Source organism: Papio anubis, chromosome 4 (genome assembly GCF_008728515.1).
Source record: "Papio anubis isolate 15944 chromosome 4, Panubis1.0, whole genome shotgun sequence".
Lineage (NCBI taxonomy): Eukaryota > Metazoa > Chordata > Mammalia > Primates > Cercopithecidae > Papio > Papio anubis.
In genome coordinates, this window is record NC_044979.1 from 23,070,426 (window position 1) to 23,915,267 (window position 844,842).

Consider the following 844,842-nt stretch of genomic DNA (forward strand, 5'->3'; position numbering starts at 1 on the left):
CATCCCATAACGTGTTGTTATTTTTCATAACTCTGTCCCTTTGGACTGAAGCTCCACATAGAATAGAGGTACCCAATAGGTAGTCAATAAAAGTTTATTGAATGAATAAGGATGGCAAAAGATCAAGCTGCTGTCTACTACCCATTGCCAGACTATATTGTGGGCTCTTTGAAGACTCTTCATAAGCCAACATCTCTCTTGCAAGTACCTGAAAACTCTAGGATAAGAAGGCTGGGTCCCTCTTTTCCTGCTACATGAACTATCAACGTGGAGCTGAAGGAGGCAAGGTACTCCCTATTTCCTTCTATGTCAGGTCCTTGGTCCTGACAAAGGCATGTGCCACCATAGAGCATGATGTAAAACAGGAAATCAGGTAGGAGTAGAATACTATAAAAGTGCTGGTTGCAAAGTCAACTTATATGATCAGAAAGAATCTGCGACAGGCTCCCTGCCTCATGCCTGTAATTCCAGCACTTTGAGAGGCCAAGGCGGGTGGATCACCTGAGGCCAGGAGTTTGAGACTAGCCTAGCCAACACAATGAAAGCCCGTCTCTACCAAAAAGTACAAAAATTTTCGGGGCATGGCCCATGCCTGTAGTCCCAGCTACTCAGAAGGCTCAGGCAGGAGAATCGCTTGAACCTGGGAGACAGAGATTGCAGTGAGCTGAGATCACACCACTGCACTCCAGCTTGGGCGACAGAGTGAGAGTCCGTCTCAAAAAAAAAAAAAGGAAAGAATCTGGATTGTCCTCTGGGAATTAGCATGAATACTTGGCTCCAGCCCTGGGCAGTAGTGCGTGGAGGAGAGTGGGGAGCTCCTGAGGAAAGCAGAATTCTGTCTGAGTGTGACGAAAGAGCAGAGGCTTCGTCCTATCCAAAGACTCAAAGTGAAGCTATGTTTGTACAAGGAACAAGAAAGCATGAATTGAAATAAACTGCTGTACTGTTCAGGACCTGATGCAAACCCAGAAACAAGGGACAATAGAAAATACTCCCAAGTGAAAACAAAAGCAAAAAGTAAGTAAATAGAGAAAGAAGTTTTGCCCATTTGTTTGTTTGTTTTGAGATGGAGTCTCTCTCCCGTCGTGCAGGCTGGAATGCAGTGGCACGATCTGAGCTCACTGCAACCTCCACCTCCCGGGTTCAAGCGATTCTCCTTCCTCAGCCTCCCGAGTAGCTGGGATGAAAGACGTGCGCCACCATACCTGGCTAATTTTTGTATTTTTAGTACAGATGGGGTTTTTCCATGTTAGCCAGACTGGTCTCGAACTCCTGACCTCAGGTGATCCACCCATGTCGGCCTCCCAAAGTGCTAGTATTACAGGTATGAACCACTGCGCCCAGCAGAGAAAGAAGTTTTTTTGTTTTGTTTTGTTTTTTTGTGTTTTTTTTGTTTTTTTGTTTTTTTGTTTTTTGTTTTGAGACGGAGTCTCGCTCTGTCGCCCAGGCTGGAGTGCAGTGGTGCGATCTCGGCTCACTGCAAGCTCCGCCTCCCGGGCTTACGCCATTCTCCTGCCTCAGCCTCCCGAGTAGCTGGGACCACAGGCACCCGCCACCTCGCCCGGCTAGTTTTTTGTATTTTTTAGTAGAGACGGGGTTTCACCGTGTTCGCCAGGATGGTCTCGATCTCCTGACCTCGTGATCCGCCCGTCTCGGCCTCCCAAAGTGCTGGGATTACAGGCTTGAGCCACCGCGCCCGGCCGAGAAAGAAGATTTTTAAGAAAGATTCCAGATTCACATGAAGCTGTGTGTGCACCATTTCTCTTCTTCCCTTGGCTCAGGCCAGTTCTTCAGTGATGTGTATTTTGCATCTTCTCTTCCCACATCATGGGAGGATTGAGAATTCAGGAAGATAATGATCACCAGAGGAAGGCATCTCGTGCTGGTAGAGTTGAGAAGAGACTCCTGAGACATACTGCCCTGAAATTAAATTTCTACTTCACCCATGACTTACTGTGTGTTATCAAGCAAGCTGTGCAACTTCTGTTAGCCTGAGTTTCCTCATTGATTAAAATAGAAATAATAATACTTTCCAATAATACTTGGATTGCTGTGAAGATTCAGTGAAATAACATGAATTTAACATAAAGTACTAGTAATAGGATGATCCAACTGAAAAATTTTAAAAGCATTTCAGGCCGGGCGTGGTGGCTCACGTCTGTAATCCCAGCACTTTGGGAGGCCGAAGCGGGCATGGATCACGAGATCAGGAGATCAAGACCATCCTGGCTAACACAGTGAAACCCTGTCTCTACTAAAAATACAAAAAAATCAGCCGGGTGTGGTGGCGGGCGCCTGTAGTCCCAGCTACTCCGGAGGCTGAGGCAGGAGAATGGCGGGAACCCGGGAGGCGGAGCTTGCAGTGAGCCGAGATTTCGCCACTGCACTCCAGTCTGGGCGATGGAGTGAGACTCCGTCTCAAAAAAAAAAAAAAAAAAAAAAATTGAGTTTGTAATGAAGAATCATTTTACAAAGAAAATGTAGTGCCTTGATGGCTGAATTGGTAAATAATAAATGTTTAAGTTAAAAAAAATAACAATCCTACACAAACTCTTTCAGAAAATAGAGGTGTAAATGCTTTTCACTTAATTTTATGAGACCTATTAACCTGATAGAGTCAAAAACATTACAAGAAAAGAAAAGTACATACCAATATTCCTTCTGAATAGATGCCAAAATCCTTAACAGGAACAACTACTAAAGTAGACAAACAAATTAAGTAATACATAGAAAAAATATATAATGACCAAATGGGCTTTAAAATTTTAATTTTAGCAGTTTCTTTTCAATCACAGAGGGAACTGACTTTCATTAATTCAATTTTATGGGGAGAGGCCCGGCACAGTGGCTCGTGCCTATAATCCCAGCATTTTGGGAGGCCGAGGTGGGCAGATTGCTTGAGGCCAGGCATTCAAGACCAGCCTGGCCAACGTGGCGAAACCCCATCTCTACTAAAATTACAAAAATTAGCCATGCATGGTGGCACTCACCTCTATTCCCAGCTACTCAAGAGGCTCAGGCAGGAGAATCGCTTGAACTTGGGAGGCGGAGGCTGTAGTGAGGTGAGATCACGCCATTGCACTCCAGCCTAGGCAACAGAGCAAGACTTCTATCTCCAAAATAAATTAATTAATTAATTAATGGGGAGAGTAAATCCCAAATGAAAATATTAGTTTCTTTTTTTTTTTTTTTTTTTTGAGACAGAGTCTCGCGCTGTGTCACCCAGGCTGGAGTGCAGTGGCGCGATCTCGGCTCACTGCAAGCTCCGCCTCTCAGGTTCACGCCATTCTCCTGCCTCAGCCTCCGAGTAGCTGGGACTACAGGCGCCCGCCACCACGCCCGGCTAGTTTTTTGTATTTTTAGTAGAGACGGGGTTTCACCATGTTAGCCAGGATGGTCTCGATCTCCTGACCTCGTGATCCACCCGCCTCGGCCTCCCAAAGTGCTGGGATTACAGGCTTGAGCCACCGCGCCCGGCGAAAATATTAGTTTCTTTACCCAGAGATATTACTAAGCCAGCTGAAATCTTTGGAGAGGCTGGTCCAGGCACTCTGTCCATAGGATACGGTGTCACTCGCAAATCTAGCTTGTTTGCTACCTTTTTCCTGAGAAAACAAACTCTATTTCTGTTAACTTTTTGTTGTTGTTGTGTTTCATTTTTTCCAGAATTGATTCATTCAGCAAGTTTTTTATGAGATTAAAAGCACTCCTGTCTCTGGATTGGACTGGGTCTTCTAAATTTCTATAACAAATTTGCACTCAATCTCTTAGAATTTCTTACAGCAGATCATTTAAACCATTAAGTGGTGTGATCACTATTTTAGTTTACAGTTTATAATAATCGTTATTATTGTTTGGCAGACTGTTTCATGGCTAGCCCTCTTACTAAAGAATATGAGGGCAGAGGCCTTCTTCCATTCACGTGTAATCACCTTCAGCAACTAGCATGGTACCCGGCTCAATAAACAGCTGAGTAAATGGATCTGGGGATGTCAAAAAATAACCTCCTCCTGGCCAGGTGTGGTGGCTCATGCCAGTAATCCCAGCACTTTGGGAGGCTGACGCAGGCAGATTACTTGAAGTCAGGAGTTTCAGACCAGCCTGGCCAACATGGTGAAACCCCATCTCTACTAAATACAAAAAATTAGCTGGGAGCAGTGGCACGTGCCTGTAATCCCAGCAACTTCGGAGGCTGAGGCAGGAGAATCACTTTAACCCGGGAGATGGAGGTTGGAGTGAGCAGAGATCTCACCACTGCACTCCAGCCTGGGTAACAGAGTGAGACTCCGTCTCAAAAAAATAAAAATAATAATAATGATGATAATAATTTTTTTAAAAGGATAACGTTTCCTGATCTCATTTTCCCAATTCTAGGACATCTTTATATCCTGTTACTGACTATTTTGTTAGACACAACTTAACAAAAAGTCCTCTTTCCTTTTTGTAGTATTTTGAGTACTATGAGTAAGAGTCATCTTGTCTCAAAAACTTGAGGATGGGAAAAAGTACAGAAATCCTTTCAATAACCAAGACTAGTCCAGGACCTGGACATATAGATGGAAGGCAGTACTATTTACTATTATCCAGGACAACATTTCTACTTAGGGCCAACCAAAAGAGGTTGTCAAGAAATGTCAGCACCTGAATCTGGGCCTCTCTAGAAGATCACTCCCCACAACAGGCCATCTTGGGTTCCTTGACCTTTAGCCCATCTCAGCATTGCCCTCACCCCTAACCTGCTCATGGGTGGGTGACCGAATGGACCTCTGAGCAGCATTTGTCTGCTTGCTGTGGAGGTGGGAAGCTTGGATCCGTAGCAAGTGGAACCTCTCCAGAGTGAAATCTCACTTCCAGGTACTGCTGCCCTTCTGCTAGCTCCTGGGTATTTTGAATCATGGCTCTAATTGCAGGGTCCTCAGCTAGATTCCTGTCTCCTGCAGCCCGAGGATTCAGCTAATTCTGAACCTCTGTTGGAGCTGAAACTGAATTCTTCTATGTAACCTCAGTTTGTTTGTTTTTTCTTTTTTAAAAAATTGATACATAATGCGTGTACATATTTTCGGGGTACATGATTTAATACATTAATGTAATTTGTTAGAGATCAAATCAGGGTAACTGGGATACCTGTTGCCTTAAATATTTGCCTTTTCTTTATGCTAGAAACATTCAAGTTATTCTTTTCACCCTTTTGAAATATACAGTAGATTATTGTAAATTAACAGGCACCCTACCGAACCATCAAACACTAGCTCTTCTTTCTTCTATCAGACTGTATATAGTGGGTCTTAAGATAGATAAAAGAAAAAGAAAAAGAAGAAAAAAATGTAAAAAGAAAAAAATTTTTCAAACTGTATATTTGTACCCATTAATCAACTTATCTTCAGCCCCCTCTACCCTCTACCTTTCCCAGCCTCTGGTAACCACCTCTCTATCTTCATGAGATCCACTTATTTTAGTTTTTATTTTATTTTATTTTATTTTATTTTAATTTTATTTTTGAGATGGAGTCTCGCTCTGTCACCCAGGCTGGAGTGCAGTGGCGCGATCTCAGCTCACTGCAACCTCTACTTCCTGGATGCAAGCAATTCTCCTGCCTCAGCCTCCCAAGTAACTAGGATTACAGGCGCCCACCGCCATACCCAGCTAATCATTGTCTTTTTAGTAGAGACGAGGTTTCACCATATTGGCCAGGCTGGTCTCGAACTCCTGACCTCAGGTGATCTGCCTGCCTTGGCCTCCCAAAATGCTGGGATTACAGGCATGAGCCACCATGCCCAGCCAGAGATTCACTTTTTTTTTTTTTTTTTTTTTGGAGACAGAGTCTTTCTCTCTTGGCCAGGCTGGAATGCAGTGGCACAATCTTGGCTCACTGCAACCTCCGTCTCCCTGGCTCAAGCAATTCTCCTGCCTCAGCCTCCCGAGTAGCTGGGATTACAGGCGTGTGTCACCACACCTGGCTAATTTTTGTATTTTTTGTAGAGACCGGGTTTCACCATATTGGCCAGGCTGGTCTCGAACTCCTGACCTCAGGTAATCCACCCGCCTCGGCCTCCCAAAGTGCTGGGATTACAGGTGTGAGCCACCATGCCCGGCCACTTTTTTAGCTTTCATATGAATAAGAACATGCAAAGTTTGTCTTGCTGTGCCTGGTTTATTTTAGTTAACATTATGACCACCAGTTCCATCCATGTTGCTGCAAATGACAGGATTTTTATTCATTTTTCTGGCTGAATAGTATTCTACTATGTATATATACTACACATTCTTTATCCATTCATCCATTGACTGGCACTTAGGTTGAGTCCACATTTCAGCTATTGTGAATAGTGCTGAAATTAACATGGGAATGTAGAGACAGCTTCAATATATTGATTGCCTTTCTTTTGGATATATACTCAGTGTGGATTTGCTGGATCATGTGGTTTTAATTTTAGTTTTTTTTTCAGGAACCTCTATACAGTTTTCCATAGCGGTTGTACTAATTTACATTCCTACCAGCGGTGTACTAGAATTCTTCTTTCTTCACATCCTCACTGGCATCTATTATTTCCAGTCTTTTTTTTTTTTTTTTTTTTTTTAACTCCCAAGCCCTTGACATTTTTCCAGTTTTGTTTTTTTTTTAAGACAGTCTTACTGTGTTGTCCAGACTGGAGTGCAGTGATGTGATCTCACTGCAACCTCTGCTCCACCAAGTGATTCTCCCACCTCAGCCTTCTGAGTAGCTGGGATTACAGGCACATGCCACCACATCCAGCTAATTATCATATTTTTATTAGAGACAGGGTTTCACCATGTTGCCCAAGCTGGTCTTGAACTCCTGAGCTCAAGCGATGCACCTGCCTTGGCCTCCCAACATGCTGGGATTACAACCGTGAGACACAATGCCCGGCCTTTCTGCTCTTTTTTTTTTTTTGGAGATGGAGTCTCGCTGTGTCGCCCAGGTTGGAATGCAATGGCACAATCTCAGCTCAAAGCAACCTCTGCCTCCCGGGTTCAAACGTTTCTGCTGCCTCAGCCTCCCAAATAGCTGGGATTACACTTGTGTGCCACCACACCCAGCTAAATTTTTTTTTTTGTATTTTTAGTAGAGAAGGGTTTCACCATGTTGGCCAGGCTGATCTCAAACTCCTGACTTCAGGTGATCCACCTGCCTTGGCCTCCCAAAATGCTGGGATTATAGGCGTGAGCCACTGCGCCTGGCCCTTTTCACTCTTTTTGATAAAAGCCATTTTAACTGGGGTGAAATGATATCTCATTATGGTTTTGGTTTGCATTTCTCTGATGATTTGTGATGTTGAACATTTTTTCATATATACCTGTTGGCCATTTGTATGTCTTCTTTCAAGAAATATCTATTCAGATCTTCAGCCCATTTTAAAATTGGATTACTGGGGATTTTTTTGCACTTGAGTTGTTTGAGCTCCTTATATGTTCTGGTTATGAATTTTTTGTCAGATGAATATTTTGCAAATATTTTCTCCCATTCTGTGGGTTGTCTCTTCACTTTGTCAATTTTTTATTTGCTGCCTAGAAGCTTTTCAGCTTGATGTAATTCCATTTGTCTATTTTTGCTCTGGTTGCCTGTACTTTTGAGGTCTTACACAAAAAAATTGCCTAGACCAATGTCCTGGAACATTTCCCCAGTGTTTTTGTCTAGTAGTTTCACAGTTGCTGGTGTTAGATTTAAGTCTTTAATCTATTTTAATTTGATTTTCGTATATGGTGACCTAGTGTCATTCTTCTGCATATCGTTACCTGATTTTCCCAGCATCATTTATTGAAGAGATTTGGCATTTCCCCATTGTATGTTCTTGGTGCCTTTGTTGAAAATTGAGTCAGCTGTAAATGCATGGATTTATATTTATTTCATTCTCTTCCATTGGCCTATGTATGTATCTGTTTTTATACCAGTATTCTGCTTTTAACCCCAGTTTGCTGAACCTCAAATACGGATCTGAGCAGCTCAGTTAAACTATGGGGCACTGGCCTATTAGCTGTGCAGGTAGCCCATGCTCTGCTTTTGTTGCTCCCAGAGTGGGAAGGGCCATGATGCTCAAGAGGGTGAAAGAAAGGCCAGGTTAAGAAACAGAGGCAGTTCATGCAACCATTCATCACCTAAAGGCTAGGCAGAGAACTAGAAACCAACTCTAGGCTGACAAAACTGCTGTAAGGGAAGAAGATCCCCAACAGGTTTTGGAGCATAAGATGAGACAGAGCCTAGGGAGATGGCCTATTGTTCTGAAACCTGAAAGCCAGGAGACTATTACAGAGGGCAGCCAGCAGCCTTACCCAGAAGCACCAGATCTTGGCTGGCTGCAACCTCTGCCTCCCAGGCTCAAGCGATTCTTCTGCCTCAGCCTCCCAGGTAGCTAAGATCACAGGTGCGCACCACCACACCTGGCTAATTTTTGTATTCTTAGCAGAGATGGGGTTTTGCCATGTTGACCAGTCTCGTCTCAAACTCTTGGCCTCAGGTGATCTGCCTGCCTTGGCCTCTCAAAGTGCTGGGATTAAAGGCGCGAACCACTGTGCCAGGCCATATGAACTTTTTAATACTCTTATTAGATATTGTAAAGTTGTTTTAAAGATGATTTTAATTTACATTCCTGCTAGACAATGTACTGATTTTCCAAACTTCACTAACACTAAACACTAAAAGTTTTAAATGGATATTATTTGGAAGTTTTGTTTTTTTTTAATAGTATCCTCTTCGTATGGTTAAATAGATGGAGGAAGAAAGAAGAAAAGAAGGGAGGGAGGGAGGGAGGGACGGAGGATGAAGGAAGGAAAGAAGGAAGGAAGAAAGGAAGGAAGAAGGAAGGAAGGAAGGAAAGAAGGAAGGAAGGAAAAGATACTCACAGCCAGGAGCTAGGATGGAAAAAAAGAAAGAAAAAATAAGAATAAAAAGCAGAATCTTGCACTTTTATTGCTGGTGAGGTTTTGAATTTGTTCAAATACAAATACTTTCCCCATGTCACATATTAAAACATTAATTATATAAAGCATAATATCTTAAAAATAATGTGACAGTAGTTTTCTAACAAATGTTTTATTATGGGATCTCCATGAATATGAACCAAAAATGGGATTAAGTCTGATACTGAGAGAGAATATTTTAAATCAAAGCTTCAAAACTGGGGTGAATGGCCGGGCGCGGTGGCTCAAGCCTGTAATCCCAGCACTTTAGGAGGCCGAGACGGGCGGATCACGAGGTCAGGATATCGAGACCATCCTGGCTAACACGGTGAAACCCCGTCTTTACTAAAAAATACAAAAAACTAGCCGGGCGAGGTGGCGGGCGCCTGTAGTCCCAGCTACTCGGGAGGCTGAGGCAGGAGAATGGCGTAAACCCGGGAGGCGGAGCTTGCAGTGAGCTGAGATCCGGCCACTGCACTCCAGCCTGGGCCACAGAGCGAGACTCTGTCTCAAAAAAAAAAAAAAAAACAACAACAAAACTGGGGTGAAAAAGCCAGGACATGTAGTTGCCATATTTATATGCCATGTTGACTTCAGAACTATTGGTGGGGGAAGGAATCACCAGGTCATAATTTCAAGGGATCAGGATTCAGAAAAATATTTCTATAAATTTTGCTTATTTATTATGTGCTACTGGGTTAAGCTGTAGGATTAGAGACAGGAGGGGAAGGGAAAGAAGTGTATTCCAGACAGACATGCATCTCTGCCAAAGGTTCAAAAATACCCAGACGTTTTCCTGGAGGTATTTTGCAATTCTTCCTATGTTGCATTTTTTTCCCATAACGAAGACCCTAGCCTGCAGCCAGAGCTATTTAACTCCCCCAAAATTCTCTGAACAAAATTGCCTGAATCCAGATCTTTATTTTTAACCAAGCTCTCTGAAAGTCTCGAATAAATCACTTGATCTGAGTGTGTGAAATAATCACTTGATCTGAGTATGTGAAATACATTCTGAGCTCTGAATAGCTTCAATTACATTATAGTCTGTTCAATCCAACAAGCATTTATTGAGAACCCACCATGAAAAACAAATAGGGGGGAAAAAAAAAAGAGATTCAGTAGTAGTGACAAATACATCAACACATGACCACAATACACTGTAACTCTCTGTACATAAAGCACCAGAGAAATCCAGATAAGAGACACAGAGGAAAACTCATTTTACCTCTTCTTCTTTTGTTGAACGGGTGAATCAAGGGTTTTTCAGGAAGTTCAAAGGACAGAGAAGAGAAAGGGAATGGAGTGACCAAAAAAAAAAAGTTTCAGTTTCTTTCCCATTCTCACAAACCTATCCCTCCCAGCAATTTAACCCCTAGACAGGCTTTCTAGATTGATCTGGAATTTAGGTAAGTAGCCAAAGCTTTGGGGCAAATGCCTGAGGATTTGTTGAGCAACATGGAATAGATGCCCATGGCAATAGAGCCCATGGAAGTGGCCAGTTATATAGAAAACTGGATGAGATCTTATGAGGCAAATGCGTGTGACTCTATTTCTAATTGAATGGATCTTTGCAGATTACAAAGTCCTCCTTCCTCCCTGTATTATTTCATTTGTATTCATAACAACTCAGTAAATTAGGAATTACTATTTTCCCATTTTACAGATGAGAACACTGAAGATCAGACAAATCAAGTGACTTTCCCCAGACCACCAAGCAAGAGGCAAAGCTACGTATGAAACCTAAGCTGTTTGACTGCAATTTTGGTGTTATTTCTTTTTTTTTTTAATTTTCTTTTTGAGACGGAGTCCCGCTCAGTTGCTCAGGCTGGAGTGCAGTGGCATGATCTCGGCTCACTGCAAGCTCTGCCTCCCGGGTTCATGCCATTCTCCTGCCTCAGCCTCCAGAGTAGCTGGGACTACAGGCACATGCCACCACGCCTGGCTAATTTTTGTATTTTTTAGTAGAGATGGGGTTTTGCCATATTTTACTGTGCCCGACCAATTGTGGTTTTTATAACAGCAAAAACCGCAATTACTTTTGCTTCAACCTAATATCATGGCTCCATCACTTACTGGTTGTGACCTTGAGCAATTGACCTAATCTCTCTGTGCCTCAGATTTCCTTATTGATACAATGGGAGTCATAACTGTGTCTGTGTCTTAGGATGTGGTGAGGACTAAATGAGTTTGTACACTGAGAACTCTTAGAACAGTACCTGGAACATAGTAACCAACATCTCCGTGTTTTAATAATAAGAATTACTCGAATATTAAGTATTATTACATAATAATAAGTATTATTGCATAATGAAAATAGGATAGTATATTACCATAATAGTATGATAATATTGTTGCAGTTGATCTTGCCTAGGTCTCTTTTTTAGCTTTACCTCTCCTTTTACAAGACTGGTAAAAATTTTAGAGCACTATTTTTGTCCTGCATCTTTTGCTTAAATTAATGTTATAACAAAAATTTTCTTCTCCTATCCCTTCCCTTTTAAGTCTAGTTTAGTACAGGTTTAAAGGGGGACCTCTTGGGAAATATCAAAGCATATTCTAGAAATTGGAGCCACTGTGTGCACAGATAATAACAGCATTGTTGATAATGTATTTTGGTTTTCCTCTTCTAGAAATAACACCAGTTGGGCACGGTGGTTCACGCCTGTGATCACAACACTTTGGGAGGCTGAGGCAGGCAGATCACGAGGTCAGGAGTTCGAGACCAGCCTGGCCAATATGGCAAAACCCCATCTCCACTAAAAAATACAAAAATTAGCCAGGCATGGTGGCGTACACCTGTAGTCCCAGCTACTCGGGAGGTTGAGGCAGGAGAATTGCTTGAACCCGGGAGGCGGAGGTTGCAGTGAGCTGAGATCGCGCTACTACACTCCAGCCTGGGCGACAGAGCAAGCCTCCATCAAAAAACAAAACAAAACAAAAAACAAACCAAAAAAAACCACTGCAATTACTTTTGCACAAAGCTAATACAAACCCAGAAAGCTGGACTTCCCAGGGCCGCTTAACCACTATATTATACTGCCTTTTTTGGTCGCAAAGCTCTTTTCTAGAACAGCCAGATTTCCCTTTGACTTGCGTTAGGGAGGTTCTTCCACACTATGATCTCATAACACCTTGCACACCCCCTGTCAAAACACTCCTCACATGTTATGTAATCACTTGTTTGATTGTCTTTCTCCATAGTCCAAAAGTTCTAGAGGCAGATGCTGTGACTATCTCATTCACCACTGTATCTCAAGCACCTGGCTCAATGCCTGGACCATACTAGTTGCTCAATGCACACTTGTTGTATTAGTCAATTTTCACACTGCTGATAAAGACATACCAGAGACTGGGCAATTTACAAAAGAAAGAAGTTTAATTGGAATTATAGCTCCACGTGGCTGGGGAAGGTCTCACAATCATGGGAAGGCGAAAAGCACTTCTTACATGGTGGCGGCAAGAGAAAATGAGGAAGAAGCAAAAGCAGAAACCCCTGATAAACCTGTCAGATCTTGTGAGACTTAATCACTATCACAAGAATAGTATAGGAAAGACTAGCCCCCATAATTCAATTACCTCCCCCTGGGTCCCTCCCACAACACGTGGGAATTCTGGGAGATACAATTCGAGTTGAGATTTGGCTGGAGGCACAGCCTAACCATATCACTTGTCAAACCATATAACTTGTCAAACTTACTAACACTTGTGAGTGTTAATCTCACAAACACTTCTGTAATGTTTACTATGTGACAGGCACTGTTCGAAGAACAAATTTTAAACAACCCAATGAGGTACGTACTATTTTGCAGATAAGGAAACAGAGGCCCAGAGAGGCTGAGTAATTTGAACTAGGTCACACACTAGTAATAAATAGCAATGTTAGGATTAAAACAGGCAGTCTGGCTCCATTGTCTATGTTCTTAACTATTAAGCTGAATGAATGAATAAACAAAGAAACGGATGACATATCTATCTTTATGCACCATATAATGTATATCATCACTATGAGATTATTGTTATTTAGGCTTTCACAGTCAATTTGTTTTTCTAGTGGCCTCTTGATGGCTTCCTTTTTGGCTTGGGTTTATTTTTCACCAGCCTCCCCCAGTGGAAAGATGATGAACATTACAATTGCAACTTGGCTGGATGAAATACCACATATTTCTGTCTCAGTTACTCTGCTTTTTATTTAGTCTCTACAGATGTCTCAAGGTGGAAATAGTTGTCTAAATCTTCGGAAAATAACTGAAGAACTGGATTCTCATAGCAATGCTTGATGTCGGTAGAGTGCCAAATGGGGGGAAAAAGAAAGGCTAAGAGAATTATTTTATTTTCAAACTTGTAGCATTATTTTGCTGAAATTTCTATGATCCCAAGTAAACTGTGAAAAGTATTCAAATAAAATTAAATATATATATTTAAGATATTTAAACAGAAACTTCTGCTATGACCCCCTCCCCTTCCCTTCCCTCCCCTCCCCTCCCCTCCCCCTCAACTTCTTTTGAGACAGAGTCTCACTCTGTAGCCCAGCCTGGAGTGCAGTGGTTTGATCTCTGCTCACTGCAACCTCCGCCTCTCTGGTTCAAGGATTCCCCCACCTCAACCTCCCAAGTAGCCATCACGCTCAGCTAATTTTTGTATTTTTATTTTATTTTATTTTTATTTATTTTTTATTTTATTTTTTTGAGACAGTCTTGCTCTATTGCCCAGGCTGGAGTGCAGTAGTGCAATCTCGGCTCACTGCAACCTCTGCCTCCCAGGTTTAAGCAATTCTCCTGCCTCAGCCTCCTGAGTAGCTGGGACTACAGGCGCGTGCCACCACACCCGGCTAATTTTTTGTGTTTTTAGTACAGATGGGGTTTCACCATGTTGGTTAGGCTGGTCTCGATCTCCTGACCTCGTGATCCGCCCACCTCGGCCTCCCAAAGTGCTGGGATTACAAGCGTGAGCCACTGTGCCCAGCCTAATTTTTGTATTTTTAATAGAGATGGAGTTTCACCTTATTGGCCAGGCTGGTCTCAAACTCCTGACCTCAAGCCATCTGCCCACCTCAGCCTCCCAAAGTGCTGGGATTACAGGCATGAGCTACTGTGCCCGGCCATGCTGTGACATTTTCTATAGTCTTTTACTTACTTCATTTGTTCTACAAAAGCTCATGCCATGAAAAAAATTGCATAGTTTGGAAACAGATTTGCTTGAATACACAAAGTTGTTTTATCTTTTTTTAAATTCTCAAGTCTCTTTACTGGTATTTCAAGGATTTAGAATAAGAAGAATTGCACAGAACTGTGCTCTCAATGATAGAGCAAGAGTTAGCATTACCAGCTTTATATTTTCTTCTCCTTTATTCTCATCAGAGGATCTGAAACCTGCTTGCAGCATGTGGGCCACTTTGATGTGTAGCACGGACCCTGGTGCCTCTCCAGGGGCTCAATAAATACTTGTTGAGTGAGTGAGTAACATAGAAGGGAAGATACCGTTAGATAGCCAAGCCCTAAATGCAGATCAGCCTCTCCAAATAGATTAAAGTGAAACCCCAAATCCTGTTTATCCCAAAGTTTTTGTGGCAGTCAAACTGAGAGCAGAAATGAAAAAACATCTAAACTATGAACCAAATCATCCTTAAATAGAGTGATTTTTCAAGGTCTTTCAGATGAATCATAAATTATCACCGTTTTTGTCTATGTCTCTGGATTTTCCCCTAGTAGAAATAATTTATTTTGGTACCATATTGAGCACGTAGTGAAAAGAATGTCTCCCTCACACCACTTCCCCCTAGCCAAGATTCCATTTCCAGAGGCATCGCTATTGCTAGTTTCCTGTGTCTTTTATTTTATTTTATTGGAGGCAGAGTCTCGCTCTGTTGCCCAGGCTGAGGTGAAGTGGCACAATCTCTGCTCGCTGCAGCCTCTGTCTCCCAAGTTCAAGCGATTCTCGTGTCTTAGACTCCTGAGTAGCTGGGATTACAGACACAAGCCACTACACCCAGCTAATTTTTTGTATTTCTAGTAGAGATGGGGTTTCACCATGTTGGCCAGGCTGGTCTTGCACTGCTGACCTCAAGTGATCCACCCACCTTAGCCTCCCAAAGAGCTAGGATTATAAATGGGAGCCACTGTGCTCAGCCAAGTTTCCTGTGTATTCTTGTGGAGCTATTTGTTGTATATACAAATTTCTTCACAAATAGTGATAGACCATACACACATCTATCCCCCTGCCTTTTCACTTACCAGGATGTGTTGGACATGGCTCCATACAAGTACATATAAATCTGTGTCATTCTTCTAAATGACTACACAGAATTCCATTATATGCATATACCATAATTTCTTTAGCCAGTATTCTATCAATGGACATTTAGACTTTATATTTTGCTATTGTATATAATACTGAAAAAAACAAACCTAAACATACTGACCACAGATATGTCAGGGGAAAAATAACATTAGATAAACACTGAAAAAGAAGGTCTTTGAAACTTTGTTTGGAGTATTTATTTCCAAATCTTTTAAAAATATAGGCTGGGCACAGTGGCTTACACCCGTAATCGCAGCACTTTCGGAGGCCAAGGCAGGAGGATCGCTTGAGCCCAGGAGTTAAAGACAAGCCTGGGCAACATGGTGAAACCCTGTTGCTGCAAAAATTTTAAATGAGCCAAACGTTATGGTGCATGCCTGTGGTCCCAGCTACTGAGAAGGCTGAGGTGGGAAGATCGCTTGATCTTGGGAGGTCGAGGGTGCAGTGAATTATGATCCACTGCAGTCCAGCCTGGGCAACAGAGTGAGACTCTATCTCAAAAAAAAAAAGAGGCCGGGCGCGCTGGCTCACATCTGTAATCCCAGCACTTTGGTAGGCCGAGGCAAGCAGATCACTTGAGGCCAGGAGTTCAAGACCCTCCTTGCCAACACGGCAAAACCCCATCTCTACTAAAAATACAAAAATTAACTGGGTGTGGTAGCAGGCTCTTGTAGTCCCAGCTACTTGGGAGGCTGAAGTAGGAGAATCGCTTGAACCCAGGAGGTAGAGGTTGCAGTGAGCTGAGATGATGCCATTGCACTCCAGCCTGGGTGGCAGAGTGAGACTGTCTCAAAAAAATTAAAATTAAAAAATTTTAAATGTAGTAATTTAGAGGAAAGAATGAAACATAATGGAAATGAGAGGTTTGTAACATGCAAAAGAAAAGTGAATTTTTGGGAATGAATTATTCTCTTTACGAGTAGGATTGTTCAAGAGTTAAGTGAAGTGTTTCAATAGCAGGATAAGATGGTTGAAGAGAAATAACTTTAGCTACAGGTGCACAGATTTTTCGAGTGTAAAAAGGCCCTAAAGGTGAAAAAGATATAGCATAGCACAGGACTGCAAGTTTGAAATGATTAAGGCTGGGAGAAGGGTCTTAGTCATGAAAACACAGGTTCAAGCAGTGTTACAGAGAAACATGGCAAAGAGAAAGGTAGAGAAAGTCAGCGAGAAGGAACTAAGGGTAAGTAGGGATAACAAAGAAATGCAACTGTTCTGAAAGATGTCTATACAATGATGGACCTAAAAAGGGTCAGCATGAAACCCATGGAAGCCCATTTGCAAATATGATTTTGCACCTCAGTCCATGGTCAACCCTGATTCTTCAATTCCTCAGCCAGAAGATTCGGAGGATTATCAGCCAGGGGAAGATGGGAGCAATAAAGAGGGTAGTCAAGCAATATGCTACTGGCTGGGCACTGTGGCTCACACCTATAATCCCAGGACTTTGGAGGCCGAGGTGGGCAGATCACTTGAGTTCGGGAGCCCAAGACCAGCCTGGCCAACATGGTGAAACCCTGTCTCCACTAAAAATACAAAAAGATTAGGCAGGTGTGGTAGTTCACACCTATAATTCCAGGTACTCAGGAGCCTGAGGCAGGAGAATTGTTTGAACCCGGGAAGTGGAGGTTGCAGTGAGCCAAGATCGCTCCACTGCACTCCAGCCTGAGAGAGTAAGACCTTGCCACACACACACACACACACACACACACACACACACACACACACACAAAAAGGCTGGGCACGGTGACTCATGCCTATAATCCCAGCACTTAAGGAGGGCGAGGTAGGTGTATCACCTGAGGTCAGGAGTTCAAGACCAGCCTGGTCAAAATGGTGAAACCCCGTCTCTACTAAAAATACAAAAAGATTAGGCAGGCGTGGTAGTTCACACCTATAATCCCAGGTACTCAGGAGGCTGAGGCAGGAGAATTGTTTGAACCTGGGAGGTGGAGGTTGCAGTAAGCCAAGATCACTCCACTGCACTCCAGCCTGAGAGAGTAAGACCTTGCCCCCACCCCACCTCCCCCCCCCACACACAAAGGCTGGGCATGGTGACTCATGCCTGTAATCCCAGCACTTAAGAAGGGCGAGGCAGGCGGATCACCTGAGGTCAGGAGTTCAAGACCAACCTGGCCAACATGCTGAAACCCTACCTCTAGTAAAAATACACAAAATATCTGGGTGTGGTGGCAGACACCTGTAATCCCAGCTATTTGGGAGGCTGAGGAAGGAAAATCTCTTTAACCTGGGAGGCAGAGGTTGTAGTGAGCCGAAGTCATGACACTGCAAGCCTTGGTAACAGAGTGAGACTCTGTCTCAAAAAAAAAAAAAAAAAAAGCTACTGAATTTTGCCTGCCTTTGTGAACAGATAAAGTAGAGGTATGACATAAGCTCCAACTAGAATGGTCTTTCTAGGACTCACAGTGAGTGATGTAAGGAGGAACAGCTAGCCAGGCTTTATTTGGGGTAGCATGCGACAGATATAACAGTGCCACTGTTCAAGTTATGCAGAACAGTGGTGATGGATGTGATGCCAGGGACATTTATCCTGATATCCAGACTTCTCCAGCTGCCAGCCCTATGGTTCCTGCCTGTTTTCCAAGCCTGATTCTCCATTTCCCAACCAATTTTGTGAGTCATCCAATATCCTTCTAATAAATTTATTTTCTACTTATGTTAGCCAGGGTCTATGGTTGTTCTTTGCATTCAAGAACGCTGGCTGGTACAGTGAACAGGAAGGTAAGCAAGCAACTTCAAATGGACCCAGCCTCTGAGAGAATTAAGCACAGAGGCAGAGATCCCCTGAACTAGGGTCCTAAAAATGGGTTAACCTCTAACACTAGGCTGTAGACTTGGTCTCTTCATGGAAGGCCAGAGAAGCAAAAAGCAAGGCAAAGGTAAATAAGGGCTGCACTCTTCTCTGCAGATTATATAACTTTCTTTCCTTCTGATGAAGTTATCAGGGCTGTCCGAAGAGACCTATCTGAATGCTCTTCTCTCCAGCAAATGGGAGCTGGTTGGGTGCAGAAGAGGGGAAGGGCAAAGAGTTAAGAGGAAACTAATGATGGTATCCAGGATAAAGCTACTGAGTTTGATCCAACTCTCCAAAGGGAGCTTGGTGGAGAGGCGACAAAAGGTCCATAACTTGGAAATGGTAGAATACCATGAGCAGGCAGAGAAGTGATTCTTTGTGACAATAGCACAGTGTGAGTCAAACCTTTTGCACTTCACCCATTAGCAAAAGGAGCTCATTTTCTTTGCCCGCTACCATATCCTCCATGATGCCTGATACATTGTGGGTCTTCAATCAGTATTTGTTGAATGAATGAAAGAACTGTGATTGGATACCCATTATCAACCGGCACATGCCTTCTATCAGGGACCTCCATGTAGGCATGATGGAATGACATTTGGGGTTTGAATCCATATCTAACTCTGAAGCCCACATTCTATGTTATATAGTCTATTTCCTAGACTTCAGCAGCAGGAATTGTTCAGAATTCAAGCTGTGTAAAGCACGCATCGCAACTTCTGGTGCTCACCACACTGTCACTTGGCCCTGATTGCTACCTACTCCCTCTCTGGGCATCATCATGGTGGATATGATGCATTTTTCAAGGTGCCAAAGTTCTTCTGAATTCTGGGTCATTGTGCTTTAGATGTCATGCTTTATGAATGAGTATTAAAGACATAAAGCTTGTATACTAATGTCATACACAGATTTTAGGAAAATTGCCTTTCAGTGTTGACTCATAGTTCACATGGGTTTATGGAGGGGGCTGAATGGGGACATAAATCTGAGTAATAAACTGACTCAGTGTCATCTCCTGCCTCTCCAATGACTAAGGCTTTGTTACAATCTTGTATGTCAGGTCCTTGCCTAGAGATTCATCTCTCAGGAGATTTCTTGGGATCGTCTACAAGTAGACTTCTGTTGGTTACTCCTCAGTCTCTCAGAGGTCTCCGACTTGTCCAAATCCCAGGAGTAAAATGCAAATGAGATTCTCCTTGGTGTCCTTTGGGATCAAGTTCGCAGTTTCAAACATATGTAATACATTTTTTTTTTTTTTTTTTTTTTTGAGATAGGGTCTCACTGTCATCCAGGCTGGAGTGAAGTGGCATGATCATAGCTCACTGCAGCCCCAAAATCCTGGTCTCAAGTGATCCTCTAGCCTCAGCCTCCTGAGCTAGGACTCATAGGCACATTACACCATGCCTGGCTTTTTTTTTTTTTTTTTTTTTGAGAGTCTTGCTCTGTCGCCCAGGCTGGAGTGCAGTGGCGCCATCTCGGTTCACTGCAAGCTCCACCTCCAGGGTTCATGCCATTCTCCTGCCTCAGCCTCCTGAGTAGCTGGGACTACAGGCACCTGCCACCATGCCCGGTTAATTTTTTGTATTTTTTTTAGTGGAGATGGGGTTTCACTGTGTTAGCCAGGATGGTCTCGATTTCCTGACCTCGTGATCCACCTGCCTTGGCCTCCCAAAGTGCTGGGATTACAGGCGTGAGCCACCACGCCTGGCCTTTTTTATTTATATATTTATTTTGTAGAGGTGGGGTTGTGCTATGTTGCCAAGCTGGTACTGAACTCCTGGCCTCAAGCGATCCTCTCACCTCAGCCTCCCAAAGTGTTAGGATTACAGGAATGAGCCATTGCCACTCACTCATATATAATAAATTCTTTTTAATTCCCATGCAATAAAAGCAACAAGATGAAAACTTTTTCAATAGGGCCTGAGACTCCCCATGTCTAACAAGCTCCCAGGTAGTGCCAATGATGCTGGTTCATGGAATACACTCTGAGTTGCAAGACTATACCCACACAGCTAAAAAATCTATTATCCATTGTTTCTCTTTGACTCTCATGGTGCTTAGTTCTTTGTGCCATCCGATTCAGTTCTCACTTCTTCTCCTTCCTCCCAAACTCTTCCATGGAGTCCTTTAGTATTTCTACTCCGTGATCAACAAATACTCTCAACATCTTTCCAGATCATTCTCTTTCTTTACTGCCCTTAACTAATATATACATGTATTCCAAGAACACCACGTCACCATAAACAGAAGGTGCTTCTTTCTTTTCTTTTCTTTTTTTTCCTTTTTTTTGAGATGGAGTTTTGCTCTTGTCACCCAGGCTGGATTGCAATGGTGCAATCTCGGCTCACCGCAATTTCCACCTCCTGAGTTCAAGCAATTCTCCTGCCTCAGCCTCCCAAGTAGCTGAGATTACAGGCGCATGCCACCATGCCTGGCTAGTTTTTGTATTTTTAGTAGAAACGGGGTTTCACCATGTTGGCCAGGCTGGTCTCAAACTCCTGACCTCAGGTGATTCACCCACCTCGACCTCCCAAAGTCCTGGGATTACAGGTATGAGCCACTGCGCCTGGCCGAAGGTGCTTATTTTCTTATACCCCACATACTTTAGGAAACAGAGATAGCATGATGTTCTTCTTGATCTTATTTTTGCTTTCAGGCTTTTATCAATTCTTCCACAAGCACAGTGGTTCACACCTGTAATTCCAGCACTTTGGGAGGCTGAGGCAGGAGGAACACTTGAGTTCAGGAGTTAGAGACCAGCTTGGGCAACATGGTGAGACCCCATCTCCACAAAAAAATTTAAAAATGGGCTGGGCACGGTGGCTCACGCCTGTAATCCCAGCACTTAGGGAGACTGAGGTGGGTGGATCACCTGAGCTCAGGAGTTTGAGACCAGCCTGGCCAACATGGTGAATCTCCGTTTCTGCTAAACACACACACAAAAAATTAAAAAATAGCTGGGCGTGGTGGTGCATGCCTATAGTCCCAGCTGCTAGGGAGGCTGAGGGAGGAGGATTGCTTGAGCCTGGGAAGTTGAAGCTGCAGTGAGGCATGATTGTGCCACTGCACTCTAGCCTGGGTGACAGAGTGAGATCCTGTTTCAAAAAATAAATAAAATGTTTAAAGTAAAATAGTAAAAAATACTGTTTCTTCCTCTTGTAAACCTGTTTCTTCAGAATTCACGACATTTGGCTATATTATCCTCTCCTTCGACTCTTTTTGTTTGTTTCTGAAGTACAGTGAGTGGTACAATCACCAATCACAGCAACCTCAAATTCCTGGGCTCAAGCGATCCTCCTATCTCAGCCTCCCGAGGAGCTGCTGGGACTACAAGCACATGCTACCACACCCAAGTGATTTTTAAAACTTTTTGTAGAGGCTGGGTCTTGCTTTATTGCCCAGGCTGGTCTTGAACTCCTGCAGTCCTCAAGCAATCCTCCCATCTTGGCCTCCCAAAATGCTAGGATTACAGGCCTAAGCCACCGTGCATGGGACCTCTCCCTACTCTTTAATGCCATCTACATTCCTGGTCTTTCTCCCTCATCCACTTGCCCATACTGTTGTTTTGCTATCCAAGCCAACTCCTGTCACATGACTTCTGAGTTCCTTGACCTCCTCACCTCAATGGTCATTTTCTTCATTCCACCTGAGCCACTCCTCCCAAAGTCACACCTGGTTATGACTAGAAACTGCTGTGGACCCAAAGGTGTGTGAGCTAACTGCGGTCCCCAACCCTAAGGCAAGTTTTTTTTTTTGGGGGGGGGATGGGGTCTTGCTAGGTCACTCATGCTAGAGCACAGTGGTGCAATCACAGCTCCCTATAGCCTCCATTTTCTGGGCTCAAGGGATCCTCCGACCTCAGCCTCCCATGTAGCTGACACTACCATACCTGGCTAATTTTTAAATTTTATTTTTAGAGACAGGGTCTTGCTATGTTGTCCAGGCTGGTCTTGAATTCCTGGGCTAAAGAAATCCTCCCAACTTGGCCTCTCAAAGTGCTGAGATTACAGACATGAGCTGGCCTCACCCCTTGCTGCTCATACCTGGCCAGCAGGTTTTCTTGAAGGAACATCTGTGTAGCAAAACTTCATGACTGTCACTGTCCACCTCTTATACTGCACAGATCCACTTTCCCATGTGTTTAGGGAACAACTCCCCTCTCAATTTCCTGTGGGCCTCTCTTCCTGAAGGTAAACTTAGAAGATGGGGGTTAGTGGAAAGAAATACAGAAACTATTAGGGGTTGCATACGGTCATGGAGCTGTAACGGATTTTCTCTCTTTCCTTCACTATCCATTCTAAACTTCTCTTATCCACAGCCCTCATCTTGGCTGGTCTTAGAGGCTCTCCAGAAGGTGTAATTAAAATCTTAATTACAGAGGCATTTGAGTGCTTTATAACTATCACCTCTTCAGGCCAGGACTGCTGTATGTGCCCACTCTCAATTAAAATTGGGCAAGGAAGCGTCAGGATGATGCCCAAGTGTTCCACGTGTATACTCCCATGCCCCTTGTGTAAAAGTAGTCCACATCCCCCTGCTGATCAGGTCAATTATCCCCACCGAGATGGTAACTCTACTTTTTTTTTTTTTTGAGACGGAGTCTCGCTCTGTCGCCCAGGTTGGAGTGCAGTGGTGTGCTCTTGGCTCACTGCAACCTCCGCCTCCCAGGTTCCAGTGATTCTCCTGCCTCAGCTTCCTGAGTAGCTGGGACTACAGGCGCACACCACCACACCCAGCTAATTTTTTTATTATTATTATTATTTTTTAGTAGAGGAGGGGTTTCACCGTATTGGTCAGGCTGGTCTCAAACTATTGACTTCATGATCCACCCGCCTCCATCTCCCAAAGTGCTGGGATTACAGGCATGAGCCACCGCGCCTGGCCTTTTTTTTGTTTGTTTTTTTGAGATGGAGTTTTGTTCTTGCAGCCCAGGCTGGAGTGCAGTGGCACTATCTTGGCTCACTGCAATGTCCGCCTCCCGGGTTCAAATGATTCTCCTGCCTCAGCCTCCTAAGTAGCTGGGATTACAGATGTCCACCACTATGCCTGGCTAATTTTTGTATTATAGAGAGATAGGGTTTCACAATTTTGGCCAGGCTGATCTGGTCTTGAACTGCTGACCTCAAGTGATCTGCCCGCCTCGGCCTCCCAAAGTGCTGGGATTACAGGCGCAAACCACTGTGGCCCGCCTGAGATGATAACTCTTCTTAACTGTTGGTCCCCAGTCATAAGGGGTTCAAAGTGCACTGGTGGCAGCAGTAGCTTATAGTTCAATGGTACCCTTGCTATTTCCTCTGGCAAGCAGGTGACCTTTTTTGATACTAGGACCTATAACCCTCTAGAGCCCAGCATCACTGAAGCACAAAATCCTCAGTAGGTCATTGGGAGTGAGGGAAAATGGGGCCACTCCTGCTTTCACCCTCATTTCCTGGACCCACATATTTTTAGTGAGGACAGTATGCCACATGGACTCTGATTTAATGTTTATACTGCATCTGGAAGGATGGCATCCTACTCTTACAGTGTACTGTCTCTAAGTTGGTGCTTTTCCAGTGCTTTATGTAGCTGAATGGTGTGGTAGATTCAAAGGTGAAGCATCTGGGATTATCCGTCATCTATGCTCTCTGCAGCAGGTTCTTTCCGAGGGACATATGAGTGGTGCACCTCCATGGCTAACATGATATTCAAACTGTTAACTCTGAATTCATACACAGGGAAAACATCTTTCAAAAATTATGTCAAAGTAAAGCCCCTTTCAAGCTAACAAAAGCTGAGAGAATTAATTGACAGAATACCTGCATTACAAGAAAATTTTTTTTTAAATTTACATTTGAAACATTTGAGCTTTTTTTTTTTTTTTTTTTTGAGACGCAGTCTCGCTCTGTCGCCCTAGGCTGGAGTGCAGTGGCACGATCTCAGCTCACTGCAAGCTCCGCCTCCCGGGTTCATTCTCCTGCCTTAGCCTCTCAAGTAGCCGGGACTACAGGTGCCAGCCACCACACCCGGCTAATTTTTTTGTATTTTTAGTAGAGATAGGGGTTTCACTGTGTTAGCTGGGATGGTCTCGATCTCCTGACCTCGTGATCCACCCCCTTGGCCTCCCAAAGTGCTGGGATTACAGGCGTAAGCCACCATGCCTGGCCACATTTGAGCTTTTTAAGAGATGGAGTCTCATTCTGTCTCCCTGGCTGGAGTGCAGTGGTGCAATCATAGCTCAAACTCCTGACCTCAAGCAATTCTCCTGCCTCAGTCTCTTGAGTAGGGATTACAGGTGTGAGCCACCATACCTGGCTAATTTGTATTCTGCACCTGACAAATTACAAGAAATGTGAAAGTTATTTGAGTTGAAGTATGATATCTAACAGACATTTATATATCCATATAAACAAGTAAGAGCTCAACCTACGAAGGTAACATGAAGGTAACTGTAAAATACATGTTTTTTCTTATTTTAAAGAGATAATTGGGCTGGGTGCAGTGGCTCATGCCTGTAATCCCAGGACTTTGGGAGGCTGAAGTGGGTAGATCACAAGGTCAGGAGTTCAAGACCAGCCTGGCCAGCATAGTGAAACCTCATCTCTGCTAAAAAATACAAAAAATAAGCCAGGCATGGTGGCAGGTGCCTGTAATCCCAGCGACTTGGGAGGCTGAGGCAGGAGAATCGCTTAAACCCGGGAGGTGGAGGTTGCAGTGAGCCAAGATTGTGCCATTGCACTCCAGCCCGGGCAATAGTGTGAGACTGCCTAAAAAAAAAAAAAAAAAAGATAATTGATGTCTAATGCAAAATAGTAACAATATATTGGAGCTTTATAACTTGTGTAAAAGTAAAATACATGACAAAATTAGTATGAAGATGGGGAAGAAGGAATTTAAAATACATTGTTGTAAGATTCTTATACTATATGTGAAATGGTACAATATTATTTGAAGGTAGGCTGTGTTGTATTAAGAATGTATTAAAGATGTAAACTCTAGGGCACCCACTAAAATATATATATATATATATATATACTTTTTTGAGATAGGGTCTTGGTCTGTCACCCAGGCTGGAATGCAGTGGTAGGAACATGGCTCACTGCAGACTCTACCTTCTGGGCTCAAGTGATTCTCCGGCCTCAGCCTCTCAGTCTCTTGAGTGGCTGGGACTGCAAGTGTGTGCCACCAAGCTTGGCTATGGTTTTTATTTTTTGTAGAGCTAGGGTCTTGCCACGTTGCCCAGGCTGATCTCGAATTCCTGGGCTCAAGTGATCATCCCACGTTGGCCTCCAAAAGTGCTAGGATTACAGGTGTGAGTCAGTATGCCTGACCTAAAATAATTTTAAAAGAGCTATAACTAATAAGCCAATAGTGGAGATAAAATAGAATAAAATATACCAATACAAAAGAATGTAGGAAAAAAGGACAAAAAAAGGATGAGACAAATAGAAAACAACTAGCAATATGGTAGATTTAAATCCAACCATATCAATAGTTATATTAAGTGTAAATGGTTTAAACAGCTCAATTAAAAGGTAGTGATCAGGCTGAGTGTGGTGGCTTGAACCTGTAATCCTAGTATATTAGGAAGCTAAGGCAGTAGGATCACTTGAGCTCAGGAGTTTGAGACCAGCTTGGAAAACATAGTAGGACCTTGTCCCTACACAAATTTTTTAAAAATTAGAAAATAACAAAATAAAAAACAGTCACCATCAGACTGGATTAAGAAGTTAGACTCAATATATACTGACTATAGTAAACACTGCTGCCCCTTCAGCCTGGGCCCTAGAATGAACACATATGGCTTTCTTTCCTTTCTTTTACCTTTTTGGGAATCACTGGGCATCTTGAATCAATGAACTGAGGTCCCTCATCAGTTCTGGGAAACTCACAGCCATTATCTCCAAATACTGCCTCAACTCCATTTTCTCTCTCTTCTCTTACGGGATACTAACTATACTAGACCACTTCTCTGTATCATATATATCTCTTGTTCTCTATTTTGTATTTTACTTCATTTTATCTCTATGAGTTTTACTATGAATAAACCTTCTACCATCTAGTTCACTAATTTTCTTTTCAGTTCTGCCTAATCATCTGTTAAAGTCGTACACTGAGTTCCTTTTTAAATTTTTTTTTTTTTTTTTTTTTGAGACGGAGTCTTTGCTCTGTCGCCCAGGCTGGAGTGCAGTGGCCCGAACTCGGCTCACTACAAGCTCCGCCTCCTGGGTTTACGCCATTCTCCTGCCTCAGCCTCCCGAGTAGCTGGGACTACAGACGCCCGCCACCTCGCCCGGCTAGTTTTTTGTACTTTTAGTAGAGACGGGGTTTCACCGTGTTAGACAGGATGGTCTCGATTTCCTGACCTTGTGATCCGCCCGTCTCGGCCTCCCAAAGTGCTGGGATTACAGGCGTGAGCCACCGCGCCCGGCTTTAAAAATTTTTTAGAAGGAATCTTGTTCTGTCACCCAGGCTGGAGTGCAGTGGTGCGATCTCGGCTCACTACAACCTCCGCCTCCCGGTTCAAGCGATTCTACTGCCTCAGCCTCCTGAGTAGCTGGGATTACGGGTTCCTGCTACTACACCCAGCTAATTTTTGTATTTTTAGTAGAGCTGGAGTTTTACCATGTTGGCCAGGCTAGTCTCAAACTCCTGACCTCAAGTGATCTGCCTACTTGGCCTCCCCAAGTGCTGAGATTACAGGCTTGAGCCACCACGCCCAGCCTGAGTTCTTAATTTCGGTGATTACCTTTATCAGTTTTAAACTTCTAGTTGGATCTCTTTCAACTTCGTAAAGTCACTTTTAATAGTTTCTAGTTCCTTGCAGAGATTTTAAAGTTTATCTTTTGTCTACACTAAAAGAGAAAATGTAATTGTTTTACAACTTTTCTCTAGTAATTCTAATACTTAGTGTCTCTGTGGATTTTGTTTTCTGTTGTGTTTTTGTTTGTTTTTTTGGGCCCTGATTTGCACTGTCTTGACTTCATATATATTCCATAATTTATTGATTCTTGGACTTATTTTATTTTATTTTGAGATGAGGTGGGGTACAGTAGAACAATCACAGTTCACTGTAGCCTTAACCTCCTGAGCTCAGGTGATCCTCCCACCCTAGCCTCCCAGGAAACTAGGACTACAGGTGCATGCCACTACGCCTGGCTAATTTTTGTACTTTTCTTATAGAGACAGGGTTTCATGATGTTGCCTAGACTGGTCTTGAACTTCTGGGCTCAAGTGACTTTCCTGCCTTGGCCTCCTAAAGTGCTGTGATTAAAGGCATGAGCCACTGTGCCCAGCTGACATTTTATTTTAAAAATTTCTTTTTTTTTTTTTTTTGTTGAGACGGAGTCTCGCTCTGTCGCCCAGGCTGGAGTGCAGTGGCCGGATCTCAGCTCACTGCAAGCTCCGCCTCCCGGGTTTACGCCATTCTCCTGCCTCAGCCTCCCAAGTAGCTGGGACTACAGGCGCCCGCCACCTCGCCCGGCTAGTTTTTTGTATTTTTTTTTTTTTTAGTAGAGACGGGGTTTCACTGTGTTAGCCAGGACGGTCTTGATCTCCTGACCTCGTGATCCGCCCGTCTCGGCCTCCCAAAGTGCTGGGATTACAGGCTTGAGCCACCGCGCCTGGCCTTATTTTAAAAATTTCTTTCAGATATACTTTAAAAGCTAGGATAATATAGGCTTCCTCCAGGGAATTTTTGTTTCCTTCTACCAAGAACCCGATGGTGCTAGTAGTCCAAGGCAATGCTACAATGCCAGTTACCAAGATTACTCTCTAAAGTTGAGTTACTATCCTTCCTTTTTATTTTTTTTGTTTTTGAATTTTCTGCATTGCCTGAGGACCTACTCTTACTTTCTTTTTTCTTTTTTTAGAGACAGGGTCTCATTCTGTCACCCAGGCTGGAGTGCAGTGGCGTGATCATAGCTCACTGCAGCGGTGAACTTCTGGGCAATCAATGATCCTCCTGCCTCAGCCTTCTGAGTAGCTGGGACTATAGGTGCGCCAAGGTGCTCGGCTAAAATCTGTTTTTGTTGTTGTTGTTGTTGTTTGTTTGTTTTGAGAACAGGGCCTCTCTATGTTGCCCAGGCTGGTCTGGAACTCCTGAGCTCCAGCGATCCACCTGCCTTGGCCTCCCAAAGTGCTGGGATTATAGGCATGAGGCACTGTGCCCAGCCCCCTTACTTTCTTAAGTGGGGCATTTCAGGGTCCCAGTCCAGGGCAGAGTCCCCACCTTCAGCATGTGTTGACCTCCAACTCCTGTTCCTCTAGCCTCAGTTTCCATAAAGCTACTCATTTTCAGCTGCTCCCCTTAGACTAGCAAATGGCTCCTGGGTAAAAGCAGTAGTATATTTAAAGAGAATATTTAATAATGAGGGAGATCTTTATCTTTGGCTGCCAGAGGATTCTTTACCTTTGGCAATTGGCAGAAGGTAGCCTTGTCTCTCAGATGCCTTTTTTGGATGACCAAATGCCCCTTGAATGGAAATCGCTTCAATTCACTTATTTAAGCTCCAACTTTTTTCTCATTTCAAGGCTGACTATACTTTTATGTCTTTTTTTTGTTTGTTTTTTTTTTTTGAGATGGAGTCTTGCACTGGCACCCAGGCTGGACTGCAGTGGCGCAATCTTGGCTCACTGCAAGCTCCGCCTCCTGGGTTCATGCCATTCTCTGGCCTCAGCTTCCCGAGTAGCTGGGACTATAGGTGCCTACCGCCATACCGGGCTAATTTTTTGTACTTTTAGTAGAGACGGGGTTTCACTGTGTTAGACAGGATGATCTCGATCTCCTGACCTCGTGATCTGCCCTCCTCGGCCTCCCAATGTGCTGGGATTGCAGGCGTGAGCCATGGCGCCCGGCTATTTTTATGTCTTTTATGCTTTTTAGTAAATGCTTCTGGTATTTATCCAACCTCTTGTTAGTTATCTTTAATGAAAGGATAAAGGACTTATATTTAATGACCTTCAAGAGCCAGAAAGTGAAGACAAACCTGGATGGTACTGGAAATTCATTCCTTTCTCTTTCATTATTGTGGTAGTTAGTGTTCAGTAAATATTCACTCATTTCCCTCACCTTCCAGGAGAGAACTCTATTTCCCAAGTATTATAATGTTGAACTTGGCCATGTAACATACCTTGACTACTGAGATGTTACCAAATGTGGTGTAAAGAGAGGCTTAAAATACGTTTACAAGGCCTGGCGCGGTGGTTCATGCCTGTAATTCCAGCACTTTTGGGAGATGGTGGATGGCTTGAGCTCAGGAGTTCAAGACCAGCCTGGCCAGTATGGTGAAACACCATCTCTACTAAAAATACAAAAATTAGCCGGACATAGTGGCAGGTGCCTGTAGTCTCAGCTACTTGGGAGGCTGAGGCAGGAGAACCGCTTGAACCTGGGAGGCAGAGGTTGCAGTGAGCTGAGATCATGCCACTGCACTCCAGCCTGGGCGGCAGAGTGAAACTCCATCTCAAAAAAAAAAAAAAAAAAAATTGCATATTTGGGCTTGCCTTTCTGCACCTCCGCCATTGCCATGTGAAGAGCTTTCCTCAGGAAGCTGCTGCCTCTTGACCTTGGACCCCAGAATGAACACAGATGAAAGCAATCCTGAGCCTAACCCACAGAGAGGAGCCAATCCCAGCTGGACTTACAGCTTGAAGCAGAGTCGCTGAGATGAACCCAGCTTAGATCCATTGACCCTCAGCTGACCTGCAGTTGGAGAGAAAAACTGACTATGTTTTAAGCTATTATATCTTGGGGGTAGTTATTACACAGCACTTTTGTAGCAATAGCTAATTGCTACAGACAAGTTAATAGCTACAGACAAGCTAATAGCTACAGACAAGTAGCCTAGCAAGAACCTGCTTCAGCAGGTCCAAGAAAAAAGAGTATTCTCAGAATCTGAACTCCAGGAGCTGCTCCTTTCTAACAAGGTTATTCCCAACCAGGAAGTTCTCATTCTTATATAATTGCCTACTCCCTATTTCCCATTCTCAGTAGGTAGGAAAACATCACAGAGTGCGGTCTATCACCTGGAATTGCCCCTTTTTTGGGAGGGGAGTATACGTAGCCTATTTATGGAAGCCTTCAGATGTGTCTCTGTGGGATAATAGGGAATAATGCTTTGCTGCATCTCTGCCAGTATCTTTTCCCCACTAAATCTTATTTTACATTTACACTACGCAGCATTTGTGATGTGTGTTCTTCTGCCCCCTTCACATAATAAGAGAGAAGTTTGGTCAGAATCACCTTGCATGCTCTTTATTACCGGAAGCCACAAATCCCGATGACTCTGTAAACACTCCTTACCAAGATTTAACAAGTCTTACTATTTAGTCATGTGTATTTTTCATATGGTTTTGTATTCTTGTGGCTGATATATAGGAATACTGCTGGTTTTCTTATGTTGATATTGTGAACTGAATTGCTTTTAGTTTTTGTTACGTATTCATATATTTTCCATACTGACAATCATTATATCTGAAAATAGTGAGAGTTTTTTCTTTCTTTCTAGTTGATAAATGTCTTCTTTCTTATGTCTTTTTGCATTGGCTAGCCCCTCTAGTATGGTGTTAAATAGTAACCATGATGGTAGTGAGTATCCTTGTCATGTTTTAAAGCAAATGCTTTTAAAATTCTGCTATGAAGTGGCTGGGTGTGGTGGCTCACATCTGTAATTCCAGCACTCAGGCTGAGGCAGGCGGATCACTTGAGGTCAGGAGTTCGAGAGCAGCCTGGCCAACATGGTGAAATCCTTTCTCTACTAAAAATACTAAAATTAGCTGAGTGTGGTGATATGCGCCTGTAATTGCAGCTACTTGGGAGGCTGAGGCACAAGAATCGCTTGAATGTAGGAGGCAGAGCAGAGGCTGCAGTGAGCTGAGATTGCATCACTGCACTCCAGCCTGGGTGACAGAGCGAGACCGTGTCTTTAAATAAATAAATAAATAAAACAATTCTATTAAGTGTTATGCCTGGTTAATTTTTTTTTTTTTTTTTTGAGACGGAGTCTCGCTCTGTTACCCAGGCTGGAGTGCAGTGGCGCGGTCTAGGCTCACTGCCACCTCTGCCTCCCGGGTTCACGCCATTCTCCTGCCTCAGCCTCCCAAGTAGCTGGGACTACAGGCACCCGCCACCATGCCCATGCCTGGCTATTTTTTTATATTTTTTGTAGAGATGGGGTTTCATCATGTTGCTTAGGCTGGTCTCAAACTCCTGAGCTCAAGTGATCCACCTGCCTCGCCCTCCCAAAGTGCTGGGATTCTAGGCGTGATCCTTCATGCCCAGTCTAGGATTTTGTCTTTATCTTATATTTTAATATTTTGTTCATCATGGATTTTTTGCATTAATTTTGACTTTTTAAAATGTTTTATCTAAACATTATTGACCTTAATTACTGAGTTTTTAAATGTTTGCTTAAATTCTGTGCCCTAGGACCAGGCACAGTAGCTCATGCCTGTAATCCCAGAAATTTGGGAGGCTGAGGAGCGAGGACTGCTTGAGGCCAGGAGTCTGAGACCAGCCTAGGCAACAGAGTGAGACCTCATCTCTATAAAAAATAAAAGACTTAGTTGGACATGGTGGTGCTGCATGCCTGCAGTTAGGAGGCTGTGGTGGGAGGATCCCTCGAGCCCAGGAGTTCAAGATCTTAGTTACAGTGTGCTATGATCATGCCACTGCACTCCAGACTAGGCAAGACCCTGTCTCTAAATAATAATAATATATAAATAAAAATTTTAAAAATATTGTGCCCAAGGCAAATGCTTCCTTTCTCCCCTCACCTAGTCCCGGCCCTGCCCTGGTCCAAGCCATGCATTATCTCCAGACTGCACTTCTGTAGTAGCGTCCTTACTGGTCTCTCCACTTCTCCATTCACCACCTATCTCTGGTCTACTCCCCACCTGACAGCCACAGTGGTCTTTTGAAAAGATAAATTGAGTTGTGTCACCCTCCAGCTTCAAATCATTCAACTCTCTCTTTTCCAAACTTCACGTAAAGCCCTGCATAATCTGGATTTTACTTTCTTCCTTAACCTCATCCCCTACCACTCTGCCTTTGCGTTCTCTGCCCCAACTTCACAGGCTAACTTTCCATTCCTGGAATATGCTCGACTTATTCCTGCATCAGGGTCTTGGCACAGACCATTCATTAAATGGATAATCTCTTCAAATCCTTTTAATCTCAGATGAAGTCATCTCTTCAGAGAGGCTTTCCAATCTAAAGTAAATCCCTTCCTGATATTTCTTTTATCATTCTGTTCTTTGTCCTTCCTAATACTTTGACAATATAAGTAATTTGCTTATTATTTTACTTGTTGTCTGTCTCTCCTTTTCAACCCTAAGATCTCTGAGTTTAGTGTTTTGCTTACTACCACATAGCCAATATTTAACACTCAAATACTAAGTAAATGACTAAAACTAACTAAATAACAGGAAAAACTCCACAAAATTAATGGGTTTTTGGGGGAAAAAAAAGTCCCACGAATAAAGTGACTTTAGTATGTATTAATATTAAAGCAATCTAGCCATGACAAGGGTCATAAAATTGATCATTTCCTTTGGCTTAGTACAGGGGTGTCCAATCTTTTGGCGTCCCTGGGCCACACTGGAAGAAGAATAATTGTCTTGGGACACACATAACATATACTAACACTAAGGATAGCTGATGACCTAAAACAAAAAACATCACACAAAAAACTCATAATGTTTTAAGAAAGTTTATGAATTTGTGTTGGGCCACATTCAAAGCTATCCTGGAGCCCATTGTGGCCTGTGGGCTGCAGGTTGGACAAGCTTGGCCTAGTAGGTCTACATTTGAAACTATATCCCAAGAATGTAACTTGAAAATGACATTATTTATTTAAAATATCTAGCTAGGTGTGGTGGTTCATGCCTATAGTTCCAGCGACTCTGGAGGCTGAGGCAGGAGGATCACTTAAGGCCAGGAGTTTGAGAACAGCCTGGATAGTATAGTGAGACCCCCATCTCCAAGACATACAAATCTAGGTCAGGTGCAGTGGCTCATGCCTGTAATCACAGCACTTTGGGAGGCAGAGGTGAGTGCATCACTTGGGCCAGGAGTTTGAGAACAGCCTGGGTATCATGGGGAAACCCTGTCTCTGCCAAAAAAATACAAAAATTAGCCAGATGTGGTGGTGTGCCCCTGTAGTCCCACCTACTCAGGAGGCTGAGGCAGGTGGATTGCTTGAGCCCAGGAGGTAGAGGTTGCAGTGAGCTGAGATTGCGCTATATTGCATTCCAGCCTGTGTGACACAGCGAGACCCTGTCTAAAAAAAAATTAAAATTAAAATCTATATATTAATAATTTTAAAAGGCTTAAAAATGGGAAACAATCCATAATTCTGGTTGCCCATTACCCCTCTCTTGTTTTTATTGTCCTCTTCCAGCCTAGATAAACCCAACTGTACATAGTTTCTTTGGCAGAAACCAAGCAAATAAGCATTATTAAGAAAAATCACTAAGTTGGGGTAAACATAATCACCATGATTTTTAAATTCACGAGTCTCAAATGAGAAGCCATTATTTCCCTGAAATCCTGCTGTTTTTCTGATGAAGTTGTTCTGCTTTCTACAGATGCTATTTCAATGTTCGCCATTCTCCTTTTACTAAAGGAGCCACTATCTACAAGGCCATTGAAGCCGGAAAATCTGAGAGTCATTCGTGAGAACTTCATATGCAGTGCATCACCAAGTCCTATTATTTCAACTCCAAAAAAATATATCTTGAATTCATCACTTTTTTTCCCCCCTATCTTTACTGCTACCACCACAATCAGAACTACTGTCTGGATGGTTGAAATACTCTCTTAGTTGTTCCATTTTCATTTTTGCCTTTATCCAATCCATTCTCCACAAAGCTGAGTGATCTATTTTTAAAAAATGTATAAAACTAATTCACACACAAAAAAAATCAATGAAGCAATTTATAAAGAAAAGTTTTTTTTTTTTCTTTTTTAAAATCAACTTCCTCAGGTTGAAGAAAAGTTTTTGTTTTTGTTTTTTCTATTTTGTTTTGAGACAGGGTCTCTGTTGCCCACGATCACAGCTCACTGCAGACTTTGCCGACTCGACTTCCTAGGCTCAAGTGATCCTCCCACCTCAGCCTCCCAAGTAGCTGGGACTACAGGCACTGGCCACCAAGCCTGGTTAATTTACAAAGCAAATATGCTTTCCCTCTATGCCTATCTAATTACAATCCTCCCAGGTATCCAACACACACTAAATGTTTGATGTGAAATGAATCCTTCTATTCTTTTTTCTGTGATTATACAGAAATATATTTGTATTAATCTGCACTGGTTCTTTTTGTTTCTTAAAAATGTATTACATTACACAATATATTGTTATAATGTATTTATTTATTCTTTACCTGATAAACATACCATGGACATTCCTCCAGGTCAATATGTCATTCTTTCTCTTTCTTTTTTTCATATAGCCATGTAATATTCCAGAAAATGGAAGTACTGAAATTAAATTTATAACTTTCATATTGATGGACATTGGGTGGCATTGTCTTTTCAAGATGTCAGTCAGATCATGACTGTTTCCTCCACAGGCTTTCTTTTTCCTGTGGAATAAGAGCTGTGTTTCCTATCTACAAGGGCCTGGATAATCTGGCCCTTGCCTTTCTTTATTTTTATTTATTTATTTATTTATTCATTCATTCATTCTTGAGACAGAGTCTCACTCTGTTGCCCAGGCTGGAGCGCAGTGGCATGATCTCGACTCACTGTAACATCCACTTTCTGGGCTTACGCGATTCTTGTGTCTCAGCCTTCCAAGTAGCGGGGACTACAGGTGTGCACCACCATGTCTGGCTAATTTTTGTATTTTTAGTAGAGATGGGGTTTCACCACGTTGGCCAGGCTGGTCTCGAACTCCTGACCTCAAATGATCCACTTACCTTGGCCTCACAAAGTGTTGGGATTACAGGCATGAGCCACCATGCCCGGCCTGGCCCTTGCCTTTCTCTAAATTCACCTCATGCCACCCTTCCCCTTACTCATCATAGTCTATACACACCTTCTGGTGAAGTGTTTTTGTTTTGTTTTTGTTTTTTTTTGAGACGAGGTCTCACTCTGTCACCCGGGCTGGAGTGCAGTGGCACAATCTTGGCTCACTGCAGCCCCAACCTCCCACGCTCAAGCGATCCTCCCACCTCAGCCCCCCTGAGTAGCTGGGACAACGGATGTGTGCCACCACACCCGGCTTATTTTTTGTATTTTTGGTGGAGACAGGGTTTTGGCAGGTTGCCTAGGCTGATTTCGAACCCCTTGGCTCAAGTCTGCCTGCCTCTGCCTCCCAAACTGCTGGGATTACAGTCATGAGTCACCATGCCGGCTGTGGTGAGGTTTGTATTTTGAGATGGAGTTTTGGTCTTGTTGTCCAGGCTGGAGTACAGTGGCGTGATCTTGGCTCACTGCAACCTCCACCTCCCGGGTTCAAGCAATTCTCCTGCCTCAGCCTCCTGAGTAGCTGGGATTATAGGCGCCTGCCACCAGGCTTGGCTAATTTTTTTGGTATTTTTAGTAGAGACGGCATTTCACTATGTTGGCCAGGTTGGTCTTGAACCCCTCACCTCAGGTGATCCACCTGCCTTGGCCTCCGAGAATGCTGGGATTACAGGCGTGAGCTACTGTGCCCAGCCTGTGGTGAGGTTTTTGTAAAACCACCTCCTGTCTCTGCATATTCTCCACTCTTAACCTGGTAAAGACTACCCTCCTCTCCCCACCAATCTAAATTAGGCTCCCCTCTTAAACTTTCTCATAACATCCTTTAAACATCTTCTTAGTACTCACGACCAGTTGTAATCACATATATGAACTTCTGTTTATATGCTTGTATTTATATATATGTATGATTATTTAATGTCTGCTTTTTCTACTAGGCATTATGCTCTATGAGGACAGGGACCATGTTTTGCTGACCACTGTTTTGCTATACCACCAGCATTGAGCACAATGCCTAAAGGTTTATAAACTACATTTATTAAGTGAATAGATAGGTTCCACACTGAGGAATCATTAGGTAAGCAAAGTAATACAACTGAATGTTTTTTGTTTTGTTTTGTTTTGAGACAGAGTCTCATTTTGTTGCCCAGGCTGGAGTACAGTGGCATGATCATGGCTTACTGCAGCCTCGACTTCCAAGCCCAAGTGATCCTCCCCTCTGAGCCTCCCAAGTAGCTGGAACCACAGGCAGACACCACCATACCCGGCTGTTTTTAAAATTTTATCTTTGTAGAGACAGAGTCTCCCTAGGTTGCCCAGGCTAGCTTTGAACTTCTGGGCTCAAACAGTCCGCCTGCCCCAGCCTCCCAAAGTCCTAGGATTACAGACATGAGTCACCACACCTGGCCTGATTTAATGTTAACTTTTAAAACCATATGAGAATGAAGTGTTACATACATAAGTCTATATGAAAGTATATAAACACACATATGCATACTTAAACATATGAAAACTGGCAATGTAGTATAGTAAAAGGAGTACTGGCCTGAGATGGTAGTGACTCTCACAATTGATCACCTAGGAACTGTCACCTTACTGTCAGTCTCAGTACAGGGGTGGCATTGCCCCCTAGTGTTGGAGATTTTATTTATAAGTGCTAGCAAACCATGACTTGACTGTATTTCTAGAATAGTCATGCTGAGCATTTATATATTGAAATACAAACAATTTTATTATAAATTACTTTCTTCATATCATTTATATTATAAAAAGAACATCATTTTGATTTAAGATTAAATCATGTATATAGGTAGTTTATATACCTATGAATTTCATTTTAGGCTAACAAAGAGCATATTATAAAAACATTTATTAAAAAAAGGAATGTTGACTAAGATAAGGTTGCCACTGGATTAGGTGATGCTTAAGATCCCTTCCAGTTTTTACTGTGATGATTCTAATCTTTCATAATGGGAAGGCTTCTTTTTATTTTGTTCTTTTCATTACTTTGTTTATATCCTACTATAAAATTGGTAATATATACAAGAAAAATAAACATACATTTTAAATAAAAACGTCAACCATATTGAATGTTTAGGCATTTAATTACCTAAAGGGAAATCCAAATAATTTCCCAAGTTTCCTTGCTAGGTAATCATTTCATGATTCTATAATTTCAAACTTTGGGTAAAATGTGACTTCATTACATATTTTAATTTTTACCCAATTAACTGTTGTCTCTAGGTTTGATAGTGAGGAAACGGAAACACAGAAAACCAATGTATTGAAAGAATGAGGCCGGGTGTGGTGGCTCACGTCTGTAATCCCACTACTTTGGGAGGCCGAGGCAGGCGGATCACCTGAGGTCAGGAGTTTGAGACCAGCCTGACCAACATAGTGAAACCCTGTCTCTACTAAAAATATAAAAATTAGCCTGGCGTGATGGCACGTGCCTGTAATCCCAGCTACTCGGGAGGCTGAGGCAGAAGAATCGCTTGAATCCGAGAGGCGGAGGTTGCAGTGAGCCGAGATCGCGCCACTGCACTCCAGCCTGGGTGACCGGTGAAACCCCTTCTCTACTGAAAAACACAAAAAATTAGCCGGGCGTGGTGGCGGGCGCCTGTAGTCCCACTACTTGGGAGGCTGAGGCAGGAGAATGGCGTGAACCCGGAAGGCGGACCTTGCAGTGAGCGCAGTGAGCCTAGATTGCACTCTAGCCTGGGAGGTAGAGAGAAACTCCGTCTCAAAAAAAAAAAAAAAAAAAAAGGAAAAAAGAAATGAGGGCTTCTTCTTATGACATTGAGTTCATAAATTTAAAACTGCAACCTCTTTCCCTACTCCCCTTTCCTGTTTTAAGTTTTTAAAATCGGTTATGACATACTATGCATTTTAATCACGTATTTTTAAAAAAATGCCTCCTCTCTCCTCTTCCTCATCCCAACATATCACTAGGATGGGGACAGGGAATTTTTTCTATTTTGCTCACCATTGTGTTCTCAATATATAGAAGAGTACCCGGCGGCCAGGAGGAGCTCATTGAGTATTTGCTGTATGAGTGGGTGAAGAATACATGCAATAAGCAAAAATTACTGCTTCGAGTGCCGCTTTCACCAGAGTTCTGGGATGCAAACGGGAGCGACCAGTACATTGACTGACGTTTGTGACTGATGATTCCTCAGTGCTCGTAGAGATTGTGGCTGCATTCATTGTTCTTGGGGATGTACCGATGTGTGTAGAGTTTGTCAACTTGCACACAGCTGTGCTGGCAGGACAGCGAACTAACACTAATTCGCACAGAGGTCCGCAAATTCTCAAATTCACATCAACCGAAGCACGTTATTGTAAGTGCACGGGTCTTCCGTTCTCTTGGGTAATCTGCACAGAATAATTTAGTATATTTCTTCACCGGCGATTTTACAGTGAAGAAGGGATCAAGGGTGGTGGCCCCCAAATGCGCAAGGACAGGGAAATGAATTAAACGGGCGTCTGTTTCCTCCTTGTTTCGCAAACAGACGCCAAGTCTGTATCAAATTCTTACCCTAGATCAAATCCCGCGCTCTTCGTACCCCCAACCTGCCTCCACCTCCACCCCGCCCCCTTTAGATATCCCTGGTGGGCGGGGCAGAGAAGAAACATTCCGGGCTCCCAGAAAAATTGTCTAGCCTCGCCCCAGTCTTGGGGTCGCACATTTCCAAAAACACCGAGGACACAGAATGACTAGTGAAAACCGCCGACCAAATGACATTGAAGTAGCACACGCGCGCAGAGAAGGAAGCAAAACACGAAGAAAGGCTCAGTCCAGCAGCCACGTGAGGTGGGCGATCTCCTCCGCCCTCTGAGAGAGGACTTCAACTCCCGGCGTGCCCCTGGGCGGTTACCCTCCGAGGACTCCAACTCCCAGGGTGCTGCGGGAGCGGCCACCGCAACCTCCCACTCAGCCGCCCGCCGCTCCTCCCGCCCCTCCCCCGCCCCTCCTGGCCGGATCGGCGTGCGCCTGCGCACGGGAGGCCGGAGGAGTCTTACCCTAATGTAAGATGGTGGCCCGTCTGGCTGTGGAACCCACCGAAAGCTGAGAGTCTCTCTCTCAGCCGTAAAGGTCGGACTCACTGAAGCAATCAGGCCCGGTTCTGAAGAGTTTTTTCCCCGACGCTCGTTCGGTGGTTTCTTGTGAGGACGCGGCAGCGCGTGGAGTCGGCTGAGGGAAAAGCGAGGCAAGGCAGGCGGGTGAGTCTATGCGGGGCTGGGCTTAGGGGAAACCCGGGGCTGACCGGCTACGAGAGAGCGGAGGCTTCGCTGGGACTGTACAGGCCGCACCCCCCTTTCTCCCCACCCCCCGCCTCATCTTCACCCTCCTCCTCCTTGGTCTTCTTCCTCCTCCTCCTCTTCCTCCCTCTCTTTACGCCACAGCAGTTACCATCAGGAAAAGCGAGCGGGTCAGAAGGCAGCGCGGCGGCAAGCGGCGACTCTCCTTCGAGAATTTCTTTAATTGGGGAGCCGAGGCGGCTTTTGGTCTCCAGCTTTTTCCCCTGCATTTTCATAGGGGCAGGATTCTTAGGTCTCAGTCCTCCTTGTTTCCCCAACCCCCTATTCCGTGTCTGACGTCCTTTCCCACTGGCCCCCGTCTCCCAAGACCAAAGCCATCACTTCCACTCTGACCCGTGTTGCTGCTGCTGCTCGTTAATCCCACTGCTCATTGCCCACCCGTCCTGCTGCTTGTTTTTTGCTCCACTGCTACCACTCTGGAGTTAGCCTTTGCCCCCCTTTGGTGCTTGCAATCAGCCCACAGTGTATCTGCCACACTAGGGCTTCTTCCGATTTGCAGTCTTTCCTTCCACCACATCTGTCATCTTAAAGCTGCCCCTTAAGTGTCTAGATTATGCTTCTGCTCCTGCTAACCCACCTGTTTCTTAGCCTTCTTGAGAATTGTCTGTTCCTTCCCTCTTTCCTGTACAGATCCTTTCCATATACACTTCCAGAAAAAGGGATGCCCCGTGGTGGCCCTTGAAAAGTAAAGGAAGTTGGGAAGTGAATGAAGTGAGGTCGGATAGTATTAAACGTTATGAGTAAAGATCTTTTATTCAGTCTACTCCGGAGGGGACCGTTTTCGTTTTGCTTTCAGTGATCTATTTGTCGCTTATTCGCTCTGTTGTGTTAGGACGTGGCTTTTTTCTTTTCTTTTTTTTCATTTTGGACCGGTTTTTACCATGCTACTAAGCGTTCTTTGGATTGTCTCTGCCCAGGACACTTCGTGTGGGCTCTGATTTATACTAATATTAACCCCAGCATTTCAAAATAAGATAAATTTGGCGCACATACAGAATTCATCTGTGAACTCCGCTAGCAAATATAAGTGATATTTTGATTACATGTGGGTTATATGTGGGTTCTGTATTGAGACTTGATTTTTGACTGAGTTTTATTGATGTTCAGCTTAACTGATGACATTTTATTTATGATTTGAGTGGAAATTTCCTTTCCAGTTATTATCAGATTTACTTCTTATTTTTGGATTTGGGAAGTTCTCTTGACATTTCTAGGATGATAGTCTGAATAAATTGTCTTCTCTTGAAAATCCATTAGGTATGTATGCAAAAGAAAAATCGATGTTTTTATATAAACCTAAGTTTCTCGTATTTTTCTCAGAAAAGAAGGGGGCTGGGAAAAGAATGACAAAGCTGTGCACATACATGCATTTGGTAGAACTCACTGTCATTGTTATCTACAGTAAAAAGCAGAAAACTAGAAGCAAGAGGTGGCTTATGATGTCCATGTTTTGGTGAAAGCAAAATTAAGATATACTGACTAATGGTATAATGGGAAGAAGCAGCCCTGGCTATAATCAGACCACTGTGAGATAAAGAATTACCAGAAAAGCAACCAGGATTACATAGTGCAAATACATACATCCCAAGTTTGAACATGACATATATGACATTGCATTCTTAAGATATATGTAAAAATGTTGAACATCAGTGACAGTCTCATGTGGCAGTCCATTAGTGGGTTATTGTAATTTTTACAAATTTTACCTGTAAAATTTGGAATCTTAACATTTGGCATTATGTTCACTTGATTGTGATAAATGGTCTGTTTTACCAAATGTAAACTAAGGTTAGAAAACCTGTCTATAAAACTTTTTTCTTTCAGCCACTTAAGCCCCAATTTGGGGGACCAAATAAATACTCTTAGAACTGCAAGCAATTTATATAGCAAACTTTGTCCTAAGTTACAAGTTGAGTTTTTTTTTTTTAATCGCTTACATTTAGTTTATCAGAGGAGTGTATTTAATAGTTGATCTTTAACTCTAAAAAATATACTTTTTGTTGTTGTAATACACTGGTGGAGAAGCTTTCCACTTTGAACAATCCTAACACAGGTTTAGAAACTCTTGGCAATCATACTTGGCTGAATTGTAAGCAGTTGAGTTCTAGGAGAGGACTGTTTGTCTGGTAGAAGGGAGTAAATGATTTTAATACGTCTTTTTTTTTTTTTTTTAATGGTGTTTGTCTCACGAAATATTTTCTCAAGTAATTTTCTCCCCTCATACTTTTTGCTTGCAGTTACCGAATTCTCCATTTCGGCCCTCTGAAGTCAAAAGGAATTTACTTTTGTATCTTTAGTACCTTTAAAGAAGACATCTAAAGTTCTTTAGTATTTTGATAAGAAATAGGGAGCTGAGATTTCTAAATATTTTTGTGTGGTTTAAGTTTTTTGATCTAACGTTATGAACGCTACAGCTTCATACTTTCATGGTTTCTTTTGATAATTTGGAATACTTTCTACCAGGTTCAATAGTTGAATTCTTGAGATCAATAGATTATTTCTGTAAGAATGTTTTGAATATGAATCGCTTAAAGTTGGCCTATTATAAAATTAGGATGAGACAGTTATACTCAAATAACAAAGTACAGAAAAATAAAATTGTTTTTGTATTGCCCTTCAACTTGAGTCTAAAAGGGAGTACTAGCGATAACTTGCAACTCATTACTTTGTTAAAGAAAGAGGGTGTTGCCAGAGGATGAACTCCTAGCTTTAAGGGAGTTTTATTTTAAAAATGATTTTGTGTGCTTTAAAGGAATAAAAAAAATCTTATCAGTTTAAGCAGTTTGGATTTAGAAATCTTCCCTTTTTTCCCCACTCTACTCTTGGCTTTAAAAGGAATCTATATTCTTCAGTTTAATAAATTTATCTTTTTGTTGTTTTGTGTGAGAAAAATATTAAATTTTCTTTTCTTTCTCTCTCTTTTTTTTTTTTGAGACAAAGTCTCACTCTGTTACCCAGACTGGAGTGCAGTGGTGCGATCTGGGCTCACTGCAACCTCCACCTCCCGGGTTCAAGCGATTCTCCTGCCTCAGTCTCTTGAATAGCTGGGATTACAGGCGTGCGCCAGCTCGCTCGGCTAAGTTTTGTATTTTTAGTAGAGACGGGGTTTTACCATGTTGGTCAGTCTGGTCTCAAACTCCTGATCTCATGATCTGTCCACCTTGGCCTCCCAAAGGGTTGGGATTACAGGCGTGAGCCACCATACTGGGCCTAAAATTAAATTTTCTAATGTGACTGCAAATAGTACTCAATTAAATATATTTAACCTTAGTGTTATTATTTTTATAGATCATTTAAGTAAAATGGTTTTAATTTGTGAAAACTTCAGCCTCTGGTGAAAATTCAGTTAGTTAGCTCTCTCACAGTAACTATAATACTGTCTTGACTCTTTGTGAAGGAAGTTACATTACATTCAGGTTCTGAAGAAAACAGTAGGGAAATAGGTTATAGAGATTTTTGCTGTTCTAGAAACAGTATAACTAGAATGTACTACATACTTTTCTCAAAGGATTTCTTAATCTAAATGGAACTTGTAAATGGTTTTTATCCCACTGGAATAGCATGTATTGGATAAAACTTGTTTAACACATTCTGAGATTTTGTAATGTTTTATGTTACCTCAAAGATATTAGGAAAAATCTGCAAATATCCATTCTTGAATAAAAGGTGGCAATATCCTCAATATTTTAAAGATTATAGTATATTCATATTTTTCTCAAAAGTCGAGTACGCAAATTAAAAAGCTAGCATAATTTACCCAGTTATTTTTGTAATGCAAGGGAAGAAGATATGTGGGACTTTTTAATCATGCGTTTAGTGGTTTTCCAAAAGAACTTCACAATTATTTTTAATCTTGTTATGTGGACTTCTTTATTAGAAAAGATTATGTGGTAAATGTCAACTTTTCTACTATAATAGAATCTAACTGGTTCTATGATACATTTGTTTTTTTTTTTTTGAGACGGGGTTTCGCTCTGTCGTCCAGGCTGGAGCGCAATGGCACAATCTCTGCTCACTGCAAGCTCCACCTCCCGGGTTCACACCATTCTCCTGCCTCAGCCTCCCTAGTAGCTGGGAATACAGGCGCCCGCCACCACGCCCAGCTAATTTTTTTTTGTATTTTTAGTAGAGACGGGGTTTCACCGTTTTAGCCAGGATGGTCTTGATATCCTGACTTCGTGGTCTGCCTGCCTCGGCCTCCCAAAGTGCTGGGATTACAGGCGTGAGCCACTGCACCTGGCCAACACATGTCTTTTGTATGATATGATTCTTTTATTATTTAATTATGAAGTTTATAGAAAATTTCACCACTATTTTGGCCCCTTAGATTTTAGTACTTAGATTTTAGTAGCATATTTTTTGTTTATCAGAAGAGAGAAATTACAAGCTACCAAAAAGAAGATGGTTACATTTATTTGGTAAGAAAACCTAACTTTAAGGATGGTATAACACGGTTTGAGTATAAGTTTATTTTTCCTCTTAACAGGTTTATTTGTGAGTATGGAATTTTTTCTTTACCCCCCTCCCGAGACGGACTCTTGCTCTGTCACCCAGGCTGGAGTGTAGCTGTGTGATCTTGGCTCACTGCAGCCTCTGCCCCCCGGGTTCAAGCATTTCTGCCTCAGCCTCCCAAGTAGCTGGGATTACAAATGCCCGCCACTACACCCAGCTAATTTTTGTATTTTTAGTAGAGACAGGGGTTTCACCATGTTGGCCAGGCTGGTTTCGAACTCCTGACCTCATGATCTGCCTGCCTCAGCCTCCCAAAGTGCTAGATTACAGGTGTGAGCCACTGTGCCCGGCCTCAAGTATGACTTCTTTGTTATTAAACTCTGTTCATACAGGAGAGTTGTCTTGTTTTAAGCTTTAATTGCTTTGGGTGATGGGCAGATGGTATATTGCTGTTAGGATAAGTCTTGCTATTTGTATAGGTGTGTATGTCAGATAGCTGTTCAAAAATAACTTTTTAAAAGTATGGCTACTAAAATCTCACCTCTTGAGTTTTAAAGCAATTATGGAGTAGAATTTGAAATCAAAATAATCAAAATTGGCTTGTGGATATGCCTAAAACCAGTTTGGAAAAAATGTCAAGGCAAAAAAGCAGTGTAATTAGTAGAATAAAATGCTTTCACTTAAAAATAGTAGATGTGACTAGGCACGGTGACTCACGCCTGTAATCCCAGCACTTTGGGAGGCCCAGGTGGGCTGATCACGAGGTCAGGAGTTCGAGACCAGCCTGGCCAACATGGTGAAACCCCATCTCTACTAAAAATACAAAAATAAGCTGAGTGTGGTGGCATGTACCTGTAATCCCAGCTCCTCGGGAGGCTGAGGCAGGAGAATCACTTGAACTTGGGAGTCAGAGGTTGCAGTGATCTGAGATTGTGCCATTGTACTCCAGCCTGGGAGACGGAGTAAGACTTTGTCTAAAAAAAAAAGAAAAAAAAATTAGTAGATATTATATTACCGCTTTTGGAAGCAATTAGTGAATGATGTCAGCAAAATAGTGATTGAATTTTGAAAAGCAGTTAGACTGAAATTTCAAAGGGGTGGAGCATTTCTTGATAGCAACAAACAGATACATGGTCATTAATCCAAATATCTGAAATTTTCTAAGCATGTTTTTCAGTCTTTGGAATAGAGTGGAAGTGCTAATTTTCTGATTATTTAAGAACTTTTTAATCCATTCCCTTAGAGCATTAGGTGTTTTCAGATTGTGAATTTTCTAAAATAATGTTGACTGATTCGGGTTATTGAACATTGGTTGTAGCAACTTTTTTCCTTTTTTTCCCCTTTATTTTCTGCCTCCCATGTTTTGCTTAAGAGTTTTTCTGAAGTTTTAAATTTTCATCTATTATTTGGGTGGACCCTCTTGTGAATTCTCTAATTGAATGAAGATTTATAATATAAACAGTGTTGCTTTTAGTCGTTAGGATTAATTTTTCTTTTCATGGAAATCCCGTCTGTGTGATTATATTTTTTCCTCCAACTTTTATTAATTCTTAGATGAGAATTAGGATTCTGCATTAAATCTTTCTGCAAACATTTTTCTTTTTTTTTTTTTTCCCCGACACAGAGTCTCACTCTGTCGCCCAGACTGGAGTGCGGTGGCGCAATCTTGGCTCACTGCAAGCTCCGCCTCCCGGGTTCACGTCATTCTCTTGCCTCAGCCTCCCGAGTAGCTGGGACTACAGGCGCCCGCCACCGCGCCCGGCTAGTTTTTTTGTATTTTTTTTAGTAGAGACGGGGTTTCACCGTGTTAGCCAGGATGGTCTCGATCTCCTGACCTCGTGATCCGCCCGCCTCGGCCTCCCAAAGTGCTGGGATTACAGGCGTGAGCCACCGCGCCCGGCCTCTGCAAACATTTTTCTTACTGCCAGTAGGGACCGACATATTCCTTGGGTAAAGAAAATGTTATATTTTGGTTTTGTCATTTAAAATGATATAAAGATGTTATTAGTACTTTTAAAAAAAGGAACTTTTGGTATTTTTAAACAAGTGCAAAAGTAGATATGAACCACCATGTAGCTGTTACTCAGCTTCAAAGAGTATCAAATCTTAGTCATTACTTTGTTTCATTCATACTAGAACTTTTTTTTTCTTTTTTTTTTCTTTTGAGATGGTCTTTGTTGCCCAGGCTGGAGTGCAGTGGCACGATCCTAGCTCATTGTAGCCTTGAACTCCTGGGTTCAAGCAGTTCTCCCACCTCAGCTTCTCAGGTTACTCTGACTATAGGCATGGGACCATACCCAGCTAATTTTCTTATTTTTTTGTGGAAATGGGGTCTCACCCTGTTGCCCAGGGTAGTCTCAAACTTCTGGGCTTAAGTGATCCTCTTAGCCTCCCAAAGTACTAGGATTGCAGGTGTGAGCCACTATGCCATGATATAATAAAATGTCTTTATTTATTTATTTTGAGATGGTGTCTCACTCTGTCACCCGGGCTGGAGTGGCAGTGGTGCCATCCCAGCTCACTGCAACCTCTGCCTCCTGGGTTCAAGCAGTTCTCCTGCCTCAGCCTCCCAAGTAGCTGGAACTACAGGCGTGTGCCACCATGCCCAGCTAATTTTTATATTTTTGGCAGAGACAGGGTTTCACCATGTTGGCCAGGCTGGTCTTGAACTCCTGACCTCAGGTCATCTGCCTGCCTCAGCCTCCCAAAGTGCTAGGATCATAGGTGTGATCCACAATCGGGATTATTTAATCAACTTTTCTTTTTCCTTTTTTTTTTTTTTTTTGAGATGGAGTTTTCTTGTTGTTCAGGCTGGAGTACAGTGAAATGATCTCGGCTCACTGCAACCTTCACCTCCTGGGTTTAAGCGACTCTCCTGCCTCAGTCTCCTGAGTAGCTGGGATTACAGGTGCCCGCCACCACACCTGGCTAAGTTTTTGTATTTTTAGTAGAGACAAGGTTTCATCATGTTGGCCAGGCTGGTCTCGAACTCCTCACCTCAGGTGATCCACCTGCTTCGGCCTCCCAAAGTGTTGAGATTACAGGCCTGAGCCACTGCACCCGGCCTTAATCAATTTTTCAAATAGACTTTGCTTATGGAACCACTTCTTGGAAAATTTGGCACAACCTCTTCGTAGAATTTATCTTGTCAGGAATACTTTCATAATGATATAATTAGCACTGTCCAAAGCAGTGTACAAATAATGTGTGCTACATGTAGTATGAGTCCAGTCTGTTAGTATAGGGATATCTTCAGACTGAAGTTGTAGGAGTGAGGCTTCCTGAAGAAGATGAGACTTGGATAAAGATTGTATAGGCTAGCATCTCCAGAAGGAGAACATTATGTACGTTCTATATAGGGGATAGAAGCTTGTCTTTGTCCATTTTATGCTGCTATAACAGAATACCACAGACTGGATACTTATAATCAACAGAAATGTATTTGGCTCATGGTTTTGGAGACTGAGAAGAACCAGAACATGGTGCTGGCATCTGGCAAGGGCCTTCATGCTATGTCATCCCATGGTGTAAGGTAGGAGAGCAAGAGAACAAGAACAGAGAGGGCAGGACTTGCTTTTTATCAGGAACCTACTTCCATTACTATGGCATTATCACTGATGAGGGTAGAGCCCTCATAGCCTAATCACCTCTTAATGGCCTCACCTCTTAATACCATCACACTGGCAATTAAATTTCAATATAAGTTGTGAAGGAGACATTTAGACCACAGTAAAGAATGAGCAAGCACTTGGTAGGGGCCAGCATGATGTGAGAGGGATGTAAGGAGTCTGATCTCAATGGAATAAAGTGTTAATTACTGGGAATGGTGGCAGATAAATTTATATAAGTAGGGTAGAACTAGATTATGAAAGGTGTATTGGTGTCAGGTTGAATTTAATGTGCTAAGCAATAAGAGGCCAGTAGAGGTTGATAGGGAGCAGGAGAAAACATGATGAAAGTGGTTTTCAGAAAGATTACTCTTTCAGTAGTGTGGAGCATATTTTGGGGTTGACAGTTAGTTGAGTTTTGTTTGAAAAATTAGAGACCAAACCACTGAGGTAAGGAGCTATTCTGAGAGATGTTAGGATGGAAATTCTACAGGATTTGTCAGATAATTGATTCCATCTTCTCTTTAGTCCCTCATGCCCTAAAGTGACATCAAGGTTTTAGAGAACTGAGGAAATGTAGTCTATTTGTCTTTGATAGTAAACTGCAATTTGTTATCCAAGCCCAGCTTTTGTGAAGGAAGTGATAGATGATTACTCAAATAACAGCCTCAAAAAGTTTTAGTAGGCCTGGTGTGGTGGCTCACACCTGTAATCCCAGCACTTTGGGAAGCTGAGCTGGGAGGATTGCTTGAGGTCAGGAGTTCGAGACCAGCCTGACCAACATAGTGAAATCCCGTCTCTACTGAAAATACAAAAAAATTAGCTGGACGTGGTGGTGTGCACTACTCTGGAGGCTGAGGCTGGGATAATTACTTGAACCTGGGAGGCAGAGGTTGCAGTGAGCCAAGATGGCACCACTGCACTCCAGCCTGGGCTACAGAGTGAAACTCCGTCCCCCCCCCAAAAAAAAAACTTCAGTAGACAATAGCTACCAGTGTTTTTAAATGATTTTAAAGATATTCACTGAAGAATAGGAGCTTGGAAAATAAAGAAATATTCTTTATTACAGTAAGAGAAATGAACATACTTCATGTGTAAAAGAGACATTTAGGCCTTACCTGCTTCCTATGTGTATATTAGTTCAGAATGGTCATTAGGAGACTACTCACATTTGAATAGCTATAACTAGTAAATATTACTGAATGACTTTAATAATGGCCTGATCAGAGCTAAAGAAAATTCTGATGAAGTAGGGCATTAAATATTCCTGACTACCAGCTGCCTTTAAGGATGGATAAGGCTAGGTCCGCGGGCTGAGGAAGTATATAGGGAGATTGTGAAATGAAAACTTATCCTTTCATTTACTTTGATATCTTTGTTTTGCACAGGTATTATTAAAAAATAGGTCTGGTTAAACATCAGCTGTATATGTTTTGGTTGGATTTTTTTTTTTCTTAAGTTCTGCTACCTTTGAAGTTATTTTTTTATTCTTTGTTTTGGTTTGTAGACTCTGCATTAAGCCAACTTTCTGGGTCTGTTGTGTACTTCTGGATGGCATACTTTGTTTGGTGAAGGAAAATTTTACATTTTATTTTAAAGCTGGGAGAAAAAATAGGTTTCTTGTTTATTGCTTTGTAAATGAGGTAGATGAATAATACTGTATTGCCACTTATTATCTTCATGCTTCCTTTAATGTCTCAGGTATTCCTCCTCTACTGTATTTAGCATGTGGATCTCAAAGTTTCCCACAGTTGTGTCTGAAAACATCTCAACTGTGCTTATAATTTTAAAATTAAACTTAATTTTACCATTTTCTTGTTACTATAAAATATTGGACCTATCATAATGCCATGTACCTTTTGGTGACTTGGGAAATACTCATAATGATTAAGATGATGCAATATAGTACATTATTGGGAAATAATCTGTTTTTCATTGGCATCACCTCTACCCTTAGACCTCTTTCATTCTAGTAATATGACAGAAAAATTTTTGACATTTTAAAACTTCCTTATTTAGCTGGTCGTGTATGCTGTTGAAAATGAACACTAGACTAGAAAGCCATTGCCTTCTCCTTGGGGGGTTTGTTTTAACAAGGGGTTTTAATTTTAAATTTGAGATTTGAATTGAGGTCTCCTTTGTGTAGAGAATCTTGAGAAGGATTATACATCTTCTTGTCACCAGTGCATGTGGGAGAGAAGAAAATATCAAATATGGGGTATACAGGAGAACCTTAGTATTTGGGAATAGCTTCAGTGATAGCTGCCGAATCCAGTGTTTTCCCCAGGAAATTTGTATTTAATCCCTTGGAGTATGGGATGACTTTATGAGTGTCATAGTGGGTTGCTGTGGGTGAAGAGAGGAGAAAACGACTCCCTGTTTAAAAAATCTTTTCCAAACAGTTCGAAAATTTGAGAGTAAATTGAATTAATCTCAAATTATTAATAGTTTATGTTTTTTTTTTTTTTATTCATACAATGCTTGGGAAGAAATTGGTTTTCTGTGAGTGGCCTTGGGGGTGCTTTGGGTGCTTTCCTTACCCAGGAAAAGGGAGGAGAGGCAGAAAATAAAGTGGGGAATAGTAGCTGCTGTGGATTTTTGCCTAAGGCATTGATGGCATTGTTTTTTTGGCTGCTTTTATCTACATACCTTTTATTTTCTAGTTAGGCTGTCATTACTAATTGGAAAGGCTACATACAGTCTAGTCTCGCCTTTTCCAAATCAAACTAGTGTCCCTGTCCTGGTTTGTTAATTTTAATCTCTCCATCTCAAAACCTGACAAATTCATGTCTTTTCTCTGCCTGAAGAGCAGGGAAAACTGGAAAGAGGAGAAAATAATAATGTTGTGGTTAGGCACCCCCTATCTTTTAATATGTCAGGATTGTTTTATGAAAGAACCTCTGCCTTTGGATTTTAATTTTATGTAATCAGTTATAAAAAAACTGAATTCTCGATGAGTCCTTAGAAACCTTTTAAAGGATCCTTTAGCCGTAAAGTTGGTGAGAGGTTGAAGAGTACCTATATCAGTTAAATGCTTTGGGGATTGTTTTTGCTTCTACTAAATTTTTTTCTGCCATACAGGACCCAGTCCTATATGTGAATTTTGCTTCCAAAAAGTAAAGCTGGCAGTCTTTTAATCCTAGCACTTTGGGAGGCCGAGGTGGGTGGATCACGAGGTCAGGAGTTTGAGACCAGCCTGGGCAACATGGTGAAACCCTGTCTCTACTAAAAATAGAAAAATTAGCCAGGCGTGGTGGCATGCGCCTGTAATTCCAGCTACTCGGGAGGTTGAGGCAGGAGAATCACTTGAACCTAGGAGGCGGAGGTTGCAGTGAGCCAAGACCATGCCATTGCACTCCAGCCTGGGCGACAGAGCAAGAGTCCATCTCAAAAACAAACAAACAAACAAACAAATAAAAACCCTTGAAGATTGTATTCAAATCTATTTTGATTCTGATGAAAGCAAGGATGACAGCAAAATACTTTAATATATGCATGCCAATGAAAGAACACAAGTTAGACCTGTGTCACCATATATTCTTTGTCATGCCTAGCAAGTATTTTCAGCAGCTTTGGGGAACTCTGAATGATATATGGTGTATTCATGTTTGTAGATTGTGGTTTTTATTATATACTATTAAATTCTATAATTTAACCTTGACATATTAGAGGATTTGGAGTAAAGGATTAACTTATATGTAACTTTTTATAGTTGAATATAGTTTTCAGTTTCAGTTTTGAACTCTATTTGTTTTTATTACTTCTGCTGGGAGTATGCTGGATAGTATGGAACCAGGCTTCCTAAGTATGAATGTTGGCTCTACCACTTACTATCTGTGAGACCTAGGTTGTTACTTTACCATCTTTGGGCCTCAGCTTCCTCATTTGTAAAATGGAGATACCAGGATTGTTGTGTGGAATAAATGGGTTAATGTATATAAAGTGCTTGGAATAGTGTTTGGCACATAGTAGCTTTGTATAAGTGTTTGCTATTTTTATGCATTTGAAGGAATCAAAAACATTCATCTTTGAATTTCTCTATTAATTCAGTACACTTGTAAAAAAATTTCTAAGTACTAAATATACATTTTCAGTAGTCACTTGACCACATAGAAATATAAGGAATGTGTTTGAGGGGTAATCAGAAGATTGGCCTGCCTGGAATTCCCTTGAATCAGAGAGTAATGGAAAATGAACCCGTATGGATACAATAGAAAATGATTATCAGGTGTTTTGAACTAAGGCCTAGAAAATTAGACGTGACTGATAAGAGGGGAATCATTGCAAGGTTGTTATTGTTGTTTTTAAGCCATGAGAGTGATGTGTTTAAAATAGTATTTAGGGGAAGATAGTTTTGAGTGTCCTTGGTAGCACAGAATTATTTCACTATATGCAGAGAGGATTTTTTTTGGTCTGTTTTGTTCACTAATCTATTTTAAGCAACCCAAACAGAACCTGGTTGATGGTAGATGCTCAATAAATGCTTATTGGATGAATGAACCTTAAAAGAGACTGTAAGAATCTATTTTATTTTTATTTTTATTTTGAGACAGGGGTCTCACTCTGTCACCCAGGCTGTAGTGCAGTGGCACGATCTTGGCTCACCGCAACCTCCGTCTCCTGGGTCCAAGCGATTCTCTTACCTTAGCCTTTTGAGTAGCTGGGACTACAGGCACGTGCCACTATGCCTGGCTAATTATTGTATTTTTTGGTAGAGGTGGGGTTTCACCATATTGACCAGGCTGGTCTTGAGCTCCTGGCCTCAAGCAATTCACCTGTTTCGGCTTCCCAAAGTGCTGGGATTATAGGCATGAGCCACTGTGCCTGACCCTATTGGAATATAAAAAAGAGCTCGGTGCAGTGGCTCACACCTGTAATCCCCAAAATTTGGGAGTCCGAGGCTGGAAGACAGCTTGAGCCCAGGAGTTCAGGACCATCTTGGGCAATTATAGTGAGACTCCATTTCTTTAAAAAAAAAAAGAAAAATTATCCAGGCTTGGTGGAGGCACTCATGTAATCCCAGCTACCTGGGAGTTTGAGTGGGGAGGATTGCTTGAGCTTGGGAGATTGAGGCTGCAGTGAGCTGTGATTGTGCCACTTCACTCCAGTCTGGGTGACAGAGCCTCTGTCTCAAAAAAAGAAAAAAAGAGAAGAACAATGGACTCAACTTAAACTTTTGGGGTTCCTACCTTTCAGGGGTAGAAGTGAAAAAGGTACTATTAAAGGAACAGTAGGAGAGGTAAAAGGAAGATAGAAAAGTTTAAGTCTCAGAATCCAAAGGAAGAGATTTTCTAAGGGAAAGGTCAAAGAGAGAGAGAGAGAGAGGAATAGGAAGATTCAGGGTAGTGTTGCTTCTAGGTACCCAAGGAGGTTTCAGGAAGAAGGGCACAGAGGTGGACATAGTCCAATACAAAGTTTGAGGAGAATGAGAATAGAGAAAGAATCTTTTGGCTTGGTGGTGTGAGGGTCACTGACCACATTAAAGCAGTTTCAGTACACGAAGAATGGTAATATAAATCAGATTGTGGGGAGGTTAAGGAAGATGTTAAGTAGAGACTGTGATAAAGACTATTCAGTTGACCTGGCAGAGTGGCTCACACCTGTAATACCACCACTATGGGAGGCCACGGTGAGCAGATCACGTGAGGTCAGGAGTTTGAGACCAGCCTGGCCAACGTGGCGAAACCCCGTCTCTAATAAAAATACTGAAATTAGTTGGGCATGATGGTGTGTGCCTGTAATTCCAGCTACTTGGGAGGCTGAGGCACAAGAATCACTTGAACCCGGGAGGTGGAGGTTGCAGTGAGCGGAGATTGTGGCACTGCACTCCAGACTGGGTAACGGAGTGAGGCTCTGTCTCAAAAACAAACAAACAAAAACAACAACAACAGAAAAACTATTTAGTCAAGAAAATAACTGTAAAAATGGCCAGAAAACAATATAATAGGAGCATTCATATTTTTTATATGTATACTGTAAGAGAGTCTGTTTATTAGAGGTGAGAAAACTTGAAACAGTTTGTGCTGAATATTACTCTTTTTTTTTATTTTGGAGACAGGATCTTCCTCTGTTTTCCAGGCTGGAGTGCAGTGGCGCGATCATAGCTTATTGCAGCCTTGAACTCCTGGGCTCAAGCAATCCTCCCACCTTGGCCTCCCAAAAGCACTGGGATTTACAGACGTGAGCTATTGCTCCCACCCAACCCTGAATGTTTTGTTGTTGTTGTTTTTATTTTTTGAGATGGAGTCTCACTCTGTCGCCCAGGCTGGAGTGCAGTGGCGCGATCTTGGCTCACTTCAAACTCCACCTTCCGGGTTCACGCCATTCTCCTGCCTCAGCCTCCTGAGTAGCTGGGACTACAGGCACCCACCACCGCACCTGGCTAATTTATTGTATTTTTAGTAGAGACGGGCTTTCACCGTGGTCTTGATCTCCTGACTTCGTGATCTGCCTGCCTCGGCCTCCCAAAGTGCTGGGATTACAGGCGTAAGCCACCACGCCCGGCCCTGAATGTTCCTAAATTTCTTTTCTTTCTTTTCTTTTTTCTTTTCTTTTCTTTTCTTTTCTTTTCTTTCTCTCTCTCTCTTTCTTCCTTTCTCTCTCTCTCTCTCTCTCTCTGTCTTTTCTGTCTTTCTTTCTTTTCTTTTTTTTGAGACAGGGTCTCACTCTGTCACCTAGGTTGGAGTGCAGTGGCGAGATCTTGGCTCCCTACAGCCTCGACCTCCCGGGCTTAGGTAATCCTCCCACCTTAGCCTCCCAAGTAGCTGGCACTATAGGTCCATGCCACCCATTCAGCTAATTTTTTGTTGTTATTGTTGAGACAGAGTCTCACTCCGTTGTCCAGGCTGGAGTGCAATGGTACAATCTTGGCTCACAGCAGCCTCCGCCTTCCGGGTTCAAGCAGTTCTCCTGCCTCAGCCTCCCGAGTAGCTGGGACTACAGATATGTGCCACCATACCTGGCTAATTTATGTATTTTTAGTAGAGACAGGGTTTCACCATGTTGATCAGGCTGGTCTCAAACTCCTGACCTCAGGTGATCCACCTGACTTGGCCTCCCAAAGTGCTGGGATTACAGGCATGAGCCAACTTTTTGTATTTTTGTGGAGATGGAGTTTTGCCATGTTGCCCAGGCTGTTCTTCAATTTCATAGTAGGGAATATGTATTATACATGTTTCTCCAGGGCTCTGCTACTTGCTAACCACGTGATCTTGGGAAATTTTGCTTAATGTTTTTGTGCCTCAGTTTTCTGCCTTGTAAAATAGAGGCAAAAGGAACACCTATTTCATACATCTGTTGTGAGGATGTAATTATTTAATCTTTTAAAAACACTTAGAACAATGCTATGTGGTAAATGTTTGATAAATGTTAGCTATTATCTACTGCTGAAGTAAAATAGAGTAAAATTGGTGGCTTGAAGAGAAAAAAATTGAAAAAAAGAATTTAATAAAATTAATGCAAAGTAGTGGCAAGAACTAAATGGAAAGGTCTTAGGGCCTTTTCTCTGGATGTTATTGGAGAACACTTTGGATATCTACTTACCCTATTTATTTACACTTGGATTTCAGGCCCCTTTCCTCTAATATTTGCACTGTTTTACTTTTTTCTATAACACTTATGTTCTGACATATCATATAATTAATATATATACTGTTTGTTGTTGATCTCTTTCCACTAGGGCAGGGATATTTGTTTTGATTCCTGATGTATTTCAGTTTCTGGAAATAGTACTTGGCACATAATAGGTGCTCAATATTTGCTTGTTGGATGAGTAAGTTAATCTACCATTGAAGTGGCATGCATGGAGAAAAGCATTCAAAGTGCTAATGGTCCTTTGTTGTTTTTTTTTTTAAAGACGGAGTTTCGCTCTTGTTGCCCAGGCTGTAGTGCAATCTTGGCTCACTGAAACCTCCGCCTCCCAGGTTCAAGCTATTCACCTGTCTTAGCCTCCTGAATAGCTGGGATTACAGGTGCACACTACCACGCCTGGCTAACTTTTGTATTTTTAGTAGAGACGGGGTTTCTACTAAACCAGGCTGGTCTTGAACTCCTGACCTCAGGTGATCTGCCCGCCTTGGCCTCCCAAAGTGCTAGGATTACGGGTGTGAGCCTCTGCTCCCTGCCGCTGGTGGTACTTTTTTAGAGAAGAGCTAGTTATCAGATTGATGGATACTATATAGGACTTTACCTTCTCAAGGACTTCCTCCTTTTTCTCAAATGAGTTTTCTGAATTTTATCTTGGTACAGGTTTTCCTGAAGTCACTTGGGAATCCATTTATTAATAGCTGAGGAAATGAATCTATAAATGAATCTCTTTTTTTGGGGGGGGACAATACTTGTATTTTACATTTGATTAGCTAATGAAAGCCTATCTGTGAGTGCTTATTAGATGCTAAGCACTATTCTAACCTAGAACTATTTAATCTAAAATTATTCTTCTAATCTAAAACTATTTAATAGTTTTAAAAAATTCTATGACACCTTACAAGTGCATTACAGTTTCCTTGCAAGCCATTATTAAGCCCTTTGTACTGAGACCAAGAGCATGATTCCCCAAACTGTTGTCTTCCTTTGTCAGGGAGCTTCAAATACCACATTCCTTCCTCCAATATTCATAGCTTTGACACCACCACTTGCATTACTCCAGCAGGACTAATCTCATTATGTTCTTTATCCCTTTTCCCTTTTTATGTCAGTTACTCAGTCTCCCAGGTGATACTCACGTCCCCACAAGATTTGGTGTATTTACTATTTTTTTCAATCCTCTTCAACTCTTGAAATCTTGCCATTGTGCAACCCAGTGGAATTCACAGTCTATCATCAGCAAAATTTCCTGTATCCTTGTTTGTTCTTTCTCTGAACATTTTGTCTACTTCGTATTTTGCTGAGGATGCTGCTTCCCCTGTGACTCTCTTATACATTGGCAATTAAATATTTCATTTTTTTCTGATGATGCCATCAAGGATCAGTGGGGAGTCCTATGCACTGAGACTTGAAACTACATTTCCTGGCCAGGGATGGTAGTATACACCTGCAGTCCCAGCTACTTGAGAGGTGGAGGCAGGAGGATCCCTGAGCCCAGTTCAGGGCCAGCCTAGGCAACATAGTGAGACCCTGTCTCTAAAAACAAACAAACAAACAAACCATTTTCCTGCTCTGACCTATTCCATTGAACAGGAGTGAAGAGGGAGCCTGGTTCCACTGACTAGAACCAGGAGCCTGGAGATGGGGCAGTTGTCTTGAACCATTCTCTTGTTCTCTTTAAAACTTGTCTATTAACAGATTATATTGTCTGTAAACCCTCATGTTTGCTGGCACCTACTGCACCCTGCATTATACCTTCTCTTTTCTAGACTAGTTTAGCTCCTGGCTCACTGTCATTCTTCTAAATACTAAGTCTCTTTTAATTCTTGGTAATTTCAATATATGTATCACTATGGTCCTTCTAATACTGTGACCTCTTAATTTCTAAATGTCTTCTTTAATGATCTTACTCTCTAGCCCATTTAAGGCACTTCATGGTCATATCTTTTTTATGCATTAAAAAAGATGTTTCGTAAAGATGGGGTCTTGCTGTGTTGCCAAGTCTGGTCTGAAACTCCTGGCCCCAAACAGTCCTCCTTTCTTGGCCTCCCAAAGTACTGGGATTACAAGTGTGAGCCACCACACCTGGCCTCATGGTCGTGTCATATACCTTGTTATTACCAATAACTTGAAGCTTCTTCATTTTTTTTTTATTTTAGAGACAGGATCTTCCTCTGTTTTCCAGGCTGGAATGCAGTGGCGCTCTTTCTGACTGCTGTTTTTTCAGCCCATTCTAGCTGGTACAATGGGCTTTACCATCATTGAAACTGTCAGTCCACTGATTGTATTCCCTTTTCACTGTACCTTGCCCCCTTGATTTCCTTTCTTCTTTCTTCAATTGCCAGTCATACTGCATATGCCCTCAACTCACTTGTTCCTTTCTTGCCTCTTCATAATTAGTTGGCAAAACCTCAATCTTAGTTAAATCAACTCTCTGAGTACTTCATATCTACATCTGTGCAGCTGAAAGTGACTGAAGAAAAATACAACTATGGTAACTGCTTTCACTTTAAATTCATAGTAAGAAACCTCACATTTCTTGTCCTGAATATTGTCTGACAATTGTACTCTATTTTCTTAGTCCATTCAGTCTCCCCTTTCGTAGATGACTTAGTTTGTTCCCTTGCTTTTCTCTTCAAACTTCCACCCCTCTTCCTCATATTCACCCTCAGTTGATGGACCTGATTTCTACTTCATCGTAAGATGCAAGCAGTCAGAAGAACACTTACAGACTCCTACCAACGCATGTATGTATTGACTACATCTGTACTCACAGACCTTGCTGCTGTCTTTGTGTTACTATAGATTTACTCTCTATGTTTCTATGTAGTCCCAGGTCCTCTGATGAATGCATTAGGTCCCATCCTTTTATATTTACTCTGGACATTGCCCTAGTCATTCTCCCTTCTCTCTGTATATCATTAATTCGTCACTTCTGGATAATTCCCATCAATATACAAGCATACTGTTACTTTTTTCGTCATAAAAATATCTTCCCTCAATTGCTCTTTCTTGCTCTCTTTCTGTAGAACCCCTTAAAGCATTGTCTAAATGCACTTTTTCTAATTCCTTTCTCATGTTCTCTCTTAAGCCTGTTCTAATCAGGCTTTGCCCCTACCACTGTGCTAAGATTGCTTTTGTTAAGGTCTTCCAACAAATGACATTGTTAAATTTAGTAGTCAGTTCTGTCTTTATCTTGGGTGATGATCTACGTTTGACAAAGTTATTTTCTCCTTGCCTTTGATGTACTTGTTTAACTTGCCTTTTAGGCTACTACGTTTACTTGATTTTCCTCAAAATTCATTGGGTGTTCCTCCTAAGTCTTCCTTGGATTTTCCTTTTTGCCTACCTCTGAACACTGGAATATCCCAAGGCACACTTCCTTGGTTATCTTCTTTATGTATGCTCACTCCCTTAGTAACTTCCCTTGGTTTGGTGGCTTTGAATGTTTTCTCTCAGATGAATTTTTTCAGCTCAGATCTCTCTCCATAACTCCATATTTTTATATCCAGTTGCCTATGTAATATCTCCACTCGAATGGCTCTTAAACATCTCACACTCAACATGTCCAAAATGGAATTCTTGCTTTTCCCTCCCAAACCTGCTCTCTCATACCTACTCTGTCCACATAGGCTTCCTTATCTCAGTTCTTGGCAGCTTTCCAGTTGCTCAGGCCAGAAACCTTGGAGTCATTCTTGACTCTTTTGCTGTCTTATCCTCTTATCCCGCATTCATTCCTTCAGGAAGTTGTTGGCTCTAACTTTAAAACATATCCAGAATTCAACCAGTTTTCACTGTCTCCACAGCCACCATCATCTCTTGCTGGGTAATGGCAGCAGCCTTTTAACAGGTTTTCCTGCTTCTACTCTTGCCTTCTGTAGTCTGTTATTAACATAGCAGTCAAAAAGATCCTTTGAAAATTTAAGTCAGATGGCAAGAGATTTTGTACTACATTTAAGAAGTTTCATGAGTTGATAAGATTAGAGATTGTTCTAGCCAATGGTATTTTACTAAATCATGTCAGCCCTGAAGGCACGTTTTAAGGCAGGCTTTGAGGATGCTTGTTTGTATGCGTGCGGAAGGAGTTGTCAGAGGTGGTTCATAGCTTACCTCTTTTCTCCTCACTAACCCTTGTCTTTTCTACCACGTGCACAAAAAGACATCTTTATTCCCGAGGAAATTAGAAAGGGAGGGCCTGAATTGGTTGCTATTCCTGAAAGTTTCTTTGAATGGAATACTGGATCATCCTTTTTGAAGAGGTCTGTTGTTATTTCATTATTACCTCCTTTAGCAACACGCTTGTTTTCCTCCAGCCCCTGCCAAGATTAGTGTCCTGTGTCTACATTTGCCCTGTTTCCCATACTCCCAGATGGAAATATTGTATTTCTTAGGACTTCTTGCTGTATTTGAATTAGTATTTTATACTTGAAACCTTTCAGAAATCCTGAAACCCATTCTTAATGCTTTCTATGTGAGTTGGTTTTATTTTTGTTAATACTGTTTCAACAGAATGATACTGGACGTGATAGTAAAAGGGAAATTGATACCAATATGTAATGAAGAAATCATATGTGAAATTTTGAAGAAAATGAAAGATATTTTTATTGAGTACTTTGAAGGTACTTGTCATAAACTAACAATGCTAATGATTTCTAGAGGAGTTATATACTACACTGTATGTAAAGAACCTTGGAGATTGGTTGGCATAAAAAGAACTTCACAGTTCATTTCTTTTATCTGTTTACATTCTTTTCTCTAGAGGCAAATGTTCTTTAATCAGTTTTCCTTTGATTCTCTTTCAGAGAGGCTCATGTAGTGGGATCAACAATCATATCACTGTTGTGGCATAGTATATATGTTATTATTGATTTTACATTCTTTTAGATTGTAATAATCTCTTGATCTAAAGGTAGATATATGCCTGTTTTCTCAAGCTGTTTCTTGGACCTTTGTTGTCCAGTATGGTACCCATTAGCCATATGGGGCTACTGAGCACATGAAATATGGCTAGTCGGCCAGGTGTGGTGGCTCGTGCCTGTAATCCCAGCACTTTTGGAGGGTGAGGCGGGCAGATCACATGAGGTCAGGAGTTCAAGACCAGCCTGGCCAACATGGAGAAACCTTATCTCTACTGAAAATACAAAAATTAGCCGGGTGTGGTGGCGGACGCTTGTAATCCCAGCCACTCGGGAGGCTGAGGCAGGAGAATTGCTTGAGCCTGGGAAGCGGAGGTTGCAGTGAGCTGAGATCATGCCCTTGCACTCCAGCCTGGGGGACAGAGTGAGACTGTCTCAAGAAAAAAAAAAAAAGAAATGTGACTAGTCTGAATTGAGATTGTGCTAAGTATAAAATACACACTAGAGTTAGAATCCTTAGTAACAAAATTTTATCAAACGTATAAAATTTCTCATTAGTAATTTTTAAAATATAGATTACGTGTTGAGCTGATATGTTGGGTTAAATAAAATTAATTTTACTTGTTTCTTATTTTTTCTGAATATGGCTGGTGGAAAACATAAACTTATATATGTGATTTATATTATATTTCTCTTGGATAGTGCTGTCTTAAACTTTCTCTTTTGCCATAAAACTTCTGAAGTTGTTTTTAACTCAATTAATGATCTGCTACATATTCACTAAAATATGATTTTGGTATTATGTATTATAAAATAATTTTTTTTTCCTGAAGGGACTTTTATATTTTTATCCTTCTTAGTACTAACTTTCTCAAGTCTTGAGTTTTCTTTTTCTTTTTTTTAAAAACCCTTGACTTTTGCCATACCTTACCCATGGTAGTACTACACAAGCATAACTTATTCTTTCTCTGCATTGCTTGGGAGAATTGTTGAAAAGGAAATTTGAAATTACGAGTATCAGAGTTGATCTTTTATTTACTTTCCTTCTTAATATTAGGACTGTTAATAATAATACATTTTATAATTCTTCCATTATAACGTAATTTTAAAATTTTAAATAAAGGCAAATTTTATCAGGTAAAAAAGCGGATAGAAAAAGTTCTATATGAGGAAAGAGATTTTTGTCTGCTTTAACATAAAACTCAGCAAATAAAACACCTGCACTAACTCATTCTACTGGCACACATTCTGTACATTTTTATAAACTTAGACTCTAACAGCCACTATTGGCTTTTTTTCTTCAAAGATTTCAGTTTAGACTGTGCACAGTGGCTCACACCTATAATCCTAGCACTTTGGGAGGCCGAGGCAGGTGGATCACTTGAGGTCGGGAGTTCAAGACCAGCCTAGTGAACATGGTGAAACCCCTTCTCTACTAAAAATACATAATTTAGTTGGGTGTGGTGGCACGTGCCTGTAATGGTACGATTCTCTTGCCTCAGGAGGCTGAGGCAAGAGAGTCGCTTGAACCTGGGAGGTGGAGGTTACAGTGAGTTGAGATCATGCCACTGTACTCCAGCCTGGGCAGCAGAGCTCAGAAAAGACTTAAGTTTATGGTATTATTTATATTAATTTGAAGAAATCTTTTGAAAACAAGATTTATGTGGAGTTTAATGAATTTTTTTTTTTTTTTATGAGACGGAGTCTCGGAGTCTTGCTCTGTGCCCACCACCATGCCCAGCTAATTTTGTTTTTGTATTGTTAGCAGAGACAGGATTTCACCATATTAGTCAGGATGGTTTCGATCTCCTGACCTCATGATCTACCTGCCTTGGCCTCCCAAAATGCTGGGACCACAGGCGTGAGTCTGTGCACAGAGGCGTGCCTGGCCTCTGTGCTCCAAAGTATATTTCAAAAGTAATCCACAACCTAATATCAATTCTGATTTTTTTTTTTAAGAAAACAATCCATGAGATAGTAGCAATCCATATTGCTACTATAAATATACTCACAAAAGTGGCTTTGTTAGGCATTTGGAAATAATATCTTTACTGAAGAACTATTACTTTTATTGCTCTTACCAACTCAAAAGAGTCCATAATACCTACTTAGGTATGGAAAATTAGGCCTGGTGTGGTGATTCACACCTGTAATCCCAGCACATTTTGGGGCCAAGGTGGGAGGATCACTTGAGCCCAGGAGTTCCAGACAAGCCTGGGAAACATAGGGATACTGCATCTCCACAAAAAAATTTACAAAAAAAATTTATCTGGGTGTGGCGGTGTGTACTACCACTACTACTTGGGAGGCTGAGGTGGGAGGATTGCTTGAGTCTGGGAGATTAAGGCTGCAGTAAGCTGTGATGGCATAATTGCACTCTAGCCTGGGTGAGAGGGAGACCCTGTTTCCAAAAATAAGAAAAGAAAATCATATAAAAGCACATGTACAGAAAGAGTATACATGAAGTTGAAAAAAAAAAGTTTGGGCCAACAAGGTAAAACTTTAAAAAAATGATTGTAATTGAGAAAACATAGATTTTATAAACAAGGACAATGAGGGCAAAAGATATCTAGGGTAGAAAAAATAGAGATACTATAGATAATAGGAATTTGGGGAAGTAAGAAAATAAGCAAAGTCATAAAAGTTCACATTTTTGGATGCTTAATGGAAGCATAATCTTGACAGACTGAAACAAAGATTTTACCACTTGTTAATTTTCTGGATCTTAGTACTCTTTACCTTTTTTATTTCTTTTATGCTTTGAGGATAGTACTGATTTCTGTTGGCTGTCTAGAACTAGATTTGGATTGATTCATAAACATTTCTTTTAAAAAAGTGTTTTGTTTTGTTTTTTTGGCCTGTGACACAGCCTCAGTAGACTAAAAGAACAATTTCTGAGTTCATCTGTGTTGTGTATATTAACTCTTTGTTCCTTTTTATTGCTGAGTAGTATTCAGTGGTGTGGGTATACCACAGTTTAGCTATTTACCCACTGAAGGACATTTTGGTTCTTTTCAGTTTCTGGCTCAATTAAAAGAGCTGTTATGAACATTTGTGTACATGTTTTATATAGCGTAAGTTTTTATTTCTGTCAGATAAATGCCCAAGAGCAAAATTGCTGGGTCATCTGGTAAGTAGGTGTTTAGTTTTAAAAGACACTGGTGGCCGGGCGCGGTGGCTGAAGCCTGTAATCCCAGCACTTTGGGAGGCCGAGACGGGCGGATCACGAGGTCAGGAGATCGAGACCATCCTGGCTAACACGGTGAAACCCCGTCTCTATTAAGAAATACAAAAAAAAACTAGCCGGGCGAGGTGGCGGGCGCCTGTAGTCCCAGCTACTCGGGAGGCTGAGGCCGGAGAATGGCGTGAACCCGGGAGGCGGAGCTTGCAGTGAGCTGAGATCCGGCCACTGCACTCTAGCCTGGGCTACAGAGCGAGACTCCGTCTCAAAGGCTCAAGCCTGTAATCCCAGCACTTTGGGAGGCCGAGGCGGGCGGATCACGAGGTCAGGAGATCGAGACCATCCTGGCTAACATGGTGAAACCCCGTCTCTACTAAAAATACAAAAAACTAGCCGGGCGTGGTGGCGGGCGCCTGTAGTCCCAGCTACTCGGAGGCTGAGGCAGGAGAATGGCCTGAACCTGGGAGGCGGAGCTTGCAGTGAGCCGAGATAGGGCCACTGCACTCCAGCCTGGGTGACACAGCGCCAGACTCCGTCTCAAAAAAAAAAAAAAAAAAAAAAAGACACTGGTAAAGTATTTTCCAGTATGTCCGTACAATTTTGCATTCTCATGAGCATTAAATGAATGGTCCAGTTTCTCTGTGTTCTAGCTAGATGTTATCAGTTTTTTCATTGTAGTCATTCCGAGAGATCCGTAGTGATATTTTATTGTGGTGTTTACTTGCATTCCCTAATGGCTAAAGATGTTCAACTTCTTTTCATATGCTTATTGGCCTTTTGTAATTCCTTTTCAGTGAAATGTCTGTTTGTGTCTTTTGTCCATTTTCGAACTGGTTATCTTTACTGCTAGATTTTTTGTTTTAATATCTTGAGACTTTTCTAGATATCTTATTTTTTCTCTTTCGTTTTATTTTTATTTTTCTATTAAGTTATTGGGGTACAGGTGGTATTTAGTTACATGAGTAAGTTCTTTAGTGGTGATTCATGAGATTTTGGTGAGTCCTTTATACACTCTGGATACTAGTTCTTTGTAAGATACGTGGTTTGCTAGTATTTTCTCCCTAGTTTGGGTTATTCACAGAGCGAAAGTTTTTAATTTTGATAAGGTTCAGTATAGCAGTTCTTCCTTTTGTGGATCGTACTTTTTGTGTCAAGTATAATAACTCTTTACCTAGTGCTAATTCCTGAAGATATTCTCTAAGTTTTTTCCTAAAGGTTTTATACTTTTACGTTTTACGTTTAAGTTTGTGATACATTTGGATCTAGTTTTTGTATAAAGTAGGAGGTTTAGTTTGATATCTCTTCCCCCTTCTCTTCCTGCTTCCCTTCCTCCTTCCCTTCCCCATCCATGGAAGTCCCAATTGCTCTAGCAGCATTTATTGGAAAGGCTGTCCTTCTTTTATTAAATTGCCTGTGCATCATTGCGAAAAATAATTTGGGCATATTTGTGTGGATACATTTCTGGGTTTTCTGTTCTGTTCTATTAGTCTTTATGTCTCTTTCTTCATCAATACCACAGTTTTAATTGCTGTAGCTATATAGTTGTCCTTAATATTGGGAGGCATAATTCTACTTGTTTTTTTTTTGTTTTGTTTTTACAAAACTGCTTTAGGTCTCCTAGGACTTCTCCTTTCCATATAAATTTTAGAATATGTTTGTCTATATCTGCAGAAACAAAAAACTGCCCGCTGCGGTGGCTCAAGCCTGTAATCCCAGCATTTTGGGAGGCCGAGGCAGGTGGATCATGAGATCAAGAGATCAAGACCATCCTGGCCAACATGGTGAAAGCCCATCTCTATAAAAATACAAACATTTGTTGGGCGTGGTGGCACGCACCTGTAATCCCAGCTACTTGGAAGGCTGAGGCAGGAGAATCACTTGAATCTGGGAGGCAGAGGTTGCAGTGAGCCGAGATCGCGCCAGTACACTCCAGCCTGGCGACAGAGCAAGATTCCGTCTAAAAAAACAAACAAAAAAAATCCTTCCTATGATTTTGCTAGGAATTGCATTATACTATGCATCAATTTGGGGAGTATTGATATCTTTATTATGTTATATTTTCTGATCAATGAACATAGTCTCTTTAGTTATTTAGATCTTTGATTTTACATTAGCATTTTATAATTTTCAGCATATAGATCCTGCGCATATTTTGTTAAGATTTATACCTAAGTATTTCATTTTCTTTGGAGCAATTGTAAATAGCATTGTATTTTAAATTTGAGTTTTCATGTTTATTAATATATGGAAATATGATTGATTTTTGAATTTTGATTTTTTTTTTGAGACAAAGTCACTCTGTTGCCTAGGCTGGAGTGCAGTGGCACAATCTCAGCTCACTGCAACCTCTGCTTCCTGGGTTCAAGTGATGCTCGTGTCTCAGCCTCCCAAGTAGTTGGAATTACAAGTGAGCACAACCACACGCAGCTAATTTTTGTATTTTTAGTGTACATGGGATTTCACCATGTTGCCAGGCTGGTTGCAAATTCCTGGCCTCAAGTGATCTGCCCAACTCAGCTCTCAAAGTGCTGGGATTACAGGCACGAAATAAGACTGATTTTTGTATGTTGACCTTGTGTCTTATAACCTTGCTGAACTTAATGATTCTGGGGGGATTTTTTTGGTAGATTTCTTGGGATTTTCTAAATAGTCATGTCATCTACAAATAGGGACAGGTTTTTTTCTTCTCTTCTAGTCTGTTTGCCTTTTATTTTCTTGTGCTGGCTGGAATTTCCACAATTATGCTGGATAAGATTGGTGAGAACAGCCAATCTTGTTTTACACTTGAAGTTAGGGGAAAAGATACTACTTTTCTTCTTTAAATTAAATTAATTTATTTATTTTGAGATGAGTTCCCACTCTGTCGCCCAGGCTAGAGTGCAGTGGCGCGATCTTGGCTCACTGCAACCTTCGCCTCCCAGGGTCAAGCGATTTTCCTGCCTCAGCCTCCTGAGTAGCTGGTACTATAGGCGCTAATTTTTTGTATTTTTAGTAGAGGCAAGGTTTCACCATGTTGGCCAGGCTGGTTTCGGACTCCTGACCTCAAGTGATCCACCTGCCTTGGCCTCCCAAATTGGTGCTAGGATTGCAGGCGTGGGCCACCACGCCTGGCCTAGCTATAGGGTTTTTTGTAGATGTTCTTTGCCAAGTTGAGGAAGTTCTTCTCTATTCCCAGTTTGCTTAGAGTTTTGTTTTGCCTTGTTTTTGAGACAAGGTCTCACTCTGTCATCCAGGCTGGAGTGCATTGGTGCAGTTTTGGCACACTGCAGCCTCAACCTTCAGTGATCCTCCCACCTCAGCCCCCCGAGTGGTTGGGACTACAGGCATGTGACACCATGTCCGGCTAATTTTTGTATTTTTGGTCGAGACGGAGTTTCCTCATGTTGCCCAGGCTGGTCTCAAACTTCTAGGCTGAAGCAATCTGCCCTCCTTGCTCTCCCAAAGTGCTGGGATTACAGTTGTGAACCACCGCAGCTGGCCTGCTTGGAGTTTTTTTTAATATCACGAATTTTGTCAAATGCTTTTTCTGTCAATGATATAATCATGTGATTTTTCTTCTTTAGCCTTTTGATATGGCAGGTTATGTTAATTTATTTTTCAAATGTGGAACCAGCCTTGCATACCTGGAATAGATCCCATTTGGTTGTGGTTTGTAATTTTTTAGTGTATTGCTTTATTTTATTTTATTTTTATTTTTTTGAGACAAGGTTTTATTCTGTCACCCAGGCTAGAAGGCAGTGGCACGATCATGGCTCACTGTAGCCTTGACCTCCTGGGATTAGGCAATCTTCCCACCTCAGCCTCCAGAGTAGCTGGGAGTACAGGCATGTGGCACCACACACTACATCCAGCTAATTTTTTTTTTCTTTTAATTTTTTGTAGAGATGGAGTTCCTCCATGTTACCCAGGTTGGTCTCAAACACCAGGGCTCAAGCAGTCCTCCTACCTTGGCCTCCCAAAGTACTGAGAAAACAGGCATGAGCCACTGTTCACAGCCTAGATTTTACTTGCTAATATTTTGTTCAGGATTTTTCTTTTTTTTTCTTTTTTTTTTTTTTGATACAGAGTCTTGCTCTGTTGCCCAGGCTGAAGTGCATTGGCATAGTCTCGGCTCACTGCAACCTCTGCCTCCCAGGCTCAAGAGATTCTCCTGCCTCAGCCTCCCGAGTAGCTGGGATTATAGGCACCCACTACCACGCCTGGCTAATTTTTGTATTTTTAGTAGAGACAGGGTTTCACCACGTTGGCCAGGCTGGTCTTGAACTCCTGACCTAAGGTGATCTGCTTGCCTTGGCCTCCCAAAGTGCTGGGATTACAGGCGTTAGCACTGTGCCTGGCCTTTCATCTATTTTTATGAGAGGTATTGGTCTGAAGTTTTTCTTTCTTTCTTCTCTCTTCTTTTTTTGTTTTTAATATCTTTGTCTGGTTTTGATACCTGGGTCTCTGGACCTGAGGATTTCTTTCTTTCTTTTTTTTTGATACAGGGTCTTTTTCTGTCACCCAGGGTAGAGTGCAGTGATATGATCACAGCTCATTGCTGGGTCCGAGCAATCCTTTCACTTTAGCCTCCCGAGCAGCTGGGATTACAGTTGTGTACCACCACACCTGACTGATTTTTAAATTGTTTTGTATACAGGGTCTCCGCATGTTGCCCAGGCTGTTTTCGAACTCCTGGGCTCAAGCAATCCTCCTGCCTTGGCCTCCCAAAGTGCTGGGATTACAGGGATGAGCCACCACCCTCCTAGGATTTCTTTACTGGGAGCTTTTAAACTATGAATTCAGTTTCTTTAATTTTTTAGATTGATGCATAATATCATACATTTATGGAGTACATGTGAGTGTTATATGCATAGCATGTGTAATGATCAAGTCAGGGCATTTGAAGTATCTATCACCGTTAATATTTATTCTTTGCGTTGGGAATATTTAAAATTCTTTCTTGTAGCTACTTTGAAATACACAGTACTTTGTTGCTGACTATAGTCACCAGTACTCTGCTATTGAACATTAGAAGTTATTTCGTCTATTTGACTGTATATTTTGTACTCATTAACCAACTTCTCTTTATCCCCTCTCACCCACCCACCCTCTGCAGCCTCTAGTATCTATAATTTGCTACTTCTATAAGATTAACTCTTTTAGTTTCTTTTTTTTTTTTTTTTAAATTTATTTATTATTATTATACTTTAAGTTGTAGGGTACATGTGCATAACATGCAGGTTTGTTACATATGTATACTTCTGCCATGTTGGTCTGCTGCACCCATCAACTCGTCATTTACATCAGGTATAACTCCCAATGCAATCCCTCCCCCCTCCCCCCTCCCCATGATAGGCCCCGGTGTGTGATGTTCCCCTTCCTGAGTCCAAGTGATCTCATTGTTCAGTTCCCACCTATGAGTGAGAACATGCGGTGTTTGGTTTTCTGTTCTTGTGATAGTTTGCTAAGAATGATGGTTTCCAGCTGCATCCATGTGGCACATATACACCATGGAATACTATGCAGCCATAAAAAAGGATGAGTTTGCGTCCTTTGTAGGAACTCTTTTAGTTTCTACGTATGAGTGAAAACATGCAGTATTTGTCTTGCTGTGCCTGGCTTATTTCACTTAATATAATAACCTCCAACTCCACCTATGTTGTTGCAAATGACATGATTTCATTCTTTGAATCCCAAATCCATTGTGTATATATACTACATTTTCTTTATTTCATCTGTTGATGGACACTTAAGTTGGTCCTTTGTCTTGGCTATTGTGAATAGTGCTGCAATAAACACATGAGTGCAGGTATCCCTTTGATACACTGATTCTTTTCTTTTGTATAAATACAAGTGGTGGGATTGCCAGATCGTATGATAATGATATTTTTAGTTTTTTTTTATAATTCTCCATACTGTTTTTCATAGTAGTTGTATGGATTTATATTCCTACCAACAGTGTTTAAGAGTTCCCTTTTTCTCTGCATGCTTGCCAGCATCTGTTATTTCGTGTGTATGTGTGTTTGTTTGTTTTTAGAAGTATCCATTCTAACTGGGGTAAGGTATGTCTCATTGTGGTTTAGAATTGTATTTCTCTGATGATTAGTGATGTTGAACATTTTTTTCATATACCTGTTGGCCATTTGTGTGTCTTCTTTTAAGAAATGTCTATTCGTGTCCTTTGCCCACTTTTTAATGGGATTATTTGTGTTTTTTTAATTGTTTGAGTTTCTTGCATATTCTGGATATTAGTCCCTTGTCACATTAATAGTTTGCAAATATTTTCTTTCATTCAACAGATTGTCTCTTTATTATGTAGATATTCTCTTTGCTGTACAGAAGCTTTTCAGTTTAATATAGTCTCATTTGTCTACTTTTATTTTTATTTTCTGAGCTTTTGAGGTCTTAGCCATAAAAATCTTTGCTTAGACCAATGTCCTGATGTGTTTTTTTTCCTTCCAGTTTTATATTTTTGGGTCTTACATTTAAGTCTTTAATCCATCTTGACTATTTTTTTAATATGGTGAGAGAGAGAGATCCAGTTTCTTTCTTTTTTTTTTTTTTTTTTTTTGCATATAGATATCCAGTTTTACCAGCAGCAGTTAGCCTGTCCTTTCCTTAATGTGTGTTCTTGGCATTTACATTGAAAATTAGTTGTCTTTAAATATGTGGAATTGCATGAATTAAGTGGATATATATGATTTAGGAAGTTGTATATTAAGCTTATAGCCAGGAATACAATGGAAGGAACATTTGTATCCCTAAAAGACATTTTATGGGACACAGATGAATGCCTCTGCAATGGTTCTAATAGGAATTTGAAACTGCAGTGAGCTATGATCATGCCACTGCACTCCTGGCTGGGCAACAGAGCAAGACCTCATCTCTTAAAAAAAAAAAAAAATTTTCAGAATCTGCATTTTTGACAAGATTGTGTGATTAAGTTTGGTAGGCTCTGGTTTGAAGGAAAGTTAATCAAATAGGACTGTATCTAAGTTGAAATGTAGATGAGAGAAATTATGGTAAGGAGTCAGTTCAGATTCCTTTATTTCCTATATTAATAATCCACTTGAAGAAGAGACCAAAGGGTATGTAAAAAGAGAATTCTTAAATAAAAAAGTAGGATTTAATGACTAGGATTTAGAAAACGGAGGAGAGTGCTATATCAATGATTATGATCAAGTTTTGGCACTGGACAACTGAAAACTTGGTGGACCATTGACAGGAAATCAAAACCCTAGGTGGCATAAAAAGCTGTGGTGGTTATTCTTTACTCCCAGACTACTAGAAATTACTGTTAACAGAAAGTCAGCATAATAACAACACTGGAGAAAATCTTGAGAAAGGAATTTAGAAAAACTCTTAATTTCAAAATCCTAAAATAAGCAGCATTTTTTGCAAGTTATCTTCTTAATATGTGAACTTTTTTTAGATTGTTAGTAGTTTAAAGCCAATTTGTGTACTTTAATGTTTCTTATACTTGTTTCTTCAGAATTCAATTAGTTTTAAAGGAATTTTTCTCATTATAAAATACATAAACTCTCAAATTCTTTTTGTTTTGTTTTGTTTTTTTGATATAAGTTCTCACTCTGTCACCCAGCCTGGAGTGCAGTGGTGCAATCTTGACTTACTGTAGCCTCTACCTCCCAGGCTCAAGCAATCCTCCTACCTCAGCCTCCTGCGTAGCTGGGACCACGGGTGCCACACCCGACTAATTTTTGTGTTTTTTATAGAGACCAGGTTTCTCCATGTTGCCCAGGCTGATCTCAAACTCCTGAACTCAAGCGATCCACTAGCCCCGGCCTCCCAAAGTGCTGGGATTACAGGTGTGAGCCACCATTGCCTGGCTTTTCTTCTTTCCTTTTTTTTTTGAGTCAAATTCTTTAAAAAATGCAAATTATAAATAATAACTCCAGTATTTATGTTTTAGATTGGTGAGGATTAAAATACTTGGTTCTGGCTGGGCGCAGTGGCTCACACCCGTAAGCCCAGCACTTTGGGAGGCCGAGGTGGGCGGATCATGAGGTCAAGAGATCGAGACCATCTTGGCCAACATAATGAAACCCTATCTCTACTGAAAAAATACAAAAATTAACTGGGCATGGTGGCGCGCTCCTGTAGTCCCAGCTACTCAGGAGGCTGACGCTGAAGAATCGCTTGAACCTGGGAGACGGAGGTTGCAGTGAGCTGAGATCACGGCACCACACTCCATCCTGGTGACAGAGCAAGACTCCGTCTCAAAAAAAAAAAAAAGTTTGATTCTAATAGGCTTTGGTGAGACTGTGTGATTGGTGCAACTTTTAAAACGACAATTTGGCAATGTTTGTCAAAGCTAAAAAAAAATGCACATACCATGCTTCATCTAGCAATTTCATTTCTAAGAATTTGTTCTACAAATATACTGGCTCTACGTCAATTAATCCATAGGCTGACTCATCAGATTTACCGGTTGTGGTGTTGGTGTATTCAGGAAATTTTTTTTTAATAGATACGGTCAAAATTACATCACTTCATGGGAGAATTTTCCAGTTTATTCTGATTTCTTTTCTTTTCTTTTTTTTTTTTTTTTTTGAGATGGAGTCTCGCTGTGTCACCCAGGCTGGAGTGCAGTGGCGCGATCTCGGCTCACTGCAAGCTCCGCCTCCCGGGTTTACGCCATTCTCCTGCCTCAGCCTCCGAGTAGCTGGGACTACAGGCGCCCGCCACCACGCCCGGCTAGTTTTTTGTATTTTTAGTAGAGACGGGGTTTCACCATGTTAGCCAGGATGGTCTCGATCTCCTGACCTCGTGATCCACCCGCCTCGGCCTCCCAAAGTGCTGGGATTACAGGGTTGAGCCACCGCGCCCGGCCCTGATTTCTTTTCAATCCTTTTAAAAGTTATGTCTTTCCCGCATCTTAGTATTTTTAGGATTATTTTGTCAATTTCAGAGTGTCTCTACCAACCTACTTTTTGGTGTTTTTGACTAAAGTTTATAGCTGTTTATATTGGATGGGATGATCATAATAGATTTTGAAGATTTTTGATGAGATTTGGTTGACTTGATTGATTGATTGATTCAGAGAGAGTTTCGCTCTGTCACCCAGGCTGGAGTACAGTGGTGCGATCACCGCTTGCTGCAACCGCCACCTCTGGGGCTTAAGCGATCCTCCCACCTCAGCCTCCAGAGTAGCAGGGACCACAGGCATATGCCACCATGCCTGGCTAATATTTGTATTTTTTGTAAAGATAGGGTCTCCCCCATTGCCCAGGCTGGTCTTCAACTCCTGAACACAAGTGATCTGAGCTACTGTGCCCAGCTCTATTCTTATAATATAATTTAAAGGACTGTTCAACTTGTAAGCTAAGGGTCATGGCCTGGGTTGGTTTTTATGAATATATTCAATATTCAGAAAAACATTTCATTACCAGTAATTATTGTTTCACTATAACTCTAACATACATCTACCATAAATGTGTGTTGAAAAATAGACAGCTGCATCAGTAAGAAATGCCAATATTTTGGTTCTTAATTGTTATAAAAATTAAGAGTGATACCTTAGTTGAGATATTGGGGAATAATAATAAAATTAACAACTGGAATAATAAAATATTTCATTCAAATAAGAATGTGAAATCTCATCATGAAAGACAAATTAAGAATTATAATGACTAGAAAATTAGCAAATATGTTAATTAGTATATTAATACATATATATGTTTTCACAAATTAATATTTATAAACACCACATTTATTGATATTTAATAAATATATGTGCATATTAATAAGCATATATCTATTACTATATTAAATATAAACATTTACACACATAAGTACATGTAGTGTATTAATATGTGTCAACATAAAATATATATTAGCGTGAAATATAAGGTTCATGTGTCTGAGTGGTTCAGCTCTTTGAGATAAATATGTAAATTTGGTAATTTCTGTGAATTTATTGTTCAGTGAATCAAGTTTTGTAGAATGAGTTTGTTTCTGTTGTACTGACATACAGGATTATATGTTCAAGTGTGTGCATTACCAGATGGAAACAGGAGGGTCAGTTGTGTGTTTGTTAAATTATTTGTCCATCTATGTGATGAAATGTGTTGCAGCCATGAAAAATAGTGAAGTAGAGATGCATCTATTAAGATGGAAGAATGTGCAGTGCATGTAAAGTGAAAAAGGGTTCAGGATAATGTATGCATTCTTTTCCTTTTCAGTTAAAAGAGGGTACTATAAGATATATTCGTGAGTGTATGTTTATGTATGTATAGGATGTATCTATAAGAATACACAATTGTTTACAGTGATTATTAGGACTTTAAAAGATGGAAACAAAAGTTAATGGGTGTCCTTTTATTGACTTTAATTCTGATCATCCAGTGAGTAAAAGTAAAAATAATTTTTTTTTTTTTTTTTTGGGTTGAGGCAGTCTCGCTCTGTCACCCAGGCTGGAGCACAGTGGCGCAATCCTGGCTCACTGCACCCTGTGCCTCCCAGGTTCAGGTGATTCTCTTGCCTCAGCCTCCCGAGTAGCTGGGACTTCAGGCATGTGCCACCATGCCTGGCTAATTTTTGTATTTTTAACAGAGACAGGGTTTCACCATTGTTGGCCAGGCTGGTCTCAAACTCCTGACCTCGAGTGGTTTGCCCACCTCAGCCTTTCAAAATGCCTGGAAAGCAGGCGTGAGCCACGGCACCTGGCCTAAAATTAATTGTTTATAGCGTATATATTCATTACAGAATATGTGAAAAATGGCAAAATAGAAGAAAAGTCACCCAAGATAACTGTTGATATAAGTTTGCTTTAAAGTGTTTCCTTTCAGTCTTTTTGTTTGTTTGTTTTTACAACCTCTGTCTCCCCGGCTCAAGCTATTCTCCCACCTCAGCCTCCTGAGTATCTGGGACTACAGACATGTACCACCTCACTCGCTAATTATTTTGTATTTTTTGTAGAGATGGGATTTTGCTGTATTGCCCAGGCTGGTCTGGAACTCCAGAGCTCAAGTGATCTGCCCGCCTTGGCCTCCCAAAGTGCTGGTATTACAGGCGTGAGCCATTGTACCCGGCCTTTTCTTTGTTTAAGAGACAGGATCTTGCTCTGTTGCTCAGGCTGGAGTGCAGTTTTGGCATAATCATAGCTTACTGCAGCCTCAATCTGCTGGGCTCAAGTGATCCTCTAATTATGTATGTAATTAAATACATACATACATACATAAAATAGATAATTTACTTTTAAGGCTACTGTTCTGCCTATAACTTTATCTCTTGATAATCTTGCTTCCCCAAACATAATTTTATCAGATTCCTTTAAACTTAGTCTTTAACTTGATTCTTTTATGCATACTTATTACCATTTTAGTTATGAAGATACTACTTTTAGGCATGTTTCACAACTCTCATAATAATTGCAAAATGTTCTGCAGTTTAATAATGGTTTTTTTGAGGACCCTCAGATTTTATAAGATTATAATAAAGTGTCTTAAGTTTCTTAAAAGTATCAACTGTTTTCAGTTGTTTGAGTGGTATCTGAATGAATTGGCATGCTAAGTGACTTTTTTTAAATCAGAATCTCTTATCTCTGTTTCCATACTATCAGTCTTCTCACTGAAGGTTTACTATGTAATTTAGCATAACTATTCTGAGCATACCAGAGTTTAGAGTTGCAAGGTATGTTCTAAAAGACTACCTTTTCTCCCTTCCTCCACCCCACTGTTGGGTGCTTCCCTCCAAGTCTTCACCACCAGCCGAATAGTGGAATCAAATTTCATATAGTAGGCTTAACTGTAAGGGTTCTGCAGATATGGAGTTAAGTCGAGATTTTGTTCATGGCTTAAAAATTTGTTTTAAGTTTGAGGTCAATTATATACAATGAAATACATAATCTTGAGTGTTAAATGAGTTTTGACAAATGCGTGCACCTGTGTAACCCACATCTTTATCAAGATATAGAACATTTCCATCATCCAGAATCTTCTCTCATACTCCTTCCTACTCAGTACCTGTCTCCCAGATTCAACCTTTGTTCTGATTCTGTCACCAGAGCTTAGTTGTGGCTGTTATGGATTTTTATATAAATGGAATAATTTTGTGACTGGCTTCTTTTACTGAGCATAATGCTTTCCAGATTTGTTCATGTTTCACCAGCACTTCTTTTTTATTGATGACTAGTATTTAGTATTCTGTTGAATGAGTATACCACAGTTGGTTTATTCATTTACATGTTGATGGACATTGAGTTTTTTTTTTTTTTTTTGAGACAGAGTCTAGTTCTGTTGCCCACGCTGGAGTGCAGTGGCACAATCTCAGCTCACTGCAACCAGCTTACTGTGCCTGGCCAGGTAGACATTGAGGTTCTTTCTATTTTGACCATTATGAATAAAACTGCTTATGAACAGGCGAAGCATGGTAGCTTACGTAAATCCCAGCACTTTGGGAGGCTGAGGAGGAGCATAGCTTGGGCCCAGGAGTTTGAGACCAGCCTGTGCAACACAGTGAGACTTCATCTCTACAAAAAAATTAAGAAAATTGTGGGGCATGGGGTCATGTGCCTGCGGTCCTAGCTACTCAGGAGGCTGAGGTGGGAGAATTGCTTGAACCTGGGGGGGTCAAGGTTGCAGTGAACCATGATTGCACCACTGCTCTCCAGCCTGGGTGACAAAGTGAGACCCTGTCCCCTCCCCCAACAAAAAATTAAAACACCAGGCTGGGCATGGTGTCTCACGCCTGTAATCCCAGCACTTTGGGAGGCTGAGGCGAGTGGATCACTTGAGGCCAGGAGTTTGAGACCAGCCTGACCAACATGGCGATACCCCAGCTCTACTAAAAATATAAAAAATTAGCCAGGCGTGGTGGTACACACCTGTAGACCCAGCTACTCGGGAGGTTCAGGCAGGAGAATTGCTTGAACCTAGGAGGCGGAGGTTGCAATGGGCTGAGATCGTGCCACTGTACTCCAGCCTCGGCGACAGATCAAGACTCCATCTCAAAACAAAACAAGCAAACAGAAAACAAACAAACAAACAAAACAAACCCACACACCACTACCAACAACAAAAAACTGCTCATGAACATTTATGTATAAGCCCTTTTGTGGATGTATGTTTTCATTTTTCTTGGGTTAATATATAGAATTGGATTTGCTAGGCCATATGGAAAATATATGTTGAAAACTATTTTGCTCCGGACCATAGTGATAGAGGGGAATGGAGGTGAGAGGTAAGTCAAGGCTATACCATAAATGACCTTATAGTTCATATTAAGGAGGGTTTTATCCCAAGTATAAAAAAAGCCATGGAAGTGATGTCGGAGAATAAAATCATCAAATTACATTTTTATGCCTGACTGCTTTTTGAAGACTGAGTTGAAGGTGAAGCTTAAGGAGGAAGATCCAGTGAAGAGGATATGTCAGTTAGGACTCTGTTGCAAAGAACATAAAACTTGACCAAACTAGCTTAAACAAAAAGACAATTTTTGTTTTACATAAATGAGAAGGTCCAGGAAGCATCATTCATTCTCAAATATTTAAATACTAAATATGTCTGATTCCAAAATTTGTATTTCATCAGCTCTTACCTCTCTTCTGAACTCTAGATATGTTCACTAAAGACATCCTTATGCTTAGAAAAGTGCCTGATGTAGGCAGGGCGCTTTGGCTTACCCCTGTAATTCCAGCACTTTGGGAGGCTGAGGTGGGTGGATCACGAGGTCAGGAGATTGAGACCATCCTGGCTAAGACGGTGAAACCCCGTCTCTACTAAAAAATACAAAAAAATTAGCCGGGCGTGGTGGCAGGCGCGTGTAGTCCCAGCTCTTCAGGAGGCTGAGACAGGAGAGTGGTGTGAACCTGGGAGGCGGAGCTTGCAGTGAACCCAGATCGCACCACTGTACTCCAGTCTGGGTGACAGAGCGAGACTCTGTCTCAAAAAAAAAAAAAAAAAAAGAAAAGTGCCTGATTTATATACTAGATACTCAATAAATAATTTGATGAATAAACAGATGTTCTTGGGCATCCCTCAGAGTTATACTGGGAATCATACTTGAAACCTCCTATTCTTTTATCATCATCAATAATTATCTATCCTCCTGACAGATTATTTGTCAAACTTGCTCAGTTTTCTCAATCTTCACTGCCATTACACCCCTGACTTCTTTCCTACCCTTCTTGAGAACCTTCTGTGGTCTTCGTATGCTGCTGCTTTCTCCATTACAGTCTCTAAAGGTTGGAGTTACTCAGGCCTTGGTCCCATATCCTCTTCTCTTTCTTTGTACCCTTCCTTGGATGGAAGTTAAATATTTAAAAAGGAAGATAGTAAGTATAATATTAAGAGTAAGGCATAAGGTTTTGAAGTGATTCTGACATACAGTGAACTACATGCTAATTTGCTATAAAGGGAAAGTGGAAAATACACCAATAGGTACTCTAAGCAAAAGTCCAGGGAAGGAATAGATGTGTAAAAATATTATTTTTATTTTATTTTGTTTTTTGAGACAGAGTCTTGCTTGTCACCCAGGCTAGAGTGGAGTGCAGTAGAATGAACTTGGTTCACTACAAGTTCTGCCTCCCGAGTTCAAGCAATTCTCATGTCTCAGGCTCCTGAGTACCTGGGACTACATGTGGCCACCACCACTCCTGGCTAACTTTTGTATTTTTAGTAGAGACAGGGTTTTGCCATGTTGGCCAGGCTGGTCTCGAACTCCTGACCTCAGGTCTCCTGCCTGCCTTAGCCTCCCAAAGTGCTGGGACTACAGGTGTGAGCCACCGTGCCTGGCCAAGATGTGTGAAATTTTTGGTAGAGTTCTTCATGGCTTATCTGAGAGTGGGGAAATGTATTGTTCCTTTGCTTCCAGAATCTACAGATTAACTATTCAAAGTATGACCTTAGGCACACACCAAGTCATCTGTAATAATATTTATTTTTTAAAATATTATTTCTTTGTTTGTTTATTTATTTATTTTGAGACGGAGTCTTGCTCTGCTGCCCAGGCTGGAGTGCCATGGCGTGATCTCTGTTCACTGCAAGCTCCACCTCCTGGGTTCATGCCATTCTCCTGCCTCAGCCTCCCGAGTAGCTGGGACTACAGCCGCTCGCCACCACACCTGGTTAGTTTTTTTGTATTTTTAGTAGAGATGGGATTTCACCGTGTTGTCCAGAATGGTCTCGATCTCCTGACCTCGTGATCCATGCCCATCTCGGCCTCCCAAAGTGCTGGGATTACAGATGTGAGCCACTGTGCCTAGTCGATCTGTAATAATATTTTATTTTTGTAAGCCAATAAATGACTTTAAAATTTGTAAAATAAATGAAAATGTGTGCTTAAATTAAATCACCAAACAAGGAAGTTGGTGCTTAAATTAAACTGTCTCTTTTTAATTAAAAAATTTTTTAGAGACAGGGTCTTGTACTGTCACCAGGCATGATCATAACTCACTGCAGCCTCAAACCCCTGGGCTCGGAGCCTTTTGCTCCAATCTCTTAACTAGCTGGAACTACACATGCGCATCACCATGCTCAGCTAATTTATTTTTTATTTTTATGGAGATGGGGGTCCTGCTATATTGCCCAGGCTGGTTTTGAACTCCTGACCTCAAGCGATTTTTTCATCTCAGCCCCCCAAAGTACCAGGATTACAAGCATGAGCCACTGTGCTAGGCCCCAGAAATTTCATGTCTTTATATCATAGACTGTTGACTAAAGAAGGCTGACTCACAGTGATGGTGGGGAAAGTAGTGGCAGCATGGAATAGACAGATTTGCACAGTAGTTTGCATAGCTATGTTTAGACCATAGTTGATAAATTTTGTAACCTTGAAGAACCTGAAATTTGCCTTCGTAAATAGAGTGAAGGTGACAGAGTGCATAGTAAATTTATTAATCATTAATATTTGTTCCTTGAGCAACATCATCATCATCATCATAAATGCCTAGTATTATATCTGATACATAGTATGTGCCTAATAGTATCTTTCATTTTAAAAGGAGTTAAACTTCAGTTTCCTGGAAAATACACAGATGGTGAAAGATAAAAGTAAACATTACTAAAAACTGAAGTGCTCTGTCCTAGAAATGGAAATGTACAGTTATGCATTGCTTAACAATATGGCTAGTTCTGAAAAATGCATCGTTAGATTATTTTGTTGTTGTGTGAATGCCATGGAGTGTACTTACACAAACCTAGATGGTACAGCCTACTGTACACCTAGGCTATATGGTATAGCCTGTGCTCATAGGCTGCAAATCTGTTGTACAGTATATTGCTGGAGTGAATACTGTAAGCATTTGTAACACAATGGTATTTGTGTATTATACATATCTAAACATGAAAAAGGTATAGTAAAAATATGGTATAAAAGATTAAGAAATGCTACACCTGTTTAGGGCATTTACCATGAATGAGCTTGCAGGACTGGAAGTTGCTGTGAATGAGTCAGTGAGTGTTGAGGGAATATGAAGGCCTAGGACATTACTGTATACTACTGTAGACATTGTAAACACTGTACAGTTAGGCTACACTAAATTTATATTAAAAATTTTCTTCAATAATTAACCTTAGCTTGCTTTAACATTTTTATATTATAAAGGTTTTTTTTTGTTTGTTTTTTTTTTTTTTGAGACAGAGTCTTGCTGCGTTGCCCAGGCTGGATGGAGTGCAGTAGTGTCATCTTGGCTCACTGCAACCTCTGCCTTTTGGATTCAAGCGATTCTCATGCTTCAGCCTCCTGAGTAGCTGGGATCACAGGTGCATGCCACCACGCCTGGCTAGTTTTTGTATTTTTAGTAGAGACATGTTGGCCAGGTTGTTCTCAAACTCCTGATCTCACATTATCTGCCCACCTCAGTCTCCCAAAGTGCTGGGATTACAGGCATGAGCCACCATATATGGTCTACATTATAAACTTTTTAATTTTTAAAACGTTTTAACTTTTATAATAACACTTCACTTAAAACACACATTGTACATATCCTCAAACATTTTTCTTTATAGTGTTACTCTGTAAGCTATGTCTATTTTAATTTTTTATTTATTAATTTATTATTTGAGATGGAGTCTCGCTTTGTCACCCGGGCTGGAGTAGTGGCACAGTCTTAGCTCACTGCAACAATTGCCTCCCAGGTTCAAGCGATTCTCCTGCCTCAGCCTCCTGAGTAGCTAGGATTACAGGCACTTGCCACCACACCCAGCTAATTTTTGTAGTTCACGTGATGCACCTGCCTTGGCCTCCCAAAGTGCTGGGATTACAGGTGTGAGTCACCATACCTGGCCTTATTTTAATTTAAAAACAAAAACAAAAACAAACTTTTTTGTTAAATACACACACATACACACACATGCTTACATTAGCCCACACCTACGCAGGGTCAGGATCATCACCATTGTTTTCCACCTCCATGTCTTGTCCCACTGAACATGGAGCTGTCATTTGTGATAACAGTGCCTTCTTCTGTAATATTTTCTTAAGGACCCGCCTGAGGCTATTTTACAGTTAACTTTTTTTCATTAGTAGAAAGGAGTAAACTCCAAAATAATGATAAAAAGTGTAGTATAGTAAATATATAAACCAGTAACATAGTTGTGTATTATCAAGTATTACATACTTCAGGCATCCATTGGGGATCTTGGAATGTATTCCCCTTGGATAAGAGGGGACTTGTACTGAATAATTATAAATTACTGATCTCTGCCATAAATACTAAAATGTGAGTGTGTGTTGTGGGAGTGGCAGTCAGCGTGTATATGTTCATATCTGGTGTGGGTGAAGATCCCAAGGGGAGAACCAATCTAACAGGAATGGAAAAAAATACTCCATTAAAATGTGTATGTGATTAGATTTTTATATATTTATATAGATATAAACATGTAAATGAATAAAACAGTGAACACTGTCCTTTTATTTAAAATTAATTTATTAAAACCAGAGAGCAGCAGCTTAGGAAATACACCAGATTTATTAAAAATCTACTTTAATAGCCCAGCTGTCTTTCAAATTATCTGTGATAATCTAGTGTATCAATAGCAATCTGATGTATAAATAATAGTGTGTATACAAAGAAGTACTCTAATTCAGATTCTCTTCCAATTCAAATTAGTAGCTTTAGTCTGTATTTCTTGTACCTTATGAAAAACTTCTTTGTGCAGTATCTTTAGATTTTTCTAGTCATTACTAAACACTAAAAGCGATTTATTAGCAGTAAATATCAAAACATTGGGCTTTAGTAAATTACAGTTTTCTTGAGAATGGTGACAAACTTAAATTTTAGAATAAAATTTTTTATTTTTAAATTTTATTTTTTAAATTTAATAGTATTATAGAATGTTGATTAGCATTTTATTTTATTCCTATTGTAGGTTATCACAGTTTTTTTAAAACTTTTAGGTTTGGGGGTACATGATAAGGTTTGTTGCATAGGTCAACACATGTCATATCACCCAGATATTAAGCCCGGGACCCAATAGTTATCTTGTCTGCTCCTCTCCCTCCTTCCACCCTCCCCACTTCCCCTCAAGTGGAGCCATGTTTGTCATTTCCTTTTTTGTGTTCATAAGTTTTTATCACGTAGATCCCATTTATAAGCGAGAATGTGCAGTATTTGGCTCTCTGTTCCTGCGTTAGTTTGCTAAGAATAATAGCCTCCCACTTCATCCATGTTCCCGCAAAAAACATGATCTTGTTCTTTTTTATGGCTGCATAGTATTCCATGGTGTATATGTACCACATTTTCTTTAATCTGTCATTGATGGGCATTTAGGTTGATTCCATGTGTTTGCTGTTGTGAATAGTGCTGCAGTGAACATTCGTGTGCATGTGACTTTATGGCAGAATGATTTATATTCCTCTGGGTATATACTCAGTAATGGGAATGCTGGTTTGAATGGTAGTTCTGCTTTCAGCTCTGAGGAATTGCCATACTGCTTTCCACAATGGTTGAACTAATTTACATTTCCACCAGCAATATAAGTGTTCCCTTTTCTTCGTAACCTTGCCAGCATCTGTGTTGACTTTTTAATGGCCATTCTGATTGGTGTGAGATGATAGCTCATTGTGGTTTTGATTTGCATTTCTCTAATGATCAATGATACTGAGGTTTTTTTTTTTTCATATGCTTGTTGGTGGCATGTATGTCTTCTTTGAGAAGTGTCTGTTCGTATCCTTTGACCACTTTTTAATGAGATTGTTTGTTTTTCTCTTGTAATTTTTTTTTGTTCCTTATAGATGCTGGATATTAGACCTTTGTCAGATGCATAGTTTACAAATATTTTCTCCAATTCTGTAGGTTGTCTGTCTGTTCTGTTGATAGTTTCTTTTGCTGTGCAGAAGCTCTGAAGTTTAATTAGATCCCGCTTGTCAATTTTTGCTTTTTTTGCAATTGCTTTTGGTGTCTTTGTCATGAAATCTTTGCCAGTTCCTACATCCAGGATGGTATTTGCCTGGGTTGTCTTCCAGGGTTTTATAGTTTTGGGTTTTACATTTAAGTCTTTAATCCATCTTGAGTTAGTTTTTGTGTATGGTGTAAGGAAGCGGTCCAGCATTGTTTTACCCAACTTCAAACTATACTACAAGACTACAGTAACCAAAACAGCATGAAACTGGTACAAAAACAGGCACATAGACCAGTGGAACAGAATAGAGGGCCCAGAAGTAAGGCTGCACATCTCCGGCCGTTTGTTCTTTGACAAAGCTGACAAAAACAAGTAATGGGGAAAAGATTGCCTAACCAATAAATGGTGCTGGGATAACTGGCTAGCCATATGCAGAAGATTGAGGGTTATCACATTATTCAATCCCTTTAAAATATGTCACTTAACTGCAAGAAGTTTAATGTAATCATTTTACATTTTTAGAGTTTTAGAATGGGGATGGATCTTAGAGGTTTATCTAATACAGTCTCTTCATTTTACTGACCGAAGCTCAGGTCTATAGAAACCTATGACTTGACCAACTTCTCAAAACTAGTTATTTTAAGAATCCAAGACTGTAACCTAGATCTGCTATACACACCTTATTTTCTAATGCTTTCTAATTTGAATCTACTTGAAATACAGAATGTGCTTAATATTTGCATGTTTAGAGGTCTTCATTAGTAAGAAAATCTTCAGAAGCAATGGACAAAAGTGTAAGGAAGTATTAGGAAGGAATTGAGTTTCCTATGAGAGGAAGGGTCTTTGTGACATGCGGTTGATAACTCTCCTCCAGTCTTTTATTATTTCATTCCTTTCATCTCTTTTTTCTCTTGGACCCCCCTACCCCCTTCTCTCTTAGAGTGCAAATGGGATGACTGAAAAGTGGACCTTTTAGAGTAGACCAGAATAAGGAGATTGGATCAAGGGATATGGGGGAGAACTGGTGGGTTAATTACATTTTGTAACTTCCCAAGCTGGTTCTAATGTTCCAGCACAATTACTGGAAACCAAAGGAACTAAAAACATAGATTTTTTTTTTTAGAAGCACTCCACACTCCGCTGAAGTTGGTAATATTATAAAAGTTGTAGAATTCTCTGTTAGTCTTCCAACCTACACCTGTGAAGTCTACTTTTATGTTTTCTCTTTTAAACATTTCGCTTTTTTTTTTTTTTTTTTTTTTTTACCTTTTCTTTATCCTTCTGTTCAAACTTTGTTTGCTTCAAGTGATTTTTTTTTTTTTTTTTTTTACAAGGGAATAGAAAATATAAAGTGAATATACTCTTTTTTTTTTTTTTTTTTTTTTTTTTTTTGAGGCCAGACCTCGCTCTGTTGCCCAGGCTGGGTCTGTGGCCCGGATCTCAGCTCACTTTCTGGCTCTGCCTCCCAGGTTTCGCCATTCTCCTGCCTCATCCTCCCGAGTGGCTGGGACTACAGCGTCCGCCACCTCGCCCGGCCTAGATTTTTGTATTTAGTAGAGATGGGGTTTCACCGTGTTAGCCAGGATGGTCTTGATCTCCTGACCTCGTGATGCGCCCGTCTCGGCCTCCCAAAGTGCTGGGATTACAGGCTTGAGCCACCGCGCCCGGCCAAAGTGAATATACTCTTAAGACAGATATTCTTTCTTTTGGTAAATCTCTGGACTGTCGTGGTTCTTATCCTTGTTTAAAGAGAAGAGTTGCTGAAGTGGTTAAAAATATTTTACTGAAATTTCATCTTGGTAAAAAAAGACAAAGTTAATTTTTAATATTATTTTTATTATATTTGCTCTGCTTATTTCCTTTTTTAATTTAATTTTATTTTTTTTGGGACCGGATCTTGCTCTGTCGCACAGGCTGGAGTGCAGAGGTGCAATCTCAGCTCACTGCAGCTTCCACCTCCCGGGTTCAAGCAAGTCTCCCACCTTAGCCTCCTGAGTAGCTGGAATTACAGGGATGCGCCACCATGCCTGGCTAATGTTTGCGTTTTTAATAGAGACGGGGTTTTGCCATGTTGGCCAGGCTGGTGTTGAACTCCTGACCTCAGGTAATCCACGTGCCTCGGCCTCCCAAAGTGTTGGGATTATAGGTGTGAGCCACTGCGCCCAGTCTCTGCTTGTTATTTTGAAAGTTTAATAGGTAAAGCAGGGACAGACTGTGAACTGAGATAAGGACGATTAGATGATGATATTTATTCCTGTAGCTGTGAGTCATTATGTAGCCACAGTTGGGTGTACAGGGCTTGTTAGGAGCAGCCTTTCAGGGAGTATCTTCTGAATATTTGATAAAAGTAGTTGATAAGTTATGAACATTAGCAAAACCACTTATTGTAATAAGCATCTTTAAAATTGCTCATTTCTTTTTTGCACACTAAGCTTCATAAAAATTTAAATTATGAATTTTGATTAGTCTGTGTAGGGGTGAGAATTAAAAGGAGATACGTGAAATTTATTTCTTAAATGTAGCTAAGAATCATTACACTAGACTTTTCAAAAAAATACAGTGACTGGCACACATCACCTAAAATTGTGGGGTAATTTTCTGCTTTCACAGATCTTTGTAGAATGTGATCTATACCAGGTGTTGGCAAACTATGGGCAAACTATACCCTACAGGCCCCATCCTATTCATGGACTGGTTTTTGTGAAGTCCATGAGCTAAAAATGGTTTTTACATTTTTACAGGTTTGTAAAAACAAAACAAAGAATATAGAACAGAGATCGTATGTGCCTACATAGCCTGAAATACCTACAATCTGGCCCTTGCAGAAAAAAATTTGTTGAATCCTGAAGGAAGCTCTACATGGTCACATAGAACCATTTCAGGCAATTCAGAATTACAGGCATAAGTTGCCTTATTGTGTACTGCTTTAATAAGTGCTTTATAGATACTGCATTTTTTTCAAATTGAAGGTTTGTGGCAACCCTGTGTCAAGCAAGTCTGTCAGTGGCATTTTTCAGCAGCATACACTCACTTCATGTTTTGGTGTCACATTTGGGTAATCTCACAATATTTAAAACTTTTTAGTGATTGTTATATCTGTCATGGTGATCTCTGGCCAGTGATCTTTGATGTTACTATTATAGCTGTTTTGAGATGCCAGGAACTGCACCTGTGTAAAATGACAAACTTAATTGATATATGTTGTGTGTGTTCTGACTGCTCTGCTGACTGGCTATTGCTGTTTCTCTCCCTCTGGGTCCTCCCTACTCCCTGAAACACAACAATATTGAAATTAGTTAATTTTCTAAGTGTTCAAATGAAGGAAAGAATCACACATCTCTCACTTTAAATCAAAAGCTAGAAATGATTAAGTTCAGTGAAGAAGGCATGTCAAAAGCCTCATGAGATAGGCCAAAAAGTAGGGCTTTTGCACCAAACAATTAGCCAAGTTCTGAATGCAAAGGAAAACTTGAGGGAAATTGAAAGTGCTGCTCCAGTGAACACATGAATGATAAGAAAGCGAGACAGCCTTATTGTGGACATGGAGAAAGTCTGAGTCGTCTACTTAGAAGATGAAACCAGCCACATAGTTTTCTTAATACCACAGCCTAATCCAGAGCAAAGCTCTAACTCACATCCAGAGCGAGGCTCTAACTCTCTTCCATTGTATGAAAGCTGAGAGAAGTAAGAAAGCTACAGAAGTTTGAAGCTAACTGAGATTGGCTCATGATGTTTAAGGAAGAAAGTCATTTCCATAACATAAAAGTGCTAGGTGAAACAGCAAGTGCTGATGTAGAAACTGTAGTCATTTGTCTGGAAGATCTAGCTAAGATCATGGATGAAGATGGCCACACTAAACAGATTTTTCAGTGTAGATGAAACAGCCTTCTAGGACTTTGATTATTACAAAGGAGAAGTCAGTGCCTGGCTTCAAAGCTTCAAAGGGTAGGCTGACTCTTATTAGGGGTTAATGCAGCTGGAGACTTCAAGTTGAAGTCAGTGCTCATGGATTATTCTGAAAACCACAGGGCCTTTAGGAATTATGCTAAATCTACCCTGCCTATGCTCTGTAAACGGAACAACCATTTTATATAAGGGACTTGAGCTTCCTCTGATTTTTGTATCCATAGAAGGTGGGGAGGTCCTGGAACAAGTCCTCCAAGGATACCGAGGGATGATTGTATTTCATGTTGTATACCGCAGCTTGTAAAAGTACATCCTTAGAATAGAGAGAAACCATTTGCCTAATAGTCAAAAGATTTCTTCAGGGAGAAGTATAAGAGAAAAAGATTTGAAAGCGGTCTAGGATTTAGACTTATGGTCAATTGTGAGATTTCCTTGTTGGTTTAGATCAGAGCAGAGGGTGGTAAACTGCGTCCCACTGACGAAATCCTTCCTGCTGCTTGTTTTTGTGAGTCATGAGAGAATGGTAGAAAGCCTCACTGACAGCATATCTGTTTACAGCGTGGTTTAGGGAATGTTAAGCCCACTGTTGAGACCTAGTGCTCAGAAAAAAAGATTCCTTTCAGGCTATCACTGTGCATTGCCCTGGTGACCTGAGAGCTTTGACGGAGATGTACAAGGAGATTAATGTTGTTTTCATGCCTGCTAACACAACATGTATTCTGCAGTCCATGGATCCAGGAGTAATTTTGAGTCTCACATAATCTTATTTAAGAAATACAATGTTCATAAGGCTATAGTTACTGTAGATAGTGATTCCTCCAGTGGATCTGGGCAAAATAAATTGAAAACCTTCTGGAAAGGATTCATCATTCTAGAAGCCATTAGTAACATCCCTGCTTGATGGGAGGAGGTCAAGATATCAACATTAGCAGGGGTTTGGAAGAAGTTGATTTCATCTCTCATGGATGACTTTGAGAGGTTTAAGACTTCAGTGTGGGAAGTAACTGCAGATGTGGTAGAAATAGCAAGATAACTGGAATTAGAAGTGGAGCCTGAAGATGTGACTGAATTGCCGCAATCTCGTGATAAAATTTGAACAGATTAGAAGTTGGCTCTTAACAATGAGCAAAGAAAGTGATTTTTAGAGATGGAACCTTCTCCTGAAAACGCTATGAATATTGTTGAAATGACAACAAATGATTTAGAATATTTCATAAACTTATTTGACAAAGCAGTGCCAGGGTTCGAGAGGATTGCCTCGAATTTTGAAAGAGGTTCTGCTGTGGGTAAAATGCTGTCAAACAGTATTACATGCTACAGAGAAATCTTTCGTGAAAGTTTGGCAAACTTTATTGTTGTCTTTTTTTAAGAAATTGCTACAGCTGCTCCGTCTTTTGGCAACCACCACCCTGATCAGTCAGCAGCCATCAACATCAAGGCAATACCCTCCACGAGGAAAAAGACTGTGACTGTCTGAAGGCTCAGATGATCTTAGCATTTTTTAGCAGTATTTTAAAATTAGGGTGCATACATTGTTTTCTAGACATAATGCTGTTGCATATGCGATATACTACAGTATAAACATACCTTTAATATGCACCGTGAAACCAAAAAATTTGTGTGACTTGCTTTATTGTGGTAATTGCAGGTGCCTGGAACTGAATCTACAATACCTTCGAGGTATGCCTGTATAGGTAAAATAATACAAATGAAGAAAATCAGCACACATGGAGTGTTTGTTACAATGTTGTTTACAGTAGTAAAAACTTCGAAACAAATGTTTAGTAACAGGAGACTGGTTAAATAAATGATAGGACATCTGTATAGTAGAATATAATATTCACTGAAAGTCATAACCTGTGATTTACACAAAGGAAAAATGTTGATTGCATTAAGAGTGGGGGAGACCCAAATTCCAGAACTGTATGCAGTAAGATCCTTTACAGAACACACACAAACACATGCACATACATATGCTCTTGATATCTGTATAGTTACAGAAAGCTTTATATACTAGAGTATGGAGTCCTGGGCGACTTAGATATTTTTTCTAATTGTTGCTTTTATTTCATTGCTAATTTTTTTTTTTTTTTTTTTTTTTGAGACGGAGTCTCGCTCTGTCTCCCGAGCTGGAGTGCAGTGGCCGGATCTCGGCTCACTGCAAGCTCTGCCTCCTGGGTTCACGCCATTCTCCTGCCTCAGCCTCCCGAGTAGCTGGGACTACAGGCACCCGCCACCTCGCCCGGCTAGTTTTTTGTATTTTTTAGTAGAGACGGGGTTTCACCATGTTCGCCAGGATGGTCTCGATCTCCTGACCTCGTGATCCGCCCGTCTCGGCCTCCCAAAGTGCTGTGATTACAGGCGTGAGCCACCGTGCCCGGCCTATTGCTAATTATTTTACAATGAAATTAAATAATTTACGTTTGGATATGGAAAAGTTAATCTGAATAGAGTTTTAAGTCACAAAGAGAACAGGTATTTTATGTAAAATAGTATTAGAAGCCTGGAAACGCTATTGAAACTTACAAATTTTTGGAAAGATTAAAATAGAACTTATCTCAAAGTCCTAGTAATTTATTATTATTAAAGTTTAAACAGGCTGAGCATGTAATAATGACATTTCTATTAGTCACCCAAAGGAAACAGTACTATTTTAAGGTATATCCCTTAAATGTGAGACATTGTGTATCATAGAGAACACTTCTTTCCACAAAAGCATGCATTGGTGTTACTTTCAGATACAGATTTTGGCTTAGCCAGATCATAAAATTAAGCCTCAAATAACATTTCTTCCTTCCATTTCTCTTTACCTTTATCTTCCCTTCCCTTCCCGTCCTTTCCTTTCACTGTGTATTACTGAAGTACAGTTAGATAATACTGACTTTTTACAAATGTATGCTCCCTGTTGTCGCCAACATCCAGTCTTCTTTCTCTTCTCTGTCTAGTATTTTGTGGGTTAATGTAAATGTGTTTCACATCTCATTAAATTTATTCCTTGATATTTGATGTTTTATTTGATGCTGTTTAAGTGTTATTACGATTTTACTTTGTTTCCATTGCATGTTGCTAGTATTTCGAAATACAGTGGATTTTTGTATATTGGTTTTATAGCCAGTGATCCTGCTAAATTAGTAGTTATAGTAGTTTTCTGTTATTTTGGGGTTTCTATGTACAAAATCATGTAATCTGCAAATAAAGACTAGTTTTACTTCTTTTCCCATCTTACACGGTAGTCCTCCCTTATCTATGGGTGATACGTTCTAAGACCCCCAGTGATTGCCTGAAACCGCAGATAGTACTGAACCCTGTGTATACAGTTGGCCTTGTGTATCTGTGGGTTCATCCAGCCATGGATGGACAATTTTCGGGGCTGGGGCGGAGACAATAAAAAAATACAAATAAAAAACTCTGTTACAGTAACTGTTTATATAGCATTTACTGAATATTATAAGTAATCTAGAGATGATTTAAGATAAATGGGAGGATTGCGTATGTTATGTGCAAATAGTAAATCATTTTATATAAGGGACTTGAGCTTCCTCTGATTTTTGTATCCATAGAAGGTGGGGAGGTCCTGGAACAAGTCCTCCAAGGATACTGACGGGTGATTATATTTCATATTATATACCACAGCTTGTACAAGTACATCCTTAGAATAGAGAGAAACTGTTTGCCTAATATGTAGTCAAAAGATTTCTTCAGGGAGAAGTATAAGAGAAAAAGATTGGAAAGAGGTCTAGGATTTAGACTTACGGTCAATTATGAGGTTTCCTTGTTGGTTTAGACCAGAGCAGAGATTGGTAAACTGCATCCCACTGCAGAAATCCTTCCTGTTGCTTGTTTTTGTGAGGCATGAGAGAATGGTAGAAAAAATAATTTTAAAAAATCAGTGTTTTGTAATATGAGAAAATTAAGTGAAATTCAGTTTTCGATGTCCATAGATAGTTTCATTGGAATACAGCCATGCTTACTCATTTGTGTATAGCTTGTGACTGCCTTTGCATTTAAGCAGTAGAGTTGAGTAATTTTAACAGTTTGAATGGCCAGTAAAGCATAAGATATTTACTGTTTCGCCCTTCAACAAAAATGTTTCCTAATCTCTAGATTCTCTTCTGTTTTCGTCAATGTTACATTTTTAAATGGGGGTTTTACTTTCTAAGATGGCAGTGGTGTAAGTGAGTTTCCATCCCACAGTTCAGTAAACAGAATATCCTGTTCTCAGATATTACACACTTATATGTTTTAGTCTTTTTTTTTGTTTTTTTTGAGACAGTCTTGCTCTGTTGCCCAGGCTGGAGTGCAGTGGCACAATCTTGGCTCACTGCAACCTCCACCTCACAGGTTCACCTCGTGCCTCAGCCTCCCAAATAGTTGAGACTACAGGCATGCACCACCACGCCCAGCTGATTTTTTATTTTTAGTAGAGATGGGGTTTCACCATGTTGGCCAGGCTGTTCTTGAGCTCCTGGCCTCAAGTGATCTGCCCGCGTCAGCCTCGCAAAATGCTAGGATTATAGGCCTGAACCACAGTGCCTGGCCTTAGTCTTTTTTTTTTAAACCTATGGGCTTAAATTTCCTGAAGTCATTTAAAGTATATATTTATTTAAATAGACCATTTTGGTTGCAAAATAAATAAATTCCTTTGTCCATAGTTGGATGCTAGACTTTTATTTTGAAATTGTTTTTAAAATGTGTATAGAATATATTTATGTGCAATTTCAAGATGAGTAAAACTAGCACCCATATATGTATTGACCATTATTTTCTATATTCAAAGCACAGCCTTTCAGTTGGTTGAATTGGTTGGCATTGCTATGTGAATTTAAAGCTTTTTTTCCCCCACATAGCTTTTTTTTAGGAGAACAGGATTTTGCTCTCTTCCCCAGGCTGGAGTGCAGTGGTATGATCCTAGGTCACTGCAGCCTTGAAATCCTTGGCTCAAGTGATCATCCCACCTCAGCCTCCCAGGTAGCTGGGACTACGGACACACACCACTCACCTGGCTATTATTTCTTTCTCTTCCTGTCCTGTGCTGTCCTTTTTTCACATGGGGCCTTGCTTTGTAGTCCAGGCTGGTCTCCTGGCTTCATGTAATCCTCCTGCCTCAGCCTCTCAAAGTGCTGGGATTACGAGTATGAGCCACTGTGGCTGACCAGTTTGTTTTCCACAATTGTAATGGACCTAGTGTTGTGTATCAGTGGTCCTTTATGTTTATAGAATGTTTTGTTTTATTTTATTTTATTTTATTTTATTTTGAGACATTGTCACTCTGTCACACAGGCTGGAGTGAAGTGGCATGATCTCGGCTCACTAAAACCTCCTCTTCCCTGGATCAAGTGATTCTTATGCCTCAGCACCCTGGGACTACAGGCACATGCCACCACACCCAGCTCATTATTGGACTTTTTGTAGAGATTGGAGTTTCACCACGTTGCCCAGGCTGGTCTGAAGCTCCTTTTTATTTTTACTTACTTACTTTTTTTATTTTTCTTTGAGACAGGCTTTTACTCCTGTCACTCAGGCTGGAGTGCATGATCTTGGCTCACTGCAACCTCTACTTCCCAGGCTCAAGTGATTCTCCTGCCTCAGCCTCCTGAGTAGCTGGGACCACAGGTGTACAGCACCGTGCCTGGCTAATTTTTAAAAAATTTATTTGTTTGTTTTTTATTTTTATAGAGATAGGGTTTCACCATATTGCCCAGGCTGGTCTTGAAATCCTGAGCTCAAGCGATCCACCTGCCTTGGCCTCCCAAAGTGCTGGGATTACAGGCATGAGTTGCTGTACCTGGCCTTGTTTTATTCTTGAAAACATTCTGACACATACGTTCTCTGTGAGATTTCTATGGTAATAGTAATTTGGTTAACATTTTCTATTGGAAACAGGAATGAACTAGTTGTATGTGGACCAGAGGACACTTGACTGTACTATTTTAGTTTTATGGTGTAAAACGGTTACCATTCTAGGCTTTACTGAGTCATAATAGAAGTGAGGCACACATGGAGATTAGGGAGGAACAAGCATTAAAACATTAAATTTTTTCTTCCTTTTAAAGAAGAATTAATAGCCATATTTCTGTATTTTAGGCCCCTTAAAAGTATTTGTTATTTAATTTTATCCCAGATGGCTGCATGGTAGCATATCTAGAAATCAAATATATATATGTATTTTTTTATAGAGATAGAGTTTTGCCATATTGCCCAGGCTGGTCTTGAACTCCTGAGCTCAAGCGATCCACCTGCCTTGGCCTCCAAAGTGCTGAGATTACAGGCATGAGCTGCTGTATCAGCATATATATATATGTGTATATATATGTGTATATATATTTGTATCTATATATGTTATATCTTTATGTTATATATTTATATATGTTATATATTATATATAATATATATAAAAAACAATTCCAGGAAAATACTCATACATAGGGTTGTTTTACTTTTGTTTAAATTTTCAAAAATCGTTTTCTTTCATTTAAAAATCATTATTTACCCAGATACCTGTTATCTGCACTCCTTTATGAATTCTGTCTTACTGTACCCTTCCTCCATGTCCCCTTATGCCCCACCTAGACCCAAACACCGAAACGGTGGACTTCCATATGAATCACTGCTTTCCATGAAGTGGAAGTACAGAAGTGGTGACAGGATGTTCCTGAATGAAGTTTGAGACAGGTACACTGAGAGAGAGCTCTTGGTGGGCAAGGAACATAAGATTAGCAGCATGCCACCTGGGGTTAGAATTTAGGAGGTGGTAGAATCTAAGTGACTAGATGACAGTTTGGCTAAAGAAGTGGTTGCATTTAACCAGGCTAATAAACGTGAGCTTAAAAAAAACATTGACTGACTAAGACTGAGTCTTGCACTTCATTTTCAGTTTAGTGTTTCTCCTTGGATTAATTTTTTCTGTTTTATCCGTTACTAGTGTTGTACTGTAAACTGATGTACAGAAGTATCTCTAAAAAGACTCATTTATGAGTCCAGACAGACTAGAAGGGTTTTAAGCTTGTAATACCTGGATCCTTTTGTTTTAATTAGGTTTCTGGATAAGTCCTTACAAACTTTAAAGGTGTTATACCCTATCAGATACTTTTTCCCCCAAATAAAACTGTTTTTTTTTTTCAGTTGAAAATAAAATTGATATAGGCAATTCCTTTTCTTGACAACCTTCACAAGTGTGGTAGAAAATTATTTAGGACACTAATTAGTCTCAGCTTTGATTTTTGTGCAGATTTGATTTTACCTATTAATAACACTTTCATCAGGTGTAGCCTTTAATTTCATAAACTCCTAGCCTCCTCCTGAGAGAGCATTAAATTAATAGGAAACATACTGATGCTAATCTCTAATTATACATTCAGAAGTTTTTCATCTCATCAATCACTCTATTGTCCCTTTTTGTTGTCCGTTATACTTAAAATTTCAACTAATTTAATATAGTTTTTCTCATTATAAATGTTCATTTCTAAAGATTGGAAAATAAAAGAAAGAAAACAAACTACCTCTAGCCCTCTACTCAGTGACAGACACTCTATTTTCTTTTCTTTTTCTTTTTTTGAGATGGAGTTTCGCTCTTGTTGCCCAGGCTGGAGTGCAGTGGTACGATCTCAGCTCACTGCAACCTCTGCCTCCCAGGTTCAAGCAGTTCTCCTGCCTCAGCCTCCTGAGTAGCTGGGATTACAAGTGCATGCCACCACACCCGGCTAATTTTTGTATTTTTAGTAGAAACAGGGTTTTGCCATGTTGGCCAGGCTGGTCTCGATATCCTGACCTCAGGTGATCCACCTGCCTTGGCCTCCCAAAGTGCTGGGACAGGCATGAGCCACCATGCCTGTCCCTATTTTCTTATATGTCCTTTGATATACTCTTTTATTACTATTCCTCTTTTAGAGACAGGTTCTCACTCTGTCACCCAGGCTAGGGTGTAGTGACGTGATCATAGCTCACTGCAGCCTTGAACTCCTGGGCTCAAACGATCCTTCTGCCTCAGCCTCCACAGTAGCTGGCACTACAGGTGTGCTCCACCATGCCCAGCTATTTTTTGTACTAATAGGGTCTTGCTATGTTGCCCAGGCTGGTCTTGAACTCCTAGCCTCAGGTGATCCTCCGTCCTCAGCCTCCCAAAGTGCTGGGATTACAGCTGCAAGCCACTGCACCCAGCCTGAATCACTCTTTTATGCGTCTCTCTGCGATACTCTATGTACAGTTTCGGGAGCATATAATACTTGCATATGTCTATGGTACAGTGTTGAATAAAATAGGCACAGTCTTTGTACTCAAAGGATTAAAAGTCTAATACTCTTTAAAAACTTATCTTTTAAAAATTAATTGCTATTATAGAAGAAATACGTAAATAGTCTTTTTGCAAAAACACATAGATAAGGTTCAGGTTTCTGATTGCTCCCATTCCCTTCTTTATTTTCCTAACGGTAATCACTATTATCAGTTTATATGTCATTTTTCCCCCTAAGGTTTTGCTTATCCTGTACGTATGTAGAGAACATGTATGACTTCTTTTTTAGTGTAAAAACAGTTGGCTGGGTGTGGTAGCTCATGCCTGTAATTCCAGCACTTTGAGGTGGTCAAGGCAGGCAGATCACTTGAGTCCAGGAGTTCGAGACCAGCCTGTCTATCATGACGAAACCCTGTTTTTATTAAATATACAAAAATTAGCCAGGTGTGGTGGTGCATCCCAGCTACTAGGGAATCTGAGGGATGAAAATCGCTTGAATCTGGGAGGTGGAGGTTGCAATGAGCCAAGATCACACCATGCATTCCAGCCTGGGGTACAGAATGAGATTGTCTCAAACAAACGAACAAGACAAAACAAAACACAACTGTTATACAGTACCTACAATTAGTTTTCTTTTCATTCAGTATGTTAGTATGTCCAGATTTAGTTCTTTAAACTGCTTTATTTCATTTTATTGGTATACAGTAACTTAGCCTTTCCTATTGATAGACATTGGGAGTCCCAATTTTTTGCTATTGCAAAACATTCCTGCAATTGCTTGTACTCATAGAGATGTGCAACTGTTTCTCTAAGGCAGTCATACAGAGGTGGAGTTAGTAGATCATAGAGGATTTGTGATTACCCTTGAAATTTTACCATTGATGTTACTCTTTTTTTAACCTTCTTTTTTTGGAGGGTCTTATTTTTCTTTTTGAGTCAGTCTCACTTTGTCACCCAGGCTGGAGTGCAGTGGCGTGATCTTAGCTCACTGCAAGCTCTGCCTCCTGGGTTCAAGTTATTCTTATGCCTCGACCTCCCAACCATTCATGTTACTCTTTTTTTTTTTTTTTTTGAAAGGGAGTCTCGCTCTGTCGCCCAGGCTGGAGTGCAGTGGCCCGATCTCCGCTCACTGCAAGCTCCGCCTCCTGGGTTCCCGCCATTCTCCTGCCTCAGCCTCCCGAGTAGCTGGGACTACAGGTGCCCCCCACCACGCCCGGCTAATTTTTTGTATTTTTAGTAGAGACGGGGTTTCACCGTGTTAGCCAGGATGGTCTCGATCTCCTGACCTCGTGATCTGCCTGCCTTGGCCTCCCAAAGTGCTGTGATTACAGGCGTGAGCCACTGCGCCCGGCCTCATGTTACTCGTAAAGTTGTACCTTAGAGCAGTTTATCTTATGTCACTCCCCTCCTAACAGACATTTTATCCTTTTTAAATCTAACAAATTAGACATTGTTGTTATTTTATAGAGAAATGTGTGATTCAGTTTACCCATATTTTTACCACATCTTTCTTTACCATCCATCTTCAATTTCTGACTGTGGCTGGGCACAGTGGCTCACGCCTGTAATCACAGCACTTTAGGAGGCTGAGTCAGGCGGATCACTTGAGGCCAGGAGTTTGAGAACAGCCTGTTCAACATGGTGAAACCCCGTCTCTACCAAAAATACAAAAATTAGCCAGGTGTGGTGGTGTGTACCTGTAATCCCAGCTACTTGGGAGGCTGAGGCAGGAGAATCCCTTGAACCCAGGAGGCGGAGGTTGCAGTGAGCCGAGATCGTGCCACTGCACTCCAGCCTGGGCGAAAAGAGTGAGACCCTTCCACAAACAAACAAACAGAAAAAAACAATTTCTGACTGTCCTCCTGGATCATTTTCCTCCTTCTTAAAAAACATCTTCAGAAGTTTCATTAGTGGAAGCCTTTTACTGGTTAATTGCCTGTTTTTGTTTATTTAATTTTTAATTTAGCCTCATTTCTCTTTTTGAGTCAGGGTCTTACTATGTTGCCCAGGCTGGCCTTGAACCCCTGGGCTTAAGTGATTCTTCTGCCTCAGTTTCCCAAGTAGCTGAGATTGCACGTGTTGGCCGCTGTGCCTATTTTTAGCTGTTTATCATGAAAGTTTTTAAGCATACATGAAAGTAGAACAAATATTATGATGAAATCCAGTATTTCCATTCCTCAGTTTCCTGTTATTGATATTTTATCATTTGATGTTTAAAGAGGGGTCTCTTTACTTCTCTGTGTCTTCTTTCCTGCTGGAATATCCTATCATGAAGTCTGTAAATACTTCAGAATGTGTCTCCTAGAGAAGAGGTTAAAAAAAAAAACCCACAATATTCTCATTCCTAATGAAATTAGCAGTAATTCCTTAACATCGTCTAACACCTAGTCCACATCAAAGTCTTTTCAGTTGTCTTTGAAATGTCTTTTTATAATTTTACTCTCATTTTTCAGGGTTGTTATTTCCTAGGCGCACTCAGTTGTAGGTTGACAGTAATTTTCTCTTCATATCTTGAAGATACATCACTGCCTTCTGGCTTCCTTGCTGTTACTTGCTGTTAACTCTAATGATCATTCCATTGGGTGAAGGGTTCTTTCTTTATGGCTTCTTTTATGGTTCTTGTTGTCTAGTGTTCTGCAATTTTACCACTTTGTGTCTGGATGTGGGCTTATTGATCCCACTTGGGTATGTTGTACTTTCTGGGTCTAGGGATTACTTTTAACCAATTCTTGGAAATTTGCAGCTAGTATCTCTTTCTTTTAAAACTTTGAAAAAGGAAATATACATATATTCAGAAACATGTAAAACATGTACAGTTTCATTATAAAGTGGATATCTTTGTAGACTCTTCCGAGGTCAAAAGCAGTATATTTCACGTACCTCAGAATCCTCCTCCTCCCATATACCCCTTGCCATTTGAAATCCTCTCCCTTTCCTTAGAGGCACTCACTATCACGACTTTTATTACCTTTATGTGCATCCCTAAAATATAGTTTCCTTTGTTGAAATTTACATGACCAGCATCGTATACTTTGTCTTGCTGTTTTTGCTCAAATTATGTTTGTGAGATTCATCTGTGTTGTTACCTGTAGTTCTTCATTTTTATACAGTCGTTATTACTTAAGATAGTTTTTCTTTCCCTTTTCCTCTCTCTCCTGTCCGTTTACTACTCCCATTCATGTGCTTAATGATGTTTCATATTTGTCTGAGGCTTTGTATTTTTTTCACTCTTTTTTTTTCCTCTCTATTCTTTGGATTGCATCATCTCTATCAGTCTGTCTTCAAGTTTGCCAGTTCTTTTTTCTGCCAGTTCAAATGTACTTTTGAGCTCCTCTAGTGACTTTTTCTACTCAGTGTTCAACTCCAGAATTTCCGTTTGGTTCTTTTTAATAATGTCTCTTTATCGATATTGTCTATTTGTTGTGATACTGTCATTATACCTTCCTTCTGCAGTTATGGTATCCTTTAGTTCTTTTGACATATTTATAATGGCTTTTTGAAGTCGGTTAAATTCATCCTCTGGTTGCTGTAGCAGGTAGTGGCTTTTGCCTTTATTTTTCTCTGGTATATGGGTTATACTTTCCTGTTTCTTTGCTTCTTTCTTTTTTTTTTTTTTTTTGAGACGGAATTGCTCTGTCTCCTGGGTTCAAGGAGTTCTCCTGCCTCAGCCTCCCTAGTAGCTGGGATTACAGGCGCATGCCACCACGCCCGGCTAATTTTTTGTATTTTTGGTAGAGATGGAGTTTGACCATGTTTACCAGGCTGTTCTCGAACTCCTGACCTCGTGATCCGCTCACCTCAGCCTCCCAAAGTGCTGGGATTACAGGCGTGAGCCACTGTGCTCAGCACTTTCCTATTTCTTTACATGGCTTGTAATTTTATGTTGGAAACTGAACATCTTGTAAAACATTGCAACAACTCTTGGTACTGATCTTTCAACCCCCTGCTCGTTTCCAGGGCTTGTTACAATTATTTGCTTATTTGTTTAGTGACTTCTCTTTCCCTATTTTAGTGAATTCTGTTTCCCCCTTGCAGTGTTTAAGCCTGTGGTGTTACTCCTTAGGGGCACGGACTTGTGTATGCCCTCATGGCACCTGGCAGTGTTGGGCTGACAGTGTTTGGCAGAGCTTTCTTCTGTTTCTTTTTCTGACCACACCCAGCTTTTTATCTCCACTGATTTCTGGCTGCTCTGCTGTCTTTAACAATACCCTAGGACATAAATTGCTTCTTAGCCAGATCCAAACAACTCTTGAGGTCATTGCACATACAATTTGTTCAGACCCAGGGGGTGCATCCCAGCTGTCTTATTCCCTGGTTCTCACCTGTAAACTAGCTGACCTACAGTTTAGCCTGTAGTTTGAATCTCTTCCAAAATGCCTTTCACTCAACCTTGTGTTTGATATTGCCTTTAGGCTTGAACATCACACTCTTGCACACGAAGTCACTTCCTTTGGGAAAAGATTCTCAGCTATCCCTGGGAACATGTTAAATTATATGAGATACTTTGTATGCTGCTTTTGATTTAAATCTTAGAAAAGTAAAATACACATATTTTGCTACATAAATAGCAAAGCGATAGAGAGGTAAACAGTCCTACATAGTTGATTTTTCTGTATAACGGCAGTTTAACCTTTAATGAGAGAGGCTTTTAAAAGTTGTTAGTTAGGTAGATAGATTTCTAAAACATAAATAAGCTTTTCTTGCTTCCTAAAGGTAATACAGTCCTGAGTTCTATAGTATATGAATATTCATGGTAGATATATGTTGGTACTTTGGCACCTAATTTAAGAGGGGAAATTAAGTATTAGTGCTGATATTTAAACTTTTTCACTTAGCACACTGTTGATAGCTACTGTTTAGTCTGTTTTCTGTCTTTGTATAGTTCATGCAAATAACATGCTTTGTGAAATGTATCTAACAGAAACAATGGACAACTTAAAGTGCTGTTTCTTATTTTCGAAGGTTGTCATTTACAACAGACATGTAACAAATAATTTATTCTTTCTTTTACGTATTCATCAAATGTGTGAATGCTTAGTATTTACTGGAAGCCATGTTGTAGCTGTGTGGTATACTGTCATAAATGTGATGCACCAGGTAATTTCTGCCCTCCTAAAGTTTCCATTCTAGTGGGAACAGACTAATTAGAAAAAATATATAGTTTATAATTTTATGTATATATTGCATGTATGTTTTTTTTTTTTTCTTTGAGACGGAGTCTCGCTCTGTCGCCCAGGCTGGAGTGCAGCGGTGCAATCTTGGCTCACTGCAACCTCCGCCTCCCAGATTCACGCCATTCTCCTGCCTCAGCCTCCTGTGTAGCTGGGACTACAGGCGCCTGCCACCACGCTCGGCTAATTTTTTTTTTGTTTTGTGTTTTTTAGTAGAGACGGGATTTCACTGTGTTGGCCAGGATGGTCTCGATCTCCTGACCTCGTGATCTACCCGCCTCAGCCTCCCAAAGTGCTGGGATTACAGGCGTGAGCCACCGCACCCAGCCATATTTTTCTTTTTTTGACTTTTTTATTGTGGCAAAATATATGGAACATAAACATTTACCATTTTAACCATTTTCAAATGTGCAGTTCAGTGGCATTAAGTACATTCACTTTGCTGTATAACCATCACCACTGTCTGTTTCCAGAAATTTTTTCAGCATCTCAAACGGAAACTCTGTACAATTAAGTAATAACTCCCCATTCTTCTCCCCCAGACCCCTAGTAACCTTGATTCCACTTTCTGTATCTTTGAATTTGTCTATTCTAGATACCTCATAAAAGTGAGATCAGGCTGGTCATGGTGGCTCATGCCTGTAATCCCAGCACTTTGGGAGCCCGAGGTGGGAGGATCACTTGAGCTCAGAGTGCAAGACCAGCCTTTGCAACGCAGGGAGACCCCATCTATATAGATATTTTAAAAATTAGCCGGGTGTGGTGGCACACGCCTGTGGTTCCAGCTACTCAGGTGGCTGGAGTGGGAGGATTTGCTTTATAAAGCCCAGAAGTTTGAGGCGAGGCTGCAGTGAGCTATGATCCCACCACTCACTGCACTGTAGCTTGGGTGACAGAGTGAGACCCTGTCTCAAAAACTAGAAACCAAAAGTGAAAACATAAAATATTTGTCTTCTTGTTACTGGCTTATTTCACTTAAAGCATAGTGTTTTCGGGGTTCATTTATGTTATAGCATGTATCAGAATTTGATTCCTTTTATGACTGAATATATTCTAATATTCCATGGTATGGAGATACCACATTTTGTGTATCCCTCCATTGATGGACACTTGGATTACTTCCCATTTTTTGGCTATTGTCAAGAATACTGTTAGGAACACTGGTGCACAAGTATCTGTTCAAGTCGTTTCAGTTCTTTTAGTATACACCTAGGAGTGAAATTGCTGGGTCATATGCTGATTCTAAGTTTAGCAACCACCAAACTATTTTCTGTAGTGGCTGTACTGCCTTACATTCTTGTGTATTATTGTTTTTTGAAACAGAGTTTCACTGTGTCACCTAGGCTGGAGCGCAGCAGTGCCACATCATGGCTCACTGCAGCCTCTCCCTCCTGGCTCAGGTGATCCTCCCACCTCGGCCTCCTGAGTAGCTAAGACTACAGGTGTGCACTACCATGCCTGGCGAATTTTTGTAGACATGGGGTTTCATCATGTTGCCCAGGCTGGTCTGGAACCCCTGGGCTCAATCGATCTGCCTGCCTCAGCCTCCCAAAGTGCTAGTACTGTGAGTGTGAGCCATTGCGTCCAACCTTTCATGTATTCTTATACATATCTTTTGAACAGGACCCTAAACACAAAACCATGTATACAGCAACACTTTATAAGTGATAAGACACTTTCAAACATAATTTTGAGTGTGTGATTTTATTTTGTGTACTTACTGCATGGTATGTGAGATTTTTGGTGATGCAGGAGCATTATTACACATGTCAGAGTTACTAGTTACAGTTGATGTAGAGAAGAAGAACTCAAGTAACAGGGTAAAAATTTGCCACAGAATTTAACTTTTTAAAAAGTAATGTCGTTTTATTCTTTGGGCATTTGCACTCTACTCCCAAGTGTACATAGCTCCAACATCAGTAATCATGACTTCTGTCTTACCATGTTGGAAAGGGCATGAGTTTTGAAGTTGGGTCCTATTTTTGAATTGTATCTTTAACACTCTAGCTTCAGTTTCATATTTTATAAAGGGTTTAGTGTGTTCTTGTGAGGATTGGATCGTGTATATGAAAAGGATTCTTTTTTGTTTGTTTATTTTGCGACAGGGTCTTGCCCTGTTGCCCAGGCTGGAGTGCAGTGGCATGATCTAGGCTCACTGCAACCTCTGCCTCCCAGACTCAAGCAGTCTTCCCACCCCAGCTTCCCAAGTAGCTTGGACTACAGGCGTGTGCCACCACTGCAGCTAATTTTGTTTTCTTTTGGGTAGAGATAGGGTTTCGCCATGGTGCCCAGGCTGGTCTTGAACTTTTGGCCTCAAGAGATCCATCTGCCTTGGCCTCTGAAAGTGCTGGAGTTACAGATGTGAGCCACCATGCCTGGCAGAATTGTTGTTGAGACAGGGTCTCACTCCATCACCCAGGCTAGTGTACAGTGGCGTGAACATGGCTCACTACAGCCACGACCTCCTTTGGTCAAGCAATCCTCCTGCCTCAGTCTCCCAAGTAGCTGGGACCACAGGCACATGACACCATACCTGCCTAATTTTTAAAATTTTTCATAGAGACAAGGTCTCCCTGTGTTGCCTAGGCTGATCTTGAACTCTTGGGCTCAAGTAGTCCTGCTACCTTGGCCTCCCAAGGTGCTGGGATAGCAGGTGTAAGCCACTGTGTATGGCTAAAAATGAATAATTTTTTCCCCTGCAAAATTAATTCTAAGGACTTCTGCACCCCATTCAGGAAATCTTTGGCTTTTTTTGCCTTTTTCATTTAAAGAGATATTTTATTTCTATGTCTTACAACGTTTTAAATCTTATTATTTCAACTCATTATTTTATGTTATGTTATGTTATGTTATTTGTTTTTGAGACAAAGTTTTTGCTCTTGTTGCCCAGGCTGGAGTGCAGTGGCGCAATCTCGGCTCACTGCAACCTCCGCCTCCTGTGTTCAAGCAGTTCTCCTTTTTCAGCCTCCCAAGTAGCTATGATTACAGGCATGTACCACCATGCTCGGGTAATTTTTTTGTATTTTTAGTAGAGACAGGGTTTCACCATGTTGACCAGGCTAGTCTTGAACTCCTGACCTCAGGTGATGTGCCCACCTTGGCCTCCCAAAGTGCTGGGATTACAGGCATGAGCCACTGCGCCGGCCTTTTTAGTTTTAATTTTAATATTAGTTGTCTGGCTTATGAAGTAAAATTATTCTCTAAATGAAAATTTGGGCAAGGGTATTTTGGAGAGTCAATTTCAAAGCTTATTTTAAAAGCTTGGTTCAGAGGGGTACTGTAATACATTTAGGAAATTGCTCTATACTTGAAATTCCCTAAAAGTTTGTGTTTCTTCATTATTCAGATGAGTACATCAAATTCTAGAGCTTTTGAATTTCTTATCCAAGATCATATAGTTACTTTGTGAAAGAGATGAGTCAGTCAACTCTTTGACCTTGTATTGCAGTATTCTACCACATCAGACTACCCTCCTCCTACCTTTTACTATTTATGAGATTACTTTTGGCAGCCGGCTTCTGTGGCTTCTCTCCATGGTGCTAGAAGTGCACAAATGTACTTACTTTTGTGTTAACTATCTAAAGGATTTCTTGCTCCTTTGACCCTTTTTGTTCCTCTAAACCTCCTACTAAACTGAAAGATATATATTCTTGTAAGCTTTTTTAAAATTAAAAAGCAGATAGAAACAATCAAAAAGCAAAACTTCAGTATATCATTTTTTATTTATAGTAATTTACCTTCTAGAAAGCTTTTCTGTTCATAAGCCCCAATGTATTGTTTCCTTCCCAACATTCCATAAATTACTCCACTAAAACTCTAATAACCTGTAGTTAAATAAATGATATCTTAGAATCAAAGGTATTAGAAGTGTAGATAGCACCCTTTGATTATTTCAGTTTACTTTTCTGTTATTGGAACCTATATTTGAGTCTGTGTTTTCTACAGGTACAGTTTTGGGATGTTTAAAGTTGGAGGACCTATTAGAAGTCAGCTTTAAACTCCTAACTGTATATATGCTGAAAAGTGATAGTGGCAAATCTGGGCATTTCTTTTTTTTTTTTTTTAATTTTGTTTTGAAATATAGATTCACAAGAAGACACTATTTCATTGTATTTTTCTTCTAATTATTAGCAAAAGTGAGAAGTAATTTAATTTTTCTAAAGGAAATGAAAACAATTTTCCTCTTTTTTTAAAGGGCCATTTGAATTGTGAAAAAAATACATTTTTTGCAGCAATTTAGATAACATGGATTTTTCTTTAAAAAATTAGTAGTCTCCTAACTCCATTTTGTCTTTTGTGAAATAACAACATTTTGGTGTCTAAACCTCCATATGTCTATTTTCTTAGTGAAATAAATTAAATATATACACATACAGGGTTTGTATATTTTTATGAAAGTAATTGTATATTCATACTTGCTGTTCTTTAAAAAGTATAACTAGAATAGACATTCTGATCAACATACCTTATATCATAATTACTTAATGATTTTCCTATTAATGGACGGTATACTGTTTGCAGCTTTCTACCCCGCCCCCTTTGTTTTTTTTTTTTTGAGACAGTCTTGCTCTGTCACCAGGCTGGAGTGCAGTGGCACGATCTCGGCTTACTGCCACCTCCGCCTCCTGGGTTCAAGCAGTTCTCTTGCTTCAGCCTCCCAAGTGGCGGGGAATACAGGCGTATGCCACCATGCCCAGCTAATTTTTGTATTTTTAGTAGAGGCAGGGTTTCACCATGTTGGCCAGGATGGTCTCGATCTCTTGACCTTGTGATTCACCTGCATCGGCCTCCCAAAGTGCTGGGATTACAGGTGTGAGCCACCACACCCGGCCTGCAGTTTTCTACTCTTATAATGCTGTAGAACATAGCCAAACACTTGGCTATGTTGGTGTCACTATTTATGTAGGATTGATTCTTAGTTAGGAGGTGGTATAAGGGAGTGGTTAAGAGCACAGATTATCTAGGGCTAAAACTTCATAGAAGGAATCCAGGCTGTACTAATAAGTGTGTAACTTAAGGCAAAGTAATGTGTTCCCATTTCCTCTTTTGAAAGAGGGACTAGATCATTGATCCTCTGTACTTCTCTACTTTGGGTAAAAACTAACTTCTTTGACAGGCTAGATGGGGTTTAAAAAAAAAAAAAAAAAAAAGAAGTTACCTGGCTGTTAACTAAAGAGATTGATCATTTTTTTCATGTATTTTAATCACTTGTAATTCTTCTGTGAACGACTTACCGTTTTCTTGTCTCTTTTTTTTTTTTTTAACTTGTCTTTGTCTTACTGCTTTGTAGGATTTCTTTATACATTCTGAACATCAGCTTTTCTTTATATGTAGCAAATGTATCTTTTACTCTGATGCTTATCTTCAATTTTATTTATATTTTCTTCTTTCCATGTTGCTAAGTTGATTAGTTGATTGCCTCCTTTTATGACTTGTGAATTTTTGTTTTGCTTATGAAGGCCTTTTGTATCCCAAGATTTAAAAAAAAAAAAATTCTGTTTTTTTTTCTTTAACACTTCAATAATTTATTGATCACTAGATCATTTGGGATTTTTTTAAATTGCAGTATTAAATTATATACTATTTTTTTCTTCAAATGGATAGCCCAGAGTCCCATCACTGTTTATGAAATGGTCCAGCCTTCCCAACTTGAGTTATACATTTTATCAAATATTAAAATCTCATAAATTCACGAGTCTGTTTCTAGATTTTTCTAATTTTGAGACAGAGTCTCACTCTGTCACCCATGCTGGAGTGCGGTGGCACAATTATAGCTCACTGCAACCTTGAACTCTTGGGCTCAAGCGATCCTCCTGCCTCAAGCCTCCCAAGTAGCTAGGATTACACCACCATGTGCACCACCATGCCCAGCTAATTTTAAAATTTGTTATAGACATGGGGGCTTTGCTATGTTGTGCTGGTCTTGAACTCCTGGCTGAGTTGAACTCCTGGCCTCAAGTGATCCTCCTGCCTTGGGCTCTCAAAGTCCTGGGATTACAGTCATGAGCCACTGTACCCAGCTATATCTAGATTGTTTTTCTTTGCTCTTTTGTCTATTTTTGTACTAATAGGAAATTATTTAAATTACTGTAGCTTTATAGTATAATTTAGTATGTGATAGGGCAAATTCCCACTTTTTCCCCCAGAAGCTTCAAAATGATTCTCATGCATTTATTCTTGTATGTAACCTTTAGGATCAGTTTGTCCAATTATGTGAAAAATTACCACCATGATTTTGGTGGGATTACTATAGAATTATAGATTAGTTTGCAGGCTCTCAGATTTTAACTTAAAATGGTGATTTCAACCTAACCTTTTAATCTAACAGTGACTTTAGCCTAAACTGTTACCTGAAAATTTAAAACTCCCCATAATCTAAAAAGTTATGTTTTTTAACTTTTCAAAAAATGTTTGTGATATGAAGGTCTATTTGTTCCCTTCTTTCTTCCTGTTTCTTGTAGGCTTTTTGTAGTATTACCATAGGAATACTTTTGTTTAACACATGTTTTTCAGAAGTTTTCATTGGCATATTATTACGTAATTAGTTGTATAGTTAAGGTCTATGGTTCTGTGGCATCCTAGTTTTTCTGAGTTTTAACCTATATTTTCTGTGTCAAGAGTTTGATGTTAGCATGTAACTGTAGATGACTGAGGTCTCTTGTTTTCATTTGATTCGTTTTATAAATTGTGACAAACTTCAGAATAGTTTAATAGTCTTCTAGTTATGTGGCAATATTACTAGGTTTTAGGTCAAAGATGAGACAGTTAAGAGTGCAGTTTTACCTTATTTATTCCCCTAAAATGTGTTACGATTAGTGCTATAGGCTAGTACTAAATGTTTTATCAAGAAAAAAGGAACTTCTTTTATATTTACATTGAATCTAAAATATTAATGATGCCAGGCCTTTTGTTTTGGTATTCAAAAATTTTCAGAAATCCATTCTCAAAGCCATTTCAGGTTGATAACAGTAGTTGCTCAGTCAGTTTTTTCAACTTTTTTGACAGTGTGACTCTTAATTGTTGACTGTGCCATTTTTCCAGTAGTAAACAATGTATTTTGTTTCTTCTCATGCAGGTCGTCAGAGTCCTACATTTTAGCTTTCAGTGCTGAACTTCCTTCTCCCTTAAATTATTATAAACTTTTGCTGCTGTTTAATAAACGTGAAGATGTCTCGCAGTCCTGACGCGAAGGAAGACCCTGTGGAGTGCCCTCTTTGCATGGAGCCCTTGGAGATAGATGATATCAACTTTTTCCCTTGCACCTGTGGCTACCAGATTTGCCGATTTTGTTGGCATCGAATTCGCACTGATGAAAATGGGCTTTGTCCTGCATGTAGAAAGGTAAATACTTCAAAATAACTTCACAGTGATTTGTTTTAATTGTATAGTTTTTCCTGCCATGTATATGAGCAAGTGAATTTAAAAGACTGTGCAAACCTCACCTGATTATCTTATTTTATCATGTATATTATTTTAAGACATAATAAGGTGGAAAGAACACTGCACTGTGAGTCAGGGCCATGTCTTGGCTTTGTTTACTAGCTGTATGATCTTTGTAAAGTCATGTAACCTCTCTGATTGGCCTTTAGTTTGTTGTTGTTTTTATCCGAGGAGAAAGACATGGTCAGGGATGCTTACTGCTTAAGAAAATTAAGAATAGAGAGGTAATGGATTTGGATAGGGTTGCATGAAATTAGAAAAACATGTTATATTACATGTGGGAGGAAATTCACTTCAATTTTCTAGTACAAAATAAGAGAGAAGATGTTTACTAAAGAGGGTTAAAATGACAGAGAAATCCTGGTTCAGAAGATAATAATTGCTCATTTCTTGAGCCCTTATAGCAATTTTAGGCTGGTATTGATATTCCCATTTTACACTCAAGGAAACAGGAGCTTAGAGAACTTATCCAGAGTCATCAACTTGTGAGTAGTAGGTAGGAAGTTTGGAATTCAGATATGTCTTTTGAGTCTATATAGTCCATTCTGAACTATTGTATTATTGAAAAGCCCCTCCTAACTTTAAAAATCTGTTATTTTTAATATTCTGTGAGTTTTATTGTTTTGATAAGCACCAGCAACACAATTACAGTATAGTGAATTAACTACCAGGATAGGTAGGACTGCTGCATATGTATTTTGAAGGACTTTATTTGTGACCTTAGGGATTAATGCAAATATCTGCCACTTTATTATGGAATTTGCCTTTTCTTTAATGTTTGTATAATTTAAACTTTATTTTCTAGTTATGCATTTCAAAGACCTCTTGTGTTCATTACTGTCAAATTTTGAGAAAGCTGAAATGTGCTTTAGATATCTAAAATTTAAAAAATAATCTACCTCTCAGTTTTCTTATCTGAGAATTTGTGGTAAATCTCAGAAGGCGGTGCATTGTTTATTTATCATTAGATTTTAAAGATTAATCCAGTGGGTATGTATATGTATTATATGAATAAAAAGTTAGGTCTATTTCAATGTTAATGTAGTTTATACATTTATATAGTTACATATATATTGTATATATAACATATATAATGTGTGTATATAATTTGCATATGTAATATTTCACATAGTTAATATAGTTTAAGAAATGTGAATGGAAAGGTAAATGAAAACCCTAACATTAGCTTTGGGCAAAATCTATATAAATTTTTGTTTATGAATTTTAAACAATTATATTTTAGAAATTGGTTCCCAGTCTTTCCATAAGAAGACAATCATATTGAACTATTTCATCAGAAGTAATGACTTTCAGGATTGCCCAAGACTCTAAGGATTGTAAATTTGTTGGCTTCATGTGTTTATCTTTTTTCTTTTCTTTTTTTTTCCCCTTTGGGATGTTACGAAGTCACCTTAAAAGGACCAATTATTAAATTGTCATTAGAGAAAAATAAGTTATTTGGGGAAATTACAAAGAAAACCATTTCAGTCTTAAGAGATTACCTAAAATTACTTCAAGTCCTTAGAAAGTTAAAAAAAAAAAAAAAGATTTTAAAGGTAAAAACAGTATAACTTTAGCAACACTTGATATGAATAAAAGGGTGTCCTGGGAATACCAGAAAGTGTGAGGAATCTCTGAAAGACAAGAAGGATGTTGGAATCAATTTCAAGGAGGAAGCATTAGATCAGCTCAAGAGAAAACTGCTTAAAAAAAAAAAAAAAAAGGAATGACAGTGCCTCAGGATCCTAGGAAACATATCAGTGTAGTTGGTCGAGTATGGTCTCAGAGCAGCCTTATGGGCCTACCCCCTTTTTTGTACCATGTAGCAGAGACAGATGCCCTCTAATTAAAACAGTGATTATAAATTTGAATCAGAGCCTTAAGGTTAATGGAAGATTCTGGAGGGACTAGGAGCTTCTATGCCTAGCAGATTACCTGTCTAGCAATATGTCTTTGCTACAGTCACAAAGGAGAATCTTGCAGTAAACAGAAATAGCATTTATAGGCAGATTACCAGGATTCTCACATGTAAAGATGTACAAAAGCAAATAATTAACACAGATTTGAGGAAAACCAACATCATGAAAGAGAAGCACAAAAATCAGTAAATAGAAGATCCTAACACAGGAAACAAAACAGAAAGACATTTAAAACTATCATTGGTACCTTTCAGAAAGGAAAGAGAGAATGGCATATTCATGTAGAAAGACTATATTTCCTTATGAAAAGAACCAATTAGAGAGATCTTGAAAAAGCTTATAGATGGCCTGAAAAGCAACATTTTAAGAGCAAATTGGTAAATTGGAAGCTTGTGCTGAGTGAGTTTTTATTGAAGAATATAATGCAACAAGAGAAAAAATTGAAAGCATGAAAGAAAAGCAACATAGATCCACAGGTTCTAATCTCTGCTGAGAGCAGTCTCAGAGGAGTGAACTAAAAATGAATAGGAAGAAATAATCAAAGAACTAATAGAAGAAAATTCCTCTTAGATTAGAAAGACCCTGTGAGTTTGAAGCAAGATGACTGAAAAAGATCAATATCTGTTTATGTAATTGTGAAATTTTAGAACATCTGAAATAAAGGGAAAACTTTAAAAGCTTGTGAGAGATAAATATTTAGAATACAAAAGAACAAGGCTAAAATTAATGCCAGTATTTTCATTTTACAATTATAGAAAATAAACTAATTGATAAATTTATTTTCCCAAATTTTGAGGGAACGTAACTTTGAAAGGAGAGCTCTCAATTTTATTAATGTGTAAAGGCATAATAAAACATTTTCACACATGCAAAGATTCATGAACTTTATTATTCATGAACCACTATACAAACAAATGGAGAGTTGAGGATGACTGCAAGGTTTTGACTGAACACCTGGAAGTAGAGAATGGCCATAAACTGAAATGGGGAGGACTTCACCAGGAATAGACATTTGAGAAGATCAGAAACTCAGTTTTAGACATGTTAAGTATGAGATTCCTCTTAGAAATCTAAGTGGAGATATTGCGTAGACAGTTGAATGAATGTACATTTCTGGATTTCAGGTAAGATTCTGGTATGGAGATAAAGATTTGGGGGTCAGTTAGCATATAGTATGTTATTTATAATATCATGAGACTGGATAAGATCATGAATTGAAAAGATAAAAGATTGTCTAAGGATAAGCACTAAAACTTTCCAACAGTTACAGAGAAAAGAAATCCAGATTACAGAGGTCTAAGACAACCTCCTTTTAGGGTCTCCAAGTTAAATCTTTAGCTGAGATGGTTATTGTTATTAGGCCAGGAATAATTTTTTGGTTTCTTGTTGACTTAATCACATATCCTAGAACCTCTCCTTGGTCTCCTGATCACCAGACTTTTTATTGCAGGCAGCAGAGAGTCTTGGAGTCTGAGACCTGGCCTAGTCTTGCCAGAGAATATGCTCAGCATAGCGCAAGATAAATATTATGAAGTTGCCTGTGTTGGTCGGAGTCGGGCAAGTCTTTGGTCTCTGGAGGCCATCTACAGTGGTTGTGTTAACACAGAGGAAAACCACAGTGTTGCTAGAGATCTAGAGAGGGTCATGAAACTACCATTTACATGTAACCCAACCCTGCAGAGAGCGGGTCTACAGAAGCCATGCTGTGAGATGGCATATTGAAATGATCTGAAGAAACAAGTAGGGAGCTAGTTGAATCAAGCTCCTGTTTTTGGTCTACAATATGAAATGTGCCTGTTTTGCAGAAAGTTTATCTTAGCTTTAATATTTTTGAAAAGCAGGGACAGCCAGGTTTTAAAAACCAAGAGAGGTTAGTGTTCCTGTTTGGTCGTAGCTGCTAAACACAGGCACAGGCTACTTGGTTTTTTTCTTAGACTGCTTTTATGTGTCCTTTTAGTGCAGCATTTCCGAGAAAGCTACTGGTAGAAACAGCAGATATGGGAACATAGGTGGTGCACTGATGTGGCATTATGTATTGATTCCCATGGAAACCAGAGACTATACAAGGAAATGAGAACTTCAACAGAAGTATTATTATTTTTGTTTCAGAAATAATAGAAGATAATGTATCTATGAAACAAAAACAGGATGGTGGTTTGGACATGGTGGCTTATGCCTATAATTCCAACATTTTGGGAGGCCGAGGTGGGAGGATTGCTTGAGGTTAGGAGTTTGAGAGCAGCCTGGGTAACATGGCGCGGTCTAGTCTCGAATAACAGTAAGAAAGATTAGCTGAATGTGGTGGCACATGCTTGTAGTCCCAGCTATTTGGGAGGCTCAGGTGGGAGGATCGTTTGAACCCAGGAGGTTGAAGCTACAGTGAGCCATGTTCATGCCTGTGCACTCCAGCCTGGGTAACAGAGCAAGATACTACCTCAAGATAAAAAAAAAAAAAAAAAAAAAAGAACAGGATGATATAAAGAAGAATATTCAGTGAACAGTAACCATTGTTACTGAAAATTAAAATATAATAACAAAAATAATTGAAGGAAAGCATTGGAAGATGAAGTTGAGAAACAAAAAGCAAAAGAGATGAAATATTTGGGAGAAGAGATTAAGTTCATTTGAGAATCAATCAAGGAGGTCAAATACCAAACAATTAAGTGCTCTAGGAAGAGATCACAGTGATACAGAGGGGAAGTAATCATCCAAGAAAATGATTGAAGAATATTTCCCAGAAACAAAGAATATATTTTCAGATTGAAAGGGCCTATCAAGTGTCCAGCACAAACCTTTTTATTTTGAAATACCAGAATACCAAAGACAAAGAAGTTCTACAAGCTTCCACAGAGGAAAAAAGTAGATCACATGTTAAAGAAAAGGAATTCAGATTGTTTCAGACTTCTCAATAGCAAGACTTCAAGCTAGAAGACACTTCTGAAGGAGATTAATTTTCATCTTCGGATTCGTATCTGCTCAACTGTTAAGTGTGAAGGTACAAGAAAAGACATTTTCAGACGTGAGAGGCCTCAAAATTTTTTTTACCTTCCATGCATTCTCTCTCAGGAATCTATTGGAGGATGTGCCCCACCAACATGAAGGAATAAAGAACAGAATCATGGGATAAAGGAAACAGGAGATCCAACGCAGGAGAGAAGCACCTGGATTCCCGAAATGATGGGGAAGGATGACAGCTGTGCCCAAGGTAAAGAGGGCAACTAGTCCAAAATGAAACACATCAGAAAACTCCAAGAGGGATTTGTAGAAAAAGATAAAATTAAAAGAATACTTGGTGTTCCAAAAGAGAAATGTCTTGTGAGGCCATTTTGCCACTTGGAAGAGATTTGATGGTTGAATTAGTAATAAACACCTAAAAATCTAACCAGACAAAACAGATTAACTCTAGGGGAAACAAAAAGTTGTACAGAAATGAAAAAGCAATCATACTATGCTACAGTGGCTCACATGTGAGGTAGGGGTCATGATATATATATTTTTTCCTATGCTGATATTCTATTGTTGCATCGTTTGCAGAAAAGACTGTCCTTTTGCTCTTGATTGGTTTTGAAATCTTTCTTGAAAGTCAATTGCCCATAGATGTATAAATCTAATACTAGCATCTATATTTGTCCATTGATGATTATATCCATATGCTCATACCAAACTCTCTTTATTACTGTCATTTTTGAAACCTGGCATGACAAGGTTTTCAACTTTGTTACTCTTTTTCTAATTTATTTTGGGTATTCTAAGTACTTAGCATTTGCACATAAATTTTTGAATCAGTTTGAGAGTTTCTACAAAAAGCCTACTGGGGTTTTGATGGAGATTACATTAACTGTATAGACAGATCATTTTGAGGAAAAATGACATCTTAAAAATGTTGACTCCTTTAGTTCATGAATAAGGTATATCTTTACATTTTTCTAGGTTTTAAAATTTCTTTAGCAATGTTTTGTAGTTTTCAGTATACATAATAGTACAGCATGTTTTGTTATATTTATCCATATTTTATGTTTTTTGAGTTATGGCACATGATATTGTTTCTTTCTTTTTGAGATGGAGTTTCACTCGTGTCGCCCAGGCTGGAGTGCAGTGGCGTGATCTTGGCTTACTGCAACCTCCACCTCCTGGGTTCAAGCGATTCTCCTGCCTCAGCCTCCCGAGTAGCTGGGACTACAAGTGCGTGCCACCACACCTGGCTAATTTTTTGTATTTTTAGTAGAGATGGGGTTTCACCATGTTAGCCAGGATGGTCTCGATCTTGTGACCTTGTGATCCACCCACCTCGGCCTGCCAAAGTGTTGGGATTACAGGCGTGAGCCACCACGCCGAGCCCAATATTGTTTCTAAAATTTCATTTTCCAGTTGTTTATTGCTAATGTACCACTTTTGAATGTTGACCATCTGTATCAAGAAACCTTGTTAATTAAATAGGTTTCCTTTCCAATCTCTTTCCAATCTCTGCTTTTAAAAATTTTATTTAGTGACAAGGTCTTGCTCTGTCACCCAGGCTATGAAGTGCAGTGGCACAAATATAGCTCACTGCAGTTTAGAACTCCTGGGCTCAAGCAGTGCTTCTGTCTTAGCCTCCCCAGTATGAGGGACTGTAGGCATGTGCCACCATGCCCAGCTAATTGTTTAAAAGATTTTTTTGTAGAGGTCTTGCTGTGTTTCCCAGGCTGGTCTTGAACTCCTGGCCTCAAGCATCCTTCCACCTCAGCCCCCTCCAAAATGCTGGGATTATAGGCATGAGTCACTGCTCCTGGCTCTGTGTTTTTAAATTCTTTTTCTTGCCTTAATTCTACTGGGTAACTCCTCTAGTGTTTAATGTTGAAAAGAAGTGATAAGAAAGATACTTTTGTTCTCAATCTTAGCAGGAAAGCGTTAAGTATTACACCATTAAGTATGTTGCTGTCTGTGCATTTTTTGGTCTGGTCTTTATCAGGTCGAGGAAGTTTTCCTTTATTCCTAATTTGCTGAGAGATTTTATCATGAATGGTGTTGAATTTTGCCCAATACCTTTGTTGATACATTTGAGATGGTTATACTTGTTTCTCCCTTTATTCTGTTGAAATGGTAACTTATGTTTTTTGGTGTTTTTAAAGCTACAGGGTCTTGGTCTATTGCCCAGGGTGGAGTACAGTGGCCTGATTGTAGCTCACTGCAGCTTCAGCCTCCTGGGCTCAAGTGATTCTCTTGCTTCAGCCTACCAAGTAGCTGGGACTACAGGTGTGTGTGCACCACCACACCTGGATAATTAAAAAAAAATTTTTTATCTTTGCAGAGACGGGCTCACTATGTTGCCCAGGCTGGTCTTGAACTGCTGCCCTCAAGCATTCCTCCTGCCTCAGCCTCCTAAAGTGTTGGGATTATAGGCATGAACCACTACATCTGGCCTATGTTAATTTTTGCATCAGCTTTTCCTCTCAAAGATAAACCCTACTTGATAATGAAGTATTACCCTTTTTATATTCAGTTTGCTAATATTTTCAGAAGATTTTTGTGTCTGTGTCATGAAGGGTGTTTCTTTGTAGTTTTGTATTATTTTCAGTTTTGGTATCAAAGGAATACTGTCCACATAAAATGAGTTGGGAAATGTTTCCTCATCTTCTGCCTTCTGAAAGAATTTGCATGTCATTGGTATTCTTTTTTTATTTCTTTTCTAAATTCATTATTGGCGTGGACTCTACTAGGTATCTTTGTTGGAAAGACACCTGTGAAAACTAGCTATCACAGTACTCCTCTATGTAGACCTCTGGAATTCTTTCTGGGCTAACTCCATTTTTGTGGTATTTTGCCCCCATAAATTTCTGTCTCAACTTCTTCTAATTTTTATCACTGTCTGTCTCCTCCATTCATTATGACTTTTGGACCCAGTACCAGGATCTGGTAAGTGCTGGAAGAGCAGAAAGCTGGGATAGTTATGGTATTCGTCTGTTTTATTTCTTTTTTCTTAGAGATCACAGTCCTGCTGTTCATTGCCTGTTTCTTCAGTGTCTGAAAATAGTTATTTCCTGCATTTTGTCTAGTTCTCTAGGTGTTTATGATGCTAGGACTAGTCTGTTACTTCCATGGCTGGAAGTGGAAGTGTGTAAATAACATTTGCATTTTATAATAATATAATCCTGAATATTGCCCTAACTAAAGTTATGATAGAAATTAGAAAGTGGACTCAGGATGTTTGATGAGGGAAACTGACAGAGCTAAGTTTTCAAGTTGCATAATGTGATGAAATTTAAAACTGAGAAATCAAGAAGTAGCCATATGAATGTATTATTTAGAGATATGGTAGAAAATGACAAAGAATCATCTAAAAGAGTCAACATGATTATTTCTAGGGAGAGGCAACTGGTTGCAGAGGAGGAGGGAAAATGGGGGACTGCTCTTTTTCCTAACAAAACTTGTAGAACCGATTTACTAGAAGCATATTCAAGAAAAATATCAATGAAAGGAGGGAAAAATGATACAGTGGGCAAATGGAAATCATAGGAAAGAAGATATAATAGTACTGATATTAGTCATAATGAAATTCAAGATCAAACATATTTTAAAAGGGCAAAAGGTCCACAAAGTCATGAATCTTTATTTACTTAACAGTACAGCTTTGAAGTATATTGAGCCATTATAAACCCCAGGAGAAACTGACATCCGTATTTATAATGGAGAGACTTCACCTTCTGTATTTTAGAAATAGATGAAGTAGACAATAAAAAGAAAATGGAGAATATGAATAACAGAATTAGCAAGATGTGTGTGTGTGCGTGTGCACGTGTGTGTGTATAACTTTGTACAGATAAATTTGTCACAATTTTAAATACAAGAGCTGTGGTCAAAAAACAGGCCACAATGGAAAAATTAGCCAGTTCCAAAAAGTAAAACTCCCTTGTGTATTTTAAAAATTTATCCTCCTTGGGAGACTTTTTAAATCTGTGGGCTGTTGAATTTCCTTAGTTCAAGATAAAAATTAAGCTATTATTTCTTCAGATATTACCTTTGTTCTCTTTCTTCTCCTCTGTGACTCTGACTAAATATTTTTCAGATTTTTTTTTTCACTGTCTTCTATGTCTCTTAATCTCTTTTCTGTATGTTCTTTCTCCTTAATGCCTTAGTAAATGATTTATTCTGATCTGTCCTCATATGTGAATAGTTTCTTTTGGGTCCAATCTGCCCCTAAATATGTCCATTGAGTTTTAACTATTGGTTTTGTGTTTTCCATTCCTAGAAAGTAATGTTTGCTCTTTTTTTTTTCTCTTGCTGTTATTTTTAAATAGATTATTATACCCCGTAAGTATTTTCAAGGTTATATGCTTTTTAAACAGATGAGCATTATTTTTAAAAAAAATCTTTGCCCAGTAATTCCAGTGGCTGAAGTCTGTGGGCTATGTTTCTGCTCATTGTTGCTCATGTTGTATTTCTTTGTGCTTGGTTAATGTGGCTGCTTCTTTGTTGTCATTGAGAAAATTATTTGTAAGGTTCCCCAAGGACTGGCGTGGATTTGCTCCTCTCTAGAGAGGCTTCAATTTGGCTTCTGCTGGGTAAGCATTGGCATTACGGCTGCCATGTGCTTAAAGGTTTTTGGTCTAGCCAAGCTATATATCTCCATGCTGCAACTCTTCCCTAGGGTTGACTTCAACAATTTCTCCAGGATGATTTTCCCCTACGTACTTTTCCTTTTTTCTTACCTTATTCTGACCTTTCTGTAGTGTGTTCTTACCCTGAGACTATCCTCCGGTTTGTAATTTGTTCTTATCCTGAGCCCACCATTTGGAGGTCGACTGTATCTCAGCTTATCATGAGACCTGTCTTGCCAAAGACTACCATGGGCTGGTGTTGGGCTTTGAATGTTCTTTCTCCTCAGCTCTTTCTCTCCCTACCCCATTTATTGTTAATCAAATTTTCTGTTTAGCCTCTGAATTTTTACTTTCAACCAAAAATTGGGTTAGTATTTTCCTAGTATAAATTTTTAGGATGTCAGTAAAAAGAAAAAAAAAAAAAACTTTTATGTTGTATTTTTCATAGTTTTTAGTAAGAGTTAATTAGCTCTCCATTACTGGAAACCAGAACCCTAAAAAAATAGTATAATAGTATAATCAAATTAGATGTTAACAGCAAAAGGATTTTTTAAAAGTTCATTTACCTATAATACATAAATTATGGTCCTCCATAACTCTTGGTTTAAAGAGATCAAAATGAAAATTACAAATTATTCTAAATCAATAATTGGAACATGACTTCTGAATATCTGGCATGAGACCAAAGTGGTATGTAGCAGAAAAGTTAAGCTGTGAATACATTTATTAGAAAACAACAAAAATCAGAAAAGAATAAGTAATGTGACAGTAGAAGGGATCAGAAAAAATTAGAAAAAGAATAAGCCCAATGACAGTGGAAGGGAGTAAGCAGAATTTTGTGAAATAGGAAAAAAATAAAAAGTTTTTCTATAAAGATTAGAGCTGGTTCTCTGAAAAGACCAATAAAATAATTAAAGTCTTAGCAAGTTTAATAAAAAGTAAAGAGAAGACACATGTAAATAATTACATTTGGAATAAAAGTGGAAACATAACTACACATATGGAAGAAATTAAGTAATTACACTAGAAACTGCAAACCATGTTAACTAGTAACTTGGCAGTTTATCACTATTAAAAATAATGTTATATCTAAATACTTCTCCATAGGCAACCTATTTTACGTTAGTTTGATATGTAATACACAGTAGTACCTTTAAAGAGAAATTTTCTGCTTGTAACTTTTCATTTGTTATTCCTATATATAAGTTATTCCTAGAAATTTAACATGTGTTTTAGTTAAAAAGTTGATCGGGTAAATGATGAGTTGATGGGTGCAGCACACCAACAAGGCACAAGTATACATATGTAAAAAACCTGCACGTTATGCACATGTACCCTACAACTTACAGTATAATAATAATAAATAAATTTAAAAAAATAAAAAAAAAAAGTTGATCGGATGTATTTTTCCCTTTTTTTTTTTTTTTTGATACGGAGTTTCACTCTTGTCCCCCAGGCTGGAGTGCAATGGCGTGATCTCGGCTCACTGCAACCTCCACCTCCCAGGTTCAAGTGATTCTCCTACCTCAGCCTCCTGAGTAGCTGGGATTACAGGCACCTGCCATCACACCTGGCTAATTTTTGTATTTTTAGTAGAGACAGGGTTTCCACCATGTTGGCCAGGCTGGTCTGGAACTCCTGACCTCAGGTGATCCGCATGTCTTGGCCTCCCAAAGTATTAGGATTACAGGCGTGAGCCACCGCACCCAGCCTGTAGCCTGTATTTTTCTTTCTTTCTTTCCTCCCTGCCCTGCCCTGCCCTGCCCTGCCCTCCCCTCCCCTCCCCTCCCCTCCCCTCCCCCCCCTCCCCTTCCCTTCCCTTCTGATTATGCATTTGCTATTTGATTAATAAACCTTTTGATTATGCATTTGCTATTTGTGGTAAGCATATTTTATATTTTTCAGGTGTTAAGATTAAACAACTAGTATTTATAACTTCTTTTAAGGTACTGGAACAAGATATATTTGGAGGGTAAATTGTAGTAGAATACTCTGTCTCTTGTTGTCCTGTGTTTGTATCTTTTGTATTATGTAGCAGTTATGTTCCAACGGCATTGACTTTGAAGCCTGATGGAAATATATTTCCATAGGAACAAAACTTGGAATAACATAGCAAAAAGACTCAGACAACAATATAACTCAGTGTTATATGCTCAGCATGATGGTGCATCAGTAATATACTTGATAAGAGTTGATATTGCAACCTGATTTTTCTTGTGTCACTCTCCATCAATTTTTTTGTGTTTGTGCATTTTCAAATATTACATGACTTTGCCTCATGTTTAATCAGTATTTTATACAACTTCATATAATGCTAACAAAGGAAAAAGCTTGAGGGTGTTTGTCACATTCTGCCAGTTCTCAGAAAAATCTAAGTCCCAGAAAAGTTACATCATTGCTTCTTACACTATCTGTGATGAAGAATCAGATTTTTCTTTTCTTTCTTTTCCCCTGTGTGTTGAAGACTGATATAGGTTGCTATTATATATGGCTAGTAGTCATATGTTTGACTACATTGAAACATATCTTATTCTGCAGAGTCCACTGGTGATGTACCTGAATGTTGTGGTAGTGTCAGTTGCTTTGAGAGTTTCTGAATGCTTATCTCAGTTTTTGTACTTTCCTTGTTATGGACTGGTAAAATGCAGTGCATCAACTATACTTTGAAACCAAACTAGGAGCAATCCATATGTTTGATCCATTCAGGCAGTGGGGCATCACTATTTTAGATGTTAGTGAAGAGCAACAGCTTTGAAATGAACTTAATTGTTTTTTTGTTTGTTTGTTTTTGAGAAGGAGTCTGGCTCTGTCACCCAGGCTGGAGTGCAGTGGCACAATCTCAGCTCGCTGCAGCCTCCGCCTCCGGGTTCAAGCAGTTCTCCTGCTTCAGCCTCCCAAGTAGCTGGGATACAGGCTCATGCCACCACACCCGGCTAATTTTTAAAAATATTTTTGGTAGAGACGTGGTTTCACCATGTTGGCCAGGCTGGTCTTGAACTCCTGATCTCAAGTGATCCGCCCACCTCAGCCTCCCAAAGGGCTGGAATTCCAGGCGTGAGCCTCAAACGAACTTAATTGTAAACGCTTCAAAAGGAGCTACCCCAGGAATTCTAGGGTAGAAAACATCTTTTCTAGGTGCAAATGAAAAATTTAAGTTATAGAAAAGTATTTTAATTAGTTAATATGTAGTTTGCTTTTATATCTTTTTACATTTGTGCCTTTAGAGCTCCAAATTGCTTCAAGGGATTAAAATCATCCAGGCAGATAGATTAAGACTTGAAAGAGATAATTAATGTAGGTACAGAAAAGTAAGTGGAGAAGAAAGTTTTGAGAGGAAGCATTAAGAAAAAACTTAAATGTGGAAGACTACGTAATTGATTGAGGAACTGAACTTACCTTAATAGATCTTTAACAGTTTGGTTCCTTAAGTATAAAATGCAGGAAATAATTTATGTTTTAATTTTAAAAAGTGTGTGTGTGTGTGTTTGTTTTGGTGGCTTTTAAAAGACAGAAATGCTAAGTTTTCAATTCTGGAGAGTAGCTTTTGATGTTCGCTTGGCACATATTTATTGAGCTTCTGAAATCATACTAAATTTATATATGATCCTGGAGAAAGTCCTAAAATCATACCAAAATCAGGTAAATTACTAAGCAAGCTGCTTTGTGTGCCTTCCACTCACAAATAAGTTGGAGTACACCAAACAGGATCAACTAACTCAAAGATCCAGATTCTTAACGTGGGAATCAAATGGTATGGGTGTTTATATCCTACCAAACTGCTAAGGATTAAGCCTGACTCTTTTTTGGGTCACCAGCTCTAATTCATTGATGATAAGATAAACTATGAAGAGTATTAAGTTTTCTTAAAAAGCAGTAAGTTAAAATCGAAAGTGGGAATAGAAGGGAAAGAATAGGGTTTTTGGAGACCTCAGGGTATATGCTACTAAAAGTTGAGAACTATAAGGTAAAACCTTACTTTCTTAATTGCCATCAGCATTAGTCTGGGTATGTTCACAAATTTGAGAGTTTTTTTTTTTTTTTTTACACTTACATATGAAGAGATGGAAGTTAACTTTACATTAAAATCGTAGCAAAATTTCAGGCTCGTGGCTATTTCTTCCACCATTCCTTGTTTCCACCTTTTTTTTTTTTTTTGGTTTGGCATTATTTCTGTTGTTCCCCACTCTTATATTCTGATAGGTGCCAATTTCCCAACCAGTTGAGTCTCCATCCCTGGAATCTCTTCCTATCCAGTTTAACATATTATGGCATTTAATGTGCCCCTGTGTTGGTGTTGTGTGTGCAGGGGTCTGTGGCGGGGGGGAAGAAAAGAAAAAATAATGTGCTGCATCTTCCATTTATCATGAACTATTTGTTTTTAGTAGTAATAATTGGCTTTTGAATACTTACCTGCAGGACACAATGTTAATCACTTTATAGGTGAATAAATAAAGTACTGTAGTTTCCATTTTACAGATGAGAAGACTGAAGTAGAAAGGTCATATGACTTTACCAAAGTCACTCAGATAGTAATGGCTGAGCTAGGATTCAGTGCCAGCATTCTGTCTCCAGAGCCCTCATTTAGTAGCCCTGGCGTTAATAGTAGGAATGAAAATGGTATCAAAATGCTAAGAAAGAAACGATCACACAACAGTGTGATTGCTAGTATTTACTGAGAGATTACTATGTTCCGGACACAGTAGTAATTGCTTTAAGAACAAATGTGTAACTTCATTAATCTCCTAGCACATAGTAGTAGCTTTTCATTAAATATTTGTTAATTATAATATGTAAAATCCACATTTAGATGCAAGAACTTACACTCCTTGCCTCTTACGTAGCCCCTTAGAAGCTTAATCTTCCCATAAACTCTGTTGGACACTGCAGGGAATATCAAGATTGGTTTGTTGTTGTTTTGCCTTTAAACCGTAGATGTTTTAGCACTAAAAGTGGTCTGTGCTAAACTCCAAAAGTTTTTTTTATTAGAACTATTTTATTTAACATTTATCTTTTATTAAATAAAAAAAATTTAAGCAATTAAAACATTCTCATAAATGGAGAACGTAACAAATAACCCACATACCCACCACCGAGAATCAGATAATTACTTATGCAGTTTTTTTATTTTTTAATTTAATGCTAACTTCTGTGTTTGTTTCATGCTTAAAGCCATATCCAGAAGACCCAGCAGTTTATAAACCACTCTCCCAGGAAGAACTGCAAAGGATAAAGAATGAGAAAAAACAGAAACAAAATGAGAGAAAACAAAAAATATCAGAAAATCGCAAACATTTGGCTAGTGTACGTGTCGTACAAAAAAACCTCGTCTTTGTTGTAGGTTTATCTCAGCGCCTAGCAGACCCAGAGGTAAGTCCTCTTGTTTTCTTTGTCATCTTGATATTTTTTCTGTTTCCTTGTCTTACTTGGAAATAATAGTTGACCCTGCTCAATTGTGTGATTCCTCACATTATATCTTAAAGGAGAAAATAAGGAATTACTTTGAATAGTTGCTAAGAAACCAATGACCAGTCGTGATCTTAGGCAAGTGTCTTAATCTGTCTTGGCTTCAGTTTCTTCAGTTGTAAAACTAAGGAGTTGAACTAGATTTCTAACGTGCTGACAGTCTGTTAAAACTGGATAATGATTCGATTTTGCTGTTAAGGCTAACATGTGACATGAATACTCTGTTTCTTTCCTCTTTTCTGTATCTATATAAGGACCAGCAGTGGAGATGCAGTTACTTGAACCCACTAGAGATTTTAGTAACCTAGATTTTAAAAAGTCTGCCCAAGTAGTAATTGTTGGTTTTTCAGACCTGTTGCTATACTGTATCATCATTCTTTACTTACTCATTTTAAGCCAGTTTGGAGGAAGAGGGAGAATTTGGTAATGTGAAATAAAGGACCAATTTCTTTGTCATCCATTCAGGGGGAGGAGAGAGCTTAACCTTATTTCTTAGTACCTCTTTTTTCTCTTCTTCCGCCACAAGCCTTATTAGAGTAATGTCGAACTCATACTTTCCTTGAGGCCCTTAGATAAGCATCTGGTAATTTTTAGTTTCTGATATACCATGAGATACTGACTAGATTGTTAATAAGGCAAATATAAGCTGATCGACAGGCAGAGTGTTTACTTGGTAGGAGAGAGCTGGTTTTGAGGGATCTTCCAAAAGATCCTTGAGAAGAGTTTAAAGTAATATTAGGCATGGTACCCATCAGAAGAAAGATTGTAGTGAACATGCTTAAGGAGGTAGGAACCTTTGGACTTGGCTGAGCGTGTTAAAGGTCCCAGAAGGAGGATCTTTAAGGAGTATAATGTCTGTTTTTGTAAAAATTAATTTACCTGTAATCCCAGCACTTTGGGAGGCCGAGACGGGCGGATCACAAGGTCAGGAGATCGAGACCATCCTGGCGAACATGGTGAAACCCCGTCTCTACTAAAAAATACAAAAAACTAGCCAGGCGAGGTGGCGGGTGCCTGTAGTCCCAGCTACTCGGGAGGCTGAGGCAGGAGAATGGCGTGACCCTGAGAGGATGAGCTTGCAGTGAGCTGAGATCCGGTCACTGCACTCCAGCCTGGGTGACAGAGCAAGACTCCGTCTCAAAAAAAAAAAAAAAAATTATTTTAAAAAATAGTTTTTATTGATGATGTGTTTATATGTGTTGCAACTATACAGGTCTTCAAAATCAATATGAAATGATTTTGACCCTGTGAAAGTTGGGGACATTACTAAGAAGGATCTGTCATGGATGATAAACATGGAGGCAACTCAAGAATTACTAGGACCTAGGTCCAGGGATGCTGGCAGTCATTAGTTATGTGATACTCAGGAGACCAAGTTCTTTCCAAATCCAAAGGAGTGGTCTAGAGTTGATACAGAAAAAAACTTCTTCAGTAAGAAATGTTCAGCAAAGAGCTCATTTTGGGTGTATGACTCAACTTCTGTAGCCAGTTCTCCCTCTTTTTTTTTTTAAGCTAGTGATTATTCCCCAGGCAGACAGAATCCTACCTCAGCTTTGATCATTTCCTTGAACAACACCTCAACTTTGCACTAATCCTTTTATCTCCGTCTTTTAACTCTAAAATAGAGTTAAAAAGGTGTGAGCCACTTTTTTTCTAACCACAGGGCACTTCTATATACTCCTCTAACCAGTGGGCACTTATGCCAGTATTTACTCATACTAATCTTACTGATTTAGAATCTAATTTTTTCTTTTTTTTTTTTTTGAGACACGATCTCACTTTGTCACCCAGGCTGGAGTGTAGTGGTATGATCATGGCTCACTGCAGCCTCAACCTTCTGGGCTCAAGTGATTCTTGTGCCTCAGCCCCCCAGGTAACTGGGTCTACAGGTGCATATCACCACACCTGGCTAATTTTTGTATTTTTTTGTAGAGATGGGGTTTTGCCATGTTGCCCAGGCTGGTCTTAAACTCCTGAGCTCAAGCAATCTGCCCGCCTTGGCCTTCCAAAGTGCTGGGATTACAGGTATGAGCCACTGCGCCCAACCTAGAATCTACTTTTGCCTTTCTGAAAGTGCAGTTCCAGTAAATGAATGGAACTTTTATCTTGATTTGAGAGCTCTTGGATATGGATGTTCCTGTTTTTATTAATACATCTTGGATCTGATCAACTGTAGTACTGGAGGCATATGAAATAGCATCCAAAATTTGGATGAAATTAAGGCATAGACTGAATATGATATTTGGATTATAAGTTTCCTACCTCTTCTTTTGGGCATGTGATTTATAAGAGGGTTGTTTGTTTGTTTGTTTGTTGCCCAGGCTGGAGTGCAGTGCATGATCTTGGCTCACTGCAGCCTCCACCCCCTGGGTTCAAGTGATTCTCCTGCCTCCACCACCTGAAGAGCTAGGATTACAGGCATGCGCCGCCATGCCCAGCTAATTTTTTTTTTTTTTTTTTTTTTTGTATTTTTAGTAGAGATGGAGTTTCACCATGTTGACCAGGCTGGTCTTAAACTCCTGACCTCAAGTGATCCACCTGCCTTGGCCTCCCAGAGTGCTAGGAGTACAGGTGTGAGCCACTGTGTTTTTTATTTACTTACAGAGATTTCTTATTTCCATTTCAAGTAACTCTAGTAAGATTAATCTGAACTATTATACTGAAGGAAATGAATCTAAGTGGTGACTACTGAAAGAGAGTACTTTATCATGAGTCTATGCTTAAAAATATACTCTACTAGTTTTATATGTTTGAAATAGTTCTTTCTTGGTGAGAGGACATTGGATTTTCTTAAATGAAATAAATGGGCACTTTCCTTTATTTCTCTTGAAAGTCCAGAAAGATCAGAGACAAGTGTTTTGTTTTTTTTAAATAATACCACTTCTAAATAATATCTTTTATAATTCTCTTAATTTGTCTTTATAACCTTTTTAGTATTTGGAAATCTTCTAGTGAAGTTAACTTCACTAGAAAACTCAAAAGAAGGTTCAAATTGTTAGCGTCACTTTCAAGTCAAAGAAGGATCCTTGTAATTTATTTATCTTTGTGAACAGTTTGATATTTGACCTAATTCTGATTGACAGAATAGGAGAGTTTAGGAACAATTAAAGCTTATTTTGAAAATAATTTTTGCATACCAAAAATCTTCATACCAATATTGATTGTCAAATGTATTCATTTGTTGGTTGATAGACAAAAAAAAGATCTTAGAAGACAAGGTAATTAGAGCCAACGATTAGATCAGAGGTAATGATGATCACCCTCTAAGTCCTAAAATTTTAGGTTTGTGAGGACGTAATTGATTTATTCTGCAAATTAATTCTTGAATGCCTACCATTTGCTAGATATTTTGATGTCGGGGGTGGTGGGAAAAGTAGTTAGCAAGCCAGACACAAGCTTACAGACTGGTAGGGAAGACAGAATTTAAGTGCTTACATGTGTGCTGAGTGTTTATAAAAGGAAAGTACACAGCTTTTTGGGAACATATATTAGAACAGTTAGCTAGTGTGGAGATTGACAAAAAGCTTCTCTGAGGAAAGGACAATTAGGGTCAGCTTGAAGAATTAATGGGTGTTATCTAGGTAGCACATAAATAAGAGTGTCCTGGGTATATGTGATAACCCAGGAGAGCAGCTTGTTTGATGAACTGTACTGCTGTAAAGACACAACATTTCATTTTACAAATAAGAAACTGAGGCAAAAGGAAGTTGAGTGACTTGCCCATGGTCTTACAGTTCCTATTCCAGGGTATTCTGTGTTGATGATTACTGTGTTTTTCATCCATCCATTCATCTATTCACTCATTCATCCATCTGATTACCAAGTTTTTGTTTTTCTCTGTAGTGTCTGTGAATACTTGACTCTTTTCCCAAGGAATATATAACAAGACATTTTGGTTACTAGGCATGCCCTTGGACATTTATAATTCTGTCACATGGCCATTTATTTACTATATTAGTAGGAAAACTGGTCCACTGTGAAATACATCGTGACATTGAGTATATAGATAATGTGCCTGTGTACAGAGTGCTCTGTCTACTCTCCATACCCTTTATTTGTTCACTAGAATACTATTTTACTAGTTGTTTAGGCAGAATCTAGAGTGTTCAAGTTAATAGGGAAAGTTTAAATTCATTGTTTTTCCCTTGCCTGGGCAGCCTATTTCTTGTCAACCACTTGCCATTTGCTAATACTTTGAGGCCCACTATTGTTACAAATCCGTGTAATTCTTTTTGTTTAATGCTAAGACAGTTCACTTTTTCAGTAAGTATTTATTGAGTACCTGCAATATGCCAGGCATTATTTAAGACACTGAGCATTCACTGATAAACAAGTAGTAGTAGATAAATAAGAAGTACCTTCCTTTTTACAAAAGTAACAGGATGAGAAGTATTGTGTGCTGTGAAGGCACAAGGGATAGCATTCCACCTTGGGAGGGAGGTATGTACCCCTCTCCTGTCTTTGGGGTAAAGTGCTTCTGGCACAGCAACCATACAGATGCTTCTGGATGAGAAAGACCTCAATCTGCAAGTGATTTGTTTGGCTGGAAGATTAGATTGCAGTGGTCAGAGATAAGGTTGCCAAGGTAAGTGGTAATGGATCATGAAGGGCTTTCTAACCATGCTAAGGAGTTTGCACTTTATCCTCAAGGCAGGGGAAAGCTTTTGAATGTTCTTAAGAACAGAGTGATGTGATTAGATTTGTGCTTTGACAGTACCATTCTGGCTGCAGTGTGAACATGTCATCATAATTACATACCAATCTGATGTTGTTATAAAGGTGTTACACCCAAACGTTGGCCAGAAACCATTTCCATAAACCAGTGGCCTTCAGCCTTGTCAGACTCAGTGTCCACTTTTTAAAAACTAATGTAACACCCCTTGACTTTCATGAAATGACTTCTTGATAATATAATTTGTCTACACACATAATTTGAAAAAGTATATGTAAATGAGGAATAAAAAGAAAGTAGTTATAAAAAGACTATTTGTACATTTAAATGCTTGGACACTTCTTCTCTAGAACCTTGCTATTCAAGGTGTGGCCTCTGGGCCAGTAACATTAATATCACTGCAGAGCTTATTAAGCAAACTCTTCAGCCTTGCTTCAGATCTACTGGATCTGAATCTGCATTTTAACTAGATCATCGGAGGATTTATTTACATATTGAGGCTCTAAACTACTATTTTATCCTCTGTAATAAAGAAGTAAGATACTTGCACCTATTTGTAAAATCATGGACTGTGACAGCTACAAATGCATATTGTTACTGGTGTATGTATTGGGCAACTCAGGTGCCATGAAACATCAATAATGTGATTTTTCTCAGATAACTCTTAGTAAAATTTTAAACAAAACGTGTGTAGTCATCCCCTAATTACATATTATTTGCTTTCCTGTAAACTCAGTGTATGGCAAAACTGGGAAAATACTTTGTAATTATGTATAATATGGAATTTGTTTCTGGCTCAATAAACAGCTTCAGGTATGTCTTGTAGTACATTCAGAAATTGTGCCAGATAATTCTTTGTTGTACGGGGCTAGCCTGAGCCTTGTAAGACATCTCTGGTCCCCATCCACTGAACAGCAGCAGTCTCTCCCAGTCACTTTAACTGTCTCTCCCAATAAAAGCTTTCACAAATTTCCAGACTGCCCCTTGAGTGCTTCCCTCATTGAGAACTACTGCCATAAACCTATGATGCTGATGCAGTACAACCTGTGACCAGCCTCACTGAACCCTTTGGAGTAGCTGTCTTAGCTATGAGGCTGGTTGCTGAGTTGGTATTCATCCAGCTGGAAGATTGAATACAGTTCCAAACTCCACTAGCCAGAAAGCTTTTTCAAACTCTGCTCTTCTCTCTTTATCAACCCTGAGACTTTGCTACCAATAACCTAAGGGTCATTGTGTTAGCCACTATTACTATCATATCCCTCAGGGGTTTTGGGTGGAAAAAAGATTGAAACTTAGTGTAATTACCTCACCTTCTAATCTGTTAGAATTGGCTACAGGAAACGTAACAGTTACCTTATACTTCCAAGCACCTAAAATAAAATATGGTAAGATTAATTACTTTCTATTAATTAGGTAGAAGACTAAGAATTAATGATACACCAGCCATAGATTTATTCATGAAGCTTTGATTCTATCAAATGCAGAACAGAATAGCTAAATTATAAGTCTGTAAGAATATTATCAAATATGAATGGAAAGAAATACTTTACACACACTTGAATAGGTACATGCAGAAAGCTTTCATTTGGAGAGAGCTTGCTATTTGGAGAGATTGTAGGAACAGTAGGTTTAAAGGTACATTCTAGGAAAACAAAATTTTTAGGTAGTTGCAAATTATGGGAGATGTCTTTTTATCAAGTTACATACTGGTCAGATTAGCCAAGGTTAAGTTTGTAAGAGAAGCTGAAAGAATGCATGTAGTGTTCACAAAGTAAAGGAGATGAGGTACGTAGGGGAAATAACCACCAAGAAGTAACCAGGTAATAAAGAAAGAAACATATAAATCTGTTTCCCAAATGTTAAGTACCAGGAAAAGTAGGGAAAAAACCTCATGAGACGGATGAGATTGGTAAAATTGATTGACACAGGAAACTGTATGCACAATGATAAATCATAAAGCATAGAGGGTTGAGTGGGCACTCTTGTTATTTGAAATGTGTAATTTATAAACAATGTTATATACAATAGATTTATGAGTAAAGACTGTTTCTATGTCTGTTCTTTCAATTCTGTCTTTACCTTTAATACATAATTCTGGTCATTGTTTTTGAAGAATTGCTTTCGTATAAGATCATCTCTTAATGGCAGTGTACTTAAGATCTTTGATCTGTTTTGCGTTTAAGAATACTGTACAGGTAAGATCCCATAGATACTGGAGCTGTTAGTAGAACGTAGTAGATAATACCAATTAGTGAGTCTCAGTTTCTGTTCAGTGGGTCAAGAAAAGAATAGCTTTTAGACTCTTGATTTCCTGTAGGTTAGCTATACAAACTGCAATTAGGAGGTAGTGACATTTATTAGAAAACTTTAAAAATTATTATTTTCCTTTTGCTGAAGAGGGATGATGAATGTCTCCATTATAAGGATAAAATTGTTGAAAATGGGGACAGTTTATACCTTATTTCTTCTTCTTTTATAGGTTTTAAAACGACCAGAATATTTTGGGAAGTTTGGTAAAATACATAAAGTTGTCATCAATAATAGCACATCATATGCAGGCTCACAGGTAACTAATTTTAGGGATGTTTGCCTTTCCTCCCTAAGGTCTGTGCTTGACCTGGGCTGTTCCAAAGGAAACTTTGCTCTCTGATTAGAAAGCTTGAGGGACAAGGACTTAAGCAGTGTAGTGACCTCTGTTGGTGGGGTGGGGGATTTTTTGGTGCTTATTTGACCCTTCTAGGACTTAACAATTAAGAGGGAAATAGTAAAACAAACATTTAGTGATGGAGTAAAGGGGAGGGGGAGGTGAGTCTGCTATCAGGCAATGTAATAATTAGATGAGGATTAGATAGTGATTTCTAATCTGTAATATTTTCAGATATTGAAAATAGTATCTTTGTTATGCTGGTGTTATCAGAATGGTTTTCTAGATTGCATTTATTTTTGAGAGAACATAATTTGACATAGTCTTTAAATCTTATTTTTTAATCTAAATTTTAATTTTTTAATAACCTTGACGAGCCTGTCAAATGACTTTTTAAAAAAATAAATGCCAAGCCAAAGTAATATTTTATTCACATATATTACAGTATTCTTAAAATCAGATAAAATTCATTGAGTATTATTACTTTCAAATGAGCTAGTTTAGTGTTTAATCAAAACTGCCACTACTACTACTAATTATTGTCATTAGTAATAGTAGCAGTCAAGGGCTTTAGAATTCCCTAGGTTGCAGTACAATTTTTTTAGTATCGTTTAATTTGAAACTAATAACAGTGGAATGGGATTTTTTCACTTTAGGGTCCAAGTGCCAGTGCTTATGTAACCTATATCCGGTCAGAAGATGCTCTCAGAGCCATACAGTGTGTCAACAATGTGGTAGTAGATGGCAGAACACTTAAGGTAATATAATCCTCTTGATCCTTTTTTTTTTTTTTTTAAGGGAGATGAGATAAAATATAGTAAGTAGAGGAGAACTGAGCATTTATATATTAAATTTGACTGTTAATTTGAAGAGTTTCTCTTAGGGTTCCATACCATCTATTATAGCTAATTTGTTTACTGCTGATTTCTGTAGGGTCCTCTTTTACCAGATAGGAATAAACACATTCATTATTAGGGGATAATCTTTTAAAATATTGCATTTTTACATATATTTTATTTTGTGATAATAGAACCATTATTTTCTTCAGAAATAGGTAGTCCTTAAATATATGGACATTGATTCAGGTTTGAGTGAGGAGTCCCACTAAGCAAAGCTTTATGGTTAATGGAAGAAGGATGGCATAATTAGAAAAAGGAATTTGCCTTCTTATGTGTCTAACCACTCATAATATGGAACAGATTTTTTTGGTCTATCTCCTCTCATGATATTTGGGGAAGATTTGGGTGTTCAAGTTTTGGAAACCATAGACAGATGTTTCCTTTAGTTCTTCCAAATGAGCCTCATCTATAATAAATCCTGCTAATAATAGTTTAGTTCTCTAGTATTTGCAGCCATATTTTTTGTTTTGTCATGTTTGTGCCTCATTTTAGGTGACCTGAAAACACTAAACATGGAGATTCTTACTGTGTTGTCAGTTCACATTGAGTCTTCTTTTCCTTTACCCCTCTTCCTCTTGCAGGCATCTCTAGGTACAACAAAATACTGCAGTTACTTCTTAAAGAATATGCAGTGTCCAAAACCTGACTGCATGTATCTTCATGAATTGGGGGATGAGGCGGCCAGCTTCACAAAAGAGGAAATGCAGGTAGTAAAGTCATGTGAATTACCGACTTTGCAGAAAAGGGAGTACTTTTTTTTTTATTAGTTAAAATTGCAAAAGCAAAAACTATGGATTTGATTTTGTAAAAACTGGTATTACTTTAAAGTAGCATTTTCCAAACAAAGTGTTTAATGGAAGGTGAGTTCTGCAGGATATTGTTACAATAAAAATGTGTCTTTGGTCAACTAAGTTTGAAATGCTAGATTAATGAAGATGAACAGGTTGCTTTAAGACTGCTCAGAGTCCTTAATATGCTAATACATATCCACGAAGGGAATTTACAACCAGAACTTAGTTGACCAAGAAAACACTTTGGGAAATGCTATTTTAAGAGGAATGTCAACAAAATGAAAGCTAAGTGGGATATTGTAATTATTCATTAAACCAATCTATACTCTTTACAGAGCTTGCTAGAAAATAATACTGTCAAACAGTGCTGATAAACTAATATTATTTTTACAAAATTATTCTCCCCATGGAAGTGTCCACTAAATCAGTATCCTGTAAAGGGTGAATTGAAGGCTTAATATCCTATGTTCTTTTTTACATTTCCTCTTCTCCTGTCTCCTTTCAATTTGTAGTATAAACATGCCTTAACAAGTAAAAAGGTTGACCATACGACATATTAAATGAGGATTATACCAAAGCACAATGCTGCACTTCCCTATTGTAGATGAGGACTTCAGATTGTTGCTGTGGACTTTTCAGGAATACTTCTCATTTAGAAGGTGGGGGGCATTCATTGCTACCTTTCATTCTCCAGGTCAAACTAGAGAAAGTCTGGTAGGGGCTCCTTTAAGAAAAGATTGTTAAATGGAGTATTACTTTTTTTGACTTGGAGCTAGTACAGATTAAATCCCATTATAATAAATACATCAGAGTTTTCTTGACAGTATGGTCTTTATGATTCAAAAACAATGTTCAAATAAGATCTATCTGATATTTAATAAGGACAGATGGCTTAACTGATTTCTTAAAAAATGCTTTTTTTGTTTTTTGGATGAAACCTTCTTGAATGAAATCTAAGGTAGAACCATTTCAAACTAAATTTTAATTAGTAGAGGGTATACTTTATTCACATTTCCTGTCAATTTCTATCAGAATTTTCGAGTCCCACCCAGTTGATCTCATTTAAAGTAATATTAAACAATAAAATAAAATGTATGGGCAGTCCTTTGGAACTTGTTTGTAATGGGATTTAACCTGTCTTTATGAACTGCCCCTGTAGAGTCATTTTAATATCAAGTTGAGCTCTTTATGGCTTTCCACAGATATTATTGAAAGCCGTATCTCCTAAAGTATTGATTCCAGAAATAATTTTCAAGACTTTTCGTGTTTTAAAAATGTAAATTTCAAATCTAATGTATTTTTAAAAATAATTTAAAACTTATTTCATAATGTTGTCCTGAATTTATCTTGCTCTTCTGTAGCTGAGTTTAAAATTACTTTAAAAGGGGATTTTTTGTTGTTGTTGTTAAAACACTTTCTTGATGTAGGAAAGAAATTTGAATAAATTTTATGGCAAAAATTAGAAAATCTTTCCTTGTTACTGCATAACTCAAAATTTAGTGTCATAGGAAATATTTATAGGTCCAACTGAAACAAGCAAGTTGCCTCTCAGAACAGGGAACGATGCATTGTGCAGTATATATGACATAATTACGCCCAATTAAATGCAATTGCCCTCACTTGTTATTGTTTTGATTTGTTCCGTTTTGGTTTTGTTGTATAACATCTATTTAGACCATAATTTTTAAAAAGTTAACATCCCTGAAGGTAAGTAAAAATACTCTTCCAGTCTAGATATACATGCAAATAGTAAAACGATACTCAAAGTAATTTCATTATCATTTATTTTTGTGTCTAATTAGCTTCCACAGGCAATCTTTGCCTAATTTTTCCCATAATATTTGTGACATTGCCTTTTGATGTACACCTACCCAGCTAGAGTAAGCATAGCATTCTCTTGTGTATAGAGCAGAGGTTGGCAAACTTTTTCTGTAAAGGCTAGTTAGTAAATATTTTAGGGTTTTTGAGCTGTGTATGTAGTCTCCTGTCACAACTACTTTACTCTGCCTCTGTTGCACTACTATACTCTGCCTCGGTAGCAGAATGACAGCCAAATACGATATGTAAATGAATAGGCATGACTGTGTTCCAGTAAAACTTTATTTACAAAAACGGGCAACTGGCTTTGAATTGCTGACCCTTGGTCTAGAGTTTAAAATACATTAATTTTTATTTTACGTTTGATAACCGTAGAAGAAAAGAGAAAGTAAAAACTAATTCATGGAAGTTTTACTTAGTGTCAAGATAATGAAGAATATAGTAAAACTGTTCATCTATGTGTTACTTCAAGTGCTAATCTCCAAATTAAAAAGGAGATTCATGAATTTTGGCTGATTTTTCGGAAAACTCAGTAATGACCTGTTACAAGACTTAATTCTTACATTAAAGACTTGGAAGTAGGTTTAAAGTGGACCTTACACTTTTTGAGCTAGCAAAAATGTTCTCCCCTTAATATGCTTTTCTGTACAATAAATGGGTTGATGAAATGCCTTAATTTATCAGATATATATCATGTAATTTTGTTGGAATGACTTTCATTGATCTAGAAGTTTTGTGATATCCTCACAGGTTTCTCTTACTTGTTTTATTTAAAAATTTATTTAAATTTTATTTATTTAATGTTTTATTTTTAAAAAATCTTATTTGTTTTATTTAGAATATATTTAATAATTCAGAAGATTATTCAGTATTTTATACTAGCCATTTTGTGAATCCCACTGCAGTTTTAATTTATTCTTTCATTAGGCGGGTAAACACCAAGAATATGAACAGAAGCTACTTCAAGAATTATATAAATTAAATCCCAATTTTCTTCAGCTATCTACGGGTTCAGTTGATAAAAATAAGAACAAAGTGACACCACTGCAGAGGTACGATACGTAAGTATTGATACTCATAGTCAGACATCTTACCTTCTTATCAGTTGATCTTCTCTTTTCATTTGAGATCTTTTTCAGGCAAAAGCCTTGTTGACAAGGTCTATCGTTTATGCAGAATTGTTTAGCTGTATGGGAAATGTTGAGTCACAGTTTCTGGGTTTGAATGTTTGCTGCCTATTCTTCCCTGGTAACACTTCAGACTAGCTTTTTGATGGGTTCACCTTTTGCAGTGATTTGCAGACTACTCTGAGCCCAGGGAATACTTTCCTTGTTAAAGAGAAAATTAAGAGATTTTAGGTATTAAAAGGCTCTGATTACCTAATTGAGGTCTCTCTTGATATAATTAGGGGGAGAATACTATAAAAGGGAAAGTGGGTGTTATCTGAAGGAAGCCTTGTGTGTTGGGGACACAAATATTCAAGAATATCTAGTTCCAGGAATCACTAAAGTTATTTAAATCCCGTAAATGAAGGGAGTATCCCACATTAAGAATCTTACTCATCTTAGACCAGTCATCTCCTATCTTCTACCTCATCGTGGTTTTGGGTAAGCTAGATTGTGTCAATGCTTAAATAAATTTATAATCTTCAGTTAGAGAGTCTCATTCTGATATGGTGATCTTCATATCTTGGATTATATTTTGTTATGGCCTGTCAGAAAATCATATTAATAAGTATAATAATTTGGGGATTTTATTCTATTCTGAACTTTCGTTAAATTTGATGTGTTAGGATTTTTGTTATTTTTTATTTGATAAGTTTAACTTTTATCAAATGAATTTTAAAAGTAAATATTGTAATTAATTTATGTTGATGATCTTTTTTTTAAATTCCAAAGTTAAATTTGTTTGAATGTTGTTTTAATGTCTAGGTGTTAAATATTATAGCCCAGTGTCTATTGGGTGCTAAAATAATGTAAGAACTATTTTCAAATATAGCTAATAATAACTAAATGGATTATTGTCTGAGTCCATTTCTTCAAAAACACATTCTTGTCTTTAAATTTTGAAGTCTGTGTTTATTCATTTTGATAGTAAAGATTATTTAAATTATTAAAAACCAAATTATACACATAAACATATATGCACATGTGTATGTAAATATAAATAAATAAAAAATAGACCACAAAGCAAAATATAAAGTTACTGTATAGCAAACTATGTAAAATTTGTTTATATCAAAGCTAAGAATAAAAGGTAAGTCAAAACAGATCTTTCTGGTTTGACAAGCTTTGATCTTTTCCTTTAATCTTTTGTACCCACCCTTTTCTAACCCTGTATGGTTATTTTATGACAAACCATATGCTATTATTTACCTTACTGATTGCCATCTCTGTAGTGCTTAGTATAAGAATGAAGTTATTGTAGTAAACAGTGGTTTATTTCAGATACTTTTAACATTTATACACATCATTGTTTGCATTGAAAATGTTGTCATTCTAATTTAAGTCATATTCTGCGTTTTATAGCCCCTGGTGATTTCAGAGCAAAAATTTAAAATTTAGATGATCTCTTTGAAATAACATTTGTTGTCTTCTGAATATAAAACTAATATGTTTTTATTGAAGGAAATATGAAAAATTTATGAAAGCATACAGACTAAAATAAATATTACATATGATCTTAATACCCAGAACTTTTCACTGAAAGTGATTTGTGTATAGCATGCCCTCCAATAATGCCATTTCATTCAGTGTTGTTTTGTTACAATGTTGATGAGAAAAAAATCGATTCCCAGCTGGGGCCACTGCCTCTGTGGACTTTGCCTGTTCTCCCCATGTCTGCGTGGATTTTCTCTAGGCACTCTGGTTTCCTCCCACATCCCAAAGCTGTGCACGTTAAGTGAATTGACATGTCCAAATTATCCCATTGTAAGTGAGTGTGAGTGTTTATGTGTGTGAGGGGACCCTGCCAAGGTTGGTTCCTGCTTTGCCCTCTGATTTGCTAGGATGGGCTCTGGCCACCTGCAATCCTGAACCCCAATAAGTAGGTTGAAAGATGAATGCATGAATAAATACAAATTATTGTAAAATATAAATTTGTAAAGTGTTAATGTATTTTCTTATACACTAATTCCTTGCATTGTGTATTTTCTTAGTCTTTTTTCTTCTTGTGAATGCATGTATACCATTATACACAGAGTACCTTGGTTTGTTACATTTGAAAACCTAATACATATTATTATGAATAATTTCCCCATGTCACTAAAACATAATTTTTTATGGCTACATAGTATTTCACTATATGTTCATATTTTAAATTTATTAAGCCAGTCTTCTGCTGTTGTATGTTATGTTGACTTTGTTATTATTTATAACACTGTCATGAACATCTTTACATATAAATGTTATATGGTTGTAACATATAAATGGTTATAGCTTTGATTGTTCCTGCAAATAGAACTGCTGAGTCAGAGTATGAGAGTACCTATTTCCTTGAATTGGGTATTTTTTTTTCCTTCTGCATACTTGCCAATTTGATAAACAAAAAAAGCTGTCTCATTTTAACTTGTATTTGATTAACAGAGTGGACTTTTTATGCACAGTGAGTTTATATGTTTCCCATGTTTTATTTGTGTGTTTAAAAGTTTTATATGAGTTATAGAGATATGAACTTCCCCAATCAGTTGATCAATTATTTGTGTTTCAAAATACGTTGAATTTATAAATCAGTTTTGGAAGAATTTATATTCTATGACACTGGGCTGGGCCTGGTGGCACATGCTTGTAATCCCAGACTTTTGTGAGGCTTTGACAGGAGGATCACTTCAGGCCAGGAGTTCGAGAGCAGCCTGGACAACAAAGCAAGACCCCTGTCTCTACAAAAAAACAAAAACAAAACATTGACTTCTCCCAACCATTAGCATAGCATATCTCTCTTGTGCCTTTCAGGAAAGATTTTCTTTTTCCTGTTTTACTGTATTGGATCTCCTACCACCTCTTTCTGTTTGAAAAATCCTTAGGCTAAACAATGCAAAAACAGTGTTAGACTGGTAGCACTAGCAGGTGTTCTTGCCTCATACTTTACTTTTATGGGGATGTCTCTAGTGTTTTATTTACTCTTTAAGGATGATTTTGATCATTTACTTGAGATAGGTATTTTTAATCACACTATGAAATACCTTGTTATTCCTAATTGATTGAGACTTTTTTCCTTTAGATTAGAAATGAATATTGCAATTTACCAAAAGTATCTTTGGCATTTATAACAAGTAGTTAGCTTTTACTGTGTTTAGTCTGTTCTTGCATTCCTATAAAGAAATACTTGAGACTGGATAATTTATAAAGAAGAGAGATTCAATTGGCTCACAGTTCTACAGGCTGTACAAGCATGGTGCTGACATCACTTGGCTTCCGGGCAAAGCAGGAGGCAGGCATATCATATACAGCAAAAGCAAGAGGGAGGGGGTTGTGGGGGAAGGTACCACACACTTTTAAATGACCAGATCTCCTGTGAACTCAGAGCAAGAGCTTACTCATCACCAAGGGGATGGCCCAAGCCATTCATGAGAGGTCCACCCCCACGATTGAAATGCCTCCCACCAGGCCCCACCTCCAACATTGGGGATTATAATTCAACACGAGATTTGGTGGGGACATACATTCAAACTATATTATTTACTTATTTTCGTGATCAGTTATTAATAGATCTGCTAATATTTTATTGGCTTTGCCTTTTATTATAGTCAGGTAGTCTGTAGAGCACATTCATAACTGTGTTGGTAGCAGGAGAATGTCTAGAAGCCACAAGTTGTAAAGGGGGAAACAGGAGGAAAAGAGGAAATATAAAACAAGTAAACTCATTTACTAATTTTGCCCAAAGCCAGTGCTGTAGAACCTCAGCTGGGATCAGAATAAAAAAAATTCTTTGAGAGTCTTGCTGTCACCTAGGCTGGAGCACAGTGATGCGATCATAGCTCACTGGAGCCTTGACCTCCCAGGCTCAAACGATTATCCCACCTCAGCCTTCTGAATAGCTGGGACTACAGGTACACACCACCACACTCAGTTAATTTTTCTCTTCTTTGTAGAGATGGCATTTCACCATGTTGCCCAGGCTGGTCTCAAACTCCTGGGCTCAAGCGATTCGCTCGCCTTGGCCTCCCAAAGTGCTGGGATTACAGGTATGAGCCACTGTGCCTGGCCAGAGCAAATTTTGACATAGATGTACATGCTTTGCATAAGTACATGATATAGAAACTTTTTTTTTTTTTTTTTTTTTGCGGGGCGAGGTGGGGAGTGTTTTCTGTTTTAATGCAGTTACCCAAATTTATTAAGTGACAATTAATGGCCCAAGTTACAGAGAGTAAGCCTTTGGCTGACTGTCAGTCATAGCGAAACATGTGCTTTGGTCTCCACTTCCACACTGCCATTACCCAGGGTAGGCATACAGAGGCAGTAGGTAGTAGGGATGAATTTTTAGATAAGATTTCTTCTCACAGGAAAGACTTGCCAAATTAGAGTGATGAGCAGTGTAACTCTTTCCTTCCAAGGTCCTACCCAAGAGATAGGTTTCTTCTTCTTCAAGGTAAGTTAAAACTTAAACTTTCTAGGAAAAAAACTCAAAGAAGGGTTTCATTTACACATTTCTTGGCATTCCTAGATAGTGGGTAGCAGTTTTACAGAAAGAATTGCAAGAAAGCAAAGCCTGGAACCTTATAGATTGAGACACTAAGCTTAAAATGTGATTTTCTCTTATTTTCAATTAAGCCAGAGTACAAATCTTTTTTTTTTTTTTTTGAGACGGAGTCTCGCTCTGTCGCCCAGGCTGGAGTGCAGTGGCCGGATCTCAGCTCACTGCAAGCTCCGCCTCCCGGGTTCACGCCATTCTCCGGCCTCAGCCTCCCGAGTAGCTGGGACTACAGGCACCCGCCACCTCGCCCGGCTAGTTTTTTGTATTTCTTAATAGAGACGGGGTTTCACCGTGTTAGCCAGGATGGTCTCGATCTCCTGACCTCGTGATCCGCCCGTCTCGGCCTCCCAAAGTGCTGGGATTACAGGCTTGAGCCACCGCGCCCGGCCGGAGAGTACAAATCTTAAGAGTACCATAGCTATTAATCCTCAGTGAACCCTGACATGGTCCCCGTATACACATATATGTTAGTAAGTGAATTTTTCTATAATCTATTTTGCTCCTGTTTCACCTAGTGAGCAGAAAATTCTAAAAAGGAATTTATCATCTGCTCCCTTTCATTATTATGAATTCGAGAGTGTATCAGTCATAATGAGTTTTGAACTATGTATGTGCTATGAATAAGTTGCTTTGAAATGATGAATACAAGTAATGAGAGTGGGGAAGTGATGAAGCCTTGCAGTAATGATGCTTAAGGACTGGCTATTTTATTATTTTTAAGTTTGGTGCTTTGAAATATCTTCATTTAGATTGAGATGCTATTTAAGTACCAGCTGTGAAAGGAATAGTAACTAGGTAGGCTGCTGTGCCCAAGACAGTGAGCAGGCCTAGTTACAAGAATTGTGGGGTATGCAGATCAGTCAGTGTAAATGGTTGTGACTTGCTATTGTGGCTGAAACAAGCCATCATTGAGGAAATGGAGATGTTCAGCTTTAGACTTAGGTGGAACGAGGGTGGAATAAAGGTTTTGAGTCTTCTGTGTTCATTTAATATCCTCAGTAGGCCTGTGTGGTATATATTGTTTTCTTACTACAGGTAAAAAAACCAAGTCTCAAAGAGTTTAAACAGTTTACCAGTATCCCACACAAATAAGCAGTAGACAAGATTCTGATCAAAGTCTCTGTGACTTTAAAGTCCAAGCTCATCCCTCATTCTCCCACTCTTCAGTCTAGAAGAGGTAAAATTCTTAAGAGCAACTCTTAGTAAAAAGTTTTTAAAACATAAATCAAATTCGCTTAAATGAAACTATGCCATAACTATGTAGTTTGATTTTGAAAATCTCTGGTGCTTGAGGCTTATTACCTGAAGACAGATGTAGTGGATGGATTGTAAATTCCAAGGAATTGATGTTATTTTTAGCAAAACTTTCTCTGAGCCACAGATTGGTGGCAGTAATGGATTAGCTAGAGAAATGGTGAAAGTGAAGCTTCTGTAGGAATTTATCAATTTTTATTACATTTGAGAAGGAGTACACATCTTTTAAAATAAAATTACAGCTATATCCTTACTGAAAATCAAGTATAATCTCTGATAGACTGAAGGTATAGTCAGAGTACCTTATTAATTCAGCAGAACGGGAGTGGTCACTGCATGAATTCTGTTCTCATACCCTGACATTATTTGGTAAAACTCTTGAGATTTAGAAAAGGCATAGTTCATAGATTTGTAGAAAAAAGTCTCAAGCAGAGATTGTTAGATTATGAATAGGCCTCAGGATATTTGTGAACACTGAAATTTTATGTAAAAGTTTGCACCTGTGCACATTTTTTTTGAGAGAGAGGACTGACCTAAAAATAGTTATCAATTAAATATTGGTGTAGAGGGCACTGGTCTGCTGATACCTCTAGATATATTAGAGGTGAATTCAGGAGTGGAATAAAGCAGTGATTCTCAAAATATGGTCAGGTGCCATGAGAAATGGACTAGTAAATTAAGTAGGTGAATTAAAGTTTGCTAAGATTTTATATTTACATTAAAATCAGTGGATTACTAGATTTTTCTGAGTTTATATCTCAGAATCTTCCTTATTTTTCTTAAAAAGTTTTCTTCCTATGTTGTATTTGGCTATATACAGATTTAGTGCATATGTGCATATACAGTGAAAAACTAGTAAGTGAACTGGGATATCTTGCCCCACCTAACGAGAATATGGTCAAAAAAGAAGTTAGAACCAGTTGTCTAAAGCATTTGTTCCAGAGGGTGGGGTGGAATGAGTGTGGGGTTAAAGGGCAGTTAAAGATAGGGTTGTATGTGTATGCGCCCTTATTTACTAGAATAAAAGTAAAACAAATAAGTATGTTTAGGTTTAACTTAAATATAAATCTTTTAAAAAGATTAAGTGTATTACTGAAATACAGGATTTATGAATAAGTGGAGACTTGCTGTTTTTGAAAGGTTACCACATTTTGTGATGTGTTTAGGATAGTAGATGTCCATATTTTGACCTTATTATTAAAAACAAGTTCTTTGTACTTAATAGTTACCAAAACATTTATTTTCATTTGTGTTAAGTAGATCATGGGATTATGAGAAAATTCTAATTAAAATCATATTTACACAACTACAATCATTCTAGGTTTAATGAGGTGTATTTTTCGTGCCCTTTTATTTTATTATTTTATTTTTTTATTTATTCTAAAGAGACAGGATCTTGCTGTGTTGCCCAGGCTGGCTTCTAATTCCTGAGGTCAAGTGATCTCCTGCCTCAGCCTCCTGAGTAACTGGGACTATAGGCACGTCGTGCTGCACCCAGCTTCTTATTCTGTTAATAGCTAATTATACCACTTAGATGTGGCCATGTTTTAGTAGCAAAGTAATACTTTAAATGTTAATGTGTATTTGAAGCCTGTGTCAAAGTATATTCTGTAAAGGCAAGTTTTACCTGTTGGTAACTTAAATATATCCTTTGTCTTAGCAAGTGTTTAAATATATCTCAGAATTACTTAGGGACTCTGGTAAACGGTAAAATTAAGATGGATTTTTTGAAATGATTATCTGTGGTAGTATTTAATTTAGAAGCAAAATGAATATGTATTTGTGTATACAGTAACATGACAGTGAAATTTGGAAATGTCTGTTATATTGACTTTTATTCTTATGTAAATTTTATGTTTAAAATGTAAGTAAATTTTATCTTTTGTTTAAAATGCAAGTAAAAATCAGTAAGTCACTTTGACTGTTTTTCTTTTGAATTTGGTAAGCAGAAGAACTAAACCTTTTTTTTAGTCCACCCTGCTCCTTGAAAATGTTTCTTCTTTGATTCTTCTACTATGTAATTGGTTTATGTTGCAAATGTTTTAAAGCAATCATCACCATTAAGGAAGTAGTAAAAGAAAGTAAAATTGAAGCATTGCCTTTGGAGCAAGTTAGAAGAAATTAAAACTTGGCTGAACATTTACAAATCCAAACTGAGACCCAGCTGTGTCAGTGACTACCTGTTTGCAGACAGTTTTGAATTTGATTTCTTTATCTGTAAAACAAAGTATTTAAATTTGATTTTAATGATTTCCTTCTACTTGTGAAATCTAATAATTTGAGAGACTTTGAGGAGTCTTGATGCTTTTTCATTGTGTTCCTCTTCTCTACCTTTGTTGCAGTGATCATCAAATACCAGATGCCTCAATTTAGACTAATTGAATAGAATTCCCATGATGGAGTCCGGATATATACTTTTTACTTTAAATAAATAAATATGTATATATTTTGTGCATGTACATATTTTAAAAAGCTCTGTTGCACTTATGGGTTAATTTACAAATATTTGCTCCTGAGAAATATGTAATCTCAGCCAGGTGCTGTGGCTCACACCTGAATCCCAGCACTTTGGGAGGCCAAGCCTGGCAAATCACTTGAGGCCAGGAGGTTGAGACCATCCTGGTCAACGTGGCGAAACCCCTCCTCTACTAAAAATACAAAAATTAGCCAGGCATGGCAGCATACACCTGTAATCTCAGCTACTTGGGAGGCTGAGGCACAAGAATCACTTGCATCTGGGATGTGGAGGTTGCAGTGAGCCAAGATACTGCTACTGCACTCCAGCCTGGGCAACAGAGCAAGACTCTGTCTCAAAAAAAAAAAAAAAAAAAAAAGATGGAGTCTTACTATGGATTTTTAAAACAATTTAGGACTGAAACTTAAAAAAAAAATTAGTGATATCATTTGTATGAAAATACATGCTTTTGAATTTTTATGTACAGGGATTTATACATACAGCATTGGCTTCTGGGAATATCTTGATCGTGTTATGAGACCGGATTACCTTTTAGTACTTCTTAGTCCCACTTGAATCCTGTACTTTTCAATGAACTGCATGGTATTTATGGACTTGATTTCTCTTTCTCAGATCATGACAGTTTCATTGTATGAGTGAAGTACAGGTGTAGTCAGTCTTCTCAACTCCTAGCCTTTTCAGAGATGGTTGTCAACCTCTGTTTTTGCCTCTCATTCTTTGTTTTAGTTCAGTTTACATTATCTGCTTTTCTTTCCTTCTATCCTTGAGGATAGAATTGGTGTCTTCAATTTTTCAAACACTTTTCTAGCTTTTTCCCTCACTAGGCAACTTCTGCCCCACTGCTTTGTGCTGTACAAATGGTTTTTTTAAAAAAAGTCTCCCATTGAAAATGGAATGAACAACAAAACATTAGCTTCAAAATGCAAGTAATTTTGTTTAGTGCAGTAGAAAAAGGGTGATTTAAGAAAACCTGTAGGTTTTTTGTTTGTTTTTAAATTAAAAAAGCCCTGTGCAGTTTATCTTAGTGCATCCAAATTCTTATATCTGATAACATTGGGACCTGGCAATTTTTGACCAGGGAATAGTCCATTTCATGGAATACTCTCTTCGTGAGTAAATCTGGTATTTATTAAAGTTTTTATTTTCTTAGCAGTTACCCTCTTAGCATGATAATGGGTAGGTGGATGCTGAAAGTAAAAGAAATTTATTAATATGACCACAGCTTAAGGAGACTCAGTGCTTAATGAGGAAGGAAGTTCTACAACTGATGCCAGTGGAGTTGTGAGGACTCTGACCTGTTGGTCGTAGTCTCGAGATAACTATTTTCTCTCCAACCATTAGAGAAACAAGGAGTTCACATTTTTTGAAATTTGTAAATATAGTTTTTCTTTCTATTGGGGTTACCCATGTATTTTCAGGGATTCTCCTATCTTTCTTTTATTCTTTTCCACTGATAGTTCCAATTATTAATATAATACCAGGAGTAACTATAATTGACTTTTTATAGCCCACATAGAAAATAAAATAATTTCTAGTTCTATCTTTATTCTTTAAGCTTTTCATTTATTATTCCCTTAATTTGTTATTGTTAAAATAAATTGAGAAGAATATAGTAAAACTAAGTAGAACATACCTTTACTGGTTTCTTGCCATAATCCTGATTTTTCAGCAGCTATTATCGGATACATAACACAATCTACAAATTTTAAAACATCTTTCATAAAACTTTCCCAGATAAAGCATAAAGTATTATGAATCAGTGCTTAGGAAATTGCAGTTGGGATGGTGGACAAGGTGATATAAGTTATTCTAATTAGTCGTAATCCAGAAACATCCTTAAGATTTATTTTTTATGTAATATTTTCATATGTCGTCCTAGCCGTTAGCAAGACTGACCTCATTTATATCGAAAATTATTATTTAGTGCTCTTATGGAAGCACTAAATTGGGTGGTGGCTGGGAAGATGAACCAAGATCCAGACACTAGAAATTGTCCTTTGTAATATCTTTCTTTTAGCCTTTTGTTTCTATTATTACCTCTTTCTCTCAACTTGAAGCCCTTATTACCATAGTGTAAGTATAGTGCAAGTTTATCTCAGATTATCGCTATTATGTTCTGCCACCGAATTAATCTTTCTAAAACACTGCTTATTTAGGTCATTTCTGTGGCCTCTGGAGCCTAACCTGTGTTTACCTTTCTGTCCTTACCTTCCATTATTATTCCAGCTATCCCATTTGTCAGCTAGACTAAATATTTAGCTCTCCCAACACTGTCTCCGACATTTTGACCCTTGACACAGGAGGTATTCCTGCCTTTAATGCTGTTCTTTCCCCTTTCCCCCATTCTTCTCCTGCTGGGTAAATCTTTTTAAGGACCTACTTAAATTTGAACTCCCCTAGGAAACTTTCCCTAGTTGCCCTACTTGTAGTAGCTTTGCTTTCTTCTAAAGATTTATGGCATTTTTGTTTGTTTGTTTAAACAATTCATTTGATAGCAAGAACTGGCTGATGTTTGTTTGTACTTACCTTCTTTGTGCACTTATCTTCTTTCCCCCCAATACTTCTAAACTTAGTGGGCTCAGGGCTATATCTTTAAACTGTTTGCATTACCCACATTACTTAGTATTCATTGATTTATTGCTATTTTATGAATAGTAAGTAAAAATGCTCTTCAAGTAAATTTCAAATCTGTTTGCTTATGATCAAGAACATCTGGCATTGTCTGCAGAAGATGCACCTGGGATTCAGATTGGGTACTAGCCCTTGTTAGATTTTTTTTTTAGAGCAATTAAATATGGTACTAGTAAGTTATCTATTTGAAAGGGGACTCCGTATATATTTTCAGGGAATAAAATAATTTTAAGAAATTTGGAATCTTAATTTTTTTCCTCTAACAGTATCAGAACAACACATTTGAGTAACGATAGTCACGTACTGCATAACAGTGTTTTGTTTTGGTCAACAGTGGATGGACCACATATACAATGGTGGTTCTATATAATTATAAATAACTTTTTCACTGTACCTTTTCTATTTTTAGATATATTTAGATACACAAATGCTTACCCTTATGTTACATTGCCTACAGTGTTCAAAACAGTAACATGCTGTACAGGTTGGCAGTGTAGGAGCACTAGGCACTATATAGCCTCGGTGTATAGTAGACCATGCCATCTAGGTTTATGTGAGTGCACACTTTAATGTTTCCGCAATGACAAAATCACCTGTTAATGCATGTCTCAAAATGTATCCCATCATTAAGCAACACATGACTATTTTTGTTCATGTGCTGAGTCAAAGTTAGTTATAGGAATGATATCAGTACACTGTTGCAGCATAAAGTTATAGAGATTTTATTTTGTCTTTAAGTCAGACAAGATAAAATGGATTTGAAGTCAGTGATTCTCTTACTTTATCATGGTGCTACATTTTCTCTATATGAAAATAAAATGTTAATGTTTTTGTTTGAATCAGTAGTTTGCCCAAAAGTGTTTCTTTTGTCTCATTTGACATGCCTTCTCTAGGGTTATTATTAGTGTATAGATATGTTAAAATAAAACATTGCTCTTAAAAACCTATAGAGAATATTTAAATAACTTTTATGCCCTCTGTCAAACACCTGGAAAAATGTCAGTATTATTTCAAAAGCTGAAATGGGGAATATGTTTATCACATGCACAAAAATAAATGGTAGATTAGACTTTTGATCTATTGTAAGCAGTACCTTCTTTCCCCTATAAGCTATTGTTTTACCGATTGTTGTTGGAGACTCTAATTAGAATGTAAGTTCCTTAAGGGTAGAGATTTTATACAGGTTGAGTATCCCTAGTTCAAAATTCTTGGGAACAGAAGTGTTTTGGATTTCAGATATTTTTTCTTTTGGATTTTGGGATACTTGCATTATACTTATTGGGTGAACACCCCGAATCTGAGAATCTGAAATCTGAAATGCTCTAGTGACCAATTTTCTTTGAGTGTCACGTCAGCGTGCAATAAGCTTCAAATTTTGAAGCAGTTCGGATTTTGGATTTTCGGATTTGGGATGCTCAACCTGTACTTCTTTGTGTCCTCAACATTTAATCAGTGTTTTACTTCCCAGTACCTCAGTAAACATTTGTTGAGATGGTAAAGTGTCTGGTTAGTTTTTTTTTTTTTTGGCTTTTGAGGAGTTTGTTTTTATTGTAGGAGAAGGACTTTATTCTGATTTTATTCGATTTGTTTTCTTTTTACAGCCCCATTGACAAACCTTCAGATTCTCTCAGTATAGGGAATGGTGATAATTCCCAGCAGGTAAGATTTGAATACAGTATCACTTGATTTATTTGCCATACTCCAAAAGCAAGGTATTCCATGCAGGTGAATTTTCTAAAAATACTTTACTGACACAATTTAAAAACACTTTTGATGCTCATCTTTATTAATCATATTATATAATTAGCCTTTTCCCCCCAGAATATATAGAGCACAGTTTAACACTTTTTTAATGACTCAGAATTATCATTATGACCAGATATTATTATCTTTAGAGTCTGCTAACATTATTGGTCTTCTTGACCCTGTGCCAAATGGTCCCAGGCTAGCATGCCTTCTGAGTTCTTGCTTTTAAGAATTGTATTCCTACACTACATAGTCCCCTTGCCCCTTGCTGTCTACTTTAATTTTCTTTTTCAGTCAAGTGTATTTGTTCCTAACAGTTTCCCTTCTTATTTCCCCCAAATGACTCTCAGCTTTGAAATGATAAGCCAGATAAGCTGTTCAAAGTTGAATCTACTGTGAAACTGAGTGGAGTGCTGACCATTAGAGCGTGCTTTATGTCATCTTGTCTTGTTGCTCAGGGACCTTTTTCTTGCTAGTTTTTCACTCCTTGAGTTTCTATACATCTTCTTACATTGGTAAAATAAATGTAATTTAGTCCCTTCCATAAAGAATAGCCAGTCCTCCACAGTATTTGTGAAAAACTTAGAGATCTAAAATATAATGCTTTTCCAAATGTTTTCCTGACACATTTTGTAAAATAATGTGGAAATCTGTATGTCCCCTTGTATATTTTAGTTGCACATTAACTTTTTTTACAGCTTAAAAGTAGTTGCAAAGGATGTAATTTCCAGCATATTAAAAATACTGATATCTGAGAAATTTAATGTTTTGATATCCCATCATAATGTTTTGATCATAATCATGTTTTATTATCCTGTCATCCATTTAAAAAAATACACATGCTCTCCTTTAACAATCAGACGTTTTACATTTTTTTCTCTGTGAACTAATTTTTCTCTGTTTTATAGAGTTTTATCTTAATGCAGTATAGTTTTTGCTTGAAAAGCATATACTTCTCTTAAAAATAGGCATATACATTTTTGAATTGAAATAAAGATGTTTTTGCGGTCACAGACTTCAAATGCCAGTTTTTGTCTTCTGAATTTTATTAGTAGTATTGAGATGACACTATACATAAATGTAGATTTTAATTTTAAAAACCATGAAACAAGTAGTAATAAATAGTAAAATTATATTGAAAATTCATCTCTTAATGAAGAATAGGGCCATTTTAAAATTGGTTTTTGTGTATCTCTAGGTGAATGTTACCTATTGGTAAAAGAGCCAAGTTGCAGCAGCAATCTGGTCATGTTTTTTATTTTTCTAAGATGTGTTGAGATACTTTGTTCATATAAATAGGTAGGTGGAAGGAGGAGTATTATATCAGTATCACTCAAGTCTTTCAATTTCTTCTGAATTAAATACCTAAGAATCATAGAAAGATTTATTATGTAAAATTATTTTTAATGATGTGTTTGGAAACAACTTAGATCTTTCTTTAATTTTCTTGAAAACTAAAATACTGAGAATCACCTAGCATGTAAAATAATCCAGTCCTTACAGTCAGTCACTCTCTTATCACCAATCCATGTATTTCTAATAGTTTGTGTTTGGTTTCTGGAAAGTTTTCACTCTTGAGCAAAATACTATAGTTAAATCCCAAATGAAAAATATTATTTTCTTGGTAGTGAGAGAAGTAAGGTTGTAAAAAGAGAGGAGACGGCCGGGCCCGGTGGCTCATGCCTGTAATCCCAGCACTTTGGGAGGCCGAGGCGGGTGGATCATGAGGTCAGGAGATTGAGACCATCCTGGATAACGCAGTGAAACCCCGTCTCTACTAAAATCACAAAAAATTAGCCGGGCGTGGTGGCACGCGCCTGTAGTCCCAGCTACTTGGGAGGCTGAGGCAGGAGAATTGCTTGAACCCGGAAGGCTGAGGTTACAGTGAGCCGAGATTGCACCACTGCACTCCAGTCTGGGCAACAGAGCGAGACTCCATCTCAAAATTTAAAAAAAGAGACTAGTTTAATCTTTTCAGGCAGACTAATTTTTTTAAAGAGTATATATGTAAGTTAATGATTTAATTGATTTTTCTGAAACTTCATGCTTTCATTAAAACATCTTCAAGTACCACAGTTTGCAAAGCACTATTCTAATACATTTAGTTGCAGACTTTTAAATTGTGGCTTACTAAAATGTATAAACATGTAGTTATTATTTGTTTTCCTTTTTTATTCAGATATCTAACAGTGATACGCCTTCACCACCACCTGGTTTGTCAAAATCCAATCCAGTCATCCCCATCAGTTCATCCAATCACAGTGCACGGTCCCCTTTTGAAGGGGCAGTAACAGAGTCACAGTCGTTATTCTCAGACAATTTTCGCCATCCCAACCCTATCCCAAGTGGGCTTCCTCCTTTCCCCAGCTCCCCACAGACATCCAGTGACTGGCCTACAGCACCAGAACCACAGAGCCTCTTCACATCAGGTATATAACAATAGTACCAAGTATTAGTAATTATGCTCTTAACATATTGTTGACAGACTAACATGAAACTCATTAGTGGATATATTTTTATCTTTTGCCTCTCTGTTCTCTTTTATAAAAATGTAAATATTTAAACTACATGGAATTAGGTGGTTAGATACATAGTTGTGTGACCTAGAAATTACTGTGTTAAAAGATTTCTCCAGAAGTAAAGGGTTATATTATTTTACCAATAGTAAAAAGCTTATTCCTTTGGGAATTTTTATTTTTATTTTTACTTTTTGGAGGTGGAGGTCTTGCTCTCTCACCCAAGCTGGAGTGTAGTAGCGTGATCTTAGCTCACCGTGGCCTCACACCCTGGGTTCAAGTGATCCTCTCACCTCAGCCTCCTGGTTAATTTTTAAATTTTTTGTAGAGACAGGGTCTTGCTATATTGCCCAGGCTGGTCTTGAACTCCTGGCCTCAAGTGATCCTCCCACCCGAGCCTTCCAAAGTGCTGGAATTACAGGCATGAAGCACTGCACCTGGCAAGGACTTAGATTTTTAATTAGATATGTATTTTTATTTAATTAGATTTGTGTTTAAGATTTCCCCTCCCCAGATGACAAAGATGTAAGTTATTTAGTAGTAACAGTTATGTTACTACTAAATGGTATTTTTGAACCATTTCCATTTTTATCCATTCTAAATTCTCTCATTACTATGAAAGGTGGCATAAAAGTAATATTGACAACAGCACCTACAGAGCAGAAAATTCCAAAAAACTATAAGGATTAATATAAATAATTTTTAATTAAATTGTATTTTTTCTTAGTATAGAAAGCATATATTCAAAATTATTTGTACTTTGATAAATACATTTTAAAAAATAAACTTTAATTAAAATCTGTTAAATTATATTTATTATTTTATTTCATGGAAGTGACTTAGGTTGGTTTTGATTATGAATGGTTGAGAGTATAATTGGAGTGTCAAGTACATTTTTTCCTTTGATTAGCAAAATCAGTCTGTATTATTCAGTTTTTGAAGCTAGTAGCTTAAGAGTTAAGTAACTGCTAGAAGTATATAAGGCCTTTTGTAGTTCTATGATCTTAATGTGCTAAGAAGGCACATAGATTTTGCACGTACTTAATTTGTAATATGACATGTTTAACTTTCAGTAGCGCGGGTACTTATTAAGTACGAAAGTGAGCTGTGTATCTGATATTCATCACTATTTTTCCTCCCAACAGAAACAATCCCAGTATCATCCTCTACAGACTGGCAAGCAGCTTTTGGCTTTGGTTCTTCTAAACAACCAGAGGATGACTTGGGTTTTGATCCCTTCGATGTCACTCGAAAAGCCTTAGCAGACCTGATTGAGAAGGAACTGTCCGTTCAAGACCAACCTTCCCTTTCACCCACATCTCTTCAGAACTCCTCTTCACACACTACAACCGCCAAAGGTCCAGGCTCTGGATTCCTGCATCCTGCTGCAGCTACAAATGCCAATTCTCTCAATAGTACCTTTTCAGTCTTGCCCCAGAGGTTCCCTCAATTTCAGCAGCACCGAGCGGTTTATAATTCATTCAGTTTTCCAGGCCAGGCAACCCGCTATCCTTGGATGGCCTTTCCACGCAATAGCATCATGCACTTGAACCACACAGCAAACCCCACCTCAAATAGTAATTTCTTGGACTTGAATCTCCCGCCACAGCACAACACAGGTCTGGGAGGGATCCCTGTAGCAGGTAGGTTCATTTAAAGCCTTTGAGAATTTTTGAATAACTCATATTTTCAGGTTGTTGGGTGGATAGGGAAGGAGCTGTTGAATAACAGAGTATTAATATCTTGGAAATTTCTATGAAAGATTAGTCTTTATCATAATCTAAAATATATTTTTCATTAGATGGATGCCTTGTAATATTGAGCTTTATAAGGATGGTGGAGTATTATACTTATTGTTTGGAAGCATTTTACTTAATAGGATAATTACCAAACTTTCTATGGTATTTAAATGAAAAAGAAGAAAATGGTCTCTGAAGTTATGGTACTGTAAAGTCCAATGCCGTGGTGAAAATTAAGATTTTATATTCTAAAGTAAAATGGTTAAGAACATTTTTTTTAATGATAATTAATGAGAGCATGAGGGATAAAGCCACTCTCTATCCACTTTTGGCAGTTACTTGTTTTGACTGATACACACATACACACACATCAAAACTGAGCTATAAATAAAGTACTTGAGAACTCATTATTAATGTTTTACAAGCATATCATATGTCTCAGACATACACCTTTTGTGAAAGAGAAATTGTTCAAGGAAAGTTACTTTCCCATTTGATCTGCCACCATGTTTTTATTTCTAGGGAAAAATATGAAGTATATATAAGGTAATGTAAGTTTGATGACAAAATACTTCTGGTTTTGTACTGCTACCCTTGAAGGTTTCAGAACTTTTGGGTTTAAGATTCTGTATAACATTTTTTAGATGAAGTATCTTCTTTTTCCAAGGGAGTCATTCTTGTTAATAGTGTTCTCATTTAACCTTGGCTTTAGAGACGATGTTAAAAAAAAGTTTGTTCCTCTCCTGATTCTCTCAAGTGAAATAGAATAATGATTCTCTCAAGTAGAGTACAATAGTTTCTCACTCTATTAGAATAGTTCTTCACATAATTCATACAATTTATTGTTATCCCTTGTCAGGTATGGCATGGCACAGTATTATCGTAATAGGATGCTTTCATCAGCAGCAAGGTGTTTACTCTCTTGTTTTTATCAAAGTTGATAGATGAATTTACAGAGGTCTATCAAAGTTCTTTATCCCTATTCCCTTTGGGACTGACAATATTTCATGTTCTAGACAAGTAGCTAGGTTAAGAGAGTATAGTTTGTGGCTGTTGACATAGTGAAATTAACTATTGATACAGTGAAGTTAATTTACATAAGCCTGGTAGCACCTAATGTAGTGACTTGCACAGTGATGGGACTCTTATTTGTTCATTTAATTATGGTAGTTAGTAGGTAACCCAGAGTGACATTTTTCAGTCCTCTTCTTCTACATGATACTTGTGAAACAATGTGTTCAGTTCCAGATACTCCTATTATTTCCTTCCATTCAAGATAGCATACTAGAATGTAATTTTCTTTCATTTTGCTTTAATCATTTAGAAATGTGGCATTTTAATTACTAGTAGTGGTTCTCATAATCAATTATAACATTCATTAAAAGTTAAAGTTAAGTTCCCCCAAATCATCAAACATTTAAAAATTAGACCAATTACAGTGAATGTGAGGGTTCGTATTTGCCCATCAATGAATTAGGCCATGTGGGAAATATTAAAGATGTTTAAGATATGGATAAAATTTCCACATACTTAAAGTATAGTTGAAGAGACTAAAATAATGTATGAAAGTGGTAACTATATGTATGATACTGGAATCTGAGAGACATCAATGTACCCTGTAATTCTTGGGGAGGCTTCACTGAATAAGTAGGAATTGATCCCTACTATCGTATCTTAGATTTGGGTTAGGAGCAGGGGAAGAGAAAAGGCCTTTTATGTTGATGGAAACCTCCTGAGTAAAGGCATAGAGGCAGGAATTAATATGCCATTACACTGAGAAGTAATACAGCTACGTCCTATAACAGGAGATGCTTCTTAAATGGTATAGATATAATGAATGAGAAGACGAGAAACTCTTGACAATGAGGCAAAATGGCATGGACTTGGGATGATGCCTTTATGGGATGCCTTTATGGGATTCTAAGTTATTAGATTCTAAGTAGGATGCCTTTATGGGATTCTAGTTATTAGCTGTCTTCTTTTTGTGCTTTTATTTGACTTATTACATGATGATCTTTGATTTTCTTCCAATTTCATAGTCATCATATTATTCCTTAGCACCGAAGAGTAGTTTTAACCCTTATATTTCAAACCAATATTCTCAGAATGCCACACTGGTAATGAGAAATCGCTGATTAGTAAGTTTAGTTGTCCTTGTGTTGGTTATTTAAAATCTTTATCTCAAGTAGATGCTTTATGGGAAAAATGTGGCATTAAATTATGGTCCTATCTTTGTGAATTTTGTTTTGATTTTTAAAATTTTTACCATATACTCAACCATAGAGCATTAAAAACTTTTTTTTTTCAGAGATGCTAAAAATGTAGTTACCAACTTTAGGTTCTGAATCATTGTTCTATTTGGTAGGGGGTGGGAGAGTTTATTTTGGATTTTCAATTTCAGGCTATGCAGACTTTCTTGGTATTTAAATGGTGACTTATGGTTAAGCTTATTATAAGGTTATTTTTAAGGCTCTGATGACTAGAGAAATTTTAGTTTTAATATACCAACATTTTAAAATTTTTTATCAAGAGTCTTACACACCAGAATCCTCTCATGGATTATAAATATTTGGTAGATGCCTCAGGAAACTGAATGTGCTAAGCCTCAGAGCAGAATAGCTGTGTAATTGTAGCCAGAAGATTTAGGATTTTCAGTAACTGTTATAAATGACAGAAAGTGAAAACCTGGAAAACTATATACATCTTAACTATGTCTAATTTGAAGCAATTTAATACCTAGGTAACTCACTTGCACCAGTTGTAACTCACTTGCACCTGAGTTGAACTATTGAAACGGATTCAACTTTGTATCTTCTAGCAGTTATCATGATACCTTACACAGGGCAGCTGTCACTAAATGCTTCAATAATAGAGAGAGTACATACTTGTTTCAGTGGGACCTGCTACTTTAAGATATACTTAGACAATATTTTAAACTAGTTCTACACTCTGGAAAGGCATGTATATTTATTCTCTAAATATGTAGAGCAAAATATGGTCTCTGACCTATACGAGCAAATCAGAGACGGCAGTCACCTACATGTCATACAAATACAATGTCTACCTATTATATATTTGTACTTAAATTTTTATTTTTGGTTTGTTCAGTGAATTATTAAAGATTGATATATCTGAAACCTATCATGGGAAAAACAGTTGCCAGAGGTTTGACAGAAATGCAGCTTCCCTTTTTTTTGGTCTAATAGAAAACTTTTTTTGTGTTTAAAATTAGTAGTTATTTCCTTAATTAGGTGAAACCTTTCTTAGCAGCATTTGGTTTACTAAGTTTAGAAAGATTTTTGAAATAAATATTCTTGGGGGAAATTTTGATTCATGGGCAGGTATAGTAAATTCATTCAGATCTTTTCTTTATTATTGGAACCATGTGCCTTCTTTCTAAAAAGTTATTTACCTTGTCCTAAAAAGTGACTTTATTTTGTCCAGTTCCTTCATTTTAGGAATAGCAAAGCTGTGTTTCAGAAAGCTTAAATAATTTGTTAATGATCACATACCTCAATTACTAGTGGAATTAGGATAAGAACTTAGATCTTAAATTCAACAATGGAAATGTTTTTGCACTACAATGATGCCCTCCTTCATAAATGAAGATCACTGGCATGTACTTTAACTTGGCTTTCTTCCCGTGGTAATTGATTTTTGCTCTCACACACTTGCAAGTCCCTTTTTATCAACAGTATCAACTCATGAGACAAATTGGCCCAGCTCAGGGGTGTATGGCCTATTGATACAAAATAAAGTTTATCGACTTGATGGAAATCAGTCTCTTTCTTAGTCCTTATTAATATCATTTTCTCACTAAGAACTCTAGTCTAAAATTTGCTTTACACAGCCTCGTTGCTATGTACTTGGGGTCTATAAGAATCTTTGCCAATTTACTGAAAAACTACAAAATCACCTGTTATATGGATTGACAGACTCTTTTTCTGCTTTGTCAGTTATCTTTCCAAATGTAATTTTGCAGATCTGTTTAAAAAAAAAAAAAACTCTGCCAAGTTGTTTTTATTCCATGATGTTAAAAATTATTTGGAAAACATAAGTCAGTAAGCATTGTTGTTTCAAGATATACCTCAAAAATTTGAAACTGTTTAGGATTGGATTTTTTTTTTTTTCATGCTTTTGTAAATTTAAACTTTACTTTTGAGAGGGCATTTTTCTTTAAATTTTCTTTGTTTATGAACTGTTTTAACAGTGACTTGATTGAATTTTGAGTCATGTGTGAAACAAGTCACTTGTAGTCAAATAATTATCAGTTATAATCAGGAGAACTGATCTCATTCATCTATGATTCTCTGACCTAGAAGTAGTCATCTCATTTTCAGTCAATTGGATCATTGTACTGTTAACATTTTACTATTTTTTCAGTTACTTCAAAGGTAAACTTGAATTTTCAGATGCTGTATGTTAATTTACTAAGTTAATATTTATAGGTATTATTTCATTTTTTTCTAGTACATAATTTATGCTTTTAAAACATGGATTTATAATTTTTCTCTTTTAAAAATCAGTTTTCACTTCTGTAAAGCAAGGTTTAATTTTTTCACAAAATACTATTAATATTTACCATTTATTAGGAGTATCTATAAGAGGTCCAATTGGCTTGGAAAAGAATGGCTTTCCTGGTCTTTTTTTTTTTTTTGGTAGTATATTTATAATCTAAATCTATTATATTTGTTCTTATCTCTGACACAATATTACTCAGGATATATTTAGAATATAACTACTTTCCAGGTACTTGATAAGTTTATATTTTAAAATTCATGTCTTGTTTCACACCTGGATTCCAAACATTAAGCATGTATTTTATATATGTATCAGCATTCCAAATATTGAAATCATTTTTAAAGGGACTGTTAACAAATCTAGTCACCCATAACTAGACCATGACTGACTTTTCCACAGGGGAAGAAGAGGTGAAGGTTTCGACCATGCCACTGTCAGCCTCTTCCCATTCATTACAACAAGGACAGCAGCCTACAAGTCTCCACACTACTGTGGCCTGACAACAGAACTGAGAGGAGAGGATTAGACTCTGGGGTGCTTGCATGGGCAACTGGATTTTTGCATGATTCCTTTATGATTTTGCATTTAATGTATACACCCAAAAGAGCCAATATAAACGTTCCTGATGCCTACAGCTAGCGTGTTACCTCATAGTTGCTTAAGTATTTCTTCTTTAGGCCTTTAACATAATTTATTAGTATAATAATTTTGGCATTGTTTCTCATGAGTGATACTATTTCTAACTCATAAAAACAAAACTTGTAGTACTAAGATCCCAGGTGAGATTAGCTAGAATTGTTCTTATTTTGGCTCTATTATTGAAAAATTATACAAAGGTAATGGTAGTACCTTTTTTTCTGGTTTGTGAAAAAATAATATCCTAATCTCCTGAAAAATTTGAAAATTAACAAGATAATGTCTGTTGCGTTCTTTGAATACTTGAGAAGAAAGAATACATATAAAACAAAATCGGTGGTGTCATTTAATGCTCAGAAGGATATTGTTGGCGATTGTTTTTAGTTGTCTAGATTTATATCCTATAATATGCATTACATGTGTAGAAACTGTTTTGTTCTTTCTCTTTTGCACTTTTGCACTTTCTTTTTGAATGGTTGTTAATTATGCGTAGATGGTTAAAAGATAATTATAGCCTAAATGCAATATAATCTCTTTCTAATGCACTGCCTAGTATACCAGGAAATGCCTCAAAAACAGAACTTCAGTTTATAGTTGACTTATCTGAAACTTGAATACCGAGTAAACATTGTATGTGAAAAGCAACCATGGTAGTGTAACATTGTTACTGAACAAACAGTAATTCTGTGGGATATTGTTTTGGAAATTCATTGTTTAATAATTAAAATGTGATAATAAGATAATATTATAAGTACCTGACCAGAATGAGACTAAGGCAGAAGAGAAGAGATTGGATGTCCTCTAAAATTAGGCCACCTAAATTGTAACAGATAATTTTAATCAAGAGAATAGTGGAGTACTTTATTAGGACATAATGTGAAGTGATATTTCTGAAAATACATTTCTTGAAATAGTTTTAAAACTGATAATAAAAGAAAAGAAACTGTACTTAGTTCGGAACAATGGACAAAAGCTGATTCAGAAAACATGGCCATATTCTGCCTAAATGAAGCATCTGGGAAGAAAGGGAAAGTCACACCTCCTTTTGATATTTTAACCGTTGTGATAAAAGGTATGCTTTAATTTGTTTAAAAAAAAAAAAAGTATGAAAGGGGATAATGTGAATACAAAAAAAGAAGCCTGGAGATTGAAAATAATAATAGAACATGTTATTAGGAGATGGTACTTAATGTCAATGTTGGAGTTTTCAAGGTTACCTCTATATAAAATTGGATTACTACTAGATATAATGTGAAAATTAAATGACTTTATCCCAAGGTACAGTGAGGTAAACAAAAATCTATTCTTAGATATCCTTAGATTTGGTTAACTGAGGCTGTAGAAGCAGCGAATTGTCTAGCCATTTAAGTTATTTTTGTAAAATTCAGCGTAAATATCAATCGCTAATTTCTATCTAGAAGTGATTTTAAGACATTACAAGAACATTGCCAATTTGGAAAATACCAAGAAAATACTGTAGACTTATTAAACATCAGCCTTTTACTATGGCTTAATTTAATTATGGTTTTCATTTTTACTGTAAGAGGCCAGGACTTCACTTACGTCTCCTGTGGGGCTGAGGCTCCTGGGCCTTGTTGTTATAACAAACTCTGGCTCCTTATAATGATGCCTACTAGCTCAAAGCTTTCTCCAGCCTTCAGTGTTAGCCTTTCATTGCCTGGATCTTCTTACAAAGCCATACCAAGTGGTTAGTTCCATTTGCTGCTTGGTGTTGAGAGGTATACCTGTTAAATGAGGCTTCTTTCCTTTCTCATTCATAGCCAGTGCGGAAAAATCATCAGGTAGTTTGCCCAGATTTGCCAGAGCCCTAAATAAAATCCCAAAATGATCTCCCTGCCTGCTTCTCCTCCCCACTCCCACTTACATGCACACCATAAATCAGGAAAATGCTTTTTGGGCAATTAGACTTTGACTTCTAAATTTTTACATAGAATGGCTAAACATGATCTTTTGACTCACTTTGTAATCCCTAGACCTCACCTTTTTGCTTACCTAATATTTTATTTAAATATTTTTTTTTAAAAAACTGAAGTCTTAAAATCATAGTCATAATTAATTTTACACTAAAGGACAGAAGAAATTGTACAACACATAAAAGAAGCCAGCACTTCACATAGCAAGCAAATTGAAACCAAAATGACAGAAGAATGACAAATTCTTTAAAAGCTTCAGGTTTTGATGTTGTTGTTAAATTCCTGCATGATGCATCATGTGCAAGGCAAACTTAATACACTTTTATACCCTTAACCTTTATAAAGTGACTAGCTTTTCCCTTAACATAGGAATTTTTAACCTGGAGCACAGACTTTTGAGAGTACATACAGAATTGTGGGTTTGTGTGCATGTACATATGTCCATTTTTTTCTGGGGAGAAGATCCATAGTTATTAGATTTGTGAAGGATTTGGTGACACGCTTCTCCTATCAAAAAAAAAAAAAAAAAAAAAAACAGCTGCCTTGAAATGTTTTTAGTGCCACTTTAGGGAATAGAGTCCTGTACTGAATGATTTTAGTTGTATGATGAATTATAAGTGCCTCTTTATTTTCTCTAAGATTCCATTAGAAAATATTTTTTCTGACTAATAATGCTTTCCTTTTCATCCTATTATTGAGTTTTTGTTTTCCACATGTCACTTTTGTGTACTCTCCCCTTATTTTGACAAAGCATTAATTAAATATTTGAGTACCTATTGTGTATAGTGACTTGAACTAGATCTTGAGAGATATAAGGTTGAGTAAAATACGGACCCTATCATCAAGGATAATTCTAGTGACAATTATATTTCACATTATTTCTATCAGGTCTTGATAATATTTTAATCACAGGAACCACCATAGCAGTCCAGACTCATTTTATTATTTATCATCTCTCAGTAACTGCTCTGATAGTGGCAACAAAGGGTATTGAATACTTATATTTCAGATTTTAAAATTTATGATAATTTGGAGGGAGGTGAAAAAAACCTTGCTAGGAAAGACATACGTTCATTATTCCACGTGTGTGTGAGCTCATGTCTCTTTCTCTTAGCATCCTGGGAATTAAGTAGAGCCTTCTGTGTAGGTGTTCCATTAAAGAAAACAACTTTAATGCATTTTACCTCTGCACATTTCCACTGACATGGCTTCTATTTGTACGGTGTTCCAGGCACTGTCAAGACTGCCAGAGCTCTGGTCTGCTGTGACACAGGTCCATAGGTGCTCCCACAGAGGCATTGCCTCAGAAAGACAAGAGAAAGGAACAAATTGCAGTTGCTTTGAAATCTTACAGTGGCCTGTAGGGGTTGGGATAGGGCAGTAAGGAGATCAGTTGAGGTATTCAGGTACAGGTAAGCTTGGATAAGTATGCTTAAAGCCTTGAAAACCGGGAGAAGAGTTTAGTCTTGATGCGAATGTGGTCAGTGGTAGAGAACTATAAGTTCTTGGCAAAAATGTAGCTTGATCATAGCATTTTAAGAAGAGTAATTGGGTAATAGATTTGATTGCAATTAGGACCAGTTAGAAAGTAATTCCAGTAATATGCCGTTGCTGGCCAGTGCAAATAAGTTGGCCTAGACTAGCACAGTAGTGGTTGGAATGGAGAAGAACTATGAATTAGAAATTGGAAAGCATAAGAGCTGAGAAAAGGCCTTCAGATTTGGTTAGATCTCTGGTGATCTTTAAAACTGTAACTTTCAGAGAAAGGTACAGAATGGAAGCCCATCGTTTCAGGATGAATGAGGAAATGTCAAGAATATGTATGCAGCAATCATTGACTACTTAGTGTTAAGACATTTGACAACAAAGTTGAAGAGAAAAATAAGATGCTAACTAGGTGGGTGGTAGATCTTAGAAGGCATTGCTTTAATATAAGGGAGAAGAAGAACCTAAATATTTAAAGGCAGACCATACAGAGCCAACTGAGAGGAAGAGATTGGCAGTGCTGAAGAGAAGATAGCTCATTCAGTAGGATGACAGATGTCTTTGGTGGGAAGAGATAAGCTCCTGAGAGGAGCATGTGGGTTAGCTTAAGAGAGGTGGGTGGCCGGGCGCGGTGGCTCACGCCTGTAATCCCAGCACTTTGGGAGGCCGAGGCAGGTGGATCACGAGGTCAGGAGATCGAGACCATCCTGGCTAACACGGTGAAACCCCGTCTCTACTAAAAATACAAAAAAAATTAGCCGAGCATGGTGGCGGGCGTCTGTAGTCCTGGCTACTCAGGAGGCTGAGGCAGGAGAACCTCGGCGTGAACCCAGGAGGTGGAGCTTGCAGTGAGCAGAGATCGCGCCACTGCACTCCAGCCTGGGCGACAGAGCGAGACTCCGTCTCAAATAAAAAAGAGAGGTGGGCTGTATCGTCCTCTGTGATTTGTGAGAGCAAGAAGAACCTGGAGAAAGAGAAAGATGAGAACTGATGAAAGGGCTCATATGAGTAATTATTAAAAGGCATTATTGTTTGAAAACGGGTGAAAGTGGAATTGGGAGCTTGTTAAAGAAGGAGATGTAAAAAAAAAAAAAAAAAAAAGTCTTCTATGAGAATAAGCCCAGAAATGCATTGTAAATAGTTGCTGTATGTTTTTATATAAAGCAAGGTAACAGTCAGCTTAAAGATCTCTCAAGTTCAAATATATATGGTTTTGTATGTTTCTCTGGTTTAGCACAAAGCATGAGTGGAAAAAAACGAATATTGAGAGTTTGGTTAAAAGGGGAAAAAGACAAAGACATAGAGACATTCAAGAAGACCACAATGAAATGCATAATCTTATGCCAAGAAGAGTCTATTAAGGCAGTTTCCTGTGAAGAAATGGTGTGAGTGATGTGGAAGGGAGTTGAATGATTTTAGATTTTGACAATGACAAAGAACATGTTAGTGTTGCTAAGGGAATGGTAACTGGGAGACTGTGGTCACTGTGATAACCACTCAATGCTAAATGGTGATTGAGAACCAGAGAAAGGAGAGGGCTGGAGGTTGGAAAGAAGCTTGTCTTTTGTAACCCTTTATACTCTCTCCTCCAGTCTTTTCATGAGTGTAGGAAGTCAAACTATGTGAGAGAGAATTGTAGAAAGCCCGGAAGCAATTCCATGCATCCGCAGTTGGGCACCTGGGGAATCCTGGGTCAGGTTTCCAGTGAGTTGAAAATGATGAAAGGAAAACTTCCTTCCTCAAAGCATGGTAGGAGGACCAGGAAAAGCCAGGGATGAGATGAGACAGGTGTAAGTAATTAAGCCCCAGTGAGTGTGAGGAATTGGTAGAAATGTTACTTATGATGTGAAAGATTTAGACAGAGGGTTTAGGTATGGTGTATGATGAGTTTGGTAGTTGCGGAGCCCTTATTACAGGTAATAGAGCTTCTCCCAAACTCACAGGCAAACTGGAAAGCTTTTTTAAAAATGGGCTTCCACCTGTGAAAGGAAAGTATCTCTTCTTACATAGTTGGATTAGGTAGGTCATTCTGCTTTATTTATATATCAAGTAAGAATTAAAAGTAAGGTATTGGTGAACAGTAGAGATAAATTAAGAATTTTATTGTAACAGGTTATAAAAATATTTTGATAATTTCCCCCAAAGAGAATGTACTATATGAATAAATAAAATCTACAAAATATTGGGCTAATTTACCCTTGTTTCTTATATTTTGTGTACTTAGGAGGTGACCTCTAGGAAAAAATTGCTGAAGAGGTAGTAGAGCAGGGTGAGGATACTGTATACTGTTATCCCTAGGTATCTGTAGGGCATTGGTTCCACAGATAGCAAAATTCTCGGATTCTCAAGTCCTCAATATAAGATAGTGTAGTATTTGCATATGACCTGCACATATATGGCAGGCTGTATATTTTAAATAATCTCTAGATTACTTCTAATACCTATTACAATGTAAGTGCTATGTAAATAGTTGTTATACTATATTGTTTAAGAGACTAATGACAAAAAAATCTGCATGCTTAATAAATTACACAGTTTTTTAAAAAATATTATCTATTCGAGGTTGGTTGAATCCACAGATGTGAAAACCCCAGCCCAGATACCTGGGGTCAACTGTGTTTTTTTGTTTTTTTTTTGTTTTTTTTCCTCCTAGTCAGTTAATAGCAAATATTCCCAGTTTGGAAGCAACCTTAGTTTTCTTTTTTTTTTTTTTTTTTTTTTTTGAGATGGAGTCTCGCTCTGTCTGTGCCCCAGGCTGGAGTGTAGTGGCGCGATCTCGGCTCACTGCAAGCTCCGCCCCCCTGGGTTCACGCCATTCTCCTGCCTCAGCCTCCCGAGTAGCTGGGACTACAGGCGCCGCCACCGCGCCCGGCTAATTTTTTTTGTATTTTTAGTAGAGACGGGGTTTCACCGTGTTAGCCAGGATGGTCTCGATCTCCTGACCTCGAGATCCGCCCGCCTCGGCCTCCCAAAGTGCTGGGATTACAGGCTTGAGCCACCGCGCCCGGCCCTTAGTTTTCTAATAAAGTATTTTAAAACTCACTCCATATATGTCAGCTGCAATATGAACTGTGACATTTAAAAAGGATAATGCTTCAAAGTACAAATCATTGCTCAAGAATCCTGTTTGTGAAACCTTGCTGATGGATTGAGAAGCCACTGCTCCTTGGACCTCCTTACCACCCTGTGATTTGCTTCTGTGAGTTGTAATCGAGCCATCTAACATTGCTGGTCATACTAGCCTTCCACTTCTTAGTCAGGGGCTATTTCCAAAGAATCACTCTTGTTAATTCAAGAAGCATTAAGAAGATTGTACTCTGCTTTTTGGTCTTTTAGAGAGTCTTCTCTGGGTTTGAGTTATAGAGAAATCGAGTTTAGGTACCTAGAACTGAGAACAAGCCTAAGGCCTAAGTAACCTAAGCCACTTGAGAAATAGACTGAAGTACCCAGATGTTCCATAAAACAGCTTGAAGTTGTTGACCATGAGAACCAGTTCCTTTTCTCCAGGTTCCTCTTGACCACACTTCCTAAGGCAACTATTGACTTCACTGTCTTAGCCCACTTTACCTTTATTCTAAAGGTTCCTGGAAGCTCCAAGCTGACCCTGGAACATACTGTGCTTATAACAATTTTGTTATTCCAGCTCCTGTTGGGTGCTTAGACCCACTATTGTGCTGTTACAAAGCAACATCCTAAAATGCTTTTTCCTCTTATATAATTTATAAAACCTTTAATGCACCCATTACCTTTCTTTCTTTTTTATAGTGGGTGAAATTCACGTAACATTCAATTAATTATTTTAAAGTGTATGATGCAGTGACCCAGTACCATTCTTTAATTATCTCAATGGTAAAATAGCAGAATAAGTAACCTACTCTGCTGAAAGAATTTTAGTCTGTTCCTTGTTGGGGCTGTGTGGTAATAGCTGCTTCTAGACTCTGTGTTTTACCCAGTAGGCTAAAAGGCAAATGTTAAACCTTAAAATATTCCGTATTTCTGCACGGCAGTACTCCTGCAACTTAAGCTTGTGAATCAAGCAACTTTTATACATCCTTTTAAAAAGGTGGTGGGCCGGGGCAATGCAAGGAGCTCTAGGCAAAAGACACTTAGGAGGTTTGCTTTTCTGAGTGGTAAAAATGTTTGAAGCAACTCTAAATAGCTTTGAAATGCTAGTAACAGTCTTACTGTCTTCATGACATTTAATTAGCGTTATGTAAGAAAGCGTTTGTTTAGCAAAGGTAAACCATAAGCCTAGCTCTCTGTATGCATGTGCAGTTGAATGTGTGTGTGTTTTTGTATAAAGCAAGTTTCAGTTAAATCCTCCACTTAGTGAATGTAGCAGAGGAAGATGTCTCAGGTCATTTCGGTGACCTGTGACCTATGTCTATTCATGTATTTATTCTTGCTGTGTCCCAATTAATTCATGTCTTCAGGATAAATGCCATATTTTTATAACAATTATTTTTTGAAGGAACCAAAGATGCTATTTAAATGCAGTAAGGTTGTAATACTGGTGCCCACTTCACCCTGGTCATGTTTTTTCTGAACAGATATTTCATAGCTTTTCCTCATCAAATTCCAATCCCACCACTAAGATACCCATCTATAACACAGTCTTTGGGAAAATCCAAGGAAAGGATAATTTAAAAATGATTTGTTTTGGAATCATGACACTTCAGAGCTATGAATAAATAAATATAGTCTTATAACAATCCTTCTTTTAAAGACCAAGTAATAACAATGATGATAATAAACAAGGCTTCAAAGGATTAAGATTTGTCTATAGTCACATTCTAACAATTTCTTTAGCCCTCACCATGTAAATGTGCTTTCATGCTTGTAACTCAGTGGAGGAAAAAACTTTTAAGATTCAGAATCTGTCTCTTCTGTAAACATTGTTGTGTCTTACAGTTTAATTATAGTAGTTCTCTCAAGTCAAGGGCTTACAACTGTGAATATCATTGCAAACAATGAATTTGAAGGCTTTCAAAATGACCACCAGCTGGCAGCTGTTGTCACAGATCCTGTAGGTTTTCAAAGCTGCCCTGTGTTGAATGTGGCCCAGTGATCTTAGAGTAACTTTAGCAGGGGAAAGAATTGTAACCTTGCAGGTACTCTTAAAATAAACTTACGGTAACTACATAATTACCAGTGTTAGAACTAAAAGAGTAAAACAGGTGAAGTTTAATTTACCCAGGATTTTTCTGCAGTACCAAAGAGAATTTAGGGGCCAACACACATAACCACTAGACTGGTGACATCTCTAATATTACAAAATGGAAAAAAATTTGTAGTAATGGCACTAAGATGTATTACATACACACTAAAGGTGTGATCTCAGATTCATCTTTGAAGAAGAGCTACCCTGTGCTACACCATGTAGAATGATAGCGTATCTGCTGATTTTTTTTTTTTTTTTTCCAATCAAGGAAGTTGTTGTTTTCAGCATAAGGAAACAGGCAGAGCTCTACAAGGATTTAAAGATGATAATGCTGTCACCATCTCCAAGAAGAAATGCAAGAAATCTGCAATCAACTTTTGTAGCCTAGCACTGCTTCTTAATATAGTGAGATCTTGGCCCAAGGACTGCACTAGCGTTTACACTCTGTTATCACACTTGCATACTGAAATAATGTATCGATGGAACCGAAAGTAGTGATCTAGAACTTTAGTGGGTTGTTCTAAAACATTGTCATGTTATATGTTGGCATTTGCAAGAAGTCTGACAGCTATTTATTTATTTTTATTTTTTCCGTTATTACATCTGTATGTTTAGTATCCAGCTAAAGGTAAAAGATTCCCTGGGTTATGACTTCATCAGCCAAGTGGGAAGTTTTGTCATTGGCCTTAAACTGAATGTTTGGTTACAGCCATAGTTCCACTTGGGTTTTCTCTGTTAAAAATGTTAGTTTCTAGTAAAATTCATGATTATGGATGGCTGATATACATATATATACACACACATATATATACATACACACATATATACACACACATACCCTACTCCCCCCAGTCCCCATTTAGAGTAAGATTTGCTACCAGATAGGTTTCCTTTTCCTTCTAAACTTAACATTTACTAATTAATCTACCCGTAGTCTTCCCCTGGTTCCAGACAATTGTAACGTATCTTGGTTTCTAGTCTGCCCAGTGTTGATAGATGTAAACTTGTAAGACCTCACCTGCATTTTAAATGGTAGTGACTAATTGAAATGAAGCATATTATTAAAATAAGCAAGGATTTTATATAATCTCCAAATAAACACATAAAGCCCTGCAACCTTTGTTTTGTAACTTGCTTTCAGATTTTAACTATTGACTATTATGAGTCTCCTTCTGATAGCTTGTGTTCACCTCTCTATCCAGTTTCTTTTTCTTTGGTCAAAGAAATTTCTTTCTCCATGTAATTTACCACAATTAGCAAGGAGATCATGACTAAATCTTAATGTACACTACCTGTATGATTTTCCTACTGGATCCCTGACAGGCCTGAATTTTCCCTTTTCTTCTTTTTTTTTTTTTTGAGACAGGGTTTCCCCGTGTTGCCCAGGTTGGAGTGCAGTGGTGTAAACACGGCTTACTGCAACCTCGACCTCCCTGGCTCAACTGATCCTCCCACCTCAGCCCCCCAGGTAGCTGGGGCTACGTTCACACACCACCACGCCTGGCTAGTTTTTGTATTTTAGACAGGTTTTGCCTTGTTACGGAGGCTGGTCTGAAACTCCTGATCTCAAGTGATCCATGCGCCTTGGCCTCCCAAAGTGCTGTGATTACAGGCGTGAGCCATCGTGCCTAGCCAGTTTTCCCGCTTCAAAGGAGAGAAGTCTCTCCCCATCAGTCTACTAAGTGTTTTCTCAGTCTTTTTACTCAATTACCAGAGTCAGCAGACCCTCTGTCTCCCCAGTAACTACTCTTACTCACCTTTCAGCTTATTCCAAACTGCCTTTGATCCTAAACGAGTATATATATATATATTTTTCCTCCTTCTGTCTCTTTTATTTTTATTTTGTTTGAGACACTCCATCGTCCAGGCTGGAGGGTAGTGGCGCGATGTTGGCTCGCTGTAAGCTCTGCCTCCCAGGTTCAAGTGAGTCTCCTGCCTCAACCTCCCAAGTAGCTGGGATTACAGGTGCAGGCCGACACGCTCGGCTAAGTTTTGTATTTGTAGAGACAGGGTTTCACCTTGTTGACCAGGCTGGTCTCAAACTCCCAACCTCAGATGATCCACCTGCCTCGGCCTCCCAAAAGTGCAAGCGTGACCCACTGCGCCTAGCCTTCTCTCTCTTTTAAATCAAAACAACACATTTAAACAGAAATCATAGTCTGGATTTTGGAGCAGATTGGGGAATGACCACGGCACTGTAAAATTTTGAATCAATAAAGATTTTTGACATTGTAAAACTTGGGCATTTTTCAGTTCCCCCAACTTCTAAGATAATTCTAGCTCTTATAAAAAGTCAACACTGCTCAACAATATGACTAAAATTCAAAGTTTTGCAAATGTGGTTTTTAATAAATTTTTTTTTCAGTAAAGCAGTTCTAATTCAGTTTATAGCTCTAGCATATCTGAAGTAAGAATATTGCAGTTTCTGATTTGTATTTGAAAATATTTTCATCTGTTCGTCTTTTTTACCTTTCTTCTTTTGAAATAAGATTCAACATTGACTGAGAATTGGTTCTGTCAAGATTGTCTCTGGCAATCTGTCCCTAATTCAACTATAAATTATAGCTAAGGATGAACACTTAAATAATTATATATTTTAAATGATTTTTAAACTAAGGCCCCCGAGTGATGTGATGAGCATATAAATTTTTGAATGCAGGGTCTTTTGAAACTCTGTCTTCCACAGGAGTATCATCATATAGGTCTGGAAAAGATGTGTTCTTATTAAGACTTAATTCCATTTAGATTGAGACACCATTTGCAAATTGAACACAAAAAGTTTGTATTTCCCCTAGTATGTGAATATACTGTAAGGAGGAATAAAAAGCAAAATAGTCTTTTTAAAAAACAGACTATTGTTTAGAGCTATTTTAGGTTCACAGCAAAATTGAGTGGAAGGTACAGAGACTTCTCATTACATTCCCTGCCCCTGTCACATGCACAGTGTTCTCCATTATAAGCACCCCCCCAACCAGAAGGGAACATATGTTACAGTGTATGAACCCACTTGATGATCTGGGTAATGAATAGGTGGCACACAGAGGCGTTTCAGGGTCGTTTTTAGAAAGTACAGATTAGTTTTAAAACTAATGTAGCTTTTTCAGATTGTCTTCTTCCACTTAGTAATGTGCGTTTTAGTTTCCCCCAGCGTTATTTTTTAATCACACATTTTACATAGCTAAAATAATTGAATTTCAGAATATAAATGCTTATTTTAAAAAACAGACATTTGTTTTAAAAAAATCTGAAAACCTTAATAAATGTCTCTTGGTTTGGGTAACTAGCACAATGGGAAAGAACTCTTAAAGATGTGTGTTTGGTATGTTGGTTTGGAAATGTTTATCACCATGACTATATCCATCTCCACTTCATTTAGTTTTATAAAATAATGAAGTTATATCATTTTCTGAAATAATTTTTCTTCTGAAATTAAAGTAAATCATCATTTAATGCCTAAAGAGTACTCTCTAAAAATGAAACTTATAACTGGATTATGAAGAATCTGTCAATTAAAATGATGTTTCAGAAAAGTGAAAATTTTATTCTTATTTGGGATTTTTGTTATGTTGATTTAAATGCTTAAGACAATTCGATGCTGATAGGAGCCATCTTTTAGAAAAAGATAAGACTAACTGATCTTCACTATTGAAATAAAAGTGTGCTGTGTAATCAAATGCAGTAAAGAACTGAGTTTCATGTTTTAAATAACTTTTAGATAACTTGAGTCTTTTAATTTGGAAAATTATGAACATCAGCAATCTCAGGAATTTCAATAGATATATAACCATAAAGAGATTTGCTGTATAGGAAGCAAAATACTTTCATCTGAATGTAAGCCTGAAGAGAAACTTCTGCCCCAATAAAAATATTTTATTGCCACTAAACAATCAAAAGCTATTACTGACTTCATTTGGAATGGCCAGTCCTGAGTGATCTGTTAAGAAATAAGCAGAACTTCACTTGACTAGCCTTAAAAAATAAAAAATGAAGAACAGCATGGTTTTTAGGAGGCTCTTAGAGAATGTCATAGCATCAAGCTCCAGAGAAAATGGTACAGAGTAGACGTGCAATAAATGTTTGTGGAAGGAAAATTGATGGTTGAAAGTGGTGTCAATTCTGGAGGCCTGCAAAGCATGGATCTGTTTTGTGTTAATCTGGACTTTTGGAAGCATTCAGTCAGATTCATTTGCATATGAGTTATAATTCATTTTTTGGTTCTATTCTGGCATTGTGGTGTTCATTGTTAAGATTTTGCCCCCTACACATCACCCACTCACTATGTGATTAATTTTTCTTCTTCCTTTTTTTTTTTAACCTCTGAATTTGGGAAACCTCAGCTCTTGACTTTTCCTTATTTTTCCAACACCCCCTGTACACACATACACACACACACACACACCCCTTTTGTTTATTTATTTATTTTTTGAGACAGAATCTCACTGTCACCTGGGTTGGAGTGCAATGGCGCAATCTCGGCTCACTGCAGCCTCTGCCTCCCAGGTTCAAGCGATTCTCCTGCCTCAACCTCCCAACTAGCTGGAATTACAGGGGCCCACCACCATGCCCGTCTAGTTTTTTGTATTTTTTAACAGAGACAGGGTTTCACTATGTTGGCCAGGCTGGTCTTGAACGCCTGACCTCGTGATCCACGCACCTTGGCCTCCCAAAGTGCTGGGATTACAGGCATGAGCCACTGCGCCCAGCCCTAACACACACCTTAAAAAAAAAAAAAAAAAAAAAAAACTAACATATTTTTCTTATCAAGTGATTCCTCATTTGTGATACCCATAAATCTATATATAAATATTGGTAAATCTTCCGTGAAACACATATACGCAGTTCAGAAAGTCTCTCTAATACCTCTTTTTCAGAATGCTTCGTGTGTACTCCTGAGGTGTTTTAGGAGCTTTGTACTTTGCTAGGTAGGGAGTTCTTTAGGGCAAAATTGTTAGAAATTTTTCGTCTTGGTTAAGCCAAAGTCTTTTTCCAATTGTACTTCTTAGGTGCATTTTGTTAAACACATGAAGACCACTTGTCTGTTAACTTCTGGATGTAGATCAAACAGCCTCACTTCTTTGAACCATTCCACACTCAACATGATTTTGAATTCTCTCAGTCTAATTCTCCTTTACACACATTTTGACTTGATGTTTCCTTTCTTAAAATATGAAGCTCACACTTGAATATAATAATCCACATATGATCAGATAATCTTATTAAAATTTGTTACTAATATTTGTATTTTCCCTTATGTTTATAGAGTTCTTTTATAAAAGTATCTTGTAGGGTAGTTATCTCCATTTGATAAATGAGAAGCAGGGTGGTTATCATTTGTGATTTGCCTAAGGTCATACAATTGCTAATTTAGACATTGTACATCTATTTATACGGTCTTAATGTTACTTTTTTAGGCGTTCCATTACCCAGTTGCCATACCAAGTATCATAAGCCTATTAAGCAAAACCACTAGACCTTTTCCCATACATGCTAATGGTTAGATCTTCTCCATTCTGCCTTTTACGAATGCATTTTTAAAAATCTAATTATCTGTTAAATTGTATGTGTTTGGATTTGGTATTGTTAGAATGTATCCTGTTTATATATCCCCATCTTACAAGTTTGTGTTATGAAAGAACTATGTGATTATAAAATGATAGATGTATGTTATTAATAACACTATTAATAACATTTGTCAAAGAATGTAAGAGTTTTGAGAATAGTTGTAGTTTCCGCTATTCTGTCATCTGTAGAATTGGCTTTCCACTTGCATATTTAAATGAACTTTGTGGGTTTTGTTAAGTATAATAAAAAGCATGGGGTCAAATATAAGCCAAGAGTATTACAGAGACTTTTAGGCTGACTCAGTATCTCATATTCTGTGTAGATTCATCTAAACACTGCTGTTATCCATGCTATACTTTACCATGTTATCCCAAAAGGGAACCATCAGCAAATTTTACCAGAAACTGCTGAATTCAAGACATATTCCAGATATATTATACTTCTGACATCCTAGGAACCCTATCCAAAGAATAAATTACTTTGATAGAATTTGTTCTTTATGAAAATTCATTTTGACTCTCATTGATAACTTTATTCCATTTTTGGGGAAGATTGAGCAATCAGTGGGATGGGAACAGAGCTAACTACAAACTCTTTGAGTTTAGATGGGCAACAGAAGGGGAAAGGAAGTGGGCCGTGGAATATATAAGGACTTTTCCAATGGAAAACAATTGTTAGTGGAACTTCTATGACTACTTGTTCAATTTCAGAATTAAACTTACTGTATATTTTAGGTGGAATCGAGCTGAGTTCTAGTCGAAATGCTATACATTATTTCCCATGAAAAATACCCCCAAACACAAGCAGACAGAACAGTGATTGATAAACCCATCATATTCATTTCTAAAGAAATCATCAAGCCCCAAATGTTTTAGAATTTTCTGAAGAACTAATTCTAGACTGGGCATGGTGGCTTAGGCCTGTAATCCTAGCACTTTGGGAGGCAAAGCAGGCAGATCACCCAAGGTCAGGAGTTTGAGACCAGTCTGGTCAACCAAGGGGAAACCCCGTCTCTACTAAAAATACAAAAAATAAAATTAGCTGGGTGTGGTGGCACGTGCCTCTAATCCCAGCCACTCAGGAGGCTGAGGCAGGAGAATCGCTGGAACCTGGGAGGCGGAGATTGCAGTGAGCCAAGATCGAACCATTGTACTCCAGCCTGGGTGACAGAGCAAGGCTTGGTTTCAAAAAATAAAAATAAAAAAAATAATAATTCTAAGCATGTTGCTTCTAGAGTCCACCATTTCCTCCATTTCTGGTACTTTTTTAACAGTGGTTTTGTGCGCTTACCTGTGAAGATTAAGAGCCTGGGATAAAACTCATTTTCAGTCTAAAGATTTAAACTCATTTGAATTGAGCAGATGCTTTTGTGATGTCTTTGCATCTCTCCTGACTTAACAGTTCCCTTCTTCACATTACTTAATCTGTCCTTTTGGTTAGAAGATCATGCTCTTATCTAAAGACAGAAGGAAGCAAAATGAACATGGAACCACATTGCCCTGCCTTTTCTCCTGTCTTAATATGGCATCAGGCTGAGCAGTGGCCTTTCCTGATATTCCCCTTATTCCAAACATAGCTTTGTCTTGCTTTCAGCATTTTTCACTTTCCCCAGATCATTATGTATTCTTACTTTAATCCATAAGAATTATACTTTTATATACAAGTAGGTTATATACCTCTACCCATCTTTTCTTTCTTTTCAAATCTAATCCCATCAGATTCTCCCTGTGTAACAACCAACTTCTTTAGATTTCCTCTAATTTTCTTTTCCTTATAGATTTATTTATTATTGCATAGTCAAAATGTCATGTTTTAGCATCTTCTGTGGCCTGTGAATCACTGCTCTCTATAACCATGGGACCACTCCCACCCATCCTTTTCCCTATCTTTTTTGGATAGTTGTTTTCTTAAAAAACCTGGAAGCAAGCTGGGTACGGTGGCTCACACCTGTAATCCCAGCACTTTGGGAGGCTGAGGCGGGTGGATCACGAGGTCAGGCGTTCGAGACCAGCCTGACCAACACGGCAAAACCCTGTCTCTACTAAAAATACAAAAATTAGCCAGGCGTGGTGGTGCATGCCTGTAATCCCAGCTACTTGGGAGGCTGAGGTAGGAGAATCGCTTGAACCCGGGAGGTGGAGGTTGCAGTGAGCTGAGGTTGCACCATTGCACTCCAGCCTGGGCGACGGAGCAAGACTCCGTCTAAAAAAAAAAAAAAAATACCTGGAAGCCAATGTTCAGGGTTATATGTTTAGGAAACATAAAGTACCTGCTGAAGTTCAGGTTCAGGCATTGTTTACTACATAGAAATGATTAAATCAAGATCCTTTTCCTAGAGGAGCTCAAAGTCTAGTTGTAAAAAGTGAACATGTAAACAAATGATTGTAATACACTGTGGTATTTGCAAAATAGCGAGGATGCTTGCCATCGAAGAACTCAAGTGTAATTATTCTCATTCCCTGCTTTTGTAAATCCCAAAATTCTGTCACATCCTCCTAGGGTTTCTGTTGTTTTTGCAGTAGCCAACCAGTTCTTCGTCGGTCAGAATTAAGTCCAGAATAAAAGTTGTCTTCCTTATTTTCACCTTGGAAAAGAGAGATCGTCAGCAAGGAATGTTTTGTCAGGTTTATTTTCTTCTAGCCGATTTAGACTTCAAAGATGTTAGGGTGGTTGACACCCTCCATGTCTCTGCAATTTTGTCATTTGTTTTGGGAAAGTAGTGTTAGGTGAATATTCTGGTGATCTATGTATCATCTCCTTATTTTACGTTCCCTTGACCATCTTTGGAACTCCTCACAGGGCTTTGTTCATGGTCACTGCTCAGTTTTGTGCTCACTTAAATGCTTCCCTCCAGGCTGCTGCTTTGACGTTTTACAGATCTTTTAAATGAATCTTTTTTGTCCCTTGCCTTCATTTAGTGTTGCTTATATATTCTGGTTCAGGTCTCATCTGATCCAGTCTGTGATGCTTCTAAGGGTGTATGTATCTTTTGTATTAAAATTTGTTTACTTTTTCCTCTTTTTTTTATATAACTTTGCACATAAATATTTTTGTTTTGTTTCTTAGATTCCGATTCCTTAGGTCCTTCAAAAAGCAGCCATCTAGATTCTTCTTGTTCTCATTAATCTGATTCTCCTTCAAGACAGATTTATAGATCCTTATAGGAACATTTTAGAATACACATTATGCAAAACACATCTACTTATATTTTGAAATGTTCCCACTGTATTTTCTTATTTGCTGCCTGTGGCCTGTGCATCCCTGTGTTCTCTATGGGATGTCCTTTCCCTCTTCCACATCAGCTGCTTTTCCTCTGATGTTTTCTTATTCGTCATTTATCCTATATGTAGAATGGAATAATTATTCACTTCTTTCTTTATGCCCCATAGGTCTTTGCTCATACTAGAATAGCATTTATTATCCCATGTTATAGTTATTTAAACACATTTGTTCCTTCCCTTCTAATTAGCCCATGAGTCCTGCCCAGGACACAGACTGGTTGGTAGTACGTTTGATGGCAAGAACAAATGCTTTGGAGTCAGACTGATTTTAATTGCTGACTGCAACACTAACTCTATAACCTGGGACAAATTCTTGGAACTACAGCGCCTACTCAAGTCTCCTCATTTGTAAAATGAACCTACTGCTTAACCTCATTGGATTGTTGATACTAAAGTAATTGAGTACATAAAGTGCATAGTGAGTGAAGGAATAGTGACTGGAGTAGAAAAATGGGTAGAATATATCTTAGAGACTCTTGTTTAATATCTTGTACACATAATACTAGAATATTTGTTTTTAATAAAACATTCCTTCTTTAAACAGTTTTGATGCATTGTACTTTTTAAAAGTGTATTTGCTTGTGTTTTGGCATCTGAAATGCTATTAAAAACATATCATCTTAGTGGCTCATTTTCTTCAGTTTACATGCAGAGAAGCCTCTTGGACCCCAAAACTTAACTTACTCCTCCTGCATTCAGAAAGCTTTGCATCTTTTTGGAGAGAACCATCTGTTCACAGCATTATATAGATATGAATTAAACAGATTTTGTTGGGGAAAGTCACTTTCCAGCTCTTCTCAAGTCAGACCCTCAAGTCTGTGGATATCTTGATGCATGTAACATTTCTAAAACACTGAGCTACATGCTGAAGAATGTACAGGATGTCCCCATCAGGCTTTTCAGCGGAGTTGTGAGAGGGTGAAGTATGAGTACATGGAAGGGTGGACAGTAACTGCAGTTGATGGCACGGCACAGTGTGCTGCCAGATGAGTGGTTCAGACCCTAAGTGCTGTCCGGTGGAAGAGAAGAGACTTTGACTTTTGGAAGATTGAATAAAAACTACTTGAAGAGAACAAGAAAGCATTCTAGGCAAGGAGAATGGAGGGAATAAAGTTTAGAAAGCACAAGCCGTATGTAGCGGATCTGGATTTTTCTGTTTATGTCATTTCTGCTTCTTTCTACTAGTATAAACAAATTTTGCCTTTTTTGTTGTTGTTTTGGCTGTTACTTTGTTCAGGTTCTTTGTTTCTGCTCAGAACTCTTTTTTTCATTTGGGTTCTTAAGATTTTCCACTTAATCCAAACTCTACTTTCAGATCTATTAAACCCTTAAGATTTTGTCTGTGACCTACTGCAGTATTGGTCTGTCTTGCTTTATAATAAACATAGTTCTAGAAATTTGAGTGTAAACTATTTAACTAGAATAACGTTTTTCATAAACTGATTTTATAATGTCTGTCTGTAACAATTCATTTACTGAGAAGTCATTTTCTCTGCATATTTTAGTTAATAAATTGGAAAGATTTTTGTGACTGCCCTGATGTACAGTATGCTTATATTATGAAGGCTTTCTTTTAAATTTCAATATGACAAATTTTGTCTGCTCTTTGAAGTTTAGTTCAGCATAAATCATTTATATTTGAGTCACTTAGAGATTCATTGTTGAGGTTTGAGGAAGTTGAGACTTTGTTCAAATCAAATACTGATGAAGATGCACTCCATCCCAAAACTGGGAGGAGATCATCTATAAGAGGGAGGGGTGTGGGGGCAGGAGCTAGGACAGGTTGTTCCCTATGTCTTTCTAAAAATGCACAAAGATTTGGAAGTCTAACTGGCAAAGAGTTAATCATAGTAGGAACCAGGTTTCTGTTGTGTAGCCACTTGCACCAAGAAAGATTTGTTTAAGTAACCTAACCACTGGAGCATGTGGTTTTGAACTGTAAAGGACAAGAGTGAAGATGGAAGACAAAAGCTTTTTAGAAAAAATCAGGTTGTATTGAGCCTTTTGGTAATGACCATTAAATATGGCTCACAAACTGAAGTGCAGAATAAACACTTTTAGGTGTATTTTGTGACTGGGTCTCTCAGTGAGAGACATCCTCGCTGAGGATAAATGCACCCTGTAGGGGTGTATTTATTGTTCAATGAGAAGACCTTGAGGAGGTGGTACCAAAAATAAAATAGAGGCAAGAATTCCAAGAAGGCACAATATCCTGATTTGATGGCACAAAAATATATTCGTGGAAACATATCTACTGGAATTGTCTTGTTTGGGGGCTTGTTTTACGTGTGTTTTATCTCAATATGTTGTCATTATGCAGAGGTCTTCTATGTCTTTACCCTTTTAGCAGCAGATCTTATTTTTCAAATTAAATTTTACATGGCACCCTACGTAAACTACATAAAATCAAGGTGGGAAGGAAGGATGCCTTGTCCTGGTACCCTGCCCCCTCAACTTCCATTCTTTCAGGTGAAGCTTTTTATGCCAGCTAGAAAAACTCATTGGCTTATTGCCAGTGACAGGTTACTGTTATGAGTAGGTTTGCCCACATTTTGCTATTTATAGTTTTACATTTCATAATAATTAACATATTGCAGTTAACCTGGAGAACAGAAAGGAGGGACACCCACTCTGTATGCTATTAATGCTAATGGTGTGTGCTTGCCCAAGCAGTGTTCTGTGAAAGGTCTGATGTCAGAATTCATTCTGAAATACAGTCTATAAGATAGTCATTGTTTAAAATGCCTTTCTGTGTACTTCCTAGTAAACAGTTGGACTAGTACAGTGTTATGTAGAAATACTAAAGATAGTTTCAACCTGTTGTGAGATTTTCAGGTTTGGCGTGGGAGGAGGGGGAAAGCTATGTAGTAACTAAAATGGCAACTCCACGAATGCTACTGTTCTTCACCCACCAACACGTTCCCATACGTGTCCCAACTGGCCTGTCTTTTTACTGAACTTATGTAGCTTATTTTAATCATATACCCTGGGCATTTCTTCTGTTGCTTTTTCAGATGTAGTTATTGAACTTTTCGTGTATTTTCATCGTCCCACTGTCTAGACTTTTAGCCCCTTAAAAACAGAGGTCATGATTTAAGTGCTTTTATGTTCCACGCACACTGTAGGCACTCAGTAAAGAGTTGCTTTGATTTTTAGCTTGGCGGTCTTAATATATGCATTTTATACTGATTTTTTAAACTTGTTGTTGCTAAAAACTAGATTTGTCAACTTGTTTAGTGCATCATGATCAGCTTACTATGGATTCTGCTACCTTGACCAGCAAAGTAGCAGAATTTTAACTATAATTTCTTCTTTAATAAGAGGTTTTCTGAGGCAGGCAAACGAAGTATACTGATACTTCTTACACAGTAGAATATGAAAGTGTGGCACATGGCATCTTGAAAGTACTTTAAATTGTGTGCCTTTGAGTTCTGCACTGAAAAATAGAACTACTACCAACAACTTGACCCCCTTTCCTGCCCTCAGATTGTTTAGAACTGAAAATAGTGTTTTGTTGTACATACTTATATGCCATAAAGTAAAATTTTTTAACATCAGAAAACATCTAAATATATTATCAATTCTTTAAGAATAAACACTCCTTCCCTGATGTATTATACTATTACTAATTATTTTAAAAATAAAATTAGTATTGTTTTTAATATAAAATGTTTGGTAACTTGATTTTTATTATACTTTGCTTGCTCTTTTCACATCTTATGGTAAGTTTAAAGTACTTTCTGGTATCTTTGTAATGTTTTAGCGATGAGAAGGCTCCTTATTAGATTGACTTCACAGTACCGCTGAGAATGATGGGCGCTATTCCCAAGTTCCTAAAAGGAGACTTGTACACAGGGCTAGTTCCTGGCAGTAAGAAATACTCTGCCTTAGCTTCTTGGAAAGTTTATATCCATTCAGTATTGACCACCAGTGGAGCATTTGTTGTTAGGCATTTAGCAAGTAATAAATGTGCTCCAAATTCCATTTCCTTCTCTTATTTTTATCCTTATGAGAGAGTAAGGCCGGTGTTATTTTTACTTATGAATTAGGAGTCCTGGGATATACATGGCTAAATTATATTGACAGCCAGTTGTAGAGATGCCTCATACAACCTATCTACAATGTTTTCTATATGAAACCTACTGACTTATACACGTTGGATTGTACTCCAGTGTGAAGTCCTGTATAAATAAAAGAAAATGAACTTGCATCAAGTTGAGTCAGTGGTCAAAGTCCTGGTACTATTCAAAAGGAAAATGTGCAGTCAAGTGAGATCATTTAAGAGCCCTAGAAGCCAAGGTGTCGACTTCGTTTGTGTCAGTGGTTCTGGTTCTCAACTGGATGCAATTTTGCTTCCCTAGAAGACATTTGCAATGTCTAAAGACAATTTTGGCTATCAAAACTGGGGAGCTGGTACCCCTAGCCTCTAGTGGGTAGAGGCCGGCAATGCTGCTTACCCTCCCACAGTGCTCAGGACAGCGCTCCACAACAGAGAATTATGTAGTTCAAACTGTTATGTAGTGATGAGGTTGATAAACCCTGCTGTGTGTGTTTCAAAGAATGGAATTGCCAGAAGCCCTTGCAGCCAAGACAAATTTGGGTCATTGGGAGGGAATGGGGAGTCAAGGACGTGACTTCAGGTACGGCTGGACTGAGATGAGCTATTTTGATGGGGTTAGGATTAAGCTGATTTCCTTTCTCTCACCTTTTCTTTGTGCCAACACTTGGCATAGCAATAGTGGAAAAAACAGTGAAATAAACTTCTTTTCTTCTAAGCTAGATGGAATATGGTCCTATTCCAAGAGCTAAAAGCATCATTCTACTTCCCTGTAACACTTGCAGCTTTACTGTAAGCCACACACCCATGCTGTCAGGCTCCCAAAATGTCAAGGCACATGATGTTTTGGGGGGAGGAGGGGTGTAAAGATTGTTGCATTATAAACTAGCTAATTTATTTCCCAAGGTATCCTGTAATCATAGTGCACCTGGGAGGATCTAAATTTCTCACTGTTTCTGCATCATGTGCCATATGTGAATTTGTTTGGCTAACATACTCTTGTTTGATTTGATTAGTCTACAATTACAGGAACAAATGTCCCTTAAAACAAACTTTTCTAAGAGTAGTTTTAGGTTCTCAGCAAAACGGAGTGGGAAGTACAGAGAGTTCTCATATAACCCCTCTGCCTTTATTGTCTTTTGACTTTATTACTGATTTTCAAATAAGATTTATGTAAATGCAAGTGTTATTCTGTTAATGCAAAATTAAATGTTCCTCAGTTTCATTGCTCACTAAATGGTAAAGCAAAAGTTAGGAGCAGATTGGTCTGACTTATGGGATATTCTCTCTCTCCCTAGTCAGTAGAAGAGGGAGGATCATCATTTTGCATGGACTTCTTAGGGACGTTAGCCACTCGGTGTAAGAGCATTTATCCTCCTGAACATTTTCCCATGTAGTTATACATCATCTTTCTATTTCTGGGGGATTTTATTTTTCTTCCAGGAAGTTTTCCCTGTTTTGTTTTTGCCTAATTGGAAGCTATTTTAAGTTATTCAGCCTGACAGTTTGACTGCTTTAAAAGTTAGAATGTTCCATAGCCGTAAACCTTCCTGTAATTGAGAGTGTTCTAGGACTTAAATTTGTGATCTTGTTTGTGTCTCATGTAGTTAGGGAGCCAGGGGGAAACTAATGATTGTATTCTTGATTAGAATTTTTTTCTCCTGGCCACAAAGTCCAGTTTCTTCCTTGAGTCACAATATCTCTCTTCAAATCATGACCAGTGGGCATACTATAATGCTTCTGTGTTTCTCTCTTGCCTCCTTTCAATCATGGATCTTCCCCTGGACTTTCCCTTTAATATTTGACCCTTTAAAAAATTAATAGTCTGTACAGAGTAGATCAAGAGAGAGTAAGCTTGCTTGCTTTTTTTTTTTTTTTTTTTTTTGGTCAGGGTTCAGGTTCAGGTTCTCAATAACAAGTTTTGTGAACTTGGGCAAATTATTCCTGAGTCTGTTTCTTTATCTAGTAAATGCAGATTATTTATCCTCCTCTGCCTACCTCTTAGGGCTGTTGTGAAGATCAAATGAAATAATTGACTATTAGAGTGTCTTGTAAACCATACAACTCAATACAAATGTAAAATAATATGCAAATATAAGAAATGTGAGGTTTAGTAAATTACATCAATTATGAAATGAAAGTGGCTTGGAGAATTTATTTTCCCTTCTGATGTCTTGTTTTGTGTAGCCTAGAGAGCTTTTTCTTCATCTTAGTAAGTTCAGAGATGACCTTTGTTCAGTTTAGTTGTAGTTTTTTGTCTTTTTCTAAATAAGGTCAATGGAGTTAAATGCTTCACTTGTTGAAACATGATATAATTTGGCATAGATCAGTGGTTGGTGGAAAGCAAAATTACAAAAAGAAAATCCTGATTTTGCTAAGCAGCATAGATCGTGCCTGATAGAACCTCCTCCTCCTCCATCTCTTCCTCCTCCTCAGCGTTGATTGCTAATCAGTTCTGTAGAATCAGAAATATTTTTCTATGCTTTTTTCCAAAACTCTAGTTTGTAATTTGACTTACATTCCTATTTTCAATAAAACAGCTATCTAAGTATTTGTTAAATAAAACAATTATCTAAGTAGTTGTTATACTTCACCCTTTTCCCCCCAACCAGTTAGTTATACTATGTGGATTCTGGATGGTAGTAGATCAAGTTAGTTTAGTCACAATTTATAAAAAGCCTTTTTTATGTTGCTAGTGTCTTCTCATGTTTGATGCGATTCATAAATAGACCCAGAAAACTGTAGGGCTCCAGGATTCCGGCTGTGAATGATCGGTCGAACTGTTGGAGTAGGGCAGGCAGACTGTGTTGGACATTATTCCATCTAAAAGGTGTCAGCTCCTGCCTCCTTGGCCTTAGTGACTAAATGGAAATACATTCTTTTCAAATTCAAAAGCCTGTTCATTACTGCTTTTCTCTTCTGAAACACATTGCCAGTTTTATAATCAAGAAGGACTTAATTATTTTTCTTTTTCTATTGCTTATGTTTATTCTTCATAAAATGACTTTTCTTCCATTTGATGGGCTGAGAAATAAGCTCCTATATTGGACTTTGCAGACTTGGCTTTTTTATAGCGTAAATCAGCTCAGCTGGCTAAATGCCTCACTAACTGAAACTTCATAATGTAGCTGGAACTAAATTGTGCTCTGGAGCATTGAGTCTTTAAACTGGATTATTGATTTACAAACCCATAATGGTGAATAGGCTGTAGAGAGACAAGAAGCTCCCTCTCCTGATCCTTGAGCAGGTTTTTCCTCACTTACTTCAGGGGCTCTGAGCTCACGAGCAAAATCCTAATGAAGTTTATCTTGCTAGGACAACCCATTTTAAATGCTCAATAAAGAATAATTCTTCTCCCGCTTAACCACTAAAGAACAACATATGTTTCTAACGTAGCTTTTTATTTTTTTTTTTATCTTTCATTTTTTTGTTGGTAAATCTCCCAGACAACAGCAGTTCTGTAGAGAGTTTAAATATGAAGGAATGGCAGGACGGGCTAAGGGCACTTCTACCCAACATTAACATCAACTTTGGTGGACTGCCCAATTCTTCTTCCCCCTCCAACGCCAACCACAGTGCACCAACCTCCAACACTGCCACCACCGACAGCCTGAGTTGGGACAGCCCTGGCAGCTGGACAGACCCAGCCATCATCACAGGTAACTTTCTCACTCCCTTCAGCTCCACTGACTGCCAACAGTTTGGTTTTTAGCACAGATAAAATAAAAACCAAGATCTCTTCAACATAAGCTTCTTTTCACAAAGCTGCAAGTGTGGAGTGGCTTGTTTCGTTCTCAGGGGTCATGCAAGTCTCATTTAACCTGTCGGCCTAGTTGTGTATTAATAAGAAGGCATTTGGTGCCTAGGTTGCTTCTTCTGGTTTAAGTAGGTGTTAACGTCTAGCAACATGTGTATTTTGTAGGCCTCAAAGTACAAAAGGATCTGACTTACTCTTCTTATAAGGAACATACTCCACTTTTTGTTATAAAGCTCTCTATTATAAGGCTGTCTTGTTACGCATCCCTGTCAGAGGAAGAAAAGCACAATTGGGAAATGCCGTCATGCAGTTCTGGGGAATGGTATTTTGCAGCTGTGCCTCTGTGACAGTGGGGCACTAAGTCTAGTTCAAGAGGAGGCATGGGTTTGTGTGACAATAAGTCTTGGTTGTTGGGGGAGGATCAAAGGAACAGAAGGTTTAAAAGGTCTCATGTGGAAGGAGTTTAAAATTGTAATCTCTTCTGTGTTTCCTTTTGGTTTTGTTTTCTAAATTTGTTTGATGACCTTGTTCTTTCCACACAAACTCACCATTTTCCCTCTTTTTTCTTTTCTTTCCTTAGGTATTCCAGCATCTTCAGGAAACAGTTTAGACTCTCTTCAAGATGACAATCCTCCACACTGGCTAAAATCCCTTCAGGCCCTCACAGAGATGGACGGCCCCAGCGCTGCTCCATCACAGACCCACCACAGCGCCCCCTTCAGCACACAGATCCCTCTGCACAGAGCCAGTTGGAATCCCTACCCTCCTCCTTCAAACCCTTCCAGCTTCCACTCCCCACCCCCAGGCTTTCAGACGGCCTTCAGACCCCCCAGCAAAACCCCCACAGATTTACTACAGAGTTCAACACTGGACCGCCATTAGGCAAAGAGGAGCAACCATTAGAAAATGCAGGATTTGTCCCACTCTGTTTTCTCCCTCTCAGCCCACCACCCACAGCTCCCTTCTCATCTCTTATGTTCTGAAGAATCCAGTACCTGATCAATTTTTTTTCTCCCTACCCCCAGATGCAATGCGATCACAGGGTCATTACCATCTCTTTATTAATTGTAAAAGTTTTTGTTGATCCAGCATTTGAGTGACACTGTTGAATGTTTCTAAAAATGCCTTTTTAAGGAGAGAAAAAAAAATCAAAGGGCAGTCTCAATACTTAGAAAATTATTGTTTGTCTGTTGCGCATAATAATGACATAATCTGCTTAGCAGAAAATGGCGATTAATCTATAGGAAAGGTCAAGTAAATGCATTATCAACTGCAGAAGTTTGAAAACCAGGTTCATTTACGTGAGATTGCTAAATGCATGGGGGAAAACAGTGGTCCTAGCATCCATCTTGTATTCAGCTTATCATTATTGCAGGGAAAATGCTTTTAATTTAAATTAATTTTTAATTATTTTGGCAAGTTGATGGCAAGGACTTGATTGTGTTGTTAAGCAAAAGAATGTATTGGAAGTTGATGGAAAGACAAATTCATCTGTAGTAGTAACTGGCTGATTGCTAAAGAGTTTATAAGGAGGTGAGAAGTAATTTTTTTAAAGGAGAAAATTTTTTTGGCTTTAGATTTAAAGTAAATTGAAATGTTTTAAAGAAAAAAAGTATTCACAGATTTAATACCTATTAATAATATAAGAGCTGAAATGTAAGTGATTTCTTCAGTCCTTCTCCTCTGTCGGAATCTTTTTTCTTTTACCGTAAATTCACCTGACGAGGGCACTCTGAGATAGCACTGCTCTGGGGCCATCTGATCACCATCAGGAGCAAATCTCTGACCTCCTTGCCTGCAGCTTTTACTTAACCCTGTAGTTTCTGGACGTTTGTGCAGTATTGAAAAGACAGGAGAAAAGAAAACAAAAACCTGGTTATAACCTGACGCTAAAACTAAAAACAAGGAAATGTACCTCTTTCTTCAGAATTAAAACTAAAATCTTAAATAAAACAGAAAACTTGATGATGACACTTGGGTTGTTCTTGTTTTTGTTTTTCCATTTTGTTGCATGTGAGTTTGAAAGATTTTGTGACAAGTAGCCATCAGATGTTTCCATTTGATTTTACATCTTCAACAATAGGGAGGGAGGATGGCTTAGAAGAAGAAAGTGGAGGATAAACAACCATTTTATTGTCAGTCAGTGTCATCCTTGAAGTTCAGCCCATCTTGTCCTCAAGAACCCTCTTCCAGTGGCTTTTAGTAGAAGATTCCTCTTTCTGCTATTGTATTATGCAGGCCAAGCCTTCCCAACTGAGAAGCCTCATGTGCCAGTAATGGAGAGGTTATTGACATGCTGAGATGTTGATTCTCTTTAGGGAGACCTGGCGGGAGCAGCAGCCACTATGCCACACAAGTGGCACCACTTTGTGAGTGCCATGATGGGAAAGAGATCGGGAAACTCTGATGTAGATGATCTACAGACACATCTTTTATGACTGACCATTTTAGGAAGTACCTGATGATGGGGCGATGATCACACCACTGACCAAAAGAGGGTAGGGGATAAAAGTTACCTGTTCCCCAACAGGACACCAAGATCTGTGTGGTTTGTATGTCTTGTCTTGGACTGCATTCAGAAGCCCAAAGCAGGAACTGGCATATTTTCAGCCATGTCCATTAAGGGAAGCTTTGTCGGATCAACTAGATAGATAGAGATTATGCGTTCTGTGTTTTCAGCTGGGTTTTTTTCATCCTTACCTGTACGCTGTACTTTAATTTGTTAAAAAAAAGTTTCAACACAAGCTTTAGAAACTTAAACGTGGTATTCTCAAATAAATGTCACCACAAATAGATGGTGACCAAGTGGTTAGTAAATTGTTTTGTAAAATTAACAAAATTTCCCTGGGTAAGTGGAGAGGACTAGAAATGACAGGCTCTCTTTGCCCTTGAACTTTGCTTCAGTCTCCTGAACCTTCACATTGTACTGCCAAATGATGGACCAATGCACAAATAATATTCAGATGCCAGTAAATTGTAATCAAGGCTTTTTGCGGGGTGGGGAGGGAGTCCTGAGATGGGCATATCAATAAAAATGTTGCTTTTTCTGTAAAAGGAGGGAACTTCCACCTTATAAGGCTGTGCTGTAATTGTGTGTATGTTTAATCGGTCATACAGAAGAGTTTATAGAAAGCATGACTTTACAAAAAGTATGAAGAATAAAAATAATAATGATCTGTGTGCCTACCACCGAGGTTAAAAATAGAGGCTGGGTGCGGTGGCTCACGCCTGTAATCTCAGCACTTTGGGAGGCCAAGGCAGGCGGATCACCTTAGGTCAGGAGTTCGAGACCAGCCTGGCTAACATGGTGAAACCCCGTTTCCAAAAAAATTAGCCCGGCATGGTGGCTCGCACCTGTAATTCCAGCTACTCTGGAGGCTGCGGCAGGAGAATCGCTTGAACCCGAGAGGCAGAGGTTGCAGTGAGCCGAGATTGTACCATTGCACTCCCGCTTGGGCAACAAGAGCGTGACTCTTGTCTCAAAAAAAAAAAAAAAAAAAAAGAACCTCAGTATCTTAAAAGCCCGCTATTTGCCCTCTCCAATTAGACCATTTTCTTTCCTCCTCATCTACAAATTTTATTTTAATTTCTGTGTTAATCTTCAAGAGTTTTGTCAGCTGTGTATCTATCCTTGAATAATATATTGTTCAGTTTTAAAAAGCTGAGTAATAAACCCAAGCCTAGCTGTGGAAGGAAAGGGCAATGTTGTCACTATTAGATTAAGGCTTTTAGGAGAAGATAAACTAAACAGCTTCTGGGGCATAGTTTGGCTTTAGCGTCTCTGATCATTTATGAAAGCCTCTTCTGAGAAGTGCAGTGGCCAAGGTTATGCGTGAGTCCTGGAAAACAGGGCTTGCCAGTTGGGGTAGGTCTTGTCATGTAAGCACAGTCCCGGTTGCCTGGCAGAAATATGGTCTGCAGGATCAGTCTGCTGTCCGTTTCCTGTGTCAAAGCTCACCATGGCTTTTCACCAGTCCTCTGGAGTAGATGCTTCGTGAATTAAGTCTCTTAACCCTTTGGGGTGAGGGGTGGGGTTTAAAACAAGTGTCAGCTGATTAATTCATCAGGGCTTGGCAGGGAGAACAGAAAGTTCATTAGGCTTGGTCAAAATCAGAAAGTACAGAAAGCAGCCTGAACCAAACTGACTTAGGCAGCCTGTTGGTATAATAGCAGTGGGAATCTTGATACTGACAGCTTTCATGGATCACAGTACTCAGATCTGGTACACAGCAGTCATTTCTAATATTTCCCTTTGTTCTCTCTCCTTTCTTGGACCTTCTTCCTATATTCCTAAATCCCATACCCTAGTTTTTTTGTTTTTTTTCCCCTAAATCTTATTTTGCTGGAGTGACACCCTCCAGTATTTCTTAAGGAAAGGTACGTGGGAGATAAATATTTTAGTAATTAGCTTGTCTGAAATAATATTTAATTCTACTTCTCAGTTGATAGTTTGGTAGATACAGGATTCTATATAATTTCCTGCAGAAATTTGAAAGCTTATTACCTTCTTGCTACCAGTTTTGTTGTTGAACAATCCAAAGACGCTCTTATCCTCTATATGTAATCTTTCTCCCTCTCTGGAAGCTTGTAGCAAGTTTGTCTTCCGTGTTCTGGGACTCCACAGTGATCTGCCTTGGTGTGGGTCTATTTTATTTATTTATTTATTTATTTATTTATTTATTTATTTATTGAGACGGAGTCTCGCTCTGTCGCCCAGGCTGGAGTGCAGTGGTGCAATCTTGGTTCACTGCAATATCCGCCTCTCAGGTTCAAGTAATTCTCCTGCCTCAGCCTCCCAAATAGCTGGGATTACAGGTGCCCACCACCACACCTGGCTAATTTTTGTATTTTTAGTAGAGATGGGGTTTCACCATATTGGCCAGGCTGGTCTCAAATTCCTGACCTCAGGTGATCTGCCTGCCTCAGCCTCCCAAAGTGCTGGGATTACAGGCGTCAGCCACCACACCCAGCCAGGTGTGGGTCTATTTTAATTCATTTTGCTGGACACAGTGGATATACAGTATGTTTTTAAAATCTTATGACTCATTTTCTTCAGTTCTCGGAGATTTTCTTGACTTATTAGTGAATTTCTTGCACTTTCTTTTTCTGTTCTCCCTTTCCAAAAATTCCATTGTTTAAATACTAGACTTTCTGGACATCTGCTTTTTAAAATATTTTCTCCAATTTTCTATCTGTATCTTCACTTTGGCTGTTCTTTCTAGGAATTTTTCTTTCAACTTTATAGTTTTCTTCTCCTTGTGCTGTTTCTCCAAGTTGCTTTAATCTGTTTGCTTTGATTTCTAGCTTCCTTATTGGAGATTTCTACACTTAATCTTAGCCAAAAGGCCAAGAAGTGATTATATTAGAGACTCGTTAGACGCTTGGTAATCCTTAGTTATCTGCTCATGAACGAGATGGAAAATTGATGGGGAGTTTTGAAAACATGAGTAGGGCTTGCCAACTTTGAATTCCCCTATTGGAAGATCTGGGTGGTCTCTTCTAATGGGTAACCTCTGTTGTCATTGTCTTTAGCGCCTGTCTCTTGGCCTTGGCTGGTCAGATTCCATAGAGAAGAGTCTTCCAATGGCTGGCCTAGCTGGTAAGGGTCTGACTGCCAGGGCTTCAGAGCTGTGTTAGGTCTCTTTATGTATTTAATATTATACTACATATAATCTCCCCGATGCAGTCTTTACCTCGCCAGAGATTAACTCTCCAAATATCTGCCCATTTATGAGAAGAATAGCATGGAGTTGGGGAATGAATCTAGGGAGTTAACTTCTTAAAACAACTTTCTTAGTAACCTTTATTTAGCCCCACTCCACACACTTTATCTCTGGTTTTAGCGGTATCTAGTCCTGTCAGTTTCTGTGCCCTTGAGGATTTTGTGATGTAAATTGGATTGGAGCTCAGTTTTCCCCACTGTTAGCTTAAGGTTGGCCTTTCTCAAATGAGCTAGGTGAGTCCACCCAACCGTCTACTTTCTAGGTCCTTAGATTTTATTGCTGTCATTTCCTCTTGTTATCCCTGTTTTTCTTTTTTCTGTTACTCGAATTTTAATGGACCTTTAGGAAGAAATAAAATTAGATATGTAAGTTCAGTCTACCATCTTAGCCCAGATCTGTGCTGTGATTTGATAAACTAGTAGGCATAGTTTGTCTGCCATTGAAGTAGAGGAAGGACTATCTTTGGCTATTGGCCAATGAGTGCTAGTCACCATGTTGTGTGTCCCTTGGTTTGAATAGTACCTGTTTGTTTCATTTACCTTGAAGTGGTTTCTCTTTTTAACATCCCCTTTTCCAAAGAAGCTCTTGGTTTACAGTCAATAGTTTGTTTTTCAAGAGGTAGTCACACAGGGGATAATTTTAATGGTTAAATTTTAGGCTGGATGTTAAAGGCAAATTTTACTGCAGTTTCAGGGTCATTTGCAAGTCAGATGGATGTGGGTCATTTTTTAGGCTTAGCTGAATTAGAACAAGTCTAGAAATTGCAGAGAGGGAAAAAATAACCTACTGTTACCTATGTATGCTGTGTAAGAATGGTGTTTTAAGGATGGGTAGTAATAACTGTCAACAATGTATATCTACAGAGATTATGCTATAGTATTAAAATACAGAGTTGAATTCAGTTAGCACTCTCCAACAAGGTTTGCTTAAACTTGAAGACACAAGGTATACTGCACATGGCTTTTGAGTTTTCTATTAAATATTAACCATCATTTAATTTTATATCCTTATTATTACAGTATGTAAACTCTTAAAAGTTAGAAAGCTTATATATCTTAAACATAATTTTGAGATATGCCCTTTGTCAGATGTATTTAATTCTGCCCAAGTGGCCTATTCAAGTGAAAGATGACTGGAGGTCATTAGCATGAACTATTTGAAGAAATCAAATATTTATCTTGTCCCCAAAATCAGTACTCTATTTTTTGTGCTTGTTCAGTAATTGTTAATTTAGTTCAGACTTAGACTTCACACAGTCATAGGCAGTTTTCCAACAGGAAGAGCTGCCTTTGAAAATACTTTTTTTTTTTTTTTTGAGACAGAGTCTTACTCTGTCACCCAGGCTGGAGTGCAGTGGCGCAGTGGCGCAGTTTTGGCTCACTGCAACCTCTGCCTCCTGGGTTCAAGCAATTCTCCTGCCTCAGCCTCCCAAGTAGCTGGGATTACAGGTGTGCACCACCAGTCCCAGCTGGTTTTTGTATTTTTAGTAGATACAGGGTTTCACCATGTTGGCCAGGCTGGTCTCGAACTCCTGACCTCAGGTGATCTGCTCTTCTCAGCTTCCCAAAGTGCTAGGTGTGAGCCATCATGCCTGGCCTGAAAATACATTTTAAAAGTTGTTTCTGAACATATTGATTTAAGGAAAATGAGTAAATTATTTAATAAATTCCTTTAAGGATAAAATAATTATTTGCATTGGTGATAACCCAGATGATTTGGGAAAGAACATGCATATTGGCCCAAATGTTCATGGTACACCTTGGCCATTCTCAAGAATATATTCTGCATTTGGTCCATCTCTGAGGGAAACTGAGGGTATGGCAGGTGTTAGTGGGTGTAGTCATTGGACCTCCTTCCATGGCTTCCTTTCATGGGTGAAGGAAGTAAGTGTACAAGATCAATAAAAATGAATAGGCCAAATAGATATTTTTGGTGGTCTGAATGATTTAAAAACTCTAATAAATAACTCAAGAGCATTTAAAGGGAAACAATCATCTGTGGCTTTCTTACTTTCAGCTTTAGTATTTGCAAAGCTAAAGTACTGTTAATAAAATGCCTGGCATATGACATCGAGTCCAGAGGCACATTTTAATGTTGTTGGTTTCATATAATGAATTCCAGTGCTCTTATCAGATCCCATCATGTGGGAGAAGTAGGGAAATAGGCTCAGAGACGTTGAGGTTTTGTCCTGGTTCACAGGTTTTATAGCAGAGCTAGAACTACTTGTTACCCATCCTCACCTACATTTGCATGACTTTGGTCGTCCTTCCTTTCTGTTTCAAAGTTGCAAGTGCTTTTCTAGCTTTCTTGTTTATGGAATTACCAAGATGAGGTATTATTTGTCCCTCCCTTATATTAGCTACGTAGTGGTGGGTGAAAGGGTGTGGAGAGTTTCTGTATTTGTTCATCCCAGATCATAAGGTATGAGTCAAAGTTTAGTTGGGAAGTCCCTTAGGGACGTCTTGATTATTTTGTGCTCATATTGAGTTGTATTTACATTCAGTTGAACTACCAAGTTAGCCAGTGTCTTCTGGATTTTATGCAGATAAGGAACAGGGATGAGGTACTTGTCTTCCAATGTTTGAAAGACAGTTATGTAGAAGAGGAAATAGGATGAAGGATGCAGCTTGGACTAAGACGTGGAAGAGAGATTTGGGTTCAATTTAGTTTTAATAATTTTTGAAAACACCTTTAGGCTTAGCATCATGCCAGGTGCTTCCAGGGGTACAAAAGTAAAATGATCCCTGCTCTCTAACTGAAAAGATTTGAATAGTCAGCTCTAAAACTGAAAGTGAGTGTGAGAAGTGGGAAGTGCCAAGGTCGCTCAAAGAAAGAGCTTTGGACAAACTTGAGACTTGGGTTGGAGGGAACACTGAACAAACAAAGACATCAACATGAGCCTGCCTGGGGCATGTTTAGGGCTTGCAACTTGGGGTTCCTGTAGGGGACTTGTGAGAAATAAGGCTGGAAGGGTGAGCTGGGCACTGCTTTTGTTTCAAATGACAAGTTCTAAGTAGGAGAAAGGTATGATAGGATTTTGCTTTAAGTCCTAAGTGGAAATGATGAAGATGAGAGAGCCACTGGGGTAGGGTTCTTTGCGTCAATTAAAGGACCCAAAGAAATCTAAGGTTTGGCCACAAAAGGACTATCAGTGACCCTAGAAATTGTATGCAAAAATGGTATGTGCATTAGTGTTTTATCAAATTATTTTTAAAATGTGCATGATGCAATAAAGTCTGGTAAGCTAGAAGAATAGTTCAGGTGAAGGTTTTGGGCTGATAAAGGGATTGGGAATGGAAACAAGGAGAAAGAATTCAAGAGAGATTTCAGAAGTGCTAGAGATTTTTGCAAGTTACTGGCCATAGTTAAAGGATGAAAGAAAAACAATTTCACAGCCATCTTAGATTTCTTAGATCCTCCACTAGACTGTAAGCTTTTTGAGAGCAGATAGCACAGCTAGCTTGCTAAACATTACATTCTCCGAACCTAGCTGGCACATAGTAGGCTCTCAATAAATATTTCAGTAATTCTTGCCTGGAATTACTGAAATAGTTGCATATTTCAATATTGCATATTGAAATATTGCAAGTTTTGAGCCAGATGACTGGAATAATTGTGTCATGTTGAAAACAAATGTGGACTCATGAAAAGGAACAAGTGCAAAAAGATGAATTTGTTGACTTGAGGTTCCAGCAGGTCATCCAGCTGGTGGTGTCCAAGAAATACTTGGAAATTTGTGGGGGTACAGAGGAGAAACACAGTGTTGGAGTCATCTTTATAGGGAGAGAGGTGAGATGGGAGCCTTGGGAAAAACAGATGCTAGAAGTCTAAAATGAAGGAGATCTGAGTGTATGGTGTTGGTGTAGAACAGTTTCTAGGCAAGAATTACTGGAAATTTCGTGCTATGTCAGTCAGGGTTTCATCAGGAAGCCAGGGATTTCATAACCACTGGAAGGGCTTGGAGAAGAAGGTCAGGAAGACCTCTGCTGGCTTTCAGGAGCTCCAGAAGTACAGGAGTCATAGAAAAAGCCTCCACCAAAAAGCCCTCAGCTGCCTGCAGCACCAAGTCGGTAATTCCCAGGAAGACTCTGGGAAGTGGCTACCCAGTGCCCCATTTGCCAGGGGCCACCTGCCTGCCCAGAGATGACACCTGTAGAATGATGGCTTTTTCTCTTACATCTTTCAAATTGCCCTAAGTACCTCCCATTAGTAGGGTCTAACCTGGGATCCTATTGGAAGGAATCGGAACTGTGATGCAGGAGAGAGTAGCAGGGGTGGGGCTGATGTCAACAGAAAAGCTAGCCCCTGTGGTTTAGAGCATCTCACAAGGCCATGTCACCTCCTTGTCAAAACTCTCCAAAAACATCTCTCCCTCAATACTTTCATAATGAAATTGAAGTTTGGCTGGTGTGGGACCTGGAGCCCTCTCCCCTAACAGGAGAATATTCTTTATTTCATGCGACTGTGTCTCTTTTCTGTGCATATCTGTTTTCTCAGCCTAGAATGTATATATTTTTCCTATCCTCACCCTGGCAATCTGCTTCTTGCAGCTTTTTCTCACACCTCTAGGCAGATTTAGGTGGCTCTCCCTGCCTTTGTGTCTTATACATGCCTTCATTATGCTGCAACCTCCTTGAAGAAGGGACGCTTCTTTTCATCTGTTTATACACAGGGTTTAGCACAGTTCCCAACGTTCAGTTCGAATGAATGACAGAAGGAAAGCAGTTTTGGGTGGTGGGGTGCAATTAAGTTTTATTGGCAGGAGATCAGTCATGAACTTTAAGTCACTGGTTTTAATCCAGTGGAGGTACTGGAACCCAACTGCAGTATGTTGAAGAATGGAGAATGACTAGGAGTTAAAGAACTGGAGATAGTATACTCTGAAGAAGTTTGATAAAGGGATAATGATAACACAGTTTCAAGTAAAGGAAAGTTTTTTTCTTCCTCAAAGAAATCATAAGCCTTTTAGAGGAGACAAAATTATTTGAAAAAGTAAATTTGAACAAGAAAGCTGAGTTGAAGGGAATCAGGAACATGCATGGATGCTTCCCTCCAAAGTAACAGCAAAGAAAATAGAGAGGGTTTTAAGGTAAAGAAAGGAATATTAAGGGAACCCCTTGGCTCAGCATAATGAGGTAGCAGAAGGTGGAACAGGAATTTGGAGCTTGAGAACATAGAAAATGTGCAATACTTTGGAGAATGTAACAGGAAGGTAAAAGAAGCATTAAAAGAGTAGTAAACAAGCAGCAAGGGCCCAGTTGAGGTTACAATGTACAGATCCAATCAGAATAATTCGATGTGGCCTTGACTGTTAATCAATCTTAGAGAGACACAAAGGAGGCATGGAGATTACCAGGAGCTTCTGACCGATAGAAATGGTGGAAAATCATGGGGTTGAGGCTTTGGGAGGGGGCGAAGGTATCAAAGTGCTCACCATGGCCCATAGTATGAAGGTAAGGGCTCACCATGGCCCATAGAAGGCCAGCAGTAGGGGGCGCTCTTCAATCATGCTGTCAATCTCCTGGAACTGGATTGGTGCCCACAGCTGGGCACAGAGAAAGTACACAACCTATTGTCAGAGCACACAGCCATACAGTTGGACCCCTCTATGATCCCTAAAATTTCTTTAAACATTTCAGATTTTATGATAATTTTGGGATTACTGCATAAATTACCAATAGCCAGAATTCAAAATTAAGTGTAAAATTTAACAATGTGTACAGAATGCATTATTTTATAAAACTCACAATCGCCTAATTCACATATTGAGTTTCTTCCAGGGATACCTGTATTTTCTTGTTAATAATACCCACATCATTCTTTTTTTCCCCATCTGCTCAATAACCATTTTTTGAGTGTGGAGGTACTAGACTGTGATATGCGTTAGGGACATAGAACAGTCATGACTCTCTCTTTCTTAGAGCTCAGACTTAGGTGGTGAAGATGATCATTAAACAATCCAGTGAATATACCTAGACATATGAAAATGCAGAAGAATATATTTAGAAGTATGTGTAAGCAATATCCAAAATACTAGACCCCCCCAAAAAATATTGACTAACTTACCCTAAATTTAAGACTTCTGTAAGACAAAATGCCATAAGCAAAATTAGATCAACAATGGACTGGGAGAAAATATTTGTAACCCATGTAATAGACTGAGGATTAGTATCCCAAATATATAAAAAATGCCTACCAATCAATCTTTCTTAAAAATACAAAAAGCCAAAGACAACTAATAGACAATGATTACTGAGAATGTTTTGTTCTTATGATTAAGAAAAACAAAAAATATTCCTAAGGGTATAAGAAAATGGGTATCTTATGTACTTTTGCTATGATTATATATTGGTACATACTTTTATGGGGTATGAACTGACAATATGAAATTGCCCATTCACTTCAACCCTTCTTGAACTCATACACAGAGAGGAATATATAAAAGCATTCATTATAGCATTGTTTATAAGAAGAAAAATACAAAATAGCCTGAATGTTCAGCAGTTCATTGGTAGGCAATACTACAGAACACCATGAGAAGAATAATTACATGTATTTCTGTGTGCAAAATCTACAAGTCACACAATGAAAAAACTATATGTAAATATACGGGTTTTTTGTTTGTTTATTTGTTTGTTTGTTTGTTTTTGAGACAGAGTCTTGCTCTGCCACCCAGACTGGAGTGCAGTGGCGCGATCTCGGCTCACTGCAACCTCCACCTCCTGGGTTCAAGCAATTCTCATGCATCAGCCTCCTGAGTAGCTGTGATTACAGGCATGCGCCACCACACCCGGTTAATTTTTTTGTATTTTTAGTAGAGACGGGGTTTCGCCATGTTGCCCAGGTTGGTCTAAGCTCAGGCAATCCGCCCCCCTTGGCCTCCCAAAGTGCTAGGATTACAGGCATGAGCTACTGCACCCAGCCTAAATATACTTTTACAGTATACTTTAAAGTCTGCAATATTTTCTACATTAAATACACAGGAACTAAAACTACATATTTGTATGTGCCTATGTAAATGGCAATGCATAGACAAGACCTGGAAGAGTTCATGCCAAAATCATGATAGCAATTACCCCTATGAAGAGGAGTGATGTGCGGTTGGGGCTGGCCAGGAGACATTAAGGAAACTTTCTTGCATGACTGAAACTGTTTGATCTCTTTAAGCCATACAAATGTATTAATATATTATAAAATGAAAATATTGATATAATTAAAAATTATGCTTTGAAAGGAAAGTATAACATACAATAGGTGTGCAATGGAGAAACTGCTTTTCATCAGGGCATCAGAATGTAAACGCACTTGGAGAGCAAACAGCATGTTGGACTTTGTTTCTGTTTTCAAGATGGTGTCTCTGTCACCCAGGCTGGAGTGCAGTGGAATGACCATGGCTTACTGCAGCTTCAACCTCCCCAGGCTCAGGTGATTCTCCTACCTCAGCCTCCTGGCACACCACCACCCCCAGAAAATTTTTGTATTTTTTGTATAGACGGGGTCTCACCATGTTGCTCAGGCTGGTTTCGAACTCCTGGCTCAAGGGATCCACCTGCCTTGCCCTCCCAACATGCTGAGATTATAGGCATGAGGAATTGTGCCTGGCTGCGTTTGACTTGCTTACTCCAGTCTACCCAGCAAAGACATCAGATGGATGGGTGGGCAGATGGATGGATGAGAAAGCCTCACTGAGAAAGTGACTTGCCAATCAAAAGAAGAAGAACAAGGAACCAGCCCTGCCAACTTCACCAGCAGGAGAGCAGTGTTTGTGAGCATGTGAAGAGACCCCATTGCGGGAACCTGGGCATATCCAGCTGGAGGCAGCCCTTGTTGCCTGGTGCACAATGAACGAGGAGGAGAATGGTATAAGATGAAGTGTGTGAGTTGATCAGGGGCCTCAGGGCTCATGGCTTTAGTAGCTAGTCATGAGGAGTTCTATTTAGTCCAAAAAGTGATGAGTATACCCTGACAATGACTCAGGTGTCTCCATGGAATGAGTGTACTCGCTGAGAAAAATAAGTAGCATAGTGTGATTTGACTTGCTGCCAGTCACAGTGAGTGGGTGATGAGGATTAAGCCTTGGTTCTTAGCAGCCAATGCAGTGGCTCATGCCTATAATCCCAGCTTGAGGCCAGGATTTTGAGAGTAGCCTGGGCAACATAGTGAGACCTCACCTCTACAAAACATTAGGAAAAAAAAAAAAAAAAAGACTTTGTTCTTAGAAATACCAGCCTACATTCTGTCTATCTAGCACGTGAAACTTTTTTTTTTTTTTTTCTTGAACTGGAGGTAGGGGGAGAGTGTAGAGAAAGAATAGAAAAGGGTTTATAGTATAATGGTTTAGAGTTACAAACTCAAACTGCCTGCATTTAATTGCCAGCATTACCATGTGCCATCTGGGTGACAACGGATAGGTTACACAAATCTCTAAACTTCAATCTCCTTTCCCTGTATGTCAAATCAGGTTAATAAAATGTGTACTATTATCTTAGAGTTATGGTGAGGTTTAAATAAAATTATCCATGTTCAGCATTTTGCCTGTCCAATGGCTTGAGGGATCTGGAACATTTAGGCCAGAAAAGAGGAAACCACTCACAAATATTTGAAAGTTTTGCTGAGAAGAGGAATTATACATTATTTGCATGTCCTACTGAGAACAATGAAGAGTTATGAGGAGAAATTCAAGGGCAAGGGCAACCCAATGTAAGGAAGACCCAACACAGCCAAGGATCGATAAAGGGAATTCCTTGCTTTTATTGAGAGGTTGGACTAGGTGATCTCCAAAAGTCCTTCCAAATTCACTGATCAGTAATGGCACCAGATAATCTTGGAAGTGAGTATAAAGTCATGTCAAGTCCTGCTGTAATCAATTTACAATGAAGACCTCTAAATAACCTCAGGATTCTCAGGCGTTAGCTGAGAAACCCCTAATATGAAACTGCAAAAAGTATTACCACTTACCTTACGGCCTTGGGAAGGCCACAACACCACTTCTGGCCTTTGTTTCTTCATCTGTGCACCGACATCGTTATACTCACGTGGCTGCAAGGCTTAAATGACATATTGCAAATGAAAGTGCTCTGAAAACTGAAGTGCAAACAAATGCAAAGAATGATTGCTGTAATAATTTGCTGCAAAATGTTTTCTTCTCATGAAAAAGTGCTGCCATACTTTACACTGGTGGCTGGGGATTTGGGCATAAGCTGTTAGCCACATGGATTTCTTTGGTGTCAATGGAGGTGCATCTGGGCAGCCCCCACCCCGCCAGGCCACATTGCACTCCGGACTTCCCTCCTCCTGGGAGCAGTACCCACAATTTCCCATCAAGAGACCTTCAGTTCAAGCGGCTTCCAGGTTTGAATTATGCTGAACAGCCTCCTGTGGGCACGTTGTTTCTACTGGCTCAGACTATCAAGATGACAACCCTTTGGAGTAATTACCCCGATTATCTCTCGATACCAAAGAGCTACTCTTGAGATGGAGTCCGTCACCAGGCTGGATGCAAGTGGCCGGATCTCGCTCACTGCAAGCTCCGGCCTCCCAGGTTTACAAGCAGCATTCTCCCGCCTGTGCCTCCCAGTAGCTGGGACTACAGGCACCCGCCACGTCAGCCCGGCTAGTTTTGTATTTTTTAGCAGAGACGGGGTTTCCACCGTGGTTCTACGCAGGGATGGTCTCGACCTGACCTCGGGGTGATCCTGCTCTCAGCCCCTGATTACAGGTTTGAGTCACGCCCTGGCCAAGAGCTACTAATCTTAACCAGATGTTCTGTAACAACTGTTATCCCCACTTTTCATTTTGGGCAAAGATGCCTCTGTGTGTCTTGCAGAGAGCTTCAAATATAGGTTGCAGTAAAAGTAGTAATTTTGCCATTACTTTCAATGGCAAGTACCATGATTACTTTTGCACCAATCTAATATTATGGCATCCCGTGCTCAAGAAGCCTTTTAGGGACACTTGATATGTCCTTACGCCCCCAGAGAAGGCAGCATTTTAACCCAGTATAGATGGATGAATATTTTATTGATTTATTTATTAAACATACAGTTATTGAGTACACAACAGCCAGAGTGCCAAGAATGAAAAGACATGTTCCTGACTAAGGAAATCACAAACTCGAAGGGGAGACTGACATGAGTATTTCTTAAAGCTTTCAATTGTGAAATATAAGACATAATGAAAACTACATAAAGCCAAGATGTGCAGAGTGTTGTAGTAACATGTGGAGGGAGGGATTAGTTCAGTGTGAAGAGTCGGGGCCAACTTCACAGGGGAAGGAACATGGAAGCTGGAATATAAAGGATGAGCAGGGTTTACCGGGTAAAGCCCAGAGATTTGGGGTGGGGTTGGCAGAGGGGATGGAGAGGATATGGCATTCCCAGCCAGGGAAGTGACAGGTGCAAAGACAGTGAGAAAGGCATGAAAGTGCTTACCAGGTGGTGGTGTCATTGGGCTATTGTTGGAGGAGTAGCAAGAGGTACTGAAAAGATAGGTTTGAGCCAGACTTTTAAAGGTCTTGACTGTCATGCTAAGGAAAGTAGGCTTCGTATTGTGGTTGACATGGAAGACTAGGCCTTCTCGTATCTTTGAAAGTTACCTTGGATTGTACCATGGTTGCAGAGAAGCTAAGAGAGGAGTGTCATGGTCAATTATGTCAAATGCCATGGACGTCAAGGAGGACAAAGACTGAAAACAGTTCATGGAGTTGGAAATTTAGAGGTCACTGATCACCTTTTCCAGGGGGAAGGCAGAAATATGATTATAGCATATCAAGAAATGAATATGAATATATCAAGAAATGAATGGATGGTCTCACTTCTATGTGGCATCTAAAAATGTTGAGCTTCTAGGAGTAGAGAGTAGAATCGTTGTTACCAAAGACTGGTGAGGTGGAGTGGACAGGAACAGGGGAGACAGCAAAAACGACTGGAGGAGAAAAAAAACAATAAACACTAAACAATTGTGTGTGTGTGTGCGTGTGTGAGAGAGAGTTTGGATTAGTGTAATATTAACACACACACACACACACAAAGTAATGAACCCAGTTTAAAAGCTATTGAGAAAAAGCCAGACACAAAAGGACGAATATTGTGTGATTCCACTAATATGAGGTACTGAGAGTAGTCAAACTCCTAGAAGAAGAATAGTGGTTATCAGGAGCTGGAGGGAGGGGAAAAGGGAGTTACTGTTTCGTGGGTACAGAGTTCCAGTTTGCGGTGATAGAAAAGTTCTGGAGGTGAATAGTGCTGATATTCAAGCAACAATGTGAATACACTCAACGTCACTGAACTGTACACTCAAAAAGGGTCCAGACAGTAAATTTTATGTTGTATCTATTTTACCACAATAAAATAACAAAGCTACTGCAGTAGTCCTGGTAAGAAAGTGTACCTGAATCTGAATTATGACCATGAGGACAGAGAGGAAAAGAGTGATTTAATTTTTTTTCTTTTTTTCCCCAAGAGGAGTAACTTAAATTTTAAGAGACATTTCTGATCCATAATTGACAGGACTTACATCTGTATGAGAAGGTGGAGGAAGAGAAAGCGATGGAGATGACTGAGGTCTTTGACTTGGACAACTACCTGCATGTTGGTTTAAGAGAGAGAATGATGAGTTTGACTTTGTGTGGTCTAATATGCAGTGAAAATATACATGTATGTATACACAAGCGTGCACGCGCGCACACACACACACACACACACACAACTAGAGCTCAGGAAAAAGGACAGAGAGATAAAAATTTAGGAGTTGTCAATATGTGGCTAGTATGGAACTGAGATCACTTAGGGAGGAAAAAAGGAGCCATAAGTGGGATCTTGGAAAACATCAACTGGTGAGACTGAGAAGGAACAGAGGGAAAGGAGGGACCGGGAAAAAAATGGTTGCATGGAAGCTGTGAGAGAAATGTCATGGTTAACTGTGTCAAATGCACTGGAGGCCAAAGGGGACAAAGACTGGGAGCAATTCATAGATTTGGAAATGTGGAGGTCACTGATCACTTTCTCCAGAGGGAAGGTAGAAGTGTGATTATAGTGGATCAAAAAGTGAATGGATGATCTCCCTTCTATGTGGAATCTTAAAACGCTGTGCTCTTGGGGGTAGAGAGTAGAATGGTGGTTATCAGAGGCTGGCCAGGTGGAGTGGATGGGAATAGGAGAGACGCTGATCAAAGGGGACAAAGTTTCAGTTAGACAGGAGGAATGTTTTAGTGGTCTATTGCACAGCACAGTGACTATTGTTAATAATAATGTATTGTATATTTCAAAATTGCTATAGCAGACTATCCTAAACATTCTTACACCAAGAAATGATAAGTATGTAAGGTGATAGATATTTAATTAGCTTGATTTAAAGATTTCACAGTGTATAAATATGTACTCCATAAATATATACAATTATTATTTGCTAAATAAAAATTAAAACTGATTTTTTTTTTTAAAAAAAGGGAAGGGGATACAGCAATGAAAAGAAATGAACGATGGCTATGCAACAATATGGACTAGTCTCACAGCATACTGTTGGGGGAAAAAAGAAGCAAGATGCAAAAGAACACATAGAGTCTTATTCCATACGTGTAAATATTTCATTTTAAAAACCTGTAAAAGAAAACTATGGCCGGGCGCGGTGGCTCAAGCCTGTAATCCCAGCACTTTGGGAGGCCGAGCCAGGCGGATTACGAGGTCAGGAGATCAAGACCATCCTGGCTAACACGGTGAAACCCTGTCTCTACTAAAAACTACAAAAAACTAGCCGGGCGAGGTGGTGGGCGCCTGTAGTCCCAGCTACTCGGGAGGCTGAGACAGGAAAATGGCGTGAACCCGGGAGGCGGAGCTTGCAGTGAGCTGAGATCCGGCCACTGCACTGCAGCCCAGGCAACAGAGTGAGACTCCGTCTCAAAAAAAAAAAAAAAAAAAGAAAAGAAAAGAAAACTACATAAGTGATATTATGAAAGAGAAGAGTGAGCACAGGATTATTAAAAAGTGAGAAAGTTGCTTACTTCTAGAAGAAGGTGGGAGTTATGATCACGGAAGCCATGGGGCAGGGATTCCAAAATATTGTGTATGTTGATACTTCTTGACCTATATGACTACAAGAGTGCTTACTTTAAAATTATCCACGATAGGTGTATGAACAAATTTGATGTGTGCATCTTTCTCTGTGTAGATTATACTTCACACAAAATATAACCAGGTCAGCAATCTTATATCTGCTTCTGAAACTATTCAGAGAGCAAATTTTCAAGCAGCAAACAAAGCTTTCATTTGGGGTGCTGCTTTAATGTAATTACATCACCGCCTTTGACCAAATCTTCCTGAAGAAGAAGACATCCTTTCCTTTAGTCAGTTTCTGCTAATGAGGAAGGCAAGCTTAATAACTTTGTGGCAACATCACTCTTGCTAGCACACTTTACTGGCAAGGTGAGCATTAATTTCATAGTGGAACTGTGTAGTATGATGAGCAGAGAAAAAAATAGCATCTAAAAGTGCTGAGAAATCAGTTTCCACACTGTAATGTTAAAATTTGAATACTGTACATTCTTAACTCTTCATGTTGAACTAGTTTTAGTATTTTGGAAAGTTGCAAAAACAGTACAGAGAATTCCCATATACCCTTCACTCGACTTCTCCTAATGCTAACATCTTATAGAACTACAGGACAGTGACCAAAACCAGGAAATTAACAATAGTGCAGTACACACACACACACACACACACACATTTAGTAATAAAATTATTGAGAACCTTTTAATGTAGTTGGCAGTCATTTGGATTTTCTTGTCATGAGGTCTGCTTGGATTCTTGGCCAATTTTTCTCTTGGGTTGTCTAATTTTTTTTTCAAATTGAATTTGTGCTTTTCTGGTCATCCTCATTCAAGAACTGTTGTTGGGATATTTATGTATCAATTCATTTAGGGTGACAATAATAAACCCATACATGTTAGCACAGTTAATGTATTTTATGAGGAATACCTATATTTTCAGAAACAAGGATCAGTGTAGAGGGTGGCACCATTTTGCATTTTTGTGAGTTTCTTTAATGTCTGGCTTGGTGAAGGATAGCTAAATTCTCATACCTGCTTCCTCATTCAATTTGTTGGGGTATTTTTTTTTTTTTTTTTTTTTGGCTTTTATTCAGTGGTGTTGACGTACCAGAGTTTATTCAGTCATTTTCCAATTGGTAGGCATTTACTTTTTTCCAGTTTTATGATTTTTGTGTTGTTTTTGCTACCACGAATAATGCTGCAATAAATATCCTTGCATGTTTTTTTTTAAAAAAGTGAATGGGAAGTGAAGAAATGGAGGTAGTCGGTGGAGACTAACATTTTAAAAAATAGGTGATTCTTCATCTCCTTTGCAAATAACACTAAAAGTTTTATTATTAACCCTCATCCTTCATCTCTTTATGTGTTCACTCTTAATTTCCTTTAAAGTACACTCTTACTTGTTTGACTATTAGTTGTTACCATGTTCAACAAAACCTCATATCTCTGTTACACCCTCCACCCCTCTTCTCCGGTCTGAATGTGAGGCCCTTCAACTAAAGAGATAGGAAAACACTCGATCGAATATTCTCTTATAATTCCAAATGGTCCTGTAAAGATAGCTCCTCTTCAGTGGGCAGCTCCCTTCGTGTCCTTAGAGAATCCCCTCAGTGATGTCCATGATACCCTCCTCTTTGTAGATGAGGATGGTTTTCTTGACCAGCCGTCAGGACTTAAACGTCACCCAGTGGTTGGGATACGCACGGTTGACATGTGACACACTCCATGTTAGGAAAGCTGGAGCCCACTTCTGTGGGATCTCTAACCACCTGTGTGAACATTGAATACCTATGTCACTTTGCTTTCTGGGCCAGTTTCCTCATCTATAAAACGAAGGATTTGAAGTAAGTAATTTTGAAAATTCTTCCCTGTTCATTCTTACTTCAGTACCTTGCAACTGTGGCATCCATTTGCCAGATGATTGGCCAGGGCCACGGCTGTCGTGTATGACTGGGAATGTGGCAAAACTAGCTGGTCCATACTGGGACTTGGCTTACAACTCACTCGTGCAGAGCGCTCCTCAGTCCTTTTCCCTGGGGTGGGGGTGGAGGGCTCCAAGGCCTCAAGGCTAATCCCAATCAATGAAGCCCTTCTCCCAGGCTGGCTTCTTAGGGCCATGGCGTTGGTTGATGGATTAGTTAAGGGCAGGAGCTGATCTGGAAACCCTGGGAGGGAGGAGGTGGGAAAAAGATATGGGGCCAAAGAGCCCTAAAAAAGTGACATGAGATTCTCCTGGCTGCCTCACACAGACAGCGTCCCTTTCCTGTTCCACGATGGTGCCCACATTCAAGTCACGCATGAGGACAGGCTGGCTGAATGACAGTGGGCTCCTAGTACAAGCCCCTTAAAATAGCAGAGGTAGGGCTCCACTCCAAAACAGTGACAGTATCAGCAAGTTAATTAAGAGATCTGCCAGGGACGATGCGAAATCTGGCATGTGGCCCATTCAGATCAGCACTGCTCAAGATGAACTGAGCGGGTGTGTGTTTGTCAGGCTGAGCTAAGTCAGGCTGAGAGAACAGCTCCCCGGAGAAGCTTTCATGTCAGATATTCAGAAAACTTCACTTCTCGCCGGTACATATGCTCTCAGATCAGATGACATTTTGATGGAAAACTGTGTAGGATTTCCATTTAAGTATCCAATATCACAGCCGGTTTGCATCATGCCTTTTGATTTTCTTTTAATGTAGCCTATCTAAATTTCATGATGTTTCATTTGGAAACTGGTCCTTGCAGGAGGATACTGCCCATCGTTAGGCTTTAGATGAAGTAAGGAAAGTGCAGTTGCCTTCTCGATGCACTGACGGTAGAAGAAAGGGAAGGACATGTAGGGCAGGGGTCAGGGAGTTGAGCAAGTGGTTGGGAAAAGGTGAAAAGTGAGGAGGAAAAAGAAATGGGGGGGAAATGGGCCTGCTTCTTCATGGGATGTAGATCCCTGGCCTGCATGTGAATGCTGGTCTCTGGGCCAGGGGCTGTCAGAGGAGGTGTAGTTCTCCCCCAAATCCAGCCACTTTTGCCCTGTGGGCTGCAGTCCTGCATGTCCAGCTGCTGGCTGGCTATTACCACTCAATGTCCACCATCCCTTCACACCCAATATGCGTGAAACCTTCCCTTTCCCCCAACACACTCTGCCTCTCTGCCCTGTTTCTAGGCTGCCTTTGTCAGTACTGGCGAGGTGTGGAAGGGTGGTGTGGGCAAGCCACGGCTGGGGAGTGACCCTGGGCTCTAGTCTCCATCTTACACTGAGCTAGGCCTCTCTGGGAAGACTCCAGACCTTTTCGGGTTGGGAAACACAGGTGGAGAATTACCATGACCTGTGTGAGCTGCCTGGCAGTTCTGCCTGCGCACCTCAGAGCATGATATCGGACACATGCAAAGTTATCAAGACTTCCGTTTGGACTGGTCATGACAGAAAACTCTGTTCACAAATGCCCACCTTAAAAGTTTTTAAAAATTTTTAACTTCTTTCAGTACACGCCCACTGTAGCCAAACACTCTGTACGTCCTGCCTCCATGAGCTGACAAATACAAACTTTCTTCTGTCTTTGCTGCTGATTACTTTTATCTGGGTTATTATAATTTAGTAGCTGTGCACATTATCCATATATATTAGAGATGGGGTCTCCCTCCAGGCTGGAGTGCAGTCGCGCGATTGTAGCTCACTGAAGACTCAGACTCCTGGGCTCAAGCAATCCTTCTGCTTCTGCCTCTCAAGTTGTTGGGATTACAGGCATGAGCCACTGCATCTGGCTCTTCCAGTATTTTCCTATTGCTCCTCTGGACCCATCTTCCACCCTTCTCCATCCTATGCTCTGCTCTGGGAGGCCAACTTATCTGGGCTACACCAACAGGTTCCTATGCTGTCTGGTTTTGGTTAGTTTGGCCAATGGGGAACACAAGTCAAATGTTAGAGGAAGGAAGGAGAGTGAGGCCATGATCTTTAGTCTCTTGGATCCCTACCTGGGAGGCAACTGGATCCCTCTCAGCCAAAGGTCACACATTCTCAAGTTATCTTCCTCAATGTGACTCTCTCTTCTTAGGGGCCAGTCCCTCTTCTCTCCTTTGCCCTTGGATCTAAGGGTGGTAACAGTGCCTTCACTGTTACTAGCCCTGGGGTACTGGATATCCAATATAGTTCTCCCATATTCTACCTCCACCTTTGTAAATGATCTCATTTGATTGTTGGGAGTCTGAGTGGTGGAGCATTGCACAATAGGGGCAAGAGGAAAACTTGGGAGGGGACTTGGAGGCACTGTTTCCGAGGCTTGTAGTTCTGCCTGCTAACCACCTGTTAGTAGCGGAGTGAGTAGCTGTGCTGCCCTACCAGGATCATCCTTAGGCCTTGCAAGAGGGGCCCACTCTGGCCCTTCTCTGGGTATGCCCTCTCCATGGGGCAAGGAATCTGGGGCCAAAGGAACATGCCAACCTGGACCCCCTGTATAGACCACACTCTCATTCTAAGATTCTGCCACTTGCAGACCCTGTGCAGGCCTCTTTCCCAGGTGTACATTCCTAGGCCCCACCGAAGAGTAACCAAGGGAAGGTGTTGGGGAGTGGGGACATGGAAGAGCTCAGATGTTAGGACAGGGGTGTTCATTTGCACACACCCAAGGACTGTTGTGGTGTGGGATGGAGCAGGGGGTGGGCTGTAAGCTGAGGTCTGTTCTCCCTGTGCCACCCCATTTTAACACAGAATTCAAGGAGTATGCATTTCAAATGCAAGGCAGCTACCAGGTTATTATGAAGGTGTATTCATCAAGGTTGGGCGATGGAGCATATTCATTTCACAGTTAGCTGGCCTTGTAACTTTTCAGTCCATAGACACACAGTGTGTAGTATGTAAGCCTTCATTTGGATCTGTGCCTCAGGCCTGCAAACAGCATGGGTGGGGGTCTTCAGAGGAGTCCTGATTGCTCCTGTTCTATGGCAGGCAGCCTGGCCCCTTTCTAAAGATTTCCTCATTAACCCTTGCAGTGAACTCAGCCTTCTTATGAGGTTCTCTTCCTTAAGTCCAGCTCCATTAGGAAACAGATATGGTGACTTAGGAAGACTTTCTGACAATGAAGTGAAGGCCATTATGGGGACCGAGCTTGCGATCCGAATCCCAGTCAGGTGGCTTGTACTTTCTAGCTCGAACAAGAAAAGGCAAGGATTGGGCCCCTTGGAGGAAGAAGACAGAACGGATGGCCATGAGTGACAGTTCACCTCTCTTGCCACAGAATCTGGAGGGGATGCCTCCTGTGGAGGGCAGTGTGCCCCAAGTCACCTCTGCTGTACTCGGAGGCCCACAGCAGGAGCCCAGGCATGTGAGCATCTTGCCCCAGCTCCAGGGATTCCAGCCGTGCCAGGGAAGCTCGGTGGGTGGCAGGCGGCTGCCTGGGGAGGCTAGCGCGCAGGAGCGGATCCTTGGCTTCTGGAGAAGGTGGATGCATGTCGAAGCTACTGATAGGGCCCCTGGTGCAGGCACTTTTGGAGGTGACCCTGGCCTGCCCATTGGCTCAAGGAGGCTACCCCAGACTGCTGCAAAAAAGGAGAGAAGAAGGAAGGAAACGAGAGGGAGCCTGGATGTGAACAGGTTAGAGCTGTGGCTGGGCTGGATGGGGTTGTCCCAGTTTGCACCGAACCTGCTGTCTTGCTCTTCAGACACGGATGCTCCTTCTGACTCCTAGGAGAGCGTGGGTCTCTTTTCCTAGTGTTCTGTGGCTGAGGGGATGGGCACTTTATCTTGTGACAAGCCCCTCCACTGCTTTCTTCCTGCTCCCCCTAATGTATAGATGACACGTGCCAACAAGGTCAGAGTCCTGCTCCCTGCTGGAGCCATTTTCCAGCCACATTTCTCCTGCCTCCGATCACCATCACCAGGAAGCTGCCTGACTATCTAACTGCAGCCCTTGACCCGCCATTGGAGTGAGGTCTGCATTGTCTTGCTGTGTTCAAGGCAAGTGAAGTCCAGGTAACCAGTTCCTGGGCAAAAAAGGGGAGAAAAAGAAGGGGAGGTGGTGCCTGCTTCTGGTGACACATGCTCAAGGCCCAGATGTGTCCACCCTCCCCACCGCACCATGAACTTGGCTGGAGAGGGGAGCCAGCGAGGACACCCAGGCAGGGCCTGACGGGGAGGCAGGGAGATGCTCCAGGGAGCAAAGCCCTCCCTGCAGGGAAGGCTGGGCGTGTGTTAGGGCTCCGGCACCTGGAAGGGAGACACTTCATGGAGACTTGGAGGGAGCTGGCAAAAGTGTGGCCTGAAGAAACTGGTCCTGAACCCAGTGTCTGGGCCACACCCAGCACCCTCAGATCAGTGTGCTTCTGGTCTGAAGCCACCATTCAAAAGTGGGGGCTCAGTTTCTGCATGACCCATACTGCCACCTCGCCTGCTCATGCTTCTGGGGCCCTGGGAGTCAGGCTGAAAGCCTGGCTGGCAGCCGGTGAGGGTGAAGAAATAAATGGCACTGTGGGGGCAGGGAGATGGCTCCAGGACCCCTGCACATCCTTCTCCCTGGGTCCTAAGTGCCTCTAGGTGCCAGGCTCTTCCTCTTGGGTGGGGCTGCCTCCCTGGGTGGTACCTGGGGGGCAGAGGGGGCAGGCCTGGTCCTGGAAGGGGCACTTTGACAGCCACGATGGCTGCGTGGGCTTCCCGCCAGCACAGCCTGTGCTTCGGGGCCCCTGAGCCTCTGAGAGTGAACTTCAGTATGTGAAGGCACCTCTCCTTCACCACCAGCTGGCAGATGTGGGGAGAGCAATGAAGAGGTTGCCCAGCTCCCACCTGTTTACTTAAAAAATCACAAGATCTATACATTTAGAAGAGGAGACTTTATTTTTTGTAAAGGCTTACAGCCTGCAAAGTGCCCATCCCGCGGGCTGGGAAGCGTAGCCCCCAGCCAAGGCCAGAGACAGGCCCTTAGGAGGAGGAGGAGCTGGGGCAGGGCTTTATGTCGAATGGGTCGGCTAAACGTACATATTCAACAGGTTACAGGAGGAACTATGAACATTCATGAAGGTGGTCCTGACGCACATGGATTAAACATGCATGTAACATGCAATCCATGTTCACCTTGGGGTGGAGACTTAACATTTAAATGCGCTACAGTTAGGCCCTAAACGTCAAAAGGTGAGCAGAGACACAAAGGCACTCAAGTGTGCAGCCTCTGTAAACTGGCCAGAACCAGTCTGTGGTCAATGGCCTTCTTATTCAGGAGAGTTACTGCAATCAGCCTCTTGTCCAATGAAAGCTGTGGTTATGGCCGGTAGAACAGGAGGTGAGTCCATGCCTGTGAGCTGCAAGTGTTGTAATAGTTTCAGTAGTGCTTATCTTGAGACCACTGCTTGTTTAGTGGCTGGAGAAAAGGAAGACCCTTGTGGCAGTTGGACATAGTTGATTCTTTTAGTGTAGGGGTGCACGACTTAACTCTTCTCTGGCATGGTCCTAGGTCCTGTTGATAATTTGGTATCTTATTGCCACAAAGAGTCTGTTCCATCAGGCTTATGACCTCTGTTGTAGCATTAATGCTGGTCAGTCATTGTGTCTAAACTGCAAAAAGGAGGCGGGTATAAGGTGTGTCTGATTTCAATTCCATGATAGCCAGGAATTTAGTTTTTCAGGATTCTCTGGGCCCCCCTTGGCCAAGAGGGGATCCATTCAGCCAGTTGGGGGGCTTAGGATTTTATTTTTAGTTTATACACCTCTCCTGTGTCTATTCCCCCCAGGGTCAGATCAGGGCCCCGCGTGACACAGATCGGCCCTGCCAGTCTTGATGCACTGGTCTGGCTCATGTGGCTTCAGTGGTCCTGTCTGGAGGGAGCCCAGCCAGGGGCTATGCTGCCAAAGCAAGGCATGGAAGGAAGGCTGGTCCTGGTCCCCAAGGGCCCCATCCCCACTGCTTAGTGCCCTTTTGCCTGGTCCTGGCTTCCTCTTTCTGCTCAAGGATCTCACTCAACAGTTCTTGAATCAGGTGGGACCACAGTGACTGGAACCTTAGCCCAGGAACCCTAACAATGTGGTTCTCCCCTTCTTCCAGCTGCTGTTCCTGGACTGACCTGTGTGCCCTTGAGGCAGGTACCTTGAGGCTATTCTTAAGACGTTATTGTCGGGCAAGTGGCCTCGTGTCCACTCCTCATGCTGTCCTCTTTCTCTGGGCCTTCTCATCCATGCCTATGATGTCAGTGGCCATGTATGCAGGGTTGACTCTCAAAGTTGACATCTCTACCTCTCTCCTGGGAGACCTTCTGTATGTACATATGCCTCCTTCACATTCTTACTTGCATGTCTCAAGTCACCCTGAACTCAACAACTGCATTTATGTTCATCCACTCCAAACCTGGGCCTCTTTCAGTTTTCTCTAACTCAATACAAATCCCCACCTTCCATCACATCAAAAAAACCCCAAACCCCATGTCATCCCTAATACTTCCTTCTCCCTTATTCCACCCAATGGCCAATTCATCACCAAGTTCTGTTGACTTTGCTCCTAAACATCTCCTCTTCCCATTCAGTTTTGCCCATTTTCACCTTCACCTTCACCATCACTTTGGTCTGAGCCACCACCTTTTATCATCTAGACTCCTTCAAAGGCCTCCTCCCTGGCCTTTCTGCATTCATCCTTCCACTTTCTAGTCTGTTCTCTACATAGCAGCCAGAGCAATCTTTTTAGAACATAAACCTGCTCATGTCACCTCCCTAATTAAAGCGTATCCACGACTTTCCATTGCTCTTTAGATAAAAGACAAAACTCTTAACATGGCCAACAAGGCCTTGCATGTCTGGCCCCTGCCCACTCCTCCAGCCTCAATTTACAGCCCACTCCTCCTCACTCCCTGAACTCCAGGCTTCTTTTAGTTCCTTGAGTGTTTTTCTGCCTTTGCACAAGCTGCTTCCTCTGCCTCAAACCCTCTCAACTCATCTACCTATATCAAAGCACAGTCATTATTTTCTCAGGAAAGCTCTTTCTGGCTTCCTTGACTAGATAAAAAAATCTTCTTGTAGTCTCTTCTTCTAGTCTCACAGCACCACTTGCCTGTTCTTCATAGCACTTATCACATCTGGAATCTTCTTCTAGTCTCACAGCACCACTTGCCTGTTCTTCATAGCACTTATCACATCTGGAATTATGGATTGATCTGTAGTAGTATTTGATTAATGCCTGTATCTTCTCCCAGACAATGAGTTTCATGAGGGCAGGGACCTGTGGGTCTGTTTTTGCTCGCTGTGATATACCCATCACCCAGCACGATGCTCAAAACATACCAAGTGGTAGTAAGTGCTCTAGAATGTGTTGAGTGGATGAATGGGTGGGTGGCTGGAAGGAGGAAAGCATGCAATGAAGGAAGGGATGCCTGTTTCCTAGGCATGCTCGAGTAAAACCCCACAGCTAACATTCTCTGTTAGGTTTCTGTTATTAATTGCAAAGGCTTTGTAGATTGGGAATAACATCTTTTATCTCCTTGCCTTCTTTTTGTAGGAGAGAAGAGGAATCGACCATTTGATAAAGGCCAGGACTTGAGCCTTGCCTCAGGAAAACAGCATTAGAGGCTTGGGAGGTCACCTGCGGTTGGTGGCTGTGTGAGCTGTGGCCTTAAAGTCCCTGAGACAGCAGACATGCGAAGTCAGGCCCTGCCATCGACATCCCATCTGGCCCACCCTTTCTCCCATCCTAGGATGTCAGCACCATGGACAGGACCCAAGCCCAGCCCTGGAAGGTGGGGTCTGTGAGGAATTATGGTGAAGCAGAGGGCAGTCCCATGCCCATCTCTAGGTGGAAGGGAGCTGGTGTACATATCTCCACTGGGTGTCACTGCTGCCCTTGTTTTCTGTCACCTGAGGCTCTGGCAGGCTGCAAGGTGACGAATCAAAGGGCGCCCCTCCCCCTCCTCCAACAAGGGATGGGGAAGGAATTACCTGGATCAATTTAGAGAATGCTGGCTTGGGGCCCAGTTATAGGTTTTAGTTTTCACATGCTACTTACCACACAGTGGCCCCATTTGACCCCAGTGGTAATAGAGTTGGGGAAAATGCTCTGATGGAACAACGTGAGGCTGTTTCCTGCAGCCAGGACTTCCTATCATGTCCATGTCATCTCCTGCAAACATCTGAGCAGGGTGGTGGCATGAACACTCCTGAGAAGGTGGAGGGGTATGGGGGCTTGGTGCCCCTGCCTCCCTGTGGGCCTGTCCACTCATGGGGTCAGCACAGGCCCATGTGTGCTCAGTGTGCCTGGCCCTTGGGAATTTCCACAGGCCAGCACGGGTACACAGAACGAGCAGCTGCAGAGCTGCCCTGTGGCACCTGCTCCTGGAGGAAGCACAGGGCGAAGAAGATGGAGTCAGCTGGAAAGATGAGAGAGAGGTGCTCACTGCTCTGTAGAAGCCATTCTTGGAGGACTCAGGGGTTACTGGGACAAAGATGGCTTGAGAAAGTGAAGGGGCAGCTTTTGTCGTGGTTCCTGCCTCCAGGGAGAGCCTCACCATGTGTTGGGGTGGTGTGGGCTCACCCTCCGGGACTCTGAGGAGTGGCACTCTCCCCCTAGGGACGGGCCAGTGCTGTGCTGCCTGTTGGCCCCCAAAGGAACTTCAAGAAGCAGGTGACTCAAACTGCAGCAGCTTTCCTCAGCACTAAGCTACTTTGCACCCACTTCCCTCTGAGACCTTTGGCACCTTCTCTCTTCCTTCTCAGCTCCGAGGTCAGTTTATTTTTCCTGTCAAGTGGCAGAGATTGTCCAGGAAGTATGCATGGGAGGGTTTTATTTAACGCTCTCCATTCTCTCTCCTAGAAGTCTTCCTTTGCCCTTTTCCACGGACCTTTTTATGGAGGAAGGGACTGTTGAGGTTATTACAAAGGGGATGGGCTGGTGTGCAGTGGCTTATGCCTGTAATCCCAGCATTTTGGGAGGCCGAGGTAAAAGGATTACTTGAGCCCAGGCATTCAAGACCAGCCTAGGTAACAAAAAGAGGCCTCATCTCTACAAAAAAATTTAAAAATTAGCTGGGTATGGTGGTAGCACACCTGTGGTCTCAGCTACTCAGGAGGCCAAGGCAGGAGGATCACTTGAGCCCAGGAGGCTGAGGCTGCAGTGAGCCAGGTTTGCGTCACTGCACTCCAGCCTGGGTGACAGAGTGAGACACTGTCTCAAAACAACAACAACAACAACAAAAACCCAACAAGGAAAACAAAAACAAAGGGGATGGTGGCAAAGGTAAGACTACGGGTTGACTGCTGTGGTGAGCAGGTACTGGTGAGAAACCCAAAGTCTACCCATCTAACATTGTATTATCTATCTTCTGGGATTTGGGGTTCTCTGACTGGAGACCATCTGCCTTTCTAGAGCAATTCTTAGAGTGTTTTTAGAGGTAGCAAATAACTTCCCTGCAAGCCTGCCCGTCATTTGCAAACTAACCAATCCAGAGCCCATACTCTCAACCACCTCCTTTATCAGGCCAAACCACTGTCTTCATGCCATAAACACCCTAGGGCCAGGTGGCAGACAACTAGGGACAGCCCTGTACCTTAGAGCCTGCCAGAATTATTCAAACCAGCCAATCCTAAGCCTGCTTAGCTGCTTAACCTGGGTCACCCATACTTCCCCATGAAAATCACAATCAAGATTTTTGCCTACACTTTCTCCCCAATCCTTCTGCCTTCTGATGACTTTGGTGCTTCCCCGTATGGCTCTGCATGGCGTGGTGTGCCCCCTCGTCTTGGGAACTGTGAGTAATAAACTATCTTTTCAATGGCTGTCATGTCCTGATCTGCCAGCCTCACCATAACCCAACAAAAACAAAATCCCAGGTACGTTTTAAAATTAGCAAAGGAGATGAAGAAGGACCTTGGTAAAGCCATGCCCCTTTCTGAGGGACCGTTTCACCCTCTGAAATGGAAATCAGATTTCTAAAGTTTTAGAGAAAATCCTATCCTGTGACTTCCCCTGTGGCAATGACAGCAGCAGCTCCTGCTTTGGGGGTCCACCCACTGAGTGGCCAGCCTCACATTGTCCATCCTGAGCGCAAGCACAGAGGAGCAGAACACAGCCTGTGCTTTCAGAGATCCCCTGTTGTTTTATAGTCAGAGCCCTGGACAGTGGAAGGAGGGCCCTAAGGCCTACCTCTTTATGGACAAAGAACTGGCCCAAGAGAGCAGAGGCACTACTCAATGACTGACACATGCTGAGTCAACTTGGATAATCTGAGCCAATCCAGTTGCTATTGGCTGTGTACGTACTTGTGTATGAGGTGCTGTGTGGGAGGGGAGTGGTGAACAGTGAGGCTTGGAAGAGCCAAATCAGGTCATGGAAGACATCATAGGATGTGCTAAGGATTAGATTTACTTTATTCTCAGGGTATGGGGGAGTCAGGAAGAGTTAAAAAATTTTTTTCCTTTGTTCTATTTATGTATTTATGTATTTATTTATTATTGATATGGTTTGGCTGTGTCCCCATGCAAACCTCATCTTGAATTGTAGCTGCCATAGTTCCCAAGTGTTTGGGGACAGACCTGGTGGGAGATCATTGAATCATGGGGGTGGTTTTGCCATACTGTTCTCGTGGTAGTGAGTCAGTCTCATGAGATCTGATGGTTTTATAAGGGTTTCCCCTTTCGCTTGGCTCTCATTGTCTCTCTTGCCTGCTGCCATGTAAGATGTGCCTTTCACCTTCTGCCATGATCATGAGGTCTTCCCAGCCACATGGAACTGTGAGTCCATTAAACCTCTTATTCCTTATAAATTACTCAGTCTTGGGTATGTCTTTATCAGCAGCGTGAAAACAGACTACTATAATCTTTTTTTTTTTTTTTTTTTTTTGAGATGGGGTCTCGCTCTGTTGCCCAGGATGGAGCACAGTGGTGTGATCTCAGCTCACTGCAGCCTCCACTTCCCGGGTTCCAGCTATTCTCCTGCCTCAGCCTCCTGGGTAGCTGGGATTACAGGCACGTGCCACCACACCTGGCTAATTTTTTGTATTTTTAGTAGAGACAAGCTTTCACCATGTTGGCCAGGTTGGTCTCAAACTCTTGACCTCAGGTGTTCTGCCTGCCTCGGCCTCCCAAAGTGCTAGGATTACAAGCGTGAACCACTGTGCTTGGCCTACTACAATTATATTTTCAGAGATAGGATCTGGCTTTGTCACCCAGGTTGGAGTGCAGTGGTGCAATCATGTCTCACTGCAGCCTTCAACTCCCGGGCTCAAGCAGTCCTCCCACTTCAGCCTCCTGAGTAGCTAACAGAGGTGTGTGCCACCATGCCCAGCTAGTTTTTGTAATTTTTTTTGTAGAGATGGGGTCTTGCTATGTTGCCCAGGCTGGTCTCAAACTCTTGGCCTCAAGCAATCCTCTCGTCTGGGCCTTCCAAAGTGCTGGGACTACAGGTGTGAGCTACCATGCCCAGCCAAGCATTTTAAAAGGGAAGGACATGACCAGATTTATGTTTCAAGAGTTTACCTGGACTTCTGTGCATAAAATCAATTAGTGGAAGAAAACAGGCTGTGATGTGACTCATAAGGAAGCCAGTATAGAATTCAATGAGAAGTAATGAAGGGGCTTAAATGAGGTTAATATATTTGCTACCATCAGACAGAATGGAACACACATGGGATATATCTAGAAAGGGAATTCGGCGGAATTTGGGAAGAGTTGCATATGGTGGACCAGTTTACAAGGCTGACGCTCAGGCTGTGGCTTGGGTTGTTTGTTGGATGTTGGATTAACTGAGACAAGGAGACTGACCAAATAGATTCCCTCCTTCTCTGGGCTTTGCTTTCTTCCATAGTTCCTTCCTCCTTTCATAGTCTAGATTTCTACTTCGCAGAAAATTTCTCTGCAAGAAGTTGGAGGCAAAATGTGGGAAGGGATGTTGACATGAATAGGCCCTGTTAGTCTCTGAATATCTTGCCAGGCTGGCCTTCAGCAGAGAACTGAGGAAAGGTGGGTCTTGGTCAGACCCATCTTGGGCAGACACCACTATGAGAACCACCTTGCGTGCTCCCAGGAGAAGCAGCGGCCCACTCTTCAATTCATAGCCCAAGCCAGTGCTACTCAGTTCCCTTAGAAGCGATGAGAGAGAAGATGAAGATTTAACTGTGAGCAAGATATATTTAGGTCAAACTCCTATCGAGAAGAATTGAGGGGAAAAAGGCCTGAAGCCAAAAGCACCATTCTCTTCTTATAAAGCCAACCATGGGAATTCCACATGTCAGATCTTAGAGGTCTCTGGCCCTGGGCCCCATACTTCCCAGTTGCAGTTGATTCACGTAGAGGAGCAAGTGCTGCACGGTACAGTGAAAGGACATTGTATCAGTCCATTTTCACACTGCTAATAAGGACATACCTGAAACTGGGGAAGAAAAGCAGGTTTAGTGGACTTACAGTTCCATGTGGCTGGCAAGGCCTCACAATCATGGCAGAAGGCAAGGAGGAACAAGTCACTCTTACGTGGATGGCAGCAGGCAAAGAGAAGAGAGCTTGTGCAGGGAAACTCTCCTTTTTAAAACCATCAGATCTCATTCACTATCACAAGAACAGTGCAGGGAAGACCCACCCACATAATTCAATCACCTTCCAACGGGTTCCTCCCATGACACATGGGAATTGTGGGAATTAGAATTCAAGATGAGATTTGGGTGGGGACACACCCAAACCATATCAATCATGCAGGAGCCAGGCGCTCCTCAGCCCTGGGCTCCCACATCCCTCAGCTGCAGTCAACCCTGTCTAGTGATGGAGCTGGGTGCCAGGACACCACCGCTATAAGGATAGCACCAGGGATGGTACGATGAAGGGTACGACCTTGGGCCTCCTCCTTGAGGGCTGATCCTCAGTGTGAGCATTTTTCTGCAGGTGGCATGCAGAAAGGACAACCACTCTGATTCTGTCCCATCCATGGCCTGTATGACCACAGTCACAGTCCTGCAGAAATGTTCTGGGATCTGGTGGCTAGCCCTCCTTTCTCCTTAAGGTGCCCATAACAAGTATACATTGAGTCAAAACTGCGGATGGGCCACAAGTAAAAAACATTAACTTTTATTGTGAACCTCCACTCTGCTGGGGCTTTGCAAGTTCAACCTTCCAGCTTGGGGTCCTCCCCGTCTCTGGAGTTTGCAGCTAAGCTCCAGTTGTAGTGCCAAGGCATTAAAGAAGGTTCCATCTGGCCCTGTGTCCTAGTCCTCAGGTGTCCCTGAAGTGTCTGTCATCTGTGTGGTCCACATTCTTCAGTTCACACATGTCCCCACTGAGAAGGCCCCATCAGCCATCGTGACCAACTCTGAGTCAGGCTTGAGGACCCAGGAATTATTTGACTGCTTCTGTGTCCTGTGGGGGTGCTGTTTGTGGCACTGATTCTCTGGACCCATCACACAGATGTCCCCTCTCTGGGTTCTTGCGGTACCCTCTGGACTCTCACCAAGGAATGGGGCACAGTTACCTCTTGGGAACACACCAACACCCAGCTGTCTTTATGTTCCTTATCTCACTATTCATCTCCCAACCCTCCAACCAACTACTTGCAGGGAGAAAGCCTTTCTCTATAGATAGTGCTGTTTTCTCTGAGGTATCCAGCATTAACTCCTGCATGGGTAAGACCTTCAGATGCAAATAAGAAAAAAAAAAAAAGCAAGTGACAGGTATACAGGTATTTTGCTTTCTGTCCTCTCACAATGAAGGGAAGGAATGAAAGAGGAAAATACTTGAAGAAAAAAAGTCGATTATTCTTCTTCAAACATTGTTCTTCCAGTTTTCTTCCCAATAAGTCTGTGTCCCCACAAAGAAGAGGGGAACTAGGCTCTGCCCAAATTGAATATCCCTGGTCAGTGGCTGCTCCACTCAAACTGCCTGCCCTGTGGGTGAGACTTTCCCAGGATCTCTCAGGACAGCTGAGGAGGCTGCACACTGGGCAGAATTCTCTCCTCCCTCCTCCCGGCTGGGGGCCTGTCCCCATTCTCTCCCTTGCTTTCTCTAGCCTTGCTATGGGTTCAGATATCTCCCCTAGCTCAGTCTCTGCATTGGGTCCCCCAACCGCTTGCTGAATACTGGGGCCCTTTGGTCTTGGCTGCTCAGTTAGAGGTGTCCCCACCTGATGGCTGGTGACACCTGTCAAGTGCCAGCGTGGGCTGCTGACTCTGATAGAAAGCCTCTTGCCCCAGAGAGCAGGCCCTGACAGGTGCTTCAGAACTTCCCCTGGAGGGAAAATTCTTTCTCTCCAGGAGGAAGGTCAGTTCTTTTAGAAATTCTCAGTCTGGCATAAAGGGCTTAAAAATCATCCTCCATGCCCTTCTCTTTCTAGATATTTTCCTGGGAATCAGGAATTAATCTGGTCCACAGCCTCCAGTCATCTTCATCACCCCCTTTCTTCATCCTGGCAACAGCCCTGAGTCTGCTGAAGGCATTTACAGTGGTCTGTTGGACCCTCTCCCATGCAGCTTAGGGAGCGCCCTCTGAACCCGGGCCTCCTAGAGGCACACGATTCTGCCTGGGCTCCCCACTGCCTCGAAGGCATGGCTCTGTCTTGGTTTGTGACCAGTCCCTGATACAGACATGCTCTGCCTGAGGGGTCTTTGTCAACCAGGTTGAGTCTCCACACTGAAGGGTAGGGCTCTGAGTCTGCAAAATCAGGGGTGCAAGAAATTACTCTACTGCTCTAAAACTTGGTGAAGTGAGGATTCCTGCCAGCTTCCCTTGGAGTAGTCCTCTAGGACAGGTGGGGAGGAAAGAGGGAAATACTCATACAGAAAATGTGCGTTTATAGTTCATACTGTTTGATAGTACAGTAAGGGAAATTTGCTGACTCCTCCACCCAGGATATCCCCACTATGGTAACCAGGGAGTATCCGCCTCTTTCTTACGTCTTCCTCCTGCCATTCTTTCCTTTCCTTTGGAAGAACTGCCCCCTTGCTCCTTCTATGTGCGTCTTGGAGAGCTGCCACTCATAGGAACCCGCTTCCGCCCCCATTGGCTGCCTGAATGGGTGGGCACATTACCAGCCTGGGCCAATCAGATCTTGTCTCCTGGGAATTTGACTGTTGAGTGATGGCACAAGCAAGAGAGGGTGGGTGGAGCTATGTCACCTGAAAGTAATACCCTATAAGAGAAAGTCCACAGATTTCTGCTGCTGTGATCTCTAGAGCAACCATTTCTATCCTTCCCAGTGCCAGGTTGTTGAACTCATTCGATGAGCACCCAGTATTCTTTAAACACATATTTGTTTCTTGCTTAAGTTGGTCGAGTCCATTTCTATGACTTGCAAGAAAAACCCTAACTCTATCCTCTGCTTTACACCTCTCAGGTGCCCTCTGGTTTCTAATTTCTCTGATGGCCAGGCAGTAGCAGGATGAATCGTGGGTTGCCAGGAAGGGCTTTAGAATACTGTCCTCTGGGCATGTGGGTAGCAAGTAGCCACAGGAAGGCTGCAGGCTGGTCCTCTGGCCAGGGTGAACAGTCAAGGAAGCACACTACTGGACACCTTCAGGGTGAGGTAGTTTATTGGTCCAGGACCTCTCCCTCCAGACACATCTCTTTCTGAGAATCCATTCTGACTTTCACAGGACTCTGTTCTGTCTAGCTTATGGGAGCCCAACCTTCCACTCTGAGCCTTGGTGAACCAGTGTGGGGAAACCCAAGTACAGTATACAGGAAGAGCTGGAATCAGGAAGATGCCAAAGTTGGCTGCAAGACCTGCTGCTACAGAGCAGGAGCAGCTTAGAGCAGTAGTTACATTTTGGCAACCTGTTTTCCAGTTTGGAATCAGCATGATATTAGAGTAGTGATTTTCAACCATAGATACTCAGTCAAATCATCTGGGTTTAAAACAAAATCAAAAGCTCTTGCTGTGTGTATGGGGTGGTGGGGAGTCAATTAAGTAGGAATCTCTGAGAGGTGAAGCAATATGCACCCAGGACTGGGAACTGCTTCTGACCAGGTGAACTTCTGTAAGCCCTGATCCTGCTGCATTTATGGGAAAAGTTTGGGCTGGGCCCTGGGCTCTGTGTCCTGCCCCCTCAAGGAAAGTTGCTGGCTCCCATCTCTGAACCTCTCTTCTGAGCCTGTTTGCTCTCAATTAGTGCCTTCTGCCCCTGGCCAGAGCCTTTGCACCTGGTTCCTGCCTTTTCTAAATGATGCTAAGGAAGCATGGGTGACCTGACACCATAAGCTGATTTTGCACCTTAGTTCCACATGTGCCAGCTCCATCCCCTCCAGGTGTTTGTTCCTGGCTCCAGGGACCCTACCTGGATATTCTTCCCTGGGCCCTGCTTGTCCAGTAAAAGACCTTGGAAATGGAGAGACAGAGACAAGCTGAAGGGTTAGCAGAAGCAGTTAGTTATACAAGAGCAGAGGTGGAAGATTATAAATGGCAAATTGCCCATTATGACTGTTCCTGTTAAGCAGCCCTTGAGTAATATCTGTGTTCTGCAAGACTGAACTCAAATAAAAGCTTGCAGTATGCTTAATCCCTGAAGAGAAAAGCAAAGCTGTTATCAGTTGAAGAGAAGAAAATATAGTTTGTTTAAAGTACTTAGTTATACTCATTGCTTTTGCTAATTTCAACCTATCTACATTGTATATTAGTTAATAATAAAGATTAAAAATTATATGCTGAAGACTTAAAATTGAGTCTTTCTTTTCCTTCTCTCTCTCTCTTCTTTTTCCTGCCTTCCTTCCTTTTCTTTCTTCTTTCTTTTGTTCTTTCTTTCTTTTTTTTTTCTTTTTGAAAAAAACCAACACTATATATACTAACTATAGACTTTGGGCGATAATGGTAAGACAATGTTCATGTGTGGCTTTATGTACACTGGCTGTGTGAAATTGGTTTAATTCATCTGACTACTAGAAGCTTGATGGCAGGAGACAGCTTGTGGAATAAAATCAAGAAATTAAAAGGTGACCACCATCACTGCTTTTGTGAAGCTGAATGGCCTATGTGCAGATACTGAGTTAGGATGGGCAATAAAGTCTCTATTTCCTCTGAAATTCCCCTAGGGAATAATCTGGCTAATGGGAAGGAATATAGTTATGAACCTATGACTAGAAAAAAGATTATTTATTACTGTAATATTATTGTCTAGACTCAGTACCTGCTGGGTGATAATAGATTTTGGCCCCAGAATGGAAGTACTCAATATTGGACTTTGATAAAATTAGAGGACCTTTGTCAGAGAGTAAGGAAATGGGACAAAATACCATACACCCACTCTTTTATGCTATTGCAGAATCAGGACTCAGGACAGGAAAGGGGCCATAGGATATTAGCCATGCAGGGAGATGTGAAGAAAGTACTCCCAGATAGTCAAACTCAGGAAAAAAGGACAAGAAAGATTTAACCCTTTTATAGGCCTTAACCTGGCAGCCACTATGGGTCTCATTGAGGCAGCTGTGGCTCAGCCAGCAGCCACCCTTCCCCCGGTCAAGGCAGACCCATAACACAGCCCATTCCCATGGGGCCAGCAGCTGCTTTCTTAGCTGCCATGCCAACTGCTTCCACCCCACATTATGAAGAAGTAGATTTAAAAGAGGGGGCCACAGCCCCTTCTGAGTATGAGGGAGCTGGAATGGTCTCCCCCTCAAAGATCTGGCAGGGCACCCAGTTTGGACAGGGCAAAAGTAGGATTGGGGCAGGGCAATTCCCATTTAGGTGATTACCAGTAGAAGGTTTAAATAAAAATAGACAACCTGCAGGACATTGTTAGACATACAGCTCATTTTTAACATATGACTTATTGAATTAGAAAAGTTCCAATCCACCCTACTGGGAGGACCCCAAGAGGATGGCAGACGTTTTAAAATCCATTTTGCCACCCATCAATCCACTTGGGCAGATGTACAGGCCTTCCTGAATATGCTTTTAGTGGCAAATAAAAAGATATTAGCAATTAAAGAGGCAAATGAGGAGGTGCAGCACCTCCATAAAACCAACCCATAAAATACTCCCAATCCTGCCATGGACATTCCAGTTACAAACCCTCATTGGGACCCCAACCAAGCAAATGATATGGCTTGCCTAGAACACTAATGTAAGTGTGTCCTAGTTGGACTCAGAAAGGGAATACCCAAGCAAAATTGCCTGAACAAAGTCCAAACAGTCATCCAGAAGGCAAATGAGGATCCTTCTGAATTCTGAGAACAAATCTATCAGGGTTTTTGTAGAAATACAGGCATAAACCCTGAGAAGTCTGAGAACTCAAGGCTATTAAATGTGACTTTTATTTAGAGAAGTGCCTCCAACGTAAGGAAAAAAATTAGAAAAATATGATGAGGTGCTGGAAATGATCCCAGATCAGTTGGTGGATGTTGCTTTGCAGGTGTATAATCACAGAGATAACAAGGGAGAAAAGGAACAACTACCTGGCACTGCATATATGGCACAGGCAGGGTTCCTCAATGCCCTAGGAACCGGGGTAAGCCCCCCAGGCCACAAAAAATGTGCTTACTGCATGGAGGAAGGCCATTGGAAGGCCAACTGTTCAAAACTAAAAGAGACAGGGGGCCAAAGAAAATTAGGATCCATCCAGGAGTGAGGTCATAAACAGATGCTGGGACAGAGCTGTGATAATTAATGGGGATGCCCACGGGCTCCCTTAGGTCTTTCAAAACCAATTAACACTTCCCCAGAAGAGCCCTGGATATTACTGACAGTGGAAAGCAAACTTATTAATTTCCTGGTTGATACAGGGGCTTCATACTCAATTCTTAACACCCCAGAAGCACAGAGCATAAGAATAACAGCACCTGTGATGGGAATAGCAGGGGGTATCCAGCAAAAAGCCTCTTTTCAACCTTTGAAATATAAGTTGGGGGATCTGGAACTAAGGGATGGTTTATATGTATGTCAGAATGCCCCATCTCTCTGCTTGGAAGATGCCTACAATGTAAATTAAATGCTCAAGTAGCCTTCTTCCCTGAGGAACAGCAGTGATGCTTGCAGGTTCCCCCACAGTAAGCACTTTGGTTACAGATGTTGCTTACCCTCTAAAAAAAGGAGGAAAAACTTTTCCCTCCAGAAATCTACAAAAAAAAGTGAGTAGTTGTGGCAGATAGAACTTTGGGAAAAACTAAAAATGTGCGGCCAGTGCATATATAATTAAATAAAGAGCTAAGGTGACCCAGAAAAACAAAACCCACTAAAAAAGAAGGCCTTAAAAGAAACACAACCAATTTTCCAAAACTTTTAAAGGAATGGGCTAATTCGTCCTTGCAGGTTCCCATATAATACCCTCATTCTGCCTGTAAAAAGGTCACACTGTGATGCATACTGCTTTGTCCAGAATTTAAGAGCAACTAATGAGATAGACCAGGATGTTCACCCAACTGCGTGTAACCTTTCTACTTTACTAACTGCCATACTTGGAAACTACAGATGGTTTTCTGTGTTGGGCCTTAAAGATGATCTTCTGTTTTCCAATTGAGGAACCAGCTCACCAGTTATTCACTTTTAAATGTTAAGACCTGGAGACCAAAGTGACTTTCCAATATTGTTGAATAGTACTGCTTCAGCAGTTCAAAAACTCTCCCACTGTTTTGGGGGAAATACTGGCAAGAGATTAGAGACTTGCAACTAGATGAAGGAATTTTGTTACAATATGTGGATAACCCTGATTATGAGAAGTACCTATCGCTATTCTAGTCCTAAATCAACTGGCTCAGTGTAGGTAAAAGGTATCCCCTGTGGATATAAGATATCCTAGCAGAAAGCTCACATTTGCAAACAAAAGGTCATTTATCATGGCTCCAAGTTAAGGCTAGACAAGAGAAGCCAAATGACTGATTGAAAACAGGCAATAGCAGCCATCAAAACCCTGGGGAAGAGGAGGCAATTGCATGGATTCCTGGAAATGACCCGTTTCTGTGGGATCTGGATTCTAATTTTGGGCTGATGGCCAAACCACTTTAGAAAGCCTTAAAGGGACTAGACTCAGAGCCCCTTTAAGGATAAATTAATAACAACCCCAGCACTGGGGATACCAGGCCACCAGAAGCCATTCAAACCTTATATCCATAAAAAACAAGGAGTCAATTTGGGAAGGTTAATTCAAATGCAGGAGGCACACTGCAATCCATAATTCAAATGCAGGAGGCACACTGCAATCCATAGCCTATTTCTCTAGGCAATTGAATCAGACAACCAAGGCATGGCCAACCTGCCTTCAGACTGTGGTAGCTACCTGTATAGTTTTGCAAGAGGTAGAAAAATTTTTCCTGGGACAGTCAGTTACAGTGTTTGTGCCCCACCAGGTATTGACTTTACTAAAACAAAAGGGAGATTATGGCTCACTGCAGGGCAAATGGGCAAACACCAGGCCATTCTCTTGGATGACCCAAAGGTTACCTTGCAAACTACCACACCTCGAAACCCCACCACACTGCTCCCAGCTACAGGACCCAATTCTGATTTACAGCATGGCTGTTTAAAAATCCTTAATGCAGGCCAAGCAAGGTGGCTCACCTCTGTAATCCCAGCACTTTGGGAGGCCGAGGAGGGTGGATTGCTTGAGCCCAGGAGTTTGAGACCAGCCTGGGCAACATGGTGAAACCCTGTCTCTACTAAAAATACAAAAATTAGCCAGGTGTGGTGGTGCATGCCTGTAATTCCAGCTACTCGAGAGGTTGAGGCATGAGGACTGCTTGAGCCCAGGTTGCCGTGAGCCAAGATTGCACTACCGCAGATCTGCCTGGGGGACAGAGCGAGACTCAGTCTCAAAAACAAAACAAAACAAAAAATCTTTATGCAGTCTATTCCAGCAGACCAGACCTGGTAGACCAGCCAGAGATCAAGAACTCTACACCAGTGGGAGCAGTTTCATGGAGGATGGACAGCGCCAAGCCAGGTATGCCGTGGTAACTATCAACCGGGCAAAAGAAGCCCTTGCCCTTCCTGCTGGTACCTCTGCACAAAAGGCTGAGCTAATTGCCCTCACCAGGCCCATGGAGCTATCCAAGGGAAAGTGGTTACACTGATTCTAAATATGCCTTCGTGGTAGTGCATGCTCATGGGACCATCTGGAAAGAGAGAGGCCTCCTGACATTAGGAAATAAAGACATTAAACACCCAGTGAAAATTTTAGCTCTATGAGAGGCGGCTGCTCTGCTCACCCAGACCTCCATTATGCATTGCCCCAGGCACCAAGAAGATGACTCATTGACAACTAAAGGAAATTAGGCAGCTGCCGGGAGCTTTAATTCCCCATTTGGACTTGTCAGATTTCAAACCATGTTACATTGAGCAAGACAAGAAGCGTGCCTGGAGACTAGGGATTTGATAAAACAGACTCAGATTCATTCTGAAAAACGGATGCTTAGGGAACAGTCTTACTCCCTGAGGCCCTGGTCTATCCAGCTTTAAAACATTTGCAGGAAAGAACACACTATGAGAGAGGCACCCTTGCAGACCTTGTGTGGCCATATCTCAGGGGCCCCCACCTTTGGAAAGCTCTTCAGAAAATTACACAGGGGTATGTTTTGTGCACCAAAAAGAACCCCAAGACTGAACATAATCCTGCCAACAGAGGAATGCAACACAAAGGACTGTGCCCTTTTAAAGAGTGGCAGGTGGAATTCACTCAGATGCCTACAGCCAGTGACATAAACTCCTCCTGGTATTTTTTTTGAGATGGAATCTTGCTCTGTTGCCCAGGCTGGAGTGCAGTGGCTCGATCTTGGCCCACTACAACCTCTGCCCCACAGGTTCAAGCGATTCTTGTGCCTCAACTTCCCAAGTAGCTGGGACTACAGGTGCGTGCCACCATGCCCAGCTAACTTTTGTACTTTCAGTAGAGATGGGTTTTCACCATGTTGGCCAGGCTGGTCTCGAACTGCTGACCTCAAGCGATCTGTCTGCCTTGGCCTCCCAAAGTGCTGGGATTACAGGTGTGAGCCACTGTGCCCAGCGCTGCTGGTATTTATAGACACCTTTTCAGGTTGGGTAAAAACATACCCCACCAAGTCCAAAAGAACCACAGAAGCAGCTAAGACATTATTCCAGAAAATCATTCCCAAGTTCGGACTCCCATGCACTACACAGAGTGACAGCAGTCCTTCTTTCATTTCAGAAGTTACCCAAAAGGTAAGTCAAGGATTACAGAGCAAATGAAAACTACATTCATCATAGAGACCACAGTCAATGAGCATGACAGACAAGATAAACCACTCTTTAATAAAGACAGTGGCCAAACTCTGGCATAAAACTAACCTGAGTTGGGATAGGGTTTTACCTGTCACCTTGCCCCTGGTCAGGGTGGCACCCCGAAGCAGGCTTGGGTTAAGTCCCTTTAAAATGATATAGGAGAGGCCTTTCCAGACCCCTTTGCCAGAAACTCCACCTTTGGATGTGGTCAATAAGGCCAGAGAAACAGCATGTGCAGCAGTTGGGACAGACATTGCTGGCTGGCCTGCGAGGGTGGGGGACTGTGATGGGCAGTGGAGTGGCTCATTACTCTGATCCAGGCTGGCCAGGCCTTCCCACAGCAACCAGTGGACGTTGGCCCTGCTCCTAGTCCTGGCCTGGCAACTCGCCCGGCCCAGGGGATTGCAGTCTTATTGTTTTCAGGGGAACTCCATAGCGGCAGGAGCTCCTGACTTCCTGACACCCAGCAGTTCCCATCTTACTTCTGGGGTGAAAGTGGGGCCCTAAGCACAATGGTGGAGGATCCACGCTTCCTCCATGGCCACACTTGCTGAACCTGAATCAGAACCTCTCTGGGCTGTGGGCCATCTCCTCTGGAGCCCCTGCCCAGGCCCAGAGGGTGGTGTCTTCACTCACCATCCTCTGTATGTCATGGGCTGTGGAACAGCCTAGGTTTCAATCTCAGCTCCCACATTTATTATGAACCTTGAACAAAAACGTAACTCAACAGCATCTGAATTTCTTTTTTTTTTTTTTTTTTTGAGACAGTCTCACTCTGTCACCCAGGCTGGAGTGCAGTGGCACGATCTCGGCTCACTGCAACATCCACCTCCCGGATTCAAGTGGTTCTCCTGCCTCAGCCTCCTGAGTAGCTGGGACTACAGGTGTGCACCTCCACGCCTGACTAATTTTTGTATTTTTAGTAGAGACAGGGTTTCACCATGTTGGCCAGGCTGGTCTCGAACTCCTGGCCTCAAATGATCAATCTGCCTCGGCCTCCCAAAGTGCTGGGATTCCAGACGTGAGTCACTGTGCCTGGTTGTCTGAATTTCTTGATCTATAAAGATGTGAATGCCAGGTGTGTCATGAAGATGAAATAAGACAGTGCATATAAAGGCAGAGCACACCGTACAAAGCCAAGTGTTCAGTAACAGTCAGTGACTTAGCGGCTTTTGACTGTCTCTTCATCTTGGTTTTTCTGTCACAGCCCAAGCCTCATCTGTCTTCTTCTTCAAACCTCTTTTGAATTCAAATATCTAAGACAGGTCTCCTCAATCAACTTGGAAAGTATATTTTGCCAAGGTTAAGAATGTGCCTGTGACACAGCCTCAGGAGGTCCTGAGGACATGTGCCCAAGGTGGTTTTACACATTTTAGGGGGACATGGTGGGAGGTGTGGCGGGTTCCAGGTCATAGGGGATAGATAAGAGACAAAAGGTTGCTTTGTTTTGAGTCCTTGATCAGCCTTTCACTGAATACAGAATTTAGTTTGGCTCAGTGAGTCCACATTTTTTTTTTTCTTTTTTGAGACAGAGTCTTGCTCTGTTGCCCAGGCTGGAGTGCAGTGGAACAATCTCGGCTCACTGCAATCTCTGCCTCCAGGGTTCCAGCGATTCTACTGCCTCAGCCTCCCAAGTAGCTGGGACTACAGGTGTGCGCTACCACATCCAACTAATTTTTTATTTTTAGTATAGATGGAGTTTTGCTATGTTGGCCAGGCTGGTCTCGAACTTCTGACCTCAAGTGATCCACCAGCCTGGGCCTCTTAAAGTGTTGGGATTACAGGTGTAAACCCAGCCAGAATCTGCATTTTTACATAAACGATAGGGCAGAGGAAGCAATCAGACATGCATTTGTCTCTAGTGAGCAGAGGGATGACTTTCTGTCCCACATCTATGAAGATGAGCCATCAGTTCACACTGCTAAGGTGAAATTCCACAGAGCTGTTTTAGGGTAAAGATCTTGAGGTCTACAAGGAGTTTCCTTGTAAGCAAATTGCGAGTGAGGTATGCAGCGTTTTTATCTTTGCAGCTATCTTATTTAGGAAACACATGGGAGGCAGGTTTGCCCGAGGCGGTGCCCAGCTTGACTTTGTCCTTGGCTTAGTGATTTGGGGGTACCAAGATTTCTTTTCCTTCCACAATCTCATCATCATGTTCTTCGGGGCTTCCTTTTGGACCAAATCCCATTGACTTTTATGTGGGTCCTACCATGTGCTTCCTGAGCCTTGGGAGCCAGTGCCACCCTTTCCAGAACATTCTGCCACCGTGAGGAGCTGGTATTTGCTTGCTTTGGACTTCATGAAGTGGGGTTTGATCAAGAGCTTTTGAGGAGGGGCTTTCAAGTGTTCTGTGCAGAATCAGCGAAACTACACCTTCCTGGACTTCTCTCTTTAGAAGGCAGATTATCAGGTGTTTCTGGGTCTTTGGGAAACAAGCACAAAGGGTTGGAAGCATTTGTCTCTCAGGTTCTCACCTGAGCCTTGTGAGGCCTTTGCCGTACCCATGAGCCTTAGCGGCTGTGGCCAGGACAAGGAGTAATCTTCCTTGTTAATCATCTCATTAGGCATCGCAGGGGTCAGGCTGTTCCAGCTATTTTGCAACGATTTCCATTCAGCTCAACCAGTCACAAGGAATCAGCTTAGAAAATGGAAAAGTCTCTATTTTCCAGCCAGATCCCCCTCTTTTTCTGCCCCCTCGAACCTGGTTTCCAGAAAGTGCTCTTCTGCCACACCCTGATGGGCTGTCCTCCGCTTGGTTTCCTGAGTGCTGTGGGGGATCATTAACTCCTCTGCAGCTACCAAAACTTACGAAACATTTCCTGCAACCGAATGCACCTTGGTTCCCTGCAGGACAGGCTGGAGCGGCAGCCTGTTAGAGATGAGCAGGCAGGTGGGAGCTGGAGGCCCCTCCCTCCTGGGGGCTGCCTGGGCAGTCCCAGGACCGCCCTCGGTGCAGAGTTGTGCCTAGAGAAGTTAATCTCCGTCTCCTGCGGCAGTGTGCGTGTGTGTGTGTGTCTTCCCTGCCCTGCTTCCCCAGAGGAAGCCAGAAGGAGACGACCCCAGTTGCCATGAACTCTGCCGTCACCAGCCTTGAGCGCTCCACTTCCTCGGTGAGGCCCGGTGGGAGACAGAGGGAGAGAAAGATGGGGAGCTGCAAGAAGGGATGGGGGGAGGTCCTACTGCCCTGAACAGGGGAGCAGGGAGAAGGGCTGGGGAGGTCCTACTGCCCTGAACAGGGGAGCAGGAAGAAGGGCTGCGGGAGGTCCTACTACCCTGACTCCTTCTTAGTGCTAAGGCCTAGCCTCATGCTTTAGATCAGATGAGACCTGGGCAGCACTCCCTCCCCACCTCCAGCCTTAGTGCCCCTTAGTGTCACCTGTGGTTACTGTCACAACAGACACAGAATCTGCCCCGAATAAACAGTAAATTACAAAAGAGGGGGGAAGATTTGGAAGTTTGGATTTCCTGGCAATCCCGGCAGCTGATCCTGTTTGCAACATCCTAATGCACGGGGTAGATCTGTTGAATCTGAAGGCCTGTTTTCCAGGTTGCATTTCAGTTTCTCTTTTCAGAAGCTGTTTCTGAATGGAAGCAAAGTGAGAGAGAGAAAGAAGTCACTTTTATCGAGCAGCCAGGATGCCCTAAGCACTTTCTGAACTTTATTTTATTCCAAACAAGCCAATGGAAACAGGCACTTCTGTTCCCATTTTACAGATGAGAGACCTGAGGCCCAGAGAAGTCAAGTCACAGTGACACATCTGATGGTCTCTCTAGCTGGGCCCTAAGCCCTGGTCCCACCACCCCCTCCAACTTATTTTGGCCACCTGAACATAACAGGGTGGACTAGGGGGAGACCCTCTGTTCTTGCCAATACCTGCTGCACGGGCCAGTTCTGCAGCCCTAATCAGGCCCCGCCCAGATGTCTGGGGACAGGGACCACCCACGATCCGGGCTGGGCTCTCAGGCTTCCCTGAAGCCTGGCCGCAGTCCCCTGCCTGCTGCTGGTCAGCCTTCCAGCAAAGAGCCACACACATTCTCTTCTGAGAAAGTGTAGGAGGCACCAAAGAACTCACGTCACTCAGCGGAGGTGCCACTAGCTCTTGGGAGCCAAAAACAACCCCTAAACAACGACGCGAAAACTTGGGAAATGAGTTGATTCCATTTTCTGGAGACTATTGTGTGTTCCCACATTTTTGGCTTCCCTGAGGCAAACTTGAGAGTGGGGGTTCTGGGCACCTATCCCTCTCCTCCTCAGCGGCCTTTCTTCCTGCTGCTTTTCTCACAGCCTCAGATCAGCACCCAGATGACAAAGTCACCGTTCTGAGATGCTGCTGGTTTTTGGGAGCACATGGCTCTGCTGGAACCTCCTAGAGTTATAAACTGGGGGAAGGCAGCTTCCCGACCCTGAAAGCTTATGACCCAGCTAGGCAAAAGCAGGAAGAGGCGGCATCTAAAACGTATCTCTGATACAAGGGAGAAAATGGCACAGGATGCACCAGAGATAAAGGCCACAGGCAGTTGGGGAATCAGGAAAGGTGATGGGCCAGGAATTTGAGCTCCTCCAAGGAGGCCGCGAGTACAAGAAGCAGGTGGTGGAGATGGAGGGGGGCCCGGGGTGAGCAAAGGCACTGAGGCTGGACTACGGAGGCCACACTCGGAGAAACCCAGACAAACCCACTGGCGAGAGCCAGGTGAATGGGGGTGTTAGGAAATGAGGAAACGAGCCCAGATCAGGTGAGCCTTGGAGGCTGGAAAGAAGGAAAGGCTGTATGGGGTATAGATGGTGTCAGACGGGGAAAGGCATTCACCTTCCCTCAAGGAATCCGCCGCCTTGTTATTACTGCTCTCCGCACATCTCTGCTGCCTCCTGCTCTGCTAGTCTGTCCCTGGGAGCTGGAGGACTGTCCCTGTATGCCCAGGGCAACACCTGCAGGTGACAGCCCTCGACTCCACTTGTCCCTGTGTGAAACCTTCCTCCTCTGGTGGACCTCAGACAAGCCTTGTAACCTCAGTGAGCCTCAATCTCCTCATCTGTCAGAGGAAAGCAATGAGATGGTGGTGAGACTTAAATGAGATTTTTTTTTTTTTTCTCCTGAGACAGAGTCTTGCTCTGTCTGGAGTGCAGTGGCGCAATCTTGGCTCACTGCAACCTCCGCCTCCAGGGTTCAAGCGATTCTCCTGCCTCAGTCTCCCAAGTAGCTGAGCTTACAGGCCCGCACCACCACACCAGGCTAATTTTTGTATTTTTAGTAGAGATGGGGTTTCACCATGTTGGCCAGGCTGGTCTCGAGCTCCTGACCATAAATGATCCACCTGCCGTGGCCTCCCAAAGTGCTGGGATTACAGGCGTGAGCCACTGTGCCCAGCCTAAGCGAGACGTGTTGGAAACTCTTTGTAAACTGCAAAATACTATAAAATGCCAAACCTCAATCAGGATGCCTCTTTTGATCAAGTCTTATGGTGAAATTTACAATCCATGCATTGAGTTGACAGCCTCCTCCAACCAGAAGAGGAGGAGTATTCTCATACCATTCTCAATGTCAGGCAGCGCTCTGTGAAGAATTCATTCTTCCTCCAAAAAGGGGCTTGCAAGCTTGCTTCTGCCGCTGTGTGAGTCACAGGCACAGACTTCTCCCAGCAAGGGATTCTCTGGGATAAAAAGTACTTCGTATATATATATCTATATGCACACACACACATATACACACACATATGTGTGTGTATATATGTATGTATATTTTGATTTTTTTTTTTTTTTCTGGTAGAGACAGATTTTCCCTATGATGCCAGACTGGCCTCAAACTCCTGGGCTCAGAAGATCCTCCCACCTTGGCCTTTCAAAGCACTGAAATTACAGGTATGAGCCACTGTGCCTGGCCTACCCGTATTCTGACATGCTCTGAGGTGAGGCATCTCCTGCTCTAAGCTATCTTTGGGCTGTTCCTTGTTTCTGTGAATGTCTTTAAGCCCTTCCTCACCGACACACAGGACTCTTAGCATCCTGTATCCCTGCTGTTCGTTTCTATGTCCCCCTCTTTGCCTAGATGACTTGAGGAAGTTTACAACAAAAGGCGTATTTACAAACAATTAGGTGAATAATATAGAGATCAACAACCAAGCACACAGAAAGGAGAAGAAAATGAGTATGTTCGGAGAAGGGCTGGGATTACTGAGCTCAAAGTATTCTCCCAGGCTCTGAGCTTTCTACTAGTTCTGGCTGGTGGGCTTCTTGGTCACACTGTCTTCACAAGGGAAGGACAAGTTGTTCTCAGGGAAGGCAAGATTTCTCCCAGTTCTATGTTCTAATTTTTTTTTTTCATGTGGACCCTCAGGATCCATTTCCCAGAAAACTGTTTTAAAGCAGATGCAGAAGTGGCTTCCACAACCTTCCAATGGTCCACATTGCTAGAGACAGACCTTAGATAGATTCAGAGATCATCAGACTGTGAACAGTCTTTGACACTGGCTCCTGCTCTGCTGGGGAAAAAAAGACAAGTAGGTTAGAGCCTACATTTTTTCCCCATTACGCTGTCTCCCTCGCCTTCACCTTCCTGAGAATTCCCAGAGGTCCTGGGAGAGGGTGCGATGTGAGCCTGCTGGCAGGACACACACAGCTGGAGCGGCCACGGCCCTGTGAGCTCATTCACGGGTACACGCGTGTGGATGGCACACATGTTGCACATATGCTAGCCTGCAGGCATCCTTATGACCCCTCCAGATTCTAGAGGGGGAGACTGAGGCTGGGAGAGGCGATGTCAGGTGCTTGTGGTTGCTGAGCCGGGGGTGACAGAATCACATTGGCCCAACTGCTGCTGCTCTTCTGTCACTTGCCTGTTCAGAATCCATCCATCAATCACTCCATCTCCCTCTCCCCCTCCTCTTTCCTCAATAGTGAATTTTCTCGCTGTTCCTCGTGGATCCCTCCACACATTCACTGAAACCTCAGCATAAGCACTCAGGACCCAGAGCTCCCTCCAGTCTACCTTTGGCTCAGCTTTGACCACTTTAGGAAAATCAGATTTCTTCCACGTGCAACCGGTGTTCCAAGCAGCCTCAGTACATCCTTTTTTCCCTAGAAGTCTAAAGAGAGTAGGCATGATGTTTCGGAAGAGTTCCAACCAGCTAAAGTTAGAGATTTATTTTAAAAAATCAGTTAGAAAAATTCTCCATAGTCATTGGTTTGTACATTTGTTCATTCGTTTCATCAGTGCCAAGAGCACTATGTGCTAGGGATGGAGATAGAGAAGTTATGGGACTATACAGTCTTTTGGGTAAGGGATCATAGGATTATGATATGAGTGTTTGGGGCTGTGGTAAACATGCTCATGATTCCGTAGGAGTCCCTGAGGAAGGGCAGACCTTCTCTAGTCTGAGGCTGGCTGTGGTGGAGTCAAGGAGGGCTTCCTGGAGTAGGTGAGCAGTCCCTAAACAGATGAGCTGAAGCAAAACTCTTACATAGATGTTTTAGGACCTAGTGTTAGGAGATGAATGAGCAAATGCTGATCTGTGCTGAGAACCAAATAATCCTGCAGAGCTGAACCAGAGCCAGGTCAGTAGACCCCCGTATCAGGATCCTGGACCTTAGCCCTGGGTTCTCCTTGGTGTGCAATGCCAGGCTTCCTCCATTCCTGACATATGACTTCGAAGGAGTATACTGGGAAGGAATTAGGATGAGCATTTGCCAGTGCTCGGCCCCCATGGAGAGGAACTGGTTTCCTTTATCTCCACACAGGACAGGGTGCTACCCACTCCACCCACCTCCCCATCCTTTCCACCCAGCACCCTCCCAAAGTTAGGGCTTCCTTGGGGGGGCCAATACTCTTACAATAGTGGTTCTTAACTGGGGGCAGTTTGACCCCCAGGGGATATTTGGCAGTGTCTGGAGGCATTTTTGGTTGTCAGATGTTGGGGGAGGGAGTGCTACTGGCATCTCATGGGTAAGGCCAGGATGCTGCTTAGCATAATGTCACACACAGGACAGCGCCCATGCCACCACACACACAACACAACAAAGAATCGTCCAGTCCAAAACATCAATAGTGTCAAGAGGCTGAGAAACTCTGTCTTAGAATATAAGGTTTCCTTAGCAGAGTGCTCTCCTGGAGATGGTAGGGGATGACTGCCCAGTTCTTCTGGTGGCTTGCTTGCCTCTTTCCACATCAAAGTTAGTGGTAACCCCCACCCCCGTCTCATCTCCTGCTGCTGCTTCTGCAGAGCGGAGCTGCTGATCCATTTAGGTGCAGGAAGCACGGCGCCCAGGACCCGTGAAAATGCCCTCATTTCTTTTAAAACCGGAAGGAAAATATGCACTTTAAGGTCAAATAAAAGGTTTTAATATATTAATATAGGCCAGGTGCAGTGGCTCATGCCTGTAATCCCAGCACTTTGGGAGGCCAAGGTGGGCAGATCACCTGAGGTCAGGAGTTCGAGACCAGCCTGGCCAACATGGTGAAACCCCGTCTCTACTAAAAATACTACACACACACACACACACACATATATATTCATCTTTACACCAATGTAGTCCCCAAATATAATTTATTTTATTGTATTTTTGAGACAGGGTCTTGGTCTGTTGCCCAGGCTGGAGTAGAGTACAGTGGCACAGTCATGGCATACTGCAGCCTCAACTCCTGGGCTCAAGTGATCCTCCTACCTCTGAGGATAGTAGTAGCTGAGACTACTGGTGTGCACCACCACACCTGGCTAATTTTTGTATATTTTGTAGAGATGGGGTCTTGCCATGTTGCCCAGGCTGGTCTTGAACTCCTGAGCTCAAGTGATCTGCCCTTCTCAGCCTCCCAAAGTGCTGGGATTACAGGAGTGAGCCTTCATGCCCAGCTTCCAAATACAATTTTAAATATGTTTTCTATGGAGGAAAGGGCCCACAGAGTCCAAGTGCTCAGTGCCTGTGAGCATCATAACTGGCCCTGCTCCGGAAGTGGTTCTCTGAGGCTGAGCTGATGTAAAGGGTATGTGGGCAGGGACCTGGGCATTGGAGTGGATGACCTCGACATTCTCTTTGGAACTGTCTCCATGAGAAGCCCACGCTATCCTCAGGCTGTGTCATTGTAGAGACCTGCCCTCTGTGATCTGGCTGGGGACTAGCACCCTGCAGAAACACATCACATAGAGTGACCTGATCTTCATATTGGCAGCCTTACCACCTTCTGGCCACACCAGAGACAATGCTGTCATGTTCTTCTCACTCATGACCAGATGCTCAAATGGTGGCCCTAAGCGCATGTGCAAGGCCCTTTGAACATGTGGAAATATGGAAGCTCAGAGTAATTAGACCCGATAATATTGATGGGGTGATTACACCGTTCCAGGCGCTAGGCGATGTGCTCATGCTCCAATTTGATTTTCTCATCCATCTATGAGGTAGGTGCTATTGACGTTTCTTTTATATAGATCAGAAAACAGACAGAAATATAAGGAAGGGGCCCGATTAGTAATTTATCCCACCAATAAGTCGGAGGGAAGGTCTATAACTCAAAGTTAATTTTGGTTAAGCTGAGAGGAATGCAAGTTGGCTATCATTCTGTATGCGTGGCACTCATTTACAGTGTTACATTCATTCATTTCGTCTACACTGAGCACAGGGACTTCACTAGAAGCTGGGATGAGTGAGAAGAGAGAAACAATCCATGCATGCTGGAAACTGACATTTCAGCAGAAGGGATGGGTAAGGAAACCACCCATTACGATAAACATGTTGTGAGGAGGGCTTTGGCAGATGGAAACACTGGTCCATGTGGGAAAACTACCCGTTTTCTGATCTTGGAGTTGGCCCCATCTCCTCTCCCACAAAGCTGCTTCTCTGCCAAGGCATCCGGTAAGGCGCCCACTCCCCTTGTGTGGCCCCAGACTTCACACAGAGGCCCTGCTGCAGATCATAGCATAGGAAGCCACTGCTCTTTTGAGTCTGCACCTAAAATCCCGAGCTGGCCCACAGTTGTCCCCATCCGACTGCCTCTTGCGTTTTGAAGGCCGTCTGCCCGGTTGAAATCAGGAAGTCCACTTGATCCCTCTTGAAATGCCCAGAGATGTCCTTTCCTTGTTCCTAGCAGAGGGGTGATGTTGTGCTCAGCTCCCAACCTGTGGCCAAGGCAGGAGGATGGATAGACAGTCCGGGAGTCCCGCAGCAGCCGCCTGGTCTATGGCATCTTGGACATCCTGCCATGTTATCTCTGTATCTTCTTGGGGATCCAGGAAATTCCTCCTGAAGAGGCTCTGCCTCAAAAACCACATCAACACATAGTCAGGTCAAATGAAGTTGTTGACCTCTCGCAGGAACTCAAAGCTCCTCCAGCCTCTCTCTCCATGGGTGTTGGGAGGGGTGTGGAGGATTAGAGGAGGATTTTCCCTCCTACTGCATTGACTGGCCATATCCAAGACTGGCTGGGCCATTGTTCTCCTAGGTGGGTTCACTGGGCTGGTTAAAGGTCCAGTTCTCTTGGAGGAGGTGAGAGGTACAAGGCCAGTTCTCTTTCTTTAGAGCAAGCTCTGCGGATGATAACTTCTCTTCCAATTTCAGCTTCCATGAAAATGCCTGGTGGCCAGGCAAGGTGATTCATGCCTTAATCCTAGCACTTTGGGAGGCCACGGCAGGAAGATCGCTTGAGATCAGGAGTTTGAGACCAAACTGGCCAACATGGTGAAAATACAAAAATTAGTTGGGTGCGGTGGCTTGTGCCTGTAATCCCAGCTACTCAGGAGGCTGAAGTAGGAGAATTGCTTGAACCTGGGAGGCAGAGGTTGCAGTGAACCGAAATTGTGCTACTGCACTGCAGCCTGGGCAACAGAGTAAGACTGTCTCAGTAAATAAATAAATAAATAAAAGGCCAGGCGCAGTGGCTCATACCTGTAATCCCAGCACTTTGTGGGGTCGAGGTGGGCAGATCACTTGAGGTCAGGAGTTCGAGACAAGCCTGGCCAACATGGTGAAACCCCCTCTCTACTAAAAATACAAAAATTAGCCAGGTGTGATGGTGGGTGCCTGTAATCCCAGCTACTCAGGAAGTTAAGGCAGGGGAATTGCTTGAACCCAGGAGGTGGAGGTTGCAGTGAGCCAAGATCTCGCCATTGCACTACAGCCTGGGTGACAGAATGAGACTCTGTCTCAAAAAAAGAAAGAAAAGAAATTGCCTTTATGATCAAGAGATTTATTTGCTAATGAGGGGTAGTTGGCCCTGTCTGTAAGGGTGGTTATAGCTAGTGCTTCTGGGTAGGCTATGAGATGGGCAATCTAACACTGGTGGATTCTTGGCCTGGAGAATATTATGGTCTGCATTGAATTCATGGGTAGCAGGTCCAAGAACCTCTATGAGAGACTATGAAGGACTGTAGGAAAAATGGCAAGGATTGTCAAAGTGCCCCTACAACACGTAGGCACCTATTCTCTGAAGCTCCCCCACCCCCTTATCTCGTCTTCCCCAAGGGGGCAGCCAATTTTTAGATGACCACAATTTGTCTGCTGAATCTGCTGGGTTAACCAGAGAAAGAATGCAAGTGGGGGACTTGGTCTTTTAGTGAGTTCAAGGTCTCCCCTTCCTCCTACACACGTTGCATCCTATCCCCTTATTCTACTGCCAAAGAGCAGCGCTGATCACATTGGGCAGATTATTTCAGGGGATTAACCATGACTGGTTAAATGGCCTCTGAGACAGTTGAAGTGGTAACAGGAGCTGGAACTGCTCCCTTAAAGAAGGCCTGGCCGTTTCTCTTTTGCTTTTCTTTTATGACACCTTCCACCCATATGGCTGCAGAGACATGGGGCTTGGGCTTCCCAGGTGGACTGGCCCAGGTTTCTTCTGGGGTCCCAGGCCTGTCTCACTATAGACGGTGGGCAAAACACTCATGTGCTCTCTCCCTCTGGCTCGGAGGAGAGGGTGTGGTCCTTGGTCCTGTTGGGTTCCCACATTCTGAGACTCAGCTTTGCTTGGGGGTGAGTGGGGATTGCAAAAGCAGGCCTATGCCATGTATGGATATTTTTTAGGTTTAATTTTTTAAAGACAAATCAACCTTCCTGTGGTCTAATTTAGCTCACACTGAGGTTTGGATCAGAGCCCCAACTAAATAAGAACATCCTGATTTGCCTTGCTTTGCCTTCTTTGTGTGCAGATTTTGCTCTGTGTTGTGTGGAGCAGGAGTGGTTGGGACAAGGATCCGGTGTTCTGGGCCTAATTCCTCCTAACAGCACTGGATGGGAACTCTGTGTAGAGCAATGCCTTACAGCCAGCTTCCTTCCTTCCTTCCTTCTCTTCCCTTCCCTTCCCTTCTTCCTCCTCCTTCTCCTTCCTTCTGTCCATCTCCTTCCTTACTTCCATCTCCTTCCCTCCCTCCTTCCCTTCTCTCCCTTCCTCTCTCTTCCCTTCTTTTGTTTTCTTTCCCTTTTTTCCATCTCTCCCTGTTTCTTCTCCTTTCCTCTCTTTTTATCCCTCCCTCCTTTTCTTCCTTCCTTCCTTTTCTTCCTTCTTTCTGTCCTTCCTTCTCTTCTTTCATTTTTTTATCTTGACTAACCCAGCACCTAACTTTTATAAACCAAGCCTACATCTGCTGGCTTGATTTATGCTGTATTCTTAGGGGATGAGGTGGAGAGCCAATACTCTTGGGTAAACATGCAGTGGGACATTGGCTGCTCCTGCAGATGCCAAATCAGAGTGATTCTACCAGCACCAGGAACATGAGACCCTGTGGAAATGCTGGCCTCAGGTATCAGAGAGCCAGTTGCACTGAAGTGGAGAGAAGCAGGTGGCTTCACATGTCTGTTCTCAGAATGTTTGGCTCAGTGGCCAGATATGTGTGGGGACTGGAGCCATATATTGGCCAGTTAGCGTGGCTCAAAACAAAACTGACAACAGCCCACAAATGTCCCCCTAGACCCGGCCAGCCTTTCAACTCTGGGGCTACAGTGTGTGAGATAGAGGCTGCATTAGTCTATTTTCACACTGCTATAAAGATACTACCTGAGGCTGGGTAATTTATAAAACAAAGAAATTTAGTTGACTTACAGTTCTTCATGGCTAGGGAGGCCTCGGGAAACTTACAATCATGGCAGAAGGGAAAGCAGGCATGTCTTACATGGTAGCAGGCAAAACAGAGAGAGTGAAAAGCCCAGTGAACTGCCATTGATTGATTGATTGATTGATTGACTGAGCCTCACTCTGTGGCCCAGGCTGGAGTGCAGTGGCTCAATCTTGGCTCACTACAACCTCTGCCTCCCAGGTTCAAGCAATTCTCCTGCCTCAGCCTCCTGAGTAGCTGGGATTACAGGCACCTGCCACCACACCTGGCTAATTTTTGCATTTTTAGTATAGATGGGGTTTCACCATGTTGGCCAGGCTTGTCTTGAACTCCTGACCTCAGGTGATCTGCCTGCCTCGGCCTCCCAAAGTGCTGGGATTACAGGCATGAGCCACTGTGCTGGGATGGGAGACTTCCATTTATAAAACCATCCAATCTCATGAGAACTCACTCACTATCACGAGAACAGCATGGAGGAAACCGCCCCCATGATCCAATCACCTCCTCCCGGGTCCCTCCCTTGACAGAAGAGGATTATGAGGATTACAGTTCTAGGTGAGATTTGGGTGGGGATACAAAGCCTAACCATCAGTGGCCCATTTCTGTGTTGATTGCTTGCCCTATATCTATCAATCAATTGGTCAATCTGACATCTATATTTAATTTACCTTCTTTATAGCTGAGGCTGCTTGCTATGGGCTCAGCCCTACCCTGAGCTCTGGGTCTAACTCTGTCCTGTCCAGTGAAACTCCAGTAGCCTTTGGCCAATGGCTGCAAGCTCATGCTCAGGCTCTCCTTGTAGATGATCTGCTCTCACAGTGGGCCTTGTTTAATAATGAGCCTCTTGCCTTGCTCTCAAGGCCCTGTCTTGGTTCCTGTTATCCCCTCCTATGCTTGCCTCCCTGCCTTGGTTTCCTCCCCAGGATATGAGTTCCTGGAGCCGGGGCCCTGATCCCAAGGCCAGTTCCTATGGCTGGGTCCCTGCTTCTCACCACCAGGCCTTCCTCATTCCCCCTGCTTGCCTTGTCTTTGCTTGTCACTCATAGCCAGGTGACTCTCAGAGCAATGGGAAAGGCACCCCTGTTAATGTTGGGCACTGTCTGGTTTGAATTATGAGAATGGAGCTGGAGGCCACAGCATCACACGCCCACTCCTCTCACTCTCTGCTCAGAGCACTTCCTCACAGCCCTGGGGGGCCTTGTGGCGGTGCCACTCATCCTGGCCAAGGTCGTGTGCCTGCAGCACGATGTCCTGACACAGGGCTACCTCATCAGCACCATTTTCTTCATCTCCGGCATCTGCATGCTCCTGCAAGTGTTTTTAGGGGTCAGGTAGGTAAAATGGTTTCCTGCGGGTTCTGACTTTTACCTGCCAGGGTGCCAGCAAGGCTTTCTTGGCTCATGGCTGGAGAGACGGTTGGGAAGCTGGTGTGGCATAAGGGAGGGTGCACAGGGTTAGGAGACAGAGCCTGGGTTCAGGTTTCAGCTCCATCACTTACTCTCCACATTGGCTAGGATCCTTGATGGGAAGTAACACAAATCCAGATCAGCTTGGGCATAAATGTATGCTTTATTAACTGATAAGGTGGAAACAAGAGAAACGCAGGGGTGCGTCCAAGTCCAAGTTTAATCCCAAACCAGGGATTAAAATGCTGCCGGGATCCTCTCTGTCTCTTGACTCTGCTCAGGCCTGCCCTTAATATTTACAAGACCCCCGGCACGAGTACAGATGGAGACCCACATACTCCATGTCTAAATATTGGAAAGTTATAAACCAAGCTGACAAACTCTGAAATAAAACATGTTCTCATCATTCTACCTGAAAGGCCAGGTTTGAACTTAGAATCTTCTGCCCAGTTGGATCTCTGCTTTGGAGCCTGGCAACATGGCAAGGACCAGTCCCCAGCCTGCAGCCTCCCAGTTCTCTCTCCACTTCAAGCTTTACTCCAAATCACAAATGGTCTCCTGTGTATGGATGTGGACACCCCAACCTGCACATCCAGCTTCTTTTCTCGCCTCCATGACAACAGACTCCCCAAATAACTGCCCTCAAACAGCTGGCCCATGGCCATCTTTGGGGCGTGTGCACCTGTATCATTGCCTGCCCTCAGCAGTGTCTACGGAAGACACACAAGCAGCCTCTGGAAGAGGCTCAGGGCCATTTGGGCACAGAATTTCAGGGACTCAAAGGGGAGAGGGACACAGACCTCAGGTTAGCACATCCCCTTGGCCCTGCAGACTCCTCCCTGAGAAGCTAGAGTGGACCCTTTAAGGCACTGGGCTAAGTGCAGGAGGCTCTCTTCAGGCTGGAGGGCAGGACTGTCTCTTCATTACTCTGCCGGCGCCTGGTCTTCTTACTTGCAGACAGCCTTCCTGCACGTGTGCGTTAGTCAGGGTTCTCAGAGAAGCAGAGCCAATAGGATATATAGAGATATATGAAGAGGAGATTTATTACAGGAATTGGCTCACACAGTCATGGAGGCCAAAGTCCTGGTACTTGCAATCTGCTACTTGCGAGCTGGAGAACTGGGAAAGCTGGTGGTTCAGGCTGAGTCCAAAGGACTGAATGTTGAGGTCAGGGTAGGGTAGGCCAGTATTGTAAGTTTCAGTCTGAGTCTGAAGGCCTGAGAACCAGGAGTACCAGTGTCTGAGGGCAGGAGAAGATGGCTGTCCCAGCTCAGGAAGAGAGCAAGAGAATCCAGTCTTTCTCTGCGTTTTGTTCTATTTGGGTCCTCAGTGGATTGGATGATTCCCACCACATTGGTGATCTTCTTTACTCACTTCAGCAATTCAAATGATAATCTCTTCCAGAGACACCCTCACAGACACACCCTGCAATATGTTACCAGCCATCTGGGCAGCCCTTAGCCTGGTGAAGTTGACCCATAAATTCAACCATCACAACGTGACTGCAGGCAGCACTCCTAGACATCCTCCTACTTACCACCCAAAAGCAAGTGAGGGCTGCTCTGGCTAGTCTCACGTTGTAAAATTCCAAGAGAGCTCTGTTGCCCAGCCCTGGAGCTGCCTGGGCAACAAATATGGCAACTCCCATTCGGGAAGATTTCCCAATAAAGCAGAGTAGAGGAATTCTGCTCTGGGTAGACAAGACAGCAGACACTCACTGTGGTTTGGGACCTGTGCAATGCAGCTAATGAGTCTATGTGCCTCTGTTCCCTTACAGAATCATTGAGATGCTCAATTGGTATAATCAGTGGAATCCCTTTTTTAAAATAAAAAAAATCAAGTCCTCGTGTTCATATGTGGGCTGCTAAAATTAGCCCGAGTAAAATGGAGCTCTATTACTCTGGCCTGGACAAAATTGTGAAGCCAGGAAATGTGTCTTTGGAGACCATTCCTTCCTCATTTCCACACATCCTCTTTTTTCACGCTCTCCATTACCATTCCCTACCCCATCGTGATTCCCTAGAACCTCACACAATGGCTATTTTGCATTACCACCTTCTTGGGAAATTTCTTTGTAGGTCCTCTAGATCTTTCTCGTTCTCCTCCCTCCCTGCAAACCTGTTAGTCCGGTGTTCCTTCCCTTATGTTTATTTAGCATCCAGTCCAAAGAGAGAGTGAGTTTTGCACAACCTGAAGCTTAGACGGTTTTTGGTGTCCCCTTTAAGAAAAAGAACAGAAAGTTACAAATATAAAATCATGCACAAAAGAAAATATTTATTTAGATTTAAGAAAGTAATTACAATAAATTACAGGTGTTAAAAAACAGATAAATACTACAAATGTCACACATTTCAGAAAATAGCATGACATATTTATTATTTAACCATCTGACAGTCACCTATGACACTTTTTCCCTCTACATTTTATGGTTTCATCTCTTCAATGACCTCATTTTGCAAAAAAAAAGGAAAGATAACTCAGTCATTCCTCTAGGATGGGTTAGTCCAAGTTTATTTGTTATTACTGCTAGCTGGGATGCCTCGTTATGACTTTCCATGCAGACTGTGGTACTGCTATAGACTTGTGCCTTACAAACACAGGAGTTCTAATAAACTTTATTGGACCTGATTCCTATCAAAAAATGTTTAAATGCGTAGTGAATTCATAAGTTTATATGCTGCATTCCTAAGTATGTTCCTGATAAGAGAAAATGTCCACTTTTGCCTAGACATCAATAACAACCAATTCTCTGGCAATTTTGCATATCTGATGATTGTCAAGTTTTCCAGATAGCTTCTGGCTCCATACATTTCAAACCTTGTTGGTCATCCACTATCTGCATACATCAAGTGCCAGTTGCTAGAGGACATATTCACATCCTAATGTGGCCTCTGGTCCTGCACCATCATGTCATGACATCGGGTGAACTAGCCCAGCGGGTGTTAGGAGAATTGCTGGAAACTGATTATACCAAGAAGGCTAGCAATAAATTCCTTATACATAGGTGGGTCAGTGGTCTGCAACTGCATTAATATATCCCACTACATTCTAACTAGATTTATCCTGACTCAACTCTCCCTTAGCCAAATCCCATGGCCTTTCAAATGCCATCTGAGCCATGGTTTAGAGTTAGGGAGATCAAAGTGGACAGGGACAGCTGTTGAAGTCAATGGCGGCTGTAACCTTTTGCTTATACAGATTTTACAAAGGCATATGGTTAGTGAACACACTGCAAGACTCCTATCTGGGCTTTGGAAGGAACTGATGATTGTCAAGTTTTCTACAGATAGCTTCTGGCTCCATACATTTCAAACCTTGTTGGTCATCCACTGTCCGCATACATCAAGTGCCAGGTGCTAGAGGACATATTCACATCCTAAAGTGGCCTCTGGTCCTGCACCATCATGTCATGACATCGGGTGAACTGGCCCAGCGGGTGTAATTCCACTTTACACAGTGATGGGAGGGGCCCATCACTGTAATTCCACTTTCTATCTGATCTGCGCCAAGCCTGTGCTCCGCTCTGGGGTTGCAAAGGAAAATGGAAAACATTCCCCACAACGTGCTTCTGCCTATCTTAAGAGAAAATGACTCGGCAGGAACAATGAATACGCAATTAGTCTTAATTATCTGAATCAAAGCTACAGAAGTGTAGACTGAGGTTGGCTAGTTATTTCCAAAGAAGATGGAATCTAGGCAGCATCTGGAGGAAAATGTTCATTCCTAGGATGGTCTTTTTGTCTAAATCAAATCAAAAGTACTTCCCAAAGCACTTCCTTTGCAAGTCATTTCCAGGAGACCTAACAGTGCTTAAGCTCTCCCTTTGTTCTGTAGAGGATGGGAGGCCAGTGCCTCCCTCTTGCACAGGTGACTTCCCTTCCCCCTCTTCCTCCTTTGTCACTATCTCTGTGAGCCAAGATGCCTTCCAAGGGTTCACTCTGGTCTATCAGGCCCCTAAAATCCGGACCCCTCCCTTCCAGGATTAGCCCCACAATGTAAGATGTTGCAGTAGCAGTGGAGAGGCCTTGTAACTCCCTGTGGAGATACCCAGGAGCCCCCACGCCAGCCCCCGCCCCATGAAGAATTACAAACACAAAGCTATTGTGAATGGGGCAGCCCCTCACCCAAACCTGAGGTGATGTTAATTTTGATTATGGAAAAGCTTCACATTTGGAAACTAGAGGGCTGAATTCTAGCTCTGTGCTGTGGGAACTTGGATGAGTCATAAACCCTCTTTAAGGCTCCAGTTCCTCATCTGCAAATTAAACAAGATGAACTAGGTAGTATCAAAAAGTCCCTTCCATCTCTAATATTGTGGACACCTCTGATGTTGACAGAGAAATTGACCAAGTGTCCTATTTCTTTCCTTCTTTTTCATTTTTTTTGAGACAGAGTCTTGCTCTGTCACCCAGGCTGTAGTGCAGTGGCACCATCTCGGCTCACTGCAACCTCTGCCCCCTAGGTTCAAGCAATTCTCCTGCCTCAGCCTCCCTAGTAGCTGGGATTGCAGGTGTGTGCCACCACACCCAGCTAATTTTTGTATTTTTAGTAGAGACGGGGTTTTGTCATTTTTGGCCAGGCTGGTCTCAAACTCCTGACCTTAGAGAATCCGCCCACCTTGGCCTCCCAAAGTGCTGGGATTACAGGTGTGAGCCACCCCGCCTGGCCAAGTGTCCTATTTCAACTGAATCATCAGGACTGAAAAGGCCTATGGGGCTAGCCTTCTGGTAAGTTCTGTGAAAAGCACAAACTAATCAGAAATTAGGGTTCAAGGAATTTATACCCTAATTAAACATGCAAAGAAAAGAGGGAAATACAATTCAGAAATAAAATCATGCTCCTGTCTTTAGACTAAGCTGAGGGCAGAAACAAACTTGAGTTTTATTTCACCCCTGCAAATGGGCTTCCCTCTCAGATCCTAATGAGTAACTTACCTGAAACAGATAGGTTGTAAAACCTAATAGCTTATGAACTAAAGGCCAAGTAGATTTGATTGTTGGTTAAGCAATATTTAATGATGGGCTTTTCTAGATTAGAAACAAGAATGCCGATGTCGCAATAAGACCTCAGAAGATCTTAGCACTTCCTAAGTTAAATACTCAGAAGGGAAAAGGTAATAGCCACTGCTTTGGGCATAAGAGCTAACAATTGTTTCACCCAGGGTTGGCAGGAGCTGTAATTCTCAGCAGTGTGGATGGCTGCCTCCTTCGTATAACTTTAGAGGTCTTGGGTGTATCCCCTAAAGGTCTTCCTTACTTCGTGCTCACTTCTGAAATTCACGTAAAGGAATGCATCACCATTCATTTCAAAAGAAGACATCAAGTTTAAAAGGCAATCGCTAGAGGAAGAAAATATTGACTATGTGAAACTCCAGATTTTAACTAATCTCTGGAATTATTCATGATTTTTGCATAATTCTGGTAATTTCGTTTTCTGGAGTGATCCCAGGCGATATGTCTCCCTTTCTATTATCCTTGGAATATCTCAAATGTGGAGCAAGAACTCTTGCCACAAAGCAATTCCAAAGTCTCATGCTTACTTGCATACAGTTTGGCCAGAGTCAGCCCTGGCCTGGGTCCTTTTCATCTACCATCTTCCCTGCTGGCTGAGCCCTACCTTGCCCTAGCTCTGTACCTGCCTCTGGTTCTGCAGAAAGATCATGCTAACCACCAGGAGTCTGCAGCCATGTTGCCCCTGCCCCTGTTGAAAGGTAGGTTACCAGATGCAACCCTGGGGCTCTGGCCAGAGGGGTAGGAGAGTGAGCTGGTGATCAGCCATGTCAGAGAAACTGGAAGTACTAATGTGTTTGGAGGAGTAACCTGGGTTTCTGTTGGGTAGTCATCACAAGGAAGGCATGGAAGGAGCCCTTCCACAATTTAGCAGGTCCTTCCCTGACTGATGTAGGGAGCTCAGGGAAAAAAGTAACAAAGTTGGGTCCTGTGAGGTGCCCAGAATTTCTCAAAACACAATGACCCTTTTAAATTCAAGAAGAATTAATCAGTCCCATTCCACATTCCAGAGGCTCTCCTCCCCTCCCTGACCTATTTCAAATAAAAGTCCTTGTGACATCATTTTTTACCCACTCACTGGATGGGCTCCAAGAAGGGAACACACAGGTGATGACACAGGAGAGGTTGGATTCCAGCAACTGGAGCTCCGGAGGCATCCATCCCCAGCTGGTGACATCTCTCCCATTTACTCACAAGTTGGTCAAACTTCACACATCTGTGAGAATTAAAGAAAGAGGAGAGAAACACGAAGGGTGGGTTTACAGTTAACAGAGTCAGGTTTATTTTAAACAAACCTGAGAGGGGCTGCTGGCCGAGTTAGGTTAGAGCCCCACTCTTTTACAGACTAAGAGTTTTTAAGGATTCAGGGTGGGAGAGTTTACCAGAGGTTTGGACTGCTTCTGTGTCTTTTTGTTGTGTTTATTTGGGAGGGAGAGTTGTATGTCTGTTCCCATACGTCTTTCTGCAGCTGCAGGCATATTCCCCGAGTCTGCTTTTAACTTTCCTATCTTAGTGCACCTGAAGGAAAAGGAATGTGCTTATTAAGGCCCACTGTCTTACTGGGGCCCATTGTATGAGGGTGAGGTTTGACAGTTACCCAAGAGACTTTCCCCCCACCTCTGTCTGAGTCTGAGCTGTCTTATCTGTGTTTTACTCTGTAGTTAGAAGAGAAGTGATTGCCTTGAAATGCTTGAGGCTAGAAAGGGAGCTGGAACTTAAAGTGGTGGTGTTTGTCTGAGATGACGATGCTCTTGCTGTCAACATCCCAACCCTAAACCTAGCTGGGGCTTCATCCTCTCCAAGTCCCTAGGTGCAGAGGGCATAGTGCCCCACCTAGTGGGGACTTCATCTTGCTCCTTGTCCTCCCTACCCCTGGCAACATCTCCATTTATATTCTCTCAGAGACCTCCTGTTCCCATTAGGAGAAGCTACTTTGTATTTTTGCAAACCTTGAAAATTAAATTAGATAATGCACATAAAGTACTTTGCTCAGTTCCTGGCAGAGAAAATTTATTTTTCACATTAAAAAAAGGATTATACTACATACACAATTTTATATCTTCTCCCTCTTTAAAATAATTTTTAATTTTCTTAATTGTGGAGAAAAAAACAGCTCCATCTTTTTAAAAGCGTATATAATACATTGTAAATATCTTTCCATTTCAATTAATACATTCCTGCAATAGCACTTTGTAAAACACTGGTCGTTTAGTATTCCATAGAATAAATACGTTTTGGTTTATTTAAGCATTTCCTATTAAGGAACATTTAAGTTGCTTCAAGTTTTCACTATTATTACTGCGACCAATGCAACTCTTGATTATGACAGACATACATTATGGATGTGCTGACGTACACTTATCTAGTGAAAAATCAAAAAAAGACTGGAAGAAATGTTAATTTTTTTCCTGGGTGGTACATATATTAAAAGGTATTATAGTTTACGTGTGCTTATAAAGTTTATCTAGTTACAGATCAAAAGAATATTGGAACAAACTGTTAATGGTTATTTCTGAGTTGTAGAATTATGGTAATTTAAATTTATTCTTAATATTTTTTTTGATTTGCTATTTGCTTTTCTTCAAAGTGCATGTGTTTTATAACTGGGGAAAATAAAAACCACTCAAAATGTTTTTTAGAATAGTATCAGGGCATATTTTGTGAGCTGTACCCTTTGAAGCTGTGCCTAAGAGTGAAAGTCCAGGAGGCTGCTCGTGACTATCTTGGGAGGGGGACCTGGAGCTGTGGATCAAGGCCTCAGCCTCGAGACAACTGCTGAGATTCTGCAACCTTTGTGGTTTCACCTGCTTTTAATCTTTGTCTTGCCAGTCTGTTTCTCTGTGATGATCAGCATTAAAGCCATAACAACAAAAGGGGCAGGTATGCTTGGTTTGGGAGCATAACAGAACAGAGGGCTGGAGCAAAGACCCCAGTCTGTTGCCACTTTGGGGTGTCAGGGCACACTCCGGGTAGCAGATAAGAAAGGCTTCCCATCCCCATCAGAATCTTCCTCTTCTTTTCTTCTAGGCAGAGGCAAGCACTTGCACCTTTCTTAGCTGGTGATATAGATATTTTCTTCTGTATCTCTAAATAACACATTTCCATTACTGATTGATGTGCCAATACAAATGATGACAATTTCATTTTCTTTCACTACCCCACTCCCACCACATGCAAGCATACTTCCCATCCTCCTATCTTCCCACCCACCTGGTACAGGTCAACATTCAGTGTTTACATTAGAATGACGATGATGCTCTTCAGAGCTGAATCATAAAGTTCTTTTCCTGCCCAACTTTTTGTTTTTCCTGGAGTTAATATGTTTCTTGTTTTTGAGATACTTAATTTTCTGTCTACTTATTTCTAATTCAATTTTAAATGCTCTGCCTGTTGTCTAAATATCTTCTTAAAATTTTTATTCATATTAGAAGAATGAACTTCATCTTCTTGATGAACTATCTCCTGGGGCTCTCTGACTTACTACAATCTAGAACAGTTGCTGTCTATTTCTGGTGCTCAGCTGTCATCCAGAGATGCCCCTTCACCCTTATCCTGGGAGTTCCCTTTCTCTGCTGAATCTTTTGTTCCCATGTCTTCCTCTAAAAAAAATTTTTTTTTGGTGAAACACATAATCCATTAACTCCCTGAGAGAGAATGCATGAGAGGTAAATTTTGTGAGACTTAGCATGTGTGAAAATGTCTTGATTCTCCTCTCAAATTTGATTGATAGCTTGGCTGGGTATAGAATTTTAGGCTAAAAATAATTTTCTTTCAGAAGACTGAAAATCACAGCTCACTGCAGCCTCAACCTCCTAGGCCCAAGCCATCCTCCCACCTTAGCCTCTCAAGTAGCTGGGATTACAGGCATGCGCCAATATGCCTGGCTAATTTTTGCATTTCTTGTAGAGATAGAGTGAAGTCTTGAACTCCTGGGCTCAAGCAATCTTCCCATCTCAGCGTCCCACAGGGCTAGGATTATAGGCATGAGCCACTGTGCCTGGCCTGAAACTCCTGTTATTCACATGTTGAACTTCCTGTACTAGTTCTCTAATTTTCTTTTTGTTTCTTTCCTATTTATATCTCTTTGGGTTTTTGTTTTTTGTGGTGGGAGAAAATCACATCAATTTTATCTTCTAACTCTTCTTCTGAATTAAGAGCTCTTTTTGTTCTCTGAATATTCCTCTTGATGCATCCTGTTCGTGTTTTAGAAATACACAATCTTCTCTTCTCTCTCAAAGACATAAATGAGACTGATGTTTTAAAGTTACCATCTCCTTGCAGAAGAAGTTACTTTCATCTGTCTCTGTTATTCATATTCCTTTGGTGTTGGGGATCCTCGTATTTCTGCATACATTTAAGAGCGGAGTCCTAAAATGTTGACTGGAAGGTTCTGAGCCTGAGAGTGGGTCTTGTTCTCTTTGGGCTCACTGTAACATGATATGCAGGAATGCCCCAAAACCCAATTGCAGAAAACACATTTCACAGTGTAATCTTTAAATGGCACCATGGTCTAGCTGGAGAGGCCTAAATTTAGCCATCTTTATGCTCTTCCTGACATCTTGTCACATTCTCCCTAAAAGGATCGTCCAGTCCCTTGCCTAGAGGGTGAAGGCCTGGTTGGAAATATTCTGGAAGCTGAGTGAGAAAGTGAGCTGGAGGTTTTAGTGTTCAGAATGCACACATTAAATTATACCCCAGTATTCAGTATGGTATCCCTGCTTCCAAATCTACCTGATTTATTTATTTATTTATTTATTTATTTATTTTTTTTAATTTTACTTTAAGTTCTAGGATACATGTGGAGAATGTGCAGGTTTGTTACATAGGTATACATGTGCCATGGTGGTTTGCTGCACCTTTCAACCCATTGTCTAGGTTTTAAGCCCCATATGCATTAGGTATTTGTCCTAATGCTCTCCTTCCCTTTGCCCCTGACCCCCCGACAGGCCCCAGTGTGTGTTGCTCCCTTCCCTGTGTCCATGTGTTCTCATTGTTCAACTCCCACTTATGAGAACATGCGGTGTTTCGTTTTCTGTTCCTGTGTTAGTTTGCTGAGGATGATGGCTTCCAGCTTCACTATGTCTCTGCAAAAGACATGATCTCATTCTTTTTTATGGCTGCATAGTATTCCGTGGTATATATGTGCCACATTTTCTTTATCCAGTCTATCATTGATGGGCATTTGGGTTGGTTCCAAGTCTTTGCTATTGTAAATAGTGCTGCAATAAACATACACGTTCATGTGTCTTGATAGTAATGATTTATATTCCTTTGGGTATATACGCAGTAATGAGATTGCTGGGTCAAATGGTATTTCTGGTTCTAGATCCTTGAGGAATTGCCACACTGTCTTCCACAATGGTTGAACTAATTTGCACTCCCACCAACAGTGTAAAAACATTCCCATTTCTCTACAGCCTCGCCAGCATCTATTGTTTCCTGACTTTTTAATAATCACCATTCTGACTGGCGTGAGATATTTCTCGTCGTGGTTTTGATTTGCGTTTCTCTAATGATCAGTGATAATAAACTTTTTTTCATATGTTTCTTGGCTGCATAAATATCTTCTTCTAAGAAGTGTCTGTTCATATCCTCTGACCACTTTTTGATAGGGCTGTTTTTTTCTTGTAAATTTGTTTAAGTTCCTTGTAGATTCTGGATATTAGACCTTTGCTAGATGGGTAGATTGCAAAAAGTTTCTCCCGTTCTGTAGGTTGCCTGTTCACTTTGATGCTAGTTTCTTTTGCTGTGCAGAAGCTCTTTAGTTTAATTAGATCCTATTTGTCAATTTTGGCTTTTGTTGTAATTGCTTTAATTGCTTTTGGTGTTTTAGTCATGAAGTCTTTGCACATGCCTATGTCCTAAATGGTATTGCCTAGGTTTTCTTCTAGGGTTTTATGGTTTTTGGTTTTACATTTAAGTCTTAAATCCATCTTGAGTTAAGTTTTGTATAAAGCATAAGGAAGGGGTCCAGTTTCAGTTCTCTGCATATGGCTAGCCAGTTTTCCCAGCACCATTTATAATAGGGCTTCCTTTCCCCATTGCTTGTTTTTGTCAGGTTTGTCGAAGATCAGATGGTTGTAGATATGTGGTGTTATTTCTGAGGTCTCTATTCTGTTCCATTCGTCTATATGTCTGTTTTGGTACATGCTGTTTTGGTTACTGTAGCCTTGTAGTATAGTTTGAAGTCAGGTAGTGTGAAGCTTCCAGGTTTGTTCTTTTTGCTTAGGATTGTCTTGGCTATATGGGTTCTTTTTTGGTTCCATGTGAAATTTAAACTGTTTTTTTTTTTTTTTTTTTTTTTTAATTCTGCAAAGAAAGTCAGTGGTAGCTGAATGGGAATAGCATTGAACCTATAAATTATTTTGGGCAGTGTGTCCATTTTCATGATATTAATTTTTTCTATCCATGAACATGGAATGCTTTTCCATTTGTTTGTGTCCTCCCTTGTTTCCTTGAGCAGTGGTTTGTAGTTCTCCTTGAAGTGGTCCTTCACGTCCTTTGTAAGTTGTATTCTTAGGTATTTTATTCTCTTTGTAGCAATTGTGAATGGAAGTTCATTCATAATTTGGCTCTCTGCTTGTCTATTGTTGGTGTATGGAATGTCTGTGATTTTCACCATTGATTTTGTATCCTGAGACTTTACTGAAGTTGCTTGTCAGCTTAAGGAGTTTTGGGGCTGAGACGATGGGGTTTTCTAAATATAGAATCATGTCATCTGCAAACAGAGACAATTTGACTTCCTCTCTTCCTATATGAATATCCTTTATTTCTTTCTCTTGCCTGATTGCCCTGGCCAGAACTTCCAATGCTACGTTGAATAGGAGTGATGAGAGAGGGCATCCTTGTCCTGTGCCAGTTTTCAAAGGGAATGCTTCCAGCTTTTACCCATTCAGTATGATATTGGCTATGGATTTAATAGCTCTTATTATTTTGAGATATGTTCCATCAATAACTAGTTTATCGAGAGTTTTTAACATGAACCAAATCTACCTGTTTTCTTGTGGCCCAGAGACCCCGTATTTTGCCTTTTCTAGAGGGTAAACACCTAGTCTTCCGCCAAGATGGGAGGACTGTCACCTGGCTGGTGCTTAAAAAGGACTTTGAACTTATTTTAGCTTCACATATATCCCACTTTAAGAATCAATTCCTTGGAATGTGTGTTTTTCAGAATATTGCCATCTACCTATTGCTAGCATAAGATTCTGCTTCTCCAGGGCTGTTTAATCAGTTACCAATCTATATCTGCTTTTCAACTTCCAAAATTTTGCTGTGATTGTCTCCTGCTCCATTCTCTTAATCCTTGTGATTTATGCTTCTAAAATACATTTTAATGTCAGTTTAGTGGATTTTTAAGAGGGAGTGAGAGTGCAATCTGACATTTTTATCCAGAAGTCAATGTTTTTCTCAGTTTACAAGGAATTCAATGCATATAAATAACATTAAAACTTTGTCTTTATTGTCATAAACATTTTTAGTGTGTCTTTCATTTTAATTAAGATATTTTTCTATGCCAAAGGTTTTATGTTTCTATAGTAAAATTTATCACTTCTGCTCTTTCAAAGTTAATCTAATTTTAGACTTAGAAATTCTTCCTATATCTAATAAATAAGATAAATATCGCCTTATTAAAAAGTATTGCGTAGCTAATAAATAAGATAAAATCATCTTATTAAAAAGTATTGTGTTATTTAGATTTTTAAAATTTAAGCATTGAATTCACCTAGAATTTATTTGGGTATATGTTGTAAAGTTAGGTTTTAAATTTATTATTTTCTCCCTAACAGCCAATTTCCTTAACATCATTTGTTGACTAAATCCATTCCTCATTGAGAATCATGACTTTATTCATCACATATTAAGTTCTTTTATACTCTGGGATTCATCTGTTTCTGGGCTGCTATTTTTTCCATTAATCTGTTTGTTGTGTCTTCAATTAATACTGCACTGTTTTAAAATTAATAACTTTGTAGTGGACTTCATCTGGTTGGGTATGATTTTCCTCATCTTTGCCTTTAAAATTTTTCTAAATTATTTTCACTTTCTATTCTTCTACATTAATTTGAAGTGAATTTTATTAAATAAGATAATCTCATTGGGATTTTGATTGAAATTGTATTACAATTATAAATTAACTTGTGATAATTGGCATCTTCACAATACTGAATTTTTCTTTCATAGAACATGGTATATGTCTCATTCAAGTTACCATTTGGTCTTCTATTCAAATTTTGTAAAAAAAAGTTATCCTAAGTTAATCTATAATGCAGCTGTATCCTCATTAATATTTTATAAGCGTACTCAATAGTTTTCATTTGCTTCTTACAGAAAATTCTTCCCCTAAGTCTTCAGAGCGGGGACACCTTTCCCTTCTTGTTGCAGGATTTTGTACAGGCCTGAATCCTGCAGGGTTTTCCATTTATTTATCATATAACCAGGAGGGATCTATCTAGTCATGGTGCCTAACATACAAGGTGACTAGGATGTCCTTTGTCCCCCAGTCATCTGAACACTTGGGTCCTGGCAGCCTTTTTTTTTTTTTTTAACCAACCTAAGGTTGTGGATACAACTTCTAGCTTAGTTTGGGATACTTAGCTTCCATTCTTCTAGTTGCCAGGCCTGAGGCTGGCTGATGCCCTATTCCAACTGCTGGTATCTCAGTCTATGCTTAAGAGTCATTAAAAAAAAAAAAAAAAGAGTCATTTGCAGTTCCTTTTTGGGCAGTCTGATTTTGTAAAGACCACTCACTTCCTTCATCATAAACAATTTTGACCACTTTTATCCTCTCCACTCATTTATATTTCTTGTTAAGTGACTAAAAAATTCAGAATTCTGGAATTCTCCCCTTTTCTTGTCTTATAAGCCAAGAATGTCATCTCTGAAAGAATGTGTCCTGGTATGGACCCTGGACCACCTGCATTAACATCATCTGAAGTGCTTGTTAAAAACACACCTTTACAACTAATCACAACCAGTTACATATTTCTTTGTTCCTTCTCTGCTCCCACTGCTTCACTTGACTATAAAATAAATGCAAAAAACAAAAACTTTGGGAGGCCAAGGTGGGAGGATCACTTGAGCCCAGGAGTTCAAGACCAGCCTGAGCAACATAAAAAATAGCTGGGCATGGTGGTTTGCACCTGTAGTCCCAGCTATTCGGGAGGCTGAGGCAGGAGGATTGCTTGAGCTCAGGAGGTCGAGGCTGTAGTGAGCTACGATCATACCACTGTACTTCAGCTTGGGCGACAGAATGCAATCCTATCTCCAAAACAAAAACAAAAACCAAGCCAAAAATGCATTTTTCCTGGGCCCTCTTCCAGATCTACTAAAAAGTCAGAACCTCTCAGGGTTCTGGACATTTTAACAGAATTCCTGGATAATTCTTATGCACATTCATATTAGGGAATCAAGAGAGGCAAAGACAGAGTGGGAAGGTGGGGAGTCGGATGATGGCCTACTGATTTTCACAGCAATGTAGCCATGGACTTGGGTGGATAATTGATAAAGTCACCTGGCAAGTTCTGGTTTAGAGGGTAAAGCGTGTGGCAGGTAATCAAGAATATTTTCCTCAATCAATCTCATCAATGAGGTAATTAGTAGCAATTATGCCTGAACCTTGGTTTTTGCCTAAGTGCAGCTGTAAATTTTCGTGCATTCCCCACGTGTTCTAATGAAATCTGGAGGAAGCATATCTGACATGATTAGTTACTCTCCAAGTTACCCTGAGAGCACCCCATCTCCTTCAGTTACTGCAACCCCTGCTGTCCTTTATCAGGCCTTGGTGACCTCCTTGAGACCTGCAGATCCAAACAGGGCAGTTGAATAGGCTTCGCTCTGTGTCCTCCCAGAGGCCCTCCGGATCTAAGTGGGCTTATTTGCAGCTGATTTCCTCATACCTCATCCCTGTAGAGTGGGGAGAAACAAGGGGAAACTGTTGCTGATAAAGCAGCGATGAGGAAAAGCTCAGGTTGACTCCATGATTCACTTTAAGTGAGGGGGGCAGCAGCCTGAACACAGGGGCCCAGCCCAATACCTCATCTGTTCCCCCTTCCTGTAAGATAATAACAGTATGGGTGATCCATGAATGAGCACCGTATGACTTACAAAACATATAATGCTCACTACACTATTTGAGGCAGGTATGATTATTAGGCTTATTGTACAGAGGAAGAAACTCAGGCATAGACAGATTAAGTGACTCACCTGTTTCCCATTCCATCTTGTTTGCTAAGTGTCTTAGTCTGCTCAAAAGCCAGTAGACTGGATAGCTGAAACAACAGAAATGTTATTACAGTTCTGGTGGGTGGAAGTCTGAGATCAGGGTGCTAGCACGGTCGGGCTCTAGTGAGGGCCCTCTGTTGGCTTGCAGACAGCCACCTTCTGTGCTGTGTCCTTACATGGCAGGGGTAGGGAGGGGAAAGAGTCTCTTCTTAGAAGAGCACTGATCCCATCACGAGGGCGTCACCATCCTGACCTCATGTAAACCTAAATAGTTCCCAAAGGCCCCACTTCCAAATAATATCATATTGGGGGGTAAGGCTTCAATATAAGAATTTTGGGGGATACACACATTTGGTCCATAGCATTAAGTGACTTATACCTTCCCCAGAGGTGAGCAGTTTTGGTGTATTGGAAAATGGAGGCGATGTTAGTATCGTATTCTGGGAGCAACCCAGGGCATCTGTCTCCCTGGAGAAGACTCCTTGTAGGTTGGGAATCCCTGCATCTTCATAACTGGAAGGCTTTGAATGCTGTCAGTTTCCTGTAGGCACGACCTCCACCCTCAATGCTGTAGCATTAGTAAGTCCTGAAACCGAAGTACTAGCAACCTTTACTCTCATGCTGCAAGATTGCCCGCCACACATGGACACTGGGATTCCCCCATAGTTCTTGCCTTCAAGGAGATGAGAGTCTTAAAAAGGGAATTAGAGATGTGAATAAGTAATTAAAACCAGTGTGTTCATATTGTTACATTCTAAGTGATGTGGTAGCAGGAGAAAGGAGTAGTTAACTTTCTTAGGAAGCCAGCAAGGCTGTGGCACTTGACAAATGATAACCAGCTGGAGGTGGAGGTCAGGGTTGGGGAGAGCCACTGAGAGCAGAGGCAGTCAATGCTCACATTTACGGAATGCCTGCTATGTTTCTGGCACGATGGATACTATGAGGGGCAAAGTCAGACATGGTCCCTTTGACATCTCAGGCCTGAAGCAGGATATTCTAAAGCAGGATATTTCCCTGACCCCTTTGCAGGACTCACAGCAGGGGTGCCTCAGTTACTCAGCCCACCACTTTCAACTCCTCATGGGAGGCAGCATGCAAGCAAATGAGGTGGGAACTGGAGTGATGAGTGCTGGAACCAGCTGGCTGCTTCAGCACTGGCAGGAACAAACTCCAGGTGGGCCCTGCAGCAGCATCCAGGTGGGGGTGCCTGTGACCCCCGAAGTCCCAGAGAGTGTGGTACGGTGCTCTTTTAGCTGTGCCATCCACAGACAGCTTAAGTGTTAACAGCTCAGTGGACCCTCTGCCTTTTCGTGTGAGGCAGCTGCCCTCCACTAGTGAGGACAAAGGGCTGGTGCGACAGCCTTTTGTATCCACACTTGTGGCTCCTGAGCTCTTGTCCAGCTTCCAGGAAAAATGAGGTCACGTGAACAAGTTGCAGGATGGTAAATATGGGGGATTTTATTGCTGATGAAAATGGCTCTCAGCAGGAAGGGGAGCTGAAAAGGGGACTGGGGGTGGGGGTAGGCAATCCTCCTCTGAAGTCCAGCTGTCTCTGGCTGGATTCTTCCCTGAAGTTATGCCATCAAGCTGTCCCTCTGAAGTCAAGCCGTTTCTCTCCAACATCCAGCCACAGTCTCTGCTCCTCTCCGACTGAGTCTGGGGTTTTTATAGGCACAGGATGGGGCGGGGTGGGACCATGGGTAGTTTAGGAAAAAGCAACATTCAAGCGGGAAAACAGGGATAGAAGTTCTCACTTCGGACCGCAGTTTCAGGCTTTTTGGCTTGAGGGTGGGGTTTTCACCAGGGACCTGCCCTTTTCTGCCTAGAATTTCTCTGCCTCCTGTCCCCGTCAGTTCCTTATCTCCATCATCCTAAACTGGGACAATGCTCTCTGTTACATGCTTGCAAAGCACTGTATAATTTCCTTTTACAGCACTTAATCAGCGTTTGCTATGACATACTTGTCCTTCCTCACTAGAGAGGAAACCTCTGTCACAGGGATTGTGTCTGACTTTGCTCCTGTACCTGAAATGTAGGGCACACCTCCCAGACAGCAGACAGATTCGTAATTTTAAAATAAAAAATATGCACACACATATACACATTTACACACATATACATAGCGGCACCATTGTGTTCCAACCCCGTGTACACAATGTACTGTGCTCCATTCTCTTGTGGAGCTTTGTGGGTCTAGATTTGTGACTCTAGACCAGCTGTTCTCATGGATGGCTGCACATTAGATGTACCTGAGGATTTTTAGGCAATCCCCATGCTGGGCCCATTCCCAGACAAGCCCATGGACTTGCCCGGGCAATGCCCAGGAATCATGCATCCTAATGTTCACCAGCTCACAAAGTCCATTTCAGCAGCAAAACTCTTTCATAAACTATATTTCCTTCACATAAGATGTGTTCCTTCTCAAGAATCATCCTTTATGCTTTCTTCATGAAGCACTGATTCAAAAATATCCTTCTAGTATTCAGAAAAAGGACCTGGACTAGGTGGGCCAAAGTGACAAATGCAGTCAAGATGCCATGGTCCCTCTGTCCCACCTTCCTACCCTCAAATTCTAATATCCAAAGCTGACAGGCCCCGCAAGCCTTGATAGCCTCTGACCCTCTAGTAAGAGGGGTGGCTGGAGGTTGACTTACCATGTTGCCTTGACCTCAGTAGGAAGGCAGGTGGGGCAGGCACTGCTAGAAGTTCTCACAGAGGCCAAAGTAAGAAGCCCAGCAGGAGTGAGGAGGGCTGGGCTGGGAACATGCCCTGACAAAGGACATATCTTATTGCCCTGCTAAAAGAAGGAGCCTGAAGGTCTTGGATTGCTCTTGGTTTCTGAAGACACACACAAAAAACTGGCAACCCAGATTTTAAGCTGTGCAGCTCTTGATAGTGGGAGAATCGACTGCTGGGCACTGCAGGTATGGGAGCTCTGCTGTGGGCCTGGGGCCTGGGGAGGGTTCTCTGGGACTGAGGTAGAGAATGGCACCCACTAGGTGTGTTCACTGAGCTCCATGCCATCCCCAGATTCTTTCTCAGGGCCTGACTCCTTCCTCCTGAGTTTGCATCTCCAGGCCCAGGTGTGGGTCTGGGTGCCTCCCTGCCTCCCTGCCTCCCTCTCCTCCCTGTCCAAAGTTTGACAGGGCTCATGGGTCTGCCTTGAAGCTTGGTAGGATCTCTCTGCAACTGAGAACAGAGGGGTCATGGTTTGCTTCTAAATTGGGCTAGGCCGGGCACAGTGGCTCATGCCTGTAATCCCAGCACTTTGGGAGGCCAAGGCGGGTGGATCACCTGAGGTCAGGAGTTCGAGACCAGCCTGGCCAACATGGTGAAACCCCGTCTCTACTATAAATACAAAAATTAGCCGAGCCTGGTAGTGGGCACCCATAATCCCAGGTACTCAGGAGGTTGAGGCACGAGAATTGCTTGAACCCAGGAGGCGGAGGTTGCAGTGAGCCGAGACTGTGCCATTGGACTCCAGCCTGGGCAACAAGAGAAAAACTCCATCTCAAAAAAATAAATCCATAAAAAACAAATAAATAAATTGGGCTAGGACTTCGGATTGAAGGCCCTCCTTGGGGCCAGTGACAGGCCAGTGCTAGAGGACCTCATGGGTAACTGCGTCCTTTCCCTCCCTCCAGGCTGCCCGTTCTCCGGGGAGGTGCATTTGTTTTTGTGGTAACTTCTCTGGCCATGCTCTCCCTTCCCACCTGGAATTGCCCTGAGTGGACACTCAATGCCAGCCAGGTGAACACCAACTCTCCAAAATTCACTGAGAAATGGCAGAAGAGGATCCGAGAGGTAACAGAGCAAGGGGGATGGCTGGGAGCAGGAGAGGTGTCTGCAACAGGGACTCCTGAGTGCATGTATTCGTTCAACATTCCTTATCCAACTTTCTGCCAGGCAAGATCCTGGACTTTAAGATACTGCGGTAGATGAGACAGAGAAGGATTCTGCCCTTACAGAGCTAACGTTCTAGTGGACATGTGTGGTGAGGTAGGGTGGAGAGAGAAAGACGCTAATAAGCAAATGGAAAAGGCAAATTTCAGCGAATTATAAGTGCAATGAAGAAAATAAAACAGAATGATGAGCAGGAGAGGCACTGGGCTGCCCAATGGAAAGGATGGAGAGTGAAAATGGGTGTTCTTGGAAACACTCCTGCATGTATCAAGGAGGAAGAGCTCAAGCATTGCTCCAGCCAGTCCCAGGAAGTAGAGAGGGCAGCGAGTAGTACTCCCGCTTTATATTAATTCACTAAACATCATTAGTTGAACATCTGGCAGGTTCCAAGCGTTGTGTTGGGACTGTAAGGAGAGAGACACATCATGGTGGTAGTGGGGATGATGGTGGTGGTGGTAGTGGTGGTAGCAACAGGTCGTGGTTACTGAGCACTTAGAGTTTTCCAGGCACTCTACTACAAGTTTTTAATAGATGTACAAGTGCCATATTGATAAATGTCCACAGTGGGCTCAGATTAATGGGAGGTCCAACATGCCAGACTAGGGCTCAGCACCACTCGGTTAGTGGGCGCTGACAGCTTAGCTTGCCCATTTTGGAGAGTTGTGCCCCTGTGTTTATCCCACCATGAAGCATGACCCTTGCTAAACTCAATTGTATCATCTGGGGAGAGGAACTGGTGGCCTGGAGCAGGCTCTGAAAGTCAGCAGTGTTCCAGGTTGGCTTATCTAAAGGGTCGAGAAGAAAGTTAGCACACTCAGGATTCTTGGCAGAGAGATCACCACAGGCTTAGGGACAGACCTGGGCAACCTCACCCAAAGTGGGCAGGTGGAGGGGTGGCCTGTGGGTGGGGTGCAGTTGTAGGTGGTACACTGTGAGAGAATGAAGGTCACTTGAGATCTTTAGGGAACCTTAACCATCTACTTCCCAGCTCAACCTGAAACCCCTAGGGCCATGGCATCTGTGCATGGGCTGGCCTGGAGCCGTGCCCAGCACCCCCTGCTCTGAAGCATTACACAGCACAGCGTGAAGGTGGGGCCCAGTCCGATGCAGTTTGCTCAGGCATGAATACGGCCCCCATTTAAGACCTTCTGTACCAACTCCCCGGTATCACTGGGACTGGACCAAGGATGTTCCAGAACTTAGGGCTATGGACCTAGAGCAGGGTGGGTTCCCTAGATATATCTGGGAGCCAAGCCAAGAAGCCTTAGACCAGGCAGGGCCCATCCTACAGCCCACCTTGATCCACGTTGAGTGTCCTCGTAGCCTCATTGCTTCAACAATTGCCAGTCTCCCATATGGGAAATACAAAGGACAAACATGGAAGACGGAAAACAATAGTAAGATTCCTATTCCTACCCATATTTGACCAGTAAGAAGGAACAGGATCCACAAAACATCTCAGTGCCTAACAATGTTACTCTGCTTGATAATATTGCTCTAGTTTGATTTTTCCCTCCTTGCTTCCAAAGTTTGAACTAGTACCTTTTAAAATAAACTTTTTCTTTTTTTTGAGACAGAGTCTTGCTCTGTCACCCAGGCTAGAGTGCAGTGGTGCCATGTCGGCTCACTGTAACCTCTGCCTCCTGGGTTCAAGCGATTTTCTTGCCTCAGCCTCCTGAGTAGCTGTGACTGTAGGCATGTGCCACCAAGCCCAGCTAATTTTTTGTGTTTTTAGTAGAGATGAGGTTTTGTCATGTTGGCCAGGCTGGTCTCAAACTCCTGATCTCAGGTGATCCGCCCACCTCGGCCTCCCAAAGTGCTAAGATTACAGGTGTGAGCCATTGCATCCAGCCATAAAATAAACTTTTAATTTAAGTCTTACAAGCATAAAGCAAAGAACACAATAAATTTTCAAATTTGAGCTGATCTATGTAACCTAGCTCAAGAAATAGGCATTAACAACACCCCTTAAGCCCCATCATGCCTCCTTTCAGTCACCCCTCCCATAACGGTTACCACTATCCCAACTTCTAATACCACAGATTATTTTTGTTTGTTTATGAACATTGTGGAACCACACAGTACATATTCGTTAGTGTGCGACTTCATTCATTCAATATTATGTTTGCAAGATTCTTCCATATTGTTATGTGTGGTGGTAGATTATTCATACTCATTGCTGAATAATGTTTCATTATATAATGTTCCATTATGTAAATAGACAGCAGTTTATCAATTCTGTGTTATCCAAATTATGTGTTTAAGGGTGGTTTCCTGTTATTTGCTATTGTAAATTGTATTGCTATGAACATTTGTGTACTTGCGCTTAAGTGAACAGATATATGTACGTCCTCTGAACGTGTACTTAGCATTGGTTGGGTCATAGAATGCATATGTGTCCACCTTTAGTAAGCACTACTAAATACCTCTCCAAAGCGGATCTTCCAACTTCCACTCCCGCCAGCAGTGTGTGTGAGCTCCAGTTACTTTACATTCTCACAAACATTTTCTATCTTTTTTATTGTAGCCATCCTGGTGGTACATTTGTAGCTTTTTTATGACGCTGTTGGGATGCTTTAGAGTTAAGTATAATGGTCCCTCCTCAACTTGTAGTTCTGCTTGACTTCCTTGGGTCATTTTTTCCCTGTGCTTACCACATTAACTGGTGACCGGAGTTAAATATCCTGATATAGACTTTGTCAGATATCACCACTTCCATGATTTTCATTTCATTGAGTATCATGCAAATCTTCATCTAAGATAAAAGTTCAAGCAACAGACCATGTCCTAATGTGCCAGCATCACGTTAGGAATTGGCTCCATTCACAGCGGTCCCTCCTGCTTGCCTATCCAGCTCAGCCAAGTGTACTCTGGGCCCAGTTTTATCAAGACAATAACATTAAATGTGTTCCAGTTTGGTAGAATCAACTCTGATGCCATCATCTCTCATCTAAGACTGAAGACATATCTAAAAATATTGCTAAGAAATAATTTTACTAGCAACTTATTTTAAAGATAAAGGGCAAAAGTAGCATCATTTGGTACAGCAGTATTTCTGGTGACTCCAGTTCTTTCTCCTACCATCTTTTTTTCCCCCATTGGGATCCCTAAGTCCATTCCCTTGCTCCTATTAAAGGAGGAGTATTGGATTCCTTCTCTGCTATCCTTCAAATAGTGAGCAGCAAAAGTAACACTGTTAAACCTACTTCATGTGTCCTTCCCAAGATACTTTCAAATAACTTAATAAGTATATTGTAACTGGGTCCTCTTCACTGGGTAGGGTGCCTCTTGAAACTACCAGATTTTTCAATACGGCTGATAAATGCCTTCAGGGTTCCAACAAGTGAAATTAAATTAATTTATATTATTCCCACTTTAGGGAACACAATCAAATCCCTAGTCCTGGAAAGGTTTCCTTATCTCTCCATTTCTTAACCTATGCCTTAGACAATGGTCCACTGTTGACTTGCTCTCGTGCTCTTCCTACCCTGGAAAGCCAGGCCTCTGTGCCTTTGTCACCAACATTTTGTTGCTTCAAGTACACATTCCAATTTTTTCAAAATTGTGCTGCTTTGCAGAAGTGATGTGAAATATGAAGAGGTCATTTGATATTGTATTTCTTGGTCTACTCTTGCCCTGTTCATGCTGTGAAAAGTGATCCTTGAGCTGTTGATGTGTAAGTTGATATCATGTTGGTGGATGATCTGGGCTGCCAGTCTTTTTATAGTACTCTGGGTCAGATCTTTAGTTGCAGAATGGGCAAAGCTCAAACCAGAAACATTGTCAATACCAGTTTTTAAAAAGTCTAAATTTCCCTTGCTCTGTGATATGTCCAGGATAGGCAGCCTGCCAGCTCTGTGATGGGCCATAAACCCTCAAAGTGTATTTCCCCACCAAAGGCACAGGAGCCCATTGCTGTTAACAATCTGGACCATCCTGGGTGACACAAGTGGCAACAGATGGAGGTGGGGATTATGTTGTTTGTGAGCATTGTGTGCATGGCTTGTGGCCCAAGGTGTCATCTCGTGGACTCTAGTGACTACTTTCAAAGATATACTTCCCTCCTCTTTTTTTTGTTTTTTGAGACGGAGTCTTGTTCTGTCGCCCAGGCTGGAGTGCAGTGGCCCGATCTCGGCTCACTGCAAGCTCCGCCTCCCAGGTTCACACCATTCTTCTGCCTCAGCCTCCCGAGTAGCTGGGACTATAGGCACCCACCACCACGCCTGCCTAATTTTTTGTATTTTTTAGTAGAGACCGGGTTTCACCTTGTTAGCCAGGATGGTCTTGATCTCCTGACTGCGTGATCCACCTGCCTCGGCCTCCCAAATTGCTGGGATTACAGGCATGAGCCACCGCACCTGGCTACTTCCCTCCTCTTTTTAAGACTAAGGGGCATCAACATGAACAATCAGTCTCTAAAATTTAAACATGAAGTCCTGTCCCATGAAAGGGAAGATATATAAATAGCGTTTTCTGTGATTCACTTGCCAGATCAGTTAGTTTATTGACTGTGGCCCAGGAATCTATGTAATTACATATGGTATAATTGCTGGTAGGATTTACATGTGCAAAGTTAACACATCATACATACCTTGGTCCATTGGCCTGACTTAGACTTGCCGTACTTCTATCAGGGGTCTTCTGTTGGCTGGACAGAATGTTGCATTCTTCTAGTTCCAATCTTTCCCAGTTAATTGAGTTCCACCTTCAGAAAGATGCCAACTAGTGCTTTTGAATTCAAAGATTTATACAATGGGGCCCAAGCCTCTGTTGCTGGATTTAGATTATACTGTGAGGTTATGGCTGCCCTAGGAGATGGGGACTAAATCACTTGCTTGTGGATCTTATGTATCCTTCCTGGGTAATTGTCTTTTCTTTTCCTGAATATAACTATTTCCCTGCAATCCATACATTTTGTTTATCAGGCTGGTCCTCATTTGAATGTCTTTCTGACATCCCTCAAGACACAACTGACATCTCTGATCTCAGACTTATTTGCTTATTCATTAGTGGTCTAATCCCAAACAGTGCCCAGTGGTGGACTGCTTGGTAATGGTCTTTCAAAGGGAGAGTGGTTGAGTCGCTGCCTTGGGCTACATCTGCAGCAAAAGCCCCATGGCAGTGCTGGACACCTGCCTTTTGCAGGGTCAGTCCTCACTCAGCGTAGACTCCATCACCAACACTTCCCGTAGCTCAGGAGCACTGTGCCTGTGAGAATGCAATAGACAAATCTGAGCCCTAACTTGTGAATTTCAGCTAGAACTTTCTGTTACTCTTTGCTACTTTCAACAACAGCCTTTTTGCATGTGCCTGTACTCTGACATATAGTCCAAAAGTACACCCAGATGTAAGCAGACTCAATCACCTCATCAAATGCCTATCCTTCTTTTTTATCTCAGGGTGGACCTGGCGTTAACAAGGCATTTCAAGCTTTAAAGAACTGTTCCATGTAGCTCCAGACCAAGATATACTTAAGGCCTTTACTTGTCAAGCTGGTGGGACCTGGAGTTTTGCCAGGTCAGTTGTCCAATCTCAGAGTGGTATGTGCTGCACTACCTTTTCCAAATCAGGAAGTTCTTCAGCGAAGTCTATTCATATCGTATCATCAATAGAATGAATCACAGCACACATGCGGCTTGTGAGTTTGTGGGGTTTCTTGTTTTTGTTGCTTTTTGCTATCCCCCGGGGAGCCTATACTTGGCTTTGGTAAATTCAAATTAAAACTGAGCATCTGCTCTGCTAGATTCCAGGGCAGGGTTTCCCTACACTCAGCCCTGCTGAGAACTACGATTCCTTATGTAAGAATCTGTTGCCTTCCTACTTCCCAAGAAATAAGATCTGACAAGTGAATTCATCTTTACTCCTAGTTAAGCCCTTCTGCTGCTCAAATCCTTCCTGTATTTTAATGCAATGTCTGCCTCTATCACTGCAATGGAACAACTAAAAAAACTTCAGTATGGCCGGGTGTGTTGGCTCATGCCTGTAATCCCAGCACTTTGGGAGGCTGAGGCGGGCAGATCACCAGAGGTCAGGAGTTTGAGATCAGCCTGGCCAACATGATGAAACCCATCTATACTAAAATACAAAAATTAGCCAGGTGTGGTGGCACATAGCTACTGGGGAGTCCCAGCTACTGGGGAGGCTGAGATACAAGAATCACTTGAACCCGAGAGGCAAAGTTTTCAGCGAGCTGAGATTGTGCCATTGCACTCCAGCCTGGGCAACAGAGCAAGACTGTCCAAAAATGCAAAAACAAAAAACGTCAGTGCATTTAGAAGCAGTTGCCTTGTGTTTTGAGGATAGTGGACAATAGTTGTGGAAAAGAATGTTCCTGGGGCCTGAACAGTATCAGTAGTGAGAGTGGATGTTTAGGGATTTGGGTCATGCCCTGCCAGCACTGAAGACTAGATTCCAAGTGACAGAGGCATTCTTATTTTCTTTAATACATTTGCTGTTTACTTTTGTGCCTGTGATATGTAGAGTCCTCTAAAGCAGGAATTTGCAAAATGTGGCTCTTGGACCAAATCCAGCTTGTGACCTGTTTTTTTATTTTTATGGCCTGTGAACTAAGAATGTTCTTGAAGGTTGTTTTACAAAAAGATCGTGCATCAGAAACTATATGTGGCCTACAAATTCTAAAATATTTACTATCTGGCCTTTTATGGAAAAAGTTTGCCAGTCGTTGCTCTGAAACACAGGGCCCAGGTGTAAGGGAGCCATCTTCACCCACACTGCCCCCAAGTGTCCAACACAGTGAGCCACAAACCTAGGGTCTTATCTGTGGTATTTTAGCTCCCTCTGCTGGGCCAATGTTTTTCACCAGTGCTGTAAACGCGAAAAAGTTCTTGCTAATTTCAACTTCATCTTATTAATTGAGGATTGATTGGTTTCATTCACCGAGTCAGCCTATTGGAAGGGAAGACAGATTCCCATGTTTCACTAAGTTATACTGATCCACACACATCTCAAGGCTTGAAACCACTGACGGTCAGCCGACCAATTGTACAGCACGACGCTAGCCACAGATGAAAGTGTCAGCAATACGGAACCAATAGGAACATCATTACTCATTTGGGATGCAAGAAGTAGTGGAGAGGGAAAAGTGAATGATGATTCTCTTTTGCGGGAATGGTGGTTGTAGTAAAAGTGGAAAACCGTGGGCAGAAACGGCAAATTCAGTTTTCAACACCTTAGACCAATTTAAACGTCATCCTCCAGTATCATGGTAGTTTGAGCTAACGTAGAACCCACAAACATTACCAACACCTGAAAATGCTGGATGAACTGTTATTAAATCCAGAATCAAGTTCAAAACCAAAGGGAAAACGTTACTTTCTAGAAACAAAGATGGGAATTATAGCCAGGATCATGGGGCTTATGATGGTTGGGTAAAGAATCAGACCCAGATATACAACCAAAGGCTAGGAGCTTGAGTTGTAATGATCAACTGGGATCTGGAAGAGCACCTGCTTCGGTGAATGGGTGAAATAATAATCCCACCATCCCAGGGAATAAACAAGGAAAGTTTTATTCTTCCTAGAGATCTGTGGGAAGTGTTAGAACATGGAGTTGCATGAAAAATAAGGACTCCAACTCTACAACGTGTGAACACATATGGGTGTGGTGGAAAGATGTGCCAGCTCAGAAATTAAAGCTAAAACTGGTCCTGTCAATAAAATACCTGTGGTTCTCACAGAAGAAAATGTACAATTATTCTTTAGGGATATGTTGACATTCTAAAGCATGTAAGACACGGGGGAAAAAACAATTCCCCTGAAGATGAGTTCAGACATAAATTTTGTCATTTCACACAAGGTAATAATGTATTATGAGAGAGAATCAGCAGAATCAAGAGCTAATAGAACAATTTAAAAGATGATATTAAATCAATATGTTTAAAATAATTAAAGAGAGTCAAGAAGCAATAGAAACCATAATCTAGAAGACAAAATGAAACAAGAACAAGGAAATTTGAACAGAGAACCAAACAGAAGTTTAGTAATAAAATCAAATAAAGTCATTGCAATTTAAAAATGCATTTAATGATTTAAACAGCATTTAGACACAGCTAAAGATATATTCATGAACTGAAAGATTGTCTAAGGAAATAATCCAGAATGCAGCCCTGAGAGATAAAAAGATGGGAAATGTGAAATAGAGGATGGGAAATATGAAACAGAAAGTTAAGAAATGTGAAGCTAGACTGAGAAGTCCAGCTTGTTTCTAGTAGGAATTTCTGAAGGTGATAATGAGAAAATGGAAAAGTGATAGTATTAGAAGATACATAATGGCTAATAATATTTTAGAACAGATGAAAAATATGAATATTCAGATTTTAAAAGCACATGTAGTCTCAAGTGTAATAAACAATTAAATCTACAATTAGATATATCATAATGAAACTGCAATACAAATACAAAGAGAAAAATTTTTTAAGTAGTAAGAAAGAAAAAAATACCTACAAAAGAATAGCAGTTGGACATTTAGCAGCCTTCTCACTACCAACGGTAAAGGCTGGAAGACAATGGAATATTTTCAAAATGCTAAGAGAAAATATTATCATCCTAGAATTCTATCCCACTGTAGAATCCCACATCAGGCAACACTGGTAGCAAAATAAAGACATTTTCAGGTAAACAAAGACTAAGAGTTTATCAGTCACAGACCCTTACTGAAATAATTACTAAAAGCTAAACTTCAGGAAAAAGGAAATGGAATCTTGAATGAAAGAGTGGTGGAAAAGAAGCTATAAGTGAGCAGAGGAGCATACGGATAGAAAACATAGGTGGATTAGTCAGCTTGGGGTGCCACAACAAAACACTATAGCTGAGTGCAGTGCCTGTATATGTCTATAGTCGCAGCTACTTCGTAGGCTAAGACCGGAAGATTGCTTGAGTCCAGGAGTTCGAGACCAGCCTGGGCAACATAGTGAGACCCTGCCTTTACAAAACAAAAACCAACCATAGACTGGGTGGTTGAACAACTGAAATTAATTTTTTCACAGTACTGGAGGCTGGAAGTCTGAGATCTGGATGCCAACATGGTCAGCTTCTGAGGGGTGCTCCTTTCCTGGCTTGCAGATGGCCACCTTCTAGCTGTGTCCTCACAAAGGCTTTCCTTGGTGCATGCAGAGAGAGAGGAGAGAAGAGACAGAAAAATCTCTTCTCTTTATAAGGGTACTAAGCCCATCAAAGGGGCTTTTCCCTTATGTATTAGTCTGTTTTCACGCTGCCGATAAAGACATATACAAGACTGGGTAATTTATAAAGAAAAAGAAGTTTAATGGACTCACACAGTTCCAGGTGGCTGGGGAAGCCTCAGAATCATGGCAGAAGGCGAAAGGCACATCTTACATGGCGGCAGACAAGACAGAATGAGAGCTAAGTGAAAAGGGAAACCACTTATAAAATCATCAGATCTTGTGAGACTTATTTACTACCATGAGAACAGTATGGGGGACACCACCCCATGATTCAGTTCTCCCACCGGGTCCCTCCCACAACATGTGAGAATTATAGGAGCTAAAATTCAAGATGAGATTTGGGTGGGGACACAGTCAAACCATATCACCTTACAACCTCATTTAAACCTAGTTTCTTCCCAAAGCCTCCATCTTCAAACACCATCATATGAATTTTGAGGGAACATAAACATTTACTTCACAGTACTAGGTAAATCTAAATAAGCACTAATTGTAGGAAAATGGAATAAAAACAATAATGAGCAATGGCAGTAGAAACAAAACAAATATTTGACAACAGCAGAATGGTGGTAGAAGTTCAAGTTTTCTAAGGTCATTGTACTATTTGATGGGAGACTGACATTTTATTTACCCGTGGACATTGTTAAGTGAAGAATTCACATTAAAAAGTTGTGAGCAACTTCTAAAAGAATAAAATAACAAATCGAACATCCAAACAAGTAAAATAAAAAGGGGAAATAAAGCAAACTTAATCCACAGATAAGTTGGCAAATTGCAGCCCAGGAGCCAGATCTGGCCCATCACCTCCTTTAGAGCAGACAGCCCACGACTAAGCATGGTTTTACATTTTAAGTGGTTAAAAAAATCAAAAGAAGAACATTTCATGACACATCAGAATTATCTGAAATTCAAATGTCAGTGTCTATAAGCGAAGTTTTATTGGAACACAGCTACACTCATTTCTTCACATCTTGTCTGGAAAAGTGACAGAGCCCGTATGGGTATAAAGCCGAAAATATTCACTTTTTTGGTCCTTTACAGAAAAAGTTTGCATAGTCGGGCATGGTGGCTTAGGCCTGTAATCCCAACACTTTGGGAGGCTGAGGCAGGCAGATCATGAGGCCAGGAGCTCAAGACCACTCTGACCAACATAGTGAAACCCTGTCTGTACTAAAAATACAAAAAAATTAGCCAGGCGTGGTGGCACACACCTGTAATCCCAGCTACTCAGGGGGCTGAGGCAGGAGAATCTCTTGAACCCAGGGAGGCAGAGGTTGCAGTGAGCTGAGATCGTGCCACTGCACTTCAGCATGGGTGATAGAGTGAGATTCCGTCAAACAAAACAAAACAAAACAAAACACCCAAAAACATAAAGTTTGCCTACCTCTGCAATAGAAATTAGGAAAACAGAAAAATGCTGCAGCAAGATGTTCAATCGTGACCAAGTGGGCTAGTGTTGGGAGTCATCAACATCATCATCATTGTGACTACAATCAAGAATTAATTTTGAAGCCTATTTCCTGAAAAGCTTTGTTAAGCGAAAAAGTCCAACACACAGTTGGAAATACAGACTGGAGGGAGGAGTGAAATCAGAGCTGTCCTCTCAGTTCTTTTGGGGTCCAGCTTTGCCCCTGCACTGTCTAGGAACCACCTAGGGGTCACAATATTTCACCATGGGCTGCAGCATCCCGGACTATTAGGCTGGCCTGGGCCGCGCTGAGGGGCTGCAGCATCCCAGACTGTTACGGTGGCCTGGGCTGCGCTGAGGCCCACAGTCCTGAACACTTCTCCCGTTAAGTTGCAGGGTGCCGTCATGGTCACTTCCTGTGTCCAGATGCTGGTGGGCTTCTCAGGCCTCCTTGGCTTTCTCATGGGTTTCATCGGCCCCTTGGCCATTGCTCCAGCTATCTCCCGGGTGGCCCTGCCCCTCTTCGATTCTGCAGGCAGTAATGCCAGGATCCACTGCGGGATTTCTGCCATGTAAGTGCTCCCTGGGGAGGGAGTGCCATGTACGTTCTCTTTGGTGGAGAATCACCCAGAAAGAATAATGGAGATCCTGGATATTGGTAAACTCTTGTGGTTTACAAAGACTTTCATGAATGTTGTCAAACCTTAAAAAGCATCAAAGTTGTTACCTATAATTCATCATCACTGCTCATTATTATTATCCTATTTGTATTCACAATGAGGCGGAGGTTTCAGTGAGCCAAGATTGCACCACTGCACTCCAGCCTGGGCAACAAGAACAAAACTCTGTCACACACACACAAAAAAGAAAACAGAAAAAAAAAAAAAGAAAAAGAAAAAGAAAAGAAAGGAAAACAGATTCACAGGTGTTGGGAAAAGCTGAGTGTTGGGAGAAGCTGAGGCAGGGCTTGCATGTCTGACATAATGTAAAAGAGTCTTCGAACATGTCTAGGGTCCAGGGTCTAAAACCCCTTGTGGCCTTTGGAACACCAGGCTCTGTGCTAAAGGGTGGAAGGCTACCCTGACGCACCATAATCTAAGCCCAGGGCATAAAATCCCTCATGGCTTGGATAGACTCCAGGGCTCGTGGCTCTGGAATGTGTCTAGACTCCCTGGCTCCTTGCTCTCCCAGGATCAACTGTATCTTGAGTTAAAAGAACCTGCTTTCCATTATCTCAAGTAGCAGAGCAAATGCTAAACGATCAGAGCTGTAAATCATGTGCTTAATGCAACGTGCCCTTTCAACCTCCACATTCTCACCACCTGTTTCTCTGTTGGATTACCAATAAATAGCATGGGCTTCTAGAGCTCGGGGCCTTCGCAGCTTCCACAATCACGATAGCCCCCTGGTCCCACTTGTCTCTCTCAAACTGTCTTTTCTCAATCCTTTGACTCCACCAGACTTTGTTGCCCCCATGACTTGGTGTTGGGTCTGATCACCCCAACAACTTTGGGGAGAAGGGCATGGGCCTCTGTAAGGGGCTATGATTTTGTCTTCCACATCTGGCCTTCTTTGCCTATGGCGATTCCACAGGCAGAAATTCGATACTGGCCCTGGCAGAGCTCTTTGGTGGCTTTCTGAAGTGTAGCGGGGAGCTTTATTACCTCTGACCCAGCCCCGCATCTGAGCTCCAAACCTGAATATTCACATGTGTCCTGACCAGCCCTGTCTGGTGTCCCAAAGGCACCTCACCCTCAGTGGCCTCTGTGAAGCTCAGCCCGTGCCCCCATCCTGAGTTCTCCTGAGATCCTTGTCTTACTGGGCCCACCCAGTCACCCATGTTATCCGTAGCTTCTTGCTCTCCCACATCCTCACCAGCGGGTTCTATTTTCTCAACACCCCCACTTCCTTCCTCTCCTCTTTTCTCCATTTCCAGGCCCATGGCTTCATCATCTCACTTGGATGCACAATGACCTCTTACATTCTCTGTTTCCAGGATCTTGCCCATGTCATTCTACCACATGGCTACCCAAAGATCTTTCTAGAACCTAATTCTGATGAGATTAGTCTCTGCTTAAAATCTCTTCATGGCTCTCCATTTTTCACAGGAAAGCTCCATAAGATCAGCAGGAATTCTTCAGGATGAAACTTTCTAAGGTGACACAGAAACGATAATGTCTAATCACATTGCTTTCCACATATCTCAGTGGACCCCTGCAGTTCCCAGCACAAGTCTTGTGAGCTTTGGAACAATAGAGACCCTCCCTGCTGCCTTGCATTTTCTTTTTTCTTTTCTTCTTTTTTTTTTTTTTTTTTTTTTGAGATGTCGCCCAGACTGGAGTGCAGTGGCGCGATCCTGGCTCACTGCAACCTCCACCTCCCAGATTCAAGTGATTCTCCTGCCTCAGCCTCCTGAGTAGCTGGGATTACAGGCGTCTGTCACCAAGCCTGGATAATTTTTGTATTTTTAGTAAAGACCGGGTTTCACCATGTTGTCCAGGCTGTTCTCGAACTCCTGGCCTCAGGTGATCCACCCACCTCAGCCTCCCAAAGTGCTGGGATTACAGGCGTGAGCCACCGTGCCCCCCTTGCATTTTCTTATAGCTCCATCAGTGGTTCTGACGTGCAACCTGGTGGCATCGTGTCTTTCTAGCATCAGATCTGCCCACCTCTGTCCTCCTGCATGGCTCTGGCACACAGCTATAGGTGGTATCTGTGAGCAAATAGCTGAGCCAGCATCTACCCGAAAAGCAGATTCTATATTCTTGACACCATGGACTCTTTGATATTTGTCCAAGATTTCAAAGTCTTTGGCACAGGCGAGGGGAACGTTTTTCCACAGGAGGACCACTGAACCACGCCAAAACATAGCTGGAGAGGAACAAATAAGTATAAAGCAGCAAATATTTTCTTTTCTGCTAAAGGGAGTGCATTTCATGCAGAACATAAAACTATATTCAATATACAGAACAAACATTTATTTGATGTATTATCTCTAAAATAAGGCCCTTAAAAGAGAGGAAAGAAAGATACATGGACACAGCAGGCTACAAATCAATTAGAAGGCTTAGATTAACCCTGAAAGAGGCACCCGTGCAAAGACCACTTTATTTATGGACTCACACCTCCCCCTCGTGGCCTTTTTAGGTATTGCTTTGTGTTGCATCTTTGCAACGATGAGCTCTGGCCGCTTGGTTCTCCACGTGAGTCGGCGGACTTGAGGCTCAAGGCCAGAGATCTCCTGCCACTTCTCTGGGGTACCACGGCTCCCTGCCCAACAGTCGGTTCTGAGGCCGTGATAAATGGACTGCATGATAAGTGGAATTGGTGGGTGACTGCAATCTTTATGAGACCATCAGCAGATCCAAAGGGCGGTGGTTGATCCTCACAAATTGTTCCCATAGTTAATTGTTAAGATTGTAAACAAAACAAAATGTTCTTTCGAAGTGGTAAGAATTTTTTTTTTTTTAATTTGAGATGGAGTCTCACTTTTGTCACCCAGGCGGGAGTGCAGTGGCGCTATCTCGGCTCACTGCAACCTCTGCCTCCCGGGTTGAAGCAATTTTCCTGCCTCAGCCTCTGAGTAATTTTTGTATTTTTAGTAGAGATGGGGTTTCACCGTGTTGGCCAGGCTGGTCTTGAACTCCTGAGCTCAGGCAATCTGCCTGCCTTGGCCTCCCAAAGTGCTGGGATTACAGGCATGAGTCACCTTGCCCGGCTTAGAGTTTTTTTTTTTTTTTTTTAATTTAATTGCCATAAAAGACATATAATATAAAATTTACCATCATAACCGTTTTAAAATGTACAGCTCAGTACTGTCAAGTGTGTTCACATTGTTGTACAACACATCTCCAGAACTTTTTCATCTTGCAAAATTGAAACTGTATTAGAAGGTCTTTGCAGGGCTCCCCAGCTCCTATGCTGCAGAGCGGTACTGCTCTGTGGCCTGTTAGAAACTGGGCTGTACAGCAGAAGGTGAGCCGTGGGTAAGTGAGCATGACCGCCTGAGCTCCACCCCCTGTCAGATCAGCAGCAGCATTTGATTCTCATAGGAGCATGAACCCTTTTGTGAACTGCACATGCAAGGGGTCTAGGTCACGTGCTCCTTATGAGAATCTAATGTCTGATGATCTGAGGTGGAACAATTTCATCCTGAAACCATCCCCCACCCCAACCAGTCTGTGGAAAAATTGTCTTCCCTCCAAAAAGGTTGGGGACCACCGTTTTAAATGCTGGGAGTAGACACAAATGAATGAGAAACAGATTCAAGAACTATCTAAATCATCTACTGTGGCCGGGCACTGTGGCTTACACCTGTAATCCCAGCACTTTGGGAGGCTGAGGCAGGAGGATTGCTTGAGGCTGAGCTCAGTTCAAGACCAGCATGGGACCTTATCTCTACAATTTTTTTTAATTAGCCAGGCATGGTGGCACATGCCTGTAGTCCCAGCTACTCAGGAGGCTTAGGCAGGAGGATCACTTGAGCACTGGAGGTGGAGACTGCAGTGAGCCATGATCATGCCTCTGCACTCCAGCCTGGATGACAGAGTGAGACCTTGCCTTAAAAAAAAAAAAATCATCCATTAACAATAGAGTCATGATAAGATATTCAAACAAGAACATTTACAAACAGCCCTAACTTGGGAGAATGATACCAAGTGCCTCAGAGTCAGGAGTCTTTTTTTTAAGACTTAAATTTTTTAGAGCCACTGCACTCCAGCCTGGGCAACAGAGTGGGACTCCATCTCAAAATAAATAAATAAATAAATAATACTAATGAAACATTTTACGGAGGGAGCTTTAGAAATGTAAATCTCATTATGTCACTACCTTGCTTAAAACCCCTCTACCGAGGCTTTCTCTCATCTTTGGATTTTTTATTTTTAATACACATAAAATTTACCATCTTAACCGTGTCTGAGTGTATGGTTGGGAAGTGTTAAGTATATGTACATTGTTATGCAACCATCATCACCATACATCTTGTAAACTCTTTTCATCTTGAAAAATTAAAACTCTGTCCCCATTAAACAACAACTTCCCATTTCTCCCTCCCCTGGCTTCTAGCAACCACTATTCTCCTTTTGGTGAATTTGACTACTCTGGGTACCTAATATGAGTAGAACCATAAAGGATTTGTCTTTTTGTGATGGGTTCGTTTCACTTAGCGTAATGTCTTCAAGGTTCATCCATGCTGTAATGTGTACCAGAATTTCCTTCTTTTTTCTAGGCTGAATAGTATTCCACGGTAGGAATAGGCCATGTTTTGCTTATGCCTTACCTTTGGATTTTAGTCTGACTCCTTTCCATGGCCCCCAAGGCCCTGCAGGACATCCCATCTCCTCCCTCTCTCCCTCTGTCACTGACCCCCAGGCACAATGATTTTCCTTTGGCTCTCAAACCACCCAAGCTCCTCCTACCACAGCGTCTGCATTTGCTGTTTCCTCTCTAGAATTCTCTGAAAACTAATCTTCATGTGCATGACTCCTTCTCTTCCTTTGGGTCTCAGCCAAGCTCTCACCTCCTGGGCAGACCTTTTCTGACTGCCCTCCAAAGAGCCTCCCATCCCAGACACCCTCTGCCCTGTGACTTCATTGTGGAAGACCGATTGCTATCAGAAATGGTCTTTCTTCTTTATTAGCCTGCCTGTTTGCTAACTGTCTCTTCCGAAGATAATAGTAGCTCCATTGACAGAGTCACAGGCAACGTGGATATGGAATATATGTGGTGTAAATCAAGCACCCTGTCGGCGAACTCATAATGCTGTTTATAAAACCCGGGGGGCTGGGTGCAGTGGCTCATGCCTGTAATCGCAGCACTTTGGGAGGCTAAGGTGGGCTGATCACGTGAGACCAGGAGTTCAAGACCAGCCTGGCCAACATGGTGAAACCCCATCTCTACTAAAAATACAAAAATTAGCCGGGCATAGTGGCACGTGACTGTAATCGCAGGTACTCAGAAGGCTGAGGCATGAGTATCCCTTGAACCTGGGAAGTGGAGGTTGCAGTGAGCCAAGATGGCACCACTGCACTCCAGCCTGGGTGACAGATTGAGACTCTATCTCCGGAAAAGAAAAGAAAAGAAAAACTCAGGGTACTAATTACCAGGCTGGACACAGGAGACCTGGTGTTATGCAAATGTGACTACCCTGTGGCCTTGGGCCCCTTGCTCCCTCTCTTTGGGCTTTGATTTTCTCTTTTGTAAAATGAGAGGTTTGAACAAGGCACCCTCCAGGTTTCCTTCCTGCCCTGGCCCTCTAGGATATATTAAAGGTGTGTATATCAGGTGCTGTATGGCCACAGAAGTGTTGTGGTCAAGGTGCGGCTGTAGGAGGTAAAATGAGCAAGATTCCTATCTTTGGGGAGTAGATCTGGTGGGGAAATAGAAACACATGATCTGAGTGGACAACAGCATGAGCCACCCGCAGAGATGTAGCATCATACAAGAGAACTTAACTTTACACCTCTGTCCCTTACAAAAAACCTCTGCCCTTTATTGAGCACCGGCTATACTCAGTGCTTACTATTGTTGTAAGCACTTCACCTACAGGACGTGACTTAGCTTTGTGAAGTAGGTGTTACTAATCCCCTGTGGCTCACATGGAGGCTGACACTCAGAGAGATTAGGTAACGTGCCCGAAGTCGCAGAGCTAGTTAGAGGCGGAGCTGGGATCTGCTTTCAAACCTCCATTCTGGAGCACTGGGCCACTCTCCCTTGGTGGGCGATCCCTCGCCTTGCTGTCCAGGCTTCCTAGGGGAGAAGCATCAGAGCCAGGACTTGAAGACATGAGAGCAGCAGAGTGGCGAGGTGAGGGCACAGGCCGGGTGCCCAGCTCACACCTTCATCCTTTCCCAAGCCCCCTTTGGGAGCAGAGAGAGCGGTGTGGGATGGGGTGGTGCTGCTCCTGCAGTGGGCAGAGGCCTTGGGGGCGCCTGGCCTGGCTGGTGCTCCTCACTCTCTGTCCCTGGCTGCTGCAGGTGGGGAGCCGGGCAGTGATTGTCACCGTGGGCCGTGTGCTGCTCCTAATGGGCACATTTGGGAAGATTGGGGCTGCGTTTGCCACCATCCCACCCCCGTGATCGGAGGCATGTCCCTGGTCATGTTTGGGGTCATCACCGCTATGGGGATCTCCAATCTGCAGGTGAGGCGAGCGAGGTGCTCTTGGGACGCCAGCAGCAGCGCCTCTCCTGAGAGGAGCCGGTGGGATTGAGATGGATGGGACGGAGCTGGGGCAGAGGAGGAGGAGAAGGGAGTCCTGGGTCCCAGAAACTACGTCGGCCCCTAAATGGAGCAAAGAAACAGCCAGAAGCATCCAGACCTCTGCAAACCAGCGGTGAAGGTGCTGACCGCCCTGCCTGCCTCTGGGTCCTGTCTCCCGCAGTACGTGGACATGAACTCGTCCAGGAGCCTCTTTGCCTTTGGCTTCTCCATCTACTGTGGGCTCACTATTCCCAACTGGGTGAGTAAGAACCGCGAGATGCTCCAGACAGGTGACTGTTCCCTGCCCTCTGGACTGTCTCTGCTCCAGGGGCAGAGCCCGCATGGCCCCTGGTCCCCATGGATGTGTCGCTTTGTCTCCACTCCAGGGATTCTCCAGCTGCACCAGGTCGCTCAGGTGCTGCTGACCATGGGCATGTTCGTTGGTGGATTTCTGGGTTTTCTTCTGGACAACACCATCCCGGGTAGAATTCACCTCGCCCCTGAGGTAGGGCAGGGTAGGGCAGGCCTGAGGTAGGGCAGGGGTAAACATGGGGCCGCTGGCTCTAAGGCGACGGGACCGATTCTCTTCTTCTATAAAGAGGCAGAGGGTCCTGCTGGCCTCTCCATCTCCTCCCTCTCTAGGCCCGCCCCACCAGGCTGGTGTTTGGGAGCAGTGAGGGGCACCCCCACTCCTTCTGCCCCTCCTCTGTATCCCTGCCGCTCCAGCCTCATCCAGCTCAGGGAACCGTGGCCCAGTGTTGTCTACCCAAGCAGGAGGAAAGCTGAATACATAGCCAGCAGTCCTCTGTGGTGTCACCACACACTGCTGTCCCCTGCTCTGTCCACACATGTCCCCTAGCCCCACCTTCCCACTGCTCTTCAGACTCCCTTTCAGGAGTTGTGGGGTGGGGACTGAAGAGCCCTTCCAGGTAGGGCAGGGAGTACTGGGCCAAGGACCTAAGTCCAGGTGTGGCAGGACTGGACCTGGCCTGCTCAGACCCCAGACTACTTGTCTACCAGAGTAGACTGTAGGCTGCTGGGAAGTTGAGCTCACCGCTGCTTTGGGCTTCTCCAGAATCTTCCATTGTTTCTCCAGGGGACTTAATCTGGATTTCTTTTTCTTTTCTTTTCTTTTCTTTTTTTTTTTTTTTGAGACAGGGTCTCACTCTGTTACCCAGGCTGGAGTGCAGTGATATGACCACAGCTCACTGCAGCCTCAGCCTCCTGGGCTCACTGACTAATTTTTGATGGACTCTGGGTACTACTAGCAAGAAAAAATAGCCATGCCCTCCTTCAACACCTCCTCTCCCACCAATAACTCTCTCCTTGCTTGGCCAAAGCCTCTCCTCAGGGAGAAAGATGGGGAGACACGTTGCTGTAGGGATGGGGGAAGGGGGAACATCTGTGATTGTTCCAGGAGCCCCTTCTAGCAGGGGCTCCTCTGCCCTCCATACTGGCCACCCATCACCGCTTGGCACTGGGTGGGGGGAGTCAGTCCCTGTAACCTACTTTCCAAGGCTTGGTGATTTTCTATCTCCCATCAGAATGGGCGGGAAGGGTTTGTGTACTCGGAGAGGGGCAAGTGTGTGTATTCTTGTGTGTTAGCAGTGGGGGCCCTAAATGGGTCTAAAAGCTACGCATCCCTGCTCTCAGGGAGGGAACACATCAGGAGTACCGACCTCATGGAGATGGGTGTGTATGGGGAGGCAGGGCTGTGAAGGGCACAGATGCTCTCACCATGGTCTCAGACTTCTTCCTTTCCCTCCCAGAGCTCCTTCAATAAAACCTTCAAGCAGCCTTTCATGCCACAGGTTTCTTTTAATCTCCCAGTGACCTTGGAAATGGGAGGGGTCACCAGGTAGGGAGGAGGGGCTTACAACCTGGCTTTGGGACATAGCTATGGAAGCATTTCTCCAGGTGGGAAAGTCAATCGGTGGAATTTCTTAAGGGAGGCGTCCTGAGACTGTGAGCCAGAACTGGGAACGTGCAGTGAGATCCACCTGACCCCAGATTCCCTTCAGTTCTGCAGTGTGGTGGTAACAGGAGCCAATGGGGAGGAATTGACAGGGAAAAGGGAGATGACTTCAGTGTGTGCAGTTTCAAGCACACACATGCAGGGATGTTTATTCCGACCCTCTGTGTTGGGTGATGGGTTCAGAGTGGCCAACCCTGAAGACCAGTCCTGGGGTGCATTGGACCAATGCCCTGATGTCCCCACCACTGACTGTCAGGCACCTCAGTGAGAAGGGCAGATGTTCCCTGTCTCCTGGGACAATCCTAGTCACTGTCCCTCCGGAGACAGTGGACCCAGGAGGAAGGAGGAATGTCACTGAGCATGCAGAATTTCAGTCTTTAAGGGGGCGGGAAAGTGAAGTAGGGGAAGGAGTGTAATACAGCTGAATTCTAGAATCCAATGGACCATAGTGATAGTAATACTTCTAAGAACAATCCTGAATGATGCCCAGTGAGTGAATTTGCCCAGCCAGTCCTAGATCCTGGAATATTACAGGAGTAGTCATGCCTACGTGCTTGGGAGTTGAGTGAGAAGTAAATAAAAGGAAACAGGAGCATGACAGATAATATCCCCAAAGATGATCCAGGCCAACAATACCTTTAAAAGCTTCTGACTCACAGATGAATCCTAAAGGGAAGGGAGAATCTTGCAGGTCCTTGAAGCCTGGCATCCCTGTGACCTGGCCGGCTCTTGTAGAGTGCTGTGCCTGTGGCACCCCCAGCTCTGCCCCATCAGGAGATGGCCACAGCCTCTAAATCCTCTGCTGAGCCACACATGAGATCTCTGTGTAATTAGTCAGGGTCCTTTTGGCTGCAAATGAGAAAAGTTTAACTAAAAAAATGGGAAGTGGGTGGGATTTATTGGTTCTTGCAGTGGGGAAGGAAGGAAACTGGGAGAGCTAGAAGAACCAGGGCCTAAAGGATGAGAACCCAGGCTTCTCTCCTCCCTGTCTCTCTCCACCTCCCTTTGCTGCTTCTCCTTGCCTGCTGACCTCATCCTTCTCCTGCTGTAGCTGAGGATGATGCCCTCCTAGCCTTCCACTGTCACTGCAAAGGCAGAAGAAAATCACAGCCTTCCACTGGCTCTACCAGAAACATCCCAGGGAGGACAATGGTAGGTCAGAGTATCCTATGCAAAGAAGTTTTGTAAGTGCCGGGCTTGAAGACTTTATCTTTCCTGTCCCTGTCATCATTTTCTATGGCTGCTGTAACAAATGACCACAAACTGCGTGTCTTGAAAGAATACAAATGTATACATTCCTGGAAGAAATGCAGCTCAGAGGTCTAAAGTGAGTCTTACAGGGACAACACCAAGGTGTGGGCAGGGCTGCTTCCTCCTGGAGGTTCCAGGGGACAATCCATTTTCCAGCCTTTTCCAGTGTCTCGAGTCTAGAAGGGGCCTGCATTCCTTGGCTTGTGGTCCCTTCCCCATCTTAAAAGCACAATACTCCCACCTCTGCTTCCCTTGTCCCATCTTCTGTTTCCTTTGACCTGTGTCCCTCCCTTTTATAAGGACACTTTGATTACATTTAGAACCCACCCAGTTAATTTAGGATAATCACCCCATCTCAAGATCCTTAATGTAGTTATTAATATATCTGCAAAAGTCCCTTTGCCACAGAAGGGACTTTTGCCATAGAAGGTAACATTCACAGGTTTTGGTGTTTAGGACATAAATATCTCTGGGGGCCATTATTCAGCCTACTATAGTCCTTAATTAAAAATCTTATACAGGGCCAGGTGCTGTGGCTCACACCTGTAATCTCAGCACTTTGGGAGGCCATGGCAGGAGAATTGCTTGAGCTCACGAGTTGGAGAGCAGTCCTGCCAACCTAGCAAGACCTCATCTCTACAAAGAATACAAAAATTGGCTGGGCATAGTGGTGTGTACTTGTACTCCCAGCTATTCAGGACACTGAGGCGGGAGGATCGCTTGAGCCCGGGAGGTCCAGGCTGCAGTAAGCCATGGTCACACCACTGCACTCCAGCCTGGGTGACAGAGCAAGACCTTGCTCAAAAAAAAAAAAAAAAAAAAAAAGTCCTATACAGTAACCTCCCCTTATCCTTGGTTTCTCATTCCCTGGTTTAAGTTACCTGCAGTCAACTGAGATCCAAAAATATTAAACAGAAAATGTCAGAAATAAATAATACATAAGTTTTAAATTGAGTAGCCTGATGAAATCTCTCACTACCCTGCTCTTTCCCACCCAAGGCTTGAATCATTCCTTGGTCTAGCTTCTCTACGTTGTGGAGGATACCCACCCCTCTTAGTAGCTGTCTTGGTGATCAGATTGACTATCGAGGCATTGCAGTGCTTGTCCTCAGGTAACCCTTACTTGAAAATATTATGATATTGTTATAATTGTTGCATTTTATTATTAGGCATTTTGTTATTAGGGATGCCTAATTCATAAACTTTGTCATAGGTATGTATGTACAGGAAAAAACATAGTCCATATAGGGGTTTGGTACTATCCTTGATCTCCGGCATCTGCTAGGGGTCTTGGAATGTAGTTCCCAAGGATAAGGGGGAACTACTGTATTGGTTACAGCCTTAGTCTGTTTGGGCTGCTATAACAAAATACAGTAAAAACCAAGTGGCTTATAAACAACAGAAATGTATTTCTTGTGGTTCTGAGGCTGTGAAGTCCAAGATCAAGGAAGGCACTGAGAGATCTGGTGAGAGTCTGCTTCCTCACAGATGGGCACCTTCTCATTGTAACCTCACAAGGTGAGGGAGAGGGGGATCTCTCGGGGGCCTTGATTGTAAGGGCAGTAATTCCATTGACGTGGACTCTGCCCATGACCTAATCACCTCTCAAAGACCCCCAGCTCCTAATACTGTCACAGTTAGGATTTTAACATACAAATTTTGGGTGGACACAAATATTCAGATCATAGCATTTCCTTTATAGTATGGCAGCTCTTCCTTAAGAAAACAAGGCTGAAGATTTTCTGCACTTTGGGAAATTGATGGGCACAGAGATCGAAGCCTGGTTACATGGTCACTTTCACACTTTTATTCATTTATTTGGTTTTTTAATAGAGAGATGGGGTCTTGCTATGTTGCCCAGGCTGGTTTCCAACTCCTGGGTTCAAGCTGCCCTCCTTCCCCTCCTAAAGTGTTGGGATTACAGGCATGAACCACTGTGCCCAGCCTTCAAAAAAAATTTTATTTTTGATTTTAACTTCACACTTTTAAACACACTGCCCAGAGTCCACAGTATTCTTGCTTTTATGGAAGCTATCTTCCTTATGTATACCCTTAGTTGATGAAAAGTCATGTTTGTTTTTTTTTTCACTGCTTGCTAGTGAAGTTTCTAAACAAATTCTGCTCTTTTGAAGCAGTTTTTCTTCCCTAATATATTTTATGTTGATTATATAATGTATCCAATTTGTTCCTAGGACACATTTTGCAGTCTTATCCCGTGGAAAAATTGACAATTATTTTTACATAATCTGTGATAAGCCATTCCTCTACACATTTTTTCTTTTTGTTGTATAGTTAGATAACATACTTATGTGAAATGTAACCTTTGCAAAACTCTACTGGAAGCTGACTAACAAAACTAGTACTTTACTTCAGGATAGTGAGGAATGGGGAAGAACTTTAATTCCAGATTCTACAGGACATCTCTACTGTGCTCTTCCTTTGAACCTCACACCATTGGATTTTCTACCTATGCACCTTTTTGTTGTTGGCATCTACAGACCACCCTCCTTCTCTGAGGATGTTAGTGTGTTGGTCACGGTTCCTGTCTCCAGAATTACTGTCTTCATAATTGGGGGCTTCATCTCCACAGAGCTCATCCTTCCCACACCTTGGCCTCCAGTTCCTTGAGCTCCATGATCTGGCCCTTTTGATAGCGGCAGGAGGCAAATTCCTAGACAGACAGGGGCAGGTCCCTGGGGAGGCCCGAACTTCAAACCAAAGACAGCTTAAAGCCCGAAAACTGGGCCTCCAGTTCCAGGTAGAGTCTATGAGCCAGAGTGAGAACTTCCTTGTTTAAGCCTGAAAACTGGGCTGCCAGTTCCAGGTAGAATCTGCAACCTGGGGTGAGAACTTTCTTGTTACTTTTTTTTTTTTTTGAGACAGAGTCTTGCTCTGTCATCCAGGCTGGAGTGCAGTGGTGTGATCTCGGGTCACTGCAATCTCCACCTCCTGGATTCAAGCGATTCTCCCCGCAGCCTCCCAAGTAGCTGGGACTATAGGTGCATGCCACCATGCCCGGCTAATTTTTGTATTTTTAGTAGAGACAAGGTTTCACTATGTTGACCAGGTTGGTCTCAAACTCCTGACCTCAGGTGATCCGCCTGCCTCGGCCTCCCAAAGTGCTGGGATTACAGGCATGAGCCACCATGCCTAGCCCTCCTTACCTTTTAGTCAATCTAATGGTGCTTTTTCCAGGCCCATCCATACACCAATCAGCACACATCTCCCCATTCTGAGCCCATTCTGAGCCCATTCTGAGCCCAGATTCAGCCATGCATTGGGACTACCTGCTTTTAGGTAGGGGCTACCACTTTTGGTCCTCTCTCCTACAAGAGCTGTGCTGTCACTCAATAAAACTCTTCTCTGTCTTGCTCACTCTCTGGTTGTCCACATAAACTTATTTTCCTTGTACATGGAACAAGAACCCAGAGCCCACCAAAGGACTGGTGTGAAAGGAGCTGTAGCACTATATCCATCCCACCCTCCACTGGTACTGGGCGGCTGCCCCACATGACAGGAAGTGGTGGTGCGGCCAGGCCGGCAGCCCAGGAGTCATGGGCTGGAGTGGGGCACTGGGACTGAGTGAGCTGTAACATGAACAAGCTGAAACACGTTCCTGGCCGGCCTGCCGAGCTGTGGGCAGTGACATGCTCTCATCTGCCAGACTACAAGAGAAGAGCTGTGACCCTTTGGGGGCCCATACCTTGGGGGTCCCCAAACCAGAGCTGTGACATGCTATAATACCCTCTTGGGGCTCCACCGTTGCTGGCGTCTTTGAGTTTTTCAGGCACCATGGTGTTCTTCTCACTGGGTGCCCAAGGTGGAAGCCATTTGAGGCGTGCCTGGTCCAGCCACACAGCCTCACATGGTTCCGGCACCTGGAGCTGCCACCCCTCTGCAGCAGCTGGCACACCTGGCTCTGTGGTGTGGCTGGACCCTGTGCTTGCTCACACACCTCCCACTACTCCGCGCCTGGCTCACTCATGGCGGGCACAGGATCTAGGCCAGTAGTGCAAGCTGAGGACAGCCTGCCGGGCTAAGTAGGCAGAGCCAGCTCAGCAGTTGCCAGCAAAACTTGGTCAGAGGCACCACTGGTCACAGAATTTTCTGGCTGGTGAAGTGGCACTGAAAGAATCCTATGTGACTTTGCTCATCTCAGTTATTCATTCTGTGGCCACATCTCAGACCAACCTTTGGGGTTCCCAGCAGCTGTGCCTGCAATCCTCAGTTTCAAGCAGTTGTCTGACCACCATCTCCTATTTTTCCAGCTCACTACTTCTAGTCCCCCAAGTCCAATAACTCTTTAATCAGCCAGGATCTAAATCTACCATCCTTCCACCTTCCTCTGGTCCCCTCTTCCCTCCTTGAGCAGCCTCAATGCCACAGTCAGTCATAATAACCACCTTCTCGCATTTGTAATGCCCTTGTTCTGCTCTCTTCTTTACACTCTCCTGGCAAAACCTTAACAGTGAGGAGAAATAATTCTTCACTCTGCACCTGCACTCGTGCAACTGAACATCTCTGGGGAAAACACACACTTGAACTGAGTGGTTGTAGATTCAGACCCTGAACTTTACGTGGCCCTCAGTGCTGCCTGGCAGGCAAGAAACCTTCCCCAAGCACACTGCTCTTCTAAAACTCTTTCCACCTGTCTTTACTTTTTTAAATTTAAATTTTTTTTTTTTTTTTTTTGAGACTGAGCCTCACTGTCACTCAGGTTGGAGTGTAGTAGTGCGATTACAGATCACTGCAGCCTTGACCTCTGGGCTCAAGGGATCCTCCTGCCTCAGCCTCCCATGTAGCTGGGGCTACAGGCACGTGCCACCACACTCGGCTAATCTTTTAAAATACTTTGTGGAGACAGAGTCTCATCATGTTGCCCAGGCTGGTCTTGAACTGCTGGGCTCAAGCAATCGTCTGGCCTTGGCTTCCCAAAGTGCTAAGATTACAGACGTGAGCCACCATACCCAACCTCAGCTTCTTATTTCAGAGAAATCTGTAAAGAAGTAATCAGATGAGAAACTGTGCAAATACCTGCATGTCTCCACTCCCAGCTTTGGTGCCCCTGCCCTTGGCTCTCCCTCCTGTTGGGTGAATGAGCTGCCTGGCTCCTCCCTGAAGCTGGTTCCTCCCCCTTGTACTCCAGAGCTCATTCCCCGATTCCTACTCAAGGGTTTCACTGCGGCAACTCTCCTGTCTTGCATCAAGGTTTCTCTTTCTTTCAGTAACGCATGTCAGCATATATGCCTGCTGTTATTTCTGCTATCTTAAAAAAAGACTTTTTTCTTAAAAAAAGATTTTTGTGAGTGTGTAGCATGGTAGGCTTAAAGTGACAGGGTCCTGCCCATCTAACATGCTGTAATAAATGTGCTAGGAGTTGAGGACCTGTGCTTAGCGGCTGCAGGAGTCCTGGGTGCCTCTCACACCAGTCAAGAGCAGGCCCCCTCCTTCCTGCTGCTTCTCTACCCACCAAAGTCCTTCAAATCCTGTCTGATTCGGCCCTTTGTTCCTTTTCCTTCGGTTGACAGCTCCAGGACTTCAGAATGTTCCCTGTGTTCTCACCAAACAGCTGCCAGGCAGCCAGGCTCGGTTTTCCAAGTGGGCTTTCCTGTACTTTATTTTCATATCGTGCTGTCCTCAGGCAGCCAAAGCAGGATGAACAGCAGGAGAAGAGCGCCAGGCCCTCTCCTGGAACAGCCTCCCGGTCTTCCCTCAGCTGTCCTTTTTTTTGTCGGAACACGTGGTTTCAGAGCTTCAGGGACAACGCAGCTTTGTGAGAAGCATATGCAAGAAGGGACAGATTTCTGACATTTCCATAAAAGCACAAAAACTTGTTTTGTTCAGAATCAAGGTTGGAGAAGTAGCTGGTGGGTAAGAAGTAATTGACGAGATGGGCATGGGGTAATTAGCTTGATTCAATTAGCATGAGGTGGAACTGAGTTACCCAAACTAGATGTCAGCTCAGCCCAGCCACCACCCGCCCACACCATCTGCGCTCAATAAGCATTTATCTGTTGGAGCTTTTTCTGCACATTCCAAGGTCGCTGTCAGAATCTGAATCCCCTGTTCTGGCGATGCAGTGCCTAGAGCCAGGGCCTCGCAGCTTCCCTCCTTCACCGCCAATCTTGCTTCTTCCTGCCTCCACTTGACCTCCGTGGTCCCCCTCCCAGCCACCACCTAGAGGTGATGCACGTGGCCGACAGAGTGAACTCCATTCCTACATCCTAATTCTTTAGTGGCAGAGCTTTTTTGTGACCTTATCCTTAACAACAAAATTGCTCTGCATTCATTAACTTACTGGGGATAAAAAGACAGAGGTGAGGCGATCTGAGATTCTTCTATTAAATGGTTTGGGGCTTCAGTTAAATCATTATTTCTTCATCTGTCAAATGGCAGTAATAACAGAGGCCCAACCTCCATAGGGAGCTGTTATAACAACAACATAAAAATCCCCAAGGGGTACCTGTGATGTTGGTTTCGTGTGTCAAGCTGGCCAAGCTATAGTATCCAGTTATATAACAGGCACTTCTTTAGGGGGTGTTGTGAAGGCATTTTATAGATGTGGTTAACATCAACAACCAGTTCACTTTAAATTAAGAAGACTGCCCTTGGTGATGTGATTGGGACTCACCATCAATTAGCTGAAGGTCGTAAGAACAGCTGAGGTTTCTGGGAGGAGAAATTATTTCAAGACTGCAGTGCCAACTCCAGCCTGAGTTTCCAGCCTCCTTGGAAGTCCTACAGATTTCAGACATACAGTCCCCACAAACAGATAAACCAATTTCTTAAAATAAACCTCAGTGTCTCTATATCCTATTGGTACGGTTTTTCCTGACTGCTACAGTGCTGACTGATAGATGTAGGAAGATACCTTCCTGATACAGTCCTTGGTAGGGAAGAAGGGAGATTAAGAACCATGTGAAGGTAGTTTTATGCAGTAAATCCACCCCAGGCTATGCCAATACCCAAGGCTGCGGGAGAGAAGCAGAGGGCTGTTGGGCTCACAATCCAGCACAAGGTTATGGGGGGAAGAGACACTGCCACATCCCGCTGAGGTCCTCTCTGACTAGGGGCTGCTGGCAGGTACAAATCAAGGAATGAAGTTGCAGCCTTGGACTAAATAGGATCAGGGTGGAGCTTGGTACAAAGAGGGAGGGGCTGGCTAGCACTGGCACACATTGCTTGAGGACCTACTATGTGCGAGGACCTACTATGTGCAGGCCCCTCTGTAAAGCTGCATTTCTTCTTTCCCACACAGCTGGCTTGGTGAGCCACTGGGGGTGGCCAGCCCGAGATCCTGCAATCCTCTCTTTCCAGCGGGAGTTCAGGCTGCCCCTGAGCACAAACGCCCTTCCTGCCCAACTCCTGGAGAGCCTCCATCTGCCCACTCAGTGCGGTGATTTGTAAGTTGTAAAGGGCTGGCGAAGCTCCTATCCCTGCGCACCCCCGGGGGAAGTACTTGAGTGAGGGCTCATGCATCTCCGGACTGCTTTGGAATTACACAGGACTGGGTCTGGGTCCTAAGACTTAGCCTGCTTTTCAGGCTCTCGCTAGGAGATAACACAGTCCGAGCCTTTGGGAGGGCTTCAATGGAGGGGAGGGGCTGTTATGATGCCTTGAAAACTGTAAAGAGCTATGCAAGCCCATTCTCCCAGCACACCCTGAATTAGTCTGGGTTCTCCAGAGAAATAGAACGAAAAGATGTGTATGTATGTAGATACAGAGAAAGAGAGAGGTGAAATAGTTATTTTAAGGAAGGGACCCATGCAGTTGTGGAGGTGCAAGTCTAAAATCTGCAAGGCGGGCCAGCAGGCTGGGAAAAGCTGCAGTTCAAGTCCAAAGTCGGACTGCTGGCAGGATTCCCTCTTTCTCCCAGGAGGTCAGTCTCTTTTTGATTGATTTGATTTCAAGCATTCTGAGGATCATCTGCTTTACTGGAAGTCTCCTGACTTAAATGTTAATTTTATTAACAATACCTTCACAGAAACATCTAAAATAATGTTTGACCAAATTCCTGGGTACCACAGACTAGCCAGGTTGACACATAAAATTCACCCTCACCCCCAGTGTCCAAGCCCAGGGAAATGTATGTACCCTTTGCCCAGAAGCCTCACCAGAAAGCCCTCAGAACCCCAGGACCTCACTGTAGCTCCTGTTCAGCTGACTTTATTACCAGGAGCAGCAGATGAATCTGGTTCCACCCAGCTGTCCTGCAGCACAGGGTTGAGGTCAGCACTTCCCCTGGCTCTCAGAGTGTGCAGGATGAGCAGATGGGCTCTGGAACGCTCTAGAACACATCAGGGCAATGCCCTGTGCCCAGGACATGCTGAAAGTACCTGGGGTTATGTCACCTCCAAGGACAGATCCTGCCTGTCCTCCTTGAAAGGCCCGTGGCCTGGGCCCCAGCTGTACTTTGTACCTCCCTAATAGGAGCACAATAGCAGCAGGCCGGCCCTTTGTGCCAAATAGCCCTAAAAGACCAACAGGAGGCGATGCTTCTCTTATACTTTATCATAATCAGAAACTAAAACCATCAAAAATTCTTCTGGAACAACCCACTCCAAAGAGTCCTGGAGGCCAAGGCAGGTGCAACCTTAGCTGCCAGCATTCAACCTTGGGAACTGCCCACCTCATTGAGTCCCTCCCCTCCCAGCCCCTCTTCTGCATCACAAATCTTCATCATCAAAGGTCTCTGTGCACTGCAACATGATCATCTCTTCGTCAACAGGAAAGGATGCTTCCTGCAAGACACATAGTGGAAGAGGTTCACTTTGTATGTGTGGGTCTCAGGCCCTGGCAGATAGGAAGGCTCTTGCATCTCTGGTGTGCCCAGCCCCCAGACTCTATCCTATGTCTCTTCAGCTGCATTTTCACTTCCAGCTTGGGCCAGGAAGCAAGGGCTCTAAGGGGGAAGGTCCCATTTCAATTTCACTCAACTCAGCACTCTGTGACCTCCAGAAAGGACAGAGCAGAACTGGCTTCTTTTTTATCCTGGGGATTTCCAGGGTCCCACAAGAGAGACAGAGGACCTCATAAGGCTTTATCCAAATGCTCACCAATAGAAAATGGTACACTGCACCACAGTGCTCCCACCAATGGAACACCATGCAGCTTGTTTCCAACAATAATGAGATAGTGCTCTATCTGTGGGATATGCTATTTACAAAGGGCAAAGTGCAAAGCAATGTGTATTGTAGGCTACTACTATTTGTGTTTTAAAGAATATATAATATCTGTAGAATATCTTTGGATGAGTGTACAAGAAACTGGTCACTGCAGTTGCCTCTGGGGAGGATATGGGGTAGGAAGCAAGGAAGAGAGAGAGAGAGACTAAGTAAGTGTCTATTGTATATCTTTTGGTAACTTGTAAATTTTATGCCATGTACATGGGTTACCTATTACGATTTTTTTTTTTTAAGCAGCAGTACTGTGGCTGGTTATGGTAGCTCAATCCCTGTAATTCCAGCACTTTGGGAGGCCAAGGCAGGTGGATCGCCTGAGGTTAAGAGTTTGAGACCAGCCTGGCCAACGTGGTGAAACCCTGTCTCTGCTAAAAACACAAAATAATTAGCTGGGCGTGGTGGTGTGCACCTGTAATCCCAGCTACTCGGGAGGCCATGGCGCAAGAATCTCTTGAACCTGGGAGGCAGAGGTTGCAGTGAGCCAAGATCACACCATGATTGCATGCCAGCCTGAGTTAAAAAAAAAAGCAGCAGCACTGTTTGCTTAGCAAGGGTTTCTCAGTCCCTAAAGGGACATTGTAAACAGTGATCCCAGCCAACCCCTCAGGACTCTCCATGACTTCTTCCTCTAAAAATACGTTCCTGAGGTTTTGCTTCTGTCTCTCTCCATCCCAGCAGAAAATGACCCCTGTAACTTGTCGGCCCTGCAGTTCGGGGTTGATCCCCATGGACCCAGGTGGCATCCCTGACCCCAGTCAACCATCTAATGAATGTGGGACCTGGTCCCAAGGGTGACATTCTGATAGTGGGGACAACCTCCACAAACTGAGCCTTTCCTGCCCTGGAGAAGCAGTTCCCATTCACCATGCTCTCCTGATAGGAGCAGGGAAATAGGGATCAAGAGTGTCAGGGAGGTGGGACCACAGTCTCCAGGCAAATCATGTGGGCCCCTTGTTCAGTGGGAAGACAATGGCAGAGGTTGAGAGGAGAATGAAACTTTTCTGTTTACACCAGAGTCTATCAAAGCCTGAGTCCTCCTGCCCCAGAGCCACTCAGACAGCTTATTCAAAATGCAGATTTCTGGGCCCCACTCTTGCAACACTGAGGCATCGGGAATCTAGGAGTGCTGAAGTTTGGCATCTTTGCTTTGTTTTGTTGTTGTTGTTTTGAGAGTCTCACTCTGTTGCCCAGGCTAGAGTACAGTGGCATGATCTCAGCTCAGTGTAACCTCTGCCTTGTAGGCTCAAATGATCCTCCAAACTCAGCCTCCTGAGTAGCTGGGACTACAGGCATGCACCACCACACCGAGCTAATTTTTGTATTTTTTGTAGTGATGAGGTTTTGTCACATTGTCCAGACTAGTCTTGAAATCCTGGGCTCAAGTGATCTGCCCACCTCAGCCTCCCAAAGTGCTGGGATTCCAGGTGTGAGCCACCGCGCCCGGCCACACCTTTGCTTTGTATGGACACTGGAATCCCAGCTTGTTATCTTTTCTGCCACATGTGGAGAAGGAAGGAAAGCAAAGATTGTCCTTTTGTCTATTCTCAAAGTCTTGATAAAGTGGGCTAATTTAACTGTATCTGAGAGAAAGAGGGGACAACTGGTCCAGGGGACAGTCACCCAAGGATTGGTGGGAAGGGGAGAGCAGACTGCAGGGAAGGGCTGGGACAACTGGTCCAGGGGACAACCACCCAAGGATTGGTGGGAAGGGGAGAGCAGACTGCAGGGAAGGGCTCCATGTGAGGATTCACCGTGGTCCCAGCAGAGGGAAATGAAGACTGAGTTGGAAAAGGACAAGTTATACCTTAGCCTATTGAACAGGTGTCCTGACTATTTTTAAACAAATATTTGCTATTATTATAACTTACCTTTTAAATAAACAGTTGTATTATTGCTAAATTAGTAAAGAAAAATCCATGGCTATGAATCTGAAAGGACCTGTCCCCTTGGTGGCTCAGGCATAATCCCCCTTCCCTGACAAAAGCTTCCAGGAATGGCCCTCCGAACCAAGAGTCCCACTACTCATAGCCCACTCTAAGTGGAACAATCTGGAGGCAGACATTAATATCCTTCAAAAGCTGACAGCAAATATTACTGAAGATGATGAAAATTGTAGAAGGTGATGAAATAGCTCAGTGTTTTGGGAAGGTGTCAAGGGTTCACACAACATTTATGAATGCCTGTTGAGAGTCAGGCCCCTGGGATAGGGTTCCTGCTTCAAAGGGCTCCCAGTCCAGGTCTGCCTTAGAGCAGTTGTTCCCAACCTCTATGGAACCAGGGACCAGTTTCACGGAAGACAATTTTTCCACAGACCTGGGAGGCAAGGGTAGTTTCAGGATGGAACCGTTTCACCTCATATCATCAGGCATTAGTTAGATTCTCATAAGGAGAGAGCAACCTAGACCCCTTGCATGAGCAGTTCATAATAGGGTCTGCCCTCCTATGAGAATCTAATGCCCCTGCTGATCTGACACGAGGCAGAGCTCAGGTGGTCAGGCTCACCCTCTGCTGTGCATCTCTGTTCCTAGCAGGCCATGGATCTGTACTGGTCTGTGGTCCAGGGATTTGGGACCCCTGCCCTAGAGGACACCTCTCTGTCTTTCCTGTTTCCCTGGCTATCTTCCATTCATTCTACAGGATGTGTCAGGCTGAAGGTGACCATCCATGGAGCAAGCTAGAGAGAATGAAAGAGTGTCTCTGCCCAGTGGCCCTTCATGGTATGATTGGGGTGAGGTCTGGTGACGGCTGCCCTTAAGAGCCCTTTTTGCTATCTAAGAGAGGTGGGCGGAGGTACCACAGCCCTCTACTCTGTCCTACCTGCTTTACTTGAGTGTTTGCACAGCTAAGGCCTTTAAAAAAGTCGATGATCTGCATATAGAGCTGAAACTTCTCCTCTGGGTTTTCTGGGTTGCAGCTGGCAAGCATTGAACTGACAATAGAAAGGAAGAAGAGACAACAAATATTCAGGATCCTGATCTTTCAACTGTGCTCCCCTCTCCCCTGAAAGATTTGGGTTACAGTGTGAACCAAGCACTTGGAAATCCTCAGACAGCCCAGACCTCTCCTTGAAAGGTCTGTGCTACCTCTGCTCACATATCATGTCTGGAATCCCCTGGAAAATCGAGACTGTGGTGAGACTGACTCCTGTGCCCTAATTTAGTGTTCTGAGCTGTGGCTGCTGGAACAAGGGAACAAGAGTCAATCTTCTGCAGAATGCCCCCACGGTTCTGGTTCCACCGTGGCTGCTGAGGCAGCTCTGGAGCACGCTGCATGTCTTGAGTTCAGTTCGCTGAGTTGCCACTGCTCAGCAGGTCTAACGTGGAACTCAAGCCCTGGTGCAGAAAGGAGGCCTGTTGTGCAGGTTCTTTTCCTCCTGCCTGTCTGGGACAAGGGGAGAAGCCCTGTGTGACTCAAGCTTATGTCATCATAAGCAGCACAATTTGGAAGCAGACATTAAAATCCTTCAAAAGCTAATGGCAACTGTTATTGCGGGGCCTCAGAAGATGATGAGATAGCTCAGCCTTTAGGAAGGGTGGCAGGAGCTCATGCAACATTTAGGAATGCCTGCTAAGAGCCAGGCCCTGCAATGTGGACCCTGCTTCAAAGGGCTCCTTAGAGCACAGAGGCTGTGTGTCTGCAGGACAGCTGGCATGCACTCATTGTGAGTCAGGGGGCAGCCCTCACTTCCTCCCAGGATGAGGCCCCACAGTCAGCTGAGGAACCCTCTGGCCCCAACCCCTGACTTTTCTAGGGAAAGTGGAATATTTTTAATAGATTGTTTTTCTGTTCCATCAGCAGTGCAGGGAGTTCTGAATATTGCTTGGCAAGGACAGGCTGGCAGCTTCTCGATGGTTGTCTTTGCAGCCCAAGCTCAGCACAGAAACAGGAATGTCTCTTCCAGCCAATTGCAGCAAAATGAAACTCAACTCACAGCTGAGAAGCGCTTGAGTCACTCTGTAAGGTCGATCTGGAGAGGACAAAGCCCTCCTCTGACAACCCCACTTCTCCCCAAGTCCATCTAGGCCTGGATGGAACAGGGAGAATGGAGGGAAAATGCTGATGTGTGGCCTGCCTGAAGCTCTGCCGAAAGGCCAGCTGGGTTACAGGAGACAGCTGTAGCCCCAAGGCCTCACAGGCACCCATAGGCCAGGCTCCCCTTGAGAGGACAATGGAGATATTCATTGGGATCACAAGGATATGTCACTCTCACTCCCAAAGCAGAAAAATGAAACATCCAGGATTCTTTTTAGCCATGACAGCAGCACAGGTGTCTGAAGAACCTGTGCCTTCAGGCCCTAAGACCACAGGTTTTTCAAGCAAAGCAGCAAGGGAATTTTAGTCCTAAATTATTTCTCTCTCAGAAAACACTCCTTTGGGACATGGTTAGTCAAGCTGCTTCTTGTTTTAAAATCTTTTCACATCTTATTTTGTGTCTTCCCACTTCATGGTGTCAGCTATCCTTTTCTCCCTTCCTTCCATATCCATTCCCATCAGCACCATGAAAAGCAGTAACCCGCTTTTGCAGAACTCAGACAGTCCCCTAAACTCAAGGCCCAGGCCTGTTTGCATGTTGGCCCTTATTCTCTGTGCCCCAGAGCCCCCTCCCGCCTTCTCCTTCCAGGTCAGCTGGGAGAACCTGCCTGCAAGTTGCCCTGGGAGCTACAGACTGATGGTTTGTGTTCTTCCAAAATTCATATGCTGAAGCCTAACCCCCAACGTGAAGGTGTTAGGAGGTGGGGGGCTCTGGGAGATCATAGATTAGGGCATGAAGGTGGGCCCCTCATGATGGGATTAGTGCCCTTATAAAATAGGTCCCAGAGCCAGGCACTGTGGCTCATGCCTGTAATCCTAGCACTTTGGGAGCCGAGGTGGGTGGATCATCTGAGGTCAGGGGTTCGAGACCAGCCTGGCCAACATGGCAAAACCCCGTCTCTGCTAAAAATACAAAAATTAGCCGAGCATAGTGGCATGCACCTGTAATCCCAGCTACTCGGGAGGCTGAGGCAGGAGAATCACTTGGACCCGGGAGGTGGAGGTTGCAGTGAGCCAAGATCACACAACTGCACTCCAACCTGGGTGATAGAGTGAGACTCCGTCTTAAAAAAAAAAAAAAAATTAAAAAAAAAGAAATAGGTTCCAAAGAGATTTCTTGCCCCTTCACCATGTGAAGTTTTATCTAGAAGGTGCCCTCTGTGAAAAAGCAAGGCTCTGACTCTGCTGGCACCTTGATCGTAGACTCCCCAACCTCCAGAACTGTGAGAAATACATTTCTATTGTTTATAAACCATTCAGTCTATGGCATTTAGTATATAATGGACTTAAGGCAGGGATACAGCAGCCCTCAGCAGAGATTAGCAGGACTAACACACACTGGGAATAGGGTGCAAAGTGAACAGATGACTTTCTACAACCTACAGCTGATAACCTGGTGTGTCCCAGCCCTGCACCAGGATGGAAGAATTTTCTACTCTAAAGACACCACAGATAATGTCATCCCCAGGTCTATGACACAATCCTAGAACCAGCTCACTTCTAATCACAGAAAAAAAGTGGATCCCAAGAATGCCCACTGAATTAGGCTCCAGATCTGGTTTGGCTCTGTGTCCCCACCCAAATCTCCTGTTGAATTATAATCCCCACGTGTTGAAGGAGGGGCCTGGTGGGGGTGGTGATTGAATCATGAGGGTGGATGTCCCCCTTGCTGTTCTCATGACAGAGTCCTCACAAGATCTGGTTGTTTGAAAAGTGTGTAGCACTTCCCCCTTCACTCTCTCTCCTGTCACCATGTGAGGATTTAGAGGTTTCCCCTTTGCCTTCCACCATGATTGTAAGTTTCCTGAGGCCTCCCCAGCCATGCCTCTTTTATAGCCTGTGGAAGTGTGAGTCACTTAAACCTCTTTTCTTTATACATTACCCAGTCTCGGGTAGTTCTTTGTAGCAGTGTGAGAATGGACTAATACAACACCCATCTAGGGGCTGCAGAGGAGAGGCTCCTGAACACCCCAGCAGGGGTGTGTGCATGCAAACACACACACACACACACACACACACACACACACACACACCCCTCTCTCTCTGACTTACCACATTCATGCACATGCAAACTCACACAAACACACCTGCACACACACAATCTCACATCCACCCACACACGGGCACATGCTATCTCATACCCTCTTCCTCACCTGGAGCTAGATGTACTTGGAACCTCACTTTTGTCCAGGAAGCTTGCCACATCAAAGGCATCCTCAAAAAGGATCTGAAAGAAAGTACAAGACTTCATGTGTGGGAAATAACTTGACAATTTCACGCTTGCTCTGGGCTGCTGGGGAGCGATGAGTGGAAAGGCTCTGTCTTTACACCACACCCCAGAGGGCGTGCATGTCAGAGCGGGGGCCCACACCGGGGGGCTCTGCTTGGTGTTCTTCCTAGGGGGTGAATGCTAAACTCTAGAGTGCCCAGGACAAACTGCCAAGCCTGGAGGTGGCTGTGAGGGACAGGAAGAAATGGGGATTGTGACTCCTCTTGCCGAAGAAGGTGGGAGCTCAGGTGTGAGATGTAATTACCAGAGCCTCAGTTTACCACTGAGAAAAAGCTCATCAAAACCTCCAAAGTGGACAGATTATTGGAGCCCAGGGTCCTCAGTCTAGCAGTCTCATGCCAGGGCAGCTGAATCCAGAGGGTCAGGAAGGCTCTGGGTTAGGCTGCAGGCAGGCCAGCTCTCAGGCCTGCCCCTTGCTAGCTGTGTGACCTGGGACAAGTTACTTCATCTCACAAATCCTCCTCTATAAAATGGGAGTCACATCAGTGTCTACTCACAGGGCTATTCCAGTAATTAAGTAAGATAATGTATGTCAAGTATCTGGTTACATTTGAACATTACCTACTTTATAACAGATATACCTGACACATAACTGAACATTACCTGCTTTATAAGAGACATATATGTTCATTGTGGAAATTTTGGAACATTGAAACAGATGAAGAAAATAAGAATTACTGAGAAACAATCCCACCCAGATGTCCATTGTTGACACATTGATCTAATTCTCTCCAGTCACTTCTCCCAGGTCTATAATATATGTTTCCAATTTGGAATCTTGCTATTTAGACAGTTTTTCATCCTGCTTCCCCCAATGTGTTAGAGGATATTAAATATGTTACAGAAACATGAGTTACACTTACTTGACTGCCAGATTTAGCAAATACAAATACGGGATGCCTAGTTACATTTTGAATTTCTGATAAAGAATGAATAATTTTTAGTATAAGAATGCTCCAAATCGTGCATGGGATGTTTTTGTATTAAAAATTTAACTGAACGTTTGGGAGGCCGAGACGCACGGATCACGAGGTCAGGAGATCGAGACCATCCTGGCTAACACGGTGAAACCCCGTCTCTACTAAAAAAATACAAAAAACTAGTCAGGTGCAGTGGTGGGCGCCTGTAGTCCCAGCTACTCGGGAGGCTGAGGCAGGAGAATGGTGTAAACCAGGGAGGTGGAGCTTGCAGTGAGCCGAGATCCGGCCACTGCACTCCAGCCTGGGTGACAGAGCGAGACTCCATCTCAAAAAAAAAAAAAAATTTAACTGGGCATGCTTTACTTTAACTGGCATCCCCTTTACACTGGCAGGTACTGGCAAGTTCTGCCAGGGTCTCTCCTCTCCTCTCCCCTCCCTGCAACACATAGCTCTTTCAAGAGGATTGATGTCTGCCCTTTCTTTCAATTGGCTTCCTGGAACTGAATCCCTTGGGACTCTGGCCCCTCTCTTAGTTTTCCGAACATTTTCTGTAGTCCTTCTACGTGATATCTCTGTGGTCATTTCAAAGATCTGGAAAGGAAAGACCTGTGATCCAGTGTCCATCAGCTCTGAAGCCCATCAGCTCCATGTTGCTCCCTGGCAGGCCTGAAACAGGGACCAAGAACTGAAATTCCTGTCCTTAAGCAATCAGCCCACCAAAGTCGCAGGCCACACATTGTGCTCACCTGTGCAAATCTCCCTCACAAGCCAGCCTGAGAGGGGACCCCACACCAGCCTCCACAGCCTTTCCAGAGTGCCACCACACTCACAGGGCAGCTCCTCTCTGAACTGAAATGGAGCAGTCCAGGGCCTCCCGGGCCCATCTGACCCCACTGCTGTCCTCTAACACAACAGTTGTGCAGCAGAACTCTCCAGGTGGACTAGGGGCTGCAGTGGTGTCACTGCACAGCAGGAGTAACTGTGGCTTTGTCCCTGCCTCAGGCATGGGAGTTCTCTGTTCTGCCTACCTTATCACCCAGCCCTGACCTGGCCTAAACCTGGGCACAGCAGTGCAGGCAGAGCCCTGCTTCTGGCCACAGCTGAGGGAATCTGCTGCCAGCTTCCCTTAATACCCAAAAAACCTCAGCCCATAGGCCTCCCTGAAAAACCCAGAAAAGCTGTTTCCATGAATTGGAGACATTAGATGATTCTGGTTGTTTTCTCTTTGGATGTGCTGGCATGCTGGCACAGTCAAGTTTGACAGAATGGCTCAGGCATTTGGTAGATACTGTCACGCATCACTTACTGATGGGGATAAGTTCTGAGAAATGTGTCCTTAGGCAACTTTGCCATGTGAACATCACAGAGTGTACTTATGCAAACCTAGATTGCATATATATATCTCTCTCTTTTTTTTGAGACGGAGTTTTACTCTTGTCACCCAGGCTGGAGTGCAATGGTGCGATCTCAGCTCACTGCAACCTCCACCTCCCAGGTTCAAGTGATTCTCCTGCCTCAGCCTCCTAAGTAGCTGGGATTACGGGCGCTCGCCACCATGCCCAGCTAATTTTTGTATTTTTAGTAAAGATGGTGTTTCACCATGTTGGCCAGGCTGGTCTCGAACTCCTGACCTCAGATGATCCACCCACCTTGGCCTCCCAAAGTGCTGGAATTACAGACTGGAGTCACCGCACCCAGCCCATATATTTTATATATATATATATTTTTTTCATATGGAAAACCAAAAATCCAAGTTCCATTACTGAAGATCGATTATTTCCCCTACTTGATCTGCAACACCAATATCAAGTGCCATATATCAGGTTTCCATATGTGCTCCATTATCATCATTATACATCATAGACCATTGTATATGTGGTCTGTTGTTGCCCAAAACATCTTTACGTAGCCCATGACTGTCTTTTCCTTTCATTTTCTTTATATGAGACTCCAGGGCTTGGCACTTTGGGGCTGTAAACACGTCTGTTTGGCTGCCCTTTCATACATGCCTTGGGTACGAGGTCCTAATTATCTGGCTCTCTTGAGCCATCATGGAACAGAATGCATCATGGTGGACGCAACATCAGAGGAAAACCAGAGCAGAAGCCAGGGTCTGGTGGACCAATGCTTGGGGGTCGGGGAAAGGACCAAGGCAGTAGCTGGTAGGCCACTGAACATCTGCACTGGAGTTCCCTCCAATAGGATCCACTGCACCAGCCACCAGGGAAGCTTGTTAAAAACGCGGATCCTGAGGCCCCACCCTCAGAGGCTATGATTCAGTGGGTCTGGGACAGCAGCCTGGCACCTGACTTTTTTTTTTTCTTCTTCTTCTTTTTTGAGATAGAGTCTTGCTCTGTTGCCCAGGCTGGAGTGCAGTGACACAATCATAGTTCACTGCAGCCTTGACCTCCTGGGCTCAAAGGATCCTCCTGCCTCAGCCTCCTGAGTAGCTAGGACTACAGGTGTACACCACCACACCTCTCTACTTTTTAAAATTTTTGGTAGAGACACAGTCTCACCGTGTTGCCCAGGCTGGTCTCAAACTCCTGGGCTCAAGCAATGCTCCCACCTTGCTCGGCCTCCCAAAGTACTGGGATTACAGGCGTGAGCCACCACACCCTGCCAGGCACCTGACGTTTAAAAAACTCCACAGGTGATTCAGTTGAGGAGCATCAGGGGAGATAATGGAGGGTTGACCATCAACAGGTGACCAAAGGGCAGAGTGGTGTGAAAAAATGTGTAATGAGAGAGATACAGCCACCGAAGCGGGAGCTGGGTGTTCTGGGCAAGTCACGCTGCTGGCTAGGCCTGCAAACTGGAAGGACAGGCCTGGGGGTGACATCTGTCTGTCACCAGGCTTGGGCCTGATAGCTGAGGAACCTTCTAAAAAATGGAGGCATTCCAGAGCTGTAAGCCCAGGGTCAGAGTCAATCGGAGGCTCTCTGGCCCTAAGACTCCACAGAGAGACACTGGGAAACTAGCATGTTGTCTCCTCAAAGGCGCCCCGACTGAGGAGCATTTGGAAAGTCAGGACAAGGGGGTGGCATGTATCAGGTGGAAGCCATGGATGCTAAATGTCCACGAAGCACAGGGCCTGTGCAGAGTGCGAATCGTCTGCCCCTCTAGAGGAGCGAGCGCAGCCTGGGCCGTGTGGTAGAGCAGTGTTCCGAGGCCGTCCTCATTCTGGAAGAGCAGCTGTGGGCCCACTTTTATCTCCGTGCTGGCCGACCTCAAATGCTACCTGATGTTCTGCTTTGCAGACTATGGCCACGGCCATTCTGACTAGCGTACTGAACGCTGAGAAATGCATTTACAGCGGCAGTTGTGGTGACCTCCCTTTCGCAGAGCGCTCCCAGTGCTCTTTAGGGTGGGAACTGACCGCCTTTCAAGGGCTGGACCTGATTGGTCCAAGTGTGATCCACTCTATGGCCAGTCATTGGCTCAGCAGGTTGGCAATTTGGCCAGTTCCGGCCAATGAGAGGGGAGGAGCGGTTCTGGAAAACTTCTGCCTTAACCCTTAAGAAAGAGCTTTCATAGGAAATCTTTGTCTTACCGGATGTAAAGTAGCAAGAATGACCGTTCGATTGCTCTAGCTGCCATTCCACAGCCACAGGGGCCGGGGGAGGTGGGGAGGGGAGAGAAAGATAAGAAACCAGGCAGAGCCAAAGGAGGCCAGAATCCACGCGGATGGTGAGCTCCTCTGCCTGCCTCGGACCTCCCCGGTGTGAGGAGTGCATTTCTCCATGGTTTAATAATCCAGGCCCTAGCAGCCCAAAGAATCCTAACTGAGACAACCTCCCAAGCCTTGTCTTCTGCCATCCCCAGGGAAAGGCCAGGAAACTAACCGCAGAAAAAGAAATACTGTTCCGTGGCCCCAAGGATAAGAAAATTGGAAACCTACCTTGGGAGCCAGAAGGCAAACTGCACCTCCGACCTGCTAAATGCAAAGCCCTGGTGTCCCCGGGCGAGGGCGAGGGTGGTTGCTGCGCCCCATCCACGCCACCGGGCAGGCCTGCTCACCTCCTCGGGCGTGGAGACCAGCGAGCAGCTGGCCCCCTGGCTGTCCACGCCGCTGTCCTTCACGCTGCCCTCCGCACAGGCTGGCTCTCGGCAGGCCTCCGCCAGGCTCGCAGGTCCGCGGTGCTTCTGCGCCCAGGCCTGCCGGAGGCTGGCCTTCCTCTCCTCCGAGAGGTTCTGCCACAGGTGGGAGATGGCCGCAGAGACGATAGGCAGCGCCGCCTCCTGCGGAGTAATGATCCCGCTGCCGGTGAGGAGGTCCATCGCCTGTTTGTAAAAGTTGAGATACCTGCAATAGAAGCGGCGCTGTCTCGCACCCCTGAAGCTCCCTCTCGAAGCGTCTCCCCGGGATTCGGTTCATGGCATGGACCCCAGCACACAGGCCCGGCCACGGTGCCACGGCTCACCAGGGGCTTAGACTTCTCTGACTCTGCACGCCCATGGCCCTTGGAGAGCAGAGCCTTCTTGGGGGCCATGAAGGACATAGACTTGGGTTTTGGGGCCCCTCCCCGAGTTCTCCCAGTCCCTGCCCCATGAAGCTCTCAGTGTTAGAGAGAAGCAGGTAAAAGGCGTAGCTGCCTCGGCTCTCATCCTAAGGGAGTATTCTTTAAAATTCTGAGCCCATGAACGTGTGGGCATGATAGCACTCCAGCTTTATCCTGCAGCCCGAAAGTCAGGCTCGGCTGTGGAGACAGCCTCCTGCTATTGAGCCAACTCCTCTGGAAGCCAACATGGCTGCTGAGGGGCCTTGAGTCTGTGGAGGAGGCAGTGGCAAGGTACGTCTGAGCCAGCCATTCCTATCTTTCCTACTATAAGACCAGTGCGGACTTGTGGGGACGTGTGTTTTGGGGGAAAAAGGGGTTAGCCCTCATAATCACCATCAGCTGTGCCCCCCACAAGGCACCCCAAAAAAACACCCGGTCTAAGTAAAAACACTGTATGAGTGTATGTGCTATGCTAATGTAGCTTCGAGACTATTTCTCTAGCCTCTCTGCCAGTCCTGTCCCTGAGCCCCTCCCATATGAAAATCCTGGAGAGTTCGTGATTCAGGGCCTAGTATGAACCGTTCACTCCAGCTGGGGTACACAGCTGAAGCGTACTCCAGCCAGAACCTCTGTCCCCTTCCCCCTGGGAGGGAGCTCCGTGGGTGCACAAAGCCACCCCACCCAGCTGTTCACACCGTTCAAATTCCATGAGGTCAGGCGACAAAGTGCCTGGGGAGTATAAGAGCACTTTCTTCTCTTCCTCCTCCTCCTCTTCCTCCTCCTCCTCTTCTTCCTCCTCCTCCTCTTCTTCTTCCTCCTCCTCTTCTTCTTGATCTTCCTCTTCCCCGTCTTCCCCCTCCTCAGCATCCTTCCTGACTGCCTCAGTTGGGCACCAAGGGGAGGAACCATTCTGAGAAAAACTGTTTGACAGCAGGCTGGGAAAGAAAACAAACAGGACAACTATAGACTAATATCCCTCATGAATATGGACAAGACATTCTTAGCAACTTTAGCAAGTATACATGTATATGTATGTGTGTGTAGGTGTACACATCACGACCAAATGGATTTTTCCTAGGAATGCAAGATAACTGGTTCAACATTTGAAAATCAATCCATGCAATTCAGCATATCAACAGACTACAGAAGAAAAACCTCAATAGATGCAGAAAAGGCATCTGACAAAATCAACATCCATGAATGATAACAACTCTCAGCAAACTAGAAAAAAAAGGGAGTTTTGTTAACCTGATAAAGGGTATCTCAAAAAAAAAAAAAAAAAAACCTACCACTAACATCATGCTTAATGGCAAAAGACAGTTTCCCCTCTCAATCAGGAATAAGGTGAGGCTGTCTACTCTTACTACTTCTATTCAAAATTGTTCCGGAGGTTCTAGCCAGTCCAGTAAGGCAAGCAAAAGAAATTAAAGGAATATAGATTGGAGCAGAAGAAACAAATCTATCTTTATTTGCACACAGCATGATTATCTGTGTAGAAAAATCTCAAATAATCTACAAACATGTCATTAGAACCAAGAAGGGAATTGAGCAAGGTTGCAGAAGACAAGGTCAGAATATAAAAATCAATAATATTGTTACATAGTAGCAATGAATAATTGGAAATTGAAATTTTAAAAAGCATCATTTACAATAGCATGAAAAAATGACATACTTAGGTTTAAACCAAAAGCTCAATCCATTAAAAAAAGGATAAATTGGACTCATCAAAATCTGCAAATTCTGCTCTTCAAAAGACACCTTGAAGAGAATGAAACAGCAGGATACAATTTAGAAAAGTCATGACCCGCACCCAGAGTCTCTTTATACTTATAGGAATAATCCCCAAGGTACCATGTTGAGTTAAAAAAGCAAGCTCGGCTCGACGCGATGGCTCACGCCTCCCAACACTTTGGGAGGCCGAGGTGGGTAGACACCTTCAGGTCAGGAGTTTGAGACCAGCTTGGCCAACGTGGTGAAACCCCATCTCTACTAAAAATACAAAAACTAGCCAGGTGTGGTGGCGGGTGCCTGTAATCCCAGCTACTCAGGAGCCTGAGGCAGGAGAATCTCATGAACCCGGGAGGCAGAGGTGGCAGTGAACTGAGATCATGCCACTGCAGTCCAGCCTGGCTGACAGAGTGAGACTCCATCTCAAAAAACAAAACAAAAACAAAAACCAAAAAACCATGAGATCATAAAAGTACATTTCTCAGATCAGTTTCTCCTTCAAATTATGAATGTGATATATTAATAATGTTCCCTTTTCAGCATTTGTGACACCTTTTCTTAGGTTCCCAGGAGGCCTGGAATATAGACTGAGATTTGCATTTTCCTGATTGTCATATGTAGCCTCCAGGAAAGCCATTAGTTGTGGCTTTAAAAAATACATATAGAAAAAGCTACCATATAATATAAACACTATGGTCTAATTTCTCTAAAGAATAATGTGCAACTTTTTAAAAAACTTGATGGATTTTCTTGAAAACTAACATTGATTTTCTTTGAGTTCTGAGGTAATATATATTTTTGGGCTTTTGTGTATTTTCTGCATCTTGTATGATAAGCATGGATCATTTTTATAATTGGGAAAAAATTGAATGCATGTTACTAGAATAAAAGAGAAAGGAATGGTCTCCAGCATATGGCTGTTTTGGAAGGTGAGCAGCAACCCTGACGGTTCTGCAGGCCTGAGGGGAAGGGTGAGTTGCTACCAGACAGCACTGATGGCTGTGAGGGCACAGCAGGTCCCCAGGTTCCTGGGGTTTGCGGTGTCTTACCTGTCATTTCCAGAATACATGCTGGCATATTCTTTCTTGACCTCCTCTAAGCTGCTTGCATGCCCATCCTCCAGGTTGAAGGATGCTATTGGGGAGTTGAAGGCCAGGAACACAAAGAGAAAAGTCAGGCCTCTGTTGGAGTCTCTCCCACCCTTCTGGCCCAGGTGGGCCATGGGTGGGACCCCGAACCCTCCAGGGTCAGCATTAGGGAGACCAGAGCCCAGTTTCTCCTTCTAGGTGTGAGGGGAGAGCCTTAGACAAGCAACAGCCCACTTTTCCTCTGGCCTCTGAAGATGAGATCAGGTGCCTTCAGCAGCACTCCAGTAGGGAACTCATCAAAGTCTCATGTCCTGGTGCCTCTGGCCGGTCTTGCTGGACTGCAGGCTCACTAAGGACAGGGACCCTCAACATTGGCCCAAGCACAGTTCCTGGCACACAGTAGGCCCTCAATAAATATTTGTTGATTCATTGTAACCCAACTTCTGTTTTCGATAGAAAAACGGAACCAGTTTTCTCCAGGGAGGGAGATGGGGTTGGCAAGTAGGGATCCATTACCTTTCAGCTTCAACAAATTATCCAGGGTTTGCTCCAGTTCCGGAATATGACTCTTTGCCTTATTCAGAACCTGCCACTGAGGATAGACAGACAATGCTGAAAGCCAGCCTCTCACTGCAGAGACTGGTTTTGTGGACCAAGGAATCCCTTCCCAGGACTGAGGCCACGCTCCCTCAGATGCAAAGTCACATCCCTTAACTTCGTCAGTGAAAAGAATAGGAAGTTTGTTCTGATGCACAGGAGGCACTAAATTTCGTTTGTAGCCTAGAAATGGGTTCTCACCAAAATGCCAAAGGATTTGGAAAGAGTTAAGCTTTGTTCAGCAAATTGCTAGTGCTGTAGAAAGGCAAATGACTACACAGGTGGCTTGAAGGTGGAATAACGAGTGATGAAAGAGGCGCAGTCTGCATGAACGTCAACCCCAGGCTTGCACAAAGCAGAGCTAGACTTCAGCTCAGTTGTAACATTGTGCAAAGGGCTAGTTAATATTAAATGTCCTATTCTCCCACTATTTTTATTTGCTAACTGCATACTCTCCAGATGATCTAAAAACTTATCAAATGCTGTCAACCCAAACTCTAAATTTCCCTCTTTCCCTTTTTCCCTCCCTCCCTCTCTCCCTTCCTCCCTCCCCTCCCTTCTGCTTCCCTCCCTCCCTCCTTCCTTCCTTTTTTCCTTCCTTCCTTCCAACTTCCTTCCTTTTTTTCTCCCTCCCTTCCTCCCTTCCTTTCTTCCTTCCTTCCTTCCTCCCTTCCTCCCTTCCTCCCTTCCTTCCTTTTTCTTTCCCTCCTCCTCTCTCTTCCTTCCTTCTTCCCTCCTTCCTTCCTGTATGTAACATTATTAAAGTCAAAATGGTAACAGCAAGATCATTCAAAAATGAGCAATGCTAAATGTTGTTTGTTAGGCTGACCACCTATATCTGTCAGGGGCTGCACGCATCCCTTGGGCATGTACAAGGGCAAAACTGTGCTAAGTCCCAGGGATACAGAGTACATAAGACAGTCCCTGCTCTCAGGGTGCTGACCTCTGACGGGGAAGACAAGCAAGGAAACAACCCCTCATAACACAAGATAGAATTAAGTAGGTACTAACAAGGGGTAGAAGCAAAGGGCTGTGGAAATGTACAAGGAGGAGGGAATAGTCCAACTGGAGGGGTCCAGAAGATTCCATGGAGCAGGGCAGCTGAGCAGAGTGAGTCAAGCCCAGCTTTGAAGTGTGCACAGAATCCCAAAGGCAGAGCTAACTGCATGAGCAGAGACACAGAGGCCATGAGAGGCAGGCCTGGTTCAGGGAACTGCTGCAGTGAGATGTGGCCAAAGTGTGGGGCGGGCATGGGCGGGACCCCAAAGCAGCTGGGGGCAGAGCAGCCTGGGATTTCACATTCTAGAGTCCAAGGATTCTGGTGGGTGCCTAAAAAGGAGACTTGAGGGGGGCTGGAGTCACAGCGCTCTGCCAGCCTGAAGAGAAGGTGAAGGGAACCGCAGCTACACGACGACACAGTCAGTTGCAAGCTCCCTGAGCACTCCTATGTGTTTTGCTCTCCCCAATCCCAGAGTTCATGTCCATGCTGGTGGGTCAGCAAGGACTTGGAACTCGGGGCTGACTGATTTCCAGCATCTGGGGCTTGTTCGTAGGGTGGAAAGATGATTCTCCAGCTGCTATGGTCTGAATGTTTGTGTCCCCCCAAAATTTAGTATATTGAGACCCAATCTCCGATATGATGCTATTAAGAGGTGGGGACTTTTGGAAGGTGATTAAGCTGATTGGTGCCCTTATAAAAGAGTCCTCAGGGAACCTGTTTGTCTTTCCCCCGTGTGAGGACACAGCAAGAGAGCCCTGTCTATGAACCAGACAGCATGCCCTCACCAGACACCCAATCTGATGGAACCTTTGTCTTGGACTTCACAGGCTCCAGAACCAGGAGGAATAAACTTCTGTTGTTTATAAATTTGTCTAGGCCATTTGTCACTACCCCAGCAGAAGTGGCAGCTCCAGGCCAGTCCCTGCCTTGCAGCACAGTCCCTCCACATGTGAAAATGTCTCCTCCCCTGTGGAAATGCCCCCTCTCCTCCTCTAGGTCCCCATACCTTTGAGGCTGTGAGATCAGACTGAGAGTACACTGTCCTCCTGAGGTTGTTGAAGAGCGCTGCCAGGGTGGCTCGGTGGCGGGCCTGGGACAGGCGTCTCCGGGCCACCCGATGCTCAAGCTCCTGCAGCTGTGCTGGCAGCTGGGGTGTCGCTCTGTCATGGGGGTTGCTGCTTTCTTCAGGGGTTGCCATTATAAGCTGTAATGCACTATTATGCTTTTTTTGCCCTAGATAATAAAAATACAATATTAAAGGAAAAGGAAGGCAAATTGAGGCAGGCAGAAAGGAGGCACCCTTCCCAAGTAAAGGCCCCAAATTCATTCCCTCATGAATTCAGTTATTGGTGAGATTTACAGTGAGAGAAATTTGACAAGTTTACAAAAGCCCTTTGAAGGTGATGTTGGTCAATTGCTAATTAAGAAAAGTAGATGGAGATTATACACGGTCAACACAAATTCTGTTATTGAAGCTCAACTCCTAAAATTGCAAACCACCCATATAGGACTTAACAGTTGAGGGGTCCTGGGACTTACCTTGAAAGGTTCCAACACATTGCAGGTACTCACCAGACACTTGTTAATTTCAGGGGTTAATTTTAAGCGTGGCCAAGGAAAGCAGCCATATCCTGAGATCTCAGGCTTTACTTTAGTCTGTTCAAAGCCAAACAGGTACTTGTCCCACTGTGAGGTCTTTTTCTACCTTAAGAATGCCACCTCTTTTATGTGGGTAGTAGTTACGCAGGTGTATACATATGAAAAAAAATCCCTCAAGGGGTACACTTTAGACTCGTGAATTTTTTTGTGATACACCTCGAGGAAAAAAAAAAAGAAAACAAGAAAATTCAATTTACCACCTGTGCAAGCAAGAAGTCACCCAATGACAGAGAAGTGAAAGCCATTTTGCCTTATCTTGCCTCTAGTGGGTTCTGGAGGTGATCACTGTGTCCTTCTTTGTCACATCTGAGCTTACAAGCAAGAGGCCCTTCCCTAGGAGAGGCGATTCTGGGACTCATATGTAATTGTTTTAATAAGATACAGGGGCCAGGGCCTTTTACCTGAGCCATAGACCCTTCCATCAGGCCTCACCCCACCACTCAGAGAGCTATTCCCCACTAGCCTGCCTGCTGTTTGAACAGGGAGGCTGCGACTTCGTCCCTTCTGTACCCTCAGTGCGTAACACAGAGCCTGACCCCATTAGGTCCTCAGTGCCGGAGTTTCTGATGAATTACAGTGAGAGGTTTCCACTAGGTCCACTCCCCGCTGAGCTCAGTCCTGCTGTACAGAGACAATGCATGACCTCCGCCACGGGTTTGTTAATTTTGAGGTATGTTAGGGTCACATGTGGAGAATGTTGAAAATGCCCAGGCCCTGCATCGAAAACATCGGATCTGAACCCAGCGTGCAGCTCCCCAGGTGATTCTTATATTTTCACAATTTGAGAGCCACCATTAACTCTTGATTTGTGTGTCAAGCATCACCACAGCTGGCAGCAGCTGGAAACAGAATCTTCATTAAGGGATTATGGGGAAGCGAGATGGAAGACACCTTTCCCACTATGTTTTAGTACGGAAAATAGGCCAATGAGATGGTAAACCCAATCAGGCAGTGTGAGATGTTAAAACACTTTTTAGGTCAGAAAACAACTTCTCATCAATAATCTGGTCTTCCCCAGTGTATCGACTTTTCCTTGTTTTGCTTTTTGGAACAGGGCAGGAAGATGGGAACAGTGATGCTGTGGTTGCCCCCGCTGGTCCCTGCATGCCTCTGTCACATCTGTTACCAGGAGTTACACTGTGGTATCTTCCAAGGGAAAACAGCATGAATCTGCAGAGGCCCCTCAAGCCCAGCTCCGGGGTTATGTTAGATTAGAGCCTATGCCTTTATGGTCTTCAATTTCCAGACACCAACTAATCTTTAATAGGAAGCAAAGTGAAACTGTGAAGATTTTGAACTGCCCAGGGAAAATGAGAACTTTTTGAACAGAAGAATGTAGGGTTTTTTTTTGTTTTTTGTTTTTACTTGTTTAAATTAAGGAGCAGCAGATGTGCCTGGACACCAGGGGATTTAGGTTAACATACATAAAAAGGGAAGCAGGTGGGAAGCATTGTTAGATGAATAGAGGTATAAAAATAACAGGGTCCTCCCAGGACCTCAAGTTCTCTAACAGTCTCAGGATACTAACACCAAAGGCCTCTGGGCTTGTAGGGAGTCTGGAGTTCTCCCAATGCCAGTGCTGGGTGTCCTCCCTTCTGCCCAAACAAGCTCAGCCTGAAATTCCGGGATGGCTGTGTGGACAGTTTCAGCCCTGGACAAGGGTGCAGTCCTCTGCCTCCCCGATAGGGGGCAGATTTCCCACCAGTCGCCTCTAGGGGCCGCCAGGGCTGCTCGCCCCTAGGGGACAGCCCCAGAGCCTGCTGGCCAAGCTGCCTGGAGCCGTGGCGTCCATCTTGCCTGCCCCTAGGCGCCCCCAGGTCAGGAGCTGGGGGAAATTTCCACCCCTCCCCTGGCCCACGGAAGGGGCACACAGCAGGAAGAATGGGAGATGACCCTCCTACTCTGCTTTAAGGGCAGAATCAAGCCCTGGAGATGTTACTCTTAATTAGACCTCGAGTGATTTTCAATGTCTTCTCTCTAGATCCTGCCTTCTGCTCACAAGGCATTCTTTCCAAGTTATTTCGATTGACTTGGAATTTTTTTCTTCTCTGTGGCCCTGACAGGGTCTTAGGTAGATCTTTGTTAGACAGAGCTTTTTTTTTTTTTTTCTTTTGAGACGGAGTCTCGCTCTGTCGCCCGGGGTTGGAGTGCAGTGGCATGGATCTCCGCTCACTGCAACCTCTGCCTCCCGGGTTCAGTTCAAGCGATTCTCCTGCCTCAGCCTCCTGAGTAGCTGGGATTACAGGCGCCCGCCACCACGCCTGGCTAATTTTTGTATTTTTAGTAGAGAAGCGGTTTCACCATGTTGGTCAGGCTGGTCTCGAACTCCTGACCTCGTGATCCGCCCGCCTCGGCCTCCCAAAGTGCAGGGATTACAGGTGTGAGCCACTGCGCCCGGCCGACAGAGCTCTTTTTATCTAATAATACACTTGGGTCTGTCCGGTCAGCACCTGTGACTTGTGTGAAGGGCTGGCTGGCCTGGAACAAGTGCCTCAGAAGTTACTGTCTAGGATGGGGAGAGGAGGGCAGGACCCTCCGCCTCATTCCAAGATTAGCCGTTTGACTAGGAAGGGGCAGTGAAAGATACTGTGAAAGGGGGAGCTAACTATTGTAAAAATGAGATCAAGAAGTGATCTGTTATTTCAAAACAAAACTGTGCTCTCCTAAAAGCCCTGTGCAGTTCAAAGTATGTCAAAGAAACTGCTCTCAGCAGTGTAAGGAATTATAGCAGTGTAGAGAAAATATTCTGGAACTCTCCTCCCGAGGGCCTGGAACTGCATTTTAATAGCCTTGAAAACTCAGAATCTCCCAATTGCCCCTTTGGTTTGCTCCCCTGCTCACCAATCTTTATTCCATGACCTACTGCCCCTCCTTCCATCTATAACACCATCTCTGTCTGCCCTGGTCTGCAGTTTCTATGGATCTAGAGCCAACTTGCCCTTCAATTCCCGGTTTAAGTCCCAGTTCCTTTAATGAGTTTCCCAGTCCCAGGCCACACTGGTTTCTAAGTCAATCATGTTCTGGCAACAACTCAGAAAAATCTTTGGTCAGGACCTGTGTGTCAAGCATCAGTTGTGTCCCTCCCAGGAAGTGGTACCATGCATAGACATAGATGATTAACTCAAGCTTCCCTTTCTTGGCTGCCTCTTCTAAACTAAAACCACTGAGAATTCTATTGCCTGGACTACTAAGACAAAAATCTCCCAAACATGGGGATGGGCAGAGACACTGGGTTGAATGAGCTAAAGGAAAATGAAGATTAAGAGAAAAGCTTGGTGGGTGGAGGGGAAATAACATCTCAGTTCCACCCTAACCCAAAAGACCTCTCCGCACCCCTTGAGAAGGCTTCAAAATCTCTTTCAAGGTGATGTTGGTCAGTTGCTAATTAAGAAAGGTAGTGAAGATTATACAGGGTGAAGAAGCTGGATATCCTATCCAGACTTGGAAAACTGGTCATGCTTGGAGAGGTGAATGTGAATGTTTGGGCACCTAAAATGAGCGAGAATTGAGGGAACTCACTACGGAGATAGTAGTTTGAAGGAAGCTAATCTTAAGGATGATGCAGAGACACAGTCAAAGATGGGATGAGCTGGTAAAGGGAAAGGCAAGTTGGGTTATGGATTGGCTTGAGACCTGGGTCATAACCATAGCTTCAGGCTAACCCACCTTGTGACCTTGTGACTTTGGATGAGGCAAGAAATCTCTCTAGTACACACACACACACACACACACACACACACACACACACACACATATACACACATCACACACACACACATATATATATACACACATACACACACACATATATATATATATATAAATAAAGATGGGGTCTCACTATGTTGCCCAGGCTGGTCTTGAATGCCTGGGCTCAAGTGAATCTCCTGCCTCAGCCTTCTAAAGTGTTGGCCTTACAAACGTGAGCCACCACCTCTGGCCTCTAGTTCTTAATTTTTTTTTCTTGTTGTTTTCCTCTTTCGAGATAGGGTCTCGCTCCATTGCCCAGACTGGAGTGCAGTGGCAAGCTCATAGCTCATTGTAGCCTCGAACTCCTAGGCTCAAGTGATACTCCCACTTCATCCTCCTGAGTAGCTGGGACTACAGATGTGCACCACTGGGCCTGGCTAAATTTTTCTGTAGAGATGGAGTCTCACTATGTTGCCCAGGTTGGGCTCAAGTGATCCTCCCATTTTGGCTTCCCAGAGTGCTGGGATTACAGGCATGAGCCACCATGTCTGGCCTTAATTTATTTATCTACATAAAAGAGGTAAAAATTCTTTAACTAGATTATAGTCTGAACGTTTTTGTTTTTAAAAGGTCATTGCCAGCCGGGCGCGGTGGCTCATGCCTGTAATCCCAGCACGTTTTGGGGCCAAGGCAGGCAAATCACCTGAGGTAAGGAGTTCGAGACCAGCCTGGCCAACCTGGTGAAACCCCCATCTCTTACTAAAAATAGAAAAATTAGCTGGCATGGTGGCAGGCACCTGTAATCCCAGTTACTCAGGAGGCTGAGACAGGAGAATCACTTGAACCCAGGAAGTGGAGGTTGCAGTGAGCTGAGATCATGCCACTGTACTCCAACCTGGGTGACAACAGCAAAACTCCGTCTCAAAATAAAAAAGTCATGATCATGATTCTATGAGTATCTGGAGCAATAAAAAAAAATAAGCCACTCAAAACCAATAGAAGTGGGGTATGGATCACAGAGCAGTATGAGAACCTTCGTCTTAAGGAATTTTGGAGACTTATGTTTATGAACAAATGTTTACTGAACACTTTCTCTGTGCAAAGCCCATTTATTCTGCAGGAAACTGGAGCCCAAAATAATATTAGGCATTTCAGAATGGCCATAGCTCTAACATATTTTCCCCTTTTAAAAACTTATTGCTGCCCAGGTGCGGTGGCTCTTGCCTGTAATGCTAGCACTTTGGGAGGTTGAAGCAGGAGGATCACTTGAGCTCAGGAGTTTGAGACCAGCCTGGGCAACGTGGCCAAACCCCATTTCTACAAAAAATACAAAAATAGAAAAATTATCCAGGCGTCATGTGCCTGTAGTCCCAGTCACCCAGGAGGCTGAGTTGGGAGGATCACTTGAGCCTGGGAAGCAGAGGTTGCAGTGAGCTGAGATCGTGCTATTGCACTCCAGCCTGGGTGACAGAGTGAGATTCTGTCTAAAAGCAAACAAGTGAACAAACAAAACCAAAACTTACTGCTGTGTTCAAGCTTGTTCATGAGATCTCAGCTTGCCAAACATAACCTTTCAGTCTAACAAAGTTAGAAGGCAGCTTCATTGATACCTTCTTCCAAAAGGGCATTTTGTGAGGATTAACACTGTCACATGACATATTTTTGTTAATTGTCATCTATAAAGCAGAGCATACTTTCATGACCACATATTTTCCTATTAAAACGCTATTTAATATCCACTCAGAGCTGACATTTAAAAAACTCCCTAGACTAAACTTTTAAAAAATGCCCTCACCTTCTCCAAGTTTCAAAGAAATGTTCATTGTTAAGCATCAGTCCACAAAATATTTGAGTGTGATCCATTCTCATTAGCAAGCCCCAGACGATACAATACACTCGATAATGTACTGCAACCCACAGGCAGCTTCATTTGATTCTCTATCTATATCAAATTATGTAAAAATAATCCAGAATTGGCTGGGTACGGTGGCTCATACCTGTAATCCCAGCACTTTGGGAAGCTGAGGTGGACGGATCACCTGAGGTCAGATCGAGACCAGCCCGGCCAACATGGTGAAACCCCTGTCTCTACTAAAAATACAAAGATTAACCGGGTGTAGTGGCCCACACCTGTAGTTCCAGCTACTCGGGAGGCTAAGGCGGGAAAATCGCTTGAACCTGGGAGGCGGAGGCTGTGGTGTGCTGAGATCGCACCATTGCACTCCAGCCTGGGTGACAAGAGCGAAACTCTGTCTCAAAATGATAATAATAATAATAGTAATAATAATCATCATCATCATCCAGAATCACTCTCAAAAATATAGGTAGCCACAAAGACGGATACAAAGGCTCCTGTGAACCTCGCGCTAAAAGTTCACCTGTTTGGCTCCACTGCATCGAATTCATTCGCGTCTACACAAACACTCATATGCCCAAGGGCATCTTTCTGGAGAGGAGCGTTCAAAGGATACTTACTCGCCGACGGTGCACGCGACGTCCCCACTCCCGGGACAGCAGTCACCTGGCCTCGTGTGCCGGAGTGGGGATCGCGGCTCCTGCCTGGGTCAGAAAACAGACCTGGCACCTCGTTACAGGAGTGGAGACCAATCGCGGCTCTGTCCCCGGCCGCCACAGCCAATGGAGATGCGCGGTGACGGGCCAATGGGCGTGTGGGCAGTGGAAGAAACAGTGTTACAAGTTGTTCGAAGGCGACAGAAAAAGGACTGAGAAGAGGGAGGGGCGGGGCTGACTCTCACCTCACAGGGTCGCGAGGGGTCAGGGAGGGGACCCCCGCGTCAGTCATCAGCTCGGGGGCGCCACACAGCCTTCATGTGCCGTCGGAGGACTAAGTAGATGCCCTCCAGCTGGTTCCACTCACCTGGCATTGAGCCCCAGTTTTCTCATTCCTCAAATGGGGGCAATGCCACCAGCTTACAGGGTTGTCCTGAGGGTTAGGGAAAACCCCTTAGATAAGGGAATCAAAATACCAGGCTCGCTGTCTCAAGCGAAAACATGAGAAAACGGCATGAAGGAAATAGACGCATAAAAAGGAGAGAGGGGAATAACATTTAAAATAAGGCAGGAAGAAATAGAGGATGCGGAGAAAACGGGGTGCAGAGAAGGGACCTTTAATAGCTCAGATTAAAATATCAAGAATAAGAGAGAAAAGGAGTTCACTCTGGGCAGTAGGAAGTAGGTATTCTTTCAGTTTGGAAAAAAAAAATTCATTTTTCCTCCCCAAATATAGATGTACTCTAGTTTAGGCTTCTTTTTGCTTATGTCCTTATATCCTGAAATATTTCGTGATGCTCATGATCCCACTATATCTGGTTGACACTGGTGGGGGTACCAGCGAGTCTCTGCACATTTGGTAGCAGATGCAGGACCAAGTCCCTCGAACTGCCTGGCTCAGGGCCGGTGCACGGTGCAAGAAGCATGGCTCCGCCCAGGCGCCCCCTTGCTGCCATCTGATCGGTGAGCTCCTTCACTCCTGAGGCAGGGGTGAAACAGGGGTCACACGCTTAGCAGGCGTAGCAGGGGATTCTGGATTAGAATCCACCTCGCAGGGAATGAGAGGGCTATCAACGAGCCCCTATGGAAAGCACGCAATAGGGTACCCGGCAGGCTTAGACACTCAGGAAGTTTGACGTCAGTGAGATGGTGTCCCACACATAAAGAAACTGTCACATAAAAACATAAAAACCTTCCAGTAAGGGTCAATTCTCATTCTCACTTTCTAGCATTTTTTTTTTTTTTTTTTTGAGACAGGTTCTCGTTCTGTCGCCCAGGTTGGAGTGCACTACAGCCTCACTGTAGCCTCGAATTCTCGGGCTCAAGCGATTCTCCTGCATCAGCCTCCCGAGTAGCTGGGACTGCAGGCCTGCACCACCACGCCATGCTAATTTTTAATTTTTTGTAGAGACAGGCGTTTCTAGGAAAATTTAAAATGTTGATTTCACTCCAAAATTCTGCTTGGGTCGGCTGCCACCCTTCTGGCTCTCACGCAGTCCTCGATCTAGGGTCACTGAGGGCTTTAAAGTGCTTATCACTGCCCCACTCCACCCCCACTCCCTGACTTCTCTCTCTTGGGCCTGCCCACCACCAGCACTACCTGCAGTGTTGCTGGGGACCTAGGAGTTTGTGAAGCTCTGTCTTGGGGAGCCTTATCCTTGCACCAAGATGACACAGAGTGGTTTGGAAACTGACCTCTGACCTGCCGCAACCTTTCATGTAGTCACCCCACCTCCCACCCCAACCACTGCCACACACACAAGCAGATGTGCACCCAGAAAAAATGTCGTCCTGGGGGGAAAGTTACTAAGAAGCTTTACTTACCTGCGGCAGCCTGATTTCTTGATTGAAAATGAGGATCTTGTCCACTTCAATCTTCCCCACAGCTGCAAGGCAGAAGGCTCTGCCCATGAACACTGGGGGCCTCCTGGTGGCCTCTCATTAGCTCTAGATACAATGAGTTATCCCTGGTAACATTCACACACACCACCACCCTCTGATCTTGACCCTTTCCTCCCAGCAGCAGGGTCTCAAAGTACACCCTTTTGCCTTAAAGTACACCCCCTCCCCACCACAGGAACATAGATCCTGTCCAGAAATGCCCTCTGCCTATAATAACATAGATCCTTCTCTGAAATACTCCCCCAGCAACATAGATCCTGCCCTGAAATTCCTCCTGCACAGTGGCATAGATCCTGTCTATGGATCTATGTCTATGGAAATACTCTCCTTTTCTCCCATTTGGAGTACATGCCCTCCTTGCAGATCCAGCTCAACACCCAGGAAGCCTTCCAAGATCCCTGCATTCACACCAACTCAGGGTGGCTACCCCTTTTTGTGCCCCTCGGGCCTAACTTTCTGGTTGGAGGAATAGCCCTCTGAATGGAGGAATAGCCCTCTGAATTTGTTCTCCTTGTTAGTGTCTATCCATTTCATGAAATAAAAGGCAGGGACCTCGGGCTGTATTATCTTTTTATTCTCCAAACAAAATGAGAGTCCAGTGGCTCCACTTCATTATAAATAGAGTCGTCATGGGGATTGCCCCTTTTCACCTCCATATTATTTTCTCTTCTGTCTCCTACCATCAGGACTGATGCGAGTTCTCTCAGTTGTGGTCCATGGGCTCTCTTTCTTCACCACAACATTCCAGGTGGTAGGTGAGAAATAAACAGACCAACTTCACATAGCCAACTTCACATAGGAGTTGGGGTGAGGTCAAGGGTTCTCTCTTTTGATGGAGGGGGCCATTTAACTGGTTAAGAGGATGAAGACAGCTTTATATACTCTGGCCATTCCCCTTGAAAGTGAGGGATTGAAAAAATTGCAAATGGTTAAGTAGATGCAAAATGGAGATGTGTCCTTTGAAACAGACAGACAATGATGGTAAATATAGACCTTGAAGCAGAGACAGGATGAGGAGAGAGATGGCTGCCTGAGAGAAGGAAATCATGACCTCCGTGGCCAGAGAGCACTAACACTTTCTCTACTTTTTTCTTTTTGGAACATTGATGTAGCTGCTTGGTATGGTTTGGCTCTGTGTCCCCACCTAAATCTCATGTTGAATTGTAATCCTCAGTACTTGAGGAGGGACCTGGTAGGAGGTGATTGGATCATGGGGGTGTACTTCGCCCTTGCTGTTCTCATGACAGTGAGTTCTTATGAGATCTGGTTGTTTGAAAAGTGTGTAGCACTTTCTTCTTTTCTCTCTCTCTCTCTCTCTCTCTCTCTCTCTCTCTCTCTCTCTCTCTCCCCCCTGCTGCCATCTGAAGATGTTCTTGCTTTCCCTTCACCCTTCTGCCATGATTGAAATTTCCTGAGGCCTCCCCAGCCATGCCTCCTGTGCAACTTGTGGAACTGTGAGTCAATTAAACCTCTTTTCTTTATAAATTACCCAATCTCAAGTAGTTCTTTTAAGCAGTGTGAGAATGGACTAATAACACTGCTCTAAATGGAAAAAGCAATACGCACACATGGTTATAAAAAAGTTCAAGCAGAATAAGATAGTGCACTGTAACTTTTAAGTCCTGGTGATAGTTTTATGTATCAATTGGCTAAGCTATGGTACTCAGTTATTCATCAAACACTGATCTAGGTGTTGCTGTGAAGGTAATTTGTAGTTGTGATTAATGTCTACTATCAGGTGATTTAAACTAAAGTGGGTTACCCTAGATAATCTGGGTAGGCTCAATGTAATTGGTTGAAATGCCTTAAAAGCAGAGCTGAGAAAAAAGAAATTTGGCCTGTGGACTGCAGCATCAGCTCCTGTTTGAGAGTTTTCAGCCTACCCCTCCTGATCACCCTCCCTATGGATTTCAGACTTGCCTAGTGAATGCTCCCTCAATCATGTAAGCCAATTTCTTATAACAAATCTCTCTCTCTCCTGCTGGCTCTGTTTCTCTGGAACCTGAATGACAAAGGATCATTTCTACTCCAGTCTTCCTGTCACCACAGAGGCAACCACTCTTTTTTTTTTTTTTTGAGACAGAGTCTTGCTCCGTAGCCCAGGCTGGAGCACAGTGGTATGATCTTGGCTCACTGCAACCTCCGACTCCTGGGTTCAAGCGATTCTCCTGTCTCAGTCCCCTGAGCATCTGGGATTACAGGTGCACACCACCACACCTGGCTAATTTTTGTATTTTTAGTAGACACGGGGTTTCGCCATGTTGGCCAGGCTGGTCTCGAACTCCTGACCTCAGGTGATCCACCCACCTGGGCCTACTAAAGTGCTGGGATTACAGGCATGAGCCACCGCACCCTGCTAGTGGCAACCACATTTAACTATTTAGAAATAGTCTATGCTGATACAAATGAATATATGTTTAAGTGCCTCATTACTCTTACTCAAATGGCACACTGAATACATACTGTTCTTCACCTTGCATTTTCACCTAATAATATATCTTCTTTTTAATGACTTTTTATTTTAGAATAATTTCAAATTAGGAAAAAAAGCGCAAAAATATTAGAGTGCCTATATACCCTTTACCCAGTTTTCCCTAATATTCACTTATCTAACTATGATATAATTATCATAATCAAGAAATTAACATTGGTGCAATATTATCAACTAAACAGACCTTATTAGAATTTTGCCAATCCGTCAGTTTATCTTACAGATCATTCTTACAGATCTGCCTGTAAATCTACCAAATCTTTTACCTACCTATCTGTATATACCAATATTTCATATTACAAAAATTGAAAATGCCAAATCAAAGGGTAGATGCATTGTAAATATTGGTAGAAACTGTACAATTACTCCTGAAAGAAGCTGTACCAATTCGTACTACCACCCTCAGCATACATAGTACCTACTTAACCATACCCTCATCAGTACTGTGTATTGTCATGATTTTAGGACTGGTCCGTCTGATAGGTGAAAGATGCTACAACATTTCAATAACAGCTTTATTGAGAAAGAATTGACACCATAAAATTCACCCTTTTAAACTGTACAATTCAGTGACTGTTAGTATGTTCATGGAGTTTTGCAACTATCACCACTGTCTAATTTTAGAACATTTTCATCACACCAAAAAGAAAGCCCATCCCCATTAGCAGTCCCTCCCCATCCCTGCCCTGCCATTGCCCTACCATTCAGTGATTTGCAGCCTCCAGTCTACTTTATGTTTCTGTGGCTATGCCTATTCTGGGCATTTCATAAAAATGGGATCATACATATAAAAGAGACTATACAATCTGTGGCCTCTTGAGTCTGGCTTCTTTGCTTATCATAAGGTTTTGAAGGTTCCATGTTATAGCATGTATCAGTGCCTCATTTTTTCTGTGTGTGTGTGGCCAAATAACGGTTCTTTGTATTGATTTTGTTTATCCATTCTTGGGTTATTTCTACTTTTGGCTATTCTAAATAATGTTTCTATGATTATTTGTGTGCACATTTTTGTGAGGACATGTTTTCAATTTTCTTGGTTATACACATACAAATGGAATTGCTGGGTCACTTGGAAACTTTATGTTTCGTTGTTCAAGGGACCACCAAACTGTTTTCCAAAGCAGCTGATCATTTCACCTTCCTATCAGCAACATACAAGTGTTCCAATTTCTCCACATTAATGCTGACACTTGTTACTGTCCTGTTTATTATAACCATTGTAGTGTGCTTAAAGTGGTATCTCATTGTGGTTTGGATTTGCATTTGTCTAATGATGAATGAGGTTGAGCATCTTTTCATGTGCATGTTGACCATTTGTACCTTCCTTGGAGAAATATTTATTTAAATCCTTTGTTCACAGTGTATAACCCTTATAGTACGCTGTTGGATTCAGTTTGATAGTACTTCGTTGAGGACTTTTTCATTCTATGTTCATCATGGGATTTTGATCTATAGTTTTCTTTCTTTGTGTTTTCTTTGTCTGGATTTTGTATCGGGCTAATTCTGGCCTCATATAACTATCTAGAAAGCTGTAGCTCTTCCATTTTGTGGAAGAGTTTGAGAAGGATTGATTTAAATTCCTTTTTTTTTTTTTTTTTTTGAGAAGGAGTCTCACTCTGTTGCCCAGGCTGGAATGCAGTGGCCCGATCTCGGCTCACTGCACGCTCCGCCTCCTGGGTTCACGCCATTCTCCTGACTCAACTTCCCAAGTAGCTGGGACTACAGGCGCCCACCACCACGCCTGGCTAATTTTTTGTATTTTTTAGAAGAGACGGGGTTTCACCATGTTAGCCAGGATGGTCTCGATCTCCTGAGCTTGTGATCCACCCACCTTGGCCTCCCAAAGTGTTGGGATTACTGGCGTAAGCCACGTGCCTGGCCGATTTTAATTCTTTTTAAAATATTTAGTAGAATTCATTAGTGAAGCCATCTGGTCCTGGCTTCGATTGCTGATTCAATCTCTTTACTTATTATAGGTCTATTCAAAGTTTTTATTTCTTCTTCAATCACTTTTGGTAATTTGTGTTTTTAGGAATTTATTTATATCATTGTGGTTATCTAAGTTCTCACTATACAATTGTTTATAGTATCTCTTATAATCCTTTTTCTATAGGGTTAGTAGAAATGCCCCCACTTTCTAATTTTAGTCATTTACCTCTCTCCATTTTATAATCAGTCTACCTAAGATTTGTCAATTTTGTTGATCTTTAAAAAAAAAAAAAAAACGCCTTTTGGTTTCATTGGTTTTCTCTATTGTTTTTCTATTATCTATTTCATTTATCTCTGTTCTAATCTTTATTATTTTCTTCCTTCTTCTAGTTTAGCGTTTAGTTTGCTCTTGCTTTTCTAGTTCCTTAAAGTGTGAAGTTAGGTTATTAATTTTAGATCTTTCTTCTTTTTCAGTATAGTTATTTATAGCTATAAAATTTCCTCTGTGCATTGCTTTCTCTGTATCCCATAAGTTTTGGTATGCTGTCTTTTTATTTGCATTCATCTGAAAGTTTTTTTGTAAGTTTGCTTGTAATCCACTTTTTGACTTATTGGTTGTTTATCAATGTTTTGTTTAATTTCCACATATTTTGTGAATTTACCAGTTTTCCTTCTGTTACTGATTTCTAGCTTTATTCCTTTGTGGTTAGAGAAGAAATACTTTGTATGGTTTTAGTTCTCTTAAAATTTATTGGAACTTGTTTTGTGGCCTAATACATGATCTATCCTGGTTAATGTTCTGTCTGCACTTGGGAAGACTGTATATTCTGCTCCCACTGGGTGGAGTGTTCTATAGAAATACACTAAGCCTAGTTGGTTTATGATGTTCTGCTCTTCAATTTTCTATGTTTATCTTTTGGCTCTTTGTTCTGTCTGTTATTAAATTATACAATTCTTGAATGGACAGTTTCTCCATTCTATTTGGTCAGTTTTTGCCTGATATATTTTTGATGCATGTGTGCTTATAATTGTTATATCTTCCTTATGGGTTGACCCTTTTATCATTGTAAAATGTCCTTTTTTTCTCTAATAGCAATTTTCAGGCTTTGTGTGTGTGTGTGTGTTGTTAGTATAGCCACTACACCTCTACTTTGGTTAATGTTTGTATGGCATTATTTCTCCGCAACCTTTTATCTTCAACTCCTTTATGTCTGAATGTAAAGCGTGTCTCTTGTAGACAGCATATAGTTGGATCATGTTTTTTAAAGTTATTCATTTTACTGATCTTTGCCTTTTGATTGGAATCCTGAGTTTATTTCCATTTAACACTATTACTGAGAAAGTATGATTTACATGTGTGATTTGAGTATCTGGTTTATGTTTGTCTTATGTCTTTTTTGTTTCTTTATGTCTCCATTACTGCTTTCTTGTGTGTTAAATATACATTTTGTATTATACCATTATAATTCCTTTGTTTCCTTTATCAAATATTTTAAAATTATTTTTAACTTGTTTTCCTGGGGATTACAATTAACATCTTAACTTAAAACACTCTACTTTGCAATAATATTAACTTAGTTTAAATACTATGTAAAAACTTTGTTCCATTATAGGTCTGTTCTTTGCCACCCCTTTTTGCTACTAGTGGCATAAAAATTACATATTTATACATTATGAGCCCATTACATAGGTCTATAATTATTGGTTTATGCAATAAGCTGATTTTAATAAGAAGAAAAGAGTTACAAACTACATTTTTACTGTCTTTTGTATTTACCTATGTAATTACCTTTACTGGCGCTTATTTCTTTGTGTGAATTCAAATTATTGTCTAGTGCCCTTTCTTTTCAGTTTAAAGGACTTTCTTTGGTATTTCCTATAGGGTAGGTCTACCAGCAACAAATCCTCTCCATTTTTGTTTATATGGGTATATATTTTTCCTTTATCTTGGAAGTATAGTTTTGCTGGATATAGAATCATTAGTTCACAGCCTTTAACTTTCAGTCCTTTGACTATGTCATCTCACTGCCTTCTGAACTCCATTATTTCTGCTGATAAGTTCATTGTTAATCTTACTGAGTCTCCTTTCTATACGATAAGTTCTTTTCTCAGCCTCCCAAAGCACTGGGATTACAGGCATGAGCCATTGCACCTGGCCAAAAATGGGTATTTTATATAATATAATGTGACACCTCTGAAAATCAGATTCTGCCCCTTCCTTGGGGTTTATTGTTGCTTTTTATTTGCTTACTGATATGGTTTGTTTGTATCCCCACCCAAATCTCATCTTTAATTGTAGCTCCAATAATTCCCATGTGTCATGGGAGGGACCTGGTGGGAAGTAATTGAATCATGGGATTGGGTTTTTCCCGTGCTGTTATTGTGATAATGAATAAGTCTCATGAGATCTGATGGTTTTATAAAGGGGAGTTACCCTTCACAAGCTCTCTTTTCTGCTGCCATGTAAGATTTGACTTTGCTCCTCATTTGCCTTCAGTCATGATTGTGAGGCCTCTCCAGCCATGTGGAATTGTGAGTCAATTAAACTTCTTTCCTTTATTCATTACCCAGTCTCTGGTATGTCTTTATTAGCAGTGTGAGAACAAACTAACACACTTACTATTATTCCAGTGACTTCCCTGGACTAACTTTGTAAAATCTTTTTTTTTTTTTTTTTTTCTTTGAGACAGAGTCTTGCTCTGTTGCCCAGGCTGGAGTGCAGTGGCACAGTCTTGGCTCACTGCAAGCTCCACCTCACAGGTTCACACCATTCTCCTGCCTCAGCCTCCTGAGTAACTGGGACTACAGGCACCCACCACTGCACCTGGCTAATTTTTTATATTTTTAGTAGAGATGGGGTTTCACAGCATTAGCCAGGAGTCTTGATCTCCAGACCTCATGATCCACCCACCTCGGCCTCCCAATGTAAAATCTTTATTCTTTGTCATGTATAGCCACAGACACCTAAGCTTGGTTAACTTAGTGGTCATCTAGTGATTGGACAGAGACGTCCCTAAATACCTTGAACCAATAAGCCTCCCAGCCTTCGCCAAGGCAACCACTTGTGTAGGGCATGACTTCAACATTCTTTCACTTTACAATTCTGCCTCAGTCTTCACTTGTCACTTGCACAGAGCCTCAAAGTCAGCCAGAGGTAGGAGAAAAGAGCCTTCTTATTTTCTGGGCATGCACACATGTATGTGGCCTTCTAAATCCCATGGAATATTTTGGAGCTTTATGAATGTCCAGATGTCCCCTATGGAGATCTAATTTCACTTTTCTTTTTTGGTTTTTTAGCCAGTCTCTCGTAAGCCTCAACTGATAGCACTGCCTCAGGCAGCTGTGATGTTAAACAATTGCTAATGATTATCTCTGACAAATTCCCTACCCATAGACTGTTCATACAGACCAACCTTAGGCCAAATAAAGACAAGCCCTGAGAATGGAGCTTTTAAAGGAGCTGCCACAAAAATCAAATAGTGATAATTATCTGGAGATGAGGCTTTTGGGAATTCCAATCCCATTTTATTTCCTTTTGGGAATTTTTGGATGCTGTTTTTCATAGCTACTGTTACTGTAATTTTCTTGGTTTTCAAGGCTATTGCAGAGCTACAGAGAGGGAGATGGGAACAGGGTGCATTAAAATGATAAAAGTGTGCCATTCTTACCAAGCTGCAGCTGAATAAATAATCCTCAGATTGTTGCATGCCTTTGATTAATTTTGGGAGTTTTGCAAAAGTTGATTTTGAGCATTTTTGACAGTGTTCTTATCAGTTTAATGGAGGTCTTTGCTATACTAGAAGTGCTTTCTCGTCCTCATTTGTTGCTTTAATTTTGAATTTAAAGTATTATTGGAAGGAGAGATATTGACTAGACATTTCCTCAAACAAAAACAAAAAAACACAGGGCCAGGCAAATGGTCAAGATGATGAATTGAGAAGGTTTGGACTGTTAATCCTAGCTGTACCTTTGAACTACTTGGGGAGCTTTTAAAAATTCCCACCCTGAGAGATCCTGATTTAGTTGATTTAGAGTATGGCCTCTATAACAGTATTTTAAAAGCTCCCTTGGCCAGGTGCCATGGCACATGCCTGCAATCGTGGCACTTTGGGAGGCTGAGGTGGAAGGAGTTCAAGACCAGCATGGGCAACATGGTGAGACCCCGTCTCTACAAAAAATAAAAAAAATAGCTGGGCTTAGTGGCACACACTTGTGGTCTCAGCTACTCGGGAGACTGAGACTGTGGGTCGCTTGAGCCAGGAGGTTAAGGCTGCGGTGGGCTGTGTTTGTACCACTGCACTCTAGTCTTGGCAACAAATAGAGACCCTGTCTAAAAAAACCCAGCAACCATAAAAACAAAATAACAACAAGAAAAGACAAAATAAAAGCTTTCTGGTGATTTTAATATGCTACCAGAGGGAAAATCACTGGTCTAGAGTGAGTTTCAAGACAGAGGTTGACTTTTTGAGCCAGGGATGCAGTATGGTGATATGAACCTGGACAGTAATGTTTGTCAAAGTGTGTGCTATAGGCTAATTCCCTCCAAGTCACCCAGACTGGCAATTTCCAAATCATATGTCTTGAAGGACCAAGTTTTCAAAAATTATTTTTTATTTCTAATCTATATTGACTGAAACTTTTATAAAATGCAACACAAATGAATTACCAGAAAAACAGAATAAAAAGTGATGCACAAAATATGTCCAAATATTTTATTATTACATCCAACAGACATATGATTATTGTGTAAAATAAATATAAATATGTCTGCTTAAGCTCAGTGGACCTTGGTGTGGACTAGCAACTAAGTATGTGAACTAGTACAGAGACCAGGTAAACTTGACTTTGGGTTCTTTGTTGAAGAGGCCCATCTTAGGAAGGCATTTTTGCTGTACTGGCAAAGCCAGCCAAAGGAAGGGACCCACAGATAAGGCTCAAAAGGGAGTCCTTCTTTACCCTGTTGGGCTGGCAACAAGACAATTGTGGATGTGTGTGTCTCGCAAGCACACATCAATCTGGGGTGGATACTGGGAATTTCGAGGATGGACAGCTAGCTTATATGCCATCTGCACAGGAAAGTGGAATCCACCAGATGTGATCATTGACTCAGATCCTCCTGATACAAGGAGACATAGAAGGTTTCCCTAAGAGAAGTGCTGGGTGACCCCCTCACAAACAGTGGAAAATGATATGAAGAGGAAGCCCTGAGGAGGATGACAATGATGTGTTGGAAGAGGGAGAATTCATACTAGCATGCACCATGACATAGAACACACAGGTACTGCAGAAGGCAGAAATGGTTTTGGTTTTTAGGAAATGTGGCAACAGAGTTGGAATTCTCCCATGCTGTGCTCCAGTTGATGTTTGTGAAGGCCGTGTTACTTTTTAACCTAGGAGACTTGAATCATTTCAGCAGTGAAAGTGAATGATTTTACAGGCCCATAAACCTGCAAATTCCTACCACTGACCATCTAGCAGTATTATGAGTGGTTTGTTACCCTGAGCTAATGGGGACTTTGCTGGGGTGGAAGGTGGTAGGGTATGCAAGTGGCAGGTTCTCACACTAATTTGAGCTGCTTCTCAAGGAGATATGATCATAGTCTGAGACCTGAGAGAAAGCGGTTCATTTTCTCTCTTTAGAATTCATTATCTCTAAGTAGACAGACCAAAGTTCCCAGAAGGTTCTTGGTAGCAGCATGAGGCCGAGGACTGTAAGGGTGAAAGAAGCTCAGGGCCCTTCTGGCCCAAAGTCTTTAATTTGCACATGATTTCTGGGAGCCAGAGAAATGACACAACTTGGTAACTGGAGTTCAGCTGTGGGGTCCTATATTTGGTTCCAAAAATTTAATTGTAGAAGTACAGGATTGGAAATTCTTAGTTTCACAGCAATTTATGTCTAAAAGTTTGGGGGGACTAGTTGATAAAAGTTTTGGGGGGGCTAGTTGATAAAAATTTTGGGGGGCTACTTGATAAAAGCTTTGTATGAGTTAGCACTAAGGTATGGTTGTTATTACAAATGAACGTGCTGTGATTAAAGATTATATTCATTATATTTATAAATTACAAAATGAATATATGTTCATGGTAAGGAATTTGAAAAATATTAAAAAGCCTAAACTCAGAAATCTCTTATAAAATCCAACTTCTCTACTACCTAGAGCCAATACTTAAGATTTTTTGTGTGTACATATGATTAAGAATATGCAAAGCAATGGTATTGCACCTATACTTCTGTATCAACTTTTTAAAATTAAACTTGTTATTCCGATGTAACTATAGACTACACATTAATAAGCAGTTATAAGAAATAATATAGAGAAAGAAAGGATTTTGAAGGTTCACAGTGTGAAGAAATGATACATGTTTGAGGTGATGGATATGCTAATTACCCTGATTTGATCATTACATGTTGTAAATGTGTATTGAAATATCATTCTGGGCCGGACGCGGTGGCTCATGTCTGTAATCCCAGCACTTTGGGAGGCCGAGGCAGGTGGATCTCTTGAGGCCAGGAGTTCGAGACCAGCTTGGCCAGCATGGTGAAACCCTATCTCTACTAAAAATAAAAAAATTAGCTGGGCATGGTGGCTCATGCCTGTAATCCCAGCTACTCAGGAGGCTGAGGTAGGAGAATCACTTGAACCCAGGAGGCAGAGGTTCAATGAGCTGAGATTGTGCCATTGCACTCCAGCCTGGGCAAGAGTGAGACTCCATATCAAAAATAAAATAAAATAAAATAAAATAAAAAATAAATAAAGAAAAGAAATATCACTCTGTATCCCATAAATATGTGTAATTATTACGTGCCAACTAAAAATAAAAGGAAAAAAGAAAAAAGAAATAATTCAGAGAGATCTCATTGTACACTTTACTCAGTTTTCTCCAATAGTAACATCTTGTACAATATAATAACCAGGATACTGACATTTACTGATCTTATTCAAAATTCTGTTTTACTTGTACATGTGTGTGTATTTAGTTCTCTACAATTTATCATGTTAGGCTTATGCATCCATAACCAGAGTCAAGATGCAGAACAATTCAAGTGCCACAAGGATCCTTTGTGTTGCCATTTTAAAAATCATGCCCCTTCCTTCCTCACCCCCTTCCCATGCGCCCATCCCTCTTCATAGCCTTCACTAATCTATTTTCCATCTCTACATTTTGGCTTTTCAAAAACGTTCTATACATGGAGTCATGCTGTTGAAGGACATCTGGGTTGTTTCCAGTGTTGGCTATTATGAATAAACCTTTGTGTACAGGTTTTTATGTAAAAATCTAAGTTTTCATTTCTCTGGGACAAATACCTGAGTGTCATTACTAGGTTGTATGGTGTTTGCATGCTTAATCTTGTAAGAAACTGCCAAATTGGTTTCTAGAGTATGAATCATAATTTTGAACACATTGTAGCATAACTATTTCTCCAAATAATTAAATTTTCATAAAAAACAAAAATTTTAACAACTGCATAATATTACATGGGATAGATGTAGCATAATGTATAAGATTTCCTCTAATGTTGAACATGTTGGTTGTTTGAGATTTCTTTCTCCTTGTAGAAATCAGTAAAAGACTCCTGCATGTGGAACTAGTGTGAACAGACCCGCTGGAACTGGTTCCTGTAGTCCCCAGGAGTGACTAAGTTCTGAAAGGCTGATTTGTGCTGACCTCATTGCACAGGGGCCTGAGGAAGATATCATGATGTCACTTTGTAAATCTCTGAATGAGACATATAACTGCCACACAGGGACTATTCGTGGTAGCACTGGCATAAATGATATCCCTTCCACCTACGTTGGAAGACTATTGTAATCAAAAACTACCTTTTAGTTTACCAGGAGGAAGACACTGGAATGCTATGTTTCCATGTAGTCAAGTGCTGGAGGACACAAATGGTCTTTCTGTGAGCTTTGTACCAGGAAAACGGGAGTGGGATGCCTCTTGGGCCCAATTTTGGGATGGTCTAGTGCCACCTTCTCATCTTGGGGATGGCCTTGCCATAGGTCAGAACACAGGACGAGTGCCGGCTGTGTTGCACATGAGCGTGGGCCCTGCCCATGGCGCACTCTGGTTTCTGTGTGCCTGTGTTAAAACCTCTTCCGACTCACATAATATTTATTTTGGAAGTGAATGCCCTCAACCAAAGCCAGTGAGCCTAGTATCTTTTCTCTCTCCACTGATTTTGCATCCTTGGATTCTACACCATCTTAGGTTGATTTTGTAGTTTAACTCTCAGTGGAAAGTACCATTTCTTCATTCCCAAGATCTTGGAGGGTATCTCACTATAGCCTCTAAATACTTATACCTTTCACTGTTGTAAATAACTTCCATTATTAAAGATACGTTGCAGTCTTATAAAAAAAACATTCTGCATAAATCTTATTTTTAATGTTTACATTAATTTATTTACTTTTTTAAAAACATAGAGAAGGGGTCTCCCTATGTTGCTCAGGCTGGTCATAACTTCTGGCCTCAAGTGATTCTCCCATCTGGGCCTCCCAAAGTGCTAGGATTACAGGTGTGAGCCACTGTGCCCAGCCTTTTTTTTCTTTTCAGCTTATTTTTAAAATTATTTCTGTAAGGGAAATTAAAGAAATTAAGTGAGATCACTGGGCTAAAGAGTAGAAACATTTTGGAAGTTTTGATAAATTGACTCCTAGAAAAGTAGCTTCTTCTGAAGCTTAATGACAATGCCCCTTTCATTTTATGTTCACCAACAGCGGGCAATAAATTTTAAAAATTACTAACTTGAGAAGTGAAAAAGGGTATCTGGTTTAACTTGTGTGTTACTGATTTTCAGTGAGCGAAACAACATATACACAGGCTACCTCCTACAACAAGCATGAGGGCTATCAATAGGAAACCTGTGAATTACTGGATGGATCATGGTGGGCCATTTCCAGTTTTCAGAGGTGCTTATAACTTTTTATGGAACTGACTACAGTCAGAAAAGATTTATCTATCAAAGGCTATGGCGATGGATGCTCTCTACTGAGCATGTAACTTGGCACTATCTATGAACCAGACAGTGGGCATCCACCAGACAATGAACTGCTGGTGCCTTGATTTTGGACTTTCCACCCTCCAGAACTATGAGAAATAAGTTTCTGTTGCTTATAAGCCACCCAATTCATGGCATTTCCAAAAAAAAAAAAAAAAAAAAAAAAAAAAATTGCAGCCCAAAAAGACTAAGACAGTGACATTTGAGGAAACACGTGAAGGAGGAAAGGCAGCTATCCATATGGGTATTTTGGAGAAGACATTCCGGTAGAACAGAGGGCTTGTGCTTAAGCTCTGAGGAGCTGCCTTTCATTGATCAGAAAACTGATCTTAGCTGGTTTTACAGGCTCTGGTCTGGGAGGTGTCAGGGTAGATGGAGGTGGAGGAGGTGAGATCTACGGTTGCAGACTTCAGGTGCCCTTAGGGAAATCTAATTCACAACTTTCCTGTAGGTGGAAGCTTTGGTGGTTGCAACTCATCCAAATTTTCCAAGTTCACTTTGATAATCTGAGATCTCAAAGTAGGAGTTGGTCTCCCAGTAGTCACAGTCGTGACTCTCCTTTCCTGCCCTCGAGGCAAGGTTAGCTGCCTGGAGGGTACACTTGTGGAGACAGGTAGGGCAAACAAAGAGGACAGAACAAGGTCTGTCTTGTCCTGCTGGGGCTTGCTCTGTGCTATCTTTTTGGCTTTCTCTAGTGCAGATCAGAGCCCTTTTGGAGCTGAATTTCCATAGAGTAGGATTGGAGGGTCTGAGCAGAGGGGCAGCAATGATTCTGAGTTGTATTTTGACAAACATGAAAAGTCACAGCATTCGAGGGAAGGAGAAGGGAACACTTACTGCATTTTACCAATAGGCCATTCACTGTGCTAAGCGTTTTACATACACTGTCTTATTAAATCTTCATTACTACTGTGCAAGGTGGGTGTTATTGTCACCTTTTTTTTTTTTTTTTTTGAGACAGAGTCTTGCTTTGTTGCCCAGGCTGGAGTGCAGTGGCGCGATCTCGGCTCACTGCAAGCTCTGCCTCCTGGGTTCATGCCATTCTCCTGCCTCAGCCTCCCGAGTAGCTGGGAGTACAGGCACCCGCTACCATGCCTGGCTAATTTTTTGTATTTTTAGTAGAGACGGGGTTTCATCGTGTTAGCCAGGATGGTCTCGATTTCCTGACCTCGTGATCCGCCCGCCTCGGCCTCCCAAAGTGCTGGGATTACAGGCATGAGCCACCGCGCCTGGCCTATTGTCACCATTTTGCAGATGAAGAAAGCAAGGCTCAAAGATATTGGCTATTTTCCTACTTACAAAAATACGTACACTTTGTAAAAACTTCAACAATAGAAAGAAAGTTAAAAACAAGAAGTCCTTCATAGTCTCACCTCTCAGATAAAACCACTCCAATTGTCCCTTGGTATCTGCAGGCGTTTGGTTTTAGGGCCCTTCCTAGAAGACCAAAATCCATGGATGCCCTGATGTAAAAAGGCCTAGCATTTGCATCTAACCTATACACTTCCTCCTGTATACTTTAATTAATCTCTACATTGCTTATAATACTGAATACATTGTACATGTTATGTAAGTTGTTGTTAAGCTATATTTAATTTCTGTTTTTAAAAATGGCATTTTTTTTTTTTAAACTGAGACGGTGTCCTGCTCTGTCACCCAGGCTGGAGTGCAGTGGTGCAATCTCAGCTCACTGCAGCCTTGACCTCCTGGGCTCAAGTGATCCTCCTGCCTCAGGCTCCCAAGTAGCTGGGACCACAGGCTGCACCACCATGTCCGGCTAATTTATTTATTTATTTTTTGAGACAGAGTTTCGCTCTTGTTGCCCAGGCTGGTGTGCAATGGCGCGATTTTGGCTCACTGCAACCTCCGCCTTCTGGGTTCAAACGATTCTCCTGCTTCAGCCTCCTGAGTAGTTGGGATTACCGGCATGCGCCACCACGCCCAGCTAATCTTGTATTTTCAGTGGAGACAGGGTTTCTCCATGTTGGTCAGGCTGGTCTCGAACTCCCGACCTCAGGTGATCCGCCCGCCTCGGCCTCCCAAAGTGCTGTGATTACAGGCGTGAGCCACTGCGCCCGTGAGCCACTGCGCCCGGATATTTTTTATTTTTGAAACTTTGGAAAAAATATTTTCAATCCTCGTTGGCTGAATCAGCGAATGCGGAACCCGAGGATGCAGAGATCCGACTGCATAGGAACTTGGTGTAGAATCCTACTGAATTTTAAAAATATACACACACATACCCTTTTTTTTTTTTTCCCCACAAGAAACCAGGACTATAGCGTACATACACTCCTATGAAATTTGCCTATCCTAGCAGTGCATCTTGGTTATCTTGCTGTGTAGCCAATTCGTCTTACTAATGAAAGCAGGGCTTTGGGGGAGTTAGCGCTCCCTGAGGATATGTGTGGTTGTGGCTTCACGCAGGTCACTCTGCTCTAAGGGCTCCAGCTTCCTCCCTGTACGAGTAGGGCAGGGGACCGTGAACTCTGCGATGTAACGCCAACCAACAGGGCGCCGCACCCCCTGCCCGCCTCGTGACTACCTGGGATGTTCTTAAGGTCCAGTCTTGCTTGACTTGGGTGGCAGCCGCCACTTTGAGTAATTCAGACAAAGCCGCCGCCAGCTCCGCCAGGACCTCCCCTCGCCACCCCTCCGGCGGGGTGAGGATGACCGGAGCGGCCAGGCGGGGTGGGACTGGCTCAGGGGCGGGGCCTCGGGCGAGCCGGGGGCGGGGCGCCAGCAGAGGGGCGGGGCCTCAGGCTGAGGCGCCCGGTGCGCGCGGACTGGTAGGCCTGTCTCGTCGTGACGTACTCGGCGCCCGCGCCCGGCCCCGCCCCATCCCTCCCAGGCCCCGCCCCTCCGTCGCTCCGTCCCTCGCCGCTGCACCCCTAAAGACCGTGGCGCTGCGATGGCGGAGGCCGTGGAGCGCACTGACGAGCTGGTCCGCGAGTACCTGCTCTTCCGCGGGTTCACGCACACACTGCGGCAGCTGGACGCCGAGATCAAGGCGGACAAGGAGAAGGGGTTCCGGGTGAGGGCCGGCGGGAGCGGCGCGGGCAGAGGCGGCCCGAGGGAGCCGGGGAGCGGGCTTCCCCCAGCACTGCCTCCGGGGCGGGAGCGGCGCTGTCACTCGCGCCGGGGCGCGGGAGACCTCAGCGCGTCCGACCCCAGCTTGACGGATGAGGAACTGAGGCCCTCAGACGGACGGGACCTGCCTGAAGCCGCCCCCCGAGTCAGGAGCGTCGCCGAAGCTGGAGCCCCGATGTCCCGGCTTCTGGTCCAGGGTTCTGTCTCCACTCCAGCCTCCTTGGCCAGGATGGCGATGAGGTTTTAGGAGCCGAGGTTAGGTAGATGGTTGCGTTTTGGCAACAGATATTCGTGTTGGCTTCCAATGGCAGTGGAAGCAAGGAAGTCTGCAGTTCAAAACGTTAGCTGTGTTCAAGTACCTGCGGTGTTTGTTTAAAATGGCCTCGTCAGGGACTCCTTGGCAGTTTTGCTTCTGTAGTTGTGGAAGACCTCATGGCACATTAGATAAACCCAAACTTCCCCTACTCTAAAATGATTTTGCATTGCGAGGTTCTTGGAATGTATCTGTGTGTGATTTGTATGTTTGTATGTACTGACTTCAATGAGAGGCAGTGAGCTAACAGCAAGAACACTGGAGGGGAGTTAGGAGATCTGGTTTCCTGCCTGGCCAAGGTTAGTGGCTACTTAGTGGCAAAAGCAAATCATTCCACCCCTCTGGGCCTCAGTGGCCTGATCTACAAGCTAGGGGCGTTGGATTGGTATTGATATCTAAACCTTTTTCCAGATTCTGTACTCTGCTGTAATTGCTCCTCACAAGGAGGTGACTTCCTTGGCTGACACTCTGAGCAGCTACCACGGCTTCGGTGGAACTCTGATGACTTGAAGGAGTCAGTCCGTGCACCTCCTTATGATCCTTGGTATCCAGGAATTGTGGAGATCCTCTCATACTCTCTTCTTTCCACCCCACCCCCTTTTTAAAAAATGTGAGGTAACTGAGACTACAGTTAAGCAACAATGCCGTTTTTGTTTTTTTTTTTTTTTTTTGAGACAGAGTCTCACTCTGTCACTTAGGCTGGAGTGCAGTGGCACGATCTTGGCTCACTGCAACATCTGCCTCCTAGGTTCAAGCGATTCTCCTGCCTCAGCCTCTTGAGTAGCTGGGATTACAGGTGCACGCCACAACACCCGGCTAATTTTTGTATTTTTAGTAGAGTCGGAGTTTCACCATGTTGGCAAGGTTGGTCTCGAACTCCTGACCTCAGGTGATCCACCCGCCTCGGCCTCCCAAAATGCAGGGATTACAGGTGTGAGCCACGGTGCCTGGTCTGGCACTGCCAAATTGATCAAATAAGTCAGAGGCAGATCCAAGATCTCGAGCCAGATCTCTTACGTTCTGGGCCAGAGCCCTTTTACACCTGAAATTTCTGTGCTTGCTAGAGGGTCAAACCACTTCTCTAACTCAGAAAACTACTGAAAAACCGTTGCATTAGTATGTTTTGAAAATGTTATAGATTGTTAACTTACGAATTTTTTTTTACACCCAGAAGCCATGACAAGAGGAAAAAACTTTATCCATGGAGGGGAGAATTCCCTTCCGTCCCTTACCATCTTCTCCATCCATGTTTCTCACCAGGTGGATAAGATTGTGGACCAGCTGCAGCAGTTAATGCAGGTGTATGACTTGGCTGCCCTTCGGGATTATTGGAGCTACTTGGAGCGTCGACTCTTCAGCCGCTTGGAGGATATATACAGACCCACCATCCACAAGCTGAAAACCAGCCTGTTTCGCTTTTATCTTGTCTACACAATCCAGGTACCTGTTGATCAGGGGTTCTGTTTCCCTTGGTGGAAGGAGCTCTTTGATCCTGAAATAGATTTTCTTCCAGTTCCTAGAGAGGACTCTGTATGTGACTATGGGAAGGAGTGCAGCAGTTACAGTGCAATTATTTTTGGCTGTTTTCCTTCTTTTTTTTCCTTGTCGTCATCTGTAGATCATCTGACTTGTCTTCCCCATTCCTATTTCCTTTTTTTTTCTAAGCACGTAAGCTTAAAACAAAGGTGGTATTTTAAAGAATATAAGTAGCTGGGTTAAAGTTTGAGTAATAAAGATGATAGCTGACCTGGAGGAATGAGTCACTTAGTTATTTGAACATCAGCTAGGGATTAATTTTTAGGATGGGATTTATCATTAGAACTTCAGTTTAAACCAGCTTTGAAATGACAAGTTCCTTGAGAAAAGAGTGATGATTTCCTTTATATTATGGAATTTTATTTTGCCACTTACCTGGCAGGCTGATAGCCAAAGGTTGTCTGCTGCACGGTGATGAAGAGTCTTACCTCTGGATTTCCGTCTCTTCTCCCTCCTTGCTACCTCTTTGTGTCTTGGCAGACAAACAGAAATGACAAGGCTCAGGAGTTCTTTGCGAAGCAGGCCACAGAGCTCCAGAACCAAGCTGAGTGGAAGGATTGGTTTGTCTTGCCCTTCCTGCCATCTCCGGACACCAACCCCACCTTTGCTACCTACTTTTCTCGACAGTGGGCCGACACCTTCATTGTGTCCCTGCACAACTTCCTGAGCGTCCTGTTTCAGTGCATGCATATCCTTTCAGTTGCCTGGGGCTGAGGACCCAGCCTGAGGCCCCTAGACCTCGGGATCAATAGCCCTGCTCTCCATACAGGCATTTCTTCTACAAAAATGCCCGGGGACCATTTTCATGGGTCATATGAGGGGACTGGACAAATTGTGGTTGTTTTTGTCAGTAAGCCAGGGAATCATGAATCTTAGTTCTGACACTGTGCTGCTGAAGTATTAGCTGACGTGTGGGCAGGGACAGTGGTAGCAGTGGAGTGCTAGCACCGACTTTGTCAGCAGGCACTGGGGTTGGAAGGCAGCTGCTGCTTGGAGAAACTGGGCAGCCTTGAGAGTATCCTCTCTGTGCATGAAACATGTTCCAAGGGATATACCTTTGCTGGGATTAGGCACAGATGAGAAGACTTCTTGGGTTGGAACTTTTGCCTGCGTTAGTGTTTGAGTTACTGTCTCTAATAGTAACTTCAGTGTTCCTCAAGTTGCCAGAAAACACAGTAGCTTTAAGAATATATATGCGGATATTTGCGAGGGGGAATGAATGAGAATGCAGGTAAATAATTTATGGCCTACCAAACGTACAAGCCAGAGCTCCCGAGGCCATCGTTCATACTCTCTAGGCTGCAAATTTAGAGGAGTAGAAGAGAGTCTGGCTTGAATGGGGCTGGCTGGTGAGGCACTGATAAATTTGGGTGTTTAGAGGCCCACCCATGGGCGGGCATTTTGGCCTCTGGGAGGAACCCTTTGTGGTGGAGGTGGGAAGCGCACCTTTCCTGCCTTCACCCTTTCTGTGCCGCAGATGAGTGTGAATTCCACCCTTGCCAGAGCTGCTTTGTTTCCTCCCCCTTGCTCCCTCCCTTCATCCTGAGGGCTCTCCAGTTAGTCTCGTGGGCCCTCCAGTGAAATCGAAACTGTCACTCAAAGTCTTTTCAGTGGTCCTCAAACTAGGTTACACACATATGGGCTCCAGTCCTCTTTCCAGTTCTGAGGCCCTGTCTGCTCTGTGCTCCTCCTAACTGAGGCTACCTGAGGCAGTGGAGAAGGACTAGTATCGCAAGCTAGATTGTGGTTGTTCTTGGGGCGGCCATGCCATCTGCAGAAAGCTTTCTCTTCTCAGTCCAAACCTTTGCCAGGGAGAGGCTCAACCTGGGAGGCGAAGCCAAGTGACTGGTCTTTTCTGCCTCACTGGCTGTATTCTTGTGGAGCCACTGGCCTCCAGGGCTGCTTTTAGCTGAATGTACTGACCTCCCTAAAGCTCAGACTGGCTGTGAAGTTCACTGGATACTAGCTGTTTGCTGCTGGTGTTTGAGAGAAAACGCTTAGGTTTGGATTTATGTCCCCTCTGTGGGCCGGCCAGGCAGATGGTCGTGTGTCTGTGAGTCTGTCCGAATGAAATGAGGCCAGACCTAGAGAACGTGTTGGAGACAAGGGAGCGACTATTTCATGAAGCCCACAAGAGCCCACGGCACCGCTCCTGTACTCTGTTCTCTGTGTCCCTGTGTCTCATGGGTTTTACTGATGTGTCAAGGGTTTGGGAAGGAGTTTTAAACATTTCACGGGCTGGCTTATTCTTTAACTTTGTGCACCAGTCCCTGTGATCCTGAACTTTGATGCGGAGTGTCAGAGGACTAACCAGATTCAAGAAGAAAATGAAGTTCTGCGTCAGAAGGTTTGTTCTGAATAGGCTTGTTCCTGGGGAAGTATTTCTGCTTTTTGTGTGTAAAATTAGGTAGTGGCAGTGGAAGACTATATTAATCAGCTTTTCACTGCCACTACCTAATTTCTCAGATGGAAATGAGTTACCAGAAAGTCAGTATTGGGAATTTGGAGAGTAACAGTCTCTCAAAACCAGAGGTGAGATTCATATTTTAAGTCAGATATATAGCATGAACAATATAGTAACAGTAATTAACTTTTAAGGAGAAAAAGACTATATGCATCCATGCCACCTTATAACTAACCTGTTTTTGTATGTCTGTTTCATCTTTCCACATATAGCTATATATGTGTATGTATATATACACATATGTAAACTATATGTATAGTATATATGTAAATGATATATGTAAACTATATATACACACACACACATAGATATATAGTTTACAACCCGGATATAATTTAGTTGTTCCTACTCAGCTATATGCTTCTCTAGTTTGATAAAACAGTAGAGCCAGGGGACCCACATTTGCCTGTACATTTTGCCTGAGGAACATTTCTCTTTCCTGAAATTAAGATCTCTATAGGTGATATTGTTAGGAAAAGGAAGATTATAGGCTGTTTAGGTTATGGGGTTTAAGATTCTTGGGTTTTGAGGTGCGTGTATATGTAATTTTCTTCAGGCAAAAGGTTAAAAACGCTGTAATTCATTAAATTTTTCCATTCCAAAGAGCAGAGCAGGATGGGTGGAGCTATTTTTCTCAGTGAGTCTAGGAGGAAACAAGTCAAATGATTAAAAAGAAAATGGGTTTTGGATTTCTAATGGTTTTTGGTTTTCTCACCTCATTGTTGTTCAGTGACAGCAGTCACTTTTCCCAGTCTGCAGTGAGCAGAGTGAGACAGGCCCCTTGATGCTGAGGCGGGTGGCACTCAGACCAGTGGGCTTGGATGCAATGTGTCTAGATATCTTCCTCCGCAGAGGGAAGGTTAGGTGAGATCATTGGCTAACTCAGCCCTACCCCTGTGTAGCTTTTTGCATTGCAAGCTGAAATCCACCGACTAAAGAAAGAGGAGCAACAGTCAGAAGAGGAAGAGGCCTTGGTCCAACACAAATTGCCTCCTTATGTCTCCAACATGGACCGCCTGGGCGACTCAGAACTGTGAGTGTGTGTGACGGCCCTCTCCTTTTCTTTGCCCTCTGTGCTCTCAGCCCCACCATTCCCTCTGCTCTTGCCTTGCCTGTAGCCTTCTGTGCCTGCTGAAGGAGAATTGCGGAAGAGCCTCCTGGCACACACTGCTCTTGCTTGAGAGCTTTATTTTTATTTTTAGAGATGGAGTCTCGTTCTGTCGCCCAGGCTAGAGTGCCATGGCACAATATTGGCTCAAAGCAACCTCTGCCTCCTGGGTTCGAGAGACTCTTCTGCCTCACCTCCCAAGCAGCTGGGATTACAAGTGCATGCCACCATGCCTGGCTAATTTTTGTTGTATTTTTGGTAGAGATGGGATTTCATCATATTGGCCAGGCTGGTCTCAAACTCCTGACCTCAAGTGATCCACCTGCCTTGGCCTCCCAAAGTGCTGGGATTACAGGCATGAGCCACCACGTCCAGCCTTGCTTCAGAGCTTTATGAGTAAGGTCCCCATGGCCTCAAAAGTCCTCTAGGAGTTCTGAGCCTCCAAGCCTGTGGCTCTGCCTAGAGCTGGGGAACTGCACAGCTCTGCCAACTCTACATCCAGATATGTGTAGCCTGGATAAATAAAAACACAACCACTGTGGTAAAGTCTTGGGAAGGTTTTGTGCATTGGAAGGAGCATCTCATGTATAGAAAGATGGATAACCACAGGTTGGATGCATTCCTCAGTAGAAGCATGCACCTCTCTGATGGTTTAAAGAGGAAGGCAGATTAGAGAGAGGTATTTGACCTTCAGAAACAGCCAGTTAAAGCAGAAGCCCCAGCTGGTGATAATAATAGTAGTGGTTGAAGAAACAGAGGTACACACAGGTGAGGAAGATAGTGATTGGTGAGTCATGATGCAAACCCAGGCAGCCGGATTCCAGACCTCCACATAACCAAGTACTGCACCAGATGACATAGCTCTGGTGGTGGAGCCAGTGCTTTCAGATGGAAATAAAATGCGAGCCAAATATGTAATTTAACTTTTTTAGTAGCTATGTTAAAAAAAAAAAAAAAAAAAAAAAAAAAAAAAAAAAAAAAACAAGATGAATTTTAGTGATTTATTTGGCCTAGTATATTCAAAACATCATTTCAATATGTAATGGATATAAACAAAATGTTAATGAGCTATGTTATACTTCTTTTCATGCCAAGTCTTTGAATTCCAGTGTGAATTTTACATCTCTAGCACATCTTGATTTGGACTAACCACTTTTCATGTGCTCAGTAGCACACGTGACCAGTGGCTATCGGACAAGACAGCTCTGAGTTTACTGTGACCCTCAAAGCAGAGCCGCAGACTTCACCCTTGTAACAGATAAGCTGCTGGCTCCCTTTGTACAAAAAAATGATACCAAGGATAATACCACCTTAAAGCCCAGCCTCCTGGACCTGACCCAGGCCTGGTCACTTAATATCATCCATAGCCCGGGAGGTCTATGTTCTTGGTTTTCCACATCCCGTTTCAGCCCTCTGACCCTGTGGTGTGTTTGCTGACCAGTGCCATGGTGTGCAGCCAAAGGAATGCCTCCCTCTCCCAGTCACCTCGCGTGGGCTTCCTGTCCTCGCTGCTGCCTCAGAGTAAGAAGAGCCCCTCAAGGTTGTCACCTGCCCAGGGCCCTCCTCAAGCTCAGAGCTCGGCCAAGAAAGAGTCCTTCGGTGGTCAGGTAAGCACAAGTCCTGCCTCTCTAACTGTGGCCAAGAAGCCCCTGACGACTGCCTGTGCTTCCAGACCTCCTGGTCAAGTGTAGACTTATTTGCCCTCCCTTTAGGACTGATTTCTTGGGCATGTTGATGAGATTCTAAATTGGCATCTCATTACCTTTCTTTCCCCTTCCCTGCCTTTCCTCTCAGAAAGTGATGGTTCTGCAGGATGAGAATCTAGATAAGACTGTAGTGGAGGAACTGGGAGGAGAAGGAGGAAAATCCACCGCATGCGTTCTGGCTCCCCACTCCATCTTCACCTGTGGCTAGACTGCAGGCACTGTGGTGTTTGAGATGCTAGGTAGATGCTTGTGCACTGATCAAGGCAGTGCCAGACCTCACACCCCGGTCTCCTGACCCAAGGGATTGCCTTCCCCTGCCTGCACTCCTGTGCCAGTTCTCTGAAGTCTGTGATGCTTCCTGGGTGAAGTAGTAGATCTGATGACAGGAAGCAGGCTTTGAAGAGTCTCCCTCTTTTCTCATAAATTTCCTATGAACTCATGAGGGCTTATGACTATGTTTTGGTGGCTCAAGTGTGGGTTCAGGCAATTAGAATTTTGAATTTTTGGTGATACAAAAATAGTGTTTGGCTAAAGAGTAAATCAAGAATTACCTCTGAATCCATGCATTTTGCCTACAAGTTGGTATTTGCTGATTCTGCAAAGGATTTTCACTATTTCTTACTTTTATGGAAAACTGCAAGTGGATTTTTTTTTTTTATATCAGCTTACGTCCCAAACAGCCAAGGGTCCTACTGACTAGTTTAACTAGCAGACGTTGTCAGAATTCATTGCTTTCAGAAATGCCTGCAGACTGTTTATTGCTTGTGTAGGGACACTTTCTCTTTGAGTGCATTATTAGTTGCAGTCATAGTCTGTGGCTTCTTCTCTTACCAGCCTCGGCTTGAGACCAGTTGCAAGTGGCACAGCAGTTTGGGGCTGCTTGCTGTACCCAGGGAGGTAGGGGTCTGCCTCAGGCTGCCATTGGAATACAGCACTTGGGCTGGGTATTGTTGAGCTGGAGACACTGAGCAGGACACTGGATCAGAAAGAGCATGGGCTTTGGGGCCAGGCAACTTTACGTTTAGCTCTGGCTCCTCGTTTTTCATTGGTGCTCAGATTGCTTAAACTCACCCCAGTTTGCTTGGGATGATAATAATAGTATTTACTCCCCAGGGAAGGATGAATTGAGTGGCTAGAAGAAGAGTGCTTGGCAGAAGGTCAGCACTCAGTAAACGTTGGTAGTAGAAGTTATATTCCTGCAGGCCCTGGCCTATGTTAGTTCTGGGACCTAAAGTGCCATTAATGCAAAAAAAACTATAATCTTAGCAGCCATGAGGGTTCAGGCAGTTAAAACTCAATCATGGTTACTCCTATGAATATTTTTCTGAAATTCAAATCTTAAAGTTAGAATTCCAGTTCTGTGGAATGTGGCCGAGTAAGCTGTACTGCTTGCTTTCTGGATCTCTCACTGTGCAACATTTTGTAAGTTTAATAAGTGACATGTGGAATGTTGAGTCCTTTGAAATGAGCTTGGAATTATGAAATTCAATTTCATTAACTGGAAAGAAAACATAGAGACAGCTTCTGTGGGAGTAAGCTGTGGCCATACTGTATGTGGTTTGGAACTGTGTGTCACATGGTGAGGTTGAAATGAGATTGGAAATTACTTGTGCAGTTTACAGCTAAGCAATGGGGATAAGAATGTGTGATTTGCAGTAAAACATGCCTTACCTTTCCTCTAAAATATAATGGAACAAAGATTGGGTCACTGTGTGGTATGTTAACAGAGCAGTTTGTAGTTCTTCAGTGAAGATGAAAGATATCTCTAATCTAAAAAACCCAATAGTCAGGTCACTTGTTTTTTATTAGTGGTAGATGAGTCAGATTCAGCATTAATGTTTCACTTCTAAAAATAACTAGTAGATTTGAGGTTCAAGAAAATCACAGAATTTTAGAGTTAGAGGGAAGCTCGAAGGTCATCTGGCCCACCTTCTGCTGAGTATAGGAGTACACTGTCTGGATTGATTGCCTCCTAAGATGCAGTGCTCACTGCTTGTCAAAGCAGGAACATATGCATGTTAGAAAGCTATTAGAAGAAACTTCTTTATGACTTTTCCTCACGGATCTTAGCTTAGCCCTTTGGAGCTACATAGAATAATAAGGCTTATTGTATAGAATGATTCTTCCTATGTTTTCCATGCTAAGCACTCTTGTTCATCCTCCCTTCAACTCCCACCTCAACTGTTTGTCCCTATGGCATGATTTCCCCTCACATCCTGGGCCCCCTGCTCTGGGGGGACATTCTAATGTTTCAATCCCACTATTACAATTAATGCCCAAATTTGAGTGTACGATTCCAGATGCTCTCTCACAGATACTAAATGCACGGCATGGAAGGATCACTTCCTGCCATTTTGATGATATACTGCTTTGAACTCAGTACACAATGGCACTGGTTTTTAAATAAGCCACATTGCTTTATTAGTGTAGATTAAACATGTCATCTTTTTTCCTTGCTACTACCACACCAGAGCCCTTCTTTTTTTTGTACTGTTAAAGAATAAGCACACACACAAAAAATAGGCTGTATTTTATTGTTAAATTAGCAATATTGTAAAAATGATTAGACTTTCCTATCTTAAATATAATTTATAGAGAGCGTTGTAAATTTTGCTCACATCAGCATTTTGTCTGCTTGTAATTGGTTGCTGTACCTGTTTTCATTATTACTGAAACGTTCATAGCATTATTCTTGTAAAATAGATGGCAAAATAAATGCAAAATAGATTGCTTTTATATTGAAAGCCTGGCAAATACTCTCCAGGCTTTCAATATGAGTCTGGAGGCAATTTTTTTTTTTTTTTTTTGTGGTAATAACTGCAAAACTACACTTCCCAAGCCCTTCTAGGATCTCTAATTACAATAGCCAGGGAAGTCACATCCATAGCAGGCTTGCCTGGGCTGCTGCTTGGCTCACACAGCCTGTAGTTTGTACTCCATCCTTCCCGTCAGCGATAATTCTGCTCCTTTTACACCCACTTGGTGAGCCGTGGAAATTACCTCATTATAGAGATAATCTTTAATCGGCTGTAATGTAAGGCAAGCAAAGCATCCACAAACTTCTGTGTTTGTGACTCTTATTAATGTCAAATTACCTCCCAGTTACTGAGAAGTAAGTGGTCACAACCACTGCCCTGAAGGTTTTTCCCAAGGATCTTGACAGGAAGGGGAAAGCCTGTCTTTCTTTCTGGGATTTCTGTGGTATGAGGGCCTGTTTTCTGGGTAACTTTGTTTAGCTTCAGGTGAGAACAAATTACTGGAACTTGTTTCCTGCTCCGTCTGGATGGCTGCCATCCTGGTAAGCTCTGTGAGGCTCTGGAATCCCTCCTGACCTACTCAGTCCACTGGAAATTAATGGGTATCAACTTATGTCTATCTCCAGAGTGAGAAGGTCAAATGATAAGACAGAGGTTACCATGTCTCTCTTGAACTGTAGGAGTCAGGTAGATTATGACAGAATATACTTTAGACTATTGGGATGTTCTATTATTTGAAGCCAGCGGTTAAAGACTATTTTGAGGGTTGCACTTAAAATGAAATAAAACTTTCAATTAACAGTTACTTCATCTGTCCATCAGTCCATCCATTTGTCTATTTAGCCAGTCATGAATGAGTGCCCAGCTTATGTGAGGTGTGGTGCTGGGTGCTAAGGTTACAAAGATGTGTAAGGTGGAGTCACAGTAGTAGAAGCTTCCAGAAGGGTGCGAGCTTCTCTTTGTGCAAGTGTCATTGTCCAGAGAGTACACAGTTCTGCTGACGTCTTTCATTCTCTCCAGCTCTTTACCCATACGCAAGTGCTTGGCCATAATTGTATGGATTTGTTTGAAGGTAATGACTTACATTGCATTGTGACTTTACCCCTTTTTCCTTTGTTTTGTCTTGTTTTTTTTTTTTTTTTTAGCTTTTTATTTCTGAAAAATTAACAGTTGCCAGTAAGCCTTCATTTGTTTATGTACATTTGTGGCTAGACACAAATTGGCCTTCACCTACTTATTAAAAAGTTTTGTGGACAATTGCATTCACCAGCTTTTAATATATTACTATCTTCTTCTTCTTCTTCAGTGACTAACATAGATTTAAGGAGAAAGGAGAACTTCTCTCTCCTCTTCTTTAAGCAAAATCTGATAGGTCATGCGTAGGTCCATCACTCTCTTGGCATAAACTGCCCTATCATTGTAAAGGCAGTTCTTCTTCTCTGTACCAGATGCCTTCCTTGCTATCTTGACTTGTGAAGGAAGTATTACTTTTGTACTTCTCAGTGTTTTATTGTTTGCTCTTGCTGGGGAAGTGTTACAAGTGGCTTTCAAATCAGCGAGAGGAATTTGAAACCACCTCCTTCCATCAATATTCACCAATTGAATTGAGCACTCTTTACTGTTGCTGAAAAAGGAAAAAACACCATTTATCCAGTGGAGGGGCTGAATAAGGCAGGAAGGGGCCTATAAAGTGCCTGTCTCCCTCTGTAACAGTTCCCACCTTTGTTTCCAAGGCAGAGTCCCCCTGTGACCCATGTACAGCGTGGCATACATGTAGCAGCGCAGAATGTGGCAGTGGCACCTCCTGGACTGTGATGTGACTGTTCGGTGTTTGCATTTTCAGTGATTTGTTCTTATGGGGGTTTCAGAGCCTTGTCTTGAAACAGGACACGACACAACTGCCTACCACCTCCCCAGATCTTGGCCTTGACAGCCAACTCCAACAGGCCACCTCCCCACTCCATCTCTCTGAAACTCTCTGAGGAGTGGACATTACCTCTCCGTGGCTTTTGTCCTCCCAGGACCCATACACAATTGTTATTGACACAGTTCTAATACTTGGAATTAAATGTGTTTGTGGCGGATTGAGACAGGTTTACCACCTTTTCTTGATTCACGGAAGTACTTGGAGTTTATAAACAGGCCAAAAATAGCAAATACCCTGCAGGTTAGCCATGGTTTGGTTCCAGGTAAGCTAATAGTCCTTTAAAATTTTCTTTCTTAACTGTTCCCATGGCTGCAGGATTCCAAGGACTCCATGTCAATCATTTTAAATTGTTTACTGTTGACATAAAAAATAACAAGTAGAAGAACTGGAAAGCAGTAGGTAGACTTTGATTGAGTTTCTTCTCTTCACTTAGGGCTTGTGTAGAAATGGTTTCTCAAGAAGACTGGTCTCAAACCTGAGTGGCTGTTTGCATTCATATCTCTTGGCTAAAAGTGTAAAAACTGAGGGTGAGGGTGTTTGAACATCACAATTTGTGGGTATACACCCGGAAAAAGAGAGCCCTGCACAACAGTCTGGAAAGGTGCGGGGTGGCAGCTCCTTTTAAGAGTTCCTAGATTAAGAATAGAGACTTCTTCTGTCTATGTGCGTGGGGTGGGGATGATCAAATTCATTCCCTCTTGTTATAACTTAGTTGACCCTATCACTCTTGTTATGAAAAGGAGCCAGAAAATACCAGTTTATTTCCTGTCCAATTTATCTTTCTTAATGTTCCTTGGGTTTTCAACAATTTTGGTTAAGAATTTCTGGTTTTCTAGTAATCATTTTAAAACATCTCAGTATTTGTTAATATTAGCTGTTTAGTCCACACTTGGCCCAAAACAAGAGAGGGTACTGTGTTCCATTTCCCTCCAGAGGCGATTGCTTGTTGCATAAATAATTTTTGATTGCCCAAATATATTGTTGCTTGTAAATGTGTATAACACCAAGCATAGGCCCCGGCTTTCCTTAGTCATCACTTAGTAAGTGCTGGCGCTTCCCCGTCAACTAGACTAAATTGTTCCGATTAGATCAAGATGACATCTCCCTCCAGATGAGAGATACTGCAGGATGAGGATTGCAGGTGACCTGTCCTCTTAACAGGTAGAGGACAGAAAGGAGGAGGTCATAGCAGGGGCTGACTATGACCTTACCTACCTAGTTAAGCCAACACCATTTTAACCACCTGCCCCCAACCCACCGTGCCCCCCCCCACCACCCCCCTGCCCTGCCCACTGCCTCCCCCCCGTGTCCCCTCCTGCCCACTTCCTCCCCGCCCCCCGCCTGCCCAGGGCTGACCTTACCTGGGAGCTGTAGGGTAGAGGAGCCACTCCCTGGTTCTTGCTGCTTTCCTGGCATGCTTATCATGGCCTAGGCAGATGGGAAGAGACTTCACAGCCAGCTTCTTTTCCTCTAGGGCACGAAGGGAAAGGACCCGATGTCAGGAGCCAAGGATGGGAAGAGCCTCCTCAGCGGGCTGGCCACTGGGGAGTCCGGCTGGTCACAGCACCGGCAGCGGCGCCTGCAGGACCACGGCAAGGAGAGGAAGGAGCTTTTCTCCACAACCACTTCCCAGGTATGGGGTTGTCCTGAACACCCCTGGGGACACTCACGCAGCTACTGAGGAGCACTGTGGAGGGCCTCCTCTTCTCTCCTCTGAGTCTGCTGCTGTGCGGAGTGTGCTTTTGCCTAATTGGTTTTAATGGCTTGTATTTTCGTTGTTTGGGTTCATCATTTGCCTGGCTCTTCTATGGTCCATTTCTCCCATGCGCATTTCCCTAAGTAGGGGCCAGAAAACGCAGGCCTCTGGAAGTGCTCCCAGAAGATGACTTCTGTGATTAAGCTGGCTTGGGAACCTTTGCATACTCATCCTTCCCTTAGGTTAATTGTGCTTAGCAGCCTGTCCTGGGCTCCTGGAGACCTGGTTCTCTCGGTTCACCCAGTTACTCAGACTTGCTTGGTCACAGGATTCCTTTCTCTTGTGCTACCTGAGGCCCAGCTGCCTGCATTGCTGCACTGAGGGTCATGTGCCCACACAGTGGGAGGCTGTGGCCCAGGCCCTTCTGTGCTGAGCCCTGGGCTCTGGGGACTCCCCTCATTGGCCAGTGTGGGCCATGACCTGCTCTTTGTGGCATTACAGCTGCTTCTGCTTCTGCCAGATACTCCTGATTGATGGCAAAGTCTAAGGTGTTTACTGGTTCTCTTGCTCAAGTCACCTTCTTGACCATTTATCTCATAACCGAGGCTATGTGCCTGTTTTAAAGGCATTTCCTCATTAACAGCCCACTACTGTGGTGACAGCGGACCCTTAAGGCTCAGATTATAAGTTCTGGCATTTCAAGATTCAAGATGTGCTTGGGGGCCAGCCACAGCCCCATAAAGTCTGAAGATCCTCTGTTACTATTTTTTATTGTTGAACTCCTCCTCCAGCCTCTCTGAGGAAGCACTTGCAGGAGCATCCGGACCCCAGGGCTGGTAGAGAGTGCCCTGGCCGATGCCCCCAGCCTGGATTGTGTCTGGGTGAGCACCAGATGGTAGCCAACACCTGCTGCCCCAGGGATGCAGAGACTGGGCAGCCTTGAACCGCCAGTGGCTCTTGGGTCTCTGTCTTTCTTACTGGCCAGTTGTGTCTGTTTCTTAGTTTCTCAGTGCCCACCTCCCAGGAGGGCTGGTGGGCCTAGGGGTGTACTGGAAAGGGGCCGGGCTTACCTGTCACCCACCCAGCTTCACATCCAGTTTCTCCCCCTTGTCAGCCGTATGACTTTGGGCAAGAGATTTGGCTTCTCTTTCAGTCTTTTAGTTTCCACAGCTGTAAAATGGGGAAAATAATAGCATCTCTGTTCGAGGAGGACTAAATGAGAGAAATCTGTAAAATGCTCAGTGTGGTGTGTGGCCTGCACCACACATCCTCCCCCCTGGCCTGTTGTCCAGGCAGATGTGTGTCCTGGGTCCCATCAGCTGTGTCACAGAGAGGCCACAGCCCCCTTTCCTTCAGCGGGGACTGTGTGGAGCGAAGTCTCCAGGAAGGGGCTGTCAGGGGGGCAGGCCCTGCACCCTCCTGGGGTGAGTTAAGCACTACCCTCGCAGGTCAGAGCTCTCCTCTCCTCTCTAATTACCGAGAGCCCCGCAAAATGCTGCAGCCTAGGCCTAGTCCCCCTGTGGTGTATGCCCTGGTGTGGGGGACCCTTTCCTGGCTGACTTGTCCCCGCCCTGCTTGTGACAGTGTGCAGAGAAGAAACCAGAAGCCAGTGGCCCAGAGGCCGAGCCCTGTCCAGAGCTCCACACGGAGCCAGTGGAGCCACTGACTCGGGCGTCCTCGGCAGGCCCTGAGGGTGGAGGAGTCCGCCCTGAGCAGCCCTTTATTGTGCTGGGACAGGAGGAGTACGGGGAACACCACTCATCCATCATGCACTGCAGGTGGGTTGGGCCTGGGGCCAAGGAAACCCTGGGAAGCTCAGATTTTCAGGCAGCACACGTGGAGGTGTGGCCAGCAGGAGATGGCAGAGAATGGGGGCTTGGACGAGGGCCACAGTCATGGCTAAAGAGTCATGGGAGTTGCTTGGAGCTGCCAGTGGACTGGTCAGCCCATCTGCCCTTTGGTTTTTTTTTTGTTTTTTTTTTTTTTTGAGACAGAGTCTTGCTTTGTCGCCTAGTCTGGAGTGCAATGGCACGATCTTGGCTCACTGCAACCTTGCCCTCCCAGGGTCAAGCGATTCTTGTGCCTCAGCCTCCCAAGTAGCTAGGACTACAGATGCCTGCCACCACACCCATCTAATTTTTATATTTGTAGTAGGGACAGGGTTTTACCATGGTCTGAAACCTGGTCTGAAACCATGGTTTCACCATGGTCAAGCCTGGTCTTGAACTTCCCGACTTCAAGTGATCTGCCCATCTCAGCCTCCCAAAATGCTGGTATTACAGGCGTAAGCCACCACACCCGGCCTCTCTGCCCTTTCCAATTGTGTTTTTCTCAGTTTTAGGAACAATTTACCCTACTTTAGCCCCCCAAACTCACTCAATTTTAATTTGCTTTATGTTGGTACTTTTAGGTAAATACCTGATTTGTAATTTACCGTTTGTAAGTTTTTACTTAAGCACAGTAAAAACCTTTCAAGAACAAACCCTAGTGGGGCATAATTTTCAGCTGGTAGATGGGTTTCTCGTTTTGACAGCCCTGACAGCTCTTGGGACCCTTGGGCTGTTCTGGAGTGTGAGTCTGGAGGCTCTAAATCTCCAGAGACTGCAAGTGGCCCCAGGGCAGGGCCCTGCAACTCTTACTCACCGCTCTTTGCCCAGAATTGACCAAAAGGTCCACACATGGTTGGCACTTAATAAGTATTTCTTAGACAAACAAATGAATGAATATTTCCGGAAACAGTCTATACCAGTCCTTTGAATGTAGACCTCTAGGGATTGTTTTTTAAAAACAGTAAGGAAGTCAGGAAAGCGATCATCTTGGCATTAGCGGAAGAGGATGGGGACGGAGAAGCCAGCTGACAGGCCTCCCTTTTCTCTCATCTCAGAGTGGATTGCTCTGGGAGGAGAGTCGCCAGCTTAGACGTAGATGGGGTCATCAAAGTGTGGTCCTTCAACCCCATCATGCAGACCAAAGCGTCCTCCATTTCCAAATCGCCACTGCTGTCTTTGGAATGGGCCACCAAACGGGACAGACTGGTGAGTAATGGTGGCCTGTGGGGCCTGCTTTGCTGGCTCAGTGGAGGAATTCCCCAGGATTCTCCACCAGCTGAGTCAAGACAGCCAAGCCAGTTCCCCTCCCTTCTCTCCATTATTGGGGATTCAGGGACACACATCCAGGACTGGCCAGAAGGCTCCTGTTGTGGGAAGGCAGTGAGGTTACCAAATTGACATTGAAATGAGCTGCAGGGGGCCTGGAACACACGGCTTCTTCCTGTCTGTGGTGGTCTGCCCTGGCGACCACCTGCCAGACTGCTGTCCCCTCATCTGTCTGTGTTTCCAGCTGCAGTTTCAGTGAGCGCCCTCCCGTGCCAGGCCCCATGGGAAGTGGCTTCCGCTGGTGAGGGGCTGGTGTTCTGTTTTGTGGTTCCCATGGGTGTTATTGTCCGCAGGAATAGTACAGTGTTCTTCCTTCTGGATTTTAGATTTGAGATAGGACTTGTAGTTAAGGAGGTAAGATTGACTTGCTGTTTTTTCTTTTACTTCATTTGTGGGGATCATACCACATAGCCCAAGATGCAAACCCTGTTTTTCTATAATTTTTGGCAGCTGAAGGGATTACCCTCATAGATGAGGACCTCAGGGCTTGCCCTGTGCCAGCGCCAGTTTGCCAAGTGAATGCCAAGGTCACACCCTACCTAATATTCCTGGGAGACACCCTCAGACCTGGGCTGCTTCTGGCACTTTCTTCTGGCACTATTATTATCTTTGAAGCTTTTCACCAAATAAGTCACAAGTTCCTGAATGCAGGGATAGCCCCTTTTATTTTTTTTCTGGAGGTCTTTATAGACCCAGAGCCAGAGCTGTCCCCTGAAAAGGCAAATGGGAGTCACCCAGGCTCCGTGGCAGTCGAAGCCAGTATGCTGGGAGGGGGGCTGGGCAGACCAAGAGTGGGAAGGAAGGGTTCCAACAGCTGGGGTTTCAAACTGAAGAAAGGGAGGATCAGAGGGCCTCATTCACCAGCCGGAACAGGTGTGTCCATGGTGACACGTCTCTCCCATTCCACAGATACTTTTTGTGGTTTTGCTTAAAGTTCAAGGTCAACTCTCATGTCTTTGTTTAATTTTGAAATGAGGCTCATTTTAGCCAGATTTCCCCCGAACTGCCTGGATGCGTAGAGGAGGGGCCTCACCCCCGCAGCCTGCCCAGCCTCGCCCCCTCTGGAGATCCTCCCTGACTCAGCCTCACTCCATGCTATCCTTCCCACCTCACGCCCCTTGTCGTTCCAGCTCTTGCTGGGCAGTGGTGTGGGGACGGTGCGTCTCTATGACACGGAAGCCAAGAAGAATCTCTGTGAAATCAATATCAACGACGACATGCCCAGGTGAGCTGGAACCCACCCCCCACCATCAAGGCCGCAGGCTGCCAAGTGTGGTCCGCGGGGCTAGGCCTTTCTCGAGCCTTGTGCCCCATCTCCTGTGCAGGATCCAGCCTCAGGACCAAAGTGCACCCTCCCTCTGTGGGCAGGTGGAGGGTCTGACCCAGGCCCATGTGTGTTGCAGAATCCTGTCTCTTGCGTGCAGCCCCAACGGGGCCTCTTTCGTCTGTTCGGCTGCAGCTCTGAGCCTCACTTCCCAGGTGGACTTCTCAGCACCAGACATCGGCAGCAAGGGCATGAACCAGGTTCCTGGCAGGCTGCTGCTGTGGGACACAAAAACCATGAAGCAGCAGGTACGGGCCTGCCCTGTGGCTCTCTCTGGGGCCAGGCACACTCTCTGCATTCCCTTGGGTTTCTAAAGAGCCTCTTCTCTCTTTTTGCTTTGGTCTCCTCATATTTTTAATAAAGTTTTAAGTGTTGAAAAGTAGTGTACTCCAACTGGGCAGATTGTTAGTGACGTGTCATTCAGAATTGTGCCACAAACTTAGGAGCCGCACAGAACCTACCAGAGGGCCCCTGTGGTTGATTTTTTAGGAGAGGACTCGTGTCTCCCTCTGACATCCTGTTAACTTAGAATTGTATGAGAATTGTAGCAGCAGCAGCCAGCAGTAGCAAGGACACATGCAGATTCATAAGAAGTGAGGTGACCAGAGAGCCTGTGAACTTGCTCCCAGGGGACCTGGGCACCACCTTGGAGCCGAGGACCCCTTCCTTCAAGACAGTAATAGATGCTGTAGCTGCCACCCTGAGCCCCAGAGAGACTGAATGATGCTAAACTCACCTTCCAAGGCAGTGCTACTTCTTATTAAAATGATTTGTTTCACTGCTCACAAGTCATATGGCCTTTATGTTGAACACATTGTTTCCTAACGCTGCTGGAAACTCGAGGCTCCTACTTTCAGTTGGTTCCTGTTCCAGATGTTCAGTTTGTTCTGTTCTGCATCTGCCTGTAGAAGTGCTCTGTGTTCCCTTTGGGTCTCTCAGACCTCTCAGGCCTGTCAGGGTCGCACCCGAATTCTTGACCTCCACCCCTTGCCACATCCATCCCTCCCCTCATAATTTTCCTTACTTTGGCAAGTGTGCCTCATCTAGAAATTTGGGATCTTGGCCGGGTGCAGTTGCTCATACCTGTAATCCCAGCACTTTGGGAAGCTGAGGCAGGTGGATTGCTTGAGGCCAGGAGTTCAAGTCCAGCCTGGGCAATGTAGTGAGCCCTTGTCTCTACAAAAAATTTAAAAATTAACCGGGTGTGGTGGTGCTCACTTGTAGTCCCAGCTACTTGGCAGGCTGAGGCAGGAGGATTGCTTGAGCCTGGGAGGTGGAGGCTGCAGTGAGCTAATGTGGTGCCACTGCATTCCAGCCTGGGTGACAGAGTGAGACCCTGTCTCAAAAAAAACAAAACAAAAATTAGGGTTCTTCCCAGACCTGTCCTTTTCCCTCTGCTCACACAGTCCATCCATAAGCAAATGCTGCCAGTGTGTTTCCAGTCTGACCACTTCTCTGCATTTCCAGGGACATACTCCAGACCTATCTCTTGTGCCCCTCTCTGCCCACTGTCCTCTCTACCGGTTTAATTCAATTCCTCTTAGTTCGTAGCATCTTGTATTTTCCTCCAAAGCTCTCATTACAATTTGTAATTATGTGTTTACTTGTGATTTTCAAGGTTTTAATTAAACATTGAATACATACAGAAGCATATTGAAATCATATGTGTATAGTATAATGAGAAGAAAAGCAGTACAGTGAGCACCCGCAGACCCATCACAGTTTATAGAGAGCATCACCAATACTTTTAACTCTTGTGTAGCCCTTCCCAATCTTGGTCTTTTTCCCTTCCAGAGAGAACCTGTCTTGAATTTTGTCATACTGATGTCTTTTTTTTTTTTTTTTTTGAGACGGAGTCTTGCTCTGTCACCCAGGCTGGAGTGCAGTGGCACAATCTCGGCTCACCACAACCTCCACCTCCTGAGTTCAAGCAATTCTTCTGCCTCAACCTCCCAAGTAGCTGGGATTACAGGCACCCAACACCACATCCAGCTAATTTTTTGTATTTTTAGTAGAAATGGGTTTCACCATGTTGGCCAGTCTCGAACTCCTGACCTCGGGTGATCCACCCACCTCAGCCTCCCAAAGTGCTAGGATTATAGGCGTGAGCCACTGTGCTCTACCTGCCTTACATTTTAAAAATTACTTTACCATGTTATTACATATCCCTAAACAACCAAATTTTTGTTTTGTGTGTTTTCTGACTCCATATAAATAGAACCACAGTATATGTGTTTTTCTAGAATAGCTTCTTGTATTCCAGGCTGAACACTGCTTCCCTAACCTTGTGACTTGCTTCATCCTCTGGCTGCCTTTGCTGAGACCGGGACATTACCTCTCCATGTAATTGGCATTCCTCTGTTGTCTTTTCTCTCTGGCTGCTTTTAAAATCTTCTTCTCTGGCTCCCTGGGTGTGGATTTTCTGGTTTTTAAGTTTTAAAATTTATTTTTTTAAAGTTCTGCTTGGGATTTGTTTTCTGAATCAGAGGATTTATGTCTTTGTTCAATTCTGGAAAATTCTCAGTCATCATTTTTTCCAGTATTGCGGTTCTCTGATCATCTCTTGCCTTCTGAACCTCCCATTCCATATGTGTTAGAACTTGCCTCTTCCTCTTTTTTGTTTCACTTTGCGGCATTCTTGATAAGAGTTTCTTCAGTCTATCAGTTTGCTAATCTCTCCTCTACTATACCTAGTCTTCTGTTTCATCTATTTATTAGGATGGTAATTTAAATTATTGTATTTCTCATTTTTAGAGGCTCAGCTTCATTTTTTAAAACCTTTGTTGTGTTTATAGTCTCTCATTTTTACCCATATTTTCAATTCCTTATTTTATTTTGTTGAACAATTGAATGTGCTTGTATGTTGTGCGTTATAAATCTAATGTCTGAAGTTTTTGGGTCTAATTCTGCTCTGTTTCTGTGGGTGCTGGCTCCTTTTGCCTTATTTTCCTGTTTCTTATGAATTGTGATCATGGTGTTTCTTGGGCTAGTATCTCTGAGAGTATTTTGAGGTTTGGGTTGGAGGTACATTTCTTTGGATTTGCATTAGTTTTTGCCAGGGCTAGTTTGTGGTTATGAATTTGCAGGGAGGTAAGTTTTCTTGTTATCCCTTTCTGTGAAGTAGGTTTATTTCTAGTTCATTCCTGCACTGAAGGTATAGCTCTTTGGAGTCCCAGCTCCGTGTGACGCTTTCTTTTTTTTATTTTTTATTTTTCTTTTTTTTTGATTATACTTTAAGTTCTAGGGTACACGTGCACAACGTGCAGGTTTGTTACATATGTGCGGTTTCTTATCGTCTGACCTTGGGCAGGTCACACATTGTTGTCTCCAGGCTCCTGAGCTCTTCATGGGAAGCAGAATGGGAACTTGAGTCACCTGGATCTGATTAATGCCCCATAATGAAAGGCAGCTTTGGAGTGCGCTAGTTCTCTGCATTCTTGCTTTCTCTTAGTTTTGGCCCTAGAGGATTCTTTTATTTGCCAGCTCAGTACTCTGTGTGTATTTTAAATAACATTCTATCTTGCATTTGTAATTTCAGGAGGATTATTTAGGGTTCCCAGGGTTCCATATTGTTTGAAATGATAATGTTCATTCATTATGTAATTATTAGATCTTATGTTCTATGAGGTGGTTTTGTTTGCTACTATATTTCTAAGTGTTTGTATGGGGAGCCATAGGGCAGGTTTATTAGTGTTGTCTGTCATCAAAGGTGGTTGACGAAGTGTTATTTTCTGAGAGCAATAAGACTTTTCAATGAGAATTTGCTTGGAGTGCATTCTGGTGAAGTGTAGGTTGCTAAGATATGTATTATTTATTTTATAATGGAGCAAGCATGGATTATTATCTATCTATGGAAACCAGAATAGGCACAGAGACCTTGTTCTCAAAAGAGCACAGAAGGTCACTGGCACAGCACTTTGGCAAAGGCTCAGATCTTTCTGATTACGTAAATTTCCAGATTACATAAGGGAGGAGCTGGTGGAAAACCCAGTCTGGGGCACCTGTCTGCATTGGAATAAGCAGCATGCCTGGGCTGAGTGAAGATCTGCTACTGGCATTTTTGTTTTGTTTCAATAGCTCCAGTTCTCCCTGGATCCAGAACCCATCGCTATCAACTGTACAGCCTTCAATCACAACGGGAACCTGCTGGTCACAGGGGCAGCTGATGGCGTCATCCGGCTGTTTGGTATGCAAGTGTGCTCATAGCAATCCTTGATATCTCCTTAGATGTCCCAGGCATTTTTTTTTTTTTTTTTTTTTTTACCAATGTTGGATTTTTTTTGCCAGCTGGGCCAGAGGCTTTTGCAAAACCCTGACTTCAGATGCATGTACTAGAGCTTAACTTTGGTCAGCGTTTTCAAAACACCCACGATAATAGACATGGGAGGGGGTGGAGCTCAGCGGTCCTTGAGTCTTGAGTTGTTCCATCTGAGTCCTTGTCACCCATGTGAAATACAGGAGGGCACACAAGAGTACTGCCGTCCTACCCACTTGCTGTGGGTAGTTCCTTCTCAAAAGCGTCAGAACAGGGCTCCTTAACCAGAGGCGTACATCAGAATCACCTGGCATGCTGTGCACAAATCCTCAGGTTGGGTTCTGTCCCCAGGAGACATCCCCAGAGCCTGGGCTGGGGAAAGGCAACTGTATCTTTAAGGGATTCCCAGGGCGCCCATGGGGAAGTTACAGAGGGTAGTTTCTTGGGTGTCTTGCTAGACTTAGGGCTCTCCAGATGAGTTCCCCCCAGGGAGTCCTGAGCCTCGCTTCTGACCTGGTGAAAGAAGCTGCCTCTGAGGCTCAGAAGCAGCCTGACATCTTGGGCAGGGGCAGCTTTATGATGCTCACTGGGTCCTGGGTGCCTGCCCTTGGCCTCAGAACAGCTGTCAGCCTGAGTAGAGGGTGAGGGGGCCTCCTGCTGCAGGCAGATGCCTTCTTCAGAGCCCTGGCCAGGATGTGAGTGACGGTGTCTCATTGCCTCAGACATGCAGCAGCACGAGTGTGCGATGAGCTGGAGGGCCCACTACGGGGAGGTCTACTCTGTGGAGTTCAGCTATGATGAGAACACCGTGTACAGCATCGGCGAGGACGGGAAGGTATGCAGCCACAGGATTCAGATAAGAGAGCACTGGGATGACATGTGGGCCGGCTGCAGGTTGTGGTCATACCTGTTATTAGCTCTGCCACCTGGGGCCTCTTTTTGCAGCTTTGTTATCTGTAGAATAGGGATAAACTAGTAATTCGTCTTACAATCTTTGTGAGGTTTCAGTGAGTTCAGCGGGAGTTGGCTATCCTTATGAAAGGAAATACCAAAAATGACTTATCTTACCATAGATGGATCTGTGGGGTCTGGATTTAGGGCTGAGTTTGCTTTGATGGGCTTGGTAATGAGTGATCCCAGGACCACTCATGGATGTGTAGAGTTTGCTGAGTGGCTGGGGACAGCTTCTTAGATGCCTACAGACCCCAGCAGAGCCCAGAGATGTAAGAAGGAAGCCAGAAAAAAAGGAAAAGTAAATGCCCCTGGTAGATTCCCTCTGTGGAGGGTTAGGAACTAGGAATAGTGACCACCTCAGAAGGGGAGCTGGCAGGGGCAGAGGTGTGAGAAGGACGCCATTTCCATGTGTGCCTGCCTGGACCTTTTGGATTGGACACTGTCTTTTTATCTCTTGAAAGGAGTAACTACAAAATAAATTCTTCATTTGAAAAGTTTGGGAAGGGATGTTGACATTAAAGCTCGACTTCCTTCTTATGTGGGATGCTCAGTGAAGAGGTGGTCACAGCCAAGTAACCTGTCCATGGGGTAGGCTAAGGGATGATGTCTGCTGTGGTAAGGAGCTGAGTTTATAATGGCATCGCCCAGTGTTCAGTTGATTGTATGCCTGAAACACTGGAAATATATGTGGAATGTGTCCTCTGTACCTTGTTCCTAGGACAGAAAAATCTAGTTGGGTCTAACTCTGATGATGATGATAATAATAATAATAACAACAACAGGTCACTCGAAGCATTCCTCCTGCTTGAGAGACCAGGAATCCAGGCAAAGCCACTTGCTGTCCCTTTTCCTCTCCTAGGGTCAGGCCAGAGGGAAAGAGAAGGGTTGGACTTTGATGTGAAGTTGCTGCCTCTTTTTCTAGATTTTCTTCCCTAAAAAATGCTTAAATCATGTTGGCCAGAGATAGGACTTGTAGACCTGTCACCTGCTTTTCTGCCTCTGGCACTTGAAAGGCTCTTCAAGGATGTCAGCATTGTGGCTGGGGGGGGTGGGCCGCCCTCTCCAGCCTCTGCTCTGGGGTGGGTTCTTGCTCTTCCTTGAGGCCTGCATTGGCTGGCTCTGCTGAGAGCATCCTGCTTGTGCCCTGTGACTGCAGTTCATCCAGTGGAACATCCACAAGAGTGGCCTCAAGGTATCCGAGTACAGCCTGCCCTCAGACGCCACGGGCCCCTTTGTGCTATCTGGATACAGCGGCTACAAGCAGGTTCAAGTCCCCAGGGGCCGACTCTTCGCTTTTGACTCGGAGGGCAATTACATGCTGACATGTTCTGCCACAGGCGGCATCATCTACAAGGTAACTGGTGGTTGGGGGTGGGAGGTGGTGGTATCATGGTGGGCAGGGATTCCTCCCTGGAGGTCTGGGTCATGTCTGCTGAGCGTGGCCCTCTGTCCCCGAGCTGCATGGCTGTGGAGATGCCTTTGACAAAGGATAGGCAGCGCCTAGAGCGGGGGTGTCCAATCCTTTGCCTTCCCCGGGCCATGTTGGAAGAAGAATTGTCTTGGGCCAATTCTTCACACTTCTTCTTAGTGTTAGTGGGCTAACACTAGTGATAGCTGTTGAGCTAAAAAAAAAAATCGCAAAAAAAATCTCATAATGTACTTACAACACAAATTTGTGTTGGGCCTCATTCAAAGCCATCCTGGGCTGCATGTGGCCCGCAGGCTGCAGGGTGGACAAGCTTGGCCTAGAGCCTCCTTGCTGCAGGCCTGGCCAGGGCTGCTTTGCAGCTCAGGTGGATAGAAAAGATGGCATTGGGGCATGAGACCCCTATTCTCTCTGCTCATCCTTGACCAGATTCTGCCCTTTCTCTGCCTTCTTTCCTTAGGAATAGCCTGTTATAGAAATCACTCAGGAGTAGGGAGAAGAGTTGGGGAGTGTTGGGATGGAGGAACATGCCCCCAACCAGGTCCCAACTAGGTTGTTTATTTTAGTACTCTAATCTGGTATAGATTTATTAATTTATTGAATGTCCCGTGGGTCAAGTATATTCCAGTCCAGGTTTTTAAAAAAAGTTTTAAATTTTTAATTTTTGTGGGTACATCCATAGGTATATGTATTTATGGGGACCATGAGATGTTTTGATTCAGACATGCAATGTGAAATAAGCACATCATGGAGAATGGGGCATTCATCCCCTCAAGCATTTATCCATTGCATTGCAAACAATTCAATCACACTCTTGATTTTAAAATATACGGTTATTATCGACTACGGTCACCCTGTTGTGCTATCAAATAGTAGGTCTTATTCAGGTCTTATTCATTCTTTTTATTTTATTTTAATTTTGTACCCATCCAGTCCATGTTAGAGACAGAAATTTGAGGGCATGATTTGTCAAGCCATAGTGTAAGTTGTCCACATTGTTTTCTGCCCCCTCTTTACACGTTTGTTTTAGCTCTTAAGTCAGAGCTTATTTCATGTATTTTTAAGTGTCTTCTGTTTCACTGGTGTCACCTAGACAAATGATGGGGATTTGTGTCGTAGCCTAAGCTTCTGTGTCTGGTGTCGAGTGGGTCCATTCTCAGCCTGTGTGATACTTTTCAGTTATTTGCCCAGTGGTGGTGTTTGTGTAGGATCAGAGTCCTTCAAGGTGGGATATTCTCACCAGCTCTTGCTGCCACAGCTCATTGACCAGTCAAGGGCATGTGTTTTGGATGGCAATTTTGTGCTGGGCATTGGACCAGGCACTGTGGAGTGTATGAAGGACATATAGAATATGATCTCTGCTCTTTTGGGGTGCACACTCAGAAAGAGACACAGTAACAACAAAGGAGAGCAATGCGGAGTTGAGCAGCTCAGGGAGAAGAAAGCTGTCTCAGTGGGGACTGTGTCCTTGCGGGAGGTGGGAGGCTGTGGATTGGAGGCCTTGGAACCGGGAGGAGAGGACGAAGAGGAGTTGTTGGGTAGATGGAGAAGAAAGCAGGTCTTGGGGCCCCACATGGGCAGAGGTGAGCAAGAGCTCACAGTGAGGCAAGGGGCACTGCCCGTGCTGAGGTGGGAAGTGGGAGCCTCCTAGACTGTAATCTGAAGTGTGCACCGCAGGACCTGCGCTCGCTGTGGGTTAGGCTCCTCTTTTCTGTGGAGCATGATTCTGTCAGTTGCCCTTGCCCTTTCCTTCAAAATTAGCTCCATCATTTCTCATAACTGATATTTCCCAATGGAGACACTAAAACGCTTTCCGTTTACAAGCCTGCTCTTATTTTATTCTCCAGAGGTTTGTTTTTGTTGCATTTTTGGTGGGCTGTTCAGTACTTTGCTCTCTGTATGGATATATGTGTGTATGTGTTTTATTTTTAGTCATGCAGCCTTTGTCATTTGATCTGATCAGTTCATATGATTGGCAGTCAGACTTGCTGTATGACCAATTAGTTGGTGGAAAGATTTTCCTCTGTAGAATTCTTTGAATGTGAATAATGAGATCTAATTATTTAAGGAATATATTGAACTTCAGGTCCCACTTTTATAATCTATAAACAATGTAATTTATGGTTTTTGTAAGTGTTTTCTCCACGATGGCTGAAGACTGCGTTGTCTCCTGCTCACAGTTGCTATACATAGTGGTACTGATAAGAATTCGGTTCGCTCCCAGCTTCCCCTTCCCCGTTAGTGCCCTATCGCACAGGATCGCTGGCTAGCTAGTGCCGGGGTTCAGAGAGCCATGTTTCCGCACTAACTGAAGGCTCCCCTGCGCCAGCACTGTTCTGGGTGTGGCAGGCTGGCTGAGGCCCTACTCCCCTGCAGCTTGCATTCCCCGGTATGGGAGTGAACCTTCAACCAATAAGCAGATTCATGAGCACATGTCAGGTAATGAGAAGTGATGCTGTAGTGAGAACAACCAGTGTGCGTGCAAGCAGCACCAGCCCACAGCAAGTTCAAGGCAGCAGAGAAAATGCCTTATTTTAAAGAGCTGCTCAGGGACTTGTTTTCCACTTCAGATGGACCACCTGTAGTTGGGAAAGTGAAAGCATTTCCTGGTTCAAGAAGTTAAACAGACTTTCTAGAAAGGTGGGCATGTGTGCCTGGCCTCAAGCACATCCTCAGGTAGGCCACTGAAAGTGGATCAAGTATGTGTAAGTGGTGTTTGCTGACACCTCCTCCTGTTTCCTGTCCTCTTGCAGCTGGGTGGCGATGAGAAGGTTCTGGAGAGCTGCTTGAGCCTGGGTGGCCACCGAGCCCCTGTGGTCACCGTGGACTGGAGCACTGCCATGGACTGTGGGACCTGCCTCACTGCCTCCATGGATGGGAAGATCAAGCTGACCACCCTCCTGGCCCATAAAGCCTGATGACCTGCCCCAAGGGCCACCCGATGAAGCAGTATTATCCGGGGTAGGGGGAAGAGGTATAGGACAGGAAAACCAGGTGCTCCACTCCATCTCCCTGCCAGTGCAGTGACTCTGCAGGGAAAGACTGGCAAGGAGGGTCAGGCACTGCCATCTTCGGTGACTGGAATGGGACCCACGTGGAGTAGGTGGCATATGCTTCCCAGAGACTGGTATCATGGCTGTGCCAGAAGTACATGTGAGACTATGGAGGAAAGCTCTGGAAGAAGGAGAAACATTGCAGTGGCTACTGTGTTGGCTCAGAAGAAATTGACAGTATTTTGTATATATATGCCCATTTTTCTTTTTCTTTTTTTAAAACAGAGAATGCTCTTATGGTCCCCTGGTGTCTCTTTCTAGGATGTGTGTCACTTTGCTTCAGTGACAGCCCTCCCACCCAGCCTGGCTCTGCTGGCCCAGAGCTGAACCTCTCCAGGCTCTCCTGTTGCTTTGCCATGGAGCCAGGTCAGCTCTCTGTCTGTTCTGCTGCGTAACAAGGTTTGGCAGTTCCTGTTTCTCTGGGCTTCAGTCAAGGCCACAGAGTTCTTTTTCTTCCCTGAAAGCTGGCAGCTTTTGTTACAGAAGATTCTCAGGATGAAGGCAGGGGCTGAGGCCTCTGCCACTGGCTTCCCCTTTCCATCCAGTGGCTGCTGTTTCCCAAGATGGGCTAAGCATTCCTTATCTAAAATGCTTGGGACAGGAGTGTTACAGATTTTGGATTTTTTCAGACTTTGGAATATTTGCATATATACATAATGAGGTGTCTTGGTAGGTCTCATGTCTAAACATGAAATTCACTCATGTTTTAGATATACCTTATACATGTAGCCTAAAGATAACTCTATACAGCATTTTAAATAATTTTGTACATGAAACAAAGTATTGATTGTGGTCAGGTGTAGTATTTTCTACTTGTGGTGTCATGTTGGTGCTCAAAGTTTTGGAGCGGGGCACGGTGGCTCACGTCTGTAATTCCAGCACTTTGGGAGGCCAAGGTGGGTGGATCACTTAAGGTCAAGAGTTCGAGACCAGCCTGGCCAACATGGTGAAACCCCATCTCTACTAAAAATACCAAAATCAGCTAGGCGTGGTGGCAGGTGCCTGTAATCCCCGCTACTCCGGAGGCTGGGGCAGGAGAATCACTTGAGCCCAGGAGGTGGAAGTTACAGTGAGCCAAGATCACATCATTGACCTGCAGCCTGGGCGACAGAGGGAGAACACAACTGAAAAAAAAAAAAAGTTTTGGGTTATGGAGCATTTTGGATTTTGGATCTTTGGGTTAAGGACGCTCAACCTATACCTCTTTCATTTGGTGGCTCCTCTCCTTCCTCCAACTGAACATCTCTGTGGAAAGGTGACGGCTGCCTGCCCCCCTCTGCTGGCGAATGGTGAGGTCAGAGCAAGGGGGCCAAGTTGCTGCTGGTGGGCACCTGGGGTTAAGGCCAGCCCAACTGTGGCTGAGCCCATCTGTAGCTGAGCTGAGCATTGACCAGCTGTGTCCACACCCTGCCTGAGGCGTGCCCTCTCCTCCCTGGCTGGGGTGGGACCTTGAAGATGCAGATCCTCCCAGGAGGTGAGGAGGAACAAGAGACTCACTCCCCTTTTCCCTCTTGCCTTTCACAGCTGAGGCAGAGCTTATGGGGGGAGTCACTATGGGAGTGATGGGCCTGGGCTTTGGTCTCCAGTGCTTAGCAGGGGTGACCTTATCACTGAGCTGGGAAAGGCGGCTGCCACTAGTCATTTTAAGTCTCTGAGCTCCAGCCCAGTTCTGGGGGCACAAGTCTGGAATAGGGATACTCCTAGTTACCTGCTTGTGGAAAAGCACAAAGAAACTTTTATCAAAGCCTTGGCTCTGTTCTGGGAGTTGAGGGAAAAGTAGGGAGGTATTTAAGTGGCTTGATTATGAGAAAACACCAGAGACAGTAGTAAATAGTTATTTACTGATTTTTACCCATTTCTACCCTGGCAATCCTCCCTGCAAATGAAGAAAACCAAGACTTCTTCATTTATTATTTTTCCCCATCTTCTGTATTGAAACAGTGATCTTACTTATCTCACCCAGTGACTCTGTAGGACATTTAAAAAGTGGTCATGGGTTTCACTGGAGTGACCATGTATTAATGTTTCCTCTCTTCATCTCAAAGTTTCTGTCTTACTACCTTTTCTCTCCCCTTAATACCATCTCTACAGCTTGCTGAGATGCTTTAAGGATCACAGAGACACAAAGAAGATTTGAACCTTGCACTCCTCCCATCCCACCTCTTCTCCCTCCTGGGTGAGCGCTCGTCCTCAAATAAAGCATGTTGGAACTTCAGCTTATCTCTCTTTCCATAGACCTGCATGGCATCTGCCTAAGAACCCAAGCAAGACTCTTCCATTGTCTTGGTTGAGGGCGGCATAGAAGAAAACCTCTTTACCAGTCCCAGCCTCAGTTCCCAGCCCAGGTGTTGACCCTCAGCTCTGGGGAGGGCTGCACAGAGAGCCTTGCGGGTACACTTCCCCACTTCCTCCTTCTCTTCAGATACCTGCCGTTATTTGCCTCTTCTGCTCCATGGCCTCAGGCCTTGGCTGTGTTCTGGGAGTTGAGGGAAGCATTTGAATGGGGAGGGCCTCATAGCCAGTCCCCATTCAAATGCTTTAGGGGTTCAACGTAATCTTTTGAAGTATGTATACATTGTGGAATACAGACAATGTAGAATGATTAAATCTAGCTAACTGACATGTGCATTACCTCACATGATAAATAACATTTTAGCTGTCAATTAAAAAAAAATCCCCCAAGCCTCCAAATGCTTTGGGTGCTGACTCCAATCTGTGCAAATCACACAGTTCAGATTCCTGACCCCTGCTTGGGGCGGGAAGCATCTCTCCCTTCAGATAGCTCATTTCAGCTGGCTATGGAAAGAGATTTTAAGGAGAGAAATGTGCAAGGGGTTCTTCTGTTAAAGAAAAACTTAGTCAATGATACCTATTAAAGCACAGTAAAGACTACCATCTCGGTAGGAATAGGGACCACTGCAATGGGGTCTTGCATGGGGGAGACAGATTGGGCTCAATTCCGAATACAGCGTGCACAGTGGGAATTCACAGCCAAGGAGCAGGGTGGGGGTCTGTGAATAGAAAATTACTAAGCGGAGCCATCAGGGTAAGAGAGATTCTGGTGAAACTGACCTAACAGGACTCTTGCTGAAGACATGCTAGGGCAATAGACCACTCGGGGATGGTGGAGGGTGAGGAGCCTGATAAGGCTTGGAGGGTGATCAGATACCAAGGGGAAAGGAAAGGGGTTTTTTGCTAAGACTGGATTTTACAAGGAAGCGTACAGACTGGCCTTGCAGAAGACTCAGAAGCCTGACTGAAGCTTGGACAAGTAAAGCCTCTTTGTCAGTTCCAATTGCCAAGGATTTTTTTTTCTATAAGTGACAAGGCAGAATAGCCAATTATTTTCTGTTCCTTTACTCACAAGGAAAAGATGCTTCTCCACCCCAGCCCGTGAGACCTGGGCTTGTCCTGGCTCACAGCGGGTGACGGTGGGAACCCTGGAGGTCAGTGACCTTAACCCCTCAAGGCAGCGGTGGCGGGGGAAGCAGGTCCTGCCCGAGACTGCCCTCCTGAAGAGCTATGTGGACCCCAGTGTGGCAGTTCGGTTTGTGACCTGAAGGCACTGAGGCCGCCCCCTTCAGCCTTGCTATCTAGACACTGTCCCATGCGGCCAGGGGCTGAGGGGCAGAGATCCAGCTGTGTGGGTGTCGCTGCTGGGGAGGAGCCGCAGGTGCCGCGCAGGGAGGGAGTGCGGTGTCCGAGTTCGCTGCGCCTGGGTGTGGCCAGCACCCATTCTAGTTGCTGATTTTTTTGCGAACCACGTTTCAGATTGCTGTCCTGAGTTCCCATTTTAGGGCCAGATCTTGTCAGATCATCCTTTCAACCTGAAAATGCTGCTGGGGAAGGCCTCACTGGCCACTGCTTGCACGGGCGTTTCCAGTCTGGGCTCCGGCATCCTTTGGGCTGTGTGAAGCCAGGAGTGTGGTTTTCAACTAAAACTCAGCACTGACGCCACGTTACCGTGGTGGAGCCCAGCATCCAGCAGGACATGTGGGCAGAGGGTACCCCTGGCGCCACATTTGCAAGGCCTCCTGTCTTGAAATGTTGCTAAAATTAAGGGACAAGAGAGACCGAAGAATGGGATGCAGGAAAGTTTTTATTTTTAGGTGTATATCAGCTCAGTGGAATTGCATCCAGATGTTTCATAGGTTATTACTTCAAGAACAGCCTGTAACCTTATGATATGGTAGAGCATATAAATTGGGGTGCAGTATCCCCATGACCTATTTTGTGCCTAGGTAGCTGGCCCATCGTATTTAATGATTTTTTCAGGAGGCCATTCATTGTTTTCCTAGTCTCCTATGTCTATGTCTTTTTTGATATTTGTATTTATTTTTGAGATCATGCTCCTTTTAGTTCCTTTATTCTCATTATAGACTGGATATCCTAAGAGTTCCCCTTGCTTTAGAGGAATTAGAAAGAAGGATGGCTTGATTCTCCTACTTCCTTTTGCTTCTATGCTACCTCTTGTCTGATGTCCTTTACAGTGAATAATGGCCACCTTGTCTGGGGCCCACACAGCGTCTAAGAGTTGTAAGATTTCTTCTTTAATTTCTTTCCCTCCAGCAGTTAAGAGTCCCCTTTCTTTGTAAATGGCTCCATGGGCATGTAATGTAGCAAAGGCATACTTTGAGTCAGTATAGATGTTAACTGTCTTTCCTTTGGCTACTAATAGTGCTTTAGTTAGAGCTATTAATTCTGCTTTTTGTGCAGAGGTCCCAGTAGGGAGGGCCTGTGCCTCTGAATTTAGAGTCACCACTGCAAACCTGGCTCGGCAGACCCCTTCTGATATAAACTTGCTTCCATCTGTGAAATATTCAATATCTGGGTCCTTAAAGGGTTGGTCTCTTAAGTCTTTCTGGCTTGAGAACACCTCATCTACTATGTCTACACAATAGTGTTGGGGAAACCGGTCTTGCAATTTGGGCATTTCTACAGGCAACAGGGTAGCCAGGTTGAGTATTCGTGGTTTTTAAAGTTATGTATGGATTTCCACATAAAAGCCCTTGATATCTTAACATTCTTGGATTAGATAGCCAGTGATATCCTCTTTGCTCCATTAAGGTGATCACTGTGTGTGGCACCCGTATTATTAGCTTTTGTCCTAGAATCAGCTTCCCAGCATTTTCTGCCAGCATGGCAGTGGCAGCTAATGCTTTTAAGCAGGGGGGCCACCCCAGGGCCACAAGGTCTAACTGCTTTGATAAATAGGCTACTGGTCGATACCATGATCCTAATGTTTGAACTAAAACTCCTGTAGTCATTCCTTTTCTTTCATGGACATAGAGAAAGAAAGGCTTAGTCAGGTCTGGCAATCCCAGGGCTCAAGCTTGGCTTAAGGCCTTTTTGATCTCATTAAAGGCCTTCTCCTGCTCATTACCCCATAGGAGGGACTCTTTTTCTCCCCCACTTTGTGGCTTCATACAATGGCTTTGCCATGAGTGAAAAGTTCGGCATCCAAGTACATCAAAAGCCTGCTGCCCCTAAAAACTCCCTTACTTGTCGCCGGGTGACAGGAGTGGGGAGTGCACGTATGGCTTCCTTCTGCCCACTGCCGAGTTCGCACTGCCCTTGGGCTACTAGGAAACCTAGATATCTTACTCTTTTTGCACAGACCTGAGCTTTTTCCTGAGATCCTTTGTAACTTGCCTTCCACAGAAGGTGAAGGAGATCTTTGGTGCCCTGGAAGCAATCTTCCTTGATAGGTGCTGCAAACAAACAAATGATCATCAATGTATTGTAACATACACACTTGTCATTTGGTGGGACAAAAGCCTTAAGGTCTGATGCTAGTGCCTCTTCAAAGAGAGTGGGGGAGTTGTTGAACCCTTGTGGGAGCCTGGTCCAGGTGAATTGTATTCCTCCCCACTGGAATGCAAAAATAGGCTGACTTATTGGAGCTAGCCTGAGGCAGAAAAAGGCATCTTTTAAGTCCAAACAGGTAAACCAGGTGGCATGAGCAGGAATGTGGCTCATCAGTGTATATGGGTTGGGCACCACCACATGTAAGGTAACAGTAACTTTATTTATGGCCCATAGGTCTTGCACAGGCCAGAACCCACCAGACGGTTTTTGCACTGGTTAAGAGTAGAGTATTCCAGGGTGACTTGCATTTCTTTATGATCCCATGTTCTAGTAGCCGATTTATGTGCTTGGTCATTCCTCACACTGCCTCTATAGACACCTGGTACTGGGGAATGCGTACTGGAGTTGCACCTGGAACTAACTCTACTACCACTGGTGCCTGGTTTATGACCAATCCTGGAGGATTGTCTTCTGCCCACACCTCAGGTATTTCAGTGACTAGTTTGTCAAATATTCTGTCCATAAATTCAGACAGCCTGTATGTCTCTTTTATGTATAGCCTCCATTCCTCAGCCTCAGGGAGGGTAAGACTTAACATCATAACTTTTGGTCAGCTTAGATCCAGAGTCATGTTTCCTTCCGGCCTGAAGGAAATTTGTGCTTGTAGTTTCTGAAGCAAGTCTCTCCCTAACAGGGGCACTGGACAATTTGGCAGATATAAGAATTCATGTTGGACTTCTTGTCCTCCAATGACACACCTTCTGGATTGACAGGCCTTTTCTCTGATACTCTGGTTGCCCCAACTATAGTAGCATAGGTTTTAGATAGCAGCCCAACGGGCTGTGTCACTACCAAGTGTTCAGCACCTGCATCTACCATAAAATCCATCTGTTGGCCTCCCACTTTCATAGAGACCAGGGGCTCCTGGAGGCCTACAGAGATGGAGCCCAGTCTGTCTCAGTCCTTATATTCCTCAACTCCTGCTAAGCTGACCAGATCGGCATCCAGCTTTAGAACAACGGCTAGCGGCTGCAGGCCTTGGGCAGGCGTCAGGTCCCTAGCTGCTGCTTTCTTCTTTTCTCTTTCTGGACATTCATCCTTCCAGTGCCCTTTCTGTTTGCATTCTTGCACATTGATCCCTCTCAAGCCTAGGCCGGCCTTCAAACCCTGGCCTAGCTTGTCCTCTACTGTGACCACAACCATGTCTGCGTCCTTTCACAAAACCAGTCTCTCTTTGAACTAGAGCAGCAGCCAACAAATCAACCTTTTCCTTGGCTTTGCGCTTTGCCTCTTTCTCGGCTTCCTCCTCTGGCTAATACTAATACCTTAGTAGCTACTTGAATAAGCTGGGTAATACTCATAGCCTCAAAAGCTTCCAACTTCTGAAGCTTCCATCTAATGTCACCTTGTGCCTGGCCCACAAATGCCACATTAACCATGCATTGATTCCCTACAGCCTCCGGATCAAATGGCGTATAAAGCCGGTATGCTTCACAGAGTCTTCATAAAATTCACTGGGACTCTCATCAGCCTTTTGGCGTACCTCTGAGACCGCTCCCAAATGCGTTGCCTTTTTCCCTCCAGCCTTCATTCCATTAAGGGGTGCCTCCCGATACCTCTGCAGGTTTTGCAATTCTTCTGCCTGGATTGGATCCCAATTTGGATCTGCTTCTGGGAACCTCTTCTGTGCATACTACTTAACAGGTGCATTGCTTTCTAACCACTGTAAGGCTGCCTGAGTAATTCTCCTGGCATTCTTCTGTATTGAACAATATTAAAAGTAGCTGCTGACAATCAGGCCAGGTAGGGTTATGAGTCAGAAAGATGGACTGCATGAAGTCGATGACAGCCTGGGGCTTCTCAGTATAGGAGGGTGTAAGCTGTTTCCAGTTTAGGAGGTCAGTGGCGGAGAAAGGCTAGTAAACGAAAAGGCATTGCCCTCCTTGTACATTATTCTGTTTATCATGATAAATTTGGCTTTGTGTCTCCCAGAGAAACATCTGCAAGGCTCGGGTGTGGCGGGGTGCTTCTTTAGTCTTTATAGGTAGGGGCTCTGACTCTTCCCTGTGGGGTGACGCCTGAGGCTCACTCTCCTCTGAGCTTGATTCCTCAGGGGCCGTTTGTGGGGGCCTGCAGAATAGGTTTTTCCTGTTTTCCTTGCGTCTTTTCCTTTCCTTCCACTGTCCCTTTGGGTTCTAGTGGCAGGATCTTGGCTCACTGTAAGCTCCGCCTCCTGGGTTCACCCCATTCTCCTGCCTCAGCCTCCCGAGTAGCTTGGACTACAAGCGCCTGCCACCGTACCTGGCTAATTTTTTGTATTTTTAGTACAGACGGGGTTTCACCGTGGTCTCGATCTCCTAACCTCGTGATCCGCCCGCCTCGGCCTCCCTTTAGGTTCTTTTACTGCTTCAGATCTGGCACAAACTACCAGGGTCTTACAGTAAGTCTCAGAATAGGCTTGTAGCCACTTGGGGCGAGTTTGAAAGATGCTCAGCCAGGAGTCAATGTATGGGAACTGGTCCGGGTACCCAGGCTATTCTCTGGCTCCGGTTATTATCCTAAACACACAATTATCTATCTGTCTATCGTCCCTTCGGCGGGTCACCCAACATTAAAAGAAGTCCAATCTATTTCACAGAGAGTTCTCAATCTCGGAGGGGTTAATTTAACTCCATAATCTCCATTAAAACCTTTCTTGAAATTTTCCCAACATACAATCCAATGGAGTAGGCTTTGATGCTTTTCCTCCCATTTTGCCCTTTGTGATGTGCTTTCACTCTCACTTTCATTCCTGGACTGACCAGACTGGGTCCTATTATGGGAGGGGGAGGTTCGGGCACTGCTTAGCTAGGAGAGTACCTTATTCCCACTACAGCCTGCTGCAGCTGTAGAGCAGCTCCTGTTTGCCAGATCCGGTGTCCTATGTCTGGCTCGTCCCACACTGGGAACACACAGTCTGCACTGAGATCTGTGTCTCCCCATGTCACGCCCCGCGTTGGCCTCTGCCAAGACTGTCTCTTTCACACAATTTCATGCACCTCCCCCGTTCCCAGTTGCTGACCTTTAGTTAAAGTGGCGAAGCCTCTCTTGCCATGTTCAGTTTCCTTTCACCTCCCCCATTCCCAGTTGCTATCCTTTAGTTAAAGCGGCGAGCACCTCTTGCCACTTTGGTTCTCTTTCCTGACCAATCTGCGAGCCTCTCTCACATCCCGCATCACTTAGGGTGTGAGTTTCATCCGAATGAACGGGTCTCTCCCATTGTCTCCAGCCCCTCTGGGTCAGACTAGTTTTAGTTCTCACCCCTGGAAGGTGATCAGGCTCCCCTTCCGTCCTTATGGGATAGGTCCTGCCTTAGGGCCCAAACTGTATTACCATGGTTCAGATGGCTGCTCCTGTCACTGTCCAGCAGTCCCTTTTTACTGGTTCTGTTGCGCTGTCGGGAAGGGCACTGGGGCCGGGGAGGGCAGATCCCCTTCCAGGCCAAAAGTTGGTGCCAAGGGTCCCAGGTCTCCCCTGCCTCAGAGCCTCAGTCCCACAGGCAAAAGAGACAGAAATCTGCTGTCTCCAGTCCCAGATTTCGGCACCAGAAATGTTGCGGAAATGAAGGGACAGGAGAGACCAAAGAATGGGATGCAGTAAAGTTTTTATTTTTAGGTGTATACCAGCTCAGTGGAATTGCATCCAGAAAGTCTGAGCATAGAACAAAGAAAACAAGTGCCTTTTAAGCATTTTGAGGCGGGAATTACGTGAAGCAGGAAGCAGGCTTACAGAAGTGAGAACAAAGGCCATTAATTATCTTGTGATACTCTTGCAACATATCTTACATCTCTGGGAAAACTTGGTTTGCAACTTACTCTTATCTGTCTTGTTGAGAGGTGACAATGTGCTAGCAGCCCTGGCTCTTGGCACCTCCTTGGCCTTGGCGTCCACTCTGGCGGTGCTTGAGGAGCCCTTCAGCTTGCCACGGCACTGTGGGAGCCCCTCTCTGGGCTGGCCCAGGCTGGAGCTGGCTCTCTCTGCTTGAGGGGAGGTGTGGAGGGAGAGGCGCGGGTGGGAACAGGGCTGTGCGTGGTGCTTATAGGACAGCGTGAGTTCCAGGCGGGCTTGGGCTCGGAGGGTCCAGCACTCGCAGGGGCTGGCAGGCACTGCCACCCACGGGCAGTGAGGGGCTTAGCAGCTGGGCCAGCAGCTGCCGAGGGTGTGCCAAGTCCTCCAGCACTGCTGGCCCGCCGACACCACGCTCAAATTCTCGCCGGGCATCAGCCGCCTCCCTGTAGGGCAGGGCTAGGGACCTGCAACCTGCCATGCCCAACCCCCCCTCCACCGTGGTGGGCTCCCGTGTGGCCGGAGCCTCCTCGAAGGGCATCGCCCCCTGTTCCATGGCACCCAGTTCCATAGACCACCCAAGTGCGGAGGAATGCAGGTGCCCAGTGCGGGACTGGCGGGCAGCTCTGCCTGCGGCCCTGGTGAGGGATCCACTAGGTGAAGCCAGCTGGGCTCCTGGGTCTAGTGGGGACTTGGAGAACCTTTATGTCTAGCTAAGGGATTGTAAATACACCAATCAGCACTCTATGTCTGGCTCAACGTTTGTAAATACACCAATGAGTACTCTGTATCTAGCTAATCTAGTGGGGACTTAGAGAACTTTTCTGTCTAGCACTCTGTGTTTAACTAAAGGATTGTAAAGGTACCAATCAGCACTTCCTGTCTAGCTCAGGGACTGTAAATGCACCAATCTGCACTCTGTCAAAATGGACCAATCAGCTCTCTGTAAAATGGACCAACCAGTTCTCTGTAAAATAGACCAATCAGTGCTCTGTAAAATGGACCAATCAGCAGGATGTGGGTGGGGTCAGATAAGAAAATAAAAGCAGGCTGCCCCAGTCAGCAGTGGCGACCAGTTGCAGTCACCTTCCACTTTGTGGAACTCTGTTTTTTCACTCTTTACAATAAATCCTGCTGGTGCTCAGTGTTTGGGTCCAAGCTGCTTTCATGAGCTGTAACACTCACTGCGGAGGTGGTTTCAGGTTACTTGTGAAACCAGTGAGACCACAAACCCACCGGAAGGAAGAAACTCTGAACATATCCCAACGTCAGAAAGAACAAACTCTGGATTCACCATCTTTTAAGAACTGTAGAAGTTCTTACACTCACAACGAGGTCTGTGGCTTCATTCTTGAAGTCAGTCAATTCCAGACACACTGTGAGACCTTGTAGCTGTGCAGGGAGGAAAGAAAACACAAACTTAACAGAGCCCATAAAATATTTGAAGGGCAGATACAGTTAATGTTTCTTGGGACTGGCAGTTAATATCGTCCTTTAACTTTGGGAGGGCTGAAATTCTTTTCAGCTTTGGGTAATACAGCAATTCATTCTATGAGCTTTTATTTCTTTTACTATAATTTTACTATTAGTACTTATAAGGGAGGAGATGACCCCCCCATGTTGTCTTATGCCCAATTTCTGCCTCCAAAGAAATAAAAAGTAAAAACTAAAAGGCAGAAATGAAATCCACAAGCAGACAGCCTGTTGCCACACCCAGGGCCTGGTGGTTAAAGATCGACCCCTGACCTCATCGGTTATGTTATCTATAGATTACAGACATTGTATAGCAATGCACTGTGAAAATCCCTATCGTGTTTTGTTCCGATTTCATTACTGGTGCATTCTGCCCCCAGTCACGTACCCCTTGCTTGCTCAATCGATCAGGACCCTCTCACGCAGACCCCCTTAGAGTTGTGAGCCCTTAAAAGGAACGGGAATTGCTCGGTTCTTGAGACAGGAGTCTTACTGATGGCCCTGGCTGAATAAACCCCTTCCTTCCTTTAACTCAGTGTCTGAGGAGTTTTGTCTGCGGCTTGTCCTGCTACACTTATGCTGCTATTCTATTATCTTCTTAATTTTCCACTGCATTAGGAAAACAAATGGAGGCCGGGCTCCCATCCTCCTCCAGCACTCCAGGGCTGCCTGGCCCAGCAGGGATCTTCGACCTGGTTTCCAAGGGAATTCCTGGGAGGCCTTTCCAAAACACTCCCATTCCCTTCCGCTAACTTCAGGGGCCAGGAACGGACACTTTTTCACCTTCCTCAGGCCCGCTGCGCTGCCTCGCTCGCGTTCGCAGTGCGCAGGAAACCATGTGCCAGCAGGGGGCGCCCGTGGACCTCCCAGTGAGCCACCTGCCCAGAGCCGGAAGTGTCCCAGGTGCTAGGACTCCGAGGGGGCCGGGAGCGCGCCAGGACCGGAAGTGTACGAAGCGGGAGCGCGCAGGGCCCAGAAGAGGCAGGCGGCCAGAGGAGGCCCGGGGAGTTCCGGTGCCAGGCAAGACGGTGGGGATTTAAGTTCTGGGTGGGGCGCGGGTCCCACAACCGCTCGGAATTTGCCTCCTGGCTCCGCTCTGGAAGCTAAGAAGGGGCACAAGAAGTGGAGAGAGGGAACCTGAGAGCAGGGAAGCCAGTAGCCGGCGGGAGGAGCGCGCTGTTCCTCGGGTCGGAAGGAGCCGGTGCAGCCTTGACCCGCGTGCGGCAGGGTCAGCGAGGCCCCTGCTGTGCTTCGCCCCCGCCTTCCCCTCCGCAGTCACCGGCTCTCTGGGCCTCCCACAGGTCCAGCGGCGGGTACCGGCCCCCAGAGCGAGGGCGGGCTGTGAACTGGCATCACATCGCGTTCCCGCGGGGGCCCCCTTCCGCTTAGGCAGGGAACGGCCGGCATGGGACTGAGGTCTGTCCGCGAGCGCGGTGCCCCGGAGACCCGGCTTCTGGAAGGTGCTGCGGCCTGCCCTTCGGGCCCAGAAGCAGGGCGGGGAGGCGCGGGGTCTGGAGTCTGCAGGACCTGGCTGCGAATCCAACCAGCTGATTTCAAACTTTTCTGTGATCTTCTGCAAGTTAACTCAGTCTCAGTTCCTCGTTTGCGAAATGTACTTAATATGCACCCCAGGGTGAACTAAATTTGTCCACATAGACTGCAGCAGTGCACTTGGGAGGCGCCTTAGGGAGTAGGAGTCACTAATATCAATGAGTTTTGACAGAAATGAGGGGGCATTGGCAAAGGTGTGCCCTGTGGCCATACAGGTTAGGAGGAGGGCCTGCTAATATTTTTTCTTAAGTTGTAAACAGCCATCTGAATGAGCAATACATTATCAAATTGTGATTCAGAGAGGACTATTGCTGACTACTTTTTTCTGGGCATACCTCTGCTTCAGGAGCTTGTGGCTTGATTCCTAAGTGGAAGGTAGAGACCTAGGCCCTCTGAGTCACAACTCCATCTCTCTGGGTGAGGACTGAGCTCCAGGACTGCAGAGTGGAGGCAGAACAATTGGGATAGGAAGAAGAGAGGCCAAACTAGATCAGAGTCTGGCGTGGGCTTCAGAGTCTACAGACTGGCACAGTTATGCTTCCTGGCCCCTATTGCTGGTTCAAGTTTGACCAATCAGAAATATCTTTAGCTTAAGGGCGGGGTGTTGGCCAATGAGACTTTATTGTGAAATAAAATGCCCTCAGTTTCATGTAACTGAGCCACCACAGAAGAGTAGAGAAATCAAGTTGACCAGGTGAGGGAGAGGCCATTAAGAGGTATTTTAGGGATTGGATGGGCTGGGCACCCCGAGGACTGGCATTTGGGGTGGTAATGAGGAGGAACATTGGGAGCCTCCGCCTCTTCCTTTCCTTCTGTGCTGAGTCAGTCAGCACAGAGGCTGCAGGAGGTAGCTCTGGTTGGCTCTGGCTGCCTGTGGGGGGCACCGCTTTGCGGAGGTCAGGGGGCTCTCTCCTGAGCCGCTCTCATGCCCACAATCACATCTGCCTGATGTCTGTGAATGGCCGTCTGAGTCTCCTGGGCCCTGCTCACTTTTTGGTCACCTCTGGCCTGCCCTGCACCGACCGGTAACTGCTTGATGACTGGAGGTATTGGAATTCACTGAACTTTGTTGTTCTTTGTAGGAATCAAAGATCAACTCCCACTGAGGACAAATGGACCTGTAATTCCGGGTGTGACCAGAGAACGGGATTTACCTTCCTGATAAAAAGGTCATTAAGCTTTGGCCCTGACTTTTCTTTGTGAGAAGGTACAGAGATGGAAACCTTACAATCTGAGACTAAAAAGAGGGTCCTTCCCTCATGGCTGACAGCCCAGGTGGCTACCAAGAATGTGGCACCAGCGAAGGCCCCCAAGAGGATGAGAATGGCAGCAGTGCCGGTGGCAGCAGCAAGGTGTGACAACTTTGGTCAGATAACTCCTGTGAATCTGGCGAGTAAAGCAGGGACCTCCACGACCTGGGCCAGGTCTTCCAGTGTAGGCAGAACAGCAAGATGGGTGGGTGTTTTCAGTCTGATCATCTCTTGAGCTTTTAGGAGGTGGAGGGGCTGTGGGCAGGAGGCAAAATGGGTTAAACCTCGAGGACAGGAACCCGCTTCTGCCTCTGCACTGGTGAGTGCTCTGCTGTCAGCACACACACAATGGGTTTTCCATGTCAGCCAATCTCTGATGCCAGTTATCCAAAATGCCAGTCTCTTCCTTTACAACAAACATGGTAACATCAGATGGGCAAGATCAGTGGTAGGGTCTGTTCTCCTGAGTGGTGCCTGCTCCTCCTGTGGACAGTCCTTTAGGGATGGACAGATGAGCAGCAGTTGCTGGGCCAGCAAGCGGTCAGGAGCTGAGGAGTGAGTTGAATGACGGTAATTGCGTGGGGTGGGGTGAGTCTCCAGGCTGCAGCATCAAGTGGGCGGGGCCCCAGCACTCGGTGTTCCCCTCTCTGGCTCCTCCTTCTCTAAGGTTTCCTGACCAACAGCCTTCCCATGTGACCGCTGCCGCCTTTCCCTAAGTCTGGTCCTGCTTTCAGGTTCCTCTCAGTGCAGCCTCGGCCTGAGGTCCCCTTCCTCTTGCATCCACGTGTGTGTTTCAGAGGCGGCAGCCCTTCCCTACTTCCAGATCCTTGTAGGGCTGTTGGTGGAGGGTGGGAGGCACCCCGGTGTTGCCTCCATGAAGCCCTGTGCCAGTCACCGGTCTGCAAGGCTAAGGAAATTGTGTCCGTGTCGGAGAAAGCTCCTCGGCTCAGAGGTGCTGGTGCCTCCTGTGTGGTGGGAAGTTGGCGGGAAGAGGCCCTCTTGCTCATGTTTTCTTTGTCCTTGTGAGACCTGAGAGTCTGTGTCATCTGTGCCTTGCGTGTCTTTGTTTCAGACCCCCTGCGACGAGGACTGTGTACTGCATGAATGAGGCCGAGATAGTCGATGTTGCTCTGGGAATCCTGATTGAGGTAAAGTCAGCCAAGCCTCTTACTCATGACCAGAAACTCTGCATGGGCAGAAGCTAGACTAGGCCCTTGGTCACTGTCAGTAAGAGAGACACCCTCTGCTGTAGGCTACCTCTTCTTTCTCCTGCCACTTGCCTTGCTCTTGTGTCGCCGTGTTCTCCAGGCCTCTCCCCATGTGGTTGTGTGCTCGCGGGGTGAGTCTTTGGGGCTAGATGCACGGGAGGGCATGCGTGTGTTAGGGAGAGCGTGACTGTGCGCTAGTGTGTATGTGGATGGGACATGAAGCCTTTACCTGTTTGTGTTCTTGGAAAGGTTCCCAGTTGGGTAGGTGACTTCTTAACCGTTGCCCCTCTCCTGAGCAGAGGCTGCTGAGCTTCCTGGCTTCCTGCAGTAATAATTGCAGTGCCTCAGAGTTGCACAGCATTCTGCAGTTTACCCAGTGCCTTGACAGCCTGTGTGATGTCATTTGGGCCTTGCAGTAACCCTGTGGTGTGGGGCTTTTCCTAGTGCTAAGGCATGGGCCCACACCCAGGTTTTGTATCCTGGGCTCCTTCCATTCTGTCACCGCCCCTTCTAGACATGTTTCTTCCATTTCTTTTTCCTTTCCCCTCACTAATCCTCATGCCTCTGCTGGCTTCTCTCCCAAGTGGGTCCTGGTTTCTTTAAGAGCTGTGAAGAGGGGGTGCGGGGAGGAGTGGGGTGAAGAGAGGGTAGGTGCTCAGGATATGGGTGCATTGCCTGGCCTGATCACACTGGCTTTGTAGTTGCTTCTGGATACATCCTGCGTGAGTCACTGACAGACAGATCAGCATGTTAGGGAAATGAAACGTATGTTGAGCCTGCCGTTTCCTGTACTCCGCAGAGCCGCAAAAAGGAAAAGGCCTGCGAGCAGCCGGCCCTGGTGGGTGCTGATAACCCAGAGCTCTCCCCTCCCTGCTCTGTGTCGCCTCACACAAGTTCTGGGAGCAGCAGTGAGGAAGAGGACAGTGGGAAAGAGGCACTGGCTGCAGGCCTCAGCCCTTCCCAGAGGCCAGGGGATTCCAACTCTGCCTGCAGCAGGAGCCCCGAAGAGGAGGAGGAGGAAGAGGATGTGTTGAAATACGTCCGGGAGATCTTTTTCAGCTAGGGCATAAACTGTGCACTCAACTTTCTGCTGAGAGCAGCTGGAGGACAGCTGAGCTTCCACTGGTGCTGCTGGGCCACCCGCCTGTGGGAATGGGGCTCTCTGTGCTCCTAGCTTTGTGCCTTCTTGGGCCTGGCGGATTCACATCAGGCCAGAAGTCTCCGGACGCTCCAGGCCTCGGGGCTGCCATTCTGAGTGTGCAGAAGGCAGGACTCAAAACAAGATCCCATTCGAATCCCGCTGTATGTACTGCATCCTCTCCCAGCTCTGAGGCTCTGGAATCCCAACTGTCTGTGTTAGTCAGTCACCAGGTTCCAGGGAAAATGACGTTATTTGGTGGTCCAACTTACTGGAACCAAAGAGACAGAACTTTTCAAAGAAAAGGATCACTGCCAGGTGCACTGGAATTACTAGTTTAGTCCACATGATCTCTCCTGGAGGAAGCCTGTTTAAAAAATAGTTTCCATCATGAGTCAATCAATGAGCTCCCACCTCTCCAGCCAGCCTAGAAAGCAAACGAGCTGCCCACAGTTCTCTGCCGTGTCTGGGAGGTTGAGGCCACAGTGTTTGGACTGGTAAGCCAGACAGGCCTCCTCCCCCAAGCTGCTACCTTGCTTTCACATGTACCTTGGTTCCTGGGCAGCTAGTTATAAAGCAAGAGGGACAGGAGCCCAAAAGAGACACTAAGGACAAGAGATCACACCAGAGTACATGTTTCTGCCTTTGTTTTCAGTGTGGTTTTGGACAGGAATAAATGAATGAATCATTTGCCATACAGGTTTTCCAATGCGCAGGTGCTGGAAAATACACACAATTCCCCAGTGCTTAAGTTGTGCTAATGTCTTTCCCAGTTCCGGGTTGAGAAGTGGAGCGTGGCAGCATTTGTATGTGTGCAACCGTCCAGTCCTGATCACACCGAGGATTTGGTGTCCTCCAGGGTCTCATCATGGGAGTGATTTGCCAGCAGATACCTCTGCCCTGACTGGCTTCAAGTCCAGGGAAGCTTTGAAGCAACCAAGGCTTGTCTTTGTGCTCCATGTGTCCTGTCTTTGTTGAGTCACTCAGAGATCACTCCTGGACCTCTGGGGTTGGAATCCCAGTGACGGCTTATGGCGGCCCACTCACCATCGTGGGCTGAGGGGAAGCTCCTTAAGCAGGCCCCCAGAGGCACTGAGGTGCTCGCTCTTTTAATATCTTCATTTGTTTCCATAAGTCTTTGCTAGGTTTCAGTTTGGCATTTGGTGAATCAGCCTGGAATTCTGACCTCATGACAGGAATCATTCCCTCCCCACCCTCCTGAAGCTAGAGGAAGATTTGCTCAGACCCATTAATTAAAGCAGGAATTGGTATGACAATGAGCTGCGTGGTTTTAGGGAGTCCTTGGGAGCCTTGGAAGTCGTGAAGGACAGACAATCCTATACTAAGAAGCCGCAGGTGCCCTGGCTGCCCTTGCTGCCCCTTGGCCTCTTTGACACGGGGGCCCCACCTCCTCTGCAGTAGGTTCCATCTGCTGGAGCTGGAGATCAGTGTTAGCTATAAAATGAGATGGCTGAACAGATGTGCCACCTCCGACCATGGTTGGAACTGAACCCTTGCAATCACATAAGCCTTTAGCAGCTCTCAAGCTCGCTGTAAGCCCTCTAAGCCCTTCGAGGGAACATAACTGTGGCCCTTAACAAAAGGATGAGTAAGGCCTGGGCGCTGCCCAGAGCTAGAAACCCAGGCCCCGGGAGGGAGAGCCTGACCCACTTCCACACATAGCAGAGGAAGAGGCCCAGGCCGCTGGCCAGCAGCATGGAGGACGCAGCCAGGAAGCCCACTGCTAGCTGCCACTCTCTGTCATTACCATTGCACCAGGCTAGGAGGAGAGGCTGAAAGGAAAAGAGGGTGAGGACCAGGGCCCCGTACACGCCAAGCCTGGCCAGGGCCAGGCCAACCCGAGGCACCCCCAGGGCCTCCAGCTCAGGGAACTGGTGACACTGTAGGCTGCCGGCATCCTCATTCCACAGGCAGAAGTTGTAGAAGCCTATTCGCAGGTTGGGCAGGTCAATGAGGTCCCCAGACTTCCAGAGGAGAGCGTAGAACATCAGGCAGATGACCACAACTGTGAGGACAATGATGCTCATGAACAGCGGCTGGTCGCCCCACTGAGGCCTTGGCCTGGCCATCTCTCCTGCCCTCTGCGGGGGGACCTGTGGGGAGGTCACAGCAGTCAGTCTATCTCTGCCTCGCTTGCCCCCTGTGTCCTCACAAGCTCATGTTCTCCCTTTGGCATTTCTTATAAACCCATGACAAGCTTCCCTCCTACCCTGCCCTCCACCAAGGACCAGAAATCTGAAGTAACCTCGTGCCAGGAACTATTTGCTAATAAGTCATTAGCTGCCCTCTGATTTGAGGTCTGGAGGAAAAGTCTCTCCCAAGCAGCTTTGAAAGTGTGAAACATCTTCAACTGAGTGAAGTGCTCTTTAGCCAAAGACTTTGCTTCAGTCCAAATACAACAAACCATTGGAAACAGTGAGGGGATTTCTCAGCTCTTTTTTGAAGGTGGGTTTTGACTGAGGTGAAGGGCAAGGCCCACCCTTAATGGGGACCTGAAGGTGGAGGAAGCTATTGGTTTTCACCACAGCTGCTGAGACAACCACCTGGGGAGCTGTAAGAACTACCCATTGCTGGGCCACACCATCAATCAGAGCCCAACTTCCGTGCTTAGAGCTGGGCACTAGTGTGTTTCTGAAGCTCTGCAGCTCATTCGAAGGTGAGCCTGGGTCAAGGACCACTGACACACGCACTCTGATTTTACCTGTGGTGCTCTGGGAACTCATTAGTGGGTCAAGACAAGATGTCACCTGGTGATGAAATCCCATCATATACTCATTACTTTAAAAACTAACACAATTTTTTTCCTGACAATAGTAGTATATGTTAATTATAGAAAACTTAGAAGTTTTTGTTTGTTTGTTTGTTTTTGAGGTGGAGTCTCGCTCTGTCACCCAGGCTGGAGTGCAGTGGTGTGATCTTGGCTCACTGCAACCTCTGCCTCCCGGGGTCAAGCGAGTCTCCTGCCTCAGCCTCCCGAGTAGCTGGGACTACAGGCACCCGCCACCATGCCTGGCTAATTTTTGTATTTTTGGTAGAGATGGGTTTCACCATGTTGGCCAGGCTGGTCTTGAACTCCTGACCTCAAATGATCCACCCACCTTGGCCTCCCAAAGTGCTGGGATTACACCATGCCTGGCCAGAAGATATTTTTTAAATAATAATAAAAAAGATAACCTTTTATCCCACCATACACATAAAACCACTGTTAATAGTCTACCAATATTTTCTTCCTGTGCTGATGTATTTTTACATAATCATGGTATTGAACGTAATGTTTTTCTCTAGATTTAGTAAACATTTTTCAAAGCTGCTAAATATTCTTCAAAAACACGATCAATGGCTATGTAATAGTTCATGTGGAATCATCCATTACACTATTATTAGACAAAGTGTTTCCACTTTTCACCATTATAAGTGGTCAGTGAAGATGCTGTGTGAATCGTGTTTGGAATCTGATTTTTCTCAGGTGATCTACCTATAAGTGCAATAATTGGATCAAGGGTAGAAATATCTTTTAGTGATCTTACTAAATACTGCCTAACTGGCCTACAGAAAACTTGCTAATCATAGGCCCTCTAGTTGTATATAAAAGTGCCGACTTTGTTATACTCTTTTAAAAAATTCTTTTCACTCCTTTTTAAATCAGAAGGGCTTTGTCCAGTTGGCCTCTGAAACAGTGGTCTGCACACTGTACCTTTACATATGTGTATTTTTCAATATGGGATAAGGTTTGGCTGATACGGTTTGGCTGTGTCCCTACCCAAATCTCATTTTGAATTGTAGTTCCCATAATCCCCACATCGTGGGAGGGACCCAGTGGGAGGTAATTGGATCATGGGGATGGGTTTCCCCCATATTGTACTCATGGTAGTAAGTCTCATGATACCTGATGGTTTTATAAAGGGCAGTTCCCCTACACATGTTCTCTTGCCTGCTGCCATGTAAGATGTGCTTTTGCTCTTCCTTTGCCTTCCGTCATGATTGTGAGGCCTCCCCAGCCATGTGGAAATGTGATTCCATTAAATCTCTTTTTCTTTACAAATTACCAGGCATCTCTTCATAGCAGTATGAAAATGGACTAATACAACAGCATTCACACCGGGAAGTGACTAGGAACACAGAGCTTCAAGCTTTGTGAGGCATGAGGTACTGGGGCCATGATACCAAGTGGCCTCCTGGAAGCCCCAGCAAGGAGTCCCAGGTGGTGTTCAGCAGCAAAATGAGTGGTGGCCCTGGAAAGGGACCTGAAAACTACACAGCCCTGATGATCAGCTTCTGAGGGGAGCCCTCTGGGGGAAAAGCCCCCTCCTCTTTCCCAGAGCTGACTGGAAGGTCTGTCCCATTCCACACACTGCATTTGTTACAGGAAGGGACCAAGTGGGGTAAAAAAAGAACATGGAACAGGCTGAGAGAGAGGGCGGCTCCATTCAAAGGACCTATGCCAAAAATGAGAATAAAGATTGACCAGCAACTTCTTTGGTAGAGACCTGGGCACCCTGGCCAGTGAAGAGCTGGGGCCTATGGGTACAGCAAAGGTGGAGTCCACATTGCCACCACCTCCCCTCAGATGCCGCTGCTCTGGGCTCAGCAGCACTGGGCAGTCTGCCCAGTCCTGCCCATGGCTTTTGCTCCAGAGGAGCCCAGTGGGGACAGTCGGAGTGGAGGAGTGAGGGGCTGTCCCAGCGGAAGCCCTGGCTGCTGCCTTGGGTGGCACTGTTTCTCAAACGCTCTGGAGGCCCCAGAGGGCCAAGGGTCTGAAGACTTGGGTTTGAATGGAGTTGAGAGATTCTTGGAGCAATGATACTTGTTACAGAAGGATTTACTGGGAACTGAAAAGGTGGCATTAGTCTGGGATGATAAGGAGTTTTAACCCTTTGAGTCCATGGTATGGGAAAAATTGCCATCGGGAACATATTTTGTATGGTTTTGCTTATTTAGTAAATGTTTGTAAAAGCCTATATCTGTGCTTTTAATGGGTTTGGATATTTTAGGGTGTGGAATAGATTTCCAGGACTTCTCTGATTTATGACGTCATGCTGTGGAAAAGAAGGTTTGACTTCCTCCATTGTTCAGGACCAACTGGGAAGGGACTTGGGGATGCCTTTGTTTAAACACTCCCTCTCACTTTTCCCATTTGAATTCTGTTACACTGGGGTTCCAAAAAAAATTATTAAACATTTTGCTTTGAAAACAGAGCTCCCTTTTTAAAAATTAATGTGGCTTCTCAGGGGGAGATTGCATCAGCCACCTTGCGGCAGCTCCTGCCAGGTGCCAGGAGCCTTTGTTTTGACTTCCTCATTTTCTCTCAACTGACCTTTTAATGTAGAGCAAAACAAAACGAGCCAAGAAGCCCAGGACCAGGCATATGGAGAAGGTGGTGGCCCCTCAACCTTTTTATATTCAGTCCCAGCTCCTATGAGGCTCGCCACCATCTGGTGCGACTTGGAACTTGAACTTGGAATTCTCTAGTGAGTCCCAGCTTCCACTCTTGCCTTGTGCAGTCCAGCACCTGCTTAGCTGCTCAGGCTGTGTATGAACACATTCCCATCTGCCCATCCTCAGCCACCCCCCAGCTCCTAAATTCCTACCCTACTTTCTGCTTCTCTAAATCCGATCCATGCAGCATGAGCATTCCTGGGCTCCTTCAGCCCACACTCTGGTTTAGCTCTAAATTAGGATTTATTCTCCACTCTAGTGTCACATCTCTGAGGAACAGTCTTCATCTGTTTTGTTATTCTGATACACAGTAGGCACTTTTTTTTTTTTTTAAATGAGTGAATGAAAATGCTACATAGTCTCCCTGAGTTCTTTCATGTACAAATCTTGGTTACACATCTTAGGACAGCAGAGCTGCTTGAGGGAGAGCTGTGTTTAATGTCACATGCGTGTTCAGCACAGTGCTGGCGTGGCCCATCCATGCTTTCTATTGAACTATGGACAGACTTCAGGAACTTGTGCATGGAGAGGATGAAGGTTAGTGCTCGCTTCTTTCCCTAAACTTTGTGCAGTGACAGCATATGGATCTTTGGTTGGAAACCCCAGGCCTTTTGTTTTTTTCTTTTCTTAAACAATCCTGATAATGACACTTCCACCACAATGAGCTTATAAATGCCCTTTAATGGTAAGCCAGTGTTTCCTTCAGAGAGCAAAGGGGAGACTGCTGAGTCACTGTGACCATTTTTAGATAAACTTTTTCCTGTTTATAATAAAATAACACATGCTGATTGCAGGAAACTGGAAAATACATGCAACTGCAGAGAAAAGACTAAAAGTCATCTATACTTCAGGTCGTAGAAGTAACCACTCTGAACAGCACACTTCTTTTTACAGTATTGTTTTACACCGTTGGGATTACATAAAATACACGTTTGTATCCCACTTCGTGAACATCATTCTACGTGAACTAGAAATGTTACGTGAACTAGAAATGTTACCTAAACACTATTTTAAGGGCTCCAGATAGCTGTATCAAAGTTTATAGTTTATACATAGATGCTTTGTAACATTATTTTGTTATGTTATGAATGCTATGGTGAATACTTTTGTGAATCAACTTATGTTTCCACCAGCAGTTTCAGCGAGTGCCTGTCTCATCCCATCCTCCCCAATATTGCATATTCTTGAGTCTTTTATTCTTTGATAATGACAAATGATGAATCAGTGATAGTGTTTCTTCATAATGAGTAAAGTTTAACATTTTCAAGTGTTTGTTGACCATTTGTATTTCTTCTTTTGTGAAGTGCTGTCAGTTCTTTTGCTATTTTACAAATAATTTTGAGTTTCAGTTTTTGTTTGCTGGTCTGTATGAACCCTTTAAAAATAAAGGCTGTTAGCCTTTTGCCATCGTAGTTGTGACAGTAAAGTATAATCCTTTCCTGCACTAGGTCCTCTGGACCAAGATGCAGATTTAGACTCCAGGTCAGCATGTAATTTGACCACTGTCACTCGAGAGTCACAGCCTGAGCAGGGCCTTAGTGGGGAGATGATTTCTGCTTAAAGGCGACACAAATTCCTAGTTAGGGAAATAGAAGGAAAGTATTCTCAGGAGATTAATTTAAGGCAGCTTGTTTGTTTGTTTGTTTAGGCATCTCTAACATTTTCATACCAATAAGGGAGAATGGGATGGGGGCTGAAAAAGACACAAGTATTGTATCATTTAATTCTGAATTATGTATTTGTCAGGTTCTTATTGAAAGAGTGAAATTTTCAAAAGGATCAAGATAGCCATCTAAACGCAGGTAGTATGTGCCTCCACCATGGTGAGAAACCAGAATAGTAAGTGGGTCCATTTTGAACAGATTGTCTAGGAGAGAATGCTAGGATAAACCATAAAAGATATGGGAAACATGAGAAGTAAGGAGAGGGTTTGAGGCAGCTTGCCCAGCTGGGAACTGACTGAGAGTCGGGAGAGGCTCCTGATGTGGGGAAACAGTAAGAGAGAACCCCCTAGGGCTCCAAAACAAACTTCTACAATCTTGGCCACGGAAGGACACCTTGACCCCACTGGGCCAGGGCCTGGGCCTGACATTCGGAGCTGCCTAACATTGCACAGAGGCATTGCTCCAGAAAGGAAACCAATACAAAATCTCACATGCATCTGAACTTGGAGCAGCCTCAGCAGGGTGCCATTTTGAGAGCTTAGATACTGGGACTCTACAGACATGGCTCTTGCTCCCGAGCTGCTCCAAGGAGGGAGACAGGAGAGCAGGTGCTCCCATGCCCCCCTGGGAGGGTCTGCTGCCCTTCTGTGTGCTGCTATTGAGACAGATGTGAGTAGACGCCTCTCCCCACAACTTCTTTTCCGCACTGCTTGTCTGGGAGGGACACCGTGATCCCAGGCCCAAAGTGGCATTTTGAGAGTTTAATGCTGGACTGCATCCCCCTCCCAGCCTGAGTTTGGGCTGATGAGGCTGCAGCTGCCTCCTGGCTAAGGAAGGATAGGGAAATCAGGCCATCCTACACATATCTAGGACAAGACCCACTGCCCTGCCGTGGGCTACTGTGAGACTGAGATGTGACTGGCCCGTGTGTTCCACAGCTTGTTGCCAATGCTGCTTGCTTTTAAGGTTCTCCACTCTCTCTGGTCTCAGGCTCCAGTTGCTATTTTGAGAGTTTAATATTGGGCTGCACCTCTCCCTGGAACTGAGATTGGGCTGGTGCAGTTGTAGCTGCCACCCAGGGAAATCAGGCTGTCCTATTGTGGGCGGCAAGCCACCCAGGTGCCGAGGCAAGAGACCGAGGGCATGAGCTGTTCCAGTATAATAAAATATATAAAATAAGAATAGTTATACTAGATATCGATAATAGATATGATTATATATGAATATCATTAATCATTAGTTTGTAACAATTACTCTTTATTCCAATATTATAATAATCCTCACTCTATAATCATAACCTAGGAAAAACCAGGCCATACAGAGATAGGAGCTGAGGGGACGTAGTGAGAAGTGACCAGAAGACAGGAGTGCGAGCCTTCTGTTATTCCCAGACAGGGCCACCATAGGGCTCCTTGGTCTAGCGGTAACGCCAGCATCTGGGAAGATGCCCATTACCAAGTGGACTGTGGTCTAGCGGTAGCGTCAGTACCAAGGAAAAACACCTGCTACTTAGCAGACTGGGAAAGGGAGTCTCCCTTTCCCCAGGGGAGTTGAGAGAAGACTCTACTCCTCCACTTCTTGTGGAAGGCCTGACATCAGTCAGGCCTGCCCGTAGTTATTTGGAGGCCTAACTGTCTCCCTGTGCTGTGCTTCAGTGGTCACACTCCTAGTCCGCTTTCATGTTCCATCCTGTACACCTGGCTCTGTCTTCTAGATAGCAGTAGCAAAATTAGTGAAAGTACTAAAAACCTCTACTATGAAGAAATAATGGCGTAGGCTGTGTCCGCTCTCTCTCACTCTCTGTCTCTCCACCGTGGCTGCCAGACAGGGAAGGTCCCCTGTCCAGTGGACATGTGACTCACGTGACCTTGTCAATCATTGCAGATGACTCACACTCCTTACCCTGCCCCTTTGTCTTGTATCCAATAAACATCAGCACAGCCTGGTGTTCAGGGCCACTACTGGTCTTTGCGTCTTGGTGGTAGTGGTTCCCTGGGCCCAACTGTCTTTTCTTTTATCTCTTTGTCTTGTGTCTTTATTTCTACAATCTCTCATCTCCGCACATGGGGAGAAAAACCCACTGACCCTACGGGGCTGGACCCTACACCTATGCGCATCTAGGTCAATACCCACTGCTCTGCGACATGCTGCTGTTGAGACTGAAATGCGAGCAGACCTTCTTCCCCACAGCTTCTTGCCCATGCTGCCTCCCTGGAAGGAGCCCTGCCCTCTTGGTCACAGGCCCAAGGTGCCATTTTGAGAGTTTAATGCTGGGTTGTACACCACTTATTGATGAGTTCAACTTGATGTGGCTGCAGCTGCTGCCCAGCCAAGGAGGGACAAGGAATCCATGCTCTCCCACACACACCTAGGACAATACCCAGTGCCTGCTACAGGTTGCTATGAGACCGACTCAAGTAGACCACACTCCCTACAGTTTCTTGCCCATGCTGCTCACCTGAGAGGGGCCCCACCTTCTCTGGTCACAGGCCCACAGCTGGCACCATTTTGAGAGTTTAATGCTGATTCACAATCAATCTGAATGTGAGGCAGCTGCAGCTGCCATCCAGGTAGGAAAGGGACAGGGAAGACCAAGCTCTCCTAAGCACACTTAGAACAATGCCCACCACCCTGCTACAGGTGGCTGTGAGACTGGGGAGTAGCTCACCCAACCCATCACAGCTTCCAGCAACACCAACATGGACTGCTTGGATCCCAGTTGGCTGCTTTAATGCTGCAACTGCCATCACTCACATGACACCACCTGCTCAGGGGCTAGAGATCATGCCCACACACTAGGCTCACCACTCCCACTACTAGCTTCTAAGCAAGCCATGTGGAGGCCCAAGAATCAGACCTCCAGGACCCACTAACCACCAGAGCCAGCATAAGCTGCTGTGGGGACTAAAAATGGCACACTAACCCCACTGTTGCCACCACTCAGGCCCAAAGGCATCCAACTTGGCATCCAAGTCCCCAGCTAAACTTCTGGGGACTTAGTCTCAGCTAATTACTGTACTCTATCCCACTGAGGAAATCACAGAGACCACTGACCCTAGGTACTGCCGAAGAAGTCATAGAAAGATCACACTGCTGCAGGCATCCAAAATCAAAGTCAAAGTATCTTAATCAACAACATACATACATCCTCAGGAGAAAATTCCCCCTTATGAAAGCAATTTCAAAAAATTGGAACAAGCAACTGCTACATCAGATGCAAAGAAATCAATGAAAGGATACAGGAAACATGTAAAAGCAGAGAAATATGACACCATTGTAATAGTCCATTTTCACACTGCTGATAAAGACATACTTGAGACTGGGAAGAAAAAGAGGTTTAATTGGACTTACAGTTCCACATGGCAAGGGAGGCCTCAGAATCCTGGCAGGAGGTGAAACACACTTCTTACATGGTGGCAGCAAGAGAAAATGAGGAGGAAGCAAAAGCGGAAACCCTGATGAACCCATAAGATCTCATGAGACTTATTCATTATCATGAGAATAGCATGGGAAAGACCAGCCCCCATGATTCAATTACCTGGGTCCCCTCTCACAACATGTGGGAATTATGGGAGCTATAATTCAAGTTGAGATTTGGGTAGGGACACAGTCAAACCATAACAATCATCAAAGGACCACAACAACTGTCCAGCAGCAGCAGATCCCAATCAAAGAGAATTCTTCAAAATGCCACATAAAGAATTCAAAATATTGATTTTAAAGAAGCTCAATGAGGTACAAGAGAAATCTGAAAACTAATACAAAGAAATTGGAAAATTAATCCAGGATATAAATGAGAAATTTATCAAGGAGATAGACATCTTAAATAAAAACAAGCAGAAATTCTGGAACTGAAAAATTCATTGAAGGAAATACATCATATGCTCAAAAACTCCAATAGTAGACTACACCAAGCAGAAGAAAGAATCTCAGAACTCGAAGACAGGACTTTTGAAATAATCCAGTCAGACAAAAATGAGGAAAAAAGGATAAAAAAAGAATGAATAAAGCCTTAGAGATTTCTGGGACTATAAGAAGTAACTGAACTTATGAATTATTGGTATTTCTGAAGGGGAAGAGAGATTAGAAAGTTTGGAAAACATATTTAAAGAAATAGACATCCAGATACAGGAGGCCCAGTGATCCCCAGGAAAATACACTGCAAAAGGACCTCACCGTGGCATATTCAGAATGTCTGAAGTCAAGTGAAAGAAGGAATTTTAAAATCAGCAAAAGTGACTAGTCACCTATAAAGGAAATCCCAAATCACATCAGACTAATTGAGGACTTTTCAGCAGAATCCTTACATGCCAGAAGACAAGGGGATGGCATTTTCAAAGTGCTAAAGAAAAAAAACAAAAAAACAAAAAACAAAAAAACAAAGTGTCTGTCAGCCAAGAATTTTGTATCCTGCCAGAATAAGCTTTATGAAAGGAGAAATAAAGTCCTTCCCATACAAGCAAATGCTGAGGGAATTTGTCACCACTAGACTGGTACTACAGGAAATGCTCAAAAGGATCTTAAACATTGAAATGAATGGTGTTTTTAATTATTTTTGATGCAGGGTCTTGCTTTGTCACTCAATGTGGAATGCAGTAGTGCAATCATAGTTCACTGCAGCCTTGACCTGGGCTCAAGCAGTCTTCCTGCCTCAGCCTTTTGAGTAGCTAGAACTACAGACACGTGTCACCATGCCCGGTTAATTTTTAATTTTTTTGTAGAGACAGGATCTTGCTATTTTGCACAGGTTGTTCTTGACCTCCTGACATCAGTTAATCCCCTTGCCTGGCATCAATTAATCCCCCTGCCTAGCATCCCAAAGCACTGGGATTAAAGGCATGAACCACCATGCCCAGCCAAAAGGTTGACATTCACCATCACAAAAACATACAGAAATATAAAACTCATAGTTTGTATAAAACAATCATACAAAGGAAGAGAAAGGAATCAAATGGCAATATGACAGAAATTCATCAAAAGACAAAGTCAAAAAGGCAAAGACAATTTATAAAACAATTAGAAAACAATAATATAACAGAAACAAAGTCTCACAGATCCATATTAACCTTGAATGTAAATGGATTAAATGCTCCACCTAAAAGATACAGATTGGCAGAATGGATTAAAAAACATGATCCAACTACATGTTGCTTACAAGAAACTAACCTTAGCCATAAAGACATATAGACTGAAAACAAAGGAGTGCAGAAAGATATTCCATGTAATTAGAAACCAAAAGCAAGCAGGCATAGCTATACTTACGTCTGATAAAACAGATGACTTTAAATTAAAAGTAGTAAGAAAAAAAAGATAAAGAAGGTCATTGTGTAACGACGTAGGAATAAATTCAGCAAGAGGATATAACAGCCCTAAATATATATGTACCCAACATTTAAGCACCCAGATTCACAAAACAAATACCACCAAAGAAAGAGGTAGACAGCAATACAATAATTGTAGGGGACTTTAACACTACACTCACAACACTTGACAGATCTTTGGGACAGAAAATTAACAAAGAAACATTGTATTTAAATTGAACTTTAGACCAAATGGACTTATAAAACATTGTACCCAGCAACTACAGAATATACATTATTTTTGTCAGCACATGCAACATTCTCCAAGATAGATCACATGTAAGGCCACAAAAGAAGTTTTAACAAACTTTTTAAAAATTGAAATTATATCAAGTTATCTTCTCAGACCACAGTAGGATAAAACTAGAAATCAATACCAAGAGGAATTTTGGAAACTATATGGATACATGGAAATTAAACAGCATGCTCCTGAACAATTACTGGGTCAATGAAGAAATTAAGACAAATTAAAAACATCTTTGAAATGAATGCAAAACCACATAGTACTAAATCCTGCAGGTTACAGCAAAAGAAGTGCTTAGTGGGAAGTTTATAGCGTTAAATGCCTAAATCAAAAAAGTAGAAAGATCATGAATTAACAACCTAACATTGCACCTCAAGAAATTAGAAAAGGAACAAACCAAATCCAAAGTTAGCAGAAAAGAAACAGCAAAGATCAGAGCAGAAGTAAATGAAATAGAGACAAAAAATTTACAAAGGATCGATGAAGCTAAAAGTTCATTTATTAGTTCTTTGGATCAATGAAACTAAAAGCTGATTATTTGAAAAGATAAGCAAAATTGATAAACCACTAGCCAGACTAACCAAGAAGAGAGAAGATCCAAATAAACACAATCAGAAGTGAAAAAGACATTACAACTGATATCACAGAAATACAAAAGATCATCAAGAACTATTATGAACAACTATATGCTCACAAACTAGAAAAACTAGAGGAAATGGATACATCCCTGGAAACACAAAAACCCCCAAGATTGAACCAGGAAGAAACAGAACTTATAAACAGACCAATAACGAGTAGTGAGATTGACTCAATAATAAAAAAACTCCCAAGAAAGTTTAAGACTAGATATATTCACAGCCAAATTCTACCAAACATACAAAGAAAAACTAATATGAATAATCCTGAAACTATTACAAAAATCAAGGAGGAAGGAATTCTCCCTAACTCGTTCTCTGAGGTCGGGGTCACCCTGATACCAAAAACCAGACAAGGACACAACAGAAAATGAAAACACAGCCCAATATCCCTGATGAATGGAGATGCAAAAATCCTCAACAAAATACTAGTAAATCCAATTCAACAGAACATCAAAAAGGTAATACACTATGATCAGATGGGATTTATTGCAGGGATGCAAGGATGGTTCGACATGTGCAAATCAATAAATATGATACCCTGGGTTGCTGGATTGCATGGTAGTCCTATTTTCAGTTCTTTGAGAAATCTCCATACTGTTTTCCCTAAAAGTTGTACTAATTTGCATTCCCACCAACAGTGTATAAGCATTCCCTTTTCTCTACATCCTTGACAATATCTGTTGTTTTTAGACTTTTTTTTTTTTTTTTTTTTTTGGAGATGGAGTCTTGCTCTGTCGCCTAGGCTGGAGTGCAGTGGTGTGATCTCAGCTCACTGCAACCTCCGCCTCCCAGGTTCAAGCGGTTCTCCTGCCTCAGTTTCCTGAGTAGCTGGGACTATAGGCACACGCTACCATGCCCAGCTAATTTTTGTATTTTTAGTAGAGATGGGGTTTCACCATGTTGGCCAGGATGGTCTCAATCTCCTGATCTCATGATCTGCCCGCCTTGGCTTCCCAAAGCACTAAGATTACAGGCATGAGCCACCACGCCTGGCCTAGACTTTTTAATAATGGTCATTATGACTGGTGTAAGATGGTATCTCATTGTGGTTTTAATTTGCATTTCTCTGGTGATTAGTGATGTTGAGCATTTTTTCATATGTTTCTTGACCACTTGTATGTCTTCCTTTGGAAAATGTCTGTTTATGTCCTTTGCCCACTTTTTAATGGGGTGGTTTTTTCTTGTTGAGTTGTTTGTGTTCCTTGTAGATTCTGGATATTAGTCCTTGGTCAGATGCATAGTTTGGCAGCCCCTTCCCCACCGGGCACCACCAGCAGCAGTTGCTATCATGGCCCTGAGGACTGCCTCATGGAACTTACATGTTTTAATTTTGCTGCTGTTAAACATTACACACTTTGCAGATTTTGCAGAGTAGAATATTAAAAGAAAAAACCAGGTAAGCTATTGGGTTCCTAGGGCCTTTCTTTTCATAATGATTTCAGAAAGCCAAAGAGGACCAGGGAGGGAAGAACTTGCTTTGATAAGACTCTTTGATCAGTGGAAAGTGTCTGAGAAGGAATCTAATTTTAGTGAGAACTTATTAATAATTAAAAATAGACCTCAAATCTCTTGAGAATTTACTATATGCCAGGCTTTGTGCTAGGCACTTAACAGGTATTATCTTATTAATTTCTTATAACCATGTGTGGTAGAGTTATGTTTTCATCTTCATTTTCCAGAGAAGAAAACAGGCCTAGTGAGGGTCAGTAACTTGCCCAAGTTTGCATAGCCAGTGAATGGTGGAACCTGTCAGGCTGCATTGTTAATCACCGTGAGGATCTACCTCTAACTGGAGGCCTGGCCCTTTACATGCATTTACTCATTTAATCTTCACAACACCCTTGTGTGGACATTATTGTCACTGTTCCCATTTGACGTAGTGAAGATAGTGTGGAATACTGGTTCTAAGCATGGACCTTGAAGCTATGGCTTCTGGGTTCAAGACCCTGCTCTTCCATTCACCAGCTGTGTGACCTTAGTTACTTAAAATCCTTCTGCCTAGATTTCTCATCTGTAAAATGGCTCTAATTATATAACTTATTTTGTAGATGTTATGGAAATTAAATGAAGTAATTTGTGCATGGCACTTAGAACATGACCTGGTAAGTATTATTTAAATTACTACTACTATAGAGAGAAAACTGAGGCTCAGAGAAGTTAAGCCCAGGCTACCAGCTTGACAGTAGTGAAATTCTAGGAAGACAAATAGTGCCAGGGTTCATTCCCAGAGATGAACTCTAGGAAGCTGGCCTCATTTATGTTTGGTTGTGATGACTCCAGGATGCAGCTGCCCTGTTGAGAGGTAGCACAGTGTGGTGGTAAGGAGCATGGGTTTTAGAGCCAGAAGACCTGGGAGCATGTCGCTGTTCTGCCACTCACAAGTCATGTGACCCTGGCAAGTTACATAGCCAGCCTGAGCCTCACATCCTCATCTGTGATGCGTCAGTTGTCACGTTCCTCATGGGCTGTTTTGAGACTGAAGGAAGTTCACTCATATACAGAGGGCCTGGGGTCTGACACAAACTGGGTCAATGTGTCTGGTCTGGTCATGATGCTGAAGCAATAGCTCGGGGGTAAACGGGAATTGATGGAGAGTCAGGTAGAGATGGTTGGGTGTGTCGCCTGAATGGAGAGAGGAGAACTGGGAAGGAAATGTTAGCAGAATAAAGCCAGGGCAACAGAACTTGCCAGGGCATAGAACAAGGGTGCAGGTTTACTTGTTGGAGGCCACCAGTCCTGGCTAAAATATTTCTGGTGGAACACATTGAAGATCATTGTGTTCATGGTTTGGGTGTGGCTGTCACAAAAATAAAAAGGGAAGAAGAAAGGGAAATGCGTCATTTTTCCTTTGACAGAAACATGAAGTCCAGGTTCTAATTTTTTTCAAAACAGGGCTACTGCAGTGTTTTTCAACAGTGTATATAGGTGGTGGCAGCTCCTGGATTTCACAGTATTTTCTGTGGACAGCCATCCCAACCACCAAGTTTTTTATGAATGCTGTGATGTTTTGATTTACTTAATTATTCCATGTAAATAAAACAGCTTTATCAGATGAAATAGGACTATACCATGAGACTGTAACATAAAGTCAGAAGCATGAGTCCAGGCACCCGGTTAACAAGCCACTGAGATAGCTGTTTAAATGATTCCATTAATATTAGTTAACTTGCTATTTGTGCAATTGTTTTGTTGATTATTAGCTCTCACTAGCAGATAATCCAAGTGGGTACAAAGGTTACAAAAAGTTTAGAGGGAGAAGAAGATCCTTAAAAATGAGAAAATGTCTGCAAATGACCCATCCTAATTTGTTTGTTTGAGACAGAGTCTTGCTCTGTCACCCAGGGTGGAGTGCAGTGGCACCATCTTGGTTCACTGCAATCTCTGCCTTCCGGGTTCAAGCAATTCACCTGCCTCAGCTTCCCGCCACCACGCCCAGCTAATCTCATTTGGTTTCTGTTGGCAGGAGTCCATGGTCCAGTTTATGGGCAGCTAAGATTCACAAGATTCAGCGTTTGAGAATCAGTAGTACCAGAAACTAGTGATTGCCTTGCCTTTGGCTGTCAATGGTTAGTTTTCCTGCTCCAGCCCTCTCTTCTGCAATTACAAAGGCAATTTGCCACTCACTTCGACTGATGGGGTCAGCATTTCATCTTGTAACTCTATTAGTGAAACATTTTGGATGACTGCCTGAATCAGAGGCCCCGGGGAATCAGTGCCAGGACAAACCAGGTGCCTGCTCTCATTGAGCTTGTACTCTAGTTCGGAAGGCAAACACCAAGCTATTTTTTAAAAGATAATTATACTTTTTGAAAAGCTTTGGGAAGGAAATAAACAGGGTGAGTGAGGGAGAGAAACTGGCAGGAGGAAGTGATGACTAGATTATAGGGTCGGGGAAAGCCTGTCTTCAGAAGAGACATTTGTTTTGCGTCCTGAAAGCGTTCTTCATTAACTAATGTTGAAGCAATTGATTAGCTAACTAGAAAAGAGAAATAAAACTATTTTAGGTCCTCATCTCACTCCACATACTGAAATAAATTTCACATGGATCCAAGAGTGAAAGGTAAAACCATAAAAAGAATCAAAGATCTGGAAAAAAGGATATATTTGATTTATGAGTGAAAAATAAAATTTGGAACTTAAGAGCAAATGGAAACCACAAAGAAAGAATTGCACAGGTTTAACTATTCTAAAATCTAGATTTCTATTCACCAAAACCAACATAAATATAATTAAAAATCAATGAGCATATGGAAAATACCTATCACAACTATGAAATGACTAATGTACTTAACGTTTAAAATGTTTATGCAAACTGAAAAAACATTAAACCTCATTAAAAATGGACAAATATGAAGAGATAATTCACAAAGAATGCAAAGTAGTTAACTAACATGAAAAAAAAATTCTGTAACTTTTTTAAAGATACGCCAAATAAAGTAACCTGAGTTTCCCTGTCAACACTATAGGTAAAAACACTTGATGATACCAAAAGTCCACGGTAAAACTGGCATTCTCACACAGTGATGGTGGATGTGAACATCTGTACACACTTTCAGGGAGGCAGATTGGCAATACACATTAAAAACCCTAAAAACAGTCATATCTCTTTGGCCCACTTTTATAAATCTATCCTAAGATAGCAATCAGAAATCCAGTCGATAATTTATACATAGGAATGTTCAGCACAGCATTACTTTTGGCACAAAATGGGAAGCGGCTGGAAAGTCCAATATTAGAAGTCAACTATGACGTATCAAGGATAAAATACTATGCATCTTTTAGAAAAAGCAGGTATAAAATCACTCTACATAGTGTGCCTACATCCATATAAAGAGGCATAGGAGAAAGAGACTAAAGAAGTATTTGAAAATGTTAATGTTAGCTGTGGTAGCTCTGGGTAGTCACCATTACAGGCAATTGTTCTTCTCTATTTGCATTAAAATATTTTTAGAATTATGGGCTACATTTATAAAAAAATAAATTTATAAAACAATCAAAACAATCTTAGTAATTAGATAAAGCAGGGACTAAGCTGGAAAGAAAGTTGAGAAAGGGGAATATGTGCAAGATTGAAAAAATATCTCATGGTCCGAGTCTCAGACCTGAGATTTTGGGGAAGGTGGTATGGGAAGCTGATATTGAAAAATGCTCTTCAGTTATCATGAGGGAAGAAAAGAAGGAAATATGTATCTTTTCCCTCTTCCAAAGGAGCCTTTGATTTTATAGGCAAAGAAGCATAGTGGAAGTTATTAGCGAAACTAAGCCCACATTTAAAAAAAATCTCTTAAAATATGCACCAAGAGAACTAAAATACCACCATAGATTTCCACTGGGGCATGAGAAGCAATCTGGTCTAATAACTAATATAAGATCTAAACATCTCTTAGGTCCTATTCTTTGAGGCAAGAACACAAGTTTTTCTGTTGATATTAATTTTCGCTGTGTATTTTAAAGTTTTATGATGTGTTCATAACTACCTTTGAATAGTGGTTTAGTTAGTGGTGGTCGGTGACCTGCTTTTGTTTGCCTGTTTCTGATGAACAGTGTGTCGCACCAGCCACAGCCATGTCCTTGTACACACTGCGTGCAAGACTCTGCTGTGCGTAGTCAGCCCTGCATCATTTCTAACCAGTTACACTGGCCTTACTTTCATCATCTTTGAGGCCAGAGCTACACATGTTGATGCTGCAGAGTGGAAGGAAGGAGAGCAGAGAGTAAAGGGGGTAGATTATGTAGATTATACAGACGTGAGGGAGGGAAGGTCAGAGATACGGAACAACCAGTGAGTTCCCCTGTGCGGATTGCCAGAACGTGAAATATCTGAGAAGAAAACAAAATTGTCTTACAAGGTAGTGGACGTCTGGGTAAGCTGTGATGCTTGCAGGATCAGTACTTACAGAAAGCAGGTGAAGAGCCCACAGGAACAATGAAAAGGAGAAGCAGGAAATTAGGGTTGGTTATTTGAATCTTCCTCCTCGCTGGCTTTCTAATGTCAGACTCCAGAAAGGAGGAGTGGAAGGGAAATGGCAGGAGGATGCAGTCCTGAGCTGGTGCCCTCTCGCATTCACAGTTGTGCCTAGTAAACAGCTCTCTGAACTTTGGTACATTTGTTCTGACTGATGTCACTATCAGCTGATTTCACTTTCGTTTCTTAACTTGTCAGTGACCCATGACTTTTCAGAAATGAGGTATGTAAACAACTTTTTACTGTGCATCATGACATACTCTTTACTCACACTGTAGCTGGCAAACCAACTGATTTAAAGAGCCAGGAAATGTCTTGATTATATCACACAATAATTCCAGAAAGGGAAGTAGCCGAAGAACTCTCGAAGCTCCCAGTGATTTAAACTGCAAGATAAACACAACCTGGATTTTTATTCAGAAGAAACCCCTCAGGATCATCTGGTCCAAGCTCTCAGCCAATGTGGCAGTCAGGACCCAGGTCACCTCCTACTTATTCTCTTGGGAAGCAGCTATGCCGTCTGTCCCTCCATCCCCTTTCAGAGATCAGTTTTGTAATGATGACTGGGCTTCTCTGGACACAAAATTTTGTGTCCTGAGCGTTCTTACTAGGGTATTTAGGCCCATGTTGGAGCAGCTGGAACATCTATTTTATTTCAAAATAAGAGCAGAACAAAGCTTTTATTTTTGTAAGCATTGGGGCTCCTGGCCAGAGTTTAAAAATTGCTTCCGTTGCTCACATGACCAACTGGAAATTTCAACTGTGGGTTAAACTTGGTTACATGAGTCCGCTACCTAGTGCTATTGCTGAATCCTTCAGTGTTTCTCTTCTGCTTCCCTGCCCTTCCTCCAAAGGAGGAGTTCTTTGAACTGCTACATTGCCTTCCCCCTGCCCCTAGTTCTTTTAAACTCAAACTCTAGAAAGAGGTGATGGGATCCAGCTGGAAAGAAGAACAGAGGCTTTGAGATCAGAGAGTTCTGCTACATACTAGCAAATTATTTAATCTCTTTGAGCATCAACTTCTTATCTGTAAAATGGAAACAGTACCTACTTTGCATGGTTGCTCTGGGGACTGGAAATAATATAAGTGCTTAGTACAATACTGGGAACATAGTAGTGGTAGCTATTATTATGAAAAATGGAATTTCTGTATATTTAGTCTAGCCTTTAAGACAGAGAAAATTAACTTTTAGATACCAATATAGTTACTCTGAAAACTCAATACTGATGAGTGAAGTAATATAGAAGAGATAGAAACATATTTATATTTGTGAAATTTATTTAAGGTTACCATGTACCTAGTTTTCAAAGAGTCAAATAGTTTTTTCAAAACTTGTATGAAAATCGGCAGTCCCACACTCTCCCTTTCTTCTTCTTCAGAGGCAAGCACTTTCACCTGTGCTCATTCTTTAGGCATTTACCTCAGTTCTCTAAATAACATGCTTGGATTGATACTTCTTGATTTTTCAGTTTCAGGCATAATCTACTGACTCCCAACCATAGAAGGTGAAGATTTAGCTTTCTTCTTCCCAACTGCGTGTTCCAGAAATGTGCTTCCTCTCTTCCTCCTCTATCCAAATTGGTTATAGTTTTGTTTAAATCAATATTCAGTGTTTACAATATTGTAATATGCATAGGTATACTTTATTTTATTGTGCATCTCTTTGTGGATCCTGCATCTTTTACAAATTGAGGATTTGTTGCATCCCTGCATCGAGCAAGACTATTGGCACCATTTTTTCAATAGCCTTTGCTCACTTCATGTCCCTGTGTCACATTTTGGTAACTTTTGCAACATTTCAAACTTTTTCATTATTATTATATTGGTTATGGTGATCTTTGATATTACTATTGTGGTTGTTTTGGGGTGTCATGAACCGCACCCATATGACGGTGAACGTAATTGATAATTGTTTGTGTGTTCTGACTGCTCCACCAACCGGACATTCCTCCATGTCCCTCTCACGTTAGGTCTCCCTATTCCCGAGACACAAAAATACTGAAATTAGGCCACTTAATGTCCTTACAATGGCCTGTAAGTGTTTAAGTGAAAGGAAGCGTCACATGTCTTTCATTTAAAATTGAAAGCTAGAAATGATTAAGCTCAGTGAGGAAGGCCTTGTGAGAGCAAAGATAAGCCGAATGTTAGGTCTTACGTTGTGAAGGTAAAGGCTCAGATGATCGTTAGCATTATTCAGCAACAAAGTATTTCTAAATTAAGGTATGCCCATTAGGTTTTTTTAGACATAACAGTATCACACACTAAATAGGCTACCTTATAGTATAAACATGACTTTTATATACACTGGGAAACAAAAAATTCGTATGATTTGCTTTACTGTAATACTTGCTTTATTGCAGTGGTCTAGAACAGAACCTGCAATATATCTCCGAGGTGTGCCTGTAAATACCATTTACAGCAGCTGAACCATGTAGAAAAATTCAGATTACTTTTCCTATCCTGCATAACTTTTGATCTTCTCTGAAGATAATTGCCTTTTTAAAAAAGTTTGTTTGTTTGCTTGGTTTTCTATTACTTAACACTAATCCAACCCTCAAATGTTTATCAAATCTTCTATGAATAAATGTCTATGCATCAAGTATTCTGTATCTTCCTGAGAAAGGCTTTTCAGGCCCTTCCAACCTGCCCCACTCTGGGGCTTGACACCACACACAGCTGTTGTCCTGGATTCTCACATCAACACCATGCTGGGGATTCCCTTTACTTCTGTCCTAGGTTGGATCTCCTGCTTCCTGCATCAAAGACATTTCTCTTTCTCCATTTATTCAGTTCTGGGAGAGTAAATCTCCCAGATTCCTGAGAAATGGGTACACTGAAAAGAATTTTTTGAGAACTTACAAAACTGAAAATACCTTCATTCTAACTTGATCTATTCAAATGTGATCAAATTTAGACTGAAAATAAAATTTTAGGTTAAAAATAATTTTCCTTTATAATTTTGGAGGTTTCGTCCCATTATGTCTAGCTTTCTTGTTTTGTTGAGAAGTCTAAATTTGTTATGCTTCCTAGCGTCCAAAATGGTCTCCTCTCTTGTCATCCTTTCAGCTTTATGCCTTAAAAAATAAATTATTTTGGTGGTTTTAGGAGGGAGCAAAATTGAATGTGTATCCAGTTTGCCATTTTTAACTGGAGATCTAAATATTTCTCTGTTCTTCTTCTTCTTCTTTTTTTTTTACTCTTTTGAGACAGGGTCTCTCTGTCACCTAGGCTGGAGTGCAGTGGTATGATCACAGCTCACTGAAGCCTTGACGTCTTGTGCTCAGGTGATCTTCCCACCTCAGCCTCCTGAATAGCTGGGACTACAGGTGGGTGCCACTATGCCTGGCTAATTTTTGTATTATCATTATTAATTTTTTTTTGTAGAGATGGGGTTTTGTCATGTTGCCCAGGTTGGTCTAACACTCTTGGGCTCAAGGGATTCACCTGCCTCGGCCTCCCAGAGTGCTGGGATTACAGGCACGAGCCACTGCCACAGGCCTCTTTCTTATTCTTTATCTTCCCTTTTTCTTTTCTTTGTTTTACTCCAAGAGGGTTATTTCTTACTGTATCTTTCAGTGGTTCTCTGGCAACATAGCTGGCCTATGGTTGAGCTTGATGCTTTTATCAAGCTACTCATTTCCTGTTAATTGCTTACCATCAAAATCTCCATTGTTTTTGGCAGCACTCTTAACCTTGAACTTCCCCACACTCTGTTCCAAACAAGTCAGTTTACTTGAGGACAGCTTCAGAGCTCTCTGTTCTTAAGGCATGCCTCTCCCCTGGGCAACATATTTGAGCCACTGCTCTGGACCCGGGGTTGGTGACAGTGGCTTGCTTCTTCTAGAGTGACCCATCTACTTTTTGAGCATGGTGCTGAGTGGGGTAGTAGCCTCTGGTCTTTTCAACTTCAACTTGACTCTCCTGGCATGGAACGTCCACCCTATGAAGTAGCTGGAGGAAAGGTGACCAGGAATCCAGTATTCCCAGCCCACTGCACCTTTGCCTCATGGTTGAGTGGAGGAAGAGAGTCCCTGACCTCTTGGCCTCATTAGCCTTAAATGTTGTCTCTGCTGCACAGAGGTAGGGAGATGAGAAACGCTGGCAGCCTTCTCCTCCTAGAGGAGATACCATAGCCCTTGACTGGGAGCTGGAGGGACTGTGATCCCAGTGTTCTTGGCCATATCCTCCCACAGTGGAGTTTCCCTTCTGCTGAACATGGGGGAAGGGAAGGAGTGGGTCACAGCTAAGTACCACAGACCCTCACTTTTCTTACAGGAATTTAGTAAATTTTCTGAATAAATATGTCTTTATTTGATGTATGCCCTTCGGACAATTTTCAGAAACTTTAAATGGGTTTTTCTAAAAAATATTTCTACCAGGTTCCCCTCCCTGCCCCTCGCTGGGGAGTGGGTGAGAAGCTCCTCAGGGTGCTGTTTTAGAGCTGGATCTCTGCCCAGTTTTTAAAAAAATTCTATATTAAACACTTCATTTCTTAGAGCGGTTTTAGGTTCACAGGAAAATTGAGAGGAAGGTACAGAGATATCTCATGTAATTCCTACACGTATCCAAGGCAGTCTAGTTTTTTTCCTATGTTATCTTCTAGATTTATAGTATTGCATTTTACATTTAGGTCTGTGATCCATTTTGAGTTAATTTTTGTGAAGGCATTAAGGTCTCTGTCTGGATTTGTTTGTTTGTCTGTTTGTTTTTGCAGTATGTGGATGTTCAGTTGTTCCAGCACCATTTGTTGAAAGGACTATCTTTGTTCCCTTGTATTGCCTTTGCTCCTTTGTTAAAGATGAGTTGACTATATTTATGTGGATCTTTTTCTTGTCTCTCTTTTCTGTTCACTGATCTGTTATTTTGCCAATAACATACTGTATTGCTTATTGTACCTCTATAGTAAGTCCGTTTTTAGAATTTTCTTTTTATTTATTTTTGTAGAAACAGGGTTTTTTTTTTTTTTTTTTAGAGACGGACTCTTGCTCTGTCACCCAGCCTGGAGTGCAGTGGCATGATCTCGGCTCACTGCAAGCTCTGCCTCCCAGGTTCACGCCATTCTCCTGCCTCAGCCTCCTGAGTAACTGGGACACAGAAGACCGCCACCATGTCTGGCTAATTTTTTGTATTTTTAGTAGAGACAGGATTTCGCCATGTTAGCCAGGATGGTCTCGATTTCCTGACCTCATGATCCGCCCACCTTGGCCTCCCAAAGTGTTGGGATTACAGGCGTGAGCCACCACACCCGGCCGAAACGGGGTCTTGCTATGTTGCCCAGGCTGGTTTTAAGCTCCTGGCCTCAAGTGAACATCCTGCCTTGGCCTCCCAAAGTCCTGGGATTACAGGAATGAGCCACCACACCCAGTTTATAGTAAGTCTTAAAGACATGTAGTGTCCATCTTCTGACTTTGTTCTTCTTCAATACTGTGTTGGCTATTCTGGGTCTTTTGCCCCTCCATATGAACTTTAGAAACAGTTTGTTGATATCTACAAAATAACTGGCTGAGATTTTAATTGGGATCTATAGATCAAGTTGGAAAGAAGTGACATCTTGACAATATTGAGTCTTCCTATCTATGAACATGGACTATCTTTCCATTTATTTAGTTATTCTTTAGTAGTTTTTATAATCAGAGTTTTATAGTTTTCCTCATATAGATCTTGACATATACTTAAGTATTTCCTTTTTATTTTTTGATGCTAATGTCAATGGCAATGTGTTTTTAATTTCAAACTCCAATTGTTCATTGCTGGCATATAAGAAGCAGTTGACTTTTGTATATCAACCTAGTGTCTTGCAACTTGCTATTATCACTTATTACTCCCAGTTTTTGTTGTTGTTATTGATTTCCTTGCGTTTTCTACAAAGACAGTCATGGTATCTGTGAACAAATACAGCTGACCCTTGAGCTATCCAGGAATTAGAGGCACCAACCCTCTCATACAGAAGAAAATTAATGTATAACTTTTGAAACCCCAAAACCTAATAGCCTATTGTTGATCAGAAGCCTTACTGATAACAAACAGCTGATAACACATATTTTGTATATGTATTACATACCATATTACAATAAAGTAACTAAAGAAACTATTAAGAAAATCATAAGGAAGGGCAAATACATGGAAAGAACTGTACTTTCCATGTACTTGATGTATTTATTGATACCATTAAGTTTACATTATCTGTTTATGAAATAAATTGTCTGTCTGAAATAGTGGGCAAATGCAGCTGCAGATCTCAATCTATGGTGTATATCAAGCAATTCAACTTCTTTTAATGTCATGACACATTACAGTATTAGACATATCACTGAGGCAGAAAACTAACAAAGTTATTCTGGAACTAAACTTGACACTTGACCAAATGGACCTAACAGACATCTACAGAACACTCCACCCAACAAAAACAGAATATACATTCTTCTCATTTGCACATGGCACATACTCTAAGGTCAACCGCATGCTTGGCCATAAAGCAATTCTGAGAAATTAAAGAAAAAATGAAATCATACTGACCACTCTTTCAGACTAAAGCACAATAAAAATAGAAATCAACACCAAGATTTCTCTAAACCATACAATTACATGGAAATTAAACAATTTGCTCCAGAATTACTTATGGGTAAACAATGAAATTAAGGCAGAAATCAAGAAATTATTTGAAACTAATGAAAACAAATATACAACATATGAGAATGTCTGGCCACAGCTAAAGCACGATTGAGGGTAAAGTTTATAACACTGAATGCCAACATCCAAAAGAAAGATCTCAAATTTACAATCTAACAGCACACCTAGAGGAACTAGAAAAACAGGAGAAAACCAACCCCAAAACTAGAAGAAGAAAAGAAATAAGCACAATCAGAGCCAAACTGAATGAAACTGAGACACAAAGAACCACACAAAAGATCAACAAAACCAAAATTTGGTTTTTTGAAAGAATAAGTAGAATTGATAGATCACTAGCTAGAGTAATGAAGAAACAGAGAATATCCAAATAAACACAATCAGAAATAACAAAGGGGACATTACCACTGACCCCACAAAAGTATAAGAAACCCTCAGAGACAATTCTGAATGCCTGTATGCATACAAACTAGAAAACCTAGAAGAAATGGATAAATTCCTGGAAACATACCACCTCCCAAGATTGAACCGGGAAGAAATTGAAATCCTGAACATACTATACAAGTTCTGAAACTGAATCAGTAATAAAAACCTACCAACCAGAAAAGGCCCTGGACCATACAGATTCATGGTTGAATTCTACCAGACATATAAAGAAAAAGTGGTACCAAACCCACTGAAACTATCCCAAAAAATCAAAGAGGGAGGACTCCTCTCTAACTCAGTCTATAAGGTCAGCATCAGCCTGATACCAAAACCTGGCAGAGCCACAATGAAAAAAGAAAACTTCAGGCCAATATCCTTGATGAACGTAGATGAAAAAATCCTCAACAAAATACTTACTAGCAAACCGAATCTAGCAGCACATCGAAAAGCTAATCCACCACAATCAAGGTGGATGCAAGGTTGGTTCAACATATGCAGATCAATAAATGTGATTCATCACATAAACAGAACCATAAACAATCTTTTCTGCATCTATTGATCATCTTAATAGATGCAGAAAAGGCTTTTGATAAAATTCAACATCCTTTCATGTTAAAAACTCTCAACAAACTAGGGATCAAGACAACATACCTCAAAATAATAAGAGCCACCTATGATAAACCTACAACCAACAGCATACTGAATGGGCAAAAGCTGGAAGCATTCCCTTTGAAAATGGGCACAAAACAAGGATGTCTACTTGCACCACTGCTACTCAGCATAGTACTGGGAGTCCTAGCCAGAGCAACTAGGCAAGAGAAAGAAATAAAAGGCATCCAAATAAAGAGATGAAGTCAAACCATCTCTCTGCAGATCACATGACTCTATACCTAGAAAACCCCATAGTCTCTGCCCAAAGGCTCCTAGATCTGATAAGCAACTTCAGCAAAGTTTCAGGATACAAAACTCAATGTGCAAAAATCAATAGCATTCTTATACATCAATAAAGCCCAAGCTGAGAACCAAATCAGGAATGCAATCCCATTCACAATAACCACAAAAAGATTAAAATACCTATAAAAACAACTAACCAGGGAGGTGAAAGATGTCTACAATGAGAATTATAAAACACTGCTGAAAGAAATAAGAAATGACACAAATAAATGGAACAATATTCCATGCTCATGAATAGGAAGAATTGATATTGTTAAAATGGACTTACTGCCCAAAACAATGTACAGATTCAATGCTATTCTTATCAAACTACAATATTTTTTACAGAATTAGAAAACAAAAACAATTCTAAAATTCATATGGATCCAAAAAAGAGCCTGAATTGCCAAAGCAATCCTAAGCAAAAAGAACAAAGCTGGAAGCATCACACTGCTTGACTTCAAACTATATTACAAGGCTATGTAACCAAAACAACATGGTATTGGTACAAAAACAGACAGACTAATGGAACAGGTTAAAAACCCAGATATAATGTACCCTACAACCATCTGATCTTTGACAAAGTCAACAATAACAAGCAATGGGGAAAGAGCACCCTATTCAATAAATGGTGCTGGAATAACTGACTAGTCATATGCAGAAGATTCAAATTGGACCCCTTCCTTTCACCATATACAAAAATCAACTCAAGATGGATTAAAGACTTAAATGTAAAACCTAAAACTGTAAAAACCATAGAAGAAAACCTGGAAAATATCATTTTGGACGTAGGCTCTGGCAAATTTTTCATGTTGAAGACTACAAAAGCAATTGCAGCAAAAACAAAAATTACAAGTGGGACCTAATTAAAGAGCTTCTGCACAGCAAAAGGAACTTTCAGCACAGTAAACAGCCTATAGAAGGGGAGAAAATATTGGCAAACTATGCATCTAAGAAAGGTCTAATATCAAGAATCTATAAAAAACTTAAATCAACAAGCAAAAAACAAACAACCCAATTTTTTTAAAAAAGGGCAAAGGACATGAATAGATACTTCTCAAGAGAAGACATACACATGGCCAACAAGCATATGAAAAAATTCTCAACATCACTGATGATTAGATAAATGCAAATCAAAATCACAATGAGATACCATCCCACAACAGTCAGAATGGCTATTGTTAAAGCAAAGAAAAAAACAAACAAACAACAACAGCCGCAACAAAAAACTAGTGAGGTTGCAGAGTAAAGGAATGCTTACACACTGTTGGTGGGAATGTACATTAGTTCAGCCACCATGGAAAGCAGACTGGAGATTTATCAAAGAACTTAAAACACAATCATTTGACCCAGCAATCCCATTATGCAGTATATATCCAAAGGAATATAAATTGTTCTACCATAAAGACACATGCATGTGTATGTTCACTGCAGCACTATTCACAGTAGCAAAGACATAGAATTAACCTAGATGCCCATCAATGGTGGACTGAATAAAGACAATGTGGTACATATATACCATAGAATACTATGCAGCCATATAAAAGAAATAGTGTCCTTTGCAGCAACATGGGTGAAGCTGGAGGCCATTATCCTAAGCAAATTAATACAGGAACAGAAAACCAAATGACACATGTTCTCACTTATAAGTGGGAGCTAAACATTGAGTACACATGGACACAATGAAGGGAACAATAGACACTAGGGCCTATTTGAAGGTGAAGGGTGGGAGGAGGGTGAGGATCGAAAAACTACCTATTGTGTATTACACTTATTACATGAGTGATATACCAAATGCCCACAACATGCAATTTACCCATGCAACAAACCTGCACATGTACTCCCTGAACCTAAAATAAAAGTTCGAATAAAAATCTCTTTATGACATACGAGTCACATTGGATCCTTTTTATCCATTCTGAAAGTCTCCTGTCTTATAGCTGCTGTATTTAGACCATTTACTTGTAATGTAATTATTGATATAGCTGAATTAATATCTACCATATTTGTTACTGTTTTCTATTCATTACCTTGTTTTTTTATTATTTTGTCTTCCACTTGTTTTCTACTTCCTTCTATTTAAATTGAATATTTTGTATGATTTAATTTTTTCCTATTTTAGTGTATCAATTATACTTCTTTTTTACCCTTGAATTTACAGGATACATTTACAATGAATCTAATCCTTTTTCAAATAACACTATACCACTTACTTCTTTTGGTAGTACAAGTATTTTATAACAGGGTATTCCCAATTCCTCCCTCCTATTCCTTACAACATTGCTGCTATTCATTTCACTTATCAATAGGCTATAATTTCTGAATAGGTAATTAAGAAAAATAAAATATTTTATTTTACTTTTATTTATTCCTTTTCTATTGCTTTTCCTTGCTTTACATAGGCCAGAATTTCTGACCTGTATAATTTTCATCCTTTCTAAAGAATTTCTTTTAACATTAAAAAAAAAAGCAAGTCTAGAGGTGACAAATTCCCACAATTTTTGTTTGTCTGAAAAAGTCCAATTCTCTTTCACTTTTGGAGGACAATTTCACTGGATACAGAACTGTAGTCAGTTGTTGTTGTGGTCCGATGTTGAATCCCCCAAATTTCATATGTTACAATCCTAACCTCTAGTGTGATGGTTTTAGAAGACAGAACCTTTGGGTGGTAATTAGGTCATGAGGGTGAAGCCCTCATGAATGAGATTAGTGGTCATAATAGACATGAGATGATCTCTCCCTACCATAAGAGGATACAAGACGGCCACCTGCAAACCAAGATGACTGTTCTCACCAGACAATGGATCTGTTGGCATCTTGATCTTGGGCTTGCCAGCCTCAGAACTGAGATAAATTTCTATTGTTTCATTAAGCAGTCTAGTTTATGGTATTTTGTTACAGCAGCCTGAGCTGAGACAGTGGTTCTTTAAACCCTTTAAATATTTCACTCCACTCTCTCCTTTCTTGCATGGTTTCTGAAGAGATGTCTGATGTAATTCTTATCCCTGCTTATCTATACATAAGGTGTTTTTTTCCTGTTTTTTTTTTCTCAAGATTTTTTTCTTGGTCTTTGATTATTTTGGTATTTATCCTTCCCAGTATTCTGTGAGCTTTCTGGATCTGTGGTTTGGTGTCATTAATTTTGGGAAATTCTCAGTCATTATTGCCTCAATACTTCTTGTGTTCCTTTTTTACTTTTACTTCTGATATTCTCATTACACATGTTACATACCTTTTAAAATTGTCCTGCAGTTTTTGGATATTTTGGATATTTTGGAGTTTTCATGCTTTTTTGCTCTGCATTTAAGTTTTACTAGTTTCTATTGACATTGTTTCAAGCATACTGACTCTTTCCTCAGTTGTGTCTCACCTGTTGGGTAGTCCATCATCATTCATTCTGTTACAGTGTTTGATTTCTAGCATTTTTGTTTGTTTGTTTCTTAGTTCACATCTCTCTGCTTATATTATCCATCTGTTCTTGCATTGTCCAATTTTCCCATTAGAACTGTCAGCATATTAATCATAGTTGTTTTAAATTTCTATGGAAATATATGAAAGGTTTGTCAGAGAAGGCAGCAGTTGAGTTGAATCTTAAAGAAGTAGGGGCTGCCAGGTGAAGGAGATGCTGGGCCGAGAGAATAAGTGGCTTTTATGAGAGAGTGGCATGCTCAGAAAACTGAGAGTATTGTAGCATAGTGAGGAAGTGGACTGCCAATCCTCTTACTTTGGATAAAACATCTTATATTTGTATCAAATACAAGGAGTGCAATTATGGACCAAGATAAAATTGTTTAGGTAATATCTCTGCATCCCTTCATCTTCCAGGAAACTGGTTTATCACCTTTTTTGGTCATTCACAAAGACAATAAATTCCAGAGTTTACAGTCTCAAACTCAGACAATTGAAGATTCAAATGACATTTCACTGAATTAAAAATAAATATTTTCCCAGAGTTTAGGCTTTTGTCCTGATCTATGTGGATAATGCCAACTGAATTTTGAGCACTCTTACTCCATCCCAAAGTCAGCTATAATAAATGCTATGATCCAGAACATTAACCTCCAGCTCTCCCAAGCCCAAGCACCTACCTGGCAGAGGGCATCCCAAAAGCCAGTAGACTTCTGCTCTTGCCCAAGATAATCACTGAGAATGAGAATTTTATACCAAAAGTTGGGGTACTCTCTGAGAACCAGGATACTTGCCTCCCACCAGATGTTAAATATTCCTGAGGAAATCTATGGTCATGGTCCTTTAAAATATAATAGTTACTCTTTTAACAGTGCAGCGGGCTCTCCTTGAAAACTCTTCAGCTACTAGAAATACTGTTGAAAGTAGATCACTCAACCCCAGATCTTCATAGTTCTACCCAGCCGTAATTAGGCTGTGGCCTGTATTTTTAATGTACCTCTCCTACCTGACCCTCCCTCTGCTTAGCCTCATCCTCTAATGGATGCCATTGTTGACGTATGACCCAAGGCTGCTTGATTCTGTTTTCTTACTTACCACATCCATCCTGACTCTTTTGCCTGACATACCTGCTCCTCTGTGTGTCCTTCACAAATCCCTGCCAGTGCTCACTGCCTTATGAATGACAAACTGAGGTGCTGGACTTATTCCAGTGTCCACATGAATAAATGGCTGGAGATGTAAACTAATTTTCTGTAAAGGAAACTGTACATCTTTACACCTTTGCTACATTTTGAGAAATAAAATGACTATTTTAAACCATAGTCCATGCATTTCAGTGCCATTTTGTGCCACATTTTTGCTTTGTGCAACTGGTAACTTTTAATATACAGTATTTTTTCTAATCATTGGAAGTGCACAACTTAACACTTTATCTTATTCTGTAATCATTTTATTCAGGTATGTTTTATCCATACAATTATGTGGTAATCTCCTAGTAGAGAGAAATGGTTCCTAGCACACCAATGATATAACAGAAAATCAGGAAATGATGTTTGTTGACTGATTCATTAAAGTGTCTAGTAGGGAGGTTAAAAATCAGTGACATATTACATGTCATTCCTACGTTGAGTTCTTAAGTTTTTTGGTGTCAAATGCATAAGTAGTTTTGGAAGATATCAAAACTTTAGAGATTTTTTTCCATGCTGGTAAAAACTAAATATAAATATCTACTTTAATATTTTTCCGTATTTTCTCTGGATTTCTTTTTAAATCTCTGAAAGATGTTCCCACTACAGAAGATGGGATATCTAAAATTTGTAGTTTATGCATATGCATGTGTAGGGGGAGAGATAGCGAAAGGGGAAGGGGAGGGCTTTCCTTTTTTTCTTTTTTACCACATAAGCATATGTTATCCTTCATTCACAGTTCTCAGAGCAATATAAAACTAGATTAACTCTCCCTTTGGAACTTCAGATATAAGGTGGGTTGTCCATCATTCTTATTGGCCTGCTCATCCTTATTTTTAGTTAGATGGAGAGCTGTATGCTTAGAGCTTTGCTGGTTAGTTTCTTCAGCTTGAAGACTCTTATATTTTAGAACATTTGCATCCATTCCAAAGCTTGAAGAAGCAGTCTCCCACTTGCTGCTGAGAGGTTTTATGTCTTCATTCTTTATGGCCCAGATTTGAGAATGTTTATTCTTCTTGGGGCCTTTGAGAGGTGATAAACTTTCCAATGACCCATGGGGCTTAGACTGAACCCATTCTGAAGAGTTTGCCATAACATCCCCTTGGATTACAAAAGGGTGATTTCTGGGTGCTGTCCAAGATGTGCTGTATTTCTTTATATTTCTGCAAGTAGCTGGATTTAGTCTAGAAAAGAAATGAAATATGTGAACTTTTGTCCATCACGTACCTACTTCGTAGTCCTAGGTATATTGTCATAGTACAAATAATATTTTTTCTTTTTAGTAAGTTCATAACTTCTTAAAAGTTTAAGACTTTTACCATCATAAGTCTTCATCTCTGATCATGATTTTTTTTAAGCACTACTCCAATCTTGCATTTCTAAATGCCTAGAGGACATGTTCATTTGGATACCTGCTCTGACCTCAGCCTTCCTAATATAACAGCCACTCTGGGCCCCAGCTTCTTACCTATATATCTAGTTAAAGTAGATGGTCACTAAAAAGTAAAGTAGTTGTTTGCTCTAAAAATCTATTCTGTTTATTCTATTAGAATGGATTCAGTATATATGCTATGATATTTTTTTCTATAACCAGTAAAAAAATCAATGTCTGAGAGAGGGAAGTTTTCCTCGAGGGAGCTTTTGTAAACTAATAATTGCAGACACTTAAAATCACTGTTTTTTCAGTATTCCATTTTTTAACCATAGAATTTCAGCTATATTTTCAATTAACCTTTTAAATTTTGAGGTAACTGTAGACTTACATGCATTTGGGAGAAGTAATACAGAGAGATCCCATGAACTCTTCACCCAATTTCCCCAAAATAGCTTGCAAAACCATAGAACAATATCACAATCAGGATATTAACATTGATGTAGTCAAGATAGAGAACACTGCCCGCATGTTGTCCTCTTATAGTACCTGCTTCCTTCTTTCCCATCCCCTCCTTAATTCCTGGCAACCATTATTAATGTATTATCAAGTTATATTATTTTGTTATTTTAAGAATGTTACATAAAGGAATCATACCGTATGTAACCTTCTGGGATCAGCCTTTTTTTTTTTTTTTTTGTAATGACATATAGATTATTTCCAGTTTATGGCTATTACAAATAGTTATACACACAGGATTTTTTGTGAGTTATTTTTTGTATAAGATGTAAGTTTAAGGTTCATTTTTTTAGCCTATGGATATCCAGTTGTTCCAGCACCATTTGTTGAAAAGGCTCTTTTTTCTCCATTGAATTGCTTTTGAATTCCCTATCAAAATCAGTGGAGCATATTTATGTGGTCTATTTCTTGGTTCTTGCCTCAGTTCCACTGATGTATATATTTATTTCTCCTCTAATACTACTGTCTTGATTACTCTAGCTATATAAAAGTTCTTAAAATCAGATAGACTGATCTCTCCCACTTTATCCTTGTTTGTCAGATTTGTTTCTGCTATTGTAGTGCATCTGCAGATAAATTCTGGAATAATCTTGTCTATATATGAAAGAGATCTTGCTGGGATTTTGATAGGCATTGTGTTAAACTTGTATACCAATCTGGGAAGAACTGATATCTTTATTGAGGCTTTCAATTTATGAACATGCTATATCTTTCCACTCATTTAGATATTTTAAAAATTCTCTTATTCATGTTATATGCTTTTGAGCATACAAACCCTGTACAACTAAGTTTTTTTTTTTCAGATATTTTAAGTGGTATTATATTTGTAATTTTGGTGTTCACATGTTCATTGCTTATATATAGAAGGAGAATTAATTTTGTACATTTATCTTGTATTCCGAGGCCTAGCATAACTTATTAGTTCTAAAGGGTGTGTGTGTGTGTGTGTGCGCGCGCGCGCGCGCGTGTGTGCATGCGTGCGTGTGTGTTTTGGTAAATTTATTAGGATTTTCTACATAGAGAATAGCATCTTTCACAAGGAGGGATCATTTTATTTCTTCCTTTCTGATTTGTATGCTTTTTATTTTTTTATTGCCTTATTGCAATGGCTAGAACTTCTAGCACAATGTTCAATAGAGTGGTGTATTAGTCTATTCTCATGCTGCTAATAAAAACATACCCAATACTGAGTAATTTATAAAGGAAAGAGGTTTAATTGACTCACAGTTCCACATGGCGGGGGAGGCCTCACAATCATGGTGGAAGGCAAAGGAGGAGCAAAGTCATGTCTTACATGGTGGCAGGCAAGAGAGCTTATGCAGGGGAACTCCTATTTATAAAACCATCAGATCTCCTGAGACTTGTTCACTACCATGAGAAGAGTATGAGGAAATTGCCACCGTGATTCAGTTATCTTCACCTGACCCTGCCCTTGACACGTGGGGATTATTACAATTAAAGGTGAGATCTAGTGGGGACACAGCCAAACTATATCAAGTGGTAAGGATTGACTTTATTAAGTTGAGTAAGTTCCCCTTTATTCCTATGTTTTTCTGACACTTTTTACCATGGATGGGTATTGAATTCTGTCAAATACCAATTTATGTGCCAATTGATAGGATCTTGTGATTTTTCTTCTTAAGCTTGCTAATATGAAGGATTTCATCAATTACTTTTTGGATATTAAACTAACCTTGAATTCCTGAAATAGACTTCACTTGGTCATGGTGTATAATTCTTTTTATTTAGAGCTGAATTCTATTTGCTAATATTTTGTTAGATTTATCTTGTTAAATCTAGATTTATGCAAAATCCTATTCTGTCATTTCCTTTTTTGTTTTGCCCTTGTCTGGTTTTGATATCATGCTAATAATGGCTTCATAAAATGAACTGAAAACTCCTATTTTCTGGAAGAAATTGTATAGAATTGGTACTAATTCTTCCTTTATTTATTGGTAAAATTCTCTTCTAAAACCACCTAGGCCAGGTGATTTCTTTTTTAGGGTTTTAAAACTATGAAATCAATTTCCTTATTAGTTACAGGGGTATTCAAATATTCTATTTCATATTGAATGAGTTGGGGTAGTTCATATTTTATTGAGGAAATAATCAATTTCCTCTAAAAAACACCTGGATACATGTGCAGAACGTGCAGGTTTGTTACATAGGTATATATGTGCTATGGTGGTTTGTTGCCCCTATTGACATGTCCTCTATATTCCCTCCCCTCACCCCTCACTCTCCAACAGGCTCTGGTGTGTGATTTTCCCCTCTATGTGTCCATGTGTCCTCACTGTTCAACTCCCACTTATGAGTGAAAACATGTGGTGTTTGGTTTTCTGTTCCTGTGTTAAGTTTGCTGAAGATGATGGCTTCTGGCTTCATCCATGTCCCTGGAAAAGACATGATCTCATTCCTTTTTCTTTCTAATTACAAGACGATTTTTAAATTTATTTTTATTTTTAAGATTAAACATCCTCTTCGACAATCCAAAAACACAGTCCTTGCTCACTCAGGACACACACACCTAAAACAGTCAAAAGCGATTCCTCGATTTTCAATGACAAAGTAGGAAAAAAAGAATATGTTCTCAAGCTGCAGTTCAATTTTTCTGTCCTCTTTTCAAAAAAATTTTACTTTGCTATCAAGTCCACCCACCAATGATAAGGAAAGACAATTTTTCGAAAAGCCAACAAAACCCAGAAAAAGGAACAAGTATCAATTCAAAATTATCACCCAAAACACTGCTGTTGCAAAAAAAGAGCGTGAAGTCAAATTTCCACAGCTTGTTAGAGAAGACCTTTAAAAATAATTTAGAAAATTAGGACTGGAACTACAGTGGTACAGACAGGTTATACTGTCACTATATGCATATACAGTGGTAAATGTGGATAACTCAAGAACATTCAGATTGGGAATATATTAAGCTTTCTCCTATTCCAGCAGAGGAAATAAAAACATGTGTTGCTGGAATTAATATTAAAATTGTCCTTACAAATAGAAGGTAGAGCAACGGTAAAGAGAGAGAATGTGGAACAAAAGTAGCAAAGACAAGTCATTTTGAATCTAGGCTCTAACACCCAGGAAAGTTGAATAGAACTTAAATTCTTCTAAGCCAGTATCACTAAATTCTAGATTTGGCCTGAAACCAGTGGACCATATACACTACTAATAAATATCAAGTGCCCCACAGCATTTGTGGTATTAAAACATATTTTAAAATTATTATAAATTTCCATTCTGGAAAGCAGGTCAAAATGACACTGGATCATCCAGTCAGTTACAGGGTAAAGGGCTTCCTCCAAAGAGAACTGACTTGGCAGAAATTTAGGTTGGTAGGAATGTGATTAATGTGGAGTAAACGAGATCAGATTCTCAGTATAATTTTCATAAGGCTTCTTCTACCTACCCCGGTTGTAAGGAGTAGTACTGAGGGAGCTCCAACAGAATGTCTTAGAGGGATGCTTCTCAGAGACAAAGGGTCTGTAAGTTTAACTCTTGACCCCTCTTCTTACGTAAGCTTGGGGAAGGAAATAAATATTTAATTTTTAACTACTCAGAGCTTTGGACACATTATAATATTTAATATTCTGTAGTTTCATTTTCTGAACCCTTGGCTTATAATTTTTCTCAATTTACATTAAAAAAATATATGAATGCACCCTTTTCAGTAGTACCACATGAAAATATAAACCTTTTCTTCCATATCTTCTACACAGGAAGAGTGAATGAATAGTACTCTAAATATCCTGCAGAGTTACTTTGTGTACTTGACAAAAGATTAGGGAAAACCAATCCACTTCCATATCTTGAGCAAGTAGTTAACTAGTCTTCAATCTCATCTTCCAAAATATCTTCATCAACATCCAAAGCATAAAACAGCTGGTTAAAACGTGGTGAAGCAGGATCAGTGAAATGTTTGTAAGGGTTTGCTCTAGAGAGAGAACTCATGCAAATCCAACAGAAGTATTGCATACAGCCAGTACATGTCATCTTGTTATATCCATCTAATTTCTCTATGGGAGTTCCACAACATGGTCAGTTCTTGAAGTTTTTCTCTGGCCATTCCTTACTTTCCATCTTTTCCAGTGCCTTCTGAATCACCCTCTTACCACACCTTTGTTCCAAAAGTCTTTTATTGGCCTCATCTGCTTGCAGGTATTCATTTCGTAAGTCTATTAATTTCTCTGCAGTCACCTTACATGGAGAGACCCCATGGTAGGTCAACCTGCATAAGGTACAGAAGGCAAAATTGCAGCTGGAGCAGATACCCATGGTGCAGCCAGGCTCCTGCATGACAGGTAGCTGGCAGCATGGGTAGGGGCAGTACACCACATCTGCCATCAGGTCCAAGGTGAACTGGAGAAGAAGGCGGTCATAAGAGGCAAATAACACTGCTTCCACTAGCTCCTCTTTGACCTGACCAGGAGTGGCCACCGAAGGGCACTTTGGTTCTGGGCAGTTGAGGCATTGAACCTGGCCATCTCTGATCTGGATTTCAAAGTAGTCCTTCAGACAGGCTTTGCAGTACACATGCCTGCACTCCAAGAAGTACATGCATTCACTATCCAGCTTGTTGAAGAAACAGATATTGCACAGGAACAAATTACTACTAAAGCATTTTATCTGCTGAGCTTGATCAAAGTCCAACATTTCCCGGATCATATTTAACAATGATTCCACATCCTGCACAGCTGTCTCGTCCACAATTTCCTCTTGGTCTGTATCAGATCCAGAAGTTCCTCCAAAAACTAGGTCTGTGTTGGGAGAGTCTTGAGCTGTCCTTCTCTGCACATTTTTGTGAGAACCAATCTTGAGCTCAAAAGGAGAGACAATATTCAGGTATAGTAGGGTCTCTTCCTTAAGAAATTGCATGCAGGCAAACAGGATCATGCTGCCACGGTGTTCTTCCCATAGAGCAGATAGCGCTCACAAATATCTTGAAATTCTCTAGCAAATCCAAATAGATCCTGGTTTCTCCACCTTGGACAGATTCTGCTTTTCTAAATTCATCTCCATCATAAATACTTGCCGGGGCCAGCAATTCATCCTCCTGAGCTTCTCAGTCTTCTGGCGACATTTAATTTTCTGAGGAACAAAACCAAGATGGCCACGAGAATGAACTCTGGTCGTTCTCACTGCTATGCTGCCACCAGGGTCATGACAGTTTACAAATGCCTTTTTTTTTTTTTGAGAGACAGAGTCTCACTCTGTTGCCCAGGCTGGAGTGCAGTGGCACTATCTCGGCTCACTACAACCTCCGCCTCCTGGGTTCAAGCAATTCTCCTGCCTCAGCCTCCCGAGTAGCTGGGACTACAGGTGCCCACCACCATGCCTGGCTAATTTTTGTATTTTTAGTAGAGACGGGGTTTCACCATATTGGCCAGGCTGGTCTCAAACTCCTGACCTTGTGATCCACCCACCTCGGCCTCCCAAAGTGCTGGGATTACAGGCATGAGCCACCATGCCTGGCAGATGCCATTCCTTTTTATGGCTGCATAGTATTCCATGGTGTATATGTGCCACATTTTCTTTATCCAGTCTGTCATTGATGGGTATTTGGGTTGGTTCCATGTCTTTGCTATTGTAAACAATGCTGCAATAAACATATGTGTGCATGTGTCTTTATAGTAGAATGATTTACATTCCTTTGGGTATATACCCAGTAATGGTATTGCTGGGTCAAATGGTAGTTCTGGTTCTAGATCCTTGAGGAATCACCATACTGTCTTCCACAATGGTTGAACTAATTTACACTCCCACCAGCACAGTAAAAGCATTCCTATTTCTCTACAGCCTCCCCAGCATCTATTGTTTCTTGACTTTAGTAATTGCCATTCTGACTGATGTGAGATGGCATGTCATTGTGGTTTTGATTTACATTTCTCTGATGATCAGTGTGATTAGTGGTGTTGAGTTTTTTGTTTTTGTTTTTGTTTTTAGATGGAGATTTGATCTGTTGCCAGGCTGGAGTGCAGTGGTGCGATCTTGGCTTACTGCAACCTCTGCCTCCCGAGTTCAAGCAATTCCCCTGCCTCAGTCTCCCAAGTAGCTGGGACTATAGGCATGCGCCACCACACCCAGCTAATTTTTTGTATTTTAGTAGAGACGGGGTTTCACCATGTTGGCCAGGATGGTCTCGATATCCTGACCTCGTGATCCACCTGCCCTGGCCTCCCAAAGTGCTGGGATTACAGGTGTGAGCCACCGCGTCCAGTCATTGAGCTTTTTTACATATTTGTTGGCTGCATAAATGTCTTCTTTTGAGAAGTGTCTTCATATCCTTTGCCCACTTTTTGATGGGGTTGTCTGTTTTTTTCTTGTAAATATGTTTAAGTTCCTCGTAAATTCTGGATATTAGACCTTTGTCAGATGGGTAGACTGCAAAAATTTTCTCCCATTCTGTAGGTTGCCTGTTCACTCTGATGCTAGTTTCTTTTGCTGTGCAGAAGCTCTTTAGTATAATTAGATCCCATTTGTCCATTTTGACTTCTGTTGCAATTGCTTTTGGTGTTTTGTCATGAAGTCTTCACCCATGCCTATGTCCTGAATGGTATTGCCTAGGTTTTCCTCTGGAGTTTTCATCATTTGGGGTTTTACATTTAAGTCTTTAATCCATCTTCAGTTAATTTTTGTATAAGGTGTAAGGAAGGGGTCCAGTTTCAGTTTTCTGCACATGGCTAGCCAGTTTTACCAGCACCACTTATTGAATAGGGAATCCTTTCCCCATTGCTTGTTTTTGTCAGGTTTGTCAAAGATCAGATAGTTGTAGATGTGTGGTATTATTTCTGAGGTCTCTGTCCTGTTGTATTGGTCTACATGTCTGTTTTGGTTACTGTAGCCTTGTATTATAGTTTGAAGTCAGGTAGCGTGATGCCTCCAGCTTTGTTCTTTCTGCTTAGGATTGTCTTTGATTCCATATGAAATTTAAAGTAGTTTTTTCTAAATCTGTGAAGAATGTCAGTGGTAGTTTGATGGGAAAAGTGTTGAATCTATAAATTACTTTGAGCAGTATTGCCATTTTCATGATACTGATTCTTCCTATCCATGGAATGTTTTTCCACTTGTTTGTGTCCTCTCTTGTTTCCTTGAACAGTGGTCTGTAGTTCTCCTTGAAGAGGTCCTTTATATCCCCTGTTAGCTGTGTTCCTAGGTATTGCTTTGTAGTAATCGTGAATGGGAGTTGATTCATGATTTGGCTCTCTGCTTGTCTATGTTGGTGTAAAGGAATGCTTAGGATTTTTGCACATTGATTCTGTATTCTGAGACTTTGCTGAAGTTGCTTATCAGTTAAGGAGTTTTGGGACTGAGATGATGGGGTTTTCTAAATATAAAATTATGTCATCTGCAAACAGAGACAATTTGACTTCCTCTCTTCCTATTTGAATACCCTTTACTTTTTTTTTCTTGCCTAATTGCCCTGGCCAGAGCTTCCAATTCTATGTTGAATAGGAGTGGTGAGAGAGGGCATCCTTGTCTTGTACTGGTTTTCAAAGGGAATGTTTCCAGCTTTTGTCCATTCAATATGATATTGGCTGTGGGTCTGTCATAAATAGCTCTCATTATTTTGAGATATACTCCATCAATACCTACTTTATTGAGAGTTTTTAATGTGAAGGGATGTTGAATTTTATCAGAAGCCTTTTCTGCATCTATTGAAATAATTATGTGGTTTTTGTCTTTGATTCTGTTTATGTGATGGATTACGTTTATTGATTGGCATATGTTGAACCAGCCTTGCATCCCAGGGATGAAGCCAACTTCATCATGGTGGATACCTTTTTTGATGTGCTGCCAAATTCGGTTTGCCAGTATTTTATTGAGGATTTTCGTATTGATGTCCCTCAGGGATATTGGTCTGAAGTTTTCTTTTTTTGTGTGTCATCATCCTGGTCCATCAGGATGATGGTGGCTTCATAAACTGAGTTAGGGAGGAGCCCCTCCTTTTCAATTGTTTGGAATAGTTTGAGAAGGAATGGTACCAGCTCTGCGTTGTACTTCTGGTAGAATTTGGCCGTGAATCTGTCTACTTCTGTGCTTTTTTTTGCTTGGTGGGCTATTAATTATTGCCTCAATTTCAGAACTTGCTATTGGTCTATTCAGGGATCCAACTTCTTCTTAGTCTTAGGTGGGTGTATGTGTCCAGGAATTTCTCCATTTCTTCTAGATTTTTCTAGTTTATTTGCATCAAGGTGTTGATAGTATTCTCTGATGGTAGTTTGTATTTTTGTGGGATCAGTGGTGATATCCCCTTATTATTTTTTATTGTGTCTATTTGATTCTTCTCTCTTCTTCTTTATTAGTCTAGCCAGTGGTCTATCTATTTTGCTAATTTTTTCAAAAAAACAGCTTCTGGATTCAGTGATTTTTGGGGGAGTTTTTTGTGTCTCTATCTCCTTCAATTCTGCTCTTAGTTATTTCTTGTCATCTGCTAGCTTTTGGATTAGTTTGCTCTTGTCTCTCTAGCTCTTTTAATTGTGATGTTTGGGTGTGGATTTGAGATCTTTCTAGCTTTCTGATATGGGCATTTCCCCCTTAACACTGCTTTAGCTGTGTCCCAGAGATTCTGGTACATTGTCTCTTAGTTCTCATTGGTTTCAGATAACTTCTTGATTTCTGCCTTAATTTCATTATTTACCCAGGAGTCATTCAGGAGCAGGTTGGTCAATTTCCATGTAATTGTGTGGTTTTGAGTGAGTTTCTTAATCCTGAGTTCTAATTTGATTGCACTGTGGTCTGAGAGACTGTTTGCTATGATTTCAGTTCTTTTGCTTTTGCTGAGGAGTGTTTTACTTCCAATTATGTGGTCAATTTTAGAAGAAGTGCCATGTAGCACAGAGAAGAATGTATATTCTGTTGATCTGGGTGGAGACTTCTGTAGATGTCTGTTAGGTCCACTTGATCCAGAGCTGAGAGTTCAAGTCCTGAATATCTTTGTTAATTTTCTGTCTTGTTGATCTGTCTAATGTTGACAGTGGGGTGTTAAAGTCTTCCACTATTATTGTGTGGGAGTCTAAGTCTCTTTGTAGGTCTCTAAGAACTTGTTTTATGAATCTGGGTGCTCCTGTATTGGGTGCATATATATTTAGAACAGTTAGCTCTTCTTGATGAATTGTTCCCTTTACCATTATGTAATACCCTTGTCTTTTTTTATCTTTGTTGGTTTAAAGTCTGTTTTGTCAGAGACTAGGATTGCAACCCCTACTTTTTTTTTTTTTTTCTTTGCTTTCCATTTGCTTGGTAAATTTTTCTCCATCCCTTTATTTTGAGCCTATGTGTGTCTCTGCACATGAGACAGGTCTCCTGAATACAGCACACCAATGGAACTTGACTCTTTATCCAATTTGCCAGTCTGTGTCTTTTAACTGGGGCATTTAGCCCATTTACATTTACGGTTAGTATTGTAATGTGTCAATTTGATCCTGTCATCATGATGCTATTTGTTTATTTTGTGCACTGATTGATGCAGTTTCGTCATAGTGTCATTGGTCTTTATATTTTGGTGTGGTTTTGCAGTGGCTGGTACTGGTTTTTGTTTTTCATATTTACTGCTTCTTTCAGGAGCTCTTGCAAGGCAGCCCTGGTGGTAATGAAAGCCCTCAGTATTTGCTTGTCTGGAAAGGATTTTTCCTTTGCTTATGAAGATTAGTTTGGCCAGATACAAAATTCTGGGTTGAAAATTTTTTTCCTTAAGAATGTTGAATATTGGCCCCCAATCTTTTCTGGCTTGTAGAGTTTCTGCTGAGAGGGCCACTGTTAGTCTGATGGGCTTCCCTTTGTAGATGACCTGGCCTTTCTCTCTGGCTGCCCTTAACATTTTTTCCTTCATTTTGACCTTAGAGAATCTGATGATTATGTGTCTTGGGGTTGATCTTCTCATGGAATATCTTAGTGATGTTCTCTGTATTTCCTGAATTTGCATATTGGCCTGTCTTGCGAGGTTGGGGAAGTTCTCCTGGATAATATCCTGAAGTGTGTTTTCCAACTTGTTTCCATTTTTCCTGTCTCCTTCAGGTACTCCGATCGATTGTACGCTCAGTCTTTTTATGAAGTCCCACATTTCTTGGAGGTTTTGTTCATTCCTTTTTATTCTTTTTTTCCCTTGTCGTGTCTGCATGCCTTATTTCAGCAAGGTGGTCTTCAAACTCTGATATCCTTTCTTCCGCTTGGTTGATTCAGCTATTGATACCTGTGTATGCTTCACGAGGTTCTCATGCTGTGTTTTTTAGCTCCACCAGGTCATTTATGCTCCTCTCTAAACTGATTATTCTAGTTAGCAGCTACTCTAACCTTTTATCAAGGTTCTTAGCTTCTTTGCATTGGGTTAGAACATGCTCCTTTAGCTCAGCGTAGTTTTTTATTACCCATCTTCTGAAGCCTACTTCTGTCAATTTGTCTGTCTCATCCTCCAACTAGTTCTGTGCCATTGCTGGAGAGACATTGTGATCATTTGGAGGAGAGGAGGCACTCTGGCCTTTTGGGTTTTCAGTGTTTTTTCATTAATTCTTTCCCACCTTCATGAGTTTGTCTAGTTTTGATCTTTGAGGCTGCTGATCCTTGGAGGAGGTTTTCCTGGGGGCTTTTTAGTTGTTGTTGATACTGTTGTTGTTGCTTTCTATTTGTTTTTCTTTCATTGGTCAGGTCCCTTTTCTATAGGGCTGCTGCTGTTTGCTGGGATTTCACTTCAGACCCTAGTCATCTGGTTGACTCCGGGGCCTGGAGATGTCACTTAAGGAGGCTGGAGAATAGCAAAGAAGCATGCCTGCTCCTTCTTCTGGGATCTCTGACCTCTAGGGGCACCAGCCTGATGCCAGCAGTATTGCTTTTGTATAGGGTATCTGACAACCCCCGTTGGAGGGTCTCACCCAGTTGGGTGGCAGGGGGAACAGGACCCATTTAACGAAGCACTTTGTCCCTTGGTTGGGGGGGTATGCTTCGCTGGGGGGAAACCCACTTGTCTGGGCTGCCCAGATTCCTCAGAACTACAAGGAGGAAAGTCTAAGTCTGCTGGTCTACAAAGACTGCGGCCACCCCTCCCTCTAGGGGCTCAGGCCCAGGGAGATCCGGGTTCCTGAGCCTCTGGCTGGAGTTACTGCAGTTCCTGCAGGGAAGCCCCACCCAGTGAGGAAGGATCGGCCAGGGCCAGGCCTGAAGAGGCACTTTGGCCACATTCTGCCATAGTCGGTATGTTGGGCTGTGGGGAACATGTCTCGGGACCAAGCTGTTCAGCCTCCCTGACTCCAGCAGAGGAAAAATGCAGCCTGGAGCTATAGAGATGGATGATGCCCTTCCCCCACCCAGGGAGCTTAGCGTGTGAGGCAGTTGCGAGTCCCAGTGCCGGCCGCTGCCCCTCCCCCAAGGAACTCAAACAGCTTAGACAGCAGGCAGCCACAGCTGTGGTGCTGGTCATGCCTCCCCTGGGGCATTCTGTAGGCTTAAGCAGATTCCAGCTAAGAGGCGGTTGAGAATCTTCACGGCTCTGGGGTTGGGACACTAGGCCCTGGTGGCATGGGTTCGTGAGTGGGATCTTCCAATCTATGGGTTCCACAGTTCTGTGGAAAAAGCATGATTTCCCTGGCTGGGTAGTACACTCACTCACCACTTCCCTTGGCTGGGGATGTAGAGGGGCGCTCTCCTGCCCTGTGTGGCTCTCAGGTGGGCTGCTGCACTACACTGTTCTTCCTTCTTCTCTGTGGATCACACCAGCCTCCTAGTCAGTTCTGATGAGAGAACTTGGATACCTTGCTTATTATGGTTCTTTTCAATGGGAGCCTCCGAATGCCGCTGTTTCTAGTTGGCCATCTTGGCCCCACCCTGGAGAATATTTTTGATTCACGAGTTACTCAGAAGTATGTTATTTAGTTTTCAAATGTTTAGGTTTTTTTTTTTTCCTATTACCCTTTGGCTATTGATTTCTAGTTGGATTCCATTGTGGTTAGATAATACACTTTGTATGATTAAATTATTTTAAATATGTTGAGGTTTATTTCATAGCTAGGATATGTTCTATCTTGTTATATGATCCACGTACACTTGAAAATAATGTATATTGTGCTGTTGTTGGGTAAAGTGCTCCTTAAATGCCAGTTAGATATTTATATTCTTGGTGAATTATTTTATATCCTTGCTTATTTTCTATCTAATTATTGAAACAATTGTGAATTTGTCTATTTCTTTCTGTTTTATCAGTTTTTGCTTCACATATTTTGCAGTTTTTTGTTGTTTTGTTTTGTTTTTTGAGATGGAGTTTTGCTCTTGTTGCCCAGGCTGGAGTGCAATGACACGATCTTGGCTCACCACAACCTCCACCTCCCGGGTTCAAGTGATTCTCCTGCCTCAGCCTCCCAAGTAGCTGGGATTACAGGCATGAGCCACCACACCTGGCTAATTTTTGTATTTTTAGTAGAGATGGGGTTTCTCCATATTGATCAGGCTGTTCTCAAACTCGCGACCTCAAGTAATCCACCCACCTCAGCCTTCCAAAGTGCTGGGATTCCAGGCGTGAGCCACTGCACCCAGCCAGTTCTGTGATTTTACACACACATCTAAGATTGCTGTGTTTCTAGTGGATTGACCTTTTAAACATTATATATAATGCCCCTCTTTGATAATTTTCTTTCCTCTAAAATCTACTTTATCTAATATTAACATAGCCATTCCTGCTTTCATCTATTAATGTTTGCATGATGTATCTTCTTCCATTCTATTACTTTCAGCCTGCCTTCATTGTCATATTTGAAATGAGTTTCTTGTGACTGCATATTGTTGGGTAATGTTTTAAATTCATTTTATTAATCTGTCCTTAACTGTTGTATTTAGATCATTTACATTCAGTGTAATTGTTGATGTCTTAGGACTTAAATCTGCCATTTAAAAAAATGTTTATTCTTTGTTTTTTGTTTGTTTTCTCTTTCCTGCCTTCCTGTGGGTAATGTGAACATTTTTCAACAATTCCATTTTGATTTATTTAGTGTTTTTTAGTATATCTCTTTGAACAGCTTTTTCAGTGGTTGCTGTATTATACTACATATGCATAACTTATCACAGTCTATTGGCTGTGTTAACTTAGTAATCTGAGTGAAGTACAAAGCTTACCTCCCTTTATGTCCTTTTACGTTCTCACATTTATAATGGTCTTAAATATGTCTTTTACATGCATTTGGAACCACATCAATATTATAATTTTTGCTTCAACCATCAAATATGATTTAGAAAAATTTATATTTACCTGTATTTTATATCTACCTGTATTTTTGTTTACCATATTCTTTCTTTCCTGATATTCCTTCTTTTATCATTTTCTATCTGTTTAGCTAAATTCCGTTAGTCATTCTTTTAGAGTAAGTCTTCTGGTGAAAAATTTTCTTAGTTTTCTTTTATCTGAACATTTCTTGACTTCTCCCTTATTTTCACTGGGTATAGGATTCTAGGTTGACAATTTCTTCCAATAATTAAAAATATTGTGCTACATCTGGCCTTTGTGGGTTTTGATGAGAAATCCACTATCATTCTAATTGTTTTTCCTCTGTAGGAAAAACAATTTTTTTTCATTTTCAGAAGTTAAATTTGGGGGGATGGGCATGGTGGCTCATGCCTGTAATCCCAGCACTTTGGGAGGCTGAGGCAGTCAGATCACTTGAGGTCAGGAGTTCAAGACCAACCTGGCCAACATGGCGAAACCTCATCTCTACTAAAATACAAAAATTAGCCAGGTATGGTGGTGGGCACTTGTAATCCCAGCTACTCGGAAGGCTGAGGCACTAGAATCACTTGAACCCGGGAGGCAGAGGCTTCAGTAAGCTGAGATTGTTTCACTGTACTGCAGCCTGGGTAACAGAGCAAGACTTTGTCTCAAAAAAAAAAAAAAGTTAAATTTTGGGCTATCTTGGCATGAATTTCTTTGGGTGTATCCTATTAGTGGCCTGCTCAGCTTTTTGATCTATAGGTTTATGTCTCCTGTCAAATTTGGCAACCTTTCAGACATTATTTCTTTGATTTCCTTTTCAGCCCTGTATTCATTCTCCTGTCCTTCTGAAACTATGATATGTGAATATTAGATCTTGTCTTACAGTCTTACAGGTCCCTGAGGCTCTATTCATTTTATTTTAAGCCTATTTTTTCTCTTAGGTTTGGTTGGGTAATTTCTATTTTTCTCTTTCTCAATTCACTGACTCTTTCCTCTATTTGCACAATTATACTGTTGTGCTCAGCCATTAAGCTTTTACAATTTCAGTTGTATTTTTCAATTCAAAAATTTCTATTTGGTTCTTCTTAATATTTTTTTTTCTCTCTCTGCTGAGGCTTTCTATTTTTTTTATTTCTTCTAAGTGTGTTTATAAGTGTTTTTTGAAGCATTTTAATTATGATTGCTTTAAAAATCTTTGTCAAAAAATTCTAACATCACTAACATCTCAGTGTTTGTGTCTACTAATTGTCTTTTTTCAGTTTTAGATCTTCCTGGTTATTGGTACAACAATTTGCTTCTGATTAAAACATGGACACTTTCGTATTATGTTATGAGACTCTGGATCTTATGTAAACCCTCTGTTTTAGCTGGCTTTTTGTTACTTTGCTCCAGCACAGGGAGTGGGGAGATAAGACCTCATTACTGCAAGATGGAAGTGGAAGTCCAGGTTCCCCATCTGGACTCCATTGACACCAGAGATGGGAGGCTTCTAATCATTATTGGACAGATGTGGAGGTTCATCTCCATATGTAGCCTCCATTGAGACTGTGGTGGGGTCTAGATGACAATCAGGACATGGCTTGATTTTTAGTCATTACTTTCATAAGAGATTCCTTACATATTAATACTTTGAATCTAGAAATGCACTCAATGAGGATGGGCCTGAGCATGAAGGTACAGACAAATAGTGAGGTATTAACTAACACCTCTTTGGTTACAAGTAACAGAAACCAATTCAAGCTAGCTTAATTTGCAAAAGCATAAGGTAGGGTAGGGGAAGAATTATAAGAAAGTACGAAGCTACTCATGGAAACAAAGGGAGAGGGAATTCAGTCAGGCTTCAGGAAAGGACTAGAACTAGAAAATGGAAAACTTCCAAGGCTTTTTATTCATCTTCAGTCTCTGCTTTTCTCTCTCCACAGGAAAGTTTTTACTTCCCTTAGCTCAAATTTGCATCCTACAGCAGTTTCATGTACAAGACTGATCCACTATCTCTCATTCCAATTCCAAAGCATAGGGAAAGATAATCTGAGTGGCAACCATGCCAGTGGGTAGAGGTCACATAATTACAAACGCAACTTTTGGAAGTGCTACCCTTATGTAGACACCCCCAAAAGTATCTGATATAGGTGTATATGGAAATATTAACAAGTAGGAAAGCAGCAAGCAAGGCCTTTCTTAACAGATGATCTCACTACAAACTTAAACATTGTCAGGTTGATTTTTATTGTTGTTGTTATTCTTACAACTTAGTTCTTTATGGCTGCCTTTTCTGTTTTATATATCGTTTGTTTGACTGTCTCAACACTCTTACATACTATTACTTATAGTAAGTGATTGCAGGGTAAAATGAGAATAAGCAAAGAATGAGAAGATCACACTTTGCTAAACCATCTTAGACACTGGTCTAAGTTAGGATTAAGGAGAAACTAGTTAATGTGCTGTACGAGTTTGCTGAATTATGTTGAACATGATATAACATCTGAATGTAATCATAGGGCTGAAACTTCATTGTCTGTTCTGTTCTTAAGCCAAAATGAATAGGGTCTAGGTGGATTAATAGGTGGATTGCACGTTAACAAGATGATTTACATACCTTAAATTTCTCTCTGGTCAAACATGGGTCAGATTTCAAATATGAAGGAATAAATCTCATGCTTGGCATTCCATTTGGTAATGATGAAAATTCTTGAGAAAGATTATACAAATCAAAATATAATTGGAGAGATTTTTCACTTCCAGGAGGATGAAGTAGATGCATTTTCCCTATTCTTTGCACTAAAAATAACTACAAACCCATATAAAATGAACAAAAGGCAACTCCAAAAGGTAGAAAGCAGGCAGGCTAGCTAGGGACTTCAAGAACCAAGGAACAACACAATGGTGTCTCCTGGGTTTTCTTTTTGCCTCATATATCCAAGACTTGGAGCTGAAGAAGCTAGCAACCTGAGAACACAAAAGTGCCCAGAAACATGCACAAAAAGCTCTCAACAATAGCCTGTATTATGTAGAAAAGGACCAGGAAAGGGACAGCCTACTGATAACAGAAAATGTTTGGCAATAACCACTGTACTCCAGCCAAGTGCCACTGATAAACAGTGCCCTCACTCCCACCCATGTAAGCAGAGGCAGAGGGGCTTACGCTTCCACTCTTATGAGGTATAATGAGGGATCTCAAACTTCTGCAAGGGTGGTGTCAAAGAAGGACAAGTAGAAGCCAGAACTTTGACTCTCTCATTGGCCTATAAAGAGTCTCTCTCCTCCCGCAGGGTGTTATTGGAAACCAAATGGGGAGCCGAGATTTCCACACTCAATGGACAGAAATGAAGTACCTCTTTCTCTCCCCATTGGGCTGGTGTCAGAGGATGCCTAGTGAAGAGTCAGGGTTTTCACTAATGCACAGTAGCAATGGTTCATAGCCTTCACCCATTTTCTTATGAAAGTATTTGTAAGTTTCCAGTTGATATGTAAGCACTCTTTGTATATTAAGTATATTGGTCATGTTTTTCACTTTATAAAGAGAAATGGCAACGCATAATGATGAAGTTCAGGAGGACTCTGGAATCAGAAGGTCTAGGTGGATTTGACTCCAGATTCCACTATGTATTGGCTTGTGAGGCTTTGGACAAATTATTTAACCTCTTAGGACCTCAATTTTCTCATGTGTAAAATGTAAAGTGTATACATGTATAACTTAGAACAGTGTGTAGCACATAGGAAGTACATTACAAAAATCTGTTGATAATATTACTATTGTATTTATTATTTTCAGCTTGTTACTGTCTTTACTTTTATTTACACATGTTTTCTTTTGGCCTTAGAGGTGGTTCTATTTTTTATCTTTAGAAGAAAACTGGGCTCACTCTTTCTGCTTTCATCTGAGTATCAATAAACTGAAGTAGCTCAGGTTAATTATTTTTAATTCTGGTTACCCCATAGGATTAGAAAGTTACCCCACAGGATTTAGAACAGCTGACAATATTCAAGTCAGGCTATAATCATACTTTATTTATGCATACTTTATTAATAGATCTAAATTAATGAGTAGTTTCATGCAAATAATCAATTAAATAAGGCCTGATAACTTATTCCTTCACTTATCCAGTGTTTTCTGACAGCTTTGGGTCTTTGTTCTTTGCCAAATGTGATGCAGCTGACATCATTTTCAAGAGCAGATTTTTTTCTTAGGATAATAAATTAATAAGCCCTGCTTCCTTTAAAAAGATTATTAAATAGCTAAGAGTGATAAAAACTGTATTGACTTACTGATGTTGGATTTGGAAGTTGGTTCTTGGATTGAATAGCTGTTTTATCTGAGTGGTTTGCATGTTTTTAGGGTTATGCATGATGGGGAGCAAATACTGCAATATTTCTTGAGTCTGAACTATTCCTTTATCCTTGTAGCTCCTTTTTTCATCATCTGTCCAATTTATGCCAGTCTTCTTGCTTTGGAAAGATATGCATTCTTTTATTTTGCTTTTTAAGTTGTGGTGCAGATCTGGGGAGCAACCACAAAAATATGTACAGGGATATAAACTCTACTCACAATTACTTATTGGGCATTATTATATGCCAGGGATTTTATCTAAAATTCCTTGCCCATCTGAAGCTTGTACTTTAATGACAGTGGGCAGAAAATAAACAAGTAAAATATATATTATGTTAGATAATGATAAAGTTTACAGGATAAAGTAAAGCTGCGGAGGGGAGTAGAGAATTCTTGAGGGGTTGATTTCCACTTTTAAAAAGGTGTTAAGAGAAAGCCTCCTTATAAAGCTGACATCTCATGGAATTTAGGAAGCAAATCAAGCAGGTTTCAGAGGAAAGATAATTTGAGGCAAAGGCCCTGAAGTAGGAGAATAGTAGTGTGTTCAAGAACACCAAGAATGCAGTCAGTGGCTGGAGGAGAATGAACAAAAGGGAAAGTTATAAGGGATAAGTTCAGGTAGGTAACATGGACTCAGCTCATGTAGGGCCTCACAGGCCAGTAGAAGGACTTTGATTTTTACTGAGTGTGAGATGGAGAAGCATTGGAAGGCATTGAGCAGAGGAGTGTCAGTTTGAGATTTGTTTGGACAAGATTATGCTGGTTGCCAAGTTGAGAACAGATTGAAGAGAGGCAAGAGTGAACAAACAGGGAGATCTCTTGGAAGGCTGCAGAAACAATCCAGGAGAGATGGTGGTAGCTTGGACCAGGGTCGTGGAAATGGCTAGAAGGGTGAGAAGTGGGGTGGGAGTATTCTGGGTACATATGTGGATTTTATAAAGAATTGGATATGAGATAAGAGAATAAGAGCGGAATCAGTGGTGGCCCCAAAGCTTCTAGTTCGAGGAAATGGCAGTATAGGGATATGGGGACTGGGAAGAGCATGTTAGAAATCCCTTTTTTATTAGATGATACAAAGGAATTATTGTTTTGTTAATGGAGACACTGGAATATAATAACATTTAAAAAAATGTTTATCCTACCCCATATTAGTTAGGATGGCTGCTATAAACAAACAAACAAACAAACAAACAAAAACCTCCAGAAAATAACAAGTGTTGGCAAGGATTTAGAAAAATTGGAACCTTCACACATTATTAATAAGAATGTAAAATGGTACAACCATTGTGGAAAACAATATGATGGTTCCTCAATAATTAAAAATAGGATTACTATATGACCCAGCAATTCCACTTCTGGCTATATCCCCAAAAGAATTGAAAGCAGGGTCCCAAAGAGACATAGATACATTCATCTTTATAGTAGCAATATTCATAATAGCCAAACGTTGTAAGCAACACATGTGTGCATTCATGAATGGATTAATAAAATGAGGTATATTCATACAATGGAATGTTATTTAGTGTTAAAAAGGAAGGAAATACTGACAAATGCTACAGTATTGGTAAACCTTGAGACTACTATACAAAATAAAATAAGCCAGACACAAAAAGACAAATATCATATCTGTCATTCAAATATTTGACTCCACTACCTAATTTGACTAGAATATTCCATTGACTAGAATTCTATTTGACTAGAACAGTCAAATTCATAGATACAAAAGTAGAAGGATGGTTTCCAGGTGCTGGGGCGGGGGAGGGGGAAGTGAGGAAGACTAGGCATAAAGTTTCAATTTTAAAAGAGAAAAAGGAGTTCTGGAGATTGCATCACAATGTGACTGTACTTAACACTACTGAATTGTACACTTAAAAATAGTTAAAATGGTAAATTTTGTTATGTGTATTTTATCACAATTTAGAGTCAACATACTTGGGAAGCGAGGGTAACCCTGAGTAAAGCCTGAAGGAAGATCAGTAGCCAGACATTTAAAAAAATGTCATAATTTATAATTGCCATGCTTAAATTGGTCCATAGACAGCATAAGAGAAAGTAGAATACATTCAGAATAAAAGCAAGAAATACACTGTGCTTTGTTAGTGTTTATCTAGTGATATACACTAAACTGTTTATAGGCAAAATAATATAATTTATAGAATTTATTTTAAAATGCTCTAGGGAAAAAGTGGTGGGAAAACAGATGAAACAAGAGTAGCAGGATGCTGATGAGGATGGGTGATGGGCATCAGTGGACTCATTATTCTATTCTTTCTACTTTATGTTTGAACATTTCTACAATAAGTTTTTGGTAAAAAATTATTCTTAAAAGGAAAATAAAAAGATAAAGCATGCATTGCATTAAGCTAGATCTGAAAGATAATGTATGATTACAATATCTGGCAATACTGGCATATGAAATGAACTTATTTACAGTTTCTTGATAAGCCATTCTTAGGCCACTCAATAAACATTCACTGAACGTAGCCCAGGTGTTGTAGCTTATGCTTGTAATCTCAGCACTTTAGGAGGCTGAGGCAGATGGATCACTTGAGGTCAGGAGTTTGAGACTAGCCTGACCAACAGGGTGAAACCCTGTCTCTACTAAAAATACCAAAATTAAGTGGGCATGGTGGTGAGTGCTATAATTCCAGCTACTCAGGAGGCTGAGGCAGACAAATTGCTTGAACCCAGGAGGCGGAAGTTGCAGTGAGCCAAGATCGCATCACTGCACTCCAGCCTGTGTGACAGAGCAATACTCCGTCTCAAAAAAAAAAAAAAATAAATAAATAAATAAACATTCACTGAATGCTTATTGTATATCTGGCACTATTTTTGTTTGGTAAATAGATGTGAAAAACACAGTTCCTGCCTTCAATATGTTAAGAATCAGGACTAGAGAGCAAAAAGTGAACTATCTATTAGAATATACTTCATAGAGATAAACCAGGACACTTACTACATACATATACTTATAGCCATACTTATAGATGGGGGCAAAGGGTATTGGGTAAATGAATGAACACAAGTCAGCCAAGTAAAAAAGAAGGAGAGTGATCTAGGATGTGGGACTAACATGGCACATTCAGGAAATCATAAGTGTGGCATAGAATAATTGGGATATCAGGTAGGTATGAAGACATGGTTCAAAACTGGAAGCCTCGTTTGCAGTAACACTTTTGAGAGATCCTCTAAGATGGGAATAATTCATGACTGATAATGCTAAATAACTGTGTTTTGAATGATACAGTTAGGGGGCCATTGAAGACTTTACGCAAGATAATCAGATTTGCAGTTTTGAAAGATCACACTGGGACCCAGGAAAACAAAAGGCGGAAGAAAAGTGAAACACAAGGCAGGGAGACAAATTAGGAGGCTAATGCAGTTCTTCAAGGGAGGCAAAATGAGGGTCTGAATTAGCGGTAGCATTAGGATGAAGAGAGCAGATTCAAGAGAATTTTTAGAGGTAGAACGGATAGAGCTTCATGTTATTAGAGACCAAAAAACAGAAGTGCACAACATTAGGATAAGTCTTGGGTTTATTACTTAGATAACTGGATGATGGCAGTACACTGACTGAGACATGGGATGCAGGAGAAAGAGATTGGCAGTGGACAAGTTGAAGATAAGTGCCTGTGGGGAAAAACAGATGGAGATATCCAGTAAGCAGAGGAATATGAAATTTAGGAGAGGCTTAGACTGAAGATTAAAAAATATCATGGTCATCAGTTGCTGGTTGAAGCTGCAGGTAGAGATGAGAGTGCCCAGAAATAAAGTATGTAGTGACAAAGACCGAAGGATGGACTACTGGAAAATAGCCTACTTAAAGTTTAGGCAGAAGTGATGTCCTACATGGGCTCCTCTTCATATATTTCAACACATGTTTCATGAATGGCTAGAGAAACAGGAGTAAAACCAGGAGACAGTAGTGTCACAGATATGACACTCAGATTGTGAAATAGCTCAATGAATCAAGGGAAAGAGTTTAAAGGTCCTGGGAATAATCAACAGTAGAGAAGTCAGTATGGCTTTGTAAATAACCATTTCATGGTATGGCAACAGTAGAAACATTCTCAAGCACTAGGTTGAGAAGTATACAAGTGAGGAAGTGAAGGTAATGAATGTTGGCTATATTTGAGGAAGGTGAGAAAGAGGGCAATAATTAGAGTTATTTCACTAAGGAAATTGATGGACATGGGATCTAGAGCACTGCTGAATGAATTAACCTTAAACAGAGGGATATTTATTTCTGTGAAACAAGAAGGAAGGATGTTTGAAATGAATTGATTTATTGATGACCTCTCTGGTTTTTGTTTCTGTTTTATATGTGAAGTAAGAAGTGAGGTTATCTACTGAAGGTAAAGTTTTATATGTGAAGTAAGAAGTTAGGTAGAGAGAGAGAGGAAAAGATTTAGAATAGTTACTCTGGAGAATGGAAGAGGTAGTTGATCAAGTATATGTATATGTAAATTGTGCAAACAAGAATGTATAGTGCCATTTGGTAATATAGTTTTTCTGCAGCAGGGCTCTGTAATCTAAGATGGGGTAGAGATGGATAGTTAGATTCATCTAGAATTACAGTTGTTCAGCATTGGCTTAGTCAAAGGATAAGAAGGCAAAACGAGATCTGATTAAACTTAAGAGCTTCTGCACAGCAAAAGAAACTATCAACAGAGTAAATAGGCAACCTACAGAGTGGGGAGAAAATATAGGAATCTGACAAAGGTCTAAATATCCAGCATCTATAAGGAACTTAAAGCAATTTACAAGAAAAAAACCAAACAACCCCATTAAAAAGTGGGCAAAGGACATGAACACTTTTCAAAAGAAGACATACATGTGGCCAACAAGCATATGAAATACAGCTCAATATCACTGATCATTAAAGAAATGTAAATCAAAACCACAATGAGATACATCTCACAGCAGTCAGAATGACTATTATTAAAAAGTCAAAAAATAACAGATGCTGGCAAGGTTACAGAAAAAAGGGAATCTTATACACTGTTGGTGGGAGTGTAGATTAGTTCAACCATTATAGAAAGCAGTATGACAATTCCATAAGGAGCTAAAAACAGAATTACCACTCAGCCTGGTAATTCTATTACTGGGTATATACCTAAAGCAATATAATTCATTTTATCATAAAAATACATGCATATGTATGTTCACTGCAACACTATTCGCAATAGCAAAGACATGGAATCAACCTAGATGCCTAACAATGGTGGGTTGAATAAAGAAAATGTGGTATACATATACCATGGAATACTATGCAGCCATGAAAAGAATGAGATCATATCCTATGCAGGAACATGGATGGAGGTGGAGGCCATTATCTTTAGCAAACTAGTGCAGGAACAGAAAACCAAATATCACATGTTATCACTTATAAGTGGGAGCTAAATTATGAGAACACATGGACACAACAAGGGGAACAACAGACACTGGGGCCTACTTGAAGATGGATGGTGGGAGGAGGGAGAGGACCAGAAAAAGTGTCTATTGGGTACTGGGGTGATGAAATAATCTGTACAACAAACCCCCGTGACATGAGTTTACCTATATAACAAACCTGCACATGAACCCCAAACTGAAAAGTTTAAAAATAAAATAATATGATGAACATCCTTACATTTAAAAAAAAAAAGCAGTTGAAGCAGTTGAAGAAAATTACAACACAAGGAATGGAGAAAATGTGCTAGAGACATGGATGAAGTTGCAAGAGCTGAAATGTAACCTATATTCCTTAGATTTGGAATTGAGCTAATGTAGATTCTCAATCTGCCTGGCTCTGCTTATTTATACCTGTCCAGATTCCAACTTTGAGTGAGATATGATGTGACTACAGATATCTAATTATTCCCCTCTCAGTCTCCTACTGAGATGGAATGTGAAAAAGAGGAAACTGACTACCATGAGAAAACAGTAGGGATTATGGGTTTCCATATGTCAGAAACTTGAAGGTCTTTCTATTAAATACAGTGCAGATGGATCAGATAAAACTCCTGTAGGCTGATTTTTAAAAATCTCTCCTAAGGAAAAGCAGCATGCATATTAAGAAAATAAATAAACACCAGAAACATTCTACAAACATACTCTAACTCACATGGATGAGAGTTTGATTCAAGAACAGATTATTGATAGTTGTGAGAGTATATTTTTGACTTCATTTAAAATATTTTCTATATTCCTGAATATAAAGAGACTAGGATAAGGAACTCCCTCTTAAACCTATCACTCAGCTTCAATAATTTGATTTCTTTTTGCTGCAGTGATTGACTAATATTTAGAATCCACCAAGAGCATTAAAAGAAATGATTATAGACAGCTAATATAAGCAGAAAATCTATGTCGGTGAAGCATGTTCCAAAGAAAGAGAAGTAATTCCTGGAATGCCATGACTTATTTCCAGGTGCGGATGGTCTGGCCAAGTAGAAGAGTGGATTCTGCTGGAGTATTGTGTTTGTGTTTACCAAGCTCAAAGAAGAAATGACATAGGTATAAAACAAGGCCTTTATTGATTGTACATTTGGTAAATTTTTTCCAATATGTCTCATGCATTTTAATTTTCTTAACAGTGTCTTTTAAAGAGAATGATTTTGATGAAGTTCATTAACCAAATTTTTCTTTTACGATTGGTGTTTATGCGTACTACTGGAGGAGTCTTTTCTTATTCCAAAACCACAAAGATTCTCTCCCATGCTTTTTCCTGTGAGTTTTTATAATTTTAGCTTTGATATTTAGATCTATGATACATTTTGAGTTAATTTTTCTGCTATGGTGTAAGACAAGGGTTAGTGTTTTTATATGAATATTTAAGAGCCAAACAGATGATCATTTTATGATCTGGAGATGGAAGATGGGGTAAAACCTCGCAAGCACTAAAGCAATTAAAAAAAAAAACCCATGAGAGAGGACCAAAGTTCTCTCATACTGGAATTACTCTTGGTGAAAATTTAAGCCTTCATGAAATGGTCTATTGGCTTGTCATAGCCTCATAATACTGAGAACATAAGTAAGTGTGGTGCATATTTTGAGATGCATTTTTTCAATGCTTTGGATTATGTCAATGGAGTATAAAATTATATTGGCCAATTATTCCATATTGTTATCTTTGATATTATTAACACTTTTCAAGAATTAATGAATAGAATAACTGTTTTTGATAAAACACTTTAGGGAAGGTAAACTAAAAATGTCATTTCATTCCAGAAACAGAAGAAAATATTATGATAATTATAATTTCCATGGTAGTCCAATTTTTAAGACCTAATGAATAAACTTTATGTTCCATTGAAGGTCAGCAGATAATATTTAAGTAATCACAGATTTGGAGCAGGTGAATTTGACTTTAGCCTTACTTCCTATAATTTAAACTAACATGAATTACCGTTGTATTAGTCTGTTTTTATGCTGCTGATAAAGACATACTCGAGACTGGGTAATTTATAAAGGAAAAGAAGTTTAATGGACTCACAATTCCATGTGGCTGGGGAGGCCTCACAATCATGGTGGAAGGCAAAAGGCATGTCTTACATGGAAGTAGGCAAGAGAATGAGAGCAAAGTGAAAGGAGAAACCCCTTATAAAACCAGTGGATCCCAAGATTTATGTACTATCACGAGGACAGCATGGGGGACACCGCCTCCATGATTCAATTATCTCTCACGAGGTCCCTCCCACAACATGTGGGAATTATGGGAGCTACAATTCAAGATGAGATTTGGGTGAGGACATAGCCAAACCATATCAGTCCACCCTGGCCCCTGCCAAATCTCATGTCTGCATATTTCAAAACCAATCATGCCTTCCCAACGGTCCCCCAAAGTCTTAACTCATTTCAGCATTAACTCAAAAGGGCGAAGTCTCATCTGAGACAAGGCAAGTCCCTTCCACCTGTGAGCATGTAAAATCAAAAGCAAGTTAATTACTTCCTAGATACAGGGGGGGTACAGGCATTGGATAAATACACCCATTCCAAATGGAAGAAATTGGCCTAAACGAAGGGGCTAAAGGCCCTGTGCAAGTCTGAAATCCAGCAGAGCAGGCAAATCTTAAAGCTCCCAAATGGTCTCCTTTTACTCTATGTCTCACATCTAGGTCATGCTGATGCAAGAGGTGGGTTCCCATGGTCTTGGGCAGCTCTGCCTCTGTGGCTTTGCAGGGTACAGCCTCCCTCCCAGCTGCTTTCATGGGCTGGCAATGAGTGTGGCTTTCCAGGTGCATGGTGCAAGGTGTCAGTGGATCTACCATTCCGGAGTCTAGAAGACACTGGCCCTCTTCTCACAGCTCCACTAGGTAGTGTCTAGTGGGAACTCTCTGTGGGGGCTCTGACCCCCAGCCCCCACATTTCCCTTCCACACTGCCCTAGCAGAGGCTCTCCATGAGGGCCCTGCCCCTGCAGCAAACTTCTGCCTGGACATCCAGGCATTTCCATATATCCTCTGAAATCTATGTGGATGTTCCCAAACCCCAGTTCTTCTGTGCATTTGCAGGCTCAACACTATGTGGAAGCTGCCAAGGCTTGGGGCTTGCACCCTCTGAAACCATAGCCCAAGCTGTACCTTAGCTCCTTTTAGCCATGACTGGAGCAGCTGGGATGCGGGATATCAAGTACCTAGGGTATACATAGCAAGGGGGCCTTGGGCCCAGCCCACGAAACCATTTTTTCCTCCTAGACCTCTGGGCCTGTGATGGAAGGGTCTGCTGCAAAGGTCTCTGACATGCCCTGGAGACATTTTCCCCATTGTCTTGGGGATTAACATTTGTCTTCTTGCCACTTATGCAAATTTCTGCAGCCAGTGTGAATTTCTCCTCAAAAAATGGGTTTTTCTTTTCTATTGCATAGTTAGGCTGCAAATTTTCTGAACTTTTATGCTGTTTCCCTTTAAAACTGAATGCTTTTAACAGGACCCAAGTCACCTCTTGAATGCTTTGCTGCTTAGAAATTTCTTCCACCAGATATCCTAAATCATCTCCCTCAAGTTCAAAGTTCCACAACTCTCTTGGGCATGGGCAAAATGCCGCTAGTCTCTTTGCTAAAACATAGCAAGAGTCACCTTTGCTCCAGTTCCCAACAAGTTCCTCATCTCCATCTGAGACCACCTCAGCCTAGATTTCATTGTCTATATCATTATCAGCATTTTGGTCAAAGCCATTCAACAAGTGTCTAGGAAGTTCCAAATTTTTTCACATTTTCCTATCTTCTGAGCCTTCCAAACTGTTTCAACCTCTCCCTGTTACCGAATTTTGGGTATCTTTACAGGAGCACCCCACTCTACTGGTACCAATTTACTGTATTAGTCTGTTTTCATGCTGCTGATAAAGACGTACCAGAGACTAGGTTATTTAGAAAGGAAAAGAGGTTTAATAGACTCACAGTTCCACATGGCTAGGGAGGCCTCACAATCATGATGGAAGGAAAAAGGCACATCTTACATGGTGCAGGCAAGAAAGAATGAGAGCGAAGTGAAAGGGGAAACCCCTTATAAAACCATCAGATCTTGTGACTTATTTACTACCATGAGTACAGTATGGGGGACACCACCTCCATGATTTAATTATCTCTCACTGGGTCCCTCCCACAACACATGGAAATTATGGGAGCTACAATTCAAGATGAGATTTGGGTGAGGTCACAGGCAAACCATATCAACCATGATGGAATCAAGGCTGAGCCAATCTTTTCTGCCCTTCTGTAGGGCACTTCAGTATAGAAATATCCCAAGACAGAAACTATGAACTATATTAGTCTTCAATTAGTTAAGGGCCACTCTAAAGAGTGATAAAGTAAAAAATGGTTTCCAACTGAAAACCCTATGTCTAGGAAGCAGAAGTTACCAGAATGCCTTTTTGTTTTCTTGGTGGGTAGTGGTGAGGATGAAAGGCATCAAGTAACAGGAAGTATTAGGAATACAGCAATTAAGTTTTTTTTAAGGCTGTATTAAACTGAAATAATTTCCTTCTATATTCAACTCATACGCAAATTAAATAAAGCAAGTATTTTTCACAGACAGGACTAAAATAGCTATCGATCCCATCTTTTTACAAAAGTAGTTCCCATAATCCAAGTTTCACAGGATATTAATGATGATATAGTGAAAACTATCTTTGTATGTATGAAAATCTTAAACAATAAAAACCAGTAACAACCTTCTGTTGGTATCCTTGTCTTCTCAGTCCAAGTAGAAGTTTGTTTGCCCATAGGAGACTTCAAGGATGTCACTTTGAAACAGTTTCCATACAAATCAGTTCCTTTGAGGGGAATTTTTTTCCTAGATTGGCCTCTCAGTGATTTCTAAAAAATGTTCGTGTTGGTCTTTGCTATGACTCTGAGTCATACTTTGGGAGATGAAAAAAATTGGGTCCTCTGATTTCATTGTCAACAGTAAACTACTCATGTAAGAGTAATGTAATAGCTATGTTATATTTGCATATTACACCTCAGGGTATGCAAAGTCTTTTAATACATTATCATACTTGGCGCTCTGATCAGTCTCATGATGTAGGCAGGATGGCCAATGTTATTCTCATGTTACACAAGGGGAATCAGAGAGATTAAGCTATTTGCTCAAGATCACATAAGTAGTAAGGGGCAGAGGCAGGTCTAGCATTCACATCTTCTAACTTCAGTACTTTTTCTATTACCTTCTTTTGTCTTGATATGTCATTTGATTTCTCTCCATAGGACATGATAAATAATACATGTTTAAAAATTAAGTCAGTTTAAAATAATCAATTCTAGATCCGAGTAAAAGTAGGCCCAAAGATGCTTTACATGTTGGTCTCTTACCTGAATTTCTATATTTCTGGAGCAAGAGAGTCTACATCTTTCATCAGAACCCATTTTATTAACAGAAACTAAGTTTTTAGAAGAGAAGCCAGGAAAGAAGAAAGGATATACCACGGTCTCTCTGTTGCACAAATCTAGCTGGTTCTCAAATACTTACCTATGGTTACCTATTCCACCGTCCAGACAGTTGTTTATATTATTCCTAAGTAAGGGGAAACTTGCCAAGGGCGATAGAGATATAATAATTACTGGTTTAGACAAAACTATAAAGTTTGTCTGTTATATTTGATTTCCCATTCTCTTCTTCCTCCAGTTTTTAGTATTATTCTTATCCCCCCATGACCAGTGCTCCAGTTGCTACAATGGATAGTAAAACATTTGATTGTCATTCATTCTAAAGTGCTAAATAATTATCTTATGCCAGCAGTGTTTCTTTTTAAAAAGAGAAACTCGCCGGCTGGGCGCAGTGGCTCACGCCTGTAATCCCAGCACTTTGGGAGGCCGAGGCGGGCAGATCACGAGGTCAGGAGATTGAGACCATCCTGGCTAACACGGTGAAACCCTGTCTCTACTAAAAATACAAAAATTAGCCAGGCGTGGTGGCGGGCACCTGTAGTTCCAGCTACTCTGGAGGCTGAGGCAGGAGAATGGGCGTGAACCCGGGAGGTGGAGCTTGCAGTGAGCCGAGATCCTGCCACTGCACTCCAGCTTGGGCAACAGACCTAGACTCCGTCTCAAAAAAAAAAAAAAAAAAAAAAAAAAAAGAGAAACTCAGACAATGCAATGCTAAATGCACAGAAATAAATATCTAACTAGATTTTAAGGCATCTATTGGGGTAATCTGGGGATATTGAAATCTCAGAGCCTGCTAAAACACATCTTGTGGGGCACTAGGTGTAAAACTGACCTAGTCCCAGGTACTATGTAGAATATGAGGAGACATCTGATTAGCAGTGGTTATCCAAAAGGTCACTTTTACCTGTTGCTTTAGTTCAAAATCAAAATCTCATAAGACAGAGGAAAAGGTGTAAGGTAGTCAGGTGGAAGAAATCAAGTACAGTTCTCCTACCTCAAATATTTTTTTAGAAGCCAAGAAGGGGCTCGTTCAGGTATTTTCACTAAAAAAGAGAATATGCCATAAAATATCTGAAGTTAGGTTTTAAAAATCAATAAAACTTAATTTTTAACTTTCTTGACAATTACTTCATCCACATATTTAATGGCTAGTTTAATCGCCCTTATCTTCAATTAACCTACCATTGTTTCATTCAGACACACAAAATACATGTGTACATATTTCCCCTGGAAGCCTTTAAATTAAACTGTTTCAAGAGAACAGCAAACAATATAAATACCTAACCTATCTAATAAGTGTTAAACATTTCAGAACTGAATATATCTATGTTAGGATCTATGAAAGACAGTGACAGGTACACTAAGGTGACCAACTTTTTTAGAGAGCCAATCTAGGACACAGATATACCAGGCCAAAAAATAGTCTAATATATAATAATTGCATAAACATATTATTTTAAAATGAAATATGAAAATAAGTGTTTACCATTTTTACTATTCTGTATTATTTGCTTTGTTGTTATATACAGGCGATTATTTAGGCAAAACAACAACAGGACTGGGTAACAGTGGCAATTAGTGGTAATAGAACAGATTAATAGTATGTGTGAGAAAAGTAATATTTTTATAATGTTTCTCTCCTCTGATACAGATTTTAGCTCTTTAGTGGGTATTTAAGTTTTATATGTCATATTGTTATTGTATATTCTTAGGTTATAGATAAGACCTTTTGAAAGATCAATGTAAATATTTATTAAAAACTAACAAGGATATATTTCTTAGTATCCCATGATAAAGTAGGATATTTTTGCTCTTTCTGTTTCTTTTTCCAATAATACTTCTTTGAACTGCCCGCAGCCTTTGGGATATCTTTCTTTGATGTAGTGATTCAACAGAATACACTTGAATGCCAAATTCCCCATGATAAGATCTGCTCTTATCAAGCCCACATTACACTGCTCTTGGTATCGTTCCAATGCAATGACATCAAGTTAGATATCCTGTCGACAAAAATGTTTTGAGCATGGAATACAGTTGGCATTGTTTGTGTGGGCTCCACATCCGTGGATTTAACCAACTGAGGATGGAAAATATTTAGGAAAAAAATGCATCTGTACCAAACGTGTGCAGACTTTTTTCCTTGTCATCGTTCCCTAAACAATACAGTCTCACAACTTTTTACATAGCATTCACATTGTGTTAGGTATTAGAAGTAATCTAGAGATGATTTAAAGCATACTGGAGGATATGCATAGGTTATATGCAAACACTATGCCATTTTAGAGCAGGACTTGAGCATATATGCAGATTTTGGTATCTGTAGGAGATCCTGGAACTAATCCTCCATGATACCAAGGGATGACTGTATTTAGACTTTACTTATTAGCAATGGCCGGTATTTAGACTTGTAGGAATTGGTTTCCAGCTTTTCAAAACTGTCCACTCACTTTGTATCTATAGACCTATTTTGGTAGACTAGCTGTTTGTCATTTAGTCCCTTTGCATCTATAAATTCGTCATGTAGGGTTCCATATCTAAAACGTCCTGTTTATAGATTATCTAAAGCACACTGAATGCCACTACAAGTTAAACTTCTCTTTCTCAGGGAAAAATGTTTTTAAAGCACTGAGGTAATTTGAACTTAAACTGAGCATAGATTACAAATAAATTATAATTTTAGTACTGTTTAACTTGTATGCTCCTTTCTGGTGACATAGTTTTGAGTTCTGAGTCAGTCTTATTTCCTCCCAAATGCCATTTTTTACCATACATGTCTTTGTCACAACCTACATATAATATCAAACAACTCAGGTACATGTCTAAGGAGGATACCTTCTTCTGTTTCTATAAAGTCAGAAGTCTCATTCAGTGCTTCTGTATGTTTTCAGGAAATTAAAAAGTGACCCCAAACTTTTATTACAAAAGCCTCAATGTCACAGGCTAGCAAATCATACCCTTCACAGTACAAGGTGTGGAAGACATTTAGTGGGTAAGATCTTTTCATTTTCTTTGATAAGAAGTTCACAGACTGAATGAAACGTGCCAAAATTTACATTTTCACTGCCAATAATGCAGATTGATGAGCAAAGTCTAGTCAGTATTTGGACAAAATATTAGCTAGCAATATTTGGTTTTATGTTTTCTTTGGTTTCATTAAAATATTCATAGAAATCAAGATTATTTGAAACCCCGCTTTTCAAATCAAAGTACCTAAAAGCCATGGGGATTTTTTCTTTTGTTGCCATGATTCAGTGTATCACTTGATACACCGTAGAAAACATTATTGCTGGTAAGATCTGACAAAATGAGCTCTACCCTTTAAGAGGCCAACACATCTTTTACAAAATTTTCCCTTTGTTGACCCACGGGATATTTTAGTTGTAACCTTTGAACCAGGAAATGTAATTTTACTTTGTTTCATCAAGCAATCAAGGGAATGAATGATGTGATAAGCATTCATTTGTGTGGTATGCCCAAGTGAATTCACCAGCTATTATATTCAATTGAGCATTGGTATCTTCTTGGGTCATAAAAACACTTTCAATTGATTTAGAAGTACTTGCTTGTCTCTTCCAGGACTCCTGAGGTTCAATCTTCATATGTGCTTTCACATCTTTTCCTTTATGATGCACAGTCCCAAATTCTTTTCTGCATATTTTGTCATATGCTCTATTTTGGGTATCTTCCTAGTTGTATATGTTCTTCCACTAGTCGTTAAAAGACTAGCCATATATATCCCTCCTTCCTTTTCTCTTCCTCCCTTCCTTCCTTCCTTCCTTTCTTCCTTCCTTCCTTCCTTCCTTTTCTTTCCTTCTTTCTCTTCTTTTTTGGTGATGTTCTATTTTAGGTATCTTCCTAGTTGTATATGTTCTTCCACCAGTCGTTAAAAGAATAGCCATATATATCCTTCCTTCTCTTTCTTTCTTTCTTTCTTTCTTTCTTTCTTTCTTTCTTTCTTTCTTTCTTTCTTTCTTTCTTTCTCTTTCTTTCTTTTCTTTCTTCCTTCCTTCCTTTCCTTTTCTTCCTTTCTTTCTTTTTCTTTCTTCCTTCCTTCCCTCCCTCCTTCCTTCTTTCTTTCCTTTTCCTTCCTTCCTCCCTCTTTCTTTTCTTTCTTTCTTTTTCTTTCTTTCTTTCCTTTCTGTCTCTCTTTTTCTCTCTCTTTCTTTCTTTCCTCTTTTTCTTTTTTGGTGACGTTTGGGCCATGCTGGCATTGGTATTATACTAATTCTCTTTTCATTGTCTGACCTCTTAAGAAACATGATCCCAATATTTACAACACTGAAATTAAGTTAGTTCTATCTCAATATAAGCAAAACAGTAAACTCACAGGTAAAGTCAAAGATTAATTTTTTTTGAGAGCGAGATAGAGTCTGTCTCTGTCACCCAGGCTGGAATGCAGTGGCACGATCTTGGCTCACTGCAACCTCAGCCTCTCAGGTTCAAGCAATTCTCCTGCCTCCGTTTCCCAAGTAGGATGCACTACAGGCATGTGCTACTACACCCAGCTGATTTTTGTATTTGTAGTAGAGACAGGGTTTCACCATGTTGGCCAGGCTGATCTTGAACTCCTGACCTCAGGTGATCTGCCTGCCTCGGCCTCCCGAAGTGCTGGGATTACAGGCGTGAGTCACCGCGTCCTGCCCAAAGATGAATTGTTAGCACTCCAGATTGCAACACACTTAAGTTGCACATCAGTCCACCTCTACTCAGAGTGATGCTCCCCTGGATGATCTATTATTGTGAGCAGCAAAAATCATGGTTGCCAACATCAGCAGTCAAGGGGAAAAAAAGTGACAGTGACTTTGAATGGTGGATAATCTATGATGTATCCAATTAGCACAAAAAAAAGTGTTGCTTCCATTTTCTATTTTGGGGAACTGAAAGCAAAGATAACATATGGCTTTTGTATTTTCTTGCCTTTTAAAATGCTTTAAAATCTTTTGTTGGTCATAGGACAGTGGGTAACAAAAACTGAAGTTAATAGGCCTTTACTATGGGGTTTTATATTAATCTGACAAAGAATTAGACTGTTTAATGTTTGCTGTAGCCACTGGTATCGAAGGCTTGGAATTCCTCTAGGATCTTTGTTTTTGTCTCTCCTGTTGTCTTTAGGATTTCCAAAGAACAACTTATCAGATAGAATCTGTGTCTTTCTTGCTGCTCTATCAGCTGTAAGCCACTGTGATTATACTGGAGTCATGTTGGGGTGGTGGTAAGGTATGGGGGAGAGGAAGTATCCTATAAACTTATTTTTAAATCTCAGTCTAAGTGGGCCTGTGTTCCTGGGCTGTGACCTTAATAAGTGTTTCTTAGCTTTTCTTCCTCCAACCCTCCAGTGAGACAGGAAGACTATAGGAGGCTGGAGTTGCAGAAATATCCCTCCCCCAAAATGGGATAAGGTTCTGGTAAAGCCTGTTCACCTTGTGAACTTAGCAGAGTTCCAGGCTTAACATCAGTGACTCTATCTTGGGCTACTGACTCCATGCTGAACTGCTGATGAACTTTGAGACCAACAAGGGAACTATGAAAACCAAGTTCTTTTGCAAACATCTGTGCTCTCAACAATACAAGGGAATGGATCCCAGTCTTGAAGGGATTCTGTATGTAGTTTTTCCTTGCCAACTGATGCAAATGCACCATGCTACGAATGATTACAGCCTTCTTTGTTTGGTAAACCAATGAAAAATCTGACAAACAACTTATGTAATCTGAATAAATTCCTATAAATGTAAGGCCTCTTGCCCCTCTTGGGTGGTATGGTCTCTGACTACTATCCAGGTTGCAATTCCTATTCTGAATAAATGCTTCATTTGTCTCTAACCTATTGATTTTCTCCTTTTAGAGTTAACACCCTAAGAGAATAGGCCCTTGTTATGGAGAATGCTCTGGGTGTATTTCACAATGTTTACTCTTCTTCTCTCCTTCCCAGAGCAACTAAGAGGTCTTTCTTGGCTCTATGAGAACCTGGTGGGATTCCTGAAGATAAAGTCCATGAAAGTGAAGCTCCATACAAGACTATGGCCACCAGGAGTTTCTCACTTTCAAGCTAGTGTGCACTCAGCCTCTGGCAATTTGTTAAAATCACTGTTTAAATGTTCCTACCAGTTTATGATTCTAGCAGCTTCTGCTTCAGACAAGCAGATCTCAGCGGTGACTTCCTGGATTCGTCTGTCTCTTCAGATTTCAGGGTGATGGTTTACTTGTCAGCCTCCGTTCTCTGATGGATCCAATAAGATGCTGATTTTTAGTTTGTTCGGCTTTTTCTTGTAAGGACAGGAATGTTGACTTTCAAGCTTTATTCATGTTGGAGCTAAAACAAGAAGGACCCTTACTGTCTGCTTAAATTGTAAGTCTATGTTTTCTTCTAAGAGTAGTTTTAACTCCTACATTTGTTTCTATGATCCATTTTCAGTTATTTTTAGTGTATTGTATAAGGAACAGGGCCAACTTCATTCTTTTGCATGTAGATATCCAGTTGTCCCAGTACAATTTGCTGAAAAGACTATTTTTTTCCACATCCAATTGTCCTAGCATCTTTGTTGAAAAATCAGTTGAAATATTTATAAAGTTTATTTCCATATTTTCAATCCTATTTCATTTATCTATATATTTACCCTTAGGCCAGTACCACACAGTCTCGATTACTATAGCTTGGTAGTCAGTTTTGATATCAGGAGTCCTCAAACATTGTTCTTTTTAAAAATTGCTTTGGTTATTCTGGGTCCTTTGCATTTCCATATAAATTTCAGGCTTGGTTTGTTAGTTTCTGTACAAAAGGTCGCTGACATTTTGATAGGGATTGCACTGAATCTGTCAATTTGAGGAGTATTGCCATCTAGCAATATTAAATCTTCTGATCCATGACCATAGAGTTATCTTGCCTTTATTTAGAGCTTCTTTAATATAGTTCAACTGTTTTTTGTAGTTTTCAGTTTATAAGTCTTGTACTTCTTTTGTAAAATTTATTCATAAGTATTTTGTTCTTTTTGATGCTAATGTAAATGGAATTGTTTTCTTAATTTCATTTTCAAAATGTTCATTGCTAGTGTATAGAGGTATAACTGATTTTTATAACAGATTTTTGAAGATGTAATTCACCTACCATACAGTTCATTCATTACAACTGATTTTTGCCTATTGATCTTTTATCCTGCAACCTTGTTGAACTCATTTATTAGTGCTAATAGTGTGGTGTGTGTGTGTGTGTGTGTTCCTTCAGATTTTCTGTATACAAGAACATATATTCTACAGATAGAGATGGCTTTGCTTTTTTCTTTCTAATCTGGATGCCTTTTATTTATTTATTTATTTTTTGCCTTATTGCCCTGCCTAAGCCTTCATTATAATGTTGAATAGAAGTGTTGAGAGTGAATATCCCTGTCTTGTTCCAGGTCTCAGGGAGAAAAGCATTTAGTCTTGCACTACCAACTATGACATTAGCTGTAGAATTTTTGAAGATGGCTTTTTTTTTGGTAGAGGAAGATTCTATCTTTCCTAATTTGTTCAGTGTCTCTTTTTTATCATGAAAAAAATGTTGGATTTTGCCAGATACTTTTTCTGCATCTATTGAGATGACCATGTGTCTTTTTCTTTATATTCTATTAACATGGTATATTATATTGTTTAATTTTCATAATTCCATATGTTAAACTAACTCTTGCGTTTCTGGGATAAATCCTATTTGGTCATTGTGTATAATCCCTTTTGGTTTGCTAGTATTTTGTCTTACTTTTTCATTGTAATTCTTAGTAGATATAGAAGTTGGTTTAAAAAAAGTTCAATTTATTTGGTCCCTGAAATCTTAACAATTACCTTTCTGAGGAACCTTTTCTGATTTGCTACACACAGACAACTCCCATGTAACCCCATAACACAGTAAGTAGCATTTGTTTCATATTACTGTGTCTATTGACTTGTCACCTACTCTGCTATATTTTATTTAACATTGTACCCAAGCATCTAGCACAGCCACTCACTATCACAAGTTGGCAACCCTGGGAAGCAGAGAAACATCAGATTTTTTTAAAAGAACGTGAACAACAATGGAAAGATTATGTAACAAAGGTTGAATATAAGAGAGTGGCTAAACCATAGAATAGTTTCAGGATGATTAAACCTCAAATAAACTAAGATTTGAAGAAAATGTTGACAACAAAATTTTACATAGCTATATTCAGAATAAAAATATACCAGTGAATATTCAGATTTATACTTTGGAATTATTTTGTAATACTTCTGGATGACAAAGAGCAGAGTTCCTCAGCTCATAAGTTACTTTTCTCTTTTCTATTAAACAGAGTTTTCCTCTAACTGGAAAGGGGAGAATAAATATTGAAAGAGATGAGAGAAATCATAAGGCTCTGAATGAGTTCTCCCATCCCAGACATATTACATTACAAGTAAGGAAAGCATTTACATATAAGATCATAGAACCATTGGCAATAGTCTTTTAAGAAGTCAAGGAAGTGATTTTCCTCTCCACCCTAAATGCCCAACTTCTCAGTTAAGACTACATCCTCATGATTTAAGAATTAATTTATTTAAGAAATCATTCTCGCAGATTTCCAGGTGGATTAGATTCCCTTCGCTGAGCCAGCAGACTAACTTGTGCATAACTATGATTCAATCTATCTCACTCTTATTTTAAGGAACTGTTTGAATCTTATTAAACCTTGGTGCTTATGCCTTAAATGATGAGTAGCTAGTCTAGCTGAAGAGAGGGAGAAGTATGTTTCAGGCATGATTCAGGCAGTGAAGTCAGTATGAGCAGAAGCAAGGAGGTGAGAAGACTGATATACGGTCAGGCAACAAGATCATCTTTGTAAAGGTCAGAGTCACAGGATCACTGGAAGTCTTTCATGTCATGTTAGAGAACTTGGTTTCTATGCTGCAGCTAGAAGTTGTCAAAAATTTTTTTTTATTTCTCAGAGCAGTGTCAGCAAGATGGCTGACTAGAAGACCCTAGTTCGCACCCCTCAAAAAGAACAATAAATAAACAATGAATAAACAATTACACGTGACCTGTGAACAACACAGGTTTGAACTGTATGGATCCACTTATACATAGATATTTTTCAAGCAAACATGGATCAAAAATACAGTATTCAAAGGATGTGAAACCCGTGTACATCAAAGGTCAATTTTTTGAAAATGTAGGTTCTACAGGGCTGACTGTGGGACTTGAGTATGTGTGGATTTTGGTATACATGGGGGTCCTGGAACAAATCCCCCACATATACTGAGGGGCAACTATATGTTTAATGAAAATAACTAAGGGAGCGCACCAGAGTGCATGACAGGAGTGACAGAAACCCTGGTGAGTGCAGAAACTAGGGGAAGCTATATAGAAAATGGAAGGAAACGCCAGGCCTCTACCACTCCATCCTCCAAACACGGTCAGCTGGGAACCAGGAGGAACTTCTTCCTACAGCAAGGAAGAGAAAGCAAGAGGATCCCAGCAACCTCCATCAACACATTGGACACCCATTGATTCACCACTGGAGTCCCCTGCATTCCTTACAGGCACAGTTCTTCCTCACAGCTGAAGGAGCTTCCTGGACTCCACTAGCTGTGCTCCCCACAGAGAAGGAGCTGTCATTCTGGAACTGGAACTACAGCAGAAGTATGTCTTGCACCAGGGGTAAGTAGCTATAGCTCCCCTTCATCCCTGAGACTGGGCTCTATAGAAACACCCCAGGGCTGGTGGTCCAACATCCTCAAACTGAGCTCCCTGAAACTCAACTGAAGCTGTTACACTCTCCCTCCCCTTTCATCCTTAGGGTGAAGCTTAGGTGGTACCCTGCCTCCTGGGAAAACAATACCTTGGTTGCTCAGTATAGTCATGCCTTCCCAGTGCCTAAGTTAAAGCAGTACACTGTATCCCAGGAAATGGTGCCTTGGTCACTCAGAGTGGTCATGTACCCCAGTACCTAAGCTGCAGTAGTGCCCTGTATCCCAGGGAAATGTTGCCTGGGCCACCCAGAATAGTCACAGCCCCCAGCCCTGAGCTGTAGCAGTACATTTCCGCCTGGAAGATTGGTGTCTTGGCTAAGCTGAGCAGTTGTGCATCCCAGGACTGAGCTGATGTAGTACCCTGTGTCCCAAGGAAATAGCAGTGGCTGAGCTGAGACACCCCACCCTACAGGCCAAACAACTAGACTATTCTGTTTCCCTAGAGTTGAACTAGCCCCTTAGAGTCTGAGCTGCTGAGATACCTCCTCCCTGGAAAATGGAGTCATTGCTCTGCTGGGCCCAGATGACAGCTGTACTTCACCACTCTGGGGTACTTGCACCTGGTCTCACAGAGTCTGTGATATACCAACCCTCACTATTCCAGGGTCTAAAGTCACTACTACACAGTGCTTCATCCACTGGAATCTGGGTTATCACTGAGTCCTATTGCCTCAGGTTCCTGAATTGCAACCATATCCTGCCTGCTAGGCTCAAACTTCCAGAGTGCTCCTTCCTCCCCAGAGTCAGGCCAGTGCTGAGTCCAGCTTAGGAGTAGAATCACAGCTACAACCTGGCCCCATGGGATGCTTCAGATTCATAGACCCTGGCTCTGTGGGGGAACCTATATCCAACACTGCCATAGAGAGTGAACATGCACCAGAAGATCCAGGTGCCACAATAGTTTCATGAGTCCTTGAGTCTAAGACCCTGGTCCCACAACCACTCCAAGCACCTGCACCTGGAACCCCATACCACTGCAGCTGCTTGTAGGTTGTGTCAGGTCTGACAACAAGAGGAATCTCTTCAGCTAAGTCTCCTCAGTATGGGGAAAACAAAAATAGGAAGACCTCAAAAGCCCTTAAGAGTGAAGAGATTAACAACCTTTGCTGCTGCTGCCACAAACCTCTACAGCCTATACCACTGAGGCAACCACAGTTATTGCTTATGTTGAACACAGATGAAAACTTCATGGAGACTATACCACTGCGTCTATCCAGAAACAAGTCAGCACATCCTTCCCAAATAGCACACAGATACCCAATGGCAGGTGGAAGTCTCTCTACAAAAGCCGCTCTGGAAAGTTTGGAAGGGGCAATCATTCCACCAGATGCACAGGCATCAATACAGGGACACAAGCAACCCTAAAAAGCAAGGAAATATGACACCACCAAAGAACCATAATAACTTTCATAACCAAACTCCCATGAAAAGGAAATCAACGAATTGCTGGAAAAAGAATTCAATGAGAAACTGAGGAAACTCAATGAGATACAAGAAAATACAGACAGATAATTCAGTGAAATTAGGAAAACAATTCATAATATGAATAAGAAATTCAACATAAATAGATATAATAAAAAAGAATTATCACAGCTGAAACATTCAATGAATGAAATAAAAATTACAATAAAGAGCTTTGATGGCAGACTTAATCAAGCAGAGGAAAGAATCTCTGAACTTAAAGACAGGTAGTCTGAAACACCCAGTAAAAGGTTAAAAAAAAAAAGAAGAATGAAAAACAGTGAAGAAAGCCTGCAAGACATATGGGACACCATTAAGCAAACAAATATTCATATCATGGGAGTTCCAGAAGAAGGGAAAGGTGTAGAAAACCAATGTCTTGAAATAATAGCTGAAAACTTCCCAAGTCTGGGGAGACATATGAGATCCAGATCCAGGAAACTCAAAGTTTCCCAAATAGTCTCAACTGAAAAAAGGTTCTCATCAAGGCACATTACAGTCATATTGTCAAAAGTCAAGGACAAAGAATTCTAAAAACAGCAAGAGAAAAGCATCAAGTCACACACAAGGGAATCATCATTAGACTAACAACAGATTTCTTTGCAGAAACTTTACAGGCTAGAAGAGAATGGGATTATAATTCAACGTGCAGAATGAAAAAAAAATTGCCAGTCAAGAATATGAGACCCAGCAAAGCTATCCTTCAGACATGGGAGAGAAACAAAGTCTGTTGTAGACAAGCAAAAACTGAAGTAATTTATCACCACTAGACTGGTCTTACAAGAAATAATCTAGGGAATACTACATTTCGAAGGAAAAAGATAATCACTATCATTAAAACATATAAAAGTATAAAACTCACTGGTAAAACAGATATACAAAAGAGAGAAAAGAATTAAACCTTATCAGTATAGAAAACCATTAAATGACAATGATAAACAATAAGAAGGAAAAGATCAAAGGACATACAAAACAACCAGAAAACAACAAAATGATAGGAGTATGTCCTCACCTATTAATAAAAACTTAAAGGTAAGTGAATTAAATTCCCCACTTAAAAGATATAGACTGTCTGAATGGATTTTAAAAACCAACTATATGCTGCCTACAAGAAACTTACTACACCATAAAGACACATTTAGACTGAACTGAAGGGATGGAAAAAATATTCCACACAAACAGAAACCAAAAGTGAGCAGAAGTATCTATACTTATATCAGATAAAACAGACTTTAAGTCAGAAACTATAAACAAGAGACAAAGAAGGTTCTAAGGATGAAGGATCAACTCAGTAAGAAGATATAATGATTGTGACTATATATGCATCCCACACTGGAGCACCCAGAAACGCAAAGCAAATATTATTAGATCTAAAGGGAGAGATAGAATTTGATATAATAATATCAAAGAGGACTTTAACACATCACTGCCATCACTGGACAGATCATCTAGTCAGAAAATAAAAAACATTGAACTTAAACTGCGCTTTAGAACAAATGAACCTAGTAAACATTTACAGAACATTTCATCCAACAGGTGCAGAATACACATTCCTTCCATCAGCACATGGAACATCCTCTAAGACTTATGTTAGGGAACAAAATAATTTTCAAGAAATTTAAAAGAACTGAAATGATATCAAGTATCTTTTCTGACCACAATGGAATAAAACTAGAAGTCAATAACAAGAAGAACTTCCAAAATTGTATAGTTACATGGAAATTAGACAACATACTTCTGAATTACTGCTGAAGAAAGTAAAAAAGAAATTACAAAATGTATTGAAACCAATGTAAATAGAAACACAACATACCAAACCTATGGGATATAGCAAAAGCACACTAAGAGGAAAGTTTATAGCAATAAATGCCTATATTCAAAAAGTAGAAAGATTTCAAATAAGGAACCTAATTATGCACCACAAGGAAGTAGAAAAGCAAGAACAAACCAAACCAAAAATTAGTAGAAGGAAAGAAATAATAAAGATCAGAGCAGAATAAATGAAATTGAGACTAAAAATTATAAAAGATCAATGAAATGAAAAGTTGGGGTTTTTTTTGGAAAGATAAAATCAACAAACCATTAGCTCATAACAAAGAGAAAAAAAGAAAAGACGCAAATAAAATCAGAATGAGGAAGATATTACAATTGATACCACGGAAATACAAGGATCATTGGAGACTATTACAAACAACTGTACTCCAACAAATTAGAAAACTTAGCAGAAATGAATAAATTCCTAGACATGTACAATCTACTAAGATTAAACAAAGAAGAAACAGAAAACCCAAACAGACCAATTATGAGTAATGATTGAATCTGTAATAAAAAGTCTTCCATTGAAGAAAACCCCAGGACTTGATGACATCACTGTAGAATTCTACCAAACATTTAAAGAAGAACAAATATCAGTTCTTCTCAAACTCTTTTAGAAAATTAAAGATGAGGAAATTCTTCCAAACTTATTCTGTGCGACTAATATTACCCTGGTATCAACCAGACAAGGACACAACAAGAGAAAGAAACCTATTGGCCCATGTTCTTGATAAAAAAAGATGTAAAAATCCTCAAAAAAATACTAACAAACCAAATCTCCTAAATCCAGAAGCACACTGAAAAAATTATTCACCATGATCAAGTGGAATTCATCCTAGGGATACAAGGATGAATCGATATACACACATTGATAAACGTGATACATCACATCAACAAAATGGAGGACAGAAACCCTATGATCATCTCAATATATGCAGAAAAAGCATTTGATAAAATTCAACATCTCTTTGTGACAGAAACTCTCACCAAATAAGGTATGGAAGGAATGTACCTCAACACAATAAAGGCCATACAAGACAAACCCACACCCAGTATCATACTGAGTGAGGAAAAGTTGAAAGCTTTTCCCCTAAGATATGGAACAAGATAATGATGCTTACTTTTGTTCAACATAGTAATGAAAGTTCTGGCCAAAGCAAATAGGCAAGAGAAAGAAATAAAGGGCATCCAAATTGGAAAGAAGGAAGTCAAATTGTCCCTGTTTGCAGATAACATGAGCTTATATACAGAAAACCCTAAAAGCTCTATCGAATACTCCTAGAACTGATAAATTTAGTAAAGTTGAAGGATACAAAACCAACATATAAAGATCAGTGGTATTTCTATACCCCACCAACAAACCATCAAAAGAAGAAATCAAGAAAGCAATCCCATTTACAATAGCTACAAAAAATAATACCTAGGAATAAATTTAGCCAAAGAGGTGAAATATCTCTACAAGGAAAACTATAAAACACTGATGAAAAAAATTGAGGAAGATACAAATAGACATCCCATGTTCATGGACTGGAAGACTTAACAGTGTGAAAATATCCATACTATCCAAAGTTACCTGTTGATTCAATGAACTCCCTATCAAAATACCAATAACATTCTTCACAGAAATGGAAAAAACAATCCTAAAATTTGTACAGAACCACAGAAGACCCCAAATAGCAAAAGGGATAAATCTGGAGGGATCACACTACCAGACTTCAAAATGAAGGCAATAGTAATCAAACCAGCATGGTTAAAAACATAAAAAGATATGCAGACCAATGAGACAGAACAGAGAACCCCAAAATAAATCTACTTATTTACAGAAAACTGATATTTGACAAAGGTGCCAAGAACATTCATAGGGGAATGATAATCTCTTCAATAAACTGTGCCAGGAGAACTAGATATCAAAATACAGAAAAATGAAACTGGACTCCTATCTCTCACTGTAAAAAAGGTCAGTTCAAAATGGACTAAGAACTTAAATGTAAGACCCCAAACTATGAAACTACCAGAAGAAAACATGAGGGAAATGCTTCAGGACATTGGTCTGATGAAAGATTTTATGGATAAGACCTCAAAAGCCCAAGCAACTAAAGCAAATATAGGCAAATGGAATTCTATCAAACTGAAAGTCTTTTGCACAGCAAAGGAAGCAATCAACAGAGTGATGAGATAACCTGCAAAATGAGAGAAAACATTTGCAAATTATCTGACAAGGGATTAATATCCAGAATATATAAGGAACTTACCTCAATAGCAAAAATAAACAAACAAAAATAACCTACTTTAAAAATGGGCAAATGAGCTGAATAGACATCTCTGAAAAGAAGACATACAAACGGCCAACAGGTATATGGAACAATGCTCAACAGCACTAATCATCAGAGAAATGCAAATTAAAACCACAAGGTGATATGATCTCATATCTGTTAGAATAGCTATTATCAAAAAGATAAAAGATAATAAGTATTGGAGAGGATGTGGAGAACAGCGAATCCCTGCACAATTTTGGTGGGAATGCAAATTTATGCAGTCATTTGGAGAATAATATGGAGGTTACCCAGAAAACTAAAAACAGAACTACCATATGATACAGCAATCCCACTACTGGGTATATATCCAAAAAGAATGAAATCAGTATGTCAAAGAGATATCTGCACTCTCATGGTCATTGCAGCACTATTCACAACAGCCAAGATATGGAATCAACTTAAGTGTCCATCAACAGATGAAATGATAAAGAAAATATGGTATATATACACAATGGAATGGTATTTAACCATAAACAAGAACAAAATTCTGTCATTTGTGGCAACATTGATGAGCTTGGAGGACATTATGTTAAGTGAAATAAGCCAGCCACAGGAATATAAATACTGCATGTTCTCATTCATATGTGGAAGCTTAAAAAGTTGATCTCATAGAAGTAGAGTATAGAATAGTGGTTAATAGAAGCACAGAGGGATGGGGGTGGAAAGATAGTCAAAGGTTGCTTAACAGATACTAATTACAGCTACATAGGAGGAATAGGGACTAGTGTTCCATAGAACTATAGAGTGACTATAATTAACAATTTATTATGTATTTTCAAATAGCTAGGAGAGCAGATTTTGAATGTACCAAACACAAAGAAATGATAACTGTTTGAGGTGATGCTAATTACCTCAATTTGATCATTATACATTGCATATATGAATCAAAATATCACACTGTACCCCATATGTACAATTATTACATCAACTAAAAATAATAATAAAAGGAAAAAATTTTGAGTTGTAGACCATTATTGAAAGAAACATTGCATAAGAAAACTATTCAGGATGAAATAGACTTGGTACAATTATTATGTCAACTAAAAATAATAAAAGGAAAAAATTTTGAGTAATAGACCATTACTGAAAGAAAATTACATAAGAAAGCTATTCAAGATGGGCTAGGCCCCAACTGCTTGGCCTCCAACCAGTTTTCACTGTGACCCCCATAGTGGTAACTTGCAAAGTGTGGTCTGCAGGCCATCAATGCCAGAATTATCTGAAATCCCATATAAACAATACAAATTAAGGGGTGACATTAAAGACCTACTCAGTCAGAAGCTGAGATTTACATAAACTCTGTTGGTAATTCTTTTGTTCATGAAAATTTTAAAACCAGATATTCTATAAGACGACTTGCCAATAATCTTTAAAAATGACGGTGTTGCGAATGACAAAGAAAGGCTGAGCCAATGTTCCAAATAAAGAGAATAAAGAAATATGATAATTCAATGCAATTCACGATCCTGAATTACACTTTGAATTAGATAGTAAGTTTGCTCTAAAGAACACTATTGGGACATTTGGCAAAACTGTATTACATATGATACAAAATCGTGTTGTATCAAGTTGAATTTCCTGATTTTAATGTAAGAGAATGTTCTTTTTCTTAGAGAATATAGGTGGAGGTTTTTAGGGGTACAAGAGCATGCTACAACTTGTGGATAATGGGAAAAAAGATAGACTGATTAATAGACAGAGAAAGTTTTTTTTACTATTCTTGAAATTATTTTAAAATTAAGTGTAAAAAGAAATTAAAATGAGAAAGAGAAAGCCTAAACAAAAGCCAGTTCCAGTCTTAGGGCAGTGTCAGTCCAGCCCCTGTTAGATGACTGGGAATCACTAAAAGGCTTTAGGTGGTGATGTTGCATAGTCGGATTTGTGTTTCTGGTAAATCACTTTGATGGTAGTATGAAGGGTGTAATTAGAATGACAATATTGATGGCAGGGAGACGGACTAGAAAACTGTAGTACTTCTGGTAAGTGGATGATGATAAGAATCTGAAAAGAATGATGGTAGTTAATGATGGTAGTCAAGATAGAGAAAAAGAGATTCTGAGGTAAAATCATCTGGATTCAGTGGTTGACTGGATATGGGCGACAGAAGTGAAAGTGAGAAAAAAGGATACCGATCAGATTTGTAGCTGGAGTGGTTATAGAGATAGTACTGCCATCAATGTTATTGAGAATATGTGAGGAAGAGTATTTAGTGTGGAATTAGATGAATTTGAATTTGGATATGTGGGACAGCTGTGTGGAGATGTATAGCAGATAGTTACATACAGGGTCTGAAGCTTTGACAAGAGGTCAAATACATGTATCTATGTATATGCATATGCATGTATGTGTATATATGCACATATGTATTCACACATGCATATATATATAGAGTATAACAATATGACATAATAAAGATCAATAGTTTGTGAAAGGCTGAATCTAAGAAGGTTAAATTTAAATTTAACAGTAATAAATTTAAGGTCAAGCATAATGAACCAAATAGCAAGTGAAGAAGTAGAGAATGGAGGAAATACAACTTAGCAGTAGCACTATGAAAATAAAACGTTAAAGGTTTGAATATATGAAATCTAATATGTCAATATTTTAGGATAATTTTCAAAAGAAGAAATATAATCTTAAACCGCATTAATGGAAACCTAGTATCTATAAAGGAGCAAATAAAAATGAAGATATATTTTGCACTCATTAGACAACATCTGCAATACTGTGCTCAGTTTCATTTAAGCTTGAATAGCAACAAAAAAAAGTAAAATAAAGTGGTAAAGGGACTTGAATCACGGTGTTTTATGGATGGTTGAAAGAAACACGGAACGTTTCAGGGAAATAAATGACAACATTTTAAACAATAGAGAAGGTATTACAATTGCATTATTTCAAGGAGAATTGGGGAAACTGCATCAGTCAAAATTATCTACCTTTAAGGTTTCTTCACTATTTTGTGTTATTAGACAGGACAGATGAAAAGAAGTGGATGAAATTTACAAGGACATGTATTGTAAACTTTTTATTGTTAAAGTTTATTGAAAATAAACTTTTTCAATGCTATAGCTCTTTAGCAATGGAATGAATTATACTGCAGTTTAGTAAAGTACTTGTCACCAAGTGTAGTCAGCCAGAGGCTGGATGAGCCTGGGGCCTGTCATGAGCAGGTGAGACTAGAGCACTCTCAAGGCCTCTCTCTGCTCTAAGACTTGGTGAGATGCGAATGAAAAGATTAGACAATGAGATGAATATTCTTTTGTTTTGGTTTTGACTGGATGAAATTAAAAGAAAGCAAATTGACATACAGTAAATTTCTACTGTTTCCCCTGTGTATTTCTAGAGCTAGAGAGAAAAATAACATTCAGATCATAGGGGACCACTCATTACTGTCTGTGTGCCTATTTTACTCACCCAAACCTTGATTAGGTAACTGTCTTCTGAAATAATCAACCATATAATCACCTGGTTCATTTGGCCTTGTATCTAGAGAAGATGATAAAGATCATAGTAGCATGAAAATAATTAATTCGCCCATTTACATTTCATATTTTTCATCTTTTTTCAAAGTGACAAATGCTAGTAAATAACTTGTAGACAGCAGTTTAGTTCAGTGAAATTAAAATAAGCAGTCTTCAAATGTTACAAATTTTTGTTGCATTTAAAAATGTTCATACCTTTTGGGTCAGCAATTCCTTTTCTAGGAATTTGTTATAAAGAAATAATTAAGAAAACACACAAATAGAGAGTTATAAAGTTTTCATTGTTGTTTACAATAGGAAAAAAATTGGAAACAAAATGTAAGTTTAACACTGGGGATGGCTTAATTAATAGAATGGAATACTTTGCCACCATTTATTTACATATGAAGAGGTTTATAATATACTGGAATTTAAAATTAAAAAGTAAGTTGCAAAATAATGCGATGATTATGTGATTCATTAACATGGTATGTATGTGGATGAATATGGGAAAGCGTTTAAAATAAATATTCTAAAATGTAATTTTTGCTTTCTTTTGCTTATCTTTATTTTTAATTTTTGACATTAAAATGTTAACAAAAGAATACATAAAAGCTACTTATAAAAAGCAGCTGAATATGCCTAGCTGACCATTATCAGAAAAAATAAAGTTTAAGTGAATTGACTATTTTAATTATAATAGTATTCTCCCCTTTCCTTGGCATGGTTCTTAGGTTCTTATCTCCATTTATATTTTTTATTATTTTGCTACATCATAAACTAAATGGATATATGAGTGTGTGTGTGTGTGTGTGTGTGTGTAATTAGGTTACCTCAAATCCTTTTGGGAAATAGGTAGATAAAAATGAACGATAAATATATATATACACACATAAAATTAAGCATTTTAGATAAAATTAAAATATTGCCTAAATTACATGATTCCCCCTGCAAAGGACCTCAACTAAAGATAAGATGACAGAAATTAAGAAAGAAAAAAAAAAACCAGAGATGCTAGAGAGTCAGTTAAAGATTCACATCAGACTTAGCAGGTGGCAGTAGAAGCCAATGAACAGTCTATGAATTAATTTGTCTTCTGGGCTCATCTTCTATTAAATTATGAAATGAGAGGAAAAAGATGGTTTTTAAAACATAAAATCCCTTTCCCTTTGGGGGCAAACTTTCAAAACCTTGGGGATAGCCCTCAAATACATGGACCTCTCTATTATTCAATGTGATTAACCACTCCTTTCTCTGTGCTCCCTGGGGACCCTGAACAGACTACTGGCATTGCGTCTATGACACTGCACTTGGCTTGTTGTTTCTTTCCTGATTAAAGGATGAGGTCCTGCAGGGATGAAATGGTATCATATACATTTAATATCCCTAGCACCAAGCACAGTGGCAGCCTCAAAGTTGTGGCACCAACAATTCCTAGATGAGTAAATGAATTAACTGTTTATGAGAAAGTAGAAGCAGAATATTACCTTTCACATCAGAATTTGATTGTTTGTGCCTTTGCAGTAAATGTCCTCTATCATAAACCTAATGGAATGTAGAATCAAGGAAAACAATGCTATTTTATCAACATGAAGTGGGGTATATTTCCTATACGATTTATAGTATTGTGCATTTTTAACAAATATTCCTCATTTCATCCTTACAGGTTTAGAATGACCAAAATTATCTTATAAATCAGAATCTTCTAATATTTTTCACTACACTATTCTCCTGCATCAATGAGTAGAAGAAAATATTGATACTATATTTTGGCAGTAAAGGAGGCTTAAAATTTTTCCACATCACATAGAATTTATTTGTAATAAGAAAGAGACCAAAAAAAACGGTATTCTTATAATCTCACTTACTTAAATTAGAAGAACAAACATATGGGAAGATAAAAGTGTGAAATGGGTGAAAAAATATAAAATTATGTAAAATATATAAACAGATTGCAAAACTGTGCTTATATATAAAAAGATGAGGCTGGGCACGGTGCACACCTGTAATCCCAGTACTTAGGGAGGCCGAGGCGGGCGGATCACTTGAGGTCAGGAGTTCGAGACAAGCCTGGCCAACATGGTGAAACCCCGTTTCTACTAAAAAAAAAAAAAAATTAGTGGGGCGTGGTGGCAGGCACCTGTAATCCCAGCTACTTGGAAGGCTGAGACAGGAGAATCGCTTGAACCTGGGAGGCAGAGGTTGCAGTGAGCTGAGATTGCGCTGCTGCACTCCAGCCTGGGCGACAGAGCTAGACTCCATCTCAAAAAACAAAACAAAAACAAAAACAACTCATAATAAAAGTAGACTATGAAATGGAGTTAAAAGCTCAAACCCACCTCTTCATATATATAATTGATTGGCAGCAAAAAAAAAATGGGCAAAATCAGTATGAAAATGGGAGAAAAATGTAAATATCAAAATTTGATTATTGAAGAAAGAAACATTCTAGAAAAAAATACGCAAATTTAAAAGTAGTGATATTATGTAATCACCAGGCATTGGCAAGACAAGGAGTGAAATCAGGCTGAAGAAAATTAGTAAGACTTGATTTGATAAACTCTTGTAATTTTTGGCTCCCATCTCTTGAGTGAAATGATTCTGTGAGCCATAATAAACGATTACACTTATCCTACAGAAAAATATCACCAGGTCAGTGATCTTATGTACATGAGCTACAATTTCTAATCACAGTAATTTATAATTGTTTTTGTTGAAAGTCTTCAGAATCAACAAGTGAGTGTCATGGTGGGAAACAAAGTTAACTGAAATATTTTTAAAATAATTTACCAATATTATTTTAGGGATGTATTGATATCTTATAAGCAAACAAAGTAAGAAATAGTCAGTTCAAGAGCATGAATTTAAGTTGCCCTCAGCCATTTACCTGAGTGAAAATTAGATTGTTCACTCTTTCTGTGAAAGATGGGTAGGAATTTCAAGGTAAGTGAGCACAATCTCCTGTTAGCTTATGGGCAGACTTAGAATGTATGCAACTTGCCCAAAGCATTTCACCAAATGAAGATTATTTTCCATTTGGAAGTATCTAACATTAAATATAATGGTTTCATACAATTTTAAAAGCTCCAATCAAGAAAGATGCAAATACATGAGCATTTAATATAAAGGGATTTATAATATTTTACATTAAATGTAGCTTGGATAGGTGAAGAAAACCACTCTATGGATATATTTGTGAGAACTAAATAAATATGTGTCTTGCAATACATACATTAAAAAAAAAATCCCCTAACAAAACCTATTTTGGTTATTGGGTCCTACAAATGACTTAACACAGGGGTATCAATGAGAGGATTTGTTTACCAAAAAAAATTTTTAATTCCTATTCATATTACATTCCTGAAATAATGTAATTCTAGAAGGGAGAGCAGAGGGAAAGGAGCATCACTCCTTTATAGCCATCTCTGCTCCCTGCAGTACTAAGCCTCTGATGTTGGTCCTCAGGGGTACAGACTTAGGTATATCCACATTCACTTGGGATGACAGTGCTAAGGCAGGGCTCTCTTTGTCCCTTTCCCTGACCACATTCAGCTCTGCTCTTCAGACTAATCCAATCAAATTTGGACTTCTTCAAAAGGATAGTTGCAGAGGTCAGTGTTTAAGATTTTTTCTGACTCCAGTAAGGCTCCTCCTAGCTGTCTCTTTCTCCAGTTCTCTTTGGCAAACTAGTCAGTATTCAATTTAGCTTGTAGCTCCAATGAATCTACCAGTGTTGTTACAGTAGGTAGCTAATAAGGCATGAGCAGGGCAGGAGAGGGCTCCACCAAAACCCCACTAGGAATGTCAGGCATCAGGTGATGGTCAGACGGTTGTTAACTGTCTCTCTAAAATAGTAATTGGTTGCAGCCAGCAGCAGGGAAAGGTAGTCTTCCTACAGATAGGAAACACCTGAGACTGGTGATCAGCTGCTTCCTGATGAGATCTCAGGAGTGCGCTCAAGCATGCGTAGTAAGAAACAAAATGGCAGAATTTAACTGGTATATTAACTTTAAGATTTGACTCCGGGGCATGAGGCAGAAAAAGAGGCTGAAGCAAGTTTTAGGGCAGGAGTGGAAGGCAAGAATTGATGCTGCTGCAGACCCGTACAGATTTGCTGCTGGTAAGATAACTTCCACCAGTAATATATTTGTCCTCCAGAATTTTTTTTTTAAGCCATAATTGCACTGGTTTTGAGACTGTCCTTAAGCTTAACTTCTCTTTTTCTGGAAGAGATTAGGAGCTATCTGTTTTGTGACCTAGTTTTTCATCAGGGCAAAATTTATAAGCTATGGCTTATGAGCTGGGGGTGGCGGAAATAGCACTCTTCCCTCCAAGTGATACCCTGCTTTAGGAGCTGAACTGTAGGTGCAGGGGAGGCAGTATCCTTAGGTCTCCTCCATTTGCCTCTCCCAGTGTGGAACCATCATTTTACAAACCAAGATAAGGGCAATCAGCCCAAGAATGCTCAGTGGTGGAGCACCTGAAGTAGAGCCTCTGTCTCATCAATGGGGACTGGGAAAGGAAGGCAGCCCCCATCTCTTGTCGGCACTCACCTGACTTAGCAACAGGCAGCTGGGGGAAGAATAAGAAATACTGATATTCTGCCCCTCCTGGGATAGCCCTTTGGTAGCTCTGGGGAGAGGGAGCCCTAACTTCTTGTCTACACTAGTGTGGAGTTTCTGTCTTACTGAGCTGGGGAGTCCGGTGGGGGGAGGGGAAGAGGCAGTCTTGATTGAAATACCACAGGCTCTCACAGTTTTTAATGAATTTTATTAGACTTTCTTGAATAGATTTTTGTTTCACTTGCTATATAACCTTCAGACCATTTCAGAAACTTTATATATCTGTTGTTGTTTGTTGTTATTGTGGATAATTTCACTAGTTTTGCTGCTGAATGGGTTTGCAGAGCTTTTCCTGCTGTCATGGTAGAAGCTGATCTTTCAGTTCCACTATTTTTATTTTTATACCCTTATATTCCCATTTAATTTTTCTTAATTTCTTTATTCTTGCTACCCTGGATGCATCTTTGTAAGTTTCCTCAAATACTTTTTAGAGTAAGGTAAAAGTACAAATGAAATTTAAATATGGCATCTTAATAAGGCCCACCTCTCATCTGTCAAGGATCTTTTGTGTTTTTATAAACAGTAAATAATATGAACAAAATTTTACTTCTCCTGGGGGAAAATTCGGGTATAAGAAGTGTAAGAGAAAATAACTTGGCGTTCTCTTTCATTCATTTAAAAAAACTTTTAATAACTAGATCAGTGAAGATTTACCTCTTGTCCTTCTCTGGCATTTTGGTGGCTTGCTGTAGTAGAATTCCTTTCCTTCTTTGTTTTCAAATGTTTTTTCTAGTAAAAGAATCATACTTAAAATCAATATTTAATCAACATATCAAAGAGTACATATGCAGACATGAGACTGTTATGAGATTCCCACTTATAAGAAGATGAGAAGTACTTTATTCCTCCCACTAAGTACAACCAAAAATTCTGGGTATTACATAAGAAATTCTAAAAGATGGAAAGGAGAAGGAGACTAGCTAGGGAGTTCAAGGCCAGAAGAGTGGCATGATGATGAGTTCACTGTGTTTCCTTTTTGCTTCATACGTTCTCACTTTAAAGCTGGAGAGGCTGGCAATCCAGAAATTCCAATGAATGCAATTTTTAAAAATCCCAATGAATGCAATTTTAAAAAATCCCTACATAAGCCTGTTCCTTCTAGCCCAAGGACCAGGAGAGGGACAGCCTAAAGAGACCAAAACCTTTTAGATAGTAACTGTTCTACTCCAGCCTAACACCACAGAAATGACTATGACTCCTACACCCACCCATGCCAACAAAAGCTGATTGGGAGTGCCCCAATTCCTTCTTCAAGGTAGTGTCAGGGAAGGCTAAGCAGGGGGCCAGGCAAATAAGCATGTGAAAAGATATTCAACATGGTTGAACTGTTATGGAAATGCAAATTAAAACTACAATGAGATAACACACTTGTCAGAATGGCTAAAATAGAAAATAGTGGCAACACGAAATTTCAGTGAGGATGCATAGAAAATGGATTACTCATAAACTGCTTTTGGGAATGGAAAATTGTACATCCATTTTGGAAAACAGTTTGGTAGTCTGTTAAAGAATTAAACATGTATGTACCATAACTACCATACCATATACCAATTGAACTCTTGGGTTTTTATCTCAGGGAAATGAAGACTTATTTCACATAAACCTGTACACTAATGTTATGTTCATAATGGCCCCAAACTGAAAACAACCCACATGTTCTTCAACAGGTGAATGGTTAAATAGGCTATGGTAAATCCATATCGTGGAATACTGCACAAAAATAAAAAGGAAGAAACTATGGATGTATGCATCAACTTGGGGGTGGGGGATGAGTATTCCAAGAGGTAGGCCAACTGATAAAAGCCAATCCCAGCATATTACATGTTGTGTGATTTCACAGGGATGTGGAAAAACATCTGTGAATGATACATTTACAGAAATACGGAACAGATTTGTGGTTGCCAGGGGATAACTGCAAGGTAAGGACAGCAGGGAGTGGGTAGGGCTTTAAGAGGGCAATATGAGGGATCCTTATGGTCATGGAAATGGTCAGCATTTTGACTGCACGAATATAAATATCCTTATTGTAACACGGTGCTATAGTTTTGCAAGATGTTACCATTAAGGGAAACAGAAAACAGGGTCCCTGGCATCTCTCTCAATTATTTCTTACAACAGCAAGTTAATCAAAATTAAAAGTTTAATTTTTAAAAGTTAGAATTTAATTGGTATTATGTTTTATCTGTTTATTCTTTAAAAGTTAACATTTTTATAATGCTAGAAAAATATCTTGATAAAGATGCCTATACCCAAAATATGGCACATAATCAATGTCTGACCATTGTAGGGATTCATTTAGTTTTTGAAAATGATCACACAGAATATAAACTTGCTCTTTTTACTGTTATTTTTTACTCCAGAGGGTGTGTGTGTATGTATAACTGCCTGAATTGTGGGCATGGGTATGAATATTTATCCATGAGTGTCCTGATATATATATAACTTGGAAAGACAAGGTGTTTGTGAAGTAAAGACTTGCATGGTATTTTAACAAACCCACTAGAATATTTGAGTATAATCCTTTAAAGTATTGAGGGTGGAGAAAGGAGAAAGGAAAAGATTGGCAAATGGAGGGAAAGGGAGAATGTGATGGCACAGGAGAGAATATGGGAGGAGGTAAAACATTTATTCTTGTGCTACGTGATTGTTTAAAATTTTTTTGAATTTGGACTTTGTTCAAATTTGTTGTTCATGTCCCCAGAACTCATTCCCTCTTCTTCTGGCAACTGTCTCTAATTTTGTTAGGGAATTTAATCCTACCCACTCTCAGTTCTTGGAGTCTGGGTGAATCCTATGAGGGTTTGTCAAAGAACCCAGGCTGAAGCCAATCAGCACAGTCCATCCTGTTAGTCACAGTGAGTGATTTATGGGTTGACACATGTCTAAACCAGCCTGATAAGAATCATCTTTGCTTTTTTCCCTCCAGCTTTATTGAGGTCTAAATTGACAAATAAAAATTGTATATATTTAAGGTGTACATGATGTTTTAAGTATACATTTTGAAATTATTACCACAATCAAGCTAATTAACACGTCTATCACCGCACATAGTTACCACTTATTTTGCTTTTCGTGATGAGAATACGTAAGACCCATTCTCTTAGCAAATTTCAAGTATAAAAAACAATATTATTAACTATAGTCATCATGTTGTACATTAGGTCTTCAAAATGTATTCATCTTACAACTGCAAGTTTATACCCTTGACTAACATCTCCCTGACCCCTGGTAATGACCTTCTATTCTCTATTATGTCAACTTTTTTAGATTTCACATAGAAGTGAGATCATGTACTATTTGTCTTTCTGTGTTTGGCTTATTTTAAGGAACATAATGTCCTCTAGGTTCAAAGGCTAAATGATATTCCAGTATGTACACACACATACACATACCCCTCATCTTCTTTATCTGTTCATCCATTGATAGACACTTGTTTCTGCATCTTGGCTATTGTGAATAGTACTGCAGTAAACATGGGAGTGCTGATATCTCTTTAGTATCTGGATTTCTATTCTTTTAGATAAATACCAGAAGGGTGAATACTGTATCATACAGTAATTCACTTTTAAACTTTTTTTGAGGAAACTCCATATTGTTTTCCATAATGGCTGTACCAATTTACATTCTCACCAACAGGATATAAAGGCTTCATTTTCTCCACATCCTTGCAAACACAGTTTTTTGACTTTTTGACCTAGCAGGCGTGAGATGATATCTCATTATGGTTTTGATTTGAATTTCTCTGATGATTAGTGATGTTGAACAACTTTTCATATAATTGTTGGCCATTTATACGTCTTCCTTGGATAAATGTCTATTCGAGTATGTAGCCCATTTTAAAATCAGCTTAGTGGGTGTTTTTGCTATTAAGTTGTAGGAGTTCCTAAAAATTTTGGAGATTACCCCCATTCAGATATATGATTCACAAGTATTTTCTTCCATTCCATAGGTTGCCTTTTCCTGCTATTAAATATTTTCTTTGTTGTACAGAAGCTTTTTAGTTTGTTATAGTCCCACTTGTTTGTGTTTGTTTTTGTTGTCTATGCTTTTGGTGTTACAGCCACGAAATTATTGTCAAGATCAATGTCCTGGTGCTTTCCCCTATGTTTCTTCTAGGAGTTTTATGGTTTTGGGTCTTATGTTTAAGTGTTTAGCCCATCTTGAGTTGACTTTTTGTGTAGTATGAAGGTCCAGTTTCATTTTGTTTTATGTATATATCCAGTTTCCCAACACCATTTTTTTCTTTGACACAGGGTCTCATTCTGTTGCTCAGGCTCAAGTGCAGTGGCCCAATCATGACTTACTGCAGCCTTGACCTCCCGGGTTCATTGATCCTCCCACCTCAGCCTCCTGAGAAGCTGGGACTATAGGCATGAGCCACCATGCCCAGATAATTTTCTTATTTTTTGTAGAGATGAAGTCTCACTCTGTTGCCCAGGCTGGTCTCAAACTCCTAAGTGCAAGTGATTCTCCTGCCTTGGCCTCCAAAAGTGCTGGGATTACAGGTGTGAGCCACCACACTTGGCCACCAACACCATTTTTTCAAGAGACTATCTTTTCTTCATTGTGTATTCTTAGTGCCCTGGTCAAAGATCAGTTGACTGTATATGCATGGTTTTACTTCTGGGCTTTCTATTTTGCTCCATTGTGCTGTGTGTCTGTTCATATGCCAGTGTCATATACTTTTGGTTATTGTAGCTTTGTAACATATTTTAAAATCAGGAAGTGTGATGCCTCCAGCTTCGTTGTTCTTGCTCAAGTTTGCTTTAGCTATTCAGGCTCTTTTGTCATTCTATACAAATTTTAGTACTGTTTGTTCTACTTCTGTGAAAAAGTCACTGAAATAGGTATTGCATTGAATTTGTAGAGAGCTTTGGGTAGTATGGACATTTTGACAATATTCTTCTGATTCATGAACACAAAATACTTTCCATTTATTTGTGTCTTCGATTTCATCAACATTTTACAGTTTTCACTGAAGAGATCTTTTACCTCTTTGTTAAAAATGTCAATATCTGCATTTTTGAGGGAACTACTATATAGGAGGATGTCTCAACCAGACTTAGTATGGTGAGGATGTGAGGCTGGATTTCTACAGTCATTTTACCACCATGAGAGGAAAGTCTGTCTGAGAATGGAACCAACCAAGAAAAGGCAGAAATGAAATGAAAGCAGGAGAAAAAACCCTCCAGGATCTTAATGACATCATTTGAGCCCCTCATTTAAGCCACGACAAAAGCCAGCCTTATCCCTAGACTTTTTATTTAGTAATCCAACAAATATCCCTTTTGACTAAGCCATTTTGGAAGGATTTTTTTGCCTCTTGCAATGGAGAGAGTCCTGATACATATTCAAAATATGGTTTAGTAGCTAGAGAACAAAATTAAGTTTGCTATTTTACCATTGTCCTCATGGAATGGAAACTCTAATCTCCAGATGCTCAGGTCCCAAATTCTAGAGACCACCTTCTCTCCTTTCTATTTTTCAATCTTATAAACATGTCATCAGCAGATTCTCTTAACACTATCTTGAAAATATGTCTAAAACCTAATCACTTCTCATTCCCTCTACTAGTATCACTTTGGTGCAGCCACCACTTTTATCTTGCCTGGATTATTATAAGAGCCCCCTAATTGGTCTCCCTTATGGGTCATCATTGTACTCTTAACACAGCAGCCAAGGTGACCCTGCTAACCACTTCAGGCAGATCATGTCATTCTTCTGATCAAAGATTCCCAAACTCAGAGGCAAAAACTGAAGTCCTAAGCCTACCAGGCTTTACATGACCTGCTCCTGCAACCTTCAATACCTATCTGATTTCATGTTTTACCATTGTTCTCCTTGTTCATTCTTCTCTAGCCACATTAGCTTCCTTGGTCTTCCTAGAAAATGACAGACACACTCCTTCCTCAGGGCCATTGCACTTTTAGTACTCCTGGCCTGGGAAAACATACCCCTGGATTGTTCCTAAATGTTCACTATTATAATTATACTTCCCCACCCCATTGATGTTGAATTTAGACATATGTCTTGATTTGGCCAGTGGAATGTTAAACAGAGGCTTTAAATATATTTGCATGGTTTGGCTTGCCCTCTTGAACTCTTGTGATTGGCTGTGAGCAGAATATGCTCTAGTTGGCTGCTGGTCTAGGTGAAGAAAGAAAGGTGGAATAAACCTGAACCCAACCCACAATTAGGAGCTAAGTTTGGCTGATTTCTGATTAGTTCAGTAGAGCCACAGCTGACCTTCAGATTCATGAACAAGACAATAAATGTTTGCTATTGTAAGTCATTAACAGTCTGAGGGTGTTATGCATTAAAATCTGAAAACTACAGAAATTGATATGCAGAAGTAAGATGCTGTCCTAACAAAACCTAAACTTTGTCATAGTCATTGCTTTTGTGACTGGATAGTAGGTAATTAGGAAAATATAACAGAAAAATAGTGACACATTCACAAGCACATGGAAATTAAACAATACGCTCCTGAACAGCCAATCGGGCAGTAAAGAAATTCAAAGGGAAATTCAAAAATATCTTGAGACAAACAAAAAATGGAAATATAATATATCAAAACTTATCAGATGCAGCAAAAGCAGTTCTAAGAGGGAAGTTCACATCAATAAACACCTACATCAAAAAAGAAGATCTTTTGAGCTGGGGCTGGAAAAAAAGGAAAGATAAGTTCTGAAATACACAATTTAGTGTTACACTTCAAGGAACTAGGTAAAGAAGAACAAACTAAGCATGGAGTTAGCAGAAGGAAGAAAATAATATCAGAGCAAAAATAAATGAAATAGGGACTAGAAAAACAATAGTAAAGACCAATGAAATGAAGAGGTTTTTTTTTTTTGTTTTTTTTTGTTTTTGTTTTTTAAACAAAATGGACAAATCTATAGCTAGACTAAGGAGACAGAGAAGACTCAGATAAAGTCAGAAAAGAAAGATGAGACATTATAACCGACACCACAGAAATAGGATAATAGGATCATAAAAGACTGCCATTATAAACAATTATATGCCAACGAATTAGATAACCTAGAAGAAATAAATTCCTAGCTACATATAACCTACCAAGACTGAATCATGAAGAAGCAGAACATCTGAATAGATGAATAATGAATAAGGAGATTAAATTAGAAATAAAAAGTTCCCCATCAAAGAAAAGCTGGGGACCTGATGGTTTCACTGCTGAATTCTACCAAACCTTTAAAGAGGTACTAATATGAATCCTTCTTAAACTCTTCCAAAAAATTGAAGAAGAGGGAGTATTTCCAAATTCATTTCATGAGGCTAGCATTTCTCTGATACCAAAGCCAGACAAGTAAGCTACAAGAAAAAGATAACAGGCCAATATCCCTGATGAGCATAGATGGAAAAATCCTTGACAAAATACTAACAAACCAAATGTAGCAGCACAATAAAAGATTATTCATCATGATCAAGTGGATTCATCCCAGGAATACAGGGATGGTTCAACATATGCAAATTGATAAATCTGATACATCACAACAGCAGAATGAAGGACAAAAACCCTATGATCATCTCAATATATGCAGAAGAAAACATTTGATAGAATTCAACATCCTTTCATGATAAAAATGCTCCACAAATAAGATATAAAATGCATGTACCTCAATACAATAAAGGCCGTCTATGACCCAAAACTAACATCATACCCAGTGGTGAAAACTTGAAAGCTTTTCCTCTAAGATCAGGAACAAGACAATGATGCCCACTTTTACCACTTCTGTTCAACATAGTACTGAAGTCCTTGCCAGAGGAATTAGACAAGATTAAAAGGAAGAAGTTAAATTGTCCTTGTTTGCAGACAACATGATCTTATATATAGAAAACCCCATCAAAGAACAGAATTTAAAAATTCAGCAAAGAACAGAATTTAAAAATTCAGTAAAGTTGAAGGATAAAAAACCATGCAAAATCAGTAGTGATTCTATACAAACTATAATTAATAAACTATCTAAAAAACAAGCTATCTAAAAAAGAAATCAAGAACATAATTCCGTTTATAATATCTACCAAAAAAAGTAGGAATAAATTTAACCAAGGAAGTGAAAGACCTGTATACTGACAATGATAAAACATTGATAAAAGAAATAGAAGACATGGAATATCTTCTATGAAGAAATGGAAAGGTATCTTGTGCTCACGGATCAGAAGAATTGTCAAACTGTCTATACTACCCAAAGTGATCTACAGATTCAGTACAATCCCTATTAAAATTCCAATGGGATTTTTCAGAGAAATAGAAAACAAATTCTATAACTTATATGGAACCACAAAAGAGCCCAACTAGCCAAAACAGTCTTGAGCTACATGAACAAACCTGGAAGCTCACACTGTCTGACTTTAAAATATACTATAAAATGACAGAAATCAAAATGGCATGGTACTGGCAGAAAAACAGACACATAAACCAATTGAATGAAATAGCCCCAAAATAAAACTGTGCATTTGTAGTCAATTGACTTTTGACAGAAGTGCCAAGAACACACAAAGTGAAAAGGACAGTATCTTCGATAAATGCTGTTAGGACAATAAGATATCTACATGCAAAATAATGAAATTAGACTCATCTCACACCATGTACAAAAATCAACTAAAATTGGATTAAAGACTTAAATGTAAGACTTGAAACTATAAAACTACTGAAAAAATATAGGGGAAAAGCTCCATGTCATTGGTCTGGGCAATGATTTTTTGGATATGAACTTGAAAACACAAGCAACAAAAGCAAAAACAGATGCATGAGATTACATCAAACTAAAAAGCTTTTGTACAGCCAATGAAACAATCAACAGAATGATGAGACATCTAATGGGATGGGAGAAAATATCTGCAAACCGTACATCTGATAAGGGGCTAATATCCAAAATGTATCAGGTACTCAATAGTAAGAAAACAAATAGCCTGATTAAAAAATGGGCAAAGGCTCTGAATAGATATTTGTCAAAAGAACAAATACAAATGGCCAACAGGTATATTTAAAAATGCCCTGCATCACTAATCATCAGAGAAATGCAAGTTAAAACCAAATATGGATATTACCTCATGCTTGTTAGAGTGGCTGTTATTAAAAAAAAAAAAAAAGATAATCAGTGTTGGAGATGTGGAGAAAAGGAACCCCCGCACACTATTGGTAAGAATATAAATTAGTACAGCCATTATGGAAAACAGTATGGAAGTTCCTCAAAAAATTAAAAATAGAATTATCATCTAAACTAGCAATCCTACCACTGAGTCTATATCTACAGGAAAGGAAATCAGTATGTCAAAGAGATGTCTGCACTCCCATGGTCATTGCAGCACTATTCACAATAGCCAGTGTATGGAATCAACTTAAGTGTTCATCAACAGATAAATGGATAAAGAAAATGTGGTATGTAGCACGATGAAATATTGTTCAGCCTTTAAAAAGAAGGAAATCTTGTCATTTGGAGTAATATAGATGAACGTGGAGGACATTATATTAAGTGAGATAAGCCAGGCACAGAAAGATCATGATCTCACTTATGTGTGGAGTATTAAAAACAAAAAAATGCTGAGCTCATAGAAGTTGAGAGTAGAATGGTAGTTACCAGGGGCTGCAGGAGTGAAGGGGTGTGGGTTGGGCAGGTGTTGGTCAAAGGATGCAAAATTCCAATTAGATAGGAGGAATAAGCTCAAGAGATCTATTGTTATATCATTGTGACAGTAGTTAATAACAACATATTATACTGAAAATTGCTAAGAATAGATTTTAAGTGTTTTCAGTGTTCTCACCACAAAAATAAGTATGTGAGGTAATGAATATGTTAGCTCAATTTCACCATTCCACAAGGTATACCTATTTCAAAACAATGTGTCATATACAATAAATACATATAATTTTTACTTATTAAAAACAAATGAATTAAAGAAGAATTATGACACAAATTATGTAGAAGTGATACATTTAGTAACACTGTCTCAAGTGATAGTTTGAAAGACAGAAAATCTGCCTAACAGATTGGGTCACTGGAAAAAGGTTTTGAGGTAGACTGTTAACAGTGTGTGTTAGGGATTATATTGCTTGGTTTCCCCTTATATACTCCAGGTTTTCACCATAGGATCTTCCCTGTGTATTCTCTAGCCCAAGCAAATGAGAAACATGTGGAACATAACTGAACTCAACCTGTAGCCTGAATCCAAGACCAGTTGACCCAACCCATGTCTAATAGAGCCAACCTGCAGACCCATGAGTGAGAAAATAAAAGTTTGTTGTAAGCCACTGAGGTTTTGAAGTTGTTATGTACCAAAAAGTAGTTAATATACCTAGTATCTACTTGGCTTGTCCCTCCTTTCCTTTGAATTCTTACTTAAGTATTTATCTTTTACTTTGGTAGCCTCTATCCAAAACTGCAATATCCACCTAAACTCTTTATTCCCCCTCCTGCTTTTTTACTCCTTAGGCACTTATCCCCATGTAACACATCATGTATTTTACTTACCTTCTTTATTTTTTATCTCTCCCTGCCAGAATGTAAGATAACAAAGGGAAAGCTGTTGTCTCATTTTGTTCACTGCTCTATCCCCAGCACTCAGCCAGTGCCTGATAAGTAGTTGGAGCTCAATACATAGTTGAATAATAAATTCATAAATTAAGCAGTCAGGTGATGTATGTTAGGCTACCACCTCTGTCACTAATAAGTTGTATGGCTTTTAAGAAATAATTTCATCTCTATGGATCTTAAGTATCCTCATCTATAAAGCAAGGATGTTAGAATAAGAAACCCTAAGGTTAAATAATTCTATGATTTAAAATATGTACATAGTTGGAAAATAAGTAACAGTAATGATAAAATAATGACATATCTGCAATTTTTTACCTGATTATTAGTCACAATAAGAACAGTACCTACACAGCATATCCACATATAAGCAAAAATATTCAGTCATACCTGAGAAGTTAACTTGAGAAGGTCAGTCAGAGAGTCAATGGATTCTGAACTGTCAGAGCCTCGGCTACTAAAAAAAATAATAATAATTTTGGTTTACACAATGTTTTGGTGGCATCTTAAAATTTCAGCTGTTGCTTTTATTCTCTTATTTGAATGGTTGAAAAGTTCTAATTATAAGAAGTGGCCAGGCGCAGTGGCTCACGTCTGTAATCCCAGCACTTTGGGAGGTCAGGGCAGGTGGATGACCTGAGGTCAGGAGTTCGAGACCAGCTTGACCAACATGGTGAAACCCCGTCTCTACTAAAAATGCAAAAATTAGCTGGGCATGGCGGCACATGCCTGTAATCCCAGCTACTCAGGAGGCTGAGGCAGGAGAATCGCCTGGGCCCACGAGGTTTCAGTGAGCCAAGATTGTGCCATTGCACTCCAACCTGGGCAACAAAAGCGAAACTCCATCTTGGAGCGGGGGTGGCAGAGGGGTGGTGAGGAAGAAGAAGAAGAGGAAGAATGTTTACAAATGTGGTTTAGATGTTTAGTAGTTCCAGACAACTTAGAGGGTTTTTGTTGAATGTGTGGAGAGATATAAAGGTTTGGGAATGTGTTAATGGAATGTAAGCTCCAGAAAAGTAGATTTTTTTTTTTTTCCGTCTGGCTCACTGCTCTATCACCAGAGTGGAAATAGTGCTCGGCATGTAGTAGGCACTCAGTAAGGTTTGTTAATATGTTAATGAATAAATGCGATATCAGGGGAGTTTCCTAGATGTCACGGGTATCAATAGCTCTTAAAATTCATTTATTTTTATATCACTATATCCATTCTACATAAAGCAATGCAGCACCATATGAAACATAGTACCTCAAGAAAAAAGGGTCAAACAAATCTATTTCTAATTATAATCATTTATTGCAATGGTAGGACTTTTTTTTTTTTTTTTTTTTTTTTTTTTTGCTTGAGAGCCAATACAAGAAAGAAAAATTTCTGGGTTATATTTTTCATGTATTATTTTAAAATTAATATAATTTATGTTTTTAGAAAAGTTCTAGGTTTACAGAAAAATTGAGCAGGTAGTACAGAGTTCCCATACACATGCCCCCATTCCCCACATAGCTTCCTAAATTATAGTATGTAGTACATTTGTAAATTAGACATCTGATAGTATGTGGTACATTTGTTACAACTGATTAAACAACACTGATACATTATTAAAAATTATAGTTTACCTTAGGGTTAACTCTTGTGGTATACATTCTATGAGTTTTGACAACTGTATAATGATATATCTCCATCATTACAGTATCATAAATAGTAGTTTAACTGCCCTAAAATTCCTCTGTGCTCCATCTATTCATCCTTCCTTTTCCCAGAACTTCTGGCAACCCAGTGTCATATAGTTGGGATCATATAATATGTGGCCTTTTCAGACTTAACATTTTTCACTTAGCAATATGAATTAAAGCTCTGCCATATATTTTTATGGTTTGATAGCTCACTTAAAAAAATCACTGAATAACATTTCATTGTCTGAACGTATGTTTCTTTATCCATTCACCTACTGAAGGACATTTTGGTTACTTCCAGTTTTTGGCAATCATGAATAAAGCTGCTATATGAATGCAATCGCTAGATCAAGTGTTGAGTTCTTGTTGCTCCTCATCCTCACTGGCATTTGGTATTGTCAGTGCTTTGGATTTTAGCCATTATAATAGATGTGTCATGATATTTCACTGTTGTTTTAATCTGCAATTTCCTAATGAAAATGATGTCAAGCATCTTTTATTTTTATTTTTTTCACGTGTCAAGCATCTTTAGACTTACTAATTTTTTTCTTTCATGGATCATGATTTTGTCATATCTAAACAGTCATTACCAAATTCAAGAGAATTTAGATTTCCTCCTATGTTATCTCCTAGGAGTTTTATAGTTTTGTATTTTACACCTAGGTCTATAATTCATTGGAGTTAATTTGTGTGAAAGGTGTAAAGTTGCTTCTAGTTCACACTTTTTGCCTGTGGATGTCCGGTTGTTCCAGTAACATTTGTTGAAAAGACTTATTTCTCCATTTAACTAGGGATTTTTGTTGCTCTTTTTTCAAACACCATTGACTATATTTGTCAGCGGTGACAAATATGTTGGATATATTTCTGGGTTCTCTGTTTTGTTTTATTGATCCATTTGTCTGTTCTTTGGTACTGTACTGTTTTAATTATGTAGCTTTATAGTAAGTCTTCAAGTCAAGTAGTGTAGGTCCTTAGATTTTGTCCTTCTTTGTTAGCTATTTCAGGTCTTTTGCACACCCATACAAATTTTAGAATTAGTTTGTCTGTAGCCACAAAATAACTTTCTGGGATTTTGACTGGAATTACATCGAGTCAAAAATCATGCCAGGAGGAACTGACATCTTAACAATATTGTCTTCCTGTCTATGAACACAAACTCTCTCTCCATTTATTTAGATCCTCTTTGATTTCTTTCCTCAGAGTTTGTAATTTTCCTCATATATATCTTACACATATTTTGTTAGCTTTACTCCAAGTATTTTAATTTTTTGTGCCAGTGTAGATGGTATTTTGTTTTAATTTTAAATTCCAATTGTTCGTGGCTGGTATATTGAAAGGCAATTGTATATTAACCTTGTATATTTAAATCTTTCTATAATTGTTAGTTTCAGGGTTTTAAAAAATTATTTGATATTTTCTACATCGATAATCATGTCCAGTGTGAACAAAGATAAATATTTTAACTAAATTAAATTTAAAATACAACTTATCAATATTTGTAGAATGGTGCACAAGCAGTGCTTAGAGGGAAATTTATAGCATTGAATGCATATATCAGAAAAGAAGAAAGCTTTAAAATGAACAACCCAAGTGTCCACATTAGGAAATCAGAAAAAGGAGAAATAGAGATGTAATGCAAGCAGAAAAAAAGAAATAATTTAAAAATCAGAGAAACTGAAAACAGGGAATCAATAATCAATGAAAACAATGCTGCTGTTTTGAAAAGATCAATAAAATAGATAAATCCCTAGCCAGGTTAACCAAGAAAAAAGAAAGGACACAATCTGGTAACATCAGAAATAAAAGAGGGGTCATCACTACTGATGCTATTGAAATTAAAGAGAAAAAGAAGGAGTACTAACAACTGTGTCCTCACAAATTTTATAGCTTAGATGAAATAGACCAGCTTCTTGAAAGACACAGTCTACCATAACTCACACTGGGAGATATATAGATCTAATAGATAGATATATAGATCTACTAGATCTATATCAATTAAAGAAATCGAATTGATAATTAGTGACCCTGCAAAACAAAGCACAAGTCCCAGATGGTGTATTGTGGATTCTACCAAACATTTAAGGAAAAAATAATACTAGTTTTCTAAAATCTGTTCCAGAAAATAGAAACAGAGAGAACACTTACTTTTTCTAAAAGGCTAGCATTATCCTAATACCAAAAGCAGACAAAGATACTGTCAGAAAGAAAAACTACACCAATATGTCTTAGGAACACAGGTGCAAAAATCTTTGAGAAAATATTAGCAAACTGAGTCCAACAAGGAATAAAAAGAATTATAAACCATGACCAAGTAGGATTTATTCCAGGTATGCCAGGCTGTTTAAACATTCAAAAATCAGTTGATGTAATCCATCACTTTAACAGGCTAAAGCAGAAAAAAAAATGTTATCAATAGGTGGAGAAAAAGCATTTGACAAAACCCAACACATATGCATGACAAAAACTCTCAGCTAACAAAGTAGAGGGAACCTTGTTCAACTTGGTATCTACAGAAACCTTATAGCTAACATCATACATAATGGTGAGAAACTAGATGCTTTCCTGCTTTGACTGAGGACAGGACAAGGATGTCTTCTCATAGCTCTTCCACTCAGTATCATACTGGAAGTTCTAGCTAATACAGTAAGACAAGTGCTATAATATGGTTTAGCCCTTATGCTTTGTCCCCACTCAAACTCATGTTGAAATTTGATTCCTAATGTGCCAGTGTTGGGACGTGGGGCCTAGTGGGAGATGTTTGGGTCATGGGGGTGGGTCCCTTATGAATGACCTGGTTCTCACTCTTGTGAAACTGGATTAGTTGTTGTGGTGATGGATTCGTTCCCACAAGAGTGGGTTATTATAAAGCAAAGATGCGCCTTGGGTTTTTGCCTCTTCGCCTGTGTGCACTTCCCCTTTGACCTTCTCTGCCATGTTATGATGCAGCATGAAAAGCCCTCACCAGAAACTGAGCAGGTGCTACCATCGTGCTTGTACTTCCTTACCTGCAAAACCGTGAGCTAAAGAAACCTCTTTTCTTTATAAATTACCCAGTTTTAGGTATTCTGTTGTAGCAACATTAAACAGAGTAAGACAATAAGAGAAGCAAATAAGAAGCTATACAGATTGATAAATAAGAAAACTCTCTGGGTTGTATTTTGGATATAAACAAGCAAACATACAAATATATGTGTGCATGCGTATTTTTATAACACAGTAATATGTAAACACACATATTTATGTTTTTAAGCATATTTTAATTATCTACCATTAAATATTTTCCTTTTTTGGCTAAGAAACTACATAACTAGTTTACTATATTTACCATAGTATCTGAATGAATGTGCATTAGAAAATATTTTTTCATTAAACAAGATACCTTTTAAAGTTGCGTTATCTTTTTTATATTAATTATAAAATATTGCTTGTACTAGTGGCACTATTGTATTCTCTATAAGGAAATGTTTTCCATTGCAAATCAGAAAATGTATCAATGCTTTTAAATCAAAGAAACTTCTACATTTCCTTATTTTGAAACACAATACTCCTTTTTAAGCAGCAGCTATCAAAGGAATTTAAGTTTCATTTGGAAAATTTCTCCTCTGCACTCACAATTTAAGTTCCAATGGATTTTATTTTACTTTGCTTCTCAGACACAGCTACAAAGTACTTATAAAATGGCCCTCCAGGTAAATTTACTTATCTTTATTTCTGCGTTAGATCCAGCTTAAAGAGAGCCAAAGGCAATAGGACATGCTGAGGTTAATTCACTGTAGGCCTTAAACTCCTCATTTGTAATATGGAAACTCCTAAAAATTATATAGAAGGCTGCCACATATGGTTAGAAAGTTAAGGGTTTCTCAATACTGACTTGATGTGTTTCACTTATGCCATCATAGAAGGTAACCAAGTTTATGAAAAAATAAAAGTAAACAAATTTTTAAATAATAATTAATATATCATAACTGTTGTTCATATCAGCCTTGATTTTATGACACAGTAGGCATCCATACTGAAAGGTCTATGTTTTAAATTGCTTTATAATAGTATTTTCTATTTAATATATACTTCCAAAAATCAAAGACATTGACTGGCAGGCTGTATTTTAAATGTCTATTTCCTATTTGTTAGAAATGTTTTTATTTTCTTAAGATGGATTGTTAAATTGACAGTATCCATTAGAATCTTACAATTTTTTAGGCCTCAGGAATAATTTAACAAATCTTTCTCACAAATAGGAATTATTTAGTTAAGTCCCATAGCAGACGGTCCTCCAGCTTTGGCTGAATCCTTTCTGTTTTTGTTTTGTTTTGTTTCATTTTGTTTTTTGAGACATAGTTTTGCTCTTGTTGCCCAGGCTGGAGTGCAATGGCACGATCTCGGCTCACCACAACCTCCGCCTCCTGGGTTCAAACGATTCTCCTGCCTCAGCCTCCCAAGTAGCCGGGATTACAGACATGCGCCACCATGCCTGGCTAATTTTGTATTTTTAGTAGAGATGGGGTTTATCCATGTTAGTCAGGCTGGTCTCAAACTGCCGACCTCAGGTGATCTGCTGCCTCGGCCTCCCAAAGTGCTGGGATTACAGGCGTGAACCACCATGCCCGGCCTGGCTGAATCCTTTCTATAAGGTACTAACTACTTTCCACTAACCCTTGTCAGACTCATTATTAGGGAGTTCTTCCTTTTATTGTCCTGAAAGTCAGCTTCACCCATTTTTCACCCATCACTACTGGTGTGGCCTTGCTTTCTTAAGCATAGAATGAAGCTATGCCTTCTACATGTTTCTGCATGCGAAGTTCTTAAAATATTTGGACGCTTTCATTTGAAATTGGTTTATATCTCTGGAAAAAGTAGATGGTGATTATTATGTTCCTTTTTAAAAAGGGCAATATACATAAGTAGCACATTTGTAATATTTCTGCACATGTAAGGATGAAGCTTTCTTCAATGTGTATCAGATGTTACAAAGTTTCCAAAATAACCAACATGGAATGATTCTGCAACCTCAAAAAACAGACTCCAGACTCCTGAAGAATATTGATTGGTCCTAGGAAATCAAGTTTTTGTCCCAATTTACCATAAATTCCTGAATTTCTTATAAGGTATTCTAGATAGATAACACATGATATATATTATTTATATAGTATTTTACAGCACAAAGTTATAGAGGATTTACTTACACATTATCTTATTTGATCTCACTTCTATCTCTTATCCTAATTTAGAACCACATTTAAAAGTAAATCGTTTTCAAATACCGCATGTTCTCTCTTACAAGTGGGAGCCAAACAAAGGGTAGACATGGACATAAAGATGGAAACAACAGGCATTGGGGACTCCAAGAGTCAGGAGGAAGGTAGAGGAGAAGGGTTGAAAAACCATCTGTTGGGCATTATATTCACAATTTGGGTGACGGGTTCAATGGGTGCCCAAACCCCAGCATTATGCAATAAATCCATGTAACAAGCCCACACATATACCCCCCTGAATCTATGAAAAAAATACTATTTGGAAAAAGTAGGTTATTTTCAAATGTTCCATCAATAGAGGACAGACTGAGTAAATTATGATATACCCACACTGTAGAGTACTACACAGAAATAAGGAAAACCCCTATGTACTGAAAAATCTACAGTGACTTCCAGAGTATTGTAAGTGAAAAGAGCAAGATATGGAACAACACTGATGGTATACTACCTTTCGTATAAGGTACAGGACATGAAAATATGTGGTTATTCACTCATATTTTCAAAGTAAAACAAAGAATAAGTAAAAAAAATAATGAAAATAGTTACCCATGGAACAAGGAAGGAAACAGGGTAGAGAGAGGGAGATGGGGTAGAATCAACACTTTTTTGAATGTTCCCTGTTATATAGTTGTGATGTTCTTATGTAAACATGTTATATAATTTAAAAACAAAAAAATTAATAAAAGTTATTCCTAAAAATTAATATAATAAAAAACAAAGACACTTAACTGTCAGACTGCTGGCATAGCCACACAGAGAAAATAATCTCTCCCCTTTTAAAAACTACTTTATACGAAGCTTAAAAAGAATTACAAAGAAATGTTAAACTGCATTCAATAGTGATTTTATTGGTGGCATTATTATGGGTATATGATAGGAAAAGGAAGAAGTAGGTAAATATTTACCCTAAAGTAATTAGGAATGAAGATTTTTCAGTATACGAGAAAAGAGAAGTATAAAAAATAAGGAAGAATAAGTTCTATAATCTTAAATTTGAGCTAGAAATATAATTATGAACTGAAGATTTTTTCTTATGAAAATACATATTTCCCAACTCAATCCCCTGGAAAAAAAAACTAGAAGCAATAATAACTATCATCTAGGCTATGTTATCTAAATATCCCTTTTCACTGAAAAGAACCAGGACTTCTGAGAGAAATGGTAGATTCCAGTTCTGGTGCAGGAAATATACAAGATGAGCCTGGGAAATCCTATCATGGCTGAAAGTTACTGAAGACTACGAGAGTCATGTCAAAAAACACAGGCCAACTTAATCGGTCTTGTATTGTCAAGGTTGGGGAAAATTTGAGCATTCAAATAATAATGACTGAAATTGATTAGAGTACATCAAATATTATATAAACAAACTCATGAGCTCAAAATGATACTCTGCATCTGGAAACAAACAGTCACCAGGGAAAGTTGCAGGGGCACTAACTCAAGACTGAAAAATGTGTAAATATAAGGGAAGAATCATACATTTGTTTTACCTTTCCTGTAAGTACTGTACTCACCTATAAGTGGGAACTTATAAAATTAGTACATTCTTTCTTCCAACTATATTCCCCTGGTACTGAATTTTCCAGTTATTATTCATTACCTTTTATTATACTGCTTTTGTGTCATCTCACTTCTCTGTGGGTAGTGACAGCATAAGAAATAATTTGAAGAGAAGAAAAGAAAAAAAAATACTATAAGACTAATAGAAAACAACAAAATGGCAATAGTAAGTCTTCTATCAATAATGACCTTAAATATAAATGGACTAAACTCGATCAAAGGACATAGAATGGCTGAATAGATTAAAAAAAGAGGATCCAACTACAATCTATCTACAAGATACTCCCTTTAGATTTAAGGACATACATAGGCTGAATTAAGGGATGGGAAAATATTCCATGCTAAAATGGCAACTAAAAGAGAGCAAGAATAGTTATAGTTATATCAGATAAAGTAGACTTTAAGTAAAAAACTGTCATGAGAGACAAGGATATTATATAATGATAAAAGGGTCAATCCACTAGGAAGAGATAACAAATAAAAGAATCAATACACTATGAAGATATAACAATCACAAATATATATGCAGCCAACATCAGAGCACCTAAATATATAAAACAAACATTGATAGAACTGAAGAGAGAAACGGCAATACAATGATAGCAGGAGACTTCAATACCTCATTTCAATAATAGAATATTGACATAGATGATCAATAAGGAAACAGAGGGCTCGAACAACATTATAGACCAAATGGATCTAACAGACATATACAGAACATTGTACCCAACAGCAGCAGGCTACATAGTCTTTTCAAGCACATCTGGAACTTTCTCTAGGATAGATCACATGTTAGGCCACAAAACAAGCCTTAACAATTTTAACAAGTATTATTACTGACCATAATGGGGTGAAACTAGATAAATAGCAGAAGGAAAACTGGAATATTCACATTTACAAGTATAAAGAAATTAAACAGCACAATCTTGAACAATCATTGGGTCAAAGTAGAAATAAAAAAGGAAATTAAGAACAATTTGAGACAAAAATGAAAACATAATATACCAGAATTAATGGAATATAGCAAAAGCAGTACGAAGAGGGAAATTTATTGTGATAAATGTTTATGTTTAAAAAAGAATAAAGATTCTCAAATAAATGACCTAACTTTATACCTCGAGGAGATAGAAAAGAACAAACTAAGCCTAAAATTAGCAGAAGAAAGGAAAAACAAAGATTAAAGCAGAAATAAAATAGAAAATAGAAAAACAATAGAAAAAAATCAGTGAAACTAAGAATTAGTTTTTTGAAAAGCCAAAATTGACAAACTCTTAGCTAAACTAATTATGAAAAATGGAGAAGACTCAAATAAAATAAAAAATGAAAGAGGAAACTTTATAGCTGATACTACAGAAATAAAAAGAATCATAAGAGACTATTATGAACAGTTGTATAGCAACAATCTAAATAATCTGCATGAAATAGATAAACTCCTAGAAACATACAAATTACCAAGACTAAATTTTGGATAAATAGAAAGTTTGAACAGGCCTATAACTATTATGGAGATTTAATGAGTAATTGAAAATCTCCCAACAAAGAAAGCCCAGGATTAGATGGCTTCACTGGTGAATTCTATGCAACGTTTAAAGAATAATTAATGCCAATCATTCTCAAACTCAAATAGAAGAGGAGCGAACTTTCAATTCATTTTAGGAGACTCACATTAACCTGATACCAAAGATCTAGACAAAGATACCACAAGAAAAGGAAGCCACAGGCTAATATCCTTCATGAACATAGGTACAAAAATTCTCAAGAAAATACTAGAAAACTAAATGTAAAAACACATTAAAAAGATTGTCCACCATGACTAGGTGGGATTTATCCCTGGGATGCAAGGATGGTTCAATATATGCAAATCAATTAATATATGAAAAGCCCACAGCTAATAACATACTTAATGGTAAAAAACTGAAGGCTTTTACCCTAAGATCAGGAACAAGGCAAGGATGCTCACCTTGCCACTTCTATTCAACATAATACTGGAAGTCCAAGCCAGAGCAATTAGGCAAAAGAACAAATGAAAAGGCATGTAAACTGGAAATGAAGGAGTAAAATTGTCCCTGTTTCTAGAGGACATAATCTTATATATGTATATAGAAAACCCTATGGACTCCATTAAAAAAAAAACTGCGAGAACTAATAAATAAACTCACAAAGTTACAGGTTACAAAATCTGCATACAAAAATCCATTGTGTTTCTATATACTAATAATGAGCTATCTGAAAAGGTGATTGGGAAAATATCCCATTTACAATAGCACCAGAAAGAATAAAATAGGAATAAACCTAACTAAGACTTGTATAATGAAAACTATAAAACATTGATAAAAGACATTAAAGAAGACTGAAATAAATGGAAAGACATCCCCTGTTGGTGGATCAGAAGACTTAATATTGTTAATATTGTTAAAATGCCCATACTACTCAAAGTGATCTACACATTCAATACAAACACTATAAAAATCCCAATGGCACCTTTTACAAAAAATAGGAAAAACAGTTCTGTGATTCATATGGAATCACCAAAGGCCATGAATAGCCAAATCAAATCAATCCTGAGAAAAAAAACAAAGCTGGAGTCATCACTTTCTCTGATTTCAAATTAATATTACAAAGCTACAGTAATCAAATGAGTATGACACTGACAAAGAGAGAGCGACATCTATACTTACAGGATAGAATACAGGGCCCCAAAATAAGTCCACACATATATGACCAAATAATCTTCAATAAGGGTGCTAAGGATACACAATGGGAAAAGAATACTATCTTCAACAAATAATGCTGGGAAACTGGATATCCACATGCAAAATAATAAAATTGGATACTGTACCAAAAAAAATCAACTCAAAATGGGCTAAACACTTAAACATAAGACCTGAAACTACAAAACTTCCAGAAACGTAGGGGAAAAGCTCCATGGCACTGATCTCTGCAAAGATTTCATAGATACAACACCACAAGCATAAGCAACAAACCCAAAAATAAACACATGGACTACATCAAACTAAAAAGCTTCTGTACAACCAAGGGAACAATAGAGTGAAAAAACGGCCTACAGAATGGGAAAAAATATGCGCAAACTATACATCTGATAAGGGGTAGTCTCCAAAATATATAAGGAATTCCTTCAACTTAATAGCAAAAACCCCTATAACCCGATTTGGTTATAAAATGGGCTAAGTACTTGAATAGATATTTCTACAGTAAGACACACTGGTCAACAGGTATGTGACAAAGTGCTCAACATCGTTTATCAGGGAAATGCAAATTAAAATACAATGAGATATCACCTCTTGCCTGTCAGGATGGCTGTCATCAAAAAAATCAAAAGACAAGTGTTAGGGAGCATGTGGAGAAATTGAAACCCTTGTACACTGTGGTGGGAATACAAAACTGTGCAGCTGCTACTGAGAACAGCACAGAGGTTCCTCAGAAAGTCTAAAAATAGAACTGCCATATGATCCAGCAGTCTTCTGGGTATTTATCCAAAAGAACTGAAATCTAGACATTAGCACTCCCGTTTTTATTGTAGCACTATTCACAACAGCCAATATGTAGAAACAACCTAAATGTCTTTTGACAAATGACTGGATAAAGAAAATATGGAATATCCGTACAGTGGCTTCCTATTCAGCTTTAAAAAAGAAGGAAATTCTGCAATATGTTAACAACATGGATAAACAGCGAGGACATTACAGTAAGTGAAATAAGCCAATCACAGAAAGACAAATACTGCATGATTTCACTTTTATGAAGTATCTAAAATGTCAAATTCATAAAATAAAAGTGAAATGGTGGTTTCTAGAGGGTTGTAGGGGAATGGGACTTTCTAATTAAAGGGCAAAATATTTCAGTTAAGCAAGATGAATAAACTCTAGAGATCTGCTCTACAATATTGTATCAAAAATAATAAAATATTGTACAGTAAATAATTTAAGATGGTAAATTTCATACTAAGTGTTCTTACCACAATAAAATAAAAAATGAAGAGGTAACATCGACTCCAATGCTGGAAGAAGAAAAGCCACGAAACATATTCTTATCATACTGTCTAGCAACCATGCTCCTTGATATCTACTCAAAGAAGTCAAAGACTTATGTCTACACAAAAACCTGCACATGGATGTATATAGCAACTTTATTTATAATTGGCAAAACTTGGAGGCAACCAAGATGTCCTTCAGTAGGTAAACTGATATATGAACTGTGTTCATTAAGACAATGGAATATTACTGAGTGCTAAAAATAAATGAGCTCTTAAGCCATGAAAAGAGATAGAAGAAACTTAAATGCGTATTACTAAGTGAAAGAAGCCAGTGTGAAAAGGCCACATACTGTGTGCTCCTACCTATATGCCATTCTGGAAAAGGCAAAACTATGGAGACAGTTTAAAATATCTGTGGTTTCCAGGGATTAGTAGGGAGAGACAGTTGAATAGGTGGGTTCTTAGGGTGAATCCATACAGTGAAAATACTCTGTATCATACTATAATAGTGAATACATATATTATACATTTGTCTAAACCTGCAGAATTAACACCAAAAGTGAAGCCTAACATATACAGTGGACTTTGGATGATAAAGATGTGTCAGTGTACACTCATGAACTGTAAATAAGTACCACTCTCGTAGGGGTTATATGGGAACTCTCTGTACTTCCCATTCCATTTTGCTGTGAATCTAAAACTGCTCTTAAAAACTAAAATAAAGTATATTAAAAAGAAGAGAAAAACAAAAACAATAACCAAACAAAAATCAATTTCATATGTCTTTCACACCTAGTACGCTGTACACAGTAATGTTCATGTTACTTGATAAAAATAATAAATGAAGTCTTAATGAGGTCTGGCCAAAATAATGGGCATGGGAGAAATTTTCCACCACTTATAGTTGGGATTTTCAGTTGAGAATTGACAATAACATGCTGGTATAATTATGAAGCACATAGTAAAGCAGCACAACAAATTGCATTACTTCAGTAGCCTTGAGTTACCTAGACTCTAGATCCAATGTAATGTGTATCACAGGAGTGTCTGAATCCTCAAAGACTTTTTCCAGTGTTATATGTCTTTCCATTTCTTCTAATTCTTTCAGGCACCGATAATACTAGGGAAAAATAAATACATGAGCTCATTACAAAATAACTTTATTTCCTAATTAAACTATTTGAGTATTTATAGACACCTGGAACAACTGTTACTGGGAAATTAAGTGCCAAACCCCCAACAACACTGTTGGGACATTAAAAGGCAAACACTGCATAGGCCCATAGTCAGCTTATGGTATCTGATAGGCTGGAGTCTGATGCATTACCAAATGCACTTTGCTTACCTTGGTCTGGTCGGGATCACAATAGTCCAAGAGAGAATCACAAAAATGATATCCCATTGATTCCAGGTCTTTTGTGCTGAAATGAGTGCCTCGTTTATTACCTAAAACATCAATAGGTTTATCCACCCTTGAGGGTAAGTTAATAATTTTTCTTAGCAGGTACATTGCAAAACAGTATAAACAAAACATTGATATGATTCCATATCCTGTTCTTTGGATTTTCTTCTCCAGGGCAGGTTATTTAACAGCTCATTGCTTTCCCTTGTCCCTTTTCCACTATCTGGACCAAAGCTGATTTAACACACATTAGTATATGTTGTAAAGGCAGAAAAAAATTCAGTAAGACAGTTCTAGAATATTTGGTTGCCAGTTAGAAATGGTGGTAATAATCACTTTGAGAAAAACTCGTGTAAAGATTTTATGAGAAAATATTTTCATCATCACAAATAATGTTATATCAATTTCAAAGTGCTTAAAAACTAGCTGGAAAGTACATATGTGGATTTCTAGAACTTTCCTTTAAGTTGATACATTTTTCTGATAATGTGACTATTATTTTAATATGGAGTATTCTAACCATGTTAGGATATGCTAGATGTAACTAAAAGATTTCTTAAATGGGACTACAAAGCACACTTTAAGTTTTTGTTCAGGGAACCAAGTGCTTTCATTTAAACATATATTGACTCCCAAAAGTCCATTTTGCCTTGCAAATAGCAAATCCAATAAAAAATATTAAAAAAAAATCTGTAGATACCTCCTTAAAAATAACAAGCATTTAAAGATTACCATATGAAACAACCAATTAAAGTATTCTATTTATATGCTTAAATCTTCCTTTCTAAACAAAGGGAAATTAGGAAATAGAGATACCATATTGTGGGAGTTTATTCATCCTGTTTATAGAATTGATTAAATATTAGTATTATTTAAATAGGAAGAAAGTGCTATTGTCTGTACTATAACATTTACATTAAATTACGTATATTTGGTTTAAAGCTTTGAGAGCTGTGAATGAGAACCCTTGATCTTACCCAGAGTAGATCCACAAAAGGTGGCCTCCATGGTAAAGCTGTTCCTGATTCCCATTTTCCACATGACCACTCTTCCTGTTCCTTCTTTGCTCTTTTGAACATTAAACTTGCAAGCTGAGAATGAAAACTGAAAAGAAGCAAATAGAAATGAGACTTGTTCTGGTACCTATATCTTTTTTGGAAAGTAGTATTAAAAATGAAAGTGGTTATGCAAAGTCTATAATTCTCACTAAAGCTTCAGGAGCTACTTTTCACTTTCTGATCAGTGGAAATATCTCATTTTAAGGATGATATGTTCACATGTCTGAGAACTATAGATTCTAATTTGTGCAATAAAATTTACTATTTTTATAGAAAGATATGTATATATCTTTATGTAACATATATTCAAAATCAGTTCCTTTTTAATTTTTGCAGGTACATAGTAGGTTTATATATATAGGGTGTACATGATATATTTTGATAGAGGTATGCAGTGTGTAATAATCACATCGGGTAAATGGGGTATCTATCACCTCAAGCATTTATCCTTTGTGTTACAAACAATCCAATTATACTCTTACTTTTTAAAAAATGTATAATTAAATTATTATTGACTATAGTCACCCTCTTGTGCTATCAAATACTAGTTCTTATTAATTTTATTTTTTGTACCCATTAGCCATCCCCACTTCTGCCCTCCCCCATTACCTTTCCTAGCTTATAGTAACCATCCTTCTACTCTCTGTCTCTACAAGTTCAATTGTTTTAATTTTCAGCTCCCACAAATAAGTGAGAACATGCAAAGTTTGTCGTTCTGTCTCTAGCTTATTTCACTTAACACAGTGATCTCCAGTTCCATCCATGTTGTTGCAAACGACAGAATCTCATTCTTTTTTATGCCTGAATAGTACCCATTCTGTATATGTACCACATTTTCTTTATCCATTCATCTGCTAATGGAAACTTAGGTTGCTTCCAAAAGTTGACTAATTCTTGATGCTGTTGGGATAAAATTTTATACTTTTAAAAAAGTTATAGGAAGGGATTCAATCTTCATTCATGTTAGGAATGAAGATTAGTGTTGGAGATGTTCAAAAATAAAGATTCTTTATCTTCATATGAAAGATCATTTGAAATTATGTCCTGAAAGATTGTCTACAAAGAAAGTTGTGAGGTGCAATTTTATTTTTTCAGTAACATACAATAAAATTGACTTTCTGTGTTTCATTCTATACATCTTTTTGTTTTGGTTTTCGAGACAGGGTCTCTGTCACCCAGGCTGGAGTGCAGTGGTGCTATCATAGCTCACTGTAGCCTCAAACTCCTGGGCTCAAAGCTATCCTCCTATCTCAGTCTCCTAAACAGCTGAGACCACAAGCACTTACCACCACATGTAGCTAGTTTTGTATTTTTTTCCACAGAAATGGGGTCTTGCTATGTTGCCCAGGCTGGTCTCAAATTCCTGGCCTCATGCGGTCCTCCTGCCTTGGTCTTCCAAAGTGCTGGGATTACAGGTATGGGCCACTGTGCCCAGCCTCATTTTATGAATTGTAACACATATATAGATTCCTGTAACCACCATCACACTCAAGATACAGAACAGTTCTATTACCCTAATAGGTTAACACCCTCCTGCCACCTCTAACCCCTGGCCACCATTGATTTGCTGTCACTATAGATTTGCTTTTTCAAGACTGTTGTATAAATGGAATCATATAGAATGTAATCTTTTGAGACTAGCTTCTTTCATTTAGCCTAATACTTTTGAGATTTATCCAAGTTGTTGCATGTATGAATATTCCTTCTGTTTTATTGCCAAGTACTATTCCATTGTATGGGTGTACTAAAATGTATATCCATTTACTGGTTAAAGGACATTTTGGGTTGTTTCCAGCTTTTGGCAATTATGATAGAGTTGTTATAAATGTGTGTACAGGTTTATATATGAATGTACATTTTCATTTCTCTAGGGTAAATACCTAGGAATGGGATTGCTGGATGATATAAGTGTACAATTTTCTTTATAAGAAACTGACAAACTACTTTTCAAAGTGATATACCATTTTGCATCTCCAACAAAAATGTACAGTATGAGAGTTCCAGTTATTCCAAATTCTTATTAGAACTTGGGATTGTCAGTATTTTTATTTTAGCAATGCTAACAGGTATGTAACTATATCTCCTCAGTTACTTTGCAGTTCCCTGAGGGCTACTGATGTTAAACACCTTTTCATGTGCTTATTTGCCTTCACATATCATTTTTGGAAATGTGTGTATTTAAGATTATTTGGTTGGTTGTTTTATTACTACTGAGTGATTCTGGATAAAAGTTCTTTGTGAGATATGTGATTGAAAATAATTTCTCCTATCTGGAGCTTATCTTTGTATTTGCTTAACAGGATCTTTCAGAGAGCAAAAGGATGATGTCCAACTTATCAATTCATTACAATCCAATGGATAATGCTTTTGGTATTTTCTAAGGAATGTTTGTCTAATTCCATGTCATAAAAATTTTCTTCTATGTTTTCTTCTAAAGATTTTACAGTTTTACATTTAAGGTTTGAGGGTTAGGTGAAAGTTTTTTGTTTTTTATATGGATGTTCAATTGTTTCAACACTTATTTATTGAAAGGTTTCTTTCTCCATTAAATTTCCTGTGTACCTTTGTCAAAAGGCTGTATGTATATGGGTCTATTACTAGACTTGCTATTCTGTACCACTGCTCTTGGTGTTTACACAGTTCCTATTAACATACTATTTTTATTACTGTAGTTTTATACTGTCGTAAAATTTGATAGTGTGATTCCTTCAACTTCATTTTTTAAAAGTGTTTTGCCTATTCTAGTTCCTTTGTATTTCCTTATCCATCTTAGAATCAGCCTGTTTATATCTATAAACAATTATGCTGTGATTTTTGTCTGGAACTCTGTTAAATCTACAGATCAACTTGGGGAGTTGATATCTTACTATGTTTAGTCTTCCAATCCATAATACAACACATGTCTCCATTTCTTTGGGCCTTTGATTTATTTCATCAGCATTTTTAAGGTTTCAGCGTATAGAATCTATACATTTTGTTAGATTTATAACTAAGTATTTATTTTGAAGCTATGATAAAAATGGTATTGTTTTTAACTTTGGTTTCCAATGTTTTCATTGTGAGTATACAGAAATGCAATTGTTTTTTGTGGGTTGATTTTGTATCTTATGACCTTGCTTAAACTCCCTTGTTAGTTCTAGTTTTGTGTGTGTGTGTGGGTGTGTGGGTGGGTGTGGGTGTGGTGTGTGGGTGGGTGTGTGGATCACTTTGGATTTTCTGTGTAGATAATTGTGCCACCATCATTACTTCTTTCCAATCTGTCTGCCTTCTCCTTTCTTTTGCCTTTTTGAACTGGTTAGAACCTCCAGTACAACGCTGCATGAATTGAGGAAGAGTGGACTTTCTTGTCTTCTTCCTGACCTTGGGCAGAAAACATTCAGTCTTTCATCAACTATGTTGTTAGCTGTAGAGTTTTTTGTAGATGTCCTTTATCAGGTTAAGGAAGTACACTTTAATTCCTTATTTGCTGAAAGTTTTTTTTTTTTTTTCATAACTAGATGCTGAATTGTGTTAAAAACCTTTTTGTATCAATTGATGAGATCACACAGTTTTTCTTCTTTCAACTGTTAATATAGTGGATTACAGTGATTAATTTTCAAATATGAAGCCAGCCTTATATTTTGGGATAAACCCCATCTGGTCATGGTATATTAGTCTTTTTATATATTGCTGGATTTAATATGCTAATATTTTGGTGAGGATTTTTGCATCTATGTTCATGAGGGATATTAGTCTGTAGTTTTCTTTTCCTGTACTATCTTTGTCTTGTGTTGGTATGGTAATCCTGGGAAAGACTGCCTTTAAATTTTTGGTAGAATGCTTCAGTGAATCCAACTGGATCTGGATATTTGTTTTCTGGAGTTTCTTTTTGGAATGCTTTTCAGGACTATTCAGATTATTTCACCTTGGGTGCGTTTTGGTAGTTTGTAGTCTTCAAGGAATGGGTTCATTTCATCTAAGTTGTTAAATTTATGTGCACAGAATTGAATTTCCCCTTATTGTCCTTTTAATGCCTGCAGAGTCTGTAGTGATACCTCTCTTTCATTCTTGATATTGGTAAGTTGTGCCATCATTGCCTCCCCTTCCTCCTCTTTCTCTTCCTCCTACTTTCTCATCAATCTTGGTAAAGTTTTATCAGTTTTACCAATCTTTTCCAAGCACAAATGTTGCTTAACTGATTTTTTTCATTGTTTCTCATTTTCCAGTTTCATTGACCTGCTCATCTTTATTATCTGCTTCCTTCTGCTTGGTTTATTTTATGCTTCTTTTTCTATTCTTAATGTGGAAACTTAGTTTACTAATTCAAGGTCTTTGTTCTTTTCTTTTTTTCTTTTTTGAGATGGAGTCTCACTCTGTTGCCCAGGCTGGAGTGCAGTGATACGACCTTGGCTCACGACAACCTCTGCCTCCTGGGCTCAAACAGTTCTCCTGCCTCAGCCTCCCAAGTAGCTGGGATTACAGGTGCACACCACCATGCTTAGCTAATTTTTGTATTTTTAGTAGAGATGAGGTTTTACCATGTTGGCCAAGTTGGTCTTGAACCCCTGACCTCAAGTGATCTGCCCACCTTGGCCTCTCAAAGTGCTGGGATTACAGGCATGAGCCACTGTACCCAGCCTATTTGTTTCTAATATAAGCATTTCTTGCTGTGCATTTTCTTCTAAGTGCTACTATTTAGCTGAATTTCACAAAATTTCATGTTACATATTTTCATTTTCTTTCAGGTCAAACTATATTCTAATGTTCCTTAAGAGTTCCTCTTGGGTCTAAGGATTATTTAGAAATGTGGTTTAATATCTACATGTTTGTAGATTTTCCTCTTTTATTGATTTATTCTAATTCCATTATGCTTAAAAACATACTTGTATGATATTAATTATTTTAAATTTTTTAGTAGTTGTTTTAAACCAGAATGCGATTTATGTTGGTACTGTTCCATGTGCATTTGAATATAATGTGTATTCTGCTGTTTAATAGAGTGTATTATAAATGTCAAATCCAGTGGGTTGATCCTTGCCTAGTGTCTATCTACCAGTTCCAGATTAATGTAAGAAGTATTTAAAATCTCCAACTATGATTGTGGATTTGCACAAAAAGATTCTTTTTTTTTTTTTGAGACAGCCTCGCTCTGTAGCCCAGGCTGGAGTGCAGCGGCGCCATCTTGGCTCACTGCAAACTCCGCCTCCTGGGTTCACATCATTCTCCTGCCTCAGCCTCCTGAGTAGCTGGGACTACAGGTGCCCGCCATGAAGCCCAGCTAATTTTTTGTATTTTTAGTAGAGACGGGGTTTCACCATGTTAGCCAGGATGGTCTCGATCTCCTGACCTCGTGTTCTGCCTGCCTCAGCCTCCCAAAGTACTGGGATTACAGGCGTGAGCCACCGTGCCCGGCCCAAAAATATTTTTGTAAGACACATTTAACAGAAAACCTAGAAATAAAGGCCTCTATGTTTTAAGCAACCTTTAGATGATGTGGAAGACCTGTTTAAACTGCAGAATGGTGGTTTGAGTTGTTCAAGAAATTGGTCCATTTCATCTAAGGCACAACAGGTTAGAGATCTAAAACCCTAAGGAGAATGTCAATAGACAAACATTAAAATATCTTAGTAACACAGAATTATTTTATAGGAGTAATGAACTATACCTAAGAGTATTGACAGTATAAATTTACATAGGAATAGCTTCAGCTATGGGGTTGGGTTTTCCCGTCATTCTTTCTGACGAAATGAATCCTCTTTGGGGAACAAGCCTGTTCTTTCTTTAAATAGCTATTTTTATCAGATTATCCTTTCCTTTATATGTCTTTGGGCCCCAATTATCCCCAAAAGACAATTAGTTCTTCTCAGTAAGTCCTTTATAATTGAATTGGTTGGTTGGGAACTTAAGGGAAAGTCTGCAGGAATTTTCTTGGCTATGTTATATCTTTTCCCTAAAGAATGATTAAAATATAATTTTCACATCTTGGTAAATCAGTCTCCAATATTTCCATAGTTTGTGAAAATAATAATATACTTTATGCTTTTCTCATTCTAATTTCTATGTAGTTTTAAAATATTGATTATTGGATTAAGTTTTTTCCTGGAAAAATTCTAATAAATACTTTGAAGAAACTGTTACACATTTCTTAAGAATACAGTGTTTAATCTGTATAATTTAGGCACTCAATGACTATTAAAACAATAAACAAGACCCTAAAATTGACTGATAAAGATGACTAATAGAGGAAGCTTTCAAAAGGTAAAAGAGCAGTGGTATTATGGTGGTAGGTTTGGGGCATTTTTGCCTTTTCCCCCCATATTTTCAAATTATTGCTCACTAAGTAGTTCTATGTAGTTGCTTTCTTATTGTCAGTTGTATAAACTGGTCAAACTAACTAAATAACAAAAGCAGTTTGGAACAGTATTATCCATGTGGACCATTCTGCTATCCGACATGGGCAACATTTGGTAAAGGAAGAGTTAATACCTTAAAAGGTGCTTACTTTATCTGGACAATTTTTGCTTAGCATAAGTGGGAAGATTCGTTGCTGTAAGTATAATGTCTTAGATCTGTCACTACCATCACAGCCATACATGAAGATGTTCTCTTTCCTACTATGGCCATGAAGATCACAGTATAAAATAACCTCTCGTTTCTCCATCAGTCTGCCAGGAAGAAAGACAAGTTACTAACTTTTATCTCTGCATTTTTCTTCTATTGGTACAACTATGGATTTATACGTGTAATATCCAAATAAATACAATTTCTTATATCCTAGCTTTCTCTTATCTATATCACATATTATTAATATACAATTTTAAAAATCTACAATAATTTATTAACTATATAAAGATCTGAATGCAGGCCAAGTGCAGTTGCTCATGCCTGTAATCCTGATGCTTTTGGAGACCAATGCAGGCGAATCGCCTGAGGTCAGGGGTTCGAGACCTGCCTGGCCAATGTGGCAAAACCCCCTTTCTACTAAAAATACAAAAATTAGCTGAGTGTGGCGGCACATGCCTGTAATCCCAGCTACTCTACAGGCTGAGGCAGGAGAATTGCTTGAACCCAGGAGGTGGAGGTTGCAGTGAGCCGAGACAGCCTTACTGCACTCCAGCCTGGGCAACAGAGTGAGACTCCGTCTAAAAAAAAAAAAAGTCTGAATGCAGTAGCTTTCCATTATAAGGACAGAATTTACCTTACTCCCAAGACTTTCTTCAACAAGATCTCTCTGCTTTATTTCACATATTTTCTTTCTGACTGTAATACCTTCTTTATCTTTGTAAATGTAAATACTACCTGCCGTCTTTCAGTACTGACCTCATGTCTCACTTCCTTTCAATTTGTCAAGGCCACAGAGCTTTCTCTTTTTGAACTTCAGTACCACTTAAAGATATTGGTACTGTTTGCTTGGCCCTTGTCTAGAAAAGTTTTTATATTTTTCATATTCAAGCTTGTTAAGAATGGGGAATGCTTCAAATCATCTAGAACAGTGCTATGCACATAATAAGCACCTAAATATTTGTTAAAAATTGAGTGCTTGATGACTTGGTGCTGAAGCCAATTAATATTTAACCCTTGAGTAGTGTGGTGATTAAGTTATTATCTTGAGAAAAATGGTACCAAAGTTTGAATTGACTTTTTCTGATAAATTTCTAACAAATATCTGAAAAAATATATTACACATTCCTGAAGAGCACCACCTTTGGTCTATATAATTTAACACTCAATATAAAAATAACAAAACAAAAAATAAGTCCCTCAAACTGATTGATAAAATGACTAATATTAATAGAAGAGGCTTTCAAAAGTAAGAAAGTATGGTGTTAAAGTGGTAGGATTATTACTTAACTAATCAAAATTACATATACTATTTGCTGTATCTGGAAGGATAAACATCAAAATGTTAGCAATAGTATTTATAATATTATTAAATACAGTACATTTATAACAAAAATATTAAAACCTAAAATATAAACATTCAAAGCATTTTGCTTCTATTAGAAACCATACTGCTTTAAACTATAGTGAAATTACAAACTAAAATGTATTATGTGTTAATTTATTACCCTTTTCTCATTTGCTGCCTAATAAGTTCTCATCGATAACAGAAGATTGATATAAAGCCACTAAATGATAGTTACAAGTTTTTAGAAAACTAACTAGATTATAAGGCATGAATATCAAGTTAAGTTCTGAAATATGAAACATGCTGCACATTTTTAAGCCACAAATTCTTCAGTCTTTCATTTTCTTATAAGAAAGTCAAAAGGAACTCTACTTCTAACAAATTAATTTCCAAAGAGATGGTATTACTTCTGAAGTGAAACAGGATATTAGGGTCTCTCATCTTACATTAATTTAAATAACTTTAGAAGCAGTTTGGATTTTCTTTTTACCCATAGGTAAACAGAAATACTTAGTATAAGATTTTATCCATAGGTATCTTTATGGGTAAAAAGATATTCTACTTATACTAAGTATTTTACATAAAAATCTACTCTCTCTTATTCTAATATGCTTTAAATATACTTAATCTTATATATATTTATAGCTGCTCACCTTTCCACACATATGTGACTGACTTCTTATCCTACTTACCTGCGTACGATTAACTGGATTAAGATATTTCTCTTTCTTTGAAGTCTTTTAGAAACTTGCTGAATAGACTTCTGCCTTAACCTTCTTACAAGACAATCAGAGACTAACTGATATTTAAAAGAGTTTCCAAAGAGAGACGCCAAAGGGCAGTGACCTGTAATCCATCATGTCTCAGACCAGAGACCCTTAATCTCAGACAGCATTAAGCAGACGTTATAGATATTCTATTAGACATATCATCAGCTCCCTTTATATGTATATATTTCATGTATATAATATATATATTTATAAAAAATATAAAATTATTTTAAACATCAGTGCTACCATTATCTTTAGCAAGAAGCCAAATGTGGGATATGAAAGCTGATTAGTTTCATCGAGTCATCAAAACATTCTAGAATCTGTTTCATTATTTAAGGGGAGGTTAGTGAATCCAGTGGCATAATGCCAGAAGGGTATAGAATTACAGTTGTGAATAACGGGGAAAATTAAAGTAGTTATTTAGTAGTTAGACTATCTTGAGAAGTTACAGTAAAACGAATGAGATTGTGGGAGCAAAATTCTTACTACTAAGTTTACTAAATAAGCAGAGAGGTAATTTGAGGCTTATTTTACCTATGAACCATGTTCCGGGTATACCATACAGAAGGAAAAGATTCCTTCAGGAGAGATGTATAATTACGGTTTAAATCCCGTCCAGCTAAGGAACAGCGATAATTTCCTACAATCACACCATCTGGATTCAGCATGGGTACCACCTTGAAGACAAAAGTGTCCCGAAGCAACTGTGCATCACTTGAGTTTCCTAAAATATAATCTAGGAAGCCTTTCATGATCCAAGAGCTGTTGGTTTCCCCTGGATGGACCCTTGCAGTCAGAATCACAGCCTTCCGCTTTCTTGAGTCAGAGTTCTTCAAGGGGGTAGTGATTGTTAAAATATACACCATGTTCCTAGCAAGTGTGTGGCACAAAACACGTATTTTACAAAACTTTGACCGTACTGGATCATTATTGATGCCAGAAAGGTATTCTTGCAGGTTGGTGTAAGTGTATGGATAGCAATGAGCAAAGTAGCAGGTATCTTTGTTGTGTGGAAATTGAAATGTCCATGTAAGAGAGAAATAATGGCGCCCATCTTGGCCTGGGTTGTTCCTGTAATACTTGATTTGGTCTCCTATTCTCTGCCAGCCAATATGATGAGCCTTGGCCTCTTTTTCAGAATAGAACAGTGGGCGCATACCCCGACTGTAAAGACTAGCAGGTTTGGTGAAGTTGACAATAGTGAATCTGTAGACTATTCCTGCTCGCATATTAGTGACTTGGAAATAGTACCACTGGGTGTGTTTATTTGTGAAGAGGTCAGGGCGTACAGTCAGTTGGTATTCATATTCTGCCCTAATACACAAGAAAGAAAGGGAAAAACGCACGTAAGAATGTAAAAATGACATTTTATAAAAAATGAATGTAAAATTTTTAGTTAAATAAGGAAAATTATTTTATTTTTACTCATTCACAGAAAGCTTTGTTAGAAAACAATGTAAAAGATAAAAGTTTTGAAATTTTCCCTTTTATTGGATGAGAAACTGCTTCTATGCTAATTCTAAATCCTTTGTATTCCTTGGTAATTCAAGAGAGCACATAAAAACACAGGTGTTTGATAAAAGTTTATATATTTCAACCTAATTATATTTTCTATATAAGAAATTATTAAAGAGTTACCAAAACTGAAGCAAAGTCCAACATTTCTTTTTTCACTTCAGACATACGTATCTATTACAGTCTAAAACTAGGGATATAAAATAACTATCACTGAGAGATTTAAACACAGATAAATTAATATGATCACATAGATTACATAATTTGAACTATTTGAGAACAAGAACTGCATTTGATAACTATTTACATCCCTCTACTTAGTCATTGGAGATGCTTAAATAAAGGCAAAAATAATAATTTCACTGGAATATTATTTATATACGTAACAATATTACCTGGTTAGTCGTGACTATTTTTCTCTATCAAGTAACTTTCTATTCTATCAGCACTCTGCACTTAGCATGTAATGTGTATGTGTACAGTTGTAAATAATCACCTAGGAATAGGTAAAATAATTGTTGCAAAACCTTGATAGCTGTCGAGTCTAGGTGATAGGTATGTGGCAGTGAACGCAGAATTGTACTATTTTCTGTACTTAAGTGTGTGTTTAAAGATTTCCATAATATTTTTAAATAAAATAATGCCCTTGGGATATTCTATGGAACACTCATCCCAAGAACTATTTCAATACAAAGTTTGAGAAGCACTGTGTGTGTGACAATTTATATTACTATACTGAAAATGTACAGTACAGAAGCCTTGTTAACTTTACGCCTCATAGTTCTCAAAATTATTTGAACTCAGAATCTTTTATACTCCCCTCCTCCAAAATAATTTCTAATTATTAATAGTATCTATACTTCAAGGAAGTACAGTTTCATAATAGATACTAAGAACTTTAATGTACTTGATACAGAAAATGGTAAATAGTTGATGGTCTAGCTCCTTAAATAAAAATAATTAGAACCTACACTTTGACTACCTTCTGTAGATTACCACTCTCAAACCTTGCTTCAAACATCAAAGTATTGTCACGGTAATCCACAGGTTGCCTCAAAGGTGTTCGGTTACCCCCAACTCGGGAATACACAAAACAGGGCTCTTTGTAAGCTGATGAGAGAAGAAGATCATAAAGATGTCAAGGCACACCTAAAGTAAGAAGGTTATTCTGCACAGAGTTTGGAGCAATAGTACAAGTATAAGGATTGTAAATTTTCAAGTAACTGGACACTAATTTATATAGACATGTTGAAACAACAGAGTCTAAGAGTATTTAGACTAGAAAAAACAATGCCTAAAATAAATTTGCATATTTCTTACATTACATTAAAAATACTCATTTGGCCAGGTGCAGTGGGTCATGTCTGTAATCCTAACATTTTGGGAAGCCAAGGCAGGCAAATTGCCTGAGCTCAGGAGTTCAAGATCACCCTGGGCAACATGGTGAAATGCTGTCTCTACTAAAAATACAAAAAAAAAAAAAAAATTAGCCAGGTGTGGTGGCATGTGCCTGTAGTCCCAGCTACCCAGGAGGCTGAGGCAGGAGAATCGCTTGAACCTGGTAGGCAGAGGTTGCAGTGAGCAGAGATCGCATCACTATACTTGACCCTGGGCGACAGAGTGAGACTTGGTCTCAAAAAAAAAAAAAAAAAAAAAAAATTCACTCTGTTTCGAGTCATGATGAAGTAATTGGTTCTGAACTTGCCCTTTCACCGTAAATGACTATAAAACTGGATAAAGGATATGAGCTGTTTTCATGCATTTGGACAACAAATAGAACAACTATGTAGGATATTTGAAAGATCAAGACATGATGTGAGCCTATGTTGAGCCCTGGCTTGCTGCATAGAGATACTTGCTGGACTACAGCCCAGGGAGGTGGCATTTTAGAACAGTATGACAGTCTTGAGCTGAAGAGGGAAGATTGTTGCTTGGGGCTGCTGAAATTTGTGGGTCAGGACACCAGGGAAAAGAAAGCTACATAGAGAACCTCAACAGTCTACACAGTGGTTTCCCAGTCCTTGGATGAGGGTTTGGCTACCAGTCAAAAGATGAGACTAAGCAAGACGCAAGAGAGCACTACTGCGGGCTGAGATGCCAGAGGACATACACTTCTGGGATATATTAGAATTCCAACTAATCCAGAGTGGAAAGATTTTATGGAATACCTTAGGCATTCAACAGTGACTCCAGAAAGGCTGTATCTTAGGCATAAGTACCATATTCAAGAGTAAAGGTCACGACGTAGCACTGGGGATAAAATGAAAACAGACCTGCCCCTATACAAAATCAAAGCAAGCCTGAAAGAAGCAAAATGATCTCCCAGCAATTTAATTGCCAGAAAGAACAAAATTCAACATAATGTTTAAAAGAACATAATACAGGACGGACGCAGTGGTTCATACCTGTAATCTTAGCATTTTGGGAGGCTAAGGAGGGTGGATCACCTGAGGTCAAGAGTTTGAGACCAACCTGGCCAACATAGTGAAAACCCATCTCTACTAAAAATACAAAAATTAGCCGGTGTAGTGGTGCATGCCTGTAGTCCCAGCTACTCAAGACGCTGAGGCAAGAGAATTGCTCGAACCCAGGAGGTGGAGGTTGCAGTGAGCTGAGATTGTGCCACTGTACTCCAGCCCAGGTGACAGAGCAAGACTCCATCTCAAAATGAATAAATAAATAAATAATAAATAAAAGAATATAATACAGACTCCCTAAAACATATCTTTTACAATGTTCTACATATGATAAAAACATAAGGCATTCAGAGAAGCAGGAAAATGTGATCCATGAATACATATAAAATTCAGCAGACTCCAAGATAATGCACATGTTGGAATTAACAGAGAAGGACTTTGAATATATATTCAAAGACAAAAATGAAAATATAAGAGATCATGAGAAAATAGATAAGAAATCTCAAAAAAGAAAAAAACTAAAAAGAACCAAATGAAAATTCTAGAAATAAAACTACAATAACTGAAGGATTTACCAAATGACACAGAGACACAAAGTGAGCACATGTTGGAAAAATGGTGCTGATAGACTTGCTCAACACAAACCTTTAATTTGTTAAAAAACAAACAAACAAAAAAACCCCCAAAAACACAGTACCTGTGAAGCACAATAAAGCCAAGCACAATCACCCAAGGTATGCCTATATCATTGTTTCCTATACAGATATTCTTCAATTTACATTAGGGTTACCTCTCAATAAACCAATTTTAAGCTGAAAATATCATAAATCAAAGGTGCATTTTCAACTTGTGATTTTTCAGCTCATGATGGATTTATTTGGGCATAACTTCATTGTAAGTCAAGGAGGGTATTGAATATGTATCACTTTTACACCATTGTAAAGCTGGAAAATCATAAGTCAAACCATCATAAGTAGGCGACCATCTGTATGTAATGTGAAGATTTAATTATTCCATACTATATTCATAAATCATAACATCATTTTGTATGCCATAAATATATACAACTATAATTTGCCAATTTATAATTGAAAATTTTAAAAAGAAAAAAAGAGTTAAAGCTTGCAAAAGAAATAATCAGTGAACATGAAAACAAATACAAATTGTCCAAACTGAAAGACAGAGAGGGAAAAAAGTGGACAAATATCCAGTGACATGTGGGGACATATCTAGAATCCAACATACGTATAACTGGAATTCTAAAAAACATGAAAGAGTGGTATGGAAAAACTATGTGAAGAAATAATGGCTGAAATTTTCTCAAATTTTGGTGCAAAACCCCTACTAAGCTATGGATCCAAGAAGTTCAGCAAACTCCAAGCAGGATAAATATTAAGATAACCAAATCTAGGCACACCATAGTCAAATTGCTGAAGACAGCCAGAGAGAAAAAGACATATTACATACAGATGGTCTCCTACTTATGATGGGACTTATGATTTTCCAGCTTTACAATGGTGTAAAAGTGATACATATTCAATACCCTCCTTGACTTACAGTGAAGTTATACCCAAATAAATCCATCATGAGCTGAAAATATCACAAGTTGAAAATACACCTTTGATTTATGATATTTTCAGCTTAAAATTGGTTTATTGAGAGGTAACCCTAATGTAAATTGAAGAATATCTGTATAGGAAACAATGATATAGGCATACCTTGGGTAATTGTGCTTTGCTTTATTGTGCTTCACAGATACTATGTTTTTTTTGGTTTTGTTGTTGTTGTTTTTAAACAAATTAAAGGTTTGTGTTGAGCAAGTCTATCAGCACCATTTTTCCAACATGTGCTCGCTTTGTGTCTCTGTGTCATATTTTGGTAATCTCACAACATTGAAAACTTTTTCATTATTATGATATCTGTTATGGATGATCTTTGATGTTACTGTTGTAATTGTTTTGGGCCACCATGAACTGCACCCATATAAAATGGTGAACTTAAGTGCTGTGTGTTCTGACTACTCCACCACCACCCATTCCCCCATCTCTCTCCCTTTCCTTGGGCCTTCCTATTCCCTGAGACATAACAATATTGAAATTAGGCCAATTAATAATCCTGCAGTGGCCTCCATGTGTTCAGGTGGAGAGTCACACATCTCTTATCTTTAAATCGAAAGCCAAAAATGATTAAGCTTAGTGAGGAAGGCATGTCAAAAGCTAAGATAGGCCAAAAGCTAGGCCTTTTGTGTCAGTTAACCAGGTTGTGAATGCAAAGAAAAATATTCTTTTTTTTTTTTTTTTTTTGAGACGGAGTCTCGCTCTGTTGCCCAGGCTGGAGTGCGGTGGCCGGATCTCAGCTCACTGCAAGCTCCGCCTCCCAGGTTTACACCATTCTCCTGCCTCAGCCTCCTGAGTAGCTGGGACTACAGGCGCCTGCCACCTCGCCCAGCTAGTTTTTTGTATTTTTTAGTAGAGACGGGGTTTCACCGGGTTAGCCAGGATGGTCTCGATCTCCTGACCTCGTGATCCGCCCGCCTCGGCCACCTAAAGTGCTGGGATTACAGGCTTGAGCCACCGCGCCCGGCTAAAAAATATTCTTGGAGGAGACTAAAAGTGCTACTCCAGCGAACACACAGATGATTTAAAAAAAAAAACAAAACAACAAAAAAACAGTCTTATTGCTGATATGGAAAAAGCTTGCTGGTCTGGGTCAAACCAGCCATAACATTCCTTTAAGCCAAAGCCTAATCCAGAGGAAGGCCCTAATTCTCTTCAATTCTATGAGGGCAGAGACAGGTAAGGAAGCTGCAGAAGAAAAGTTTGAAGCTAGCAGAGGTTGCTTCATGAGGTTTAAGTAAAGAAGCCATATTAATAACATGAAAGTACAAGGTTAAACAGCAAGCGATGACGCAGAAACTTCAGCAAGTTATCCAGCTCTAGCTAACATAACTGATGAAGGTAGCTACACTAAACAACAGCTTTCAATGTAGACAAACAGCCTTCTGTTGGAAGAAGATGACATCTAGGACTTTCCTAGCTAGAGAAGAGAAGTCAATACCCTGCTTCAGAGCTTCAAAGACAGACTGACTGTCCTCTTAGGGGTGAATGCGGCTGGTGACTTTAAGTGGAAGCCAAAGATCATTTACCATTCTGAAAATCCTAGGGCCCTTAAGAATTATGCTAAATCTATTCTGCCTGTGCTCTATAAACAAAACAACAAAATCTAGATGACACCACATCTGTTTACAGCATGGTTTACCAAATATTTTAAGCCCATTATTGAGACTGACTGCTCAGAAAAAAGATTCCTTTTAAAATATTACAGCTTATTGACAATGCAGCTAGTCACCCAAGAGCTCTGATGGAGATGTACAGGAGACAAACCTTGTTTTCATGCCTGTTAACACAACAACCGTTCTGCAGCCCATGGATCAGGAAGTAATTTCGACTTTCAAGTATTATTATTTAAGAAATAGATTTTGTAAGGCTATAGCTGGCCTAGAGAATTACTATTCCTCTGATGGATCTAGGCAAAGTAAATTGAAAACCTTCTGGAAAGCATTTTCCATTCTAGATGCCATTCAGAACATTAGTGATTCATGGGAGGAGGCAAAAATACCAATATTAACAGGAGTTTAGGAGAAGTTGATTTCATTCCTTATGGATAACTTTGAGGGCTACACAACTTCATTGGAGGAAGTAACTGCAGATGTGGAAATAGCAACTAGAATTAGAAGTGGAGCCTGAAGATGTGACTGAATTGCTTCCATCCCATAATAAAACTTGAATGGATGAGGAGTTGCTTCTTATGGATGAACAAAGTCGTTCCTTAACACAAAATTTATTACTGCTAAAGATGCTGTGAAGATTGTTGAAATGACAACAAAGCATTTAGTACATTCCATAAAATTAGTTAAAAACTAAGGACTTAATAGGACTCACTCCAATTTTGAAAAGTTTTACTGTAGGTAAAATGCTATCAAACAGCATCACATGCTACAGAGAAATCTTTCATGAAGAGTCAATTATGTCACAAACTTAACTGCTGTCTAATTTTAAGAAATTGTCAAAGCCACCCTACCTTCAGCAACCACCACCCTGATCAGTCAGCAGCCATTAACACTGAGACAAAATCCTCCACCAAGCAAAATGAACATGAATTGCTGAAGGCTTAGATGATCGTTTGAATTTTTTAGCAATAAAGTATTTCTAATTAGGGCATAGATATTGTCTTTTTTAGACATGATGCTATTTCACACCTAATAGACTTTCATATCCACTTGGACACCACCAAAAAATTTGTGTGACTTACTTTATTGAGAGGTTCACTTTATTGCAGTGGTCTGGAACTAAACCTGCATCTCTGAGGCATGGCTGTATAAATTACGGCTGAATTCTTTTTAAAAACTTGTGCAAATATATAGGGTTCATGTGAAATTTTGTTATATGTGTGTAACATGGAATGTGTAGTGATCAAGTCCAGATGTTTAGGGTGTCCATCTCCTGAGTACAATATATTCTTGCTTAACTACATTCTATGGCTGACAACAGAGGCTACAAGACAATGGGAAAATATCTTTAAAGAAAAAAAAGCCAACTCAGAATTCTGTATTCAGTGAGAATGCCCTTCAAAGAGTGGTGGAAAAAATACAGGATTAGACAAATGAAATTTGAATAATTCACTGCCAGCCAACTTAAAACTGAAACGAAATGCTAAAGACGTTCTTTGGGATAAAAAACAATGATGCCAGATGGAAATTCAGATCTACAGGAAGGAATAAAGAGGAGAAGAAATGGTAAATATACAAATAAATATAAAATACTATTTTTTCTCCTCTTAATTTCTTTAAAGGCAACTGACCCATTTAAAACAAACAAAAAAAGGTATAATATTAATTTTAAATAGACCGTAAGAGGCCAGACACGGTGGCTCACGCCTGTAATCCTAGCACTTTGGAAGGCCAAGGTGGGCGGACTGCCTGAGCTCAGAAGTTTGAGACCAGACTTGGCAACACAGTAAAACCCCATCTCTACTAAAATACAAAAAATTAGCTGAACATGGTGGTGCGCGCCTCTAGTCCCAGCTTCTCAGGAGGCTGAGGTGGGAGAATCGCTTGAACATGGGAGGTAGAGGTGGCAGTGAGCTGAGATCATGCCACTGCACTCCAGCCTGGGTGACAGAGCGAGACTCTCTCCAAAAAAATCAAATAAAAAGTAAAATAAAATAGACTTCAAGAAATTGTATATTGTAACTTCTATATCAATCAAACAAAACATGAGGTATACCTAAGAAAATATTTTAATTAAAATGAAATAATAAAAGGTGTTTGATTGACCTTCAAAAAGAGGAGTAACTGAGGAATAAAAATGAGATGGGCCAATTAATAAGATAGACCCAAACCCAAACATAGGTGCAAGTACATGAAATGCAAACTGTCAAACCACTCTAATTAAAAGGCAGAGATTGTCAGATTAGATTTTTAAAGTAAGGTATTACTATACACTATAAGAAACAGAATTTAAATATAGTTTCATAAAAAGATTGAAAATAAAAGGGGGAGTTATTCTAAGTAAACAGTAAACATAAGAAAACTGGTATTGACTATATTACTCTAAAACAACATAAAGACATGATATAATGCCAGAGATAAAAAGAAATATTTCCTAGTTATAAAAGAGACTGGCTGGGCATGGTAATCCCAGCACTTTGGGAGGCTGAGGTAGGTGGATCACTTGAGGTCAGGAGTTCGAGACCACCCTGGCCAACATGGTGTCTCTACTAAAAATAGAAAAATTAGCTAGGTGTGGTAGCACATGCCTGTAATCTCAGCTACTTGGGAGGCTGAGGCAGGAGAATGGCTCGAACCTAGGGGGTGGAAGTTGTAGTAAGCCAAGATCGTGCCACTACACTCCAGCCTGGGCAAAAGAGCAAGCCTCCATCTCCCTAAAATAAAATAAAATAAAATAAAATAATGGTATTTATTTCTATTTTTTTGCACTTTGATGTGAGAATGCGCTTGGGGTGATTTCAATGTTTTTGAATTTATTGAGTCTTGCTTTATGACAAAGCATGTGATTGATCTTAGAATATGTTTCATGTACAAAGGAGAAGAATATATATTCTGTGGTTGCTGGGTGTTCTATTAGGTCCAATTGGTCAAGTGTCCAGTTTAAGTCTAGAATTTCTTTGTTAGCTTTCTGTCTCAATTATCTTAACACTGTCAGTGGGGTGTTAAAGTTTCTTACTGTTATTGTGTGACTAAGTCTTTTTATGGGTCAGGAAGAACTTTTATGAAACAGGATGCTCCAATGTTGGGTTTGTATATATTTAGGATAGTTAAGACTTCTTGTTTAATTGAACTGTTTATGTAATGCCCTTCTTTTTCTTGATTATTGTTGATTGAAAGTCTGTTTCATCTGATATAAGAATTGTGATTCCTGGCCCTTTTTGTTTTCTGTTTGTCTGGTAGATATTTCTCCATCCCTTTACTTTGAGCCTGTGGATGTTATTACATATGAGATGGGTTTGTTGAAGACAGCCAACAGTTGGGTCTTGTCTTTTTATGTAGTCTGCCACTCTGTGCCTTTTAAGTGCAGTGTTCAGACCATTTACATTCAGTGTTAGTATTGATATGTGAGATTTTAATCCTGTCATTGTGTTATTAGCTGTTTGCTCTGTAGATTTGATTGTGTAGTTGCTTTACAGTGGGCTATATGGTTAAGCATGTTTTTGTGGTAGCAGGTATCATTATTTTATTTCCATATCATCTTGTAAGGCTGGTCTAGTGATAACAAATTCCCTTAGCACTTACTTGTTTGAGAAGGATTTTATTTCTCCTTCACTTATGGAAGCTTAGTTTGATGGGATATGAAATTCTTGATTAGAATTCTTTATTTAGGGATGCTGAAAATAGGCCCCCTTCTGGCTTGTAAGGTTTCTGCTGAAAGGTTTCCTGCTAGCTGGATGGGGTTCCCTTTGTAAGTGACTTCACCCTTGCCTCTAGCTGCCTTTAAGATTTTTTCTTTCATGTTGACTTTGGTGATTCTGCTGACTATGTTCCATGAGGATGGTCATCTTGTATAATATCTTGCAGGGCTTTTCTGTATTTCTTGAATTTGCATGTTAATCTCCTTAGTGAGATTGGGAAATTTTTGTGAACTATATCCTAAAATACATTTTCCAAGTTGCTTACTCTCTCTTCTTCTCTCTCAGGAATATCAATGGGTCATAGATTTGGAATCTTTACATAATCCCATATTTCTCAAAGGTTTTGTTCATTAAAAAAATTCTTTCTTCTTTATTTTTGTATGAGTTTATTCAAAGAACTGGTCTTCAAGCTCTGAGAGTTTTCTTCAGCTTGGTCTAGTCTGCTGTTAATGATTCTAACTGTATTATGTAATTATTGTAGTGAATTTTTCAATTCCAGCAGTTCAGTTTTTTTTTTTTTTTCTTAAAATGGCCATTACATCTTTCAGCTCTTGGATCATTTTACTGGATTCCTAGATTGGGTTTCAACTTTCTCCTGAATCTTGATGAGCTTCCTTGTCATCCAGATTCTGAATCCTATATCTCTCATTTCAATCATTTCAATCTGGTTAAGAACCATTACTGGAGAGCTAGTGTGCTCATTTGGAGGTAAAGGGACACTCAGACTTTTTGAATTACCTGAGTTCTTGTGCTGATTCTTTTTCATCTGAGAAGGCTGGTGTTCTTTTAACTGTGGTTTAAGTTGAGTATAGTCAATTGGCTTCATTTCTGGGTGTTTTCAGAGGGCCAAAGCTCTGTATAGGGTATTATTTGTGGATAGATTCTTGCCCTGGGTTTTACAGGCAATGAATGTATATTGGCAGAGTATTTTTGGTATTGTAATTTGTGCTACAAACCAGTAGATGGCGCTCAAGAGTAATGGCCAGCAGAGAGGCTCTTAGCTAAAGGGCTCTTTTGGATTTCAGCACACCTGCAGCAGCACTCTATAGTGGGCAGGTGGAGAGATAAGCCCCATCTCCAGGCCTGCTCTGGGCCTTGCAGGAGTCCCCTCCAATCACTAGTGCCACTTCTGTGTTTTTTTGTTGTTAGATGTTCCAGGTTGTGGGGCTCCCACACCCGTCCCACACGGTCCTGTGGAGGGAGGTGTGCCCTGCTCCTTTGCTGGCCCATGAGCTTGCATGTCTCACCTCTCTCAGTGTTCTCAGAATGAGGGCTCCTCCCACTCAAGTGCTGGCCTCAGATCTACACTCAGCACTCACAAGCTGTATGCCAAAGCCCTGGGACGTTGTGACTGGCCTGTGCTTCCATCTGGCCCCTTGGGGTTGAGCACTGGCTGTGCTGGGGGATGTGAAGTGCTCCTAGGCCACTGGGAAGTATTCAGATGGGGCCGCCAGCAAAGCACCAAGGTTAGGCAGAGGAGGTTGTGCTGTGCACATGCTCCTGCAGGAGCAGCCAGGCAGGGGCCTTGGGAAGGGCTAGCAGGCAGAAGGGCCTAAAGAACAGACATGCCCCAGCCCCACAGGATAGGATAGTCAGCCCTGCTCTCTCTTGACCCTGTAGTCAGCTGGGGTTACAGTGACTCAGAGGGGAACGTAGGGAGCCTTAGGAGATGGGCACCTATGGCTGTGTTCTGCTTCAGTGCCCCATGTGCAAAACCCCCTGGACTCCATGCAGGCCAAAGCTCTGTCTTTGCCTACTCTCCAGGCAGATTCCCCTGCCAGTTCAAATGTCTGTGGGGGTCATGAAATCTCTTGTAGCTAGGATCCCGGTGATCTGCAGTGAAAGCAGGCTGCCCCACCATCCCTTCACTTGCCTCTTCCCTAGGACTATTCAAGGGTGGGCACTAGCCCTGGCATTCAGCAACCCATGCAGGGTTCCTAGCTTCCTCTTCAGCCTTGGTGTCTGCACCACCTCTCTATCAACCCTCAGTGTTTTCTCTCTGAGGATCTGTTCAAAGCTTGTTGATATACTTGATATTTTGGTCTCTCTCAGTGGGAGTGGTGCTTCCTGACTGTCTAGTCAGCCATCTTGTCTCCTCCTTCATTGAGTTTCTATAGCACATGAAAAAGTAAAACATTTGAAAACCATAGCACAAAGGAAGGGAAAAAGGAATTGAGGATATACTTTTGTAAGGTGCTCACACTGTATGTGAAGTGGTATAACATAATTTGAAGATAGTCTTCTAAATTAAAGATGTATACAAAAAAAAAAAACCCTAGGGCAAAAGTTTAAAAACAGGTATACATGATAAGCCAATAGTGGAGATAAAATGGAATAATAAAATACAGTCAAATTAACGTCAATGAAGGCAGACAAAGAATTAAAAAGAAATAACATATGGAATAAAACAAAGCTAGTAAGATGGTAGCTATTAATCCAACAACAATAATTATATATTAAACATAATAATTAAAGGACAGATTTTCAGTTTATATAAAAAGCAAATCCAACCATAAAAACTCTAGAAGAAAACCTAGGCAACACCATTAAGAACATAGGCATGGACAAAGATTTTATAATGAAATCACCAAAAGCAATCGCGACAAAAGCTAAAATTGACAAATGGGATCTAACTAAACTAAAAAGCATCTGCATAGCAAGGAAACTGTCATAAGAGCAAACAGGCAACCTACAGAATGGGAGAAAATTTTTGCAATTTACCCATCTGACAAAGGTCTAATATCCAGAATTTACAAGAACGTAAACAAGTTTACAAGGAAAAAAAACCATCAAAAAGTGAGCAAAGGATATGAACAGACACTTCTCAAAAGAAGACATTTATGTGGCCAAAAAACATATGAAGAAAAGCTCATCATCACTGGTCATTGGAGAAATACAAATCAAAACCACAATGAGATACCAGTCAGAATGGTGATTATTAAAAAGTCAAGAAACAACAGATGCTGGTGAGGCTGTGGAGAATAGAAACACTTTTACATTGTTGGAAATATAAATTAGTTCAACCACTGTGGAAGAAACTGTGGCGACTCCTCAAAGATCTAGAACCAGAAATACCATCTGACCCAGCAATCCCATTACTGGGTATATACCCAAAGGAATAGAAATCATTCTATTATGAAGATACATGCACATGTATGTTTATTGCAGCACTATTCACAATGGCAAAGACATGGAACCAACCCAACTGTCCATCAGTGATAGACTAGATAAATAAAATGTGGTACAAATACACCATGGAATACTATGCAGCCACAAAAAGGAATGAGATCATGTCATTTGCAGGGACATGGATGAAGCTAGACGCCATCATCTTCAGCAAACTAACACAGGAACAGAAAACCAAACACCACATATTCTCATTCATAAATGGGAGCTGAACAATGAGAACACATGGACACAGGGAGAGGAACAACACATACCGAGGCCTGTCAGGGCCAGGGCGAGGGGAGGGAGAGCATCAAGACAAACAGCTAATGCATGTGGAACTTAAAACCTAGGTGACTGGTTGATAGGTCCAGCAAACCACCATGGCACACAGATACCTATGTAACAAACCTGCATATTCTGAACATGTATTCCAGAAGTTAAAAAAAAAAAAAAAAAAAGCAAATCCCAATGATATGCTGTATATCTCCCAAAATAAAACAAATTAAATATAAAACATAGGTTAAAAGTAAAATGATGGAAAAATATATATGCACTATACAAATAGTGATAAAAGAAAGATTGACTATCAAGGTAGATTGCCATGGATAAAGCTACAATATCAATATGGTGGTACTGGCATAAGTATCAATATACCAATGGAACAGAATGAAGTGTCTAGAAATAGACCTACATATATATTGTTAACTGACATTTAACAAAGGTGGCAGGGCAATTCAGTAGGTGATAGGATAGTCTTTTCAATAGCTGGTGATGAATCAATTTTGTTAAAAGGTGGGAAAAAATGAACCTTGACCCTTATCCGAAACCAGTCACAATAAATGATTCTAGATGAATCAAAGTCAAAGGTAAAAAAAGTGAAAAGAATAAAGTTTCTTCAAAAACAATAGGTGATCTTGGGAAAAGCAAAGTTTATAGATAGAAAGGATGTAAAACGCACTAAATTTGAAAGAAAAACAATTGGTAATTGACTTCATAATAGTTTAAAAGTTCTACTCATCAAAAGATATTGTTATGAAAGTGAAAAGGACTTCCACAGATGAAAGTGAAAATTTTACTATATCATATATATATATATATGATACAGCATTTATATCTTGAATACATATCAATCATAAAAAGGCAATTTGTGGTATAGTTATATGATGGGGTACCATTTGGCAATATAAAAGAATCTGCTAACATGTATAAATCTGAAAACATAATTCCAAGTCAAAGAATTCAGACCTAGCAGTGTACTTACTGTATGACTGCATTTATATGAAGCTAAAAGTCAGGCAAAACTAATCTATGATGACAGAAATCAGACCAGTGTTTGCCTGGGGCTGGAGCTGGGGACTGACCAGAATGGGAGAGATGGGAACTTTCTGGGGTGATGGAAGTGTTCCACATCTTGATAGGAGTGTGGTTACACAGATGATATATTTTTCAAAACTCACCAAATTGTGTACTTATGATCTATACATTTCATTCTATTTACATTTTACCTCAATTTATCCAAAATAAAAATCATGTCTCATAGTATGCCACATTCTTCAGTATCCTGTCCTAGGGTTTTAACTTTATAAGAACATTTAATTTTCATTGACATTTAAATTACATCTTACCTACTGAAATTTGTCTTTTCTACTCTTCTTTTTTGTCATTTGTGAAAATGGAAAAAGGTAAGTATTTACAATTAATCTTTCACATGTTCAATGAAAATCAAGTAAGTCAAGACTTTTTTCATCCTCAAACCTTGTTTCTATAGCTTTCCTTTCAATTTATGGACAGGCAGATCTTCACAACTCCCAAGTATGGCATAAAAATAGGATTAAGTGGGGTTGATTGTGATGGATATTCTCTGATTCTACCTACAGATCTATCCTCTACTCTTCTGCACATTATACGTTTCCAAAGAGGTTGATCTGTATTGACTGCCTCAGAGGTTCTCTTGCCCTTTGGCTGTGGACAACTGGTAGAACATGGGAAGTTGGGAGGAGACTGAAATTGGGTTATTTATCCCCCTAGCATTTTCCCTTCAGTGCCACAGATTGGCAGTTGTCTGTTTCTTTACTGAAAGCCACACTTGTTTCGAGGCTACCCTCTCCTATACCTAAAGGATTCTACAGGTCTGGAGACCATTCTGTCTTCTCACCCTTTCAGGCCTAGCAGTCATGGTTCTGCTCTGTTGATAGTCCTGTGTTGCTTCCCACCATCCCTTGTTAATCTCCATTAACTCTGTCTACCCTTTTAAAAATTCATTAAGTTAAATTTCATTAAACTTTCTTAAATTACTCTGAGTATGCTATCTAATTCCTGAGAAGACCCTGACTGATTCATCTCAATTATTTTAGTTTTCTAAATCAGATCTCATTTCAGTTATGTATGGCAGTTCTGAGGCATGTTTGCCATGTAAATATTCACAATCAAATTGGAAAAATCATAGGTATTCCTCTCCAGTTGTTTAAAAATATTGTGAGTATATTTTTGTGAGTTGTTTGTGAGTATATGATTTCTAGAATTTGCTTACTGTACAGGAAATAGTCTCTGTGAATTTCTCTTTGTCTTGCTAGCCCCTTAAATAAAATATATATGCTCCCTAGAAGTTATCTTTAATATACAAAAATACTCTAAGATATTAAACTGTGTTGGTGAAATTATGAGGAGTCTATACTTCCTTATACTGGTGCTTCAGGAGCAGATAGTTGAGAACATACTCTGAGACTTCTATGTTTGATTATTAGCATACTGTATCATGAAAGCAAACAAAATATTTTGCATTAATAGAGTTTTCAAAGTACAAATATGGATCTTGAGTGTTAACACTTTCCTGAGATACAATCTTAGATATTTTTTTTGCAATGTAGGGTAATTGTTTCACTTTTAAAGATTGTAACGCCAAGAAATGCATCAGAGTCAGGAAATTAAAAGAAAAACATCTGAATGAATGCATGAATGTGAGCTGTACTAGAAGGAATAATAGTTGCAAAGCACTTCACTGCGTTTATCTTTCAAAATTGATATGAAGCAAAATTCATTCTAAATATAACTCTTCATTCTAATGGCAAACATGATGTTTAATTTTAAAGTAACTTTGCATAAACTGCAATACGCCTTCAAAGATATAAATGGCACTAAATCCACACTTGGATCAATATGTAAACAAACATCTTTATGTTTAGGGACTGGTCATCTGAAATTTCCACTACAAACAGCAAAACAAATATAACTCAGAGATTAACCTAAGTACCAAATTATATTTTACAGCAACATGTGTCATTATGTGCTCACCATCTTCAGCTAGATAAACCACAGTATCTTCCTTGGAGTCTGGATAAAGGGGTTCCGTTTCTAAGCCCGTTGGGATATACACTGGCTCAGGACAAGAAGGAGTCCAATCTGGAAAAAAAAGTGAAACGTTATTTGAAAATGACTTCAAAATAAAACAGGAAAATTTTATTGCATATTTTCAAATAATTCATTGATAGATATAGGCTAAAATGTAGTGTTTTGTGTGGGGTAAGATTTCACTAAGGGTTCATTGGAAGTAATAATGAACATTGTCACACTGTGATACAACTTATGACATTTCATTCATACCTTTTTCTGAATTATTATATTATTGAGTAGTTTCATGATTGCTTTTTGCTCATTACTGATTTTATACCTATTTTATAACACAGTTCTCTTTCTCCTGAGCCCTTGATACCATTCTATCCCACCTCTGAGAATCTTACTCTACCTTTTATTCTTCTTTTCCCTTCAGCCTCTTTGCTTGATAATGGCTATCAAGATAAACCTGAACATGTTTATAAGATTTAACTCCCAAAAGCAAAGATTTTATTTTATTTTATTTATTTATTTATTGGAGATGGAGTCTTCTTCAGTCGCCCAGGTTGGAGTGCAGTGGCCCGATCTCGGCTCACTGCAAGCTCCGCCTCCCGGGTTCAGGCCATTCTGCCTCAGCCTCTCGAGTGGCTGGGACTACAGGTGCCCGCCACCACGCCCGGCTAATTTTTTATTTTTTTGTATTTTTAGTAGAGAGGCAGTTTCACCATGTTAGCCAGGATGGTCTTGATATCCTGACCTCGTGATCCACCCGCCTTGGCCTCCCAAAGTGCTGGGATTACAGGTGTGAGCCACCGCGCCCGGCCAGTAAAGATATTAGACGCCCCCCTACCCCTGCCACTTCTCTTTTAGCTACCAGCTTTCCTTCTTTTTAGGATCAAATTTCTTAAATGTCATCTGCACTACTCTCAGGTCTTTCTGACCATGACCTATTTGATGGGGGAAAAATGACTTCACAGCCTAACTACCCTGGTTATTTGTATTTTTTTAATGGACCAAGAATTTGGTGACAAACAAGTATTACTGCACAAATATTTTAGAGATTATGTGTACATCTCCTTTAACAACAGAAGTGTATTTGACATAATCAATAGGGGTCAAATCTAGCTACAGAAAAAACACAGTCTACCATATTGATGCAAATGTGTATCACTGTATTGTAGTGTTAAATGAATCACACACAACCAAATAAATTGGTAATAAAGATAAGCCTATGATTAAAATTTTAAATGTTTTATTTAAAATCTTCTCATTAGTTGAAAGCCTTAACCAATTTAAGTCAAAATTAATGAACTAATAAAATAACTCCCATTCTGAAACATTAGGAATTTCAGCTATTTGCCTTTGTGTATGCTGATTTTCTTTTTTTTTTTTTTTTTTTTTGAGACGGAGTCTCACTCTGTCACCCAGGCTGGAGTGCAGCAGCATGAATCTCGGCTCACTGCAAGCTCCGCCCCCGGGGTTCACGCCATTCTCCTGCCTCAGCCTCCCGAGTAGCTAGGACTACAGATGCCTGCCACCAAGCCTGGCTAATTTTTTTTTTTTTTTTTTTTTTTGTATTTTTAGTAGAGACGAGGTTTCACCAGGTTAGCCAGGATGGTCTCGATCTCCTGACCTCGTGATCCGCCTGCCTCGGCCTCCCAAAGTGCTGGGATTACAGGCGTGAGCCACCACACCCGGCCTGTGTATGCTGATTTTCAAAAGTTGCAAGACATCCAGACTTCTCAGTTAAGAAAACAGAGATTTTGTTAATTTCTGCTTACGCTCTTCTTTATTTATTAATAACTAGTCCTTATTGTAGAGAACCATGAAACCCTATCATTATAACTGGAGAAAGAACTTGTATATAAGGGTCAAGTTTGCAGTTTATTAGAATACTCGTACTGAGAGCTGTGTTTTGAGAATCAGATGTAACCCACTTCTGATACCCATATCCACTGTTCCACTAAAATTGTTCTTTACATTGTATTCGAAACAGGGTGAGCATTCAGTTAAATGTCTATAGATTAAATGGACAGAGATCAATGGACATATGGAGAGATGAATGAATGGATAGTTGAACAATGCAAAGTTCTTATCCACATATTCCTTAAATGTAAATAATGTGATATACGTCTACTGCATAAATGTTTTATGTCTGGCAATATCGTCATTGCAAAAAAGCTACTCTAGAGCTAGGGTTGTTTAAGTAGAAGATTTTCACTTGAAATGAAGCATTTCAAGATTTTCTGAGTATTCTATATTAAGCAATTTCATCGGTAATGGACTTAAACATCAACATGGATTCCTGATATAGGCACTTCTTCTTGACTTGTTATTCAGTGACAGATTTCGCAGCTATCTTTTTGTCAAGTAGACTAGAAAATTATATATTCATCTTTCCGTTATCACAATTTCCTACTATCCTTGTTGATGTCTGCTGTTCAAAAAACTACTTGAAAGTGGTGGCTGTCACTGTCCCAAGAGAACTCAGATGTCTGTGCATAACAAATACGTGTTTCCCAGTTCTCTCAAAGCTGCAGACTCTTGAGCTGCGAAAACAACACTGCATTCTTTTGAGTCCTCCTTTAGTCAAAGTCATGTTCCCAGAAGAATGGAGACTGCACTTAGCAGTTACCATGTCATATGAGCACTAAATCAGTGCTGTTTGTGCCATTATGTCTCATGGATCACTTTGTGAAGGTTTCTGCTTTGTCCTTCAGCTCCTTTTTCCATAGGCCTTAGGACTGGCTGAGACAACACCATGCCTTCAGCCCTACACCATATGCTTCATTTTCTTCCAAGGAAAAAGAAAAAAAATAAACTTATATGCAAAAGAAGACTCCTTCAGGTCCTAACCACCAGTACAGCAGATTTAAAAGCCTAAGTAGGTGGTAAGGATATTCCATTTTGTATATCTCTTTTTTCACTTGGCTACTGTGAGACTTCTTGTAATCTGTTCTCAGATTTATCTTTGGTTGGTCCCACTTTTTGATCACCGAGATATGGTATATGCAAATGATCTTATAAAAGGGATATCCAGGAGTCATAGGAAATCCCAGAAATAATAGAGGTTCTGAATTAAAGGTGTTTAATTTGGAATGCTTTTTATAAGTAATTATTTTTATCAGTCTTGTTTATTGTATAAAAGTTAAAAGAAAAAAAATCCACAATCTCATTATGCAGAGATAAATATCAACTTTTTTCTTTTTCTTTTTTTTTTTAAGAGACAGAGTCTCGCTCTGTTGCCCAGGCTGGAGTGCAGTGGCATGATCTCAGCTCACTGCAACCTCCACTTCCTGGGTTCAAGCAATTCTCCTGCCTCAGCCTCCTAAGTAGCTGGGACTATAGGTGCACGCCACCACGCCCTGCTAATTTTTTTGTATTTTAGTAGAGATGGAGTTTCACCGTGTTGCCGAGGCTGGTCTCGAACTCCTGAGCTCAGGCAATCTGCCCGCCTCCGCCTCCCAAAGTGCTAGGATTACAGACGTGAGCCACCGCACCTGGCCAACATTTTGATTTTTATCTTTTTAGGCTTTCTCGCTTTCAACCATCCAGTTCAGATGCTTTTGGCATATGCTAAGAAAAAATATTATTTCACATATTTAGAAACCCAGAAGTAGAGGGGACTCAAGGGATGGTATAATCAGTGACTGGTGGTCATCCAGAGCTCAGTGTCTTTATGTCTCTCCACTTTGTCATCCTCATCCTAAGGCGTATGATTGTAAAATGTAAAACAACATGGCTGTCAGTGGAAGAGTGTCTTGTACTAACTGACTTAATCAACTGCGACGAAATCAACCACAATTAGTTAACCACAATGTCTTCTTCATGTATATGGCATCATTCTATATATACTGATCACCAATTTGTTTTCCCCACCCCACTTCACTAAACATCTTAGAGATGTTTAATAGACATAGATCTTTATCATTTTTTAACATCTGTATAGTGTTCTCTAATATGGATTGTCACAATTTGACCATTAGTGGACATAACAGTTACATCTTTATTTACCTAAGAGATAAACTGCTGGTCAGGGAATACATGTATATTTTCCTTTATTAAGAAACAAAACTGTCAAATCTTTTTACAAAGTGATTATACAATTTTACATTCCCACCAACAATGTATTAGAGTTCCAGTTGCTCTACATTCTAATATTTGGTTGTCAGTCTTTTAAATTTTTTGCCATCCTGGTAGATGTAAAGTAGTATCTCATTGTGGTTCAAATTTTTATTTCCCATGTGGAAAATTTTTTTTCATATGTTTATTGATTATTATAAGTCTTTGAGAAATGTCTGTTCAAATCTTTTGTCCATTTTAAAATTAGGTTTTCATTGTTGGTTTGTAGGAATTCTTCATATATTCTGCATACAAGTCTTTTGTCATATATGTGTTGGGAATATTTATTTTTATAGACTGTGGCTTGCCTTTTCATTTTTAACTGTCTGTTAATGAGAAATTTTAAATTTTGATGATGTCAACTTTATTAATTTTTCATTGTTTCTTTTTTCTTTCTATCTCCTAAGGAATTGGTGCCTTATCTATAAATACAAAGATATTGTTCTATGTTTTCTTATAGGAGCTTTATAATGTTAGGTTATATATAGCTTTATATGTTTAGATCTATGATCTGTCTTGAATTAATTTTTGTGTACTAGTGAGGTAGAAGTCAAGGATTTTTTTTTTTCTACATGTATACTAAGTTATTACAACACCAATTATTGAAAAGACTTTCCTTACCCTCATTGAGTTTCTTTAGTGCCTTTGTCAAAAGTCATTTGGTCATAAGCATGTTGGTCTATTTCTGGACGTTTTTACTCTGTTCCACTGATGTGTTCATCTTTTTGTCAATTGTTTGTGCCCACTAAAAAAATCTACCAAAACAAACTTCTATCCATATTTCACATGGCCAGAAACAAAGCAAATGTTTAAATGTTTATTAGGTACTATGCTTATGAAAAGTGCAAAAACAAAGAACTACAGCTTACTGATTTATCACAAAGCAAATACCACATAAGCCACGAAATATTACATTGCAAGCACCTTACATACTCCACTCATGCCCCTTTCCCATCACCAGCCTCTCCCTCCCTTTGAAAAGGAGCCATTAGCCTTAATATAATGCAATTGTTTCTTTACTCTCCTTTATAAATTTACCACCTAAGCATTCCTATATATATGCATGTGTATAATATAGTTTTTATCTAGAGAAGTGTAAATAAAACCATTGCTTTGCTTTGCCTATATTTGAACTTTATATAAATTAAAATCACATAGTATGTGGTATTCTTCTGTGCTGTTTTTCATGTATATTGTGAAATCAATCCACGTGGTGGCATATTGCTGTAATTTGCTTATTTCATTGATATATAATATTTTTAAAAATGTTACAATTTATCCATTTCTATTTATAATGGACATTTGGGCTGTTTCAGTTTGGGGCTATTAAGAACAATGGTGCTATGAACAGCTTTGTACATATTGCTTAGAGCATCTGTGCTCACATCACTTTTAGGAGTAAAAATTCTAGGTTGCAGGGCATGTATCAATTTCAGTAAATAATGCCACACTATCATCCAAAATGATTATACTAATTTACACACCCACCAGCAGGTCACGAAGGTTCCATTTGCTCCATATGCTCACCATTGCTTAGTATAAGTTAAATTTAACCTTGCAAGGTGTCTGTGAAACAGTACTCAGCCTCATTAACAATCAGAGAATTGCAAATTAAAATCACAATAAGATAAGACTTCATGATAAGGTTAATATTATCTCATATGTTTATTGGCCATGTGAATATCATTTTTTATAAAGTGCCCATTGAAGTCTCCTGCCCAGTTTCCTACTGGGTTGTTTGTCTTTTCTTATTACTTTCAGAAATGCTTTGTATATTCCAGAAATGATCTATTTGTCAGTTATGTATTGCAAATATTAACATATTCTCCTAATCTATTGTTTACTTTGGTTTATTTTTTGATGCACTGAAGTTTTTAATTTTACTGTAGTCAAATTTATCCATCTTTTTCTTTATGGTTAGGGATTTTTTTTTTTTTTTTTTTTTTTGGAGATGGAGTCTCGCTCTGTTGCCCAGGCTGGAGTGCAGTGGCGCCATCTCGGCTCACTGCAAGCTCCGCCTCCCGGGTTCACGCCGTTCTTCTGCCTCAGCCTCCTGAGTAGCTGGGACTACAGGTGCTCGCCACCGCGCCCAACTAATTTCTTTTGTATTTTTAGTAGAGACGGGGTTTCATCATGTTAGCCAGGATGGTCTCCATCTCCTGACCTCGTGATCTGCCTCCCTCAGCCTCCCAAGTGCTGGGATTACAGGCGTGAGCCACCGCGCCCGGCCCCCTGGTTAGGGTATTTTATGTTCTATTTAAGTCTTTCCAGATTTTAACATTATGAAGATATTTTCTTGTATTATTTTCTAGAAATCTTATTGTTTTACCTTTCATTTTTATATCCATAACCCATTTGAAATGGACTTTTGTGTATAAGGTTGGGGTGAGATTTCACTTTTTCCATATGGAAATCCAATTATTCCAGTATTATTTACTGAAAAGACCATCTTTAACTTTCTCTTGCAGTTCCATCTTTGTCATAATGACCATATATACACGAGTCTGTTCCTAAGCTCTCTATTCTAATCCATTCCTGTTTCCTTTCAGCAATGCCATACATTACTGTAACTTTATTAAGGTTTATGAGCTAGTAAAGTAAACCTTACAATTTTTGTCCTTTAAGAGGTCGTTGGCATTTCCATATGCATTTTTAAAGTATCTTGTCAATTTCTATAAAAAAATCACAATTGGGATTTTGATTGGTATTGCATGGAATATGTAGATCAGTTTGGAGATAACTGACATCTTTAGAATAATGAGTCTCCCAATCTATGAACATTCTATATCCTTCTACTTATTTAGGGCTTTTAAAATCTCTCTCAATAATGCTTTATTGCTTCTTCATAGAAATCTTGTCTATCAGATTTATTCCTAGGCATGTGATTTTTAAACTTTTTATTTGAAACAGTTGCACACATACAGTAAAGTTGCAATAACAGGAAAAAAAACCTTTTTCTCCCTGAAGTACTTGCCAACATAATACCCCATCCTCTCCAAACATATTTCCTCCAATGAAGGAAATCCTCCTATATAAATAACCATAATACAACCATCAAGATCAGGACATTAATACTGATTTACTTCTAATATTTAATCCTTAAAGTTTTGACAGTTGTATAATGTCCTCTATAGCAAAAGTATCCACTTTAGAATCACACATTGCATTTAACTTTAATGTATATTTTAGTTTTCTTTGATATAGAACAGCTTTTCAGTCTTTCCTTATATGTCATGACTTTGACACTTTTGAAAATTACAGGTCAGATTTCCAATGTTAGCTAAGAGATACATACTGTTAAAACAAAACAAAACAAAACAAAAAACAGCACTTTGGGAAGCTGAGGCAGGCGGATCATGAGGTCAAGAGATGGAGACCATCCTGACCAACACTAGTGAAACCCCGTCTCTACTAAAAATACAAAAATTAGCTGGGTGTGGTGGCGTGCGCCTGTAGTCCCAGCTACTCAGGAGGCTGCAGCAGGAGAATGGCTTGAATCTGGAAGGTGGAGGTTGCAGTGAGCCGAGATTGCACCACTGCACTCCAGCCTGGTGACAGCGTGAGACTCCATCTTAAAAAAAAAAAAAAAATCATCCCTACCCTTACAACAAAAAATATACTAGACAAATTGCAAATAATGACTTTTTGCCAACCCACCATAGAAGAGGTTGCAGGGCAACCAAATGCTCCAAAGTCTGTAAAAAGACAGAAATTTGCAAGGTGAAACTGGACCTCAGTAGTTGCCCACTGAAGGCAGATGCTGCTGAACTTCATATAATCTGGTAAGAAGGCACAGCTAAAGCCTTTAAAATAAATTTTAAAAAGCCAAATGTGAGTGTGAAGTCCCTTGCGGCTGTAGATATAAGATGTAGGGGGTTAGCACCCACTTTCAGACTTTTCCTCTGGGAATCCCACCAGGTGCTCACAAGGAAAAAGAGAATCCTGCGAAAGTTATTCTTGTGGTGCTGCATTGGGGAGGGGAACAGCAGCCTCTGCCAAACTCCACCCAGACCCATCTATGCATCTCCCTTTATGGAATAAAATACTTAATCTATAATAAGACATTAGTAGAAAACCATTGCATCTGGGGAAAGGGAACAGAAAAAACAATACAAAAATCCCCAACACTACCACACTAACCTTGAGCGAGATATAGGCATATGTGCTATTTTCTGTCTATATAGTTGCCTGTTCTGGACATTTCACATAATTGGAATCACATTATTTGTTCTTCTGTGTCTGGCTTTTATCACTCAGTATAATGGTTTCAAAGTTCATCCATGTTGTAGCATGTATTAGTACCTCATTCCTTTTTATGGCCAATTAATATTATGTTGTGTGGAAATACCATATTTCGTTTTTCCATTCATCCATTGATGGACACTTGGGTTGTTTCCACCATGTGGCTACTAAGAATAATGCTGCCATTAACGTTTGTATTTAAGTTTTGTTTGGATATATGTTTTCATTTCTCTTGGGTACATATCTACAAGTGGAACTGCTGGGCCAAATAGTAACTCAATGTTTAACTTTCTGAAGAAAACACCAAACTGCTTCCAAAGTAGCTGCACAATTTTACATTCCCAACAGCAGTGTATAAGGGTTCCAGTCTCTCCACATGCTTGTCAGCACTTATCTGACTTTTTGATTCAAGTCATCCTAGTGGGTGTAAAGAGGTATCTTATTGTGGTATTAATTTGCATTTCCCTATCACTAAAGCTGTTGAACATATTTTCATGTGTTTACTGGCCATTTGTTCATTTACTTTGGAGAAATGTTTATTTAGATCCTTTGTACACTTTAAAATTTAGTTGTCTTTTTATTATTGTGTTGTAAGAGTTCTTTATATAGTTTAGATAGAAGTCCTTTGTCAGATAAATAATTTTCAAATGTTTTATCTTGTTCTATGGGTTTAATTCTCATTTTCTTGACAGTTTCTGTTGAAACACAGAACTTTCAATTTTGATAAAGTTCAATTCATCTATTTTTTTTCCAGTTGTTGCTTGTGCTTCTGGCATTATACTTAATAATCCATTGCCAAATCCAAAGTCATGAAGATTTGCCTCTATGTTTCCTTGTAAGGGTTTTATAGTTTGGGCTGTTAGTTAGATGTTGATCCATTTTGAATCAATTTTTGTATATGGTGTGAGGTAAGGGACAAACTTCTTTATTTTGCATGTGGTTATCTATCCAGTTGTCTTGGGGCCATTTGTTGAAAAGACAATGCTCTTCCTATTGAATAGTCTTGCCATCCTTGTCAAAAATCAGTTCACCACAGACACATGGGCTTATTTCTGGACTTCCAATTTTATTCACTGGTATTCACTGGTCTATATATCTATCCTCATGACAGTACCACACTAAATTACTGTTTGTAGTTAAGTTTTGAAATAAGAAAGTGTGAGCTCTCAAATTTGTTCTTAAGTTTTTTTTTTTCTTTTTTTGGCCATTCTGGGTTCCCTGAGTTTCTATATAAATTTTAGTATCAGCCTGTCAATTTCTACAAAGCAACCCACTGGTATTCTAATGAAAACTGCATTGAATCTGTAGATTCATTTGGGGAGGACTGTCATCATAATAATAGTAAGTCTTTTGATCCATAAACATGGGATGTCTATTTACTTAGATCTTTATTTTCTTTCAGTAATGTTTTGTAGTTGTCAGAGTATGCCTTGTACTCTTTACCTAAATGTATTCATATTTTATTCTTTTGCAAATTGAACAGTTTTTGTAAGTTCATTTTAGGGTTGTTTATTATAAGTGCATAGAAATACAATTGATTTTTATATATTAATCTTATATTCTGCAACCTTGCTGAACTCACATATTAGTTCTAAAAGTTTTTTTCAGTGGATTGCTTAGGATTTTCTATGTACAAAATTATTTTATTGGCAAATATAGTTTTACTTCCTTCTTTCCAATGTAGATTTTTTAAACTTCTTTTTCTTGTCTAATTACCCTGGCTAGAACCTCCATTACAATGTCATATAGAAGTAGAAAAGTGGATATCTTTGTCTTGTTCTTGACCTTATGGGGAAAGCATCTAGTCTGTTCACCATTAAGTAGATATTAGCTGTAGTATTTCCATAGATGTCTTTTATTGAGGACATCCCTTTCTCGTCCTAATTTGGTGAGTGTTTTTGTCATGAAAGGGTGCAGGATTTTTAAAAAATGCCTTTTCTATGTTTATTGAAATAATCTTGTGTTTCTTTTTAATTCTACTGATATTCTCTATCACATTAATTGATTTTTGGGTATAGGGAACAAACAACGTATCTGGATAGATTCGACTTGTTCATGATATATATTCTTTTTATTTGTTGCTGGATTTAGTTTGCTAGTATTTTGCTGATGAATTTTATGTCTATATGCATAATATACATTAGTTTGTAGTTTTCTTGTGATGTCTTTGTGTGGTTTTATTATCAGAGTAATACTGGCCTCATAGGGATGGATGGGGAAGCATTTCTTCCTCTTCTATTATTGGAAGAGCTTTTGAAGTATTAGGAATTGTTTGGTACAATGTTCTAAACATTAAATGTTTGGTAGAATTCAGCAATGAAGCTATTTGGATTTAAGCTACTCTCTGTAGTAGTTTTTCTATTATTAGTTAAATCCCTTTACTTGTTATATGTCTATTTAGATGTTCTATTTCCTCGAGTCAGTTTCAGTACTTCGTGCCTTGCCAGTCATGTGTCCATTTCATCTTAGTTATTTAATCCCTTTTTAGTCTGTATCTGGTTCTCATCTAATTTGATAATTACATCCTCTTAGTTTTCTAGCACAGGATTCTCAGGACAGTTACATACGTCATCACAAGTTGATAATATTCAAGCCTTTACAAGTGTTTGCAACTACAGCAGACAGTTAGTTCTGCATTTAAATCACATGCCACAAAATTTCACATAACTTCTTCTTTTCAAGGGTATCCAAATCTAAGTATTCCTCCAAAAGATTTCACAGCATTTCCAAAGTTGTGCTGAGGAGCCACTTTATTTTGTCTTATGTGGCAGATATATAAGATGACTATTTTCCATAAGGCAGAATAGGTGACTTTGTTAAGTAATTGCCAGGATAAGCCATTTCCATATGCAGATTCAAGTAGTTGTTCAAGTTGGTCCACTGTTATATGAACAAAAGAATATTTAGCAGTATAAGGCCCTGCACTCAGCTAGTTGTCCTCCAAATTTCCACTGCTAGTTTTTTTACACATTGCTGGTTGTCCTCCAAATTTTCATTCTAACTTTCTTCCTGACTTACCAAATCTTCCTGACTTACCAAAACCTGAATTTATCAGGGCAGCAATGTACCTCCATTAAATAACCTTAAGTTTTCAGGCTTGCCTATGGCCAGGAGTAGCGACGCAATATAATTCTAGTCAATGAGGGGTAAAAAGATGACTTCTGGTAGAATTTCTGGGAAAGCTTTTTTAAAAAAAAATTAAAATAAAAAGAAATAGAATCAACTGGCATAAGCATGTTGCTCTTTGTTTTTCCTCCTCTTCACTGTATTTTCATCTGCTTAACAGGGTCTTTTGCAAAACAAGAGCTTTTAATTCTGAAGTCCAATTTATCAATTTTTTTATTAATCATGTTTTTGGTGTCAATTCTAAGAACTCTTTGCCTAGCTCTAGATCATAAAGATTTTCTTCTATTTTAAAAAAGATTTATAATTGTATGTTTTACATTTAAATCTATGATTCATTTTGAATGCATTTTGTGTAAGGTGTTAGACTTAGGTTGAAGTTTTCCCTTGTCTCTTTCTTTTCTTCCTATGGATATCCAATTTCTCCAGCAATATTTGTTGAAAATGCAAACTTTCCTCCATTAAATTGCTTTTTCACTTTGGTCAAAAACCACTTGGGAATATTTGTGTGGTTCTACTTGAGTTCTCTATTCTCTTCTACTGATCTAATACCACACAGCTTTGACTACTGTGGCTATATAAAAGTTTGAGGTAAGAGGCTACTTTATCCCATTTTATGCTTCATTTTCAAAATTGCTTTTTTAAAAAAGTTATTTTAGTTCTTTAGCCTTTCCATATAAATTTTAGAATAATTTTGTCTACATCTACAAAAAGAAATCCTGATAGAAATTTCTTGAAACCTGTATGTCAACTGGGGAGAGCTGACATCTTTACTACATTGAGCTTAGTCCTAATCATGAACATGGTATATTTCTTGATTTATTTAGATCTTCTTTTATTTATTTCATCAACATCGCATAGTTTTAAGAATGCAAGTCTTGTACATGTTTTGTTAGATTTACACCTAATTTTTTAAAAAGTAATTATAACAGTAATGTTCTATACTGTGGTATGGGTTTAGATTACACAAATGTATGCATTTGTTAAATTTGTTAAAATTCATTGATACAATTAGATTCATGAATTTTGTCTTTTGTAAAATGTACCTCAAAACTAAAAAGGAATTCCAGGTAACAATATACATGCTAAAGTATTTGGAGGTGAAATGTAAGAATATCTACAACTTACTTATAAATGAATAAAAAAATTAAAAGGACTTGATGGATAAAGAGAGGGATGGATAGATGGCTACATATGTGATAAAGCAATATAGTAAATTATTGATTGTAAGAATCTAGTTGATGGCCATATAGGTTCCTGTATAATCCTTTCAACTTCTCTGCATATTTGAAAACATTCTTAATAAAATACTGGGAAGTAAGAAGTTAATACAGAGCAAGAGGTTAAATAAAGGACAAAATAAATCTAAATAAATCAGATTTATGAAAAATCATTAACTAATAAATTATTAGAATACAGCACAAAACTAGAACTAAGAAATAAATTCAAGCACTGATTCTTTGAAAAAATTAACAAGATAAAGCCTACCAACATACTCAGGGGAGAAAAATAAGAATGCAAAAACACAATGTAAAATATTAGGACAAAGGGAAAAAAATCTCCTATCTTTAAAGGAAATTATAGCAATTATAGGAGAATACTTTGCTTAAATTTAGAAATGAATTTTAAAATCCTGCATGAAAAGCATTTTTCTAGGAAAATAAATAACCATAACTGTCCCTGGAATATGTAGGAAACTTACAGACCTAACAAAGAAGAAACTGAGAAGTTTTATGGTAACAATATACTCTGTCTCTCTAAAACAGTAACAAAATATGCACAGTTTTAGAAGACTTCTCTCAAAATTAAAAAGAACATTAATTAAAACATTATTGAAACTGTTCTAAAGCAAAGAATTCTAAATAACGTTTATACCAAAACCTGAAAAATGCACATAAGCTAGAAAATTTTTAAAGATCTATCTTATTTCTGAATATTAAAGCAAAAATTCTGCATAAAATGAGAAAACAGGATTCAGCAACCCACTAAAAATTATTCACAATGACCAACTGCACTTTATTTAAATACTATACAACTGTTCAATATTAAAGAAACTAATATCACTCACCAAAATAATAGGTCAAATGAGAAGAATATCATAATCCCTCTACCCCATAGATGTTAAAAAGGCATTTAATAAAGTTTAGTAATAATTTCTGGTAAAGTTTTCTTAATAATATAAGAATAAATTGGTAACTCCTTAGCAGAATAAAAAAATTTATTTTAAACCAGAAGCCAATAATTTGCTTAATGAGAAAACAGTAAAACTAGTCCCATTAAAATGAAGAATAAGACAAAGGCAACATTATTAAATATTTTTTGACAGTACCAGTAAATGCATTTAGTACAAAAAAGAAATATAAGGTTTAAAAACTGCAAATTAGTAGATATAATTACATTAATACAGGATAATATAACTTTATAATTGGAACATATATAGTAATTTAAATATTAGAAACAAAGTATGGAAAATTTCAAAATTAATACACACAAAAATAGCTTTCCTGTATGTAAACAAGTTAGAAAATATAATAAATATTCTATTTGAAATTGCTATTCTCACAACAAAAATATTTAGTTTTAACAAAATACCTAACAATAAACTTAGAAATGGTGCAGAAAAAAATTAAAACTATAATAAGGGAGATCAAGGAAAGCTAGGATAAATGGTGAGACAAATCTTACTGTTGGACAGGAAGGTGCAATTTTAAAAGTATGTTACTCTTCCTTAAGTTAATCTATAAATTTAATGTGATCACAATAAAGTTACCAGTTTATTTATTTTAGGACAACTAGGAAAGCTTATTTTAGATTCCATATAGAGACATAATAAGGCAAAAGTAGCCAGAAAAATCTTGAACAAAGTAAAACAGTAAGGAACTAAGTTTACCACATAACAGAATTATAGTTTAAAAGCTATAGTAATAGAGTTTCATGCTGGCATATCAAAAGACAGATTAATGGAACAGAATTCAAAATTGGACCTAAGAGTTTAGTATATCATAAATGTGGCATTGTAAGTGGGTAGAAAAAAATAATTCATTTAATAAATTTTGTTGGAACAACTCAGCAGGCATTTAATAATAGGACTGGATTGGAAGTTTACTTCTTACATCAAAATGGATTCCTGATGGATCAAAAATTTAATCACAAAAAATACACTTGGACACTACTAAGAAAGAAGTGTGAAAATTTCAAAACCCCAGAAATCATTTAAAAATGATAGACAAAGTAACTACATAAAAATTACAAATTTATGCATGACAAAGACAAAAGGCAAATGAAAAACTGAGAAAAATAGCATGCAACATAAAAGACACAGTAATCAAATCTCTTGCATAGACAGAATGCACTTACAGATCAAGAAGAAAAAATGTCCAATCAGTAGCAAAATGGGCAAAGGATTTTATCAGGTAGCTTATGTACAGTCAGTAGATAAAACGTTCAGTTTCATCCATAAAGAATACATGAAAACAACACATACCAAGTAAACAATATCAGATTGTTGAAAACCAGAATGGGTGATTAACAGTATTGATGAGTATGGGAAAATAGGTAATCTCATTGTGCAGTACAGTATTAACACAGATGGCCTAGGCTGTCCAAACCCTGTACCTCCAAAGAAAGATTTGGACCTTGTCCAACTCCTGGGAGATAACCTCTAAGACCCTGAAATATTCTGCCTGTTCAGAGTTTCTTTGTCTACTTGGGGCCTTGGGCTACATCAGATAGTTTATGCTAATAATGTGAGTTGTGGTGGGGGGCTCTGGGCCACATTATATTAATTTTGGATGGAGAGGCTGGGGACTGAATAACTAAGGCCAGCCACATGGGCCTTCCATGCAGACATAACTGGTCCCTAATAGAAACTCTGGACAACAACGCTGAATGAGCTTCCCTGATTAGCAGTACTTCATGGGTGTTATCTCACATCATGGCTGGAAGAAGTAAGTGCTATCTATAAAACTCCACAGAGAGAGTACAACTGGAAGCCCACATCTAGTCTCTCCTGGACTCTGCCCTAAATCAATTCTGCTGATTTTAGTCTGTATCATTTCACTGTAATAAGCCACAACCATTAATGTAATGGTTTTTTTGAATTTCTTGAGTCCTTTTAATGAATCATTGAACCTTGGGGTGGTCTTGGGGACTCCTGATCACAGGTGACATCGGAAGTGGGATTCACTAGAACACCCTGACTCACTGAAATGTGGTGAAAGAATGGTTTGGGAAAAGGAAGGATAAGAGGGTAGGAGTTGACAAAACTTTGATTCTGTATGGCCACTGGGCCACCCATGGTGTTAAGTAGCAGCTGTGTTGCAACCAGTTACTAGAAGTAAAAGTCACCACTGGAATTTAGAAATGATAAATCTAACTCCTAAAGAGTTGGCTCACTAGATGCATAAGGAAAGGCAAAATGACAAGAAACAAGCTAAATATACAATCTCTCAGTTATTATGTGTAATAGCTAAAATGACAGTAAAGTGTTGAGGCAAATCCTGATGCTGGGCCAAGCTTGAATTTCAGCTGGTCCAAGTTACAGACACTAGCTTCAGGGTTTCCAACAAAGGGACAAATAACATGCTGAAAAAACTGACAGCTAAAATAATATGAGTCATGAAAGAACAGGGAAAGACAAAAGGAAGAATCAAGGGACTCATCCCGCAGGTTGAACACTGATGGGATCAAAGGCTTAATGAAGCACTACTGGAGATTACATAGACCAATAGGAGCTCCTGGCATACCCCAACTTTGAAGAGCTTTAAACAAATCTGTTCTATTTACCTTAGTCTGGAGGAATTAACAAAGCTGAAAGGCAAAAAGGACAATGAAAAATGTTACCTCAAATCATCCGTGGCAATTGTCTCACAATCTAATATGGATAAGGACTGATGAAAAGGGTCAGAGTCCTTTAGTCTGATCCTTGTTTGGGGACATGGGCTATATGCACGTGTGGTTAAAATGGACAGGGGGTGGAGAATAAGCTTTTCTGGGACTCTGACATGGCAGACCAATGCACTGAGGTTCCAAAATCTGTTGGGTGAAATCCTAATGTAGATTACAGTTAGGTTGGGAGGACTTAGCCATGAAATGGTTGATGAAATTAAGGTGAAAGTTGAGATTAAAACTGAAATACCTAAATGGACTTCATGTGAACTGGATGTATCTCCTTTACCTGAATGTATTGGGATGGATTTTATATCTGATTGGGCAACACTTCCCTACCTTATATTGTAAAACCAAAGGCATGTAAATTTGCCCTTTATCCAGTATACCTGCTAAATGGGAACCTACAGAACTGTCCAAGCCCACAGATTTTAGTTGGAAATAGTATAGAATACCTGGTGCACAAAAATAGATTACACCTTTAATCAATGATGTGTTAAAAACTGGGCTGCTGGTACCAACACATTTTCTCTACAGTAGCCCTGTATGGACCAGAGAATGGGGCTATGGAAAAAGCCTGTGAGCACCATCCAGCAGTGACTACCAGAATTTGGACCAGAAAATTTTCAGATGCAGCTATAAGATATACAGCTAAATTGAGAACAAATTACTAACTTGCTATTGGACATTAGTTGAAAATGCCCGTGACTGAATGTATTAGGGTTCTTCAGAAAAAATAGACCAGTAGACTGTGTGTGTGTGTTTGTGTGTATTATACGAATTATATCAGTGAATATACACATATGTGTATGCACATTGTCACAGAATTATGGAGATTGAGAAGTCTCATAATCTGCTGTGTGCAAGCTGTAGAACTAGGAAGGCTGGTGGTGTAATTCAGTCCAAGTCCAAAAGCCTGAGGACTAGAAGCTCTGATGTCTGGGGGCAGATGATGAATATCCCAGTTCAAGAAGAGAATTCACCCTTCCTCCATCCTTTTGTTCTATTCAGGCAGGCCCTCAATAGATTGGATGATGCCCCACCTCCTTACACTGGTGATGGTGGATCTTCTTTCCTGAATCTACCAATTCAAATGCTAATCTATTCCAGAAACACCCTCAGAGGGACATCCAGAAATAATGTTTTACCAGCTACCTGGGCATCCCATGGTCAAGTCAAGCTGATACATAAAATTAATTAACCATTATACTGAAGGACATATAACCATGAAAGCTGAAATGCCCATAATGCCTTAAGTGATGTGAGAGAAACACTCTAATAAGGTAGTGCCCAGAAGGGCTCCATAATAAATGGAAACGGTTTATACAGGACAATGTTACTGGGACAATGCAAGGAGGTACTCATTCTGTTCATGTGCAGGAGGTCTCTTTTCCACTGGAGCCTACTTTGAAATCAGCTGAGGAGCCACCATATCCTATGGCCACCTGGGCAGCACCCTATGAACAGCTCTCTATTGAAAGAGAGCTACTAGGTTGACTGATGGCAGTTCCAAGGTGGATGGTCAACATCCTGTTTGGAAGACTACTGTACTACATCAGATGATGGAAAAGTTTTGATTGAAGAAAGTAAGAACAGTCTGCTCAGGCTGAACTATATGCTGTCCGTGCAGTGATGAAAACACTGAACAAGTATAAAAGTTCCATTTAAAAATAATCAAAGTCTGGGTGTGCTAATGGCTGGCCACATGGTCAAATAAATGGGCAATGAAAAACTAGTCTATTAGATGCCCCATGTGGGGCACTATCCTATGGAAATCACCATGGGAATTAGGGGCACATTAAAGTAGGACATGTCAATGCCTACCAGAAGAACACTCTTCCAGGATCAGATGATGACTGGACCCACTAAGTGGAAAACTTGGTGTGCTTACTTAAGGTGGGCATGTAGGTCCATGAAATAAATGGGAATGGGAAAGGTGTAGAAATGTAGGCATGGGCTGATTGTTGGCATATTTCTCTTTTTCCCTCTGAGGCACAAAATATAAATAAATACTGCAAGAGAGAGAGAGACCGCAGGTGGCTATGGGCAGATTTCCTGGGGAGAAGGTGGCACACACAACTGACAAGTAACTACATCAGAATTCTGTGGTAGCCCCCAGACTATAAAAGGATCCTGATAGGACTAGACGTTTACTCTGGACTAGGCTTTGCACCCCCAGAGACAGATGGATACAAATGCTTAAAATACTATAAAAGGACTGAAACAGAAGATACTGTGGCAATTTGGACCATCGAGTTATATTTCTTCAGACCAAGAAACACACTTTACAGCCCATAATGTCTAATGATGGGCAAAAAGATATCACATCAAAATGGAATAGTGGTTTACTAGAGAATTGGAAAAGGTAATTGAAACATTTTTTTTTGGTCTAAAATGGGGGGTGATAAAGGCAGGAAAGGCTGACATATATACCTTCATGAGTGTGTATGCACATTCAACATGAGGGGGACAAGAGCGGGTCCCCACATGACAAATTCTTTTACTTTTATGGTGGATCTGGAGAAGAAGGGATGGAGGAGTACACTGGTACAAACAACAAAGTGATTTCTCAGGTCACCTCAACTTTTCTTTTTTCCAACCTGGGGCAGTGGTTGGAGACTGCAGGTGCTAGAAACAGGAATCATTCCTAAGCAAGAAACCTACCTTTCAACCTTTATGTCAGAATTGCTATGGGCCTAATGGGGTGGACTGTATCTTCACCCCATCTGGCAAAATTCGGATTGACAGTGAATGGAGCTGTATTTCTTGGTGGTCAAGATAGCCCACTAGTTCTATACCTGTATATTCTTACTCTAAATAAAATGGAATGAGCTGAAGGGAGGCATGAGCTAGACTGGTATTACTGCTGGCAATCTAGACCAGCACAGTGGATAAGCCTAACAACTCTTCCAAAGGTGAAAATGTTTGGGTAAAAAATTATGACAAGTGAAAAATAGGAGAAATAGCCAAGGCACAGGAATAAATAAATGAATTAGGTAATGAGGAAAATCTAGTATTACACTGGTGCTTTGAGAGAGGCTTGGAGCAAGAGACTGTAGTCTCTTAGCTTAATTATACTAGATGCCCAAAAAGGTGAAGTCAGTTTTCTAAGACCAACCTTGCTCTTAGAAGCTGAAAAGGTTGAATGGAAGCCTGCAAACTTGAGTGGCATTGCTCTGGGAGGCATTCTGGTCATATGATATAATGATGAACTGGACCAATTAATTGTTCATGACAGAGGTAACGGGCCATTATCTCTTGATTCTTATTTTTCAGGTTACATCTACTACAATACTGCAGATACAGTCTAACATCGGTACTGCTGGAATGATTCCTCTCCCTTATGTAAGTAAGTCAAATGATGATGATCAAATGTATTGGAAAATTGAATCACAGCCTCCTTGGTATGTAGTATCAATGAAAAATGGGCTAAGAACTGGATCTACTTAATTATGAGTTAATTTCTATGCTGAGTAATTATGCAGAAGTTTGTCAAAAGGTATAAATAGTAGAATATTAAAATAGGAGATAATCATATTATACAAACTAGGCTCTCTGTTAAGACAGCCTAGGCCAAGGGACAGTGAGTAGCCTGTGCATAAATGATTAACTCAGCAGGTCTTGGTTGTCCAAACCCTGCACATTGTAAAGGTTTGGACCTTGCTAAACTCTTGGGAGATAACCTCTGATGCCTTGGAATACCTTGCCTCATAAGAGTATCTTTGTCTACCTGGGACCTTGGGCTATGTCAGATAGTTTATGCTAACAACTGATTTATTGTGGTGGTGGTGGTAGAGGGCTTGGACACACAGTATCAATTTTGACCCCTGGAAAGGCCAGAGACTAAGTAACTAAGGTCAGCCATGTGGGCACTGAATGTAAATATAACCAACCTGCAATAGAAACCAGTGACATCAAAGCTAGATGAGCATCCCTGATTAGCAGCACTTCATATTATCTCACATTATGGCTGGGAGAATTAAGTGCTGTTCCTAAGACTCCACAGGGAGAGAACAACTGGAAGCTTGTGCTTGGTCTCACCTGGACTCTGCCGCATAGCAAGGGTCCCCAACCCTGAGGCCATGGACCAGCACTGGTCCTATCAGTTCAGCAGCAACAGTTCAAGATCCCTTGAACAAGATCCCTTGAACTGTGCATGCAAGGGATCTAGGCTGTGTGCTCCTCATGAGAATCTAATGCCTGATACTCTGAGGTGGAACAATTTCATTCCAAAACCATCCCCCAACATCTGTGAAAAAATTGTCTTCCCCGAAACTGGTCCCTGGTGCCAAAAAGGTTGGGGACCGCTGCTATATGCCATTATTACCTTTGCTGATTTTAATCTGTATCTTTTCAGTGTAATAAACCATAACCATGAGTATAATGGCTTCTCTTGAGTTCTGTGAGTCCTTGAAGCAAATCGTTGAATATGAGTCATCTTGAGGACCCCTGACCATACTCATAAACTATTTGCTTTTATGACTATAAATTGATGCAACTTTTTTTGGAGGAAAATTTGACAGTATCCTTATACCAGAAATTCTAGCAAAATACCCCTAAAATATGTATGTATATATGCATTAGGCCACACATAAAAGGATATTTATGCAGTTCTGTTTGTCAGAGCCAATGACTGGAAACCCCTTAAATTCATTAATAAGGTACCAGTTAAAGAAATTCTGATTCATCCATTTAATGAAATCTGATGTACCAGTTTATAAAAAAGGAGATTAATATATATAAACTGATATGGAAATACTTTCAAGATATATGGCTGTGTAAGACAGAGTTAATTTATAGCTGGACTGGAAAAGCTCTATTTTTACCTCTGGGGAATTCTGGCTGTCCAGCTTTGACTCTTGGCCAAGATAAGAACAGTAAGATTAATGATGTGCTGTTTACTGTCTGAAACTGCCCCCGAAAACCCCGCATGGCCAGTTTGTTTACTGATGGTTTTCATTTGGCAGAATCAGGAAGACAGCCTGGCTTGATGTCATGACTACAAGGGCCTAAAAACCCAGATGGGAACTTTTGCCTTGAGGTTTTCTGAAGCTAAGATGCATCACATAGATCTTGGTGTTTCAATCTGATGACAGGCAGTCTGTGTGAATAAGGTCCCTGGAAAGCTTGCACCTGAGCCCCAATGCTTGCCATAGTATCTTTCTCTTGCTGCACCTATCCTTTGCCTTTAAATAAAAGCCACACGGAAGAATGCTCTGTGAAGTGTTGTAAGTCCTTTCAAATATCCAAATTTGTAAAATCTTTGCAATAGTCAAGTGACAAAAGCAAGGTCTAGGGCAACATGTAAGACTGTGGGAAGTAAACTTTCTGAAATGCTAGCAAGCAAAGTGGAAAAAGCCATCAAGGACAAATGTGGGTGAAGATTATGAGTCTTCCTACACAAAGATGTATTGGGTGTTCCAGTTGGCTTGAGGACCAGCGGAGCTTGCAAAAATTTCAGGGACACAGACTGAAAATAAAAGAGCAGTGGCATAGCCCAAAATAAAACTTTTATCCAGCATGACTCTACCTTGCACAGACAGTGTCACTAGTAGCTGTGTGACATGACTCTGGGGATCTTGGGAAATGTATGCTGAGAGAGGCTGCATCTGCACCTGTACTGTGTGGTGACTGCACCTTCACCAGGGTGGAGGCTGGGTTCACAGAGCCCAAAGCCTATTTATTATATAAGATATCTGAAAGATGGCACCACAAACTCTAACCACTCTTATAACAATATTTTGGTTAGAAACTATATTTAAAATTTCAATAGAAGAGGCCAGAAACACAGCTGCCCTCATCTGAAAGAACCTCAGCAGTAACAGTGGGGGATTACCAAGCAACCAAAGAAAACAGAACCTCTCCCAGCTCTGAGCTGCTGATGGTGACTCCTGCGACTGAGGGCAAACATGACGGCTGAAAGTGAGGGCTAGGAAATTTAAGGAACAGAAAGGTGTGGCAAGAAGGGTTTTCTAGTTAGATGAGGTGGAACAGAGTTGAGTGGAATGAGCACATGGGGCTGGAAGTGACACTGGGAAGCAGTGGCCCAATGGGATCTTGCTTTCCTCTTCCTTTTGGGTCTCTTCTGCTCTCATTCTCTCATCACTGCTACCGGAGAGAAATCAGGCAGAAGTCACAGTAAGAGCATAGGGATTTTCCTTTATTGCTCCTTATCCATTCTCTCTGCCACAGATATGTCATGAGGAGGCTGGGAAAAAGAACCAAAGTACAAAAAGAAAGGCTTGGTGGAAGGTTCAAATTCAGTAGCATGGCAGTGTTTTCTCTGCTTGACTTTTTTATTTCCTGCCCTGGTGCTGTAGAAAAAATGAGGTTGGAGGGGGTGGTAACAGAGGAGAGGTGGGGATGATGGTAGAAGGACTGAAAGGAGAAAAAGGGAGAGAGATGTCCTATACTAAAGAAGATAAATATATACCCAGCTTTGAAGAGATCGGTACGAATAAGTGATTCTGTTTAGTACTATTAAGCATGAATTCTTTAATATGTTTTTAACCCTTTAATATGTTTTAATTCTTTAATATGTTTTAATATGTTTATGTTATAACTTTGGAATTCTTGAAGAAAATTAACTTTGTCCTCCATGAACAAAAACCAGTGTTCTTTCTCTCTCTCCACCCCTCTCCTTTCTCCCCATATCTATCTATCTATATGCCAGATGATATATGAAGAAAATTTAGTTTTTAAGAACTCCTAGTAGGCACTGTAATAAGTATAGTTATAAAAAGTGTGTATGTGTAATTTTTTTTTATTCACCAATGAATGTCTTTAAGATCTCTACCTGGCAATAAATGCCTCAGTCAACAAAAGGTGGAGAGTTGTGGCAGTGAAAAGATGGTGAACAATGGGATGTTTCTGTCATACCTGTGCATAGATTGGAGAGATAAGACTATAAGCTTTACCTAGGAAAGCAAAAACTGAATTTGGGAATGGACACATACAAAAACATTAAAAATATATATATACTAAAATATACACTCTTCAGTTTCATAAACATCCATTAAAGGAAAAAGCAGAAAGTGGGTAAAAGACAAAGGAGCAGAAAGAGAAAATGAAACAGGAAAAGAAATGGAAAAAAGGAAAAAGGCAGAAAGAGGTAAAAGAAGATAAAGATACACTAAGAAGAAGACAGACATACAAGGAGGAAATGAGAAAGAGACAGGGAGCCACAAAGAGCAGGACTACAGCTCACAGCCATTCTGGCATAGCCTCCATCTATGCCTTCATTCTGTGTATGAGTTTGTGCCTGGGACACTGTCATGCCCTTTGCAATTGTTTAGAATTGCTAAAGCTTCAGGAGCCAAGCAAATGCTGTAAGTGCCTCCATTTAAGCCCATGTGGCTACTGAACACTTGAAATGTGGCTGATCTCAATTCAAACGTCTGTAAAGACAAATGCACACCAGATTCCGAAGACTTTGTACAAAAAGAATGAAATATTTTGGATATATTTGGGTTAAATAAAATACATTTTTAAAGTTAATTTCATTTTCTTTTTGCCGTTTTAAATGTGGCTACAAGCAAATTTAAAATTACATATGTGGCTCATGTTATATTTCTGTTGGAATGTACTGTTTTCTAACATTATGAGTCTCCTCATTAAAATCAAGGTTGGCAAAGTAAGTTTGCTAATATCTGAATCGCCCAAACTGCTAAAAACATACCAATATGCTGGACTTTTTCATCGATGACTTCACAATGGTATGGCCACCGTGTTGGACTCAGTGGACCAGAAGAAGAGACACCATATAAATCCCGTGGTTCCCGAAGACGTGGCACCCATCTCCCTAGCTGATATTCTAATAGTATCTGTGTAGTCCGGGGGAAGAAGGGATCACCAAAAGAGTCAGCTGAGAAAAAGATTCAAACACAATCATGAGTGGGAAGAAGAAAAATACCAACTCCTGTAATTTTTATATAGTTCCTTTTTTCCTTTCAACACTACTCAATGTGTGGGTATCATTACAAATGTTTTATAATTCATGGCACTTTTTATAAAAGTACTAATGAAATTTTGTGATGATTGAGCTTCACAATAGCCAAAAACTAGTTGACCTTTATACTATTAATTTATTCTAAAAGCTCACTACTACTTTAAAAACATTTGTTTCTTGTAGCTCTTCTAGCAAATCATCTAAATGTCTAATGAGTTAAATACAGTGATGAACTATAATTCCTCACTACTTACTGGAACTGTATTCTCAAGGTTTGCTGGTGAACTGAGTCACAACTTTTTCTCAGTTTTCCTTCTAGAGCTACTGTGTGATACAATGCCAGGAACACAATTCATATAGGCTAGTATGGGGCCACACCAAGAAGGCCATGCAGTGGTCTGGTATATTGGTGTGATACTGTACGGCATCAGTTTGACGTTGATGATCACCCCTCCTTAAGCGTACTTCTCTTATGACACATTTCCTGGATTTCCCCCTCCCTTCTACATATTTGGTTTTCCATTTGTCTCACTGACTCCTCTTGCTCTTTCACCTCTGAAATGTGGCTTTTTGCCGAGACGTAGTTTTTGGTTATTTTTGTACAACAGCTGATACAGCAACTGGACTAGAGCTCAGATAACTGGATTCCTTCCCTTTTATCACTTTTTTTGGTATGACTTTGTTTGGGCAAGGCAGCCTCTTTGAACATAAATCTTACAGGTCAATAACTAATAATATCACCTGCCCTAGCTCTACTTATCAGGATTGTTCTATAGACTCATTCATCCAACAGATACTTATAATGCATCTACTATGTGCTAAAAACTATAAACAGACAATTGCCATACAGAGTGAAAAAAACAGTGTCCCTGCCATCATGAGCTTAAACTGTAGCAGGGCATATATAAGTAGGAAAACAAGATAATTTCAGTGATGACAAATGCTACAAAAATAAAACACAGAAATATAAATGAAGATTAGAAACAGGAAAGTGGAAGTGAGAATGCTATTTTAGATAGGGTGGTCAGGCAAGATTTCTCTAAAGAGGTAACGTGAGCTGACGCCTAAATAATGAACTCAGCCCTGGAGTAAAGACTGTTCTGGCTGGACACACTCTAACAAAGCTGAAAGGCAAGCCTCAAAGTAATGAAACTGATCCACAAGCAAAACAACTGCTTATCAGGACAAAGTTCAACATTCTTTAACTGAATACAACAAAATCCAGCAACCACATGTAAAATTTGCAAGTTTGTCATTCAATCAAAAGTTAATGAACAAGAGTTCTAGTCCTGCTGTGGCAACATAAGTCTTTATACAAGGCTTCTCTCTCACTAATTACAACTAAATTCTAGATAAAATACAAAAACATAACTATCAGAAGAATTTGAAAAGTAAACAAGAGCAGACTGTAGAGTTAAAACTTAGAGAAGCACTCCCACAGGAAGGTGAATCCAGACCCTTGTTTGCTCTAGTGTGCTGAATGAATGTTTGCTCTAGCGTGCTGAACAGAGCAGTGCGGTGCAGTGGTGCAAATGGCTAAATCTCAAATAGAAACTCAGTCCTTTTTTTTCCATTTACTAAAGTTTGGGGTTATTTTTATTATAAATGTTTGATTCCAAAATGCTTGATTCCAAAATGCTTGAGAGTAGTCTTTTCTTTTTCTCTTGAGCCGAATAATTTAGTCACACCACCCTAACAATGATAATATCCTATTTAGTGATTACCTACTATGTGCCAGAACCAGTGCTGGGAAGAGATACAAACATTGATAAGACAGTCTCTGAGATCAAGGCATTCTCAGTACAGAGAGAAGGAAGGAAGGGTTAGGTTATATGATATGGCAAGGGCAATCACGCAGGCATATACAGGATGTCATGGGAGAATGTGGTGGGGTTGTCAGTAGTGTAGAGGTTGAGAAATTCTGAATGACTAAGAAATGACAATATGTACACACACAATAAAATAAAAAAAAAATTCCTTCTCCAAATCAGAAAACCAGTCTTAATCTTAACAGAAGAACCAGGAAAAGGGGTCCTTACAGTGTGGAAGGAACCTGAAGGGAAGAAAGGAACCAGAGAAAGGTATCTCCTAATCCTGTGTATGAGCCCACAGAATTGGGCTAATCCCTGAGCTATGAAAGCAGACACACTCTCAGAGACTATGAAAACTTAACTGAAACTTTAACCACCCTCCCAACCCACACACAAATGTCTCAGCTTAACCCCTGAATTACACATGTGCAAGATAGTCTCAAACCAATATAAGGAAAACTTAAGAGAACTAAACAGGGCTTTGAACCATCTATAAAAGTCTCAAAACTCCTGAACTACACTGGCATGGGAAAAAATCAGCATAGCAAAGGCTTAGAGATGAGAAATCAGATCTGAATTATTATCCACAGAAGGGGTGCCAGAACTTACTGTTTAAACCTAACTGGATTGATTGCCTGCTAGAAGAAATACATTGACCCAGAATCTACACAACATAGCATGAACAACGGAAAACCAGGAACAGGACCAGTTCTCAGGGCAAAAGGCAATCAACAAATGTTAACAACAAGATAACCCAGATGTTAAAACAATCAGACAAGAAGTTTAAAGGAGTCATTACAATTTTGCTCCACGAGGTAAGGGAAACACACACTTGTACTGAATTAAAACATAAGAATTCTTGGTGAAGAAATAACACATTGCTGGGAATGCAAAGGGATATAGCCACTTTTGAAAACAGATTCACAGTTTCTCATATAGTATATATTTAGCATATAACCCAGCAATACTATTCCTAGGGATTTACCCATGAGAAATAAAAACATGTTCACACAAGGACTTGTACAAAAATATTCACAGGAGCTTTATTCATTACAGCCCCAAGCTGGAAACAATTTGTGCATGAATGGATGGCTAAATGGAGAAATTGTGGTCTATTCACATAATGGAATACCTCTCAACAATAAAAAGGAACTACTGATATATGCAACAACATGGATAAATCTCAAGAGTATTATGCTAAATGAAAGAAGACAGAAAACACAAAATGTATGATTCTGTTTTGTGAAATTCTAGAGAAGCCAAATATGGGCGGGTGGGGCGGGGGATGCAAATCACTGGTTGTCTGGAGCCAGGAGTGAAGCCTGGAAGGAGAGGATCTACTGCAGAGACACAGGAACACTTAGGGGTGATTAAATGTTTTACATCTTGCTTTTGGTAATGTTCTAAACAAAGGAAGCAACATAAAGGGATTACTATAAATGGGCAATTCATATCAACTAAGAATATGAGTAGATAATAAGCCTGTAGAAGTAATTCTCTATTTCTCTAGCAATCCCAGAAATGCTAGTTAAAGGAGTGAGTTATCCCCTGTCTCCTAATAGGTTGGCAAAATTTAAAAAACAGAAAAGGGTAGCAGGGAAAAGTCCACAAAACAATACTATAAAATTTCTATGCCTATGGGTATAGATATGTGTAATGCAAAGAAGAAGTTCTAGAATGATACACACCAAACTGAGAATGGTGGTTATTTCAAACAGGAAGATTTATTTTAGGATGGTGGTAAAAGACAAAAGAAAAAAAAGGTAAAGGCCTTAACTTCAATTTCAGAGTACTTGTGATACATATGTAAATACTGAGTAGAGATATTTTAGCATTTGAAAGTACAACTCTAAGTATAAATCTTTAAAAATTAAGTATACATCAAGATGCCCACACACATGTTCAGTTGCAAATGAATGACTTTATTAAGGAGACTCTTTAGACAATATACTTTGTTTAAATGAAGATGTACTTCTAACATAATCTGTCCTTTATAACTGGAGTCATATACTTAATACAATTAAAGAAATGACAAGGTAAATCCTTATGTTAAATATAAGATAATCACCACTTTCATTTATTATATTCTAATATAAAATAGGTTTACGTAAAACAAACCTGAAAAGTTTGAATTCTGCAAGTGGATACATTTCTCTTTCACAATCTACTAGAATAATCATTCCCTGTATTATTCAATCTGACTTTTTAGTTTCCTCATCTTTTTTATCCACTCAAGGTTTTATACTAAACAAAAACTATATGAATAGGTTCAAACCTGTTAAAAGTGCACACCGATGAAAATCTTCACTTACAAATTTCATGAACATATCCTCATCCTAAAATAAGAATTTAAAAATATTTCTCTTTAAAAAACCAACAGTTTTCAAATCCAGATTTTTTTACATCTATTTTAGTACTTGGGATTGAGTATATGTCTTTAACCTTTAATAAACAAGAAAATTAAAGGATTATTATCGGCTACTGGTCTCAATGCACCCAACACTTCAAATATTCTGAAACCTTAAAGTTTGCATCCTTCATTCCTCCTCTTCCACTGGGTGAGGTCATAATAATGACTTTATGGAAGGAATGAAGTTTAAAGATTCTTGGTAAACCTGGGAAAACAATTTAAATTAAAAATAAAATTGGCTGGGCGTGGCGGCTCATGCCTGTAATCCCAGCACTTTGGGAGGCCAAGGCAGATGGATCACCCGAGGTCAGAAGTTTGAGACCAGCCTGGCTAACATGGTGAAACCCTGTTTCTACTAAAAACACAAAAAATTAGCCAGGCGTGGTGGCGTACGCCTGTAATCCCAGCTACTCGGGAGGCTGAGGCAGGAGAATCCCTTGAACCCAGGAGGCAGAGGTTGCAGTGAGCCGAGATCGCACCATTGCACTCCAGCTTGAGCAACAAGAGCGAAACTCTGGCTCATGAAAAAAAAAAATAACAAAAAGAAAAACACAGAAAGCCGTAATTCCTTTAAGTAGTTAAAGTAAGCTTTAAGAGCTTATTTCGGGACATTAGTTTACATACATAATTTACACTTTAATAAAATTTGAAGGAAATATCTCAGAATATGTAGTAGAAACAGACTAAAGAATTTTAAATACTACATTTTCCCCCCTTTTTCTTCTTCCATGTCCCTTCCTCTATGACATCAGAGCCACAATAAACTGTTATGGTGATACACAACAAGGTTAGAACACGGTGGTTCTACTATGATTCATACTATGATGTAACACAATCCAATCAGCACATATAAGAAAATAAGTGGACACTAATCCTAAAAACCCTACTAAAAATTTCATATACAAATTTTAATAAAACCTAGAAGAATCTTAGCTAAAATATTTTCTCAAAAAAATACAAACACAGTTTCTCTTTCTAGACAGGGCATAGTGTTCCCAGTGATAGCTTAGCTTTTTCAGCCAAATTATTTCCCAACTTCAATGACAATAATTTAAACATCCAATTGATTTTTATATCCAATTGACTTTATAATACTTTAATTAGGGATTTATATAATACAAATTTTATCTCCAAGTAAAATAAAGTTGAGAAAAACATACCGATTCATCTTCATCACTGATTGTTCTGTCTGAATAGTCTTCCTTTTCTGAATCTTCTGACATCTCTTCCAGTGTTTGACTTGAGATTTCTTGTAATACACGGGTAGGCTGTAAAACAATTTCTAAGGAAATTATTTGACAGCTTTTCTTTTCAAGCTGTGTTTACTACATTAAATGAGTACTCAAAAATATATTCAATTGTATTTAACAGTCACAACAGTCTTCTCTAAAAACTACAGTACAACTAATAACACCTTCAATTTCAGAGATTTAAAGGAATTTTCCACGACTATAAGAGACAACCACCACAATAAAAGACAAATCAAGTAAATCATTTAATTAAAAGGAATTTCCAGAGTATACAGCCAAATCATTCACATTTTATTATATTTACAATTGAATACTACACAGCAAGTTCAGAATGATACTGAGGCATTAAAAGATAATGAATTTTAAAAATTAGTCACTTTGTGAAATGTAGCAATATAATTTTAAGTTTTCTCCTTGATTTTCACTTGACCAAAAGTTCAAGTGACAAGACTTTACATTTTGATTATCATTCTGTAGATTCTGTTCTAATATTCATTTATATTATTCTTATTCTTAGAAATCTAAATAGCTACTAGAAGGTTGTATTGGTAATGACCACTACCATTCTATGTATCTTCCCATGTGGTTAATATTAAGACCAGGGAATAATCGAAATTTCTTGTCAAGTTCCCATCGTTCTTGAGAGACCAAAGGACTCGACAATTGCAAATCTATTGGTTTACGCCCCTCTCTACAGAAAGCGTGTTTTGCAGCGTGGACTACATATAAGTTAAGTTCAAGCTTTATGGCAAATCACTGCCAATGCCACGGAGCCGACTGTCTCATAGATGACACCTTCAGTCCTAAGAAACTGAAGTTTTTGCCTGGGCATCACAACTCCACATTTGGAAAACCCGACTGGCGTAAATTCCATTCCTTACAGGTGCACACGAAGCGCTGACCTGCTGCGGATACAGCTCTGGCCTCAGGAGAAGGCCCTTATTCACCGGCGCTCCGCGGGTGTCTTCCACCACTGCAGAGGAGGGCAGGTGCGGACGCATCCACGCTCAGCCGCGTCCCGACAGTACCAAGGCGTTTTTGGCGGGAGGCAGCATGAGGCCACAACTCTAGGATGAGGCCACAACTCTAGGCGGCCGAGTTCCTTCCCGCACTCACTCCTGGCCACCAGGGTGTGGGGAGGCGCTCATTTTCTGGGGCGCGCTCGCTTCCCGCAGGGGGCGCCCCGCCTTCCTTCTGCCTACCTCACCGTACCGTTGGGGCCGGCACCTAGATCCTGGCCGAGTCCTCTTGTCAGGCCAGTCGTCGCTTCCGTGCGGGGACAATATCTTGGGATCTAGCGGAGAACCCAGGGTCCAGCCGCTAGAAGGAATGCCACTACTGGAGATCCGCAGCCCCAGCCACGCCCCCAACTCTCGTCACCAGGCAACGGGTCCGCCCTCGCGAGACTTTGAGCAGCCCTCGGAGATCACCTACAACCAGTGCGGAGGAAAGGAGCCTGCGCAGATTTTGGCCCCGGGAAGTCGGAGCCCAGAACGTGCCGGGAACTTGGGGTGGGGAGCAGGGCGGTCAGAGAGGATGTCGGGGAGGCGTTGGGGTCTGTCGGAAGAATTTAGGAGCGTGGAAGGCCAGACAGCTAATAATTCCTAGTCGAAGTCTGCATCTTGACTGTTGCCTTAGAGGAGGCATGCTGGTTAGGACTGCGCTTTGGAGCCCACCTGACTTTTAACAGTGTAACAATGAACAAATTAATTACCTGGACTTCTTGGGTACAGTACTTGAAACTACGCCTTGGAGATGTTAGAATATTAAAAAGTACGTTCGTCTTGATTTTTATACAGACTGAGTTCCATTCTACACAGTTGTGTGATTAATTCTCTTTATTCAATTCGGAAAATGAGGCTTTTCTCCTTAAATACTACATGGAGAGTCATAGATGAACTAGGGTGAATTCTCAAAAATTATCAGCTCAGAGATTCTTTATAGCAATCGTCAGCTAGCATGTTTAACACTGTTTTCCTGATCACTGCAAATCACTATATGTAGTCTCATTTAATTAACAGACGTTATTCATGAACATCCCATATTGATTTTTTCCCTCATTTTTAGCTCTGCTGGGTAATGTAATCTATTTGGAACAGTTTTCCAAGTACAGCTGAAAAAAAGTCTAGATTTTGGTGATATAAGAATGTAAATAAACACTTTTCACAAAGCATTATATGCCATGAGATTCGTGATAATGTAGAAATGGAGATAATGAATGGCAACAAATTTGAAAGTAGAATAAAGGGCAAAGCACTATGGCTTAAGCATGGAAATGGGTTAATATAATTTCTTTGTATTTTGTAAGTTTCTGAAAATAGGTGTTTTGAGGTCAGCAGTTTAAAAGTCTGAACCTTCCAGGTTAGACCTTGGACAGAGAATATTAATAGAGTATATCTTAGATCAACCTCTTGAAAAGTCGCTCTTATAGTTGAACCTTGTTTTAGCCATACATAAGTCACTAAAAGTGACATGCACAGAGAAATCTTTATATATGTAATCTGTTTTTCTGTTGGGTTTTAGTCATGGCTGTAAGCCATAGGATGTCAGCTGCACAAGGTAAAACTGAGAAGTGATCTAACCAGGTTACACAAGAAATTAATGGCAGAGCTGAGAGACTTAAGTTTCATGATTTTTAGTCCAAATAGTTATATTATCACATATCAAGTAATCCATGGGAAGAAAAATGGTCTTAGTGCATAATTTTAAAACTTTAGGGTTTTTTTTTTTTTTTTTGAGACAGAATCTCACTTTTTCTGTTGCCCAGGCTGGAGTGCTGTGGTGCGATCTCAGCTCATTGCAACCTCCGCCTTTAGGGTTCAGGTGATTCTCATGCCTCCCGACTAGCTGGGACTACAGGCACCACTAATTTTTGCATTTTTTAGTAGAGATGTGGTTTCACCATGTTGGCCAGGCTGGTCTCGAATTCCTGGTGTCAAGTGATCTGCCTACCTCAGCCTCCCAAAGTACTGGGATTACAGACATGAGTCACCATTCCTGGCCAAAATCTTAGGAATTTGGCAAAACTTTGAAAATGATATTCATTCATTATTTTATTAACAATTTTTTTTCTTTTTAAAGACAGCTCTGTCACCCAGGTTGGAGTGTAGTGGCACAATCATAGCTCACTGCAGGCTCAAACTACTGGTCCCAAGGGATCCTCATGCCTTGGTGTAACAAATTTACAGGATGGTTGCTGCCTACTAGGGACAGTTCACTACTGCAAGGAAAAAAACCAGACATTTATTGTGGAGGTTACATTCTGGTGGGAGTAAACAAATAAACCAATGATGATAATAAAAATGATATCACTCAGACGATAACAGCTATGAAGAGAAATCAAGTAGGGGGAAAAAAGAGAATAGGGGGTGCTGGGGGTGGGGGGCCTTGCTAGGGTTGCTCTTTTAGATGGAATGGCCAGGGAAGGCCTCTCTGGCCAGGGAGTATTTGAGCAGAGGGATGAACCACAGGATGTCTTATGGGGAGACTCTGCCAGGCAGGGTAAGCAGCAAGTACATAGACTGAGAAGTCTGTGTTATGAACTGCAGTTGAGCCTTGAACAACTTGGGGGTTAGGGGTATCATCCTCTACATAGCTGAAAATCTGCGTATAACTTTTGACTCCCCAGAAACTTAACTACTGAGAACCTACTGTTGACTGGAACTCTTACTGATGACATAAACAGTCGATTAGCACATATTTTGTATGTTATATGTATTATGTATTGTGTTCTTACAATAAAGTAAGATGAAATGTTATTAAGAAAGTTATAAGGAAGAGAGTATATTTACTATTCATTAAATGTAAGTCATCGTAATGGTCTTCATCCTTGTCTTCACATTGAGTAGGCTGAGGAAGAGGAAGAGGAGGGGTTATTAACATTTTTTTTCTTTTTAAAGACAGCTCTGTCACCCAGGTTAGAGTGTAATGGAGTTGCTGTCTCAAGGGTGGCAGAGGTGGAAGAAAATCCCTGTATACTTGGACTCACATAGTTCAAACTCATGTTTTTCAGGGATCAGCTGTATACTAGGCAGTACTATTTAGCCGAAGCTTAGCTGGAATCAGTATCATTTTAAGGTAAGAGACTTCACAGGGATTTTTTACTTGCCCAAGTAAAATTGAAATGGTTTGCTTAAGCATCCACTTTTTTTTTTTTTTTTTTTTTTTTTAACTCTTCCTTTTTAACTTACTCTCCTATTCAAGACAGTAATATGTACTGGAAATGAAATAATTTGTCTTTAAGTTCATGTGGAAGTAAGGCCTAGAATAAACTTCTACCAAGGACTTTGTCTGAATTTTTGTTCCCCTTCCTTGTGATGTCACCAAAGAAGGTTACTGGACATGCTCCTTCTATTGCCAGCTTCTGCCTTTTGGGAAGGCAGCTTTACCCTTGTGGCAACTTTTTCTCCTCTTTTTTTTTTTTTTGAGTTTGATCTAAGACTGCAGTCTAAAAGGCAGTATAATAAAAAATAGAGTAAGAAAAGAGGAAAAGACAACCAAAACTCTTTAAGTGCCAACTGTGCCAAAAAGCACAATTACTTGTGTGGGAATCGGGAAGAAAGTTCGTTTTAGCAGGATGGCCAAAGGTAAGTTGTGTTAGGAGTATAATTTTGTGTAACTATATCATTTGGATCAGAATCAAAATAGAGTCATGAAAGAAAACTGACAAACAGAGCTGGAGAAGGCCATGAAAGAAGAGTCTTCACATTTGTGTGCTTGATAATGAAAAAGACTCCGTAACAACCACAACCTTACACGAGGGCCATCACAACCTTACAGAAAAGATACTTCTACAAGGACAGCTGCTCAGCAACTGCCTGGCTAACCTCAGACTGGCATCACTCTTGTTATTGATCTTTGTGGCTAAGGATAATCATTTTAAAAGCCAGTATGTAATCTTCCTCTTATTTTCTTTTAAAAATCTTTATCTTCCTTTACCTCCCTGACTATACACATAGTTTACTATGACATGCATATTCCGATTTGCAATGTTCCATTCCCAAATAAACGTCTTTTAGAGAGCCTGTCTCTGTTATTTAGGTTGACAATTGAGAGAGGCTTAAATGAATATATGAAGTGACTACGGCAAACAGTTACTTATGACATCATAGAACTCAGTAGTCTATGATCTTAGAGGTCTTGTAATTCGACTGAGGAAGCCATAGGAGGGCCTGGGAAGCCTGGGATAGTCTAGTAATTATCTTGGCCTTCTTCATACTATCTGGGTCTAGGATGACCTAGTACAGGGCCAAACCTCTTAAACTGTTTCCAAGCTCAGATCTTGAGACCTGTCTCAGCCAGTCAACTAACCAACACTCAGCTCAAGCGTCATTCACTTGATGGTGTCTTTTCTAGTTACTCTGTCATCGGCAGAATTAATTGTCTGTATTTGGGGGCTACGGTGAAGCTATCATTGCCCTTAGTGTTTGGAAATGAGTTAGTAAGAATGCCCCCTGCCTGCTCAACCGATAATAGATAGGATAAATCATCTCAAAAGAGAACGAATAGTTTCCCAGACTCTGAGTGAAATCTCATGACAAAAAACATGAAATTGTCTTTTCCTTCCGCCAAAATCTGCCCTAACTGTGCAATGGTGAAATTCCCTTTCCAGCTCAGGGCATGTTGGCTAGAGTTGGTAACTTTTCAGTTACTAAAACAGTATCATTTTGATATTTGAGATTTGATTCTGGTATTTGGCATTCGATTTGGCATTAAGAAGTTCATTTTTTAAAATTATACTTTAAGTTTTAGGGTACATGTGCACAACGTGCAGGTTTGTTACACATGTATACATGTGCCATGTTGGTGTGCTGCACCCATTAACTCATCATTTACAATAGGTATTTTTCTTAATGCCATCCCTCCCCTCTCCCACCACCTCCCGATAGGCCCCAGTGTTTGATGTTCCTCCCCCAGTGTCCAAGTGTTCTCATTGTTCAGTTCCCACCTATGAGTGAGAACATGCAGTGTTTGGTTTTCTGTCCTTGCAATAGTTTGCTCAGAATGATGGTTTCCAGCTTCATCCATGTCCCTACAAAGGACATGAACTCATTCTTTTTTATGGCTGCATAGTATTCCATGGTGTACATGTGCCACATTTTCTTAATCCAGTCTATCATTGATGGACATTTGGGTTGATTCCAAGTCTTTGCTATTGTGAATATTGCTGCAATAAACATACGTGTGCATGTGTTTTTATAGTAGCATGATTTATAACCCTTGGGTATATACCCAGTAAGAGGACGGCTGGGTCAAATGGTATTTCTCGTTCTAGATCCTTGAGGAATTGCCACACTTTCTTCCACAATGGTTGAACTAGTTTACAGTCCCACCAACAGTGTAAAAGTGTTCCTATTTCTCCACATCCTCTCCAACACCTGTTGTTTCCTGACTTTTTAATGATCGCTATTCTAACGGGTGTGAGATGGTATCTCATTGTGGTTTTGATTTGCATTTCTCTGATGGCCAGTGATGATGAGCATTTTTTTCATGTGTCTGTTGTCTGCATAAATGTCTTCTTTTGAGAAATGTCTGTTCATATCCTTCACCCACTTTTTGATGGGGTTGATTTTTTCATATAAATTTAAGTTCTTTGTAGATTCTGGATATTAGCCCTTTGTCAGATGGGTAGATGGCAAAATTTTTCTCCTGTTCCATAGGTTGCCTGTTCACTCTGATGGTGGTTTTTTTTTTCTTTTTTTGCTCTGCAGAGGCTCTTTAGATCCCATTTGTCTAGTTTGGCTTTTGTTGCCATTGCTTTTGGTGTTTTAGTCATGAAGTCCTTGCTCATGCCTATGTCCTGAATGACTCAGGAGCCAACTGCCTTGGGTCAAATATTCTGCCATTTAGCCATATGACTGTGGGCAAGTTTTTAAATTCTCTTTGATTCAATTTGTTTACCTGTCAAGGGGGGACAGTACAGTAGTGCCTGTCTTGTAGGGTTGTGAGGATTGGGTGAGTAACATATAAGTTCTAAGCACTTACCACTTACACGTTACATCAGGGAGCAGGTTAGAGCCACCATTCTCCTCAAGACATGGGGAAGTGGTTTTTAAAGTGTGGTCTGTGAGACCCTAGTTGAGAAACCCTAGTGAACTTGATAACTAATTTCTGTAATTTGAAAAAACCTCAAAGCACCCGTGTTACTAATGTTGGCAGGTGTGATGGTTAATACTGAATGTCAACTTGATTGGATTGATGGATACAAACTATTGATCCTGGGTGTATCTGTGAGGGTGTTGCTAAAAGAAATTAGCATTTGAGTCAGTGGTCTGGGAAAGGCAGACCCACCCTTAATATCTGGGTGGGGACAATCTAATCAGCTGCCAGCATGGCGAAAATATAAGCAGGCAGAAAAATGTGAAAAGAGAGACTGGCCTAGACTCCCAGCCTACATCTTTCTTCCATGCTGGATGCTTCCTGCCCTCAAGCATCGGACTCCAAGTTCGTCAGTTTTGGAACTCAGACTGGCTCTCCTTGCTGCTCAGCCTGCAGATGGCCTATTGTGGGACCTTGTGATCATGTGAGTTAATACTTAAAAAACTCCCCTTTATAGATTTTATATAAACTATTCCATTAGTGTGTCCCTCTAGAGAACCCTGACTAATACAGCAGGAACTAGACATATACAAGATAGCATTTCATTATTCTAATAAAAGCATGTTAGAATGAAAGAGTGCTAGGTAAGGTTGAAAACTGGTTAAGAAACTAATCGTGTGTTCTGTAGGATTGTGGTACTTTTGCATAATTTTTGGTATATTCAGTAAGAGAAGATTGAATTAAGGTTCCTTATCCAGGTAGAAATGACCCCTTGGGCCTTCCAAAATCTATTTTAATGAAACATTTTTTGAAAATCCTATTTCAAGATAGTAAAAGCCATCACTACTAAGAGCATGTCATGGCAAAACTCTGCTATTAAATCTGCATTGGAGGCCAGGTGTGATGGCTCATGCCTGTAATCTCAGCACTTTGGGAAGCCGAGGTGGGCAGATCACTTGAGGTCAGGAGTTCAAGACCAGCCTGGCCAACATGGTGAAACCCCATCTCTACTAAAAATACGAAATTTAGCTGGGTGTGGTGGCACGTACCTGTAGTCCAAGCTACTCAGGAGGCTGAGGCAGAAGAATCACTTGAACCTGGGAGGCGGAGGTTGCAGTGCAGGGAGCTGAGATGGTGCCACTGCACTCCAGCCTGGGCAACAGAGCAAGGCTCCATCTCAAAACAACAACAACAACTGGCATTAGAGTGATGTAAGAAGCCAGTGTTCTTTATGGAGCTGAGATTCAGGGCTGAGTTGATACATGAACTATAAATTTAGTAATACAAAATGTCACAAAACTAACCTCTTATAACTCTAGAAACTTAACAGAAATTGACAGCAGCACATCTAGCAAAGTTTATAAACTGAGTTGCTCATGAAATCATCTTATCGCTTACCAAGCACTGTTATGTGTAGTGGTACTGCGTACACTTCTGGGGGTATAAAAAACGTTCAGGCAAATATTTTTCTTCTTTGATTACCCCAGGCTGATGTATTCTCTCTTCCCTCTAAATGTTGACAAGTATATACTACATAATTCTTTGACAGTTATGTGCTAGAGCCTTGTGATACTTTATCTCTTAAATTCTTGAATTGTTACTCAGTATTTTGTAACTTTTCTCACCTTTACCATTGATCATTTATTTCCTTGTGAGAATACTAGAATTGTTCCACAGAGTGGAGCTAGGTGGCAATCTGTGTGAAGACCAGATAACTTTAAATTCACCTTAGTTTTAGGAGGCAGCTCTCTGAAGACCCAACCAAAGCTAGAAGTAGTTTACCTAGCCCTCATTCTTGGCAGTTAGCAGATTCTGACTTTTTTTCCTCTAGCCCAATTGTATTTCCAAAGATCTAGCTCAGCCTCTCAGCTGCCACTTGTAGATCAGCATATGCTCTGAGGCAGCAGCAGCCCCGGCATGAACAAGAAAGAAAAAGTCATATAGTACAGGTGGTGCATAGCTAGGATACTATTAAATACAAAGAGATCAGTAATTACATTAAATATGAAAGGACTAAATATTCCCGTTGAAACTCAGAGATCACCAGATTGGATTAAAACCCAAACCATGTGATTATTGTTAAAGACACGTATCTAAGACTAAAGGATATAAATGAAATTTAAGGGATGGAAAAAATAATATGATGCAAGCCCTAGTCAAAAGAAAGCCACCATAGTAATTTTAAGAATAGAAAAAAATAACTTTAAGGCAAATAACTTTTGCACAAATAGATGGTCACTTCATAGTGATCTTTAGCTAAAGATTTAGAATTATTATATCTTCCTAGTGAATTGAATATCTCACCTAAAAATAACCTTAAAATATGGAAAGCAAAATTAACAGAATTACAAGGAGAGATAGACAAATCCATAATCATAGTGGGAGCTTTTTCACTTTCCTTTCTCAGTAACAGATAAGGAAAAAATCAGTAGGATATAGAATATTAGGACATAATTAATAGACTTGACATAAATAGACACTGTACTAAAATCAAGACCTTGTTAGTTATCTGCTAATGCCAATGGAAGAACACAAATTTAGGATTGAGATCTTTTTTTCTTATCCATTCTTCCACTTGGAGCATACATACAAGCAAAGGTAGGAAAAAACCTTTAATACAGACCTGTTTTGACATCACAGAAGACACTAGTATGTTTTCAAGCTCTTATCCTGGATATACATATTGTAAAATTAATTTCCATTCACCTCTAATCTTACCAGTTTGGTATTGGTATTACAGATTGCATTCTTTCCATTGCTTAATTTTGCAAATCGATTTTGATAACAACTATATTATTGTCTATACTTATCACACTTCTTGTTAGGACACAGAAATAAAAATACTATTTTTTTTATAGTAACTTAGTTAATTGTGTCAATCTTGTAGGCAGGGTTGAGGGAACTGTTCAGGAGCTTCGAACTCACAGTTTAAAACCTTTATGAGAACTTCAGATTTCAGACCAATTAGTGCTACATAAATATGCAAAATTACCATGAAAAAATAACTTTGGATTCCCATGTAATCACCAGTGCCTTTCAAGTAGTAAGTATTCTACAAATGAATGGTTTATATTAAATGGGTGTTTCTATATAAGAGACACTACCTTTGAGAAAACAGTACTGCCCATCTTAGGAGCCAGAGGGCTGGTATGTGACAACATTGGCAATGAGAAGGACGATGGAGGGACAATCGATAGTTACTTTTTTTTGAGACAGGATCTTACTTTGTCACCTAGGCTGGAGCACAGTGGTGCTATCAGGGCTCACTGTGGCCTCGACCTCCTGGGCTCAAGTGATCCTCCTGCCTCAGGCTCCCGAGTATCTGGGACTACAGGTGTATGTCACCATGCCTGGCTTTTAAATTACTTTGTACAGAAAGGGATCTTGCTATGTTGCCTGGGCTGGTCTTTGTGGGTGGCAAGCAACCCAGGTGCCAAGGCAAGAGATCGAGGACACGAGCTGTTCCAGTATAATAAAATATATAAAATAAGTTATATTAGACATAGATCATAGATATGATTCTATATGAATATCATTAATCATTAGTTTTTAGCAATTACTCTTTACTCCAATATTATAATAATCCTTGCTCGACAATTATAACCTAGAAAAAACCAGGCCATACAGAGATAGGAGTTGAGGAGACATAGTGAGAAGTGACCAGAAGACAGCAGTGCGAGCCTTCTGTTATTCCCGGGCAGGGCCACCAGAGGGCTCCTTGGTCTAGCGGTAACGCCAGCTCTGGGGAGATGCCCGTTGCCAAGCAGACCGTGGTCTAGTGGTAGCGTCAGTGTTAAGGAAAAACATCCGCTACTTAGCAGACCGGGAAAGGGAGTCTGCCTTTCCCTGGAGAATAGAGAAGACTCTACTCCTCCACCTCTTGTGGAGGGTCTGACATCAGTCAGGCCCGCCCGCAGTTATCCGGAGGCCTAACCCTCTCCCTGTGATGCTGTGGTTCAGTGGTCACGCTCCTAGTCCGCCTTCATGTTCCAATCTGTACACCTGGCTCTGCCTTTTAGATTACAATAGCAAATTAGTGAAAGTTAAAAGTCTCCGATATGCAGAAATAATGGCGTAAGCTGTCTCTCTCTCTCTCCTTTCTTTCTCTCTGCCTCGGCTACCAGGCAGGGAAGGGCCCTCTGTCCAGTGGACACGTGACCCACGTGACCTTACCTATCATTGGAGATGGCTCACACTCCTTACCCTGCCCCTTTGTCTTGTGTCCGATAAATATCAGTGCAGCCTGGCATTCGGGGCCACTACCCATCTCCGCGTCTTGGTGGTAGTGGTCCCCCGGGCCCAGCTGTCTTTTTTTTTTTTATCTCTTTGTCTTGTGTCTTTATTTCTACAATCTCTCATCTCCACACACGGGGAGAAAAACCCACTGACCTTGTGGGGCTGGACCCTACAGGTCTTGAACTTCCGGGCTCAAGCAATCCTCCTGCCTCCCAAAGTGCTGGGATTACAGGCGTGAGCCACTGTGCCCGGACGATAGTTTCTTTTAGGAAGGATTTGCAAAATTCCTCTTCAACCTTTTCCATACATGTTTGGTCAGTTGTCAACATAAGACCAATTTTCTGTATTTCGTTAGATAATTTAAAAATATGAAAATGCTTTTCTTCTTTAAAGAGTGAAACCAAGACTCAACCTGAAATATAGGTTTTACTGTGCCATAATCTTTATTACAATAGACACACCTCTCACTATCAATATTGTACATAAAAATAAGTGAGGCAAAGACATTTTGCAGGAAGGAATTCCATTTATTGTGGATGCATTTTCACAATATATGTTTATTGGAGCGATCAATTATCAGTGAAAAATATGAAGTGTTTATAAAAGTTTTAGGAATGGCAGATTCACAGAACATGCTAGTCAGCTTGCAGTTTTACCTCATAAAGATAACAGAGAATTATAGTCAAACCAGTAAACAAGGAATTTACTTTTCAAAAGATTAAATCCAAACTGAACAAAATTCTACCCTAAAACTTAACTCCATCCAAATATTGGAATAAAAGTCAGCAGTGATACATTCTCTTCTGAACTTTAGATTTTCTAGAAAAATATATAACAGTGATCAGGAGAAGCTCTTGTTCAAAAGTACAGCAAAGCAATGTTACCTCACCATAGGCCTTAATTCAAACTTTGATCCATTTCACTCCAATGATGGGAGTCAATGCTACCTGGGACGTTTGTATTTGTAAATTCTGATTTAGCTTATTGTAGACTTGTGCCTACTCTGTCATGAGTGTTTGACTTCTGCATTCTTCATGGCTTTCCTTCCTTTGGCCTAGGTTTGCTAAAGCTAGAATATTCAACTGCTCTTGACAAACTTCTGAGGAAGATAGACTTTGTAACGCAGGGGTCACTTCTCATGCCAGCCCTGCCCTGATTAGCTCTTCTGAAGGAATACTGCAGATAAGAAAATAGTTATTTGGGAGGCTTCCTCAGTGTGGTAGGAATTGAGACTAACACAATTTTGGTTAAGTCCACTGAGGTATGAGTTTATATAACTCCACTGTACATATCCAGCTATACCAGAACATTTTTGCCAAGACACTGGAGGGCTCTTTCATTATCTACTGTGAAGAATAAAGACTTAGAGGCTATAATAAGATCTGGATTGTGTGTGTAAAAATCATGAGTTAAAAAAGACTTGGGGGAGAAAGTAAAACTAGTAGAAGTTACATATAATTTTGAAATTTCACCACATTGTCAACTTACTACAAGTACCAATGACAAATAAAGGTAGAAAAGTTTAATTTAAAGAAATGTTTCAGAGTATATAAAGATCAAAGTACTGTCATGACTCCTCAACACTGGATTTTGCTCACTTTACTTCTCTGCTTGCAGACATTTAGCCAAAGGTAGTCTTTGTGAGACTCATGGAATTTCAGTCTGTACAATATTGGCACTAAATTTCTTGTGTTTCAATTTTAGAAAAGGAAGAGACCTTATGACCTATTGTGAACTTCATTGTTTCTAATAAGTAGGCTTTGAGCTTGGTCGAGATGATAGCATTAATAAAATTCACACTGGACTTCAAGAATGCATTTAATTATAAACTAAATACTATGTCTTTTAGAAAATTTCAACTCCTTGTGACACTTCTAATCTCTCTTCTTTTCAATACTTTCTTCTTATAGGTCATCAGGCATTGAAAACATATTGATACCTATCTGCCATGTTTCTATTGGCAAATATGAAATATTAATATAATATTGTGATTCTTTAATTTTTCAAAAGCTGTGATATTGGCTAGTTACAATGACATACTACTAAATATAATAGTCTAGCACATAAAAAAGCATTCTACCATTAGTGTGTTTGTATATGTGTATGCACATTACATACATACATGAGTTATCTAAAATGTGGTTCAGGCTACTATCACTACTAAAGAAATCCACAAAACAACCAACCTAAAAAATCAGTACCACTGTCAGCTAACATAATAATGTAATTTAGATATGAATCATCAGCATGAAAAAAAGTAATACCTTAACAGTACATTTCCTTTTTTTTTTTTTTTTTTTTTTTTTAAAGACAACCATTACTGCAGTATTTCAAATCTGAAATGGGTTACTTTCAAAAAGTGTTACAATTGCCTACTAAGATAATTTCTTCCATGCTTTATTATAAAGTGCAGAAACAACATGACTTCTGTATTTAAAAAAACAAAAACTACGGTTCATTTTTCTAGATACTGCACACATTCCGCAGGCAATTTTAAACTTGGATCTTCTGTTGACTTCAGATGTGGTTGGTATCACTGTTCAGACACAGAGTTACGATGATCAGTAGAAAAGTCTCTATTTCACAGCATGGGTTTCTTTAGAAACAGGCTCCTGTGCAAAGGCAGTACTTTTACCATGAACATCTCTAGACTGTGATTATTAAATATAGTGATAATATACATGGGTTTATTGGGATATTGAAAAATAAAAGAAAATGAACCCAATTTAGTAAATCAACATAAATACAAAACAGAGCAAATTTGCCCTCTACAACTGAGCTCGTCCCGCGTCTTGAGCTTGGGTTCTTTCTTGAACTGTCTCAAACCTGCCAAGAGAAGAGAAGTTGAAATTGACAGCTTGCAGTGTGAAACTGACAGCCTGCAGTGTTTCAGGCAGACAGTTTTTAGAGTCTGAAGAAAAAGGAATAAAAGTATGGCAGGAATAAATATTTATGAAAGGGAGGATTATTACTGGCATTCCATTCAAATATGATCTTTTATTTTACTTTTTTTATTTTTTTGAGACAGAATCTTGCTCTGTCACCCAGGCTGGAGTGCAGTGGTGTGATCTCAGCTCACTGCAACCTCTGCCTCCCAGGTTCAAGCAATTCTCCCATCTCAGCCTCCTGAGTAGCTGGGGATTACAGGCGTGCACCACCATGCCTGGCTAAGTTTTGTATTTTTGGTAAAGACGAGGTTTCCCATATGTTGGCCAGGCTAATCTTGAACTCCTGACCTCTAGTGATCTGCCTGCCTCAACCTCCCAAAGTGCTGGGATTACAGTTGTGAGCCACTGCGCCCGGCTGGATCTTCTTTTATTTTATCCTTCCTTCTGATTTTTTTCACTTCCCTCTTCCTTTCTCCTTTATGTTCTCTTTTCCTATCTTAACCTTTCGCCTTGCTCATAGCATTTAGAGTCAAGTAAGTTGCTTTGTTTTTTTCATTTTTAAACTCTACCATAAGAGCCAAAAATCTAGTGTGTATTCTAGAACAGGCACAAGCGACTGAATAGCTCAGTGAGGGCCACATCAATGTATGATGGTGAAGGAGGATGTTTATCTTTAGTTTTCTCCCATTTTTAATCTAGCAATCTCTATTTTCTCCCTCCTATTCTTACACCCCTACCCCACAAGACTTACCTCACCTGTAGTCCTATTCTTATACCATTCTCTCCCCCTCAGCTAGTTGCTAAAATTTTTTGCCAAGCTATTAAGAAATCTTAAAGTGTTGTGAATTCAAATTTTCAAGGGTGTTCATTGTATTCATTTCTAAGGAATGACTGAGTAACAAGAAATGAGTTTGACATTTTGGAGCAAAAGAGCTACCTAATCTGCTACCTCATAAACTCAGTTCTGCGTCTGGTGGTTATATTATTACTAGTGTAGAAAGAGGTTAGTGGCATGTGAAAACTCACACTGTCACCCTCCTACCTTGTACTGCCTACATAACTAGTGCTACATAACTCCAGGGAGTACCATTCATGTTTGTATGTGAGTGGTGGTCTCTGAGTCTGACCATTTCACATCATCTTTGTTCTACTTTCCAGAGCTCTGGCTAGGAGGAATGTTATCCAGAGAGACTTCATTATACTGGTGACGATGGTCTATAGCCAGCTGGCATCCCCTTTTCAGGGACTCATTCTGGGACACACGGTGGTGTATGGAGAATGTCTTCCTGGGAACCTTTCCATGGGTTTGTGCTACTTACACCGCATGGCTGACAAACCTGCAATGCACTAATAGAATAGGCTAGAGTGGTCATAAAGGCTTAGGTCAACAAGCTCATTCTTTGTTTAAAAAATAACAAAAAAAAGTTCTTTTCTCCCCTGCCACCAAGAGAAAATTATAGAAGGAATTGACAACTATACATTTTCTCCTGAATAGCATCCTAAAAGAAAGTACCATGTATAATGGTTAAAATGCAGGCTTGGATCAGACTGCTGGAGTATCAATGCAGGCTATGCTACTTATTCACTGTGTGACTTTGAGAAAGTTACTTCATCTTTCAGTGCCTCATTTTTCTCAGCTGCAAAATGAGAATGATACACTACTTACCTCACGTGGTGACTGGAGGATCAAATGAAATAATGGAGGGTAAGAAGGCAGAAGATTGTCTAGCATACAGTGGGGTGCTCACTTAGCGCTAGTAGTTTGCAATGTGATAATTACCAGCAGGCACTTTTCATATGTGTAGCAATGACTTAGAAAGGCTAGTGAATTTCAATGGAATAAAAGCGCAATGCGTAGCTAATAGTGAAGGTGGGGTAATATGTTTAGGTAGCTGCACCAGAACTAAGAACATGTAGAAAGTAGGAAAGGGAAGGTAATTCTCTCACTGCAGTGAATTGTAGTGATTCTCTAGTTGCGCACTTTGATGCACTCTTTAGTCCTGAGTTTGCTTAAGAAGTGCTTCTGTTTAAATCAGCCCATAAGCAGCCTGTTCTAACCTTGCTTATTGTCCGTCTCCAGTTTCTTCCTTTTTAATTTTCTTTTTATTGAAGAAGACTAGGTCTATTACTTGAAATGGGGAAAGGCTACAGTTGGGAGTTGAATGAGCTCATTGTACACAAAGGGTCCCATTTGCAGTCTGAGCATCATTTAGATGTTCTTCAGAGCCTCCTTTCTGAAGAATGACCATATCCTTTGACCAGAAGACTAAAAGGAAGAGGAGCCCAGTCATTCTTAGCCATTCATTTTCATAGGGTATTAAATGGTTGCCTTACTCTTGAATATTCTTTTAATTTTTTTGCCATAGCAACCCTGAGTCTTAGGCTGCTGGCAGTGGCAATATAATCTAAAATGGTTCCAGAAAGCAGTTTTGGAAACACTCAGGGAGACAGATGTTTTCCCCAAGTGATCTTTAAATGACTGTGGCACCAAGCTGGGACGTTGTAAGGAAACATAGACCATAGTATCCCATACAGGCTTCTGCTGCCAACGTTCCTACCACTGTGGTGTACTGAGGATGTCTTACTGAGAACCATTCCATGGATTTGGGCTGTTGATGTTGTATGACTGACAAACTTGCAATGCACTTTTCCTTTCACTGTGTTATGTACTGGTCTTTTAGACACTGATGAGTGTGCAGGCAAAGATCGGTAGGTCAGCGATATTTCTCATCTGACTCCAGGACATCATACTACAGCATACATCGGGAAAACAAACCTCCGAAATATTAGTCCTCCCAATGGATTACCTTAGTGGGGGAAGTGACCTTATCCACAGATTGCTTTTCCCAGAGGTTCCGCTTGCTGGATACATCTCCTGGTCTCAAGTCCTGATAAAGAGAAAGCAGAAAAACATCGATAGGTGGCCATTTATATTTTCCAGCCAGCTCTAAATAAATGGCCACATCTATTGTTTATTTGAATCAATTTGTTGTTTAATACACTTTACCCCAGTGATCTGAAATGGAATTGAAAGGACCATCAGCTGTTGTTTGATTTTTTTTTTTTTTTTTTTTTGAGACAGAGTCTCACTCTGTCGCCCAGGCTGGAGTGCAGTGGCGTGATCTTGGCTCACTGCAACCTCCGTCTACTGGGTTTCAAGTGATTCTCCTGCCTCAGCCTCTTGAGTAGCTGGTATTACAGGTGTGTGCCACCATGCCTGGCTAATTTCTTTGTATTTTTACTAGAGATGGGGTTAGCTGTTGTTTGATTTTATATAGACCGTGACATGTCTTACGATATGAGAATGGGCTGGAACTATAGCCTCTGGGTCCTTGCCCTTTACCAAGGACTTACTGTTTATTGATCAGTAAAAGTGAAACAGGAGCATGTTTAAAATAATGTAGCCTCATTTTAAATTTCTGCACTCTTACAAGTGAACAGATCATAGGTTATTTAAAAATAACTAATTTGGGGTTTGATAAACATTTCCTGAATCACAGATGAACTCAATTAGTACTCACCTCTTTTCCCCCAGCCCTTACTACTTTAGTGCACACCAGCCTGACTGCCAACTGCCCACATGGCATTTCTCTGCCTAGGGACTTTCTCTGGGTACAGATGCCCGTTTTGCCTGCCCAGGAGGCAGGCTGGAAAGTTCAGAGAGTTATTATAACATCTCCAGGAGCAGTCCTCAATGGCTGGCTGGGGAATGTTGGTGCAATATTATTTCTCAGGCTCACTCGCCTCAGCTTGGGTAACTCTGAAGTATGTGTTATCTGGTGGCTTCCAGGATTTCCTCCGTGGGATTAAGGTTTAACAGCCCATGTGGGGACTTGCTTAATAACACCTTCTTTGCGGGCTGCCTTCTCCCAACCTCACACCCTGTAGTGTTTTCTTCACCTCCATGTAAACAACTTGCTCTGGAATCACTATCTTGGGATCCGCTGCCGGGTAGCCCAAACAAAGTCACTTTTCTTTCTTCTTTTTCTTTTTTGAGACAGAGTCTTGCTCTGTCGCCGAGGCTGGAGTGCAGTGGCATGATCTCGGCTCACTGCAACCTCTGACTCCTGGGTTCAAGCAATTCTCCTGCCTCAGCCTCCCGAGTAGCTGGGATTACAGGCACAAGCCACCATGCTCAGCTAATGTTTGTATTTTTAGTAGAGACAGGGTTTCACCATGTTAGCCAGGATGGTCTCGATCTCGTGACCTCATGATCTGCCCGCCTCAGCCTCTGAAAGTGCTGGGATTATAGGCGTGAGCCACTGTGCCTGGCCACAAAGTCCCGTTTCTAGCAGCACCTCCCTCACCCTAAAATCATTTTGTGTCTCCTGAGGGGCAACTGGGTAATTCAGAAGTGGATCAGTAGAACCCCGCAAATATAAACATTCATCACAAATTGAACCCATGCGAGAAGATGACAGTTGATGACATGTGTAAGAACATGTGGAAATCTTGGGATGGAAACACTAAAATATGATCGATAACAGTTATATAGCTTAGAGTCTTTATTTACTACCTCATAATTAATTTCATTTGGATAAGGAACCAAATTTCTGTTTCAATTTACTTTTCTCCCAGCATTTGCTTATGTTAGTACTTGGCAAAAGGTAGTGTGTAGAAAATAAATGTGTTTTACTGAAATAGTAATGCTTATTTTGGCAAACCCTTTTCTCAGGAGGAAGGCAAAGCTAACAGCAATTGCATTTACCCATGGACACTGATCTAAATGGACATATTTCTAATAGATAGTATTGAGATTGTAATACCGAAAATGCATAGTTAAATGATACCATGTGAAGCATTTCAGATTTGCCTAAACCTTACTGAGTTTCTGGATTTCCTCTGTGGCATGAATTCCTGATATTCTATTAGAGAGTTACACCTATTTAACTTGGAGCCATTAAGCAACAAATCAGATTATTTTTGTAGAATTCCACTACATTTGCCAGCGTAGGTGGAAGTTGCCAAACTGTCTGGAAGACTGTTTTAACATTTTGGAAACTATAATTAGGAACATGCTGAGGGAAGCTCTGGAAAGCAGCTATTATCGCTTTGTTTATTTGACTCACATGAGACAAATATTTTTCCTTCTCATGCATGTTCTTCTACCTAAGAAAATGGATTGCACTTCCCATAAATCCTGCCGATGAATCTTTCAAGATCACTTAAAGAGTTTAAAGAGTCCTTTTAAGAAAATATTAACATCCGAGTTATAAGTTGGCATTTTAAATCAAAGGGGAAATATAAATGGAATTACCTGACCAGACTACATTTTAGAGAAAGACCCACTCCGGAAGAAGAGGGAGAAATGAAGGCAGGAGAAGCAGGTTTCCAATCAACCAGAGACCAAAAAGTGAGGAACAGAAGATCAGCTGAGAAAGACATTGTTGGGTTTTTTTTTTTTTTAAACAAAAAGAAAGACAAATTAGCTTTTTAATTGCTGTGTAACATGTAGTTTAGACACAAAGAATAGACAAACCAGCTAAAACAGACATACTCAGAATTGAATTGCAGTTACAAAGTTACACTGAAATCTTATAAATTCTACCCATAAATAGCAAGGGACATCCCAGTAGCAATCTGGTGTATTTACAACATTGATTTCATAGAACTTTCTTCCATCTGGTTTTCATTCGGGAAGCCATGCCAGTCTCCAAAATCTAATGGGAAGAAGGATGTCACTAAAATCTATACTAACTGCCATGTTCTTCTTTCCTTTTCTTCTCCACCCTCTAGGGGGTGATCTAGCAAGTCACATACTAATAAATAGGTAAAGCAGGCAATGATTTTGTAATTTCTCTGCAATATTTTTTTTTTTTAGGAGGCTGTCAGTAACCCCAGAACATGGTGTATGTTTTGTTTTGTTTTGTTGTGGAAACCTGGATACAGTTATACCTATCAAAATAATAAGTGAATTTTATATTTTTAACCTCATTAGGATGTCACACAGATGATGGTAAACTTTTAAGTTTACAAGTTCAAGTGCCGATAAAAGAATAGGGGGCAAGTTCTGGATCAATGTTTTGAGTATAATCTGCTACAAAAATGAAAGATTGCAAATATCATAAACGTGCAAAAATTAGCATCTCCTCCAAATATTCCATACTTATCAAAGAGGGAAACATAGATCTTTCTCTCCTTACTTACTATCTTGAGAGTTCCTCAGTAGGTCCATTGACTGCCTTGGTTTTTATATGTATATTTGGGGGAGAGGGTCCTTAAATTTCATTAGGTTTTAAAGGGGTTCATAATTCAAAAAGGGTTAATAATCACTGGTATGGAACCACAAAACTTATGTACACTGCCATGGCTTCATTTTGGTTTTGAAAATAATTTCTACTCCTTATGTTACCAGAGATGCTTGGAAAACTTGAGGCACTAAAGAGCACATAACTTTTGGGTCTAGGCTCTTGCCTCAACTGTATCCTTTTATAAACCCCCATTCTTGTACCTATTGAGAAGGGGAGGAAAAGTTGCTTTTTTCAGTGTGTAAAGATTTTCTAATTGTAAATTGGGTTGACATTAGTTTATACCTCCTGTGAGCCTTTATGCAAAGAATCTCGGGGTGTATATTAATTAAATGGTTCAAAGAGTTGTGTCCAAGAAGGATTTGCAAACATTTCCATTTCTTCCTTTTTAAATTGGAAAGTGACAAAAGTCAGTGACTTTGGATATTATATGTGGAGCCAACAAATGCAATTAAATGGCATGGAGCCAATGGATGCAATTAAATGCACAGAGGCCTAGGATTGGAAAGTTTTTCTTCTTCCTCTAGAATGTAGGATTATGACAGTGGACTCTCAGCTCCCTTGAGCACCAACAAAGCTATAAAACCAACTTAACAGCGAAAGCTCAGCAATATACAGTGGGGAGCTTGATACTTTTTCTTATTATAATGACAAATGCCAGGCAATTGTCATATACATTCAACGAAAAAGGTGAAAAGAAATGTTATCTTTAGTAAGATAGCTGCACTTAATAAATTAAGAAAATTTTAAATTCTCAAAAACATCATTCATAACCAGTTTTTCTAGTTTCCAGTTTTATGACTTTCCTGAGGAGGTGCTGACAACACAATTAGACCAATTATTTCAACAACTACCCAATAACTGCATTTTTGTGCCAAGTTATAAAAACTAGGGAAATTGAAACATATGGGTTCCCAATAGGCAACATACATATTCTTTTGGGAATAAGTTTAGGGGTGCTCTTGACAAAGAACTATCCAAAATGATTTGACCTTTCATTTTCAAACTTCTATCTAGAATCTATAGAATAGAAGCTAAACAAATAGACGAGTAAAGGGTCTAAATTCGAACTGCCTCAATATTCTAGCTGATTCCTTCTCTCAGTTAGGGTGTAGAGGTGATTATTTGGTTCCATTTTACCCTCTGAGTAACTGCGATGCAGCTTCTTAGAAGAGCTGTAAATCTGAACACTTTCCCGTTTGTTATTCATCCGGGAAAGCAAAGAACAGGAGCACTGCCATTCCTAGGTAAACAGAACAACTGCTTGTTTTCTTCCGCTGATAGAAGCTGGGAGATCAAAGAAACTCAGAAAAACCTGAACGTACTTACAGAAGGTTTGGGAGCAGGTGACTTGTTTCCATCTGGGGTTTTAGTTAGCCATTCATTGATGCGGCTAGAAACCCCTACCTTCAAGCCAGCAGTTTCCTACAAAGGGACAATCATCCAAAATATTAGAGAATGAAGTTAACTTTACCTGGGAAGGAATTTTCAAAGCAAATTCAAAATATCAGTAAGTGTAATTTCACATAACCATAAACCTTAACACTTGATATTTACAGAATATGTCATCTGGTTTTCTTTCCCTTGTAACTCGCCCCACTCCAACTTCAAGGGTGGACGTTTCAGCTCAGGCACTTTATTTGGAGTACGATGGCCGAGGCTTAGTACATCATGCAACCTCAGGAACACACTCTCTCTGAGCTTGCTTTTGTGGTCATTGCAAAACAAAATACAAATTGCACCTTCTTCGCTGCTTTTATTATTTACTAGTGTGATTCCCAAATCACAATCAACATGCAAAAAACATGTGCCCCTCTACACTTAAAAGACAAAAATCAGACGCTTACCTTATTTGGTGTGCCTGCTGCAGTGGGGGATGAAAACACATTCCCTTTCTCCCACATACTCTTGATATTGCGTACCCCTTCAGCAGGAACAGGAAGATCCGAGGCTGCCGGCTTTGTAGGTTTTGAGCTTTTTGTTCCCTGAAATTTGTGAGTTATTTTTAGGATTGGTGCTGGGAAGTTTGTTCTCATAAAATTACAGGGAGTTTGTCTTCCTCAACATTATCATCTTAAAAATTCGTTGTGTAAACACCTTCACCAAAAATGAGAGTGATAATTTCTGTTGTAAAACTTTATCCTGATGACATATGTCCCTCAAAATAAACCATCACAGCTAGATCAGAGGATCTTTCAAAAATGAAATATGCTTTTTGTTGGACACCATTTATTGTGAAATTGATATTCTACTTTGTTTCTTCAACAGATACTTTTTTTTTTTTTTTTGAGACAGGGTCTTGCTCTGTCACCCAGGCTGGAGTGCAGTGGCACAATCAAGGCTCACTACAGTCACAACCTCCAGGGCTCAAGTGATCCTCCCACTTCAGCTTCCCGAGTAGCTGGAACCACAGGCCTCTATTTTGTAGAGAAAAAAATGAAAAAATTAGCCAGGCATAGTCCCTATGTTGCCCACGCTGGTTTCGAATTCCTGGGCTCAAGGGATCCTCCTGCCTTGGCCTCCCAAAGTGCTGTGACTACAGGCATGAGTCACCACACCTGGCCTCAACAATACTTCTTAAATGCCTACTGTATGAAGGGCACTTTGCTAGGCTCTGGGGATACAATGGTGCTCAAAACAAGACAGTTGGGAGGCTGAGGCAGGAGAATCGCTTGAACCTGGAATGCAGAGGTTGCAGTGAGCCGAGATCGCACCATTGCACTCCAGCTTGGGCAACAAGAGCGAAACTCCGTGTCAAAATAAATAAATAAATCAATAAAATACAAAAAACAAACAAACAGAAAACAAGAAGACAGCTGCAGTGGGCTTATATTTTAATAGAAAGGAAAGATAGTAACTAGTTATACAAGTATTTATTTCACATTGTGCTAAGTGCTATGAAAAATAATGATGTGCCATAAAGCATGGCACACAATCAGGGGGCAGTACTTAGTTTGGGGGTGCAAAGAAGGTTACTCTGAGGAAGTGACATTTTAAACCAGATCTGACAGAAGACTTGAAAGTGGCGAAGTAAACAGGAGCAGCAAACTCCATTCCATGCAGAGGTAACAGCATGTGCAAAAGTCCTGAGGCAGGAAAGTGCTGAAAGATGGAAAGACTGAGATACCCCTGCATGGGAAATATATTAGAAGGAGGAAAGAATGAATGTAAGTAAGAAAGAAGTGTATTCAAGACACTCTGCCAGCAGTAATGAAGGCCATACCCCAAATGGCTCGAGTTTCTCCTCCAGTCCTGCCCTGTGGCCTGTGCCTATGTTCAAGAAGGCACAGCCAGGATGAGTGGTACCATTATGAGGGGCCATGGCATAAAGAATGATCTCACTGGACTATGCAAAGTTTAAAGCTCCAGTCTTGGTTTCATTACACCTATTAGTGCTATGACCAACTCAATCACAGAAAATAAAGATCTGCAACCTGTTTTATATTTTAGTGGACATTTAGTCTTGTAAATCACATCTTTAGTGTTAGGACTTGACTATTCCTTTGATAAATCACCGGATGCCTCTCTTTCTTATTCCCTCATATCATCTGTAAACTATTATATGTGTATCTCCACTCTACAATATAAAGAAGAAGAAAAAATCAAATCAAACTGATCCAATTACTTCATAGGAGGTGCTCTGATGTGCAAGAGGCTAAAACCATTGACTAAAGTCTACACGAAGGAGAAAAAAGCAGGATCACATCTTGATCAATGACACCTTCCTTCTTGGCGCTTTGGTATTGGGAAATACACATTTCCAAATAGAATAAAACCCCCAGGTCAGTTGGGTGGGGGAAAAAAGGTGGAGTAGATAGACACATAAAACTGTGTCCTTCAAATAGAAAACAATCAGTTTGAAATTGATGATGATTAAACTTGGGTTGGCTATCATCTTTATATTACATTATACTATTTTTATTTGATAATAAAAGGTTTTTATAAACAGAGGATTAAGTAAGATTGTGAGAGACCTATTCAAACCACATATGGGAACATATTTTATAAGGAATTAGGGATATTGAAAATATACATGTGAATGTATAAAAAATATAGTTAAATACTGGCCGGGCACGGTGGCTCATGCCTGTAACCCCATCATTTTGGGAGGCTGAGGAGGGCATATCACCTGAGGTCAGGAGTTTGAGACCAGCCTGGCCAATATGGCAAAACTCTGTCTCTACTAAAAATACAAACAAACAAACAAAAATTAGCTGGGCGTGGTCGTGGGCACCTATAATGACAGCTACTCAGGAGCCTGAGGCAGGAGAATCGCTTGAATCCGGGAGGTGGAGGTTGCAGTGAGCCGAGATGGCGCCATTGTACTCCAGCCTGGGCAAAAAGAGTAAAACTCCGCCTCAAAAACAAAAACAAAAACAAAAAAGAACATATATATATAAAAAAAATACCAATAAACCCATTTGTTTAAAAAAAACCGTTTTCATTAAACAATATTCAGGCTGAAAGTAGAAAGTAATTTATTTAAAACTCTTCTAAAATTTATCTTTATTACTATATTTCTTAGAACTTAGAATTTCAAAGTGTAATAAATCATTCGGCTTTGGGACGTTTTCATTAAACAATATTCAGGCTGAAAGTAGAAAGTAATTTATTTAAAACTCCTCTAAAATTTATCTTTATTACTGTATTTCTTAGAACTTAGAATTTCAAAGTGTAATAAATCTAACACTATCAGGGGCCGGGTGTGATCGCTCACATTCGGCTTTGGGACGCCAAGGTGGGTGGATCACTTGAGGTCAGGAGTTCGAGACCAGCCTGGCCAACAGGGTAAAACTCTGTCTCTACTAAAAATACAAAAATTAGCCAAGTGTGGTGGTGGGCCCCTGTAATCCCAGCTACTTGGGAGGTTGAGGCAGAAGAATTGCTTGACCCTGGGAGGCGGAGGTTGCCGTGAGCCGAGTTTGCCACTGCACTGCAGCCTGGGCAACAGAGTGAGATTCCATCTCAAAAAAAAACAAAAAAAAACAAAAAAAAATTCTAACACTCCTAGGGCTATTGGACTTGATTATTGTCCTAAGTGTTTTTATGATCTTCTATGTAGTCAGAATCTATTTCTGTTCAGTGGGATCATAACGCTGAGGACAATTCTCACCTCAATTGCACTAGTATACTGCTCCAGTCTGCTGTCAATCTTGGAGACTACTGCTGCTTGATGGGTCGATTTGACACCACTGCTAAAAAAGTAAACACATACATATAAAAATATGAGAGAGAATCTTCCCATACATATGCTAGCTGATTAGTTCAACTGAACCATCAACCATATTTACCTTTTCTGCACAGACTTATTCAAAAATTCTGCTCGCTCTTCTATCTAGGAATTGCAAAAGAAAATAAACCCAATTAATATTTCAAGCTTATAAGCAGTGTTTCTCAGCCCAGGCCAATATCATCCCTGAACCTGTTAAATAAACACCAAAGAGCATATAAGGGTATTTGAGTTACTGTGCATAGATCTGCTAGAAAGCAAAACTACATATAAGGTATTTGGTAGTGAGATTTGGGGGAATGAAGGTAGGATTGATACAGGATAGAGAAAATGTGTAAAAAAAAATATCAAGTTTTCAAGGCAAAATAAAGACCAGACAGAAATGGAATAAAAAATGCCTCTAAAACCATATAAATCAGTGGCAAAATAATTGAATTTTAAGACTAACATAATTGGTTGGGCACTGAGGCTCACACCTATAATCCTAGCACTTTGAGAGATCAAGGCAGGCAAATAACACTTGAGGTCAGGAGTTCAAGACCAGCCTGGTCAACAAGAGGAAACCCTATCTCTACTAAAAAATACAAAAATTAACTGGATGTGGTGGCACGTGCCTGTAGCCCCAGCTACTTGGGAGGCTGAGCTGGGAGAATTGCTTGAACCTGGGAGGGAGAGATTGCAGTTAGCCAAGACTATGCCACTGCACTCCAGCCTGGGTGACAGAATGAGCATCTGTCTCAAAACAAACAAAACAACAACAAACTTAAATAATTTTTTCAAAAATACACACTGTTACCCTTTAGGATGTATTTATTAGAGACATACCATGCTATTTGAGTTAACAAAATTTTCCCACAATGTTTTAACTATGTATTTGGTATGTAACAGGATTGAATAACTAGAAAATGTGAACTAGTCCCTTATTGCTTAACCTGATTTCCTACCTTGACAAGGGTCAATGATCAAGCCTATTGTTGAACTTTATTAGCCGTGGAACGTGAAAGATGGATGCAAGTAGAATGAGGATGGGGCACAGCTCATCTGTAATGGCTGAGGCTTCCCACAAAGCCCCTCTTAACCCAAGTGTGAAATTAGGAAATAAGCCCAGAGAAACAGGGGTGGACATAGAAAAAATCAGCAGTTCAGTAGTCTTTGATGAATTCTTTTTTTTTTTTTTTTTTTAAAGCTAGGAACTTTTTGCTACAACCGAAGCTGCTAAATCAAACATCATATTTTACTGAAACTGTATCACTTAAATTTAGATGGTGGCCATAAGGAAATATTTGTTGAATCATGCCACAGCCAACTCCAGACTAGAAATATCCTCTGCCACCCATGACTTATCAATTCCATGAGCAAATACTTTCTTTGCTTATGACTGCATGTGCCAAAGCACAGGCACGCTGAAAAGTTTCATTTTGTTCCCTGTTCAGGACAGCCAAGAAATCTACTAGATTATAGTTGCCCTAGGCTAGTATGTTTGAGTGGCCCCTTGTCTCAGTGAGTCTCGGTTAATATGAGAAACTACCATAGACTGGATGATTTAAAACAACAAGCATTTCTCACAGTTCCGGAGACTGGGAAGTCTAAGATTAGGTTGCCAGCATGGTTGGGGTCTGCTGAGAGCTCTCTTCATGGTTTGCAGATGGCCACCTTCCTGCTGTGTCCTCATATAGCACAGAATAGAAAGGGAGCAAGTAAGGTTCTGTGTCTCTTCTTAAAAGGGCACTAATCCCATTAAGGGGGCCTCCACCCTCATGACCTAATTGTTTTCCAAAAGTCCCACCTCCTAATACCATCTTATTGAAGGTTAGGATTTCAACATATGAATTTTGAGGGGATACACACAATTCTCCAAGATGTGAGGGGTTCTTTCTGACCCAGACTGGTCTGGGATTCATGAGCAATTAATAAGTATCACAGAGTTTTTCTTTTGAAAACATGCTTCCTCTCTAATATCAGTTGAATAGCACTTTTATAGATATTAGTAAGAGCATTTCATTCTTTCTGATGATTTCCTACAAAGACAAAAGCAAACTCTTAAAAACCTTTATGCAAAAAAGTACTATAAGTAGTGCTGAGTTTATGGGATATATAAAAAATCTATAAAGTAATCTTATTTTTCTGATTTTAATTATAAACTTAGAATTATATTTCTGTAGAAAAAATTCCCAGGTGAGTAAGGTGAAATAGTTTAGAACCATGCAATGCATTGGCACTTTTAATAAATATTACCCATCCGTCCATCCGTCTGTCCATCCATCCATCCATCCATCCATCTATCCATCCATCCATCCACCCACCCACCTATCCTATTTTTATCCCTGACAGCCTGTCAGCCAATTAGCCAATAAATTATATATTGAGTACTTTCTATATAAAATTGAATACTAATAAATAGAATAGTGCTATTGATCAAATTGTGTCCCCCTAAAAAGTATGTGTTGAGGCCCTAACCCCGATGTGATTGTACTTGGAAATGGGGCCTCTAAGGAAGTAATTAAGGTTAAATGAGATCACAGCAGTGGAACTCTGATCCTACAGGATTATTATCACTACAAGAAGAGACACTAGAGAGTGCACCCGCTCTCCTTCCACCATGTGAAGACACAGTCAGAAGGCAGCCATCTGCAAGCCATGAAGAGGGCTCTCATCAGAAACTGAATCTGCTCGCACCTTGATCTTGGACTTCCAGCCTCCAGGACTGTAAGAGATACATTTCTATTGTTTAATACATCCAGTCTATGGTATTTTGTTATGGCAACCTGAGTAAACTAAGATAGACAAGGTCTTATTCTTTTTCTTTTTTGAGACAGAGTCTCACTCTGTTGCCAGGCTGGAGTGCAGTGGTAGAATCTCGGCTCATTGCAACCTCTGCCTCCTGGGTTCAAGTGATTCTTCTGCCTCAGCCTCGAGTAGCTGGGACTACAGATGCGTGCTACCACGCCCAGCTAATTTTTGGTCACCATGTTGGCCAGGATGGTCTCGATCTCTTCACCTCGTGATCTGCCCACCTCGGCCTCCCAAAGTGCTGGGATTACAGGCGTGAACCACTGTGCCCGGCTGACAAGGTCTTATTCTTTAAGGAACACAGAATTTAGTAGGGAAGACTAATACAGTATATAAAATAAAATATTTAAAAATTAACAGCAGGTACAATATTAAAGAAAAAAATGCTGTGTGTATAAGAGAAGTAACTATCTGGGGGAGTTGGAGAAGGCTTTTCAGTAGTGTTGATATTTGAGCTGAGATTAGTAGTTTCTGGTTTACACAGTTTCAGAAATGAGTTTATGAAAGTGAGGAAGGAAGTGCATGGCTTAGCCAGGAAAGGGCATTTCTGGCAAAGCAAGCACATGTACAAAGATTTGGAGAGCCGTAAGGCACGCAGCGTGGTGAGACTGAAGGATAAAGAAAAATTCAATGTGGTGGGAGGACAGAGGCACCGCAGAAGGGGATGGCAGAGGTGAGAATTGTTCTTTGTCCCACCTGCAGCATCTTTATGACTCAGGGATCATCTTTCTAACCTTAGCCCTGGCATTTATTCAAATCACCGAGGTTCTCAGATTCCTACTCCTCCTTTTGCTTCTATCATAGCTAACATAGCTTGACTTCATCATCGCATTCCACACATTTTGTCAGGATGCACTGTTGGTTTACTGATGCGCTCCTGTTAGAAAATATCCTAACTTAGTGGCTCTATGTAATTTAACAATTTGTACTGAATTTGTATATTAAATGTTCTGTTTAAGGAGTTTAATGAGGGAAATTGGTTCTTCTGAAGACCAAGAGGTGGCAGTATTGTCTCGATAAAACTCGAATAAAAGCACACTATTTGTTTTAGAAAATTGGTGCTCTCATTACTCTACACCCTGCCCCCAACCAATGAAGGCAATAGAAATAAAAAAATCTTTGAATTGAATTTACTTAAAATCTATTCATTACATATGAAAATCACTCACTGCTAACATAATTTAATGATGAAAAACCAGGTACAGACTTTCCCAAATAAGGAATAGAAATCATGAGATATTTTTTTAAAAAATACTAGTTGGCAGTATTTTGATGTCAAATAGCAAATATGTTTCCTCCCATTGGTAATCTACAATGCTAACTTGTAACCACTTATAAAAGCTGCAGGGCCAAGGGCATTAATAGCTATCCCAATTAAGTTGTAGAATATGAAATTGAGCTTGAAAATCAGAGTCACAGCAGGTTCTTCAAGGCACATACATGGAGGGAAGCATAGACTGTCTGCCCCTGAATATGTGTCTCTCTTATGTAGAAATTTAAAATATTCTGGACCTTTTTTATACATCTACTTTAATCAACTGCAGACAAATGCCTCTCCACCAGAGGGAGTAGATAAATGGCTTCCTGGGGGCACTAGATGAAATGGGAAGTCAGCATTTGGTTGAGGGAAAGACCAGAGAAATAAGTAAGTTGAGAAATTTGGTAGAGAGGAAATAATTAAAGAGGCGGGAAGAGTGGGTTATAGTTTCTCCTGAAAAAAAAAAAACCACAGTAGAATTTAGAAGTCTAGATGACTGCTATTTTCTTCATGTTACCAAGACTGTTCAAGGAAGGCTTGAGCGGGATTTTAAAGAAGGTAGAAAGAGAGAGCATGGTTTTCTTTTTCTTTCTTCTTTTTTGTTTTTGGAGATGGAGTTTTGCGTTTGTTGCCCACGCTGGAGTACAATGGCCTGATCTCGGCTCACTGCAACCTCTGCCTCCCAGGTTCAAGCAGGTCTTCTGCCTCAGTCTCTCAAGTAGCTGGGATGACAGGCATGCGCCACTGCGCCCAGCTAATTTTGTATTTTTAGTAGAGACGGGGTTTCTCCATGTTGGTCAGGCTGGTCTCAAACTCCTGACCTCAGGTGATCCACCTGCCTTGACCTTCCAAAGTGCTGGGATTACAGGCGTGAGCCACCTCGCCCAGCCGACAGCATGGTTTTCTTTGACTACTGTTGAGTCAGGAACAGAAGACCTAGACTGGGAATGGGCTGAACTCTGAGAGCTGTACAGAGATAGCCTGAGCCCAGGGAGGTTTTGTTTTCTTAGAGCAGGGGGTCTGCAAGCCATGGCCCATTTGTCCATGGGCCAAGTGCAGCCGGTGTTTTCCACACACAGCCACCTACTTGAAATGTTTTTTTTTTTTTTTTTTTGAGATGGAGTCTCGCTCTGTCGCCCAGACTGGAGTGCAGTGGTGCGATCTCAGTCACTGCAACCTCCGCCTCCCAGATTCAAGTGATTCTCCTGTCTCAGCCTCCTGAGTAGCTGGAATTATAGGCACCTGCCACTTCGCCTAGCTAATTTTGTATTTTTAGTAGAGATAGGGTTTCTCCATGTTGACCAGGCTGGTTTCAAACTCCTGACCTCAGGTGATACACCTGCCTCGGACTCCCAACATGCTGGGATTACAGGTGTGAGCCACCGCACCTGGCCTTGAGAATGGTTTTCACATTGTTAAATGGTTAAAAAAAATCAAAAGAAGAAGAGTATTTCATGACATTAGAAAATCACAATAAAATTACATAAAATTCAAATTTCAGTGTTTATAAATAAAACTTGCCTACTCCACAAGGCCTTTCTCTACTCATTTTGCTCTGCTCTGAGATCAGCATTTGGTCACCTTAGTACTTCTTGAATTGTTTCTTTGAGGCAGTCATTAGTGCCATCAGGGCAGCCACCTTGCTTTGTTCTTTCCCTCACAGGACATAGCATGCATTAAGTATTTCATAAATAATCAGATATTAAATGTATAATCCCTCTGTGGCTTAGTTTCAATTTTCCCTGAAGCAGATCTTGAGACAAGGGTTCGAGTACAAATAATTTGTTTGGGAGGTATCAGAAATATGACTGGGACCCAGACCGTCATAAATACTAAGTAAGCCGGGCACGGTGGCTCACACCTGTAATCCAAACACTTTGGGAGGCCAAGGTGGGCAGATAATGAGGGAAGGAGTTCGAGACCAGCCTGGCCAATATGGTGAAACCCCCATCTCTACTAAAAATACAAAAATTAGCCGGATGTGGTGGCGTGCGCCTGTACTCCCAGCTACTTGAGAGGCTGAGACAGAAGAATTGCTTGAACCTGGGAGGTGAAAGTTGCAGTAAGCCAAGATTGTGCCACTGCACTCCAGCCTGGGCTACAGGGCGAGACTCCATCTCAAAAAAAAAAAAAAAAAAAAAGACTAAGTGAAGTTATTTGGGGATTTAAAAATTCTTATTTTCATGTGGAACAAGTAATAACTGTAAAATGTAAGCAGCTTTTGGTCATTTTGGTGTGCCAGTTGATATAACCTTATACATATGTACATAATTAACCATCCAGACCTCGCTATGATTCCTTTTTTGTTTTTTTAGAGACAGGGTCTCATTCTTTTGCATAGACTGGAGTACAGTGGTACTATCTCAGCTCACTGTAACCTCTGCCTCCCAAGTTCAAGTGGTTCTCCTGCCTCAGCCTCCCAAATAGCTGGGATTACAGGTGTGCACCACCATGCCTAGCTAATTTTTGTGTTTTTAGTAGAGACGGGGTTTCACCAGGTTGGCCAGGATGGTCTAGAACTCCTGATCTCAGGTGATCCACCTGCCTCAGCCTCCCAAAGTGCTGGGATCACAGGTGTGAGCCACTGTGCCTGGCCAGACCTGGGCATAATTCTATCATGGCTTTGCCCATTGTTGATGCTTTATAACCTAGCTAGGTTGATGGAAAATGAAATGTTAAAGGTTCCAATCTCTGAAGATTCATTCATTTATTCATCATTTAACAAATTTTTATTAAGTATCTTCAATATGATGTAAAGCACTGTGCTAGATGCTCAGTGATGTTAATCCTCAAAGAAATCACCACTGGCAATAATGGTGGACTGATTATAAATCAAGGATGCTACTTTCTTGAGTCCACTGTGTTTTCCCTACATCTCAACTATTCTATCATCTACCTGACTCAGCTGATTCCTGCTCCTTCTCTGTTGTCCTGGCAGCACTCTGTTTTACATCAAATAGGAGCTGTGTTCCCTGAAGGCTGTCATAGGACCAAAGCCATCCTGGAAAAGGACCCTCTCCAAGTCACATTTCACCTCCTCCCATAATAATTGCTTTAAAATTTGCACCTGTATCGTTTCCAGCTGGCTTTTAATCATGACAAAGAAGAAATGAACAGCTAGCATGAAAAGCAGCTTAAACTTTTAAAATATACTTTCCCATTTTATAAATTTTAAATGTTTCTATTCTCAGTTGCTCAAAGGAATGAGGTACATGGAGAATGTGGATCAGTAAAATTCAGAGATAATCACCGAATGTCATTTTAATGTATGCCAAAGCATCTAATAAATAACAGATTAAAAATTTCACTACTGTCTCTCCTTTCCATATGTTGTAAACAAAGAGAAGCTGTGAAACAGCTGAAAGGAGGTGCTATGGTCCAACATTTATATGTTGAAACTGAATCCTTGATGTGTTGGTACCAAGAGGCAAGACCTTTGATTGGTAACTAGGTAATGAGGGTGGGGCCCCTGTGAATGGGACTAGTGCCCTTATAAAAGAGGCCTAAGGGAGCCTGTTTTCTCCCCTTCTCCTTCCACCATGTGAAGACACAGGGAGAAGGTGCTGTCTTTGAGGAATAGGCCCTCACTAGACACCACATCTGCTGGCACCTTGATCTTTGACTTCCCAGCCTCCAGAACTGTGAGTGATAAATTTTGAGACAGAGTCTTGCTCTGTTGCCCAGGCTGGAGTGTAGTGGTATGATCTCGGCTCACTGCAACCTCCACCTCCTGGGTTCAAGTGATTCTCCTGCCTAAGCCTTCCAAGTAGCTGGGATCATTATAGGTGCGTGCCACCATGTCCGGCTAATTTTTGAATTTTTTGGTGGAGGTGGGGTTTCACCATGTTGGCCAGGCTGGTCTCGAACTCCTGACCTCAGGTGATCTGCCCACATTGGCCCCCCAAAGTGCTAGGATTACAGGCATGAGCCACCGCACCTGGCCCCAGTCTAAAGTATTTTGTTATAGCAGCCTGAACAGATTAACATGGAAGGATAGCAAAAAGATAAGTGAAGCAAAGGCCCTGAATAATCAATAACTAAACAAGGGCTAAAATCCAGTTTCTATCATATTCTAATAGAGGTTTTCTGGGGAAAAAAAAATACCTTGAGAGATGAACCTTTAGGAGTGAAACACTTGAATGGTTTCTTGTCATCTGACAAGCCATCTTCTGGCATCTTCTGGCGTTTCTCAGCAGCTTCTGCTCTTCGCCTTTCAATTTCTTCCTTTAGCCTCCTCTTCTCTTCCTAAGAGAGAAAGAACAAATAATGAGGCATCAGTACCAGCTTCACAGCCAAAGGGAAGAGTGCTGTAGGAGAGAGAGCACAGTCAGGAGAAGCAGCAGACTCAAGCCGCAGGCTGGACATTCCCCTTCTAGGTGGTCACCAGAGGTTTAGCCTGAGAGCTGGAGTCGAGCTGCCTGTATTTGCATTCTGGTGGTGCTACTTTCCAACGGCCTGACCTTGACCATGTTATTTATCTGCTCTGTGGCTCAGTTTCTTCATCTGTAAAACAGGGATAACAACAGTACTCATTTTATAGGGCTTTTGTGAGGACTCAGTGAGAAAGCACATGTAAAATGCTTAGACCAGGCTTGTCCAACCCACAGCCCAGGGGCCACATGATGCCCAGGATGGCTTTGAATGTGGCCCAACGAATTCATAAACTTTTTTTAAACATTATGAGACATCTTTGTTTTTTGTTTTGTTTTGTTTTGTTTTTTCAGCTCATCAGCAATCATTAGTATTAGTGTATTTTATGTGTCGCCCAAGGCAATTCTTCTTCTTCCAATGTGACCCAGGGAAGCCAAAAGAGCGGACACCCCTGGCTTAGACTAACACTCATTATGGTGATTTCCCATAGGGCGACACATAATCACCACTGTCCTGTGGGTCATTAACAATGACCTCACACTTCTGTATATGTAAAAGGAATATGAATATTCCTTCTACCTACATCCTAGGAGAGTTGTGTCGTGAAGACAAATAAATAACTTAAGTGAAAAGCTATCTAAATCTGTGGTACTATATTTGCCAGATGGTATAAGAGGTGATTTTATGGTTGCTCCGCACTTCAGGTGAATATATAATTTTAGATGGTTTGACAAACCTGAAATACTGTAGACACTGCACCATAGTGGTGCAAACGTAAATGTTTACAGACTGTCTCATTAACCCCTCTGTGTCTTCATTCCTAGTCTAGAATACTCTGTCTTCTCTATCAGGCAAACAATTCAGGGCTCTGATCAAGTTGCACAACTTGATTTTCTGAGAGATTTATGCAGTCTTTGGTAGTTCTTAAACTGTGAGATCATTATCACTGCATGTTCTCAAGCAGAGACTAGATGTTCTTCTGTCAGAGGATGCCGTAGAAGGATCCTGTGTTTCGTAGTTTAGCCCAAATAATCTCCTAGGTTCAATCCAGTTCTAAGACTTCACGATTTCCCTTCAGCCTTTCCTGATACTCTCCTCCTCTGAATAATAATCATAATAACAATGATGGCAATAATGATATCTACCGATTTTTGAGTACCTAGAATGTGCTAGGCACTGGGAGCACAATGATCTATTAAATTATCAGAAGAATTCTGCAAAGTAGATATTATTTCACAGAGGAAAAGACACAGAATAGTCCAGATTTCCCAAGGCCCCAGCTTGTTAGTGGCAGAGTTAGAAGACTGGGTGTGTTGCGAGATTGCACCACTGCACTCCAGCCTGGGTGACAGAGCCAGACTCCGTCTTAAAAAAAAAAAAAAAAAAAAGAAGCCTGGGTGTGTTTAACTCCAAAACTCTATCATCCTGATTACTTCCCAACCAAAGGTAATTGGCTCATTGAAAGTTGGAGTTAAAAGAGACCTCAAAATAATTGTATCCAAATTTTCCATACAGTTCCGGAAAATTTTGCATAGGATCCATGTCAAAATGCCATTGAAAGTTTTTTTTTTTTTCTTTCATATTTTGAATGATGGAAGATCGCTATTTCAAAAGCCCTAGGCTCTGAGTTGGAAAAGCAGGGTCTCCATACTGATTCTACCATTTATTAGTCAAAAATCTTCAAATAAGTCACTCAAACTATTTGATTCCTGGTTTCTTTGCCCATAAAATGAGAACAACATACCTCAGGATGAAAGGAAAGAATGCACTTTGTAACCTGTAGTACTGTAAGTTGTAGTTGGTTACACATTATTTCATATGCTGAGCCAAAATGTTCCTCCTTGTAACTTTATCTGCTGTTTTTAGCTCTGTCTTAAAAGATGAAACAAATTCATCTGTTTATAACGATAGGGTTCCTCCTGCATGTCAGGCACGGTATGGGGTCCTGGGTACACAGTAATGAACAATGCAGATACTGTCCCTGCCTATTTACATTCTAATGTACTTACTTGCTCATTAAAAAAAAAAAAATTTTTTTTTAAATCTTCTCTATAAAAACTCTCCAACTATTAGAAAAGAAGTATCTCATAACTTCATTCTGGTAACTAATTTGCAGACCTTTCATCCTTCTCAGCTTTCTAACTTTTCCCTTTTGAGAGGCAGTAAAGGGTAATGGGTTAACACAAGGGAGACCTCAGGAAAATTACAAAACAAAGAAACAAACAAACAAACACAAACAAACCTCTCTGTGCCTCAGTTTTCTCATCTGTAAAATGGGGATAAGTACCCACGTCAGCGAGTTCTTAGAAGCAGTGGAGAAATTAATATGTCTACAAGTTTTAGAACCGTAACTAGCACATGTTAAGTTTATTATTCTTAAAAAATATTTTTGAGAGGCCATGCTCAAAAGAGCAGCCGCATGGCACCAGGGAATTTTCTCATGCAACCTTCTCAGGGGGCTAGCGCCCACCTTACCTCCTCTCTGAGTTTTCGATCGGCTTCCTCCTGCTTCCTCCTCTGCTCTTCCTCCTCCAGGACCTTCCTTCTCTCTTCCCTCTTTTTCTTGAGTTCCTCTAGCTCCAAAGCCGCCTCCTGCTGCTTCTGTTTGAGCTTCTCAAACTCTTCGCTCTCGGTCTCCCCGCGACGACGACGAAGCTCCTCCAGCCTTTTGCCGGCTTCCACCTGGGGGGCGCCTTCAGCCTCCTTGGTGTCCACGCTGGCCCTCCCTCCAGGGCGGCTGTGGTTTGGGGGCAATGGAAAGGGGTTTACATGCTTTTGCCTGTAGTCTCCCTGGAGGAAGGGGAGGTCGGTCTGCGGCTTTTGCATCCCAGACCAAATCCCCACTGCCTCTCATTAGCCCAAGGAGTAGGCTGGGGAAGGGGTCGGCCTGGAATCACAGAGTCTGAATGGGAGCCTCTGCTCTGCCACTTGCGCTTGGTTTCCTCAGCTGTAAAATGGGACAAATATGCACCGCAAAATGGGATTGTAAAGTTGTGCAGCTGCTATGGAAACAGTATGGAGGTTCCTCAAAAAATCAACAAGAGAACTACCACGTGATCCAGCAATCCCACTTCTGATACACATCTAGAAGAATGGAAAGCAGGGTCTTGAAGAGATATTTGTATACCCGTGTTCACAGCAGCACTATTTACAAGGACCAAGAGATTGACGCAACCCAAGTGTCCATCATGGCAGGAGTGGATAAATAAAAGGTGGGCCAGCCGTTCCATGGAATATTATTCAGACTTAAAAAGGAAGGAGATCTTGTTACCTGTTATGACGTGGATAAATCTTGAAGATACTATGCTAAGTGAAATAAGCCAGTCACAGAAATCATACAAATACTGTGTGAGTCCACGTATATGAGGGATCTAAAGTAGTCAAATTCATAGAGACAGAAATAGAACTGTAGTTACCAGAGGCAGAGCGTGGGTGGTGGTAGGAAATAGAGTTGTTGTTTAATGGGTGTCGTCTTTCAGTCTTGCAAGATGAAAAGAGTTTTGGAGATCTGTATGCCTGACACTACTTAACTGTACATTTAAAAATGCTTAAGATGGTAAATTTTAGGTTATGTTTGTTTTTACCGCAGTTTTAAAAAAAGATACATGCTACAACATGGAAAAATGGGGCAAATACTATTTATTCTATTTACCTCTGCAAGTTGCATGGGATTATGTATTATATCAATATGATAGATATCATACTGATATACTATGATTTATATATCATCTACAGTATAAATATTACTTGTTATTAGAAAGGAAGGCATGTAGTACAAAACGTTACTTGTGAATGAGTTCAAAAGTCTCCTAGTGGCCTTACTAGTCCTTTCCCATAAGTTACTGGTTAACTTGGGTCTGCCTGGAGTAATGGATCAGGAGGGAAGACACAAAGGTTCAGGCACTGCAAATGGGAAAAAGTGGCTGAACTAAGCAGAGGCATTGAAGTAAATCCATCTATCCACAACTTTGTCTTGAGCTTGACTCTAGCAGCTGATCTCTGGCAGATGAAATTACCCATTGCCTCTTGATTAAGAGCTAAACACAGTGATTTATGTCTGTTCTTACAGAGCTGCTCCAGGAAAGTCCTTCATGACTGCATTAACCTATGGCTGCAATTTGTCTATTTTCTATGCTCTTTGACCCCAACACAACTGGAATACTCCTTATACAGACTTAAAATTATGAAATTAGCTTGGTATGACGTGGTTATTACTTACATGTCATTCTTTTCATATCCACTACTTCATTTAACAGTCACAATAACTGGGAAGATGTCAGGTTAGGTTTATTATCCCCATCTTACAAACAAGGAAATCACAGGTAAGAGAGAGAATAATATACTCAAACTTTTGGTAGCTAGAAAGCAGTTGAGCCATGATCAGATTCTAATGCTTATCTCTTAGTTGTACTCTTCTTGTCACTATAATTATACCTGAAATTAAATACGTTTTGTTATGAAACAATGAATAAACTGAAATAGAACATGTTAGCCTATCTCTCCGCCTCTCACCTCCACCTTGAGGATAGAGTCTCAGAGAAACCTTTCCAAACTCTGTCTCTAGAGTTTCTACAGTCTAGGTCTAGCTACCTTCCATGCCTGAGCAGAAGCAATGCTTCATCAGATAGAACAGCTTATAAAACAGAAAGAAAATGGGTACGTTTTTATATTAATAAGAATTAAAATTGAAATTATGTTGAATTTTATTTTGTGATTAAGGAGGATACACAGGGACTTCATTGCAGAACTGGGAACATGTTAAGACTTAAGACAGAATGCTATCCCAAGAGTCCTTATGGTAAAATTTTATTTCAGAACTGGTATTTTTAGTATTTTACACATCTATAAAAGGATGGAGACATATCATTAGCACCTACTGTCACCCTGGGTTTCTTTAATAAATTTGTTATATGATACAGTTAGAACACTGATAATTTTAAAACATGCTGATACTCAAAGTAGGACTTCAGTGGAATACAGCATTTTCACTAACACGGAATTCACCTAAGTTGGATTTGCCTGGGGCTTCACTAAACAGAATTTAGTGGCTTAATTTAGGCTTAAAGGCCCTTGTTATAAGTAGTCTTTAAGAGGCAGTGATACAGCTTTGCCATTTAAATACTTATTAGCAAGTAGTAAGGTCATTCTTAACTAGATGTGAACGTAGATATCCTATTCCTGACATTTTTGTCTAAGAAACAAAAGAATTACCACACCCTAATATCACGTACTACATTTAAAGAATGGCACAGTATTTCTAGCTGTGGGACAAGAGAAAGAATAAAACAAGAAATGGTCTCAAGAAATACACTGTGCAATATTGATTTTATAATATATATGTATATTATATATCATGCTTTTTAAACACTGAAGTAGTTCTGAATATACTGTGTCCTCCAGAATAATAATTTTCAAGCTGCAGACCGGAAAGTCAATTTAGTAGTTTGTAATCAACATTTAAAAAAAAAGAAACAGAAAATATCGGAGTGCACTGCATAGAGCAAAAGAAACTACCGTTTCTTGACACACTTGTTTCAGTTATGAAAACATATACAAGCGTGTACTGGGTCATTATGTAAAATTTATTTCTTACTAAGGGCTTAGGTTAAAAAATTTAGAACTAACTTTGGGAGGCCGAGACGGGCGGATCGCGAGGTCAGGAGATCAAGACCATTCTGGCTAACCTGGTGAAACCCCGTCTCTACTAAAAAAAATGCAAAAAACTAGCCGGGCGTGGTGGCGGGGGCCTGTAGTCCCAGCTACTCGGGAGGCTGAGGCAGGAGAAAGGCATAAACCTGGGAGGCGGAGCTTGCAGTGAGCTGAGATTCGGCCACTGCACTCCAGCCTGGGCGACAGAGCGAGACTCCGTCTCAAAAAAAAAAAAAAAATTTAGAACTATTGGCCTAGGCTCTTGTCGGTTACAAGTAACTTTTATTTTGAACTCAAACAAGGTTAAAGGGTCCCTCAAAACCTTGTCATCAAAGGCTCTTTCAGGCTCTTCTAGGTTCACAGGCCTGTGACTTCTCTCTCAGTCAATTTAGGGTCTTTCCTTTCAAAAATGAGTTTGCTCTCTCTTTGTGTTCATCATATTACTGTACAGGAACTGAGCCGGCAAAACACATGCCTATGGAAACATCTATGGATTCCACTAGGTGTCGCTCAGTCTTCATTTTGGACAATCAATATGTCCGTCATTAAGGACTGGCTGAATAAGTAATAATACATCCATCCAGTGGAATCTAGTATCATTAATTATAGGCTTATATTTATTGGCATAGAAAGCAAGCTATGATACATTCTTATGCACAGTGCAAGAATCAATGTAAAATTGTAAGTATACTCACACACATGTATATACTACATATAAATATACACAGGTATGCGTTTATCTTGAATAGTATACACATAGATAAATATCTGGAAAAAGTGTTACTGGTGGTTATCTTTGGGTGGTGGTGAGTGCTTATTTTTATTCTTCTATTTTCTGAGCGTTTTTATAATGAGTACTTTTTTTTCTATAATCGAGAAAAAATCTTTTAATTCCCACCTTCAAAAATAAAAAATCAAAAAACCCTTCATTTTGCACTTTCTATAAAACCCTTGGTAATAATTTGCATCGCTATATCCTGCTCATTGAATTGAGATTTTTATGTCATGTTTTAGAGAAAACAAGTGAGTTACAAGAAAACGCAAATATCAAAGGGAACAGTAATTAAATCAAACATAAGCAGCTATGCTCAAAATAAGAGCAAAAGTTTTGTTCACACCACCTCTGCCTATGCGCACGACCTCAGCATTAGGGTACCACTTAAGGTGGAAATCTCTTCCATAAAGTTCTTTCTCCTGCGCCGTCCTTGGCTTCTTTAGGTGTAAGTCAAGATGAGTATTAGGCCTTTGACCATTAAGAACACAGCTTGTTTTCAGTTAAGCTGGTACGTACCAAGCTTATCTAAATAGAGGCTGATACTCTCTTCCTCTCTTCTCATTTTATATGTATATGGAGCAAAACTGTACTTCTCTGCTTCAGTCAGCATGAACTTCTAATTGAAACTAAAACTCACATATGTTGGTAGCTAAATAAAAATAAATAATATGGTAGCAGCTTGTTCCTAGGTATTTTTTTTTTCCTGTCCAAAATAGAAAAATTAAGGCCAGAGTCACATGTAAGGGTTCTTAGCACTTAACTTGTCACCATCCCTTGTGACTATTCCTCCCTTCAAATTACCCAGCTTTTTGGATTTCTACACAATAGGCATGTTAATTATTAACTTGAGCTTTGACTGAAGCTTGTTGGCAAGTATGCTAATTGTTAAACAGTACTGACAGACTTTTTTCAATGTTATTTCTCTTAACAAAAAACTTACACCTTAAAAGAACCTTATGCTTACAAGACGTATTTTAAACTATTAATTAAAAAATTATAATATTAGGTAATATTCATTGAATACTTTTCATGAACCTAACACTATTCTAGGGCATTAAAACATTAAACTACAGGCACTTCAGCAAGTTTTAGACTCAACTTACCAACCTGAATCAACTTGCTTTGTAGATTTTCTATGGATGTTCAATAAACTTAATTTTCACATCTATTCTCTTGGCAATCCCAAGTAATATCTATAGATTCTACCTTTCTTACACCTTCATTATTTTATTTAGATCTTTTACGTACACCTTTTCTTCTGTGTGCTTTAGGTTCTCCTTTGGATAAACATGGGTAGGTTTCTGCTCAAATTTATGTATAGAAAAATTGTTTTGGGGCAACTGTATTTATCCACCTTAGCCTCTTGGATGAGATTGAAATGTCCATCACTAGTAGCTCCGCCTGCTTTTGAATATTACAAAGGCTTTGGTGTGAGGAGCATGTCAAATTTCTCCCTCATCCCTGCCTGATGACTTTCTTATTTGAAGTGTTCAGAAAAACAGGGTCTCTAGGCAAGGCTGCAGCCAAGGAACAAGCCCAGGGAAATCCACATTGCAGGAACCCAAGACTCTTCTCCAGCACATCTGGCACAGCAACCAGTGACGTAACAGAGGTTGGAATTCGGCCCCAGTGGTTGGAGGGAGTGTTTTGTGGGGAAGGAGCACAGGAATCACGTAGCCAGCCCGGTGTCTGCACCTCAAGTTCTTCTACAAAACTGGCAGAGAGCTCTCAGGATTTGACTGTATTTAGAAATAAGGATTTACCTGAATATACTGGTCTCATCTGTCTGATAATCAGTTGCCCAGAATTTCAATTTGATGGGGTAGGGGGTTATGTTGAGGGGAAAGCTCAAGCTATACAAGAGAGTTTTTCCAAACTGTATAAAATAGAGCAGTCTGTCCATACCCTCTCACTCCCTCTTAGAGACTTCCAATGCAAATGAGCATGAAGGGCTCTCAAAGTCATGTGGTAAAGAAATCTGATGAATTTAGCTTAATTCAATGTTTCCCAAGTATTTCACCACAAAACAATCTTAGTCTTACGCAGTATTTATTTACAACCTTTAGAAAACGCATTCTTGAAAATGGTACTGAGAAAGGTCTCTTAGGAAGGTGGTCAGACCATATAGAGATTCACTGAATGATATGAATCCCAGTCATAATGTTTTCTAATACACTCATCTCACAAAAGGTCAGTGAACAAAAACATGGATGCCAAGCATGATCTGCCTTTCAAAATAATGGGAAAAGCAGACTAAGCCCTGTCTGAGCGGTGACTGCTGGTCTTCTGTTAGTGATATGAGAACTGGACCTGCTGACTGAGTATCTCTAAGACAATGGCTAATGACCTCACAACAAAAGCATGCTGCCTGTTTAGCACGTTTCTGTCTGGAAGCACAGGACGGGAAGACTGACATTTAAAAATTTTTTTGCATGTGAACACAGTTACTATTAACTAGTTGCTACTTCTTACCTGAAAGTATTCTCAGTATGTTTAAGTTTGTGGGTCATGAATTCTCCATTCTGCGACTTAACTTCTGTAAATCCCTTCTTTCGATCCATGAAGCTCTTAACTTCTTCTTTGGGTTCTTTGTCCTTTTTAATCTTTTCATCTTTGATCTAACCAACAGTACATATCAGGAAGAAACAGAACAAGAAAAATCTTATTAGGTCTTGGTTGGTGTCATCAAATAAGACCCAAAATTGTTAGGAAGGCAGAAAACTCAGAAAGAAACCACTCAGATGTGGTAGAGTTGGAATCAGGTGAAATTCTTAGAGAATGAGCTATGGTCCTTTAGCCTGTGAACAAACACCTTTACCACAATTTTAAGAAGGTAAGATCATCCCTGATCTCACTGGGGTTTTTATTTTCAAGAGCAGTGGTAGTACTATTGTTTGGAAACCATTACGTTGTGGGAACTTCATGTAAAAGTAGGTGTTTGCAGTTCCCACTGGGAAGAACAATTATTAGGGTGGCTTTGAGGGAAGAATGACCACGTTGCTTAGACAGGTTTCTTTCTGGATGAGAGAGAATCTGTGAGAAAGACACAAATGTGAAAGGAAGAAAAGGAAACCTTCCAGTTTAGCTAGATCTGCCAGGCCAGTTCTGGCAAAGACCAGTATGTTAATCAACTGAGTAAATTATGTCCCAAGGACGGGACACTTACTAACCCTATCTTTAGCAGGAGGATCCAAAGATATGTGGGGTCTGTGAGAACATGTCTGTAGTCATCTAAACCATTAAAGTTAGAATGGAATAGGAAAAATTCCAGGGTTTACCTTGATTTCCATTGTCAGTAAAAATTTAGTTCTCTGGAAGTAGTTTTGTGGTTGTGGTGGGAGACATAGGAAGATGATACATGGAGGGCAGGTGTTAGCTTTCATATTTTGTGGATTTTGTGTTTCTTACAGTAAATGAGACAGATTATTTAAAAGTAAAATGAATTTACATAGCTTTTTTGGGGGAAGGGGTAAAGGAATTCAAATTACTTCACTTATATCATCTCATCCATTCTTAAAAGATGCGTGTGAAAACAGGTGAGGTGCATTCACAATGGTTCTTTTCAAGACAGTTACAAAGCACGAGCATTCTAAAGAAACCCACAGAGGAAAGGTAGGCCGTAAGAACTCAGGACGTTAGGTGCTAGGAGGTTCTATCCTGACCTGATCACTCACCTCTTCTCACCTATTCTTCAGATACCCTGTGAAGATTTACTTCTAAAGTGCTTTTTTTTTTTCGTTAGAGACAGAGTCTTGCTCTGTTGCCCAGGCTGGAGTGCAGTGGTGTGATCTCAGCTCGTTGCAACCTCCGCCTCCCGGGTTCAAGGGATTCTCCCGCGTCACGTCATGAGTAGCTGGGATTACAGGCATGCAACACCACACCCAGCTAATTTTTGTACTTTTTAGTAGAGAACGGGTTTCACCATGTTGGCCAGGCTGATCTCAAACTCCTGACCTCAAGTGATCGATCCGCCTCAGCCTCCCAAAGTGCTGGGATTATAGGTGTGAGCCACCGCACTTGGCCTAAAGTGCATGTTTTACAAAGCAGAGCACTGTTTTTTGCTCTTTATTGATACGTTTTAAGTCATTTGTCGTCTTTGGGTATTATCTGATTAATTACTAGGGATTCACTACTATGCTGTCCTAGTTAGTTAAGACTTCAATCTTTCACCATGGGGTATATACCTAGGATGTCCCTCGGACACGCTGAAAATGGGGGCTGTACTTTGCCATTCTCTCCAAGAGCTTTGTCTGTAAATCAAGAAACCTGACTTTTGGCTCCAGTGCTGACAACAAAGTAGTTGTGTTACTTAGACAAATCACCTGACTGCTCTGGGATGCTGGTACCACAAACGTGAAAAAATGTGGTTGCACCAGAGGATTCCTTCTGAATTTTTCATCCTGTCATTTCCCTCTTGGCTCCTCATGGGTCATGAGAGGCTACAGAAAAAAGGAACAAGCTCATAGCTTGAATGACAGCTTCACTGTGGCTCCCTGATGGCTGTCCTTCCCCAAGAATACATCAGTATTCATTGGACAGGAAGGAGGAAACAAAATATATTCTCATTTTGGCCTACCATTGTTAGACTTAGCCCCAAAATCCAGACACTGGAGTTTATGTTCTGGTTAAGAATTATCTGTGGCTCCAAATGTGAGGGAAACCCATTTTAGGGATAACCATGGAACAAATTCTGAGTAGGAGCTCACGGTCTGTGGAGCACTATGCATGGAGACATTCCCTTTTAACTCGTTTCTCCTATGTTGCAGTCAGAAAAATTTCCATTCTCCCCAAATGTATTATATCTGATTTACTGGTCCCAAAAGTGTTTAAAGTAGATTTGTAAGACGATATATGTCTAACAGCAAAAAAAATTCCCCTGTTTTTCAAGCTCTGCCTTTATTGGCAAAGGCTACAGTGGATGGCAGGCTTATATTCTTTATGGAAAACCTTAGAAACATTGTCAATGTAATAATGATGATTTGAGTTCAACTGAAAATTATTTTCTCTTTCTGGGAAATGAATAAATAAAGTAATTTCATAGAGCCTTTACATTTTTTTTAGATGTTATGGCAGATTTAACCAAACTCATGGGATTCTGAGCCCTCTGGGAAAGGCATTAGATCTTATAGGTCAGAATGTTACCATGGAGAACATCTGTGCTGAAGGATTAATAGGTAGCCGTGTATCCTAAAAGAGTTTGTGTGCTTCATACACAGATAACATTAGCATACTCAAAAGAAAGGCTCTGGCCAAATGTGATCATTTGGGTTTTGGAAATCTAGATACTTGGGATATCCAGTGGAATAACACATGGGGATGAGGTGGGGGATGGGAATTCAAGTGACAGGCCCCTGTGCCAGAGAGACACTCAGAAAGTCAAGTGAGCAACGACTGAGATGTGTCTCGAGCATATTTTGCATTATTTGGTTCCAGAACAGCAACAAGAGCTGGGTGTAGCTACTGTTTCCTCAGGCTGGGTGTAACGTGCTTTTGTTAGCTTCAGAAGCCCCAAATCCTTTCCTGGGTTCAATTTCTATAACATGGACGTCTTCTAGACTCCTCACTACTGAAAGTTTGGTTCACGGACAACATGGACCTCATGGAATCAGATTCTGCATTTAAGACTCCCAGGTGATTTGCATGCGCACCAATATTTGGGAAGGGTTAATCCGCATGACACAAACATCACTTTCAATACCTCAGGAGCAGCTCTGCTAGAAACTGTTTTCCTGTTAGAAGCCAGAAAAGAAATAAAATAGCTCCTGCATGAAGAACTAAAAAGAGACTTTTTATAATTGGAGAAGAGAGAAAAAAAGCTAAGTTAAGTTTCAATGTTGGTGATCGTCTGCAACTCACTGCCACAGTTAAACTGCAGTGGAGAAAGACGGGTTTTATTTTGTGTGTTTTTTAAGACATTGGAGTGATTTCTGGAAATGTTTTCTCTAAGAAGGCTCACGTGATGTTTGTGTTTACTTGTGGTTGCCCTATCCTATGCTGCATAAATCCTTGAAAGGAAAGGTTTTAGTTAGTTGCTTTCTTTTTTTTTTTTTGAAAAAAAAGGAAAAAAAAATAGGAAGAGGTTGTTTAAAATGGCTGAATCAAGTAAACATGATTTAAAGCTGTCTACATAAAGGAACAACACAACTAGCTGGAAAGGGGAAAACCTAGTCTTTCGACCAGCAGGTTATGTACACAATGTTAAAAAAGGAACATAGATTGGATTTGTTTTCTTTCTTTTTCTTTTTTTTTAACCAGTTTGAGTAGCTTATCTGGCCTTGTGTCAAAAACAGGCCAAATGTTTTGGAACTGGCTGGAATGTGCTGAGGGGCAACTGGGGAAAAGGGCAGGGCTCAGTCATTCCTGGGAGTATCTGATTGACACCAAGGATGCTGTTGAACTGGGGCCTTATCTGAAAAGAGACAAAAGGATCATCCGAGTGGCAACTGATGGGCCCTTCTAGTTCTCAGACACTCTACGTAGGTACAGAAAGCTTTGGTCAGTAAAAACAAATCCCATTTTAGTGAACTGAATGAAATTTTAAATACAGACTCCAGTGTTTTCTACAGCCTCCCTTCCCCCACGTGTTTAATTACTGAGTCATCATTTCATGTCCACTTCTTTCTTCTATAAAGACATTCACCAAGAAACACTACAAGGAACCCATGTGGGACATATTTCTGAGTTTAGTTCTGAGGTAACTTTCATTTTTCTTTTTTGTAAATGAATTTGTAGGCATTTGGTCACTAAATGAAAAGTGTTTCCCAACATGTTCAGTGAATGATTTCCTTGACTGCCTCATGAGAGCTAAATGCAGTTTTCCTGTTATTAGCATTTACACTTTCTCCTTCCTTTATATGGCCTGTGCTCATATTCAATTTTCAATTCCAAACCACCGCAACTTCTGTTAGAAACAGAGGAACATACATCTTAACAGAAATGTAACATGTAACATGTTACATGAACTAGGGGTTTTCATTTTTCATGTGAAATTGACAAAACATATTTAAGAAAATAATCCACCCCCCATTTAATCTGGTCACCTGTTTTCTAAATATGGATTTCTGTTTAAGATTTTTAGCTTTCTTAATAGATGCCATGATAGGCACAGAAATGTAGCAACAGTCCATGTGGGTTGGAGCTTGTTGGCCACAAATCACCTCACCAGTCTCTTGGTGAAGAACTTCGGGTCTTCCTACTAATAATTCAGTTTCACCACATTCTAGTAAATATTGTGAACTTATTCGATATAGTCACAATTTTTAAGATTATTTGGGGCAAACACAGCACCAGAGTTGAAATGCAATCAGGTGTTCTGATGTGGTGTTCTGACTACTGTCAAATCCCGTGCCATTCTATCTGTAGAGCTCCTTGTTCACTTACCTACAGTCAAACACCCTGGCACCCGCTCCTGTGTGTGCCTCAGAAATGCAATGCAGAACATTTGGCCAAACTTTTCTTTTTGAAAACCAAATATCATCTTCAGTTCATCAAATTTTCTACTGAGATGTGTATGGGTGTTTTTCCTTTGAAAAGTTAAAGCATTAATCAAGGCCAGTTGGAAATATTTCATGATTGAAATGAAAGTAGAATGGCTCAAGGAAAAAAAATTAGCATTCAGAAGACTAGAAAGCAGGATAAATTGATTCCAGCAGTGTTTTTCAAGTCTTTTTGACGGTGTCCCACAGAAAAAAAGACAATTTACATGACAATGCAATACTTACTACCTACAGTGCCCTATGATGCTTTCTATCCATTTCATTTTTTAAAAAATGCTGACTGATACATTTAATTAATTTTGAGACACTCTAAGCGGATCTTACTATTTAATGGATTGTGAGTCATGGCTTGAAATACACTGGATATGGGGTTACAATTTTGAGATCATCAGACCTGAGATATCTTGGAACACTGACTGCTTTTTCTGTTGCTTTACGATCATTACTTCTCAATCACATTTACCTCCTCTTTTTTGAAGGTAGGCTTGTCTTCTTGGAGCTTTTCTCTTTTAGCTTGCACTTTAGCTCCCTTCTCTTCTCCCTTTTTATTTTCAAGAATGGTAAGGTCATACAAGTAAAAGAAGCCCTTTCTAGTTTACAAGAGTGACAGGGTGCTCAGATCGCTTTGCACGTGCTGCATGGGATGGCTTCTCTTCTGCCGTCTCAGCGCTCACAGCACAGTGGTGCTAAACAGCAAGGTGGGCTATTTTCTTCCCACCCCAACATCTTCTCGTGTGCCTGCCATTGCGCTTGCTGAAATCTAGCATGATGTGGCACTCCTCGTGTGTTTACAAACCTCGTGTGTGGTTTGGTGCACTTTGCTCATGATCTCAATTGTAGCTTTGTTCATGAGCCTCTTATACGGAAGCAGGAGTTAAAGACACCTTCAGTGCAATGCAGGCTTAGTGACAGAGAATTTGCTCTGGAAAGGTGAATGTGAAAGCATCTCCTTTTTTCTTTTTTTAGGGGTGGTGGTGGTGTGGTGGTGGTGGTGATTAGGTACAGCGCTTTTAATGCAGCCTTGCAGACAGAAAAAAATCTTTCTCAAAGCTTACAAACATTTCCCCCCTACTATTTCCACCCTTCCTCAGGCCACAAGAATTTGTGTCACCCAGATAATAAAGAAGCATGTATGCTCTTAATTACCAGTCAGTTATACATTGATACTACCCTAAATTAATGGCTTTCTGCAAGTCTACATTAAGCTGAGGTCTACATGTTGGCAAATCAGGGTTTTGATTTTTTTTTAAGGAAAGGTTCCAACCAGTTCCTTTCCCCTCTTTATTACCAGTTAATTTCCAGGTATTTGTTTTTGCCTTCTTTTTTACTTTCTTTCTTTCTTTTTTTTGTTGTTTTTGTTGTTGAGATGAAGTCTCGCCCTGTTGCCCAGGCTGGGGTGCAGTGGCACAATCTTGGCTCACTGCAACCTCTGCCTCCCGGTTTCAAGTGATTCTCCTGCCTCAGCCTCCTGAGTAGCTGGGATTACAGGCACATGCCACCACACCCAGCTAATTTTGTATTTTTAGTAGAGACAGGGTTGCACCATGTTGGCCAAGATGGTCTTCATCTCCTGACCTCATGATCCGCCCTCCTCGGCCTCCCAAAGTGCTGGGATTACAGGCGTGAGCCACCGCGCCCAGCCTGTTTTTGCCTTCTTAAGATGAAATGTCTGACCATTATTATTCATGTCTATTTCCCACCCCAGCTCTTATCATTTTTTTAATTCAACATCAAACCCATGAGTGAGGTAAGGAGTTAAGGGCCTCTTGCCTCATGCAGACCTATGGATAGAGGAAAGATAATTAAAAGAATGAGTTTAGATGCAGGTGCAGAATCAGAAGCCAACACACCACCACCACATTTATCATCTTTGGATTAATTCGGTTTTTTTGGTATTCATAACAATCAAGCACAGAGCAATCAATTTCTCTCTGTCTTTTGGACAGCCAAATTTACTGGCTGTCCCAGTAAAGTTGGTTGATTGAATATTCAGCCATCAATCAATTGCCGCATGCTTGTGTATTGCTATGGCCTGAAAAAATGAACAGCTTGCCAAATGATCAAGCATGTGAGCTATATGCATGTGGCCTCAGTCCCAAATCAGATGTGCATTACATTTCTCACAAGTCACAGGCATCACACATTTGGTGCAAAATGTTTACTGTACCTGTTTCTTTAGGACAGCTGTCTGAAGTTTATCTTCTTGCGCTTTCTTTTCATTTACCCATTTCCCTTCTATTTTCTGTTCTACCTTTTCCCCTTTTATCTTTATCTCTTGCATGGCACGTTTTTTCTCTTCTAGCTGCTTGTTACGTTTCTGCTCTTCTATCTTAGCCTTCTCTTCCTCCTCTGCCCTGGCCCTTTGCCTCTCCTCTGCTGCCCTTTTCTCTTCCTCCTTTATCCTCTGCCTCTCCTCTGCTGCCCTTTTCTCTTCCTCCTTTATCCTCTGCCTCTCCTCTGCTTCCAACCTTACCCTCTCTGCCTCAGCTCTTTCCTTGTCTTCCTCTTCCATCTTTTCATGATGGGGAATCTCATCTGAACCTTGTTCCCTCTCCTCCTCTTGTTTAGGCTCTTCGGAACTGATTTGCCCATTTTTTAATGCCATTACCACTGTTTCCTCCTGGCTTTCAGTTGTTTTCTCTTCCACCATCACCTCTACCTGATTTTCTCCAATGCTCCCTCGCTTTGGCTTCTCTTCTTCCTCCTCCTCCTTTTCCTTGTCTTCTTTCTTGTTTTCTTCAGCATCCCTCCAATCATTCTTCTGGTAGGACTTGGTGACTGTTTCTGTTTCCTCTATCTCGTATCTTTCTTGGCGACTTTCACGTTTTTCTTCCTTCTCGGCAGTTTCATTTTCTGCTGTGTCATTTTGCATTCTTTTGCTTGGGAGCGACAGACTTGCATCTGTTACTGTTGGGTCGAACTCCTTCTGCCGCTCCAGAGCCTCTTGAAGGCGTTTTTGGCGTCTTTCCTCTCGCCGAGCCAGGCGCTCCAGGAACGCGGCCTCATCATCCCCTTCCACTTGAGTGTTTGTGGTGGTTGTCTTGGCCTCCTCGTCAGGCACACTGTACAACAGAAAGAACAACACCAAAGACAGCTTGCTCATTCATCAGTCAGCAGCATTCATACAGCCTGTGCCACCCAGGACTACAGCAGATGCCAGTAGTGCCAAGCCTGCCCATGTCCCCAGTACGTTACCATTTTAGTACATGCCTGCCTGGCTTTCAGCTGACAGCATGTGCAAGCCCTTCTCTGGCACTGGAGTCTACTCCCCATGCCAGAAGTGCTTTAGGTATTAATGTTCCCTGGGAGCAGTTTTCAAACAAAAATTGATGAGCCTTAGTGTTTAGATACCTCAGCACCCCTCACTTTTTGAGTTGGAAAACTCCGAGGTGTGTGTTCCACACTGGACCTCAGAGTTTCCCCGTGGAGTGAAGCTCCAGATACCCAGTGGTGATGTGCTTGGTCATGCAACCTTTATTTGGTGGCCTTCCCTTTTCTGTCTCACCTTCCCACACCCCCACCAGCGTTTCCTAGCATCACCTTACAAATAAATGACTTGTAGTCAAAACTTTGTTTCTGGACTTGCTACTTGGGGAATTCAAACTTAAGGATCAAACTGAAATAATAAGTGAATTCCTTCGATGTCATGTAGTATTCTCACATGTCACCAAGTCATCTAGAATTCCTGATCTGGATTGAAGGCTCCCAAGGTACTCTGAGAGGAAGAAACTGTACATTACAGTGTTGAGATTCCACATTCATGCCAATGACCCCAGTGGAAGAGACATCTAAGTGTCCCTTACAATTCCTGCTCCTCCTTCCATAGTCGCGGGGGGAGTGATCACCACTCAAGGATTAAATTTGCACCATCTCCTTTCTTTGCGCCTAGGCGGGGCCAGGTGACCAATGACTGCCAATGAAATGTAAACAAAGTACCCAACCAAGGCAATGAACAAACAGAGGTGCATTCCCTGTCTTCTCTATCTCTGTCTGTTGGTAGATCAGTAAGCGCCAAGCCCTAGGGATTGAGAACCACAAGAGAAAAGAAGACAGGTGGCTGGTTCCACCAACTAGACGGAAATATGCATAATGGTAAGTGTTACTGCACTAAACTTACAATTTGGAGGTACTAATCTTTATCGCAGCCAGCATTACCCTAACTAATGTATACACAATCTACCTTCTTTGTCAAGACTTCCATGAATAAAGGGTTTCTTGTCCATCTTTTCTACAGTGGAAAAAGGGCAGTTAAATTTGACATTTATTTTTAAAAGGAAAAAAAATCTCCAGAAGTTAAACTGCTGTCCATCACCTCCCTCACTATTGCAGGATGCGGGACACTGTCCAAGCCAGGGTGTTGGTTTCTACTTGCAGGAAACAATCAGTCATGTGACACCAGAACTGTGACCAGAGTTGGAAGAATTTGTCTTTCAATGTTTAGAAACTCCATCAAATTTCATAGTTCAGACCAAACTTGGCCCTTTCGAAGTTCAAATTCACTTAATTTTGGAAAAACACATTTCATATTTAACAACGAAAACTAGCATAGTAAAAACTAGCTTTAAAACTTTCTTGGCCTTTACTTTTGCTTCAGGATACTGCCTCCATGAAATTAGACATATAAGGATTAAATGTCCCTACAAATGTAAAAAATTTATCATTGAAGGGGAAGTCTATAGAGAGGGCATTTGGATCAATTGAATTCTAATAATTTTAAAAAGGCACCAAAATTCCAAAGTGCTAGCCAGATTAAAGTACTCTTATGCTAAGAAACCAACAAACTGTATTGAACATTTCTTTGCCTATTTATAAATCATGACCACAATCACCAGTAGATATCAAATGCCAGTTAGAGTGGTTTAGCCCCAAGAAGACTTATTCTTCTTGTGGCTAACTAATATGTCAGAGATAAATCACACATTCTCAAACCTCAATATGATTTTCTAAAAAAAAAAGCATTTGAATTCGATCAATAGCATGAAATAATGAATAATAGCCAAATATGAGAAGAGAAGCACAAGGAAAAGCAAGACTTTAAAAGCAAGAAAACTACAGACCAGCAGTAACTTTTTAAGCTCCTGTTGACCACTCATTAATAACAAGATTCAGGCAAGGCATCAAAATGCCATTTTTAAAACTCTTTCTATTATTTCTCTCTCAGCTTGAAAATAGAAACGGCAGTGAATAACTATGTTGCCCTCCCGTGTTAAGAATCTGGTAAGAGTGAAAATTTATTGAGTGCTTACTATGTGTATGACACTCTGCATTTCACATGCATTATTACATAGTTTAAGTTTAGCAGCATTTTTAGGAGAAAAGTATTAATTTTTATTTCCATTTAACTGAAGAAATACAATTAGTGAAAGGTCAAATTGGGAGTCAAAGTCAGTTAGTGAACCCCAGAAATTATACCTATTTCCCCTTTGCTATACCTACTCCCCAATTAGAAGCTACTTACTGAGGGAAAGGGTAACCAATATCTGTGCTACCGGCCAACATTTTCAAGACTGCTTTCAGAAACCTTCTAATACAGCCTCCCAAACTTAGGTTAAGGAAGCCGGGACCCATTCCCTTTAGAATTTTCTAAATAGATTGAATTAAACAAAGTAAAACAAACTAAAACCAAAACCACATGTGAGATCTTATATAGTGTAACCATTATAATCAGTCCATGGTTTTAAATTAAAATTATTTTCTCCATTTTCCTCCTCAAATATCCTCATCTTTTTTAGACCTTGGGGCATATAAATGACAATATAAATGACACATACTAACCATTAGCATAATGAACCATAAGACCTTATTTCTGCTGCAAAAGCCCTCTTTGAAGAAGTTGAACCTATTAGGCATTCTCAACTTCCCTGATTTCTACCAGGGCCTGAGTGAGAAAATACGTAATAGCAAACTCATTAAGTGTGTTTGAATAACCACATTAAATTAAGCAGAATTCTGTATCTTGTTGAATATTATAATGATCAGAAACTATTGATTCAGGCTGTGTACTGGAAAAGAGAAGACATCTGCAATTCATGCCCACTTTAAAAATTCATGTGTTACCTATTAATGGTAGGCACAGAGAACTCTACTATACTAACATATCTTCAGTTCAAAATGGATAGCAATACCCTACAGAATAAATGTAAATACTTTTTCTTATTTAAAGAAATAACCCACCAGAAAACCGTATAGATTCCCTAAAGAACTAAAAGTAGAACTAACATTTGATCCAGCAGTCCCACTACTACGTATCTACCCAGGGGAAAAGAAGTCATTATATGCAAAATATACTCGCACATACATGTTTATAGAAGCAGAATTTGCAATTGCAAAAATATGGAAGCAGCTTAAATGCCCATCAACCAATGAGTGGGTAAAGAAAATGTGTTGTGTATATATACATACATATATATATATATATCATACATATATATATCAGGTCAAATTGGGAGTCAAAGTCAGTTAGTGAACCCCAGAAATTATACCTATTTCCCCTTTGCTATACCTACTCCCCAGTTAGAAGCTACTTACCATACACACACACACACACACACACACACCCCCCATGGAATACTATTCAGCCATAGAAAGGAACACAATAATGGAATTCACGGCAACCTGGATGGAGTTGGAGACCATTATTTTAAGTGAAGTAACTCAGGAATGGAAAACCAAATATCATATGTTCTCACTTATAAGTGGGAGCTAAGTTATGAGGATGCAAAGGTACAAAAGTGATATAATGGACACTGGGGACTCAGGGAGAAATGTAGGAGGGGTGTGAGGAATAAAATACTACACATTGGGTATGGTGTACACTGCTCGGGTGATGACTGCACTAAAATATCAGAAATCACCATTAAAGAACTTATCCATGTAACCAAAACCCCACCTGTTCCCCAAAAACTATTGAAATAATTAAACAGAAAAAATGCATACATATATATATATATAAAAAAGATATAGCACACCATAGTTATTAATTAAACAAATGCTAGATTGTAAAATGAAATAAAAGCCTTCAAGTGGGGTATGTTTATGAGATGGGAACGGGGTGGAGAGAAATAGAATATCGTGTCCTAATGTCTAAATCAGATTGCCTATCTAATCAGATTAGTTGCCTAAAATGACTGCAAAATAATTCAACAAGTTAGATTGAAAAAGGGTTGAGTTGAGCCGGGAAAGGAATGCTTTGCTTGGCAAATTCCATTCAACAGACAGGCTAACACGTAAGTTAGAAATTCCCCGTCCCAAAGAGGAGAGTACCTGTTCTGGGCATTCACCTCCACCTGGTCGGTCACCTGTCCCAAGGATTCTTCCTCCTGCTTCTGCCGCAGCCGTTCCTGTCGGGCTCGGCGGCGCCGTTCCCGGGCTGCCTCCTCTTCATCATCATCATTCCTCTGGTAGGCGATTCTGCAACATTACAAAGACAACCTCTTGAGCATGCCACTTGCCAAATGTCTTCACCAACTTCTTGGCAGGAACAGCCCTGAGCCCTTTTCTGAACTTAACTGCTTAATGAACCACATACGTCTAAAAGGATGGTTCAGTTCCTTAAGTTTAGAGACCTAGTCAACTAGCTTTCAAACTTTTAACTATGTGAAGTGCATTAATCCAATAGCTACAGAAGATAATTTACAATTACCAAATAACAACTTAAACTAAAACATTCTGCACAAAAACAAGTTCCTTTGGAAACTGCGGGTTAGCCTTTTTTTTCTTTTTTTTTTTTTGAGACGGAGTCGCGCACTGTCACCCGGGCTGGAGTGCAGCAGCACGATCTCGGCTCACTGCAACCTCCGCCACCTGGGGTCAAGTGATTCTCCTACCTCAGCCTCCCAAGTAGCTGGGATTACAGGCATGTGCCACCATGCCCAGCTAATTTTTGTGTTTTAGTAGAGATGGGGTTTCACCAAACTGGCCAGGCTGGTCTCGAACTCCTGACCTCATGATCCGCCTGCCTCGGCCTCCCAAAGTACTGGGATTACAGGCATGAGCCACCAGGCCTGGCCTTGGGTTAGGAATTCTTTACACAGCTGATTACCAGCATGTAAGATTTAGAAGAAGGGACTCAAAGTATTGAACCAAAAATAATCAAAACGCTTACTGCAAAAGATACAGCATGTTGCATGAATTATTTGTGTAGACACTGTCACGAAGATCAGAAAAGAATCAAGTTACACTACCAAACCGAGGCTGGTGCTAATAAGCCAAAATTATTAAATTTATTTAATAATTATAGTAAACATAATATTATAATAAATATTATTAAAATTAAATATTATATTCGGTAATAAGTGTTATTAAAATTGGGAGTAGGATATCTTCTTTGCTGGGATTTTGTTTTTCCCTCCAGTTCCTTTTCACTGGAGAGAGAAGGTGTTAGTGACAATTGGTAGGATGCTTCAGAGTCAGTGCATTTTGAAGGGGTGGCAGCTCCCTTTAAGGCCCCCCTCTTTTGCTCTAAAACATGCCTTAGTATCATACCACTGCCATGCTGGGCACATCACAATGGCCCACAGGTGTGTATTTAGATAGAAGTTGATGGGCTGAGGAAGGCAGAAGAGACACAGAGGACTTCACACGTGTATATATTACTTAGCTCTTTTTTTTTTAAGACAGAGTCTAACTCTGTCACACAGGCCAGAATGCAGTAATGTGATCACAGCTCACCACAGCCTTGACCTCCCAGGCTCAAGCAATTCTCCCACCTTAGCCTCCTGAGTAGCTGGGACTACAGGTGCACACTACCACACCCAGCTAACTTTAGTATTTTTTTTTTAAGAGATGGGGTTTCACTATGTTGCCCAGGCTGGTCTCGAGCTCCTGAATTCTGTTTAGCTTTTGTAGTCATCTAAAGTGAACGTCTATTTGAGGAAATCACAAATCAATATCACTATGCTAGGTATGTTTCTCCTAATACTTATTTCCAAATAAAGAATTGGGGCTGGGGAACTGCAGATGCTCAAACTCAAGAGGAAATAGCTATTTTGAACTTGTTTGACTTAGCTATTTTTGAAGGTAGAATGTGTACTGAGATACAGAGTGCCGAGAAAGGATGGGTGCTGACTCGACGGGTCAATGGGTTGGGTATGGGTGTGGGGCTGCATTGTGTAGCAAGCTGCTTTTTGTACTGGAGAATTACAGTGTTTTTCTTACAATGTTACTTACATATCTACAAAATAGAAATCCAGATATGTAAACATTTCATGCTAATAATTCTTTTTAAAATTGTGCTAAGAACACTTAACATGAAATCCACCCTGTTGGCATATTTTAAAGTGTACAATACACTTTAAAATTGTAAAAATTGTTAACCACATTGTTAACTATAGGTACAATGTTGTATGGCATTTCTCTAGAACATGCTTATAATTCTTACATCATTGCAAAGCCAAAATAATTGGCAAATTAAGACAAAACAGTAGAACCATACCACTTATACCATATATTAACCTAATATAACTGATGATGGTGTGCTCATGTTAGAGTTATACACTAGGCATTTTTAGGCTTAGAGTCAGTACTTTATTTCATCTGTGTCATCTTTTGACTTCAATAATAAGAATGCTATGAATGTTTTTTTCACTGAGGTATCTCATAAAAAAACAGGATTAATGATTCCGAAGGTTGGTTGGTTTCTTCTTTGCTACTTGAGAAAATCTGACCTCATGTTTACCAAAATCTGCTCATGTGCAATCCTCAAAAGCCAATACAAATAAAGTGTCACTTAGTAATTCTATAAAATGGGCTGGTTTACTTCACAAATATGGAGGGGGGGCAGTGTGATATAGTTGATAATGGATGACTAGATTAGGATTCAGAAAACTTGGGTTTTAAAATTGGTCTCTTACTAATCTGCAGTCCTTTGATTAATCTTTTAAAGTTAAATTTTAGAGTTAAATTTTCTTGTGTGTGATAATCAAATGAAATAATAGACAGATATGTCATGGCAAAGCATTCTGCACTGCAGTGTCTTCCTGTTGTTAGGAAAGTTCAGTTAAGGAGCCGCTTTGTGAGGAAAGATGAGTTCAATTTTAGACTTGTTGAATTTGAGGTGACAACATGACATGGTTCGAATGTTCCTTTCTAATTCAATCACATTGTAGTTGCAGTAGAAAGCCCTTCCCAGTGGTTTGGCTTCACCCTTCAGATTCTTGGCCTAATATTCATTTGGCTTATTTCTTGGTAGACAGCTTTAACCACAACAGGGAGAATCAATCCTTAATAACTGCTTCCCAAACTAATCAAAACAGGAAGTCTCAATTTGCTTTTTTACATCTCTGGATCAGCCATGAGGTCATGACTATTACTTGGGGCCTTCTTCTTCCAAGACAAGCAAGAGGCACAAAACTCCATGTGGGATATCTCAATTGATAGGGTTAGGCTTTGTGTCCCTACTCAAATCTCATCTTGCATTGTAATCCCCAGGTGTCAGGTGTTGAAGCAGGAATGTGGTGGGAGCTGATTGGATCATGGGGGTGGTTCCCCCATGCTGTGCTCATGACAGTGAGTGAATTCTCACAAGATCTGATGTTTTTTATAAGTGTTTGGCAAGTTCCTGCTTCCCTCACTCTTCTCTCTTCTGCCACTTTGTAAAGAAGGTGCCTGCTTCCCCTTCCTCCGTGATTGTGAGTTTCCTGAGGCCTCCCGAGCCATGCAGAACTGTGAGTCAATTAAACCTCTTTTCTTTATAAATTACCCATCTCAGGCAGTTCTTTATAGCAGTGTGAAAACGAACATATACCTATCCTAAAAGCAAAACTCCTCCGTCCCCTTAATGGAATATAACCTTAAGTCCTTAATTTCCCACTATTTTGAGAAGTTACCATCTTTCTCCTTTCACCTACCCACTGGGCTTCATGGCTGGATATTGCTGGCTGTTAGCTCTGACATGAACTAGATTTGCCACATCGGCCACATCACATGTAACCTCTCTTCATCTTTGATTTCTCAGTGGAGCGACCTGAACAACCGATCATCTCCACTGTCTCTTCTGACTCTTCTCGCTCGGTACAGCTTAAAGTTTATAGGCAATCATTCTCCATTTGGAGCCCCTTTTCTAGGATACACAGCTACTAGAGTGTATTAGTCCATTTCACACTGTTATAAAGAACTGCCTGAGACTGGGTAACTTATAAAGGAAAGAGGTTTAATTGACTCACAGTTCAGCATGGCTGGGGAGGCCTCAGGAAACTTACAATTATGGTAGAAGGTGAAGGGGAAGCAAGGCACCTTCTTCACTAGATGGCAGGAAGAAGTGCCAAATGAAGAAGGAAGAGCCCCTTATAAAACCATCAGATCTTGTGAGAACTCACTATCATGAGAACAGCATGGGGGAAACTGCCCCATGATTCAATCACCTCCACCTGGTGTCTCCCTTGACACGTGGAGATTACGGGGAGTACAATTCAAGATGAGATTTGGGTAGGGACATAAAGCCTAACCATATCACAGGGCAAAATTTCTAAGGATCTTTTAATGACTACTGATAAAGAAAGATATTAAGGTTGTTTATAAAGTTAAGAACAAAAACAAGAGCTAAAATGGTTTCATGGCATTTTCAATCATAACATGTCCAGTTGCTGGTTCAAGAACATATCAATTGACTTTATAGGTAAAATTGTGTCCATGCCAAATGACCTGATGGGGTGGAAATTCTTCAACTCTGAGGCTCCCTACATTCGCCTTAGGCATGCAAAACAGTCATTTCTTAGCTTTTAGGCCTCTCCCTCGTGGTGACGTTCCCATCCTACTAACACCACAGGTTTATTATCTTTTCTTTCAAAATTGAAAAAAAAATACCCTCAATTGTTCATTCTTTTGGATTTTAAAAGCAACACACATATAAAAATTTTTTTAAAACCAAATAATTCAAAATGTATAAAGGAGAAATTAAAAGCCACTCCCTAGAATCATACCACCCAGATTTGAACATGATGAGTATGTGATATATTCTACCATTTTCCTGTGCATGCACAGACATTTTCCATCTTAATAAAATAGGATTATGTCATACATATAATTTCATACATCATTTCTTTAATTTACCTTGTTTATGACTATTTTTTAACATATTAGCAATATATAATTTCAATAGCAACACAGTATTCCACTTAGGTATACACATACATAATGATTACATGGATCTACTATGGTCTAACCAATTTTCTACTGAGGCACATTTGAGATTGTTTTCAACTTTATATCTTCTTACAAACAATGCTGCTAAGGACGTTATTATAGACTCACTTTAATCACTTGTTCAATTATTTACTTAGGAAAACTTCTCAGAAGTTAGAATTTCTGAGTTTAATTTCTGAGTTTAAGAGTATGCTAGTTTTACAGGCTTTTGATAATCATCGACAAATTGTCATTTTAACACCAGTAATGCATGAAAGCTAATTTCACCACAAAGCAGAATTTATTCAAAAAGACAAGTACACAGGATCCTTATTATATCAAATGATAGCACAGGGCCTGCTTCATGCTTCAGTGAAAGGCAAAATGTTGACATTTCTGATTTTCCACACGCCAGATTTAAATGTCTTTGAAATGCTGCTGACTAGTAAAAATCATACCTAACCAACCACTGGATTGTAATAAAAGCATAATAATCCACTTGTTCCTTCTGTGAAAATTCAGCAGATGCCAGTATTAACCTGTCTGCCATATGCTACAGAACAAAGCCACTGATGTTCCCAGATGATTCAGAAGCAGTGTGGGATACTGAAGTTTATCTGAATCATCTGAGAATGACTGAATTATGTTTAATAGAGTTTAAATCAAAGGCATTTTATTGTGGATCTATTTTTTTTTTAAACTGGTAGTCCACAAATGATCTATAAAGTAATTCTCTATGAAATAAAATGTTTGTTTGACCAGAATCCATGAACTTCCCACCTATGCTGGTTGGAAGAAGGTTTATTGTGGAGTATTCTACTTTGTTACTTGGTAAGTGCTTTTGCTCATCTTTTGGCACAAACACTTGGAGAAAGGTACAGTCGACCTTTCTGCAGCAAGGCCAGTTGACAGCAACATGGCTCACTGGATATTTGGGAGAAAGAGACATAATCTCGTGTGTGTGTGTGTGTGTGTGTGTGTGTGTTCACACACTGACGAATAAATGCAAAGAATTGTAAAAGTCCATCATAATCACATGATGTTACTCGATTGTGTGAGTATGAAAAAGTAGAGAGGACTGGCTTTTCTTCCATTCCTGGAACCACTGCTTAAGGGCCCTGGTGTTACAAGATAAGAAAAAAACATATATGCCATGGGAAAGCGCTCTTCTAATGCTGTGGCTTTTACACCAAAGATATTTTAGGTCTTTAACACCAGGCCCTGCTGCCTCAGTGTATTTAAGTAACAAGATAACCATGTTATAGTTTATGCCTTTTAGATAGAAAGTTCAAATAAATTAAAGTCTTGCAGACATGGCAAATGAGGAGATCATTGAGATGTTATTACATTTGGATGGGCCAGGGTCTAAAAGTATGCCAGACGAGAGACAGAGGAACTTGCAGAAGCTTCCTTAGCAAGACACCGGAGCAAGGCACGAGTTGTCCTCTTGCCCCAGTGTTCCCCCACCCCAGCTTCCCTATCAAATATTTCTCAAAACTTCTGCAACACTGGCAAAATTCTTATTATCATCTCAACTATAGTATAGATCATCTTGTTTGATTTTTACTCTTGTGTTCCCCGTAGTTTAAAGAATGTTGCTCTTATTCCCTTCATTTTATCTTTTCTCCATTTTGGTATCTTCTGGTTTGAGATTATAGGACATCATCCTTAAAGATTCAAGTAAAATCATGGCAATAGTATTTTATTAACAAAACAAGATCTCTTATCAGGAAGCCATGTTAAAAATTAAATCAGGGAAAAAAATAATAGACATTTTTATGGGGAGGGTGCCGATTTTATTACATGTTTAGGCACATTAAAGACTCAGAGAGAATGAAAAAGAACAGTTTATAGACAGTACAAATATTTACTTATTTTATGTTGATAATCACAGTACTACTCTGAGTAATTACCTAGATAACCAAATAGTTAATCAAGTTTGGATTTGCATATTGCAATGCTGTATTTTTTACATATGTGGGATATATAATATAGTTATTTTGCCTGTAAAAAAATTTAATAATATGTTTGAGGACTTTTCAAAATCAGTTCAGTAGGGCATACCTTTATTTTCATCATTTATGTAATAGGATACCACAGTTTAACCATTCTACAGAAAGACATTTTGGGTTCTTTCATTTTTTCCCCTATTGCACAATACAAGTAATTCTTTAGGGTAGATATTGAGAAGTGAAATAGTATATGTTCATTTAAATTTAAAATTTAAAAGATCAGATCAGATTATTCTGCACAGCAGTTTTTTGTTTGTTTGTTTGTTTTTCTTTTTTCTTTCTTTCTTTTTTTTTTTTGAGACAGAATCTCACTGAAGTACAGTGGCCCAATCTCGGCTCACTGCAACCTCTACCTCCCGGTTCAAGTGATTCTCATGTCTCAGCCTCCCGAGTAGGCGGGAATAGAGGCTCCTGCCACCATGCCCAATTAATTTTTGTATTTTTAGTAAAGAGAGGGTTTCACCATGTTAGCCAGACTGGTCTCGAACTCCTGACCTCAGGTGATCTGCCTGCCTCGGCCTCCCAAAGTGCTAGGATTACAGGCGTGAGCCACTGCACCCGACCACAGGAGTTGTTGTAATTTACATTCCCATGCTTTGTCATTTCAAATAGCCAAGCTGGGTCAACATACACTAAGATAGTCCACTGCTAACTGGTAAGATTAGAGAAAAGATGTAATCTTCTGTATCTTGTATTGCAATAGTTTCTAACATTTTAAGAATGAGGATCCTTTTAAAATATTAAGAAAAAATTAAGATCTCATGACAATTGCTTATACTTTTCTTATCTATTGATAAAATGTTTTCTAAAATATCTATAAATTCAATAGTGCATAAAAAGGAATCTGTATTTGATAAACCAGTGCATATATGCTTATTTGAAAAACAGTCATACATGAGACAACTATGCATCAGACTACAGAAAATACTTGGTGTGGACATGAATTTGGGAATCTCTTTCAAAATCTTCACCGCTGGAGAACCATTGCTGTATTGAAAGAGATTACAAGTGTGCCAGTGGATAGACTTTGAATTGTCACCTTCAACCTTTTTTGTGTTCTTCAATATTCCCTGTGCTTGATAAGCACACACACAAATGCAGACACAGATGCAGGCCCACAGGTTAAGTGAGAAAAAGCCTCAGAGAAAACAAAAGGCTCCAAGTATTGTAGTGAAGCCCAGTTATAAAAGACTTAAAGAGGACTCTATTCAGATCAAAGTTTCCAAGTCTGTTTTCCTTAATTGTTTCTGCCATATTCCTATATTTTGAAAAAGAACTCTGCACCCGAAATTCCAACAGATCAAATAAATTCACTCACAGAAGGAATGCTATTGAAGTTCACCATTTGTGAATTCATAGTAACTTACTGGCCAGTAGACAGTTGACTGGACCCCAAGATCAGCTCTAATCTTTCTGCATTCCACTGTCTCTGCACTTTCATATAAGGAGTCGTTTGAGAGAAAGCGGTGTTGAGCGATGGAGATTTCAGGCTGGTAACTGAGATACTCAATCCAGGACACTATCCTGTCCCCAGCTTTCTGCAGCTATACACTCCCCATAAAGGCCACACCCCGAAGAAGAATGCCTGGGGCTCACAGCCTCAAAAAAGGATGACTTCTTAGTCAATTACTTTTATCTGATTCCCATCATTATTGGTTCTGCTAATGGCATTGTCTGAACCTGGGTCTTAATATGGGATCCAACTTAAAAAGTTAAAACCTCATGTAGGTTGGAAACATGCTTATCAATTATTTGGAGGCAAAATGACTCACACATACTTTCATTATTCTTTTTCATATACCAAAACCCCCAGGGATTTTATTTCATAGCATGAAATGCAAGTACATTCTCCAAACATATCCAAGTAGCTCTATAAATTGCTCAAACATTCTTAGCAAAATCTCAGACCATACTGTGATCAGGAGGGAAAATCCTGAGCTACTGAAATGAGTCATATTTGCCTTGCAGATTTACTGTATGTTTGAAAGTTAAAAGAAGTTTATAGAAACATTCCAGGCTCTTAAATATGATTTTGTTTATATGTGGTGTCTGCAAAATGTTGTGGTTTCGTTTAATTCACATAAAATCCAACTCTGAATTTTTTTCCTTGGATTCCTTAAAAGGCAGGCATTAAAAATTATGGAGGAAAAAAAATCAGGAAAATAAAAATATTTTTCGTATCAGAATATGTTTAGACATTGATTAGTAAGTAGTCCATAGTCAATTGGTCTGTTATTAATATAATAGAGAGTGAAAGAAAGCCTTCTTGGTTTAGAAGAAAAAAAAATGTTCATGGAAACGTGCTGTATTATTTCACTGTGGGGTTCATTGCTGCTATCAGTGTTATGCCTTTTCCTGGGGTGAGAGCACGCAAGGAGATATATTACTTGGAAGACAGTTACTCAGGAAGCAAAGCATTTCCCACTTCATTTATTCCCCATTCTCCCACCCCATCTCCCCATACATAGACATAATTTGAGAGTCACTAAAGTTTGCATACCAACAATACTTGGGTTCTCAATAATAAAACACTGTGTACTTGGAAGCTTTAGTGTTCTTATGTATGTACTCACAAGTTGTCACCACCAGCCCAACATTTGCTTTATACAATGGTGACATCCCATAATTGGATGAGTTTCTATAATTACAGACCCTAACAGGGGAAACGTGCTGCAGAACAGAGTACACAGCGACATAAAATCCTCTTCTTGTGTCTACACATACCATAGCAGTCTGGTACTTAGCATCATTATGACTGGAACATCCTGTCCAACAAACAGATCAGGTCTGGTTGGTCCTGCATGGTTAGAAGGCACCCAGGGAGTACTGAGAGTTCTGATTCTGACTCTGAGTTATAAAAGGACAGTTCTTAGAATGGTCCTGCTCCAGGGCAGGCAGATCCCCAAGCTTACAGGCTCATTTCTGAATCTATGCACATATTCACAGGACATTTTAAAATGATGGATTCTAATTGTTTGGGTTTATTATTTCAAGCTAAAAAGACTTTTATCATGACTTATAGTGTACCTACAAATGAATGTGTAGTACATAACTACTTTGTTTTATTACTATTATTTATTTATTTATTGAGACAAGGTCTCCTCTGTAACCCAGCTGGAGTGCACTAGTACAATCTTGGCTCACTGCAGCCTCAACCTCCTGGGGGTGATCTGACCACCTCAGCCTCCCAAGTAGCTGGGACTACAGGTGTGTGCCACCACATCTGGCTAATTTTTGTATTTTTTGCAGAGACAGGGTCTCCCCATGTTGCCCAGGCTGGTCTCGAACTCCTGAGCTCAAGCAATCTGCCTGCCTTGGCCTCCCAAAGTTCTGGGTTACAGGCATGAGCCACCATGCCCAGCTGTGTACAAAACTACTTTAAAGAATAATCAGACACATAACCATGTGCCTACCACCCAATTTAAACAGCACCAGTTGTCAGGGATCCTTATGTGCTCCTCTTCAGTCACATACTTATCTCTTTTTAAATGCCTCCAAATAAGCACTAGCCTGAATTTTAGGATGTCTGAATTATTCTCTTGCTTTTCTTTGTAGTTTTACCAGCATGGTATGCATCCCTAAACAATGTATTTTTCAGTGTTGCCTTTAAAAAAACTATACATAACAATACTGCATGTATTCTGTGATTCTTTCATTCGACATTATGTTTTTGAGATTCATATATGTTTATATGAATAGCTGTAGTTTATAACAACAGAGGAAGCACAAGCTTTTCCAAACATTTCTTGAGATTATAATTTGTGTGAGATAAATGTTTAATTTCTTTTTCAATTGGTGCATTTTCTTTTAAAGCATCCAGAAATTGTTTGTGATATTCAGTACAAATAAAATGAACAGAAACTGGATTTATCTTTTATTGAGTTCCCCTTTTTCTCACATTTATTTCTGAAAGAAATAATGCATCTGCCAACCCCAGTAAATACGGATTTTGGAAGGATAATTCCGTGACAGTTTCCTAAGATAAACTAAAATCTATTCATCTTGTCACAAACAGGGACAGAATTTGCACCACCCCATCTACCCCAACCTATTAAATCAATAAGCTTGCTCAGATACAAACATTCACTTTTTAATTTATAAATGTTTACAAAGAATATGTAAGGAAAGACAGGGTTGATGGTGGAGAAGATATCTATTGCTCCTGACTTAGTTACTTGAATTAAACTTTAGGGGAAATGAATGAAAAGGGGTTATGAATGCTTAAGTGGCCAGGAAGATAATTAAAATAAAATAACAAAGCTCTTTCCTCTCTTTCCGTCATTATTTAAGATTCAACTGGTATAAATGTGACTAAAAAAGATAAGCCCAGTTACTACCTGGGTTTTCATGAACTTTACCTTTTCTTCATCCCCAACCTAGAATTCTTTGTTTATAAGAGTCTTAAAATAACGAGTAAGAATTTTAAATAGGCCTGGTGTGGTGGCTCATACCTGTAATCCCAGCACTTTGGGAGACCAAGGCAGGTGGATCACCTGAGGTCAGGAGTTAGAGACCAGCCTGGCCAACATGGTGAAACCCTGTCTCTTTACAAAAAAATTTAGCTGGGCATGGTGGCGTGCGCCTGTAATCTCAGCTACTCAAGACGCTGAGACAGGAGAATCTCTTGAACCCAGGAAGTGAAGGTTGTAGTAAGCTGAGACCACACCATTGAACTCCAGTCTGGGCAACAAGAACAAAACTCCATCTCAAAAAAAAAAAAAAAGAAGAATTTTAAATAAATATGATCCTCAATGAACTTAGGCTTTTAAAAAATGTTGTCAATCAAAAGTAAAATCTGAGTTGGAGCTGTTCTTTGACTGCTATTATCTAGTAAAGGACAATCTAGCTTTAATGTGCATAGTAGATGTGGATAATAAACCTTGGGCTTAGTCGTTTAAAGAAAATAAAACATTAGGAAACACTTCAGACCCAGGTGTTGATGGCTGGCAGCACTATATTTTTCTAGCTCTTTCTCTTGCATAGAGGTCTGGATCTGGATATGCAACTGAATCACACCTGCTCCAGAGCAGGATGTAAGGATATTCCCCCATTTCTACTGGCTGAGTTGGATGCAATGACATCTGACCACAGGTATATAAACAAGCACGTTATTTTCATATCTGAAGACAATCTCCTAGAAAGAGGAATTTCCATTGTCTTCTTCAAACGTAAAAAATATGAACTCCTTTTAGATGAGTCTTATATTTAGAGTGATCTCACCCCCAAATCTGAAATGTTCATGTGATACAATACTAAAGTCCATAATCTCACGTGGTTGAGCTTCAAATTATGGTACTACTATCACATCGGTAAACATCTGACAAAAGACATAAAGCGATTGGAAAATGAAAGCAAGATGTCCTTAAATGGAGATTATAAGCCTGTGAGTAATTAAAGGGGTTCTCTGCAAGGGAAAGTGGTATTGCAGACATGTCAATGGAAACGGTAAACGGCATGTGGATGCCGCTAAATCAAGTCACATTTCTTGTGTCAGCTGAGTGAATTCTCAGCATCCTCTCTAGACAGGCTCTGCTTAATGTGGGGAAATTTATGGGTAATGGATTTTCATAACAGGCCTTTTACGATCTTTCCCTCCCCCAAAAGTGCCCTCTGGAGCTTTTTTGCTTCCACTCTCATTTTTCTTAATTGGAAAAAGATTTACTATTCATTTCCTCCTTCCCAGGGCTCCTTTCCACTCGAGTGGCATTGCCTCCCATCTTGTTCCTCCCTCTTGTACCCCTCATCTCTTCTTCAGACAGGAAACTGTAATATATGATAGATCTGACACTGGGGCATTGTTGCTAGCTCTGCTAGTGAAGAAGTCACTGCCATTCTAATAAGAATGGAGTGAACCCTACCTGCCTGACTCCAGAGGTCCTGCACATAGCTATCTAACATCCAGTTGGTTCATATCCCCACTCCAGGTGCTAGCATTGGAGAGCTTTGTGTACCAGCGGCAGAAAGTAGAAAGACAAACCTTGAGTGGAGACAGGAAATGGGAAATAAAGGACCAAATCATGGATGCTTTGCCCACTGGAGAGAATATTCATTCTTGCAGGGGACTTGGCAGCCAACCACTGCTCACGGGTCCCATCTCCCTACTGTTGAGAAAGGAAGTCAAGGAGTCTGCTCTGCTCTTGATAGATCATCTTCCTAAATCAGTGGAAATGTTGCTTAACACAGGGCCTGCTCAACGTGGAGGGAGAAAAGCAAACACCCATTTGTTGTGATTTGGTAAAAAGCCAGCCTGACCAAACCAAACCAAGTAGAATCTTCTATGATTAAAGATTCCCTTTGGGTTAATAGAAGACCCCTATAAAAATGTGAATGTTTTAACAGACAGAATAATATTAAATAACTAAGCACCCATATTTGTGTGTGCGAATTGAGTTAGAATCACCAACAGCTTAAGACTCAGGGAACCAGGACTCTGAGAAAGGGAGCATGAGCATTAGAGACATTCGACAGCACTTAAATGACTTGAGGGTTCCTGTCTGTCCTATAACAGATTTCTATCCCAACGAGGCAACTCCATCCTAATCCATTGGTTAGATTAATCCATTAGATTAGATTACTAACCAATAAGGCTTATGCTGTCTTGTGACTAGATCACCAATGTAATCACTAATTCCTTAAACTTGTTACCTAATACAGGAGGAACTGCTTCAGTGGTGGAGATCACTGACTTGACTTTAAAAAAAAAGAAAAGTCCATATTTCTGAATTACAAAGTTACAGCACTGGCGCTGACTTATGGGTTGCTATTCTTGTATACATTCCTCTCCCTGACCGATCCACATGGAACCTAGACTTGGAGGCGAGGACAGTTCGATTCAGAACTGTCATCAGAGTGGTGAGCTCTGGGCAGCAAGGGGGCTGCATGGAGGCCTAGGTTGCGAGGAGGCGGCATGGGGGGCCTAGGTTCTGAGGAGGAGGTGGTAAACCATTGTTCAGAACCATCCGCCAGATACCAAGGTGGAGTGTGAACTTGCGGTTGTGGGATGCTGGTAGGTAATGCTTGCTGCTATAACCTGGAAACAGACACACAGGTGGCTGGAATTAGCACATCCATTCGATAGATATTTATTGAACATTTACTCCATTCAAGCCACTGAGGGCAGAAGCCAAGATGAATTCAACCCCTGAGAGGAGTCCATAATCTGTAGGGATGTTAAGACCTGTTAAGAATGTGATAATAGGTACAATGTGGTAAATATTAGAGAAGACTTATAGATAAAGTGATTTAAAGTTTAGAGGAGGAAGAAGGCAATTCCAGCCAAGGGAACAGAGGAGGCTTCATAAAGAAAGTGGTATTCAAGCTGGCTCTTTTGGGATGGCCAGGATTGGGAGCTAGGGGGATGAAAGAGGACCTTTCCACATACAGAAAGCTCAAATAGCAAGGTTGCAGAATCGGGAAATATGGTTATGGAAAAGCACACTATTCCATCTGGCTAGGGCTTGGAAGGCATGAAGGGCATTAGTGAGGTGCCAATCATGCTTGGCACATACAGAAAGATGGCTTTGAAGAACTGAGAAGAGCAGACCAATCATTTAGCAAAGTATAAGCTCCTTCCAAAGGCTGTGGCCCTGTGGAAGGGAGCCCCGGAAGGGCAGCACACGTTTTCCAGTTTCAATCTCCACTCCAGGTGTTTCATCTCACTCTGCAGCTTTCCCCAAGAAATAAAAGAAATTAGGGCCAGCTACCCCATATCAAGGACCCCATCCATCTTAGCTGCAAGAGGAGACTTCAGTTCAGCAAGTCCCACAGTCATTTAGAACAGTAGCACCATGGAGGACTCCTCAAGAGCTGTAAGCTGTGACTTTCCATTTTTCAGAATGGAATTTCTGTCCTTTTTGATGCTTGTCACCTTTTCCACTCTCTTGAACTCACCTTGCCCACCTTGTATTAAATTGGATTTTCACTTATTCTGCTTCTATTCAGAGCCCAGCTGAAATCGTGGCAAAGTAGTGAGCATCTAAGATGATAGATTAATGAAACTAGAAGGAATTTTGAGGTTATTTTGAATTCAAGCTTTATATTTTATACTTGGCAACCTGGGATCTACGAGGAGAAGTGACTCATACAAGTAATTACAAAATCAGGATTGACCCAGGTCTTCAAGTTCCTATACCTGTTTTCTTTCTACAATAGGAAGCTTTCTTAGGGTGCCCTGGAGATTAACAAAGAGCTTCAGTCATCTGAGCCAGAGACTGGCAAACTATGACCTGCAGGCCAAAGCCAGCTCACTCTGTTTTTGCAAATAAAGTTTTATAGGAATACAACCACACCTCTATCATCTATGGCTGTTTTGCACTTCAGTGCCAGAGCTCAGTTATTATGACAGAAGCTGTATGGCTCACAAATTTGAAAATATATACTATCTGACTGTTTACAAAAAAGTTTGGTGATCCATGATCTAAGCCAATGGTTTCTAAATGCCTTTTCATACTATACTACAATCAATTTTAAAAATGAAGCATACGCCACTAACACTGATATATACATATACGTTTACATGTATACGTATACATATGTATGTGTATACATATATGCATGTATACATATACATTTATACGTATATGTATAATCATTTATAAATTACATGTAGTGTTATTTAAATGTTTGTAGACATTACAAAACACAATGAACAAAAACTTAAAAGGACAGAATGACAATAAAACAAAGATATATTTAAAGTAATGTTAAATTTAATTTATTAATGTTCACAAAACTAATTATTTTTGAAAAATCTTGGCTCAACGCATTGTAATAGATAATGTGAAGGTCTGGTTCTAAGTTCAGTTTATTCTGGCATTTAGTTTTAAATGACAGTCATAGCTTATTTATTTGTTTATTTATTTTTGGGGCGGAGTTTTGCTCTTGTTGCCCAGGCTGGAGTGCAATGGCATGATCTTGGCTCATTGCAACATCCACCTCCTGGGTTCAAGCAATCCTGTTGCCTCAGCCTCCCACGTAGCTGGGATTACAGGCATGCGCCACTACGCCCGGCTAATTTTGTGCTTTTTTAGTAGAGATGGGGTTTCTGCATGTTGGTCAGGCTGGTCTCGAACTCCCGACCTCAGGTAATCCGCCCGCTTTGGCCTCCCAAAGTGCTGGGATTACAGGCGTGAGCCACCCCACTCAGCCCCACTTAATTTTTTTAATTCCAAAGATATACAAAGAAACACATCGTTGGCTTGACTGGTGGAAGTACAGTACTAATATATTAAATCTGCCCCACTAACCATGCACAATTTTTTGATGCAATTTGCCTAGAAAATTGTATCAAAAATGGTCTGTCCTGATGTCAATCAGTTGTTCCAGTTCAAAGTAATCCCAAGGTGTTTCAATTTTACATTTTAAATAAATAGTTTCAAAACCTACTGAAATTCTTCACTGGGGAGATTTTTAAATACATTAGAAAATATTTCCAAGGTGGAGTGTGAAGATATGCTAGTCCTGATAGGTTACATGTTTCCATCTTTTCCACCAACAAAATAACAAAAAAATGGTGCCACTCTCCAAAAGATCTGTCCACTCATGAGTTTCTTCTGAAAAGCAGTGAGATTGCCCCTCTCTGCTGGAAACTCACCTCTGCTGAAAGGAACACGTAAAGTGTGAGGCTAAGGACGCACTGGTCTGCGTTCACAAGCATTAGTGTCCACTCCGTGTGTGTCAGCGTTGTCTTGGGTTTGCATTATTAGTGTTACCTATGCTTGCAGCTTCTGCAGAAATCCTTCTCAGTACAGGTCTATTTCATGATGTTTAAACTAGATAATGTCTACCACTGGTAAATCCATTTACCTAGTCAGTTACAAGTAAACTGCCTTGAATCACAGAATGCTGAAAAGACAGGGCCAAGCGAAGGCCCCACTGTTCTCCCCTCTGGGGGTGCAAGGTACTCATGTTCCATTTTTCCAGGGCACTATTTTTGTGTGATGCTCTCAGGACCAGTCACATGGGGTCAGAAATTGAGGGAAGGTGCTGATGCCAGGAAGCATAAAGAATATCAGCAAAGTTTTCTTTTTGTTTCTTTTAACTTCATTTTATATACTCTTGCCCTCTTTGATTATGTTTTTCCTTAAGTGGTTCTTTCCTCCTCTCCATTTTTACCGTGACCCCACTTATCTGTCCCTCAATGTCAGCTCAAATGCTACACTCTTCCGTCATGGGAGTTAACGAGAAGGAGCTCTTTAATGCCTCCGAAATCTCTGTGGTTGTTCCAGTTATTTATCACATATTGCTCTATTGCTTTATTTGTGTATTATCTCCCATATTATGGCATCTGTTTCTTGAAAGCAAGAATCATGTTTTATACATTTTTAGCACCCTTCTCGAAGTGCCTTGCATAAAGCAGGTATTTAATAAGTATTTTTAGTAACTGTAGTCAAGAAAGGCATATGGCATTAAAACACAAAGCAATAGCAATCATGAGGCTAACCTGTACCTGAATAAGAGGTGAACTGCCTAAGCTCATGGGGATTCGTCTAAATCAGAACATGGAAAGGCCAAATACTCCAAGACTTAAAAGTTTTAGTGTCAAATACAGAACAACAGTGCTTCCTTAAAAGGCAGATCAATGAAATGTGACTCCAATCTATGTGTAGGGAAAGGCTGACAATTCTATGCTAGGCTCATGAGTATTTACTGCAAATATGGTGTTTAAAGTTATTAAAGCTTTATCTTCTCTCAGTAACAGAAGCAGGAGAAGGTCATCCAAAGCGTGTGCACACACACAGAGCACACATACACTCTATCGGAAGTTTTGTGAGTGGCTTTAAAAGCAGACACTTCATACTGGCTCATGGATATGAACCTGGAATACCTGGCTATGCCTGCTGCCATGTTGCTATGGGTTGTAGGGCTCATTCTGTGACCATCAGTTCCAGAAGGTAAAGCCTGATCATTGGATCATTCACCAAAAAGAAAAAAAAAGAAGAAAGAAAAAAAGAAAAGAAATGACCTCTCAGGTTTCAGTTTCATCATCATGACAAAACCATAGCAAACCAACCAAGGAGTGACGGTGGCAGCCTACTAAAAGCTAGGCTTGGAGACAGAAGAATTTTTAGAAAAAAAATACAGGAGATGGAACCCCCAACACTTTGCGCTTCTTTCAATTGCTTCCTGCCAATAGTTGGAAGCAATTACCAGCCACAGACTTTCTTGCCAGTGTTTGCTTAGGTAGGTTCTTGGTGCATTTTACTCACTGGACCAGAATGCAAATGTTTTAATGCATTTCTTTGCTTCTCATTCCCATGCTACTTTCTCTGGAGATGGCATTATGTTGCAACTATACACAGAAAATCCCCTTGAGTTCAGAGCTGGAAAATGGATATTTTACTTATTAAGAAGACCAAATGATTATGGACAGGAAAAGTATTTGACTTTTGAACCTAGTCAATGATCAGGTGCTAAAGTCAAACGGAGTCAACCGGTGTTTTCCAGTGAGATTGTGGACTTTTGCCTGCTTCAAGAGCGTGCGTGCGTGTGTGTGTGTGTGTGTGTGTGTAGTGTGTGCATGTGCCATCAGCCTTTTTTATTGTCATGTGATTGGCCTTGGCTTGGCTCATGAATAGAGCTGTTCTATATTTTCCTGCAACTCTAGCATATGCCTTCTTACCTCTATAATTCCTCCTGCACCATCTTCCCTTGCAAATTTATTATATTCTTTCTCTTTTCACTATCAAGCCTAGTGTTAGTTTTGGCCTTTTGCAAAGAGAAAAAAAGAACTCAGTACAACTAGGTAAACTGAGCATGTTTGATTTAGCAGTCCTTTGGAAATATTTTCATGTGCTGTAGCCAAAATTCATTCTGAAATTCAATGGATAAGTCATTAATAGCCCAAAATAGTTAATTCCACTCTATCACGAGCTGTCTTGTCAGTTTACATTCAATTTCAGAGTTAGGTTTATCAGTTAGTTTAACCTACTTGGTAGTTGACCTAAAATCATCTTGGGATGGATCTCTACAGGGCTAGTCATTTTTAGTTCCAGACATCTTAATCACTTGCCCAGTTGATCAAAATATCAAAAGAACAGTTCAGTTCCATTATTAAATATATCGGAACACTATGTTGACTACATTTAATATTTTTGATGCAGGTATTAGTAGCTCTAACTCCAAAATGACATTGTGTTACGAGCTTGTGCTCTTTAAGCTGTCCTTTGAGACAAATTGTCCAATGTCCCTTTGGGCTCTCAGTCTTACTTGATCCCACAAAGAGCTTGGACACTGTTGACCACATCTTCCTTTTTGAGATTCTCTGTTTTTAATTTATTTTGTAGTTTACTTTGTACCTTTTATTGGGTTTCTTCCTCAACTCCTTTCTTCTCTTATCCAACATATGCTCCCTGGATAATGTCATCTATGTTTATAACTTGTCTGTAAATTTTAAGGTGAGGATTCTCTAATTTATATTCCCAACTCAGTCTGCACTCCTGAATTTCCTTTTTTTTTTTTTGAGACTGAGTTTTGCTCTTGTTGCCCAGGCTGGAGTGCAATGGCCCGATCGTGGCTCACTGCAACCTCCACCTCCCCGGTTCAAGCAATTCTCCTGCCTCAGCCTCCCAAGTAGGTGGGATTACAGGTGCCCGCCACCACACCCGGCTAATTTTTATATTTTTAGTAGAGACAGGGTTTCACTGTGTTGGCCGGGCTGGTCTCGAACACCTAACCTCAGGTGATCTATCTGTCTCAGCCTCTCAAAGTGCTAGGATTACAGGCGTAAGCCACCATGCCTGACCTTTGCATTCCTGAATTTCTAAATGAGCTTTCTTCCTTGGTAATGAAATATCTAGTAAGGAAGCTGAGAGTTATGAGTAATTCTAGACACCTAATTAATCCACAATTCTTTCAAAATTCCAAACTTCTCTCCACGCTGGTACTGCACTTCCATATCCTCTTACTTTTGAAAATTGATAATCTGAAAAAATTTTTTAAATTTCTTGATCATATCATCCTATCCTTGCTACAGCAATTTCACAATTCCAGGATGTGAAGTTGGCTTCATATTATAAGAAAAAGTAAAATAAGAGGTATGCATTAAGTAAAGTACATATTAAGGGATGAATAACTTGCAGGGACACAGAGAAAATATAAAAAATCTCACCTCATTACTTATGACTTTGAAATGGATACTGTTTTCAACCACTTGGTAGAGTACTTCACTCCTTACATGTATGGAAAATAAAGTTTAAACAATACCCATGTGTCTGGAAGTTGATTTTGGTTGAAAGCACAGTTCTCTACTGTTGAGTTTTAAACAACCGAACTGAATCTACCGACTTGAGAGGAAACCTAACTTGTTATATATATATACATACACATACACACACACACACACACACATATATCTCTAACTTGTTCCATATATATATATATAGAGAGAGAGAGAGAGAGAGTATTTTCTTGAGAGGTTTCAAAATGTCAGGAAGAAAAACTGCCTGGCCCTTTAGGGGGCCTGATGATCCAACAGAGGATGCATTCAGAGCAGTGGTTGCTTCTCAAGGTCCTCAACCTTAGCTGCACATTAGAATCACCTGGGGGAATGCCTAAGAATCCTGATGCCCAGGCCATGCCTCAAACCAATTAAATCAGAATCCTGCTCGAGGTCTTATCCAGGCATTAGAACTTTTTAAAGCTCCCCAAATGATTCCAGCGTGCAGCTCATGTGAGAAACACTGATGCATAATGAGTGACTTAAGAACACTGTGGACCAGATGCAGTTAAGTTAAAAGGCAGTGTCGAGTCATTCAGAAAATAGAGCAGAGATAGGAGTCACTGGCAGGCATTTAGTGATCAGACAGGAAATAGATGAGCAACGCATCACTATGATCCTAAATGCCAGGCTCTTTTTGTTTATTATTTTAAAACTGGAGAATATAAATATTTATAAGCAAAAGTAGGTGTTACTTAATATTGTTGCATAGATAAATGTTTAAAACTTATTAAACATTTGTTAAATATACCCAATGATATATCCCTTGTTCGCTCCATGACTCAATTTGATCAAGTCCAATATCACCTTCATCACCTGGTGACCGAGAGGATTTTAACCTCTCACCTCAAACCTCTTTTAATGAAAACATCATACAACCCCAAATTCCTGTCTTTTTTCAACATAGATAAACTGTGTCAGCACGATATTCCTAAGGCTCAGTTAGACATCTGTGAAAAAAACAATTCTTAGCAGTCTGTTCTACAGAATTCAAACTGAAAAAAGAGAAAAAACCTAGGTCTGGAGCCAGCCAAACCAATGAGATACCTGCCAAACCACACCTTATCCTCTTCAATCAGCAAAAATATCATCCACCGCCTGACTCCCCTTCCCTCACCAATAGGCGCTTGCTCATTCCCTTATTAGGACACTGGCAGCGGCCAGAGGGATTGCTCGTGTCTGAGGGCCCACGAGTGGCTCCCACAACATGTGTAGTTCATCAAAAATGAAAAGGCGGGGGGACTGGAAAAATGAAATCCCCACTGTAGGGAGGAGAATCCATTTGGGGTAGGCCACAATTATGGTTTGGAAAACAATTTTTTTTTTTTAAAAGTCCAAACCAAAAAAACACAATCCTAATATATTTTGTCAATGCATTTTTAGGAAGAATATGTTTGAAACTTAGAAATGCCATCAAGGAAATTTTACTTGCATGCTCCCAGGGAGTTGAATATATAATCAGGAAGCACCTAGTCTTACTTTTAAGAAGGGCTGGGCTTGGTTGGTCTGTTCCAGTTCTAGGACCTGGGACAGACACCTGAATATAGAGTTGTAATGTAGTGTGCTTTTTTTTTTTTTTTTTTTCTTTTTAGCCTGGAGCAAAATAAAAGCTCTGTCCTCCCTTCTGTCTTTCTGCTTCTCCTCTGTTTACAGGGCTACTTTCTCTACTATGCTCTGATCTTAGTTTTTGCCACCTTCTTCCTCTTCTCACAAGGTACCAACCAACAGTTAAACCAGGTTTTTTTTTTTTCAACGATATTAGTGCAGCTTCCAAGTCAAAATGAGACATCTCCCTGTTATGATCTGTGTCAGCAAGGCGGTCCTGCTAATCTTATCCTGTTTCATGGTAAGCTGTTTTCAGAGCCAACTCATGAACTCAGGTCCATCCAAGCAAAAACAGATGGCAACTTTTTACAAAACACTTTCATCATGTATATGCGATCTGATTTGATCTTCATAGTTATAGTATCTGTGAGACGGGCACTATTATTTCTATTTCATAGTTGAGGAAATTGGCTCAGAGGACTTAGGTGACTTGTACTCAGAACGAGGACACCACTACAATTGTGGGCTTTTCTGACTGGTGGTGTTCTCTTCTTTCTCCAAGATGTCACAGTTCTGCTCAAATAAGGAGCTCTGAAGCCTACTAGAGAGAATTTAAGTCCTCAACTTCCCCTAGGGACCCCTAACCAAAGGGTATCAGGGCCGCTAGGAGACTATAGGAGGCCCCAGGAATCACCTCACCCTTCTGGGGTTATGCTGCTAGTGAGGAATACCTAACCTGCTCAATTTTACTCCTTGTTGAAGTTCTAGGTTTATCATTTGTAAGGCTAAAAACCTAAAAATCATAGCCACTGTCTATTTAAAAATGAACACTAACGTTGATAATTTTAAATAAAGAAGAATGTACACGTCCAGCCAACCTTACTTGGAATAAGTGAGTCAAACAAACAAATTATTTTACAGGATAGTGAAGCTTACTTAACAGTGATAACTTGCATTTGTGCAGGACCTACAAGGTGCCAGGCAGATACATCTCATCTCATCCTTAGAACAACATTGAATAGACATGATTGCTCTATTTTACAATCTAGATGAGCAAACCTGGCACAGAGAAGTCAAATCACTTGCCCAGGATTACACACATAGCATTTTAGCCATCACCCGGCCAACCCCAAAGTCGGGGCTCTTTACACGACAGCAAAGCCCATTCATTTCTTTCCAGGTCTCAGTTCTCTGGCTTTGAAAGGGCAGGGGTTAGAACTTAAGATATAGAGAAGTCCAGCCAGGCGCAGTGGCTCACGCATGTAATCCTAGCACTTTGGGAGGCCGAGGTGGGTGGATCGCCTGAGGTCAGGAGTTCGAGACCAGCCTGGCCAATGTGGTGAAACCCTGTCTCTACTATAAATACAAAATTTAGCCAGGCATGGTGGTGGGTGCCTGAATCCCAGCTACCTGGGAGGTTGAGGCAGGAGAATCGCTTGAACTGGGAAAAGGAGGTTGCAGTGAGCCAAGATCGTGCCCCTGCACTCCAGACTGGGTGACAAGAGCAAAACTCTGTCTCAAAAAAAAAAAAGATATAGAGAGGTCCAAAATTATGCCGAGTTTCTTTTCCTTGAATTGGCATACAAAGTCATGTGAGAATAACAATGGAGTTAGATAATTGGCTGGTTATATGGAAGTCCATGTCTCCTGCTGGGGAAAGAGGTACACTCATGACCTCTTTTTAGGGCCTGTAAAGCAGTACTTAGACCCCTGGGCTAGTTATTTAACGGAAAGAGTTATAGAACTCAAAGTCTCTTGCTAGATCCTTCCTCTCCAGCCCTCCTGCCCTGCTCCTCCAGGAGGAGAAGTTTGCTCATCAAGCAGGATCTGATGTAATAATATAGCTGCTGCCAGATTCACCCACTCAAAGACTAGCGGTTAGAGCTCTGAAAACACAGGGAATAACTTTCATTACATGTTAAGCTGGAGAGACCAGGGGAGCCACCAGGAGCGAGCCTGGAGCCAAAAACCAGGCACCAGTCTTACACACACCCAAGCCGAGAGGAGGTGGGCAACTGAGTGAACCTCTCTGGCATAATTTTTCTCATCTGCAAATGGAGGTAACACATTAGCTAACCACTGAAGTCATAGTGGAGTTGTAAGGATTGAATGAACTAATAGTTGCACAGTACTTAGCACAGTAGCTTGGCATATAGTTAGTACTATATGAATGTTCACCATTTTTATAATTTTATCATCATCATCATGATGGAAATTAAATCTGTGCTTACAGGTCTTGCAGAGCATGTTCTTGTTTCCAAACAAGAAGTGGGGAATTGGGCAGAAAAGATTTTTCTAACTTAAGGATCTTAAATGCCTTTTCACTGATGTACTTAGTAATACCACAGAAGGCTGAGAAATGCAGAATAAATGTAGGTGAAAATTCTTATCTCCTTTTTGTGACCCCTTGTTCCTCCCTGTTGACTACTTTTTCTTTCTTTTTTGAGGGGTATACAAGGAGAACTGTGGCTAAAAATGTCCAATAAATGGAATGCCTTTCATCTCTTATTTTCTCTATCTCTTTCTTAATCCATGTCATTTCTCATTAAAATGTACTTGGAAATTTATCATCAGAGAGCTTTATCTTCCGATGTCAGAAAAGGCATGTGTCTTAGTGGAAGAGGATAATCCCCTTTTCTGCTCTTCTTTGGGGCTGGTTTAATACCCAGACTTCATGGAGAATTGATGGATCAGAGCTCGATGCAGGGAGATTAGTTAGCTTTCTAAGAAGCGAATACTTCCTGATCACAAAGCAGCAAAAGCTGCCTAGACCCAATGGTTTTAGACAGGTATTTACCTGTGAGGGAAGGACCCAGCTGTCCTCCCTGCCCCAACAAACTTCAGCCAGCTGGCATTTTATTTATTAATTTTTATTTTAAGACACCATCTCACTGTGTCACCCAGGCCAGACTGCAGTGGCGAGAACACCGACCTCCCAGCTTAAGCAATCCTCCCACCTCAGCCTCTCAATAGCTGGGACTGCAGGTGTGTGCCACCATGCCCAGCTAATTTTTTTAGTTTACGTAGAGACGAGATTTCACCATGTTGCCCAGGCTAGCCTCAAACTCCTGGGCTCAAGCAATCCTCCCATCTCGACCTTTCAAAGTATTGGGATTACAGGTGTGAGCCACCACGCATGGCCAGCTGGCATTTTAAATGTACTCAATAATTATCCCACTTATTGCATTTATTTATTTATTTAGAGATGGTGTCTCACTCTGTAGCTCAACTGGAGTGCGATGGCATGATCTTGGCTCACTGCAACCTCTGCCTCCTGGGTTCAAATGATTCTCCTGCCTCAGCCTCCCGAGTAGCTGGGATTACGGGCACACACCACCATGCCTGGCTAATTTTTGTATTTTTAGTAGAGACAGAGTTTCACCATGTTGACCAGGCTGTTCTCAAACTCCTGACCTCAGGTGATCCGCCTACCTCAGCCTCCCAAAGTGCTAGGATTACAGACGTGAGCCACCACGCCTGGCCTATCCCACTTATTGCTTATGAATTAAACTATGAAACCACATATTAAAATCTTAAAATCTTTCAGTATTTGTCATGCATTCAGTTGTGTCCTCCAAAAAATGATATGTGGACGACCTAACCCCCAGTATGCTAGAATGTGGTCTTACTTGGAAACAGGGACTTGACCGAGATAACTGAGTGAAGATGAAGTCATCAGGATGGGTTCTAATCCAATATGACTGATGTCCTTATCAAAAGGGGACATTTGGTTTCAGACACAGACAGACCTGCACAGAGGGCAGATGCTAAGAAGAGACACAGGAGACAGTCTTGGCCACGTGAAGGCAGAGATTGGAGTGATGCATCTACAAGCCAAGACATGCCAAAGCTTGCTGCCAAACCACCAGAAGTGAGGACACAGGCGTTGAACAGAGTCTTCCTCACAGCTCTCAGAAGGAACCAACCCTACTTGTGATTTATTTATTTTTAAAGACTTCATTTTTGTAGAGGAGTTTTACATTCACGGCAAAATTGAGAGGAAGATACAGAGACATCCCATATATTCCGTCTCACACACACATAGCTTCTCCCATTATAAACATCCCCTGCCAGTGCAGTACATTTGTTGCAACTGATGAACCTGCAGTGACACATCAGAATCACCCGAAGTCCATAGTTTACATTAGGGTTCACTCTTGCCATTGTACATTCTATGGGCTTGGACAAATGTAGCGTCATACCAACTATTTTCACTGCCCTAAAAATCTTCTGTGCTCTGCCTATTCATCCCTCCCTTCTTGCCCTAGCGCCTAGAAACCACTGATCTTCCATAGTGTTGCCTTTTTCAGAATGTCACCTAGTTGGAATCCTACAGCATGCAGCCTTTTCAGACTGGCTTCTTTCACTTAGTAATATGCACTTGTGTTTCCTCCATGTCTTTTCATGGCTTAATAGCTCATTTGTTTTTTGTTCTGAGTAATATGCTGTTGTCTGGGTGCACCACAGTTTATTTATCCACTCATCCACGGAAGTCCTTTATCCATTCACCTATTGAAGGACAATCTGTTATTTTAAGCCACAGAGTACGTGATACTTTGTTAAGGTAGCCCTAGGAAAGGAATACAGTAGTCAGTTTAAGGATTAAAGGATTCTACTTTGTTAATAATCATGTTTCAACAATTTCCAGCACCTTGTACTATTTATTTAGGTGAGTGGTTCATTACACTGAAGTGGCAGCCCACCTGACTTTTTCAGATGCCTTCTGTTGCAGATTGTAAATTTATTCTTTTGGATGTTCAGTTTTTCCCTTTGCTGTGTTCCTTTTGTCCTCTGGTATCTGGGGATCTTGGATGGAGATTTCCCTGTAGCTCCGAGGTGGGCTCATGAAACGTAAGCCTTCCTAGGCTCCAAGGGGTAGCTGGATCACAGAGCCACTCCATTCCCTGGGAGTAGGGGATGGTTTACATGATCTTCCTCCCAGCCCCAAAATCTTCAGATTCAGGAAAAACAGACTCATAATACTTCCCTGGATCACACTGAATGTTTCATTAATGTCAGACGTTTGAACATGTATACAGGAAAGGGAGAGCAAGTAGGAAAATATTCCCCATGCTATGAACTTATGTAGACCTGGGATGGCTCAGTCTACGATGCAAGGCTGTTTCCTTTAGGGTGAATGGATATACACACACTTCCTGGTTGCCCTTCACTCAGTGAGGTTCAAAGGAAAGTCCCTGCCTATGCTTGAGTCTAGGGAGCTTTTGCTCTTTTGTGATGAGAAAATATTCACTTAGAAAGCTAACCAATATCACAATATCATTTTTCACAATAGGCCTCCCTAGGTTGCAGGAAATTTGCCCAATGTGTGGAGACCTCAGCCGATTCTAGAATGCAGAGGTAATGCCCAGGCTCACTGCATGTAATCTAGCTAGATGTACACTCAGACAATGGGTTGAACTGTCTCCTCCACCTCCAAAACTATGTTGAAGTCTTAACCCCCAGTACCTCAGGATGTGACCTGATTTGGAAATAGAGTATTTGCAGATGTAATCAAGATGAGGTCATTAGGATGAGTCCTAATCCAGTGTGGCTGGTGCCCTTTAGACACAAACACAGACACAGACAGAGGGAAGCCTCTGTGAAGGGACATAGGGAGAATGCCATACGAAATTATGGAAGCACTGGAGTTATGTTGGCACAAGCCAAGGAACATCTGGAGCTACCAGAAGCTACAGGAGGCAAGGAGGGATCCTCCCCTACAGGTTTCAGAGGGAGCATGACCCTACTGACACCCTGATTCTAGACTTCTAGCCTCCACAACTGTGAGACAGTAAGTGTCTATTGTTCTAAGACACCTGGCTCATAGTACTTTGTAATTTACAAGCAAAGCAGCCCTCAGAAACTAATACAACTCATCACAGTCACTCATGCTTTTGTGATTACCCAGAAGCTCCCCCAGATTCATCTCCTACACACCCAGTTCATGGCAATAATTATTGTTAAACACGTACGTTCCCCCCATTCCCAACCCTTGAGCACTGAGTAAGTACCAGGCACTGTGCTAGCCACTTTTACATATATCTTCCTCTTTTTGTAGATGAATCAACTGAGAAACTCAGAGAGATTCAGTAACTCGCTCAAGGGCACATAGTTGATAAAATGATGGGACTAGGATTTGGATTCAAGTTTATCTGGATTTTGAAGTCAACAGTCTTAATTTATGCTCTCCTCACTTGTCCAGAATACTTCAAGATTGGTGGCATCTGCTGGCAAAAAAAAACCCTACTTCTTCCTATTTCCCTCTTGGCGCTGAATCTGGTTTAGGCCCACCAAGAAAAGTAGTAATTCTATATTTTGCCAAAAAAAAAAAAAATCAGTTTTTAGCAAGTTTCCTTTAACATCAGAGTCAGCCAACGTATAGTGGTACAAATTCTCATTTTAAATAGTAAGCCAATGAGATAACTCCATCTGAAATAAAGAGCTCTAATTTTCCTGAAAGCGGAAGGATGTTTTAATAAATGCATGCCAATCACAAACTGAATTCCGCTGATTTCACCCCGGTATCTATCAGTTTGTTGGCAGAAGATATCATGCCATTTCTCTTCATGGGTCTTTGGGGAGGGGAGTGTTCAGAGGGAAAGGGAAACGATGGAAATGTCACACTGGTCAGGCATCCACTGTGGTTTCTGTACTTCGCATAGCTAGTACTTTTCATTTACACCTATAAGACAGACAATAGACATCTTTAACAGATGGAGAAACTTAGGCCGGTGACATTAAGTGACCTGCTTGTGGTCATACACTGAGTCATGAGTGGGATCTAAATACAGATGTGGGAATCAGCGTTATCGGGCCCCAGTTTCTTATTTGTCAAGAATGTACCCATTTAGTGCTGCGAGGGCTAGGCCTGGGTAGCAGGAGGGGCGCTGAGACTCTTTCGTGCAACCTGCAGTGCAGCTATGAGTGAAGATGAACAATCAGCTGCTCTTTAAAGCCTTCCCTTCTGCTTCCAGTCCAGTGTACCTAACTCCTCTGGGCTTCAGCTTACTGATTCAAAAGCCGTGTGAACTCAGTCTTTTTCAATTCAATTAGCAGGCATACCATAACATTCATGAAACAGCTGCAGAAAGTATCTACAAAGAAGCTATACGACAGTCATGAAATCAGCTTAAAGCTGGGTATAAAAAACTGCTTAACTTTTATGCATTTTGGATGTTTTCTCTGGAAACTACACTAAGAGCTGGTGAGCAGTGGCCTTTGGTGGGCATTGCTGATTTATGTAACAAATATTTTCACTCTTAAAGGGCAAAAGGGGTCAATTATTTTCTTTGGGGTGAATACAGTTTTGTTTTTATTTTATTTTATTGTTATTTTATTTTTCCCACTGTTACTTACAAAGTGAAAGGTAGAGTGATTTGGAGAACTGAGTCCTAGAAAAGGTGAATGTAGACATTCCTTTTAAAAACAGATCAGCAAACAGGCTGGGTGTGGTGACTCATGTCTGTAATCCCTACACTTTGGGAGCCCAGGGGAGGAGGATCTCTTGAGTCCAGGAGTTTGAGACCAGCCTGGGCAGCATAGTGAGACCTCGTCTCTACAAAAAAATTTAAAAAATTAACTAGGAGTGGTGGCACGCACCAGTAGTCCTAGCTACTCAGGAGGCTGAGGTGGGAAGATTGCTTGAGGCCAGGAGGTTGAGGCTGCAGTGAGCCGAGATAGTACCACTACACCCTAGCTTGGGAGACAGAGCAAGACCCTGTCTCAAAACAAAAGCAAAAACAAAAAAGAAAGATCAATAAACAGACATGAAAAGGTAGAGAAAAGAAGAGGTAATGCAGCAGGCAGAGCTAGCCTGTAAGGCACAGCTCTAGGGTAGATTAGGCCACGAATAGGAATTCAGCAGGCCTTGAAAAAAACATTCTGGCTGGGCGTGGTAGCTCATACCTGAAATCCCAGCACTTTGTGAGGCCCAGGCGGGTGGATCACCTGAGGTCAGGATTTCAAGACCAGCCTGGCTAACATGGTGAAACCCCGTCTCTACTAAAAATGGAAAAATAGCCAGGCGTGGTGGCGGTGCCTGTAATCCCAGCTACTTGGGAGGCTGAGGCAGGAGAATCGCTTGAACCTGAGAGGCAGATGTTGTAGTGAGCTGAGATTGTGCCACTGCACTCCAGCCTGGGCAACAAGAGTGAAACTCTGTCTAAAAAAAAAAAAAAGAAGCATTTGTTCTAACCAATGTCTGTGTAAGATCAGGTTTAGTATAGTTACGAAAGGAAAAGTGAAAGATAAATGAGGAAAGTGCCATATTTGATCTAAAAGTTTACTGTTTTAAACTCTTCTTGATAAAATTATCTCTATTTGTGGTTGCTTTTATTTACTATTAGTTGCTTTTAATAAAAAATGGTCTTACAAACAGTAGAAATTAGTGTTTATAAATCTACTGGGTTAGAGCAGATAATAGGCAAAACATACTCCTTTACAAATAGGCTCATGACTTAAAAACCCAACGACCACCTAGTTGCTTTCTTGATTTTAAAACCAGAAAAATGGCCAGGCACAGTAGCTCACGCCTATAATGTCAGCACTTTGGGAGGCTGAGGTTGGCGGATCACCTGAAGTCAGGAGTTCAAGACCAGCCTGGCCAACATGGCGAAAGTGTCTCTACAAAAATACAAAAATCATGCCTGTAATCCCACCTGCTTGGGAGGCTGAGGCTGGAGAAGCGCTTGGACCCAGGAGGTGGCGGTTGCAGTGAGCCAAGACCGCGCCACTGCACTCCAGCCTGGGTGATAGAGTGAGACTCCATCTCAAAAAAATAAAAATAAAAAATAAAACCAGAAAAAAGTATTTAAGGGAAGAGGGACCAGGGTAACCTGGCTGAGCTTCTTCAATTCAAACCTAGTTTTAATATCACAAACAAATGCCACCCTGAGATTTCCATTTACGAAGTGGCATCATATTATAGCCTTGTTCAAGAATCCTTTCCCAGATCTACAAAGAACAAATGGTCCCTCCAAGTTGTTCCTCTGATATTAAATTGTAAAAGTAAGACTGTGTAATAATAACTTGCCTGTGCTCTGTACTTAATGTTTTTCTGCACACTTTAATGCACATTATGATACTGGATGTTCTTGCTCACCCTGTAAATTACACAGAGCAGGCATCAGCATCTCCGCTTCATAGCAAGTTGAAGCGACTTGCTGCAGATCACAGTGCTGATTACTGAAGGAGTTAGACCAGAATCCACACCCTCTGACTCCCATCCAAAAAAACTTCTCTTAAACCTCCAGGCTAGCCAGGCATGGTGGCGATGTAATCCCAGCTACTCGGGAGGCTGAGGCAGAATAATCGCTTGAACCCGGGAGGCAGAGGTTGCAGTAAGCCAAGATAGTGGAGGTTTATCACTTTTGGGAGGCCGAGGTGGGAGGAATGCTTGAGCTCAGGAGTTTGAGACCAGCATGGGCAACATAGCAAGACCCTATCTCTACAAAAAAATGCAAAAAATTATCAGGGCATGTTGGCACACGTCTATAGGAGGATGGCGTAAGCCCAGGAGGTTGAGGCTGCAATAAGACAAGGTTGCGCCACTGCACTCTAGCCTGAGTGACCAGAGACCTTCTCTCAAAAAAAAACGAAACTAATTAAATTAAAACAAAAACAAAAACAAAAAACCTCCATGCTGACCAATGTAGCTGGCAGCCTGGGTGGTCACCAGCCAACATAGCTTCCTAAGCTGCCCTGAAGGCAGGGACCAGATACCAAGGTCATGTGGTATGTTCAGTGGTTTTCAAACTTCGGTTTGGGACCCATCTGCAGCTTCTGAAATCTATTTAGTGGGTGACCAGCATTTTAAAATGAAATAGAATCATATAGAAAATACCAGATGACATTGTACACAGCAAGGGTGAGCACTGTTTTGTGAAATTTTTGTTTCAAATGTATATACATATATAGTGTATAGGTACTGGAGTTACAAAATAAAATGCATTTATTTCAGAAGGTCATAGGAAAAAAAAAAGAAAACTGAGAATATTGATGTAGATAATGCTAAGCTGGGTGGGAGGTCAGAAGACAACAGAACCCTTGAGGCCAGAGCCTGTGCTTTGTCCTTTTTGATGTTCTTAATGCTCAGTGAGTACAGCAGTATTCACTAGAATGCGAAACCCTCAATGAGTATTTGCTGAATGAATGACTAAATGAGTCAGGTTTACAGATTTTCTAAAGACTCCTCTTAAAAATTCAATTAGGCTTGGAAATAGATCCAGGCAGCACTACATTTATGAAGAGGTTGTTTCTAAGACCTTCATTGTAAATTGGCTTTTGAAACTTTCAACACCATGACACATGGTACTCGGGCTCTCAGGCCAGCCTACAACTACCTTTTTAAACCTAAGGTATGTCTGAAGCTGGTATGGAGAACTGAAGCTGTGTTTCTATAGGGAAATGGATCCTCACTAGTCTGGTTAAAAATGCCAGGGGTAAGTTCGCCTCCAGAGGACAGAGGACCTCTTTCCCATTTCTCATTCCTCTTGCCACTGTTAGGCCTGTCTCTATAAAGTGATTTTGATGGGCTGAGAGGAATGTGAGAGGCAGCATAGGCAGGGCTCATTTCAAGGGTTCAATAGATCAAAGGTAAGGAGAGGGAAAAACGCAGATAGCAATGCAGATAGCATCAACAGATTTGAAAGGCTTGTGGCCACCAGGTATTGAACCAGTGTGAATGTGCGTGCACTGGCCATTTGCAGAGAAGACACATAATACAGAAGGTCAAGACCACCTCCATAATCACCACTGTTCGTGCAGTGCTGCAATATCATGTATAGAGTACCTAATACATGCAAAGCACAGTGACCTATTTCTCTGCCATTCTTTCTTATTTTTAATCTATAAACAGCAGTAGCAGTTTTATCCCTGACCAGATAAGGGGTCCAGATCATTTAAAACCTTTCTTTGAACTAAAAAGTAGGCAAAATTGGTCAATGTTAGAAATGTAAAATGCTTGTTCCCCAGTGCCGCAAAGAAATAGCACTCAAACATAAATGCAATTTTCTCAGAAAGGCAAACTTTACTTTCTGCAGAAAGGGTGCCCCTTGAAGATGGAACAATGGCAAGAGCACAGCTGGACAGGGGAGGGGCAGGAGTTCTTATTCCTGATGCAGGTAGCCCCTACTGCTGTGTCATTGCCTATTGGCTAGGGTTGGACCGCACAGTCTAAGCCAGTTCCGACTGGCTATTTTAGAGAGGGCAGGGGTATGAGCCAGAGTGGCGGGGTGAGTAGTTTGGCGGGAAGGATGGTTAGGAACAGGTAATCAAAGGTGACTTAGGTCAGAGCAGGTGACCAAGGGTGACTCAGGTCAAAGGTCAAAGCAGGTGACCAGGATGAGACAGGATGGAGCAGGTGACCAGGGGAACAGATGTGAACTACTGATTAAGACTGGTGGGAAAGTTGTTTACTGAAACTAGAAGCAAGTGGGCAAAGAGAACCGGGAAGTTAAACTTTAAAATGGAGAATTAAAGAATAAGAGAGCTGAACATACTGACATACTGATTCTTTGAAGAGAAACTTGAAGTTCACTATATTTAACAGTTTGGCCTACAAACCAATAGTCACAAAATGTAAATGCCCATTACTTTGTCAGAGAGAAGACCTCTCTCACCAGATTGTTGATTTTTACTTTGAACGTAATTCTAACAGATGGGTGTCCTGTTATTCTTGGCTACAGCAGAACAGGGAGTGGGACCACAAGAGGCAGATGCATTAATAGGTATTAGAAGAGATTTAAAAGCATCAATAAGTAGATGGAAGACATCACATAATAACTGGACCCATTTTTGGATGGGAGTCTTATCCCCTGAGGTATCACTGTTTTACAGCATGATTAAAAAACTACGTTCCTAAGGAAAACTCCTAGTAATCTGAAAATGTTTTAAATGTATTGTAATATCTGTTTTAATGAAGGCAAAGAGTTTCCACTAAATACATGTACACACACATATATATATAACAAAATTTAGCATTCTGCATAACTATAATGCTACATTTCCTGATAACATTGAATAAACCAGGCATTCCTAAACTTTTAACAAATCTCAATATTCTTGTGTTCATTTCCTTTGTCATTTCTGCAGAATCTTTAAAAATTCTGCCATTTATTTATTTCCCAGCACTGTTTTGGATTCAGTTCCCTCAGAAAACAGTGGGATGAACTAAATAATTTCCTATGTTTCCTTGACCCCATGATTTTACAACTTATATGCCCTTCCATGTTTGTTAGAAAATGTAACACACACAAAACAACTTTTAACTTTCAGCTTCAGGATACATAAAAGCACACTTCTCTATAAGAAAAATAACCCTTTATGGACTAAAACAAATATTTACAGGAAACCCCAAATCTTGTTGCAAGTAAACTTCCTTAGGCTTTGGGAAAATGATAAAAGCACCAGTGAAAATATTAAACTGCAGGTGACAGAATCTCTCAGTACAGAATCTCTCAGAATCTTGGTAGGAACGAATTCAACACCTTGAAATCTAAATAACTGAGCAACCATTCACACCTGCTCCTGAAAATAACATGGCCCTTGTGTAGGTCTTGGCATTCAGGAATTTTAACATGCCTCATTAAAAAATCACAGCCAATCTTGCTCTACAGGTGATGAAACAGAGATAAATTATCTGACGGAAATGCAAAGGAACTTAGAATTCATTTTGTTGGGCACCTGTTTCAGCATTTAACCTAGTACAGTCTAGCAAAGCAAAAGGAGTGAAGGTTTTGTGTGTTCAAACGGCTCAAATGAAAAATGTAAACTAAGGTGAACTGAGTTTGATTTACTCAATAATAGGAAACTTAAAGAATATTTCTGGAGCATCAGCACTGTTCTGGATGCTGAAGATTCAAAGATTCAAAATCGTTCCTGCCCTCAAGTGAAGTACCATTTATTGGGAGGGAAGATAGCTGTGTTCAACAATAACTTTAGTACTGTGAAAGGAAATTAAATTTTGGTACCCTGAACACATTTGGACAAAGGGAAAAGTCAAGCTGGGAACTGGGTCACTCAAAGTCTTCCCCTTTTAGTTCCTAAATAAGATGGCTACAAGGTGAAAAGCTATACAAGCCTTCTGCATATTTTGTCCACAAGGACATTCCTAGTGAGCTGTTAAAACTTCACCATGGCAATGCAAACGGACAGCTTATCTTTATAGGTGCAGTCACCCTGGCCCACCAGACACCAATGCATATCTGAGTGCATTGCCCTACCCCATTTTTGTCTGTTGTCATATGTAAAATGCAGATTCCCCGCATTTTTCCCCTGCCCCTTTTGTTTATGTGATCTTATGTAAAAAATGCAGATTCACTTACATGAAAATTGTGTACTTTTCAATATCCCTGCCCTTTCCCCTCTAAATATGGAGCCCTCAAAATTGTCTTCTGATAAAGGCAGAGACCTATCTCCCACGCACATCCTTAACTTTGGCAAATAAACCTCCTAAAATGATTGAGACTTGCCTCATCATTCTCCTCGATTGACGGTACAAAGCTAATAAAAGAAGGATGGGCAACGGTTATTAGAGTGAGAGAAGTGAGGAATGAGGAAGGTTTATAGAGGAAGGGAGCATCTGATCAGGGCCTTGCAAAACAGGAAGGAGGTCAGAAACAGGAGGGTGAGGGTATTCCCTGTGTAGGGAATAGAATGAGTCCAGAAACAGTGGTGGCTTGTATATGCTGAGTGTGGGGAGCTGTGAGTGATCTTATTTCACTGGATCAGGTACTTCTATACTTTTTACAAATCTCGACATCCCTGTGTGCATTTCTTTTGTCATTTCTGCAGAATCTGATAAAATTATGCCCATCATTTATTTATTTCCCCGCAATGTTTTTAACATTCTCCCTGGCAGAAGTCAGAATGGGAAGAAATATTGAAGGTATATGATGGAGAACTTTGAATGCTGTAATAAGGAGAATGGACTTTATCTTCAAGGGTGGGGTCTGTAGGGGACTGGATCAGAAAGGGGAGAGAGAGGCCGAGGACCAGATGGCAGGCAATGACAACCATCCCAGTGAGAGGCAATAGCTGTTGAAATCCAGGAAATAGCAGAGTAAACAGAGAAGGGAGACACAGAGAAAGGAGACTGATAGAACCATAGGCATGAAGGAGTGGAAACAAGTGTCAGGTCCATGAGTTGAGAGAAAGAGAGACAGCCAGCCACACTGGGCTCTTTTCCTAGCATCCCATGCTCCATTGAGGATCAGCTGTGTGACCCTGGGCAAGCCCTTCCTGTGCCTCAGTTTCCTCATCTGAAATGAAGGCTTTCAATGAGATCAGTGGTTTCTGAACTGTTCCATGGAGACCTAGGATTCCAAGGAAGTTTTGATGGGGAGGGAGGGGAGGTGGGGTAGAAGAGGGATGAGGAGTGGGGTACAACTGTGCAGTGGGCTGTGACTGGAGAGTAGAGTGAGGACGAGGAGCTCTAGATCCCAAACCTTCTCTCTTTAACCAGAACATCTCCTTCACACAATAGCATTCCCTTTAAGATCAAATTTGATTTTTAAAAAAGTTTGATAAACACCGTACTATACAGATAACCTCTAAAGTCCCTTTGAGCTCTCCCATGTGAATAACCACACTTACAGAAACTAGTTATCCAAGAGATCTGCTAATGTAATGGACATGGGTCTTGTTTTTAGGACCCTGATGAGTTCCTCTGTTTATTTGATTAACTGTTGTACAAACGCTGGAACAACTGGAACAACAATTGTCATGCTGAATCGGTGCCAAAACTCTCAAAAATGGAAAAGATTTACTGAAAGGCCATTTGGTGTTCTAATTCTTGTGCGGTACCTTTTCCCAAGACCCAGTAAGTTGTTCAAACCTCATAAACACCAGTGTGAAAATGGCCCTTTGCATGAGAGTACAAAGCCATGGCTTGGCTACCAACTGTTGTCTGCTTTGGGGTAAATTGAGTTACCCCTCTGGGTTCTGTTTCCCTGCCTGTTGAACCAGAGCATTGCACCAAAGAGTCTAAAGGCCTCCGTTCTGGCTTTAACATTCCAGGATTTCATGATCCTAAACCCTTGGAGCCCGTTATCTGAACAATTCCCTGATCAATAGCATATGCTCTGGGTCTTGTTCTGTCTTAGTCAGATGGTCAGTATATTGAGGGCTTTGGCTGTTTACTTTAAGGATTGGGCAATGTGTGGTTTAGCCAAAATCTCTGAGCCCTGCCAATGGATCATTCTGAATGGAGGGCTAAGGTCTAAATTAACAGCAGACCTTTAGAAACACAATGCTTTATGGATTGGTATTTGAAACGCAGAAACCCCGTGCCTAGGTATAAACTCCTGGCAAATGGTCCACAAACCACCATTAAAATGGAAACAAGAAAAACCAGCGAATCAGAGCAACCATGAAGTGGAAACCAGAAAGTTTCAGACAGGTCTGAAACTCACACACTCACTGCATTCCTTTCCTGCCTGGTGTCTCCTCCTCTCCCCTCCCACTCCCACTTTTTTTTTTTTTTTTTTTTTTAACAACAATTCGTTTGTTTAAAAAAAAAAAAAAGAAAGAAAGAAAAGAAAGGAAAAACCAAAGAGGCGAAATGAGGACTCACTTGGAGAGCGCGGCCAGGCTGCGTCTTCCATGCGATCCGGATCCACCCAGCATGTCCGCAGTTGGGAAGGGGCGGCGGGGCAGAGAGGTACGGAGACCTGGCTGGGCCGGGCGGTCAGGGCGTGGGCCGGGCCCGCGGAGGGGCCATGTGATCTGTGGCTGAAATGCACGGTGCAGGATGCTCCCGTGTTCTCCCTTTGTGTTAACACGTTGGTCTGTCCCTGTGACGAAAGTCTGGGCTTGTCCTCAGCCAAATCTACTCCTCCCCACCCGTTCCCTCCTCACAGGATCATCAGAGAGCTGATTGTTATTTTTTACTGTAATCTCTCTAATAGAAGCCCATCCTGTTTAGCGATTAAAGAGCACTGATTGCTTCGAGAGTTCCAGAAGTGTTATTGCTGGGTAGTGAGGCCAGGATCCCCAGTAGCTTTCCTGATGAAGACTTTATATGCTTAACTACAAATAATTTTTCCAAGGTAAGTAACTGGTCAAAGGAAAAAGACACTGATGCATTTGCTCAGCCTTTTGGAAAACAGTTGATCATGGTATTACAGGCATATACAACCTAATTCTGACAAGATCAACAGAAATCAGCCCACCAAAAAGTTCATCCGGGTGCAGTTCTCAGGCTCCCATTCTGAGCTCTGTTCTCAATTAGCATTGGTGTAGGTGGCTTCCAAAGCAAACAGTTCCCACTGAGAAATCAAATCTGAGAAACTCCTCTTATCCCTTTTATCCAGGGAAGGAGGCATGACATAAAAATGCAAACCAAATGAAAAGGGTTGAAGAGAGACGGCCCTGCTCAGTGATGGGCTGGATGGTTCAGCATGTTTGGTGCTCACACCTCTCCAAGAAATGTGGGCAAGAGCCCTCCCGAGAACATGTTGAAACAGCAGGCCCCGTCTGCACCCATGGTACTCTGGCAGTGATCTCATCAGCCAAGCTGGGCAATGGAGCCTGGTCAGCAGTGGCTTGGAAAGCAGCCAAATTCCAGTTCCTGAGGAGGGGGTGGTGGTGATTCTGTCTGGAGATGACACTCCCTCTCAGCTTGACTTATGAATATGGTTCTTCATCTCTAATGAGTACTAAACAGACTGGTGCTTGGGTACCAAGCTGCTCGTGGGACTGGCTTTTGGTCAAGTGAGAACAAATCAGATCTCCACAAAGTAGGGTTAAGATTATTCTCTTGGTAAATAGCCAGAGAAGCAGTCAACTTCACACATTGAGAGCGCTTTCACAGAATGAAAGCGATCTTTGAGATCTGTGGCTTCATATCACACGCAGACAAGGACACCAAAGCACAGAGCATTTAGACAACTCACCCAGTGTCATGGAGCTGAACTGCATCTGCTACTCTTGTGTTCAACTTAAAGTTTAACTGGGTTAGGTTAAATGCTCTCTTCACTTTAGCTAGAACATTTTGGTTGTTTTCTTGCTTAAATACTATGCGGTCATCAGAGTCATAGTTTATAGGCCAGGTGAGGTGGCTCATGCCTGTAATCCCAGCACTCTGGGAGGCTGAGGCGGGTGGGTCAAGGTCTGGAGTTCGAGACCAGCCTGGCCAACATGGTAAAATCCCGTCTCTACTAAAAATATAAAAATTAACCAGGGTTGGTGGCGGGTGCCTGTAGTCCCAGATACTTGGGAGGTTGAGGCAGGAGAATCGCTTGAACCCAGGAGGCGGATGTTGCAGTGAGCTGAGATCACACCACTGCACTCCAGCCTGGGTGACAGAGTGAGACTCCATCCCAAAAAGCAAAAAAACAACAAAACAAAAAAATGAAGTCATAGTTTATAGAGTAAATACAGTTTAATAAACTTAAAGTTAATTATCTCCATATATCATTATGTATATATGCACTTAAATATCTCTGATTACACATATGATCACTGAACATATATTGACAAAAGTAGCACATAAGACACTCATAAAATAGAGATATGTCTGCCTTCACACAAGAGTACTTAAATACACACTGACTTGTCTTGAGTTTCTCACGCTAGAACTGAGACAGAAACATGTATCGAGGCATTCTGCCGCTCCTCTTTCTCCCGAACTTTGCCCAATTAATTTTTTCTCTTCAATTACTTACAAAAGTCAGTGGCTTTCTGTGGTAGGTAGAATAACGTTTCTCCCAAATCTCCAGAACCCGAGAACATGTTAATTTGCGTGGCAAAAGGGACCTTGTAGTTGTGATGAAATTAAAGGCACTGAGACGGCGAGAGCATCCTGCATTGTCCAGGTGTACTGGAACGAATCACATGGCTCTTTAAAATCAGAGACCCCTTCCCAGCTGTGGTTAGGGGAGCTATATCTTCGGGGTGGGCAGACAGACAGACTGGTGATGGCTTTGAAGATGGAGAGGGGGTCCAAGAGCCTGAGAATGTAACTTCCTCTAGAAGCTGGAAAAGGCGAGGAAATGGATTCTCTCCTGGGGCCTCCAGGAAGGAACACAGCCCTGCTGACACCTTGATGTTAGCCCAGTGAGACCTGTGTCGGACTTCTAACCTATAGAACTGTACATAATAAGTTGTGTTGTTTAAAGCCACCAAGTTTGTAGTTATTTGTCGCAGCTCTGCGAGAAAGCTATCACCTCCTGATTCCCTCCTCCCCAACCCCCCACTCCAATTCTGAGGTGACAAGTATAGTTTTGGCATATTCAGAATAGGTTCATAAAAGGGAATAACCTAAAAAAAAATCTGTGGTTCTTTCTGGTCAGTGTTTTCCATGGAGGAGAGCAAGAATTTAGTGATCTTCCACACGTGCAGAATCCATGTACAGAAAGTGTGCTAATTGCCAGTTGTACACAGGATGTCCACCAGGCTATTTCCCTAGCTGCCAAAAGAGGGAAAAGGAAACAGTGCACACCCTCCTTTGTTATTAGGGGCATGCATTTGGGAAGCAGCTGTCTGTCTTCAGTTTGTGATAGTAAAACCCAGTGGTGTTATAACTCATGCTACCTGGTAGGGTACCAACATGGGAACAGTGAAGAGAGAAGTGAGTCTTGGACCTGGTTCAGACACTCTCTGGGAACAGGAAGAGCACAAAGGCCAATGAAAGACAGGCAGTGCAGGAAGATGCATGGAGATAACAAGTGAATCACAAGCTCAGAGCAGGGCTGGGCCAGGCAAGTGCTTCCAAGAGTCCTCTGAGACCTGGTGGCTGGGGCTGGAGAGGCAAGGTGAGAGGATTGAGAAATAACAATCTAAAGGTTATTTGTGCACAGTGTTCTGGTCCTGCCGAGACCTACAGGCCTGTGTGCTTTCACTGCATAGCAGAGAATGGTACCCAGTGTCCAGCTGCCAGAACTGGTGTCTCTGAGAAGTGAACTAATGACTATTCATTGGCACCATGAACAAGTGGGCCAGTCATCCTTCAGCAAGATAATAGGTATTGTGAATTTGATGATGCTTCAGGACTCTTTTACTAGGAAAAATGAAAGTCTGGGCCACTCTGAGATTACTCATAGCATCCTTTGTTTCTGGATACTTTATTGTTTAATTTTTCATCAAAGAGATTCTGGGCTGGGAAGGTTTGAGGAAGGTCAGTGTAATAGAAAGGAACAGCTCCTACCACAGGGTGGTCCTTTATTAAGAAAATATGATTTTTTAAAAATAACTTTACTTCATGGAGGTAGGAGACCGGACCACATGATCTGTTCCAGACTTTAGAGTCTGCAGCGGTTGTTTAAGAATAGCTTCTACCTTGGAACAATTCCCTAGGGAAAAAAGAGGTATGTGGGAAGCACTGTGCACACACCCTAATGCACTTATGACACACATGTACACACAGGCACACACATATACATGCATGCATACGCACACATGCACAGACACATATACACACAGGCATGCATACACATGTATGCACACACATTTGCATGCATACGCACACATGCACACACATACAGACATGTGCACACAGAGACACACATACATGCATGCATGCATATGCACACATGCACACACAACATGCACAGAGTCATTCACTTCCTACAGAAACTCACATAAACCTAAGGGAAATCTACCACTAGGGAGGCAACAGTACAGGTAGTATAAAGGGGACATTTGAAAAGGCTGTTGGAGATAAATTTTCTTATGAAGAAATTCATAGGCTCCATACTCTTAGAACTAGGCAAAAAATCTGGCCTAGACAGCTGTTCCCCCATCCCAAGGTGAACAGGAATGTAGGTAAAGGAGTTTCCATAGTCACAGGCAGCATCTCTTTCCTCCTTTCTGTTGGCCTCTCATCGTCTTCCCCCATAGCTGATGGCATCTCCCATCCCCTGCCTCTGCCATGATGTTGAATATGTTCACTTAAACTATGCTGCTCTGTAATATGTCCTTTGATATTGAATGTAGGGGCTGCTGTGGAAAAATCACAGTTTACTCCTCACCCTAGTCTGCCAGTGGTTCTTCGTGGCCTGTGTTGATACACGTTTCTTAATTATTCTTTGCCTCATCTATCTCTAGGCCTGTAATAGGGGCTTGGGTTGTGACACTCCCTTATTATCCTTATAATGGTGACCATGTAGTTTTATTTTGTCACAGCACATTCCTTTTTGCTTTGCTTCGCTTAGCATTATTGGAATGTTTACTACAAGCAAGTCATTGCACTAAGTGCTGTGGGGGATGCAAAGATAAGAAGGGCAGTCCCAAAGGGAGATAAGACATGTATATAAAAATTCTACTACAAGACAGAAAGTGAACAGTACTCTGAAAGCAGTAGAGCTAAAGAACTTCAGTAGGTGACATCCTGTGATCAAGGTCCCAGTGTTTAATCACTCTCACGCTCAATTTATCCTGTTATCGAACTAGATTTCCTGTTGCTGAAATAGAAACCTACTTATCTCTACGAGGGCCACAGGTATTAAGTCATCCTTTAGTCTCGTCTTTTCTAGGCTAGACGCCAATGCCTATTTTCCATCCTTTTAATATCAGCCTGACTATAACAACTCTTCAAACAGGAAACCAAAATTGGACATAATAAAAGCTGACCAAGGCCTGGCTGAAGTCCCAGTGCTGCCTGCCACGTTCCTGTTAACACATCCTAACATCATTTTCACATTGATAATAGCATCTCTTAGAGAGATCATTCATTCAGTTTTGTGCTACATCCAGGGTTTTTGCTTTTTCTTTTTTCTTCTCCAAATGAATTGCTTTGTAAGTCCTATGCCCACGCTTACTCCTTTTGCTTCTCTGAATTCTCGTGGTTCTTTACAAACCAGTTCCTGGCCTCACCTCTATGAAGTCTTCCTGGATTTGACTTTATTTCTTTCTAATTTATCTTGTTAGGGAGAGAGAAACCAAAAAGCTTGAGCCCACTCTTTTTTTTTTTTTTGAGACGGAGTCTCGCTCTGTCGCCCAGGCTGGAGTGCAGTGGCCGGATCTCAGCTCACTGCAAGCTCCGCCTCCCGGGTTTACGCCATTCTCCTGCCTCAGCCTCCCTAGTAGCTGGGACTACAGGCGCCCGCCACCTCGCCCGGCTAGTTTTTTGTATTTTTTAGTAGAGACGGGGTTTCACCGGGTTAGCCAGGATGGTCTCGATCTCCTGACCTCGTGATCCGCCCGTCTCGGCCTCCCAAAGTGCAAGGATTACAGGCTTCAGCCACCGCGCCCGGCCGAGCCCACTCTTGTTTGCATGTTATTTGAGAAATAATTATGTTGCAATGTGTGAGTCAGCCCCTCCAGCCAACTTGCTGTGAGACTCCCTGTTTCTGTTTAAACTGTCTTGCACCAATTACTTAGGCCGACTCTCTAAGCTCTTTTTAAAATCCAGGGTTTTTAAACAACTGGACTATTTTCTTTTCCTGAAAAGTTTCTATCTGAAAAGGATCATGCCTCTAACTCCTTTCTGCCCTCCAACTTGAAACGTATCTTTAAAACAACAAACAGTGCTTGGAAATAGCAGGGCTCTAACGATTTTGAATGAATGGTGGCTGGTGCACATCTACAAAATCCTGGTTCTGGTCTCAGTGAAAATAATAATAATAATATCTGCTTTACATAATTCCAGGAAAGAAGTGTGTACATGAAGAATGTGATTTCGACCCATAAGAAACTGAATCTAAGCCATAGTGCTATATTTTAGAATGTAGATTTGTTGTTCATAGGTACGGGTTGTGAAGGAAATTATTATAAGGACTCAGGAGATAATTCTAGTGCAGAAGAAAAGGTCAAATCTTCAAAGGAAGCATATATTAGTTCATAAGCCACAGAATTCTCAGGGTGTACCACTCTTGTTCAAAGTATCTAAATATTTCCACAACCATAAATTTATTTGCTGGTGTCCACTTTATGCATCTGGATATTAAATTTACACATGGCTTTTATACTGGAATCAAATCCAGATTTTTTTCCAGTGAATCTTAAAAAATATTGATTTCCTTCGTTTTGGGGGGTTCTGTTATATTTTATAATCACATCTGACTGGGATCAGCACTTGATTATGATATCTATAGATAGAAATAAATGTATGGTGCCAGGCGTGGGGGCTTACACCTGTAATCCCAGCACTTTGGGAGGCTGAGGTGGGTGGATCACCTGAGGTCAGAAGTTAGAAACCAGCCTGGCCAACTTAGCGAAACCCCATCTCTATTAAAAATACAAAGGCTAGCCTGGCATCAGCTACTCCAGAGGCTGAGGCACGAGAATCACTGGAACCTGGGAGGTGAAGGCTGCAGTGAGCCGAGATTGCACCAGTGCACTGTAGCCTGGGTGACAGAGTGAGACAGAAAGAAAAGAAAGAAAAGAAAAGAAAAGAAAAGAAAGAGAAACACAAATACACAGAGTCTTATTTATTCATTGTTCTTGTGTATATAGTTGTTTTTACCAAATAAGTTACAGTGTAACATTTTTGCTGGAAGGGATATTTCCTACCACCACTTTTGCACCTGATACAGCCTAGAAGGGTGTTTGTATGTAACAGATGGCCAGTAAATACTTGTCATTTGTTCTCTGGGGTGAGGAAGGACAATGATGGAGTAGAGATGCTGCTTGTTCTTCCAAAGGTTTCTACAGATTAGCCTTTTTTTTTTTGGAATATTCATAACAGTTCTGCACCAGAAATTGGATCTTGGGAGTTCAAGAGTCAACAGGTATCAGGAAGATTGATGAACTCACAGAGGCACAAGAGACCGATGCCATCATCTCTAGTGCCAATTAAGATAGAATAAATGCCATCTGTCTTCAGTGCCTGGAGAACTCCCATTTCCCAACCAGGGCACCTCCCATTCCCCAAGCCAGGATGTCAGGAAGCTGCACAGTCAATAGAGACTTCTTCATGAGCGTAAAGTCAGAGCAAAGGGAGGTGAAATCATCACAGGTAATATTTTACCCAAGCCAAGGGGAGACATGAGGAAACACTTCTCCAAGTGGAGAGAATACTTTTCATGTCACAACTCTGAGATTCAAGCCATAAATCTCATGTCACCACCCTGAAACTCAACCAACCCTGAGTTCAAGGTCTGTCTCATTTGGATATTCCTAGATCCCCAGGGCCAAACTAGGTCTTGAACTTGGCAGTTATGCAGGTTTCTACTGGCCATTCCTTTTTTTTTTTTTTTTTTGAGATGGAGTTTTGCTCTTGTTGCCCAGGCTGGAGTGCAATGGTGTGATCTCGGCTCACTGCAACCTCTGCCTCCTGGGTTCAAGTAATTCTCCTGCCTCAGCCTCCCAGGTAGCTGGGATTACAGGCATGCACCACCATGCCCGGCTAATTTTGTATTTTTAGTAGAGACCTCACCGTGTTGGTCAGGCTGGTCTCGAACTCCTGACCTCAGGTGATCCACCCGCCTTGGCCTCCCAAAGTGCTGGGATTACAGGTGTGAGCCACCGCGGCCAGCTTCTACTGGCCATTCTTTCTTTACGCTCATTAATATTGTGGATTACAGTTGGACTCCACTTGCTTCAATCTGGGAGACCTAATGCAATTTGACCCTTATGCATTGTATTTCTCAGAAATGCTCTTCTGTAGAATCTTAGGTACCTTTATGATGGTAGCCTAAGGCAGGAGATTAGAAATAGAGTAGGAGAAGAAAGCTTTTCCATTTATTTTACTTTGACGTTATTAAGCAGTGAAATCAAGCTCTTATTAAGATTAAAACAAGAAAAGCAAATGGGGCCTTTTTTTATCTCGCTAATTTATACAATAACAACCAGCCTGACAGGTTTTTAAGGGAAAATATTTAGTAAAAAAACATATTCAGTTTTCTCATTTCAAAGCCAGAAGCCATCTGGAAAGCTTTTTAATGTTAACACATTATGAAGACAACAACAACAAAAAAATAAAATAGATGATACTTTAAAAAAAAAAAAAAAGCAGACAGTCACTTCAAATTTGAAAGCCAATGATCTGAAATATGAATTCAGCTTTCTAAAATATGTTGCAAAGTAGAGAGGGCTGAAGTAATCTGAGATTCTCCTAGGTATTTTAGAATTCAGTCTTTCTAGGATAACTTCAAATTACCTTTCCTTCTGACCTTTTCCCAGTAGATCTAAGAATCAAAAATTAAGCTGAAAGGTAAAAATACAATTCTGAGGCTATTCTATTGTGCTTCTGGGTCTATGTATTTTGAGAGTTCCAGTTCACTAACTTTATTTGAATTACAAATTTTATGTTAACAAATTAACCAAAGGGTATATTTTATGATGAAGAAACTCCATTTATAAATACTCCTCCTCCTTCTTCCAAATAGCACTACTCAAGGAGCATAAACCATTTATAAAAATGCTCGACTTTACTGGAAAAAAATAATTAAGTCCTCGTATTTTGATTTAAAAGTATTGGGCTCTAATGTATTACTTCATTCTTTTTCTTTTTTCTTTTTTGGTCCATCATTACATCCCAATATTGGAAAACCATTTACCATTTGGAATCTAAACTTTGAACTCAACTTATATGTTAAACACTACATTCTATTGTATGCTAAACATTCTGTTATCAGAAAGAATGTTGATAAATACATGCCAGAGATTGTCCCTACCCTTATCCTACTTCTGCCCATTCTTCTGGTATTAACTGGATACTTTACTCCTCCTGACCACAAGCTTGATCTTTCATTAGAGAAATTTTTGATTATGCAGTTTGTTCACTGTTGGACTCCTGTACGTTTGGTATAAACCCTTTAATTTGATGATTATCTGATTTATAAGGCAGATACTAATTGCAGATATACTAAGGGCTTGAGTACTAGAGTAAATAGGCCAACAAAAGGAAATGGACTCTTACCAAATTCATATTGTTTGCCTCCACAATGCAACTAAATAAGCATAAGTGGTCAAAATTATATGTTGTAAAAGTCCAATTATCCTTAATTATCAAAGAAATGCATGAGATAAATCTCTTCATTTCTCTAGAGAAAAGATATGGAGTTGAAATTGCAATGGCTTGAAGGCTCAGCAAAGGAGTGATGAAACCCCAGGAGAGGTATTGATGGTGCCAGCATTTAGAAGACACAACAAATGTCACTGACATTTCTGCCTCCCTCACAAGTAGCTTAGCAAATTTGTCACAGTTGTGCCTTAATACACAGATATGGACTAAAGTATTAGTGTTCATTCAACATTGTATGCTGTCTTGGAGAAATAAAAATGAGTAAGATGTAGTTTCTGATCTACAATTGCTTTCAGTTTGGTGGAGAAAACAGATATGAGAACAAATAAACATATAAAATAGATGATAATAGTTAACATACGTAAAAAGTGCCATGTAAGACCTAAGGTGGGAGTAGGGGTCTCCTAGTAAGCACAGCACAGTTTCCTTCTGATTGGGATAAAGCTAGAATTTTAAATCTTCTGCATTTTCTCCTCAATTCACATCTAAAGGAAAAGGGAAGATAAAATGGCTTTGGCTCTCCTAATCTGCAATTGAAGTCCTAAGCCCTCTCCAGAGGTGACAGGCTCTAGGCAGAGTGACGGTGACATTTTATTTCATTGTGTTTCCTCAGCATCTGATTTTTGACTGCCTGACAGCCAGTCAGCTAGCATAAGGTAGTAGGGTAAGAAGTGTGAAAATTCCTTTGAAACGTAGCACATGACCAGCATGAAACCTGCAACTCTCCATGTAGTTAATATAGAAGTGAATCCAATGTAATCACCCAGGCACTTCAACATGATAAACGTATGTCATGCGCATTACCCTTTACACTTTCGATGACATTTTTTCTATGTCTTGCTTAATTTTCTCAGCCACCCTGCGAAGTGTTAGTTCTCTTTTATAGATAAGGAAACCCTGATCTGCTGAACTTTTATCCGGTGTCTTTTCTTTTGTCCTTGATTTAAAAGACAATCTCTTCAGCAGGAGTTAGAGGACATTTAGCTCTAATGTGGTAATAAATTGAGAGTGGGGCCTTGCACAATGCAAAGAAAAGAAGTGCCAGAGTGGCAGTAAATGACAGGGTTTCTGGATTTGACCCTGCCACTGACTGTGTGCTCTTGGACATGTTGCTCTACAGACTGTCCAATGATTTGGGCTTCCAACCCCCTTTCAGAGAATGTAGGAAAGACAGCGTATGTTAATTTCTGATGACATAACCCAACTGGACACCAGAATCTGTGTTCTAGAAGTAATTCTGCACTTCAGGCAGAGTTCTCATGGGAAACTGACACCTTTCTGAAGGGTATATGTCTCTGATTTCAGCTCTACCATAGCTCTGACAATGCCACAATGAGACATAATTTGTATGACGTGAGGCACTTAGGGACTAAAGGATTTGGGAATTTCTCCCCGGCCTCAGTCTAGAGTTTTAAAAAACTTCATTCTGTTCAGTTCAAAAGCTACTGGGCATCTGTAGCAATGATAATCCCTAGGTAGCCAGGATATGCTATGAAGATGCTGGCTCAGGGAAAATACACTCTCATGGTTAGATAGGAAGAGTTAAAGGATCTTAAAAGGTAGTAGCAGGAAGGACAGGAATCAGATATCAGTTCTTTCTACATCACAATTTTTGCCTAAGACCTCTTAATAATAGGTCCTTTCTCATCTTCATCAAAGGACAAATAGTGAGGGAATATTAGATCCCCCAAGTGAGCCCCCACTAAAAAAATATCAAGATCTACACAACAGTTTTGATTAGAGAAACAGAAGAATTGTTCAAGGAAGGAGTGGGCAGAGATATACATGTATTGTATCTGCCAATCATGCCTTGGGAAAGATGCAGTGTGATTAGACCTGAGGATGCTTCTTGTCTTTGAATCAGCCTGATAACCCATCACCTCATCCTGCTTGTTTGTTTGCTCACTTCCTGCTCATTTTTCATATTAGTCTCTTGAGTCTCCCCCCACCTCCAGAAAACCTTCCAACAGTGTAAAGTTTTCTGTGGGAATAAAAAATGGGTTGACTGCTATTATTCTAAGCGGGCACAGTAGTGCTACTAGCTCCAGAAATAAAGGACTCTTTCATTACCTAGTTGCTTTGGTGCCGGCTCTGAGTTATCTAGCTTTTATTTGGAGAGCCCTATGAAGCATACAAAATTCCCACCAGACAAAAAGACCCAGGCTACCCTTAGAAAAATAAAAAGCACATATTGAGCAATCCGCTGGAAACTGTCAGCTGAGTTCCTAAATGATACAGGAAAACAGAACCCAGTGAAGATGTGACATGGGATAGTCCATGTCACCCACAATGGAAAATATGAATATTGGAAGAATTTCCTATTCTAAACAATGTGGGGTTTAAAATACACTCTCTGGAGACTCTCCTGAATGTACAGGCTTGTAGCTGCTATTTATAGTGACCGATGTGTACTTTACTGAGATTTTTATCCCAACAAAGGAACTGTATGTGATGTAGGGAGTTATTAAAATGGAAAATAAGCCCTCACATTCTAACCTAGTCATTGGTACTCATCTCAAATGCAATGTCAAGTCTCACTAAAATAGATCAACTAGAAGGAAGGCCAGTAAAAACTATAAAATACTTTAAAAGAAATTTAATTTTGAAAAATATTCAAGTCTACCTACCTGGTAACTTCCACCAGGCTAGCAAAACGTTAGAAGCTTATTCAAATGGTGAATAAATACAAATGGTTTCTAATTAACAAATTAAGCTGTTCAATGTAAGTGAGTGTTTTTAAAGTTATTTAAAAGGTTTAAAAAAGTTGTACTCTCCAGTGTTTAAAAACTAAACCATGGAATGTAGCTTACATATTTAACATGTTAACCAAACCCTTTATTTATAAATAATTCAAAGTTGTACTTTACTAATATCCCTGAATAAATGATTAAAAATTCAAAAACAGTCTGAGTTAATGCAGATTTAGGATAGGCTAAAAACTGATCTTCCACTGCTGATGAATAGTGCTCATTAGATAGCAAACTAGTGGAAAGAACTGATTTTGTTCACAAAATATGCACATGATTCCTCTTTAACCTGATTCACAGATGAATGAGAATCCACTTACACAGCCACCACATTGGTCCGACATGCTCATGATTCACGCCCTGTGGTACTTTCTTGTAGCACCATTTAGGGACCTTTGGGATAATAAAGGTCAAGAACTTCCTTGGAAGCCTTGAAAGCAACTGAAGTCATCATTTCTGTCTGCCAGTTCCACCTGACCAAATGACAGCTGCAAATGCAGATCTGTCACTCCTGCTGGCAAATGAGAAAACCAAAGGGCAAAAGAGAGAGGTTCAATATAAATATTGGATAGCTTTCATTACTTTTTTTTCTTTTTTTGAGACAAGGTCTCCCTCTGCTGTCCAGGCTGGAGTGCAGTAGTGCAATCATGGCTTACAGCTCACTGCAGCCTCTAACTCCCAGGCTCAAGTAATCCTCCTACCTCAGCCTCTAGAGTAGCTGGTACTACAGGCACACACTGCCACATCCAGTTATCCAGCTATTTATTATTATTATTATTTGTAGAGATGAGGTCTTCCTATGTTGCTCAGGCTGGTCTCAAACTTCTGAGCTCAAGTGATCCTCCCACCTCAGCCTCCCAAAGTGTTGGGATCCCAAAGGAGTGAGCCACTGCACCTGGCCTATATTTTTATTTTATTTTGATGAGAATTCTTTGTTCACACTGTATACTTCTTACAACTTTAGACAGCATAAGAACATTTGTCTTGTGTGTTTATTTTTATTATTTCTTGAGGCAAGGTCTCATTCTATCACCCAGGCTGGAATGCAGTGGTGACATCTCAGCTCACTGCAACCTCTGCCTCCTGGTTTCAAGTGATTCTCCTGCTTCAGCCTCCCCAGTAGCTGGGATTATGGGTGTCCACTATCATGCCCGGCTAGTTTTTGTATTTTTAGTAGAGAAGGGCTTTCACCATGTTGGCCAGGCTGGTCTCAAACTCCTGACCCCAAGTGATTTGCCCGCCTCAGCCTCCCAAAGGGCTGACATTACACGCAGGAGCCACCATGCTCAGCCTGTCCTGTGTGTTTAGAAAGACAAACTTCTTGCCCTCTCAGGGAAGTGGGCTCTCACTGACACCTTTACCTGAGAGTCTGGAGAGAATCTTTGGAATGCCTGGATCCCAGGGCCCTGGAGAAGCTAATACCTAAATTCGTATGATCTCATTTCAAATTTTATTTTAAAATAAATGAATTATTCAGGACACCAGTTACCACTGGGGGTGGGGAGGTGAAGGGAAGGGATTGGAGAGGAGCCTGGGGCTTCAAGGGTATTGGAAATGTCCTAGGTCTTAGGCTGTGTGGTGAGTTTATAGGATATGCATTAGGATGAGTTAGAACTTCCATATATATTACATAGGATTACTTTGTATGCATCAGCTTTCTCATAATTAAAATGAATAAATTAGTAATTTGGGATATACTTTTTCAAAATCATTTTGTAAAAATTAGGCAAATGATTTTTCTTCTGTTATTATTACAATATTTATATATAGTGTTGGCACTCAGAGGCTTCTGGTTGATGCTTTAATGGTAATGAAACCATAGATTATGCAACATGAAAAGAGAAATGATAATTTCACAAGGCAAAAAGAGTATTTTAAATATAGTCATCCCTCAGTATCAGCAGGGGAATATAAATGCTACATACATAGTTGTTACACTATATTGTTAAGAAATAATGACAAGGAAAAAAGTATGTACATGTTTAGCACAGATGCATCCATGGTAGGCCTAACTACTTTTTTGATCTGGGTTGGTTGAATCCCCAGGTAGAGAGAGCTGACCATACATGATTAATTAAATTATATACACACATACACATATGTATATATAATTGTGACAAAGACCTTGATATGTACCAGACTATTGTATGCTTTTGTCTTGATTTCAAACAAGTAGGGAAAATGGAAAAGCATTCTTGATAATAAAAAGGTAAATTTTCTTTTTATATAGAGACCTTTATATCCATAATTGTCCCGTCACTTTCAAGGTAGCTGCTAAAACAGATTTGAAACAGAGAAGAGATTAGACACTGAGCCATCTGACACATGCAGTTGTACCTTGTTCAGTGATACCCCAGGTGGTAGCTGCCAAAAGGCTGAGTTTCCTGGGAGGTGACCCCAGAGAGGGCTTTTCTGAGAGCACCTTTCTTACCATGTCCTTCAGCCAGCAGAAAAACAGCAACGAGAGGTAACAGACTGAGCACTAATCATGTTTCAGGAATTGCCAAGCACTTTATAATCTGCATTAAACCTTATAAGGAAGAATTGTTCCGACGACCATTTTCCACATGATGAAATAGGCTGAGAGGTGGAGTAGAACCACCCTTAAGAATCCAGCTGGGATTCTGGGATTTGAATCCAAGTCTTCATGACTCTAGATCCTACTCTCTGAAAGGCACCAATGGGCTGAGAGAGGTGGAGTAGAACCACCCTTGAGAATCCAGCTGGGATTCTGGGATTTGAATCCAAGTCTTCATGACTCTAGATCCTACTCTCTGAAAGGCACCTGTCCCACTGCAAATCTGTCCCATCCTCCCCAAAGATAGTAGTGATAAATGTAAAATAATAAGTTTCTCTGTTAAGAATCAAATCAGTTATCTTTTTCATATTTAGAGAGAAAAGTCATTTGATGAATTTTCTAAAAACTGGTAAGAATGGAGAAATCCTACATAACTTAGTTTCATAATTAAGCTTTGTTTGAAGAAATCATGCTAACACAACATTCACCAAATAAAAAACTTCTAAAATTGATGGAAAATGGGATTGTAGTAAGTCCCCATAGTTTTTTTGTCCTTGTTGACAAAGATGGCAAAGTTTGATTCCCAGTTCCTGACAATTAACTGACATCATTCTGCCTATCCACTCATCTTTCTTTGTTTTTCACTTTATTCACTGTAATCTGACCTAATCTCCTTTATTTAGAAATATTATCCATAATCGGTTTTTAAGTTTTAAAAAGCACTTTACATGCAGTACATTGTAGAATACACTATTTTCCAAAAGTATGTTTTATTTTCCTAATCAATAGCCATAGACTTTTTTACAGACAGCAAAATGAGGATAGCTTTGTTTGTCCAGGGGCCCACACTATGCAAACAGCTTAGCTGGGTGATCTTGAGGGGATATGTCTCCTAGGCTTGAGTTTCTTCATATTTAACAGGCAGTTTTAAAATTCATTAGATCAGGGATTCTTGGCCAGAAGGCATCAGCCCCAGGAGGTCTGCGGACGGAGGTTCATGATGCCACTGAATTAAGTGCCAAGTTTGGTGGGTGCATATATGCATTTTTCTTGGAGGAGGGTCCAGAGCTTTCATCAGTGCCTCAAAAACAGTGTGTGGTCCAAAACTGAATACATAACGTTCCCCTGCGGAAGATGATTCATAAGGTCAGAGACAGCCTTAAGTTTTTAAGAGTGATGATGTGACTAAGTCCCTGTCCTAATGATGTACAGTCTTGCTGAAAAAAGTCCAGTGAAAAGTCAAGAATAGTCATATCAACAGCCTTCTTTGCCTTAAGCAGGGAAACTCGATCTTCTCTGTTTCTATTTTTCTGTTAAATGGGAATAACACAGGAGATTTTCTGAGGGCAAACAAAATAATGACTGTGCCTACACATGTAAGCCATTTACCTGAAGAAGCATAAAAAATAGTTCAACTAGGCACAGTAGTCTTTGTTTAGTCTATTGCTGCTGCAAGACTTTCCTTAGTTCAGCTAAAGACAGTGTTCTTGTCTGTCCCACAGCCACGAAAATTTGGGCTCACAGACGGTTTAAAGGTTGGGCAAAGCAGGATTTTATCGGGTGAAAAGCAAGAAAAGGGGGAAACAGGGACTCTCCCAAGGCCAAAGTCCCTCTGCTAGAGCACTTCTCGCCCGCCATTTGAATCCCCCATTCTGCACAGGAAGAGGCGGGGCCAAGCTCCTCCCAGCTGCAAACCTCGTGAACTTCCTGAGACTCCACCTCAGTGGGCAGGCTGGTTGGAGTTTCTCCAGGGACCCCCTCCCACCTGGCTGTCTCATTGCCGCATAACTGCCGTGAATGAATTTCCCCCATCTTGGGGAGCTATTTTGCCATTATGGAGATTATGGATTTTCAGCCAAGACCACCAGTTAAAACATGAAAAATTCCATGGATCAATTTGTTTCAGTGGGAAGGCTTTGAGATTTGGGGCAGGCAGGGAGAACCAGGTTGTAGTCCCTAGCTATAGGAAGCTGAACATGTTACTTAGACTTTCAGACTCAAGGATTCCTCAACTGTAAGTAAAATATCCAGGTCATAGGGTTGTTTGGATGATTAAATGAGATAATGTATATAAAGTATATCACCTAGTACCTGGAATTTGGTTGATGTTAAACAATTGATGGTTCATTTTCTTATTAATATTAGACAAAAAATTTGGCTGATAGTTTTTTCTACTTGAGAACTATTTTTCTACTTGAGAACTACTCTAAACTTTTAACGTGAAATTCAGAGAGATGTTTTAGACGTTATATTTAAAATAACGAATATGTCATTCATGAATTAGAAAATCAGCCACATGTCTACAATATGTGATTTTGAACTCCTCATGGAGCAATTATATTTGCCAGGTAGACTTCAATGTTGCCAAGGGTTTAATTCTTTCCCAACTGCAATAAAAACATCTCAGCAAAGTCAAGGTCAGTATAGAAAAGAAGCTTTGTGGTGAGGATGCAGGAAGTTATAATGACCGAGATGACAGAGACATAAAATTCATATTCAGGGCCAGGTGCAGTGGCTCATGCCTGTAATCCCAGCACTTTGGGAGGCTGAGGCGGGCAGATCACGAGGTCAGGAGCTTGAGACCTGCTTGGCTAACATGGTGAAATCCCATCTCTACTGAAGACACAAAAAATTAGCCAGGCGTGGTGGCACATGCCTGTAATCCCAGCTACTCAGGAGGCTGAGGCAGGAGAATTGAACCTGGGAGGTGGAGGTTGCAGTGAGCCGAGATCACTCCACTGCACTCCAGCATGGTTGACAGGACAAGACTCTGTCTCAAAAAAAAAAAAAAAAAAAAAAAAAAAAATTGTATTCAGTAAAATTTTATTTTGTACCAAAAGCCTACCAAAACATTAAAACAATTTTAATAATAACATCTAACATTTTTTGAGCATATAGTATATGCCAGACATTGTGCTAATTTTTCTACATCCATAGGCCAACTAGTTTAATCTTTTTTTTTTTTTCAGACAGAGTTTCACTCTGTCGCCCAGGCTGGAGTGCAGTGGCGTGATCTTGGCTTACTGCAACCTCTGCCTCCCGGGTTCAAGCAAGTCTCCTGCCTCAGCCTCCCAAGTAGCTGGGATTATAGGTGACTGCCACCATGTGCAGCTAATTTTTTGGTTTTTGTTTTTGTTTTTGTAGTTTTTAGTAGAGATGGAGTTTCACAATGTTGGCCAGGCTGGTCTTGAACTCCTGACCTCAAGTGATCTGCCCATCTCAGCCTCCCAAAGTGCTGGGATTACAGGCGTGTGCCACCGTGCCCAGCCTAATCTTTACAATGACTCTATGAGGCATTTTTATAGATAAATAAAAAGGAGTAAGACATATTTAATTTATCACAAGGTAACCCAACTAATAGCTCTCCAAGTCAGGATTTGAAACTAGGTCTATCAGACTTCATCACTCACACACCTAACTACCACATCATCCTCCCTTTCTCTAGGTGACAGAGGATTGTTAAATTATAAGTGTTACATATGGAAACAAACAAGCAAAACAAAACAAAACAAAATTGCTTTTTAATATGTAAATGTATGGACTTACATATTTGTTACCTTTTTTTTTGCAGCTAAGAATGCAGTGATGGATCAGCATGTGAGAGCCTTAAGAATCTAGATATTTAATTTTTTGTACCAAAATTGGTTATTGAATGGATGCCACTTTGGGTAGATCCTCAATTCTTGATGTTCTACTGGCAACCATAGCATAGGATAATTTTAGGTTGAGAGGAATTGTTAGGCTAGTGGAAATTGGTCAAAGTATGTCATCTTTACCTATAAATTGACAAAGGTAACAAATAATGTCTATTTAGAGTGAGTCAGAGAAAAAAAGTACAAGAGGGAGAGGATATCAATGTGTATGTGTATTTTTATGTAACTGGACACAAACAAATAAGGATCCCTATACATGGAAATTATCTACTTCATCTTGTTCATGCCCCTACATTCAAGTTGGACTGAAACTAAAGAAATAGATTGTAAAAAGTATAAATAGATATCAAAACCTATAATTTTTATGTCAAATAGATATGAAACCTTCCAGAAATATTTTTAAATGTCTTTCAAACCAATTGCTTGAAAACAAATCTTTTTTTTTTTTTGAAGTGGAGTTTTGCTGTTGTTGCCCAGGCTGGAGTGCAATGGCGTGATCTCGGCTCACTGCAACCTCCACCTCCCCGGTTCAAGCAATTCTCCTGTCTTAGCCTCCTGAGTAGCTGGGATTACAGGCACCCACTGCCACGCCTGACTTAGTTTTTGTATTTTTAGTAGAGATGGGGTTTCACCATGTTGGCCAGGCTGATCTCGAACTCCTGACCTCAGGTGATCCACCTGGCTCAGCCTCTCAAAGTGCTGGGATTACAGGTGTGAGCCACCGCGCCCAGCAGCAGATCTTTTAATTTCAAGGTATGTGGTGACTCACGCCTGTAACCCCAGCACTTTGGAAGGCCAAGGTGGGAAGATTGCTGGAGTCCAGGAGTTCGAGACTGGACTGCACAACATGGTGAGACCACATCTCTACAAAAAATAAAAAATAAAAGTAAAAAACTGGATGGCAAATTCTAACTTTCTTTTGCCTCCTGGAGTGATCAATTTTCTGAGAGAATTGAAGGGAAATTTTGAGCAAATATAGCTACTTTGATAATTTAGATAGTTTCAAAGGAATATTGTATTTAACTTAATGGAAAATAATGTTCTGATGATAAAATAACAGAAATTTCATTTTAAAAGATTTTATTTAAAAATGTCAAGGTCCTGATGCTAAGCATGTTGAGTAAGTGTGTGTGTTTGTGTGTGTGAGGGGGTGTGTGTTGTATAATCATTGATTGGTCATTTCTATTAAATCATGTAAAAAAGTCTCAGTGATACAGTTCTGGGAGGGGACTTTAGAGACCCCATGGATTTTTAAAAATTGCTTCTTTTTATAGTGTAGTAAAAATGTTTACTTTCAAATGTCTAATCATCAAGCTTATTTCAGAGGCCCATAAAAAATGTATGAATGATGACAACAGCAAGTGTTTTCATTCCCTTTATTTATGTCTGTGAGCTTCTGAATCTGATAACGTAACTCTACAATAGGGGCCTTTCTTCTGATCAGTGAGAGGAATTCATGTTGGGTGCAGAAAGCAGGTGCTGGGAATGTAATGAGCACATCTTGGAAAGTGAGAGAGCCGCTTGTTGGGGAACCAAGCCCAGTGTCGGGCAAAGTATGTCTGCTGGAGATTTTCTCATGGATAAAATCTTTGCTGCTGGTTTCTCAGAAAACACATCACAGCTCCTCAAGCCTGTTATCCCAGCACTTTGGGAGGCTGAGGCCGGTGGATCACCTGAGGTCAGGAGTTCGAGATCAGCCTGGCCAACATGGTGAAACCTCGTCTCTAATTAATACAAAAATTAGCTGGGTGTGGTGGCATGTGCCTACTCGAGAGGCTGAGGCAGGAGAATTGCTTGAACCTGGGAGGCAGAGGTTGCAGTAAGCAGAGGTGTTTCCACAGTACTCCAGCCTGGCCGACAAACCGAGACTCCATCTCATAAACAAAACAAAACAAAACAAAACAAAACAAAAAACAAAGAAAATAACCCACAGCTCAACATTCTTTCGGCCAAATTTTTAAAAATCACTTAAACTGGTGCTAATTCTTCCAGCTGAGACAACGCAGTCCTTCCTCAAAAACTGTTACCGATCACAACCACTCAAAGCTCTTCAATCAGTCACGAATTCCTGCCTTTCGTCTTGCCTATGGTGCTTGTGTCGTCGATGATGTGCAAAACAATAAACAAGCCTTTCATATTTTTATTTTTTATTTCCGTGTTGTAGAGAATCAAATTAGATAATAATAATTAATAATGAGTTTATTGAATGTTTATTAGATGAATAACACTGTGTTAATATTTTCATGTATTATCTTTTTACATCCCCACAGAAACCCAGTGAGGTGGATACTTTTATTACCCGCATTTTGTAGAGGAGGATACAAAAGATTTGAAAGATTGAATAATTTGGTAGATCCCATAGTTAATAAGTGGCAGAGCTGGAATTTGACATTATAGCTGCCCAATGCTGAAGCTCATGGCCCTTAACTGCCAGCTATGCTGCCTCCCACTATTATACATCTGGAGGTTGCCTCATTCATATCGAGCATAAATGTTCCATTCAGACATAGCTAGTTCTGAGGCCGGTGGCAGTCCATCTTTACCACACACACATAAAATGTGTAACTTTTTTTTATACTTGCTGAATAGGAAGAGAACTGGGTTTCTCTCTCCCTCTTTCCTGGCCAGAAGTATGTATTTCCTGGTGATGTAACAGCACATGCACACATAATCCAGAGCAGACAGATTAGGAGGGCAGATGGGAAGAGACATAGAAACAAACAAATCGAGTGTTGATGAAGATGCACGTGGACCAGGGAAGAGGCACATGAAGATACACAAAGGAATACAGAGATGAAGGCAGAGGAGAGAGATTGAAATAAAAGACAGAAACAGAAAGGGAAGCAGAATATAGCTTTTTTAATTTTAATTTTAATTTTTTTATTTTTATTATTGTTGCTCTATCGCCCATATTGTAGTGCAGTGGCATGCTTGTGGCTCACTGCAACCTCCGCCTCCCAGGTTCAAGCGATTCTCCTGCCTCAGCCTCCCGAGTAGCTGGGATTACAGGTGCCAGCCCCTATGCCCAGCTAATTTTTTTGTGCGTGTGTTTTTAGTAGAGACAGGGTTTCACCATGTTGGCCAGGCAGGTTTCGAACTCCAGACCTCAAGTGATCTGCCTGCCTTGGCCTCCCAAAGTGCTAGGATTACAGGAGTGAACCACCGCATCCGGTCAGAATGTATCTATTTAATTTTTTGCTCCCATGAGATTGGTGGAGAATAATAAACAGCGAAACTACATTTTTATCTATTTGTTCAAATGAGTAATTGCTTTTAAAATATAGTTTAATTTGAGATGTGAGCAAATAGTGCCTTTTGCTTAGAAACAATGCATTAAGGATTTTCACTGATTACCTGCTCATTCCATTCTGCCTACTGAAATTTTTTTCTCCCTCTTTCGGTCACGATTGCTCTAGTTACTAATCCCCTTAGAATAGGAGCTTAGTGACCACTGGGACACTATCTACTGGTGACCACTGATTCCTATGGTTCGGTATAGTATCTTGCATTTTGAAGGTATTCAACATCTGTTTTTTTTTTTTGTTTTTTTTTTTTAATGATGAAATGAAGTACTTCCTTCCTTTTTGCCAAATCTGAAGACCTTATCTCAAGAACTCGGATGAAAGACAAGGACAAGGTAATGGCATAAAAGTTGCACAGGCTAAGGGGCAAGATAAAGAAGGAAAAACTTTTTTTTTTTTTTGAAACTGAGTCTCACTCTGTTGCTTAGGCTGGGGTGCAGTGGCGTAATCTCAGCTCACTGCACCCTCTGCCTCCCAGGTTCAAGCGATTCTCCTTACCTCAGCCTCCAGAGTAGCTGGGATTACAGGCGCCCACCACACACCTGGATACTTTTTGCATTTTTAGTAGAGACGGGATTTCTCCATGTTGGCCAGGTGGTCTCAAACTCCTGACCACCCACCTCGGCTTCCCAAAGTGTTGGGATTACAGGCATGAGCCACCGCACCCGGCTGGAAGAACGTTTTTTGATGCACTACGTTTGCAGACGAGGTTATTTGAAATGAACTGGGCTAAAACCCTTAGAAGGAGATATGTGGACGATAGAGTCTCAGGGCAGCTCGGATGCAGTGAGTAAATGCCAGTCCCAAGCACATGCAGGCCAGCATGGCACAAAGCCTGCAATTAGCTTGCAAAATAGTCTTTGAAAAGGTCTATTTCTGAAGAATAAAATGTGTAAAAATTCGGTTTATTTTAATCTGTGGTTATAACACCGGGGAAAAGGACAAGTTTTAAATTGTTTATCATTTCAACATAAAACTGCACCTGGTAATCAAACTCAATACTAATAAAAATAAAAATAACAGGGTATTTTTATTTGGAAAGCTTTTATGGGTAAGGAAAGTCAATGGACTTTCTCTTCTCTGTAGTACCCCGTCCCCGACACTGTCTGCAAGGGTGAAGTGTACAAAGGCTGTGGGTCATCTTTAATAAGTATGAACCCATACGGGGTACATGTTATGTTTGAGGATATAAAAGTATAATTCCTCGATCTTTACTTGGTTTTAGATAGGTTGAAAAGGATTAAGCACATATTTCCCAACACTGTTACTCTGTGGTTCTATTCTCAGTACCCAAAATAGAGCCTGTTTGTGGAATAGATGCCCAGTGAAAATGTGTTGAGAGTAAGTGAATGAATCTGCAGCTCTGAGCCTTGGAGCCACTCTATTACTGGTAGTTGGTAACTGCCCTCCAGATCAGGGATGCAATCTTTGTTTTAGTTCCCTAAAATCAAAGAGAAGTTAAGTCTTCTCCCATCTGGGCTCAGGTATACTGCATAGGGCCATAGAATTATTTTTTTCAAAATAGAAAATTGCCTTAATTTTTATTTGGCTTTAAATAAAGTAACATATGATCGTTGTAAAGAAATATCTACAATACCAAAAGCAAAAAAAAAAAAAAATTAAAATGACCACCAATACCCCAGAGAAAATGGCTAGTCTTATTTTAGAGGAGGAAGCCAAGGTCTGGAGCTAAAGGAAGAGGGACTTGCTCAGGGTCTCACGTGCCCTTTGTCTTCAGATCAAAACCCTGATTTTAGATGACCTTGATTTCTGCTTCTGGCCACCTATTTCCTGCACACACCCTGCACTTTCCCACCAGAGCTGACTGAACCATAAAGCCTGACTTTCACTATTCCCATAAATGATCAGATTTTACAAAATTCTGAAGGGTGGACATGGACTTACCAAATCTCAGAATAGCAGAACTAGAAGGTTCACCTTGAAACATGGAAAGGTAAACTTAGTACGAGTATAAGGAAATACATAAGTACTACTCTTCCTTAAGAAGAAAGAAAGAGCGAGAGAGAGAGAGAAAAGGAAGGAAGGAAGGGAAGGAAGGAAAGAAGGAAGGAAGGAAGGAAGGAGAAGGAAGGAAGGAGGAAGGATGGAAGAAGGAAAGAAGGAAGGAAGAAGGAAAGAAGGAAGGAAGAAAGAAGGAAAGAAGGAAAGAAGGAAGGAAGGCAATGAATGGAAGCAAGAAAGAAAAGGAAGAAAAGAAGAAATAAAAACAGAAAAGAAAACAATATAATATCCCAAAAGAAGTAATACAGACAGAAATGTAAGTTAAACAAGATTAGGATTAATTTGTGTAAGTTTATTTTAGATTATTCAGGGTACATAAGATTTACTGTGTACATTCCTTTTACATCTGAATGTAAAAGAATGAAGAAGACAAATTAAAAAAGAAGACAAATTAAAAGAAGACAAATTCTTCCACACAAAACAAAAAAGTCGAAGGAAGAAACCATGTAGCTGTGTGGTCAATTCTTAAGCAAAGTCCTGAATCTGAAGAAATTGGGTTTATTCACTCTAATGACAGTATGGTTCTAACCACAGCAATTTAGTTCTGTCACACCTCTGCCAATGATTCCCTGACCCCCTGTTCACATGGAAAGGAAAGAAGCTGACAATGGCAATCTAGCCTGATGCCCAATGTCTACATCCCCAGTCCTGAGCCTCTCTAGCCACAACTCTATCAGGCCTGCCCCTACACCCTGACCTGTCTGCTTTCTGATTCTGTTACACTTTGGTTTACTAGCATGCTGTGAGGTACATAAAGGCAGGAACCATGTCTACTTCTTTACCACCATTATTTTTCCCATCCTTAGCACACTTAAACCTGGTTAGTGCTTAATAAATAGTTGTTGGATGAAGATATTTTGTAGACTATCATGAGAACTTGAGGTGAAATAACACAGCATTGGAAGGAATAAGAGGTGTGGTTCACTGAGCCCAGCCACCGCCCACAAGACTTCCATGTCCACCATGTCCACTCAGCACTGAGCCTCATACTCTCCCTGGTTCTCCCCCATCTCCCTGGTACATTGTCTTCTTTGATGATTTCCATTATACCTTGATGATCGCTCACTTTTTCTATACTTGCTTTTTTGGGAATATCCCTTCAGCTTTTGTACTGGCACCACCATACTGTGTCTGCCCAAATTTATTTCTCTAATAATGATTTCTCTCCCTTTTTGAACAAAGAGTGAAATTTCCTATCTCCACATGCCTGCAGGAAATCTCTTTTTGGATGTGGTTTCTACCTGAAATTAAACACTGCTCCTCTGACCATTCAAGAAGGAAATCCTCCATTTGGGACAAAGCAGAGACTTTCCTTCCAGCTTCTCAGACATATATTCTTTGGAATCGTCTGTAAGTTCTTTGCTCTCTTAAAAGGTTTGCTAATTCTCCCTCTGTAAAGACTCTCATATTTGATCTTTCTTCATTTCCACACCCACTGACCTGATTCAGGCCTCATTATCCTATATTCCATACTATCTCTTCCAGTGCTGGTATCCCCATATTCTAGTCCACTGTAGATAAGTTTCTCTAGCATAGTGTCATCACACATAACTCGCTTGTTAAGTCTCTGTCTATTCCTTGTATAGCAAATAGGAACAGCCAAGATATACAAGTCCAGTCCATTTTCCCTCAAACACTCAACAGGTTTCTTGCACCAGGATTCTTATTTCTACTTCTGCACTGTTGCCAGTGTCATTCCTTCACCTAGACAGGCTCCCTTTCCCTCTTCATTGCCATCATTACCTCCTCCGTGGCTCACCTCCACCAAGAAACTTTCTCTGACTAGTTCCATTGCAGGATGATGACTACCTTTCCTTTTCTTGGCATGATGGTTTAGCTCTGGCTATGCTGCTATGTTGTTTCTCACTTGTTTGGCTAGTGGTAATGGTTAATAATAATAATAGCTATCATTTATGAAAAACTATCATTTACAAAAAACTACTGTGTGTTAGGTACCTGACTAGGCTATTCATGAAGCTCAGTAATCTTCCCAACAATCCCACAGGCTATGTAGATATTACGCCTATTTTATATATATGGCAACTGTGGCTTAAAGAGAAAAATCATTTGCTCAGGGCCACACAGCTTGTAAATGGCAGAGCTAGGATTTGAACCAACAGAATGCAGGTATCATCCATAGTGCCTTGTGGACATGTTTAGTCATTTCATGAATGGCGGCTGACTCTGGCCAAGTTTATCATAGGCAGTTATTTTATCTTCTGCTTTTGCATTCTCCATGCAAATAAGTAGAACATAAGAACACTACTTTTCATTATAGGCGTAAGTTTCCACTTTTCTACTTTGGGATCGTTAAAGAGTCATCTTTCATCTGTGCATTGGAGTTACTGGGAACAAAATCGATTTGATTTTAAGGTCATCGTTTAACATTTTTCTCTCTGTGAATGCCTCACCTGCTTTCTCAAAAGAACATCTGATTTAAGTCACATCAAATACCACACTGTCCTTTGTTCTGAGGCCTAAAATGTTAAAATATGCATTTATGCCCCAGGTTTTATATGCCAAAGCTTTATCTCCCCAGTTTGGCCTTGTAGTCACCACTATAGAGGCCTCACATGACATGAACAGCTTCCAATTACACCCAGAATCTCCTCGGTAACATAGCCCACTATTAACCTGTACTATGCAGATCCGTAGAGTTCAATACTTTTCTAATAAGAATGAAAATTTTTCACAAGATTCATCCAGGGCTTTTTGCGTTTTTTGTTTTTTTTTTTTAGATTGAAGACTCTCATTTCCTAAATGGTTCCAATATTCAATACTTGGCATTTTCATGTCATTTCTTATTATATAAGCTTTTTAAATCTTCACTCACACATTACTTTTGTCATTTAAGACATTCCAATGTGAAAGGTATTGATTAAATGCAATTATCAATATGCAATTATCAATTGATTCTTCTCAAATTTCTCTTTTTCTTGATCCTTGTTTTCCTTTTTTAAATGCTAAATTTAGAGTCTTAGCAGAAAAATTTTCCATAACTACTTTTGCGAACAGTTTGGTGTGCAATATGGCCTCTCAGAAGGATGGTCTTTGAGGCTTGAAACCAACGTTGTTAATAAGGGAATACAAGTATTTTTCACCCTAGATCCTTACCTTTCTGCTTCGAGTCGCATCTCCTCCCTCTTTTGCCTTCTAAGTTCTCTGCGACGTTCAAAATCATCCATGGTGTGATTTCAGGTTCAGGGAGACCAGATGACGTCTGGACCTGAAGGAGAGGAGGTAGAGTCAATATCATAGATAACTCAGTGTGTTACCTCTCTTTCAGTCACTGTGCACCCTCTCCCATTTGCCAGTCTCCTGATTTTTCTTTACTCTTAGAAAGCTGATAAGGTAGCCAGTGATCAATTTCTGACTCCTGAGCCAAGTTAAATTCAGTCTCATTCATGAATCTCTTAGAGACAAGTGAGTGAGATCCCAAGATTATATATTCTTTTAAAAAGACCTCAGGAGACAGAGAGGTTTTGAAGACTTGAAATATTGGTAGAATCACTTGAAATTCTACTGAATGATTTTGTTCTTTGTAACTTGCTGAACCCCAGATCAAAGTTATGAAAAAGTGAACAAAGAAGGAGGAAAACAGGAATGATAAACAGAAAAGAAAAGTGGCAAGAAGAGGAATATGTAGGAACTAGGAGAAAAGTGAAAGCGAGAAATAAAATAATACAGTATCTCGGCATATAATGTGCATATTCTCAAAGAAGCATCAGGATTTTAATAAAGACTGCAGCAGTAACATCATGAATAAACATCATGAAGCAACATTTTTAAAAGCAGTTAAGTGGTGATCAAGCTATTTTCCAAGTTCTAAAATCACTGCTCTTTCTACGGATGTAACCCAACCATTTTACCCTTTCCTACCTCCTCTGTGATGGTTTTAATTCCGGAAAGACCTTCCCCTTCCAACTCTTTAAATGAGGAGCCCGTTTCCCCTGCGTTTTTGTGCCATGGAGTCAAGTATTCCAGAATTCCCCTGCAGCCCCCAAACCCAAAATGACTACCAGAAAGGGGGAAGCGGGCTCTTTTTGTCCTTGCTTTGTTTACAGAGCTGTCAGTGGTTAGTTAAACTCGGCCTGGAATCTGGCATTTAAGGCCTGCTTGAAGATTGTTTCCTGTGTGGAACGGGAGGCCTCCACTTCCTCTGGAATCCTAGACTCTCTGCTGCACTCGAATCACAAAAATATTTTCCAGCCCTTTCTGTGCACACGAGACAAGCCATTTGCCCTGTGTGAGAAAATAAGGAGCTGTACAAAACCTAAAGCCATCACACCTGAAGGCATCTTTGTTTGAAGGAGCAAAAAACAAAACTTAGATTTTGAAGCCAAGTTCAGAAACCTTCTTAAATAAATTGTCCAATTCTTTTATTTTCAAATGTTTTTTCCCCTCTTAAAAAATCCCACAAAAACAAAAATAAAAGCTCAGCCAACAAAAGCAAAACTATACAATGTTTGAATTTTTCCCCTTTTTATCGTCTAAGGTGTTATTAATGTTCCTTATAAATCTTTAGAAATTCAAATCTTGGTGTTTATTTGGAGTTTTAAATTTTTGGTGTTTATCTATCTTACTCTTACCAAGAGTACTTCCTGAGGCTTTGCTAGCTGTGAAAGAAACAACTCATTTTCTTTCTTATTATTTCATCAACCATAAAGAAATTTTTCTACACTTTCCAATCTAGTCTACAATTATCAGAATGGAAAAAGAAAAAGTGATTTGAGAGTTCCCTAAGAGGCCATCCGAGGGCCCTTCTCCCTGGGGTAGGCTCCTGTTCTGACCACAGGGCAGGAGTGTGTGAGGACAGCCCTGTGGGCAGTAGGATCTAAACTCATGGACTCGAATGCCAGGTGTAGTGGGAGAGCAGACTCTTCTCTTCCTTCAATGTGGTCTTTTGTTGCATATAAAGTGCCCCTTGAATAACTTTAGCAATAGCAAACAGACATGGGAAAAAGAGATCCATCTATAAGGAAACAATTTTACCTTTTAAAATTTATCCAAGTAGCTTGAAGAGCATCCTCTAAGCCTCTGTCTGGTTTTTGCTCCTACCTCATCAAATTTAAGCTGTCATTCTGGCTGTTTGTCAGCAACAGTGGTTCTCAGCCTATACCTCTGGTGGAGGTGCTAATGAGCAGTGAAATGAGTATCTCCAAGCAGGCTGGAGAGGTACATGGACTGCAGAGCCCAGCAGTGTCTTGGAGTACTTAGAGGGAAGTGAAACTAACATCGTGAGGTCACTTCCGCTGGCCATCCTCGCTGGCTCTCAACCCACGCAAATTCTTTTTCTACTACCCATTCTCTTCTCCCACTTCTCACCTTCTCTTGCTTACTTGGGCACTTTTTCTTTCCCAGCCATAGAAAAACTACCTGTCGTTTGAGTGCTGCTGAGTATATATGTGGAGGCGGCACCCAGAGGGAGAGAGAGTGTGTGTGCCATTTCCTACACACCAGTGCTTTTCTAGGTGAGGCTTTGTGCACATGAGTGGGTGTAGCTTAGAGGAAAGCACAAAACCACATCTGTGTACCATGTGGTATGACTGTTGGTGGTGTGTGTGTGTGGTGTGTGTTTCTTGTGTGTGGGGGAGAGAAGGTGTATGTGTGTATGAAAATTGTTCTCAGTATCAACCCAGGATGGGGCTGGAGATCCTCCTTCATCCCTGCACCCTTACATCACAGAGCTTTTCGGCCCTTCTCTAGCATCTTTCCTTTGTAAGAGGAGCCATGTCTAGGTAGAATGGTAGGTGATTTTTTTTTTTTTTTTTCCTCTTCTATGTCCCCAGGCAGTAATCCCTCATTTCCTGCCCTACCCCTACTCAGTGCTGAATTCTTTTCAGCAACATTGGTTAGGAAACAAACTCTCAACCAATGAAGGGATGAAAAGTCAAGACAGGGAGATTCCATCAGTCGTGAGGCTCTGGGTGTCACAAATAGTGTGAAAGAGCTAAGTATTGATGTTTGTGACAGATGGGTTCTTGGAGAGTTTTATGAAAATCTAAATTTTTGTGCTCGAGGGGGGATTGTGGTCATGCTATAGAAAGATTTACTGAGGTGGCTTCTTTCGTAAAGAGGGGAGAAACAAAAACCTTAACAGAGGCAGATAAGTCATGACCTATGGACATGTCTGTGTTTTCAGTATGGGTTCTCATAGATTGGATTTTCTTTTAAAACAAGGTCTGCCTACACTGCCATGATTAAGAAATAAGTCAGTGTTAAAGGTTTCAGGCCAGATGCAGTGGTTCACGCCGGTAATCCCAACACTTTGGGAGGCCGAGGTGGGTGGATCACTTGATGTCAGGAGTTCGAGACCAGCCTGGCCAACATGGTGAAACCCCATCTTTACTAAAAACACAACAAATTAGCTGGGCATGGTGGCAGATTACTGTAATCCTAGCTACTTGGGAGACTGAGGCCGGAGAATCACTTGAACCCGTGAGGTGGAGTTTGCAGTGAGCTGAGATTGGGCCACTTCACTCCAGCCTGAGCAACAGAGCGAGACTCCATCTCAAAAAAAAAAAGGAAAGAAAAAATATTTCAATCACCGAACACATTGCCCTTCCTTTTTTTTTTCTTTTTTTGAAATGGAGTTTCACTCTTGTCACCCAAGCTGGAGTACAATGACGCGATCTCGGCTCACTGCAACCTCTGCCTCCCACGTTTGAGAAATTCTCCTGCCTCAGCCTCCCGAGCCCCTGGGATTACAGGTGTACACCACCACGCCCGGCTAATTTTGTTATTTTTAGTAGAGACGGGGTTTCACCACGTTGGCCAGGCTGGTCTCGAACTCCTGACCTCAGGTGATCCTCCTACCTCGGCCTCCCAAAGTGCTGGGATTATAGGCATGAGCCACCGCGCCTGGCCTGCCCTTCTTTTTGAACAAAGCCACAAGCCTGCAGCCCAGGGGATTGGCATGATGTGACAAGAGGTGTGTCCTGCATCTTACCATCACGCCAGGGCTTCTGGGACTTTCCTCTCTTTCCTTTCTTTCCTCCTTGCTTTTTTTTCTCTGCCTCTTTTCAAAGGCGGAATATTGATTGGTATTTCTTCTGACATTAAAAAATTTTTCTCTTTCTTTGTCACTTTTTTTTCTTCTCTATATCCCACCCTATGTTGGAAATTAAAGTATATTTATATTTATTAAAACTAATTTATGGCTCTTTTCCTTTAAAAATTTAGTTCGATAGCTAATGTGCATCTTTCAACCAAGAAATTTATTATGTTTTATATTCACAAAGTTTTTGCTGTTTTCTTTTTCCCTCTATGGGCACGTGGCCCTCAGTATAGATATTTCCTGTGACGCCTTTACAAGGAGAACTAGTAAGTTTCTGCTTTTGTTTGGGTCAGGGTTGGTGGCAGATAAGCCATTTTAGGTGTGTGTTGGTGTACTCACCTGTGCACGCGCACATGTGTAAATTCAGTCAAGGCAGGAGATGTTTGTGAGCAGGTGGCTTTCTAACCCAGCACTCAACACTTAGGGACAAAGCCATATGGAAGAAGCTAAGTCTTATCTACTTTTTGGGCAGTGCCAATATTGGTTTGGAATGCAAGAATAATAAAATCTGTTGTATCCGGGACACTGAATAAGTTACATCCAAAAGGAGCTAACATTTATTGAATATGTACTGTGTGGCAGGCCATTTTCTTAAGCCTTTAACATTTTAATGAATAGACTTTATTGCTTAGAGCAGAAAAAAAGCGAGTAGAGAGTACAGAGTTCCCATATATTCCCCCCTCCCCAACTCCTGCCCACATTTTCTCCTGCATTTGGAGATAGAGTCTTTGCAGATGTGGTCAAGATGAGGTGATTAGGGTGGTCCCTTATCCAATATAATGGTGTCCTTATGAAAAGGGGAAATTTGGCACAGAGACAACACACACAGAGGGGAGATAATGTGAAGGCATGGTGAGATGCCATGAGAAAGTGGAGACAAGGAAGACCTAAGGTTTTCACCAGAAAGCTGGGAAAGAGAAATGGGGCAAACCCTTCCCCAGCGCATTCAGAGGGAGCCTGGCCATGCTGACACCTCCATTTCAAACTTCAGCTCTCCATAACAGTGGGACAAGAAATTACTGTTATTCTAAACCAACTAGTGTGTGGTACTTTGTTATGGCAGCCCTAGGAAACTATTAGGAACCTCTTGCAGTAGTGTGGTACATTTGTTCCAATTGACAAACCAATATTCATGCATTATTATTAACTAAAGTTCATAGTTTACATTAAGGTTCACTCTTTGTTGTATAGTTTCAAAGGTTTCACCAAATACCGAATGTCATGTATTCACCATAGTAGCCTCATACAGAATAGTTTCACTGCCCTAAAAATCCCACCTGCTCCACTTGTTCATCCTTTCCCTCTCCTTACTCCCAAATCCTGGCAACCACTGATGTTTTTATGTCTCTACAGCTTTGGCTTTTCCAGAATATCATATAGTTGGCATCATACAGTATGTCTGTAGCCTTTTCTGATTGGCATATTCTACTTAACAATACACATTTAAGTTTCCTTCAAGTCTTTTCATGGCTGATAGCTCTGCTGGGCCATTAAAATATATGTAATTTTACTTTATCTGGGTAACAAATCTGTGAGGTAGCTAGTATAATTCCCACCTTATGGAATTTCAAAGTGTATGCTCTTAACCACTATAATAGGACTAATCCACTATTTCTCTCTAGGATTTGTTTTCCATTTCAGGGAACAAACAAGAGTGCCCCAAAGAAGTTCTGAGAGGACTATTATCACTGATTGCCACATTGATTCATTGGATCATATAACCTTAGGTAAGAAATAATCCTAAAAATTACCTGTGCCTTCAGTTTACAACCTGTTTGGTTTAAATCATAGAATTATCAAGTCACAAAAGATCTCAACTGAATCAGCCTTCCAAATGCTTATTTCATCTCTGTTAATTTATTGTTAGGGCTATGTAAAATTCATAACTCAGGATGGCTGTATCCTCGACAGCATCATTGCATACTCTTCTTCAGTATCTTAGTTTCTTCTCTTATATTGCACCTTCTTCATTACACATATTTCTCCTCTAACCCACTATATTCTCATTCACAACATCATCATTTCTCTGCTCTTGCAAGGAATTCTAGTCTTGGAACACTCAAAACCATTATTAGACAGGTCCTCTCTGACTAGTCATCATTTTGCACCCACTGTAAATTTCATGATTCAGCTACCTCGATGAGGTCTCACAAAAACATTTATACAATCAATATTCAATAAATATTTACCAAACAGCTACTATGTGCCGGGTACTGTTCTAGACACTGGGATATAACGGTGAACAAGACAGAAAAGGTCTTTGCCTTCCTGGAATTGATAGTTCAGACTTTTTTGCTTCTTTACACTTCCACCAGGCTTATCACACTCATCTTCAACCTTGGACCATACCCATCACCTGCTTTCTGTTTTGTGTTCTTGAGATTCAATGCTTTGTGGGAGAAAGGGTGCATGTTGTGTCTCTCCTAAAGATTTGCATTCATTTCAGTTGTGCCATCGCTGCAACTCAGTGATGTTTCTCTTCATCCTACAGCTATTGGGTGATTTCTGGGTATAACATACTCCAGCAGATTTCCTACCTCTGATCTGCAATGATCGTCACTCACCTTGACCCTTTAACTGTTTTCCTCCCTTGGCAAATAGTGACCTGGAATGAGACCTAGGAGACTGAAACTGAAGCTCTATGAGCTTTGTTTCTCTATAAAGTGAGCTGGTTGGAGAGATAATATTCAAAGTTTCATCTTACTCCACATAATAATACTATGAATGTATACCTGCTTGAGCCAGTAAAGCTGGAGGTATCACGCATGACATATCCATGCTTCTTCCTCCTTCCCAGATGTAAATGTCTTGAGTATCTAAGTCTGTTCTCATTTAATTGTTTGATCTAGAAACCATTAACCTTCCTTTCAAGCTGATCATACCACAGCATCCTAGATAAAAAATATTTGATTACCTCTCAAATATGTCTTACAACTTTCTACCTCTACATTTTTACTCATTCTTTTTAATCCACATCTTCACTATCCATATTTTTATTCCATCATGAATTTTGGGCTCAAATTTTACTTCCCTCATGATGCCCTTTCCTGAGAACCCTAGCTTAAGTGTGACCGTTCCCTCCTTGAATGTCTATAATTCATTTTGATAATCAATAACACACTGTCGGCTGCAGCTCATCGATTGTTCTCTTTCACTAGTCTTTAAATATTTGTATTAATATTTTACTTTCCATATGCTTTTGTTCTTAAGGCCACTTATGAAAAGATATAGTCTTTTAAAAAATTTTTCCACAATTGGGACAGAGTAGGCACTCAGAAATTGTAGCCAATTTGAGCCACTGGATTTTTATTCTAGATTTTACCATTCTGAGTATGGAAAATGTAATTCAAGCCAATTCATCTCTCTGTACTTTATTGACTGATCAGTGTTTACAAAGTGAATCAAAGACCTTGGTAATTGACTATGTATGAATCTCAAAAATTATATAAACCCACATTTGCAGTAGTTACACAGTAAATCTGGCAGCACTTTCTTTCCGACTGTACAAAATGAACTTTTGTCTTTTTCGAAAAAATCAATTTATCAACCCACTTTGCTCTTTTCTGAACTGAATGGTTCATTTGGGATTCGAAAACCAAATAAACAAATGGATTATAATGTACAGTTTACACTTAACTTTCGCTCAACCTTCACCATCTTGTTCCAAAACTCTGTGCTACTTTAAAAAAACACATGCATTTACCAAGGCAGGTCTGTCAAGAACAGCAGCATAGAAATAAGAATGAATACGATCAACCTGAGGCACTTTGTCCTTTCAAGGCGTTTCTTTTCTCTAATCAGTGGAATCCAAAACACAAAGCCCTACTAAGGGCAGGTTAACAGGTTATGACCTGTTTTTTCCTTGCCTTCCCTGCACAATCTTTCAGTATTACCATTTCTCTATTTGTACTTCCCACTAGCAAACAGAAGACCTGGCATTATTAAAGCCAATGTCTTCATGCCCTCTCTTTCACCTTCTGAGTAGCAGACAGTTTGGGTAGTTTAGATTTGTGAAATGATGGTTTTTGTATATACTAACATCAACACTTAGGAAGACACCATGTTTAGGGACTTTAGGTTGCATCTTCCAGTGTTATCACAAATAAAACCACCTTAATTTGGAGCACTTTATATTTTTCAAAACCTTATGGTTACCATTATTTGATCCTCCCAGGGAAGAAGAATCAATTCAACCCCATTTAAAGAAAGGAGACTGAGACATATAAAGCTTTGACATTAGCTCCTTAACCACTACACATCAGTGGAAAACCAGGATTGGCATTTAGACTAATTTCTAAACCAACTTGAAAGTTACTTAGAAGAGTGAAGAGAAGTGAAAATGTGCGACATGACTTCTGTTTTCTTTTCAAGCATTTAAATACTTTTCCTTGATGAACTCAAGGAGAATTAGGCTGACAGACAGAGTTTAATGCTAAATCAGAATAGGCATGCTGCTCTTTTGGCCCCTAGAGAAGAGCAAATGACATAAGTGTAAACCCTAAGGCAAAGTGGAAATTCTCCACTAACTTGTGTCCATGTGAGAAAAAATGCATGGACTTGCTACAAATATGTGAAGATGCTTTCTAAATGTATGCCTAACAGAGGCATTCACAATATTATCACACATAATTCAGATGCAGGGAGGGCCAGCTCCAGCAGAACTACCCAAAAATGGGGGTGCATGGAAAGGGCAGATCCCTGTCTCTGAAAAAAGCCAGGGAGAAGTGAAGTGGCCATCTGTTTAGGGTTATGGTGAAAATATGTTTTTTAAGATTCTAAGGCTATGCTGTCCAATATGGTAGCCACCAGCCATGAGGTCATTTAAATTTAATTGAAAATAAATAAAATTTAAAATTCAGTTTCACCAGTCCCATTTCAAGAGCTCAGTGGCCATTATGTGGTTAGTGGCCCCCATATAAGATGGTGCAGAGAACATTTTCACCACTGCAGAAAGTTCTATTGGACAGCCCTGCTATAAGATCTTCCGACTTCTGGCTGGGCATGGTGGCTCACACCTGTGATCCCAGCACTTTGGGAGGCCGAGGCAGGTGGATCACAAGGTCAGGGGATCGAGACCATCCTGGCCAACATGGTGAAACCCTGTCTCTACTCAAATTACAAAAATTAGCTGGGTGTGGTGGTACGCGCCTTGCATAGTAGTCCCAGCTACTCAAGAGGCTGAGGCAGGAGAATCACTTGAACCCAGGAGGTGGAAGTTGCAGTGAGCCGAGGTCACACCACTGCACTCCAGCCTGGCGACAGAACAAGACTGTCTCAGGAAAAACAAAAAATAGATCTTCCAACTCCTAATATGAAGTGATTGTACTGAGTGAAGTAATGCTATACACTTCAGAGACATGAAGGTAAGTTAGACATGGTCTCTGTCTTCAAAGACCTTACAATCTCATAGAAAAGATATGATAAGGTGTGGGTGTTACGTAGGGCAACATCTCAAAGCATGGCTGTGCTCTCCTAATTCCCTCATTGATACTCTCTCCATTTTCCTGTGGAGGCTCTTTGGATGGGGGCAATCTTGCTGTGACGGGGCACTTGCAACTGAGAAAGTAAAATGCTTGGCAAATGCAAAAGAAGCTGAGACACTGGCTGAAGAGAGATCACACTTCAAGTTAAGTAACAAGGCCCAAGAGTGGTTCACATGGAATGAAAGTTCAGAAACCATGGGTCTTTCCCAATTGTAAACATTCTGCAGAGATCACCATATTTTACATAAAAGTAGTTTAATTTGTGCATGACCTTCTGGACTTGCTGAACTACTCATCTTAAAAAAAAAAAAAAAAAAATCAGCAACTCATGTGCCTGCTTTTTGGTGACTGGTTTGCTCAGCTAACACTTCCAGTTTAGTGATCAAAAACCACATACAGAGCCTTGGCCAGCTATCTTGCTAATATAAAGTAGGAGAGCTTAGATGGCAGGATGCAAATCCATTTATATTGTTGAAAACAATTCAAAGGTGTGTTCTAGAGGTGCTTTGTTAATAGCAGTATTTTTGTATGTGAAGGACAAGCTGTTATTGATCAGGGACTAATTAGTCTCTAGTGAATTATTTGACGTCTGTTCATTATGATCATCAGGTGTGTCTACTGTCGTCTGAAACTGCAAAGCAGGTTAAAAACTATCTTCTAGAAGTTTATAATCCAAGGTGGAAAGCTTTGAAACCCAACTAAAGGACATTATCTGCTATGTCCCTTGGACGTAATAGACATATAATTGAAGCATATACATTTACAGATAAATAATAAGTTGAAAAGTACTTAGATTGATTCCTCTTTCTTTACATTTAGATGGTAATGTAGATAGTAATGAGTCATTTCGATAGTAGTTTCACTTATTTGTTAGTTTGGGGATACCTGGACTTTTCATCAGGTAGGGAATGGCTCACAGTTGGGGCCTGCTTAAGAATAGCACAAAACCATAGGATCTTTGAACAAGTGACCCAGTAACCTGAGTTTGTACTAACACCCATATTGTATTTCTATTGGAGCACTTAGTCTCTAGCTTGTATTTTAATGACCAAGTACATATTTGTCTTCTGTAAAAGGTTGTTATATCTTAGAAGTGATTACTCTCTTTGATGATTCCTCAAAGTTCTTAACCGACTATTTTTCTTATACTCAGCTTTAGGCTCACATTTGTTGAGCTGGAACAGATGCCAGGGCAGTGCTTATTTGTTGAACTTAGTTGTTAAACGAATGAACTTGGCTAAGATGTTATCAAAAGGCGGTGTCTCTGGCTGAGCTCTTAGTAACCTTGGAAATGGTGGTGGTTTACTATGGAACTCTATTTTATATTTTGATTTGTAGTTGCGGTTGTTTTCCTCTAGCGGAAAAGAACTTGGTCTTAGAGAGACATTTCGGTTTCAGGAAGAGGAGTATTAGGCATTTAACCGAGGGAATAGGTTTGTTCTTGGATGTTGAAAGAAAAAGAAGACATGATGAATAAGAAAAGAAGAGAATCAGAATTCAGCTGATATACTTCAAATTTCCGCAGCCTTTGGAAAGTCCTTGCTACTCCTCCATCATAATTAGAGAACACTGACATTCAGAGCCGATTTAAATGTTTCCATCAGTCTAAAAAAAGTGTTGCCTGATTGTGCTCTCTAAGCATGCTCAGTAATTAGAAACATAAGGCACCATTCTGGAGGTTTGCTTGGGACCCTACCCTTCCCAGGCCTTGTGTGGCAACCCATTGGCTACAGGACTTTTATCTTTTCTCACCATCTCTTAGGAGCCCCAGCCTAGATCATAGGAAAAGTGTGAGGTTGCCATGGGCATTCCTGGAAAAACTAGATGCTTCCGGCGCCACTTTAGACTTTAAAATACACAGAAGAAGCTCACTCTGCCTGCCTGTTTCCTCGCTAAAGCACTATAGCTCTGTACTATACATGGAAGGCAACAGTTCAAGGATTCAAACCAAAAGAGGCAAAAGGAGGATCTTCGTGACAACCAGCTTGAAATGGCATCCTTGCTCGCTTCTTAGAACAAGAAAGCTGTTCCAGCAGCTGACGTTAGAGTTCCTCACACTCTTGCTGAAAAACCTATACTTTGCAGAGTGTAGGGTTAGAATACCATCTAAGAAGCAGCAGCAACAGCTTTCTACTTCTGACAATATCTACAAAGAAAATGGAAAAATACTTGTAATCAAGGACTTCAACTCGACAGTTACCTAGCTTGTCAAATTAAAACATGTGGCAACCACCTGCTGAGTATCTTGAAAGAATGATACTTTCTTGTTTCTCTCCCTGACTTAAAATCTCCTTGGAGTACATTTGCAATTCCTAATTTTTCACACTTAAACAAAAGCTGTCCACACTATGTTTAAAGATGACTAAGCAATTTTGTATTAAGTAACCAAAGAGCACCCTGCCAATTTTAGAATAATTAAGTTTCTGCAGCCTAATATAAACAGTTCCAAGAACTACATGCGGCCTACCAAAAGTATATATTACAAGTAGTCAATCCTGTGGCCAGCTGGCAGACAGATCAACATATTAAAGTAGAATTGTTCAGAATTTAGAGTATTATTTTTCTTTTCTCCCAGTATTTTTTCTGCATCCAACTTTGTTTCTTTGGGAATGTTTTCAAGTACACAAAGCAAGAAACTATTGTGGGATTGCACCTCTTGTAAACGAATGAGCATTTCTCTTGAGATCCTTTGGAATGCACCTATCATTCCCATTTCAATTCCATCTACACAGGCAGCCAAAGAAAAATGGAGCAAATGAATCCACCTTCGTACCCCTCAAGTGAAAGCATTCGTATTTTGCTTGATCACCAGAAAGATCTGCATTGACCGCTGGACAAGTGAATGTGGACATTACGCCATAGGTCTGTTGATTACCAAAACACCTTTCTAACCCTAGATCCTTGCACTGTGCATTAGTCTGCTCTTGCAGTGCTCTAAAGAACTATCTGAGACTGTGTAATTTATAAAGAAAAGAGTTAATTGGCTCATTATTCTGCAGACTGTATAAGTAACATGGCTGGGGAGGCCTCAGGAGACTTTCTTTTTTTTTTTTTTCAAATGGAGTCTTGCTCTGTCGCCCAGACTGGAGTGCAGTGGCGTGATCTCAGCTCACTGCAAGCTCCCCTTCCTGGGTTCACGCCATTCTCCTGCCTCAGCCTCCTGAGTACAGGCGTGTACCATCACGCCCGGCTAATTTTTTTTGTATTTTTAGTAGAGATGAGGTTTGACTGTGTTAGCCAGGATGGTCTCTATCTCCTGACCTCATGATCCGCCTGCCTCAGCCTCCCAAAGTGCTGGGATTATAGGCGTGAGCCACGACGCCTGGCCGGCCTCAGGAGACTTTCAATCATTGTAGAAGGCAAACAGGAAGCAGGCATGCCTGACATGGCCGAGTAGGAGGAAGAAAGAGCAGGGGAGGTGCTGCACACTTTTAAACAGCCATATCTTGTGAGAACTCACTCAGTATCAGGAGAACAGCAAGGGGGGAAATCCTTCCCCATGATCCAGTCGCCTCCCACCAGGCCCCTCCTCCAACAATGGGGATCACAATTCAACATGAGATTTGGCAGGGACACAAATCCAAACCGTATCACACTGCCTTTACCAGATAGCATCGTGGGCCAGAATTTCTTGCTAATAAGGCTAAAGTCACAGATTTATCCCACCAGGAATGAGTTACTCATTTGAGGGGAAAAAATCCTAAACTACAGCCCTGTGCTATGACATTAATCCTGGCCAGCTATATGACAGATATAGCTGACCACCTTAAATCGAGAAAATAGAGATAGATAGTTTAGCCTATCCTGCCGTGACCTTCAGCAGTGTGTATGGCCAAATGAATGTGAGTGTGTCATCACACAAAAGGCCCGGACATATTCAGCTGCATTATAAGTCCTGTCGTCTTCTGTATTATATTTAAATTCAGATACAGTCAAGAGCAGCTGAGACTCTATAACTATCATCCCAATGAGAACTTTAATAAAAACATTCAATGGCGATCATTAAAAAGTCAGGAAACAACAGATGCTGGAGACCGTGTGGAGAAATAGGAACGCTTTTACACTGTTGGTGGGAGTGTAAATTAGTTCAACCATTGTGGAAGACAGTGTGGCAATTCCTCAAGGATTTAGATCTAGAAATACCATTTGACCCAGCAATCCCATTACTGGGTGTATACCCAAAGGATTATAAATCATTTTCCTATAAAGACACATGCACTCATGTTTATCGCAGCACTATTCACAATAGCAAAGAGTTGGAACCAACCCAAATGTCCATCAATGATAGACTGAATAAAAAAATTGTGGCGCATATACACCATGGAATACTATGCGGCCATAAAAAAGGATGAGTTCATGTCCTTTGCAGGGACATCGATGAAGCTGGAAATCATCATTCTCAGCAAACTAACATAAGAACAGAAAACCAAACACCACATGTATTCACTTATAAGTGGAAGCTGAACAATGAGAACACATGGACACAGGGAGGGGAACATCACACACTGGGACCTGTTTGGGGGTTGATGGGTGCAGTAAACCACCATGGCACGTGTATACCTATGTAACAAACCTGCACGTTCTGCACATGTATCCCAGAACTTAAAGTATAATAAAAATAAGTAAATAAATAAATTCAATAAATGTTTATGAAATATTATTCATGTACTAGCTACCTTGCTTAGTGTAGGATATAAGATGTGAATGCAACTATTCTGCCCTCAAGATGCTTGTAGCCTGATGGTGGAGATGGGCAATCAACAAATAAAATACAAATTAAGATAATGTCAGGAAGAAACCAAAAAAGAAGAAAAAAAGAAGCTACTATGAGAGAGAACTACAGGAACAATCTAATGGTTTCCTATATGTTAGATTAAGATCTGGGCAGTGGCTGGGTGCGGTGGCTCAAGCCTGTAATCCCAGCACTTTGGGAGTCCGAGATGGGCGGATCACGAGGTCAGGAGATCGAGACCATCCTGGCTAACACGGTGGAACCCCGTCTCTACTAAAAAATACAAAAAACTAGCCGGGCGAGGTGGCGGGCGCCTGTAGTCCCAGCTAATCGGGAGGCTGAGGCAGGAGAATGGCATAAACCCTGCAAGTGGAGCTTGCAGTGAGCTGAGATCTCGCCACTGCACTCCAGCCCGGGCGACAGAGCCAGACTCTGTCTCAAAAAAAAAAAAAAAAAAAAAGATCTGAGCGGTAATCACTTTTTCCAAAAGGAATGACATTAATATATATATATAGACATGAATTCATACAGGGAACATAAATTTATCAGACTGGAGTTTGTATTCATTCAACAAATTAAATTGACATCGGGTACGTGCCAGACATTCTCTCCCCTACGTGCAGATAAATATAATTCCTTTCCACTTCTGTCTCCTAAATAGGTGGGTGAGGAGAAAAGCAACTAGTCAGATTTGAGGGATGGTGAACTAGTCTCACCCACTTCTTTCCCACTTCAGGTCCTACATAAGTGACATAAAATTAATGATCCATCAGAAGCTGTTGCCAGAATTCATGCAGACCCAGGGAATCCATGTTAAGACATTAGCTTCACGTGGCTAAGGTGGGAGGCATGAAAGAGAGCATCTTTCTAGACCCATCCAGCTCCGTGAACTTCCGACAATAAAAACATGGTTCTAACCCATCATCAAGCAGAAATATGCTGATTTAAACAAAGCTGGTCCACCGTGTTTTTCAAATGCTGGTGCTTGATTCCAAGAAACAAACAGTCCATAATAAATTTATCCCAGTGGCAGAACATCTCACAACCAGCTTTTCCACTTTGAATACCACAAACAGACCTTTTATTTGTTGACACACAGCCCCTGGACATTCATGAAAACAAGATGTTCTCTTGCTGCTTTTTAAGTTAAACAGATTTAAGTCAAGGTCTCAGCTCTCAGCCGAATTTTAAAAACAGATGTTACATAGCAAAAAGGCTGCACTGACCCCAGCAACAAGAGGCTATTTCACTTGAACTTGGATATTCTTTGTCAGCAGGAGAAGTGATCAAAGGTGCTTTAAACTGGAGGCAGGAGCAGCCCAGGGTTTACTACTGTCTCCATTCAGTGACTGCCTAGAAGGTCTGGGAAGCTGTTGGGTATTCGGGACTCTTGTTTTGGGAATAAATGTGGCTGGGAAGGGCTGGTGATTGGGAGGTGCAAATTCCTTGGTTTTGAATGGAGTTATTCAGGAAAAATGATCTTCCTCCCACATACCACCATCTTGTTTCTCTGAAGACCCCAGAAACTCTCTGTGAAATGACTCCACTCTTTCCATCACATGATTTCTTTCCCCACCCTACCCTCCCATGCAAACACAACTCACAGCCAAGTCAAACTCCTGAGTCCTGCAATGATTTCACCCTCATTTCTCCTCTGGGCCTTTGTCCCTGGCTTCCTGCCGCCCATAACCTGAAGTGCCCTCCACTCCTGCAAATCCCATATATTTTTCTAGAGTCCAGCTCAAGTCCTATCTTCATCCCAGAACCACCCTCCCTTTCAGCTTCTACAGCAATTATTGGCCTTGTTCTTGGTGATCGATACTACATGGCCTTGTTATTCAAAGGTTTTATACCATCGGTTTCTCTTTACCAAGTCTGAAGCTGCTCGGTGTCAGGGCCTGCATCTCCTCTGACACCCTCTCACAGTGCTGAGTACTTTGCCATGCAGTTATGTATCAATAGAAATATTTGCCGAGCTGAACTCCTTGAAAAGCTTAAGAATCCTGGCCTGAGACTCCAAGTTCCAAATAATGTCACAGCTATGATCCCCTGTGCTGTTTGCCCCATGTTCTTGTTTTACTTCTTCTGGGCACATTATAGAATTGTGCTTGCCTCTTGTGGTCTTCTGGGGCCAAGTGGCTAATTCTGGTCAGTGAGTTTTGAGCAGAAGTATCATGTCACTTCTAGGGTAGCCTTGCCAGTAGGAGACCCTCCAAAGAGCTCTTTTCTCTCCACCATGGTTGGTAAGATTTCCAGACAGTCATAGTCTGTAGAGGTTGCTAAGCGTGGATGACAGTGATGTGGACTAGAAACCGTTGCCTATCCAGGGTTAGTGACAAAGCATGAGTGATAAACACGTGTTCGTTTTGAAGTTGCTGAGATTTTAGCTGTTTCTGACACCAGTATAACCTAGCTTGTCATGACTGATTAAGTCTTGGCCAGCTCTGACGTTAGGTTGTACTCATTTCTGTTTCTTAGCAAGTACTTGCTCAGATTCTTGATTTCCTATTTCCCTTCTGAGACCTTTAGTTTAGATACAGGGATAAGTAGGTTAACCGGAACACTGTTTGCAGGTAGGGTATCAAGGAGTGGAAGTGACTCATATTTCAATTCCTTATGGACCCATCTGTCTACTTCAATGAGCCATAAAACTGCCACTAACTATAGCAGTGTTCATGTGTTATGTGATCATTCATTTACATCAGGCATGACAAACTCAAATAGTTTAAAGGACCAAAGAGGTAACTATTTGGGGAGTGGTAGCTTATGGGAAAATGGAGAACATATGCATGCCTGCATCCCTATGAGCATTCAGACTCAAAATTTTTTTTTAAATGCTTGTATTAGTCTCTTCTCACACTGCTAATAAAGACATATCTGAGACTGGGTAATTTATAAAGGAAAGAGGTTTAATGGACTCACAGTTCCACATGGCTGGGGAGGCCTCACAATCATGGCGGAAAGTAAATGAGGAGCAAAGGGACGTCTTACATGGCGGCAGGCAAGAGAGTTTGTGTATGGGGGAAATCCCCTTTATAAAACCATCAGATCTTGTGAGACTTACTCACCGTCACATGAGAACAGCACAGGGCAAAACCCACTCCCAAGATTCAATTACTTCCCACCTGGTCCCTCCCATGACACATGGGGATTATCACAATTCAAGGTGAGATTTGAGTGGGGACACAAAGCCAAACCACATCAATGCTGGACAAGGGAAGCACATTTGCAGGGCAGCATGGGCCTTGGGTTGCTGGTTTGTGACCCTGATTTCTACAGTCTTTCACTGATGACTGACCATGTGCCATGTTAGGCACTGTGAGGAGTTGCAAGGGTGAACCCACAAGCAATCCCATACAGCTTTCAGTCTAGATGGATAAGTTGATTTATTTAGACAACAGTTATGTAGCACTTACTATGTGCCAAGCACAGTTCTAAGAACTGTGATAATATCAGTTTAAATCCTTGTGACAATCCTTATTATCTCCATTTTACAGATGAAAAGACAGAGGCCCGGAGAAGGTGAGTCATTGGCCCACGGTCACATAGCTAGTAAGTGGTAGAGCTGGGATCTACATCCAGGCAACCCAGCCCCAGATTGTATGCTTTTCATTACAACACTCTGTTACATCTCACAAGACCTGTAAATGGATGATACAAAGTAGACTGTGGCAAGGACCTCAATGATGAAATGATCACGTGATTGCCTGGAAGGATTTATGTTCTTCTACTAATGCTCTTACTAGGAGCTGTTTCCTGTCAGCAGGAGGCCTTGGCCTGCTTGATGTTAGGTTCCGTTCATATTTGATGTTTATTAATGAAGTAAAAATGAATCTTCTGTTTATATTCGCTTGTGCTTTGGCAAACTGATTTATTATTTCACTTAAGTGGGGTTCACTTTAGAAAATAAGCTGAATTTGTCTTAAGGCCTTAAAAAAATAAATGATCACATTTCACACTTTGACGATTTCTTTGCTTTGCTCACTTAATTCGCTTTAGACATGATGCTAAATCATCTCAGTTTATCTGTGTCAGTTTCAGGGCAGGTCCAGGTTTTGTGGGACCTGAAGATTATTTGAGAGGCCTTCTTGGAAAACCAGAATACAATAGTAAATGTAAAAAGTTAGGCACGGGGGTGTTGAGGCAGGGACCTCTCCCCGTGAGAGGCCCTATGGCTTAAGCTCTACTGACTTCGGGGTAAATTGGCTTCTGGTCTCTCATCTTTGATTCTCATGAGCATTTCATAAAAATATCACAGGACTCTTATTTTGCTTTTAAGTTCAATTACTATCAGCTCTCTATATCCATGGGTTCTGCATCCATAGATTCAATCAACCAGGGATAGAAACATAATTTAAAAAAAAAATGTAATTGAAAAAACCATACAACAATAAAAAAATAGGAAATATAGTATAATAGTGATCTACATAGCATTTGCATTTTATTAGGTGTTAGAAGTAGAGATGATTTAAAGTATACATGAGAATCTGCATAGATTATATGCAAATACTATGCCTTTGTATATCAGGGAATTGAGCATCAGTATATTTTGGTATCCTGGGAGTCCTGAAACCAATCCCCTATGGATACAGAGGAAGGAGCATACTTGAAACTACTTTATAGTCTGCTTTTACCAACATTCTATACAAAAGTTATAATCTAGGAAACAAACAAGGAAGGGGCAATTATGCATTACCCTTCAAGTGATTTGCAGAAAAGTAGATTTACAGATACAGGCAGTGCATGCCTGTGTTTTGCCTATAAACCGCATAATAAAGTATGATAGGTAGATGAGAGGGCAGAGAAATTTACAATATTATGACCCTTTGCCAAGACAAGGCCAATGAAAAATAAATACAGTATCAGAAATCACAATTTACGTCACTGAACGCGTCATTGGATTCACAAAATTTTCCACTGCATTTAATTTTTAAAAAGTCCATTTTATGGTAAGGAATACTAGAATTGCAGATGTAACACAGACCTAATATGGCACGTGAGATGGAGAAGGTCCAATCCAGTGACATCTGTAGAATGAATGAATTAATGCATGTTTAAGGAAGGTGCTAATGGTGGTCACAGGCTTCCCTCATCAACCCCAACTTATAATTGCATTTTTAAATTTATAAACCATGAGCCAGTAATGGGAGACAGTTACATAGATCCCTGGAGTCTCTCATAATAACAAATGTCTTTATATTTATAATTTTGTAATTCTGTGTGAAATCAGATTCAACATCATGGTATCATATACTTATGGGAGGAATTCTTTGAGGAACTTGGAGAAAATGCTCCTAAAAGCGCTTCTTCCTTAGGGCCCAACATGAATGCAATATGTTTGCATTCATTCCCGTCTGCATCCTGTGGATATGATAAAATGCTTTCCCCCAAACTCAGGACGCCCCATTCCATGATATATCATATTTGCTCATTCAAGAACAGGATTCAATATTAACGTTGGCCTTCTTTACTGCTCTTTAGCAACGTGTTTTCAGCCAAGTATATTAAACTAGTCAGCTGCCCTTTTCTCCTGTCAGTAAAACAGCCAGTATCCTAAAATCACAGCTCATTTGTACCACATTGGCGTGAATATTCAGACTCCATTTGTCTCTAGCTCTTAGAGGCTGGTGTTAGAGTGGGTGATGGACATTTTGTGTTGAATTAGCAAAAGGGAGGAGGAAAGAAAAAATCCAAGTTATAAGTTTGAGCTAAAATATGTTTCAGGGAATGCAGCTCTGCCTTTTCCTCTAGGAAATGTCTATTAAAAAAAAAAAATCTAGATTTAATTTGGCACTAGGTTGAGCCTGGGATGCAGAGAATAGTAGGAAGGAAAATGTCTTAGGGTTTTTTTTCCCCCCTAGACTGTTTGTTCTGCTTAAGTCCTATTAGAGTATTGTTGCACGGAGTGGCATGAGATGTGCACAACTTAAGCTTGTTAGGCATCCTACAGCAGAGTTCAGAAGCAGTTGAGTCTGTGTCCTACAACTGTACAAATCCTATTAGAGTTGGAACCTTAGGAAAGGCTTGATAGTTTTTGGTTCAGAGCTAAACAGCACAATCATTCTTTTCTCTTTACTTGTGTCCTCACGCGCGCTTATGGGAACAAAAGCCTGGAAAGGAGTTCTAGACAAGAGCTCCTGGCACCGTTGTGTGTTTTACTCCCTGCTCTGTCCCTCTTCTCAGCACTCTGTCAATGGTCACGCCAGGCAGGAAGGTGTGTTTTTGTGGAGGTGCCTCTCAAGACCAGGTGCAATTCCCTGGCTGGGGAAACACGTTTATTTGGGCAAAATTACTAAAGCTGCACATGGTGATGTTGGAATGTCCTCCACCCTCTTTACTATGAAGGTTTCCAGAATGCTGGGAGTCCCATGGGGTCTGTGACCTTGTGTCCCCTCAATCCTTAACCAGATCTGGACTGTGCCCAGACTCATCGTGGATTTTGATTCTCATATCTCATGACAAGGACCCTGAGAGCAGTCTCCTTGAGAGGAGACTCCCAGGGAAGGGAGTGGATGCCAGACCTTCTCCCATATGAGCCTAGTTCTACAGCTACTACCGAAAACCCACAGGAAGGAATCTTAGTTTAAGAAATATCCCTTCAGATCCTACTATAAAAGGCTTGGGCCCACCTAAACCAAAGGAGACTAAGGACTTTGTCAGGGTTTCCAGGGAGGCTCATTTTGCAAAACTCAAGAAAAGAAGAAGAAGAAAATAAAAACCCAAACTTCTCTTTCCACTCCATCTGGAGCTTCAACTGACTCCAAAAATATTGACCCACAGTGGTTATAAAATCTCCCATTCGAAAATGAGGGCAAAGTCTTCGAAGTGCTTACAATTCAAAGCATTTCTTTTACATGCTCATAGGAAAATGATCCTTCTCTCCAAACCTGTGAGCTGATTGAAATTAATGAAACACAGTCGGGAGGCACCTATGTTGGCCACCAGCCATCATTCATTGGAAAACCCCAGCTAGACCATTCATGGATTGCAAAGGGTTTCCTCTTGCTTTCCACATTTCTCATTTGATATACATAGCAATTTGCATAAAATCACTGACCCAGGTGTCACTGACATTTTGGGTACCTTCAAGAAAATGGGCATCTTTTTCCTGGCTACTCCAAGAACACAAAGAGGAAAGTGTGAAAGTGGGTTCTTGGAGATAGCTGGTGTCTCAATATACATTTAAAACAATTGGATGAGGCAGGAGAATAAAGAAACGCGGGAGGTGGCTTCCAGATCTCTGATAGCCTCTTCTGCTAATAATCAGAAAATCACCCTGAAGATCAAGGGTTTCTATTAAGGAAGGAGAACTAAAGGAGAGAGAAGAAAAATAAAGTAAAAGCAAGGCGAGAACTTAAAGGAAAAGAAATAACACTTTGGAAAATAAAAGAGAGATGAATAAATACCTTTACCCCTTTCATTTGCATCATGCTAGCAGAGCAAATTAGGGAAATTCAGCCCAGGGGTTAATATGACTCCATAAGAAATGACATTTGATGGTGAGGCCTAGAGAGGGGAGGCTGGTAATGACTGTCAGGGGTCATGGCCTGGCCCCTCCACTCTCTGGTCTGGCAGGGAAACCCTAAAATACTGCCAAAGCTTATTCTGGGGAGCAAGTGGAGTGGGACAATCAGCAGGGGACAATGGACAAAAGAGGAAGTTCAAGGAAAAAGAGGCACAGTCCTCCACCCCTATCTGGGGCCTTTAAACAATATGATGCTCTGTGACCACTGCATTGCAGCCACCTGACCCTGAAAACGACCTGCCCCTGTCTCTCTTTGGTCATTAAGGATTCTCATCCTGGCCTCCCCTTCTGTCCATTCTGATCAGCTCTGATTGGCTGATGAAGAAAATGGGCCCAAAGGAAGTTTGTCTAGGATTCCCTGAGCAGGCAGCAGGGGAGTCAGACAATGACCATAGGTGGAGTTAGCAAGAAGGGAGCAAAGGTGGGTGGGGCTAGGCTCACAGGAATGGTTTGGGGCATAGTCCCCAAAAGACAGGACAGAGAAGGAACAAAATAGGTCCAAAAACGCAAGGGAAGAAAAAATAGACACACACATTAGCTCATCTACATGTTCTCACACAGCTTCATTAGAAGTATTGTGTAGTGTTCTTCCTCTTGGACGGGTCCTTCTCCTATTATCTAGCAGGAGAAGTTTCCGTATACAATTTCTGATGGAATCTTTAAGTCACTGCTCCTCTCCCTCTACAGTCTTCCTTGGTGGCCTCATCCATTGACACACTGCTGCTTCCTGCCTGTAGGCGGTGACTGTGAACATCTCTGGTTCTCACCTGACCTTCAGACCTGCATATGCATTGTTTTCTAGACACGTGCCCTTGCATGTCCCACAGGCTTTAAACTCAGTAAGTCCCTCTTGGATTCCCAAACAGTATTCTCATGGAAAGGCCACCTTAACTGGGGCATGCTCGTGCTATTTACTGTTTCCTGCCTCTTTGGGAGAAAGGTAACTCTCCTGCCATTAGTCAATCACACCTTTCTTTCAATCTTTCTCCTCAGCCTTAACTTATTTCTACCTGTCTTAGGGGGCAGGAAGTGAGGAGAAAGCATCATTAATACTCATCCTTTGGAGACAGTCTTAAAGCAAATAAATTGTAGGTTCAGAAGCTGCATCTAATCCTCTTTCCATTCATTCATTTATTCATTCATTCATTCATTCATTCATTTAACAAATATTACAAAGTATCTACTGTATACAAAACATCTCCTCTAGTGCCTTTTACATCTCCTCTAGTGCTATGAGAGATGTAAAAGGCACACTCTCTGATTTCAGAATTTATAGACTGTCATAAGGAAATGAGAGCTGTACACAAATGACTATAATATACTGTAGGAACTGCAAATGCTCTGAGAGTAATGTAATCGCTAAGGGAGTTCAGAAGGGGAGAATCGGAGGGAAGTCCATGTGCAATAAACAAAAAAATCAGCATATTAGAGAGAGAAAATGATGGCAGCAGCATTATGGACTGAATAGTATTTCCCCCAAATTCATACGTTGAAATCCTAACTTTCAGGACCTCAGAATGTAACTGCATTTGGAGATAAGTTCTTCAAAGAGCGATTAAGTTAAAATGAGGTCTTTAGGGTGGGCCTAATCCAATATGACTGGTGTTTTTACAAGAAGAGGAAATTTGGGCACAGAGAGAAAGACACCAGACAGGTGTGTGCCTGGAGAGACTACCATGTGAAGACACAGGGAGAAGGTGGCCATCTGCAAGGAGGGCCTCGAGAAATCCACCATGCCAGCACCTTGATCTCAGACTTCCAGCCTCCAGAATGGTGAGAAAAGAAATCTCTGTTGTTTAAGCCACCCAGTCTGTGGATTTTCACTATGGCAGCCTGAGAAAACTTGCAGGGGGGCAACAGATAGAATCTTGAAACAACAATTGCCTGAGTGGTGTGCTGAACTCCTGAAGAACTTTCCTACCTACTGGAGCCAAGCTCAGCAAAATTGTGAATGAGTGAAGTGTCCTTTGGTTTCTCCATCCTCTAAAGTGGAAATCCCCTCTTTCACCTCCCTAGGTGGTCCTTGTTCTGGTAGAAGTTTTCTTCCCAGGTGAGAGATTTGTTGAAAGTGAGGGGTACTTAGTGCTCCTGAGATCACCAGTGTTTGCACAAAGGTGAGCTTATTCATCTTGGAAGGCTGACTCATGTTGTCTTTATTGATTCAAGTCACTAGCATTTTCACAAGAAGTGAAGACTTCATGATTTATCAGGACGGTTTTGTGAAAGATATTAATTACATTGCAGGAAACATTTAACAATAAAGAAAAAAAAATCAGATTACAAAACAGGATACAAGACTTGATAGATCCTTCAAAACTTGATAGATTCTAACTGATTAATTAACTGGTAAGTAAAGTAGGAGGGCCATAGCAGAAAGACTGGTCTCTCACAGTGCATCTTTAGATGTAAGAATTTAGAATACCAGGCACAGAGACTGGGTAATTCCTAAGAGCAGAGCCCAAAGTATTAATAAAACATAAACTTTACTCACAGGTCAGCAATCAGATGTCTGAGCCTTCTGGTAGATCACCAATCCCTGTGGAATTTGATTTGATGATCTTGAAATGTTCCAGTGATACCTGGAATAAAAGGAGGATCGAAACATAATTAAGTTGAATGAATTTTAGTTAATACAGACTATATATTTTCAAATATCATTTCTTCCTCAAGTACTGTTGTTAGAATCTAAAGGAAGAAGTAAGGCAGCGGTAGAAATAGCTATTGTGCATTTGCATTTTAAGGAAAATACAATTATTGCAGAGTCCATCTCAGAATTATTCTGAATAAATTATTCTGGAGAAAGAGGTATAGTTAAGACAAACCCGGGGACAGTATCTAATTGCCAAGTTTCTTTTTTGCTGCTCCCAATCCCCTCAGTATTTTTATTTTAAAATTTGAGAATGAATAAAGGGAAAGTGAAGGAAGAAAATGTTATAAGTGGAAAACTTTTTGGTCTATAGTGTCTGTGTATGTCCACAAACTATCTTGTTAGTGAGACAAAGACAGAAAGGCTTTCAAGAGAAAACATAAAATGAATGGCAGAATCACTAACAGTAGAGTTTGCCTTCAGATAATCTCTTTCCTTTCTATTTTCAGATTTAGGGTCTAAGGGCCAGAGTTGCGAAAGCATCTCACTCCCTGTTTTAAGATCTTTCTCTCCCATCAGTTACCTTGCAACTTCAAATAGATGCCCAGGTGAACCATTCCTCACTTGAGCCCTTTAAGCCATAGCTTAAAGCAGTGCCCGACACACAGATGCTGGCTGCCCTGGCTCAGAAGCAGTTGCCAAAGGTCTCTGCAGGGAAAGCTGAGTCTAGACCGGAGGTAGTAAGGAAGGAAAAGGCCCAAGATGAAGGACGACGGAAAGGGAGCTGGGCCCTGTTAGGCAAATGAGCCTGTCTTCCTCCCCGAGTCCCCATTGCAGCCAGTGGCAAACAGCCAGGGACTAGTTATTGCTCCTTTGATTTAACCATCTCCTCAGGCATGGGGAGAAATGAGTTTTATATGAAAACATTTACTATGGGAGAACCAAGGTGTAATAAAAAGAAAGAAGTAATTTCTTCTCTCTTGATCAGATTTCTAGTCCTCTAAGTATAGTGATTTTCTTAGAACCCTCAGGAAAAGTCATTTAGTAGCATGAACCTCTAGCAAAAGTCATTTAGTAGCATGAACAACTGTAACTAGCACCTTTCTAGTTAAACATTTCTAAAAACATTGCTAGCACATATTTACAGGAGACGGTTAGTATCCTAATTTAAAATCTCTATTGCAAGTATTCTCAGAAAGATGGCAGGCCGGGCACGGTGGCTCACGCCTATAATCCCAGCACTTTGGGAGGCTGAGGCGGGTGGATCACAAGGTCAGGAGATCGAGACCATCCTGTGAATGGTGAAACCCCATCTCTACTAAAAATCCAAAAAAGTAGCCGGGTGTGGTGGCGCATGCCTGTAGTCCCAGCTACTCGGGGCTGAGGCAGGAGAATGGCATGAACCCGGGAGGCGGAGCTTGCAATGAGCTGAGGTTGCGCCACTGCACTCCACCCTGGGTGACAGAGTGAGACTCTGTCTCAAAAACAAAACAAAACGAAAAAACAAAAACAAACAAAAAAAAGATGGCATTTTCCAAATGGGTACTAAGAGGCTGGTGGTGGGGGAAGAGGAGAGGATGTTATGATAACTTATTTCAACAGAGAATCATTGCAAAGGTTAAATTAGGGATCCTTTACAAAAATAAATAATTGTAAATAACTAACAAGAAGACCCAGATTTTCATTAATTTAAAATTTTATCTTACATGGTTGAATTAGGGTCTCTGATTTCAACATTACCATTTTTATAAAACAATTCCTCAGTGACTTTTTCATAATATGATTTGCTTTCATTATGGAAATAATAATAACAACTATTGTTTGTTAAGTATTTTTCAGTGATAGGTCTTGTGCTAAACACATTGCACACATTATTTCATTTGATTACTGTAACAACCTTGTAAAATACATATTCTTATCTTAGGATAAGCACTGAGAAGTTCCTTGGCTGAAGTCATTTGCCCGAATTCACCCCGCTAGTGGTGAGGCCAGTATTCAAAGCCAGGGCCTGACCCACCGTGCTGGGTGTATCTGGTGGATACAGGAGCACATTCGTTTGTTCACTGAGTGAGTCCTCTGCTCCAGGACACAGCACACAGTGATGTACAAGGGCTCTGCTTCCATGGAGCTTATATTCTGCTGGAGTTCAGACAACACACATTTCTGATGGTGAGCAAATAAAAAACAGCAGGATGTAAAGAGGTCCACTGAGGGTCCCTGGAGGTTGGTTGGTGAGGGATAGTCTCTCTGAACAGGAGACATCTAGGCTAAAAACACATTTCTAGGAAGAAGCCCCCAATGTAAAGATCTGAGGGAAGCATGTTCCAGGCAGAGCCCTTGAGAAGCCTGATGTGAGGCTTTTATGAGATGGCTGTGTGCTCTGGGATCATGAAACTCTTCCAAGTTACTCAGTCCATGTGAGATTCAGGCTCATATGTCTGTTCGTAGAGTACACAATGCTGAAAGATGTGCTGGACAGAGGGTCTTACCAAAAAACGATCCCCACAGGGCTGCCCCTGCTGGAAAGCATGAGGATCTGTCCCTGCCCAGAGATGAAAGTGCCAAAGAAGCACATGGTCACCTTTTTATCCAGTGCCCAGAGGGATGGAGGTTCCCCACTCCCTTTTTTGCTTGGTAGACTTCAAGAGAGCTGTGTTCTACAGGCTTGCACGAGCTCCTTTCATACATTACAGGATAAGGCAGATCATTTCTTAATAACAGACAGAAAAATGAAAAGCTACAGGACATAATCCTTAAAATGGGAAAGGAATGGCAAGTAGCTATTTCAATCATAGTTGGCAGGAAGTCACATAATTTGTGGGGATGGAAATTAAAATAAAATATTTAAAAATAGATTGATAGGTTTTAGTCAGAATGAGTAATAATGAAACATTATTAATTGTCTCTGCTTTGCATTTATAGTTAAACACGGGAGCTAGGAGTATGTTAGAAGAAAAGAAATATATGATCTTAGGGAATTTGGGTCATTTAAATAAATACTAACAAGTGAATTGCCCTTGAAAAAGTCATTTAACCACTCAATTCCTTCATCTGTAACATGAAGCATTTGGAATAGATTTGCAACAGTACTTCGATTCAGCTGATTTATTTCTACCATCTTTCCATGAAAAAAAAATTTATTGTGTATGTGAATGACCTTGATATCATTTTGAATAAAACAAGTTCAACCAAGTTTCCCCTTTTCAGCATCTAACAGGGTGCTCAGAGAAGAGTATTACTTTTCAAGTCCACCTACCCCTACTCCTTCTCCATTATTTCTAAGAGATGACTGCATTTTATAACTCTAAGAGAAATGATAATATATTACATAATAATATCTATAATTTATTGAATGCCTACTATTTGCAAGGTACTTGATGTCTGTTCTTTCATTTAATCTTCATGAGAAAACTGAAACTAGTTGTTTTTTATTATCCCCACTTGGAAGTAAGATTCATTGTCACATGGTTAATAAATGACCAAGTTAGAATTAAAACCCAGGTTTATTTTATTCCAAAGCTCCTTCCATAACTGGATACATGGAGCAGCCATAGCTGCCAACATTGACATTTTCTTTTACCTTTTTGAGTTCTATAGAACATTTTTCTTTAAATGTTTTGGAGGAGATTGTTGATGAGTTTGTGGAATGTAGCTAGACCGACATAGGTATCTGCCTAAAAGGAATACCTTGTGGCAGTCTAGTGCTTTCATTGAGAACAACTAGAAACTCTGGATAATATTCCACAAAACCAAAATTAATTTTGAGGCATCCCAGAACTGCTGTGGTAACCAGGATTTGAGGGGCCAACATCTTAGAGAGAAGGAAGGCCTGGAAAAGTAATCTCACATTCAGTGATTTCCCCCTCAAGGAATTTGGTGTACTTAAGATACAAAGGACAAGAAGATACAAGAGAGAAACTAAGTAGAACATTTCTGAGAAGCAGAGCAGAGTCTTAGCAGTCTTGTGGAGCTGAGTAGAAAACAACTTTAAGTGCAAGAGGGAAGGACCATTCTGGGGTGACAGAGCTGTGCTATATCTAATTCATGGTGATTGTTATTTAACTATATGCACTTGTCAAAACTTGCAGAACTGTACACTGAAAAGAGTAAATTTTACTGTATGCAGATTACACTGTGATAAACGGTCTTGGATACAACCTTAGTTAGGACCCTTGGAGAATTCAGCCACGGAGAGGGAGCAAACCACAGGTTGAAGGAGTCATGCAAAATGGAAGAGGAGTTGTAGGTCAGCTCAGCCCCGTTTCACTGAAGAGAACTTTCCCGACTCCATCGAAACCAGAAGGTAAGACAATCCCTATCTGTAGGAAAGTAACATCATCCCACACCTAAATGAATATCTATATGGAAAAAGGAAAATCAAAACTTGACCTCTATTTAGCATCATTCCCTCAAATTCTTTCAGATTGATTGTAGATCTAAATGTGAAAACTTACACATTTGGACTTTCAGAAAAAAAAAAAATCTCCATGATTTTGGGATAGGCAAAGATTTTGTAAACAGGACATAAAAATAAAAAACTTGTGTTACATTAAAACTAAAAACCATAAAAAGAGTGACGATGAAAGCCATAGATTGAGAAAATAATATTAGCAATATGGATGACAAAGAACTTGTATCCGGAATATATAAACAATTTCCACACATCAAAAAGAAAAAGATGGATGATCTAGTAGAGAAATAAGTAATGATTTCAACAGGCATTTCACAAAAGAAGATATTTAAAATTGCCAACAACTAAAAAATAAATTAGCCAGGTGTGGTGGTGCATGCCTGTAGTCTCAGCTACCTGGGAAGCTGAGGTGGGAGGATCTCTTGAGCCAGGGAGGTCAAGGCCACAGTATGCCATGATCATGACAGTGCACTCCAGCCTGGGGACAGAGAGAGACCTTGTCTCAAAACAAAAACAAAAACAAAAAGACAAAAAGGTCAACAAGCATATGAAAAAGTGCTGAATCTCATTAATCATTAGAAAAATTCAAATTGAAACTTATGATGAACTAAAGCTACATGCCACTAGAGTAGCTAAAATTTAAAAGACATAAATCAAAATGTTAGTGAGCAACTGAAATGCTCATGCACTGCTGTGGGAATATAAATTGGCAAAATCACTTGGGAAAAAGATTTGGCAGCACGTGCTAAAGCTGAATATTTGTATACCCTGTGACCCAGAGATCTTACTCATAGGCATATATACAACAAAAATCCATGCATATATTCACCAGAAGACATGAACTTGAACGTTCATAGCAGTACTATTAGTAATAGCCACGAAATGGAAATAACCTCAATGTCTATCAACAGCAAAATGGATAAATCGTGGGAGGTAAACAATGAAACCCTATATAGCAATTAGAATGATCTAAGTGTTGCTCAGGCAATCAATCTCAGAATCATAATGTAAACAACACAACAAAAAATTACTGTATGATTTCATTAATATAAAAACCAAAGCCCAGACAAAATTAATATTTCATGTTAGAAATCAGAATAATGGTTATCATGAGGTAGTGGCTGGGTGGGGGAAGGCATGACTCTGAAGGAACATTTGGGGGGCTTTTGAGTACAAGTAGTATTCTGTTTTGTGATTTGGATGCTGACTACTCAGTTGCGTTCATTCTGTGAAAGTGCATCATTCTGTACAATTATAAATTGTGCACTTCTCTATATGTCACACATCATTAAAAAGATTATTTTTAGAACATGTGAATAGAAAAAGATGAAGCTTTAGTCTGGAAAGATGACAACTCAAGGGAATTTATGAGCTCAAAATATATAAAATCATGAAGGTTCACTATCTCTGGTCATATATTGTACCAGTAAGAAAATAAAATAGTAAAAAGAAAGACAAACAATGAGAGAAAACAATAAGATAATACAAATCAATGTACTCTGCAGGGGGAGAATTGTAGTTGGGAAGGCTGGGATCAATTTGGTCAGTTATTTCTAAATTAAAAGTCAACACTGGATTATTTACCAATGACTTAGTGAACTTTCCATATATATTTTTTGGCTTACCATATCTTAGAAGGGAAATATTGAATGTTTTTGCAAGTGGCCCATACCAAGGCAATCCAAATACAGGGACTACTTATCATCTTAAGAATGCCATGAAATTTCACCATCCATCCAACCCCTTGCTTAGTATCCACTGTTTCTCCTCCTCACTTTTAACCACCCACCTTCCCCAAATTATTTCTTGTAGCTCTTTTGTGCATCAAGCCCTTGAACAATGTTGCCTCTTTATTTCTTAAAATTGTATGTTTCCATTTCAGATTTTGCCTATGTATCTTGAACAAATTCATTTACAGTATGCTTGTATTTTAGTGTATAGGTTTATGTCTGTATGAGACTCTCTTGATTTTTATGGGATATGTTTTCTGTGTTATTAAGGACTTATGCATATGGAAATGTATAGAGATATTTGTATAAATGAGTAGATAAGAGGGACGAGATGTATTAATATCATAATATGTTAGGAATTTAGCTACCAAACAGGCTAAAGTGGGAAATTAAGGAAATTGTTCTTATAATTAAAGAAAAAGTCAATTATTCAGTGAAAGTCAGAATTCTTGTGGCATTCTGTAGCAAACAGATTTATTGGATTGCAGACAAAGCTTTAAATCATTCAGTTGGATTGAAAATAGATCTTTCCCATTAAAACAGCATGGAGTTGTAAGACTGACTATGGGGTCACATAGAACTCTACACTTAATAACCTAAGAGAAACTCTTTTCAAAAGATACCTAACAGGTATCAGCTACTTCAATTTTAAAATGAGGATAGTAATAACTACCTTGAAGGATTTTTTCCTTCTTCCATTGTACTTGGTTAATGCCTCTATGGTAGCATTGCATGAGTATGGGCTTCCCAATGGTAAGGGCATGGTCTTATCAATCACTCCATACCAAGCATTTAGCATGTTCTCTGGCATATATCATATGCTTCATAAAAGTCTGTTATTGGCCGGGTGCACTGGCTCATGCCTATAATCCTAGCACTTTGGGAGGCCAAGGCGGGCAGATCACAAGGTCAGGAGTTTGAGACCAGTCTGGTCAACACAGTGAAACCCCGTCTCTACTTAAAAAAAAAAAAAAAAAAAAAAAATTAGCCGGTGTGGTGGTGTGCTCCTGTAATCCCATCTACTCGGGTGGCTGAGGCAGGAGAATCGTGTGAACCCGGGAGACAGAGGTTGCAGTGAGCGAAGATTGCACCATTGCACTCCAGCTTGGGAGACAGAGCGAGACTCAGTCTTAGAAAAAAGAAAAGAACGAAAGAAAAAAGTCTGTTGTTGAGTGATGATTGAGATAACACATAAAGTGCCTAGTATTGAACCTAGCATATTGTTGACCCTTCATGAATATTATCAGCTCCTTTCTCTGCCTTCTTCTTTGTTATCCTGCATCTAGAAAGTAGAATGACTCAGGCCGGGCGCGGTGGCTCAAGCCTGTAATCCCAGCACTTTGGGAGGCCGAGGCGGGTGGATCACGAGGTCAGGAGATAGAGACCATCCTGGCTAACATGGTGAAACCCTGTCTCTACTAAAAATACAAAAAACTAGCCGGGCGTGGTGGCGGGCGCCTGTAGTCCCAGCTACTCGGAGGCTGAGGCAGGAGAATGGCATGAACCTGGGAGGCGGAGCTTGCAGTGAGCCGAGATCGCCCCACTGCACTCCAGCCTGGGTGACACAGCGCGAGACTCCGTCTCAAAAAAAAAAAAAAAAAAAAAAAAAGAAAGTAGAATGACTCAATTCTTAGCTTATTTCTATACCATCAGGTCCAAGACTAGGAAGCTACCCAGGGAAATTTTGCTGAGTTCTTAAAATTTTATGGAGTGCAAAGGATATAGCTTAGATGTATGTTCTCAGAGGAGCCAATTTTGTAAAACTATGAAAAAAAAAAAAAACACCAGATCTTATCCTGTTCTATAATAGTGCAAAAGATGGGCTTTGATATCTTAAAATGGTGCCTAATCACAGGTGCCTTTTCTCCTTTCTCTTGGACAATCATTTAATGAAGAGTAATCTGCGATGCTATTTGCATCATCCGAGATCTTTCCATTGTTAATAGAAGAATGAGGGTGGATTTTTACAGGCAAGATGATTTCTGATTGGAGAAGCATTGAGAATGTATCCATGAAGGTCAGATGTTTATTTTTAAGCTTCATGAAGAGTTCTGTACTTGTCTGAAGCAAATAGGAAAGAGAAAGTCATTTGTGGTCTTATGAAATTTCTGAACTTCTCATGGGAAAGCAGCTGACGTCAGTGTTTGATAAGTTTCCCGTGGCTACAGGCATAAGAGACACTGAGAAAAATGTATCTTTCTCTTCACAGAGTCATGGTGTACCTGAAGTTTAAACTGGGTATAACTACCAGTCATCACGAAAGACCTAGTGTAGATAATAAAAAGTCCAAAGTTTGTGGAAAGGCAGTGGCAGTTGTTTCTCTTGTCTTCATCATCGTAATCATCACCACTGCCACTACCACTGTCATCATTATCAATAAGCACTGACTGTTGTTTGTGAGGCATGATGTGAAGTCACCTAGGTTTCAGCAAGTGATAAGAAATGGTGCACTAAATTTTTATGTATATTAAATTTTCCAATGGATGCAGTCTTCCAGTTCTCTTCTTCTGCCTATGTGCCTGTGTGTGGCTTCCTAAATAAATAGAACTTATTGAAGAGAAGCAACTATGAAGATTAGAACCCTCATGGTTGAGGAGGCAAAGCTGAGGAAACAGTATGGACACCTGTGCAAGGGTAAGAGTCATATCATTTATCTTCTTTTTTTTTGAGATGAAGTCTCACTCTGTCACCAGGCCGGAGTGCAGTGGCATGATCTCAGCTCACCGATTCAACCTCTGCCTCCCAGGTTCAAGTGATTCTCCTGCTTCAGCTTCCTGAGTAGCTGGGATTACAGGCGCCCACCACCACACCTAGCTAATTTTTGTATTTTTAGTAGAGACGGGGTTTCACCATGTTGGCCAGGCTGGTCTCGAACTCCTAACTCAGGTGATCCACCCGACTCGGACTCCCAAATTTCTGGGATTACAGGTGTGAGCCACCTCGCCCAGCCTCATTTATCTGTTATCTGTAGAATTTAGCACAGCCTCCAGCATATAGGATAAATTTAATAATTTCCAGTTTGACAAAATTGAACCTCTTTAATTCTATTAGACTCAATTTTTGACAATCTCATCAATAAAGGTTGTACTTAGAAATTTTTGATATTCACAAAGAAGGAGTGTCTGAAGTCAATACCTTCTAGTTCAAGCTACACGTCATCAAAGCGATCAGATTATCTATTAAGCAGTTAAGTCAACTCTGAAAAATTTAGGCACACTTTATTGATGTAATAAATACATTTCATGTTCCTATTTCTAATATGTTCTTGTTTGTTTAAAGTATGCTTAAAACTTTTTCTAATGTTAGTTTTAACTACTGATTGAAACTTAACTACCTAAGGACAGGGCCATATATTTCCTTTATGGCCAATTGCTTAAGGTAAGCAAAAAACAAAGCAAAATAACACCCTAAGTGGAAATATCCTGTTCCTCCTTCCCACGTTCTAACCAACTGGCATTGCCCACCTCTCCTCTCTGCCACAGAGCTGTGTGGTAAGACCTAATCCAGAGCCTTTAGCTCAGTCAGTGGCAAGCATGAAACGCTGACAAAGAGAATCTGGGCAGCAGCAGGACACAGGGCTCAGGTCAGGATCTAGAATCACCTTGTCTACCGTTGCAACCAAAAGCAAAACCATCAGTATCTGTAGGCTTGAAAAAATTCACTAGATGTCATTCCTCAGCATTTTAAAGAAAGGCAGGCAGTACTTTATCTCTTTGCACATTCGACTGAAAGAGTAACTAGTGAAGGCTGCAAGCCCATAGATTAGATACAGAGGCCTTTGCACTAGAAAACTGGTAAAATATCACACTCACTCTGTCTGTTCATCATCACCCAGATATCCATCTGCTAATGTCTAGGAAGTTGTGGACATCGGCAAACACAGCAAAATAACAATGCACAGGGGACCATTTTGTGCACAGGGCCCTGGGAAGGGCCAGTGGAATTCCTCTGATCAGTCTCCTTTTGACTTTTTCCCATAGACCTTATTCCTGCACTGAAATGTCTGGAATGTTTGGTAGGGATGAAGTGGGTTGGTCACAGGGCAATTATGCTTCTATCATCAATCAGATCAGCCATTTGTGGGCTGATTTCCAAGTGCCTAGTGACATCACAAATGGGTTAAGAATACAAATACATGGCACTTTTACAGTAAACAGGGCTTTCATATCCCTATTCTTAAATGATTTTCATAGCAACCCTGGAGGTCAGTAAGACAAGTATTATTGGCAACATTTTATAAATAAGACCTAGAAAGGCCTAGAGAGGTTAAATGGTTTACCCAAGGCTTCTTAGCTAGTTATGGAAGGAGCTGAGTCCCCAAATCTGTTCTTTTTGTAGAACAGCATTCTGCCTGTGTTTGATTAGTTAACAACCGAGTTCATGAATCAGGAGCTGGTTATTTTTTATTTTAGGACAAATCAATCACTACATCTGCTTTTAGACATCGGAAGAATCTATTGCTTGATTTTTTTTTTTTTTTTTGAGACGGAGTCTCGCTCTGTCGCCCAGGCTGGAGTGCAGTGGCACCATCTCGGCTCACTGCAAGCTCCGCCTCCCGGGTTCACACCATTCTTCTGCCTCAGCCTCCTGAGCAGCTGGGACTACAGGCGCCTGCCACCACGCTCGGCTAACTGTTTGTATTTTTAGTAGAGCTGGGGTTTCACCATGTTATCCAGGATGGTCTCGATCTCCTGACCTCGTGATCCGCCCGTCTCGGCCTCCCAAAGTGCTGGGATTACAGGCGTGAGCCACGGCACCCAGTCTACTGCTTGATTTCTAACTGCTATCATGGGCTAAACAGTTTTCAAATAATTATCTCAAGAACTGATCCTTTGTGGCCCTTGCAATCTGGCCTGTCTTTGCAGTAATTACACAGCAGAGAAAGTATAACAAGTGATAAATACTTCAAGCAACCGTCCTCATCTCAAAGCATGTGAACATCAAAATAGATCTTCCGTCAGGTATGGTGACCCACCACAGCGGCTTTCTGTGTGGGGTTCTGATCGCAGTATTGTTGCTACTCCGATGTGACATCAGAAATGTGAGGTTTCACGTGATTTACTTTTTAAAATATTAGGAAGGATTCAAAGCTATCCATATAAACTCATTCAATTGGATTCTAGGCATCTTTCTCCAGTGGAAAAAAAGGGCCTATTTGTCTTCCTCTAAGTGGGTCTTTTCTGTGAATATCATTCCTCATATGGGGGAAAAGTTTGAGATTTTCTCTTCTACTATTCGTATCTCATGAGACAAAAAGTTAGGCCCACCTTGGGATTCTATTTCCAGTTATTAAATGGGAGTTGCTAAGGAGACAGCAGAGATGGAGACAGACAAGATCACTGCCCTCAGAGGACTATCACTCTAGTGGGCAAATAAATATTAAATTACTTATGTCATATTCATTTCTGTATCCCCAGTATCTAGCATAGCTCTGAGCACATAGCAGTTTCTCAATATATGTGGGTTAAGTGAATAAATGAGGTCTCCAGAAGCTCAATCTCCTTCACTTCTAAATCTTGATGAAAACATCATTCTCCAGTGCCCTTCTTCCCAGGGCTATGCTGAAAACTCATACAAGGTGGACAATGAGAATCTCACTGAAGAATAGTACTGATGTTTTTATTGGTAATACATTAGCTGGTTGATGGTAATGTGGACAGTATCAAACTTCAGTCTTATATGGCCACAAAATTCAACCCAAGCTGCTATCTTTTTTAAAATGTGGAATTTTAACCAGATGAAGGATGACATGCAGATACAGATGGGTTAAGGAAACCCATTTCCACATTGATAAAATATTTCATATTGAACATCCCATAATGTTTATCTCCAAAGGATAGTATTTTTATTTTTATTTTTTTTTTTTTTAATTTATTTATTATTATTATACTGTAAGTTGTAGGGTACATGTGCATAACGTGCAGGTTTGTTACATATGTATACTTGTGCCTTGTTGGTGTGCTGCACCCATCAACTCGTCATTTACATCAGGTATAACTCCCAATGCAATCCCTCCCCCCTCCCCCCTCCCCATGATAGGCCCCGGTGTGTGATGTTCCCCTTCCCGAGTCCAAGTGATCTCATTGTTCAGTTCCCACCTATGAGTGAGAACATGCGGTGTTTGGTTTTCTGTTCTTGTGATAGTTTGCTAAGAATGATGGATTCCAGCTGCATCCATGTCCCTACAAAGGACACAAACTCATCCTTTTTTATGGCTGCATAGTATTCCATGGTGTATATGTGCCACATTTTCTTAATCCAATCTGTCACTGATGGACATTTGGGTTGATTCCAAGTCTTTGCTATTGTGAATAGTGCTGCAATAAACATACGTGTGCATGTGTCTTTAGAGCAGCATACTTTATAATCCTTTGGGTATATACCCAGTAATGGGATGGCTGGGTCATATGGTACATCTAGTTCTAGATCCTTGAGGAATCGCCATACTGTTTTCCATAATGGTTGAACTAGTTTACAATCCCACCAACAGTGTAAAAGTGTTCCTATTTCTCCACATCCTCTCCAGCACCTGTTGTTTCCTGACTTTTTAATGATCGCCATTCTAACTGGTGTGAGATGGTATCTCATTGTGGTTTTGATTTGCATTTCTCTGATGGCCAGTGATGATGAGCATTTTTTCATGTGTTTGTTGGCTGTATGAATGTCTTCTTTTGAGAAATGTCTATTCATATCCTTTGCCCACTTTTTGATGGGGTTGTTTGTTTTTTTCTTGTAAATTTGTTTGAGTTCTTTGTAGGTTCTGGATATTAGCCCTTTGTCAGATGAGTAGATTGCAAAAATTTTCTCCCATTCTGTAGGTTGCCTGTTCACTCTGATGGTAGTTTCTTTTGCTGTGCAGAAGCTCTTTAGTTTAATGAGATCCCATTTGTCAATTTTGGCTTTTGCTGCCGTTGCTTTTGGTGTTTTAGACATGAAGTCTTTGCCCATGCCTATGTCCTGAATGGTACTACCTAGGTTTTCCTCTAGGATTTTTATGGTATTAGGTCTAACATTTAAGTCTCTAATCCATCTTGAATTAATTTTCGTATAAGGAGTAAGGAAAGGATCCAGTTTCAGCTTTCTACTTATGGCTAGCCAATTTTCCCAGCACCATTTATTAAATAGGGAATCCTTTCCCCATTTCTTGTTTCTCTCAGGTTTGTCAAAGATCAGATGGCTGTAGATGTGTGGTATTATTTCTGAGGACTCTGTTCTGTTCCATTGGTCTATATCTCTGTTTTGGTACCAGTACCATGCTGTTTTGGTTACTGTAGCCTTGTAGTATAGTTTGAAGTCAGGTAGCGTGATGCCTCCAGCTTTGTTCTTTTGACTTAGGATTGTCTTGGAGATGCGGGCTCTTTTTTGGTTCCATATGAACTTTAAAGCAGTTTTTTCCAATTCTGTGAAGAAACTCATTGGTAGCTTGATGGGGATGGCATTGAATCTATAAATTACCTTGGGCAGTATGGCCATTTTCATGATATTGATTCTTCCTATCCATGAGCATGGTATGTTCTTCCATTTGTTTGTGTCCTCTTTTATTTCACTGAGCAGTGGTTTGTAGTTCTCCTTGAAGAGGTCCTTTACATCCCTTGTAAGTTGGATTCCTAGGTATTTGATTCTCTTTGAAGCAATTGTGAATGGAAGTTCATTCATGATTTGGCTCTCTGTTTGTCTGTTACTGGTGTATAAGAATGCTTGTGATTTTTGCACATTAATTTTGTATCCTGAGACTTTGCTGAAGTTGCTTATCAGCTTAAGGAGATTTTGGGCTGAGACAATGGGGTTTTCTAAATATAGGATAGTATTTTTAAACATAGCAATGCTTCCATTCATATGCCAAAAAAATCCCCCCAAAACCAGAAGTTTCACTGGGTTCAACATTTATAGCTAAGTGAATTGAATTAAGTGAAAAAGATAAATTAATTCAATAAAAATTTTTGGCAGTTGCCACCAAATAACTGTTGGGGAGCTCTCAGTCTCTGTTGAAATGACAATTCTGGCATTATGCAGACACAATTATAGGCTAAATAGAGCTGATAAGCTTAAGTATAAAACATGTCTTACAGCTTCATAAGGAAAAGTTCTAAAACATACTGTCCACAGACAAGACAATAATTCTTATATATACCTGGCACATAAAGAGGTGATTGTGACAAATTACTTTTAAAGGGTTAAAAAACAAATAACTGTGAATGACTTAAAATAACTAAGCTTACATACAAACGCCATTCCAGAACCTTGAGCAGAGCTATAACTACATTATGTGGAATACACTAGAAGAGCAAAGGAGGAAACAAAAAAAGGAAAAACCTTAAACTTAGCCAGAATTTAAATGATATTGAGGCTGCACAGATACTTAGGTTGTTTTGCGAGTGTATTTCTACCACTGTCTGTCTGTGTTCCTTCATTTCCTGATGTGGCTTAAAAGAAAAACCTCAGAGACGAAAATCAAAACTGCCCTTATTATGTTCTTAGGCTGTTTGAATCCAAACAAGAGAAATCCAAGAGTGTGGGAACTTGATCATAAGATCCATGAATGAGCAATCACATTTTCACACCACTTTATACCCCAGAGTATCTCAGGCAGGACTTCACAATGATTCATTGCTGGTTTTCAGGACTACTTTTATTTCTATTTCATTCTACTGAAAAAGGTCCCAAATTGTTACATGTAGTCAGTTATGAGCGGGGAGCAGGAGAGGGCTCTCCCACCACCCACTAGAAACGTCAGGTGATGTTTGGCAATTATCCCTTTGCCTCTCTAAAAGTGATAATTCACAGCAGCCAGAAAGATGGCTGATGGTCCATACCTGTTAATATTTAAAGTGTTAACTGAATGCAGACCTCAGAGAGAAACAGCTTCCTGGAAATGCATATTAGGAGACAAAAATGACGAAGTAAGATCTCCTGGGTACTCTCTACCGGAAGAAGGAAGAAAACCTCAGATGGGCATGTGTCTAACTCCCTAAAAACACTGCATGTGCGCATTTCTCAAGAGTAAGAAGGGCTCTGCGCATGCCCACCCTAAGGAAGATCATGGGGAAAAGGCGAGCTTATAAAAGTCCTGGGATCACGGTTAAACAGGACGCTTGACCTTCTCTCTTTAACACTCACGTGCCTGCTTGAATCTCTTCCAAGCGCACCTTTCTTTCCTGTTCTAAAGCTTTTTAAAATAAACTTCCACTCTTGCTCTGAAACTTGCCTCTTATCTCTTTTTCTGCTTTACATGCCCCTCCGTTGAATTTTTTCTTCTGAGGAGGCAAGGACTGAAAAGTTGCTGTGGACCCCTACGGATTCGCCGCTGGTGACTCGCAGATAACTCAGATCTCTTCCACTAACAAAATCATCAAATCTGTAGAAGTTATGCCATCTCTGAGTGCTATATTGATATACATTTTGTTATAGAAAGTATGCAAATATGCATTTTATTATAGAAAATGCAGAAATTATGCAGAAGCCGGGTGCGGTGGCTCATGCCTGTAATCGCAACACTTTGGGAGGCCGAGGCAGGTGGATCACAAGGTCAGGAGTTCAAGACCAGCCTGGCCAAGATGGTGAAACCCCTGTTTCTACTAAAAATACAAAAAAATTAGCCAGGCTTGGTGATGGGCACCTGTAATCCCAGCTACTCAGGAGGCTGAGGCAGAGAATTGCTTGAACCTAGGAGGCGGAGGTTGCAGTGAGCCGAGATCATGCCACTGCACTCCAGCCCGGGCAACAGAGCGAGACTCTGTCTCAAAAAGAAAGAAAGAAAGAAATTATGCAGAAAATAATTATAAAGTCTCTTTTTCATCCTTCCCACCATGAGATTACTTTAAAGTTTCAATATATTTCCTTCCAGTCTTTTTTTTCAACAAACATAAGATTTATTTTAAAAACAAATGTGATGTTATGCACTCAATTTTTTCACTTATTGTATTATATGTATTTTTTACACAATTTTTAAAACATGATTGATAACTTTACAGTTATATGTAATCATTCCCTTATCACTGGACATTGAGAGTATTTCAGGTTTGGGCTATTATAAGTAGTGCTGTGATGGACATTCTTGTACATAAATCTTGATCACTAAATATCACTTTGTTTTTGCATTACTAAGTAATGTAGAGCTTAGTACTCTACCAACAGCTCTCAGGGGAATCAAATTGATCACACTTTCTTTCTGTGAATTCTTCTTGTTTCCACATACACCACTGGAGAAGCTGGAATATTTGTAGTTGAGTTACAGAAAATAACAGGAAGACAAAACGGTAAAGACTTCTATTGTCATTATTCACTGCCAATATTATAGAAGCACCAAAAAATATATATATATATATTGCCTTTAAAGATCTGGTTTGAGATCATATCCTTCGCAGGGACATGGATGGAGTTGGTGGCCATTATCCTTAGCAAACTAACGCAGGAACAGAAAACTAAAGACTGCTTGTTCTCACTTATAAGTGGGAACTAAATGATGAGAACACATGGACACATAGAGGGAAACAACACACACTGGGGCCTATTGGAGGGTTGAGGGTGGGAGGGGAGAAAGGATTAGGAAAAACAACTAATGGGTACTAGGCTTAATACCTGGGTGATGAAATAATCTGTATAACAAACCCGCATGACACACATTTACCTGTGTAACAAACCTGCACATCCTGCACACGTACCCTTGAACTTAAAAAATTAAAGAAATTGAAGATCTAGTTTTTAAGATCGACTGATGCCTTGATAAATGAGATAATCCAAAGGTGTAGCAAATTAAATTATTAAAATCAATTGCATTATATGTGGACACACACAGAGGAAGGGTGAAGAGAGAATAAATTCTAGGAGTGAGATAACCCACATCATAGTAGAGCCTCTGGTGGTTTGAGAAAGTCTGTTAAGGAAATGTCAACAGTGGATTTAATGCTTAGGGTGCAAGCATTCTGAAGACGGGTGTTAAGCTTTATAATTTTGTTTCCTCTCTATAACTCACAAAAAGTTCCACCACTACTCTCCCCCGTTTTTTGTTTGTTTTTTTTTTCCCCTCAGCAAACAGGATAGAACTGAATACAGTCTTATGTTTCCCAAGTTTTTCCCATCTTAGCAAATGACACCAATATTTACCTGGTTGCTTAAGCTCTGGACTTGGGAATCATTTCCTACACTTCCTCCTTCCTCATCTACCATTACTCCCTCTACAGTAAATTACTAAATCCAGGTGATTCTCCCTTCAGGATATTTGCCGAAAATGGTCCATTTATCTTCATTATTGTTGCTGTCACTCAAATCCAAGCCACCATCATCTCATCTGGACCCTTCCAAGAGCCTCCCAACTGGTCTTTCTGTTCTAATCTTCCAGCCATCTGCAAACAATTACCTTTTTAAAAACATAAATCTAATCATGTCACTGCCCTGCTTAAAACATTTCAGTAGCTTTATAGTGCATCTAGAATACAGATCCAGCTCTTCCCATGGCCTACAATGTCATGTATGATCTAGCCTAGCCTGCCTTTCCAGCTTCCTCTTGTGCCTCTCTCTTGTGATTCAGTCACACAAGGTTGCTTTCAATTTCTTGCATGGATCTAGAGCTTACTGGCCACAGAGACCAGAAATGAGCCCCTCACCATTAGCTAATGACAAAGGCATACTTCTTACTTGGATAATTCTTAGCCTTTCTTAAACCCACAAAGTCAAAATTGGAATAGTATTAAATAATTGCGACACCCTGAAAACACCAGTTTTTGTGTTACAGTGCAGTTAGATGATAACATTTTCAAGTATCCTATCCATTTATTGCCAAGGTATTGTAAATTAAAATTTGTTGCATTAGACATATAGATTTTTAAGATTTTACTTCCATGTCATTCTCTGTTATAAGTCTCTGCTCTTTGTCTTCATGTACAATCACAATTTGCGATGATATTTATGTTTGAGTACTTATGTATTTAATATCTGTCTTTTCTACTAGACTGAAATCTCCATGAGGATGTATCTATTGTGTTTACTAATGATTCCTCAGCACTTTGCAGTTGCCTGCCATTTAGTAGTCACTCAATAAATATACATGGAATGACTGAATGGCCAACATGTATCTTGAAATAAAAATATTTCAAAAGAGTATCTAACGATAAGATGGGGAGGAGCTTTATTGATTTATCATCTATTTGCAACAATGAGAATTAAGAGCTCCTAATTAAGAGCTTGGCACTTGCTAAGTGCTCAATATTCTGAATAAAGGAATGGGTATATGAATGAATAATTATTAGCTGTCAAAGCAGAATATGATACATCTAAATGAAAAGCAGATAACTGTATCAGAGCAACCAGGGGCAGACCTAAAAGCTATTTTTTCTGCTGCTACTTTTCTCCAACTGTTGTAGTTTGAAAGACAGAAGGCTCATAATACGCTTTTTTGGTAATAGTTGAATCATGCATTATCTCATTGGATTTTCCTAAGAATCCTATGATAGAGGTAGTATATCATCCCCCATTTGACAAACAATGAAATTAAGCCCAGTGTCTAGGATTACTCAGAATGTAGTGAATCCAGAGCTCAAATGCTGGTTTTCTAACCCACGAGATTAAGCAACGAGAACAACATTGGACAATTATGGAACAGATGATGCAATTTTGTTCTGATTTCCTCCCTTATATCTGTGTTAAGGTTGGCTGGGCTTTTAAAAAATAGATAGAGTCTTTCAATAAGAAGCAAGCAAATACCCAAATCTCTCCAAGTCTTCTAGCTTAAAAATCTGACTTTGGTCTAGCTGCAATTCTGAATTCTTTTTGGATCAGTGAATTTTTATTTTTCTTTCCAGCTATATTTAAAAATATACTGTGAGCCACATTTGTCTCTATTCCTTTTAAACCAGCGAGAAAATGCTCTCAAGAAAACTGCCTCGGTGCAGAAGACCTACTCATACACCAGCCATGACATTGGCTTATTTCCATATAACCTAATATGGTTAAGAAAATGTTTGACTGGAACAGAGTGAGGATTGCCAAACTTAACAACTTTTTAGTAAGAAAAGTGCCACAGAGTCCTCTGTTTAGACATAGTGTGATTTCAGTTCACATGCAGTGCTTATCCGTTCACATCAACGAAACCAAAGTTGTATTTCTATGCAGTAACAAAAACCAGATACCTGCCCCCTTTGCCCAGTCTCAGGCAAGATGAATAAATACAAGCTTCTCGGAAAGGCTTTTGGTGATAGTCTATTAAATATGTTGCCCTTGTTGGGTTATAAAAACTAAGTGACCTGGGGATGCCCAATTCAGATTCTGTAGAAGGTCCTCAGAGTTTGTGTTAAATCCGGTAGCTTTAAACAGAAGAATGAATGAAAGGAAAGTCTTCTCCTCTATCTGAACCTCAGTCCATCATGGACCTTCCATCGCCTTCCCCAAATAACACCTTTGACTGACATTTCTATTTATTCTGACTCCCAGCACTCTGATAAATTTGGAATATCATGTGATCTGATATGGTCCTCACTGTTTCCTGTGCCTGGGTCATTGCCGTTGTCATCTGGCCAAGTCCTGAAAGGCTTTTAAAGCCAGGCAGATCTGGGTTTGAATTCTGGATTGTGCCACTTTCTTGCTGGATGACTTTGGCAAATTGTTTATTTGCTCCACTGAAAAGTGGAGAACGCCTACCTTGCATGGTTGTTGTGAGAATGAAATGGGGTAATGTGTATAACAGTATAGAACCTGGTATGGAGAAAAAGCTCAGCAAATGGCAAAAAAAAAAAATGCCCATTTTCTGCTTTTACTCTCTTCCTGATCTCACTACATTCTGGAAAATAGTGCTGGATTCATTTTCCCAAATAAGAATGTAGCAAATGAATACCCATTGACTCCTGCCATTGTCCTGATCCATTGAGATAGGGAGATCTGCCTAAGATTTCAACCTGGGCCAAGTTAAAGAAAAACTAATGTCAAAACTTCTGTTGCTTCTTAGAGTTACTAAAGGCATAAGCCCAGGGTAGATAACTATTATATTTTGTTTACGTAAATATCCTGACCTTGCTTTGCGGTTGTAAAAGTTGAATGGTCCTGTCCACCCCAAAATCACATGGGAGAGAATTAAGGCAAAGAGCTAAAGAGCTAATTTTTTTTCTCAAATTAAAATATTTAATTTTGAGCTGTGATCCAGTGTGGGCTGCACTTTAATGCCCTTCTATCACCATAAACCATTCATCAAACTCTGTTAAATGCAGCAGCTTTGTGGGAATGAAGAAAAAAAGAACTTTTCCATGCTCAGACTTAAGCCGGTAGAGGTTGGACTGAGGCTGTAAATGTGTGACTGGAATTTGGAGCAGGAGGTGACAAAAATATAAAGCATCCCTCCACCTTATCTCTTTCATGGGGAGTCTCTGAAATATTGAGATGGAGGCCCCAATTATTTTATTTGGATCTGAAATGAAAGAATAATCCAGGAACAATTTGGGCATATCCAGGTTTCATACTTAGGAACAATGAACCAGCAATACAAAACCAATATTATCAGTAAAATGCCTGTTATCCTGATTAGTTTAGGGAATTCAGGCAACAGTATTGGTGGTAAAAGACCTCAATTTTAAGTCATGGTGACACTACTAACTTCCTTTGTGACCTCTGGCAAGTCACAAACTCTGCAGGTTGGATCTTCTAAACTGTAAAATGTTGAAGAATAGACTAGAAAAGCTCGGGTGTGTGTTGATTAGGTGGGTTGGAGTACTTAGGAGATGCTTCAGAAAGATGATTGGCACTTAAAGAGTTAAGATTTGGATAACTAGAAAGGAGGTGTGAGAATATTTCAAACATGAGGAAGGAGCAACGTCAGCAGAACAGAAATACATCAGTTGTGATCATGGGCAGCTGTGGTCGTGGGAGAGTACATTCAAAAGCCTGCCTGGGAGGGTGGGAGAAAGCAGGAATATTGACCAGGTCCTTGAATATCAGTTTTGTACTTTATTCTTTGGAGCAGACAATAGAGTAATAAAATTATCCTTATACAGAGAATTTTAAAATGCTAGTTTTGTTCACCTCTCTTTAATTTAAAATTTTTAAAGTAAATAGTACTTTGGGAAGATTTTTGAGACTAAGAATTTTTTTATATAAACAGTAGTTTGGGAAGATTTAAAATCAGTTTATAGGATGGAATGATACTTGAAAGGGCTAAACTAGAGTGTGTAGGTAAGTTTGGAGATTCTTGAAACCTGAATTAAGATGGTGTTTGTGAAACTGAAGGAAAAGATAGCCTGAGACATTGAGAAACGTGCATGTATTTCTCCCCGGCATACCCGAGGCTCCTCTGGTCAGTCTGTACAGGGATCTGTTCTCAGTTGCCATGCCCTGAACTCTGACCCCTGGGTCTAAAAATTGAGCTATTAATGATCAATAAATCATTTGGAAGGTTAATCTATAGGAAAGGTCAAAACAATTTTTTATTGTAAATATATAAAATGACCTTGGGTTATTATGTGATGCAATATTTTAAATTAATTGCATAATTGAATATAATTTTGTAGATTATACCAACCAACAATGAACTCTAAATGACTTCACCAAAAGGGAAATCTTCACGTTTTTTCTAGGAGAATATACATAAGATATCTATAAATCCAAAAGTTAGACTATAAAATTTTCCTTATATAGAGAATTTTAAAATGCTAATTTTTCTCACCCCCCTTTAATGCTCAGATATTTCATAGCAATTTAAAGACCTTAAATTACCCTAATCACTTTTAAAAATACATGCTTGGGAAGAGGAAATCCAAACTTAAATTTATAGTTAACAAAGCAAATTTATTTTAAAGCGGGTACATTACATTCTCTTAACAACTCCATGCCCTAGAATGAGACAGAGCTGGAAGTGAAGTTCAGGTCTACCGAAATGTATAACCCCATCTATTTTCTAATAAACTTGGCCATCATCTTATAAATGTTAATTCCTTTACCCCTTTTCTCATGCTCCTTTTTCTATCCCCCTTTCTCCCCACTTTATCTAAATCTTAAAGCTTTGAAGTGATCATTTTAGGTCGAATAATAGAAAAACCTCTTTGCATTATAAGTATTAAATACTTGGAATATATTACTTTCAATACTGGTACCAGGCTAAAAATGTGCATAGGTTCAAGAGTAGTGTAGAGATGTTACTGCATAATAGATATTTAAAAGCCTCTGAAGGAAAGGTAGTATTTTTAAAGCCTCAGAGAATAACACACATTCCAACAACAGTCTTTTCTTGCTCTCGTCGGAGACATCAGGCCCTGGAGCTCAGATCTGACCAAGTGAGGTATATCTCTAGTTCTAATATTTTTTAACAGTGTAATATAATGAGTGTCAAATATTCTTTTAACCCTCTGTTGAGAAGTTATCATCACAGTGGAAAATGAATAAAGGCAGAAAACTCCATATGTACAATTGAGGGGAAATTGGGAAAAAATTACATTTATTGTAGGCCAATCGTGTATCAAATGCCACAGCATCTATTTAACATCCCAAACATAGCACAAGGTGAGCGTTTGTTCTCTCCATTTATAGATAAGAAAAATGAGGCTTGAAAGGTTAAGAGAAACTTTTCAAGCATCAGATAGAGGTGGAAGAGTTGAAGCTAGAATGCAGATGTTAACCAATCCTTCCACCACTCCAAAGAGAAACAGAAGAGGAAGAGGAAGAGGAAGAGGAAGGAGAAGGAGAAGGAGAAGGAGAAAGAGAAGGAGAAGGAGAAGGAGAAGGAGAAGGAGAAGGAGAAGAAGAAGAAGAAAAGAAGAAGAAGGATTGTCCAGTTACACAATTATTTCATTCACTGTTATTTGAATAGAGCAATTGATGTCTTAAATCAATCTGATCAACTGCACAAAAATGGTTGTTTAGATTTTTTAGAAGATTTGATTGAAATCCAGTTGTTTCAGTGGTCATGTGTAGACCTGGACTTAATAAATGACCACCTTTGAGTCCCCCAACTGAAAGAGAACAAAAAAACCCAGAGGCAAATGAATGGCAAATTGCCACCCTAAACAAATTGCAGTATGTAAGTTCTGAAACTTGAATTACCCTTCAAGGATTAAGGTTCAAGACTGTGAAAAATTAAAAATGTTGCCTAGCCTAGGAAATAGCATATGAATCAAAAATCTCATTAGTAAGCTTAACGGCACTCCTAATCTTCTACTTTCATGACATCTAAACTGTTTTGTTATTCTTAATGGACCAAATCCCCCTTCTGGTAATGTTCTGAAAATTCTATTTTTGTGGCAATTTAAAAAATCATACGGCATGTTCTTTATATTTGGTTTGTGTAGGAGTTAAGACCACTTCAAATATACTTTTCTTTCTTTGTCAGATGACTATTCAATATTGTGTCATTCACTTGTTGAAATAAAAGTAAGTTAATCTGCAAAAATACATGAACACCCCAAAAGGATTGAATTGTATCTTTGAGAAATGATATTTTTTTCAAAGTCAGACATCAAAGGCTCTATATTCCAGAAAGTTTATTTTGAGAAGCTTCAGTCAAAACAGTTTGGGAACTATGAAATGAGTCATTTTTTCTTAAAGAAATGTAACTTTGTCTATTCCCACTGCATTTTTGGTTTGGTAGGAGACATCTTTATTCCACAAGATTTTAAAAGCGTGTTTAAGATTCCATAGGTTTAGTATTACATCACTAATGGTTCCTAATGAGATCCAGGCAATAGCAAGACAGGGGAAAAAGAACACACAAAGGCTGAATTCTACAACACCAAGCACCATGTAAAATGTGGAAAAGTCTCCATGCTTTATCTATTGCTGAAGCCATCTGGATAAAAAGGGGGCAATTCATATTCAATCAACCAGACATGTGGATGACATGATACCCAATGTTTGGCTCTTCACAACCAGTCATCTAACAAGCTGAATATTTTACTTTTCATGCAGATGTTCGCTGCCCTGTGGGTACAGTCAAAATGAACCATGTAAATATCGAGATATTTTATTCTTCCCATTGAGTGCTTAGGGCCTTAGCTACTTGTTTGGCTTTGTTCTCATAGGCATCTTTTAGATAAAAATTACAGAAATTTTCTTTTTGAGATGATATGTAAGTACATATAGAAGCATACATCTTTCCCAAGCTTCCAGTAATTTTGCATTTTAAGGAGACATGTGAAGGTACAGTTGGGGTGGGCAGGGTGACCCACAGAGAAATCATTTTTCTGCAGACCTATTCACCAATTCATCTTAAGGCAATTCCACATTATTGACTTGAGTACTGAGCTTCTACATGTAAAGTACTAAACCAGTTACAGTGGAGAGGCAGGGATAAATTAAAGCATAGTTTCTGCTTTCAAAGAACACATGATTTAGCCAGGGAGATAGAAGCAACTAACTATATTGCCAAATAGAACGTAGAGTGTAGAAATATAATAGAAAAATGCAATGAATGAAAACCATACCTAATTCTCTTCAAATGAAGTAGAAAAAGTTGTTTGAAGATTTGGGGAGGAAGTTTGAAAAGGAGATGGTAGGATGAGAAATTTTAGAAATTTAAAATATTTTTATACAAGGAAGTATCAATGCCTCATTTACAGTGAGTGTTAGCATTCACTCATAAAACAATTATAGAATATGTTTGACATTTCAGGATTATGCTATACAAGTTAGTATTTTTTTTAACAAATGCATAACTTATTAAATTTTGTCATTTCTTATGAAAAATCACTATAATCTGAATTCAGCTGAAGAATAAAATTTGTGGATAGACACAAATGTCTTTCTTGTTTGACAAGTGAACTGATCAATTCATATCTTGTTCAGACAAGATATGATTCTAGAAATTCTAGAAAGTTTCCCTTCATCCCATTTACCCATTATCATTCACCAAACAACCTCTTTTGGGCCTAGGCATTGGCCCAAATAAAAGATAAATAAAAGATAGCCAACAGTACCTCATCAAACAGAAAATTCTAGAAATAAAAATATCTGATTTCTCTTCAATATATAACTTTAACTTAGCAAGCAGTCTTGTGCCCAAGATAATATAGACCTGTCCAAGGGTTGGCACTGTCTCCAAGAATTGGACGATGTGCCACAAAGTTGTCAGCTGTTTGTGATTTTAGACTGAATAATTTTATTGAGACTTCCCCCTATAAGTTTCTGGCCAACAAGAGAGGTCAGTGTGCCACAATTGAACCAATGTTTTAAAGAATTAATTGTTAAACCTTTGAAAGAAAAAAAGGAAATCATAGATAGAAATAAAGAGAGAGAGGTTCAACTAGCTCTCTCTATAAACATCTATCTCTTTTATTAAAATGTTGTTGACTCTTGGCCGGGTGCAGTGGCTCACGCCTGTAATCCTAGCACTTTGGGAGGCTGAGCTGGGCAGATCATGAGGTCAGGAATTGGAGACCAGCTTGGCCAACATGGTGAAACCCCATCTCTACTAAAAATACAAAAATTAGCCAGGGGTGGTGGTGCACACCTGTAATCCCAGCTACTTAGGAGGCTGAGGCAGGAGAATCACTTGAACCTGGGAGGCAGAGGTTGCAGTGAGCTGAGATTGCGCTGTTGCACTCCAGCCTGAGTGACAGAGTGAGACTCCGTCTCAAAAAATAATAATAATAATTTTTAAAAAATGTCATTGACTCTTTTAAAAAGTTAAACATAAAAAAGTATAAAGAACATTTTTTAAAAATCACCTGTATCTAGCACTCAGAAATAAATTGTTAACATTTGGTGAACAAAATTCTGGATATCTCTAAAAATATAAGAATAGATAGATGGATACGCAGAAATAGTTTTATAAATATAGTCTAATATTTAGAAATATTACTTACAATAATTTAACAAAGAGAAACAGCTTCAATGATAGAAGTTGATGAACTAGATAAATGTTTCTTTACAATGAGATACGGGTTTTTAAAAGTTAAAATTATGAAAAAAAACTAAAAGGCTGGGCTTGTTGTTGTTTTAACTACAGATATTATCACTAGATATTATCTGAATCCCTGTTATAAAGCATAGGGAAATTTGCACACTTACTTTTTTTTCTTACAGTCTCTTCTGTATTTAAAAAATTATGTTATTATTATTTTACATTGCCAAGGTATGTAACATTTACATGGTGTAATCACAAATTCCAACAGTTGCTTAGCTTTCATTTTATAATTGAGTCAGTTACGCATAAACATATTCTAAGTTTAACAGAAAACAACTGCATTCTAGCCTCTAAGGGGAAGTAAATAGTTTACATCTTTTTTCTCCTCTCCTCTCCTTCACTGCTTACTGTGGTTTCATGTTACCATTAAAATTTTTCTAAGGAATGTATCCCTTTGTCCATATGTTATATTGTTCGTCTTTTAAAAAGTCTTTTAAAATAATGGAAATGCTAACATATATTTTGAAGTCAACACTCCCTACAGTCCACGACCACCCCTTGCTACCCACCATATCCCCCAGAATAAAATATTTGACCAATATGTCAGAGTATCACGTAGATTTTTCCTTTGAAACTGGGCAACGATGGACATCTAGCATTTATGGAAAATCTCATTTTAAAAGAGATTAATTTTTAAATGACATTCATTACTAAAGGTGCAAGATAGTCCTTCAGAACGTCTCAACATTCGTAGTGGGTAAAGTGTAGACAGAAAGACTTCTTCCAGGAACAGTGAAAATGATTTTTCTCCTGGTAATATGACTTGACTTCAAATATTTTGTGTATCTTACAATGCTATCTGGAGAAGATCACCCAACATCTAGACTTTCAAGTATCTTTCAGCAGCCTTTAGACCGGAAGCATTTTATCTGGTGGATTAAATGTGTTCCACCCACTTCTACCCATGACAGATTTCTCCTAGATTTTATTGTTCACCTTTTTGACAACATAGAACTGAATATTTTACCACAGAAACCAACAGATTCAGGAGTAAAATGGCTCCAGGGGCAATTTTAAGCATAGCTTTTAGGTCATTGTCCATCGATACATACAAGATCATAGATCTGTCAGTTTAATCTTCTTACAATGTAGACAGACCACCCTCATCATTACGGGCTGAAAATTACACTGAGAATATGTCTTAGAAGTTTCTGGTTACCATCTGTGTAGACAAGAACTCAAAATTCTCTCTTAGATCTGAATTTCCATGAAAATCAAACTGAAGTGAATAGACTGGTGAAAAAAGAAGAACATTAACAAAATTTCAAAACCATACCTGATTTTCATTAGATCCATTGTTTCAGTTTCCATTCTCTTTTAGCATATACATTTATAGGCTAGTGTGTATTTTCATGGTTATCTTCATTGTTTTCTTAAAACCAGGGTTTTTTGTTTGTTTGTTTGTTTTGTTTTGAGATGGGATGTCACTATGTTGCCTAGGATGGAGTGCAGTGGTACAACCATAGCTCACTACAGCTTTGAACTTCTAGACTCAAGCAATCCTCCTGCCTCAGCCTCCCAAGTAGCTGGGACCACAGGCAGGTGCCATCACATCTGGCTCAGGATCTAGAGGGTTTATGTGTAGTCGTCATTGGGTACTAAAACGCTTTTTACAAGCGCTTCTTAGATGCTGATTGAATTTACCAAAGCTTCGTAGAGATTATTTCAATACCATGGGACTGGGCTGAGGTTGTAAAGACATTTAAACACTTTATTAAGCCATCTGGAGCATCCCAAACATTAAGGGCATGGCTGACATAAACAACACATACATATTAAGCATTTCCTGTGTGCTAGACACAGTGCTAAGCAAAAAGCATACAATTGTAAACATGAGTGGTATGGCCCCAGTTCAATGAGGCTTGCAGTCCAGTAGGGATGTCAGTATTAAGTATTACAATGCAGTGTGATAACCCTGCTCTGGAGAGGGTATCAAGAATTGTCAGGGCACAGAGAAAGGTAATAAGTCAAACTTGAGTCTGTTAAGCTTTCCTTGAGAAGTGGTATCCTAAGCTGAGACATGAAGGAAGACTAGGAGTTAAGTCAGCAAAAGGCCGTGGAATAGAGTGGAGAATGCTTCTTAATTCCCTAGAGACTGTCATTCATGTTCTAGCATGTTCTACAACTCCAGGCCTTTTGTTCTTGCTCCTCAGCCTCCCCGAGGGTTCCTAATTCATCTAGTCAGACTCCCTGTTCTCAGTTGCTCTTGCCGTGTGTGAAATCAGAAGCACTCACAGAGGAAAGAGGAGAGGAAATTAGTCTGGGATTTTGGATCTGGTTTAGTGTGGTCAGTTTGGATTTTCCCAAGTGACTGAACAGGATTGAAATCTCTACCTCACACCCCTGGCACCCAGTCTCCTGTGTTTTCCTCCTAAAGTTTTCCATTACAAATAAACAAAAATGTTGGCATATGAACTACTGCCACTGGTTTACTGCTCGGTTGCCATCTTGGAGTTTGTCATAGACACCAAATTCACATCATGTCCAGCTGCCTCTTGGAGCTCGGCTGCCCACAGAAGCTCTGGCGCAACGGTGGGTCATTGAGTTACATTTTCCAGTGTGGAGTGATAATTCAAGATTTACTGAGCAGAGAAATATGACCCATCAAATTCAGTCTAAAAGTAATTGTTGCTCTGAAAAAGAAAATCTAATTACCTTGCTCTTCACTATGAAAAATTGGCTTCATCTGGGTCAAGAGACATGGAACCTTTCTTTGAAGTACACCCTACATTCCAAAATATCACTGGCAAACTCTGGGGCCTGCTTCTGATTAAATAATTGACATAAACCTCCCCCAAATAAACATCGAACCCTTCAAAAACAGAGAAGTAAATGAAAAAAAAAATGCATCTGTGCTTTAAGTAGAAGATCTTCTGCAATAATTTGTTACCAGAAAGCAATTTACTTTTCCTTTGGTAAACCAGCATTAAAACCTAAGAAGAAAGCACACTGGGTGAAACTCTAGTTGAAACTTCAAAATAGTCTTAAATCTATTCTACATATTATCAGATTTAATGTTGACCTTAAGAGAGTGCTTTCATATTTATGGTTTTCCATCGTATCCCTCAAAACTAAGTTTATTACTCATAAAATATGAACCTTAAAAAGTAAAATATTGTATTTTCCTGAGATTATTTGGTCTTTAAATTGAGAACAGTATAAATACATTGTAAGAAAAAAATAGCAACCAAACTGTGTGTATGTATACCTTGCCTCTTTCTTCAAGGAATGTTCTCTGTGTATATAAAACTCAAAAACAGTTAACTAAGAAATAAAGAAAAAGAGTAAACTCTTTTGGGTTTATTACAGATGAGGTTATAACAAAATGGGTTGAAGATAAGTGTGACAAAAAGTATCGTTTGAAAATTCTAATCTTGTTGCCACAAAACTGTGACTTTTCAGAAATATATGGGAAAATGTTATTGTAAGTAAATAAAATTTTATTGTAATAGAATGGAATTGAATTTATTGAAATTTTATTGTAAATGAATAAAATTTTGAAGAATTCTTCAATAATGGAATGAGTAAGATAATTACTACCTCACTTAGCTTTCTAAAAACTTTGCACCAATGGATTTCTGCCTTCCCAGATGATTTTTTTCTCATTTAGCTTTTGTATACTTTGAAAAATAGAACAATGACTCTGTTCTGTCCTTCATAGGTTGAGATTTATAAAAATGATTTTGTTTGCCTCTGCAAAATGTGGAGAAGTACTGAATAAACAACAATCAATCAGGCATTTTTCAGTCAAAGGGACAGTTTTTAGAGGAAACCTGTGGTTGTAATGAATTATTTCTTGTTTTAAAAAAAGACCTTCTTATCTGAATAACGTTGTGAATCACACGAATGTCAATTTCTTGGGTTTTTGTATTGTACTGTAGTTATGCAAGATGTTACTACTGGGGAAAACTGGGTGAAGGGTACTTGGGACCTTTCTGTACTATTTTGTAATTTCCTGTTAATCTTTTACTTTATTTCAGAATAAAAATGTTTTAAAAAGAAAAAATTTAAAATAAATGTTAGTGGTCAAAAAGAGCAAATAAAGAAAAAAGTCCTTTCTAACCAGCTCAAGAGGGTCTATGTCCATATGTTGAGATTCTGTTTGTTAAATATAAGTCTTCTTTTAAAGTAGTCTTGAGGAAGCTCTTAGCAAGTTTACCTACCTTGCATTCCTCCAAAGATGCACTCTTTATAGTTTTGACCATAAAGGAGAATAGTAGAGATAAAAAATTTAAATAAAAATAAAACCAAAGTAGTAATAACATCCTAGCAAATGTGAACAGCTCTCCATTGGTCTGTGATCTACAATACTATTATAAAATTTGTGACAACAAATAATCCAATTCAACGAATTGTCTCTAATCCTCTGACAGCTACTTTTCCAAAAACAGAAGACATAACTTTTTAATAAAGCCAAGGAGGAAACAGGTGCCACAAGAGAAGTTCAAGGAGACTGAAACTCATTGTTGTACCTTCTGACACAGTAGAGTCTCACCTATTGAAGCCATGGGATTGTCAATGAAATGTAACTAGTATGGGAAACAGTGGAAATGTCTTCTCCAGTGTCTGGCTGAATACAATGACCCTATGACTGCACAGTTCACTTCAAAGTGTGCTTACTCCCTACATTTTACCCATTCGTCTGGAAACTTCTAAAATCCTCTGACCAGCTCAGTCAGCGCAACAACATAAGCATAAATCTTCCAAACGAATTAATGTTGCATATACAAAACAGTCTACTGATTGCTTAAATTGACTGAAGAGAAAGGGGCTATTCAGGAATAGGTTTGGTTTCTGAGCATGTACACATGATCTAAGAATGATGTCATAAGCTCTTTCAAATATTTTGGGGTAGCTTTTAAATTGCAAACTAAATGGAACTAGTCAAATTCTCACCTTTTCCAGCATGCAAAAATTAATAAGTGGAAAATCCAAGAACTCTAGCAATTTCCTTCAATAAATGGCTGCCAGTAGACAAACTGTAAAGCTCTTGGATCGACATGGCCCCTGTGTTCCTCATCCTTACCTGATGCAGTGCTAGGGACACGTCTATTGATTTGCAGCATCACATTATATAATTAGACACTGAGATAAACTGCTATTGCATGTAAAATTTGGCTCTATTTTTAAAGCCTATAGTCCATATTTGTGCATAACAAACTCTTGCATGATTCCAGAAAAATAAAATTTTAAAGCTGGAGACGACTCCCACTAGAAGGAAGTTATACAACTGAACTGAATTAGTAGAACTTTAGCTAGGCTGAGGGAAAGCAGGACAGCACTGAGCAAAACAAATGTTCTGGATCTAGTTAAGAGGAGGCAAGACAAGTTCACAAGTGAATGACCCTGGTTATCACAATTGTTATTTTAAAAGAAGGATCCTTAAGGAATTGATATTTTACAAAGGGAATATATGCCAGTTCAAGGGTAGTTTTTTAAAAAAATTATTAGGCTTTGTTTTTCAAAGGATAGATATCTTAAAATGTTTTATTTGATAATTGGTTCTTTTGAAAATATTATATATTTGTAAATGATGGTAAGTATTCTGTCTCTATTTTCATTTTCTTCATGCATTTGGTTCAAACACCAAATTTCTCAGTTCTACCAATTCATTGCATTTTTTAGTTTAGTAAAAATCCTAGGCCTTGCTAGCTTCTGGAAGATAGGTAAAATTTTGGTATAGGACCTCATAGGCTCAGTTAAACATTCCTTCAACCTTAAAAACCACAAGAAATGGTTTAGAGGGTCACCCCTCTAAACAGTAAGACTTCAGATAGGTGAATGATATCATTACAGTTCATCAGTGTTATACAGCCAAAACCATGTTTAGTTAATATTCACAAAGCAAGAGTGACATGTACTAAAACCCCAAGCAGAGTGTTCCTTATCCAGGAACAATGACAGGAAACTTCTCCAGGAGGAACTGGGACTGGGAAGTCCCACTAGCACTGGGGAAAAAAGAGGCAGAAATTCTATAACTTAAGGACCAGCTGGAGAGACAACATGGAGTATATGTTCTCCTTTCATCTCTTCTTGTTCTTTGTGCCATAGACATACAAGCAATGTGATAGTTGCTTCTCAGACAGTATGCACAGCCTAAATTCCAACCATATTATTGTGTGTTGGGTTCTAACCCACTTCATCCCCAAAGGCAAGCTAGAGTTGCAGCAATCCTTGGCATCACTTGTCTGGACATGATGAAGACACAGTCACCTAAGGGACAGCAAGCAACCTAGTCAAAAGTACTGTGGCTGGTCCATGCTCCCGACATAAGAAATGAAAAGCTAGACCATGGCAAAACTGAGAATAAAGGGTAGGAACCAGGGGCTAATGTAGGCCAAACCCAAAAGCTAGGAAGCCACAGTTAAAGACTCAGATTCAGGGCTTAAAGGGAACATACATGTCATGTGATCCAGCTCCCTTATTTTACAGAGGAAGACATTCAAAACCAAATTGGGGGAGGCATTTATCCAAGGACACTCAGTCAAGACCAATACCCAGGTTTCTTGACTCTGTTGAGTGTTAATTCCAGGAGTCAACAGGCAAATAGTGAATCAACAATCACAGAGAGACTGTTGCTTTTTTTCCAGTGGGGGTGTGCCTTCACTCTTTATCTGACCTTCTTCTGGATACAGCAAAGACTTATGGACCAGCTGTACTGAAGCATTAAACAAGGTGTGGAACAAATAGTATCTTCTGTAGGGTTAGAGGAGTTAAGGTGGTTCCCAGGGCTTTGTGTACTCTTAGTAACCAACGCCTTCCCAAGCCTCCAATCAACCTCAGTAGGAAGGGAAAGGGAGCCCCAGAATTCTGTGTGTTGCTGAAAGGAAATCCCTCCACAGCAGTCCCATTCTCACCACTACACTCTTCATGACAGACCACTGGGACTGACTGCATGATGCCTTACATTCTGCAAGACCCCCAGGACTTCCAGATCCTTGCGGAACCCCTACTCCAACAGCCAACTGGCTCTATGCATCTCCTGCTCTGATCCAATGTCATTCCCCTTTCTGATTTCTCTGTAACTCCAAATAAGTCATTAGCCAAGACCCTGTATCTCAAATTCTTCTTTGAATGTTCCCTGCAACTTCATGCTTTATACTTCCTCTCGTGATTTATAGCTCTTCTGACAGCTTCCATACCCTTTGTATCACAGAGCCTGGAAGTAGACTCAATGGTCTCCTTGCTCCACAGCTATTTTCCTTCCTGAAAATATTATCCTCTACCCCTCCTTGTTGCAGTCATTTCCTGATCCCTGCATTACTTTCCTTCATTTCTAGATGTTAGCTGGTTTTAACTCTTTCCAATGCTACTTCTGCCATAATTCTCAGTGATTTCAATATTCTTGTCTGTGATCATTCTAATTCCCTGGTCTCTTAGTTCCTTGGGCTTCTCTCCTCCAATGATCGTGTCTTCCCACATGCCTCAGCCACCCACACTCCTTTACCAGCTGACATCCCCTGATTCATCACTCTAAACACTGCTCTCCATGTAGCAAGCAGGCAGGCAGCTAAATCCAGCTGGAGGAAAACACGCAGCTAAGCTAACTGCTTTTACTTAAAATTTGTTACCAGTAATGTTAACTGGGTCCTTAGTGCTACCTGGCAAGTCTGCTGTTTCCCAAGTCCAAGCATCCTCTGTTGCCTTAAAGTCTCCCAAACCTCCTGCTTCCTTAACTTCGTCTTAGTTGAAGAATTTGCTTCCTTATTTCACTGAGAAAATGGAGGCAATCCGATAAGAGCATCACAGGCTTCTACCATCATATTTTCCAATCTACTATAGCTGAATCCAGATAGTTTGTCTACTTCTGCAATGACGCCTGATTTGTCCATGCTCCCACTGAAGGTCAACCCTTCCACTTAGCTCTAGATTTCATGCTCTCTTTATCTACCCAAGGACATTGCTGTAGCAATTGTCACCTCTCTTATGCATCATCAGTGATCTCTGTCTACTAGATTATTCTCATCATCATACAAGCATGTCAAAATATATCTCATCTTAAGCTAAGAGAAAAAAAGAAATATTCATTAAAACCCACACAACTCTCCAGCTACTGTTTCAATCCTCTGCCCCTCTTTCAACAAAAATTCTGAAAATCTTGTCTCTATTCACTGCTCTGAGTTCTTTTCCTCCCACCTTCTCTTGAACCCATGCCAATCAGGCTTTTTCTCTACCATCCTTGACATTTTTCAAGATCATCGATATTTCTACATTGCCAAAGCTAATGATCAGTTCCCAATTCTCATCTTAATATATGAGCATTTGACACAGATGATCACTTCCTTCTTTTGGAAGTCCTTTCTTCATTTGGCTTCTAGCACACCTCACCCTTCTGGTTCTCTTTCTGCCTCATTGGCCACTCTTCTCGGTCTCCTCTGCTGGTTTCTGGTCTTTACTCTGATCTTTAAATGTTGGAAGACCCTAAAAATTATCCTGGGACTGCGCTCCTCTATCTAATAACTCACTGGCTTGGTCTCATCTTGTCTGTTGGCATTGAATACCATGCAAATGCATGACTCCCAAATAAATATATTCAGGACCTCTTCCCTGAACCCCAGACTTGTTTATCCAACTGCTTATTTAACAATTCCAATCAAATGCCTAATTTTTTGTCATGTCAAATATAAAATGTTCAAAGCGGAACTACTGATTTGCACTCCCACAGCTCCTCCTTCTATGTTCTTCCTAGGTTTGGTAAATGAAAACACCATTATTCCAGTCTTTTAGACCAAAAACCTTGAGCTTATTTTTTTTTCCAGTGTTGTGCTGATAAATAGATAATAGTGGTTTCTCATCTCTGAAAGGTGGAAAGTAGGAGAAGGCCTGACTTCCTTGTGTAAACCCTCCCAGTACTGTCGATTTCTAGCTATAAGAATGGGGCCACTAACTGGCCCTCGGAAACAGCACACACAAAATCAATTGAATCCCAGTTTTGCATTCTGCTTATTCAGTCATTCTGTGTAGCTCCAACTTTGGGAGAAGTAGTTACAAGAACTGGAACCGCATTCTTCTTTCTTTATAGAAAATAAAACAATAACTTTCTACCACATGAAACTAGGTGGCTAAAGAGGTTAACATAAGAAGTAGGAGAGTAATGGTAGCATGCAGCATATAGGGAATGTTTCCTGTGACATTCCCAGTAACAAATTGGTCTCCAAAAAATGGCTAATTGCAAATACTTGATAAGTTTTTAAAAGTTTTCCCCAAACCTCCAAACCCTAGGGAAGATAGAGTGTTCCCAGGCCAGACAAAAACCTTTTAACCTTAAGTCTCTTAAACATAAATGTTGCCAAGATGCCGAGTGGATATTTAAATCATCCACTTCCTGTTTCAGTGCTATCTCTCTGTTTTGGAGAGGGACCAAAAATGTTTCATTTCTTTTGGCACTGCTTTCTTCATTTAAAAAGGATTTATACTTTAGGGGTTTTGACTCCAGAAAAAAAAATAGCACATATTTTGGATGTCAGATTCTTAATGTTTTGACCCTTTCAAACAAAAACGCACTATTCTGTAGCCAGTGGGGTGAGAGAACAAGATCGGGATAGAACATGTCCAGATGGACTTCTAAGTAACAAGTAAAGAGGGAAAATTGGCCCACCTACAATAACTTGTTTAGGAAACATTAAAAATAGCCCATTAAAGAAACAGATTTTTACTAGATCACTTGTAAATGGTTTTGTTTAAATGTAATTTAAGAGCATCTAAGAATTTCCATTGTGCCTGAGTTATCAGTTAATTAAACTTCAAGTGTGATGAAAACACATCCAGGACTAGTTTTAGGAGGCTTTCATTAAAATGAAGAAAGCTAAACAGAAGATTCTGAATGATGTATTCTGGACAGGGAGCCTTCTTTGAAGGTTCTCTACTAGCATAAGGATTGGTGAGATGCGAGCAGGGATAATTTCAGAGTATCCTGAATAGCTTTTTAACACAATCTGCTAACATTAGCCTGTAGAGTTTGGAAAACTGTCCAGTTGATTCTGATTGTACTCCAGACCTCTGCCCCCAGTGAAGATTCCCCAGCGAGGCAGGATAATATTAGAAGTATTAGTACAGTGTCAGTAAACAATCCTTTCTTCAATTAATTGAATTCAGTCCAATTCAGCATTTGTTGAGCCTCTGCTTTCTGTCTGATGCTGTGCTTGGCATTAGAATTGAGGGCAGGATATACAAGGATCAATAAAAATTGTTCTTGCCTTTTAATGAAGTAGGGAGATGACAGTAGTAAACCCTATTGGTCAGATATAATACACAGAGGTTTGTGCTGTGGGAACCCAAGAGGAGAACCATTTATTCTCACTGGGGCAATAAGGAGGTGGAGGTATATGAGCTGAACCTTGAATTATGGATTAATTTTCAATCAGTACGGAGTGAATGGAAAAGCATCCAAGACCAATGAAACAATCTGCCTGGCTGACAGCACATGTTGATAGACATGTGCTTGGGAAAATCTGTAGGCAACTTGGGTGGTTGGCCATTCCTCCGTGGCCCAGGAGTTGCCAAGAGGCTAACTCCCACACACCTAGCTGCTGCATGGTCAGCTAAAAGAGGATGGGAAGCGTTCTCAGAATGAGAATGCAAAGGTTGAGCACAGAATGAAGGCTTGAGCAAGCCTCACAGGTAAACTTTGGGTTTTATGAAACTGCTGCCATTTCAAAAATTGGCCCACACTCGTGTGGTCGTGTTGTGGCAGAAAAAGAGAAGATCTTCAGCTATCATGGGAGGAACCCTAAAGATAAAGTCAACGGTTTGATCCTCTGATGGCCAGTTCAATGGTTGTTGTAGCTCTCTCCTCAGGGAGCCATCACACAGGGCGCACTCTTGTCCCAGGGTGCAGGGCAGGAGGATATTGACTATTTGAAAAACAGCATGCATGTACCCTACTAATGGTGAGCTCAGTATACATATTCTTATACATAAATTATGATATAACTAAATAAAGGGCAAATAGATCCTCCATCGGGTGTAATCTGGCAGTTCAAAGGTGTACCAGAAACTGGAAAAATGTAGGAAACACTAATTAAGACAGCTGAGAGTAACCTATTGGCAGATTTGCTATCTCCGACCACTGATTTATTTCATATGAGTAGGATTTAAGTCAATTCACTGAAAGTGCAGGATTGGACCAATTGGGTTGATTAGACAGCAATTGGCAGCTAGTCCCCATATGTTCACTTTTAGTAAGCATTTATGATCCTTAAGTTTATGCTACCTCTGAGAATAATATTAATCAATTTAAATACTTTTATAAAAATTCAATATCTACAAAGTGTTTTGGTGACCTTACCATTTCTGTAAGTCATCCAAGATTCCTTTTAAAAGTTTATAGTCTTTGGTTTTCTAAATATTGTCAAAAGATGGGGGGGAAACCCTTAAACTCGAGGGTGTTCTTGTGGAATTTGGCTTCCATGTCCCATTTCTGTCTGTATAGCTTACTTTTTTTCTAGCAATGAAAATATGTTCTCATCACCTCTGCAATGCAAAGCCGAATGTTGGCTCACAGCCTTTTGTGATTGTGAGTAAGCTGTCAAGGCATTAATATTTTAGGGCTCCAAAGTTGATTTGAGGGAATTTTAATCTTATTTTCTTTGTTTTCCAATGTGACTACCCTAAACCTCTCTTTTCATGTTGGAAAATAAAAAATGGCAGATATGACTAAAACTGACAGTAAAAACATACACAATTATACCTTGTTGAATGTATATTTTGTTCTAGATGGAGTTATCCTGGAAAAGACATGAGCAGAATGTAACATATCAGCTTGGTTAAAACTTTGTGGCTACAAGAGGAGGGAACTGATATTTATCCAGCCTCAACAGGCAGTGGCTAAATTACTTATATTATTTCATTTAGTTCTTATAACTCCCACCCCTCACCCTTATTTTTTAATGGATGAGGAAATGCAAGCTCAAAGGGTTCAATCTTTTATCTAAGTTCTCACAGATAGGACAGACCCAGTGCCTTTTGTATTACAATGAAGATCTCTCTTATGCATCAATTCTGACCCGTCAGCTTCAGCTGCCCAAAATACTACATTAAAAAGAATTTTAAAACCATAAAAATTTAAAAGAATTTAAAACCATGATTCATTAGCAAGAGCCCATGAGCAAGACTGTAGTAGGTATACTACCTGTGTCCCCGGTATCATACCACAATGTCTCTCATGAACTTTTATTGATAATTTCAGCTTAAAAGTAGGGTGCTGGGAGGAATATAAAATCCTCATGGATTCTAGCCTTCATACTCTTTCCTTAGTAAATATAGATTTTCTATGAGATAGTCTTTCCCCTGGTTGTACTATTTTCTTAACATTAGTTTATTTTCATCCTAAAACATTCAACTACTTTTTTATCCCTTGGCAATGAGCCCCTCATCGCCTAAAAGAGTTAGCTCAGCATTGTCACCAATGTTATATTGTTGAAAATGTGTTTTAAAATATTTCAGTGCAGACAATATAGTAAATTAACTCTAATCTGCACCCTAGGAACTGTAAGCATATGAAGGACTCTAGTCAAGAGTACATACTCCAGAAAGCCTAAGATTGATGTTTTCAGTATCATTCTCTAAATCCACACCTGAAGGTCTACAAACTGGCATAAAGGACAGAGAAATAATGCTTCACCAGACAAAAGAGTGGGTGTTCAATATATGTGACTGGGTGGGATAGAAAGACTTATTTAGGCATCTCCAGCCTTGTGTGTACAGGGATTAAGAAATCTGACAAACCCAGCATTCAGAGGCGTGCCATAGATCTAGGATTCTATTCGGGCCTGTGCCCATTTACTGAAAGTTTCTGGCCTGGCTAGAACACAAGCTGGCTCTGCCGTTAGAATATTGTAACATTTGCCAGGGAGTGGATCTTTTGCTTAAAATGCAAAAGCACTTGTCAGAGCACTTAAAAAAATAGAATGGGGGCCAGGCAGTGGCTCTCGCCTATAAACTCAGCACTTTGGCAAGCCGAGTTGGGAGGATCACTTGAGCCCAGGAGTTCGAGACCAGCCTGGGCAACACAGTGAGACCTTGTCTCTACAAAGAGTAATTAAAAAAAAAATTAGCCCACCATGATAGCACATGCCCGAGGTCCCAGCTACTTGGGAGGCTGAGGTGGGAGGATTGCTTGCGCCCAGGAGTTTGGGCCTGCAGTGAAACATGATTGCACCACTGTACTCAAGCATGGGCAACAAAGTTAGACCCTGTCTCAAAAAAAAAAAAAAAAAAAAAAAGTAGAATGGGGACTTTACCAAATGTATGGAACAGGCTTTGTAATTGTTTTTACGCCTATTTGTTTCATGTGTGGCAGAATTTAGTCTCTGAGACTTGTTTCCATTGTAACATATCACCTGGCATTGAGGTTATCTGGGAGGAAATGGTGCCTCCATCTAAAAACTGGAGATAATCAGCTGGGTGCCGTGGCTCACGCCTGTAATCCCAGCACTTTGGGAGGCCGAGGCAGGTGGATCACTTGAGGTCAGGAGTTTAAGACCAGCCTGGCCAACATGGCGAAACCCCGTCTCTAATAAAAGTACAAAAATTAGCTGGGCGTGATGGCGGGCACCTGTAATCCCAGCTACTCAGTAGGCTGAGGCAGGAGAATCGCTTGAACGAGGGAGGCGGAGGTTGCAGTGAGCTGAGATCGCACCACTCTACTCCAGACAACTGTGAAGAGGCAGATTGGCTTAGGTCATTTCACAACACCAGTTATTATGAGAAGTTTAGTGCAGATCTCTACTTCCTCCACCCTCTTCATGCTCCCTCATATTCCAGGGTTGTTCACTGGAATGAAGGAAAAGAAGCTGTTTAAGAGTTAGAACCCTACAATTCTAAGCCACTAGACTCTAGCCTGGGGCAGTGGGGTGAGGGTGGGAGCAGTGGTTTGAATCAGATATGAGATGAAATTTAAGTTTTAAAACAAACATTTATCCTTTTTGAGCTTAGAAACTGGTCAGAGATGTAATTAAAGGCCCCCTGTAGCTAGTAATAAAAGGAAGTTTGACACAGAACAGTACTGATAGGGAAAAATATAAATCATTTCTTCTTTATACCCCCAATGAATTGAGACTCCTCAATAAACCAGTCATGGTATCATGGAAAGAATGTTGCATGGTTGCGCTAATGTTTTAATAGATATAAAATCTGAGGTCTTCAGGTCTCATATTCTTCAAATCCTCAAGAAGCAATATTTCCATTGTTCCCATTAAGAGACTCATTTCTATTTAAAAGGTTGAGCAGGAAAAAAATAGAAATTAGGACCAGGGACCAAGTCTTCTGCCCATCATGATTCTTCTCCACTTGCACACAAAATGAGAATCTTCCTCCCACCACAGCTGTCATGTCTGAAATTACCTTCAAGGCTAAATCTCCACTAGATAATTTAATTTTCCTCAATTAATAATGCAGGCTGAATGAATAAATAGGTGAAATTTGGGGGAAAAATGATGGTAATTATTTTGGTTATTAATTATATTTGGTTATTAATATCTTGGTTATTAAGATAGTCCAAGGCAACCTGTTTCATGTACTAGATCCACTCTTTGGGAGCCATGCTGTGACAGGAAAAACGACCAGAAAAAAATCTCCTTTGACCACCATGTAACACTGATGGACAGATACAGGAAAATAAGTATTATAAAAATACTAACAGGAATTTTTTTTAACAGACAAAATTGTTGGCGAAGGATTGATAACATACACATAAGCAAACCAAGGCACTATAATTTACTGATTGCTCTGAGAGTCCAGAATTCTGAATCAATAACTTGAGACTTTTGGTCAATATGGACTAAGCAGATCCAAGAAGCATTTCTACTCTGCTTCAAATGCATAAATGTTGCAGAAAAAATAAGCAAAACATTTACACACAACATTTAAATGAGCTTGTAAGCAAGAGAACGTCTCCAGGTTGCAGAATACAGAGGAAACTCAAAGACAGACAAGCTGGCCTGAGTTAAGGGTGTGATAGCATTCATTGGTAACGTGGCAGAAAACTGGAACTGAGCGCCTGTGTAAGGCCACAAGCTAGAAAGGCGGCATTTCATCTATGAACACAAATGGAAACACTCTACCCATAACAGCCTACTAATGAGGAAGCTAAACTGTGGGCTGAGGGGAGAAAAAACACTTTTTGTGTGAGGGAATGGTAAACAAATATGAACTATCTGCTTAGGAATTCCAGCCAAGACACTGATGTGAAACATGGCCTAGAACCAGTCAAACTGACAGGGCCTACAGAAGGCAAATGGGGGAACTATCCCATGGGGATGGCTCCGCAATGCAGGTAATGCCCTAAGACTTCTCAGAATGTCGACCCTTTGCTTACAACTCAGAGGAAGAGTTTTGGAAAATCTTTGGGGCCAGGCGTAGTGGCTCACACCTGTTATCCCAGTACTTTGGGAGACCAAGGGGGTGGATCACTTGAGGTCAGGAGTTCAAGACCAGCCTGGCCAACATGGGGAAACCCTATCTCTACTAAAAATACAAAAATTAGCCAGGTGTGGTGGCACGTGTCTATACTCCCAACTACTCAAGAGGCTGAGGCAGGAGAATCACTTGAACCCAAGAGGCAGAGGTTGCAGTGAGCCAAGATCATACCACTACACTCCAACCTGGGTAACAGAGCAAAAAGAAAATCTTTGATAAACTTGTTCAAGAAAAAGGATCTAGAGATATGGGTATTTGGAGATTGCCATGGGAAGAAAAATAACTGGCCCATTTTCTGCCAGCCAACACTCCCGAACCTACAGCTTTTGATCAGCTTTTTATTGCCTTGCTCCTTTATGTGGACAGACAGCCAAGGATCACCAGGATTCTGAGGGAAGGATGAAAGACAGAGACTAGCACAAATAATAGAAAACAGGAACACAGAGAAAACTCAGATAAGGCAGGGGCAGAAAGGCACTTAAAATATAAATCATATTTCCAGGGACATAGAGAAGTGCTGTATCTATGAAATAGGATCAGGATGTTATAAAAAGAAATGTTCAACAACAACAACAAAGAACCCTTAGAAATTAAAAACAGTATGGCTAAAAACAATATATAGCCAAAGTTAAGGAAACTCTCAAAAATTAGAATAAGATACAGAAAAGTAGAATACGGTCAAGAAAATATAAAATCAGAGAGGCTGGTTTAGGAGGTTCAAGCTCTCAATAATTCAATGACAGAGGAGAGAGAGTGTGCGTGTATCGGAACATGGGAAATGAGAAGAAGGAAATTATCACCAAAATTATATAAGAAAATTTCTAACTAAAAGATGTGTTTTTCTGGATTGAACAGGCCCATAGTGGTCAGAATGAATAAAAATCCAAAAACTGTCTCATCTGGGCTTGTGGCCCCCAGCCAGGAGCTGACCAAGCTCAAGAGGACGGCTTCTACTTCCTATGATTTCATCTCTGACCCGACCAATCGGCACTCCCAACTCACTGGTCCCCTATCCACCAAATCACCCTTAAAAATTCCCATCTCGAATTATCAGAAAAGCTGGTTTTAGCAGTAATAAAACTTTGGTCTCCCCTACAGCCGATTTTGAGTGAATTACTCTTCCTCTATTGCAATTGCCCATCTTGATAAATCAGCTCTGTCTAGGAAGCAGGCAAGGAGAACCTGTTGGGTGGTTATAATGCAGGTATGTTTGGGGAAGTTTTAGGAAAAATGATTTCCAGCCTAGAATTCTATGCCCAGTCAATAAATTAATCAAGTATGACTTAAATCAAAGATACTAAAAACAATTAAGTTTTCAGAAATGTTGTCTTCCCTGGACCCTTGTTCAAGATGCTGTTAGATAATCTTCTTCATCAAAACAAGAGTATAAAGAAGGAGGAATAATGGAAACCAGGAAATGAAGGATTCAAATTTCAGCTCACATACAAAGGAAATTCCTTTCAGTCCTAGGAAGGAAATGCCTAAGATGACTGTGAAGTAAAGATTTAGAACAGCAAGCTGTGCACCAAACCTAGAAAGTGCCAAGAAGTTTCCAGAAGAATCCCTTAAAAGAAAAATAATTGACAAATTACTGATGTGTTTGACTGTATTGAAAAGGATTTGACATTCCTGTCAGATACCCTGGAGCAGGCATTAATAATAGAAAACAAACAGGTAAAAGAAATGAAGTCATTATTAAATCCTGGTGGGTAGTAGGAAGGAAAGTGGTAATAAAGAAAAAAAATGTAATCGTAGTATACTATGTGGTCAGCTATGAAGTATTCATACAGTTATTATAATATCAAAAGAATGGGGAAGATGCTGTATCGAAGGGGGAGATTTTATGAATGTACAAATCCTTATCTCCAACAGTAGAAAGGTAACAAGCAATGTCTAACATTAATGAAGCCACAGTAATCAAGACAGTTTGGCATTTATGTAAGAATAGACAAATGGATCTATAGAACAGAAAAGAAGCTATAGAAATAGAACCATGCCTGGCCGGGTGCAGTGGCTCACGCCTGTGATCCCAGCACTTTGGGAGACCGAGGCGGGCAGATCACCTGAGGTCAGGAGTTCAAGACCAGCCCGGTCAACATGGCGAAACCCCGTCTCTACTAAAAATGCAAAAATTAGCCAGGTGTGGTGGCCCGTGCCTGTAATCCCAGCTATTCAGGAGGCTGAGGCAGGAGAATCGCTTGAACCCAGGAGGTGGAAGTTGCAGTGAGCCAAGATTGTGCCATTGCACTCCAGCCTGGGGCAACAGAGTAAGACTGTCTCAAAAAAAAAAAAAAAAAATTAAAACCACGCCTATGCAGGAGATGATTGATTTTCAACAAGGAGTCAATGCAATTCATAAAGAAAAGGTTTTTTTGACAAATTGTTCTGGAACAATTGGATAAACGAATGGGAAAAATGAAACTCAACTGCTATCTGAAACCATACACATGGACCACAGATCTAAACATAAAAACAAAAACTATAATTTTTTTAAAAATGGAAGATCCTTGCAACCTAGAGTATGCAAATATTTCTTAAAGAGAAAAGAAAAAGAACTAGCCATAAAATTTTAAAGAATGATAAATTGGATTTCATTAAAATATAAAACTTTTGTTTATCAAGATACAGCATCAAGGAAATGAAAAGGTGAGCCACTGACTGGGAGAAAATATGTATTCATATAATACATATATCTAACTTGTATCCAGAAAGTATAATGAGCTCTACAAAATAATAATAAACAGTTTAAAGATTAGGCAAGAAACTTGATATACATATGTTCAATAAGGACAAAAAATATGCTGAATATCATTCATCATTAGACAAATGCAAAATAAGACCACAATGAGATATCACCAAACAACTACTAGAATTGTTTAAATTAAAAGGACTGACTACTCCAAATGTTGTTAAAGATAAGGAGCCACTGGAATGCTAATTTATTGCTTGTAAGTGTTAAAAACAGCATCACCACAGTGAACAGTTTGGCAATTTCTTGTAAAGACAAACATGTACATTAGACTCAGCAATTCCACTTCTGAATTTTAGCCAAAAGAAATAAAAACTTGTGCTTACACACACAAACACGGAAAAAGGTACTTGAACGTTACACAGATGGTCCTTGACTTAAGATGATTTGACTTTACAACAGTATGGAACTGTTGCAATTTCAGTGTACTTCAAATTTCAAATTTTGATCTTTTCTCTGGCTAGCGATATGCAGAACATAAGATTCAACATTTTATTATAAAATCGGTTTTGTGTTAGATAATTTAGCCCAGCTGTGCTTTGAGCACATTTAAGGTAAACTAGGATAAGCTGTGATGTTTCAGTAGGTTAGGTGTATTAAGTGCATTTTCAACTTAAAATATTTTCAACTTACAATAGCTTTATCAGGATATAACCCCATCATAAGTTGAGGAGCGTCTCTTGTATCTTTATTCATAAAAATCCCAAACTGGGAACGACTCAAATGACCATTAACAGGACAATGGAAAACAAGTTATGTATATTAATTCTATGAAATATTATTCATTAAGTTTTAAAAATGAACTACTTACACATGCAACAACATAGAAGAATCACAAAAACATTATGTTGCACAAAACAAACCAGACAAAAAAGATATACTATTTGATTCCATTTATATGAATTCCAAGACTAGACACATGTGATCTATGGTGATAGAAATCAGAACAGTAGATGTCTAAGGTAGGCAATGTGGTAACAGAAACTGACATATATAGACAGACATATATATATGACATAGACATGCACACACACATATATATTGACATATATATGGCAAACATATATACCCTATACATAGACATATATATGTATAGATACTGCACACATACACACATATATATTACACTTAAAATCTGAATATTTCTCTGCGTAAAAATTTTGCTTTTTTACTTCAGTTACAAAAATGACCAGAGAGAAAACATGAATTATATTGGCAGAAAAAAGGACAGCAAGACTGACAGCCAACTTCTCCTAAATAGATGTGACAAGAAAATGTAATAATATCTTGACTGGGTGTGGTGGCTTATACCTGTAATCCCAGCACTTTGGGAGGCTGAGATGGTAGGATGGCTTGAACCCAGGAGTTTGAGACCAGCCTGGCCATCATGGCAAAATACCATCTTTTAAAAAAAATACAAAATTTAGCAGGCATAGTGGTGTGTGCCTATAGTCCCAGCTACACGGGAGGCTAAGGTGGGAGAATCCCATGACCCCAGAGGTCAATGCTGCAGTGTTGTGCTACTGCACTGGAGCCTGGGTGACAGAGTGAGACCCTGTTTCAAAAAGAGAGAGAGAGAGAGAGAGAGAAAAGAAAATGTGATCTCTTCAATGTACCAAGCAAAAATATTCTATACTCAGCTAAGCGAGTATAGAATAGGTCTAAAGTAAAAGTAAAAGCAAAAAGTGTATTTTTACAAAGTCTAAGAACTTACAACCCAAAGTCACTCTCTAAAGGAACTACTAAAGAATAAGTTCAGCAAATAGGAATTTGAACCCAGAAAGGGGGAGTGAGATACCAGAAACAAGGGCGAGCAAAGAAATCAACAAAATATATTGGTAGATTATTGTAAGAATTGACTCTTGAAAAAAAAAATGAATTTTTCAGGGTTTAAAAATGAAACAGATTGTTAAACAATAATAGCTTATAGGATGAATACAGATAGTTTGGAGGGAAAATAAAATTTATACTTTGTAATATATGCATATTAAATTTTAGTAGAAATATTCTCTAGAATAGGGATGTATATAGCCAAAACAGTAAAGACGAAAAGAGAATCAATAAACATAATAAAACACTATGAAGGGAGAAAATAAAGACGTGAAGAATACACATAGAAAAGAAGAAATACAAAATATGATGTTAAAAATAAGACTAAATTACCTTGAGTCCAAAAAAATCAGAAAATATAGGGTAAGCACTTACACTGTAGATTAGATACATTTCAAATAATATGCTCATAGGTTTTGTACAATAAATACATTACATAGGGTCTAAAAAATCTGGAAATTCAGGGAAAATAGTGTATTTATTATACTTTTTAGTGTTAAAAAATTGGACATTGCTTTAAATTTAAAGATGCTTTACTTGAAATGTTGACTGAAGCTTGAAGAAAACATATTGAGCAAATATTTTTAAAATGTGACTAATATATTGTTTAAAATTAAGTTTGTGCTGTTTTCAGATTTTCAGACATCCTGTATATAATCCATAATAACAAATACAATGCATTTATCTCATACATTAAATGATAGAACTCTCTCTGACTAGATTTTGAAATGTATCTATATGCTATTAATGAGACCCACTTTAAAATAATTAGACAGAAATATTAAAAATAAAAGGTTTTAAATTTATGTAATAAGTAAATAACAAAAGAAAAATGTTGTAGTAATATTAATAGCAGACAAAATACGCTTTAAGATGTAAAAATCATAAACTTCTTTGTATCAAGCAACATAGTCAGAATCATGAACAGTAATTATGGCAAATTTTATAAGGAGAAATTTTATAAGGAGACTGTCATAGATCCACAATCATTGTGGGAAATTGACACTGCTGTCTTGGAAATGAATTGATTAAGAAAAAAATTTTAATTAGTAAGAATATCAGAGATTTGAGCAATACATTTAAACTAAATTGAAAAAGTTTAAGCAAATTAGAAGCCCAAAAGTAGAAGTTTTTATTTTCGTTTCATTGTAAAATCTAGCATAAAACACTCAGCTTTAAAAAATCAAAACATTTGTATTAAATACTTTGACACAAATTAATTTATCAGCAACATTTTTACTTTTACTGTCTAGAATTTTAAAGTTCTCTTTCTGTGTGCAATTTTTAAATGATCTGCAATTTACCAATCTTTTTTTTTGACCCTGATTTTCTGTACCACCTAAGGATATTTTCTTCTGTAGGTTAACTAATTCTACCTTTTTTTTATCTTTTCTCTCGCATTCTGTTATTTTTTTCTCCTGTCCTCTAATTTTTATCCTCTTGGCCCTTTCTTATCAGATTCTGAGAGACTTTAAAAATATTTTTGAAATGTTCCTTGTTTTTCTTGATGAAGAAAAACATATGAACACAATTTCCATCTAGTCACCAGCTATCCGCTCTGCAAGGGGGAACAACCTTGCCTGATTACTGTCATGGTATTTTCTACCAAGTCTTTCATGAGTGTCAAATGGTGCATTTTTTCACGTTGTGAAGCAGCGTCTCTCTATATACCAGAAGGCCAATCCAAATGACACATGTTTGCTTTATCAACCTCTGTAAAAGTCTAGTGGTAATTTATATTGATTACATAATAAGAAACTTCATCCCTGGTACAACATGTTCTTTCAGCTGCGGAGCCACACCTGTAGAAATGCTAACTCACATCTGGTTCCATAAATCTGTTCTTTCTGATCCTCTGGAGAGATACTTCTATGTAAACTATACAGCTACATGTGCAACAGGAAAGACCAAAGCAGATGGCTAAACCTAGTAACCATTTCCACCCCAGGCCTTGAGCTCTTACTTTCTTCCTTGACTTTGATGTCTTCCTATTTGAGACTTAGTTCAGCCATTCCTTTCATGAAAGGTGTCTCTTACCAACTTTATTTATACTTAGATAACCAGTTCAACGTGCAGATATTGTTGTTATTTTGAGGTTTTAAGGACACTCTCTGAGTCAAGAATATTAGTTTCACTCATTATTAAGGGTTCCTCTCAATTAATTTTTTGATATGAAGATACCAAAGAAGATACCTACATTTCCTCATCGTGAGATATTTTCAACTTGATTGATTCACTTGCACGTGTTTGATTATCTCTACACAAAATCAACTTTAAAAACAAACCAACTGTGATCAATCAAATAACTAGTTATCTTGAAGGCAACAAATGTGTAACTAGTATTTGAACCACATCTAGCATTTTTTCCCGTGAAGCAAACTTGTTAATGAAAGTGAAACAGTAGAAAAAGAAATTTGATAGAAAGGACACCAACGAGCCTTCTGAGGGAACTTTATAAAGCCCCAATCCAAGCAGCTTTAAAACTAGGAGAGACCACATCTATTCCAGCCCTTTCCCCATAAGTTGCCACCCCAGAAGACTGAGATGCCTCCAGATGTCAGTCAGCAAGTTGCTCAAAGGCAGAAAATGAATCAAAAAGACTCTTTCTGCTAGTGTCTGCTGGTAACTCGTATTTGAAAGAAAGCTTGGAAGCTCAGTATGTGGAAGACTTTCTAGACATCAGTGGAAGGCTGATGTCTAGAAAGCAATCTCCTTCATAATTTCTCTATTTGTTACTAACAGGTATTTTCCACAGATTGTAGTGTTTTTAAACTGGTCAAAGTCTTTAGATCTCAAGATTTGGAGGAACATGGTTCAGGTCTTCTTTTGGACCTTCTATTAATGTCAAAGCTCTCACAGGTCACTGTGGTATGAAGCAGCTTTAAGAACAGAGTTTCAGCAATTCAACAGCCAGGTAAACTATTTCACTCTAAGGCTTCTGCCTAAAACTGTGAAATTGTGGGAGGAGTGTGATGCTGGATATTACCATCTGTTTGGAATGACTAGTCAGATTGGCAGCAGCAAGAGGGTTCCAACATCTGGCACCAGGGTGGGTCAGGCTGAGCAATCTGCTAATGGTCTCAAGGGAAACAAACCAGAGACCAGAAGAGGCCTAAGGTATTACAGGTGGAAAGTCCTCAAGAGATTGTCAGTCCAGTAAGCATATGTTCAAGAAAAGAGCTAGCTTATACCATTTTCACTCATGTATTAGAGTTCCATCAATATAGCTACAATGTGAACATTACATTTTCCCCATATGAAACACTGTTCTATTTTAAGGGGCTTAAAAGGTAAATAAAGGACCTTAGGTAAAACCTAAAGCAATCCAAATCAAGGCCGGACTTTCATTAGTAATAATGAATCAATATTGTTTTATTATTTGTGACAAATGCACCTTAATGTTAACAATAGGGGAAACTGGGTGTGGGGCATATGAGAACTCCGGAATATTCTTGCTGCTTCTCTGTAAATCTGAAAGTGTTCTAAAATAAACTTTTATTTAAAGAACAACAAAAATAAACAATTTGGCCAGCCACGGTGGCTCACGCCTGTAATCCCAACACTTTGGGAAGCCGAGGCAGATGGATCACCTGAGATCAGGAGATCGAGTCCATCCTGGCCAACATGGTGAAATCCCGTCTCTGCTAAAAATACAAAAATTAGCCAGTGTGGTGGCGCACGCCTGTAGTCCCAGCTACTCAGGAGGCTGAGGCAGGACAATTAATTGAACCCAGGAGGCGGAGGCTGCAGTGAGCCCAGATTGCACCACTGCACTCCAGCCTGGCCACAGAGAGAGACTCCGTCTCAAAACAAACAAACAAATAAATAAATAAATAATAAACAATTTAACCCATCCACATGATTGCTCGTTCAAGCCTGGCTGCAAGCACAGTTGCTGGGGTCAAACATGCTTTTCTTCTACTCTTCTTATATTCCTGGAGCACTTTTACACTTTAATATATTCTGCTATAGATAGTAAAATCACAGATATTACAAAGCACAAGCTCTTTCACATACGTGATCTCGTGTGTTAGAAACTTAAATGCTGATAAAAGACAGTTTTAGAAAATATGAGAGCAACAAGATTCTAAGATTCTGCCTTTGTGCACTATGTGCTTTGGTTTCAGATAAAGCTTTTAAAAAAGTTTTCTGGGTCAGATGCAGTGGCTCAGGCCTGTAATCTCAGCACATTGGGAGGCCAAGGTGGGAGGATTACTTGAGCCCTAGAGTTCGAAACCAGTTTGAGTAATACTGTGAAACCTCGTCTGTACGAAAAATAAAGTTTTTAAACTAGCCAAGTGTGGTAGCCCCAAGCTACTTGGGAGGCTGAGGCTACAGTGAGCTATGATTACGCCACTGCATTCCAGCCTGGGCGACACAGCAAGGCTCTGTCTCAAAAAAAAAAATGAAAAAAAGAAAAAAAATTCTCACTCCATTAGAGGAAAAGCTTCAATTGAATGGCAATCTGTTTCAATCCTCCCTTTTCAGCACTTGGGGAAATTATCAGAGTTTCTCCAAACAAGATGATTCTCAATATTGCTTTTAAAGATGAGGATGGGGCCAGTGTGGTGGCTCATGCCTGTGATCCTAGCACTGTGGGAAGCTGGGGCAGAGGATCAGTTGGGGTCAGGAGTTCAAGACCAACCTGGGCAACACAGGGAGACCCCTTCTGTACAAAAAAGTACAAAATTAGCCTGGCGCGATGGTGCTGTGTCTATGGTTTTAGCTATTCAGGAGGCTGGGGCAGGATGATTGCTTGAGTCCAGGAGTTCAAGGTTGCAGTGAGCTATGACTGCACCACTGTACTCCAGCCTGAGTGACAGAGTGAGAATCCATCTATCTCTAAAATTAAAATAAAAATAAAAACAAAAGAAGGAAAGGCTAGAACTGGGAGTGGGGCAGCCCCAGCAGAGGGAGTCAGCTCTCGTGCATGAGATGATTATTGGAAACCCCAAATTCTGAACTTTGAATATGGGGTGTTTCCTTTATAAATATATGATTTCTATCTTCCCCCAAAAACCAATCAGCAAAAGTCTTCATATTTCAAAGGAAGAAGAGAGAAAATCCATGTCTATGTTTTAAGACACTTTACTGCCTAATGTCCTTTTGTATTAAAGATCACATTGCTCCCTACCTTGGCATCATGGAGAAGGGAAAAGGCTGTTGGCAGTTTATAATTAAGAAGCCTGAGGCACCAGGAGGCCATTCAAAGTCACACAGAGTATCAGCTGTGGACATGAGACAGGAGCCAGGGCTACTTTTCTATTAGACCACTATCTGGAGTCGAGGCCTCCTACAAAATGTAGAGCCAAGACTTTAAAAACTGAAAACCTCATGCAAACACTCTCTCAAAAAAGAATTAGCAAGCTAGAAATGACTCCCACAGAAAGAGCAATTGTTTTATTTTACTAGAATATCTAAGAGCAGAAATAGGGAAAGGCACGAAAGTTTAAAAAAATAAAAAGCAAAAGTAACTCTCAAACTCCTATACTCCTTGTTTCCTAGTTACTCAGACACAGGTGGGTCAGTGGCTCCAGGCTGGCTGGGGATGAGTCTATCAAGTCTTAGGGCAGTAGGGAGCTCTCTGGATAGATATTTCCGTTCCACCATCGCATAACCATATACCTACCCAGCAGAGTGTGGGTGAAGTATTTTTTGTTACCATCAATCTTCATAAAAAGATATACATATAAGCAAGAGAGCTATAGGCCACCATGGATAAAGCACAAGGCTGCCCCATAGTAATAGCACATTTCCAGGCATATCTGTCTGAGTGAGAGAAGAAACAAAAACTGGAAGAATGTAAAGAATGAGGAGAAAGAGAAAGAAAGAAAAGGACGAGGGGGAAGGAAGGGAAAGAGAGAAGGAAGGAAGGAGAGAACTTGAACAAAACCCGTATTTCCGTTCATAAAATATCTTGTATACTATTGTATTAGTCTGTTCTCACTCTGGTAATAACGACATATCTAGGACTGGGTAATTTATAAACGAAGGAGGTTTAATTGACTCACAGTTCCTGGGGAAGCATCACAATCATAGTGGAAGGCAAATGAGGAACAAAGTCATGTCTTACATGGTGGCAGGCAAGAGAACATGTGCAGGGGAACTCCCCTGTATAAAACCATCAGATCTCACGAGACTTATTCACTACTATGAGGACAGCATGGGAGAGACCCACCCCCATGATTCAATTACCTCCTGCTGGGTCCCTCCCACCACACGTGGAAATTATGGGAGCTCGAATTCAAGATAAGATTTGGGTGGGGACACAGCCAACTGTCTTCCTTCCTCATTCATTAATTTTTAGAGTATTTGAAAAAAAAAAAAAAGAGAAAGAAAATTATGGTCAAAATCCCCAAATAAGTAAATAAATAAATAGAAAAGACGAGAGCAGCTCCTGACAGCTGACACAGTGCCATTCTGTCAGGTATTTCAGGTATCTGTGGACTGGCTTCCAGAGACTTACAAGAGGAAAACACTCTTCCTTTCTCATTTTCAAGTTGGGAAGGAGTTTCAGGCCTTCCTTGCACAACCTTAAGTCCAAGGAATATCTGGAAAATTGAAGCGATTTTTCAGAATGAACCGTAAGTTGCAGATGACTGTGTCATGAGAACATTTAAAAAGAACTGAAATAAATATTTATTCTATCTTGTTGCCTAAAAGTTTATTGTTAATTATGTTAGACCTATAGCAGGCCGGGAACGGTATAATCCTAGCACTTTGGGAGGCTGAGGCGGGCAGATCACTTGAGGTCAGGAGTTCAAGACCAGCCTGGCCAACATGGTGAAACCCCATTTCTACTAAAAATACAAAAATTAGCTGGGCGTGGTGGCACACACCTGTAATCCCAGCTACTCGGGAGACTGAGGCAGGAGAATCGCTTGAACCCAGGAGGTGGAAGTTGTAGTGAGCTGAGATCGCACCACTGTATTCCAGCCTGGGCAACAGAGTGAGACTCTGACTCAATTGAGAACAACAACAACAAAAAACACCTATAGCAGCCATTGCTAGGCCTTTGGTATACATTTCTTTAGAAGATAAGATGGTCCAGATTACTGAAGTCATAACAAAGGCAATGCACAGTTAGCTTCACCTGTCACTTTCTTTTTGTTTTTCGGGTCATATACTTTCATCATTTTCAATTCTAGTGTACATAGGCACACATATAGGAAATGCATCCCGTGAGAGCCTAGACACATACACAGAACATGTCTCCGTAACAGTAACAGGCATGGCTGCTTGCGTGCTGTAGGGATTCTTCTAGTTTCTGGGTAGAGGTGCTGAAGGGGTGAACAGTCTACTCAGGGCTCCTCTGAGACCCAAAGCAGCTTGTAACATTTGGTGGCTTATTTTGAAGTGTGTACAGTGTATGTGCTCAGCTGTGCCTTGATTTGTTTCCGAAATGCAGGGACTATGTTCTGCGTGTATCCTGGCAGACAGGCGTGGCCGCTGTGAGCTGCAGTCCAGTCTGTACCCAAAAGAAGGAAATCAAAGGAGAAGAAGAAGAATTGAAGTGGTGAGACAAAATAGAGAGCAGAGTAGAGGAAAGTGAGGGAATGAGGAGGAGATAACGGAAGACAGAAGTTAGGGAATGAGGTGGAGATAACGGAAGACAGAAATACAAAAACTCAAAGGTTCTTGGGGTTGAAATAAAAAAGAAGTACCAGAAGATAAAAGGTTTAAAGCTTTTTTAAAAAAGAAAAAAGAAAGGTATATAAATACCTTTTTTATAAAAAAAATTCTTTTTTTTTTTTTTAAAAAAAAGAAAGGTATATAAATAGAGGGAGTGGTTGATAGGTAAAGAGAAATTTACAGAAAGCAGAAAACCACACCATGATAGAATAAGCATCCACTCCAGCGTGCCCAGGACAGTCCCACTTCAGGACTGCGTTTTCGGGAATTTATTAACAGCTCCTTCTTTCCCTCTTCAAATGTCCCAGTTTGATGATACATGGTCATCCTGTCTATAGACTACCTCTGGCCTAAGACAGAGAAGCCATGAGCAGGACCTAAGCTGGGAAATGGGCACCAAGAAGAGCTTTAGGGAAGGGACAAAGAGAAATAATGGCTAAAATAAAATACTTTAAAAAAAGAACATGGAAAATGGAGACAAGACACAATGTAGAGGCACTTGTAACCAATTAGAGCAAAGACAGATAAAGTGAGAAGGGCTGTTGAAAGAAAAAGTATAAAAATTTAAGGAGGGATAGAGAGGAGCAAGAGGAAAACAAAGACAAGAGACAAATGATTCAGAGCACAAATATGTGTAGGCTTCAAATATTTTTCCTTGTGTCTGGGGATTTGTGGTTGTGATCAGCATATATAAAAATGATGGAAAAGGGCCACCCTCTTTGGGCCCTGCTCAGGCACGCACAAGGTCCCTCTGTGGCTGCCTCCCTGGCCCGGCCGGCTACCTTGAAGCTGCTCCCCACTCAGCGCCTGCCTCCCTGGCTTGCAGGCTGCCCTGGCCAAGCCTTCCCACTGAGCCCCCTCCTTGGCTCCCAAAGGCCTCATACCAGATGGTCTGCCTCCGTGGTTTCATAGCTGTCCACAGATAGGCCACAGTATGTGAAGCCGTACTTCAGTGCGTCATTTCGAAAACCTCTTTTGACTTTTAACAGGATCAGAATTTCATATTGAGAAAGGCGGAAAGTAAATGTCAAAGGCAAGTTCAAAAAGCCAAGGGATTTCTAGCAAAGCATTCCCTTAGACCCAGTGGAAAGATAGAACACCAGTGGCAGTAGGGTCTTTGGCACTTGAGCTTCAGAAAATGTGCCATATGGATTTCTACCACCATTTTGAGTTGGGTCATACTATGGGTTGAACTGTATCTCCCCCAAGTATTCATATGTTGAAGCAGTCCTAATGCCTAAGACCTCAGAATGTGACCTTATTTGGAGATACGGTCTTTACAGAGGTAATTAAGTTAAAACGAGGTCATGAAGGTGGCCCCTAATCCAATACAACTGGTGTCTTTATAAGAAGAGGAGGCCAGGCTCGGTGGCTCACGCCTGTAATCCCAGCACTTTGGGAGGCTGAGGCAGGCAGATCACCTGAGGGCAAGAGTTCAAGACCAGCTTGCCCAATATGGCGAAACCTTGTCTTTACTAAAAACACAAAAAATTAGCCTGGTGTGGTGGCGGGCGCCTGTAATCTCAGCTACTCGGGAGGCTCAGGCAGGAGAATTGCTTGAACCTGGGAGGCGGAAGTTGCAGTGAGTCAAGATGGTGCTACTGCACTCTAGCCTGGGCAACAAGAGCGAAACTCCATCTCAAAAAAAAAAAAAAGAAGAGGAAATTTGGATGCAGATACACATTCAGAAAGAATGCCATGTGAACACGAAGATAACCATCTACAAGCGAAGGAGAGAGGTCTGGAACAGAGACTTCCCTCACAGCCCTTGAAGGAACCAATCCTGCTGACACCTTGATCTGGGACTTCTAACCTCCATCCAGAAATAAATTTGTTTGTGGCATTTTGTTATGGCGTCTGATATGGTTTGGCTGTGTCCCCACCCAAATCTCACCTTGAATTGTAATAATCCCATGTGTCAAGGGCAGGGCCAGGTGGAGATAACTGAATCACAGGGGCAGTTTCCCCCATACTATTCTCATGGTAGTGAATAAGTTTCAGGAAATCTGATGGTTTTATAAATGGGAGTTCCCCTGCACAAGCTCTCTTGCCTGCCACCATGTAAGACATGACTTTCCTCCTCATTCGCCTTCCGCCACGATTGTGAGGCCTCCTCAGCCATGTGGAACTGTTGAGTCCGTTAAACCTCTTTCTTTATAAATTACTCAGTCTTGGGTATGCCTAATAAACTAGTACTCCAGATGCAATCTCATCAAAGATGATAGTTAGGAGAAGATGACCAGACTATTTACAGGGTTTTTTTTGGTTTTTTATTTTTCATTTCCCTGGGGACACTAAATGATGCCTCTTTTGAATTATCTGAAAGTGTGTGCCGGGCACGGTGGCTCACGCCTGTAATCCCAGCACTTTGGGAGGCTGAGGCGGGCGGATCACGAGGTCAGGAGATCGAGACCATCCTGGCTAACACGGTGAAACCCCGTCTCTACTAAAAATACAAAAAATTAGCCGGGCATGGTGGCGGGCGCCTGTAGTCCCAGCTACTGGGAGGCTGAGGCAGGAGAATGGCAGGAACCCGGGAGGCGGAGCTTGCAGTGAGCCGAGATGGTGCCACCGCACTCCAGCCTGGGCGACAAAGCGAGACTCTGTCTCAAAAAAAAAAAAAAAGAAAGTGTGGGCTCTCTGTATGGCAAGATGGAACTGGCTGTCTTTGAGGAAATGGTTTCAACTGTTCATGCCTCTGTTTCTCCCTTTATAAAGTTGGTTACTGAGCCTGCATTCTGAAGTGCCCATTGTGGCCAGGCATGGTCCCTGTAACCCCAGCAACTTTGACAGGCAATAGCAGGCAGATCTCTTGAGGTCAGGAGTTCAAGACCAGCCTGGCCAACATAGTGAAACCCCATCTCTACTAAAAATACAAAAAATTAACCGGCCATGGTGGCGTGTGCCTGTAATCCCAGCTACTCAGGAGGCTGAGGTGGGAGAATCGCTTGAACCTAGGAAGCAGAGGTTGCAGTGAGCCAAGATCGCGCCACTGCACTCCCGCCTGGGTGACAGAATGAGACTTCATGTCACAGAAAACAAACAAAGTGCCCACTGTGTCTGAGTCTTAAGGCAAAGAGTGATCCCGTGAATATTCTCAGCTTTGGACAAGAAGGTCAAACTTAAAGGTAAAGTCTTCTTAATAAGTGCTCTTTCTGAGAGTGGCTGGAAGGTGAGTGGACACTAACTTCTTCTGTAAATCCTTGGACAGAGAAATACAGTCCTTGACTTTCTACCTGACCCACACAGAAGCAGCTCTGTCTTGGCCTTTTGAGTACCTTTTGGATATGTTGGCTTTTTGAATACCTCAACTGATCCTCTGCCTTTTAAAAACATTTTACATAATCAAACACCAAAACAGCTTGAAGTATTTGTACGAGTAGTTGAATCCTTTAGTGCCTAATGTCAGAGAAAATCTCCCGTTGAGTCAGGGAGAAGTATGGAAACTGCTTGTTAAACTATCTCTGGTACCAGAAAAAGAAAACAAAAAACTACTTGTCTGACTTTCTTTCTTTTTTCTGTTTTTTTTTTTTTTTTTTTTTTAAATTTAATTTAACTGCTCTAGGTCTAGATCCTCATCTTGTCTAACTCTAACTTGAGCAATCTCTGCAGTCAATAGTGAAAGGAATGGTGTTTAGCTCTGTTTCCTTATATGGCAGAGAATGACAATGTGCTTGTCTAGTTGAACTGCAGCATGGCTCCCTGACAAATTATAATGACTGGTTACGGAAACCTCCTGCTCTGGTTTCCATCGCTTTCTTGGGGGAAGACACAGAGCAGATAGCTGTAGAGAAATGGTGAGGGTTGGCGTTAGGGAGCGGCTTTGAACAGCTCTGGCATTTTCCAGCAGTGTGACTTTGGGCAAGTTATTTGATTTACTTTACTGCTCTGAGAGAGCAGTCCTCAACCAGAACAGTGCCTGACACACAGCTAGTATGCCAGCAAGGTAGCTGAATGAGCTAGCTTATCTTCTCAACCATCCTTAACCTGTGAGGACTTCAGATAACTATCAACCCATTGCTATTCAGTCTCTCTCCCAAGTTCAGTACTTTTTCTCCAGATAAATTCCAATTTCCTTCTTCCCTCCCTCCTCTACCCCCTTCTCCCTTCCTCCCTCTCTCTCCTCTCCTTTCTCTCTCTCTCTCTCTCTCTCTCTCTCTCTCGTTTCTTTTTCTCTTTTCCCCTCCCTCCCTCTTTTCTTACTCCCACTCATTCCAGGTCTAAAACACTGAAAACCTCCAAAACAACCCAATCTCAGGAATAATACAACTCTTTAGCTATACTAAATAAAATGATTTAAAATGTTAAAGGTAGCACACATTTGTTGATAAGGGCAAGCGGGTAAACCTTCTGGTTGAAGAGGACAGTGGAAGTTGTCTGCTTTCTGCAGAGCAGCAAGGTTCATGCTTCAGAGATAGAAATATCTATTTAGAAAGTGCGTAAGCTGATCTGAAATAGGACTTCCTAGAACTTGTATCTATTGGTCCTAGTCTTACCTCCTGGAGACCCCAAATATAGAAGCAGTCGGCCCTTTTTAATCTGTCTACAGGATGGCCTAGAGGAGGCAACAGGGGACAGTGTGTGGCTAAGCCCCACGCTTACAGATAGCCTCCACAGGAAATCACAACCAATAACTGACCATTTGTAATTTAGTGTCTATCACGTACGTGCAAAGCAGTTTTGAGATATTACTTCTAGTAGTTGTGACAACTACAAAATGGAGGAGAAATCATCCCCATTTTGCAAAGTGGTGAATTTGAGATTCAAACTCAAGTTCTCCTGACTCCAAAGTTTGTTCTCAAATAGATCGCAATTCTTTCTAGAACTACAAGCGAAAGAGGAGTCTCAGTCACGTTGAGTAATTAGCAAGAGGCAGCATAGCACGGTGGTGAAGAAGGTGGGCAATGCCTCCAGATTATCCCGGGTTTAGATCCTGACCCAGCTACTTACTAGCTGTGGGACCTTACCTGTATTACTTAATCTAATTGTAACTCAGTTTCTTCATCTGTAAAATTAGCTGTTACGAAGATAACTTATTTTATTTTTCCTAATAAAAATCTATACACTACTTAGCATGTGCCAGGCACTGTTCTAAACACTGAGCAATGATAAAATTCACTAGAAATTAATGAGCTCCAACATGAGCATTGGCTTCAGGTATCTTTAAGGAAGAAATTATAGACTTTTTTTTCTTTTTACTTTTTATTTTTTTCTGAGACAGGGTCTCACTCTGTCATCCAGGGTGGAGTGCATTGGTGCAATCTCAACTCACTGCAGCCTTAACCTCCCAAGTTCATGTGATCCTCTCACCTTAGCCTCCCATGTAGCTGGGACTGCAGGTGCACACCACCATGCCCGGCTAATTTTTGTATTTTTTGTAGAGACAGGGTTTCACCATTTCACTTAGGCTGGTCTCGAACCCTTGCACTCAAGCAATCTGCCTGCTTTGGCCACCCAAAGTGCTGGGACTACAGGCCTGAGCCACCACTACCAACCTGACGTTTATTTATTTCACTCATTTAACTCATTTATTAATACTACGTGCAGGAAACAGCACATTTTTAGGCTCAAATCACAGCACTGAAAAAGGCAGACAAAGTCTCTGCTTTCATAGTGCTTATGTTCTGGGAGCATAAGAAATAAATAAGCAAGCAAGCAAGCAAATACGCAATCATAAGCATACATTGTGAATATGCATGTAACTAAACGACACAGGTATTCCGATGGGCTCTCCAAAGCAGAGCTAATTTTACCACTGCATCCCTTAGGATCAGTGCTGTGCTAGTCAATGTTTAGCAACAAGTTCTTGGGTGAGGGGGAGAGGAGTCTGCTTTGTAGCATGGGCTGATTTCTGTGGTGTAATTACTTCCATCATGGTCAATTTCAAGTTCTGAATATGACATCACTGAATGAAGAATTGGGAAGAAAAGCTCCGTTGCACAGCATTTTATACAGTATTTCCACCATATAGCCACAATAGATGTAACTAACCTCAAGAGAATAGATAATAGTGAAACATAGTAAAATAATTAGGAAGAGTTTTGAGTATTTATTATCTTGGCTTTTCATATGATGTGTTTAATTGTAAGCTTACATGATTTAGTTTTTATAATGGCTGTGTTTTACAACTGGCTCTCAATATTCTCGAAAGTTTAACAATCAGCTTTTGGAAGCCAGTATGAGTTTGGGGTGCAGAGAAAGTGGGGACAGCGTTAGAGACGAAGGAGACTGAGTCCAGATGACGTCATTGTACAGAGGTGGATTCTAATCTAATTCCTTTTTAGCTGCTCTTCTCCAACAAGCTCTGCTTCCATGTACACACGGAAGCACCTGCCCTCTAAACCAAAGAGCATGGGTACAAATATAGTAACAATTTTGACATTCTTACTAGATCAGGTCACTCTTACAGAGAAACTCTTGGCTCTCCAATCTTTAGTGAATATAATTCATGCAGTCAGTGCTCTGAATATGGTAGATTCTTCTGTGCAATACAGAGTATGTAATTCCTAACTGCTGAATAAAGGAAGAACCTAGAGATAAATTTTCTGTCCTTCTGCAAAAGCAAATTATCCCCCATCCATGCACTCAAAGTCTCCTGTCTCTTAGGGGCCACATACATTCAAAAGGGCCACCCAGGGAAGCATCTAAACCAGGGGCTGTGATGACTCTGGCCCTAGAGAAGATGTAGGGGTGAGGGTGGAGGTGGAGCAAGCTTCTCCCCTCTTCAGGATTTGCACATCCTCACCACAAAGTGGAAACAGAGAAAAACATCTTCAGCTTTTCCTAGGAAGCGAAATATGTGCTCAAAACCTCCTAAGAACAGAAATGCTTAAATTTCTTTCCTCCTAGATTCACCCCTCCCCCTAAGCCTAAATTTCCCTTAGTAATGATGGCTGGAAAAGGAAGTGGGAAATAGCATGACAAATTTTATTCTTGCCACATTTCCAGTGCTTTACAAAAGCAAACACTGGAAATCTCATCAGAAAAGTTTGACCTTATGGGGTTGATAACTTTGTGCTTAAACTGAAAAAAAAAAAGCAAAATTAAGGTTTTGCTTTTCTGGCCAAACCGATGATTTGGCATATGCAACTATAATTTTTATAAAGAAATTATTCAAAACTAAAGACATAGGCTTCTGAGGAATAAGAAACTACATACATCTACTATCAATTATTTTAACGATAGGTACACAGAACTGTGTCTGAGCCAGGATGTTTTATCAGAGTCATCAGGGAGCTTTTACAAACTACAGATTCCTGGACCCCCTTCTAGACCTACTGAATCAGGGTCTCCAGAGGATAGGTCTCAGGGATGTGTATTTTCAAAAGGCTCGACAGTTGATTCCGATTAAGATACTGGTTAAGATCCATGGGTCTATAGGCAGATTGGGCTGCACTGTATAACCTAAATTTGCTAACTGTTAAAATACGCTCTCTTACTATCAGGGGAAGTAATGTGGTATATTGAAAAGGTTAACTGCTTGGAACTTAGGAGCTGTGTGTTTTGGAACTATCTTACCACGAATTAACTGGATGACTTTGGTCAAGTTACTTGGTTAGTTCTTTCATTCAACAAATATTTATTCCAATTCTGCCTTGTGCCACGCACTGGGTATATATAAACGAAGAAGAAATAGAGGTTCTCTGCCCTTATGTATCTGACAGATCAATAAGACAGGGCAGATATTAATCAAAGAAACCTACAAATACATATATAATTTTACTTGGTGTGGCTAGGCTTTGGAGAATAAAAAGTAGATCACTCGTTCCTCCTTTAAAAAGAATTTCTACTTAAGATCCCAAATTTCCTGTCCCAATCTTCCCACGCATAACATAATTATATGTTTTAAGTCCACTCATTTATAAAACACAAAACCAAAAGCTACTATGAATTCAATAACTCTTTTAAATAAATTAGCATTTTATCATTATAATGTAGGTATATAATTAAAAAAATAGTAGCACATATGCTGTAAGATGTATTATTTACTCAGAGCAGCTTGCCAAAAGCACTTGCTGCATATACAGATTTGTTTACCTCTTGCAATGACTTTGTGACCTCCCAGGGATCCACCACCTAGAGGTTAAAAACCTACAGACCACATTAATGAAGACTAAAACGTGGTACTTGAGTAGACATGGCCCTTTTCTTCCACAACAGATAACACTATCAGTGACCACATTTTCCCCTCCCCTCTGAGCTTAGACTCATCCTCAGAATCCTTCTTAACATGCCAGTTGGTTGGAGCTGACATACAGATGAAAAATTGTATGTACTCCTCGGACTAAATGAGCTCCTAAGGTCTTGCCCAGCTTAAACATTCTATGAATTTATATATTCAATGCTGTTCTGCTGCCTTGAGGAACACAAATGCCTTCTCCCATGTTCATATAAAAGTATCCCAAATATTAGAAGGTATTTATGTGGCCTCCTCATTTTCTTTTCTTTGGGATAAACAGCTCTAGATCCTTTATCTGTTCTGCATATATTTTGCCTCCTGACTCCCTCCAGCCTTTGATGCTCACCCTAGAATGCATATGTGTCCATGTCTTTCTGAAAAATGAGCCCAGAACAGAGCACGGAGTCCCATTTGGGATCTGAACTGTGCAGAACTCAGGGGATTTTTTTACTCTACTTGACAAAACACCATGATGGGTGCTCAATGGATTAAAAATTACATTGCAAATATTGCTTAGATCTGAAACTTCCAGTGATTAAGAGTGCACCAGCTTTTATGCATTCACCTTACTATGTATTGTGGTTTACATTGAGTTGTGCTTGTTTTTATTTATTAAAATTGTTAAATCATTACACATTAAATCTTCAAGACTGCTTTCATTTGAAGGGAGCCATATCACATGGAAGGTTCATATGAAGTTTCTTGCCAACAATAATATCCAGAATGTATTTTCCCAACATCTTTCTGAGATGGATGATTCTTATCCTTTCAGTTGTCAGTGGCGCAAACTTCCAGATTAATCTCCCTTAACACTGGCTCATTGGGTCATGTCACAGTGATCATCAAGAACTGCGTAATCATTCATTGGGTGTTTGCCTCTCTAGGAATTTATTCACCTGAAAATTCAAATGATTCCCATTGAGAGCTGTTGGACATTTCAGCTAATTTGCCTTCCATGCTCAATTTCTCTTCTAACTAAAATTACCCATTGAGCTCTTCTTTGCCCAGGGGTGACCACTGCCTGGATTAGAGTCATTCATCCATAGGCATGCCTGTGCCTTTGATGTCCTCCTCCTACTAAAGGATTTGCCATAGACAATAGTCTTTGCCTGAACCAGTCAGACTTCCTCTCTCAGGACTGGACCTGGAAGCACAGAAGAAATTTTCCAGTTGATAGAACAACAGAAAGGGGCAGACACGTGCACTGAGCTGAGTCACACTAGTGGAAAGGGATGGAGTAAAGATCCATGGACCACTGCTGGGATCCTCTCACCCACCTTGACTCTAACTCTACTCTCTTTGGGCCCTGGTCCTATTTGGGCTTCTGCTCTTGGATATCCCTGTGATCCCATCCCTTCGTTAATCTATGTCTTACAATCCTGGCCCTTTACTTGAGCTACCAAAGTTTGCTCACACAGAGGTCTATTTCTTCTTAACACTGGGCCACGTGCTCTCCCAGACTTCACCTTATTCATCCATACGCTGCTTCGCTAAGCTCTGCCTGACTTCTGATTGTTGCTGTTTCTTCTTGACTCACCTGGCTGTCGTGCACAACTTAGCCCATTTTTGTAACTTATATCCATTCTGGCTTAGACTGCTCCTCCTGACCCCAGTGGAACTAGTATCTTTGATGCCAATTGGTCCTTGGGCCTCTTGGGCACTTTGCCTTGGTCCTGCCCATCTTTAGCACAAAGTGAAGTCAGCCTGGTTCCTCAGCAATACATCTTGAGACAAGTGATGAGGAATGTTACATGTGGGTGTCACAAGGAACTAATTATATATTCCTACTTAATATGTTTATCTCCAAGTGAGGTTGTTCCCTTTTAGTCAAGTGCTTTCATGGAGTATTCACAAAACAATGCCAGAAGCCTCAGGATACCATCACAAAGCAATTTATGTTCAAGTTATACATCATTTATATGTATACATATATTTTCAAAGAAAAGCCACGTACTAAAGTGAGTGCCAAATTTACTAAAATTTTTTTAAAATGTATTTTCCTTCAACTATTCCCTTACTGCTACTTAGCAAGCCTTTTATTAACTTCTTGGTGTTCTTTTCACGTACACTTAATAGCAGCCATTCCTGGATTTCTCTAGCCCCCAAGAGCTCCCCATAGAAAACTGCTTCTTTTCTAGAAATGACCTTCTTTTCTTTGAAATGGAGGCCATATGAGGCAATCTCCGCCTATACATCTGTGTATCTACCCCCTCTTTTCTTCCTTCCAGATCTGGGAAACAAAAATGGACACCTCCACTTGTGTTCTGATCCCATCCACCCTTGTCTTCTGTGGGAATCCACACCTGACCCCACTCCCCATCTTACATGCCCCAGCTCAAAGGTCTCTCACCTGTCAATCATGAAGGGTGGTTTACAAAGGGACCTTAAGGGTTCACAGTTTTTATCAGATTCTCAAAGGTTTCCATAGCAACAACACAGGGAAGAACAACACAGGGAACAACCTCATCACCCTTCCCTCACAGCCCAGGTCATACTTCCCCCCCCTGCCCCCTTCCCACAGCCTTACCCACAGCCTGCCAATTGTGAGTTTGGGGTGAGAAGCAGAGTGGGTCCTTACCACAAAACATGCTCTGACATCTCCTCTGTTTGTGCAAGTGGCTTTCCCTAGCTAGAACGCATCTGTGCTAGAGTGTTCTTCTGTGCTCTGGGCCTAATCTTAGAGCTGGTCCCTGCAAATTGTCAATGTTGGATCAAGAAAGCTCCCTATCCGGCACGGGGATGGGGGAGCTGGGGAAGAGGCTAGAGGTGGAGGCCTGGGGGTAAGGAAGTTAGGGATGCAACCGGGGTCCGTTACAGCTGGGAGCACTAAAGACAGAGGCAAAGAGGTGAGAGGCGAGCTCCGAGGAGCAGTCTGGTTTCAATACCAACAGAAACCACAGCCAGGTGTTCCTGCCTTCCTTGCCCTTCCTACCAGGCCCAGGCATGACGTGCTGGGATTCATTCCATGCTTTTGGCTAGAGGGAGAGAAGCTGCCTCATTTACTAAGGCCTTTATGTTGTCAGCACTTTCTCACTGGTCTTCTGCTCAAGTGGATCTTTGGATTTCCTGGTTCCTGAATATTGCCTTGTACCGCTGATGGCCCATCTTATTCCACTTCCTTATATTTGTGTCCTCTTGGTCTGTGATCATCAGAGTAAAAATTCAGACAACATTGGGACAGACCAGTATTCACTGGACATGGCTCAGGGCTCTAGAAAGAACTAGGAGCGAGAAGATACCACTCAAGGGTCCTCAAATATGAGAAAGTAAGAGATCATTAGGGATACTAGGTAAGAAGTGGAGGATCCCAGCCAAGAGGAGCATAATGTCCAGAGGACTCAAATGATAGGCAGTTCAAGGTATAGAATCTACAAGGAAGAGGGGGCAAAGAGCTTCATCTCATTTGGACATCTTAACCACTATGGGACATAGGAGAAGCATGACCAATGTCCATTCTGCACTCCAAGATGAAGTCAAAAGCTGATGATTTCCTCAAAGGTCAGGGTTACTTAAGTAGAGGAACCAATACTAGAACTGAGATTTTGTAGCGGTTCTCATAAGTTAAGCCTAGGCCAAAAGTATCTATTTAAGCTACCCTTCTGCTCAGGACTTATGGGCATCTCTCCAATAGCAAACTTGGATTAGCCTGACAGATGAAGAACTTTCAGTAAGGAGCTAATGGTATCTTCTCAGGCTCTAAGAGAACTTACGCAGAAAATCCCCTTTTGAAGTCTGAAAATTCTTTGGCAGCATCTTTTTAACCTCCTCCTTAGTCCTACCATGCTATTTGCATACCACTCTATCAGCATTTTTCCTGTCCCCCGACCACATTTCTGAGACATGTGATAGACTACAGGAAATGGGAAACTAGCAAATCTCTTTTCATGCCCATCTCTAAGTCACTTTTGTGTCTTGCTAAGGAATGACTAACTAGTAATCACGCTATCATGAAAATGGCAAATGGAGAAAATTACAGGTGTTTCTACAAAAATACCTGCTGAGGTGCATTTTAATTATCAGAACAGAGAATACCTAGGCTAGATTCTGGAACTTTACATGGCTGGCCATAGGACAAACTTATTCTATCTACCTAAGAGGAGGAGATTCTCAGACCAGTCACAGAAGCCAATTAGAAATGTTAATAATGCTAATAACAAGACAGTTGCCTTACTGTCAGGAAATGCTTTCTTGTATCTCATGTAAAATCCTTTAAGCTGCAGTTTGAGCCTTGTTCTTCTTCTCCTAACTTTAATATAAGAATTGTGTATTTACTTAAGGAAATATTTTGATTGGAATGATTGAAATTACACATTCTTTTTGCTTTGAATTCTTGAAACAACCCTGCACTTTACTTATGGATCAACCCATTGTACATACATTCCTTGTGTGTCCTAGGCTCAACTCTTAGTGACTTTTTGTTCTGAAATTTTGCGATTATATTTCTGAAATGAAAGTTACTGTGCTTTCATTGTGTTCCTTTGACCTCACTATGTGGCGAAATATGTTCTAGGTAACATTCAACAGGAAGGAAGTAGCACAAAGAACTGCCTAAAATTCAGCATAAACTCAAATCCTCTCTCTCTATCTCTACCTATACAGCAGAACACCTAAACTGTTACTCTGAAAAACCTAAAGTGTCTTTATGGTTGTTGGGGGTGGGGAGCCCAAGAGGAGGGGGATGGGGGATCCGGAGAGAGTGGTCATAGCGCATTTTGAACTTGCAGGGATTCTGAGATGTTGGTTTCAAAATGGAATTTATCCTCAAATCCCAAGATTATAGATTTCCTTCCAAACTACATTCCCTTCATGGTTTAGAGAGCAGTTAAAAGAAAAATTGCTCTCCATATTTTGATTGACATTAAAAACACTGTGAAAATAGTTTGGAACTTGATCTCTTCGAGGGAAGGACAGTAATTAAACTATAGCTTTCGCCTGCAGCTTTTCTCTCACACTTACTCAGAACTGTTCCAGGGAAGGAAATTCACAGGGAATTTTGTTCTCATATATCACTTCTAGAAGGAGAAAGAGGCATTCCCAAGAAAATTATCCCCAAACTTCTAAATACAAAGGGAAAATGTTATTTAATGAATCTCAACCCCAAACCACCGCATTCCATGGAATAAAATCCAGTTGAACCAGTGATTTGCAGCTGGTAGTCTTTCATAGCCAGCACTATTAAAAAATCATCAGATTTACCCTGCTTGCCATATAGCATCTAGTCTTCACTCAAGTTCTAGCTGTATACGTCTGGTTTTGGCAAACACATTAGAAGGATTTTCAGTTTACAAGTCCATCTGCATAGTCCTGTTAACAGAAGGGATCTATAAATACCAAGCACTTTGTTCTCATCCACTTTTTTTGACCATGTATTGCCACAGCACTAAAATTCCCCCACCCCTTACAATCAGCTCTTTCTAAAAGGAATTCCAGGCTACTACCAACTAACTGCCTTGTACTACTGTTTCAGACACTCAAATATGTCTATCTCGATATGAAAGACTGCCTCCTCCCTTTCTAAACCACATTTCCAATCGACATCTCTTCAGATTATCTAGGCACACTCAGGCACCCTTTCAAACAGAAAATAAGATTTCTTAAAAAAATAGTTTGGTAGGACGTTAAATGTGCTTTCTCAAAACACACCCACTAGCGCATGCATTCTCTTGTTATTAGGTTTTATAGGAAACAGACCAGCCTAGGCATCTTCTGTCTTAGCAAATATCCCATCAGTGACATTAACCCAACCAGTGCTAGGTGCTAGTGATCTCTCCATCTCTAACCTTATTTCCTTGCAACTCTGGAAGTCTAGTTTTAAATACTGGCAGCAGACTATAACGCAAATGCCTTTGGTTAAAAAATCATTCCTTTTTGGCTTCTCATCAACCTAAAGAATTGTTGGTAAAAGATGCAGAAGAGACTGTGTGAGCAGTCTGGTGCAGTAGGCTTGCTAACAGTGGCCTTTGGATATCAGGTATAATCTCAGATGGCTGTCCTAAACAAAAGGCTATCCTAATCAAAGTTGCCAGTGCTCCCTAAATGTAAGTCTCTATATGGTCGCTCTTCTTGTCCCAACTCTAAAAACAAAACTTGAAATCTCATCCTGTTTGCCTTCCGGGAATATCCGTATGGCAGGGAAGCCCAGTCAGGCTCCGGAGTTTGCATGGTTTATTGCCTCGAACATTCTTGCATCTCCAGCTACCTTAGCCAAGAATGTTGACTGAAAACCGGAGAAAGTCCCCAGATTCTCTCTAGAAGGAAAAAAAGAAAGCCTTCTGTGCCTTACCTCGTAGGCTGAAACTTCTTCCCGAGGACTAAGTCGGAAAGGAAGGACTGATTTCTTTAAGCAGGAGCACAGCCAGAGAGCAAGCAGGCAGGCAGGCAGCCGAATACACACTGCTCTATTCAATAGAACTCCAGACCGCCCTTCCTTGGCCCCTCCCAGAAGTCCATGCTAAGTGAACACATATCCCCTATGTTTACAGTCAGCAGGCGGTGGTATGCATTGTCCTGTCGTTTTTCTAATAGGCAGCCAATGACGACACCCCAGCCAAGGTGGATGCAGCCTGCCTGTGGAGATGCCTGTCATTCCCTAGGCATGCTCAGGAAATCACTCATCAGAAAACCCAAGACCTAAAAAGCTCTGAAACTGCGTGCAGGCTGCCAAAACCAGCCCGCTCCATGCCCTTTTTTGGTTATCCTTAGCAGGGCCTCTGGAAGTGAATCCATTGTCAGGAACAATCATAAGAAATGTTAATCTTGGAGAGGCTGTCTTGTAGAACACAAATGCAGCAATAAAAAGAAAGCACAGTCTCTGAAACAAAAAGTTAACAGATCAGTTTATTGGGCGTGGGGGTGGGGAAGGCTTCTTACCAGAGAGAGTCTTAATAGTATATTTCTTTTCAAAGTACTTGTACGTACAAAATGAGTTTAAATTGTTATGCAATTCTAAAACCTGAAGGAGACAGGACCTGGGTCTGCTGTGCAGACTAAATTCTAGCACAACTCCCCAAAATATGTCGGCATGTGTTATAAAAACAAGTGACCGAAGGGAAACCAAAAACTTAAGTCTTTTTTAGCAGGTAATACTGGCCAGAATAAACCTAAGGTCCTACAGGCTTGGATATCCTCACTGACTTCACTTTCCTCTCCTTATCTCTTTTGTTTCCTCAGATTTGGCAATGTGGAGATAGTACTAGAAATTCCTAGAAATTGATGCACATCAGAGAGGGCATGAAGAGATGCACCACCTGCTTTGGGCTGGGGTAGACAGATGCATATATCCCACAGAGGTGACATAATGTTCAGGTGGCTTCTCGAAAGTGCTCTCACCAACCCTTCATTGTTAGGACATGTGCTGTAAGAGGATCAGAATTAGGAGATGCTAAAGAGAATGAAGGTAACTGGCCCACACATAGTCTTGTCCTTTTCAATATAGAATTCACTCAATTAGTACTTAATTAAAAGTGAAAATCCCTTTTTTGGAGAACTTACTATTTGTCAGGCCTGGATATAGGTGCAAGATCTATGTCTCATTGTTGTATGTTTGGAGACTGTTTCATCACTGACCAAGAAGTTTCACAGTATTTTTCCTGGTTAATTACAAGTTCAGAGGTTAGTCTTTAAAAATGTGAGGTTTTACTATATGCCTTTCCCTATTTACGAAGATGTGACTTAGAAATGATCTCTGTTTACAAAAATGTCCCTGCCCTTTGTGCCTCTTTTAGAACAGTTGGGAAGTAACTAATTCACACTGTAGGTTTCCTTCTTCAGCCTTCCAGAATTAACGAGTTACCCAGAGGCGTCCATATCAACTCTGTACACTCATCTCTTTCTTGGGAAGGTTGCTTCCCTCGCCTCTTCCTGACTGCTACTGCTGCACAGCCCAAAAAAGCTATAGGCGAGACTCCCAGGCAGAGGGAGAGATAAGCCTCAGGCATCCCAACATAGAACTAGGAATGCACGTTCCCAGAGAAAAGAATAAATAATGGTTGGTAGGAATCGTACAGTCAATGTTGCATTTCAGGTACACTGTGGCACAAGCAGGCATTTGTGGAACATCACTGTTTATAAAATTGTTCCTGTGGGAAAATGTCTTCTGATCCCAGATAAATGATTTAGAAATAAATTTTCGGAACACAGCCAGTTTTGTTGATGGGGACATCCCATATCTAGACAGGGAGGAAAGATAGAATACTACATAGTCTGGCAAACTGCTGGGCTTGAACATATTGTAGGACGACATCAGGGAGTTCAGAAAACAGCAAAATCAGTGATGTCTGTGCAAAGATACGACCTGCGTCCAGAGAAGTTCCGGGTGCATGGTCTCCAGGTGGTATCCTCCATAACTCAGTGAGGCCTATTTGAAAGTGCTATTTTCCATTACTGCTGCTGATTATATCCTAAACCACACTCTCCCTGCTTGTATAAATAATGCCCTTTGGTGGAACAGCATCAGGGTATAATTTTGCAATCTATGAATAAAATAACTACCAGCTTCCCAGAGGAAAGAAAAGTTGTGCTACAAATGGGGAAAATATTATCAACAGGAAACACAGCAGGGACCTGCATTTTGCATGGTTTTTAGAAGATAAATGGCTTAGTATTTTTGGGTTATGTCTTTTGATTAAAAAAATAGTATGTTTCCCTAGATAAATTCTGGATATCTCATATATAGAGTATAGTGGATGAGTGACCACACAACCTATTTTATGTATTTGAAATACACTTATCATGGAGGAACTATACAATTTGAAGAAAAATTTAACAAATTTCATGTAGTATATACCATGATATTGAAAAATTCTTCTTTCTTTGCCTTCTACTTTTTTTTAAACAATCAAGAATTTAAAAAGAAAGGAAGGGGAATAAAAAGAAAAAAAAAAGATACATGTTGCTGAATCTCTGCCATGGGAAACTTTACTTTCATAGTGTTTACTTTTTCCAGAGGTCATTTGTAAACAGCCCTAAAAATACACGAGATTTATATAGGAAATTTCTGTGAAATATATTTCCCAATTGGATCATCCCAGATACAGGACCGCTTGTCTATCATAGGCTAGATCTACCTAATCAAACCGTAATACATCTAAAAAGACATTTGAAAATATCTGGACAATTCTTTGTATTTTTTTAGTTACAACTGAGGGTTTGCTATCATGTAGATCAGTAGCAAGAAATTATATTTTGCTTGCATGTCAACTTGGGAAAAGTAAAAACAGGCCATTTTTAAATTCAAAATTAGTTACTTCATTTAGTCATGAAAAATATACCTCCTTCCAGCTTAAAATGTCTACTTCATTCAATAGAAAAGAAGATTTGAAAATTTTAAAAGGCAGCAGAACACCCCTTGCCAGATTCTTTCAGTCAGATAAAACCTTTGCCAACACCCAGGTTTATCAAACGATAAAAGCAGACTGGTAGAATCTTGATATCAAAATTGGACACAAAAGTACCCAACATAATAGAGAATTTGGATTAAGTGCACTTATGAATGCAGATGAAAAAATCAGTAATTGAATCCAACAGTGTGGAAAAAATAGATAAGACCAATCCGGAGATGGTTTAAAATCTGAAAATCCACTGATATAATGTACAACATTAGCAGTTTAAAAGTAAAATAAAATAAATAAGAGAAGTAGAAAAAAGAAAAGAGAAAGATTGTCTTAATAGGTGAATGATACTTGGTAAACTTAGTAATCACTTTAGAAAAAAAATCTCTAGGAAAACTAGAAACAGAATCTTTTTAAACATAACGAGAGGCATTTACCAGACGTCTATAGCAAACATCATGCTTAATGATAAAATGTTAAAAGCATTCTCATTGATTATAATGGGAAGTATATAAAGTAACTACTATCTCTTCTACAACTAAAAAAATGTGCTAGATACCTAACCAAGACAAACAAATAGAAAAAAATAGCCACTGGTATTAGAAAGAAAAATAAATGTCTTTATCTGCTATATAATTATCTGTGTAGAGAATTCGAGAGGATCTACAAATATATTGGAAGTAATAGAAGAGCTTAGCAAGATTGTTGGAATTAAGGTCAAGATGCAAAAACCTAGAGTTTCTGTAATCAGCTGTCTCTAATTTTTAAATATAATGGAAAAAGATGCTATTCATAATAACAAAAAGTGTTCATTACCTGGGAATAAATGTAATAAAATATGTGCAAGAAAGTTATAAAACTTGAGTTAAGGGCATGAAAAACCTGACCAAATGGTGAAATATATCATCTTCATGAGTGGAAAACCTGGAAGTTGTAAAGATATACATTCTCCTCGAAGTAATCCATGCATTCATTATTCTGATTAAAATCTCCAAATGACGTATGTTGTAGAACTTGACAAAACAATAGTAAAATTTTAAAAGTAAAGACCTAAAAATAGGCAAAGAGGTTTTTTATAGAGAAATTCTAATTAAGATAAGTGCTATTCATACAAGACTAAACAAGTAGATCAATAGAATAAAGCAGAAAGCCTAGAAATAGACCCAAGCATATATGATTGTTTTTTAATAATAGAGGAGGTATTACAAATAAGGAAGAAAAGGGTGGATTACTCTATTAATGGTAAGGGTTACAATCAATTTTGTGGAAGCAGAAAATTTAGATTCAAAGTTTCTACTACACACTATGATAAACTAGGTTACATAAAAAACAAACTTAGAAATGATTAGAAAAAACTGAAGGTGAATTTTTAAATCATAGGTTATATAACATAAAAAAACCAGAATTAACAAATGAAAAGACTAATAAATTTGAGGATATGGTTAAACACGGCAGATCAAATAAGAACACTCATTTATTTCTGCTTCCCCAAACCTCTCCAGAATGACAGTAAAGAAATAAAAAATCATAAATAAATCCTACAAGACAAAGAGTACCTGAAATGTATCAGTGTGAGTCCAGATGTCAGCCAAATTTTGGACTATGGAAAGTGGACTGATGGCTGGAAATTGACTCAACAGAGCTGAGAAATTGAAATCTGGTCCAGTGAATTAGGATACCAGCAAGAAAGACGCTGATTCAAGCCTCAGAATGAGGAAAAATTCGGGATGTGGAAGCCCTGGGAACCTCTGAGGACAGGTGGTAGAGCAGAAAATAGATTTGTTGAAAGTCTGGGTAAGGAAGAGTCAGAAGTCCAGATAGCGTCCTCTACCCCACACAACCAGGTGAGCATCTCTCTCTCAACCAGACAGAGAACTGGAAGTTTATTCTGATTCTTCTTTGAAGTGCTGGACTCAGAGGAACCAGGTGAAGCAGTGAACAGGGAAGAGGCTGAATGCTGAAAATAAATGTTTAAATGAAAGCCAACTCGTTGAACACTGAACATCTCCAATCGCCTCACCCTGCAGGGCTCCCAGGACACCAACAATCAGGTTTGTATCCCACAGACAGGAAATTGAAGGATTCCATTCCAGAGAAGCTGGCATGCTCATGGAAAAAAGACCTAAACTCACAGATATTTGAGAAACATTGTCCAGTGCCCTTTAGTAACCCATTTGCAGCAACTTCCTATTGGCTACTTAGGATCTCTTTTTTTTTTTTTTTTTTTGAGAGAGTCTCACTCTGTCACCCAGGCTGGAGTGCAGTGGCACCATGTCAGCTCACTGCAACCTCCGTCTCCTGGGTTCAACCAATTCTCCTGCCTCAGCCTCCCGAGTAGCTGGGATTACAGTCACCCACCACCACACCCGGCTAATTTTTGTATTTTTTAGTAGAGACGGGTTTTCCCCATGTTGGCCAGGCTGGTCTCAATCTCCTGACCTCATGATCTACCTACCTGGGTCTCCCAAAGTGCTGGGTTACAGGCGTGAGCCACCACACCCGGCCTACCTCACTCTTAAATATGAGCATCACATTAAGGAAAGAGGAAAGAGAGATTATAACAAACAGAAATACACACACACACACACACACACACAGAAGAAAGGTTGGGTAGGAAATGGAAGAAAACTTGGGGAAAACTACAATTACAGTTCTCAGTGAGATGAGAGAAGATATTGTATCCATGAAACAAGAAAATCATGCTTTTAAAAGGCACTTTCAGAGAACAGAAAAGAACACTTGTATATGAAAAGTATGATGGCAGAAATTTACAAAAATTCAACTCAAGAAATGCAAGATAAGGTTTAGAAAAATTAACTGGGCATGGTGGTTCATGCCTGTAATCCCAGCCCTTTGGGAGGCTAAGAAGCAGCAGCCTAGGAGTTCAAGACCAGCCTGGGCAACAGGGTGAAACCCTGTCTCTATGAAAAATACAAAAATTAGCTGAGCATGGTGACACATACCTGTAGTCCCAGTCCTAGGGAGGCTGAGGTGGGAGGATAGCTTAAGCCCAGGAGGTGGAGGCTGCAGTGAGCCATGATTGTGCCATGCACCCCAGCTTGGGCAACAGAGGTAGATCTTGTCTTAAAAAAAAAAGTTCAGAAAAATCTTACAGAAAAATGAAGAAAAACACAAGCTGGATTAGAAAAGATAAAAGATAAAAACAGTACATAATTACACCTGAGTGTACATAAAAAAGAGGACAGAAAAAAATAGTAAGAAGAAAATTATCAAAGGAAATAACAAAATAAGACTTCTGAAAACCAAAGGACACAAGTTTCCAGATCCAAAGGGCCCAATGGGCCAATACAGTGAATGAAAACATATTTCATTCTGAAATTATCACGTTCCAAGGTTATATGCTTCACCCAAAGGGGGAATAATACTTTGGAGTGAAAATTAGAAGCCAAGGAGGAGGACAAAAATCAGGAAATAGAGAATGCAAACCCAGGATAGAGGTGAAAGAGTCCCATGATGGTAAAAGAAAATCCCAGGACAATAGCTGTATGGCTCGTTAAGAAAGCAACCATTAGATATTGGAGCAGTGGATGCCAGGAGGAATGTTTTAAGAAAAAGTGAGGTAGATAGATTATTCAGTGTATTCTTGGCAAAAGCACTTGCAATAAGTACATAGAAAATAAGTAAATGGAAGATTGAGGTCATTATAATTTTAAAAACAAACCATTTGTATAAGAAAGGAAAAGTAATCATTGGATACCATATAGTTCAACTGTAAGAAAAATTTACCACAGTTATAAGAATGTAAATATTGCACATTGATTTTTACCAAAACAAAGATGATGTCATTAGATTCAGAGGATAGCAGGCAAGACCATGTTAGTAGGATGATGGTGGGGAAGGGAGCCAAACCTTCATTTTGTTCAGCAAGAAATCATAGATAGTGTCTACTACTGAAGATGTAATAAATAGCAGAATTAGTATGTCATTTAGGCTCGTGGAAATAAATGCCTAAAAGAACAGTAAGCCTGGGCACGGTGGCTTGCTCCTATAATCCCAGTATTTTGGGAGGCTGAGGCAGGAGTTTGAGGCCAGCCTGGAAAACATGCTGAAACCCCATCTCTACAAAAAATATAAAAAATTAGCCAGGCGTGGTGGTGCACGCCTGTATTCCCAGCTACTTGGTAGGTGAGGTGGGAGGATCACCTGAGCCTGGGAGGTCAAAGCTACAGTGAGTCATGTTTGCACCACTGCACTCCAGCCTGAATGACTGAGTGAGACCCTATCTCAAAAAAAAAAAAAAAAAAAAATTGTTCATTTATTCTTTGATTCACTCACTGAACAAATATTTACTGAGTTTCTACCACATGCCAGGGCCTGTTCTAGATGTTGTGAACAAGACACATTTTGATGGAGGGAGGCAGATAAACACATTAGCTAATACATGAATATATAATGTCAGGCAGTGGTAAGTGCTATAAAAAAATAAGAAGGAGAAAAGGAATAGAGAGAAACAGGGAAGTCTTTTCTGAAGAAGGTTTTCAACAGAGACGTGAATAAAGTGAAAGAACAAGCCGTGAGACTACATGAAGGAAAAGTCTTCCAGAAGGCAGGACAGCAAATGCATATTAAAGAAATAGCAATGAGCCCAGGGGACTTGGGGAGGAGGGAGAGCCAATGGCCAGATCCATCATCCAGAGGCTTCTAGCCATGGTAAGGACTGTGGGGCTTGTTCTAAGATGGAAGCTCACTGGAAGATTTTGAGCCAGGAAAGAAAAAAAAAAATCACTGTGGCCACCTTATCTAGAACAGGGGCAAGATTGTCAGAGGCGGAAACAGGAGGTGATTGCCCCCTCCAAGGCGAGAGGTGCTGTTGGGAGCTGAGAGAGCCGTTGAATTCTAAGACTTGGAGATTCACTGATGGCTTAGATGAGGGCTGTGAGAAAAAGAGAGGAATCAAGAGTGTCTCTGGTTATGGTCTGAATAACGGAGTGAATGGGAGTGCTAGTGAATAGAATGGGCACCTCTGAGGGAGATGGACATTTGCAGGGAGGGGTGGAAATCATATTAGACATATTTCAGGCATGTTAAGATGACCACCAGGCATCCAGTGTGAGTGAGGGGAGGGAGCATCATATGCAAATCCGGTGTTCAGAAAAGGGATCGAGTCTTGGGATGCACATTTGCGAATCCTCAGTTTTTAGATAGGATTTAAAACCAGGAGTGAGTTACCTGAGGGAGTGCAGACAGAAAAGAGCAGAGATGTGGGAGCTAACACCCCAACATTTACAGCCCAGGAAAGGAGGCTGAGAAGGAGCTGAGAGCCATTGCTTAGGGAAAGAAGCAGTTGAAGGAAGGGGTGGTGTGGAGGACTCCTGCTTTTGTTAAAAGTCATATAGTATTATTTAACTTTTCAAACAGTATAGCTTGTGATAGATTGGGTTATTGTTACCCAATTCACTTCCTCTTTTAATGGAATTCCTTGCAGCACTCTAAGTAGGTGGACTTGACCATATGGTTTGCCTTGAGCAGCGCAATGTGGCTAGAGGTGATGGCGTGCCTGTCCATGGCGGAGGCTTAAAGAGGTGTCACATGTTTACTTTTGCCTTTAGCACCTGCCCTTTGCCATGATAACAGCATACCCCATGCAGTGGGTTGAGCAGTGCCCCCGCAACAATATGTTCATCCAAACATATAGGACCTTATTTGCAAATAGGGTCTTTGTATATATAATTAAGGATCTCAACACGAAATCATACTGGATTGTCCAGGTGGGCCTGAAATCCAACCACAAGTGACCTTATAAGAAAAAGACAGGGAGATCTGAGATACACAAGACACGGAGGAGCAGAGTGGGTGAATACAGAGGCAGGGATGGAAGCGACACACCTACAAGCCAAGGAGTGCTGAGGCTTGCCAGTGACCCCCAGATGCTAGGAGGGAGGCGTGGGGTACAGTCTCCCTCAGGGCCCCAGAAAAAGCCAACGACCCTGTTGACACCTTGATTTTGTACTCCTGGCCTCCAGAACTGTGAGAAAAGAAATGTGTATTGTTCTAAGTCACCCGGTTTGTGGTAATTTGTAACAGCAGCACAGGAAACGAATCCTCCCCAGATAGTGGCTGCTCTGCAGTTTGGTTTCTAGAATAAGAAGACACATGGAGCTGGGCTGGGCCAGTGAGTCCAGCCAACACCAGCAGAGCTGCTATTTTCCAGGCCTCATGTGACGGGAGCAAGAAACAAATGTTTGCTATTGTAAGCCACCGAGGTTTAAGAGCATATTTTCTTTTTACAAAGAAAAAGTTAACTAATATTTATAAATATTAAGTAAGAATTAAACTAAAGAAAAAAACTTGGTTACATCAAGATGTAAAAATTTCTGTTCAAAAAAAGCCACCATATACAAAGGGAAAAGACAAGCCAAGAGAAAATTTTCAATGTTTAAAACAAAGAATTAGAATCTAGACTATCGGCCGGGTATGGTGGCTCACACCTGCAATCCCAGTACTTTGGGAGGCTGAGGCAGGCAGATCACCTGAGGTCAGGAGTTTGAGACCAGCCTGGCCAACATGGTGAAACGCTGTCTCTACTAAAAACACAAACATTAGCAGGCATGTTGGCGCATGCCTATAATCCCAGCTACTCAGGAGGTTGAGGCAGGAGAATTGCTTGAACCCAGGAGGCGGAGGTTGCAGTGAGCCAAGATCACACCACTGCACTCTACATTCCAGTCTGGGCAGCAGAGCAAGACTCCATCTTAAAAAAAAAAAAATGTAGACTATCAGGGAATGCCTACAAATCAACTGATACACACACACACACGCACAGAGAGAGAGACAGAGAGTAAGAGAAAACCCAATAAAAAATAGGCATAGGATAAACAGTCCACTTAGGAGAACACTGTAAAGGTCAAAAGCCTTGAAATGATGTTCAACTTCATTAGTAATCAAAAAATGCAAGTTAAAACAATGACAACCAGATTGGTAAAGAAAAAAAGTTTAATCATGCAAAACTAAATGTTGTTGATGAGGTACAGAAACAAATTATTATACAATTTGGATAAGAAAGTAGATTGGTGCATTCACTTTGTTGAGTGATTTGACAATATCTAGTGACTTTCAGTACGCACATCTATATTCTGTAATCCCATTTCTAGGTATATCCTCTTGGGACGCCCTCACACTCTTAAGCCAAGAGATATGTCAAAGGAAGCTCATTCGAGCATTGTCTGCAGCACCAAAAACATTGTTAAAAATGCTCCAACAGCAATTGTCAGGGGAGAGGCTACAGAAACCACGATCTATAACATAATAGCTAAATATCTAATTATATAAATATATGTATAATTATAAAAATATATAATAGCTAATGCCATATTATATATGGTATTGGATGGGGTATTATACCTAATAGATAAAATGAATGACCTAAATGTACCTGAAACTCAAAAGCATATTGGGTGGGAAAAAAGAAGCAGGTTGCAATTGAAATTATTCCATTTGTATGTATCATTTAAGAATGCATATGAGAATGGACTAGATAGTTTAAGATACATTTAAGATAAACATCAAATTTAAGATAGTTGTTGGCCGTAAGGAGGGAGAGAGGGGAATGGTACTGGTCTTGAAATTAAGAAATTTAAAATGTATCAGCAATGTATAAAAGAGGATCTTAAGCAATTATGAAAAAAAATACATCTGTTAACCCTGCAGAGCATGTACACAGGTGTTTGTTGTATTATTCTTAAGCTTTTTGTTGTTTTGTTTTTTTAACAAAATTGCAATATAAATGAGACATTCTCCCCGCAGAACACTGGTAATCTGGTCTTCTAGATTACTTCTTGGATGGTCCTGTGACATCAGGAAAAGCCACTGTGCTTCTTCGTCCTCAGGCCAACAGAGCAGCTCACTTGGGGCCAGCCCAACTAGCAGGAGAATGAACCTGCCCTGACTGTGAGGTCCTCAGCTTAGTCACACATTTGTACAAAGGCTTGGACACCATAACATCAATAGTCACTCTTTAAGGAGTAATAACTTAAGCCACAGCCTGCTTAGCACCTGCTCAGCGCTAAGTGCCACCTGCTTTATGAGTAGGGTGCAGATGAAATGAGAGCCTGCACTGACCCACTTTGATAGGGCCAGTCTCCTGGAGCAGCGGGTGGAAGAAGAAAGGCACTGATGGTCCGGGATAAGGCTGACGACCTGACAAAATGAAAGAGGGCATGATCAGAGAAGACCCAGTGTGGATGAAGGAGCTCCTGAGATAAATGGTACTGCTTCTCACTTCCATGGAACAGGACTGGCCATCCCCTCAGCCTCCCTATAGGAAGCCTCTGTCTCCTTATTTCTTGAGTTATAGAGGATGACTGGATGTCTCCATGTTCCACCCTTCCCAGTCCACCCATATTCATTGCTGTTGGATTTGCTCTAACCTTAGAGAAAGATTCCAGTTTCCAGAAATTTCTCCCAGTCTCCAATGGGTATCTGAGTCATGCAAAACTGTGGCTAGATTTTTCTCAGCTGTTATTTGTTCATTCATTCATTTATTCACTCAACATCTGAGCATCTGTTACCTGCAAGGCTTAGTGTTAGGTTCTGTCCCTGTTATAATCTTGTCACTGTCACTTTGATATAATCAGAGACACGGTGTGTGCCTCTAGAGAACTGCTGTTCTAATGGGGAAGCTCTGACAGGCACAGGAGATGGACTCCAGGATGGCAAGTCCTGAGAAAGACCATTTGGCTCTGCACGTCTGCATGTGCTTACCAAGCTGTGCACGTTTCCTCTTCCCGTTCATGCTCAAGGAAGCCTGTTTGAAATCCAACCAAGACTATTTGGTGAGGCCTGGCCTCCCCTCCTAACCAGAAAACACGCCCTTCACTCATTTCAGAAAAAAAAATAAAAAGCCGATCTTACAATTGGCTTTGCATTGCAGGCATACTTGTAAAGGGTGCAAATAAGAAAACATTTAAAATATTTGATCTATTTTGGGTGAGGTTCTGTAGCTTTGGCCTAGCTGACTGTCATCTGAGAGGCAAGAAGCTAGAGTTTTCTCTTGGGGGATAGACTATTTTTAAGATCGGAAAAATATTTTTAAAGAGATTGCTGACTCTGGTGATAACTGGGGAGAAATGGCTGTTTGGATTAAGCAAACTGACTGTGTGATATAGATGCATCTAACCACTGATCAAGCTCTGCTGGAGGTTTGATGGATCTATGTCACACACGTGCACACGCGCGCACACACACACACACACACAGGGACAGAGAGAGAGAGAGAGTGCACGAGGGAGAACTGAAATACCTTTGCAGCTTCACGGTCTCGCCCCTTTCTGAACCCTCACTGGGCCTTTTAGCTTCATCTCACCTCACGCTGCTTCGTGCTCTTTCATCTCTCTGTTGCTCCCTCCTCTCTGTCTATAAACATGTTCAAGGGTTGGGGTGAAAATACCTTTGACTGACTCTTGTTTCTTTTAGCTCCACTCTTCTCTTTCCTCTTAGTGTCAAATTTCTCCAAATGATTAGTTTATGAAGCAGCTCCTCCCCGTTCTTCGTCCATGACCTCACCTCTTGATCCACAGCCATTTTGTCTCCAGCCTCCCTTCCTTCCTCCCTGTCTGCTTGCCATGCTCCCTAACTCCTCTTGCTTCTCTCTTTGTCTTTGGTGGCTCCTGACACCAGTGTCTAGCCTATCATCCTATCTCTCTGGCCTCTTGGTGTTTTCTACTTGTGCTTTCTTTTCCCTAAATATGGGCATCCTCCCAGGTTCAGGCCTGATCTCTCTCCTAGAAACAAATACCTACTTCACAGGGCAGAAGTAAGAATTAAATGAAATAAAATGTGTATGAAGTTGCTTTGCGAACTAACTGCTCATTTACTCACACCCAATAAGCATTTATGAAGTCGCTTCTCTGCACCAAAACTTTTCTCAGTCCTGATGTATTAGGCCATTCTAACATTGCTAAAAATACTTGAGACTGGGCAATTTATAAAGAAAAGAGGAGGTTGGGTGCGGTGGTTCATGACTCCCAGCACTTTGGGAGGCTGAGGTGGGTGGAACACCCGAGGTCAGGAGTTTGAGACTAGCCTGGCCAACATGGTGAAACCACATCTCTACTAAAAGTACAAGAATTAGCTGGGTGTGGTGGCCTGTAGTCCCAGTTACATGGGAGGCTGAGGTGGAGAATCGGTTGAACCCAGGAGGCGGAGGTTGCAGTGAGCCAAGATAGTGCTACTGCACTCCAGCGACAGAGTGAGACTCCCTCTCAAAAAAAAAAAAAAAAAAAAAGATAAGATAAAAAAAAAAAGAAAGAAAAGAAAAGAGGTTTAAGGGGCTCATGGTTCTGCAGGCTTTGTAGGAAGCATGGTACTGGCACCTGCCCAGCTTCTGGTGAAGCTTCAGGAAGCTTTCAATCATGGTGGAAGGCAAAGCAGGAGTAGGTGCTTCACATGGCGAAAATAGGAACTAGCTAGAGAGAGAGAGAGAGAAAGAGAGAGAGAGAGAGAAGGAGAGAGAGAGAGAGGTTCCATACACTTTTAAACAGCCAGATATTGTGAGAACTCACTCACTATCCTGAGGACAGCACCAAGAAGATGGTGCTAAATCGTTCATGAGAAATCCATCCTCATGATCCAATCACCTTTCAGGGTAGCACCAAGAAGATGATGCTAACTCATTCATGAGAAATCCATCCCCACGATCCAATCACCTTTGAAGACAGCACCAACAAGATGGTGCTAAACCATTCATGAGAAATCCATCCCCATGATCCAATCACCTCCTACCAGGGCCCACCTCCAATACTGCAGATTACAATTCAACATGAGATTTGGGTGGGGACAAATATTCAAACGATATCACCTGGGAATACATTGATACTGCATAAGACACTGTACCTGCCCTTCTTGTAAAAGGGGCTTGCCTTTTGCTGGCAGATGTACATGGAATCGCGTAAGTGCAGTAGAACGGGGCAGGTTTCCCACAAAAATTCTGTGCCGTGGGGGTTATGTCAGGCAACCAAGAAGGAAGAGGTCATTCCTATCTTACTAGGGTTTTTAACACAGTCTCATTTGTTCTCATGTTGTTAACAATTAGCTCTTGTGATAACAAATAAAATGCATATTTCTATCCTGAACTTTTCTTTCTTTTTTTTTTTTCCTAGACTGTTGTCCAGGCTGGAGTATAGTGGCGCAATCTCAGCTCACTGCAACCTCTGTCCCCGGGTTTAAGCAATTATCCTGCCTAAAATAACTGGGATTACAGGCGTGCGCCACCACACCCGGCTAATTTTTGTATTTTTAGTAGAGACAGGGTTTCACCATGTTGGCCAGGCTGCTCTCAAACTCCAGACCTCTTGATCCGCCCACCTCGCCCACCCAAAGCGCTGGGATCAGAGGCGTGAGCCATCGTGCCTGGCCTGAACTTTGTTTTCATTGCGAATTAATGCACTTGCTCAGACACCTTCAATATCATCTTACTACCAGTACAATAAAGTTGAGGCTTGGCTGAGCATTTTAGGGGAATCGATAATCGTCCCTCTGCTTGCCTTGCCTACAATTCCCCGCACAAACTTCTCTCTCCTTCTCTGATCTCCTTGGCACCAGCTCCACATCGTGTAGTGCACCTCCTGCCTCAGTGACTTCAGTCTTGGTGCTTCTCCCACTTCACATTTGCCCACTCTGGCTCCAGACCCACATGAAAGCCGCCTCCAAAATCCCAGCACCTAGTTCACACCCTTTATCAGACAACTTATAATCTAAGAAGTGAGGTCAGACTCTCATTTTCTCTTTATCATTTACTGACTTGATTTGATTTGATTGTATTTAAGTATATCCATCCTGTTTCCCTAACTAGATTAATTAAAAACTAATTAATTAATAGTTGAGTGATAGCTAATGAATAACTAATTAATCAATGAATAATTGACAAATATTTCTTGAGTGCCTGTTATGTGTTACTCTACTAAGTCCTCGTGCCATTGTGGTGAACGAGGCAAACAGAATTTTTAAAAACCGAGTCTATATCATAAAATCATCAGCCATATATCATCCCTACCTATATTTCTCTTTTTTTCTCCTTTCTCTACTCCCTTTCTGAGACAGAATTTAAAAATGCAAACAAAATATGAAGATACCTTGATAAAATTATTTATACTCAACTTGTACACAAACCCAGAACCGAATCTGAGAATGCAAGTTGGTGCCTGGGGAATGGTGAGTGTGGATTTGGGTCCAGGCCAGGAGCCCTGGAGTCTGGTTGTTTGTTGCTACCCTAATTAAGAGGTGCAGGTGTCTGGAAAGGGGAGCTAATGATACAGTCCTCCCACATGCCCAGGAATGCCAGGCATACCACACACAGAACTACCCTTGTATGGACTTTGGGGACACTTTGTTACATGTATCTTCTGGAAGGTAGAGAAGTAATAGCCATAATAATAACAAACACCTAAGTGTGGCTAAGGGTCGATTTAGAAACTAGAGTGCCAATTAGCTAAGTTAAAGTGGGAAATATATATATATATATATATTTTTGAGATGGAGTCTCGCCCTGTCACTCAAGCTGGAGTGCAGTGGCATGATCTCAGCTAACTGCAACCTCTGCCCCACAGGTTCCAACAATTCTGGTGCCTCAGCCTCCTGAGTAGCTGGGATTACAGGTGCCTGCCACCATACCCAGCTAATTTTTGTATTTTTAGTAGAGACAGGGTTTCACCATGTTGACCAGGCTGGTCTCGAACTCCTGACCTCATGATCTACACACCTTGGCCTCCCAAAGTGCTGGGATTACAGGCGTGAGCCACCATGCCCAGCCAGTGGGAAATATATTCTGAGAGGGAAAAATCAGGTGGCCATTTATAATGAGTCTTCTGTCCAGTGGACAGCCCCTCTCAGGACACAGAGAAAGAAGTGTTAAGGAAAGTTCTGACCGAGAGCCCAAGAGACTGGCAATCTGGATAGATGGCTCCAGCAATCTGTGGTGGCTGATAAACTGCCCCTCTTTAGGGACATCTCTGTCTGAAAAACTAAACCCCATTGCTCGAAGAACTTCTTCTCCCTAAAATAATACCAGAGGAATACTCATATGTTCTTGCTCAAGCTCTGAAACACTTGCCTTCTCTTTGCCAGGCATTTTCACTGCCTTCTTTCAAATTATGGATCTCCTGTTTATGTATTATGTTTAGTGGAATATTTCCTGGTGTTTTATAGGAATCTATCTCCTTAGAAAGGCTATCTCTAAATCTCAAAATCACTTTGTTGAATAGTTAAAATTCTGGAAAGTTTTTATTTAAGCAGACTATTTACAATATGGGACTCTAGATAGATCGACTGAGAGACTGATTAGATAGATAAATAGACAAATAAATAGATTAGATAGATGATAGATAGATGGATAGATAGATGATAGTAGATAGATAGATAGATAGATAGATAGATAGATAGATAGATAGATAGATAGATAGATAGTTAGAGATATGGTCCTAGATCTAGATCTAGATACAACTGAGCAAGTACTTATTTCTGTATCCCAGCCTCTGGCATAATATCACACAAAATGTTATGGGATGAATGAATTTTAGAGAATTTTAACTTCCTGATCTCATTTCCAAATTCGGGGATTCTCCTTACTTTCAGAACCCTATATGATTTGGATCTGTGTCCTGGCCCAAATCTCATGTCCAGTTGTAATCCCCAATGTTGGAGGTGGGGCCTGGTGGGAGGTGATTGGATCATGGGTGTGGATTTCCCCCTTGGTGCTCTTCTCGTGATAGTGAGTGAGCGCTCATGAGATCTGTTTGTTTAAAAGTGTATGGCATCTCCCTGCTCTGGCTCCCTCCTCCTCCAGCCATGTAAGATGCGGCTGCTTCCCCTTTGCCTTCCACCAGGATTGTAAGTTTCCTGAAACCTCCCCAGAAGCCAAGCAGATGTCAGCATCATGCTTCCTGTACAGCCTGTGGAACCATGAGCCAAGTAAACCTCTTTTCTTTATAAATGACACAGTCTCAGGGATTTCTTTATAGTAATGTGAGAATGGGCTAATACAGAACCCTGAGCTAGGAGGGCTTTTAGCAACTCTCCCAATCCAGAACTCTAACACTCCTCCCCTCCCATGAAGAAAACCCATGCTCAAGACTGCCCAAGTTCAAAGAGACCATTCTACATTATCTAGGCACTAGAGCCTAGAGCCACAGAATGTATCTATTTAGGGCCAGATGCTCCCTTTACCAGGCTGGAGTGGCAAGGAGAGCTGGGACTACACTCACTTAGGAGAATGCCTGGCCATTTCTATTTTCTGCTTCCTCTTCATGTTGCTGGCTGGTGGGCTTTGGACCAGCCTTCTTCCTCAATGGAGTGATAAGATCCAAGATTCAACTGAAGATTCAATTGTAGTCCAACTAAGATCGGTTGGAAGATACCCTGCATTTGGAGGCCAAGGCTCCAGCCAATGGTGCTCCTTCGTCCAGTACTGGCCTCTGCATGTATTTCTTCCCTTGGGAAATTCACAGACAAGGTTGCCTGATGGTAGGGAGCCAATCTGGGGGTTCCCAGATCTGTTCCTGCTAAATAGTACCCTTTTAAGATGGTTTATAAGCTGCAAAGACCTGATCGCAAATATTTAAAAAATAATAATAATAATACAAACAATGGTAAACCTCTATTGGCGCTTTTCATCCAACGGGTTGTGCCACCCATACTATCACCACTTTTCTTTTCTATATCCTCATGAAGTTCATTGGCAAATGTTACAATGTTCCCACTTACAGGAAGCAAAGACAGGTTTAGAACCTGACCTCAGGACACAGGAAGAGTTCTAACACAGAAAGAGTGCAGATTACAAGTTAAGCAACTTGGGTAAGTCATTTAATCTCTCTGAGTTTTAGTTTTCTCATTTGTAAAGTAGCTGCCTCACAAGAGTTGATATGAAGATCAAACAGATTAAGAAATGTGAACATGCTTTGTAAACTAAGAAGTACTTAGCTATGTTATCAGCACAAAACTGAGATAAAACCCAAGTAACCTCCTGACTGCCAGTTTTATTTTTTTTAACTTTAAATTAATCGACTGCAAATTTTCTTTCTACGAGAACTTGAACCTCAGTAGATTATGGAGCAGTGGTTTCCGCAGCGGCCGCAGAACTTTTTCTGATACTTGGCATTCCAAAGAAATTGGTGAAATTCCACTGAGCGCAGAGAGGAAAACACTAAAGTTTTTTCTTAAATGTCGGAACAGGATATCATTTGGAAAACTGGGTTGGAGCAGAGGGTTGGGGGTAGGGAGAAGTAAAAATAAAACTTCACGCAGAGTTAATTTTAGGTGGAACTGTGGAGGAGGTAAAATTTGTTTTCAGAATTCTGTTTTTCTCACTTCTTATGTCCCAAAGACCTATCTCTGACTGGTCACATGGTACCCACCTTTCTGGGCATCATTTGCCTAGCTTTCTCCTTTTCACCATTCGCTGTTAAAGCCTGACTATCCCGAGACCTGTTCTCTCAGAGACCTCCTCTAAACTAGAACAACTAACTAAGCAGTACTGAGTTGCTAGTGCTCAACAAGGTTTACTGTTTTGATCAGTCTGAAAAGACAGGGTACTATACTTGCTACCTATGTGCAGTTTACCTACATAATAATTCTGCACATATATCTCTAAACCTAAAACAAAATTTAAAAAAGGAAGAAAGAAGAAAAAAGATGTGCATTCTGGAACTTTGTTCTTTTGTTTGGTTTTGTTTGATTATTTTTATAACATCCTCTTATCTTACTTCTCCCCACTGTAGGCAACCATCCTATTCTATTTCCTGTGCACTTTCTATATTGCACATCTTCTTCCAAAGTTATAAGTATTGCTTCATATGCATACATCTTTAATTTATGTAAATGTATTGTTTTATATATCATCCTTATTTTTCTCTCTAAATTCTATGTTTTTCTGACCAAAAACAAAAACACAATGTGCCCAAATAGAATCTTTCAATTCTTTAAACTCGAGAGAGATACTATAATAGGAAAAACTTCAGTCAGTGTGCAAGTTGTGATAAAAAATATTTTGGAATCAAGGAACAGGATCCTTTTAGCATCCTTCAATTTTCTCTCTCTCTTCTGCCTCTAATTTGTCACATATTCCAATACTATTACCTTGCTTAGGTCATCATCATTACTTATCTGATTTTATGCAATAAGCAGGTCTCCCCCGCCTACTCTGCCACTCCATCCCCAAACCCCACCCTCAATCCGTTCTTCTGCAGCTAGAACTATGCAAGCAGGGTTATGCTACCTCCCTACTGAAAACTCACGTTTGATTTCCTACCACACTCAGGATACAACCCTACAAGTCCCTCTGCAATCTTGCCCTTCTATTGCTCAGACTTCATCTCCTACTGCTTCTGTGCTCTCTCCCTTTGCTCCAGCCAGAGTAGCCTCTGGGTGTTCCCACAACACACTGAGCACCTGGTGATCCAGCCCTCCGTGCTCTTTCCTCTGCCCAGACTTTCTCCTGCACAAATCTTCATAACTTCTTCCTGCATTTCCTTAGATCTCTGCTGAATGCCACCACATCAGTGAGACCTCATTGCCCTGTGCGAAATGAGAACCATTGTGCCACATTCCTTATCGCCCACCCTGAGTTATTTCTCTTCTTGGCATTTATTGCTGCTTGACTTACTATATATTCAATTTGATTATTTGTTCATTGACTTCCTTCCGCCCTTCGTGAGAATGGAAGCTCCTTGAGGGCTCATTCTTTGTCTGTTTTATTTGTTGCTTTATCCCCAGCACTAGATCCTGGCACATGGTAGGTAAATTAATGGATGAATGGTGCATGGATAAAGGTTAGTCATCTACAAAGAACTTAAAAGGCCAGCCCTTAATAATTTAGCTCCCAGTCCTCTGTCCAGGGGCATCTTGGACATCCCTCCCAAATCTGCCCTTACCCCCGCACTTGCATGCACACACTCACTCTCCACTCTAGCCAGATTAAACTGGTTTTCATTGTCCTGAATGTGCCTTGCTGCCTCTTGTCCTCAGGTTTTCACACATGCTGTTCTCTCTGCCTTGAGCACTGTTCCTCCATATCTGTGTCCAGCTAGCTCCCCTCTGGCCTTTTTCTAGGTAACCTTTATGACTGCCCAAGTCTGAGTTAAGAGCCCTCCTAGCCCCGACACAGTGAACTTCCAATGTAATTGTGCTCAGTCTCCTCTATTGCAATCACCCTGTGACTTTTCAGTCTCTACCTTGCACTTTGAGACTTTTGAAGACAAAGGTAGATCTGCTTTTTTCTTATGAACTCTGCAGTGCCCAGAAGAGAGCCTCAATAAATATTTGTGGAATGACTGGTCTCTTACTAGTATATTCTAGACTCTAGTTTGCTACAGGGCATTGCTCTTAGGTTTAACTTGTTCTGAGTAGTTCTTTACAAATGTGATGGTCATGCATTTTGGGGCTGAAGTCTATATGGGGTCACAGTACACCAACTAGACAGACCCACAAACTCTCCAAGGTGTTATTTTTACCTTTAGAAATAGCCACAGGGGAATAAATGCCTAATCAGTGGACTGTAGGAATTTTTAAACAATCTTCATTTGGAGAATTGCCATGTACTATCATTTCCATCAGTGTAAAGGGGCCTAGGGCTGGGAAGGAAGGGTACAGATGTAGGTGCTGAGCTGAGTGACAGGTGGCTGCCTAGATCCTCTGGGCTATTCGCAGTGTATGTTCCCAGGAAGAGACTGTCAAGCCCTGTGTACATGTAGTTGTCTCACATGTTACTATGAGAATAGCAATAAGGGGAGTCTCCTTCCCAGCATCCCTTTGGGGAATAAAAAGTAAATGTTACTTAAAAAATAAAACTGTTTCACGAAGTAAAACAGATTTTGGAGTAAAGAAACAGCCAGCCAGAATTCCACAGCGAGCTGGCAACTGTTCCACATTTTAACCATTCCCATCTGTCTAATGGGTGGCAATTAGTAACTTCTCCACTGCTATGTTCTTGGAAACACACACACACACACACACACACACCCCAATGGGAGCTGCAGATATTTAAAAGAAAGGAGAGCTAACTTCACATGCTTATATCCCAAATGACCAGTTCACTTAAAGTTTAAATGTATATGAAGTTTTCATTCATTTGCTATTAATATGATTAATATGGTTGATTATATATGTTATAAATGTGTGTGCCTATATATTTATAAATGAAATATACTAAAGTCAACAGGCAGTCATCCCAGTTCTAAAATCAGATGGTTCAACAAGAAAGTCCCTAAAGTATTTGCAGTTCTAACCATCTGTAAGTCTTGGAATTTTGACTTTAACTTTGCATCTTCTCACACAGGCTTTAGGAAAGAAGCATAGAGTTGCACACAACAGTTGGAGTCAGCCAGCATCACTCAGTATGTGGAATGTACCTGTAGAAAGTTTCTGGGTGGGCCCACATAAACTATGTTTGCTATACTGAACAGAGTCTCTGTGCTCAACTGGTTGCAAGTTTGACTCAAGGTATGAGCCTTGCATTGTCAAATAGATACTTGTGCAGAATCAACAGTACCTGTGTGAGTGAGCAAGCCATCCTCCTGTACAGCCATTCTGAAAGTTTTGTTGGACTCCTTTTTTTTTTTGAGATGGAGTCTAGCTTTGTCGCCCAGGCTGGAGTACAGTGGCATGATCTCTCCTCACTGCAACCTCTGCCTCCTGGGTTCAAGCAATTCTTCTGCCTCAGCCTCCCAAGTAGCTGGGATTACAGGCATGCACCACCATGCCTGGCTGATTTTTGCATTTTTAGTAGAGACAGGGTTTTACCATGTTGACCAGGCTGGTCTTGAACTCCTGATCTCGTGATTCACCCACCTCGGCCTTCCAAAGTGCTGGGATTATAGGCATGAGCCACCGCGCCTGGCCTCCATATTTTTAAAATAGTCATACAGGAGACCATTTGAACTCTTGTAAGACAAACCCTGATAAGAACTCAGGCCTGGAAACTGCTAGAAGTCTCCAGGCTAATTACATGAGTAACCTTTGCAGTCTGTGGGATGATGTCTTCAAGGAACACAGAGCTGCAAATCGTAGGCATCAACGGATCTATCTACAGGCAGAGCCAGGAGAATCTTTTTGAATAGAGAAACATAGAGAATGGAAGTGGGAAGGAGAACAGTAGTGTGCACTGCACAATCCAGGGGTCATCATTCACATTCTAGTCTACATAGGCTGTGCTCTCCAGAGAGAAGGGAGAGTAAAGTAAGTCCAGTTTTCATTCAATTGCACCATATGGAAAGCCAATATGAAGAACAATATGTATGCTTCGGGGGTTTATTTGATAGCCAATAACAAACAACTAAGTGTCTTGGGTTTTTGTTTTTTTTTAAAGGTCAAAGAAAAAAGCTTAAATTGACTCAAAATTTTCTGGCAAAGAAAGCGATTCATGCCAAGTTCTAATACCATATGTCTTAAAACAGCAAGAGTAAAACAGCTACTCTGAATGAAGCAAATCAGTGAAGTGCCTAGAAAAAAGAGCGTGAGTGGCAGTTTTCAAGTTACGCATAGTACTACTTTCATTCTGCATATATTTATTCACAGACTACTACTTGTCAAACTGTGCTATCAGATGGCATTTAAGGTTCATATGGGCCCATGGAAAAGTTCATATTTATATTTTTGAACTCTTGTTCTAAATGATCAGTTCACTTAAACTTAAAAGATATATGAATTAATGTTATTAATATACTATGAATCAAGTTATGAGTTTCAAGTCATAATAATATTCAGGAAGAAATAAAAACAAGTTGGCCACTTCACTGGACACCAAGATCTTTGTCTAAAAGTCATGCAGGTCCTCAATGTGGGAGCTTTAAAAGATAACAAAAGCATTATTTAGACTGAGCCTCCTGTCAGAAGTGAGAACTCCATATCATTTATAATACATAGTTTATTATAACATTAAGTTATATACTATGAATTAAACTCAATATAGAGTAGATCTTTATTTAAACCAAACCTCTCACTTACTAATAGATCGTGATTACCCATGGCCATTTGGAGCGAAATGAATAATTTCTCCAAATATAATTTTAATCATAAGAATAGAATGCAGAGCCTCAAAATGGGCCTATGAATGTAGGAAAAAATGCCATATGATAGAGGTAGTATTTTATTTTATTTTTTTTAATTTTTAATTTTTAAAATTTTTTAAATTTAAATTTTTTTTTTTTTTGGAGACGAAGTCTCACTCTTGTCCCCCAGGCTGGAGTGCAATGGCACGATTTCAGCTCACTGCAACCTCTGCCTCCTGGGTTCAAGCAATTCTCCTGCCTCATGTCTGTAATCCCAGCACTTTGGGAGGCTGAGGCAGGTGGATCACCTGAGGTCAGGAGTTCAAGATGAGTCTGGCCAACATAGTGAAACCCTGTCTGTACTAAAAATACACAAATTAGCCAGGCGTGGTGGTAGAGGTAGGATTTTAGGTAAGAGATGTCTTTTGGATGTCTATTCAATAATTTGTTGGTATTATTTGTTATCCATTTGGACAAAGATAATGTTAGATCCCTACCTCACATCATCCACCAGTCGTTTCTAGATAGATTAAATATATGAGCATAAAAAGTAAAACTACGAAAGAATCAGAGGCCATACAGGAAAATGTTTTACTTTGGGTGGGAAAGATTATCTTAAACAAGACTCAGAAGGCAAACAACACAAAGGAAAAGACCGATAAATATGACTAGAAAAACAACTTCTACACTGTGAAAAATAACACAAGTAAAATGTAAAGACAAGAGACAGAGTAAGGATAAAATATTTACATATTGATCACAAACAAAAGCTGACTGCCAGTTACGGCTGTGCAGGCTGTGTACTGTACACCACCGGGGGGAGCCATTCAAGTAGACTACAATGTGAATTGTGTCCTGAAGGAAATCCATAATCTATAAATCACTCCTCTATCAATAAGAAAAAAGGAATTGTGTCCTGAAGGAAATCCATAATCTATAAATCACTCCTCTACCAATAAGAAAAAAGATAAGCCACCCAACAGAAAAATGGGCAAAGAATATGGAAAGTAAAGGAGTAAAACCAAATAATAGTAGGCATACACAAAAATGTTCAATCTTACCTGTAATCAATGAAAAGCAAACTGAAACAATACTGAAGCATATTTTCGCCACACCAGTAATAAAAAAAAATACATAAATGCAAACAAAGAAATATCATTCCAGAGAAGCAACATTTGAAATATGTGGCATGGTGGCTGACACCTGTAATCCCAGCACTTTGGGAGGCTGGGGCAGGTAGATCACTTGAGGTCAGGTGTTCGAGACCAGCCTGGCCAACATGGTGAGACTCCGTCTCTACAAAAAAACACAAAAATTAGCTGAGAGTGTTGATGGGTGTCTGTAAACCCAGCTACTCAGAAGTCTGAGGCAGGAGAATCACTTGAACCTGGGAGGCAGATGTTACAGTAAGCCCAGATTGGGCCACTTTACTCCAACCTGGGTGACAGAGTAAGACTCCATCTAAAAATAATAATAAAATAAAGTAAAATATGTGATAGTGTTGAGTAGAGTATGGTAAAATGGTATTCTCTTGCATTACTAGGTGAGGTATAAATTTGACAATACCTATTTAAAATAAAAATTCATCTACCCTATTGTCTAACAATTTTACTTTTCCTGATCTTCTGTAAAGAAACCTTCACACACACACATATAAACTATACATTGTATTTATACAATTGTTTATAATCATATCCGTTGGAAACAGCTTATTTGTCCATAGTTAGCATTTAGTAGTTGAGTAGAATGAGATTTATATGTGGTGAAATGAAAGATCTCCACTCTAGACTGTTGAGTGAAAAAAAAGTAATTTTCCTAATGATGTATGTGGTATTACTCCAGTTATATAAAACACACATGAAGCAATATCATACATGTATTTTTTTGTACATCAAACAGTTCTTCCAGGACTACACATTTGTTAACAGAGGTACCTCTGGGAGCCTAAAGGGATTATACATGGATATCAGCAGTGGGTTTTAGGTTTACTTTTAATGTTTGGTTGAAAATTAGAGCATGTGTATTATTTTATAGACATTTCCTTTTCAACTTACACTTCTGGGCTTGTACCTTGAGACAGTGGTGGCATTAAAAAGTCATGAAGAAGACATGATACAGAATTTTTAAAATGACAGCAGCAATTTATAAGCGACAGTGGCCAATGCTAACATTTATAATACACACTTAGGTTTACCTAAAGAAGATGGTCTTACTCATCATTTTCTCTTCTCCCTTCTCTTTATAGTCTCTCCTTTCCACATCTCAGGCCCTAGCTCAGGAACCTACCCCCTAGTCACCTAGACTTTCTCTCTCTCATTCTGCTGTAATTTCCTCATGCAGGATTCAAACCCAGGCTGGTTTCATCCCATGACAAGAAGATTGTTATCTAGATGGACAGGGTAGGACTTCATCTCATCCCACAGAAGTTAAGTGTTGAACAAATAAGGTCAGGTGTTGCCTGTGGAGATGTCCCCAGCCTCCTGCCGGAGGGAAGGGACTGGAAGTTAGAATCCAACTGAGAGGGTTGAATCAGATGCTTGCTTCAAGTCAATGCAGCTAAGGGAGCTTGCAAAGCCACAGTTTGCAACAGAGTGGGCAAATACTCAGAAGAAAATACAAATTTCTGGAGTCAGAGCAGGCCAGGGAGGGACCAGCAGGCATCTGGGAATCAGAAGCATTAAATTATAGACAACAGATACAAGACAATCTGTAGTCAAGGACCGGCGCTACAAGGCAGGAGAATAAAGAACATGAAGGAGAAAGGGCAGCAAGAATGGGAAAGAGGCCCCACTGTTGTCCTGTGTGCATCTCTGCAGAAAGACTTTGTCATAGTCTTTGCAAGGCAGGAGCTACCCTCAGGGCAGTTGGCCTAGACCAGTGCTTCTTACCTGGTGTGCTTTAAGAAAACTAGCAGTGCCTAGGCTGCATCCCAGTCTAATTAAACTAACATTTCCTAGGTGGAGCCGGATGTCAGTATTTTTCATAACTCCCCAAGTGATTCTCTAGGACTCAGATGCATTGCCCTGGCCTTACAAATTTAGAGTTGGTGATTGGTGGCACCTGGCAGAAGTGAGGCATACACAGGGTGGAGAATCCTGGGAATCCACTCCCTCAGAACAATTTCATCTCATTATTTTTTTTAGTAAATGAGATGATACACCCATTTATTTTCCATAAAAATTAAGATAGCTGCTTTCATTATTTGCTCATATGAGAGCTTAGGCCCAAGGTTTATCAAGTCATCACAATTTCTGGATCCTTCGTTTCAGTTCTCTTTTCAGAGCTGAGTCTTGTCTTTTTCCTCTAGACAGGCTCCACTCCACCCCAAGGCCCAGCAGACTTTGCAGTATGGACCCAATATAGCATTCCATTAATTATATTCTGTCTGAAAATATTACATTCAACACTGAAAAGTGTGAAAAGTGGTTCTTTCTTTCTTTCTTTCTTTCTTTCTTTCTTTCTTTCTTTCTTTCTTTTTTTTTTTTTTTAATAGAGTCTTGTTCTGTTGCACAGGCTGGAGTGCAGTGGTGCCATACCGGCTCACTGAAACTTCCACCTCCCGGTTCAAGTGCTTCTCCTACCTCAGCCTCCTGAGTAGCTGGGATTATAGGCACCTGCCACCATGCCACCACTTCCGGCTAATTTTTGTATTTTTTAGTAGAGATGGGGTTTCACCATGTTGGCCAGGCTGGTCTTGAACTCCTTACCTCTGGTGATCTGTCTGCCTCAGCCTCCTAAAGTGCTGGGATTACAGGCATGAGCCACTGTGCCCAGCCTGAAAAGTGTATTTTTGATAATCGGTGCAAAGACTGGATTTATATTCTGATCTGACATAAATCAGGCTCGAAATTTATTGGCAGAAATAGAAGTTGCATAATTACTCGGCTGTGGTTATGCATTCTTGACACGTTTATCTCTCTGAGCCTGAACTCTGTACATGCATGGACACATATGAAATTCCCCACTCATGATGCCTATTTTCTGGCATTTGGAAATAGATTTATGAAGGTATCACTGTATAATATATAGTTTCACTTTTATAATTTGGATGGTTTAGGGTAGTGATGAGAAGAATCTAAACTTCTGTGTGCTAAAATCATAACTTATTCCTTTGAGAATCTGAGACTGGATGTACAAATGCAAACACGAAATGAAAAATAATTAATTTGGAAATTATTTGACTGGTTATTTTGACTAGCAAATTTCTTTGGCATCAGGCTGAAAGCTTCCTTTTCTGACAGGCTCAATACTCTCTACTTAGCCTATATGAAATAAGCGTTCTGTCCAAGTTGCACAACCAAGATGATTCATCATGCTTTTGAAAGCTATTCCATTAAGCTCTCAGGTCTGATCTTCCTGATTCTTCTGCCATTTGAAGATCCTTATTAACTTTCTCCTGGAAATCTTCCCCCAGTATGTCTTGAGCTAAAATACTGCATGAATGACATTTCTGAAAATAAACTGTGCCTTGGGTGAGGAATCAAAGGACTCAAGAGTACAGATGATAAACTTTTTTTTTCTTTTTTGAAACGGGTATCACTCTGCCACCCGGGCTGGAGTGCAGTGGCATGATCTCGGCTCACTGCAACCTCCGTCTCCTGGCTCAAGCGATCATCCCATCTCAGCCTCCCAAATAGCTGGAACCACAGGAGCACACTACAACACCCGCCTAACTTTTTGTATTTTTGGTAGAGACAGGGTTTCGCCACGTTGCCCAGGCTTCTCTTGAACTCCTGAGCTCAAGGGATTCATTGCCTCAGCCTCCTGAAGTGCTGGGACTACAGTTGTGAGCCACCATGCCCAGCCCTAGATGATAAACTTATATAATGGTTTTCTCTACCAATAATAAAGACTTTGAAGAGAAAGAAAAATCTGTGGGTTGAATGTACAATTAAAAAGATGGTAAAGAGAAGTGACATTTATAAGACGAAGCCGTGGTTTATGTACTGGGATGAATGATGTATTCTTGGTGAGGGAAGGATATTTGACCAGAATCTGGGTGACCCAACTGAAAAACTTGAAGTAAAGGAAGAAAGAAGGACAATCACCTTGATAATCCTATGAATGTGGTTCCTATGGAAGACAACAAGCGTAAGATGAGAATATGAATAAAAGTAGGGGATATGCCTGGGGATTTGCACCCCCAAAATATTGGAAAGCAGAGAGGAGATGGAAATAATACTAATAGCCTCAAAACCATTATACTAATAATAGCTGTCATTGATTGAGTACTTACTATCTCTTTTCATCTTAGAAACCACCTTACAAAGTAGGTACTGTTGTTACTTCCATTTCACAGATGGAGAAAAATGAGGCTTGTGGGAGTTAAATAACTTGCACAAGGACATGTACAGCTGGTAGGTAGAAAAACAAGGATTTGGACATGGGCAATCTAGTCCAGAGGTCACTTTATCATACTGTCTCACTGTGCATTGTGAATGAACCAAGTTGAGGTTATACCATAGTGTGATTTTTTGAGACACGGTGGGAAGGGGCTTCAGATTAAAATACAGTGATGGAGAAGCATGCCATATTCCCAAATGATAGGCTGTAATAAGGGGAGACTGAATGGTATGATATATCAATAAGATATTCACTTAAGTAACCCAAAAGCAGAAACACTGTGGAGGAGTGAGTCAGAGAAAAATGTAAGTGACCTGCTCTGGAACTTTGGTATAGGCCACCTGGCCAGAAGGAGAAAATTAATCATGCATTTTAGACAGACGAAAAAAAAACCAATATAGAAGTAATGTATAGAATTGGTCATTGAATATATATTTTATACAGTGGTGATGAGAAACTTCAACTATCGGATATTTGCTAGAGAGTTTGGTGGACATGCTCTTGACTTTTCAGAAGAAAGTGAAAGTCGATCTTTTTTTCTGTTAATAGCTAGGAATGGAAAGGATAAACATTGTCAAACATGTGCCTCAGCTTTTGAGATGGCAGGATTTTTAAGTCTGCAGGAGATAGGTATGGTTCTCCTAAGAGAAGGTACCTGGAAAGGGCTCAAATACAGTTCTAGCTGTCATTGGTAATACACGGTTCTGCTAGGAAAGAAACATGGGTCTTGGGACGCTATAAGGAGAACGTGCCACTTATAAAGTTGTGACCTCACCAACTCCAGACCCATGCTCCTGTATTCCACTGAGGCTAGGACTCCGCACAGCACCTTTCGGCTTGGCCAGCTGACACCCTGTTAGGCTCTGCCAGTAGGGGGCACCAGAGAGAGACCACAAGCCTGGATGAAGGGACGGGGGTTCCTTGCTTCTGTTGGCAAACAGGTCTTCAGGTCACCCGAGCAATGGCAGTGCCTTCCTGAAGCAGCAACTAAATCTAGTTTGCAAGATTTGTTTGTTTGTTTGTTTGTTTTAACACTTGCCATATCAACCTTCCAACTTGTCCCCCAAGACAGCTGGTCTGTGTCTTGGAAATCTGGGTGTCATGAGGCCACTCTTTCAAGTTCAGAGACACCAACACCAGCCCAGCAGCTCTCTGGGAGCCCTCCCTAAAGTTTCTCTGTTTCCCTTATAGAAGGTTCCTGTTTACTGGGAACTGCATTCCCTAAAGCGACTCGAGAGCCAGCTCTTTCTGTGAGAGTAAGAACCTCTTTTGTGTATCCCTGAGAAACCTATGTCAGTTCTTTAAATTAAATTACGGAAATATAGTCCACCCTTCCTTGGCATCACTGAACCTTACTGCTGTTTTCTGGAACTTTGAAAAACTCCCTGTACTTTTGGCGAAACAGAATTCCTTCATGGTGTTAGAATGAGCACCTGGGTCCCTGGCTCCAGGTGCATCTTGACCTTACACATCAAGCATCCTCTGAGGTGGGATCATTCCACATCCACACCTTACCTCACTCTTCTGGTCTTGGTTTTTTCTGTTGTTGCTTTGTTTTGTTTTTTTCTTTTTGAGATGGAGTTTCGCTCTTTTTGCCCAGGCTGGAGTACAATGGCGCAATCTTGGCTCACTGCAACTTCCTTGGTTCAAGCGATTCTCCTGTCTCAGCCTCCCAAGTAGTTGGGATTACAGGCATGCATCATCATGCCCAGCAAATTTTGTATTTTTAGTAGAGACGGAGTTTCACCACGTCGGCCAGGCTGGTCTTGAACTCCTGACCTCAAGTGATCTGCCCACCTCTGCCTCCCAAAATGCTGGGATTATAGGCGTGAGCCACCATGCCCAGCCCCTGGCCTTGCTTCTTAAAGGCCCAGTCCTTGCTCTGCATCCTTGAGTCACTTCTTCTATCTTTGGTTCCAGGGCTGAGAGGTATTCCTTTGTATTTGTGAAGACAAACAAATAAGTGCCTTTTCTCTTTTCATTTATTGGGCCTCTTTAGACTAATCTCCAGTTCTTGAAACATTATTTCTCACTAGATTCCTCTTTCCAAAAAGTCCAAACTGGGTTGTCTTATGCCATTTGAGCCACCACAACAAAATACTATAAACTGGGTGGCTTATAAATTATGAAAATTTATTTCTCACAGCTCCCGAGGTCGGGAAGTCCAAACTCAGGGCAGATTCAGGGTCTGGTGAGGATCTGCTTTCTGCCTATAGACAGTGCCTTCTTGCTGTGTCCCCACATGCTGAAAGGGGTGGGGGTCTCCCTCTAGCCTTTTTGATGAGGCTTTTTGAAAGGCTCCCTCTAGCCTTTTGATAATCCCATTCATGAGGACTGCCCTGATGACCTAATCACCTCCCAAACGCAGGACCTCATAATACCGTCACCTTGAGGGCTAGGGTTTCAACATGAATTTTGGAGGAGAAACAAACATTCAGACCATAGCATTTCACTCCTGCCTGTACCCAAATTCATGTCTTTTTTGGGGGGCGGGGGAGGTAGATGGAGTTTCACTCTTATTGCACAGGCTGGACTACAATGGCACAATCTTGGCTCATTGCAACCTCTACCTTCCAGGTTCAAGCGATATTCCTGTCTCTGCCTCCTCAGTAACTGGGATTACAGGTGCCTGCCACCACGCCCAGCTAATTTTTTGTATTTTTAGTAGAGACAAGGCTTCGTCATGTTGACCAGGCTGGTCTCGAACTCCTGACCTCAGGTGATCCACCCACCTTGGCCTCCCAAAGTGCTGGGATTATAGGCGTGAGCCAGTGCACTCAGCCTCCTGTCCTTCTTGCATGCGAATATATTCAATTCATCCCAAGAGCCTGAAGTTTTAACTCAGTCCAGCATCAATTTAAAAGTCTGAAGTCCAGGGTCCCATCTAAATGTCATCCAAATTAGATATGCATGAGACCCGAGGTCCTATCCATCCTGAGCTGTGAACCTCTGAAATTAAACACGTTAAGTGCTTTCAAAATAAAATGATGGGACAGGCATAGGCTAGATATTCCCATTCCAAGATGGAGAAAAAGTAAAGAAAGAAGTGGCAAATTCTGAACAAGTCCAAAATCTTAATGCTCAAGCATAATCTTTTTGGTTCAGTGTTCTGCTGTCTAGGTGCTGGGGCAGAGGTCCTGCCTTGCACACCCACTGGGATGGCAGTCCTACCTCTGCAGTTTTGCCTGCCTTCATGGCCTTGGCCAGCTCTGACACCACAGATTTTCCAGGTGTAGCCTATGGCACAGCTCTCTCGGTTTGGAGTTGAGTGCCTGCAGTTCTCCCAGGTGGGAATCACATGCTAGGGGCTCTACTGGTCTGTGGTCTCAGGGGTGGCCCCACTCCCATGGTTCCACTGGGTATTGCCTTAGTTGGGACTCTCTATGGTGGCCCCACCTTTGTGGCGTTTGTCTGCCTGGGCCTATGACATTCCAGGGCATTCTCTGCAATCCAGTTAGAGGCTGCCGTGCCCCCATGGCTTTGCTGGGTGCAGACCATGCTGCACTGGAGCCACCTGAGCTGGCCCTGGGGCAGCCAAGGGGCACAGTGATGGAGTGCAGGGAGTGGAGCCCCTGATATAAGGCTGCTCTGGGCAGTGATGGCCTTCCTTTGATATTGTTCTGCACTCCAGGACCTATGATGGGAAGGGCAGCCCCAGTGATCTCCAAAATGCTTTCTGAGTCATTCTTAATCCATTGTCTCAAACAATAGGTCCTGGATTTCATTTAAATTAAATTACAGAAATATATAGTCCACCCTTCCTTGGCATCACGAATCTTACTGCTGTTTTCTGGAATTTTGAACGACTCCCTCTAGGGTTGGCAAAACAGAATTCTTTCACATTGTTAGAATGAGCACCTGGGTTCCTGGCTCCATATGCATCTTGACCTGAGTATGAGACATCCTCTGAGGCTCAATCATTCCACATCTGCACTTTACCTCACTCTTCTGGCTTTCTTTCTCAAAGACCTATTCCTAGTTCTGCATCCTGAGTCATTTCTTCTATCTTTGGTTCCAGGGCTGAGATGATAAATGTCCCAATTATCTTGATGAATAGCACCTGGCTTCCATTGAGATGACAATCGATACCAACCTTCTTCTCAAATAATCATTTGGCTGCATGCTTGTTCTCTTCCACACAAGTTTTCTCATATTTTTTCAATATGAATAGACTAAGAATCTTCTAAAATTTTAAGCTCTGCATTCCTTTTAATTAACAATTCCATCTTTAAATCATTTCTCTCTTCTTGCATTTTACCATGAGCAATCAAGAGAAACCAGGCTACACTTTCAACACTTTGCTTAGAAATAGTTTCAGCTAAATATTTAATTTCATCACTCACAAGTTCTACCTTCCACAAAACACTAGAACAAGAACACAAAGCAGCCAAATTCTTTGCCACTTTAAAAATAGAATTGCCTTTTCTCCCATTTTCAATAACATATTTCTCATTTCCATCTGAATGGCCTTATCAGAATAACCTTTACCATTCATATTTCTACTAACATGTTCTGTTCATGACCACTTAGGTATTCTCTAAAAAGACTGAGGTTTTCTCTACTGCTCTCCTTTTTTCTTTCTGGGCCCTCAGCAATATTGCCCTTAATGGTTAGTTCACCACAGTGTAGGCTTTTTCTAGCATGCACCTCAAAACTCTTCCAGCCTCTATTCATTATCCAGTTCCAAAGCTACTTCCACATTTTAAGTATTTAGCACAGCAGCACCCCCACTTCGCAGTACTAATTTTTGTCTTAGACTGTTTGGACTGCCAGGACAAAGTACCATAAACCAGGTGGCTTATAAACAGCAAAAATGTGTTTCTTACAACTCTGGAGGCTAGCAAGCCAAGATCAAGGCAGATTTGGTGTTTGGTGCAGGTCTGCTTTCTGGATTATAGACAGCGCCTTCTTGCTGTGTCCTCACAGAGTGAAGGGGACAAAGAGTCTCTCTTCAGCCCGTTCCAGTTCATGAGGGAATGGGCCCTTATGATTTAGTCACCTCCCAAAGGCATCATCTTCTAATATTATCATCTTAGAGTTAGGATTTCAACATATGAATTTTGGGAGAGACACAAACTTTCAGACCGCAGCATGGGAGAGCATTCAAATGAGAGAGTCCAAGCTTTGACTCCTGAAGGCACCATTTCTGGAGATTCCAGTTAAGCTCTTCCTACTACCTTCCCCATAGGTTCTCTTTAGTCATCATGAACTAATAGCAGTGGCTTCATCAACCCACACAACCATGGTAGATAACACTATACATCACAAATTGAGAAATAAATACCACTATCACCACAACAAAAGGGTTTCCAAAATCTTCCAGAACTCTTGGATGCTGAGCAAAAAGAACAGGAATTGCTTATCTGTTAAGGCCACATCACACCATGTATTATAAAGAACAACTGGGAGATGAAAGGCACAACTTCTGGGACATTAAAAGAAGATGAAGTATATTTTAAGTTGCTATTTCTAAAGTATAGCAAAACGACACTTCCTCCCCCAACTTTTATTAATGTAGCCAGGGAAAATTTATCAGAGAAGATAGGTCCACGAGGTGAGAGCTGAAAGGCAATTGCCCCTTGGAATTTAAGTTAAATTCACCTCTCTAGCAGATGTTTTGATTTAAAATAGTTACCTTTTGTTCAGCTTAACTCTCAGCTCCCAAATCTTTCTGCTTTCAATTCTTCAAGGAAGGCACCCCTGAATACAATGCGAGGGAGGGAGTTTAATCCAGAATTCTTGAAAACAGCTTGATATTTTCAACTAAATCCAGTAGCGGAATGCAGGCTTAACTGGCCCCACCCAATTTCTCCCACCCAGCTATTTTTCCTTTTTGTCCAGCAAAGTTTCTTCTGGTTCCAAAGAAAGAAAAAGGAAGGAAAAGAAAAATGTTTGCTTAAACCATGAAACTCTAAACTACTAAACTAATTCTGACCAAATTTAAGATGCCTGGTACTGAATTAGGATGGAGAAAATAAGAAAAATTTTTAAATGGAGTTTTAATTTTATCTTCTCTGGTAAGAACACTTAGGTTATAGGTACAGTATAAGTGGCTTTGGATGCATTTATTTTATTAATTAAACACACGCTTATTGTGTGGCTATAAGGTGCAAGGTACTGTGCTAAAATCTATGTGGAGGTACAAAGTGAAATCTACCCTAAATATTGCTTGGTGGAGCTTATAAATCAGTAGAAAAGATTAGGTAAATATGATCAGAGAAATGTGAACACAGATTACTATGATATGTGGCACAATTAAATACATGCCAGAAAGACATGGAAGTAAAGTTCTATGGGAGTCCAGAGAAAGGGGGGCCACTTCTTTTCTCCAGGAAAGGCTTCCTGGAGGAAGAGGCGTTTCAGCTGCCCTTTCAAGAGAAACGAGAGAAAAACCTTCCAAGCCTCCTTAAGGAAGAGCACACACAAAGGGTGTAGCCAAGGAAAGGATGAGGCTCCTTTAGGGAATGACTTGCAGTACTTATCACAGTAACCAAGCCAACTCTGCCAATGTTTGGTGAAGAATATTGCTCTAGTAAACTTACTCTAATTAGCTTACTTTGATTTTGCTTGGTTTCTGGAGGAGTTCAGGTAACGTCTACATAAGTAATGTTACCTCCTCTGCTTTCAATATGTCTAACATTTAATACATAAAAGTATTAAATTAATCTTGCTCTTTCTCTCTCTTTCTCCCCATCTCTCTCTCCCTCTTCCACTTCTCTTTCAATGTGTGTGTATGCACGCACGCGCACACACACACATATACACACACACACAACTTCCTGATAGCAAGGAATAAAATAAATACTTAAAACCAACTTTAAAGAGGCAAGACTTCTGATTTTCTTCATTAAATAACCAACCTGCATTTCAAGCTGCACAGTAAATCCCATCAGAGACATCTGGAGTTAGGCCCCAGTCTTGCTTCCTGGGAACAAAGTCAAAAGATTTCAGGCCTGACAGCAGGCTCGAATATTTCCTCAGCCACTTTACCTCCCCTAGAAAAGCGACAGTTCTGTGTAATACCACCCAGTGTCTGCTTTAATAAAAATCTCTCTCATTACTACAGGCTGCTACTAGAGAAGGTTTGCCATTGGCCAAGGGCTTAACCTTGAGGCCCTGTTCTTGCATCTTCTCTCCTCGGTCTTCCCCTTGACCATGGCTGCTGCAGGAAAAGAGGGGTCTGCTGTCATCCAGACCTTAACACAGCTGGTTTATTTTTAAAATGATCGCAAACAACTAATCTGATTGGCTATTTTTCATTGAATGTATCAGCGGACTTCAGTGAGGAAATTAACCAACTGCTTGTGGATCATACTAAAATAGACCTCAAGTCTACGCATGTGAATTCATCTGCCCCTGGGAACGAGTAATTTCTGCTATGTGATTATGCAAATAAACTAGATTTAAGTCTTATATCTGTGAGAAACTCCACAAGTAGAGTTATGCAAATTTCAAAAGGTGAATTCAACAAAAAGTGGACAGAAATTAGACTACAGACACTGTCACAGATTATGTTAGGATACAGATATTTTAATAACCGGCAACACTTTTCTGATTGATTCCAAGCTAATACTATCCAGCACATGCTGCTTATTTCTTGTTCATTGACAAAAAGCTAAATTGAGTCACTGCACAGATGACATCTCCACTTTGAAAGAGATGGTCAACCAAACAGCAAGATCACTTTAGCAGGCATCAGAGGAAAGAAGTTAAGTATTTGCTGACCTCTCAGAGAAGGAAATGAACTCCAATTCCCACCCCCCACCCCCTCAGATTTGCGCAGGATTGTGAAGAGCTGAAAAACTTCAAAGTATAACAAAACTGCGGCTCAATTTTAGAAATATAAAGCATTTGGAGTAACTAATTTGGCCAAATATTTATGTTTTGGTGCATAGTTGAACTGCTTATCAGACCTTCAGGAATTCTTTGTTTTCATTTTTGTGCTTTTATTTCCTCTCCTATCTTCTCCTCCCCTCAATCGAAGCAAAACACCCTTTGGCAATGAAAGCTGAAGATGCTTCTTCATGGAAGAACCAAGCCAGGGCCAAGGGGGCTGATCCCCAAGTTTCTGCCAACTGCACTCAAAGCAATCATCTTCCCTCCCACTAGCTCTCTTCTGAGAAGTGCCGGGAAATGTGGAAATCCCTAAGGCCTCCCCAGGAAAGAAACAAAAATCTTTTCCTATGAGTGTAAAAACCCTTCTTAAGAGATCTTAGATTGACTTTAAAAGGCTGCTGTAAAGAGCTGGCTTTTGTGTCTTTACAAACTGGGGCAGCGAGGTAGGCAGGGAGGGTTCCCAGGAGCCTCCAGATCCAGTGGACCCTCTCTTTCTACTATCAATACCCACCAGCCTTCCCTGCCACCTCCCACAATCTCTCTGCAGTCCTAACCTTAAAGAAACAGAACACTGCCCAGGGGGATGATGCTCATTTATAAAAAAGAAGGGTAAGTGTTAGTTACACTGCTAACTTTCAGTGGAGACAGGGCAAAGGGTAGGCACTTGGACAGTCTTTGTGGGAAATTACGCTGAGATGTTCTATACTAGTAAGAAGGGCAGAGGAACCGCTGTTTCTCCTTTAATCTCCAGGCTGACCTCTGCTCTAAGGGCTGCCCGCAGTGACAAGTTCTGCATTTCCTATTAGTTTCTTCACCCTCCAGCCCTGGGGGCTGCTGAACCACACCAGAGATCCCAGGTGGGCCCCAACCCGCCCCTGCCAGCAGAACTCTACTGCTCCCAGGCTTCAAAGCCCACAGGGCTTCGAGCACATTCCAAGACATTCCACAGCTGGGAGGCTGGGAGCCTGGAATGTCTGGAGCCCACAGAGGGAAGGTGTCCCAGCATGCTCCCCCATCCCAACCACATTTCCCCAAAGATCTCAAAGCATTCTCCAAGGGTGATCTCATTTACTAATAGACATTTATTTCCATTTTCATCCTTACTGTTAGGAATGGCCTTCTTTTGCATGAATGTCATTTTGAGTTTTTTCACATAGCCTATCTCATGGTAAGAATATCACCTTGGGAACCAAGAACCCAGTTACTACTCAACTACCAGTTAGATATCACTTAAGCCCTTTTCCAGTGCACAGACCTTTGAAATTTAACAATGAAGCAGCAAGGAAATGACTGTTCCAGTTCCACCCATTGAAAGAGAAAAATGTAATATGGGGCCAAGACATACATCACAAATATGTGTGTGTTTGTGTGTGTGTGTGTGTGTGTGTGTGTGTATCAATACCTCATAGTGCTAGTGCTACTGCAGTCTTCAGGACTTCTATTTCCTTAACTGTAGAATGAAGATAATAACACCATCTTACAAAGTTCTATTGATTTTGCTATAGTGACTGGAATATAGTAGGCACTTAATGAATGTTTGCTGAATAAATACACTGATGGATGAATAAACATAAAGTTTCAGGGTTTGTTTCCTCATCTCTTAACCTGCCATGTTTAATTCACAGGGCAATTTGGAGGATTAAAGGACATCCGGGTTTTTAAAAATGGCTTTTGAAAATAAAAAACTAACTGTAAAAAAATACCAGATTATTATTGCACATGTGCCTACTAGCATTGGTGCCCAGGTGTGTCAAAACCTCATGGATCTATATCTTTTTTAAAAATATGCATTGGGCACTAAAGCAACTCCCTGTATAGGGAGTAACTCTGCCTCTCTGGTTCTTTCTATAACTTTGTTTTTATGTGTTAATTGCCTCAACCCCATTAAAACTATTGAACATGAATCGAGTGCTTGAGATGGAAGAGTTTCAGAGCTAATATGGTTTGGCTCTGTCCCCACCCAAATCTCATCTTGAACTGTAGCCCCATAATCCCCACGTGTCATGGGAGGGACCTGGTGGGAGGTAATTGAATAATGGGGGTGGTTACCTCCATGCTGGTTTTGTGATAATGAGTTCTCAGGAGGTCCGATAGTTTTAAAGGGGCTTCTGCCCTTCTTCACTTCTCCTTGCTGCTGTCATGTGAAGAAGGACATGTTTGCTTCCCTTTCCACCATAACTGTAAGTTTCCTGAGGCGTCTCCAGCCCTGTGGAACTGTGAGTCAGTTAAACTTCTTTCCTTCATAAATCACCCAGTCTCAGGTGTGTCCTTATAGCAGTGTGAGAATGGACTAATAATACAAAGCTTAATTGGGCAGATAGTATGTGGGGTTATGTGGGGTAACAGTATCAGTCCTAGAGTCTAAATGCCTGCTTTTTGTGCTCTGACCCCCTGATTTACTAAGGTACCTGACCTGGCTATGCCTTAATTCATCCATAAAATGGGGACATTAGTAGAATACTTTCATAGAATTGCTGTGAAGATTGAATAAGATACATGTGTAAAGCATTTAGAGAAGTGCCTTGCACATGGTAAGAATCCAGTAAATGCTAACTCCAACCATTGTTGGTGGTATTGCTATTATTATCCCTTTGCTAATGAGCTTGCAGTCTAGTGGAAAAGATAGACCATAGAACAAAACTGGAGGAGTAGCGCAGCACGAAAAAGGTTACCAGCAGTATGCTTTGGGTGCAGAACCAGGAGACATCTTTATTCACAATCCTCATCACCTCCTCTGCATAGTCTCTAGTTTGTCACTGTTCCAATGTACACAGAATTTAAAAATAATGTCCCAGATTCCATCTGAGGAGCACAGAGCCTAACGCTTCTCACGATCATCACACAATACTTCCATTAATGCAGTAAGTTTGTGGAGCCATATCACACTGTTGGCTCACATGAAGCTTTTGGTCAAACAAGACCCCCAGGGCCTTTTCACATCAATTGCTGCCAAGTCGCATGTTCTCTATCCTGTATCCCTATAATTCTTTTTTGGACCTAAAAATAAGACTTTGCATTTATCCTTATTACATTTTGTGTTGTTAGTCTTGGCCCAGCATTGCAGCATGTCAAGATAATTTTAAATCTTGATTCTGTCAACTCTCTCATGTCTTTTTTTTAAAATCCCCTCCAGACTTGTGTCATTGCATATTTGATCAGCATACCTACTACCTCCTCATTCAAGGCACTGATTCAAATGTTGACCAAAATGAGGCTAAGAGAATAGCCCAACAGTTCAGTTTCAGAGCCCTCAGCATACTCAATTGTGTCCACTAATCATTTTGGGAATGATTGTTCAAGTAGTCTTAAATTCATTGAGAAGTATCCCCATTTCACCATTTTATTCAAAATACCTTGCTGATACGAAGATACACTGGGTCTATGACATTCTTGAATGTTATTTTATTTTAAATGTTCCTGAAGTGCTTGTATCTCCCTTAAATTTTATGAGAATATTCAATTTCTACATCTAGATTATCAGTAAAGAACATAGTGGACACCATTTAATAGGTGATTAATAGGTGACTTAAGAATAAAATTATGCCATTTGATTGTTACTCTTGCACTCCAATTTGAGGCTTTAGTTTGAAGGTGCATTTGCTAGGATATTTGCCTGCCTCAACAAAGAGCCTCCAAAATCTCAGTGGCTTCAGACATTTCTCACTCACATGAAGTCACATGAAGTGATCCTGGTTGTCAGGCTGGCTTCCATGTGTCATTAAGGAAATCTGATTTCTTCTATTTAGTGGCTTGCCTCTCCTCTTGTTCTTTGCAGTTTTAGGAAGTCAGAAGTTAATGGGGAAAGGAGAGAGATAATGACATGTGGAATGTTTTTGTGGCCCAGGCCTGGGAGTAATGCAAGTCAGTCACGTGACCACTCTACCTGCACGGGAAGCTGGGAAGTGCACTTCACGTATGTGCCCAGCAAATCCAGAAAGGCAACAGAAAGCTTGGCTTAAAAACAGACAGAAAACATAGTTTAGGTGGGACCCACATGGTATTTCATGTTAAGTATGGTATTAAACCTGACAGTGTATGGGGTTGATGGATCAAAAGTGATAAGACCTAGGTTCTAATTCCAGGTCCGTCATTTATTGGGTAAATGTAGTCTTGGATAAGTCACAGAACTGTACAGTTGCAAGGCTTATGATACTATCTTGGTCCATTTTGTCCATTGCTAAATCCTTTTTGTTTGTGCCCATTTGTGTCACATTCTGTGGGCTGATCTCTTCCACATAGTTTTTGCTTGTTTCACACTATAGAAAACAGACAAGCTCTAAAAACCATTCAAGGTAAAGCTCTGCCCCAATTACACTGCTTCTATGACTCGAAGTCCAGTCACCAATGTTCCCTCTATAATTAAACTTAAGAAGCAGGCATTGAGTGCCTGTTGAGACCAGGACATGTGCTAAGTTGTGGGGTAATACATAGATTGATACAGTGAATCCTAAAATAAACAAAAACACTTGCAAGTGGTAAGAATTCAAAACTTCCGAATGAATTAAAAATTACTTGAACAATCATACCCAAAATGATTAGTGGACACAATTAAATTTGCCCAGGGCTCTGCAATTGAACTGTTGGGCTATTCTCTTAGCCTCCTTTTGGCCAACATTTGTGTCAGTACCTTGAATGAGGATGCAGTAGGTGTACTGATCAAATGTGCAATGACACAATGCACATTTGCATTTTTAAATTTAAAAGATTTTAAAAGACACATGACAGAGTTGAGAGAATCAAGATTTAAAATTATCTCGACATACTGCAATGCTGGTCCTAGAGTTGAGGATCCATCTGACAGTTTAATGTACCAGATAGCTCTCACCTAATTTGTCAATAAGAATTTTCAACAGCGAAAAATCAACATCTTCACTAAAACTACTAGAAAATATATTTAACTGGAGGCCAGATAATAGATGACCTTAAATGCAAGGACAGGGAATTTAGACTTTATTCCACAGGCAACACGTGGGCCGTCAACAGTTGTTAAGCCAGAAAATCTCATAGTCAAAGTGAAGAAAACATAAAGCATAGATGAAAGAACCTCTCATTCTGATGAGATGGCAGGCTGAAATCACTGGGAATCTCTGCCTTTTGGGTATGCCTAGGATTTGAGGATAAAATATAACAAAACAATTTTTTATGCTAAAACTAAGATCACAGAAAGAAGGGGAAATCACAGAAAGAGAAAGAATGAAACCAAGCAAGTTAGCGTGTGAACTCATTTTCCATTTCCTGCAAAATTGGAGTGAGTCACGGAGCTTCAGAATCCATGGAACTTGGGTTTTAATGACCACAGGAGATAAAGCCTTGAGCCTGCACAAGATGGGGATGGAAATGAGACTCCCTCATAAAGCCAACACCCTTGGAGGCCTGAACCGTCAGGGAGGATATGAACGAGAAAAAAAGAAATTTCTCAACCAGCATAGCAGGATGACACAGAAACACATTTGTCTCTCTTTGTGGAAAAAAAAAAAAAAAACATATTCAAAATCTTGAAGAATATGAAACCCTGGATCTACTCTACATACGAATTTGGTTTTTAAAATTACCCTATCGGAATAGCCCAGAAACTTCCACGCCAAGAAATTAATGTAAAAACTGGTCCCTGGCTACTAATATTTTGGAGTGGCTGGCAGAAGCACTTACAAAAACACTCCAGAGAGACATTCCACCATCCAGAATGCGAGGTGGTTTCAAAGGAGCAAGCAGGTCCACGCGAAATGAGCTCACAATACAAGGACTTACAAAACACTGGAGGAAATCATCCATCCTGGGCAGGAGTCAATAGATATTACACACAGCAGGATTCACGAGCACTGCCTCCTACCTCCCAAGGAACCAAGGTGCTAGAACAACAATCTGAAAGAGAATATAAAATAAGCATGCTTAGAATGATTGAAGACATTACAGAAGGAAAGAAATCCGCAAGGAAAACAATACCATGACCAAAAAAAGGCAGACTTTTTTTTTAAAGAACTAAATGGAAAATGTAGAAATAAAATGCACAGTTATTTAAACTAAGAACTTAATGGTGGCCAGGTGCAGTGGCTCACGCCTGTAATTCCAGTACTTTGGGAAACCAAGGCAGGAGGATTGCTTGAGCTCAGGAGTTCAAGACCAGCCTGGGCAACTTGGCAAAATCCCGCCTCTACAAAAAAAATTACAAAAATTAGCAGGTTATGGTGGTGTGCACCTGTAATCCTAGCTACTCAGGAGGCTGCGGTGGGAAGATCACTTCATCTCAGGAGGTCAAGGCTGCAATGAGCTGTAATAGGGCCACTGCACTCCAGCCTGGGTGACAGATCAAGACCCTGTTTCAAAACAAATATATATATAGTTACCATTAGCCAAATCAGATGTCATTTGCTTGAAGATATGCATTTCACATATATATTTGAGATACATATCTCTCAAGTACTTATCCAGATGTATATACATAAATGGATGAACTAAATAGCAGATTAGACATATCTGAAGAAGAATTAGTGAATTAGAAGACCAACCTAAAGCAACACAGTGAAGGTAGCACAGAAAAATAAAGGGGTGAAAAATTTGGAAGAGAAGTTAAGATAGAAAAGATAGCACGAGAAGCTTTAATGACGTCTAAAATGATTTCTAGAAATGAAGAAAGAATGGAGCTGAGGCAATATTAGAGAAAGCAATGGCCAGAAATTTCTAATTGGTTGAAAAGCATGAATTCTTACAGCAAAGATGCATAGTGAAACTGAATAGCATATATAAAAATGTGTCCAGGCCCGTCCTCCCTGTGATGTACCCACCATCAAGCACTGTCAGTCTTTGTTTTCTGGGGATTTAAGGTTGTCTTGACAGTTACCATTAGCCAAATCAGATGCCATTGGCCAGATAATATTACTTAGATTTGTTCTTTAAGGGAGAGAGAGTGGTACTCATTTTGCCTATCTGTAAGAAAACACGTGATTTCTCTTTGGAGTCTCTAAGGCGTGGAAGGAAAGAGAGAGGTCCTATTGCTGAGAAGCCCCGTTTTGCAAAGGATCAGTCTGGGAGTCTGTAGAATGTGGAGCAGCATGAATGAAGTGGAGGGAGCTGAGGGTGCACGTTGATGTGTGTACCTTTTTCTGTAGCTCTATACTCTTACAGACATAGGCACATATTCAAAGGGATTTCAACAGGCTCTCACTGACCTTAAGCCTCTATCATGAGATTTTTGAATGTCATCCTAAATGTTCAGATATAATACACTTATTCTCTTCATTTGAGGGGGATATTTGGTTTGGATTTTGCTGTCAGTGGTGATGGCTTTTGAAGCAGAAAGGAACCTTTGCCTCCACTCTTTTTCTGCAATAGACACATAAAGGAGAAAGGCTTACATTCCCATTTCCCACGGAAGGTACAGTATGCAGGAAGCATTGAGACTCCAGAACCTGTGAAAAAGATGTTTCCTTTAATAATATTGTATCTTGTCTCTCCTCCCTATTCATGGGTTTTATGTATGAGTTGCTCTTACAGATTTCTAGTCAGTGTGTTGGTGCAATTTTTCCTTTTAGTAGTAATATTGTCGTTATGCAGTGAGTACTCTTCAATGTTTCCAAGGTATTTCTGCATAGAACAGTGTTCAAGGACTTTATCAAACTCCTTATAAAATGTACCCCAGCTGGACTCTTCAGAGTTATATATATCTACCTCCTAGCAATGTTTAATCCCAGGTAGCCACAACATTTTAGAAAAAAGTTCCAAATTCAACTTGAATGTCCCTTATGGCAATAGGACAATGTGTAAACCAAGTCCCAGGAGCAATACTAGAAACCTCATAGTACTTGGAATAAGTATATACATTTATTTCTGCTAAGAAGTTCCACTGAGAGCGATACACACACCCCCCCACATACACACACAACACACGCACACATATAGAAGGCAGTGGGGAGGGAAAGAGAGAGATAGCATTCCTGTAGCAGTGTTTAACTGTTTATCCAAATAAGTGTGCTGTATGATACACACACACTCACCAGATTGTATGCATATATGGCATTACCACCTGAGTTTATGTTTCAAGGTTTACTTCACTATTTCACCCATACAAACTCAGTTATTCAAATATACTGAATGGTGTGTGTTAATGTGCAATGAATTTTCCCATCGAGACCACTCCAAACAGATAAATGTATCTACATTTTGAATCAAGTGCTATTCAAAACTACATCAATATCAAGGCACTTCAAAGAGATACACTCATGCTGCCTCTACCTGACACCAACCATCTTAATGAAAATTGAAAACAATGAATGTCAAACACCAGTTTTCATATCCAGATACAAAGAGTCTTGGATGGTACAAAGTGTATTTCTCCAGAGAACAATGCCACCTTCATCAGCAACACAGACATTCAGGAGCTGTTCAGGTGCATCTTGGAGCAGTTCTCTGCCATTTTCAGACACATGGCCTTCCTGCATTGGTACACAAGGGCATGGACGAGATGGAGTTCACTGAGGCCAAGTGCAACATGAATGACCTGGTGTTTGCATACCAACAGTACCAGGATGCCACAGCCAAGGGGAGGGAGCGTTTGAGGAGTGCAATGAGGAGGAGGTGACTTAGAGTCTTCTGTTACTGGGTGTATTGATCTGTTCTCACATGCTAATAAAGACATACCCGAGACTGGGTCGTTTATAAAGGAAAGAGGTTTAATGGACTCAGTTCCACATGGCTGGGGAGGCCTCACAATCATGGTGGAAGGCAAAGGAAGAGCAAAGTCACATCTTATGTGGCAGCAGGCAAGAAAGTTTGCGCAGGGGAACTCCCATTTATAAAACCATCAGATCTCGTGAGACTTATTAACTATCACAGGAACAGCTTGGGAAACAAAAGGCCCACCCCCATGATTCAATTACCTCCCACCGGGTTCCTCCCACGATGTGTGGGGATTATGGAAGCTACAATTCAAGATGAGATTTGGGTAGGGACACAGACAAATCATATCACTGGGTAAAGGGCGGAAGTGGCATGAGCTCCTTATTCACTTACACTCTCTTCCCGGATAGCCATGTCTCACCATGTGTGCACTTGTTACTCTTTGTGTCTTCACATCGCATGCTGTGAAGACACCTCTATTAAAGCATTTCCATAGTAAAAAATAAAAATAAAAAAAAACAATAAACAGTAGTACAAAGTGGTGCACTCTTAGAAACCAAAATGAACAAATTTCCTCATGAATTTTGGAGAGAAATAAAAATCTGGCAGCTTGGATATGATTTTAAGAAATAATTCTTTATAGGAAACATTGTTTTAATTTGATGATAGCCTCTGGATACCCAAAGAAATTAGAAGTATGACTATTTTCTCTGTGAACCTCTCCTCATGCTATGGAGGCTCAAGAATAACTTGTTTTCCTGTGTGATGACCAGCTTCACCCCTGTAAGGCTCTGGTAATGTCACTGCTGCATATTAATGGCTTTTAAAGTTTAATATAATGGGTTAATATAAATAACTATATAATATGTGCTATGTACATTTTATATTACTATAATATAGCAAATTTATACTATATAAATTATACAAACTGAAGGTTATATATTATTACATAGTGACTTCTATATAACAATTATGACATTATATAATTTAATGTCATTTAGCAGACATTATTAAACACCCAATATGGGTATTGCTGGGGGGATAAAAAGACGTACAAAGTATAGTCCCCAGCTGTAAGAAGTCTATAGTTTTGTCAAGAGGATTTGGGAATTCTGAAAACACTTCTGTGGCTTCTAGAAAGATATTTTTCCCCTAAACACCTCTGGGCTCTTGTGCCACCCGTAACTCATCTCCATAGAGAAGTGAGTTACCCAGATGTAACTTTTCAGAAAGGAACTGATCTGGAGGTGTTGCTGGGGCTCCTCCCCTCTGCCCTTTACTCTTGAGTGCTGGGTTCCATGCATTAGGAAGCCTATAATTGCAGCACAACAAAGAAACTTCCTTCAGAGACAGTTTTATCAAAAATAAAGCATTGTGTTTTGATCCTATCTGCCGCTCCTTCCCCTCTCTTCTTTGGTTCAGCGCTCAAGTGGAGAGGAGAAGGGTGTAATTTATTGGAGGCCCCTGCAGTCCCAATAGGAGTGAGATGTGTAACAGGTAATTCTAACTCAAAGCATAGTGTGATCAGTGTCGTGTGGGTTCCAGAATGCTAGGAGACCATCAGCAAAGGAGCGTGCACTCCTGCCAAGAGATTTGCTAAGAAGCACAGCCAGAGAGCACATCCAGGCCTGGGCCCATCCTGCTTGAGAATTTCTTATGTGTGATGATACATTTAGTTATTGATTAAGTACACTTGAGTTAGAGGATTTTTGTTACTTGCTCTCTTTAGATAAAAAAATATAGCATGGGATTATGTGGTGGTCGCTTAAGTAAAGAACTGGGGTGAGAAACAAAAACTCTTGAGAAATAAAATTGGAAGAGTCATTTGGGGATGGAGGTAGAGAACCTGTCTTGGTCCATTCAGGCTGCTATAACAAATACCTTAGATTGGGTAATTTATAAACAATATAAATTCATTTCTCACAGTTCTGGAGGCTGGGAAGTCCAAGATCAAGGTACTAGCAGATTCAGTGTCTGGTGAGGGCCTATTCCTCACAGACGGTGCCTTCTGTGAGTCCTCATTTGGTGGAAAAGCAAACAGCCTCCCTTTAATCTCTTTTATAAGCGAACTGATCCCATTCACGAAGGCTCTGCCCTCATGGCATAATCACCCCCAAAGCCCCCACCTCTTAATATTATCATATTGGTGATTGTTTCAACATATGAATTTCGCCAGTACACAAACATTCAGACCATAGCAGGTCCCTAAATGCATTGTGTACACTTTAGGCATTGGGTGGCCCTTGAAAGTATTTAGGCAGGAAAATGCCCAGCTTAGATGTGTGCTTCAGGAAGACTGATATACAGCAGTGTGTCAGGTGTAAGTTGCAGCTCAGTAGGGTAAGACTGAAAGCAGAGAGACCTGTTAGGAAATTATTGCATTAAGTAAGGTAAGAGAAAGTCAAACCATGAACTAGAGGGATATCAGTGGAAAGAAAAAGAAAACAGCAAACAGAAAAGCTTTGTTTTTTTTCAACAAAATTGATAGGACTTGACTACTAATCAGATGAGAGACAAGAAAAGAGGAAAGAATGAAAGATTTTATCAATCTTTTGAGCTGGCGCCATTAGGAAGAAAAATTTTGATGATAGAAATTGGAAAAAAATAAACAATGAGGGTGGCAAGGGATAAATTTAGTCTGAAACCCATTAAGATCAGCACACCGTAGAATACATGGGTGGAAACTTTCCAAAAGGAGTTAGTAAAGCCAAACTGGAAAGAGGAGGTTTCAGAAATGTGTCACGAAGAAGGAAGAATTAAACACAAGACTGAGTGAATTCACCAAGAGAGCGGAGAGAAGAGAGAATGAAAGAAAGGGTTAATAGCAGATTCTTGGAAAAAACTTATATTTGGAGCTGGAAAAAAAGAGGAAGTGGAGGAGACACAGGGATGAAAGGGGGATAAAAATAGCACATTATCAGGGAAGCCAAAGGAGGTGAGAATTTCATAGTGGGACATGGTTAGGAGTGGATGAACAGGATCAATGATGTAAAGCAATTAAGCAAAATGAGAACAAAATAAAACACTGTTTTCAGTAACTGACTGATCACTGATCTTTAATAAAATTATTATGGAGCATTCAGAGCTGAAGCCAGACTGCAGGGATTAGGAATGCTGTGGGTGGTTATCAGAAAAGAAGCAGATGACAAGCTGACTTTTAAAAGAAACGTTTAAAAGATGGTGAAGAGAAAGAAAGCAGGGAAACTTGCTTTAGGGAGAGAGACAAAATGGAAGAAGAGTGTTTTTGTGTTTGTTTGTTTCCATTGGTGGGCTGGTTTGGAACAGCAGAAACTTGAGCATGACTACAGAGGAGCAAGATCCAGTGGTAGAGCCAAAGAGAGGGTAAGAGAGAATGAGTGTGGAAGAGCGTGGAAACTGATGGAGCAAAGCTTCAGGGTAGGTAGGAGGAGCTCCAGTTGGGAGGCTAAGGTTAGCTGTAGGGGAGGAAGGTGCTGTAACATGCGTGAGGTGTGCTGTTAATGATAGAACCAGAGATATCTAGGGTAGACAGCATGGAATGAGGGAAATAAAGGAAGTAGACCAGATGCTGGAGGTGACAGTAGATGAGCAATGATGCAGGACAGGTGAGGTGGGAGAGGCAGGTGGGAGATGGGAGGAGCAGCTTTTTCTTTGGGCCTACATGATCTAAAGCTGGAAGTCTCCCCCCACAACCCCCAGGCACATTCCAGCCTGTCTGACATATAAAATCTTAGGAATCATGAGAGCCAAAAGTCTATTTTAATCCTAAAGTTACCATCTCCATTGCTATTTTATAACTTGTGTTGTTCCTAATTATGGTATTAACCAGTCAATGTTTTATTTTACTTTTTTTTATTGTAAAAGATGAGTAAGACCAAAAAAATTGTAAATAGACTAATCCATCTTGCTAGTTTCTGTGTTTCTTCCGAAGACTGGATGGCAGAGAGAAGATATTTTTGAGATATGATCTGTTATCAAAGCACCATAAGTCTGGGCTTTTCCAGGAGCTTGCACCACAGTGTGGTGCTTGCATTACTGCTTGTAAAGCCTTCTGTGAATACTTCCTAATGCTTTTGTGAGGATGAAAGAATTGGGAAGTTGGAGTCCTCACATGATGGATTTATTAGGAGCCTTTCTTTTTTTTTTTTTGAGACGGAGTCTGGCTCCGTTGCCCGGGCTGGAGCGCAGTGGCCGGATCTCAGCTCACTGCAAGCTCCGCCCCCCGGGTTTACGCCATTCTCCTGCCTCAGCCTCCCGAGTAGCTGGGACTACAGGCGCCCGCCGCCTCGCCCGGCTAGTTTTTTGTATTTTTTAGTAGAGACGGGGTTTCACCGTGTTCGCCAGGATGGTCTCGATCTCCTGACCTCGTGATCCGCCCGTCTCGGCCTCCCAAAGTGCTGGGATTACAGGCTTGAGCCACCGCGCCCGGCCTTATTAGGAGCCTTTCTGTTTTTCTCCACCAGTCCATGGTCTGATTGGGAAAACGAAAGGGTTTTTTGGTGTGATTTTGTTTCTTTCAGTTCTCTTTACTTATCCTCTAATGTTTCTGGATGTTTGATTTATATTTAGAGGCAAACACTGTGAATGTTCCGAGAAAGAGAGGGAGGGAGGGAGGGAGACAGGGAGGGAGGAGGCAGGGAGACAGAGAATGAATGAGGATGGGATTTGAATCCTGGTTTGGATTCAGGCCTTTTCTGTGAATGGGACAGGCTCCCAGAACTAAAGTTTCAGATTCCCTTTAGAGCTAAGACATTCCCCAGGCAGCAGCCACCTCATGTCCTCTGTTCTCTCATCTGTGACTGTGTCTGTTTACGTGGTGCTCTGGGAATCCCTCTCTTCAGGGACCGCACTCTGGGGCTCCGGGTCCACAGAGCCCACCATCCAGGAGCAGAAATCCCATCCGACTCTCCATCCAGAGTCTAGATTTGGCTCCAGCAGCTTTCCTTCTTTCTTAGCAGGGGCTTTTCTCACTGTTACACATGTTGCTATCTTTGCTTTCAATAGGCAGCAAGTAATTTTCCACCTCCTTAAGCATCACTCACAGCTCCTCTTGATATTGCCCCTGTCCTCTGCCTTTCTTCTTGGACTTCAAGGTAGCAGAAAGAATCTGCTGGTTTTATTAGAAATGAAAAACGTTGGTGACTTCTTCAGAAGGCAGTGTCCTCTGGCAGAGACCGTCTGTACAAGAGGGCTACGGCCCACCAGGCAGGAAGAAGGGAGGCCCTTGGCCATGGGAAGACCCGTGCCAGCTCTCCAAATCTTCCTTGTGTGTCCCCTCACAGGCATGGTTCCCATCTGGACTTGGGCATGCCCTCGGGAGCTGCGTGCCACACCCTTCTCCCATTTATGGGCACTTACCTGCCCTGCACCCTGTGCCACCACTATCCGAGGTGAGAGGCAGCAGAGGGCACAGGTTAAACAGGTAGACATTGGAAACCACCTTTGGGATTTTGAGTCCCAGCTCCACCATTTACTAGTTGGGTGACCATGGGCGAGTCATTTGACTTCTCTGTCCCTTACTTTCCTCATCTGTAGAAAAGGAGTAACAATACTACTCTACGATAGGGCTTGTGTGAAGAAGAATGTGCTAAATTGTGCAGGAAGCACTCTGTAGTGCCAAATAAGTAGTAGTTATTACCTAAAATCTCACTCCTCGAATGGGGTCTTTTGGCCAGGCATGGTGGCTTACACCTATAATCCCAGCACTTTGGGAGGCTGAGGTGGGTAGATCACTTGAGACCAGGAGTTCAAGATCAGCCTGGCCAACATGGTGAAACTTTGTCTCTACTAAAAATGCAAATATTAACCAGGCATGGTAGCAGGCACCTGTAGTCCCAGCTACTCAAGAGGCTGAGGCACCAGAAATGCTTGAACCAGGGAGGAGGAGGTTGCAGTGAGTCAATATCGTGCCACTGGACTCTAATCTGGGCACAGAGCAAGACTCTGGGTCAAAAAAAAAAAAAAAGGTATCTTTTATCTGTTGTCCCTCCTATGATTTTTGTATTTTCATCAGAGCTTCATGGAAGGGCCAAAGGAATTAACCTCAAGGGATAGAACAATAGGGACAGGAACAGTCTAGAGATCTTTCCATCCCAAATGCAGCTGTTGGAGACACTGGTCTTTCCAGATACTCTCTGGTCTAATGCTTCCTTTGAATTAAGAAGAATGGGGGTGACTGCTTAAGAATCATCCCAGATTTGTTCAATCAGGTTTAGCCTAAAGCTGCCTCCTTACATATTTTAAGTTCGGCCTAAAGGTTCCTCTGTACATCGTCAACTATAACAAACTATAACAAGTGGAGGTGTAAACAGACCGTAGCCTACACTTGTGCCAATCACCGAGTTTCAGCCAATTAAATGTAGCCAACTGTCCGAACTGTGTTCAGATAAGGCAAACGCCGAGCTGTAACCAAGCAGGTTGTTTCTGTACCTCACTTCTGTTTTCTGTACCTCACTTTCCTTTTTCTGTCCGTAAATCTTCTACCACGTGGCTGTGCTGGAGTCTCCGAGCATACTCTGGTTCAGGGGGCTGACCGATTCGTGAATCGTTCATTGTTCAATTAAACTCTTTTAAATTTAATTCAGCTGAAGTTTGTCTTTGATCAGATCAAAGACTTAACCCAGGAAGCAGGTTGGTCAAGGCTAAAATAGGCTCAACGTCATTCTCTACATTGACTATTATAGCACAAAGGAACTCACCGCCATTCTCTTTTTGGATTTTACTTTTCTCCATGCTGAATACAAAGAAAATCAGTTGGCAGTTAATAGGACATCCATAAAGTAACTAATGTTAGCAAAGAAAAATCGCCAAAAATAGGAAGTTCGTAACACAGACTTGGATTATTTACTTCCTCAGGATCACTCATAAATCTCAAATATGTCTGACTAAAATCTACTCATTAGCAAAGTTAAAGAAAACTTAATGGGAGACCCCTCATTTGTGCTGAGCTTCTTCTGCACTAGATCCCAACAGACCAACTCAAAATAGAGTCATTCATACTAATGTTCCTCATCACCAAACTGAAAACCAAGCTTTTCACTTGTACAATCTGACCTGAGAAGTCAGGAGAGAGATGATAGCCAAACCCCCAGACAGGCCAGTTTTCCCCAAAAAACCATGAGATTCACAGCAACCGGCCAACCTGAGCTGGCATGAGAAGGAAGTCCCCTCTGCTGTAACCCGTACTAGGAAAGTAACCTGATGTTAACCAATGTGCTTTTTGCCCCATGCTGTTTCCTTGTTCCTCGTGTTCAACCTACTTTATAAAAATGGACTTTGCTTGTTCTTCCTGCTCAAGCTACTTTATAAAAATGGACTTTCCTTGTTTCTCCTGCTCAAGCTGCTTTATGAAAATGGAGTGTTCCCGTCATGCCTGGCAGAGCTCCTGTCTATTTTGTAGACTAGATGATGCTCAGTTTATGAACTAACAAAAGCTGGTTTGATAGTTTGATCTTTAAAACTCCATTTGTTAAAATTTTGTTCTTTGACAGGAATAAGAAGCAAAGATGGGTGTGGGCATGTGACTAGAGGGTCCTGAAGGGCAGAAGATGAGTTGCATGTGCCATGATCGCCTGTTTGCCCTGCAAAGCACATGCCTCTCACTAACATCAGTAGAATCTGAATCCATGGAACAGATGTTTGTCAATTACTATTGTTATTAGTTTTCTTTTTTATTGGATAGTTCAGAGTCCACACCCTCTTCAGGTTTCTAGAAGCATTCCTTTCCTATAAATCTCGATGAGAGGCAAAGTTTGCTTCCCGTTGTACAAGTAGAAGGCTCATTTCCCGGTATCCCTTGCAGTTGGGGTTCAGAATATAACTGAACTCTTCCTGGCAGATGCACCCTTCTAGTGGTGCAAAGAAGCTGTGAGGAGGAGGAACATTTCTGGAAGTTGGCGGCGGTACTGCCAACAATGTGGCCTTTCTAGTGACAACAGTGGCTGAGGAGCACCAGATGTGGAGTGACTGGTGACTTCAGGGGCAAGTTGTGACGTCCAGCATTATCCTCACTAGATGGGCTCTGGAGCAAGATTTTGGCTGTGGTCCTGGCTGCTGCCAGGCCTCATTTGTCCCTGTTCGGTTTCTAAGCCTGGTTTTGAAGTCTGTGAAATACACAATACCCTTTTATGAAATGCTTTTTCTGCTGAAATCGACCACATCTGTTTGAGTTGTTTGCAATTATAAAGCCCTGACTAATACAACTGGTGATACAAATATTTTTTTTATTATGAAGGCTGGGACTGCCAGCTGTCTGCCATTGTTCTCCTTTTTGTCCTTTGGTAACAGAATTCTGGATTTCAGCTGTATCCCTGGCAGCATCCATGTCCTGATCTTAATATATATATATAAAGATATATATTACATATAATATATAAAGATATATAATATAATATCTAAAAGATATACATAATATTAAGTTATATACATCTAATATATAAACATCAATTAAGATTAATGTATATGCTAATATATATTTATATATTCATATATAAGAATATATATGAATATATTTATATATGCTAATTGTGTTATCTGAGTCTTTTCTGAGTCAGTTTCAACTGATTTTTCTCCTCCTTATGTGTTGTATTTCCCAGCTTTTTTTGTATGCCTGGTAATTTTTGGTGGGATGTTAGCCATTGTGGATTTTATCTTATTAGGTGCTGAATAATGGTGTATTCCTATAAGTATTCTTGGGTTTTGTTATGAGATTCAGTTAAGTTACTTGGTGTATTAGTCTTTTAATGCTGCTGTAACAAATTACCCAACTTTAGTAGCTTGAAACAATAGATATTTATTTTTTCGCAGTACAGGAGACCAGAAGTCTGAAAGCAAAGTACCATTAGGGCATCCCATAGAGGTTTTAGAAGAGAATTCATTCCTGACCTCTTCTAGCTTCTAATAGTGCCTTGGCCGCGTCACTCCAATGTGCCTCTGTCTTTGTAGCACCTTCTCCTCTGTGTGTGTCTAATCTCCTCCTGCTTCCCTCTTATAAAGACACTTATGATGGCATCAAGGGCCCAGCCAGATAATCCAGGATGTTATTCTCATCTCAAGATCCTTAAGGTAATCACATCAGTAAAGACCCTTTTTTCAAACAAAGTGACATTTATAGATTCCAGGGATTAAAATCCAGTGTCTTTGGGCCACCATTCAGCCCATTGCATTTGGAAATAAGTTGATCCTTTCAGGTCTTGTTTTCAGCTTTGTTAGGTGGGACCAGAGCACTGAAGAGTGACATTTGTCAAGCACCAACTGTTAGAATTGGGGGTACCACAGAATCTAAGGGTGATATTAATGCCATACATGCTCAGGAAATTGAGGAATAGCAAATCCTGTCCTAAATCACCCACTTTTGAAAAGCCCTTTGACAGAGAGATGCATACAAATTATAAAACAGAAAAAGTGATCGTTTGTTTTCAGCAGGGTTTGGATCCCACATGGAATGTAGAATCCGGGGAGGCAGGTTGAACCCATGGACATCTCCTTTTGTTCCATGGATGACAGGCCTGAGGAGAGGTATCACTGTCAATTTCTGCACTAAGATCCAAAAATATTGAATTAAGGAAAGACTTACTTTGAGGCCTTGAATAGAGCTAGTCTGGGCTGTCCACATAGGTACTCAGGCCAGGGCTGTGGCCCTGGAGAACGGTGTTTGAGGAGTGAAAGAGATTACAGGTCTTTCTGGCTGTCACGAGCAATCCCTAGGCCACCTCATGTCATCATTCTCAGAAATTAAGTAGAAAAGGGAGGCCACAGGAAGAGGGGGTTGACTGCACCCACATCTTGGCTCCTAGACATAGGGAGTTAGCTGAAGCTTTGCAGGAGGAAGAGAAGGTTGCAGAAGCCAGCCCCCTGGATAGGCACAGGACCTTGATCTCAGTACACTGATATCCCCCTGGGTGTGAATAGCTGATACACGTTCTTAAGGCCATCCAACCTCAGAATGGGAGGGAGAAGGCAGTAGAAAGGAGGAAGGAGCATGGAGCTCCCCCTGAAGGAGTGCTGGCCGAAGCATCCTGAATTGTTCTAAATTCACTTTCCTAATCTTCCTCTGTACCCATTTCACAGGCAACAAAACTGGGGCTTAAAGAAGCTAAGGACTTTGTGAGGCAGTGTGGTATAAAAGAATCATAGACCTTGGAGTCAAACAAATCAAGAGTACTTTAGCCAGCTACTGACTATACAATTTAGCTGAACTATTTTCATGTGCTATTGTAAAAATAAAGTGAAATCATATTGCATATGCAATACTGCCATCAAGTCTGGCATACAGTAGGTGTGCTGTAATCTTAGTTATTTTTCCTTTCTTTGGCCAAGGGCACAGAGGCAGTCCACAGCTGGAGGAGCTGAGGTTCAGACTCATATCTTCCTGAGCTGCAACCCCAGTCACTCTCCCCTCAGTGACGCCTTTCTCTCAGCTTCCCCTGAATATTAAACCCAGGTTCCCTTCTCAAAGGCCTTTCCCAGCTAAGCTGGTTAATCTTCATATCCAAGAAACAAGAAGATGGTTGCTAAACAACCCCTTTTTAGGACTAGAGTGCCTTCCCTTCCCTAAAGCGTATTCACTCTCACCTCCGGAGAGATATAAACACGCCTTGGTGAGGGGCTGGAACTTGAAGCTGGCCAGGCTTGCCCTTTCCCAGTGATTCTTCAGGCTCACAAGGGAAACCCTTGCAGGGAATCCCTCTGGGCAGCAAAGTCCATCCCTTTTATGGACAGATTCTCCTGCTGCCGCATAGCAAACCCTGAGCAAATTTTTGGCATGCAAGAGGCCCCACATCTTTTTGTCTAAAAGGCAAACGTGCTTCTCTGAATTCATAACAGCAGCTCAGTTTTAAAAGATTTTGCAGATCCCAGTGAACACCTCCTCTGTCCAGGCTTTTCTCAGACTCAATAAACAGTAGGATTCTAAAGCCAAGAGGATCCCCCTACTTCCAATATGATTTTGTCCAACTGGCTACCTCTAAACTAGGCTTTCTCAACCTCAGCACTATGAACATTTGGAACAGGTGCATTCTTTGCGTTGTGGAACATTCAGTAGCATCCCTGGCTTCCACTCATTATGTGCTAGTAGCACCATCCTACCCGCCCCCAAAATTGTGACAGTCAGAAATATTTCCAGACACGCCACATGTTCTCTAAGAGGCAAAGTCACCCCCACTTGAGAACACTGCTTTAAACAGACCTGGAATGAGGTTTAAAACTGGTTTTGAGCTTGCAGTTTTCTGCAAAAAAAAGAAAAACTTGCCTTTTCTACTGTACTTGACAGCTTGAGTCATTAGTGAATCAAATGGGAATATTAGGGGTACCCATGGCTGGATTTAAGGGTGCCAAGAGTAGCAGTATATAGCACGATATTGAGCACTACCTTATTTCTAACTCAATTAATGTCAGGACAAGAGGACCAGTATAGGGGTCTGAGCCATGCTAACCCTAAACTACCCAGAAGATAGATAGAATTTTCCTAAGGGAGTAAAAATCCTAGGCCAAGATGGAGAAACTGCAGAGAAACTTCAGAGTACCTTAAATGCACTTTACATATGTGATCTCATTTAATCTGTGATATGACTCTAGGAGGTAAAGCAGTCATATATTTTTACACAAGAACTGAAACTCAGAAAGGTTGAGTAATTTATCCAAGGTCAGTCAGCTGATAACTGATAGAGATGAGCTTCATACTCAGGCTTAGCTGTGGGGGGTGATAGCTGATATTAGAAACCAATCCATGTTAGTGCTTCCTTTGACTGGTTAGAATCCTGATGCCTCTGGAATCACTACAACCCCAGGCAGCTGGTAGGTCTCATCCGGATAGCTCTCATTCCAAAGGAGCTGGGCTCTCTGACAACGGTCTCTGGAAATTCAGTCTCAGAAGTTAACTGTGAGTCCCGTTTTCCTAAATTCAAAGAAAAGAAAATGCCTTTCCACTATGTATCTAATAGAAAAGTCCTCCGAGCAGGGACTGTGGGTAAATGGAAGTAAAAGGATAGAGAGCAGAAAGGAAAGGTGGAGGGGGTGGAATAAGACGTAGCAAAGGAATGAGAAATAAAACTGCAAAAGCTGAGCACGGTGGTTCACACCTATAATCCCAGCACTTTGGGAGGCTGAGGTGGGCAGATCATGAACTCAGGAGTTCAAGACCAGCCTGACCAACATGGTGAAACCCCGTCTCTACTAAAAATATAAAAATTAGCCAGACATGGTGGCATGCTCCTGTAATCTTAACTACTTGGGGAGGCTGAGGCAGGAGAATCCCTTGAACCTGAGAGGCGGAGTTTGCAGTGAGCTGAGATGGTGCCATCACACTCCAGCCTGGGCGACAGAGCAAGACACCGTCTCAGAAACAAACAAACAAATGAAATAATAAAATAAATAAATAAATAAATAAAACCAAACTACTGTAGAATGCACAGCACAAAGTTGGAAAGACAAGAACACTAAAATCAAAAGATTAGAAGAAGAAGAAAAGAGAAAAGAGAATGGTGAAAAGGTAAGAGAGGAAAAAAGAGGCAAACAGAAGAGAAGTTTGGCTGGAGGAAAGGAACAATAGAAGAGAGGGAATCTGCTCCAAAGTCATCTTTGTGGCTATTGACTCCTGGTGAGCTTTTAATTTGAACACCACCTGTGAATAACAGGCAAGGTGTCTGTGCACAAATCATCCAGTAAAAACTTCCATGTATTAGGATCCAGCCTTTCTAGGCTATTCACTTAACTAGAATTTTTTAGCTGTGCTCTAGTTTTAAGAAAGAGAAAAACCATCAGACTAAAAAGCTACAGTCAGGGAATGAAAAGAAAAACCCCATCATATATCTTCAGGGTAGAGTCACACATGCTTAGGGCCAAAGAGAAACCCCATCACAAAGTATTGAGACTGTGTTCCATAAATTACACAGCACAAGCTACCCCACTACTATCAAGTCTTACCTATGTGATGAAAAATATTCTTCAAGGACTGACTCCAAATCTGATAGGATATCGTGGTTACCATATGCTCATCATTTACCAGTATTCCTAGAGCAATAACGTTGCAAGGAATACCATTGTCTCCATTGATGGGGATGGAGACACTACGGACAAGAAGGGTGGAATAACTGGCCTGAGGTCACACTGCTAGTCACTGGGATTGGCTGTAGACCCCCTTGGTCTTTCCCCTAGGCCACACCCACCCTTCACCCCTCCACCCCTCCACCCCTGCTACACACACACAGCTATGGGGTTGTATTCAGTGCTCAGTTTTTGCTACAGTAGAACAGTAAACCCAGGGAATTCTAAGTTTTTTAATCCACAAAGGCTGAAACAAAATCATGCCTTGTGCTCAATTCATAGAATTGCCGAATTCCGAGTCTGGCGGGACTCCAGGGCCATGAAGTACCCCCATCCTTTTTTTCTTTTTATTTTCCCTTTTTTTTTTTTTTTGCAGATGACCTAAACCAGGCTCAGTGAGTTGAAAGGCCCCAAGTCACTGCAGTTTATCAGAAAATTAAATTAACTGAAAATTGCCATTCTTGAAAATATCCTATTCTCAAGCATTTTCTTGTACCCATAAGGGGAACATTTTTCTCTTCCAGAGGGCTGCTCCACTGCTCTTGCCCCAACTGTCAGGGACACAGGGAGGCCACAGAGCCTCCTGTGCCAGTGGCCTATGGCGAATATCAGGAACAGCCCCAGGCAGTCGGGCTACAGGTAGGGAGGAGATCCAGAGGGTCTATTAGGCAGACCACAGCTTTGCTAAGAAGTTACGTGGCAAACACCAAATCACCAGTTCTCAACTCTTTGTTTGATGCTATTACTTTTATAATCTATGGTTCCCTTAAATCTAGTGTAATATGACAAGCTTATAATTCAAAACACATTTGTACAAAATGTAAAATACACACTGTACAAGCCCGTGAATATAAGACGCAATGTTCCCTTCAGGCCTCCTACTGAAAGCAGACAACACTTCTTCAAATCATCTGACATTTCTTGTCTGCTAGCTTGAAGACCCTTAATTCCCCACTCTGTTGTTTTCCTATTGACCAACTGCTACATTTCATGTGGGTCCTCTTGCTCGTGTGTGAGTATATGTTAAGCATTTGTTTTCCTTTAGGACAGACATTCCCTGCTGTGTTTTTCCTGGATTTGGACTATTTTTACTATTTACTTTATGTTGCCATGGAGATGGGGAGATCACAGATGTTAAGCGTTGGAATCTGGGGCCACAGGAGACATTTATCATTGTACTTTGTATGAAGTGGGCTCTTGTTCCCCATTTCTGCAGAGCCTCGTGTTTATTTTACAAAGAAGTTACTAATGAGGACTCAGGCCTAATGAATAATGGGAAACTCTGCTTCACCTCCATGGCACATGCTTGCTGCAACAGCGATCTTATTAGAAAGGAAGGTAGAGCTCCTGCACACACAGAGATTAGCAGCTGTCAGTTTTTTCCTGTGTAGGAAATAGAAGGATGCATCAGAACAAGGGGCCCATTCATCATTCTTTCCCAGCTCCTTGAAGAAGAGAAACTTTCCCAAATTATTTCAACTATGCTCTGCAAGGAAAAAAAAAAAAAAGGGAGAAGGGCTAACCAGAGTGCCACCGTCGTCACTAACAAACGTTTGCTGATTACTGGTGAGCAAAGGGTGAGTCTGACTACAGCAAAATACAGCGGGTGAAGTTTACAAAGACTACATGCTAAAAAATACTCAACACATGTGCTGAAAGCATACACACTAACCAAAGTGAGGGTTAAGAAACCCAACTTTTATTCTTTTGAAGGATCTGTGTAGCTCAAAGTCCAGCTGAACTGAAACAGAGATAAAAACAAGAAAACAAAAACTCACTGCGGGCATCTTTGGTGATTGATTTGAACATTTCGGGATTTGAACATTTTGGCTTTTGAACAAATAACTCAAAATTCATTCTCTTAAGACCCAACCAAGGTAACTTTTGGCTTCTATCACCTTGCCCAAACCAGACTGGAGTCCTTAAAAGGTCTTTTTTGCACACACACAAGGCCGTTGACATCCAAGCAAAACAAAATGGACAAACACATATTGGACAATGGCTATTGATGGGCCCAGCTACACTCTTCCTGTGCTTGGAGAAATCTCTCCTATCCCCCTCGCAAACTTCCGGGTTCTTTCTCTAGACCCTGTTCTCTTTCTAGGAGACTATGATGACTGCCCCATTTCCCTGGACTCTAGCCCTTTGCCTGAATGGTACTTTATTTCGATTGGCTGTTTGGCTCCTCCTAGGCTTCACCCTGGGTGCTCTGCCACTTTTTACACGTCTACACCAAGTTCCCCTAGCAAGCCTCATAACCCTGTTCTGCTCCCAACTCTTGTTTTAGGGACCCCAGCCCTCTATTTGCCCTGTAAAGTTATGTGGACATTTTTTTTTAATCCCTTTTTGTCTCTCCTCTTTCTATTTTCTTTCATCCTTATTTACTCTTTACTTCTCCCTTCTAGTGTGAAGCTTAAATTTTCTCTTTAAACAATCATTTTTCCTTTCCCAGTGACCTTTGTAATTTGATCTGAAAATTAATATTTCTGTAGCTAAAATGTTTTAAGAGGCAATAGCAGTAAAAAGAACATTGGACTAGCTTCAGACCTTAGTTCTAACATTTGTGAGCTGTAGGATATTGGGGAAAATAATGTCCCTATACCTCAGTTTCTTCATTTGCAAAATGGAGATAATAATCTATAGTGTACACAGTGGTTGTGATGTTAGCATGGGTGAGAACCACTGATAGGTTCCCAGTAAAATGTAATTCTTTCATTCAACTTCACTCAAAGATTTCTTTGGCAAGTGTTATTCATCTAGGTATGACATCTAAGCAATAGTGACAATATTTTGGGGAAATAAAAACTCCAGAAACAGTTGTCAAGAACTGCTAAGGGTCTCAGATTTTACCCTTCTTGAAAACTAGCAACTGGTATAAGACATGAGACTCCTGGGTCAGAGACAAAGAGTTTTATTATTCACAACAACAGCAGTAGCCAACGTCTTCTAATTGCAACAGAAATTTGAACAGTAATTTACTCCAATTTTAAAACAGCTAAGGCCAGGGTGTATGCATTTTTAATGCATAACAAGCCTTTTGTAAATCATCTATATTTTACTACTTGTGTCTGCTCCCATCTCATATATGTCATATGAATCTTTTTCCCATTAAATAAACACATGTATACAAATAAATATAAGCATATAATTTATAGCAGTAGAGTTTAGTGATTAAAAACTCAGGTTCAGGAGTCAACCTGCCTTGGCTCAAATCCCAGCTTAACCACCACAGAGTGACCTTGGGCAAGCTATTTAACTTCTCTGTGCCTTTTTGTCATGTCTGTAAAATGGAGATAATAACAGTGTCTACTTCATAAGATTGATGAGTAGATAGAATGTTATAATCCATGTAAAGTGCTTATGACATCAAGCTTAAAATAAATGGTAAATATTATTAATAGTGTACATTCACAAAATCCTTTGGATTTCATCTTCTTTCCCAAAAGGAGGATTAAAAAAAAAGTTTCCAATCTAGAACTTAGGATTTCAGAATAAATCCACAGGCACTTATAACAAAAAAATCCTCTCCCATTTTTCTTCTCTTACCATGAACCAACTTTAGATTGATTCTGTGTTTAAAAACAAAAGGGAGAAAGAAAAATAGGTACCACATGAAAATTCTACCTTCTGGAAGCATTCACATAGTTAGTATTTTTTTTTTTTCATGACAAGGAGAATGTTCTTTTATCTAGAAACAATCTATATTGTTATCATTTTCTCTTTGTTTTAGCTGTAGTCCAAGCATGTTATTTACTAATAAGATAAAAATCCAAAATATATGTCTTCATATTTATGTTTTCTTAGTCATTTGTTTTTTAATTCTTGAAATCTCCAAAGGCAATTGGCACACACAAAAAAATCCTGGGGCTTAAGGAAAATGTTCACCAATCCATTAAACACATACGAACCCTGGTTATAATGACTGTGCCTTCTTTCAGGTGGAGCTGGCAGGACCTTTCCTATCATGGAGTCAGACTCCTCACTTTGACTTTATGAACCCGGAGCTTGAGCCCAGGGAGGCAGGCAAATGCTCCAGTCTGAGCAGCCGAGTGCAGCTGGATTCCAGTGCTTTCTCTGCATCACACTATTCCTTCTGCCTGGCCACCTTCTATCCCTTATTTTCCTTCATTCTTGGGATCAAAGCAGGTACGTTTAGTTGGTATTGCATGAAATGAGATGTACTGAATGAAACTGAAATGTGTTTCGATTTCATTCCTGGTGCTTTCCTGACCATTGTAAGCAAGGTAACCAAGGTCACTCTGCTTTTCCAATTGGGCTCTTTCAGCTTATTAAAACCACAGTGGTCCTTTGAGTGGTGACACCATTACATACGGCACTGTTATGGCAGATACATGACATTATGCATTTGTCAAAACACATAGACCCATACAACACAGAATGAACCCTAGCCTAAACCATGGACTTTAGTTCATAATATAGCGTTATCGGTTTTGATCCATCAGTTTTAACGAGTGTACCACACTAATGTGAGGTGTTAACACTAGGAGAAACTGTGTACGTTGAGGTAGGGGAGAGAGACTATGCAACTCTCTGTACTTTCTGCTCAATTTTTCTGTAAAAATATACTGTCTTAAAAATTAAATATATTATAGACAGACAGATGGATAGATAGATAGATAGATACATAGATAGATACAGTCTAAGATAAGTATATATATAAAGCTTCAGTGGTCCAACCTTGTTATATTTGAGAGATAGTATGGTAATGGAGTTTGTTTACCAACAACAATAACCACAAAAAAACAAAGACCAGTGATTTCTTATCTCATTTGGCATTGGTCTTTGGTGTGAAAAAGGTAAATTCTAGAACTCACTAGTCACATCATCCATATCACACATCAAAGTCTACAATGTAAATACTACTCCTTAATAAAACTAACAATTTGCAAGTCATGGTGCAAAGTAGTTTTGAAAGATGCTATCATATTTTTAATAACTAGCTCATGTCCACTCTACCTACCATGAATATTTGAACTTGCTTTGGTCATGGTGTTGACATGAACCCTTCCGGCTGAATTTTTTCCCTGCCATTGTTTTCACACTGTCCATATTGCTAGCTTATATTTTTGCCAATTTATTTGAAGGTGTGTTAAAAACTGATTTAAACATCTAAAAATTTCTTCTTCTGTCGTGTACATGTCAAGAGTTTAGAAAATAACAAATCTTTCTCATTTGCCTGCATAAACCTACAATACAAAAGCAAGCAACACAGAGTCTGGTCCACCGGAGTTATCAAAATTTCACAAAATTTCAGCCTTTTAATTGATTCATTAAACACACTGGGTGATAATTCTTGCATCTGAGCTAGTACCTTATGAGACATGAGAGTGGTTGAATTTTTATAGTAGCCAGTTACATTGTTTAAACAGATTGTTTAACAAAACTACCCCTGACGGTACATTCCATTTTCTCTCAGAGTACATCTACTTAGAGTCATGCTGGATGTGACTTTTTATTGTAAGATTTAATTTTAGTTCATATTCAGTTTTCTAGGTACAGTAAGCTCAAGACACACTGTAAGATACCAATAACCTTATTTTTATTCTCACTATATTCTGTTTCAAAATACCATTGTAACTTGGCAGGCATCATAGAACTATTTTGCAAATTTTTACTGCCTGAAGTACATCCAGTAACTTTTAGCTCCATAAAAGGTGAACCCCAATGACAAATAATTATTAATGTTCTCCTTGTCTCTGCATGACTTTATGAGAAAACTTTCCACACATGGCCTTCATTGACTGGCCTTCGACCTGGTCAGACTTGTCATTTTTATCTTGATACATTTCTTATTGTAAGTATAATTATCCCATTCCCACTTGTGGGGCAGAGGAAAATAAATATAAGCATAAACTCTGTCTTATACACACACATATATATGTGTGTGTGTGTATATATATATATACACACACATATAAAATTTGTAAACTTGAAGGCAAGAAAACTTAATTCATTAAAACTACTACAGTATGATACTGCCATAAGAAAATGCATAACATGTCCACTTGTACTGGATCACTGATTTTCACCCTAGAAGATAGCACAGTGCTGACCATATATACCCAAGCCTTACCTAGCAATTTAATGGAGCATGGTCTTTCCCATGTTAACAGAGGGTGTATACTTGCAATGGTTTACTTTTGGGTACATGCACAGGCCCAAATTCAGGAACAGATTATGGCAGACCTACATGATCTGTTCAAAGACACGTGTATAAGACATTCAAATATATACACAAGAGTGAAAATATATTTCAAGAGAGAAATGCTGTTTCCGGGTTTGAACTTAACCAAGCTCACCCAGTAGTAGAAGTCACTGTAGTGGTGGTCTCTAGCATGTTAAAATCTGCTGCATGTCAAATTTGAGTGTGTGTTTATTATAATTTATTTTTCTAAAGAGTTGAAGTATATATCTCTTACAATGAAGCTAGAGTTTTATATTTGTGGAATCTTTGCAACAAGGCATAGCCTTCCTCCATGGGTAACATATAGCAACTCATTGAAGGAAAGAAGCTGAGCCAACTAATAAGGAAAATGCAGCTGCTCCCCTACTAGGCAAAGGAGAAAGTACAGCTGGTATTGAAGTAGGAGACTGGCAGGACTTGTTTTCCAGACCAGATAGGAAACTGCCCAGAACCAGCAAGTGACACCTCTTTCAACCCTTTGGTGCCCAGAACCAGCAAGTGGCACCAAGAAAGCAACCTCTACTTGCCCTAGCTGCCCATCAGCATAAGACACTCCCACCAGTGCCATGACTGTTTACAAATGTCATGGCAACACCCGGAAGTTGTCATCCCTTTCCATGGTCAAATCTAGAAGTTACCACCCATTTTCTAGAGATTTCTGAATGACCCACCCCTTAATTTGCATTTAATTAAAAACGAGTATAAATACTGCTTACCAACAGCCCATACGCTGCTCCTCTGAGCAAACTGCCTGTGGCTAACTCTATTGGGCAAGGAGCAGTCAGTGAGCAGTGACACTGCTGCTTCAATAAACTTGCTTCCTTCCACTGCCAGCTCGCTCTTGAATTTTTTCCTGAGCAAAGCCAAGAACCTGCCTTGCATCAGTACCGGTATGCAGACAGGCAGACAGGAGTGGCCTGAGAGGAGAGCAAGGTGGGCAGAGTTAAGTCTTCTCGATGGAGAAGTGGACAAACTTGAAGAGGAGGGACCTGAAAGGACCGGGAAGAACCTGCCAGAGGAAGGACAAGTCCGCTGGGAGATGAAGGAGCGTGGGATGTATCTACAATATGGGTCTGCATGTTCTTGGGGTGCCATGCAGTTGGGCTGGAACTTCTTCCTCTCCTCTAAACCAACTGTATTAGGCCATTCTCACACTGCTATAAAGAAATACAAAATTTTGATAATTTAGAAAGAAAAGAAGTTTAATTGGCTCACGGTTCTGTAGGCTGTGCAAGAAGCATGACGCTTGGAGGCCTCGGGAAACTTTCAATCATGGCGGAAGATGAAGGGGAAGCGGGCACATAGTACATGCCTGGAGCAGGAGGAAGAGAGAAAGGTGGGAGGTGGGAGGTGCTACACACTTTTAAACAACCAGATCTAGCAGTAACTCACTCTCAGGAGAATAGCACCAAAGGGGAAATCCATCCCCCTGATCCCGTCACCTGCCACCTGGTCCCACCTCCAACACTGGGGATTACAAGTTGACATGAGATTTGGGCTGTGACACGGACCCAAACCATATCACCAACCCTCCCCAGTTCAAGACATTTTTTCTCTCTGCTGTTTGGAGTCATCTGAAATCTCACCACTTCTATTTCCTTTTCTTAACTTCATGAGTTTGGGCGTGCATTTTCTAAGCTACTGTGCTGTGGACCATCATTCCATAGGAAAAAATCTATTTCCCACCTGGAATTACTATTAAGCTGAACTAAAATCAATGAGTTTCTTTACTGAAGGATATCAAGCCTTTATTATACTAATTTGAGGGTTGGGGATTTCCTAGGGGGGATTTATTATGTCATGTTTTCCACACTCATTCAATTTCTTAAAAAGTTTCTCTTTGTAGCACACCTGTGAATTTCTCCTGAAACTCATATCCCACAAAACACGGTCTGAGAAATCCTGCTTGGTGTAAGGCGCTGCATGTCCCGGAGCCCCAGGCTTTCAGTCACCGAGGCAGCAAGTCATTCCCAACCTTCCCCACAGTCAGAGGGAACTGCATGTTTGGGGGCCATCCACGTTTCCAACTAGATCCCTTAAAAGGAAATTGTTTACTATGGTTATTTTACAGAGCACCATCCAGGTGAGAAGGAATAGGGGCTAACTCAGGTAAGTTTGGATTAAAGTGGAAATTAACATGAAGTGTCGGTTCTAGGCAGACATTAAATAGAACTACCCAAGGGGTGTCCACAGGGTGTCTAGGAAATGAGGAATGAAAAGTGAGAAGGAGGGTAATGAACACCAATGTCACTTATTTCCTGATGCTGACTAGTTAGGAAGTAATTTGGTGAAATCACCAGACCTGCATCTGTCAATGTGAAAGGTGGATTTAAAGTTCCTTTTCTGTTTTTGTACCTTTACCCTTCTCCCAAGTTATGTATATCTGAGTCCCTTATATATTATAGACTGTCAATAAATCCTTGAATGAAAGAGGAAAGGAGTGAATGAGAATTGTCCTAGTCCAAATTATAAAACGCATAAAGTTTATTTTCAGGCATGCTTTCCTCTTGGATTTTTAACGACTTTTTTCTCTTCTTTCCCTCTATTATGTAAACCCCACTCGAAGGCATGTCTGATTCCATCTGAGTGCTCTTTTATTCAGGGGTAGTTTGTTATTTCAATACACGTCAGATCTTAGCTAAAAGACTGATTCTCTGACCCTATGGTGGGAAGAATCCCTTTGAGCATCAAAGTCTCCCCAGAATCCTGCAATTCTTCCACAAAAGAGAAAACTCACTCTTGAGTTCTGAGGATGAAGAAAACTAAAATAATAAATTGATAACCCATCATCTTTAGTGTCTACTTTAATTCTAGAAGGCATTCCAGGGATTGTCCCAGGTGGGACATTTTCCCAGAGACACAATTCCAGTGTCTTGCGCAGGAATGTGGCTGCTTTGTGGGTGACTACAGTGCATGCAATGCGTGTATCCAATTGAAACCACAGGGAAGAATTCTGGTGGCCGGAATGTCATTACCCAGTAATCTGGGGCATTTGTTTTCTGGGTCCCATCTCTCCACCAGTCCGTAATCAAGGCAGGGCATTATGGCTGTGCCAAGACAGATTCCAGACTAAATATTTTAAAAAGAAGATATTGTTGGCTGGACCTCCAAGTGAGATAGATGAGAGAGATGTCTGATGAAGCAAAAGGTCTGGAGGAAATGGTAAGAGATCCGTGCTTGTTGTTTGATTTTAGAGTATGCTGGAAAGGAATACTCTAGGCATTGTTTCAAGAATTAAAAAGGGAGAATGACAACTAGAGCAGAATCTTGCCTCAAGCCTGTCTTGGGAATTTCTGTTTTTCCTCTTTCCCACCTTCCCTTCCTCCCTCTCTCCTTTCCTTCTTTCCTTTATTTGGTACCTATACACCAGGAACTGCATTAAGGCTACAAAGATAAATGGGAGATAATTCGTGCTCTGAATATGTACAATGATCCCTTTCTCTTCCCTCCTCCACCAACCTTGCCTGACCCTTCATTGTCTCCATTTTACTTTTCTCTATTTTTTCTACATTTTACATAACAGCATGTGTTAGTTACAGTTTTCCAGAGAAACAGAACCAATAGGATATATATGGAGAGAGATAGACAGAGACAGAGAGAGAGAGAGAGAGACATACAGAGAGAGAGAGAGAGACGTTGATTTTAAGGAATTGGCTCACGTGATTATGAGGGCTGGCCAGGCTGAAGTCTGCGCAGCAGGCAGACAGGCTGGAGACCAGCGAAGAGCTGGTGTTGCTGCTGAAGTCCAAAGTTGGTCTGAAGGCAGAATGTATTCCTCTCTAGGGCACCTCTGGTTTTTTTCCTTCTTAAGGCCTTTGTGATGAGGCCTAACCACATCCTGGAGAATAACTACTTTACTCTTAGTCTAATGATCTAAATGTGAATCACCTAAAAAATACCTTCACAGTGACATCTAGACTGATGTTTATTCACATATCTGGGTGCCACGGCCTGCCCTAGTTGACACGTGAAACTCACATCACACAGTCCCTCCCACCACTGACACCAGCATCCTCCCTAGACTCTGTTTCTTCTTGGGATTCTTCTCTGTACCTTACCCCACCTGTCCTCCCATCAACTTCCCTCACTCTCACAGGAACCCTGAGGTAACAGTGACACCAGCTGACATTTACTGAGCCCCTCCTGGTTACCAGACACTGTGTCAAACGCTTTGCATGGATTTCTTACTTAATTCTCACAACTCTTTGAAGTAAGCACTTTCGTTATCACCTTATCTCTGCCGGAGAGGTTCGAGACCTTGCTGGAGGGCCTAGAGCTGGTGTACAGTGGGGCAGGGATTCAGAAATCAGTCAGCCTGACACCAGCCTGGACGGTTCACTGCTGGGCCACACTGGCACTCTTCACATGCAGGGCGGCCCCTGTGGGAAGCCTCCTCCCCTTCCCTCCCCATCCCCTTGAGACTGTGAAAATCATCAGGCACGAGAGGGTACGACTGCTGGTTTGGTTGACCCCATGGGACAGCACAGGGAGCATGACCTGGGGGGTGGCAGAGCAGGCGGGTGCCTCTATGGGATGCCCTGCATAGAGCACGTGCTCCCCTACAGAGCAGGGCAGGCAGGGAAGTGCAACCCAGTGTTGCCCTGGGGAAGGGCTTCCTGAACCCTGTGGCCAGGCCACAGCAAAACCCACTGCCATGGGGTACTCTACAGCCTTTTACAATCATTCTGGAGTAGAAAATCAATGACATGGGGAAATGTTCATGATATACTAAATTAAAAAGCCAGTTCTGCCTGTAATCCCAGCACTTTGGGAGGCTAAGGCGGGCAGATCACCTGAGGTCAGGAGTTTGAGACCAGCCTGGCCAACATGGCGAAACCCCGTCTCTACTAAAAATACAAAAATTAGCCGGGCATGGTGGTGGGTACCTATAATCTCAGCTACTCAGGAGGCTGAGGCAGGAGAATCACTTGAACCCTGGAGGCAGATGTTGCAGTGAGCGGAGATTGTGCCACTGCACTCCAGCCTGGTGACAGAGCGAGATTCCATTTTTTTTTTTAAAAGCCAGTTTCTAGTAGCTTGTAAATATGAGCTCTCAAAGCATGTATTACACATATTACACATGTAAACATACATATAGATGTGTATAAATATATGTACATACATATAAAAAAACTGAAAAGCTAGGCTCAAAAATGAAGTAGGATTATGTGTGGTTATTACTTTAGCCTTTATGTTTTCCTGCATTTTCCAAATTTTCTACAAATAAATATATTTTGTAGAAATGTAAAAAATACTGTATTATTCTTCTGCAATTAAAAGACTGGTCACATAGGAAGACATTTAGATACTTAACTGTTTCTGGGTAGTTTAATCCTATACCAATCTATTGTTACAAATTAATTCCTCGCCGGGCACAGTGGCTCACGCCTGTAATCCCAGCAGTTTGGGAGGCCGAGGCAGGCAGATCATGAAGTCAGGATTTCAAGATCAGCCTGGCTAATGTAGTGAAACCCCGTCTCTACTAAAAATACAAAAAATTAACCGGGCATGGTGACGGGTGCCAGTAATCCCAGCTACTTGGGAGGCTGAGGCAAGAGAATTGCTTGAACCCGAGAGGCGGAAGTTGCAGTGAGCTGAGATCGAGCCATTGCACTCCAGCCTGGGCGACAGTGCCAGACTCTGTCTCAAAAAAATAAAATAGATAATACTAATAATAATTCCTAGAAATACAGGGCTCAAAAAATCCATATTGAAATTATTGGTTACAGATGGGATGTCAGTCCCTAAAGAGATAGGGTGGCCAGCCTGGGAGGGAGCGTCAGCTCTCCCAAGAGGAAAATAATCCAGCAAAGGTGTTTGGCTTAATGACAAGAATTTCCATTGCAAAAATATTTTCCATTCTTTAATCAAAGCCTAATCCAAAAGAAACTTCAGATGCCCGTCATGGTACTTTCCATTTTAAATCTCCACCTCCCGCTTATTTCGGTCTCCATAGCATTCCTGCCCTTTGTGAATGGTAAAGAAAAAGCTGGAAATTGTAAAGGTCTTTTTCAAATTGTCACCCATTTTATTAATCCCTCAAGTTGTAGTGGTGTGACTGAGTTTTTAACCAGCATTCCAGGACTAATAAAACAAATAAGAGCTGTCTACTTTGCAAAGAGAAAAACTTATTCCAATTAACTTTCATGGATCCAAATGCTTGTAAATCTTGATGTTATTTTCACAGGCTATGTATCTCCCTTTAAATAACAATAATAAATCATCATACCATGTATCATATTATTTATACATTATCCCATTTATGCTCAAAACGTTCCCAAGACTCTGTATAACTTCTGTGGCGTGAAGAAACCAAGGCCTCAAGCCGTTGAGTTGTTTGCCCAAGGACACACAGCTGACAAATAAGAAAGCCAGAATATCTGACTCCAAACAGTGTACTGTCCACCTCACACCACCTCCTTCACATCTTAGAAGGTAGTTTGAGGTTGTGGAAACAACTATGAGTCATTCAGACCAAGGTCTCATAAATTAAAGGGGTCGTTCAACCAATGGCTGTCAGTGAAGAATATTGAATGTGCACCATAGTCCGTGTATGGTTCTACTTGGGGAGATGGTCAGGTGAATGGTCCTTACTGTCACCAAATTGAGTAATGGTATTTGGTCAAAAAATGATATGGGGGGGTGGTGAAAGAGGGGTGGGGATGGTTAATGGGTACAAAAAAAATAGGAAGAATGAATAAGACTTACTATTTGATAGCAAAATAAGGTGACTATAGTCAATAATAATTTAATTGTACATTTTAAAATAACTAAAGGAGGATATAATTGGATTGTTTATAACACAAATGATAAATGCTTGAGGGGATGGATACTCCATTCTCCGTGATGTGGTTATGACACATTGCATACTGTATCAAAACATCTCATGTACCTATAAATATATACACCTACTATGCACCCACACAAATTTAAAATAAAATTTGAAATTAGAAAAAAATGAGGTGTCACTTTTAATGTAATGAGACTGTGTGTGTGTGTTTGTGCATGTTGTAAACCCTCTCCAAAGGCCTCCATTAGCACCTATGCCCTTGAAGGCACTGGGAATGTTTTAGATATTGGGCAATGTATGATTACCCTCACAAAAGAGGCTAGTTTCAGACTGATTTCACAATGCATGTTTGGTCACATTACTGAAAAGTAGTCTAAAAAACCGAAAATGCTGCTTTTGTGTGTTGATTTATTAACTTGTTAGGACACATGACTATCAAAACCTTACCTATCATTAATACTTTCAGAGTCAAACTAAGGATTGACATTCAGGCACTATAAATCTCATATTTCATTTGCCCTTTGTATCCTTTTAAAATATATTGCCTTTGGTTTGGAGTGATTTGAGGGTTTTCTTTTTTTAACTGGTGTTGCTATCTATCTATCTATCTATCTATCTATCTATCTATCTATCTATCATCTATCATCTATCTATCTGTCTCTATGTCTATATATTAGTTAGGAGCTGTTTTCTTTTTTCTTTGAGACGGTGTTTTGCTCTTGTTGCCCAGGCTGGAGTGCAGTGGCGCCATCTCTGCTTACCGCAACCTCCGCCTCCTGGGTTCAAGCGACTCTCCTGCCTCCTGAGTAGCTGGAATTACAGGCATGCGCCGCCACATCTGGCTAATTTTTGTATTTTTAGTAGAGACAGGGTTTCTCCATGTTGGTCAAGCTGGTCTCGATCTCCCGACCTCAGGTGATCTGCCTGCCTTGGCTTCCCAAAGTGCTGGGATTGCAGGCGTGAGCCACCATGCCCAGTCTAGGGGCTGTTTTCTAAAAAATTAATATCTGATTCCTTCCTGTTCAAATCTTCATAATGTTACATTCTAGATCACTTATTTTTTGTGTGACTTTTCCTAGGAGCACTTGGTAGTGTTACCTTAAATATTACACTTGAAATAGAAAATTCACTAGGGCTTTAGCAGATATCAGGATGCTGATAGGCTAAGATCAAATTAGATGGTGTGGTACAGACCAAGTAGCATTGACTCTTCTGCACCAATTCACATATGTGATTCTTTGATGGTCCCTACAAATAGGCCTTTTAATGTAGAGTAACTAGTACATTTTATTCTAGAGTCCTTAAAACTAAAAAAGTTTACAAAAAACCAGTCATAATTCTCGATGGTATGATTCACTAACTTCTACTCTTCTGTATTTTGAACTTCTAAATCCAGGCCATATGGCAGTGGTTCCCAAACTTGTCTGTAATAAAGTTTTTACTGGTTCACAGAGCAGTTAGAAAAGTGAACACATAGAGTAAATATAATAAATAAATGTATAAATGTATTCATGAATTGGGATGTGCTAGTTAAGCTAAATAATAATGCACCTCTAATATATAACCCTCAAATCTCAATTGCTTAACACAATAAAGGTTTATTTTGCAGTCCTATCACAGTCCATGAGCGTGAGGACTGCTCCAGTGGTCATTCTGGGACCTGAACTCCTTCCATTCAGGGGCTCTGACATCTTCTAGAACCTGGGAAGGGAGGGTAGAGAGGACACACCTGCACCTAGCCACCTGACCCAGAGCAAGCATGCATCCCTTCTGCACTCCATTGCTAAGAACTAGTCACATGGCCCCACCTAAATGAAGGCGGGGGGCGGGGGGGGGTGAAAAAATGCAGTCCAGCAGCATACGCTTGAAGGAAAGTATGCAGACATTAGCCAAAACCTAGCTGGAATATGCTACAAGGTTAAGGCTACCTATCACCTTTACTTGGAAAGGAGGCTCTTTTATTCTTAGTTCATGTTTTTATCCTCCTTTTGTTAATGCGGAAAAAGTCCTTTCTTTTGTGGAAAACTGCAGCCTCAACTGGGGCTCAAGAGATCCTCCCGCCTTAGCCACCTGGGTAGCTAGGACTTCAGGCACACACACCAGGCCCTGCTAATTCTTTTGTGTGTTTGTTTTTTGTACAAATGGAGTCTCGCTATGTTGCCCAGGCTTGGTCTTTAGCCCCTGGACTCAAGTGATCCTCCCACTTCGGCCTCCCAAGTATTTGGATTACAGGCATGAGCCAGCACTCCTGGCCCCTAATTTTAAAATGAATTTCAAAATACTAGAACCACTGGCTTACAGAACACTCAGATATTAGAAAGCTACTGCCTGAATTTACTGACTCACTTCATAAAACGACTTCTAACTTTGAATGGTATAGCATTTGGCCACAGGTACTCTTTGAAATTGCAAAACATTTTTCTGCTATTTCTTTCTACAGACTCCAACAGCTACATAAGTGCAGGAGAACCAAAAACAAAACAAAGCCCTTTTTTTTCCATTGTTTGTTTGGTAGGAATAATTCATTGGTTGGTTGGTAGAAATAATCACATCATTCTAGTATTCTAGTATTCTCCACTCATTGAAACCATGTGCTCCCCCAAGGGATCTGGACACATTACCAGGAAAGTGGATCCCACTGGAATTTAACATCAAATGTTGCAACTTTAGTAAAATCATATTTGCAAAAGCTTTTCTAATAAATATAACTGTGCTTCAGAAGAATGGTCAACAGTGGAAGCAGCTGTTACTACTGAACACTTTTTAGCCGTGTTACTGTCCTCTGCTTACCTGGATCTGTTAGGATGGTATTTCCCTGTCATTACAGACATGTCAGTGATCCCACAGTGTCCAATTTTGCGTCTAGCACCAGAAGCGCCCTCCTGAGAGGAACACAGATCTCTACTGGCACAGTTCTCAGCATGTGGTAGCTGCTCGTTGCATGCTAAATGAAGGACAGAGATCATCTATTTCTGGTATCGGCAGATTGGCTCCTATGTTCTTGTTTGCTGTCCCTTTATTATTTGTACTTGCAACTCGGCAAGTTGCTTCACTCTTCAAAACAGTCTTGAGTCTATCGCCACCCATTCTCTTACAACCATCCCTAACAATCATTCTTGTTGTTGCTTGGCTGATCTAAAGATTTGTTATGTCAGAGTGGGATAGGGTGACAATTTGTAACACTTCTTTTCAATTCCCAAAGATCACTGATCTTTCTCTGTATTGGGTTACAGACAATAATGTGCACTCTTTCCCTAACCCACTCATTTGTTTCTACTCTCCAACCACAGTAAAAATTATAGCTATCCTATGTTATGTGTCTTCTATGTTCCAGAAACAATGTTGGGTGCTCGACATACGTATATCATCTCATTTGACACTGACCTTAGCTCTGTGTGTGGGTGTTATTAGCCCGGCTTGATAGATAAGGAATCTGAGGTTCAGTGAAGCATGCCTCAGTAACTAAAAGTATCATATTATTTTCATAATTACATTGCAGTGTGGCTTTGAGGTTTGGCAGATGTGAGTTTGAACCCTAGCCCTGCCACTCATTCTAGTGGGACTTTGGATGAATTGCTTAACTCTCCTGGACCCATTTCCCTGGGGTGCAAGGAGTCCCAGTGGGGGCCAAGCACTCCCTTTGGGTGTGAGGAAGAGGGTTTGCAGGTGCTACCATGGAGTGTCCAGTTCTTGATCTGTTCACCCCTCTTGAGGGTACTCTGGGAAGGTCAAGTTCTCAAACTCCCCAAAGTCTCAAAATCCCTGAGAAGCCCCTTTCTGCAATTTGGGGTTTGCTCATGACTCCCTAGAAGTAGCTGAAGTTTTTCTAAGAGGACATGAACTGCTCACATTTCCCGAAATACTTTTCAGAGGGGTCTCCAGGGCCCATCTCAGACAAAGTCTATCGGCAGTGAGGTCTTATGGTTTCTCAAAGTTATATTGCGACAGGTTTGGCCCTTCCACCTGTTCAAAGGGACTTCTTTGCTGGGTAGTTAGCCCTGCGTAGTGGGTGTATCCCAGGGCCCTACAACACTCAAAGTACTACCACACAGTGTTTACTAAGGTGACCCAGGAAAATTTCTTTAGCCATTATTTACAGGAAAAAAAAAGTGGAATGAAATAACAGATAGGCTTAGCAAAGGGCTCTTTGAAATTCACAATACTCTATCCGAAAAGTCTCTACAGAAACAGTACTCCTGTAGCCTCTCAGTTATAAATATTTAAAGGTCTGAACACACGGAATGCCAAATTTGTCTATCAGCTCTGCAAATGAAACAACCTATTAATTTTCCATTAGTACTACACATTTCCTAATTTATACATGCCTCAAATCGAGCTGTCCCTCCCTTATACAGCGGTTTGGCTGCTCCCTGGGGTGACCTAAGTGAGTCAGCTGCAAAGGAGATTGATGCTTTTATTTGCAGTTTGTTCTCAGCCTTTGACCTCGGAGAAACTGCTTTCGTAAGAGGGTAGGACTCTGCTTGGCGGGGGTGGCAGGGGGCAGATGTTTTCAGAACAACCCATCGGTGACATCTTGTGACCTGCAAGGAAAGGCCTATGAGAGTAAGGGCCTCCTTTCTCAGCACGCCTTTCTCCTCACCCTAGTAACACCTCAGACCATGTTTATACCAGAATTAACATATTTCAGGGAAGCATGCAAAAGAAAATCAAATCTACCTTTGCCTGGGCTTTGAGAATTTCCGAGCAATTTCTCACCTCCATTCTGCCTTATGCTTAGCTCTCTGAACACGATGGCTTAGAAGAAGCAGCACTGAGGTCAAACTCTACTTCTCTACCCTGAACACCTTCTGTCTGGAAAGAAGCAGAGAAAAAAGAAAGAGCTGGTCCTTGTTTGCCGGTGAGAAGAATGGACCACATCAGTGGTTCTAAACCTGAAGCCTAAGAGTCAGCGGAGATGCTGGTTAAAATCCAGATTCCTGGGTCCCATCCCCAGTGGCCCTGGTTCATTAGTTCAGACTCCCCTGCGGATGGCTTCCAGACTAGCTTCTAGGGGGACATGGTGATCGCTTAGTCCACCCGAGCTGATACAGCCTGAGGTTCTATAGGTCATTCACCCCTGCTATTCCTGGCAGCCTGGGGCCAGACAGCCAGTTCTCATCAAGCCTTTAACCAGTCACTGCCTCACTGATGTTAGATGTGACCTGGGCTTCCTGGTCAAATTCCTGATCATCCTGTCTTCCTCAGTAATAACAACTCAAAGTTCCCGTGTTCTTCCTCTGCAGTCAGAGATACCTAAAAAACAAGGCAAAGAGAAACAAGAGAAGCTGGTTTATAGCTGAAGGGAAAGGCTCTTTGATCCATCTTTCTCTCACCACTGCCTGCTCTTTCTGTTCCATTCCTGCCTCTAATAGGCACAGTCATCATTTTTATATTTTTTAAATAAATAAAAGCACAATCATGTCAGGGCTGAGCAGCACCTCTGAGAGGATCTGATCCCCTTCCTTACTGTTCAGGCAAGGAAACTGAAAACAGAGGTTAAGGAACTTGCCAGATGTCACAGCCAGCAGAGGCAGTGGTGGGATTTGAACCCAGGTAGTCTGACTCCAGCATGCAGGCTTGTAACCAGAATGTTCCATAATGCATAGATGCAATAAGAAAGCTGATCTAATAGCACAAGATTGGCGAGCATAACAATGTTGGGAAGATACATGCAGAGGGCGGGGGAAAGGTTATCCTTGTGCTATTCTTGTAATTTTGTTCAACAAAATTGTCAGCATGTGGGCAGAAAAACAGGCAAAGCCACACACTGTCTTAACCATTTGCAAGCACAGACCGTATCACAAAGGGGATTAAAACTCACATGGTCGGATTCTGACTTCTCTTGCTCCCTTCCCTTAACTCACAAGAAGAGTCAGGCGGCCTGGGCCGGACTGGACCCCTCATGGGCTCCGGCAGCCTGGAGTTCTTCTTCCCATGCTGCCTCTTCCCAACTGCATGGGGCAACCACTCCCCTTTTCTGGGTATTGTGTCTTCTGTAAATCGGGGAGAGGATTGTTCCAGGGGATTACTGAGGGTGCTTTCCAACTCTGAAGTTGTAGATGTGTCCTACCCTTGAGTGGCAGGGGTATCAGCGTAGCTTTCTGTGCAGCTGAGGGGGACAGCTGAGGGGGACCAAAAATGGTCACATGCATTTTTACAGACCAATTTTGTGTCGATTCATACCTCAAACTCCATGAATGAAGGGAACTTTCATAGCCCTTGTAGCTCCTCTCAGCATCTAGAGCAGGATTCTGCTGGTGACAGGTATTTAGCAAATATGGCAGAGTGGCTGTTCCCAGGGCCAGAGCCACTTGCGGGTCCTCCAGAATCTTGATAAGGCTCCCCTTTCCATAGAGCTCCTTCCCCCCTCCTCCTATCCAAGACTGGATTTAGGGGGCTCAGGACTCTACAAACAAAGCTGAGTGACCCTGTGACCCTGTCATCTCACAGTGACTGACAAGAAGACAGCCTATCTGTCTCCCTGACTCCTGGGAGGCTGTTCCTCCTGGTCCTTACAGAAACCTGGCTGGAGACAAACTATTGGCCATTTTGCTTCTTGCTTGTTTTGCCTTGGGTCTTTCATTGTTTTCTTGATAAAACAAAAGGTGTTCAGTCTCTTAGAACTATTGCCCAGTCCTTACCCTTGACAACAGCACCTCATCACCAATAGTCAGTCAATTTCATTTCTCCCATATCCATATTTCCCTTGCTGCTGGGGTAGGGGAATGGGTTTTGGCCCTGGTTTCATACAGCTGCAGAATGATTTCCAGAATGATGTCCCATGATGGCCATGTGAGAGGAAACAGGCACGAACTGCCACCTGGGAGTGATGTCTGGTCAGACATTTCATCTTCCTTGGTGGATGGCTTAACAGGCAGGCTGGTGAAAGCCAAAAGTTCATCCTCCAGGAACGTTCTGGAGATTGTGCCGCCTGGAGGTAAAAGGTTATTCTAAGTCAGTCTCAGAACTTTGGACCTTTGATGTCTAATTCAATGGTTAGAACATGGGCTAAATGCTTTTGATCCCTAGATGGGGCCAGTGAGCTTGGTTTAATTCAGTGGCCTAAAGCCCACCACTGACTCTATCTTGGTGAATTTCAGTGTAGTTATTCAACAGGAAAACCAAAACGAGAGGCTTCACCTCAACTCCTCTCAAGCCGGTGTGCTATCCCAAAGCCATTTGAAATGCCGACACCGATTTGGCAATGACATATAAGAAGGAAGAGTTATGAAGCTCAGCATCAAAGACTGACATTCCTATTTCTTCCATGCTTTCGTTATGTTAATGTCACCTCCTCCACATTACTTTCAGATGGAAAGAAAGAACATCACATGAATGGTCAACTACAAAAATTAACTATTTTCATTCCTGGCTTAGGTAAAAATCATGTATATGGCAACTCGTAAAGTTAAGTATTTTCCAAAAATATTTTTTACTGCCTTAAAATACTGGAAAAGCAGAAGAATGAAGATGTTCTATTCAAGAATATAAGTTTATAAATAAGTGGCGAAAGAAAGGAACACGAGGCTGAACGCGGTGGCTCACGCCTGTAATCCCAGCACTTTGGGTGGCCGAGGTGGGCGGATCACCTGAGGTCAGGAGTTCGAGACCAACCTGACCAACACGAGGAAAACCCGTCTCTACTAAAAATACAAAAATTAGCCGGGCGCGGTGGTGGGTGCCTGTAATCCCAGTTACTTGGGAGGCTGAGACATGAGAATAGCTTGAACCCGGGAGGTGGTGGTTGCAGTGAGCCAAGATCACGCCATTGCACTCTAGCCTGGGCAACAGAGAGAGACTCCATCTCAAAACAAACAAACGAAGAAAGAAAGAAAGAAAGAAGGAAAGAAGGAAAGAAAGAAAGAGAGAGAGAGAGAGAGAGAGAGGGAGGGAGGGAAGGAGGGAGGAAGGAAGGAAGAAAGAAAGAAAAAAAGAAAGGAAGGAAAGAAGGAAGAAGGGAGGGAGGGAGGGAAGGAAGGAAGGAAGGAAGGGAGGAAGGAAGGAAGACGATCAGGGGGCTGGAAGGACCTGGGAAAGCGTGAAGCCCACCTGGATGAGGATCAAAGCTCAGAGAGGCCGTGTGCTTTCCTAAGGTCACACAGCTTAGGTAAGGGTTAAAATAAGAGAACATTTAACCCATTTATGCCTGAGGTTGCCATTTTTGAATTTTTGCAATCAGACCTTGGCGATGACCTTAAGCAGTAGGATATAAATACCTCCCACGTGCTCAATGTTCCAATAATGGAACACTAGGCATAAATGGGTTTTAAACAAGTAAAAACAAAAACTCATTTTTCTGATTCCTAGTATAGTGCTTGTTCCTCTACATAATGGTGCTGTCTAGATCTTTTTTTAGATTGTTCATCCATTTTGGAAGCCTAATTGGCAACATACTGGAATTTTCTGAAATCCACAGAGAGAAAAAAAGAGCCAACTTCATTCAGTTTTTTTGTTGGCTTGTTTTGGTGGAATGTATAAACAATTCACCAACAGACATCATTTCATAGTCTGAAAGCAGTAGGGAATTAAAGAGATTTTGTGCTCAACCTCTCAGTAGAGGAAAGCCCTGTGACATCAATGCACAAGGCTATGGTTGAATTATTTTGGATTTGAGGTATGTGTGTGGGATTTGGGGCATGAAAAGAGGTAAGAGAGGAATTAAAAGGAATTGTTGCTTTCTGGAGAGCCCTGAGGTCAGACACAACTACAGTGAGCTGATCTGCATCTCTTCTTATAAGGAAAATACTATCACTCAGCTACGTTTCTGAGAAAGAGAAGCTTTCTGTCTAAAAGAGGACCACAATGAGTTTGTTGAACTAAATGACTCTTTGTGAAGGAATATTGTAACAAGGAATGGCTAAATGTGATTTGAAATAGGCAAGTTATTCAGAAAACTTGCCTATTTACATGAGCGCCTCTAGCCATTCACAGTTGCCCACGTAATGCAAATCCTTTTGCTTCTCCATCACTGGGACACCTTTCCTTGGAGTGAGCCTCTTCTCAGTCTTCAGAATCCAGCTCAAATTGCACCTGATAAAGTGTAGCCTTCTCATACTGGCCCAAGGCCAAACTCCGTTGTCAGGTTTGCATCTATACCTCAATATGGAATTTACCAAAATGATTCCTTCCTGCCTTTCCTTCTCCACTTGATCATCAACTCCTCAAGATTAAGGACAAGGTTATATTTATCTTTATACTCTATCTTTACACCTAATACAGTGCCTGTCCATGTGATGGCTGATCTTATTTGTCAATATTGGGGGCGCAACAACATGATGCGCTGTTGTTTGGTCAAACATCAGCCTAGATGTTGCAGTGAAGGTATTTTAAAAGATATAATTGATATTTAAGTGAGTTGACTTTGAGTAGATTGCCATACATCATGTGGGTGGTCCTCATCCCATCAGTTGGAGGCCTTAAGAGAAAAGACTGAGGCCCTACAAAGGGGAAGGAATTCTGCCTTCAGACTCAAGTCTGCAATGTCACCTCTTGCCAGAACTTCCAGCCTGCTGGTCTGGCCCTGCAAACTTTCAGACTTGCAGTTCCCACACTTTCTTTTAAAATGAATCAACCTCTGTCTCTCTCTCTTTCTGTCTCTCTCCATATACATGTATATGTCCAAATATATATGTGTATGTATTGAATCAATATCTTGTCGATTCTGTTTCTCTGGAAAACATGGAGTAATGCAGCACATGTTTAGTAAGAGTTTATTGAACCACCAACTTAATAGCAAGGACAGGAAGATGGCAAGTAGGGCTAAAAGCTGGATGGGAGAGGGAAAATGCTGGAAACTATGTGGGTAGATAGAGATTGAATAACCAGGGAAGAAACTGCATGCCACTCTTTTTAAAATAATGATGTCTACCTTTATTATGCACCTGGGTACCATATGTGCATAGAAATATTTTAATGCAATTGGATTTCCTTGAATTTTAGAGACTCTCATGTAAATATCAAACTGTAAGGTAGAATGCGATTAAGATATTGAAAAAGGGATTTAGGCCAACATAAAGCACATATAATAAAGGGTATTTATGTTTTATGGGGGATTTTCCGGAATCTTTAGAATCTTTGGGGACTGGATTAAGTCCCTGGGATTCCTAAACCCTTAGGAGTCCTCAAACTATTTTCAGTATTTTAAAAGTCACATTGAAGTCCTACCCCTGCCTGCTAAGCCTGCCCAGTCTCATTAAAATGTCAAATTTTGTTTGCTTTGGGCTAAAATTCTATGAACCAAGTTTGATGGTTATCTGTTGCTGCCCAGTATCTCTAATTGGCAATTGCACATATCTTGGAATAACTTTTTAAAAATGGAAGCATGGATCAACTAATTTGAAAATACAGGTTGTTTGATAACAAAGTCTTTTAAAACTAAGGAGGCACAAAAGGTGGAGAAAAAGAGAAAGGTAATGAACGGAGTTTCTAGTGATGGGCAGGTGAGGAGCCTCCTAGTGGATAATTACTGAGCTCCTGAAAGGCCCAAGAGTTGAGTAAAGTCAGTGCAGTATCTGGTTAGCTGTAAAGTTCATGGTGGTCCAATGTTAAATGCCCTGAGGTTGCACATCCAGCCAAACTCAGGCACAGATGCCACTAGGGAGGTGGCTCAGAGAAGCCACCACAGGAAGCCAGAGCATCCAGGTGAGATGTAACATGCTTACAGCAACTGCAGCAGCACTGTTCATTCAGCCTTGACCAAGGAAGGCCAGGAGCTCCAAAACTCAGCCAAACTTTGGGCCCCATCTCTGCCCCTCACTAGGCCTTTGACCTCTTTGTGCCTCAGTTTTCTCATTGGTAAAAGAATCGATAATGATGGGTTCTAGAATTGTTGCAATAAATAGTGTAACATATAAAGCACGCAGAACAATGACCGGAACAAAGCAAGCCTCCAATGCAGGTGGATTCTTGTTACACGTCAGGCACTGTCCCAAGAATCTTGCACACACCTTTTCCCAGTCCCCAGAACAATCCCCCAAGGAAAACACTATAATTGTCTCCATTTCATAGATGAGTTTAAGGAACTTGTCCAACGTCACTCAGCTCATCCGTGGCAGAAACTGGACTCAAACAAAGCCTTGATATTACCAACCAGGGTGTGCCTGCCTGGGGACACCAACTTACCTCATTCACTGTGTGCCCTGGGGCCAGTTGCCTGGCCTCCCTGAGTTTGCATTCTTTCATCTGTAAAAGTAGAGGGTTATTTTCCAATTTCAATAATATATGTATTATGGTTATGTATGAGGTCATCACTGGGGAAAGCTGGGCACATACACACCCTCTAGACTCATGTTGTAACTCCTCCTAAGCTAAAATGATTCAAAGTAGAAAGTTTACAAACCACTGTAGGGATACACTACTTGGCAATTTTCCTTGTATTGGGCTCAATCAATGCTTCTTAATGTGATTTGTTTGATTTCTAGACACTAGAATGTGACCAGTACTGACCATATTGCTTTGTGTGACATGAAAAAACAGGTCACTACAAAGTCTCTCGATTTAAGTAGCAAAAACAAAGAATCTGAGTTGATGGAAGCATTTTATTCTTTAAAATAGTATCTCTCAGCTGGGTGCGGTGGCTCACGCCTGTAATCCCAGCACTTTGGGAGGCTGAGGCGGGCAGATCTCGAGGTCAGGAGATTGAGACCATCCTGGCTAACACGGTGAAACTCTGTCTCTACTAAAAATACGAAAAAAAAATTAGCTGGGCGCGGTGGCGGGTGCCTGTAGTCCCAGCTACTTGGGAGGCTGAGGCAGGAGAATGGCACGAACCTGGGAGGTGGAGCTTGCAGTGAGCCAAGATAGTGCCACTGCACTCCAGCCTGGGCGACAGAGTGAGACTCCGTCTCAAAAAAAAAACCAACCAAACAAAAAAAAACAACAAAAAGAATAGTATGTCTCGTGGTATTAAAAATTTATGTATTTAAAATAAAAAAATAAAAATAATACAAATAAACTAGGAGGTTGGAGGCAGAGATCTCTAAGGCCCCTTCCTGGGGTAAAACGCTTGTTCAGGATAGAGCAAGCCACTCCTTGCAGGTCCCCTCCCCCAGCCCCCTTGAGCAGAAGCAGGATTTTGTGTGTGTCCTGCCCAGTGCCTGAGGCTGTCAGTCACACCTCCCTGTCTCCTTTCAGTTTAGACACTGACCTCCCTGGTAAACACGAGTGTGTCCAACTTCTACCCTTGAAATTACTATAGCTGCCTTTGGGAGCAGCTGGAAACCCTTTCTGCCAGGCATGTTTTGTCTGATCACATCTGGCCAAAGTGGAGGTAAATACAGAACTAAACAGCTCTCTCTCTGTGTCTTGGGGAGCAGTGAAAACCTGGGATCAGGCAGGTGGGCTCCAATCACTTTTCCCAGAAACAGCCACAAAGGGGTTCTTAAGAAATAAGTAAATAAAAATAAAAGCCCAGTGTTCTCTTTTTGATTGAACACCCCGTTAACTACCTGGGGTTTTGTTCTGGACAGAGAGCTCCATGTCTCTTAATTTGTTACACAAAAATTAAGCAGAACTGGACACATGAGTCTATCTCTGTGTGCCTCAGTTTCCCCATCTATTGTCAGTAAGCTTCTGTTCTGTGAGAAGCACTTTATTTATATGCTGGAAAGGGAGGGGGTGGGAGGGAAATAGAATAGAAATGAAGGGCTTCTTTTTTCTTATTTTAATCCATGGCCACACTGTAAAGCAGCCCATTTTAAAAACTCAGCTGTCAGAAGAAAGTCAGTAAGACCATACCAGTGGGGCTAGGACCAGGCTGAACAGAAACAATTGACGTGGTTCTAGCTTGGTTCCTTCACAAATAGCTCTCACTGGGAGCTGCTCCTCAAGGCCAGGCCTTCTGGGTCGTCCTGGGCGTCAGATGGAAATGATTTGGGCACATCCGGTATGGCTTGAATTTGATCCTTAGGGTAAGATCTGAGAAAGAAAAGAAAGGCAAACTGATTCCCCTAAAAACTATGCATTCTGAAAACCTGATATTTAATGCTCACCCCTTAGAGCTGTATACCTAATTATTGGTTTGTAAGACACAACATGATTTTCCCCCTAATTCTTTCCAAAAATGCATTCCACAAATTGTTAGCATCCCCGCCAATAGCCTCAGTCAACTCACATACCAGCTTTAAAGTCAACCCCTTTTAAACCAGTGCATCAGTCCCTTGAGTTTGGGGATTATTTCCAGATTCCTATAGCTGCTGGCCTTTTTTTTTTTAAGTTGAAAATGATCATGTGTCTTTGTAGCTGTTAATTTTTAGAGAGAAATAGACAGTGGCAGCAGTGCATGTACACAATAGCTGTGATATCCTCTAAGGCCCCTTAGCACAGTCTAAGACACTCCACCACCCACTTCCTTGTTGCATCAGCTCTTTCATAAGGGCTCAAAACTCTCCATGTTCAGAATGTCCAAGAAATTCCCATATATGTTATTGAGGCTTTGCCATTATGATTTGTCATATTACGGAGAGGTGGTGAAACATGATGGCTTAACACATGGCCTCCAGAACAAACTGCCCAGCTTTGAAGCCCAGCTATTTGCTACTTGTCCCTGTGTGACCTTGAGCAACTTATTTAACTGCAGGGTGCCTTAGTTTTCTCATCTGCAAAATGGGAATCATATTAGTACCTACTTTATACGCAAATATGTATAAAGTTGTGTTCAAGCAGGGCTTGTACAGAATTAGTTCCACACAAATGCAAGTTACTATCACACAGTGTTTTTAGGTAGGGCTTTGCACCATCAGGGACTGCTCTGATGACTTTTAACTATCAACATGGAAGATGGCCAGAAGAATCTGGGGACAAATGAAAATGCATGCAGAGAATGAAGGGAAGGATGCCGAGTGGCTTTGTGACTCTTCTGAGGACATTTAATTTTCTTTTAAAAAGGCTGATGAAGGAGGGAGTTATAGACTGTAAGGACCAGGGAGTGCTCAAAGACCATGAGGCTCTCCTCCTCATTGCAGAGCCTGTTAGGAAGTTGAGTGCAGAACTTGTGTCAGCCCCTGGGGTCTCTCAGTCCCCAGCCCCTAGGCCCAGTTCTTCCCATTGCTCAGTGCTGCCTCTCTTAGGGGAGAGGCACTGGGTCCTCAGCTCTCCTAGTGTGGATTCTACAGCACTCAGGTGGTTGGCCTTGTTTTGAGTTTCGTCTTTTCTGATTCCCTATATATCTTTTGGCAGGACCGTTTTGCTCAAATGCAATTTTCTCACCCGACTCCCACACTTACGAGTCTCTAGGGCTTCCCCCCCTGTGTGTGGTGTGGCTTTGGACCTGACTCTAATTTTTGTGGAGGCTTAAAGAAGCAGTTTCATTACTTCTCATGTTTTATGTCACTTCTTATTCCATCTAGTGCTTAATAATTTGCTTTCCCAACGAGTAGGTGCTCAGTAAAGGCTTTTTGACAACAGAAGGGACACAGGGGTACTGAAAAGTTGCTCGACATAAGTATCTCCAAGGCTACTCAGCAATTTAATGGCAGGTATAGGAGAAGATCACAGTTTCCTCTTTGTTCTCTGTTGCATCTGATGGGAATAGGATGTGGAAGCGTGATACTTCCACTTAGATAATACAGAAGACTTGTTTATTCTGACCATTGAAGTCATCTATGACACGGAGTGTCAAACAATATTTATTTTCAGGCTCCAATGGGATGGCAGAAATAGAAAAGAACAAGAGGCAGCCTAGGCTAGCAAGGAGGGCCTGGACTGGAAGTCAGGAAGTTATGTGATTGTTCGTAGAGGATGTAATGATTAGAAGCTATTCTTAATCAAATAATTCTTAATACAAATTCTTAGAACTTCCATGTCTTCAGTAGCTCACGCAGCTAAGAAAGAAATTATCCACGCCCTGGGGGACCCTAAAACCCACCAGCATCAGCTCCCTGGCTGCCACGCTCAACCCAAGAGCAGAGTAAGTTTCATGGGACCTGTGCCACATACTGAAACAGGACTGCCAGCTTCCCAGAGTGCTCAGTGATGCTCCTCCAACTGCAGCTACTCTTTGACGACCTGGAGGGGTGTTTAGTCATTATCTGAGCCAGTGCAGTTCAGATCAGCCCAGGGTTCTGATGAGGCACCACACAGGCATGGAGAGGATGTGGGGAGCTGAATGGGCAGAGTCCTGGGGCCCCTCCTTCATTTCCACTGGGCAGCCCTGCTTTCAAAGAAAGTGTTGTGATTTAGAAAGAAGAACACCTTGACTTAGAGCCACTGCTTTGGGGAATTAAGTCTCAGAGATGAAGTAATGGGCTGCAGGTCATTCAGTCAGTTGGTAGCAGAGCCTGGGGTGGAATCCAAACCTTGAGCGCCTTGTGCCCAGTCCCCTTCCACTTCATTCGCTCGTGTTGCCAAGTGTCTCATTATACATATACATCTCAAATAACGATGCTAGAGGATGCTCCAGTAACACTTTTTTTTAAAGCATTACAAAAGAAAGCACCAAAATGTCCACGAAAGCATGTACAAGGTTATCGATCTCCAACAGCCCAACGCAACAAGATACTTTCACACCCAGCTTGCAGGTGGACTGTTCTCTCTCCTCCACCCCAGCTGAAGATAAACAACGCCAGCCCTTGGCATCATCAGCTAGTCAATAACTTAGTTTTCCAGGTCCTTCTTAAAAAAGGCAGTCCCTCCTCCTCTTTAGCCCTTTTTTCACTGTCAAATCAAGAAGGAATCTGCCACCAATAATTCTACCGGAACCTCCATTGGCTGACTACATTTCCGCTGTGAATAAATGTCTTCAGAATTCTCTGTTCCTTAGTGGTATGCGCTGTTAACATTTTATCTCTAATGATTTCAGTAAAGACTTTTTATGAAAGGCATTTCGAATGTCCGTGACAGAAACAAGGGTTCTGTTTTCTCGGTGGCTGGGGAAGACCTGGTGATCATATCAGGTGTTAATTCAAGCTACCCTCAGGTGGCTTAAGAGCAAGTCCTGTTTTGATCTTTTAAAGGCAGAAATCCCTCCCTAGTCATCAGGACCTATGAGTAGAACTTGAAGCATCCTTTGTTGGTTTTTCAACCACAGGCTGCCTGAAAAGCCCCTCCACGCCTCTTGCCAGGACTCTGCCTGGTAGGGAAAGACACAAGGGCCGTGGTGGCACCCTCTTCCCTGGCCCCTTTCCTATTCTACCAAAAATCTTAACTTTCCCCTGCCTCTGCCAACTCCCCTGTGGTCTCAAGTGTTCCAGGAAATGAGGAGTAATTCTTTAAATCTTGCTTTAAAAGGGGAACACCATGTGACTCCTCCCTGTGGTGGGTGAGGGGTGGGGTGGGGAGGCTGAGGGGGCTCAGTGGTGCCTGGAGAAGTCCAGGTTCGGGTCTCCTGGGGGAGGAGCCAGCTCTGTCCCTTCCACTCAGCATCAGCCAGCCTGGAGACCACATCAGACTGGCATAGCTCCCTGGAACAGTCTCCCATTCCCTTCATCCTCCACCACCGCCCCACCACCCCGCCCCCGCCTTCACTTAGCTCTTCCCTCCCTCTGCCCCCAGGCTCCTACTTGCATTCTTTATATCTTCTGGCATTTTTCATGTTGTTTTACTGTGTATTTAATAATAGCTCCACATTCTCTTCTTTATCTGAAATCAAGGCTCATACCTGCATCATGCGTTCACTTTGGGAGTAAAATTTATGGCCGAGCTTGCCATGGGGTTAATTGCTTTTCATTAACTTCATACTTCTTAATTATTACAAATTATTTGCCTGTACTAGAAACAGTTCCATCCTGTGCTCCAAATTTACTGGCCTTCAATTGCAACCAGAAACGGGAAGTCTTGGATTGCCCGTGCTTGGGGAGTGAGGTTCCTGGCTTTGCGCATCAGAGTCTGACCAGACTGAGGGTAGGAAGACGGTGGTAATTCTAGATCTTTAGACTTCAAAGCCCAGATTAGGGCCTGTAGGCCAAATAAAAATTGAATTTAGCTTTTCTGAGCCATAGACTGTTCTGTGTCTCAATTCTCAAATCTATAAAGTGGAGTTAGAAAGACAGAAAGGCATGATGTGTATATTTAATAACAAGTTTACTTTAAAATCAGTTTGAAAAACCTATACTTCATATAATGAGTGGGGTTTCAAAAGCAAGAAAGAGAGAAAAAGTATATCCACCAAAGAGGAAGGGAGAATAAATCCCAATGGAAAATTTGTGCCTTTCTGCGGTTGGAGTCATTTGGTCAAGAAATGATGAAATTACAAATTTCTGAAAAGGGCGTGTGTGTTGGAGTTCCTGAGGTCCAGGTCTCAGCATGGTACTTGGGCAAGGCCAGTGTTGAACTCTGAGGAAGAATAAAGACAAGGAAGTGATCACGACCAGCATTCTTTGCCAAAACAGCAATGCCTCCATGGCCTCTTACTGCCCATGAGTCTCTTCATCTCATGGATTTGGAAGCAAGCTCTCTCAGCAAACCTGTACACCCATTGTCCCTTGCAATGTGATTCGTCCTTTAATTCTTTAGATAGAAATGGTTGGTAAAAAGGGAATCGCAGCTGGAGGTTTGTGGGAACTGGCATATTCAGACTACACAAAGGCCCTGTGTGTGCAGCCGCAGCCGCAGCTGTGGGAGCCAAGGGCCTGGCACTGGGGAGCAGTAGGTATTTCTCAGTGCAGGAAAGCATTCCTGTCCGTGCTCACAATCCATCTGGGATTGACTTTGAACTCACACGCAGAAAAGAAGAAAGAAGTCGGCCCAGCAGCCGAGCCCAGAATCAGCTGGGAGGACATTCAAAGTTCTCTGTAAGGGAGCGTGGATGGACAGAGGAGGACAAGGATGTGTAGCCACTTCTGCAATCTCTCAGACCATTGCCAAGTGGGCTAGCAGCAGCAGATGTTCCAGCAGGCGGGCAGCGTCTGTGCCCAGCGGCAGGGCCATTGAGTCCTTGCTGGAACCATCCCACGATGTGGGCTGAGTCTTGTTCTCAGCTGACTGGCTTTCCAAGCTTAACTGTCTGGCTTTCCCAAAGAGTCTGTGAGCCACCCAATATCCTTTAACAAATTCCTTTTCTGTTTAAACTAGCTAGACTGGTCTTTACAGCTTCTAATGGAAGGCCCTGGCTCTGATAGCTTTCAAAGGCTGGAGCTCTGTGGCTTTTAATACTCCATGCTAAAGAAAGCACAATGTTTTGCTTTATTTTCTGCAAATAAAATGTTTTGTTCTCCTCTTCCTATGTGTGTATTTATATAATTCAGTTAGGCTTTAATATACAAGCTCTGAACTCTCCAAATATCAAAGCAGACAGTTTAAGAAAAGAAGGAAAGCAAACGCCTATTTCTCCCACTTTCAAAAGCACACACTTAAATTTTGTCTGGAAAAAAAATCTAAGCTCTCTAGCTCCACTCGGTGTCCTGTTGAACTGGTGTGGGACCATGTTACTTTTTAAGAGAATGAAAATGGAACTTGCTCACTGTAGCTTCGTTGAACCACTTTATTCTTTGACCAATTCTGGATGGGTATTTTAATTAAAATGTTTTTTTCGGCCAGGCACATGGTGGGCTCACGCCTGTAATCCCAGCACTTTGGGAGGCTCAGGTGGATGGATCACGAGGTCAGGAGATCAAGACCATCCTGGCTAACACGGTGAAACCCCATCTCTACTAAAATTAAAAAAAATTAGCAGGGCGTGGTGGCGCACGCCTATAATCCCAGTTACTTGGGAGGCTGAGGCAGGAGAATAGCTTGAACCCAGAAGGCGAAGGTTGCAGTGAGTTGAGATCAAGCCACTGCACTCCAGCCTGGGTAACGGAGCAAGACTCCATCTCAAAAAAAAAAAAAAATTTTTTTAAACTAAAAACAGTATGGGATAGTGGCCAAGAGCATGAGCTTTGGAGTTAGGTCAACTTGGATTTGAATCTTGCTGTAGCTATATACTAGCTTTCCGACTGTGTCTTGCTACTCAGGTTTTGTGAGGATCCTCTGTAAGATGAATATAATAAAAATGTTCACCTCACAATATTATTGTGAGGATTAAACAAGATCCAAGCTCTGGCTTAATTTGCCATTAGAGAATGACCCAGGGGAGTTAATTCATTGTAGCTAAATGATACAATTTAAAATCAAGATTTAAATGCTTTCAGAAGTGGTACATTTAGAAACATTGAGGTCTCCTTGTTACTCTCTTTTTAAATATGATAGGAATTACAGTTCTTATAGAGATTATGTTACACAGTAATCTATTTTTACACAAGAGTGTAAATGTTGTCTTGGAGAGATTACATGCTCAGATGGCAGAAGCTCTTCAGTGGCAATGAGGGTTTGGACTACTGGGCTACTCTTCTGCTTGGAAGACCTTTCCCATCTTCTGTTCACCCCACCGTGGCTCAATTTGGCTTCTGCCTAACTCCCTAATCCTACACCACTTCAGCCTTCATTACTGACCTTAGCTGTTATCTGTTGCCTAAACACCTTCTTCAAGTTCTTCGAGTTACACTGAGCTCACCTGTTATCTGTTGCCTAAACCCTCTCTTCTTTCTCAGGACTATTGCATTTGTTATTTCTTCAGCCTGGAGCACACGCACAGGTACACACACACACTTATGCAAATACACACAAAATCATTCAAAGTTCGATATGTATGAAACCTTTTCCGAGAGAACTGTCTTTGATGATGTGTGGTGGCTTTTAGTCATATAAAATGGCTTTATATATTTTAAAATACTTTTTGTTATGAAAGTATATTTCTCAAGGCATAAAAAATATACAAAACATATTTAATGTAGCAGTTTATTAGCTTGGTTGAGTTTTTAAATATTTAGACATTACTTACAGCAAAATGTTGAAAGCACCTAATTTTTTTTTTCCTGTGGGACATTTAAGTTCTATCCAAATGATGCAACAGTGTCCAGCCATAGAATAAAATTGTTTGAAGTCTATACAACATGGAGAAATCCTTATGATAAAGACAAGAATAAAATATGAATATAAATCAAGAATATGTATGAGTGAAACATGCATATAGAAAGAAAGAAAGAAAATAGTTCTTAGGATGGGAACATTAGGGAATCTTTTCCACTTATTTTCAAGATATTTAGGTGACTTCTTCGCCCTCTCGTGATTTGTGGACTGGAGATCACCCGAGAGCGCCATGCCGACTTCCTGGTCTCCCCACACCTGAGGACCAGAGAACTTTGCCTGAGAGTGTGTGCATATTTGCAATAAAAGACTGCCACTTATGTACTTTGGCCTCATGTTTAATTACTTAGCTCTCCTAAATTAAGTTACATTAAATTAAATTAAATTAAAACAGTTGGTGCTGAAACCTCGGACCCAGGAGGAGACCCTTCCTCAACATTCCCTAGGGTCTAACGAACCTCCTCCTCAAGAGCTTAACCGCTCCCAACCCAACCAGCCACAACACCTAACAAGTGTTCCAGAGCTCTCCCACTGGTGCCGCTTCGAGAATTTCTTCTTCGTGAGTATTCCCTTGTTAACCATCTCCACCAATCATTTCCGTGTCCTTGGCCTGAGTCGCAGACAAGACGCCTAAGGACGAGCTACCCTGTATGCAGTGAGGTCTTCGAACCCGAGACGCTCATCTTGAAGTTCCTCACTCCTCCGCTAGTGGCTCCAGAGCCTCTGCCCTAGTAGCGCAAAGGACGCCATACTGGCAAGTGAGGTCGGTTTACTGGTGGTTAAACAATGGGACTCACAATCAAACCTTCCACCGTGGCATGGCCGCAGTATAAATTAGACAACTAATCTCAATGGCCACCAGACGGCACACTTGACTATTACTACAAGATTCTATTAGATCTTCTAATTTCTGCCAGAGGCCCGGAAAAGGCGGACAGAAATGATCTATGTCCAAGGCTTTAGACTTGCGCCTCGCCCAGACCTGTGCTTCCAGTGTTAAATGGCCCAGGTCTTGTTAGCCTAAACCCTAAAACCTCCGCCCCTTGCCCCCACTCAGCAACTGGAGAAGGACTCACCTCCATTTCAGATGGGGCCACGGCAGGCGCACCTCCCTCCCAACTTTCCAACCCCCTCCCTATGGACTTCCTAATGTTTCTCTCCTTCCACACTCCTCCCTCAGCCACTCTTCACTCTTCCCATTTCTGCTCATTAATTGTCAAGACCGCGGTAGCGGCCCCCATTAGTCAGCCCTCTACCAGTCAGCCTGTCCCAACTCTCTACCAGTCAGCCTGTCTAACTCACCCTACTGGTCAGTCTGTTCCAACCTCCCCTGCTAGTTTGTTGCCCTCCCCACCCCCGAAGTTGCTGAGCCAAAGGCGCGTGGTTAGGAGTCCACGCCCCTTTTCCTGGCTGACCTTTCCAAATTGAAGAACGACTTGGCTTACACTTCTCAGCCAACCCCACCTAATATTCCAAAGAGTTTTCGATACCCAGGCCAGAGCACCCACTCCTGAATCCTGAATCCTGCCAACCACTGGATTTTATGATGGT

The 844,842-nt window shown here is 40.8% G+C and overlaps 8 protein-coding genes, 4 long non-coding RNA genes and 1 pseudogene across 62 annotated transcripts in view; 5 read left to right on the forward strand and 8 right to left on the reverse strand.

The window, feature by feature from the left end:
* Positions 1-38,926: 38,926 nt before the first annotated feature.
* On the forward strand, positions 38,927-183,201 carry CNOT4 (CCR4-NOT transcription complex subunit 4). 7 transcript variants are annotated; one of them, XM_009203911.1, is made up of 12 exons: positions 38,927-39,194; positions 106,637-106,902; positions 121,664-121,861; positions 129,109-129,195; positions 129,930-130,031; positions 130,754-130,879; positions 133,709-133,842; positions 146,435-146,492; positions 148,759-149,008; positions 150,241-150,738; positions 180,918-181,130; positions 181,809-183,201. In XM_009203911.1, the coding sequence occupies exons 2-12, from the start codon at positions 106,729-106,731 to the stop codon at positions 182,108-182,110; spliced, it is 2,142 nt and encodes a 713-aa protein (XP_009202175.1). In that variant the 5' UTR covers positions 38,927-39,194; positions 106,637-106,728; the 3' UTR covers positions 182,111-183,201. The 7 variants fall into 7 exon arrangements, with proteins under 7 accessions (XP_009202175.1, XP_003896682.1, XP_009202176.1 ...); XM_003896633.3 differs by having other exon boundaries at positions 133,709-133,833; positions 181,809-183,157; XM_021936303.1 differs by lacking the exon at positions 38,927-39,194 and adding an exon at positions 111,987-112,125 and having other exon boundaries at positions 106,790-106,902.
* A 43,874-nt stretch (positions 183,202-227,075) lies between these two features.
* On the forward strand, positions 227,076-360,180 carry WDR91 (WD repeat domain 91). 8 transcript variants are annotated; one of them, XM_031665897.1, is made up of 18 exons: positions 227,076-227,186; positions 257,386-257,545; positions 275,396-275,713; positions 285,939-286,083; positions 331,866-332,045; positions 332,622-332,829; positions 334,406-334,488; positions 335,508-335,638; positions 337,155-337,320; positions 343,577-343,735; positions 345,383-345,576; positions 346,683-346,833; positions 348,084-348,178; positions 348,357-348,525; positions 352,355-352,463; positions 353,255-353,367; positions 354,643-354,840; positions 357,666-360,180. In XM_031665897.1, exons 5-18 carry the CDS (start codon positions 331,899-331,901, stop codon positions 357,828-357,830), a joined length of 2,088 nt encoding a protein of 695 aa, XP_031521757.1. In that variant the 5' UTR covers positions 227,076-227,186; positions 257,386-257,545; positions 275,396-275,713; positions 285,939-286,083; positions 331,866-331,898; the 3' UTR covers positions 357,831-360,180. The 8 variants fall into 8 exon arrangements, with proteins under 8 accessions (XP_031521757.1, XP_009202172.1, XP_021791993.1 ...); XM_009203908.4 differs by lacking the exon at positions 275,396-275,713; XM_021936301.2 differs by lacking the exon at positions 227,076-227,186 and having other exon boundaries at positions 257,381-257,545.
* On the reverse strand, positions 287,337-305,223 carry STRA8 (stimulated by retinoic acid 8). Its single transcript, XM_017957189.3, has 8 exons — positions 305,026-305,223; positions 302,939-303,014; positions 302,384-302,468; positions 300,302-300,541; positions 299,125-299,410; positions 294,048-294,121; positions 290,680-290,791; positions 287,337-287,421 (listed from the first exon to the last, which is right to left on the reverse strand). Exons 1-8 carry the CDS (start codon positions 305,215-305,217, stop codon positions 287,347-287,349), a joined length of 1,140 nt encoding a protein of 379 aa, XP_017812678.2. The 5' UTR covers positions 305,218-305,223; the 3' UTR covers positions 287,337-287,346.
* Positions 360,181-368,917: 8,737 nt separating the features above from the next.
* On the reverse strand, positions 368,918-369,504 carry LOC108585171. Its single transcript, XR_001901235.3, has 2 exons — positions 369,460-369,504; positions 368,918-368,990 (listed from the first exon to the last, which is right to left on the reverse strand). It is a non-coding gene; the product is annotated as an uncharacterized LOC108585171 (long non-coding RNA).
* A 39-nt stretch (positions 369,505-369,543) lies between these two features.
* Positions 369,544-532,722, forward strand: CYREN (cell cycle regulator of NHEJ). 9 transcript variants are annotated; one of them, XM_009203896.4, is made up of 4 exons: positions 369,544-370,099; positions 371,705-371,974; positions 372,945-373,020; positions 373,880-374,965. In XM_009203896.4, exons 2-4 carry the CDS (start codon positions 371,838-371,840, stop codon positions 374,141-374,143), a joined length of 477 nt encoding a protein of 158 aa, XP_009202160.1. In that variant the 5' UTR covers positions 369,544-370,099; positions 371,705-371,837; the 3' UTR covers positions 374,144-374,965. The 9 variants fall into 9 exon arrangements, 8 of the variants coding, with proteins under 8 accessions (XP_009202160.1, XP_017812676.1, XP_021791989.2 ...); XM_017957187.3 differs by having other exon boundaries at positions 371,705-371,791; XR_004183421.1 differs by lacking the exons at positions 369,544-370,099; positions 373,880-374,965 and adding exons at positions 530,957-531,025; positions 532,648-532,722 and having other exon boundaries at positions 370,685-372,077.
* On the reverse strand, positions 374,849-393,727 carry TMEM140 (transmembrane protein 140). The gene is made up of 2 exons (XM_003896630.3): positions 393,479-393,727; positions 374,849-376,332 (listed from the first exon to the last, which is right to left on the reverse strand). The coding sequence occupies exon 2, from the start codon at positions 376,306-376,308 to the stop codon at positions 375,781-375,783; it is 528 nt and encodes a 175-aa protein (XP_003896679.2). The 5' UTR covers positions 376,309-376,332; positions 393,479-393,727; the 3' UTR covers positions 374,849-375,780.
* On the reverse strand, positions 393,884-542,507 carry AGBL3 (ATP/GTP binding protein like 3). 20 transcript variants are annotated; one of them, XM_021936289.2, is made up of 18 exons: positions 542,002-542,497; positions 541,010-541,117; positions 539,715-539,775; positions 535,359-535,544; positions 511,268-511,375; positions 496,436-496,574; positions 494,484-495,263; positions 491,770-491,932; positions 485,208-485,334; positions 484,174-484,274; positions 483,836-483,948; positions 470,745-470,811; positions 460,459-460,533; positions 456,670-456,727; positions 455,136-455,207; positions 425,472-425,703; positions 423,802-423,893; positions 419,769-419,833 (listed from the first exon to the last, which is right to left on the reverse strand). In XM_021936289.2, the coding sequence occupies exons 1-17, from the start codon at positions 542,098-542,100 to the stop codon at positions 423,830-423,832; spliced, it is 2,553 nt and encodes an 850-aa protein (XP_021791981.2). In that variant the 5' UTR covers positions 542,101-542,497; the 3' UTR covers positions 419,769-419,833; positions 423,802-423,829. The 20 variants fall into 20 exon arrangements, with proteins under 20 accessions (XP_021791985.2, XP_021791980.2, XP_021791978.2 ...); XM_021936288.2 differs by lacking the exons at positions 419,769-419,833; positions 423,802-423,893 and adding an exon at positions 406,370-407,312 and having other exon boundaries at positions 542,302-542,507; XM_021936286.2 differs by lacking the exons at positions 419,769-419,833; positions 423,802-423,893 and adding an exon at positions 406,370-407,312 and having other exon boundaries at positions 470,745-470,808.
* LOC103883266 lies at positions 411,357-413,218 on the reverse strand (annotated as a pseudogene).
* LOC110742911 lies at positions 542,497-569,365 on the forward strand. The gene is made up of 3 exons (XR_002521195.2): positions 542,497-542,872; positions 545,112-545,176; positions 569,284-569,365. It is a non-coding gene; the product is annotated as an uncharacterized LOC110742911 (long non-coding RNA).
* Positions 552,880-786,744, reverse strand: CALD1 (caldesmon 1). 10 transcript variants are annotated; one of them, XR_001901230.3, is made up of 16 exons: positions 786,624-786,744; positions 684,406-684,493; positions 660,232-660,343; positions 596,342-596,488; positions 591,246-592,140; positions 589,542-589,619; positions 584,055-584,200; positions 577,634-577,895; positions 574,892-575,032; positions 566,801-566,844; positions 566,623-566,704; positions 563,357-563,494; positions 562,839-562,934; positions 560,519-560,633; positions 558,069-558,149; positions 552,880-555,199 (listed from the first exon to the last, which is right to left on the reverse strand). XR_001901230.3 is itself a non-coding variant. In XM_017957181.3 (15 exons), exons 3-15 carry the CDS (start codon positions 660,300-660,302, stop codon positions 555,194-555,196), a joined length of 2,184 nt encoding a protein of 727 aa, XP_017812670.2. In that variant the 5' UTR covers positions 660,303-660,343; positions 684,406-684,493; positions 752,606-752,939; the 3' UTR covers positions 552,880-555,193. The 10 variants fall into 10 exon arrangements, 4 of the variants coding, with proteins under 4 accessions (XP_017812670.2, XP_017812669.2, XP_009202166.2 ...); XR_001901231.3 differs by lacking the exon at positions 786,624-786,744 and adding an exon at positions 752,606-752,948 and having other exon boundaries at positions 566,623-566,701; XR_001901229.3 differs by lacking the exon at positions 786,624-786,744 and adding an exon at positions 752,606-752,943.
* Positions 686,508-693,017, forward strand: LOC116274662. The gene is made up of 3 exons (XR_004183422.1): positions 686,508-686,670; positions 688,628-688,804; positions 692,852-693,017. It is a non-coding gene; the product is annotated as an uncharacterized LOC116274662 (long non-coding RNA).
* A 38,922-nt stretch (positions 786,745-825,666) lies between the features above and the next one.
* On the reverse strand, positions 825,667-831,042 carry LOC110742910. Its single transcript, XR_002521194.2, has 4 exons — positions 830,094-831,042; positions 828,615-828,705; positions 828,130-828,264; positions 825,667-827,993 (listed from the first exon to the last, which is right to left on the reverse strand). It is a non-coding gene; the product is annotated as an uncharacterized LOC110742910 (long non-coding RNA).
* Positions 831,043-836,129: 5,087 nt separating this feature from the next.
* The window catches only part of BPGM (bisphosphoglycerate mutase), a 49,915-nt gene continuing 41,202 nt past the window's right edge, over positions 836,130-844,842 (reverse strand). The window contains exon 5 of one of the 2 annotated variants that reach the window (XR_001901226.3): positions 836,130-836,367. The gene's annotated coding sequence lies outside the window, so the exon portion shown is untranslated. The remainder of the gene's footprint in view (positions 836,368-844,842) is intronic. The other variant, XR_645450.4, reaches the window with a different exon arrangement.

Excerpts from the sequence above, each read along its gene's own strand:
- STRA8 (XM_017957189.3), bottom strand. The coding sequence starts at position 305,217 with ATGGCAACCCCTGAAGAAAGCAGCAACCCCCATGACAGAGCGACACCC. Across the intron at positions 300,542-302,383 it reads ATGTATTCTGGAAATGACAG|CCTGCTGTCAAACAGTTTTT; the intron begins GTAAGACACCGC and ends TTTCTTTCCCAG. Across the intron at positions 290,792-294,047 it reads CCAAGTACATCTAGCTCCAG|TTCAATGCTTGCCAGCTGCA; the intron begins GTGAGGAAGAGG and ends TTCTATTGTCAG.
- CNOT4 (XM_009203911.1), top strand. The coding sequence starts at position 106,729 with ATGTCTCGCAGTCCTGACGCGAAGGAAGACCCTGTGGAGTGCCCTCTT. Across the intron at positions 130,032-130,753 it reads TAGATGGCAGAACACTTAAG|GCATCTCTAGGTACAACAAA; the intron begins GTAATATAATCC and ends TTCCTCTTGCAG. Across the intron at positions 146,493-148,758 it reads ATGGTGATAATTCCCAGCAG|ATATCTAACAGTGATACGCC; the intron begins GTAAGATTTGAA and ends TTTTTTATTCAG.
- CALD1 (XM_017957180.3), bottom strand. The coding sequence starts at position 660,302 with ATGGATGATTTTGAACGTCGCAGAGAACTTAGAAGGCAAAAGAGGGAG. Across the intron at positions 563,495-566,622 it reads AGTATACTAGTGCAATTGAG|GGAACAAAAAGCTCAAAACC; the intron begins GTGAGAATTGTC and ends CACAAATTTCAG. Across the intron at positions 558,150-562,838 it reads CACCTGCTCCCAAACCTTCT|GACTTGAGACCAGGAGATGT; the intron begins GTAAGTACGTTC and ends TCTCTTTATCAG.
- TMEM140 (XM_003896630.3), bottom strand. The coding sequence starts at position 376,308 with ATGGCCAGGCCAAGGCCTCAGTGGGGCGACCAGCCGCTGTTCATGAGC.
- CYREN (XM_021936297.2), top strand. The coding sequence starts at position 371,234 with ATGAGACTTTATTGTGAAATAAAATGCCCTCAGTTTCATGTAACTGAG. Across the intron at positions 371,792-372,944 it reads TTTACCTTCCTGATAAAAAG|ACCCCCTGCGACGAGGACTG; the intron begins GTCATTAAGCTT and ends TCTTTGTTTCAG. Across the intron at positions 373,021-373,879 it reads CTCTGGGAATCCTGATTGAG|AGCCGCAAAAAGGAAAAGGC; the intron begins GTAAAGTCAGCC and ends TGTACTCCGCAG.
- WDR91 (XM_003896631.3), top strand. The coding sequence starts at position 330,114 with ATGGCGGAGGCCGTGGAGCGCACTGACGAGCTGGTCCGCGAGTACCTG. Across the intron at positions 332,046-332,621 it reads ATCTTGTCTACACAATCCAG|ACAAACAGAAATGACAAGGC; the intron begins GTACCTGTTGAT and ends GTGTCTTGGCAG. Across the intron at positions 354,841-357,665 it reads CAGGCGGCATCATCTACAAG|CTGGGTGGCGATGAGAAGGT; the intron begins GTAACTGGTGGT and ends GTCCTCTTGCAG.
- AGBL3 (XM_021936285.2), bottom strand. The coding sequence starts at position 542,100 with ATGCGTCCGCACCTGCCCTCCTCTGCAGTGGTGGAAGACACCCGCGGA. Across the intron at positions 491,933-494,483 it reads ACCCGGAACATGGTTCATAG|ACTGATGGAGAAACGAGAGG; the intron begins GTAAAATAAGCC and ends TCTTCCTGGCAG. Across the intron at positions 456,728-460,458 it reads ATGCCAGAGAAGGACAAGAG|GTTTATGATAGAGGACATTT; the intron begins GTAAATCTTCAC and ends ACATTCCATTAG.